A 995,813-nucleotide genomic window follows, 5' to 3' on the forward strand; every position below is an offset into this window, starting at 1 on the left:
AGATCTGAAGCCAAACAGGAAGAAAAAAACGCTGAACTGGACATTTGGGTCAACATTTCCAACAAGATTTATATCCTTTCTCAAGAGATACATAACTGAAATGCGTAAGTAACCTTTCTTTTCTTTACAAAAAGAAAAATTGGTAGATCCCATAGTTCTTCCCATTACCCCTGAACAAGAAGTAGTGGGAGAAATATATAGGCCGTATGGCAAAAAATATTATTAAAATCATAAGATGATGAAAAGTTCAACAAAATCTAAAGAAGATTAACAGATCACCTGACATTATAGGAATCCATATGTGGCTAAATAACCTCATATCTCATTTAAAGTAAACTGAGTATGTAGTAGTGATCTGTACATAGGACAGCAGTATTAAAGTAAAACACACGATAAAGAAAACAACACTAAAGTAACACCTTTGGTTGAGGTAAACATATTTTTAGTAATGAAAATCAGTGTACCATTATAAGTAGTTGCAGAATTTATCTACTTCGGCTTTATAGCTGGCAAGGAGTATATACCATATACTGCAAAATGCAGCATTATAACTTGAAAGTGTCCAGCTCTTGTCAGACAGTTTAGGGCTGAAAACTCATCAGCAGAATACAGCTTGGAACCCCTTACAGATAGGCATTAACAGCTGCCAAAAACAGTGCATCCCTGTTCCTGACTTGTCATCAAACACTAGCATAAATATATATAATATATATAAATATAAATATATATATGGCAGTATATGGCAGTATATGGAACCATTGTTCTGTGTTTTTGAAGGTTTGTATGTGTTTTATTAGTGATTAGCCATTGTACTCACAGAAATCCTCAGGACCAAAACACGCTAGACAACAGGGTCTGTATCTATATATATTTGCAATTTGAAAACATCTTCACTTGTAGGCTTTTAAGCAAATGGCAGAAATTTTAATAAATCCATATTAGGAACAAAAAAAGTGTAATATTATCAATTAGCTACATTTAAGCCTTTTTCATGTCTGTCTGAAATGCAACAAGGTAGAACCAATATTATAAATCCTATGGAGAACAACCAAGTTAAGTCATCTGGGGGGTTTGTCTTAGATAAGGAAATAATGAAACTGCAAAATATAGAAGAGTATCTCAAAGGCCATTTGTATCACCTTCATTGAAATTATCTTTTACATTTTTTTATGACACCATTTTTATAGAATTATTTATATTAACCTGCAAATATGACTTTATTTTGCAGAGTAAGCCATAACCTCACTGCAAAATAATAATACCCCCCATGCCTCTCCATGGCTACAAATAAATTCCACAATGTTTATTGTACCACCAGGACACCAGAAGAACCTTCGCTCTTTGGACATGGACTACTTGATCAATTTCCAAAAAATACAGAATGACACAATCCCTAAGCACTATATATGTAGTTATATATCAGGTAAGTAACTGGAAAATATTAAATGTAACAAAAATGGAAGATGGAATGGCAGAAAAATTAGGATAAAAGCAATAGACACTCAAAAAATAGAAGAAGAGAAATATGTAGACGATTAAAAAGAAAAAAGAATCAAGGGAGACCAGTTGTCATGTCGAAAAATGGTGAAAGAAAAGGTAAAGTGGAAACAAGTGAGAAGAAACAAAAAGAAGATGTATTTTGATGAGTGATCCTTCATATAAGACTTCAGCCTTAGATGCAAGTAGTTTATACTGCTGTTATTTTATATACAGCTCTGGATTTCACCCCCCATTTGTGTTTTGTTTGGAACACTCCAAACAAAATAGCAAGATAGATAATATTTTAAATCCTAGACATAGGAATAACTTGCTCCTGGGGATTCAATCAAATATACAGTATTTGTTTTCCATAAAGCACATACTTGTGAAGGAATGCAAGGAGATATTAAATATATTCTGCACATTTTTAGCACTCCTCAGTCATTTCCTCTGTAGCTGGTATATCCATTGGGCTTATCTGCAACATCACTGGAGATTCAGATCAAGCACCCCTAGTACACATGTTACAAAGCCTTTTTTGGATCTCCCTTACAGTATTTTAAAAAGGTACACTAAGTTGAGAGGTGTTTTATTACCCAATTATTAATTTGCGAAACATGTTTAAAAAGTCAAACCAAGCAATGCAGTACCACATATAGCAATGTCACTCAATTTAACTTCTAGAATTTCACAGGCAGTATTATTTTTCATAATGTCTTATTAATGGAACTAATTGTAAGTAAAGAATATGGAAAAGCTAGGGCCATGTATATGTTCCCTTCTGTTTGTCGCTGTACCCTATGACTAAGTACATACAATATAAATTAAAAAAATGAAAATACAGACTCAAAGACATAGAAAATAGAAAGCACATATATTACTTCCTATTCTTCCTTGCAATGTGTTAGTGCTTGTTCCATCATTAACTCTCAGAGAGTTTGTAGGCAACATATTCTTGTGTTTTGGATGCTTCTAAGTTCTGATAGAGGCAAACCATAATAACAGAATATTAATAAAAGAGCATGCTCATTCATTCTTTACTGGTTATAAATTTTAGAAAAATTGTGTAAGGCATTTTGATGGGTGGTAAGTACTTCAAACAAGGACTGGTTATTGTGACCAATCAGAAACAAGATAAGAATGAAAATGGAAAGGCTAAAAGCTGGATAGACAGGATGTAGAGGGCGACGAGTTAGGGGTAAGCAGGAGCAGGATGGAGAAGACAAAGAGTTATGGGCAGGCAAGAGTGAAACAGAAGGGGGAAGAGTCGGGGGGGCTGGAGTGGGCTTATGGACAGGAGCATGACGGAGTGGGTTGGAGCAGGTGAAGATGCAAGTAAGGCAGAGCCAAGAAGGCTAAGAGACAGGGATTGGAGCAGCAACTGGACAGAAGCAGGAAAAGGACCAGAGAGGGCTGGCACAGGAACAGAAGCAGACAGGCCAGGAACAGTAGGACCAGATAGGACTGGAACAGAAACAGGACTGGAACAGGAGTAAGCGCAAAGGAAGCAAGAACTAGGGACATTGCAGTGTTGCAGTGTTCAAATTTTCAAAGGCCAATGTTCAGACAAAGGAAGTGAGAGCTGGGTAAAGTCAGCCCTGATTGTGGCCCTATGTGACCTCTAAGACTGGGACAGATTGGAAAAATCAGGTAAAAACAAAAAGTGAAAGAGAAGCAAGAGCTTGTCAGCTGCTTTCCTGGCCCAGTGGTTAAGGAGAAAAGAGAGCAGACAGTAACCAGGAGGTTTTAGGTTCAACTTCAAGCAGCCTTATAAAATGTCACTCACATATACAGAGGTATCACACTGCATCTAGTATAGAACTTTTAGTTTGCAGGTGTCAAATGTTATAAACAGTAGGTTGTTAGAGAATATTCTACCTAATATACTGTATCTACTAATCACAATAAACATAACCAGACACCACCTGTGGCAGACAATGGCCAATCATTGACCATTACACTAATTTAAATGATAAAATGAGCTAGGCTTAGTTTGTGAAGCCCCACATAGGTTCATTTGGTAATCCTTTATGGCAGTAGACCACTTTCAAATGGTAAAATGTTTCCATATTTCCAGATTTTATTTGTATTTTATTTTTTCGCAGTTGTGTAATTTAGTAGTCTTTAGTTGCTGAGAACAACAAAAACATATGTGTTCTTCATCATCACGAGCCTTGACTTGGATGTCAAATGGCATTTCAATTCCAAGTTCCCTCAAGCCTCCAAAAATGCAGTAAAATCCTAAGACATAAATTAGTAGCTATTGTCTTACCAAGTCTGACAAGTCTAATTCTTGTGTTTATTTTTCCCCAGTTTGGATTATATATGACCACACTTGAAATGGCTACATTACTTAATAAAAGGACAAACATTTGGCAAAACATAATAACGCTCATGTAACTAATAGATCAATTGTTATTTTCTATGTTAGGGCAATAACCTATTTGGCTAATTATAATTATAGGACAAGAACTAATTGTTCTAGGACAACTATAATTATATTTGCATCTTAAACGAAATATAATTCAACAATTGAACCTAATCCTATTAACAAGAAGTATTTTTTGTCTGTACCATGTTTATAAAATATTGTGCAATTTTTTTGGTTCTGCTGAACAACAGCAGCTGTGCCAACAGCACACCATGGGTGTTACACAATCACAGAAATGACAAAGATGCATCTGATTATATTACTTTGTGACTTCAGAGGCAAAGCATGCAGATCTTTGCTTTGGCTGAATAAGAATGATGTTGGTACTTTAAAATAAAAGTTATGAGTCAAAAAAAACCCTACTATTGCGTAGAAGGCTTTGTATATTGGCAAAACTACTATTTCACCTTGCCTTAAATGGTCAACTGAGCATATGGTTTGTTTTGGCTTATCAACCTTGTACTTATCCTTAAATAGATAACAGAAGTGCATATGTCATTATATGCAAGGGAGATTTTTTTTATCTACATTTTTTATATTCATGCATTTAATTGAGAAATAAGTAGGTTCTTTTGTAATTGTTCCCTCAAGAGAATATTTAGATATACAACTGCCAAAGAAAGCAATACAGCAGCTTCCACTTTGACTTGGCACACTGATAACTCTGCAGGGGAGGACATAGACTGTGATGATTCCTGGGCTTTCATTTCTAGTGAAAGATCCAAAAGAAGACCTTCCCAACAGCCATTACTAAATATAACTATTTTCTTTGCCAAGCATCTGCATAACGCTAAACTGATGAACTGGAATTCGAGCAGCAGCAGTCCTTTCAGTGTTAAATAACTTTGTTTAAATTTTAATGTTTGTGTATCGAATACACATGGTTCCATATATTATCTTTAATGGTATTCTCTGTGCATTCTCTATGCATACATATAGGTATTTAGTTTCATATTTAGCATCACAGATTGCTAAGATACTGAGCCAAAACCCTGCTTAACCCAATATGGTAGTCCTAACTCTTAACTACTTGTTATAATTAGTAGGCTGACACATCACTGCTTTGTTGAAAATATACTAGCAACTGCAGCCCCAAAGCAGTGGCGTAACAACAGTGGAAGTAGATCCCCCATTCCCTGCTCCCTGCTGGCTCTCAGGCAGAAGAGCGGGTGGGTAGCAGGGATGTATTTATGAGGGTTTGCTACTCTGTGCCGTGCCCCTCTGAGGATTTTTTAGCAGGGGGCCCGGCGCAGAGTAGGTATGCCACTTCCCCAAGGTAAATATTTTAACAATTTTATTTCCTGGGGGGAACTTTTAGTTTACCTAGGAAAACTATCCCCCATATGTAATGTGGTGCTAAGGAGCAGTAACCTAAGTTAGAATATGTTCTTTAGTACTAAGAATAAACAGTATTTATTAGTTTTTAACTGCCAACATACAAATTATTTCAAAATTAAATTTTTTAAATACAATTTCTGAGAGATTGCTTTTTACAGCATCTGCCACCCTCTCTAAGGTATAAGAATAAAACATCATAAAGATTAATGCAAGAGGACTCATTGTTAACAGTTTGATATACACAATATCACAAATTTGATGACAAAATCAAATAAGTTCAAACTATATTTTTACAGGCAAAAACAAGTAATCCAAATAGAGATGCCACTTTTAGGGGCAGATTTATCAAAATGTGAGTTCAGAGCTTAATACATAAAAACTCATCTACATTCTATTCATTCCTAAGGGATTTTTAGAAGCGTATTTATCGATGTGTGAAATTAAGAGTTCACCATTTGATAAACACACTTCCCATAGGAATGAATATAACGTGGGGAGTTTATATGTATTAAGCATATTTGACAAATTTGCCCCTTAGCATCCACAAGAACTATACAAGAGGGTGGGATGATGACACTGGGTGTGGAGTAGTGATGTGTGGGGAAGGGGACATGACATATGGAGGTGTGTTAGTGGCATTTGGGAGTGAGGCTGTGACATTGGAGGTAGGTATTGGCCAGATGTTTATGTTGAACAGCCACAGAAAAATCAAATTGTTAGGTTCAAAACTGTGCAGGTGGCAACTCTAAATACACAACTGAGTGCACAATTGATAGATAGATGATCCTAGCAAATTGTGGCTACTTGCTGTGAGCTCCAATGCATCCAGCCTGTTCTGATGAATAGTACACAAGTTCATGCATGGACCCTAGGGAACCCTGAAACTACCAGCAGCCTTAACAAGGCGGTTCCCATAGTGGGTTGGTTAAGCAGCCAAAGCTGACTTCTTGTGTAAGAGAGTTGGATGCTAATGCTTTTATAAATGCTAAATACTAGAAGTATTGCCTTTAAACACAGGGGAAATAGTGTGCCCACAACTTGAGTGCAATTTACCAAAATAGATACTATTCCGTGTCTGTAGTTCAGTGGAAAACACTGAATTGTGGGTGCTGGTGTCCATCAGAAACTATAGATTTGTTTGCCAAGAAGATAAAGGAATATGGTCCCAAATGAAGATATGTATGTAAATCTTTTTTTTTTATATAGTGCTACTGTGTCCATAGCACTGTACATTTGTACAGTACAGTACCAAACATTGCAATAAAATAAAAAGAAATATACAGACTACCAAATCAAAACATATACAGTAACATGCTAGGAGACACATGAGGGAGAGGATACATTACTTTCAATTTGTTTGTATTTGCTTTTTTATTCAAAATTATGAAATAAAAAAATGGAAGCAATTAATTTTATGAGCTCCTGACAGCCACTCATTATTTGATGGGAAAGTTATATGTAGCGTATGCAAATTATTATTCCTTCCAGTTTAATTTGCATTGATTTTTGGCTTGAGAAAGTGGCTTTCTAGCTACAAAATGATTGAAGGGGTTTGATCCACTTCACTTTCTGTTTCTTTGCATGTGTTCTTTGCTCTCAGTCAAACCCACACTTCTAATCTGACAAGCCTCTTTTATGGTGCTTTGTATAGATTTAAACTATTTCTATATGAATTTGTTTCTAAGTAAAAATGTTAATGATGATTTGTTATTGCTTAGAAAATGTGTAATGTATATTGGTGTTATAGTAAGGGGAAACAGCTGGAAAAAATAAAGAGAAATTAGAATTTGTTTCAAATAAATCTTGGACAATGGTTTATATAGTGCGCATATACAGTAAATAAACAGATGTACAAATCAGTTAGATGTGTAAGTATGAGGTTGCAAGGCCTGATCTTTAATTAAAACACACAGAACAATAAACTGGATGTTCATGTTAAAAACAAAATGAATTTAACTGAGATTACAATTGCATGTGTTTGCACTTGAAGTTAACCTTTCAAGAAAACAACTGTTCCATAGGCTTAAGAGAAGACATATGTTGTTATTATGTTGTTGTAAAGTACTTACAGCTAAAGTAAAAGGCAATCAGTTCATCCAGAACAGCAGCAGAGACCCTGGAAATTCAGGTTTCAGATCATCTGCATGATGTGTGGCTTTACAAGGTGCAACACAAAATTGTGGGCCACAGGCACCATGAGGAATCATGTTGGAATCCTTTAAGGTGGTGTAGTAGAGTTAGGTACACCCAGACTAAATAACACAACAGAACATACCTTTGAAGACACTGAATTTATTCTAGTTCATACCACATGTTATCCTGTGAGTGGCATAATTGGAAATAACTGACCCCAATGCAAAATCTCTTTTTTTTGTAACTTAAATTTTATTTGGTTTTGACAGCATTATTTAACATACATTGTTTGTTTCTTCCAAATGTAATACTGTGATTATTATAGTCAGTCAAGCATAAATTTAGATCAAGTTTTATACATAGTGATAAAATGGCATAGAAATTAACAAATAGAATAAAATCAAAACAATAACATTTCCAGCATATTTCCCAGGAGAGTGTATTGGTTTCTAACTATCGTTTCTATTTTTGCTCTTGAGTTGATGTGGATGGGGTGATTGCTCTTATTGCATAGGTCTGTACCTTTGGGTTATTTGATTTTGAGAGATAAAGTAGTCCCATTTTGACCATGTTTTGTCATGCTGTGGGGTTGTTCCCCTGAGTTTAGCTGTCATCTCTTCCAGGTTTTTCATGGTCTTTAGGCGGGAAATTACCTCTCTTGTGCTGGGGGGTTCTAGGGATTTCCACTTTGAAGTGATCGTTAGTCTGGCTGCTGTATATATATAGTTTAGGAGTTTCTGCTCCGAATGTGGGATATGCGGGTGGGGTAGACCTAATAGGGCATTGGTAGCCTCGATGGGGATCTCCCAAAAGAAGATCTTGGGTGCTGTATTTTTAATGTTTTTCCAGAACTCTGCCAATTTCGGGCAGTGCCACATAATGTGTAGGAGAGTTCCCTCCTGGCCACATGCCCTCCAGCACATTTTCGAGGTATCTGGGAATATTTTATTGAGTTTTACTGGGGTATGGTACCAGTTTAATATCATTTTATATACACTCTCCTTCTGTCTCACACATGTTACATTCTTTCTGGCATTTTCCCATATGTCTTCCCATTGATCTAGAGTTAGGGTGGTAGACAATTCTGCTTCCCAGTTGGTCATATATTTATGCTTGGGGAATGGGTCTCCCATTATTGTGTTTAGGATTGAATAGATGTTGGATATTAGTGCTTTCTGGGGTAATCCACGTACACTCAATCTTTCAAACAAAGTCAAGGGGGTGGGGGGGGTTAGTCTGGTGTCCGGACCTTGGATAAAGTGGATAATCTGCATATATTCAAAGAGCCAACTTTGTGGGATTTGATGTTTCCTTTGGAGTTCTATGAAGGAGTATAGTTTGTTGGTAAGAGGATTAATGAAGTCGTAGGCTCTGAAGAGATTTTTGGAGCCCCAATGTTTTTGGAAGGTTTGGGACAGACCTGGTGGAAATTGGGGGTTTGCCAAGACTGGTCTTAGTATACCTAAGGGACCCCTCAGATGTGTCTTTTTACAACACCGGTTCCATATTTGGAGGGTGAACCTAATTGCCTGGAGGGTGTCTGGCGGCGGTTTGATTGATTTCTGTGTTTGCCAGAGAAATGAGTTTGGGTGTGTAGGGGTTAAAGTAAGAGATTCAATGAGGGCCCATTTTGAGGTTGGCGTGAACGTGGTCCAACCCAGGACCTGGCGTAGGTGTGCCGCTTCATAGTATCTAATGATATTAGGTACTGCTAATCCGCCTTGGGATCTGCCAGTCATCATTACTGATTTGGGTACTCTGTGCCTTGATTTACCCCATATGAACTTAAAGAACATCGTTTGGATGTTTCGTAGGATTGTATTTGGTACCCGCACTGGGAGGGTTTCAAACAGATAGAGCAATTTGGGAAGTATCATCATTTTTAGAGCTGCTATTTTACCTAGCCATGATATAGTATATGGGCTCCATTTGTTCATTAAGTTATGGATAGTTTGCAGAAGCGGAGTATAGTTACACTTATAAAGTTGCGAGTATGATTTGGTGAGGTGGACCCCTAGGTATTTCAGGGAGATATCTTTCCATTTGTATTTATAGTTAGATTTTAACAGTTCCCGTGTGTGGGAGGGCATGTTTATAGAATGCAAAATCTCTTAAGAACCACAATGCTTGGTGCCTGACGAGGTTTTTGGGATGCATGTTCATGTTTTTGTGAATACTAGTTTACTAAAGTCCCTAGGGGTTGAAGGATATTCTCCCATCCTAGGTTTTTGCTAGAAAGTGGAATATTAAGAATATACAGGTATGGAATCAATTATCCGGAAACCCATTATTAAGAAAGCTCAGAATAACAGAAGGTCACCTCCCATAGACTCCATTTTAATCAAATAGCTCACATTTTTTAAATGATTTCCCTTTTCTTTGTAATAATAAACAGTACCTTGTACTTGATCCTGGCTAAGATATCAATCCAAAGTATGGAGATACAAATTCCTTATCTGGAAACCTCCAGGTCCCAAGAATTCTAAATAACAGGTCCCATACCTATATATAGCAATACAAGATCTTCCATTAAGTAGATCTAAATTCCTTTATCTCCTGAGATGTTCCCTGTGAGACATGAGCCTTTAATATCATTAAAGCAGAGATAAATATGACTGGGACAGAGAGACCTAGGCTGCAAATAATGATTGTGGTCTAAACACACAGTGAGTTGAAAACAAATCTCCCTTAATTTAAGAACATGAGCTTGGTTAGGCAATGAGATCAAGGCAGACAGTGACAGCTCAAGTGGAGTATAGCAAATAATAGCAAAATAAGGGTGGTATAAATAATATAAAATAGCACATGTACTTATTTAATATGTTACAGCTAAGTGAAACTGCAGCAACATAACTAGGGAACCAGCCAGGGGTCTGGGTGCAGTATGTAAATGTGGCAGTTGGGATATTCTAGGCACAATTGTCTGAACCACAAGTGCACAAGCAGGTTTGTTATTATTAAATGCAATGGTGCCAAGAAAACTGAGGAATAAATGGTTGGTTGGTAATCAAGAATTGGTTTGTGCACCTGTAATTTCACTAGAAGGTGTAAAAGTGGACAAAAGTTTGCAGAAATGAATGTGTAAATGCAAAAGAAAGATGAAGGGACAGTCGGCGTGCACCACAACAGACTTCTGAGAAGGTTGCATGCGCAGTAAGGTGAAAATGCCGACTTTCTTGTTAAAGTTCGGCTTCTTGCAAAAACAAAATGATTTACATTTCATGTTTCATTTTCCACTCTTTCATTCCATGTATTTCCCTTTCATGCTTTGCAGTTGAAATTGGTATCCATCCATTCAGCCACATCCTAAGGGACCAAGGCAAGTGTGAGAAACAGAGGGCAGGAGGCCGACCCATGTCTGCTTCACATCTTTACAACTGCTCTTTGTTTCTTGCTGTAGCTAATCCTTTCCCACTGCCTCCCTGTAGCAAAGGAATACAAAAGCTCAGGAAAACACCAAATAATTAGTACACATATATTTTTCAGTTGCATATCCATTGGAATGTTATTTTATCTCTTTCAAGCACATTCCTAAGGGACTGCTAGATCCCAAACATTACAGTCAGTTTTGGCATAGAAATACTGTGCTCTGAGGTTAAACACTGGTTTATTTTTGCTGACGCAAGCATGTTTGCAGGGTAATCAGAGGATAAAAAGCATACGCTTGTTACATTTTAGATCCCTGTACGCTCAGATGTGACAAAGGGTAAGAAGGGAAGTCCAGAGAAAAAACATATAAAAGGGCAAGTCATAAATTTGACGGTAGCTATACTTCTTACCAAAGACAACATTTTTCCACTGAGCTAAGCAATTTTATAGTTCTGTAATTATTTTTTAGTGGGAACTAGGCCCTGATCCTACTTTAAGAAAGTATGTGCATTTTTAGTTTGAGCCCCTGCATTGTTTAAACCTGAAAGACCTCAGACTCAGACTGTAGGTGCCGCTTTGGTACCTGTTCATACCTCAGACTCTAGGAGCAGTGCCGGCATTGTGTCACTGTATGTAGCACAGTACAAACTGTTCATTTTGGAGTGGTCATGGTCAGTTACTTGCGTAATCATGATAGGGTTTCCAGTCTCCTTCCCTACCTCTCCCCCTATATTGTTTGTGTGCCATACTCTACCTGCCCTATGCTGTTTGTGTGCCATACTCTGCCTGTACTATGCTCCTGTGTGTGCCATACTCTGTCTACGCTCTGCTGTTTGTGTGTGCCATACTTTGCCTGCACTATCCTACCTGTGTGTGCCATACTCTGCCTGCCCTATTCTACCTGTGTGTGCCATACTCTGCCTGCACTATCCTACCTGTGTGTGTCATACTCTGCCTGCCCTACACTACCTGTGTGTGCCATACTCTACCTGTACTATGCTCCCTGTGTGTGCCATACTCTGTCCACGCTATGCTGTTTGTGTGTGCCATACTCTGCCTGCACTATCCTACCTGTGTGTTATACTCTGCCTGCCCTACACTTCCTGTGTGTGCCATACTCTGCCTGCCATACACTTCCTGTGTATGCCATACTCTGCCTGCCCTACACTTCCTGTGTGTGTCATACTCTGCCTGCCCTATGTTGCCTGTGTGTGCTATGCTCTGCCTGCCCTATGCTGCCTATGGGAGGTAGTGCCGGGTTTCAAATCTGGCCGTCCCTAGGCCGCCCCCCATTCGCGTCCCCTGCGCATGCGGATTTGTATATGTATGTATATGTATATCTTTATTTATAAAGCGCTACTTATGTACGCAGCGCTGTACAGTAGAATTCATGAATACAGACAGGGGGTTAAAGATAATGGATAAATACAAAAGATAATGGATAAATACAAAGTACAACACTAAATACAATAAATACAAGGTGCAGTTGCAATAAGAGTCAGAAACACAAGATGAAGGAGGTCCCTGCCCCGTACAGCTTACAATCTATATGGGAGGGGTAACTAACAGACACAAATGGGCAAATGTAAGTGCTATAGGTCACAGTGGGTGACATTACAGTATAAGTGCCAGTTTCCAGATCAGGTGCTGGGTGAGTGCTCCAAAAGGTAGTCTTTAAGTTTAGTTTTAAAAAGACTGAGGGAAGATTCTCTCCGGAGGAAATCAGGGAGGGAATTCCAAATGTAAGGGGCAGCAAGGCAGAAGGGTTTAAGGCGGGAAACAGCAGTAGTAGTGGGGGGCGCAACCAAACGGTTGCTCTGCGAGGAACGAAGGAGTCGGCCAGGAACGTATGGAGACACCAGGGAAGAGATGTAGTGAGGAGCAGAGGAATGGAGGGCTTTGAAGGTTAAGAGAAGAAGTTTGTAGGATATTCTTTGTTTGATAGGAAGCCACGATAAGGCCTTTAGCAGAGGAAGGGCCTGAACTCTCCTGGATGAGAGGAGGAGAATTCTGGCAGCGGTGTTTAATATAGACTGTAGGGGGGAAAGATGGGAGTTAGGGAGGCCGGTTAGCAGCAGGTTACAGTAGTCAAGTCGGGATAGGATGAGCGCGTGCATGAGCAGCCTAGCTGTTACAGTAGAAAGAAAGGGCCGGATTTTGGCAATATTGCGTAAGAAAAAGTGACAGGTTTTGACAGTGGTGTTAGTATGGTCAGAGAAGGAGAGACTGGAGTCAAAGATCACCCACAAACAACGCATGGAATTGACAGGGTTGATGAGGGTGCCTTCAATAGAGATAGAAAAGGGGGGAGTAGGACCAGGCTTAGGCAGAAAGATCATTAGTTATATGTCTTATTGTGATATAATAAACACATGAGTGAAGGGTAATAACCCTGCAGTGAGCACACATTTTTGGAGTTTTTTTGGTGTGCTACCACCATTAATGTGGGTATGGTCTTAAAAGCTCTTGTAATAAAACAGGTGTGGTTTAAAAGAGAGTAGTCAAAACTGCCTTCCATTATCAGCCCTCCATCACTTAGGCCAGGACAATTCCAACCCTCGGTACCACATATGTCCTGAAATATTTAATGCAACAAATGGCTCTGACACTTTAACACCTGCAACACTATGTTTGTTGTATATTTGTTAGAATGTAGAAAGTGTTACTCTTATTCAGTGTCTTTTAAGATGTATGTTGTGCAACACAATAAAGAAAAAAGAAGAAGAGACAAATGAGAGCAGTAGTGGTGATAAGCCTATAGCTATAGGTTATAGATAGATCATATTAGGCCAATAAGGGGGGGGGGTGACCAGGTTTTCTGCATCATACTGAAGTATTTTCAACTTTTAAACTTCAGACTAGGATCCCTGTAGGGTTAAGCAAATGGTGAAATGTTACTTGTTTTGATGATATTTTGGTTGGATGGTGTTATGTAATTTCAGAATTTCTCTGTAGATTTATTGCAGGGCAGTAACCTGGCTAATGTGCAAGGTGTCTAGTGATACCCCTTTCATCTGTGTCTTGGACTATGGACTGAATAGAAGCTATGTTTATCTTTATGAAAGTTGTTACCAGGGGAAACACAGCTGGATATATTTCTGAAGACACAACTATCACTCAAAGCTTAGAGAAAGGGCAAATATTATTAAAGGAGTTGTTCACCTTTACATTAACTTTTAGTATGATATAGACATTGATATCCTAAGGCAGTTTGCAATGGATTTTCATTTTTTGTGGGTTTTCAGTTATTTCGCTTTTTGTTCAGCCATATTTGAGACAAATGCACATCATTGTTTTAAAATGATCCATCTGTCCCCTTTCAAAAATAGAAATGACTGAAACCAAATGGTTTTAGATGATGGGGTGGCATAGGGTCAGCCAAGGATTTTGGTGAGAGGGGAAATACAGCTGGAAGTATGATCAGGAATTGGCTGCTAAGATTGCCAGAATCCATCTTGAGAGTGAAGACCGGCAGGAAGCACACAAGAACAAGGTGCCCCTGCAAATCATGGTTAAACAGTTGCATCTGTAACTCCACCATGGCTTGAGGAACTGACCCACTTCCACTCAGCTACCTGAAGCCAAAAAAGTTGCCTTGTTGTTGAGACGGCTTGTTTGGAAAAGAAGCTAGAAACTTCCAATGTATGCAGCCCTTTGATTGCCCTACCATGTGTGGTTTAGCTAAATAAGCACAATAAAATTTTGCTAACACATTCAGTAAGAACAGAGAAATCCAAACACACTGACTGGCACAGAGAGGTTATTACAAACATATTCTAGTACAGAGGAACAGTCTCAGATTTGGCACAGAACTTTCCATTTGCTGTAACCAGTGCTTAACTGCAAGGTTTACGAGTAAGGTTGTATTAGCAATATTATTCCTCATACTAATCAGAGGACCCAATTTATGTTTATAGTTATAGTTATAGTTATAGTTACATAGGGTTGAAAAAAGACCAGTGTCCATCAAGTTCAACCCATCCAAGTAAACCCAGCACACTTAACCCACACCTACCAATCTATACAATCACATACATACACTATATATACAACCACTAGTACTAACTGTAGATATTAGTATCACAATAGCCTTGGATATTCTGATTGATCAAGAACTCATCCAGGCCCCTCTTAAAGGCATTAACAGAATCTGCCATTACCACATCACTAGGAAGGGCATTCCATAACCTCACTGCCCTCACCGTGAAAAACCACCTACGCTGCTTCAAATGGAAGCTCCTTTCCTCTAATCTAAAGGGGTGACCTCTGGTGCGCTGATTGTTTTTATGGGAAAAAAGAACATCCCCCAACTGCCTATAATCCCCTCTAATGTACTTGTACAGAGTAATCATGTCCCCTCTCAAGCGCCTCTTTTCCAGAGAAAACAACCCCAACCTCGACAGTCTCACCTCATAGTTTAAATCTTCCATCCCCTTAACCAGTTTAGTTGCACGTCTCTGCACTTTCTCCAGCTCATTAATATCCTTCTTAAGGACTGGTAATTACTTTGTTCAAAAACAGCGCCAGGACCACTTATGCACCTCATGTTAATTATTATTTTCTACTATATGTCCATGGGGACCCATTATAAATGTAATGGAAACCCAGCCCAGAGGTTGAGATTCTATATCCTATTCTGAGTATCTTGCTAAAGAATTGACTGGGTCCCAGTTTGGCTACATTGCTTTGAAGAGGCCCCTTATTGCTCCTGACCTATATAGGGTACGTTAATCTTTTGTTGTTTATTGAGAAGTTTGAGTAGTTAGCATGCCCAATACCCAGAGAGTTATTAGGGTAAGTATTTCTCAATGAGCATTGGAAGACTGGGGGCCCTGATGTTGCAAGGCTTATATTTTATGGTTTCTTCTACCACATAACTTTGGGCACTGAAGACTTTTGTAGATTCTAGTAGGGGTGATAATATTTGTCTCAGTTGGGCTACCCTAGAGGTGGGAAATATATTGACTGGGGTATTAATTGTAGTGCTTAACATTTCTACTTTCCTTGATTTTTTGGCTTTTTTAAACTTCCCTAATATACAGTGAATGTCTCAGAACCCTCTAGACCAGGGCTGTCCAACGGGCATGCAGCCCGCAACCCCCTTTGTGCGGCCCCACACCTGCTTTGATGGCTTACCTTAATGTAAACTTTAAATGGTATCAGTACTGAGATTAACTGGCCCCCTGCATTGCTCACACCTCAGATTCAGGCTGTAATCCCCCTGTATTGTTTAATCATGTAATCCCCTGTGTTGTTCACACCTTTTAATGCCTTCATTGTTCACCCCCTGCATTGTTCACACCTCAGGCTCAGGCTGTAATCACCCACATTGTTCAACTGTTCACTCTTCAGACATTCCCTCTGACACATCCAGCATTGTGTCACTGTATGCTGCCTGTGTGTGCCATAGGGCAGGCATAGTATGGCACACATAGGCAGGGGAGGGCAGGCATAGTATGGCACACATAGGCAGGGGAGGGCAGGCATAGTATGGCACACATAGGCAGGGGAGGGCAGGCATAGTATGGCACACATAGGCAGGGGAGGGCAGGCATAGTATGGCACACATAGGCAGGGGAGGGCAGGCAGAGTATGGCACACATAGGCAGGGGAGGGCAGGCAGAGTATGGCACACATAGGCAGGGTAGGGCAGGCAGAGTATGGCACACATAGGCAGCATAGGGCAGGCATAGTATGGCACACATAGGCAGGGTAGGCAGAGTATGGCACACATAGGTAGGGTAGGGCAGACATAGTATGGCACACACAGGCAGCATAGGGCAGGCAGAGTATGGCACACACAGGCAGGGTAGGGCAGGCAGTACTCTACCTTCTCTATGCCTCCCCTATGCTGCCTTTGTGTGCCATACTCTGCCTTCCCTATGCTGCCTGCATTTGCCATACTCTGCCTTCCCTATGCTGCCTGTGTGTGCCATAGTCTTCCTTCCCTATGCTGCCCGTGTGTGCCATACTCTGCCTTTTCTTATGTTGCCTGTGTGTGCCATACTCTGCCTTTCCTATGCTGCCTGTGTGTGCCATATTCTGCCTTTCTTTATGCTGCCTGTGTGTGCCATACTCTGCCTGCCATATGCTGCCTGTGTGTGCCATACTCTGCCTTTCCTTATGTTGCCTGTGTGTGCCTTACTCTACCTGCCCTATGCTGCCTGTGGGAGGTGAACCTGGCAGGGATTTGTTCTGGGAGTTTGTTAGCAGTTGGAAATTGGTCATTTTATGGTCCCTAAGGTGTGTAATTATATGCTGGGGGTTGCTGTGCTATCCACAGGGGAGGAGGACGCATATGGATTTAAGTGTATGTCTTAATATGACTTAATATAATTTTTTCACATATGAATGAAGGGTGATATCCCTTTTTGCTGTGTTGTCGCCATTAATGTGGGGATGGTCTTAAAAGCTCTTGTGATAACATGAGTGTAGTTTGAAGTGGGTGCGGTTTAAAAAAGGGGAGTGGTCAAAACTGTCTTCCATTATCGGCCCTCCACCGTGTAGGCCAGAAATATTCCATTTCACTGCTCTAGACAGTTGGATCATCGTTCTTCATTTACATTCTTCCATTCACGTCTAGAGTAGTTGTGTACACAGTGAAAGGGCTACACTCTAGATAAATTATATAGCAGTCTGCTTTTCATATCTACTATTTGCAATATAACTACTATATATATACATACACCACCAGTTTCTGCACACACAATAGCATATGGATTTGGCAAGCATTTCACAAGCATTACTTATCTTACATTTAGTTGGTTAACTCTTTAACTCCTGTTAGCAACACATTCATGCTACTAATGAACCTAAACCATTTACTCACTGCAGAAATATTCTTACTGGAACTGCCACCCATGGGCCAGGAAAATTGGAATGAGCAGTGAGGAAATAGAAACATGATGAAAGCAAATCATTTCACAGACCTGGCAAGGGCTACAAAAAAGCACAACAGCAGACCACAGCAGATTATGATATATGGTATGGAAACTGTCTCTTACTGTCAGAGCGAAACATTACTCATTCTATGCTCTCTGGGAACTGGAATGTCTAATGACCACTGCCTAATTAGAAAGAGGTGTATTTGCATATTGTTGCACAAACATTTTAGTTAAACAAATGTTTTCAATAAAGATACCAACATATTTAGGTTTCTTGTTGTAATCGCGGGGAGACTTGAAGATTAGACTGTCGTTTACAATTAGCGTTTTTTCTAGGTGTCTTGTACATGGTGTGTTGTTTACAATAAAATGTCTTTATTACAGACTTTATTTCATTTAATGTGGAACAAGTATTTGTATTTAAACATTCTTTTCCAAATAAAAAAATTTTGAATGTCAAAAAAGCCTTATATTAAAAATCAAACATAAAAGTTGCACGTTTTGAGGAAGAAACTAGTGTTAACTTTATTTTAAATCTCTTTTCTTACTAGTTTTTATGAGGATGCTTTCATAAATCCACCGGTAGCAATCAAGCAGCTGACCAACAGCCTATCCATTTAAACCTATCCAATACCTTCTATAAATTGCAATATTGTCAGTAATCCAATGTCATAGTTTTAGGTGGTTTACCGTTATACTAGGTATGGGGTCTGAACTTAAGGGTAAATGTACCCCGTGTGCTTCAATTAATACCTATTTTAAATCCACTATATAATGGGTTCCATAACACCAGGGCACAGACCTGTATGGATGGTTTCTGTACTATTAAATACATGGAATGCAGCACACTTGAGCCCTCGTATGTAAAAAAAAGGCACAAGTTTGCCCGGGAGCAGTAACCCATGGCAACCAATAAGATGTTTGCTTTTAAACACGTGACCTGTAAATGCTACCTGCTGATTGGTTGCTATGGGTTACTGCTCCTGGGCAAACTTTTATTAAATATCCCCCCGTTATATCTTATTATTTAGAACTGGAAAATTAAAAAAAATATATTGGCAGCTACGCTTCTATTTTGAACGAATGAAAGTTTCTGCTTTTTGCTACAGCTTAAACTAAATTGCAAGCTTGTGGTACCCAAAATAGCAGCACTATGAATAAGCTCAGTAGACTGGAGAAGGAGTGACAAGTCATAAAGAATTTATAGTGGTAGCTTGCTGACTGAGCCAAGAAACTCTTGTGCCTGTGTATTATTATTAATAATAATAATGGAGGAAAGGGATGAAGTATCTAGCTGCCCAAGAGGGTAGCAATCAAAATTGAGTGGGAAAGTAAATAATAATTCCAGGAAGCATTCTGTGTAAACCTCAAGATCAGCTTCATTCTGAAACAAATTTTTTGTTGAATTCGGTTGAGCCTCATGGATCAGGTATAGAGACAAAAAGGTGGTAAAAGGAATGTGTTCTCTAAGTTTACTATGACCAACCCCTTAAGAGGCACCATACTCAGTACATTTTCAAACACAGAATATATTTTGTAAACTCAATGGGGAGAATTCACAAAAGTGGTGATACTGAGACAAAATAAAATGGAGATATATTAGTTTGATTTTCCACCTTATTTAAAAACCTCTATCTCCACTTTTGTAAATTTGTCTTTTAAACAGACAGTTTTCAGGTTTTGTCTTTTATGTAACATTTTACTGACAATTTTTTATGAATTTGTTTTAGTCCCACATCTACATGAGCCTTGGAATAAGGATTTTGCCAGAATGATTTTGCATTTCATTTGCCATTTGTCATTTCACTTTGGGGCATTTCCTGAAGGGGAATTTTAGTTTGTGTTACGGACTGACGTCATGACGCAGCGCCGAGTGGCACCAGCGTTACTGCGTATGTGCTTTGCACGTGCCTAGGGACAGTGCACACTGAGCACATAAATACTTTTGTTAGCACAAAATTAATTCTATGCACATTTAAAAAGAGTGCATGAAGATGAAAGTATCTATATAATTTGTTTTTCCTGGGCTGAGTTATCAATTTGTCTATTCTTGCACCCAGCATTACAGTACATACATTACATACATTACACACACATATTTATATATGTATGGTATACAAAAAAAAACTAAAAAAAATTTGTAGATACAAATAACAATTGTAAGTACAAAAATTTGCAATATAAAATATTTTTGTGTTTTTTAAATGTATTATGTTCCCAGTATTTATTTTGTGATGGCAAAAATTATTTTATCATTACAAAACAACTTTTGCGCTAACAAAATGTATTTTGTCACTATAGAATTGTTTATGTGCTCACAGAATGTATTTTGTGTTTATAAAAGGAAATACTACAGAACAGTTATTTCAATCCCAGAATTAATATTTTACTGAGAAAAATTTATTTTGAAACCATAGAATGTGTGTTGTGCATGTAGTTTATTAGAAATAATAAAACAATGCACACTTTCTGGCTTTACAAAATGCATTTTGTGTTACACAATGCAGTAGATACACCTCTGGATCTGAGTTGGGGAGGCACAACTGCATTTTCTTATCTGTTCATTTTTGTTTATATGCCTGGTATGTACTGTGATGAAGAGCCCAATTGCAAATAAATTCCTGGCATGTTCTGTTTTCATCCTGAAAATGGACAGGCTGGTATCTAGAATATGCAGAAATGCAGGAGTTGCTCCAACGTCAAGTATATTAATATGTTTTTACTCTCCTTTTGGGTCCAGAAAACACTTTGCTGATCTAAATGAAAGCATCCCCAGTGCAAGAGACAGAGAGGCACCTCTTACACACACAGCAAAAATGTGGTCTTACGAATTTCATTTATGTCTATATCTAGAACTATGTATTCTACTCAGACTATTGTAATACTGTCATGAGCCCTCACCCTCGCCGCTCCTTACCTGGCCCAAGCGTGCGGCAGCGTCCTCCTTCCCGGCGAATCCAAGATGGTGGCGCCCAGGACTCCACGTGGGCGCAGGGACGCCGGCGCGATGATGTCACGCGCTATGGCGCCAAATTCAAAAATAAAAGGATGCCAGAGACCCAGGTTCAATGCCCGAGTATAGCTCAATATTCCTATTGTGTTCCTGGGTCTCTAATTGTCTGCTCTGCTTTCCTATTGCCGATTCACTGCTTGTTCCTGACCTTGAACCTTGCTGCCTGCCTTAAGTGACCTTTGCCTGAACCTGACCTCTCTATTGGATTACCCTGAATCTGTACTTTGCTCGGACTCGATGGAAGCGGCCTTCCTCCTTGATCCTGACTACACCCTCCCTGTGGGTGCCGAAGGCCCCCACTGACTGTATACTCGGGCCATGGATCCTGAGGAAGCTGTACCGGACGTTGGAAGAGCCCTTCGCGGGCTGGCGTCCCGTATGGAGGCGTATGAATCCCAGCAAGTCAGAATTGGGCAAGTACTTGATTCCATTTTGTCCCGTTTGCCCTCTACTCCCGCTGTCGTGGAAATTCCTCCTGCAGTGGTGGTTCCTCCGCCAGCGATGTCGCCAGCTCGTGAGCCGCAAATTCCTCCTCCTCCTCACTTCAGTGGCAATCCTCAGGCCTGCAGGGGATTTGTGACTCAATGCCAGATTCAGTTTGAGTTCCAACCTTCCCAATTCTCCTGTGAGCGAGCGAAGGTGGGCTACGTTATGTCTCGTCTGGAAGGCAAACCGCTGGAATGGGCAACTTCCCTCTGGGAGAGTCAGTCACCCCTGACATTTGATGTGAAGGAATTTCTACAGATGTTCAGAACCATCTTTGATGCTCCTGGTCGGGTCGCTACTGCCTCTTCACGCCTGCTGCAAATCCGTCAGGGCAATCTTGGTGCCAGTGAGTATGTCATAGACTTTAGAACCCTCATGGCGGAAACATCCTGGAATGAGGAGGCTTATAAGGCAGTCTTCTACCAAGGCCTGTCATCCCACCTGAAGGATGACCTGGTATCCAAAGATCTACCTGACTCCCTTGAAGATTTGATTGCTCTCGCTATTAGGGTGGACACTCGCCTTAAAGAACATCAGGCTGATAAAGAGCGGAATAAAAAGTCTCATCCAGTCCTGGCACCGCGCTTCCAGAACCCTATGATACCCCCGTCTTCTCCGCAGTTTACCACTTCCCCTTCGGAGGAACCCATGCAACTTGGGAAGGCTCGACTGACTGCACAAGAGAAGCTTCGAAGACGCCTTTCTGGCTTATGTCTATACTGCGGCGGACAATCCCACTTAGCGGTTTCCTGCCCTGTCAAGCTGGGGAATACTCCTGCTTCAAGTAAGACTGTTGTTTCTTTTGCTGGTAGTATTGTTCCTAAGTCAGCGGAACAATCTCACCATTTTCATGTTCCTGTGCAGATCCGGTTGTCCTCCCAGGCAATTCCAGTCTCAGCCTTCCTTGATTCCGGAGCTGCAGGAAACTTTATGGACTTGGCATTCGCTAAAAAGGTTGGCATTCCTCTCTTTCCAGTGACTCCTCCTATTCGGGTTTTTGCCATTGATGATAGACCCCTCTCCACGGACACCATCACTTTAACCACCGGTGAACTATCTGTCCAGATTGGAGTACTACATCTGGAAAAGATGTCATTCCTGATCATCCCGTGTCCTTCCTCTCCTGTTGTGCTGGGTTTGCCATGGTTACGACTCCATAACCCCTCGATTGACTGGTCATCTGGTCAAATCTCCCGTTGGAGTCAGTACTGCCAAAGACATTGTTTAATTCCTCAGCCACTCCAGCGGGTTACGGTCTCTTCAGTCTTTCAGCTTTGCCCTCCGTCTACAGGGACTTCTCTGATGTTTTTTGTAAAAAGTCAGCAGAATTTCTTCCCCCGCATCGTCGGTATGACTGCCCTATTGATCTCCTTCCTGGAACCATGCCACCCCGTTGGTGGACCTATCCCTTATCCCCTGCGGAGACGGCTGCCATGAAAGAGTATATCTCCGAGAACCTCCAGCGTGGCTTTATCCGTCCTTCTACCTCCCCAGCAGGAGCTGGCTTCTTCTTTGTCGAAAAGAAGGACGGTGGACTCCGTCCCTGTATTGACTATCGGGGTCTCAATAAAATAACTGTTAAAAACAGATACCCTTTACCCCTTATTTCAGAACTTTTCGACCAACTTAAAGGGGCCAAGATTTTCTCTAAGTTGGATCTCCGCGGGGCTTACAATCTCATCAGGATCCGAGAGGGCGATGAGTGGAAGACGGTTTTCAATACCCATGATGCCCTTCGGCCTTTGCAACGCTCCAGCTGTCTTTCAGGAGTTCGTTAATGATGTTTTTCGGGATCTCCTGGGGAAGTCTCTTGTCGTGTATCTGGATGACATCCTTATCTTCTCTCAAGATTTGGAAACCCATCGCTCCCAAGTCAAAGAAGCTCTTTCTCGTCTTAGAGAAAATTCTCTTTTCGCCAAGTTGGAGAAATGCACCTTCGAAGTACCAAAGATCTCCTTTCTGGGCTACATTATCTCGTCTAGGGGCTTCGAAATGGATCCTGCCAAGGTATCTGCTATCCAGAAGTGGCCACTTCCCCAGAGTACTAAGGCAATCCAGAGGTTTATAGGATTTGCAAACTATTACCGCCATTTCATTAAAGGCTTTTCTTCCCGCATTTCTCCTATCCTTTCCCTCATCCGCAAAGGAGGGAGACCCAATTGTTGGCCTCCTGTGGCCCTTGAAGCCTTCCAGTCCCTGAAGGATGCCTTCATTTCTGCCTCTGTTCTTCGGCACCCAGAGCCTCACCTACCCTTCTTTATTGAAGTCGACGCCTCTGATGTAGGGGCAGGTGCTATCCTTTCCCAGAGACATTCTGCAGATGGTAAGCTCCATCCATGTGCATACTTCTCCAAGAAGTTTTCCTCCACTGAGCAGAATTACGACATTGGGAATCGTGAACTCCTGGCTGTCAAACTCGCTCTCGAAGAATGGCGACACCTCTTAGAGGGAGCTTCTCATCCGGTCACGATCTACACTGATCATAAGAACTTAGAATTTCTACAGTCTCTCAAGAGACAAAATCCCCGTCAGGCGAGATGGTCTCTTTTCTTCTCCCGTTTCAATTTTGTCCTGACGTATCGTCCTGGGACCAAGAACCGGAAGGCAGACGCCCTGTCTCGAAGTTTCTCCCCAGAGGATCGTCTGCCTATAGAGCAAGAGCCTATCATTTCCCCTTCCCGGATCATTGCCACTGTATTGCCCCAATTCGCTGAACAAATTTTGCGTTGCCAGTCTGCCGCTCCTCCAGATACTCCCATAGGAATGGCATTTGTACCTCCTGAGTTATGCCTTCCCATTCTCCAGCAGACTCATAGCTCCAAACAAGCCGGCCACCCTGGTTCTGAAAAAACTCTTGAGCTTCTTCGACGCCTAGTTTGGTGGCCGACCATCCGCAGGGATGTCAGAGACTTTGTCGCAGCTTGTACAGTATGTGCCACCACTAAGGCCAGCCACTCTCGACCCTGCGGTCTTCTACATCCATTGCCAATACCCTCTCGCCCATGGACGCATTTGGGTATGGACTTTATTGTGGAGTTGCCGCCCTCCTGTGGAAACACTGTCATTTGGGTAGTGATAGACCGCTTCAGCAAGATGGCACACTTCATACCTTTGAGGAAACTCCCCTCGGCTGTAGAACTGGCTCATCTCTTCGTACAGCATATCTTTCGTTTACATGGTTTTCCTGTGGAAATTGTCTCTGATAGAGGGTCCCAGTTTGTTTCCAGATTTTGGCCCTCCTTGTGCAAGTCTCTGGGAGTATCTCTTCAGTTCTCCTCTGCCTATCACCCTCAGACCAATGGGGCAGCAGAGCGTGTAAACCAAGCTCTTGAACAATTCCTGCGAAACCATGTTTCCCTCTGCCAAGACGACTGGTCGGATTTACTCCCGTGGGCGGAATTCGCTCACAACAATGCCAGTCATTCCTCCACTGGAAGATCTCCTTTCTTGTCGGTGTATGGTCAACATCCTTTGGCTTTCCCTCAAGATTTTCTCCTCTCTGAAGTCCCCGCTGCAGATGACCTGGCGGCTCACATGTCTGTTATCTGGGCTGCCACCAAGTCTAATTTGGAGAAGAGTTCCCTGGTACACAAGACCTTCGCTGATCGTCGGAGGAAGCCTTCCCCTCCATACAAGGTTGGTGATAAAGTCTGGCTTTCTTCCAGGAACATCCGCTTGAGGGTACCATCCCCGAAACTGGGTCCCAATTTCGTGGGTCCCTTCTCCATCTCTGAGGTGATCAATCCAGTGGCTGTCCGTCTACAACTTCCCCCAGAGATGCGGATTCCTGACGTGTTCCACGTTTCCTTGTTGAAGCCTGTAGTGTTCAACCACTTCTCCTCTGCTCAGTCTCCCCCTTCTGCCATCCTCGTGGATGGTCAGCAAGAGTACGAAGTTGAGAAAATTCTAGATTCCAGGCTCTCCAGGGATCACTCCAGTACCTTGTCCAATGGAAGGGCTTCGGCCCTGAGGAATGCTCCTGGGAGAAAGATTCTGATGTACATGCTCCTCGTCTTGTGAAGGCGTTCCATGGTCAATTTCCCCAGAAGCCTCGGCCTGGTGGTCCAGTGGCCCCCCGTGGGGGGGGGGGGGTACTGTCATGAGCCCTCACCCTCGCCGCTGCTTACCTGGCCCAAGCGTGCGGCAGCGTCCTCCTTCCCGGCGCGGCGAATCCAAGATGGCAGCGCCCAGGACTCCACGTGGGCGCAGGGATGCCGGCGCGATGATGTCACGCGCTATGGCGCCAAATTCAAAAATAAAAGGACGCCAGAGACCCAGGTTCAATGCCCGAGTATAGCTCAATATTCCTATCGTGTTCCTGGGTCTCTAATTGTCTGCTCTGCTTTCCTATTGCCGATTCACTGCTTGTTCCTGACCTTGAACCTTGCTGCCTGCCTTAAGTGACCTTTGCCTGAACCTGACCTCTCTATTGGATTACCCTGAATCTGTACTTTGCTCGGACTCGCTGGAAGCGGCCTTCCTCCTTGATCCTGACTACACCCTCCCTGTGGGTGCCGAAGGCCCCCGCTGACAAATACACTGTCTAAAACCTTGGAATATGGGAGATTAGGTACCAGACTTTTTTAGAGGTGAAGCCTCAAGCTGGGGAGACTTGGTTACTGTAACAGGGCAAGCCCTAAGCTCTAGGGAAATATCCATTATTTCATGCATTTCTCAGGTAAGCTAAATAATTTAGAATTTAGAAAACCTAGGAACCTGGGAAGTCCTACAGACTTCAGCAGTGGGCACCTTCTGACACCAACCTACAATATTTTAAAACAGAGAATACTTTGGGGCTCTGGATCAAGTACAGGATAATTGCTTTCACAATTTGCTTCTCAGATCTAGTCTGCTCAATATACCACTCCTATTGTTATGGCTTATATTCCTCTTGAACTATGTCTTTCTGGTCTACAAAAGACCCATTGTTCCAGACAAGCAGCCACCCAAGTGCAAAAAGACTTTGGATCCATTAAATCGTCTTGTATGGTGGCCATCCATGTAGAAAGACATCAAAGACTTTATGACTTCCTGTACAGTCTGTGCATCTTTCAAAATATAGCTATTCACTTTCTTGTGGTCTTCTTCAACCTTTACCCATTCCCTCTTGACCTTGGACTCATCTAGCCATGGACTTTATTATTGAATTACCACCTTCTAAAGGAAACATTGTTATATGGGTGGTAATTGATCACTTCAGTAAGATGGCGTATATTTCATATTTTTGTCTTCATGGATTCCCAGCAGAAATTGTGTCTGACAGAGGTACCCAATTCATTTCCAAATTTTGTTGATTTTTGTTTAAATCCCTTGACATCATTCTCCAGCTGACCACCCTCAGTTGTCATGTATCTCTCTGCCAGGATGACTGATTTCTTTCCATGCATAGAAACCAAAAAGAAAGAAGGGGGGCACTCTGGAAATCCAAAAGACAGGCCATTTGAAAAGTTAAAAAGAAACAATCTTTATTATACACTCATCTCATAAAGCCTTAGGCTTTAGGAGTATATTATAAAGATTTTTTTCAGTCTTCAGTCTTTCAGTCATCTTTTCCAGTCTTTTAGATTTCCATAGTGCCCCCCTTTTTCTTTTTTTGTTTCTGTGCTAACAGCTTGTCCAATCCTTTGAGCTGAGGGTTTGGGTTGGAGCACCTGGATTATCTTCTTTACTTTGGTGAGTTATCTATGGATTGTGGGTGCTTAATTGCTAGACATAAATGTGTGTTTCTGATCTCCTTCCATGGCCAAAGTTTGCTCATAACAAGGCTTCTCATGCCTCTACTGGAAGATCCCATTTCTTTGTGACCACAATAACCTGGTCATGGAGGTCCTGTGGCCCCCTGGAGGAGGCAGTACTGTCAGGAGAGCTCCACTTTGTATCAAAGATGGCAGCACCCATGGCCACAACCTTATGTCGCCCTCAGACAGGCCTACCCGACTGATATCTGGCTAAAAAATCAGCTGGAAATCATTCGGGGAGGTTTAAAAATCCTGTCAGGAAGAAACAGTAGAGTACAGAAGCAGTGGAGTAACAGTTGCCCTACTATAAATCCTAGTACAGGAAATAAGCACTCAACTAAACCACATATGATTTTCCTCAGATTATAGGTATATAGAAACATATATTGATTTTTGCAATATACATTCTTTTTGGGTGGGCAGACGGGTTTAACAGTCCCTAATAGAAACTAAGGGCATCTAGTATATTAATATACTTAATACACATTTTGGGGTGTGTAATAAAAGGCACTAAGTTTGCCCAGGAGCAGTAACCCATAGTAACCAATCAACAGGTAGAATTTACTGGTCATCTGTTTAAATGCAAACATCTTATTCATCTTATTGGTTGCTATGGGTTACTGCTATTCGACAAACTTGCAAATGTGCATTTCATTACATATGGAGTTTGTATTACAATATTCTTATACTACCACAAGACCTGCCTCTTACTGATTTTTTAATGGTTTTAATAGTTGACTAATTTTTCTTTCATATATATATATATATATATATATATATATATATATATATATATATACAGTTTTGCAAGTACACTACAATCTGCAAATACTTAGTATGATATTTAGTACAGTACTACAATACCATAGCAGTGCTGGCCGCAGTAATGTAAAAAACATGTTGAAAATGCAACCTTATCTCTTTTTCAGAGGTCTCATTGCCCCACTTTTTCTGGAGAACAGCCAGTTTGTCGGGTTAAATTGCTCTGGGTTAGTCTACAATGCTATAGATTTTATGATCTATCGCAGTCAGCTTTATTTTCAGCTTTTAGAAGCCTTTAAAGGAACAGTAACACTAAAAAATGACCGTGTCTCAAAGTAATTAAATTGCACTGGTAAAAGTTGTGTGTTTGCTTTAGAAACCCTACTATAAGTTATATAAACAAAGCTGCTGTGTAGCCATGAGGGTAGCTATTTAAATTAAAATAGGGCTAAAGGGCACTCCATTTTTCCATCTTCAATAGCTGTCCCTGTGTTACACAGCAGCTTATTAATATAAACTATAGTAGTCTTTCTGACGCAAACACACAACTTTCAGTGCTATGGCACACAATATCCCCTCTACCACGTGCCACTAATCTACTATTAAAGCATTTTTTTTCCTTGTGAGGCAATTTCTTGGCCTTTCTCAGGCTACTTTTTTGCAAGGTTACCTACAGGATATTAGCCAGTAGTAGGCTATAAATGGCTTTCATGGCATCAGATGATGTAACAGGAGATGTGTCTTTACTCTAAACATAGGCACTTATACGAAAGGTAACACTAAGAGAAATACTTTCAGTGCAAACATGAGTGTGCATAGTTTGAATTTTTACTTTAGGGAGAATAAAAATGTATATAATAACAGTTAAACGATATAACTTTTGGTATAATTATAGCGAGAGGTTTAAATAAACACAAAGAAATAGAGATCAAGCCTACCTGATGCAAACTAATAACCAGAAAAAATGCAATGTTTTATCTTATAAATACAAGTAGATACAATGAACTCACAATTGTTCACTTCAGTGCTTTTGTTATACTATATATATCTGGCCTTGTAATGAGGTAAAGGGGGCACTGAACAAATGTTGGTTTAGAGCAGGGGTCCCCAACCTTTCTTACTCGGGAGCCACAGTCAAATGCAAAAAAGACTTGGAGAGCAACACAAGCATCATAAAAGTTCATGGAGGTGCCAAATAAGGGCTAAGATTGGCTATTAGTCAGCCTCTATGCACACAATCAGCTTACAGGAGGCTTTATTTGGTATTAAATCTTGTTTTTATTCAACCAAAACTTGCCCCCAAGTCAGGAATTCAAAAATAACTACTTGGTTTAGGGGCACTGAGAGCAACATCCAAGGGGTTGGTTGGTGAGCAATGTGTTGCTCATGAGCCAATGGTTGGGAATCATTGGTTTAGAGGCTGAAGCTCAAACATCTGAATGCTCTGCACTCAGTCATTGTCCTTTAAAGGTCTTTCTAGCAAAGTTATTGGGTGTGCTTCTGTTTTGTGTATTTGGTTCTGGCCATTGCTTGTATCCTGACTTTGTGTGAACTCTGCCTTGACTGACCCCTTGCCTGTTCGAATATTTTTCTGGATCCTGATTTTGTATTGAACTTCTGTTCCGGTTTTGACCTGGCCTGTCTTACACCGACTCTAGTAAGCTTCCTCAGTCCTTTTCTAACAATCTGGTACCCTTGCGTGCACAGAACCTTTGCCTTGGTCCTCTCACTTTAAGACCTGGCGACACCCGAGTGGTGGAGGGCTCCACCCGAAGCAAATGGTGGTTGTTATAGGCAGAACATAAGCCGTGACCAGGACCTTGGCAATTGTTCTGGGTTTTGGGTTACCGATCGTGACATACTGTATGCACTACAGAAGAGGTTGGGATTATTTCCTGTCTTAAGATCCTAACAGAACTTCACATACTAAAAAGGCACATTCTAGAAGTATCCACAGGTGGCTGCACTTACAAGGACACAATACTTCCTGTTTTCACCTCCTCTTTGTCTCTAATTAAAGAAGTCAGATTCAAGCAGACCCCATTTTTCATTACAGGGTAAATCTTGAGTATCCCCTGCAAGTCTCACCATGAGGTTTAATTCCTCTTCTGCACTCTCCTTCAGCAACTGTGATGTGTTGATGTTCTGTAGGTAGGTAACCATCAACAAAAGGCCCAGAAATCAAGATAAGGCATGCATGCACACACAGAAACTTACAACCAGGAACACATGTAGCAGCAACCTCTAACTACAGTATTTGGTACCTTATGGCACTTATTCATAGTGTCCATTAATTAAGCACCATACAGAATATGTTTTTTTTTTTTGCTAGATACTTTCTAAGTTTCCTTGATTTCCCTGGTTATTGGTTTCTGGCTTTTTACTCCACTGTTTAGTGTAAAACAAATGCACCTGGACCCCACATTACTAGCACTGAACCAAGTTTGTTATGAACCAGTGACAAAAACAAGACGTCAAGGGCTGTAGGGGACCAGGTTTCGTAGTTATATGGGTCACTTATATCAAAAAGATTTTTTGTTCCCATGAGTTAAGCCAATTTTGTATTATTATATGGATGGACCTATAGTTTTCCTAAAATGCTATAATAAAAATGATAATCGGTACAATATGTTTTGCATGGTTGTCATTTTATTCACCTACTCTGGTATTCCTTATTATTAACTGACAATGACATTCATTTTAGGTAATTTCATTTGTTGATGTTCTTAACTGAAAGGTCTAAACTTTACTGAGCAAGTAAAGCCGAGTTTTGTAGCGGTATTAAAGAAGAGCAGCAGAGCCAGTGTGATATCTTTATAGAACTCATTCTGGAAATCTGCCATTTAGCCCAGGTGCTGTCTGCATTTTTCCCCTTAATCCACAGAATACGGTATTCGGGTTTTCATCTTTATCCAGTACTGGAAATGTTTTTGAAGGAATCTGAATAGGCCAAACCATCTTTGGTTGATTTTCAATAAGCACAAAAGATGATGACATAATGGAATACTATAAGGATGAGATAAGAATCTATTTGAGTATCCAAGCACGAAAAGCTATTTGGATTTAGAAATTCAATTTTTTGTAAAAAGTGACACATACAATTTTAAATCTGCAATAATTAGTATTAAACGAATGATTGTCTAATCTGTTTTGGTGCCCTTTAAAAAGAACTTATTTCTTATGATTTTTTTGACTGTGGATTTTAACGCATAATGATGCGGATAATGATCTGGATCTTTTTAAAAACACAAGCAATTTTTGCACCCTTCACTGTTCCAGTACTTAATGGGTATTTAAATGCAGCCTACCCTCCACTACCACCCTTGTGTACATTACTACTCAAAACAAAATAGCAAAGGCTACAACTATACTGGAGCAATTTTGAGCACTTTACTATACTCCAGCAGCTCTTAGCTTAAAGGTCCACTACGTTTTTTGTTTTTTTCTTTTATATTTTTCTGCCTGTCTGACCACAAACTCCATGACAGCATAGTGCTATAATCCTCTTACACTGAAACCAGTTAAAGGTATGGTTTATTGATCATGGTTTACTGTGACCTTGCCACAAATTGAGGCCTGATCCTAAGACCCTATTTTTCTACAGTAAACCAAAGCCAAAAGTAATTTTTATTGCAAAGCTGGAACTTGGATTTTAAAGCACAATATCATACTTTGCCACCTGGGGCATTTTCACAGAACAACATACTGTATATAAGCGGCCAGTAACGATTCGCCAAGGCAGTAGTTCGTGAGCACTATGGCGCGTAGGAGCACCCCCATGTCCCACCCCCTGCCTGCCCCTCTTGAATAGAGCTCTGCTGAATGCAGACAGTTTTCTATGCAAGGGGGAAGATACAAGTCTTTGTGCTCCAAAATGGAGAATGAAGACCTGCAGAAATTCTGCAATAGCAGAACGTGTAGCTGGTGTAGTCAGTTTTTTTGCACTTTACACACTGCCCAGAATGTTATAAATGACCCAATAGAGTAAAGGTTGCTGTACATATGTATATCTAAGACACACATATTATTCCAAGGTGATAAGTTGTTTGGTCAATATATTGCATGTTGAAGCACTTAAGTATGGTAACATTGAATTGAAATGCTCCTTTTAATAACTAATGATCAGTATAAACTTCTCCTCTGATAATAAAAAAAAAAGTCATAAGTGTTCAGTAGAAATGCAGCATCTTTGTTACTGCTATGGCTAAACTCACATATGTTCTTAAAGGACAATGAAAGGTTAATATAAATTAAAAGTAAGTCTAAAGGCATTCTTTTTAAGTACTTACTGCATATCTAAATTCCCAGATCCCTGCTTGCTTCTCTGAGATATGGTGCTGGCAGCCTACAGCAGTGTGAAGACTACAGTGAAATCACTGAAATCTCTCTCCCCTTCCTGTAGGTGCCAGCGGCAGCCTTCCTATTCTCTGAGCATGTGTGTAACTTGATCCTGTCTCCTGCTCTGAGCTACACATGCCCACCAGCCAATCAGAAGCGGATCTGGCAGAGGGGAGGGGGGGAGGGAATGAAACACACGTGCAGTATGAAGCAAGGAGGGAAAGGAAGGGAGAATACCTTTTTAGAGATGGCTGCCTGTTCTAGAAAATGTGAAGTAAGTGTGACTGAGTAAATATTTGATTAGGTGAGCCAAAAGTGTGGCATTTTTACTAAACAATAGGAGGACTATTGGGCAGTATGCTTTTTACATTTTGACTTGCATTCTCCTTTAAAGGGGTGGTTCATCTTTACGGTGGCTCTTGGTTAAAGAATAGCCCTTTAGCAAATTTTCAAATGGTCTTCATTTTTTATCGTTTTTAAATTATTTGCTATCCTTTTCTGCCTCATTCTAGCTTTCAGAAAGGGATCACTGACCCCGGCAGCCAAACAACTATTGCTCTTTGAGGCTACAATTTAATTCTTATTGTTACTTTTTATTACTTAGCTTTTTATTTAGGCCTCTACAATTAATTTTCCAGTTTCCCATTCAAACCACTGCATGGTTTTTAGGGTAATTTGGACCCTAGGAACCAGATATCTGCTAAAATACCAGAGAGCTGGTTTTGAAGTAATTCAAAAACAACAATTTATAAAAACAAATTGCAAACTGTCTCAGAATAGCAACCCTTTTAAGCATCTGTGTTTCATGTTGCATACAATGCATATACAGTAGATACTATTTTTCATCCTGCTGGCCTTGATATAGTTATATTTTTTCTGCATTCTTATGGTACAATGTAATGAAAATCTTAAAAGGAAAAAAGCAAAGCATTTTGTGCAAACTATCTTTATTCAGCTGGCAGGTGAGGCACTAATGGTAAGTGTATAAATAGGACTATACAGAGAAGCAACATCTGCTCACAGATACATAAGAATAAAATAAATGGAAATACGCCCTACTATTAAACAGGGGATATGTTGCTCCCTTTAAGAAATGTGATTTCATCATCTTATTAGACAAATAAATGAAACAAAAAACAGTGAGCTGATTTAATAAACTCTGTCCAGTTTGACTTTATTTAAGCGAATAATAAATGTGTCTTTTCCATTACCAAGAGTGCTCATAATGTCATTGTTTATTTAACCTTATTATGTCATGCTTGTTTGGCCATTCTGTGATTCACTTACAGCTACTTCCTATTTGCAATGTTTGATATACAAATGACTGAAGCACATATACAGTAAATGAACCCATACCTCATTTGTTATGTTAGAGCACAACAATGCAAGGCGAACAAAATGGCAAACTATTATTAGGTTTAGAAGAAATCATATTTTTTAGAAGGTTTAGATGGGCTTGGAGCTGTTGCACCTTTCAGTGCATTAATATGACAAAAGATCATTGTACCTGTGTTTTACCACAATTATGCTGGAATTCTGGGAGTTATTGCACCTTGCCCCTTGCATTAAAGGAACAGTAACTTCAAAAAATGAAAGAGCTTTAAAGTAATAAAAATATGATGCACTGTTGCCCTGCACTGGTAAATCTGGTGTGTTTGCTACAGTAACACTACTATAATTTATATAATAAGCTGCTGTGTAGCCATGGGGGCAGCCATTCAAGCTGGAAAAAAGGAGAAAAGGCACAGGTTGCATAGCAGATAACAGATAAGTTCTGTAGAATACAATAGTGTTTATCTGTTATCTGCTATGTGCCTGTGCCTTTTCTCCTTTGAATGGCTGCCTCCATGGCTACATAGCAGCTTATTTATATAAATTATAGTAGACTTTCTGAAGTAAACACATAACTTTTACCAGTGCAGGGCAGCAGCACATTATATTTTAGTTACTTTTATACGCTTTCATTTTTTGGTGTTACTGTTCCTTTAATAAATGAGCTCTGCTGTCTTGTTTTTGTGCAGCATTAGGAAAACTAGTTTTTCATAGAAAGCCTCTGATAGATTTGGAGATAAACTATTTAACTATTTAATGCATACACTGTTTTTAACCATATGTACCGGAAAGATATTTGTTTTTTTAAGGTTCAGCATTGCAGGAATTCCTAAAATACACACATGGTATCCTTCCCCAGGGTAAAAAAACCGGAACGGTAGCATTTGTTGCCTTTACCGATGTCATAGGGGTCACCTCACAGGAGCACCTTATGGACAGCCAATTCTGCTCCCTAGCACATACATGCATCGTGATTGACAACTTATTATTATTATTAACATTTATTTATAAAGCGCCAAAATATTCCGCAGTGCTGTACAATAAGTGGGTTACATACATTGGACATACAGAGTAACATATAAAGCAATCAATAACAGATACAAGAGGTAAAGAGAGCCCTGCCCAAAAGAGCTTACAATCTACAAGGATGGAACAAGAGGTCCAGAGAACATACAGTCCAATACAATAATAGAATATTTTATAGGCCATTTCCCTAGTAATTTTAGGCACCAACGTAAAAAACATTTCATCTGTGTGTGGTCCGCTTTCAGCTCTAGAGAGACCATCTCTCCCTGAAGTTCAAGCTGAAATAAGAGGTGGGCATTTTTTCAGAAGCAGTATTTGGAGCCAGTCATTACTTTTTGTTTAGTTGTTTACAAGTGATCTTCTGAAATCCCGATGCAACAACCATTTTGGATCCAAGGTTACAGAGAGTTAACTAAAAGATTAAAGTCTACATGCTTGACATTAAAGATGCATCATAATTGTCTACTCAAGCTTATATTGTCCATAGCAGTGTAATGCCTGAGGTAGTAGACTGGTATAATAACTAAACTAAATGTAGACCCAACATTTATAACGCCTGAGCACCTCTGGTCTAAACCATGGGACTTATTTAGGTAACTTAAAAGGCACATCATGCATTTAAATATCCACATGTTTATCACCCACCACAGTGGATGGCAAGATATGTATAGTTTGTAAGGCATATAGCAAAAACTATTTTCTGAGGTTGTTAGCAAATCAATGTTGTGATTGCCATGTTTAGGTGGAATTAGGCCACAAATATATATAATTTGCTTCTTTTATGCAGGAGACAGGTAGGAGAAATTCAGTTGGCTCAGCATGGATTGCAAAAAGTATTATCCAAAGATAAGCAATAATAAATATGTAGCAGATAATATTCTGAGGTGTGATTGGGTGGGAACTCTGCAAAACAAAAGTGCAGGAAGAATACTAGTGAAAAGTAAGCCCCAATTGAGTAAGAACTTTAGGAACTCTCTATAACAGTTGTTAAAGGAAATTCAGAGTGTCTAGAAAGATTAGGCTTTCAATATACTGTATATCATTAGTCTTGCTATTACAGGTATGGGATCTGTTATCCAGAAACCCGCTATCCAAGATTTTTAACCCACTTAGGGAAAGATCTCTTATCTGGAAAACCCCAGGTTCCAAGCATTCTGCATAACAGGTCACATACCTGTATTGAAACAATTAAATAAATGGCCCACATGCATGTCATTATGTACTAACTCTACAGTGGTATATTGTATTAGCCAGTATGTTTTCAGCCTATAAACATACTTGTTGCCATTTTAAAGTTTTATTATTCTTACTGAACACAAAACATGACTCCATTTTTGAAGAAGTCTGTGTGTTTCAAATTATGTTTTTTCACTGCATTTTCAAATTATGGGATCCGTTATCCGGAAACCTATTATCCAGAAAGCTCTAAATTACAGAAAGCCTGTCTCCCATAGACTCCATTTTAATCAAATAATTCAGATTTTTAAAATTGATTTCCTTTTTCTCTGTAAAAATTAAACAGTACCTTGTAATCAATCCCAACTAAGGTATAATTAATCCTTATTGGAGGCAAAACAATCCTATTGGGTTTAATTAATGTTTTATTGTTTTTTTAGTAGATGAAGATCCAACTTACAGAAAGACCTCTTATCCAGAATACCCTCGGTCCCGAGCATTTTGTATAACGGGTCCTATACCTGTACATCAAAAAAACTCATTATAGCTCAGATGGTGATAAACTAGAAAAGCGGCTGCTTAGCAGCAGAAGCATCTAAAGCCTTAATAATAATAACATGTAGACAAAGATAAATATTTAAAGTGCAGTAATCATTTTGGTGTATATTTTAGTACTAAGATGTAAGGCCATCAGTGACCAGGAACCCCTGACCTGTGGACCTTCTGTTTTTTGTAGTTGCTCAGTGAGTTCAGATCTGATATCACTACCATATACAAATACAGTATATTAAAGCATGCTCTATATCATTCAACTTCTATTTCAAGATGACTATTATATTACATCAGATTATTATATAATGTCAGAAATAGTTGGAAGTAGAAAGCACACAGACCATAAAATAAACATTAGGGGCCATTAGGGTCATTAGGGGCCAACAGATAATTCCAAGGAACCATATTGAATCACTAAAAGACTTCACTTGGAGGGCATAAGCAATATTTAATGTTTGTTTACTTCAAAAGGCCTGCTAATGTTGTTTCCTGCAACTGTAAGGAACTGTTTGTTCCACTGAAAATATAGAAGACGTGCAACAACCAGAAATGGGCAGATTGTTCTCATCTTGATTTGCTTTCAAACTAAATTGAGGACTATAAATGCTTACTTTTAGATTTAGTTTTAACTATCTATTTATTTGTCAGAAGGGTCTAAGGATTTGACAATGAATGAATAAATAATGTTATCTTAGTATTTTATTTGCATTATAATTCCTTATTACTTATCTTACCAGGCAGTCCAACAAATTCACTTTAACTTTTTTATAATTTAGAAAACAATAATAGTGTGCATAACTTTACCAGCATTCACTAAATGTGCCTTTCCCTTTATGTTTGACTTTTTTTCTGCATTTATAAGATTATTCTTACCCAAAAAGCATAAATGTACACTTTTGTCTGGACATACGCAGCTACAAAGAACACCTATGGCCCATAACTCCTGCTTTACATAAAGTTATTTCAGGCCTTTACAGTTCTACAAAGCATCTGGACAATCATAAGAGCAAACCAAACATGATTTTATATAAAAGTAACTGATCCAGCCTTCCACAACGTAAATCACTTCCAATTATACAAAGTTATTTTCTCTCTCTTACTCCTAGCTTTCTTTGTTGTCCAATGCAAATGGTGTGACGTACAACAGAGCAGCTCTGAGCAACAGTGTGGGGTTCTCTTGTATGCATTTATCTATTTTCTCTGGTGTGTGCAAGCATCATGGCATCAGCACATTGCTCTCACTGGGAGAACCTCTGCTTCCCCAAATCTATTTGAGTCTCACACACTATAGGGATAATTTACAGCAAGGAAAGCGATGTACCTGCCTTAGAGCTTGAGCAATCATAGGAAACCCCACACGACCCCTAACACACGCTGGGTTTGAGCAATTATAAATCAGGCCCTTAATAATTAGCCAGATTGAATAAATAAATAATAACCCATGATTAACATTTCTATAATATTCATATAGAAAAACATCTCGGCGTGTTGGTGCATCTTGACTCTTGCTTTTACTGAGGCATCTTTGCATAGTGAAGTAGAATGGGATTCTCTTTTTGTTTTTCTTTTTAGTATTGTTTTATAACGACACTTTACATGTACACAGTCAGCTTTTTTTTTTTAAAGTGGACCTGTCACCCAGACATGAAAATCTGTATAATAAAAGTCCTCTTCAAATTAAACATGAAACCCAAATTCATTTTTATATTAACACATCCAAACCCATTATAAAGGCATTTAAAAATCACAGCTGTCAATCATATATTGCTTGCCCCGCCTCTATGCCTTAGGCATAGAGGCGGGGCAGACAATAACTTTAGCTTTCCATTCAGCACTACCTAGATGTCACTGCACATCTCACTTTTCCCCTCCCTCCTCATCATCTAATTGTGTAGCCAGTGCATGGGCCTGGGCATCTGGTCCCTCATTCTGGCACATAAACAAGATTTTGGCATGATACAAAGCTTGCCTTAATAAAAGTGTCCACAAAATGGTGCCTGCCTGCTTGCTTTGATTAATTCCAAGACGGAAGGAAACAAGGTTTATATTATTTATATAGAGTAAGTAAAGTTTATTTTGCTCAACTAACAATATAGAAAGTAATTTGGACTTATTTCTTAGGGTGACAGGTCCGCTTTAAAGATTTTTATAGTCTATATGGGTGACCTGCTTTTCCTCCCTCAATCTACACTAAAAAATATAAAAGCAAAACAAGGCAAAGTACAAGCAATGAAGGGTACTTAACACTGCCTGCTTATCCATTATTACTAGAAAAATCATTACTCTTACTAGTACTGTTGAAAAGTTGCTAAAAATGTTTCATTTTGTTACTTTGTGCATGTAAAGTGCCATTATAAACCAATACTTCCCTTTTTCAATAGACAGACTGAGTAAAATATAGGTAAATACTCTTTCAACTTTTATTTTAGTTGAACGATAAATGATGAACAGTAAAAGTAAAGCACAGCCATCCAAATAATGAAAGTGTACAAGAACAGTTTGGAGAGAACAAAATATTGGTTTTTAGTAACCCAAATCATCTGTTGATGCATATTTTGTGATAGTATGTAAGGGTGTAATTATTGGCCTCTTTTTTATTCTTCAGCCAAAGGGGTTTAGAGATATCAGAGTATTATTATGTTGTGTCATTAGTTAATGTAAATATGCTGAGCTCCTTCTACAGAAGCACAACTGAGGCATGCCATACTTTGGTCTACCTAAAACAAGTGTACTGAATACATGTATCATGTGATTTCCCCAGCTTTTTAAACCTTTTAGTTTTTTAATTTGGTTTTGTTGGACTGAGTCCCTGGTCTACTGGGTCCTGGTATGTCAAAACTGATAAAACAGATTCACACTCTATAACTTATTTTGTTCTGTACATCAAGTGGATCCATATGCTTTGCGTGTGTTTTTAGATGTTGTAAAAGCAAATTCCCCTCACATAATAACTGAGCAGTAAAGGCATAGTTCTCCAGCAGACAGATCTGCTGTCCAACTTGGTATTTGATGCCATAAAGTTAAAAGATTACCAATGCTACGGTGGTTTGTAAGGTGAAATATGTTTTGTTTAAACTTTCATGCTAGTAATAAAGTTGGTACAGGAACGGAATAAAAGGAACCAGAAAGTAAAAAGGGAGTGGCCTTAGACAAGAACAGTAGCTCTGATAGGGACAGGTAGGCCTCAAGAGGAGACTAGGGACAAAAGGTTGATGTCTTGTGTATGTGACATGCAACTGTTAATAAAAGAGCAAGCTGGGTAAGTGAACAAAATTAAATTTAATATGTAATATAGCTGGCAGGATGGAAGACAGAGTAAAAAGGAAAAAGAAGATTGTCTTCTATTCCTAACTTTAAGTAGGCTGTGTCCATAGGGGTGTTTAACCCTTAGCTTTCTGTAATGCTAAACTGATTGAGGATAACATCAATTTTGATACTTTGATTTAACAGAAAGCTTCCATCATCCTTTCTTTGTATGTGGATTCCTAGGTAGTAGGTCACATCTCCTAGGTCCTGTGTTTCAAAGTGCTTGTTGGGAGTTGACTTTACTGACTTTATTGATTAGCTTTACTTCCTGTGAAGCATTCATCTAGTAGGACTTTATTCATCTTTTAGTTCTACGCCCTAGCTGATTTACTTAACTTACAAATAAGGTGTTCTTCTCCATCTTTCACATAACCTTTTGGTTGTGTCATGTACAGTTCTTCTACTATGTCACGATTGAGAAAGGCTGTTTCGATGTCATGATGTCTCACAATCATATTCCTTAGAGCTGAAATAGTCATTAAAGTTCTAAAAGTACTTTGTTTTCCAACAGGAGCAAAAGTAGCATCACAAACTTCTCCATATTTCTGTGAGAATCCCTGTGCAACTAATTTTGCCTTGTATCAATGGATATTCCCTTTTACATCAAATTCCTCAAGTTTACTTTGAGGTAACTAAGGAAGCTTCCAAGTTTGGATCTGGTTGAGTGATGCCATTTCTTCATCAGCAGCTTTAACCCACATTTGCTTCTCATGGATTGGCAACCTTTGCATTTACTCCCATGATGCTGGGTCAGGCTTTGGTGCTGTATGAACCATATAGGACAAGCGTTTAGCTGGGATGCCCTTATTGGTTCTTTGGACTTTCTGGCTGAAGTTGAGGTTTCACTTTCTACTTTTTTGTTGTCTGAATTATTTACACTGACTTCAGTTTCAGTGCTCTGTAGTACTGATTGAGGTATTTCTAAAGATTGGACAGTTCGAGGCAGAGTTATCAAAATGTGAGTTTAGCGCTTAATGCATAAAACTCACCCACGTTCTATTTATTCCCATGGGATTTTTAGAAGCGTATTTATCAAATGGTGTGTTCAAACTTTCACCCACTGATAAATACACTTATAAAAATCCCATATGAATAAGCAGTACATGGGTGAGTTTTTATGTATTAAGCTCTAAACTCACATTTTGATAAATCTGCCCCCAATTGTGCATTCTACAGAAATACCCCAATCAATACTACAGAGCACTGAAACTGAAGTCAGTGTATATAATTCAAAAACTAAAAAGCAGAAAGTGAAACCTCTACAACTTCAGTCAGAAAGTACAAAGAACCAATAAGGGCATCCCAGCTAAACGCTTGTCCTATATGGTTCAAATCTGCCCCTTGATGTCACATCATGAAACTTTAGACATACAGAGTTTTTATCAATAATAACAGTTCTGCTGATTGTTACGTTGTTGGTGCTTTGGTTCAGGATTCTGTACCCTTTTTGAGATTTAAGGATAGCTTTCTCAGCACAAGCTTCCCACTTGGTACATTTTCCTTTTGGAACATGTACATAGGCTTTGCCTCCAAAGATTTTAATGTGTTTCAGGTGTGGTCACTTTTCATTGCATAGCTTGTATGGAGTAGTTTTGAAGATAACAGGCTGTCACAATTGCTTATGCCCAATATATCGTTGGCATATCTGAATCAAAAAGAAAGCTTCTTTCACTTTCACACAGTGCAATTCATCCTCTGCAAAACCATTTTGTTCTGGTTATATGTTACAGTAGTCTGAAACATAATACCGTGTTTCTTCAGAATGGCTTGTGTTTTGCCACTTCTGTCCCATGATCTGCATGCAGAATTTTTGGAATTTTGCTTAATGTATTGTTTACTTGAGCAAGATACTCTTCAAGCTTCTCTGGAACTTCATCCTTGCTGTGCAGCCAGTAGAGTACTAAGTACCTTGCGAAATCATTAATACATGTAAGAAAATATCTCTTCTTTCCTGGAGCCTGAGTTTTCATTTGACCACATAGATCTGTGTGAATTAGGTCCAGGGGCTGTTGAGCTTGGCTGTTGCTGGCTTTTGGAAACGCTGGCTTTGTGATTTTCCCCTTTATGCAGCTAATACATTTCATTTGCTTACTACATACATCAATTTTTATACCACTGGCATGCTGATCCTGAACTAGCCTTTTTATTGCTTCAGGATTTTTGTGCCCAAGGCGATGGTGCCATGTGTGAATACAGGTTACATGTCTTTCTTTTTTTTTGGCAGCTTTAAACCTTTCCTTACAGTCCAGCTAATAGAGGTCATCTCTGATTTTTCCTTTGGCGAGTATGTGACTCCCTTTTGTGATAATGCAGTTGTCACCTTTAAATGTAACTGTATTTTCTTGCTTAGCTTTTTCACAGACAACAAGCTGGGACATATCTGGGGTTATATCTTGACAGGTATCTTTCTGGTCACTGTTTTGGAAACAGGGCAGTGAAGAAAACCTTCACCCACACCTTCTGAGACCATGTATTGCCCATTAGCTGTAGAAATTCTTTCTGCTTAGCTTGATCAAGCTGAGTGAAGAATTTCTTAGTATCAGTCATATGACTTGTGGCTCCTGAGTCAATACACCAGCTGTGAATTCATGAGCCTTCCTCTTCGGAGTGAAAGGCACACGCGGCTTTTTGTTGGTTAGCTTGCCTCTTTAGCTGATTCATTCTAACTTTCCAGACTCTGCAGTTTGCCTTTAAATCCTGGGTTTTTGCAAACAAAACACGTTTCACGTTAAACATTAGGGTTTTTAGTATAATTCTTAGTTTTTAGAGCAGTTTCTGTAGCAGGTTTGCCCTTTCTGCTTTACGCTTGTACTCATCCACAAGCTTGCCTTTAAAATAATCTAGTGTAAACTCATCATCCAGCCGAGCATCCAGTGTTGTAACAAGTGTTTCATACCTTTCTGGGAGACCACTGAGCAGTTTCTATACCTCACAGGCATTCCACCATTTCTAAGGTGCATCTTATATAGTTCTGCATATACTAGCCTTTCATCAGCTTAGTCTGGTACAGTTTTCTAATTAAGTACCATTTATTGCCGAGATTTACCCTCTTGTACTTTCTATAGCTCCATCTGATCATCATCTACGCCAGTGGCATAACAATAGAGAAAGCAGACCCTGCGGTCACGGGGGTCATTTAAATCACTGCTCACCACTGGTTCTCTGGTAGGAGTGCAGGTGGGCATTTATATGGGGCATAGGGTCTGTTTCAGTGGGGCCCACCAGGATTTTTCCTAGTGCCCAATCCAACCCTATACTGTAGGTGTGTTTTTCTGAGGAACATATGATTGTATTTTAGAACAGTGTTCGAGAAGCTTGGGGAATGCCAAAGGCAGTCAAAAGATTCACTGGAATAGGCTGCCTCTGGAGCAGTCACTGTCCAATCCATAAATGCCTGTGGCCAGCAATAATGGGTAGTAGCTCAGAGTTTCCAAAGTAGTAAAACCGCATTGTGGGGTCAAGTTGTCCCTGTAGCATTTTCTAGCTGCTGTCTCAACTCATATCATCAAAGCTTGAAGCTGAAGAGTTCTGAACCTGCAGATACGGAATTCATGCACTGTTTGTAGAATAATGTATGTCTCTTTAGCATATTTATATGTTACGCTTTTAGTTTGGAGGACTAATGACAAAGTTACTTTTTTCTTCTAGGGGAATTTATCTGCTTGTATCAAATTGTAATGACCTTGACATATAAAGGGTTGTGCAGCAGGTGTTTTGAGTAATAACTGTCATTTGGAAAGTTCAACATATTCTGATTAAAAGTGAAGGCACAATCATCTGAAATATTTGGCAGCCACATCAATTCCTCTAAGAAAAAAATTCCTAACCATCTGGGAAAATATTTTTCAGTTGATAGGGTATAAAAATAAGAAGCTGACAGTTTATCAAGGAACAATTAATTTAAACTGAAAATCTCTGTACCAGGAACTTTGTGAATACGCCATTTGTTATTCATCCTGTACCTGTTCCAGGAAAATCAGCCTTTTATCATCATATTAAGAAGTGTCAGCCTGAGGGATACATTTTGTATCGAAAGCAACTTCAGTCATTTTTCAAATGCGAACTCAGTTCATTGCTTGAATGTACATCCCCAAAGGTTATATCTTAAATCCAGTATAACTTTATTGTAGCATTGAAAATGTTAGCAGAACCTTTACGGGGCACACAAAATTATTCCACCAATCCAAATGATGGACACTTGACCAAAGCCAGGTAAGTACTGTCTGCACTGTGCGCAAAATTACTTGGTCCAGGACCACTACAAAATGGCTTTCTTACCCTGACACAGTGAGCAATGCAGGCATTAAATCAAGCACACATGCACTGTGTCTTTTTCTACAGGATGTTAAGGTAGCCTTGGAGCTAGAGTCCTGCACGGGTCCGGTTGGGCCCAACTGGACCCGCTACCAAATCCGCACTCAGCACCCAGTATAATCACTTACCCGTCCTGGACTGCAAATAGGTAACTTACCTTCTGCACACTAGCTGGGTGCACATGGACTGCCTGCATCGTCAGAAAAATGGCAACTTTTTTTAGCCAACCCAATGCAGAACTCTGGAAGGACTGATTGCCGCTACTATATAGAATTGCACAGAGCACATATGGACAGTCATATCAGTCATTGTAAATACAAGCTGGTGGGAAAATAAAATTCTTCAACAGATTGACTGCCAAAGGCTTGCACACTTTTGGTTGCAGACTATAGAATTAAACCAATCATTGCAGGAAAGTCACATTGATATTGGCTTACACTGGCCATACACATAAAGATTTTTCATTCCTTAAAGGGGTGGTTCACTTTTAAATGAAGTGTTATAAAATGACCAATTCTAAGCAACTTTTCAATTGGTCTTCATTATTTATTTTTTAGGGTTTTTTTAATTATTTGTCTTCTCCTGCTGACTCTTCAAATGGGGTCAAGACCAGTTGCAAGTGCCTCAAAATATTACTCTCTGTATCTTACCAAAAGTTAACTCAAAGGTGAACAACCCCTTTAACAACCTATTTCAGTGTGATCCAACAAAACCATCAAATTATCATAAGGTTAGTGGGCACCGACTGATCGTACTTGTAGAAAGTTTTCATCCAATATCGGTGAGAAAATCAATCGGTGGGTTTGAACATTTATCCATTGCCCAACTGTTTGCAGGACCAAGCAGGTTGTTTTCCAACCTTAAACTAGATGATATTGCTTAAAATGGTCATTTTCATTCATGGACAAATTGTAATTTTAACCCTTTAAGTCCCATCCCACGTAGAATCTATGTTCTGGGGATAAAAGGACTGACAAGCCACAGAACGTAGATTCTACGTTGTGCTGCACTTCCGGGGTTGGGAGTAGAGGAGCATTCCTTCACTCCGCACTCGTTCCCCAGCCCCTAGGCAACGAGCAGAGACGGGGAACTAGTGGCCCCTGGGGCGCGATCGCCCAGGGTCCCTAGGAAACAACAGGCACTTGGTTTCTACATGTCTGACATTTCCTAGTCTCCTGCCTCCCCTCCCCCAGCACCGCCCACTCACAGGATCTGCAGAAGAGACGGCACCTCTGGTTCCTTGGTCCCTCCTGCCTCCTCCAGGACACTCTGCCTGCCTGCCTGCCAACCCCAGGTAAGTGTGAAAAAACACACAAACACACACTTATTACACTAATACACACTTATACTTACACACACACATACATTTTTGAGGGAGTTTCACACTTTCACAGCACTCACACTTACTTGCACACACACACAACATGCATTTTGCTAGGTATACACACACACTTACACAATTTTGTGGGGTTTTTTACTATTATTATTAATTTTTTTTTTATCACCTTTTTTTTTTGCCTGAAAAAATGTTTAGCGTATTCTCTAACTGCACTGCGCAATACTTTTTGTTATTTCAGTGCTTTTAGTACATTTTCTGTGATTTTAGTGCATTTTTAGTAATTTTATTGCATTTTCAGTTATGCATAGGTGCTTGATTTTGTTCGTAAAACTAATTTGACTAAGCCAAAATATCCATACTGACTGTGATTCTGTAATTCTGACTGCAGATTACCCTAGGCGGAAAAAAACCGACTGATTTTGGTGGGGGTGTTTTTGGATTTTAGTGATTTTTTTAGATTTTCACATTGTTCTTTGTTACTTGTTCTTTCTGTCTGCTATATATCGATTTGGGTGCCTCTGTACGCCACATAGTTTGGTAAATGTTTTATGTTGGTACATTACGAAATGTAGGCTATAGAATAGGGTAAAATGCGAGCTTTGAGACAATTTTCAGAAATTACATAAAACAAAAACTGTAGTACCGTGTTAACCAGTGTCAAAAATAATGAAAAAAACACAAATACAAGAGTATTGTAGAAATGATACCTATATTGGCTAACAATAAAAATACATTGCAAGCTTGCGGAGCTCTAGGGCCCCTTCACCTGATGGAATGTATTTTTATTGTAAGCCAATATAGGTATCATTTCTACAATACTCTTGTATTTGTTTTTTTTCAGAAATTACATAAAAATTGCTAAGCTTAGCTTTGCTGTTTGGTGCTTTGCCATGCAAAGACATATTTACCCATTTTACATTCTGCAGAATATGTATTTTCTGAAAATATGAGGTCTTCTGGGGTCAACTTACTTATTTCCCACTTGTACCACATTTATTTCTACTACCAAAAATATACACTGCCTCATTTAAATGCCATGAAATATGTATGCACTAACTTCCTTTGGGGTGAAACCTCAAATTTTCATTGGACCCTTGGCTTTTATAGTTAGGGTGTGTTTTCTTGGTACCTAATGTTTTGTGGGAGATAAGGTGCTTGAAAGTGGAAGCTTTGAGATGATTTTTTAGAATTTTCATAATTTTTTATAGAAACTGCTAAATTCAGGAAAGCATTGCTGTTTGGTACTTAGGAGTTAAGGAGGCTACCAATGTGCTCTGTGATCTGCACACTGATAAAGCCAATGAATGTAGAACTGGCAGACTGTCAGAATGTTGGAAGTGTTTTAGTAGCTAGTAGCCTCTTTTAGTTCTACTAGTTGTCTGGGAAGAAGACATTTTATTTCAATAAATATACATTTTATAGATAAGAAAATGATCATAGAGCAGTATGAAGAATTTGAATGTAAAATACACAGAGAAACAACTGAGGTTTACAAGTCAGGGTAGAATGAGAAATGAAGGGGTTACCATTCTCATTTATGTTAAGCACAGGGGAAAACAAGTTTCCGTTTTCCACTGGTTATTTCACTACTCACAGATTATATAACTTGTGGAAATTTCCAGTCCTGATACAAAGTCTAAAACTTCAATCATATGGAGCACTGTTTGTTTTGCCAGGCTTCCCAACCAAGAAACGCATTTAAAGGTTTTCTTTTTTGCTCTTACCTCAGTCCGGATAATCTTTCAATTATTTTTACATTTTGCTGCATTTGCATTCTTTAGCATTTTATTACACACGGCAGCTACCGCAGCTTTTCCAGCTTGATAGTTTCCATCTGTTTTGTAAATTAATGTAATATTTTTATTGCTTGTTTAGTCTTATTTAGGAACAAATATTTACGCATGGCAAAAAATTATGTCCAATATCAGTTTATTAAGAAAAAAATCATTGGGTATATATATATACTGTATATATAATGCTGTATAATTTTACATGTGAATATGCAACTGTAAGTAATTTGTTAAGGGGAAATTCCTGGTACAGAGATGGAAGGAAGGGAGTCTTTTAGGCAAGTTGGTTCCCAAGAGGAGTACTAGAAAGGGAATAGACTAGAAGAAGCAGATCTGGAGAGACTGGAACAGGACATACTGAGGCAGGATGGAACAGTGGGAAGAGCACAGGCTGGAGCAGGATGGAGAGGTAAAAGTACACAACAGACTTAAGCATACAAGAATAGAATGACATGGAAACAAGGTACAGGTTACAATATTACACAAAGCAGGATTCTCAAGCAAAGCAAGGCATGGGTAAAATACAATTAGTTCTAAGGCAAGACAAAGCTAGAATTCACAAGGCAAAATCAGGAGACACTGGAACAGGCCAGAGATTAGATTAGAACAGACTAAAGCAGTACATAGCAGGGGTAGAACAGGAGCAGAATAGAGCAGCAGAGACCAGAAAAGACTTGAACAGGACAGATTTGCCATGGATTTTTAATCTGGCACCAGATAATAAGCAAATTTTAAAGAGTAATATAGATGGTCAAAAAAAATCACTGTTAAAAAGTAACAGTCCCATTACACTACTCAGTTGTTTCTTTGTTGAAGAATAGGTACACCTTTTTTCTTTTTAAATCTCTAAAATGACTCTGCACAGCCCCCAGAATAACATACCTTTTCCCTGCATCCAGATTTATTTTGTTTCTCTATTACAAGCAGTTGAACAACAGTTCTTTTAGTTACTTTCTTGTCTAGTGTGAAGCTCCACACCCTTTTGCTTTGTGGGCACTCCTCTCTTCAACTATGATGACCTCAAAAAGGTGCCTACTGCGCATTCCTGGTTGATTTTAATTGGAGCAGAGGTAGTGAGCATGCCCAGTAGGAACCTCTTTGAAGTCTTTATAGAAGGAGAGAGAAGGAGTGCTCAGAAAGCAAAAGGGGACAGAGCTTCACGCTAGGCAAGGAAGTTAAAAAGCTGCAGTTTAGATACTTGTAATAAAAAAACAAAGTAAATCTGCTATTTATACAGGTATAGGACCTGTTATCCAGAATGCTCGGGACCAATGGTATTCCAGATAAAGGGTCTTTCCGTAATTTGGATCTTCATACCTTGTCTACTAAAAAATCAATAAAACAATAATTAAACCCAATAGGATTATTTTGCATCAAGCAAGGATTAATTATATCTTAGTTGGGATCAAATACAAAGCACTGTTTTATTTTTACAGAGAAAAAAGAAAACAATTTTAAAAATCTGAATTATTTAATTAAAATGGAGTCTATGGGAGACAGGCTTTCCGTAATTCAGAGCTTTCTGGATATCGGGTTACCGGATAAGGGATCCCATACCTGTACATCCTTTAATGTGTGGGGAAAAGCATGTATATTCAAATACTTTGCCAGACATGCAATGTATTTGACTTTTAAAATGTCACCTATAATTTTTGCCTTTTGTGGAGTAATTAACTGCATGGCGCGTACCAAAATGATTGTTCAATGAAGAGAAATGAATACATTTAAAAAAAGGCTTTTGTGCTCACATTTAAAAATTATTATAATATAAAGATCCAGTTTATGAAAGGGACAAGATGTTCTGCAGGCTAATAATACATTACTGTGTGGTTATGTTTTAAAACCATGTGGTTTTATTCATTGCAAGAAACTTCATTCAGAAAGAAGAGATTAACAAAATAAAATGCAGAACCATCCATCTTGCTTGAAGTGTATATACTTTCTCCACTCCTTCCAGATTTCGCCATCAAATATAGTTTGATAACATTTCTAATTCTGGCTAATAAACAAGCAAGGCTGACAGATTGGGAACTGTATGAGTCATAGACTTTTAAAAGTCTTATACAGACTAAATATCATTTTCCTGTGATTAAAACATAATAACGTCAACCATTAAAATGTACTAGAAACTGTTAGAGAAGGAAATGCACCAGTTATCATTTGAAGTTATATAGCAAACAGCTTTCAGAAGGAGCCAGCGCTACACATTAAAACTGCTTTCAGGTAACCTATTGTTTTTTCTTCTCCCATGTAACTGGAGGAGTCCCAAGCAAGACTTGGATTTCTTACTATTCAGTGCTATTCTGATATCTACTGGGAGCTGCTATCTTACTAACTTCCCATTGTTCTGCTGATCGGCTGCTGGGGGGCATGATATCACTCCAAGTGTGACTGAAGTTTATCAGAGCAAAGGTCACATGGCTGTGGCACCCTGTAAAATGAAGGATATGGCTAGCCCCATGTGAAATTTAAAAATTAAATATAAAAAAAATCTGTTTGCGTTTTTGAAAAACAGATTTCAATGCAGGATTCTGCTGGAGAAGCTCTATTAACTGATGCATTTTGAAAAAGACATGTTTTCCCATGGCAGTATTCCTTTAATTTACCCATAATGACCATCAGTGACACATTCCATATGTTATGAGCCTTGTAAATTCTCATGTGACTGGTAATGTTCCTTACCATTTCTGACCCCAATGAACACACTTGTGTAATATGTTTCTGAGACAGCCTGGCCACACAGAAGGGTGGAAGCAGAAGGCCACTCAGAGAGCTCTTATCTTGGTCCCAGCTCCCCACAGAACAGCCAATTACTGGTGCAATCAGGCAGTCTTTCCCTGGATGCAGTATTAATTACACCTCATTTTATGTGTCAAATTACTACCTTTGTACAGATTCCCTGACTATCACAGTTTCCATAACAATGAACAAGATTCTTGGGCAGTCTTGCTGTGGCTGTTTTAGATTATAATATAGAATATAATAACAAGAAATAATAAGCAACAAGGAATAATTGAGAAAAATCAGTGTGGGATGGCCAAAGCCAATTTTTTTGTGAGCAGTAGAGGAGATATCATTATGCTCATAAGATTTAAATGATGTCTTAAAGGGTGTTAGCAGAGTGAAGAGCACAGAATAATGCTGTATAACTACTTATTTTAAATTCAAGCAGTTAAAAAAGTTTTTGTCTTTGCGCAAATGTCATATACCTTTCACAAACCTTTTGCCCCTCATGCGAGAGTAGGAAAGCAATTTCAAATTTTTTTGCAAGTACACAGTATATGTAATAAATCTTCTTAAAGGACAATGAAAGGTTTATATAAATTAAAAGTAAGTCTAAAGGCATTCTTTTTAAGTACTTACTGCATATCTAATTTCCCAGATCCCTGCTTGCTTCTCTGACATATGGTGCTGGCAGCCTACAGCAGTGTGAAGACTACAGTGACATCACTGAAATCTCTCTTCCCTTCCTGTAGGTGTCAGCGGCAGCCTTCCTATTCTCTGAGCATGTGTGTAACTTGATCCTGTCTCCTGTTCTGAGCTACACATGCCCACCAGCCAATCAGAAGTGGATCTGGCAGAGGGGAGGGGGGGCGGGAATGAAACACGTGCAGTATGAAGCAAGGAGGGAAAGGAAGGGAGAATACCTTTTTAGAGATGGCTGCCTGTTCTAGAAAATGTGAAGTAAGTGTGACTGAGTAAATATTTGATTAGGTGAGCCAAAAGTGTGGCGTTTTTACTAAACAATAGGAGGACTATTGGGCAGTATGCTTTTTATATTTTGACTTGCATTCTCCTTTAACGATAGTTACACTAACAACTACTCCATCTTCAAGCACATCTAAAACATTTGAAATGAGCAAATAAATCTCGCAATGCAATAGCAGGCTAAGAAGAAATATCACATTGCGAAATGCAAATTTTTATTCTTATTTGTGCACAGTTTTTTTCCATTTATGACTTTTTTTCCATTTCCCCCATAGACTGCTATTATCAGGCTTTTAACTCAGCAGTTGTCCTTCAGAGCTGATGTACTAGAAACTTTATGATAAAATCACATTTTTCTTGTCACACTAAATCTAAATCCTTGTCAAACTTGCAGCAAGAAGCATGAACTTTGGTTCTTTGGGATATAGTCAGGAGTTATTATTTTTTTAATAGAAAATAATTCAGTTTTATAGCCATTGCACTAAGTGGACACTTTCTATTATCTCATCTAATAGCTCGGTACATGCTGAACTTTCCTGCGGTTCCAGTCATTTGTAAGTGATTATTGGGGGGCAGGGAACCATAACATTTTGCAAATGCAGCAGATAGAAATCAGTTAGGGTTTGCTAACAGAGACTGGCAACATTTCACCTCGACCATTCTCCATGTGGTCTTGCACGTCTGCCGATGAATAGATAACCAACCAAATGTATCAGTCACATTTAAGGATCAGTGCTGATCGTAAGAAATAAAGAAACCACAAACAAACTGAAAACATGATAGCAAAGATTTCTGAAATGAACCATGATTGGAATTCAGAGGTAAAATCTGGAATTTATACTCACACAAGACCCACAAGATATACAAGACCAAAATAAAGCCTTTTTAAAGTTTTAAAATATCATGAAGACTGAGGAAATATTAACACAGACTTAAAAATCATTGGATCATCATACTTACTCAAATCAAATCGTCAGAATTGTCTGTGGGCAGTAACCCATGGCAACCAATCAGACTGCATTCATTGTTCTACCTGCAGCTGGCTGAAAATAGCCAATCACTGATTAGTTGCTATGGGTTACTGCCCACGAGCAAATGTGCCCAGTGTTCATAAATGAGCCCCAAGGTGAGAATCTGAGATTGCATCTGGGACTATAATGCCTAGATTAAAAATTTATGAAGGAGCAGATGGGATTCATTTTTTAGCTCATACAACACATATAATAACAAAACAATTGCACAGTTAGACCTTAATTATAGAGTCTTCATTACAATCTAGGCATTTCTATTAAACCAATTATCATATGCATACTAAAAATGAGATCAGTACTAGCCAATGCACTGTTTATAATCTCTAGTGACTCACATACACATTCATCAGACATGGTGACAGGTAAAGGAAAGAATAAGTCTGATGCCATTATTCAAATATGGAAAATGATCTAAGCCATTCATCTAAATACTCTTTGATCATGGAAAAGCTGATTGGATAACTGCTCAGAAAGAAGTCTAGTTTGATTATACTTTGGACACTGGGATTATTATTTGGAGTGAGAAAAGCGTTTGTCCATATTTTACAACAGGTATGTTGTGGGCAATTACAAAATCAGATTACATTTAGCCAATAAAAATATCCTCCTTTTCAGTTCATTCTCACAGGCTTATATTTAATAACATCCAGTTATTAGGAGTATACAGAGAAAGAAGATCATGGTGGATCTGTATGGCTTCAGAAGTCAACCCAGGAACTGGCTCTAGCTATAATTTTCATTACAGTTGTCTTTATATAGATAATGTTACACCAATAAAACATCAAAAGTCAATGGGAAGGGGAAATTTACATTGCAATAAATATGCAATAGCATATACATTGTCCTACATTGTTAGAAAACTTCCTTTCCACTATGCTTTAACTGTTCTTCATAGAAAAAAAGGCACCCAGGTTGCTAGTTTGTTTTAAACACAGAGCCCAGATGGATCGTGATACAGATGGGGGGAGGGCGCTGGGGAAAGCTCAGATGGGATTGGCTGATGTGGAAGGCAAAGGGTAGATAATAATGAAATAATGATGTCTGTGTTTTTTTACACTTTTCCAGTGCAGTTTTTTTTTCTTTTTGGTGAAATAAAAATCATGGCAAAATTTTGGATTTGCAAAAATTTTCAACAAAAACACAAATGTTACTATACTATTGCACCAGTCAAATTGTTTGCTCACCCTAGCATCGACATTATTCAAGGGTTTATTCGATATTAGCATCTTTGCACTCACTCACTGTTCAGTGATCTCTGGATGCAATGTCAGCAATGTCAGCACAAGAGCTAAGCACTAATATGCCCCATGGAAAAGGCAAGATCCATACAAATTTGGTTTACTGAGATGGGAGTGGAAGAAACTAAATAGCCTGCACACAGCCCTGGCCTTAGCCAACTGAAAACCTGTGGGATAAATTGGAACTATTGCCAGGCCTGCCCACCAACATCAGTGGGCAATCTCACCAATGTATCTTGCTACAATAATCTAAATACCCCCGTTCCAACTTCACCAAAGAAGAGGTGAGGCTATTATAGCATTTAGGGTAGCATTCTCATAACAAATTAAATTTGTCTTGCTATACATAGGGTGGGCTGTGATGTAAACACAGCAGTTAGGTCTCTATTTTCTGTAGTCTCCAGTTTTAGAATATGCTGCAACATTAGCACAGTAAGCATAGCACAGAAACCAAGTTGAAGAGTGCTTGCATGGGAAACACATAGTACTCTATTGGGATGGTTTCTGGTTCTTGGCGGGTTCGGGAGCATGCTATGGTTACTTAAAAACATAGTGATCAAAGTGTCCTGCGTGCCCTAGTCTATGGAGACTTTAGCAAAGAATTTTTGCAGAATAATTTAGGTCAAACAACTTTGACCTAAATTTTGACTTTGAATTGATAAAGTGTAATTACAGAACTATATAGTTTAGTAACTACATAAATAGCAGTAAAACATCCGATAAAATTGTAAAAGTAAAAGTCTAGACTGGTGGTTTCAACAGAAAACTTACTCTAATAATCGAAACATAAGTCCTAGTCTTTCAGAAAATGTAAGAGTTTTTTTTTAAAAAAATTACAGAATTACAGAAAAAGAAGAAAAAGGGAACGTTATGGGACCTATTTATACAGCTGTGTAAAAAGGCGTATAAACACACATTACTTTCTCAATGCCAGGAACTGCCACGTAAAATCCACTATATATAAAGCTTATTCTATAAAGTGTATTGATTTTAGGCAAAAGCAAAGCACAGTGTAAAATTCCACAGTAAAAAGCAGTGTTTGCTTGAATTATGCTTTGGTGGCCATACTTGCGCAGATTTAAGCTGTTGATTTGCGCCCTCAAGACCATGTATGGGGCCCTCTGATGGGCCTACCTGACTTATATCTGAAAGAAAATTAGTCAGATGTTAATTGGGTAGGTTTGATTTTCATGTCGGATCAAGGACCGCATCAGCTCATTGATACAGTCCTCGATCCAATGGCACCTTTTCCAGTCTGCGTAATTTAGCTGTTTGGTCCTAGAGACAAATGATTGGATTAACATGATATCGCCTGCCTTAGGTGGGCATATGGGGGGAAAGATCTGCTTGTTTGGTGTCCTCACCAAACCAGTGGATCTTATAGTGTATGGCCACCTTCACACCACTTTTTTATCTTATACTACTTCTTACAATTGAGTTTTTCGTGTTTACTTGAATGGTATACTGAATGGTGTAAAATGGCACAAAACCAAATCCCCCCTTATGAGTACAGGTATTGGACCCCTTATCCGGAAACCCATTATCCAGAAAGTTCCAAATTACGGAAGGGCCATCTCCCATAGACTCCATTTTAATCAAATAATTCACATTTTTAAAAATGGTTTCCTTTTTCTCTGTAGTAATAAAACAGTACCTTGTAATTGATTCCAACTAAGATATAATTAATACTTATTGGAGCCAAAACAATCCTAGTGGGTTTAATTACGTTTTAAATAATTTGTTAACAAACTTAAGGTAGGAGATCTGAACTACGGAAAGACCCCATACCTGGAAAACCCCAGGTTCCGAGCATTCTGGATAATGGGTCCCATACCTGTACCGCAACCAGATCTTTTTTAATGATGTTTTCAGGGATAACATTCAATTATAAATTATAATAATTACTGGTATGTATTATTCATTATAAGTAGGCTTCTAATGTACAATTTTAAAGCAGCATCTCAAATTCCAATAAAAACCATATCTGCATTAAAACTGACATTACAAATCAATTATTCAACTTTTAATAGAAAAGAGGCTAAAAAAGGAATAGACAGCACAGTTGGAAAGGAAACTCAGTTATTTTAAGAATAACTGTCTGTATAAAGCAGTTAATGTATAGAGTACCCAAGGCAGCTGGGTAGCACAGTAATCTGTAAATTGTTTAGGAGTGCATATGGAGAGTTAGCTCTCTAACTTTGTTCAACCACTTTTTTTCCCCAACCTTTCTTAATCGTGAGCCACAAGTCAAAAGGTAAACAGACTTGGAGAGCAACACAAGCACCATAAAAGTTCATGGAGGTGCCAAATAAGGGCTAAGATTGGCTATTAGGTAGCCTCTATGCACACTATCAGCTTACAGGGGGCTTTATTTGGTAGTAAATCTTGTTTTTATTCAACCAAAACTTGCCCCCAAGTTATGAATTTGAGGCCACTGAGAGCAACATCCAAGGGGCTGGAAGAGCAACATGTTGCTCACAACAGGTAGTCAATCTTTTGATATTCTGATATGGCCTTGTACATGCTGGCAGTGACAGAAATGGCACGTGGATATCAGGCAAAAAACGCTTGTGTGCATCCTGCAGCCATCTTGCAGTTCTGTGGCAGCTCACACATCACTAGCCTACTAGCACATTCGGCGCAAGCAATACGACAATGAGACAAACGCCGGCTGCTCCTGCTCGAGAATTGATTTTACACGCTGTGGCTCTGCACAGGTGACAGTTTTAAGACTCTACTAAATGTGAGTGCAATATATTTGTATTTTTCATCTATAAGAGTAAAAAATGGTTTTACACACTATGGGCAGTTTGCCTTTCTTTTAAACTTCAAAAACAGATGAATATCAGTGAATTTAACCCTATAAGGTCAGAAGCCCAATTTATTTTCACTATATGAGATACACTTACCAGTGGTTTGAAAGTAAACATTTCTGCTAGTTATTGATGAAGGTTTCTATTAACACAGGAGAGTGTTGAAACATTACACCACATGGGACTTTTACACCCATATAAAAACCATTTGATATTTAGGGGAACTAAATCTAAATAGTCTCCAAATACTTATACACTGCAGGGTAATATATTTATGTATAAAATACTACACTATATAAATTAATTTTCCATAGCCTTAAGCACTGGGCTAAATCTGGAACTGGGACTTTTACATACGGCTAAGAAACTGTGAACAGACTGGCAAAAAAATCCTAAAACACATTGGGCCCGATTCACTAAAGTCCGAAATAAGGAGTGCTATTTATAGCATGCGTTAAAAATCTTATCACTTCTTATTTTTCACTCGATTCACTAAAAGGACACTTGTCATAATTAAGAAGCGATGTTCTTGGCGTTATTTATCTTACAATGACATATTTTAATGAAAAAAACTATGCGATAAGCGTTATAAGGGCCGATTCACTAAAGGTCAATAACGCTTATCGCATAGTTTTTTTCATTAAAAAGCATGCGATAATTAAGTACCGATTCATCAAAGTCATTTCGCATGTGTTAATCCACATATCGCATGCACAAAAAAAACGCATTGCGTTAATTAGCGAACAGAAATAGTACTAACGCATGATTCACAAACACATATGAAGCATTAAACGTGCAAAATATCGTGTTAATCTGTGTGAATATTAACCCTACTTGGGGCAGGCGGTACTTAAAGAAAATTGCGGTTCGTGAGCTATTGGCAACACAACATGGAGTTTGCAGTCGTATTTTTTCAAGTATATGTTGGCCCTAGAGTGATGCATCCTCCAGTTTTCAGGGAAATGGTGGTTTTCAGAAAGTAATGGTTATGTGCGTAATATATTGCGCTCTGCGTAATATATTGCGCGCTGCGTAATATCTTGTGCGCTGCGTAATATATTGCTTGAAAATATGTCATTGTAAGATAAATAACGCCAAGAACATCGCTTCTTAATTATGACAAGTGTCCTTTTAGTGAATCGAGTGAAAAATAAGAAGTGATAAGATTTTTAACGCATGCTATAAATAGCACTCCTTATTTCGGACTTTAGTGAATCGGGCCCATTGCATTTAATGCTTCAATTTTATTCATTTTTATTTATTTTTGCTTTATTTTTTTCTTATTTCTATCTCTATATTCCTTTCCCCTACTCTTTGGAACTTACTTACAACAGTTAAAATACCATGTAGTATCAGATGGTCATGTTTATTTTCCAGGCATATTTGTAATATAGTGCCATACCTGTGTTTCCATGCCATTTTTATTTAGCATGGGGGAATTAAGCAAGCTTGCATAGAACAAAACATCTGAACATCATGTATAGGTTCATTCTTCTATATATTACATCAGTGGTGTAACTAGATGTTACTGGGCCCCACAGCAAATACAAATTGGGGCCCGTAAGGCTGACATATTAAAATTGTTCAATAATAGTGCCCCCAGCAACAGGGACTGCTTCCTCTGTAGTTTCACCTCTGTATTCCATGCTTTTCTGAAAATCTGAAATTTTTTTGGGTACAAACGTTTGCCATTGGAGGTTTCTCAGCAAGTGACTGGTTAAAAGACTCAGTGTTTAGCAGAAAAGATGCAGATATCAGAATGGAACATTTGCAGTAGCAATAATAATCTTTTGATGCATGCAAGGAAATTTGTCCCGTAACAAAAACAGAATAAAGCCACAATCTTAATACTTTCACTAAATCTAACTATATATCTTGCTTTTTCAACTGTTGCCTTTTGTATGTCCCCATATTCTGCCTGTATTAACTGAATTCATCTGAATGCATTTAAGTAGTGTGTATGGAACAAAGCTTACCTCAATAAATTTTGAGCTTATTTTATGCCGAAGACCTTGGTTGAGGTGGCTGCCCAAGCATGAGAACAGTCTGGAACAGCCAAACCAAAGAAAAAAAAACCAGAACGTTTCCATTTTACCAGCAAATATAATTAACACATGCATGCAAAGGGTAAAAGGAAAGTGTGTCTAGGAAGATGATACACATGTATGTATTATACATATGTATATAGTTTCAAAAGGTATAGAGGGGCAGAGCCAAATAGTACCGCATAGTAACAGCTGAGAACATAATGAATATTAGAATTTAATATTACCAAGTGGCAAGAACATCTTGAAAATGAATCAAGTAAGATATTATGTCTGGAAAAAAATTCCTTCCTAACATTATATCAGCTGAAAAAGGAAGCAGACTATTTAACTAGGTCTGCATGAGTGATCATCAAATGCGTATTTTTTATTAGAACATAAAGCATCTACAAGAAGTGGATACCGCTCCTGTGATAATTCTGTGAGCACTTATAACAATCAAGAGGGAATTGAAAAAGATTAATGTTCTCTGATTTCTTCAGGTTTTTTACTATGGAACAACAAGAAAGACTTTTGTCAGGGCCATGAGGTCTGTCTGGGGCTGAAAGTGAAGACTGGGGAGGAAGAGGGCACTGGGAAGTCACAATACAGATTCCAGATTCCAAAACAGCATGAGAGGTGTCAGTAATCCAGAGGGCAAGGCGGCAACAGCCATTCATAGTCAAGATCAGGAAAAGAAGTCAGTAACAAAATGAATTCAACCAGCTGCAGCTAATCCAGGCACTCATAGAATAGAAAACATGGGCACTTGTCCAGTTCCTTTAAATATTTGAATTTGTCCCCTCCTCCCATCAAAGCACATGGTAAGACAAATCCTACTTATTTCATCTGAAAGTGATCTCAAAGGACTGCCTAGTCTGCTTTTAGAGTAACACAAGCAAAAGAAACTAATAAATCTTCTCATCTGCATTTTCTTTGATATTTAAAAAAAGGTGAGAAGAAAAGGTTTTTGGATGGGAACATGGTTACGCTTTACGTTAAAGAGCATTATAGACTGAAACTAATTGCACAGAAAAGGACAAATAATGCTTTGAAGAGGGGCTTGGATGACTTGGACAAACATAATATCCAAGGCTACAGTAATATCAAGAGGGGTCATTTACTTTAATTCTAGACGCAAATGTAAGAGCACTTAGAGATGCAAAAGCATGACAATTATTGGGTTATGTAATAAAAGGCACCAAATTCGCCCAGGAACAGTAACTCATAGCAACCAGCAATCAGAGGTAGCATTTAATGGTCACCTGTTTAAAAGCAAACATCTTATTGGTTACTATGGATTACTGCCTTGGGGCAAACTTAGCACTTTTTATTACATAAGGGGGTTAATCATCTTATTTTAAAAGAACTTGTGTCAGGATTCTCCCTGTGTTCTTCTCTTAACAAGTGATTTGAAATCCGGTGCTAGGTGCAGAGTATAGGGGCAGAAGGCACAGGGAAGCCCTGTCCCACCAGCACGTCCAAGTTGACATCTTAAAGGACCAGTAACACCAAAAAATGAAAGCGTTTATCTGCATTTAAATATAATGTACTGAAAGGGGCACATTCATGAAAACGCGAGTTCGAATCCCAAATGGGACAAATTTGGATTGGATACAAAAATTTCTGAAGATCACAAATATCACGAAAATGCTTACGAAAAAATAGTATTAGTCACGATAATATCGTATTGGCGATCCGAAAGTCACAAAATTTTCACACCGAACTACTGCAAACAGCGGGAAAACCTTTCCGATTTTTTCACGCAGGCATACGAAAAAGTCATACAAGACACGAAAAATTAAGCAAAAATAGCTCCGAGCGCTCGTGTCTTAATAAATCTGCCACTTAGTCTGCTTTCGTAAAAATAGTTTGTTTACGAAACGTATGTATAGTTTAAGTGTAGCCTTGGGGGAAGCTATTTAAGCTGAATAGGGGAAAAGGCCCAGGTTGCATAGCAGATAAACTGTAGAAAACAGTGGGTTTAGTTCTCACACAGAAAGATAAACAAGGGTCAAACACCATTCATGGCTCTCTACAGGACTTCAGAATAAGAACTTTTTTTTACATAAAATAGGACATTTGTTGCCAAAAAATAGCTTATAAGCAAAAGCAAACATTTTCACTTTTTGACATTGCTGGTCCTTTACTTATTTACTGTTTTCTGAACAGCACACAGATTCTATAAAGAAGAAGGAAAGTTACAATCATTGGGGCGTGCCAAATGTTAAGCAACAAATAGCACAAAAATACCAGCACAACAGGACTTATTTAAGCGGGATAAACCCTCCTGATTTTTAATAGTAGCAAACCATGTAATGTTTCGGGGGCATGCCCTTTCGTCAGACAGTCAAATGTTAAGCACCCCCGGTGACTATAATGACTTATCTGATACCCTGGGCTTGGGCTCCTGTTATCAGAAAAATGCATCGGCCCGTGGTTCATCTCTTCCTTCACTCACCTATCTTTGGAATCCTGGACTGTTTAAATTCAGCTTTTTGTTCTACTGCTTATGTGCAGGCAGCACAAAGGCAGAAGAAGGATGAGGATCACTAAGGGGCGTATTTATTATGCTGTGTAAAATGAATTCGCCGAAAAAACGGAGTAAAAAGCTGTGTAAAATAAATGGAAAAGATCGCCGTCCGAACGCCGGATATTCCGACGGATATTATGCCGTTATTTTCCATAAGTTCCGGTGGAAGAAAAAACGCATAAAAAAATACGCCAATTTTACGCCGGTTTTACGCCGTTTTTACACGCGAAGCCTGGCGATGTGTGGCAAATTTTCTCGACGTTTTTTACACAGCATAATAAATATGCCCCTAAATGGCAGGTACCCCAGGCCAGTGCAGTTTTCTGCTAACAGGAGCAACGGACCGGGGTATCAGGTAAGTCATTACAATCACTGGGAGGTGTCTAACATTTTTGCAACCCTCAGAGATTGGGCCTTTCCTTCTCCTTCAAAAATAATCAATTCCTAGGTGTTGTACAAGTTCTGATTAAGTCAGGGTTTTGACATACTGTGGAGTTCCATATAAGGGGCAAATTAAATTTGAGATTTGAGCACGATTTAGATTTTCAAGTATGAATTTTTTTAACTTTAATTTTGAGACGAGTCAATCAAAAAAATCTTGAAACTACAAATGAAAAATGTAAGTCAATGGAAGATTTATTTCCAATATGCAAGCAGTTTTATTTTTTGACTTAGTGAAATTCATTTTTTTCCCGCAACATTTCTGATTCAAGTTATTTCATAAATAGGGTAATTAAAAAAAAAAGGTTGAGTTTAACTGTGATGTTTGTGCATGATTAAGTTTAGAAAAAGCTTAACATGAAAACTGATATTAAAATTGTAGTTTGATTTTTTTGCAGCAACTACAGAAAAGAATGACATTATATATGGACACTATGGGGCACATTTACTATGCAATTTTAAGATAGAGTTTGAGATTTATGTATCGGCTTTTGCCAGAACTCGAATTTTTAGTTATTGTTCCCTGAAAAATTCGAGTTTTTTGAAAATAACTTCCATAATTTGTGATTTATTAATGTTTAGTTAACTTTTTTTTGTAAAAAAAAAAAAATTCGACAGGTTTGATCTATCGAGTACCATTGAATTCTATGGAGGCTTAGAATAGTGAAGGAATAGAATAGTCAGTGACAGCCTGTGACATTTTCAAAAACAAGATAATCCCCTTATTGCTTTCAGTTTCGCCCAGCTTCAAGGGGAACTTAATCCCCGCATTGTTTTCTCTTTCACACTTTTCAAGGGGAAGTTAATCCCATCATTATTTCAGTTTTACCCATTTTTAAGTGAAACACATTATTATTTTATTGTTTTTTGGGGGAAAATAAAGAGGATTCATGGAAATAAATGTCCATTTAAACTCAAGTTTTTTGAGTTTTAACAATGCTTTCAACTTGAAAAATTCGGGATTTTCGAATGTAAACTCAAAGTTTTCGTACAAACAATTTAAGCGTTATTGTGACATTTTATAAATACAGCAATGATCGAGTTTAATTTGAATGTATATCGAGTTTATATGACTTTCAAGGCCAGAAAAAAACACATTTTTGTAAATATGCCCCTATATATGACTATGATCAACGTAAAGCCAGTAAAAAGGGGTTGCAATAGAATAAATTCATTTATTATTTGTTTATTACTCAGTAATGCAAAGTTGAACAACGCTAACAAATGCACTAGTGAGCAAAAAGTAAAAATCAATGCACATTCTTTAGAGAAGTGTCCCTGGTTTCCCCAATGATCTTGAAACCTTTGCTTTGCCTTGGTGACTGGTGCAGAGTATGCTTAATGTCAAAACCCAACACGTATATTTGGTACAAAAGTTACAAAGACATAAACCTCTTGCAGATCAGTCCTATAATGAAGTTTAAAAATGCATTTCACTTCAATAAGTGTTGATAATTTATGGCATGCCTGGAATGAGATCAGAGATGAGAGAAGTATTTACTATCTATAAAGAATTTTAATATCCACTTGCAAGTGTGAAATTCTTAGAAATGTCTATCATGTAAATATATAGGTAAGAGGAATCTGACAGTGGCAAACCAGGCTCTATTTTAGAGATTAATTCTCTGCATGCATAGCTGCTGTATATGGTCTGGTTCTACTATGGTTCAGATTCCAGCGTAAAGCAAGCTTTCTAATGTGGCATTGAGCCCTTTTGGCATACATTTCTTATGAAATTATCAGCTGGGTCATTGTTCCCTGTTTTTCAGTTTTGAAGTCATCTTATTAGAAATCCTCAACTATTGTACTAAATAACATACATCAGTGGAGATGAAATACCACATGTAAAAGTAGTTCCCTATATCATTTCATTAGGGGAACTGAAAATTTTATTTTTTTAGCCATTCACTCTCTTCTACCAGCCAAGAGCTTTGGTGAACCCATCAGCGATTTTATGAAAGCGATGCATGCCAAATTTTTCTATAGTTTGTGCCAGTGCAAATATCATGTTTTCAGCTTGGTGCCTGTGTAACAAACCTCACAAAAGTCATTTGTGTATAAAGCTATGGTGCTCTACTATTTTAATGTTAATGAATCCTAACTCCTTAAAATGGTAAGAAGTGGGCATATACTGTAGATTTCTGTAATTCTGCTCATTCTCAGATTTAGTGGCATACTTGTACAGAAAGAATCACAGCCACGCTAACTAGCAAATGAAACTGGACACAGAACTTAAACTTTTACACTAGTGTAATTTTAAAAATAAAGTGTACAATTATCTGCAAAAGACACTACTATAGATGGTATCACACTTCATCCTTGAATGCTCATTTATGTCCACAAGTACAGTGTACAATTTCTATCACAATCAACATGTTTTTCCCCACACATGGTCAGAAGGTCACAGTAGTTCCAGGGTTCCCTTCCGTCAACGGGCACAGCGATGCTTGATTTGGAGTTCAAGGCAAGAAGAGCAAAGTGGAAAAGAGCACAAAACTTTTTAGGAAGGTAATGCGCAAAAGGCGCATTTTGCCACAAGTACCTTTATTGAATGGGGTTTAATGCGCAACTCACTGCAGGGAAAAGTGTGGGAGGGTAAAGGTGGCCACACACCGTCAGGGCTGAAACAGCAGATAAGGAGGTAGAAACAATATGATTTCTACCTCCTTCTGCCGATTCAGTCCTGACGGCAGATTTTGGTCAGGCGCCTTCTATGGTGCCCAATCAAAATCTTTTAGCCGGTCCGATCGGCGAGTCGACCGATATCAGCAGCTTCCTGCGATATCGGTCGACTCGCCGACATGCCATACACGCACCGAATATCGTACGAAACAAGGTTTCGTACGATAGTATCGTGCGTGTATGGCCAGCTTAAGTGCCATTGCAGTCGTAAATGACACGTTCTGTCCCTTGAAGTCCTAAAGATAGTAATCAGATCTTGGAAACGTTCTGTAAGTGCTGACATTTTGTAAATGTATGCAGTCAGATACAGAACAATCCAAAGAAAAATATTCCAAATTCAATTTATGATCATGGTTTATTTCATGCTCCAAACAACCACTTGGAAGATTACACAGCTCATAAGCTCCATATTCATCCTGCTATTCCTACTTAAGCTGGAAGATCTTGCTCATGAGAAAGATACCCTTAAATTTACTTTGATGTGAAACTGATCTACTCTTATGTCTCTCACCTAGTGGGTTAAACTGACTCAATATTCATTTATTTATTAATTATTTTTTTGCCATTAACTCTAGATGGTACCCGTAGGGGCTCATTTATAAAAGTATGTTTTTTTTGTATTGTGCTTTTTAAAGTACGAAAAGTACAAAAAATTCGTACTTTGCTCTACAAAGTATGAATTTTCCGTATCTGACGATCTTAAACAGCAGGGAAAGATTTCTGACTTTGATCCTAATGTGCAGGATTTTGGAAGCCTCCCATACAACTTAATGGCACTCTGCAGCTCCAACCTGGCCAAAGGAAAGTCACAATACCGAAGCTTGAATGAATCCAAAACTTTCTTACAATTTTGTCGCACAAGTTGTCCCACTTTTTGTTGCAAAGTACGAAAAAGTCGCGCAAATGTATGAAAATATTGCAGAAAAAAAAATACACATTTTTTGTATTTGGACCCGTCGTACTTTGATGAATCAGCCCCTTAGTGTCAGCCACAGAAATTGGAGTATTTTCAGGCCCGGATTTGTGGCAAGGCCACAAAGGCCCGGGCCTAGGGTGGCATAAACATAGGGGCGGCATGCCGCCCCGCCGCACGCAAATTTTTAAATTTTGCTCCCATACGGAGGGCCTCTCCCCACTGCTCCGTATGGGAGTTTGAAATTTGGCGCATGCGCGTTAGCGCAGCGGCAGGGGGGGGGAAGGAGGAGGAGGAGGTGGTTTGCGCACGCACGCTCGTGCGGAGGGTGGGGGGGTAGGGGGCGACGAATGGGGGTGGCCTCGGGGTGCGTCATTTAGAAATACGGCGCTGAGTATTTTAGGTCCCAATGTAAGCTAATCTTGTTTTGGGATGGTGGGAATAGGATAATGTATTTCAAGATACTATGGCCTGGATTTCAGGCCAGGTCTTTGTATGGATTAACTACATAAATACCATTTTCTTAATTTTGCTAGGCACAAAGGCGCATTCAAAATAATAATAACATGCTTCTCTTATACACTTCATCAGTGCTAAAAAACCTTTCTAACACACAAATAGTAGACAATGATTCTGTCTTAGGGGCAATGTTCTCTCTAAGCTGCACGCTCATGTGCCCACAACAAATGATGGTGCATGCTAAGAATTTTGTGTGAAAACACAAAACTTTGTATTTATTCTGAACTGAGCACACATTTTTTTAAAAAATGTGCACACAAGTTTAAAATGTGTGCACAAAATTATTTTTTAGAGGGAACATTCTTTAGGTGTAAAGTAAAGGTAGTCAGGAAATCCATTTTTGTCTCATAATGGGCTGAGTGGGGGAGAACTGGCAAAGTCCTGGCAAAATATTGGGGCATACTAACAGATGACATCCTAAAGAAATATCTTCCTGAGGGGTCCACGGGAAATCAAAAGAAGAAGGAACCTAAACCACAGAAGAAGCATTAGAATAGCAGGGGCTTTCTATGTAGAATTACACAACTTCTTGATGAAATGTTATATAACATATGCGTGACTTAAGATTGGTTATCCAATTACATGCCCATGCCACAGGTATTATGTCAGAAAGACAAGACAAGACAAGAAAGACACCATTGTATAATCAAGAATGCAAACATAGGGTGATATTTTGAGTGTGGTAGCAAGCCATTATTAAAAATACCGATTGTAATCCTCAAAAACTGAGAGTGACTGACCTGAAAAGATAAAACTTGGTATAACAGGCACATGGTACATACCTCCTATGGAGAGACTTGGTGGTTTTTCATTTACATATTTTAAACCCACTAGGTTTCAATGGACTCCCCTACAAATGTATTTATTTATTCTTTTCTTTCCCATGGCTTCCCATGGGAAAGCAATATGTGATTGAGATTTTTACTTATATGCTTTTTTGTTTTATAGGACTGGATTGCCTTCAGAGGTTGCAGTAAAAGTTCAAGCAGCTTTGCTGGTGTCACTCATGTTGCATGTAAGTCATATTGGAGCAGCAGTTCCATGCAGCGTTCACTTGTGAGAGATGCAGGTGGGTTTTCCTCTTGGGGCAAATAAAGATAATGGGGATTTTAATTAGCCAGAAATCACATGGAGCAACAGTACTACCAGGCCAGTAAATGGAAACAAGTTTATTAACTTGTTGTATGACAATTTTATGTCACAGATCGTTGAAGGGCCAAACAGCAACCATGCTATACTGAATCTAGTGATCTATACCAACCCAGACTTTACAGTAAATGTGCAAGTAGTAATACCCCTGGGTAACAGAGACCATAAATTTATCTCACTTACTGTTTGCTGTAAAAAGCAAATATATACTGGGGCAACAGATTCTGAATTTTAGAAAAGCAAATTTTAGCTCCTTAAGGGCAGTGCTTCAGAACACAGATTGGGGTGTCACGTTTTCTGCTAAAAACACAGAACAGGGACGGATGTCATTTAAAATGATATCGAATTATTACTGTTAGAGTAAATAATGGAGTGTGAAGGACCACCCTATGTGGCTTAATTTAAAAGTAAAATATTTAATAGGATAAAAAGGAAGCCTTGTGCTTTTATATGGTCACAAAATGCTCGCAAATTAACGCATGCGATAATACTGTAGTGAATCGTGCGCTAATTGTCGCGTCTATTTTAACGCAAAAAAGCGTGCGATAAAAATTAACGCATTTTAGTGAATCAACCCTATTGTGTTTTAAAACATTAAGACATAATGCTCCACATTCCAGAGATAGCAATTATTTGGAAAACCTCAGGTCTAAAGCTAATAGATCCCCTACCTCTATTTAAAAGATACTGTATTACTGATGAAGTGGTGGCATTTTAAACTATAAAAACTAAACAGCCCAATAATTACCCATTCTAAATAATTAATAGAATGTATAATTGCTTCATGTAACATGTATCTGCTTACTATAATTGGTAAGTGGCAAAGAGTGGGAACAAAGAGTACCATTATATGTATGTCTATATTCAATGTAGATATATGGATTTTCAAAGTCAGTCCAGCTTTTTCTTGGAGAAGACACTGTGACTCTGCTTAAATCACTACTCTGAATCAGGCATATAAAACAGCATTCCAAATGCAATCCCAGATTTAATAGTTAGTAAATTTGATGTGAGCAGTAATCTGTCTGGCTTTCTTCTCCTAACTCCGGAAGCTTTGTCTGACACTCTAGTGAGAAACGGTAGCTGCCAACTGGACCAGCATTCCTGACACTTTCTCCAGAGCATATCACTTTGACATTTCCAGTCCTGTGTCTGGCACCATCATTTTCTATTCTCATTTCATTCCACTTTCCATCGCTTTCTATAAGGGTTTTAGCCAAAAAAAACAGAGGGAGTACAGCAGAGCTAAACTCAATCCCCGTAACCACTGGGTTACTATATTGGCAAACTTTTTTTTTCTACTAGGCTAAATGGAGCAGGAATACGTGCTCTTCTGAAGACTATTTCGACCACTTGATCTATATCAGCTGTGTGTCCTCCAGCTTCAATGTAGTTTCTTTCGGTTTTGTGGGATTCATTTTGTGCCCACTTTCATAATCATAGGAAAAAAATGCTCACAGATTACATGCATATTAAAAGGACAATGAACCAGATTTAACTTGTAGATAATTTCTAACAATCCCACCCGACAAAAATTCATGAGAAGCTGTGTTCTACCCCATCTGTGATTGCTAATCCTAAAGACAAGCAAAGGTCATAGGCAGGCATCAAACAAAAGGGGTCATTTGCTTTAAGTGCAATTATGGCACCTTATATGTTTTCACAGCCACACAAATAATTCTACTTGAAATTACATATAGTTGTGATTGCTTCTGCTGCCTTTGTCTCACCTCCTGTTATGAATTTTGCACAAGTATGTCCATTCATGCAAAGGAACCCTTGGACTTCAGCCACCTTAGCCAGGGTTTCCACAGCAGTTATTGATGTCACTTGATTATTATCTAAATAATCATATGCACACATCATATGATGCTGAATGCCAGAAGTAATGCCCAAGCATAAATGCTTATAGTCTTTAACAGGAATGTTAGGAATGTGAGCCTACTGTTTTGACACCAAAGGAAACTGTACACATAAATCCTTGAGTGCAGGTCATTTTAACGCCATCCTAGACATTTATACTTAAGTGCAGGACATTTTAACATTTCCTGTTCAGAACAATAACAATTTGATGACAACATTTTATAGACTTTTGTGATAATTATGATATCAGTTACCACAGAAATAGTTTACGTCTTTAAAAAAGTCAGAACTACCTGTTGCCCAGGTACTTCTGACTTTTTAGGGTACTGTAATAAATTGATTTTTGTCTAGTATCCTATAGTAATCAATCAACAGGTAGTTTTTACTGGTCAGCTTTTTAAAAAAAGAAACATGTAATTGGTTTCTTTGGGTTACTAGATGTGAGCAAACTAAAGACTATTTGTTACATTAACCCATCAGACACTAATGACTTGCACCTACATCTTGAATATTTGGTTTCACCGTGCTAAAAATTATACTGAATTAGTGGCGTTTCTGAGCTTAGTTTACATGACAGCCATCTTACTTGCCTCTACTTCCATTTGCTTTCCTGTCACTTATGTTTTTGCCTGAGTTGTCTAGAGACAACAGAATGACATGTAAATTAATAATGAAAATTAATGATCACTGTTATGAAGAAAGAAGAGGAATATACAGTATAAGGATACCATAGGATGCATTAATCTCAGGCTTCTTATATTGAATCCAGGAATAACATGCTATCATACCACTGAACTGTCTGTTTATACAACTATGCAGGCTCCAAAGAGAAAAAACTCCACGTTTACCTGAATAAAATGTTCATTAATTGTATGGGAATCTCAAAATAGTATGGTAACCTTGAACCAATAATGTCAGTGCTTAGCTTTGTGAAATTACATGGCACAAAATGGGTGGAATTTGTTGATTGTTTGCTTTTACACACTGCTGACTTTTACTGGATAATTATAAAAGAATCAGTATTTGGAGCAGGCATAAAACATGAAATTAGGTATTAAAGGCATTAAATGAGCTGTTATTTGTCAGCACTGCCCAAGCAGTACAGCCCAGCAGAATTACAAAAGACAGGCTTACAATTGCTGAAGTACAGCATTCGACTGAAAGCCAAAATGCTATTGGTTAGACGAACTGTTATGGAATATCTGGCAGAAACCTTTGGTAATCTGATTTGTATTTAAAAAAGGCTTTCTGGCTATTTCAGTAAAGACAAAAAAATATTACTACAGTGACTAGCGTATATGCCAAAAGAAATTCATAAATACAGAAAAGTTCCACAAGTTTTGGGCAGGAGGCCATCACATTGCTAAGGTAACCTGTAACATATAGTATTGAAAAGCATTTCTACTGCCCTTGTTACTAAAATATATTCCATGCACCTTTTCCAGCTATGTTAAAGCCAAGCTATATGGATAATGACTTTAACATTCAAATTAAACTTTTAGGCTCAATATTGTTGGTTCTCCAATTCAGCCAATGTTCACTTACAAAATGCAATTTACAATATGGCCTAGTCTTGGTTAAGGCTTATATGTGTATTGATCCAGCATTTTGTTTTGCTGTGTGTCTTTGAATGCTTATAACATTCAATATAGCAAGGGATGAATTAGAGGGGTACAAGATTGGGCAGCACAAAGGAGGCATATAATTGTGCCAGACTGTTGTGTTGCAGAGCAAGAGCAAAGATATGTGCATTTGTTGTAGATTGTTACACTGCCTTCAGGTACATACTGTATTTCCTCTCTTGAGGAAGCACATCAGTATGACACGCGCAATTGCCTTTACTTCCAGCAAATCACTCTGACAAATGCATACAGCTATTTTGGGCGGGCAGAACAAAAGTTGAGGAATATGCGTGTGGCATACTAATGTGCTGATAGGTCAATAGTGGGGAAAATGTGTGTGGCAGACTGATGAACTGACAAAAGTGGAAGTAAATGAGTATAGCAGAATGATATGCTAGCAGCACAAGAGCAATGTGTTGTTGCGCTTAGTACATAAGTCTGCCACTCACATTTTCCTTACTCTTGCTTTTTTTTGCTACTAGAACAGTTAAAAACATAGAGATAACTCTGCTGTGCTGACAGAGTATGAGTAGAGGAAAGTTAGTGAGGCACATATACACGAATATATACATCAAACAGCTATCTAGGACCCAAGTGCATTCCTCTGGCCTTTTGTTACCAACACAATAATCTTCCTCACACTCTTATCTCCACTGTCATATCAGCACATCACCCAAACACATGAAAAAATCTCTCTTTCTAATGTACATCAACTCTACATGCACAGGTCCAAAGAGGTTTTAAATAAGCCATTCCAGCCATACTTAATGGGAAGAGCAAAATATCAACTCTTCAGAAAAGTATGTTACATTTGAAGCTTTTGTCAGTTTGAACAGCACCTTCTACTAAAATATCTCTTGTTGGCATCAGTGCCAAAATAAAAATGTTTGGCTATTTTTTTGCTTTAAAAAAAATCTCAAGACTTGTTTTGTAAAAATAAAAAATCTTGCAAAAAGGATTAGAGCCATATGAAACTAATGACCAGGTCTTACGTTAAAGGAGACATATCCTATAAAAATTAAGAATGTACCAGAGAATTACACTCCTCCAGATAAATAAGGATTGTTCTTAAAAAAGTTGTGTTTCAGACTGATTTATTGAGAAATTCCACCAAAACCCCACTAGTCCTGCCCATCAGTTCCACTTCCTGCTGGCTGAATTCTCTGAATGTGCAGGGGAGCCAGCGGCCCTCCGTACACTGCACTATAAGAACCAATCAGCAGCTGGGCTGACCTGCTAGGGAACTGAAGCCTGTCTTTGCTTGTGTGAGTGCAGGGCTGTGATTGGCTCTCCCCCTCCTACTGTGCTTCTGGCAAAGACCATTAGGACACGTCCACTCTCCATTTCGAACTCGGACAGAGAAGCGAGAAGATCTATAGGGAGCTCCAATAAAGGGGCCATTGTTACAGATAGGATTAATTTTTAGCACAAAGTGAAACCAGCACCGTATATTATTCATAATTGCCTACAATATTAGGGTTTCTCCCATTTATCCAATATGTCTCCTTTAACATAGCCGCTCTAGTCTCAGGGAAATATAAAGTTTGCTGCAAAGAGATATCCATTTGTTTCTCTATAAGGTTACCAGTTACTGAGCAGTTTTTTTGTTTTGTTTTTTGCACAAGAGCCTTCCAGATGGTACTCTAAAACAAAACTTACAAAAAAATACTATAAGAGATTTTATCTTTTTTCTATGTATACTTATATGTGTTAAATAAATGCATGGGCAATTCTGGTGCCTAAAGCAGCAGACCCAATGCCACCCCACCCAACCTCCACATTTTACCTTTCATGCTCATGAATATGGGTGAAGTGGGACCACTCTGCTAGGGTAGAGCATGCAATTGCACTCTTTGCACTAAAAAACAGTTTTGACTTTATTGATTTGCTTCCAATGCACATGCATTTAAAGCCAGGGACCAGAAAAGGTGCAAATACACATAGTGGCTGCCAACCCCACTGCACTGATCTGTATTTCTTTAAGAGACACAGAAAGAATGAAGTACCTACACACAAATCTGAAATATAGAGATTACTATTATCTAATCATTATACTTACATTTATAATGTTGTAAACTACTGAAAGAGTATTACAATTACAGATGTTTAAGTCAGGATAGCAGGGGTCTGGCGGCTGAGAGGCTGACTACAGTAAGACATAGCTGTAAATTTTGCAACCATGAGCAAATACTGACATCTGCTGGTCATGTGGAGTTTTTCCAAAGCTTATTTTAATTTCAGAAAAAAACTTTTAGTAGTTGGACAATTGAAATGATCTTATTTAAATTTCTGTATTATTTAAAGTTTAGTCAGTTACTTCTATTTTTATTTTGCACCAATGCATTAATACAGTAGACTGTTAAAAGCTAATTGGTTCACACTGCTAAATGGTACTATATTGCCCAGTATAAAGAAATGAAAACTGCCAAAATATTGTTATTAACAGTGAAAGAGCAGCAGAGTAATTAGGATTAAAAATATCGGTATGGTGGTATGCATGATTGTTTATTAAATAGATGTGCTCTACTAAAGGGTGTATTCAAATGAGTTTCATTTGAATTTTTAAATAATTTACATTAAAAGAACACTATCGACAATGTATTATTAATATGAACATTATTATTTGTTTGTATAGTCCCAACAACAATGTGGCATTTTACAATAATATTATATAACAGGTAACTTAGAATAAAGAAACAAACAAAGGTAACAGTAGAATTTGAGGGCCCAGTTCACAAGAGCTTACTATTGCTGAAAAGAAGTGGTGGTGATTCTTTATTGTATATATTTGCTAATAATAATAAAGAACCTTCAAGTCTTGCACTTGGGAATGGAATGAGTTTATGAGAGTAGAAAAGAGGTCAATGTCAGAACTGTAGGGACTGTCAAGACAGCTGAACTGTAGGAACAGTTTCACTGTTAAGGGTCCTAAATGTCAGTGTTTAAGTGTCAGGAGTTTACATTTTATTTTAGAAAAACTTAGCTGATATGAAACACTTCATAGATAAGTGCATGACTCTAAATGCCATCATTTAGAACAAAATTGAAAAGATGGTAGACACCCAAAATTGAAAAAGATGGTAGACATTCAATGATCTATGACCAATATAAGATTGTGGATATGTTTTGCTTTTTCTAAGCTAAGCTATGGGCAAATTCAGGTCAATATTGCCCAGATCAAAGTGGTCAGTTCACCTTACAAATTATTATTAGCAAAGAGTACATTATAATTCATGGATTTTTTTAAACGCTATTTACTTTACAAGTTTCCCAGTAGAAACCCGGTCTAAGGTAACCCAATGTACCAAGGTAACCCTCTCATTGTAGTAGGCGCTGTCCCAGGGGGGGAGGGAATGAAACACATGTGCAGTATGAAGCAAGGAGGGAAAGGAAGGGAGAATACCTTTTTAGAGATGGCTGCCTGTTCTAGAAAATGTGAAGTAAGTGTGACTGAGTAAATATTTGATTAGGTGAGCCAAAAGTGTGGCTTTTTTACTAAACAACAGGAAGACTATTGAGCAGTATGCTTTTTAAATTTTGACTTGATTCTCCTTTAAATGGTATCAGTACTGAGAATACCTGCCCCCCCCCGCATTGTTCATACCTCATATTCAGGTTGTAGGCCCCTGTACTGCTCACACCTGTAAGGCCTTGCATTGTTCACACATGTAAGACTTTGGACTGCAGGTACCTGTATTGCTCACCTTTTCAAAGCCCAGACTGTAGAAGCAGTGCTAGCATTTTGTCACTGTATGTAGTACAGTACAAACTGTTCATCTTGGAGTGGTCATAATCAGTTACTTGATAGGCTTTCCTGTCTCCTTCCCTTTTCTGCCTCCCCTGCCTATGTGTGCCATACTATGCCTGCCCTGTGCTGTGTGTGTATCATACTCTGCCTGCCCTACACTGTCTGTGTGTACCATACACTGCCTTGCTCTATGCTGCCTGTGTGTGCCATCCTCTGCCTGCCCTACACTGCCTGTGGGAGGTGAACCTGGCAGGGGTTTGTTCTGTGAGTTTATTAGCATTTGGAAATAGTTGTTGGGGGGGGTAAAAGGTGTTTATGTGCTGGGGGCTGCTGTGCTACCCACAGGGGAGGTCATATGGATTTAAGGACATGGTTTAATATGACTTCTTTTGCATTTGTGTGATGGGTGAAATCCCTGCAGTAATACCAATTTGTTTTTGATGTGTTAATATGGACATGGTCTTAAAAGCCCTTGTGATAACCTGGGTGTGGTTTGAAGCAGGGAGTAGTCAAAAATAGCTTACATTATCAGCTCTCCACCACATAGGTCAGAAAAATTCTGTCCCTTGGACCACAGTAGTTGGACAGCAGTGGCTTATTCCATATAAAAAATTCCCCACACTCTATAAAAAGCTATATAAATACCAAATATGTTTTTAACATACTAACACAATAATATCTCATTTCTAGGGCTTGATTTTTAAGACACTCATTTTTATAAATAAAAGTTATGTTTTAAAGTCCAATCACAAAGGAGAGGTGCCCTAAAAGGGTTCCTTTGTATCTGTTAAAATGATTCCGTCATGATTTTTATTACAGTTTACATTGCAAATAATCCATTCTACCATTTAAAATGTTATTCTTAAGCCAACAAATGTATAATAGGCAGCCATCTTGGATCATTTTGCCTGATTCTGAGCTTGCAAAAGGTGCCAGCACTACACAATAAAACTGCTTTCAGAGAAGCTGTTGTTTCTCCTACTGGATGTGTAACTGGATGAGTCATGACTTGGGTGAGCTGAACTTGGATTTTTACCAATAAGTGCTATTCTCATATCTACCACTGGGTGAGGCATGGGAGCATTTTTAGCAATACAGGTGTCAGGATGCTGTTATCTTGCTACCTGGGAAATTAATATGTCTAGCCCCATGTCAAATTTCAAAATTAATTATAAATAAAATCTGTTTGTTTTAAAAAATGAATTTCAAAGCAAAATTCTTATGGAGTAGTGCTATGGAGTTAACTGATCTATTTATTTTTGAAGGGGGGAGCTTCAACTTTTTTTTTTATTGAGAATGTCATGTAACAGAATAATGTTACCATAGATACATAAAATTGTATATAATTGCATCAATAAACTAATAAGTTATACTACCCAAGTCTATTTTTTGTGTGTCTTCTTGGGGTAAGAAAAAAATAGGTAGGGGAGGGTAGAGAGGGGAGTATTTCAGATGGTCAAACCAAAACCAAACAAAACAGGGAAGGTGTCTCCATTATCATCGCTGTGGGATCCGGGTTCTACATGTAGGGCTACATTTTGTTACAGTTCCGTATTCATCAAGGTGCCCATTGAGACTCTCAGTGGAGTATTTCCCACAGTATTGCATTTCCCCTTTTTCCCCAGGTTTCTTTTTTTGTTTGAGAGGAAGGCATGACAACTGGTCTATTTTTTAATAGAACGTTTTCCCGTGACAGAATCCCTTGTTTTTCAACCACCTGTTATTTTCTTTTGTTTAACCGAACTTAAAGGAGAAGGAAAGGCTAGTAAAGAGTTAATCTCAAGCTGCAGGCATACCTTCAGTTGTCTCAATAGTGCCCTTAAGTCTCCCCATATTTCTCCCGTTCAGAAGATCAGAAGCCAAACAGGAAGAAAAAACGCTGAGCTGTGTAAAGAAAGTTCCCATAATGCCTCACTCCTGCACAGACACCCAGACCTAGTTAACATGCTCAGTTAGTAAGACTATGGGGCAGATTTACTAATGCACGAACGGACCGAAAGCGTCCAAACGTGTTTTTTCGTAATGATCGGTATTTTTGCGACTTTGCTGTTGCCGTCGCGACTTTTTCATATGTCCCGCAATTTTTTCGTCGCCGTTACGACTTTATTATATATTTTCCACGACTTTTTCATCGCTGTTGCGAAAAAATCGGATTTTTTTTTCCGCCGTTTACAATTGCTCAATACGAAAAAATCGCAACGGCGACGAAAAAGTCACGCAAAATACGATTACGTTGTGCCGGCGACTAAAAAATTGCACAAAATATGAAAAAAAACGCGACGGCGACAAAGAAGTCGCAAAATTTTCGTTTCCAATGCGATTTTTTTCGCATTCGGGATTCGGATTCGTGGATTAGTAAATGTGCCCCTATGAGTACGCTTCCTGCTGATTGGCTCAGATCCACATTCAGTGGAGTCAGTTCAGCGTTTCTGTGAGTGCTTATGGCTGTATTTACATAGACCTTTCTGATAAAGCTTACTGAGTTTTTACCTTTCATGTCTTTTTGGTTAACCTAAATATTAATATATGTTCACTAAATATTGAAAAGAAGCCATTTCCTGTGACTATCATATTATATAAGCGTTAAGAGTTTTAGGATGTTTATGTCTCCATAATGGCAGATCTGTGTGTTAGAATATTATTGTAACTTCCATAATACCTAGTAAACATAGAATTTAAAAAAAAAAAACTAAAAACCAAAATGTCAATTTGCCCTAGACTGCACAAAAACGCTATCATTTTCTGTTAAACTTGGTAAGTATTCTGATATCAGCAGGTAGCGTTTTCAAACATTAAAATGTATTCTTTCAGTTCCCTGGTAGAAGTCGCAACAAATATAAATGACTTATAAGAAAACTGGGAGCGCAAGTGGCTGAAAGCAAGTGGCTGAACGCTAAAGTCGACTTTTCTGTTTAGGTGTAAACAAACATAATACATTCTCAATGGCTTTGTTAGCAACTTCCGCTGTTAGACACGCGTGGCCACGCCCACAAGGCGGCTACGTGATGCGTCACTGCGTTACGTATAGTCTCGCGTGATGAGACTTGTGGCGTTGGGATATTCTGTAAGAGAGGAGGCTAGGAACCTGCAGTAAACAGTTTGCGGGAGGTGTAAGTTGCGATACGGGACTTTAGGCTGTGTTTGGGAAGTCTGCTGATATAAATCACCGGCAACTGCTCTTATTTACCGGTGTCTTTCTCTTTATTTTTTAGGCGAACGCTTCCTGTTTTAAATCAGTGTTACCATGGATACAGAGCAAAGCATGGAGGGGCAAACACAGGTACCAGGGGACGGAGACTTTGAACATACTGAGAGGCATATTGAGGCTTTTTTTTCTGACATTTTTATTTTCTCTTCAGGTTTCTGAAAACCCTCATTCCGAATATGGGCTCTCAGAGAATGTCGAGGTACATAATCATTTGTGTTGCTCTTAATTACTCTGGGGATTGAAACGGGGTTACTGGTGATGCACGGTGTTGTGCTCCTCAGTACAGCATCCAAAGTGTTAATGGAGCTCAGACTGGTCTTTGGCTCTGAGATTGTCCTTTATAAGGTGCTAACATTCTGTAAATCTTTTTCATCGGTCACTGGTTCACTAGAGCTTTGTACTTAAATCTTCAGCATATACAGGATGATTATGGCAGCTCTGCTAATTACATTTAATGTAGGTATGTAAAGGAGGATTTAAGCTGGCCATACACGTGGCGATCTGACGATGTTTTGTGCGACCATCGGTCGCACAAAACATCGTCAGATCCGCCCTACACCATTCAGGGCTGAATCGGCAGGTAAGGAGGTAGAAACTATAGGATTTCTACCTCCTTCTGCCGATTCAGCGCTGAAGGGAGATTTTGGTCAGGCGCCTTCTATAGCGCCCGATCAAACTTTTCAAACTGGTCCGATCAGCGAGTCGGCCGATATCAGCAGCTTCCTGCGATATCGGTCGACTCGCCGACATACCATACACGCACTGAATATCTTACGAAACGAGGTTTCGTACGATATTATCGGTGCGTGTATGGCCACCTTTACACTTCGTGTAATCTAGTGTTTTAGATTTTTCTTAAATAGTCAGAATCTGTATCTTTTTATATGAAGTACAAATGAGGCAACACACTAGCAAAGGAGTATGGTTTAATATATCTGTTTTTTTTCTTCTCAGCGAATAGTGGAAAATGAGAAGACCAGCACGGAAAAAATCTCCAAACAGAAAGTTGATCTGCAGGGCTTACCTACAAGAGCATATCTTGACCAAACAGTAGTTCCTATACTTTTACAAGGCCTTTCAGTGCTTGCAAAGGAAAGGTAAGGTTTTTACATAAAGGATGGTGAATTGTGTTTTTAAAATGTCTGATTTTATAGTGGAGCCAAGGCAGAGAACAGGATGCAAACTCACATTGAACTGTGTGAAAGTATTCATGTTGCACTTCTGATGGGCACAGTGTATTTTTTGTGGGAGGAAAGTGAAGGTCAGACTGATCTGGGCAACAGATTACATTAAAAGCCCACAAATTGCCAGTCAAGGCTTTTGCACACTGGGGTAATATTTATGTGTGAGGACAGAATTTGCCTCCCCCTTCTACAGTTCTCTCTTAGTGTTTGTTTCAAATCTTTAGCAGGGTATTTACTAAATAGTGAAAATAGAGCTTTTAAAATTGAGAGATCTGTTTTATTTTTTTAATCTTTCCAAGGAGATTTTTTTTTTTAAATGCCTTTTTAATTTCTATTGCTGAGAATTGGGAAAAACCAACAGGTGCTACTTGTGATTTGACTTGTGAAAACATGAAGAACCACTGCAAATCACTATTGGTATTGGAATCTGTAAGCAACAGTGTTAGCTAGGCACCTTAGCATTTTGTGTGACACTCGTGTCCATGCCTGCTCTTCTCGTTTGGTAGTGGGAAGCAATTCTTGTGTTTGTTGCTGTTACTTGTAGTGTTTCATTAAGCATCTCTTATGTAAATGTTACGTCTTTTGGTTGTTTTTTTGCTGTTCATTCTTTCTCGTGCTGTCTAGCAGGGAAATATAAACTTTTTAACATAAGCAGAGGTCACTGTTTTGTTAAATGTATGCTCTTCTGGGTCACTTCTATTCTGTAGCCACCACTGTTTTATTGTAAAGCAAAGAAGCCAGTTACATGCATCCATGTAGAAATGATTTATTAAAAACAGAATCTCTTTTGTTGACGTTTGTTTGCAATTTTCAGTGATCTGTGGAGACCTGTAGCAATGGCTTTACTAAAGATGGCCTCATTTGATGTTGATTTTGATGTGTTCAGGGAAGCATTACACTATGTATTTCATAATGATAAAAAAACATTTACAACCCCATTTCCAAAAGTCAGTGTAAAATGTAAATTAAAAAATGGGATGATTTGCAAATCATTTAAATATTCATTTAATATTTAAACACCGCATGGGTTCTGGGAAACCTTTAAAAAACCTTTGTCTGTGAAAAGAGTTTGTTGCTGCATCCACAAATTCAAGGTAAAACTCTAACATGCAAAGAAGAAGCCATATATAAACATGATCCAAAAAATACCAGCGCCTTCTCTGGCACCAAGTTTTAATATGGTCTGAGGTGAAGTGGAAAACTGTGCTATGGTCTGACAAATCAGATTTTAAAATCTTTTTGGAAATCATTGATGTCACGTTCTCTGGGCTAAAAAGGAGAAGGGCCACCTGGCTTATTATCGCACAATACAAAAGCCAGCATCTGTAATGGTATGGGGGTGCATAAGGGCACATGTCAGGGGTAGCTTGCAAATCTGGGAAGGCACCATTAATGCTAAATGACACATACTGGTTTTGGATCAACATACGCTGCTGGAAGGCCATACTTCTTTCAGCAAGACCATGGCACACTGCTGCGTATTGCATGTATACACCAGCATGGCTCTGTAGTAAGTGTGTCCAGGTGCTACTTGCCTGCAGTCTGGGCCTGTCACCTGTTAAACATTTTGCCATTATGAAACGAAAAATACAATAACATAGTAACATAGTAAGTTGGGTTGAAAAAAGACATACGTCCATCAAGTTCAACCATAATGCCTATATATAACCTGCCTAACTACTAGTTGATCCAGAGGAAGGCAAAAAACCCCATCTGAAGCCTCTCTAATTTGCCGCAGAGGGGAAAAAATTCCTTCCTGACTCCAAGATGGCAATCGGACCAGTCCCTGGATCAACTTGTACTAAGAGCTATCTCCCATAACCCTGTATTCCCTCACTTGCTAAGAATCCATCCAGCCCCTTCTTAAAGTTATATAATGTATCAGCCAGTACAACTGATTCGGGGAGGGAATTCCAGAACTTCACAGCTCTCACTGTAAAAAATCCTTTCCGAATGTTTAAATGGAACCTCCCTTCTTCTAAACGGAGTGGGTGCCCTCGTGTCCGTTGGAAGGACCTACTGGTAAATAAAACATTAGAAAGGTTATTTATATAATCCCTTTATATATTTATACATAGTTATCATGTCACCTCTTAAGCGCCTCTTCTCCAGTGTAAACAGACCCAACTTGGCCAGTCTTTCTTCATAACTGAGACTTTCCATACCCTTTACCAGCTTAGTTGCCCTTCTCTGGACCCTCTCTAACTCAATGTCCCGGTTGAGCACTGGAGACCAAAACTGAACAGCATATTCTAGGTGGGGCCTTACCAGCGCTCTGTAAAGGGGAAGAATAACCCCCTCCTCCCGTGAATATATACCCCTTTTAATACAGCTTAAAACCTTGTTTGCCCTTGCAGCTGCTGCCTGGCATTGCTTGCTACAGCCAAGTTTATTATCTACAAGGACTCCAAGGTCCTTCTCCATTAGGGATTTGCCTAGTGCAGTCCCATTAAGGGTATACGGGGCTTGCATATTTTTACATCCCAGGTGCATGACCTTACATTTATGCACATTAAATCTCATCTGCCACTTAGCTGCCCAGATTGCCAGTTGGTCAAGATCCTGCTGCAGGGATGTCACATCCTGGATAGAATTGACTGGTCTGCAGAGTTTTGTGTCATCTGCAAACACTGATACATTGCTTATAATACCCTCCCCTAAGTCATTTATGAACAAATTAAACAAAAGTGGACCCAGTACAGAACCCTGAGGGACCCAATTGAGAACCTTATTCCAAGTAGAGAATGTACCATTAACAACCACCCTCTGTACCCGATCCTGTAGCCAGTTTTCTATCCATGTGCAAACGACTTCACTAAGACCAATAGACCTTAGCTTAGAAAGCAGTCGTTTGTGGGGAACGGTATCAAATGCTATCAAATTATATCTACTGCATCCCCACTGTCCAGCTTCTTACTTACCTCATCATAAAAAGCAATTAAATTGGTCTGACATGACCTGTCCTTCATAAAGCCATGCTGATTACTGCTCATAATGCCATTCTCCACTACATAATTTTGAATGTGATCCCTTAACAAGCCTTCAAATAACTTGCCCACCACGGATGTCAAACTTACAGGCCTATAATTGCCAGGCTGAGATCTTACTCCCTTTTTAAATGTGGGAATGACATTCGCCTTCTTCCAATCCCTAGGTACCATACCTGATGAAAGAGAGTCTGAGAATATCAGAAACCAGGGCCACTGCAATTCTGCCCCTAGCTCTCTCAGTACCCGAGGGTGTATTCCATCTGGCCCAGGTGCCTTGTTTACATTTATCGTGTGTAACCCTTTAAGCACCATATCCTGTGCCAACCACTGTGTAGATGGAGCTGAGGCAACAGTGCAGCTATTAGGTGGGACTTGGCCCACTGGCTCCTCTACACAGAAGAAAAGAACTGGTTAAGCACATCTGCCTTTTCTGTATCCGCTGTAACCATATTGTTATTATAACTCAATGGGGCCACACCCTCAACCTGCATCTTTTTACTATTAATATACTTAATATTATAAAGGACATTCTGAACTGTTGAGCAGCTGAAATCCTGTATTAGGCAAGAATGGGGCAACATTTTACTCGCAAAACTACAGCAGTTGGCCTCCTCAGTTCCCAAATGTTTACTAAGGGGCACATTTACTAATCCACGAATCTGAATCACAAATGGGAAAAAATCATATTGGAAACAAAAATTTCGTAAGATCGCAAATATCACGAAAATGCTTACAAAAAAATCGTATTAGTCACGATAATATCGTATTGGCGATCCGAAAGTCACGAAATTTTCGTACCGAACAATTGTAAACAGCGATAAAACCTTTCCGATTTTTTCTTGCAAACGTCCGAAAAAGTCGTGCGCCGTGCGAAAAAGTCGTGCGGACGCCCGAAAAAATCGTCGAAAATACGCTCGGAGCGTTCGCGCTTTTGTAAATGTGCCCCTTAGTGTTGTTAAAAGAAAAGGTAATGCATCACAGTGGGAAACATGCCCTTGTTTCTGGCTTCAAATTTAAAATTCAGAAATCAGCATTTCTCAGTTTCTACATATGATATATTGTCTTTCTACTATTTGCAATTAAATATAGAGCAAATCATCCCATTCACATTTTATTACATTTTATGCAGTGCCCCAACTTTTTTTTTTTGTTTAATGTAAATATCTTGATTGGTGCAATTGTGATGCATCATGTTTTAAACTGAATCATGAAGATAATTTGTAAATACATATTTCATATTATAACTTTATTGGCTTTGCTTAAAAGACAAATTAAGTTTTACTTATAAACTGTATATTTTTTTTCCCTCACAGACCACCAAACCCAATAGAATACCTTGCAGCTTATCTCTTAAAGAACAAGACACAGTTTGAGGAAAGAAGCTAGAATGGATACATCAGCCTCCTGCATTTTACATAAATATTGATTATTAAAGAGATTGCATTTCGTCCACAGTAACTTAAATTTACCAATTCGTGTTTCCAGCAAAAGTGAAAATTCCATTTAGACTGTCACATTGGGGTGAAAAGCAAGACAAAGGGAAGGGGTTAATTTCTTGCAAATTTATTGTTTTTGACCAGATTTCTGTTTTGTTTGTTTTTTTAAATAAAAATGTGACTGCAAATCTTCTCAATTTCCTGATTACTGTTTGGCCTTGTAGCTGGAAAGTTTTACACTGTAAAATTGGGGTTCTACTGTGTATAATTATATAGATATATTATACTGGGGTAATTTACACAGGAAAACTAGATTTCAGAGTACTTGTTGTTTATGGGCGATCAACTTTCCTATTTGTCACGTGAGGAAAGGGAAAGCATTTTATCCTCCCAAAATGTTGGGATTTGGGTATCAAATGACATTACTTTGGCTTTGAATTTAAAAAACAGTAAATGTAACAGTGCTCACTGGAACTGCTGAACCACTTCACAAAAAGCAGCTAGACTCAAATCTTGTCCATTGTGCTCTTTTGAGCCTTACGCATACATTGTCAAGTTTCCAGTTAGCAGTGCCAGAGACGACTATTAGTTTTACGCTTAACTTCTAGAATATGTAATTCACTGGGCTCCTCTCTGCGAAATGCTCACATCAGATTGCCACTTCTGTTTACCTGACACATATCTATAGCAAACTAAAGTGAATATGAAGCTGCAGAGAATAGTATTTTTATACTACAAACTGGACAGCATTCAACAAAATGTGAAAACGTGATGCAATCATAAGCGATATCCATCAGGGTATCTGTGCATACTTTCTGTTTAGGCGGGACCGACTCAAAAAGGACAAGGTTTGGCAAAAGGCTGCTGGATTTTCAGACAGATCAGGGGTGTGGGTGGGCAGAATCAAAGTACAAAAGCGATCTCTTCACTAGAAGACCCGAAATTCTGATTTAAAAATTAGAATTTAGTCTTCTATTTTGCCACCCCTGGTAATATTTATGCAATAAAATGTTAAAGGGGCTTTCTGAGATAAGGTAAAGAGCCATATCCTAGTCTAGGCAAGCCTAGAACTGCCTTAGTATAGTATGTCAGCTGGGAAAACAGTATCCTACTTGGTTAATTGATTTTGAGAAATTGAGAGTCCTACTATGAGTAACTTTAATATTTGATAGATATTTAATTTTGTGTTTGGCTAATAGCTTTGGATTGGTTGTTGTTAGTGTAATAGCACAATTGCAGAATAAAGTAGATAATAGCTTAAAGGAACAGTTCAGTGTAAAAATGAAACTTGGTCAAATTGATAGACTGCAAAATAAAAAATATTTGTAATATAGTTAGTTAGGCAAACGTTTTATCTGTTAAGGCTGGAGTGGACAAATATCTAACATAATGGCCAGAACTCTACTTCCTGCTTTCAGCTCTGTAATCTCTTAGTGACTTTAGGTGGGCCCACATAAGACATAACTGTTCAGTTAGTTTGTGAGCATGCAGGTCAGATTAAAATGCAAACTAATCAAAGTTATGTCTCATATGATCCCCTCAAGTCACCAATTGGTTACTGACTGGTAACAGCTTAGAGAGCTATATTGCCAAAATCCGTCCCTTTCTCTCTACTGCAACAGCTAGGTTGCTCATGCATGCTCTCATCTTATCCCGACTTGACTACTGTAACCTGCTACTAATCGGCCTCCCTAACTCCCATCTTTCCCCCCTACAGTCTATATTAAATACTGCTGCCAGAATTCTCCTCTCATCCAGGAGAATTCAGGCCCTTCCCCTGCTAAAGTCCTTATCGTGGCTTCCAATTAAACAAAGAATATCCTACAAACTCCTTCTCTTAACCTTCAAAGCCCTCCATTCGTCTGCTCCTCACTACATCTCTTCTCATGTGTCTCCGTACGTTCCTGGCCGACTCTACTGTACAGCACTGCGTACATAAGTAGCGCTTTATAAATAAAGTTATACATACATACATACATAAAGGAGGAAGTAGAGTTCTGGCCACTATTTATGGATTATAGATTACATTTTTGCCTAACTATATTGAAAACATTTTTTTATTTTGTGCAGCTCCCTATCCAGCTTAGGGGTAAATCTTAGGGCATGATGCAAACAGAAAATTAGTTTTGCCTGTCATATGAGATGATGCTCCAATGTTGATTATTAAATTATAATTTAGAGCTGCCACATATAAACAATCTGTATTATTTACTAATCAGCATTATATTGTGAAATGTCTATTCTATATATACAATATATATTTTGTCAATCCCTATTTCTATCTTAAAATTCTGATCTTCCTTTCAACCTTTGCTGGGTGCCCCCAAATCTTTAGGATATCATAATTTACAGAGAGGTGACAACACATTAGGAATCACTCCCCACCTTATTTGAACAGTATTTACAGGTCCAACATCTATTGCCATTTAAAAAACACTGAATATCATGGTTTTGAGCACCCACCCCTGACATGTCTACTAATAACTGTCATTAATAGCAACGGGCACAAGTGTTCTGGTCATCTACACACTCAGCTATTAATCACAGTGACAAAACACCCAGGATCATTACGTGTATCAGTAGGGCAGTCTAATGCTACTAACTTCCAACCAAGTAAACATATAAGAGATGCATCAGGATGCTAGCACTTGAAGACTGGGCAACATCACTGGTAATGAATGAATGTTCTGACCTGGGCACTAGCAAAATTTCAGACCACCATTGGTCTTTTTTCAAGCTTGAAAAAAGACCTATGGTGGTCTGAAACGTTGCTAGTGTCCGGGTCAGAACATTCATTCAAAAGGCTTTTTAAAAGAGATGATCCTGGTGGTGCTGTATGTAAAACGAGTATTGGATGGCAGGATGGATGTGGCCATCGTTTGACTTGCACCAAACACTAAGTTTGCTGGCTGAAGGTGCGGACGAAAAACTGTTGTGAGCACTTGAAGACCGAAAACAGAAACCCATGTTTCCATTTTAGCTTTAATGTACAAACAATTTTTTTAATATAATTATATGTACAAAATACACATTTATAAATCTATGATATATAGATATCAGATCTTGTACACTGAGCAGAAGATTATCTATTTACAAGGTTAGTTTGTTTAAAAACATCTGTTTATATTGAAATAGATACAATTATAGCATTTGGATTTTATTTAAACAAAAAGGTTACATAAGATAACTAAATTATTTATAGGCTTGATAAAACAGAATAAATTGATTCTTCCAGATAGTAAAAATGGGTAAAAAGACTTTTTTTTTTTAATGTAAATATCATATCCAAAGACATACATAGTTGTCATACAACCATATAGTTATGGCTGGTGAAACCTGCTGGTGGCTAAATACACTACAAAGTTAAGAGGACTTCATCTATTTAGGTTCTTGTAATTATTCTCAGGAAGGAAGACACCTGCAGCAGAAATGGCAATACATAGAATGTGCCTTGCCGCCACCTGACGGAGAATTATGGGATTATTTAGGTAGAGAGCATAAGAAAATTTTAAATCACAAATGTTAAGCAAAATAATTACAATGTTATGCATATATGGAATATAACCAAAGGCCCCAAGATCCTGATGATCACACAGATGTTGCTTGTAACTACATAAGAGCAGTGTGTTATTTGCTGCATCACCATCAAAGTATACCCTGGGCTTTAGTCTCATACTGTTCATTCTAAAAAGGAAGCTTTGCCACCTATTCTTTGTGACGGACAGCTTTTCATATTAAAAACACTGTATCATTACTGAGGAGTTTTCTTTTGCTACCGAGTGAACAAGCATGTTTAGAACTTCTTGTCACCTGACCTGTGCAGTTAAGGTTATCTGTTTAGAAAGAACTACAGATACTTTGGATTTCTAGTATACTGACTTCTTAAAAACTGTATAATACTAGGTGCTTAAAGCAAGAATATCAAACCTATGACCTTTCAGCTGTACAACTAACAACCCCCTCCGGTTTTTGAGGAATAATGGGAGTTTTCATACAACAGCAGCCAAGTCCAAGAGTTTGGACATTCCCTATCTTATGTATATATTTACATAATTTGCATTTCTACACCAATTCACAGCATTACAAAACACTCCCGAAGGGACAACATATTTTTCCTAAATGTACATTTGGTGGGATGCAAGAGTGTCCATGAAAGGCCGTACTATATTATCTGTAGAAAAGTAGAAGATTAAACCAAAGGTGATAGAAATCGGTAGGGCAGGGAGGGCCTTCTTGAAAACTGCCAGCAACAACAGCGTCAGACATAAACCCTGTTAATATAAACACAAATTAAGGTTAGATGTTATTGCATTCTCTTTAGACAGAGTTTCAATTAACTATTTTATTTAAAAGCAAACTAAAAAATGAACAGCCAATTTTAAACAGATTCAATGAGCAGCTCTGTGATGCACCCAAAGAATTTGGTCACAATTCTGCTGTAATCAAACAACTTCTCCTGTTCACATTTTAAGGTCTGATGTGCTTTGCCCTTTTAGCGAATGAATTACTGTCATACACAGGACCTTAATGACCTCACTTGAATGGCCAAAGCACAACAGCGACATGTGGGTTGGAAGCTTTTTTTGTTTAAACTTTTTGAGTTTAAACAAAAACAATAATAGGCAAGAAAATGTCCCAGAAGTTGTTCAGGTGAAATGACTGGAACTACAAGGGAACCTCCATGGGTACCTAGGGTCTCACTGGGTATGAGGGCACACCTATGGCTATGCTAAATCGTGGCTACCTCGGGATGACAAAATGTCTCTAATTTCAATCCCACCGGCTAAAATGCAAATTGCCGGTGCGGAAACATACACTCAGTGGCTACTTTTCAAAGTACCATTAAATATCTAATCCTGCACAAAAGCTTATGTTAAAAAATGTTTTATTTAGTACAATCCATTAAAAGCTACTTACACCCCGTATACAAAGCCTAACGCGTTTCATGCTTACCCAGCACTTAATCATAAGTCTATGAATAAATGCCAACTAATCTCCTAGTGTGTCAGTGCCCTTACGATTAATAGGGATGGGCTGATTCCACAACTTTTGGATTTGGCCACATATACCGATTCAGGTGAACAAAATGTATATTTGTGTAATTTTAATATCGATTCAGTTTTTTGCTGCTTGAAATAACTTAAAAATTTTTAAATCGTGAACATTACCTTATTTATTAAAAAATCCAAATTAAGAGAAATATGATTTCATAAAACATAAAAAAAATCAAAAACCTTAAGTCCATAATTTTCCCTTCCCTTTTTATTCGGTTGCAAAGTTGGAAAAAAAATAGAAAAAACTCAAATTTACTAAATAGTTGGAATTTTGCCTAGGACAACTGCTATTGACTTCTACATGACCTAGCATGCTTTCAGATGCCAAACTTGTAACATTAGAGTTTTTGCATTTTTTTCTCTAATTTGTTTTTTAAGAACACATTTTTTTAGGCCATAATTCAAATTCATGATCATAGGTGCAAAAAAAAATCAAATCACAAAAAAATGAACATTGATAAATAATCCCCCAAAGCAGTTTAATACTGTAATTTTACTTACTATTAAAATGGCCACAAAACAAGCCAATGTGGTATTCCAGTCTCCACTAGCAGTTGCGGCTGCTTTTCCAACTAGTACACTGTAGAATATGAAGTCTCCAAGACCAAGTTTCACTCCCCCTACACAAAAAACAATAATGCATGTCAAAAGCTAAACAATTTTCTTAAATGTAATTATTTGCTTTGCTTAAAATGGTCTCTATGGGAGATGGCCGTCTTGTAATTCTGAGGTTTCTTCATACTGGTTTTCCGAATAAGAGATGCCATATCTGTATTACATTTTACCCTAATTAGGCAGGCATGACTTTCCTTGTTTCCTACAAGTGGACCTGTCCTTTGATCTTACATATTTTAAAAAGACTTTAACACCCCCACTAAAAATCTGGTGGCCTTACTTTCCTCATCTGGATCCTCGGAAGACACATTACTCTGTGTTTGAACGCTGGTCTCGGCAGCATCCTCTTGTGAGCTGTTTGTATGATTAGGTGCATTTCTTTCTGAGGTAACAGAACACAAAAATTTGTTCATATATGCAGGTATTCTTTAAGTGTACTGTATTGTAAATTGCAGCCTATATAAATGGCTCAGGCAAAAGTTTGTCAGACAGTTTAATCCTATAAAACAAATAGTTCTAGCATTTATTTCATCATACACATCGATACAAACACAAAGACACCAAGCAGCTAGAAGAATGCTCTAGACTCTGTAATGTTTTTAGAAATAAATGGATTGATCGATCGATCCTAGCCCTACTCCTTCTTATACAGAAAGAAGGCTAGGATCGATCAATTGGTCATTGCATAGTGGATTCTGCCCTGTATTGCCCTATTTCAAATGACCGGAAGCAAAGTTTTAGCAGGTATTTTCTAATAAAGCATTCAAAATAATAAATGGTGTGCTGGATAGAATAGATTTTTGACTTTTTTAAATTTAAATTTTTTAGCGTTACTTTTCCTTTCAGGTGTTTTTTTACCATTTCCTCTAGCTACAGATCTTGGGATTTCAATGCCTTAAGCCTATCTTGATATGCCTAAAGTTATATTCTGATGTACAGTATTTAGTAGAAATAAGTCTAAAGCAACTGGACTTTCTGAGTACCCTTTAAAATGCTTCACTCCTCATCTAAAAGACTGAATGGCAGGGAATACCCTGGCGCGTAAACACTTCAGTTAAACCAATGTGCTTGGATATTGGTGACCTTAACTATTCAGATAGGTGTTAGCTTAAACTTACAAGGATACCGTGATTCTTATAGAGAGAGGTGTTTATTTTTTAATGTACACAACTGTAAATGAGAATTGTTGTGAAGCCACTGGGGTAAGGATGTCAAAAGTGGCATTCTACATTGCTGACAAGTGGTAGTACAGGCCCCTCCTGTTTAGGGATGATTGTTCCAGTTTGGCATAAACTTCACACCTCTTTCAAACCATCTGTCTTCTAAAACCCTCTGTGCCCAATTCTTCAGGCACAAGTGTGCTGCACCTATTGATGCAGGGCATGAATGGAGGTACCACCACCCACTGGCCAGGTGGTAGCTCCAGTGTTCCCTTTGCCCCCAAATCGGAACAGAAGGCATGAAGGACTTAGTGGCACCAAGAGCATCTACAGGTATCAGACCTATTATCTAGAATGCTCGGGATAAGGGGTCTTTTCGTAATTTGGGTTTCCATACCTTAAGTCCTCTGAAAATGTATTTACCGTAAATATTAAATAAACCCAATAGGGTTGTTCTGCCTCCAATATATCATACTATATTATATCTTAGCTGGGATAAAATACAAGTTAAAAATTTGAATTATTTGATTACAATCTATGTGAGTTGGCCTTCCCATAATTCAGAGCTTTCTGGATAACTGGTTTCCGGATAATGAATCCCATAACTGCATACAGAATTGCAAGGTGTGCATTTTGACGCCAGTACCTTAAATGAAAGTTGTTTTACGTGTAACTGACTGCGGGAAAATTACCCAACACTATATCATGACCTTAATGAATGAAAATCTTCATAGTCATATATCCTGGTGCTTGTGCGCTTTAGTGTAGCACAGCAGAAGTTACGGGAGGCACAAAGTTAAATGTTTTTAGAGGCCTCAAACTTTGGTGTTTATGATTTTACAAACATTAGGTCCCCAGAATCACAGCAGGTTGAATGTTATAACCATGTATTTCTTTACCTCTTACTTTGTTATGAACAAAAATGGCAGCACAGTAATGGATAATGTAAGCCACAACCCTGAAAACCTTGTTACCCAGGTTAGAGGGAAGGTTTAATTACCTAAATGTACATGCTGGGTTCTTTCTAATTAGAATTCCTATGGGGAAACAAATCTGATATGCAAAACATTCAATCAATATATCAAATATTGGGTAATGAATATTACCATATATATATACCTGTACGCTGCACTTGCTGATTCATTCTTCCATCTGCTGTAGCAGAATCTGCCATTCCCACTGTCCACACCATAGCAGCTATTGAATATAATTTACATTTAAATACAATCAGAATTGCACAAAATGTATGTATGTATGTATGTATATGTATTTGTACTCAACCACTGTGCATTCCAACAGTTCAGTCCTTGTTGGAACCTATATCAAGGATATCCTTGATAAAAGGTCCCAACAAGGATAGAAATGTTGGAATGCAAAGTGACTGAGAGTAAATTAACACTTTTTACATGGAGGTGTGCTCATATTTATCCATGTTTGAACAAGCACCCAATTAAGTTTTTGTGCAAACACACATATCTATACAGATATGTATATTATATATATATAATGAACAGATAGGAGCACACCCTTCACAAAACCAAATGCCCAGTGTGCAGGTAAAACATAAAATATAAAGGAAGGGTACTGTACACACTTAATGCAAAGAAAAAGAGTGTTTATTGAAAAAAATCCCCCTTAACTGGCCTGCCTCGACCCCCCCCCCCTCTCCTGTAAGGAACTCAAGATTCACTTTTAGAACAAATATTTATACTAATATAGAACAAGAAAGCCCAGAACAGCAAAAAAACATAATATAGATTGTTGCTGCTGCAACAACTACCACTATCACAAGCTAAGATATTAAAAGATGTGCCTATTTGAAGGTAACCATGTTCATACTGAAGCAACACAACATTTATTATTGGAGGGAAGGGCCCTCAGTTCAACTAAGGACTATGTTAAAAATTCCTGGAACATTCTGCAGCCGGTTTGTAGAGCAAACCATTTAACTTTGCATGACCTGGGAACCAAAATATTTATGTTTCATAACTTCTACCTAATGTCTCTAGTATGTCATCATCAGTTTAATACATTTATTTTATGTCTCCAAACATGCAGTATATAAATAAGCATAGAAAAGTTGGCGCACACTGAGATAAAGCATGCAGACTTACAAGAGTATATTAGCGCAGGAAATATTGGCTCATTTCTTTCTTGTGCAGTTTCTACAAGCATCCTTAAAGGACCTTTAGGGCAAAGCACTGCTAGCAGATCTGGAAAAAAAGAAGCCCTATGTTTAACATTTACAACATATTAGCTCACTGTACAGCTACAGTCTCAGTTCAGTTTGTTTACTACTGTTGCAGCTTCATGTTGTTGCAGGATTTCACTACACTTCACCAGCAATATGTGACCTAGTTTTATAAAAATAATAAACAGCATTTTATTATTAATACTAAAGATGGTCCCCTATATGTTGTTCACTACATAAATTAATTGGGTTTGTTGAGTGGGTTGAATCTCTTAATGCTGCCACTTCTGTTTAATTAGTTACAGTCATTTCCTATACATTGTATATCAAAGCCCCAGAATGCAAATATGTTAAATAAAATTTGTAATTTCAGGTCATAAATGAGGCCTGTAATATTGCAGATAATATTTGGGGTGTGTGCTAAGAGACAACCATGTATATCAGCTAATATGAACTGCTCTGCTTCCCTTTATACTTATCTGCTTTCATGGTTATGAGTAAGTCTGCAAGGGCAACAGTGGGGTGCTTTAAAGGAAAATAAAACTTTAATCGCCTTACATAAGAAAGGCCATCAATAATTAAAAATATCTTACTTGCTTCTCCCCACTATAATTACAGGAATGCAGTGTAATCCTGCTACATGTGCACATTATCTCTGTTCTCTAGTACATGCCACGGGCTCAAAAAACAAAAAAGATTAATGACTTCAGCAATGACACTGAAGGACATTACAAGGAAATTGTGAAAGGCCGGTGATCCACGTGTCTATCACTGATAGACACGTGATAGACACGTTATAGACACGTTCTTCAGTTGAATAATAAGATCCTTCATGTGTGCAACAGAAGAATAAACTGGAAAAAGTAAATAATTCCTCATTTCATAATACAGAGTGGAGTCTACATTTTTTCTTTGTTTTTACATCACTAGTAGGAAGATTTGATACTATGATAATTGTATCGTGAGTTGTAAACAACGATGAGGATGTCCACTAGAGATAAACTTACCATAAACAGAAATAGCTCCAAGTATAACCCATGCTGACCATTCTGGCAGATACTTAATAAAGACAAGAGCCATAAGTGCACTTATCATGATTAGATAGGCTTGCTGTAGCTGAAGGGGACCCTTCCAATGAATACAAATCATTCCTACTGCCCCAAAATTCCATATAACCATGAATAAGGTTGGGTAATCCATTGCTATGTTGTATGTCTTGAAAACTTCACTGCATGGAAAGACAAAACAAAGAAGGCTTGATTATATCATTTACTCTCAACACTAGATGCAAGGATGAGGTATACTGACTGAACTGTATTTAAAATACAGTCACAGTTAAATGCACAATTTGCTTAAGAAAGGCATTTAAAAAAAGCCTACACTTCTCAATCAGTTTTATTTATTAAGATATCCTAAAGTGTAAATTTGGCACCATGGGTCACTTTTCATCACAACTCTATAAGGGCTCTTACACACAGGCGCGTTCCCCTGCAGTGGATCTTTTATGCATTCCACTTCAGGGGTACGCAGTACCTCCTTTTGGGTGTCTCTGTACTCACTGAGGCACAGAGATTACAGAAAAGAATGGCCTGCGTTCTTTCCGGTGGAATGTATGATAGATCTACCACAGGGGAATGTGGGCAGAAATGTGAATAAGAGAACTGAGGCTACTTAACCCAAGGAATGTTTGCTGCAAAAATAACTATGGGAATTTTAAATGAGCTCTTTGATGTGGAAAATTAGACATTTTATTTCCAAAATATACTTACCTAAGATATATATATGTAAACATAAAAAGCAGCATTAAAGATGAGAGAATCAGCCAACCATGAATAAACTGAAAGAAAAATGTGTACAATTAACACACTGCAATTACCCAAAAAGTAAAACCTGTGCAGAGAATACAGAAAAACAGCACTTTACATTCATACAGAAAGAGTTGACCTGGAAAGATTCAAGTGGTCCCCAAGTGTGCACTGAAATGTGGATGATGTGGCTGTCAGTACATACTGATATTGGGGGGGAAGGCAACGAAAATGCCTTGTGTGAAATGGCACTAAGAGCATTTATGCTGGGGGCATAGCTATGCTTTGAAACTCACACTGGATAAAAAAATCCTAGCAGAAGGCCTCCTTTCCAACCTGTGTAGGTGAACAAGCAACAATATCAGCTCTTTGAAATGCTGGTATTGACCTTGTAGATTATGTGGGGGTATGTTTGACTCATGATCCACATTTAAATCTAAAAGAAGTTGGGGGGAGGGCAACAAAAGCATGAAAAAAGTTCCTAGGGGATGCCAAGTAAGGGCTGTGATTGGCTATTTGGTAGCCCCTATATTGACTGTCAGCCTACAGGAGGCTCTGCTTGGCATTTCACCTGGTTTTTAATTAAAACATGCCAGGAATACAAAAATAAGCACCTTCTTTAAGGCCAACCAGGAGCAGCATCCAAGGGATTGGTGAGCAACATGTTGCTTGCGAGTCACTGGTTGGGGATCACTGGTCTAATGTATCAAAGTCTTAGTACAAGTTGCAAGGAGAGTGTGCTTCATAGACTTTAGTGCAGTGGTCCCCAACAAGTGGCTCGAGTGCAGCTCACCAAACCCTTCGATGTTGCTCCCAGTGGCCTCAAAGCATGTGCTTATTTTTGAATTTCTGGCTTGGAGGAAAGTTTTGGTTGCATAAAAAACATGTGTACTGCCAAACAGGGCCTTCTGTAGGCTGTCAGTCAATCAAATAACCAATCACAGCCCTTATGTGGTACCCCAGGTAGATTTTTCATGCTTGTGTTGCTCCAGAACTGTTTTCACATATGAATGTGGCTCATGGGTAAAAAAAGGTTGGGGATCCCTGCTTTAGTGTTAGGCTGAGAGAGGACCTAAACCTTGGAACTAAATAATCATGATATTAGTAATATGTAAATATATTTATACTTATGCTAATTCTGACACCTTTGGTCATAATAAATATGATACCAAATGACCAACATGTCAAATTTTACAACTTCAAGAATTATATGACACATTTTATTTATTTTCTTGTGGAGAGCAAACAATTGTGCAATAATTCATTTTAATAAAGTCTTAAGGTGGCCTTCATAGATGTGCAAGAAAACTGATAACAAAAAATATCACAGATAAAAATAAATGTACAAAATTCCCTTCTCACCTTGTAACAGCGATATTTATAAAGAAGTACAAGGAAAATGGTCATCACAATTATAACACTGATCATTATAAGAGTATTAAGCACAGAGTTTAAGAGTCTTTGGCCAACTGATGTGGTATCTTCAGAAAATGGCGTGTAGATTCTAAAATGTATAAAGACAAGCTGAATCAGTAACATAGGTTTCACAAAAAAAGTCCCACTTTATTTAATTATTAAACCATATATTCTCAGTCTGTATTTTATCAGGCTGGTAAAATATGCTCAATATATTTCATTCCACACAAAACATGGAAAAGGGATATGCAAACAATAAACTCTGTAATGAAGGCTAAAATGCATTATCCAGAAAGCTCCAATTTACAGGAAGGACATCTCCCACAGACGCCATTTTAATCAAATTTTTAAATTTGATTTTTTTTTTTTTTATCTGTAATAATACAACATTACCATGTACTCAATCCTAGTTAAGATATAATTAATCCTTATTGGAGATAAAACAATCCTGTTGGGTTTATTAAGGGTTTAAATGATTTTTAACAGACTAAAGGTGGCCATACACAGGCCAATATCAGTTGCCAATTAGGGTCCTCCAAACCGATCCAGCAGTTTATGTGCCCATGTATGTGCATCCCCGACAGGCCTACCTGACTGATATCTGGCCTAAAATTGGCAAGATCTCAATCGGGCAGGTTTGATTTTCCCATCAAGAGACCGCATCAATTGTTGATGTGGTCCTCAGTCTGATGGCCTATGTGCCCACCGTTTAAATTTGATTGTTTGGCCCTAGGAGGACCTCATCCTCACGGATCTTATCTTACCGTGTATGGCCACCTTTAAGGGATGGAGATCTAAATTACTGAAAGAGCCCCTTATCGGGAAATCCCCTTATATGTGCCACCCACTTAAAAAATTGCTTGATGACCATGTAACCAGTTTAGTAAGCCATATATGGACTATTTCCCTTATGACAGTCTTTTGTTTGTTTCCCTCGAGAAGGGTCACAGGTAGTGACCGAAACGTTGGGCTACCGATAAAAAATTTTCAAGATTTTAAACATGGGTTGCTAAGGGGAGGACATGAAGCAACCAAACATATTACCAAGTTAGCGATGTAGGAAAGAAAAAGAGCAGAAAGTGAGAGCTACACCTAAGAGAGTAGATCACCAGTGTGACAAGGAAAAGAGAATACACACCCTAAGAGAGAAAGACAAAGGATAAATGGAAAAAATAAAGAATCAAAAACACAAATACATAAAAATTATAACTGTATAGTTTTACCTAACTTTACATATATAAGAAGGGTAAGCCTCTCCTTCCCCCAGCCTGCCTTGAGGGATTCCTTCCCTTACGAATTTGAGTGCTGATGTACACTCAGTTACCTGCTTTACTACCAATGACTGTGTTGGGTACCTTTATGTTTTTTATCCATGAAGTAATGCTCACACAGCTAGGGGGGCATCTATCCTGCTTTCTACTGTTATCTATCCTGCTTTCTACTGCTGCCTTCTCCACATTAATTTGCCCAATATTTTGATTTATAGTCAAATGTTTATATTTTCTGCTTACTATAAATAATGCATACCCAGTTTATTTTGTCTTTTCATGTTGATACTTTTTGTTACTTTTGTTTACACATTGGGGATTCACTCTGTTATATGTCACTTCACTGATACACTGGTTCCACTTTGATTTTTGTGCTTTCAGTTCACTTTTGTGTAAGTGCTGACATTGTATGACGTCATTCACCATTGCTTTCCTGCCAACAGACCTGTAAATAGACTGTTTGTCCTCACTAATGTTACTTATAGAAAGGCTAGAGTGCTAGCTGAAATGTCAGTCTCCACCAAATAAATTTGATGTGATTTTGCATAAGTCCTGTGTGGCTTGCCAAAGTATTCGGCCCCCTTGAACTTTGCATTCTCACGCGTTTTCGTGCATATATCGGCTACATGTGCCTGCACCCGAGCGTATCCCATTCATTCGGGTGCAGGCACAAGTAGCAGGCGTAGGGCTGATTTTTCGCCGCGTGTGGCATCAGCCTAACACACCAGACAGGTCAGGGATAAAGTTATTGAGAAATTTAAAGCAGGCTTAGGCTACAAAAAGATTTCCAAAGCCTTGAACATCCCACGGAGCACTGTTCAAGCGATCATTCAGAAATGGAAGGAGTATGGCACAACTGTAAACCTACCAAGACAAGGCCGTCCACCTAAACTCACAGGCTGAACAAGGAGAGCGCTGATCAGAAATGCAGCCAAGAGGCCCATGGTGACTCTGGACGAGCTGCAGAGATCTACAGCTCAGGTGGGGGAATCTGTCCATAGGACAACTATTAGTCGTGCACTGCACAAAGTTGGCCTTTATGGAAGAGTGGCAAGAAGAAAGCCATTGTTAACAGAAAACCATAAGAAGTCCCATTTGCAGTTTGCCACAAGCCATGTGGGGGACACAGCAAACATGTGGAAGAAGGTCTTTGGTCAGATGAGACCAACATGGAACTTTTTGGCCAAAATGCAAAACGCTATGTGTGGCGGAAAACTAACACTGCACTTCACTCTGAACACACCATCCCCACTGTCACATATGGTGGTGGCATCATCATGCTCTGGGGGTGCTTCTCTTCAGCAGGGACAGGGAAGCTGGTCAGAGTTGATGGGAAGATGGATGGAGCCAAATACAGGGCAATCTTGGAAGAAAACCTCTTGGAGTCTGCAAAAGACTTGAGACTGGGGCAGAGGTTCACCTTCCAGCAGGGCAACGACCCTAAACATAAAGCCAGGGCAACAATGGAATGGTTTAAAACAAAACATATCCACGTGTTAGAATGGCCCAGTCAAAGTCCAGATCTAAATCCAATCGAGAATCTGTGGCAAGATCTGAAAACGTTCACAAATGCTGTCCATCTAATCTGACTGAGCTGGAGCTGTTTTGCAAAGAAGAATGGGCAAGGATTTCAGTCTCTAGATGTGCAAAGCTGGTAGAGACATACCCTAAAAGACTGGCAGCTGTAATTGCAGCAAAAGGTGGTTCTACAAAGTATTGACTCAAAGGCTGAATATTTACCCCACTTTGCAGTTATTTATTTGTAAAAAATGTTTGGAATCATGTATGATTTTCGTTCCACTTCTCACGTGTACACCACTTTGTATTGGTCTTTCACGTGGAATTCCAATAAAATCGATTCATGTTTGTGGCTGTAATGTGACAAAATGTGGAAAAGTTCAAGGGGGCCGAATACTTTTGCAAGCCACTGTATATACAGTATATATATATATATATACAAACACACACACACATTTATATGCATATAGTCTACTTCTATGTTCAGCTTCATTTTCTTTAAAGGAGTAGGAAAGGTACAATCACTGGATGGTGCCAAATGTTAGGCACCCTTCTCAGTGATTGTATGCACTTACCCCAGGTCAGTGCCCTTGTTAGCAGAAAACTGAACCGTTCCAGTGTACATTAGAGAGAGCCAGAGACCCTCTTGCTTCTTGTTTCTTTTTGCAGGGTGCCCATGCACAGTAGGGTGATAGGCTGAACAAAATAGTTGGCTTTCTCACTCTACTATGCATGCGTCGGCACCAGGATTCTGAAGTGGTGTGATAGCACACCAAAGACTTTTGTAGCTTAACTCATTTTTGACACTGCTGCACTAGAAGTGGTAGAAAATATATTGGCCCGTGTGAACTATAATATATGTATATAAAGCAAAAAAGTGAAGGTTTCAATATATGCATAATATGACAATATATTATACTTACAGCTGTCCATCTTTTTCTGTGTAGAAGCTAACAGATTTTATTGTAGCGACAACAACCACCATGCACAGAGTGACTGGAACAAAGAGCATGATAACGTGTTTTGCGCCATATTTGAGAGTCAGCTCTTCTTCCTCATTTTCCATTGCAGCATCACTGTTATATGCATCTGCACCAGATGTTCTGCCATTGGGCACATCTTCAATAACCTGTGTGTCTGTCTGTGTTTTCTGAGTATAAGGCCACAAATCAGACACAGAAACATATTAAAGTTAATTTAAAGAAACACAATGTAGTGATCAGCTTGCAAAAAAAGTAATAATGGACTCAAGCCTTTTGGTTTTTTTTGTGGCAATATTATTGCCTTATTGCTGTGTAACTTATGCTTTCCATTGGGCTGACTGTCATAGGTTTGTGGAACAGATTCTTTGGGCTACATCTGACCCCTTGGCCTCTGGTAAAAAAAGACCAGATCTAATTAGGACACAGTCTCAGGGAATTTTTATTACTATATTACTATAGGCATGTTCCTCTAATTTCAAACGTAATTCATCTTCAACTAATATATCCTCACTGCTAATAATGCTATGCTTTGAGAAGCTGAATGATGCACAGACATATCTAAAGCATATGAGTATCACAAAACACATTGGTGCAATATTGTGTTGTTTGAAGAAGCATGCAAACAAGTCGAAGAGATAACCATTGTCCAGGTACTGCCTCAATTACCATGGGATCAGAAGATTCCGACCCTCCTGAAGCTTGGAGCCCATCTTGGTATGATGGTAAAGGGGGACTCTGAGATGTGATCAAAGACGTTCTCTCATTGCATTCGTCATCCTCGCTGTCTGAGCTGTTTGCGAATGTTATCATATCCGGAATAGTAGCTATATCTAGGGACACAGAAGTTAATTTATCAAACTTACTATTTTTAACAAGTAACTACGTGGCACGACTTTTAGGATAAACTGCTGCACATTACGAAGAAAATAATCACAGCACAACTAGCATTACCAAAGAATAGAATCCGGCTTCCGTGTGATATTGAAATAGTCCCCCAAGGCTTCCGTACGCCTGGCAATCAGCTGATGCTTTCTGTTGGTTTCTAGTTGGAATTCGGCCTGCGGTGACGTCACTTCGAAACCTCGTTCGAAACCTGAAGGTGTTAATTCTACAATCCTTACTGGCCCTTGTCGGTATTTACAGCTATGTTTGTTGGCAAAAGTGTTCTTGACTTTGTTTTGAAAGCCAAAGCAAACATTCTAGTTCCCTGCCCTGCTATTTCGATTCAGATCAGAGGGTATTGTCTACTTCTCAATTTCGTCAACGTTTCCAAATTTCCAGAGATTTACAGACGGTCCCTAACTTTTGCAGAGCCATGAAGGAGGTAGAAGTCTCTTATAAAGAAATCTGTTGACACCAAACCCCAAAGTAACACAATTGTCACTACATTAGACACTCATTTTAGGAAGGTAAATGAGATTGTCTGTAAATACTGGCCTATTCCACAGAACAGTGAATCCACATTGAAAGTGTTTACTGATTATCCTTTATTTTCGAACTGTTAAGAATTTACATTACATTACATTAACATTTATTTATAAAGCGCCAACATATTCCACAGCGCTGTACAATAAGTGGGTTACATACATTGGACATACAGAGTAACATATAAAGCAATCAATAACCGATACAAGAGGTGAAGAGGGCCCTGCCCAAAAGAGCTTACAATTTAGAGGATCTATTACAGAAATCTGAGGTCACAAATCTGTCAGCTTTGTGTCCTTTGGCTGGTTCTAATCCCTTTACTATTTTATTTTCAGATTATGATGGAAAGGATGGAAAAGGACATTACATGCCTTCCAAAATCCTGTGTGACCCTTAGGTGGTATGACCATTGGTTCAGTCCGTACTGTCACAATAACTTATTTCCATTTAAGATCAGTGACAGCGATTTATCCAAGCCATTTGACGCAGTCGACTTACACTAAAGCTGGCCATACACGCACCGATACTATCGTACGAAACCTCGTTTCGTACGATATTCGGTGCGTGTATGGCATGTTGGCGAGTCGACCGATATCGCAGGAAGCTGCTGATATCGGACGACTTGCCGATCGGCCAGGTTAGAAAATTTTGATCGGGCGCCATAGAAGGCGCCTGACCAAAATCTGCCGTCAGGGCTGAATCGGCAGAAGGAGGTAGAAATCCTATTGTTTCTACCTCCTTATCTGCTGTTTCAGCCCTGACTGTGTGTGGCGGATCTGACGATGTTTCGTGCGACCGACGGTCGCACGAAACATCGCCAGATCACCACGTGTATGGCCAGCTTTAGCAATCAGCAAATGCAAATTTGTCACCAATTTTTTTTTAAAGTTTTGTTACGGTAGGGACCTATAGCGTTAATATGCCCCTATGGTTTTAAACCCCACCATTTCCTATATCTTCTTGATAGCTGTCTTTACCCTGCCCACACTCTGTCCAGGTGAGATAAAACTTTGGGCACAGTATCTTTCTACCTTCTGTGCCTTTATCTGCTAACTCCTCTAAGTGAGTATTGCCCCTGTGGATCATTTGTCTTGGGCAAATAAACAAGTTAAGTTCTGTTTTACCGCAAAAGAACCCTCTGGCGTCCATTCTTTAAAGGAGACGTATCCTATAAAAAGTAACAATGTACTAGGGAATTATACTCCTCTAGATATAGAAGGATTGTGCTAAAAAAAGTTGTGTTTCAGACTGATTTATTGAGAAATTCCACAAAAACCTCACTAGTCCCGCCCATCTGCTCCACTTCCAGCTGGCTGAATTCTCTGGATGAGCTGGGGAGCCGGCGCTGGCAGCCGGCAGTGGAGGCACTGCACTGTAGGATAGGAACCAATCAGCAGCTAGGCTGACCTGATAGGGAACTGAAGCCTGTCTGTGCTTGTGTGAGTGCAGGGCTGTGATTGGCTCTCCCCCTCCTACTGTGCTTCTGGCAGGGACCGTTAGGACACACCCACCCTTCATTTCACACTGGACAGAGAAGTGATACGATCTATAGGGAGCTCCAATAAAGGGGCCATTTTTATAGAGAGGATTAATGTTTAACCCAAAGGGAAACCAGCACCGTATATTATTCATAATTGCCTACAAAATTAGCCTTTTTCCCAATTTATCCAATATGTCTCCTTTAAATTTTCTTTTGTACACAGCCTAAGTGAGCTGTAGTTTTACTACACCCAGTGAATATTTCCACATAACGAAAGCCCATCTTGAATGTTTGAGTCCTATGTACCCCATGCTTTAAAGCCTATCTAGCTGGCATTGCCTGTTTTCACAGCCAAATAGGGGTTACATTACTTTTACAGAAATCTGAGCTGCTACATAAAAAGCAGATGCAGTCAGTTTACCAAAGAGAATGTGTAATTGGCTAAATAGCATTAGGGGGTGGAGCAGTGAAGTGCACAGTTAGGGATCGTCTGCAAATTCCCAAGACATTGGGTGACTTGAAAGAAATCCAGCCGATAGTGAATTACTGATTAGAAAGCAAGACAAAGCCGACGTCTAAGCCCAGTCACACACTGTACACAATAAGCGACTCCAGCATCAAGATGTCCAACCGATCGCTGCTCAGGGAAGCGAGTCATGCTGGGAGCTGGTACACTGCCTCAGGTACTTTGGGGTGTAGGCATGGGGGTGCCCAAAATATGGCAAATTTGTGGCAGGAAGCTTATTAGACGAACCAGATGTCATCTGGAGCTAACTGCATGTCATTATGGAGACAGTAATATGTTCCAGGAATCTAAAGACCTTATTCCATGACCATTGTTTCATGTATCTGTTTCCTCTTTGTCTCCCAGTTGACGTCTTCGAGGGAGGGGTATGCACAGATGAGATGTGGTGGTAATTTGTAAAGGTGGCCCTACTCTATACGTGTGTGCTGGCCCACTGATCTCCATGTACAATGAATATCGGTCAGTTTAGGAATTGGGTGGGTCCTATAATCTTTTGATGCACTAAGTCAGCCAGTGGATGATGCATTGAGAGGAACCGCAACTCTTCTTCACTTCTTGCTGCTTAATTGATTATACACTTACACAAATGATTGGAAAAATAGAAAACAGCCATACAGTGTGTGGCCCCTCATACACTCTGTTATGGGCTAATCGGTTAGAAAGTGCAAGTGACTAACTGTGTCCACCTTAACAGAGATCTGGGGTAGTATATTCTTTTACAAGGGGAAATATATTTCTAAGCAAATTAAAATATTCTTATATAAAAAATTGTTTTTATTTATAAGTAGAGATGCGCAGGTTGACAAAAAGTCAACTTGTGTCTGACCCTTACCTACCCAAACCCAACCCATGCCAGATCTGACCTGCCATGCCATCATTTTTTTTATACCTGGGTCCGACCCAGATGGGCTACAATGGGCAGGCGTGAGTATATAAATGAAAGCCACCAGATGTCCAGAGGAGGCATGCCAAAGCTGCTGTAGCGTGTGCAGGGGTCATGAGTGGGGTGGGACTGTGGATAACCAACCCTTGCAACACTTAATATTCAGCCCTCCAACACACCAACTTGCGGATGCATAGTTTTGTGATTTTCCTTGTTTAAATATTTATTAATCTGTGTACAAGAAAGGCACTGTGGAAAGTGGAGTCTTGGCTGGGGGAGAGCTTACTAATGCTACATTGTTTAAGTGGTACATGTAGTCAGGACAAACAGTGCAGACAGTAGTAAAGGGGAAACACACTGCTTTTAATAGTTTTCAATGAAAACTATTAACATTTGTTCATTGGAAATTTGTTTTCAATGTCTTATTTTGGCAGTTGTCTCCTGGAGCAAAAATGAGCCTATTTTATAATAATGTATTTTCTGGTTATTTATCTTCTCACACCCCACCCCAACAGCCATTGGGTCTATTACTCCTAGCGTTATTTCAAACTCCACACCAAATTTTAGAACTAAACAGAAGACCCAAACACTGCAAGAAAGCAATGCTTATTCATAAGGGCTGATGCCATAAGTTTTTTTTTTTTAATTCTGGTTTAGGTGTATCTGTCATGCACCTGGTAAGTTGCAGAGTGAGAGATGGTCACTTTTAAAACCCAGTGCAACAAAATACACAGTACTGAGAAGTAAACACACAGACTGTTCATGAAAATGTGAAGCAGTTGGCAACTGTTGTTGTGGGATAAACACTGATTTTAATGATCTTAATGAGCAGTAAATATTTAACTGATACTAACACTTTTCTTTGTTTTAGATTTAAAATCCTACATGTAAATTTTGCTAAAACCAGCATCATTCCCCTGCATCCCTTTTCTTCTGGATGGCAGACTCTTGTTTTGTTTATTCTGAATCTTTCCTTTAGATACAGCCTTCATGCTAAACTGGCACTGGTACAAAACACTGATAAGCAGAGGATACTATTTACATCAGTGCCTTAATCTTAAGGTGGCCGAATCTGTCCAAGGGACCGATATCACCAGCTACAATCGGCCCGTGTATGGCCACCTTTACACTCCCTTCAGCTAAACTTGAAGGCAGGTGTACACTGTAGTTTTGGGATCAGCAGTAGAGCTAGAGTCTGGCACAGAGGCTACAGTGGGTCAGTGGTAGGGAAAAACTATGTTGAAAATAGGGTTGCCAAAGGTTAGGGGTATCAGGTAAGCAACTATAATCACTGAAGGGTGCCTAACATTTTATAATTTTAACATTTATCAGTTATTACTGTATATCCTGTAAGGCAGGCTGACCCCTAGCAGAGTCAAGTTCGCTGGGCAAGGAGGGTGCCCCACTGATAAATAAAATGACCTACTCTACCCTAGGCAGTGCTTCAGTTGCATCAGATTTGTACACAATGATACAAAGATCTGCAGTATAGCATATGTACCTACACTGTCTTGCCTTCTAATTAGTTGGCTACATCACATATGGCCACACTGTGTTAACTAGTGACCTGTTAACCCACTGCAATAAAGCTATTTAAATGTTTTACCTCTGCCGCAAATTGAAAGGTATTTTGTGTATTTTGAAAGGCAACAAAGTGTCCTGTCTGTTATTGCCCTTTGGAGAAATTTCACAGACCCTTTATAAAAAGTTTTACTTATTTTGTAATTGCATATCTAAAACATAAAACTGTGTCTAAAGAGGGGTCCTTTTTACAGACCCTCTGTTTCCGAAGAAACTTTTGTTTGTGGTAGTTCAGATGAATAAGTGTCAGATCTACCAGAACTAGATTGAACCATTCAGTGAAGTTATCCAAAAAGCTCTATAAATGATATTCTCTATTGACAAGCTGAAACAGGTTAGTGCACAAAACAAAAATATGCTACATTCCCAAGTAACATCCCAAGTAAAGTCAATGGATTTTTAGCTATTATAGGGCACATTAGCAATAAGCAGTTTGTATTATATTGCTTTGTATAGGTACAATAAACACCCAGTCTTAGCCTTACAGTGTTAGGAATTTTATAAACTGTCATTTAGGACCAGTCAGGGGAAGCATTTATATAGGGTGATAAAATATATGATTTGTCAGGTAAAATCATGTAGACCTTCACAAAGGAAGTAGACCGTTACAGAATATCTGAGAAACTGCATGGAAAGTACAGGTATTTCTTAGATGAAGTCTATAGATTAAAAAAAAGTTAAAAAAAAAATAAGCACTGTGACACATAAGCTACTCTCCATGGTACTGGACTCTGGAAAGGCTAGAAACCAAGAAGCAAAGAAATGCTGCAGTGACTAAGAAGAAGCTTTACCAGACCACGGGTACCAGGAAGAAGTAACATTTTTTTATTCCACTACTATGAATCATTCTCCAAGTTCCACAGCTCCAGAAAAATAAGGAGAAGAACAGAACCACATCTACCAAACAGAGCAGAAATTCTTGAAGCACACCAGTTGTTAAAAAATTGGAGTGCAACACAACAGAGGGTTACCTACTGAATGTCGAGTCCATACCTGCCTTCTTTTCCCTGATTACAGCATTGCTGAAAAGCTCCGACATTCCTAACTATATACATAGACAGGCCACAAGAATTGCCCCAAATGGTTCTATGGATATGAATGCAAAACCTTTTGATCAGAGTATGAATTAAATAAAAGATGGTGTCAGAGATGCATGAAGATGCATTAAGGAAATCCAGTGTGACCTGTCATTTACCCTTTAATTGTTTGTCAATTGATAACCAAAAGAAATTCAAAGGATGAGAGCAAAACAAACACAGAGGGGCAAACAAGCACTTTGTTATGCCCACCTACTCCAATGTGTCCAGCACCTCTTGCTATCAGCAAACACAAGTATTCCTGGAAAGCCTGCAGAGACCACAGGATGATTGTAGTGCTGGATAGGAAGAGCCACTTCAGCACCTTGTACTGCTACCAGATAAGCTTTCTGCTGTCAATTTCTTGTGATCAGCAATAGTGGTTTGTCAGTCTACTGGCATTATGCATTATGTCAGTTGCCAGAAATCCAAATTCAGAGAATTTCTAAATCCCACCAAACTCCTGTGAGTATTAATCACTACCATTTAGCTCTTTGAAAGTTTTTTGTGGCTTCTATAAATCCTAGTATTCAGATACAGGTACCTTCTTTAGACTGTGGTATTGGGGGGGCAGTTTTTTGTTGCTTCTATAAATCCTAGTATTCAGATACAGGTACCTTCTTCTTTCAGTCAGAATACTGCCAGAGGACATAAGTGATTTTTAATATAGTTGGTAAAAGAAATAGATTGTGCTTTTCTGCTGGAACCTTTCAAAAGTGACTTAACTTTCTTTAAAGCGTTTCTTTAAAGTGTCCCTAACAACTCCAAACAGTATGCCAGTCCAAACAAATTGCATCAGTAAATATACCTCTTCTATCAGTAAGGTTAAACCAGATTAATTGGCTTAATATAGCAGACAGACATACTGCAAAATTCAAAGGTATATTACAAAGGTATATTAATATGTGCAATCTTTAGGGTTGTCAGATTGTCATCTTTAAAACCAGATTTATAAAAAATAGTCTCGCTGCATAGTCAGTGCTTAATTTACATTACCTGCATACAGCAGGTACAGACTGCACTAGTTTTTAGTAGTGCTGTGGGCACCAAGGCTGCTAGTATACAACAGCAATTAGTCATCCTAATTCATACCCCTTGATCACAACTTCCTAGGAAATACTCAAGTTCTTGTCCTTTTCTCCTGTAAACATTTTATTCTCCAATCATGATTTTTTGTCAGCAGTCCCAGACTTACAACATGTGTATTCTGGCAAATGCCAGAGGGGCTTCTGTTAGATACCAAGGACAGCCACTATTTAGTGGGCTGGTGGGGGGCTCTTTGGGACTGTTTTGGAAATTTCAGATACCAAAAGTAATTTGAGGTAAATAAGTAAGGTTTTTTTTAGACACGTACGTGGGTTCTGAGCAACAGATAGAACTACAGAACAAAGACAGCACTGGGTTTATATAGACTTTGTGACAAAGTAGCATATGTCATGAGAAACGTATGAGTACAGGCGTTACCAGTTTACCAGTGTACACACATAAAAATATATCTGTTTACAGCACAGAAAGGTATTTGCCAAATAGGTGAGTCTGTCTTCAAGGCTAACTAAAGCTGGCCATACACGTGGCGATCTGACGATGTTTCGTGCGACCATCGGTTGAAGGAAACATTTTCAGATCCGCCACACACCATTCAGGGCTGAATCGGCAGGTAAGGAGGTAGAAACAATAGAATTTCTACCTCCTTCTGCCGATTCAGCGCTGAAGGGAGATTTTGGTCAGGCACCTTCTATGGCGCCCGATCAAAATTTTCCAACTGGTCCGATCGGCGAGTCGGCCAATATCAGCAGCTTCCTGCGATATCGGTCGACTCTCCAACATACCATACACGCACCGAATATCGTACGAAACGAGGTTTCGTACGATATTATCGGTGCGTGTATGGCCACCTTAAGGCTAGCTTGAGAACAGAATCCATCCGAGTCAGGGGGGCCTGTGGGTGAATCTGCACACACAGAATTTATTCCTTATCAGGACTCTTTTGAATCCCAGTCCAGGCCTTGGCTAGCGAGCGAATAGAAAGGAGGAAGCGCTCTCTACAGGTACCCCGGGCTGGTGCTGTTTTCTCCTAACAGGGGCACCAGCCCGGGGTACAAGGTAAGCGATTTAAGTCACTTGGGGGTGCCTAACATTTTGGATAGAGGACTGATAAAGCTTACTTTTTACCTTTCCTTCCCCTTTAAAGGGGTGGTTTACCTTTCAGTTATCTTTTAGTATGTCATAGAATGGCCAATTCTAATGAACTTTTAAATTCTTCATTGTTTATTTCTTATAGTTTAATTATTTGTCGTCTTCTGGCTCTTTCCAACTTTCAAATGAGGGTCAATGACCCCGGCAGCCAATTAATTGCTCTGTAAGGCTACAATTTTATTGTTATTGTTACTTTTCTTTCTGTATAGGTTCTCTCCTATAAATATATGTCTAATTAAATTGGGAAACTTAATAACTCAAGGTTGAATTAGTCACATTTTCTGTAACCCTATCAGAGAATGGGGTCCAGTAGTTGGTTGCCTTGGGGTATTTTGACACTGCAAATTGTATTGTAGTGCTGCACACTCTTTTAACACACTTAAATTCCGGATTATGGTCTGGTGCCTCTGTATATAGCGTTGATTTATTTTAGCAGCAGTACATTAAGATGGTAACATTATATTTGATGGAGAGCACTGCATTATCCAGAAACTGTTCACCAAAGAATCGTGTATTTTAAAGAAAAGGAAGGATAAGCACAGTCCTCCTTTGCTTGCAGAGTCACCACAGAGGAACCATACCATCCGACTCCTAACAGGAAGCGAACGCAAAGGCTATGGGTATGGAAGTTACACGGCGTTCAAGGGGAGTAGCGAACGCGATTGGCTGAAAAGCTGTGGAGGCGGGCAGATGTGTGATGTTAGGGACCGTCTGAAATTTCTTCCATTTTCGGGGTTTTATTTTGTATTTCTTAAAAAACCCAACCACCATCTGGATGAATGAATGTAAAAGCGGATACATCCGGGGGCAGTACAGGGAGGCGAGTGACAATGATTGGCTAAATAACATCAGAGGCAGGGAAGAGAGTTGACAAGTTAGGGATCGTCTGCAAATTACTAGACATTTGGAGACTTAGAAAGAAATCCGGCCTGACAGTGAATCACAGACTGAAAAAACAGGACAAAGCCGACGTCTGGTATCTTTAACCCAGTCACACACTGAACAACATAGGTGGCTCCAGCACCAAGATGTCCAACCGAGCCCTGTGCAGGGAGGCGAGTCATGCTGGGAGCTGGTACACTGCCTCAGGTACTTTGGGGGTCCAGGAATGGGGTGCTCACAAACATGGCAAAGTAGTGGAAGAAAGCTATAAACAGGGAGGGGTAGGTAGGTGAGAAAATATGGGGACGGGTGGGCGTTTTTAAAATGGTTATGATTGTATGTAATGGTTTGTTACAGTTACAGGTTTGAACAGTTCCATCACAAATATATCCAACCTGTGGCCTGACAGGTAATGAACTACAACTTCCAGCATTCCTCCTGCTGTCAGTTGTAATTCAGGAACAGCTGCAGGGCCATGGGCTTGACTTCCATATTAAGGGTTTGTTGAATGAGCAGATATGTGTGTTGTTAGAATGCTGACTGGGCATTTGTTAGGGGCCATACCCTGTGGGGAGAGCTTTTAGGCAACTTACAGTAGTAATGCAAGAGGCAAATAAATCTGTGGTGATTCAGGGGAATTTAGCTTTGTACTGATAGTGTAATATAGTGATATATTTATAAGACCAACAGTGTCCTTTTCCATTGTTTTTTATCCACAAACCTATAAAGGTTTGTTTGTTTTTTTTGCCCTTTTATGCTTGAAGCCAAGGTTGTGGGATGCAGCATGTGTCAATCAGCCTGACATCTAACCAACAAGAGACTGGATTAAAAATTCTGAGTTAACGTATTCATGGGTTATTTGTGCATTGTATCTTGAAGAAACTGTTATTGGGGGTGAAAAGGTATGATGGTAACTAATGCCACTAGATATCGGGAGCTAAAATGGTATTTATCCAGAGGGATGCCCTGAATATTGAGGAAGAGCATAATTCTAAACCTTATTCTTTAGATTGGTACTCCCAGTTTAATAACTGCTAAACCTGTTTCTAAGTACTGCCAGGACTGGCAGCGTGTAATTCTAGGTCTGGCATTCTTTCGCATCTTTAACAGATAGACAACTTGCATGTGCAGGTCAGTATTTGCTGTACATGGCAAAAATAATGACTTGCAAAGATGCAGATTGGATTTGATCCCTCCTAGATAAGAATACAAAGGAGATGTGTTTAGGAGAAGAGAATTGGGTGTGTCAGTGCTAACTATCCGTCAGCTACTTCATTTGCTCTAACCTGTTGTCTTTGAAAAACAATCATGTTCTTACTATAGAACCCTGTGTATAGACAGGTATTCATATACGTATGTATGTAAATATATAGAGGTAGATAGAAATATAGACAGGTATTCAAACCTGCCCAGAAATAACACGGCAGCACAGGTGGCTTTGCCAAAATTACCCACCCACATACTGATCGACTTGTGTTTTTCTACTTGTCGGAGAATACGAACTGTTAGTAATTATTATTATCTTTTATACAGCACTGTATATGCGGCAGAGAGATTATTTATCACTTTGATGAGTCCCTGCTCCTGCAACGCTTACAGTCACATTTCTCTATGACATTCAGGCACACACTAGGCCATTTTCATCTGGAGCAATCAGACACGGGCATGACATACAAACTCCATGCATATGTTCCTGGTCAGAACAAAAAAAAAGAAATCCAAACCATTGGGAAAAAAAGCTATAATTTAAAGGGGCATTATATATAGTCTTCTTATTTTTTTTTTTTATTTTTTTTTTAATTTTACCAGGTGCACCAGTGAAGGAGGACTATGAGACTGCTATGTGCTGCTGTTAAGCTGCCTCATTTGCCAGTATTGCAAATATGGGTGATGGACCAAGGAAAGATATCTTGCCTGCCAGTGACAAATCATCTGAAATATCTTAGCATTGGTGTCAGTGTGAATCATCAGTGGTAAAACATATAAATTGTGCATCCACTGAAAATGACCTTTTCCAGCAGTTACCCGATTCATAAGTTTTGCCGCTGGGGATTCGCACTGACACCAATGCTAAGGTATCTTCAAGTTCTTGCAGGTGACAAATCTACTTTTACCCAAATATATTTATGGGCAGTATTATGAATTTATGATGTCTATGTTTTGCATAGTAACACACTATACATTATAAATTACCAGCCCGAGCATAGTATTTTAACATTATAGGGCTTAATTATGGTCGCAAGGTGCTGAGCTGGGATCAGCACTGCGACAGTCAAAATGCTATTCAGCAAAATACTTGCACTTCCTTGTACTACTTCACTGTGTACCAATATGCCAGTTGCACCTGAATTAAAGAATAGGGTACAAAGGATCTGTTTTCCAGAAATATCCAAATTGCAGAAAGGCCATCTCCCAAAGACTCCATTATAAGCAAATAATTCTAATTTTAAAAATGATTGCCTTTTTCTCTAATAATAAAACAGTAATTTATACTTGATCGTATGTAAATTGCATGAATCCAACTTGTTTTTTAGCGTTTACATCTTGCACATGCACACTCCTGTTTGCAGTCAACAATATATGTTTACCAGTGAATTGATTGCAGTTTTTGGTTCAGTAAGGCTAATGCCACACCGAGCGTATGGCGTATATTTTCAGCAAGCGGAAAAACACTTGCCGAAAATATCGCCATCCGCACAATATGTCCCCTACCTGTGCCTGCACCGGAATGAATGAGATACGCTGGGGTGCAGGTATATGTAGCCGTTATCCGCATAAAAACGCAAGACTTTGCATTCTCTCGCGTTTTTATGTGTATTTCGGCTACATGTGCCTGCACCCCAGCGTATCTCATTAATTCGGGTGCAGACACAGGTAGGAGGCGGATGGCGATATTTTCGGCAAGCGATGCCTCATCTGAAATTAGCCTAATGTTTAAATGTCCACTCTACATTCAGTTTGACCAGCATAATTGTGCTTAATACAGGGGAATACATATTATCTTATATATTAAGGGCAGTGATCCCCAACCAGTGGCTTAGAAGCAACATGTTGCTCACCAAATGTTGCTCCCAGTGGCCTCAAAGCATTTTTGAATTTCTGACTTGGAGGCATAAAGACTATGGGGCCTATATATTATGTTTAGTTAAAAGATGGCACCAAAATTTGCCATACATTGCCAGGCTTCGCCACACGAAAAACAGTGTTATTTTATGATTACTTTAAAAGTACACTTGAATGCAGTGCACCTTGAACACACATTTCAAGTGCAAAAAAATCACCAGCCATATGTAGCCTTGCGGTTTGGTGTTCAGTGGTGTATTAGGTTGGTAAATTTTGCATATACAGGTATGGGACCTGGGGTTTTCCAGATAAGGGATCTTTCTGTAATTTGGATCTCCGTTACTTAAGTCTGCTAAAAATTATTTAAAAATTGAATAAACCCAAGAGGCTTGTTTTGCCTCCAATAAGGATTTATTATATCTTAGTTGGGATCAAGTACAAGGTACTGTTTTATTAGTACAGAGAAAAAGAAAATAATTTTTAAAAATTGGAATTATTTGCTTATAATGGAGTCTATGGGCGATGGTCTTTCCGTAATTCAGAACTTTCTGGATAACGGGTTTCCGGATAAGGGATCTTATACCTGTATATATAATATGTGTGTGATGCTTTTCTTTCTCCCTTTGATCATTCACAATCCTAATTAAAAAAGATATAAAGTGTGCCTTCAGAGGTCAGAGGCACAATTTCAAGGAGGAAGAGTGTGTCCGTGAGCACCCACAGATAGTTCCTGGTGGGGAGCAAGACTGGGTTGGCAAGGATTGAGCCTACAGGGTTCACCTTTGTGCTGGATCACGACAAAGGCCAGTGCTGGCTGTTGAGACCAGATCAAAGAGCCAATGCGGTTCTTGTCCCTACAGAATTTTTTAAGCCTATACTCGGGCAAATAAGCTGCTGACTTGGCCTGAAGAGGGTCAAATCCTGTATGGTCAGCTTTAATCTGCCTATTTTCATGCAATTGTCACCTGTTAAAAGATCTCTGAAGTGTTTTTTGTTGCACTTAATGTGATCAAAAAGCTTTATATGCAGCAAAGCTAAAGAAAAAGCCTTTAGCACCAGTAGCTGAATTTAGGATAGATATTTGAAACCTTCTGCTGAAGCCATCATTATGCTCCTCTTTTGCCAACTCAGGCAGCCATTCTACAATAACATGGAAATATTTTTATCCAAGCTTAAATACTATAAATACCTGGAAAATTATTTTGATGTTTTTTTTTTATTAAGCATGAAATTTGGTAGGTTACAGTCTAGCTTTTATAAGTGCATACCAATGTAGCTTTAGTTTTAACTGCAGGGTAACCAGACATCTGGATGTCAGTCAGAAGTTGTGCATATAGCTAAATGCTATCGTTTTCAACTAAAATAATTTCAGATAAAGTAAATGAGCTCTATAACCCACTTGTGTTTTCTGGCATCATTTACCAGAAAAATTTGCTACTTAGAACTTTTGGGCATGTTTTAGCCGAACATGAGCATCATAAGTCCACACAGCTTACATAAGAAACCGATAAGGGTATTGTGAGCATATGGAACAATAGTCTGTGTAGCAGTTTATATAGTCTGGCACTTTCAGAATCCTTTATTTTTCCCAACGTTACATATTTTGTAGCTGAAGGAACCACTGTCATGGTAGTTCAGCAACTGAATGGAGTATATCTGCTTTGGTATATCTGGCAATGCCTAAATACAAACACGTATAGTTATAATAAATGTGAAAATAAATAAATATATGCTTAAGTTTAGAAGTTTTAAACATACAGTCTATTTGCTTACAATCGATTATGTTCATATAATTGTAAAGTTTAAACGGTAAGTTTACAGTTTGTGATTATGAAACCATTGGTTGAAGGTCTTTTTAGTCAACAAGTTATTCAGTGAAATAAACAACCATTTATTGGCTCAAAATTTAAACAAACAATTCAAAAAGCAAACATGCTATACCAAACAATGGAAAGGTACATCCAAGTGCCTCATGGTGCCCACTCTCCTAACGCGTTTCGCACCATTCGGTGCTTCACCAGAGGAGGTCAAGAAGGTCTTTGTATACATATGTATTGCTCCCTAATGCAATTAGTATTTGTGGAAAGCAATGAAAATGTGTATAGTAAATCTCTTGTGTATTCTTTGTCAACAATGTAAAATACATTTAGTTTTAAGGTATCCAGGATTAAGGCACATTAATAGCAATGCTTGATATTCATTGCCTTTGTAATGTTCTTTTATCTGGGGTTTTCTTGCAGGATCCCAGTTGAGTGCACAACTAGACGGCTGGCTATCACAAGCACAAACCTCAAAGAGACCTGCAAGAGCCATCATTGCCCCGTAAGTTATAACAGCTAATTATTTTCCAGTTGCCGTATTTTAAAGTCCCCTCTAACCGTTAAACGAGTAGTCCACCTTTAAATTAACTTATACTATGATGTAGACATTAATATTCTAAGGCAATTTGCATTTGATCTTCATTTTTTTTTTTTTTTTTTAAACATTTAGAATTTTTGCAGTTCTCCGGTGTTATTTTTTAGCAGCTGTCTGGTTGCTAGGGTAAGCAGTGGTTTGAATGAGGGACTGGAAAATTCAAAGGAGAGGCTTGAATAGGAAGATAAGTAATAAAAAGTACCAATAAAAGTATAATTGATCCCTCACAAAGCAATAGATATTTTGGCTGACAGGGTCAGTGACCAGTTGCACAGCTGCTAGGAATAGGACATTCTATAACATTCTAAAAAGTTTACTTTAAGGTAAACCACCCCTTTTAATGAAAACTTCTGTGATATGGCTTATATTGAGTGTTTTAATAATGCACATATTATGTCAGTTTAGTTGAATGCCACATGAGAGGGTTTCTCAGCCTTAACATTAGAATATAGAGCAGAAGTGTCTGTGTTTTATATGGACTGACTGTTCTGGTGGACAACTGGGAGCTGGAGTTCAGTCACATCTCGAGGGCCTCAGTCTGCCCATCCTGGTTTTTAAGTGAATGTGTCATTTAGCACATTTTTTTTATATGCATATCATATTTTTATTTCCAACAGTTAACCTTAATAAATGTATCTACTTGTTTTATTAATAATTCCAATTAGTTTTATATGAGTGCACGGCCCTTGCTTTTAATTCATTCGTTGTAAGTCTGTTTCACCGTATTAGATGTTTTGTGATTATTTTAAAATTAACTGCAGTAACTGATGACATTGGTCTAAAGGACAAAGAGCCAGCATATTATATTACTTTTTTTGTTTGGATATGGGTCATCATTTTGTAAATGTATTATTATTTTAAATTGCAGTCATGCAGGATACACTTATTGCGGGTCATGTGCTGCTCATGCCTATAAACAAGTAGACCCTTCAGTCACGTAAGTATATTGTATCTTAAGATAATTTAATATAATAGGTCATTGATAAACTAATACAGGTATGGTACCTGTTATCCAGAATGCATGGGACCTGGGGTTTTTCACATAAGGGGTCTTTAATTAAACCCAATAGGAATATTTTGCCTCCAGTAAGGATTAATTATATCTTAGCTGGGATCAATTACAAGGTACTGTTTTATCATTACAGAGAAAATGAAAATCATTTTTAAAAATGTGAATTATTTGATTAAAATACACTCTCTGGGAGATTGCTTTTCTGTAATTTGGAGCTTTCCGGATAACTGGTTTCCAGATAATGGATCCCATACCGAGCAATTATTTATTTGGTAGAGTCACCGTGGCACTGTGAACGCTACAGTTTAGCAACAGCCTAACAGTGATAAAATTGTCTGGATTCCCATTGCGTACACCAGCAAACCCCTTATGCCCACGATTTTCATGGTGTGCATTTTAACGCTGCTGTAATATAAGAGGTATCTACATTCATACTTTGTATAAAGAGTTACCATACAAATAAATAAAATAATATACAGCACACAGACATGTTCTAAAATAAAAGTGCTGCATCATAACCTTCACTAGAACAGGAAACACATAAAAACAAACACTAAACAAAAAGAAGCACAGCAGGTAGTATTTAGCTTTTTGGCAGATCTCGCGTTTCGCACAGCAGGAGTTCTGCACGTCTTAGACACAGAACATGGCTGGTGTGTTTTTAACTTCAAGCTAATTTTATTTTGTGTCCAATTCCATCTGTCCACAGGAAGGTTAGGTTGCCATTTTCTTCAGTTGTGTGTGTATTTTACTGCTCCATTTTTGCTGAGCAAGATACGCAGACTTGCAAGGTTAAACTGAAGTGAACTGGTAGAGAGTTTTTTCTCATTTTAATTATATAGATATATAAAGTAGTCCAGTGGGTGCACACCACATACAACAACAAAACCTGGGTGGCACAACAATTAAAACATACAGGGCCAAGGACAGCACTTATAGGATTGCCAACAGCATAAATGATTTTGTGGCACAAGTAGTGATACCAGCAATACCCAGTGTAATTATTGAGCAGATATGCACCTGTATTTTAAGTCACAAAACATAAAAATAAACAGCAAAAGAGACTTTCCCACTGGTAGTCTGAATACAGAAACCTGCTATTTGAAGATGCTTCAGCTACTTAGGGCAACTTAGTCCAGAAGAAGTAAAAATATTTACTTCACAGTTTGTTTAGATTTTCTTCTCAGATACGTCATCTGCACTGGCTTACAGTACTTCCTGATGCCTAGTTCTGGACAGAGAGCTCACCATTGCTCCACCCCTTTACACAGGGGGTGATTTACCAATACCAACACCTCTACTGGCTTTTGCAGCTTTGGTGAAGACCACCCATGTTATTTTCCATATTCACACTCTCATCGAGCATTTTGGGAGAGAGATACCTTAATATATATAAGGGCAGTCCATAGTAAAGGTATAGGACCAGAATGCTCCGGACCTGGTGTTTTCTGTATAAGGGATCTTTCTATAATTTAGATCTCCATACCTAAAGTTTACTGAAAAATAATTTAAACATTAAATAAACCCAATAGGATTGCTCTGCTTCCAGTAAGGATTAATTATATATTAGTTGGGATCAAGTACAAGGTACTGTTTTATTAATACAGAGAGAAAGGAAATCAACAATTTGCTTATAATGGACTGTAATCCTGTAATTCAGAACTTTCTGGGTAACAGGTTTCTTGATAACGGATCCCATACCTGTACTTTATTCCATTTTGGCTCCTTCTCATGCCCCTACTTTGCAGCATGTTGCAGAGTTACACTGTGCTCCAAAAACATAACATCTCATCCCATTTAAGCAACGATGAGTTTGGCCAGAAATTCTAGGTGTCAGGAGTATGCCATAGACTCCTTTCCAGTGTTCTTGACCTTAATGGGAAAGTTTGTTAGGTATTTGCTGATTTGCTAATACCATGTCAGATCTCTTTTAGTTTTCCTTTGCTTTTACAGGAGAAGGGTCTTCATTCTTGGACCCTCCCACCATGTGGCTCTTTCTAGATGTGCACTTTCCACTGTTGATATATATAGAACACCATTATATGATCTTCATATTGATCAAAAGGGTATGTCTGAATATTTATAATTGTAAAATGCATGGGTAATGATCCTGTTTTTGAGATGATAATTTATAGGAGTATTCTTCTGGATTGTTGGTATACTACTTTAGATGTTTGTTGCTACACTTTATTACAGGTTCCACTTTCAATGCAAATATATTGTAGGATGTCCCAGCTTCGTATAAGGTGTCTTTGTATCTTTCCAGTATACGGAGACTTGTGGAAGACAGGGATGTTTGAACGAATGTCACTACAAACAGATGAAGATGAGCACAGCATTGAAATGCATTTACCTTACACTGCTAAAACAATGGAAAGGTATAATATGGCATTTAATATAGTATGGGTATTTCAAAGCATCACTGTTAGAATGCATTGTTACATGAGAACTAAGTTTTCTAGCTATTGCCCTTGCTAGTTTGTTCTTTAAAAATATTTTTTAAATTTAGTGTGTTGTTCCTATAAGGAAAAAGACATAATGTGTAAAGACCCCTCTAAATAGGTTGTGAAGCAATAAGTATTGCAAGAGCTTGTAGAGTGGTTTGGATTCATTAAAATGCCAATGCATACAAACAGTGCAAATCTTTAGAAGTAGCAGTTCAGCTGCAAAACAGTAAAGGTGGCCATACACGTGGCGATCCGACGATGTTTCGTACGACCATCGGTCGCACGAAACATCGTAAGATCCGCCACACACCATTCAGGGCTGAATCGGCAGGTAAGGAGGTAGAAACAATAGGATTTCTACCTCCTTCTGCCGATTCAGCTCTGAAGGGAGAATTTTGGTCAGGCGCCTTCTATGGCGCCCGATCAAAATTTTCAAACTTGTCCGATCGGCGAGTCGTCCGATATCGGCAGCTTCCTGCGATATCGGTCGACTCGCCGACATGCCATACACGCACCGATTATCGTACGAAACGAGGTTTCGTACGATAATATCGGTGCGTGTATGGCCACCTTTAGTTGCACAAACTGTCAGATAGCAATTGTTCAGTGCTATAAATTTAATGTCATCGCTTGGAATAGTAAATGCTGAGTTCAAAACTCCACACAACCCTAATATTATCATGAGCAATGGCAAGCATTGGCTGGAGTGGTGTAAAGGGCACCGCCAACTCTGGAGAAGTGAAAATGAATCCTCTGGAATGATAAACGATTTGATAGACAAATATGTCTCAATGTATAATACAAACTCTAAAGTTTGGTAGTTAAGCATCGGGGTCTGTCTTTGTGGTTTATGGCACAGCCCTCGGCTAATAACTTCCCACTTTGAAGAAACAGTTTAGGCAATGGCCTATTTTGCAAAGCAAGGTCTGTACAGAATTGATATTCTGAGATGAGAGTGGATACATTTTTTTTTTTTTTTTAGCTATTTTAGCTTTTATAGGTAATGTGTTCAGCACATTAACCTTAACTTCCTTTTAATGCTTATGTATTAAAATCTATTCAGACTATGACCATTTAATATCTTGTCTCAAGGGAAATATATATTTATAATAAAACAGTAGTAACCCTTTCAACAGAAGCTGAAGGCTTAAAGGAGAGCTAAAGACTAATAAAGAATGTAAGGAAATGCTGTATTTTATGTTCAGAACTTACTTTACCATCTAGTGGTTTAGCAGCCCTAGTACAGTAATGACCCAGACCTTTAAAGTTGTTCACTGCAGCTCCCCATATTGGATAATATTAGGCTATCTTTAGACGGCCAGTGGCAATGCAGATCATTCAACAAAGGAGTATATTTATTAACTTTGGAAACAAATCACCCGTGATGTTGCCCATAGCAACCAATCTTTGCTGTTTATTTTCTAACTTGTAGGTGACTGTTCAAATTTAATTGCTGATTGGTTGGTATAGGCAACATCACCGGTAATGTTTGTCTCTGCTGTTAATAAATAGGCACCAAAGTATCTTCTGGACACTTGGCCATATAGAGTAGCCTGTATAGATGGATAACATAAAACTAAGAACAATTCAGTATATACATTCAGATATAAATGATTGTTGGTGTTAGATTTGTACACTACATTTCATATACTTCTATACTTAACTTGTGAGTTACTACCAGGATACTCTTCTTTTCTGCCCCTTTCAGTGTCGCCTTATAATCGACTGTGGGCAAATTACCTCTCCCACTTATGCATAGGCTTACCTTATGTTCAGGCTTGATTCATGAATAAATAACAGAATTCACAAAATAAAGACACAATTTTGCATTTTCGGTACATTTCTGTCCAACTTATCTATTAGTACAATTATTTATTTTTTTTTACTCATTGTTCCCAATCTTTTTTTTTTTTTTTCCCTCTCAAGCCATAAGGATGATTTAACCATCGTTCCTGTGTTGGTCGGAGCACTAAGTGAATCAAAGGAGCAGGAATTTGGGAAACTTTTTAGCAAATATTTAGCAGATCCTACTAACCTCTTTGTAATCTCATCAGATTTCTGCCACTGGGGTGAGTAACACTATTAGTTCAATTACCTTTTTTAAGGAAGAATGAAACCCTCCCTCTAAACTCAGTCCTTCTTATCAGTCACAAAACCGATGTTACTGTCAAGTGTCCCTGTCAAGCCACTCCATATCCTCTTCTCTCTGATTGCTGACTCTCTGAGCATGCAGGAACATGTGCAGTTGAAGCCAATCCTGACCTAGATTCTGCTGTGCTTGGTCCAGCTGGCTTGCTCTGACAGAAGGAAATCCAAAGTGGTATGTGATGGGGCTTGTCAACCTCACTGTGCTTCTCTGGGTTTTTATAGCAATTACAAAGATAGGGACACTTTTGACAGAAATGGGCAGTGCAGGGTGGAGGGCCTGAGGTTGTAAGGAGGGTTTGGTTTTCCTTTAAGAACTTGTTAGTTCACTTTTCTACAAAGCATGATCTATCATAAGTAACTTTTGACTTTAAAGGAGAAGGAAAGGGTTTTACTCATTTTTTAGTATGTAATAGAGGGCCCCTGCCCCTACCTGAACGCTGAAATCATTTCTTCTAAAAATGCTTCTTTGCCCAGTACGGTCCTCCCGATGTACACACTATTTCTCCTTGTCTGCGCCGCCATGTTTTAAACATGGCGCTCCACTAACTTCCCTGCTTGCCTCTCCCCCCCCCCAGCACCTGTCAGCTGTCACCGTTCCTCACCCCTCCCCTCCCTGCGTCCTCTCATCCCTGCTCCTCTCCCCACTTGCCTCTCCACCCCAGCACCTGTCAGCCGACACCTGTCAGTCCTCACCGCTCCCCTCCCTGCACCTGTGTCCTCTTGTCCCGCTCGCCTCTCCGCCCCAGCACCTGTCAGCCGACACGTTCCTCACCCCTGCTCACCTCTCCCCCTCCCTGCACTTGTGTCCTCTGGTCCCTGCTCGCCTCTCCGTCCCAGCACCGCCAGCCGACACGTTCCTCACCCCTGCTCACCTCTCCCCCTCCCTGCACCTGTGTCCTCTGGTCCCTGCTCGCCTCTCCGTCCCAGCACCGCCAGCCGACACGTTCCTCACCCCTGCTCACCTCTCCCCCTCTCTGTACCTGTGTCCTCTCGTCCCCGCTCCTCGCTTGCCTCTCCGCCTCTGCACCTGCCGGCTGCATCCTGTAATGGCCCCAGCTGCTGCTTCTAATGGCAAATAGCGACTCATAACCAGACGCTAGGGGGAGCGCGCCTGCTTGTGCGCATGCGCCGCCTTTAATAGTAAGTCTCCAAGTCCTGGAAAAGAGCGATGCATTATGGGAATCTTTCTACCCTGCTCAGCGGTTTTTTTTCCTGTTTTGCTTCTGATCTTCTGAACTGGAGATATATGGGGAGACTTAAGGGCACTATTGAGACAACTGAAGGTATGCCTGCATTTGAGAATAACTCTTTATTAGCCTTTCCTTCTCCTTTAAGCTATTTCAACTTTCATGTCATATACTTGTGTGTTACTATGTGCTCAGCACAGTTGGCATTTACTTTCTTTTAATGCTAATGTTTTACTAAAATCTGTTTGAAATCTGACTGTTTCACATCTTGTCTGAAGAGAATTATATATAATAGAGAGAAAAGTCGGTTATATATTAGAATAGATAGTTAGTGCTTTTTCCTTGAATAGTTATCCAGTTCTGTCCAAAATTACTTGTTAGGCCAGCCACTATCCTTGGCTTTGAGATGAGATATGTAGGATTGTAAGAGGATAGAATAAAACATTTCTAAAAGCAAGCAAAGTTAAAAAATACCTATGAACAGAAAATTAAAAACCTTAAAAATGTATGTTATTCTCATACCCCCATATGTAATAAAAGGCACTAAGTTTGCCAGGTAGCAATAACTCATAACAGCCAATAAGGTGTTTCCTTTTAAATAAGTTACCAATAAATTCTGCCTTTTATTACATAACCCCTTAATGCCTACTTAATAACTCAATCAGTGAAGGTAACCGTACTGTTCAGGGTTAAAAGCTCCAGATCTCTTTATTTAAACAACATGTTTCGAGCACTAAGGCTCTTTATCAAGTAAAGATATGTTAGTCTTCCTGTTAGCCCTGTTGAAAATCAGATTCCCTTATTCATGCATCCCAATAAGCAAACATCGATCGCACGAAAGATCGTACAATCAGCCACAAACCGTTCAGGGCTGAAATGGCAGATAAGGAGGTAGAAACAATAGGATTTCTACCTCCTTCTGCCGATTCAGCGCTGAAGGCAGATTTTGGTCAGGCGCCTTCTATGGCGCCCAATCAAAATCTTTTAACTGGCCCGATCGGCGAGTCGACCGATATCAGCAGCTTCCTGCGATATCGGTCGACTTGCCATATACACACCGAATATTGTACGAAACAAGGTTTTGTGCGATATTATCGGTGCGTGTATGGCCAGCTTTAGAGACAGTACACGTGCTCAGTGTTTCCTCTGAGCTGTGAGTGAGAAGCCCAGTCCTCTGAAATCATTAAAGGAACAGTAACAGTTAAAAATGAAAGTATTTTAAAGTAATTAAGATATATTTTTCTGTTGCCCTGCACTGGTAAAATTGGTGTGTTTGCTACAGAAAGCTAAAATTGTTTATATAAATAAGCTGCTGTGTCATGGAGGCAGCCATTCAAACTAGAAAAAGGAGAAAAGGCACAGGATACATAGCAGATAACAGATAAGCTCTGTAGAATATAATGGGGTTTTATTTGTTATCTAAGTAACCTTCTTCTTTGGATGGTTGGACTCATGGCTACACAGCAGCTTTGTGTATATAAACTATAGTAGTCTTTCAGAGGCAAACACACCTGTTGCACCAGTGCAGGGCAACTGTACATTATTATTATTACATTCTTTTGTGTTACTGTTCCTTTTAAATATAGTAGAATGTTAGGTAACAGCTGTAAACGGTTGATTATTTTTTAAATTAGGGGCAGCGATTCCTAGCTATTTTCTATAGGCTTAGAAAGAACAAGGGCAATATTATAAATATGACAAAACCTGAAAGTTAAGATATCTTTATTTAAAATCTAATATTTTATGATTTGGGTAAACTGTGAATGCAAATGTAAACAGTATGTATAATAAGGTGTTTTGCACTCACCCCATCTAACCTGTACTATCTACATTTATAGGAGCAAACACAAAAAGTCCATACACTCACGGTTCCTTGTTAACTCCGTCCATTATCCGTTGGTGCAGATCCACCAGATGTACCTGGCTAGGTGCCTATAACAAAGAGCACAAAAGGAGAAAAGGAAATGCACACAAAATGATTTGCTGGTGTAAAAAAATATCTCCAACCTGTATATTGTGGAGTGGTCTGTATGTGCAATTTGCAATAAACAGGTTGGAGGTATTTTTTTACACCAGCAAATCGTTTTGGGTGCATCTTCTTTTCTCCTTTTGTACATTTATAGGAGAACTAAACCCCCCCAGACAAAAGCCCTCGTGAACTGCCCTCCATTGAGCACCACTCCTCGCTCCCTCCCCACAGAGTCTATTACAATAAAAAGTGTCCCTGTTTGTAAAGCTCACCTGTAGATGCAGAATAATGCAGCAGAGCTAGCAAGTGGCATCTTCTGCATCTTTGGGTTTTGTACAGATCAGTTTGGCAACATGAAGCTTGCTGGGGCATGCGCAGTTGAAGGTATTTCCAGAGTATCTGTAACTGCACATGTGCCAGCAAGCTCTGTTTCGCTTAACTGATCCAAAGATGGTGTCTTTTAGCTCTATACGTCAGCTTTACAAACAGACACTTCATTGTAATAAAGTGGGAGGGGGCTTAATGGAGGGCAGTGGATCTAGGTTTTGTCTGGGAAGGTTAAAAGCTCCTTTAAAAGCTAACATCAACTAAAGGCAAGATTAAATGTAATATTTTGTAAGTATTAAGTAACATGCATGCACAAGATAAAAATAAAAACGCATTTCTCTTTCTCCAGGGCAACGATTCCGTTACACATATTATGATGAATCTCAAGGAGAAATCTATAGGTCAATTGAGAATCTAGATAAGATGGTAAGTTTTTTTTTTTTTTTTTTTTTAAATTCAGGAAATATTGCAATGAATACAAAGCTTTGCATTTTCTTTATCTCTGTAAGCAGCTCCTCTCCTTGGTTTACCAGTAGGCATGTCCTTGTCCAGCGATACAGTATGCATTGTGTGACATAATTATTGTCTACTTTCCTCCATATGGGACCAATTCTCTTGTAATGGCTTGTTCTTGAAAACCCTTCCAGAGCCTGTAACTTGCAGTCATACTTGTATTTATAGAACAATGTGTACATTTCTATTTCTTTAAGCTCAGCTGAAGGAGTTTAATGCTAAATAAACATTAAGCACCTTAAGGCTGATGCCACACTTGGCGTAGGGCTGATTTTTTCGGCAAGCGGAAAAACGCTTGCCGAAAAAATCAGCCCTACGCCATGTGTGGCATCAGCCTAAGTACAATTACCTAATTTTGCACTGAAAACCTGCCAGATTGTCCCTCTGTGTTTTATATTATAAGGGTCACTATATACATTATAACCTACATAACATCAGTGGAGTATTATAGATATCTACATAAGAATGAGAGCCTAACTTGAGACATTTAATGAACTGGCAAAAACAAATAATTTTTCAAGATGTTTAGAACTTGTAAAAGATTAGAATTTTAGGAAACGTCTAATCTAAATGGACTGACTTGTGCCCACTACTGCATCATTGGGCTCAGTGCAATGTCCAAGGCATTAATTAAAAGGGCCTATAGTGTGCTCCAAATTTTGTGTAGATTATTATTATTATTTTTATTATTAAAGGAGACATCATATAAAAATTAAGAATGTACCAGAGAATTATACTCCTCTAAATATAGAAGGATTGTGGCTTAAAAATTTGTGTTTCAGACTGATTTATTGAGAAATTGCCCCAAAACCTTACTAGCCCTGCCCATCTGTCCCACTTTCCACTGGCTGAATTCTCTGGATGTGCAGGGGAGCCGGCGGCTCTCAGTACACTGCATTGTAGGGCAGGAACCAATCAGCAGCTAGGCTGACCCGATAGGGAACTGAAGCCTGTCTTTGCTTGTGTGAGTGCAGGGCTGTGATTGGCTATCCCCCTCCTACTGTGCTTCTGGCAGGGACCATTAGGACACGCCCACCCCTCATTTGAAACATTGACAGATACCTGAGAGGATCTATAGGGAGCTCCAATAAAGGGGCCATTTTTGCAGACTGTATTCAGTTTTAGCCCAAAGTAAAACCAGCACCGTATATTATTCATAATTGCCTACAAAATTAGTCTTTTATTCCATTTATCCAGTATGTCTCCTTTAATAAATATTGGAAATTTTATTTCAGTTTATAAAAACACCCTGCTTTAAGGGGTTGTTCACCTTTGAGTTAACGTTTAGTATGATGTAGAGAGTAATATTCTGAGACAATGTGCAAATGGTCTTTATTTTTTATTATCTGAAGTTTTTTAGTTTTTTCATTTTCAGTTCAGGAGCTCTCCAGTTTGGAGTTTTAGCAGCTATTTGGTTGCTAAGGTCCAAGTTACTTTAGCAACCAGAAAGTGGTCTGGATGAGAGACTGGTATACAAATAGGAGAGGGCCTGAACAGAAAAGAAAGTTAAAAAAAGTAACAATAACAATAGAAATTGTAGCCTCACAGAGCAATAGTTTTTTTTGCTGCATTTAAGAACTGCAAAGAGTTGGAAGGGGAAAGTAAATAATTCAAAAACCATAACAAGTAAATAATGAAGACTAATTGAAGAGTTGCTTAGAATTGGCCCTTCTATAACATACTAAAAGTTAACTTAAAGGTGACCAACCCCTTTAATCCCCTTTTCCTTAATTACGCATGTCAAAAGCCGAGTCATTGTTTTAGTTAGATGATCATTTTCATTTACCACAGATACCCAATGCTGAATTACTAAGTACGACTGCTGTAAAACTTTCATTTTACATCCCCTGGTTTTAGATTTTCCCTCATTTTTTATGCATTTACCTGATTTTACATTTTCCTGGTCCCCTGAAAAATGTAAAATGGCACTTTTGCTGTATATTGTCCAATTACAAACGGCATAACATGTAACTTTGTGTATGTGTGTGTTTTTTTGCTGTTTTGCAGGGTATGGGCATTATAGAACAATTAGATCCTGTACAATTTAGCAATTACTTGAAGAAATACCATAACACTATATGTGGCAGACACCCCATTGGGGTTTTATTAAATGTAAGTATTTTAATTGTAAGTCACATTTTTGGGTTTAAACTTTATTTTAAGGTGAATTCCACCCAAACACAGCTTAAGCTTTTTGGAAAGTAAACATAATTTCAAGCAACTTTGCAATATACATCAATTAAAAAATATGCAGCCTTTTCATGATTTTTAATGTAATAATATGGTTTGGAACAGTTAACTAAGCCTGCCCCCCCCTGTTCTCCTGCTGATCTGGCTGACTACTTTGAGACTCAAAAAACAAAAAGACAATAGTCAACTGTCCAGTCCTTGCCTTCAGCCTGCATCCTCCAAATAATTCCCTGCACATGTGATGTCAGTAAGGAAAGGAACATCACAGTGCAATACATTGTGGGTTATGTAGTTCCTGCATGCTCCCTGTAAGCTGTGGAGAAATTGTTACAATTTGTAACATCAGTGTTTTAGTCCCTCTACCCCTGCCAGGATATTAGATGACGCAGAAAGAGAAGAACTCTTTTGCAGCTGGATTTCAGCATATAAAATGGTATTTATTCATACTTTTTGACAGATTACAGTCATAGGTATATTAGGGGTTTCTTTGTGTTTTGGTTCAGAACCCAGAATTCCCCTTTAAACATAAAGTCAAAGCCTTAGCTAGCCTAGGCAGAGCCTGGCTTGTGGCATTTCAAAGCCCAAAGTTTTATGCTGCCGTAGTCCAGTCTGAAATTGAAAGTGTTATCTGGTTATCTGGGGTCCATTTGCCCTGTCAACCAGGCATTGGCACAAATGACTGACTAGAAGATGAATAGAAAAAGATCCTGAATAAATAGAAAGATAAATATTAATAAATTACTACAATAAAAGTGCAGCCTTGGGATAAATGTTCTTTATGGTAATAATGATGATAAGAATCAGGGCAATGGCCTTCCAGGCTGGAGAACAGATTTAAAATGTGCCTAAGCCCAGGGGCGTTTGGGCCCCTCTTGCCGCCTGAGGCGGCTCCTGGATGCCGCCCCCCGCTCCCCAGCGCTTACCTCTCCAGCGCAGGAGCGGGTCCGGGGGCGGTCTGATCGCTAGTGCAGAGAGCGAAATTGCGCTCTCTGCACTAGATGAGCCGAATTTCCGGTTTAAAAACCGGAAATTCGGCTCTTAAAGTTACCAGGAGCTGCTTTTTGCCGCCCCTTGTAACTGGGGCGCTTCTGCTGCCTGAGGCGAGTTTCTCAACTCGCCTCATGGCAGAAGCGCCCCTGCCTAAGCCAACTAGGTCTTTTAACCTTAGAACAGAACAGCCCAGGGAGATGAAACAACACTTGTAGAGCAAGTAATGGGAGGATGAGAAAGGCAGGGTGTTAGTTTTAGAACAATAAATTAGTGCCTACCAGCATTTTAAATGCTGGGTGGGGTTGAAAGGCACCATCATGCACTGCTTTGATTCCTCTGCTGTCAGATCTTGCACACTGGAGCATGCATGGGACTGGCTTCAACTGCGTATGCTCAGTGTCAGCTATCTGACAGATGAGGATCCAATGCATTTTACCAGAGGGTGCAATATATTTAAAGTAACAGGATTTTATGCAAGTTTGTACTCCATAAAAATGGAATAAGGGAATCTAATCGTTCACTGGCCACTGTTTAATTTTTGCACATTTGTCTGTTTTTATAGGCTGCAACAGAACTTCAGAAGAATGGAGTCAACATGAGCTTCTCATTCTTAAATTATGCTCAGTCTAGCCAATGTCGCAGCTGGCAGGACAGTTCCGTGAGTTACGCTGCTGGAGCACTAGTGGTGCATTGAGCCACTGAAGTCTCAGGGATGCCACCTTATAACACAAAAGTTGACACAAACCTTTTCTTTCTGTCCATGGGGTCATAGCCAAGTATTGGCCCAGTAATGACCTGTTCTATGGGTTTAGTGGAACCTTGATCCAACTGAAATCCTCCCCCTCCTTTCTTTGTAGGTGTAGTCCTATCTTAATTTCTGATTCCATTTAAAAGAAATGCTTTCTTGGTAACGGTAACAGAAGTAAAGTTGTGTCAAAGTATCTGTAAAACGGAACTGTAATAAAGAAACGTGGTGGCAGACAACACAAAAATGCTAGTTACATGGAATAAGTTAGCCTTTACCATAACCTAAATTTGCACTGTTTGCAGATATGTGCACATATACTCAGCTTTCAGAATAGTTTTGCAAGTTGAAAATAAAAAAATTAAAAAAAAAAAAAACAAAAAAAAGTATATTACAAAAAAAAAAAAAAAAGGTGGAAGCTTTTTAATATGAAATGCATTTATAACTTATCCTTTATCCTGTATTAGAATATAATACAATTCCTGTATAATCTGTTATTACCAGTGTTGTACAACAAATACCTTCTATTTTAGTTGCTAATAAAGGGCTACACAACCAACTCCAACTGTTTGTGTTCCTTAATTAATATTTTATTACTAAATGTTACAATATTTACCACATTTGGCATTTGCAGTGATGCAAGCTAGTGATGTGTGGAGAACTCAACCCGCACCTGACTGTAACACGCCAAACCTTAACCCGCACCTGACCCTAACCCGCAAAATGTTGCTTTTGTAGGACCTGCACAAAACCTATTCCAGCATCTTCTGCTCATGCCTTAGGCTGATGCCACACCAGGCGTAGGGCTGATTTTTTCGGCAAGCGGAAAAACGCTTGCTGAAAATTCAGCCCTACGCCTGCTACTTGTGCCTGCACCCGAATGAATGGGATACGCTCGGGTGCAGGCACATGTAGCCGATATACGCATGAAAACGCGTGAGAATGCAAAGTCTCGTGTTTTCATGCGTATATCGGCTACATGTGCCTGCACCCGAGCGTATCTCATTCATTCGGGTGCAGGCACAAGTAGCAGGCGTAGGGCTGAATTTTCGGCAAGCGTTTTTCCGCTTGCCGAAAAAATCAGCCCTACGCCTGGTGTGGCATCAGCCTTAGGTTCCAACACAGGGAAACTTTGGGATCAGAGAGTAAACTCCAGTCTGCAGTGGTTGGCGTTTTCCTGTTTTCACCTTGTTTTCACATGCACCTGTGTTAGTACAGCCACATAAGAAAGAATGGGATGCTTGGGAGTATGAGCCCTTAATATACAAAATAATGCAAGTAAAGACAAAATTCCAGTGGCTGACAGAGGATATACACAGCAACCAGTTCATTAATTAAAAGTTCAGATTCAGTCTAGTATTCCTGAAAGTGCAGCAAAGTTAATTAATAATAATTCAATTTGCTCAATAGAACTTATGTGGGAAAAAAACATATAGCCACCATAAGTGCTCATATGTTTTCTTCCTCCAGAAAAAGGGATAAGATCCAACTGATTGATTATTATAGTACTGCAGCTATAGTGGCTAATGCTAATGGCACATGGGAAGATCTGTCTCCTGTGGTTGGAGAGCACAAAGGGTAACCCAAGGCATTACATTCTATGAAAGTCAGTGACCCTAGGCATTACATACCAATAAAGGCAGAGGGCACTGGCTAACCAAGGCAACATATACATTGATAGGTGGGGGGGCAAGTATCTAAATGCATTACATATTGATATCCTCGTGTTTATATAGCACCAACATATTTATGCAGAGATTATACATCAGTGATTGCCCAAGGAGAACATAAAATCTAATGTCCCTATCACATTTACACACACTAGGGGCAGTTTTATTAGGAGCTAATTAACTTGCCTGTATGTGTTCAGAAAAACCCCACACACACAGTGAGAATATGTAAGCCCTTCCCACAGAGCCACCATACTGCCCTTTATATACAGTTACAGGGTAACAGGCACAGGTACATTATGTAGAGCAAAAGTCAGTGAGTACAGGTATTAAACACAGTGAAAAGGATGGGATACTGGCTCCCTGAGCCATTATAAAAAGTAAGAGGTAGCGAGTTTTGGCACCCCAACACATTTATACAGAGTGACTTATAAATATATTTACAACAAAGTTCAGAGGGCAATCAGCAACTAGAATAACTACCTGGGTGCCATGAAAAAGTAATGCAGGCACAATACAAGAAAAATTCAGCACTCGAAAAGTTTATTGTGATCAATGTTTCAGTCTACATTGAGACCTTTATCAAGACCTTTAAATATAAGACAGTGGGCACAGGAACCCCAAGCCAATCACTTGGTGGCTCTCCCCTGCAGGTTAGACAGCACAGCTTTGATATTATATAGAGGTATTATAGTTGGATAGAGGCTGAGCATGGGTTAAAGGGGTTATAAACCCAACCATAATGCTGTCCCACTGCGCCCCCTGGTTTAGCTATAGAAGTTGCCAAAAAACGTAATTACAGATTCAAGAAAATTCACCACTGAGCATTCTACTGACCAAAAACCTGATTATAAGTGCAAGAGTAGTGACCAATGAGAATGCTGATTCCCAGCACTACATCAGGCAGAATTAGAAAAGCAATAGAGCAGAAATAGTTGAACAGGTCTTAATGGATAATGGGCATTTGAAGTATAATTTTTAGGGGTACTAGGGTAGAACCAAAGACATACATTTGGGCATTGAGGCAGAGGTTGAGCAAATGCTAATAAATTGATTAAAACAGAGGAACAGCTGGGTAACAGACCGCTGGGCAAGCAGTGTGCAGCATAACTTTTGTTGGGTCCGGTGACCTCGCAATATATGTGTGCGTGTGTGGGGTGTGTAGGGTTTTTTTTAAACCCTAAATATACATTTCTATCAACATGCCACAAATGCAAGGTATTAATGACAAGACAAGCAGCCCTAGCCCCCCCTGGCACAGTCACCAGGAGCTTGATATTAGCCAGATTCAATGAATTGTTCTGTACCATGGAATGCAGTGAGTGAGCTTAGTGCCACACTGATTGTGGTCCTGGCTGGAGGAGTGAGAGTCAGGTACAGTGGTGCATGCCATCCTTCTCCCATCATAAACCCTGCCATTGTCTCCTGTTATATTAAGCTTGCAGAGAGGAGGAAGAGCTCTTCTTTTCACAGCTGTAGGGAGGCAGGAGATTGGCCATTTTGGCTTTACAGGCTCCTGTCTTGCTGGTGCTCAGTTCCGGTTAGGTGACCTGGTCAATGGGGGGCAAGTGACAGGCACATTAGACTAATTTAGTCGCCTTTTATGAGGAGGTGAGCAGGAACCTCGATGCTGGAATGGCAGTTGATGTCATCTACGTGGACTTTGCTAAAGTGTCTGATACAGTACCTCACATAAGGTTAATGATCAAATTGAGTAATATTGGCCTAGAACAGTGCTGTCCAACTTCTGTGGTACCAAGGGCCGGAATTTTCCCGACCTTCGTGGTGGAGGGCCAATAATGGAAGCCAGTTTTGACCACTCCCCTTTTTGAAACCGCACCCACTTGAAACCACACCTGTGTTATCACATGACCATACCCATATTAATGGTTGTAGTACAGCAAAAACCTGCCATACTCTGCCTTCCCTACCCTGCCTGTGTGTGCCATACTCTGCCTTCCCTACCCTGCCTGTGTGTGCCATACTCTGCCTGCCCTACCCTGCCTGTGTGTGCGCCATACTCTGCCTGCCCTACCCTGCCTGTGTGCCATACTCTGCTTGCCCTATGCTGCCTGTGTGTATGGCACACACAGGCAGCATACAATGACACAATGCTGGCACTGCTCCTACAGTCTGCACAATAACTATATATTAAAAAACTTTTTAATTGTAGTACCACCTCAGTATATGTTCTTTTTGTAGTGTGCAGGGATTATTTGTGGGTTTCTACTGCTCCTACAGTTTGAGGTGTGAACAGGGGAACAATGTGGGTTATTACAGTCTGAGCCTGAGGTGTGAACACTGCAGGGGGGTGAACAATGCAGAGATTAATAGGTGTGAACAACACAGGGGATTACATTTTTAAACAGTACAGCCTGATTACAGCCTGAATCTGAGGTGAGAACCATGCAGGGGGCAGTTAATCACAGTACTGATTTCCTCTGATGAAGCACCTAATGGTGCGAAACGCGTTAGGAAGGAGAGTGGGTACCATGAGGCACTGGGTTTTCCTTTCCACTGTGGTATAGTATGGTTTATGTTTTTTGAATTTGTGTTAAATCTTCTGAGCCAATAAATGTCTGTTCTTTTCACTAAAAAACTTATGTGTTGATTTAAATTATTTAACATTCAGGACCTTTTAGTGAATTTAACTTAAGTTTTTCTGCTCAATTTATTTTTTCTTGATTACTAATCACAGTACTGATACCATTTAAATCTTACACAAGAGTAAGCCATCAAAGCAGCCAGACAGGTGGGGGGCCACACAGAGGCGGGCCGCCAGTTGGACAGCACTGGCCTAGAACATAATATTTGTAATCTATCCTTCAGCCAGTTCTCTATCCAATTACAAAGAGTGGTGGTATATGGACCAGTGTGGTTAGTGGAGTACCGCAGGGGTCAGTCCTTGGTCCTTTGCTTTTTAACTTGTTTATTAATGACCTGGAGGTGGGCATAGACAGTACTGTTTCTATTTTTGCTGACGTCACTAAATTGTGCAAAACTATAAGTTCCATGCAGGATGCTGCCGCTTTGCAGAGCAATTTGACAAAACTGGAAAACTGGGCAGCAAACTGGAAAATGAGGTTCAATGTGGACAAGTGCAAAGTTATGCACTTTGGTAGAAATAATATAAAGGTGAACTATCTACTGAATGGTAGTTTGTTGGGGGTATCCTTAATGGAGAAGGATCTAGGGGTTTTCGTAGATAACAAGTTGTCTAATTCCAGGCAGTGTCATTCTGTGGCTACTAAAGCAAATAAAGTGCTGTCTTGTATAAAAAAGGGCATTGAAGGGGATGAAAACATAATTTTGCCTCTTTATAGGTCCCTGGTAAGGCCTCACCTTGAGTATGCAGTGCAGTTTTGGGCTCCAGTCCTTAAGAAGGATATTAATGAGCTGGAGAGAGTGCAGAGACGTGCAACTAAACTGGTTAAGGGGATGGAAGATTTAAGCTATGAGGTTAGACTGTCGAGGTTGGGGTTGTTTTCTCTGGAAAAGAGGCGCTTGCGAGGGGACATGAATACTCTGTACAAGTACATTAGAGGGGATTATAGGCAGATGGGGGGTGTTCTTTTTTCAAATAAAAACGATCAACGCACCAGAGGTCACCCCTTTAGATTAGAGGAACGGAGCTTCCATTTGAAGCAGTGTAGGTTTTTCATGTTGAGGGCAGTGAGGTTGTGGAATGCCCTTCCTAGTGATGTGGTAATGGCAGATTCTGTTAATGCCTTTGAGAGGGGCCTGGATGAGTTCTTGAACAAGCAGAATATCCAAGGCTATTGTGATACTAATATCTACAGTTAGTATAAGTGGTTGTATATATAGTTTATGTATGTGAGTGTATAGATTGGTAAGTATAGGTTGTGTGTGCTGGGTTTACTTGGAAGGGTTGAACTTGATGGACTCTGGTCTTTTTTCAACCCTATGTAACTATGTAACTATTACATGTTATGTGGGTATTCTATAACCAAGAAAAATAAGGGCAGGTCTGACAGTGGCATCATTCTAATATTATTGCACCTTAAAGGCAAGGAGGAGGTGTTTCTATTCTTCATTATAATTTCACCTTTGGGGTTACATTTTCATTTGTCTATAAATTATAGTTCATGTTACCACAGCAAAGTAAGAGGAATGGTAGCTCATATTCATACTGATAACACACTATAACTATAGAAAACAATGTACCCTAAGCAGAATTGCTTATTGTTAAAATGTACATTCACAGTTATAATCTACCCGTGTTCCACGACAACTCCCTCTTAGGAGACACTGGAAAAAGTTGCACAGACCAAATGGGTAATGAGTGTTGCACTGTGGGACAAAGCCTTATGGGTAGTGCAGTAGGAATGTTCTGTATTTGCTGAATGAACAAATGAAATATATCTTTAATGCTCTGTTTAGACTGCCCAAAGCAGCGATAGCCGCAGATAAACCAGTGACAGTGAACAACCAATACAGAAAGACAGATGGACCTGTGACTTCCACAGACACCGAAGACGCTGGGACAAAAAAGAAGCAACCAAGGAAGACAATAAAGCAGAAAGTGAAGGAAGAAGAGATAGAAGAGAGATAAGAAGAGAAAGGGGAAGAGAAGCCTTGGGGGGGATTGGACAGACAGGCACCAAGCACAGTTAAATAAAGTATCTAATTCTGTTCTTGTTGTTGCAGCCAGGGTTCACAAATTTTGTCAAATTTTTCTGGACATCCTCTAGCGAAGTATACCAGCTTTTGTTTATGGAGAGTTTCATTAATCAGTTTCTTCCAGAACGCCATGGAGGGAGGGTTATTTGACTTCCAGGTTAAGAGAATAACTTTTTTTTAGCATAGTAAAATAACTGCAAATAGCACAGTTTCTCGTGGTTTCTCATATTGAGGTCACTCGTTACACCCAATAGGCACAGACTCGATGACAGTATGTTTGGAAATGTGAGTGTATGTTCAATATATAATTCAAACAAATTGTTTTGGAGGGCACACCACAATTAAAGCAGAAATAGCTGGCTTTAAAACAAAGACATCAATAAGAAGAAAAAAGTGTGCAAATCAGAATCTGTTCCCCAAGCCCACATAGGGGCAAACAGAATATTAATACAAATCAATCAATTACTCAATGCACACCAAGTAACCACAAAAAGGCAGCAAATGGTATGTTTAACATATAATGCTCTTTATATGGTAAATATTCACAAAACTGTAAATACAATTACAATGCATAATATACATACCGCCAGTTGGACAAAATGTAATAAACAGAAAAAGCAGACACGTGTGGATTGAGAAAACCCCAATGTTTCGGAACACAGTCCTTTGTCAAGGGGATTCTGATGTGCAGGCATTCTATGCAAGTTTAAATACCCATAAGATACACCTCGTTTAGTACTTAAAGCGCGCAAAAAAGACTAGTGATGTCACTTCCGTTGTCATTTCCGCCAATTTCAGCGTTAAAGACGCAGTAAAAAATTGTTGTGCATCAGAATTGTTGAGTGCCAGAATTGTTGTGTGTGAGAATAGTCGTCTGTCAGAATAGTCGCGAGTCAGAACAGTGGTGCATAAGAATAGCCACGAGTCAGGACGACAGATTAGTTGCAGGCAAAAAAAACTGGCACATATCGAAAAAAGCATGTCCCCATCTAAATATTGGGGACAGAACATTTTTAACCTAGTGTCAAAAATCTTTTTTAATATATTAAAGGAAAACCCAGACGTTTCGGAACACAGTCCTTTGTCAAGGGGATTCTGATGTGCAGGGATTCTATGCAGGTTTAAATACCCATAAGACACATCTCGTTTGGTACTGCAAGCATGTGAAAAAGGCGAGTGACGTCACTTCCGTTGTCATTTCCGCGGTAAAAAAACGTGCCAGAATAGTCGTGAGTCAGAAGTGTCGCGAGTCAGAATAGTCACCAGTCAGCATAGTCGCGAGTCTGAACAGAGGTGGGTCAGAATAGTCGCAGGCAAAAAAAACTGGCACATATCAAAAAAAGCTGAAAACATTGTTTCTAACTCACAACAGGGGTGCTATACAAATACTTTATACAAAATTAGAACTCCTAGCAGTTACCAATAACATTAACAATACACAATGTATATTATTCCACATAGTGAAAGTTACACATCATATCTAAATACTGGGGACAGAACATTTTCAACCTAGAGTAAAAAAAAAAAGGGATTTTGAAGGGATTGTATTTCAAGAAGACCGGTGTCACGAAAGCAATTTTGGAACCTTACACAGATAAATGTTCTATGCTCTAAATCATGGCTGGTCTGAAAATCAGTTTAATGTCGCTTTAATAGTTACATACTATTAATTTTTAATTATATTTTAATACCACTTTTTCGTTACTCTGTATAAATAATAATATATACAATAAAATAATATAAATACCGTATATACTAGAGTATAAGCCGATCCGAATATAAGTCAAGGTACATAATTTTACTGGAAAAACTTATTGACTCGAGTATAAGCCTAGGGTGGGAAATGCAGCAGCTACTGCTAAGTTTCAATAATCAAAATAAATACCAATAAAATTACATTAAATGAGGCATCAATGTCTACTGCAGAATGGGACAGGAGAGGATGGTAGATAAAGATGAATTTGGGAGCGGGCCAGGGCACTGGATAGTCTGCTTGAAGGTGGCCTAATTTGCACACAAAGGACAGAATGTGCTAGTCTGGAGGGGCCCATGGCACCCGACTCGAGTATAAGCCGAGGGTGACTTTTTCAGCACATTTTGAGTGCTGAAAAAATAGGCTTATACTCGAGTATATACAGTATAAACATTTGAGCTCATATTGTTTCATACAGGCAGAACATAAGCAGGATGCTGAACCAGGTATGGATGAGAGTGGATTAAAACACTGGCGAAGAAAACAGCAAGTGAGATATTATTCTAAAGGCCCTGGAACATAGAATGTCTTGTCACCAAAGTAGCTCAAAATTGCCTTGAGAAACCCTAAACAACAAATATGTTTCCCCACAGGTGATTAGGTTATTACCGGTGGAAAAGCGTTTCAGCAGATTAGTTGCCCATGGTAGCACAGATTTATCACGGATGACTATAAGATTTGTGGCCACGGTTAAATCATGCAAATCTCCCAGAAATGCTCTAAGGGCAAGGGCTTATAGGGCATTTTGACAGCATGTTTTTAAAAATGTGTCCACTGAAACAAAAACCCACAGCGCAGGTAATGCTTCACCTTGTGCCCCAAGATACTAGAGTACAACTGGCTTTAGCATTTCTCAATGATTTATTGTAGCTGCGTCCATTATAGTGTTAGTGTGGGCTACTATATATATATATATACTGGAACAAGGACAGCACTCCTATGATTTAAAGAATTGCAAACAAAATGGAAATGGAAAAATAGAAAGCTTTATTACCTTCAAAAATAGAAAGCTTTATTACCTTCACCTGGAGTGAAAAACACAGCACTCCCTCCCCCCACATTTATTTAAACACTCTACTCTACTATACTAGCTGTTACTAGCAGCCAGATTGTGTTGCTGCAAATGGTGTGCACTCTTTGGACTATTATACATGTATATATATATATATATATATATATATATATATATATATAGCAATGAATATTCCACGACCGGCACACCCTTTAAAATCGTCAGAAATTTATTGTCAACATATTGTTAAAAGAATCCGTTTCGCTCCTCAACAGGACCTTTCTCAAGGATAAAACAATAATATTCAAACCAACCTTAAATACACTCTCAAAGCAAACAAAGTGGAAATGTGCCCAATCCCCATCAACAGACCATTATACAATTATCCAATGATATCGTGAATGTGCAATTTCAAATGGGCCAATCTCTGACCTGCAGTGCATATATGTCATTATAAAAAATTATAAATTATTACACAATTACATCATAAAACAAGTGCTTCATTCAAATAAAGAATTCTACAAAGTGTAATAATTTAGTTGCTATAAAATTTAGATTCTAAAAAGTGTAAACTTCAATCTCACCAAAAGGTGTCACCCGTGCATCTTAAGCTCATATAGTGTCCTTATAAAAATCCATTCATAAAAAATCCTGTAGAAAAAAGGATTACATTTTGTAACTCATCCTCAACAATATATAGCAATACTCAAGCATATTCTTGTAATCAAGAACTTGACACTATTCAGAAATCCTAAAAAGATATACAAAACATCTCAAACAATGATTCTCATAAATTGACCATCTGCAACTCGAAGCTTATAACTTACCATGGCACTTTAAAATAAAAAACAACTCAAATTTAATTGTCCATTTATGCCTCGTGGACACAGTTTAATTCATTTATCCAGAAGACTTCCCTTCTTAAGAGCTTTTAGCCACTATCTCCACGCCTTGGATATATTTCCACTTGCTCTATTGGCATGCAGCAAAATGACAAAGCTATACATTGCTTCAGCGCAGTGTTTGGCCACTGGCTGTTGTGCAATATCTTGTTTTTCTTCGTCGGTTTTCTTAACCCGCATGGGCACTTTATTATGTAAACTACCATGGCAGTCTCGCATGTCTTCCGCCATCTGATTTTATATTTCTTACCCGTGTGTGGATTGGTGCAGTATGTACCCACAATGAGGCTATTGCACATTACACACCCTGTGCATCTGTATACTCCAGTGCGTGGGTTTAAAAAGTGGTTCTGGCCTTGTCTCATATATTTGTCTCTCGGGTCTGTGGGGCTCAGTATTTCTTTCAAATTTCTTGCCCTCGAGTAACTAAACTTAGGTTCCCTACAGATCTTCGGTTTTAACTGTTCATCTTTATAGATCACATTAAAATGTTTCAAAATAGTTTCTTTAATCTGTTTACTATTGGGATTAAATTGATTTACGTAGTATATCTCACCTTTACTCTCTCCCCGATCTCTGTTCGTTTTATCTTCCTGTAAGTAACATCTCTTCCTGATCCACCTCCATTGCCCACTTCATGACCTCTTTCACGAATTGTTTGGGGTATCCTCTATTAATGAATTTATTCTTCATCGTTTCAAAATCTCGCATCCTATTGGGTAACACACTATCTATGCGGACTACGTAACATCTGTTATTTCGGTAAGGAGTTTAAGAGGTGTCTGGGGTGGTAGCTCTTATAGTGTAGCAATGTATTTCTATCAGTTGGTTTGGTATAAATGCAAGTCTGTAACCCCTGTGTGTTCTTATAAACTGTAATATCTAAGAAATTGATACTTTCGTTATTATATTGTATCTGTAATTTAACTGGACTATCCAACTGGTTTAGACCTTCTACAAACTGCACAAGCAATTCTACAGGGCCATCCCATATAAAGAAAATATCATCTATATAGCGCTTGTAAAAGGTGCCATATTTCCTAAACAAATCATTACCATAGATGTTTAAACATTCAAATTCCCACATGTATGCATTCGCATATGAGGGTGCTATTCGCGACCCCATTGTGGTGCCTGTACGCTGAATGTAGAATTGATTTTCAAATTTGAAACAACCAAATTCTTAACCGCTAATTGTCCTGCCACATTGGGTATACATGTATATAGGCTTTGTACATCCATGGTAACCAGTATCACCTCACCCAGCGGTATAGTTTGCTATAGATCAATTTTAAAAAATCATTTGTATCCTTTACAAAACTGTTGACTGCCTTTACACAAGGCTGTAACAAAAAAAATCAACAAACTGAGCAATTCTCTCATTAAGACCCCCTAGACAATATGATTGGTCTCCCAGGCGGTTTCAATAGATTTTTGTGTACCTTCGGTAAAGTGTATATTACTAGTACGTGGTACTGGTATGGCTTCTGTCCCAGCAGGTTCCTCCTTTTTAGAAGCAGGCACGAGGAGCAGGGAATATTATTGTTTTATCCTTGAGAAAGGAATTTGCTGTTAAAAAACATGTGCATTAATTTTTCATATTTATGAAGACTGAACTGTTTGCAGGAACTTGTTGGAAGTAGTTGCAATAAAGAAGGTAGGTGGTGTTAAAATTGACTCAAAGAAAAAATCATACAGTGCTCTTGCTTGCCACACAAAATCAACATAATTTAGGGCAGGGGAAAAATTGCTGGAGCCCTTAGGTCTTGTACTGATGAGTGTTTTTTTTTTCTGCGCTCCCCTGCTGTGGCGTTCTCCTGCATTCCACCGTAAGGGAGCACAGCAAGAACTGCACCCTATTCTTCCTTATCGAGCTGTACTAACACAAGTGCATATATATGTTGAAGTGTTGAATGCAGGTGGAATGCAACATGCTGCGTTCCACCTGCATTCGACACCTACATTCTCCCATGTTAGCTATGCAAAGTATCTCCATCACCAGGAGAGAACTTTGAGCACATTCATGTCATCCAGGATTCCGGTGCCCATAGACGCCACGTGGTTTCCTGGCAATGGAACGCTGACGCAATAATTTCTGATTTACTGATTTCTGGCTCCTGACTTTCCTGATTTGACTCCTGATTACGATTGAGAGCCACCTGCCCTGATCTTTTACATAGATCCCCTTCCTCGGTTATATCATCTCTCAGAAAGGGTTTCAGATGGATTCCTCCAAAATCTCTGCAATTCAGGATTGGCCTCTCCCTACCCAAATTGGTACCTAAAATCATCTGCCCCTTCCCTAGCATTGAAATTATTATTCCTGTGGCCATTCACCTTTTAAAATTGCCCCTGAGATGTGGATTCCCTTTGCAAAACAACCATCTGCTCCTATTATTGTGGATGGACAACAAGATTACGAGGTCGAAAGAATTTTTGACTGTACAGAGTTTCCAATTTCTAATCTTTAGAAAAGGCTTTGGTCCAGAGGAGTGTTCTTGGGTAAAGCACAGTGATGTCCATGCTTCTCATTTCATTCATGACTTTTATAAACTGTTTCCTCACAAGTCTGGCAATGGTGGTCCTGTGCCCCCCCCCAGGGGAGGGAGTACTGTGACGAGTGCCCTGGGTGTGCGACTTCCCGGCCACGCGGCATCCAAGATGGTGGCTCTCTTAGGCTCCACGTGGTTTCCTGCAATGGAACACCAGTGCGCACCGACCTGTGATGTCATCACAGTGCACTTTAGCACCAAATTCTAAATAAAAGGACAAAATAAAAAAGATGTAAACCTGCAAACACCTTTATTATGTGAATAACAACAAATTTTGGGATCACCCCCCTTTATCAAGTGAACATCAAACAGTATAGGGATCAGTCTTAAATACCCAAGAGCCCATTCAAGACCCTCCCCTTAGTGTAAATTGGCTATGTATACATACAGTGTAACACCAAAATCCACTTTGTAGAAAATGAACATATGTGAATGTGGCTCACAGGTATAAAAGGTTGGGGATCCCTGGCTTAGAGAATAGAGTACATTGACATACCTCCCAACATTTGGAAAATGGAAAGAAAGACAAAAAGAAATGTTGCGAAAAAAAAGTTGAATTTTTTTTGACCATGCCCATTTTGTGACCACACCCCCTACATACCACTCCCATTTTACCTAATTTGGCAGGTTATTTAAAGTTTGAACACATTTCTGTGGGTTTTGGGTTCTTGTTTTATGCATGATTACAGTTTTTCTAAAAAAGGTGAAATTGCCCTTTAAGGTGCAAGTCTCAGTTCCCTCAAGAGACCTGTTTAGCTTATTAGTTACAATTGCATCTTAGTGCAGGGGTGGCTTGTTAACTTTCTGGGCTCTCTGCCCAAATCCCACTTATTTAATTAAATGTGAGAAACAATGTATCTAAGTGCAGGTATAGCTTGTTAAGATTTCTGGGCTCTCTGCCAAAAGCTACTTTTTAATTAAGTCTGTTTCTTTTTCAGAGTTTAGCGCAGGAGATCAAAGGGAAATAAGAGACTTTTCAGTAAGAATCCAGGACTGCTGGGTGAACTGTTAAAAGAGGGATTGTCCCACGAAAATCGGAACAGTTGGGAGGTATGCATTAAACTTTCTTTCTTAGGATTGACCTTCTCTATGTGGAAGAATTAGTATGGATGGTGTTGTTAAGCTACACCTGCCACTGCCAGATGTAATAAAGTAAATGTAAAAATAAAAATATGGGTGCCAGAACAGAACCAGAACAGAATTGAATGTGTCCAAGACAAATGATCCACATGCAGAGTTGTGCAAAAGAATGGAAGGTTCAAATAATGGTAAAGGTAGAGCAGTGATGCACGACCGTGGAGAGTAGCACGGATAGTGAAAAAAAAGTCCTTAGGGTTTCCACCTTAAGGGGTCCAGATCCCACAAAGCAGACAAGGATCAGGGAGAACAAATATAAGCCTGGTACCCTTGTCACTACTGCAGTCCCTTTGTTAAGGCAGCAGAGCCTGTTAAGGAGAATACTTCCAGCTATCTCTCCTGGTTGGAGCAAAGAAGCTGCTCTTGCTAGCTATAACCAACTGTCTCACGTTCATGCTATTGCAAAAGATATCCTGTACTTATTAAATCCTTGTTCATGGGGTCCCTGCCCCCGAATTTCACTAGAGATAGATGGCTTCTCTAGGGCAATAATGCTTTACTGGGGCCTTGTTGATCCCAGTGTAAGATTTTTTTGACTATATATAACAATATAAATAATCACCCCTCTTACTATGGTTCTTTTGAGAAGCAAATAATCCACACTAATAGGTGGATTTATTTATTTATTATGTAGGTGAATATATTGAATAGCAAATCAATTGATTGTTACAATTAAAGAATTAGTTAACACAAAACAATATATATATATTATTTACATTTACAGATTAAATCATAGCTACTGGCAAACACAGAACATGGTGGTCTGGTTCCTTTTCTCTAGCCAGCTGATCATGGCTTCCCTCTGGTCTGCCCTGACATCCTGCTGCGGTCACTTCTGATGCAATTCCAAGATGCTCTTTCTGGATGCTCCCTGGGTGCTCCTCCCAGGTTCCCCTCTTTGACTCCACATTTATACACATTTTCAGCCACTGCCCCCTCATATCAACTTATCAAATGAGGTTGATAAGAACCGTACCTTGCCCATTGTTCAGTAACTGTTGAGAAGGCTTTTTACATATAGTAATGAGTTTTTATGGCTCCTGTAGCAGACGTACTCTCCCACCACCATCCACAGAAAAACCCTTTGATATGGAGATTTGGCTTTGGGTGTGACTTGGACAACTGGTTTATAGTAATCAGTACAACTCCCCCATACAGTGTGTATAACACATAAATATGTATAAAAACACAAACATATGTGGTCATAAGGCTTATGGCCAATAATGAACAATATGTACATAGGAAAATAGAGGCATAGGCATGTGCCTAGTAACAGGGAAACTAGGACGTGTAGGGTTTAATGCCATAGGGGCATATTAACCCTATGGGTCCCTACATCACTTTAGCAAAGTGTTGTCGGATCTTAAAAAAGCATGCAAAGATCTTGCAAAAAAATCCAAGACAGTGAAAATAAAAATCAAATAATTGCAAACTGTTCAACAACTATGGCCTTAAAGAGATACCGACACCTGAAAGTAAACTTTTTTTAAATATATCATAACATTATCTTTGCACGCTATTTATCATTTTGTTACTCTATGAGGGGGCTGCCATATTTGTGCAGCAGGGGTCCATTAGCATTAGAATCTATAACTGACAGGCTGAGAAGGTACACTTGGGGGTATATTTATCATGCTGTGTAAAAAGTGGAGTAAAACATCACCGGTGATGTTGCTCATAGCAGCCAATCAGATGCTTTGCTTAGAATTTCTAACTGTTGAAATCTAATTGCTGATTGGTTGCTCTGGGCAACATCACCGGTAATGCTTCACTCCACTTTTTACACAGCATGATAAATATACCCCTAAGGTTGGCAGAACAGTCAGGTTTAGGAACTTCAAGTACCAATTACTGTATATACTCGAGTATAAGCCTAGTTTTTCAGCACACAAAATGTGCTGAAAAAGTCACCCTCGGCTTATACTCAAGTCGGGTGCCATGGGTCCCTCTAGACTCCTTTGTGTGTAAATTAGGCCACCCACAACCAGACCCTCCAGTGCCCTGGCCTAGGCTCCCACTAGCAATACTTATTTCCCCTTACATCCCTCCGGGACTGGGTCTCCTGCCAGTTTGCCAATGTGCAATGAGCGTGGGGGAGTACTCATATTGTTTTTGTTGACCCTCTTCTCCGCTTACAGAGCTAGTTTACGGTTTTTCTTAGAAATAAATAATGAAAAACATAAACCCAACTGATGCCTCAATTAATGTAATTTTATTGGTATTTATTTTGATTATTAAAACTTAGCAGTAGCTGCTGCATTTCCCACCCTAGGCTTATACTCGAGTCAATAAGTTTTTCCAGTTTTCTTAGGTAAAATGAGGTACCTCGGCTTATATTCGGATCGGCTTATACTTGAGTATATACGGTACTTACAAAAGCAGCCCTATTAGTGAAAAACAATCAACATGACCTATGGGCAACTATTTATGTACATTCATATTTTGAAGAGTCGTTTTTTATTGTTAGTATCACTTTAAGTTGACTTTCCTTACAGTGCAATTCTATTGTGCTACACTGTACTAAACAGCCAGTAATGTGTAGCTTTGTAATGTCCCTGAAAACATTTATAAATCTTGGCAAACACCTTCCTTCAAGCACTGCTGTGTGAGAACAAGATAGGGGAAATCTGCCCATGCACAAGGTTCACCACAGTTATTTCAGGGAACTTGTTAAAATGTGTTTTTAGTCAGTCAGTTTAGTCAGTGCAGTCCCACGAAACTCATGAGATTCTGCATGTAAGAAATCCAAAAAATGTTGAGGTGTAACCAGGTACCAAGCCAGTTATTTCAGGGACGTCCCACTGCTGACATCAGTGACAGAGCACACAGAATGAGTCCCCATACTGAGTCTTGATACACTGAGAAGGCTGCCACCCATCAGATGTGTCCCAGAATGCAACACTATGCACAAGCATGTGCTTTTTCATTGGTTGTACCAAACCGACACCATTTTGCCAACCAGCATGTTTAGTCTGTAGTCATCCTGTCTCCCAAATCTTAAATTTAAGATTATCTTACATTTTAAACAATGTAAACAATGGAGAAGAACAGCACACAACACTCACAGGATTTTCTGAATAAGTCTTCCCAAAATAACAAAAAAGGGCACATGTACATGGCAACATAAGTATGCCAGGCAAAAAGATTAGTAACACTAATCCGAAGTTGGTCATGAATGATACCTGTCAGGTAACCCTTGTGGGTTCCTCTTGGGTTCATATCCCTCGTAGGATTCCCTGCATTAATAGCACTGGGCAGACCAGCCAGAGGGTTCACTACCTGCAGCTCTGGGTTCTCTGTATATAAAATGTACCTACAAAGAACAGGTGTGCAGGTGAGCTGAGCAAAGGGCTCATTCCATAGCCACAATGTGCATGTGAGAGGCGACAAAGTTGCTGGAACATCAGCCAATTAGGAGTGACTCTGCTAACTAAACCCACTCCTCCCCCACACTGCAGGAGCGAGATTTTAAAAATCACTGCCAGGCAGAACAAAGGATCAGAATATTCCCTGCACCTAGAGCTGAGGTTCCATCCTGCTGTAGAAATTCCCCCTCCTCCCCTGGCCCATGTGGCGGGAATGTGAGCCTGCCTGCTTCATATTGCTTAAACCTGGGACTGCAACTTAAAAGGACGGCACCCTGAGTAGGCAACCTGTACTGGCTATTCCTGGCTAACGGTAAGTAAAAGTTTCTGCAAGTTGCCTGACTTTCTGGAATTCCCTTTTATCGATGAATGAAACTGCTCTGATTACTGTGTGGAGCTGCCCTTATTACCTGTAGATTCCCCTTTTCTCACTGATTGGAACTGTGCTATATTGCTGTGTGAAGCTGCCCTTATTACCTGTAGATTCCCCTTTTCTCACTGATTGGAACTGTGCTATATTCCTGTGTGGAGCTGCCCTCATTACTTGTGATTCCCCTTTTATCACTGATTGGAACTGTGCTTTATTACTGTGTGAAGCTGTCTTTATTACTTGTGGACTTGCCCCTATTATCATGTGGGACTCTCTCAACTGGAGTTGCCCTTACTGTAATTGAATTCCATTTTTTATCAATGTGTGGAACTGTATCTTGTCACACACTGGAACAGTAATCTATCCCAACCTGAAATATGCGTGTCAAATTCCCATAACCAAGAAGCCTATCCATGATTCCTTTACAACAGGGATCCCCAACCTTTTCTACCTGTGAGCCACATTCAAATGTAAAGACTTGGGGAGCAACACAAGCATAAAACATGTTCCTGGGGTGCCACATAAGGGCTGTGATTGGCTATTTGGTAGCTGCTTATATGGACTGGAAGTCTACAAGAGGCTCTGTTTCAATATATCTGGTTTTTATGCAACAAAAACTTGCCTCCAAGCTAAGAAGTAAAAAGTATCCACCTGCTTTAAGGCCACTGGGAGCAACATTCAAGGGGTTGGAGAGCAACATGTTGCTCACGAGCTACTGGTTGGGGTTCACTGCTTTACAAGGTCTATTCCCCAGTATACTAATGTGCTCTCCTATGAAACTTGTTTTACTCTCTGTCCTGGTGTTGGGTTTAGGAAGCCAAATGCTTTATGCTGTACAGTATGTAAAAGAGGGGCTGCCCGAAGAGTTAAAGTAATAATATAAATAGATGGTGGGGTGTGTCCCACATTTTAAGGAAAAAGTAAATTATTTATATATAGCTCTTAAAAAGAGCTGTACAGCAAGCAAGGCAGCAATCATAGGCACACTAAGGGACATATTTATTACAGTGATGCTGCCCATAGAAACCTATTAGCAATTAGAATTTAACAGTCACCCACAAGTTAGAAAACAAAAGCAAAGATCTGATTGTTTGCTTTGGGCAACATCACCAGTGGTGCTAGCTTACACACTATAATAAATATGCCTCTAACTATGCTGGGACACAAAGAGATTAAAGGTGGCCATACACGCTACAATTACAACCTTTCCCACGACCACTGTTTGTTCCTTCACTAACATTAAGAGCTGAATCGTCAGATATGCAGGTGAAAACAAAGGAATTTTTTACCCCTATCTAATGATTCAGCATTAACTTTATGATGTTCGGACAGTGAGTTGGCACAGAGTTGCTAATGACCTTCCATGACCATTCCTTTTTCTTATGGATGTGTTATGTTGTGTATACGTTTATGCCTATGCTGTGGGGATCTTTTAGAGGTGTTATAGTATAGATACAGTAAAAGAAAATAATGATTTATTGTGGAATTTGCTAATTATTGCCTTTAGAGTGGTGCATTTCTGGTGTGCTACACTGTACTAAACAGTCCCAGTAATATGCAGCTTTGTTACATGGTGTCCCTGAAAACATTTATAAATCTTGGCAAATATTCCGAAAGGCATTGCCGTGTGAGAACAAGATAGGGGAAATCTGGCCTAGCACTGGAAATCTGGGGGATAAAAACTAATTTGTCCTGCTCTCCCACATTCCAAGGCTGGGTCCATGGTAAGCTGAGCACATACATCATATAGCTTAAGTTGTTTCCAAGTAAAGTGTAGTTTTGTTTTTTTTTGCATAACAGTCATTTTTTTCTATTTAGAAACAGAAACTAAGAGGCTAATGCTTTTTTTTCTAATATGTCTTCTAGGGAAAGTTGGAGTTGTTGCAGTGCATTTGGAGAGTATTCCTTGTACAGATACCTGTTGTGAAATAGGTTTCCTGGGCAATATATATTATAGGGGATGGAGAAGAGGATATGAGTACTGTACATTGCATCTCACAAGCAGGTAGAGGAAGCTGACGCTCTGTGCCAGGACCAGAAGGGAAGCACACAATGCAGTGCAACCAGGATATGGACTATTATATGAGCCTGTGCCTTGCCATTATTAGCGTTCTCTTCCTGATCAGACAGTTCACTTATCCTGCTGCTTATGGAAAACACGTTGCCACTGGCAAGAAGCAAAATGGTTTCATGGTCCCAGCAAAGTATGGCTGGTTTATCCAAGAGTTACCCTCCTTCCTGGTGCCAGTTGTCGTTATACTGTACAGACAGCAGTGCAACTCCCTGGGCTGCAAGATGCTTTCATTCATGTTCTGCGGACACTATTTCCAAAGGTAAGGGTGCCACAAGCTCCAACTTGTACACATAAAAATCTTTTTCTGTGTGGGCAGGAGAGCAGAACATTATGCAGATTAACATTTATTTTACCATAGGGTTTAAACACTTACATGGTTAAAAAAAAACTTGTTTTGTCACTGAAAATCCAAGTCAAGGGACACTTCTCGGAAGTCACAAGAGAAAAACAATTAACACAATTTATCTAAAGGTAAATTGTAAACCCTTAATAATAAACTAAATGCTTAGTGAGCTGCTCTTTGTAAAAGGAATCTGATCAACAATCTAATATGACCCTGGTTGCAGTGTCCAGAAAGACTTAAATTGCTGTTCCCTGTATAACTTAGTTACCACTTTTGAGGGTAATCATAGAAAACATGATTATGTTCTAACACAGCAGTGTCCCCACGTTTTAAGTGCAGTTGGCAATGATTTTCTGTGCATAACATGGTGGCCTGACAGTCCCAACAGATTATCCATGTACTTTTGATATTGGTCAGTTGATTGGAACAATAGGAAAGCAGCTATACCCACATGGACCCTAGTATTCTCTATGTCCATAGTACTTTATATTAGTTAGTATAACCCAAATTGAATGCTAACTTTCCAATACACTACATTGTCACTTATTTCAAATTTGTCAGCTGTCCCCCAGACTCAAATCCTCAAAATGCCTGGCATAGAGTGTGATTATAGGGTAGTTCACTTAAGATTATCTCTTAGTGTAAACAATCATATTCTAAGACAATTTTCTGTTTTGTCTTGCATTATTTTACATATAGTTCTAAAGTGCAGTTTGGAATGTCTAGTTTGCAAAGGTCAATTTCAATTCTAAAGCACTAGGGATCCGTTAGGAATGGCAGGGAACCAACAGAGGGTAAGAGGACTATATGTGGGATGGAATGTGAGCAGAACTGGTACACTGTGAAATTTCACAGGTGGTGTGAGTGCCATATCTTTTAATACTGAGGATGATATTAGGACGGACTGGATTCCATATCTGGTGTTTTTATTCTGTGGTATAGTGATAATGTCACTATAGAATAAAATGTATATTACCTAGTTCCCATTAATATATGTGTTTCAGTTTTATTAAGCTGATGCCCCTGGGAAGTTTTATGTTACATCTTTAAAATTATAGTTAACATTTTAAAAGGCACCAGATAAGAAGATAGCCTGTACCTGGCACTGTCTGAAAAGCCAATCAGATTTGCAGGCAAACACTTGAGCACCCTTGAAAACCTCTATGTATATGGCTTTTCCTTTGTACAATGCACTGCTGAGCAGTTTTCTGAAACTATGAAATGAAGTCTCAGGTCAGGTGGCAGGTGTATAATTAGCAGATTGAAGATAAGATTGAAAAACCCATGGCACATGCTTTGTGCTTTACCACAACGTGCTGCTAGTAGTACTCTGATACTGTGGAAGAGTACAGTGTCACTCGTCAGATAGGAAATGTGATTTTGGGGATTGCAGACTGAAGCTCAGCATCATTGATAACCCCTCAGTGCATGTTTTGTATTTTCTCACAATGTCCCACTGAGTATTCCTATGATACAGTAGGATTGTGCAACCTAATTGGTAAGATGTGATTTTGAGGTACATGGATGGCAGACTGAAGCGTAAGCACCTTTAAAAACCCTAAAGAGACTTATCAGTGTGATAAGTCAGATAGAAGGTGTGTGATTTTTTTTTGGTACAGATATGGGACCTGTTATCCAGAAAGCTTGGGCCTTTTGGGCACTTTAGTGAATATGTCCCTCAGTCTTAAAGGGTAGTAAAGTCCTCAGAAACTGCTTGGTCTTGTGGAAATAGTTAATGGTACATGTAGTCATGACCAGCAGTGACGAGAAGAGTTAAATGGGGGTAAAGACCTGTTAATACAATAATTATAAAATACACAGGATGTATGAAAGGTAACCATTGCAGCAACAAAGCTTGCAGAGCAGAAGGAGAGATATACAGTATAACTGTGGCAGTAGTTTCAATGAAGGACTTGGGTAATCCACAGAAAAGTGTACAGTTTAGGTGGGATATGATAAAAGCATGAAGGAGTACTTTGGTTGTTTTGTACATAATTCATTACTAAGTTATATGATTCTGTGCACATCTGGATGCTGGGAGTGGGGCAAGCATTCTTTGCTTCTTATGGTTTGACAAATATGTGGCCTCATCAAATTAGGGTGACCAGATCACTTTAAAATTCTGGGACACATGTAGAAAATGATGCTAGCAGGGCTGAACTGATTGCAGTGTACTTTAAATACAATCAGTACTACTCTACAACATGTATTTATTAGATGTAGCCCTTCATTTTCATTAGAAAGTCAGTCAGTGTCGGACTGGCCTTCCAGGATACCAGGAAAACTCCAGGTGGGCCCAGGTGTCAGTGGGCCCTCTCGCTTCTAACTATTTAGCCTATTTCATGGTCATTCCCTGTTTCTGTATGGGAACAATGAAGCTTGATAGATAGAAGAATAGTAAAGTACGTAGAGAAAAGACACTAGGATAATAAAGAGTTTGAGGGAGGAGAGGCGGAATTAAAGTTTTGAGAGTGGGCCCATGGTCCAGGGTTTTCTGGTGGGCCCCTGCCATCTCAGTCCGACACTGAAGTCAGTAACCAAAAAGCAAATTCTAAATGTAATTATTATTTTTGTGATTTTTCTGCTTCTTGGAACTCAGTCCTCAAGATTCCGAAGAAATCATGTACAGGTATGGGATCCTTTATCTGAAAACCATATTGTAGAGAGAACAGTTATAGGACAAGTCAGCCCAAAATATAATTGTTGGCTAATAAAAGAAAACATAATTCTACGCAACTTTGCAATAGACATTCATTACAAAATATATTAATATATATATATAACTGCTATTAAAAGCAGTGTCTGCCCTTTTCTATTCTCTGCTCTGGTGCCTCTGGCATTTGAAACAATGACTGACAGGCCTGCCTTGCTGGAGGAGACTGACCTTCGCAACATTGTTTATAATATAACAACCAGGAGTTCAGCAAATGCTGCTTTCTATAGCAATTAAGTTACTAAAAAATTTCAATACATTCACTTTGGAAAGTTGCTTGGAATTATGTTTTCACTTATTAGGCAAAAAAGTTATTTTTGGGGTTGATGTCCTTTTAAGCAAATAATTCTAATTTTTAAAAATAATTTCCTTTCTCTTTTTTTCTTATCCAAGGAACTCCAGGTCCTATACATTGCTGTTTCAAAACCTTGATTATTTAAATTTTACTGTATTAATAAATAAGAACAGACCATTATAGTAAGTTTTAACTGTAATTAAAATGGTAATTACTAGACATGTTATTCATCATTTAAATTAGCCATTCAGAAGAAGAAGTGCTGTTTAGTGTATAAGATTAGATCACCAAAACAAATGTTACCTGAAAAACTCACTTGTTATCACTGCAGCAAATACTGAGCTGTCTATTAAGGGCTCTGGCACACAGGGAGATTAGTTGCCCGCGACAAATCTCCCTGTTCGCGGGCGACTAATCTCCCCGAGTTGCCATCACCTGCCATCCCACCGGCGAACATGTAAGTCGCCGGTGGGATGGCACATTTGGCGGCGCGATTTCGGCAAATTGCCGAAGTTGCCTCGCGAGGTGGGATGGCAGGTGATGGCAACTCGGGGAGATTAGTCGCCCGCGAACAGGGAGTTTTGTCGCGGGCAACTAATCTCCCTGTGTGCCAGAGCCCTAAAGGAGAAAGAAAGGTAAAAACTAAGTAAGCTTTAAGATTGTAAGCTCTATGGGGCAGGGACCTCCTTCTTGTGTTTCTGACTCTTATTGCAACTGCACCTTGTATTCATTTGTATTTATTGTTGTACTTTGTATTTATCCATTATCTTTAACCCCCTGTCTGTATTAATGTATTCTACTGTACAGCGCTGCGTACAGAAGTAGCGCTTTATAAATAAAGATATACATACATACAAGCTTTAACAGAAAGGTCTATGTAAATACAGCCATAAGCACTCACAGAAACGCTGCACTGAGTTCTCTGTAAAAAGATTAGTTGTGTCTGTTTTCCTCTGCCAGAGACACAAGCTCTCTGCTTCCTGCTTTCTCCTCTCTCCTGCTCCCCCCTCCCTCACGAATGCTAAGAAATCACTCCCCCCCCTTAGGAATGTGGATCTGAGCCAATCAGCAGGAAGCTGTCTCATAGTCACTTGGTCTAGGTGTCTGTGCAGGATTGAGGCATTATGGGAACTTTCTTTACACAGTTCAGCATTTTTTCTTCCTGTTTGGCTTCTGAACATCTGAACGGGAGAAATATGGGGAGACTTAAGGGCACTATTGAGAGAACTGAAGGTATGCCTGCAGCTTGAGATGAACTCTTTATTAGCTTTTCCTTCTCCTTTAATGGTGCCAGTCACATTAGTGCCACCTAGAAAACTATATTTATTCTGCAGAAAGCTTTACCTTACAAGAGTAAATAGCCCTAGGACCTCACTTCATTTGTTTAAGATAGCAGCTGCCATTTTAGCTTATCTTCCCAGCTTCCTGCTGCAGCTCTAGCTGTTGGTAACATAGATCACACATTCTGAAGAGAGGGGGAGTGAATTCTTATGGGAGGGGGGAGCAGGAAAGGGGGGAAAGGAGAGCAGACTCTGGCCCGGGAATGAAGCCAGACACCAAAGGAAGCCAGACACCAAAGAACATGTATACACAAAAGAAGACTTGATAGAGGACTCAGTGCAGCGTTTCTGTGAGTGCTTATGGTTGTATTTACATAGACCTTTCTGATAAAGCTTACTTAGTTTTTACCTTTCCTTCTCCTTTAATAAATATGCCTCTTAAATCCTACATAAATATGTCCCTATGAGTTATATACTGGGGTCTTTATTCTCCTACTGCAGAATGGCTGCAGTCCTCCATTTAGGAGTCTAGCATCTTGAACAGAGCACCATACCTCCCAACATTTGAAAAATGTAAAGAGGGACAAAAATAAATGGTGCACGTTGTGCCACCATACCCCCTAAATACCACTTTTATCTTTACCAAATTTGGCAGGTTGTTAAAGGTTGAACACATTTCTGGAGGCTTTGGGGTCTTGTTTTATTACAGTTTTGCTAAAAAAAGGAGAAATTGCCCTTTAAGCTGTAATTCTCAGTTCCCCCAAGAGACCAATTTAGCTTATTAGTTATAATTGCATCTAAGTGCAGGTGTTGCTTGTTAACTTTTCTGGGCTCTCTGCATACTTATTTAATTAAGTTTAAGAAACACTGTATCTTTTTAGCGTTCAGTGCAGGAGATCAAAGTGAAATGAGGGACTTTTCAGTAAGAATCTGGAACTGCAGACTGAACTGTTAAAATTAGGATTAGGGACAGTTGGGAGGTATGCACTGCCTTTGTTAAGTACAGGGGCCTGTTGCAGCATGCACTCCCTGTGGCTCACTAAACTGCACATCTGAATATCAGGCAAGATAGGGGACAGGTAAGGAGAAAGCAGGAGGAAGGCATATAGGCATCCCCCATTCCATGAGGAGCAGAGTGCAGCTTCCCCCAAGGTGCAAGTGCTTTTAGAGGAGGCCAAAGGTTTGTAAATGACCCCTTATAACTTTCTATGAGCCTGTAGCCACTTTTTTGGTTTATTATACTTTTTTTTTCTACAAAAAATTTTCAGATCACTGACTTTTTCAGTTGAAACCAAGCTAAAATCACAATTCAAATACCTGGATATACTTATGTGTACCTTAATAAATGCTGAACATTTTAAATATATTTATTTATATTTACTCTGTTTACAGAGGCTCTAACCTACAAGTCCTGACATACTTCAGTTCAAAAGACATTGTGGTACGCTGTGAGATTATTTGGCAGGGAAAATTTTAATATCTTTGTGCATTGACTTATTGCTGTTAGGTTAGCCATGTGATACTTTACGGTGCATTGACTGTTTTACTGTATAGCGTCTGGTATTGGGTATTGAAGAAAAAAAACAGCTTAAATACACCACAGCTGCCTTGGCTTACACACAATATTTTACTGAGTTTTTAGTGGTTGACATTTGAAACCATACAACCCCACATTCTTAATAAATCATTGTGTCGTTTATAATGAGACACAACATCAAACCCTTGCTTTTATTATTTGTTCCTGTCTCGCAAGAGTGGCTTTTTCTGCATAGACGGGACCAAGCAGACAATGTAACCTAAAATGCTAGCATGGATCAAAAGGATCCCCTAATCAAGTTTAGACATAACGCAGAATAAATGCAAGGTTGTACGTAATACAGAATGATGTTCTAGTATTGTTTAAAGGTTATACTAAGAAAATGTTAAATGCATTGACCTTAAATGCATTGACCTTTATTAAAAGGTCCTGGTGTTTTAGCTAAATTTATCAACTACATTATTTTATTAGGGCAGGTCATAGAGTTGTGGAGGTGGATTGAAAGTATTTATAGTTTCTTTGTTTACAGTGCTTTAAGTAAAGGTAGAAGGCAAGTGGTATAGATGCATCATTTTAATTTCAATTACCCATATCTCACAGTGCTGTATAGAAAAAAATATGACACAGAGACTTATATGGGCAGCATACAATCTTGTTCAAAATAAGTGCAATGAATAGGGTTTGTGCTTAACATATATTTTTCAATCACAAAAAAATCTGTTTTTGGATCGTTTTGAGTTAAAAGGAAAGATTATAGCCACTCCATGGTTAGTCCTTGCAAGGTAGATAATTAGATTAACAGTATACAACACTCTCCCTTCACCCCTTTGTTGTGACTGTTTTGGATTACAGATAAGCAAGAGTCCATCATGCATGGGGATTATCAGTGCACTGGAAATCTAACCTTACAAGCACCAAACATAGAGTAGCTTCAATTTCCTTGTTAAAAAGGGGGAAATGTTTCAGATGTGGATTTTTCCATAGAAAGGCGGCCTGCGACACTGTGTGATTTTAAATGAAAATGTTAACAGGCACAGCTCAAGGTATTCAAAGTTTACCTTGCTTGTAAAAGGAAGACCGAAAATAAAACTGAGAATCTGTTAATTAGGTCTGGAGGTAACCAACCATAGGTAAAGGTTTCTCATTCTCTAATACCTCAACTAGCCCTGGCAGATAACAGGCTGATAAGTAAGTTATACTGTTTGGTCAGTTACAAGCCTATAGGCGTGCCACTAAGTTCACATTAAATCATAACCTGAAATATATTTATCCTCACAGAAATCTATATCATGTTATATGTTACCAACAATATAACAAACTGCTTATAGGTCTAATAACAAATCAACTACTAAATGAGTCCAACTACCTTATCTAATTGGTTTATCAGATAGGAATATATGGGCAGGTCGCACAGCATTGATGTTCGATGAGTATGGAACTAACTGTAGATTTTATGACCAATTTATATAATATAATTTATCTATTATGTTCATGTAAAGATGAGCAGTAAAATGTTTCCGAGAATACTCAAAGGCCAATTGCTTTAGACATATCACTAAAGGATACTGTATATCATGACCTGGATGAATAAAGTGTATATAGAACTGGATCAAAAGCCTTTGCACGATCGACCATATCTACTGCAATACCACTCTCAAACTCATGACATTGCAACAAGAACCTAAATCTGATTTGCAATTTACTACTCAATACTTATGGTTTTATACCCTTTTAGTTTATTGAAATTATATCAGTTTTTTTAGTCCACTACAACCATATCATACTAGGAGCAGTTTCAGAACATTTGAAGGATGACTAAATGTAGAGTCACTGGGGTTGCCGATTTGTAAGACATGCCCACGGACTGATGGAATGGAGTGCTGACCCGGTTAAGTAAGTGATTAATATCACTGTAGGTGTCCAACAAATTGGAAACATCAACAAACTGACATTCTCTTGCCCTTTAAATGTTAACAAACTGTTTCTTGTATAATAAGGTGCTAGTTGACTAAATAAAAGCTGATATAAAGCTAACACAATAAGAACATAAAACTGTGGGGCTGATTTACTAATCCACGAATCCGAATGAGAAAAATTCGGATTGGAAAATGAACATTTTGCGACTTTTTCGTATTTTTGCGATTTTTTCGTCGCCGTTACGACTTTTCCATAAATTGTCGTGACTTTTTCGTAACCGTTACGACTTGCGCGAATTGTCGCAACTTTTTCCATAGCCATTACACATTGTCGCAACTTTTTCATTGCCATTATAACTTTTGTGAATTGTAGCGACTTTTTCATAGCCATTACGACTTTCGCGAATTGTCGCAACTTTCGTGTTGCGAGCTCGGAAAAGTCGCGACAATTCGCATAAAAAACGCATTCGGACGCTTTTCGGACGTTCGTGGATTAGTAAATGTGCCCCTATGTGTTGTGATATTTTACTCAATACTAACTTCACTGGCTGGTGTGTTTGTGTCTGAAAAAGCCACATGATAGCAAGAGAAGGAGTTTAATCACTTTGTTTAGTGGGATTAGATGTCAGGGCATTGTTGTGCACACACACCAAACTCGAAATTCCACATCCAAACCAAGAAAGAGCCGAGGTTATATGAACTCCATACAGGGTGTTTTTACTCAAACAAAATCTACATATAAGGGATTTGCCATTTCTGGGACTTACTTTCTTCAAAAGGTATTGACAACAAAAATCAGGTCTAGGCTATTCTTTTGCAGGCCGTGGAAAGGTTTTGCCTGTTGTCAAAAGTCGCAAAAAGTAATATTTCAGTGCTACATTGCAGCATCTATAGTGTCTAATGAAACACCCCCATAAATAAAGTGGTAGCCCCTCTTAAACTTCATGTTATCATAAAGGAACAGTTCAATGTAAAAATTAAACTGGAAAAAATAGATGTAAATGTAATCTATAAAAGCTGGAGTGAGCAGATGTCTAACATAATAGCCAGAACACTACTTCCTGCTTTCAGCTCTCTAAACTCTTAGTTAGTCAGTAACTCTAGGGGGGCACATGGGACATAACTGTTCAGTTAGTTTCTGAGCACGCAGGTCAGATTCAAATGCAAACTAACTGAACAGTTATGTCCCGTATGGCCCCCCTCAAGTCACTAAGCGCTAATAGCTTACAGAGCTGTAAAGGAGGAAGTAGTTTTTTATTTTGTGCAGTCTATCTATTTTACCCAGTCTAATTTTTACACTAAACTGTTCCTTTAAGGCACAGATTCTTCTCAGCATATACATACCAGGAACATTCTACCCGAATGCAGTTTTTTAAGTGCCTTTGTGTTTAAATAATTATCTTAAATACATTAATTTTATACAAAGTTTCTGTAAAATACTATTTATCCTATGTTCTTTCTAACGTTTACTGAAATTTATGAGATGAGTTGATATGACTTGCTCACTAACTTGCTCACAAATTTGCTACATTGTTTCAAGAGTCAGAACCAGAGAATAAAAAAGGGACAGGCAGATGAGCACTTTAGACAGACAACTTACTGCTTTCTATAGTAATTATACAGGTCCTTTTCAAAAAATTAGCATATTGTGATAAAGTTCATTATTTTCTGTAATGTACTGATAAACATTAGACTTTCATATATTTTAGATTCATTACACACAACTGAAGTAGTTCAAGCCTTTTCTTCTTTTAATATTGATGATTGTGGCATACAGCTCATGAAAACCCAAAATTCCTATCTCAAAAAATTAGCATATCATGAAAAGGTTCTCTAAATGAGCTATTAACCTAATAATCTGAATCAACTAATTAACTCTAAAAACCTTAAAAAGATTCCTGAGGCTTTTAGAAACTCCCAGCCTGGTTCATTACTCAAAACCGCAATCATGGGTAAGACTGCCGACCTGACTGCTGTCCAGAAGGCCATCATTGACACCCTCAAGCAAGAGGGTAAGACACAGAAAGAAATTTCTGAACGAATAGGCTGTTCCCAGAATGCTGTATCAAGGCACCTCAGTGGGAAGTCTGTGGGAAGGAAAAAGTGTGGCAGAAAATGCTGCACAACAAGAAGAGGTGACTGGGCCCTGAGGAAGATTGTGGAGAAGGACCGATTCCTGACCTTGGGGGACCTGCGGAAGCAGTGGACTGAGTCTGGAGTAGAAACATCCAGAGCCACCGTGTACAGGCGCGTGCAGGAAATGGGCTACAAGTGCCGCATTCCCCAGGTCAAGCCACTTTTGAACCAGAAACAGCGGCAGAAGCGCCTGACCTGGGCTACAGAGAAGCAGCACTGGACTGTTGCTCAGTGGTCCAAAGTATGTCATTCGGAAATCAAGGTGCCAGAGTCTGGAGGAAGACTGGGGAGAGGGAAATGCCAAAATGCCTGAAGTCCAGTGTCAAGTACCCACAGTCAGTGATGGTCTGGGGTGCCATGTCAGCTGCTGGTGTTGGTCCACTGTGTTTTATCAAGGGCAGGGTCAATGCAGCTAGCTATCAGGAGATTTTGGAGCACTTCATGCTTCCATCTGCTGAAAAGCTTTATGGAGATGAAGATTTCATTTTTCAGCACAATCTGGCACCTGCTCACAGTGCCAAAACCACTGGTAAATGGTTTACTGACCATGGTATTACTGTGCTCAATTGGCCTGCCAACTCTCCTGACCTGAACCCCATAGAGAATCTGTGGGATATTGTGAAGAGAAAGTTGAGAGACACAAGACCCAACACTCTGGATGAGCTTAAGGCCGCTATTGAAGCATCCTGGGCCTCCATAACACCTGAGCAGTGCCACAGGCTGATTGCCTCCATGCCACGCCACATTGAAGCAGTCATTTCTGCAAAAGGATTCCCGACCAAGTATTGAGTGCATAACTGAACATAATTATTTGAAGGTTGACTTTTTTTGTATTAAAAACACTTTTCTTTTATTGGTCGGATGAAATATGCTAATTTTTTGAGATAGGAATTTTGGGTTTTCATGAGCTGTATGCCACAATCATCAATATTAAAAGAAGAAAAGGCTTGGACTACTTCAGTTGTGTGTAATGAATCTAAAATATATGAAAGTCTAATGTTTATCAGTACATTACAGAAAATAATGAACTTTATCACAATATGCTAATTTTTTGAAAAGGACCTGTATATACAAATAACTTTAAAGCACATTTTAAAAGATTTTAATATACGCTGATAAGCCTCAGGCAAAATTTTACTTTAATTGTTTTCATGTAGAAAAGGCCAGTAACAATACTTTTGGGCCTTAGCTGTAACTGAATATTGCAAAGGAATTAGGAGTATTGTGTTTGCAAGTGAATACAAGTAAAGGAAAGAGGATTGTGGGTAAAAGAACAAGGAGGGTGGAAATAGCATAGATTAACTCTTTGCACTACTGCTTTGCATAGGGATAGATTTCTGTTACTTAATAAATGAAATGTAGTAGATCTTACAGAAGTCAAACAAACAAATGGAGAACCCCACTTTCTGCAAAAAAAAAAGCAGTAACCTTCTCCAATGACATTCATCTTAAAAGAAACAAAAGATTAGGAAACCAGAATATTAGATCTAGTCTATTTCAAATGAACCCTTCAAAATTTTGAAACATTAGGATTATTTTAAACATTAAGATTATTTTGCCACAAATATAGATTCTTTGAGGCACAAGCTAAATAGCTGTGATGGACTGCACCTCAATAGAAGGGGGGCTGCTGTGCTGGGGGAAAGAATGGCTAAGAGGCTGGCTAAGAGTATTTAAACTAGGCAAGTTGGGGGGGTGAGCTAGAATTTTATGGGAAAGCTAGTGTAGAGCAGGCAGTGGGATTAGCAAGGGGTCATGAGGGAGGAGAGAAGGGGGGCATGCTGTTCACCAGCTAAGGAGGTTCTCTGTTACATGGAAAACAGCCTAATAGTAAGCTTAGATCTAATTCTCTGTTGCTTAATGAACTTATCAGAGGGAGATGGCTAATGCACGGAGTTTGTCGGGAAAATGAGGAAAGATGGAGTCTATTGCATGTACAGAAAATTATGACTTAATTGGTATTACTCAGACCTGGTGGGATGAAACTTGGCGACTGGGCTGTGAATTTAAATGGTTACACACTTTTTAGGAGGGACAGAGGGATTAAAAAGGGTGGAGGGGTTTGTCTTTATGTAAAGTCAGATTTAAAGTCATGTGCTAAGAAATTACCAGAGACAGCGTGGAATCCCTTTGGGTAGAGATTTCAGCGGGGCTAAAGGTTACAAAGAAAATGATCAATGGTGTATGATTCCCATATCAGTGAGGAGAATAAGGCCCAACTGCTATTGGAATGGAGGAGGCTTCACAACTAAGTCAAGTTGTTATTATTATTTGTCTACATCACTGAGGAGCCAGCTAATCAAGGCTTCCCTTTAACAAAAGAAGACCCATTTCTAGAAATATAACTACTGATGCATGGGTCATTCAGGAGGAAATTCAAGAGACTTGAACATGTAATGGTAAACAAAGGTCCAGGACCTTTGGGATTCATCTCAGGGTATTAAACAAGCTTAGCTCTGTGATTGCCAAACCTCTTCATTGAGGTCTTGATTCATTGAGGTCTTTCTGTGAGGTCTGGCATGGTACAGAGAGATTGGCGAATTACTAATGTGGTGCCGTTATTCAAAAAGGGATCCCATTCTCAGCCTAAAAACTATAGGCCTGTTAGTCTGACATGAGTGGTAGGAAAGCTTTTGCAAGGGGTAATAAGAGATAGGGTACTTGAATACATTGAAAATCTATGAGTTTGTGCCAGCATGGTTTTATGCGTAACAGATCTTGCCAGACTAATTTAATTGCCTTTTATTAGGAGGTGAGCAGGAACCTCAATGCTGTAATGGTAGTGGATTTCATCTACTGTGACTTTGCTTAAGCGTTTGATACAGTACCTCACAGAAAGTTAATAATAAAATTGAGAAATATTGGCCTAGAACATCATATTTGTAACTGGATAGAAAATTGGCTGAAGGATAGAGTACAAAGAGTGGTGGTAAATGGAACATTTTCTAATTGGACCAGTGTGGTTAGTGGAGTACCGCAGGGGTCAGTCCTTGGTCCTTTGCTTTTTAACTTGATTATTAATGACCTGGAGGTGGGCATAGACAGTACTGTTTCTATTTTTTCTGACAACACTAAATTGTACAAAATGATAAGTTCGATGCAGGATGCTGCCGCTTTGCAGACCAATTTGACAAAATTGGAAAACTGAACAGCAATATGTAAAATGAGGCTTAATGTTGAAAACTTCTAAGTTATGCACTTTGGTAAAAATAATAGGGATGCACCAAAACCACTTTTTTGGGTTCTGACGAACCCCCGAACCCACCCTGATGGATTCTGCTGAATCCGAATCCTAATTAGCATATGCTAATTAGGATCGTGAAGGGTTAAAAATCCCCCCTAAATTTTAACCCTTTCCGAATGCTAATTAGCGTATGCTAATTATTCGGATTCGGTTCGGCCGGGACCGTGGATTCGGCCGAAACCGAATCCATCAAAAAAAGGCTGGATTCGGCCTGAATCCCGAACCGAAACCGGGATTCAGTGCATCCCTAAAAAATAATATAAACGCAAGTTATACACTAAATGGTAGTTTGTTGGGGGTATCCTTAACTGAGAAGGATCTGGGGATTTGACAAGTTTTCTAATTCCAGGCAGTGTCATTCGGTGGCTACTAAAGCAAATAAAGTGCTGTCTTGTATAAAAAAGGGCATTGACTCAAGGGATGAAAACATAATTTTGCCTCTTTATAGGTCCCTGGTAAGGCCTCACCTTGAGTATGCAGTGCAGTTTTGCACTCCAGTCCTTAAGAAGGATATTAATGAGCTGGAGAGAGTGCAGAGACGTGCAACTAAACTGGTAAAGGGGATGAAAGATTTAAGGTTAGATTGTCATGGTTGGGGTTGTTTTTTCTGGACAAAAAGGTGCTCGCTAGGGGACATGATTACTCTGTACAAGTACATAAGAGGGGATTATTGACAGATAGGGGGTGTTCTTTTTGTCCCATAAAAACGATCAGCGCACCAGAAGCAACCTCTTTAGAGCAGAGGAACGGGGCTTTTATTTGAAGTAACGTAGGCACTTTTTCATGGTGAGGGCAATGAAGCTGTGAAATGCCCTTCCTAGTGATGTTGTAATGGCAGATTCTGTTAATGCCTTTAAGAGGGACTAGGATGATTTCTTGAACAAGCACAGTATCCAAGGCTATTGTGATACTAATATCTACAGTTAGTATTGATGTTGGTATGTATGATTTTTTACGTGAGTGTATAGATAGGTCAGAATAGGTTTGTGTGTGCTGAGTTTACTTTAAAGAGTTGAACTTGATGGACTCTGGTCTTTTTCCAACCCTATGTAACTATGTAGCTTAGTTAGTAAGCTTAGGGGCTGATTTACTAAGACACGATTTCGAATCCGAATTGGAAAAATTCCGATTGGAAACGAACATTTTGCGACTTTTTCGTATTTTTTGCGATTTTTTTCAGCGTCTTTACGATTTTTGCGTAAAAACGCGAGTTTTTCGGCGTCTTTACGATTTTTGCGTAAAAACGCGAGTTTTTCGTAGCCATTACGAAAGTTGCGCAAAGTCGCGATTTTTTCGTAGCGTTAACACTTGTGCGCAAAGTTGCGCCTTTTTCGTAGCGTTAACACTTGTGCGCAAAGTCGCGCCTTTTTCGTAGCGTTAAAACTTAAAAGGCGCGAAGTTTCGCGCAAGTTTTAACGCTACGAAAAAATCGCGACTTTGCGCAACTTTCGTAATGCTACGAAAAACTCGCGTTTTTACGCAGAAATCGTAAAGATGCCGGAAAACTCGCGTTTTTACGCAAAAATCGTAAAGACGCCGAAAAACTCGCGTTTTTAAGCAAAAATCGTAAAGACGCCAAAAAAAATCGCAAAATTACCGATCATTACGAAAAAAACGCAATCGGACGCATTCGGCCCGTTCGTGGGTTAGTAAATGTGCCCCTTAGTGTAGCTTAGGATCAAGTAAAGGCACTGTTCGATTATTACAGAGAAAAAGGAATCATTTTTAAAAAAAGGTTTATTTGCATAAATTGGACACTATGGAAGCTATCCTGTAATTTGGAGCTTTTTGAATAACCCCTTACTATGCCTGTGCGGTTTACAGTCCATACTACCGTATTTTTCGGACCATAAGACGCACCGGACCATAAGACGCACCAATTTTTTGGGAAGGGAAATGAAGAAAAAAAGATTCTGAAACAAAGTGTCCTAAAATATTTTATGTGCATTAAAACCCAACCTGTACCAGCAGCACCCAACATATTGCCCCCCACCTGTACCAGCAGCACCCAACATATTGCCCCCCACCTGTACCAGCAGCACCCAACATATTGCCCCCCACCTGTACCAGCAGCACCCAACATATTGCCCCCCACCTGTACCAGCAGCACCCAACATATTTCACCCAACATATTGCCCCCATCTGTACCAGCATATAGCCTACCGATATACTTTAAAAAAATGTTTTTACTTGCCCATGTGGTCTCCGCAGGGCCCTCCTCTATTTACCGGCGCTTAGCTCTGGCGCATGCACAATGACGCGTATGGGCATGCGCGTCATTGTGCATGCGCACAGCGCCATAGCTAAGCGCCGGCAAATAGAGGAGGGCCCTGCGGAGACCACATGGGCAAGTAAAAACATTTTTTTAAAGTATATCGGTAGGCTATATTCGGACCATAAGACGCAGGGACTTTTTCCCCCCACTTCTGGGGGAAAAAAAGTGCGTCTTATGGTCCGAAAAATACGGTATATATTTGTTTGAGTAAAGAAATTTATATTATCTAATTCTTAAATTAGCAGCCTATCTGCATTCTGCTGCTTATCTGTAGCAATACATTTGGGGGCTAATTTACTAACCCACGAATCCGACCCGAATTGGAAAAGTTCCGACTTGAAAACAAACATTTTGCGACTTTTTCATATTTTTTGCGATTTTTTCAGCGTCTTTACGAATTTTTCGTTACCAATACGATTTTTGCGTAAAAACGCGAGTTTTTTGTAGCCATTACGAAAGTTGCGTAAAATCGCCCGATTTTTCCGTAGCGTTAAAACTTACGCGAAAAGTTGCGCCTTTTTCGCAGCGTTAAAACTTAAAAGGTGCGAAGTTTCGCGTAAGTTTTAACGCTACGAAAAAAGCGCAACTTTTTGCGCAAGTTTTAACGCTACGAAAAATCGCCAGATTTTACGCAACTTTCGTAATGGCTACGAAAAACTTGCGTTTTTACGCAAAAATCGTATTGGTAACGAAAGATTCGTAAAGACGCCGAAAAAATCGCAAAATACCGATCATTACGAAAAAAACGCAATCGGACTCATTTCGACCCGTTCGTGGGTTAGTAAATGTGCCCCTTGGTGTGTGTGATTTTCTGTCCCAATCACAAAGTTCTGTCTTTAATATTAACAAATGCATACACAAGCAGAACATGAAAAAGCAGTGATGAGATAATGCTCTATGTTCCTAAAAGGGCCCACCCTGACCCCATCACAAAGTCTTCAACTAACTCTTATTTTTCCTATTAAGTTAACATGTCTTTTTCAGGAAGATCTAAAAACAAAGTGGATTTTGGCACATAACTGCATACTTGAGCAGTTACATTGCACACTTACGTATGTGTGGCAGGTGCCTAAATTGATAGGGTTTCAGTACAGGTATGTTAGGGACCTGGGGTTTCCGGATAAGGGGTCTTTCTGTAATTTGGATCTCCATATCTTAAGTCTACTAAAAAATAATTTAAACATTAAATATAGCCAATAGGATTGTTTTGCCTCGAATAAGGATTAATTCTCTCTTAGTTGGAATCAAGTACAAGGTTCTGTTTTATTACTATAGAGAAAAAGCAAATCATTCTCAAAAATCTGAATTAATTGATTAAAATTGAGTCTATGGGAGTTGACAATAACTGGTTTCCAGATAAGGGATCCCATACCTGTACTTGTACTTGAGGGTTACTAAGGTGCATGAATCCATATTGGTGGCAAAACAATCCTATTGGCTTTATTTAATGTTGTATTTAATGTAATGTTTTAGCAGAGTAAAGGTACGGTGGTTTAAATTACAGAAAGATCACTTATCCGGAATCCCCCAGGTCCCAAGCAATATGGATAACAGATCCTATACCTGTATATAAATTGGGAATGGTGAAATGCAATTCCTTATGCATGTGATTTTTGAGAACAAAACAAAAATATATTATTAACAATAAATCACAGAGGATGGCCAAAGTATCTTCTTTATACTGTTCAAATCTCCTTTTGTCATGTCTTAGTTCTAGTATAGGGTGTAAAATGTTCCATGAGCTTCATCTTTTTATTTGTAAAATAAGCAAAGGATTTATTATAAATGGTCGTAGGAGAAAAATGCTCAATGCTATTTTTTTTCCAATATACTGTATGACTTCCAAACACATTGCAACTCAACCACCAGTTGAGTGTAAACTACACTATTGGCCCTGGATGCAAGTGCAAGAGCACTAAAGGGTGCAGGAATGTTATAATGTCCTGATCTCAACAAGAGACATTTAATGCAGTATAAGGTCATGCACCAACTATTAAGTCTATGAGTAGAAAGTCTAAAGACACATCTTTGCTATAACATCCAGGGTTGAGAATTCTTTCACATGATAATAACCGGTCCCCTTATAGCCACATACTGGTCCAGAGTTGTGGGCATACTATCTGATAGCTTAGACTTTAAGTGGATAAAAACACCCCAGTTATGTGTCCTTGGGATACTAGATAAATTATACCTATAAATAGATTATGCACTGTCCTGTACTGTCCCAAGAAAAATATAGCAATTCAGTGGATGGAGGCATTTCTATTCACCATATCATCTTGGTTACAGCTGGTTAACAAAGCCATTTCTATAATTAAAGTAATGGTAGAGGTTAGAAGGACTATCAAGAAATTCCATAAAAACGGCTGCTGTTAAAATGGATTTACCACATGTATACTTATTGCTCCATTTCCCCAATCCTATGGCACTTCTGGATCTATATTTCAAAATCACTGTGTAGTCTTTTTTAGACTTTAAACAAAAGATCAAGTATGCTGTGGCTTTATCTTGAATTTTTTGCAAAAAAAATAGTTCTGCTAAAATGTTCTGCTCTGTTTTGTTTTTTTAGGACTTTTATCTATTCTGCTTTCACAAGAGGAAGACCATCTCCTCTACGCATAGTTCTTATGGCTGTTGTATTCTGTACATATAATGGATTTCTACAAGGACACTGTCTGGTTTATGTAGCTGAATATCCAAAGGACTGGTGTATGGATCTACGATTTATATCAGGTACCTGGTGGTTCATATTTTATTGTTTACAGAGATACTGTCATCCTTTAAAAAACACTTTTGACTGGCATGGAGTTGCATTTGCAAACCTATGTTGAGTCCCAAACATTTTCTGTAGGAGCTGTAGCAGTTTAATAATAATAAAATAAATGGCCAATATATAGTTTCAATAATAATTGCCACAATGAAGTGCATATTCTGAGATTCAGATCTTTAAAAAAACGAAGTGCTGAGGTGTTGTCTGGAGTAGCACTAACTACTGCAACATTGTTTTAATGGCTAGCTTATTTTCTGTTTTTCTTTTTTATAACAAAGTAATTTTTGTGTAATAGTGTACTGTTCTTTTTTTATAACTGACTTTGGGTGCAGAAAGGCACAATTGTACCTATCTCTTATTTAATGTAACCAGAATTTTTGTTGTATAAATTATTTAGTGACAGGTAGACAATAGATACTTTTTTAGTGCGTAGAAGTGCACAATGTAATGTATGTAAGCTTCTTACTGGAAAAGTCATTCTTTTGTGATAAAAAATGTCCCCTCCACGCAAGATTTTTGCACAGCTAACGTTTGCATTTTATATACTGTCCTATGCGCAATAACACTTTCATATAAATAATATGGGCTCCAGCTTTTCTTTTTACATTTTTAATTCTGGTAAAAAAAACAAACAGACAATTGTTACAAAATTGCTGATTTTTTTTAGTATTAGAAAAAGAACAGAATGACTTTTGGTGGTCTGTTGTGGCATCAACAATGGAAACATTCTTGGATTTCTAGCTCCTCTTTAACTAAGTATATTAAATAAATCAGTGGCCTGGGATTAGACACATAAAGACTTCAGGCTATATAAATTGCGTAAATTGCATAAATTACGTATTGTAATGATGTCAATAAATATACTGTGTAAAGGAACAATGAGAACCAAGACTGGGACAAACTGAAGCTATAATTATTTTCATTTTCTAAACATAAAATAGAGGAAATGAGAGGAGGAATTGTTCCTAATAACAAAAAAACAACATAAAAATAGAAATATATTCCATTTCACTTTTGTTGCAGCCTTATACAGTATGTAGCCTTCAGCTGTATAAAAAGGGGATTGCCCACCCACTCCATACTTTAGCAGCCCTTTGTGTAGTTCCAGGAGCCTAAGGTTTTGGAAGTGTACTAGTGGAGAAGTAGTGTGTCAGGGACTGGTTTATGAATATTCGGTAATTGCTGATGAAACAAAACAGTGTGGTCCAACTTATTACAAGTAGCGGGCCGATTTTTCTCATATTTCTCATACACTGTTGAAACGCCACTTAAAATGAAAATATTGGTGTCACTTGAAGTGAAGTCTATTGAAGCCTCTTAGCAGACTAGGGGCCATAAGAAACATTCGGTTTGGCAGCAGGCCTCCAGTTGGACAGTTCTGATATAGAATATACTGTTAGGTCAATACCATGTAGAATTATTATTTATTATGCTAAATGATAGCTTCAAAAAGGTAGGACTCTCTTTAGGTCTGGTGCCACCCTAGACACTGAACATAACAGCACCCCATAGCTGGCGGAAGTGATGGCTGCTTGGTGCTTGAGGGCTGCCCCCCTAAGGCTGCTTTCCTAGGCACAGGCGTTTGGTGCCTAGATATAAATACAGCCCTACATAGCAGTATGCTTTACAAAAAACAATATCTATACTGAGCTTTTAGTGGTTGTGCTAAGGGAAGGATCTGTATTTAGCTCTGATTTTTTTAAATGTCTGTTTCTTGATAAGGCCTTACCTTTTAGGATCAACAAAGAGGACACGGGCCATTGATGCATTGGGGACATTTTCAAATGGTGAGGCAGGGGGCAAAATGCCAAAACAGCAACCCTGGCACACCATGAGCAGCCACATCCTGTGCTTCAGGATTAAGAGCAAGGACCTGCATCTTCTTGATGAATACACTGCTGCCTGTCTTCAGAAGCACTGTATTCATGGGGTTGAGTGGGGGAGGTTTCTAGGCATTATTCAGATTCTTCCTTCCGATGCACAAGGTAGGGAAGTGAACAGGTTCTTAGTGCTACGGAGCCCTGTCTTTACACCCTGCTTATTGTGGGATTTGTAGTCTTGGCAGAAGGAGAGCTGAATACTGCAACAATATAATATGATTAATTAGAACAAGCTGTTTAAGAAATAGTAAGAGATAGACAGATTCTGCTTTTAATAGGATTGCATTCAAAAATTATTTTTATATAACTAGAAACATTTTAATTAATGTGCAGTTGAGAATAAACTTAAATTGAACTAAGGCCTCTATGTACTCTGGGGTGTAATCCAGCATACTTAATCACCTTGCTCAGGTAACATTTTAATTACCATGCTGTGTCTACAGTTGGGAGCTGTTTGTGATCCTACAATATACTGTAAAGGTGGCACTGGATTCAGACAGCAGAGTCAGCAGCTTATCTGCCTGTGTGTAGGGCCCCCCGACGGGCCTATCCAACCAATACCTGGCCAAAACTGCATCAGTTAGTTGATGTGGTGGTCCTCGCCCCAATGGCCTGTATCCTTAGGGCCTAGAGCCAAATGATTGGATGAGCCCAATATTACACACCTTAGGCAAATCAGTCAAAGGTGTGCTCGATCAGCAACCACGCCAAACTAGTGTAATGTGTGGCCATCTTTAGTTGTCAGACACAGCCTCCTCTTTATTGTATTGACCTGTTCATTATTCTATTTACGGTATACAAAATATTTAGCTTTTTATCATAGCAAACTGGAAGAGAGGTACCCTCTCATTTAATAAGGTAATAGAAAGAATTGTATTTAGCAGATAAATTAACAAATAAAATACCAAATTAACAACACTATGGACAACTACATTGAGACATGAGGCATCAGGATCCTCCTTAAAGACAGAATCTGCTAAATTGGGTCTCCATGGGGTTCCTATTACTCAGGTATCCACCTTATTGTGAAAATGTTTCCCTCCTTATAATCTTAAATTTTATGTGTGCACTTTAGGTTTGGGACCAAGAGAGCAAAATATTCCATTTATCTTAATATATTTAATTTTCAGTTTCATTTTTATGTTATGTAAAATATAAAAAAATGCTAACTATAGTAAAGTGGGAAATAATATTTAATTTTTTTTACTGCAACAATCCTCATAAATGTGACAGCTGGGTATGCTTAATGGCGAACCATCGCTATTATAAAATAACACACTAAACTGTAGTTTGCATTATTTCTTGCTGTTATAATACTGTATATGTAACAAGTTATTTGTGAGTGTGTCAGTCTAATATTTTTCTGACTGCAACTGAAACACTCATGCCTCAAGTCACTGACAGACTTCATCTGCTCTAACTGGTTGATTTTGGCATGTCAGCAATTTTCAAGGCAATAAAGACAAATGGCATGGCTAGGTTGTTTGCAGTTGGAAGAATTTCAGGTCAAGGACAAGAACTCATTAACCATTTTTATCTCAAAAAACTGGAAGAAAAAAACTATTTGTGAAAAAGAATTTTTAAGCAGCCACTACAGTTTACTCCTTTTTTGTAATAGTGACAGTTCCCATTTAATTTGTAATTCATTTTTGCAAGAATTAACTGATGCCATGTTTTCTTTTGTCACTATTTTGTCATAACAATAAAAATATGCCCACAAGCTTTTGGAAAAAAATTCCATACATTTGTGAAATAAAATGGAATGAACACAATGTTATGTTTAGCCATTTGATAATTGTACCATAACCAGCATAGTAAATATCCAATATTTGATAATATGTATATGTATAAAGCTGTAGTTTTGAATATCAAATCAATTGTGACATACAAGGCTGTAGCATGTGGTCAATGTAAAAAGGCCAGTAAGTAAGATCTATCATGTTAAGTAAAAGCTGTTTGCTAGTACTGTCTAGAAAGCCACATTAAACTATTTGGGATTCTTTGAGACATTTACTTTCAAAATACTGTATATCATACCCATAAGCTCATTGTTCTTTAAAGTGGACAAAGGGTCAATGACAAAAAATTTAATATTATGCATATACATGCAATATTGTTACGGTAATTATATGCGCATCAGTGGCCTTTCTAGGGCCCAGATGCCATCCCGCTCACCTGCTCTGCACCTGCCCCTTCAGAGTTTCAGCAGATCTTGGGGGGGAGGCTTCATCACTAACGCAGAAAGCAGACCTGTCACCCTAAGAAATAATTCCAAATGTATTTCTATTGTATTTGTTAAGCAAAATAAACTTCACTATATAAATAATATAAATCTTGTTTCCTTCAGTCTTGGAATTGCAAAGGCAAGCATTGCATCATGCCAAAATCTTGTTGATGGAATGGGGGACCGAGGGACCAGGGGACTAGATGCCAATGCCCTGACTACACATACATTGGATGGTGAAGAGGGAGGGGGGAAGTGAGAAGTGCAGTGACATCAAGGAAGTGATAATGGAAAGTGAAAGGTAATTGTCTGCCCTGTCTCTATGCCTCAGGCATAGAGGTGGGGCAGACAATACATGACTGACAGGTGGGACTTTTAAATGCCTTTATTAAGGGTTATAAATCTGTTATTAAAAATAGGAATTTTTGTTTTGTGTTTAATTTGAAAGGGATTTTTATTATAGTTTTTTTTATGTCTGGTGAAAGGTCCCCTTTAAAGTTACCAGAGGTGGCTTTTTGCTAAACTGTTCTCACCTTGCCTAATGCCAGGAGCGGCACTGGCACATGTGGTCTCTAGCAATTCATTAGATCTGTGTCATTCAAATGTATATTTTATTATGAAGCATGTGGGAAATAAAAGTGCTCATTAATTGCTGCAAAAAATTATGTTTGATATTTTTTTGACCGAAGACATTTTACCTATTTAGAGGTTATCAAAAACTACACTTTCTAAAAATATACTGTTTTGAGGGCCTCACTACTATGTGACACATAAAAACACTGAAACTATGCGCCAGGTCCATGATGAAAACATTTAAAAAATTACTAACTTTTCCAATGATTTCTATAATGGGTATCAAACTAGTCAGAAGACCTGGGACATTTATATTTTAGGTTTCAAAGGCCTTAATCCAAATTAGGATGAGCCAATTCCTAGGTTAATATTTTCTCTGACCCTCACAACTTCTCAAGGTGTTGTGCTTACAGAAGTCATAAGGGCTCAATTACGTCCCAAGTGCAGTAGGCAACTTGTAAACCTTACCTGTGATGTTATCACACAAGTCAACATATGAAATATGCAGTATAACACAAATAAGCCAGAAGTGTTTTCAAAATGCAACTCTTTGGCATTTGAAAAAAAAAATCTGGCCAACAGTTAAGCATGGTGGTAGATGCTTTGGAGATTTGTGGCAGACAGGGGTACAGGAAATATTCTGATGGTAGAGAGAAGGTATTCTGTACAAGTATAGTAATAATTCCAAAATGAATTCCACATTTCTTACAATGTAGAAATTAGTGGTCTACAGTTCCGGGCAAAGAGGTACTTACCAGGTCTGGACAGGGATTCAAAATAGGCCTGACATATTATAAGTACACAGAGGCCCAAACAGAACCCCTACCAGCCCACCAAATAGTGATTGTCTATGGCATCTTACAGCAACCGCTCTGACATTTGCCTGAATCCACTGATTGCCAGTTAAGGCCTGGTATATCTCACCCTTAAGCAGCTGCCCACTGTGCCTACACCTAGTTCCAGTGCTGGTTGTCTGAATCATTAGTCTCTTATAGCAATTTGCACCCACAAAACATTCTGATGAACTGACACATCAGCACTGATATATGTGTCAATTTGTTAAACACCGTCCTGGCTCTCTCAAATAAGGAAAACATGAATAACTCAGTAAACAGATTAAAGGGGACATATAGGATAATTGGGAAAACGCTAATTTTGTAGGCAATTATGAATAATATGGTGCTGGTTTCCTTTTGGGGTAAACATTAATCCTATCTGTAACAGTGGCCCCTTTATTGGCGCTCCCTATAGATCCTCTCTGGTCCCTTTCTGGGTTTCAAATGAGGGGTGGGCGTGTCCTAACGATCCCTGCCAGAAGCACAGTAGGAGGGGGATTGCCAATCACAGCCCTGCACTCACACAAGCAAAGACAGGCTTCAGTTCCCTTTCAGGTCAGCCTAGCTGCTGATTGGTTCCTATCTTATAGTGCAGTTTACTGAGGGCCGCCGGCTCCCCTGCACATTCAAAGAATTCAGCCAGCAGGAAGTGGAACAGATGGGCAGGACTAGTGGGGTTTTGGTGGAATTTCTCAATAAATCAGTCTGAAACACGACTTTTTAAAGCACAATCCTTCTATATCTAGAGGAGTATAATTCACTGGTACATTCTTAATTTTTATAGGATATGTCTCCTTTAAACTTTTGGAAATCCTTCCGGATTCCAGAGTTCAATATTTTAAAATTTTCCCCCCAACTTTCAACAACTCTTGGTAGTTTTGATGTTACAAGACAGTCATTCAAAATATACTTTGTTATCAGCAATCTGTGCATTTGTTTTATTTCTTTCTAACCTGTTAACTTCAGCACATTATTACTAACTTTTGCAGTAAAATTTGGAGAAATGTCATGCTTAAGTCTGTTCCCTGCAGTGGATGTCTTAACTTTTCTTAAATTAGAATATACCTGTATAACAAAACATAACTTGATCTTTGGTACTCAAACCTTTGGCACAGCAGTATTTCCTCATACATACATATAAACACACACATATATACATAGCATCTCCCTCCTAATGTTTATGTAGAGCTTAAATAAATAAGAGCACTGTCTCAACTATACTGCCTGACCATCAAGGCTTGTATGCAAGGTTAGGTGTTGGTTTCAACAGGCTATCCTGTTAGATTGCAGATGATCAGTCCTTTTTAAAATGTTTAATTACCAATGAGCCACATTATATTGGCAGATAGATAGGATAGTCCTCATTCAGAGCAGTGGAGGATACAGTTAAGAATTACCCAGTGAATCACTACTTCTATGGTATCCATATATGAGGAAATATTCTCGCAAGGTTGATGTCTGGCAATCATGCCTTTAAGACCATTGACCCTGACAACAAAAACAAGTTTGACTTCAATTTTGTCGACTGTGAAAAAGGTCAGATATTGGTGTATGTCCACCTTTAGGTGCAGAGCACAGCAAACCCCAGACACAATAGAGCACTAAAAGACACATCTGGCAGTATAGTAAATACCCCCTACAGTCTTTAAAGAATAAGTAAACCTTTTTTTTTTTTACTCTAAACAGCCTCCAGAATTAACTACCTGTGTCCCAGCATTCTCTCTGACCTGATTCCTCAGTTAGAAGTTAATAATTTCCTTTGCTTCCTTGTGCAGAGTGAAGCCCCGCCCCCCACTTCCTGTTCAGTTCTCTATTCAACTACCTGTAGTCAACCTGGAGAGCCTTCTGGGCATGCCTGGAGGCAGCAGGAGCCAGTCTGTGCATTAGCAGGGTTTTTTTTTTATGAGAGACCTGAACAGGAAGTGGGGGCGGGGCGTCACTCTGCACAAGGAAGCAAAGGAAACAATCAACTTCTAACTGAGAAACCAGGTCAGAGAGAATGCTGGGACAAGGGTAGGAGGCTGTTTAGAGTAATTTTACTGATAGGAAAAAAAAAAAAGGTTTACTTATTTTAATTAAAAAAAAGGTTTACTTATTAAGGAGAAGGAAAGGCATTTTGGCATTTTATTGCCAACAGATGTTTGTTTAAGATAGCAGCGGCCATTTAAGCTTGGTCTCAGTAACTTCCGTGCTGCAGCTCTGGCTTCTAGTAACTCAAATTTAAGCAGAAAGGGGAGGGGGAGAGAGGAGCAAACTGAGCGCACTCATGTCGTGCCCTGGAGGATTTTTCAGAGAGCAGGAAGTCTGACAGAGAAGGTTATGATACAGACTAGAAGGAAAGAAATGTGATGTTTCTTTTCACTGAGGACTCAGAGCAGCAGTTCTGTAAGTGTTGTAAACTAGCGGGATCCACAACAGACACTTTGTTGGCTTTAAGGCAGTTTATTAACACAGGGGTGCCCATTTCAGCATACAAAACAAATCGTAAAAATAAATCCTGCCCTCTGGGCGCTACCTTCACACATTAGATTAGTCCCCTCACTAACCTGGGCCCCTTGTGGACTACCAGCGGGAAAACACAAATGTTGGGGTCACCCCTGTACTCACAACACTTCTAGGGGATTAGCTCAGCCTCCTGGCTTTCATTTCAGCTCCTTATATCCTCAGTCTCTTGGCAGCTTCTCAAGTCTGGGCTTCCTCTGCTCCTTGCAGTGGCAGGGAGCACCCCCAGCCCCTCTGGGAGTCCTAACACAGAGAGGTGTCCTTCCTGCTCTGTGCCCTGCTCTGAGAGAGTGTTTCACACCTTTCTATACAATTAAATACTTTTCCACAGGACAGCCTTCCTGTGGAAAGTAAGCTCCCATAGGTGAGCTGGACTATTGAAATGGATCGCCTGATCCACTTGTTCTATCCAGAACCCTATAACTTCCAGGCCCAGACAGCAACATCCTTTAAACAGAGAAACCATTCTCTGTTTATCAACCTCTCCCTTAAACCCTACCTCTCCCACTATGGAGAACGGAAAACTCACATTTTCTCTCATTTGTTGGGTCTTTCTATCACAGTGTTTATGACTGTATTTACATAGACATTTATGATAAAGCTTACTTAGTTTTCACCTTTTAATCTCCTTTAACAGATGAAATATGGCCAAAACGAAAAAGTATTGCTTGTATTTCCTTGGCGTGAATATGAAGAAATATGAAGTTAGAGCTCATGAAAATATGAAGTTAGAGCTCAGCACAGTAAAATTCACCCACTAGCTATTTATTCCTATGGGATTTTTTGAAGCGTAATTATCATGGTGAACTTTCACCCATTTATAGATATGCTTCTTAAAATCCCGTAGGAATGCATAGAAAGTGTTTTTCTGTGGTGAACTCTGATCTCACATTCTGATAAATTTCCCACTATGAACCTTTGAAAATTTTAACAACTCATCGGCCACTGGAAAAGAGACGGCTCAATTTAATACTTAATCCAGTGCACAGTGTATGTAATACAACTTCATACTGAAAAGTTATTTTGGTGCCAAAAAAAAAGCCATATTTAACTATTTACATTGCAAAATACAATTTTTTTTTTTTACTATTTACAACTTTTATTACATTTTGCTATTCAATGTGTAAAATTTGCCTGTGCACCAAGATTATGCTTAAAGAACCAAACGTTTGCCCTGCTTATTAGGAACATGCAATAAAGCAAACTGGAAAAGACAGATATAACTGATAACCAAATAAAAGTTTTTAAACATCCAGATACAATGTGCATTGTAGTAACTAGACATTGGAAACAACAAAATCATTTTGAGAGCCTCAAACTTTGGAAAAGATGATTGTTTTGCAATTTTACTAACTAGTCGTTAATTAGCAATAGCTAGAATTTGACTTCATAAAAAGTTTACTAGACATATATAAGCAAACTTGGAAAATATATTTCCCTTCCACAACTTTTCTTGCTGTTTTGTTAAACTACAAATGATATACTGTATATATTGCACTTTTAAAATCTATACTATACCTTTTTCATTGTTTTTCCAATGTACAGGTGTGTTAATATTCTGTCTTGGAATGGGGATCAACATTCACAGTGATCATATTTTACGCAGATTAAGAAAACCCAGCGAGGTTGCATACAAAATACCCCAAGGTAAAGTATTTTACCAGTTCCTTGATGGTTAGATGACATAAACATAGTTGCTGTATATCATGTCTCGGCCAATTCATTCATATGAAGTTACTGTATTCTTCTTTTATGGCACTGCATCAGTAAACATAGTTTAAAGTAAAACTTAATCTTTTTGACCAGTGTGTATCCTTTCTCCCAGAAAAAAATCTGGTCAACAGCTTTACATCCCAAGAGCTGATTATGGAGAATTATAAGACTTATTTTAATTAATATGATCTATATATCATTGGAACAAAAAAAACAAAATCACAAAGTTGCTTGAAATTATGTTCTTGGAAAGCTAAAGGGAGAGCAGAGTTCACTCGAAACAAGAAAAACAGTAAAACAGCTACAGTTCAGCAGCTTGTAATAGAGAAACAAAATAAATCTGCATGCAGGAAGAAACGTATATTATACTGGGAGCTATTTAATGTAATTTTAGGGAATTTTAAAATAAAAGGCTTACTTATCCTTTAAGTTGTGTCTGGGTGGATTTCCCCTTTAAGGGCATTAATGGAATGTGCCATCTCACTGTGAAGTACCATTTGCATTGGTTTAAGTGAAAGTTCAGTTCCTAAGTTCAAAGGGGTAGCCTCTGCTGCATTGTTCCTTTCTGTGTGAAAAAAATTTCCCCCTTCTATCTGTCTGTAATGTACTCTAATGGCTGTGGCACATGCTGAGATTAGTCGCCTGTGACAAATCTCCCTTGTTGCGGGCGACTAATCTCCCCGTTATGACATCCCACCGGCGAAAATGTAAATCGCAGGTGGGATGGCATAATCGGCACGTCGATTTGCCTCGAAAGGAAACTTCGGTGATCACATCGACACGTATGCCATCCCACCGGCGATTTACATTTTCACCGGTGGGATGTCATATCGGGGAGATTAGTTGCTCGCAACAAGGGAGATTTGTCACGGGCAACTAATCTCAGCGTGTGCCAGAGCCCTTAAGAGTAATGTCCCCTTCCAAGAGCCTTTTTTCTTCAGGAGTCACAACCCTCTTCCCCTTGACTACACAATAAGATGAATCACTAATAAGTGATATACATACAAAAAAGCACAAGGGCATGCAAAAAGTCAGAAAATTTAAAATACAATTTCTTACTCAGTGCATACAAAATTATTTTCCAGTTGCAGAGCAAATGATGTAATATAAAGGAAGTAATCAATATTCATTCAAAGAGTTCAGATTACATAAGCCACACTCTGTCACATCCATCTCTGGAAGCAAGTTAATGTTTAGTCATCTAAAACATATATAGAGAGGCACAGGCCCCTAGTGTGTACCATTCCATAATTTATTATAAGATATTTAACCTTTTAAAGGGCAAGGAAAGGCAAAGTCACTTGGGGGTGCCAAAATATTAGACACCCCCAAGTGATTTTAATCGCTTACCTTGTACCCCGGGCTGGTGCCCCTGTTAGGAGAAAACAGCACCAGCCTGGGGTACCTGTAGTGAGCGCTTCCTCCTTCCTGCTTCGTTTTGGAATGACTAAAGACAGGCGCATGTGCAGTAGAGTGAAAAGCTGACTTTTCTGTTAAAGTTCGGCTTTTCACTCTACTGCACATGCGCACGCGTCCCAAGACGGGAGGAGGAAGCGCTACAGGTACCCCGGGCTGGTGCTGTTCTCTCCGAGCATGGGCACCAGCCCGGGGTAATAGGTAGATGATTAAAGTCACTTGGTGGTGCCTAACATTTTGGCACCCCCAAGTGACTTTGCCTTTCCTTCTCCTTTAAATACAATCATAAATAAGAGAAAAACACACTTTTTAGCTGCAGTTTTCTGTGTGGGTCTTGTGCCCTGCAATAATTGACTGTGGTGTAAGATTGTAAGTGTGCTTGTGGCTAATAGATTATTAAATCATGATGAACAAAAGGACACAAGCTTTTCTGAAAGTTTCCAAATTGCTGGAGAGCCTGTTGCAGCCTGGAGATCTACCCCTCATATTCTGGTCCTGCCCACAGATAATATAAGTTCTGGGATGTTTGACTCTCAGGCCCGGATTTGTGGTGAGGCCACAAAGGCTGGGCCTAGGACGGCACAAACTTAGGGGCAGCATGCTCCTATACGGAGCAATGGGGACCTCTCCCCACTGCTCCGTATGGGACTTTTACGGTTCGCGAATGCCCATGTGCGCTCGGCGGTGGGGGATTCAGGTGTCCGCGCATGCGCAGAGGGGGTGCAAAGAATGGGGGCGACCTCGGGGCGCCCCCATTAAAAATCCGGCGCTGTTGACTATTTTCTGGTACATGACATACTAAACTCTAGATGAAGCCCTCCAAACAATTTACAAACTGCCAAATCAGGCACTTTCCGCAGCCCACATGTCTAATGCAGAAAAGTGAAAGTCACACACTATTCACTCTTTCTTAGTGAAACAGAGAGTTAAATGCTATCAAAAAGTTTTAATACAGCATAGCTCACATACAGAATAATATCCAACAATTTCTTAAAATACAGTCTCCCTGGGAGTTCTTTTCAAACCTAATTTAGTTACAGACTGACCTGTTATCTGGCTACAGTAAACTTTTAGTCTTTATTTCCCCTTATCTTCCTTTGTTTTTCCCCTATTCAAGTTCCTCTCTAACTTCTATTTGATGGTGCCTCAAAATGTTGACTCAATGTTGAATGTTGTCCTACCATATTACTGTGAATGATTGACAGGCTGGCTTGCACCTCTATCACCTTAGTGTCTGTCAGTATTTATAGCTGTACAACATTTTTTCAATTACATAGTTACATAGGGTTGGTGGGGCTACTTTGTGAGGTAGCCCAAAGTTAGCCAGTTGAAAGGAAACAATGTATATTTAGTCACCTGTGGTAGCCAAGATTTATTGTGGGTGACAAAACGTACTGTTTATCATTGTCCTTACTGATATACTATGAGAAGATTAAATTGTCCCAGGTACCAGGTTTCATACATTTTACTATGCAAGGTACATTTTGTATATACATATTACAATATACACATGTACGTAGGTTTAGAAGTGGGACAGAAACGTTGGTTCTTATGCACTAATCAAAAAATAAAATGTAAGTCTTTTTTTTTCTAAGTCCTGTGTTGTGCATTTTTCTATATATATATATTGTCTGTTGTTGGATTTGTTTGTTTGTTCACTCTTTATGTGTTTGGATATGCTATTCATCCACCGGCACAACCACTTTTGTTCTCAAATATATCAGAGTATGACCAAATATAGTAAAACATGCACCTACAGGTTTTCGAAAGCTTTTGAGATTGCATCATTCAGTAGTATTGGTGAACTACTAAGCAGCATTTTACAGACTATTTGGCCACTAAGATTGTGCTGTGCCATGGCATCAAAGAGTCAAGGCCGCCCCCATTGCTTGCCCCCTCCCCTTGCATACCTGTCCATTTAACTCGGCTATGTAGCCATGCAAGCCAATTTTCTAAACAGCACCACATTGTTGCAAAGGAAAACATGTTTAGAGTTTTTCAAGCATGGTTAAGTGTTCAGTTCACCTGCAAATGGTTGGTTTCCTGTGCAATGCAGGGTACAGCCCTTCCTACTGATCTGATCAATGACAGTGTGGCATTCTGTAGTACTGAAAAAAGTAGCACTATAAAGTACTTTTTGAAATATTGATTCTATTCCTGTGCAGTGCCAGGTACCTTAGCTAGTTACCCTTTTTAATGTAGAGAAGGAATGTTACTTGCATTCTCCAAGTTGTAATCTTATACATATGTTATATATAATATAATCATCGGTCATCTCAGACTCGCCTGATATTCAGTTATCCAAGGTTATATATATAAATAAATAAATAAGGTACAGATTTTCTTTGATAACCTTTTACCTCACTATGTTTTTCATTTTAGGAGGAATGTTTAATTATGTATCTGGGGCAAATTTCCTTGGTGAAATTGTTGAATGGTTTGGATATGCTATTGCAACATGGTCACTGCCAGGATTTGCCTTTGCTTTTTTTACTCTGTGTTGCATTGGCCCGAGGGCTTATCATCATCACAAGTAAGTAGCATATTATCTTTATTTCTTGCCATATGATATCACAGATTAAAAACACAAGAGGGTTGATCCACAAAGGTGCGTTAAAACGAGCGCTATTTATAGCATGCGGTAAAAATTATTTTTCGCATCTTAATGCATGATTCACTAAAAGGATACTTGTGTTAATTTAGTCGCGAAGACTATTTTTGTGCGGTATTTGATGCAATGCGCGCTAATTAACGCAGCGCGCACAAATTGTCACCACGTGCAAAAAAATGCACACCATATTAGCCATAAACGCCATTACTTTCAGAAAACTACTGTTCTGAAAATGAGCATTTTCCTGCAAACTGGAGGCTACATCACTCTAGGGCCAACACATACTTGAATAAATCACACTGCAAAGTCCATATTGTGTTGCCAAAAGCTCATGAACTGTACTTTTCTAGAATTACCACCTGCCCCAAGTAGGTGTTAATTTTCGCATAGACTAATGCGATATTTAGCGCATCTAAGGGGGAGATTTACTAATCCACGAATCCGAATCCCAAAAGGGAAAAATTCGGATTGGAAACGAAAATTTTGCCGTCTTTTCGTCGCCGTCGCGACTTGTTCGTATTTGTCGCAACTTTATTGTATTTTGCGCGACTATTTCTTGGCCGTCGCGATTTTTTCATATTGAGCGATTGTAAATGGCGGAAAAACCAATCCGATTTTTTCGCGACGGCGATGAAAACGTTGTGGAAAATATACGAAAAAGTCGCGATGGTGATGAAAAAGTCGTAGAACATACGAAAAAGTCGCGACGGCGACGAAAAAGTCACAAAAATACCGATCATTACGGAAAAAACGCATTTGGACGCTAACGGACCATTCGTGGATTAGTAAATCTACCCCTAAGTGTTTGTGAATCATGCATTAGTATTATTTCTGTGCGCTAATTAACACAATGCATTCAAATTAACGCATTCGGTTGCACGCTATTTAACGTACGTGATATGCGACTTAATGCATGCGATAATACTTTAGCGAATCACGCGTTTTTTCCGCATGAATTTTAGCGCAAAAAAGCATGCGATAACGCTCACTGCACTTTAGTGAATTAACCCTCATGTGTATAATATATTGTGATGTGTATTTGTCATTTTGTATTTTAAAGAATATTTTTACATATTATTGTGGTAAATGAGGTTGCATGCTTGAATCCTCCAAAAACAAATTAAACATTTAGCAACTTAATGGTCTCTAAATGTCTTTCTCTCTATATTTGAGGGTTTGGGAAAAATAGATTACCCTTTAACCTAAGTGGTTTACTCTCATCCCCTACCCTACAAAATTGCTACTGGAGTTAATTTGAGTGAAAGAGGGAGCAAGATTGGAGGGAGTTGCATATTAATTGCTTGTCATAAACTAGAGCTCCTCATAAATGAAATAAGTTATCTAAGGATGTATTATGTTTGGCCCTGTGGGATTTTTTTTTTTCCGTATTAACGTAAGTACCTTGTCCTGTGTCAAACAGAGCCATTTATGCCACTGAAGACTGGGTGCTGAAACCTGGACTCTATTGTATACACTGAAAAAAGCAACTTACTAAGAAAGCCAAATTATATTCATTTATATCAGAGCAGCGCTTTTAACCAACATCTTGTAACTATTAATATAGTTACGAAAAATTTTGGGATTAGTCTTTGCTTGTGGATCAATCAGTTTCTCATTTTCTATTTTTGGCTACTTGATCACACTTCCTGTGATTTAGCAAACCCTTAAATGAGTTTGGCCACAAAACACATGCAATAAAGCCAGGATTATCTCCTTAAGAGTCCTTCCATACAGCTCTGTGGGAACAAGTGAATTGCATGCTCTGTGAGGGACATTCAGCCTTCAGAGCAGAAGTCAGGAGCTAAGAGAAAACTTGGCTCTGTAGAACTGGTAAAAGTCCAATTACACAGTATCTGAAGGCTTACGCATAGTTTGTCTGTATTTAGCCAGGGTCAGGCCTGACAGTTATCATGAAAATGAGTGTAACTCTTTCTTGGCACACTCACTTATTTTGAGCTGTATATATGCTTAACACAGAAAACTGGTCCTCCTTTGCAGATAAAAGGTACTGGGAAATGGGATTTTAGCAAAGTGCCTCCACCTAGTGGACACTGAGGAGCACACCTCAAGGGAATTTCCACTAGGAAATAATCACACACAGTTTGCAGCAAATATAAACTTTATATAACTGTGTGTAAAGGTAATATAATTATAACATGCAAAACAGTTTTAAACCCTGCTCTGGAAACCTGGATGGGGTTTAGTCACTACTGGCCCAGTCTCTCTGAGGACACAGTTCCACACTCCACTCCTGGAGGAAATACCCTTTCCCAGTTCAGTCCTGGCAAAGTCCCTTCCCCAAAGCTCTACCTGCCCAAAAGTACCTCTCCCTTTGTACTAGGCAGTTGCTCCAACGTAGCAGGCCAAGAAAAACACCTGTCCTCACACAGGACACACACACAGGAGACTTTCAATACCTTTCCTCAGATGGATCACTCCTTGGAATCCGCAGGGTTAAGGCATCTGACCGCAGTGTAGCAGATCTCTCTTTACAGCTGGCACAAACTTACAGTCACTGCTTACTGGATGGTCTCTATCTCAACAGCTGGCAAAACAACAGGGGCTCCCTTTATAAGCTGCTGGGCCCGCCCCTGATTTTTGGCTCCAAACCTAGGCACACCTTTCTCCCAGCAGTGCACTGGGGCATCCAGCCAATCGGGTTCCTCCCCAGTCTGTAGCCGGGTGGGATGATGTCATAGACTGAAAAACAGGGGAAAGATTTCTCTGATCCCCTACATTAGGAAGAGGCAACAGAATCAGAAACAGGATAATCTGACAGAAGTTACAGTTACAGCACACCCAGGATTGTATTAGGTAAAAGCTACAACCAGGCATCAAACCCAGTCCAGAAACAACATTTTGAGCCAAACTGCAGAACAGTGATGATGACAGATGTGGTATATGTCTGGCTGTATTTATGTGCTTGTAGCACAGGCAATGCCTTTGGGGGTCAAAGAAATCCAGAGCCTTGGCTGACTCAGGAAGATCTTGTACTAATTGCTCTATAAGGAAACAAACACACACATAGGACAACAAGTCTACATTTACAAAAATCATTCTGTTTGTGCCAGATTCAGGCTGCGTTAAAAGCAGAGGATTTTCACATGTTCATTTTTCCCTACAGATGCCTTATTTTAATACATTTGTGTTTTTCAGATTTTACCTCCAAAGTTTTAAAGACTACCCACGAAAAAGGAAAGCCCTGATTCCATTTATTTTCTAACTGAATGAAAACGGGGAGAGATTTTTTTTAAATGTAAAGAAGGCATTTTAGGAAATTGCTCCATGCTCATCTTGGAATTCTTATTGCATTTCTTCCATGTGTTGGATAAACACACTTCTAGCTGTATAAAAAGATAAATGTCTTCCAAATTACATGTATATTTTTACTTATAGCGTCACACACACATATATATATATAATTTTTTTTTAAACTGAACGTTCTGCCACATTTGGATACAATATCAAACCAGTCAGACCTTTGGAATATGGTAGTATAATACATGTTTGTGACTTTTCAAATTGTACTTAAAGCACTGCTGAAACATACGTATGATATAAAGGGATTGAGTCAGTATCCTTTAACAGCTCCGTTTCAGAGAGTGCTTTATTTTCCTGTCTAAAGCCCATCTTTAGTTTGGAGTGCTGTCCCTAAAGATGCATTTTAAGCTTCCACAGTAGGCAAGAAGAGGCTTTGATAGCCTGAAGTAATAGTATAAACAGCCCTGATTTTACATTTTCCAGAGAACCAGGGGAATAAATGGTGGAAAAAAACAAAATTCAGGAAAATTTTAAATTCGGGTTTGAATGCACAAGGTTCTGTTTTACAATAATGGCACAACATAAGTAATTTCATAAGATAAAATATTGTTTGTTAAATAATGCTGCTAAAAAAAAGGAAAACAGTAAGCATTTTTAAATGTATCCCTAAGCTTTTAGAATAAATATGTTTTATTATGTGTGTGTGGTACAGTACCTCATTTTTATTAAATGACATGCAGTCTTTGGTTTAAACCAGGTAGCTGAGCAGTGCACTGGCACACACGGTTTTGCTTTGGATCATCATTTACTGCAGATTACGATGGTGGAAAATACAAAGGGAACCCTATAAAGTATTTTTCATTAGCAATACAAACATGATTGCTGCCTAAGGCACACTAAATCAAGTCTTTGTTATTGTGGTGTCTACATTTTTTCCACTTCTAGAAAAGTTTTCTAGCTTTCCTCATGTTAAGTGCCTGCACTATATTGCAATTATGATGCCATACAAAGTGTCTGAAGTACTTGGGCAGACTGGAGACATGTCCACATCTAAGAACTAAAAGGTCCCAGTTATTACTAAGTGGGGAACTTAGAATGCTTTACTGGGCTAGAGATAAGCAGCTCCTTCCCTCCTACTTTCACTGTTAGCATGGGACAAAAAATCTAAAATGCTAAGGACATGGGGTTTTCTGGGAGTTTCTAGCATTTGAAAAGAGTTTTTAGGGGGTCCCTAAGGTATGTTATTATCTGCTGGCAGGCAGAGTATGGCATTCACAGGCAGCATAGGGCAGAGAGAGTATGGCACACACAGGCAGCATAGGGCAGGGAGAATATGGCACACACAGGCAGCATAGGGCAGAGAGAGTATGGCACACACAGGCAGCATAGGGCAGGGAGAATATGGCACACACAGGCAGCATAGGGCAGGGAGAGTATGGCACAACCAAGCAGGGTAGGGCAGGGAGAGTATGGCACAGCCAAGCAGGGTAGAGCAGAGCAAAAATTAGAATGATGGAGGGTACTCTGGGCTACGTTATACTTGCCCTTTAAAACAAATCTATTAAATTGAAAATAGAAATAGGTGCCAAGGTTTCAAAATCCCCCCAATAGAGGATTATATATATATATATACCACAGAAACCACACATAAACCCTGCACACTATGAAAAGAATATATATGTAGCCCACTTTATAAACAGTTGTGGCACTACCTGCTGATATGTCACTGGTTGGCGCTTCCAGGAGTCCTGAGCCCCGCTTACTATGGGGGAAGCAGGGATTTCTTTGATAATGGCGTGCCTCCACCCAGGGCTCTGCTATGGGAGAACTACAACTCCCACCCTGGGAACTGATGTAGTGTATTAACCCCTCAATAGGATCCACTGGCTGCAGGCTGATTTGCCCCTCCCTGGGGTAACTCCTTACCAGTTGTAGTGGTCCTGGGTACACACACACGGAATACAGCAGATTGCAAATGAACAGATTGATCTTTATTGGGCAGACCTCTCCAGGAGTGTATCATCAGACAGTCAGGGCACATCCACAGGTTACATCAATGCACAAGACCCTCGCTCAAAGGTACCCAGGGTACTCACGCCAGAATGATCTCCTCTAGGAGGTCCCTCCGGTACTACACGCCAAGAGACCCTCTCTTAGGGCTCTCCCCGGTACTCTCGCCAAGCAGACCCTCCACAGAGACTCATCCCCGGTACTACACCCAGGCTACTCTTTAGCAGGGTCCTCTTTCTCTTGGAGACTCTCTCTCCCTTACCTACACACTGTGTGCCCTAAACTTCCAGCTGATGTAATGCTGGTAGGATCTTAATCCTCTACACTCCTGGAGGGGCAATGCGGCCCATTCTTACCTTCCACTCCCTACATGGCACTCCTAGAGTGTCCTAACACAGGGAAACTACTAACTCACAGGGGAGCTCCTCTCTCTAGAGGCTCCCAACTTAAGATGGCTCCCAGCACATGGCTGTTTCCCTTATATGGGCCTATGCACCACCCTGTGGCCATAACCCGAACTGCGGGGATACTCCCCATTAACTATAGATATACCAGGCTATACCCATTGTACCTTAACCATTACCCTCCCGGGGCCTATCCTAGGGGTATACATCCTGTGGGGCCCATTTTAGCAAACCCCTACATTCTCCCCCTGCAAGAAAATTGTCACCTCCTGGCTGACACATAATAAACACAATACTTATACTTTTACCATCAAGTTAACATCACTCTTCAACAGTCCCACCTGGGCTCTGTCATGGGTACAATGGTATACCTGGAAAAGAAAGGTCAGGCACATAATACATGTCCCACCCGCTCTGTGAAAAGTCCCACACAAGAGTCTCTGTCCCTTGAGAAATTCCCCACAGTTCAAAAAAATACAAGGACAACCAATTGCCCTTAAACTGAAAACTCTGTATTCAACAGCAAATCAGATCTTGGACCCCCCTCCTCCTTGAGGGAGCCCTTGGTCCCAAGGTGATCCCACCTTGGGTTTTCCTCCACCAACGGGTGGGCACTTGGATCAGTCCTTCTTGACTGACAGGACCCTCCTGGGTCAACTCAAAAGCTCCCCTCCGGGAATTTGAAAAGAAGCATCACTTGCCTCCCAACCAGCCGGTTGGCTGCAGTGTGGGTATTCCTCACCCACCTCCAACAGTTCCTTCTTGGAAAAGGACACGTCCCTCCTGGGGGCACACCAAAACCGTAGGTGTCACTTACCCCTTAAACGCAGTTCCCTCTTTTGGGATTTAACATGGCCCCTGGGCCTTTACACCATGTTGGGGAAGCGCATCTTCAAGGTTTGGAAGTATGATGGGGGTGCACAAAATGGGAGTGTGGCCCTCTGTACCACTTCCTCACTGGGTCGGGCCTCCCCTCTACGGGTCTCATCTCTCAGGGGCCCCATCCAACCCTTATGGCCACACTGCGGACACCTCCCCGTGGCTTGGTTAAACGCCTGGTAGGCCTCGGCGCCACACTCTCCACAAATTGGCACCATGGTGGATTCTCCCGACTGCGTGGGTTTCTCCACAAAGGATCCCAGCCACACATAACGGTAACCGGTGTCACGGGATACACCATCCCCAGACCACTCCGGTAATGAAGCTACGCTCCCTCTCTCGCTTCCGGAACGGGCCGACATTTTAAGCACAGTCTCTTTGGCACACAAAAGTAGCGGTGCTCTCTCACTGCAGGCGCTCACTTTCTGACTTTCCAAAATGGCCCCCGTGATGTCACTCGCGAAGCCACGCCCCTTTCTCTTGGCGCACTTTTGGTGGTTCCCGATTGGAACAAGCAGTGTCACGGGACGATTACCAGGTAACTCAGTCCAACACCTCCCCCTACACGCCTCAAGTCTTGCGTGCTTTCCTGGGCACTTGGCGTCAAAGCCCCTGCGTTCCACTGGCTGGGAGCCTCTGCCTAGCTCCGTTTCGTGCCAGATCCCCTAGCTGGGATGCGGTTCAGGGTGGCCCAAATTTAGTACGGACGGAGGGGAGGGTTCACAGTCCACTAGGCCTCAGATCCCTTAGGGCCTTGTCTACTAAGCAGCTCCTGCTCACAATCTCAGCAGTGCCTCCAAATGTAGCCCACTTTATAAACAGTTGTGGCACTACCTGCTGATATGTCACTGGTTGGCGCTTCCAGGAGTCCTGAGCCCCGCTTACTATGGGGGAAGCAGGGATTTCTTTGATAATGGCGTGCCTCCACCCAGGGCTCTGCTATGGGAGAACTACAACTCCCACCCTGGGAACTGATGTAGTGTATTAACCCCTCAATAGGATCCACTGGCTGCAGGCTGATTTGCCCCTCCCTGGGGTAACTCCTTACCAGTTGTAGTGGTCCTGGGTACACACACACGGAATACAGCAGATTGCAAATGAACAGATTGATCTTTATTGGGCAGACCTCTCCAGGAGTGTATCATCAGACAGTCAGGGCACATCCACAGGTTACATCAATGCACAAGACCCTCGCTCAAAGGTACCCAGGGTACTCACGCCAGAATGATCTCCTCTAGGAGGTCCCTCCGGTACTACACGCCAAGAGACCCTCTCTTAGGGCTCTCCCCGGTACTCTCGCCAAGCAGACCCTCCACAGAGACTCATCCCCGGTACTACACCCAGGCTACTCTTTAGCAGGGTCCTCTTTCTCTTGGAGACTCTCTCTCCCTTACCTACACACTGTGTGCCCTAAACTTCCAGCTGATGTAATGCTGGTAGGATCTTAATCCTCTACACTCCTGGAGGGGCAATGCGGCCCATTCTTACCTTCCACTCCCTACATGGCACTCCTAGAGTGTCCTAACACAGGGAAACTACTAACTCACAGGGGAGCTCCTCTCTCTAGAGCAGTGTTTTTCAACCTTTTTTGGGCAAAGGCACACTTGTTTCATGAAAAAATCACGAGGCACACCACCATTAGAAAATGTTAAAAAATTCTCTGTGCCCAGCAGCAGTGCCCCCCTAGTACATTGGTGCCCAGCAGCAGTGCCCCCCTAGTACATTGGTGCCAAGAGCAGTGCCCCCCTAGTACATTGGTGCCCAGCAGCAGTGCCCCCCTAGTACATTGGTGCCAAGAGCAGTGCCCCCCTAGTACATTGGTGCCCTGCCTACGGCACACCAGGCAACATCTCGCGGCACACTAGTGTGCCGCGGAACAGTGGTTGAAAAACGCTGCTCTAGAGGCTCCCAACTTAAGATGGCTCCCAGCACATGGCTGTTTCCCTTATATGGGCCTATGCACCACCCTGTGGCCATAACCCGAACTGCGGGGATACTCCCCATTAACTATAGATATACCAGGCTATACCCATTGTACCTTAACCATTACCCTCCCGGGGCCTATCCTAGGGGTATACATCCTGTGGGGCCCATTTTAGCAAACCCCTACATATACTAAGGTGGTGCTGAGAGTTCCTTGACAAAGGCGTTTGAGCCGAAATGTGGGCGCATTCTCTCATCCAGAGTATCTGCCTTCATCTTTTTTCTGTCTATTGCTGGGTGGTATCTTTTTGCTCACTGATGGATTTTGTATGTATACATTTTTGACTACGCAACATTTTGTTACTACACGACAACTAAATATTAAACACCTCAGTGTATGTTCTTTTCATAGTGTGCAGGGTTTATGTGTGGGTTTTTAGGGTAGAGCAGAGCAGGCAGTGTACAAAATGAGACAGGGGAACCTGTCATGACTACACAAGTAACTGATCATGACCACTCCAAGATAAACCGTTTTTTACTGCACTATGTACAGTGACAATGTACATGGTGAACAATGCAGGTACTTACAGTCTGAGTGTGATTTGTTAACAGTAGAGGATCATACAAGTTTGAACAATACAGGGCCTTGCATGTGTGAGCAATGCACATGCTCATAGGTGTGAACAATACAGGGGCTGGCAGGCTGAATCTGAGATGTGAACAACACAGGGGCTAGTTAATATCAGCACTGATACCATTTCAAGCTTACACAAAAGTAAGCAGTCATAGCAGCCAGACAGGTGAAGGGCCACACAGGTGTGAACAATACAGGGCCTTACAGGTGTGAGCACTGCAGGGCCTTACAATTGTGAACAATATGCAGGCTTACAGGGCCGAACAATACAGGGGCTGACAGCCTAAATCTGAGGGGTTAGTTAATCTCAGCACTGATACCAAGTAGAAGTGGAAAGAAGCTGGAGATTTCAACTTATAAATTAGAACTCAGATCAGACTGAACGCAGAGACTAAGGTATGTTATTCTGGGGGTTGTTTAGAGTAATTTTAAAGATAGAAAAAAGGTGTACTTCTTCTTTAAAAGCTCTTGTGATAACATGTGCATGGTTAAAAATAGGGGAGTGGGCAAAACTGACTTCCAATATTGGCCCTTCACCATGTAGGCCAGAAAAATTCTGGTCCTATGTACCACAAAAGTTGTACATCACTGATCTAAAATATAGGAGCTATTACATGATAAACACCTTGATTACAAGATAAACACCTTTTCCTTTTGTAGACAGGATTGCCAGGTTCCACAGATTAAAACAAGCAATAATACTCTGACAATCCATTTCCCAACCGCTCACAGTTTCATCCAACCCCTTCTTACTTTGTTTACATTTTTTGGAATACCCTCTGCTTTCCAAAGAGGGTGCACTACCCGCTGTGGAATCCATCACTTCACAATGGAATAAGGTGAGGAAGGTTATATGAAACTCTGAGCCTAAGAGGGTTGAAGAACTGGTTGCAGCAAGCACAGCGACTCACCTGGTTTTGGTTTAGTCAGAGGAATCTCGATCGTCTGTGTAAAATAATAAGTGTTAATACAGAAACAAGAACTATATCCAGAATGCTTCAGATAAAGAATTGTTCCATAAATTAGATCAGGCTTGGACTAACTTCAAAATAGGCCCTGGCATTTCAAGTACACAGAGGCCCAAACCAACCCACTAAGTAGTAACTGTCTGTGGAATCTTACAGGAGCCCTTCTGGCATTTGCCAGAATCCACAGATTGCGCGGCAGTACGCCACCAAATTTTTTCTCCGACACCTGAAAGTAACATCACATGCGATTTCAGAAGTGACATCATGCGCATGTGCAAAATTGCTTCTGAAGCCGAAAAATTCTTTCCACACATGTACAAATGCATGCAATGTTTTCAGCGAACACTTAGGGGTATATTTATCCTGCTGTGTAAAAAGTGGAGTGAAGCATTACTGGTGATGTTGCCCAGGGCAACCAATCAGCAATTAGATTTCAACAGTTAGAAAATTAAAGCAAAACATCTGATTGGCTGCTATGAGCAACATCACCGGTGATGTTTTACTCCACTTTTTACACAGCATGATAAATATACCCCTTACTGCGCATGCACTCCTTAGATTCACAGCAGGACTTCGTAAAAATCAGGAGAATGCTGCTAGGGGACGGGAGACTGGGGAGAGCCACCAAACTCGAGTAACTCCCGAACAAATAGGGGGGTTAACTCTGGTGATGGTAACGTAAGAACTAGTGACAGCAAAGTTCCGTGACTTGTGCTCTATACCATGCCTTCCAAAGTAAATTATTTTAGCTTCTATGTATTACAGCAGTATCGAACATATCTTCCATTTTTATATTTTCTGTGTTTCTTGAAGTACCGGATGGAGGGTAGGTGGTAAGGTAGATTTCCACATTCTCCCTATTATGGCTGCAACTGCATAAAGTGGTGTACAAAGCTATCAACTTGTGTAAAAAAAAAAGGGGGGGGGGCATTTTTCTGGGATATAAGACCACTTAGTAAACTATACCTGGATGGATAGAAACTACTCTGAAAGAACCCTGGGGCCAGTGTCGGACTGGCCCACCAGGATACCAGGAAAACTCCCGGTGGGCCCAGGTGTCAGTGGGCCCTAATGCTCCTTACCATTTGGCCTGCTTCATGGTCATTCCCTATTTCTGAATGGGAAGAAAGAGGAGAAATAGATGGAAGAATAGATGTTAGCATGTAAATAAAAGAGACTAGGATAATTTATAGGTTGGGTGAGGAAAGTTTGGATAGTGGGCCTATGGTCTAAGGTTTTCTGGTGGGCCCCTGTTGTCCCAGTCTGACACTGCCTGGGGCAAAACTATATACAAATCAGTTTCTTTGGAGATGCTAACTGTAAATTCATTTATCGGTCACTCCCATGTACCCATAACTCCCAACTGTCCCGATTTTCGTGAAAAGTCCCTCGTTTCCCTTTGATCTCCTGCACTGAAGCTAAAAAAGATACAAATTTAATTAAAAGTAGCTTTTGGCAGAGAGCCCAGAAATCTTAACGAGCGTCACCTGCACTTAGAAACATTATTTCTCGCTTTTAGGCTGATGCCACACGTGGCGTTTTTATGGTGCGTATTTTCTCAGCCTAAAAACGCCACACAGCCCCTGACTATGGCGTTTTTCAGCTTAGTACTGGTGACGTAGCAAATCCCGTTTCCATGGTGCTAATAGTGCGAAATAGTAAAAAACGCTGCGTATTTCCGCTAGGTCTGGCATCTGCCTTTGTGTATACATAGGAATAGGTTGCTGTGCAAATAACGGCGTATTTCAGCAAACACTTGAAAAATCCATGATAAGGCGTTTTCTAGCGTATTTACGCATTGTGTGGTTTCCTTCGAGTCTTTTCAAGTTATTTCTATGGATGATGATTTCGTGCGTTTTTCAGCCGCCGAGAGAATTAGAAAATACGCAGCGTAAAAACACCACGTGTGGCATCAGCATTAATTAAATAAGTGGCTTTTGGCAGAAAGCCCAGAAAGGTAAAAATCCCCCCTGCACCGAGATACAATTGTAACTAATTAACTAAACAGGTCTCTTAGGCTAATGTCAGACCAGACATATGACGTATATTTTCGGCAAGCTGAAAAACTCTTGCCGAAAATACAGCCATACGCTCCTACCTGTGCCTGCACCGGAATGAATGAGATACACTGAGGTGCAGGCACATGTAGCCGATAACCACATAAAAACATAAGAGAATGCAAAGTCTCACGTTTTTATGCATATTTCGGCTACATGTCCCTGCACTCGAGCGTATTCCATTCATTCGGGTGCAGGCACAGGTAGGAGGCGTAGGGCGGTATTTTCGGCAAGTGTTTCAGCTTGCCAAAAATATATGCCATACGCCTGGTCTGACATTAGCCTTAGGGGAACTGAGACTTGCAGCTTAAAGTGCAATTTCACCTTTTTCAGCAAAACTGTAATAACACATAAAACAGGACCCCAAAACCCCCAGAAATGTGTTCAAACTTCAAAATCATTTAGTCAAATGGGAGTGGTATTTACGGGGTGTGCTCGCCAAAATGGGCGTGGTCAAAAAATTCTTTCATTTTGTCCCTCTTTCTGTTTTCAAAATGTTGGGAGGTATGTGTACCACCCATGCTTATACCCCCATTTAGCTACCAACGTAATAACCACTCTTGGCACATGGGATCTCTGCCTCTGCAGGAATAATTTACACAGCACAGTGAGAGGGGTGGCAGTGCCGGTTTTAGATTCACACTTTGTTCTTGTTTCACACAAAACGCCTCGACACACGATACTTCCAAAGTTACCATTAACATGTAAAACGTGATATTTCTTTTGGCCAAAGTAAAATACTACTGCAGAGCCAATAATTCGCAAACAAGGATACAATTAACCTCAAATCGATTGTATAACCTGCACCATTTTATTTAAATTGGATTATGTTTAACGTCTACATTTCATCGCCTATAAAACATCTGCTTAAAGGAACAGTAACACCAAAAAAATTAAAGATTTTTAAAGTAAATGAAATATAATGTACTGTTGCCCTGCACTGGTAAAGTTGTGTGTTTGCTACAGTAACTCTACTATAATTTATATAATAAGCTGCTGTGTAGCCATGGGGGCAGCCATTCAAGCTGGAAAAAAGGAGAAAAGGCACAGGTTACATAGCAGATAACGCATACCTCCCAACATTTGAAAAATGAAAAGAGGGACAAAAAGATTTGTTGCGCACAGAGCAGCAAATTTTTGACCACGCCCCCTTTTGTGGGCACGCCCCAATTTCCACACCCCATTTTAAAAAAATACTCCTTTTATATAGATCAAATGGTGGGATCAGACGAAAATGTGCTTTACCCTCACACTGAACGCCCTAAGGAAAACAATATAGCAACTCCTACATTAAAATACAAATATAGAGAGAAGGCAGTCAGTTATAAGGGAGTTATAACTAAGTACCAGTTTTGCCCCCCATACACAGTAGCCCCCCCATACACAGTAGCCCCAATACACAGTAGCCCCCCATAAACAGTAGCCCCCCATACACAGTAGCCCCCCATACACAGTGCCCCCTAAACACAGTACCCCCCAATACACAGTACCCCCATACACAGTAGCCCCCAATACACAGTAGCCCCCAATACACAGTAGCCCCCCCATACACAGTAGCCCCCCCATACACAGTAGCCCCCCCATACACAGTAGCCCCCCATAAACAGTAGCCCCCCATACACAGTACCCCCATACACAGTACCCCCATACACAGTAGCCCCATACACAGTAGCCCCCATACACAGTGCCCCTAAACACAGTACCCCCCTATACACAGTAGCCCCCAATACACAGCAGCCCCCAATACACAGTGCCCTCTATACACAGTACCCCCCAATACACAGCAGCCCCCAATACACAATGCCCCTAATACACAGTACCCCCAATACACAGCAGCCCCCAATACACAGTGCCCCTAATACACAGTGCCCCTAATACACAGTGCCCCTAATACACAGTACCCCCCAATACACAGCAGCCCCCAATACACAGTGCCCCTAATACACAGTGCCCCTAATACACAGTACCCCCCAATACACAGTGCCCCCCATACACAGTACCTCCCTCCGCCTTCGTCTGCGGCTTCGTTATGTCTCTCCTTGTGCAGCGCAACCGGCCCTTTTATAAGGTTGTGCCCCGTGTGTAATGACATCAAACCCACAGGCGCAACCTTATAAAAGGGCCTGTCGCGCTGCACAAGGAGAGGCATAACGAAGCTGCAGAAGAGGCATGAACATCCGGCTCCAGCCAGGGCATCCCGCTGTGCCGGATAGTTCCATGAATGTCCCGCATTGCGGGACATTCATGGAACTATCCGGCACAGCGGGATGCCCTGGCTGGAGCCGGATGTTCATGCCTCTTCTGGAACTATCCGGCACAGCGGGATGCGCCATAAAAAGCGGGACTGTACCGCGAAAAGCGGGACAGTTGGGGGGTATGGATAACGGATAAGCTCTGTAGAATACAATAGTGGTTTATCTGTTATCTGCTAAGTATCTGTGCCTTTTCTCCTTTGAATGGCTGCCCCCATGGCTACACAGCTGCATTCTTTATATAAACCATAGTAGTGTTTCTGAGGCAAACACACCAGTTGTACCAGTGCAGGGCAGTACATTATATTGGAATTTCTTTTATACACTTGAATTTTTTGGTGTTACTGTTCCTTTAATACGGCAATGGCACGCACAAACTGTCTAAAAATCACTTCCTGGGGTAAAGGTAGGCTAAAAAGCGCGCCGACCCTTCCTGGGCAAGGCTAATTTGACGTACGAAGGACTACGCGCTCCCGCGCCTGTCTAACCCCTCCCCCAGAAACATGAACTGTCCAACCGGTGGTTTCATTGAGATTGCTCCGCCCTTTCTTGTCGTGCGGATATGATTGTCACTAGTTCAATTACCTATCCAAACTCAGGGACGCTCGATGTGACGTAACCAGATCGCTCCCCCAGGGAGGAGGAAATTCCGGGGCAAGGGGCGGGGCTTAGAGTGCAGAGATGGCGGACGTGCTGCTACAGCCACATTAGTGGGCCTGCGAAATAAGGCATTTCTCTGTAGCTGCTCGCTCGTCGCATGTCACCTGGTTCTCTGTGTTGTACATATAGGCGGGTTGTCAAACTTCTTTATTGTGTCGCTCTTGTAACGTGCTTCGTCTGTTTATAGCCTGGGAAAGTCAAAGTAGGGGAGGCCGAATTGGTTCCGCGCTGAGTTCGCTTGGAGATGTACTGCTCCATTTAGCAAGAAGAACTTTAGTCGGGAGGTATTAGGCTGAACCGGCACCATACAGGTAATGTCACTGTGCTGCAATGCGGGAATCGGCCTGTTAGTCACTGTAATGAACTGAAAAATCATTCCGTGCTGTAAATGCCACATCGCAGGAAGATATGTCTCTTGACTGCAGTCTTACAGGCTCCCATGAGCTTTCCTTAGTTCCATGTTTGTTGGAGTCCAAGTCCTGGGCTTTCTTCAGTAGTTATGCCCGTTCTCTCATTCCTTCCCTGCTTCCAAACTGTAGCACACGTGTTATAGCCTCACTGGTGGCAGATCCTCCCTTTATGTATTCACTGGGATTCCCACTGCAACTGCCCCACTAGCAGTCACTCTAGCTCAGTTCCATGTGACATCTGTACTGATGGCTGTAGTTAAAACACTGCGCTTTATATCACATGGCTCGTCTCTTACAGCTATAGGCTCTGTTATGCAGAATGTTTGGGACCTGGGATTTTCCGGATAGGTATCTGAAGTCTGTCAATAAATAAACCCAGTAGTATTGCTTTGGCACCAATGCATGGTCATGCAGCTTAGTACGGATTGAGTACACGCTACTGTATTTATTATCACTGAGAAAAGGGACGTTTATAATTATTTGCTTATAATGGGCTTTATGTGAGCTTTCCGTCCCATAATTTGCTGCTTTCAGGAGATGGGATGCAATACCTGTACTCGAGTCTTGGTACTTAGTTTATAAGATATTGTGATCTAGTTAAAGGGAAATTCACCATTGATACAGTAACTGAGCATATCTGCTAATCAGCACCATATATCAGTAGGTGGTAAATGTGATTTGTATCATTACTTCTTAATTACATTTGCAGGTCAAGTTCAAAGTAGGCTGATCCTTTAGAAAAGTACAATTTGGCACAAATTAAATAGGACATGGTGGTAGGGGTTTGATGGAGTGCAAAAAGCTAGGCAATATACAAAGTAGTGCGTGGTCAGAATTTTATGAAATTTTTATTTGTAAAGTATTTGTTGGGAAAATCAGTGTAAGGACATCAATCTTTGATTTTCTTGCTAATGTGTGGCACACTTATAAATGCTTCTGCTTTCATGCTGCTGACACAAATGTTTTGCCCCACTGAGTGTGCTATTCACTGCAAAAAGAGCAAAAGATTTTGGCAAAATTGTGGATGAATCCCCAAGGGGCTATTTTATGATGGCAATAGTTTAAAAGGTATTCATTCCACTATGCAACCATAATTTCTATTTGCTAAGGGCAGTGAGCCTTACAACTGGCGTTTTTCTGCTTTCCTGTTAGTGCATCATATATGCATTTGCCACTTTGTTTTATACATACTTGGAGGAACTTTGTGTTGTGTGTTCCGGTTTGGGTGGGGGGGGTAAATGGGAAGAGAGGATATCAAGGTTGGAAATTAGTTTAGGATTGATCGGTAGAATAAAGACATTTCCCTTCTTATAGGGATAGCTTACTTTAGAAATAACTTTTAGTATGATGTAGTTATATTATTATCAGATTTTTTTTTCTGGTTACTTGTCAGACTCTCCAGATGTTTTTCTGATTCTTGGTGGGGTCTTTAACCTATTTCTTCTGCTGTGACTGAACTAAAACATCAACATTGCAGTCCAGTCTAATAAAATTTGACAGGATGCAGCAAATACTCATGGTAATGCTGTTTCACGTCAACCAAAAATAAAGCCATACATACAATTACACAACTGTACTGGCATGTATGTAAAAGCTTGTTAAGTCTTAACATTTGTGCATTTCTGTATCGTATTAAGAAAATGCAAAACCTTGAAGCTCAAGTCACTGGAGGCTTGGTAGCGTTTCCTGATGTTACACTGAAAGCTCTTAAAGAAGATGAAATAAATCTGGACTCAGTGCTTCGTGGAAGGTTTTCATCTGGTATGTTGATATGATTATAGTGGGTCATAAATAAAATACAGGTAACAAATGACCTTTTCTTTCATCCTTTTACCTGTTAATCTTAATCTGACAGACCTTTAGTGAATGAGATCTATTCATGCCCTGTAACATCGGTTAAGTATATAATCCAGTTCATGTGATTATGCAGTAATTAGCACTGATACTAAAAGCCACTACTCTAGAGCATATATAATCTTAAGGGTGCACATATTTATTTCAAAGCAACTGCATCAGCAGGATAGTTGCTTAAATGAAATCAAAGTATTATAACTTATTTTTGATTACTTATTTTAATAACCTATAAGTTTTTTTAATATGAAACCATAAGGGGCATGTACTGTGGTATATAAAAACGGGTTATATTTCAGTTTTATTAAGTTTGTACTAAAATTTGCACTTCTGAAGAATTAAATCTTCTTGTGATTTCTTTCTTTAAGGAAGAACAGGCCTAGCATGGTTGGCTTGCGGACCACAGTTGGAAGTTACAAACTCTGTCACTGGAGAAAGGTTATCTGCTTATCATTTTAGTGGGTTGACCGAACGCCCTCCTGTTATTGTTGCTGTGAAAGAGTTTACTTGGCAAAAGAAGACAGGACTCCTAGTAGGACTGGTGGAAGCAGAAGGCAGTGTCCTGTGCCTGTATGATATAGGAATATCGAGAGTTGTCAAAGCTGTTGTCCTTCCAGGATCAGTATGTTGACTTTTTTTATTTTTTTTAATAGTTCCAAACAATTTTAATTCTAAGCAGTTTGTGTGTTTGTTGCTGTTATCTTAAATATTTGGGATGAGTTTTTTCAGATAGGGTGGAAGGAGTAATTCCGGATCTCCATAAGTCCACTAAAAATGAAGAGAGGGCCCATAAAATATATAGGAAATAGCATTCCTGTGTTTTGGAGCTGTTGTGCTGTGCATAATAGAATTCATAACCGGAACTGAATTCTAATGTTGTGTAAAACGCCACAGCCTTGTAACAATCACAGCCCAACATTGGTTGAGAAGGCCCATTCACAGATAATAAGGTGCCCACTTATGATGCAGTGAGTTTTTGGGGCTGCTGGAGTTTAAATTTTAAAATCCATTGTCATGTAGATTATGGGAGTTGTATATAATATATTAATATTTTAATATATGTTTAGGTTACAGCTGTAGAACCTATAATTAATCATGGAGGTGCCAGTGCCAGCACTCAACACTTGCACCAAAGTTTGAGATGGTTCTTTGGCGTGACGGCAGTGGTGACAGATGTTGGACATGTACTTCTTATAGACCTTTGTTTGGATGAGGTTTCCAGCAATCAGGATGAACTTGATGCTTCAGGTACAATTTTAGCTATATGCATTCCAAAATTAACACCCCCCTTCCTTTTATCTCTCTGATATGATAACCTCAACATTTTTTTTTTTTGTCTTTAATTGGTTTGATGTGGTACTGAAACCATTTATAGTCAGCTCTAATTGTTTATTATTTGTTTAATATATTATTTGTTTAACTTTAATGTCTCTAAAATGTCTGTGACTTTCAAATGTTGCTTTGTAGACCTTGAGGTCATGAGTGGAATCCCAGTTAAAATTCCCAAGCTAAGAGAAGCTGCTGCAAGAGAACGACGACATTTGTGTCTTCAGTTAGCTGCTCCAACTGGAACCACCGTTTCTTGCCTTAGTTACATAAGCAGAACCAATCAGTTGGCAGTTGGATATTCTGATGGGTACTTTAGTTTGTGGAACATGAAAACTCTGAGAAGAGAGTAAGTGATTTATCGCATTTAAGAGCTAATGTAGTAACATGATTTCAGGCTTCCCAAAAGCAGGAACTCCTAACAGTCAAGCTACTGTTTGCTTTCATCATTAGAATTAGACTAACAAAAATGAATTGTCATAAGGCCCCAATCATGCAACCTTCCCTGTAATTTAATGCTATTTTTTATTTCTGCAAATGTTATTCCACTAATTTGAAAGATTACTTAAAAGTCCTGAAAGTACTTAAATATGTTAAAATATTTTTCTTTTTGTATACATTTGTTTTCTGAAGCAGTGACTTATGCTGCTTCTGAATATTTTGTCCACCCTGTGTTTTATTGGATTGCTCTAGGATGACTCTGACAATCTCCAAAGTTGTATAAAAGTAATACGAAATTAGTAAAGGGAGGTAAAGAGACTAAATGCATATAGTATACAAATGTATGTCCTGTTCTTCAAAGCTTGCAGTTTCATTACATGTTTATATTGTCAGTAGGAGTATTAAAATATTGTGGAATATTTACAATATATTATTTAATCATTTTAGTTACCATGTGCAGATTGAAGGTGGCAAAGTTCCAGTCTGTGCTGTTATTTTCCAAGAGCCTGAGAATGATCCTCGAAATTGTTGCTATCTTTGGGCTGTTCAGTCCAGTGACAGGTAAAATGTCTGACTTTGCAAATGAAGCTATAGATTTACTCATTTTGGAAAGGAAAGCAATCTCATTATTACCAGTAAAGTTGGCTATACACTGACTTGACCCTTCAGGGTATCCAACTGATGCCCCGGGGGACAATAGCTGTGTATGGCAGGTTGCATGGTAACACCAATGCTGATGTCCCACTCAGAGATTAGTTGCCTGCGACAGATCTCTCCTACCATGGGCAACTTATCTCCTCCTAAATGCCTTTTTACCGGCAAGAATGGGAACGGAATTACCTGTGGAAAAGCCTATCCGTTGTTTCAGTTTTCCGAGGTTGTGCGGAGTTTTTTTCCTCTTGCAGGCAGCTTCTTGGGACTTCAGAACCCGAAGCGATGTTTAGGCCTTTGCACCAGCGATTCCCTTTTGATGCCGGTGGAAAGGCATTTCAGAGCATTTAGTCACCTGCAGTAGCAGAGATCTATCACCGGCAACTTAATCGCTCTATGGGACATTAGCCTAAGATGGCCGACTTATATTTTGGGTTTCTTGAGGGAAGAATCAGGAGAGGAGCTGCTGCTTTTCCTAATCTGATAATGGCACATTTATGCATGTGAGGTGATTAAAAATGCTGCTACTTTCCTCAGGGGTGGGGCAAGCAATAATGATTGACAGCTGGGATTTTCAAATGCCTTTATAATGGGTTTGGATGTGTTAATATAAAAATGAATTTGGGTTTCGTGTTTAATTTGAAAAGGACTTTTATTATACAGCTTTTTATGTCTGGGTGACAGGTCCACTTTAAGAAAGCCCTCTGGCTTTCAGAGGTCATCTAAACGACATCCTCTCTAGTAAGATAAGAGTGAAAGTTGGTTAGTTTAAATGGAACAATGTACCTCAGTCCTGAGAGACAATTTAGCAAAACTTCTCTGCAGCAGACGCCATCTTGCAATGTGTAAAATGTCACCTGTAGACTGTGCTGCACATGCACAGCTTTATACTTCCAGCCAAGTTAATTAAACCAGTACTGATGCATGGGTATGAATTGCAACTTGTGTGACATCACCAAAACTGAAAAATAAAAAGAAATACAGCAGAGATTTAGCTTTACCTTAATACATATGCACTCCCCCCAGGGCAGGGTAGGTGCCTTAAATACAGAAGTCTAATGACTAGTACCAGAGAGGAGGAATTTCAGAGATGCATTTTGTGTAAGAAGCAAATATTTGCTAATGTAGTTTCACTTTTTTCTTTTCAGTGGGGGCGATGTAAGCTTACACTTACTGCAGCTGGCATTTAGTGACAGAAAATGTTTAGCATCAGGACAGATCATGTATGAGGTGAGTTTTTTTTTTTTTTTTTTTTTTTAACAGTTCTATTGCAGAGATTAAAAATAGGTCTCTTTAGACCATCCTTAGTTGGTCTCATGATAGTATTGTTCCATTTTTAAGTTTTTATTTTTCATTACATAAATAACAATACAGTGAAGTATATAGTGCTATGATCACGGAAAAGTTAGCAATATCTGCATTGGTACAACAGGTAGGAAGGCTTCAATTAAGCATAGACATTCCTGATTGGGGTATTACAGTTGTCTTGTTACTATATTGTGGAGTTTGCCTCAGTTTGAGCCTCTATCCAGGGTTCACACACACTGGCGGGATACATTAGTTTAATAAGTGGGAGTCTGGTGTTAACAAGTTGAATCCATTGTTGGATAGTGGGTGGATGGGGGCTCATCCATTTCATTTCCACCACTTTTTTGGCATAGAAATACAGTGGTCTCACCAGGTGATAAATTAAGCTTAGTAAACACCTCTGGAGACAATCCCTGGTAAGAGAATTTGCTTATTTAAGTATTTTGTTACATTTGTTCAGTAATCAATGTATAGGGCTGGCCCATATTAGGTGGAAGAATCTGACATTTGGGGCAGGAGGCATTTAGATTTTTCCCCATCACCTTTAGTCTCAGAGGAGTAATTTATGTCCTTTGTATTATTTTGAACTGAATCATTCTATCTTTGGTAGAGACCAGGAAGCTATGCAAATCATTTTTTATGTCTGCCAATTTTCATCATCTAGTAGCGGGATACCACCTTCCCATTTTAGTTTTGCTCATTCGAATGGGGTCCCAACGGCTTGTATAAGTACCTTATATAGGTCAGACACCAGCTTTTTAGGATTTGGGTCCCATGGCCTTTGTTCATAGGATAGCACTGTGATGGTTATTGTCTGGGTGCCAAATTGCGACATAACCGCATGGCGCAGTTGACTAGGCAGTGGGAGATAAAGTGTAGGATGGTGCTTAAATAGTAATAGTATTTTGACTGCCTGGATCATTGACCCTGAAAAACATTTTAAATTGCATGCTCAAAAGAAGCAGAAGAGGAAGGCATCATTCATCTTAATGGTACTGTCAATTGAACTTAAAAAAACCCAAAAAATTATTCTCTAGGAATTTTTGAAACTGCGGTTGTTTTATCGACTCCTGCAAACCTTGATATAATGTCACTTAAAGAAGGCTGCATATTGTAATTGGCATGAAATTAAACTTTGTGTTCCTTTTTTTAAAGCTTTTGGAATATTGTGAGGAGAGATACAGCTTGGACCTTTCAGGCAGTACCGTGTCATTGAGGGGACAGAATAGCAATACAAAGTTGCTTGGAAGTCAAACTATAGAAAAGTTTCGTGTACATGGAGAAAGAGAAGATGGAGTTCATGAAGGTAGGTTCGGAAGGTCTACACGTTATTAAAATTGATTCCAAAATTCTCCTTTTTACAGATTAGAAAAAAATGAACATTTGCCTACACAAAACAGTGTTACCTTTTACCTTCAATTTACATTTAATTTAAAACAAATTAAGTCAAAATCATCCATGTGATCACATGCTAAAATGTAGGTTCTCAACATCTACTTATTTGCAGCCATTTCCCAATTGTTATATGTGACACTAGAAGTTAACTAAGGGTTAACTATTAACCTTTTATAGGCTTTAAGGCTACTGATATTTGAGGGCAAACCATAACATCACTGAGATATCTTATGTGGCTAAAATTGGACCTTGGTTAATAATCAGCATTTTTTGGGTTAAGTGAGTCAAGTGAATCTCCTCACTATAATCTTGAGTTATACCTGGGTACAATTTAAAGGCTTGTCCAAGGCAGTTAGTGGAAAAAATATTCTTCAAATGTTCTGGAATGGAGAAGAAGTTTGAAAGCAGAGCGATTGAAGGTAATGTTGGACAACACAATGGCAGTGGCTTATTTGGTAAAACAGCATGGAGGCACCAAAAGCTGGGTTTCTGCTTGAAGTAAAGCCATTGTTTCAGTAAGCAGAAGATTGGTTAGAAGACCTGACGGCAATTCATCTTTAGGAAAGGAAAATGCAAATGCAGATTTTCTCACAGGCTATTGGATTCTACATCCAGACACCTTCAAAGAAATTGTGGACATCTGGGGTCATCTGGAAATAGATTTGAAGGGGTCTCCACAAAGTAGAAAATGCCAGCTTTTCTTAAGGTTCCCTTGCAAAAAGGCCTTGGTGGTGGATTGGTCAAGTCAAAGTTGTTTTGAAGGTCCTTACTGCTTCCCCCTTTGAGCCTCTGGAAGAGGCCTCTTCGTAGTATCTGACCTTAAATGTGATACTCTTAGTGGCAGTGATAGTCTCTCTACCTGCTTTCTGTCCACAACCAAGATAAGAAAAAGAGAAGCCATGGCATACATTAGATTTGGTAAGAGCGATCAGAATTTATCATGAAGGAGATCAAGTTGATTATTCGTAATTCCTAATAGATTCAGAAAGGGTAGGCCCGTACTTGAAACTCTCTGCTCTTGGATTGTAGTTGCTATTGCAAAAGCCTATAATATAGCAGGCAGAAAGGGTCTCAAGGGGTTGAAAGCCAATTCCACCAGGGCATTGGCAGGTTGGCATAGTCAAAGAAACAAGGTCATCGCCAGAGAACATTTGCAAGTCTGTTAGATGGTCTTGAGTAAATACTTTTGCCTCTCAAGAGGCATAATGTGAAAGGAAAGTTTTGCAGTCTGTGTATTCTTTTGATTAAATTTGTTGCTTTGGTTTGAAATACAGCGGGGAAAATAAGTATTGAATACGTAAATGTTTTTCTCAAATATATTTCCAATAAGGGCTATTGCCATGACATTTACACCAGATGTCTGTAACAACCCAAGTAATCCACTCAGAAATCAAAACAATAAGTCCATATATTAAGTTATGTGTAGTAAAGTGGAATGGCACAGGGAAGTGTTGAACACACTTACTGAAATGTACTATTTGGTAGAAAAGCCTTTGTTGGTAATGACCCGCTTCAAGGCACCTCCTGTATGGAGAAACTGGTTGCATGCATTGCTCACGTGTGATTTATGGCCCATTCTTACACACAAACTGTCTTCAAATCTTGAAGGTTCCAGGGGCCTTTTGTATGAACTCTGATCCTCAGTTATTTTCATAGATTTTCAATTGTATTAAAGTCGGGTGATTGACTGGGCCATTCTAGCAGCTTTATTTTCTTTCTCTGAAACCAATTGAGAGTTTCCATGGCTGTGTTTGGGATCATTGTGTTGCCAAAATGTCCACCCTCATTTCATCTTCAGCATCCTGGTAGATGGTAGCATATTCTTAGCAAAATGTCCCAGTTCATTCTCCATCCATCCTTTCTTCAATTAAATAAATAAAGTCTGCCAGTGCCATATGCTGAAAAACAGCCCCACACCATGGTGTTCCCACCTCCAAACTTAGCTGTTGGTATGGTGTTTTTGGTGTGATGTGCAGTGCTATTTCTCCTCCAAACATGGTGTGCACAGTGACATCCAAAGAGTTCAATTTGGGTCACATCTGACTTGACTATATTCTCCCAGAATTTAATTGGCTTGCCTGAATGTTATGCAGCAAACTTTGAAAGAGCTTCAAAACGCTTTTTCAGCAGTAGTAAAACAATAGAGAGAACTCTACTTGCTAATTCAAGGTCTTTCTGAAGCTCTCTGCAAGTGATCCTTGGCTCTTGGACAATTTCTGATTATTCTTTTGACTCCTGTCAGAAATCTTGCTAGGAGCACCTGGTGGTGCCCAGTTTAGGGTGAAATTATATTTTTTTTCTATTTCCGGATTATGGTCCCAACAGTGCTCACTAGAGCATTCAGAAGCTTAGAAATACATCTGTAACCAATGCCATCAGTATGTTTGCAGCAATAAGGTTGTGAAGTTCTTGAGAGAGTTCCTTGTGCCATTCCACTTGATTATACATAACTTAATTTATGGACTTCTTTGTTTTGATTTCTTTGTATGTGTGGATTACTTGGGTTGTTACCAACATCTGGTGTAAATTTCATTGCAGTAACCCCATTAGAAATATATTTACTGAGTAAAACGTTGACGTGTTCAGTACTTATTTTCCCTGCTGTATGCTTTGTCCCTTCCTCTTTTCAGCTTTGGGAATTTACTTTGGTGAATGCTGTCCATGGGTGACTAGGTGAAAACAAAAAATTGTTAGATACCAATATTTCGGTTTCCTCATCATCTTCCATGGCATTCACCAGGAATTTTTCCTGTCATCAGGCTGAGCTCCCTCACACACTGGGTCCTGTACCTTGTTCATTTCTTTAGGATACAGTGACACCTCAGTTTTTCATATCCTCATTAATTTTTTTTTTCTCTGTTGTGTCTGTGGGACACAGGGACCATGGGGTATAGCATCCACCACTAGGAGGCAGGACACTGTAAGGAAAGAAACTCCTCCCTCCGGTGCTATACCCCTCTGCCTAGCTGCCTAGAGCTCAGTTTTTTCAGTGTCCTCAAGGAGACAGGATCTGATTGTCACATCACCTTTTATTGACACATTGATTTGATTCTGCGGCCAGCAACACACTGGCACCAGGGGGTGACCCAGAGTGCTCCTCTACGGAGTACCTCTTTAGTGGCTTCCCCCTACGTGGGATCGCGGTGCAGAGGGCTAATAAGTCTCTTTGAGCAAGCCAAACAGCCAAAACCTGTTCCTCACTAAGGATCAGGGGGCTGCCCAGCACACGCACGCTACCTGACGGTTGTCAGCAGGGATCCTCAACAAGGATTCTCAGCGCACAGAAGGGTGAGTGGCATCTGAAGCCCCAACCCCAGATACGTCCTGCCTCCCTCACACCGGCTATAACTGCGCCATTTTTCTTCGCGCCAAATACGCGCGCGCACATAGGGGGCGGGACTCGCAATCGCGGCTCTTCCGCACTTCCGCTTCCTCTCCTCACTTCGCGCCAAGCTGCGCAACCTACAGCACCAAGGCTGCGCATCTCTCTGCTCTCGCGCCATACCGATCCGGGCAACGAGACGCCATAGACCGGATAACTGAGCAGCACTTCACGCAGCAAAGCACAAGCCGCTGGGAGGCAGGAACGGGTAATAGCAGCACTTGCTGCACTATACAGAGTAACGCTTACATTAGCTGGGCAGATTGTTGGGGCACATTACTGTGGGGTTGCTCATACACTACTCCCTATCTAACATGGCAGAGGGCAACCCAGAAGGACCCTTCTCAAGGGCCACCCATTCTAAGGTTAAATACCTGGCGTGCGCCAAATGTCGCAAACGCCTGCCAGCAGGCCGCAAGGAACCTTTATGTTCATCCTGCACCAGCCTACCTGTGGAGGCACCTTCCCAGGCACTGGAATCCTTGACCCCCCTGGTAGAGGTACAAGGTGGGGACCCCCCCCCCTATGGCTACCTCTGATACCTCAGCACAGCCATTATTACCCAGTCAGGATCCCCCTGCTTGGGCACTACAGCTGTCCACAGGCATCCCTAAATTAGCTGCATGCCTGGATAAACTTTTAGACAAACTTGACCAGGGTTCAGGGGACCCCCGCACAAAACCCCCCAAAAGACCTGCCCCCTTCCCTACCGAGGAGGACAGCGAGGGAGAGTCACCAGCTCCCTCCCACACCTGGGAAGAGCGATCCCTTAGTGAAGGGGAAATATCTTCAGACCTCCTGACTACACCCCAGCCTTCAGTCAGGTTTGCCATGAGAGCCCTGGGCTCAATGGTCGCCTCCATAGAGGCAGTCCCATTCTCACAATTCCACCTCAGAGAACTCCAGTGGAACATCCTGAACCAATGGACGTGCAGGTCCCTAACACAGCCAATCGTCCTGCGTCCCAGAACCGAACCACGATGATCGCGGCACGGAAGCCAGCCTCCGCAAGAAACTACCATAGAGTGTGGAAGCGCTACAAGGAGTGGTGCGACCAGTCGCGCATCACGTGGGATCAATTCTCACCGGTACACCTGCTCGAGTTCCTGCAGTCAGGTCTGACTAAGGGTCTCTCCCTAGCTTCCCTTAAGTCACAAATATCTGCACTCTCGGTGCTATTTCAAAAGAAATTATCAGACATTCACGATGTATGCACGTTCCTTCAGGGAGTCGCACACATAACACCTCCCTACAGAGCACCGACACCCACCTGGGACCTCAACTTGGTCCTCCGCTCCCTGCAGGAGGCACCGTTCGAACCTCTGGCCACCATCCCACTGCTATGGCTAACATGGAAGACCATATTCCTCATCGCGATCGCCTCCGCCAGAAGGGTATCAGAGCTCAGCGCCCTCTCATGCCAACGACCGTTCCTGACCTTCCACAATGACAGACCGGTCCTCCGCACTGTGCCTTCCTTTCTCCCTAAGGTGGTCACCGAGTTCCACCTCAACCAGGAAATCACCCTCCCTACCTTCTGCCGACACCCTCAAAATCCCAAGGAGAAAGCTCTACATGCCTTAGACCCAGTCAGAGCCCTAAAATTCTACCTGGAACGCACAAAGCTCATCCGTACCACACAGTCCCTGTTCATCCTGCCAACAGGCCCACACAAGGGCTCCCCTGCTTCCAAGGTCACAATCTCCGGTTGGATAAAAGAGGCCATCCGCAGAGCATACATAGCCAAAGGAAAGCCCTCACCTCTCCACGTGCGGGCCCATTCTACCAGGGCGGTCAGTACTTCCTGGGCATTCAGGAATCGTGCCTCAGCAGAACAGCTGTGCAAGGCCGCCACTTGGTCTTCCATTCACTCCTTCACTAAATTCTACAAATTCGAGGTCTTTGCGACAGATGGCGCACACTTCGGAAGGAAGGTACTACAGGCGGCCGTTGCCCATACCTAAGCCTCGCTTCCTCCCTCCCTTATCATACAGGGGACAGCTTTGGTATGTCCCCATGGTCCCTGTGTCCCACAGACACAACAGAGAAAAAGGGATTTTGTATTACTCACCATAAAATCCTTTTCTCTCTGAAGTCTGTGGGACACAGGGCCTCCCTCCCGGGAAGCGAACTTCTGGTTTTCCTGATTCCGGTTTACCTGTATATAGTTACTTCCGTTCAATAGTTACTGTTACCTTTCGTTGCTAGACAAAACTGAGCTCTAGGCAGCTAGGCAGAGGGGTTTAGCACCGGAGGGAGGAGTTTCTTTCCTTACAGTGTCCTGCCTCCTAGTGGTGGATGCTATACCCCATGGTCCCTGTGTCCCACAGACTTCAGAGAGAAAAGGATTTTACGGCAAGTAATACAAAATCCCTTTTTTTTTTTTTTTTTTTTTTTTTTTTGTGGTCCCACCTATGTATAATGTTTTTCCCTGATTGTACACCATTTTTTCGGTCCCTGAAAAACATAAAATGGGGGTTAAGGAAGGTAGAAGGATAAGGTTGTAGTAGAGCCATGCTAAAGTGGGAAGTATTCAAGGATAATTATATTATAGTCACTTGCTAAACTGAAACACAAGATGTATTGGCAATATGAAGTTTTCTAGTAGTGCTTTTTTCTTTTATAAACTAAAAATGTATTTTGATTTTAGTCACATCGCCTGATACCAGTGTGTCGGTTTTCAGCTGGCAGATGAATACTTATGGACAAGGAAAACCTTCAGTTTATTTGGGGGTTTTTGATATCAATCGTTGGTATCAAGCACAAATGCCAGATTCTTTAAGGTAAATCATTATTTCCAATTTAAAAGGTTTCAAGTTTTCATTTGCACAGGGATATCATTTTGCTTATTCATCTTTTCCAGGCCTGGTCAGTTTCTTCGCAACTGCTCTTACTTTGCATTTTGGTCTCTGGAAGCTGTTGTTAATATGACACAAGACAGCATTTTTGATATTCTTGTGCATGAACGCAGTTTAAGCAGAGGAATTCCTCCTTCTTATCCTCCTCCTGAGCAGTTCTACTATCCAAGCACGTACAATTTTGGTATGTATATCAATTTCAGGATTGCAGATATAGTGCAGTTTTAAAATTCATCAAGCAGATAGAATAGGATAACATTGATATCTGTTTTACAGTACATTCACTGCATGAATAGTTTTTCAAAACCATATACTGGCACTTTTTGTTATAAAATTTGCTGGCCTGCTCTCCAGTTTTAATCTTTTTTTTTTATATTTCTTGTTACTGTTAAGATGCCACGTGCTTGCTGAACTCTGGGCTCATTCACTTTGCATGCACTGGATTTCAGAAAGAGGTAATGAACTTTTATTAAACACTCTTTTTAGTCTTTATTGACAGGGTGCATCAAACAGTGGTTGTATATAGGCTTATTGCCATGTATGCGTATTTAAGTTGCACTACCTTCAATGCAGAAATGTTAAGAGAATTCTGTTATGGGTTAAAAATTCTTAGTAGTGCAAAATAAAGTAGTGTATATAAAATGTTTTATTTTGTTCTCTAGGGCCTTTGTTATATTATCACCACTTGTGAGTTATGGGACAAACCCAATTAAAGTCAGTGATAAGGAAAGGTGGTTTAGTGAGGTCGCCAAATGAGTGGACCATGTCCAGTTATGCCCACCAAAGGTCCGCATGAATGAGATCTGATGCGGTCTCCAGTGTGGCGGGAAAGTCAAACCTTAGGCTAATGTGAGAGGAGACGTCTGGCGTATATTTTCGGCAACCTGAAAATAGCGCTATCCGCCTCCTACCTGTGCCTGCACCTGAATGAATGGAATACGCTCGGGACCTGGACGATTGGCACCTGGTTGCTTTTCAGTCCCTGTCGGGGGCCCCATACATGTGCAGATAAGCTGCTCAATCAATCTGCAGCTTTTATCTTACCATGTATGGCCACCTTAACTTTGGCGTTCTTTTGTTGATTGAAAAATGCCAATAGATTCTTTAGTCATAGCCTTAAGCAGGGTTGAAAGCTCAGTACATTGCAAACTCAGTCTTGTATGACTTGGCAGCACAGTGTTATTAGTGTTTTGCCTCGGCTTATACTCGAGTCTGGTGCCATGGGTCCCTCCAGACTAGCACCCTCTGTCCTTTGTGTGCAAATTAGGCCACCCACAACCAGACCCTCCATTGCATGTAATTTTATTGGTATTTATTTTGATTATTGAAACTTCGCAGTAGCTGCTGCATTTCCCACCCTAGGCTTATACTCGAGTCAATATGTTTTTTCCAGTTTTTTTAGGTAAAATTAGGTACCTCGGCTTATATTCGGATTGGCTTATACTTGAGTATATACGGTAATTTTACTGATAGAAAAAAAAGTTTATTTATTCTTTAAATAGACTGGTTCCCAGTGGCATGTTCACTGAGGAGTGTTTATGCCAAGTTCTAGAAAAATATGGTAGAATAATACTGCAGTGCTGCTTAGAGAAAACCTGCCACTCACCAGTCAAATAGAGCACTTGGCAGAACTCTAGAAGGTTTGCAGTTTGTACTGACAAAACTTGAACAACTTATATACATACAAAACTCACCATGGGATTTTCTTGGCCCTCAGACTCTAGGGACTCCAAATATTTTGGAAGGAATTATTTTAATGTGATCCAGAACAGGAGCGTGTGGATATGATATAATTGTCACACTATAAAGAAATATTCAATAACACAGCTTAAAGAAATACTGTAGTAGGAAAACCATGTTTTTTTTTCAAAATGCATCAGTTAATAGAGCTTCTCCAGCAGAATCCTGCATTGAAATCCGTTTTTTAAAAGGGTGCTACAGCCATGTGAATTGTCCTCTGATAAACTTCAGTCACACTTTACTGCTGAGCTGCAAGTTGGAGTGATTTCATCCCCCTCCCAGCAGCTGATCAGAACAAAGGGAAGGTAGCAAGATAGCAACTCTGACACCTGTATTGCTAAAAGTGGTAGATAAGGGAATAGCACTAAAAAACAAGTTAGTGTAAAAAAAAAAAATAAAAAATAATAATAAATCCAAGTCTTGCTTGGGACGCCTCCAGTTACATGGGAGAAGGGTAACAACAGGATACGTGAAAGCAGTTCTAATATGTAGTGCTACTTCCTTCTGAAAGTTCAGACTTAGGCACAATGCACTGAGATGGCTGCCTACACACCTTTTACTAAGCTTTGAGGTGCTGTCATAGGTGTTAGATCCAATCTGTAATAGACTGAATCACTATTATGTTTGTGGTGTAAACAGTCAAGTCCCATATGGTTCTCCTAAGAGCAGATCTTTTTCTCTGAACTGTTCATTAATTATTTAGGTATTTGGGTATTACAACTTTAAATTTGTTGGTCTAGAACAGTGCTGTCCAACTGGCGGCCCGTCGGGTGGCATTAGTTGTATCTTAGCACTTAGACCAAAGATCTACAATTTGGTTAGGGTCCCAATAGTTGCTAACAATGTTTAAAGGAGGAGGAAAGGCAAAGTCACTTGGGGGTGCCAAAATGTTAGGCACCCCCAAGTGACTTTAATCGCTACTTGTACCCCGGGCTGGTGCACCTGTTCGGAGAAAAAAGCACTAGCCCGGGGTACCTGTAGCGATGCGCTTCGTCCTTCCTGCTTCCCTTTCCGAAAATGCCAGCGGTCGGCGCATGTGCAATAGAGTGAAAATATATATAAAAAAAAATCCTACTAGTCCTGCCCATCTGTTCCATTTTCTGCTGCAACTTTTCCCAGGTTGTGCAGAGGAGCCGGCAACACACTGCACTGTCAGATAGAAACCAATCAGTAGCTTGGCTGACCAGATAGGTAACTGAAGCCTGTCTTTGCTTGTGTGACTGCAGGGCTGTGATTGGCTATCCCCTGCCTGCTGTGCTTCTGGCAGGGACCAGAAGCCCCGTTTGATGTCCTACAGCAGATATGTCATGTGATCCAACTCCATACTTGTGTTGTGTTGTGTTCTAGGCTTTGAAATAAATAGTTCCATAATAATAGAACCATGGTAAAGATATGTAATTATCATTTTATTACTTTACTAGTAATCTCTACTCATTTGGTAACAACTGATAGTGGTTTGTCTGTTTCGCTTTGTAGACATTGCACTTTTTAAAGAAGTCTGGCTCTTCCTTAAATGAAGCAATCCCTGATGGCTATAACAGGTGTCTTGTGGCTGGCCTACTGTCACCAAAGTTTACTGATATTCAGCCTTCTAGTTTAAGTCAGGTGAGTTCTTACGTTGTTTAGTATTTTTTCTATTTCTTACCACTGAGGAGGTATAGTTAATCACTTGCAGTGTCACTTCTTAGTGTTTTCTCTGAGCTATAAAACACTAATATATTATAATGCAAATCGTGTCTGCTCTAGACAAATAATTGTACATTTTGCCCTCCAGACTTTTGCTCTGCTACTGGAATTAATCAAAATCATTCATAAAGCTATGCAGCAATATGTTCATTAAAGGCTTGGTATATCTTACGTTTTTCCCCATGGCTCTACCTAATAGAAACATTAAAAGCTGAACATGGTTATTTTCCATTTGCTATTTTTTCTCAATATTTTGTAAAGACTTATAAACTAGTTGCATGGCATAACAGGACATGACAGTACTCATGTCATGTCCATTCAATCAGGGCTGGAAAAGGGCATTTTCCAAAACAGGGACTGGTCCCTGGATTTCTATAATAGCATTTTAGAATAGATACCAGAGTATATGTGTTGCCATGCACTAAGCATAATGCTTCAGAAGGATGTTTGTTTATTCTGCTGTTCCCAAAAAAAAATCAAGGAACCTGGTTTATTCTTTCAGGAATGAGTGGCCCCCACAGCTTCTGATTGGTCCATAATTATAGTCAAGTGCCAACCATTTTGAACCCACACTGAATAACTCCAGCACTGGGGGAAAGGGAAAATATTGCTGTAGAAATTAGAGGAGTACAATACTTAATTTTCATTTGCATATTTTAGGAAGAACAGTTGCAAGCTATACTATCAGCTGCAGTTGAAACAAGCTCCCTGGGCCTTTTGACCAGTTGTATCAAACGCTGGACTGCTGAAGGTAGCTTTAATGTTTTCATTTATTTTTAGCATTGTTTGTTTTTTGACACTTTCAATCAATTATAGTTATGAATGCATATTTAAACCCTGATGTGTGTTTTTTTTTTTTTTTTTGTTTTGTTTTTGCGCATTGTATAAAAGAACAACCAAGATCTGCAGCAAACCTAAGTTTTGTACTAGAGTGGACATGGAAAAAAGTTACTCTTACAAAACAAGATTTTGACAGGCTTTGTAAGTAATTTATTGACTCTATTTACCAATTGAATAGAATTGCACCAATCATGTTTACTTAGGGTAAATAAAAGGAAATAAAATATTATAGTTTAGTATAATAATATTATTATTTTAGTATCTTAATGCTAATGGCGTCACAGCCCGCTTTGTAAATGCCACACCATTTAATGCAGATATTGTTAGAAGTAACTTACATGTCACATTAAAGGACAAGAAAAGCTTGATTACTAGGGGGTCCAGTTAAAAAAAAAAAAAAAGTAGAGCTGTTTGCTTTCCCAGTTGTCCCAAGTGTAGACTTAGTGGCACATTTACTTACGAACGGGCCGAATGCGTCCGATTGCGTTTCTTTCGTAATGATCGGTATTTGGCGATTTTTCGGAAAATTGTCGCGACTTTTTCGTTGCCATTCCGAATGTTGCGCAAAATCTGGCGATTTTTTTCGTAGCGTTACTACTTGTGCGAAAAGTCGCGATTTTTTGTAGCCTTCGCGCCGAGTACGAAAGATTCGGATTCATTCAAGCTTCAGTATGGTGACTTTTCTTGGGCCAGGTTGGAGCTGCAGGGTGCCATTGAGTCCTATGGGAGGCTTCCAAAATCATGCTAAGTCTGAAAGTTTCGCCCGCCGCTTACGAGTGCTCAATATGAAAAAGTTGCGACAAGATACGAGCGCATCGTAATGGCTACGAAAAACTCGCGGTTTTTTGCGCAAATCGTATTGGTAACGAAAAAGTCGCGACAGTTTCCAAAAAGTCGTAAAGGCGCCGAAAAAGTCGCAAAATGTTCGTTTTCCAATCGGAATTTTTCGAATTTGGTTTCGTGGGTTAGTAAATGTGCCCCATAGACTCTTGCATGTGCATCCATTCAATTTTCAAGTTTTTACTGCACAAGTCTTTAGCCTCACAAGGGACACCTGAGAGGGTTATGAACTATATCTGCACAGTGCTATAATTTTTTTTTTTTTTTCCAGGACAATGCAATTGTTCCAAAAAATAAATAAATAAATAAAGCCAACAACCCAGGGGGAAAAAAAACTAGATTGGGTTTACTATGGGCGCATTACATATTATCCTCCTCCTTTAACATTTGACTTGATGTGATGATAAAGGTTTCCAGTACGTTGATATTTATAAATTCATTTATAAATAAAGTTTTGAGAATAACTTACTACATAATAACTCCATATTGCTTTGTTTTCTGTTGGACCATATTTTAGTGCCTGATGCACATTGATTTTTTTTTCCCCCCCCTTTCTTTAAGGTTTTCGCCTTTTTGACGGATCATGTAACTTCATTGACCCACATACTCTTCAGTCCCTTCAGCAGTGTCATTTGTATTTTAGCAATTTAACAGCAGTTTTAAACTGTTTTATTGTGCAAGCAAAAGAAGTAACTCTGCAAGGTAAGTGTTCTTGAGCATTGATGATAAACTCAAACTTTAGGCCTTTCACACACTGCAAATTATTTCCCGTAGTGCTCTGTTGGATGTGGTGAAAGGCAGGAAAGGGTTTGCCCACTGCTGCAGTAAAGAGCCATTTTCCTCCTGATGGCTGTCAGAAATTTGCTCTGTGCTGGGTTATATTTAGTTAGACTATTTTATTATATCTGTTTGTATAAGCTTGTTTAGTTCAGTACTGGACAACAACTGTGGTGCCCCTGTAAGTCTCTGCATGATGTCTGCAAAATTGTTAGAGAAGCTTGGCTTCTGGCACACCCCTGCCCCACCCAATCAAATGCACTGGCCATTTTTCTCCACAGCTTAGGTTAGCAGACAAAGACAGTGTTTTTCATATGTAAATGTCTATTTAAAAAAATAAGAGCCTTTCTGTCAAAATGATCTTACAAACTGTGAGTAAGTATTTGAGGTTATTATGGCTTACCACAATCAGGCAGTTTTAATGTCCACATTCAATGGGAACTGCTGGTCTGGATCTCTATAGGCACACTTCTGTTCACTACTTTAGGATACAAAGTTCTTTATCAAATTATTTTTTTACCCTAGGAGCAGTAGACCTTAAAAACAAACAATCCGTAACCAGACTGTTGACTCTGTATGCATCAGTTGTACTCTGGTTTTGTCGATCCGGATTGTTGCCAGACTCCTCAGGTAAATGTTCAAACAGGTGATGTATGATTATACCAAAATCCAATCTTCAGAATATAGATTTTCTTTTTTCCAGATTTCCCTGTAAGAACTGTTTACCTCTCCCAGTTATAGTGAGATGTCTGCTGTTTGTGAGATTTTCAGTTCTAAACATTTATATTTTGAACCTCAGTATTCACGGCTCTAATCAGTCTAAGTAATACTGCAAAGGATGTTCTTCTTCAATCAATATTTCCAATAAATGATTGTAATCAATTGATATTGCATGTGTTTCAGTTGTATACTTTTTGTTTTCTTCATTGCTGATAATTATTGCTAATAATGAATACATTTTGTTTACTTTACTGAAACTTTCCCTTTTGTTTGATAGATGAAACCGTGCAGTTAACTAGACCATTCTACAATTACCAAGTAATGCAGCAGTACTACTCAGATCAACGAAAAAAGCTGGAACGCTTGTCAAGGTAGGGGAATATATAACGTAGTTAAAAGGGACTGCTTTAGTAAGAATATTTCTTTGTGGGTCTTTAGTGAGCTCACATTTCCCTGTAATACCTTGTATAGTTATATGTATTTTAATGATTGCAATACATTATAATTAAACCATTCTTTACACTGACTTTTACACACTTTTTTAGCATAAAATATTTACCGTATATACTCGAGTATAAGCCGACCCGAATATAAGCCGAGGTACCTAATTTTACCTAAGAAAACTGGAAAAACTTATTGACTCGAGTATAAGCCTAGGGTGTCACCAGTAGGGCTGGTGCAAGCGAGCCAGAACACGAAGCACAAGAAGTACAGCAGGATAATCTTGTTATACGATATTGCTTGAGAACTGATAATAGATAACTGACATAGATCCCCCCATTCTCAGCAGAAAGCATATTGACCTTAACCTATTGCTGCTGTCTATATACCCGAGTTTTCACAAAGTCCACACTTAAATAGAGATGACCCAGTTGTTATCATATACTCAAAAGTCCAGTCCAACCCTGGAACTCATTTGCACTTTATATATACTATATATAGATATAAATCCTTATGGCAAGTACCTTGTTTGGAACATGCTGTGTGCCTGCTACTATTTACAGTTATTATCCTTAATAATAGGGCAGCTATTATTTATATTATTATGTATATTTCCATTTACAGCCCTGACTTTGGATATACAAACCCCAAAGATGCAGCCTCCTCCTGATACCATCTTGCCTCAGGATACACAAGTTATAGTTACAGCCCATCCCTCTAATACCATCTTGCCTTAATCTAAAGCCCCACACGCTGCACGGACAAAAACTCCTGCAAAAGTCGCAGTATTACTTACCGGCACCTGCGACTTAAAGTTCCCTCAGTCCCGCTCTCTGCCTATGCCAGCTTCCCAGAACCGCCATCCTGCTAACTGTGCGCTCTTCTGCTCTGCTGGGCGCCGCAGTTGCGCCAGTGACGTCACGCGCCCCCTTCAGTTACTCATGGCCTTATCTTACAAGGTGTAAGATAAGGCCATGAGTAACTGAAAAGGGCGCGTGACGTCACTGGCGCAACTGCGGCGCCCAGCAGAGCAGAAGAGCGCACAGTTAGCAGGATGGCGGTTCTGGGAAGCTGGCATAGGCAGAGAGCGGGACTGAGGGAACTTTAAGTCGCAGGTGCCGGTAAGTAATACTGCGACTTTTGCAGGAGTTTTTGTCCGTGCAGCGTGTGGGGCTTTAGAGTTGGTTGAGGGTAGGCTGTCATGTTGGCGGGGGCAGCGGGAATCACCAGCAGGGGGTCAGGAGATCCGTGACTCGAGTATAAGCCGAGGGTTAATTTTTCAGCACATTTTGCGTGCTGAAAAACTCTGCTTATACTCGAGTATATACGGTACCACTTATTTCTTTTTTAACATGTCTCCTGGTATACTTTTTACAGAGGAAAATGGGACACTAGTTCCTTGATGATTGATGGTCTGATAAATCAGTTTGGAGATCGAATTGAGCAGCTCTGGAGCAGAGATGATAATGGCACTGGAAAGTACCCACCAGCAAATTTGCATGTAAGGATTAGACTTTGTTGAATAATTTTGTGTAAACTTCAACTTAATAGCTGAAAATGTGCCTGATAAACCCTGTATTGCGTAATGTACCACCCACAATGTGTTTCTTTTTGTTTTAATAGGCACTTCTTGATGTTTACCTTCTTGAAAATGCAGATGAAATGAGCAAGCATGCTATAGTATCCTTTTAATCTGATCTAACTGGTGATAAGTAACGTTTAGAGAGGTGGTTATGGGAAATGTAAATACACAGTAAATCTTACTCCCAAGTAGCAACATTTTGTAATTTTACATAGTTACAGTATATGGGCAGAAATAACTCTTATTTAAACCACCTTTTGTTTACTTCATATAGAAGGTTGTTTTTCTGTCTAATTTAGCAGACTAGTATCTGGTTACACAGCTGGTAAAGTAGTAGGATGCCTTCAGATATTAAAAGTAATAATTCTAAAATGGTAATGTGAAATTATTTAGCATTTATTTTTCCAGGACTACATGGGCTAAAGAGTTGCTCAGTGTGTTGCCTGCTTTGATCTATGTATCCCTATTAGTGCTTATAGGCGCTTGTGCATGGTCACCCCTACAAAGCTGGTGTCATCCCTGAAACACTCTGCAATAAGCTGCAGTGTTGTGGCCTTCAGTGAACATTGACATCTCAGCACTTCATACAAAACCACCTGTGTTGGTCAACTAATGCATAATTTACTGTCGTGACTGCAACCTGTATGTTGACCGTGGGTAAAATTCATTAATTTGACAGTAATTAATGTAAGGTAAGCATTTTAGTTACAACAGCCAGTGGACAAGATACTGAAGCTGTGCTTCGTAGAGAAGTTTTCTGCTGGTTAGTGCAAATGTGTTACTGATCTGTTTCAATATCATTTACATTGTGGATGTGGGTTTTAGTAAAAAATTTCTGCTTTACTGTCCAAAGCAGAGAATTAGTACATTGGTCTCAATTACCTTATAGTTTGCAGATTTAGGGTTTGGCAATGTTACTGTACTGGTAAACCTTAACTATGACCTATCAGACCATATATTTTCTTTTGGATATTATGTATTCATTCCCAGATAAACCGGATTCTTCAATTGAATCCTTTCCAACAGCTTTTTCTGTTCCCAGCAGTCTTATAAAACTAATTCAAGGTTTTTGGCTTCTGGATCACAATGATTACCAGGTAAAAAATCTACAGTAAGTTTTTTGTTAACTGTAGTGATTACATTGTTTTAAGTTTTTTTAAAAAAAAATAGCTTCTCAGACATGAACAGATTGACATGTGTAGTAGTTTGGCGTCATCTCACATAAGTTTTATAATTTTAAAAGGTGTTGCTTTGACTAGACTCTCACAGATGCAGGTTTAAACAGGATTCTTGTGCATGTAGCATGGAAAGCATTTTACGTTTAGAAGGTCATATCTGCAAGGTATACTCGTATAGTAGGCAATGGCTAAATAGTGTGATATGCTGCTGTTATGTTGAACTGCTTGTTATGACGGAGGCAAAAGGGGTAACATTGCTTGAACTTAATAAGACCTGTCTTGAAGCATTAAACACTCTTTCCTGCTTACACAGTAAATATATTCTGCCTGCCTTAACCAATTCTGCATTCATTATCGTCATCCTGTTGTAACTTGTAGAGTTTGTGTATGATGAACCTGTACCATTTCCCTTTGGCATGTCTTAATCTAAGAAATATATACTATCTGTTTTAGTGTTCTGTGGGAAATACTAGTAAATCCTGTTGGCACTAATGCTGGTACTTTTTTTTTTTTTTTTTTTTTGTACTTTTTATTAGAACTCAATAGACTGTATACTTAATCCTGCAGCAAGTCGTGTTATGTCATGGCAGCACTCACAAATCATTGAAACTTTGATGTGCCAAGGAGATCAGAGACAGGCTCTTAGGTATATACAAGTGATGAAACCTGTAGCAGCCACCAGCAGAGAGGTTAAACTACATATGACTGTGCTGCTTGCAAACAGGTAAGAAAATGTTAATGTGATGCCTTACGGCAGCGGTCCCCAAACTTTTTTTTTTTTTTAACCTGTGAGCCACCTTAAACTGTAAAAAGATGTGGAGAGCAACAGTGTGCATGATATGAACTCCAGGGGATACTTAGGGCAGATAGGGTTAATAATCCCTTTCAGTCAGGCAATTGAGTGGCTGCTGAGCGAGGAGCTGCCTGTGGAATTAAAAGGGGTGTGCTCTTAAGCCTATGGGCTCTTTGGTTGTCTGGGGGAGACAGGGCTTTCCTGTGTGTTTTAAAGGAGAGGCATTGTCCTGGTTGTTCCTAGTGTGTGAATGGAAACCTGAGGATCATGGAGACTGAGACACAGGGAATATCTGACAGGGAGAGAATGCTTGAAATAGAAAGTGAGTACCAAAGGGCCTCTGACCCTGGAGAAAGGCAGCTTTTGGAGAAAGAACAACAGTTCCTAGGTGCTATGATTGTTTTTTTTATAGCATGTAGATTGGCAGGCTATAGGGGCTCCTTGTTTTTATGCAACCAAAACTTGCCTCCAAGCAGGGAATTAAAAAATAAGCACTTGCTATGTTGCCACTGGGAGCAGCATCCAAAGGGTTATTGAGCAACATTTTTCTCAGGAGCCACTGGTTGGGTATTGCTATTTTAAGGCAATGCAATTGAAATTCCACATCTTTAAAGGAGAAGGAAAGGCTAATGAAGAGTTAATCTCAAGCTGCAGGCATACCTTCAGTTGTCTCAATAGTGCCCTTAAATCTCCTCATATTTCACCTGTGTAAAGAAAGTTCCCATAATGCCTCACTCCTAGACCGAGACCAAGTGTGCATGCTCAGTTTGTAAGACTGAGTCATCTTCCTGCTGATTGGCTCAGATCCACATTCCCAAGTGTGGGGAGTGAGTTCTTAGCATTCTTGAGAGAGGGGGGAGCAGGAGAGGGGAGAAAGCAGAGAGCTGCGTGTCTCTGGCACATGAATTACAGGTACAAGAAATCTTTTTTCAGAGAAGTGAGTGCTTATGGCTGTATTTACATAGACCTTTCTGATAAAGCTTACTTAGTTTTTACCTTTCTTTCTCCTTTAAAAGCCCACTATACCTTAATCTTATTCGCCTAATGTGTTTTTTAATGGTTCCATTTATAGTGGTTCTCTGCTTGCTTTGTTATCGTATGCTTTCATTTATGTGTTACTCAGTTTGGAGCTTTGTGTAAGCCTGCTGGCTGCCCGAGTGTCATAAACCAACCGGTATATCCCATTATCAGGTCTTTTTTCATCTTGTAGCAGCTAGACTTTGGCCCAGGGCATTTAAACCCGTAATTTAAAGTCTAAAGACTTTTAGACACTACATGGAATTAGTTCTTAGACTTTAAATTACGGGTTTAAATGCCCTGGGCCAAAGCCAAAACAAGAACTAACTTACAAGGTGTCAGTACTTAGCAGTGACACCTTGTAAGTGAGTCCTTGTTACAGTCGCTTAATGCTTTTTCTTTTAGCTAACTTTACAAGCGCCTTGTCGTCGTATATCTGAACTCTAGCTTTCCTTCACTTCCTGCCTCAGTTAAGGCAGTGTTGCAGTGGCTTCCTAGTATACTTTTGGTCCCTTTCTGTGGATTTTGCATTCTCATTTAACAAAAAAATTCCATGGTAACATATTGACATAAGAAGCCTTGTTTGTCTACATATTTGTGTTTGTTCATGTAAGTTGAAGCAGCCTTTATGAGTAGGTTATTTTATTTATATAGAGAATATGTTGTTCGGTACGGAGTATCGTGAATATCAGAATGCTTGAGAAGCAAGAGATTTGTGAGTGGGGTAGAGCCAGTAGAAGCTGAGGTTCTCAAGATAGACCAAACATGCCCTTTTCAGTATACATGCAAAGGCTGAAGGAAGTTGAACAGCAGAGTGTCGGATGTAATGGAAGCTTTGCTCGCGAGGGGGGATGGGGATTGGAGTTTCAGATAAGCTATGCATAATTTCTGTCTTCTATTCGATGGTATATTGTGATATTGTCTCATTTGTATACTCTGTACGCAAATGTGATGACAATAAAGCTTGACTTGATATGCTTACAGGTCTATTTTGGAAGCCTGGAACTTGCAGAGACTGCATTCTAGTCGTCTGAATGTAGAAGAATTGCTCAAACACATGTATGAAACATGTCAAGAAATGGGGCTAATTGAAGAATTACTAAAGCTAACATTTACAGATTTTGAGCAAGTAAGTGAATAGAAAACTGACTAAATGTATCAGACTGCCACTAAGTAGCACATCTGAAAGACTATTTTCTCTAAAACTTTTCAATTTTAGGACTATTTGCACAAGTTCTTGCAGACTACCGGTGTACAAAATCAGGAGCTGCTATTGGTGCACCATCTACAACGAGCAAATTATATACCAGCCTTGCAGCTAAACCAGTCATTGAAAACAAACCACTTGGTAAATCTAAGTACACTTTATTTAGGTATCTTTTAATTTATACAATTTATAAAATGTAACCACTCCCCCCTCCTTTGGAGCAGAATGATTGTGACCGGCGATTGCGTGAGAGATCTGTGGCAAGAAATGCTATTCTGGATCAGTATGGAAAAATACTGCCAAGAGTCCAGCGAACTCTTGCAAGCGAAAGAGCCAAACCCTACTCATTACCATCGCTAGTGTGGAGAGAAGGTATATATATTTCTTTCTCCTAATTATCAAAGTTCAGTAAAATACTTTTTCTTGGCAAAATATAATTAACCTCACTCTTTTTTACTTCTAGTTGCTAGACCAAAGCCTTTATCAACTACTGCAAAGCAGGCTGCTCCTGGAAGTATAATAACCAAAGCAAACTTTATTTGCAATGTTCTGTCAAAAATTAAAGAAGTTTCTACTGCAAATGAAAAAAGGGAAGAATTTTCACCTTACAAAAGGTAAGCCCAGTGCAATTTCATCATTCCTTTTTCAGCATGGAATATGATTTAAATAGCCCCGTTACCCTATGAAATGAAAGGATTGATTGAACGGATTTGCAGGCAATGCATCACCGTTGCAGCTTCTTTCATAAACATCTAAGACTTGATGTTGTGATTTTTACTGGCTGACATCAGCTTTACTGACCACTATCCATTTATGGAACATATGGGAACCATGACAAGTAGAAGCAGTTTTTTGCCTGCACATATTCAAGCTTCCAGTATGGTTTGAATAATTTAATCATAGTAAGAATGTTGACTCAGGTACACTTAATAGATTAAAAAGCAGGGTATTCCTATTACCCTGGCTTTCTTTCAGGGTTGTGCACTGCTTAGGGTAACAAGTGTTAGGGTAACATGTTTACTGTTACCCTCATTATGTTGTTCAGGTATGGGATCTGTTATCCAGAAACCCATTATCTAGAAAGCTTAGCGTTACGGGAAGGCAGTACCCCACAGAATCCATTCTAAGCAAATAATTTAAAATTTTAACATTTCTTTTTTCTCTCACGTCCTGGGGGACACAGGAACCATGAGGTTAAATTTCCATTCATCTCTATAACCCTCTTCCCACTCCCAGGCACCTCAGATTTTGAGTCCTCACAAACAGGTGGTTGGACCCAGGAGACTTCTTACAAGGATCCTTTGATTGAGGGCTAGCCTTAACACCTGGGGTGGTACCATGCTGATGTCATGGATGGCTCAGTTGCAGACCCCCTACTCCTAGCAGAAAACACTATGAACAACAGACAGGCTAGCTAGACAGCCTAGCTGAGACTGGAATGGGTTGAAGGAGCATGAGGTGTTCTGGCCTCCTCCCACCAAATGGCATTGCCGTTCTTGTGGTTAAGGTAGGGGCAATCCAACCTGCACTCTCAGCCCAGGGCCCCTACCCGTGCGCGTGTAAACACCCCCCTTCCCGAACCTCACCCAGCGCAGGTCTTCAGTTGGACACCGTAACAAATGAGGAGAGGAACGGGTGGAGAGAAAATGCCCTATACAAAGCAAAGTTTAAAGTTGGGCAAAAGGCCTGCAAGTCCTCCACACCCTATATGCCCCTTCATAGATGTCAGGGTAGCTCTTCGGGAGAATGTATTGGCGACCCCTTAAAGGGGCCAGCAGCCATAGTACAAGTGGTTGAAGGGATTCAACCACTTGTAACATGGCTGCTGGCCCCTCCAAGGCTCCAGCCTGGGACGTTTCTTTTTCCAACTGCTTGTCTATTTTACAAGGAGTTTCTCATCTTGCGTCCTCAGACATGATTTTGGAAGGGCTGTCATCCTCCCCCTGTCCCAAGGAGAGCAGCTAAGCTGAAGTGCGCTATGCCTAGTGACACGATCACATTCTCTTCACCTGAATCCCACCTGGACTAGGATGGTCTTTGAAGAGACCCAGATTTTTTTAAGGTCAAGGATTTTGTTCCTCAAAGGGGTCCTCTCCTTCCAGAGCTGCCTCCTCTAGGGGCAGCTAATCAGCCAGGGGGAAAGCTAGATGACAGTCACGCAAGACCTCCCCTAAGGTCCTCTGCGGCAAACACTTCAGCATGACTGGCCTTGTCCCCGCGTTAGCGGATCTCCTTGTGAACAGAAGGTTGAGGGACTTTGCCACCACTTGGGCCAGACACAGGACTCCTGGCTTGTCAATACCATCATCTCCTGTTCGGACAGAAGACATCGTACCAGTTCCTTTGTCCCAACTGTTTGAGGGATTCAAACCTGTTCATAGTCCCCAAGAAGGATGGGTCCTACTGTGTCCTACTTGCGTTAAGTCATTCTGGATTTGGAACGAGGAGAATTTCTGGCTTCCCTGGACATGAAGGATGCATATTTACCTGCCTCACCAGAAGTTCTGTGATTCGCCTGTCTCGACCTTCACTTACAGTTTGTGGTGCTTCCCTTTGGTCTGTCGTCATCACCACATATTTCACAAAGACTGGCAGGTCATCACCACAGACACCAGTCTGTAGGGATGGGGGCCACATTCTGAAATTTCTCCACTTGGGCTCTCTGGATAGTGGCAGAGTCCAGTCTGCTAGTAAGTATATTTAAGATTAAGGCCATTTTCTCTTGCAGATGTCTGTGGGACACAGGGACCTTGGGTATAGTATCTACTAGCAGGAGGCAGGACACTAGAAGAGGAAGAAGCCCCTCCTCCCTGCTACTATACCCCCTGTCACTTCCTGAGTGAACCAGTTTTTTTCTAGTGTCCTAGGAGACAGGATCATCTCACAGCTCTTCTGACAATCTACGGCCAGATTTAATCTGGCACCAGGGGTTATCCTACAGGGCCTCAACAGAGTTCCCTCTACAGGTTTCCCCCTATGTGGGATCTCAGCACCGGGGCCAGTAAGCCTCCCTTGGAGCGGGCCACACAGAAAATCCCTGCCTCTACCTCGAGCGCAGAAGCTGTCCGGTGTCTCCCCCTTTCAGATCTGGATCCTCCAGGTCAGTGTCTGCAGCCCCCCAGCAGCCCAGGTTCAGCCGGTCCCACAGCCCGCCAGCCTGCGCCCATGCGTTCCTCTTGCGTTCCACCGCGTCCCCCTTGCGTTCCAGCGCGATGACGTCATTGCGCGCTTCCTGTTTTCGCGCGCCTTTTGCTTCGCGCCACTTCTCTCTGCTCTCCATCCTGATCGGACGTCTCTGCCACAGCTCCTTACTGCTCCTTTGGATTCCTCAGACACAGGGCCGGTATCTATGTAGGAGGGGGCGCTGGTAGGGGAATAGCAGGAACGGGCAAGGCTGTGCTGGGTCTGTTACTGGGTCTTTTACCTGGCTGTTATATCTGTCTTTAAGCTGCATATATATTCCACTACAGTTGGGGACCTCATATTCCACTGAGTGTGTTACTGTGTGGGGGGACTGCTTTTTCTGGAAAAGCTTCTATATTGTGTATATATATAGACTTTCTGATTATCGGAATTATCCACAAATCCAGAAGTATAAGGTGCACACCAGGATTTTAAATATAAAACATGACTTTTATTGCATCATACTGATAAAACAGATCAACGTTTCGGTCTCCACCTAAGACCTTTATCAAGACCATAACTGTAATTAAAATCAGCGAATAAATAAGTAAAACCTGTGACACTCACCCACCGACACTCCCCCTCCCTGATCACATGACAGGAATAAACAAGGGATAAATAATAATTAGGATCATTATATACAAGGGGAAGTTTGCAGTGTGTGAAATACAGTATTAAAAACCAAATCAAACCTAACTACTGGCAAAAACATTGCATAATACAGAGCATCAAAAAGGACAGCCAGCTAACACGAGAGAAATTATACAGGGATATCACTAATACCCCGCTGTAACTGATAGCCTATATATCCTCTCACATAGGACTACACCTCACCTCTGATCCAAAAAGCACAGCAGCGAACAATGTTCATTCAGCCCTGCCGGTGCTAGGGTACCCAACTTCTTAATCCAAAATACCTCCCTTTGGAGAAGTAGCCTGGCCCGGTCCCCTCCCCTTGCAGGGGGCGGGATATGATCAATACCAATATAATGGAACAAGGGTAACCTATGCCCTTTCTCGAGAAAATGCTTAGCCACCGGCTTATTTGTTGTACCATCTCTAAAGGCTGTACTGATAGCGGACCGATGCCCATCCATTCGCAGCCTTAGGGTTTGGTCCGTCTTGCCCACGTATGACAACCCACAGGGACATGTGATTAAATACACTACATGTGTGGTTGTGCAGGTAATGTGCTGTCTAATCCTATACCGTTTCCCTGTGTGGGGATGCAAGAAGGAATCCCCAGGTGTCATATATCGGCACGATGTGCAGTTCGGGCATCGGTAGCATCCCTGTTTAGCCCCTGAGAGCCAAGTGCCACGTTGTTGTGAGTAACATTTTACCGGGTCACTCTTCACCAGGAGATCCCTGAGGTTAGTATCCCTTTTATAACAAATCATAGGTGGTTCAGGGACTATCCTTCTCAAATCACTGTCAGCGCCAATTATGTTCCATTGTTCCCTGACACATTTGCCATGGGATTTAGTGCACTGATTATACTTGGTACTAAAAACCAACCGAGCCCCACTAGTCCTAATGCTCTTGGGCCCCGTACACCTCTCATGTGCAATTTTAAGGGCCTGTTGTAATATTCTCTCAGGGTAACCCCTATCTCTGAATCGCGACCATGTTTCCCCCAACTGTCTTTCAGCTAGCTCCTGTACCGAGTTATTCCTTAGCACCCTACAGAATTGGGAAATGGGTAATGATTTCTTCATTGGTTCAGGGTGACTACTTTGATAGTGTAATAAAACATTCTTATCGGTGGGTTTCCGGAACAGAGTAAAATCCAGTCGCCCACCGTTCCTAAAGAGCTCCACATCTAAAAAATGAATTTTAGTTAGACTAACCTCGTAAGTGAATCTAACCGGACTGTCAAGTCCATTCAGCTCCTCCACCATCGCACGGAATTCTAATTCAGTGCCGCGCCATATAATGATCATATCATCGATATAACGACGAAAAAATAAAAATTTATGGCCAAACCTCGGTAACATAAACTGCTGCTCATACTGGTGCATATATAGGTTGGCGTAGGCAGGTGCCATCGCCGCCCCCATGGCCGTTCCAGCTATCTGCAAATAATAATTCCGCTCAAATCGAAAATAATTCAGGGATAAGGCCAAATTCAACAGTTCCAAAACAAAGGGTACAGGTGGGCCCACATATGTTTCTGAGCCCAATAAAGACCGCCTAACTGCATCAACACCAGAGGCATGGGGTATAACTGTATATAAACTTACCACATCCATTTATATATATTGTGCGGGGAAAAAAAAAAAGCACATATTATCCCTGCTTGTTTACCGCATCAAAGCCAAATCTGTCTTTTTTGCTGAGTTTTTTCTCTGTCTGTCTGCATAACCTGCTCTGTCTCGTGGCAATGGCAGAGGGCATTCCAGAGGGTCCCTTTTCCAGGGGGGCTTCCAGCTCCTCCAGAGTTAAATACTTAGCATGCGCCAAGTGCTGCAAGCGTCTCCCATCTGGCAGAAAGGAACCCCTTTGTTCCTCTTGTTCCAAACTCCCGGCTGAGCCCCTTTCCCAGGCTCTGGATACGCTTCCTCCCCCTACCCCAGAGATTCCAGAGGCGGCTTCTACTCCCGCTCTGGCCTTGGATGCTCCGGCGCAGACCTCATCCTCCAGCCAGGACCCTCCTCCCTGGGCGGTTCAACTTTCCACCGGCATCCCTAAGTTAGCAGCTTGTCTAGACAAGCTGCTAGATCGTCTGGACAAGGATGAGCCCCAGCCTTCCAAGTCCCTCAAGCGACAAGCACTCCTCCGCCTGGAGGATTACAGCGACACAGAGTCCCTACACGCCTCGGCCACCTGGGAGGATCAATCCCTAAGCGAGGGCGAGATTTCCTCCGACGGGCCGGAGGACTCCGACAACATAGCCAAAGCCTCCCCTGAGGCTATCGACTCTCTTATTGCTGCGGTCATGTCTTGTCTTGACCTCAAGAGCACAGAATCCACCTCTGAGGCTTCTTCCTCTCTCTTCAAGCGCCAGAAGAAGACCGCCTCCGTTTTTCCTTCCCATGGCCAACTCGACTCCATCGTACAATCGGAGTGGGATCACCCTGAAAAGCGTTTTCAGGCCTCTAGGCGTTTTCAACGCTCTTATCCTTTTCCCCAGGAAGCCCTGGATAAGTGGTCCACCCCTCCGTCAGTGGACGCGCCAGTGTCCCGCCTGTCTAAGAACACAGCTCTTCCCGTCCCGGATTCTTCCTCTTTCAAAGATCCGATGGACAAAAAGATGGAGTTTCCTCAGAGCCACGTTCACTTCCGCAGGGGAAAGCCTTCGCCCGGCCTTGGCTTCGGCCTGGGTCTCACGGGCCGTGCAGTCATGGTCTACTTCCCTTCTGGAGGGCATCTCTACGGGCTCTTCCAGACAGGAGCTTGCTCTCCTTGCCTCTCAGATTCGCGATGCCTCTGAATATCTTTGCGAAGCCTCTCTAGACTCCGCCCAGGCCATCAGTCGGACTTCTGCTCTTGCCGTAGCGACACGCCGCTCTCTATGGCTGAAGCTCTGGTCTGCTGATATGTCATCTAAAAAGTCTCTTACCACTATTCCCTTCAAGGGCAAGCTTCTCTTCGGGCCAGAACTCGACAAGATTATTAGTCAAGCTACGGGAGGAAAGAGCACCTTCCTCCCCCAACCTAGGCACCGTTCGTCCTTTCGTAAGGGCCGCTTCTTTCGTCCCAGAGGCTCCAAGCCCGGTCCTTCCAGAGACTCCACAACCCAGAACTCCTCCAACAAGCCCAGGTTTCAGACATGTTCCAAGTACTCCTGGCAGGGCAGACGGCCCCAAGCCAAGCCTACCGACAAGACCACTTCCGCATGACTACCCCAAGGGGGGAAGTCCCATCCCCGTAGGAGGAAGGCTTCGTTTCTTCCACGAAGCCTGGCTCCGTCTCACCTCGGACCCCTGGGTGCACAGGGTCATATCGTCGGGTTACCGTCTCGAGTTCCAATCCAACCCTCCAAACAGGTTTTTCATGTCTCGACTGTCCCAGGACCCCCTCAGGCAGTCCGCCTTCCTCTCTATCGTTCAGGACCTGCTGGACGAGAGAGTGATCATGCATGTCCCCCCAGGAGAAAGATTCCGGGGATTCTATTCCAATCTTTTCCTGGTACCCAAGCGAGACGGGTCCTTTCGTCCGATACTAGACCTCAAGCAGCTCAATTCCTTCCTCCGGTTCGCCCGATTCAAGATGGAATCTCTCCGGTCGGTGATTGCTGCTATGGGCCCCAACGAGTTTCTCGTGGCCCTGGACATAAAAGACGCTTACCTACATGTCCCTATTTTCCCTCTCCACTGGAAATACTTGCGTTTTGCTGTCAAAAACCTCCATTTCCAGTTCACGGCCCTCCCCTTCGGTCTCACCTCAGCACCGCGCATCTTCACCAAAATAATGGCGGCTGCGGCGGCATCCCTCAGATCTCAGGGCGTCTCCATCACACCTTACCTGGACCACGACCTTCTTCTCAAGGCCTCATCCCCTTCTCTGGCAACATCCCAGCTGAGCCTGGTCATAACTACGCTGACATCTCTGGGCTGGAAGATCAACCGAGAAAAATCCCGTCTTACCCCATCGCGCCGGATGCCCTTCCTGGGCATGATCTTCGACACAGCACAGCAGAGAGTGTTCCTCCCCCCAGAGAAGATCTCTCGGATCCAGGACCTCAGTCGTCGTCTGATCCATTCCACATCTCCCTCCATCCACCTTGCAATGCAGGTTCTGGGATCCATGGTTTCTGCCATAGAGGCCGTCCCCTTCGCGCAATTTCGCCTACGCGAGCTCCAGTGGAACATCCTGGATCAGTGGAACCGCAAATCCCTGTCCCAACGGATTCAGATTCTCCCCAGGACGAAACTCTCTCTTGCATGGTGGCTCAACACCTCTCACCTAGCCAAGGGACGTCCTCTCCAGGAACCCACCTGGCGCCTTCTCACCACGGACGCCAGCCTCAAGGGCTGGGGTGCTGTTCTGGACCAGCGGTCGGCTCAGGGGACTTGGTCGAAATCCGAAGCCCGCCTACCTATCAACATTCTAGAGATCAGGGCAGCCCGTCTGGCGCTGCTCCACTGGCAACATCTCCTCAAGGGTCAAGCTATCAAGGTACAATCCGACAATGCCACCACAGTTGCCTACCTGAACCACCAGGGCGGGACCCGGAGCCGTCAGGCTCTCAAGGAGGTCAGTCTGATTCTGACCTGGGCCGAGGCCTCCGAGGTTCGACTGACGGCAGTCTACATTCCCGGCCTCGAAAACTGGCAGGCCGACTATCTAAGCTGACAGCAGCTCGACCCAGGAGAGTGGGCCCTAAGTCCCACAATCTTCCAGGGCATCGTCGATCGGTGGGGCCTCCCAGACGTGGACCTCATGGCCTCTCGCCTGAATCGCAAGGTTCCCCAATTCATGGCCAGATGTCGCGACCCACTGGCTCTCTCAGCGGACGCTCTGACAGCCAATTGGAACTTCCCTCCTGCGTACATCTTTCCCCCCCCTGCCCCTTCTGCCCAGAGTCATCAAGAAGATCAAGGCCGGGTCCGGCACAGTAATCCTTGTAGCCCCCTTTTGGCCCAAGAGGGCCTGGTTTTCCGATCTGGTTGCCCTCAGCAGGGCAGAACCCTGGCGCCTGCCCCTGGATCACGACCTCCTAATGCAGGGCCCAATCTTTCATCCAGACCCAGCCTTCTTCAGTTTGACGGCCTGGCTATTGAGTCCCTAGTGCTCCAACGCAAGGGGTTCCCTCCAGACGTCATTCGCACCATGATGGCAGCCCGGAGGCCAATATCCTCCAAGACCTATCACCGAGTTTGGAAGACCTTCAAGGACTGGTGCGATTCCGCGGGCCATTCCTTCCAGGTTTTTTCGCTTCCCCGGCTACTGTCCTTTCTCCAGTCTGGTCTCGCTAAAGGGCTCTCCTTAGGGTCTCTTAAATCTCAGGTCTCGGCCCTATCTGTCCTCTTTCAACGACGACTAGCGACCTTACCGGATGTGGCGACCTTCCTACAGGGCGTGTCGCGGCTCCACCCCCCCCTTCCGGGATCCTCTTCCCCCTTGGGATCTCAACCTTGTGCTCACTGCCTTGCAAGGGCCACCCTTCGAGCCCCTGGCCAGCATCCCTCTGATGTGGCTTACATGGAAGACAGTGTTTCTCTTGGCTATCTCCTCAGCCCGGAGAGTGTCCGAGATCTCGGCACTATCTCACCTCCAACCGTACTGGTCTTCCACCCGGACCGAGCGGTCCTCAGAACTCTGCCTTCCTTTGTTCCTAAGGTTGGATCTTCATTCCACATCAACCAGGACATCACCATTCCGTCCTTTTGCCCGCAACCGTCCTCCCCCAAGGAAGTGGCTCTGCACTCCTTGGACCCGGTCCGGGCGCTCAAGTTTTACCTACACCGGACCAAGGACATACGTCAATCTACATCCCTCTTCATCTTGCCTTCCGGGCCCCAGAAGGGTGCTCAGGCTTCTAAGACCACAATCTCCCGCTGGATTAGGGAGGCTATCCGCAGAGCATACATTGCCAAAGGGAAGTCGCCGCCTCTCCGTATCAGAGCCCATTCCACCAGGGGAATTAGCACCTCCTGGGCCTTCAGAAACAGGGCCTCAGCCGAACAGATCTGCAGGGCCGCTACTTGGTCCTCCATTCATTCCTTCACCAAATTTTACAGATTTGAGATATTTGCAGCATCTGATGCTCATTTTGGGAGAAAGGTACTGCAAGCAGCAGTTGCCTGAACCCGCTTCTCCCACCCTTCTTTCATGGGGCAGCTTTGGTATGTCCCCAAGGTCCCTGTGTCCCACAGACATCTGCAAGAGAAAAGGAGATTTTGTGATAACTCACCGTTAAATCCTTTTCTCTTAAGACGTCTGTGGGACACAGGGCTTCCCCCCCGGAAGCGGTTTCTTTGGAAGGTTCTCTGCCTTATGTATATAGTTCTGTTTTACTGTCTATTATCTTGTTGACAAAACTGGTTCACTCAGGAAGTGACAGGGGGTATAGTAGCAGGGAGGAGGGGCTTCTTCCTCTTCTTCCTCTTCTATTGTCCTGCCTCCTGCTAGTAGATACTATACCCAAGGTCCCTGTGTCCCACAGACGTCTTAAGAGAAAAGGATTTAACGGTGAGTTATCACAAAATCTCCTTTACAGAGCCCTGACTTATTGGGAATCTCCGTTGACAGGGCAGTCTGTCCGAATTCAGTGCGATAACAACACAACCGTGGCGTATCTCTACCTGCAGGGGGGAACCAAGAGTGTGGGCAGAGACCAATTTTTGGGTTTTTTACACCAAACACCTATATTGTGTTTTTGACTTTGAATTGAGTGCCCTCCATTTAATCTGTATTTATTATACGGAGACCAGTGATCTACCTCAGATCTACGCAATCTACATTCTGGGGCTCGTGAACTGGGAAGTGGACTATCTCAGCCACCACCAAATAGATCCCACAGAGTGGGAAGTGGGGTGAACCAGATCTTAACCTCTTGGCGTTTGGCACAGTCCGAAAACACCTCATTTCGTTGCCAAGATGAAGGATCCTCTGGCATCAGGGGTGGGTGCATGAAGGATTCTCTGGCATTCGTATTTCCACCCATCATGATGCTTCCTTGTCTCCTCAAGAGGATGAGGAGAGAATGTGGAAGATTCATCATAGTTGTGCCATATTGGCCTCTGAGGTCTTTGTTCACTGACCCGGTAAATCTATCAATCGATCCACCCATGCCACTTCCCTTCTGTTCAGATCTGCTTCGTCAGGGGCCGATCCTCCATCACAATCCTGGGATGTTCAATTTGATGGTGTGGCACTTGAATCCACTTTCCTGACCCAGAAAGGGTTCTCGGCGGCAGTGACTCGAATCGTGCTCAGAGCTAGGAAAACCATGCATAGCCTTGCAGACCTATGTGGTTCGAACACTCCATTTTCACAAGTACAGAGCTCTTTGTTGTCCCATCTGGCCAAAAGGGTCATCCAGCCTTCCAAGGCCACTATTGCCTGTTGGATCAGGCAACAGGTGTACATCTCCCTCATGAGAACTCCTCCTTTTCACATAAAGGCTTACTCCACCTGAGCACATGGTGTCTCATGGGCATATCGGAGCTTCTGCAGAGCAGTTGTTCAAGGCCACTTCCTCATCTTCTGCTTGCAACTTTACCAGATTTTCCAGATCTTTTTGACACTTTTGCAGCCTTTGGACGTAAGGTTTTGTAATCTGTGGTTTCAAGCTAGATTGCAATCTGTTATTTGTTCTGTTTCCCCCCTCCCGATTGAGGATGACTTCAATATGTACCCATGGTTCCTGTGTCCCTCAGAATGTGAGAGAAAATGTGATTTATTTCACTTAAAGTGGGCCTGTCACCCAGGCATAAAAATCTGTAATAGTCCTTTTCAAATTAAATATGAAACCTAAACTAATTTTATTAACACATCCATATCCATTATAAAAGCATTTTAAAATCCAAACTTGCCTGCCCCGCCTTTATACTTTAGGCATAAAATTAAGGGCATAGTTACTTTCAATTCATAACTTCTTAGATGTCACTGCACTCCTCACATTCCTCCTCACCATCTATTTTTGTAACTGGTTGATGGACCCCCCCCACAATGGCACAGAAACAATATTTTGGCAGGATGCAAAGCTTGTCTTAATAGCAGTTTCCACAAAGTGGCGCCTGCCTGCTTGATGCAATTCTGAATTCCGAGGCTGAAGAAAATAAGATTAAAATAATGTATATAGTGTAAGTGAAGTTTATTTTTCTTGACAAACATAATAGAATGCAATTTGGAATTATTTCTTAGGGTGACAGGTTCACTTTAAATCCTGTTGTTTTTAGTCCTGTGGAGGACACAGGACACCCCTTCTGGAAACTTGGGAGTCCTGCTTCTTCCTTCTCGCTCGGTTACTTGAGCTGGTTTTGCTCTCTTTTGCATTGATAACTGAGGTGCCTGGGAGTGGGAAGAGGGTTATAAAAGTGGGAGGGTTGTAATTCTTAAGTTTCATGCCTCCTGATGGGAGGGAATTTAACCCCATGGTTCCTGTGTCCCCCATAGGAATAAAGAGAAAAGCATTTAATGGTAAGTGAAATAAATCTCCTTTCTTGTAATTATAAAACAATGCCATGTTCTTGATCCCAACTAAGATGTAATTAATCCTTATTGCAGGCAAAACTACATGATTGGGTTTTAAAATGTTTAAATTATTTCTTTGGTACAGTGCTCAAAATTACAGAATGATCCCTTATCTGGAAAACCTTAGGTCCTGTAGATTCTGGCTAATGAGTCCCATACCTGTATTTATGGTATTTCTTTGGAGACCAGAATCAATTGGTTTGAAGCCCTAACCAGACAGTTGTTGGGCTACTCTCTCAGGTGTCTTGTTCAAGATGTAGGGATTTAGATGCATACCAGGGAAAACCAGAAGACTGTTAAAATAATTATGCAGGATAGGAAAGCAAACAGTTTAGTCCCCAGTAAATACTAGCTGGCCCTGTATTCTCTCTGCCCTTTTCCATTTTTATTTGACAAAAATATGTTTAACACTCTGGCCTCACAAACTGCAACCTTATTAAACTGTTACTCTTATTTTGCAAAGCAGTGTGCACCTTTATTTAAATATTAATAATCTTAATAAATTTTATAGCTTGTTTACCTAAAACAAATGCTCTGATCCCAGAAAGCACAGCTTTTTTTTTTTTTTTTTTTAAATCCATGTCAGTGTATTTTGGTTCATTTAGAAATACACATAAATTGCAGTATTTTAAAAAGGATAAACCTCACATTGGGAATCCTGGGGGATATGGTTGAGCGATTGTTAGAAAAAAACATAATAAAATGCTACATTTAAATTAAGGTATGTGTATTTAATGATAAAATGTTAAATTCATTTGTTAGCATGGTTAGGGAAGAACCAGCAGCCACCCCTCTTCAAGACATAGATGTGCCTGATGCTTTCTTTGGAACGCCTATAAACAAATCCCGAAGGGTGTCCAGGTAAGCTTTGCTACCCGCTTTTTTATTTATTTAATACCTGTCTTAATCACATAGCTGTTGATAGTGCAACATAAATGTCATACATCCCAATGACTTTGGGTAAATTATTTTCATAGGAATTAGATTTCTTTCTTGTGACTTAAGGCAATTCGTTTTCAGTTATATTTTGATAAAATATTTGTTTTTGTTTTTATTGCAGCATGCCTAAAAAATTATGCATATGTTTTGTTTGACAGGCTGTTGGACTCTGTTGTTCATCCTGTCCTGCTGGAGCCAACTACACTGGCATCCAACGACACTGATAACAATCATCACACCCCCCATAATTCTCCTATGTTGAAGACATCAAGTCCTTTACAGACAAGTTTGAGGAGAATGGCTCACTTAAGAAGCTTTGCGAAAGCATCTGAATTCAGTTTGCTGGAAACACCTCTAGTGGTCAGGGTAAGTGACCCCATGCAAGCTAATAGAATTATATATGTAGTATTTGACATATCCACATTTTTCTCCACCTCTTTTCTTTTATATTTGCTAGGGTTTTTTTGTGCAGTGTAGGTAAAGCAAACACTCCATACTTTAGTTCTTGTTGTGGGTGAACATTTACACATAATAAATCTTGATAATCTCATCTGGAATTACAATATATAATTTTTGGGGGGAAGAAAAACTTTTGCTTACAGTGCAACACTGTAAAAATGACATTTGGGTAGACTACACTGTGCATTGTCTAAATTTTTGCTTGCTCCAGGTTTGCTAATTATGTCAGTATGTCACATCTGCTACATCAAATGCTTGCTATGAATTGTTAACCCTTAGAGCAGTGGCACATGGGGCATTTTTGGGCATTTGCTGCCTATATGATTTTTAGCTTGTCAAGCAGCATTTGCCTTTTTATAAACTATTGTGGGAGTCGTTCTGACCCTGCCGGTTCACCCCTAAATGTCTGGTGAGTGCCGCTCTGAAATTTGTGAGTTTTCCCAAGCCATTTTGATATCCCATGTTTGTTTACACAGAGACATATTTGAGTGTTTTGCCACAGTTTTAATGGTTGTACTGAACTTATTTTATTTGTATGTGTTGGCAAACCTCACCGAGGTATGAAAACATGATGCATTGAGAATGGTTCCATGAATTTCATTGGGGCAGGATTTGTTATTTTTCATTTACAGGAATGGGAGGTGATTTTTTTTTTTTTGTGAAACCATCCCTTAAACAGCAGTGGAAATATCTTGTAGTAACTCTCTTTATCCCAAGTAAGTTCCCGGCCGGGACAAGGGAGGTTTGTGTATGTTTTCTAAGCCTGTATGGGGCTAACTCTCTGTCAGTTATGTCTGCTACTGTTTAATAATTATAGGTGACACATGGGGGCAAATAAGTAGCGTCCTTTATACTCATCTGAAGTTTGGATTCTGTCACTAAGTGAGAAGGGAAATAGAGGCCTTTTTGCTTTAATCATCATATTGAGTGCCTTTACTCGGTTTATTTATTGTATATTTATTATTAGGGGCTTAACATTGTATCTGATATTGGGATTTAACATTTAATTATTCTGTGGCATCTTTAGTTCCCAATCTCTTGTGTTTACCAATAGGGGAGCAGTGAGTGATTTTTAACTGTATATACTGATTCTCTCTGTTTTTAATATGAGTCTGCCAAATGAATTCTCCTTCTAATCTAACTATTCTGATCCATATCGATTGAATGAATTCCAGTAGATAGGCAATCTAGGGTATATCATTTGTAGGTAATTTCTGTCCTTCTTTATTGTAATCAATGAATTTCTACCTAATGCGTTTCTCTCCTGTATATAAAATTTAATTGATAACCTTGTATTTTTATATTTTTTTTTTTTATTCACTAGATTAATTATTTTATTTAATTGATTGTATTTTGGTGTAATTTATCTATTTATTTCAATAAATATAAATTTGTTTCATCACTTGATTTTTTACTTTAGTGAGTAATTTACTGAAAAAAAATTTTTCACTTTATTGAGTAAGCGCCAACTCTATTTGAGTTAATAATTTTATTTGTGGGCACGAAAAGGATTAGTAAAGAGGAGGGCTGCTTCTGTTTAATATCACATATTTAATTAATTAAGTTTGTTACACTTTTTTTTCTTTTTTTTTTCTCTACAGTCTTGTAGTTGGACCTTAGCTATCAGCGTTATCTTTGAAGCGCGGATAAGGTTTATACTAACTGAAATATCTTGTAGTGCTAAGTTGGATCAAGTGGACATGCTGTGTGACTGGCTGTGACTGGCTCTCTCAGTTCTAAATTGAAAAAGCCAGTGGGTTGACTAGTCAAATGTCTTCAAGAAAAACACAGCATGTCAAGTTGATCTGACTTATTAGTACAAGATATACAGGTATAAGACCAGTTATGCAGAATGCTCAGGACCAAGGGTTTCCGGATAACGGATCTTTCCGTAATTTGGATCTTCATACCTTAAGTCTACTAAAAAATCAATAAAACATTAAATAAAGCCAATTTATAATAATGCATCCAATAAGGATGAAATATATCTTAGTTGGGTTCAACTACAAGGTACTGTTTTATTTTTATAGAGAAAAAGGAAATCAATAAATGGGAATCTGTTGTGCTGCTTGTCAGCAATATACAGTGCTGCTCTAACATGTTCCAATTGCGTTTTGGTGAATTGGTGTATTGTCCTAAAAGGAGTATTCTAAAAATGAATATGGCTATAAATGCCATGTTTTACATTTTGAACTTAATACACTGTTTCAGCATCTCTAAAATAGAATTGATCCAGGCCTTTAAAGTTGTCACAGTAGCTCTTGCTCTAGCTCTAGCTATTTCCAGCAGCTTTTGTGGCCAGGGGAGCAGCAGTCTCCAGCTGCGACGTGTGAAATTGCCCAAGAGATGGAAAAATACCCATGCTTTTTTGTCGTAACCTAATTCAGCTGCACATATATGTTAATAAGCTGAATAACTGATATCCAAACTCAATTTAAAAATCAAGTTAAAATAGACATTCATAATTCGACAGATTCATTGGATGTCTCTGTGCAGGTCATTCCATATAGCTGAACAGTGTTGGCAATGACACTGTATAAACCACTCGTTTCCCTTATTGATCAATATTTTGGACCCTCCCAACTTTTCCTTAGCAGGGCCATCTGTAATTCAGTACTTTTACTCCTCTATGCCCCCCCCCCCCATTCTAGGCTCACAGCTTTTAGGGTGAAGACACACAGAGCTACTAGTAGCAGGTATCATGGCTACTAAAATAGACAATGCTCAACATTCACTGATAATTGTCTCTACGTATGTTTTAGGCAATTCTCGGCATTGTCTATGGCAGGGTATTTTCTGGCGTGTAGTAGCCAAGACAAGTAGCTGCTACTAAGTAACTCTGTGTCTTCAGCCTTACAAAAATGTTATCAAAGATAATTTTTGCACTTGGAGCTTAAAGAAGTTCGAGAGAACATTGCCGCAATTACTTTTGACGCTGTGTGGTGGTGGGCAGTCTCTATTCCTGTATGGTTTTTGGTGCAATATTCCAGTTTTGACTCCTTTTATATTCCTAATTACAATTTATGATTTTACTTTTAGAAGGCGAAGGCCCTTGCTACCAGCACTGTATCATCTGGATTTACTGGTATCACTCCTCAGTCAATTTTAAGATCTAGCGTTCGCACTACACCGATGGTCTCGCCTTCTGTATCACCAGGCAGATCTCTAACTCCTCCCTTGCGCCCCAAAGAAACAAAAATCTCTTTCATGGAATTATCTGTTACCAGACATGCAAAAACAGTAAGTCGTAATTTTTTTCTGTTCATGGTGTTAAACCTGTATACCTGCTGTATTTTTGGGTGGGAGAGCTTAACCTGTTGACTGTCTTTTTTTTCTTTAGAACACTGTTTTCAGTAACTTACGCAAGGGAATGTTTCGGGCTATTTAAAGGAAAACATCAAAGTGATTTTTTTTTTTTTGTTTTAAATAACATTTTAAGTTTGTATTTGTTGATCCAGAGCCTTCAAATAAACCATTTTTTGGCAACAAATGTCCTGTTTTGTCTAAAAGATTTTCAGTCTTTAGTGCTGTAGAGAGCCATGAAATGCATTTAATCCATTTATCATCCTGTGTAAAAATGAAACCATTTCTATTTTATGGAGCTTATCTGATGATCCTGTTACTGATGTTACTGTCCCACATAGCCCACTATTTCCTGACGAGCTGGTCTATAGGGGCTGGTTTAAAAAATTTGTATAATAAAACATTAGAAATTTGCCATGGGTCTTGTGAACAGTTTGGTAACCCAAATAAATCAGATTACAAAACTATGGCATGTAGAGGCCCAAAGGTGTACCCAGAATTTTATATATATATATATAATGTGTGAATGTATATGTGTGTAAAATAATAATAATCTGTGAGATCCCACCTCCCACTAATTTAGCTATGCAGCAAAAGCTTTACGAAGCAGTCAACAGCAATGTATAATATAAAATTACTAAAAATGTAATATCTCCAGAGTGAAATAATTATATTAATAATTACATACAGTGCTCAACCGAATTACAGTTTGCTAAATTAAAAACATTTTTTAAGGCAAAAACATCATAAAGAAATAAAGTGGAAAAAGGTGTGGGTCTATGTACCCTTTTAGATTGTGTTTTGCTGCATATTTTCTACATATTAAAAAAAAAAATAAAATTAAAGCAAAGTTTTGGTTGCTGTTGGTAAATACACTAGTGCAATTTAGCCCCTAAGTTTGCCTTATGTTTTTAAATCTTAGCTAGTATCTCTCAATTCCCGTTTTAGAAATCTAAATACTTAAACATCTTTTTTTTCTTTTCAACCTTTATTTTAGTATTAACTCCCAATTATATTCATGAATTTATGTTTAATATGTACATACTTAAAGCTGGCCATACACAAAAAGATCCACTTCTTTGGCAAGGTTACTAAATGAGCTAATCTTTGCCTGATGGCAAGTTATTTGTCACCTTAGTCAGGACTGTCAGTAAGGACCATATCAGTGCTCCAACAAAGGCCCTCCCCATGGGGTTTATATACTTGTCCAATAGAGATTTGCCAGATTTTTGGACAGTTATCGATAGGACAGACCAGGGGTCCTGAACTTTTTTTTATCCATGAGCAACACCTAAATTCTAGTTTTCATTTAAATTCTAGTTCTATATAGACTAATAAAGGCTGATACACAGGCAGATAAACAAGCCAAATCAGCAGCTTAAATCTGCCAGTGTATGGACAACTTTAATATACAAGATAAGCAGAGAATAGTGATGCAGTATTGTCTCAGTGTTTGTATACCACAGAGCATGTACCAAATTGTTCCTTTTTCCCTCTACACCTACACTGCACTGGTTTGCCTCTTGGGTAGAGTTGGATGTTATGTAGGATGCCACTAAAGGTGGCCACACGTGGCGATTTGCGATCTTTCGTGCAACCATCGGTCATCAGCCACTAACCGTTCAGGGCTGAAACGGCAGATAAGGAGGTAGAAACAATAGGATTTCTACCTCCTTTTCCCGATTCAGCAGTGGTAGGTTTTGGGACTTAAAATCCCACTGCTTTCCATGCTGGGCAGGGCACAGATTATCTGTAAAGCCTACAGTGGAATAAATTGAAGGGGTTCAATACCCTTTTTAATCTAAGGGAGGTGGGGAACTGATGCCTCTGAACATAGTTATTATTGGTTACCTTTTTAATTTGTGGAAATTAGGTATGTCTGTGTAGATTAAAAATTTAAATACTTTTGTATTTATTTTGGAAGTTCAGTATTTATGTACCTTTTCTATATAAGCTATCTAAACTGAATGTGCTGATGTCGAAAATGGGGCTATATTTTCCCTTTAAGATACTGTTTTGTATGAATTTTATAGAGTAGTCTTAATTTTCTCAATTTTCGCCTTATTGGTATGTTCCACTCATCAAAGTTTTATATTCTGTTAACTATTTCTCCCTTCGTTAACAAACATCCTTTTAATTGTGTAAAATAGTTCATATAAAGTGTATTCTTCTGTGTAATAGGCCCATACCTCAGAGGGGGATCTTTTGGCAATGTCTCCTGTATTGAGATCTTCCCCAGATGCAGTGTGGTCAGGAAAAGGGAAGGTTGCCTCATTCGCACAAAACACTCCTGTTAAAAAAATTGAAGAAATTGACGCATCATCTTCTGGAATACAGGAAGAAAGCCCTGATGAAATGGAGGTCAGCAAAGAGACTAGCAACATATCTGTAAGGTCAGACCAGACTTCCCTAGAGTATCATGATGCTCCAACACCAGAGGACTTGGAAGATGATGAAATCCCTGTAACAGACAATGTACAACCTCAAAGTATTGAGTTAGATTATCAAATGGAAGATGGTCAGTTATCCGACAAAACTGCAGAACTACCACTCACTGAAGTGCAGGAGGAGCTAAAAGGTATTTTGTACTTATTTACTTCATTAATACTGTAGAATGCATAGTGTCGAGCTTTAGCTTAAAACCTACATGTGAAAGGCTTAGCAGTAAGCCTGTTGCCCAACTTTTGGGGGCAACGTCCTCATTTTTCAATAGTTCTGCATGTCTCGTTATGTATGCTCTTATGTGCATGGTTGCAAGATATAGTACTCTATTCCTGGGCAACACAGGAACCTAGGGTTAGCTACTCCTTCCAGGGGGCAGCACTCTGAATAAACAGCACAACTCCTCCCTATATATCCATCCGGCTTAACCCCCAGAGCAGTTTGGTTTTTTTTTGTTTTTGTTGTTTTCTGTGTCCTGTTTCCAGGAGGTTGGATAAGCACTGACACCAGGGGCTAGACCACATGCAGGGTACGCCCTTCATTAACCCCTGCTGCGGGAATACTTCACAGGGTCCGTAAGTCTTTCCTGGTAAGCAGACCATCCCTAGGCACGGGGGGATGAGTGCAGTGGCTGGCCTTTGGAGAGACTCGGGGAACCAGTAAGTACAACGGGGCATTACTCTGATCTCACTTGCCTGCTCCCTCTACCATTATCTCTCCTGCACATTGCAACATCTGGCCCTTGGGAGATCTTGGGATGATCTTTACATGCCAGAGCAGGGCAAAATAGCCAGTTTGCACTTCCAGAAATTCTGTCCACGCTAACTCGTGCGCACGGACTGCTGAATGTACGAATTGGGCGAGTAAGGAGTTCCTTGGCATGGAGAAAGTCAGTCAGCTCTGAAAGAAGCTCTCTCCTCTCCGACCTGAAGGAAATCCCCCACTTCGTCCCCTTCCAATGTCAGGACTAACCAGACAGCTCTCCTCTGGCTCACACCAGTTCTCAGAGGGTGATTCTTCTGGAATGACAGGATCAGAGGTATGTCACAGGAACGTTTCTGGGCCAAGAGCACATCAGTTCTGTCCTGCTTGTTGCTTCTAGGCCAGAAGGTAGCAGCGATAGAGGCGGTACCTTTTGCACAGTATCTCCTTTGCACATTATGACTGCATACTACGAAACTGAGGGAGAGTTTCTCTAAATCAAAAAATGGCACTCAACAATGTCAAGCAGAGGTCTCTGTTGGATGGAAACAGATCACCTAGCAAAGTGTTGTTCAGTGAAAGAACCTGTCTGGACAGCGATCTGGACAGTCTGGGATGCAAGGTTAGGGAGAATGGTCTCCAGAGGCATCTAAACTGTTGATCAGTGTGGTCAGAATTTTTAAAGGAGAACTAAACCCTAAAAATGAATAGGACTTGAAATGCTATAATAAACTGACTGGACTGGCTTAAAGTTTCAGCATCTCTATAGTAGTAATGATATAGGTCTTTACAGTTGTCACAAAGCAGCTGTTGAGAAGCTAAGCTTAGGGGTTGTTGCAAATTATCAAGCAGAAATTGAGATGTCTGTCATATAAGATGATTATACAGGGTTAATTACTCAGTTCTGATGCAATTGCCCTTGTTTCAGATCTGTCTGATCTGATTTTGAATTACTGATCAGCCTTCTACTGTTACATTTATATTGTGAGCCGGTCCCTAAGCTCAGTAACTTGACAGCAGCACAGAGCATGTGCATTGAATGGGCATCTTTAGATGCACAGATCTTCCCTGCTCAAGGCCTGTGGTTGCTTGTGCTAGTACAGAAGCCCAAAACATAATATACAATGTTTCTGCCCTACTTCTTTAATTAGGCTTTAGTTCTCCTTTCAAGGGGGAATGAAAAGCGTTGCTGCTTGGACAGAGATGGAGAGATTACTGGTATGGGTGGGGAGCTGTCGGCAGTGCACATTCCAGAACTGCTAAATTGGAGAGACTAAGTCAACACTGCTTAGATCCAGGAGAATGGGAACTCTTGCCAGGAATATTCAAACTCCTAACACAGAGGTGGGGTCAACCGGAAATCGATCTCATGGCATGCAGGTACAATTGCAAGACAATGTGATTCCTGTCCAGATGCAGGGATCCAATGGCAGAGTGGGTGGTGTGTGGTGGTTTCACTCACTGTATGTATTTCACGCTCTGCTAATGCTATCTCGAGTGCTTCGGAAGTTCCGCCAAGAGGCTAACATTGGTGGTTCACAGACCTGATCAACCCGTCTCAAAAGTATTGGTTCCGTCTGCCCTCCTGTCCGGAACTACATTGTCAGGGTCCCATTCTACACCCCAATCCAGTGATGTTTTTTGACGGCATGGTGATTGAGACCTCCATTTTGAGGCGCAAAGGATTCTCTGAGGGAGTGATACAGACGGTGATTAAGGCAAGGAAACCTGTCTCCTCACAGGCTTACCACAGGGTCTGGAAGGCTTATGACTTGTAAATCTAGAGGCTTCCTGTTCGAACAATTTGATCTAACGAACATCTTAAGTTCCTACAGCAGGAAATGAATGGAGACCTTAAACCTTCTTCACTTAAAGTTCAGATCAGTATGTTGTCAGTACTTTCAGGATCATTTGGCATTGAAGGAAGACATTTGTGTATTCCTACAGGGAGCACATGTAGCCCCCCTCCATTCGCTGGCCACCACCTTCCAAGGACCTTAAAGGGGTTCACCTCTTGTGTGAACTTTTAATGTGATGTAGAGAATAATATCCTAAGACAAATTGCAATTAGTCTTACTTTATTTGTGGTTCTTTAATAATTTCACTTTTTTTGTTCAGAAACTCTCCAGTGGAATTTCAGTTACCTGGTTGCTAGAGTTTAAAGGAGAAGGAAAGGCTAAGTCACTTGGGGGTGCTAAAATGTTAGGCACCCCCAAGTGACTTTAATCGCTTACCTTGTACCCTGGGCTGGTGCCCCTGTTAGGAGAAAACCGCACCAGCCTGGGGTACCTGGAGCGAGCGCTTCCTCCTTCCTGCTTCGTTTAGCAGCGACTAACACAATAGGCGCATGCGCAGTAGAGCGAAAAGCCGACTTCTCTGTTCAAAGTACGGCTTTTCATTCTACTGCGCATGCACACGCAAGAGAACAGGAAGGAGGAAGCGCTGCATTTACCCCGGGCTGGTGCTGTTTTCTCCTAACGGGCACCAGCCCTGGGTACAAGGTAGGCGATTCAAGTCACTTGGGGGTGCCTAACATTTTGGCACCCCCAAGTGACTTTGCCTTTCCTTCTCCTTTAAATTACATTATCAATTTTAAATGAGATGTGATTTGAGGAGGAGAGGCCTCAATAAACAATTAAGCAATAAAAAGTAACAGTAACAATTTATTTGTAGCCACATGAGGCAATAGTTTTTTGGCTGCTGGAGCCTGTAACCCCTTTTGAAAGTTGCAGAGTCAGATGAAAAAGGCAAATTAAAATAACTATAAAATGATGACCAGGTGACCAGTTACTTAGAATTGGCCATTGTATAACATACTAAAAGTTTATTTAAAGGTGATCCACCTCTTTTAATCTAATACTGAAGGAACAATAATAGACGCCTATTAAACCAATACGATTCATCGAGCTGAGCTGGGTGACTTGCAAGGTTGTATTTGTGTTGGCAATTGTCTCTGCAAGATGTGTATCTGAACTGAGAGCACTTTCAATTTCCCTACTCTATAAGGTGTTCCATGTGGGCGAAGTAAAGGATGGCAAGGAGGAGGCTTGGCTTCACACTCTGGACATATCTGCCTAGGTGCCGCAGACTTCTTCACTTAGGTTCAAGCTCACTCAACTAGAGCACTGAGTGGTTCTTGGGCATGGAAGAACTATGCGTCTGCGGATCAGTTATGCAAAGCTGCCATGTGGTCCTCCATTCATACCTTAACCAAGTTTTACTGTTATGATGTGTTTGCCTCTTTGCCTCTTTAAAGGCAAGTGCTGGCAGGTTCAGTAGTCTCTTTTTAAGGTATACTGTTTAAGTGGCCTTTTACCTCCCTCAATTAATTGGGACTGCTTTGGTATGTCCCCTAGATTCCTGGGTCCCCCAAGGAACATTAGCGAAAAGGAGATTTTTGTAAAACTTGCCATTAAATCCCTGTTGCAACCTCTGTTGGACTTATCTGGAGCTTTACCCTAGAGACTAGATTTAACAGTATGTTTTACAAAACTCTCCTTTTGAGTGGTGGTAGGATTTATTTTTTTTCCTTGATTATTTTATTGGACAATTTGTAATTTGATGATTTTACTTTTTATAGTATTTTTAGCTTTACTTGTCCTTTGCTGAAAAAAAAACATTTTGAATGTGTTTACCAGATTCTGAAGAAAGAGAAGTTGAGTCTATCTCTGTCCCTTTGAATGGTCCAAATGCACAGGAATACTTGACTGCTGTAACAGATATTGACTTGGAAGCAGCTTCCCCTTGGTAAGAATAAAATTCATTAGCAGTATTACTGGTTTGTAAAGGTGACAAAAAGGTAGAATCACTGGAGGGTGCCAAGTTGTTAATCACTCCCTGTGACTCTAGTCACTCACTGCTGGGGTTGCTCCTATTCAAAAAATGCACTGGTCTTGGTTGGTTAGCTTTTGGGGTGTTTTTTCTGTGCTGTACATGCAGGGGATGCTGAAACAATACAGACGGCAGTGCTGAGAGCAAAAGTATCTCCCAGGGATTCTACCTTCCCTTGTCCTTTAAGTGGGACTGTTTGTTTTATATTATAAAAAAATGTCAGTTGTGTTTTTGTATTTACTATTTTGTGAGGTGTCAATAACTAAACTAATATGAGAATTCATTTATTGCTAGTATCCTGTTTTGGTTAAGAAAAATGTGTTCTTTATTTCATAAGCTAATGCCATGATGCAGAAGGTTCATGTACACACACTTAGAGCTGATATAAATCTGGTGAAATAACATTCGAAAATACGTCATACTTAACCATTTTTATAGACAGGATATTGCTTTTTTAATTAGAAAATAATCCACCTTGTTTATTTATTCCCTTCTCCCACTGATTAGTATTTCAGAAACTCCTGAAGGCAGCTCTGTATATGGTGAACAAGAGATTGCCTCTTCAGCTAAGGATTCTGAATGTAAGTATGGTTAGAATTCCCCTATCCTAATGGAGCACAATTGCAATTGTTTCATCACACCAAGTGCTCTTGTGTAAAGTAGAAAACTTGTAATATTGACACAACTGTGTTGTATAGGGACATGTCAAAATTAATTTACCAAAATGTGGGGTGTTATTTTTTTTCCACTTTTCTGCCCTAATTTGGCATGCTTGTTTTGCAGCTTCTTCGGGTTAACTGACTGGTTCTGACTGTAAATTCTTCCAGTAATCCATTTCCAATGGTGCAAAGTAACTAGTCGAAGAGGTGACAACTGAAATAGTTATTCTGAATAGTTACTTTGCACCATTGGAAATGGATTATTGAAAGAATTTATGTGCTGAGGGCTTCCCATACCAGTCAGCTGAACTGAAGAAGCTGCTCGGATGAGTAGTGAAACTTCTGCAATGATTACTTAGCAAGTCCAGTTGCTCTAGATTCTGGTCGTGCTTGAGTATGTACCGCTGGGCTTAGGATAGTGATTAGGCCTTTTTTAAAAAAAAAAGAAATCAGGGTTTTTTTTTAATTAGTATACATTTTAACAGATATGGAACCTAATTTAGTGTTAGGGCTTTTATACACAATTATATGTGCTTTGTTTGATAATTGACAAAAGCATCTTTTATGTTTACAGCTGTTATCAGTATTCATGATAGTGTTGATGTCCATTGTAACCTTTCTGAAAGTGATCAAGATGGTGAGGAAGTTGAGGAAAATATTTTGCTTGATGACCAACCTGTTCCGACTTCAGTGTCTCACTGTGTGGAGCTTCAAGTAAGAACGCTTTTCACTATATTTTGTATAGTAGTAAAATTGAGGGCTTCCTTGTAAGCTTGAAAAACAAGTCCAGTTTGTTAATTATGAGTGTAACGTATATACCTCCTATGAAATTTCTGGCCTCTTGTATAAACTTTACAAATGTTTGTACTTCATTAGAAAAAGGGTAGTAATTTACTGATATACATTTGCCAGAGCAGTTTCACTTTTTCAGTGTGCTGGTACAATTGAGCTGTCTCCAAGAGCTTTAGTTCTAAGAATCTGGGGGTTACAGAAAGATAGGTTTCATTTAAGAATAATGCCGATCACTGCAGCTAAAGAAGGAAATTTCTCCCATGATAAACCTTATTCACCTTTTATTACAATGTATATTTCAGCTTCCTATAATTTGGGTTTGGTATTGGTTTTGCACTATAATTATTTTGCGTTCATCAGATATTCTCTATTTAGCTTGTAGAAACAAAGGATCTAGAGGTCGAACTGGAAGAGGTAGAATCTGAGACTAATCCCAAAGAATTCTATCCAGATGAAACAGTTCAACTTGGCTTTACTATTGGAAGTATTGAACAGCATTATACTTGTGAGTTAGCTGCTGACAGAGAGACACTAAATGAAACCGATGAAATTGAAGGAGAACATTTTGGAGCTGAGAACAATTTTAGCTTAGTACTTGAGGGTGATGCTGCTGAAGAGGAGATATTAGAGCCTCTGTCTAGCAAAACAGATCTAGAACTGACAAGACCTCCCATAGGACATCAGAAGTTGTGTTCAGAGATTAGAGAAAATATTGAAAAGTGCGAAAAAATTCCTGAAATACCTGTAACAATATCCCCTTATGTGGACAGTGATCATGAAAATAAGACCCCGGAGACATTACCATCTGTGGCTGAACAAGCTGAGGTCACTATTGCACAAAATGTCTTTAAAGACACTGAAGACAAAGATGTTCCCTCTGAGGATTCTAGTGAAGTTCTTTCAGGAAAAAAACCTGATAGGAATTCTGTAATGCCTTTAGACTCCTCGGAGTCCCCAGAGGATAAAATAAGGCAATCTGATAACATCATTACAGTGGAAAAACTGGAAATGACACACAAAATATATGAGGAAAAAACGGAGAAGGTAAACGAGATTTCACCAAATCGTGTTCAGACTACAGCAGTAAAACCCGTAACCCCCCGCAGAAGTGTACGGAAGGCATCAAAGACTGCTGACAGTTCAGCTGCTAATTTTGGGGAAATTACACTTCCCACAACTCCTAAAAGAGGCCCAAAAAAAGCCAAAGAAAACGTAGACACAATTACAAATTCAATTTCTGTTCTTCCAGAGGAAGAACTAACAGTTAGTACTAAAAGGATTACTAGGAAAGCAACCCTTACTGCTTTAGAAAATCCTGAACCCTCACAAATCAAAGAGCCACCTTTTGGGGAACCTTTGCAAGTACAGCCTTCTACTCCAACTAGGGGTCGCAGAGGCAGAGTAATAACCTCAGATGGCAAAGATTATGAATGTATGGAAGAAAAAAATGTCTTACCTCTAACTCCTACCAGAATTACAAGATCTAAAAATATTTTAGAGCATGAAAAAGGAATCAGCCAAATAGAGGACACAGGTGAAACTGAGCAGGAGGTTGTAACCCCTAAAAGAGGCAGACGCAGTAAACGTGTTGTCAATGAGTTGGTTAAGCATTTTGAACGTAATTCTTCTCAACCTGACATTAAAGCAGACACAAGTCCTCCTGTATCTCCTCAAAAGGTCTCTCTTAGATGGACAAGGGCCAGATCAGAAAATCTAAAGATTAATGCAACTGAAGAACAGGTGCCAAAAATACAAGAAGACATCTCAGACACTCCTAAGAAAAAGTACAGAAAGTCAAATAATAAAATGGGCTTTGAGGAAACGGATGCTGTTTCTGAAGGTACCATTGTAGACGATGTACAAGAGTCTTTAATTATCAGTCGCTCAGGAAAAAATCCAAACGCATCCATTGTCAGATCTGCTAGGAAAACTACACTACCTCCAGTAGCTGAAGAAAATTTGGAACAACCATTGCTGCTTCCAGAAAGCCACAGTGAAGTTATTGCTGATGAAGAAAATAAAACCATGAGCACAAGAACTAGGTCTAGTAATAAATCTTCTGAAGTTTCTGCCATCACTTTTGAGTTTTCGACACCAAAAGCAAGAACTAAAAAGACTGGAAAAGGTAAATGATGATGCTGAAATGATCCTTTGCATGCTTTACTTTTTCTCTGTAGTGTGATATTTTTTAGGTGTATTGAGTTCTATATATCATTACAGAAGACTTGTACAACAATTCAGGTAGATTTAAAAGAGAACTAAAGTTTAAACTTGAATCTAGAAATGAAGACTCTAGATAGTAGAAATGCTGTATTTTATATACTCAACTTTACCAGCCCAGATGTTTAGCAGCCCTAAAAAAAAAAAGTTAAAATCCATACCTTCATAGTTCACAGGAGCTCACCATCTTGGATCTGGTTAGACCATCTTTTGTTAATGACACTGTACATGCTCAGTGGACTGCTGTCATCAAGTTAAGCTTATGGGCCATCCCGAATCGTCTGTCATAGAAGCTGCAAATGCACTGATATCTGAGCTGCCATGTAACTTGAATGGTAATTAATTGCTAATTAGCCTTGTATTGTGACTTTTATATGAGATGAGATAGATAAATTATATAAATCACATTGTGTGTTTGTCCCTAAGCTCAGGTAGCAGACAGCATCCCATAGCATGTGCTCTGGGCAGAAAAGATATGGGGAGCATTTGAAGGCACAGATCTTCACTGTTGAAAGCCTCATTAAAGGAGAATTAAAGTTTAACAAAGAAGTAGAGTAAAAATGCTACACATTATCCTTAACATCATATCTACTAGCTCAAGGCAAGCACAGCCCTTTAATTGTGAAGATCTCTGAATCAGAATATGCCCCAGTAGCTCCCCGTCGTCTTTTCTGCTGTTTCACTGCACATGCTCTGTGCTGCTGTCAGTTACTGAGCTTTAGGGACTGGCCCACAATATACTGTATATATATATAGAATACAAAAGTAAGAATACAAGGCTGATTTTGTAATTACATTGCAGAATTCAGAATAGGTAAAGATGTATTTCTATTTCCCTACATAACATGTGGGAAACAAAGATAAAACATCCTTTATAGGAATACTATCATCTGAACAGTTTAATATACATAAGATTACCAAAGTAACTGGCATGTAAATGTTATTTTTAAATACAATTCAAATATTGTAGTTGGTTATCTCTTTTTGACTCTTGAAACAATGTAGCAGAGGCCAGGTGTGTATATAAACTGTCCTCTATTTAATCTGTTATTGTATCAAGAGTCAGACCCAGGAGTGCAGACAAAATTGTTTAGCAGTTTTATTTAATAATAACCTTAAAACCCATTTTAAAAATAAAGCATATCTGAAAGTTGTGTAGAATTGCATTTTCTTACTAGACCGTTTTTAGATAAAAGTCCTCTTTAAAAAAAAAAAACTAATATTCCTGAATAGGCATACTTCCCGAAAAGAAATTGCAAGTATTTAATCGTAACAAGAATGAATCAATATAATTTGCAATATTCACTTATCCATATGGCTGCTATTCTCAACTGCAGGTTCTACAGTTCCAACAGAATTGATACCTCCCACCCAGTATGTCTTCTCTCCTCCATCAACAAGAACAAGAAGGGCAACTAGAGCAAATGTCAGTGAATCTATAATAGAAACGGTCAGTATAATTATTTGTGTGATGCTTTTAACGAATACTTGCCATACACCGGGTGTGTTTTTTTAAAAAGGACTTCACAAAATCCTAGCACCTCTTTCCCTAGAAATATATTATTTAATAATAGAAAATCGCCATCTCTAAACCAGGGACAAGATTTTCAAATTTTCAGCATGGTTTTGTGTGCAAGTTTCTTCAGTGAGAAGCCAGCGACACTCTCGGGCCTATTTATCAAGCTCTGTGAAATGTTGCACTTCAAAAAGGTGTCAAAACTGGTGTTATTTATTAAGGTGTGTTCCTCTCTGGTGGTTAATTTGCACTAGCAAGACATTTATTTATCATTCCCATTGTTTTGCCCTCAAAGACACACATTCTTGCACTCGTGCCCCAATCTGTTATAGAAGCTGATGCTCGTTTAATATAAGAGGTGTAAGACCTAAAAGGGGTTTCTGCCTGAGAACTTAAAGGACTTGTTACCATGCCCAATGGTAGAATGTTAGTGTCTCTGGGAGGTGGTGGAGGATTTCTCCCACTCTTCAAAAAAACACCTTTTCCGATATAGGCGGCCATGTCACATGATCTGAATTTTGGAGATCTACAGATTTTAGTGTTTGAATCTGGCAACTGTGCTGGTTGTTCCACAGCCTTAATCTTTTGTTTTTTGACTGAGGCCATTGGCAGTCTTGTGGTATGTTTTGCAGCATTGGCTTGTTGTCATATCCATTCTTTTCAACTTTAGCTACACTCCGGGACTGAGATACATTAGCTTACAGTATTTGTTGCAGCATAAAAAGCTTAAAGGAGAAGGAAAGTCATTTTGGCATTTTACTGCCAATAGTTTCGCCACATTGGTGCTACCTAGAACACTGCAGAAAGCTTTACTATACCTGAGCTTGGTCTTGGTAGCTTCCTGCTGCACTTATAGCTGTTGCAAGCTCAGATCACACATTCCTAAGGCAGAGAGGAGTGAGTTCTTATGGGTGGGGGAGGGGGGAGCAGGAGATGGGAGGGAGAGAACTGAGCAGACTCGTGCCCCAAACCTGAAGGAGCCCTAAAGGAGAGGAAGTCTGATACCCAAGAACATTTTTACAAAAAAGGAGACAAGAAATCCTGTGTTTCTTTTGATAGAGGACTCGGTGCAGTGTTTGTGAGTGCTTATGGCTGTATTTACATAGAGCTTTCTGATAAAGCTTACTTCGTTTTTACCTTTCCTTCACCTTTAAGTACGACAAGAAAAATGTAAACATTGACACCGGACAAATAACATTTTGTTATGAACTGGTGCCATAACCTGCACAAGACATTAGTCTTGCTAAAGACTAATTGTAATTGTACATTTTAATTTGCAGAAATTGTCCCATTGTATTTGCTTTGCTCTTCTTAATTTTGTGTTCAGTAAAGTGAATAATATTTCATTTCTTAAAGGAATCCCAAGTTCAAGAAACACATGAAATAGCAGAGAAAGAGGTTTCTGAAGTTCCGGTCTCAAAACCAAGAGGCAGACCTCCAAAACACAAAGCCAAGACTGTTACCAGGTAGGGTTCGTGCTCCTTTATGTTTCCTAATATTCATTTTCTAAGGTTTAAATTATAAATAGGATTGTTAAACCTCTGAGCAAATTTGAAATGACAGACAATGCAAAGGCACCTTTGGCCTTGTGCCAGAACGTCTTGGGGACGACTTATGTATTCTGCGCCTTAAGTTGCATTTGAAATCGTCACAGACGGCTGCCTCCAACAATTGTCACACTTGACTTTTGATGCTGCTTCCTGTCAGTCTCATAACATTATGGTCTCGACTCATAATGTCTCGATTCATATACCGTGTGTGCAACTTATCCTTTACTGATTTTGCAGGGATCTAAAAAAGGCATCCTGGTCCACCCCGCCTGTGGAAATAAAGTTGATTTCTCCTCCAGAAAGTCCTGCAGTCAGTGAAACGGATACAAAAACTGACTCTGCAGAAGCAAAAGGAGCAGAGAAAAACTCAGTTAGACGGACTAGAAGGCGAATAATGTCAAAACCAGTCACGCGGCGAAAGATGAGATGATTGATTTGAGGGACGGGGTAGGGGTGGTACTTTTAAAAGTTTGTAAAGTTAAAAATTACTGTCTAATATTGAAAAAAAAAAACTGATCTGGGAGAGAATAATTTATATTATAAATTATTGTAAATTTTCTTAAACTATCAGAAATTGAAATAACTGCCAAGAGCAAATTTCTTCCCGGACAGTTTCTGTTTTGTATTAATACTTCATACGTTTATAAAAATGTAACTAAAGTTTTCAGGAATGATAAATAAAAATACATTTCAGTATTTTACTTTTTATTAAAAAAAAATAAAATCTAACTTTGTCTCTCCTATATATTAATATCTATACATCAGACAAGCTATACAGAGATTCATTTGACATATTCAAACAAAAAACAAAGGGCAGCCTTTAGGCATAGGTATACACGATGGTGCTTTAATCTCCTGTGCATTTATCTAATGTTTGCACTGTTTTCTGTTGCTGTTCCCAGCGCTCTACAGGAGATGGCTTTCTATCAAATGCAAACCAGTATAAATGTAAGGGTAGGCTGAGCTCTGGTAATGCACCCAGCACACTCAAACAAGAAGCCATCATACCGCTGCCCATACATGCCCATACACACTCCCCCATCTGAGCTTGTATAGCAAGTTTTTACAAATCTTCTGACGCTGGTGGCTCAAGAATTATCTGACCTGGCTGAAAATTTCACAATCTGTTGAGCTGATCAGTTAGTTGCCATATGGTTTTGCCAATGTATGGCTAATCGGTGACATTCCAGCAGAGTAGAATATATTGCTCTGCTCTGTGTCCATCCACCAAAAAAACAGTGCTGCTGCATCGTGCCTCTCTAACTGCATTAGCAATTGTACATTTCCCAATGCAAATCCAACGAATAAGTCAGTATGATTAGAATTAAGATACTTGTGTCTGGTGGGTTGAGCAACATAGGTACTGCGTCATTGGCACAGAAAATGTTATTCCTACAATTCCAGGCCTAATGTCATGCTACCAGGAATGTGTTCCATAGCCATAGACCTATCCAGAAGTGAACTAAAACCACTAGTTCTTGTGGGGAGTATGTTAACTATTTGATTATGTTTTGGTGAGTTTGACACACTGTAGTAAGTAACTTTAATCTGCAGCAACAAGGACCCAGAAAATCTATAGTCCTATATTAGAGGCATAAACTTAGTTATTGAGTCTCCAGTACAAAGAAAGACATGGATCTAGAGTTCATAAAGGAGGCAAAATATTAGTAGGTATAGGTGGCTGCCCCTATTACCTTTATTTTTTAAAGAGTGAACAAAATAAAGGATGTTCTGATAGATACATTTTATTCCTGATCCCTATAAGGTTCCCCCCCCTTCTAAATTCAGAGTAGTTTTTATCTTACACTTTGACACCCCCGCACACTTACAAATACATGTCTCATGCCCCATTTTTTTTTAATCTTTTGCCCAAAAGTGCTTACATGCAAGCAACAACCAGACTAGGGTCCAGAAATTTGGTGAATAAAGCAAAAAGACAATTTTTCAAGTTGGGTTTAGAAATTATATAATGCAAATGTGTTTGGTCTCCTCCTCTCAAAGCATCAGGAAGGCAAACATGATATGGTAGCCTCTGTACCAGTGGAATAAACGTGTTTCCTGCTTATTTTTTGATGCAAGCCAGGGTCTCTCTCTTTTTCTTAACAATAACTGCCACATCGTTTTTCAACTTGCAAATACAGCTCTCGAGTTGCTGCCAGAAATCCTTAAACATTTGTGACTGTTTCTCTGTAAAAAGTCGAAGCATATTGATATTTTCTTCCTCCTAGAAAAAAAAAAAACAGTAACTGAACATCCTGCAAGGCTCAAATAGCTGTCAGATGTTACTTCCCTACGATATTATAGGTTCATTTACTCCCCATTTTGTAATATGCACCCATACTCAGGTGACTGTTGTTAATTCTAGGGGAGGGGAATCCTATTATCTTGCATTATTTAAAAATGAAGACCGGAGGAAGGCAGCTTTTATAGGAATGGCATCTGAATGAATTTTATACACAATTATTATAGGTACAATGCATGTTTTTATTGGTCTGTTTTAATGGGGACCTGGACCTGGATATGACTATGTACCAGAGAAACTGTGGAATTTATAAAAGTAGAGTAAAATGAAACTGGAGTTCAAAAAATTGTTAAAGTGAAAAAGGTGTTAAAAAGAACATTCCATTCACAAACTCCTGAATCCAGTTTATGAATACATTGGTTTTGTACGCTTCGGACTTACCCTCATTCCACAACGCAACTCTCCAAACAACTTGTGCCAAACAAGTTGGTGTAAAATTTTTTTTTGCATTATGACTGCTGTTAATAAAAACCCATTTTAGAAAGATGGATAAAAAAAAAAAAAAAACATTTTGGAGTAAGGTGGTGGAATTTCTTTTGTCAGATGATTGTGAGTTTGTTTTCTGACACAAACATTTTATGCCGGTTTAACGACAAGTTTGTGTTCACTTTTGTGAATTCCCCCCAGTTTGTTACTGTGGGTTGTTTATAATTGATAATTGTGGCAGAATTTTACATTCACTGTATACCATCCATCCACATTTTATTTGAACAGCTGTTTCCATTGAATATAACATAAAATTCAGTCATACAGCGCTCACTTACTGGGGGTTTGTAGTGTTTCAGGCGCAGGAAATGTGCTCTGATTGTGCTCATGCTTTGATAGAAAACCTTCAGGGCTTTTGCAAAGTCAGCATCGTAACTGGGCCTCATACCAGAGAGTCTTCCCTGTTCTTGTGAGGCAAATGGGCACGGTATACAAGTAGCAGAGCAACCTTGGTCGAGTACTCTTTCGGATTTGTCAGAACCTAAAATGGAACAAAACCAGATGGATAAGTGAAGTGCTTGAGGGGGAGGGGCTGCTTATTGCCAATAATGCATATGGCAATATGTGTTGCACTGGCAAGACAAGAGGCTTTCAATGAGGGATATTACAGGTGTGTGTAATGCTGGGCAGACAGGATGTAATTTTTCAGAGCAGCAACCACGTAATTCCGGAATAGTCTTTTGGACTAATTCCAACCTCTCTCCCTACAGTCTGAAGTCCTCCATAGTGATGGTGGGTATAATGAACTCTCTCTACATTTGCAAGAAAATAAATTATGCTCATCATAGGATGGGAGCCTCCAAATGCAATAATGGATTTGTACCTCTTGTTTACTCCTGTGGCATGTGTGTATTTTCAAAACTAGGTTAAAAATTGTTATGTAATAGTAATACCAGAGCCTCTAGCACCTCTCCCTTTACAGTAATACCAGAGCCTCTAGCACCTCTCCCGTTACAGTAACACCAGAGCCTCTAGCACCTCTCCCTTTACAGTAATACCAGAGCCTCTAGCACCTCTCCCGTTACAGTAACACCAGAGCCTCTAGCACCTCTCCCTTTACAGTAATACCAGAGCCTCTAGCACCTCTCCCGTTACAGTAACACCAGAGCCTCTAGCACCTCTCCCTTTACAGTAACACCAGAGCCTCTAGCACCTCTCCCTTTACAGTAACACCAGAGCCTCTAGCACCTCTCCCTTTACAGTAACACCACCAGAGCCTCTAGCATCCCTCCCTTTACAGTAACACCACCAGAGCCTCTAGCATCCCTCCCTTTACAGTAATACCAGAGCATGGCCAAAGATTTATCTATTTTTCACCTGTTTCTTGCTGCTGTGGTGTCAAACAGTTCTTGATGAAACCCATGATCCCCCATTGCAGCTCTTTTCTATGAACTGCAGTTTAGTTTGAACAAACTTTTCTTGTACATACTTGTATATGTAGGCTGTGGATGAATACTTACTTGCTGGTTTATCTCCTGATTTTTTCAGTGAGTCTTTCAGGAAAATATTCTCTTCCCTCAAAGCTCGGTTTATGTCACGCAGAAGCTGAGTTTCTTGTTCTAATTTCATCAGTTTAAAGTAAAGTTCAGAAATATGATTATTTGAATCCTGCAAGATGATACAAAGAAATAATTCTAAATCCTTTCATATCATGTTAGTTGAGCAAAATAAACTTTATTTACACTATATAAATGATTTAAACCTTGTTGCCTTCAGCCTTGGAATTCACAATCCCAGCAAGCAGGGAGGCGCCATTTTGTGGGCACTGTTATTAAGGCAAGCTTTGTATCATGCCAAAATCTTGTGTATGAACCAGAATGGGCGGCCAATGCCAATGCACAGACTACACAATTATATATAGTGAGGGGAGTGGAATCTTAGAAGTGCTGAATGGAAAGTGAAAGTAATCTACTGTTCTATGGGGCCCGAGCAATATAAAATTGACAGCTCTTATTTTAAAGTACATTGTAAATACATTATACAACTGATACAGATGTTTTAATAAAAATATTAATGGGTTTAATGTATTAATTTGAATATAAAACATTGTTCCCCTTTAAGAGATAGTCCCCAGCATAGGTAGAAGGACAGTACATTGGATTTTTACGAGGGCCGCTTTAAGTTACCAGTGGGCACCAGGCAAAGATTTAATTGATGGGCCACAACTGCCTCAGAAAATGTGAGCTAGAAGAACATGAACTGCTTAATATGTCAGGCAGTGAACAATTGGTTTGTGTTTACTTATTTAGACATAATCGCTAGGTTTTCCACCCAACAGCTATGGGAGCAGATAAATGAGAAAATGGGGATGGTACAAGAATATAAGCTATTGAATTAAAAGAATCATGACATCTTCCAGTTCATTAAAATCATGGATCTGCCAGATCTAACAGATGAAAAGACAGCTGCTGGACCCCTGTCCTGACAGGCCCAGGGCAAATACCCCTTTTGCCCATTTATTAAAATAGCCCTGTCTTTGCTGCCTCTGAACAATTCTCACACTAGCTGAGGACACAGGCTGGGGCCTGGGGACAAACATGAAAAACGTGGGAGTGCGCAAAGGCACAGGAAAAGCAATAAACAGTAACCATAGCTTGAAACCTGTATTACTGTGTATTAAGTGCAAGTATCACAATGAATGTTTATTTACTCACAACTAGAGATGAAGATGAAATTACACTTTTCATGTCATCAATCAAAATTTGGTTATCACTTGTGCATACAGTTCCTGGTAGAGACCAGTCCAGTTCAGTACATCCCTCTGTCAAAAAAAAACAATACAAGAAACCATTACAAGCAACATTTGTTTTACATAGACCTTGGTTAAAGGAGAAGAAAAGGTAAAAAAAGTACGTTTTATCAGAACGTAAATACAGCAATACGCACTCACAGAAACACTGCACTGAGTCCTCTATCAAAAGAAACACAGGATTTCTTGTCTCCTTTTTTGTAAACATGTTGTTCCAGTGTCTGACTTCCTCTCTCAGAAAAATCCTTCATTCCTGGGGCCAAAGTCTGTGCAGTTCTCTCCTCTCTCCTGCTCCCCCCTCTGACAAGAATGCTAAGAAATCCTCTTAAGAATGTGTGATCTGAGCTATAATGGCTAGAGCTGCAGCACAAAGCTACTTAATATAGCTGTTGTTCTAGATGGCGCTAATGTGGCAAATCTATTGGCAGTAAAATGCCAAAAAGACTTTCCTTCTCCTTTAAACTGTTCCTCTGCTCAGAGAATTCTAAATGTGTCAGTGTGGTCCCATTCCTTCTTTATTTGTAGACAAATTATGTTAATTGGTTAAACTTCCTCCACTCGAAAACAACAAAAATATAATGACTCTATTGGCTAATAAACACAGAGCATTTGAGCTGCAATCTAAGGGAAATGCACTGCCTAAAGCAGATGGAGCAGTGTCAGGAGGAGATATTTGCTTCCAGAATCCTCCACTTTACCTGTTGTAGGCTTGGAATTGAGTACCAGGTTTTCTTGCTTGCTTGCTTTGTCCAAGTCAACCCAAAATACAATTTTTTGCCTAATAAAAGAAAACTTTAAGGCAACTTTGCAATATGCATTAATTACAGATTTACTATGGTTTTTTAGTTATTTGTATGTATAACTGCTATTAAAAGCAGTGTTTCTCTGTCCTTTTCTATTCCCTGCCCTGGGGGCCCTGACTCTTGAAACATTGTAACACAAGGCAACAGACTGACAGACCTGTTTTGCTGGAGGAGCTTGGCACTTGCAACATTGTTTAAAGGAGAAGGAAAGGCTAATAAAGAGTTAATCTCAAGCTGCAGGCATACCTTCAGTTCTCTCAATAGTGCCCTTAACTCTCCCCATATTTCGCCTGTTCATAGGAAAAAAAAATGCTGAGCTCTGTAATTATTATTATTATTAACATTTATTTATAAAGCGCCAACATATTCCGCAGCGCTGTACAATAAGTGGGCTTCATACATTGGACATACAGAGTAACATATAAAGCAATCAATAACCGATACAAGAGGTGAAGAGACCCCTGCCCAAAAGAGCTTAAAATCTGTAAACAAAATTCCCATAATGCCTTGCACCTGCACCAAGAGCAAGACCAGTGAACATGCACAGTTAGTAAGACTATGAGGAAGCTTCCTGCTGATTGGCTCAGATCCACATTCCTAAGGGGAGGGAGTTCTTAGCATTCTTGAGGGAGGGGGGAGCAGGAGAGGGGAGAGAGCTGCGCAGATTCTGGCACAGGAAAACAAAGAGACAACAAATCCTGTATCTTTTGACAGAGAAGTCAGTGCAGCGTTTCTGTGAGTGCTTATGACTGTATTTACATAGACCTTTCTGATAAAGCTTACTTAGTTTTTACCTTTCCTTCTCCTTTAAAAAGAAACAACCAGGAGTTCAGCAAATGCTGTTTCTATAGCAATTACATTTAAAAATAACATTTAAAGCACTAAAAAATGTTAATAAATTGATATTGGAAGTTGCTAGTAATTATGTTTCTTTTATTAGGCAAAAAATATTTTTGGGGTTGACATGTCCTTTAATGTAACTGTATACTAATAAAGGGCATGCCTGTTTAACAGTCCCTCCCTCTTCTTATTCTTTTTCCATTTTCTATAGTAATTTATTTTTAATTTATTAGATATGGTTATTTAGTGCACAATTTGAATTTCAGTTCAATCAATAAACAGAAAAAAAGAAGTTTATTTTTTACATGAGATCCACACACAGTTTGGCAGCACATGTAAAGTCCCTGTCTGCAACGGCAAGGGGAGCATTCTGACGTATTAACCCCATTTATAACCAGTACTTGCACCTTCCTACACACTACTTGCACTTCTACATACTCGTAGCTAGTGCCAGTGGCACATTGGTCTCATTGGCCTGATAAAACACACATGAAAAGTGGAATTCCAGGATTCCCACAGTGGGTTGCACCAATTCCTGCATCAAATGAGCCACATGCTTATGCAATGATTGCTGTTATTAACGTGGCTACATACATTAATCCCCCACACATTGGTGAACTAGAAGTGACACCATCCCCACTATAATAACGCTACTGCAACTTGCACACAATTCATACAATCAAGCAATAGAAAGCATTTTGCTGCATATTTCCCAGTTCTCATGGATACAAATTGAATGTTCTGGTACTTGTCTTTATGTCGTTTGCCCTTTTTTTGAAGATGGGCTTGGCAAATCTTAAAGGCACAGGGCAATCTTGGTTCAAAGCTGTTCTATATCATAATGAAGTTACCTTGAGATGCTGGTCTTTAGAGATACTGTATATGACTTGTCTTGCTTGAACAACTTGGTCTGTGTTATACAGCCTCTCTAGAAATCTACTACTGAGCTGCACTTTGGCAGCTTTCAGCAGTTGGCAGAACAATTTGGCTTTGCTGATTCCCTAGACAACTCTGATGCATGTAAATTAGTGTCTGCAATGATAAAACATTAACAAATTTGCTTCTTACTGGTGTCAATGTGGTGCAAATTCTATCCATTACAGCACATCAATGCTCGATGCACCAGAATGGGCATAATCATTAGGTGCAATTCAGTCATACAATTGGAGCACTGAGGGCTCATTACAAGAAGGAAAGCATGGTGCAATGTGCAAAAGAATGGATGCAATTTGCCATTTGTTTGCACTTTGCTCCCTGCCTCCCTGACTAACTGAATTGTCACAGGTCTTTGTGATCCATTTTGCAGCACAGAGACCTGTGGCTGGACAGATGAATACAGCTCAGCCTGCATTCAGCAGCACTGTTTTCCTGAGGGGCAAGAAAGGGTTGGTACATTATGTAGGCATCCCCCCACTTTCCAGTCCCGTTTCTGTCCCCAAACTAAGATGCTGTGCTCTGTACAGTGCAAAGCAACACCAGCCCCAGGCAGAATTGCTCTATGAATAAACTTTAAAGGAATGCGCTCTTACACCCTTGTGCCATTTTGTGCTCTTGCAAAGCACATGAGTGTAGGCACAACATGCAAAAGCAACACCTCCTCAAAGACTAAACTCCCTACCTTCTTAGAACTAAAAATTTGTCTCACAACCCCCTCACTTTTTGTAACCACACAGAGAAGAGGAAACGCCCAAATCATTTCTAAATGCAAGTACTGAATTCTACAATAAGGTGACTACAATCTACTATCCAAATAAAATAATAAGAAGAAATATTCGGTTGCATATCAATCCAAACTAACACACAAAAATGAATGGTACCTTGAAGGCCCCACAAATCTACAACCAACGCATGTTTTTGTAAATAGCTCAAAAGTACATTAGATACGTTTAAAGCAACAAATTGGAGCTTGTGGTCAATGATAGGATTGACATTTTTCCAAACTGGTTTTGTGTAAACGCACTGACAAACATCATAAAAGTGATACCTAAAAAAGATGGAAAAAACAATGAGTGTACAGAAAAATACTTCATTATAATGCATTTAGATGAGAGGAATAAGGGATGAAATCAAGATATTGTGTATTTTAAAGCCTATAATTACCTTAATTTCAACTCTGTAGTAGACATAAATAGACATTGAGGGCTGATTTACTATGATAGGTGCTAAACTGAACCTTATCTCAATAGTCCAACAGCATTGGTCTCCATGGGAAACTGCAATTCTGCAATAATAAATGAGCCCTATGTTTTTGGTAACAGATCTGTTTTAAGCACAACAAACCTACCAAAACGTTGCATTAAACATGCCATAGTAACCAACAAAGTGTTTGTTCACAAATGCAGAAAATGGGTTATAGGTGCTACAGCAAACAATGATCATAATTCTACATAACCTTCAACTCTTTCTTCTAAGAAAATAAGGAAATAATGATTTAGTGCCTACATCTCTGGGCTCAGGGACACCTGGTTTATGTCAGTTTCTTGTGGACTTTGGGTCTGACTTGATTGTGTCTGACTAAGCAATACACAGTGCTAAGTTGGTATATGAGAAGCAAGATAAAGCAATATAAACATGCAGTCTTATGGTAGTTATCACACACAATAACATGAATTATGATAAGGAACCCTCCAGCATCTATCAACCCATACTACACAACAACTGTCAGCTACCTTTTATGGTTCTGGAGCATTAATGGAAAAAATAGGTTAATTTACGTTTTCTGGAATGCACCTCTTGCTCCCCACTTGCACCCTTGGGAGAGATGCACTCTGCTGCTCATTCTGGATTCAAATGAATGCAGCATCAGGAGGTGCAGACAAGACCTTTGCCGAATGCCATGCAAGTTAGAGGATGGGCATGGGGTGGCAGGGGCTATGTTTTACTGTTCCCCCTGCAGGTATTTCTGTGTTTTATTGGTTGCAGTCGGACGAGAGCAATGTTTTTCAATGTTATTACCTAATTAACCTATGAACCCATATAACTGCATTTTAAATATTGGTACATGAGGTCAGAAATTGTGTTGGTCTTGGGCAACTGTATTTCAGCAGATTTGACTGTGTTTGTGATTATTTGGAGGTGCCTAACCTGATTTCAAAAGCAGAGAAGAATTTAAGAGGACTAAAGTACTATTATACACAAAAATAAGCAGAAAAGAAAGTTTGTTTTTATTGTGACGTAGGCACTTCTTTGACTACCAAGTAACTCCTGAAACCAATTAATTTGGCAGATTTCATTACCCAATCTGAATTCCCCTATTTGTGGCTTCTTTTAACCATCGGACCCCAAGACACTGCAATATATGAATCTGGAATTCTATTTTTCTTCCAAGTAACTCCAAAGGGTCAATGACAATATCTTCTTCTCCGAATGGCCTGTAAGCAAATTTCAGAGAATTTCTGTTCACTTTTATATATCAAGATTAATATAAGATTGGAGCATTCATTGTTACAGAGTTATATGTGCCATACCATGTTCTGACTTCTTGCCTATTCCATGCATTTTTATTTATTTTAAGATTCAAAATCATGGAATAATTGTGTCTGGAAATAACAGCATGAATACAGAAGAAGTAGACCTTGGAACACCACCTTATGTGCAAATAAAGGCAAATGTCGTGTTTGAGAAGCTTTGAGCAATACATGTGCTGTGCAATCAGGCTGCTGCCCAAATGGACTGCTTGTGCTTTATTCAAGGAACAACAAAGGAGAGAGCCACAAGGGAGTTAAGGGCTCACTTGCTTTTGTGATTTGTTCCCTTTACCTTGTGGTAAATATATTGAAAGTTTTAAAAAAATGTAAAGAGAATTCCTGAAGGGTTCCCAACTGCTTTACAAAGTCAAATCTACTTGTTTTCTTGAAGTTGTAAAGATACATACGATACAATACCCCACCTGCCACTGAAAAATACACCATGTGCTAGTCTATGGGGGACTTACTGAATTGGGAAAAATCCTTCTCCACATTACTATGAAATGGTAGTAACACAAAAATTGTAAATTAGAACCATTCATTACATTTTTTAAAAACAGCTAACTGTGGGTAATGCTAAAAGATATTACTGTACCTTTCAGTATCGGAGCAAGGGGTAATGTTTATCACAAGAATGGCTTCTTCAACACCTTCAGAATTTAAAAGCTCTGTCTGTTCCTCCAACTTCATACAATAAGCCAAAGACTGAAGCCAGATATGGGCAGATCCTAAATGAATAACCTCAACAGGATCCCAAAAGGGATCACTTTCTCTGTCCAAACTGATGTCCCCTCCATCCAAGTACCGCTGATACAGCTCCTCCATCAAGAACTTTCTGTTAATAAACTTTGATTTTGACCAGATCCACACCTTTACACAAACACATCAGATAAATCAAGGATTATTCCAGAGAACTAATATCTTAAAGTTTTAAATGTTTAGTTATGCAGTTTTACATGTACCTGGTTAGTAATTTGGTTGATTACTTTCACACTAATTTCTTTTTGCAGGTCATAACCCCTGGAATCAGTCAATGCCAGATTTTTCACCTTTAATTCAAATTTTAGATCCTGCTCCAATAAACATATATAAAAAAGTTAAATATTGTTCTCTCTCTTCATCATAAAGCTTTAACACTTGCTTCACACATTCAGGGCAGCTATTAGGAGGGACAAGTGGGGGTCCAGTGGGTACCTGGACAGATATATTGATTTTTTTTTTTACATGGCCTTGGGATATTATACCACTGCCCATGCCATGTGAGCAGTGGGCTAATTGCTTGCCATTGGTGCTGGAATAAATATTCTGTGGTGTATCTAATTCCTGCATCACATCCATTTACTGCATTGCTGCTAAATAAGCAGCATTATTATAAATTTTAATTATTATAAATTGTAGCAACTTTTGGTTTTTACACAAGTGGTCGAATTTCATACACATGCCTAGCCACTTACATCCACTCTCTAGCTTAATGTCACTTCAACATTAATCTGTGAATCTTACTTTATTTTCCACCTCTATATATTGCATAGGCTTCAACACAGACTGTATTGTTATTTTCCTTACAATGCCAAGATATACATTACCTTAGAAAGCTCCTCACTCATCTGATTTGCTTCTGCCACCAGTGGCATTAGTTTTATGAAGTCATGGAAGACAGCAAGGACACTGGGATCGGGTTTACCCTCTTTATTATGTACAGGACCTGAGTTTTATATTTTAAAAAATGATAAATATCAAAAGGTTATGAATATTATTTCAAAATTGTGCAGTGTAATGCACATTGTATGATTTACAGTTTTAGCAAAACTTGTTAACTTGTTTCTTCTGCTATGCAACAAACTTGGAAAGCAAATTTGGAAAGCAATGTACATTGGAAGCAATGTATAATATGACATGAGAGACACAAGGAATAAATTGCCCTGGTTTACATCAGTGATTGTTTATATCAAAGTAGCACCAAGATCTTTAAAAACAGTAGCAAATCAGCATAAGCATGTCTGTAAATATACACCGTGCATCAGAACAACTGCAGTATGATGAACTTACATACAGGGTTGGACTGGCACACCAGGATACTGGGAAAAATCCTGCTGGGCCCTTTTGCCTGCCTGCAAGCCAGCTGCCTACCGAAAGGTTCACAAAAGTCAATTTGGCCTTACCTCCAGGGAGAAATAAAAGATGGTCATATGTTAAACTGTTGAACATACTGCCATCTTTAATTTTTCCCCAGAGGTGTGGTCAGATTGATGTGGGGGAGTAAGAAGCTAAGAAGTGGTGTGGTTGAGCTGTAGGATGGAAAGGGGATCTCAGCATGGCAGTGGCTGGGTGGTGGCCCTTGACTTGGGTGCCCGATGGGCCTAAGGTACTCCAGTCTGACACTGAACATATCACCTACATACCTAGTGTGTCTACACTGAACCCTTCAGCTGCTGCCAGTTCAGACTGAAAGAAATCATAATCAAATCTGCAAAGGTCATCTGGGCCACGTTCAGCAGGAAATCCAATATAAAGGTATGCGCTGTTTGATCCCAGGATAATACGATCCTAAACAACAAAAATCAAAGTATTTACACAGACTCCTTGTACCTGTATTTAACAGTAAACAGTGACTGGTTTTATACTTCCCACCACTGACATCAACAGCCCTGCCCACCATCACCTCACCTGGAATAAAATAAATTAATAGGTCATATGACATCTCTATTTGTACTGTATTTAAAACCCCCAAACAATGATACTTATCCACCAAGTCATTTTATGCACATTACCTACCAGATGCTGAAGCTTGGTGTTGAGAACAATGGGCACTCCGTTAACAATGACCTTTCCTTTTCCATGGGGTTTTACAAACACTTTACTCTCTGAGTTGATAAAAGTGGCATGTTGGGGTAGAATGCTAATAAAATAAAATACAGAACTTTAGCAGAATATCTGATACTAAAAATAACATGTTTGAAGCACTTCAGGCCGCAATAAATAGTTATTCCATAATGGACTTATTTTACAATGTGGATTCATAATTTTTACAAATTTGAGATCAGACAGGCATCATGGTTAAACAATAGTCCTATACTATGGCATGTGTCATAGTGTCATGGTTTTAATTGGCAGAATCATATGTACATTAATTTCTGTATATTACAAGAGCTTTGCATAGGGATGGAATGTCTCAAGACACATTCTTTAAACTGTTCCTCTGTGCCCAATCTTTTTGAACTGTGCCTCCACTAAATGTGTGCACAGAGTTGTTTGTGGGTCTCTGCGCAAGTTCAGTTATGTGTGTGCATTTAGTCATATTATGCGTACTCCACAAATTCATGTTGGCACTGTTCTTATAACGTATTTGTATATGTACAACGCAAAGCCTATAGGGATAATTGTCACTATGTGTTTAAAGTAACTATACAACATACCCTAATCCTCTCAGAGTTATGACATTTGAAGGGTCCTGGCCAACATCAGAGGCTCCTGAAATAAGAACCATGTTATTTATATTCAACTTACATCTCATGGTTGCTGAGATTTTTTCTGTTTTCTATACAGAACCAAGAGTTTGTAACATTATATAGAACAGAACAATGAACATTCCCAAGGGTTTTAGATTGAACAGTTTATTTTCCTTATATTTTACATTGGGTGTTTAGTTTTGTTTTCAAATAAGGACAGCTATAGGAAAGGATAAATATATTTATTATTTGAAAAAAAAAAAAAACTAAACACCCAAAGTAAAATATATTGGAAGGTTTAAGAGTGGATGATTCTTATGCAGCAACTATAAAAAAAAAAAAAAAAGTCTTCAGTGAGTCAAGTGACAGAAATGGCATCACTTAGCACCAATTATAACTGATTACTAAGCACTGTTTATAAAGATATAATTTACAAGATATTAATGTGTATTATATTTAAATATACACCCTAATTTAATATGGTAGTTTCTCAGTTTTGCATTTACTTGGTGGTGACATAATGTATATAATTCATATTTTTAATTTATTGCAAAAATTCAGTTGTGGGTAAATAATAACATACTTCTTTGTTTTCACACATTGTTGTCTCTCAAGCTTGATTCTGGTGAGATAATACATATGCCCATAGCCTAGCCTGGTGTGGCTGCAGATGCATACTGTAAACCTCTATTCTAGATTCAGTTGCCCTGTGCTGAATGCAAACACTCTAATCAATAACCAATATCCATAGAATGTAGACGGAGCACTGGAAACATCATTTCATTTCATTGGATACATCCTTTTATTAAAAAGTCACCTTTATTCAGTCCATTAAAACCATCGCAAAGTTTTAGCACCTACAGCTCAACGAGTTTCATGGCTTCTCGCCACTTCATTGGTAGCTTCTGTTGAAGTGGCGAGAAGCCATGAAAGTGTTACGCTAAAACTATGTGATGGTTTTAATGGACTGAATAAAGGTGACTTTTTAATAAAAATATGTATCCAGTGTTTCACCCACATTCTATGGATATTGGTTAAAGTTACACCTGGATCGGGGGGGTGTTGAGACGTGGTAGCATGGTGCATACAGTTGCAGTTCAACTTATCTGGTGAGTGCTCCCCTGAATTGACTCTAATCAATAATCCACTCTGAAGAACAGCGCTTGTTACTAAGGATTTGAAAAATATATCTGGGAAATGAGGGTGAATGTGTCCTTCAGATTAGCGCCCTGGAAATTATTTGAAATGTTGTACCTTCCTGAATGAAGTGTTTAAGAACTCCAGATAGCTGTGGGTCTTCATTAATGTTTAGTAGGTAAGGGTACAACTGCATCATTCGTCTTTCCTAGAAATAAGAGAACCATATAACCATAAATTAGAAATCCACCTGTGGCCTTTAATAGATTTTAGTAATAAGATATCAGAGATCTGGACATCATACAACCCTGTATGTGAGTATATTTTATATTAGTCTGTGTGGCAAGGCTTCTAGCTCCATAACATTAAGCAAGAAGTGAGTTCTCCTCCAGAATTACTAGTCAGTTAGTCTCTTTTATTTATATGAATATGTTGGAATAGAAGCTACTGTATAACAATATTGTGATGGAAACTATTGCTACAACCCACTGCAGTAGTCATAAGCAATTCTGTAAAATGCCTAACTTCTATAAATGTAATATTTTTAGATCATCTGAAATTATTAAAAAATGACTGTACAGTGTTTTTGCTATGGTGTCACATATTTCACCATTAAGCCACTGTACCTGGTGTAATTATAATCTGTTAGTATGGCCTCTCTATTGTTTTTCTGGTTAAGATGTTATAGAGATGGCACCTGTGTGATTGCAGCGTATTGCTGTTCCCATTCTTTTCTTGCCTCCTGTAACTGATGTTCCCATGTTATCTGCATTGTCTGGATACGGAGCTCATTCTCTGCAAGGAGACGGCGCAGCTCCTCTGAAACAGAAACATATACCTTGCACTGAGAAAGAGGAGTTTCATCCTTCTGTCCCATTAAAGGATCTTGGACTGAGAAGACAGATAGTTTAAATGAGGTGTGAAGGAGGCCACTTATGCCAAACTGGAGCAACTGTCCCTAAACAGAGGAGGGGACAATGTACAATACCGCTTTAACATCTATATCCCTGCGGTTTCACGACAATCCACACTCCCAGTCATCACGTAGTTTGAAAAATGAACACCTACCTCAATATGATTCATGGTACTGTGGTGACCGGGTCACACTTTCACCCCTGACTGTATTATCCTTAAAGGGGTGGTTTATCTTTAAGATAACTTTTAGTATGAAATAGAATGTACTATTCATAGCAACTTTGCAATTTGCCTTCATTATTTGTGTTTTACAGGTTTTGAATTATTTGCCTTCTTTAGCAACAATTTTCCAGTTTTCACATGCGGGTCACTGACCCTGCTAGCCAAAAATGTATTCTGTTTGAGGCTACAATTTCACCACTACCGGGTTGCTAAGGTAAACAAGACCATAGCAACCAGATAGCTGCTGAAATTGCAAACTGAAACTAAACCATAAAAACCAATTGCAAATTTTCTCAGAATACCAATGTCTACATGATACTGAAAGCTAATTTCAAGGCGAACAACCCCTTTAACGGTTTAAATGCCGGGGGAATTTCCTACCGCTCTGTTGAACTGAAGAAGCCACTCGGATGAGGGGTAAAAAGCTTCAAGAATACTCAGTTGCTTTAAACGTATCACTATTAGATACTGCATATCATGATGTAGATGAACGAAATGCTCAGTCTATGCTTGTCTTGCTCTGTTATATGTGTTTCCAAATCAGCTGTTGTTTTAGTTGCTTTAGTTATTTAATATTTTATAATGAAATAACACTGTGAGTGCTTTACAATACACACACTAAATGACTTGACATTTCTGACTATATTTTCTGTTTACATAAATTGAATATTAGACTTTATTTTACCTACAATGCAGCATTTCCCCCAATAATTCCAGCACAATTACATCCAATGCATTGAAATGCGCAGTTTCAGTTGAATTTTGATAATTGCAGTCAAACTTAATTCTTTAGGCATTGACAGCCTGTAGTTGAACCCTTTATTCACTGGCATGTTCAAGGTGGCGGTAGCTCCTGGGGCAGTTGTGTGCAATCCATTAAAATTGACTGGATGGCAACTACTCAGCGCAGTTATGCAGAAATGTAAGAAGTATGTGTTGACTGACACATGTTTAAGGAATAGCACAAATATGTACATGGAGGGGCTCAGTTCTGCTCAATTCTACTTTCTCTATACAGTAGCCCGCATGGGGTAGGGTTGCTGGTGACCCATGACACATGCAAAATGATGGGTGACCTGCAACTTTGTGTGCATCACAGGTGACCCAGAATTTCGTGGGTTGGGGGCAGGGAAATATTTTTGTTGTGGGGGCCAAGGCCCATGTAGTTAAGCCACTACCCCTATATATGTGATGGGTTGGCCCCCTGGTGGGCCTTTGGTGCTATTTTACACTTGCCTTTACCTGGACTTGAATAAGACAACCTATCTTGTAAATTTGCTTTAAGAAGACGATAGCCCCATCCCCTGTGTTCGCACCCACTGCCCACCATACCAATAATGCAATTTACATAATATCGCAAGCGGCTCCCATGTTTGGTCAGGCCCTGGCTCAGGCACACCTCCAGCCACCCTGGTACTTCCACCACTGAACATTTCTTAGCATTATACAGTATAAGACGTGCAATTTTCCAACACTTACTTGTTTCTTGTTCAACTCTTTTCCCTGAATTTCCCAGTCCTGCCAGCCTAGAAAGCAACTTGTTATTTTCAGCTTTGAGTTCTTTAATAAGTCTTTCAGTGGGGCCGGCATTAATTATGGCTTTATTTTTTATTTTCTTCGCCCTTTAATATCAAACAGGCAGCACCAATTAGATTAATGGCAGCAAGAACTCATACTTGCTTAATACACAAATACACCTCAACTGATTCAATAGAGAGGAGAGGAATAGAGGGTTATCATATTATTTTTGCTATTTATGCTCCTGTCACACAAGCACGGTGTTGCTGGATTATTGGCAAAGACCTTGGATGCCTTTTTTTAAATATTCCTACATTCAGAATAAGATGAGTTTGTTAAGTAGTACTATATAGTAAAAATGACCTGTAGGATAAATGGTCTCCTTCTGTAGGGTGGGACTTTCAGGCTGGGTCAGTAACAGTAATGGCTCATCATTAGACCAACCCTTGTCACCCACCATTTGGCTGGTCTGCATCTGCACCCAATTCTTCCAGGGAGGGGTAATGATGTGGTGAAATGGGGTGAGATGCAAATTGCCACCTTTGCTTTTGCTGACAATGTTTCTTGACCCAGCTCTGTATCCAGGTCAGAAGATTTTCTATGCATTAGGCAGGGGTAGGGCTGCTACCTATGGGACACTTTACTTGCCATTTTGTTTGACATCATCAGAAAAAAGTATTATGTTGCTTGGCACATGGATTTCGGTGGCAACAAAAGTGGCCAAAAGCATGAAGACTTTATTTGCAGTATTGGCTCAGGCTTTCTCCTCTGCCCTTCAGGGTCTTTTAGCACAGATAAAAATTGTTGTTGTGCAAATTTGTATCTAATTTATTATATAAATACAAGGTGAAAAAAGACTTTTATAAATAGGGGAGGTGGGTAGAAAATGTTAAAAAATCTCCCCAAATCTCCCCAGCTTGCCATTACCTCTCTGCATATCTGAGTGTTGATAAGGTCTCCTCATAGCAGATATCAGCTGGACTAATGGCAGCAATCTGTGGAAATGAATTGAAAAAAAATGAAAAACAACATAAAAAAGTGAAATCAGTCCAGCTGCTCCTGGTTTTTTTATTGGGACAGAAGATTAAATACATTTAGAAGAAAATATGGCTGGCAGCGTTCTTGTTTCTTTATTTGTGTTTTTTGTCTGTTGTCATAGTTACATGGTTGTGTAGTTAAGCTGGGTTGAAAAAAGACCAAAGTCCATCAAGTTCAACCCTTCCAAGAGAATCCCAGTGCACATGTCTTTTTTGCCCCCTTCTTTAAACTAAAGGACAAGGCATGATGTCACTGTCCTACGCCCATGTCTATCCCATTATTATAGCTCTAACACCAGACTAGGGCAAGGAAAACTTCACACATTACATTATGGGGTGCGGGGGGGGGGGGGCTCTGTGCTCCTTTGTAACTGTGTTTTCCATCTGTTTGAGCGCTGTAGCTACATTATGCTTCTTATTAAAAATATGCTTCTGTATGCAGAAATCTGTTCCATTTTAGAAGTGGAGGAGATCTCTTAGTATATTTACATCAGAGGACATTAGGGCTTTGTAGTAAATGCACTGTGTGGTTGTAATGCTGCCACAGTACTTTGAAGGGGACCAATGTGGGAAATATTATACATATGCCACAGTAAAGTGCAAAGGAGACCCTCTCTGTGCACGTAATGTAACTGAACAAAGTCAAACACACAAACACAGCGAAAGTAATGAAATCATAACAATTGCACTCACACAAAGAAGCAGCAAACACAATACATTACCATAACAGTCCTGCTGTTACCCCCCAACGCAGACTGCAAAAGTTTTGTTAGAACCGAGTCTCGATATGGAATATGCAAAACTTTCTTTCCCATTGCCGCTTCTGCTAGAGCACTGAGAGAAGGGAAAATGCATTATTTTAAACCAATGCAGTTCTTTCAGGCAAAAATTATACTGACATGGCTTCTAGATCAAATGTTATTTTAAGCTGAAAATGTAATTAAACTTCAAAACACTTCCCCACTATGGAGATTCACTGTTTAATATGGACATAACGTTCATTAGTGCCTTTATTTTTTTAATATGGCTCAAAACAAGCACACTTCCTTGCTTTGTGCCCCAGAATTCTAAGCATGTGCTCCCTCTATATACTGATATATACCTCTATCAGCAGTTAGGCATACATACATCTCAGAAAATATGGAACAGGTATGGGATCCCTTATCTGGAAACTTGTTATCCAGAAAGCTTAGAATTACAGCATGGACATCTTCCACAGAGTCCATTTTAAGCAAATAATTCCAATTTTAAAAATCATTTTGGTGTAATAATAAAACAGTACCTTGTAATCAAATCCAAAAAAGCTGCATGAATTCATATTCGTGGTAAAACAATTCTATTGCATTTATCTTATTTTTAAATTTTTTTAATCAGACATAAATTATGGTAATCCAAATTATAGAAAGATCCTTTATTTGGAAAATCCTGGGTCTCAAGCATTCTGGATAATAGATCCTATACCTGTATAAAAGATGGTGTAAATACATGTTGCATTGATGTGCTTACAAAAGTTCCTTCAGTCCAGGTACAAAAGTTGCAGACAGGTCATAGTGGTATAAGAAACAGAAACATACCTTATGACATTACCCAGTGTGGTTAGACTAAGATTAACACATGTCCCTTCCCGAAGGCGATCTCCCTCAGAAGCAGATGACTTTTGTCTCTCACTCCCAGCTAGATCAACTAAGTTTATACTGGATTGCTTCGTAATATCTTCCTTAAGTAATATCTGCAGAACAGATACATATTGATAACATGGTTACAGTACCAGAACTAGTACACAGAACTACAGCACCGTATTTAAGCCTTTATATCCACTCCATAATTATCTTGCCTTTAGTATAAAGGAACTGGATCCATATATTAGCATGTATGTCTGGGGTCATTTACAATTGCAAGGGTGCAAAGTGCTCAAGCAGCCAACTTAATAAATGTTTATTTTTCAGGTAATATTTCTTACTTTTGTTAAAAGTTCCTTCAATCCAGGTACAAAAGTTGCAGACGGGTATTAGTGGTGTAAACAAACATAAAACTGTGTTTGCAAATAATGCCTTGGCATCATACCTTATACCTGGGGTCCGGGGTCATCTACAACTGCAGGTGTGCAAAGTGCATTGTTGGACACAATTGCCCTGTTTTTTTAATTCCAGTGGCATTTTGGCTGCCAGAGGGAGTTTCTCTTGACACAAGTGCGAATGCTGAAAATTTTTTTCTTGCATTTCTGGTGTTTGGGGTGAAAGTGATGTGTGCATCCTATTCTTCTCAGGTAACTGCGATACAGCAATTGACGAAGGCCTTGGTGGAAACCCTGAAGCTAACAACTAGTAGCTCCACGGTTCCCTTGTATCAGTAGGTGCAATGATGCTTAATTCAGAACAGGAGGTAGAATGAAAGCAGCAGGCCGAGTACAAGGAGCACATGATGAGTACCTTTTATGAATGGGGTTTTTCGTGCAACTGACTTCAGCCAAACAAAACTGCAGTGTGGTAAGTAAATGACCCATTATTCCTGTCTACATAAACAATATTACTCATTATATGCTCAATATATAGTTTAATATGTTCAATATAGCAACACATGTATGTAGCATGTAAAACAGATGTTACCCCACAAAACTATTTCTCATCTAATCTCACAATACAAGAATATATTACAAAAAGTATAAATCCTTATTTAGCAATAACCAATGTTTCTTCTGATATTCTTGTGGTTCGTGTTCACTAAAATGATAATTTAATTGTGCTTCATTAGTGATATGTAAAACCCGAGTGGTATTGATGACTAACTTAAACAGCCTATGTAAAAAAAAAACTTGAGGACTGTTGCCATAAAGCAGTGATCCCCAACCAGTAGCTCAGGGGCAACATGTTACTCACCAACCCCTGGGATGTTGCTCCCAGTGGCCTCAAAGCAGATGATTATTTTGGAATTCCTTGCTTGAAGACAAACTTTAGCTGCATAAAAACCAGGTATACAGACAAACAGAGCCTCCTGTAGGCTGCCATTAGATATAGGGTCTACCAAATAGCAAATAACAGCCCTTATTTGGCAGCCCTGGGAACTCTATTTATGCTTGTGTTGCTCCCCAACTCTTTTTACATTTGAATGTGGCTCACAGGTACAAAAGGTTGGGCACCTCTGCCATAAAGGAAGGGGGCAATAATACAGAATGTTCAATAACATGAATTTGTTACCTGTTTAAACTGGATAGTGATCACCATATGGGACCTGCTGCTGCTGGCATTCATGCTAGTTGATGCAGTAGTCCTTATTTTTTTCCCTTGCTCTATTAACCTTTCAATCTGTGCATAACTCTCACAAGGCACCAATTTTAGGCCATCAACATAAAAACCTTGATGCTGGTCCTCTCGAACTTTTAGTCCACCCGACTTCTTTGTTTTAGACAGCAAATCTGTTACCTAAGCAACACAACAATCGGCAGCTTATTAATAATCAGCTAATATTAATAAAGAATTGTTTCTATATTTACTATGCATGGAAAGCTCTAATGATACAAACAAAAAATCTACTCTGGTGCTGTCTGTTGTGTTGACGGTAGTGGGAAACCCATACATATTCCTTATTAACATTTTATAGATTTGTTTTTTGTTTATCCTGCCACATTTCATTGACTATATGTTTTGCCACAAGCTGTAGTTCTGTAAAATAATAGTTTAGAAAGTGGTTATTTTGATAATACTGTATCTTAATCGAAGGGGATATGCAGACTTCTAGAAATTGGAATGATTTGAAATTTACACTAGACCATGTTTATTGTGTCATTGGGATCAGTTCAGGTCAGTTATGTAAACTCTGTGTAAGGGATTGCCTTTTAGCTACACGGGGGGAAAGTTAAGTAAAACCAGGACAGAATGGGGAGGCATCCCCCAAAAATCTGTTCATTAACTGGGGTTTCTTTTTAGAATATGTTTCAGATAATATTCTTAAAAAAGTTTTTTTTAGCCATAATGAATCTAGAACACTTTACAGGATAGCAGGGGCTGACTCTCCTTCCTGCAATATATTCCTCTACATGAAAAGCATGATTTCAGCTTTGGAATTGTGGATAAATCCATTATCTCCAATATTCAGCTCTCAGTATGCAGCAGTAACATTGAAGAACATGACAAATTAAGACATTTCTTTTGTGTAGTGTGTAGTGGGTGCGGCAGTTAAAGTTTCTTTATTTGCCCATTTTATTTCATTTCTGCTTGGTTGCTGGTATGTGACAGATGCTTTTTTTTATAATTAAGTTCATGTAGATTAATGGAAGTATGCACGCTATTTGGCAATATTTGGTTTTACACAGATCCTACCTTTGTATAATTTTCCATCACTACACAAAGATCACCTCCCATACAACAACTTTTGACATGGTATTCAAATTTTGTTTTCTTCACCAATTTTTAAGAAAAAAAATCACTATTTATTTCACACAAACTGGCTTAAAGCAGTGGCAAATAAAGAACAACACATAGACAGTGTCAGTATGTATTGTCACTCCCATAAAATATCAAATACCTCACAGTATATACCTTCAGACATACCACATGGTACGATACAGAATCATTATTGAATAATCATTTAATTCACAATGCAAACTCATATATACAACAAATAACCCAAGGAGATGAAAGAACACAAAGATCACCCCCCAGGAGTCACTGAACAAATCAAATTCTGCACTCGGTCCAAGCTAATTAATTTACCTTGAAGTCAAGACACCAGGTATTCTAACTGTGATAATGGTAATCTGATTTATGGTAATTCAGAGTATCACTATATGCAGCTCTAATGTACTTAAATAGCAGGCAAAATCACCCAAATATTATTTGCCTATTTATAACTGCTTATAACTGGAAAATGTCCTAAACCTAAAACGATAAATGTGTTTTTTTCATAACAGGAAGAATCTAGCTATCTTCATAACAGGACATTCTGTCACAGGGGTCACTGATTTAAAGCCTACTGTATACATCACTGTATTTAGCATAAAATATAAACAGGGATGTATTAAGAGAATATAACAGTCTGACAGTGTCGGACTGGCCCACCAGGATACCAGGAAAACTCCCGGTGGGCCCAGGGGTTGGTGGGCCCTCCTGCTCCTCACCATTTGGCCTGCTTTATGGTCATTCCCTATTTCTGAATGGGAAGAAAGAGGAGAAATACATGGAAGGATAGATGTTAGCATGTAAATAAAAGAAACTGTGAGAATGAAGTGAGGAAAGGAGGAAAAATACTTTGGAGAGTGGGCCCATGGTCTATGGTTTTCTGGTGGGCCCCTGGGTTTCCAGTCCGACACTGCAGTCTGATCATCCCTTTAAAACAACTAGAGGCATACAATGCACAAAGCCTGCTTGTTATTCACGATTACCTTATGTAAAAGCCAGGTACCTTCTGTCAGTTAAACCGGTAGCCAGTACTGAATGTGAGCACACATTTTGCCATTACAATTATATAGCTAAGGGCTAACACTTTACCTGCTCATTGTAAATTTCCAGCATGCTGAATGTTACCTGAAATAACAAGAAAATGCTCAGCTATTAGTAAATCAATAATATTAGTTTCAGTAATGTTCACTCTCAAAGTTTGCTCAGGTTTACAGTGTGGTTATTGTCTATTAAACATTTAAATAAGAAATAGTATTATAAATTGTGTAGTGAAGTTACATGAGGTTTCATTACCACATGACCTCAGGTGAGATCCTTTATATTGATTAAAGGGTTCCATGGTCAACTGGTCCTTAGCGATGTGTGTATATATACTGTATATACTGTATATGTGCATGTGTGTCTACATAATTAGACCCTTACCTGGTATTGTTTGTTTTTCTCCTGGTTATTTTCAATAGCTCGGAAGAGCTCTTCACATACAAGTGGGATGATACCTCTATTAGTGCCATATCCAATCATTGAATAGCTCTTTCCTGATCCAGTCTGCCCATAAGCTAACAGAGTAGCATTATAACCTTGCCAAGCATTATCTAATATACCTTGACCAAGGTCTTGGAACACAGTTTTCTAGAGAAGGAAAAATTAAATTAAAGCTCACAGGATTAATAGACACCAAAAAAGGTTAAATAAAACTCTGTTGGCCATCTTTTATTCTAAACTTGAACTTAATGGAGCGCCATGTTTTTAATGGTCCAATTATTTGTCTTAAAATACATTTTGTGCTACCAAAAGGATACAAAGAAAACAGAGGATAAGAAAGATAAATAAGTAAGGGGGGGGGACATTAGAAGAACAGTTGTAGAAAAAAGGCATGATATTCTATATTTACACATTACCTTCCAACTGAACGTTTGCAAACAAGATTTGAAGAGAATCTTAAACTGTTGCTTCAAATACTGCTGGGGGGAATGTAGTGGAATGACTGTGACAAACAAAGTTATTAAAACAAAGGGTTGGGGCATTAAACCTAAGATTTTCAAAAACTTTATGCTTTATGTCATTAACTTTTCCATAGCTAACATTACATTATGTGGTTTTTTTAATGTGTGCATGTGCTATAAACTTTGGGCAAAAGTAAAATATAAGTTTTTTCATTCCCCCAGTTTTCTTTTGGTAGCTTCTTAGCATTACAACACAAAACATGAATAGAAGGGCTCTGCTATGCTAGAGAACATGACATCAACATATTCCATAACAGCTGGTTAAATTCACTCAAGTAGAGTATGTGAAAATCTGGAAAAAAGGAAGGTTTCTTAACCTAAAGCACATTTATTGAGGAGCACAGACTGCAGTACTGGCTTGTGTGCAGTAATTGTGTGCACCCTTGTTGGTGCAACACCAGGAAGTCATTTACATGCAACTTAGTATGCTCTGACCTTGTGCTAGATAAGGTGCCTTAAAGTGTGCCTAAATTAAACTCACCTGCAGCGCTTCGGGGGAGGGAGACCGGAGGATCACGGGAGTGCCCTGGGGGATTCGGGTCTGGGCCGCCAGGGCTAACTAGGGCCAGGGCCCACTGGATTTTTTCCCGGGGGTCTGACGGCCCAGTCCCCCGCTGCTTGACGTTATTGCGCTGTCTTGTGCTTCCCATTTGCCAAAATGGACACAACTGTGTGTGCACTATGTCACTAATCACTATTCTTTTGGTACAAGTGTGCTGTGCCTACTGATGCAGGGCACTAAGGGAATCCTGGATCTGCTGCCTGGTCAGGAGGTGACAGTAGCTCCGGGGTTCCCCTGTGTCAATAGGCTCAGCAAGGCCTAATTCGGAACAGAAGGCAAAAGGGACTGAGCAGTGCTATACAACTATATGTGTGAAGAGTGTATTTTTATTTTATTTGTATCTTGGCCTTTTTTTTTTTGCTACTTTTAGGATCTGTCTCACCTGATCGGCGTATCTGCTATAAGAGCCATCTGGGACAAGCGTGCTTTCTGTGTTCTTCAGATATTCACTGTGTGACCAATATGCAAGATCAAACTTAAACGTTTTCTCATTACCAACATTCTTTGGGTCACAGATAGTGGTGCAGTTGGTTTTCATAGAGATGACACATTTACTGCTTGCATCCTTTTCTCTCTGTTTAAAAAGATTTTTTTTAAATTTTCAATTACAGTAAAAAAAAATCACCATAGTATCATAAGAGTCCCCTTAAGGGGTAAGTTAACCCTTTTATTTTAAAATCCTTAAAATTATAGCCCCCAGAATTACATACCTAAATCCAGATTTATTTTATTTCTCTATTACAGTTCAGCTACAGCTCTTCCACTGACTTCCTTGTGAAGCCCCACCCCCTTTTGCTCCTCTATCCGACTATAGAGAACTCAGAGAGGTGCCTAATGGACATGCTCACTACCTCTGCTCCAAATAAAATCAAGCAGGCATGCACAGTAGGCACCTTTTTGAGGTTATCATATTTGGAGAGGGAAAGAGGGCTCAGAAAGCAAAAGAGCCAGAGCTTCATGCTAGACAAGGAAGTCAGTAGAAGAGCTGCAGATGACCTCAGTTAAGCTCAGTTGAGAAAGATATGTTATTCTGGGGGCTATACAGAGTCATTTTAGTGTCTTTTTTTTGTTTTTTGTTTTGAAAAAGGTTTACTTGTTTCTTTAAATAAAACTGTAAAGTTTTCCCCAACCCCCAAATGTGCAGAGAAATCTGTGGAGCCCTTGGTCAAACTTTGGGACCATTTTCAGTTGGATGGCAAATGGGAATCAGTTTTAGAATATGTCTATGAAGATTCTCATTCATTCAGCTCATGCTATACAGTATCAAGTATAATTAAGTCTAAAACAACTGGACTTTTCTGAGTTTTAGAAGGCTTACTGCACCATCATGATTGTCTTTAGGTGGCATAGAAGGTATTTTTATATCCACCCATATCATTTATATGGTTTTAAACACCAAAATTAAAAGTATTTTAAAGTAATTAAAATATAATGTACTGTTGCCCTACACTGGTGTGTTTGCTCCAGAAACTCTACTATAGTTTATATAAATACCCTGCTGTGTGGCTATGGGCGCAGCCATTCAAGCTGGAATAAAGGAGAAAATGCACTGGTTACAAAGCAGATGAAAGATAAATCCTGTGGAATACAATGGTTTTTTATCTGTTATTGGCTCTGTAACCTGTGCATTTTTTTGTGATTATTAACAAAAGAAATGATGATTTATTTAACCTTGCCATTGAGGGTTAGAAGGTTCAAACAGAAAATGCAATTTTATTATATATTATATATATTAATATTATAAGAAGCTTCTCTGAGAGGAGTAACATCATTCACAAGGTGCTGGCATATACTGCTTTTGCCTCTTTAATTTAGGGTTATATTTGTAAAAATGTGTGATGGTGATGGTCTATGTGCTCCCCCAGAGATCACCTGGAAATAATGCAGCTCTAACTGTAACAGGAAGGCATGTAGGAGAAAAATACAGAACTTTTGCTGTTCATTGGCCGATGTGACCTAGTATGTATGTGTGCCCTTGGTTTGTTTGTGTGCACAGTGAATTGTATGATCCCAGAGGGTGGCCCTTAGTACTTAAAATGGCAATTTTGTATTTAGGAGTACCCAATGGCACATGGCTATGGCACACATGGGCCTGTTGATCACTCTGGCAGAAAAACACAGCCCATTCCCAGAATAACCTGTCACTGCTTCCTATAGCAGCATGTCAAAGTACAGCTGGGTACTGCTCAGAAACACTTGCTTTGGCATATAAAATACAGATTTCCATGACGCCCTTTAAAATAGTTGGTTTCAAAAACTAGTACAGGGGATATTATGAAACCATGTGCAACTTACTAAATTCAGTATCACTCCAACCATGTTTATGATTGTGCAAAATGAATTTCTGTAATTGCTATGATAGACACTTAAAATCCAAAGGCTGAATCTACAAACACCCCTCTCTACAGCTTAATTTTCACTTCCAAATACTAATACACAGTGATAGCTGCAAATATAGATTTAATAAAATCATGGAAGAACTGCAATCAATACCTTGAACAAAGAGGAGATCCAAACAAACAGTGGCGTAACTAAACGTTTCTGGGCCCCAAAGCAAATTCAATTTAGGGCCCCAAAACATTGGTAAGTTTATCTATTCTACCAATATACATTGAAATTGCTCACTAATTAGGGTCTCACTGGGCCCCTTCCACTCCTGGGCACCCCTGCATTCACAGGCTCTGGTTCCTCTGTAGCTATGCCCCTACAAACAAAGGAGTATGTCTGACAAATAACTACTAAATATGCCTGATGCTGTCTGTTCAAATCCACAGTTTAAATCTGCAAACAATATTAACAAGGATTTAGAAAAAGGTGAATATAGGCAAAGAGTTTCCTTTCTTTGCAGGGAGGGTGATTTTAAGTGTTATGACCACTTTAATTCTCTGCTAGAGTGATGGGGGGACAAAAATACCAGAAATAATACCAAAAATAATCAGGCGCAATCGTAATATCACAAAGACAAAACAAATCAGTAAAAATCAAAGACATGTCGGCTTAAATAGAAACCTGTTGGAAATGGCATTGCTGATTTTCAGAACTTTCCGCATAAGGCATAATATATCATCACGTACTCTGTTAATATTCCAAAATACATAAATGAATAAATACATTAATAAATTATTATAACAAACTGCTGCACTTTTTATTCCTTCTAGGCATTATACTATGACATTCAACCCACCCACAAGATGGAACTATTTTACGTAGGAGTGCTAGATATTTGTATATTTATTATTCATATATATATATATATATATATATATATATATATATATATATATATATATATATATATATATTTATGATTGGCGCAAATTATATAATAACACAAAACATTTCCTTTTGAGTTGCTTTCTGACTTCTTTAAATTTACATCCAGCTATTAGAAAAGGGTAAACCTGAACGTATAGTTGATGCACCCACCTTGCTAAAAGGCCTCACCCGCACGGCCACTTTAACACTGTCGTAGCTTGGCATATTTCTTACAACTTTAGGGGACTCTTGACTCTCCAAGCAAGGTTTGGATAGAATTCGGGTAGTAGGAAGGTGAAAGTGAACTAGTTTGTGACAGCTGCTGCCAGTATCCATTGCTCTGCTCTACAGGCTGTCATTCATAATAAATGAAATCTTTCATTAAGGCTGCAGTGTCATGTTCCTGCATCTGCCTCTCATCTTACAGCAACTTTCACAGTAGAAATATCTAATATTCATTAATAAACCAAACTGTAAGTGGGGGTCATTAATAAACACTGGGCGGATTTGCGCCTGGGCAGTAACCCATGGCAACCAATCTTATGTTTGTTTTCATTGTTTAACTTGCAGCTAGCTGATAAAAGCTAATCGCTTATTGGTTGTTATGGGTTACTTTTTATTTTAAAGGTAAATTTTTATTGAGTTTAAATATAAAATATACTGGTATGGCAGTGCAGCGGTCTCCCTGCATTACAGTCCAAATTACAAGTCTAAAGTCTTTTGCCATCCGGATCACACCACTCCCCCATACCCTCTTAAACTTGTCTATGGCCCACATATTTTAAATGTTAGTTTAATGAGTGAAAGAGTTCCATCCACTGTTTAGTGAGGGCAAATTATCCCCCATCCAATGCATAATCACTACTTTCTTGGCGTAGAACAACAGTGTGCGGAGACCCGAATTCTGGCTGCATTAGTAGATACAACATTGCCAGCCACCCCCAGTATGCAGACCACAGGGTCAACTATTTTAGGAGTACCCAGTTCAACAGCCATGAGGGTTGATTTACAAAAGTGCGATAACGCATGTTGCATGCTTGATGCGGAAAAAACACACGATTCGCTAAAGTATTATCACGTGCGTTAAATCACATATCGCTTGCGTTAATTTTAACGCTTTACGTTAATTAGCGTGCAGAAATAATACTAAAGCATGATTCACAAACACTTAGACGCGCTAAATATCGCATTAGTCTGTGTAAAAAATAACGCCTACTTGGGGCAGGCGGTAATTATAGAAAGGTACAGTTAATGAGCTTTTGGCAACACAATATGGACTTTGCAGTGGGATTTACTCAAGTCTGTGTTGGCCCTAGAGTGATGTAGCCTCCAGTTTGCAGGGAAATGATCATTTTCATAAAAGTAGTTTTACCAAAGTAATGCCAATATGGCGTGCGTTTTTTCGCACGCGGCGACTATTTGTGCACGATGCGTTGATTAGTGTGCGTTCCGTCAAATACCGCACAAAAACAGTCTTTGCAACTTAAATAACGCAAGCAGCATCGCGTCTAAATTAACGCAAGTATCCTTTTAGTGAATCGTGCGTTAAGACATGAAAAATTAGACAATATAAAAATTTTAACGCACTTTAGTGAATAAACCCTATGGTCTCCATTATGTCCTTCCAAAATCTCTTTATGGGGGGGCATGACCAGACCATGTTAATAAAGTTAGCTCCTGGGTTGTTGCACTGGGGTCAAAGGTCATCTTGCCTTTTACCAAATCTTAGCAGCTTAAGGGGGTTATATACACCTGGTGGAGGAATTTATATTGTAGAAGCCTATCTTTCATTGAAATTAGGAAGCTGTAGGCAGTATCCACTGCTTCTTCCCCACTGTTCCTGTTTAAGGTCTGGAATGGCCTGGATCTTGAGATGGCATGCTCAAGCAAAGGGTGATGGAATAGGGGGGATAATGTTCACCCACCCTCATAGGGACAGTGTTAATTTCAAGGAATGTGGATCTGGGTGGATCTGGACCCCCAAGTATTTAAATGGTGGAACTTATTCCAATTCATTTTAAGTCCAGAGTACCTGCCAAAATTGATTAGGTCTGCTTTTATTTAACTTGTTCAACAATGGGTTGAGCCAAGGCAACTAAAGAAATGTATCTGTGTTCGGCACATAACTATGCAGAATGCTTGAATCCATCCAGAATGTGGTATACTTGCAGCATGATCTTGCCAGACAGGCAATCTGGGCAGCTAAGTGGAAGAGGAGATTTTGAGTTGTTAAAATTAAGGCTATGCACTTAGGATTTAATAATATACATAATGTAGGTCCTTTCAGACACATGTTCAGACACAAATATTCCTTATTTCCCAGTGTGAAAAACTCAGGTTTTGCTTCTATTTTTCCCTGCTTAGCAATGCACACAGATTTTCAAACTTCGTTTATCAGCAATATACAAAGCTGATACCTATTTCAGCCTTCAGATTACCTGCTTTTTGGTGGGTAAGGGACAGTTTGGGGTGTCAGAACTCACTGTATGTCACTGCCACTTAATTTATAATATATTTAGAACTTGGAGACATTGCTCTTAGAAGTCACTGTACAGTCATTTATAAGTGCATACTGTGTGTAGATTGCATTATGTTTGCCAGTGATCATGGCAGCTGAAATGCCGTTACCACTCCGCATAATATTAAAAGAAAAGGAACTTGAGCTGTGAACATGAAGCAGTGAAAATCTGACCTCAGCCGGTCATGAATCCTTGTGCGTCAGCCACAGCACATTTCATATTTCTGGAAGCAATGACGGGCAGAAAGGCTCATTTTAAAAGCAACTGGTTTTCAGGCAGACCCCACATTTCCCCATGCGATTTAGCCTTTAGGGAAATGAAAGATGGGATCATTTGCTGCCCACAGAAAATCACACTGCTGTAGGGCACTATAAACAAAGTGCCCTATCTGCCATTGGCCTTAGACCAGGGACACATTGAGTGGATCATCCGCTTTTCTCTGCTTGTGGAAATTTTCATTTTCATGCAAATATCAGCTCAGTGTAGCGCCACACAGGCTGACACTGTGCCTGTCGGTATTGCTAAAATACAGGACAGTTTCTCTACCAGGGGGGTTTGACATCACTCCAACGTACAGTGCAGCAGTACAGCGTGACGGAAATTTATCAAAGCACAAATCACAGGGCTTCAGACACTGGCACAAGGCTAATGTTTTCTCTTTTGATAAAATGAATTTCAGTACAGGATTCTGATGGAGGAGCGCTATTAACTGATGAATTCTGGAAAAAACATGTTTCCCTGTGATAGAATCGCTTTAAGGAGAATATAATCATTATGTATAAATATACAGGTACCATATCATAAACTGTGATTCACCTGTAAATCCATTAAGGTTAGAAGAAAAGGAGGTTTCATCTTAAAGGACATGTCAACCCCAGAAATAATTTTTTGCTTAATAAAAGAAAACTTAATTCCAAGCAACTTTCTAATGTGGAGTTATTAAAAATGTTTAGTGCTTTAAAAGTTATTTGTAAATGGAATTGTTACTGAAAGCAGCATTTGCTGAACTCCTGGTTGTTACTTTTTAAACAATGTTGCAAAGGTCAGTCTCCTCCAGCAATACAGGTCTGTCAGTCTGCTGGTTTGTGTTACATTGTTTCAAATGCCAGAGGCACCAGGGCAGAGAATAGAAAAGGACAAACACTACTTCTAATGGCAATTATATACAGAAATAAATAAAAAACTATTACAAATTTGTAAAAAATGTTGTTTTCTTTTATTAGGCAAAAGTTATATTTTGGGTTGACTTTTCCTTTAATATGAAAGTTGTGGAGCACCTTCCCTGATGTGGCTGTACTAGCAGATTAACAGTTTATTTAAAAAAAAAAAAAAAAAAGATGGATGCCTTTGTAGCAAGTAAGGAAGTGTTTTTTTTCTGTCACAATTTAAACAAACAATAAACCAGCCCTTCTGCACAAAAATTGTACTAGGGATTGGATTTATTTCCTTTGTATAGACAGAAGAAATTTGGAGATGATTCCAGCTTTTTTTCACCTTCCCCTTGATCAACTAGCAATTAGACAGGCTGTACTTTAAGCTTGAACTTGATGGACATGTGGCTTCTTTCAATCTCATGTATGTAAATATTGTATATACACTACTCAAAAAAAAGGGAACACTTAAACAACACAAAGTAACTCCAAGTCAATCACACTTCTGTGAAATCAAACTGTCCACTTAGGTAGCAACACTGATTGACAATCAATTTCACATGCTGTTGTGCAAATGGAATAGACAACAGGTGGAAATTATAGGCAATTAGCAAGACATCCCCAATAAAGGAGTGGTTCTGCAGGTGGTGACCACAGACCACTTCTCAGTTCCTATGCTTTCTGGCTGATGTTTTGGTCACTTTTGAATGTTGGTGATGCCTTCACTCTAGTGGTAGCATGATATGGAGTCTACAACTCACACAAATGGCTCAGGTAGTGCAGCTCATCCAGGATGGCACATCAGTGCGAGCTGTGGCAAGAAGGTTTGCTGTGTCTGTCAGTGTAGTGTCCAGAGCATGGAAGCGCTGCCAGGAGACACAGGCCAGTACATCAGGACACGTGGAGGAGGCCGTAGGAGGGCAACAACCCAGCAGCAGGACCGCTACCTCTGCCTTTGTGCAAGGAGGAACACTGCCAGAGCCCTGCAAAATGACCTCCAGTGGGCCACAAATGTGCATGTGTCTGCTCAGTCAGAAACGGACTCCATGAGGGTGGTATGAGGGCCCCACATCCACAGATGGGGGTTGTGCTTACAGCTCAATAGCGTGCAGGACACTTGGCATTTGCCAGAGAACACCAAGATAGGCAAATTCGCCACATTTCCCTAAAGTTAAGTGTAAAACGACCCTATCAGATCTTTAGCCCAGTCGATCTCTATACGATCACATTAAATAAAAGTATGCAAATTTACATTCACCTTGTAAAAGTTGTCTTAAAGGAGATGTAAATGTTAAAAAAACAAATCCTATATTTAGCCATAGACTACTATTCTCTACACTTTACACTACCTTAATTTTTAATACAAGACTACCTTAATCCACCCAGCACTTCCCCCTGGTGTTTTGCAGTCACATGTGCCATGTTTGAAAGTCTTCAGAAGGAGCAGAAGCCCCCACCCTCCTGGAAAAAAAAACCCTGCTCATACACAGGCTGGCTCCTGCTGCCTCCAGGCATGCGCAGAAGGGGCTCTCCACTCCGACAAGTTGTCATTGTAGTGAGAGACCTGAACAGGAAGTGGGGGCGGAGCTTCACTCTGAACAAGGAAGGAGTGGAATAGAGCAATAGAGCAGAATGTAACTCAGCAACCAGGTAAGAAAGAACAGAGGGACAAAGGCAGGCAATCTGGGAAGCTGTTTAGAGTAATTTTATTAATAGAAAAAAAAAAGGTTTACTTATTGTTTAAGGTGGTCATACACAGATCAGATTTCAGTCTTCTTCTGATGAATGTTTGGATATCAGTTGTACGTTTAAATGCAACGATCTAAAACTAACATTCCGACTGTAATTGTAGGATAAAGCCCTACAAATAACAAATCAGACGATGTTCTGAACATGATATAATAGTTGGCAAACACCAACTGCACAAAATTGACTTCCATTGTAGGTCCCCCAAGGAAATTGTCCGATACACATTTGCTGATTTTATCGTTATCTGACAAAAATTTTTAACCTGTCCTATCGACTAAACAACGATCGCCATGGTATGAAGATAATCGGGACAATAATTTGGAGCCCCCACACCGTCCGAAAATCATACGAAACAGATTTTATTGGTAAGTGTATGGCCAGCTTTACTTCCGGTACTGCAATATATATGTAGGGCTGTCTCATCTTGTGGCACTGGTCTGCCATTTTAAGAGCCACTAGAAAAGATGGCTGGAAATTGAAGGGTTAGCTTGTGGTAACTATTTTTAAATTACCTGACATGCCTGAAATTTACCATGCTTATATTCCTACTCTTTAATTATGTTGGGTTGAAAAACCCAACACACTGTTCTTCAGCTTATTCTTCCGCTTTTTCTTCTTCTTCCTTGCGCCCCCCATTTTCTAAATGTTACTCCTCCTACAGTTTTAGGGGTACAACACCCAAACTCTCCACACTTCTTCGCCCTATAGCAGAGCAGGTTGCTTGTGCTTTTCTAAGCGATCCGGCCCCCCATCTTTTTGTGGCGCCGCTCCAAACACCCCAATTTGCCCATTGACTTTGACAGGAAAGATTTTCAAACTGCTGCCACACTTACAGCTTTGAAGCTACACCCCCCCAAACTTGAATAATATAATCATGGGGTCACCCCGAATGAAACAGCATCATTTATTGGATGACCCAAAGTGGGAGGGGCCAACAACAGCCCATCAAATTTCACCCCTTCACTTTAATGGGGAAATTGAAACTGCTGCCAGTCTTACAGCTGAGGCTACCCTTCCCAAACTTGAATCACACAGTCATGGGCTCAGCCTGAATGAAAATATGATGATTGTTGGATGCCCAAAAGTGAGCACATTTCACCTATTGACATGGCAGAAATCCAGCCTGCTGCCATTCTCACAGTAATAACACCAGGGTCCCCAAACTTTGCAGAGTTATGCACCAGGTAACTGCGGTTCAAGGTTGGGAAAAGTGGGTGGGTGGCAGCCAATCAGAGTTTACCTATTGACTTTCAATGGGGAAATTCAACCTGCTGCCATTCTCACAGTATTAACACCAGGGTCCCCAAACTTTTCACAGTTGGTCACTAGGGGACTGCAGTTTTAGTTTTGAAAAATGGGCAGAGCCACCAACAGCCAATCAGATTTCACCTATTGAATTTTATTAGTTTGATGCCAGGGTTCCCAAACTTTACACAGTCATTCACTAGCTGACAACGTACTCAAGGTTAGAAAAAAGTAGGCGGAGCCACCAACAGCCAATCAATTTCCACCCATTATATTTCATTGGTTTATATTTAAACTGATGTCATCATTTAAGTATTAATTCCAGGGTTTTTTAACATTTTTTTGTGGTTCAAAGCTAGAAAAAGTGGGCAGAGACACCAACAGCCAATCACATTTCACCTATTTACTTTCAATAGAGAAGTGTAAAATGCTGTCCCCAAACTTTGCAAATTTGGTTACTGGGGGACTGCAGTTCAAAAATAGTAAAAGTGGGTTGGGCCACTAACAGCCAACCAGATTTCATCTATTGAATTTTATTGGTTTAAATTTAAAATGCTGTCATTCTCACACTATTTATGCCAGGGTGCCACTGTTTGTCACTGGGTGACTTCTACTCAAAGTTAGAAAAAGTGGACACACTCACCAACCACAATTTACCTATTGACTTTTATTGGTTTATTGGTGCCATTCTTTAACTTTAATCTCTGCAGAGTTAGTCACTGGGTAACTGCAGTTCCAGGTTAGAAAAAGTGGGCGGAGCCACTAACCGCCAATCAGATGTCACGCATTGACTTTTCAGCAATTTAAATTGCTGCCACTCAGACACAATTAAAACCAGGGTCCCCAAACTTTGCACAGTGGTTTTTACTATATAATTGTGGTCCAAGGTTAAAAAAAGTGGGCCGAGCCAATATGAAGTTTGTTCTCAAACTTCCCTTTCTAGTTAACTTTCTGTATTCTCAATTGTGTTTGTAAAGCACTATATATCTAGTCAAAGTCAATTAATGATAAGTTATCACATTTCTGTTTTTAAGGATATAGGCACACTGGTAGTCTTTTTTGATGGCATAAGTACACCAGCGGAAAACACCCAATCCGCTGCCTTCTGCCCCTTGTATTTGTGTGCAATCAGGTACAAAATCGGTCTGTCAACACATGCACAAAGAACAGATTCCAATTAAAAATGCATACTTTAGTGTGTATGCTGCCAGGCCAATCACATGCCTGTCAGTGATCACACATCCAGGGGGCAGAAGGCAGTGGATCGATCAGCAACATAAACAAATTTCAGACATAGGCCTTGAGAACAATAAAGACACTGTGATTTTATGCTTTTTATGTGATAACAACCTTCAAACCAGTATTAATAGTATCAGTAAAAGAAAGAAGTTTTCTAGTAGATCAAATTATGCATGCACTTTTAGAAAATATGTGAACAGGAAAAAACCTGATGTTAGAACACAGATTTTAATACAGTAATTAATTTTGCCATCTATGAGCAGTTAAAAATAATTAACCTTTCTACTACTGTGTGTTTGTGTGTGAGTGGACGGTTTCCCAGTTAGCCATGCTTGTACATGCACTGCTCCAAATGCTTTTCAGGCTTCTGGTTTGCTGATGACAGTGAAATGGAGACCGGCTTTGTTCAGGCGTTCAATCAACTTAGTCTTAGAAAAAGCAGCACCTGGGGTGTACACCCCTCCGCTATGGAAAAAGAACAGAATGATAATTCATATATTTTCAACACACAGCTTACAATATTTTAAGTAACCAAACATATATTATATAATTATCATACAATACCATATACAGTAAAAAACCATAAGAATGACAATAACACATGAGCCACCATCATACTATCTGACATACTATTCAAACATGTTTCATGTGGCTTTACTGCAGTAATTTACAACAGCAGTGACGTAGCTGTCTGACCACATAGCAGTTTTGCAATTTAAAAATAGTAAAAGGTTGGTTGAAATTCCACAGTACTGATCTAACACTGCTGGGATAGAATAATACATAAGTGTTTAAACCACTGTAGTGAGACACATTGTATCCTAACTGATGCTTGTTGGCTCCCCTTTGTTAGTAAATGTGGGCCAGAGTATTATCATTAAGGTAGAACATGCATTTGTACTGTAATCTGAACTTGCCCACCAACTAAATGATAAATTTGTTTGGTTCCCAATAACCTTTTATTTTGCTTTCATTGTCAGTGCTTAACTATTTCTCCGTAACATCAGTTCCTTCTACTGTTCCAATGATATCAGAGAGTTGGGTTAAAAATATAAGTCACTTTAATATCTTAGTTTCATCATATGCACAACAGAAGATTTTGTTTGTTATCTAGAGTTACTGACCCAAAATTATATACAAAAAATAAATAATGGCACAATATTTATGGCTCTGATCATATTTAGATTTAACTGAGGTTATGATATGATACATTAATACTGGGATATCAGTATCGGATCTGTAATCTAAAATTCACGTACTTTCTTTTTAGGGGGAGAAGGGGCTCTAGTTGAATTACAGGTGGATATTTTATTGTCTCGCATTATTATGGCATCAGTGGCTGTGCATTTGTATTTAATCACTGCTGGTCTAAAACGTGCAACCAAAATCGTTACCAACAAAATGGCTACTATAGCTCAAACCGTATGTACCACCCCAAGTATTTAGTGGATTGGTGAAAAAAAGATTGCTATTCTTCTCCACCACTCTGTTAGTTATGATAGTAAATATACAGATATCCCTCCACTTTTTTGTGGATAGCTTTCTATTAGGGCAGACTTATCAAAGACCAAACTGTCCTAAAGGTTTTTCTAGCAATTAAATCAGCATATCAGTTTTTAAAAGATCCATAGACTAATTAGACTGGTATGAATTCAATTGCTATTTATTACAGGGTCAGCATTCTGGGATTAGTAATGCTACAGTGCCAATATCAAGACAGATCCAAGCTACCAAATCAAGGCTATGGGTAAGTTTTAACACATATTCTTTTTCTTTCACTGATCAGTAGTGATGGAATTGAGGCTTACCTAGTGATTGATTCAGGAAGATTTAATCTAATTTGCTGTATGTAAATAATGCTATGACTATAATGCCATGCAAAATTGGAGTCATTTTACAATGTTTTACTTAAGCCTGTATAATGTTTATATACAATACTACCTTAATAACTAGCTAAACTTGTTAAATACATATAAATACACACAGCTGTAATGTTGAATACTAAATACAGGATTTGTTTCATGGATTAATCTATTAGATATAAAGTAAACTGTACCTTTTTGGAAGCAAGCTTGAATCCTTTAAAATGGTCACTCCAGTCTGTACCATTGCTATAGGAGTAGCTACATACGCAACTTCTGTAAAATGTAATTTTAACAGACAGAATATTGATGAAACAATTGCAACTAAAAAAACTAACCCAGTTACTAGATTTTACTAGATGCAATTCCATGATGAAAAAAGCCAATTATAAATGACTTGTGGTTGTACAGTATTTTGGTGTTCTCGACAGTTCACCCTTACAGCACAAACTTCACAGCCTCTAGATGTAACCCTAATTTGTAGCAGTCACAGTATGAATAAAAAAAATAATAAAACCATATAGGCATTTAACCCTCATCTCATACAGGGCAAATTCAATTTTAACAATGTAAAGGTGCAAGACAAATGTGTATTTTGCTGTATTTTTCACATTACCCTCCTAAGGGTAATGTTGCATGTTACATTGTGTCACACACACTAAATCCAGCGCAAAAGTATGACAAAATACCTTTGTACCAGCATGAATGTATATCAATGTGATTAAAATATATCACTAATGTAAATGTGTGAAATCGCCTTGCAAGGAAACTTGATGTTCTCCAGCCGATATGTGATACCACCAATAATAAGGATCTAAACATTCTTTCCTGATCTGCCCTCATACTGTATTAAGATTTCTGCTCTCAATCAGGGCCTACACAGATTTTCTGACCAGAGGCCTTCTGATGATATTAGTCTAAACTAGCAAAAGATTTCTATGTTATGGTACTAAAATAAGCCCAAGCATTGGTGGGAAACAGATGGAAGCATGGAAAATGAAGCAATGAAGCAACAGTACACAAACAGCAGTATGTGGGGGCAAATCCAGAAGCACTTTTTTAAGCAGCAGCTAGGGGGAGGGCTATGTTCAAGAGGTGGCTGGATAGTAACAGTTATCTTCTAGGTCCTCAAAGCATGCAAATAACAAACACTATTCCTGAATCTGCAACTTTCAATACTCCAACACTTCCAAGGGACAATTGCTCTACCTTCCAGACTGTCAATGATCCACTACTAAAATCTGTGTCTGGCTCAGTAGGTCTAAGAAAAATGTCAGGACGTGCTTATGTATTCATAAACTTCGGTTGGGGGTTCAAGCAACATATAATAATGCATATCACTGTCACCAATGATGTGGTTGATAAACTGCTAGAGCTTATTTTGTCTAAACCTCATGGGTGTGGCCATCATTGTGCCAATGCAACTCCAAAATGGCAATGCAAGTAGGCTTGCTAAGCATGAAGGGTGTATACCACCAAACTAATGGTAAACTTGGATGCAAAGGCATCATTGCTCTATGCAGCAAGTCTGTTAGGTGGCTGACTGTATTGTGTTCTGTCAGTGGATAATATTCACATCTGATATGAGAAATGCAGGATGCCACAGGAAAACCCGGCAAAACAGCTGTCACATTACCTGGTCCTGACACTTGAGTGCAGATCTTTACATTTGGGGTCCCATCTTGCGGATTGTACCCTTGGCTATAACCTTCACCAAAAAATGTCATTGTGAAAGATGCTCCATCCATCTGTTAATAAACCACAGAAAGGTTACAATATATAATATAGTTGTACTCTTCAAAGCAATTTTGAAATTAGCATTAAGTCATTAATCTTTTTATAAACTAATATAATAAATGCTGTAACAACAGTGCCACCTGAAACTGAAAGAAAAGTAATGGCAGTTATTTGTTGTGCGCTTCACCAATCACGTATATGCTAGTTATTTATCCCTTTACCTGCCAAATCTAGCTAAGGAGTAACAAAGTGCCAGACACAGATTTTATTGTTCCAGGTTATATTATCAATGGGAATGTGTGCTTCCAGATCCTGCCGGCTGGCGGATAAGGGTTAATGTAAATAAACCCAAACTCCACAACATATTCAATGAAATTATTCAAACCTTCTATTTGTTATTAAGTCAACTTAGAACGGTTAAGCAAACTTTTTATCTATCGCTTCATGCAGTTAAGCCTACTGGAACACAGGCAAATATATAAAGATGTGTATGGTATAAATAGCCTACATATTTAATATACCAATATAATTAATAATTTCATAAATATTCTTCTATACACATTCTAATTTTGAGAGCAAAAATACTGTATATTGTATAATTTTATTAAAAAAAATTAAATAAAATATTATATATATATATATATATTTATATATAAATAGGTAACAAAGAAGCCGCTCTCAGAGGACTTAGATGCAAAATAAAAAATCCTTTTATTGTAATACCTTTTATTGAAAACCTCAGCCTTTCTCAAAGTTAGAAACGGAGTGAGTGTAAACCATAAATACAGCAACTGGCGGGAAATTCAAACAAAGACGTTTAAGTGTGACCTAACACCTTCACATAACCCAACACCCATCCAACAGTGGAATGACATATTAGAGAACACAACGTCTCTCACACATAGACCATCAGTTAACTGGTGTCTCATCAAAGAGGCACGCTATAAAAATATCTTAATATAAAAAGAAAAGTTCGAAAAGCCCAAAAAAGGGAGCGTAGTGGGAAGTACAAATATGTGAGAACTCAATAATAAAATAACAAAAATAACAATGCAAAACCTACAATGTAATAAAGCATGAGGCATAGGAAATCACATACATCAATTAGGAAATGTATATACAGTTAAGAGATGTATATACTGAAAAGTGATGTTGGGTACCGGAGGGAGAGGGGAGCTACCACCGGGGAGCAAGTGTGGGACAAAACTCAAAGCCAGACAGAAGAAAAACAACGTGAGTGCAGAAAACACAGACTAAAAATACTTTTGGAGGAAGTAGTGTTAGGATTTGGGCTTTTTAAACTCTCCGCTTCTTTTTATATTAAGATGTTTTTATAGCGTGCCTCTTTGATGAGACACCAGTTAACTGATGGTCTATGTGTGGGAGACGTTGTGTTCTGTAATGTCATTCCACTGTTGGATGGGTGTTGGGTTATGTGAAGGTGTTACGTCACACTTAAACGTCTTTGTTTGAATTTCCCGCCAGTTGCTGTATTTATGGTTTACACTCACTCCGTTTTGTAACTTCGAGAAAGGCTGAGGTTTTCAGCCGAAATGTCAGTTCACCATTACAATAAAAGGATTTTTTATTTTGCATCTAAGTCCTGTGACAGTGGCTTCTTTGTTACCTATGTCTGTTTTGAAGACTGCACCCAGGCATACTTTTCACTTATACGTGAGTACCGATGGTGTCTATTTTTGTTATATTATATATATATATATATATATATATATATATATATATATATATATATATATAAATGCACACACATGCACATGACTACATAAAATATATTAAGGCTATAGCAGACCACACTTGTATTTAAGTCATAAGGACATTAACTACATGGTAAATCCATTTCTATGTAGATGATATGACAATTACCTGTTCTTGTGTTGGTCCCTCTTTTGAGAAATAGCCAAATGAGAAGAATTTGGGGAACTGGAAAGAAAGAAAGAAAGATAATAAGCTGGAAGAAAACTAAATTAAGACTGTATGCATGAGTATATCCTGTATATACACACTCAGATAGTGCGGAATAGAGATTTACCTTAGAGAAATTGCAAATGATCTAAAAAATTTCTCTGAGCACAGTGGCTTACAATATCCAAGGAATCAAGAAACAGGGAAGAACTCATATCATATGTTTCAGCTGACAAGTACATAAGGGGCATTAGCCTGTGTAACAGAACAGTCACTGCAAAAGATATATAATAACAAAATAAGTGCAAACATAAGGAAGTATCCACTTTATCAGTGCAGAGAAGACTTCCGGAAGTAGGGATAAATAAAGGCGTATGTAGCAGCAACAATGTTGAGTCAAGAGGCTTGTTTGCACTAAGAAAGACAAGAATGGACCATTGTATCCAAGTTTAAAATTATTGGGTTATCACAGTGGAGTTTTGTAAGCAGTTGAATGGTCAGAGAATTAACTCTTAGTTTATAAAAGCAACAGGTAAAATGGAGGAAGTAGCATTAGGGTTTGGGCTGATTGGTAGGCTTGAAAGTTGGGAGCATAAAATCTTTACAACACGTTAAAAATACTTACTTTGATCAGAAGTTTTCGCCCACAGCTGAACTTTGTGAAAAGTAAAAAAAATAGTCCGGCGAACATCAGTTTGATCACAGATGTAAGTCCACCAACAGATACATATGCAGCATACTGCACCTAATAGGTTAAGAAGCATAACCAAGTTAACAGAAAATTGTGCCACTTCAGACTTATTAACAGTGTAAGAAAGCATCAGATAATATTTTAAAAAAACTTTGCAACTGTTCATCAAAATCAACAAAACAACAATTCTGGGCTCTGGTTTGTGACGTATTATGCACTAGATTATAGCACCAATTTTCAGTTGTGTTTCCTCACTGACATAAACCAGATCTACTTGAAGCTGCACTGGCATGGAGCACACAAAAAACACTACTTGGCCAAATGTAAGCCAACACCTTTTAAAAAAAAAAACAGTATGTCCCCAGTTACAACTCACTCCCAAGCTACAAACATCCTCTGGACATTATGAAAGATTCATGCATAATACAAAATGCAGTGTATACGCGACTGGATTGCGGCAGCCTAATTTCAGATTCCACTGTTCCATGGATCACACTTATACAGAACAATAACCTATGGGAAGGAGGTCTTAAACTAACGTCTGTCAGACTGTGATATCAATATAGAACCGCAAATTAAAGAGATATATAACATTTTTTAATATCAAAAAGATATAATTTTCCTGTTTTACAGATAAAGCAGATATGCCCACACAAAGAATAGATCTGTCAAATGGAGGGGCACACAGATACAGTCATCCAATTCAGTTTAGTACCTACATTGAATAGTCCTTATTTATGCACTAGCAGGACCCAGAAATACTATAGCACAGAGGGCAGTCTCTGAAATGCTCATCTCAGTTCCGTGTGCTGCAGTTTGTCGTGTATGGTGCTCTCTTTCTGTGCAATCTGCTTAAAGGAACAGTAACACCAAAAAATTAAAGCGTATAAAAATAATTACAATATTATGTACTGTTGCCCTGTGCTGGTACAGCTGGTGTGTTTGCCTCAGAAAGACTACTATAGTTTATATAAGTTAGCTGCTGTGTAGCCATGGGGGCAGCCATTCAAAGGAGAAAAGGCACAGGCACTTAGCAGATAACAGATAAAGCCTCATTATATTCTACAGAGCTTATCTGTTATCTGCTATGTAACCTGTGCCTTTTCTCCTTTTTTTCAGGTTGAATGGCTGCCCCCATGGCTACACAGCAGCTTATTTATATTAGTTATAGTACTGTTACTCTAGCAAATACACAACTTTACCTGTGCAGGGTAACAGTACATTATATTTTAAATACTTTTATACACTTTCATTTTTGGCGTTACTGTTCCTTTAAGACACAAAGCCTGAGGCTTGAAGTAGCTGATGATTACATTGTGCCCAGGTATGTAACCGCTTATGATAAAAGTGGCCATACACAGGCAGATTTAAGCTGCCGATTCGAGTTCTTCACAGTAATTCGGCAGTTTATCTGCCTGTTAATTAGCCTAATATCACCCAATTTATGTGGGCATATCTGCTTGTGATATTACATTTAGTAAGCTGAAGCCACAGACGATAGGCAAGCATAAAAGAAAATTCCAAAGAATTTTATGAAAGTAAGGGCCGTGGCCCACAGGGGGGGGTTAGTTGCCCACGGTAAATGTCGGCTACTGCGGAAGACTTCCCGAAATGCCTTGCCACTGTCAATAAAGTGAATCACTAGTGGGAATGCATACGTATCACTTTATTTTCCAAAGTCGTGCAAAGTTTCCTGGCCCTTTGGGCCATGGCCCTAACAGTCAAAACTTACAGGAGATTCCTGCAGATTCTCATACAGATAACGCTGAGTCCGTCTGACAACAGAAGCATCTGCCCCCAAAAACGGAATGGCATATTCCTTTAGTTCATTACTATAAAACACTGGCCCTCTGCAGATGGAAAACAAAAACCAGTTAAATTCTAGTAAAAAAAAAAGAAACTTCACAGTTACTAATAAATATTTGTTACTAGGGATGCACTAAATCCTAGCTTCAGCGGAGCATAAAAGTTTTGAACTGGAATCCTGCAAAAATTACTGCCATTTGCTGAGTGCCCAGATAAACCAAATCAAGACCCTTAATCCCATAAGTGTAGATAGTTAACATTTCAGCTTAAAATATTTCTTTGCAACTCTAAGTAAATGAATGCACTAATATTCTCTACTAGAAGCACAAGATAAAATATACTTGCACTAACCTTCTCTTCATTTTTTTCCCGACTACTGGAAGGGGCTTATATGCCAACTGCTTCCTTAATTTCCTAAGATTCCCCTCATCTGCAATTCCATGAACAGCCGATTGCCAGGTTCCGTCATGAATGCAGGTGCCCTATTAAGCAGAAGGAAACACATACGTAACACATACATACATGGTTATAGGGAGTGCTATTTTAAATAATATATCTATAGGAAGACGAAAAAGTGTTTTTCATACTCGCATTTACTGAACACCTGTGTAAGATCAGGTTAGGTTCAAATGAGATGTTGTATAGACATTTTCATGACACCCATGGTTCTGATGTGAAATATCTGAAGGCATGGGCGATTGAACAAACTGAAATTGATATATAAGATTTCCCCCATTCCCATTCTTTTCTCTCCTTTCCCCCCCCATTTTTTTCTTTCCTCCTGTTTTCTATTATCCCCTCCCTCCCACCCTTTATTATCATATATCCCCCATTCCCTTTCTTTTCTCTCCTTCCAAGCCCCCTTTTTTATATGCAGTTTGATGTGTGTAAATATTATAATAAGAAGGGTAATACATACACAGATGGGAAACCATGTAAATTGAATTTTAATAATACAAAATCGAAAGGAGAGTAAGGGTTAATATATCTGAGTCGAATACTGGGTATAAAAGAAAGGGAGTGAACGTCTGATCATAGTTCTTGAAAAAGCGCATGCGGGCAAACGTGACAAATTTTATTTGGCCAGAGGAGGTATCCATAGTTCCAGGCAGCTTGTGACATCAGACGCCAGTTGAACAGCCGTGGGAAGGGAGCGGCAAAGAGGATACCAAACCTAACCTAAGTAAGTTCCCAGCTGGGACATATTAACACAAATTGTTTTAAATAGTCGTTGCTAGAGAGTTGTGTGAGGCACAGCTTCCCTAACTATTTATGTTTTTTTAGTGCGTTTGGGAAAACATGCCATATACCCAGTATATGTTCTAGAGCCTAGTTGGATCCGGCACCCTGACAGAAAGGGGTTTGGTACTAGACCCACAGGGGCTCTAAGTAATTAAGAAAAGGTTTAGTTTTAGCAAGGAACTCCCTGCCCCTTATAACCTTAGATTTTAATATTCTATGGGGCAGATTTATTAATGTATGAATGCTCTGAATCCGACCTTATCGTACTGAGCGTAATTTCTGCGACTTTTTTGTACTTTGCGACAACATTTGTGCAACAGAATCGTATTCTCGCGCCAAGTATGAAAGTTTTGGATTCATTCAAGCTTCAGTATCGTGACTTTCCTTGGGCCAGGTTGGAGCTGCAGAGTGCCATTGAGTCCTATGGGAGGCTTCCAAAAACATGCACAGAAAGGTTTTCCCGCTGTTTACGATCGTTCTGATACGAAAATTTAGTGACTTTCGGATCGCCAATACAATATTATCGTGACTATTCCAATTTTTTCGTAAGCATTTTCGGGATATTTGGGATCATCAGAAATTATCGTACCAATCCGAATTTTTCCCATTTCGGGATTTGAACTCATACTTTGATGAATGTGCCCCTTTATGTGCACTTTGCAATATTTACACTAAAGGCTGTAATACGCTGTATCTATAGCATATTTTCATTGTGGGGGAGTAGAAAGACCTATACTGTATCATCACAAATGCTCCATAAGCGTTGTTTGTAGAACATAACCAATTGAATATATGTGATATAGTAATAAAGTGAAATATTTTTAAACTATGACTGTTGGAGATTTTGTTAAGCGCAAGTACAACACACCAGTTTGCTATATAGGATTAGGTGGAGGAAGGCAGCTCACAAGTATATTCTCTGTTTGTTTTTTTCTCTCCCTCTCTTTCCCTTGTATCACATTATCACCTATTCTAATCACATATTATTGTTGTTTATAGGCGCGGATTTGGTAAACACATACTTGCATTTACAAGTTTTGCACACTTATTGTGTCTTATTCAGGGCTCATATTACTTATCTATGGGGCAGAATTATCAAAATGTAAATTTTATGTATTTTTCTAATTCTCAAAAACCTAGAAAATGTGTGCTTATTTAAAAAAAAAAAATCTAACACCTAAAAATGCAATCACTTTGCACTTAACACATCTTGAGAAATCAAGTTTCAGCAATCGTGGTAAACACTTAAATTTGAATGTTGATAAATCTGACCCTATATGTGCAATCACCTGTTTATCTTTTGAACAATCTAAATCAGCGGTTCTCAACCTGTGGGTCGGGACCCCTTTGGGGGTCAAACGACCCAAAAACATATATTTCCGATGATCTTAGGAGTAATTTTATGGTTGGGGGTCACCACAATATGAGGAACTGTTATACAGGGTAGTGGCATTAGGAAGATTGAGAACCACTGATCTAAATCTTATGTAATCTCATATCACTTTGAAAGGGATAATCCAGTCTGCTGATGACATGAACTGGAATGCATTAACATACTGGTGACCTGAAAGCAGATTATTATGTTTTAGTAATAACTAGCTGGAATCTCCTGCAAAAAAGTAGCGTGTGGGCCATTATCTCCTGGCAATGGTTTACAAAAAAAGGCACAGTACTCACAGGCAATTCCCAATTCCTAATTTTTACAGAAGGCAATGCATGATAAGAAAAACACACAAAAGAAAATTATGAATTATACTGACCTTTGGTCCTGATTTCAAAGACAAAAAACTTTCAACAGCAGTCAAAGTCCCTATTAAAGAAAACAGTTAATTATAAATACGGTTAATTCTACCCATTAACAACTTTTAAGTGGCTAGTAAATGAATAAAGTCAGTCAGTGTAATGTTAACATTAATAGGAAGATTTATTATAGTTAAATCCAGAAGCATTCCATGTTATTGTGCCAAATGTTAGGCACCTGATACCCCTTCTTCCATCTTCTTGGTGGGTGTGTATACAAAGTGAAAAATGAAAAGCAAAGAGCCAGCTTTTTCACTCTACTGTTCATGTACCGACCCAGGGCCATTAAAGAATAAAATAGTGGAAGCAGCTCCATGCTGCTGGATTAGCGGTACCATAGGTCGGTACAGTTTACTGCTACAAAATCACCAGCCCAAGGTTTCAGGTACACAACTATAAACACTCGGGGATTGCTTAACATTTGGCACGACACCCCCATAATTTCATATTTCCTTTAACTCATTTATCAAAGCTAATATTTCTATGAATTCTTAATCAGTTTGACTGGTTTTAGCAGTTGAATGCCATACTGCTCTATGGGGTTATGGCACTTTGTGTGAATTCGTGCTGCCTAATGTTAAGATAAGGATTTTTTGTTAAGGATTTGTTGCTTGTCCTGATCCAAGCAGTTGTGTACCAAAAGTACAGTATGATTATTCAGTAGGAACATGTTAAGTTGATAAACTGCATTTTTTGCATATTCACATAGCTAACCACAGCCTGCATTGGCAGGTGCAGAGTGCAGCATCAGCCGGTGTGGGCCTGACCTGTACGTATTGCATACCATACAGCAGGTGGTAAGTACTGGGTCCCATTGCAGCCTGAAGCAGTCGCCACTCCCTAACATGCACATCTAAATGACGCAAAAGTTAGGGGATGTCTATGTGCCTTACCACCAATCAACTCTAGGCTTCACATTTTAAGAATGTAATTACTTATATTGTTAGTAAAAAGACAATATACAATTTATAAGAAACAAAAGAACAGTGAAGAAACAAAACTTGGTTTCATACCTTTTAAGCTATTTCTGGTGAATAAAACACCCAGATCTGCTGGAATGGAGTCAAAACCGCTGCTGCCAACAATATATACACCTTTCTCTGCTGCTTGGCTGTTATACTTCAGGTACATTCCCTCAAGAAACTGAAAACAAATACCTTAGCTAAAGTACACAATATACATAAATTATTTTTACATATATTATATGTTTGTTTATAACTTGCTTACTGAAAACTGTCACTAACAGCCAGGTCTTGTCTAACATTTAATCTAAACGGATGTTGCCCCATCATATCAAACGTATAAAAGAATATGTATGGTTAGCCATGTATGGTTAAAAATGTCTACTTTAAAATACTTCATGTGAATGAGCACCCAGTAGCAGAATTAGGCAAAGTAGGCATCACTCAGTGCAGTATGTATGTGTTATGCTTCCTTATAGTGTTAGCTGCAGTGATTTCTACTAATGGACAGATATTAGTTTAGGCACGGAACCTATATTAGCCATATTCCTCTTAACTAAGAAGCAGCCTGTTCTGAGATCACTTTTTAAGAAAATCATTACAGCTGCAAGGTAAAAATCACCATTCCTAATATAAGATAAGAAGTGACAGCCTTCTCATGTAGGGAAATCCAATGTTAGTGCTGAAGAGACTATCTCTGCCATTACATGGCTGGAGAAGGGGATTATGATACACAAAAAGTGGCTGTGGAGACTTTGTCACTATAGTAATGTATCTAGAGAGTCAGACTGCTTTGGGGAAGAAAGCTAGAGAAAAACTAATGTTAAAAATCTTACATTGCTTACTTACTGAAAATTTGTACAGAATTGCCTTACAGACTATATTTAGTTTCTAATGGAAACTTTTCACTTTTGGCTTGACATCCCTATTGTCTTGGATCACTGCCACTAAACCCTTCCCCCCCCCCTGCAAAAAAATGTAACAAATCTTACTTGGGGCTCTCCACTTATATCAACAAAGTGTGCTCCATTCTCAACACAGGCTTTCACCACTGGCTCACCGTAAAATCTGTACTGTAAAGGGAAAAAAGCTGTTTATAGACAAATGCACATTCATAGAAGAACAATTCAAGTTCACATAACAGAATCATAATGTTAAAGGGGACCCGTCACCTTAAGAAATAATTCCAGATTGTTTTCTATTGTGTTTGTCAAGAAAAATAAAAAACTTAATTTACACTATATAAATTATTTTAATCTTATTTTCAGTCTTGGAATTCACAATTGCAACAAGCAGGCAGGCAGGCGTCATTTTGTGGACAGTGTTATTAAGGCAAACTTTGCATTCTGTTAAAATCTTGTTTCTGTGCCAGTATATTGGGACCTGATACCCATGTCCATGCACTGGTTACAAAATAAGATGGTGAGGAGAGAGGGGGAATGTGAGGAGGGCAGCAACATTTGAGAAGTTCTGAATTGAAAGTGAAAGTAACTCTCTGCCCCCTCTATGCCTAAGGCAGGGGTCAGGAACCTTTTTGGCTGAGAGAGCCATAAACACCACATATTTTAAAATTAATTCCGTGAGAGCCAAACAATATGTTTGGCCGCGGATGCTTCGGGGCAAGGTAGGGTGGGTCCCAAGGATGCCAGATGCGGATGCGATGCAGAGGAGGGCGTGGCCTGCGTTCGGTGGATAGAAGACGTGTTCTAAGGCTTAGAACACGTCTTCTATCCGCCGAGCGCAGGGGCAAGGTAGGGTGGGTGCCAAGGATGCCGGATGTGGATGGGGTGCGGAGGAGAGCACAGGACACGCCCCCCCCCCGTTATTTTTTTTTTATTAAAGATTTGTTAGGGAGCCAGATGCAGCCATCAAAAGAGCCACATTTGGCTCCCGAGCCATAGGTTCCCTACCCCTGGCCTAAGGCATAGAGGCGGGGCAGGCAATATATGATTGACATCTGGGATTTTTAAATGCTTTTATAATGGGTTTGGATGTGTTAATAAAAAAATGAGTTTGGGTTTTCTTTTTAATTTTGAAATGGGCTTTTATAATACAGTTTTTTTATGCCTGGGTGACAGTTCTGCTTTCAATATAGGCATGCAACGATTCCACTATTGTCAAATTTGGTCGAACTCCGATGCATGTGTAAATTAGGATATGGAAGTATAAAAGAGAACAGTGTGTTTATGTGACTTTAAGGATTCTAATCGGTTTGTCCAGGAGTGTGGATTTGACCAAATCCAAATCCTTCTGAAAAAGCCAGAATCCCGAACCGAATGCTAGATTCAGTGCATTCCTAGTTAAATAACCAGAAAGCAGAAAAAGACAAGAAGGATATGTGAGCTTTGCTATATACAGTGGCTTGCAAAAGTATTCGGCCCCCTTAAACTTTTCCACATTTTGTCACATTACAGCCACAAACATGAAGCAATTTTATTGGAATTCCACGTGAAAGACCAATACAAAGTGGTGTACACATGAGAAGTGGAAGGAAAATCATACATGATTCCAAACATTTTTTACAAATAAATAACTGCAAAGTGGGGTGTGCGTAATTATTCAGCCCCCTGAGTCAATACTTTGTAGAACCACCTTTTGCTGCAATTACAGCTGCCAGGCTTTTAGGGTATGTCTCTACCAGCTTTGCACATCTACAGACTGAAATCCTTGCCCATTCTTTTTTGCAAAACAGCTCCAGCTCAGTCAGATTAGATGGACAGCATTTGTGAACGTTTTCAGATCTTGCCACAGATTCTCGATTGGATTTAGATCTGGACTGCGACTGGGCCATTCTAACACATGGATATGTTTTGTTTTAAACCATTCCATTGTTGCCCTGGCTTTATGTTTAGGGTCGTTGTCCTGCTGGAAGGTGAACCTCCGCCCCAGTCTCAAGTCTTTTGCAGACTCCAAGAGGTTTTCTTCCAAGATTGCCCTGTATTTGGCTCCATCCATCTTCCCATCAACTCTGACCAGCTTCCCTGTCCCTGCTGAAGAGAAGCACCCCCAGAGCATGATGCTGCCACCACCATATGTGACAGTGGGGATGGTGTGTTCAGAGTGATGTGCAGTGTTAGTTTTCCGCCACACATAGTGTTTTGCATTTTGGCCAAAAAGTTCCATTTTGGTCTCATCTGACCAGAGCACCTTCTTCCACATGTTTGCTGTGTCCCCCACATGGCTTGTGGCAAACTGCAAACGGGACTTCTTATGGTTTTCTGTTAACAATGGCTTTCTTCTTGCCACTCTTCCATAAAGGCCAACTTTGTGCAGTGCACGACTAATAGTTGTCCCCACCTGAGCTGTAGATCTCTGCAGCTCCCCCAGAGTCACCATGGGCCTCTTGGCTGCATTTCTGATCAGCGCTCTCCTTGTTCGGCCTGTGAGTTTAGGGGGACGGCCTTGTCTTGGTAGGTTTACAGTTGTGCCATACTCCTTCCATCTCTGAATGATCGGTGGAACAGTGCTCCGTGGGATGTTCAAGGCTTTGGAAATCTTTTTGTAGCCTATGCCTGCTTTAAATTTCTCAATAACGTTATCCCTGACCTGTCTGGTGTGTTCTTTGGACTTCATGGTGTTGTTGCTCCCAATATTCTCTTAGACAACCTCTGAGGCCGTCACAGAGCAGCTGTATTTGTACTGACATTAGATTACACACAGGTGCCCTCTATTTAGTCATTAGCACTCATCAGGCAATGTCTATGGGCAACTGACTCAGACCAAAGGGGGCTGAATAATTACGCACAACCCACTTTGCAGTTATTTATTTGTAAAAAATGTTTGGAATCATGTATGATTTTCGTTCCACTTCTCACGTGTACACCACTTTGTATTGGTCTTTCATGTGGAATTCCATTAAAATTGATTCATGTTTGTGGCTGTAATGTGACAAAATGTGGAAAAGTTCAAGGGGGCCGAATACTTTTGCAAGCCACTGTATATACAGTCTGTTTATGCTGTATTAAGTCCCTGTTATATTAAGTTTTTGTATGTATGCATCTTACTACCCCTAACCATCTTCTTCAATCAGCATGCTTTCCTACAATCTCTTATACCATCTTTTGCCATATTACCACACTCTGTCCCCTTTTCCTTCTTTTTCCCCTCACCATGCACTGCCACAGTAGCATTAGATCCATTACTATGTTCTGGTCTATAACTTTAACACGCTCCTTACAATATTCTGCTTCTGCTCCAAAAACATTACTTATAATTTTTTCACACTTTCTGACACTTCGATGTATGTTTTAACACCCTAATCTAACCAACCTATTGTACCCTTTAACAATTAGCAATCTTCTATCCCACAAGATTTTGTGTATACATTATCTCTTGCCCCTGCACCACTGTAGTATCTTATGTCTCTTTTACATGCCTTCATTTCCAGTCTTCTTTTTAAATTATGTTCCTGTCACATACAAAATAAATGAAAACCACCACTACTTATTTCCCTTATACTATCCCAAAAATTGTATATTTATATATTTTTTTGCTTTTCCCTAGCTTTCTTAAAATTGTTATATATGAACAGAGAGGAGCATACCCTTCACAAAACCAAATGCCCTGGGTGCAGATAAAACATAAAATATATATAAAGGGTACTGCACACACAGGGACTTAATGCAAAGAAAAAGTGTTTATTGAAAAAAATCAAATTAAAAATCGAAATTAGCAATCAAAAACACTTTTTTGTGTGTGCACTACTCTTTCTTTATATTTTATCTGCACCCAGGGCATTTGGTTTTTGTGAAGGGTGTGCTCCTCTCTGTTCATTATATAAATATATATATTTATATATTGAACAATATATATAGATGGAACAACTTCAATTGACTTTTATGATCATAGAAGTCAGTAAGGAATTTAAGTAAAATAAAACATGTAAAACAATAAAACAAGTACAGTCCACCTCACCACCCTTGCTGAGTCACTATACTGACAATGGATGTAAAGAAGAAAATGCTCTGCCAAGTCCAAAAAGTTCTTCAAAGAAGTAGCTAGTAGTTGAATGGGGTAAAGTGAATGTTTTGGGCTTCAGAGATCTTGTAGGCTGATAGCTAATGCCTGTTCAAAATGCAGACTAAAGGGTCCTTTTTATAATGCTCCTTAAAAATTTAACAAAAATGCCATATTTGGGTTTAAACATGTTTAAGCCAAAATGTTTAGTTCCTGCCTCAGGACAGCTACCTTCTTTTAGAAAAAATGCACCGCCCCAGGGTACTTGGCTGAGGACAGTCCTACATATAGTCCATGTAGTCCTCGGCCTACTTTGAGGAGAGTGAATGCACAGAACACTGGAACTTGCCTGAATTGGGTGCCCAGCCCAAGCCTGTACAAGGACTACCTAGAAAATGGTGGCATGGCACTTTTTTAAAAACTTTTTAATAGACGAGGCACAGTGTCTCAAGACAAAAGGTTTGTACTTTGGTCCAACTGTGTGAGGGAGGCATATCTAACAAATTGGCACCCATGAGACAATTATACCACATATTATCTAAGACAGTGCTGTCCAACTGGCGGCCCGCGGGCCGCATGCGGCCCGCGACCCCCCTCTGTGTGGCCCCCCACCTGTCTGGCTGCTTTGATGGCTTACCTTTGAGTAAGCATTAAATGGTATCAGTACTGAGATTAACTGGCCCCCTGCATGGTTCTCACCTCAGATTCAGGCTGTAATCCCTCTGTATTGTTTAAAAATGTAATCCCCTGTGTTTTTCACACCTTTTAATACCTACATTGTTCACCCCCTGCAGTGTTCACACCTCAGGCTCAGACTGTAATCACCATTCCATTGTTCACTTCTTCACACCTCAGACATAGGTACTGTAGGCAGAGTATGGCACATACAGCCAGCATAGGGAAGGCAGAGTATGGCACACACAGGCAGGGTAGGACAGGCAGAGTATGGCACACACAGACAGCATAGGACAGTCAGAGTGCTGCCTGTGTGTGCCATACTCTGCTTGCCCTATGCTGCTTGTGGGAGGTGAACCTGGCAGGGGTTTGTTGTGGGAGTTTGTTAGCAGTTGGAAATAGCCATTAAATGGTCCCAAAGGTGTGTAATTATATGCTGGGGGTTGCTCTGCTATCCACAGGGGAGGAGGAGGCATATGGAATTTAAGGGTATATCTTAATATGACATAATTCTTTCACATATGAATGATGGTTGATATCCCCACAGTAAGGACCAAGCATTTGGGATTTTGCTGTGCTACCACCATTGTGATAAAATAGGTGTGGTTTGAAGTGGGTGTGGTTTCAAAAAGGGGAGTGGTCAAAACTGGCTTCTATTAGCGGCCCTCCACCATGTATGCTAGAGAATTTCCGGCCCTCGGCACCGTAGAAGTTGGACAGCACTGATCTAAGAACTTTGCCCTGCAAATACTGTCATTACTTAATACATTTTCTAAGCAGAAATCAGCAAATATGTTTTGCAATCTTTTGATCTCCAGTTATAGGTCAGATGCCAAAATGTTTGGTATATGCTAGCAGGACTGTAATATTCTGGCTACATGTGTGTTGACATAGATGTCTGTTTGTCCCATACATCTGAAATCTCTTCTGCTCTTCTGTATGATTTTGTTCATTATTCTCAGCCCAGTTACTATAAATCCAGGACAGTACCACTAACTGTAGGACTGTAGGGTACAACTTCCACACATAGGCCTTGGATTGGAAAAGCTCCGTAATTTAAAAGTGAAACTTATAGAAACAGAGAAAAGCATAGTAAGAGAGAAAACAGGGAGCGACCAGGGTAAACTGGGTATAGCAAAATAAAAAGGATTTATCTATATTGGTTTAATTTTTTTTTTCCCCAACAAATGCAGAATTTTATCCAGAAATCCAGCAACAGGCACAAACAAAACTATAATACATGCGCAAAAATTGTGCCTGTTTGTACATATCAGGTGTTTACTCAGACACCCTCCTATTCACACTTGCGGGTTTAGTCTGTAAGGGAACACTCTAAAGTGGTCATTCAAAGTGAGGTCACCAAACAAGCAAATCTTTCACCCGATATGCCCACCTTGGGTGGGCGATATTGTCCGCATCAATGAGCCTATGTTGTTCTCAATCCGCCACAAAAATCAAGCCTGTTCAATTGACATTTGGCCAATTTTTGCCCAGATATCGGTCAGGGTGGCCTGGCGGAAGGCCCCATACACAGACAGATAAACTGCCATATTGGTCTGAAAGTCCCAAATCAGCAGCATAAATCTGCCTGTGTATGGCCAACTTAAGTTAACTGCTCCATGTCAGGTAAAGTACAAGATTCCCTTGCACCTTATTGCACTGAACCATGTCCATGTATTTACAATTACCAAGTGTAAGGAAAATATTTAGATACTTGGCAAGCCCTTTCTGCATGGAATTTTTGCAGCTAGTATTGAGAAGAAGACAAGAGGATAGGAAAAGTGATGAGAGAGGCGCATGTGCTTATTAACCTAAAGGTGCACATAAAAACTCTCATTTACAAGTTAAAAATACTTTTTCAGTGTGTCCAACTGTGCACGATTCCTCATAAACATCTGAACCTGTACATTGGCATTTAATGTACAATGTAGGTTGTATGTCGCAACTGCATTTATTAAGTGCCAAGTGGAGTCGAGTTTGCACCCACAGGAGGCAAAGTCTGACCTGCTGGCATAAAAAGAGTTACCGACGCTTGTGCCATAAAAGATGCTACTAAAACAGCTCTGCAGTGTACGAGTTATTTTTTTTAATGAATACCTTAAAAACAGCTTTAACCTTTTCTTTCTGATGGCTAAGCATTCACACCAAAAATAAATAATTACAAATCAGAAGGGGAAGTATATTTTTTACTGCATGTAAGGCATTTGTCGTGCTCTGATGGGAATGAGCAGAAATATCTATTATAATACACGAACAGTGATTATCTTAAGAACTTTGTACTGAAAGGGTTGCAACGGTATGATAAGATAGCATAGATGTTTTGCAATAATTTGGTCACCAATAGAAGGTCACAGTTACTGCATGTTGTCTGCATTGCGTATTAAAGTATTATGTCCTCTAGTCTCCACCATACCAAATGAACAGCTCTCATCTAGTCAGTATGTTATAAAAAAAAATATCTGCTGTACTCACTTGACTGCAAGTACTAAAAGCTAAAATGCTTAATGCTTATTTCAAATTGAATTTTGGAAATACTTTATATTTTTACATTTTAACATAAGTTAGGTGGAAAAAAAGACACATCCATCAAGTTTAACCTTTTATACCTATATATAACCTGCCTAACTTCCAGAGGAAGGCAAAAAAAAAAAAAACCCCATCTGAAGCCTCTCTCTAATTTGCTGCAGAGGGGAAAAAAATTCATTCCTGACTCCAAGATGGCAATCGGACCAGTCCCTGGATCAACTTGTACTATGAGCTATCTCCCATAACCCTGTATTTCCTGTATTTTTATTTATTATCATAACTACCAAAGCATTCTATTAGTAAAATTACTGTTATTATTATTTATTACTATATACTAGTTACTAACTCATCACACTACAATCTGTTTTGCAGAATGAAACACCATTTTTTTTTGCTGCAGCTGTATGATACTTACTGGCCCCACACAGTCCAGAACAACAGTGGCCTTCTTGCACATTTCAGCGAGGGAGGGTGGGTCACTGACATCACACAGTATAATGTCAACATCAGATTTCAGTTGTGGCTTGGCTAAGAAAGGCATATACAGAGAATAACAATGTCAGTGGCTGGTACATAATTATGAAGGCTTTTGTTTTGGCGTCTACAGTTTAAAAAGGATTACTGTTCTAGGCAAAAAAATTTCATATTCAGAGCGAAGGTGTCTAATTCATTCTATACTCACACACTGATATTGAGGGTATGAAATGTAGGGTTTTAAACCTTAAACAAGGTCCTTTAATAACTACTGCATACTGTATGCAGTATTCAGCAATTTAAGTGAACTATTTCTGTTTCAAATCTTGTGGGTCAAAATTTGGTTACAGTTTGCTGGTTGGCACAAATAAGCACAAACTAAGGCAGCTATTAAGGAATGTTCATATACAGGTATGGGACCTGTTATCCAGAATTCTCGAAACCTGGGGTTTTCCAGATAAGGGATCTTTCCGTAATTTGGATCTCCATAACTGTTAAAAATCATTTAAATATTGAATAAACCCAATAGGCCTGTTTTATTATTATAGAGCAAAGGGAAATCATTTTTAAAAATTAGAATTATTTGCTTATAATGGAGTCTATGGGAGATGGCCTTTCCGTAATTTGGAACTTTCTCAATAAGGAGTTTCTGTATAAGGGATCCCATACCTGTATTTAATGCTTTTGCACTAATTACTAAAACTCAATTTTTTTTCCAACATTTAAGTGAAAAAAAAAACACAAAAAGAATTACAAAACTTTGCCATCTAAAGGTCCAGTAGAAATCAATGGGAGCTGTCCTAGACAAACTGTAACAATCTTTAATTTGTTTGTGGTTTGAGGGGTTTTGTAAATGCATGAAAATTCCTCTGAAAAGGAAAAATCAAAGGTTCCCCTGTTCATTTCACATTTTAATTTGTTAGTGGTTTTCCAATTCAGATCTTTTAATAAATGACTAGTTATTCATGGTTTTAGTAGAAATTTTTTCTTAACCACTAAAATCGAAATGTTCATAAATTTGGCCTTATTGACTTATTTAATCTACCTATTTTAGTTTGTGCATATGGTACAGGTATGGTATCCCTTATCCGGAAACCCATTATTCAGAAAGTTCTAAATTACGGAAAGGCCGCCTCCCATAGACTCCATTATAAGCAATTAAGCATTATAATTCTAATTTTTAAAAATGTTTTCCTTTTTCTCTGTAATAATAAAACAGTACCATGTACTTGATCCCAACTAAGATATAATGAATCCTTATTGAAGGCAACACAATCCTATTGGGTTCATTCAATATTTAAATGATGTTTAGCAGACTTAAGTTATGGAGATCCAAATTATGGAAAGACCCCTTATCCGGAAAACCTTGGTCCCGAGCATTCTGGATAACAGGTCCCATACCTGTAGTATCATTACTTATATTTAAGACAATTGTAATGTGTAAAACAGGGGTTCTTAACCAAGGGCATAGGCAAGTCCTTTTAATAACTACTGCATACTGTAGGAAGGTTGTTATCTATATAAAAGACAATCATGGAGACCCATCATAGAAAGTATAGGGCCCCATTTTTAGAACCCCTCATGTAATAATTAGCCCATTAAGTGCACCCCTTTGGTAGAATACAAAATACAGTCCAGTCAGCTATTTATTTACTTTACTAAAGGTTTCCAGTACAAGTCATTCATTTTCTAAATGCCATAAAATACATATTTTGCTAATTTAAAATGGGGCATAACCCAAACACTGCCAATGTATCTCTGATCTGATTGCTTTCCTGTGTTAAAGTTGAATCAAATAAATAAAAAACAAAGAGGCATACTTCACAGCTGAATGATCTGCATGAATAGCTGCATTGTGAAAGACAATTGTGTCACTGAGAAAGACGCATGAAGGCAAAGTTCATAGCCAACCCTGCCCAGACAGAATATTCTGTAGCCCAGTTATCGCCATACTAACAGACTGCTAAAGCCTTGCTGATTCCATGGGGTGCAATAAGCTACACACTGACCAAACTCGAAGCAACATTTCTGGCTTCTGGGACATATCTGCACTTGACACACAGCATTAGCACTAGCACCGGGTTACCGTGGGAGATGTAGTCCTAATATGCCTTGAAAATAAAAATAAAAGAGTCAGTGTATTAATCGTCCATCACTCGTACTCACATAGCCTCTGCGAAGCAGTCTGCAAAACTTCCTCTAGTTTCTTCTTGTTCCGACCCGCAACAGCCCAGCGCAGCCCCGGGCCCCTGAAATCTTCACTATCGGCCGCTCGGGCCACTTCCTCAACCACGAACTGCCCAGTGAAGCCAGACGCCCCAAGAATCACCAGCTGGTACTGGCGCTCTGTCGCCATAGTAACTGCGTGTAGCTGTCTGACTGAGGAGCTCAGGTAACGCCGCACACACTGACACTGCGCGCCCCGGAGCTGCTGCTGAGCAACACGTGACCTGTGAGACTCCGGCTACAAACTGCGCTTTGGAAATAACTTTATTAAAAATACAAAAGGAGACAAATGGGCGGCAACAAACGCAATCGAATTTAGGCGAATATTTTGTCCTGCGTATTACTTTTGATTGCCAATCCAGGGCAGTGTGATTAGTAATTATGCTACAAATTCAGGGATATTTTCCTGAAAACTCTCAAACGTTGGGTATCAGTAACAGCTTTGGAGTATCATCTCTCACAGGGGCAGCAGTGTATCAAAGTAATGGAGTGTGGTGGTATCCCAGTATGGGAGCATTAGGGTGCTAGAGCATACATACTATCAGATCAGAGTATAGCATTTAAAAGTATGGGAGTGTTGGTGTATTAAAGCTTGGAAGTGTATCAAAGCATTAGACAATTGGAGCATGGGATTATTAGGTTATAGGTGTATAAAGGTAAAGGCGTCAGCTATTCAAGCATAAACATATATTGTGTCAACATTAAACTATTGGTAACTGGAAGTGTTAGGGTATGGGATTATTAAACTATGCTGTATCACGGTTTGCAAGCCACAGGAGTATCAGACCACAGAAGTATTTGAGTATAGAAGCATCAGGGTATTGGTGTTTCTGGGTATGAGAATATAAAATGTAGGGGGGGGGGTATCAGACTGTTGAGGTATTGAAGTGCGGGAGTGTGACAGTATCATAGAATGGTTGTATCAGAGTACTGGAATATCAAACAATGGCAGTATCATAGAATGGTTGTATCAGAGTACTGGAATATCAAACAATGGCAGTATCAGAATGGTTGTATCAGAGTACTGGAATATCAAACAATGGCAGTATCATAGAATGGTTGTATCAGAGTACTGGAATATCAAACAATGGCAGTATCAGAATGGTTGTATCAGAGTACTGGAATATCAAACAATGGCAGTATCATAGAATGGTTGTATCAGAGTACTGGAATATCAAACAATGGCAGTATCAGAATGGTTGTATCAGAGTACTGGAATATCAAACAATGGCAGTATCATAGAATGGTTGTATCAGAGTACTGGAATATCAAACAATGGCAGTATCAGAATGGTTGTATCAGAGTACTGGAATATCAAACAATGGCAGTATCAGAGGATGCAACTTGCAGGATATGGGAGCACCAGGGCTGAGAGAGGGAGCACCAAAGTATCAGAGAAAAAGAGTACCAGGTTATTGTGAAAGCAAAGTATTGGGGTACAGAAGTAACTGAGCATGGGATTACCGGAGCATGAGAGCATCGGGTCAGTAATACCAGAGTATGGGATTACTGGAGAACCACATTGCCAAGCCATGGGAGCATAAGAGTATTGCTGTATCAGCACGGTAGGACCAGAAGAGAGTGTGGGAGTATAGGAATATACAAGCATTAGAGTTTCAGAAGTGAGTATAGGAGTATGAGCAAGGGAGTACCAGAGAATGAAATTGTCAGTGTATGGGAGTACTGAAATACTAGAGCATGTCAGTACTCTAGTACTGAGAATCCCAAAAGCCAGAGGTATTACCTGAATATCTACAGCTGGTATTTGCAAAGACAGGCTTCCCAATTGCACTGCTCAGAGAATACATAGACAGGCATTGCAATTGATCTTTTCTGTATAGCCAGCATATTTATTCCAAGGGTGTTAATTTAAAATTACTACCTTGACACAGAATGGAAAGCATGCTTTATGGGAGAATCACTAGAAGGCTGTTTATTCATTTTTTTCTCTCTACATTTTCCCTTTACTCAAGTATCAGCCTGGACTGCAGCAATTAAACCCATAACAATACTCACTGCACACAGTAGTGAATAAGCAAAACACACCGTGGGACCGAACATGGCTCCAAAAAGTGTGCACAGCAGGGGCACATATATAAAGAGAGAAATTCTGATTGCAGGTGGGAAAAACAATGTGTTCAAACTGGGATTTATGGGTGGGGGTGTTTTGGTGTTTTTTTGCTAGTGTTTCTCCATCTTAAAAGGTAGCATTACATTTATTTGTACAAAGCCAATAGTCATAGTGGTACGTGAATAAATGTTTCAGCATCATTTCTATATAACTTGCCCACAAGATGGCAGTAACTAACTGTCAAAACAACATAGATATAATAATCTCAAACTCTGGGAGCGCTTTTATTTTTTTACATTCCTAATCACTTATAAAATGACCAGATGTGCTGTAAGCAACTTTTCAGTTGTTCTTCATGATTTATATTGTATTCTGTCTCTTTTGTTCTAGTGGCTAAAATGATGGATTGGCGGAGACCTGAGGTCTGAACCCTTTCTAACTGGCTTCAGGCTTTTGCCCATATGCAGATATACTCAGGGATAAACACATTAATCTATCACTGTGAGCATAGAAATGACCCTGGAAGACAATAAGTTATGGAGAGGTGGCCTGGATAGTTTCTGAGCATAGATTTTGGCAAAAGCTTACAGTGAAATAGGGCTTTTATCGACATTGATCTATGGATGGTGGTATTTATTTCCTGGTTGCCGTCAAGGCTAAAAAAGTAATTTAATGGTCCTGGCAGCACAGCTGTGCAATGTGTGGTACTGCTGCCTTGGGTTTGGTTCCAGCCAGGGCACAATCAATCAATACAATCAATACTTCCTTCAAGTACTTTGGTCTCCTCTTGTTTTTCACACTCCAGAAACATACAGACAGGTTTAATGGCTCTAGTGTGTGTGACTGTGAAAGGTACCATAAATCAGTGGTGTAAATAAGGCCCACAGTGTGGGAGGACCCCTGCTGCCACCTGCCTGCCCCATCTGCAACCAACGCTGCCCCATCTGCAACCAACGCGCTGCTGCTGCAGGTAATGCCTTTAATCTATCCACTTATGCTACTGGTATGTCTAGGGTTAAAGGAACAGTAACACCAAAAAATGAAAGTGTATAAAAGTAACAAAAATATAATGTTTTGCTGCCCTGCACTGGTAAAAGTTGTGTGTTTACTTCAGAAAGTCTACTATAATTTATATAAATAAGCTGCTATGTAGCCACGGGGGCAGCCATTCAAAGGAGAAAAGGCACAGGCACATAGCAGATAACAGATAAAACACTATTGTATTCTACAGAACTTATCTGTTATCTGCTATGTAATCTGTGCCTTTTCTCCTTTTTTCCAGCTTGAATGGCTGCCCCCATGGCTACACAGCAGCTTATTATATAAATTATAGTAGTGTTACTGTAGCAAACACACCAGTTTTACCAGTGCAGGGCAACAGTGCATTATATTTTTATTACTTTAAAGCTCTTTCATTTTTTAGTGTTACTGTTCCTTTAATCGAGTGCTCAATGGCTATTTCTGCAGTGATCTTACTGGCAAGTCTAGGGTTCATGGAGTGCTCATTGGCCATTTCTGCAGTGATCCTGTTGGCACTGCAGAATATGTCAGCACTATGTAAATAAAGAATAATAATAGCAAGCTCGGCTGTTTTAACTGTAGATGTAAGCACAAGTGTAGTTTGCGTTCAGTTTAGCACTGAAAAGCACAATATAAGTTATAACTCTAGTAACTGTATTATGAAAGTGGCTATATCAGTGGTACGTACAGATGCGGCAAAAAACGTTGTGGAACATGCTCATTTGTTGCACCAAAAAAACTTAATATAGAGGGCATACCAAAAACTAAAGACTTTATTAATTGCCGCTCTATATATGTTGTATACTTATTAGTCTGTCCCTGTAACAAGTTTTATGTTGGTAGGACTATTAGATCGGTAGGGACCAGAATTTCTGAACATGTACGGAACATCAGGGCTGGAAAAACTAATCATGGGGTCCCTAGACATTTTAAGCATGCGCATAATAGTGACCCAAAAGGTCTGATCTTCGTTGGCCTTGAACAAATAACATCTAGTATTAGAGGGGGCGACCGTTTTATTAAACTTAGACAAAGAGAAACCTTCTGGATTTTTAAACTCAACACGTTGCATCCATTGGGGCTTAATGTAGATATAGATTTGGCTGCTTTCTGATCTTAGGCTTCCCTTATTAGTCTAGTTAAGGACTTAGTTTCACTGTTGGTTTTTAAGTTAGATAGATTATGATTAGTCTTAAATTGACCCATAATAATTGATATGAGGACAAATCGAGCAATGTATACGGCATGATATTTTCTCTTTTTGTATTTTTATAATAAGTGATATATTTTTGATATTGCTGAGATGGTCTCGGGTCGCCGGCACCATAGGTTATCATTATAAATATTTGACTAACAAATCTTGATATACACGTATTTTGTAAAGATAGGCATATTGACACTTATTGTCCTCTTATATCTATGGGTATGCTTTATTTTATTATATCTTGCTGTTGGCGGGTAAAGATAGGCATTTATTGTCCTCTTATATTTATATGTATGTGTTATTTTATTTTATTATTCCACTGATTTTAATCAATCCCCACTGTGTGAAATTACTATGTATGTTTCCGTAAAGTTTAAAAAAAAAAAAAAAAAGTGGGAAGGGTATAAATAGCCAGGGGGGATTGATGGTGGGCTCATTTGCTCCTGAGGAAGCGTGCCGTGAGCACGCGAAACGCGTTGGGCTTTTTGTTGTGTCTGATATACTGCTTCACACTGTAAGTAGCCTGCATTGTGCAGGGGCTTTATTTTACATATTAAACGATTTTATACTATTTTCGATTCCTCTTTATTCCATATACTCTGAGGACTAAGGATGCACTGCAATCAATAGCCGAATTGACTTCTCTACATGCTCTTATTTTAATTAAATCTGGTGAGCATTTACTTTGGACACATCGTGTGGGTGTGATACACTGCATTGGGCTGATATATAAGCACTTTTGATTGTTCGATTCACTTAATATATTTGCACATTTTGCACCAAATTAGAACGCTAAAAATCTTTTAGCGTTTTAGTCACAAAGAAAGTTTTGTACGTATTGCACTAGTTTTGCTTTTGTTTTTCTCTAATTCCATGCGCTTCCATCAACACGATTACACACATCTGAGACCCATCTAAAAAGGGAGGGTTGTTCTTATGGGGAGGCAGCACACGATCACACAGTTTCTACTATACTGAAGATTTGGTTTCAAAGAACTCCACCAAGAATCGCTGAGTATTTGGGGGACCACCCTATTAACTGTTACGCTATATCTAAGGCTGAATACAGACTGCCAGAAAGCCCAGTTAATACTTGATTGCTTCAAGTTTGGTTTTGGTGCTGCTCAGGAAATGTAATTCAAGAGTTTTCAGGCTCCTGACAATTCATCTGCATAATTACAATCTCTTTCAACGACCCCCTTCAGATTTTTTTTTTTTGGCAAACTCAATATCATTTACTATTGAAATTAGTAAACTCACATTCTATTTATTCCCATGGGATTTTTCGAGGCATATTTATCAAATGGTGAGTTCTACCTTTCACCCATTAATAAATACGCTTATAAAAATCCCATAGGAATAAATAGAACGTGGGTAAGTTTTTATGTATTAAGCTCTAAACTCACATTTTGATAAATCTGCCCCCTGACCTCTTCAGTTGCTGAAAGGCAAATAAATAGAATGATTTTTATAGGAGATGTTTAATTTTCATGATGAGAGTTTTACAGCTGATATGGCACATTTGGTTAACAGGGGAAGTGAAGGAGGACCTTGTATTTGCAATTCCTTGACAATTTTAATGGTAGAACTTGTTTTTTAGAAGAATTTATTTAAAGTGATGCTAAGCAACTAGTTACATGGTGTGTTGGTAGTAAGGTACAGAGCATTCTCAAGACTGGACTGGATCTCTTACTTCTGGAGATCTTTCATATGCTGTTGACACTGGCCTTGTGGATAGCCCTAAACGGAATGCACACCACACCAAAATTAATACTTGGGGGTAGGCACGACAGCAGTTTTTAGCCTCAGCAGTTGGTGGTGGGGAGGGAGGGGGCATTGGAACTCTTTGAAATGTGATGGCTGAACTGTTTCCCAAGCAATTAGGGATAGCACTTAAGTGGTAAGCACACTAGCCTGTAGCAGGCAACTGTTTGTTCCTAATAGCCCAAAACCTCACGCATGACATGCCCAGGTAATAATTGGTGTAGGCACTTCATTTGTTGTCAGCACCTGTATTGTAAATACAATTAAAAGTAAGTCTAAAGGCATTCTTTTTAAGTACTTACTGCATATCTAAATTCCCAGATCCCTGCTTGCTTCTCTGAGATATGGTGCTGGCAGCCTACAGCAGTGTGAAGACTACAGTGACCTTCCTGTCTCCTGTTCTGAGCTACACATGCCCACCAGCCAATCAGAAGTGGATCTGGCAGAGGGGAGGGGGGGCGGGAATGAAACACGTGCAGTATGAAGCAAGGAGGGAAAGGAAGGGAGAATACCTTTTTAGAGATGGCTGCCTGTTCTAGAAAATGTGAAGTAAGTGTGACTGAGTAAATATTTGATTAGGTGAGCCAAAAGTGTGGTGTTTTTACTAAACAATAGGAGGACTATTGGGCAGTATGCTTTTTATATTTTGACTTGCAAAAGTTATAGCAAATGAATGGCGTGATGGTGGGGATTGGGGAAATGCCCCTTTTGCCTATTATTTAAACACCTCTGGTCAGAACACTTCTTAACTACCACCTTGAAAGCTCTGCACTATTGTCATCATTAACGTACAGATGTAATTGGACTTATCTATTAGGGGTCTCACTCTAAATAAACAGCTACCCTCAATTTGTAAGTTGTTCATGGGTATTTGATTGGCTTCAGGAGGATCAAGACTTTAGTTCACTTCAGAAAGGGGACCCCTAACAGGAAATTATTTCTGAGGGCTTGTACAGATGGGCGTTTCACCCTGTGATCCCATGGGGTGGCTTTCTCTTGTGTTCCACCGCAGCGGAATGCAGCCCTTTCTTCTTAGAACGCAATAAAATGGTCTACGTTTACATTCCGTTACCCTATGGTGGAACTCAGGAAGTATCTATCACAGGGGAATGCAGGAACATATGCTCATGAGTATAAGTTAATACTCCTAAGTCCTAAGTTAATACTCCTATTATGGACAACTCCCAACTCTGCCAGTATTTAGATTGTGGGAGTTAATCCTCTGACCTCTGTTACAATGAGGGAAATGAAAGAAATATGTCAATTTACTTTCAAAATTCAGCTTTAATACGATAGGATTCTTATAAATATTTTTATTTATTGTGATTTCTAATTATCTTAAGTTTCATTCAGCAGCGTTTCAGTTTGATTTGCAATTTCAACTTGTATATTTGGCTGTTAAGATCCAACTTACCTACTTTTTAGACTTTATTACACATTTTTCTCCAAAGAATCTCACAAAATAAGGCAGAATTGTTATACCAATTGAAAGTCTAGAAATAACACTTGAATCAGTTAAAGGAATTAATTCCAAAAGGTATATGCATTTTAAGTGGTCTTTGATAATGAAGCTTCAGTGTTTACTTAACAACACATCAGGTCTAAAGTGGGGCAGAAACAGTTAAAAAATGTATACAGTAGAGCAAGGACATTTTATATGGAAATCTGATAATTTAGTTGTGCTATAAGACTGTTGCTCTAAAGGGCTTTGTAGATCTTGGGGTAATAAAATCTGTATTGTGTATAAGTTGTACAATACTTTCTGTTCTATAGAGCAGGAAGCAGGGCACAAAAGAAACACAGAAACTGAAGAACTTACAGCCTGATGTCTCTGGGGATACATCAGAGATATCATAAGCCTACATTGCAATTTTTGGGGGAATACAAAACACTTAACTGACAAATCTCGTAGTCGTTTCTGATGTGTGTCATCTGTGTGGTTCAAGAATAAAGGTACTCATACACACTCCGATTTGGTTGGGCAATTAGACCATACTTCCTGCCTGTCTGGGCATCTATGTCACATTGGGATCAGTTTTTCAACAGCCCATTTGAGTACCTATAGGATATAAGGTGATCTGTCCAAACTGAAAATGTTATCCCCTTGTTGGTGGTTACAAAGTACATTAGCAGAGACAGTGGCACAAGGGTATTATACTGGCCATCCTTGTATGGCTTGTTTTACAGAATTTGTCTGATTGGTCCAATACCACAAGATTCTGCTTAAACATTCAAAGTGAATACACCATAATCATAAAGCATTACTGTTCCCAGTACCAGATATATAAAATCATTTATTAGTAAGTACATGAAGAAAAATAACTACACATAGCTCTTACATGACAAAGATAGGAAGAAATGTCCATGACATAATGGGTCACTTTCATACTTACAGGGAAATACTTATGCTGGCATAATGTTATGGAAACTCTTTGCACTGGTATTAGCAACTTAATGGGATCCCGGCTAACACTTAGCTCAAGGGATTCCATTACTGGCCATGTCCCCTAATGGATAAATAAAAAATGAATGTATAGTGTATATATAATGTTATACTGAATTATTTAGAAGCAAGGGAAAGTGTTATTACCTGCTCACATTCAAATTTGTTTCAGTGATACAGATGTATTCATTATACTGCTACTGAAGATTTGGAAGGTGAATGTTCTTTCATAAACGTCTCTCTGGCACTTCTGCAAGTTGGCAAACTATGAACCCTCCAAATTTAGTATCCTTGATGTTCAACATGTGCCTGCAGTGGTGGATGGGTCCTGAGCAGATATATTTAGAAAAATCACGAAATACGTGTAAGGTATCTTCAAGTGGCTCCCTGACAAGCTGTTTTCTGCAAGCCATGACTTCTCAGGTCGGAGCATATAATTAATGGGGTAGTTCACTTTTAAATTACTTTTTAGTATGACATAGACTTTCATATTCTGAGACAATTTGCAATTGGTTTTCATTTTTTTCAGTTATTTAGCTTTTTGTTCAGCAGTAGGGATGGGCAAAATGATTCACATTGTGACAGTAAAATTCGCCCTGTGTTGCTTCCTTTGATGCGGGCTTTGCTTTCTATGACGTGTAAAATGTGCTGTTTTGTAACTAGGGAAGGCTCAGTCTCCCAGCAGATGGATTACGTTATTACACAAGGTACAAACATTGCTCTTGGTTTATTTTTATATCAAGGACACTATGTCACTGTGAGCCAGGTTCCCAGATCCCAATGGCTGCCGCCAGAAGTCAGATTCAAAGTGATACGGACACCTTTGTGCAGGTCCATTTTTATCTCAAAATAAATGATTTAAGCCGAGTAGGAAAGTACAGCCAGATACAGTATGTCCTGCAAACTGACCTAATATATGCCCAGTGTATGGGACCAGTGTACTCATCTGCAGTTTCTGCTTTTATCTCAATTTAAATAGATTTAATGCAGAATTTACTTAAGCAAAAGGTTGAACTTAACCGAGAAACCATGTTGTTGTGAGCTTTTGAATTACTCATAAAAAATGATATTCCCCCCCATCCTGCTAGGAAAATTTTCTAGAACCCTGATATATACATTATCTGCAATAAATAATCAGCCAGTCACATGACCCTATCATTGTAGCAACAGATCAGGTCCGGTTTTGGCCAAGGCCACCAGTGTGTGCAGCCAAATTGTCCTTTTCTTTTCTTCACAATAGTAGTAAAGGGATTCTTTCTTAGTGATACAGGTACGGGATCCCTTATCTGAAAGCCCATTGCCCAGAAAGCTCATAATTACAGGAAGGTCATTTACCATAGAGCCCATTTAACAATTCTAATTTTTAAAAATGATTTCCTTTTTCTCTGTAATAATAAAACAGTAACTTGTACATAAATCCATATTGGAGGCAAAACAATCTTACTGGATGTATTAATGTTTAAATGATTTTTAGCAGACTTAAAGGAACAGTAACACCAAAAAATGAAAGTGTATAAAAGTAACTAAAATATAATGTGCTGCTGCCCTGCACTGGTAAAAGTTGTGTGTTTACTTCAGAAAGTCTACTATAATTTATATAAATAAGCTGCTATGTAGCCATGGAGGCAGCCATTCAAAGGAGAAAAGGCACAGGCACATAGCAGATAACAGATAAAACACTATTGTATTCTACAGAGCTTATCTGTTATCTGCTATGTAACCTGTGCCTTTTCTCCTTTGAATGGCTGCCCCCGTGGCTACACAGCAGCTTATTATATAAATTATAGTAGTGTTACTGTAGCAAACACACCAGTTTTACCAGTGCAGGGCAACAGTGCATTATATTTTTATTACTTTAAAGCTCTTTCATTTTTTGGTGTTACTGTTCCTTTAAAGTATGGAAATCCAAATTTCAGAAAGATCCAAAACCCCAGGCTCCCAAGCAATCTGGATAATAAATCCCATACTTGTACCAACTCATTCCTATAAATCACAGAAATGTGCAATGTATCATTTTAAGCAGTGGGAAGCTATTTATTTTCTTTTTACATATGCATAGTGGTTTTTGTTCTGAGCTCTAACCTTTGTGCCTTGGCAGAATAGTACAATATGCTTATTATATGACCAAATAAAAACTAATGATACATAGTGGAAAAAATGACTGCTTTGCATAGAACATTAGGAGAAACCTGTATTACTGACAAAGTACACTGCAGAAAAAAGGGATGGGTTTGTGATTTTTAGTAAACAGATATTCTAAAGTGTCGGAAAATTCTTCTTTACTGACTGATAGATGTAATAAAACAGTACATCTTGTACAGCATGACAACTAAGCTAGCATAATTGCCATTGATGAAAAAATAATTCCATTATTCTATTTATTGCTTCAGTGTTTTTAGTAGCATTAATGCATGAAGCTCCTTCCCAGGTCCCACGCATTTCAGATTTTAGATCCTGTTTATGTCTATAAAATATACTGTACATCAAAATGTAAATTTCACAGTTCTTTAATGTTGCTATGCAGTAGCTCAATAAATATTCTGCAGTTAAAACTCTTCTTAAAGATTATAAACGCATCTTTTTTTTCACAAAGACAATGTTTTTCTAAAGCAATTTCAAAATATATATATAAAATAAAAACCTCACAAACATTAAACATAGTAATCTGGGGCAAAGACATACAAACGCAAACGCATTGAGGACACTGTAGTTCTACACATCAAAGATTAAGACCATGTGAAGCAAATTCCCTTGAAATAATCAAACATAAATAAGCTGTAACACAAAATAATTATACTGGGCCAGCCAGTACAAGGAAGTTGAGAAAAATGTTGCCTAAACTGGGCTTTTAAGTCACCTGGGCTTAAAGTGAGGTTAGCTGAGTGAAATTTACAGTGAAATGAAAGCAGTTTCTAATCTCTCACACAAAGAATCATTTATAATTGTGCCACAGAGAAAAAAGCCCGTACTTGCTGCTTGAAGATGCCTTATCCCATATTTTTGTCTGTATTTCTTGGAGAAATATAGGTTTTCTTTTCTGTAGTGGGGCAGTAGATTTTGAGGTACATAAAAAGATAATTTATATGGACATATGGAGTTTGGTGGGCACTACATGCCTACTATGGATTTTTAGGCCATTTCCCTGGAATAAAAACACCTATGGCATTTATTTTCAGTTAGACCTTTCTGAACAAGGTCATACCTTATATTTGCTGCTGGCTGAATACATAAAAACATTGCAAAGCTGCTCGGGCAGCAAATGGTGCAGTTATACTACAAAAGTTGCCATTAAAGAATGTTTCTTTTACTGGCTAGGCCTGCCACTTTCCTGTTGCTGCTTAGCACTTTTGGCCATCAAACAAGTGATGCACATTCAAACACCTACCTACCTACCACAGAGAGAATAAAAGTGCATTAATGCTAAACTATTCTATAACTTTCACCTCAGGCTGTGAATGAAGTACCACATATTACTATTGAGTTGTAGAACGCCTGGATCCACAGTGAGGAAAAGTGTCACCCAAGCATTTTAATCAGTGCGAATATAGCAGGAGCCAAGTGTCTACTGCCCTTAGCAGATCACTTCCTATTTGTCTGAGTTTTGTTTTTTGAGCTATAATTGTCAGTGCAGGACAACCTGCAGCTCTTTTCATTCATTCCAATAGGGAGCCACCCCCTGGGAGGAGCAGATGTTTTGACTGAGTAGTGGTTATAAAACATGACTGTGTACATTAGCCCTAAGTGGGAGCAACAAAGAAGCAGCTACATCTCAGTCCAGGTATTGTGCTGCTTTTAAAGGGGACCTGTTACCCTAAGAAATAATTCCAAATTGTTTTCTATTGTGTTAATCAAGCAAAAAAAAACTTTACTTACACTATATAAATTATTTGAACCTTTTTTTTTTCAGCTTTGGAATTCACAATTGCAGCCAGGTGCAGCAACATCTAAGAAGTTCTGAATTGAAAGTAACTGTCTGCCTCAGGGCAGGCAATATGATTGACAGCTGGGATTTTGAATTGATTTTATAATGGGTATAGATGTGTTAATAAAAAATGGGTTTGGATTTAATGTTTAATTTAAAAAGGACTTTTACTATACAGATTTTTAGGCCTGGGTGACAGGTCCACTTTGAAGCCCCTTGTCGTAACTACTCCAAGGGCTATGGCCCTAATCATTACAATCTTCTTAGGGAAAAAAAAAATAAACAAAGCGCCCCTTACATGCAGTTACAATTAGTAACCCCCTTACCATTATTGTGTATAAGACTCCCCCAGTGACCAAAGTAAGTGGGGACAGTAGGAAACAGATGCCTCATTCCCTATTTATGCTCCCTCCTGTTAAGATTGCAGCTATCAAAAAAGTGATGTGTTAGTGTCACATCTCCTATCTGATCCCACCATTGATTTACATTCTTGCCGGTGGGAGGGCATGTCGGGGAGATTAGTCACCCACAATAGCTAAGATTTATCATGGGCGACTAATCTCCCCGTGTGCCAGAGCCCTTAGAGCCAAGACACACGGAGCTACTTAGTAGCAGCTACTTATCATGGCTACTAAAGACCATAAAATTCCCTGCCACAGACAATACTGAGAATTGTATCTGCTAAAACACATGTGACACGAGACTATTATCAGTAAATGATCAGCATTGTCTATTTTAGTAGCCACAACAAGTAGCTGCTACTAGTAGCTCTGTGTGTCTTCACCCTTAGATTTATCAAATATCTGGTCAAATTCAGCTGCAAAAATCAGATTATTTTAAAATATAAATGAAAAAGCAAAATTAAATCAAAGACAAAATATATATTAAATATTAGCATCTTCCAGCAAGCATGGGATTTTAACTCTTTGTGAAATTTTCCCTTCCTTGCTCTTAGTAATATTACTATAGCAGAATCTTTTAAATAATCGTGATTTTGAATTTCAGCACACATTTTTTTTTCATTCTTGCAAAATAATATATACAGAGGAAGCTCTTGTCATTTCAATCATGCAAATTAAAAGCATTAAAACACTATGTAAATCTGTGATTAAAAGAAATAAAAAAGACAAGAACATAAAATGTAAAACCAGCATACCGTACAGTAGCCCAAATGGGCAGCCGACAATTAGGTTACACAACACGCAAATTCTCATAAAGGAATCAGGGCGCAGAAGAAAAGTAAATATGGTGAATACACAGACATATTGCATATAAGCTGAATGCCTCTTCATCTGCAGTCGTGGCTGCTTGTAGAGGAACAGTGGTTATTTGCAAGGCTGTGCCATGATTCAGTGCCACTCCAAGGCTTTTTCATTATTTTCCCACTGAAACCCCTTAAGTCTATTAAATTTAAAAACCACCTAAGTTAGATTATTTTTTTCTTTGCAAGTCTTGTAACAGGACAGAAATGTTCAGTTTTAGGTTAACCTACAAGTGAAAATTAACAAAACAAGAGGCTGCCAAAATACCAGCCAAGTGTTAGTCTGTCATCTATGTGACATACAGCCAGTGTTTTAGCTCTTCTATTCCTTGCAGCAACTGTGTGTAGTATGAGTCCATGTTGGCAGTAAAATCCTTACAGACAGAGGACTCCATATCCCCAAAAGTGCAGTATAATGCAGTCCCTCCAATGCTAAGGAAAACAGTTGCGATGCAGAGTAGTACCAGCAAAATGCAGGATCCTCCACCAATTTCTTCTGCAATATATAAAAAAAGAGATACTTGAATTCTCTGACAGCAGTGATAGACTATTGCCTTTTTTTTTTTTAGAGCAAAAAGTTTAAATAACACAGTGATATGCCAAATGTGAAAGGTGACTAAAGGTAGGACTATACTTTACATTGCAGGTGGAACTTGGATCATACAAATGCAGTTCAATACTAAGGCAGACAATATGCTACTTGACCTATATAACTGCTAATGTGTGCATTTTACAAGGGTGACTTTTACAAGGGTGTACTTTGACTTGTTGCTCTAAGATTTTCTTCCTTTAACTGTTTAGGATAAAAGATGCAGTAAGAGGAGAGACAAATGTGTGTGTGTCAGAAATGTATATGGAAATATGAGAAACATAGCTCCATATGAATGAAACCTCATACAATATCTTCCCTGTTCATACAGAAGTAACTAGGCTGTACTGAAATTTGATTATATCCTTGGCTCTACAGAGTTGCTGAGGGTAAAGCTGGCCATACACAAGCTGACATAAGCTGCTGACTTGATACTTCCTAAATAAATTTAAATTTGATCCCTGTATGGAGGCTTCTGATCGTCACCTGCCCCTAAAATGTGCATGTTGATGTGTTCCTCTCCTGATAGATGATCAACATGATCTGACTTGGTCAAACTGTCCAGTCCTTCCTTTCAGTGAAAAAACAGCAATGTAGGCAGGCCTCTTGGGAAACTGTGCTTGTGGGGGGAAACCTGGAGCCAAATTCTGCCACTTGTGCCCAAGTATTCTTAGGTATGTAAACCCGGTAAATGCTGCATGGTGGTTTATCAAGGCATTGGAATAGGTAATTTAAACCACAGCCATCATAGCTTATACAGGTGGTGGTACTACAACACACAATGATATTCTGGACAGTACCTTGCTCCCTGGTTTGTGATAAAAGTTTGGGGAAAGACTCTTATTATTTAAGCAGGGCAATAACCCATACCAAAGGTAAGGACAATTCACAAATGGTTGGCATAGATTGGGGAGGAAGAGAGGAATCTGCAGAGCTCTGATCTCTGATCTCAACCCATCTGAGCACCAGTGGGAGTAACTGGAAGGAAAATACGAGCCAGCCATGATCACCCAGCATCAGGGCTGTGGAGTCGGAGTCGAAGGCAATTTTGGGTACCTGGAGTCGGAGTCGGCAAAAAATGAACCGACTCCGACTCCTACTAAATTTAAATGGGAATAAAAAAAATAAAGCAAGTTTAAATGTCCCAATTCACAAACAGTCATAATTAATTACTTCTCTGCTATAAGAATAAAGCCCAATGCACACAGTGCATAAACGAACACGTAGAGTGACCATGAAGCATGCTTTTCATTTGTTGTATGCTTCACTAAATGGGACGTAAGGCACAGTTAAGGTGCGGCAGCTCCACTGCGTCGTGTTCCTCTGTTACAGGGAACACAATGCCCACTGTGAACCCAGCCTAACTCTCACTGATAACTAATTAAGTAAAAACTATTTGCAGGACTAGAAATACTTGTATACGTGAAGGGAATGGATAGTCAATAGTTTAAGACTGAAGCTTTAAAACATATGAAAAACTGCTGTAATTCAGCTGTAATGTTAGCTTAAACTTTAAACGTGACTATGGGATTCTATGGAAATCATTAGGAGTAGGAGTATAGATAAAATTGTCAGTTTATTATCAGTTCAGTTGTGTTTTAAGTGCCCCTTCCCCCCTGCCCCTTCCTGGATGTATAAAATACATTAGCATATTAAAAACAGAGGAGTCGGAGTCAGAGAATTTATCTACCGACTCCACAGCCCTGCCCAGCATTACTGTCCAAACTAGTATGAATGGTAGCAAATCCAACCAACAACGTTCCAAAAGCTTTCCTAGACTAGTAGGACCAACCTCAAACGAACACCCTGGGTTTTGGAATGAGATATTGGATAGGTAGGTGTTCGGATCATTTTGGCCATATAGTTTGCCTCCAGTGTATACAAAGACGGTTATGTTGCTGTACAACACAATTCAGTGGGATAAAAACATTACATAAACAAGTCATATCACTAGAGTGTTCTCTATACTGACCTTGGTCAAGGGCATCTTCTGTTTCTTGGAAACGTACTTTTCTTTTTGTCTGTTTCTGGGGTAATTGAGCTGAATTTTTTCCCTCAGTTTCGCTGCGTTTCTTTAATATCGATATCAAACCAGCAGCAGGGTTGACCTGCAAAACAATAGGGAAAAAAAAAATCAGCCAAGTAACGTTTCAGATGCAGTAACCCCACATTCATCCTAACCACGCAGAATAAAGCTGCACCATGAACTTCTGAATTAAGTAACTGGTGAATATCAAACATTGATTGAAGATAAGGGGCAAAGCTGTGATAGGCAGTGACTGAGCCTCAGTATATAATGGAGCAGCCCTAACTATAGCCATAGGAGTCTTTTGTAACTCCCAACTGCAGTTGTCCATGGACTGCACCTATAGGAATATATTTTACTTTAAAAATATCCATTCTTAACACTATTATAAGCATATATAGCATACAAAAAAAATATTGTGGATAATAAGTGGATTTTTATCCTTCCAGGCAGTTCCCCATCTCTCTTCTCTACAAGCTCAGCCAGCGTTTACACAGGCATTTACCAACACAGAAGGAGAAGAGTCCCTCTGTCCCTCATCCCTCTCCCTGAATTGGCATGAAAACCTCTTATTAATCAATCACAAGCTGACTCTGATCATGCTAAAGAATGCAGGAAATTAACTGGAAGTCAAGCAATTGCCAAATCGTCTTTTTTGCTTTATTGGTGTTACTGTTCCTTTAAGAGAAAAGACTGGCCTATAAACTGGTATGTTGCAAGTAAAGGTGGCGAGGTCAGCAAATGAACAAATCTTTCCCCAATACTCCTACCCTGAAGCAGGAGATATTACATTACATTAACATTTATTTATAAAGCGCCAACATATTCCGCAGCGCTGTACAATAAGTGGGTTTCATACATTGGACATACCGAGTAACATATAAAGCAATCAATAACCGATACAAGAGGTGAAGAGGGCCCTGCCCAAAAGAGCTTACAATCTACAAAGAGCTTACAATCTCAGACTTAGCCGCCCGGTTTACATTGCCAGGATAAAGGCTGCTGGGGCAAGTATTGCATCAACGCAGAATTTTTAAATCTGTCCAATCAACATCTTGCCAATTTTCGGCCAGATATTGGCTAGGTAGGTCAGTCCAAGGGCACCCATACGTGGGCCGACTCAGACCCTCGGTAGCATTTATCTGGCATGCATGGCCACCTTTACCACAACTTTTTATCAGCACTGTATTAACAGAACATACAAAATTCCATTAGGCTTGAAAATGACAGAGCGGAGAAGGGGAACTGCCGGGAATATCAGGTACAACACCTGAGAAATGCCACTGGAACGAAGAGGTCAAAGCTCATGCTACCATAATGATGGTTATGGAAAATGTTATGTTTCATTTGAAGAAGGCAAATGAGGAGGCAGTGGCTAAAGCACAGGAGTTGTGTTCAGTGCTGCTATTTATCATATGTGATAAGCTGGCACACCAGAGACACACTTTGCATATGGTAGGTTTATGGGTCGTAAATGAGTTATGTGCATACAATACAGTGTGTTTGGGATCAGATGTTTAGTTTTGAAATCATTAACACACTGTAGAGCTTAAAGGGAAAATACTTAAAACTTGGGAATACAACAGTAGTCATACTACACTAACCAAGCACTAACTATACAACATTACAGAGGCTTAGAATTCCTGTTTAGAGGTATATATTATTCTTTGGGATCCACATAAATGTCTGTGAAGGAGTTATACATTTGTTATTTCTTGGCTGACTGTTCTCTGCTTCCACATGTACTAAAAGTCTATTTGCCCTTGTGAGATCTGCTCTGTATTCCTTGGGGTAGTGCACATTAAGAAGACACTTGCTCTCTGTTGTGTTGTTGAAAACATTCTATTGGACTGTATATAACATGTTATGTGGTTCTGGTAAGATTTTAAAGGAGAAGGAAAGTCAAATTTTATGAAGCACACTATTAAATAGTACTACTATTGCTGAGTAAAAACGCTATATTCCTGGCTTGCCTAATGAAAGATTTACAGAGATACACTTACTAGAACTACATGCTTGTTTCACTGAACGGTGCCGCCATCTTTAAAATGGCCGCTGCCGGCTTCTAAGTTCACTGTGCCTCACTGTCTGGAGCTGCATCCCTCATGCCTCTCCCCCCTGTCAGAACCAACGGCCCGCTCGTTTTCCCTCCCCCCTGTCAGAACCACCGGCCCGCTCGTTTCCCTCCCCCGTCAGAACCACCGGCCCGCTCGTTTCCCTCCCCCCTGTCAGAACCACCGGCCCGCTCGTTTCCCTCCCCCCTGTCAGAACCACCGGCCCGCTCGTTTCCCTCCCCCCTGTCAGAACCACCGGCCCGCTTGTTTTCCCTCCCCCCTGTCAGAACCACCGGCCCGCTTGTTTTCCCTCCCCCCTGTCAGAACCACCGGCCCGCTCGTTTCCCTCCCCCCTGTCAGAACCACCGGCCCGCTCGTTTTCCCTCCCCCCTGTCAGAACCACCGGCCCGCTCGTTTTCCCTCCCCCCTGTCAGAACCACCGCTGCTGCTCGTTCCCCCTGGCCTCTCCCCCCTACCTGCACCGCCGCTCTGCTCGTTTCCCCCGTGCCTCTCCCCCTGCCAGCACCGCCGCTTGTGTCCCCTTTTGCCTGTGTCTCATGCTGCTGACGCTAGGGGGAGCTTCCTGTTTATGCGCATGCGCGGCCTCAGTTCTAAGTCCTCAAGTCTGGGGAAGAGCGTTGCATTATGGGAATCTTCTCTACCCTGCTCAGCGTTTTTTCTTCCTGTTTGGCTTCAGATCTTCTGAACGGGAGAAATATGGGGAGACTTAAGGCACTATTGAGACAACTGAAGGTATGCCTACATTTTGAGATTAACTCTTTATTAGCCTTTCCTTCTCCTTTAAGTTAAACAGCCCTGATTCACTCTCCTTCGTGTTTCTGGTTTATATAACTATAGGCAACAGCCCAAGTATCTATACATTCTCATGAACAATGCATTGAACAATGTACTTCTGTGTATACAGTAGAGGAGCCAGTGGGCCAAGTCCCACCCAATAGCTGCACTGTTGCCTCAGCTCCAACTACACAGTGGTTGACACAGAATATGGTGCTTAAAGGGTTACACAAGATAAATGTAAACAAGGCACTTGGGCCAAATGGAACACACCCTCGGGTACTGAGAGAGCTAGGGGCAGAATTACAGTGGCCCTTGTTTCTGATATTCTCAGACTTGCTTTCATCAGCTATGGTACCTAGAGATTGGAAGAAGGCGAATGTCATTCCTATATTTAAAAAGGGAGTAAGATCTCAGCCTGGCAATTATAGGCCTGTAAGTTTGACATCTGTGGTGGGCAAGTTATTTGAAGGCTTGTTAAGGGATCACATCCAAAATATGTACTGGAGAATGCCATTATGAGCAGTAATCAGCATGGCTTTATGAAAGACAGGTCATGTCAGACCAATTTAATTGCTTTTTATGATGAGGTAAGTAAGAAGCTGGACAGTGGGGATGCAGTAGATTTAATCTATTTGGATTTTGCCAAAGCATTTGATACCGTTCCCCACAAAAGACTGCTTTCTAAACTAAGGTCTATTGGTCTTAGTGAAGTCGTTTGCACATGGATAGAAAACTGGCTACAGGATCGGGTACAGAGGGTGGTTGTTAATGGTACATTCTCTACTTGGAATAAGGTTCTCAGTGAGGTCCCTCAGGGTTCTGTACTGGGTCCACTTTTGATTAACTTGTTCATAAATGACTTAGGGGAGGGTATTATAAGCAATGTTTCAGTGTTTGCAGATGACACAAAACTCTGCAGACCAGTCAATTCTATCCAGTATGTGGCATCCTTGCAGCAGGATCTTGATCAACTGGCAATCTGGGCGGCTAAGTGGCAGATGAGATTTAATGTGGATAAATGTAAGGTCATGCACCTGGGATGTAAAAATATGCCACTTATACCCTTACTGGGACTGCACTAGGCAAATCCATAATGGAGAAGGACCTTAGAGTCCTTGTAGATAATAGACTTGGCTGTAGTAAGCAATGTCAGGCAGCAGCTGCAAGGGCAAACAAGGTTTTGAGCTGTATTAAAAGGGGTATAGATTCACAGGAGGAGGGGGTTATTCTTCCCCTTTACAGAGCACTGGTAAGGCCCCATCTAGAATATGCTGTTCAGTTTCGGTCTCCAGTGCTCAAACGGGACATTATTGAATTAGAGAGGGTCCAGAGAAGGGCAACTAAGCTGGTAAAGGGTATGGAAAGTCTCAGTTATGAAGAAAGACTGGCCAAGTTGGGTTTGTTTACACTGGAGAAGAGGCGCTTAAGAGGTGACATGATAACTATGTATAAATATATAAGGGGATCATATAATAACCTTTCTAATGTTTTATTTACCAGTAGGTCCTTCCAATGGACATGAGGGTACCCACTCCATTTAGAAGAAGGGAGGTTCCATTTAAATATTCGGAAAGGATTTTTTACTGTGAGAGCTGTGAAGTTGTGGAATTCCCTCCCTGAACCAGTCGTACTGGCTGATACATTATATAACTTAAGAAGGTGCTGGATGGATTCTTATGGGGTTATGGGAGATAGCTCTCAGTACAAGTGAGGGAATACAGGGTTTTGGGAGATAGCTCTTAGTACAAGTTGATCCAGGGACTGGTCCGATTGCCATCTTGGAGTCAGGAAGGAATTTTTTCCCCTCTGCGGCAAATTAGAGAGGCTTCAGATGGGTTTTTTTTGCCTTCCTCTGGATCAACTAGAATTTAGGCAGGTTATATATAGTCATAGTGGTTGAACGTGATGGACGTATGTCTTTTTTCAACCCAACTTACTATCTATCTTACTTCATTTATGTAAAGTGTGAGAACCTTTAACAGGCAGGGGGTCCTGTTGTTCCTGGATTACAGGTTATGCCTTACTTTAATTTTCTTTACTGCTGCGCCCCTCCAGCTACAAAATATATTGAGTTTTTATGAGAAAGAAGCATATAACTAGTACCACAAAATCTGTAAGGTTATGTTGTAATCTATTTAGTACCAAAAGCAATTGAGAAAGATATTTTCAAGGGGGTTTCATTGCAGAGCTAGTTCATAAAAGGGGCCAAATACTAGGTAGGTTTTGTGCCTTTTTCAGGCAATTTCTTTGCCTTACTAATATAGTATAGTATAATAGGTACAAGTGTTGTCCAACATTTTCCATGCTGTGGGACAGTTATCCACTATTTCCTATGTTTGTGGGCCAGATTATTATAAAACAAGGACGTCATGTAAGAGAGTCTATGGAGATCTAGGATGAGCCACATGCAAGATGCAGCCTCCATCTGGACAACCCTGGTTTAGGATATGCCAACAGAACACATGCCTAACATGACTTGCTACAATATATTAATTGGATATAAAAATCTGTGTTTATTACATTGTTCTATACAAGAATCAGGCAACTCCCCGATGACTAATATTGGTTCTGTGGCACAGCCAAATGAACTTGTTTTTCCAGGCCTTTACAATATTCCTTATTCAGAGTGAACTGAGGTAGAAGAAAGATTTAACTTACAACCCAAAAAGTAAATTTTCTTACGCAAGATTTAGCAGGCAGAAAATCTCCCTGATAAAATACATGATCTCACATGTCAAGAAACAGGGGTCATATATGTGCCAATAAATTTGTACAAAACAGTTGTTGGACTACTGCAACAGATGTACCATGGATGTACCATAGATATCAACTGGACATATTTGAAGATTTCCTCTGATTATGCTTTCTGTTGGCCTGTGTATGGCACATAGACATATTTGCTTTTCAAATGTGAGGTACCAGTGGCAACTGGTATTTGCAGGATTTTCATATATAAACCTCAGTATTGCTGAAGAGTAAACATATGTTGTTCCCCTTACAGACAAATGCTATAGTACAAATCATAGGCAGCAGACTGAAATGAGGCCTAATACTGACCCTTTACGGTTTTAACTCTGTGCAGTCTAGCCTGGAACAGTGAGCCAAATATGGTTTATTCCAGTTGGCAGACCATGAATCCAATGGATATATGTGATAACAGAGATTGCCATAGTTTGCCAGAGGGCAATATTTATCAACAGGTAAAAAGAGAGTAAAGAGCCTTGCATAGATATGCTCTTAGAAATCCTATATAAGTGTAAAATAATGGTAAAATTACCATGGGGTGAACTGTTGTTGTTCTATTACTCTTTGATAAATATGCCCCAAGTGTCCTTACTTGACTTTTGAGCTATTAATGGTTGGAACAAACCAATACTGTGGACCCATGATGGCGAACTCACCTATGTTCAGACTAGCTGCGTCTACAGGACACTGCAGCTGAGAATGAAAGCTTCTGAGCACAATTGCTAACAACTGCCCCAGTGGCAGACAATACTATACTTTTATATTTTAGATAAAACATAAATTCTAAAAAAGAATAACACATATACTTCTCATAGCATGTAACTGTATGAATGGAATAGCACGGAATTAATAAAGATAAAAAGTAGTCTACACACAAATGGCTGGCTGATATATTTTCATCAGTGTGTCAAATGTGATGCCTGGACTTGCCTGAGGGACATTGTCCAGCCAGTTCAGTTCCTTGTAAAGATCAAATAGAACCTTACTCAGTGGCTGTTTTATCCTAAAGGCCTCACTCATGCAAGAAGGTCAAGTAAGTACTGTTTGGTTGCACCACAGTTCCATGTGTGGGACTCTGCATCGTGCTTTTCATTATATACCTTTTATAGTGTGAGTTTCTACTTACTAAATCATTTTCATATAGTTACATGCTATGAAAAGTATACATATGCTTCAGTTTTAGAGTTGTTGCACTTTATCTGGATTTTTTTTAAACATGAAGTAGACCCCATAAACAAGAGGAACCTGCAAGTTACAATGGTGGAAAGGCTGCTCCTCCATACATCTACTGATGTTCTGTTGCTAAAGTACATTTTGGATATCCACACAAATTTGATGTAATCAGATTGCTTGCCCATAGGCCTACAGTGTCTCACCATCTTTACTATAAAGGTTTATCAGAGGAGTTTTAAAGTAGGGTATAGTAAAAATTGAATGTTCAAATGCCTACTCCTATCACCCAGTTCTTAAAGCCTTTGTACCATATAGCAATACATAGCTCTAAAAATAAGGGTATAAATATACTTGCATACCTTTTATAAAACCTTAGTGAAAGTATGCTTACAACCCAATGGAAATAAGAAACCTTTCAAAGTAAAACACGTTAGAAAATGTGCTATTCTGGAGTAAGTGCAATGACATAAAGTGCAATTTTGTAGCTATTGGATGGGGGTGGCATCCAATTACTACAAGTGCCTTTCTCCTGCCAGCTTCTATAAATGCGTATTCATTCTTAGATGTATACTGTTAGAATGACTGAACTAGTGTCTTGTATTGTTACTATATCCCCTTTATGTTTTTACAGTTATAGAATCTATTATCAAGGGTGCTTGAAACCTAGGCTTTTCAGATAAAGCATGGTGCTGCAAATTACAGAAAGATTATTTAAGGCTACAAAAGGACTGCAAAGCAGCACAAATGTAAGAAGACATTTCTGTATTTCAGAACTTTCTGGATATCAGTTTTCTGGAAAATAGGTCTTGTATCTATATACACACTGTATATTTTTTCCACAACACAAACAAGTAATAGAATTATTATAATTATTATTATTTTAATCAAGAGCCTCAGAATTATTGAGCATAGCAGTTCAATGGCCCTTTGTAAAGCTTTGGAAAGCTCTTAACCCTTAAACTAGCAATACATGGTCAGGCCAATGTCAGATACCCGACGGTACTGGCCTGTTTGTGGCTGTTTTTAGATTTGTGAACTAATACACACAACAGTGATAAAAAAAAGAACACAACTACAGCAATTGTTGTTGACATCAGATCAGGGAAAGTGTTGTTTAATTGCTGAAGGTTAGAAAAAGATAGTATGGCACTAGTGCTGCCATACCGAGGGTATGTTCACAATGTCATTAAAAACTGATTTAATACAATACATAATTTAGAAAAAAGAGAAGGATCCACCTTACATGAGCAAAAATTACCCCCCTCCCCATGTGGCTTTGGCTAAAGGGCAAGATCCAAATGCACAGAAGTGCAATTATATTTTACAATATATACACTAGTGTTAATTATATGCTTTTTTTGAATATTTGTATAAATTATGTATATAATTATATAATGTGTTGTCATTACTCTTTTGCTATAAAGGCTCTTGCGATGATGACAAAATGTGCGTTATTAAGTTTTCAAGTAGGAAGCAAAGTCAAAAATATAAACAGAAATGTATTTATTATACTAAAAGCATTTTGACAATTACAAACATTCAGATCACTGCTGAATGGCCACATGTTTAAATAAATGTTAGGTTATACTTCCTTAGTAAAAAGTAACTTTACAAAATTAAAGTGCGGCACTTACCTCCTCCACTTCTATCCGCTTTGCAAGTTCATCCAGTGAAATGAAATTTTCCCCCAAGATTGACTCGCCTGGACTTGGCGACATTTCTTCCTCAGAAAGGGCTTCCTCCTGGAAATCAAGCTGAGCCAAAAAACTTTCGCTGTCTCTTAGGTCTCCATTCAAGAAACTTGCTATGAACTCAACAGTTGCCCGCCTTTGAGCCTCCCTCTCTGACTCTGGTGAGCATTCCTGATATACAATATATTCGGGGGACTCCAGTGCCTCTTTTGTGCTGTCTGAATCTACAGGGTTGTTTTTTTTAACAGATAAATCCTCATCATCTTTAGCTGTACAAAATTCTTCTGTATGGTTTGTAACTTGTTCAGGCTGAACAGTTTTGTTGCACTCCAAAGGACTTCTCATACCAGAAAGATCATCGTGGGTTACTGAAATACAATCTGCAGGAGCTGCGCTGGTTGAAATTAATTCATGCTTCCCTAGGTGCTCTTCCTCTGGTTCCCCGGAGACTGTTTCTAATCCTAACACATCCTTGCAAAGAGGTATTGCTTCTGGTTGCAAGAGATTGTTGTTCTTACCAGCATCCCCAACAGAAAATATGCTAGGATTAGCCCTGCCTACTGTCCCTGTGGACTGGGTGTGAGCCTCTGTTGTTACTCTCCTGCTGCAAAGCTGCTGCTCCTCCATGTGGCCCTGGCTGGGCAAAGCTTCACGGCTCGCTTCTATGGAAATATCGTCCGCTGCTCTGACACTGGAAGGTGAGTTCTCTGTCATTGTTGTCACTGCAGGTGCCCTGCCTTTGCTTGGTGTATTGCCAGGTCGACTTTCTCTGTCTAAACATTAACAGGAAAACAGTTAAATATCTTTTCCTTTTTAATGACACTCCACAACTGCTTTTTCATAAACCACTACAAGCTGGGACTAGATAACGCCAAGAACTTTAGCCTTTATGGTATACTGTATAGCAGCTAAGAATGACTAGACTATAGCTATAATTAGACTTTAGGCTCTTCATTATTTATGAGATGATCCTTCCCTCCTGCTCTTTAGGCCACGTGTCTATTTGTTCATGATCAGATGTGTGTGTCCTCTCACTGCATGTAATGTCATGGTACCAGACAGGTCTATTTTACCTGCTTTCCAGTAGGAAATAAGGTTTCATTTTGTTCCATGCTGCTCTTTGCTTTCAGTGTTTGGTCCATCACAGCAGTTTCCTCATTACACTTGGAGAATACAATTCATTGGAAATCAATATAGGGACCAAATGATGCAGGCTGAATTTAGACCAAAGGTCAGATTAAATGGATTGGCAGCAATAATTCTAGTTTGCTGTCAGACTAAACTAAATGCAATTTTTTTTAAAGGAAACATATTACTGGGAAAATGTTTCAGACACAACACAGCAGTATGTCACATCAATGCTGTTCCCATAAAGCCTGGGAGCCAACAGGATATGAAACACTGAGAAGTGGTTTTGCATGCCCACACCTCTCTAGGCTTACAATAAGCTTCAACCAAAGTGAGCATTTCTTTTGGCTGGCTTAGCAAAATCAAAATATGTATCCCAGTGCCAAATGGCTCTGACTGAGTGTATTATTTCCTCCATTTAAACCCCACCTAGAGCATGGGCTGTGAGGGGGGGTTACATGTGTATTATTATTTGTATATAACATACATTCCTACTCAGACAGCAGCTGGCACAGTTGGACCCCTCGGGCTATTTCTGGGAGACTTTTTCTGTGCAGCATTATGCTGGTCTCTTTTTAAATTTTGTTCCCACAGAACTGACTAACAAATCAATGTTACTTTCCCTTCAATAAAAATAATGGCTGATTTAAATAAACCCATTAGTAACAAAATATTCATTAATGAATACGATTAATTGTATAGCCCTAATATTCTATAATTTTATGAACTTTGAATGCTGCAATATGAAAGTGTAGCATTTGCAAATATGTATATGTTTTTATTCTTTTTACATATTTGTGTGCTATGTAACATCCTGTAATTCCACCTTCCCCAACAGTAATGTTCTGTTGTGTGCAGAACACTGTAAAAATGGTACTTACTTAAATTCATTTTAGATATGTAAATTAATGACTAATATTTGTCAGAATCCTTACCCATTTTAGCCACCCACATATTAAACTGATATGAATGGTCAATAGCCTTAAAGTCAATTACTGAAACCATACTGGCAGTGAACACACAAATGTGAGCTCAAGCAGTCCACAGCTGAAAAATCTGCATGGCCAAGTCAACATATAAGTAAGCTTACCCATATATACTCGAGTATAAAGGTCCCCATACACGGGCCGACTATAGCTGCCGATATCGGTCCCTTGGACCGATTCGGCAGCTAATCGGCCCGTGTATGGGGAGAGCAGAGCGGCCTGGCCGACCGATATCTGGCCTGAAATTGGCCAGATCTCGATCGGCCAGGTTAGAAAATCCGGTCGGATCGGGGACCGCATCGGCTCGTTGATGCGGTCCCCGATCCGACTGCCCCATTGCCGCCCACATAAACCCCAGGGCCAAACGATCGGATTATTTTTTTTTTTACCTAAATGCTCCCCGATATCGCCCACCCGTAGGTGGGGATATCGGGGGAAGATCCGCTCGCTTGGCGATCTGCTCGTGTATGGCCACCTTTAGCCGATCCGAATATAAGCCGAGGTACCTAATTTTACCTAAGAACACTGGAAAAACTTATTGACTCAAGTATAAGCCTAGGGTGGGAAATGCAGCCGCTACTGCTAAGTTTCAATAATCAAATTATGTAATAAAAGGACACTCACAAGTGCTTACATGACTACCATATTAATAAACACAAGGTATGGGCTGGAAAATGAGGCGCATCCAACATAAGATAACCATATGCAAGGTTGTACAGGTTAATATCTCATTTAAGTTTACATTCAGACCTAAGTGATACGTTATGATAATACATGCGGCTGTTAGCACCACAACATGAACTGTAATTGGAACTGCATTGCAGAACTGCATAGGAGACAGTATAGGCAGCAATATCACCATGCATCCTTGTCCAACCGGCGCATCAAATACAATAATTTCATTCTATTCTTATACATTTTGAGCCATCTCCAGTATCCTATATCCAAGCCTTGTGGCTTTCACACTCACACCAAAGTTGCAATATATATATACTTGAGTATATACGGTAATTGTCTTGGTCCAATGCCTAATCTAGTGGGCTGCCAGTTCAGCTTAACTCCAAGACAGACGGGGGGTTAGTCGCCATGACTTTCCATTTGCGGCATCTAATCGCCACGCTAAAAGTCAAAGCATTTTTTACAGCGTGGAAGTATGGTCGCGCTGACTAACTTCTCCATCTTTGCCCTAAAGGGTTCAAAATGGCAATGATTATTGTGGAAACTTATCTCTATAAGATCTTGGCAAGAATTCCTTATTTAAGATCAACCATCAGTGTTATCACAAAAAAAAGGCAGGGAAATTTAAAAAAAAAAAAAATCAATTCTATTCTAGAATTCTATTCTATTTTTTTATGCTTTGCACTATGCCACACCTTATAAATGAGCCTTGTAAATGCAGAACCAATGCTCATTTGTTGAAAAGCACATTTTATCCCAAGATGACACAACATCCCTAAAGGCCTGAACGTTAATTATAAAAAATAAAAGACTTCAGTACTGCATAAACACAATGTAATGTGGAATGTATCGATTGTCTTGGTTCTACATAAATGCTATTATCTGCATTTTCCTTGCTAAGTGCAGACCAACCATACATTTAGCTAATTCCCAAGATATGCTTTTTCATGCCAATTTGGCATTTATTAAATAAACACTTCACAAAGAAACCTTCTCAAATTACGCACAATGCTGTGCAGTTCTAGCTTTGCTTTCGAAAAGCACAAGTTATATTTATGCATATGAAAATGAATGGTGACAGAAAAGAAATGTTAAATTAGTTTGCATGCAAGCTTAAATGGCAACACCTACAGCAACTGCCCTGTGGAGCCAAAATGTATATATGTACTCAAGGAAAACTGGCACTCAGGAGTTTGGAGGTATTACACCAGTGTTCAAATAATGTGGCTAAAAGCTAGTACAGGTATAGGACCCATTATCCAGAATGCTCAGGACCAAGGGTATTCCGGATAAGGGGTCTTTCCGTAATTTGGATCTCAAAACCATAAGTCTACTAAAAAATCAATAAAACAATAATTAAACCCAATAGGATTGTTTTGCATCCAATAAGGATTATTTATATCTTAATTGGGATCCATTACAAGGTACGGTTTTATTTCTACATAGAAAAAGGAAATCAGTTTTAAAATTCTGAATTATTTCCTTATAATGGAGTCTATGGGAGGCAGGCTTTCCATAATTCGGAGCTTTCTGGATAACGGGTTTCCGGATAAGGGGTCCAATACCTGTAGTCAATAACTGTATAATACATATGTATGTACTGGTGGTAACTTGTCTACATTTTGTGAGTCCTGTAAGGTATCAGAGTTGTTTTCAGGCACTGGTGGGCCCGAGGGGAACCTCTCATTTGAGGGCTACTGCATGGTCCCAACAAAATAAAGAAATGTTGTCAGAATACTGCACTCATCCTGCTTAAAGTGATACTGACATCTAAAAACTACTCTAGAAAATATGAATCCACATAAAAAATTTTATAAGTCATGGTGACCATTTTTCACTAATAGGGCTGCTTTTGTATGTAATTGTTACTTGAAGTTCCTAAACTTGACTGTTTTGCCAACCTGACTGTCCCTTCTCAAACTGTCAGTTATAGGTTCTAATGCTAACGGCCTACAGCTGCACAAATATGGCAGCCCCCTCATAGAGCATCATGGCGGTTAGATAAGTATTTTAAAAGTATCAGGCAAATACTTTTAGGGCAAAATTATAAATAGCATGAAAATACAATGTTATGATACATGTAAAAAATGTTCAATTGTTGGTGTCTGTATCTCTTTAAGGCAATGACCCAGGAGTGTACTGTTCTGTGTTACTTGTAGTGGTGACACTTTAAATATTGGGCATCTTTAAAATCAAAATGAAACAGAAATGTAGAATTTGCAGCACTGGCATGCTGGTCCATTTTTTTGTCAACACTGTAGAATCTGCAAACCCTGGCATGTAAAAGGTTAAAACACCTTCTACTTGGCATCATTGGGAAGTGCCAGGGGTCAGTGGGAGTAGCAGCTATTTTTATTACAACTTCAAACACCTTGCGTGCAATAATGTTGGAGAGGCGTAAGTACCTGTATAAGTCCTGCCAGTAAACAAAGCAAAGAGTGATAAGGAAAAACTACCTGATTAAACACTGTGCAAGTTTCTTTTAAAATTAGTAAACAGTGACATAGCTACCATACAGCTGTAAGGGGAGTATACTATACGGTTCCAGTCTAAATATTCTTTTAGCCATAATGTCTATCACAAAGCGAGAAAGTAGATAAATAAGGGCTGCAAGAATAAACGCAGCAGGGGGAGGCTTAGGGTTGAAGTCATGGGGGCCTGAACATTTTTTTAAAGGGGAGGCAGCGGAGCCATTAGTGTCACATTGCTAGTAACCTGCCACATACTGCTGCCTGGGGCGATTTTCACCTTACCTAATGGCAGGAAGCACCCTGGTCATATATGTCTAGTAATGTGCAGGTGAGCCCAAAACCCGCAGGTCAAAGGAAGGGTTAGGCCATCCGAATGCTCCCAGAAGCGTGTTGTGGGCCAAATGTTAAGCCACCTGGATGTTCCCTCTATCTCTCTGTGCAGTACAATACCTAAAAATAAGAAGCGGCATTTGTCCACCCCCTACGACATCAGAAAAGGGGCCTAGCAGGCTCTGGTAAATAAATCAGCACATTGCAGTGGCGTAGGTTGAGTGCAGATAAGGTTATTGGGGATTAGGGTTAGGTGTGGGTTGAAAAACTCCACTAGGCCTTGTGCATCAACTTATTGCCTTAGTCCCAAGTTAACTTACTGTGTACAGCAACTTGTGCCACAGCAATGGCATTATGGCTTCCCAGTCAAAACCCTATTACTCTTATTAAGCAGCTCTTCAACTGTTTATGAACATTCTGCAACAGTGGGAGAATAACATCCTAAACCAGATAACAGTAGTTTTTACACCCCATGTAATATAAACTTTAATACTTTATCATTGTTTATTTTTTATCAATTCCACAAGGATGTGAGAGATACTAGATACTCTCTCTTAATCAATAACCATGCTGAAATTGTAAATCTAAAGAATGAAGGTGGTCATACATGAACCAATCCAGAATAGTATGTGACTGACCTGCCTGCAGGCCAATTGGAGAGAGAATAATGCAGCTTCCATGTTTTCTGAAGTATGAGCTACCATATTTGTGCATCTATAGCTGGTCTACATGGCCATGCCCCTGATCCTCCCAATATTAACACTTTTGTTAGGCAGCATGGCAGTTAAGCTGGCCATACACATACCAATATAACTATGTTTTGTGGCATTTTTGTACCATGTGTGGGCTCCAAATTAGTTTCCCAATAATTTCCGTACCATTGCAATTGGTCGTGTAGTCGATTAGACAGGTTAGAAAATTTTGATCGGATAATGACAAAATCTGTGCATGTATTGTGAATCTGACAATATCCGACAATGTATTTCCAGGAATTCACTTTTGTACAATTGGTGTCTGCCAACAATTTAATGTAATTTTAATGAATTTAATGTACAGATCGTTGCATTTAAACATACAAACAATATCCGAAGGTTCGTCGGAAGAAGACTAAAATCTGAAAGTGTATGGCCATCTTATTGGCCTCTGCTTCAAACCGGCCCCTGACAGAAGTAATGCCTGTAATTATGGAAATGCACCAACCCATGCTTATTAGGAGAGGGTGCTGCACAATATATTTTCTCTAAAGAATAACCTGCAGATAACACCATAAGGTGTGCATTCGGAGATATTGCTATTATACCCTAACCCTGCCATTGGGTGCTCATATGAATTAAGTATTTTTACAGAAGTCAGTAATACATTATTATGAAAGCACATTCTCTGGGAATACTCCAAACATTCTTGATTTATTTTTTATATTTGCCCTGACTGCAGATAACACACTGCATAGGAAAAGGTAGCCATATAACGGTACTGTACTGACTATAGGTGGCCATAAATGGGTAGATTAAAACTAAAGTAATTTATTTATTTAAAAATACCCATTGAAAAAATGTTGCTGATATGTATTATAGAAAAAAAAACCCAATAGAACTACCCTTCTATGCTTAACCACATGCAAATACTGTAATCTTGCATATAAGGCAGAGGCCCCCAACCTTTTTTCTCACCTGTCAATCACATTCAAGTGTAAAAAGAGTTGGGGAGCAACACAAGCATGAAAAAAAGTTCCTGGGGGTGCCAAATAAAGGTTGTAATTGGTTTCCCCTATGTGGACTGGCAGCCTACAGGAGGCTCTGTTTGGCAGTACACGTGGTCTTTATGCAACCAAAACTTGCCTCCAAGCCAGAATTTCCAAAATGGGCACCTGCTTTGAGGCCACTGGGAGAAATATCCAAGGTATTGGTAAGCAACATGTTGCTCCTGGACCACTGGTTGGGGATCACTGATATAAGGGATAAGCACCTGGCTTTTTATTGACTAGACATGTAGAACCCAATGATGCCATGCGCAGGAAAGAAACTTCCTAATAACCCCAGCTGCTTGGTCACTGCCAGTACTGGCACTGTAACAAAAAACAAAACAGCTTTATAAACATCAATATTTGACGTTTCATTACTGCATTTTTCTGATTTATATATACTAACTTGAGGAATAAAATGATGGCTGCAATAGGCAAAATTATAAGATCAAGATAAAAGAAGATAATGACTGCTCCCACATAAGCAAACTGTCTTTTGATTGGGTTCCCTGTTAACTGCTATTTTATTTTTTTAGTAGAGCTGTGCATTTGTAATGCTGTTATTAGGGGCAAGGGTGACTTTTTGTTCATCCCTTGCATGAGGCCCTATAGCCATACCATGAGAATGTCTCCTGCTCTTAAAAAAATACAACCTATTGTTGTCTGACAAGCAGCTGTATGTAAGCAATGAGAAGCCAAAAGTACTGCAGGAGATCCTCATTCATACTGCTAAAGACTATCCTACTTATCCTAGGGATTCATATGGTGCTATCAGGTACTATAACAACTGCCAAAGCCAGACAGATGACACTACTGCCCACTAAGTGACACCTATGTACAGAAACAAGATCATCACTGCATATTTCTGAACAACAGTGTGGGATTTTCTAACTACAAGTTCTTCATCCAGTGTGTATGCTATATAAACTACTGTTGTGCATAATCACTAGTGCAGCATCACTTTACTTTAGACAGATCAGCTGTTGAACACTGATTCCAAACTTGGTATCAGTTCTAGTTTATTACATTCTTCTCGTTACACTCTCTTTCTACATTTCCTTGCTCATTTCTCTCTGGCTGTAAGCAATATAACTGAAGTGAAGCAAGGCAACACAGTTTAAAGAAAACAAGAGTAATCACTATGACTTGGCTTCAGCAAGAATCTGAGACAACTGTTTGGAGGTAAAAAGAATTATTGGTTTCTCCCAATCTTTAGTACCTTAGGAGACAGCTGTTCATTTCCAGTGGGTAGTGCCACAGAGAATAAAGAGAGAAATGCTGCTATTGCCTGTCACTAGTAGTGCTGGGCGGTATACCGCCATATACCGAATACCGTTTTTTTTTTTTTTTTTAAACTGATATTAATTTTTTAAATACCCCGATACCGGTGTAGATCGGGGTTGCGCAGGGGGGCGACAATCGTACCGGGCCCACTGAGTTTTGGCTCTTAAGGGGGGCCCGGCTGTGCTGCACTTACTTTTATTAGCCCGGCCCCTTGCTGTCAGCACCTAAAGCTCGGATATTTTCCTTTACCAAGCTCGTGCACTGCTTGGCCCAGCCCACCCACAACCCGATTGGTTTAGCCCACCCACAACCCGATTGGCTTAGCCCACCCACAACCCGATTGGCCCAACCAGCCCCAGCCCGGATTGGCCCAGCCCGCCCCCATCCCGGATTGGTCCAGCCCGGACTAGCCCAGCCTTCCCCCAACCTGGATTGGCCCAGCTCTCTGCCATAGAGAAAAAGAAAAACAAGGCAGAGGTAAGAAAGTTTTGAGCAGAATAGTATGTTAAATGGGAGTGAAGAGATTGGGAGAAACAGAAAGGAAGAGTATGTATAGAAAGCCAAAGAAGTGAGGAAAGGTAGCAGAGTTGAGGGTGTGGGTGAAATTTGGACAAAGAACTCGGCTCCTGCTTCTGATAAACCTCTATTGGAAAGTAGTAACTTAAAATACTGTGCATTTTTTAGTGAAGCAATGTTTATATTGGGGTTCCTTAAATGAAAAATAAAACCACATAAAGCTGCATATAATGTTAGGAGAGAAACTGCAGTGGACCCTGTCCTGTTACTCTTAATTCCTTGAAAAAAAAATTTTTTTTTTTTGTTACAGATTGCTGCTCCTTACCTTTTAATACACATTGGATAATTTAATAGGCATAGACATCTCTGTTGGCTTCAGTATATTAAAAAAAAAAACAATTCAATTTCATTTTTAAAACCAACCTATTTAGTTATTGTAATTTCAATAGAGCGACAGATCTTCTGAAAATACCACTCCCTGCACTAAAATTCACATCACAGCATATAAAACACCTTACTTGTGGCAAATTAGCATAATTGCTGAAAAATGTGTAAGTAGGGAGAGGTGTTTTCGTGAGATTTGTCGCCCATGTAGCGAACAGTTCCCCCAGTCTCCTCTTGTGCCATAACCATTAGCACTGCTGTTGTCACGTCTACCTCTTGTTGGTTACATGGTTCCCCTGGCCACCAATATGTGTTCTGGTTTTTAACCATTAGGCCTCTGGCGGGCACTGATAATTTGGTTGTTCGGGGCCCCGTGATTTCTGATGGCAGCCCTGCGCACGGGTGACACAAGGTCAGCAGTGAGGGGGAGAGAGCGGCTGCGACTGGCGGCAAAAATATTAGGGAGAGTGACTATATCGGGGGACTGGGGAGCCTCATTGTGGGAACCGAGCAGGTGCACACGTAGCTCTTTGTGTTAATGGCGGTGTGTGGCACGGCTAATGGCTGAGGGACTGGCACCAGGCATGAAATGACTGCATTGGGCTCTTCTACCTGCGCTTCTGCATTTCTCTGCTTCCGCCAGCAGCCAAAGGCTGAGGCACCATCGCTAGAGATGGATGTGTCTGTTCCTACACCATCCCCCTGGCTGCAGCATTGTAGGAGGGAAATCGCAGTTCTAGCTTTGTGAACAGCTGCATACCTAAAAAAAAATACCGTCAAATACAGTGACACCGATATAATTTTGAAAAATACCATGATATAAATTTTTGGTCATACCGCCCAGCTCTAGTCACTAGCATTATTGAGTCCCAGAACCAGTGAAACCGAAAATCATACAGCTGCTACCACTACTCCAAAGATATCTATAAGGCAATTTGTGAAGATGCTTCCCAAATGGAATAATTCTTTGCTCCTTTAATTATGCCGCAATGCCCGAGTCCTGGAGATTACACTCCCCCTTACCTTATCCCACATGGATTTTTGGGGCCAGGGTAAAGACTACGACTTACGCAGTGAGAGACAACACAGAAACCTAAGCAGCAGGCATCAGGCCATCTTGGAATCCACTACTGAAAGATTTGCACCCTTAATAAAATGTTACAAAGGTCCAACAAAAATACTAAAAGGGGATTGTAGATGAGCTACTTTGTGGTAGTTTAGACTTCTCTCTTGGTTCAGCCTTTTAGCTCATTTGCACCAAGGATGAAGCTGGAGCCTATTTGTGAACTTTTGATCTTTGCTGAAGAGAGAAAAGCTGAAAAATGACTTATGTACATGTATTTAAGAGTTATATTTCTAAAGACCTTAACTCACTGGGCTTTCAGGTACAAGCTCACCACACAAACACACACAAAAAATAAAAATACTTTTTATATTGCTTTATAAATATGTTACTTTAATAAATGTCATTTATTAATTTAATGTTTTAATGTTTACATTTTCTTATCATTTTAATATATGTTATTTTGTTTTACTTTATATTGTTTTTATTTACATTTTGTTATTTTAGTTTTTTTTTATATTTTATTGTTAGTAGAATAAATGTTGCCTAAAATATTCCTAAAACTTTTTAATTGGTCTGTTTTGTATGTTTTATGAATTACAATACAAGCTTTACTACTCTAGCTCGCAACTAAAAATGGGACAGGATGAAAATTTTTTATTGGATGTCTTTGAAGATGCCCGAACATCGACAAAATGTTAATGCTGAATCGATGACAGACAGAGGTTTCTACCTGCTTATCTGACCATTCAGCAGGATGTTGCAGGAAAGACTAATTTTAACAAGTATAGCTACCTTAAGGCCTTTCACTCAGGCTACTGTAAGGCCCTCTATAGCCTCTCACTGTATAATGCTTTTTAGTCGTTCCCTTGGAAGCCACTATAACAATATTAACAAGCATATGTACTGATGTACATTGAAACTGTCAGATACAGCAAGTACAGGTTGCCCAAAAACACACATTACAGTATTTTAATAACCTAGCACTGTTAGGCTGTTTGCACTAGGGCTATGGCAAACAGAGATTTTTGTCCACCGACAGCCAGCAGCAGCTAAAATGCCCATCACCACTCCAGATTAGTGATGTATGGATCAATAAATCCTTGACCCACTATGAACCTAATCTGCCCTTTCCCAACCAAGCCCAATTATTTATATAACTGCATCCGACCTGTCCACCTCTGATGTCATTGAAGGGAGCTTGGCAGAGCCTGCACTAGTAAGCAGAGAGGGCAAGTGGGGAGGAACAGAGGGCGGATCCTGACCAGACACCCACCCAGACATCCTTAGTTTCTAAACAAGATGGTTTCTCTGCCACCATGTGCTTTTAACCCGAACCAGTGCAGTGGAAGTAGCAATAACCGTTTGGCCCTGGGGCCAGACGATCGGATTATGTGGGCGGCAATGGGGCAGTCGGATCGGGGACCGCATCAACGAGCCGATGCGGTCCCCGATCCGACCAGATTTTCTAACCTGGCCGATCGAGATCTGGCCAATTTCAGGCCAGATATCGGTCGGCCAGGCCGATCTGCTCTCCCCATACACGGGCCGATTAGCTGCCGAATCGGTCCAAGGGACCGATATCGGCAGCTATAGTCGGCCCGTGTATGGCCACCTTTATAAGCAGAGCTGTTATCTTCTTACCTATCCATTGTTCTGAGGCCAGGCTGAACAGAAATGGCTCTGTTCACTTCAGCTTGTGGGGAGAGGGAGGTGGGACTTCATCAATTGAATGGCTTGTCTGATGTCATGATTTTATAGTAGAAATATTGATTCTCTTCTTTCACTTTGCCAATGGACTAGTTCCAAATGCACATTAGCCAGAAAGTTCACTGTTTGCAAACTTGCAAAACTAAATACGAAGACCTAGAAGACAGGGACACTTTTGCTATCCAACTTTTTTGGTACTTGCATTTTTGGCCACTCTTTTTTTAAACCACAACATTTTTAAGACCATATTCACATTAATGGTAGTAGCACACCAAAAAGAAAAATGGTTGGTGCTCACTGCAGGGATATCACCAATTACTCATGTTAAAAAGTTCATTAAGTCATATTATGCCATACCTTTAAATCCATATGCCTCCTCCTTCCCTGTTGATAGAACAGCAACCCGCAACACAAAATGATGCCCCTTAAGGGCCCCCCTAACAACTATTTTCAAATCCCAACAAACTCCCATAACAAACCCACACCAGGACAGCACTGATTTAATAGATTATTCTGCCCCACCAGGGCAGCCATCGAGGGGTACATCAAGAGAAGCGAAAGTGTGCTTTGCAGGCCATGAAGAGGTGAGCTGTGTTTATGTTTTATATGGTTGTGGAACATAATAGTGATTTCTATAGTTACTATGTGGATTATCAACACAGCACATAATCTGATATAACCCTGTTATACAATGCTAGAATGTCAAAGGCAGGTGTGCAGGCTTTTTCCAAAGATGCACAATAGAACCACTTTGGACAGCTCACCTCAGAGCTATAGTCTCACCATCATAATGTTTTAAACAGGCTATTCTACAACAGGCAGTTAAGAATAATAGAATGAAGTTCTAAATTCAACCTAACCATCTTTATCAGGGCTGTCTAACAGGAGGTCCATTTATTAGACAAACACCGATTTTCATGGTTTTATTCTTTTAATTTGGCATTTGAGCATGTGGTGTAGTAACCTTGCAGAAATCACAGCAAAAGTCAGACAACACTAATCTTTATCTTATCTATTACCATATAATGTTTAAAACACACTGGCAGTCAAAAGGTTTTAAACACACAGTTTTGGTAGCATTTTAACCAAAGCACCCTTAAATTTAAAAATGTAATTTAGTGGTTCTTCATGGTGAGGGCAGTGAGGTTGTGGAATGCTCTGCCAGGTGATGGCAGATTCTATTAAGGCCTTTAAGAGGGGCTTGGATGATTTCTTGAACAACTGTAATATGCAAGGCTATTGTGATACTAAAATCTACAGTTAGTTACATGGTATACATACAGGTGTATATAGTTTATATATGTGAGAATATAGATAGGTCGGTATGTGTATACATGTGCATTGGGGTTTCTTTGGAGGTTATGAACTTGATAAACTTTGGTCTTTTTTTCAACTTCAACTTAGCGATGTAACTAGTGCAGCTCATTTGTGGGCAGAAGTGAGCTTTCAAATACCTGGAGTCTTTACTTAAAGGAGAACTAAACCCCCCCAAGTACAAAAGCCCCCTAACTGCTGCCCTGCATTGACCCGCCTCACCTCTCCTTCTCACATTGCCTATAACTTTGAAAAGTGGCCCTAGAAAAACCCTAAAGGGACACTTTTCAAAGTTATAGGCTATGCCAGAAGGGAGAGGTGAGGGGGGTCGATGCAGGGCAGTTTAGGGGGGTTTTAACTTTGGGGGGGGTTTAGTTCTCCATTAATAAAATGCCTACAGTTCGACTGGCTATAGTCCCTGCAAAAAGTGGCTATTTCAACGAGTCCAAGATTTAGAATGTTTTTATTTATTTTAGATAAAATTGCTATTCTGTAGCTTTTTGCTTCGTATCTGGAACTGATAAGTGCTTAAGGGACAAGAAAATACAGAATCAATGGGGGGTTATACAACCCCCCCACGTGCAAGTCTAGCAAGTCTGGCCAATACTCCTGGTTTTCCAAAAAGGCACCGGCCTGGGGTATTTTTCTCAGTGCCTGGTGTCCCAGCATTCTTTAAGCTGCCCTGTACTGTACTGTGCATGTGCAAGCACAGAGGATGCTGGGAGTCTGGAATAGTGGAGTATGCTGACGTGGGGCAGAGAAAAGAAGTATCCCAGGCCACTGCAGTTATGGAAGAAGAGAGGGTGGAGAAGTGAAGTGAACTACGATCACAGTGGGGTAACACTTGGCATCCCTCAATAAATCTTCCTTTCCTTGTACTATGAGAAAACTTGAAATATGGGGTTCTGAAAATTTTAATGTGTACTGTGTGATAAGAAGATAATAAAGTTAAATTTTTGCAGCCTTGTAGCTACAGAAACAATGATTTTAGGGATCAATGTGAAATAATTCTGAGGTTCCTTTCCTTGTTTTTCTATAACTCTTACACAAAATATTCATGAGCTTTATATTTGTAGTTTATAACGCCTCATGCTAAATGCCACCACAGATCTATTTGTGAAACATTCTTTTCTAACCCCTTAAACCTTTTGTTTTTATCCTCTCATACAGCTTTTTCCAATGCATGTTATTTTGGGAAACTGCAGTTTAGCCTGACACCCAAACATGGAAAGAGTCTTGAAATTCACTGTCTCCATTCGATACCAACAGCAAATCCTATTATATCCCTAGATTTTCTTAAGGGGACATTTTAATAAATTCTGAAAACAAAAAGTGGCCTATTTATAAAGTTGGGGAAACGCTTACAAACAACCATTTTCCTATTTTTTATGACCCCTTTGTCAAAGAGACCCCAGTTAACAGGATTTGATTTCCACCAAAAAAAAAGCCTCCTTTAGGCTTATAGTCTGCCAATCACAGCCCTTTTTTGGCACCTCCATGAACTTTTATGATGCTTGTGTTGCTCTCCAAGTCCCCAAGAATGGTTGAGGACCTCTGGATTATGTAATTAGTAAATGCTTACTGGCACAAGTATGCATATGCCACTTTTTGGATAAACCCCGTATAGGTTTATCTGATAAGAGGTTTATTGGTATGAAAATGCACATCACCTTGGATAAATAGAGCATGTGTCATAGATTATGATTGATTAGATGTGAAAAAGACTTACCAGCATAAATATACACATTATTTTTGGATAAACCGGGTAGATTAATCTGAAATATGTTACTGGCACAACAGGCACATGACTCCTATTTTAGAGATGTTTTATGATGCTTAAACTGTTTTTACTTATTTAGCACCATGTAAAGGGGCCTATGTGAGACATGAATTTCTATATGTGGTAACGGGTGTATAGTTGTAGCTGTATTGACAATAATGTATTTTGAATCTTGAATTCGACCATCTAAATACATGCTGGGTTTTTCTAAATGAGGAATTACAATCTGGCATTTGCACAAAAAAATCAAATCAAATCACAGTATATATTATTCTTGATAGTCTTGATAGTCTTTTTTAATAACAAGCTGATCCCTATGGTTACTATGTTCTCTATCTTCACCTATTAGGATGACATCTCAGGGTATCTTAGTAGAGAAAGCAGATCTCAGTGTAGAAGAACTACTTGCCTTATTTTATTATTATATTACATATATTATTATCATTATATTACAGACATAGTAAAAAAAGATCTTCACACGTTTGGGGATGGAACAATCTCTTCTGCTTTTGAAATAAAAACCTAACCCTCCTCTTCTAAACTTTGTTCTGTACACACTGGGCATATATGTACCAGTGTAAAATGTTTTTGCAATTTCCGTTCAAGATGAAAGGATTTGGACAATGGTTCCAAAGTGAAAATTGACAACTCGGTAAGAGAACAATAAAAGCCAAAATTTGATCAGTTGCCAGAAGAGCAAATTTGCCTACTGTTAAAAACATATACTTAAACCCCTTATCATCCCTTATTATTTTCCAACTTTTATTGCTTTAGCCTTATTGTTAAATGCAGAGGTCAGACTAAAGAATTTTGACATTTTAGTAGAAAAATTATTATTAATTATTAATATGCATCTGTTTTATAGTCTGGAAATCTAAGATTCCTTTTTAATATCAGTGTAAAATTCACAGCTTTGTGTTGGTTTTCTGGGAAAGAAAACAGTTCCAACTCCAAGTTTATAAAGCAGCATGAAAAGGGCATTTTAGTTTTTCATATTGTGTATAGTATTTCACAAAATGCAAAAATATAGTGCTTTACACTTTAAGTGGGAAAAAGGCAATTTTACAAACCAAATGCAAACTACAATCAACCACAAGGCAGGGCAATATATATCTCAATAAATCACATAAACCAGTTGATATTTAAACCACTATTTCATATCAATAAAACGTGTTCATTAAAAATATATTGTAATATACTGTAATAGTATGTGCCAATGGATAATCCTATGCCACATGAAGTTTTACATATTTCCTTCTGGCTGGTATGAGGGCACTGTGTTGACTCAGAAATGAATGGTATGAAAAATAAATGCTAGGTTACATCAACCAATGAGTGGATACAGCTGTGTATTTTACTCCTACACTTCCTTTAAGTAAGCACTCAAACTGTGACAAAACAGTGGCTCAATGCCAGAACACGCAGAAGTACAATATTTACTGTTATGTATATGCCAGTACATGATATCAATTTTTTATAGGTCACTCATAAAGATAGATACATCTGGGATCAAGAGTCTCAGGTAAACCAACAAAAAGTAGGACATAGAAACATGGTCATGGGATTTTTCAGCATGACAAATAAACCAAGCATTCCAGTACTACAAATAATACTAATAACATCAGCAGACAGCAAATGAAAATTTAAGCAAGTACCTGAATGGAAAATGGGTTCTTCTATGTCACGAGTCTCTTTCAAATCCATTAACTGAATGAGACTTTGGATCCTTGAAGACTTTTCACTGGGCGATAGCTTAAATATGACAAAATAAATACTGGCATAAATAAATATATAATTCAAGCTTTCAGTGGTTGTGCGACATTTAATAGTTTCAAAATTTCCAGCTAGCCCAGTTGTAGCATATACTGACAAAGGCACCTAGCAAGGGGATCCATCAGTGCCGGTAAGGGTATACTGGAAATGTACACTGAAGAAAGTATAAATGCACGTTTGCCAACTGGTTTAGCATGACACGCATTCCTTCATTTTCACAGAAGTACATATGATCCCAAGGAACTAACATTTTCTGTCTAATTTTGACTATTCTGAATTATGTAGCAGAGCAGAAAGCATCTTAGATATATTAAAGACATAACTAAACATTATACAGGTATGGACCAGTTATCCGGAATGATCAGGACATGGGGTTTTCTGCACAAGGGGTCTTTCTGTAATTTTACTCTCCATAATGCACTGCTGCCCTGCACTGATAAAAGTCTTGTATTTGTTTCAGAAAGACTACTATATTTTACATAAATACCCAGATGTGTATCCATGGGGGCAGCCATTTAAAAGGAGAAAAGGCACATAGAAGATAAATTCCGTAGAATGCAATGGTATTATATTTATTACAGTATCTGCTATTTAACCTGTGCCTTTTCTCCTTTTTTCCAGCTGGCCCTATGGCTACGCTGGAGCTTATTTATATAAACTATAGTAATGTAGTAAAATAAACAACTGCTTTACCAGTTCAGGGCAACAGTACATTATATTTTAATTACTTTAAAGTCTTTAATTGTTTGTTGTTTCTGTTCCTGTTAAATATTAATAAAACCCAATAAGATTTGTCTGCCTTTAACAAGGATTAATTATATCTCACTTGGGATCAAGTACAAGGTAGTGTTACATTATTACAGAGAAAAAGGAAATAATTAAAAAAAAAATAAAATGAATTATTTGATTAAAATGGAGTCTATGGAATGTGGCCTTCCCTTAAATTGAAGATTTCTAGATAACAGAATTTAAGATAATGGATTCTATATCTTTATTATTTCATTACTGCTCACAGGTTTCAATAATGCAAAAAATAGCAAATATTGAAACAAAAAAATGTTTTTAAAAAAGAGAAATTATGTAAGATACAAAGGGGATATATGATGCACGGTTATTTTAAGTCATTGTTCTGGCTTTTACTCAGAGAGCAGGCCCAATATTATCATCAGAATGGGGGATGAAAGCAAAATAAAGCTTTATACCTCTTCTCATTCAGCTTAATCAACTGACAAACAGGCACAATTACAACACATACATGCTTGCAAATCATAAACTTGCAGGCACTGCAAAATTATTTTGGCCATCCAAAAGCAATTAGAAGCCCTTGGGCTTGGAAAGATATTGACTAAAAGAGTTTATCCTATTACAAAATCTATTATAATCTATGTGGAAATAAGATGTTTAGATTTTTTATACAGCTCTGAATCAGGCCAGGTACAAATACAGGTGTACATACCAGTAACTGAAAAAAGGAACTTTCTGAACCCCAATATATTTTGTCCCTTCCTATAGAGTAGCAAAATGGCACCTTTATCTGGATCTGAAATTCTCCTCTATTTTCTCACAGTATTTTAATCATTTAATCATTCATTGTAAAAAATGTATGTAATTAGCAGTGTGTGATAAATCTAAAATAGTCTGTAAAGTGTTGCTTTATATTTTAACTATAAAATAAAATATGCAGAATTTAATACTACTAGACAACAATTTTACAGTTTTACAAATACAGAAAAGTAGAGGTACTTACCTTGTTTTTTGAAACTTTAGGCCTATAATGCAAAACAGAGGAAGATAATTAAAAATAAATTTTCTCGCATACACTTCAAATAAACCCAACAGAAGCGCTACCGTGACAACTCTGCCTTTCATTCTAATATTAGCATGGAGACTGTCCAGTTCTGAAATGCTATCGTTGGATTACAGAACCATGAAAGGAACAGCTGTGTCATGTGCTACTATTTTATTTCATGTATTTATTTATTTTAGCTTTTATACTTAGTAGTACTGGTCTGAACTGTATGGCAGCAAACATATTGTGAGCAAAGGAATTTGGAAACATAAACTGCATTAGATTTTGTTTTCTTGACTATAAAGTCAGACAATTTAAAGGCTCTGGTTTTAAACCAATAATAAATGAATACATCTACATTAAAAAACAGAAACAAGCTCAGACACATTTATATGATGTTTTATAAGGCAGACATAGGCACAAGTGACATAATATAACAGTGACTAATATAACAGTAGCACACACACAAAGACATAAAATTAGATGAAACAACAAGGTTTTAGTCACTTACTCTTCATGAGATTTGCACAGTTTGGAAAGCTTTTCCAGTTCTGTGCTGTTAAGACCTTTTTCCGAGTTTTCAGATGACGGCAAAGCAGCACATTCAGTCTTTTTCCATTTTGCTTCTATATTAAGCAAAGTCAAAACAGGAATTACTGTTCTTAATTCATAAACAAAGACAATAGATCCATACATTAAGGACAATTTATGTCTTCATGACAACTCTATGCACTATAAGCATGTTAAATGCAGGCAAAATGATATTCAGCAAAATCCCTATTCACTGACATTATGTTGAACAAGGTGGTTTACTGCCCATTTATTGGAAAGAATGCCTTACTAATAAGTGTGGTTTACTTGAATAATATGCTTTAAAACAGGGACATAATTTTTATACCCATATGTCACATCTCTTTATTGGTAGTATCTTCATACTAGTATGTCAGTTCTTTTCAGGGGTAATTATTGATTACTGTGATGACCCCTATAATTACAATACTAATTATTTCCCCCAGGTTGTACAAATGCATTTATGATTCAACCTGCAATTTAATATTTGACCAGGGCTAGAACTAAGGGTAGGTGGGGGGGGGGCTAGGCATGTAACTTTTCTTTTGCCCTTAGTCCAGGCCCTTGTCACCCTGCTGCTTGCATATCCATTACCTCCTAACCAAGGAGCTCATAGTCTCATGCAGGGCAACCATCAGACCATGAGACCATATTCATAAGTTAGCTGGACCTTGACCCCCCCTTGAGGTCCTGAATTATTAGGCTACCCAATTATGCTCAAACCCTACACCTTATCCACTCAACTCTCTTTTGGGCAGGGCCCTCTTCACCTCGGTTACTGATTGCTTTATATGTTACTCTGTATGTCCAATGTATGTAACCCACTTATTGTACAGCGCTGCGGAATATGTTGGCGCTTTATAAATAAATGTTAATGTAATGTAACTCTGCCTACTCTTCTAAAAGCCCCACCTCTTTTGTGACCTGCAAATTGTGCCTTTCTGTCTAGAGCCCCTGATTGCAGTATTCCCTGATGGCAGCCTTGGTCTCAAGTCAGTATAGGCAAGATCTCTCTTTAGCAGTGACAGATATCTATAGTCTCTACAGAGAAATACCAGAAGAGAGGCTGAGCAGGACTGATATAGCCTGCTAAATTGGCTACTCCAGACCCAGTTGACAGTTTATTGGCCTGTGTGTGGTGCAAAATCTGAGCCTATCTGATGTCAATAGGGCTGGCTAGATCCTTCTGTCAGGTGACGTGTGTAAATATGCCTCCATGTGCTTTGTTCCTGCAATTGAAGTTGGGAACATTAAAGGAACAGTAACACAAAAATATTTAAATACCTTATAAGTCACAAAATATCTCTAACATTAGGTCTAGCCTTTCCCCCCTTGCTTTTTTTAAATGCTTCATGCTGAATTTTAGTGACGAACTGCTCCATAGCAGCAGTGAAAAAGCGAGGGGTGCTTGAATTCCTGTGTACTGACCCGGAAGTTGTCTTTGTGTCGGAGGACCTTCGGCACTTAAGCTTTTTATCAGCGTATGCAGTTTAAATTTATGTTTCTATTTCTTCAGTTTGGGGGGTAATGTTGCGATCATAAATTTAAACTACATAAGCTGATAAAAAGCTTAAGTGTCTAAGGTCCTCCGACACGAAGACAACTTCCGCGTCAGTGCACACAGGAATTCAAGCACCCGTGGCCTTTTTGCGGTGCTGCTATGGAGCAGTTCGTCACTAAAATTCTATATGAAGCATTTCAAAAAGGCAAGGGGGGAAAGGCTAGACCTAATGTAAGAGATGTTTTGTGACTTATTAGGTATTTAAATATTTATGTGTTACTGTTCCTTTAAGCACAGTTTCCCAGCATGGAACAAGTCTGTCCTTTATCCCCATGTCTGATTCCAGTGTCATATAATGAAAAATGATGTTATTATCTCTATATTTAAGATAACAGGAAGATGCCTAACATAGTGCTAGAAATCAGCATTCTCCCTGGTCAGTTCTCTTGCACTTAAAATTAGGCTTTTGGTCAGTGGAATGCTCATCTGTGAATTATCTTGCATCCATAATGATGTGTTTCAGCAACTTCTATAGCAAAACTAGAGGGCCCAGTGGGACAGCATTATGGATGGGGTTACAACCCCTTTAAAATTCTCAAACCCTAATTAAAAATAAGGTACATTTTTCCTTTAGGGCCATGATCTATGGGCTATGGGGAGATTAGTCTCCCATGATACATCTTGGTTACTGTGGGCAACCAATGTTCCCGAAATGCTATACCACCTGCAATAAATCAAGTCCCCGATGGGATGGCATACACATTGCTTCATTTTCCAAAGTCGTGCAAAGTTGCGTGACCTTGGAAAATGAAGCAACATATTTGCCTTCCAGTTTATTGCCGATGGGAAGGAATTACAGAGAGATTAGTCACCCAAGGTAGCGAGATTTTATCATGGGAGACTAATCTCCCCCCTTGGGCTATGGCCCTTAAAGTGATACTGCAGTGAAAAAAATACTTTTTAAAATTATGAATCTACAAAAAAAGTTACCTATAGGTCATGCTGATCATTTTTGCTGATAGGGCTAATTTTCTAAGAAATTGTTACTTGAATTTCCTAAACTTGACTGTTCTGCAAACCTGACTGTCCCTTCTCAGCCTGTCAGTTATAGCTTCTAATGCTAATGGCCTACTGCTGCACAAAAATGTTTTAAACACGAGTGTTTTGAAAAAGGAACTAAAATGTTCTGAAAGCTTGCTGTGATTATCATCCTAGTTAGCCAATAAAGAGATGACCTTTAGGGCTCTGGCACACGGGGAGATTAGTCGCCCGCGACAAATCTCCCTGTTCGCGGGCGACTAATCTCCCCGTGTGCCAGAGCCCTTACACCACTTTTGTTATGATTCATATCAAAAGTTCTACTCCAAAACATGAGTGCTTAATCAGTGCTTATGAGATAAGAACTTCAAAGTGCTGACTGGAGAGAGGGTGTGTGTGCATTTAAGGGTTTCAGTATAGTGCTGAAACATATAACATGGGTCACAAAGATATAGACAGAAATATTATAAAATTACTAAATATGTCATACTCACCCCATTGCTCCTGAATAGCAGATAAATTTGCAAGTAACTGCTGATGATAGATCCTTTCCAGCTGAATGAATTGCATTGCCTTCTCATCTGAATGTTCAAGCAGTTAAAGATTACAACTTTTTATCTCTCATTCCTAAACATGGAGTGCTCAAAATCATACGGTCATCCTTCATTATACTTAGTAGTATAATTAAGTATTATGTATTAAGTATCCATTATACTTAATCCATCCAATGGGTTGACAAGTTAGAACAGTATGATTATTTTTTAATAACAGCATTTCCAATGCTTAAATTAGTCATCTGCTGTAAACTATCATCCAGAAGGTTTATTCTCTGTAAGTAGCTGAGATACATTAGTTGTGGTCCAGCTAATCGAATTTATTTATTATAGGATCACATTTAAGATTATGTTCTGGTGAAGAGCATTGTAAATAGCAATCAGCACGGTTTTTTAAAAGATAGATTGTGTCAAACTGTTTTTTTTGTGACGTTCACAGAAAGGTCTGTTATTCATGGTACATGGATAGGAAACTGACTAAAGGAGTGTGTACAGAGGGTACATTCTCTTAAGAGAAGGGTTCTTAGTGGGTACTGTATTGGTCTGAATTGGGTGTGTTCTTAATAAATTTGTCCATTTATGACTTTGGGGAGGGCACTGTAAGCAATGAAATGGTGTTTGAAAATGATACAAAATTATGTAGCCCAATTACTAATGGCCAGAATGTGGCATACTTGCAGCAGAATCAGAACAAATTGGCACTCTTGCCGGCTAAGTGTAAGATTAAATTAAATGTTAATAATAACAATGTTAATAATACAGTTATGCACCTGAGCGTTAAATATTTTTGAAGCCGCTTATACCCTTAATCAGGGGTCCCCAAACTTTCTTACTAATGTAAAAAAAAAAAAACAAAAACTTGGAGAGCAACACAAGCATCATGAAAGTTCATGGAGGTGCCACATTAAGGCTACGATTGGCTATTAGGAGGCTTTATTTGGTAGTAAATCTTGTTTTTATTCAACCAAAACTTGCCACCAAGTCAGGAATTCAAAAATGACTACCTGGTTTGGGGGCACTGAGAGCAACACCCAAGGGGTTGGTGAGCAACATGTTGCTCATGAGCCACTGGTGGCCATACATGTTCAGGGCCTTAACGGAACTAAGGAAAATCCTTGATGGAGAAAGACCATGGAGTCCTTGTAGATAATAAACTTGGCTGTAGCATGCAATGCAAGTCAGCAGCAGCAATGGTCAGCAAGGTTTTAAGCTATATTAAAGGGGTATAAATTCACAGGAGGAGAGGGTCATTCGTTCCCTTTTTAAAGCACTGGTAAGACCTTATCTTGAATAGATTTGAATAGATTTAGAGCTCCAGAGCTCAAGATCTTGCACGTGATAGTAATTAATCTGCATACATCCATATTATTGACTAACCAATCCTACTGAGTGTATTTATGCATGTCTGCATGCATCAACTCATTTATATAAATGTCTTTATAAAAACATTATGTGAAAAAACCCTGGTCCCAAGCATTCCAGATAATAGATCCCATAACTGTATATACATATAATGTTATATGCATACAAACTATATGTATACAATAACATTCTAACTGTCAAACATGCATGTTTTATCAAGATTATTACTCCAGTATGCCATAAACCATGTGCTTTTAGATAGAAATAATGGGGCCTCTATAGGCAATAGACTTGCCAATGTCTCCAGGAATATGTCTCTCAACAATCCAGTTTGCATCCTACAGCCCTTTTATTGTGTTCGAACTGTAAAATGGTCAGACAAAGGGGAAACTTCCTAAATTATTAATTCGGACCAACTACATAAATAAGGATTTATTTCAAAGTAACCTGCATTTATGCTACACTGGGACAAGGTATTTTTCTTTTTCTAAATTTTATGATAAACACAATGACTGTTGCTCATCTCTGTGCAAAAAGGATACAGTCTTCCTCCTGAAAGTAGGTCTCCGCAATCTACACAGAAAATGTAAAAAATGTGTTAATAAAGCTAGGGCATTCCTATTTCTGCTTTATTACTAATGTTATGGTTATGTGGTAAAGAAATACTGGAAACCTATATTTTTAAAATATGTTTAATAAGCTTTCTGTATGGACCACACAAGGTCTCCGTAGCACCATATAAAATGGATCCGCATTGTAAGCATTCATTCTTGCAATAAAGATGAAAAAAGTCCTTTTCCTTTAAATTCATGCTAATCCTCTATAGCAGTGCTGTCCAACTTCTGTTGTACCGAGGGCCGGAATTTTTCCGACCTACGTGGTGGAGGGCCGATAATGGAAGCCAGTTTTGACCACTCCCCTTTTTAAAACCGCACCCACTTGAAACCACACCCATGTTATCACATGACCATACCCATATTAATGGTTGTAGTACAGCAAAAACCTGCCACACTCTGCCTTCCCTACCATGCCTGTGTGCCATACTCTGCCTTCCCTACCCTGCCTTTGTGTGTGCCATACTCTGCCTTCCCTACCCTGCCTGTGTGCCATACTCTGCCTGCCCTACCCTGCCTTTGTGTGTGCCATACTCTGCCTTCCCTACCCTGCCTGTGTGTGCCATACTCTGCCTTCCCTACCCTGCCTGCGTGTGCCATACTTTCACTGTGTGTGCCATTCTTGGCTGGTTTGGGCCAAACTTGGCCTGTGTGTGCCATACTCTGCCTGCCCTACTCTGCCTGTGTGTGCCATACTCTGCCTTCCCTACCCTGCCTGTGTGTGCCATACTCTGCTTGCCCTATGCTGCCTGTGTATATGGCACACACAGGCAGCCTACAGTGACACAATGCTGGCACTGCTCCAACAGTCTGCAAAATAACTATATTAAAAAACGTTTTAATTGCAGTACCACCTCAGTATATGTTCTTTTTGTAGTGTGCAGGGTTTATTTGTGGGTTTCTACTGCTCCTGAGGTGTGAACAGGGGAACAATGGGGGTGATTACAGCCTGAGACTGAGGTGTGAACACTGCAGGGGTTGAACAATGCAGGTATTAAAAGGTGTGAAAAACACAGGGGATTATATATTTAAACAATACAGCCTGATTACAGCCTGAATCTGAGGTGAGAACCATGCAGGGGGGGCAGTTAATCACAGTACTGATACCATTTAAAGCTTACACAAGAGTAAGCCATCAAAGCAGCCAGACAGGTGGGGGGCCACACAGAGGGGGGTCGCGGGCCGCCAGTTGGACAGCACTGCTCTATAGTATTATTGGTAATCTATATTTAAGGGTATTAGTGTCTGTTTCCAAGTTTAATGCTAAAAGCAATTATAACAATTAATAACCCCCTAAACCAAATTACAGAACTTCATCAAATTTTGTGTAACCATAAAAAGTACTGAGAAAGAAAAGGATGTAAGTGTGGCAAACCAAGTTAAGTAAGGGAAATGTTAACATCAGCAAAGGAAGTGACTCTTAATGGCACTTTTTTTTTTTTTTTTTTTACAATTACAGTATAAATATGAACTTCTATCTCTCCTTATTCCCAACTGCCAAAACAGAAGATGAATAGGGGCTATGACACATGGCGCTACTTGTCACGGCTACAAAATGCCAGAAAATACACTGCCATAGACAATACTGAGAATTTGTAGCTCTGTGCTAAAAAGAAATTGTAGTTAAGCAATAAAAAACATTAAGAATAACAATAAAAATATAAGCCTTGCAGGCAATTTGTTATTTGGTTACTATGGATAAAATAACCCTGATAACTACATAGCATATTCAGTTGCTAACTGGAAATAAACAAACAAACAAACAGATTATTAGAAGCCTAGTCAATCAAAAACAAAATTAAAAAATTAAGGCCATTTTAATAGTTGCTAAGGAATGGTCCATCTGTAGCATACTAAAAGTTAATTTAAAGGTGAAGTATCTCCATTTAGAACATGCTGAAAGGACTAAAATTAATAGTTTACATTGTGAAATTTCAATTTAGTTAAACAGCAGAAAACAGGGCATAGTGTGCTGTTAAACATTTAGTAAATTAAACCTGGACAACAGAAATAACAAACAACTCTTTCATCATTTTTTTTTTTTTTATCGTAGCAATTTTGTAATTAGCAATTACCCATAACAAACAAAGATGAAATAACTTGAACTGGAAAACAAGTAAGTCCCAAATATCAGCTACAGAGTAAACGTGCGGATCTGCCTGTCCTTGTGCCCCTGCAATTTTTAATGTCTCATTATAAGCGTGATCTAACAAGGACATAAAGCATTTTTATATTATCTTCACAACACATGCCACAGACTGCAAAGTTTAGCAAAACTGTCAAATTTATAAAAACATCCGGACAAGTTGACATGTAATAATTATATAAATATAACTATCAGGTCTTGCAGCTTTGCACATTATGGTTTTGCCTTTAGCATGCCTTACCTATGTTAGCATTAATACAGGCTATTTTTAGCACAATGACCTAATTACATTTAAAGGTGAGGCTATTATTTACAGCTGGCTGGAGAACAGGTAGTTGAAGTAATTTGGAAAAATAAGATATTAAAAAGGTCAGGGATTAAAGCTACAATACTGTCATATAATTAGTGCCTTTTTAAAAGTACCATGTAACACAATTTTTAATAGTGTTCTGTTATTTTCTTATAGCTTATCATTGCAAGGCATCTGATTAATTTGCCTTAGCTAATGCTGGCTATACACATGCTGCAGACTTGGCCCCTTCAGTTAGGCAAATGATCGGATAATCCTGACCTGTCCTACTACGTTGGGTTGGTGGAATAAAAACCCACTTGTTTGACAAGGTATTTTACTATGTACGCTCCGGCTTAAATATCTGTCACTTTCATTGTTAAATTACAGAAAACAGCAGCATACTAAACATTTATCACCCTTAGAGATAAATCTGCCAAAGGAGACCTGGGAAAGGTAAAAAACATGGTGATACAGTGTTATTTTTTTCCCACATACAGTCAAGCATTTCTAGAAGCATACAGAAACTCCCAGTGAACTGGACTTTTCTTGCCCTTTAACTGTTGACTTAAAGGAGAACTAAACCTTAAAAATGAATATGGATAGAAATGCAATACTTTATACAATAAACTGACTGGATTGGCTTAAAGTTTCAGCATCTATAGTAGTAATAATATAGGTCTTTACAGATCTGTCATTTAATGTGAATCTGAATAAATTACTAATCAGCCTTTTACTGTTACAGTTATATTCTGTATATACAGTATATTGTGAGTCGGTCCCTAAGCTCAGTAACTGACAGCAGCACAGAGCATGTGCAGTGAATTAGCAGAAAAGAAGATGGGGCGATACTGGGGCATCTTTAGAGTCACAGATCTTCCTGCTAAAGGGCTGTGGTTGATTTGGGCTCGTACAAAAGCCCAAAACTTAATGTACAACATCTCTGCTATACTTCTTTAGTTAGGCTTTAGTTCTCCTTTTAAGGGCAACTAAAGACACTAGGACACTGCCCATGGGAAAATTTGAGCAGTGTTGATAATGACCCCCACTGAGAGGAAACACCTCTGTATCTATACAGAGAAACCTTTCTTACTTGGCAAAGAGGACCCCACCACTTTTTCCCTAAAGATTGCTTCGATTTATATTCCCTTTGCTCGGCCCAGTCTTCCCATCTGTGATGACATTCAACTTACAGTTATTGGCTAAAACATGTGTTTGTGCATTCTTACTTATGCATATATTAGGAGTGATATCACTAAGCAGGTTAACAAGCTAGGCAAAGGTTTCCCTGACTTGATATTCAGACTGGACCCCTTTACACATCTTAAAGTAAAAATTGTTTACCAAAGTTTCAGGGATGCCTAGGGTAGTAAATATGTTTTCACCCCCAATCCAATACTAACAGACATTCAAGACTGTCAATAGAACAAATATATATTCCCCCATATGTCACACAAACAAGCTTTGGGTCTGGCCCCACCCTCAATAAAGTTAGGTCCATAATTTGGGAACAATTGTTTAAATGAGCACATGGCAGTCTTTTAATAGTGAAACACTTCATCAAGAAGGCTTTTCTCAAAGATGAAAACATTTTTGGGTTATAGTTCAGCACAAATACTCAGAAATATACAGCTGCAGATTTGGTGTGCTGACACTGCTATTAAACTCACTGCAGTTTTTAATTGCTGCCTGGAGCTGTTTGATTCCTTTTTGTTTTTTGATCTTTTTTCAAAGATGGCAACTTTATAATAAACAGTGATAAATGTTTACCAAGTATGGGTTACCTGATGAATGCACATTGGCAACATATTGACATCCTCTGTCCACTCAAATTTTTCTCGGATAATGGAAAACATTTCATTTCTAAGATAAGTGTCCCTGCTTTCTTCAGGAATAGGGTTAGGTGTGTCTAGCTCATAAGAAGGTTCTGCGGATTTGCTTTCTTGTGAAATCTCTGCATCAGCTGATGAAAATCCTGTGGGAAAACAGTTGCATCAGATTTAGCTATGCATGATATATAAATATGTGGCAAGCATGTAGCAAGGTAATACGTGAGGTCATAGAAAAGCCTTACATTTGTTTTTTCTCTCAAAGTAATAAAATAGGAATTGCTACTTAAATAAAATATCCTTAAAAACTCATGACAGGCTTCTACTAAATAAGATGATTAAGCATGTGTTTTATTATTAATATTCTCATTTATATAGAAAGACCAATATATACCACTGCTCTGCACAACAGTGGAAAATATGAACAGTAAGACATAAAGAAGCAAACTAATTACAAAATGGATCCAGCAGAAACAAACCAAAATGTGATTAGGTTGTGCCCCTCAGTGAAATCTAACACAGTAAGATATATATTTTTATAATTTTTTGTAAAATCTAATTGTCATTGGTTAGGCTGCCCAGAAAGACTAGTGAAAGTGTGAGCAAACTAAAAGGGCAATGTAATAAAGGGTTATGGAAGCCATCTTGAAAATGTATCCTTAATTTAAGCCTCAGCTCCTCATGGACATAAGAAACATTCTAAATAAAATCAGTGAAAAATTATGTTTTGTTTCTCAAATAAATCAAGATAATTTTTACTATTTCCTTTACCGTCAATCTGTCTCCCTTAATGCAGGAGTCAGAATTTGATTGAGAATTAGGTTTTCTGTAGGAGGTTTCATTTGCCCTGAAGATGTATTTGAGCTAACTCTTTTAAAATATCCAACTCTGGCACAAATTGATAGAGAGAGAATATGTGTCACAGTTTTGAAAGAGTGAGCTCTACTATCTTCTAGGGCAGTGATCCCCAACCAGTGGCTCAGGGGCAACATGTTGCTCCCCAACCCCTTGGGTGTTGCTCTCAGTGCCCCCAAACCTGGTAGTTATTTTTGAATTCCTGACTTGGTGGAAGTTTTGGTTGAAAAGAAACATGATTTCCTACCAAATAAAGCCCCTGTAAGCTGATAGTGTGCATTGAGGCTGCCTAATAGCCAATCACAGCCCTTATTTGGCTCCTCCATGAAAATTTATGGTGCTTGTGTTGCTCTCCAAGTCTTTTTACATTTGACTGTGGCTCACGAGTAAGAAAGGTTGGGGATCCCTGTTCTAGGGCAATGGAAAACCACTCCCCCCACACTGATATGTTATTTGTAGTTGTTAAGCAAAGTCTAACTTTCTCCTGCATGTATGTAGAATAAAGAGAGAAAGATTGCCAAGAAGAAAATAATGAACAGTATCTTAATTATTTCAAAACAGTACAGAATTCTAACTGATTATATTTAAAAAGTTTCTTATTTTCATGAAACTAAGCCTATATTAAATTTTCTTTTTTGCGATAGTTCCTATTTAAAGGAGATAAAAATCATAAGCCAAAACTCCTCTAATTTTGTAGGCAATAAGAAATGTGTCAGCTTTCAATCTGGGCTAAAAATGACCAAAAATGGCCCCTTTATTGGAGCTTCCCATACATCCTATGCTTTTTCTGTCCATTTTTTAAATGAGGTGTAGGTGTGTTTGAATGGTCCCTGCCAGAAGCACAGTAGGGAGGGGATAACCAATCACATATTTTATGGCGTCTCTTAGGCTATGTATAAACTTGATGGGTGTTGGAAAACTATTACCAAACATTTTAATTTAGACACACCCTAGAATAATAGCAAACTATACCCCCTAGCTTCTAGATTACAGTTGTGGCTTTTAATAAGGAGATTATAGGCTATAATGAAGGTTGTGGCTATTAAAGAACGCTTTCAGAAACTGCAAGCTGAAACAACCTTGCTAGTGAAAACAATGGAACAAACAAAATTGCATTCATGTACTAATAATTACATTACAAGAGACAAAAAAAGAGGTCAGGTTATTTGGCCTTAAAAATGTCTTCAGAAAGGTTTCAGTAGCTAAATTGCAAAGAAGAGTGTGAAAAGATTTATTGGATGAAATGTAGCAGTCAAGTACCCTGCATGAAAAGCTACAGAACATATTTACTTTTCAAATTCTTAACCTAATAAAATTATAAAATGCAAAAGTATTCCCAACTCAACAGATGGGTGTATATATTGAACATACAGATTAGATAGAAAAACAGGTCAATATATCAGGTTAAAAGGGCTCTGTTCAATAGGGCTGACAGATGTGGCATTGAGCATTGCGCTTAGTAGTGGAATATGGTGGTACTAAAATTCCAGCAAGATGAAAATAGACATCTCTAAATAAAAGTCTAAGAAATTGTTTAATAGTAGAGACTGCTTTCAATGCCAGGCTCATTAGAATGAATTTTATACTGAAATTATCCAAAAATGATAAAACTTAAATAGTTAAATAATACAAAGTAAATGAAAACCTTAGGTTAATTTAACACTGCTGTAATAAAAGGTGTTAAAATGTCTTTAGTAACGCATGTTACGTCAAAGACTTGATTTAAACCCAGTGGTATTCAAATAAAAATGAACAAAAAAACAAATGTATATTGTTATTGGTACATTCAGAACTAGGCATTTTTCTGAATGAATAAGACTTGTTTTAATTTTATTAAACTTTAGGAGTGTCACACTTTTGAGAGTTTATTAACAGTAATAAACACTTCTGCAATGTTAATTTAAGGTACCATTAGGATGTCCAAGTAGAAATGGCTGACATACAACAAAAGAGTCATGTTCTTGAAAAAAAGGTCTGGCCTGAAATTGGGAAAGGGGAGATAACTATTAACAGTTAGATGGTATTGGCAACTAGTGATGAGCATGTTGACAAAATGACAACCATAACCTGCCCACTCCCAACCCAACTTAAAAGGCACCGGTGTATATAGACCTGCCTACAAACATAAGCTGCTGACGGGGAAACAGAGCTTTGGCTGGAGGTTATTAGGCATCAAGAAAAGGTTTTGATAAAATAGGTGTTGGCACTGCAGAGAAGTTTGTACAGAATGAGTGAAAGAACAGGTAGCATGCTAAGATGTGAGAAAACCATACACTGGCAAAAAAGAGGAGGAACTAACCTGGAGGAGAAAAGAAGATATGGGGACACAGGAAATAATCCTTTACAAAACCATCCTATTAGGCTTAAGGTATGGAGATCCAAATTACGGAAAGACCCCTTATCCAGAATACCCTTGGTCCCGAGCATTCTGGATAACGGGTCCTATACCTGTATATAAGTATAATTCTCTGGTACATTCATCATATTTATAGGATATGTCTCCTTAAATCACAAAAAACTGTTCAATCCTAGTCATTATCCATGCATCTGCTGCAATGGTATAATGGAATGTTCAAGCATAATGATCAGACTAAACAGAATATTAATATAATGACATGTTCATTTAAAGTGCTAATGATTCAATCCTTGCACTGATAGGAAATGTATCAGAATCACTAACACTAATTACTAAGTACTGCATTGTATTTTTTTTTATAAGGTGCCCTCCCCTCCAAACTCAGCCCCACATACGAAGTCCAACAACAGTCATGTAATAAAAGTTGCAAACAGGTCTAGTCACCTATACTAATCGATCAGGTAGCATTTACTAAGTATCTATTTAAAAGCAAATATCTTACTGGCTGCTATAGTTTAATGTATGTGGTCAAACTTTTTGGACTTAGAGTTTAAAGGAGAAGGAAATTCAAAATCTATTAACCACACTATTAAATAGTACTACTATTGCTATGTAAATACAATATATTTCTAGCTTGCCTAATGAAAGATTTACAGAGATACACCTGCTACATTCTACATACTTGTTTCAGTGAACAGCGCCGCCATCTTTAACATCTTTAAACCCAGCACACACAACCCACACCTACCAATCTATACACTCACATACATAAACTATATATACAACCACTAGTACTAACTGTAGATATTAGTATCACAATAGCCTTGGATATTCTGATTGTTCAAGAACTCATCCAGGCCCCTCTTAAAGGCATTAACAGAATCTGCCATTACCACATCTCTAGGAAGGGCATTCCACAACCTCCCTGCCCTCACCGTGAAAAACCACCTACACTGCTTCAAATGGAAGCTCCGTTCCTCTAATCTAAAGGGGTGGCCTCTGGTGCGTTGATTGTTTTTATGGGAAAAAAGAACATCCCCCATCTGCCTATAATCCCCTCTAATGTACTTGTACAGAGTAATCATGTCCCCTCGCAAGCGCCTCTTTTGCAGAGAAAACAACCCCAACCTCGACAGTCTAACCTCATAGTTTAAATCTTCCATCCCCTTAACCAGTTTAGTTGCACGTCTCTGCACTCTCTCCAGCTCATTAATATCCTTCTTAAGGACTGGAGCCAAAAACTGCACTGCATACTCAAGGTGAGGCCTTACCAGGGACTTATAAAGGGGCAAAATTATGTTCTCATTCCTTGAGTCAATGCCCTTTTTTATACAAGACAGCACTTTATTTGCTTTAGTAGCCACAGAATGACACTGCCTGGAATTAGACAACTTGTTATCTACAAAAGCCCCTAGATCCTTCTCTCTTACCTGTTGATTTGCTGTTGCAATTCTTTTTAGCTCTGTTAATGCGCCTATTATTAATTCGTTTCCCTCTTGTGCCGCTGGCCTCTATGCTTGTAAGAGCAGCTGTGGATAGACTTTCCCCAGTTGTATGAATGCCATCATCACAGCCTTTTTTGCAGCTCAGTTGCCCACACATTGGATTGCAATTTTCGTTATTATTGAGACTATCCTGAGTGTCTCTCCTTTGAGGCGTTATTTCTTCTTTTCTGGTAAAAGTTTCATCCTTTCCACGATCTACTTTGTTCTCATTCTCATCAGGGTAACAGACTTCATCCTGAACCATAAGGTTTTCCTCTGCATGGGTCTGCAGGTGATCCTCCAGTGAGCCTTCCTCAGTGTTCATTGTGCTGGATTCACTACTTATTCAGAGCAATATCTGTCAGTCCTAAAACCAGAGAGAAACTTTCCATAATTAGCGAGCACAAACCAACATCAAGGCTTAGACTGGTATTTTACAGCGGTATAACTTAAAATGCCTGTTGCTATAACAACAGAGACAAGGATGTGGTGTCAGATGAGGTCTGCCAAATTTAGAAAACACTCCACTCACTTTTGAAAAGAATATACTTTCCTATGTCAGAAGAAGGGCTACAGAAGAAGTGGAAAACCCGGGGCTGCAGATATATGTAAACAAGAGTCCTTTTTAACACAAATAATTTTAGATCTTTATTTTAATTATGTTCCTAACTAATTCAGACTTTTAAGCACACATGTCCATTTATAGAGAGAGAAATCTCGAATTTCTTTAAACTGATTTGGGTTCAGTTTGTAAATTAGTAGGGGATGCAACCTGTTCTAATGGCTCAGTAAAAAGCACAATGGGCTGTGATATACAGTATCAATAGGACCTGGTTTTCTGGCTGGCTACTATGAAAAGCCAATTACACTGGCAGGGTTGAAATCTGTCACCAGTGAATAAACTCTCAAATTTATTCCCCTAGGTTGGCACTCTCATTTGTAAAACAAACAAACAAAAAAAAATACAAAACACAAACACTGGCCTGGTGTTCTATATAGGTGCCACTTTTTACATTTTTTTCCCAGGGACCCTCAGGTTACTGCCACATGGAGCAGATTCTGGAATCTGCCCCTACTCTTCAAAAATCTGAGGCTCCAGAATGCCCGAGGCCATAGCATCCACCCGGTTGAAGGCTCACTGTGGAAGCCACGCTCCCCTCTTCCTGTTCAGCTCTCCTTATCTCTCTGACTACAGGGTAGTTGAAGCGGAGAGCCTTCTGTGCATGCTTGATAGAGAATAAGCTTTCTGAGAATGCACGGTGAGTCAGGCAGTTATGTGTGGGCACAGAAAAAAAAATCTGCTGCTGCACGCTGGCTTCTGCTTCTCTGTGGATTCCCAGAAAGCTTTTTCTCTGTCAGGCATGCACAGAAGGTGCATGAACAGGAAGAAAGGGTGGGGCTTCACACTGTACCAGGAAGAAGAGGAAAGGAGTTGGAAATTTTAACTTATAAATCAGAAACCAAATCAGACTGAATGCATGGACTAAGGTATGTTGTTCTGGGAAGTAGAGTACTTTAAAGATAGAAAAAAAAGGTTTACTTCTTCTTTAAGGGTCGTGACACACGGGGAGATTAGTAGTGCAGCAACAAATCTCCATTGTCGCGGGTGGCTAATCTCCCCGCAAATTCCTCTCAAGGCAACTTTGCGACTTTGGCAAATCGCGGGGCCGCGTATGCCATCCCAGCAGATATTTACATTCTAGCCGGTGGAGATTAGTCGCCTGTGACAAAGGAGATTTGTTGTGGCGCCACTCCCCGTGTGTCATAGCCCTAAGACCTCTTTCTAACCTCCTTAAGGCCCCCCATACACGGGCCGATTTTTTACTGTCAAACGACCGATTCCCGAACGATCCGATACTATCGTTAAGTTATCGTATAGTTGATGGTGTGCGAACGATCGTCGGCCCACTAATCGACCCGATATTATCGTCGATCAGCCAGGTTTAAAAATTTTAGTCGTTTAACGATAAAATCTGCCAGTTGGTGTGACTGTCAGACATTTGTCTTCGAACAATTGTTCTCTGCGCATGTCATGATTGCCAGCAGCGGAAGTCAACAAACATAAATAAATAAATACTGCTTCCGCCACGACATCGTTGCCCGTGGATGGCATATCGTATGGAAACCCAATCGCCATGCGATCGTTTGCCGATATAATCGTTCGTCACACAACGAGTGAAATCGCCTCGTGTATGGGGACCTTTACTCCTTGTTCACACACAACTAAAGGTGGCCATACACGCACCGATATTATCGTACGAAACCTCGTTTCGTACGATAATCGGTGCGTGTATGGCATGTCGGCGAGTCGACCGATATCGCAGGAAGCTGCTGATATCGGACGACTCGCCGATCGGACCAGTTTGAAAATTTTGATCGGGCGCCATAGAAGGCGCCTGACCAACATTCTCCCTTCAGAGCTGAATCGGCAGAAGGAGGTAGAAATCCTATTGTTTCTACCTCCTTACCTGCCGATTCAGCCCTGAATGGTGTGTGGCGGATCTTACGATGTTTCGTGCGACCGATGGTCGTACGAAACATCGTCAGATCGCCACGTGTATGGCCACCTTAATGGTTTTCCATCTTTCACTATGAACTTACCATTCTAATTAACAGGAATTCCTCTCTATCTTAGCTCTCACATCAAGGACCTCCCCCTATTGTCTCCTAAAAATATGCAAATATAACTACAGGGGAGGGGTGATTTTTGTTCTTAGTGTGTTAGTTGCCCGTGATAGATCTCTGCTACTGCATGCGAGTAAACCACTACGAAATTCCTTTCCATCTGCAGCAATAGGAATCGCCGGTTATAATGCCTACACATTGTATCGGAGATGTGAACTGCTCCTTTAAATCCTTTTAACCAAAACTTGCGATGCCAGAAATAGTGTTTGGACATTAACAGCTGGTGTGCCACCAAATGCACACAGTTCAGTTCATGAAAAACATGCTGAAAACCCTTCGAAGCTTATGCTCTGAAGTATTGTAAAGGTGGTCATTATTTGCCAAAGAAGTGGATCTTCTCTTGATATGCCAACCTAAGGTGGGCGATATTGGGCTAATCTGATTGTTTGGCCCTAGGGCCACCTTAACAGCTTTCCCACACCCCTGTGTATGGCAACCTTAACAGCTTTACCATAGACTGTTCAGTAAATGGTATTCACCCATAACAATGATATTGTGGTTATAGCCAGTGGCAGCCCCATAAAAAGCCATAAGCAGCCCCAAATGCTAATTACTTCACCCTGCAAAAAACACACATGGCCACCTGTCATATATATCATCTCTTGATATTTCTCCCCCATTTCCTTTCTGAACATAGGTTCAAAGTAAGAATACACCAAATCCACTATTTTAGGAATCCAGCTGAACCTCAAATCCCATTGCAATCTTCCTTTCACTTGGCACAAGTGAAAGCACACAAGGCATTTTGTGTGAGAAATTGTGCTCCCTATAGGAAACTAAAAGCAAGAAAATACCTTTGCATTGCACCTTACCTTACCTGACTGTCATGTCCAAACAATATGAACCATGTATTTTTAAGACCAAATCACCTTTTGTGTTTTCACAGGTAAAGTGCCCCGCAAAGGTATTTTCTTGTTGTGTCCCTGCAGGAAGTCAAATTTCCAACAAGCAACAAAACGCACCGTGTACTTAATGTAGAGCAAGGGTCCCCCACCTTTTTTTACCTGTGAGATACGTTCAAATGTGGGGAGCAACACAAGCATGAATATGTACCAGGGGGTACCAAAGGGGCTTATTTGGTAGCCCCTATGTGGTCTAGCGGCCTACAGGAGGCTCCCATGGCTAATTGAAACTGGCTAACACAGTATGTGTTGTAATTAAAATGCTTTAATGTGCTTTTTGGGGACAAGACCCGTCCCATACACTTCCAAAGATCATTCAAAATTGTGTTTCAGGTCAAAATTTGCTAAAAAAATTTCTGCATTAACAAATGCTCACATGCACCTAATGGTAAGTATGAGAGTAGCACCAAGCAGGAGAAATTGAAGATGCTAAGTCATTTATGACCAGAAGATAAGAATTTCATAGCTGCAAAAAAGGACTTGCTGTGATGGCTGTTTCTGCAAGCACACATTCATTATACCCTGAGATGGCTGCCAGTTTGAAAGTAAAATTTGTGCAGAATGTTTTTTTTTGCCAGGCACACAATGTAATATTGTATTACAAACTACACCATAAAAATCATGACCCCCCTTCATTTTCCCTCTAAGGAACACTGGGGCTGTGACTAGTTTGTACAAATTTAGACAATTTTAGACAAATTTGGAACAGTCACAGGCTATTAGCAGAAGGTATTTTTCAAAAGGTGGAAATAAAAATGGGGATTCAGGTAGAGAGGAGCAGAGTCCAAATTCTGTTAGAATAACAATGTCTAGGTCCTCCGGTACTTAGTACCTTTAATCTAATCTTAATTATTTTCCTAAGTGACTAATTAAATGGCCAACCAGTGGAACCTCAACATCCACCCCATATACCAAGCTAAAAAGAAACATATGTGGTGGGTAAACACACCCCACAATCCCATCTAGGAGGGATATATGATGCCTACCCTCTATGATTGTCCATTGCACAAATACATTAAGCAACCATTTCGGAAAGGGGTTGTTAATCTTTGAGTTAACTTTTAGACAATTTGCAAATGGTCTTAATTTTTTATTATTTATATTTAGTTATTTTTCTGCTTTTTGTTCAGCAGTTCTCCAGTTTACAGTTTCAGCAGCTATCTGGTTGCAAAAGCAAACAGATGTTCATCCCAAGCTTCACCCAAAATGACCTTCACCGTGGGATTTAGTGTTTAAAATACTAGAAAATATGAAAATTTCTTATTTCTAAATAGCAGATTTATTGCTCTTAAAGCATTAATGCATGCACCACTTAAATGTACAGCTTGCCAAGATGACAAGTGCAGCAATTTAAACTCCAATGAACTGATGAGGTGCACTTGTAGATTACAGAAGTACAACTTAAAACCACAGCTTGAGCCAAGTTACTCATCTTTACAGAGTGGTTTGGATTCAGCAAAATGTAGACACAAAAAGACTGAACGCTCAATTGACCATTCTTCTTATCCTCTAAGGGCTGTGACACACGGGGAGATTAGTCGCCTCACAACAAATCTCCCCTGTTGCGGGTGGATAATCTCCCCAAACTGCCATCCCACCGGCGAGAATGTAAATCGCCGGTGGGATGGCATATGCAGCGCCGCTATTTCCCAAAATTGCAGAAGTTTCTTGAGTAGCCTGGCAAATTAGATGGAAAGGAGCAGAATTACATGTTTTAGGTGAATTATGTGGATTGAGGAGGCAGTCATCAAAGCAAAAATACTGGAAAGTAAACATAGTTTAACTCCTGAGCCCCGATAAGGGCATTAAGTGTAAACAGGTCTGAAGATGTAATCTGATGCAGAGAGGTTAAATATATACATGGAGTGCAAAGGAGCCATTTTCTACTTGAAAACAGAAAAAGTCAGGTAATGGTTGTGACAGCTGCTGCTGCTGTTCCTTTACTGATGAAACCTAGTTGCTGAAAAAGATCTCACAACATTAGCTTGCATTTGGCTAATGGCAAACCACTCATTTTTTCCACTGGTAAAGAACCGCCTGGAACTGCCCATTGTTGACTTGAAAGGAATTTTCCTGGTGGTCCATTAGCCTTCGTAGAGGAATAATTATCAACATATAAAAGTATAATTTACCTAGATCTGTTGCAAGCAAGATCTGTTGTATTTTGAAAGGAAATATTAAATAGCAATGAGTACCAGGAAATAGACTTCCCCATGGGTGAATAAATAGTAATTGATTTTTCCAGAAGAATTAACATTATTTTCCCCAGAACTGCAAAACTTTACATCGCACACACTGTTTTCAGCTATAGCTAAATGTTCATTATACAAACACCAACAATCCTTTAACACATAGCTAATCATCCTCCTTGTCACTCGACTCCTCTCACCTTTTTTTTTTTAATTAATTACTTGGTTGTGGTTTGCTATATTAAAGAACAACGTTTTTGCAGTACTTGCTGGAGACCAGTTTTTCTAGCTTGAGTGCAAATCTTGTGGCTTCCAGGCCTTTCTTGAATATGGTTATTTAGCTTTAACTTGCTAATTGAGCTAATTATAATGTAATAGGGAACTTTACATTTCAAAGCAATGAAATTCTTATATATCACAAAAAAGCTAAAATAACTTACCATGATGTAAAACAGGGAAGTCAGCAGTCAAATAATAAGAAACAGGATACCAAAGATCATTCTGTAATGCAAAAATAATGGGAGATTCTTATTGCTCATCCTTTTCTAAAATTGTTTCATAGTTATAATTGTTTTAATAGCTTTGTATTCACAATGGTTAGAGCAAGAAAAAGTAAGAAACATCCTAAACTTTCAGGAACACTACTGATTATAACTTCCTAAAACATTAACAAACACCATTCAGGCAAACATACAGGCATAGTAATCTTCCTACCAAGTGGTGTATTTACCGTTTACAGTTTTAGCTATATCATGTGATAATTTCAAAAGACAAAATGTGTAAGCGAACAGACACATTATAGAAAGAGGAAGGAAACCCACCTGAAAAAAATAAAGTTATTATACATAATGTACATTAAAGCACACATACCAAAAGACATTAACACCCTTTTAACTTTGATGCCTGTCATATTCAAAGACTTTTTAGTAGTATCCAGTTTACAGATCAATCCAAAAATTAATATTTTCGACACAGGTACAGATTTGAGATGCTAAAAACATTTTCCTGTGGATAAACAACATCTAACATATGTTTCAAAAGCATTTGCCTTATAGCCAATTCTTGCATCTGTATTGAAGGTCAAATATTAATTTCTCCTTTGACTTTATTTCAACGTGTATCTATGTTTTTACATTTCATGACTGGCAGGTGACAGTTGTACCCAGATACTGCTTTATCATTAACTACACAGGTGCTTTTTCATATTTTTACTTAAATACAGACACAAAATGTTTTACAAAATGTAACGGAGTACTATTAAAATACATTTCAAAACATGATGCCTGGGCAATTGATTATAATGATATGTTATAAAAACATTAGAACATATCAAATTAATATAACATGGACTACAGGTGACTGACATAAGTGTGAAGCTTGAAACATAAATTATATTTTGTCAAGAAATATTTAAAAAAAAAAAAAAAAATGAAATGTATCTTATTTTTAAATAATTAAGCATGCAATTAGTATATGCAAAACATTAGCCCTGTGCTAGGCATCTATGGAAAACATGATTGCACTGTACATATAATACTTGCATTTGTTATATTATGAAGTTTGGGATATCGACCATAACAGATGAAACCTAAGAAATACCTCCTGTGCAAGCAAAAAATTCAAACAAGACCATAAAGCTAAATAAAGAAACATATAAATAAATAAGCGCAGAAAGGAGAAAGCTTAAGGAGAACACGACAGATGATATAAATAATGGCTCTTCTAACATAATTTATTTATTGCACTTGGATATCACAGTGCATACTAAGGGCAGTAGCATGGGTAGGGTATACTGGAGAAAATTAAGTTATTAACAAGGTATCACATGCAATTCTGGTGTAAAAGATACTGGCTTCCTGTGTGCCATTAGCCTAAGAGAAAGCCTTTTCCAGAACATCATTAAAAGCTGCCTACTGAACATTATAGCAGCCTGGCACTATGAACCCTCTTAAAAAGTACAGAGTTCCTTCCATTTATCTTGTGTAAACACTGTTAATTATAAAGGTACTGAAGGGTGTATAATTCTTGTCTCTGCATTCTTCAAAAACTTCAGTAGAAAAGCACAAGCAGTGACCAAAACAGATGAATCAGGTCAGGTATATAGAAACATTGCTTGTAACCAGGCCAATATGTGGTTTTAGCGGAAGGATGGCATAGATTATTATCAGTTTATTTTGTGCATACAACATGCTTGTCCATAAACAAACAATGCTATAAATTAATAAAATCTGCGGGCAATTTCAGAAAGCCGAAGTAACATTCATGTTTTCCCACCAACAATTTATATTATTGCCAGTAGAAAAGCATTTTTGGGAGATTTGTCACCTGTAGTTAAATCTGGCCTGCCATAGCAGAGTATGCAGTCTACATAGGGCACCAACTCCCAGGGGGGCACCATCCCAGATGCTCAAAAAAAAATCGTTTTTTTATATTATAACATACCCCCCAACACTGTCCGGTTTTTATAGCGCATCCCGCTGTCCCGGATAGTTCAATCAATCTATGGGGGCAATTGGGGCACTTACTATGGGGGCATTGTCTATGGGGGATATTGGGGGCACTGTGTGTGGGGCCCCTATAGTAGGTGTTTTTTTTTAATTATTTTTTTTTACTTCCGTAATATTTGGGGGAGGGGCACAAAAGTAAATTTCTGCTTAGGGCACCCATTTGGTCAGCAGCGGCCCTGAAAACCTTATTTACTGGGTGGGGTCAAAATGGTAGGCACTGCCCAGTGAATTGAAATGCTATTCTTTTATTATTTATTAATTTATTTAAAATGGCTGGTACTAGCATCACACCACCCTTTTCTTACCTTTCCTATGTGTCTGTTGACAGACTCAGTCAGTCTGCACATTAGAGTAAAATTCTCTGATTTTACTTTAATGTGCTGGTACAAGTTTTTAAGAGGGCCTCCTGGAAAAGGTAAAAAAAAGATTAAAGGGTGATGCTGCTGTAGAAACCTCCCAGGCTGGTACATTTTTTCAGTAAAGAAGCACCAGCTCAGGGGACAAATACAGGAATTCCATCTGCTAGGAGCCCTGAAGTATTGGCAGCCCCAGTAAATCAAGGTTTCCTTGCCCTTTAACATGTGTGACAATTACCACTGTGTGGCTGGCTATCACAGCCACATCCCTTCAAACAGTTTCAGCATATGCTTCTCTAACTTATAAATATTGACCATTCCAAGGCAATAACATGCAGTTACTACAGTGAAGCGTGAAACAGTAACTGACAGGGGCTAAAACCAATTGACTATTTATGACCTCTATTGAATATTATACACAACAAAGTCAAAGACGGTCAAACAATGTATGCTTCTTGATGTCCCCATTAAATCTCTGAAATTCTATTATTTCAGATTCCTAAAAAAATTACATTTTGTAATTTTTGTAAACCAATAAAGTTTTTATAAAAATATGTTCAACCAAACGGAATCTGAAACTTTAGAGTCGTATGATTTTTCTACTCTGGAAAACTGAGTGCAACAATTTTTTTGTTTGCAATTGATGCTATTCTATATTTTTCTCTAATCTGAATATGCAAATCAGATTAGGCACAGCCTTTATTTATTACAACAGGTAAATACCACTATCAGTGTATTTTCCTGCAATCAAGGTAGGCATCTTTTGGGCAGACCATGATTTAAGTTACAACTTAAATTTACTTGCTTTGTAAATTATATCGAGGGAAATAAATGCAGCAACCTGAATTTGTCATGCTTGTACTATGGTTATTATCACAGTGTGAAAAAGTCTTTTCCATGACTCCAAAAATTACAGCATCTCAGCTTCACCTCTTTTCATACAGCTCTTAGGGTGGATGCATCCAGGGAACATGATTTACAGATGTCACCCACATTTCAATTAGGCAAGGGGTCTGCCAGTCAGCTGTTGCTGCACTGGAAACATTGGTTGTTTAGTTTGCAGCCAAATGCTGCATAAATCATAGTTGGCAGTGTTGGTCTATGAACTACAATGATGTACACCTGTAAGTAATCCTTTTATATTTTAAAAGACCCTAAAATTACTCTAAAGCAGGGGTGGCCAAACTTTTTGGCTCACGGGCCACATTTACTCACCCCCTGGGCCGGACCGGGCGTGTGGGGCAGGGCCAGGCCAGCGTTACGGCCTTCGTCTCTTTAATTCCGGCACGCCAATGACACCAAGTCTCGCGTGATGAGACTTGGCGTCGTCGGCGGGCCGGATTAAAAAGGCCAAGGGGCCGGATGTGGCCCACGGGCCGTAGTTTGCCCACCCCTGCGCTAAAGAGCCCCCAGATTAAAATATTTTAATTGCTGCATGCAGTTTTATTTTGTTTCTCTATTATAAGTAGCTGAACTGCAGCTCTTTTACTGACTTTCTTGTTTAATGTGAACATATATCCCTTTTGCTTCCTGAGCAACTGTGAAGATTCTAAAGAGGTGCCTACTGCACATGCTCACTACCCCTGCTCCAATTAAAATCAATCAGACATGCACAGTAGGCACCACTTCGAGGTCATCATAGTCAGAGAGAGAAGGAATGCTCAGAAAGCAAAAGGGACGGAACTTCATACTAGACAAGGAAGGAACTAAAAGAGATGTATTTGAACTGGCTGTAAGAGAGAAACCAAATAAGTCTGGATGCAGGGAAAATGTATGCTATTCTTGGGGCTGTACAGAGTAATATTAGAGATTGTAAAGGCAATCCATGATTGTTCTATATTTCATGATATTTTGGTAACCAGAAGGCCCTGTTTCAAATGAATAATGACAAGGATAGCACTAAAATCTGTTTGCCCAAAAATCCCTTCTCCATGGATTTGTATTAAAACTGGCTATCAAGCTTTTTTTTTTACCAGCACTCTAGGAGCTGCCTAAGCAACCAATGGCAGACAGGTAGGAGGCAAACTAGATTTACAATGCAAATTTTAATGGTTCAAGTAAACTATGAAACTTAGCAGTGCAAGTGCTTGAACACTGAGGATAATGGATCCATTTTGAAGAACAGGACACTTTTCAGATAAAATAAAAATGTTCCTTTATTTTTACTTACAGGATATAGGGGTATTTTTAGCACTGTTAAATACAATACAACACTTTAAATCAGTAATACATCTTTAAATAACAGCTATAATTTATTTGGAAATACTTACATTTTATTTCCAGTAACAAGCATGACAAATGCAACAACTACATTGCAACTTAGATATATAAAAATACTGAAAATGCTAGAGTAATTATCTTATATTGATAGAGCACTGTGTCATAAATGCTGGGGCTACTGTATCATAACTTGCTTTGGTCATGGTTTCTTGCAGTGCTTAAACCACTGTGAACACAGATGAAATCAGTGTCTCTCTCTGTCCAGTGTGTCTCTCTCTCCAGGTGGGGGCCAGAATGCTTTATAAGGGCCTTTCTTAGAAAATTACTACAGGTATGGGATTCCTTATCCGGAAACCCATTATCCAGAAAGCTCCGAATTACGGAACGCCCGTCTCCCATAGACTCCATTTTAATCAAATAATTCAGAATTTTAAAACTGATTTCCTTTTTCTCTGTAGTAATAAAACAGTACCTTGTAACTGATCTCAACTAAGATATAAATATTCCTTATTGGATGCAAAACAATCCTATTGGGTTTAATTAATGTTTTATTGATTTTTTTTTAATAGACGTAAGGTACGGAGATCCAAATTACAGAAAGACCATTTATCCGGAATACCCTTGGTCCTGAGCATTCTGGATAACGGGTCCTATACCTGTACTGTTTCCCCCATCCAGAGTGCAGGCTCTGTTTTCCCCACCTTTGATGGGAGAAAGAGTTTTTTGGTAATAGGTGCCCTTTAAAGACATTAACAAAAAAATAAAAAACTAACTGTAAAAAGATTTTTATTTACATAGGCTATTCATATTCAGAGAGTTGTCCATAGGTAAACATTTCATTTAACCTACATTGTACAGAAAAGAAATCATGTATTACATTTTATGAGCATAGCCACTAAAATTGGGTGTGGGCAAAAAAATTACACACTACTGCACTCCCCAATGTGCTCTAAGTGGGTGGTCTTACATTGGGTGTGGCTTTTTTTGCCACTGTTGGTAGACAAGAGGAAAGTGACTTTGTAAATGCTTAAGTTTGATGGCACACAAGGACATTTGTCACCTGTGGTAAAATCTTTGCTACTGCGGGTAACAGTTCTGTTGAAAATGATCTTCTATAGGATAACGTTAGGATTAATGCAAGTAATATCCATTACTTGTGGCAATCTGGCTTAGCTGGGGAAAATGAGAAGGGAGGCATTCAATAAATTATGGGTGCGGTGTTCCATCATGATAGATATATATATATATATATATATATATATATACACACACACACAGGTATCAGACCCCGGAAACCTATTATACAGAAAATTCCGAAAGGCCATCTCCCATAGACTCCATTTTAATCAAATAATTCACATTTTTAAAAATGATTTCCTTTTTATCTGTAATAATAAAACAGTACCTTGTATTTGATCCCAACTAAGATAAAATTAATCCTTATTGGAGGCAAAACAGTTAATAAATATAAAAATTGGGTTTAAATATTAATTAATAAAAAAATTTATTTAGCAGACTTAAGGTAGGAGATCCGAATTACAGAAAGACCCCTTATCCAGAACATCCTCCCAGTTCCCGAGCATTCTGGATAACAGGTTCTACACACACACACATATATATATATATATATATATATATATATATATATATATATATATACACATATACACACACACACACACACACACACACACACACATACATATATATACACAACATAAAATATTTTTGTGATGAAAACAGTAAATAAAACTCTTTAATATATAAAAAAAAAAAACATTCAACAAGGCGGTAAATTCATTCTTTAAAGTACAATAAATATTTACATACCCCCCCCCAATTAATAAACACACAAACCACCCCGTTTAATATCATTTTTCACTTTCCCAAAAGTATTTTAAATAATTCAAATCTAATGATACATTGCAGGGAGCCATTCCCAGGCAACGTAGCTTGGAGACAAATTTCAATGGTGGTTCAGAATGCATCGCAGCCATCAAGCTATTTTATGAGCTCTGGAAACCCTAAAGCCTTGCCTTCATTAAGGTCATCATTAATTTCGCTCTCCGTACTCATAGAATATACTATATACTATAGAATAAAATAACGTCACACATTATATATATGTATATTTATTTTTGATACCAGTGGAGGGGTTCCCACGCAGTCGCCTATCTCCTCTCTCTCATCCCCCAGCCATACATCAACGTAACCCTGCGCTCTCTCTGCGTTATAATCTCTGATTTCTATGTCCCCTTAAGCCCACGCCATTCATTTAGCATCCGTACCCGTCTCACCTTTCCTGGTCAACTAAATTCAGCTGCTTTCGCCCCTTTTAGGTCGCTCGAAGCCACCGTGGAATCACGTAACCCGCCCCGAGCACACGTCACACCGGAGAAGAAAAAAATAAAAGAGAGAAGGTCGGAATGGGAGGTATCAAGAGCAACGCAAACATGCCAGCCTGTGGAACGCACGCGAAGCATAATGGGTAATGTAGGCAATGAGCAATGTAGGCAGAACTTGGTTTTTTACTCAATTAAACTTTATTGACTGTTACATATACAGTATACTACAGTAGACCTGACAGACTACTGCTTCACGGAGGAGCCAATGCGCTTCTCTTACGTCAGAGACCCGTCTCCGGAAGGGGAAGTCGCAGTGCTCGGCCTGTCTTCCCCATGTTATGATGCTTCTGGCTACAGCACTAGCATTGGCAAGGTCACCCACGTGTGAGAGCTGAGGAGACCGAAGAGGAGAAGGTACAGGGACATAATGGGGCGCTGGGCATAGGCAGCATGTAATCACGCAATGCTATTAGCTTGAAAGTTGTCTGACGTGGGTTTGGGTCTCAGCAGCAAGTGCGTCTTAACTTGTTGTCGCATAGCGGCATAAATGGATTTGTTAGGGAATGTTTGCTGCTTAATGGTAATGCGGGGCAGATAAACCAAACACCTTGGTGTCATGCGGAATGGCCGAGGCATGTTTATTTAAGCTTGGGGTGGCTGTAGTAGAATAAACAAAGCTTGTCTCTTGCACCTAAAATCCATATGAGATTTCAAGCGTTGCCTGTCCAAATGTGCTCACAGTCAAAAAGACACCATGTATGTCAGACGTTCTAAATGAATACATTAGGGCCATTTAACATTTTAAATTACTTTACTTTCTATTCAGCTTCTTGCTGCACTCTTCACATTCCCCCTTCATCTTGCCTGTCTATAGTTGTGTTGCATGAGCGTGAGCATCAGGTCCCCCATTCTGGTGCATGCACAAGATTTTAGGGTTATACAAACCTCGCCTTAGTAACTGTGTCCACAAAATGGTATCTGAATGCTTGCTGTGATTGTGAATTCCAAGACTGAATGGAACAACATTTAAAGAATTTATATAGCATAAGTAAAGTTTATTTTTCTCAAGTAACATGAAGGAGAAAGGATTTGAAATTATTTCTTAGGGTGACAGGTCCCCTTTAACCCTTGATAATATGCTTCCAAATTCTGAGAGTTGTAGTCGAACAACATTGAGGTGGAGCAATACTGCTGTGGACAGTATATGTTTCCTTTTAATAACATTTTGACTTCTGTTTATCATAATGTAGGACATAGGCCCCAAAAGGACCATCATAGACATACACCACAATCACCTGAAAAACACCCATGCTGTTCATCTGTATACTGATCTGCAATCTCAAACATTGCGAAATATATGAGCACAAGTTCTGGCCTGTATAATGTCTTATTAGTCACACCATTCGTTTTAATCAGTATTATGTTCCACATTTGTCAATGTGTTTTTGTAAATAAACGGTGTGAGGTTTGACTCATAATCAGACATTCTATTTGTTTTTGTTTTAATTGTCCAGGATATACCATCTTCCTTCACCATACTGGCACAATGTCTTCCATTGGTGGGACTCGCCTTGGTATGTGCATGCAGCGATATGGACCTCTGGTTTGGGCATCCATGTTATGTTGCCACAGGCAAGGATCGAATGTTGCATCGCTGATGGTACCCTTTAATGATGCAACACATCAAACTGGTTGTCGTAGAATGTCAGCAATTGCAGGTCAGAAGAACACTGAGACCTTTGTGGACTTGCAAGATTTCACCCATGAACTTAAGGTAGCAGAGAAAATAAGGAAGTTTCGGAGGTTTATTGGAGACCCAAGTATGGCAAAGACTTTTTTAAAGTGCCTGCAGCCATGGGATGACAGAGGAAATGGGCCTATTATTTTGGAATGCGACCCAGGTTTGGACTATATTTAAACATTCATTCTCAGAAAAATGTTTACATCAGCATGTGTGCTTCTGCATCCACATATACTGTTTATGATGCCCTCATTCATTTTTTAGATAATGTACATGTATTTATTAATAAATAATATAGTAATAGTATAATAATAATATAGTATAGTAATACAGGTACGGGATCCCTTATCCAGAAAGCTCAGAATTACGGAAAGCCCGTCTCCCATAGACTCCATTTTAATTAAATAATTCAGAATTTTAAAATTGATTTCCTTTTTCCCTGTAATAATAAAACAATACCTTGTAGTGGATCCCAACTAAGATAGAATTAATCATTATTGATTGCAAAACAATCCTATTGGGTTTAATTAATGTTTTATTGATTTTTTTAGTAGACTTAAGGTATGGAGATCCAAATTATGGAAAGACCCCTTATCCGGAATATCCTTGGTCCTGAGCATTCTGGATAACGTGCCCTATACCTGTGCTAAAAAGCCTTGTCCCTTTCACTGCTGTCTTGTCCTACCAGTTCCTTTAAAGAAAAGAAAGTGAAGGCCTTGGACAAACCTCAACTCCCAGCCACCCTAAGATCAGGCATGAATTGCTAATAAACTTGCATGGGCAAGCCTGTATGCCTTTTAGATAGAAAAGATGTGCCATGGTGTGCTCTTAAAGGGATGACTACCAAAAACTATTTTTACGGTGATAGAAAATGTATTTTTTTCCCCAAAATTAGAAGCAGTATTTGTGCTTATATTCTTGCACTGCTGCTTCTGACTCCCAAAACTATTTGGTAGAAGCTAGCTGTTTTACAGACCTAAAGTAGATCTGCTGCATTGTACAAAGACATACAACTTAATCAACTTCTAATAAGTATCAAATAAATGCAGGTTTATTTACTTAAAGGTATGAAAGTTGAGAGCCTATTAAAGAAATTCTTTCATTTTATTGCCAATTTTAATTGTCAGAGCGTTATTGTTAATCTCCATTAGCAAATGAAATATATTGTATTCAAGACATTGTGCCAGAGTTAGGATTATGCAGAACTTTAGTTAAAATGTGTTTCCCTAGTACTCTCCTTATATAAATCAGCACAGCCTAAGCCTTTGGTGTAAATTCTCAGATTTGTAAAGCGAAGGGCATACTATACTGTAAAGCAGGGATCCCCAACCTTTTATATCCGCGAGCCACATTTAAATGGAAAAAGTGTTGGAGAGCAACACAAGCATGAAAAAGTTTCTGGTGGGTGCCAATAAGAGCTATAATTGGCTACTTAATAGCCACTGGTTGGGGATCACTGCTGTGTAAAGCCTTGTTAAACACTGATCATAACTGATATTTTGCTAAACATTTGACATGCAGCTACTGGTTGACTTGTTTGTTACAGCAGTTGCTCAAAGAACTATAACTTTTTATTTAACCAGGCCCAGGAATATTGACACAGACATTACTAGCCGCTGGTGCCAGAGTGGTTGCACTTGAAAGCAATAAAGATTTCCTTCCCTCCTTACAGGTAGTTTAACATAATCTTTCTTAAAATAATCTGTGCCTGTTTTGTACATCTGTCCATATTATGCTATACACACTAAGCAGTCAGCCCTTATGTCGATTACTCATAACAATAATTTTGGGCTTGCATGTTGCGTTGTTTGTGTTCAGTGCTTGTGTACTGGCTAGCACCAAGATTTGTTTACAATGACCACATTATGAATATTTTTTCTTAAAAGCTTGGAACTTTTAAAAGCCCAGGAGTCCCACCAAGTCTGTTTTACTTTTGAGATTGAACCTGAATTGCTTCACTTAACATCCAAGGGCAGAACTGGGGTCTTTTCTTACCAGTACCTGGCAAATTTGCACCTTTGCAACTCAATGATGAGGCAGAACAATGAAAGCAAAAAAATGACTAGCTTACTGCTCAGGTGCAGATTTGCCCAGTCTTGATAAATTAACCTGGCTGTCAGTGATGAGATTACAAGTGATAAAAAATAATAAGCACCATTGATTTTAATATCTATTGTTGTACTGCTAGTTAACTTTGTTACTGTCCCTACCTCTCAGCTTTTAGAGAACAACATGGATGGCCAGCTAGAGGTTGTTCACTGTGATTTCTTTAAATTGGATCCCTTGGGACATGGAACCATGCAGCCTCCAGTTATGTACTCCAGTGTACTCTTCAATTCACTTTGCATACCAGAAGCCCCCTGGATAAAAGGTTAGTCGTAAACTCTGGTTAGGGGGATTAGCTGTCCTTGAAGTTTTTTGCAAAAGCAACCTAAATACTTAAATCTGTTATTTATTTTCAGATGTTCCTTTCAAAGTCTTTGGAATCTTGCCGCAAAAAAATGAAAGCACTTTTCTTTGGAAGCAGATTTATAATCTTTTTGAGAGAAATTCTATATACAGATATGGAAGAATTGAGTTAAATGTGTTTATAAGCGAAAAACAATATACGGTATGTATATAAATTTGAATTCAAAATTAAAACAATTGTACCAGATTGATGGGTTGTTTTTCTGTCAAGCAACCATAATGAATGTAGCATTTTAGAAAATAAATATTAAGGTGATACTGACACCTTTAATGTTACAAAAGCACTATTTATTTTCCTAATCAACACCACGCTGTACAAGTAGTTAAAAGGGGAGAAAAAGACTGCTTTTAATAAATAAATCAATGTAATCTCTACTGAGACACACAACTTGCTGTCCACTGACTATCTTTAAGCTGATTTGGGTGACATAACACAGATTGAGAAATTTTGCACTGGTTTGTTCTGAGAGCTGTTATAAAGAGAGCTAGAATCTGTGCCTTCCAGCTTAACAGAACTGCTGCTTTTTAAAAAGAAGCATGCTAAACTATACAAATAGACTTCCCTTTGATGTACAAAAGTGACTACATCTTTGTTTTTAGCACATAGCACCATTATTTTTCATTTAAAGTATGGCAAAAAGATGGTGGTAAATACTCAAAGTAGAATTTTGCAGAACTGGAGTAACTTTACTTCAGCACTCCATAACAACCAGTGTGCAGTTAGTGCAGACTTACATTTCCTCCAGCTGTATGTATTCTCCATATACATATGTATATTATTTGAAGCGATACACTAAAATATACTTTATATAATATACTCAAAATATGAATGTACATAAAATGTTATCTTTAGGTCATATTGATTGTTTTTGGCTGATAGGACTGCTCATACTGTCAGTTGTAGCTTCTAATGCTGACAGACTACTGCTGCACAATATGGCAGCCCCCTCAGAGAAAAATGGGGGGAAAGGTATAGGGCAAATACTTTTAACACAAGAAAATACTTTTAAGGCAAAATTATGAGTACAGGTATGAGATCCTTTATCTGGAAACCCGTTATCCAGAAAGTTCTGAATTACGGAAAGGCCATCTCCCATAGACTCCACTATAAGCAAATAATTCTAAATTTAAAAATGCTTTCCTTTTTCTCTGATCCCAGCTGAGATATAATTAATCATTATAGGAGGCAAAGCAAGCCTATTAAGTTTATTTAATATATAAATGATTTTTAGCAGACTTAAGGTATGGAGATATAAATTATGGAAAGATCCCTAATCCAGAAAACCCCAGAGCATTCTGGATAACAGGTCCCAAACCTGTACTATGCAAAGACAATGTTGTGATAGATGTAAAAAGGTTTAATATCTGGCGTATCTTTTTAAGCAAACGTCAACAGAGTTCTTTTTGGTTTAGCTACAAAACTTTGTTGCTGTAGACTTGACACAGTTACTTGGCTTGTACTTGACTTGCATGCTTTCAAGAGACTTATTTTTTTTATTGTGGTCATGTCAGTATAAGTGGTTTAATCCAAATCTAGAAGCAATTAAATTAATTTGCAAACCAAAATTATTTTCTAGAAATTGGTTTCTCAACCTGGGGACATGCGCAATTACCAGGCTCTGAGCGCGTTATTTCAGGCATCGTGTGACATTCAGCTACTGCATATGGTAAGTTTTTATTAAATGAAAATGTATCAAATGCCATACCTCTCTGTCAAAGTGCCTCAGCAGTAGTTTGTCTTGATTCGTTTTAAAGTTCTTTATGTCAACATTCTTCTGTTGTATCTTATTAAGAGTATTGTTCATGTTTTTTAGTCTATTAGCACTTGTCCATAACTACTTTTATTTGTAGTTTCGGTAATAGAATTTTATTGCATAAATGAGTATTTGAAGCAAACCTCTGCAAAGTTTTAAAAACAATATCAAGTTGTCAACTGCTTTCTTGTCTAACTAACATGTGTGCCCAGGCTTGGAAACAGTGCCTGTAACTGAACTCCATATGTGACATAAGCATGAGGCTTACTGACTTATATAAGAAGAAATCTGTACATATATGTAGAAAGATTCATGCTAAGTTATGGTTAATTTTGGCCAACATGTAACAGGGTAGTTGGGTACTTTGACTATCTGCAGTCAAATGTGACTTATCTGTAAGGTTACTGGCTACCCAAACCGGCCTCATTGGTTGATATGAAAATTAGAAAAATGTTGCAGTTTCCTTAATTGTGTGACCTAAAGTCAAGTAATTTTAAGGGGTCCGACTTGGTTCGGTCAGGCACTTGAGTCTGACTGAAGTCACTGACTGACTTTAGGTAACACAGTTAAGAAAATAATTGGCACTTGCACATTAGGGTTCAGATCCTGCCAAATCCTTTGCAAAGAAGGCCAAATCCCAAAAATTTGGATTTGGTAAATCCCTAATATATGTTAAGGAACATTTGCTTGTTATTTATTTGTATATTTTTGTTTTAACAGGAGCCTTGGTCATCTTTTTTGACACCTTTAAGATTCAAAGGAGCCGCAATACCAAGAAGTGTGGTAGGTGTTCATAAATCCATAATTAATGTGTTACAACTCGTGAGCTTTTTTCCAAATAGTATTCCCACCAACCCACATGTTCATCAAAGAAGGGAGCGTTCCCTCTAAAGTATTCTCTTTGTGCATGACACACAGTTGAATACCCTGCACTTGCTATTATTGTGTTCAGCTCCAGTATTGAAGAAGAGTTTTACATGGCTATCTGCTTGTCAGAGGTCCAGGAAGCATACATTTGTTACCTATTTCTTAACTTTGAGTGTCGGCACTATTTGTTTCGTAAAACTGGGGAGTTCCCACAACTGCACTGTATACTGTACCGGTACCAGGATAAAGCAGTATTGCAATACGTTTATTTATTTGAGGAGATTGTCCCTACTTTTTAGTTGCAAAATATTATAGTACAGAACTTCAATGTAACCTGAAATATATTTTTCTGTGTGCAGATTGTTCCAAATGATCATCTATGTTTAGTACGAATAACTCCACGAAGAGATCTATTTACCGATAGTCTGACTCGAGAAAATGGGAATACGTTTATTGTAATGGTAAAGCAGTGCCTTGGAAAGAGAAAAGCAAAACTTGTAGATCGATTGAAGTAAGTGCTTAAGTCTAAGAAAACTATTTGCTTTTTTACCCCTAACTGATGAATAGTATAATTAAAAATTTTTTACAAAACTGCATGTTATTTAGCTGATCTGGTAAATAATAATATAACACCAATGAGATATCTGAGAGGTGTTTATTTTAAATGTGTTTTTATATATTGTAAAACAAAAGTCAACATATATCAGTTTGGCATTTATAGGCAAAGGAATGAATATGTAATCTCTTTTTTGTTTTAGTTCCTGGGATCCAGGAAATGGCCACAAACTGTTAAGACAGTTAGCTCTTCCTGAGGACATACAAACAGGAAATGTTTCTCCTGAACAATATAAACAACTTTTTGAAATCATGGAGTGTTCAGAAGAGTTCAACAAGAGTTGGATTTTTGATGAAACTTTAGAAGATCTGCAACAGAATGCATTTTCAATGTAAAAGGCTTTAACAGTGCAAAAAGACTGACGTGCAAGGAAGTAGTTGTCTATGCTAGAGAGTGTTGCCATTGCTTTCCATGCAAAGTGTTGTCATTCCAGTGGATGTGCGGAAGAATTATTTTTGTGCGGGTACTGGAAAAATATTGAAAATCATCTACCAAATTAACTTTAACAAGACCACTATTTTTAATTATCAGTCAAAAGCACCTTATGTGATGGTTTTCTTGTTAAAAAAAACCCAAAAACATTTGTAAATAATTTAGTGAAACTGAAAAACAACAAGATGTAAATAAACATATACAAATGCATTTATGAATATAAACTTTTTTCTGCCAAAATTAATCTTTATCAGTCTGCCTATTTGTTTCCATTAGTCTTCTTACATCTGTTCTGATTGTGTAACTCAAAGGTGTTGATTTTGTATTCTCTGCTAAATGATGGGTTAATTAAGCATAAATAATTCTACAAAATGTTCTATTACTGCTCTTTGTAAAATACTGGCTTACTCTTAATCCAAGAACAAAAAGGATATTTGAGGCTAATAATTTTATATATTTAAGCAGTAAAATTCTGTTTTGGTACTGATATTGTTTGGTAGCCTAAGCTAACAATGTCTACTGCAACACTTCAAATTAAAGGCCTATAGTTCCCTAGCTGATTTTTCTAAATAATTACACCATATTAGCAATTCCAGAGATTAAAGAAGGAAGTTGGGGTTGCCTAGAAACCAAACGGCTTTTCAGTTAAAAACATACATTTTGCTGATAACAGTAATATACAGATATCTGCTAACTGATACATTTCTGAGGTGCCACTTGGGCTCAGTCCAGTGAGGTACTAGCCTTAACAATAAATTAAAATTTAAAGTAAATAGTAGGATTCAGTGAAAGCTTCATATATGTAAAGTTATCCTGAGGTCTCTATTTTGACATCACCTAGTTTAATTTGCTAGCCTTACATTACTGAAGTATTTTTCCAAAGCTGGACCTTAAATGCAATCCGTGTGCTCCTGAACATGGGCATTGTTGGAAAATGGGCAGACACACAGGATACTAAGAGAAAAAATGAGGAAAGCAGGAAAAAGAAAGGAGGCAAAAAAAGGCAGAAAGAAATCAAGGGCTGACATAAGGAATACTAAGCAACTGGGGAGTCACACTCACATTTAGTCTCCCACTCACACACTGATTGTCACATGCACTACCAGTTCTGGTAGGGATACTAGCCTATGCATTTAGGCATGTCTAACTGGATATTGATCAAAACTAAACTATACAGTTTTAATAGTAACACAGCCAAAATCGCTCATAACCTGTATAAAGAGTTACCACAAGATCATGCAAGAATATTTATTACCTTATATAATCTTATTGGGTAAGGTTCTATAAGGAGTAACGCCTTTTAGATAAGGCAACCCCAATCTTTAAACATAAGGTAGAGGTACACTGCTGTATCCTGCTTCCTAGTAAGGAAAAAGAAGAAAAAAAAAAAAACCTGCCACTTTTCCGTAGAGTATACAGGGTCCCAGCCATCCTGCAACACCTTCCCTGCATGCGAACTGCAGTCAGGCACTTCCTCGTCTTAGGGGCACATTTACTTACTCACGAACGGGCCGAATGTGTCCGATTGCGTTTTTTTCGTAATGATCGGTATTTGGCGATTTTTCGGAAAATTGTCGCGACTTTTTCGTTGCCATTCCGAATGTTGCGCAAAATCTGGCGATTTTTTTGTAGCATTACTACTTGCGCGAAAAGTCGCGACTTTTTCGTAGCCTTCGCGCCGAGTACGAAAGATTCGGATTCATTCAAGCTTCAGTATGGTGACTTTTCTTGGGCCAGGTTGGAGCTGCAGGGTGCCATTGAGTCTTATGGGAGGCTTCCAAAATCATGCAAAGTCTGAAAGTTTCGCCTGCCGCTGACGAGTGCTCAATACGAAAAAGTCGCGACAAGATAGCGCATCGTAATGGCTACGAAAAACTCGCGTTTTTTTGCGCAAATCGTATTGGTAATGAAAAAGTAACGAAAAGTTGTAAAGGCGCCGAAAAAAATCGCAAAAAATACGAAAAAGTCGCAAAATGTTTGTTTTCCAATCGGAATTTTTCGGATTCGTGGGTTAGTAAATGTGCCCCTTAGTTTTGAAATGCCCCACTGCTGTGACGTCACTTCCAGTAGTGACATAGCAATTGCAAGTTGCTTGCCAGTGGCATCTTCCACTTTGGTGGTTCTGTTCGGTTTTCCTACATTCTTTTATTTGCTACCGGTCTTCCTCATTTTATTCCTGGTGCTCAGAGGAATCGGTCTATTCGATTCTGCGGTATTCTTTATTTGCATCTCCTTCACCTCCTGGTTAGAAGAGATCGCTTGATTCAGTGCTGCAGCAATCCTTTGCTCATCGCATCTCCTTCACTTTGTGGTCCCTCGCTGATTTGAGGTCTGTTATTTGGGGTACCACTTGTGTGGTACTGTGATGGGTATTTATTTTATTTGAGCAGTGCATACAGCGTGGCCACAAGTCTGGGGTCTACTATTACTTTCAGCACATTCAGCATACAGATCTGGGGTCTACTATTACTACATACCTCCCAACAAAATTAAAAAGAGGATAATGTACGTGAACCCTGGATAGAGGCTCAGCCTGAGTCAAACCCTACTATATAATCCCAAACACAGGAATCAAATAGGCTCCCTAACAGCTGCAAAGCCTTGTCCAAGCCTGCCCATATTGCATCGATTGGTAATCTATTTAACTCTCTCAATGTCATGTACTATCTCTGTGGTCATAACACTATATAACTCAATGTATTGTTAACAAAATAAAAACCTTTAAAAATAAATAAATTTAAAAGCGGGACAAAAGAATATGCCGCACTGAGAGTGTCAAAATGTTTTGACCACACCCATATTACAACCCCCCCCTTTTCCATGGTTGGAATGGCAGCATCACATGTACCAAGTGCACTAGTGTTTTAAGCACTTTCTAGCCAAAAAGTGTTTGTTAGGTACACAAAAGACTTAGAGAAAAGGGCCACAGTCATATTTTTGTTATACTTTGTATAACAGCTGCTAAATATATTGGCACTATATAAACAGATTATACATCATTTCCCACAGTATATACCTTATATACCTTTCTTCCCAAGGTCTTTGCTTTTATTTCCTTTCCTTACCCCTTTGTTTTCTCTTCTTCCAGTATTTTTGTTATGTGATTTTCCTTCATTTACAAGATATGCTTTTCACTTGCATTTTTCTTTTGCTTTAACTATATTTTATGGCTCAGCCAGATCCCCACCATGTGTATGTAAATACACCAAATTGTAAGTGGGGGATAATATATAAGGCAGAGTTTGAAGAGTAAAGGGTTAAAGTGCACACAAAGTAGATAATGAAAGACTGCTTATCTCTAGCAGTACATCCCTTCATTCCTGCAGGGACTACAGCACACAGCAAAGCTCAGCCCAGCACTGGCCACACTTCCCCGTTCCAGACCAGCTGCTGCAGAAATCCAGCCCCCTTTTTCCCTAGCCATGTGAGCAAGCACAGCCAATGGGGAAATCCAGCCCCTTTCCCTAGCCATGTGAGCAAGCACAGCCAATGAGAATCTTCGAAACGCGGAGAAGCATCTGTATTTTACTTGTAAGTAACTGTAGGAATTCGGCAGTGCTGAAGAAGTCTAATCCTATCAGTACACAGAGCAGGGGGCTGCAGGTCTGGGGTCTGCTGCTACTGTTATTGCAATTACAATCAGTACATTCTGCGGGAGCCACATGTGTGGGGTTTGCTATTACTATTAGTACATATTGGGGAGCCACGGGTTTGGGGTCTGTTATTATTGCACAGAGCCGGGGTCACAGGTTGGGGGTCTGCTAATCCTATCAGTAAATAGAGTGGCGGGGCCACAGGTCTGGGATCTGCTGTTACTATTAGCACATTCAGTGGGGGCCAGGGGTTTGGGGTCTGCTGTTACTATTATTGCATAGAGCCAGAGTCACAGGTTGGGTGTCTGCTAATCCTATCAGTAAATAGAGTGGCGGGGCCACAGGTCTGGGATCTGCTGTTACTAATATTGCATAGAGCGGAGGGTGGGGTCACAGGTCTGGGGTCTATTACTATTATTACATACATTGGGGGCCACAGGTCTGGGGTCTGCTAATCCAACATAGAGCAGGGGGTCACAGGTCTGGGGTCTGCTATTACAGGCCGCACATTTAGCATACATTGGGGGAGCAACAGATCTGGGGTCTACTATTACTATTATTGCATAGAGCGGGGGGCCACGGGACTCGGGTTCTGCTGTTACTGTTAGCGCATTCAGTGGTGGTCCTCAGGTCTGGGGTTTGCTGTTACTATTATTACATACGTTAGGGGGCCACAGGCTGTTGGTCAACAGTTACTATGATTGCATAGAGCGTGGGGGTGTCTCAGGTCTGGGCTCTTCAAATCCTATCAGTATATAAAGCGGGGGGGCAACAGGTCTGGGGTCTAATAATCACAATAGTACATAGAGTGGGGGCCACAGGTCTACTATTAGCTCATTCAGTGCCACAGTTCTGGGATCGACTATTACTATTATTGCATAGAGCGGAGGGCCACAGGTCTGGGGTCTGCTATCATAATCAGTACATTACAATTATGCATTAGGGAGGGGGGCACAGGGGTCTGGGGTCTACTATTATTACATAGAGCACAGGTCTGGGGTCTGCTGTTACTATAATTGCATAAAGCGGGGGGGAGGTCACAGATCTGGGGTCTGCTATTACTATTATTACAAACTTTAGAGGTCCACAGGCCTGGGGTCAACTATTTAGTGAGGAGGTCACAGGTCTGGGGCCTGCTCTTATTATTATTACTACATACATTGGGGGGCCACAGGTATGAGGTCTGCTATAACTATTAGCACATTCAGTGGGGAGCTACAGGTCTGGGGTCTGTTATTACTATTGCATACGTTGTGGGGCCATACGTCTAGGATCTGCTAATCCAATCAGTACATAGAGCAGGAGGGCCACAGGTCTGAGGTTTGCTATTACTTTCAACACATTCAGCATACACTGCAGGGGACGACAAATATGGGGTCTACTATTACTATGAGTGGGTCTGGGGTCGACTATTATTGCATAGAGTGGGGGGTGGGGACATAGGTCTTGGCTCTGCTATTCCTTTCAGTACATAGAGAGGGGGTCTGGTCTGGGGTCTGCTATTACTATTAGCACATGCAGTGGGGAGCCACAGGTCTGGGGTCTGTTGTTATTATTATTGCATAGAGCGGTGGGGGCTCTGCTATTACTATCAGCACATTCAGTATACATTGATCTGGGGTCTACTATTATTGCATAGAGACTACAGGCTACAGCAATATTTCAGAGCGCAGAGATTGGGGAAAGGTGAGCAAAAGAGGTCTTACAGCATTTACAGAAGAGGTTTCTTGCTCTGCTGGAAAGAACTAAAGTTTTTGTCTGAACTCAGGGACACTGCGCAGGCTAGTGTACACCTCTCAATTTGCCACGCTTTCCATGCAGCTAATGACACACAAGTGCTGTTTATCTCATTTGCAGTGTGCAATAGTTGACAACATGATGTCGGGAATTCTGGAGAAGTTCCAAAGCCCAGGGAAGGGTAATGGAGTTCGGGCACTTAAGGATATGAGCCATGGATTAACGGTGATGATTGCTGAGCCCTACGTATATACTGTGTGCCGGATAAAGACTGCGTGCGATCACTGTCTTCACAGGTACAATAGCTTTCACTGATTTTCTAAGCCTCTGCCTATTTAGCAGCATCACTCGATTCGCAGAAAGAAGTGCCCAATCAGAAAAACCAAGAATTGCAATAACCTAGTGGCAGTGTCGCAGATTGTGCTTTCTTATATTGACACATGATTCTTCCAGCCAATCTGCATGTCTTGTGAATGACACTGGTATGACGGGGTAAAACACTTCTATGCATCAACTGCTGCTTTTTGATAGGGCTGCTTTTATCATTGTATAATGGTAACTTGCTAATTGTAGTGATAGTGTGAAGAATGAAAGACAGGGAAGGGTGGTACTGTTTGTAGCATGGGACACTGTCACCCTTAGTAGCTGATTTTTCCTAAGTGCTGCATACATAATGGAAGCTGTATCAGTTCCCTAGAGTTTAAAAATGATAACCTAGACACTTGCATTATTATTATTGCCTTTAAAGGAACAATTCAGTCTAATAAAGAACCTGGGTAAAATAGATAGATTGCACAATTTACAAAATATTTCTTATATAATTAGTTGGGCAAAAATGTAATCTATAAAGGCTGAAGTGAAAGGATGTCTAACATAACAGGCAGAACACTACTTCCTCCTTTAAGCTGTTTGGAGTCAGTAACCAATTAGTCACTTGAGGGGGAGGGGGCATATGGGACATAACTGTTCAGTTAGTTTGCTTTTAAATATGACCTGTGTGCTCACAAACTAACAGTTATGTCCAGTGTGGTCGCTGACTAACTAAACGGTTAGAGAGCTGAAAGCAAGTAGAGTTCTGGCTATTATGTTAGACATCTGCTCACTCCAGCCTTTATAGATTACCCAGTTTAATGTTTACACTGAACTGTTCCTTATTAAAGTACAACAGGTACGAAATACAAAAAAATTGTATTTGTTCGTACTGTGTATTTTCTGTCACTATTTCATATATTTGTGCGACTTATTCGTACTTTGCGATAAAACCGTATTGTTGCGCCGAGTACGAAAGTTTTGGATTCATTCAAGCTTCGGTATTGTGACTTTCCTTGGGCCAGGTTGGAGCTGCAGAGTGCTGTTGAGTCCTATGGGAGACTTCCAAAATCATGCACAGAAGGATCAAAGTCGAAAACACTTTCCCACCGTTTATTAATATGACAAGGAAAGGCTAAGTCAATTGGGGGTGCCAAAATGTTAGGCACCCCCAGGTGACTTTAATCGCTTACCTTGTACCCCGGGCTGGTGCCCCTGTTAGGAGAAAACAGCACCAGCCTGGGGTACCTGTAGCGAGCGCTTCCTCCTTCCTGCTTCGTTTTGCCAGCAAATTCCCGGGACAGGCGCATGTGCAGTAGAGTGAATAGCCGACTTCTCTGTTAAAGTTCGGCTTTTTTACTCTACTGCGCATGCGCGCACGGAACCAGGAAGGAGGAAGCGCTGCAGGTACACCGGGCTGGTGCTGTTCTCTCTGAACAGGGGCACCAGCCCGGGGTAAAAGGTAGGCGATTTGTCACTTGGGGGTGCCTAACATTTTGGCACCCCCAAGTGACTTTGCCTTTCCTTCTCCTTTAATAAGACTTTTTTGTAAGCATTTTCGTGATATTTGCGATCATCAGAAATTATCGTATCTAATCCTAATTTTACCCAAATCGGGATTCGGTATATTGCATTATTTTTTATGCAATTTAAGACTTGCCATTGCCCATTGAAATCAGTGGGCAAATTCAGGCAGCAAAGTTATTCTGACATGAAAAGTGTGAAATGCTGTTTTAATGCTCTCTGTGTCTTTTTTTCTTATGTATGGCGTTTTCCAGCTAGCACCAAATCTGACACGAGAATGGTGTATACGGTTGCCACTTTTTGTTTGCTGTGGGGACAGACAGTGATGTTGGGGTGGAACGGATAATGTTTAAGGGGCGGGGTTGTGACATCATGTGATGAGGTGTTAATTCATGCTTTCTAGCAAAGTTTTTGAGGAGTCTGAAACTTGGATTGGTAGTTTTGAACTGGAGAGTCCTTGTAAAAACCGGACTGAGAGGTGGCAACCTTAATGTTATATCTATAGACAGTTATACAAATGGGTATAAAATATTTTCACAGCTTTATAAATATGGTATTTTGTATGGAGTACTGAGGCTTTAATGTGCAGGTTTATTTGTGTATTTCAACACCTTTTTAAATATGCCCTTATTGATCCTAGAATATTCTGCATTGGTACTGGCTAGGGTTACCAGCTGGCCTGTATTTGACCAGGTTAATCACCAGCTAGGAATGTTACCAGCCATGTAATTACCCTACTAATCCCTCCCTTCCCTGACCCTCTCCACTAAAGGAATACTCCTTATAAGTACAGACCCACCTATACCCTGCCCATTTCCCCACCCTTTGACATCACTTCCCAGCCCCCATGTTACGCATAAGCCTATTCTTACTTCACAAATGGTCAGTTCTTATTGCTGACTTGATCAATAGAAATCTGCTGTTCTTCATTTTTATAGCTCGTTTAAGGTCAACTTTTGGTATGGAGCACATCTAACAAGTTCTTAGGGAAATGAGTATACACTCCAGAGGCCACGCAGTGCTACATTACAAGGAAAATAGTTGCTACAATGCCTAAATATCCTTAGGATATTGATAGTGGGCGAGTGCAAAGGACATCTTTTCTTGTCTGTGTCTGTACTACCTGTAGCAAAGCTGTACCTCCAACTTGAGCAAACCCATTGATGCCTTAGTGGTAACCAACATTTTCCAGGAAAGCTGAGGAGACTTTTATTGTTTTGGGAAGTGGACACTTTTGCATGGCATTTACTTTGCTGAAAGTATGTTTACCATGATTGATTACAATATGATCCAAATAGTGTCAGACTAAAGAAGATGATATTTCTGCAGGTGAGGTTTGAAGTCATATACCATAAGACTGTACAGGACTCCATCCAGATGCTTCCTATTCTAAGCCCTGGGATGAGTTAATTGTTTGGGAGTATTTCAAAAAGATTGAAATAATAATAATAATAATAATAATAATATCTCTGGAGAGAGGCACCCATCAGGGATGTCCTCTCTCCCCAATGTTGTTCACCTTGGCCATTGAACCTCTAGCTGTTGTTATACTTTGTATTTATCTATTATTATCTTAATAACCCCCTGTTTGTATTAATGTAGCCTACTGTACAGAGCTGCGTACATAAGTAGCGCTTTATAAATAAAGATATACATACATACATGAGGCACTTGAAGACTTATGAATAGGAAATATAACAGAAAAAATATCACTCAATGCAGACAACATGTTGTTATATTTGGCAAACTCACATCAAGCTTTAGCAAACCTCCTGGCAGTGGTCTGTGAATTTGGTCAGTATTCTGGACTTAAAATTAACCACAAGTCGGTTATATTCCCTAAATTTTTTTGGCCACACCCACTTTTGTGGCCACGCCCCAATTACCACACCCCATTTAAAAACAAAAATACTCCTTTTATATAGATGAAATGGCGGGATCAGACGCAAATGTGCTATTCCCTCATACTGTACTACCTAAGGAAAACAATATAGCAACTCCTACATATAAAATACAAATATAGAGAGAAGGCAGTCAGTTATAAGTGAGTTATAACTATGTACCAGTTTTGCCCCCCCCATACACACTAGCCCCCATACACACTAGCCCCCATACACACTAGCCCCATATACTGTAGCCCCCCTATACACAGTAGCCCCCTCATACACAGTAGTCCCCCATAAACAGTGCCCCCTATACACACTAGCCCCCCATACACACTAGCCCCCCATACACAGTAGCCCCCATACACAGGTGCCCCTCATACACAGGTGCCCCCCCATACACAGTAGCCCCATATACAGTAGTCCCCCATAAACAGTGCCCCCCATACACAGTAGCCCCCCATAAACAGTGCCCCCCATAAACAGTGCCCCCTATACACAGTAGCCCCCTCATACACAGTACCCCCATACACAGTAGTCCCCCATAAACAGTGCCCCCTATACACAGTAGCCCCCCTATACACAGTAGCCCTCACATACACAGTAGCCCCCCATACACAGTAGCCCCCCCATACACAGTAGCCCCCATACACAGTAGCCCCCCTACACAGTAGCCCCCCCATACACAGTAGCCCCCCATTAACAGTGTCCCCCATACACAGTAGCCCAACCATAAACAGTGCCCCCTATACATAGTAGCCCCCCCCATACACAGTAACCCACAAGCGCTCTGCCTTCTTCTACGACGTCTCTCCTTATGCGGCGGTGCCAGGCCCTTTTATAAGGTTGCGTCCCGTGCGTAATGACGTCACGCGTACGCACGGTGCGCAACCTTATAAAAGGGCCTGCGCGCTGTACAAGGAGCCGCATAACGAGCAACGCCGCTGTAGAAGCCGGAACATCCGTCTCCAGCCAGCGCATCCTGCTGTGCTGGCTAGTTCCATGAATGTCCCGCAATGCGGGACATAGTGCTGGGCGGTATGACCAAAAATTTATATCACGGTATTTTTCAAAATTATATCGGTATCACGGTATTTGACGGTATTTTTTTTTCCCCATGCATGATTAGGTGACCACCCCAAACACCCGCCACCCGCACCCCCCCCCGCCACCCCAAACACCCCCCATCCGCACGCAGCACCCCCACCCCCCCATCCGCACGCACCCCTCCACCCCACCCCACCCCAAACACCCCACCCCAAACACCCCCCCATCCGCACGCACCCCCCCACCCCCCCATCCGCACGCACCCCCCCCACCCCAAACACCCCCCCATCCGCACACACCCCCCCACCCCACCCCAAACACCCCCCCATCCGCACACACCCCCCCCCACCCCACCCCACCCCACACACCCCCCCATCCGCACACACCCCCACCCCACCCCAAACACCCCCCCATCCCCTTCACATAAATATTTTACCGGTATACCGCCCAGCACTAGCGGGACATTCATGGAACTATCCGGGACAGCGGGACGCGCCATAAAAAGCGGGACTGTCCCGCGAAAAGCGGGACAGTTGGGGGGTCAGGAACCCCTGACCACATATCACAACTCCAAGTTGTGACCTCATTAAAATACCTTGGTATTACTGTTCATATGGACCTAAATAGATATGAACAAATAAACTTAAACCCTGAAGTACAAGCTTTAACCAACAAAGTTTCCATATGGCAAGACCTGCCTCTCTCCCTCCCTGGCAGAATCAGTATTTTTAAAATATTTTTTCTCCCCAAGTTGTCGTATGCCCTACACAATTCCCCTATAACTCCCAGAGTGCAATGGTTTAGTGGAGGCTGCTACATTAGGTTTGTATGAGGCCCTGTCTAAGCTTCCCTACCTGCTCTTTCTATGCCACTACACCCTCCATGGCTACAGTAGTACAGGCCTTCCAGAAATACCTGCATACATTTGTAGTACAGGCCAGGATTTTTTTTTCTAGAAAAGGTGCCAACCTTATCTATACTAATCCTTTGCATTTGCACATCTTCCAGTTGTCATTTTTACAATGGTACAGCTTTACCAAAATAGCTAAATTGGCAATTCAAGATGTGTTAAAGCCTCAACAGTGCCACATCAGATGTATTCTTTGCAACATTCCCATTATGCGCAGAACTACTGTGAGATTTTAATGGGTGCCCTTGCATCAACAGATCTCATCCGATAAGTTAAAAATTAAAAGAATCCATCTGACTTTTTTAGAAATTTTTACTTTTTGGTTTAAATACGAGACAACTGCAAATCTAGTAAAGCAATAAAAGAAAAGAAAAAGTAAGTAAAAGTAAATGTTTGTAAAGGATTTAAAAAATGACACTACACATATTATGAATTTAAGCAATTCCAAGTATGTACACTAGGTGTCACTGTTACATCATAAGTGTACATAAGTAACATTTGTTTTCAAGCCACCTCTAGTAATTCAGGGTTACTTGTTTTTATTCTATACATATACAGTAGAACCCCCATTTTACGTTTTTCAAGGGACCATGGAAAAAAGATGTAAATTCAGGGAAAATGTAAAATCAGGGAAATGTGTTAAAGACACATAAATGTAAGCTATTTAAAGGAAATAAGCTCTCTTGTAGATTGTAAGCTCTTTTGGGCAGGGCCCTCTTCACCTCTTGTATCGGTTATTGATTGCTTTATATGTTACTCTGTATGCCCAATGTATGTAACCCACTTATTGTACAGCGCTGCGGAATATGTTGGCGCTTTATAAATAAATGTTAATGTAATGTAATGTAATGAAATAAGTACAGGAACCATTTTTTATTTGCAACATAGTTACTTTACTGATTTATTTCAAGTTTAAACATACAGTACATTGTATAGTAGTACAGTATTGCAAAGTACTTCACCACTGACCCCCCATTGCCACAGGACACTGACACAGAGGAATCCTTCCCCCCCCCACCCCAAGAGCGTTCACCACTGACACCCCATTGCCACAGGACACAGAGGACCCCTTCCCCCCCCCTCCACCCCAAGAGCGTTCACCACTGACACCCCATTGCCACCCCATTGCCACAGGACACAGAGGACCCCTTCCCCCCCCCTCTCCACCCCAAGAGCGTTCACTACTGACACCCCATTGCCACAGGACACAGAGGACCCCTTCCCCCCCTCCACCCCAAGAGCGTTCACTACTGACACCCCATTGCCACCCCATTGCCACAGGACACAGAGGACCCCTTCCCCCTCCCTCCACCCCAAGAGCGTTCACCACTGACACAAAGGCTTTGACTTGCTTTTAAAACAAAAACCTTTAGCATTTTTAAGAGAATTCTTAAATGCCCACCTTACTTGTAACCTCTCAGAAGGAGCCTGGCGTTCTTGTGGCGCAGTCACAGAAATTCCCCCTGTGCAACTCGCAACTCGCGCGAGATTTTGTAAGCTCCCAATAGGCACGCATGCGCAGTATGCATTTCCAGCCTCAAGTCATGACGCTGACCTTCACAAGATGGCGCCCGCAATCGCCAGCGATGGGGGAATCTTTAGTTTATAAAGTAAGTGCACTTTTTAGCAATCAAATAAGCGGTTTGCTAGGCAGAGGAATCTAAAAAACAGCGCAAAAAGCGGGAAATAAAAACGTAAAACTCGGGAAGAGAGCCCATAAGAATGAATAGAAATTGGTGGGACCACAAAAAAATGGCGGAAATGGCGGGAAAACGTATAATCCGGGGACGTAAATTCGGGGTTCTACTGTATACTATTCTATACCTATATACTATGTGCAAGTCTGCACCCTTCTTTAAGATATGAATTGTTTATTTAGTTTTAGGGTTGAAAGATAGTTTTTTTTTATTAGACTCTGAATTTTAGTGATTTTCATAGCGTTCTGTCAAGGTTTAGACATACAGTGCCCAAAAATGAGTGGGAGAAAACTGCTTTAACAAGGCTAGAAATCTGCCACTGTAGTAAGGGTCACTTATAAACTGAAGTGTGTTTTCAAGATATACTTGCTTAATGAGACTGCAGCAATATGTTAGCCATTTATGGAGCTGCTACTTGCCAACACATATAATGTGTATAGATCATTTGGACATTGTGCATGCGGATAATGTCACTTCCACTGACTCGTGCATGCGCAAAGCAAACTTCCAGGGGGCCCAAACAATCCCCCATTAAAGAGAACTCCTGAGGTTGACAGCTCTGAGTTGGGGAGGTCCATGTGTAAGATTTAACTGGCTATTCTTACAAGTAATAGTATGGTTGTTCTGCTCATTTAAATGAACAATATATGCATATATGTTTGGCAAGATATGCCATGATTTTGTGCTTTAGAGAATATCATTATTACATACATATACACCAACATATTCCACAACATTGTGCCATAATTGTGTGTATGCATTAAACATACAAGAAAATATACAACCTATACAAGAGGTAAAGAGGGCCCAGTCCAAAAAAGCTTGCAATATAAAACAGTGAATATACCTTATAAAGAGAGCCTATATTCTGAAAGAGAACGTAGATGGAAACTGTGAAATGCAACATTGTCTCAGATTTTTTTGTGGAAATGTCTGTATCAGGTAGGGTTATTCTGGGGAATGAACACTAGGGGGCTGATTTACTTACCCACGAACGGGTCGAATGGAGTCCGATTGCGTTTTTTTCGTAATGATCGGTACTTTGCGATTTTTTCGTATGTTTTGCGATTTTTTCGGATTCTGTACGAATTTTTCGGATCCAATACGATTTTTGCGTAAAAACGCGAGTTTTCCTATCCATTACGAAAGTTGCGTAAAAAGTTGCGCATTTTGCGTAGCGTTAAAACTTACGCGAAAAGTTGCGCATTTTTCGTAGCGTTAAGTTTTAACGCTACGAAAAATACGCAACTTTTCGCGTAAGTTTTAACGCTACGCAAAATGCGCAACTTTTTACGCAACTTTCGTAATGGATACGAAAAACTCGCGTTTTTACGCAAAAATCGTATTGGATCCGAAAAATTCGTACAGAATCCGAAAAAATCGCAAAACATACGAAAAAGTCGCAAAATATTCGTTTTCAAGTCGGAACTTTTCCAATTCGGGTCGGATTCGTGGGTTAGTAAATCAGCCCCTAGCTGTCATCTTAGCTAGAGGCAGAGTGGTGAGAGCAATAATGAACTGTCCCACATGTTAGTGGTTACAGATGAGGGAAAGATTTCAAAAATTCATATGAATCTTACATGGTTTTATAAATTCAAAAATGTTGTTCAATGAAAGAAAATGCAGTTCTAAGCCCCTCTCTAATATAAATTAATTCAAAATGTTCTTTGGTTTTACATGTGTTTGTTATAGAAATTTTATTTGAATTTTTTTTTTTTGTCTGTGCTGGTGGTTCTGACTTCTGAAACAATGTAGCAAAAGCTTCCTTACCTCAAGCCAATATTTCTACAATGCTGCACATGCTTCTTCATAGATAAAGTAATCAGTTGTCTTCTGCTTCATTGTTTTAAGAGTCAGATCTAGCAGTACAGAGAACACACTGATATTGCTTTCAGTTAAATGGGACAAACACGTACCATATAGTTTAATGTAACATGACTTAGAGCACTTCTTCAATTTAATTTTTGTTTTGTTTTAAATTTAATGATATTTGCAGTTCTGAACTGCTAATACTATAAATGCGAAACTGAACGGAATGGCAACACCTTAGGTCGCTGCTGCAGGATGGCCTGTTCTCTTTCTCAGTGTAACAGCATTGATAGAACTGAGCAAAGAAGCATCAGTAAAAAATCAGTGAAATCTTAAATTACCACTAAAAAAAAGTGTAATTAATGTATGTGACCAAATTTTCTTTTTATTTCTTTCAATTTTTTGTTTTTTAAGACCTACTCAAAGATGTCAGGCATAGTACAGGAACTGTCTTATCTCACCATCTATATTATTGCTCTCACAGCCCCTGCCGCTAGATGCTAGACAGACTATACCAGAATTCACCTTCATGAGTCACTTCCTCTGGCAGCAGCCTGACTGAAATGGCTACCCTTCTACTCAGGCTTATGATAAGAACCTGCCAAAATAAAACCAAAACTGCAACACTTCAGCAGAAGAGCTGCTGCTAAATGATCCGAGGCATCACGGTCACTTTCCAGCACTGTAATAAATGAACTAATAAATTATCTTCTGATACTGGGGCATTGATGACTTGCTGTGTGTGTAATGTGATGGCTCTGTAAGATTTCTTGGTACAGTGACCGAAACACTGAGATCATTGGGTGTTGTGAGGTTATGAGAAATAGGTATGGGGCCATTGCAAATACATGTATGTGCTTGGCTATGTGTATTGTATCTTCTCTTTACAATTATGCAGGATTTGTGGTTTGTCTAGAGACAGTGCTCCCAGACTGAATACTAAAATATGAACATTAGCTTATAACACAAAAGGGCTTTCATGATAACAGAAAAAAGCAAATAAAAAAAAAAATGATTGTCAAGATTTTTCAAATTAATTTGCAGTGCCTTTACTGTGTTGTTCCCCTGACTCCTAAACCATTTGTCTTGTCTCCTCTGAGGCAGCCCTTTCCCTTTACGTATACCTTATCCAGAGGAATATATGATTCTTCTTTGTCTTCCAATAGAGATGCATTATTAATGCTGCTAGTGAACTTGAGACATGCTAGAATCCTTTTGTGTCTTCCAAGTCTCATGTGTTTTTTTTCCATAGAAATCTCAACTGCATGAAGAAGGGAAAAAAACAAGTAGGGATGTGCTTAGTTATAGCAAATCCTGCTGTTCTAAATTTATAAATTTTTCATACAAATCTGGTACTTTAAAATTTGAAAAAGCAGTCTTTTTTTTACCAGTTGGTTTCCCAACTGTGAGTCTGCATTTTTTCCAGTGGGGCCGAACCTTATAAGTAATTAGAGGGCACTTTGGGGATTTAGGTTAATTATTTTTGATTCTGGATACAATTTTAACGACAGAGTAAAATTCATGGTCCTTTAGTTCAATGTAGAACATTTTTAAAATTTCAGGACACCTTTAAAATCAAGCTGATTGGTTCTTTCTGTTTTTCAACTTTTTGACCCTGAAGGCATCTCCAGACAGGTACTGGAATACCCAATATCCCTAGGCTACACTACTGCCCCTTCCCTCCTTCTTCTGTACTATCATATTAACTGCCTAACACAGACAGTAGAGGTCACTAGAAACACCTCTTTTGCCAGGGAAGTATAAATTCAGAAGCATATGGACATCCCACAGATGTTTCATACAATCATACAAATTGTTGCCTGTCTATGCTTCTACAGAATAACCAAGTGAGTTTGCTTTCTGGTAATTGGCAGATAAGTATAGAAGCCTGTTCTTGCTTTATTTTGCCATCCAGCTTGTATTTTACTATGTTGTTTTGTTTAAAGGACAGTGGTTCCATTTGATGAGGATATTATCTCATGAAGTCTGCTTTGCAGTCTATGGTTAATCTGGACTAGATTTAATAATGTTTGTTTTATTGACTTTATTTTTGCCTATTGTTTGCCCTGAAAGGATGGCTATTCAGCATTTATTGCAATTTAAAGAAATTATACAGCAACCCCGGGGTGCATGTACAACAGTCTAATTGAAACACACTATGATAAGGACCTGAATGTTGGTGGATTAAGGAGCATATTCGCACTTTAATGATATATAAGTAGGGATGAACAGAATTTGGCTTGGGATTTAGCCAAGATTCTGCCTTTTTCAAGTGAATCCATGTGCCTGGCTGAACCAAATCTTTAAAAAAAATCACAGAATATGGAAGTTGCAAATTATTCACCCCGTGCGTGTGGTTCTCTTTAGCATTTTTTTTACCTTTATGTGCAAATTAGGATTCAGATTCAATTCGTTTCGGCTGAATGAAGGATTCATTCCCAGAATAGTAAATTTGGTGCATCCATATAGATAAGTAAATATAGCTCAAACTGTAGATAGCCAAAAACATATACATGGTATGTAATATTATATACTACATAAAATTCAACACCAGATCACAAGCTCCTTCAGCTTATTTGGCTATGGTCTGTAGATGACAGGGCATTACCACCATGGATATGCAAATTAGGATACTAAGGGGTTAAAGAGAACCGTGCGCAAAGCTTGTGGTGAAAAATTTGCAAATTACGTGTTTATGTGACAAAAAGTCACATTATTTTCAGATTCGGCCAGGTCCGAATCCTGCTAAAAAAGGCAGAATTCCAAACTGAATCCTGGGTTTGGTACATCCCTAGTAAATATGCACCTTTATGTTTCTGTCCCTCACTTTATTCTCCACACAGTTTCATCTTGGGAGACTCAAGCAGGGGTGGGGGCTATGTCTAGTCCTGTGTCAGGGTAACCAACCAGAAAAGGCTTTTATTTGCAGTTATATATCAGAAACGAATATTTTGCTACCCCATTCCTGTTTGGACTGATAATTTTCAGCTATAGAAACTCAGCTCAAATATAGGATTAAGTTTTAAGCACACGCAGACTGCAGTTCTGTTTTCTTAATCCTTTTTTTTTTTTACTTTCTTATTGAATAGACCTCAGTCAGGAGTCAAGTGTTTAAGAAAGGCTTAATGAATGAACCTACCTCTTTGCAATGTTTTACTTATACTTATTACTTTGCATATTTAGCTAATGGACAGATTTGCCTGTATAGCAATCCTTACAGACAACAGTTTTGACTGATCTGTTGCCGTTGTTTTACTTTATAGCCTCTTATGTGTAAAGGTAAGTGAGCTGTGTGAGGAAGAACCATATTTGTTATGATAATATTAGTAATATCCTAGTAATTTTGCCTTCCTGGTGGTTTCTTATAGGAAATTATTAGAAGGTGTTTTTGAACTTGGATTTGATATGTTTATTAAAAGAAAACATTTGTATTAAATAAGAAAGAAACATACTATACACTTACATATACACAACTTGTTTTGATTTTCCTGTAACACTGTACTTTATGGACCACCTAGGTTAGTTTTCACTATGTGGCTTGGAATTATCCAGCTTGTTAATAAGCAGTTCCATGTTTCCTGTGGCAACCTACAGGAGCTGCTGGTTTACCCTTAGGTCAGACAGGTTAGGGACGAAATTTGGGCGACCATTGCAGATGTGGGGCATTACATCTTTCCTCTTCTCCAGAAGTTTCCCTGTGTTGGAACCTAAGGTGCTCGCAGAAGTAGCATACAGAGAGAAAAGATGTGGGTACAGGTTGGGTGGGGGTCCTACAATGGCAACTGTTATACCAATAAATACCAAAGTGCCTGAATTTTTGCAGCTGTTCCAGTTCTGGCTTCTTGTCTGATTTGACTTTTACTTCTGATTACTACATGCTATACCCCTCTGGCTTTTTACATATTCCCCTATTTACCAAAATCATTTGAAAATTGATTTTCTAAAACAAGTGATGTGTGGGATCTGCGGCTTTACCCTTAGGTCAGGTGTGTCAGGCCTGAAATTTTGCGACCATTGTGAGTTTTGTTTGGGCGTGGGTTAGACTCCTGAAGTTTCCCTTTCTTGGAACCTAAGGCACGCACAGAAGTAGTGCATAAAGCAGAAAGACATGGGTACATCTTTGGTGCTGATCATACAATGGCAACAGTTTGTGGGTTAGGGTTGGGTTGAGTTTTTCCTGACCTGCACATCATTATACTGCATAAATAGCATGGGGCTTGACTAGTCCCTGAAGCATGTGTGAACACAAAATTGAAATAAAACAGTGGAGTGGAATATAGGCTCCTACCTTATCCTTTATCTGTTGAAGTCTTCCCATGACAATTTCAAGTGAGAATTTACAATGACTTTAGTGACAAGTGATTTGTGGCATTTGCAAAACATAGAAGTTCATGCAAATGTGTAGATATTTTTGTGTAACATAACCTTGAGAAATGCATTTCACAGTACTCCAATTATCATCTATCTTAATTAACTTGTTTTTGTTCGTATACAGTAATATGTCCATTATCTAATCAAGCTCACCAATCTATCAAGGTAAATATGGTGTAGTGATTGCTAACATCATGGCCCTATTTAGTTTTCCTAACTGAAGAGACATATGCAATACATTTGTGTGCTGGAGCATGAATAGTTTTGCCCCTGTTATTACAGTACCCACAAAAAATACCCAAAATTTGGCAAACTGGAAAGCAAATGCCATAAAAACCCTTTATTTAAGTTATGAAAGCAGTATCTTGAGTTTAGTAGTCTGGCACAGGATTTCTTTTTAAATAACACTGCCTCTGTCTTTTTAAATATACATAAATATAATGCTCTAATGTTTTTATCCTATGATAAAAAAAGAGAATGGGAAATAATTTATGGGTACAAAAATGAGAAAGTTGATTATTTTGTCCTCAGGCCTGTGGTCAAATCAATATTTTTAAATTATACTTCACTTTCAAAGAGCATTTTAATTTACTCTGGATCGTCAGCTTTTCAAGTTCTTAATAAAAATGGACTAGCAGGACAGCAAAAGACTTTTCTGAATTGCCTTTACATGAAATGATTATCTCAACATGTTTTGCATAGCATGCTTTAATTTCCTGTAAATTAGCTACGCTTGGAAGATTGCATACGATTTCCATTATAGAAACAAAACTGGTTTCTGTAAAGGATGAGGATCAGTTGTTAATGTAATTGTAGTCTACAGTGCATAGTGAGAAGAGTAAAAAAATACTTTAGCAAAGTAAACCTGCCATCATAATGCTCATAATAAAATATATAAAGAACTTTTTTGTAATTCATCATTATTTGTATGTATGTATGTATGTATGTATAACTTTATTTATAAAGCACCACAAGGGTACGCAGCGCTGTACAATCTTACAGAATACAAAATTACACACAGGGAGGACAAGTGATATAATAAATAAATACAATATATATATATATATATATATATATATATATATATATATAAAGTGCCATGTGGTATGCGACACAGTAGGAAGGAGGTCCCTGCCCCATAGAGCTTACAGAAATGTTTAGTTTTGAAGCTACAGACCGAAGGCAGCACTGCTACAACTCTCTCTACTCTGCTCTCTACTCTCTCTTTGGAAGGCATTGCTGACACCAACTTCCCTCTCATGCTTCATTTGCATTTAATTGATCAGATTAGTTGAATCATGCCAGCCGATTGTGTCAAAGATATGCAAATAACTGTTTCATGGTTTAACTGAAACTTCTATCTATCTTTAAAATACGATCATTTATCACCCAAGATGCTGCCAAAATTCTTATTCACTCTCTTATAATATCTTGCCTGGACTACTGTAACTCCCTTTTAATTGGCCTTCCCTTCCAAAGACTGTCCCCTCTCCAGTCCATAATGAATACTGCTGCCAGGCTCATACACCTCTCCAACCACTCCTCCTCTGCCGTGCCACTCTGCCAATCCCTGCACTGGCTTCCCCTACCATCCAGGATAAAATTCTAAACTAATGACTCTCACATTCAAAGCAGTTCATAACTCTGCCCCACCCTACATCTCTGAACTTATCTCTAGGTTCCATCCAACCCGCTTGTTACGCTCCTCTACTGACCTGCTCCTCAACTCCTCTCTCATTCCCTCCTCACACGCTCGCATTCAAGACTTTGCAAGGGCTGCCCCCCTTCTCTGGAATTCGCTCCCACAATTTATCAGACTTTCTCCCAATCTCTCTGCCTTCAAGAGATCTCACATTTATTTAGATAAGCTTACCCTAATCTAGTTTAGCAATACCCTGTGCCTCACCTCTCACAACTCTGGTCATGCCCATTCCCACACCTTGTGTCTCAACCCTTTCTCCTTGTAGATTGTAAGCTCTTTTGGGCAGGGCCCTCTTCACCTCTTGTATCGGTTATTGATTGCTTTATATATTACTCTGTATGTCCAATGTATAAAACCCACTTATTGTACAGCGCTGCGGAATATGTTGGTGCTTTATAAATAAATGTTAATACTAATAATAATAATCTTTGCTTGCTTGTGTGCCATTATCTCCTGTCTTCTTTTCCTTCCAAATACGTCTTGCTTTTAAAAAAGAAGAAATAAGAATATTTCTGTTAAAGAATAAATACATTTGTGCGGATTTTTATAGCAGTTTTTATGCACAATTTTTCATGAGCCCTGCTAAATAAGCTTATGTTAAAAATTAGCAATATTTTTCCCTTTATACTGAAAAACCAACCTCTTTGATGCATTTGACCAGTTTATTTTTTTTTTTTTTTTTAGATTTAGCTTGGAGACATTATTTCTATTCTGTCTTTTTAAAACTATAGGATAGATCATCACTCTACTCATACTGTACTGATAACATTTTCTCTATTAACAGATGTTGGAAGGAGTGTTCATTGTGCTCTGTGGGGATGGGGCATTTATTTTTGCTTTGATAAATATAACCTTCTGTTGTACAGTGCTAGAGAATGTTGTGTGGTCAAAGGTGTCTAGAGTTCTGCATGTCCACGAGTGATAATATGGAGTTTGTACTCCCTTTTCTCCTATAATGGTGTCTACTGTTCATCTGGAGTTGGCAAAACCCAGACTTGCTACCACATACAATTAATCACTCCAGAGAACACATTTCCACTGCAAAAATGTTCAGTATTTCAGCTGATGCTTACCATAATGGACTGTTTGCAGTTACTCACTGTTTGGAAATTGTCATTGAGAATGTCTGTTTACTTCTCATCTTTGTCAGTGACCATTTGGCTTATAGTATGTTTCATAAAAGATACTTTTTTTTAGTAGTATGTGATATAGGGTACTCCTAAATAGAAAATTGCCATTTTAAGAATTAAGGGCCACCTCATGGGATCATAGGATTCACAGTGCACACAAACAAGCCAAGGTACACATACATGCTAGACAACAAAGAAAGTTCACCCAGCACACCCTTACCTCCTCCAACAATTCTTACTTGGGGCACAGCCCAGAGAGTCGGCACTTCCAGCACAGTCCAGCAAAAAATAGTTGACCGGCACAACGAGTGTAATGCAAGCAGGACTTAGCCCCTGCGTGTTTATTCAAAAAATAGCAGCGTACCCCTTCGTCAGGCGCGCCATCACTAAATGGTTGATCAAGGGAGAGGATGTAATATATTTACTGGTGTTTGTTTATATTTATATACAGTTAATATAATATTCCAGTTTGGCATTCTTTAATATTTCACTTAAAGGAAAAGTAACACTAAATTTTTTTTACGTAAAAATCTATTCAACATCTTCTGCTAGCCTTCCTTCCGTATAGGAATGTATTTCTGTTCACAGCATTGGCTACAGCCAGTTCGCTGATCATTTCTTCCAGCTTGATGTGCCTCTGTTTCCATGTCTTGACCTTTTGGAGCATCTCCTATATTCTGGGGGATATACAGAGGGAGACATACCGTAACGTAACACACATATCACATTTGTGTATATATATATATATATATATATATATAGAAACAACAACAAGAGATCCTCTGCACTCACCCATTGTCAATATATATAGGACATTAAGACATTCGGTGCATTAAGCTACTAAGAAATGCCCTTCCCTTTAAGCAAAAACCGAATGTCTTAATGTCCTATATATATTGACAATGGGTGAGTGCAGAGGATCTCTTGTTGTTGTTTCTATGTATTTTGTGGTCACAACCTCATTGCACCCCCGCCTAATGGTTTATAAGTTAGTGGTTGAGCACAACTTTCCCTTTTTTTGCTATAGCTTATACAGGAGCAGTGGCCAGCTCTATGTTGTAGCTCCCACCCTTCCCAGCTGCAGTCAGGTGATCCCAGTGGAGCCAATAAAAGGGCAACCAGATGGGGGTTTTAACCGTGAAAGCAAGAAAGTTACAGGTAAAACTTAGTCCCTTGGCTAAATGTACATTGAAGCAGTAGAATTCTTAATGAATCGCATAAGTCAGTGTAGGAACTGGTCAGAAGGGATGACTTTGACGCAGTTGGCCAGCTTGAAGTATATTGCAATATATGGACAAACAATCCCTGTTTTGCTTAAAGGGGAGGGCATTTCTTAGTAGCTTAATGCACCGAATGTCTTAATGTCCTATATATATTGACAATGGGTGAGTGCAGAGGATCTCTTGTTGTTGTTTCTATGTATTTTGTGGTCACAACCTCATTGCACCCCCGCCTAATGGTTTATAAGTTAGTGGTTGAGCACAACTTTCCCTTTTTTTGCTATATATATATATATTGTGTAGATTGTTGTATATTGGATTCTACCAGCCACAACTAGGTTATTGGCCAATTCTCACACTTTAACAGGAGTTCAGAGCAAGGCATGTAGCCTCCTTTTCCATTGTCAGAACTGCTATATACAGGGACAGCATGAAAGTTCCAGGAGGAACTGAAACGTCGGACTAAATAAAGGACCTCACTTTCTTCACTTTATTTGATGTCTCCATTGTGAAATTTCCTGTGAGTGCCGTTCTTCTTGTCTAATCTACATTTGCTACATTGTTCGGGCACCCAGGTAGCGTCTAGTACTTTTGGTGTGCAGCTTCATAACCTGTTTGTATCTATCTATCTATCTATCTATCTATCTATCTATATATATATATATATATATATATATATATATATATATATATATATATATATGATTGTACTAACTGAAGTGGAGCTAACATACTAGTCTGAAGACCTAGTCCGAACTCACGGACAATACATATAGAAAGAAACAAAAAGGTCCAGACTTGTTTAAATGAAAAAAGAAAAAAGCTTTGCTGCATAATGCAGAACAATTGCATTACAAAGTTTCCGCCTCTTTATCAAGTAGCAAGATAATGAACCCCCACGCACACAAGGTATAAACAGGGGCAAGTCCAAAGGTCACTTTCCACATTCCACAATCCTACTTATAGAATACCCATCAACCAGGGTTACCCCTTAGATAATTGCATACAGGTCATATTCTCTATTAAGCCCCCGTAGATGTAATGTCTGCAAATTGTGAATCCAAAACTTCTCTCGTTTCTGGAGTTGTAAGGGAGTTTCTCGTTTCTGGAGTCTGTTGTAAGGGGCAACAGACTCTATCACAAGAAACCTTAGTGCAGCTGCTGTATGGCAAGCTGTGCAAAAATGTGCAGGAACTGGTAACTTAACCACTTTTTTCTTTTTTCATTTAAACAAGTCTGGACCTTTTTGTTTCTTTATATATATATATATATATATATCAGGTTTTTTTTAAAACCTTGTATCTTTATTCTTAGTTCTGACCCTTGGTGTGCTCTGAATTTACTGAGCCCATGTCAAATAAACTTTGTTTTCCACCGGTAACTGAATTTCCCTGACAACCCCAGGCCCCAAACAGTTCAGATTATAGATCCCATACCTGTAGTAGACTTGTTCAGTCCCCATATTTATTAGCTTGCAGATATAAACAGTTGCTTTCTTGCCAACATGAAGGATATTATTTTAATTTTTAAAAACGTATTTCCTTTTTCTCAGTATTTTCTCTATTGGGTTAATTTTATGTTTACCTTTTTGTAGTATGGAGATTCAAATTACAGAAAGGCCTTTTATACGCAAAACTCTAGGTCCTGAGCATTCTAGATAACAGGTCCTATAAGACAAAGGGATTACACACACTTTTACAGGCAACAACATACAAAAGGAGTTAAAGGGCACCTGTCAGCCAAAAATTGTTTACCCCTCCAGGCTAATAGAACCGCATCCCAATTTTTAAGCTGTCGACACTCAGAGGGAGCTCCTGCAATGGGTGGCCATGTTGTGACACTGAGAATAGTGCTACAGCTTTGCCCATTATGCACTTGTGACATCACAAGTATGCTTAAAGAGTGCACCGGAAGAAATGGCCACCTGCACCAGGTGCTGACAGCTTAGAGATGGGGTAGAATTTAAAAAGAAACAAACTATTGTTTCCCACAACTGGAGTGCAGGCAGGGGGAACAATTTTTGGGTGACAGGTGCTCTTTAAGAAATTTATGTTTCATACTTTATACAGATTTGCCATTTCCACAATTTTCTTTCTTAATCAAATATCCTAGTTTCTTGTGATAATAATTTGCAACAGATGCATTTGTATTGCTCATTAAGGAAAACCTCTGTTTGCTCTAATGTGGAAAAAGAGCTCAAAGATTAATGAAAGCATAATTTCTTTGGGAGAGACCATTTTTCTGCATTGAATCTGATATGAATATTACATACTACACTGAGGCCTTCATGACTAATTATGTTGACTGTAGTGGAAATACCGTTCTTCATATGCAATGGCCTTAGCGTTACCTTAACTTGTGCACTAGAAACCTGATAAATAGAGAAAAGAGCAAAAAAAATCCAAACAATTTTTTAAACTAAATTATTAAAAATGTTCAATTAGTATCAGTAAATTATAGTAGAATTGAAAAAAGTGTTATCACATTTCTTTGGCAAGGTGAGGGGAAAGTTTCCCCTGGGGTATCAACCTATGGAATAAGCTGATGTTTCAGATGGCAAAGATGACAGAAAGCCCCCTGAGTTTTAAAGAATACTGTATTATTACAGTAAAAACACTTTGGCATTTGAATACATGATTGTGTGGGAGAAATGTGATTACTAGAACCATAATAATACCCTCTACTAAAGATTATTGTTATATGAAATATTGCCCTGTGGTACTGTTACAGTTTGAAAATATTGTAAGGATGATAGAATAATTGCATTTTGCATCATGTACAAATAGGCTTTAATTTGTGTCTTCTTATAGACTCCTTTTAAAAAGTCCAAGAAAAGTGTAAATAATATGAGTGGTGTTTTATAACAACTTGCTGAATTTATTTGTATAGTCAGCTCTCCTGTTCCTTGAAGTATTTTGATCAGCAGCGTTATCCACCCTGACAATGGTGCCATGCCTACCTTTATTTTATTCCGTGTTTTAAAGTTACATGATTTTAAGGGTAGGGACCCATGGAGTGGCTGGGTCACATGCGATAGATCTCTGCTATCGGGGGCGACAAACCGATCTGAAAAGGCTTTTCACCGGCAACAGTAGGAGTCACAGGTAGAAAGCCCTTTGCAACGCTTCGGTAATCCGAAGTTGTGCAAAGTTTCCTCCTGCAGGCAACTTCAGTGTGACAACTGAAAAAGAAGCAATGCGAAGGGGGAAGCCTTTTCAGAACGGTTTATCGCCCGCCATAGCAGAGATCCAAGTTCGGATTTGGTTGAGCCAAGAAAGTAATGGATTAGTCCTGATGCTGAACTGACTCTAAGATTCAGTGCCCCTCATGTTCTCTGCCTTCAGCAGGAAGATTGTGCTATTATAATGATATATGAATAGGAAATTCTAGCATACAAGCTATGATCAGTCAAGCATATAACACGCTTTTTGTCTCAAAGAGTGTTTTCTACTAAGGAATTAATTTATAAAATTAATTTATAATTAGGAATTAGTTTATAAAAGCAAAACCTAGCACTACAACTGAACTTGTGAGTGCGTTGCTCTTGTCTACAATTCATAGCTTTTTATGTAAATAAAGTAGCAGAGTATTTTCCAGCAAAGAAGGGGTTCATAACTTTTTTCAGTGGTGCCAGATTCATTGTGTAATTAATTACCGTCTTCCTTGTAATTACAATGGCCTATTGCAACAACATGTAACTGCATTAATGAGAATCATGGGGATGTAATTTTAGGTCCAGACCCTTGGCTGTGAATCAGTGCAATAAAGGTAGCATAGGATTTGGTAGCACCTATTCAAGTTTCAAAGCTGTTAACTATGATTGTCAGACCAAAGAGAAGAGATATTTTAATTCCTCTTCAGGATCTATCTTCTTCCTTTGGAGCTCCCACTGTGAAATAAGAGGATTTACTTTTACACAGCATGCTGTCTTTCATAAGCAGTTTTAAATCATAAGAGCTAGAGTTTTTTGGACAAACATGTTTTTATAGAATTAAATGAAATCGCCTATTTCTGATGTGACCTAGCTAACTTTAAGAAAGAGTTTTGATTCTCCCCCCACAGCTACAAAACTTTTCCTATGAATTATCTGCTCATTGCATGTTTTGCAGACGCATGTCGCTTTTGTTTACTACTGATTTCCATCTTATTTTTTACATACGCCCAACTGAATGAGCCTGTGTTAAAAATGTACTTACCTTTTACCAAATGAGCATTAAGTCACAAGTTTTGTAATGAAGATGTCATGATGCTCTTGCATGGAGTAGCATGGAATGAATGGTATTACCATTAGAGAGCAAGGCACATGACAGTAAGGACCAAACCTTTTTTCTATGGTGCAGAGTCAGTGACCAATATATTGTGATCACAAACCCTATGGGCCCAAATGTCCTTTCCAAACAGCTCCATGATAGAAAAAGAGTTACAGTGGACTTCTGACACTAGTCAGGGCCCTTGCAATATATTATGGAGAATATTATATTCTCCACAAATACACAATAAGATGATGGGCACCAGTGGTTACTGAACACTTATATTCATGATTAACATAGGGGCTCCTATCTTCTACATTAGAAATGATCACAATTTAAAAGCAGGAAACTTATCTACATGTAACCTTGTGTAACCCAGGATACTACAAGGAGATGTTATCTTCCCTTATACCTGTCACTATGCTGATGATAATTGGATTACTGGTTTCACTATCTGCTCAACTTATTAGCTATTTCTCTCTCCCACTAGACCACTAACTATGGAAATATAGCCCCTATAATTGCTAGTTTATTCATTATTGTTCCACCTTCTCAAATTGAACTGTTCTCCCAGTCACCTGACTGACTGTCGAGACTCTAATCCACCTACGGCAACCTATAACAAACTTGGAGCCTCACTAAGCACTTTCACCAGAAAAGCCTTACCTAGGAACCTTGAATTATATAAGTAGTTTCCTAGCCCTCTATTCACAAGGGTCACTTACCACTGGCAACACCATCTTTGTATAAATGCCCATTCTTTATATATTTTTTTTTTTTTAATTTAGTTTAAAAAAAAATAAATTGCTAGGGCCCATATAGTTTAATGGAGACATTTATATTGAGCAGGGGCGGGTGCCCTAGGCAACCCGGTCGGCAACCTCACCCCCCTCACGTATGTGCATGCTCTAGCGTGCGAATCCACAATACCTTTGCGCAGAGGGGCAGTCATTGCTTGTCATTACGTGGCAGGGGCAATGACAAGGGAGTGTGTACTAGGGGTAGACAGGAGAGGTATCTGCTTGGTGCCCCCCATCGTTGCATCCTAGGCAGGTGCCTCCTCTGCCTATCCCTAATTATGACCCTGATATTGAGGAAAGGAGGCCTATGTAATGGACTTTCCATAGATGGAAAAATGTACAGTTACCCTGCACTGGTAAAACTGGTGTGTTTGCTTCAAAAACAGTACTATATTTTATGTACTCTTTTTAAAGGCTTTGTTTAATTATATCTATTGAAGGCCAAAGATGGAAAGGGGGTCTCCCAAAATGCAGCCAGTAAAGTGTATATATTGTACTTTCATTTTTAGTAACTACATCAACCAGACAAGAACATATTAGAATGTTTGTTTGTTTTTTTTTTTTTTAAATCTATATTCAGTTCTTTCTCTCTCATGGTATGCTAACATACTTATCATATTATGTCTGCAGAGCCATATACTAAGAAAAATTTGCCCCAGTGCAGTAACCCATAGTAACTAATCAGGACTTAACCTTAATCAGGCAGCTATAGGTTAAATAAAAGCAAATCTAATTATTTTAGCAGTGTTAGCTAATTAGTTGTTGTAAATATCACTGAAGAAACAGCAATTTCTGTAATCTTTATTTTCTAAAGGAAAGAAAAACTTCTGCGATGCTCACAATGCAAGGTCGCCAGGTACTGCAACTCTCACTGCCAGGTAATAAATGTTTTTTTTTTCTTTTTAATTTAATATCTGACTAATTGAGTTTAGTTTGTGAGAAATTTTATCTGTCCTTGAAACTGAGGATCTTGCATTGGAAATAATGCAAATTTTGCATTCCGTTGTAAATTTATTTTGGAGAATTGTAGTCAATGGCCATTTTCTTTCTCGATTCGAGTTTTTTTGCGCTGTCTTACTTGTGGGCCACACTCAGATGTAAAAAGTTTTGGTCAGTCACACAAGCAAGAAAAAGGTACTTTGGGGATGCCAAATAAGTACTGTGATTGGCTATTTGGTAGCTCCATGTAGTCTGCTAGTCTGCAGAAGGCTCTGCTTGGAGTGAAACTGTGTCTCTGTACTTTCGAAACCTCCAAGCCAGAAATGTAAAAATGGGAACGTTCTTTGAGGCCACTGGGAGCAACATCAAAGGGGTGGTTAGCAACATATTGCTAATGGGCCACTGGATGGGGATCACTGCTCTACATTATTATCTCCTGTATAAGAAAGCTTGAAAAAAAGCTAAAACCAGGTTAGTTTCAGGTATGAATATAGGCACTTAACATTCCTTTAAGATCAGAGAAGCATGGAAGAGGAAGGAAGGCAGAAAGGATGTCAGAAGGGTTGTCTAAGAAAAGAAAATGAGTGATGAAAGAAATAATAATCAATGCTTTGCTGGATATGCATATGACTTACCAAGAGAAAACTGAAGACAGAGCAGAATGCAATCCCAACAAGTTAGCAATTAGGCACTGGAGAGGGACAGGTTTCCTGCAATATGCATAACTCCATAGCTGGGATTAACGTACATGTGGGAATTGAAAGAGAGAAATTCGGAGCTAAGAATTAATTGTGTGGCAGGAACCCAGCTACAGTGCATTGCTACACCATGTCATTGCTAGGTGCCTAGTAGAAAATGAGAAAAAATATATAGCCTCTTGTTATAGCAGTGTTTAGCAAAGTGCAGGGCTATATATATGAATATAATGCAAAGTCTCCAATAATACTTTTTGCATTCTTAAGAGTATATGTATGTTAATACCTATTAAACAGATTAGGAATATAGTAAAATACCTATTTGTTTTAGTATAAGGCAACATCAGAGTGTCTATGTACACAAATAGGGGAATAATGGAATAATTGCCAAATAAAAAAATCAGCTTTAAAATGTGTCTGTTAGTGGTATTTGTAGGTGCAAAATAGTGCACAGAATTATAGGATGAATTTCTTATTAAAGGTCAGAGTGCAATAATGTAATGCTTTATTCCAATTTATGTAGTATTCTCATTTGCTTTTATTTTAAGTGTCACTAAAAAGTCTACATTTTCAGAATGTCTAATGTGTATTGTTCCTTGGGGCAACTGGTTAATAACAATTTGTTTGTAACAAACAGAGGAAAGCTTGGCAAGGTCATAAAAGGGAATGCAAATGCTTGAGAAGTACCTTACCGAATGTACCCCCAAACTCCGTCAGGCTGGTTGGCAAGATTATTTTTAAAATGGTGAGTTCTTGTAATGCTATCTATCTACCTACTTATCTGTCCTGACCTTCTATCTGTTTATCTGTCATCAGAAAAAGTTTAAAAGCCTATTTTCAAAATAATTGGGACATATTTTACTACTAATATGTAATGTTCAATATATATGCCCGTTCGTTGAACAGTGCTTTGTTGATACTTTATAAATACATGTTAAGATAGTTAATCGTAGCTGATTGGCTGATAGCAAACTTATATTTGATAACTTGTGCTGTTATTAAGACTAGCAGTTTTAAACTCATGTTTTTAAAGGAGAAAGAAAGGTAAAAACTAAGTAAGCTTTATCAGAAAGGTCTATGTAAATACAGCCATAAGCACTCACAGAAACGCTGCACTGACTTCACTGAAAAAAGATTTCTTTTGTCTGTAATTCCTGTGCCAGAGACACACAGCTTTCTGTTCTCTGCTCTCTCCTGCTCCCCCCTCCCTCAAGAATGCTAAGAACTCACTCCCCCCCCATTAGGAATGTGGATCTGAGCCAATCAGGAGAAAGCTGACTCATAGTCTAACTAACTGAGCATGTTCACTTGGTCTGGGTGTCTGTGCAGGAGTGAGGCATTATGGGAACTTTCTTTGCATAGCTCAGCATTTTTTATTCCTGTTTGGCTTCAGATCTTCTGAATAGGTGAAATATGGGGAGACTTATTGAGACAACTGAAGGTATGCCTGCAGCTTGAGATTAACTCTTTACTAGCCTTTCCTTCTCCTTTAAAGCCTTCTATCTATCTTGAGATTTAATTTCAGAACCTTTAGATCCTTAGGGTTATGTCCAATGGGGAGATTAGTCGCTCACGATAAATCTCTGCCACCACAGCCGACTAATCTCCACTTAAAGCCTTTACACTGGCAAGAAAGGGAATTGCCGTTGGAAAAGGCCAAGCAATGTGTGAAAGGCATTTATCTGGACAGTAGTTCTCTTATGGAGTGATGGGCCTGTTTGTTGAAATAAAAGCTTGTAAAGAGAGAATGCTGTAGGCTGTACATTATAAAATATCACTGATATGCTGTGACCCTTTATCATCTATTTTACTTACTATCTGTAGCTTCAAAAACCAGACACTGCTTCAGAAGAACTGTATACCATATCTGATCTTCAGTCCCGTGAGTATCTAGATGATGGGAGTGTTTGTTTATATGTGCATAAATGTGTCTATGTTTGCAACACTGGACTGGGCCAGTGGGGAACCGGGTAAAAGCATAGTGACCTGCCACCCCAGGCCTGCAACCTGGCCGGGACTGGTGCAGGGGTATCTGTTCGCAGGTCACCAGCTGTGGGGCAGTTAGTTGGGTTGGAGGAATTTGCAATGGGGGGGGGGGGTGCTCTGCAGTTGGGATGGTGAATCCTCTGCAGCTGGAGTGATGGGGCATTGAGGTGGGCCCCAAACACCTCAGTTTGATACCGTATGTTGGTAAATCTAGATACAGAGATATGGGGAAGTGCAATAATAACTCAGACCTGGTGCAGCCCTAAGGGGCAGATTTATCAAAATGTGAGATAAAATTTTAGTAGTGTATTTATCAATAGGTGAAAGATAGAGTTCATCATAAGAATGCTTTTAAAAATCCTATGGGAATTAATAGAAAGTGGGTGATTTTTTTCCTGCGGTGAACTGTAATCTCACATTGTTATAAATCTGACACTAGCTGTACTAGATAACGTGTAAGATGCTCTCATGGCTCTGACTAATAATAAAATAGACATAATACATTGCATGACAGTATTATGCCTACATAATATGCCTAATATTATGCCTAGCAATATATCCCTTGTCAAAAATAACCTTAAAATAGCGTCTTCTTAGTAATTTATTCGTGGATATAAAACAGAATACAAATTTGCCTATTTAAAAATAAATATGTACATTTTGCTATTGTCAGATTATTATTACACTGCAAAAATGAAAGGGGATGGGTTTTTTTTTTTTGCAAAATAATTACTTTTCCTGTATGACATTTAATTATAATTTGCACAGGGTCAGACCATAAAACACGCAATATGTTTTCCCATGGAGAATGAGTTGTTAAATACCTTCACAGCTTCACAAATCATATACCTAAAATGCATGTAAAGGAGAAACCGTTTGCACAAAGGGAAACTCGTTCACACTGTGCATATATTTTTCCATAAACCGTTTTTATTACATTCCCCTATAAGTGCAGAACTGCTTTTTAAAGCAACCTCGTAGCTTGTCATAATGTACAATTGTTAGAGAGTAAAATAAGCATCATTGTACACAGTTTGCTTTTGGTGGAAAAAGAATATCTCCAACCAAGAAAAAAAAATATCGTTCTTCATACCAGCAAGTGAAGCAGCAAAATATCAGCTCACATAGGAGGAAAAATGTGGCCCTCGTGCAGTTATACAGTAACTGGAGGGGCAGGGCTGAAATGCACACACAGTATTAAACCTCAATGATTTTCTTCTACAATGCTAATCAGAGGGGAAATGTAGATGCTTGTGTAGCAATTGAGAAGGGCAGTCAAAGCCTGCATGTTTTTCAGATTTAAATTGTATGTGAAAATGTTAGAATTTGTGAGCTGTATTCTCTTGATCCATTATCCAGCACCTTCTACATATACTCTTTCTCCATTTGTCTTTTAACCATAAAGCAAAAAATCCATCTCTGGCTTTAATATAGCAAAGCATCACGATATAGAATAGCGGTACATCATTAACAGGCACAGATGCACTGTATATGCCAGTAGTAGCCACCATGATTCTAGCTTGTGCAGTAAGCTTGGTAAATCCCAGGATCTGTTGACTGTCTAGTTTGTATCGACATGTAACCCCTTTCAACATTAATTCAATTCAAAGCTAGATGAATCTGTGCTGTTTGCCATTAGCATATACAAACCATTCTCACAGTCAGTCAGAGCCAATTGGGCTCAAGGCAAAACTATTTTGCCAGATGCCTTAAACTAAACACCCCTCTCTCCATCCTGCTCAGTCCTGGTCTGCACACCACCCTGCTTGGTCTGCAAGTCACCTTAAATCCCCCTCTCGATGTCCATCTTCCCCCTTGATTGGCTGACATGCCACTTTCCCACCCTGCTGCTGAATCCGCAAACCACCCCACCCACTACTGAAACTCTCTGCTGCACACCCTTCTCTTGCACCCCTTTTAATATTGCATCCAAGGCACATGACTCTTCTGCCTAGCAGTCATTCAGATGATCATTGTCCCTGTGATTCTTTTTGATTGCTGCACATATATCAATTCCATGTGGAACATGACGAATTTCATGCACCTTAGGTTTTATTGTCAGGGTTTTAGATTTCAGTCTCCCAGTCTGCACAACATTGGCTTCTCTTGTGCAGAAAGTGATGACCTTTCACATGTGAAAAAATGATATAGATTCTCTCCTGACCGATTATATTGTTAAGGTTCAATACCTTCTTCACAGAGATGATGTGTCACTCTGTCTTTCTGTTCTAGATGTCTGCCCCTCTGCATTGCCTTTTTTCTTTCTTTATTTCATATCTCAGTCTCTCTATAAATTTATTCATTAGGGGTATGAAAAGTGCAAAAAGGAACACAATCAGCCAAGTCCTGTATTGTGTTGTGTTGCCTGCAAGTTGCAGCTTGTCCCATGCATAAAGCGCTACCTGCGTTCGGCAGCACTTGATTCAAAAAGGGCAGATAGAGGCAGGCAGGTAGGACCTCCTAACACTACTCTCTGCGCCGAGCAGCAGATTTTTTTATTTTGTCTGAGGCACAAGTGCTCAATATATGAACTCTTTAAATTTTGAGCCTTTAAATTGACTTTATAAAGAACTATTGGCAAAAATGCAGTTAATGAGGAGAAGGAAGTCTGTTTGAGCCTCACTAGCTTTGTATATGAGACTGGCTTCACAGTTTGAGAAATGCAGGCTTAGAGCATTCCTTCTGTGCATTTGTATCTGAGTTAGAGTTGTCATTTCAACTTGCCTTGAACTGATTGTAACTGACATTTATAAAATATAAATATAGATATTATGGCTGATACATGTTATGCTACCAATTGTTATGCTATGTCACATGAGATAATTTGATCTCTGCTTTTCATTTTCGTTTAACTTGCCCTCTGTGCCCACATGCTTGGATTAATTTCTTTCAATTCATATAGGCATAAATGCATTTTTCTACTCATTCTAAAATTATATGGTGTCTCGCTGACAATCTTGTCTTAAGCACTTATACTACCTGCCTTTTTCGGACAAAGAATGATTTGTGTTAGCGATTGTTGAGTGCACAGAAGCATACCTAAGGCGCACATCTGTATATTATTAAAGACATTACATGAGCGTTGACTCCCACTCGTCTGTAGTCTTTTGCCTGTAGTCACACTGTTCCCCTAATTCTCCCACGCCCATTTATGTCACTAGATATCAAAGAAGCCAGTGAAGAAGTGAAAGATGGCCTGCGGCACCTCGCTACTGCTCTACAGCATTACCTGAAGGAGGAAATTCAAGAAATATCTCAGCTCCCACCTGGTTTTCAAGTTCTTGAATACTTCGGCAAAGTAAGTGCCAAGGTTAGATTTTTTTTTGGGTAATAAATTGTGGTTCCTTATATGATTCAGACAGAAAGATTCCTGTGAGGGCCAAAAAAAGATGGTTAATTTCAAATAAGAAATATAATTGGCTTTCAAGTTTTGTTGGTTGCACGATCCTGCCCACAGCTTTTACTGAATAAAGTTTATTAATAAATAATCACCCACATTAATTTATGTAGAAATAATTGTGGGAAAGTGTGCTCTTCATAACTCTCACTTTGGAAAATGTAAATGCCACTAGTATTAAAGACGAAAAAAAAAATCCCAGTATTATCTACAGCTTTGGCAAATTTTGAGTTGTTTACACTCCACTTTCAATTAAACAAAATATTTTATTTTTCTTGAAATGTCTAGTAATATTAAAAATTAAAATGATTAATTTAACTTAAGACAAACTAATCATATCTATTCTCTATGATCTTTAAAATTTAATGTAACTGTTATTAAACCTTTCCAAGTGCTTGATGGTGTCACCTTGTGTGAAGGTATTCACTAGTGCCCCTTGGTCTGGCCATGACCCACATGAGAATATAATATCCTGTAAATAATATATAAAAAGATGTTCGCTTTTTATAGCTACCAAAATAATCTTCAGGAAATGCATTTTATTGCAATTAATATGTTACAAGTTTATTATTGTTGAATAGAGATTCTTAAAACTACATTGAAAAGAAAGTAGAAGCATATTTACTCTGCTCTTTAAGCAAAGGATTTGCACTATACAGAAAATAATTGTTTTCATGTTACTTATTTACCAGAGAAACATGAGTTTTTCATTAGCTTGTTGGGTGCAAATGTTTTCATAGAATAGATATTGCTTCCTTCTTTTGTTTGGTTGTTGTAGTTATGTTACTTCATATTTCTGCCAACTCTGATGCATTAGACATAATGTATGGTATGAAGAACGGTAACATCTGCTCCATCATTATACTAATTATCTTAAATGTAAAATATGTGCGTATATATAATTCTTATTAAATTGCACAGCATGAAAAGATGAAAGCTGCAGCAGTGTAGGGCAAAATGAGAGTCTTGTGTCATCATGTCTGATGTTTTTGTCCATTATAGCTGCAAATACTTTTGAAGAAAAAAGCACTGCTTAATCGATACAGCACCCACATTAAATAAATCAAATTCTTCCTAATCCGATCAAGGACAAGGCAACGCAAAATATAATTTTTTACCTAATAAAAGAAACCAAAATTCTAAGCAGCTTTGCAATATACATTTATTACAAGTTTGTAATGGTTTTTGAATTATTTGTATTTATAATTGCTATTAGAAGCAGTGTTTGCCTGTCCTTTTCTATTCTCTGCCCTGGTGGCTCAGACTGTTGAAACAATGTGACACAAGGCAGCAGGCTGACAGACCTTCCTTGCTTGAGAAGCAAGACCTTTGCAACATTGTTTAAAATGTAACAACCAGGAGTTCAGCAAATACAGCTTTCAATAGCAATTACATTTACAAATAATGTTTAAAGCGCTACAAATTTTTAATTATTTCATATTGGAAAATGGCTTAGAATTATGTTTTCTTTCAATATGCAAAAAATTATTTTTGGGGTTGACATGCCCTTTAACCCTTTTACTGCCAGCCATTTTGGTCAAAGCGGAACTTGTATTGCCAGACAGTTTTTGAACATTTTGCACTGTTTCACTTTAGGGGCCTTTCCTCGGGGGGACTTTTAGTTTACCAAGGAAAACAATATATCGTTTTTTTCAGAACAACCTAAGCTTTCAAAATATGGTAGAATTTTTGTGTAATTCCAATTCTGTAACAAGATATAGGCTTCTAAATGTCTAAAAATGCAAAAAAAATCAAATTTTCCATAATATAATCACACATACTAGAAACAAAAATTATTTTATGCACGAATATACAACTGATTTGGAAAGTCCCATGTCTCCTGAACGTGCCAATACCAAATATATATAGTTTTATGGAGATTTCTCACTTGTATAGGTCAAAAACTCCCAGCAGTACACTACCAAATTCCCAAAGCACTGCTCCAAAAAAACTGCATACTTTGGATTTCAAGGCCAAAATTCCACTAACAGAAGGTTTATCCCAGAAAATTGTACATTTTTGGAAAGAACAGATTCTGGGGAATACAGAATAGGCACAACTGTCTGTCTACTCCAAACTATCAAGTCGCAATGCTTTCCTAAAGTTATTGGTTTTTATCAAAATTTGTGATTTTTTTTAAAAATCGCTTCAAAGCTTCTAGTCTATAGTATCTTATCTCCTACAGGTCATAAAGTAACCAAATAAAACACCCTAAATATGAATGCCTGGGGTCCACTGAACAGTTTGATGCCCAATATGTATAGGTTTACCTAAGTATGTGGCATGTAGGGGCCCCAATGTGAACATACCCCATATGAACTGTCATTTCTGTCATTTCAGCTTCTGCAAAATCAACACATTTACATCATTATATGTGGGATGAAGCTAGTAAAAAGTACGCTCACCCCAGAAAGTCATATATTTTTGGAAAGTACACATTCCCCCGAATCTAAAATGGGTACCCATGTCTTTCTACTCCAAAGTACCAAGCCGCACAGCTTTTCTAAAGTTAGCAATTTTGATGACATTTCCAAAAATCCCCTCAAAGCTTCCACTTTGAAGCATCTTATCTCCCACATAGCATTAGGTACCAAGATAAAACACCCTGAATTTGAACGCCAGGGGTCCACTGAACAGTTTGATGCCCAATATGTATAGGTTTACCTAAGTATGTGGCATGTAGGGGCCCCAATGTGAACATACCCCCATATGAACTGTCATTTCTGTCATTTCAGCTCCTGCAAAATCAACACATTTACATTATTATATGTGGGATAAAGCTACAAAAAAGTACGCTCACCCCAGAAAGTCATATATTTTTGGAAAGTACACATTCCCCCGAATCTAAAATGGGTACCCATGTCTTTCTACTCCAAAGTACCAAGCCGCACAGCTTTTCTAAAGTTAGCAATTTTGATGACATTTCCAAAAATCCCCTCAAAGCTTCCAATTTGAAGCATCTTATCTCCCACATAGCATTAGGTACCAAGATAAAACACCCTGAATTTGAACACCAGGGGTCCACTGAACAGTTTGATGCCCAATATGTATAGGTTTACCCAAGTATGTGGCATGTAGGGGCCCGAATGTGAACATACCCCCATATATACTGTCATTTCTGTCATTTCAGCTTCTGCAAAATCAACACATTTACATCATTATATGTGGGATAAAGCTAGTAAAAAGTATGCTCACCCCAGAAAGTCATATATTTTTGGAAAGTACACATTCCCCCGAATCTAAAATGGGTACCTATGTCTTTCTACTCCAAAGTACCAAGCCGCACAGCTTTTCTAAAGTTAGCAATTTTGATGACATTTCCAAAAATCCCCTCAAAGCTTCCACTTTGAAGCATCTTATCTCCCACATAGCATTAGGTACCAAGATAAAACACCCTGAATTTGAACACCAGGGGTCCACTGAACAGTTTGATGCCCAATATGTATAGGTTTACCTAAGTATGTGGCATGTAGGGGCCCCAATGTGAACATACCCCCATATGAACTGTCATTTCTGTCATTTCAGCTCCTGCAAAATCAACACATTTACATTATTATATGTGGGATAAAGCTACAAAAAAGTACGCTCACCCCAGAAAGTCATATATTTTTGGAAAGTACACATTCCCCCGAATCTAAAATGGGTACCCATGTCTTTCTACTCCAAAGTACCAAGCCGCACAGCTTTTCTAAAGTTAGCAATTTTGATGACATTTCCAAAAATCCCCTCAAAGCTTCCACTTTGAAGCATCTTATCTCCCACATAGCATTAGGTACCAAGATAAAACACCCTGAATTTGAACACCAGGGGTCCACTGAACAGTTTGATGCCCAATATGTATAGGTTTACCCAAGTATGTGGCATGTAGGGGCCCGAATGTGAACATACCCCCATATATACTGTCATTTCTGTCATTTCAGCTCCTGCAAAATCAACACATTTACATCATTATATGTGAGATAAAGCTACAAAAAAGTACGCTCACCCCAGAAAGCCATATATTTTTGGAAAGTACACATTCCCCCGAATCTAAAATGGGTACCCATGTCTTTCTACTCCAAAGTACCAAGCCGCACAGCTTTTCTAAAGTTAGCAATTTTGATGACATTTCCAAAAATCCCCTCAAAGCTTCCATTTTGAAGCATCTTATCTCCCACATAGCATTAGGTACCAAGATAAAACACCCTGAATTTGAACGCCAGGGGTCCACTGAACAGTTTGATGCCCAATATGTATAGGTTTACCTAAGTATGTGGCATGTAGGGGCCCCAATGTGAACATACCCCCATATATACTGTCATTTCTGTCATTTCAGCTCCTGCAAAATCAACACATTTACATCATTATATGTGGGATAAAGCTACAAAAAAGTACGCTCACCCCAGAAAGTCATATATTTTTGGAAAGTACACATTCCCCCGAATCTAAAATGGGTACCCATGTCTTTCTACTCCAAAGTACCAAGCCGCACAGCTTTTCTAAAGTTAGCAATTTTGATGACATTTCCAAAAATCCCCTCAAAGCTTCCACTTTGCAGCATCTTATCTCCCACATAGCATTAGGTACCAAGATAAAACACCCTGAATTTGAACACCAGGGGTCCACTGAACAGTTTGATGCCCAATATGTATAGGTTTACCCAAGTATGTGGCATGTAGGGGCCCGAATGTGAACATACCCCCATATATACTGTCATTTCTGTCATTTCAGCTCCTGCAAAATCAACACATTTACATCATTATATGTGAGATAAAGCTACAAAAAAGTACGCTCACCCCAGAAAGCCATATATTTTTGGAAAGTACACATTCCCCCGAATCTAAAATGGGTACCCATGTCTTTCTACTCCAAAGTACCAAGCCGCACAGCTTTTCTAAAGTTAGCAATTTTGATGACATTTCCAAAAATCCCCTCAAAGCTTCCATTTTGAAGCATCTTATCTCCCACATAGCATTAGGTACCAAGATAAAACACCCTGAATTTGAACGCCAGGGGTCCACTGAACAGTTTGATGCCCAATATGTATAGGTTTACCTAAGTATGTGGCATGTAGGGGCCCCAATGTGAACATACCCCCATATATACTGTCATTTCTGTCATTTCAGCTCATGCAAAATCAACACATTTACATCATTATATGTGGGATAAAGCTACAAAAAAGTACGCTCACCCCAGAAAGTCATATATTTTTGGAAAGTACACATTCCCCCGAATCTAAAATGGGTACCCATGTCTTTCTACTCCAAAGTACCAAGCCGCACAGCTTTTCTAAAGTTAGCAATTTTGATGACATTTCCAAAAATCCCCTCAAAGCTTCCACTTTGCAGCATCTTATCTCCCACATAGTGTTAGGTACCAAGATAAAACACCCTAAATTTGAACGCCAGGGGTCCACTGAACAGTTTGATGCCCAATATGTATAGGTTTACCTAAGTATGTGGCATGTAGGGGCCCCAATGGGAACATACCCCCATATGATCTATCATTTCAGCTCCTGCAAAATCAACACATTTACATCCTTTATGTGGGATAATGCTACAAAAAAAGTACATTCACCCCAGAAAGCCATATATTTTTGGAAAATACACATCCCCCCGAATCTATAATGGGTAAATATTTCTTATTGCTACAAAGTACCAAGCTGTAAAGCTTTCCTAAGTTTGCAGATTTATATGACATTTTCGAAAATCGCATAAAAATGTTGCAATTTGCCGCATTTATCTCTCACAATTTCTTGATAAAGATCAGATAAAGACAAATCACCCCAAAAAGGAACACCGGAGGTCTACTGAACAGTTTGATGCCCAATATGCATAGATATACCAAAGTCTGCGGTATGTACTGAACCCAAAATGAAAATAGCGCATAAGGATTTCTCGCCTGCCAGCTCAGCTTTTGCACACAGAGCCCCCTGTCAGTGTATTATGTGCCAAAACTTCCCCTAACCATACAGTGACCCCCACAAAACCATATATTTTTGGAAAGTACACATTCTGACAAATCCAACAAGGGTAAAGAGTCCTTTCTACACCAAAGTACCAATCTGCAGAGCTTTCCTAAAGTTATTGGTTTTTATGACATTTCAGAAAATCGCCTAAAAATGTTGCAATTTGTCGCATTTATCTCACACAATTTCTTGCGTACAAAGGCAAGTCACCCCAAATAGGAACACCAGAGGCCTACTGAACAGTTTGATGCCCAATATGCATAGATATACCAAAGTCTGCAGTATGTACTGAACCCTAAATGAAAATAGCGCATAAGGATTTCTCGCCTGCCAGCTCAGCTTTTGCACACAGAGCCCCCTGTCAGTGTATTATGTGCCAAAACTTCCCCTAACTATACAGAGACCCCCACAAAACCATATATTTTTGGAAAGTACACATTCTGACAAATCCAACAAAGGTAAAGAGTCCTTTCTACACCAAAGTACCAAGCCGCAAAGCTTTCCTAAAGTTATCGGTTTTTATGACATTTCAGAAAATCGCCTAAAAATGTTGCAATTTGCCGCATTTATCTCACACAATTTCTTGCGTACAAAGGCAAGTCACCCCAAATAGGAACACCAGAGGCCTACTGAACAGTTTGATGCCCAATATGCATAGATATACCAAAGTCTGCGGTATGTACTGAACCCTAAATGAAAATAGCGCATAAGGATTTCTCGCCTGCCAGCTCAGCTTTTGCACACAGAGCCCCCTGTCAGTGTATTATGTGCCAAAACTTCCCCTAACTATACAGATCCCCCACAAAACCATATATTTTTGGAAAGTACACATTCTGACAAATCCAACAAGGGTAAAGAGTCCTTTCTACACCAAAGTACCAATCTGCAGAGCTTTAATAAAGTTATTGGTTTTTATGACATTTCAGAAAATTGCCTAAAAATGTTGCAATTTGTCACATTTATCTCACACAATTTCTTGCGTACAAAGGCAAATCACCCCCAATAGGAACACCAGAGGCCTACTGAACAGTTTGATGCCCAATATGCATAGATATACCAAAGTCTGCGGTATGTACTGAACCCTAAATGAAAATAGCGCATAAGGATTTCTCGCCTGCCAGCTCAGCTTTTGCACACAGAGCCCCCTGTCAGTGTATTATGTGCCAAAACTTCCCCTAACTATACAGATCCCCCACAAAACCATATATTTTTGGAAAGTACACATTCTGACAAATCCAACAAGGGTAAAGAGTCCTTTCTACACCAAAGTACCAATCTGCAGAGCTTTCCTAAAGTTATTGGTTTTTATGACATTTCAGAAAATTGCCTAAAAATGTTGCAATTTGTCGTATTTATCTCACACAATTTCTTGCGTACAAAGGCAAGTCACCCCAAATAGGAACACCAGAGGCCTACTGAACAGTTTGATGCCCAATATGCATAGATATACCAAAGTCTGCAGTATGTACTGAACCCTAAATGAAAATAGCGCATAAGGATTTCTCGCCTGCCAGCTCAGCTTTTGCACACAGAGCCCCCTGTCAGTGTATTATGTGCCAAAACTTCCCCTAACTATACAGAGACCCCCACAAAACCATATATTTTTGGAAAGTACACATTCTGACAAATCCAACAAGGGTAAAGAGTCCTTTCTACACCAAAGTACCAAGCCGCAAAGCTTTCCTAAAGTTATCGGTTTTTATGAGATTTCAGAAAATCGCCTAAAAATGTTGCAATTTGCCGCATTTATCTCACACAATTTCTTGCGTACAAAGGCAAGTCACCCCAAATAGGAACACCAGAGGCCTACTGAACAGTTTGATGCCCAATATGCATAGATATACCAAAGTCTGCGGTATGTACTGAACCCTAAATGAAAATAGCGCATAAGGATTTCTCGCCTGCCAGCTCAGCTTTTGCACACAGAGCCCCGTCAGTGTATTATGTGCAGTAACCCCCCCCTAACTATACAGTAACCCCCAGAAAACCATATATTTTTGGAAAGTACACATTCTGATGAATTCAAAATAGGTAAAGTTATTTTTGTACACCAAAGTTACACCTGGCAAAGCTACGCTAAAAACAGATCAGGAACACTTATATAGGGATAAAATGTGATAAAACCACAAAAATTGTGCAAATCAGTGAAACAACAAAATAAGTTACATGACAGTGTAATTAGTGGCCAGAATATCTGATCCAATAGTTACGCTGTCAAAATAAACAGTTTTTAGGTAAAAGAAAATAAAAACAAAGTGGTAATATGAAAAAAAAAAAAAAAAAAAAAAAGCAAAACAAAAAAAAACCAAAGTGTTTGTGTATACATGTGTGTACATGTGTAAAAGTTGTGTGATAGTGTGTAAGTGTGTATATGAGTGTAAATAAGTGTATAAAAGTGTGAAAAATGAAAAAAAAAAAAATAAAAAAATGCTAAAATGTGTGCTGTAAGTGTGTGTAAATGTATGTAAGTGTGTATAAATGTATGTAAATGTGTGTATAAGTGTGTAAAGGTGTGTAAATGCAATAAAAAAAAAAAGTCCTTACCTGTTCCTGAAGACCGATCGCCTCCTTCGTCATTTGGGCCGGCGCTGGGGGAGAGGGAGGAAGCAGGAAGCAGCAGATGCGATGCGATCGCATCTGCTGCTTCCTGGAGGGTCCTGCGAGCGATCGGTTCGCAGGACCCTGATGACAGCCCCCCTGGCACATTGCCCAGGGGGGCTGTCATTGTTAGAAGCCCTCTGCAGCGGCGGCACATGCCGCCGCTGCAGAGGGCAGCGCTTAAACGCCAACGACGTATGAGACACGTCGTTGGCGTTTAAGCCCTTTTACTGCCAGCACGTATGCCATACGTGCTTGGCAGTAAAAGAGTTAAAGAAGAATCTATACCCCCAGAATGAATACTTAACCAACAAATAGTCATATTAAATGGCCTATTAAAGAATCTTACCAAACCAGAATATATATTATAAATATTGCCCTTTTACATCTTTTCTGGAGCCACCATTTTTTATGGGATGTGTGCTGACCAGAACCTCGGAGATCACCTGACCAGAAATAATGCAGCTCTAACTGTAACAGGAAGTTTTGTTGGAGCAATAAACAGAACAATGCCTATTAATTGACCTAGTGTATGTACTGTATGTGTGCCCTTAGTCTGTTTGTGTGCACCGTAAATTGGATGTAAAGTCCATATTATGGCAATTTTCTATTTAGAATTACACAATGGCAGATACTACTAAAAAAGTATATTTTTATGAAAATAGTTCATTTAGATGAAGCAGGGTTTTTACATATGAGATGGTTTATGCAATATCTTTTTTTATAGACATTACATTGTTTGAGGGTATATTTTTCCTTAAATAATATTCTCCAGGGAGCATAAACAGACCCCTTTTCTGTAATGGTAAGTAAGCTGGGCAAAAAAATGTGCCACTTTCTGACTGCCTAGTTCCACCTATTAGTATTTTGATAAATAGCCCTGGTAAAAATGGATGCCACACCCCCTTTGTGGTTTCTAGAAATGATTAATAATATGCTTGGGTGTTTCTTTCTTTTTTTCTTTCTTTTTCTCGTTTAAACTTGTAACATTTTCAAAACCCAGTTTGCCATTCATACTAGTTTGATGTAGGTGGAGAACACAAGAGATAGCACAATATTCAGTACATTATAACTCCTAACTAGGAGTGCAACACCATCATGGTATTAATCACCATACTCTGCAGGCCCATTTTCTTGCTAGCCAAATCTGATCTTTTATTTGTGTTAACTTTCTGCCTATTTTTGAATATGTTTTTGCTGTAAAGGCATTTCTGAGGAGATGGGGAATTTGAAGTTTACCTAGTAAAATCTAGCCAAATTTTTGTGTAATTCCATACTGCATATGAAAGGCCAATAGCGTGATTTTACAATTTCTGGAAGCTCTACATTCTGATTAATTAAATTGGTATAATATTTTGATAAAAACCTTTCCTTTAAAGACATTCTACAAGTTCTTGGAGGCAAAAATGTAACATCATAAATTTGTATTCTTGATGTCTTTTAAATAATTTGATGACCAATTTGTTTAGTATAACAAAGTATGCAGCGTTCAGTGACCCCAGAATGAAAATAGCACATAGGAAGCACATGGCCTGCATTTAATGTGTTTTATCTCCCACTGGCTGTTGGGTATTTTGGAAAAATGTTCTTAATGGGAATTTCACATCTCTCCTGAGCAAACAAATATGGCATATTCATAGGGTGTTCGATGTATATTGTTCCATGTAAATGATAGATGTATTTTCTTTTTTGTGATCTTGACCCATGGAAATAAACTCTTATCAATGCCTCTAAAATTAATGCAACCCCATAACATTATATTTATAAAAAAAGCAGAGATCCTGAAACGTTGGTTATACATACCGTTATACACAAGTAATCCATAAATACACCAAACATTTTCAAATAATATCCAGGTTGTAGTTTGTAGCTGAGAAGTATTATGCATTTTTAAGAGAAGAGTAAAGCAGAATGTCTTATGATGTCAGCTGTGTTATAATATTATTTTCTGAAACAGTCAAATACAGAGCGTGTACTAATAGCAGTTTTGCTACAGCATGCGTTGGCCTGGATAGGGCTCTAACAAATCGTTTTTACCTGCAGTTGATGAATGGTCATATTTACACAGGTGAAGATGATCTATGGCAATGTTTCTTCATGTTATAGCACATTTCAGAATAATCCTTGCCTTTCATCTGCAGCTGAGGGATATAACATAGACTGGGGTCTTTTATGAAGCAGGTGAATCAGTTATCTTGCTACTCTACTTTGCCACTAGCTGCCTTGGTTTTTTACTTTTATTCTTGTAAGAAGAGGACTGAGCTGTTTGTATGTATTAATTAAAAATATACAGCCCTTTATATTAGAAAAGGGCTAAAGGGCATCTCTGTGGCCTTGTGAAACTTACAGCCTGTACATTTAAGATACCAGACTAATTTTATGAAATCATTACATACATTTTAGAGAATAAGTTTATAGTTATGTACTTCAGCTAGTAAGGATATTCATATAAGATCTACCAAAGATTTCAAATCTACGGCCATGACTGTAAGGTTAATACATATCACCAAGAGGTGTATTCACCACTGGAAACAAACATCACTGGTGATATTGCTCATAGCAACCAATCAGATCTTTGCTTTTGTTTTTTAGGTTGTAGGTGACCATTCAAATCTAATTGATATAGGCAGCATTAGCTGTAATGTTTGTCTCCAGAGATAATAAATACGCCTCAGTGTGTCATTTTCTGTTGGCCAATAATAAGCTACAGGGCCCAATGTACTGTTCACTCAACTAGAAGTGGGCATGGCTATGTTTTAAGGCTAGGGTGACCACATTACTTAAAATTCAGCGTATAGTATATTATTATATTTTGAATGTAATCCGTGCTACCTGCAACATGTATTTTTGATCCTGATCACCCATAATCTGGTCACCCTATGCTAGGCAAGCCCTTAGATCCTATGGTGAAATTCTAGGGGTAGGAACTGTAAAGTTTTGAAATGATATGTTTACCCTGTTAGGTGTACATGGCAAACAGTAGGCCAATGATTTCAAGTGGGAGATTACCATGTTCACTGAGCATTGAGGGTAGGGCCTCTCTGGACTTTTCTGGAATGTATTAATTTCTGTTGTATTGTGTATATGTAAAGTTCTTTGCTTATGCACTGCACAATATTTAATAATATAAACTTTTTTGACTATAAATTATAAATTTAAAAATTAACAAAAAATAACAAGGATCACAAATTCAAAACAAAAGCAAAATAAAAAATAAAATAAAAATGGATAGAAATCTGTACATGTTGTCATTACATTCTTGTATCATGATGTCACTGTATTTATAACTGCCTTGGTGTAAGCCTGATATAATAATGCAGTTCATGTCAGGTAAATCATACAGGTGGGTGGCTTTAGTAAGTTTTGATTTAATGTTATAAATTTACACAAGACCTGTGTTTGACACTGACATTACAGTAACACTTTTGTAACTTGTTGGCACAGCCCTCAAGATAATTTATTAAATTATGTGACAGAATCATTTGGCAAGATGAAATAATTTAGATTTAGCCTGAACTTCCTTGAACAAGGTGGGATATCATGTATCTACTTGCAGTTAGCCAATTGCTCTTTAGCTTTAATACAAAGGACCCAACGTACACATATAAAGGAACACACCTATACTCCATAGTATCCCAATTAATAAGATTTTTAAGTTTAGTTGTATTCTTCATTTCTATTAAAAGTATATACATTTACATGCTAACCCTAACCTAAGTCTAAATATAGTTTTTAAAGGGGTGATACACCTTTACGCTAACTTTTAGTATGTTATAGAATGTCCTATTTCTTGCAACTTTGCAACTGCTCTGTATTGTTCATTTATATAGTTTTTGAATTATTTGCCTTGCTCTGCTACATCTTTACAGCTTTTAGATAGAAGTCATTGATCCTGTGAACTTTCAATTTTATTATCGTTTTAAATTCTATTACTTATTTTTCTATTCAACCCACTGCCTGGTTGCTAAGGTAAACAAGACCCTAGCAGCCAGAGATCTGCTTAAATTCCAAACTGGAATTCTGCTGAACAAAAACCTAAATAACTAAAACATAAAAAATGAAAACCAATTGCATATTGTTTCAGAATATCACTGTCTACATCATATTGATAGTTAATTTAAAGGTAAACAACCCCTTTAACACATATATGTTTTTGGCACAGCCTCAACCTCAGCGGCTAATAGTGGCATCCTATCCTATCCTGAGCAGCCAGGAATTTTGTGGGAAAGGTACAGTGCATGACTCCCAAGCTTTTCATCCCATTCTCCCACTAGGGCTGAGAATTAGGAACCTGGAGAAACAGGTGAAGCTCTCCTTTTTTTCTTCAGTCCCCCCTTACCCTACCAGGCTTGAGGCTGAGCGCAAATGAGTTCAGTATGACAACTGAAAATGGCATGTAGGATGGTAGCATGCAAATAGAGCTGTGAGTTTACTTATTCAGTATACCTTAGCTTATAAGAAGGTATTTAAATATTTACATGTGTATATATTTAATTGTTATAACATTTACTGTCTTATAAACAGTTTATTTGTTAATGTTATGGTATCAGTATTATAAAAGGTATTGTTGTAGCAAGATGTATTGCTTTCCATTGTGATGGGCAAGTTAGAACAATAAAAATTAGGGGGTGGCAACATCAGTCAAAAGCTGGTTTATGACTTCAAGAGAAGGCTGCTGTAAGCTTCAATTGAATAGCTTTTTATATATCCCATGAATACTGTGACTCACAGTTTGAATCTTACTGCTAATTGACTTTTGTTGATTTGGTAACATTAGTGAGATTTTATAGAGCATAGATTGCAAAGTTCCAAGGATCTGTAATGTGAAATTGACTTTCTCGAATGATTTATTAATAGCCTTTATCACTGGTAACTACAAGACATACCCACCCCCCACTGAAAACATTTAATGTTTTCTACTGTGTGACTTGTTTCTTGGTCTTTTACATTTTGTTCTGTGTTTTTCTGACATTCACAGAGTTGATACAAGTTAATAGTCACAAAAGTCATTTTATCCTTTAAAGTCCTAATATGCTGTGCTGCATATTTATTGTAAGGGACCACTCTGTATATGTTAATGATGCAATTACCCAGAGAGAAAGTTCATATGCTTGTTGTCTTGGGCATGCACTAATATTTCCTATATCTCCCTATTGTATCTTTAATTGCATCTTAAAATAAACTGTACGCTGGTACTCTGAAACAATTTTCACTTGTTCTGTATTTTCTATTTTAGCGATGTTTGAACTGTTTGCCTATCTATTCTGCCTTTCATCAACCTGGAATGTAACCACCTGTCTAGCTGCTGGGGTCGCTGACCAAAGAAAGTAGATTTATCTTGAACATTCTTCTACTCTTTGTTAATATTTTTTCATTTTATTCAGACCTTCTCTTAGTTGTCTTCTCTTAGTTACTATGAGTTTTCTAACAAGCAGGAGGCTTACAGTGCCCTATGGAATCTGACTGAGCCTGTGGAGAAAAAAGAAAAACCTTTAACCAGCACAGGTATCTGACCCCTTATCCGGAAACCTGTTATCCAGAAAGTTCCAAATGGCGAAAAGGTCATCTCCCATAGACTCCGTTTTAATAAAATAATTCACATTTTTAAAAATGATTTCCTTTTTCTCTGTAATAATAAAACATTCTGGATATCGGGTCCCATACCTGTACCCTAATGGCCTAGATGTGACACTGGAATGGGAATATAGACTTGGGATTTCAATCCTTTTAGCTTGTTCGTGAATCCCCACTCCTGGCTCTACCTAAGCTGATCAGAAAACCCTGCGCTACACTGATGAGCCCCAAAAAGGGCGAGACCGGTCTGTAGTTGGGAATCTGATCAGCTATTATCCTGGCTTCTGCTTTAAACCCAATGGGTGAGCTTTAGCCTATAGGATAAACCCATGTAAATGGGACAAAGCCCATGTAAATGGGACTTTTCTAGGAGCCTTAAGGAATTTCTTCCCAGAATCCTGTTATGACTTCTTTTAGGAAAAAAACCCTTTCTTGGCATTGTAACTTTGCTAGTTATAGTAATATTGTAGAAAAAGTAACAGTTCCATTTAAAGTTGTATTTTTCTATACTGTATTTTAATATTTCATCTATCTGGATAGTGAGCTATTTGCTACATGTAAATGTGGAGATAAAGCTCTTCAGTGGTTACTTAGGGTCTAAAGACATCTAAAGAATTCTAGCTTTGTTATTCAAATTTAGGGAATTAAACTCTGCTACACTGAGTTACCCAAGCTGGAGAAGTTACAGTCTGATCATTCTGTGACTGTATGAACTGTGAGACCGATAGGCTAATGCCACATGTATGTATGTATGTATGTATGTATGTATGCATATCTTTATTTATAAAGCTCTACTTATGCACGCAGCGCTGTACAGTAGAATACATTAATACAAACAGGGGGTTATTAAGATAATAGATAAATACAAAATATAACAAATACAAATAAATACAAGATACAGTTGCAATAAGATAAGTGTCAAAAACACAAGAGGATGGAGGTCCCTGCCCCGTAGAGCTTACAATCTATATGGGAGGGTAACTTACAGACACAAATAGGCAAATATAAGTGCTGTAGGTCACAGTGGGTGACACTACAATATAAGTGCTAGTTCCCAGATCAGGTGCTGTGCGAGTGCTCCAAAAGGTAGTCTTTAAGTTTAGTTTTGAAAAGACTGAGGGAAGATTCTCTCCAGAGGAAATCAGGAGGGCATTCCAATTGTAAGGGGCAGCAAGGCAGAAAGGTTTAGGGCGTTTAGTAGTAGTGGGGGGCGCAACCAAATGATTGCTCTGCGAGGAACGAAGGAGTCGGCCAGGAACGTACGGAGACACAAGGGAAGTGATGTAGTGAGGAGCAGAGGAATGGAGGGGGTTAAGAGAAGGATATTCTTTGTTTAATAGGAAGCCACGATAAGGACTTTAGCAGGGAAAGGGCCTGAACTCTCCTGGATGATAGGAGGACAATTCTGGCAGCAGTATTTAATATAGACTGTAGGGGGGAAAGATGGGAATTAGGGGGGCCAGTTAGTTGCAGGTTACAGTAGTCAAGTCGGGACAGGATGAGAGCATGCATGAGCTGTTGCAGCAGAAAGAAAGGGATGGATTTTGTCAATATTGTGTAAGAAAAAGTAACAGGTTTTGACAGTGGTGTTAATATGGTCAGAGAAGGAGAGACAGGAGATCACCCCCAAGCAACGCGCCGAAGCAACAGGGTCGATGAGGGTGCCATCAATAGAGATAGTAAAGGGGGGGGGGGGGTAGGACCAGGTTTAGGCGGATCATTAGTTCAGTTTTTGTTAGGTTCAGTTTGAGGGGGCGTTGGTTCATCCAATTGGAGATGTCTAGGAGGCAGTTAGAGATTTGAGTCTCAGTTTCACCAGGATGAATGCAGGCTGAAAATCAGTCCCTCCCCTGGCATCAGCCTTTTCCTGTGACTGCACCTGCAGCCACTGTATCGGTTTGGGTGCCGAAATACGTTTCTAAATCCGCTCCATGTGCCTGTACTTGGGCCCACACAGTGGCCTTAATTTTGTGAGGGCAGTAGCTCTGTTTTAAGTAAGCCCAACCTTTCTCTATAAAATTGTGGAAAGCTAAATATTGACCCAGATCAATAGCTTAGCAACATAGACTTGTATAAGAATGGGGATGTAACCACAGGCTCAGGGTTAGACTGGCTGACAGTACACCAGAAAAAAACCTGGTGGGCCCTGGCCCCTATGGACCCCCGCTGACCCAGGCCCACTTCCCTGCAGGAAGTAAGGAGGCATAAGTTATACAATGCGGCACATGCACACTCACTCAGGGGGTGGGGGGGGGGGATGTACATCGGAAGGAGGCCCTGGAGATTGTAAGGGGAGCCTTTCAAGTTCACATTCACATTCAATATATTGTACAGTGGTGTGAAAAACTATTTGCCCCCTTCCTGATTTCTTATTCTTTTGCATGTTTGTCACACTTAAATGTTTCTGCTCATCAAAAACCGTTGACTATTAGTCAAAGATAACATAATTGAACACAAAATGCAGTTTTTAAATGAAGGTTTACGTTATTAAGGGAGAAAAAAAACTCCAAATCTACATGGCCCTGTGTGAAAAAGTGATTGCCCCCCTTGTTAAAAAATAACTTAACTGAGGTTTATCAATTTCAATTTTCAATTTCAATATCAATTTCTGTAGTCACCCCCAGGCCTGATTACTGCCACACCTGTTTCAATCAAGAAATCACTTAAATAGGAGCTACCTGACACAGAGAAGTAGACCAAAAGCACCTCAAAAGCTAGACATCATGCCAAGATCCAAAGAAATTCAGGAACAAATGAGAACAAAAGTAATTGAGATCTATCAGTCTGGTAAAGGTTATAAAGCCATTTCTAAAGCTTTGGGACTCCAGCGAACCACAGTGAGAGCCATTATCCACAAATGGCAAAAACATAGAACAGTGGTGAACCTTCCCAGGAGTGGCCGGCCGACCAAAATTACCCCAAGAGCGCAGAGACAACTCATCCGAGAGGCCACAAAAGACCCCAGGACAACATCTAAAGAACTGCAGGCCTCACTTGCCTCAATTAAGGTCAGTGTTCACGACTCCACCATAAGAAAGAGACTGGGCAAAAACGGCCTGCATGGCAGATTTCCAAGGCGCAAACCACTTTTAAGCAAAAAGAACATTATGGCTCGTCTCAAATTTGCTAAAAAACATCTCAATGATTGCCAAGACTTTTGGGAAAATACCTTGTGGACCGACGAGACAAAAGTTGAACTTTTTGGAAGGTGCGTGTCCTGTTACATCTGGCGTAAAACTAACACAGCATTTCAGAAAAAGAACATCATACCAACAGTAAAATATGGTGGTGGTAGTGTGATGGTCTGGGGTTGTTTTGCTGCTTCAGGACCTGGAAGGCTTGCTGTGATAGATGGAACCATGAATTCTACTGTCTACCAAAAAATCCTGAAGGAGAATGTCCGGCCATCTGTTCGTCAACTCAAGCTGAAGCGATCTTGGGTGCTGCAGCAGGACAATGACCCAAAACACACCAGCAAATCCACCTCTGAATGGCTGAAGAAAAACAAAATGAAGACTTTGGAGTGGCCTAGTCAAAGTCCTGACCTGAATCCTATTGAGATGTTGTGGCATGACCTTAAAAAGGCGGTTCATGCTAGAAAACCCTCAAATAAAGCTGAATTACAACAATTCTGCAAAGATGAGTGGGCCAAAATTCCTCCAGAGCGCTGTAAAAGACTCGTTGCAAGTTATCGCAAACGCTTGATTGCAGTTATTGCTGCTAAGGGTGGCCCAACCAGTTATTAGGTTCAGGGGGCAATTACTTTTTCACACAGGGCCATGTAGGTTTGGTTTTTTTTTGTCCCTAAATAATAAAAACCCTCATTTAAAAACTGCATTTTGTGTTTACTTGTGTTATCTTTGACTAATAGTTAAATGTGTTTGATGAGCAGAAACATTTAAGTGTGACAAACATGCAAAAGAATAAGAAATCAGGAAGGGGGCAAATAGTTTTTCACACCACTGTATATTCAAATGGGCACAGCCATAACTAGCTTCCATTGCTTATGTGAATATTTATGTATATTTAGATGCCATTGCTGTACTACTATTTTAGATATATAGAGAGGTTTTGTGGTGCAGTATTTGGCACTGCTCCCTTCCAGCACTGTCCTGGTTTATATTTAATGAGCATGGAGTTAGTACTTTATCCCTATGTGTGTGTGTGTGTTGCTTTCCTCTGGATTCTCATGTCTCCTCTGACACTCTGAAAACATGCAGGCTGGTTAACCACTACTGATGAAACTGACGATTACTGTCCTTTGTAAGGACTGCTAAATAATCTCTCTAAGGGGCTGCTTAATATGTTATTGCTATGTAAGTAAAGATTATAAGGACAAATGTATGGACTTGTCTAGAAACGCACAACAATCAATAAGCGGTTTGATTTTAGTGGTATAGCGCAGTTAGCATTATAAAAGCATTGATTGGTCGGTTTGGGTTACTTCCTTACTACTCAATACATGCATGAAACATCAGCTTTAAAGCTCTGGACATCTGAAAGCCACTATATTCACAAGTGATAACATTTTTTATTTTTCTCAAATTACCAAATGAGTGCTTTTGTTCATTGAGTTATTCTTCCAATTATTCTTCTTCCATTCTTTTGTAGAGGAATCAGTGTTTAAAAATCCAAATATATATCTGGTGCATGCCTAATTTAAACATATTTATATAATTCATTCTGTTGACTTATCAATAACTACACCTTAATGTTTTGCATTTGTTAAATGGATATATTAAGAGCTGAATATATATAGATATTCAAATTTTTGCCCTGAAGTTTTGTGAAGGTCAACCTTTCAAAAGCTGCCACTTACTCTGAGGATGTAAGAGTATCACCTCCTGCTTCCCTCCTCGTGTATCGTTATCCATGGACAAAAAGCCATGAAGTTGGGGTGGTAGCCTGGCAGAAATGGCTGTAGAACTGTCCCTAGCACCTACAGTTCCCTATATCATCTAATGACCTGCATTGAGAGACACTGTAAAAGTTAGCATAGCTTGTTGTAATACTAAACAAAATATGGCAAGAAAAGGTGAGGGCATACTGTTTCTGATGGCCCTTTGGTGCACTAAAGGTACAATACAGATTACAGTAGTCAAAAAAGTAGATTGATTTAAATGGCATTATTCATTATGATAATACATAAATGGAAATATTTTAGGTCTACCTTTTCACAAGAGCAGCAACAAAAAAGAATTAAAACATACCCAATTGAAAGCTTGCTCTCTCTGTTCTTTTCACATTAAAATGCGGAAATATATTTAAGATTTATTACCCTGTCAGAGATATATTTTTCATCTTTATTGTACTGCTATTTGCTTGCTCTTTGCTAGATTTCCCAACTAGATTGCTATGTACCTTGCAGGTAAATTGCAGGGTTATGCTGATTTACTGAGGCATTGATGCTTTAGAACTGCATTAGAGAACTGTTAATTGCATAAAGTCAGATACTGAGGAGAAAAGTATGGTCTTTAAATATTTTGGTTTTATATTGAATATATTGTAAACATTATATACTGTAATTTTACTTTAGCTTCAGATTTTGTTCTGGTACTATTCACATATGCGCAGTGGAGTGAAAAGCCGAACTTTAACAAAAAAGCTGGCGTTTCACGTAACTGCAAATGTGTGTACCCTGGGGTCTCGTAAAAACGAGAAGAAAGAGGATCACTTACTTGCGTACACCCCGGCCAATGCAGTTTTCTCCTAACAGGAGAACCGGTCAGGGGTTTCAGCTATGTGATTACAATCACTGGGGGTGCCTAAAAATTGGCACCCCCCCAGTGATTTAACCTTTCCTTCTCCTTTAAAGTACAGGTATGGAACCTGCTATCCAGAATGCTCCAGCCCTGGAGTTTTCCGGATAAGGGATCTTTCTGGAATTTGGATCTACTAAAAAATAATTTAAATATTATATAAACCCAATAGAATTGGGGATGCACAGAATCCACTATTTTTGTGTTCAGCCGAACCCCGAATCCTTCATAAAAGATACAGCTAAATACCGAACCTAATCCTAATCTGAATCTAATTAGCATATGCAAATTAGTCTACAGGAGGGTTAAATAGATAGACACATCTAAAAAATATTTTACTTCCATGTTCATGTGACCAAAAGTCACATGATTTTAAGGATTTGGATTTGGTTCTGCCAGGCACTTGGATTCAGTTGAATCCGAATCCTGACAAAAAAGGCAGAATCGTGCCTGAATCCCAAACCAAATCCTGAATGCGGTGCATCCCTAATCTTAATTGGAATCATGTACAAGGTACTGTTTTATTACTACAGAGAAAAGGAAATCATTTTTAAATATTATAATTATTTGGTTAAAATGAAGTCTGTGGGTGATAGCCTTGTGCCATGAAAAAGGTTTAGCTTTGCTTCATATGATTTACCACCAGTATATATATTTGTTTGCCTCATACCCCACAGTTTATTATTACACATCCCACATAATATTCCATAATAATTATATTACAGATTTTTACCTGCTTTAAATTTCCTATCATTTATAATGTCATTTATTTGTACAAAGCAAATATATTAATACTCTGTTTGTGGCCTGGCTCCTATACTTTCCATAACTTACATTTTTTAGCTTCAAGTGGCTCTGTGGATTCTAAGAGTATCTTCTTTATCTATCTGCATTACATTTAATATATACATGATCACATCCAACTTTTACTCTTTAATGCCCTTCCTTTACGTGCACCTGCAGGTAGTTTCTAAAATAAATCAAGAAAGTTTGCATCCCATCATACCTAAGATATTGGGCAGGCTGATGTGCCAAAACTTTTGGCTGGAATTCAGATGACAGCACATGTAAATGTTAATTAAAAGTGACTTTATTACAGTCTTGGGGTACAGAATGACAATGTTTCAAGTCCCAGTGCCTCTTTATCAAGCCAAAAATATTGGTTCCCTTGAATAGAGGGAAAATATGTGAATAAATAAGTGTGTATCAGTGAAGAAGTCTTCACAGCTTCTTGATGTTTTTTTCAAGAACAAGGTGATGACATTATGAATTACGGGCAACAGTGAACAAAAGTGCTTATTTCTCTATAGTGATATATATACTGGTGTTTTCAGTATTTAAAATAGACAAGTAAATGTTATCAATGTAATCTGTTGGTATCCATGGCATCCTCTACACTGTCTCTGTATTCAAGACTATTGTAATGACTCTTTTGCATTGCATCCCTTTGCTTCACAGCTAATATGTACTTAATCATAGTTGTTATTTCTCTTTATTGCCCTTTACATCTACTGTATGTACATATTAAACACCTTTGGGGCTTACATCTGGTTATTTTTAATGCTGCTGCTCTGGCTGCATTGTGTTGGATGTAATTTTGATGGGCATCTCAGCTAAGAGAGCTTTATCTTTACAGTGATATTTATGGTGATATCCAATTAATAGAATTTTTACTTTATGAAGAGAAGAGATAGAGAAAAGACACAGGGGTGGTGACATTTTTGTTACACCTATAGTATTTCTCATAGCAGATGCATGTTGTGGCCCTCTCCAGTTTCTGCCTGTGTGTAAATGTAATATCCATTTCCTTTGGGTAATAAATACAATTCCTTAGTCCCCTGCTAATTATTTTTCTTTAGACAGAGCAGAAATAAGACAAATACAGAATTTAAAAGCACAGCTGCATTGAACAGATGGGAGACAGCACACATAAACACACACAGAATAGCCAAAAGGAAAAGGTGCAGAACAGCTATAGTACTCTTGACCCACAGAGAGATGCCAACCTGGACACAAAAAGCACAGGCACCTTGGACTCATCTGTGACCCTAAGTAAAACTTTTAACCTTTTTAGTGCCATAGGACGTAGATTCTACGTCCTAGGTACCAAGGGACCAAAGTGCCATAGAACGTAGAATCTACGTCCTACAGCACTAACGGGTTTACAAGCGCTGCGCTCGCTTTTAAAGCAGCGCAGCGCTTGTAAAGCCTGCACAACCCCCTAGGCAACGAGCATAAGAGGTCATACTTACCGATCCGGGTCCCCCAGCGCCGCCGATCCGGGTCCTCAGCCAATGACAGCAGTGGACACGCATTGATGACGTGTCCACTGCTGTCCCTTTAATTGTCGCCGCCCCCGCCGTCGCCTCTTCACTCTGCTGCCACGTGAGACTGCTGGAGCCCCCCTGCTGCCTTCCTGCTGCCTTCCTGCCAGATTGGTCGCCCTGATCGCCTGCCTGCATTGTGTAAGCTGAACTACAACTCTCTAACCACTGTTTATTTTGCTTATTTCTATCTCAACTGTCTAAATTTTTTTTTTTTTTTTTTTCCATTTCTTCTTCTATCTTTGTCATTATTACACTTTTGTACACATACACACTTATTTACAACTTTCCCAAGCACACACAGACACTTACACACACACTTACACTTACACTTTTTTTTTTTTTTTTTTTTTTTTTTTTCTTTCTTTTCTTTTCTTTCTTTCTTTGCTTTCTCTGGCAGTCTTTTTTTTTACTAAAACTTTATTTCTGATCTTGCTCTATAATTATCTGATTTATTTGGTTGCATTTTAGTGTTTTTTTTGCATTTTCATAATTGATTTCTGTTTTTGAATTATTCTATTGCACTATAACTTTTGTATTGCTATTGGGTGCTGAATTTGCAGTGATGTTGGTGGATCCAGGGCTCTGACCACCGATTTCATTGCAATAATTGTTCTTCTGTTGGTTTGAGCGGTTTTTATTTGAATTTACTGATTTTATGGTGTTTTATCTTTGCATTGTTCTTTATTGTGTATTTAGTGCCCCAAAAAGGTTGCTTTTGCAGTGACATTGGTGGATCCAGGGCTCTGATCACCGATTTCATTGCAATTATTGTTCTTTGATTGCTTTTAGTGGTTTTATTCCATTTTAACTTCATTTGATTTCAGTTGTTCTAGAAAGGTCCAGAGGTGCTAAGATTGTTCTGGTAGTTTCTATTGCCAAGGGTTAGGCTGATGCCACACATGGCGTAGGGCTGATTTTTTCAGCAAGTGGAAAAACGCTTGCCGAAAATTCAGCCCTACGCCTGCTACTTGTGCCTGCACCCGAATGAATGGAATACGCTCGGGTGCAGGCACATGTAGCCGATATACGCATGAAAACGCGAGACTTTGCATTCTCACGCGTTTTCATGCGTATATCGGCTACATGTGCCTGCACCCGAGCGTATTCCATTCATTCGGGTGCAGGCAAAAAAAAAAGGGGTGCATAGAGTGCAGCCCCAATATTATGCATTTTCAGGTTTGGCGGCCATGTACTTATGTGCATATGGGGTATCGTTTTATTCAGGGGAACTTGCAGATTTATGGTTAGTAAGTTTTTGGTAGTTGCCATGGAGATTTTGGGGAGAAATCTAGGTTTGTATCTGGTTTTTCCTTGATTTCTGACCAAAGCGTGACTTCTGCAAGGGACTGCGGCCACAATTTTCCATGTAGAAAGAGAAGAGTGGTGTCTCTGAATAGCTGAAGGTGTGCACTTTTTGGAAATATATAGTTTGCGGGGGTTATTTCACAGGTATGGGGGTGTTTAGACTAAATAACTGCAGGTAGAGCAAAGCCCCCCGTTATGCATTGCCCCTGTTAGGGGGCATTTGGTGGCCACGTCTTTATGTGCACCCATACATATGGGGTATCGTTTTATTCAGGGGAACTTGCAAATTGAGGTTTAGTAAGTTTTTGGTAGTTGCCATGGAGATTTTGGGGAGAAATCTAGGTTTTTTATCTGGTTTTTCCTTGATTTCTGACCAAAATCTAGGTTTGTATCTGGTTTTTCCTTGATTTCTGACCAAAGCGCTGACTTCTGCAAGGGACTGCGGCCACAATTTTCCATGTAGAAAGAGAAGAGTGGTGTCTCTGAATAGCTGAAGGTGTGCACTTTTCGTAAATATATAGATTGTGGGGGTTATTTCACAGGTAGGGGGGGTTAACACTGAAAAACTGCAGGTAGTGCACATAGAGTGCAGCCCCCAAAATTTCAACTGAAATTGCCCTTATGCATTGCCCCTGTTTTGGGGCATTTGGTGGCCACGTCTTTATGTGCACCCATACATATGGGGTATCGTTTTATTCAGGGGAACTTGCAAATTGAGGTTTAGTAAGTTTTTGGTAGTTGCCATGGAGATTTTGGGGAGAAATCTAGGTTTTTTATCTGGTTTTTCCTTGATTTCTGACCAATGCGCTGACTTCTGCAAGGGACTGCGGCCACAATTTTCCATGTAGAAAGAGAAGAGTGGTGTCTCTGAATAGCTGAAGGTGTGCACTTTTCGTAAATATATGATTGTGGGGGTTATTTCACAGGTAGGGGGGGTTAACACTGAAAAACTGCAGGTAGAGCAAAGCCCCCCCTTATGCATTGCCCCTGTTTGGGGGCATTTGGTGGCCACGTCTTTATGTGCACCCATACATATGGGGTATCGTTTTATTCAGGGGAACTTGCAAATTGAGGTTTAGTAAGTTTTTGGTAGTTGCCATGGAGATTTTGGGGAGAAATCTAGGTTTTTTTATCTGGTTTTTCCTTGATTTCTGACCAAAATCTAGGTTTGTATCTGGTTTTTCCTTGATTTCTGACCAAAGCGCTGACTTCTGCAAGGGACTGCGGCCACAATTTTCCATGTAGAAAGAGAAGAGTGGTGTCTCTGAATAGCTGAAGGTGTGCACTTTTTGGAAATATATAGTTTGCGGGGGTTATTTCACAGGTATGGGGGTGTTTAGACTAAATAACTGCAGGTAGAGCAAAGCCCCCCGTTATGCATTGCCCCTGTTAGGGGGCATTTGGTTGCCACGTCTTTATGTGCACCCATACATATGGGGTATCGTTTTATTCAGGGGAACTTGCAAATTGAGGTTTAGTAAGTTTTTGGTAGTTGCCATGGAGATTTTGGGGAGAAATCTAGGTTTTTTATCTGGTTTTTCCTTGATTTCTGACCAAAATCTAGGTTTGTATCTGGTTTTTCCTTGATTTCTGACCAAAGCGCTGACTTCTGCAAGGGACTGCGGCCACAATTTTCCATGTAGAAAGAGAAGAGTGGTGTCTCTGAATAGCTGAAGGTGTGCACTTTTCGTAAATATATAGATTGTGGGGGTTATTTCACAGGTAGGGGGGTTAACACTGAAAAACTGCAGGTAGTGCACATAGAGCGCAGCCCCCAAAATTTCAACTGAAATTGCCCTTATGCATTGCCCCTGTTTTGGGGCATTTGGTGGCCACGTCTTTATGTGCACCCATACATATGGGGTATCGTTTTATTCAGGGGAACTTGCAGATTAATGGTTAGTAAGTTTTTGGTAGTTGCCATGGAGATTTTGGGGAGAAATCTAGGTTTGTATCTGGTTTTTCCTTGATTTCTGACCAAAGCGCTGACTTCTGCAAGGGACTGTGGCCACAATTTTCCATGTAGAAAGAGAAGAGTGGTGTCTCTGAATAGCTGAAGGTGTGCACTTTTTGGAAATATATAGTTTGTGGGGGTTATTTCACAGGTATGGGGGTGTTTAGACTAAATAACTGCAGGTAGAGCACAGCCCCCCCCCTTATGCATTGCCCCTGTTTGGGGGCATTTGGTGGACACGTCTTTATGTGTACCCATACATATGGGGTATCGTTTTATTCAGGGGAACTTGCAGATTGATGTTTAGTAAGTTTTTGGTAGTTGCCATGGAGATTTTGGGGAGAAATCTAGGTTTGTATCTGTTTTTTCCTTGATTTCTGAACGATGCGCTTACTTCTGCAAGGGACTGCGGCCACAATTTTCCATGTAGAAAGAGGAGAGTGGTGTCTCTGAATAGCTGAAGGTGTGCACTTTTCAGAAATATATAGTTTGTGGGGGTTATTTTACAGGTAGGGGGGGTTAACACTGAAAAACTGCAGGAAGTGCACATAGAGCGCAGCCCCCAAAATTTCAACTGAAATTGCCCTTATGCATTGCCCCTGTTTTGGGGCATTTGGTGGCCACGTCTTTATGTGTACCCATACATATGGGGTATCGTTTTATTCAGGGGAACTTGCAGATTGATGTTTAGTAAGTTTTTGGTAGTTGCCATGGAGATTTTGGGGAGAAATCTAGGTTTGTGTCTGTTTTTTCCTTGATTTCTGACCAATGCGCTGACTTCTGCAAGGGACTGCGGCCACAATTTTCCATGTAGAAAGAGGAGAGTGGTGTCTCTGAATAGCTGAAGGTGTGCACTTTTCAGAAATATATAGTTTGTGGGGGTTATTTTACAGGTAGGGGGGGTTAACACTGAAAAACTGCAGGAAGTGCACATAGAGCGCAGCCCCCAAAATTTCAACTGAAATTGCCCTTATGCATTGCCCCTGTTTTGGGGCATTTGGTGGCCACGTCTTTATGTGTACCCATACATATGGGGTATCGTTTTATTCAGGGGAACTTGCAGATTGATGTTTAGTAAGTTTTTGGTAGTTGCCATGGAGATTTTGGGGAGAAATCTAGGTTTGTATCTGGTTTTTCCTTGATTTCTGACCAATGCGCTGACTTCTGCAAGGGACTGCGGCCACAATTTTCCATGTAGAAAGAGGAGAGTGGTGTCTCTGAATAGCTGAAGGTGTACACTTTTCAGAAATATATAGTTTGTGGGGGTTATTTTACAGGTAGGGGGGGTTAACACTGAAAAACTGCAGGAAGTGCACATAGAGCGCAGCCCCCAAAATATCAACTGAAATTGCCCTTATGCATTGCCCCTGTTTTGGGGCATTTGGTGGCCACGTCTTTATGTGCACCCATACATATGGGGTATTGTTTTATTCAGGGGAACTTGCAGATTGATGTTTAGTAAGTTTTTGGTAGTTGCCATGGAGATTTTGGGGAGAAATCTAGGTTTTTTATCAGTTTTTTCCTCGATTTCTGACCAAAGCGCTGACTTCTGCAAGGGACTGCGGCCACAATTTTCTATGTAGAAAGAGAAGAGTGGTGTCTCTGAATAGCTGAAGGTGTGCACTTTTCAGAAATATATAGTTTGTGGGGGTTATTTCACAAGTAGGGGGGGTTAACACTGAAAAACTGCAGGTAGTGCACATAGAGCACAGCACCCACATTTTTAGCTGTAATTGCCCTTGTGCATTGCCCCTGCTTTGGAGTGTTTGGTGCCCATGTCTTTATGTGCACCCATACATATGGGGCATCATTTTATTCAGTAGAAATTTGTCTTTCAAATTTGCCTTTGTTAGAAAATTTTTATGAGATTTTTTTTTGTCAAATCCACATTTGATCATGCGTCCAAGTTTACGTTTTAGAAAAAAAAAAAAATGTCAAAAAAACTTCCAAATTTCACAATGCACTGACAAAAGGTATTTGGCTTTTTAGTGAAAACTACATTGCACCTAGAAACCTGAAGGTCTGTAGTTTCTAAAGATACCAAACATGAGGGGATATTTTAGATTTACATATAAGTTATGCTGCATCAACTGTTACAAGCGCTTTTCCGCTTTGTTCTGGTTTGATATTGTACTAAGTATTGCTTTAGTTTGGGGGTTACTTCTGGACAGGAACTGTGGGGTACCACCACATATTTGGTATCGTTGGACTTGGGAGTATCAGGGCTTTTACAAACAACAAAAAAAAGTTTGTAAAATTAACTTTTCTATGGAAAAAAAACTCAAAATATACAGAAATTTTTCATAATTTTATTTTTTTTTTACATAATTCACCCAAAATACACATCATATCTCCAGAAAAGTTATAAAATTTGGTATGTATGTCGAAGCCCAATTAGTGACGAAAAAAACGATATATAATTTCCCTAGTTTCATGGAGGTTTTCCTACCAAAAAACATTGTTAAAGCGAATGAGTACAAAATGCTTAAAAAACGTCTGGCACTGGGGGGAACCGAAATGACGAATTCGGCTGGCACTTAAAGGGTTAAATATGGACAAAGCCAGGCACTACCTCGCAGACTGACCTCGTTATTATTTTGGTGCTATTATAAACACCATACACTTTCTATTGTGTTGCACTGCATCCCTTTTCAGCTTCTTTGACTGCCATTTGCCAGTGACGAAGAATGCCCTAACCTTAATATATGAAGTAGGGCTGGCACATTTTTGCTTGTCAAGCATCAGCATCATGGAAAACCATGCAGAATATTTCTGTGTGTTGATTCTGTGTGCGTCTGCCATGAATACAAGCCATGTTGTTTTTGAATGCAGTCCAGTCACCTGCAGTTAAAAATGGCCATGAGCACATTGTCTTATTTGTACAGCAGAATCAACAGCTTTCAATTTTGCTTGCTAAAAAGGTAACAACTTTGTTTGTCTTAATAAGTTTAATAATAATTCTTTACTATAGATTGTATACATATAAATAAGTGTTAATTGTTCTTTTTTTGTGCACACAAACCCTTTAGAACCCTTTAGAAATACACCAAAGCATTGCAGCTTTCATCATCACAAGATACTGACTTCAATAAAACCTTACAGTGTCTTGAGAAAATATAGAGGTTTACTGAATTCTCATGAATTGGTCATGACAATACCTTATACTGTAAATGTGCTTGTTTTTTTATTGCTGGCCCTCAGACAGCAGGGATATTGCTAGGGGTTGAGATAGGTTCAGTTTTTTTCATTCATCTATCACATGTTATGATCCCCTGGTGAAACAAGCAGAATGGGTTGAGAACAAAATTCCCACAAGAAATTATTTGCAGAAATGGCATCCTAAAATACTACAAATGTTAGATGAGGAAGGGGTCAAAATAAATCCAATTCTAAGATTACTCCCGATTGCCACGAATATATCAATATGTGCTGTGCCTGTCGAGGGAAAATAGAGCAATGTTGTGTAGATCTCTAAGGGGGCACTAAATTGTATACTTCATACTGTTAGTTTGAAAAGAATAAAAAAGAATGTTTTGCAGAAGAGGCTCTCTTGCATTCAGGATGCTACATTTCATGCTGTTTAAAAATTATCACTATTAATAATAATAATAATAATAATAATAATAATATAATATTAATAATGCTACTTATAATGGCTTACATATCATTTTAAGAGAGAACGGCATTAGCATTATTTCACTTTTATGTTTCAATAGATACAAACCCCTTGCTGCCAAAAATGTTTCTTTACCTATTTCTGAAGGCTTAAACACCATATGGTCTATAGCAGTGCTGTCCAACTTCTGCGGTGCCGAGGGCCGGAATTTCTCGCGCATACATGGTGGAGTGCCGCTAATGGAAGCCACTCCCCCCTTTTAAACCACACCCACTTCAAACCACGCCCATTTTATCACAATGGTGGTAGTGCAGCAAAAACCCAAATGCTTGGTCCTCACTGCAGGGATATCAACCATCATTCATATGTGAAAGAATTATATTATGTCATATTAAGACACACCCTAAAATCCATATGACTTCTCCTATAGGAGGAGCAACCCCCAGCATATAATTACACACCTTAGGGACCATTTAATGGCTATTTCCAACTGCTAACAAACTCCCAGAACAAACCCCTGCCAGGTTCACCTCCCACAGGCAGCATAGGGTAGAAAGAGTATGGCACACATCACTCTGTCTGTCCTACCCTGCCTGTGTGTGCCATACTCTGACTGCCATATGCTGCCTGTGTGTGCCATACTCTGCCCTTCCCTGCCTGTGTGCCATACTCTGACTGCCATATGCTGCCTGTGTGTGCCATACTCTGCCCTTCCCTGCCTGTGTGCCATACTCTACCTGCCATATGCTGCCTGTGTGTGCCATACTCTGCCCTACCCTGCCTGTGTGTGCCATACTCTGACTGCCATATGCTGCCTGTGTGTGCCATACTCTGCCCTTCCCTGCCTGTGTGCCATACTCTCCCTGCCATATGCTGCCTGTGTGTGCCATACTCTACCTGCCATATGCTGCCTGTGTGTGCCATACTCTGCCCTACCCTGCCTGTGTGTGCCATACTCTGCCCTACCCTGCCTGTGTGTGCCATACTCTGCCCTACCCTGCCTGTGTGTTCAATACCCTCCCTGTCCTATGCTGCCTGTTTGTGCCATACCCTCCCTGCCCTATGCTGTCTATGTGCCATACTCTGCCTTCCCTATGCTGCCTATACACAGGCAGCATAGGCCAGGCAGTGCTTACAATGTCTGAGGTGTGAACCTTCTGAATGATTTTATCAGTATTCTGAATATTAATAATTTAAATATTCGACTCACTCAAAATATTTCCCAAAAAATGGTTTCCTTCCTGGATTTAACAATAGGTATAGATGAGAATTTGAACATCACTACTGACCTATATAGAAAAGAAACATCTACCAATACAATTTTACATTTTGAGAGCTATCATAAGAATACTGTAAAAAGATCGGTACCAACTGGAGAATTCCTGAGACTTAGACGCAACTGCACATCCCTCGAAACTTTTCGTTTAAGAGCAGAGCAGTTAAAAATCAGACTAAAAGAGAGAGGTTATTCTAATAAAACCTTGAAACAAGCCTACCATAGAGCACTCACCACAAATAGAGATAACCTTCTCAAAAATAAACTGGTGAAATCTCAAGATGATCAACAACTAAGATTTATAACTACATATGGCCCACAAACATATAAGGTACAACAGTTAATTCAGCAATTATGGCCAATAATTCGCCAAGACCCAGATTTACAATCTATACTGCCCGAAAAAGTTTCTTTCTGTTATAGAAGATGTCAAAACTTAGGGGATTATCTCACTAGAAGTCACTTCTCTGGAAGGAAACGCCAACCTCCAGCTAAAGGAACATTTAGATGTGGTAGTTGTGTTTCTTGCAGTATGGTAAAAAATCAGAATCCGTTCATTGATCGTTTTGGGAACACACAGCATATAAATGACTACATTAATTGTAGGACACAAAATGTGATATACTGTATTGAATGTCCCTGCAACAAAAAGTACGTTGGTATGACAACACAAAAACTAAATAAAAGGATACAAAAACATGTAAGCACCATTAATATGGCAAAAGAGGATTGAAAAAGAATAAAATCTTAAGCTCAGTAGCAAGTCATTTCTTAAGGTTTCATAATGCCAACCCAGAAAAACTACAGTTCTGGGGAATTGAACATGTGTCTCTTGGCATCAGAGGAGGTAACATCTCAGAACTCCTCTTAAAACGGGAAAGCAAATGGATTTTTACATTAAATACCTTAGCCCCGGCAGGACTCAATGAGAAAATTGATTTCTCTACCTTCTTAAGATGATCATCTGACTATGTCAGAAATCACTGATAGTTAAAATAGCTTTGATTTGGTAATTCCCCCCCCACATGTGAAATTTTATATCAGCGAGAATCACAACTTCAACAAATAGACACAAGAATCGATTATATCTCTTTATTAACTAACTTGAGATTGTTATAGTTAGTTACACATTAATTTGCTCACTATATGTACACTTGAACTAATAGAGAGCCCCACTATTTTTATTTTTTATTTTTTATTGATTGATACATCACTGCACTTTATTATATACCCCCACTCTTGATTTAGGGACAGAAATTGCACAATCTGTTTAATTGCTGTAATCAGCAACTGATCACTTTATTGTACACATCATTATTTCGGGTCATCAACCCTGTGATTTTATAACACATTAATCACAATTGCACCAGTTCAGTAAATCCTTCCCTTTCTTCTCACACTCACCCCTTGTTTTATTTATTTATTCACGAAATTATGACACATTATTTACAAATAATTCCCCAAACTGTTAGACAGGTAACTTTCCAAAAATTCTTTCTTGTCAGTAGAGGGCACTTTACCCCTCTTAGAATAAGACAAATAAAATAATTAACAAACAAAATACTAAAATACAAGTATCTAGTTAATAAATAGTTGGATCCAAAAATCCGGGACTTAAATGTGGATATTCAAATTACATAAACTACAAAGTATTTATGTATAAAAAATGTAAGAGCCATACTGATGGGAGGGCTTGCATCGTTCTTGCGCTAACAACTATCTCTTAAGAGCATCGGCATCTCACGTGAAAATGACAAATGATTATGATTGGTGGGGGAATATATTTAAACAACCCCCACGGAAGCTCTGATGTTCGCCTTGACAAAGCATCATTATGCGAAACGCGCGTCGGCGTTAAATCTTATGTTTGTTGGGTTGGTGTCATGGTTAACTAATGACAATAATGGGCTTTAGAACTAATAGGGACAGCTAATGTTGACGGCACCAATTTATGGCTGCCAAGGGACATGAATATCAGTTTTTCTGCCTGGCATATAAACACTAAGGGGAGAGATAGTATCTGCACATGGTTTGGCTTGAACATCACCAACGGGAGAAAGCATTGATGTACTTATAAGTAGAAAAACAAATACCGAAGTCGGGGCCGAGCCCTATGGTATGTTATTGGCAGACTGCCGACCGGCACAAGCGGTAAAGATAGTAATTTCGGGCAAATTGGTAGCTCTCGGTAGCGGCAATAGGTTTATGACTTGAATGGCTTAGTATCCTTGATTTAACTTTTAGAACAACACGGAGAACTATCCTGTCAAAACACGGATAAGGCGCCTTAATATTAAATGACTCGGAGGGTCGCTCGGGTTAAGTGAACATACCACTAGCCAGCTCTTTGTACCACGTGGTACTGGATATGGTATAGTGAGCTGACTTTTATGATACTTACCCTTAAGTTTAGAAATACAGCCGATTTGATAGGGTAAATTCCGCCTATCAGTAGTTGTATATACACTATAAAGGTGACCGCTTGGTAAGCAATAGTTTGACTCGTACAGCCGGGTTCCGAAATAAAGGCCAAACGGATGTGCATCTATTTGTAATAACTACCCTCCACCTACGTTGTAGTGATAAAGTTCGCTGTTGGTATGGATATGATATAGTGAACTGACTTTTACGATACTTACCTTCAAGCCTAGAAATATAGCCGATGTGATAGGGTAAACTCCGCCTACCAGTAGTTGAAATTACACTCTAAAGGTGACCGCCTGGCAAATAATAGTTTGACTCGTACAGCCGGGTTCTAAGACAAAGGCCAAACTGTTGTGCATCTATTGTAATAACTACTCTCCACCTACGTTGTAGTGATAAAGCTCGCTGTTGATGTGGATATGCTGCATCTATGCGAACTGTAACTCACTCAAATATTGAGTTAAGTGTGAATGTTGCATGGTTGGTTTAGATTCCTGAGGTATTATTGAGATTAAATCTCTACTCATCCTGGATATTGTTGAATCTTTTCCAGCACATGCTGCAACTTACTAACTGATACAGCGCGATACAATTAAATGTCCCTTTGTAACAATTATGGTGAAAAAAATCCCTATTTGCGACATGATTATAATGTTGCAATATAGAAAGTGAAATAGTTTCAATCTCAACAAACATAGGATTGTTTCCTTTTTAACCTTTCCATTCCCTGTGTGTGTTTTTTAACAACTTTTAGAAGTAATTCAATAAAGTATAGTTGATTTTATCATTTATAAGGAGTGCCTTGATTAAGTGTGTGCCTTTTCTTGTTACTTAAATTAGTTTCTTACTACATTCAAGTGCACCCTAAGAGGAAGCTATAGTGCGAGGTTTAACTTTAGGTATGAGGTGTGAACAGATGAACAATATGGGTGATTACAGCCTGAGCCTGAGGTGTGAACACTGCAGGGGGTAAACAATGCATAGATTAAAAGGTGTGAAAAACACAGGGGATTAGATGTTTAAACAATACAGAGGGATTAAAGCCTGAATCTGAGGTGAGAACCATGCAGGGGGCCAGTTAATCTCAGTACTGATACCATTTAAATCTTATACAAGAGTAAACCATCAAAGCAGCCAGACAGGTGGGGGGGCCACACAGAGGGGGGTCACATGCGGCCCGCGGGCCGCCAGTTGGACAGCACTGGTCTATAGTATAAAGTCTGAGCTACCTTGGACTTTTGTGTCCCCAATGAATTAGATATGGTATGTTGATTCATACTTCATACTGCATCATTGACATGATGTCAATAATGTGCATACTGCTTTAAAGAAATGTCCCCCCTGTACGTATTTAATTACCATAAACATATTATTTTGGTCCATGGACTGGACTTATCAATTCAAGTGAGAGACTGTGCTACAAAAACTTTTTAATCATTTTTGTTAGCCACTGACTTACCTTTATGGTGGTTCCATGCTAATTATTTATTAGCACATGTTTAAGTAAATTTGCAATACTGGATTGAGCAATCCATTATATTGGAGTTGCTCCCCCCATTCATGTTGCCTTGTGATTTTATGAGTTAATTTTAGTGGGTTGTGATGCATGGTTGGTCAATAAACAAGGCTTTTTCAATACATAGGTGTGAGTACCATAAATGATCTATTGTGATACATTTACACCATTGCATTAGTCTTTACAATAATGTTGGTTGCAGGCTCGGACTGGGATTCAAAATAGACCCTGATATTTCAAGTACGCAAAGACCTAAACAGCCCCACACCAGCCCAGTACATGGTGACTGTCTATGGAATCTTACAGCAGCCCCTGCCAGAATCCCCTGATTGCCAATCTGGGCCTGCAAACACTCTCACACACTCTAATCTCACAAAAAACACAAATGCCCTTTCACACACAGACACACAGATGTATATCATCATTTTAATGATAATTACAATTATCAAATAGCCAGTATACTAAAAAGTGTCATTCAAATGCCTTTTATTTGGTGATGCTAGTGAATTGCAGTGTAAGTTTAAATCTGTGTATATTTGACATAAGGGGTAAAATATTTAAAAATGTAAATATGTACATTAAAAAAAAACATCTGTTGCATTGTTTGAATTAAGGCTGTCAACAGTGAGTTAAATGAAAATAGAGAAAATGTTTTGTGGTAATTTGCAACCTGTTCCGGATTATAAAATGCAAGCACAGGGAGTATTTTTCTTTTCAGTATTACTCCCCGCGGAGTCAATGGTCAAGCAGACATTACTACTCGCAGTGCATGACAGCCGCCTTAGGCAAGGTCCTCGTTAGGGTGGTGTGAAAAATATGAGATGGTATGGAATCCACTCTTGGCACAGTGCAGCTGAGTGACTTACTGTACATGTTGCAAAGCTGATTAATACAGTGAGAGGGAGAGAGAGATGGATGACAATTTTTATACATATATTTATACTGTATCTGATATACAGTGGAGGAAATAATTATTTGACCCCTCACTGATTTTGTAAGTTTGTCCAATGACAAAGAAATGAAAAGTCTCAGAACAGTATCATTTCAATGGTAGGTTTATTTTAACAGTGGCAGATAGCACATCAAAAGGAAAATCGAAAAAATAACTTTAAATAAAAGATAGCAACTGATTTGCATTTCATTGAGTGAAATAAGTTTTTGAACCCCTACCAACCATTAAGAGTTCTGGCTCCCACAGAGTGGTTAGCCACTTCTACTCAATTAGTCAACCTCATTAAGGACACCTGTCTTAACTAGTCACCTGTATAAAAGACACCTGTCCACAGAATCAATCAATCAAGCAGACTCCAAACTCTCCAACATGGGAAAGACCAAAGAGCTGTCCAAGGATGTCAGAGACAAAATTGTAGACCTGCACAAGGCTGGAATGGGCTACAAAACCATTAGCAAGAAGCTGGGAGAGAAGGTGACAACTGTTGGTGCGATTGTTCGAAAATGGAAGGAGCACAAAATGACCATCAATCGACCTCGCTCTGGGGCTCCACGCAAGATCTCACCTCGTGGGGTGTCAATGATTCTGAGAAAGGTGAAAAAGCATCCTAGAACTACACGGGAGGAGTTAGTTAATGACCTCAAATTAGCAGGGACCACAGTCACCAAGAAAACCATTGGAAACACATTACACCGCAATGGATTAAAATCCTGCAGGGCTCGCAAGGTCCCCCTGCTCAAGAAGGCACATGTGCAGGCCCGTCTGAAGTTTGCCAATGAACACCTGAATGATTCTGTGAGTGACTGGGAGAAGGTGCTGTGGTCTGATGAGACCAAAATAGAGCTCTTTGGCATTAACTCAACTCACTGTGTTTGGAGGAAGAAAAATGCTGCCTATGACCCCCAAAACACCGTCCCCACCGTCAAGCATGGGGGTGGAAACATTTTGCTTTGGGGGTGTTTTTCTGCTAAGGGCACAGGACAACTTATTCGCATTAACGGGAAAATGGACGGAGCCATGTATCGTGAAATCCTGAACGACAACCTCCTTCCCTCTGCCAGGAAACTGAAAATGGGTCGTGGATGGGTGTTCCAGCACGACAATGACCCAAAACATACAGCAAAGGCAACAAAGGAGTGGCTCAAGAAGAAGCACATTAAGGTCATGGAGTGGCCTAGTCAGTCTCCGGACCTTAATCCAATAGAAAACCTATGGAGGGAGCTCAAGCTCAGAGTTGCACAGAGACAGCCTCGAAACCTTAGGGATTTAGAGATGATCTGCAAAGAGGAGTGGGACCAACATTCCTCCTAAAATGTGCGCAAACTTGGTCATCAATTACAAGAAACGTTTGACCTCTGTGCTTGCAAACAAGGGTTTTTCCACTAAGTATTAAGTCTTTTTTTGTTAGAGGGTTCAAAAACTTATTTCACTCAATGAAATGCAAATCAGTTGCTATCTTTTATTTAAAGTTATTTTTTCGATTTTCCTTTTGATGTGCTATCTGCCACTGTTAAAATAAACCTACCATTGAAATGATACTGTTCTGAGACTTTTCATTTCTTTGTCATTGGACAAACTTACAAAATCAGTGAGGGGTCAAATAATTATTTCCTCCACTGTATATAGTATAACATGATTATTAAAATAAAGTTGTTTAGGCTGTAGTTATATATATTTTTCTGCATAATATACACTCGCGCACACACACATATATATATATATATATCAGTAAATATTCCACAACCAGCACACCCTGTAAAAGTATCACAAGTTTATTGCGAACATATTGTTTAGAGAATCTGACGTTTTGGTCCTCAATAGGACCTTTCTCAAGGATTTCTCATTGTTGGATTTTCCTCTCTCTCTTTCTCTCTCTCTCTCTCTCTCTCTCTCTCTCTCTCTCTCTCTCTCTCTCTATATATATATATATATATATATATATATATATATACTGTATATATATATATATCTATATATATATATATATATATATATATGCAAACATTCATGAGCATCTTGCATAATTCATATCTATATTCAAATTTTTCCTGTTGCACAAGGAAAACGTAAGGGATTCTAAGAATCTGCACAACACAGTAAGGGTTGAGGGTGGCTGGTTCATATATCAGCTGTGACCAGTCTACACCAGTTTGACTGTAATGGCATATACAGTAATTTGATTCTGTTCTGGTTGAATGCTGCTGTCTGGTGAAATTTCATGACACCGTGATTCTCTTGGAGTGAATCTTATATGCTGGGGTCATAAAAAGCCAATTTTGTACTAATTATTTTCTTTTATCGCTTTGACCTGGCTTGTGGTGTGACAAAAAGAACGTGACACAGCTTTTCTTTTTTCATGGCTGATGTCCCAGAGTTTATTACTAGGGGATTATGGATTTTATATATATATATATATATATATATATATATATATATATATATATATATATATATATATATATAGTGGTGTGAAAAACTATTTGCCCCCTTCCTGATTTCTTATTCTTTTGCATGTTTGTCACACAAAATGTTTCTGATCATCAAACACATTTAACTATTAGTCAAAGATAACATAATTGAACACAAAATGCAGTTTTTAAATGAAGGTTTACGTTATTAAGGGAGAAAAAAAACTCCAAATCTACATGGCCCTGTGTGAAAAAGTGATTGCCCCCCTTGTTAAAAAATAACTTTACTGTGGTTTATCAATTTCAATTTTCAATTTCAATATCAATTTCTGTAGTCACCCCCAGGCCTGATTACTGCCACACCTGTTTCAATCAAGAAATCACTTAAATAGGAGCTACCTGACACAGAGAAGTAGCCCAAAAGCACCTCAAAAGCTAGACATCATGCCAAGATCCAAAGAAATTCAGGAACAAATGAGAACAAAAGTAATTGAGATCTATCAGTCTGGTAAAGGTTATAAAGCCATTTCTAAAGCTTTGGGACTCCAGCGAACCACAGCCATTATCCACAAATGGCAAAAACATGGAACAGTGGTGAACCTTCCCAGGAGTGGCCGGCCAACCAAAATTACCCCAAGAGCGCAGAGACAACTCATCTGAGAGGCCACAAAAGACCCCAGGACAACATCTAAAGAACTGCAGGCCTCACTTGCCTCAATTAAGGTCAGTGTTCACGACTCCACCATAAGAAAGAGACTGGGCAAAAACGGCCTGCATGGCAGATTTCCAAGGCGCAAACCACTTTTAAGCAAAAAGAACATTATGGCTCGTCTCAATTTTGCTAAAAAACATCTCAATGATTGCCAAGACTTTTGAGAAAATACCTTGTGGACCGACGAGACAAAAGTTGAACTTTTTGGAAGGTGCGTGTCCCGTTACATCTGGCGTAAAAGTAACACAGCATTTCAGAAAAAGAACATCATACCAACAGTAAAATATGGTGGTGGTAGTGTGATGGTCTGGGGTTGTTTTGCTGCTTCAGGACCTGGAAGGCTTGCTGTGATAGATGGAACCATGAATTCTACTGTCTACCAAAAAATCCTGAAGGATGTCCGGCCATCTGTTTGTCAACTCAAGCTGAATCGATCTTGGGTGCTGCAGCAGGACAATGACCCAAAACACACCAGCAAATCCACCTCTGAATGGCTGAAGAAAAACAAAATGAAGACTTTGGAGTGGCCTAGTCAAAGTCCTGACCTGAATCCTATTGAGATGTTGTGGCATGACCTTAAAAAGGCGGTTCATGCTAGAAAACCCTCAAATAAAGCTGAATTACAACAATTCTACAAAGATGAGTGGGCCAAAATTCCTCCAGAGCGCTGTAAAAGACTTGTTGCAAGTTATCGCAAACACTTGATTGCAGTTATTGCTGCTAAGGGTGGCCCAACCAGTTATTAGGTTCAGGGGGCAATTACTTTTTCACACAGGGCCATGTAGGTTTGGATTTTTTTTGTCCCTAAATAATAAAAACCCTCATTTAAAAACTGCATTTTGTGTTTACTTGTGTTATCTTTGACTAATAGTTAAATGTGTTTGATGATCAGAAACATTTTGTGTCACAAACATGCAAATGTAGTTTTTCACACCACTGTATATATATATATATGGATAGATAAGCAAAGTAAACTTTTGGAAGATTGATTCAGCAAATCCTGTGATCCTTCCACATCGTTTATATACTTATCATACTTATATCAACGATGATATATTCAAAACTTGTATTTCTCATAAAAGCTAATTGCCTCAGTCAGGCTTGGCTTTACATTTCTCTCATCAAATTCAGGGTTATCAAGACAATCTAATGAGTGTGAAATTTCTTCTTGGGGTGCTTTCACCCCATTAGAAATATTATAGCCATGTTGTATAAATAGATGGGCACAGTCTATAATAGCAATAATAATAAATACAAAAATATAGTAGTTGGCAAAGTAAATTACTACATTCAAAAAATTTAGGTTGTAAACTGTTTTAGTTTTCTTTATAGTTAATAATTCACCCAAAAATGCAACACTAGACTCAGTGCATGTGATAGGGACATGTATTCTGCTAGGCAGTGATATTCATTTCTCAGTCATCTGGGCTAACTGCACGTTACTGCATTTACATACAATTAAGCTATCTAGAAAGCACAATATAGTCAAGCATAATTAAAGGAGAAGGAAAGGTAAAAACTAAGTAAGCTTTATCAGAAAGGTCTATGTAAATTCAGCCAGAAGCACTCACAGAAATGCTGCACTGACTTCTCTGTAAAAAGATTTGTTGTGTCTGTAATTCATGTGCCAGAGACACGCAGCTCTCTGCTCTCTCCTGCTCCCCCCTCCCTCAAGAATGCTAAGAACGCACTTCCCCCCCTTAGGAATGTGGATCTGAGCCAATCAGCAGGAAGCATGTACACTTGGGGGCAGATTTATCAAAATGTGAGCCTAGCGCTTAATACATATAAAGTCACCCATGTTCTGTTCATTCCTATGGGATTTTAAGAAGCGTTTTTGGTGAACTTTAACTTTAACCCATTGATAAACACGCTTCTAAAAATCCCATAGGAACTAATAAAAAGTGGGTGCGTTTTTCTGCAGTGAGCACTAATCTCACATTTTGATAAATCTGCCCCTACGTCTCGGTGCAGGAGCGAGCCATTATGGGGACTTTCTTTACACAGCTCAGCTTTTTCTTCCTGTTTCACTTCTGATCATCTGAACAGGTTAAATATGGGGAGACTTAAGGGCACTATTGGGACAACTGAAGGTATGCCTGCAGCTTGAGATTAACTCTTTATTAGCCTTTCCTTCTCCTTTAAATGAATATGGTAATTAATTATGTGTCCTAATTATACCATTGTAAATAGTTGTATTATCGTTGTCCTGTGCTGCCATCATACAGAAACTGAGATCAGTATGGCAGTCAGAAGGATATCAAGACTGCCATACACTAAGTGCAAACTTTGCACACAGACACCATACTTTTACTTATAATGTATCAGATTTTCCCAGAATTCCAACAGAACAGCGAGCAACTTGTGGCACATTTACTAATGCAAATCAGATTAATAATGTAAATTGTTCTCCTTGATTTGCAAACTATGTTACAGCAATTCTCATGGTGTTGGAAACAGTGTTAGTAAATTCCTACATCTCTATTTGTGCAAGTCTGTTATTTCTGTAAATGCAAAATGTTCCCTAGAAGTAACACCTCCTTAAGGCAGTTTGAGAGATGCCAACCTGCTTATATTTTAAACCAGTTGTGTCTTAGCCATGCCCCTATTCTGCCCAAGACATTTCCATTTCACCCACAGAAATGCCTCCACTCTGCCCAGGTCATGATCCCAACCATACTCCCTGCTTTGCCAGTTTCAGGGGATTTTGTGCATTTCAGTGCTTTTCAGTAGAGTTGGGAAAGTAAAATTCTAGGGTGATTTTACTCACCTTTCTATTGCTAGCGTAGAGGGTGTGTATAGATGCAGGTACCTTTGTGAACTGAATTTAAATGGAATCAGTTGGGAGCACAGTGCTCTTTGCATTTGTACTTCTTGCAAAAAATAATATCCAAAGCTATAGTGATCTCAAGAACTACAGTTAGTTCTGAGAGGAATTTGTGTGTGTGTGTATATATATTTATAGCAGTGTATTGATTTGTATATATATATATATATATATATATATATATATTATTACAGGAATAGCGTAGTATGCTCACACAGGTTTTAAAAAAATTATAGGTGCTTTATTTCAGATGGACTAATGTTTCGGCTAGCAATCTAGTCTTTTTTCAAAGTGATACATACCAAACAACAGTTGCCTGATAAACCCAAAGTGGCAGAAGGTGAGGAGAGTGACGTTATCACACCTCATTAATATGGGATACATCACGACACAGTGTAAAATTAACATAAATTGTAAAGAAAAAAACTACTGTGAACATAACACACTAAATACAAAAAAGTAACAAAATAATTTCACAGTGGAACAATGTTGCAAATTCATGCAACACGTATGTATGCTAGAGATTATGTTGTACATATCATAGAGGCAGAAAGGATCCTTCTAAATATGGGTGCTTAATAAAATAACACTTATATTAGGCAAGAACATACCCCAATCAAATTCATGCTCACAAGTATAGGGTGGTGATATGGAGTGAGCAATCGTTTTTTTAAAAACTACTCACGAAAATATGCAAAGACAATGCAACATTGCCATACACGCACCGAATATCGTATGAAATCGGTGCGTGTATGGCCAGCTTAACCCTTGAGTAAGGCCTGGCATTTTAACCTTGTTGCTATGGTTTGTAAAAGACTAGATTGCTAGCCGAAACATTAGTCCATCTGAAATAAAGCACCTCTATATTTTTTAAGACCTGTGAGTGGGATTCTACTCTGTTCCTGTAAGCATTTTAAATGTACATTTGTCCTTTCTCTAGACATGAGTGCTGGCAACTTCTGTTGTGTGTGTATATATATATATATATATATATATATATATATATATATATATATGGAGCTGGTTAAATTTGATGTACTTTTTTCTTTGTAACCCAATTTAGCTATGTAATTATAAAAGTTAAAAACATTGATTGCTTGCCTTATTTCTGTATTTTCAGCACTGCCTGGCTATTTGTAATGTTGATGTGAGTGTGTTTGGTAAATAGCAAGAAGTCTGAATCTGCGATTGGTTTAGCTTGGAGTACAAGCGTTCAGCATTACACAGGTTGCTCTTCCAGATTATGTTCACATCTGCTTAATCTAACAACATTTGGGTGCAGTTGTATAAACAACTGGCTAGCTGACAGCTGGCTTTGCTAAAAGTAAATAGAGTTATGGATGGCTTTGTGAAAACATTTTCCAGCTGGCACACTGGGCAGAACTTTGCTGAAGCAGTGTGTACTAAAGCCAAGGCTGAATGATTGTAGACACTATGGGAGACATGTAATGTATAAAAGTGGCTAAATCTGGTACTATGTGATTGCTCCATATCTATAAATGAAACATCCACAATAACCAAATTAATCATTTAATGTTATAAAAATAGAGCAATGTATAACTCCCATTTGCTGTTTTGTACAATTCACCCAATGGGCAACATTCAATCAAAAGAGAAAAACTAATTCAGGTTCGGATTTCCCCATAGAATTCTCTGTAGTAAAACCATTAGATACGTTTTACACTTTCAATTGGACTGGACCAATATTTACACTGCTCTAAATGTTTCAATTCTACCATTAAAAGGTTTGTTTATTCCCAGCCCCCCAACTTTACTTTCTGTTATAAAGCTCTGTACAGTAATAAAAAGGAAGGTTGTATGGGTTTTAACTTTGCTTTTGTTGGACCTGTTTTATATACAGGTATGTGATCTATATCGGGATTGCGTAGGATTTGGGATTTTCCAGATAAGAGGATTTTCCATAAGTTGGATCACTATACCTTAAAAACATTTTAACATGTTCATATAAAATGATCTCTATTGGAAATAGAATTTCTGTATTTTGGAGCTTTCTGGATAATGGGTTTCTATGTCATAGAACTGATACTTGTACTGCCTTTATATATCTTTGTTTCTTTTATATTTCAATCATAATAAACAGACTACATTTCATTTAGGGGCCGACTTTTGTCATTATTGTGTAATTATTTGTTTTCCTTTGACCAAACTGCATGTACAAATAAAATGTAAATCACAGAAAGGGGCATGCCACCCCCCTTTGTAACAGACCTAATAAAAGTAATGTTTTGATTATTTCTCTATGTACTTTGCATACTGTCCCATTTGCATATGCTCATTTACCCCCTCCTATTATGAAAAAAACCTACTGATTCCCCCATACAATCTATCCATGATGAGATTAACCATGAGAGGGGTATCTTGTAGTTACAGTATATTTATAGGTTTAAGCTGTAGATTAAGGTATTCATGGCAAGTGAATGTGCAAAACATGGATTTGCTTGATGTATGCAGAATTCTAAACAACCAGCCATGACTTTGTTGTCAAGGACAGTGCAGGCAATTAATCTCTTTTGTGATTTTGTAATGAAGGTTTCATTTTGTAAAGGTCTTGTTAAAATGTATTACCTAAATTCAATGACCATTCCATAATTGAAGTGTTAAAAGGGTGGAGTGTTGCAATGTGAGGAGGACATAATGAACACCCCATCACTAATTTTAATTCACTGTTTTGTGAATCGTTATCAGCTGTCATGGGTGTATAGGACAGCAATGACAGCTGACACTTCGTATTGTATGCAAACATGACCTCTGACACTGATTTTTGTTGCACTGTCTGTATCTTATTAAAGCTCCAGCCACAATGTTACACCCTTAAATTGTGAAGGTGTATATACCACAACATCATAATAACACTGGTAATATTAGCAGTAGTTCATTGGGGACAGAAATATACCACTAATTGCACCGTCATTATATACTATTAATTGCATCGTGATTAGGGGATCTCTTAAGCATTGTTTTAGTTGAGTTTAGAAATGTGTTTATGCTTCTAAAGCTTAACATCTGATGCTGTTTTTGACAGAGCTATCAAATGGTAATTTGTAATGTACATAGAAGATCTAAATATGCTCAGTATATTTAAGTCCTAGCATTTGTCATGCATTACATGTAGGTGTCAGCTACTTTATTGCCTTCCTGATAGAATATTGTCTGGCCAATATCTTTGACAGTAAAGTAATAACCCAATGCTATAAAAAATTATCTTGCATTGCTCTGGAAACAATCAATTGAAGTTTAACCTAGAACAGAGATTGCTTATAACAAGAGGATCCTCTGTGTGCAAATCTGTGGCCATTCTCTATGGCATGGAAAAGAACTATTGACCTTTAATATGAAGATATAGATAACCTTTTTCCTTATCTACGCTTTGCTCTGCTTCATTTGCTTTGAAATTATAAGGCTGTTCTGTCCAATAAAGACAGAGTAAAAGCCTTGGATGGCTCCTGAGCTCTATAGTTAGGTATAATTTAGCCTTAGAGGCTTATTTATAATATATGGGTTTTTTTCAATTCAAATAAACTCCACATTTTATCAGACCTGAATGTTTGCATATTTATAAAAAAAAAATGAAATATTAAAACAGTGAAATAAAACTTCACTGTATCAAACTTGTATTCTACTCATTGTTTTCAATAGTTCTACCAACTCAAAAATAATAGAAAAATTTAAAACAGTGCATTAATTTTTCCTAGGAAACGCCCATCAACTTCTACGTGATCTTGCAAGCTTTTAGACGATTTTGCGTTCGAGTTTTTCTTTTTTTTGCACTTACTAAATATTGAACATTTCAGTATTGTGGCTTTTGCACAAAAAACACCCCACCATAACATTGGAATTGCTGAAATAATTCAAAGTTGAACGGGGAGGCTCCTTTATCAACATTCTCATTTTTGTGGGTTTAGAGGTTTTTGACACATAGTAAATGGTGAAAAAAAATCATGTTTTTTACACAAAAAACACAAATAGTGCAAAAAATGAAATACAAATGTTCATATATTTCCCCCTTTGTCTTGTAATATATTTAGCTCTTAAATGTTTGCATCTTTTTCGTGCATATAAAAGTGATATAAACTAGATCCTTTGGGATATAAGCATATGGCAGGACCCAGCCTTTGTATTATGAATAAACGTCTTTAATATATTATAGTACATTTAGAAAGGGTCTTTCATAAAATGATACATAGTGGAATGCATTTAGACCTAACCAAAATAATTTTCTGTTGATGAATGTGAGTACTATTACATTCTTGTTATTGATGTGCTGGTAAATGTAAAATAGTTGAAAGCACAAACTCCCACGCAAAACAAATTGGACTGGATTTTATTTTCTTTGGCAAACAAGCAAATTTGTGAGTTAGAAATAAAATATAAATCGTAGTGTGAATATTTAGGTTCAGATGAGGAAGGTCAAAATGAGAAGGGAAATATGTTATTAAATGGATTTGTTCTGCTTGCAGGCAATGATTGCTCTATGGAGTATTTGCATTGCAGTTTAGAAAGGTTTAGCTATACAGCTCTCATTCAGTGCATCAGTATGCTGACTGTTTTATCAAATGCGTGGTTATCAAAGAATACACAGTTAAGGTTGCAGAAGGTATGGGATCTATTATCCAGAATGCTCAGGACCTGGTGTTTTTCCAGATAAGGGATCTTTAGTAATTTGCATCTCCATACTTTGTCTACTAAAAAATTATTTAAATGTTAAATAACCCCAATAGGATTATTTTGCCTCCAATAAGGATTAATTATACTTTAGTTAGGATCAAGTGCAAGGTACTGTTTTATTATTACAGAGAAAAAGAAAATCATTTCTAAAAATTTGAATAATTTGATTAAAATGGAGTCTATGGGTGATGGTCTTCCAGTAATTCAGAGATTTCTGGATAATGAGTTTCCAGATAATGAATCCCATACATGTATTTGATTGGTTGCCATAGGGTACAGGACCTGGTGCAGACTTTGCAGCTTCTCTTAGGGCTCTGGCACATGGGTAGATTAGTCGCTGCGACAAAACTCCCTGTTCACGGGCGACTAATTTCCCCGAGTTGCCTTCCCCTGCCATCCCACCATCGAAAATGTAAGTCGCCGGTGGGATGGCACACGGGGCGGCGCGATTTCGCGCATATCGCCGGAGTTGCCTCGCGAGGCTTTTCCGGCGATTTGCGCGAAATCGCGCCGCTGCGTGTGCCATCCCACCAGCAACTTTCATTTTCGCCGGTGGGATGGCAGGGGAAGGCAACTCGGGGAGATTAGTCGCCCGCGAACAGGGAGTTTTGTCGCGGGCGACTAATCTCCCCGTGTGCCAGAGCCCTTAAAATAAGCCCAATAAATCTTTTCCTTCCTTAGATTATGCATGCATGGGTTATTTTAAGGCATTTTTCAAGAAATCAGAAAAATGCTTTATTGAATATTGGAAATGAATGTGATTTTTGATAAATCTGCCCCTTATTGTTGTATGCTGATCAGTTCCCAAAAAGAAAGCATGTAGGGCAGGGAAATGTATGTATGAAATTATGAATAGATATATAAATGTCCTCTGTGTTTCATGTTGGTTGTTCTCTATCAGTAGTTTAAAAGTGCCAGTGCCTAAAAGTATTTGAAAAGGCTTCACGAAGACTGTGTCATTGGTCTGAAATGACAGCGCCCCCCCATTAGCGTATGTGTAGAGGTTTTTTGTGAGATATCTTTCTGTTTGTTTAGATTTTAAGTTCTGAATGTGGCAGGGAAATAAATAAGCAAATGTGTCTCTAAAATGCTCTGTGTCTTCTTTTCATGTCTTGTTACCTTGTGCCATGCAATACCCAGCCTACCTGGGAGCTCTAGGTGCAGTTCCTAATGGATGTGTTCCCACAGCAACTGATGGGAAAATACCTTAATTCACATTAATGAAACTATATGAAACTGAAACGGAATTTGCAGCTATTAGACTGACTTGTAAAAACAGATAACACAGGTATTGGCTTTTATAGGAAAGACGGCATTTGACTGATAGGGAGCATTGGTAGATACAGATTTAAAGGGCAACATTATATACAGATGGAGTGAGCACTGATAAGTGTGGATGTAGAGTGTATTGGTAGATTAGTAGCAGCTAATATTATTTCTTGCATCTGTGCAATGTAAATTGTGCCTGTCTAGTCTCACAAGGCTTCCATAGTATCTGATCCTGAGTTTATTAACAGATAACAGAAAATGAGGTGTAAATCTCTTTTTAATGAAACCTCTATCCCTTGCCTAACTTACTTAGTACAGACAACCCGCTATTGATGTGAAATGGGAAAAAATAGCATAATAAACCCTAACAGTAATATTCTGACCGAACTCATTTCAGCTGTGCTAGTTTTGGTGCATATTGTATATGAACTTAAACCTCCAGTATAATCAGGTCTAAGGTCACTGGAATCTTCTAGCAAGAAGTTTAACTGATCCTCCGGCTCCTTATTTGTCCTAGGTTTTCAGCTAAACCTTCCTTTGGCAGATTGACATTCATCACTCATGAACAAGCCATAAAATGATAAGCTGCTGTCACAGAGGGAAATGTTCTATATCCATCTGCATACCACACATACCTTCTGTGCCTCCTTTATCAGCCTTTGACCTCAAATTTGGTTAAATGACTAGAAGGTATAAAGTACAAATTGTATAAGTGGCTTGTACCAAAGTATTTAACAGTTGTTTTCTGGTAAATCTTCAGGTGTTGTTAATAAATTAGGAAAATATTTCAAGTATTGCAGCCATGTTCTAAGGGCAAATATCTCTTTATTTGAGAATTTCACAAAACATTTCAATATGTGTTGGCTATTGCTATAAATAGTATTTTCTGACCATTGCAGGTAAAAAGTTGTACTGGAAAGGACTAGGCATAGGCACGGGTGTTTGTTGCTCCCAGACATGTTAGAAGGGGGGCCTAGGGATAATTGTTTGCTGAAGGGCCCGGGGAGATTAGGTTATGCCCAAACAGGCAATATATTCATAAATTCAGCTCTTAAAGACAAGCAACTCTTCCTCTTTCAAAACCTACTTTTTTGTTTTGCTGGTATTCCATAATTCAATATCACAAGGAAAGCATTTTTTCTAACTTTTTTTCAGTACTTTCTACGATATTAATTTGAATATATCTTTAATTTATGCTGCAGCAACTAGGTGCTTAACCCTCTGCTGTTCTGTATCTTAGTCATTGTTGCATAATGCATATTTCCATCCATCTGGGGGACAAAATATCTAGCTTTCTTAATGTTACAAGCTGCAGTTCTTTGGTTGACACAGATGTATTGACTTTACTGTTAAATTCATCATGAGCATAAAGGAAATACTATTATCCTATGAGACTATTGATGTGCGGGTCCAGAAAATCTCGACCCACACCAGACCCTAACCCGCCCTCTCCCAACCCAAACCATACCTGCCCCTGCTCCCTCCATTTATAGACTCGCGCCCACCCCACAATGATGTCACAAAAGGGACGGGGCTTTCCAGGCACCGACTATAAATAGAGAAGCCAGAAGAGAGCTGTCAGCGGGTCCTGCGGGTATCGGGCTGGCCCGCACATCACTATAGGAGACCTATTTAAAGCAGAATTTATGTTCTGTTTATTTTCCCTTTTATTGTACTGACTTTACAGTAAGTTCTGAAGTTCTAACTATTGAGGTATACAGGGAATGCCTTTTCTGAAGCAATGAATAATTCCTATGTACACTAGGATTTTGCAGTCTATGTATTGCAATATGTGCCATACAGTCTATTATATAAACTGTGTTTTTGGTGCCAAAAAATAATAAAAAAATATGAACGTTTGTAAATGGACCCCTTAATGTGCACAGAATACAGCCATACCATATACAGGATATGCAGAGCCATTTGATTAGCATTAATGACGGAGCACAAACAGTGAAGCTCAGCCTTGCTAAAAGCAGCAGACAGTGACATATTTTCATTAATTAGGGACCGATTTAATAAATTCTTGTATTTCACTGGGGAATCTTGAAAAGTGTTTTTACTAATTAATAAACTAATCAGAGCTGATAGATATGTCAACTCGGCAAAATATGTTTAATTGCTTTAGATGCATAGGATGTTGGAGCTCAGAACAGCACTAACACATTTTTGAATCATTTATCATAGCTGCAAATTGCAAGTGGGCATTAAGGATTCAAACATGTCGTCCAGTCTGTTCCAAAGCGGAAATCAAGTTATTAAATATAAAAGGCATGTTTCTAGCTGTAAGCAAAATGGTCAGATGTCACTGAAAATTCACCAAATGCATTAGAGTCAATGGGAAAGTGAAATTCCATTTCAGCTTAGGCGTTTTAAGCTCTGTAATAGCTTATACATTGCCCTACCTTGTTACAGAATCTCCTTTGCTCAATGCTAAAACTTCTTTTCATATTAATAAAAGGCAGCCATGTTGCCAATTTCTTTAAAACATGGCACCTGGAAAGGTCCTTAGGTGTCTCATGTATAATATTACCTTTTATACAATGTATATATAAAGTTGCTTCATGTTTATACAGTGTTATATACAGTTGCCTTCCAAATTTACCCTTATCCTGCCAATACCCTAGTAAACCAGTTAAACTATTTTTACCTGTGTGCATGGAACAGAATACCAATACATGGGGGTAGTGCTGGATGGGTTGCTTTTTAAACTGAAGATATTGGAACAAATAACTCTAGATCAGTGCTGTCCAACTTCTGTGGTACCGAGAGATGAAAATTTTTCTGATCTACATGGTGGAGGGCCGATAATGGAAGCCAGTGTTGACCACTCCCTTTTTTAAACCCCACCTACTTCCAACCACACCTATGTTATCACAAGAACTTTTAGGACCATACCCACATTAATGATGGTAGCACACTAAAAAAAACAATCATAATAGAATTTAGGGGCAGATTTATCAAAATGTGAGTTTAGAGCTTAACACATTAAAACTAGGGATGCACTGAATCCAGGATTCGGTTCGGGATTCAGCCAAGATTCGGCCTTCTTTAGCAAGATTTGTATTCGGCTGAATCCATGGTCCTGGCAGAATTTGAATCTTTAAAATCATGGGACTTTTCGTCACATAAACATGGAAGATTCTTTTTGTTGTCTGCTACCTAGGGTTGCATATGCAAAATAGGATTCACATTCCGTTCGGTATTCAGACTAATCTTTCACAAAGCATTTGGGGTTAGGCTGAATCCCAAAATAGTGGATTTGGTAAATCCCTAATAAAAACTCGCCCATGTTCTATTCTTTAGAAGCATATTTATCAGTGAGTAAAAGTTATAGTTAGTCGTGGGTGTTAATTAAAAACTAAAATTTGAATGGTCTCTCTTACAAATAAGAAATTAGTAGAAACTCATATTGAGTTGGTGCTCATACACCCTTGCTCAGTAATCCTCTATGTAAGGTTCAGAAATTGCTTGATTATAAAGGAACTGTTCTTACATGAAATTTCTAGCAAAACCATGCATGCTAGTTGATCCCTTGTGTAGAGCAGACAGGGGGTGTGACGGAATATTTAGGCCCTACATGCTCGTGTTCATGGGGCAGCCCAGACAAATAAGTTGTATGGGCCCCAAGATTTCCCATGATGGCCCTGTGTTGTAGTTAATTTATCCAGATCAATTGCACTTCCAATGTACTTATAGTTTAATTAGCCTTGAAGTTCTCCCACAACCCCTCTTTACAAAATGTCTTACTGAATCCCAACAATTGGTTTATAATAATATATACTGTAGTTACCAGACCAGTTATCAAGTTACCCATTTGAATTAACACAAATATCTAGGTCAATATGTTTGTCATTTGTGATAGCGTGCTCTTCAGGTCATTCAATACCTCCAATTCCACCCCTCCTTTCTTGTGCTGTTCATTTACAACGTTCTTAATCCTAACTGCTTGCCAAGTTATTATGAGTGTGCATTTTTACCATAGCGAGTTGGTGGAGGCACACTTTTTTCTTTGATTGATTTGCCACTTTTTTCTTTTTGTTTATATGCGCTTCCATCACATTCTTCTGGAACATATTATTCCTTTATACTGCATGGTTTACTGCTGTGTGGCACGTATTAAGGTATTCGCCACAATTCAGTTGAATGGATACAGCAATACCTTGCTCATCTGCTCCCTGAGTGCTATTTGGTTAAAGTGGACCTGTCACCCAGGCATAAAAAGCCATATAATAAAAGCTCATTTCAAATTAAATATGAACCTCAAACTCATTTTTTTATTAACACATCCATACCCATTATAAAAGAATTTAAAAATCCCAACTGTCGATCACATATTACCTGTCCCCCCTGTATGCCTTAGGCATAGAGGTGGGGCTGGCAGTTACTTTCAATTCAGAACTTCTTAGATGTTGCTGTACTCCTCCCATTCCCTCTCCCTTTTCACAATCTAATTTTGTAACCAGTGTATGGACATGGGCATCAGGTTCCCCCATACTGGCACAGAAATAAGATTTTGACAGGATGCAAAGCTTGCCTTAATAACAGTGTCCACAAAATGGTGGCTGCCTGCTTGTTGCAACTGTGAATTCCAAGGCTTAAGAAAATAAGATTAAACTAATTTATATGGTGTAAGTAAAGTTTATTTTGCTTGACAAACACAATTGAAAACAATCTGGAATTATTTCTTAGTGTGACAGGTCCCCTTTAAAGCCCAGTTGGCTGGTTTCTTATCTCTCTATAGCTGACATTGTAGAGTCCTTCAGATTGTTTATGATGTTCAGGAGTACTCATCTGATCAAGGACCAGTCACCTTCTCTACTCTACTGCTCAATCTCTTTCTTCTACTTTGTAGTCTTCATTTAAGCTTGTCCTATAACAGCAGAGACACAAAGCAAATTTATAACAAATAATTCAAACTTGGAACAATGTAAAAATATTGAAATTGGAGTAAAAAACAGCAACTAAAAGTTGCAAGATTTCTCACACTCTAACAAAATGTAATGTTTTTTCAAATAGCTTAGCTTTTATACCTGCATTGCATTTGAATGAAACAATGCAATTTTAATTTGAAATCAACTTTTTTCCACAATTGAAGTCTTTTTCTTAAATATGCTAGCAATTGCAGGGGAAAAACATGATTGCAAAATAAAATTGCTCTGGCTTAATTTTGAATTTATTTACATGGTCATCTTTTTTTAAAAACACTTAAAATCTAACATGTATCTAACATATTACCTTCCTCAGCTTTGATCAGTTCATCTTTCTTGCTGAAAATGTAAAAAAAAGAGGAGTACAGAGTTAGACCTTTTATAAAGAAATACAAAAAAACAGAAGCAATAAAGCCAATACTTACGCCCGCCTCAGGTCTGTAACAGAGTCCAGCAGGCACAGCAAAACAACAATGATTATGAAAAGTGCACAGCCCGACACAGAACAAATTATTTTGAGGTTTCTGTTATCCCTCTCTGCTATACTACTGAAAAGGTCCCTGATGGAGTCTGGAAAGAAAACAATGTATGGCAAGCTGGTGAATTAATCCTGAATAGCTAGAATACGTACTAGGAAATCAAACTGTAAAATATCATTGATAGGGAAGGGTTATTTTTAGCTCCATTGGCAATTTTTAATTCTAAAAATGCAATATATTTACCAAATTCTGACTTAGTGGTACTTCTGACCGATGTCATGCTGACAAATTCTTCCTTAGAGTTTTCTATGAAGCATAAGATAGAAAGAACATTAATGTTAGAATTTACTATCAGCTTTCAATTACATTTGATCGTCCCAGTATTTTGGCCATAAGTAAATCAAGGGGACACATGTAATAACATGGCACACTGCACCCCTAACACAAAAGAACGCAATGCTCTCTTCCGTCACATCTTCCTCAGTGGCTTTGTTTTTTGTTACTTAGGATAGAAAAAACTTTTTCTACAGGTATTGTATCAGTTATCCTTAAACCCATTATCCAGAAAGCTCCAAATTATAGGAAGGCCATCTCCTGTATACTCTTTTTTTAAATCAAATAATTGGTTTCAATTTTCTCTGTAATAATAAAACAGTATCTTGTACTTTAGGCTCCTGTCCTTAAAGGAGAACTGTACCCCCGGGCGCAAAAAGCCCTCTTAACTATCATTGCCTAGACCCCCCCTCACTTTTCTGGTCTCACAGCCGACAACGAACCTGCTTGCGCATGGGCAGTTGAAGCTGATTTTCTGCTACCTCCAACTACCCATGCGCAAGCAGGTTCGTATCGGCAGAGAGACCCGAAGACTCGGGAAGATGTCGGCCAGTTATGCTGCTGTGCTGCTCTGCATTTTTAGCTAGCGGTTAGCAATAGGGACAGTGTGAACTTAAGAACTATGCAATAAGGGAGAGGTGAGGGGGTATAGGTAAGGGGACTTTTTGCGCCCAGGGGTATAATATTAATGAGCTGGAGAGAGTGCAGAGACTGCAACTAAACTGGTAAAGGGGATGGAAGACTTAAACTATGAGGTTAGACTGTCAAGGTTGGGGTTGTTTTCCCTGGAAAAAAGGCACTTGCGAGGGGACATGATTACTCTGTACAAGTACATTAGAGGGGATTATAGGCAGATAGGGGGTGTTCTTTTTTTCCCCATAAAAACGACGAGTGCACCAGAGGCCACCTCTTTAGATTAGAGGAACGGAACTTTCTTTTGAAGCAACGTAGATGGTTTTTTACTGTGAGGGCAGTGAGGTTGTGGAATGCCCTTCCTAGTGATGTTGTAATGGCAGATTCTGTTAATGGTTTATGTATGTGAGTGTATAGATAGATCAGTATAGGTTTGTGTGTGCTGGGTTCACTTAGAAGGGTTGAACTTGATGGCCTCTTTTTTCGTAACTATGAAACTACTTTATCCCAACTAAGATATGAATCCTTATTGAAGGTAAAACAATCTTATTGGGTTTATTTAAAATTCTAATAATTTCTAAGCAGACTTTAGATATAAAGATCAAAGTTATGAAAAACCGCCCAGTACCAAAGCATTCTGGATAACAGGTCTCATGCCTGTACACAAGTACATCTTAAGTATAATTGGGCATTAAGGTGGCCCTACATGGGCAGATTTTAGCTGCCGATATTGGTCCTTTAGTCTGATTCGGCAGCTCATCTTCCCATATATGGAAACCATTAACGGGCCTTCCCTACCAACATCTGGCCTGAAATTGGCTAGATCTCAGTTGGGCAGGTTTGATTTTTCTTTTGGATTGGGGACTGCATTGGCTCGTTGATGTGGTCCCCGAGCTGACAGCGTCTGTGCCCACCATTTTAATTAGATCATTTGGCCGTAGGGCCAATTAGCTTGATATTGCTTACTTGTAGGTGGGCATATAGGGAGAAGGGAGAAGAACCACTCACTTGGTGACCTTGCCAAACAAGCAAATCTTACAGTGTATGGCCAGCTTTAGGCTGCTAAATATTATGGGTCTGTTTTTTAATTAGGTTTTTCTTTTTTCCGAAGGAGTAATGTCTACTTCTGAACAGCACTTGGATCCATTCAATTTTGTTTGCATTTTTGTTCTTGTTTAAAATATATTTTTCATTGAGGGATAAAAAAGAATAAATCAAGCCTTACTGTCAAAATTTTGCTTTTCATTTGTACTAATCTCTTTTTCTTTGTTATCTTCAACACTTCTTTCTATTGAAAAAAAAAGTAAATATAACATTATATAAAACTATGATTTCAGTGATTATGGAAAGGTTAGGAGATTTTGTTTCACAGATTTAAGTGTCTGACGTAGCATAGCATGAAGCTTTGTGTGAAAGCATAAACATTTCATTATCCTGTTACAGGTATGGGACTCGTTATCTAGAATGTTTGGGACTTGGTGTTTTCAGGATAAGGGAACTTAATGTAATTTGGACCGCTATGCCTTAAGCCTACTAGAAATTATTTAAACATTAAATAAACACAAAAAGATTGTTTTGCCTTCAGTAAGGATTACTTATATCTCAGTTGGGATCAAGTACAAGGTACTGTTTTATTTTTACTGAGAAAAAGGAATTTATTTTAAAAAATTTGAATTATTTGAATATAATGGAGTCTATAGGAGATGGCCTTCCGGTAATTAAGAGTTTTCTGCATAACGGGTCCCATACCTGTACTGTGTAATCTAGGAATTTCTTAAAAATATTAACATGCACAAATTATTTCTTACCTCCAGAATCTGTGTATATGTCTGTTATAGTTTCTTCTTCATTCTTTGTACCAGCTGTTGTTATTACTGAATTGGAAAGGAAGTGAAAGAATGTTATTATATATTTGATATTAATGACTATAAAACTAAACAAACCCAAATTTTAATAAATGGGCCTCCCCATGTTTAATGCATGTGCAAGGGCCTGGGTCTGCCCCCTCTGTTTAGGGGCCAGCAGGGGGGATTGTTAGTGACTCACGATTTTGGCAGGGGGGGCCCAAAAATTTTTTTTTGCTTGGGGGCATAGGCCCTAAATGTTATGTCGCTGGGCAGATGCCTACTGTGGTACCGCCTGCACAGTGCTCATAAATTCAGGGGTAGCATATTATTGTATTGAAAGGTCCAGTTAAATCTTACCTGTTTCAACTGGAACATCAGTAACTTCTTCATAAGCGTCATCATCATCATCATCATCTGTATTATCTTGTAAATCCTCATTAGTGGCTATTTTAAGTAAAAAGATTTAATCATAACTTAAAGGAAAACTATACGCCCCAGAATGAATACTTAACCAACAAATAGTTTATATCATATTAAGTGACTTATTAAAGAATCTGCTCCTTCAGAGATAACCTGACCAGAAATTATGCAGCTCTAACTATAACAGAATAAAGTATAGGAGTAAAAGACAGAACTTTAATTGGCTGATGTGACCTAGCATGTATGTGTATCCTTGGTTTGTTTGTGTGCACTGTGAATCCTATGATCCAGGGGCTTAGAACAGGTATGGGACCCATTATCCAGAATGCTCGGGACCTGGGGTTTTCCGGATAAGAGGTCTTTCTTTAATTCGGATCTCCTACCTTAAGTCTACAAAAAATGTATTTAAATAGTAATTAAACCCAATAGGATTGTTTTTCCTCCAATAAGGATTAATTATATCTTTGTTGGGTTCAATTAGAAGGTACTTTTTTATTATTACAGAGAAAAAGGAAACCATTTTTGAAAAATTTTTTTATGGGAGATGGCCTTTCTGTAATTCGGAACTTTCTGGATAATGGGTCTCCAGATAACGGGTCCAATACCTGTACTTAAAATTGTATTTTTTTATTTAGTATAACCTGAATATTTTCTAAAAAAAAAAATGGTTTAGTTAGATAAAGCAGAGTTTTATGTATGGGTTGTTTTATGCAATACATTTTTATTGTTTGGGAGTATAGTTTTAATTGGATCTCAAAAATGCTGGGTATAATTCTATTTTTGGGCATCACTTTTTCTATGTACAGATTCTTATTAGAATGAATTTCTACAGTGATTGATTACTAAAGGCAAAGTCAATAAATCTAGTACAGGTATGGGACCCATTATCCAGAATGCTTGGGACCTGGGGTTTTCTGGATAAGGGATCTTTCTGTAATTTGGATCTACTACCTTAATAAATTATTTAAACAGTAATTAAACCCAATAGGATTGTTTTGGCTCCAATAAGGATTAATTATATCTTAGTTGGGATCAAGTACAAATTACTGTTATAGTATTACAGAGAAAAAGGAAATGATTTTTAAAAATGTAGATTTCTGGATAATTGGTTTCCGGATAAGGGGTCCGATACCTGTATGGGCCCAAGCACTCATAAATCTGATGTGTATCAGGGGTGTGCATGATTAAAGTATCAAAATTAAAGGAAAGGTAAAGTGATAATCTCCCCAACCCATTGAGTTCTACTCATCCCCATCCACACCCATGGGGTGTGGATGGGGCTGGTAAAACTCAGTGAGTTGGGGAGATAGATGAATCTGAACTTTCATGACCCACCATTTTATAGGTGTTAATCGACTCTAGACCCACACCTCAGAAGTTGTGATGTAACATTAAATTTCTTTATTGTTCCTTATTGCAGTTTAATAAACATCTAGAGAGTGACTTAGCAGTGCCCTTAATTATAAATTGACCAGACATACTATTTTTATTCTAACTAAATAAAAGTTATTATATATTTTCTGTCAAGAGGTCTAAGAATAGTTTTAACGGAGGGTGGTGCTAATATCTTTTTTGATCACTTTACCTTTTTGTATTATGTTGTAGATTAACATTCTTTGTAAAATTTCAGCTCTGTTCTGTTTTAAATATATATACAAAACTGAAATACGGCCTTTGCAGTTAATCAATGAATAGCCTAGATATTCTAACACCACATGTTATTAATCTGCTTATTTATCCAAGCTAAATATAAATGTTACATCATCTATATCTTTATTAAGATATACCAACTATACTCTGTGCTCAGTAAAGACTAATAAACTTTGTAGAAAAAAATGTAAAAATAAATTACCTGCTCTTGAATAAAGGTTAAATAATAATATGAAAATGAAAATCCACCAAAGGGTTTTCATTGTTGTAAAAATATTCCTTAAAATCTACAAGAGACTGACTGCAAAAACCTGTAAAGATTTTTACAGTCTTTCTCCAAGGCAGATCTAAACGGGAATAATCAAAGACTGGATGCCTTTCTGGCTTCAGTTTACTGTACATTGTGATGTCATAATGGTCAGATGTAAGATAACACTCCTCACTGACTTCAGTTTACTGCACAGTATGATGTCATAATGGTTTCTGAAACCAGTGTGAGCCAGGTGTAATAATCCTAATATGGACTCTAGAAGCTGATAACAGTAATTCTAGACAAAAACATTTGATTTAAAATCTCATATATATATATTTATTTATTAAACAACAGGTAAAAAAGTACTTCTATTAAAAACACTAATGGGTAAAAGAAGGGGCACCTCCCTTGCAATTATATCTTAATTTGCACAAAATATACCAAATCACATTCAATATATTTCTACAGCCCAGATATATCAAATGTGGTCATAAAATCTTGAATAACTTTGGATATATTTGCACTGGAGTTCTGGAAGTTTGATGTACTTTGTACTTATTTTCAACTTATAACAGGAGTTGGCAGTGGTTTCAGGTGTTTTCACAGCAAGGGAGAGTTATAGTTCTGCAGTGCCTGAGCTACTGTAAATAGCCTATTGATTGTAAAGTTGCATTCAAGATTTTGTGGCCACATTTGATATCTGAGCTGAACAAAATATATTGAATGTGATTTGGTATGCTTTGTGCTAGGGATCCACTGAATCCAGAATTTGGTTCAGGATTCGGGTGAATCAAAGCTTCTGGCCGAATCAAATCCCTAAAATCACATGATTGTAGCAGAGCAGCTAGACTTGGCAGTCGTTATTGTTGCTGCCGTTGTATTTTGAAAAATGGTAGTTGTAGTGATCTGTATAGGCATGTAAAGAACATGCAAAGCCCAGGGTGCATTATAACAGCTTTACGCTGAGGATGGCATCAGTCAAAGTTAGGGAAAAAAATGACAAGGATAATTAATACACAGTGTATGTTAATGTGGAACTAGAAAATGTGTCCCATTCGTTAAATAAGTAAATTAAGATAAGATTTCTAGCTTATTAAGTAGGTGGTGTTTAATGCAAAATAACATATACATTAAAGATCCAGATGTCTTTAAAACTGAAGCAATAATTTAGTTGACTACATTGGGTGTATGGACAAAAACAGTTAATATGAAGGAATATGGACACAGAAGGGGAGTAGGGCAATTATGTTCTCTCTTTTTAATTTTTATTGACTAATAATTTTTCTTAAATCCAACGTATACGTTAATTGTAGTTTGCATGGTATGCTTCTTCCATCTACACCATTGACCAACAGGCACTATATATGAAAAACATTTTTCTCACAAAATAATTAGGTAAAAATGAATCACAAAGGGTTTGTGTGTATATATGTTTGCATATTCTAGTTTAGTTTGTATTGTGGGTTGCTGTGCTACAGATGCTTATATTATTGTTCATTTGGGGCTATGTTTCTTGTCTCTAATTTGACATTTGCATAATGACTCTTCAGCATGTAACAATTTTTACAATAATGATCAGGAGAAGTAATGACATACAGCTTCCATTTCCTCTTTGATTCCAAAGGCTACTAGTTGGGGAGGGCACTTATACTTATTGGCAATAAGTATTTACACATGTTATAAGCAAAGAAAATAATATTCATTTCTTGATACTTCAGAACTGTATGCTTCCATTAAATGTGAAGAAACAGAACCCTTGGTATCTGTCTATGGAAAACAAGCAGCATCTTTTACATCTTTTTTGATTGGTCAGAGTGGTGCTGTCATTATATGCTTTCAGTCTTTGCTAAGAAATTACAGAGAAAAGCTATTTATGTACAGTAGGTATACAAAATAATGATGAAAAAAAACAGGTGGTCATAGGTATATTTTACAAGTGTTAGATCCACCAGCATGTTTGGTTAGTATTTAATTATTTGGCCATTATGAATGATTGTGATTTCATGCACAATACATAACATTCAATGCTCATAGAAGTAGTTCTAAAAAGGGTATGTATGTTGTGCATTTTTCTAGATAAATGATGTTCCCTATGCTTAACATACCTGCATAGGCTTTCTTCTGGGTTGTGTCTCAACACGTGCATGAGAAATTAGCTGGCTGAACAAGAAAGATAGATTTAATTGATCAAATCTAAACTAAGCCCTAAAAAGGGAATATTCAACCACTGAGCAATCCAATTCATATTCTCATCAGTTTGGGGTTTTTTTTTTGTTATGGTGGTACTTGTACTATTTATTGTTTTATGTGAGAAAATATGTTGTCTTAAGACAAAACAAGAATTAAGAATTAGTAGCCACCTTATGATTAAAAGGTGTAGCGATCTGTAATAATGTGTAGCTGCAAGTTAGTCAGTGCTTCTTACATCTATTTCTGTGCTGTAGGGGATTTTATATTAATAGGAAAACAAGCATTATTTTACTGTGTGATACTTGTATTGCCACATATACATACTATATAGGCCTCTGCAATTATGCCAATTACTCCAAAAACATACAGGCAGGGTAACTGGCTTCTGACTATAATGACCATAGTATGTGTAAATGTGATAGGGATTTTAGACTACAGAGATCGATCTGAATGATGTAAATTTGTTGTAAAGTGCTGTGTAAATGTATCAGTGCTATATAAATAACAGGTATTAAATAAATTATGTATTTTTTTCAGATTTTATATTTTTAAAATGCATGTGATCTTGCTTGTCAAAGTTTGTAGAAAATAACTATTTACATAATATTTGAATATCCTTTGAGCACTAGGGAAATGTTTCTTTGCAGTCAACAGATGGACCGCGCCGTCACAAAAAGCAAAAATTTGGCACTGGAGCATTTCCTTGGCACACAGTAACAGCACACTGTTCAAGAGTGAGATCAATTTAGCAAATGTTTGAGGCTTGTCTGTTCCGGCATTTGATTTGTTGGAGAATGATCCAGCCCAGACAAAGTCTGATTTTTTTCTTAATGTCTTGTAATCCAAATTGCTAAAAAAATAATAGAGAAAACTGTGGTGAGACGCACATACCTGTGAAACACTGGTGTTGGGCAGTATATGTATATGCTGTATATAGTCTTGCAATGACATTAGAGTATTCACATGTACTATTTTTTATTGGCTTTAGGGGAGCTATGAAAACTGCCCTTGTTTCTTACTGCTGTGTTTTCTGTCTGTATGTGCCTGACTAAAAATGTTGTGTGCAAAGGTTTTTTTGGACATCTTATCATATCATATTCCTTTTTGCATATACAGAGAATCAGTGGATCTTACATACAGACAGTTCATCGCAATAATATTTATTAGGGACTAGTAACACCAGTCTAATAGACCAATATTAACAACCCAACAATAAAGAAATGATTTAATGTTTATATATCCTTTTTCTTTGGGCAGTTAAGGATTGAGTTTATAGTTTATTTGTGCCCAAAACATACATTTTTTTTTAATAAAACATTAATATAGAAAAGCAGAGTTTAGAGAAAATTTACAAAACCAAAGCAAACAGTATTGCAGTCTCTGCTTATTTAAAGTACCGTATATACTCGAGTATAAGCCGAGTTTTTCAGCACTAAAAATGTGCTGAAAAACTAACCCTCGGCTTATACTCGAGTATATGGATGTCCACGGCTGACTCTGGCTTGTGCAGATGCAATGCGCTCGTTGCGCTCACCCCCCCTGTGACCGGACATGAGTGCATGCGCGCACTCCATTACCTGGACTGGAATGTGTAGCCACCTGTGCAGGAGATATTGTAGCTGCCCGTGCAGGAGATATTGTCCGTGACCGGATCGGACGTGAACACGTGCAGGTACGCACAGACAAACGTCGGTCCACGGGGAAGGGGGGGCGGGGTTTGCGCGCAACGAGCCAGAGTCATCCATTACCTGGACTGGAATGTGTAGCCGCCCGTGCAGGAGATATTGTCCGTGACCGGACGTGAGCGTGCGCAGGTACGCACAGACACACGTCCATCCACGGGGCCGGACCATTACCTTGACTGGAATGTGTAGCCGCCCGTATATATTAGAACCCGCTGCCTACAAACGTTACACTGTCAGGTATAGCAAAAGGCTGCATAGCAGCTGTAGACCTCTATGAACAAAATTTCTAAGCCCAGATCACAATAGACACAATATAAAGCTTTCATTTCCTAATACAGTGCCCTTTTCTTTTCAAAGACAGTTATTATTTTTTACAGTGATCAAAAGCAACAGAAAACGATTATGAAAAAAAGCAACCAAAGTACCAAATGTCATGTAATGAATATTGTATAAAAGAAAACAATAATATGAGACCTCTTAGCCCAAGATATAAAAAAATTCTAAATACTGAGGATATAGTAAGATAAGGTTATAACAACCTTTGGCAGACTGGCCCATAAAATCCCATGGAAGGCTGCATCTAGTTGGACAGACCTTCATTAGAGTACTCAAAATCTGAGTAATTGTATTAACTAAATACCACAAATAATAATTCCTTGGGTAACATATCATCCCCAAACTCTGAAGAGTTACAATGCACCACTGTTGGATTAGAGGAAGAGTTTATATGCTGAGGACTTCCCATACCAGTACGTTGAATGCTGCTGCTGTAGCATTTTTCTTTCCCTAAAGTTATCTATTATTTATTTATCTATTATTTGATTATTGAAACTTAGCAGTAGCGGCTGCATTTACCACCCTAGGCTTATACTTGAGTCAATAAGTTTTTCCAGTTTTCTTAGGTAAAATTAGGTACCTCGGCTTATATTCGGATCGGCTTATACTCGAGTATATACGGTATATATAAAATGTGAATGGTTGGTGTTGATAATAGAATTGCATCATTGTCTTTTTTTCACATTGCTAGGTCTCTAAATATGATGAAGTTTGATTACACCTATCATAAAACTATGACACTACTTTTAAATCTTACCACAGCTTAGTTGACATCTAAATGTCTTTCTGAAATGCTATAACCTTCTGTAGCTGAATGCAAGGTAATTTCTGATTTGGGCAGATAATTTTTCACTGCTGTTCCACTAGAGCAAAGTGCAAAGCTGCACATATTCCCAATGGTGGCATAGTAATTAGTATTCACATCATGATTATTACGGCTTCCACCCATAAAGCCTGTGTGGTACTGTGTTGTGCTCCTAAATAATGAGATTCTGGGCCCTCTATCAGCAACTTATTTATTTAAATACTGTGCATGTAAGAAGCATGGCTCTCTGCCAGTACAGCTCACTCTGTCCTTCTCCTGAGGAGCTGACCCCGCCTCCTGCTTCCTTGCTTTATCAAACTTTATTAACATTTACAATTATCAACACATCCTTCCCTTTTTAACTTTTGAATAACACCAAAGATGATGATAATAACAAACCACTAACCATAAGACCATAACAGAGTACTAATTTGCGATAATTACATTACTGTACCAATTTGACCATGTCACTTTAATATTGTTCCACAATCCTTGATGGTTTTTTGATAATTCGGCCCTAACGTGTTTGCACACCACGAGTAAGTGTTTTCTCCTGGTTATGGTCTGTGTAAAGGAAATTTCCATAATGCCTCACTCCTGCACCAAGACCAAGACTGGTGTACATGCTCAGTGTGTAAGGCTATGAGGAAGCTTCCTGCTGATTGGCTTAGATCACACATTCCTAAAGAGCAACAACAGAAAGCTGCGTGTCTGTGGCACAGGAATTACAGACACAACTAATCTTTTTTCAGAGAAGTCAGTGCAGCATTTCTGTGAGTGCTTATGGCTGTATTTACATAGACCTTTCTGATAAAGCTTACTTAGTTTTTACCTTTCTTTCTCCTTTAATAAGGGAGCCATTTGTCTTAATGTCTATGATCCATCTTTTTTCACTTCCATTCTGTTTACAGCACCCACATAGATCTCCTCCTGACTGTCCTCACTTTTTACTATAACACTGCTTGGCAACGTGATTATATTTGCCACACACCTTGCACTGTTTACCAAAAGCAGGGCAGTTGTTAAATGCACCAGAGTAACCACAATTACAGCATACTTTGTGTTTTGTAAATGTTGCATCAATTTTACCTTTGCCTTTTTTTAAAATCAGATTTACTTGTGTGACTGAGTATTTGGCAAATCTGCTCACTTTAGAAACCACCTATTCACCTCTTATTCCTGTTAACACTTTGAGCTGCTGTTTTGTGAGCTCAGCTGCTTGACAAATTCGTATAGCTTTTTCTAATGTAAGATCATGTTCCGTTAACAATCTTTCTTGCAGCTTTTGGTTATTACATCCAAGTACAAGTCTGTCTCTGATTAATGAATCTCTCAACTGACCAAAGTTACATGTCCTGCTTTTAAGCTTGAGATCTGTTATATATTCCTCTATGCTTTCAAATGGAGACTGCATTCTAAAATTAAAGATAAATCTTAGATATAAGTCTCATTTACCTTAGGGGTGCAGTAATCTTTAAATTTTCCCATAACCACTTCAAAATTATTACTATCATGTTCATCAAGTTGAAATGAATTGAATATTTGCAATGCTTCTTCCCCTGCTATTGTTAGCAAAAGGGCCACTTTCTGTGAACTAGGCAATGTTATTGTGTTTGTAGCTTTCATGTATAACAGGGATCCCCAACCTTTTATACCCGTGAGCCACATTCAAATGGAAAAAGTGTTGGGGAGCAACACAAGCATGGAAAAAAATCTTAGGGGGTGCAAATAAGCTATAATTGATTATATGGTAGCCCCTATGTGGACTGGCAGCCTATAGAAGGCTCTGTTTGGCTTTACACTGGGTTTTTATGCAACCAAAACTTGTCTCAAAGCCAGGAATTCAAAAATAAGCACCTGCTCTGTGGCCCCTGGGAGCAACATCCAAGGGGTTGGGGAGCAACATGTTGCTCACGAGCCACTGGTTGGGGATCACTGATGTATAACAACAGTCTCTGCCTAAAGATTTTCCATGCTTTCCCAACATTTCCCACCATTTCCCACAAACTTAACTGTGCAGGGACTGCCACAGTCACAGGCTGAAATGGACCTGCTGCATCCTCTGTACCTCTTGCAGGTTCTGACATGGTTCAGGCTCTGTCTGCTGAGTGGATCAACTCCTGGTACCATGTGTTGTGCTCCTAAATAATGAGATTCTGGGCCCTGTATCAGCAACTTATTTATTTAAATACTGTGCATGTAAGAAGCATGGCTCTCTGCCAGTACAGCTCACTCTGCCCTTCTCCTGAGGAGCTGACCCCGCCTCCTGCTTCCTTGCTTTATCAAACTTTATTAACATTTACAATTATCAACACAGGTACCATAATTGATTAAACTGTAAATGTTTTCCATTCTGTAAACCCTTTTTTACAGGGTTTATCGGTACAAATAGAGACCGATTTACCTTCCAAACTGGTCTAATTTACTCCTGTTTTGATACCCCTCTGCATACACATAACCTTACCTAGAAGACTCTTATGACCCAATGGTAGAGGATTAAATAGCCACTAAAACTGGGAAATGAAAATACTCAAGGTGTTTTTTTACATTATATCCACTAATAGACAGATTTATTAAAACGTTTGTAAAAATTAGAATAAATTTATCTCAATGAATGTCTGACATTTGCTAAAAAGTTTGAACTGAAAAAATACATGTGGGAAAAAGTAACAGAAAAGTTGTGACTGTTTCAAATAGTCTCACCTAAACCTCTACTTTTTCGAATTGTTGCACAAAAAAAAACAGCGTCAAAAATAAGCATTCTTCTCTGTCAGTAGCATGAATAATCTGTCCAGTTCGGCACTCATACAAGCACCAGGGAAAGTCATATGCCTTATGTTCTGTGCCTGAACAGTGCAGGGTGCAGATATAGGCAGAAGGTTAGCAGACATTCATTACTGGGAATATACTGTATATGTTCTGAAAGTAAACTTAATCAACAAATAATTTATATCCTAACAAGAAAAGTGTTAAACAATCTTGGCAAAATGGTATATACATGTTAATATATATCACCCTTTTTGCCTTTACTATTAGCCTTGCCTCACCATTTTATGATTCTTAATACTAATTTACTGATAGAAAATTTAGCAGGTTCTAACTATTAACAGGAAGACACAAGTGGGAGTAAAAGACATATGTCTCTCCAAGCAAATGAGCAAATCTTTCCTCTGATATGCCCACCTTGGTTGGGCGATATTGTCCTAATGCAATTGTTTGTATTACAATGCAGGGCATATGGAAAGCTAGATCTAGGATCAAGCCAATGCGGTCCTCGATCTAACAGAAAAATCATTCCCGTCAGAAAACCCCATACATGAGCAGATAAGCTGCCAAATTGATCTGAAGGACCCAAATTGGCAGCTTAAACCTGCGAGTGTATGGCCACCTTGAGGTAGGATGGCAGAATTTAAGCCTAATTCCAAACATTGCACCTTTGGGTTAATGCCAGATGGGATTACAAAACACAAACAGTGCACAGGAAATGAAACCTGTGTATCAACAAGGACCCCCTTCCCCCCCCAGCATCATTAAGTGCTCCAGGATGTCAACAAAACATATGCATGTGCTTGTCCACACATACTGTAAGCATGGAGAACCCTGCATATTCAGCTTTTTGTTGTTGCTGCTGAAATGGAAACAAGAATTATAACATAATTTATAGATAACTACAGATATAATTCCATGAACTTACTTACAATATATATTTCTTGGTTGTTTTTCAAAATATATTATGAGTAATGAACTTTTGTTACACAAATAGAATTATCAGCAATCTCTAATCATAAGTTCCATGTATGCAGGTCTGTAGCATATATCAACAATGTCACAGGTAGAAAGGGATCATACACCCCTCATGGCCTAGCCTAGTTCAACAAGTTGGTACTCCTATAGACAGTCGCCAATTGCACATATTAATTAAATCTTAACATTTATTCAATCAATTAATAAAACCATCATTATTAACTGACTATTCTCACCATGCAATTTACAGCTACATCTAAATACTGACTAGGTGGACCAACCAGTGAGGGTGAAGGCTATATTAATATACTTAATTATTCTCTGCACTTTACTCCACCCCACTTCCAGTACCCAATCACACAATTTCATACCTAACCATTGGGGCTGGAGAGGGCTAGTCACCACACATAGTCCACCTATGCCACCTGTCCAATGACCAAAGCTCATTGCAAATTAATTGACCAGTACAAGGGCATACAAACCGAATGAAGAAAACACAGTGCATTACATTTTAGCAGTAGTACTGCAAGTAATTAGTTTGCATTATTTAGTGAATTATTATTCAAATGACTGTATAAACCCGAGTGTATTACAGATTCTCATAATTGCACACTTCTTGTTTATTTTCTAACTGCTGCCCAACAAAAATGTTATCCTTATGAATAAATATTTGATAATTACCACAGAATTCTTTCACTCACTAAAATAAGAAAAATAAAACACGCTTGCTGAATTTTAAATTTAGCAGGCTCTTAGCTATGAATTTGCTAAGAGATGCTGTTAAATTGTACCCAGACATGGGCAGGTTTATCCTGAATTTAAGAGTGAATGGATTGAATAACCAAGTATAACTGCCCATGGCAAGGGCAGGGTCTTAGCCCAAACTCCCACAATTATCCTTTTCTACATGTTAGCAGCCATGAAACTGTTACTAATTTCCAGGGGCACCTGTTCATTTTTGATTTCACATGAAAATATTTGACCCTACAAATGTTCCAGAATTCTAAAAATGACTAACTGCACAGCAGCAATTTGCACAAGTCTCAGGTGACTTTACAAGTTCATTAAATGAATTAATGTAATTAATAAAATGTTGTGTAATAACCATGCTGACATAGTATGCTATTTACAGTGGGTATTACACACTATAGGGAATAGTATAATTAAAATGAATATTTCTTTGTCGGATCCAGTAATGAGTACAGGATTAAATATGAAGTATTGTGGTGAATGGAGAGTTGAACCTGCTTGTATTCATGTATTTGACCAGTTTGTGTAGTTATTTAATTAGTAAATGAAAATAATTTAGTCTCCTTTATAATGCCAATTTGGAAAAGTGTTTGAAGGAACAGTAACACAAAAAAAAGAAAATGTATTAGAGTAATAAGAATATAATGTACTGTTGCCCTGTACTGGTAAAAGCTGCGTGTCTGCTTCAGAGAGACTGCTATAGTTTATATAAACCAATCTTTTGGGTAGCTATTCAAACTGAAATAGGGCTAAATGGCACAGGATATATAGCAGATTAGCTCTGTAAAGACCCATTGTATTCTCCAGAGCTTATCTGCTACATGCTATGTAACCTGTCTTTTTTCTCCTTTTATCCAAGTTAAATGGCAACCCCCTGTGGCTACACAGCAGCTTATTTATATAAACTATAGCAATCTTTCAGAAGCAAAAAAAACATTTTTCCAGTTCAGGGCAACAATACATTATATTTTAATTACTTTAAAACACTAAATTAATTCATTGTTATGAAATTTATTCTTTGAATGCTATAACTCTTTTTGGGCACCTTTAAAAAGGTTATCTGGTTTAATGTGTAAATGACATAAAATGGTGAGAAATAGAGAGAAATTTCTGCAGTTTCTACATCCAACAGACCAATAGGGAAAACTCTTCAGGGGAGTGAGAAAATATAGGAAAAAATATCAATCTTATATTCAGAGGTCAAGGGCAGATATGCCAAAATAAAAACATAGACTTTCAGCTAATATATCAAAATTTAGCAAGGGCAAAGGGTTACAAAAAAGAAAATGACATATGAAGCCAGAGTTCATGCTTGTCCCTCCTGTTTCATTTGTAAGCATTAGTCTGTGCATACCTTTGTCTCAGCCTAACAGTTCCCATGTATGATTCCATTTCCATAGACCGCCCCCAACCACTTTTCACAAGGATTTCCTTTTATAGATTCATGGATGTAAGGCAATGACTATTAGTAATACAAAAACATGATCATTTTTTGTATTGATATGTATGTATATTTTATGTTATAAATTTACTTAGCAGGTTTATTAAAATTTGTGCATTTATTTTTTAACTTAAAATTTGCAAAATGCATTAGAGTCAATGGGTGGTTTTTCACCACGTTTTCTCTTGCACCAAATGCATTGGAGTAAATAGGCTTTTTTATTGCATTATTTTCTTACACCAAATACATTGGCATCAATAGGCATTTTTTTTTCTTCAAAATTTCTCTTGCTCCAAATTCATTGGATTCAATGGGTGCTTTTTCTTGCATTTTTTTTCACCAAATGCTTTGGAGTTAGGGCGAGGTCACAGAAGGCATAGATTCGCTTCTCACAGACCTACGGTTTGTCATCAGGCTGAGAGAAGCTGATTTGCTTTCCTAAGCTGCACTTGTGTCTGCACTGAAAATGTCAGAATCCGCCTTAGTGCAGCCACATGCGGTGGATCGAAGGTCCACCTGTAAGCAGGTGGTTTACCGGTGGACTTTCTCTCCTCCACACGTGACTTCACTAAAGCAGATACTTTAGTTTTCAGTGCAGGCACACAGGCAGTGTAGGAAAGTGGATCCGCTTCTCTCAGGCAGATGGAGAAACACAGGACTCAGAGAAGCTTCGTGTGACCTCACCCTTAGAGGACGTGTTTTTTTGGTTTTTTTTTTTTTTACGAAATGCATTGGAGGCAAAAGGCATTTTTTCTTGTGTCAATTTGACAGAACCCAGTGAACATTTTATCTGGCTTTTTTTCTGTATAAATCGTAGGGATTCTCTCAAACAATTTAATTTTATGTATTTTTTTCTCAGTTTATTAAAACAGTTTAGGTTTTTTTTGTCTTATTGAAAATTAATCAAACAATGTGATTGTTGTTTCTGTGTGATTTGTTTCTGCAGCAAAATGGGACCGGGCCTAATCTGTCTGGGTTTTCTTTTAAATATGTTATTGCTCAAGAATTGAAAAAGCAGAAAAAAGTGTTGGGTTTTTTTCCCCTTGAACACAAAATATTGATAAATATACAGTATGTCATAGACTTTTTCCATGTAAGGGAATCAGATCTGCATAGTATTGCATTGCATTTTTCATACAGACAAATCAGTAAATGTTGGAATGGATAAAGTAAATTATATGTACATCATTTATTATACATACTGACCCTAACATTTTAGAAATGTCATAGTCTGAAGTTTCATAATGTTATAAAAGGAAAAAGTTATGAAAATGGGCCTATAAGAATATTCCAGTAGCCAAGAAACTGATAAGTGTGAATATTTTGGGATATGGTGGAACTCCATTTAAGGAAAATAGACATCTAGAAACAAGTATTTCCATAGTCACATATAACATCTTTAAATGATATTGTATTACTAATTAACACAACACTATATAAATACTATTGCAGATTGGTACTTTGGTGTAGAAAGGCATTTTGACTTATGTCATTTTGACTTATGTCATTTTTACTTTTTCACTTATGTCATTTTTACTTATGTCATGGCATCAAACTGTTCAGTAGACCTCTGGTGTTTATATTTAGGGTGTTTGATATGGTTACCTAATGACCTGTAGGAGGTAAGATGCTGCACATTAGAAGTCTTGAGGTGCTTTTTGGAAATTTAATCAAAATCGCCAATTTCAGGAAAGCTTTGTGGCTTGTTACTTTGGAGTGTACCAATTTTGGATTCAGGGGAATGTGTACTTTACAAAAATATATAGTCTTATGGAGTGAACTTACTTTTTTGTAGCTTCACCCCACATAAAATGATGTGAATGTGTTGATTTTGCAGTAGCTGAAATGACAAAAATGATTGATCATATGGGGGTATTTTTATTTTGGGGTCCCTACATGCCACATACTTTAGGTAAACCTATACACATTGGGCATCAAACCATTCAGTGGTGTTTTATCTTGGTACCTAATAATCTATTGGAGATAAAATGCTGCTTTGAGGTGATTTTCGGAAATGTCTTTAGGAAAGCTTTGCGGTTTGGAGTAGAAACACATGTGTGCCCATTTTGGATTTAGGAGTAAAAAATACTTCCAAAAATATATGTTTTTTTGTTTTTTTTTTAATTTTTTTTCTTTACCACACATGAAATACATGATACATCATATTGGGGTATTTTTATTTTGGGGCCCCTACAAGCAACATACTTAGGTAAACCTATGCACAATGGGCATCAAACTGTTCAGTGGATCCCTGGTATTCATATATAGTCTGTTTTACCTAATGATATGTGGGAGATAAGATGCTGTTGACTGTAAGCTTTGAAAATGATTTTTCAAAATTTCAAATTTGTATAATAACTGATACATTTTGGAAAGCAATTCAACTTGCTCATTTTGAGTAGAAAGACAGTTGTGCCTATTCTGGATTCATCAGAATCTGTTCTTTCCAAAATGTATAGTTTTTTAGGGTAAACATACTGTTATTTTAATATTTGGCCTTGAAATCTAAAGTATGCAGCTTGCTGAATTAGTGCTTTGAAAATTTGAACTATACAAGTGAGGGTTTTCCATAAAACTAGCATATTTTAAAATCTTAGGTTGTCCCAAAACAAAAGATATATTGTTTTTCCAGTTAATCTAAAAGTACCCCACAGGAAAGGCCCCTAAAATGAAAGAAAGCAAAATGTTCAAACACACTCTGGCAATAAAAGTGCCGCAAGTGACCAAATTGGCAGTTAAAAGGTTAAAGCTAGCCAAACAGTGCCAGATCCATTCACCGAGCAAGCAGATCGGGGCCTGAGATCATGTCCTGCATTGAAACAAGCAAAACCAAAAGTAGTAAAATGAAAAAGAATTCCAAAAGAAGGTTAATATGTGGCATTGCCCACCACTAATCTATGACTGCCAATGCATTGCCATAATTAGAATTGACTCAGACCACTACATTCAATAAAATTACAGTTATCATGTGGTTCCTCTGTCAGTGCCAGGTCCCTGTGCATACAGGGCAGATTTCAGCCAGAAATTCATGTTTTAGGGGCCTAACAGCAGTATAGTTTGTTTTCCCACCAGTAGTAAAAACCAGTGATAGTAAAAACACACTCTGACTCTATCCTGAATAGGAGCAGAGAATGTAATGGGTAAGCAGACAGGATATTGTGTACATATTCATGTAAATGTGTTGTTTTTCTGTACAATATATAAACATATTAATCCTCTTCAAGTCAATGGCTGCTTGATCGGGTGGTTTATAGTGTGATTTTTCCACTGGTGGAGAAAACCCCATTACATTATATGACATTACAGTTTTCTTGCCTTTTCAGTCCTGTTTTGCATGTAAGTTTGATTTATTCATTGTGCATTTTTTACCTAAATAAAACAAGTATATCTTATTGTTAATGTTTTTTGGTCAGGGATTTGTCTCTGAGATTTTCAATCTGTACAGGTATGGAATCCATTATCAGGAAACCCGTTATCCAGAAAACTCTGAAATACAGGAAGCAATTCTAATTTGTAAAAATGATTTCCTTTTTTCTCTGTAATAATAAAACAGTACTTGATTTCAGTGCCTTGGATTTACTAGAAACCATTAACACCTGCTTGCTCTTGTAAACCTTTTCCGTTATTTTATGTCCTTATATCAGTACATTTAAGATTCCTTTGACATTATGCAAATTGTTTCTGTTAAAATCACTCTAAACATCTGGTAATTCTAATTAGTATAAAAAAAGGTCTTTTTATACATTAATTGTTAAATTAAACATGATAAAATATTGCTTTTATGCAAAAATATAAGTATAAAAAATATAACTATCAGTAGATTAAAAATTCAGATGAATATATTTGCAAATACAGGTATGGAAACTGTTATCCAGAATGCTCAGGATCTGGGACTTTCTGGATAAGTGAACTTTCTGTAATTTGGATCTCCACAAAATCATTTAAATGTTCATTAAGCCCAGTAGGATTGTTTTGCCTCCATTAATGATTATATATTATATAGGATCATGTACAAGTTACTGATATTTTTTTTTTTTTTTTTTTTTTTTTACAAAGATTTGAATATGAAAGATGGCCTTCCCATAATTCAGAGCTTTCTGGATAACAAGTTTCTGGAATGGATCCCACATCTGTACTTTATGTTTAGCTTTTACTGACACTGGTTTTGGCAATATCAATAGGCAATGGTGAAAATGCATAATCACAAAGGGATAATCACTTGGGGTCCCGATTTGTTAGGTGCCTCTTAGTGATTATAATCCCTTACTTGAGACAGTGCTACAGTAAAGGACCGTATCACATCTTCTTACTCACGTTGGAACCATTCTATGTCCCTGAGCTTCAGAGTTTGCCAGAGGGTTATCAAAACAACTGAACACCCCCCAACCATTACTTTTTCCATCAAAATATAGTTCTGTGTTGCTAAAGACAAATACTTGCTGTTTTATTGCTGTGTTGTGCTGCCTCTTATTTTCCTGGAACTTTACTATATAAAGTTGTTGAATTCCCCAAGACAAAAGATTCTAGCAGGAGAACAGATTTGTTTTTCAGAAAGCAAACTTCCAAATCCTATTCTTTTGTTCCAATATAAAATAGAAATATGATTGCTTGTTTGGGTACATGGCTTTGAATGTGATAAATAGACATGTTCTAGCAGTAGAGAAATGCAATGCAACACACTAACCATGGCTCAAATGACTGATTTGGTACTAGTTTGTGTTCTGCCATAGTAATAATAAATGGGATATGGATTTGGAGATGTAAATAATAATGAGCAGGAACTAACTTAGTTTTGATTCATGAAGCCCATCCTCTCTATGAGTTTCAGAAGCCTCTGGAGAGATCAAGTGAGTCTGTATAAGTCTGTATAAGATATTTAATTGGGATACCCCAGTGCTTTCTAGAATATGAATATAGTGGAGGGGATGGCACTGTCTCTTTTCAAGCACATTTCCATGTGATAAGCCACATCTGAAAAGTAATTTCCTTAAAGCCCCTCTATAGTTATCACAAGAAGAGGTCATATTCAGGAGTTTTTGTCAAGGTTAACTTTATTGAAAGCAAACACATTTTTAGATTAATGTTCAGTTCAGCATGGATCATTATAAAACACTATACTACAAAGTAAAGGGATACAGGATTAATAGTCCATTCCACTGCAACAAATGCATCATGTGCACTAATTATGTATGAAGACATATAAACTAAAAGAAATCTAGGGGGGGGGGGGGAAGCAGGAAAAATAAAAAGGAAGAAAGGTGAATGTCTGTTGACCCTTTCATTAACAGTCATTCCCCTAATTTTAGGCATCTGTTCATCTTTAAAAATATGCTATTTTGTAATATCTATTATTTTCTATTATTGTTACCAAGATACCAAGATGTAATCTTTTCATGCCCCAGGAAGCTCAGAAGAAATACAATTGGTCTCTGGCCAAAGGAACCGAGTATACATGGCACATAAGCTTGACATATTGGCTCCTAATGCCTATAGAGCCATATTATAATAAGAATATTGAATTCTCAGTACTATATTGAAGATGCAAGTCATGATTTGATGAGAAGCATTAGAAAGAATATTTCAAATTTGCTATATAATTAACCTTTTGGGTTTTAGAGAGTTTCTTTAATTCCATGCAAAGGCATGCCTCTCCCTACATGCAGGCCAAAGAGTTCTTTAATTTTTACTAGCTCTCAAATCAGAACTCATTTTCTAAAATGAATTCTTAGACTGTGGTTTTATTATGCTAATTCCTGCATAGAAATTCAGAAAATAGCTAACTGAGCATATTAATTAATCACATTAATCAACATTGCATCTTTTTTGCCTGTTTACATGCATTGCTTATATTTAACCAGTTTTAGGAACAAGCATGCAAATTAGCATTAATTATTGAATCTGTTCCAGTCAACTGAGAATGCTCCTGCAAGTGATATCAGAGTAATCAGTATTACAAAATTACTGGAATAATTAAATATGCCATTGGCTGTGTGCATGTGTTCTGGAAGGAGAACAACTGTGTCAATGCAGGTGTTTATACCAACAAGTGATATGGTAAGGACCAGTGAATGAATTCAAAGCTTTGTCCTGCCTGTAATAGTACATTAATGTAAATGATACAAGTTATTCTTGTACTATGAAAAGGCATGAGGGAACCACTAAGTTTATTTCTAACCTTTCTAGTGGATCATTCATTAGTGCTTATATATCTGTGGTGACTACAATGGGGTTGCAAAAGGCAGTGACTCCCTGGTTAACTACGTTTTGGCACCCCAATATATTATCCACTTCTCTATAATAATGTATTAAAATAATTAAAAAAAATCCATTGAAGTCCCCATAATATCTGGAATTAAATTAAGCCAACTGTTTTTATCAATTAATTAAAATTAGGCCAATATATTATCTACTTCTCTTTAAACTCCCACTTATTCTCCACTTATGGCATGGAGTGAATCTTTGCAACCATAGGATATCAATCCCAGCATTGGTTTTAAAGGTATCCTCCATCTTAGGAAGTAATTATGACATTTCTTTGGTATGGAATTCTGCTTCAAGTTTTCTGTCTGTTTCAAGATTTATTGTGTCTTTGAAGTTACTGTGCCCCATGTTATTGTCACCATTAAATTGTCTTGTATGACTGCTATGGCGTTCGGAATGTCATCATCCTCATTATTGCTGACATTTTAGCTACCTATCCTCTTTATTGTAATAGAGACAATTACCATTCACTCTGCGTCATGCATACTCCAGCATTTCATACTCATTATCATGCATACTCATTATCATGCTACTCAATTTGTATTATTATTACATTTAAATTATTTTATACTGATTGGATACACCCTCCCATATAGATTGTAAGCTCTACGGGGCAGGGAACTCCATCCTCTTGTGTCTTTGACGCTTAACTTATTGCAATTGTATCTTGTATTTAATTGTATTTATTTATTTGTATTGATTGTTATACTTTGTGTTGCGCTTTATAAATAAAGATATACATACATACATACATTGGATAATAATGATCAGTACTATTTATCTGAACTGTTGCTTTTAGTGAATTCTGTGAAGATTTGTTTTACCTTTCCCCTCCTCTTTTCTCTGCCCTTCTCTTGTACTCCTCATTAGTTTTATGTTATGAGACCATAGTCAATTCTTGTCCTGTTATAAAATAAATTATTAATAAATTAAGTTTTTACCTGCCTATTACCTTTATAATTAAAAGTGTTAAAACAAACTCTTTCTAGAAACCTGGGCAACTGCTGCAAGCCACTTGTCCAGGATGGATGATGCATACAAATCAAGGGTAATTGCTTTTTTTTTTTTTTGTATTTGTACTGCTGAAACAGACTGCATCGGGGCACAAAAAGGTGAAGGAGATTAATCAGGTTAGTTGTCATAAAAAGTGCCCTCGGTGAATGAAGCTGTATCCTATCCTGATAATTACCATTGCCTTTTTTCAAGATGCGTAGGAGACAGAACTTCAAAAGGGCACAAAATAGAAAAGCCAAAAAGATTTCAGCATAACAAATAATTTTAAATATGTAGGCTGGACCCTCGCAGCATGTAACAAGCACTTGACTGCTGTTGCTAAGCAACATTTTTCATTGCCTAGTGTACCTGAAGCACTGATGTCCTGAGTTGTTTTGCTGCGGTATTAATGGAAACACATATTGCAGGCTTCAGAGACAATCAAGTTGAACGTTAGAAGTGTTTTGCAAATGCTAGGGCTGGAGTCATTTAATATGTCCTGACATTTATGATGGAGAAAGCAGAAAGTGACTGCTTTGTGAATGTTGTTCCAAGATAAAAAATCTGTGTGTGTCTTTATTTATTCGTATAGTGCCACAGAGTTTAACAGATAGGTGAGGAATTAAACATACACATGATTCTAATGAATACAGTTAAATACCAGCAGGGAAAATTATTTTGAGGCTGAAATACAAGCAGATTTATAGCTGGGTTGACAAACTGCAAGTTCAATTATTTGTATGTATGTATATCTTTATTTATAAAGCGCTACTTATGTACGCAGCGCTGTACAGTAGAATACATTAATACAAATAGGGGGGTTAAAGATAATGGATAAATACAAAGTACAACAATAAATACAAATAAATACAAGGTACAGTTGCAATAAGAGTCAGAAACACAAGATGAAGGAGGTCCCTGCCCCATAGAGCTTACAATCTATATATGAAGGAGGTCATTTTTGCTATTAATATTCTGTTACACTAAAGGAAAAAATATACCATTTTTACATGACCTTTTTGTAAATTGGTGTATTCTGGGACGTATTCCAGATAATCTGTACACCACCCATTATGAAAAGCAGAGGGACTTCCAGTTCATCACCTTGTGAACCTTAAAGAAAAGAGGGAATCTTGAACCCATAAAAGTAGAAATCCAGTGCCTTAAGACAGTTAATGCCACATGAATTGTATTGTGTTTTATTTTTTACTTATTTTTAATTTTTGTTCCGCTAAAAAATCACCAAAACCCTGTTTGAGTCAGGTTATGACTAAAAATTGGCTATCCTTCTGATAAATAGAAATCATTTAATATGTCTGCATGTAACAATTCCCATAGTCTGGAAACTAGTACAGGAAAATAATCAGCACAAAGATGAACTGAGTGATGTCTAAAATTATATATTAATTTAGTGTTGAACTATGCTATATGACCAGCAAAGTATGTCTTCAATAATGTTGTGTTATAGAATGTGTACTTGAAAAAAGTAAATATTTTATTTTAGCAATCTTTTCCCTATATGTAATAAAAGGCACTAAGTCTGCCCAGGTAAACCATAGCAACCAATAAGATGTTTGCTTTTAAACAGGTGATCAGTAAATGATACCTGCTGATTGGTTGCTATGGATTACTGCTCCTGGGCAAACTTTGTACATTTTATTACATAACCCCCTTAGGTTTCTCTTTCAAATGTAGGGTCTTTATATTGTCTTCCATGTTCTTTATTAATTAAAGAATGTATTATTGATTGTTTATTTGCAGTTATGGATTTTTAGGGATTTGTTTTCAATAGATATAATACATTTTACATAATTAAAGCAGAACTATGTGTTAACAAGGAAGTAGGCTATGAATGTTTTACTTATGTTTTGAGATCCTGTACAAGCCCAAAGTGATCACAGCCCTTTAGCAGGGAAGATCTGTGCCTTCAAAGATGCCCCAGTAGCCCCCCATCTTCTCATTCACTGCACATGCTCTGTACTGCCGTCAGTTACCTGAGCTTAGGGAGCGATGCACAATACACTGTATATTTAGAATAGATAATGTTACAATACAAGGCTGATAATTCAGATTCACATTGCATAGCAGCTTAGAATGTAATAATCAGCCTTAGCATCAGCTTCTGTACATGTGAACCTTATTTTTTTCATAATGATTTGCAACAACCCCTAAGTTTAGCTTCTCAACAACTGCCCAGGCCGCACTGAGTTAGGGGACAAACTTATCAAAATGTGAGTTGAAGCTTGCCACAAAAAAACTCACCAGAAGCGTATATATCAAACGGTGAACTCTAACTTTCGCACATAAGATTGTACAGCGCTGCGTACCCTTGTGGCGCTTTATAAATAAAGTTATACATACATACATTGATAAATACAGTTCTAATAGTAAATTCCATAGTAATGGATAGAATATGAGTTTTTCTGGGGTAAACTCTAATCTCACTTTTTGATAAATCTGCCCCTAAGTGTCCCTGATACTCCTAACAAAATCTGAGAAGGTAAAAAATGTATAGTTGTAAGTTAAAGTTATATGCATCAAGCATTTAGGTCACAAATAAGTTCTGTCCAAGACAGGAAGGAGAGGGCCCTGCTCATTACATCTTACAATCTGAATGGAGACCAATCTCTTTTTTACTCTTCATTTGATTATAAAATTGCTACAGTGCCACAGTGGACTTCATTGCTTTGTGTAACATTTGCTATACAATCCAGTAGTAAACAAATGTAATCTCCTCAGAATAGGAAATTACTGCTTTTCCATCCAAAACAACAGCATCCCTTTTGTTAAACAGTTCCAGCAGCTGCCACAGAAACAAAGATTACCATGGCCCAAGATGATGATTTAATCACACAGTTGTTCGCTTTAAAACTGGTTTGTAGAACAATCTTAAAAGTAGCCCAAGTAGCTAACAAAAATAGTGTTATAGTTTTTTAAAGATTTCAAATAAATTTGATGATGATTAAACTATTCTGATACAGGTATGGGATTTATCCGGAAAATCCGTTATCCAGAAAGCTCTAAATTATAGGAAGGCCATCTCCCATAGACCCCATTTTAAAAATATAATTTGCATTTTTTAAAGGTACAGGTATAGGACCCATTATTCAGAATGCCCGGGATCAAGGGTATTCCGGATAAGGGGTCTTTCCGTAATTTGGATCTTCATACCTTAAGTCTATTAAAAAATCAATAAAACATTAATTAAATTCAATAAGATTATTTAGCATCCAGTAAGGATTAATTATATCGTAGTTTGTATCAAATACAAAGCACTGTTTTATTTTTACAGAGAAAAAGGTAATCAATTTTTAAAATCTGAATTATTTGCTTATAATGGAGTCTATGGGAGACAGGCTTTCCGTAATTCGGAGCTTTCTGGATATCGGATTTCCGGATAAGGGATCCCATACCTGTATTTTTCTTTTCTCTGTAATAATAACAGTACCTTGTACTTTGATCCCAGCTAAGATATAAATATTCCTTATTAGAGGCAAAACAATTCTGTTGAGTTTATTTAATGCTTGAATACATTTCTAACAAACAAAGTATGGTGACAGAAAGACCCCTTATTTGGAAAACACCAGGTCTGGAACATTCTGGATACCAGGTCATATACATGTACCATGAAAATGTTGGTATTGTGCTAAATGTGAAAATTGTCTACCAAGTTTGACATGTAAAGTGCTTGAATACATTGTTGGCACTAAATTATCCACAACAACACATGTATCCTTGAACTTTTTAAAGAAATTAGGGACCATTAATACATTCGTGGCAGTTGTACAAAGTAAGAATTACTAAGTGCTAAAGTTCTGTGCTTTGTCCCTCAAGCCAGATAAAGAATCTAGTAGTGCCTAACATATTGGCATCCACTAGTAAATTGAGGTTTCCTTGTCCTTTAAAGCAATGCATACAGGACACAAATGCTGAAAGCAGGCCATGAAAACAGAAGAAAAATAATAATTTCCGTTGACTCATGATAAAACTAATTTTAAAGGCTTAAAACAAAAACATGGTTACTCAGTTAATAAACATATGTGTAAACTGTTTCTTTCCTGGGGCAAAGTCTGTCTATCTGTGTTAAAGTATGGAACAGGTGGCAACTAACACATGAAAAGGAAAGCAGGCTAATTTTCAGACAGTATCAACGCATGTGTAGAAAAGGACAATTTACCAGTTAAATGGCTTCTAATCAAATTGGCTAAATGAATATGAATTTAGAGTGCAAGCTACGCTGTGCAGAGAGTGTTGAACAATATCTGTAAAGTGCTGTATAATATAATAGCTCTACATGAATAAATATATATGTATATATGCAAACATATAATCTGCTGACAAACACACTCTCATATGGTTGGTTTAAGAAGGTCTTTCAATTTGATAAAAGCTAATGCATGATGCTTATGTGTGCTGCAGCAGGTTTAAAGGGGTCATGCAGATTGACTGAAGGGATTAGGATGCTGCAGTACACCTGAGGGATTGGGTTTATTAGTGCCAGTATCAGGGGGAATATGGAAGTGGGTCATAAAGAAACCATCACCCTACTGGGGATATTGGAAATGTGATGACTGCGGTAATAGGAGCACAAGACAGAACTGGAGCAAACGTAGTACAATATTAGCAGTGTGTTCGATGTAAGTTGCAAGTTTTACTCTGAATATTTATATGTTCTTAGAAACTGATAAATACTAGCTCTTAAACTATGTCCTCTTTTACAGTAGGATTTATTTTGTTTGTATTTTCCAGCATTCATGTAAAGGGTGCCCCTGCAATTTTGCATTTCCAAGGGCCCCACTGCAGTCTTTATCTTCAGACTTGTGGTTCAGTGGCCTTGATTTTCTTTTCTCCAGCACCCTTATCATCATTATATATTTATACAGCACTGGAAGGTTACACAGTAATTAACAATAATTTAATAAGAAACAGGGATAAATAACAATAGCTTAACTAACAAGCATTACTTAGGGGCCAAGAAGGCTTTGCTCACAAGATTTAAAAATCTTTTCTCAAATGCAGAACATGCAGTGAGAGCCTACTTAAAAAAAGAGAAGGAATTCACATACCAAACAAATGAAAGGGCTTTAACCATCAATTAAGCAATTAAAAGCAGAGGCATGCAAATGAATCCTTAATATCACTATGCTGCTGATTTAATAACATAGATATTCAGAGCCATAAATCTGATATTGCATCCTATTTCGTTCTTCATTACAAAATATCGGAACATGGCTTCTGAGGTGGTATGATGTAGAGAGCAGCAAAGCAGAGGAACCAACAAAGTTAGGGCGAGAAGGGCAAAACTGAACCAAACAGCCCTTCACAAATATATCAGAATAGAGAATATACAGTGTATTAATTTAATAAAACCAAAGAAAATGCTATTTGAACCATATATATACTTTGCAAATAAAAATCATTCAGCACATCTCAGACCCATCTGCTGAGGAAGCAAGTGTGGCACTGTCTGTTGGCAGTGATGCATACTGTAGCACTCAACCTGTGCTTTAATGGAAGGTTCTGTTCATCAGTACATTAATCCAGACATGTTACAAACATTAGTTAATTAAGACATGCTCAATAATTTTACGTTAGTGAGTGTATATACGTGGTTTAATGTATATTATATTCCATATAATTAAATTGCTATGCCACATACCCTGCTCAGTCTGTTGTGAACACTTGTGCTAAGATATTAGTAGACTTCAGTAGGCAAGCAATAGATTTTGTACAAATTATCTCTCTCCTAGGAATGCCCTTGTTTTTCTTACTGATCTGATTAATTTCCTTGATTGTGGACTAAATAAATAATTCTGGTAAAAAAAATACACTTGCCTGTATTAAAAATGTTTTGGGTATATGGCATACCCTTTCTCAAGCCCACCCGCCATCTAATAGTACACATTTGTACAGTATTTATACAGTATATGAGGTATATATCTATATATAGGTAGTGTCTCTAGTGCAAGACAGTGTTTGCAATGGAACAATGCCTGTGACCACCAAGAGTTAAATGGATCATATAACAGCAACTTTGATTTGGTATTATAAATGAAGAAATCGAGGGCGAATCCATATGCTGTAACTAGAGAATCAGTGACTAAAATTGCTGACAGTCACTGAATCCAGTGTAGCACTGCAGAAGCCATTAATCATCTTGTTCTCTACATCTGTTTCTGCAGTAAAATGTACAAGCTCTCTGGGCTGATACCAAATCTTTATCCATTAAAGGAAAGCTATAGCTAAAATACAACCTGCTTTAGAACTAAACTGTGCTTTTGTAGCATTCAGAAACAGATATACATACACTTTCATACATGCTCCACATTTCATTTATGTAGAGACACATTCCTCTACATAGATAATGGGTATAATTCCCCAGGAACCTAAAAAATATTTGTTCTTTCCTGTGCCTACACTTTTTTTAAAACCTGTGTGGATTTTTTAAATTCCAAAACTGACCCATTTGATTCCTTTGCCTGAGGACCCTGTCAGCAATATATGTCTGTGGTGCTGATTCAAATGCTTCCTGTAAAACTGCATTATTGTTATTAATTAAATTAAATATTAAAAACACATATTTATAAAGCATCACCATTTTCAGTATGCTTTTCATACCCAGCCTCAAGTTATAGCCAGTTCTTATAAATCCTGTTTTATTAGCCTTCCTCCTGACTAAGTTTGCAACTTATTGACCTATTAATAAGGTCTAAACTATTGCCTCTCTGATTGATATTTGTCCAGGGCATGTTAACTAGGATTCTGTCAAGCTAGAAGGAAAATCTCATCATGGGAGGAACACCTTAGGCTGTTGTCTACACAGTCCCCCATGTGATCTGATTATTGTTTTGGGTGCAAATAATTATTTTAGCTCAATTTGGGTAACAGATTTGGTGCCAAAATAGTACAATCAGCTCACCAAATGAGCAGATCTTCCAGTCTGGCTTGGGTAATTCTTTTTAGTAAATCATTTGTGCTAAAGTTTCCTTAGTGCACAAACGGCAAAAACCATTATAGAGTCTTGCATTGAGAAGAGCTGGCTTTTGCTACACTATTTCAGCATCAACTGTGTATAGATGGACCAAAATACTGCTTTCGGCTACATTTGCAAATAAGAGCTATATTTTCTTTCATTGTGCATTATTGCATTTGTTTCCATTATTTGGGTGGAGTTGCCATTTTATATGTGGTATGAGCAAAAGAAAGGCTTGCTTTCAAAAATAAAATTCCCAGACTGGGTTAAGAAGTTTGACAGAGGCGCTCATTGGTGATATTTCACAGGGATCCCTGACATATGATGAGATCTGGTGCGTGGTTGGGAAATTTTCATATAGTTTTTTGTCAGGAAATTGAGACTTAAAGCCCCGCAGGCTTGTCAAGACAGCTGAAGATCTTTATGGAAGAATAATGGTTACAGTGCATTGATGACATTCTCCAATTCTTTTTACTAAGCACCATGCTGGGACTCTACTCTTGACAAGCTTTGAGATTACTGCAATCCTTCTGCCTTCTAGAGCCTCACATTTGTTTTATTTTAGCATTCACCCTATTTACAGTACAGGTATAGGACCCGTTATCCAGAATGCTCGGGACCAAGGGTATTCTGGATAAGGGATCTTTCCCTAATTTGGATCTCAGTACCTTAAGTCTACTAAAAAAATCAATAAAACATTAAACCCAATAGGATTGTTTTGCCTCCATTAAGTATTAATTATATCTTAGTTGGGATTAAGTTCACGCTACTGTTTTATTATTACAGAGAAAAAGGAAATCATTTTTAAAATTCTGAATTATTTGACTAAAATGGAGTTTATGGGAGACGGGCTTTCCATAATTCGAAGCTTTCTGGATAATGGGTTTCCGTATAAGGGATCTCATACCTGTATATGCAAATACTGGAAAGAATAACTACTGTTATAGTGCAGAGATTTTAACAAATATTTTCGTATATCTGCTTACTTAAGGAGCAATGTTCTTGGATATGTTACTGAACTTTGCAAAGCAGTGATGCATATTGGAATTTTTTTTAGTCCACAATCAGAAAGAAAGTGGCTTGTTTGTTACAATTGTATAGTAAGTATCTGACTGTGACAAGCAGCAGTGTATGTGAGCAGTATTTCATTGTGAGGAAATGAGCACTGCAGAACTGCATGGCAAACAGCCTATTGGAAGGTTAGTTAGAATTATGTAATCTTCTATTAGGCAAACATTTATTTTTGGGTTGACATGCACAGAGGAATCTGTAGGGATTACACATTTAAAAGGATAGTATTTATTTTTTCAAAATTTTTCTACAAGTTTGTCTATTGAAAACATCACATTTTAAACATAAAATGATTTAATTTTTTTTCTCTTTAAACATTCTACTACTACTGAATCAGCTTGCAGCTGAAGTCTTCTAATGGAGAGTGCCTGTGTTATTGTTTTTCTATGCCCTTGGCAGCCATTTTCTAATTGGAGGGTACCTCAATCTCCCCTCGGTCTCCTATTGTGTTTATTTTTCTAGTTTAAGAAGCTATCCAGAAAGGCAAAGTGTGTGATTTTGCTTCATTGGGGGCATAATCTGTCCAATAACCTCTTTACACTAAGGTTAACCCCCTGGCTTTTATAATAACCCGCACAACCTATAACCAAAATGTATGCTTTAAGTATTACCCTGTTTTAAGAACAATTCTGCTGGAAGGTTTAATTCATATTTTGTATAGCTTTTTTGGCTGAGTAATAAAAAAGAACTCCCATATCAGAGGAACAATTTATACATGAATTCTGCCATTGTTAATTACAATATGAGCACGAGAGGCCAATGTTTCACTAGTCGTTGTATGAGACATATTGAGATAATTAAATCTCCACTTGTACAGTAGAATAGGTGACGCCTTTATATTTAATGAAAAGTAAAATTGAGTTAACTCCTGTATGTATATATATATATACAGTCATGGGCAAAATTGTTGGCACCCCAGAAATTTTTCCAGAAAATCAAGTATTTCTCTCAGAAAAGTATTGCAGTAACACATGTTTTGCTATACACATGTTTATTCCCTTTGTGTGTATTGGAATAGAACAAAAAAGGAAGGAAAAAAAAGCAAATTGGACATAATGTCACACAAAACTCCAAAAATTGGCACCCTTTCAAAATTGTGGATAAATAAGATTGTTTCAAACATGTGATGCTCCTTTAAACTCTTCTGGGGCAAGTAACAGGCGTGGGCAATATAAAAATCACACCTGAAAGCAGATAAAAAGGAGATTCACTTAGTTCACTTAGTCTTTGCATTGTGTGTCTGTGTGTGCCACACTAAGCATGGACAACAGAAAGAGGAGAAGAACTGTCTGAGGACTTGAGAACCAAAATTGTGGAAAAATATCAACAATCTCAAGGTTACAAGTCCATCTCCAGAGATCTAGATTTGCCTTTGTCCACAGTGCACAACATTTTCAAGAAGTTTGCAACCCATGGCACTGTAGCTAATCTTCCAGGGCATGGATGGAAGAGAACAATTGATGAAAGGTTGCAACGCAGGATAGTCCGGATGGTGGATAAGTAGCCCAAAACAAGTTCCAAAGAAATTCAAGCTGTCCTGCAGACTCAGGGAGCATCAGTGTCAGCGCGAACTATCCGTCGACATTTAAATGAAATGAAACGCTATGGCAGGAGACCCAGGGGGACCCCACTGCTGACACAGAGACATAAAAAAGCAAGGCTACAGTTTGCCAAAATGTACTTGAGTAAGCCACAATCCTTCTGGGAAAACGTCTTGTGGACAGATGAGACAAAGATAGAGCTTTTTGGTAAAGCACATCATTCTACTGTTTAGCGTAAACAAAATGAGGCCTACAAAGAAAAGAACACAGTACCTACAGTGAAATATGGTGGAGGTTTAATGATGTTTTGGGGTTGTTTTGCTGCCTCTGGCACTGGGTGCCTTGAATGTGTGCAAGGCATCATGAAATCTGAGGATTACCAAAGGATTTTGGGTCGCACTGTAGAGCCCAGTGTCAGAAAGCTGGGTTTGCGTCCGAGATCTTGGGTCTTCCAGCAGGATAATGACCCCAAACATACGTCAAAAAGCACCCAGAAATTGATGGCAACAAAGTGCTGGAGAGTTCTGAAGTGGCCAGCAATGCGTCCAGATCTAAATCCCATTGAACATCTGTGGAGAGATCTTAAAATTGGTGTTGGGAAAAGGTGCCCTTCCAATAAGAGAGACCTGGAGCAGTTTGCAATGGAAGAGTGGTCCAAAATTCTCAGTGAGAGGTGTAAGAAGCTTATTGATGGTTATAGGAAGCGAGTGATTTCAGTTATTTTTTCCAAAGGGTGTGCAACCAAATATTAAGTTAAGGGTGCCAATAATTTTGTCCAGCCCATTTTTGGAGTTTTGTGTGACATTATGTCCAATTTGCTTTTTTTCCTCCCTTTTTTGTTCTGTTCCAATACACACAAAGGGAATACACATGTGTATAGCAAAACATGTGTTACTGCAATACTTTTCTGAGAGAAATACTTGATTTTCTGGAAACATTTCTGGGGTGCCAACAATTTTGACCGTGACTGTATATACATATATAAATATAATATAATTTACATTTAACAGGCAAAACAATACAGGGCTATACTGACTCTTAATTGAATTGTTAGAGAGGGACATTGTTTCCTTGATAGGACTTTGGCATAAAGATTATGGTTGTTTACAAACAAACACTGCTTTACAAATGGCAGTGTTGAATACCTGACTTAAAAAATACCATAAAAGCTGTGCAGATCTGGTTTTACTCCATATAGAGCATTCTTTCTTCTTTCTAGTGTATGGGGTGGCATAGCACTGCCTTTTAGACAGGAAGATGTCCCTGCAAATCACAAATTTTATGATCAATGAAAAACTGACCATACACTCACAACTCACTAAGTAAATGGGAACAATGGACCCCTTATGTGTGTCTTCAAGGCTTGGGACAATCTCTTCTCTCTGCCTGAGTTCTTCAAATTGAATGAGCATGTATTCCATGCTGCATAATGCGAATTACTTTTCTATCATTGCTTTTTGAATGATCTACAAACTGATATGCTATGTTGTTTTTTGTGAAAAAAAGTGTATATATATATATATATATATATATATATATATATATATATATATATATACAAAGCAATATGGTCACCTAAGCAGTTTATCATCATAATTTAATTAGAGATTATTAGGGTTTACAAATCCCTATTCTTTGATGCTTAAATTGGCCACATATTATGTTTTTCATCCATGACAGACCAATAGTTGAATGCATAATGTGATTTAAAAGCCAAGAGCCCTTTGTTTATTCCAGTAGCTCCAGTGCAATGGATTCCTATTCATCTTTGCAGAGACGTACATGATGACAACTCATTTACCATAAATCCATCCTAAGATCCTATTTTTTCTTTAATGTTTAAGATGCAGGAACGCTGTAGATTGCATTTCCTGAGTGAATTACTCGTTGCTTGGGAACACTTGAGTCAAGATGTCCAGCACTGGTTTATGGCCAGGACAACACAGAAGCATTTCATCAAATCCCAGTACTGGGCAAATCAAATGCTGAGCCTTCAGTTGATGTTGTGGGGGCTCAAATGCTCTGCAGGGCCCAAGAAGTCAAATTTATTACTGAATTTGCTAAGCTCCTAGCTAGAACAAGGTATATCAGATAAGACCATATTGTACTCCCCTAGCCTACTATGAGGATTCTGAAAGCATTGTCCTAGACTGGCAATAATTTACAATTGTTGAAATGTCATTTAATAGCTAGAATCTTTTAAACATCTAAATATATTACCAGCAGAACAGTGATTAATAACTTCATCGTAGACTTGCATATACCAGTAATTTTGTTTTGTATCATGATTGGTACTTGTATTGTGGCCTGCCAATCCCAAGGCATATCCGTATACTATGGATAATTGTCAGTTTGGGAATTTGACAGGGTAGATAATCTCATGTGTTGATGAATCATGTTGGTTAGTTCATTAGCATGTTGGCTACTTCCTCATCTGCATTGGTAGAGGTGGAAGTGAAAATAAGCTGCAGCTCTGCTTTACTTCCTGCTGTTCCAATTGTTTGTGCACTTTGGATCGATTATCAGAACTATAGTAAGGAGGCCATACTGTGTGTGTCCTCTCATAAGCCCTCTGTCCTTCTCTTGGTTTCTAATTGGTCACAGACAGTACCTAATTGGGCCGCCTTTTGTCTTAAATCCAGAGCCATTTTCCATAGCACTTACACTATATTGATAGAGTTAAATTAAGTGATTTCATTATAGCTGCATTTTATTCATATGTAAGATTTGGAATGGCAGATCTTTTATCATTGCAGACTTTTATGCAATACATACTTTTTTAAATTCATTTCTATGGCTCAATTTTCTCTGCACCTGAATAGCCACACTATCATTTTTTTTTGTCCACAAATTGCTGTAACTGCCATTGAAACCACCAAGAGCCCTATATTTAACAACCTTTTTTGTTTTGCATCATATGACCCCTCACATTCTTTCCTTGAGCCTTTTGAAGAAAATCTGGAACCCAACAAGCTTTCTTGGGTCATGTTCTAGTATATCATTTGTGGTCCCTTCTAGCTTGTGTTACAGTGTTTCAGAAATTAACACATGGGGTAGAATGGACTGGCCCTATATTTGATTGTTTGTTGGCAGATATCTTTGTATGTTCATTTAGATTAGATCTCATGATGTACATGAACAAATGTGCATTAATCAAATACAAAAATTAAAATGGGAGCCTAGTTATAGGTGGTTCACTATGGATGTGGTGTCCCTTTATTCTTCTATAGATCACACTATGGGATTACAGGCTATAAGGTTTTGGCTAGATAAAGAGCGTCTTTTTTCTAAAGCACAATCTGATTTTATTTTACGATCTGTAGATTTTTTGTTGAGGTCTAACTATTTTCTTTTTGATGGTAAGTTTTACCTTCAGAGATGTGGGGCCGCGATGGGGGCCTCTTTTGCGCCCACATATGCTAACCTCTTCATGGGGTGGTTTGAATGGCTTTACATCTTTGGGGCTAAAAATCCTTTTCGTTTACATATTTTTTCTTTTTTTCGTTACATTGACGATTGCATTGGTATTTGGGTGGGAGATGAGGATTCACTTACAGATTTTGTCACATATTGTAATGAACAGGCTAGGGGTATTACTTTTACCCATGAGACTAATGACTCTTCTATTTCTTTTCTTGATGTTAAGTTTACTGTTCAGGAGGGGATGATAGGATGTGATCTTTTTAGGAAACCTATTACCCGTAACACATTATTACATTCACGTAGCGCACATCCAGCCAGCTGTCTGAGGGGAATCCCCGTGGGCCAGTTTCTCCGTCTTAGACGGATCTGTTCCACTTGGGATTCCTTCCAGCGGCAGGCGATGGCACTATGGGATCGTTTTTTGGAAAGAGGTTACTCACCAGAGGTGATCAAGGTGGCATATGATAGGGCTGTGAGTATGGATAGGAATACCCTTCTTAGACCCAAGAGGTCAGGTTTATCAAATGTGCATGAGAAAGAGAATCTCAGAGATACGGGACAATCTAAAATCCGTTTTTCTATGGTCTATAGTAAGGATGCTCACTTAGTACGTAAGAGTATTTGTAAATATTGGGGTGTTCTTTTACAGGACCCCATTCTAGCAAAGGTACTAGACAAAGTACCATCCTTTGTATATAGGAAAGGGAGAGATGTGGCATCCCGCCTATCTCCAAGTTTTTATACTTCTAAAAAAAGAATTACACCTTGGCTGAAATATATAGGCAACTATCGTTGTGGAAGGAAGAGATGTAAGGCATGTCAGTTTATAAATGTGTCTAAAAGTTTTACTAGTACATATACGGGCAAAGAATATCAGATTAAACAATATTTTAACTGTCTTTCAAAAGAAGTAGTTTATTTAATAACATGCTCATGTGGATCTCAATATGTAGGGAAAACCATACGTAATGTCTCTACAAGAATTTTGGAACATATATCTGCTACAGAGAGAGGAGATGTTAGGTCTGCTGTGTCGAAGCATATGATAGAGAAACATGAAGGGAGGGTGCAATTTACTTTCCAGATTATTGATAAACCTTTTTTTCAGGTCAGGAAGGGTGACTTGGAAAAAAGGTTGTTAAAGAGAGAAGCCTTTTGGATATATAATCTTCACTCCCTGGAGTCTCATAATGGTATGAATAGGGACTGGGAATTGTCCTGTTTCTATTGATACCTGGGGAATTGATAGGCGATTAACGTCTCTCTCTCATGTTTTTGGCTTGAAAAACATATAATCGTACTTTGTCAGTTATTGTGGATATATGACTTGTGTACCTCGATTGGGGGTCTTGGAGTACTTTCCTGTTATTCTAATTTTGATTTTATGTGTATTTGTGGTTTTTCTCTTTGTATATATGTCTAGGGGGGTAATGGGTTAATTACATCTGATGACTTCATGTGCTGTTTTGGGTATAAATAACCCCTCCTATACAGGGACTGTTTCAAGCTTCTGATGAAGTGACGCGAGGTCACGAAACGCGTTAAGCGTAAGTCCTGATGCTGTACATGTGCCATTTTAATATGATTGAATAAAAGACTGATTTTATATACATTTTTCACCACGTGGTGCTCCGCTTTTTCTGGATGTGATTGTACATGAACAAATGTACTGAAAGGAGGATATTTATAAAATGAAGGTGACAAAAGTGAAGGAAGGCTTACCTGCCACAACTCTGTGATTAAAAACCCAATTATGATTTGAATATTAAAAACCAACACCTCCTTGAAACTATTTGCTTCATTGCTCAGAGGATTATAGAATTTGGAGATTATGTGGCTCATTTTAGAGTTGCCCTTTGGCAGTACAGTTTCCAGGTATTTTTCCCTGAATAGCAGCTTTTCTCAAGGCCAGATAATTTGATGAGGAAATGGCAACAAAAATATTTCAGCCTAAGAATATTTGTGTTAATAAGAAAAGGCATATTGTCAATGCATATCCATCTTCAATCGTAAATTCTAATTACACTTGAAGACAATTTTATCCGTGTGAAGGATTAGTTGTAATGTGTATTTTTGTATATTTGTTTGGAAGCTTCACATTTCGAAAAATGATGCAAACTAGATACTCGGCTTGAAATAAATAATAGTAATTTTCACATCATACAGCTACACTTTATCACTAGGAAGCCAATCTAAAGCTTTAGAAACCATGCAGTTTCGTTAATATATACTTGACAATGCATCTGTCTAAACCCCTAGCCCACTTAATCTTCCTTAAATCATTCTTCTCAAATTGAATCTTTTCTTCTCAACTCATAGACTACAGGTGTGCTAAGTGGCAAAACAATTCTACTGCTTATAGTTATCATACATAAACTATAGCATCTGCTCTTTCCATGCTTTCTGAATCATTGTGCAGGTAGGAAGAGGATAGCCATCCCTACTATAGAGCATATAGGATAGAACCTTCCTTTAGGTGAATGTTACACGGGGGTTGTAGCCTGAGGGCTTATAATATGTGTATCCCCTTACCCCCATTTGTTAACAAAAAAAAGTTTTTTGTCACATTGTCTTGAAATTCCTTCTCAAGGAAGTAGGGAGAACATTAGTTGAGAGCCTGAGGAGCAGTGCTGTTGTAAAGCCTATGTTAGGGCTGGTGACCCTATGAATGAGGCATTGTCAGTATTAAGTTTAGAACCTATGTGAAAAATATCAGATGAACAAGCTCATACAGTTTTTAACTGTGCAGTATTTAGTTCCACTGAGGTGTGTGACTGGAATTAGTACAATGCTGACATCCACCAGCCATGTTTAGATAAGTGTGTGTAAGAACTGCATCTCACAGATATTTAAAGTAGAACATGAGATGAAAGCCTCAGGAGCTGTGTTTGTTAAAGGAGAAGGAAAGGCTAAGTCACTTGGAGGTGCCAAAATGTTAGGCACCCCCAAGTGACTTAAATCACTTACCTTGTACCTCGGGCTGGTGCCCCTGTTAAGAGAGAACCGCACCAGCCCGGGGTAGCAGCGATCACTTCCTTCTTCCTGTTTCGTGCGCGCATGCGCAGTAGAGTGAAAAGCCGAACTTAAACAAGAAAGTCGGCTTTTCACTCTACTGCGCATGCGCCGGCCCAGGGAATAGCCATGGTTAGATTCATGTGTTGGTGAGCAGCACACCCATAACCATTGTAAGATATTGCTGATGTTGAAGTTAGCCTGTTCCTCACCTGATTTATGAAGATCAAGGTTGCTGTTTTTTTACCTATTCAAGTTTTTTAGAGCTAAAACTCTCAAAACTGAAATCATGGTTCTGATATTTATTAAGTGCAAAAAAACCAAAAACTCTAATGGAAACTTTGCATTCTAAAATCTTGCAAGTTTATGTAGAAGTCAATGGGAGTTGTCTTAGGCAAAGTCAAATATTTTCAATTCGAGATTTTCGAGTTTTTCTAGTTTTAATCTAGTTTGCAAACTCACAAATTCGAGATATTCAAGTTTTTTATTCAAAAGAGTTTTCCATATTAATTAATTACATATTTTTTTAAAATGCAAGTTTATTCAAATTAGAAAATTACTCTCAAATTCACAAACTAGAAAACTGATAAGTAAACTCATTTGCTTTCAAGAGCCTCCAATATACCCATTGGCTCACCTTTTAATGCAAGTGGAAACCACAGCAACTAAGAAAACCCAAGGCAAAAAAAATTGTTTAGGATCGTAACCAAATGGTTCAAAGGAAAGTCTCACAGTACCTTTAGCCATTTCTTAAGGTAAAGGTTAAAATGGGCAGCGTGAATCAGTTTGATGATGATTGGATGTTGATTTTCACAAAACATAATTTTGCATATTGCAAAATGAAATGATGTAAAGCCCTACACTATGAGTGAAACTAACATTTAATTTAATGTTTAATTTAGCTAGCATGTTTTGGTTTGCCAGGAGTGTAGCCCATGTCCTTAAGTTTCTTTTAGAAAAAAACAACTCCACACATCTTTCTTTTATGTAAATATCACTGTCTCTTGGTCAGATTTACAACCTGATAAATCCACCTCTTCATTCTACTCTATCCACCAACGATTATCACAAAACAGCATGGCCATTTATGTATTTGCCTGTTATTGTGCAGATAGGTATATAAATGGAGATCCCTTTTGTTATATTTATGCCCTCAGTTATTGCCATCATCCTTTATATAGTTTTGATATGATATATTTGTGAAATGCTTTACAGAGAGTGATTATCATTGACATCAGTCTTTTCCTCAGCTTACAATCTAATTTTCATATTACACTCTTTTTACACATACCCACACAGTTTTCATCTGAAATTATTTAGCCTTCATTCCTGTATTTTTTTTTTTAACTGTGGGGGTAATGCAAACCACCCAAAGGATTCTGACATGGACATAAGGTTACAAATTGCATACTTTATAAAATTAATGAACATTACATTGACTTTCCTGTTAAATTCCTGTTGAATTTCCTGTTAGAAATTAGCGGTACTAAACAAATGCTGACAGATGCCTATACTAAAATACATACTGTCTCATTCATATTAAACTTTATAGAGAAAAACAACCTTGTTAATGTTCACAGAATGTGACAGAATTGCTTTACCCTTGTTCAGTATCAGTGCAATGAATCTGGCTTGTGATTAACCTAATTTTTGCTTATTAATTTAATTAAGAAAAATCTACAGGGTCATGTAATAAAAGGAATAGGTTGTTATGTAACAAAATACACATAGTTTGCCTAGGTGCAGTAACCCTTACAACAAATCAGCAGGTAGCATTTACTAGTCACCCGTTTAAAAGCAAACATCTTATTGGTTGCTATAGGTTATTGCACTTGGTTGAACTTAGTACCTTTTATTGCATATGAGGGTGTGTTTTTTTTATAGTTGACCGGGACAAACAGGAGTGGAACTTACTGGTTCTTATGGGCAGTTTGGGAAGGGAATAGGGGAAAGGAAAAGTTTTGTTTATTCAGAGCTTATTATGTCTATGGAAAAAAGAATGAAAGCTTGCTTAAAGGTGGCCATACACGGACCGATTTTTTACTTACAAACGACCGATTCCCGAACGATCTGATGCTATCGTTAAGTTATCGTATAGTTGGTGGTGTACGAACGATCGTCGGCCCACCAAACGAGCCGACATTATCGTCCCCAAAATCGATCGGCCAGGTTTAAAAATTTTGGTCGTTTAACGATAAAATCTGCCAGTTGGTGTGAGTGTCAGACATTTGTCTTTCAACGATTGTTCTCTGCGCATGTCACGATTGCCAGCAGCAGAAGTCAACGACATCGATCGTACGTAGATGTACGATCGTAGGTATTTTACGATAATGATGCGACAAAATCTTTCCCGAATTATCGTTGCCCGTGGATGGCATATTGTATGGGAACTCGATCGCCATACGATCGTTTGTCGATATAATCGTTCATCGCACAACGAGCGAAATCGCCTCGTGTATGGCCACCTTTATACCTTGGCCCCTTTGAGAGGCCTTACTCCCCCTCCCTATCTGCACCACTGTCTGATGATGTATCTGGTTCTAAAAAGCAGAGTAGTGTGGTTGGTGGGCTTCAGGTCCTCTATTCTGTGACCACTGACCCGGATCATGTGCAGTTGAAGCCAGGTCTGAATCTTCTTTTTCTGTGCATGCCTCTGTAGCACAATCACAGAGAAGAGGACCGGAAACAGTCAATATGGCACCTGCCATCCATTTTGCACTTCTCTGCTTTTAGAACCAAGTACAGCAAACAGGGCCTTATAGGAGGTCCTCAATAGTGCAGTTCGGCATGAGGGCCCTGGAGAAAGCCAAGATATTATGCAAGCTTTCATTCTCTTTAAACTAACTCAACAGAGTACAGAGGGGGGGGGGGAGCAGTCAGTATAAAAACAATAATCTGCTAGTGCTATGTATTTACACAAAAATCAGATTTTTTTTCAAGATTTTAATTACATTTTTAGAATAGGTTTTGGGTTTTTCTTGACTCAGTCAAAAAAATGCCCAAGGCATCAAAACAGTGTGGCAGTAATTGCATTTATTCTACAGCAGTGAAGTTAAATTCAATCTCTACTAAATAATACCAGTGAATGATGTGATGTATTTTATGTATATAATTTATCTGCATTTGTGTTGTGCTGCTAGAACAGAATACTAGTGCACAGAATTAGCAGCTCCATTTGGTATCAGACCATAAGCTTTTAATGAAATTTGTATGCTTCCATTAAATGTTTATGAGGCTATGCTTGTTTCCTTAACATTTACTTCTCTGATTAAAAGTTTTCTTGGTTGAGAACACGCACAGCGCAGCAGGGCTGCGGTGGCAGCTCATTAATTTTCCTCTTTGTACCTGTTTGTCTGCCAGATCAGACCACTAACTTGCATAGTGAGGTGTAGAAATGTGTTAAAAATAGAGACATCCCTTAGTGGAATCATTTTATATTATTCTCATATAATGTGCCATTTTATATGTATCATCTAAAAATATGCAATTTAAATAGTAGCCTTTCATTTACATGATTAGTAAAATCCTAAATATGGTTATATTAAATTTATCCTGACTGCTCCTATAATTCCAGGTAGACTGTAAGGTTTATGCCAGTCCAGCAGTAATCAGTCCATCAGTAATAATGGAACTGAACTGGAACTGAGAAGTACTGTGGACATATTGTACACCAAAACTTTTGAAAGATGTGGCATCAGTGCAAGTGGCTCAAAATGTAACCCTTAGAGGCCCCACTGATGCCAGTGTTCATTGGTCAAACTCACTGCTGGTCTCTCTCTCTCGCTGAGCTAAACTTGACCCTTGGCCTTGGTCTGTTCCTGCTTGTTCTCTTCCTGCCCTAGACAACAGCCTATATATGGACTATGAACCTATTAGCCCCTTTAGTGACTTGCTCTAGACTTAACCTTGCCATTTACCTGCCTGTTTGTCCTGTATTTTCTAGTACCTACTTTGCCTTATCACCTTTCCTGTGCTTTCATACAATGTTCCTCTTTGCCAATCACTTCTGCTACTTGTTTCCCAGCTCAGTCTTTTTCTTGGTCTGCACTAAACCCTTAAAGGCACTAGTGGCCCCTGGTGGTCTATAGAGCCCCAGGTGAACTATAGTGGCCCCTTGTTCCTGACAGATATTTTTCAATTGTAATTGGACCCAGTGCCATTATTATTCAGCATCACTTTACAGTATGCAGGGAATACTAACCCTCATATAATAAAAAAAGAAATAAGCTTGCCTAGATAGGGTAACCCAAGACGGACAGGTACCATATTGGGTGTCTAATACAACAATAACTTCTTTATGGACAAATTATAGCCCATTTAGATTATGGCACTTATGCACATCTTTTATTCTTTGGACATTTTTGATATTTTGCCCAGTCTAACACGATAAGTAACTATCATATATATATGCTATAATTTGGGGCATGTCATCTTGTTATAATTATGTATTATACATGTTTACTGATGTGCTATAAGGACATATTTGCATATTATATCATTTAGTAAGAGGTGATTAATAGAACAAGGCGCATTCAAATTTAGGTTCAATAGTATATGTTTATTAATTGGACACCCTGTCTTTGGGATATCTGATTTATTTGGTATGTCCATCTTCCAATAGTTATATTTGGACTCAATAACCCATATGTTTTAAAACTGATGTTAATTTCTGTAAATCTTTTTAGGGGTTTCACCTCTCTCCTAAACACTAACCTGTAGTAGACTCCAGTCAGACTGCATCAAAACGTTTACTAGTTCTATTAGAAACTTATAAAAAAAAAATAAAGGTTCCGCACTAAAGCCAAATCCAAGTAAAAGCAGCTTTCAGTAGTGTAGAATCCTCAGCTTCATACACACCAACCAGGAAGTGCTTAAAAAGAAAAAGGAGAGAGCACACAAGGGAAACTGCCCCAGTGTATCACCAATGATATAATTACAAGGTATCCCTCACCATTTCAGCAATGGCAATCCATTAAGTCAGTGTTTAAAAAGACAATAAAATATACCATTGTGCATTAAAATTTTAAATGATGTATAAATAATTAAAACAGATGTCTACTCGCAAAGTTGATAAAGATTCAAGCAGTAAAAATATCAAAACAGGAGATGCTGACTGCTGCTGGCTTCCAATAAATCTGGGGACCATTCAAGACTTGCCACCAAAGTAAGCAGACTAGAGGGAGGAAGTTGTCTTTTGAAAAACAGTCCTCAACATTGTGTTTGTGAGTATATAGGCTGGAAGGGGAGCAATGCGGTGGACCCTTACCTGATACATTTTACCCATCTCCTGTTAAGTGGTAACATGATTTTGAAGCCTTGTAGTTATCAGTAACTTATACCAGATCAATAAAAGGGAGATGTGGCTAAGTAGAGCTGCATATATTTCATTATACAACCCCATTTTCAAAAAAACTAAACCCTAAAATATAGGGTTTAAAAAAATATATGACCCAGTGCATTGATGATACATTGGCTTACATCATAGGGTGGGGGTACATTATTCACCATATTTTACATAAATATGTATGTACTGTATACACACACACGCATATATATATTAATGTGTGTGTGTTGCTTGTTGCTCTTAACATCAATAGCCAGATACATAGATACAGAAGAGAGATACAGTAGAAAGAAAAATTATAGATACAGTAGGTAGATAAATGATAGATACAGTAGGTAAATAAATGATAGATACAGTGGTAGATAAATGATAGATACAGTAGATAGATGATAGATACAGTAGGTAGATACATGATAGATACAGTAGATAGATGATAGATACAGTAGGTAGATACATGATAGATACAGTAGATAGATACATGATAAATACACTAAACAGATACATAATAGATACAGTAAATAGTAGTTTAGAAATACTAAACAGTAAAAATACACCTTAAATCAAATTCAGCATTGTGTTTCCACAGTTTCATTTTACTGTACCAAACAACAGGATGTGCTTCTGTGTCTTAGCTTTATTGAAGCATCTGTCTATCTTTTTCTATTAAATCACTGCCTGGACTTTTAATGCATCTGGGACTTATTATTTTTGTCTGCTCTTTATATACGTCACCAAACTCTGCTAGATCTGAACTGTTATAAATCTTCTAGCAGATCAAACGTTTGAGACATGAATTATTAATGCACTGTGCTAGAGCTTGATGTGTCTTTCTGTTTCTTAGAATTTTAATCTTGTTTGAGAGAAATGAGAGGAATGTGCAGCAATGATTTACTGAACCTGCTATAAAATAATTTTCATCTTGTAATGAAAATTCATTTTAATAAACTGAATTTAAAAAAAAGCCTTTTCTGTATCCTGTAACAATGTTATGTTTGTAACTATTAATATAACATTCCTAAGAGATCTTATAAAATCTGTCTTTAAACAGTATTTGTTTGCCCCTTCCTTTGTCTCCCCCAAGATCAATAACTCTCATTCCCTCAACAAGTCATTCAAGGGAACACCCTGCACAGGTTGCTACCACTAACCCTGTTTGTTCAAACCCTTCATTATCAGGGAAATAGACACAAAGCACCCACTACAGACTTCAGGTCTTAAATTGCCTTTATTGAAACTTTAGGCACAGACTTACAGAGAAGCAACATTTCTGGCTGCCAATAGCCCTTATCAAATAGCTTAAAGGAGATGTAAATGTTAAAAAAACAAATCATATATTTAGCCTTAGACTGCTATTCTCTACAAGACTACCTTAATCCACCGCATCCAGCACTTCCCCCTGGTGTTTTGCAGTCACATGTGCCATGTTTGAAAGTTCTTCAGAAGGAGCGGAAGGCCCCACCCTCCTGGAAAAAAAAAGCCTGCTCCTGCTGCCTCCAGGCATGCGCAGAAGGGGCTCTCCACTCCGACAAGTTGTCGGTGTAGTGAGAGACCTTAACAGGAAGTGGGGGCGGAGCTTCACTCTGAACAAGGAAGGAGTGGAATAGAGCAGAATATAACTCAGCAACCAGGTAAGAAAGAACAGAGGGACAAAGGCAGGCAATCTGGGAAGCTGTTTAGAGTAATTTTATTAATATAAAAAAAAAAGGTTTACTTATTCTTTAATAAGGGTCCATGGTGGCTTCTACTGGAGTGTATGCTATAATTTATTAACAAGGATATTTCAAGACTTGAAGTCCATAGTTGGTGCTGTGATTCTCGCTTTGCACTGGCTAAACGTTTTGCATGGTTATCCTTACCTTAGCATAGGCTGCTTTAATTATTTACTAGATTTACAACCGCCTTTATGTATAAGGACATCCAAGGTACTGGTCAAGACCCTGACCTTCCTTATTTATACTAGGAGTGGTGGTGTGGTCCTTTCTATTAATCTGAACATAGTAGGGATGCACTGAATCCAGAATTTGGTCAAGATTTGGACGTTTTCAGCAGGATTTGGATCTGGCTGAATCCACGTGTCTGGTTGAACCAAATCTAAAGCCTTAAAATCACATGAATTTTTGTCACATAAACAAAAAATCTTTCACCAAGCGGTTTGCAAATGGTTCCCTATAACCCTAATTTGGAATGCAAATTTGGTTCAGCATTCAGCAAATCTTTTACAAAGGATTTGGGGTTCAGCTGGATCCCAAAATAGTGGATTTGGTGCATTCCTAGAACACAGACATTACGAGACAGACTATGCATGTACAGTATAGTGGTACTGCATTTACACTTGTTACACACCAATCGTGTATTTAGTTTTCTGTTAATTAACTGCTTTATAAACATTAAATTAACTCATAATATGTAGCCCACATTTGTAGTATGTTCTAAATACAGAGCAGAGCAGAACTGTCAAAGCATATAACTACCTTGGAATCCTAGTTTGGCTGACCCTGAAAGATATCCAACTTATGGCCAAACAGGGGTATACTGTGCATGGCTGAATGATTAGAGAATGTTTCTATGGAATATGAATTCCCTACCAGTCATTTGAACTGAAGAAGCCACTCGGATGAGTGGTGAAACGTTTTAGACTTAATTCTACTAGATACTGTTTCTATGGAAGTTTAAAAGAATGTCCTCATTTGCTAATGCATACATAGATGATATATTTAGTTTGGACAAGTCAACTGAGCTCTAACAGCATCACAGAATGGTTCTGGTGGAAAAGCTTAGGGAGAGTATAATAGTCTATGGGTATGGGTCAGTCAGATTGGGTTTGTTAGGTGTAACCTTATTTCCTCATGAACATCTTTTTGCTTCACTCTGCTAGGTTTGCGCCTGACCCACCCTCTCACAATCCACCATGCTGTCGTCACTTATATACCATAACCCGACCTGCCCATCCTTGATGTCTCCGGAAGGGGTTGGGTAGAGAAAATCTCAGAGCCTAATGTATAAATAGAAGAGGCAGACAAGCCAGGAGGAAAAATGCCACAAAGTCTTGACACAGAATGATGTAGTGAGCAGGAACATTAGACAGGCATGAAGGAAAAATGCTTTTGGTGTGGCCCACCAAAAGTGTTTTTTCAACCCAAACCAGCCTGAATTGTATGTAAACCCATGGGGTCACAATGTTTCTGGCTGGCTGCACAACACTGACAGAACCCAGAGCAGACTCAGCATGTGTTGTACCTCTATTTTTTCAGAGCCATGGATCTCCACTGCTGTGGGGCTGCTGTGCCCAGTGTTGGACTGGCCCATCATGATACCAGGAAAACTCTTGGTTGGCAAAGGTGTCTGTGGGCCCTCCTGCTCCTCATCATTTAGCCTAGTTCATAGCCATTCCCTGTTTCTGAATGGAAACAAAGAGGAGAAATAGATGGCAGAATAGATGCTACCATGTAAATAAAAGAGACTTGGAGAATAAAGAGGTTGGGCGAGGAAAGGAGGAAAAATAGTTTGGAGAGAGAGTGGGCCTATGGTCTAAGGTTTTTTGGTGGCCCCCTGGGGTCCCAGTCTGATACTGGCTGTGCCTCTCTGTACAGCATTTCTTGCTGAATCCTTTGTCTCCTTTAAGAAATCAGGCTTGACAATTTGAGTAAACTTCTTATTTTGAAGTTCACTGATTTATATAATGATCATTTTCTTGGTTATGAAATGCATCTTTTTTTAAATAACTTTGAGCACTTGTTTCACTCTCAATCTTTTATGTAGTAAATGACTTTGTTAAAAAGCACTCAATGGGAAAAACTTAACATTCTGCTCTATAATAAAATATTTTCAGCAAAGTCATGCTTGCTTGAAATTAAAATCGTATTGTCTGTGCTAGCAGGCACTTGTGATTTGTGCCTAATAATTTACAATTTCAGGCTTGAATCAATAAAAAACAAATAAAGCAAAAGACACTTAATAATGGAATAATTTTAAGCTGTAAACTTTGAGTATTAAAAATCATACATAAGAATCTCTAGAGCATTTAAATATATCCTTTTCTGCCAGTTCTCATACCAGCAGTGCTTATGTATTCTTTTACGGCATAAGCAACAAGGGGTTGAATTAAAAGTACTCTTTCCAGTATTGCTGAATAGATTTTAAAGTACAGTCTTTGGGGTCTGTGTAGGGATTTAATCGTGTGTATTATATTACATAATCTAAATTGTGCCATATTTCCAGTGCCATAAAACTGCTATCACAAGGACTATGACTATCACAAGGTTATGATATAACCTGTGGTACAGATAGGTATTTACCATAAGATATCGAATACTGGATCTGTTTAGGCATTGAGAATTGAGCATCACTAACTAGTCCCCAAAACACATTAGTTCACTAGTTAAAGGGGGCAGATGTCCCTGCTTTACAAGGATGCACCTTTGTTCAGGGGATTTCAATTTTATAGAGGTATGGGATCTATTATCCAGAATGCTTGGTAACTGGTGTTTCTTTAATGTGCAGCAAGGTTACCATAAAGTGATACTTTTCAAAATATTGATGTACATAAACAGTTACCTATAGGTCATGTTGATCATTATTTTCCTGCTAGGTTTGCTTTTGTAAGTAATTGTTACTTGAAGTTCCTAAACTCGTCCGAATCCTGACGAAAAGGCCAAATTTTGGCCGAAACCCAAACCGAATCCTGGATTCGATACATCACTAGTTTTCATACACAGAACTTAGGATCATCCTTAGCATTAAATTTTAGGTGTTGCTACATTCTTGTTTCATGTGTCTCCTATAAGGGAAGTTACACAGCTGTATTCCCCTTTGTACTTCTCACATTTATAAGCCTAAGCTGTATCCTTGTTGGCTTTTATACTTCTCTTTTACCAAAAATTACATAATAAAACTTAGTACATTTCACACATTTTTGCACAGACTGTGTCAAAGTAGTTACAGCGGTAGAAGAAGTGCAGCACGTATTAGGTAATTATGCCATATAACTGTAAAAAGCTCCCTTGTGTCTCTGTACGTTCCTGGCCGCCTCCTTCGTTCCTCGCAGAGCAATCGTTTGGTTGCGCCCCCCACTACCACTGCTATTTCCCACCTTAAACCTTTCTGCCTTGCTGCCCCTTACATTTGGAATGCCCTCCCTGATTTCCTCCGGAGAGAATCCTCCCTCAGTCTTTTTAAAACCAAACTAAAAGACTACCTTTTGGAGCACTCACCCAGCACCTGACCAGGGAACTAGCACTTATATTGTAGTGTCACCAACTGTGACCTACAGCACTTATATTTGCCTATTTGTGTCTGTAAGTTAGCCTCCCATAAAGATTGTAAGCTCTACGGGGCAGGGACCTCCATCCTCTTGTGTCTTTGACTCTTATCATATTACAATTGTATCTTTTATTTATTTGTGCTTATTGTAATACTTTGTATTTATCTATTTTAATACCCCTTTTTGTATTAATGTATTCTACTGTACAGCGTTGCGTACATAGCGCTTTATAAATAAAGATATACATATACATACATACGTAAGTTCTTTGAGGGTAAAACATCTTGCATATTGTACTTGATAAATAGTACTATTTACAGAAATTCTTCATTGAAAATGATTTTCGTGACAAATATGGTCATCTGTCTTCATAAAGCTGTAGCACATCAAAGGTAATTTACCAAGGGCACAGGGCTAAATCTGAAGCAATGAGCCATATACTTTTTGTATAGATCAGCTGTTTCTTTACCTGGTACTTAACTTACAAATGCTATTAACATTGTGCCCATGAGGTACAAGGCAGCTGCTAAGAGCAGGAGTGTTAGTTGTCACCTTTTTAGGAAAAAACACCAGCCTGCTTTACTTTGTTATCTTGTGATCACTTTTACTGCCCATGTTACAGCCTTAATGGGTATTATTGTGTGAATTATTTGGTGTTAACCACAAGCCTATATATGATGTGAAATGGCCATGTTTTGGCTGTCATTAACTAAATGTAAGCTCTGTGGACTTTGGTGTTGGTTGGACACAACACTGTGAGATAGAATGTATAAAGGGATTTAGGGTCATAATAGCATACTACTTCGTCCAATGGGGACATAAGCTAGTTTAACCTCAGACAACTATGCTGAACTGGCACTCAAAATAATGGCATTGGCTCTAGAGTTTCAGGCAGACGTCCCTTTTCTGTGGTCACAGATGGTGCATGCACTCTGCAGGATTTCTCCCATAATGGCTGCTGGGGGTATTTGTAGGGTTTCTAACCTGAGCAAATGCTCTGTGCATGGTGAATCCAGACTTCTTCTGACCCCAACACATACACAAGGGTCATTTTCCTCAGTTAATCTAGTCAGTTAATCTTCCTGTATGTTTTTTGATTGTGGAATGAAACAGGGCACACAATTAAATACCTTTGCCCATACAGTTAATCAGAACTGAACTTAGGATCCCATAAATACAATGGAAACCACTGTGCCACCCCATGAAACCTGCAAAAACATTTACATATAATTAACTTATGAAATATATTTGCTAAACTATTGCAGTTAATTACAATCAAATTCAAATTGTATTTTTGCATGATGTTCAGGTACTGTTATAAATGTTAGGATGCCCTTTTCCTTCTTTATTTTCAAAATATGAAAATGTGTTTTTTTCCAGAGGGAGACTTTAAGCAGTTCTTCTTAATTTTAAATCAAAATGAACTCAGCGGATGTTGTGCAAGTGCAAGACATGGCCAGGCCATGTAACCATATAATGATCTATGGATGTAAACACATTACTGGGCCCTCACAATATTGTCAGGTAAAAAAGCCTTTCAAAAGAAGGAGATTACTTCCAGACATATTGTCCTCGGTCAATCAACAAAACACTCATGTACGTTAACTGAGAAATATGAAGCACATAACTCAGCAATATACATAACCATCTGTTTGGCCATTGTCAGTGTTATGCTTCACTGTGTTTTGATGCAAGGCTATGTGACTGGCATTATTGTGTGATTCGTTCCTGTACATTTAAACCACTGGCTGATATGTACCAGTGCCATAGCTTGCAAAATTATTTTATAAGAGCATATGGGATAGTATATGCAAGATTATACCTATTGTACTGACTGAGAGAACCATAATATTAGGTATTGCCCTGCATTCTTACTCACTAAGAGGCATTGATTTATATTATTTAAATGCGTAATTCAATGGAGAGAAAATGTTATTATAAAATCTGTAATGTATATATGTCATGTATATATATAATATAGGTATAAGGGCTAAGTCTGTTTTTAAGTTTTTTTGAACAGTCGAATTTATAAGGCTAAATAAAACAATTCGATTTTTATTGGGAATTCTTTTTTTTCTGTGACAATACGTTCACGGTTTTCTGGCTCCACTTTTGATGATTGAAATTTTGTTTCTGCGATATCGTTTCAAAGAAAGTTACATTCTGAAAATGATAAATCAGCCTGTGTGATATTAGCCATAAAGTAATGGCACACCTTGTCCTATATAAATGCAACAATGCCTTAAATGGCACAATAAATAGAACAATAAATTCATTTTGCTAGTACATAACTTATGTAAAATACCAAGGCTAATCATTTTTACTTAATTACAAAAGTTCTAACTTTTTGATTGCAGTTAATCTGAATCAGAAGATTAGAGTGATGCTGTGAGACGTACTGCAATTAACAGCTAAAATGTAGATTACCAGTCAGTGTTCGCTAATTAAAAATCAGCATGTTGTTGTTATTCAGAGAAAACAGAGGTGGCAGAGAATGTTGGCAATACCTGGTATCAATGTTTTGACATTTTACTTAAATTTGTCTTCCTTTTTAAAAATTTAAGTATAAAAATTGTGTTTTTTTTAATTTGCCATAGGATTTTTTGTTTTTTATTCATTTGTTGCTATAGCATATAAAGTTATTGCGCTAGTAATGCATTTTTTACTTACCACTAATACAAAAGCAGATGCTAGATTTTGTGCTGTTATTTGTAGCATAATCTGCATATATACATTAGTATTCTGCATCTGATAGCTCACAATTGCCTTGAGCTACATTTCAAGCAAGGATGCTTTAAAAGACAGTATACCCCCTTGTTCTACATGAATAGGGCTTGGGCTGGACATATGTTTTTCAATTGTTATTCCTTGAACTAAACTGTGCACTGGTCTAATTATCTACCTCATAAGAACCAGACAAATATGGTCCTACTGTCCAGGTTTTCCCTGGTAAAATTCCCCTTTTGCTTATTTCTCAAACTTACCTTGCTTATGAGGTGTGTCAGTAGGGAGACTTACAGGGAGACTTCAGCTACCCATAGCACTACTAGATCACATCTTTGTAAAGCACAAACAAATATCCACCTGGCACATTTCCAATACTCACTAAATATACAACCTATTAAATAAACTGAAAAGGTGAAAGGAATAGTGAGTTGGAAGCTACTTAAAGGGATGGAGCTATAGCTGTTTTTCTCTTCTCATCGCAAACAAACCTAATGTTAGAGCTCTTTCCCATAATTCCCAAAAAATTAATGAAACAGGAAGCATATTTGCAATGTACTTCAATAAAAATTTTTGTTCCGTTTCTTTAAAATAACTGATTCTGTGCAGTTGACTTCACTTTTCATCTCCTTTGTCTCCTAAAGCTCCATACAGGAATCCTTTTCCGGGTAGAGCAGCACTGATAGTTTTCTTTCTAGTCTGGCCGGCCTATCGGCTGGGAAAAGATTCCTGTACGGAGCTTCAGGAGGGAGAGGAGATGAACATGGAATATTGTTTTTTGCCTTTACATCCCTTTTAATAAGGGTAAAATGTGACTTCCTAGAATAGAATACAAAACAGAGCACCTGCAATGCTTATTTAAAGCTCTTCCTTAAAGTAGGGAACAATTATAGTGAATTGATTACATCAAATAATTTCATTTAGATTTCATAGTACAGGTATAGAACCTGTTATCCAGAATGCTCTGGACTTTCCAGATAAGGGGTCTTTCTATAATTTAGATCACCATACTTTGAGTCAACTAAAAATCATTTAAACGTCAAATAAATTTGGTAGGCTTGTTTTGCCTCCAATAAGGATTTATTATACCTTAGTTTTATTATATTAGTTAGTTAGTTAGTTTTATTATATTATAGAGAAAAATCCAAATTATTTGCTTAAAATGGAGTCTATGGGGAATGGCCTATTTATAATTCAAAGCTTTCTGTATATTGGATCCCATACCTAAATTATAGGGATGCTCCAAACTCACTATTTTGGTATTTGGCCAAATACCAAACCAAATCCAAATTGGCTTATGCAAATTAGGCCATAGAAGGGTTCAAGGCTGATGCCAGACGTAGCGTAGGGCTGATATTTTCGACAAGCGGAAAAACGCTTGGCGAAAATACAGCCCTACACCTGCTACTTTGCATTATCTCGTGTTTTCATGCATATATCGGCTACATGTGCCTGCACCTGAGCGTATCTCATTCATTCGGGTGCAGGCACAAGTAGCAGGCGTAGGGCTGTATTTTCACCAAGTGTTTTCCGCTTGCCAAAAATATCAGCCCTACGCCACGTCTGGCATTAGCCTAAGAGAGACACGTGCTGTGCGCGCAGAGGAAAAAATTCAACTTTTGTGCTTATATGATGAAAAGTCATGTGTTTTTAAGGTTCGGCCAGGCACATGGATTCGGCCAAATTTGAACCCTGCTAAAAAAAAGGTGAAATCTTGAACAAATCCTAACTTAAATCCTAAATTTGGTGCATCCCTAGTAAATTATAGTGAAGGACAGCATTTATCCTTTATAAATTTCATAAAATAAGCAATCCATCTAGAAACCTAACAGTAATTACATATTTGAAACTTCCTAAAGCAACCATTTTTGAATGTTCTAAGTTAACTGTATCACATTCGTGAGTCGAATATTTAATGATATTCTGGGCTATTCCCTAAGGTTCCAAGGTACTTTGTTTTAGTCAAAGACCAGCTTCTGTGAAAGCCTGGCTGAGCATATCCACTGCCATGGGAATGAAATGTATGAGTTACCTGCAAGTATTTTCCATGCATAATCACCATCTGTAACAGGAACTTGCCTTATTATGGATGCTGGGCTTTATTAGAATAGTTCCCAACAGTACCATCAGCGACAGAAGGTAAGAATGTGACCACAGTTCATCTGGTCTGTGACTTCCAGATTAAACATTATATTTTTTGGCAATGATCAGTGTGGAGCCAAACAAGAACATAAAACTGCCAGTATCAAAATGTTTTCTCTAGCCTGCAAATGCCTTTGCAAAGTGGCCATGATTTACTTTTTGGAAAGATGCCCTGAAGTATTATAATAGTTGAATGCTGTCAGCAGAAGGTATATGACTTTGCCTAAAACTTGTAGCACAATGACCATAATTAAATGGGACCGAATGCAAATATAAGACTATTTAGATAAACTGGTGAAAGCAGCTTCCTCATTTTTGGGCGATCTAGCAAAGAATAAACAATGTCATATAAATATTACATTTTAACATTTATGATCATTGTCTGTAATCATAGAGAAAGAATCACTGTGACCATACAACATGGTAATAGAAATATTATTTGTTTTACATACATAATCAGAAGTGGTATTATTATTTATTACTGCTGTATATTTATCTTGGTGTGGATTTTCTTCATACTTTGTATGCATATCCTCTAGAAACTGAATGGAATGGGATAATGCATGTTATACACAGTCCTGTCTTTGATTATATGTATTTGCAGCTGTATCAGCGTCTTTTCTGTACAATGCTTCTTTGTGTTTAGAATTAATAGCCAGGTGTGTAATGACTTGGTCTGGGATGCACTATGCAGCAATAGTACAAACCACAAGTGAGCAATGAGAGTTTGATTGGGTCAACTGAAACAGCATGTGCAAAATACAAATTTCTTAGCATGGTGAGATCATACAGACATGCCATAGCCGTACTTAACATTGGTATAATCTCCTTTATTGATGGACCTGAGCAAATAGTAGTTTAGAAGTATATATTACATATATAAATCTTTCAAAGAGAGAGTGTTCACAGTTTTGTTTTTAAATGTCTTGGTCTACTAATTAAAGATGAGTTTAGGCCTATGCACCAAAGACCTATTTTGATTTGAAAATACAAAAATTGTTTTGTGCTCCTCCAAGGAATACATGGTGTCATAAGGGGCCTCTTAGTCATTATTACCGCATTTAACATGTTTTACTGGAATGTATAAGTCATTATTTATTTCCTTGTTAAATAAAGATATTTAATTAGAGCGGTACCCGATGCAACCATTTTTGATACCGTGGTGATTGCCTAAGTCCATTGCTTAACTCTTGATTTCTGAAATGATACTATGCCACAGAACAACATCATGAAAGTACTAAGCATATGAACAACATCATGGCAGTACTAAGCATATGTAAACAATGGATACATTCCGATTCAATCTTAAAATGTAGGTTGTTTTATAAAAAAAAAGAAAAGCATGCTTGAGCACATTAAGCATTACACCATTACACTTAGGGGCTGATTTACTAAGACACGATTTCGAATCCGAATTGGAAAAATTCTGATTGGAAACGAACATTTTGCGACTTTTTCGTATTTTTTGCGATTTTTTCGGCGTCTTTACGATTTTTGCGTAAAAACGTGAGTTTTTCGGCGTCTTTACGATTTTTGCGTAAAAACGCGAGTTTTTCGTAGCCATTACGAAAGTTGCGCAAAGTCACGATTTTTTCGTAGCGTTAACACTTGCGCGCAAAGTCGCTCCTTTTTCGTAGCGTTAAAACTTAAAAGGCGCAACGTTTCGCGCAAGTTTTAACGCTACGAAAAAATCGCGACTTTGCGCAACTTTCGGAATGGCTACGAAAAACTCGCGTTTTTACGCAAAAATCGTAAAGACGCCGAAAAACTTGCGTTTTTACGCAAAAATCGTAAAGACGCCGAAAAAAAATCGCAAAATTACCGATCATTGCGAAAAAAACGCAATCGGACGCATTCGGCCCGTTCGTGGGTTAGTAAATGTGCCCCTTAGTTTTACTGGGATCTATTTATGAGCCTCCATTTTGTTGGAATGTTGTAAGTATAACATATGTATATATATATATACATACAGGAAAACTGTGTCCATTATAAACTATATTGTTGTTTTAATGTTCTCATATTATACACTGAATAGAATCATATCTGTAGAAAGCTATACTATATACAGAAAATTGGCATTGTTTTGATACTTTGATTTAACCCCTGACACATATTAACCCTTTTACTGCCAATGGCGTACGGCGTTGCAGTAAAAGGCTTTATCTGGCAACAACGTGCGCCGTACGTTGTTTGGCAGATAAAGGTACTCTCTGCAGAAGCGGCATGTGCGGCGTGATCGTCGCAGGGCCGACCCCTAAGCAGCAGACGCGATCGCTGCTTGGTCTTCACTTCCTCCTTCCTGTTTCCCCCCCAAGCACCGGCCCACGGATGAAGACTGCAGCAGGAGGACCAGGACTGCGATCCCTGTTCAGGACAGGTAAGGTGGGTTTTTTTGCACTTACACACACACACTTACACACATTTACAGCACACAATTTAGCAGTTTTTTTTTCTTTTTGTGTTTTTTCATTTTGCACAATTATATATACTTATATACACTAATAAACACACTTACACACTGTCATACAACTTTTACACATGTACACACATTTTATTTTTTTTTCACCACTCTGTTTTTAGTTTCTTTTCCCTAAAAACTGTATATTTTGACAGCGTGACTATGGGATCAGATATTCTGACCACTAATTACACTGTTGTGTGACTTATTTTGTCGTGTCACTAATTTGCACAATTTTTGTGGTTTTATTGCATTTTTATCCCTGTATTAGTATTCCTGATCTGTTTTTAGCATAGCTTTGCCATGTGTAACTTTGGTGTAGAAAAATAACTATAAGTATTTTATATATGGTTTTCTGGGGGTCTCTGTATAGTTTGGGGGGGGTTACGGCACATAATACGCTGTCAGGGGGCTCTGGCAGGCGAGTAATCCATATGCGCTATTTTTATTTTGGGGTCAGTACATTTGGTATATCTATGTGTATTGGGCATCAAACTGTTCAGTAGACCTTAGGTGTTTCTATTTGGGGTAATTTGCCTTTGTATGCAAGAAATTGTGTGAGATAAATATGGCAAATTGCTAAATTTTTATGCGATTTTCTGAAATGTCATAAAAACCACTAACTTTAGGAAAGCTTTGCAGATTGGTACTTTGGTGTATAAAGGACTCTTTACCCATGTTAGATTTGTCAGAATGTGACAGAATGGTTTTCTGGGTCTTTCTGTATAGTTTGGGGGGTTACGGCACATAATATACTGTCAGGGGTCTCTGTATGCAAAAGCTGAGTTGGCAGGCAAGAAATCCTTATGCGCTATTTTCATTTTGGGGTCAGTACATACCACAGACTTTGGTATATCTATGCATATTGGGCATCAAACTGTTCAGTAGACCTCTGGTGTTCCTATTGGGGGTGATTTGCCTTTGTATGCAAGAAATTGTGTGAGATAAATGCGGCAAATTGCAACATTTTTAGGCGATTTTCTGAAATGTCATAAAAATCGGCAAACAGGAAAGCCTTACGGCTTGGTACTTTGGAGTAAAAACAAATGTGTACCCATTATAGATTCAGGGGAATGTGTACTTTCCAAAAATATATGGCTTTCTGGGGTGAGTGTATTTTTTTTGTACCATTATCCCAAATAAAGGATGTAAATGTGTTGATTTTGTAGGAGCTGAAATGACAGATCATATGGAGGTATGTTCCCAATGGGGCCCCTACATGCCACATATTTGGGTAAACCTATACATATTGGGCATTAAACGATTCAGTGGACCCCTGGCATTCAAATTGGGTGTTTTATCTTTGTAACTAATGTTACGTGGGAGATTTTACATGGGGATTTTTGGAAATGTCATCAAAATTGCTACATTTAGAAAAGCTTTGCGGCTTGGTACTTTGGAGTAGAAAGACATGGGTACCCATTTTAGATTCGGGAGAATGTGTACTTTCCAAAAATATATGGATTTCTGGGGTAAGCGTACTTTATACTAGCTTTATTCCACAAATAATGATGTAAATGTGTTGATTTAGCTGGAGCTGAAATGACAGAAATGAAAGATCACATGGGAATATGTTCACTTTGGGGCCCCTACATGCCACATACTTAGGTAAACCTATACATATTGGGCATCGAACTATTCAGTGGACCCCTGGCGTTCATATTTAGGGTGTTTTATCTGGTTACTTTATGACATATAGCAGATAAGATACTATAGCTTTGAAGTTATTTTTTTTTTAATTTCACAAATTTTGATAAAAACCAATAACTTTAGGAAAGCATTGTGACTTAATAGTTTGGAGAAGACAGACAGTTGTGCCTATTCTGGATTCCCCAGAATCTGTTCTTTCCAGAAATGTGTAATTTTCTGGGATAAACCTTCTGTTAGTGGAATGCAGCTTTCTGAAGCAGTGCTTTGGAAATTTAGTAGTGTACTGCTGGGAGTTTTTTAAGTGAAAAATCTCCATAAAACTATATATATTTGGTATTGGCACGTTCAGGAGACATGGGACTTTCCAAATCAGTTGTATTTTTATGCATAAAATAATTTTTGTTTCTGGTATGTGTGTTTATATTATGGAAAATGTGATTTTTTTAAAAAATTTTTTTAGACATTTAGAAGCCTATATCTTTTACAGAATTGGAATTAATCCAAAATTCTACCATATTCCTAAAATAAACAATATATTGTTTTCCTGGGTAAACTAAAAGTCCCCCCGAAGAAAGGCACCTAAAGTGAAACCAAAAAGGCACCAAAATGTTCAAAAACTGTCTGGCAATACAAGTTCCGCTTTGACCAAAACGGCTGACAGTGAAAGGGTTAAATGCCCTTTATTGAGAATTTTATGGTGTTTTGGCAAATTTTGCTTCAGCTGCAATAGATAAATGCCAGTACATGCTCCAGCCTTATGCCAACTTAAGCACAAATCTCAGCAAAAATGTTATACATAAGTGACTTTTTTTAATTCCCTTATGGAAGTTTGGTCTATTTTATCCATTAGTAAGTTACTGACTTAGATATTAAATGCACCTACGTAATAATTTGAAAATACACAAAAGGGGAGTTGTGGGAGCACTCCAAGGCTTAGTAAAATATATAAGTACAATGGAAGTGAAAGTCATTTGGTCAAATTAGTTATAAGCTTACAAAATAGAGGGAATTGATCAATGCACATTCCCTGGTCCCCTGTTACACTAGTGACTTGTTATCTGTGTGGTGCATATATTTTGAAAAACAGGGGTTTTTACAAATTTATGATCATTAAATTAAAAAGCCATGAATGTATATATAATTTGTGTTTTGGACTGTGCTTACTAACATTACTAACATTAATTGCTTTGGGCTACTGGATAGAGGCAGACATTGCCCCATGTGAGCACACAACCCTACCAAAAAGACATTAAAGTATAGAAAACAGAAACTACTTATCATGATGTTTTCTACTGCGGGACCAGTGCAGCGTTAGTGTTTTTCATGTATTTTGTTATGGTGCCGGTATTTAAAACAATATCTATTCTATATTTATTCTGCAGTAAGCTTTGCCATACTTGAGTAAAGAGCCCTACCTAGAAGCTCCCTCCGTTTGTTTAAAATAGCAGCTTCCATTTTAGCTTGGTCTGAATTCCTAAAGGCGGGGGATAGAGTTGTTCTGAATTCTTATGGGAGGGGGGAGCAGGAGAGAGCTGCGCAGACCATGACCCTGGGAATGAAGGATTTTTTCTGAAAGAGGAAGTCTGATACCGAAGAACATGTTTACAAAAAAGGAGACAAGAAATGTGTTTCTTTAGACAGAGGACTCAGTGCAGCATTTCTGTGAGTGCTTATGGCTGTATTTACATATACCTTTCTGATAAAGCTTACTTAGTTTTTACCTTTCCTTCTATTTTAATTTGAAAAGGACTTTAATTATACAGCTTTTTATGTGAGGGTGACAGGTACCCTATAAAATAATTTAAAGGGAATAATGGTGCACTGCAGATTTTGAGTTATAATTTGCTGGAGATAAAGTGCAAAACTGGCAACAGAAGAAGGTTTTTTATGCTTCAGTACACAATATTCATTTTGGATTAGCAAATGCTAATGGGACTAAATTGACTAAAGCTCTCACAGAATTTTTCAAGACATTCTTTAAAAAAAAACTGGTCTGGATATTTGTCTGTTTGTACCCTCTGAGATTTATTAATGTTTCAGTGGTGGGATTTAGCAAAGCATGCTTCTTTAAGCAGGCATCGTACCTAGTGAGTAGGATTTGTAGGAGTCTCTGAACTTATGTCAAGAAAGTCTCTAGTGCCTAGATCTTAACTGAACTGAACAGAAAATCCTTTTTTGAAGTTAGTGGATATTTGTCAATGCCTTTCAGATCATTTTCAGCTTTGACATTGAAGACCAGGCGTTTTAAAACTTTTAAACGTATTCTGGGAACAGATAGAAGTTTAATTAGTGCATTAAATTGTGGGAATTTTGTAAGAAATAGTTATACTGTATGCATAGGTCTGGTAATGCAGCAGGGAAAAAATACACTTTTGATGTGCAGGGTAAAACTTGTCATTAAACTAGGAATGTACCACCCTCTTCAGAATTATATTGTAAGAGCTGCACTTGTTTTAACAGCAAATATTTAGTTTTTGTAATTAAAAAAAAAATTTGTAAACGCCAGCTGGAATTGAGAAACCATGATGCCTAAACGTGACCTCACAAGAACCTACAGCTTCCAACAGAACTTGTATGCAGAGGATTTCTGATAGGGCTGCCAGGTACAGCAAGTTAAGCTGGCCACACACAAACAGATACCAATGTGATCCTCCCAGGTTGGTGAGTTTGGCTGAATATGATCTGAAGGCATTATCAGACCTGATCTTCAGTGTAAAAACAATGCCATACTGCCCAACTTAATGGTCTGTAAAAATTATAAGAAAAATTGTGAGAACTGCACACATTGTGTTGTTCTAGTGGTTCCATTGAATTTTACCACAACATTGTTCCTTTTATTGCCCACTTACCTAAGTGTTACTTGCCTTCAGATCTTAAAAATAAACAATAATTACATTATCCCATCAACTAGATATTATTTTCATAGGTATAAGAAGGTGTACAAACTGCATTGCCTGACTTTGGCAAATTGTTTTTTCAGACACCCCTAATAACCCACTGTATCAGGCCTATTTTGACATATGATTGGATGAATAGGATTTGATATCCAAGAATCACTCTGTTCTTGAATTAAATGTATAATGCGTACCATGCAGAATGTTTTATCTGTCGATTTTGGAACTGCTCTAGCAAGAGCTGCTGTGGCTCCCTTTTTACCAATTACTGATGTCATGGTTCATTGTGCGTCGCGGTGGTCATGCTTAATGCAAAGAATGAGGAGGAGGAGATTCTTTAAACAGCAATTCCCAAACTGAGCTGTTTGGTCACAGCTGAGAGAAAAGCAATCTTTTGCCTCCCATTAAATTGAAAATAAAAATTGACAGGCTAAGGCTTTTGAATTGATTGCTTTTTCTTACCTTTATCTGGTTATGCATTTTTTTTTTAGCAATATTGGTTTAGAGTTACAATGCAAAAATACAATAGAAAAAAAAGCTAATTTCTTATGAGAAAAGTACAGATTTACATCTCTGTCTTCCTGTCTCTTCATGTTTGCTGCCAGAAAGTGTTGATTAGGCAAGACTGTAGCATATATTATTTGCGCATGTTTCTCTACAGCCACTTTGTTTCCCATAAGATAACATAAGAGCTGTAGCTTGTCATGGAAAAAACAAGGAGAGGCTGATTTCTACATTTGCTTAGGTCAGTCATTTTATTGAGTCAGGAACTGGAATTATTTTCCTGCTGAGCTATATAAATTCCAAGATACAACATGCGTATAAGCATGCAGCACACACGCTTCTGAAAACACATTATTACCTTTAAAAGAGTTTTGGAACCCTATTACTCATATATCATTTATGCTGGAATCCACATATGACATCATGATTATTATTACTTTGAAGCTAAAAATCTCATACTTAGGTCTGTTTTGGCTACAGGATATGAAAAAAAAAAACAACACATACGTAGAATATTGACGTAAATCTGTTTTATGACCAGTTAAAAAGGTCTACATTTTTCCCATTTTCTACAATTTCCCCAGTGAAGGTTGTAGGTATAGGATCCCTTATCTGGAAACCTGTTATCCAGAAAGTTCTGAATTATGGAAAGGCCATCTCCCATAGTCTCCATTTTGATTCAAATTTTTTGAACATATTTCCTTTTTCTCGGTAATATTAAAACAGTACCTTGTACTTGATCCAAATTTAGATGTATTTAATCCTTATTTGGTGCAAAACAATCTTATTGGGTTTATTTAATGCTTAAATGATTTTTTAGCAAACTTAAATCATGGAGATCCAAACTACAGAAAGATCCCTTATTCGGAAGGCCCCAGGTCCCGAGCATTTTGGATAACAGATCCCATACCTGTGCTATGATTTGAAAACATACTATACTTTTCTGTGGAAAATTCAGATTTTATGTCTCATTCTCCCACCCCAGTGTTTTTCATCTTATTTTATTCAATATTCAAGTAATCCTACTTACATATTTAAAAAAATATGTGGCTAAAAAAGAGTGCTAAAAAGCTTCAAAATATCAGGCAAGGCTTAAACATAAAGTATTCTTGGAATTGTTATTTGAACACTACAAATAAAGAATGGCTACATATTACACATATTTCAGTGTCATTTGGGGCAACCCAATATCAAGGTAGTGCTGAAATGAAGCCCCTACAATGGCAGGCAAGTATGCTGGACTTATGTTTCAAGGAATAGGGTGAGGCTGGACTTTACTGACTAAAAACTATGGCCAAGGTCAAAACCACAGATGCTCTGCAGGACAGGGAAGATGGAAAACAGGTTCAAAGACTGTAACAGGAGCAATGGAACCAAAAGCCAGTAATAGACAATAGAGAACTAAGGTATGAAAGAAGACCCAGGCACTCAGAAAAAAAGGTGGACAAGCTGCAGGTCTGAGCTATGTAAAGGCAAGGCAGTGGTAGGTCTCTGCAAATTATCCGGACTGCACCTACAGGATAATGCAGTGCAGCTGAGAACAATATTGGTAATGTGAAAAGGAATGAAACAGTTACGCTGCTGATGATATAGTGCACCAGTGTATCGTCATAGTCAAGAATTCATAAATAGAGACATCTACATATGACTTACATTGAATAACACTTAATACCAACTGCTTAAAGTTAACAGGGTTAGATGCACACCTGCTTGTATAATATGTATGGATTATTACACTACAAGCATCAGCAAATATAGGAAGTCTGAACACTGCAGAATTGATCGAACTAAAGCCTAATCAAATACAGAACATAAGGCACTAGCAGACCAATCAATGGCCCATTAAATAAGTCACTGACTATCTCTTTTAATATCCAGTAATAGATAGTACACCTAGTAACCACAAGCCTCCCAATGATACTGCCTACTGGGTTAACATATTACTAAAATGGGTCCTGATTACTTTAGAACTATATGCTAATACAGCTTTTTTCCCCAAAAAATGACAAGCTCAAAGTTATGCCCATTTATGAGCATGCTTTTCTCTAAATGCTCTTCATGGGTTTCCTAAAAATGGCCCTGGTCCATATCACCCAAATGGCCCTGGTCTATATCACCCCACCCACTGCTTGCCAACCTTGCGTCTACCCCCCCACTAAATACAGTGGTGCATTGGCGCCTTGGGCACACAACACATTTGACCCGGCAATTGCTTTCATACAGGCGCCCAGTAAATGCTACCCCCTGATGGACTATGTGTAACTAGAGCTGGTGTGGACAGTTACAATACCACCTCTGAGCACTATAGCACTAGGTTGAACTGATTGTTTTGAAGTGAGAGTTACAGTCAAACAAACTAATAGAAAAACAGTATAAAGGATTATACTGTGCAGTCCACCAAATCCCCAGATTACTAATATATCAGCTGACTAAAGGGCACAGAATGTGTTCAGAATTTGTTAATATTAAATCATGAAGATGAAGGCTTGATATTTCATTCATTGAGACACAAATATCTAAAAAGAATCAGAATAGCCGGAACACTTAATTCTTAGTTCCAGAGTATAACCAAACACTTATGGCCTTATGTCAGTGCTGTCCAACTGGCGGCCCGCGGGCCGCATGCGGCCCGCGACCCCCCTCTGTGTGGCCCCCCACCTGTCTGGCTGCTTTGATGGCTTACCTTTGTGTAAGCTTTAAATGGTATCAGTACTGAGATTAACTGCCCCCCTGCATGGTTCACACCTCAGATTCAGGCTGTAATCAGGCTGTATTGTTTAAATATGTAATCCCCTGTGTTGTTCACACCTTTTAATACCTGCATTGTTCAACCCCTGCAGGGTTCACACCTCAGGCTCAGGCAGTAATCACCCCCATTGTTTACCTGTCCACACCTCAGACATAGGTACTGTAGGTACTTATGCAGGTACTGCCTGGACTATGCTACCTGTGTGTATGGCACACACAGGGAGCATAGGGTAGGCAGAGTATGGCACACACCGGGAGCATAGGGTAGGCAGAGTATGGCGCACATAGGCAGTATAGGGCAGGGAGAGTATGGTACGCACAGGCAGGGTAGGGCAGGCAGAGTATGGCACACACAGGCAGGGTAGGGCAGGCAGAGTATGGCACACACAGGCAGGGTAGGACAGGCAGAGCATGGCACACACAGACAGCATAGGACAGGCAGAGCGCTGCCTGTGTGTGCCATACTCTGCTTGCCCTATGCTGCTTGTGGGAGGTGATCCTGGCAGGGGTTTGTTGTGGGAGTTTGTTAGCAGTTGGAAATAGCCATTAAATGGTCCCTAAGGTGTGTAATTATGTACTGGGTTGCTGTGCTATCCACAGGGGAGGAGGAGGCATATGGAATTTAAGGGTATATCTTAATATGACATAATTCTTTCACAAATGAATGACGGTTGATATCCCCACAGTAAGGACCAAGCATTTGGGATTTTGCTGTGCTACCACCATTGTGATAAAATAGGTGTGGTTTGGAGTGGGTGTGGTTTCAAAAAGAGGAGTGGTCAAAACTGGCTTCCATTAGCGGCCCTCCACCATGTATGCTAGAGAAATTCCGGCCCTCGGCACCGCAGAAGTTGGACAGCACTGCCTTATGTGCATTGTATAAACATGGGCACCTTGTAGTGATCCTTAGCTGTCAAGAAGACATTCTAACTGCTCTATACCCATAACAGTTAGTTTTTGATTGGCTGATTAGGTTACAGGACTAAACAAAACATTAACCCTTATAACTATGTGACCTATATTACATTCCACACATGCAAGCTTTTCTGTATAGTGTTAGCTCTCGAAACTCGCATCAGATTTCTAAACTGTCTCATTCACTTAATTTAATTAATTAACCTGTTTTTTTATGTTATGGAAGAAAAACAGTGGTTTCCTGAAATATATGTGTGCATGGTTACATTGGACCATGGAAATACCATGAAGAGCCTTACAGGTTAATGTAATCCTGGAGAAGTAATTAAAAGTGATTTTATTTGTTTTAAACTGTACTCTCCTTTCTGCAGAATGTACAGTATTTGGAGAGGGCTTTGTATTTAATTGGGCATTTCATCAATCATGCTGTATGTCACGTTTCCAGTAATTGCATCTTAGTAGGATGTGTGTCTTGCATGATAATTGATCTATTCATTTTACTTTGTGGTTTAGAAGCATGCATATCAGTCACACTGCATTAAAAATGAATGACCATACTATTCCTACAACCTCTGCACCATTGTCAGAGATTAGTTAGTGACCTGATGATGTTTACAGTAGATTGTAGATGCGAGACACTTAAGGGCAGATATATTCATATTTGCAGTCATAATTTTGCTGCAATTTCAATTTTCTGCAATTTACCAAATTAAATTCATAAAAAATATTTGCAACTAAAGCTTGCTGAGATTCCATAGAAGTCAGAGGAACTCAGTGTGAGCTCCTGCTTAATGAGCAAAGAGTTGGGAAAATTGATTATGTGATTATGAAGATTGTGTATAGCTGCAATTATTTATTTTTTCTGATTTTACAAAATGTAATTAATCTGCCTCTAAGTTCCTAGTTTCCCATTATATACCTCCACCATCAAGAAAAATACATCTTCTGCTGTAAGCAGAGCTAAGTCAAACTTCTAGCCCTTCAGCCCATTAAACTGATCAAAATTCCAAAGTTATCACAGCTAGCTGCAGTATGGATAATACAAACTATATATACAGTACTGTACAATTGTATTTGCCCCCTTTTTATTCATGCATGAAAACCATGTCTGAATAAAAACAGTTTTGCAAAACTGAGTGGTCTAAACTTCCTCCATGTAAAAGACTGAAATATTACAGAAAGTGTTTGGTTGCTATTAGTGCTAACAAAGGTAGTGCAGCCTGTTATTATGGTAAGACGCAGTTACTTTTTCAGATGGGTAACATGAGTGTTGGTTATTTATGATGCCTTTGTCTAATTAGATTTTGTAAGACAAGAAACCATTTAACGTGGCAGATGAGCATAAAAGAAATAAGGGACATCAGCTTCACTATATATATACCTGCAAACATAGCAGTATTACAGAAAATTTAATTGATATATATATATATATATATATAATATAAATTCTTGAAAGCAGGTACCGCTCACACAGGTCTTAAAGTTCCATTTTTAAAGCTTTATTATCGAGGCGAGAGAACTGACGTTTCGGCTGTACCACCAGCCTTTGTCAAAGTTACAAAAAGACAGTGAATAGAAACCTAATATACAGTGTTTGGCGGGAAACCAACGGTCAGTGACGTGAAAGTGTGGGACACCCCCACACAATGACGTGAAAGTGTAAAACACCCCCACAAAACAAACGTGGTGACATTAAGTGAGTGCTGTAAATAACACAATTCCAAACCCCTGTTACAAACATACGGCAAGAAAATAAATGAAGCAAATAAATAAAGCATACATAGAGACAATAAACTAAAACACCAACAATGGTGTAGGGGAATCAAAAAGCATGACATGTTACAGGGGGATATAAAAGCAAAGCAAAAATAAAAAAGAATTCAGTCTATGTATATAAGTAATAGATAAGGGTAGGTCGTTCCAAAGCGCAAATATTGTCTGGGTACCAGTCCCGTACTTAGCGCTCATGTCGAACTAAGCCATTTAACGAATCTCACTGATATTTAGGTTCTATATGCCACAGCAGCGTTGTATATCAAATATCAACACACTGAAAGTAAAAGCGAGCAACCAACAACATCATGTAGAACAACTATAACAGAGTTTCTTATTCTAGGGCTACTGTTGCTATTCTTTAAACTGTAATAAATTGTATTCAGTAAAGCAACATTGTATTTCTTGAGTCATTTTTTGAATTATCATAAAGTAACAATGTATTTCTATAGTCATTTCTTGGGTTATCAGGGGGGGAAAGAATGAAAAGAATAAAAAATGAAACGTAGAGATAATAGTTTGGAATCAGTTGGCGCTACGTGTGTTGGGGTGAGTGTGTGGATATATCACTGGGGATTACTACAGAGCCTGAGGATCTGTTAAAGACAAGAAAATAGGAAGAAAAGGTAGAAATTAAGGATAAAAGTAAAAGATAAAGATTATTCTCAACCCATCCGGATACGAGTTCCCAAATGATGTTCAGTTCAGGACCGGAGACATATTGTAAACAACGGATTACAACGATTACCAATCCGAGATCTTGAAACAACTCTCAGATGAAACAGTTTACAGACGTATGATTGGGGACCCTACACTTAAGTTCAAAAGACAAATTGATCTAATTTTACATACTGGCTTGAACTTGGGAATCCTGAACCAGAACACGTTTGCTTACCTCACCAAAGACTACCCTATCTGTCCCATTTTGTACACTCTACCCAAGATCCACAAGAATCTCACTTCCCCTCCTGGCCGCCCCATAGTGAGTGCCCGTGACTCGGTTCTGCAACCCTTGGCAGTATTTATAGACTATTATTTGCAACCTATTGTTCAGAAAACACCCACTTACATCAGAAATTCCGGCGATTTTCTTTTACAACTACAGAAGGCTTGTCCTCTACCTAGAAACACAAAACTGGCTACTATGGATGTTTCTTCCCTGTACACGGTGATACCAACAGAAGAGGGAATGGCGGTAGTAAGGGAAGCCCTGTTCCAACACCCGGACCCAAATCGACCACATATTGACTTTTTAATGGATCTACTGCGATGCTGTTTGACCATGAATTATTTTAAATTCAAACTCGCTTACTACCTACAGATCAGTGGCACTAGTATGGGTTCGAATGTAGCCCCCTCATTCGCTAATCTCTATATGTCAAATTACGAGAAATTACACATCATCTCAAAATTCGGTGCCCACATTCACAGACTTTTCCGCTTTATTGATGATTTGTTCTTATTATGGACGGGCACCACTGACCAATTTTTGCAGATGGTACAGGCTCTGAATGAACTCCCTTCCACCATACGGTTCACTGCAGATATCAACGAACACAACATTGCTTTCCTTGATTTGGACATTACAGCCACGGATACAGGAATAAACACCACTACCTATAGGAAGGAGACCGATAGGAACACCTTACTACATCATACCTCATGCCATCCTCCCCATCTGTTGAAGTCCATCCCATATTCTCAAATGATCCGTATGGTACGCAACAATTCTGACATGACACAACTACAGGAACAACTTGATGATCTTGTTACTCGTTTTGAACATAGGGGCTATGATTACCATCACTTGTCGCAATGCAGAGAGAGGGCTCTCCTTCTCACCCAGAAGGAGCTACTGGAACCAGAAAGGCCGCCATCTACAGCAAATCGCAACGAAAGATTGACTTTTTTAACCACCTACAATCCAGATGCCAGATTTCTCACACAAGCAATACATGACCATTGGACTGTTCTAAGTAAGGACAAAACCTTACCCCCTATTTTCAGAGACCAACCTCGTATTGCCGATAGACGTGGTCGGAGTCTCAGAGACCTATTGGTGAAAACCGATCCAAAGCATTGTTATAAAAGTGATACCACCACCACATGGCTTAATACTACTAAAGTAGGTTGCTTTAGATGCCCATCGTGCACCACCTGTAATTACTTAAACACAGGATCACACTTCAACCATCCCCACACGGGCAAGCCAATTCCCATCAAACACAGAGTGACCTGTACTTCTAAATACATAATCTACTTTATCAAATGCCCTTGTGGCCTATTCTACGTGGGCAAGACTATCACGACATTTCGGGATAGGATGGCTAACCATCGGTCGACCATCAGAGCTGCATTAGACACAGGAAAGGCAGACACTCCACTTGCAGCGCACTTCTTACGCTCCAGACACTCTCTTGCCAGCCTACGGTCAATGATCATCGACCATGTGCCCCCACCAGAGAGGGGAGGCAATCGGGAGAAACTGCTGCTGAAGATGGAATTACGTTGGATTCACAGACTCAACACAGTCAGTCCATTCGGACTTAATGAACTTATTTCATATTCCCCCTTCTACTTGTCTTAACTACGACTAGGAGTATTTTGTTTTCTATACACGGTTTTAACCACTACATACATATAAGCCTCCCTATTCGTTAATCCTTTTACAACTCCATTTTTCACCTTTTAATATGCTTATCTCTTTTCCTCATTTCCCTGCACTGGTATAGAGGGCCCCCCTCAGGATATTCATATGCTTATTTCTGTCTCTTCATTTTTCTTTCTCCCCATACCGTTATGGAGTGATTCCCCTCTCCGGATGTTCGGCTACACTCCCTACCATACACTTTGTTTGAATCTGTCTGTGCTCTGATCGTGACACAGTGTAAGTGACACATGGTTTGTACTTATGACCTGACTGGTCCTGGATATAGAATCCCACCCTATCCGACCCGACAGGGTCCCTCTAGTGCGCATTTGGAACCTTTCGTACCCACCCGCAACACTCTGCGGTTGTGGGGGTTGACATATTCAACCGTGATTATGTAAGGGTTTATGCGCGGACACGGAGATGGGATACCAATGGCACGGTTTGTTGAATAATTATCCCCACACGATTGGGGTTTAAAACATCACAGCCGTTTCCTAGTCCCTCTGCCGATAACCTCCTTAAAATTTATTATCCCAGAGGTCAGTGAGCTCTTCCAGTACGGGGGTGACGAACTGTCTTCACTGACCCCTCCCCCCTAAGATGACACTGAACCTATACTTTCCGTGTCCTGTTACCGGCCTGGCTCCGTCCTGAGGAACATTAAACAAGACACCTAGGAATGTGAGCCTGGTGACTCGGATGGACGAACGGAGAGCACTCTGATAGAAGAATGGAGGTATAACCCTTCCAGCACCGGTCATTACTTACCCCTTACACCTACGGCTTTTTAATGGCCGTTTAAAAACTTTCCGTTATTTACAATATGTCTCCGGTCCTGAACTGAACATCATTTGGGAACTCGTATCCGGATGGGTTGAGAATAATCTTTATCTTTTACTTTTATCCTTAATTTCTACCTTTTCTTCCTATTTTCTTGTCTTTAACAGATCCTCAGGCTCTGTAGTAATCCCCAGTGATATATCCACACACTCACCCCAACACACGTAGCGCCAACTGATTCCAAACTATTATCTCTACGTTTCATTTTTTTATTCTTTTCATTCTTTCCCCCCCGATAACCCAAGAAATGACTATAGAAATACATTGTTACTTTATGATAATTCAAAAAATGACTCAAGAAATACAATGTTGCTTTACTGAATACAATTTATTACAGTTTAAAGAATAGCAACAGTAGCCCTAGAATAAGAAACTCTGTTATAGTTGTTCTACATGATGTTGTTGGTTGCTCGCTTTTACTTTCAGTGTGTTGATACTTGATATACAACGCTGCTGTGGCATATAGAACCTAAATATCAGTGAGATTCGTTAAATGGCTTAGTTCGACATGAGCGCTAAGTACGGGACTGGTACCCAGACAATATTTGCGCTTTGGAACGACCTACCCTTATCTATTACTTATATACATAGACTGAATTCTTTTTTATTTTTGCTTTGCTTTTTTATCCCCCTGTAACATGTCATGCTTTTTGATTCCCCTACACCATTGTTGGTGTTTTAGTTTATTGTCTCTATGTATGCTTTATTTATTTGCTTCATTTATTTTCTTGCCGTATGTTTGTAACAGGGGTTTGGAATTGTGTTATTTACAGCACTCACTTAATGTCACCACGTTTGTTTTGTGGGGGTGTTTTACACTTTCACGTCATTGTGTGGGGGTGTCCCACACTTTCACGTCACTGACCGTTGGTTTCCCGCCAAACACTGTATATTAGGTTTCTATTCACTGTCTTTTTGTAACTTTGACAAAGGCTGGTGGTACAGCCGAAACGTCAGTTCTCTCGCCTCGATAATAAAGCTTTAAAAATGGAACTTTAAGACCTGTGTGAGCGGTACCTGCTTTCAAGAATTTGTATACATTTTTCGTTGGAACTGCACCCAGGCAAATCAATCTTCTCTATACGTGAGTGCCGGCTTCTGTTGCAAGTTATATATAATATAATATATATCTGCAAAGTGGAGCACAACCCTAAAAATGTAGTTGACTGCCCGGGTGCTGGTCAAAATAAGCTAAATATGGTGTGTATCCTTCTCACTCCTTACTCCAATAAACCTGCATGGACAGGGGCGATTCTGGACATATCGCCGCCTGAGGCGGCTCTTGGATGCCGCCCCCCAGCGCTTACCTTCTGAGCGCAGGAGCGGGTCCGGTGAGATCACTAGTGCAGAGAGTGCAATTGCGCTCTCTGCACTAGAAGAGACGAATTTCCGGTTTAAAAACCGGAAATTCGACTCTTAAAGTTACAAGGAGCGGCTTTTTGCCGCCCCTGGTAACTGGGGCGCTTCTGCCCAGAAGCGCCCCTGTGCATGGAGGCAGTTTTTTGCCCCTACTGAATCGTGAGTGACTTCCTTTTTTGTATTTTGCACTTAATAAAACTAAATATAGAGACAGAGTGCTGCACACACTGCCTTATTTTTTTTTTATATGTAATTACCTAATTATTGTACCGATGCAAAGACGATCAGCTTCTTTACAAAGTTTGCAGCCACCATTTTATTTGGGACCACGTCACTTCCCTCTGCCTATGCTCCATACTGCGCATGCGCCTGCTAGTGACCCCGCGGTGTGATTGCATCAATACAGCATTGCATCAATACAGCAAACGACTGAATGCGGGCTACTGCGCATGCATGGGGTGCATTAAGAAAGGAATGCGCACGTGTGCGCCCCAAATAAACTTCATTAAGAAAGAGAAGCTTTGTGTGCGTTGGACTAGAGGTAGAAGCTTTTTTAGCAAATGAAGGAGCACTGTGCAGAAACAACTGAACACTAGAAAGAATCATTAACAGTAAGTATATGTTCACCTAAATGCCATTAATTGGAGATATATTTATTTTTTACCTTTAGTTGTCCTTTAATATACACAAAAAAAGTTTTATTTAAAAAAATCAAATATATACTGTATATATCTCAATAAAATATTCTGTAATACTGCTATGGGTGTCTTATGTTTGCAGGTGTTTGTTTGGGATCATTCTGACTACAGTGTAGTGAACATCATAGGTTAGTATTTAAGGATGTATGAGACTAATGGGTGCCTACCGGTATATTTTACTGTACACTAGAGTATATTTGGTATTAAGTACACAGCTGCAATGCTTTTTATGTTAGTTGGATGATGTCTGTGCACCTTGGTTTTCCAATATTGCTAGGGATCTTTAGTAGAAATATGATCAGGGCTCTGATTGGGTCCTGAGCTCAAGCTAGATGAGAATCTGAGGCAATATTTGAAAACTTGTGCAGGTGCATTTTGCCATCAGAATAACCCGAACAACCTGAGCAAGTCTGTCTGGAAATCACTCCATAGCATTGTGCAAAAGGTATACATACTGTAATACAGTACTTACCCAAAAATACATTAACCTGTTATTACAGCAACAAATGGTTTTGCAAAATTATCTGTGTGTAGGATGAATACTATTATTATTCTTTTGCTTAGGGTAAATACTATTATTATTATTTTGCATTTAAAGTTTTTCAAAAGTGTTTTTTAATAAAAAAATGGAAATTGCATTTCTAAAGTAAAATGACACCTAGTTTCCCATTGCAAATAATTTTCCCATTACTGTCTTTTATTACTTTTCCCCCTAATATGTCTATTATTTGATATCAGAGGGAGGAATTATTGGGCCTAATTTAGTGGCTAGTTAGATACAATAAATGATCCTCCATTGTCTTTAATATATTCAGATATTCAGTTTGTACAATTATATTTTGTACCCTGAGTACATTAATTTCAGGAGCAGGAGACATTGTTGAAAAAGTTGACTGCAGTAAATCTCTGGATTTCTTCTCATGTTATCTCTGTGAGAGATAATGCAGGACACTTCATCTGTCTACACCTAAAACACAAAATAAATGTTATTGATTGTCAGGCCTGGGAAATCTTTGACCCAAAAGCAAAAGAAGTTATGGTGGGCAATGAAGTTAAATGGCAAAAGGGGCTGGGGAGAGGGACTACAGCAAGCCCCATAGCCCAGGACCCCATGTGGCCTGGGAATCAGGCCACAGGGCAGTCAGAGGCACAGAGGGGTCTTTATCCACTGCTCCCTTGGTTTGCTAAAAGAGCCATTATATTAAAACTTGAAAAAAAAAAACAATTACCACATGCTCTGTGTCTTCCAACATTAAAACTGCTTATATTTCACTTGTTGCATTGCTCAGGGGTGTTCTTATTTATTTTTGCAGTTGCTCTAAACATATGTTTAATATCTGTTATTGATTGTGTTAAGATATCTTCCACATATTACTATAAAACAAATGTTGCTTGTCTTAAAGGATTCAGATATCTCTTAATTTGACTCAAATGAATCACATATCCTCAAGGCAAGAAGTGTAATCACTGTTAAATTTATACTGTCTATCATACCCTTCCAGGCACCCTATAGCTGAATGAGGCCATGCATGCATTGTTTTCTACAAAGTAGAGGAAACAACTATTTATTTTATTCTTTCAGTTCTCTGCAAGCTGACATTAAGGAGGGACACATTCCGTCCTAAATATAAATATTTCCATCCTGACCTTCCTAAGGCAATTGACTGAAGCAGATTTTCATTTATTTGTTCCAGATAAATATTTTCCATAGTTTATTTCCTAAAAAGATCATCCAGTGGGAAAAGCATTATGTTCTCATATGATTGTGGTTCCCTGTTGACAGAACTATCAAGGGGTAGAGATGCACCAGGGTCCTTCAAGGACACTGTCAGTGCTGCTGCAAGGAGGCATACTGGTTGGTAAGGATGGGGCAGGCGTGAGCCTGCGAAGTGCTAATTGCTTTACTGTCAATGTTCATGACTTATCAAACTAAAAAAGTTACAGGAGATACCTGGAAACAGAACTGAGATATAGGAAACAGACCTAAAAGTAATCAATATGATAGATGTGGCAAATTCTTGTAACATAAATTACATTATAGGTGGTACAAGTCTGCACCATTCATTGCATTGCCTCATATTGGGTACTGTATGTTTCACCCTGTTGTGGAAGCAGCCCTGTTGCCTCCAATAATGTGCGTCCATACAATATAATCATAACCTCCTAAAGTAGGGAGGTATGACTGATGGCATTTCCACTTAAAAGCAAGGGGATTTGGGATAAGGGCCTATGACTAGCAGGGCTAACACAGAAGTTTCTGGTTAGCTACTTTGGTCAAGAAATGGCTCTTGGGTACAAGCTTGAGTATCTGCTGCTGTTTTATTGAAATATCTGATGGCATACTGTTAAGAGAAGCAAAAAATAAAATGGTAATTCTTATGTTAAAAAAAAAACTAATTGTACCAAGCTTGCACCCTCACAATTTAGGGTAACTGCCCCAGCAAAATACAGTGTGGGCAAATGTCTTGGCACGGGGTATCCCGATTTAACACACAATCTACTGCCTTAAGTGATGTGTGAATCAGAAAGTTCAGCATGCAAGGGTTTATATCTAAACCTAAATGTTTGACTCACATAGCTGTATGGTGATCAATGCTATTTTGATAACTGGGAACTTCTGCGTTTTGCTTCTACACCATATTCATACTCTAATAAGTGCATTAATACAAGAGAAAAGAGGAACATTAGGCCTTAGCAGTGTTTCCAATAAAGCTAGAGGGAAATCGCCCAATATAGCTTATAGCCCTGGGAGCAGAGTTAGTTGCGTGGCTCTTAATGCCTCTTTTTTTTATTACAAATTCAGTTTTAAATAACAAATATGAGTTTGCTTTTTCATCTAATTTTCCAAATAAGAAAAGCAACACCAAAACATTGACCTGTCAGCTCTCCTTTTCTTGCAAGTCACCTATATTTATATTCCTGATAGGGGTGGGGAAAGGAGTTCTGGCAAGAACAGGGTATGGTCTGTTCAAAAATGTGTTCAAGAAAGTGGTCAAAATCACCTGTATTCATATATGGAGAGACTGAGGTCTCTGTTTACATAATAACCCTAAACCTTTATGGCTTCTTTAACCCTTTCACTGCCAGCCGTTTTGGACAAAGTGGAACTTCTACTGCCAGACAGTTTTTGAACATTTTGCACTTTCACTTTAGGGGCCTTTCCTAGGGGGGACTTTTAGTTTACCCAGTATAACAATATATTGTTTTTTTCAGGACATCCTAAGCTTTTAAAATATGGTAGAATTTTTGTATAATTCCAATTCTGTAACAAGATATAGGCTTCTAAATGTCTAAAAAATGAACTGGAACACCAGAAACAAAAATTATTTTATGCATGAAAATACAACTGATTTGGAAAGTCCCATGTATCCTGAATGTGCCAATACCAAATATATATAGTTTTATGGAGATTTCTCACTTGTATAGGCCAAAAACTCCCAGCAGTACGCTAACAAATTTCCCAAGCACTGCTCCAGAAAGCTGAATACTTTGGATTTTAAGGCCAAAAATTCCACTAACAGAAGGTTTATCCCAGAAAATTATACATTTTTAGAAAGAACAGATTCTGGGGAATCCAGAATAGGCACAACTGTCTGTCTACTCCAAACTACCAAGTTGCAATGCTTTTCTAAAGTTATTGGTTTTTATGAAAATTTGTGAAATTTTTTAAAAATCGCTTCAAAGCTTCCAGTCTATAGTATCTTATCTCCTACAGGTCATAAAGTAACCAGATAAAACACCCTAAATATGAACGCCAGGGGTCCACTGAACAGTTTGATGCCCAATATGTATAGGTTTACCTAAGTATGTGGCATGTAGGGGCCCCAATGTGAACATACCCCCATATGTACTGTCATTTCTCTCATTTCAGCTTCTGCAAAATCAACACATTTACATCATTATATGTGGGATAAAGCTAATAAAAAGTACATTCACCCCAGAAAGTCATATACTTTTGGAAAGTACACATTTCCCCGAATCTAAAATGGGCACCCATGTCTTTCTACTCCAAAGTACCAAGCCGCAAAGTTTTCCTAAGTTTGACGATTTTTTTGGCATTTCCAAAAATCACCTCAAAACTTCCACTATGCAGCATCTTATTTTCTACAGGTCATTATGTACCAAGATAAAACTCCCTAAATATGATCCGCAGAGGTCTACTGAACAGTTTGATGCCCACTGTACATAGGCTTATCAAAGCACATGGCACTTAGAGACCCCCCAAATATACCTTGTGCACACTAATTTCATGGCTTATCTTTACCTAATTCATAAACATACGGCAGTTTTATGAGGGGTAGAAGCTGCAGAAATGTAGGGTGACCCCTAAAAACCCTATATTTTTGGAAAGTACACATTCTGACAAATCCAACATGGGTAAAGAGTCCTTTCTACATCAAAGTACCAATCTGCAAAGATTTCCTAAAGTTAGTGGTTTTTATGACATTTCAGAAAATCACATAAAAATGTTGCAGTTTGCCACATTTATCTCACACAATTTCTTGCGTACAATGGCAAATCACCCCAAATAGGAACACCAGAGGTCTACTGAACAGTTTGATGCCCAATATGCATAGATATACCAAAGTCTGTGGTGTCTACTGAACCCAAAATTAAAATAGCGCATATGGATTTCTTGCCTGCCAACTCAGCTTTTGCACACAGAGCCCCCTGACAGCGTATTATGTGCCGTAACCCCCCCCCCCAACTATACAGAGACCCCCAGGAAACCATATATTTTTGGAAAGTACTCATTCTGATGAATTCAAAATAGGTAAAGTTATTTTTGTACACCAAAGTTACACATGGCAAAGCTATGCTAAAATCAGATCAGGAACACTAATATAGGGATAAAAATGCAATAAAACCAAAAAAATTGTGCAAATCAATGAAACAACAAAATAAGTCACATGACAGCATAATTAGTGGTCAGAATATCTGATCCAATAGTCACGCTGTCAAAATAAACAGTTTTTAGGGAAAAAAAACTAAAAAAAAAAAAAAAAAGTAAAATGAAAAAAAAACATGTGCACATGTAAAAGTTGTGTGACAGTGTGTATATAAGTGTATATAAGTGTGCAATGCAATTGTGTCTGCTGCTTGTAGGATGATCCTGCGTCAATCGCATCAAGGTTTGGGGTTGGAGGCACATGCGTCTCTCTGCACCGGCGGCTTTTGCCACCGGTGCAGAGAGAATCGCTTAGGTACCAATAACGTAGGTACTACGTTTTTTGGCACTTAACTGCTTTTTTTAAAACAACGTAGTACCTACGTTATTGGCAGGGAAAGGGTTAAAAGGGTAGTTCATCTTTAAACCTTTGGGTGGACCTATTTAAGCACAATTTATTTTGTGTGGTTTTTCAGCCAGGCTGCATTCTGCAGATCAAAATCAAAATTGTCTGTTTTCACTCCAATAGCAAGAAGCTTTTTTCCTAAAAAGAAAAAAAAGCTTAGTCTATTATTATTATTTTTAATTTGTACAAAAATGTACAATGTACAGAGAAAAAAAAACAAATGTGCATCAAATACAGGCTTTTTTGGATTCTGTCAAATCCTAGCATTTATTGAAGGATTTGAACTTGTACTTGCCTGAATCTTCAGTGTTCAGACAAACTGAATCTGAATTCTAAGGGTGAAGACATATGGAGCTACTAGTAGCAGCTACTTGTTGTGGCTACAAAAATAGACAATGCTGATTATTTACATGTGTTTTAGCACAGTCATTTCATAGTATTGGCTATGACAGGGTATGTTCTGGTGTTTAGTAGCTGTGACAAGTAGCTGCTACTAAGTAGCTCCATGTGTCTTCACTCTTAAAGGCATTGAGAAGTCTTTTACCTTTCCCCAGGGTACAACTCTTAGCGCATAAGCATCCCCCTTAGTGCTTATCTTATCAGCACTTGCAACTTGGGTCATGCTGCACTCTACAGACCTCAGCATCAGGAGGTGCAGTCAAGCCTTGTTCTTAATTCTTACCCAAAACAATATATCGTTTTTTTCAGGACAACCTAAGCTTTCAAAATATGGTAGAATTTTTGTGTAATTCCAATTCTGTAACACTATATAGGCTTCTAAATGTGTAAAAATGAAAACAATCATATTTTCCATAATATAAACAGACATACCAGAAACAAAAATTATTTTATGCACGAAAATACAACTGATTTGAAAAGTCCCATTTCTCCTGAATGTGCCAATACCAAAAAATATATAGTTTTATGGAGATTTTTCACTTGTATAGGTCAAAAACTCCCAGCAGTACACTACCAAATTTCCAAAGCACTGCTTCAGAACGTTGCATACTTTAGATTTCAAGGCCAAAAATTCCACTAACAGAAGGTTTATCCCAGACAATTATACATTTTTAAAAGAACAAATTCTGGGGAATCCAGAATAAGTAGAACTGTCTGTCTACTCCAAACTACCAAGTTGCAATGCTTTCCTAAAGTTATCAAAATTTGTGAATTTTTTTTTTAAAAAATTGCTTTAAAATTTCCAGTCTATAGTATCTTATCTCCTACAGGTCATAAAGTAACCAAATAAACACCATAAATATGAATGCCAGTGGTCCACTGAACAGTTTGATGGCCAATATGTATAGGTTTACCTAAGTATGTGGCATGTAGGGGCCCCAATGTGAACATACCCCCATATTATCTGTCATTTTTGTCATTTCAGCTCCTGCAAAATCAACACATTTATGTCATTTTATGTGGGATAACTCTAGTAAAAAGTATGCTCACCCCAGAAAGCCACATATTTTTGGAAAGTACACATTCCCCTGAATTCAGAATGGGTACTCATGTCTTTCTACTCCAAAGTACCAAGCCGCAAAGCTTTCCTAAGTTTTACGATTTTTATGACATTTCCAAAAATCACCTCAAAACTTCCACTATGCAGCATCTTATTTTCTACAGTTCATTAGGTACCAAGATAAAACACCCTAAATATGAACCCAGGAGGTCTACTGAACAATTTGATGCCCAGTGTACATAGGTTTATCAAAGTACATGGCACAAATATACCTTTGGGTACCTTTACCTAAGTCATAAACACATTGCAGTTTTATGAGGGGTAGAAGCTGCAGAAATGTAGGGTGACCCCTAAAAACCATATATTTTTGGAAAGTACACATTCTGACAAATCCAACATGGGTACACCAAAGTACCACTCTGGAAAGCTTTCCTAAAGTTAATGGTTTTTATGACTTTTTTGAAAAAGGCCTAAAATTGTTGCAATTTGCCACATTTATCTTACAACATTTCTTACATATAATGACACATCACCGTAAATATGAATGCCAACGATCTACTGAACAATTTGATGCCCAATATGCAAAGATTTACCAAAGCACAGCAAGCCTGTGATTCTGCCAGACCATGCCTCTAGCACAAAAGTTAATGTTAGCAAATGATGGTTTAAATGCTGGTTAGGCTCTTGTTAAATGGGAACTACTATAAACTGTGGGCTTTTGACTGTTACTTCCCCATTCACTACTAGACAACCTCTCTGTCTGGAACCTTCCTCCCCCTCCTTTCCTTGGTTACAAAAATCCAATCCAACAATTACAAGCAGTTCTGACAACGGACAGTTTCTTTCTCCTTTCTCCTTTTTTATGGGTTAAGCACTATAAATAACATGATGTACTGCAAGTTTACTTTGTACTATGTTCAATATGCTTCTCCAATATTATTGAAACATTATTTGCTATTATCTTTATTAAATGTTGGATTGTCTATAAAACCCAATAAAAATTAAAAAAAAAAAAGAAAAAAGATTTACCAAAGTATGTGGTGTACAGAGGCACCCAAATGAAAATAGTCCATGAGAATTTGCCAACTCAATTTCTGCAAATAAAAGCCCAATGACCGTCTATTATGTGCCGTACACATGGCAAAGCGATGCTAAAAACAGATCAGGAACACTAATACAGGAATAAAAAATGCAATAAAACCACAAAAATTGTGCAAATTAGTAAAACAACAAAATTAGTCACACTACGGCGTAATTAGTGGTTAGAATATCTGATCCAATAGTCACTCTGTCAAAATAAACAGTTTTTATGGAAAAGAAACTTAAAAAAAAAAAGGAAAATGAAAAATAAAAATTAAAAAAAGTTTTTGTGAGTGTTTGTGTGTACACATGTAAACATTGTGTGACAGTGTGTGTGTGTATATGAGTGTATATAAGTGTGCAAAATGAAAAAAATAAAAAAAAAACCTGTGTTAAATTGTGTGCTGTATGTGTGTAAATGTATGTAAGTGTGTAAAAGTGTGTGTAAATGGAAAAAAAAAGCACAGATCGCTTGCCTGGTCCTTCTGGCTGCAGTCCTCGGGAGGAAGGCGCAGGGGAGAAGGAGGAAGCAGTACATGCAGCAGACGTGATGCACTCATTGCCCAGGGGGCTGTCATTGCTAGAAACTCTCTGCTTACGGCACACAACGTTGGCAGATAAAGCCTTTTTCTGCCAGGACGTATGCCGTATGTGGTTGGCAGAACAAAGGTTAAATGTCTTTTCTTTGTTATTGTTTTCTACTTTTTCACTTCTGACAGCTCAGTAGCAAAGGATTAATCACATTTCTAACTAAATCCCACTACAGTATTCTTTTATATTCATTTTTGGTGTTGTTTTCCCTCTTCAAATAAAATGAGGATTGTTCTCTGCTTTCATATAACAACATTGATTCGGTTATATTCCCAAGCCAGACATAGGAAGGGGGTGGTAACCTGCTTTTCTCTTAACTGCTGAACTTTTAAATCTCAGCATCCTTGTGGGAAAATGTGCTAAAGATCTGCTTTATAAGGGTTAAAAATGTTATACATACTTTAACATGAATCTGTAGTTCTTTTTCCTGCAGCTGATAAATCTTTTTTTGTGATATCAAGACACCAGAAGCTTAAATGATTCATGTATAGCACATCTGTATTTTTGCAATCCCTCCTGTGAAAGATGCACCATGGTAGAAAGAACCTTGTGTCTCATGGTAATAGGGTTTATGGCCCCACCTGCATCTTATCTAAATTTCATTCTATTGATTCCAGCTGGATGTGAAGGTATGTGAAGAAATATATTACATATGTACCTCTGGTGTGAGGATGTCACTTGGAAAAATGTGCATCTGTTCAAATAATAAAGACAGGACAGCTTCTTTCATTTTACATACATTTTATTTAAAGTTACAAATATTACACTGTATGTATAGGATATATAGGGAGTTATGTAATAAAACACATTGGAGCTCATTTATAAAGACTGGGCTAATTTGCACCTAGGCCGTAAACCATAGTTCAGTGATTTGCTTTTTTAAATGCAAGAAGAACAATTAAATCAAACATCTTATTGGCTGCCGTAGGTAACTGCTCAAGTGCAAATTTGCCCAGTGTTTATAGATAAGTATAGGTAAGTTTGCCCAGGTGGAGTAACCCATAGCAACCAACTAGCAGTTAGCATTTTCTAGTCTCCTGTTTAAAAGCAAACATCTTATTAGTTGCAATGGGTTACTGCTACTGGGCAAATGTAGTGCTTTTTATTAAAGGAGAAGGAAAGGTAACAACTAAGTAAGCTTTATCAGAAAGGTCTATGTAAATACAGCCATAAGCACTCACAGAAATGCTGCACTGAGTTCCCTGTCAAAAGATTAGTTGTGTCTGTTTTCCTCAGCCAGAGACTCAGCAGCTCTTTGCTTTCTGCTCTCTCCTGCTCCCCCCCACCCTCAAGAATGCTAAGAACTCACTCCCCCCCCCCCTTAGGAATGAGGATCTGAGCCAATCAGCAGGAAGCTGACTCATAGGGGCTGATTTACTTACCCACGAACGGGTCGAATGGAGTCCGATTGCGTTTTTTTCGTAATGATCGGTATTTTGCGATTTTTTCGTATGTTTTGCGATTTTTTCGGATTCTTTACGAATTTTTCGTTACCAATACGATTTTTGCGTAAAAACGCGAGTTTTCGTATCCATTACGAAAGTTGCGTAAAAAGTTGCGCATTTTTCGTAGCGTTAAAACTTACGCGAAAAGTTGCGCATTTTTCGTAGCGTTAAGTTTTAAACTTACGAAAAAGTCGCAAAATGTTCGTTTTCAAGTCGGAACTTTTCCAATTCGGGTCGGATTCGTGGGTTAGTAAATCAGCCCCCTAGTCTAACTAACTGAGCATGTTCACTTGGTCTGGGTGTCTGTGCAGGAGTGAGGCATTATGGGAACTTTCTTTACACAGCTCAGCATTTTTTCTTCCTGTTTGGCTTCTGATCATCTGAAGGGGAGAAATATGGGGAGACATAAGGGCACTATTGAGAGAACTGAAGGTATGCCTGCAGCTTGAGATTAACTCTTTATTAGCCTTTCCTTCTCCTTTAAATATGGGGGCATAGTGTAAAATAAGGATATTATAAGTCACCTGAGGAGTTCCATGACCATATTAAAGCTAAATGCAAGAGGCCAAGGGCTTTTATACAGGTCACTAATACCCCTTAGATTTTACAACTAGGGTACTTTATTTATTATACAAGTTTCAGTGATTCTTGTGGCAGAAATGACACCACTAAGCACTGATTATAACTGATGTCATCAACTTATAACATTTAACTTTTTGTCATCAATAAACACTATTTATAAGGATATAACTTACAGGGTATTAATGACTCTTGTTTATTATATAATATTACAATAGAGGAAGCAGGCCCTGTGACATCTGGGTAAACCAGGAATGGAAAGGATTTAAAAAATCGGCGTAATTTTTTGACACATTTTTTCTGCCACCGGAAAATAACAGCGTAATATCTGCTATTCAGACGGCGATCTTTTCCGTTTATTTTACACAGCTTTTTAGACCTTTTTTTTGGCGAATTAGTTTTACACTCCATAATAAATACGCCCCTTAGAGTTCCATTACCCTTTCTGAAAGTTCTCTGCCTTTATATGATTATGGAACATTGACTTTATAATGTTTTACAGTAAAGGTACATTATTACCTGTATAATTCACCATGTTGGTGAAAAGCATTTTCTCTGTCGCTGACTGTTTTTTGCTAATATTTTGTAAGGGATAATGGAGTCATACAAAAGGCAGAGTTTCTGTTAAATATTTAGATTTGATCTTATTCTGCTTTTTTACATTTTAATGACTAAGGAAAGGTTTAAAATGTAATAGGAGACACATATGAATATATAATAAAAATGGAAAGGTAAATTAAAAGGATATTAACTGGCAGGTTCAGATTTTGCAACCATAAATGGACTTTGCAGGAAGTTGATTTGAATCTCTGTAAGTTGTTGCTATGATGAACCATTTTCTTATTTAAACAGTGCATAGAACAGAGAACTAAATATAGGACACAATCGATTGCTTCAGTAGAGATGGAACTGAGCCATTTTCAGGCACTGTGCTTGATTCAATACATGGTACTTTTGTTTCTGATATTTAATGAGATACATCCTTAAAATAATTTGATTACAGGGATACAGGATCGCCATATTTATTGGATTTATTAGAAATAGAAATGTCAGAAAATGTCAATTTGGTGCTTAAAGAGTTAAAAGAAGACACACCTCAGATTCAATAGCTGAATTAGAAAAAAAGAGATATCAGAATACCATGTCTTTCAATTGAGTGTATATATACTTAGGGCTTCAAAATACATTGAACTGACATACATAATGTTGAACAGAAAGTACTGTATGGGGGCAAATGAAGACCTTGCAGGCTAACATTATATTCTACAGTACTGCCATTGTTTGGGATAATCTCTCAATGCATACTTTAAACCTTTAAAGCAAGTTTTTAAATAATAGAATATATGGATTTTATTCAAGTGAAAAAATAATAAAAATCACCACTAAAATTCTATTGCTTATTTGTAGTTGCCATTTTTTTATTACTTATTTTATACTAGTTTTGAGTCTGAATTGTTGGCATTGAGGATTGGAACCCTTGCTTGAGAAAAGGAAATGGGGACACTATATTCTTCCAGCGAATGTTCTTATTTCGATTGTACCTTTAAACGCAAAGTCTAAATCTAACATTCAGATTGAAATTGTAGGATAAAGTCAGACACCATTGGATTCAATGGTATAATTAAGAGTTTCGTATGGTATAAAAGTGTCAATAAATGCAGAACACATATAGACATTATGAGCTCCTCATATAACTCACTTGTTATACAGTGGGAAGCCAGTCATATACCAACATAAGGCCATTTTGGAATTAAGGTGCATTTGGCAATCGTATACATTTGTGAACATGCACACATAATATGTATCTATTGTTGTTGTTCTTGTTATTCACTGTCAGACATGTGTATATGTGCTCTGCACTATATAACCCTGAATTTAATTGCTTTTATGTAACATTAGAAACCATGGGAGAAATGTTGTTCCTATGATTATGATTTTAGTAATGCAGATCAAGTGAAAATCAGAGCTACAGTATACACTTTAATGATTTTGTGACTTGGAAGGTGATCCCACCAGGAGCTGTACTCAAGTGTCTTGTTGACTAATAAAACTGCTGTTCTCTAATGCAGAAAACATTTCACTGGATCAATAGGCAGCACACTTGAAAAATAACATTATAATTGATTGAAAGTCTTATGTTGCTATCTCCTTTGGCAAAAATGTTAAATTTTAAGAAAAAATATAGTTGAAAGCTGATTAGTTTTGCAAATAGAAATAAGTCCTGTGGTAGTAGCATCATTTTATATGTTGAATAGCTCCTGCTAAGGTTTTGTAAGCTCTAGAAATATATGTGCAACCAATTCTGTAAACAGTTGTGTTTAAAGGCAATATATACTGTACAAGTTCAACACTAACATTTTGCATAAGTTTTCCTTGGTGTACACAATTAAAAAGTTTTTGGGGAGTGAGTTTTACTTGGTTGGTTCCATAGGTAAATGCATTGCAGGTTTAAGTAATGGAATTGCATGTTTGCAGCAAATGGTCTCTCCATTAAGAAACTGGCCAGCACTCTGGAAGCCTCTACCAAAAGAATATGTTTCCAGCACTTGGTGGTCTAAGCTGTGAATGTTTTATGCATCTATAAGGGTTTAGTGCATATGTATTTTTACTAAGGTTTTATATGGACAGTCATTTAAATATACAGGTGGTGCCAATATCTCTTTTTTTATCTTTGACTACAAAATTAGGGCTGTACCAATCAATGATTAATTCATTTAAAGATTTTGGCTCCTGCTGCATGGAGACTTGGGCAGATCAATGAGCTGTGATGCTCTGCTTTTGAAGGTTACAGCTCAAAGGGGATGTAACTGGATGCCTCTCAAGCTATGTTCCTCCCAGAAAATCTCTATTACATAACAGTGAGTGTAAGAGATAAGATTGACATGTATGTTTGACATGTATGACATGTAAGGTTATTGACATGTATGTTTCTTTAGAGACAATATTGAAACTGGGAATTCTTCCCAATTACTTCCCAAAGCCCTCCTTTGGAGTGTTAATAACAAAAAGAACTTTATTACTTTTGTCGTATTCTAGGAGGCTGCACATCTAGTGTTGTATTATTTATTTCCCTACCTCAGTCTTCTTAGATCCTCAATCTTTTTGGATTTCGTACATATTTAATCCATGCACTTGCATCTATGAGTATGTTGTATTCATCACCCTTTTGATGAAGGGATCAGCATCCAAGTTGAACTGAAATCTCTTCAGTAAAATATCAAGTTTATTTTATCATTCTCGCTCAGAGATTCCAGGAAGTCATACTTGTTTTTACATATTTAAATATGAATTATAGTAATGAGTGATTTTTTTTTACCAGGTATGGATTTGCTCCAAAATTCCGCATTTTGGCATTGGCAATTTTTTTTAACAAAACTGACTCAAAAAATTGCTGTGACAAAAATTCACTGTAATGTTGGTGTGTAGGCAGCCAACTAAGTGCATTGTGCCTGATTCTGAGCTTTCAAATTAAATTAAAACTGCTTTTAGGTAACCTCCTACTCCCATGTAACTGGAGGAGTCCCAAGCCAGACTTGGATTTCTTACTATTGAGTGCTATTCTGATATCTACTGGGAGCTGCTATCTTGCTACCTTCCCATAGTGATATCACTCCAACTTGTAAAGCACAGGTCACATGGTTGTGGCACTCAGGGAAATGAAGAATATGGCTAGCCTTATGTGAAATTTCAAAATTAAATAAAGAAGGATTAAAACTAGAAGGAAAATAATGAATCAGGTGGACTGATGGAGTTCTTCTAAAAATATAGCAGTATGAACATCTATAGCAAAAAGGGAAAGTTGTGCTTTATTGTAAATGATGAAGTGGGGGGTCAAATGAGGCTGTGACCACAAAATTTATACATAGAAAGACAAGAAGTCCTCTGCACTAACTCATAATCAATATGCTAAGGACATTGGCATCTTGTGCATTAAGCTACCAAAAAATGCCCTCCCTTTAAACAAAACAGGGGATTGCCAGTCCATACCTCGCACTATATTCAAACTGGCCATCTATATCAGTCATCCCCGGTCTGGCCAGTCCTACACTCAGTTTCATCTGATTTATTAAGAATTCTATTACATCATTATACATTTATCACAGGGGAGTTTTACCTACACCTTGTTTTCCAAAGTTAAAGCTTTCAGATAGTTGCCCTTTTTTAGTGGCCACTGGGCTCACCTGACTGTAGGTGGGAATGATAGGAGTTTCATGTAGTCGGTCAACTTCAATATATTGCAATATATGGGCAATGAGAGATTGCAGATTTAATATAGCTATATAATCCCAGAAATGACCATACATGCCAGTGGAACTTAAAGATCAAATGTTTGCACTTGTGTGCAGTGTATGTAATAAAACTTCTGGCTAACAAATTTATTTTTGAATAAAAAAATAAACCACCTTAAATCAGGCCCAAAAATGTGCTATTACAATTATGAATACCATTGCATTGTAAAATGTGACTTTTTATTCTAATGTATGCAAATTGTTTAATGTTTACTTTTTACTTTCTTTACTTTTTCATTTTACCACTGGTAATTCAGATTTCATTCGAATACAAAGGGGTTTTTAGATGTTTGCTGGAGGGGATTTAGCCTGGACAACAAAACATCCCATTTCTTGTCAGTGGGAATAGGGGATGGAACTTTGGTAAAAGTGCTTTAAGTTACATGGGCAAATAGAAGTGTCCTTAGGGACACCAATATATTTTCAATAAAGAGCAACAAGAAAAACGAGAGATTTGAGAAACCTTATTTGTTGTCTTGTGCATGCATATCCTCATATTTCTCATAAAATTCTTTACTCAGCTTTACACAGCAGTAATCAAAGAGGAATAATTTGTAACTTCTTTTGTTGCTTCTGCAAGAGAGAAAAGATGCATTGATGAATCTATGAAAAGCTTTAGTATTTATATCTTGAGAAATAGTGCCTGTGTGTGGCTGCCAGTGAGGGGTTATTAGTCTTTTATTTCAGGAGCAGTTTACATGAGCACACCGCGGAGCATAAAATGAGAATTGTGTGGTATCACAATCCTCACTGGAGATCATTAGGATCTCCTGCTGTTGACTAATTATGACACATGTCACTGATGCGTGTAGGCAACTGATAGCCTAATTGTGTTTATATGTCTAACCTCAGAACGGGGTTAGCATACACATTTGTACAGTTCTGTTCAAATAGTTGCAGCCCCAAGACAGGGGTTTGGGAAATGCCTTACTGTCAGAATCTTCTCATGTTAAATTAATAGGAATACACCATTTAAAGATCTGTGCAACACAGTCTCTGAAGAGTATCTGAAAGCAAATTGAAACAAGGACAGAACTGGCCTTTTTGTATTTACTTGACCCTACAGAGAGCACAATTTGAGTTCCTCTGAACGAGAAAATGGAGATAATACTTCCTACTAGGAGGAGAATAGCATTTGTTTTAAACCAGTAAAGGTCACTTGTGGGTTGATGGGATATGGAGAATTCTTTTGAAGCCGTGTCAGTTGTACTCCATAATCTTTGCAATGAATCCACAGGTAAATTACAGAATGTGTCAGTGGAATTATAAAGATGTAGAAGCTCCCATTTACTGCAGGTCTTCAGTAAAAGACAATGGCAGCAGATCTAACAGCTTTTTGTTATAATACTGAGAACATTTCTGTGTGTTTCTTGTACTGTTACGGTAGCATCATGATATACATGACATACTTTTAAATATGATAATGAATCCTAGTCAGTATTAGGTATATATTTTATATATTATGTATTATACTGTATATTATGTTTTCTATTACAATGCACTGTATTTACTTGAGACATATAGAGAGTGTCTCTCTAAAATACTGCATCAGCCATAGTTAGTTTAGGCAGGCACCCATAGTCGTGCCTTGCTGTGCTACTACTCTATATATTGGTACCATGCATTATCTGGTTTGGCTTGTCTGCTTTCTGTCAACATACACAGCTGACATACAGAGAGATAAGTAGAGCATCAAGTCACCAATGACTATGCTTTTTGGTAATGATTGGAAATATTTGGGAATAGTAATAAATAAATAAGTTATTAATTTATAATGTCCAACTGCATTTGCCTGTAGCATCCTTTCTGCAATTTGCTTCATAGAGTCTTCAAAAGGTTGGAAATTGAAATCAAAGATCTGATTGGTTTCTATTGGCAACTGCAACTGTGCAAGTTAGCGCCTGTGTAAAAAAAAAAGTCCTTTTGTCTAAGGACTGTGGGTGAGCGGGGAGATCTGTGGGGCAGGTTGCACAGGCTGTATGTTTACCCGTGTCTGACAACCCTTTTTGACACCTTTCCTTTTATCTGAGTTAGGCAGTTGGATCTTGGCACTATCCAAGTCATTCTATGGTTGATTCATTCATAATATGCAATTTGTCTGGGAGTGCCTGATAATTACAACATTAGTATTAAGTGTGAATAGAACTCTTTATCACTCATAACCTTCACTAAATAATTACTATGTAAAGTAAAACCTTCTTTGTTATACTTTAATTACCCAATGAAAAAATAAAATAAAACATACCCTTAGAAAGGGCTGGCTATCATGAAAAAGGCAAAGGGCTATCAGATGACAGGGCCAAGCACAAAATAGCATGTGCTTAAAAGCTATTCACCATGGTTCTCGACACTAAACACAGGCCTAGAGCTTGGGGTAAGCAGGAGAAGCACGTGCCTCAGGGGCAAAGGGAGGGCACAATTTGCCTCAGGGCAGGGAAACCAAAAAGAAGTGCAGGCTGACAGCAGTTAAGTTGATGGTTGAGTTTGGGTTGTTGTAGACCAGGGATAGGGATGGTTTGGTGAGCAAACTATTGATAAACTGCCTGCAAGGTGAATATTACAAGACACAGGGATGAAGGAGTTTTGGTCCAGGGTTCCCATTGTGCCTTTACAAACAACCAAATTGTACCTAATACTAATTTGAGCCTGCACTGGTAAATTTGCAAGTAAGTTGTAATATGCATTGTTTTGTGGCTGTCCACTATTGTATTGGATTGAATTCTGAAAAAACGAATCTCCACTGTAGGTAAAAAAACATGGTGATTTGCATGTGATTTTGCGCCTTATGGCTTTGCACTTTAAATAGTAGATTTCTGCATTTAAACAATTGACCTGTAAATGCTACCTTCTGATTGGTTGCTATAGGTGAATAGACATGTAGCAAACTTTGCATCTTGTATTGTCATTATCCAAATAGCGCTAATGGATGTATCCATTTAAATATTTGTTTTTCCTATAAAGACTTATAGAATCCAATTACTAGAGTAAGTGTGTTTGGGAGACAGTGCTTACACCATAAATTCTAAATAATAATAGGCTTCAATTGATCAAACAGAATGCCTTTATATGCAAAATCCCTATTCATTTTTGTAGAGTTACATTATTTTATGTGATATGTCTGATTTTATTTTACCTTGTCTAACCTGCCTAACCTATCTCACACGTGCTTTATTATTTAAATAGGCAGTAGACCCCCTTTTCAACATTATTTTAATGAATAGGGCTTGTACTGTTGTTTTAATTAGAAAATATATTCATTTTTTGTTACATCTTGCACTATACAGGGAAAAATCTGAAACTGAAAGTAAAGTCATATTCTGCCTTCAGTTCTTGTAAGCACAATGAGAAGCACCAGTCCACTTAGAAGTTCTCCATAAAAACAACTCCCCCCACCTGGAGGGTTTGTGATTAGAAGCAGCTCATTATACTATATACCTTGTGTCAAACTATATCCCCTCAGTCCTAATAAGATTTGGCAAGTTCTATAGTATAGTTCTACACTATACTAGTACAGGTATAGGACCCGTTATCCAGAATGCTCGGGACCAAGGGTATTCCGGATAAGGGGTCTTTCCGTAATTTGGATCTCCATACCTTAAGTCTACCAAAGAATCAATAAAACTGCAATTAAATCCAATAGGATTGTTACTCAAATGATATGCATCTGGCAATAGAAATGCTTACTAATTACACTTTATTGAAATGCTAGTTTAATGAAGATATCAAGCTGATTTCTTTCAATTCCTTCATTCTAAAAGAAATAGAGGTTTTTAATCTGGTTAATGGTGAGGGCTGATGTTGCACTCTGTGCCATTAATTGAAAGGAGGATCTGCAACATTTAAGATCAGATTTTTAAAAACACCGGTGGGGATGAATTCTGATATAATATGCACCCCTTTGCTGTCTTCTGTTGCTGTTTCATCTGATTTATGAAACCCAGGACCAGACATATATACATCCATTGCAATTCTGCCCTTTATCACTCTCTCATTAGTTTTCCATTCAGTCAGTCTTCTTGAATCAGTGAAGAAGATGCTTCTATTATTAATGTATTTTTCCCATTTTCTTCCATTCTGATTCCAAATTTATTTTCAGGGTTACATTGTATTTTAGTTCTATAGAGCAGGCAAGCATACATGGTAACCTCTTTACTGCTAAAGTGAATAACATAATAGAGGACATTTGCATAGTACTAGCAAACCTTTGCTTATGTATTATTGCTATTTTACACAGATATGTATAAAACTGGTTCATACTAAAAATGGTAGCATTAAAATGCATGTTGGGACCCTGCTGTGTACTGTTTCATCTGCTTTGCTGCTTTGAAACATCACATATTTCCAGGCTGCGGGAGAGTGCACAGCAGGGGCACAAGCTGCTTATAAACTGGCAGATGTCACAGTACCCAGTATCTTGCAGGGTCCTAATGTATTTGTCTGTGTTATATAGTATGTGTCATACACATAATCAAGGGAATCTGGTGATGATTACTCTATATGCAAATCTCTACAGTACAGAAGTTATCTTTGTATTGCAAAGTTGTTAGGATAACAATGACAATTATTGGAAATGTTATTTATAGATTATATGAAAACTATATATATATATATATATATATATATATATATATATATATATATATATATATATATATATATATATATAATATAAGAACAATGGAATTTCCATTTTTCCTAGATCTGAAAATACACTTATATTTGCGATATTTGCACAACTGAGACTCGCCTAAAGGCTCATTATAATATGTCTTAAAAACATTAACATCAACAACAGCTGGTGAGATAAAGCATAAAATAAAGAAAAAGCAGTAGCATTACCCATTATGCAAATTTTATTATTCTTACATTACTGCTGATATTCTTATTAAAATATTAAAATTATTATGTTGTAATTCTGTTAATTTTAACAGAATAAAGAGACATATGCTGTCATCTTAAAGGGAAACTAAACCCCTGAACATTGCGGGTCTCTATAGAACTTTATAACATGAAACAGCCCTTATATAAAACACTTAGCACACACACAAAAATATTAATGTAACCCTACCATTTTGTGGGTTTTTGTAAACCCCCCAAAACATGTTTTGTATAAAAAGGGACAGATACTGCTTTCGAAAGAAATTACATGATTTGCTTTACAATCATTGGAAATGTGTGATGAATGTATAATGTAAAGGTGTTTAAAATAAAATTTTCTTTCATTATGCAGAATATTTATAGATTGACATCCCCTTTAAAATCTGCCCCTTATGCTCATGTGAGGCACTGGCCTCACACATAAACTTAGGGCAGGTATACATGCTAGGTTACGTCAGCCAGTGAATGGACTTGCCATTTGTCTTTCCTGTTACAGTTCGAACCTGCATCATTTACTGTCGGCAATCAGTGTGCGACACACAGAATATTATTAAAATGGTGGCTCATGGTAAAAGAAGGAAAAGGGGGTATGTGATCAAACTTAAACTTCCTGCTCTGCTCTTACTTTTGATCACGTATTCTGCCTCTAATGAAGAACAGATGTGCTTGAGGCAGAACAAGCAACAGGTTAATGCTTCTAAGGATGTTTCAGTCCCATTATTTAACTGCAGTGCGAGTAAGTTTTGCAAGGAGTTGCTGTGTGCTGGATATCACAACCTCCACTTTATGCTGGGAGTCACAATGTTGTCTTGTATTGGAAGTGGTGCTTTGGGTTTGCGGAGGGGGGAGGGTCACAATACCATATTATGCTGGAGAAGAATGAGCAGGGTGCTGTTCCTCATAGAGTCTTTCTATCTTGAGGGTTATCATTATTTCCTGTGAACTATCACACAAGCGCTAAACAAAATTAGAAGTTTATTATTTCAGACATACTGGCAGTGACTGCATGGCAGTTCACAGGAAATAATGATAATCCTCAAGATATAAAGGGGCCGATTCACTAAAGTGCGATAAAAATGATCGCACGCTTTTTTTGCGTTAAATAAGTTGCGCTAATTAGCGCACGATTCACCATAGTATTATCGCATGCGTTAAATCACCATTTTCGCATGAGGTATTTTTCGTGCTAGTTTTAACGCATGCGTTAATTTCCGCGCTGAAAAGAATACGATCGCCTGATTCACTATCACTTAGGCGCGCTAAATATCGCATTCAGCTATGCGAAAATTAACACCTACTACAGGCAGGCGAAAAATTATAGAAAAGTACAGTAAATGAGTTTTTGGCAATAAAATATGGGCTTACAGTGTTATTTATTCAAGTATGTGTCTTTTTACTCAATTTTACTAAAGTCTTGGCATGTATGGAATTTCGCTACTAATATACAGTACAATAGTGGTAAATATTTAGTCGCCAAAATATACAGTACAATAGTGGTAAATATTTAGTCGCGATATTATACAGTACTATAGCGGTAAATATTTAGTCGTACAAAATACATCACTAGGTATAATAATTATAGAAAAGTACAGTAAATGAGCTTTTGCCAATAAAATATGGACTTTGCAGTACTATTTATTCAAGTATGTGTTTCCCCTAGAGTGATGCAGCCGCCAGTTTGCAGGGAAATGGTCATTTTTAATACAATAATTTTACAAAAGTATTGGTGTGTATGGCTAACATGGTGTGTGTTCATTTGCGCGACTATTTATATGCGGCTACAAGTGATGAAATGTTTCGCCAGGCATGGATTTGCAGCGAATTTTTGGACGTGCGGCGAATTTTTCCGCAGCAAATTTTTTCATGCGTTTCACAAAACAATCCGCCAATGGCAAAACACATAAAAAAATTCGCCACGCGAAAATTCCCCGCATGTCCAAAAATTGACACAGGCTTCAAAAAATAATAGTCGCGGGCAACAATTTTTTTGCCCGCACAACATTTTTGCCGTTTCGGGGATCTTTCAAAAGATTTGCTAATTTTTCACTAAAGATAACCAGAACACATTTGCTCATCACTAGTTGCTACTATTTATAAGCATCTACTATTTATATGCTACCATTTATATGTGGCTAATATTTATATACACTATTTATATGCGGCGACAATTTATATACACTATTTCTAAGCTACTATTTATATCCGGTGACTAAACGAGAGCGTTATTTAGCGCATGTACCAGCAAATACCGCATTGAAATAGTCCTTGCGAGTTAAATAACGCATGTATGCTTATAGTGAATCATGCGAAAATTAAGACGCGATAAAATCTTTACCGCTCGCTATAAATAGCGCACGTTATTTCGCACTTTAGTCTTTAGCCCATTTTGCTGAATAGTAAAACTTGCATTAATTAGTACGTAGCGTATTTTCTGCCGAGTGTGATAACTCTAGCACTTATTTATTTTTTTCTTATATTTTTATTGGTTTTTGGGTTTTTTTTTTGCATATAAACATTTATCCAGCACCTCTCTAGCACTCTGTGCTCTCCCAGGGCAAAATGTCGCCAGTTTTATGCTGCCGATTGTCGCGTGCGTAATGTTGCAACAATTAGTGCATGCGATAAATAGCGTTCATGCGAAAAATACTGCGCACGCTATTTATCGCGGCAAAAATATCGCATGAAATACCGCGCGTAAAATAGCGCACGTATGCTTATAGTGAATCGTGCGAAAATTAAGACGCGATAAAAAATTTTAACGCACGCTATAAATAGCGCATGTTCGGCCCCATAGACTCTATGATCCCCCAGCAACAATGGTCTCCAGCATAGAACACTGTGACTCCCAATAACACTAAACATCTTACAGCACTGTGACTCCCAGTATAAAAAGGCAATATGACCCCAGCAAGGAACAGCACCGTGACTCAAATTATTCTTCAGCATAATATGGTATTGTGACCCCCAGCAACCCAAAGCACCACTTGCAGTATAAGACAACATTGTCACTCCTAGCATAAAGTGGAGGTTGTGATATACTTTAATACAGTAGTTGCCTATTTGTGCTTAGAGCCCATTCACCTTATTGTTAGTTGTTTTTGAAGGAAAGGTCCAAAACTACACTGTGCATGTCTTTTGTGCCCTTTGTATTATATATTGATGGGTGTGTTTGTGTTCCTGTAAAATTGCATTAAACTTAAAACAAAGTATCTCCACTCTGCACAACTTTGAAAATGGTTTCTATGAGAGAACATATAAAATGAAATAAGTGGGTATGGAACTGACATCCTGTAACCCTGTCTAAAACATGTTTTCTGCCTCCTTTAATTAGCCATATGAAAAAAAGTAAACTATAATACGGAGTGTATAGCAATTACAGTGACCTATTTATATATAAAGGGAAACAAACTTGATTTCACATCCTGTCTATAAATCAGCCATCATTATTATCCCTAAACACGGAACTGCAGACCTTCCAAAGTACATGGAAATTTGCATTGACTTTTAAGATTCTAAAAAGAAGAAACCAGAAGCAGATAAATGAAATGTTGCAGACTAAAACTTAATTGCCAGCCAGCCCATGCATAAATAAACCTTTTAAGGGACTTTATCACATTTTTGAAAGGATTAGACAAATAAAGCTCTCATTTATTATGAGAAATGAGAAACAGATTAAACGAATGTAAATATATTTCTAAACAAACATCACATTAAAGGATCTAAAATGCCAGTCAGCATAATCCAAGAATAGATAACTGTGTTTTTTTTTAGGAAAATATGAATAATAATTTACTAATAAAAGTGACAAAGATCTTTATTTTTTACAGTTTAATTAAAAAAAATGTTTCATTTTCTAATAATTGGTTTGGTTACTTAGCATTTTAGTCTTTGTTGTTCCCCAGTATGCAGAAAATGAACCAGGTGCTGGTATGAGGCCCTTTTTCACAGCTAACACAAGAGATTTGGTGAAGCAACTTATGGCAGCCTGTCTGTCAACGAACATCAAAAGTATTGGTACTATAAGGAACTTCTTATATCTGCTTTTTAAGAACTTTGCCTTGTTCAAGCCCAAGAAATGTATCCCTAAAATGTTGTCAAATCCAATGGCATAACATGGCTCTGTTCTGATTGGACTCTAAGCTACCAATGGCACATCTCTGCTCTCAACCCCCCTATGGGTGCACCACCGATACGTTCAAGAAAGCAGGAAAGAAAAGAGTAAAGGTGGCCATACACGTTGCGATCCTCTTGTTTGGGGAGGTTGCCAAACGAGCAGATCTTTTTCCGATATACCTACTAAAGGTGGACAATATTGGGCTGATTCAATTATAGGGCCAAATGTTTAAATTAAAATAGTGGGCATGGGTGCTGTCATACTGATGACCACATCAACAAGTCCCAGATTCGACAGGAAAATCAAACCTGTCTGATTGTGATCTGGCCAATTTTAGACCAGATATCAGTCAGGTAGGCCCATTGGGGGGCCCATTGGATCAGCAGCTGAAATCTGGCCAACTATGCTCACTTTAAGAAAGGTAGACAAACCATGACCATGCTCTGGACCCCCTCTTCCCTGGCCGTGGGGTCTGTTTTATTGTAGTTATGCCACTGGTCAAATGTAAATATATATATATATATATATATATATATATATATATACTGTATATCCATAAATATACCTTGAGCATTACAAATATGTGCAATGTAAATAACCTTTCCATTTTGCAATTATTCCTGAAGGTGGTTCACCTTTAAGTTAACTTATAGTATGTTATAGAATGACCTATTCAATACCTCCCAACATTTGAAAAATGGAAAGAGGGAAAAAAAAAAAAAGAAATGCCGCGACCACACCCCCTAAATACCACTCCCATTTTACTAAATTTGGCAGGTTATTTAAAGGAAAAGTAACACTAAAAATTTTTAAGTAAAAAATCTATTCTTCCCTGCCCCAATAATTGCCCTATCCTGCACACCATTTATTATTTTGAATGCTTTATTAGAAAATACCTGCTAAAACTTGGCTTCCGTCATTTGAAATAGGGCGATACGGCGATGCAGGGCAGAATCCATGAGTGAAAATGCATAGTTTACCACTTATGCTCCAAAATCCACTCTGTGTGCGCTAACATAAAGCAGCGAATCGGATCCCTTTAGCCTTAGATTCTCCTAGTGTTGTATTGTGTATTGTTCCTCATTACTAAGTTAAAGTCAAATTTAAGAATGCTACCAACCTTATGAGATAAAGTCGTCATGTTAAATCTTTCTTAACCTTTCCCTAACCCTGCACACATTTATCCAGAACAAAGATCAGATCTCAGAAGGCCAACTGCTAGTTCATCCACATCATTTTTTCCAACCCCCATGATCACAATCTTATTTCTCTGTGGATCTGATTTTGTTTTTAGGCCCTTCTGGCCAAAAAGTTACCCAAACCATTCCAAATCCTACCAATGATTCACTCAGTTTTATGTCTCTCAGAAGGGAATTTAATAACTTGTCTGCCCTAGAAAACTCATTTCCTCCATTCTCAGTGTGTGTCCTTTTGTTCCCTGAATCATCCTTGGAAGAAAAAGTTTCTTATATTGGCCTTGTTTATATTTGTTCATGTTGAGTATTTCCCCTCTAAGGTGCCTCTTCTAACATAAACAGCCATAAATTTGTTAAGCATTTCCTGATAAGTTAAATTGCCCTTTAACGAGTGCCTCCTATGTTGTCATATACACATAATGTTTCCTTTTTCCAAAGCAATTTTATCTTTAATTATAATACAAAGGTGGCCTGCTGTGGCTAAAACACCAGTACTGCTTTAATAAACCTAATCTTCCATAGCAAATTCTGTGAGTTACTTAGTTTATTTCTATGAAATCATATTTGTTGTCCTATGGCTTCCAGGGCTGTTACTTTTTATGTAGAACCGTGAATGGGAGGTTCAAGTTATTTAAGTATATATTAATTAATATTAATTAAGACTGGTTAAGACCAGGTTTAGTGAACTCTCTCTCGCTTTGGTCTGATGGCTTAATACCAGCCTTAGTACTTATTATTCAACCCAGGGCTAATGGAAGCATTAAGCCAGCACCCGAGGACATTACGTTGCCCTGGGTCATAAATCACAGTATAAGTTCAGTAAAGGTTAGAATTGCGTTATAAATGTTCTAACATTTGCTGTGATATCAAACAAATTAGTTAACTGCCTCACGCTAACAGCATAACTTGATCTTTAAACAGAAAAGTGTGGCTTTTTGGAACAATCAATGCACTAAAGCAGCTCCAACTGTTTCATAAAATACCTGTCAGTTCTTAGTATTTTTTCCATTTACCTCATAGTGACACTGTAAATGTGCATCAGTGCTGCTGCAGGCCTGTGTGGTCTGGCCAGGGCCGCAGAACCTTGCCTCAGGTTGCAGGAAGCGGCCAGTTACCAGAGGCTGCAAAAAGCCACCTCTAATAACTTTAAGAGCCAAATTTTTGCTTTTTAATATGAAAATTCAATAGTGCTCTCTGCACTAACATTGCAGGTCCCTCTAGACCTGCTTCAACACTAAAATTGTAAGCAGGGAGGAGGAGAGAGGGGACGGCATCTAGGCTACTGTTTCAGGCGGCAGTAGCCCCAGGATGGCAGCTGTGTTTGGCACAATACACATACTGCACCACAACAATGTAGCAACTAAATTCACTCCATGTATTGATAATCTGACTTGCTTTCCAATCCAGAGAATTAAGGCACCCAGGCCGGGACTGGGAATCTGTGGTTCTGGCAAATGCCAGAGGGGCTGCTGTAAAATGCCATAGACACTTACGATTTAGTGGGCGTGTGGTGGGCTGTTTGGGCCTCTGTGTACTGGAAATGCCAGGCCTATTTTGAATCCCAACCTCTAATAGCTTTCCATTTTAAAAGGATGTTGAATTAGAAACTGACTATACTGCCTGCTTTTCTTCCTCTGTTTACAGCTCAATGCTGGTGAGGCCACACAAGGGCCAAGTAAACTACAAGTTTTTAGAAGGGTACAGACCATGTTGCAGATGTTTATAAGGTGGTAATTTAGCTTGACTGTTTGCCGTTAGAGCTTAGTACATCCCATCAGTATCTTCAATGAGGCCATCTGGTTCCTCTTAAATAAACTGTCTCAGGGTTTAAGGATGTTTTTCTCAGATTTCACTGGTTACTTTTCAGCCATCAATACATTTTGCCCAAATAGGATATACTCTTTTTGACTTGCTTTTGAATAGAGTTCATGGTCTGATTTCAAAACATATTTTGCTTTCCTGTAGCAATTATTCGCTCAGCTCCCCCTCCCCATCGTGTTCTGCTCTCCCTTCACAGGCACATACTGTAAGGACAGGAAAGCTTTTCAAATGCCTATTAAACATTCTCAAGTGAGTGGCAGAATCCTAGACATGCTTCTCTAACTCCTAATAATAAAGTACAAAACATTTTAATAGCAGACGCAGACTGCTAATGTTCAGCACCTGTCAGGTCAAGTTTCCTCATGTTAAAATAAAAAATGACATTTTTGAAAAGCAAAGAAGTTGCACTTCAAAGAGCAGTTAGCATTCCACAGGCTTCCCGTGATCCTTCAATTCACCCCTCATCTATCTGCTGTGTGTTCATTATATATTAAAACTAATGTTTACTCTGCCACATCTTGAAGACTGGATGAAATATTGATTTCTGCATGTAATAAATCCTTAGAAGAATGCAATCATTTCTTAACTGGGCATTGATTTCTTTAGTCTGTTGAAAATTATATCTAGGAGACAGGAAAGCAGATTGTAACCTGGATGTAGAAGTGGAGGCTGCACCTTTATTAATTCTTATACATCAGCTGTATAGGTCCCTCAGTTAATATAACAAGGTCTTTATTGTTTATAGCATTTTACTTTGCAGCCCTGAGGCTGAATATTACAAGGGCAAAGTACAAGCCTGAGAGTTATTACTATACTCGGTTGTCACTGTAGCTGACCAGTGGGGAATGATCAGAATAATGTGTTCCACAAATGAGTTATTCAAAGCTTATATAATATATATACTACTATGCCTTTCCAGATTTCCACTGTAGTTAATATGAAATAGTGCTAGGTAATAGTAGTAGCCCTTTAATGGAATTATAGCATTTTCTTTTGATTAAATGATATGCTTGGCTTGGCTTAACTGAATGAACATATTTTAAGAAATATGTTTTACAAGTTAATTTTCTCCAAAGCTTATATGACTTTGGCAGAAACAACAGTTGATATGGTAGACGCAAGAAACGCTGTTAACATAGTGATGTGGTCAGGGCAGGTCAGGATATTTAATCATATTTCATGTTAATACAAGTTGCCTGGGTTAAGTCAAATGATGCCATGGAATATGAAAATTAAAAGCTTTTCTCTTTAATGTTGAAATTTATACAACCCATGTTCATAATAAGGAAACAGAGTCCTGTGCTGTCTTAAAAATTAATAGTCTTAAGTATTGTTTCCTGTTTTATTACATAATTATTCTAAAATAGGGCCTGTTAATGGGACCTTACCTGAGTATATTAAATTAAACCTTTTTCATGGGAGACAGTATATCAGCTTCCAGATTCCATAACTTTTGGCTTCTAAATGAAGAAAATTTAGAATTAAAATAGGTCAAGTGTGGTGACAATGTGGATAGATGTAGTTTACATTCCTACCAATATGTGGAAATGTTCTTTTTTTTTTTACCCACCAGAGGTGCAAGTAAACAGAGGCCGGGCTCTGGCTGAGGGAAACAAAACCATTAGGTGCAAAAAATGCTTATAATAAATGATAAGGTTCCTGCACTGGGAGAGAGCTTTATTCACACATGTGAGCTTAATGATCAAGCTGGGACACTAAGCATCATTTACAGGCTTGTGTCTAAACATGGCCACTTGCTTCCTCCTTGTGTGTATGGCATAGCCTTGGTCTGAAGCATTTTTTGCACAAAATGGCATTGTTTCTCCTAAACTGAGTGCTCTATTAGCCTATAATTCCAGTGGAGGAAACAGTTTTCCACTGATAGGTGCACTTTAAGTATTATATGCTAATTTTATGAAACACTGCATTGGCTTAATCTCTATGCAAACATTTTTTAGTTCTAACTTTGTTTATACATAGCTTATACCCAGAGGTGGGCAAGCCGGCCAGCTCACCCCGCACCCTCCCCCCGCATGTGCAGGGACTTTGCAGGGGGAGGCACACAATGGTAAGTGGCAGTGGGGGAAAGAGAGCACAGGCAGACTAGGGGTAGGCATAAGAGGTAAGAGCTTCTTTTGCCTTCCCCTAGTTCTGGCACTGCTTATGGAATGATGAAGCTCTAACTTGATTCCACTAGATACAAAAGGAAAATTTATATCATTGCCTATTCATATATGAATTAAGTAGCTAATCAATCTGGAAATGGGCGAGGCCAAACTTCTGTTATTAGCATATGCTTATTGCTACCAGACTATCTGTATATGTGGCCAAGCTGCATACAATTGAAAAGCTTGGCAGTTGTCCTGGATTTTTGAGGAATATACAGAGAAGTTCCATTGCTGGAAGTAATCATGTTTCATAGACAATATGCGGCTTTTATTAAACAAGATTTAGATGGTTGCCACCAATGACCTGCCCAATATCTTATGAAAATAAGAGCTGAAAACTCAGTAATCCAATAGTGAGAGTGTGGCAGAAAGGTTAATAAGAGGCAATGGTATTAGAGAAGGAGGATAAGAAATGTCAGGGGGCTTTATTAATATGACTCTTTCATAATGCCTGTCCTCGGTATATAAAGATTATGCATACTGACCTTAACAGGGGATAAAATTAAGTAAATCACCAATTTCACTTTCTTGTGCGATATGTTCTAACCAGAATTATTATAGATAGATGTTCCTTCCCCATATGTAGAAACAGAAGGCAAATTGAGCTAATATTTAAAGCTTTTTCAAAAGACTTGTGTCCTGGTCAAAATCTTGCTTTTGATTTTTTCCCTAGCTCCTTTGCAATGCTAAAACGTGGATCTTTATTGCTCCTTTAGTTAATCACATTCATTGTTCCATGATTGTGGGCCATTTATTAAGAAAATGATCAAGAGTTTGGCTTCAAAGCTCAGAAGAAAGGAGATCTAGGCTTTGGGAACTCACATCCGATTCACTTCTGCCTGTAAAAGAAACAGAAATAAGTGAGCGGAAAAAATCTTCTTGCTTAAAACCAGCTGCTTTTTCAGTAAAAGGGGTAGTTTAAATTCCAGTAAAAGCTTTTACTCATCACCACTATAATCAAACAGTTAATAATAACACTGAAAAAAACAGTTTTTACATGTAACCATTATATAAAAATACATGGACTTCATTAGCTGCAGCATATTTAGAATGCATACATATATACTAATAATACTTTAATAAATTTGTCATGAATCATGAATTAGGGTAGACGCTAGTGTCTACATCTGACTGTTAATACTTGATATTGCACATAGGATGTTCTCTCACTCAACAGAACCACAAAAATCTATAAAACTTTTTTTCCCACCAGCATCTGCTTTTCATTCAGTAGAATGGGGTGTGTGCTACCTATTGCACATTACAGTGCTATAGAGGGAAATATCACAAGGAAACTCTTGCTTCCATGTTGCTAAGCAGCTCTTTTTTATGGTACAGCTGTCGAAAAAGCAGAATGTGCCCTGGTCTTTTAAAAGCAGAATGGCTGCCAGCACATAACGGCAATGACATTTTCACAGTCCTTCCAGAAATAAAATTTAAACATCATATTGTTGCTGCAAACACTGCTTTTTAGATCTCTGTTATAAATATAACAAGAACTAAAGCTGTAAAGCAGGACATGACTGCTACTGTTTGAGATAAATGAAGTAGAAACAGCTATGTTAGATGCCAGTATGGTTTGCTATTTCCCAAGTGGCAGAAATTTTTGCAGATCTGTGGTAGAAGTTTGCAATGCATTTTGTTTAGCCAAAAAAAGAAAAAAAAAAACGCATTTTTTATGTGTAAAAAAAAGACACCCATGGACTCCAATGCATTTGTTGCAAGAAAAAACATTGAGAAAAGAAAGAAAGACCACTTCCTCCAATGGATTCGGTGCAAAAAAAATCTTGAGGAAAAAAAATGACCATTGACTTCAATGCATTTGGTGTGAGAAAACTGAGACAAAAAAACCCCATTGATTTCAATGTATTTGACAAAATGTTGGCATGTCACACATTTTTAGGCAAAGCAAAATGGGGCAGTTTCACTCATTTACTAATTGCCATCTCCTCCAGTATATGGGCCACTTGTGAAAGGGCAGAGTGGTGTTGTAATGCATCAGTGGGTGGAGAATGGGGAGATCAGGGTGGAGCCTAGCAACCTGAGGGGAGCTGACATGGGAGGGGGGGATTGGGGCAGACTGGGGCAGACTGAAGGCTTAGCAGCTATAGCAGGTTGGTGGAGTAACTGTGCGGGACGGGGCCATTGGCAACCCTAACTAGTGACCTTAACTAGAAGTACCTGCAGGGGGCAACTGTTAAAGTGCCAGTAGCTGTGCTCTTTGTGCATTAATTCCTAAAATAATTTTGTATTGGCCAAAAAATTTCCAGTGAGGCTATAGGTTTACTACTGACAAGAAAGGAAATACAGCAGAATATATGTGTTGCTCCATTTAGCATAGGATAAACTTGAACCTCTGATTAATGCAAAAAGTCTGGCATTTTTAAATGATCTTGTGTAGGATCCTGTTTTGGAAATGCTTTTACTGAAGGGTATTATTCGTCGGCAAAGGCTACAGTTGCAATCTTATCATTATACTGTATGCAACATAATTTAATTAAGCAGAAATGCCTTTTGCAATCAGTCATTACCAATTGTTAACAAGTGGGTTGGGTGCCTGGGGAAGCTATAACGCTCTATCTAAAGCTACGCTTTGTTTCATGGGAATTTTAGCTATTAAAAACCATCATCAGTTTGTAATAGCAATGCTGACCCAGAATAATGGGATCTGTTTCAATGAATATACTTTACTGGCAAGCCAGCAATATATTATCAGGGAATTAATCATGTTACAGCTAATGAGCAGCACCCAGCAAATTTAGATTTTCTGCTAACTGTATCAGTGAGGTTTATTTTTTTTGTTTTCTGGAATGTTCTCCCAAACCATAGAAACAGTACTCAGCATCTCAAAATTAGGGATGAGAGAAAGTACCCTGTTCCCATGCTGAAAAATTCTCAAAACTAGAAAAATTCTCACCTAAGGCATTGGCATCAATGGGTGTTTTTTCTCTGCATCTTTTTCTTGTGAAAAATGTATTGGAGTCAGTGGGCATTTTTATCTTGTTTTTCCCCTGCCAAATTCATTGGGGTCAGTTGTGACAAATGCTTTGGTCAAAGGGCAGATTGTAGCGCAATGGAAAAATTAACTAAAAAAATATGCTTATTCTTAAAATGACAACAAAAATTATAAGTGTCATTTATTAAGAGGGACTGTTGCACTGAGGGATGCACGAGCGTGCCCTCTTAGTGCTCATTCAACACTTCTGTAATGGGTCGGGCTGTGCTCTCCACCTCGTGCAAGGCGCAGAGCACAGTGTCGGCACATGCAGGCCATTGCTGCTCCGCAAGTTTGTTATTTCGCAAGTTAGGGGAGGGGTAGGGAGGTGGGATAGCAGGGTCTTGGATACCAGTAAATCTAGGCCTGGCACTGGCGACTGCAGGAATGCAGAGGCCTGTGACAATCCAAGTTAAAAGGCATTAACCAGTGGTGTAATAATTATAGTAATAATAAAGGTTGAAAAGGATGAAAAATAATGATTAAAAAGTTTTTGCATTTTATTTTATAGATCACCATGACAATGCTTGTTATTTCCAATATACATTTTTGTTGTGCCACCTGATATCAGTGAAGATGCATGTATTGGAAACCACAGAGGAAAAACTTGATGAAAAAACAATCTCTTAGAATCCAAAGAAGAGCTAGATGTGAGGCTTTCTTATGTTAGTACCAATTTGTTCAATCTCTGTTTTATTGCTCCAGGCCCCAGCCTATTCATCATCCAGTCTGATATTTGCCCCACTACCTGGTTGCTAAGGTATGATGGGCTCTAGCAACCTCATAGGTGTTGAAATCGAAATTGTAGGGCTGGAGAACAAAAATGTAATAATTCAAAAACTACTGAAAATAAAAAAAAGAAGATAAATTGCAAAAAGTCTTAAAATGCCACCATCATGATACTAAGGGGCAGATTTATTAACATTCTGATTTTCATATTTGTAGAGGTTGAGCTAGAATCTGCCCATTGACCAAAATAAAGATTGTTACAATTTGCCTAGAACAGCTTCCATTGACTTCTACCTGAATGCAACAGCTTTAATATGGTGAAGTTTTGTATTAGTGCTTTTCATGGTTTTTATGCTCAATAAATCACAAAAAAATGTGGGTTTTTTACAATTTGAGTTTTAGTGCAAAAAACACGAATCATGAAAAAAAAATGTACTTTATTAAATGCCCCCCTAAACGTTAATTTTATGGTCAACTGCCCTTTTACCTATCACAGTTCTCCTGACAGATGTTGCTAGAGATTTGTGCTGCCCAAATATTAGTTTAGTAACCCTCTGCCAATCTGGTTTTATAACTGCATTGTATGTAAGATTTCTCTATCATTTATTTTCCCTCTGAGTCACAGGTTTTCAGGTTAAGGGTTTCTGTAATAGGGCACAGCTGGCTCTGTAATCTGATACATAATTCTTACAGGTTTACTTTCTTTGTTGCTACTCACTTATTTAAACCTGCTTCTGTTGGCACATCCTAAAGCCCTGGACTGTGCATCCAAAGAAGAGAACTACCTCTCTAAATAACAATCAGTTTAATGTATGCACATGACATATCCTCTATGCGTTATTGCATTTATACACACACTACACACTAATTGCTGTGAGAAATTCTTGGAATGCATACTGTATACTTTGTATTCCTATTTTTTTTTAGCAACCTGTATTGCCTATTCCTACACCATTAATATTGCCAGTATATCTAACTATGTATTATGGATAAAGTAAGAATGAAACCTACTGAATTAGATACTATTGACCATTAAATGGACTAGGTGCATGTATCTAAATGAATGAATGTCTGGGCAGTACAGCTATGAACAAAGCATTTCTGTAACTACCTTATTTTTATAAAGAATATATCACCTAGAATATGCAAAACAATGCATACTAATATTAATGACCCCATTGCTTGAAAGAGGTGTATTCTTATTTCTGTTGTCTGCATAGTGTGGTCCACTATGAATTATTGGTATGCAATGTCCATATGTGTATATGTATGACTATGTATATGTATATAGCAATGACTAGCTGAATGTATACATGACTACATATGTAATGCAATCAGCTTCAAAATCAAATTATGCAGAGCTCATACCCTCGATGGAACGACCCACCACTACCCTTAAGAATAAAAGCAGTTATGGCTGCACTTTTTAAAGGCAGTAACCTGAGAAAAATGCAGGTCTCCAATATAATGTATTCACAATGTCAATAATTGCTGTAGTTTCCATGGCAAAAATTAATATTCTTTCCACAGTGTGGCAAAACATTTTGAAGGCAGACTTAGAGGATGCTCAATAAATATTGCTATGAGGGCTGTCTGGTTGGATTAGCCATTATGCCACATTATTAGATAATTCAGAATTGTATATACATATAATGGTGTTATTTTCCTGATGCTCTTTCAGTTCCAATTTCTCATGCTGCTCCTATTTCTTGGTCTTGATTCTATGGGGCAGATTTATCAAAATTTGAGATTAGAGCTCACGCCATAAAATTCACTTACTTTCTATTTATTCCTATGGGATTTTAGAAGCATATTTATCAAATGGTGAACTTTAACTTTCATCCATTGATAAATATGCTTTTAAAAACCCCATAGGAATCAATAGAAAGCAGGTGAGTTTTTGTGTAATGAGCACTAATCTCACATTTTGATAAATCTGCCCCTAAGTGAGGCGGTGGGCCACATGTGTTGGGTGCTCTGTGTGTTTGTCACAGTTCCTAATGCTAAATGTGGTCATTTGCAGAATGGTTTTTTTGGGGTGATATTTTATGGTACAGGTATATGATCTATTATCCAGAATGATCTTTCTGTGATTTGTATCTCTATAGAAGTGTTTTGTCACCAATATGGATGCAGCTTAGTTACCATCATGTACAAGGCACTGTTTTATTATTACAGAGAAAAAGGAAATCATTTTTATGTGAGTTGTTTGCTTAAAATGGGCTCTATAGGAGAAGCCCTTCCCGTCATTTGGACTTTCTGGATAATGGGTTTTGGATAACAGTTGCTATGCCTGAAATATTTATGCATGCAGGTAATTTTAGATTTCACTATGCCTATTCTCTGTGAGACTGATGTTTTTAATGTTTTAAGGTTACTTAATCACCTAAAAAATAAAAATAGAATTTTGACATGTAGCTAGGATTTGTTGAGAGTAGAATGTAAGGATCACCTTTATATTTCATTTCCTTTGCCAGCTGAACTACATCAGAAACAGCAGAGCCATATTACTCATAGACATGTCTTTGTTGCCCTTTATATCTCCCTCAGTACAAGATACAGAATTAGTTTCTGCAGTGTGAGGGTTTGGAATCTCTAGAGAAACAACCATTTATATATGATGGATCTAAAATGTACTTTTGGCAACTGCATTTAAAGAAAAATGTATTTGACCAATCATGGCTCATTAAAAAATGTGCTGCAAATTGTATACAAATATCAACCTAAATGTCCTTTTCCTAGCAGAACTTGTCCATATACGTATTACCAATACTGTGCTCAGATGTAACATCAGATATACAACAGATATAACCTCGCTTTCTGCTGCTGTTTTAATGTTGGTATTAATGTCTCAACAACATCTCAGATCACACTGAGCATGTGCAGAGTCACTGACACTTAAAAGATGCCCTGACAAGATCAGAAGATGACGAGCAGCTGTAGATTTGACAGATTTTGACAGAAATTTGACAGAACAGATCATTATAGGGCTGCTGAACCAATTCTCCTTTCAGGAAGCCATTTTATGCCTTCATATTATTTGGCACAATGTCTTTAGCTGCAATTTTTTTTAAACTGTTAATAAAAAGGAAAAGCTATATGTTCTTAAATCAAACATGACAAACAGTTAATTTATATCCAATAATGTATCAAAGGGTTCCCTTAAATTGCCATTTACATTTCAAAATTTCCATTTTTGCCACCAATTTGTGCCATTTGCTCACCACAAAAGAAACGAGCAAAACTGAATGTATTTCTGCAATTAGACCAGAAGGGTGAGATTAAAAGACACAGTCCCCTCAATGCATTTGCAGATATAGTAAAGCATTTGTGTGCTGTGCCCTTGGTTTGAGGATGAGCATGGTGGTGGAATAATACAATGGCACATATTAGAAAAATATACTTTTTTAATAAAATGCTGTACACAGTGTTTCACGTCTGTTTATAGATATTTGCATTGTTCAGAGGTGCTTCCCTTTAAATATAATGTTTAAGGAATTTCAAAGAATACCTTAGCTGAAGTTGAAGTCCTGATCTTTACTCTACTGTGCATGTCCAGGACACAAGAAGAGGCTTGCTGGAAATGAGGCATTGGAATAGCACCCTGACTGGTCAGAGGTAATTTATTATATTCACTGAGGGGTGTCTAACACATTGGCACCCCCAGTGAATTCCACTTTCCTTGTCCTTTAATATCCTCCTTTATGTCTGTAAGTTCCCTACCCACCTAGATTCTAAGCTTTACGGGGCAGGAACCTTTTTCCTTGCCCATAATCCACTTGCAACCCCTCTTCCTCACAACCCTCATCATTTTTGCAACCAGCAAATTATACTTTTACAACTCTCAGCCCCCCCCCCCCATCACAGGGCCCCTAAGTCCAGTACCTCCTGTACCCTCCTGATGTCCCTTAATGGAGTAACGGGGGGGGGTCAAAATAGAAGTTTTCTATGAAAACCATGTGGAAACTCCAACCACTTAATGTGTTTTTTTTAGTTGAATTTATTTAAGCCCCTTGATAAAAGGTAAAAAATAAGGTATGAAGAAATAAAAAAGCCAATTATTGAAGTTTCCAGTGGGGAAGCGAAACAGTACATAGGTTGCATGCATGTTATATTGCATGTTATATTGGTACTTATTAAAGGCACATTATTTCATAGTATATACAATGGGTCCATAAACTGGACACTGATTGAAATAAAAGTACCACACCAACAGCAGATCTTTTTTGAAGTATTTTCTGTTATGATCACTTTCTGGTTCTTTTAGCTACAAATATAAGGTTACACAGGCAGACTGAGAGACAAAATACACAGAACAGCTTTCAATTATCCTTTCATCCTGACTGGAACTGCCAAAGGCACTGAAGTGCTTGCTTCCAAAATGAGAGGCACATGTGAGGCTAAACTGAAATGTTCCAAAACTCAGCGTCTCTCATCAATCATTCTCATGCCCATCTTTTACTTCGCTGGTGATTGTATTCGAGTGAATAAGTTCTTCCGTGTTTACAGATTCTACAAATGGTTCCAGGTTGGATGCTGCCAGCCCCAATCAATACGCTCTAAGATATTCATCATTTAGTGTAATATTGCTTTCTTCTCTAACATTTAGGAAACTTTAGTTCCTGTGAGTCATGAGAAGTGAATCTGAAATCACTAACCAAATAAACGCTTGCTCTTTTATCTATTAATGTACTGCTGCCAATAGCTAAACATGGCTCACATGGCTTTAAATCAGTAGTCCGTATCTGGGCTTAGGGCCATATTTATTTATAAGCACCCATGAACCCGAGGCAAAGTTCGAGGGGTGCCAGCTATACAGCCTTGGAGGAAAACTAAGGCCTAGAAATGAATATAGCTATATTTTGTGTTCTGAACTTGCAGTGCCAGTTCAGAGGTTCACCAGCTCTGTAACACTAAGGGCTATAGTTATCATGCTGGAGTGGAGTGAAGCATTACTGGTGATGTTGCCCAGGGCAACCAATCAGCAATTAGATTTTAACAGTTAGAAAATCAAAGCAATGCATCTGATTGGCTGCTATGAGCAACATCACCAGTGATGTTTTACTCCACTTTTTACACAGCATGATAAATATACCCCTAAATGTCCATAGCAGATCTCCATCTTGGATCTTGTTAGTCCATCATTTGAGTATTAGTGACACTGTACATGCTCATTGTGCTCTGGGCTGCAATTGAGAAGCTAAGTTTAGGGTTTGTTGGAAATCATTAAGCTGATGATGGTATTCATTTATTTTGTTAAAATGGACTCTATGGGAGTTGACCTTCCTATAATTCTGAACTTTCTGGATATCAAGTACCTGTTTCAGAGATCATTTAGTGATTACTCATTGGTATATAATGCATGACACATGACAGAAAGCTTTCAAATGAGAAGACTCTCTTATTTGGCCACCAATGCAGTGGGCCAAACTGGGCTGATTGGATTAATTATTTCAGGGCCAACAATTAAATCAGATTTAGAGGCTTGTGCAACCCCTTTAGCAAGGGTGGTGCCCAGTGTAGTCCTTAGTCACAGAATTTTCCTGCCGTCATGATCTGTTGATTGGGAAATGTTGTTTTGGCCATGTACATGGACCAATAAGCTGCCAACCTGGATAAAACTGACATAGTCAGCAACTCCAATTGGCCTTGTATGTCCAGCTTAAAGGGATGGTTCACTTTAAGTTAATGTTTAGAATGCTATAGAATGGGCAGTTCTAAGCAACTTTGTTTATTTGTTAAAGTCTTGGAATTATTTTCCTTCTTCTTCCAACTCTTTGCAGTTTTACTGCTGACCCCAGCAGCCAAAAAACTATTGTTCTGTGAGTCTACAATTTAATTGTTACTTTTTGAAACTTTTTTTTTCTATTCAGGACCTCTACTATTCATATACCAGTCTCTCATCCAAACACCTCCCTGGTTGCTAAGGTAACTTGGACTCTAGTATACAAATAGCTGCTGAAGCTCTAAATTGGAGAGCTGCTAAACTGAAAAAAAAAATAACTAAAAAACTACAAATAATAAAAAATAAAGACCAGTTGCAAATTGTTTTAGAATAGTACTCTCTACATAAAGTTAACTGAAATGTGAACAACCCCTTTAGATGTTACACTCCTAATAAAATCACATAGAAGAAATGTCTGTTATGGTAAGCAGCCCTTACCATGGCAACTTCAGTAAAGAAAGGGGCAGTTAGTAAATAATACATCTCTTGATCTGCAATGCAGTTCATGGGCAACAAGGCAGGTAATATACATTAGTTATGTGATTAAAATAAATGCCAATAGGCAATCCTAGATGTGTTTTTCGATAGCAATAGTCAAATCTTGAAATCAAAGTCCCTACCTGCAGCAAGACGGCAACTGTAGGTTGTGCCACATTGCAGCCTCATAACCCACCCTTGTAACACTAATACAGGTATGGGACCTGTTATCCAGAATGCTCGGGACCTGGGGTTTTCCAGATAAGGGATCTTTCCGTAACTTAAGTCTGCTAAAAAATCATTTAAATATTGACTAAACCTAATAGGGTGGTTTTGCCTCCAATAAGGATTATTTATATCTTAGTAATATCTTATTTATATCCAAGTACAAGATACTGTTTTATAATTACAGAGAAAAAGGCCATTTTTTTTGAGATGAGATAATTAGACTTATAATGAATCTATGGTAGATGGCCTTTCTGTAATTTGGAACTTTCTGGATAACAGGTTTCCGGATAAGGGATCCCATACCTGTATAACAGGACAAGCATTAACATATGTTATATCTAGAGCTTCATGTAAACCAACACATACAAAACAACAAGCATCATATTGAAAAGGTATGGCTTATTCTGGTGTGACGTGGTTGCTCCTTATTCACTGTATAATGAGGACACATTTGTATTTTCTTTGCTGGCTCAATTTTTGTATCATTTTACATGTATATACCAAAGATACATTATGCAGATGTTTACTTATTGACATGAATAAATCCATCTGTCCTAAATGTTTGAATAAGTGACATATCTAAATGATACATGTGTAGTTAGCTGTGTTGTGTTTAATGATAGCCAAATTACTTTCAGGCTGTACAAGTGAAATGCAGACAATGAACCTGTTTGCTGAGTGTTGCCTTCTTATGGACTCAGATATAAAGCAATTCACATGCAGAGGCTGAGATTTGATGTTTATTTCATACAGCTCTGACAATCCTGTTTTGCATGTGAAGGTTTTGATTTTCTGTCGCTTAAACTTATATTTCATATGGTGAAACTGCGATATTAGTTTGTAATAATAGTGATCAATCAAAGTGGTTTGGCTGTAAAACATTTAAGATTTAATTCTTGCAAAGAAAAAAAAAAACCTCCTGATTTTTATCAGAAAACAGCTGTGATTTTGATTTGTTTCCTTTCAAGTTGTCAGTGTGGCTCCAACATGTACAGGACATGCATTTCACATAGTGGAGGAAAAATATATTTACTGCCTTAATATTAACAGTACTTCTACCCTTTAAGTTCAACTCATTGGGTTCAGCAGTTTTCCAATTAATATGTTATTGAGTGGTCCAAGCAAGTGTGGGAAAAGTAATAATCATTTTAACCATTGTATGATCATCGTTAATAATTGCATAGACAAAAATTAAGTTTGGCAGCCATTTTCTGCACCATGAACATTTTGCAGTGGAAGTTGTTGACTTGTTAGAATACAGATAAGCATTTGTGGGTTCCCATGTTAATCATATCTGCTCAAAGCAGGAATCTATTGTGCACCCTTGGTGTGTATCAGTGACAGAGCGGAGCTGCTCTGATGAATCAGAAATTCATAGTAATCAGGGCATGCCCCATTCTAGAGAATTCTATCACTGTTGTGAATTTGTTGCATGTTGTAAATAAACCTTGGATTTCAGTGACGCTAATAAAGGCACTTACTGAGTCATGTTGTGCTACATTTGCTAAAACATTTTTTTTTCCTTTTTGTCTTAGGGATAGAGCACTTTACAGTAAAGTAAATATGTTATTGTATAGTGTTAATATTTGATAATCCTGCACTTTGGGAGGTCCTTCTTTTTTACACATTTTGGGTGTAAATTACCATATTTTTCACCTGGGTTCCCTTGAATTCTACCAGAAAGTTGCGTCTGACACAGTTGTAATGCGTCAAAACAAACACTCTTGTGCATTAACTGTTTGTGGATTGGGCAAAAGTTCCAGAGTGACTATTGCATCACTTTCACGCATCCAGTTTAGTGATACCACACTTATGTTCATAAATGAGGCTTATTGGATGCATATACCAGTAAATACACAAATAGGAATAGGAACAATGTTGGTAGCCCCATTCTAAGATGTTTTGAGTTGTTTCCAGCCAAAAGGCTTACCGGCATATTTACCCTTGGTAGTAACTAATTATTCTCACTAATTGCTTAAGTAGCTGCTCTCTAATGACACTGCATTCAGAGACTATTGGTTAGAAATCCATTATTGGATGCCTTTATCATGACAGCAACTGACAGATGTAGCTACATTTAAAGTCTCAGGTGACACATGTATATGTGCTTGACCCCTAAGAAGAAACATTGAGAGCCTTCCCATAGAAAAATACTCTGACATGGCATTACTTGAAAATGTGGGCCCCAATAAATATCTCATAAACAGTGCTTTGTAGAAACCTAGTAGTAACTAGTGAGTTAAATGTAAACTAAATGGACCAAACAGCCTGCCATAAATCCAGAGTTCTTTCCAGGTAATGTCCCATGCTTAATACTGCTTATGTATATGTATCCCATATTGCACAAAGGAGCACACACACAGCCCAGAATGTTAAATATGATCTATTTCAGGAAGTGTCACTATAACTCACATTCATTTTTACAGTTTAGTTTTCTCAGGATGGTTTTACTCATAGTATAGAGAAAGGTCACAATTCTATCATCCACCTCAATATTAAACACTCTTTGTAAATAATAAGATACTGTTATTAAATTGTTCTTTGGTTGAGTCTGTACTACCATATTTGTGTTGCGTTCGTTTAGCTACTATAATAATATAATAGGATGGTTGGCTTTTTCACAGTTCTTCAGGGTGTTCTTGTGTCTCTACAATAAATTCAGAATTCCCAAGAATCCATTTAAGTAAAAAATCCTGTAACATAAAACGGCATTGTGACATTCATAAGGTAACAGTGCAGTTTCTGTAATCCTGGTTTAGAAACACTCAGCTTTGCTCCTAAATGTTTTAACTCAGGACAAGTAATAAAAAGAGCTGGAGTTAAATGTATTTACCATATTGCTGGTTGAAATACCTAGTAATATGCAGACAACTGACTGTGTATGTATTATAGAGGATACTATCACATTTTTTTCTATTTTAAACTGGTTAATATATTGATTTTGCAGTATCTAATGATTATTCTTTGGGTATAATTGTTTAATATGTGGGGCATAGTTCAGCTTTTGTGTTTTGATATAAATATTTATAGGCACTACTGCTGCTAATTTTCAGGCCTCTACTAACAACAGTGCATACTTTGTAGAATGCTCAGATTTATGCTTGTCTATTTTATTATATGTCTAGACTGTTTTGTTTCTTAAAGGAGATGTAAATGTTAAAAAAACAAATCATATATTTAGCCTTAGACTACTATTCTCTACACTTTACACTACCTTAATTTTTAAAATAAGACTACCTTAATCCACTGTGTCCAGCACTTCCCCCTGGTGCTTTGCAGTCACATGTGCCATGTTTGAAAGTCTTCAGAGAGAGCAGAAGCCCCCACCCTCCTGGAAAAAAAAAAGCCTGCTCATGCACAGGCTGGCTCCTGCTGCCTCCAGGCATGCCCAGAAGGGACTCTCCCCTGCCGACAAGTTGTCGGTGCAGTGAGAGACCTGAACAGGAAGTGGGGGCGGAGCTTCACTCTGAACAAGGAAGGAGTGGAATAGAGCAGAATGTAACTCAGCAACCAGGTAAGAAAGAACAGAGGGACAAAGGCAGGCAATCTGGGAAGCTGTTTAGAGTTATTTTATTAATAGAAAAAAAAAAGGTGAACTTATTCTTTAATAGCAAATGCATCATTCAGGTCATATGATCAAAATGAAATAAGCGTACATATGCTGCAAAAAGGAAACAGATAAATGACTATTCTGCTTGGCTGAACAGGCGACAAGGTGTTAAGGCATGACAGTTTTTTTATTATAGGAAATCTATTAATACCCATAGGATTTTTTCTTTATCTTAAAGGAGAACTAAACCCTAAAAATGAATATGACTAAAATTGCCATGTTTCATATATTGCGCCTATTGTACAAGATTAAAGGTTGAGCATCTCTATAGTAGTAATGATCTGGGCTTCATTGTTGTCACAGGGGCTCCCCATCTTGGGTTCTGTTACAAATGTCTGCGACACTCCCATGCTCAGTGCGCTCTGGGCAGCTGTTGAGAAGCTAAGCTTAGGGGTTGTCACAAATCATCAAGCAGAAAGTAAAGTTTGCCTGTCATATAATCTTATGCTACAGATCTGATTATTATATTCTAATACTAATTGCACTGGTTTCAGATCTCCCATGTACTAATAATCTAAATTATTTACTAATAATCCTAATCCCATAATACAGGTAAGGGACCTCTTATCCAGAATGCTCGGGACCTGGGGTTTTCGGATAAGGGGTCTTTCCGTAATTTGGATTTCCATACCTTATGTCTACTAAAAATCATTAAATAAACCCAGTGGGATTGTTTTGCCTCCAATAAGGATTAATGATATCTTAGTTGGGTACAAGGTACTGTTTTATTATTACAGAGAAAAAATGGAGTCTATGGGAAATTACCTTTTCATAATTCAAAGCTTTCTGGATAATGGATCCTATACCTGTATAGTGACATTTATATTCTTTATATACAGTATATTGTGCATCCATTCCTAAGCTCAGTAACTGAAAGCAGCACAGAGCATGTGCAGTGAATCACCAGAAGTAAAATGTAGAGCAACTGGGGCATCTTTGGAGGTACAGATCCTGCTGTAGTTGCCTTGGGCTGGTACAGAAGCCCAAACATTTCTGTCCTAATTCTTAGGTTAAGATTAGTTCTCCTTTAATGGTTTGAGAATGCTGTTTTAGTCTTCAACTGTATATAAATGTAATCATAATTTCTTAAGTAAAAATGTCTTGTATTGTAGATATTAAGTTGAGGGGGAGTAACTATGAGTAATTATAACCTATGATCTATTATGACATGCTGTGTGTTACTATCATGTTTGTCAATATTGAATTTCCAAGTTCTTTGTTTCTTGAGAAGTGCCTTGCAATTAAGAATCCCTAAGGTTTACAAGTACCCATCAAATAACTATTACAAATGGAATTCTGTCCACTCTGTAAATTGGTATATTAACTGCTAACCCTCAAAGCTCTGGACAACTCCAGATTATATATTCTAGTTGGTGAAGCCAAACAGTTCTATTTCTATTTATTGTCAGTGCCAATGTTTACTGCATACTGCTACTTCTCTGTGTAATTCTTAACTGTGGTGCAGTATATAAAATAAAGTCCTACAGGAATCTATTTAATCCCAGAGTGCTTATGTCAAATAGATCTGTCAAATGTTGCTGGATCCCCAAAACAATGTCTAATAAAGCCAAATCAATAATGGTTTTAGAATGAGAAACAAAAAAATCAATTGCGATTTATGTTAGCATTTGCGTGACCTTTCCACTATGTAAATGTCATGAGAATAAATTAAATGTGAAAGGATGTGAGATAGTGGTTAGTGGCAAATAGTGACACAAGTGCTCTTTAAAAATAATTTGATGATTTCATATATTTATTATACTGATCACAATGCCTAAATATGTATGAAAGTGTACTAAAAACTGACAGTGAGAGAAAATCTTTTCTTTTTCCTACGTAACATTCTGTAATATTAAAGCCTATAAAGCCACAACCATATCTGTATACTATAAAAAATACATAAAAGATATGCCATCATCTTACCTTTAGGGCCAGTCAGTAGTCAATTATCACAGTTATTGCATGCAAAATGATGAACTGGGTGGGGCATCCTGAGACAGAATTATGAATGTTGTGTAAATATCCTGCTATAACTAGAGCTTCTGGCAACAAATACTATTCTAATGATTAGTTAGCTTGGGAAATGATAACCTAGCATAAACATGAAGGAAATATGATCAATACAGGCTTCTACAGTCTTGTATGTGCCCAAACAATCAGGTTGTGGGTAGAGAACCAGAATCCAAAATAGAATCCAAAGGTAAAGACAAATCAGAATTTTGTATTACCAATGCTTTGAGTTCCACTTTCACTAATTCACATATGGAAACCATTTTAGGAACGGTATAGTATGGCAAGTACTTTAATAAGTAATTGAAATTTACTGTAGATTAAAGATGACATTTTCCAACATTGCATCAAACATTTTACAGCCCATATGAACTCTTCTGTAACTTCATTATTTTAACACATGGAATAAAACACCCCCAAGTATGGTATCCCTTCTGTTTCTTATTTAACAGGTGTTAATGAATTACAGATGGAATCCTACCTGCATTTTCTTTTCCATTTTTCGCAAGAATACAATGCTAAAAAAATATAATCAACACGTGGAAAGATATGAAATATTTCAGTTACCACTTAATCATGTTTTATTAACTTACAACACAGTTCATTTTATTTGTTTAACTTTTGAGATTCTATAAAATAACTTTATTAATATAGCTGTAAATTGGTTCAGCACAGTTAATGAGTCCCTTGATGGAAGTCTGTGTTTGCTTTCTCCTGTGCAGAGACCACTTTCATCTCATCTTCATACACTGGGAGTTTGTCTTTCTTCGAATTATAACTTCAAAATAATAGACTATATTGTTGTTACTCTAGGGCAGTGATCTCCAACCAATGGCTTTGGAGCAACATTTGCTCACCAACCCCTTTGATGTTGCTCTAAGGGGGGAGGGGGCTCTGTTTTTTTTTTGTCCTGTTTTTGTCCTTTTCAATCTGCTTATAATGTCATCTAATGTACTTGTAAAAAGTAATGATATCCCCTTGTGAGCTCAGTTTCTCCAGAGAAAACAACACCAACCTTTAATTATTGTTTAATTGTTCAATTAATTTTACTAGTTTAGTTGCATGTCTCTGCACTTTTTCCAGCTCATTAATTTCCTTTTAAAGGCTTGGAGCCCAGAACTCCACTGCATATTCAAAAAAGAGGCAAAATTATGTTTTTATCTATGCCTTTTTAATGCAAGAAAAACACCGTATTTGCGTTAGTAGACACTGCCTAGAGTTTTACAGTCTGTTTTCCTCAAAACCCAAAACCCTTCTCAATTAAGGGCAAATTTATCAAAATATGAGATAAATTCTATTTATTCCTATGTAATTTTTAGAAGTGAATTTATCAGTTTGTGGAGAGTTCACCATTTCATAAATACGCTTTTAAAAATCCCATATAAATGAATAAAAAGTGGGTAGGTAGCAAGATAGCAGCTCCCAGTAGATATCAGAATAGCACTAAATAGTAGGAAATCCAAGTCCAGCTTGGGACTCCTCCAGTTACATGGGAGTAGGAGAAACAATAGGTTACCTGAAAGCAGTTCTAATGTGTAGCGCTGGCTCTTTCTGAAAGCTCAGACTTGGGCACAATGCACTGAGATGGCTGCCTACACACCAATATATTAAAAAATACATTTGTTAGTCCAAAAATAAAATTTTAAATGGTGGAGTGAATTATGTGCTATGCAAACAGTGTAATTAAGAAATAAAAAGTACTCCATTAAAATCATGACAGAATCCCTTTAAGATGAATGATTTTTATGTGTTATTTTTTATATATAGGCATTAAGGTTGAACGTGACGTACGTCTTTTTTCAACCTAACTTACTATGTTACTATGTTACATACAATGGCTAAATGAGAAGCAACACACGTATGCTCTGGTAACTTCTCCCACCAGTCTATATCTGCTGTATGCCAAGGTCGAAATAGGGCATTTGTTTTCTACGCACTTTACATTAACATTTAGTGGGGTTGAATCCTTGTAAAAGCATTATTAACAGCATTATTAACAACATTGTTAACACAATAAACTAACCATGTCGAAACTCTAACGTTACTAGAACAATTAACTAACTATTCCCATAGGATATCTATGCTACCCCTTCATGACTATATAAAAAGGTTTTGCTTAGAAAGCTAACAAATTGTGTAAAATGGGTAAAATGTGAAAATGTAAAGTTGAACTACTTATTATAAAATGAAGCTAACATTATTTTCCTTTGACAAGCATTAAAATATAGTGCTTAACTTGTGAGACCCCACTGAAAGATATTTGTAAGTGAACAGGAAAAGCAATACCAAAAATGTTTCCTTATTCTGGGCATCATGGATCATGTTGATTGCTATGGGCATGAGGTTCAGTAGGAGCAATAACCTTTCAGGGTTATGTCAAAGTGTATGCGCTACATTATTTAGCTGCAAAGCCTACCTGCAGCACTCTCCAGCCCAGGGTAAAATAAACACCACACCACTTACGTAAGTAGGTCTCTGAAAAATGTTTACAATATATTCAAAGGTATATTTAGGAAACTAAATTTAGTATGATGTGCTTGTTTCATACAAATAAATGTTTCCAGAAACACAGGATATTTGAATAGTGAAGCAATAGCTTTTGCAACAGCAGGGGTCAAATAAAAACATATGTTTGTAGATCATTGTTAACCTTCTTATGGACATTCTAATAGAGCAAGTATGTATCCAGTTATAAATCTAGATAAAAATCATGCTATTAGTCTTACTTTCTGGAGGAAAAACATATGTTGTTGAATATTTAGGCAAATTATGTGCCAAAGGTATAAAGATGAAACAGAAATGTAGGGTTGTAGAACCTACTGCTTTAGTTTGTATTTGTGTATAAAATTTGTGTGTACTCACCCATTATCAATATATAGGAGATTAAGACATTTTGTGCATTAAGCTACTAAGAAATGCCCTCCCCCTAGACAAACCAGGAATTGTTTGTCCATATATTGCTATATACTTCAAGCTGGCCGACTATATTGACAAACAATCCCTGTTTTGTTTAAAGGGGAGGGCATATCTTAGTAGAGAGGATCTTTTGTTGTTGTCTATATGACTTTTGTGGTCACAGCCTCATTGCACCCACACCTAGTGGTTTAAAATTTAGTGGTGAGCACAACTTTCCCTTTTTTACATTCTGTGCATGTGTTTGTCCATATATTGCAATATAATTCAAGCTGGCCAACTACATCAAAGTCATCCCCGGTCTTTATTAAGAATTCTACTGCTTCAATATACCTTTAACAAAGGGACTAGGTTTTACCTGCAACTTACTTGCTTTCAAGGTTAAAACCCCCAAATGGTCACCCTTTTATTGGCCCATTAGGATCACCTGACTGTAGCTGGAAACATATATTACCTTTTGTTCCAAAATTTGTGTGTACCATGATTCCTTAAAGATACACTACTATAATAAAACTGTATTTCTCCTCATGAGTTGCCACCCTAGGCACAGGCCCTCTGGTACCTATGTATAAATACGCCATTGATAATATTCATATGATCCAATATAGCGCAAGTGCATGTTTCCATACTCCACATTAAATAATTTAGCAGTTTTTGGTTGTATGTTAGTTGCACTGGAAACTTAAAAGTGAAAGTCTTTTCACTTTTATAGCTGATTGGCTGATCGGCAGTCAACCTAATGCGACTTCCAAGTTTAGATAGCTGAGCTGGGTAGAGAAGATTCCCATAATGCACTGTTCCTGCACAGACACTACGACCAGTATGGCAGACACAAGTAGGGGGAGGAGATCAGACATTTTACAATGGAAAAGTGCATTTTCGGAGCAGGGTGACGGTGGTTTGTGAGCCAACAGGTGCAGGGATCGGAGCAGGGGGGGGGGGGGATTTGTGAGCTGGCCGGTCCGGGGACTGGCTTGTGCTTTTCAGCAATAGCCCATACAGACATGCTGGACAAGATGGCGGCGCTGTTCACTGAAACAAGTATGTAGTTTCTAGTATGTGTATTTCTGTAAATCTTTCATTAGGCAAGCCAGAAATATAGCGTTTTTACTCAGCAATAGTAGTACTATTTAATAGTGTGCTTAATAGATTTTGACTTTCCTTGTCCTTTAAATTGAATCTTGCCCATAAGTTTTATATGTGATGAGCCATAAAATAACGTTTTCTTATAAAACTGAATCTGGCCCATTTTATTTTATTTACTTTAAACACTTTCATTTTGGTGAAAGGTAAGCCCCATATGGTGGTCCTAACTATTTACCTCTGGTCATATTCTTCCATAGGCTGGTGCCTCACCATGTTGTTGCTTGTGTCCTGACCTGACCATTGGTCTTAGTCACAGACTTAACCCTTACCCACCATTAGCTTTTATAAAGAGCGATATTGCCAAGACCAAAGCATAAGTTTCACAGGCTTAATCCAGCCTGCATGTGGCTTTTAAAGGAGAGAGATTGCTACAGAATAACTCTGCTAAAGTACAGAAATACACAAAAATGGGGGCGGGGTGGGAGGAATCACTCCATGGCTAAATGACTATGAAGATTTTCACTCATCCAGGTCATGGGATATCTAGTATAAATAAATCTACTCGGATGAGTAGTGAAACGTCTTCAATGATTACTTAACAGTACAATGTACAATGAGTACAATAGAAATGTGACTGATTTGACCAAATTAGCAATAATCATAGAAAGACAGAGGATTTATCAATGCACACTTCCTGGTCCCTTGTTTCACTGGTAATTTAGTATTGGTAGTACAAGTGCATATTTTTATTGATGCATACAGAAGTTTTTAGTTCTTTGTGGATCAGTGCTTGGCTGTTGAAACTATCTCTTATCTATTCAGTTGTCTTTTACTGCTATTTAGGGCTCTGGCACACGGGGAGATTAGTCGCCCGTGACAAAACTCCCTGTTCGCGGGCGACTAATCTCCCCAGATTGCCATCCCACCGGCGAAAATGTAAATTGCCGATGGGATGGCATACGCGGCGGCACGATTTCACTGAAATTGCGCAAGTTGCCTCGAGAGGAAACTTCAGTGAAATCGCGCCGCTGCGTATGCCATTCCACCGGCGATTTACATTTTCGCCGTTGGGATGGCATTTCGGGGAGATTAGTCACCCGAGACACGGGAGGTTGATAGTTTCAACAGCCAAGCACTGATCCACAAAGAACTAAAAACTTCTGTATGCATAAATAAAAATATGCACTGCATTTTCCCTCACCTCTTCTGCAGCTTGTGTACTGTACTTATGTACCTTATTATTAGTAGAAATGGAGAAATACATTTGTTACATAAGGAGTGTGTATTTGCCAGTTCTCTCCACCTGCTGTGCTCAAGTTCAGTCATGCAAACGAATACAAATTTTCATTCCCTTGATGAAACCAAAGATGTACGACACTTAAATTTGCTTTCAAGGTGGCAGCATTAATTACTGAGATGCTTTCCTTCTACTGCATGGAACAATCTAACACAGGGTATTCGTTATTACTTTTATTGCTGACGTTCTCATTGTCTTAATAATTTTCTGTAAAACCCATTAGCTATTATATGGAAAAACTAAGAGTCACAATGAATAAACAAATATCTACAAGGACAAACATGCTTCATAGCCTGTTAATAAATGTTATATACCAGGGCTTCCTGCCTGATGCACAGCTTCCAGTTTTACTTGCCAGCCTCACAGTGCCTTGCTGGTATTTAGGCTTGTTTTTCTAATATTTGTTAAATGATACCAGTGTATCCAATGAAAATAGGTTAAATAATGTAACTGGAACCCACCTGGGATAAGTGGAACTAACCAGAGTTTGGAGTTATGTTTATGGCCTTCTAGAGCAATTTGCTGAACCTAATAGACTTTGTTTATTGAATGTTTCTTTCCTGGAGGTTAGAAGCCACTAATCCCGGATTTGCTTTACTTGTTTTCACAGGTGACCTGTAACAGTTTCACCATTAGCGATGGGGAGATGCAAGACGTTGGTGTTGGCCTGTATCCCAGGTAATGCATACACTGGCTTATTCAGAGTTACTAAATTACTTTTTAGTTCTTTGGGTAGCCAGAGGGGTTTATCAAAAGAAAACTACTTCCACTGTTAAATTGCAAGGAAATAAGGAAAAAAAATGGTTAAAAAAAATGGTTTTCAGACTGCCTCATTACAGCAAAAGAAATTATTCATGAAGGCCAGTACTGATGGCTTTTTGTTTAAGTTTTAGCATGTGGCTTTCACTGAGGTGGAAGACAAGTTAAATGCTGTGACCAGAGGCCCAATTTTATATTTCATGCAGCAACTGAGTATGGTAATGTAAGCAGTAAAACGGAGAGCGAGATTTTCATTTTACCAAAATACTTAACTTTCTCACAGCTGGAAACACATATCAGTTGTTCCTGTTAAAGTCTGTGACCTGCAAAACTTGATTTATACATCTGTCAGCTAAAAAATATCCACAGAATAATATGTTGTATATACTGTATGGCACCTTACTGGGTTTCTTAATAACCTTTATTATAAGCTTTAGCTTTGTACTAATGTGTACAAAATGCTAAGGGGTTAATGGAATAATGGGAAAATGTTTGTTCTACATTTACTAACCCAGATGTTTGTTTGTGAAGAGCAAACCACTAAATCATATGTGGCTTGTTACTTTGGGCCAATAGAACTAAAGCAAGCTAAGTGCTTACTTATGAGGATGAATAACAAAGCACAATTAGCAACTGTGGCTCACATGAGGGGTCAGTCACATTACCCCGGTAGTGCTCACTTAGCAAGCACGTGCACCTCTGGGCTTAGGTGAGGAGAGGGCTCCATTGCAGGCTGCACTTTCTACTGCTCCCTAACTTGCACATCTCAATGTCACTCAAGTTAGAAGAAGAGCAGGGGATGGCAGAGGGACAAATATGTGCCTCCCCCCACCAATAATACAGATATTAATGCAGTTGTAGAAAAAGCTACAGGTCTTTGTGGGCTAAGTCTAATTGCTGCCTTTTTTTGCACTTTGCACATTACTTTAAGCTTTGATGACCCCTATGAATTTGTTCATCTTGTGGACTTAATCTGCTTCATATTCTGTGTAATTGTGCAGAACATTTTCTTATGCTTTGCCACTGAATCAGCAGACCTGAAAAGTCAGAACAGTGATAAAATGTTTATTAGTAAATTATTGTTGCATATTCAAATAATGGTGAGGTTATTTATAGTCCTATGTAGTGTGTTTATTAACAACCACTTATCACTATTGTATATAGCAACCACTTATCACTATTGTACTCTGGCTTACTTTTATTTCCAAATATGCCAAAGGAATATTACTAAAGGTATTACAGGTTAAATAAGATTTTCCATAAAGCCAGATGCAATTCAATCAGAAAAACATATCTGTTTATCACATGAAGATTCTGTTGAAGTCTATGGGAAAAAATTCAATATTGCCCATAAGTTTTCATGTGATGAACCATAAAATATTGTTTTCCCATGAAACTGAATCTGGCCTATTATATTCAAATAACTTAATAACACTTTTATTTTTTCTGTTACTGTTCCTTTAAGGTAAGCACGATATGGTAGTCCTAACTTTATAATATTTACCTCTGGTCATATTTTTTCATAGGTTGGCACCTCACCGTGTTGTTGCTTTTCTTGGGAAAACTGTGTCCTCACCTGAGCATTGGTCTCAGACTGAACTCTGAGACTCTCAGTCACAGACTTGAACCTTACCCACCATTAGCTTTTATAAGGAGAGATTTTGCCAAGACCAAAGCATTGGTTTCACAGGCTTAATCCAGCCTGCATGTGGCTTTTAAACCATTGCCCAGACCAACACCTATTTTATAGCCATAAACACACCATTAAAGGGACGGGTGTGGGTGTACTGCAACCTCATGGAAGTTTGGCCATACTTTCTACAGAATAACTCTGCTAAAGTACAGAAATACACAAAAATAATGGGAGGGAGTGGAAGCATTCCAAGACTTAAGTATATGAGTACAATGGAAATGTGACTGATTTGACCAGATTAGCAATAATCATAGAAAGACCGAGGATTTATCAGTGCGCACTTCCTGGTCCCCTGTTTCACAAGTCCTTTTGGATTTGTATTGTAAGTGCATAACATTTGTGGAAATCGGTTTTCCGTGTCTAGGTTTGTCACCTACCTTGTATTAATCCACCCTGTGAAACCAATGTATTAAGAGAAAACATAAATAGCAAGTATTTTTTTCACGAAAACTTGGCCATCATAATTGTCTTAGTTCTCCAGAACTTGCAGGATAGCAGTAAAATCAGCACTGCATATTTGAATGTGACATCTTGTGAGTAAAGGCAGCGCATGGTTTCATTATAAGACATATAAATTGTTCCTATATAAAGGTATCGTTCCCGGCATACAAATATGCATTTCCATTGTGCTATGAGGATTAAAAGAAAATAAACTTTGAATATATAGGGGGTGAAATGGGATAATGATTCTGTGTAGATTCTTCATTGCCTCCAATACTATAAGCACCACTTGTTTAAGCAGGTATTCGGTGGCTGCCCCGCTGTTAATGAGAAGGCTAAGCCTGGCAATTAATAATACAAGCACAAAAGGACCTTTCACCTTTCCTGGGCTAAAGGTGTTTCACCGCAATCAAAAACAGGTTTTGGCATTCCTAAAGTGCTTGTTTAGCGATTGTATTAGCATAGGACTGAATTCTATGTTACTGTTCATTTTTTCATATTGTGTATACATATGTTAATACCATTATCCAGAAACCTGTTATCCAGAAAGGTCAGAATTACAGGAAGGCCATATATTAAAAAATGATGTCCTTTTTTCTTTAATAATAAAACAGTGCCCTGACCCAAATTACAGAAAGATCCATATCCGGAAAATCCCAGGGCATTTTGGATAACAGATCCCATACCTACTACAGTAATTTCTTTAGGAAAATGAATGACTGCACTTACAAAATAAAAAAACTGTGTTGTTTATTTTAACCAATTTTAAGCGCTGCTCTTGCAGTTCTGTTGCCTAGATGTAATACCATTGCTTTAAAGGAAAACACAGGACTGTTTCCCTTCATTTCCAGTTACATCAAACACTTCAAGCAAGAAAAAACAAACATTTATAATGTAGGATGTTTAGTTATTAATGAAATGTAAAAAATACTTTAGCCTTCAGTGTTAGCCTGTAATATACTGTCTATAATATATTTTTGTTGGTGCACACACTGAGGTGCTTATATAAATAATCTTTTAAGCTACTGTATGCAAGTAAATAGTATTTAGAATCGATGTGTGTATTTACAAAAACAGGGCTTATAAGTTTCAAAATGATGATCATAAAATTGACAAGCCACCATACCTCGTCAAGGTAAACCCCATATGGTGGTTCTAACTATTTACCTCTTGTTATATCTTCTGACCAGGGCACTGGTTTTATTCACAGGGTATAGCCCTCCCCCACCATTAGCTTATAGGAGAGAGATTGCTAGACCAACACCAATTTTTAAAGGCCTAAGACCACCAATTGGTTTGGCCATTCTTCCTGCAGAATAACTCTGCTAAAGTATAAAATTACACAAACAGGGGTTGTGGGAGCACTCCAAGACTAAGTAAAATATATAAGTACAATGAATCGGATCTGGCTAAATGACCAGTGCACATTCCCTGATCCCCTGGTTCACTAGTAATTTAGTATCTATGCATATTTAGCAAAAACAGGGGTTTTTAGTTATAAAGTTATGATCATAAAATTGACAAACCTCCATACCACTGTCCTGGGGTATTATAAATGGAATTGGCCCTGTATTTATCCTGCTGTGTGCTCCCGTTCGCTAAAAACAGCTTTGGCTTCTTCCATCTTCTGTTTGTTCTGGTCCAGGAAGCGCATGCACTGTAGAGTGCCATGTTATAATGTTGTGAATCCTCCAAACACCCATAAAAGTTTCCTTGTGGGTCTGTTTTATGGGAATGGTAAAATCTTACACTGGTAAAAAACACTGCCAAGATTGATATGAAAATGCAGTACAAAGGGGATCAAGCTTACTGGCTGTTTCTACGGGAGATCTTCAAGGCCAACATCCATATTATAAAGGCATAAGTCCAACATAGTGGTGCTATAAATCTATGCAAGTTGTAGCAAGTTTATCACTTGGCTTGTGCCCTTTGTGATTAATGTTCAAAATCACCCCTTGCCATCCCCCCCATGGCTGTTGTATTATGTTAACTGACAGTCATATATTCATAAGTGGTATTGGTTGTATTACAGGTATCTTAGGAAAAGTGTTTTGTGACCAAAGTGTTGGCTCACTGGCTGTTCCTCTCTCCCTGTAGCTTTTTCGTGGGAGATATCTTCAAGTTCACCATCCCTGGAATGTTATAAATATATGGAAGTTGGATGTAGCAACTTTATCATTTGGCTTGTTTCACCCCGAGTGATTGTGTGAAATCGCCCCCTTGCCATCCTCCCATTGCTGGCTATAGGAATTGGGTTAAAATGGCAGCACTCACAATATTCATAAAACGTGCAAGTGCAAGTGCAAGTGTGTGTTTTAAGGCAAAAAACCCAAGTAATTGGCATGCCAAGATCTGGCCCTCCCACCCTCCCCATGCCAATAGACTGTTGGTTTTCAGCTTTCTCATTTCTTGTATTTAATGTCAATTCTTTTTTTAGTCCCATGAAATAAAGTTCTCTTTCAAACAGTCAAAGGAATGTTACTGGACCCTGTTTTAACCCAAGTCATTGGCCCTCCCACCCTCCCCATGCCAATAGACTGTTGGTTTTCAGCTTTCTCATTTCTTGTATTTAATGTCAGTTCTTTTTTAAATCCCATGAAGTAAAGTTTGGGCAAATCTCTTCAATAAAAGTCATGTACTCAATATATAAAACATGTTACATATCTCTGTATACTAAAAAGCAACTCTCTGTGCACTTTAAAGGTAACTTAAATACCCTGATTAATTAGCCAGTATTGGTGAGCTGCCTGTCAATGTTAGCACCGTATTGTTCCTCTTTAATAAAGGAAAACTCAGCATAATCCTCTGCGCCAGCATTGCTGAGCAGTCCCCGAGGGCTGTGCGAACATCAATTATATTGACTAGTCAGCCAATTTGAAGAAGGTAGGGGGCATTAATATACTGTAAGTAAAACGTAAAATTCAGTTTGAAGTTTTCAAGTCCCTGACAGACATCCCTCCCAGAAAGGCAATGTTATTTTCATGTTTCATCTGTTTTTTTTCTAGCAAAGATAATCGTATTTTAGATATTGCATCTACAGTATTTCATTAGTTATACAGAAGACCTTATACAATTTAATTTTAATTCTATTACTTTTCATACATTGCTTCTTTAGTAAAAAAACATTTTTATTTAGTGGTTTCTTATTATTGTTGAATAATATCCTTTTATTTTACAATAGGGAGTACATAATTCCCTTTATAATCAGTATCTTCTGATTCCAGCTGTATATAATGTATGTAATGGCCTTCTAATGTAAACTAGTTATGGCATTCTAGTATATGTATAGTATAGACAGCTAGTAAGCTGTAAGAGCAGATTTCTGTTTTCCACCAATGAGATTTGTAGTGTAGGGTAATTGCCTAGGCAATACCTGCTTATTGTACAGCACTAATTTGCACTTTATAGATGTGTGAAAATAATAATAGTGCGGGGGCTCCAGTTGGTAGGGCATAGTGACTAAAAATCCCATGGAGCATACAGTGTGATCCTGGGCACTGGGGGCAGACACCTGTGGTAATACTGGGGACCATTTATTAACCATAGGATTTTTTTTTCTGATTTTTAGCGCTACAAGTTGCAGGAAAAAAAAAGTCACAACTAAAAATCCAAATCCAACAATTCACCAGCTAATACTTGCTGAGATCATGTAGAGGTCAATGGCAGATGTCCCTTCCCTCCCCTGAAAGATCCTTCTTTTGCCTCGAAACTTAGAGGTTTCAGAATTTTGACGCTGGTTTTTGGACCGACAATTCAAAAAAAGTTGCCGTTTCCTGCACAGACCTTTTGCAAATATCAAACTGTTGAAATGAGTTTAGTCGAATTTTTAAAAAGAAAAAAACGAGAAATGTTAGAGTTTTTAGTAAGTCTGCCCCTTACTCTGTGATATGTTGATTATGCCACAGATATACTGTGTACAAATGATTTACCCTAAAGAGTAAGCATTAACATAAAACTGGAACAGTAACTTTATTAATGTAAGCATTTTGCATTTGCTACACGCCTAGATGTAATGGTATGTCTGACATGTGTAATAGTCACTCTGTAATGATTACTGATAGACATCCTCTCACTGATACTTATGATTATTATGTTTTGCATTGAAATTATCTTTACCCGCTTTTAATAACATCTTGGTGAAACTGTTTGCAGTAAAATGCACTATAATAACATGTTTTTGGAAAAAAAATTCAGGAAACCGGAAAAGAACAAATGCTGCCCTCAAGCAATGGATATTTAATGCTCAGCTAAGGCCACTACCATGTAAAATGAGTTGGGAATTGCCTGAGTGAGGCACCATTAGTCACAACATAAACATTCCAGTAACTGTACGAGACATCACTATTGCTGCTTTGCAGACATAAATTACTCCTGCCCTGCAGTAACCTGCTGCAAAAAAGGAATCAATGAATTTGCTACAGTTGAGTGTAGGTTAGATCTGCCCATAAGCTCAGCCAGATTTTACTACACCCTATCCAGAGCAGAAAACCAGGATAGTGCCTCTTGGCATGCTTGGAGCATCAATGGCTCAGGTTTAAAACAGACAGGGAACATTTGACCACCGCTGGATATCACTGTAAAAAAAAAAAAAAGATAAAATGGACAAGTAAAGAGATTCCATGGACCAGTGAGGATTCATATGATTGTATTTTATAGAACTTTACACACATAAATAAATATTACTCATTAAAAATCCCTAACATTGGGCAAAGTTAAACTTATGGACATTTACAACTCAAATCAACTCAAGTCATTTTTCTGTCTAAGAGGAATTGAACCTGGAAAAAAGAGATTTTTGTATATTGGAACTATCTATCCTCGCTAATTTAAAGCCGTCAATCATTAGAAAAGGTCTTAATGAGACCAAAGGATACTTTCAAAATCCAACCAATTAAAAAAATGGGATCACAAAATACAGAAAACTAGTACAGCAACCAAATAGCAAAAACTCAAAAATTAATTAAATGTATATTATTACAAAATACTTTACAACAGGAACTTAACCCCTCAAACATATCAAACATATATGCTACAAACCTTTGTTAGAGATGTAATAAAGATATTGGAGACATGCTTTATATATGGTGGTCCAGTGACAAAATGCAACAACTTTGGTCTTCTGTTCTACCTTTAATAACCTCATAATTCATAATGAATGTATTATGACTCCTGAAGCTATGCTACTAAATGTCTACAACAAACTGCCAAAAAAGCACTAGAAATACTTGTTTTTCAAATACTGAGTGCCTGCAGATTTCTGATTGCTAGAAACATAGATATACTGAACATATCCCAAATAACTAAAGAAGTTGCCAATAATCTAGAACAGTGCTGTCCAACTTCTGCGGTGCCGAGGGCCGGAATTTCTCTAGTATACATGGTGGAGGGCCGCTAATGGAAGCCAGTTTTGACCACTCCCCTTTTTGAAACCACACCCACTTCAAACCACACCTATTTTATCACAATGGTGGTAGCACAGCAAAATCCCAAACGCTTGGTGCTTACTGTGGGGATATCAACAATCATTCATATGGGAAAGAATTATGTCATATTAAGATATACCCTTAAATTCCATATGCCTCCTCCTCCCCTGTGGATAGCAGAGCAACCCCCAGTACATAATTACACACCTTAGGGACCATTTAATGGCTATTTCCAACTGCTAACAAACTCCCACAAACCCCTGCCAGGTTCACCTCCCACAAGCAGCATAGGGCAAGCAGAGTATGGCACACACAGGCAGCAATCTGCCTGCCCTACCCTGCCTGTGTGTGCCATACTCTGCCTGCCCTACCCTGCCTGTGTGTGCCATACTCTGCCTGCCCTACCCTGCCTGTGTGTGCCATACTCTGCCTGCCCTACCCTGCCTGTGTGTGCCATACTCTGCCTGCCCTACCCTGCCTGTGTGTGCCATACTCTGCCTGCCCTACCCTGCCTGTGTGTGCCATACTCTGCCTGCCCTATCCTGACTGTGTGTGTCATACTCTACCTGCCCTATGCTGGCTGTATGTGCCATACTCTGCCTGCCCTATGCTGGCTGTATGTGCCATGCTCTGCCTGCCCTACCCTGCCTGTGTGTACCATACCCTCCCTGCCCTATGCTGCCTGTGTGCGCCATACTCTGCCTACCCTATGCTCCCTGTGTTAGCCATACTCTGCCTGCCCTACCCTGCCTGTGTGTACCATACCCTCCCTGCCCTATGCTCCCTGTGTGTGCCATACACACAGGCAGTATAGTCCAGGCAGTACCTACAGTACCTATGTCTGAGGTGTGAAGAAGTGAACAATAGGGGTGATTGCAGCCTGAGCCTGAGGTGTGAACACTGCAGGGGGTGAACAATGCAGGTATTAAAAGGTGTGAAAAACACAGGGGATTACATTTTTAAACAATACAGGAGGATTACAGCCTGAATCTGAGGTGAGAACCATGCAGGGGGGGGGGGGGGGCAGTTAATCTCAGTACTGATACCATTTAAAGTTTACTCAAAGGTAAGCCATCAAAGCAGCCAGACAGGTGGGGGGCCACACAGAGGGGGGTTGCGGGCCGCCAGTTGGACAGCACTGATCTAGAATATGATTTAGTGATCCCAAGAAACTTTTCAGAAAAATAACACATCCGGGAAGTGTATCTTGATTGTGTTTACTTCGACCCTTATATTGTATTTGCAGGTGTCTTGTGAATTCTTTTTAAGATCATCTCCCATTGTAATAATCACATTTGCATCACAGTATAGTTATTTACTAGAGCCTACCATAGGAAACACCAAGCTATATTTCTTATAACAGGATTAGGCAGGGGAAGCCACCTCTGTTGACACAGCACAGACTCATTCTTTGATGTGTAATAAAGGAGTCACCTAAAATTGTTGCCTGCGGTGCCAGACCTATAAAGCAAACCACAAATAATGGAGCTTTATCCAAGCCACAATGTATGACTGGGACACAAAACTGAACAGTGTGCTACAAACATTTGTTTATTTGCTACAAAATGTTTTGAGTATCACAGACTTGTTCTCTAGTGCAAACAGGGACTATCCAAACCAGATATACTGTATGGTGCAGTTCTGAGGAGCAAGCAATATGGTATACATTTATATAGGAGTGTTGCAGCAGGAATTTTAGGCCCTCATTTATCAGCTATCACCTAATATTAGGTTTCTGGTGCAAGGATGACATCCCGGGAAAGGTCACAATCTGTTAAGAAAAATGTATAACACTTTCTATGGTTACAGCTTGTAGCGTTCCCAGTAGATAGACTAGTCCAATGTGGCTTGAGGGGCATAGATATGACATGTAAACCCTTCTTGCATTAGCATGTTGTGTTTAGGCTTACAGCACTTTCCATATAAATACTTACAAAATAAGATATGAAAATGTATTAAACAGAATTCAGGAGTTGCATTTTTTTTAGATGATTTTCTTATGCGCTTTAAGGCACCATAAATATCTGTACATTCTTGAAACCTGTCACTGTAATTCTTCATTCTCTATCCTTTTTTTCCAGTATGTCTTTGCTGAACCACAGTTGTGACCCAAACTGCGTGATTGTATTTGAAGGCACATGCCTGCTTCTCCGTACAGTCAAGGAAATCCCAAAGGGAGAGGAGGTAAGATAATTAACTTGTCCTTCTATCTGTCACAAACACCTGGAATGGACAGTATGCACCCATTTACATTCCCGACTGCTGCCTCATCAGCTCTTTCTGTATAAATTTTCTCTAAGTGTTTCTATCTCACTTGTAAAATATGATCAACATCAAACTGCCTAAATTTTCTGTGGGATGCCTGTGTCATTACTTGGCATAAATCTCACCCTGTCATGATAAATTCCCAAGTGTCTTTCTCATTCTGTATGTAGACACCCTTTTCTATTTCATTTTTCTCTACGACTGGGGGATATATACTTAAAACTTAAAGCAAAGTTCCATGAGTAGCCATTTGTGCAATACAGCTGCTGCTGCTGCTGTAAATCTTAAAATATGCAATGGAAGCTACAGGCTTAAAGATAATACCTTGTGTGATTTGGTATGATTGCCCTTTAGATGATAGAAATTGTTAAGTAATGTTCTTACTTGTGCAAAGATAAAAAGGTACATCTGCAGCAGAAGGAACATGGAGCTCATATATTTATGAACTACGGCACTGAACAAGTAAAACTTGTCTCCAGAGTTGAGATAACGGTAGAGAGAACAGGCAGCACCCTACTGTAGGATATCTGGATTTGGAGCTCAGCATAGAATTCAGCATGAGAAAATAACTGAGTTAGAACTAGCATTTACGCTTCACAATGCTTTGAATTTTAATTCTTCTAAACTGATGGACAATTTATCTTCAAGCATGTTAAATTTATGTGGCAGTTTTTAAAGACATGTGCTAGTGACCATACGCATTCTTACTATTTCCTTATTAATACAAGTGTCCATTTACTTAGGGCCCATGCACAAAAACCATCTTTTTTTTGCGATTTGTGTTCTTTGCGCTAAATCTGTGTTTTTTGGTTTATGCATCAAAACCACAGATGTAAAAACATGCCATCTAAAATCTGTCAAGGTCATGTAGAAGAGGTCCTGGGCAATATTTTTGTTGTTCTTTAACTTTCTGGTATTCAATTTGTCATAGTTTTAGTTGGGAATCTGATCAGCTATTATCCTGGCTTCAGCTTCAAACCCAGTGGGTGAGCTGTAGCCTATAGGATAAACCCATGTAAATGGGATTTTTTTAAGAGTTTGGAATTAATTCCCAGAATTCCTTTTGTTTGCTTTTGTCTGTATGAGGCAGTCTCCTCAACCTTATTTATTTGTTCATAGTTTTAAGGGAACTATTTGTGCTATAGATGTAAAATTCACGATTCTAAGTTTTCCCATTTTTTTACATATTTCTGTGTCTGCAATTTTTCATGGTTTTTAATAAACAAGTAAAAATGAAAGCTTTTTTAAAAAGTGAGTTTAGCCACTGTAGAAAAAACTTCTAAAATTACGCAAATTGTATTTTTGACAACTCTGGACAGATATTAAAGGAAAGTCTGAATACAACATTGTGTCCAGGGAAAGGCGTACCTAGGCAGGCTATTAGTGCAGTCATTTTGTTAAAGTTTTGCAGCACTTTAAGCCACTGTTATCACAAATGCGCTTAGTATATGAAAAACTTAACCCACAATCCATCGCTCCAACATCAAGACAAAGACCAGGACAAGGAACGCATGTGTATTAAATGTTCTTCAGATTAGGCTTATGTGCTGATGATAATGCTTGTGTGCGGCGCTTACCTCGGTGCAAACACGCTTGTGTCCATGGGGAGGAAAACTTTTGGAGCATGCACTTTCTCTTCACTGACACCATGTTTAAAATGCAAATCAAATGTTTACTGTTACAAATCCAGCTCTGGCCTTTTCTGGCATTATTTCAGTCCCAATTTATCATCCTCTTTTGCAATTTAGTAAATGGACGCTTAAGCATGATAATGGCATTGGTAAAACTTGGTTTTGCCTTGTGATAAAGGTGGAAGGTGGTAGAGATAACCCAGTAAATCTTAATGAATTATTGCTCTTTTAGAGCAATTAGAAAAAACAAGCAACATAGGTTGATTCTTCTTTCATGGATACAATGGAGGTGTTGTGGGTAACGTGAGATTACCAACAGGGTGCAGATAATGTTGCAAAACTTGAAAAGTCTAGTCGCCTATTAGTAAATATCAGTTTTGATATATTTTAGATAATGTACATGTCTGTCCCCATTTAAAGCCTGCAATTACTTTCTTCTTTCCCCTTTGACAGAGAGGAAGTATTTGCGATACGTCAGACAGATTTAGTTGCCTGGAGCCTTGAAATAAGACAGATGAACAATAGCTGTAGGAATGTAATCAGAATAAGCAATGATCTTGCTTGCAGCAAGTAAAGTTAAAATAATGATTAAAATATATTGAGTTTAAGATAAAGAATGAGCAGGTCCTATAGCAACTAACCTGATGAATGGCTACCAAAAACCTAAAGTTGTTATCAACCCCAAAACAAATACTAATAGTTATTAGCTGTTCACTTGGTACAACCCTTGCTTGCCTACAAATCTGGCTGGGCTTACCCGTAGCATATACAGTGGTGTGAAAAACTATTTGCCCCCTTCCTGATTTCTTATTCTTTTGCATGTTTGTCACACAAAATGTTTCTGATCATCAAACACATTTAACTATTAGTCAAAGATAACACAAGTAAACACAAAATGCAGTTTTTAAATGAGGGTTTTTATTATTTAGGGAGAAAAAAAATCCAAACCTACATGGCCCTGTAGCAGCAATAACTGCAATCAAGCGTTTGCGATAACTTGCAACGAGTCTTTTACCGCGCTCTGGAGGAATTTTGGCCCACTCATCTTTGCAGAATTGTTGTAATTCAGCTTTATTTGAGGGTTTTCTAGCATGAACCGCCTTTTAAAGGTCATGCCACAACATCTCAATAGGATTCAGGTCAGGACTTTGACTAGGCCACTCCAAAGTCTTCATTTTGTTTTTCTTCAGCCATTCAGAGGTGGATTTGCTGGTGTGTTTTGGGTCATTGTCCTGCTGCAGCACCCAAGATCGCTTCAGCTTGAGTTGACGAACAGATGGCCGGACATTCTCCTTCAGAATTTTTTGGTAGACGGTAGAATTCATGGTTCCATCTATCACAGCAAGCCTTCCAGGTCCTGAAGCAGCAAAACAACCCCAGACCATCACACTACCACCACCATATTTTACTGTTGGTATGATGTTCTTTTTCTGAAATGCTGTGTTACTTTTACGCCAGATGTAACGGGACACGCACCTTCCAAAAAGTTCAACTTTTGTCTCGTCGGTCCACAAGGTATTTTCCCAAAAGTCTTGGCAATCATTGAGATGTTTTTTAGCAAAATTGAGACGAGCCTTAATGTTCTTTTTGCTTAAAAGTGGTTTGCGCCTTGGAAATCTGCCATGCAGGCCATTTTTGCCCAGTCTCTTTCTTATGGTGAGTCGTGAACACTAACCTTAATTGAGGCAAGTGAGGCCTGCAGTTCTTTAGATGTTGTCCTGGGGTCTTTTGTGGCCTCTCGGATGAGTTGTCTCTGCGCTCTTGGGGTAATTTTGGTCGGCCGGCCACTCCTGGGAAGGTTCACCACTGTTCCATGTTTTTGCCATTTGTGGATAATGGCTGTGGTTCGCTGGAGTCCCAAAGCTTTAGAAATGGCTTTATAACCTTTACCAGACTGATAGATCTCAATTACTTTTGTTCTCATTTGTTCCTCAATTTCTTTGGATCTTGGCATGATGTGTAGCTTTTGAGGTGCTTTTGGTCTACTTCTCTGTGTCAGGTAGCTCTTAGTTATGATTTCTTGATTGAAACAGGTGTGGCAGTAATCAGGCCTGGGGGTGACTACAGAAATTGAACTCAGGTGTGATAAACCACAGTTAAGTTATTTTTTAACAAGGGGGGCAATCACTTTTTCACACAGGGCCATGTAGATTTGGAGTTTTTTTTCTCCCTTAATAACGTAAACCTTCATTTAAAAACTGCATTTTGTGTTCAATTATGTTATCTTTGACTAATAGTTAACGGTTTTTGATGAGCAGAAACATTTTGTGTGACAAACATGCAAAAAGAATAAGAAATCAGGAAGGGGGCAAATAGTTTTTCACACCACTGTAAATCTGCCAGGGGGCAGTAAAGAGGACCAAGAACTAATGGATAATTAATTAAGCATGCTGGTAGAAGTACTGTCCTGTTCTTGTATCGTTATCATATAATGGTCATGTTCAGGGTTGGACTGGGGTATAAAAAGGGCCCACCGGGGCTCCCGTCCCAGGGGCCCTGCAGGTGCACTCAGCCAGGCACGTCCTCTAACCCCCAACCCCCCTCGCAAGGCCCCCACCCGACATCCTCCCCCGAGCGCATAAATTTGACGCGTCAGGGGAGGAGCGTTCGGGAGGGGGAGCAACGGTCGGGTCTGGCCCGCCGGGGCCCACCGGGATTTTTCCGGTGTCCCGGCGGCCCCGTCCGACCCTGATCATGTTCTAGACCAGATCTGGAGTCTTAGATTTGGTCCTGAAGCAGATATATACAGATAAGTGCTTTGCAAATGGCTACCAGCCAATTATTTTCCAGCCAAGCACAAGTCTTGGCCAATATTTTAAGTGTCAATAACGTGATAATAAACTCATCTGAGGACTTTGTGCCCACTCCTAAATGGCAACTTGTTTGACTTGGAGTATATATAACTTGTTTTCCTTATAGCAGAGCTATGTAGCTCTGCATTATATTGGCATACATATGGCATACATATTTAATGCATAAACAGGATTTTTTTTTCATGCTGCTCTGAAGATGGATTTTATATTGAATAAATTAATTTAAAAAATTCTTTGGTTTGATTTGGTGCAAGTAAATTTGTCCAGTCTATTTCCATATCACTTATTATATTATTTCCAGCATGAAAGTAAGTTATACAGGTTGTGGAACAGCAGGCATGCTTGTTATTCAATCTATTTGTGTAAGGCTTGATTACGATTAAAAATGCTACTTTGGTCATCACGATCCTTCCTTCTTTCCTTCCTTTTCTTTGTATTCCTTTCTTCCTTCCTTGGGGCAATCTAAGCAAACTGGCAAAACAAGCATTGATTTATATTAAATGTAATTAAATGCATGATTAATGCATTCTCTTAGGTACGTACCAATATGCTACAAAATAGAAACCATTCATTTTAATGTCGCTTTGAGCACTCCACTTCATCTATGATGGATCCAAATAAACTTGTTGGCTTCTCTCAGAATGCCAGGGCTAAAAGGCTAACTGAGTACACAACAATGCTTGCTAAATAAATATTATCAGCCAAAAAGACACCATCCACTTCAGGCAAAACACAACAATGCGGTGCTATCATTGCGCAGGTGCAATACCTCCTGTGACTCCTCTTGACTACCATCAACTACAGAGAAGCAGGCATTTCCCTTTTGTACAAGCCCTCAAAATGTTCCTAGATAATCTCCCATTGCCAATATATAATAACAACAATCCCAAATTATTGGTCTGCCTCCCGTAAGTGGAGCCCAAACAAGTTGATGGTGAGCAGTTGGAGTTAAATTTTGAATGCTTATTTAGTGCATCTGGACTGAGCTGGAACTGTGTGGAAACTAAATTATCTGTAGCACTGCTTTGCACTTTACTATCTACTGTAAACACTTTTTGTAAGAAGATGATGTCCCTTTTAAGTTTAGCATTATTAATATTTAAATATTATTGTTAAGAAACATAAGGCTTGATTTACTAACATCTATCTTAAAACCAGTAACTGGTTTTGATCAGTCTTTGACATGTTACAAAACAAAAGATCTGATTGGCTGCAACCAGCAGTGGTACTGATGTAGTTTAAAATTAGCTGGTAAATCAGCTCCATAGATTGATAAACCTGTTCCCATTAAATCAGTTCAGTCTGCAAATTCTAAAGGAAATCTAAACACGTCAGAGAAAAAAATTTATACAATGCATTGAAAATCATTCCTGATTCCTACAGTTTTCCCTTTTGTGTATATCAAATATATAACTTAATTGTCCCATTGGGCACATAGCCTTATTTAATTAAGTGTGTAGGATTCTACACCACTTTTTCCCAGGCCTTTAGAAGTAAGTTTCTTTTGCAACATTGTTAGTAGTTTATTTGCTTCCACAAACCCACTTTTATAATTTATTGGCACAGAAATCCAAGTACTGTATCATTTAATACTACAATACTCATATTTTCTGATGAGATTACAGAATAGTTATTGGTCTGAGATCATAAATCAGATTTAGCAGCACAATTGCAGAATACTGGAGAAAAAAAATGGTAAAAAAGGTATTGCAGTTGGGATATGTGTGCTTGCCTGCAACAAATCTCTCAAAACTGATTAAATATTTATTAAAGACCACTTAATAATTCTGGCTAAATATTGTTTAAATAACCTTTTTTTTTTTTAAATTGTTTTTATTTTCCTTTTTCAAACAACACAAGGTATAAATAGTGAGAGTGAGGGGGAAAAGAAAGAGAGAAGGAAGAAAAAGGTATAGAAGCTTACACATCATGCTCGCATTAGATCTAGTTAAGTATAGGCCTTTGATCTGGTAGTTCTCGACTATCTCCTATTCCAGGCAAAGGATTCCCCTCAGTGTCCAGCTATGGTTGCCATATTTTGTCGAACATCTTCTGGCACCTGTTGTACAGTTTAATCTGCTTAATTAAGCAGTACCTACTTCACTGTAGAGAAAAAAGTTACTGGGAAGTTCTATATTAATTTGGTGACTAATCGCTGACAATTTCTTTGCAACTCAGCAATAATACAATAATACTTTAGAAATACTGGAAGAACACACTGACAGTTGTAAAGTATTTGATCCTTCACCCTGAAACAGTTCACCAATACGGTTGTAAGTGAAAGCCTCTCTATGGCTGATTTATCAAGTATCAAACTGGGGAATCGAGAGGGAATCCAGCTGTTTCTCCCATTTTTCAAAACTTTCCTGAGTGTCAGAAATCTTTTTCAATGAATTGGCGAAGCTGTCAAATCTGATAATTGTCTTAGTTTTTAACTGGTTTGAGAAGTTGATTTGCCATAAGCCCTGGTCAAATCTTTCCACCCCAGTGCATAAGAATCTGAGGTCAAAAGATGTTGGACAATAATTTGTTCTACAGCAGAATATAAATTGTTTAATCTGAAACTAAATTGTCAGGCTTACCGGGTCACTCCAGTTGTCAGGCTCTCCAGGGCTCTCCAGCCAAGACCAGGGCAGCACGAAGGACAGGAGGAATCAAGAGTGGAGAGAAGCCTTTGCGGCTAACCAGGTGAGGTACCAAAGGAGAAGGCGAGAGCGTGGTTGAACGCTTCCGAGTCAGAGGCAAGCAGCGGATTCGGATTCAGGATCAGGCAGAGGTCAGGATGGGCAGCAAGGATTTAGAGTCAGCAGGCAGAGATCAGCAACAGGGAACAACAGAATATAACTGCTAGGCTTCAGGAAAACCACGATAACCAGGCACTGATAAATTCCACAAATCGCAAATCGCAATCGCAAAACATAAATTATCATCCTTCTGTTTTCTTCCTGAAAAAAATTGGATTAGAAACGTATACAGGGTGGAAAAACCCCCAATGTTATAATAATTATTTAATAAGGAGAAGTGCAACAGCTTCAGTCCCCCTTGGAATGCTTTCATACATCTCCTGAACTCTGTGAGATTCTAGAATGTTTTTCAAAAAGAACCCTTCCTTCCAGGAGGTTGAGATTTAAAGGGGTTGTTCACCTTTAAATGAACTTTCAGTAAGTTGTAGAGAGTGCTATTCTGAAACAATTTGCTATTGGTCCTAATTTTTTAACATTTGGGGTTTTTAAATAATTTTTGTTCAGCAGCTCTCCAGTTTGGAAATTTGGCAGCTAGGCTCCTAATTACCCTAGCAACCATACAGTGGTTTAAATGAGAAACTGGAATATGAATAGCAGTGGATCTGAACAGAAAGATATGTAATAAAAAGTAACAATAAAAATGACATTGTAGCCTCAAAGAGAAATAGCTCAATGACAGAAAGCAATATGTTTGCTATAACTGACAGGTTGAAAAGGGACAGTCAGGTTGGCAAAACAGTCAGGTTTAGGAATTTCAAGTAACAAGCACCCCTATCAGTGGAATATGATCAACATGGCCTATAGGTAACTTTTAGGGGCCCATTTATCCGAATTTCAGACATTTAAAAGTATGATAGAAAAAATTCACATTAAATCCGATAATTTCTGGTTAAAGGAGAAGGAAAGGTAAAAACTAAGTAAGCTTTATCAGAAAGGTTTATGTAAATACAGCCATAAGCACTCACAGAAACCCTGCACTGACTTCACTGTGAAAAGATTTCCTGTGTCTGTAATTCCTCTGCCAGAGACACGCAGCTCTCTGCTCTCTCCCGTCTCCTGCTCCCCCCTCTCTCAAGAATGCTAAGAACTCACTCCCCCCCCTTAGAAATGTGGATTTGAGCCAATCAGCAGGAAGCTGACTCATAGGGGCCGATTCATTAAAACACGAGTTCGAATCCCGAATGGGAAAAATTCGGATTGGATACGATAATTTCTGAAGATCGCAAATATCACGAAAATGCTTCCGAAAAAAATGTATTAGTCACGATAATATCATATTGGCGATCTGAAAGTCACAAAATTTTTGTACCGAACGATTGTAAACAGCGGCAGAATCCTTCCAAATTTTTCGCGCAAGCGTATGAAAAAGTTGCACAAGCGTACGAAAAAGTCGTGCACGCGTGAAAAAATGCTGAAAACACGTGTCTTGATAAACCTCCCCGATAGTCTAACTAACTGAGTATGTTCACTTGGTCTGGGTGTGCAGGAGTGAGGCATTATGGGAACTTTCTTTACACAGCTCAGCGTTTTTTCTTCCTGTTTGGCTTCTGATCATCTGAACAGGTGAAATATGAGGAGACTTAAGGGCACTATTGAGAGAACTGAAGGTATTCCTGCAGCTTGAGATTAACCCTTTATTAGCCTTTCCTTCTCCTTTAAAAGCGCAAATTCGAAAGTTACAAAATTTTCATATCCAAACGATCATAAACGGCTCGAAAAACTTTCTGACTTTGATCCATCTGTGCATGATTTTGGAAGCCTCCCATAGGACTCAATGGCACTCTGCAGCTCCAACCTGGCCCAAGGAAAGCCTCCCATAGGGCTCAATGGCACTCTGCAGCTCCAACCCGGCCCAAGGAAAGTCTCCCATAGGGCTCAATGGCACTCTGCAACTCCAACCTGGCCCAAGGAAAGTCTCCCATAGGACTCAATGGCACTCTGCAGCTCCAACCTGGCCCAAGGAAAGTCTCCCATAGGGCTCAATGGCACTCTGCAGCTCCAACCCGGCCCAAGGAAAGTCTCCCATAGGACTCAATGGCACTCTGCAGCTCCAACCCGGCCCAAGGAAAGTCTCCCATAGGACTCAATGGCACTCTGCAGCTCCAACCCGGCCCAAGGAAAGTCTCCCATAGGGCTCAATGGCACTCTGCAGCTCCAACCCGGCCCAAGGAAAGTCTCCCATAGGACTCAATGGCACTCTGCAGCTCCAACCTGGCCCAAGGAAAGCCTCCCATAGGACTCAATGGCACTCTGCAGCTCCAACCTGGCCCAAGGAAAGTCACGATACCGAAGCTTGAATGAATTCCCAGAACTTTCTTAATCATTGTGACAAATGCGATTTTGTCTCACAAAAAAGTTGTGGAAATTACCGGAAAAATCGCAGAAAATACGCACAAGTTCTAAAACTTAGAAAAAACACACATTTCTCCCATTTGGACCCAATTGTACTTTGATAAATCAGCCCCTTAATGTAGATTTATATTGTAAAAAGTATTTTTTTCATGTCAGTATCACTTTAACAGGCTCTGCTGCCTTAGTGAAGGGGCCACAGTAGTTACTAGGGTATCATGCTTAGAGTATTCTCCCTGATCAGGTCTGCTGTTGGGTCATTTAAAGTAGAAACCGTAAGAGCATAAATCTACTTAACCCGGCTGGTCCTTCACAGTGGTGCACCATTCTGATATTGCTGCCTTCTACTGTATTGGCATGCCTAATATTCCTTCAACATTTTGTGAGTATTAACCCTGCCAGGCATTGCTATTGTCTTAAAATGGCAATAAATTATAAGTTATTAGATCCAGTTTGCTGCAAAAAAACTCTTGGCATCTTTCTTTTCCATCACTATTTTATACCTGGCAGTCGGAGGGTGTAGTATAACACCTTCCATACACACACTTCCACATAGCAAAGGCCCATCCTTTGAAAGAGAGTAGTGATGAGAGAATCTGTCCTGTTTTGCTTCGTCTAAAAATTAGGGAAACTGCTAAAAAAAAAATCTTGTGAAACCGCATAAAATTTGCAAAATGGACTTTTTTGACATGATCGCAACTTCTTCCTCATGTGGCAATTTTTTGTTGCAGAAAATTTTCATGCCAGTGGCAAAATGCGGAATTTGCAATGATTCCGTGACTGGATTTGCCCATCACTAAAAGAGAGTCCAAGGTACCCCTGTTCTAACCTAACTAGCTGGTCTAGTCTAGCCAAGAAGGGTTACAATATAATGCATTTTTATTATTTCTGTAAAATTTCCCTCTTGTAACATTTACTTAAATGCCTCTCTCAACCCCATTCACTCACTGTAACTCCTGCTATCCTTCCTTTTCCACGTCTCTGTCTAGTATTCTGCCGCAGAATAGTCTATTTATCTGTCTGTGATGGGTGCATTTGTGCAACAATGTGTCATTCACACAAGAGGGCAAAATAGCAGCACAAGGGAAATGATGATAAGGCTTGTATGAACATGTTTCACAGGAGACACAGTTCACATTTAAGAAAGGGTTAAAAATACATTTCCAAAACTCATATATTATAAGCTGTTACTTCAAAGGTGGAAATCTTTTATTCCTCTACTCTTTTTTATTTTTCTTACAGCTGACCATAAGCTACATTGATGTAAAAATGCCCACCCAGGGGCGGCGGGACCAGCTACAGCGCCAGTACTGTTTCCTGTGTGACTGCCAGCGATGCCTGTTAAGAGATAAGGTACTGTCTATCAGCTGCACCTAAGCAAAAACACAAGTAATTTTTAGAACCCCATCTTCCAAACCTAATTTGCAGATTTACACTGTGAAAACAAAATTCTGTGCCAACACAATATTTTATCTCTGCAAAACCCTGATTTAATATGAGGAGAAAAAACTTTTCTTTAGATTTGATAATCCACAAGAGTTTCTCTCAGAGCAGGATGAGGCCCATTATGTTTTTTTGTACTTAGGTCTTGTGTAATGATTGTATAATGCTTCTCAAAAAAAGGTCAACACTTTCTGTGTACAATATCTCTTCTACCACTTTGCTCTGATCAGCTACCTTAAAGGGCACCTATCACCCCTATGTTTCCTCTACCAGAGGTGCTGCCTGACAGGCTACCTTCAACAGGAGGGAGCTCCCAGTGCAGGCGGCCATGTTGGCTGGCGTGCATGCTCATAATGAGCAGATCTCCCATGCTTGCTTACTATGCGCATTATGTAGGAGCGGTGGATGTCACTCACCCCCCTACATCACACACATGTGCATAATGAGCGAGTTGCGGTACTATTGTTTTTTTCTATCTGGAGTAGAGCCCACACCTCTGGTGGAGGAAAAATGAAAACAGGATCTTTTCTAACCTGTCGGCCACATTAGAAAGTAAATGTTTATTGCAATGCCAGTCCATAGTGGAAATAGGCTAGACATGTTCTTTCCTAAATATTGGCATTGAACTGTGATATAGGTCATGTTGAATGACCAAAAAAATTGGCCTTCAGGTGCATAAAACTAACTTTTAAATATTCATACAGACTTAAAAATAGTAATTACCATACAGACCTTATTTCTTAATATAGCATGTCTAGTTGATATTGGTAGGGGTATGATAACAATGTTTATATACATTTTTAAAAAAAGCCCATTGCAAAAGTTATAATTTCAACACAAGGCAATAATTAGTGAACTAGTGAAACATGACTGATAGCGATGGGCGAATGTTTTTGCCAGCCATGGATTTGCAGCGAAATCCTGCATTTCACCATTGTCAAATTGTTTTGCGAAACTTCCACGAACTTTTACTGCGAAAATTCACGATCACATAAAAAAAAGGCACGTTTGTATTAAAAAAGGTGCGGATGCGTCAAAAAGGCACAGTCGTGTCAAACACAAACCGGCTCAGTACTGACAGGCAGCTTGTCTTCTGAGCAGAGAAGAGTGAGAGTGGCCAACCATACTTGAATGTTATCTAAAGTTCAACACCCACCTGCACATCTTTCCTATCTGATAGAAAACCTGGAAAAGACTTTGCAGAAGGTCTAAAAATGTAACCCTATTCACAGTGTCGGACTGGGATGCAGGGGCCCACAAGAAAACATAAAACTATGTTTCATCCACTTCTTACTCAGTCTCTATATTTTCCTAGTTTTTTTTTTATCTTGGCAAAGTATAATCTATTCTTCTATATATATTTAGTTGCTTTGTTCCCATAGAAAAACAAGTAATGACCATGAATTAGACCAAATGGCTAGAAGCAGGAGGGAGCGCACTTGGGCCCACTGGAAATTTTCCTGGTATCCCTGTGGGCCAGTCCGACACTGCCTATTCACTCTTACTTTGTCTTACACCTGTTTCACTCACCTGAGTCTCTAACAAACAACTATAACTGTATTTCTTGGTTATTTGTGAGAAAAACATGAAAGACCCGACATATCACTTGCATTTTTGAGCAGCAGGAATCAAGTTATTTAGCACAAAGGGCTCAGCAATTTGAAACATACATGCCAAATGAGCTGCAAAGTGATGCTGGGAGTTGAATTAATTCACTTGCATATTCCGATAAAACTACAATTTGCCTTTTCTTTAACTTATAAATAAATGTTTTAAAAACAATGACTTGTGCTACTGTTTGTGTAGTAACGTTGTAGTCGCTTTTATATGTTTGCAAGCTAATCGATAACAGAATATATGGCCATTCCTTTAGAATACAGGGGCTGACTATAGCAGAGTAAATTCTACAGACTGACCAGGTGGGCCTGAGCTGGCCAATCCAGAAGCTTGAAAGCCTGGCTAATTAGTCTACAGGAGAGTTCTGACTGAGAGACATAGAGAGGTGTCCGTGAATCCACCATACAGGAGTCTATGTGCCTGTATACACATAGTTGCCTTACTTTCCCTTTACACATGTTTGCTGTTGAGGGGTGTGGCCACATGATATGCCACAACAAATCAGCTTTAACTCTGCTCTGTCACTCACGCATTTCTGCGTCACTGATGCAGACCAGGGATTCTGGAGGTTGGGGGATGGGGACTTCTTCAATAATAAGCCATAACTTTGCAACAGTGCAAAATTGTCAAAATGTTTGTCTTTTTCAAAATTCTAAAAACATTTTTCGTGATTATTCCCCTTTAATCCTTTCTGGGGAAAAAACAATGTTTATTTAACACTTAAATTATTAGACTTATAGAAAGTGATCCAAATAAAGCACTATATATATATATATATATATATATATATATATATATATATATATATATATATGCACACTGTAGTTTTTGTAGTCTTTGAGGTATCTGTGAGATATTTGTAATGTAAATGTAATATATAGGGAATAAAGTACCCCATATTTTAAAATATAGGGATATTTTAAGTCACCAAGGAGTTCCATGACAATTTGTCCATACAGGTTATGGAACTCCAAGGTGACTTCTAATATCCTCATATTTACAACAGGGGGTACATTATTTATCATAAGTTTTAGTGAGTCACTAAGTTCCAATGATAACTGATGATATCACTAAGCACCATCTATAAGGATATCATTTACAGTTTGTATCCCATAAGGCAGTGCTGTCCAACTTCTGTTGTACCGAGGGCCGGAATTTTTCCGACCTACGTGGTGGAGGGCCGATAATGGAAGCCAGTTTTGACCACTCCCCTTTTTGAAACCGCACCCACTTGAAACCACACCCATGTTATCACATGACCATACCCATATTAATGGTTGTAGTACAGCAAAAACCTGCCATACTCTGCCTGCCCTACCCTGCCTGTGTGTGCCATACTCTGCCTGCCCTACCCTGCCTGTGTGTGCCATACTCTGCCTTCCCTACCCTGCCTGTGTGTGCCATACTCTGCCTTCCCTACCCTGCCTGCGTGTGCCATACTTTCACTGTGTGTGCCATTCTTGGCTGGTTTGTGCCAAACTTGGCCTGTGTGAGCCATACTCTGCCTGCCCTACTCTGCCTGTGTGTGCCATACTCTGCCTTCCCTACCATACCTGTGTGTGCCATACTCTGCCTGCCCTACTCTGCCTGTGTGTGCCATACTCTGCCTTCCCTACCATACCTATGTGTGCCATACTCTGCTTGCCCTATGCTGCCTGTGTGTATGGCACACACAGGCAGCCTACAGTGACACAATGCTGGCACTGCTCCTACAGTCTGCACAATAACTATATATTGAAAAACTTTTTAATTGCAGTACCACCTCAGTATATGTTCTTTTTGTAGTGTGCAGGGATTATTTGTGGGTTTCTACTGCTCCTGAGGTGTGAACAGGTGAACAATGGGGGTGATTACAGCCTGAGCCTGAGGTGTGAACACTGCAGGGGGGGAACAATGCAGAGATTAAAAGGTGTGAACAACACAGGGGATTACATATTTAAACAATACAGCCTGATTACAGCCTGAATCTGAGGTGAGAACCATGCAGGGGGGGCAGTTAATCACAGTACTGATACCATTTAAAGCTTACACAAGAGTAAGCCATCAAAGCAGCCAGACAGGTGGGGGGCCACACAGAGGGGGGTTGTGGGCCGCATGCGGCCCGCGGGCCGCCAGTTGGACAGCACTGCCATAAGGAAATGACCAAACTGTATATTTTTTATATATATATATATATATATATATATGCAAAACACACAAGAGCCATGAATATCCTGTACACAGGGGCATTTCTATGGGCATTGCCACCCTAAGATGGCCTTTCGGGTGACGACCCCCGCCTGACACATCTTACATTTGTATTTACAGCCATTCCAAAAGTACACGGGGGGGGGGGGGGATGGCATGTCATGTCTGTAATGTTTGACAAGAAACATCAACACTTTGTCATATCTTTTCTACCACTTTGTCCTTATCAGCTATCTCAGGCTAATGTCTGACGAGGTGTAGGGCGGATATTTTCGGCAAGCGGAAAATCGTTTGCTGAAAATTCCGCCCTACGCCTCCTACATGTGCCTGCACCGGAATGAATGAGATACGCTCGGGTGCATATACGCATGGAAATGTGAGAGAATGCAAAGTCTTGTGTTCCGCTTGCCGAAAATATCCGCCCTACGCCTCGTGTGGCATTAGCCTAAAGCTGTGTTTTGAGGCACACACAGGTTAGCGCTAAAGGGATAGAAAACTAATTTTGTGTACAAATAGATTAGTATCACAATAATCATGTAAAGTATAATACCAAAAGAAAAGAAAGAAATACAGGATCATTACATATCTTTCTGCTACCTCATGCCACATTTATATTGCAATGCCAGCTCTGCATGTTTTTTCCCATACCTTATGAATTTTAATGAACATTGTCTCTTTCAATGTTTCAATTCCAGTTATGCTGACATTTATAGAAAGTGATGCCCATAAACAACTATACATTACAGTATTAGGATGTACAGTATTTGTGAGCGAGATATTTTAAATGTAAATGGGAAAGATATACATGCATGTACATAAGTAGAATAACCCCATTGTGAGCAAGGTGTCTTCTACCATACATACTCCAGGTGTTGACTTTTGGGTCTCGAAAAAGAATCTTATGTGATAGTCATATCATAACAAAATCCCAGTGGTATTAAAATAAATATTTAGGATGTGTAAAAAAGAAGTGTTTGCTTTTATTGGCTATAGGATAATCATTTTTTATTTTTGAATGTGAGCAACTGATATTCTTTCTATAGAGTTGGTGGGAGTATAATTTGTTGTTTGCTGAAAACTCAGATAAGAAAGTGGGATTTATACTATGAAAATTACTTCAAAACACTTTTTTTTAACCTTTGAAAAATGTAGTTTTGCATTTAAATAACCACATACATATGTAACAAAGAATTTTTTAACATTGTGCTTTTGGAAAAGAATAAAAATGCTCAGCTTACGATTCAAATGTTTATTGACTGTTTCTGATTCCACTCTTCTTCCAGCCAACCATTTATAGCAATATAATCCATGTGATACCTATGTGTTTGACGTGTTTCCTTGGCTGACTTTTAGAACATATCTTTACTGCATTACTTTCTTGAAGCCAGCTCTGTTGATCATTGCAAATATCCTACATACTTTCTGATGTTTGTGCATATTTAATATTTTTACTAAGAAAGTATCCGTAGAAATCCACATAAAAATGTCATAGCTAATAAAAGTTTAATAACTGTCTCACTTCTAAAGTAATTAGTTGAATGCACCAAACTACTATATCTTCACTGTGATATGTTTTGTGCCTTATAATTTCAAATCACAAATATTCTTGCAACAAAATGAATGCTGCTCCCATGTTAAATGAAGTGCAATGCAGCAAATTAGTCTTGTTATTTAAGTGTAGCAGTTTATTTCATTGATATTTCTTAAGAGTGTTTTTAGAGCTCATTTTGGCCTGCTAATATGACCACACTAATGAATCTGAATACCTTGTACTTCACCCTAGCTAAGATATAATTACTGTAATCCATATTGTAAACAAAACAATCCTGTTGGTTTCAATGATTTTTTATGGATTTGAAGTATAGAAAAAGTATCTGGAAAACCCTCTCGATCATTCTGGATAACAGGTCCTATGCCTGTATTAGCAATTTATGAATGTATTATTAAATGTAATTTAATTAAATGTAATTTTAGCTGCATTAAACTAATAAGAGAAGAACTGGGGAGTGGTTATCACCCCCCTCCCTTTCCCCCCAGCAGCCGATCAGCAGAACAATAGGAAGGGAGCAAGATATCAGCTCCCAGTAGGTATCAGAATAGCACTCAATAGTAAGAAATCCAACTCCTCCAGTTACATGGGAGTAGTAGAAACAATAGGTTACCTGAAAGCAGTTCTAATGTTTAGCACTGGTTCCTATTGAAAGCACAACGCACTGAGATGGCTGCCTACACACCAGTATAACAACATAAAAAATACATTGGTTGGTACTTACATTGGTTCAAGAATAAAATTTCAAATGGTAGAGTGAATTATTTGCTATGTAAACAATGTAAGTTAGAAATAAAAAGTATACAATAAAAATCATGACAGAATCCCTTTAATAAAGTGGAGGAAAATAAGTGCAGAAAATCTTCCTGCTTTGTGTCTCATGGTGATTTTATTGTGATGTCATCACACTCACATTTTATATATACAATAGTGTTGTAGGTACCTTACTTACAACAATTTCTTTACAAGATAACTAGGCCAAGAATTTACAATTCTATGAGAGAGAATTGTGCCTGACAAAAATCCAGTCTGAACAGAAGGAACATGAAGTTTCCCTTTAAAAGAGCCATCAATCTAAAGCTAAGTGCAGATGCTGAAGGTGACAGATTAGGAAAAGTGGATCGCTAGGTACATATGGTTTTTTTGAAAAGGAAAAAAGAGGATCATCATTAGCCATTTTACTTGATGGTAATGCAGATTAAGCAGAGAAGTATGGTGTCCACTGGTTTATCCCTCTCAAAGTTTATGGGCAAAGTAAAGACAGCCAAGAGAGTGACAGAAAAATAAAAAGTCCACCGGTTTAGCCCACCTAAGTGTGGGCAGGGTTAGGACTAATCTATGATCCCTGGGACTACTGTGTCCCTATGCTAAGGCAGTAAGCCTGTAGGAGACTACACCTTTACTCTCCTAGTTGGAGCTGGAAAGCTGCTCTTTCTATATAAGTGCTACTTGACTCACTTTCCTAGAAAGTGCTATAAAATGATATAACCTGTGCTTTCTATACCTCATTCAGGGGGGCCTGCTCCCCGACTTCACTAAGGGTAATGGTCTCCCTTAGGGCCTAACACTTCTGGGCCAGTGTGGATCCCAGGCTTCATGGAGCATCCACACAGATCAGAGATAACAGGCCAAGAAGGCAGAACCGCCCCTTCCCAAACACTATATTAAAGTGTGGTAGGGTGTGGTTTACCTATGGGCCAATAACAGGGTATATGTAAAAACCAAACTAGATACATTAATCTTGCCCAGTAACAAGGAGAAAAGGAAAGGTAGGATTTAAAGTCATAGGGGCACATTAACCCTATGGGTCCCTACACAACCTTGAGGTATCTCCTAATAAAAATGTTAATTAAATACATTTTAAACTATTCTGTGTTTATTTATTAGTTATAAATGGTCCAAAATCTAAAGTGATTTGGGAGATGATGGTGCTATTTAAATAATAAATAGAATAATCCATCTTACATTGAGGAGTTTCATAGATATAGTTAGTTACATAGCACCTAGCAGGTAAAAGTAACAGGCTGAGTGAGGAGAAAATTAGTACCGTAAGGATACAGACTAAAGGGCATAGACCCCCTGCATGTTGGTATGTATCACCTTGATACTGCCAGTGCACTCAAGAGTCAAACAATTAGCACTTGGCAACACTAACTGCTGTGTGTGCTCTGGCAGGGTCCTGGCAATTATTATATAAGTCAACGTAGGGGCAGTTACCAGCATTTTGCCAGCCACATGCTAAGCTGCAAATTGCACTTACAGAAAAACAATGGGAATCTTCTTGTGCTGTTGCCCAAATACAGGGAATTTTATTCCCACAGGAAGGGCCAGTATAAGCAATATTGTTCCACTGACTAAACAGATCATTGATGATGTAAAAAAACACAGAGGGCTTTCACGACCATTAATGTGGACAGTCCTGGATTTGTGGGAAAGCCACCTAGTCATGAAACTTGAGTGTCTGCTCAGCAGGTGGCGCCGGCTGCTCTCATTGTAATAAGGGTGGCCTAAAGCTGCATGTTTGCTTGACAAAAAAACTAATATTCTGGCAAACCCAGCCCTGGACTTGTGCATGCTTGATATTTTTGTATCTCTTAGTGCAACTTTGGTTTTTGGTCCATCACACAGCAAAATATTACACTGGCCACTTGGTGCATTTCAACAATCAGGGGTATGAAAAGCATTGTTAATGCAGCACTAACATGGTACAAATGGCATAGGTGCACCAAAAGTAGAAAAGCTGAGCTTAATTCTATGTTTTATTTCCATAAATTGCTTAAACAAAGCCCCTGGGAGAGAACAACACTGCAGTGCTTTCTGCTGAAAAGTGCTTTATTCACATTGTGTATATTCCTACCTACATTGTGTATATTGTGTATATTCCTACCTTAACATTTATTCTTAACAATTATTTGCAGTTTTGCAGAGAGAGACTTACTTAATCATGCACAGTAAAAACATTCTAGGATTCCCCCAGAAAATGTAGTTATTAATGTAGAAATGACATTTGCATAACTCTTTTCTATACTTTTGTTCTGCTAATAATAGCAATAAATCAAAATGCTTTTTATTTTCTTCCCCACTAGGTTTAATATGAATAGATTCTTTAGATATGGATTTATATTCACAAGTGTAAAACTCTAAATGTAAACAAATGATGATATTTCAGTTTTGACCTGACCACCAGGGAAGGGACATTCATGTTATTTATCTAATATGTGTTTTAATATTGACAATTGAAAGGATTGTAGTGATAGATAACACAGAAAACAATTCCCTAATACTATAAAGGTGCATAAAAAGCACGGCTAGAACTAAGGGTGGGCAGAAGAGGCATGTGCTTAGGGCACTTTGGTTGAGGGTGCTAGTCATATACCTCTTCTGTCTGCCTTCTGGCCCTTCATGCCCCCACCGCCACTCATCACTGTGCTTGTTCCTCCCCCCCCCATGTCAGTATCATGCACACAGGGCGGGATTGAGGTGGCTGGCTGGGTTGCCTAAGATGCTGGCCAGCTTGCCCTGGCTCTGATAAAAGTATATGATGGGAATGATCAAAGTACAAATGAATAATAAATGAGATATGCATAAGTGTTAAAGAAGATCTAGACCTTCTGAAAGAAAACAACCAACAGAATGAAAACAACCATCTTAGCAAATTATCTTATCAATAAATATATTTGCTTTACATCTTTTACCTTGAGCCACTATTTTGGGATGTTCTTGGTGCTTCCTCACCAGGAATACATTGCCAATATTTACTTTCATATTACAGTTTGCTTGACCTGAATACCCATTATACAGCTATGTCCTGACACCTTCCTGATTGTTCTGTTCAGGCTGACTTTGTTTTTAGTTTCTAACTTACTTGTTTCTTTTACTTTTTCATTTCACTACATGCTGTTCTTGTGTAACTGTGTATGTGGCAAATAAAAGGAATCTAATCTAAAATGTGTTTCCTTTGGCACTAGATTGTATTGCCTTTGGTAAATCTGTGCCAAAATTTATTTAAAGCCACCAAATTCCTGGATGAGACTTTGGTTTCTTTCACTGTAATTCAATGGAATAACATTTTTCTGGACATTTTGCTTATTACATGTAAGATATTAGGGGTCATTCATGACACATGAGTGTGCCCTTTAATTCTAATTTCACAAGCACTTGTGCCCCCTGCCAAGCACAAAGTGCTGGATCAAAAATCAGATGCTCTGTTCAAAGAGAAGCATCAGGAGTCACACCCCAGCCCTATCCTTACTGTCTGACTTAGAGCAGGCAGTAAGGATAGGGTCCGATGTGGGTTGTGCCTCCTGCTGCTTGGTACCTTGCGCATCTAAATGATGCACAGGTTTCAGAGCAGGGGGCTGGATGCCTATGTATCTCCCCCCACCTCTTTTTGAATTAAGCACTGCCTAACGCAGGCAGCCCTTAATTCAAGCCACAGTCTATAGGTCTCTGCATTACGTTTCAGAACGGCTATTTGTACAATGCCCCACATAATGAGTAAAGTGCAAAAAATTTGGCGATTGAGACCATGAGGCCTTTACCCCCAAAATAACATCATGCTATAAAGCTCTTGTTCTGTTTGTCCTCCATAGTGTTAAATATATTGCCAATTCTAAATGGTTTCTGTTGTCTCCTTGGATCAGAAGGATATACAAAGTGTTGAACAGTTGACAAAAATGGGTAAACAAGATCTCCAGACTTCTGTACTTGTGCAAGCACAGAACCAGCAGCACTATCTATCATCTGTGACAGAATCGGGTCTAGTTGTTTAGAAGGCATTGAAAGTGACTTTCTCAGCAACTGCAGAGCCACCATATCACACTGTCTAACAGAGTAGCATAAAGCAAAAAGTCATTACTTTAATCCGGATTTCAATGGAGATTCCTACAGTGGCGAGTAAAATAGTGTTGCAAAGGCAGAACTGAAGTTATCATTGAGAAGAAAGTAAATTACAATTATTTCTGTAGACAGAAAGGTTAGCCAAGGATACAGCAAACAATTACTGCAAGTTCATTTTTCTTAGGCCTCAGTTGGCCGATTTATGTGAGGTCCTGTAAGTAAAGGTTACAGCAGTGTACATTAGGCCAATGTTAATATTTCCACATATGGCAAGGTTCTATCTTTTAGAGCTGCAAGGCAGGCATTACATGGCAGATGTTTGATCTGTAATTAAGACTGTTTACTAATGTGATCATTGCTCAAGTCCCTTCTGAGAACATTACCTGCTAATTGAAAAACAGCAAATTCCAGAAATGATTGCTTGCTTGTACTGAGAGGTGCTTGCATGTAGCTGAATATTGTAGATGAATAGAAAACTTTACTAACAATGTCAATAAATATAATCTGTTTTCAGGAATGTGTGTGTCTGCCCAGAGCATGGTGCTCCTTATTCAACAGTCCAATAGTAAACAGTATTTAATATTCCTTCTCAATATACATTTTCACAGTGGAAGAAGGCAATATTCCTACTTCCTTCCCCCACACAAAAAAGGTATAACAATGGTTATGTTAAAAAAAAAAAAAACTTCTCCTGGCTATGCCATACACATGAATTTACTGTCATGAGATGTGACTTTTATTTCATAATTTGTCCCTGTGTATTGAGTAAATGATCCTGACAGTTATTATTGTGGCATGGATATTGTGATCGGACATGTTACAAAGCTTTGTCTGTATGACCTTGTTTGTTTGACAATAGCTTTTACTTGTACATCCAATATTGCAATATTGCAACAAGATGTGTAGTGCAGTCTTGATGAGTCCAGATGATAACATTCTATCCCAAAATCCTACTGCTTTTTTTGTTTATGGCCCATCTGACCGGGCCCGGGTTTGTGGCAAGGCCACATGAAAGGCAGTCATTTATCAAAAGATCCAAACTGATAAAGCACAAATCAAAAAAAGTTGTAAAAACCACAACTTTTAAACTTGTTGCGCTATAACGGCAACTTTATTGACTTGTCACACGATAACTGCGACAAAAAAGCATGGCCCCCCAAAAATGTGCTTTAGTAAATGCCCCCAATAATGTATACCAACCAATGAAATTGAAGACAAATGCCATCCTGTTAGGCTGGAGTCGCAGTGAGGTGCTTGTTTTCACTATACCTCATTCACTAGTATCATCTCAGGTCTTTTATACAGACTATAGGATCTCTGCCATTGCACTGCACCTGTCTGTTGCAAAGTGAAGCATTAAAGGTCTGTGTAACAACGTTTTATTGTTGCTACACATAGGCGAAAATACGCTCCGAGCGTTGGCGTCTTAATAAATATCCCCCTATTTTTTTCGCACTTGCGTTACTTTTTCGTACGCTTGCGCGACTTTTTCGTACGTTTGCACAAAAAATTCTGAAAGGTTCTGCCGCTGTTTACAATCGTTCGGTACGAAAATTTTGTGACTTCCGGATTGCCAATACGATATTATTGTGACTAATACGATTTTTTCGTAAGCATTTTCGTGATATTTGCGATCTTCAGAAATTATCGTATCCAATCCGAATTTTTCCCATTCAGGATTCGAACTCGTGTTTTAATGAATCGGCCCCCTAGTGTGCATGCTGTTTAAGCTGTGTGGGGTAAGGGAACATAGTCATGACTGTCAGTTTATTATAACTGTTCTTGATATTTTTTTAAGAAGAAGTTTTTCATGGAATTTATCCAACTAGGAAGGAGGTTTACCAGGACACTAAACAGGAATGGATCTTTGTGACTCGAAACAGTACCGGCTCCTTTATCCTAATCATGACCTTCATATCTTGGCAAGGTGATGGTTTACCAAAGTCTAGAAAATTGGTTCCATGTGTTTCTGATGTTGTCATTCGTGTTTTAAATGAATGGATTACATTTACAAGTCAAGCAAACCCTCCCTGTTCCTGGAATTCTGAAAGGACATTTAAGTCATGTTATGCCCTGCAACTCACTTGATTTTAAATTGTTGACTCTAAAGCTACCTTCTGCTCAAAAAAACAAACAAACAAACAGAACCTAATGGCTCTACCAATGGAACTAAATACATTAAACAGGAGCATATTTACTAAGACCAGTTGTTTTATCAACATTTTATAGATTTTTTTCTCCCTTATATAGAATCACATGAACTAAAGCAAAATAATGCAATTAAAGTTTTGGCACTCTATTCTCATGTTCACCAGAAAAGGCCCATGGGCACATTCTATTACAAGTGGAGCCTTAAAAGCAATCCATTATGTCTATAAATCTGATTTTTTGTCTTGAGTGGATACTCAAGGGTTTCAATTATTTTGTTCTAGTTGAGTCCTGATCACACAACCAACTACATTTTTTTTTCCTATGTCATTCATCACACTTGCATTTGCAAATAAAATATGGATTTACATAACACAGGATCCTATTTATGTCATCTATTTGATATTTTGTAATACATCACAGTGTGAGATAAAATCAGCTTTATATGTTTATGCAAAGTACCAAACTGTCTGTATATGAAAACAAATTACAAAATGTAATAGTGACGACAAACAGTAGTGATGAGCACTTTGATGAAAAATTCACAAAATACATTGGAGTCATTGGCCCTTATTTTGCCACATTTTTTCTCATTCTAAATATATTGGAGTCATTGAGTGTTTTTTCCCGTGTTAAATGCATTGGAGTCAGTGGGAGGTTTTTCTCAAGTTTTCTCTCACACCAAAAACAGTGAATTTTTTTCTCATGGGAAGAGCGCATTTTTTTTCTGGTGAAACAAAACACACAACGAAATTCTAGAACAGATTTGCAAAAATTTTAGCAACTCATGAAACGCCAAATTTTGCCCTGAATCCATACCAGGCGAGCAAATTCACTCATCGCTATTCTTAAGTACCTATACTTTGTATTTATTACTATTAATTATTGTATTGAGCCCTGGTTGTTTTATGTATGCATTGTTCTGAGTGTATAAGTAGCACTAGATAAACACACACATACATACATACATAAACAAGACCTTTAAATATCTCTTTTGGCATTTTGTACACACTTCATTGGCCAGCTCTTGGTATGGATCTCAAGCCATTTGACCTATAAGCCTTTAGATATATTACAGCTGGATTATCGCAGCCTTCTTTTTATACTTAACTGTTGGTTGTGTTCTTTTAATTCACTTGATGAGAAGTGAAGGGGCCAACAAAGAATTAGAAGCCCATCTTTGCCCATGTAAAAAGTTGCAGGGTGGTATATGATATGGAAGGAATTTAAACATTATGTAATAATAAATAGGGAAGCACCTAACTGATAATATTTGGATTCACCATACTACTAAACATGTGATTTTGATGGCATGATATTAAAGTTTGGGATTTGGGTTAGCCGAACACATGGGATTCTGGAATTGAATTCTGGATTGGTTGCATCCATGATAAAAAAAAGTTCCAGCATTGGAATTGGGTACCTGGAGCCCATTAGAAAACCAGACCTCTGACGCTGTCACCTGCAAATTGCATCGTCTCTGGCATAGTTCTACTTGTGGAGCCAGAAACAGCATTAGTATTTATGTAGGTTCAGCATGCAAAGCATGTTCCTACTCAAGGCTAATGTTAATTCCAGGACTCCCTTGCGTCCATTGCACCTCATTATAAAATGCAGAAGAAACTGGCATATTGGCATAAGGCACAGCAAGGTGTGTAAAGAGTAAATGACAGGTGCCAATCTCAGATGTTTTCATGCTGAAACACAAGAAGATGTCTGTAGAGACAATATGTTATTTTAGTTTATCAGAGTGTGGAAAAAGATCACTGAGATGGATATTTTGCTTTATGTATGAAATATGTATAGCAATGTAATTTGTTAATACACAAACACACACACACATATATATATATAGAAACTAGAACGAACAGGCCGCTCCACACAGGACTTATGTAGAACAAAAAGGTTAATTAGTAGATTATAACAAAGACTGACGTTTCGGCTGGTATTCCAGCCTTTCCTCAAAGTTGGAATACCAGCCAAAACGTCAGTCTTTGTTATAATCTACTAATAAACCTTTATGTTCTACATAAGTCCTGTGTGGAGCAGCCTGTTCGTTCTAGTTTCTGCGCATTGGTAAGGACTGCACCCAGGCATCATTTGTTTTTCGTTATCGTGAGTGCCTTTTCTTTGAACTTTGTATATATATATAAAATGGGCTGTATATATAGAAAGACAGATACAGTAGATAAACTATACTAACTATATCTTTGCTAACGTTCTCATCAATAAATCAGGCATATTTTTATGGTAAAATTACATATTAACTTTAAAAATTTCTTACTTAAACCATGTACTTTTTCAGTGCCAAAGAAGGTTAAATATTTCTATCTGAGGGGGAACAATCTATACAAATATGTTCAGTAAACAGTTCCCTTTTCATTCTATACCTTATTCAGTCTACTATTTGTTTTTCTATTTTCCCTTTGCTTTTACTTTGCTTTATGATCTGAGCCGTTCTTATTCAGCACTGCCTGACTTTAGCCTGGATTCTTTCGGTTGATTTCAGATGTTAGTCAATTTATTTGTAGATAGGTATTATTTACATGTGGGAGTGAGTATCCGGTTGCCTAGCAACATGTTATGGCACCAAAACTCCTTTTAGTACTTGTGGGGGTAGGCAGGGGCGCTGCTCAGGCGGCGCAGCCTGAATGTTACAAGGGTCGGGAAAAGCCACTTCTGGGAACTTTGAGCTAAAGTTCCGATTTTTAAATTGTAATATCAGTTCTGCTAGTGCAGAGAGCCCAATAGCGCTCTCTGCACTAGCAATGCAGCTCCCCCTCACACCTCTGTGATCAGAAACCTAAGCATCAGGGACGGAGGGGGGCGGCATCCACAAGGCCGCCTCGGGGTGGCAAGGTTTTGAGTAAATCTGCCAGAATAGTTTTCCCATACAACAGCACAATTGTGGAATATTAGCATAGAGGATATGATATAGATGAGATAAATGAGGTGATTTGCCAGTCTGAACGTATTTTTGTCAAAAATACTCTAGACTGTAACTTTGCTCTTGAAATATGCTCCTTTGTCAATAACGTGTGCATTAACACATTGCTGTATTGGTGCAGGATGAGGACATGCTGGCAGGAGATGCAGAAGCTTCAAGAGAAGTGGAAAGTTCAGTATCCAGACTGGAAGAGCTGCTGTCACAGAACAGTATCCTTTTATGTACACAAACAAATAGCATGTGTTATGGTATTGTGTCTTATATTAGCGGTTAAAGGGGGGTATTCCTGAAAGCTGAATTAAAATTGACAATTTGCTGTCTAATTGACATAACGTCTGTTTAACACTTCAATACCTGTTTGAATATCTGTGTGATCCTTAGTTTGTGCTATGTTTTAGGGTTAACATAAAGAAAAATTTTCAGCACATCACTTACATACATAATCTCAGAGGGTGCTTGACTTTCTCAGCCGCTCCCAAGCCTTTTTCCATGTATATTTGCAAAGGGGAAGAATCACACCAATATGCCTTTAACTCATTTATTTGCAGAAACAAACGGCACAAGCTTTCGTGGGGTAACCCCTTCTTCATGTGCCGTTTGTTTCTGCAAATAAATGAGTTAAAGGCATTGTCGGCATAACGGTGTGATTCTTTCCCTTTGCAAAGATACATGTTTTAGGGTTAGGCTAGCATTTTTGTGCTGAGAGGGAAGTGCACTTAGGGGACAGATTTATCAAGATTCGAGTTTGTACGAAAAATAAATAACGGACACAAAACTCGTTTGACTTCTTCTCGAATGTAATGGTGCAAACAAGGTGCTGTTCTCCGGTATTTAAAGTTATATTGTGGGTTTTTAAATAGAGTAACGGCACCATCAAACCTTCTAAACTTTACAAAGCAGCAGTAACTATCACTCTGGAAAACCCAGTCAGTCATCAGGTCATCTGTTCCATTGTATGTTGCACGACGTATTTCGGAACCAGTGATCCTTTATCTGGTTTCAACTAGTACCTGATAAAGGATCATTGGATCTGAAACATGTCACGCAATATACAATAAACCGATGACTTGACTGACTGCTGACTGAGAATCTGGTGAGAATCACATTGTTCCATTCATTTTCAATGAATGTTTTTAATAAAGTGGGAAAATGAATAATTAAAGATGTTAGAGACAATTCTCATTGACTTCTATTGAACCTCGCCAGCTTTTACTTGCCACAATTTTTCTGGGGACTTTTCTCTGATTTTTTCCAACAGACTCTTAGTGGTTCTTAAGAATATTCTTGAGTACATTTGCGTTTTTTGTTGCGTTTCTTCTCAAACTGTGGAAAAAGAAGCAAACTTTAATTTTGATAAATTGGCCCTCTGATGCTGTCAGTACATCATGGCAATCTACTAGCAGTGGTCAGGGAAATCAGGGAACCCTCTATTAGTGCTAGAATGTCCAAGCAGGGTTGTAATTCTCTCCATCCAGTGACTGCTTACTCACAGGGGCAACTGAAGGGTTACAATGGGTTGCAGTTCTACAAATAATTACCCAGTAGCTGCTTACTCACAGGGGCAACTGGTGGGTTGCAATGGGTTGCAGATCTACAAATTATTACCCAGTAGCTGCTTACTCACAGGGGGAACTGGAGGGTTACAATGGGTTGCAGTTCTACAAATAATTACTCAGTAGCTGCTTACTCACAGGGGGAACTGGAGGGTTACAATGGGTTGCAGTTCTACAAATAATTACTCAGTAGCTGCTTACTCACAGGGGCAACTGGAGGGTTACAATGGGTTGCAGTTCTACAAATAATTACTCAGTAGCTGCTTACTCACAGGGGGAACTGGAGGGTTACAATGGGTTGCAGTTCTACAAATAATTACTCAGTAGCTGCTTACTCACAGGGGCAACTGGAGGGTTACAATGGGTTGCAGTTCTACAAATAATTACTCAGTAGCTGCTTACTCACAGGGGCAACTGGAGGGTTACAATGGGTTGCAGTTCTACAAATAATTACTCAGTAGCTGCTTACTCACAGGGGCAACTGGAGGGTTACAATGGGTTGCAGTTCTACAAATAATTACTCAGTAGCTGCTTACTCACAGGGGCAACTGGAGGGTTACAATGGGTTGCAGTTCTACAAATAATTACCCAGTAGCTGCTTACTCACTGGGGGAACTGGAGGGTTGCAATGGGTTGCAGTTCTACAAATAATTACCCAGTAGCTGCTTACTCACAGGGGGAACTGGAGGGTTGGAATGGGTTGCAGTTCTACAAATAATTACCCAGTAGCTGCTTACTCACAGGGGCAACTGGAGGGTTGCAATGGGTTGCAGTTCTACAAATAATTACCCAGCAGCTGCTTACTCACAGGGGGAACTGGAGGGTTGCAATGGGTTGCAGTTCTACAAATAATTACTCAGTAGCTGCTTACTCACTGGGGGAACTGGAGGGTTACAATGGGTTGCAGTTCTACAAATAATTACTCAGTAGCTGCTTACTCACAGGGGCAACTGGAGATCACAGGCAGTTCCACTCTGCTGGTACTGTCAACATTAGCTTCAGTCACTTCTGGGCATTTAGTAACTTGGCTGTCAGTGTATCTGTCCATGCCTAGTGGTATTGGAACGTCTGGTCTGTCCTGGCACCTCCTCAGCAGGAATACATTTCTGCCTACCATTAGGTAAGGATTTGGTGGTACCACCCTGTGTCTAAGCACCAAATATAGTCTCCTCCCCAGTATTCTACTTTTTGCAGCAGTCATCTTGGGCTCTGGGCATCCTGCAGGTTGTTGTCTTGCTTACTGGCTAATCTGATCGTTTCCCCACTGATGATGTTGTTGGTGTTTAGGAATAACAAATGGGCCACACAGAGACAGCTAAAGGCATGCTCCAATAATAGAAGTAAGCACCCTCTGCTTCTACAGTTCTAACATTTCCAAAAAATAGAAATGTTTTTCTCTCAAAGCATATTTCTTCCCATTTCATATATTTAAAGCATTTTTCATACATGACAAAACTAAGTAAGCAGCTACTGAGTAATTATTTGTAGAACTGCAACCCATTGTAACCCTCCAGTTGCCCCTGTGAGTAAGCAGCTACTGAGTAATTATTTGTAGAACTGCAACCCATTTTAACCCTCCAGTTCCCCCTGTGAGTAAGCAGCTACTGGGTAATAATTTGTAGATCTGCAACCCATTGCAACCCACCAGTTGCCCCTGTGAGTAAGCAGCTACTGGGTAATTATTTGTAGAACTGCAACAAATGGGCCACATTTGCAGTTTGCAGTTCTACAAATAATTACCCAGTAGCTGCTTACTCACAGGGGCAACTGGTGGGTTGCAATGGGTTGCAGATCTACAAATTATTACCCAGTAGCTGCTTACTCACAGGGGGAACTGGAGGGTTACAATGGGTTGCAGTTCTACAAATAATTACTCAGTAGCTGCTTACTCACAGGGGGAACTGGAGGGTTACAATGGGTTGCAGTTCTACAAATAATTACTCAGTAGCTGCTTACTCACAGGGGCAACTGGAGGGTTACAATGGGTTGCAGTTCTACAAATAATTACTCAGTAGCTGCTTACTCACAGGGGGAACTGGAGGGTTACAATTGGTTGCAGTTCTACAAATAATTACTCAGTAGCTGCTTACTCACAGGGGCAACTGGAGGGTTACAATGGGTTGCAGTTCTACAAATAATTACTCAGTAGCTGCTTACTCACAGGGGCAACTGGAGGGTTACAATGGGTTGCAGTTCTACAAATAATTACTCAGTAGCTGCTTACTCACAGGGGCAACTGGAGGGTTACAATGGGTTGCAGTTCTACAAATAATTACTCAGTAGCTGCTTACTCACAGGGGCAACTGGAGGGTTACAATGGGTTGCAGTTCTACAAATAATTACCCAGTAGCTGCTTACTCACTGGGGGAACTGGAGGGTTGCAATGGGTTGCAGTTCTACAAATAATTACCCAGTAGCTGCTTACTCACAGGGGGAACTGGAGGGTTGGAATGGGTTGCAGTTCTACAAATAATTACCCAGTAGCTGCTTACTCACAGGGGGAACTGGAGGGTTGCAATGGGTTGCAGTTCTACAAATAATTACCCAGTAGCTGCTTACTCACAGGGGCAACTGGAGGGTTACAATGTGTTGCAGTTCTACAAATAATTACCCAGCAGCTGCTTACTCACAGGGGGAACTGGAGGGTTGCAATGGGTTGCAGTTCTACAAATAATTACTCAGTAGCTGCTTACTCACAGGGGCAACTGGAGGGTTACAATGGGTTGCAGTTCTACAAATAATTACTCAGTAGCTGCTTACTCACAGGGGGAACTGGAGGGTTACAATGGGTTGCAGTTCTACAAATAATTACCCAGTAGCTGCTTACTCACAGGGGCAACTGGAGGGTTACAATGTGTTGCAGTTCTACAAATAATTACCCAGCAGCTGCTTACTCACAGGGGCAACTGGAGGGTTACAATGGGTTGCAGTTCTACAAATAATTACCCAGTAGCTGCTTACTCACTGGGGGAACTGGAGGGTTGCAATGGGTTGCAGTTCTACAAATAATTACCCAGTAGCTGCTTACTCACAGGGGGAACTGGAGGGTTGGAATGGGTTGCAGTTCTACAAATAATTACCCAGTAGCTGCTTACTCACAGGGGGAACTGGAGGGTTGCAATGGGTTGCAGTTCTACAAATAATTACCCAGTAGCTGCTTACTCACAGGGGCAACTGGAGGGTTACAATGTGTTGCAGTTCTACAAATAATTACCCAGCAGCTGCTTACTCACAGGGGGAACTGGAGGGTTGCAATGGGTTGCAGTTCTACAAATAATTACTCAGTAGCTGCTTACTCACAGGGGCAACTGGAGGGTTACAATGGGTTGCAGTTCTACAAATAATTACTCAGTAGCTGCTTACTCACAGGGGGAACTGGAGGGTTACAATTGGTTGCAGTTCTACAAATAATTACTCAGTAGCTGCTTACTCACAGGGGCAACTGGAGGGTTACAATGGTTTGCAGTTCTACAAATAATTACTCAGTAGCTGCTTACTCACAGGGGCAACTGGAGGGTTACAATGGGTTGCAGTTCTACAAATAATTACTCAGTAGCTGCTTACTCACAGGGGCAACTGGAGGGTTACAATGGGTTGCAGTTCTACAAATAATTACTCAGTAGCTGCTTACTCACAGGGGCAACTGGAGGGTTACAATGGGTTGCAGTTCTACAAATAATTACCCAGTAGCTGCTTACTCACTGGGGGAACTGGAGGGTTGCAATGGGTTGCAGTTCTACAAATAATTACCCAGTAGCTGCTTACTCACAGGGGGAACTGGAGGGTTGGAATGGGTTGCAGTTCTACAAATAATTACCCAGTAGCTGCTTACTCACAGGGGCAACTGGAGGGTTACAATGTGTTGCAGTTCTACAAATAATTACCCAGTAGCTGCTTACTCACAGGAGGAACTGGAGGGTTGCAATGGGTTGCAGTTCTACAAATAATTACTCAGTAGCTGCTTACTTACAGGGGCAACTGGAGGGTTGCAATGGGTTGCAGTTCTACAAATAATTACCCAGCAGCTGCTTACTCACAGGGGGAACTGGAGGGTTACAATGGGTTGCAGTTCTACAAATAATTACTCAGTAGCTGCTTACTCACTGGGGGAACTGGAGGGTTACAATGGGTTGCAGTTCTACAAATAATTACCCAGTAGCTGCTTACTCACAGGGGCAACTGGAGATCACAGGCAGTTCCACTCTGCTGGTACTGTCAACATTAGCTTCAGTCACTTCTGGGCATTTAGTAACTTGGCTGTCAGTGTATCTGTCCATGCCTAGTGGTATTGGAACGTCTGGTCTGTCCTGGCACCTCCTCAGCAGGAATACATTTCTGCCTACCATTAGGTAAGGATTTGGTGGTACCACCCTGTGTCTAAGCACCAAATATAGTCTCCTCCCCAGTATTCTACTTTTTGCAGCAGTCATCTTGGGCTCTGGGCATCCTGCAGGTTGTTGTCTTGCTTACTGGCTAATCTGATCGTTTCCCCACTGATGATGTTGTTGGTGTTTAGGAATAACAAATGGGCCACACAGAGACAGCTAAAGGCATGCTCCAATAATAGAAGTAAGCACCCTCTGCTTCTACAGTTCTAACATTTCCAAAAAATAGAAATGTTTTTCTCTCAAAGCATATTTCTTCCCATTTCATATATTTAAAGCATTTTTCATACATGACAAAACTGGGGATAATCACAAATCGTTTGAATTATTTGGTTAGTTTTTGCTTGATGATTTAGGAGGTAACATTTAGTTATCGCCTCGCACATTCTTGGAAGTAATGCCTCATGGAAACTTTAGTGAGTAGGCCTTGTACTGTATTGTTATAAATGACTTAGTATAAAAGTTTCAACGTATTAAATAGTAAAGGAAGATCCCAGCATTCTGTAGGTACTTGTGTTGCTGTGTATTGCTTACTACATTTTTAATCTCCAAACCTGTGCCCTAAGATACTCACAGTATGACACATTCTCTGTGGTTGCACTAACGTGTAATTATAGAGAAGCCTGTTATCCGCTGTGCCATTATGCTGAACAGTGCCATCAGTTACCTTCATAGCAACAGTCCAGTCTTATTAAATGTGGATTCCTGAGCTTGTTAGGCTTTGTTCCTTTCCAGTTTTATCCAGCCATTTTATTTTAGTTTGCATTTTCAGTTAGACTATTTTATTATTTGTGATTCCTTTTAAAGGCTGTACTCCTTATTTTTCTTAAAAGGTAATACCAACTATATGTTGATGTAGTTCTGTGGTATCTCTCTGTGTCAGCCTGCAGTAAATGTTTCCTTTTACCACCTTGTTTGGCTTACTATGCCCCTCAGTGATTTCAGACCATGTCCCATGGGCTATTAACAATCAGGAAGTAAAGGGCCGCACTTCCACGAGTTGTATAAGACTTCACTTTTATTGGCTTAAGTAAAAACATTCCTGACGGTAGAAATATGTCAATGATTATGACATGAATTTGAAATTTACTAAAAATATATGATTATGTATGTGAGTGTATTGATAGGTTGGTATGGGTCTATATATGTGCGCTGGGGTTCACTTGGAAGGGTTGAACTTGATGGACCTTGATCTTTTTACAACCCAACTTAACTATGTAACTATGTATATGTAACTATGTAAAACATAACTTGTAAGCTCTGCAACCAAGTGACTGTAGGGAATATAGCACAATTATCCTGACTCCAATTGCTGTGATAATGGCTGAGTTTCCCCTGAGACCTCTCTCCCTGGGCCTATATGGAGCTGGGCACAACCACTGTGGGCAATCAGTGCCAGATAGCAGAACTCACCAGACATTTGGAATCCACAAAGGTTCTTTATTTGGAGCAGATGTATATATGCTGGAGTGATTATACAAAAATTGGAGTGGATGAACAAATGCCGCAGATCATAAAGAATATTGCTTTTCTACCCCCTGGAGTAGCTCCTCACACATTGAAAGCAGGAACAGGAATGGATTGATGAGAGGAACTGACTTCACATATAGGGAAGGGGAATGGGAAGGTCTACAGACTTAGAAATAAACAACTTGCAATATGACCGTGGTCACTAGTTGGCAGTATAACAATGTATATGCATATAAACCAGCGGTTCTCAACCTGTGGGTCGGGACCCTGTCACAGGGGTTGCCTTAGAATTAGATCATCGGGAAACACATATTTCCAATGGTCTTAGGAATAATTTTATGGTTGGGGGTCACCACAACATGAGGGACTGTATTAAAGGGTCGCGGCATTAGGAAGTTTGAGAACCACTGATATAAACCATTAACTTTAAACATAATAGACAAATATTAACTGCTAGGGCAGCACAACAATGTAGAATATAATGGTAACCATGTCAATCTGTACATTGCTAAACTTAATAGATTTGTTGGTCGTATCTAAAAATTTGTTACACCTAAAAACTTTCACCTATTGCTTTCTTACTGCTGTCAAAGTTATTTTTGCTGAGTACAAATTTTAAAAGGTAGACACCCAGCCTTAGGGAATACAAGACACTTTACATCTTTTGTCTACTCAAACATCTGCAAAAGGTGTTACCCAGAGGTGATTTAACACCTGCTGTAATGTCTTAAGCAACAAGTCTTTGCTTCCATGGCTGGAGGGTCTATGTTAATCTCTCAACACTCAAAAGTTAAAATGTCTCTGCAAAATAGTTATAAGCACTTGCTCAAAAAGAAGCTGCTCTGGTATCATTTTCTACTGACCGTAAGGCATTAGACAACTCTGGTTTTGCCTTATTTAATAGGCAATAATTCACAAGTAGAAACCTGACAAATATAATGGAATTAGTTATATTGACAATTTAGGGTCTTCATCTTCAAAACTATCATAGTACTGTGATTTTTGTTACACACATTAGTGTTCTAATACTTCTAAGTAATACTACTGAAATAATATGCCATGTAATTGTAAGCTCTGTGTCCATATTTGTAGTTTTGCCTAAGGTGTGTAGTTCAGCTTCATTGAAGGTGCTCTGCTCCCTGGTGGCTCCGCCTGAGCCCAATTCTTAAAGTATATTAAAAAGAAGAGAGGAGCACTCCAGGGCAGTATGTACTGCTGATTGAAACTTCATTGAGCTGACATGTTTTCAGCTACACAGAGCCCTTTAACCAAGCATATCATAAAGTGAAACACCAAGAGAATTTAAGCAGTCCCAGATGGAGTGATTTATTAGTGAAGTGTCTGGTTCAAAATTCCTAATATCACTTCTGTTTTCCTGTATCCTTAACTTTACCTAAGTGAGGTTTGTCTCGCATAGACTTGACCATAGGGGCATTTAATTATGTAGATTAAGTCTTTAGACATATAAATACTGTAGTCCTTCAAGTTAATCCTATACCCATGTGTAGGATGGCTGATACTGGTCGTGCCAAAAAGGTTGCGGTCATGTAAAAAAAGGAGCCGCATTTTGCAAATTTTTCGGCGTTTCACAAGTATTTTAAACGTTTTGCGTATTTTCAGAAAAGCAAAACAGGAGAGATTCACTCCTCACTATGGCTGTCTTTCAAAAATCTGCTTTACAGTCCAAAGCATTCACTTTACTGTCCTCTTTTCTTTAAGTGCCAATGAACTCACCTGTCTTGTCTTGTGGAGTTAACCCTTCTATATTGGGCCATTTGCTTACCCAGCAGTTGTTAAGTCTCCCCAGTCATTTGTGTACTAGTCACCCCACAGCATACAGTATATTACACTGATTCTGCTTAGGTATTTGGTTACCTTGTGAGTAATCGTAAGCATTTGGGATGTCATTAATGTTATAGCTTCTAGCAGAAAGTATTCATTTCCTTGATGTGAACTGATCATATTTAAATTGAAAAATATGTGCTTGTTTTCCTATTTAAGTACAATGAAACCATAAAACACTGAGGTCCCTCCACTGACCATAAACACTTTCTTTTATCTGCTGCTAGAACATCTGGCCCAGGGTACTGGGATGTGAAGCAAAACATAGCCATTTTCTGACATCTCCCAAGGATTCCTTGCATTTGTGCTACACATATCTTTAGATCTGAAAGTAGAAAACTGAATAAATTCCTTCCTTCAATAAATTCCTTACTCACCTCAAAACTGGATACATGCCTGTATCAACACATAAACTATGAATGAAATAGTCCATTCATTTTTGGCTTCTTAAAAAGCCACCCCCAATTTTTTTGTTTTCAATCTAAGAACTGAATCGACCATCTTCATATTCTTTTAAGGCCATTTGTATGGGGTGCTGAAATGCTTTTTTTTTGTAGGTGCTTTGTAAAAATGTACTTCTCTCACTGCAGCTATATTGTATGTATACCATAACATTTTATCCTAAATAATGCAAAAGGATACATAGGAGGAATATCTAAATTGCAGCTCTTATTCTGTTTAGGCTTATCTCTACATGGTGCCTTTCTCTGCTGCCCACTGCCTGCTGTTCTTGCCTGCTTCCCTCTGCCCCTTACTTAGAAGATGCATAAATATTCCCTCATCTTTTTAGTTCTCCTAGTGGGGTTTGGCTCTTCATATTATCTGTTTTACGGATCCTTTTTTGGTATCTGTATCCATAGTAACAACATTTGCTTTGCAGCTCCAAACCTTTATTTTTAAGTATTTAATCTGTTATTCTTAAACTATGTTGTTCTAGTTTATAAACAGGTTTATGCAATTCTGCAAGTTTTCGAATAGTAACATTTTTCTTCATAGAACAGTTCTTAAGAAGAACCGTAAACTTGCTTTTCCCTTAGCAGGATTTGTTGGGGACACTATTATATTAACTAAATGGCACTCACCTATTTTCACCTATTTTTTCAGCTCAGTGTACAAAGAAAAACCTTAGGTGGTTTATACAGTGTCTCCACTTCAGGCAGATACTGCACAGCAGTGGGTGGAACTATGGAGCCTTACAGAGACCCCAACACCCACTAAAGTGTAACGTATGATTTAACTCTCTATTTAAACAATTTATATATGAATTTGTAAATAACAAGTGCTTGAATTATTTCCCTTTTTTGAATTCCTAGCTTTCATTAATCCGTTACAGGTTTAAAGTTTTGATGGAAAAATCAAAATAGTAAAAAAAATCTAGTTTGTTTAAGAAGACACTTTTAAATAAAAGAAACTGCATTTTTTGACATGCACTCAGATAATAACTGCTACCAGCCTAGTAGTGAATATTATATTGGTTCCTGTTAAATATTTTTGGTATTTGTATTCAAACTCACTGGCATTTCAAATACACAAATGAGGTCAGTTCCAACCACCTGAGGCAGCATGCAAAATGAAAAAGTGCTTCTGTTATTCTGCTGTGAGCTGGAGAGAGTGCAGAGACGTGCAACTAAACTGGTAAAGGGGATGGAAGATTTAAGCTATGAGGTTAGACTGTCGAGGTTGGGGTTGTTTTCTCTGGAAAAGAGGCGCTTGCGAGGGGACATGATTACTCTGTACAAGTACATTAGAGGGAATTATAGGCAGTTGGGGGATGTTCTTTTTTCCCATAAAAACAATCAGCGCACCAGAGGTCACCCCTATAGATTAGAGGAACAGAGCTTCCATTTGAAGCAGCGTAGGTGGTTTTTCACGGTGAGGGCAGTGAGGCTGTGGAATGCCCTTCCTAGTGATGTGGTAATGGCAGACTCTGTTAATGCCTTTAAGAGGGGCCTGGATGAGTTTTTGAACAAGCAGAATATCCAAGGCTATTGTGATACTAATATCTACAGTTAGTATTACTGGTTGTATATATATAGTTTATGTATGTGAGTGTATAGATTGGTTAGTATAGGTTGTGTGCTGGGTTTACTCGGATGGGTTGAACTTGATGGACAATGGTCTTTTTTCAACCCTATGTAACTATGTAACTATGTAACTATGCTGTGGCACAATTGCCGCAAGGTCACTGCTCTTCCATTTCCATTTTAGACCTTCGGTTGACCTGAACATAGTGCTGCCAGTATTTAGAAGGGCTATATATATGAAGGGTGGTAGGGGGAGGCCCCAAGGCTTTCCCTTCCTGACCCCCACCTGTTCCCTAATTTTGTGCAACATTGAGACGCACAAGTTAGGGAGCGGCAAAGAACATAGACTGCAATGAGGCCTTGTCTGTGCCTACCCTGTTGCAAAGACAGAGTTGGTCTGTGCGCCCTAATGTTGTGCTGTTAATGTTGAATTGTATTTTTTTATTAGGTGCGAGGTACACATCTCAGTCATTCCCCCAGGCTCTTGTACCCCTTAGTTCTCTTGCACCTTTGCCCAGAGAATCAGAAATGACCAGTAAGGGTCCCACACTGGCTCAATATAAAACATTAAGCATGGCAGCTAACAGCAGCCCCTCTGTCATACATAATTGCCAATTAATATTAACATTTAGGGACTGTAGTAGGCAGTTCTCAGTCTGTCTGCAGAATATGCACGAGAACCTAACCAAAATATTGCATTAGAAGAAAATGAGTGTTTGTTTGTAAAATTATTTGCTAGATATGTTTATATTGTGAGCAAGCCCAGACAAACAGTCCTTACAAATGTTATTACAAATAATGTAATGATGCCACAGGGTTATTTGAATAAACAAAAGGAAGCAAACAAAACCCAAAGAAACTCCAGTGAGTTGCTGTACTTTTGTTGGATAAAACATCTGCATTTCCACAGTCCCTGCAGTTCTAGCAGCAAGCAGCCCTCCGCCCTTCAGCTATCTTGTTTGCTGCCAGTTTTCTATTTAGTAATTGTGCCCTGGTTGTGATTTTTAAGGAAATTAACCCTCTTACCTGACTAAAATATACCTTCAACTTTATATATGTTATTACGGTATTTTGCATTGTTTATATATTATATATATTATTCCTTAAGAAATGTTATTACTAGCAGCAGAAGAAGCTTTGAACTTGTGTAAGACGTTGATGAACAGGTATTATCTCCCAGACAAAAACATTTATCAGCTCAAAATTCTTGACTGTGCAATGGATGCCTCTATCGACCTTGGTCTATGGGAAGAAGCTCTGCATTTTGGCCTACGAACTTTGGAGCCATACAGGTAAGTGAAAGCAACAAATTAATTGATTTAATAGGTCAGGCAGCGTATGACACACACAGGGAGCATAGGGCAGGCAGAGTATTGCACACACAGGCAGCCTAGGTCAGGCAGAGTTTGGCACACACAGGGAGCATAGGGCAGGCAGAGTATGCAGGGCCTTACAAGTGTGAATAGAACATGGTTTTACAGCCACTTACTGAGGTGTGAACAGTGCAGGGGCTTGATAATCTCAGTACTGATACCATTTAAAGCTTACCCAAAGATAAGCAGTAACAGCAGCCAGACAGATGGTAGGGGCACACAAGGGGGGGTGCAGGCCCCCAGTTGGACAGCACTGATCCAGAGTGTTAAGAAACTAAAGTTTTCCATTTAAAATGGTTGTTCACTATTAAATTAACTTTTAGTATAATGAAGACAGTGATGTTCATTTTTTATTATTTGTGGTTTTTCAGTTATTTAGCTTTTTGTTCAGCAGCTCTCAAGTTTGGAATTTCAACAGCTCTCTGGTTTTGCCACCAATGTCGATTAATGTAGCTTAGTTAGAATCAAGCACAAGGTACTGTTTTATTGTTACAGAGAAAAAAGAAAATAATTTAAAAAAAATATTCATTATTTGATTACAATAATTTCCAGATAATGCCCCCTATACCTGTATACCTTCTACTTACTGTACTTTCACAAACCAAGCCAACATTATTAGCTTAAGTCCTGGAGTTTATCCTAACCACAGGTTTCTCCACAGTTTATTGACATTTTTCTCAATGTAACTTGACTATCTTTTAATCAAAGTTCCTATTTGCCTCCAAACCCTTCTTTACCTTGGCATTACCTTAGCATTACTTTGGAGTCTTGCTGAGAAAAATCTTTCCTTAATTGAATGCAGCAGATTATTGGTTTGTTGTTTTAACTTTAGACACCTACCTCTACCCTACCTATCTTTATGCATCAGTCCATGGCCTCCCTACTGGATCTTACATTGTAAGTTCCCAATCATATACACACTATGTTCAGTTCATCAGGAACCAAGTAACCTGCCTGTATGTTTTTGGAGTGTGGGAGGAAACTGGAGCTCTCATATGGAGACCATACATCTTGCACTGCTGCTCCTGTTGGTGCAGGGAAACCCTGTAGCTACTGCCACCTCCTGACCAGGTGGAAGCTCCAGTGTTTCCTTTGCTCCCTGCATAAATAGTTGCAACACACTTGTGCCTATCAGGCACACAAGTCTCTCTCTTGTCAGAAATGATGCCAGATGGACATCCAGATGCAATTGCGTCAGATTTGCAATGTAATGCAGTTATGTTCATTTTGCAAGTTCGAATACAATTCCACCAAACAGCGCAATTATGTCAGGGGCAATGTCTGCTTGGGCCCACAATGACGTGTGCCTTATTGGAATAAACTCCACATTGTGGGAAAAAAACATATAAATTGACCTTAAAATTGCACTTTGCTTACTGTGTCTGCATATGAAAATGAGTCCTAAAGTCTTCATCGTATATATTTTAAAAATACTGTACAGAAATTCATTTATAAAAATGTTCTTTTTCACCACTTCTTGAAAGCTGCAAAATAAAACTAGGCAAACACAACGCAGAGTTATGACACAACATGAAAAATGAACTAAATGGTGTCAAAATGAAATGAGAACCTTGGAAGCAATTTATCTTATTCAACCCCATTGTTTCAGCACAATACCATATCCTTGAGTCCCAAAGAGACACACAGTTCATTTTAAGCTATTGTATATTCATTTCATCAACTTTTTTATCTTTGAAAAAAAATGAATTTATTTCAAAAGTCATTGAAAAAAACAAGAGAGCACGGGAAGCCACAGTCAATATATACAGTATCTTAATTTTGAAGAAAGCTGTACTATGCAGAAGTATGTTCCTTGCAATGATAGGATCTTGGCAAATGACAGCTTATTAATATCATACATTGACACTGGCATATATTTGTCAAATGTCACTTTACATTCAACAAATCTACTAGCGCAAAGCTTGCCTACAAACAGGAGAGGAACTGCATCCATTCTTTGAAATGTGAACCAAAAAAGGATATTTCTTTTCAAAGGGGCATAAATATGCAAAGAGAATCGGAAAAAAGATGAAAGAGGAGTCTGCAGCTTATGCACTTTAGTCCCTCTCTCAGCAAAGACGTCACAAGGACATTTTGAAAACAACGGGTGGCTGAGTAATGCTAATTAAAGCAAACCGGAGGGAGTTGGTGGGGTAATGATAAAAGAAAACAATCTTACTCTAAATGCATCATATGTAGTTTAAGCAAAATCTTATTTTTAACAAACAAAAGGCTTTGAGGCAGTGCTGCTTTTTGAAGTTTTTGTTTATTTAAGAAATGTAATAGCTACAAAGACAAAGATCACCTATAGAATGTTTATTTTTCAAAAAACAGGTGATTGCATTACACAGATAGCTGAGCAAATAAACAGCCTCTTTGCTTTTTCTACTGCTATTGGATGTCACAGGAATCATACTGCCCAAGCGTATATAAGCCTTGATGGTATCAAGAATTCAGTCATGAACTGTGACACTGAGGAGCCATATCTTCAAAAATGACCCGTGTATCCCTCCTGCCTGCTCGTATTGGGTGCACTGGCAGCATTGCACATGCTTAGTTGGTTAATTTCACGGCTTATAAACTTTGTTGGTCAGTACGCCAGAAGACTTTAGAGGACTGCCCTTTGAACAACCATGTGAATGAATGTGTTATGTTGTAATTTAACTTGCAAAAACAAGTTAATATCCTCCCAAATGTCTCACTGTTTTTGTTATTTGTTTAACCAAAACAGTGTGGGGCCTGCAGGGATGCGGGTGGAGGCACATAGGGGCTATGGATGGTTATAATGGGGCATATATAGTAAAGATGGATTGAGGTCATTGCCAAATATATCCTGATTGGTAAATCATACATTTTAGCATATTTGATATTGTACTCTTTGATTCTGGCTTTTGGACTCTTTTAGTTCAATCTTTGAAATGTATAATTTGGTCAGGGCTTATAGTGCCTCATAACAAGGTTACAGACCTACGTAGATAAGCATGGATCAGCCATAGTTCCAAACAATTCTGAATGTGCTGGATGCTGGGCATCCAGAACCATCTATAAAAACAGATAAGCATTCCCCCAAATCTCACTGTAACTGGTTTGGGAACCAGTGTTTCAGCAAAGGATGCCATTTGTGCTCAACTGTAAGAAAGAGAGAGATACTTGTTACTTACATTTGCAATCAATATGCAATATGATCAATGCACATTCCCTGACCCCCCCAATGAATAAATAATTTAGTCTGTGCAGGTGCATAGGTTTTCCAAAACAGAGGTTTTTGGTTACAAGTTTCTGATCATAAAAATGCCAGTCCAGTAGACAACTTCAAAGAAAATCCCCCATATAGTGGTTCTAACACTTTTTTACTAGCTAGTGTGCCCTTTAGTCTGTACTGTAATCACATTCAAGGAAATTTGGTATTGAAATACAATGACATTTTCTTTTATATAAAATATTCAGCCTTAGTTGAAAATATTAAAAGATTCTTTTCATGGCACGTGAAGAAATGTTCCTTTTAATGCTGTACATTCATTATAATGTACTGGCAGGTCAGAATAAATGATGGTCCAGAATGAATGCATTATTAAACCTAGACAATTAATGCAAGCAATAAGAATGAAGGCATGATAAATGAAAGATCATTTATTGAACAATATTCCACCCACGTATCAAATGTATTTAAAATGCACCTTCAATTTATATCACTTCATAAGATGATAATATTAAGGAACTATCACAACATTTTAGGTTTCTAATGTAGCTGAAAGGAGGGGGGGAGCTTGTGAAAAGATACATGCAATTGCAAGACATAGAATGTACTGGATGTATGAGCATAAGAAGGAAAATGAGATAAGGCCTTTTGGGACCGAGCAGATACAGTTTTCATTTATGTCTTAGCTACAGCAGTTAGAAAGCAACCCCCATGCTCAGTTCCTGGCATATCCTGGGCCCAAGGAAACCACATTATGTAATTACTGTGCAAAATGCCAACAATTAAATCACGTTTGTGTTGTATAGTGGATAGTTAATATTTACAGCTGGTAAATGGAAGTAATGGAAAACTTTTCCAAGGAACCCTTTAACGTCCTAATGCATAACCTTACTGTAAACATGTATGGGGTCGATTCATTCCAATTGGTTGTGTTTGTATTGGAGTTTTAATTGTCATTTGCCCAATGTGCTGGCTTAACTTTCTTGATTTTATGGTAAAAACCTGTTCTGGGACCTCAATGATTTTACAGGTCACTAGGGTCTGTGAGCTCAAATACAGTATTGTAGCATGTATATAACAAGTCTGTATCTGAGGCTTTATACCACTTTAGTGCTCACATATTATGGTATCCATCAATCATAATGACAATATGACATTGCTAGTCTATTCATTGGGAGAAAACAAAACAAAAAAATATATATATATATTATATATAATATATAAATATTGATCAAGTGAAGACAAAAAAGCCACCATTTTTTTGCTAGATCAGTTATATAAACTTTGAGAACATTTTGGATAAAAACCTATCAATTCATTTTAAATAATTTCAAAAAATGTCACCTCCTTGTTTAAATAGCCTTACTTGACTGTGTTGCTTACAGTCTACTTACAGGTCCAGTCTCAATATATAGCAAAATATCTAGCCATAACCAATAGATTTACATTAAATTGACATCAACACACAAGTGTTCATTGCATAACTATTAATCAGTTGCCAATTTGATTTTTTATCCACAGCATCAGGAGTCATTTCAAAGGTGTGGAATACAGAAATGTATTAAATGTGTTGTAATTAAGACTGACAAAGTGTATCTATAAAACCCACTGTCATACACCTTACTACCAATGTTGTGAGTAGCAGGGTGTCCTGGGATGACTAGTCCCAATCATGTGGAATTTATGCTAGCATCCAATGTTGCAACAGATATGCTGGAGCCTGGCTAAGGGTGTAATTTGTCTCAGTTATAATTACAATATACCACAATGTTATTTCATGCATAGCTTTGGGTATTTTTTAAAATCCTTTCCATGCCACATATCATTATAATCTACAGCACTGACATGGATGTACCAGGGCCATAGATTGTACATATCAGGGTTTCAGTGAAGTCAGACAACTTGTAGTCCATGTTACACAGCATGGACATAAATGGTTAATTCTATTCCTGACCAACATTGCCTCATTTTTTTGCAGTTCCATTAATAGCCCCAATAGTTGGCTACAACTGGACATCAGACCATTATTCAGTTCCAGGTTCAATAAAATAATCAAACTGACTGATTTGACTTATGCCCCCATATGTAATAAATAGCGCTAAGTTTGCCTGGGTGCAGTAACCCATAGCAACCAATATGATGTTTGCTTTTAAACATGTGACCAGTAATTGCTACCTGCTGATAGGTTGCTATGGGTTGCTGCTCCTGGGCAAGCTTAGTATCTTTTATTACATTAGCCCTTTAATGTTTTAAGCTTCAGAAAAACGATGTACTAGATGAAAAACTAAAATATAGCGAATTAGGGTTCAAGAACTCCCGAGAGCTTCAAATACAGATAGGCAAAGTGTTCCTGATAGAGAACAACAACAACAAATTTCGATTTTCTCTTATTTATACATAACCCCAAAGCTGTTGGCATGAAAAAAGCCAATCTGAAGACATCCAAATTATTCTGTTTGTTATTAAATATTCAGTAATGTTTGAACTACTGTAGAACAATGTTGAGGAATCTACTTAACATGCATTTTAAATATTGACAGATAAACTGAAAAAATAAAGAACGACCCTTCTCCCTGGTATTAATTATGTGCATTATACTGAAATTAGCATATGATTATTGTGCACTGAGTAAGCAACAGTCATTCAACTAATGAGTTCCTGAATATGATATAATATCCAGATAAAAATGTAGTCGCTCATTAGTTGTTTCCTACCTGTCTTATTACTTCCATTCAGGGCCAATGAACTTTATTTCAAGCAATAGTTAAGTATGCGTAAGTCAGTATGGTTGGCTTTGAATTAGGCTTTGTCTTATTTGCTTGATGAAAATTTAATGTAAATAGGGATAAATAGTCTAAATGTTGATTCTGGCATATAGGTAACACAAAATGCTGTATTCTGCTTAAGTGATAGTGAGAACATTAATTTATAGTCTGATTGCCATTACAGAGAATGCCGGGAGGCTGATTTGTTCATTTTCAGAACTCAAAAAAACTCAAACTGCAATTATGTTTTCTCAGTTGACAGTGTATTTACAAAAAAAGTTGAATTAGAAAAGCTCACGTAAAAAAAGTCACGTAAAGTTGCAGAAAAAATATATTTTTTTTCAATTGACAAAGCTTGAATATTCTAGTGAAAAAACTGAATTAGGAAAAATTCAAGATCTCAAATTATTATACATTTACCCCTCAAGTATCTCAAATACATATTTGTACTTAGAAAGCAATTTGATTCTGCAGATTCTGGCATTTTTTTTGTTGTTTAGGAAAAATAAATTTAAACCCTAACAGTCAGGTGGCCCTAAACAACCGAATAAAATCATTTCTTTTTTCGAAGAGTAAGTTTTTTTGCCAGGAATGGATTTGAGGTGCCCATTGATTCCAGTGTAATTTGTTCAAAAAATAATTGCAAAAAGACACTCATTGGGACTCATTTATCAAAAATGGACACATTTTCCTGTGAGCAGTAGCCTAGAGGAACCAATCAGTGATTGTCTTTTTTCAGCCAGCTGTAGGTACTAGAATAAATTCAACAATTTGATTGGCTGCTATGGGTTACTGCCTACAGGAATATTTGCCCTGTATTGATAAATAACTTTGATTATTGACCGTTTTGAACATGTTCCTGCAGTTTTGCACATTTTTCATCAAAGCAAAATTGGAAAAATTCCCTCATTGCTACAGATGATGCTTTTGCCGATTCCAATAATTTTGGCTTCAGTGCATTCCTAATGTATTCATTGTCAAAGATATAACCCTTTTTACAACTTCAAACACAATGGAGATGTTTCATCCAAATAATGATGGAATTTCAACCATTTTTACTGCAAAAAGAATGAACTTCCTACTTGATCAACATTTCACTAAAATTCATTTTCCGGCTCAGACCTGGTGTAACCCTATTATTTGATATGGGTGAATCAAGAAACCCTTTTTGGCAAAGTGAAAGAAGTTGCCAATATTTTAATTGATGATACTCTTTAATTGAAATATCCAGTCACCATCATTTATAAAGATAAAATGGCACATAGTGTAACCTGTTGAGGAGTCCTTTGTCTAATCATGGAGAGCCTTTTCAATAGTGGGACTTGATATAGTTATTCCCTTTTTAATCTTACTTGTTCAAACTATAAGGACAGTGTAATGCCTATGCCATTCTGCCTATATATTATAGACTTTCAATGACATATAATGTAACCATGTCACAAACACATCGTGGCATTCCATATATTATTTACTGGTAGCTTAGTAATAAACCTTGATGTGTTGCAATTTTACTCAGAGCAATCAAACCATGTAATAGTTCTGTCAGTATAAGATTTATGCCATGTTTATTTATATAGCATAACAAGGTAACTGGAACAGTTAGGTCTATAATATTTTTTTTTAATCAGCAGGATATTGTGCTGACAGTTTTGTAATATATGTGAGTGTCAAAATTTATCCCCCAAAAAGGCAAATATGCAGTTAGGGTGGTTGAGCTCTAGTTTATTGTGAATAGAGTGCAACAAGCAAATTAAGGTACAGTGGCTCTCTGAATTATTTTTGTTGTGCTATATATAAACTGTGCAGAATTCCAGGACAGAACATAACATATCATGTTATATATTATACAGATGCAAAATGTGAATTTGTTTCTTGAACCATAATCACTTATGTTAAAAGGGAAAAAAGGGCACTTTTGGCATGCAAGGCCCAGTACTAAGAAGCACGATTATGTCTGAAAATACCACAGTTCCCTTGCGTACCAGCCATACCAAACCAGATGCTTTATAAAATACAATTATCCTCTGTGAGCAATTTGAATGGCAAGCTTTCCCAAAATTGACTTTACTGGCTAATGTCCTCCTGGGTTTTTTTAAAAGGTATTTTAGTTATTTGAGAGCCCCCTTATAGTATGCACTTTATATATATCTGTGCCATCTGAATAGGTAGGAACGTGCTTCATGGCATTCTGTGTCCAGCCATAGCAGCCTCAATTTCTGAAATGGTAATTGCAACTGAGCACATAAATGCCCAACTGTCTTAATTCCCTGCGCAGAAACAACAACTCATCTGTGTTTTTGGGAATTCCAAAGGGATTCTCACATAGTACGGCTTTCAAACATATCCAGTCAGAGAACAGATGGCTTACGGAGCTTTTAGTAAGTTTAATATAAAGAAGAGTGAAAGGGACATTTCTGCATTTGGGATGCTTGTTGATTTACTCTCTGCTCTGAAAGCTGAAAAATTTACTGATTTCCAAGGAATATTTAGAAATGTCAATGATTTGTGGAAAACATTTACCAAACAAGATTTGGTTGGAGAAGGTTCATTTGCCACCACAATTGCCTTGTAAAAGGTGCAATTTCAGATGTTACCATGTCACCATGTTTAACCCATAATGCATATCCCTCATATTTCCAGAGTAAATGCGACCATGAGGGGAGTAGCACCCACTGCAATTTCACCCGATGTGCCACAATGAATGCAGTTGCACAAGTGTGTGTGTAATCACTTGCAAGTTGTGGCTAACATTTTCAGAGTTGGGCTTGCATCACTTTGGTGATTTTGATTCAAAATTATTTTTGATTGTGATTCTTTTAGTGCAAGGCAGCTGCAATTTTAAAGGACCCCTTACACACGTACAGAATCTGTGTGTGTGTGTTTGTTTATTTATTGCTAAAAAGGATGGCTCTACAAAAATTAATTTTGGGCAGATTTAGATTTGTGCTGCTTTTATTGCATAATCTTTTGGGATTAGTGTTTTTAGTGTAAGGTAAATATTTGATTTGTATTTTTTCATTTATAAAACTGTGCATTAATTCTACGATATTTTCATTACTTTCCGCAACTTTTTCATGCTGAGACAAAATCGTATTTGTAGCAATGACTACAGGAGTTTTGGAATTCATTCAAGCTTCGGTATCGTGAATTTGTTTTGGGCAGGTTGGAGCTACACAGTGCTATTGAGTCCTATGGGAGGCTTCCAAAATCATGCATTCAAGTCAGAAAGGTTTCACGCCATTTACGATCATTTGGATACAAAAATTTCGTAACGTTCGGATCACAACCACAACATTTTCTTACAACCACGATACGAATTTTCGCACAATTAACGAACATCAGAAATTATCGTATTTGCTCCGAATTTTTGCCAATCGTACTTTTAAACATCCGAAATTCGGACTTTGATAAATGTGCCCCTTAATCATCAGCTCTCAGGTTCTTACAAAGTAAAGGCTTTATTAACAGAATTCACAGAGGAGTCTTTGAGAGAACTAGGCAAAGAGATAGGATACAATTGCCCCGTATATACTCACAAATACAGATTAAGTGATCCAGTACTTTGCCCCTCAGGGGTCTGTCATTGAATAGTGGATTACTTCAATCCTCCTAGCTTTTAGGCTTCCTCTTAAGTGGAATCTAGGCGAGCTACACTAGCCCCTAGGTCTGTACACTTGGTCCTCTGACTAAATCTCCTCAGTGGAGCTGAGGCTGCTTATCACTTGCTAACCTGATCTCTGACTTTCCTATTCGGCCAATATATTATCTTGTCCCCCCTGTCTGTCCAGATGGGTTTCATAAATGGAAGAGCCCTGCACTTATAGAAAGGAGTGTTATCATATCTTTAGGAGTCATTTATTACCTACAAGGCAGGGTGCAAAGTGCAGTACAAAGTAGCAGTTTTAATGCTTTATAGCATAGATTCTAGCTGTATGTCCAAAAGTTTTATATGCATTTTATATATTTTATAATCATTTAATTACACAGGTCTGACCATAACAAATAAATATTAATATTTGCTCAAATGTTGTATTTTATATACTGAAGTTGCTGCATCAGCCTAAAGGTTTAGACTCCAAATAACAGTAATGAACTACACCTTTAAAGTTGTGCATCATCATATATTTTGTCAATGACACTACGTATGCTGTTTGCTCTGGGGCACTGGTAGGCTGAGGAGAAAATAAACTTATTATAGAAGCTGACACTATAGGGCTTATTCTGTGTTGCCAAATAATCTGAATTACAATTGATTACTAATCAATCTTGTATCATGACCGTACATACAGTATATATTTGAGTAGGTCCCTAAGCTCAGGAAACTGACAGCAGCACAGAGCCTATGCTGTCAATTGGCATAAAAGAAGACAGGGCGCTACTATGGGCATCTTAGAAGGCACAGGCCTTAGATGTTTGAGAGGAAAGTATGTTTTAAGTTAAATGTGGCAGTCACTTGTTACACATATACCATTAGTTTATCTGTTGAAGGATTACTGTAAGAGTGGATTTTTGTTAAGACTGAGCAGAAGTTGTATGTAATTTCCTGGGATGACACGTGGGATAAGTTATGACTCTTTGCACTAAGCAGTCTGGGAGTTTGCAGTAATTAAAGACTAAACTTTGCCAAATGCTTATATGGGCATTTTGAATTTTAAGAGCAGCAATCTTACCTGCGTATCTGAACTTGCTGAACTGAAGATTAAAGGAATAAAAATGTCATGCTATATTGTATAAACCGATTATAATCCATTGAATCAGTTACAGTATTTAGTTTGTGCTTTTTTGCACATACGTTGAAATAATGAATGAACATTCTATCTGATTAATTATTTTTATTCTTCATTCAGGTATGTATATGTCATATTAATGTCCAACTCTCACTTTAGATCTTGGCATAAACCCAAATGTGGTAGTTACTTTTCTCTATATACTATTTTTTTTGCAAGTTTAAACATTCCATGTTAATTTACTGTACAAACATTAATTTGGAGTGCAGGAACATTTCAAGTTCAAATATGGTTTATTGCAGTTAACTACCCAAGAAAAGGAAGAGCTGGTTACCATACGGTATAACTCTTTCAGGTCTAAGAAAGATTATTCTTGATTATATTATCTGTTTAAACTTTTTCTTCATTATAGTCTCATTTAAACGAGACATTTGCCTATTTCATCACCTCCACACAACTGTCTTGACCAGAACAATGTAGAATAAAATAAATGATCTTGTAAATTTACTTTTAAATCTCATTCAAAATAATCCTTTGCCCTCACTCCCCTAGTTACATAATGTGCTATTTTTATATCCCATAATTCATATCACAATGTATCAGCCTGTAGCTTCTCTTTCTCCTTAAATACAGGCTATACCTATTTATTCCCCATGTCAACCAGCTCATCACTATCTTCCCAAAGATCAGTGTCTGTCTTCCTTCAGCCTTGGCACCTCTTTCTCTACTAACCTAATAGTGTCAGCATTTATTAGCATTTGTAAATCTCCCCCTGTGCATTAACCTCTGCATTTCTTTCCCATTACATACATCTGTATCCCTGCCTTCAACACATCAGTCTCTGTATTTCACTTCATCATTACAACATCTCTGTATCTCTCTACCCAACAAGAAAAGGAGTGTTTGTGAGTTGTTGTTCCCACTGCTCTTTAGTTCTGCAGAACTGTCCATGCAATAAAACCAAAAAACAGTAATTCTTGTCAGTTTAACTTGCGCATAGATTTATACCTAAATCTGTGTCATTAATGTTCACATCTCCGCTTTCTTCTGTCTCTGAAATGGAGCCAGTTTATGACAGATGAGTTTTGACTGTGCCCGATGATGCACTCCAAAGGCTGTACATGTTCAGGCACCATACTTTCTGCACCAACTTGATGACGCAGACCTAAAACTATATCCCCAGAACTGTATCCGGTAATCCATTAAATATGTCTATCACTTGCACTTCCTTTTAATATGATATCTTTTCCTGGGTTTGTTTGTACTGTATTTTAACTCTTGTTTCATTTCAATAGTCTATATTTAACAGTATTTTATTAATCCAAGCTTTTCCAGGAAATAGCAATGCTTTATACACAACTTGACAAGCTAAAAGATGCAAACATTGTGGTCTTTAAAAAAAAACCAAAAAAACCTCTATCCATTTATCATAAGCTCTGGGGCTACATTCTTGACCCTACTACTTCATTAAACCCTTCTTCTTATCTTCTATTTTGTTCCATGGCTTACACTAACCACACAAAAATGTGACATGCATACTGAGTACTTTGTACACTGAGCATAGTTGGACATTATGCACCACATTACTGTACTGTATAAATCTTGTGTCTCAGAAAGAAAGATTGTGAACTTTATCTATTGCACTGGCCCTTAACAATGTCTAGTGAATGGTTTAAACTATTAATCAGCATCAGTATTGTACAGTTTTTAGCCCTTCAGAAATGTATGGGGGTAGAGACTGGGGGTCATTAGTGTTCACTCCCCCAGATGTAATAAAAGGCACACGTTTGCCCAGGTGCTGTAACCTATTTAAAAAATCTTTTTAGACAGGTGACCAGTAAAAGTTACCTATTGATTGGTTGCAATATGTTACACCTGGGCAAACAGTGTTTTCTATTACATAAACCCAATAGAATGTAACAAAACAGACCAGAATTTAATCATAACATTATACATTGCAGTGTTGCCATGTAAAAATCTTCTGCCACACGGCACCTTAAAATAAAGCTTCTTAAAGCACTGAAACATCCAAAAAACAGAACCTTTTAAAAATGTTGAATATAATCACAGAGCGTCTTGAAACTAATATCTTACATAAAGTTTTACATTCCCCAGAGACAAAGTGTGGCAATAAAACAGCTGAAACCGTCTCCCAACAAAGTCTGTCGGAAGTTTATGGAATTGGCAACCTCCCTAGCAATATGAAAAAGTAGTTACAATATGCATGAACTCAAATATTTTAGTTCCATTTTTGTTAAATTGCCTGTGTTGTGATGCAAGCTCCATTAGGTTTAGATAATTGTACATGTGTATTACATATGGGTTCCTCCATGACAACTGAAGTTCCTGAAGCTGGCAAGCGCAGAGGATTAGACTGTAGGACAGTCAATTGGAATCCTAATGAGAACAATTAAATCATACAGTGAATGTGCATTAATGTAGAGCTTTAGAATAGAACAGGATATCCAAGCCTATATCCTATAGGTATATTATTGCCATTTATTATGACCTCACATGGATACAATGCTGACAACTTGGAAAACCAAGTATAGCTAAGCTGTGTACCTAGCAAACCTAAGGTAGTCTGTTTAGGCTTATGGTACACAAGACTTTTTCTCCCCTACCCGGTGGTAAATAAATGCATGTCACCCCTTGTACTGCCTACCATTGACTTTAATAGCAACCACCTGTCACCAGTGGTAATTTTTGGAAAGAAAGTGTGTGTTGCCATCCAAGTCATTGGCATGTAGGATGGGCAGGGACATGCATCTGTCTGCTGGCAGAGAACCATTATCCTTCTCCAATGAATGTTTGGAGAAGTGTGTAGATTGGCACAGTGAGTTTTTCTTTATAATATCTACCACTTATCCTTGTGTTTTGCAAAGGTTTAGACGGCTTAGTTCTCAGCTTTAGCAATAACCATTAGTCATTACTGTTTTTGTTTCCTTCATTACTGGCACCCTGACACATCTGTGTTGATCCTTTTCCGTTCCCTCATAAAACCTTTCCCAGCCGTTAAGGTGTAAATCTTTCTGACTCTGTTGGGATCAACAGAAGACAAAGACAGAAAGGGTCCTTGTGCCAAAAACAAAACAAAAAAAACTATTAATCCCACTATGAACAGCAGTCAGTTAATATACAGATTTCTGCAAACTGTTCCTTAAATCCCAGGACTTTTGTTACTGCCGTGTGGTTTCAGTTTGACTGTCCTTTGTTCAGCCAAGGTAGTTGTTTACCAGTGATCTTGGCACTAACATTGACAGGTATGGTTTATACAAGAGATAGCAAAGCTCTTTTCCTGAACCAGAATTAGAACATTGCATTATACGCAATAACATTACCCCCAGGTTTTGATTAAGTGCTTATTGAGTTCCATTTCCTTATAAGAGCATGCATGAGAACCCAGGAATGTATGCCACAAGTGAACAAAGCATTCATCTGTCAGCACTTTGAGTGTGTTTGGGGTCCTGCAAAAGAAAAAATAACATTGTTTTTTAACCTAAATGGACCTTCTCTAAGATAAACCAGTTGTGTTGTCTGGTCATGTTCAGCAAGGTTATCATGGTTTCTGATGCCAGTTACAAGAGGATTTAAATAAAATCCTTTGCAAGCATTTAGCTGGGATGCAGCCTCTGTTTCTTAATAAAGTATTAAGGGCAGTCTTCACATATGAGTTCCCATGATGCTGCACATCTCTTGCATTTATATATTTATACGCATTGTTTCCTTTTGACAGCTTTTTATGCCATATCCCTTTAAAAGTACAGTACTAGCCATCTTTTTTTTACCAATGTATATGTGTTTTTCTCTAGCCAGAGGCAAATTTCCCCCAGCCCTAGTAGATGAACCATTAACCCTTACAACTTGTTACTCTTTTATAGTTAGGGGCAGATTTATCAAAATTTGAGTTCATGAAAAAAAACATGGATGCAAAACAAAAATAACTGTGTCTATACCTGTGCAACTTTTGTACTGTAATGTTAACTTATTCAAGAAAAAACACGCTACAGAATATTCCTGCATGTTCTGCCTTAGAAAAAAAGGCACATGCTGGCAAGACAATTCTCATTGACTCCTATTAAACCTCTTCAGCTTCAGAAACATAGGTTTCAGGATACAATATCTTCCTTCCACATTGTGTTGTTTAGTTGGCTAGGGCCATGGTCACGCTGTATGTTTTAGTTAATCTCACAATGATAAATTCTTTCTGCAAATGTTAAGAAATATTTTCTGATTTCCCTGATTGATTGTGACTTTTACTGTTGTTAAAACACACAAAAGTTACATTTACTCATGAACCCTTCTGATAATGAAGAAGAATAATACTGGGGTTGAAGAAATGGTCTTAGAGGCTAATTTCCCAGAATAGGTTATATGTTTCTAACTGCTCATGTTGGGGACTACGTTATACATACATACTTTCTGCAGTAAGCTGCTGTTCAAAGATCTTAAAATAATGATGGCACTTTCAAACCAGATGGGGCTGTACCAACAACTTGTTTCAGATATTATGAACATTCTTAAAGAAGATGTCTAGCTTCTCATACTATATCAGATTAATCCTGAAGTACATGCCAGTTGTGACACAACTGAAGAGGCATGGGTATGCAATAAGCATTCTCTCCTTGTCATAAACAGGATGTATGTACCTGATCAGAGCTCATTCTGTGTAGTTTTATAGGGTTATTCATCTTCCTGAAGTAAGAAATTACTGAGAGGCTTTTAAGCCAACATTTCCTTTTTATTATACAAGTGGTTCTCATAAAACTTTCAGTGATGATGAGATGGAGGAAACATCAAGTAGATTATAAGACTTCCCCCTCAAAACAGAACAATGTATTTGGTTTCTAAGGGTCTGCATATTTAAGACTTTAGCCTTTAGTCTGTACCCTTTAGCTCTAATTTTACAATTCTTTATAATTTAAAAAAAAAGTCAAAGTAGAAGCAATATCTGCTCTTCTGAAGCAACCTTCATCCTGGTGTTAATGTGCCCATTCCTGGAAAGACCTTGTTGCAATGTTGACTGTTCCATCTAGATCCAGGACTGCCATTAGCAGCATGACATGGAATGGGAAAGGTTATAAAGTGAAGGTATTTTCCCAGCATAAATGATCTTGTTCTGCATAGAATAAATATATGTGTAAGTTGTGTGCAAGCTTGGGATAGACCAGTTAACCGTAACAACCAATTAGTTTAAATTAATCTGCTAGAGTTTGATAATTAAAAAAATTCTTTCTAGCTGTGTATTACTTCACTGGGGTAAATGAACTACATACTATGAAGATCCATGTTCCCAAGGCTGTGCCGGGAATTGCCTTATCCTCACAATATCTTTGTCTTTGCCAAAATATTCACAAAACTTTATTTGACACATACAACTTTTTTCTCACACCTGAAAGATACAAGAAACAAAAGTGCAAGCAAAGGTTATGTCCATAATCGAACTATACCTTTTGGCTAATATACAATAGAGGCCAGTTGTACATATATAGCTACACAAAAGCATTGCATGAAACATTGCAAAACAAAATGTCAGTTATGCTCATATATGCAGAAATGGTCTATAATGCTAGAAGGATATAATAAGTATCTAAGTATAATAAGTAATACACTTTCTGGGTGCTAGAAGAATAAGCTAGAAGCTACTGAAATAGAAAGAAATCAAATATCTACATGTGAGTAGATTGATAAATGTAAGCCTTAGTATGAGTTTAACTGAAATGTCAGCATGGTTTAACTACCCGAAGAGTTCTCTAGACAGATGCATCACAATTTCTCTCATCCCAAAAGGAATTAAAATAACTCACTGAAAATGATCCATGTATGATTAAAATATGCCTCATTTAAATGCAAGGCATTACTTGAAATATTACAGGAAATAAGTTTTCCTTTATCACAATATATATGTGTATTTTTATCCTTTGATCCAACTCATGGCCAATAAATCTATTACTTGCAGACAGTGTTTTCTTACAGCTGTCATTACATCTGTTACTGCTTTGCTTTATCTGTGTAATTGCTGACTCAGTTCTATGAGGAATACCATAAGCAAAGGCCGCCTTACCACACAAAGAGTCCAAGGATCTCACTGCCTCATTTGCAGATGCAATAACAGACCAGAAAGTTGTATTAGTTAAACAGCCCCTTCTGTAAAATATTTTTTACATGCATATATGTTATTATAATGCAATACTTATGCCGTCACTATTCACAATTCCTGGAGCAGCACAATAAAAGGAGCAATATGAAGTATTAATACTGCAAGATGCAGTCTGATTCTTTTCCCTATTGCATGTTTGTCTAAGAAACAAAGGGGTCATTTATGAGTCCAGGGGGCGCAGTAGTGCCCTTCGTGCTCATTCTGGAAGCAATTGTGCCCCCCCTATTTGAGGGCTATTATTATCATGTATTTATAAAAGGCCAACACAGCGCTGTACAATAAATAGGCACATTGAACATACAGATTTACATAAAAGCAAGCAATAACTGATACAAGTGGTAAAAATGGCCCTGCCTCTCTGCATCTTTACCAAATCTGCACTTAAATCATGGTCTATGATTTGTGTTCCCAGTGGGAATAGGATGTTCATTTACTGTTGTGAAAGCTCAATATTCTATCAGCAAGAATATTGATGGGAATATATTCGGATATATTAGGGCATGGCCATAATGGTTGGTGGGAATAAAGTATGTTTTGTGTCCTTTCTGATTTTATATTCAGTTTTTAAATATTGAACCCCAGGACCCTAATAGTAATGGGACTGCCTACAATATGGAATAAATACGAGTATTAGTGGGAATACAGTATGGTGCGAACATTGCAGGGAATACAGAAGTAAGACTGGCAGGAAAGTGGAATGATATGAACTGAAATGAGGGTGGGTATACATCACTGAATGTACATGATTATTGCTGGGACCAGACTGCAGTATATGTATAAATGGATGGGCATATTAGAAACATTTGCATAATGTCATCATATAAGTTCCCTTTTTATTACAAAATATAACCATATCATGTAATTATTCCTACTTAGGGTTACACACAGAGGACCATTTATCTTGCCATAACATTTTTACTCAAATTGTAGAAATATAGAAATATTGGGAAACGTCCCATCCTTGTGCTGATATTTTTTGCAGAAATGACTTCTCATGTACGAAAATTTGACCTAGTTTCTTGTACATGGAATCAAAAATGAGTACACTGCTTTCTTTTTGAATTCAGTGCTGTTTACGGTATGTGATATCCTGCAACCCTGGTACGAGTATGAGTGAAACATTCTTAGTCGCACCACATTTGCGCTGGAGCCAATGGATGTGGTTTCTGAGTGCCCTTGTGAGTAGAAGGATATGGATTTTATAATCAGGCAGTTTTTCCAGCTACAAAATGCAGAACTGCCCATGGCCTTAAACAGCGTTCAAATTATATTAATTCCTGCACACATCTTGCATGTTAAACCACTTTCATTAAAGGTACTTGTGTCGCAATGCACTTTCATATAGTTGCGCTCTGCACTGCTCAGACCTTCCTGACTTCTGTTCCAAATTATGTGCTGCTGCCTCTATTGACACAGGGGGCCCTGTAGCTACCACCTCCTGACTAGAGGGCAACTCCAAGGTGGCCTGCACTGCAAATGTAATAAAATCCCTTTAAATGTTAAACTCACTAAGATAAAAAAAAATAATAAAAAGGATATTCAGTGCTTGTACTGTGACACTTTATAAACAATTCATAGGGCTAAACATTAATTAGGACAGTAAAAACTTTTTAAAAAGTGTGTATATTGTGTACTAGCTAAGATGTATACTTTGTGAGTTTAGCAATAAACAAAATGTATGCATGTACAGGAAATGCCTGGGGCAAACAGGGAGGCAGTCAGGCAAGGTCAATATAAAACTGCTGGAGTGCCACAGGGTGCCAGGTTGGCTGCTTTGTCACAATAAAACCATATGAGGTGGCATAGGGGGTTACAGGTCAAAGGACAGCAGTAGGCACTTTTTCCCCTGTGTCTAGCAGTTGTGTGTTTCTCTATTACAGGACTTTGACCAGTTATCGCAAATGCTGGGGACCTGGGGTTATCTAGACAAGTTTTTTTTGTAATTTGGATCTCCATAAACATTGATTAAACCCAATAGAATTAGTTTGCCTCCAAAAAAGGATTAATGATATTGTAGTTATAATTAAGTACAAGGTACTGTTTTGGCATGACCATTAACCCTGTTATTCAGCATACTGCCTGCAGGTTGACCAGTCTCTCTCCATCTCTAATCATATTAATGCGTCTGCCAAAACCTGCCGCTTTTTTCTCTGCAATATTGCCAAGATAGGCCCCTTTTTCACAATCAACTGCTGAAACACTAATCAATGCCCTTATCCTATCCCATTTAGATTACTGTAATCTCCTACTAACAGGTCTCTCAAACTCCCACCTCTTTTCCCTGCAATCAGTCTTACTCTTAACTCTGCTGTAAAAATCCTCCTGCTCACTCCTATGAGAGAACCTGTTCAGCCCCAAGTAAACTCTCTACCATGGCAAAGGATAGCATACAAAATACTTTTGCTAACTTTCAAAGCCCTTACTATATTTCTTGAATTTCTCCATAAAGAACAATCCCTCGATCTCTTTAAGATTCTACCTTCTGAAGCACTAGAGAATTATGTAATGGTAATGTCTAGTCCTGCACTTATGGACCAACCCTCTATCCTTGTGTACTTCTACCCACCGAATTGTACCTGTATGTTACCCACCCACTTAGATTGTAAGCTCTACAGGGCAGGGACTGCCCTCCTACTTTGTCTCATACCACATGGCACTTAATTTGTGTGTTTATACTTATTCATTGTATTTATTTTAATATGCATTCTCCCTGTGTACTGTTCACTGCACTTGCATATACAACGCTGCATATTCTTGTAGCACTTTATTAATAAAGTTTATAATTACTGAGAAAAAGGAAATTCTTTAAAAATTTGAATTATCTGATTAAAATATAGTCTATGAGAGATGGTCTTTCCATACTTCGGAGCTTTCTGGATCACAGGTTTCCAGATAATGGAAGTTTATATGAAGAAAGGAATGTGTCAGTATACTAAATTATAAAATAAATTACAGCATGAAATTTATAGTATTAAATTACAATACAATGAGAACAAAAATGCTGGAATTCTGGGAACCAATACTGCATTGTTGGTACAAACATAGTGAACTGTGCCCATGTTTTGCACTTCCTTGTTAGATAAGGCACATCTTCAGTTGGAGCCTCATATGGGATGTAAAAATACAATGAAATGCAGCTCTTCTATAGACTCTTACAGTGTTATATATTTGTCTAACCTATGTATTGACCAACTTTTCCTTTTTATTTAAACCAGTTTAAAATTCTGATTATCTTTTAAATTGTGATGATTATCAAGCCATTAATTAGCTGTCTAGCTGGAAATAAAGGTCAACCTGACATTAATATTCAGAGCTGGAATGACCATTAGTGGCTAGAATTGTGACACCTTCATCAAAAAGATTTTGCCATGTGTTTTATTTCATTAACCCCCCCAGGAAAAGTGCTAAAAAAGGGCATTGACTCCAATGCACTTGGAAAAACATATGCACAGTGCAGTTGCGATTCTCTTGCCTACCGTGATTGCATCTGGATATATACCGTATATACCCGAGTTTTTCAGCACTAAAAATGTGCTGAAAAAGTAACCCTCAGTTTATACTCAAGTATATGTGTCCGTGCATACCTGCCATTGCGCGCACCCTGGCTGACTCTGGCTCGTTGAACGCGCTCATTGTGCGCACCCCATCCCCCGTGGACAGACGTGTGTCCGTGTGTACCTGCGCGCGCTCTTACTCACGTCCGTCCTCGGGGAGAGGTGGGCTCAATGAGCCAGAGTCAGCCAGAGTGCGCGCAATGGCAGGTATGCATGGACACATGTGGACATGTGGAGGGAGGGAGGTATGCATGCAAGGGAAGGGAGGTATGAACAGACACAAGTGGAGGGAGGGAGGTATGCACGGACACATGTAGACATGTGGAGGGAGGTATGAACGGACACAGGTGGAGGGAGGGAGGTATGAACGAACACAGGTGGAGGGAGGGAGGTATGAACGGACACAGGTGGAGGGAGGGAGGTATGAACGAACACAGGTGGAGGGAGGGAGGTATGAACGGACACAGGTGGAGGGAGGGAGGTATGAACGGACACAGGTGGAGGGAGGGAGGTATGAACGGACACAAGTGGAGGGAGGAAGGTATGCATGCAAGTGGAGGGAGGGAGGGAGGTATGAACGGACACAAGTGGAGGGAGGGAGGTATGTATGCACGGACACAAGTGGAGGAAGGGAGGGTGGGTGCGCGCAACGAGCGAGTTACATCTGCACATCCATCTGCACAACGAGCCAGATTAAGTAATTGGTACAATAACTTATTTACAAAAATTAAATTTGTATTAAGTCCAGCATCAAGAATTATTTTGCCCTTGTAACTACTATTGTAGTACTGTGGTGGGACTTGTACACTGGGGTCCAAGTACTTGATAATTAGTATGGCAGCTTCCTTAGCATTCCCAAACTTGCTTTTGTCTGCTGCTGTAGCATTTTTCTTTCCCTAAAGTTATCTATTTATTTATCTGTTATTTATTTGATTATTGAAACTTAGCAGTAGCAGCTGCATTTCCCACCCTAGGCTTATACTCGAGTCAATAAGTTTTTCCAGTTTTCGTATATACGGTAAGCTTAAATGTCAATGGATTTAATAATTTAATAGTCATAAAAATGCGTAATCATTTCGGACCTAATTTCCTAGAATGATGAAAGAATTTAAGGTTGCAAGAGACAACTAGACAGATCAATTTACACTATTTTATTTTATTGAAATTCACTTAAACTAGTTTGACTAATTGCTGAAGAAGCAGAATATTGTCAGTAAGAAATGAACATATTCAGGGCCACAAGAACAGAATCTTCTTCAGGTAATCTTGGAAAATGACAGTGTCTGTAACAAGAAGAGAAAGGAGGAAGAATGAAGTGAAGTACAATACTTAAAGGAAAAGTAACGCTAAAATTTTTTAACTAAAAAATCTATTCTACCCTCCCCCAATAATTGCCCTATCCTGAAAACTATTTGTTATTTATAATGCTTTAGAAGAAAATACCTGTAAAAAACTTGGCTTCCGGTCATTTCACAAAGCATATGGCCATGCAGGAGAAAGTATCGGGTGAAGTTTAACTATGCGGTGATCGATTGATCGAGTCTAGCCTGACTCCTTCCTATACAGAAGGAAGGCTAGACTCGATCAGTCGATCGCCGCATAGTGAACGCTTCCCCTGAAACTTTCCCTGTGTCACCATATCGCCTTTGTTAAAATGACCGGAAGCCAAGTTTTTAACAGTAAAAGGGAAGACCAGTTATCTTAAATATATATTGAAAAACAGCAGATATATTGTTCTTGGATCTGATTCATTAGTAAAAAGTAGTGAAAAGACTCTTAACCTTATCAGTGATGGAAGCACATGGTAGTTTGTTAAGCCTCTTGACTTCTGGAAGACCAATATGAAGGAGGCATTTAAGGGCCACATCATTCTACTCAGTATGAGAGACTAACCTGTAAAACCCAGGGAAATAACCTCAACAGGAGCCTGCTGGAACCATTTTAGGGCATCCTCAGTGGAGATCATACAAGGTTGATGGTCTTCAAGAAAGCATAAAAGTCAACAATGGACTGTGTTGTTCCAGGAACCAAGGAACCACTGGCTTGACACTTCCTGCATTAGTAGAAATGGAAAATTCCTCTTTAACTTGCTCAATTGCATAGATGGGGTTTGGGAGACCAGTAGCTCTTCAGGAAAGATCAATGTTCGATCTGTTCAGTGTTTACATAGATCAAACTTAGGCTCAGATGAACATCACTAGCAGATTTTAATACTCTATGAAGGGACTCGGTAGTAAAAGCTGCTGTGGAAGTGGCAATACTGGAAACAGAATATACCCTGGAGCTGTGACTGAACTTGCTAATAATTGTCCTGAAGCACCCCATATAGTCTGGGTTAGGCATCTAGCCACCAGGTAGGTCTTTGGAAGAAACTTGACCTAAAGGCTCCATGGGGTGGAGATTCACACAAGCCCAAAAGTAGCCCCTCCTACACTGCCCATTAGGTATTACTCAGGTCTCAAGACCATTGTCTTGAGACCTAAGTAATACCTAATGAGCAGAATTTAGTTCAGTGAGAAAAAGGTTTGTTATGTGAAAACTCACGGACAAGATTCAATTTGAGATGCAATTCAATTCAGAAAAACTTAACTCACTGTTATCACGTGAATACTCCATTAAAGTCTGGGGGAAAAAACTTGAACTGAACTGAATCTAAATCTCATCCATATGATAAAACTATGAGGTAACATTTTATCACTGAATTGAATTTGGCCCAAGAAATCCTAAAATATGGAACATTATATATACTGGTATTGATCTATATTTTTCAAACAGATTCAACTGGCTTGGTCTCACTGTAAGTATAATGAAGAAAAAAGATGAACAAATAAAAGTATTAGTGTATGAAAGTTATGAAAGAAGTCTTTCCCTTGCTTATAAAAACGTATTCCTAAAACTGCTTTCAGATTCTATCTTCCCCATAGGAAGTCATTATTCTTTCTCCCTCCCATTATCCTCTTTATCCCCTCCCAAAGCTCTCATGTCAGTTTACGATTATGGGATAACCCACTTGGATTAATGAGTCTAACTAGCGGGTTGGGTGTTGGTGTCAGTGTTAGGGCATGTCCAGAACCAAAGCAGCTGTTGATGCAGAGATCAGACTGAAAAAAGACAGACAATGCCTCCTTACTTTTGCCATAGCCTGTACAGAGAAAGAGAACATTAAACAATGCCTTGTATGTGCATTCCAACCTACTAAATCCAGTTCAGCAAAGAAAACAGAGTGCGTTTAAAATGTGTCTCACAACCCACCATTGCAAGCATAAACAAGACTACAATTGTGTCTGGCTGCATAAACATTTACATATATATCTGCTAATGTCACAACATGATGTTTAGTACATGAGCAATACATTTTAAAGTTTCGCTGTTCCTTTAAATTCTAAATATTGACATGACCTGTATGTCATGTTTTAACAATGAGACAAGCAATTATGATGTGTTGCAGCTGACTTTATTTTGTTTAATCTATGAGTCATTTGGGCTGCCATATCTATTGTCATGCATTCCATTCCCTTCCTTCTGTTATTCTTCGTCATGCAGCAGATTGTGTTTGCTGAAATCTGTCATATCATGCAAAGCTTGGTAGCCATATCTCTGCCACAGTATATTGCAGAATCTTCCTGTGATTTGTGCTGAGCTGACAGCAAAGAGAAATGAGCAGCAGGGCACAGAAAGAGAAAGAGTCTCTATGCCCAATTACAGGTTTGTTCAACTTCTAACTAGTATTTCTAAAGCCTCATACCCCATAAGCCAATTAGTCCATCCACTAAGGTAAGCCATCAGCTTCTATTAAAGGGGCTACATTAACTTCACTTCAAACCCGTCCTTATATGTTTTAAAAACCTATTGTAAATTAGGTTAGTTTACTGAAAAACTGTCATCTGGATGAAGAACAGACACGAGGCCAAGGTAAAATGTTCATCAGCTTGCGGATAAACTGACTGCATCTTTCTCTGTATTGCTGGCAGTTCTCATAAGTGGGTTATATATTCACCTCTGAGATATGTCCGACTGGCAGCGCCTGCATAATGTCTTTATTCTGTTGTTGTGGGGATGCTGGGTGCTTACTGGTTACATAATGTGCACCTCCATGCTCAGTAGATTTATTTCCCCCATACCACATTCATGTTTCTTTTGATAAAAATAGTATACGTATGTATAAAAAAATCTATATATGTTTCTGGAATTAGGTCATTCAGAAAAAAATTTATTGCATATATTATATTATACTTTATTTATTACTAGGATATTGCAACGCATAGTGCCAAGTGAAAAAAAGACACAGTCTGCTATGTTTTTGCAGTTTATCCGGCACACCAAACGATTTAGTGCAAAACAAAACACTGAGGCTTGGGTCTGACCCCATGAATACAGCACTGCCTGTGCTTGTCAGCTCTGTATTCATGAGGGGAGGGCTGAGGGACATAGGTATCCTTCTACTGCCCTCTACCCTAGCTTGTACATTATCCAGCATTTGTGGTGGGGGGGTAATAGATGGCCCCTATAGGATCTCTGTTAAAATACCTTTAAGTTAGATGTAAGTAATAGTGATTAATTCTCCTTTGCCGAAAAGTGTACAAAACAGCAAAAAAAAAATCACAAAATGCATTGGTGGTTTTTTTTTTTTTTTTTTTTGCAGCGTCTTTCTCCATTATTATTTCCACTTTTATTTTTGCAGCCATAGAAGCGAAACCTAGCGAAAACCTTTGCTTATCACTAGGAAGCAATGAAACTGGGCATACTGTATAACATGTATCCAGCAAAGGAGTTTCTCTAGAAAACCAGAATGTTATATGCTTTAAACCAAACCAATTCACTAACGTTCCATTAATATTAAGGGGTTTCATTTCCGTTATAGAAGAGGCTAATGGGGTACACAGCTTTCTCTAAATAATAAAATATAATTAGTGCCTAGTTAGTAAATTGAACATAATGGAATTAAATGTACATACATGTTTCAGCTGGTAGTGTCCTGAAATTAAGCTTCATGAGAAAGTAGATGCTGAATAAATGTATACATTACACAGATACCCATAACCACTTACAGGGTCCATATAAAGAACTCTTTCTGACATTTTAAATAGACAAAATAGACATTGCAAACCCAGTTTCAGTGGCCTTGAATATATCCCCTTAGAAAAGCAATGGCTGTGTGTGCTTAGCAAGCCTTGGATTTTTCCTCTCTCTATGATAAACCTGAGTAGTGATTTTCACAGGTCATAATTTCAAGCTGAAAGTTTTTAGCAAGAAAAACAAATAGTCTGGTAACCCCATGAAAAGGATGATTTTCTGCTATAGTGCTGAAGCCATACATCATGGCTGGTGTTTGGTTTAGCAAGGGTTAGTTTATTTAAGCTCACTGTGTAGCTGCTAAGGGAAGTGCAAGGTCACACTCGGGGTAATAAATAAACAGGCAGTTGACATTACAGAATATGCAAACTAAATGAAGTGTTAGAGGGCTACTGAGTGAAGTGACATGAATGTGGACATAGTATTCAATATTAGTACATACTAGGTTCTTCCAAAAACTGCTCAGTAAAAGCAGATTTCTTAATAACTATAGTTTATAAAGCATCAACATACAGTATTTGAAGTTCCAATTCTTTGTTTTTTTGTACAAATGTCATATTTGGTATTAATTTAGGTTTACATCCAGTAGCACTTTATCTTCAATACAGATCTGCAGGCCACTAATTACAGAACACACTAATTATTGCAGATATGATACTGCTCCTAGCCAGGGGCCAGCAGGAACAGTTGTCTGACACCACTTGCACAATATGCTAACTTTGTCCTGAACAGCAAATTACACAGACTGGGCTGGGAAATCCTGTGTTTGCATGGCCTGTAGCTATGGGGAATGTACATTCAGGGCAGTTAGTATTGCTGCTGAACAACATGGCCAGTGTCCTTCAGGTCAAATATGGCCTACAGGGTCACCTGTTTTACACCTTTTATTTCCTTGCCTTGTTCTTCAGGGCAGTAAATTTAAAGAAAGTCTGATTAAAAGAGCTGGGGTGCTATAAAACTGTTAAAAAGTAGACAAAGGTAATTTTTTTTACAATGCTCTGTTCTGAGGATATAAATCTCTGTTGAGAATATTTGTTTACTTGCCCTCTGGCACAACCTGCAGATGAAAGGGAAGCATCTGAAATTCTTGATACAGTGAAAAGAAAGCAATGGGACCAGTTTCTACCTCACTGACACTTTTCCTATATCTCTGACTGTGAATATGCAATTCATGTATTTGTTTTATCTCCAAAGGAAAATGTCGGCATCATTTTCCTTTCATGTATTTAACCTTTACAAAGTCAGTGGGCTTCACAATTCCATCACATGATTAGGTATGTTTGTTTGTAGTCAGAATCCATTAAAGCTGCAAAGCACTAAGCAAGGTGTGCCTATGTTGTATATACCCAGTCCTTTAATGAGGTGCATATGTTTGTGTAGTTTCATTCTTGTGGGTCTATATCCATTGAATTGGAGACCATTGTTTCTTGTTTTAAAAGTTGCTCTCCATCCCCCCAGATACACAATAATTACTTTTTTCCCACGTTCAGCTTTAGGGGCATATTTTTCACAAAGTGAAATACAGTTCATTAAAGTTAACCTGAAGGGATCTATTAACTTGTGTAGGGAGCTTGGAGATTTATTTATCAAGGAGTAAAATATAATTTGCTCTGTTTTCATACTTCTATATAAAGTATCTGTGAACTTTGCCTTTGACAAATTGTTGCTCTTGTTTCACTTTTCGATAAATGTGTCCCCATTCCAGTCTTTCCATCTTTCAAACTGTAAACATGAACTGCTAAATATTGTTTAGAATGAAAATATTTATGTGCAGACCCTAACTGGTAAAAATAGGCTCCTGTGTCTAAAACTAAGGTTCACTAACTTCCAAACTGAAAGGTTGAGAGGACAACTGACACAAGTACAAGGGAGCCTTGTAGTGGCCTCAAGCATTTCTGCTATGCGCATCCTCTACCTTATGGCACATAAGGTAGAGGTGTGCTAGAGGGCACCCATGTACTGCCCATATAGGTTGCAGCACCAGTAGCACTCGATGTGCCTGCTCCAGAAACAATTGGGTTGGCTCAAGTGCAGGCACACAGAGCAGATTTTGATGTGGAACTGCATACTTGAGCCGTTGCAGTTGGCACGCGGGGCCAATGAAGTTCTCCGTTGCAGGCACATCAAGAAGCTTTTAGAAGTATAGGGGCAGATACTTGGCCTGTGTTTATCTGCAAGCTGAGAATCCGCCATGTGTGGCAGCAGCCTAAATCATAGAGAAATGAGTGTAACTATTTGCAAACAACGTAAAACCATTAAACTTTTTAAATCCACATAAATACAATCTCTTTCACTAGGTAATCCAACGGGGCAATTGTTGTTGTGACATTCCTTTTGATATCGCACAGTGACATGTAAAAAAATCCCTAGTTTCCGAAGTCTGATTTTATAAAAACTCCACAATGAAATAGCCCAGTTATGCAATGCAGTTGGAAGGAGCCAGCAACCGTACACTTTTTAGTTCTAGGACACAAATTCCTTTCACACTAAAGGGCTGATTCATTAAAACATGAGTTTGAATCCCGAATGGGAAAAATCCGGATTGGATACGATAATTTCTAAAGATCGCAAATATCACGAAAATGCTTCCGAAAAAAACGTATTAGTCACGATAATATCGTATTGGCGTTCCGAAAGTCACGGAATTTTCATACCAAACGATTGTAAACAGCGGCAGAACCTTTCCAAATTTTTTGCGCACCGTACGAAAAAGTCACGCAATCGCAAAAAAAATCAGAGAAAATACACTTGGAGCGTTTGAATTAATGCTCCGAGCGTTCGTGTCTTAATAAATCTCCCCCTTAGTGTGCTCAACATCTTATATTGTTCTTGAAGAAGAAACATTTGCTACTGGTTTCTATTATTTATATTGTACATCATATTATAATGCACAAAATACTTTGACTATTTACATGAAAATGTGAGTGTGCACCTGTTATAATCATATCATGTTCTTATATGTTCAAGGATGTTTGATCTTCGTAAAACAGCATCTCATTTTGAAATACGAATGTGCACTGATGGTTTGTCTAAAAAAACTAAAGCGCCAAACAATTTCATGTAAGCTCAGTAAAGTGCTGCAGAATATGTTGGCATACTGAAGAAAACAAAATAATAATTATAGCTGGCATGTATCAAAGTTACAATAACTGCGTTATTAAAATCCTGTCCGTCTGTTTAAAATTATCCAAATACCAAAACAATGACAGAATTTCTGTTACTGCCTAATAGCATCATGGCCATTTCTAGCAAAGTGAAACTGGGACACTGTATTTTTCTTTTAGAGTTTGGTTGGGGTTAAAGGAGACAAATCCTATAAAAATTATGAATGTACCAGTGAATTGTACTCCTCTAGATATAGAAGGATATTGGATATTAGGATATTTGCTCTGTTAACAACATGGCTAGTTAGAAGAGAGGGGTAAGAAAAAATGGTCTTAGAAATAGGGGTAAATCTGTAGACAGCACTCACAATGTCAATGTCCATGAAATTGTTTCTCCCTGTTTACATGTTCTGCATGAATTTTTAGCCTAGGCCTGTCAGGTCACCCTTACTTACTCCTTTCCACATATTGTACATAGCAGTATCTCTTGCTACTTCTAGGGGCACATTTACTAACCCACGAACGGGCCGAATGTGTCCGACTGCGTTTTTTTCGTAATGATCGTTAATTTTGCGTTTTTTTTCTGCGTCTTTACGATTTTTGCGTAAAAACGCAAGTTTTTCGTAGCCATTACGAAAGTTGCGCAAAGTCGCGATTTTTTCGTAGCGTTAAAACTTGCGCGAAACGTCGCGCCTTTTAAGTTTTAACGCTACGAAAAAGGCGCGACTTTGCGCGCAAGTGTTAACGCTACGAAAAAATCTCGACTTTGCGCAACTTTCGTAATGGCTACGAAAAACTCGCGTTTTTACGCAAAAATCGTAAAGACGCCGAAAAAATACGAAAAAGTCGCAAAATGTTCGTTTCCAATCGGAATTTTTCCAATTCGGATTCGAAATCGTGTCTTAGTAAATCAGCCCCCTAGTCTTAGAACAGTATCAGAGAAAATATTTTATTCCAAAAGGAAAAAAAATGAGTACAATCAACATGGGTGAGTGACATAGAAGGACAAATAGGGAGAAAACAAGTGGTATTAACAATAGTTGGGGCATTGGCCCATAAGAAGATACAATTATACAGATGTGCAGGTACTTTAATAGGTAAGATGTCAGTTTTGTTTTGAATGGTTGAAGTCTGAGAGTTGACTTTCATGTGAGCCTTGAGAAATCTCATAAATTTCATAAACACAAACTATTCATTGCCTAGTTGATCCTCTAAAGACCAAGTTTGAAACCGAGAGTGAGAGAAGGAATGTCAGATGTGATAAAATAAACTTGGAACCACTTATAAGGAGTCTCTTCTTGTTCCATTTTGTTACAGTATGTCCAACACTAGGAACACTGTTTTGTACATCATGTGCTTACATACCGTAGGAAGAATTCTAAAAACTGAGCAACAAATTCACATTCACATAGAATAAGCAGGAATACATATACCTTTTTATCATTAAACCTTTTCACCTATATTATTACAAGCCTCTCTGGATCTCCAGAAATTTCATAGAACAGTGCTGCTTCCGATTTCATTTCATCTCAGCTTCCTTTGAGACCAGAATAAGTCAGAGGCTCATACATAATATAAAGCCTGTATAAACCTCTCCTGGACTAATATTTTTGTATCATTTTCACAACCTGCTCACTGGGAAACAGCTGAATACCTGTCATTGAATGAAATCCATAGATACTTTAAAAAAAATGGTGACTAGAAACCAACAGCAAAATAAATGACTGAATGTACGCCTCTTTGTTAGATATACATTATCATTCTAAAATGGTGTATTAATACTGCTTCTTGTGTAATAAATCTTGGCATAAGAGTAAATTAAAATCTATGGCAATGGCTAAACTTGAATATGCATCACCAATTCAGTTACTGTGTGGCAGTCTGCACTGGAAAAAAATGTTGACATCATTATTATCCACCCCTTGCATTTCCTATTAACCAAACAGCATGGGAGCTCTCTCCAACCTTATAACTAGTATACATAAGGACCTTTCTGGGCACTGTGTTTGAAATAAACTGGCAACACGTGAGCCTTTTTTCCTATGAAGAACAGCTGTAGCATAGTGGCAAGGAGCTTTTCTAACAAGGTAATACATATACTGATATATACAGATACTATTGCAGAGCTTCATCGATCAAAAAAATCTCGAAAACTCGAATAATTCTCCAACTAAACGTTTCTGTAGAAGTCAAAGGAATGTGTATTATGAACACTAGAGGTATTTTATTTTCAATTTTTTTCTAAGTGGCCAAATTTTTTAAATTAAATGGAAGAATGCAAATTTTTCTGCTGTTTTTTTTTATTTTTCTGGTATTTCTGATTTGCAGTTTTTTTCAGTAAACATGCTGACACGTTGTTCCCTGCTGCTGAATAAATGCCTGGAAGCCATTAATAGTCACTAACTGCAATTTGCAACTAGAAATGTGAGTGTGAGTAGCAATTTGCCAGTGAATGTTGCCATAAAAGGCATAATTTCAGGCAATAGTTGCTGGCTGAGAAATAAATGGTGTTTCCAGTTTTAGGTAATTGAATGGGGTATGCATGCATTTCATTAATTTTAATGAGTTTAAATGAGTTCCTCTCTGGTTGTTGATATTTGCAGTTAAATGAGGAATTAAAGGTATTTCTCAATTATGCACTTTTTTAATGGGGGGTATAAAGTAGCAGTATGTCTCTTATTCACAATTAATAGCTCTTGGGCTGAACATACTGTTTGCCTGTTGTTTTAAATGTATAATCACTGGGAGTAGCAAGGTTAGGCACCCCCATTGATTACCTGATACCCCAGGCCAGTGTTCCTGTTGGCATAAAACTGCACCCGCCTGGGGTATTTCTGCAGAAGCTCAGTTGCTGCATATGTCGGCTTTTTGTACTTCTACTGTGTGTGCCTGCCAGGAGCAGAACAAGGAGAAGACAGAAGAAGCAGCTAGGTAAGCAGCTATAATCGCTGGTAGGGGGGACATAACATTTTGGCACCCCAAGTGATTATACTTTTATTCTTCTTTAATAACAAAAAAAATCTATTTGTTTTTTTTTGTTATTTCTTGAGCTAATCAATACAAACAGGGAAATTGAAGCTACTCCCTGTTTGGTTCTTGTGAGGCAGATTATAAGATTCCCAGTAAACAACCCCCTCTTTTCACACTATTGCTATTTTTTTAATGGCTATTATTGAATAGAATTGAGGTTTAAGAAAGATTTTTGAATAGGGAATCATATTTAAAACACAAAACATTGTTTCTGTTGCTGAGGATTAGTGCCACTTTTCACTTATCTGAACTAAAAATTTGCTATCATTGGTGTAATTATCCCACCCCAGCCCCCCCACCAAAAATCTCAAGAGGCACCTGACACGCACAGCAACCCTCCTACCCCATCTGTGTCCCCCGCTCCCCGCTAGCTCATGCCACCCACTCACTTTTAGGAGGATAGCAGCTGGGAAGGGGGATTTCTACAACTACAGAAGAGGCTGATCTCTGCACCCCCATGGCCGTGTTTATAGTTATGCCACTGTGTGCTATAACCATGCACTGCAAATAAAAGAAGGCTATTTAAAGCAATGTGTGTGGTAGAAAGGGTAGAACAATACAAGCTAATGCAGGCATGGTAGCACAGAGACTGATATTCAATTTCATTTGTTTAACATTGATTTGAAGAGAAATACAGATAACAATAACAATATTCCTATAGCTATATTCAAAGTATAAAACAGCTCTGTATTAGAAGAAAGTCACTTCTCTTTCATTTTCTCCCTGCCCCATACACACAGAGCCATAAACATAATAAGCATTTGACAGAGCCAGCGGCAGTAGTGCTGTGAACTGCTGACTGCTTGAGACACAGAAACAAGAAATTTAATCCTGCATTTCCCCAAGAGATGTATGAATAGGGCATATTGCTCCTGGATGGCATGCTGGGAAAGTATTTGCACTCTGGGAAAATATATCATTGCCCTTATCTGCACTGCAGTGTCCCTAGATGTTTTGTTCCAGTTATCTAAGGAATCTTCTTTCTATGGTAAATATACTTACTGTAAACACTAGCCCTGGTGTCTAGCATGGAACACTGTTATTACACAGAATAAAACAAGAACACTGTAGATGGGACTCATTTGAATCTAACAGCTGGAGATGATATAGATACAATAGTTACTAATATATTTATACAGTTAACCACTGAGTCAGGTACTGGAAACTGGTTCCCATTCTTCTGACTATGAAGGTAATAGTGATCTGTCCTGTGTATGACCATGTCTCTCTCATATAGTCATTTTTAGACTCTTATACTGAAAAATGTACTTATCCAATATTTAGTATTTAATATGCCAAATAATAAGTACTGAGTACCTGAATACAGTTTATTCTCTGGTCAGTGGCCTTTCATCAACTAGGCACTGGGGACAATAATAACTACCTAAATCACTCAATTTCTGATCACTACATTCTACTCCTAAATTGTAAAGGAAGTGATAAGTACAAAGGAAAGCTGTTTGTAAACTGTTGAAATGTGGATGTCATACTGTGGAAAGGTTCATATATTTCTATACATGTGACTTTTTATTCAAGAGTGAATATAGAAAAATAATTTAACCACCTGAGCTTTCAACTGACTAAAATGAGAGGTCTGCCATTTATGGGGGATGCATCATTTAAATGTTATTGAAGGTGAAATGGTTGGTGGTGTCACTCCTATACTGGTGAACCCTATTGCCTCTATTGCCCATTTATAAGTAGCCCTGCATATGAATGAAGACCATTATGAGTCTTTTTCTTTAAAGCTTAAATTTCATTCTAGGAAACACATGTTTCTACATACAGTATACATGTTGAATACTATATAGGGTCTGTTTTTGTCAATGCAAACCACAATAGCTTTATTGGAGTAATAATAGCTTATACCTAAGCTTCTGGGTGTATTTGCCTCTTACCTCCATTATATGCTAAAGCCCACCACAGCGGGTGCTAATACTTCTCTTAGCCAATGGAATATGATATTGAGTAATAGCCACCCATACCAGCAGAGGTTAAAGTACACCTTGAAATTAGTCCTGATAAAAGCTATATGGATGGTTGCACAGAGGGAATGAGAGGTGTATAAAATAATAATTCAGTTGCTAAAACAGATTTAGATATATATGTAGCAACTGACTTACTATTTTATTAGCTTGCATTGCCTCATATATAGATGTATATATATATTTTATGAAAGGCTTTTTCTCCTGTGATTTTCACTTACAGAGCATTCCCTTCCCAGATGGAACATGTTCCTGTACGTAGCTATTCCTTTGTAAGGGAAATTTGCTATGCCGTGTTCATGTTGTTTCATTTCAGTCTCCCATGAAAAGTGAATGTACAAGAACAGGATATTTGTCTTTCTCTGATTAAAGAATCTAATCCACCCTGAATGGAATCCTGGGTAATTCGTTCACATATCACAGTTCAGTTGCCTGCACAGAGGCTGTTTGCTAAAGCCAAAAGAGGACAGCATGTCGTGTTCAAGGAATATTAACCAACGTAGCAGCACTTTCTATATCAGAGCCAGCACTTTCTATATTTGCACGTTTCACTAAATGCATTTGAGCTTAAATGGTGTCACTTCTGTCAGTAAAGGCATTAGCCCCGATTTACTTGCACTGTCAGTTATTGCTTTGTACCCAACCCACTAAGGGAACTCTGGAGTTACCATCAGGTTTTGGCTGCCAGGGTTTCCTTGTGTTATTCATATTGGAAAGATGCTAACATGCATGTATGGACTCAAATATAGTGATGAGCGAATCTGTCCTGTTTCGCTTCGCCATAAAATTTGCGAAATGGCAAGAAAATCTGCGAAACAGCGAAAAATTTGTGAAACACATTTGTCGCGCGACTATTTTGTCGTCCACGTCTATTTTTTTTGTCGCAACCATGCTCTTTTTTGAGGCACAACAAAAAAAATTTTCCGTGCGACAAATTTTTACGCGGCAAATTTTCATGAAACAATTCGCTGCGAATCCATTATTTCCGTGTCAATTTCAGCTTTTTGTTACAGCAGCCAGAAGTAGAAACAAATGTGAGTATGATCTGAATGGGGGTTACACATAGAGCAGCTAAAGCTTTCCTGGAAGGAAAGCTCTGTTTAAAGGGATAGTTCAACTTGGAACTAAGAATGATCTTGTAGATAGTATCATTGTAGTACAATTTGCCCTTAGTCTTTTTATGTTTTGTGGGGGTCTAAGTATTTAATTTTTTTTGTCTGGAACACCCAAGCTTGTAATTTCAATTGCTCATAAATAGGAGAGGCCTGAATAGTAACAACTAGAAAGTACCCCAGCAGGCACATCTGCTAGTAAAAGGTCCATGTAGAACGTATTTAAAGGTTATTTGAATATCTGAATATGTGATTTATCCTCCTCTGCATTTGCTGCAGTCTGTCACACACTATCATAATCTCATATTTATAATCCTTGATAGCTGTCAGTTTAACAAATGTCATCACTTAATATTTTCTATGAAGAATTAAGAAGGAATCGCTATGGAAACAGAAGGTGCATTCATGTTAGAATACAAGATATCAAATTGAAGGTCTTAAAGGTGCAGTGTTCTTTGCTAAGTGATAAATGCTTATGGTGGTATTACAGTTTTAAGATGGGAGCTGTCCCTCTGACTTCTCTATTCTATTATAAATTCCCCCCTTTTTTCTACTGGAGGCCCAACAGTTAATTCTCTTTTACACATTACTGTGAAGGGAGCTTGGGGAAGAGTTTGGAACATATTTAAAGAAACATCTATCTTTGTAATCCGTTAAACAAATGCAAAGGGAAGGATTTAACTTTATCTTGCTTAATCCTGTGTCATCTTTAACTACTGTACTTTCCTTTTACATCATGTATCATTGGTTATGCATTACAAAGATTTCTGCATTCTAGATTGTATGTATTAGTTTGCAGATTTTGGTATTGAATTTGAGATCCCAATCACTTGCCCGTGCCTTCAGTTCCCTCAGTCATTATCCATTGGATTTACAAATCTGTTTGGAGAGCCTGCAAAGTGGTGGCAGCAAAGTGAATAATTGTAATGAGAAAAGGGCCCAAGACTGATCCTTAAAACCTCCTGTGAGCTTACAGTCATTTCTTTGTTCTTATGGTGAGTTTTAATACATTTGATGCAAAATATAGATATTATTTAATTTAGGTAAGAGCTTTCCCCAAGTCCCCAAGAATGTCAGGACTAATGATTTGGAGATACCTTCACCTCACTGGAACTCCTGTAATATAAAGTACTACCAACCATATACTACTTTACACTTTTATAGGTTAAATTAAAGATTTGAATCTCTTAAAAAGGGGACTAAATTTGAGGAAATTTGCCCATTACTTCTTAAAAGGATATGGCCTTAAAGATGCATACAGGGTTATTAACAAAGGAGGGAGATTTGAAAAGTGCAGAAAATAGGAGCAAATATTTTTTGCACTTTGCCCCAGTTGAATTTGCTTCTAGCACCCATAGGTATAATACAGAGTTGCACCTCTTGCTGTATGCTGTGCTGTGTATAGACAGGACATGGGCAGAAAATGGGCACCCTCTGGCATACCCCTAACTAACTTGGCATTAAATATATGCAAACCAGGAGTGCTACAGGGATGCTAAGCATTTGAAAGCCTTGTACTTACTGCTTGTTTAAGGTAAGTATTGTAATCCCTTGTGCCAAAGTGTTGTTATTTTGCAGCCCATGGCCGCCCTACACTTGCACCTAGATGTTAATAAACTGTCCATGTTCTACCTCATCTGCAACTAGACTAAGGGGCACATTTACTAATCCACGAATCAGAATCCCGAATGGGAAAAAAATTGGATTGGAAACGAAAATTTTGTGACTTTGTCGTCGCCGTCGTGATTTTTTCGTATTGAGCAATTGTAAACGCCGGAAAAACCAATCCGATTTTTTAGCGACGGCGACGAAAAAGTACGATAAAGTCGTAACGCCAATGAAAAAAACGCGGGACATACGAAAAAGTCGCAACGGTGACGAAAAGTTGCAAAAATACCGATCATTACGAAAAAACGCATTTGGGCGGTTTCGGTCCGTTCGTGCATTAGTAAATCTGCCCCTAAGTCTGCTTGGATTCTCTTGTTACATGTTCTGCTATGTACATTACTTAATACCAACTTGGACCGTATGGGGCAAAAGTAGGCCACCTAAAAGCTGTCGAGAGTATGAAGAAGTCAGTGGCAATTGTCCTTTTTACGACTAGAAGATCTTTCTTTGCTTCATAGTAGAGGTTTTCAGGTTTTATTTATGGAACAATATAAAAAAGGTGTGTTTATTTGCATTTCGCTGCATCTTTTTTCAGATCTTTTAATATACCGCTAGGCATTCATGGTTTTTGTGGCTTTGAGTTTAGCTGTGGTTTCAAAAAACTCTAAAACTGCGAAAATGCAAATGTTGATGTTGATAAGCCTGAGCATCAGTGCAAATGAGACCTTTTCTAGGCTATAAACTGTTTCAACACCATGTTTGCCTGTGAACAAACAAGATAATGTATTCCTGTGATACCAATACGTTTTTGCTTAAAGCCAGTACCTAAGCGCTGGGAATAGCAACGGTGATGACAGGGCAGAATTCTGTAGTCATTAGGAAACAATAAAATAGAAGGCTATGTATGTACAAACAAGCACATTTTCATCCCAAATAATGCTTTTTCACTAATTGCATTTGTTTCATCCATCCAAATAATTCAATTCATTTTAAGTTGCCAATTACAGTCATACCTATCAAGGCCTCCACCATGCTGGTGATGGAACATATTCTGGTTTCAGATCCTTTCCTATCTTAATACCATAAAAAAGCACTTGAAACTGAGGAAGTTTAATAATTGCATTCTGTTATTCATTATTTTGTCCTGGATCTAAGTAGGCTACTATAAATCCCGGTTGATGCTAAAGCAATAGTAAATATATATTGTAATGTTTAAATATTTGTAACAACCTTAAGGTATGGGGGTCCACATGAATGACCCCTTATGTAGATACCCATGGAAGATAATAGGTCCAACTCCTGCATCTCCAAGTGTTAAATTCAGCTTTTCAGCACATTTCTGTGCAGAACTTGGTGGTGTTTATGATGACACAAATTGTTGATTCATTAGGTTTATTATAAAATGATCATCTGATACAAATAAAGATACAAATTCATACATATATTTATGTAAACAAAAAAAATGTTAGTATAAAAATTACAAATTACACAACTTGTCTGCTTCCTCTATTTTTTTGTTGCCTATGTCCAGTAAATACAGATATATACAGTATACAATATATAATTCATCTTTGTTAGTATTATTTCTTATTAGAAATAATTAGTATACATTGTAAACCTCTTTGTATTTCCAGAATTTAAGACAACAGCATCCATGTAATGGCCTCTAATCAAATACTAAAACATCATATAGATTAGTACTGTCCAACTGTTTCCATATAGTGGCCAGGTACTCACTATATATATTTGACGGCAAGTTTATTATTAAATGGCCATATCCAAAGTGGTCAGTGGGGCTCTTGAGCAGTCTGAGGCCATAAAATCTCTTTGAGGTTCACATACAGCCAAACAGAATCCAGATGGGCTGGCCTGACATATGTTATAAATATACAGATATATTTGTGTATGGGTATGTGGGAAGACGTTTTTGTGCTGATGCAATCTGTTACTGATCCCTTGCCCTAAAAATATAGTAAACATATTGAATAATGACTTCCATACAAGTACAATCATGAAAAAACACTCCAGGGATAACACAAGAATATGTTTTGTTTTTTTTCAGTTTATATTACTCAAACTACCACCCTGTGCGGGCAGTTCAGCTCATGAAAGTGGGTAAGCTGCAGAACTACCAAGGCCTGTTTGCTGAAGCTATGAAAACCCTTAAGCAGGTAAGTGGGGGGGCTTTGTGCCCATCTCTATTACAGTAGTCAGCTTCTGTTGCTATTTAGTAGTTTTTACTTTGAGTTTGGTTGGGGGTGGGAAAATTATCTCTCAATAGGTAAGCATGGAGCCATACACTGGCATCACACCTTCTACTGTGACTGGCTGCACTTCTACAATACAAAGTTGTAAATTATTACCCATTTCCATGGTCAGTGTGTCACTTGGCAAGTTATATTTATAGAGAAGAGTTGGCCATGGAGCCAGTCTCATACAACAGACCTGCCCAGTAACAAAGCATCGTTGTAATGGTAACAGTGTAAGTACATACAGATATCCCAGACACACTGAATATTGACAGTTAAACCTTATATATTACTGATATATATAATTTATGTTACAGGACATATTTCTAATTGGAACTTTGATCTTAAATTTTACCTGAAGTTCTCATGTTTTTCAGAATAGTGCTGTTTTCCCAGCATCTGTGGCAATTAGTTTGGAAATAGTGGAGTGGATATAAATATTTACAGCAAAACAGAAATAGCACTTCTGCCTTGATAATATCAATGACTAGTCTTTATCTCTTGGAGACATTTGCATCAGTCCCTGACTATGGCACATACCCTCCTTTATCCCATGTGCACCTCGTGCCTGTCACCATACAATGCTCACCACCTCTCCACTATTATTGTGTAATTATTACACAAGTTCCTGATGCTAAGCATCTTAGTAGATGGTTTGTTAGCATAAATATACAGCATAACAAAATATTCTCTTTCTGATATTATGCAGGTTTCTAACAGTAATTTGCTGAATATGTGACATGAAGTAATGACATCTACCAATATAGAGTTCTGTAGTTTCTGTATCATATAATTAAAAGCCAAGAAAAAGTAGATTTTTGCCCTTCAGCACCTTCTAGAAACAAAATTGTGCAGCGGCAGCATTATCTTAATGTCTCTTGCATCATTGTACAGTACATACATTTACTACTGCTGACTGCAAACTATAAACAATACAAATCATTTGCTGCTACTTAAATACCCTTTTTTAGTTGCCAGACAGAAAACAGATCAGTCAGTTTTTTTTATAATAAATTATTCAGCTACATGCGTCAGGCATTCCGTACATGTTCCATTGTGTTACATAAATAAATTGCATATAGCTCTTAAGGAACAGCATTTTACATAATTACTAAACATGGGATACAAACTATGTACATCACAGTTTAACAGAGGTTTAGAAATCAGAAAGCAAATTGGCATCCAATTACCTTGAGGATTGCTTGTTACAGTAGCCAGGCTGCATTTCATGTAATGAGCTGTAACAAACCTTCCTTTCATAATTACTGTAAAGAAGTCAAAGATATATCAGAGAGAGGATAGATTTGCAGAAGAAAACAGCTTGGTAAAGGGGTACTCATAATCCCCTAGTAAAAGAAAAATATAAAAATACATATTTACTTTGTATGCTGTGTTTCAACATATTATGGACTTCCCAGCAATTACGAAAATTGTTTGTTACTGATACAGGGAAACGGGTGGGTGCATTGTGATGGAAAGATAATATTTATTCACATTCTACTGGTTTACAATGTTGGAAATAGGCTAGCCACCTTTATTGTCTTTATTAATGATTTGAGTCCAGATCCAGTCAACTTCACAGTTCCAGACTGACTCCAAATATGTTTCATCTGTAAGATTCACTCATATTAACCCGTGATATACCGCTGCTTATCGGGGGGCAGTATTATGTGATGACATTGCTAACAATTAGGCAAAACAATCCTATTGGGTTTAATGTAAATATTTTTTAGTAGAGTGAAGGTATGGAGATCCAAATGACAGAAAGCTGCGTATCTGGAAAGCAGAACAATGGGAAGGGACAGGCCCGGATTTGTGGAGAGGCCACAAAGGCCCAGGCCTAGGGCGGCAGAAATGTAGGGGCGGCAGAAATGTAGGGGCGGCATGCCGCCCCGCCGCAATGGAATTTTTAAAGTTTTTTTCAATACGGAGCAGTGGGAACTTCTCCCCACTGCTCCGTATGGGGCTTTAAATGTATGCACATGCGCACTCGCGGGCGCGCAGGGGGGGCGGGGTAGGGAGACGAGCGGTTGTTCGCTCATTCGCGCATGCGCATTGGGGGGGCGCGGGAAAGCAAATCCGGCCCTGGGAAGGTAGCAAGATAGCAGCTCCCAGTAGATATCAGAATAGCTCTCAATTGTAAGAAATCCAAGTCTGGCTTGGGACTCCTCCAGTTACATGGGAATATAAGAAAACAAAAGGTTACCTGAAAGCAGTTCTAATGTGTAGCGCTGGCTCCTTCTGAAAGCTCAGACTCAGGCACAATGCACTGGGATGGCTGCCTACACACCAATATTACAACTAAAAAAATACATTTGTTGGTTCAAGAATAAAATTTTACATGGTATAGTGAATTTTGGATGAATAAACTGTGTCATTTAGAAATAAAAAGTACACTATAGCTAGATATTCTTTAAAGAATATTTCCCCCCCTTTCCTACTCCCCCCCCCCGTCCTCACACTAAGTTACAAAGTTAGCCGGTAGGCTGAACAATTACAAAATAAGTTACAAAAATAAGTTAAACGCTGTGGATAACAATGGATCTTTATGTAACAATAGACAAAAAAATTTAACATGTATATATGCTTATCAAAATGTTAAAATACAATAAAAATAAAGTTAAAAAAAAAAATCATGACAGAATCCTTAAGTATTAAGGATTATTAAGTATTAAGGATCCTTACATTTTTGCAATGTAAAGCACAATGGAAATTGCATTTAAATGGGTCCCCATTTCTTAAAATAACTGTTTCGCCATCTCTCATGCACAAAGATTTGTTCTTGTCTCATTCAGCGCAAACATCAATTTCCTGTATTAAAGAGACAAAAGTGCCCACTCCACTGCCTGCACTCATTCTGCCGATAGAGCCAAGTCATTTGCTTTCTGGCTCACATCAGAACATCTTTATTTGAATGAGCCATGATATGAAAGCAAACATTCCTAGGAGCAGAGCGTTTCATTCCAGCTTATGTGCTCGTTGCAGTTGCTGCGAATCCCTTGCCTTGTGATCCAGCGGCGCCTAATCAATGTGCATATTCTCAGTCCCTCCGTGATGTCATTAAGCCACATTCATATTCACATGGCAATAGGAAAAGCCATCAAACATGCTTACTCTTTACAAAAATGTACAAGCCAAGTCAATCTCATTTATATACCTTTATCATTTTCATCTAAATAATAATGTATACACTGGAGAAACTGCCTTGGTTTACTGTTTTGTATTACAGCCATTTTTCATTGCTGGATTCTGTATTCTAGACTACATAGCGGGTTCTTTTGATCTTGTATGATCTTCACTCATAAAGAAAACCATGTAATGTTCATTCACAGTGGGACGGATAAACTGCATCTCCATGGAGGGAAAAACACATAAAAAACGCATAAACCTTTTTTGTTAGAGTTGGATTAAAAAGCTGTAGGATAAAAAATATATCAGTAGGAAGATATTTGCTTCATAGGGTTATATTTTTCTTTTACTGGGCCTATGGAAATATAAAAATAGGTTTTGTTATTTCATTAGATTTTACATAATGGCATTGTGAAAATAAAATAGCAAACAGTTGTGGTAGAACTTTTTTATTATGAGCACAAAGTTGCATTTGGTTTCATCTGGGTCTGCGTATTACAAAAGCATCTTAACGCTCAGAATAAATGATCCTTTATGCAATTTGTGCCTATTACAAAACTACCAGTTGTAGGGAATTAGTTCATAGGTACAGTTACCTATCCTGCAAAATATTTCCTTCTCTTTGTTCTCTACCAGACCAGCATGGCCTAAGTAAGTGCCTCATTTGGCTCCTTATTTTGTGTCATCTTGTAGGCCACAGAGCCATGATCCCCAATCAGTGGCTCTTAAGCAACAAGTTGCTCCCCAACCCCTTGGATGTTGCTCCCAGTTGCTCAAAGCAGGTGCTTATTTTTGAGTTCCAAGTGTACTAGCAAACAGAGCCACTTATAGGCTGACAGTCTAGAATCTACCAAACAGCCAATCAGTGCCTTTATTTGGCACCCCCATGCCATATTTCATGCTTGTGTTTCTCCCCAACTCTTTTTACATTGGAATGTAAATTACTGGTAAAAAAAAGGTTGGAGACCTTCACCAGCATCAGTAAGAATGGAATAGATGCACTCTACTCCCCAGTGTAACAGAAGAAGGAACAGAATTATGTAGAAGTGCATGGATCGTGTTCTGAAACCTTTAATGAATGGTGTCAATTTGTGCAACAACTTGTCCATTTTTGTCTGAGTGCAGCTACAGTTGGGGTTGTAAATTAACCTTATTATTTCTATCCTCATAATTTCCTACAACTTTTAGAAGATAGATAGAAAAAATAATTGTACAGTCACTTGGGTGCAGAATTATAAAAACTCACCCTTGTTTATTTCATTTCTAGGGGATTTTTAGAAGCATATTTGTCAAATGGTGAGTTCTGACTTTCAGCCATTGATAAATATGCTTCAAAAAAATCCCATAGGGGTTTTATAAAGTCACATTTTGATAAATCTGCCCCTTGGACAAATAGAATCGCCCAATATAAAAGAACCATCACACCCCATTGTTGAGTATTGGTAATGGGTTTCTGTTTAATAGCTCCCACATTGCTCAGAGCACTTTCCAGCATCACGGTTCATTAAACTGGTGGCCTGATCCATTTCTAGAATTTGTGGTGCTCTGGAGGGGAAAGACATATTGCCATAAATATTGCCTGACAATTTTGGTGGAATAGCTTTATAGTTCAGGGCACCCATAGGGCCCAATTCAACAAACTGAGGGGTCTAAGGCAGTTGAAAAATCCAGTATAATACACAAAGCAGCAACTGGAACACATTTTGAAATTGGATTATAACTTCTGTTTTCCAACATACGTAACATGATATTATAAATTAGTTTAGATATTATACATTAGTTATTCGTTTATTAATTTATTATTTATATCAGAAGCATCATATTGCAAAATGCAAAACCCTGGGATGCTGATTTATTGAATGAGAGGTGCTGCAGAATATAAGAATAAGGGACTGACTTTGTTAAATTTGCTACTAGGGTTTATCCCTACTATGAGAGTCTAACAAAAAACCAGGACCCTGAGACTATGAGACTAGCTGGAAACTATGGATACGGATGCCTTACTGCTGGATCTGCATTCAGTTTATATCACTGGCTCATCTTTCTGCCTTCCTCAAGGGAGTGTCTGCTGTCAGGACATGCTCTTTAGAATATATAAATGTGGATAAATACATTCACAAAGGGAAGCCTTCTACAGCATGGGCCTAAGGCAACTGCCTTCTCTTTCCGTGCCCTTGAGCCAGCCCTGTGGTTACTGAAGAGGTTTCTATAAACATTTCCCTTCAAGATCAAAAGTGATTTCATTTAATCCTTGAATTGTAGCAATAAAACCCATAACCTCTATAAAAGTAAATGCTTGTAAAAGTGTCAGTCCTTTTTCAAAATAAACCTGCACATTGACGTTAATATTCTTTATTTGCTCACAATAAAATGCTTGTTCTAAACATAGTTTAGTGACAAGTGACTTGTCTCAATTTCAAAACCTATTCAATAATTAAGTTATAGTGAAGAAAGAGTAATATAGATTTCTACTCCAAAAATACATTAAAAACAAATCGGTCCAACAAACTGCTTGCTATTTATTAACTTCCTGCAAGAGCTTTAGCTTTACTCTGGCTTTTTGGGTGAGAGATGAACAGGGCAGTATGCATGATGGGTAAGGCATTAAGTGTGATGTCATTAGTTATAATTAGTGCTAAATGATTTAATCACATCACAAGATATAAGAATATTAGAAGTCACAGAGGCTATGGCCGAATTACAGGTCATGGAAGTCCAAGGTGACTTCTACTATCCTCAGATTTTATAACAGGGGGTCATTACAAGTTCCATTGAGTCATTTGACACAAATCATTAAGTACTGAGGATATAATTTACACAATATTCACTGTCGAGTCCTTCTGGGTCTGGTTGGGCAAACCAGTGCCTGACCAAGTTCTGCTGACATGCAACCCAGTCTGCACTTACCACCTACTATGCACCCTAGCTTGACCTGCTACCTGACCCTACCCAAAATAGGTTAACTTACCTTCTGATTTAGGGATCTGCAAAACTGGAAGTGACATCATGGTGAACTGAAAGTGATGTAATGCTGGGGTGGATTAACTGGATGAGGACAATACATTTGCTTACTCTTTCGGGCGATGAGAGCCAATCACAGCCACACTTTACCAGTTACCCAGACCGGGAACCCACAGACCACTTGCACAGTCATGGAATCTGTATCTGTGTACTGTCCATGGGTACCTCACCCGATGCAGGTCTCTAATTCAAGGCTCTTGTTAATTATAAGACATTATTACCATTCCTCAACTGTGGCAAATTTCATTTTGCTTTTCTTGGGGAGATTTATTAAATAGTATATTGAGTATGTAACTGTAGTCTGTATGATTGAAGGATGTCTGGGTTTGATTTCCATTTACCATGCCTTTTTATAGATGGAAGAACAGCAGTATTGAAGGATGTTATGCCTGGGCACTTTCACAAATAAATCTAAATGCCCATGCAATATGTTACAATTACGTTCACATGAACACACATGGCTCATATGTCATGATATAGTGGTTCTTAGTAGAAATTGAGTAGAAATGAAAGTATCGGGCCATACAGTTTATATAGTGAATCAGCAAAAAGTTCCCAGTGGGACAGAATTTGGGGATCATTGAAAATGTTCTTAATTTGAACAGGAAGTCTAGAGCATTCTAGCATCCATGCAAAAAATAAATATACACAGCATTGATCAGTGAGTGTGCATAGAGATGTACCAAGTGGGAGGCTTAGAAAACAATTTGATTGTAATTAATGATAGTATAAATGTCCTGACTTTCTAAAATATACAATAAAGTTGCTAGACACTACTGAGAACAGCAGGTTTTTAGCTGCAAACTTTCATTTGAGTATAATAAATCAAATTACAGCTATGATTTCACATTTCCGAATCCACTGGGATATTTAAAACACGCTGCAGCTCAAACTGGGTATCTTTTAAGGAATTTAGGTCAGCTTGCTAATGCACACACATTTTTAGAGTTGAAGTAAGATAATTAGCAGACACATTTCCCCTTTATTTTATCTCTTCTGCTGCTCATTACAACAGCTTGTCATATGTCTAAGATTCATCTATTTACATATACTTCTTACTAAAGAGAGAATAGGGCTATTAAGGTACTGAATCAGATTTCTGACCCTTCAGGCCTTCTGTTCCAAATAACCACCTTACTATTCCTGGTAGGCTGTTGATTTTTTTCCAGGACCCCAAGTTTTCACCTTATTGTCCCCCCGACCCTTAGCCAACAAACTTAGTCAGTATATACTTACGATATGTATTATTCATATGATGTTTAAGATCTAACCCTTTGTGTTCCTTAGGCCTTTGATATAATGAAGGTGACACACGGAAGAGACCATGGCCAGACTCAGCAGTTGGCAGAGCTTATGAATGATTGTGAAGCCAATATGAGAGGAATGTAGGAAGACTGGACAACACTTCTACTCTGTCTCCAAATCTGTTTCACATCTTTGGGCTGTATAATAAAGAAACTTGCTAAAGTTTTGTTATAACATTTACTGACAAATGTCATGGACATTCCTCTTTGGGCATCTACCGATTTTGAAGGTTGGATAAAATGTTTAGTATTATGTTGGTACACGAGGGTCTGATTTACAAAAATACTAAACTGGACAAGTGAGTCAGATCTTTGCTTTCATTTTTTAAGCAGCCGTAGACTAGGCACTGATTGGTTGCTATGGGCAACTGCACTTTAGCACCTGTCTTTGAATATCAGCCTCATCTTTTAAAGGGGTGGGTCACCTTTAAGCTCACTTTTAGTATGTTATAGAATGGTTAATCCTAACCAACTTTGCGACTTGTCTTTAGTTTTTAGTTTTTATAGTTTTTTAATTATTTACCTTCTTCTTCTGCCTCTTTCCAGGTTCACTGACTCTGGAAGCCAGAAAAACTATTGCTCTGTGAGCTACAATTTTATTGTTACTGTTACTTTTTATTAATTACCTTTTTTTGGGGACCATCTCCTAATAATAATCCAGTCTCTCATTCAAATTAAAACCTGGTTGCTATGGTAATTTGGACCCAAGCAACCAGATAGCTGCTGAAAAACCAAACTGGAGAGTTGCCACATAAAAAGTTAAATAATTCAAAAATCATAAATTATAAAAAAAAATGGAGACCAATTGCAATTCTAAAGGTTAAGTTGAAGGTGAACAACCCGTTTAAAGGAACAGTAACACTAAAAAATGAAAGAGCTTTAAAGTAATAAAAATATAATGCACTGTTGCCCTGCACTGGTAAAACTGGTGTGTTTGCTACAGTAACACTACTATAATTTATATAATAAGCTGCTGTGTAGCCGCGGGGGCAGCCATTCAAGCTGGAAAAAAGGAGAAAAGGCACAGGTTACATAGCAGATAACAGACAAGTTCTATAGAATACAATAGTGTTTTATCTGTTATCTGTTATGTGCCTGTGCCTTTTCTCCTTTGAATGGCTGCCCCCATACTACACAGCAGCTTATTTATATAAATTATAGTAGACTTTCTGAAGTAAACACACAACTTTTACCAGTGCAGGGCAGCAGCACATTATATTTTAGTTACTTTTATACACTTTCATTTTTTGGTGTTACTGTTCCTTTAAGCTTGGATACCAAAGCCCTCTCTGAATATTTGGCAGTGCTCAGTTACTGTTACTGTCCCACTAAAGCCATGTACTAAATTGTCAAAATTCTGAACTGGCAGTCAAGGTGTCTTTGCATTGATATGGGTGAAGACCGAAATGTTGAGTATATGTACATGTACCCTTTCAGTCTTTATACATTTTGGCCTGTTTGAATTAAAATGAGAATTTCTTTTGGGAGCAATGTCAACAAAGTGTCAACAAATAAATATTTTTTTTTAAGTTGTTTCTTGGAACAGTTCATATGTTCTAGCTGTATTCTCAGTGGAATAGGTAAAACTCCTATAACAGGTATTCAGCTTATAAACAGCAAATACAGTGACAAATTAATGAAAGATCAAGTTGTTTTTTCCATTGGTTGAAATTGTTGATATTCAAAAAATTCTGAAAACATTTTTCAGTTTTCCCCCAGAAACACATTGTAAATAGTCCCGGGTTTGAGCAGTCAAAAATCATTTTTTCCTTTGGTCCAAAAAGTCATGCTTGTGTGGTGTAAATGTATTACAGTCCAAGTCTGTGGTAAAGTCTAACAACTCTTATTTAGGAACAAAAGTCTAGGAAGGAACAATAAATACATTTTTTGAAGAACATCTTCAATTCATGAAATGAGGCTACATTTAAGCAGCCAGAGAGATCTCTTTAGGCTTTACTGCTGAACCAGATAGATACAAACACTAGTGATGCAACTAATCCACTAAATCCTCGTATAGACAATATGGAGCATACAGGAAAAGCCGGATCATTTTTGTTTCCAAATAGGCTATGTGGCATCTTTATTATGGCTACATGGGATGGCTCAGGCAAACTAGCAAATTGTGGATAAATTAACCAGATGCACTTCTGGCTGATTCTCTCTTTTGTCCCATATTTTAAGTGAGGGGAGCTGGAGCTAAGGCCAGCTTCTGACACTTTTGAGTTAACCAATGAGGTGTTTTGGTGGTCATACATTAGTAGACCTTTTACATTACCTGACCTACTGGCCCATAGAACAGCATTATCATGTATACTCATGGGTGTTGTTAAACAATTTGATAGAATACCACCTTTAATTAAGGAATATTGTCCTGAAAGATATTAGAGGTCATTTGTGAAGCAGTCATTTGCAAGGAGCAGCCATGCTGGTGAGGAACTCTGATCAGAGAGGCATAAGGGGTACATGCCTAGCACCCCACCCCCATTGTAGCCCCCTAGGCACGTGCCTCTTCTGCCTCTTTTACAGGATATTTGGCCCTATGATCTGTTTCACATTTAGCTGCCTTTGCCCCTGTGGTTTTTAATCATGGCCAGGGATGATATTAAGCAGTATAACGTGGGGCAGTGATGCTGGGTCCTTTTTCAAGACAGACTTTATCTATAGGAACACTAAAGGGAAACATTTGGTTGAGCATATGTTTAATAAGAAAATGCAATGTAGAAATAGCAAGAGGCCAGTAAAAACCTCTAGGTCAAATATAATCATCTGAGTTTGTACTCTTTATTCCTTGCCCTACATGAAAGGCACCATGAACACCTAGGCTTATAATGCAGCCTGTCTATACCCTTCCTACCCCCCTCAGACTTAAAGCTTTACTCACAAAATATTTAGTGCCGAAGGCAAATACCCACAAGTAAAATGGACAAAGCTTAAGATAATCATTGTACTTATATCCCTCTTATTTCATAATTGTATAATATCTTCCTGTCATACACAGTGCAGGAAAAGCCCTTCTTCAGTCTTTTGAAGTAAGTACATTCTCTTCTACTTAGACCTCAGTGTAATCCTTTAAACTTGTAATACCTGAGGTAATAGGCCCTTTACTCATCACTGTAAAATGCTATCACTAAGTGCCTTGCCATAATGGGCTAAAGGAAATCCCTGCTGCTTGGAAGAGATATACACTGTAAGAATGCTATTCCCAGAAAGCTTACCCTACTTAAAATACTGTGAAACAAGAAATCTAGTAACTTCTTTATTCAAACTATCATTTTGAAATGTGCTATTTTTTTCTTTGTTTATAAACTCATTTTTTCAATATGGATTCAGCTCATTATTTGGCTTAATAAAAAAAAAATTAACCCTTTACTTGAAATGGCCTCCAGAATACATAGCCATACAAAATACTCAAGTGAGGGCAATATGTTGATTTCATGTATTTATGAATAATTATACGTCAGTAAGCAGGGCTGTGAGAAGGTACATAAATCCTCCGACTTCACTACTGTTTTTGGTACCTCCGCCTCCGGCTCCTCCATTTTTAAAGGAACAGTAACACCAACAAATGAATGAGTATAAAAGTAATAAATATATATTGTTCTATTGCCCTGTCCGGTAATCGTTGTGTGTTTGCTTCAACATGAAACCTTTACCAGTGCAGGGTAACAGTACATTATATTGTTATTACTTTAAAAATATTTCTTTTTTTTGGTGTTACTGTTCCCTTAATATATTAATATATTTTCTATGTTGATTGAAAGAACACAACATACAAGGCATTTCATCACAGACAAAGCTCAGCACTTTTATAGCTGTATGAAGACGGTGCCTGCTTTTGGGAAGCTGACGCTCTACCCTATTGGCCATCCAAGCCTGTCACTGTCAACATGAATGAGGATACGTTTCAAGTTTGGGCCTGAGTCTATAACTAAGCCTATGTTATTGTGCCTTTTTTTTTGTTTAAATATCCCTTAAACCTTAAGTTTAAGCAAAAGATAAGAAATGAAAACAATAAGGGTATAACAAACAACCATGCACTTTATTCTTACAGCAGAAAAGTACTTTATTATGACTATTATCTATGAAATAGGACATTGTAACATTGTATGGTTTTTTTAATTACAATTTAAATTTATTAGGAGTTGGAGGCAGAGTGGGTTCCCCTGTGTCAATGGGTGCAGTTTGCAGCAGGACGTAGGACTTATGCACTGGCACTAAGTGCAAATGGACCCAAGTGCAAGGATCAGCTTTAGATGCAAGTACCTTTAATATATTGCTTCCATTTGTGTGACTGCATCTATATTTGCAAAACTATAACTGCATTTTTATCCATTAATGAGCCCTAATGTGTAGTGGAACCGCCATGTCATGAGCTACTGGACACACTATAGGGATTGTAAATGCACCAGGCAAAGTGCAAAAAAAAGTTTGCTATTGTGCATATACAGTACTGCAGGCTTTTGTTCTCTGTTTCAGATTGCAGAGACCTGCAGTTCCATCTTCTAATACAGTGCTGACTGGATTGCTATGACCCCCCCCAGCCCCGACCTGCTTCTTACCTGTGTATGTCATTCAGAGTGCAAAGTAAGTAGTGGCACTAGGCACGGCCTGGTGGGGGGGGGGTTCATAAATGACCACTCAAGTCATGACATTCTGGAATAACCGTATCATCCTAGATTTAACCTGCCCCTGAGGGGTTATCACTTGGATTTAAAAAAAAAAACATTCTCCCTACTCCCTTCTGAGCTGATCCTACACATCCCAACTGCAGATTGCAGCGTTAGGATATAACAGGTGAATGGCAGGGTGCATAGGGTGATATACTAACTGTGTCTCATGCCCCTGCATATTCCCATGGCCACCAGAATGTGATTAGGAGAAGATTAAGAGAAAATTATCCCAGGAAATACATCTTTCAGTATAAGTAGAGAATACAACCACAATATATGCAATATAAAACAGCTAAATGTTTTACACAATGATACCTGTGTCCTTGAATCACTATAGGCAAGTGACAAGAAATCACTAAGCATAAATAACCCTTACCTACATGCAGATGAGATCATTTGTTAAACTGCTCCTGTATCTCATGAATAATTACTTGTATTCGTTTGTGACATATTGTTATATGCAGAATACATACATATATTACTCACAGTGGGAAATCATATGGTTGAGATACTGAATAAATTATATATTTTGAATCAATGAACATGATTTTTTTTTTTTTTAAAACTAGCTTAGTTTGCCCAAATTCCACTGTCACCCATATAGGGGGCTAGGGAGAACAGAATAATTAGACCCCAAGCACATTTACTATCCCCTAACTCCAGAGCTTTAGCACAAACTACCCACTCAGTACAACCTCCCTTGGTAGAAGCCTAACTGCCTTACAGTCAAGGAACCCTTTCTCTGTAAATCTGAGCATCAGAAGCAGGTAAGGTTACTTTGCACCCTGTGTCAAGGGGTAAGGGAGTAAGGTTGATGCAGTGGACCCACAGTCCTCCCCAATTCTCTCTCCAATACAAAATGTTGTAACTATTCTGGGAAAGGCCTGTAGAACACTATTTTGAGTTAAGCTCTAACTCTTAAGCAAATGAACTATGGAATACATAGGAGACCTGTTCATACTGAGATGAAAGGTTGCTGTTCTAGGCAATGAACAATGGAACAGACAAACTGTCCCACTATATCCCTTTACTACTGCATTGATTTGATTCCATGCCTACTTGTGTTTAATTGGAATGTGTGTATTTAGTAACTGGAGCAAAGTGTTAGGGAGAGATCTGACTCAACTCACCATAATTTTTGCCTCACAATGCAGCAGGTATACCATCCAAGCTGAGCCTTAGGTGCAACCTATTAATGTATGGTGTTTGCCATGCACAAATTTGCACATTATTTGGCACTTGGAGCCGCACTACTAATAGTGCGAGGGCCTGAATATCTGCCATCAGTACCCACTGCATCTCACTGCATATAATGTGCTGGTTTTGTACAAATAGACTGCATTTCACTGTATATAATGTGGCTGGGGTGTCAGAACCCACTGCCTTTCTCTCTATAAAACTAAGTAAAACACATTTAAGCTAACTCATCACAAATACAAATGCATAGAGAACTCCTCACAGAAGTGCAAGTATTAATACTTTTACATCCTAAGTATTTTATGGTGAAAAAAAGCACCCCTGCATTTTGTACAGTACCCCTGGAAGTCAGTGGGAACTGTGAGAGTTAGTTGGGGGTTCATTTTTACGCCAGTAGCCAATCCACTATGTCTTACATTAGCTTTAGGTCAGTCTATGTATGGCCCATCTTTAGCCTCCCCAAACTAAAAATTCACTCTCTGTATAATATATTTGATAATATATTACACAAATTAGGGAGTGATGTCACAGGGTTTGAGAGAGAGAGAGAGAGAGATAACTAAATCATCTGCAAATAATGTACATTTATGACATCAGGGATCCTATGGGAATACCAAAAATATCAGGGGAAGCTTAAATTAATAAGGCTAGTGGTTCAGTAACTAAAAAGAAAAGGGTTGGGGATAATGGACATCCATGTCAGGTGCCCCTGTAGATATGCAATGGCAGTGAAAGGAGGCCCAAGGTTATAATTTGGGCAGTTGGCATATCGTAAAGACCTAAAATATAGTATAATAAAGGAGAAAAGAAACCCATGCATTCCAGATCTAGTGAAAGGAGCATAAAAAAGGCATTCAACTGAGGTGCCAACAGAGAACATTAAAGAATTTCCTATTGTAATCATAAGTATTTTTTCCCAGGACAAACCCTGATTGATCATTGTGGATAAGGCATTCAATAAAACCACTGAAACGAGAAAACTACAATTTTGGCTAAGGTAACTGAGTATCATAATCAGTTGAAATCTTTACCTGGTTTTGGCAAAAGGGCTCTATAAGCAGATAAAGCATCTAGAGATTGAGTACGTCCATGTGACAGTTTAGTAAAAACTTGGAGTAATTGTTTTGCAAAAAATCTCTACATTTTTTATATTTTTGACCTGTCAGACTGTCATGTCCTGGAGTTTTAGCTGGTTTGAAAGACCACTATTTTTCCTTATCCTTCATAAAAGATTTGGCTGAATACTGAACCAAATCGGAATCCTAAATTGCATATGCAAAGTAGAATTAGAATCGGAGAAAGAGAACCACATGCTAAGCGGGTTTATGTGACAAAAACTCACATGATTATAAGTATTTGGATTAGGTTCAGCCTGGAGCGTGGATACAGCCAAATCCAAATCCTGCTAAAAAAGGCCAAATCTTGCCCGAAACCTGAACTGAATCCTGGATTCAGTGAATCCCTATTTAATAGCATTCAAGATTTCCTGTAGTGAGATAGGGATGGCTAATATAGCTTGTTGGTGTTTAAATGTATTGTAATCAGCCCAAGTGAGTCAAGATTGGGGTTGTATATAGCAAGCTATACATGTTCTGCCCATTCCTTCTGGCCAGAAGAGAAAATAGAACCAATTTAAGTATGTTTTATCTTTCATGAGGGATGGTGTTATATGACTGACAATATATCAGGAGACCCAGGCATAAAAATGAGCTCAGTCCGATCCTCTATAGTAGTCAGTGCCAGGCCAAGCATAAGTGGCTCCCAAAGCAAGCCCCTGCTCTTAGTTCCCTCAACACAGTGAAGTGAGGAGTGGGGTTTGCCGAGGGCCAAACAGGAACTTGCAGGGGGTTAAGGGGATGCAATTTGCGTTGGATGCGCTCCCCTAGTTGTCACCATCGAACATTTATCGAACATCACCGGGCGGCTTCTATTCAGCCAAACTAGGGGTAGGCAAAAACGGTATGTGCCTAGCTCCCCAACCCACGGTGTTGTGCCTTTTCTGCTTAGGCATAGTTCCTGCGTTGAAGGCAGTGCTGAGGTGAAGTGTGCTACAGACATTCTTAATAAGCGGCATGAATGAAAATAACTCAGAAGAAGAGGTTGGGGCGAGACATCTCAGGTACAGTACATTGCATCTCTAAAGCATGAGAAGCATGATAAGTTTACTAGTATGGTATTCTGCACAAACGCCACACTGTGGATTATCGTATAGTTCTGCAAGAGTGACTAATGTACCCCCAATTATAAAATATCAGGATATTACAAATCACTGGGGAGTTAACTGACATATACAGAATATGAGCCCTGACCATATACAGGATATGGAAACCTGAGGTGATTAATGTTTTGCTCTGAGTTTAGTATTCGTTATTTATTATTTGTTGACAATCTTAGATTTTCATGAATCTGTGATTGAATATTTCTGTTATTTTTGAAGATTTGTTTTGATGATTGTTTGACTATTAGAATTTTTCTAATCTTCCTAATTTTTTAAATACTTTGTGATATTAGGATCTGAAGTACTCTACCATAAATAATGTTGAAGGTAATACGTCTAATAAAGTGCAGTCAGCACTTTTAGGGTTGGGAAGTACTTATTTAACATTGTATTATGGATATTAATAAAATAGATCTGATTTATTTGATTTATTTTTTGTGATATTATAGATTTTTATATTTTAATCTGTGGGGGTAACAAATCAGTTTAGTGATAAAGTAATTGCAAGGCGGGCTGACTTTCCCTTACAGTGGTTGGCATTTACATTTGAGTAATATTCCTCAAATGAAGGGCTGGTTTAAGATGCACATTGTATGATTTCCACCACAGACAAGCCCCGATGTGGCGGAAATGGTGCAGAAATATGTAATAAAATAAAAGTGTATTGCTCGACATGCAACATTATTCTCAGTAAGCAGCTCAATCTCATCATAGATGCATTAGACTATAGGGCTCATTTCCAAACACAGCCTTTCTTGCAGTTGCACATAAATGGGCGTCTATTAATGCAGTAGTTGCAGTTTAAAGTACTGGATCTAAATATAAGGGAAACAACTGTAACAAAAAAAGGGAAAGTTGTGCTCAGCTTTGAACAATTTATTTACTATAGGGCAGGGGTGCAATAAGGGTGGAGCAGGTTGTACTTTAGCAGAAGCTGGATTGTTCTTGAAGATGTTTTGCACATAGACTTCAGTGTATCTTGTGCAGAAATATAGCCATTCATTTCAATGTGTTTTGCAAATTTGCAATTTCTCACAGATTTGATCATCTCTACTCTTAAACTAAAAGAGCAGAGTGAAAGAAAATAAACACAGGGGTTCTATAAAGCAGAGGCCATGTGTAAGCAATTTTATTGTGAAACTTGTTTTATATCATGCTAAGTGTTGTCATTATTTTGAGGCATTCTTAGTACTGGGGGTTTTCAGAGTAACCTTGCTGTTCCTATTAAAGTGAAAGAGAGGAAAAAGTAAACACAGCAGGGGAGGAAACTTTCAAAGCACAATACACAAATGTTTCTCATAAGGCAGGGAAAGCTGAAGGCATTCTTGGACACAGGTCTGATGCTTTTCACACGATACAGATCTTTATGCACTTGTAACCCAAAGGCCAATGAAGTTAAGGAAAAGAGACACATCTTAGCTCATGACTGGTCCAGTCTGGGGCCAGATCAATATTGTATTATTTTTATCTGTGGTTTTTATTACCCCATTCTCAATATAGCATTAGCCCAGCAGTAAAAGTTTGTTTGTTATGTGCTATCCTATAGAATTCAATCCAGCTTGGACAATTGGTGAATCTCCTAGTTAGAGTATATTTTTCTCTTTCTGAAAGCCAGTGTAGGTTGGGTTAATGTAATAAACTAGAAGTTGATTATTTGTATAACATCATTTCTGGAAACAATTATAAGACATTTGGATTCCCTTGGATTTGAACACATCTGAGTATCTACATTTCTGCTGTTGAAACCCACAGGATCTCCCTTGTGAAGGCACCATGATCATGTCTCAAGTGGAAGCATTGTGTTAGTAGAAGTCATGGCACACCTTTCCCTGTACTATTGGTCCTTGGTCCTTTGCTTTTTGACTTGAGAAGGATCTGGGGATTTTTCTAGATAAGAAGTTGTCTAATTCCAGAACTAGTGCAGAATTGAGAGCTACACTCAGAGGTAAATTCACTCACATGCAAAGATAAAACCAACTCATATGCTTAGGATACAGTAATATGCTTGGAATCAGTGATTCTGTGCTAGTAGAAAGTAGAAGTAAGTGCTTATCTGATCGTTTCTATAACACATATAAGCTTTGTCATATTTGCCTTGTAGTTACAGATGAGGTTAAAAAAAGGCTGGCGTCCATGTGGTTCATCCTGGCTATCCTTCCTGATTCCAAGAGGACAATTGGCCACTCAGTGGATCACATTTGAACTTAAGGTTGATTTTAGTATCTGTATTCTCTTGCTTTCTGTACATGCACCCATCTGAACTAAAGGGGGTTCCCTGAGGAGCGCAAGACTGAGGCACGGTGCTCAGCAAGAAGTACCCTGGGCTGATGGATTTTTTGAAGAAGAGGAGCAGCAACCCAGAGTAACATGGAAGTGTAAGCAATCCCATTTCAGCCAACCTTTCCTAATACATAAGTTTTTCCCTAAACACTCTTCTGTCGTCTCTATGACAATAATAATCATCCTTTTTAAGTGAATGAATACCAAAACTTTACTGTATATTCCAGATAAGGCCTAACACTGCTTGCAAAGGGGAAGAATAACCCATTCCTCCAGTGAGTCTATAACCTTCCAAATACAGCAGTGCCTGCTGACTGCTCTGCTTGCTACATCTATATTATCTATTAGTACCCCTAGGCCCTTCTCCATTAAATACATGGATATGTCATGCAGAGCTAATTAGGGATGCACCGAATGCACTATTTTAGGATTTCCTTCGTGAAAGATTTGCCCAAGTACTGAACCGAATCCGAATTTACATACGCAAATTAAGTTCTAGAGGGCTGTGCCGCTGGGAAACATTTTCCTTGTTTATGTGACAAAAACTCACATGATTTTAAGGATTTGGATTTGGTTCGGCCAGGATCATGGGTTTGGCCAAATCCGAATCCTGCTGAAATAGGCTGAATCTTGGTCGAATCCCAAACTGAATCCTGGATTTGGTGCATCCCTCGTGCTAATTATACATTATACCACATTTTTGGAGCCAGATTATAACAAAAATGATGATGTTGTGCAAGAGAAGTAAAATCTTTTGTGGCTTGCCAAAAGATTTTATTTCTACACCTTGGGGCACATTTACTAATCCACGAACGTCCGAAAAAGCGTCCGAATGCGTTTTTTTTGTAATGATCGGTATTTTGCGTTTTTTTTCGTAAATTGTCGCGACTTTTTCATAGCCGTTATGACATTTTCGTAAATTGTCGCAACTTTTTCGTAGCGTTACGACTTGCGCGAATTGTTGCAACTTTTTCGTAGCTGTCGCGCCGAGTACGAAAGTTTCGGAATCATTCAAGCTTCAGTATCGTGACTTTTCTTGGGCCAGGTTGGAGCTGCAGAGTGCCATTGAGCCCTATGGGAGGCTTTCCTTGGGCCGGGTTGGAGCTGCAGAGTGCCATTGAGCCCTATGGGAGACTTCCCTTGGGCCAGGTTGGAGCTGCAGAGTGCCATTGAGCCCTATGGGAGACTTTCCTTGGGCCGGGTTGAAGCTGCAGAGTGCCATTGAGTCTTATGGGAGGCTTCCAAAATCATGCAAAGTCTGAAAGGTTTGCCCGCCGTTTACGAGCGCTCAATACGAAAAAGTCGCGTTAAACGCAAAATGTTCGTTTTTTTCCCATTTGAATTCATGGATTAGTAAATGTGCCCCCTAGTCTCCATGGTGTTTGCATATGCAATATCACTGCTTTAATAATGCCAGTTACAAACTGAACACAGCATGGCCAATGAACAATGATTGTTCAAGATGAGGGATTAGACATTTTACTGTTAATAAACATTACACATATATTTAACTACTTTATTGTTATCAAATTTAACATAGAATAATCCCATCATGTATTATTCAGACCTTGATCTGACTGTGAGAAAATGTGTAAAGTCTTTGCCTTTTTCATTCTCAAATAAACAAGTGTGTTTAAAATGTGTTTTAAATGTGTATATTTACAGTTCAGCACTCTTTAAATGCTGAGCTAAACAGGGCAAACAGTGAAGCTGAAGCTGCTTTATGTTCTGTCCCTGTGAGATGTCCCTGCCTCTTGCTCAAAACCATACATTTTTGTGATTATAACAGGTGAAACATTGGGGTATATGGCCTCATATCTTACACAATGGGACTTAAGGTGGCCATACATGTGAAGATCCGCCAAGCGAGCGGATCTTCTCCCGATATACCCACCTACGGGTGGCTGATATTGGGGAACATGTAGGCTAATTCGATCGCTTGGCCCTGGGGCCAAGCCATCGAATTATAATGGCGGCAATGGGGTAGTCGGTTCGGGGACTGCATCAACGAGCTGATGCAGTCCCTGATCCGACTAAATCTTTTAACCTGCCTGTCATGTTGGAGCAGTAAGGCTCCATAGATTTTAAATTTTCAATTTCAGTCTGGTTGAAATCCACATTTGAGGGAAACCCTTCCCAGTAGGGGGTAATTCACAAATATCCTCTAAAGACACAACCAGGACTGTGGAAGGTGACGACATAAACAACTTCATCAGACAATGCGGGACCAGCCCGTTAGGGCAGGAAGCTGGGGTCTTTGATCTGTTGATCAAAGAGAGGCAAAGTGTGGCCCCAAGAACAGCAGGGGGGTGCAGCTATCAGAAAATATGGATTATAGAAATGGATCCATATCTCCGCTGCTTTAGGGTCCACATCCTCATAAATCACATAGGATTTATGAGGAAGCCGCAGGCTTCACAATGATACGAAACAGGGGCAGCCTATACCCCTCTCTGAGCAGGAATGGGTTCTGGGGGACTGGGACATGAGACCCCCCTCATGTTTGGTATCATTTTGATCGCCCATATATAGGTTAAAACAATTCCCTACTTTCATAATAATATTGAATACTGGCACGTACCAATATTATATGAAAAGAAACTGGCATGAGAAGTACAGCTCTCTAAAGAGGGTGGGTGGGGACCACCCAAAGGGGCCATGTGACCAGTTCCTGGGCACTCCCTCCTCATGCATACGGTAATGAGGGAGGAGCCCAGTGGGGAATAAAAGCACGCATGCCCAGGTATTCTTTAGCTCATTCTGGAGGCCGCAACTTATGGATATAATGTTGGGGGATGGGCTCAGGACTTTCAACCTCTTGCCTCAGAGGGCACAGGATATTCGGTAACGTACTTAGGATTTCTCTGTGTTTTTATTCTCTTTTATTTTTACTGTTTGTACATGTCTCTTTTGTAATATTCTTTTACTGCACTGTTTACTGTTGTAATATTAAATATAAAATTTAATAAGTTATGTCCTTCGGCTCTATATCAATTCCCATGTACCTTGTATGACTGCTCAGGCCTAGAAGTGTACTAATTGTTTTGTTGTGTGCATGCTATTAGTTAGTGGACTGTCAGTAGGACAGTGTATATGTAAATTAACCGTGGCTGTTGGTGTGTGTGGGGAAGTGGTAGAACTATCCCTCACAGAAGTAAGAAAGTTTGTGTGCGATATATTTCAGTAATTGGGTTTCTATCGCCTGTTAATGATAGATGGTGGCAGCGAATAGTTATTTGGGGCAGTGGTTTGTTTGGGGGTGCTTGATGTTAGTCTAACCTGGGTGAAAGGTGACTGAGTGTAACCCCCTTGTACCCCGTCCCGGTGTCAGGCGCGTCTCTCGCAGTGACGTCTCCCTGACACTGCCCGATCGATATCTGGCCAATTACAGGTCAGATATCGGCCGGGCATGCCCCTCGTTCCTGCCCCTACACTGGAATCGGTCCAAGGGACCGATATCGGCAGCTACAATTGGCCCGTGTATGGCTGCCTTTATTTATCAACACTGGACAATTTTAGTAGCTCATAGATACCAATCAGTGATATGCTTTTTCGAGCCAGCTGTAGGAGGAACAATGAATGAAACAATTTGATTGGTTACCATGGGTTACTGGCAACGGGCAAATTTGCCCATTGTTGATAAATTCTTGGCATTAGGGTTGATTCACTAAAGTGCGATAACGCTTATCACATGTTTTTTTGCGTTAAAATTGATGCGAAAAAAAATGCGTGATTCGCTAAAGTATTATTGCATGCGTTAAGTCGCATATCGCGCGCATTAATTATCGCACAACCGCATGCGTTAATTTTACCGCATTGCGTTAATTCTCGCACAGAAATAATACTAACGCATGATTCACAAACACTTAGACGCGGTAGTTATAGAAAAGTACAGTTCATGAGCTTTTGGCAACACAATATGGACTTTGCAGTGGGATTTTTTCAAGTCTGTGTTGGCCCTAGAGTGATGCAGCCGCCAGTTTGCAGGGAAATGGTCATTTAAAAAAAAAAAATAGTTTTACGAACGTAATGCTGTGTATGGCTAATATGGCATGCGCAGGAAAAAAAGCGCACGTGAGAAGTAGCGCGCTGCGCTTATTAGCGCGTGTTGCGTCGAATACCACACGAAAATAGTCTTCGCGACTTAAATTATTCAAACAGCATCGACCCTTTGTGAATCAACCCTATTGTGTCTTATGCATTGGGATGTATTTATTAACACTGGAGACAAAACATCACTGGTGATGTTTCCCATAGCAACCAATCAGCAAATAGATTTAAACGATAACCTACATATTAGAAAACAAAAGCAAAGATCTGATTGGTTGATATGGCCAACATCAAAGGTGATGTTTGTCTCCAGTGTTAATTAATACACCTCTTTGTGTAACTTTACATAACTTCCACACAACAACCACAACTTCAGGCCAGTTTCTGCAATAAAGACACCAAACAGGACTGGTACATTTTTTTGTTCTTTTTAATACTGTATGGATCTCTGCCCACGTTACATTTAATACTGTATACCTAGACATGCATGCAAAGCTGTACGGCATCAGCAGCTGTCACAAAATGCCTTTAACAGATACTGACCACGTGCCTAATCCTTTGCTTTGGGTGTCCACACACTGTTAACAAAGACAGTTAACACAGTTATTTGCTGTACTCCTCAGGAAACATTGCAACAAACACAAGTTACTCAAAACAGCAAGTCAGAAATAGGGATATACACGAGAAAACAAACCTCAAATACATAAAAAAGAAAGATTTTTTTTTCTTATTTTTCTTCTTTACTGTGACTAGCACCATCTGTACACAGGGGGAATATGAACATAAACGTTTGGATAATAAAGGTTTGAAAGGCACTTAATCAGTCTGACCGTGGATTACTCTTCTTCATACAGTACTGCCGCTGCTCCAAGTCCCACTACAATCCCCCCACACTGCTCATTGGGAGGAAATATCTCACTTTTGCCTTCAGTCTTTATTTACAAAATAAACCTTAAAAGTTTTTCAAAGTGCTCTCGTCAGTCTTGCAGTCTTGCACTGATACCAGACTTGTTTTTCTATAGAAATAAAGTTTGAAATGTGCTGTTCCTCAATGAAAACATTCTTTGCTTTCATCACATTCATTGTCACTTCCCAGCATCACTTGCTCCAACTTTTGTTCTAGATCCATTGTCTTTGAGTGTTGTTGGAAGGGTAAAGAAGTTTATAAAGGGTAAAGAAGTTTATTATTAAATTGTGTTCCTCCATTAATTCCTTTTGTTCAGCCCTTATCGACGGCGTGAGGTGATATCAAAGCAAGTGATCATCATTAGATGTGCTTTACAGAAATTGACTCGATTCTCCAATCGCTCCGTTACACATTCCAGGGCCTCCAAATACTCTATGGAGTCAACTTCATAGGTTTGCTCCAAGTCGACTGGAAACAAATTGAAAGAAACAAATGAGATAAAACTTGTAATAAAATAACACATTTATGCAACTTTATTACTTATAATTAATGGTTAATAACTATACTTTTAGAAAGTACTCCAATAAATATGTAAAGCTGTGATTTCAAAACTATAACATTATAATCTATAGTTTGGCCCATAGGGAAATGGCCACACTGTAGATTATATCCATAATTATAATCTATCTATATCCATAATTATAACTATCGCTCTTACAGTGGAGGAAATAATTATTTGACCCCTCACTGATTTTGTAACTTTGTCCAATGACAAAGAAATGAAAAGTCTCAGAACAGTATCATTTCAATGGTAGGTTTATTTTAACAGTGGCAGATAGCACATCAAAAGGAAAATTGAAAAAATAACTTTAAATAAAAGATAGCAACTGATTTGCATTTCATTGAGTGAAATAAGTTTTTGAACCCCTACCAACCATTAAGAGTTCTGGCTCCCACAGAGTGGTTAGACACTTCTACTCAATTAGTCAACCTCATTAAGGACACCTGTCTTAACTAGTCACCTGTATAAAAGACACCTGTCCACGGAATCAATCAATCAAGCAGACTCCAAACTCTCCAACATGGGAAAGACCAAAGAGCTGTCCAAGGATGTCAGAGACAAAATTGTAGACCTGCACAAGGCTGGAATGGGCTACAAAACCATTAGCAAGAAGCTGGGAGAGAAGGTGACAACTGTTGGTGCGATTGTTCGAAAATGGAAGGAGCACAAAATGACCATCAATCGACCTCGCTCTGGGGCTCCACGCAAGATCTCACCTCGTGGGGTGTCAATGATTCTGAGAAAGGTGAAAAAGCATCCTAGAACTACACGGGAGGAGTTAGTTAATGACCTCAAATTAGCAGGGACCACAGTCACCAAGAAAACCATTGGAAACACATTACACCGCAATGGATTAAAATCCTGCAGGGCTCGCAAGGTCCCCCTGCTCAAGAAGGCACATGTGCAGGCCCGTCTGAAGTTTGCCAATGAACACCTGAATGATTCTGTGAGTGACTGGGAGAAGGTGCTGTGGTCTGATGAGACCAAAATAGAGCTCTTTGGCATTAACTCAACTCGCTGTGTTTGGAGGAAGAAAAATGCTGCCTATGACCCCCAAAACACCGTCCCCACCGTCAAGCATCGGGGTGGAAACATTTTGCTTTGGGGGTGTTTTTCTGCTAAGGGCACAGGACAACTTATTCGCATTAACGGGAAAATGGACGGAGCCATGTATCGTGAAATCCTGAACGACAACCTCCTTCCCTCTGCCAGGAAACTGAAAATGGGTCGTGGATGGGTGTTCCAGCACGACAATGACCCAAAACATACAGCAAAGGCAACAAAGGAGTGGCTCAAGAAGAAGCACATTAAGGTCATGGAGTGGCCTAGTCAGTCTCCGGACCTTAATCCAATAGAAAACCTATGGAGGGAGCTCAAGCTCAGAGTTGCACAGAGACAGCCTCGAAACCTTAGGGATTTAGAGATGATCTGCAAAGAGGAGTGGACCAACATTCCTCCTAAAATGTGCGCAAACTTGCTCATCAATTACAAGAAACGTTTGACCTCTGTGCTTGCAAACAAGGGTTTTTCCACTAAATATTAAGTCTTTTTTTGTTAGAGGGTTCAAAAACTTATTTCACTCAATGAAATGCAAATCAGTTGCTATCTTTTATTTAAAGTTATTTTTTCGATTTTCCTTTTGATGTGCTATCTGCCACAGTTAAAATAAACCTACCATTGAAATGATACTGTTCTGAGACTTTTCATTTCTTTGTCATTGGACAAACTTACAAAATCAGTGAGGGGTCAAATAATTATTTCCTCCACTGTATGTGTAGGTATTCAGATGCATTGCAACAGAAAAGAAAAACCAGAACACAGTCTGTAAAGAGGAATGGGCGGGGGACAGCTAAAGGCAGAGAGCAGCAGCACAGAATAGGCATGTGAGACATAGGAGAGGCTAAATGGTCAGGTGGGCATCATAAACAGACAAGATGGAGGACCAATGCTGGAGGAGAAGGAGTGTAAAGGAATGGGCATGAAACTGGGGAGGGGGATGGGAGGGAGATGATGTGAAAAGGATGCACATAGAGAAACGAGGTGAAAGGGAAGGAAAAGAGCAGAAGTAAAATGGCCAGACTAAAGGGAGCTGATGTGAAAGGGACATTGTATATTATAATAAAAAAATGCATCCCTTGTTGTAAAATATGAGGATTTAAAGTCACCCTGTAGTTCCACAACCTGTATATACCTGTATATATGGTCATGGAACTCCTTGGTAACTTATAATATCCTTAGATTTTACACTAGGGGGTACATTATTCACTATATCACAGTACATTGCAGCTGTAGCATAAGCACCATGTGCACAGGTTGTCTGTATAACAGAGATCAAACTTGGAAATTACAAGGCACAAGCCTAGAAGACATTGCAACAAAGGGCCCCAATGTTTGTGCTAAACATGTTACTCTGTGGCATTTGGGATTTGCAACAGGTCTGCATAGACTTCTACAGACATTTCATCACTTGTCCAGGAGCAATATGTTTTGGTCGCCCCACTTCAGCCCATCACCAGGGAAATGAACAGTATTTATTGTGCAAATTTATGGAATATACAATGATTGCAGTGCTTAGATTCTTACATTCACTGAGCCATTTGTTTGGGTCCAGCATGAGGAACTGCTTGGTGATCTCTAGTTCCTTCAACAACCATTCATACTTGGCCCTGATGTCAGCAATTCTCTGCTGACGATGCTCCAGGATTTTTATTTTCGAATTATTGCGGGAGACCTCCTGAAAAGGAAAGGACATACATGTTAAGAACAGATTTCACTATAACATAAGGAATAAAGACCTCTATTGCTATATGAGAAAATGGGAAAATCTTGCTTTAGTTATTACTGCTAGTGATACTCAATACACACATCTCATTCAAAGCATACCAAGAGCGAGTGAAAGCCATAAATAAACATTTTGCTGGGCTACTAAACCGGAAGACTTTCGCCTCGCTAAGTATATATCCTAAAATCAGAGGTTCTTGTTGTAGAACCTGACTTTCCGATTACTGCCTTTTACATTTCAAGGTCAATTTACCAACCTGAATGTGTTCTCTGAATATACAAGCTTGGTTTTATATGTGAATGTGAGTTTATACTCAAGCATTAAGTAGCCTCAATCATGTTTCTGATAAAGTGGCCATACATGTGAAGATTTAGATTGTTCTCAGGTAACCATTTGTATCATTCAACCATGCCATCCATAAAAAATGGCCGTGCAAAAAGATTTAATTATCCCTGGGATCCTTCAAAGCTTCACTTCCTACAACTAGTAAAAGTTTGACTATTAACAAACATGTTAGTATTGCTTATGGCATATTCTAGCTATACTGCACTGGCTTCTTGTAAAACAATACATATTAGTATTATTAAAACTATGTATTAGTAAGATCTAAATTATCTTCGCTTGTTACTGCCCTTCCCTTATGGAAAGGAAGATCAGCAACTGAGAGTCCCCCCTATAACAAGAAGCAATTGTTACCAACGCTACTGTTTCACATCATTAACACCATAGAACTTATTAAAACATTCCTATTTGCACAAAAATATGACTAAATCACTTGCCACAATGTCTCTTAGCAGAGGATTTCACTATTAGGAAAGTAATATTTAGTCTCTCTCCCTTAATATATCAGCCTATATGTCCTCAAAAGTGCCAATCAGTAGGAGAGGCAACTAAGCCAGCATACAGTCAATTAGCTCACTAGATCCATCAGTGCCCATCAGTGGTGAAATGCTTATGAGAAGAAATCCATAGAATTAACAGTTTAATGTGGAAGTACGACTTTCAATTTTTGCATGATCAGCTTAAAATCTTTTATGTCCAAATAATATGTACAATTTGCAATTTGTAGAATTTAAACTCTGGAATTGAGAAAATGAAACATTTGCATCATTATGGGTCTTGGTTTTATATGTTTTTTTAAAAAGTTTAAATTGTTTATTTAAAAATCTTATTGGTGCTCTTGCCTGTCCAGAGCCCGCTTCCCAGAAATCATACATTGTCACAACCATGTCAAATTATCAGTAAGAAATGGTTTCTTTACTTTACTTTTTCACATTCTATTATTCTTTTTGGGAATACAACTGATTCCTAGTAACACTCTGAACCACCCCAATGACCCAGGAGAAAAAAATTAAGGATGAACAGCACTAATATTAATATATTATAACCAATATTATACTGCTAACCTTGCAGTCTTCACTGCGGCGTCGCTGGAGCCTTTCCACATCATCTATTTCATAGACCTTAATCTCAAATGGTTCTCCAAGACCTCTCTGTCCATTGCACATTGGGCCATCAACCCAGCGAACTCCAGGGCTGTTGGCTGGCTTCCGAACAGGGGAGGTAGCATCAAGAGATAAAGCTGGTACAAGTCTCCGCCTTTGTGATCCTGTAATTCAAAGAGATCCAATCACCATTTTAAGTTTGTCATAAGTAAACATGGTCACACATAAAGTTACAGAGTAAACACATAGGGGCTGATTTACTTACCCACGAACGGGTCGAATGGAGTCCGATTGCGTTTTTTTCGTAATGATCGGTACTTTGCGATTTTTTCGTATGTTTTGCGATTTTTTCGGATTCTGTACGAATTTTTCGGATCCAATACGATTTTTGCGTAAAAACGCGAGTTTTCCTATCCATTACGAAAGTTGCGTAAAAAGTTGCGCAGCGTTAAAACTTACGCGAAAAGTTGCGCATTTTTCGTAGCGTTAAGTTTTAACGCTACGAAAAATGCGCAACTTTTCGCGTAAGTTTTAACGCTACGCAAAATGCGCAACTTTTTACGCAACTTTCGTAATGGATACGAAAAACTCGCGTTTTTACGCAAAAATCGTATTGGATCCGAAAAATTCGTACAGAATCCGAAAAAATCGCAAAACATACGAAAAAGTCGCAAAATATTCGTTTTCAAGTCGGAACTTTTTCAATTCGGGTCGGATTCGTGGGTTAGTAAATCAGCCCCATAGATTAGACTCTACTACTTCTCTTTTCTTTCACCCCCCCCCCTATTCTCCTTCTCTTTCTCCTCTCTTTTATACCTTGTTTTGTTTATTTGAAAAAAGGAAAATAAAAGCAATTTAAAAAAAAACAAAAAAAAACCACATTGATTAAATTACTCCAGCTTGCTACTAACTGGCCTCCGTCACTCCCATGTCTCAAATTCTGCTACTAGAATTTGCCTCTAGAGAGTACAGGCACCTCTACTCTTAAAATTCCTATGGCTACTACTCTTACATTATTATGGCTACCCATGAAACAAAGAATAATTTACAAGTTCATTTCCATGGGTTGCAAAACCCTTCATTCCGCTGTACCTCATTACATTCTATTGTGTCTCCATACATTTGCATATCTTTTGAGCCACCAATTGGTCACACCGCCCACTACTACTGCTGTTTTCCGCCTTAAACCTTTTTGCCTTGCTGCCCCTTACATTTGGAATGCCCTCCCTGAATTTCTCCGGAGAGAAACTTCTCTCAGTCTCTTCAGAACTAAACTGAAAGACGAGCTCTTGGAGCACTCACACAGCACCTAAACTGGGAACTGGCACTTTTATTGCAGTGTCTCTCACTGCAGCACTTAACATCTTCCTATCTGTAAGTTACCCACCCACAGAGATTGTAACCTCTATGGGGCAGGGACCATGAAGGATGTATTTGTACCCCATAACTGCATTCATTTTCTAGTCAGTGGCCATTTGATTTTGCTATAATGAAAGTATTATTCTAAATAACTGCTTCAAGTCAACCGCACTCTGCATTCTGAATTTTAAATTCTGTTTTTTGAAGAGGAATTTATGCTTTTAATTTGGAATAAATTTCCAACTCCTCCATAAAACCTGTATGATTGTTTAACCCAGGAGCTAGTTAGATCTGCTTTAGGTTGCTTTAAGTTTAGGGCTTATTTGTCTGTACACTAGCAGCATCAATTTATCCTCGGTATTTGAGCTTTTTGTGTGATATATCTAAGAGTAGGGGAAGAGTAAAGCTGCCAAAATTCTTTTTAAAAATATACAAAGTTCAAGATAAATATGTGGACCATTATATTTTATGTTTAATGAAAGGTTTTTTTGTTAGTTTAACCCTATAAATGTCCCAACATATAATGTGGGAAACCTGATCCTGTATGTTAGCTTTTCAATACAGATAACACTGTGGCCAGCCTGTAGCTCAATTAGACAGTATGATAATGATCCTGTGTAAATATATATTCATTTTGGCAGTCCAAATAGTGTTTATGCACTTTTTCTATATAAACCAAATGAGCTCATGTCAAAAAGCTTATTCATCCAATATGTATCTTCCTCAATTATCTTATACAAAATCCGTTATCGCCACCATTAATCAGTTAACCTCAGGTTAAATACCTGAAACAAAAGAAATGCTGAGGCCCTCAAGTTTGGACAGAATAAAACACTTTCATCTCTCACTAACATCTCGTTTCCGATGCTTTCAAATATGTTTGATTATGAGAAAAGGCTTTGTGTGCTTGCCCGGATGAGCTCACTCCCACTGAAAATTGCCTGGCTCACTCTGCAAATTGCACACCAAAGATTAATGATTAAGAAGCAACAAAAAGGAAAAAAAAACTCTGAAGGGACAGGTTAAGTATGCACTAAATACTCTTATGAACTCTTCCTGATCTCAACCTTTAATCAAACAGCCCTATCAATATCTGTATGCCATTATCATTCATACTTCAGTTAAAGAACCCACTAATGAAATCATATCACCTCATTTTGTTAAACTTAAATAATGACTTTTAATAGTAGGAAAGTGATAGCTCCTCTGCTTTTAAGAACCAACTGGATTCTACATAAATATGTTATGATTGTGATGAAATATCAATATTAATACTAGAAAAAATAATCCAAATAGGCACCATTATTTGTAAATGAAATGGTCACTAGATTGGGGAAAGGTACAACCATACAGACACATTATACATAATTTTATTTTTTTTGCACCTTAAGTCATCCTTGAAGAAGATAAATTCTATTTAAAGGCCAATAACATTTATAGATATAGAACACTGGACATACAATATACAGATTCCGCAAATAAATTAATTAGTGAGATATTTCAGCAGGGTGGCATCACTTTATCTGCATGGGTTTCACTCAGCTACACCATAACAATATGTGAATGTGCAAATATGCTCTATCTATTCTATAACAAATGACAACAGGTCTGGCATTGGTTAAGTACTGCAGTTGGCAGTGTGTATACAGGTAAGGGATCAGTTATCCGGAAACCCATTATCCAGAAGGTTTCGGATTACATCTCTTCATTTTAATCACATTATTCAAAATTTTACAAATGATTTTCATTTTCTCTATATTTATAAAACAGTACCTTGTACTTGATCCCAGCTAAGGTATACTTAGTCCTTATTGAATGCAAAACAATAATATTGGGTTTTATTTAATATTTAAATTGTTTTTGTTTCCCTTATCTGGAAAACCCCAGGTCCCGAGCATTCTGGATAACAGGTCCCATACCTGTACACATTCAAGGGACAACACTGAGGTGAGGAATACAATTCCCAAGCCATTGATATGCAAGCATCTGGATGCAAAGTATCTGACTTTTACAACATTTCTCTATTACTGGCTCTTAAAAACATAACAATGAACACAATGTTTTAGTGCAGGTATGGATCTGCCCGCTGCACAGAGCCATGTTTTGATTTATGTTGATCATTTCTGACAGTCAGCCTTTGAGACCATAATAGTCATAAATACTTCTGACAAGGTTACCTGACCTGAAACGAGCAAATCTTCCCTGGCATAATCTTTAGCGTACATTGAATTGTGCACCACAGGATATGGAGCTCAGGGGCTCTTAACACCAATAAATAGGATGTGATTCTTTCTCAAACTGCATGGCCCTTTTGTGATTAGCTATAACGGAAAAATCCTATTTGTAAAATGGTAATGGTGCCTTTGATCTGGTCTTACTGTATTGCCACAGGGTCTTAAATTCTGAACTATCCCTGCGACCTTCTGCAATATGGGAAATTATCTATCTCCAAACCACAGGAACTGCATGTAAGATTAATATTTCTGTAAATTCGTGTGTTTAAATTTCTTATTGCTGTTCTTTTTTCTACAAAACACTGCAAACAAAATAAGCTATTCATTATTTCACTAATAAATATCATCATAACATTTTTCATTAATCAACCTGTTCAAAATTGTAACAGATATACAGTAGGTTAATATCACACCTAGTGCTTTATCCATGAGACAAGAAAATTATTATTAAAGACAGGCACTAACATGCTACACTGTTTACTATTTACACAGGACCTTATGCTTTGTGTGCCCTTGTCCTTAAGGAATATGACAGTGAGATATCATATATGAAACAGTGAGACAGTGATATATCATATATGAAAATTACAAAAACTGTGGGTGTGGAAAGTTGAAAATCATGGGAACTGTAAAAATGAATAATGCAGTTGAGCTGCATGTTGCTGCATGGCTGCCTAGAAACTAGAATAGCCTGTAACAAGCATTTAAATTAAACCTATCTAGCCATGCAGTCCTTGTTAATATATGTCCAATTTTTAAGGAGTACAAAGAATGTATGTTCACTTTATGCACTTGTCCTTGTGTTGTATTTGCTACTACAGGAATAAAAATTATTTTAGTTGTTCCTGCACCCAGAAGAATTGAATCCTCCCAGGTGCAGGCACAACTAGCGTTATTTTCAAGCGTATGGAGAAAGGACTGACAAGGCTGACAATCTGCCTCAGTGCTCTGTAGGTGATAATGAGGCCTGTGCCTCATGGGTCAGTAACATGCAGCACTGGACTGGGGCTGTGATTTAAATGCCCCCTCCCTACATACGCACTCCTGCCCCCCTCGCAAGTGAAAACACATGCTTCATTGTATGTATGTATGTATGTATATCTTTATTTATAAAGCGCTACTTATGTACGCAGCGCTGTACAGTAGAATAATTGTGTTATTTCTGCCTCCTTACTTTGAATGTTGATGGGGCAGAGCAGGGAGAGGAGCGGCCCTGGGTCGGCAGGGGACATGAGGGTCTGTATTTTCTCCCGGTGTCCCGCCGGCCCAGTCCGACCCTGGTAACAAGATTACATGCAAGCAAGAGGAAAATAAATATATATTCAGATCTAAGGGGATAATCTAACAATAATGTATTACGAAATTATACAAACAAATTTACTCTATGACAATTTGCTATTGGCCTTTATGGTTATTGGATTATTTAACTTTTTGTTCTGCAGCTCTTTAAACTTGAAATTAAAACTAATATCTGGTTGTTTGTTTCCCACATGCCCTAGCAACCAGAATGTGGAGTTTTCATTTTAGACTACAGAGGCAGAATAGCAAATCAAATCATTGAAAAACTGTAAAATTCAACACCAGTCGCAATCAATCTTATTATTGTCTACAATATACTAAAAGTCTAACTAAGTCTAACTTTCCCTTGAAAATTTCCATTACACAAATAAAATAAAAAAAATGAAAGCATAGTGGTTGGCCCAGGAACAAAGTGTCAAGGGTTATTAGTGAAATAACAAAAGTCACACCGCATATTATACTGTCTCAGTGCAGTTACCCATAGCAACTCATTTGATCATTGCTTTGATTTTCTGACATATAGCAGTCTGACTGTTAATTGCACTGGTGCAACTGAACTTCTTTTAATAAAAACAAAACTAATAGGTGAGTTAGAACATAATTATGATTTAATAGCATATGCCGACCTTTCAATCTTGCCTATTTGGTATCTGGTGCTGACTAAAAGCACCCATATAACATATATAACATTTGTAGTGCAGTTTTGTGGGTTGAGTAGCTGTGGACATTTGTGTGAATGACAAACTGGGCACTGGAAAAAAGCCAAAAAGTGCTGGCTGATACGTGCAGATTGTTTCATTAACTGAAACAATAACTCAGTATTGCTGATGCAGTGCTGATCCCTGACCAAACTCCCTCACTGAAAGTAGCATGTCATTTAGCAATTGCTCCCTATGAATGAGACGACCCAGTGCAAGCACTTGTAGTGGCCAAAAGACATATTTTTGCATGTCATGCTTTTTACATTTGATATATTTTGCTGCACAGTTGAATAAAACCTCACCGAATCCAGGATGCCCTCACATGCTTGGAGTTACAGATCATTAATTTAGACGACTAACAAAACTGGTGATACACAACGCAATAATGCAATTTTTTTTTTATGTATTACCTTATTGCTGCTGTACCGTGCACAATATTTGCAGATGAATTATATACAAAGCCAGTTCTGTGCATTGGATGTTCATAACTGTCACAATATCTGTGATAATTTACAACAAATCCATATAGTGGCCCATATTGACCAAAATACTGTACCTGCATTTGATCGTTTCTTTGATGTTTTAAGACTCCGGCACCTTCCACTTAGGGAACTACTGTTTTCACTCATAGAGTCTTGCGCAGAGGATCCGCTTCCTGTAGCTTCACTGTCCCTCATCATGCTTTCATAGCCACTACTCCCACCACTGTGGTAAAACAATGCAGTTTTTCCCATGGCAGGAGGAAGTTCTCCACTTAACACACTGCTGTTGTCACTGCCATGCCCACTACTGCAACGATGAGGCTTCCGAGGGGGTGTAATTTTGCTATAAGGGGAAGGTAAAGTATGCACAACTGGTTTATCTTCTCCATGTAGAGTGCCACGCTCATCTGAGTCAGTATTCCCATGTGAATGCACACCTCTATTGCCAGCAGTTCCCTGAAGCAACTCTGAAATCCTCCCATTAACTGCTCTCAGTGGCAACTTAGAAGCAAGTCCAGAACCTTTACTCCGACTAAGGGATTGTGTAGACCAAGACATATTTTTACCATTTGGCGGCAAACTTGAACTTCGACCAACAGACTGTGGGAGTGATTTTGTAGAGAAACTTAGCGTTTTGGTAGTAGATGCTGATAGGCTCCGAGCTTTGGGGTTAGCAAGAAGAAGCTTGCTTACGGCTGATATTTTACATGGGCTAGATTTAGGAGAAGAACCAGCTGACTGTGAAAGTGATGAGTTTATTGGGGAAGACATGGTACTTCGATTTAGGCTTCTTCCAGATCTTGGTAGGGTACTGTCTTTACTAAAGACCATTCGTGAACTGACTGACGAAAGACTTCCTGCCCTTTCTAAAGACAGACATTCATAATGACTCCCATTGGACCTTCCCAATGAATTGGTTCTGCTGGCTAATTGTTCAAGTTTGGCACTGAATAATTTGCTGCTGCTGTTGCTTTTAGTATCTGTACTCAATCCTGTCAATTTCATGCTAAGTTCATCGGGAAGACTGGGTAAGGAAGACAAAGAATGCTTTGATGGGCTGCTACCATGGTGCTGTGGGCTAGCTCTGTTTTTCTGATCTAGACTTGATTTCCTTACTGGAGGCAATGGTGGCATTCCTTTGGGACGAGTGAGCATGCAATGTTTTGGAGATGCAACTCTTCTTTCAAGTGTAGATTTGGAGAACTGTTGCATGGTAACAAAACTAACTGTGCTACTATCAACATCATTGCTGGTGATATCTTCTGCTTCTAGTTTTTCTGACTTCTCTGACACCCTTGGAAGGCTTCCTCTTTCATAATTATCACTTAAATGAACTGTGCTCTGTGTGTTTAACGCCATTTCACACCCATCCACTATTCTATTTATGTTGTCTGGCACTGGTGAAATGCTCCCTTCCCCACTGCTACTACTTAATCTGTCTACCATTTTCTGGTTTCTGTCTTGTTCGTGGTCAGTTGTACTACTTATAACATCGCTTGAACTGGCGATGTCCCTTTTTACATCATCTTCACGTTTTAACCATGGATCATCATATGTAGGCTCTACTTTACAGTTAGCATCACTATTTTCTTGGTGCTGGGGGGTTTTGTTAGAATGGTTGACTCCTGAAAGACCTTCATTACACTCCTGAGATTTAAAGGGGCTCACTGCAATACAAGGATATACTGTAATGTTTGTTTTCATTGGAATGCAGCTTTCACAGCCACTTAAACTTGAAGATTTTGATATAGTAACTGTAGTTTTTCCTAAAGTGGATATTTTGCAGCCCTTTAACGGTGATACATTGATTTTGCAATCCTCTGTCAATTCTGGTTGTGCCTGTGTATTTTCTGTTACTGAATTCTGCCTGTTGCTGGTACACATCACACTTATATTTTGAAGTGCTGTTGTAAATTCAGAAATAGGAGGATCAGCCATAGCTTCACCGTGACCATAACACGCTTGGGCAATAAAACTGTGACAGGATTGTTCACCATCACTGCCTGTGCTCATTTCACTTAACCATGAACTTATTGATGAACGTCTGCTACACCCTTCCTGACATTTTTCATCTAAAGTTGTCTTAGGAAGGGGCAAAAACTGTGTGATACTAACTTCTGAAACAGGAGCAGAATTTGAATATGACTCAAGGTCTTCACTTATGCTACTAATAATGCTTACAGGTCTGGATCCAGAAGCCAAAGCCTGGACAGAGCAGTCACTATTAAAACTGATAATGCTAGTAGGACGTCCATTGTCAAGGACTCCACTTATTGTAAGTTCTTCAACTAAGGTAAATACTAACTCATCCTCGCCATTTAGCTCCAGTGGTTGCTGCACTGTGACCATTGTAGTGCTAAGAACTTCTTTTTTGGATGCTGTAGAATTGTTTGTCTGTTGATCTAGAAGTATTGCATCTGCAGAGAAACTTGCAGACGTAGAGATGGATCTTTTCATGACCTGTGGGCTCATTCCTACTGGAGGAGTGCGGATTTCTGGTTGTGGCAATGTTTCTGCAATGTGTGATACAGAGTCTTTAATATTCATGGAAGGGCTGGTACTAGGTATTACTCCCTTTTGTGTATAGACTTTGCACCTTTGAGAAGGAGAGCTTGGTGGCTTATATTCTGAAGTCTTAGAAAGACTAGCAATGCCCAGTCTAGGTGATCCCATTGCTCTTGGTTTTCCTTCTACGAATCCAAGACTATTTAGACTTTCTCTGCTGCCCTGTAAACTGTTATTCTGACCTAGCTGTGAATTACTACTTTGAGCTCCACAGCTACCTGTTACACTGCGGGGAGAAGAAGGTGTAGCATTATCAGTTATGTGTCCCGCAGCTGAGTGAATTTTTTGCATTTTGTGTGCTGTGCCACCCAAACACTCCCTGCTATCCTTGTCAGAAGACTGATTTTCAGGAATGTTATCCTCTTTTTTTGTCTCTGTTGTGTCCTTGGGTTCAGTTACTTGTGTCAATCCAGATCCTTTGGTAGTCTGATCTCCAGCATATGGAACAGGTAATTCTTCATACGGAAAACTGCTTGTTTCCTCACTTCCGTCAATGCAGTCTAATCTTTCCTGCAGCTCCGCAAAAGTATTACATTTTAAGCAATCTCTCTCTGGTTTGTTCGGAACTGATTCACTTATTTCCTCACATTTTACTTCATTTTTTGTCTTCTGCAGAACTGGAACTATTGGAACAAAGTCAGGAGGTCCTTCATTATCAGTCAGCTCTTTATCTGACAAAGCTGTTCCATTGGGACCTACATAAATAACTGTATCACAGGATTGTTCACTGCTTGATGAGTAATCTGGGTCACTAGATAAACTTAGAAGAGGAAAATCAGGGTCAACCACATTTCTTGAATGGAATGGTCTTAGCTGAGTAGGCCTTCGCATTCGTCCTTCTTCACATGAGCTCTCGCCTCCAGATGAACTTGATGTGTACTACAGAATAGAATAATAAATTAAAAGTATGAAAGACAACAAATATGAAACACCATTTTTCTAAGACTTTATAAAATAATTCAATTAGACTGATGACAACCAGCACAAGATCAACAAGTTTTTGAAATCATTTTAACTGCTTTACTTCAATTATCCAACAGCTCTATAGGCTTTGTCCCTGTTTTTATGTTTCAGATACCTACAGGTGATTATAGCAAAATGCAGCAATTGTTTAAAACTGTGCTGCCAATTTTTCCATACAGTCAGCGCAGACAAATGAAGGCTATTCTCTATGTTCTCTGTGCTGCTGCAGGGCACTAAATATTTCCCAGAATGCTTGGTGTTTTACTTGTAATGCAAAGAGTTGCCACATGAAGCATGTGTATGGTGCTGCCAAGGGCACAGAAAACAATGTGGCAGAATGACATATGGCTATATGTGTGGTTTTTAATGCATTATACACAATATGATTGAGCGTGAATGCTTTAAAAATTGGAAAATACAAAAGGGGGTTCTGAGAGCCTTCCAAGGCTAATTAAAGTAAAAGTAAAGTATAACTGAAGTTCATCTAACCTGGCCAACTTTAATTCAAATATTCCACAACAAAAGGCTCGATCCATGTACATTCTCTGGACCTAGGTTTTATAAGTGATTTATTCTGTGCAAGTACATACATTTTCAAGAACAGTGGGCTTTCTGTTATTAGTTTGTGATCCTAAAACAGCCAAGCCACAAAACCATGTAACAGTAAACATCATATGAAAGCCCTATTTACCTCTGGCCAAATCCTTATAGGCTGGCACCTTCCTACTCAGATTCTTCTCTGCCACAGCTTTTATAGCTTTGCAACTGTATGATCATACACTTGTAACTAAAACTCATATTTCTTTTTAATATATGCTATTGCACAGAATACATTACTATTTACATACAGGCCAGGAAATGCACATTGATTAATCCCCTCCTTTTAGCACTGGCAATCTATTGTGTATGGAAATAAAGTACAACTTCCCAACATGATAAAACTTTACTTGAAAATGTTGCAAGGTGTTCTGTAGTAGCAACAAGCTACATAATGTGTACAAACATCAGTGCAAAGCTGCCATTTTCCAGTTCAAGTTATCCTGTTCATGTCAGTTGCATGTTTCATTTTTTCAATCTTCTTTCTTAGAAGAGAAAGCTCTAATGTGGGAGCCTCGTTTTAAATGCATATAAAAGTATGTCAGAAGATGTGTTTCTGTGTGAGCTTCCACTGTTACATTACATTTTCTCTTACATTAACTTTTCTCTTGTTATTGATAGGTTTCCATTCTTTATAAATCTTTCTGCGTAAGCCTTCATCATTATATAGATTTTTATAGAAAAGCTCTACAGCACAGACTAAGCTTCCTGCATATTGCTCTAGTGAAATAAGAAAAATTATGATGAAATTAAATTTAAACTCAACCAATACAAACATTGACATAACTTATTTCATGCTTTTCCCTTACCTTGGTTTTCTTCTTCTTCATTCTTAGAACACGGGAAGCAATCTGGATAGTGGACAGTGTCTCTGTGTAGTTGCCCGCAGCAGCTGAAATGTGAGCTATCATGGTAGTGCGGCAGTTCATATTACCCAGAGACTCCCTGAGCAACATTGTGAGCTTGCTCTCTCTGCAGAAACAAAATGAATTAAGGCTGCATTAGTGAACCATGTTTCACTTGTACTGTCATGATGTGACTTCAGAGGTCTGTGCTTTTCCCCCTTCTTAATGGCATGCTAATCAGTATTATGCTGCAGATTCACATGATGCTATGTCTGGGGATAAGAATAATAGTCGCAGGTCAGTACAATTTGCATCATGGATTCCAGTCACAGGACCAGATACTATAACTGTTTCTTGTATAAAGCCACCAAACCACCAATGTTACTATATTTTCCCTTTGTTTGGATCTACTATGATATTTTCCCTCATTTTTCTGAATATTTACATTATTTGAATTTTTGTTTTTCTTTGTCTTTATAACCTTTAACCAAATTTTGTCTTTAACAGTTATAGCTTAAAATCATTTTAGCCTGTGCTAATATCACATTTTCTTTACATGGCCATTGTTTAATTTACTGAAATTGATATTCTACTCATATTGCATCAGCAATTTGTACAGTACAATCTCAAGGCCATATGCTACCACAATTCCATATCATGTCCCCAAGGTCAAAGATCGGCTGCTTTCAGCATAATAGCCAGCTGACTATAGCCGTGTACCTCTGCACAGAGAGGATGGCTTGAAGAGAACCTAATTCTTAATCAATGCCTTTCTTATGGGGTATTTGTTATGAACTTCCTATTATGGACCATATATGTGCCTGATTTCACTGGTTCATTTCACTGCTAGTAAGCCTTCCATACAACCTATAAAAGGCTTTTGGGGGATACTGGGAGTTTCGGTTTATGCAAAAATGAAATGATTACTTTGAACACCTTATAATGAAACCTCATTTCCACTAAATGAAGAAAAGTCCTTACAAAAGTCTTATTGGGATAAGAACGTTTATTGCATGAATTCTAATATATTTATACATAGTGATCATATTCCCCTTATACACCTAATCAGCACAAACCTTCTCAAACTGACCAGCCCATTTATCTTCTGTAACTTCTATTAGCTTGGTCATCTTTCTCTTGACCCTCTCAGTTTCAGTAACATCGTTTTTGAGTTCTGGAGACCAAAACTGCACTGACTATCCTAGATGAAGCCTTAGCAGTGATTTGATAAAAAGAAGAATGACCCTTTTCTTATGTGCATCTATAAGTACTCTGCATATTAATAAATCCCAATTGCATAAACTTACTAACATTGCAGCTCATCTGCCACTGAACTGCCTAGATTAACATTTGGTCCAGATTCCCCTTTAATCATGACATATCCTGAATGGATTCTATTGCTCTGCATCCTTTTGTGTCATGAACAAACACATATATGTTGCTTTTCATATTAAACAAAATTGACCAATACAGAACCAGACACAACTTAAAACACTAAAGTCTAATTGTAGATTGAAAACAACTATGCAATTTTTATTGGATTTTAATATCCATTTGCAGAGAGCACAAAGACAAACTGCACTAATATTACACTAGGTGGAGAAACACCTGAAACCTCCTTTGCGACTTCCTACTGTCTTAAAAGGATAAATAGTATACAAGCAGTTTTCAACCCAAAACATCCATTAGAGTATTACACCTGTCCTTTAGAGGACATCCATCAGAGTATCACCTGTACCTTTATGGAAAGGCTGGTAATATGGTAAGATGGCTGTGTGCTACTCTGTTTTTTCAAAAAGGAGACTGATGGATGTCTAACATTTTGCACCCTCTTTCCCCATTAGGCCCATTGTTCTTTATGTCAACAGGAAGTGGCACTTTTGTTAATTCAAATTCCTACTTGGATTGTTGCTTATCTGAAGCGGAGTGATAAAAATGCTAAGAAATGCCGAGAGAGCTGCTTTCATTAATGTCAGGAGCCTTTGCAGTAAAGTTATTTTGCAAATAATTTAGCAGATCTTTCTCTGAGGAATTCACACATTAATATTTATAAGTTATGGGCTCAGTTACAAAATATAACTTGAACAAACATCTCCAGATAGAACGAGAAAAAATAAGCAGTGAAAGAAATGACAAGTGCCAAGTGTCCCTTTAAGTGGAAGACAAAAGAAAATTCAGCTGAAGCAGGGTTTCCTTTTTCGTAGACCCAGTTCAAATAATGTAACTATTGATGGCTAGTTGACTAAATCAGGTCAACTTTGTGATTGCCAAGTTTCTAAGATTCTGTGATGTCTGACATAGTGCCAAGAGATCGGCAAATTGCTAAGCGGAGCCATTAGTCTAGGAGCGAGCCTGTTCTCAGCCTGAAAACTATAGGCCTGTTAGTCTGACATTGGTAATAGGAAAGCTTTTAAAGATAGTAAAAAGGGATAAATAAAATTAAAACCTGCACAATTAATTTTTCCAGCATGGTTTTACAAGTAGTAGATCTTGCCAGATTATTTTAATAACCTTCTAAGAGGAGGTGAGCAGGAAATATTAGAGAACATTATAGCAGGGGATCTTTTTCACATAGAAAAGATGAATGTACCAGAGACCAGCCCATTGGACTGAAATTTCATTTGAAGCAGTGAAAATGTTTTTTTTTGCCATGAGGGCAGTAAAGTTATGATGGCAGATCCTATTAATGCCTTTAAGAGTGGCTTATAGTGATCTACAGTTAGTTTAATATAACAATGCGTATAGCTTTATATATGTGACTGTATATATAGGTCTGTATATGTATGTGTATACACACACACATTGCCATTTGTGCACTTCACTTTATCATTATGTGTTCAAAATGAAGTGCATATTTTAGCTCATTAAAATAAGGAATCCTTAATTTCAGGGAGATGCCTACTTTTAAAATTACAGCAGCATTATAAAGTATTTGTTGGCAATATTCCTGGTAGCTTTAAGAGCCAAATTTACTTTTTTTATCTGGAACTTCTTCTCTCTTAATTTATTTGTGCTCTTTACGATAGCAAACCTGCCCCTGGCCCTTGTCTGCATGGGGGAGCAGCATCAGGTTTCAGAAGTGCGCCGAATAAGGTCTCCCAGATTTCCCACTATAGGAAGGCTTTAACATACTATGTTTTCAGCAGGGAATTGTGTCTAATTTTTGCTATAAAATATGCTAAAAAATATACTGTGCTACAACATAACCATGTGTAGCATGTAATAAACGGCAAATCAAAGCAATGGATTAGCTGTAACAAAACCATGCAAGTTTATTATGGGTTAACTAAAATATAATGTAGAACAAATTATTTAGAGAGGCTTATTGTTTTCTTCCAGTGACTCATTATCACAAAAAGATTTTTTTCTTAATCTAGAGATTAAGGAACTTGCAACGTTTCTATAGAAATTACCCATTCAGCATCAAGGCACGCAGTGGTGATTTAGTGCAGGTAATTGCATTTCTGTGTATAACAAAAGGCACGGCTATAAAAACAAAGTTATAGAGATTTTGTGAGCATTAAGGAACCTGACAAATACAATTTTTATTACTGGGCACCATAGAGATGAGCTGTATGCTATGAAAAAGAATTTGCCTGTGATATTAATCCATTTACTTTGCATAATTGTATTACCTTCAAATCTCATTAGAGAGTGGACAAGGTATAAGCTAGCAATTCAGCTTTATGATACTTCAGATCCTTTTATGATTAAAAGTGGTTTATGCAGGGCTCATGGCAACTAGAATGGCAACTAGAATTGCAGGCTTTGATTGTGGATGTGAAGGTTAAAAGAAAAGGCTGCTATTTTCTAGATTGGAATTGTATTCCAAAACACAGCTAGTTATTTAGAAATGACCAATTGCAAGCATTTGACATTTTAGGGGCCTGTATTACTATACAAGTTTCATTGTATGTCCTCCTAAATATATGTATGTCTTTGCAAGCACAATCTTATCTGTTATTAATGAAGGAAACTTAATTTTTCTTTAAATGTATCCTTTAACAAGGAATGGCCTATGTAGTATAGACCACTGTGCTGCATGGAATCTTTTTCATGTAGTAAAGAGAAAAGAGTTATAAGCCAGGCACATCTCTTTTTTGAGCAACATAGGTCTTCAGAACAAAACATGGTTTAGCTGAAATTATACAAGGGTTTTCTGTCTCTGAGAAAGGGGACTATGGCCTATAGCAAGGGCACTTAAATCTCCAAAAGAGTCAGCTGAATGTATACCAGATCTAGAAAGTCTGATGATCTCTTCCTAAAGCAGTTAATATTTTAGCAAACAAAATGAAAGATGGCTTTCAGGTAGCTAATATGCATAAGGTATGCAGGTTTATTCATTTTTTGTGGACAATGGCAAATGGAGAGATTTGTGGCCCACGGAAGCAGACATTTTTCTGTGTGTTAATCCAGATCGCTGCGTGCAGTGTTTTACAAGCAGCAATTTGAATGTTAATGAATGCCAAGGCATTTTCAGGGGACTTGTAGTGTAGTGCTAATTGCCCAGGAGCGACCGATCTCATGTGCCACTGCCCTTAAAAAGCACAACTGGGCTTGTGCCATCCTTTCACTTGAACTTCATAAAAGAAAGGCTTAGTGCACAGACCTCAAATGCCTTTTGTAATGGTGGCTACAAATGACTAAAAAAGGTTTTGGGTAATTAACACTACCTGGAAGTCATGTTTTATTTTTTTTCTAACCTGTACATTATGGTAGAAAAAGGAAAGGAGACCCCTTCCTAGATACTCTAAATTAGGACTGACAGACTTTTTATTTTCTTTTTAAGGTTTTACAGTAAACAAGGGATGGAAACGAGAGAGGGAGGAGGGAGAATAGGTAAAATGGACATGACAACTTTTGCACAGAACCATATGATAACAATCCTACCAGATTCATTTGGCAAACTGGATATCACTATACCAGGGCTGTCCAACTGGCGGCCCGCGACCCCCCTCTGTGTGGCCCCCCACCTGTCTAGCTGCTTTAATGATTTACCTATGTGTAAGCTTTAAATGGTATCAGTACTGAGATTAACTGGCCCCCTCCACTGCTCACACCTCAGATTCAGGCTGTAATCCCCCTGTATTGTTTAAATATGTTATCTCCTGAACTGTTCACACCTTTTAATCCTTGCAGTGTTCACACCCCAGGCTCAGGCTGTAATTACCTACATTGTTCCCCTGTTCACACCTCAGACAGACTGTAGGAGCAGTGCCAGCATTATGTCAGTGTATGCTGTCTGTGTGTGCCATACACACAGGCAGGGTAGGGCAGGTAGAGTATGGCACACATAGGCAGGGTAGGGCAGACAGAGTATGGCACACATAGGCAGGGTAGGGCAGACAGAGTATGGCCCACACAGGCAGGGTAGGGCAGGCAGAGTATGTGCCATACCCTGCCTGCTCTATGCTGTCTGTGTGTCCCATGTGTGTCCCTGTGTTTTATGGTCTTAAAAGCTCTTGTGATAACATGGGTGTGGTTTTAAGTGGGTGTGGTTTAAAAAGGGGGAGTGGTCAAACTGGCTTCCATTATCGGCCCTCTACCGTGTTGGCCAGAAAGATTCCGGCCCTCGGTACCACAGAAGTTGGACAGCGCTGCACTATACTATAGCCTTTGGAAGCCTTGTTGGTTTCGATATATTATTTCCAGGTGAAATAGCCCAGTATTATCAAGGCAGATTTATAGTTAGTTTATGTACGTGCAGATATAGTTTTATATATGTCTGTGTATTGATAGGTTTGTATAATTAAAGTAATAATGTCATTACAAGTCAGGCAAGGCAAGGCTAGGGGGCAAGGGGGGACATTAGATGTGGGATCTGTCTGTCAAAGCCAAAGGTTGAATGCGCCAGGATGAGCATTAGCAGTAACAACCCCCTACATTTGCATATAGTTTTTTGTTTTTTAAAATAAACATACCATAGAACTACAGGCTATTAGTATAGGTATTCCCCAATCATGCACATTACATAAATCTGTCATTTTGGGAATATAGGGATAACAGTGAGCAGGATCTCCACATATGTTAGGATCTCTCTATTGTATATAATGATGTTTTGGCAGAAATGATCAATATATGTTAATGTTTGCAATACAGGCCCAACCAGCATCGTCAATATTAATGCTATCAGTAAACAAAGTTTAACATTAGGTTGTACTTTAAAACAATATTACCAAGTAACCTAAATTCTGGTAATATTTAACCCTATAACAGCAATGATAATAGAGAGTCAGAGATACTTTAATGTAATGTCTGTTACTTATTCAGGATTTCCATTTATTTCAATTGCCTGGATCAATTACCAAATGTGACACTTATATATTTATTAAAAGAATAACTTTGATAGTTTTCAAATTTAAATAAACCCATTAGATATCCACAGATGCTTAGATCGGAGGAAGGTATTCTTTTTTGGTAAAGTCTGTATAAACAAACTTCCTGCTACAGCCTTTCTGTGCCAAGCAGACTTCTGATTCTATCAGGAGCTTTGCCTAATGTAGATTTTATGTTCTGTGATTAAGGCACTTCACAGATAAGAGCAAAATCAACATAAACATGAGGTGCCAATGTTGGACTAGGGCACCTAGGGCCCACAAGGGAACCTGATATCAATGGCTAACCAGCTGGAGCCCTAAAACCTTTCCTTCTTGCTGAAAAAAACATTGGCATCCCCATATTTGGGAGGTTCATTGTGTAATTGTAACTGCTTAATATAGCCAAGATTGCACTAGTTTTCAAACAGGATAGGAGGATAGCACAGACAGACAGAGAATGTGCAGGCCAAACATCTTTATTCCTGTGCTGTTTACAGGCCAGATCTTATGGTTGCTTTGGGGAATCTTTTAGCTTTTGCTCTCCCATTTATAGCGCAAATTCATTCTGAGAAACACCCTGGCAGCCCTGTATAATTTGCAGTCTCCTCGGATTCACCTGCTTGTCTGTGGCAATAAATTTGGCTCCTGTCTCTTCAATGATCCATAAGGGGTTTAAATAAATATTTCCTATCTTTCTCACTGCTAAGAATAAATGAAACAAACAAGCATAACCTGGAAAGGTAAAATAGAGTTAATGTTATATGGTCCAGAAAGGGCAAAAGGCCCACTTAAGCCAGGGCTTACTTGGAAAAATCCCAGGCTAGGCAGGTCTGTCCAAAAGAGTAAAGTGCTAAAAGATTATCGACAGCTAATACTGCCAGCAACTGGTTCTAGAGGTCACAGTAGTCTGCACAAAATTATAGAGACTGGTCAATTGCTTCTTAATGGTGCTGTTTGTGACAAAAAGGAATACCATTGTAAATGGAATGGTATTGCAGTTTTAAAGAATGACAGGAATAAATATATATCTCTGTAAGGCTTACTGCAAATTAGCAAAAGGGAAAAAGAAACTATAGGCAGCAACACTGTTACCTAGCAACATATAGAAGGAATTCATTTTGTTACCCATTAAAATCTAAACTATCATTATAATACAAATGTATACCTGTAAATGTGCCAGAGGTAAAGTAGTTAGGGTCCCTGTATGACTTTAACACATTAAAATTAATTACTGACCCTAAATGAGATTATTTTGTTAATCTTGTGGACAAAGAGAAAAAAAATGAACAGTAAAGGAACTAGTTGTTCTTACATCAAGTACCTTTTGTTCAGCTGTAGTATCCTATTTTTGTCTCAGTAAAAAAATATTGACAGGTAGATTTCAAGATTCAGAACAGCAACAAATATATAAACAGATCTGTACCCCAAATCCAGAACCATCATTGCAAAAAGCCCTGTGTGCGTAGATTAGCAGAAAAAGCAGCTATCCCAGTAAGTGATAATCAGTGGGATCAGATTTATCAAGGGCTTAAAGGAACAGTAACACTAAAAAATGAAAGAGCTTTAAAGTAATAAAAATATAATGCACTGTTGCCCTGCACTGGTAAAATTGGTGTGTTTGCTACAGTAACGCTACTATAATTTATATAATAAGCTGCTGTGTAGCCATGGGGGCAGCCATTCAAGCTGGAAAAAAGGAGAAAAGGCACAGGTTACATAGCAGATAACAGATAAGTTCTGGAGAATACAATAGTGTTTTATCTGTTATCTGCTATGTGCCTGTGCCTTTTCTCCTTTGAATGGCTGCCACCATGGCTACACAGCAGCTTATTTGTATAAATTATAGTAGACTTTCTGAAGTAAACACGCAACTTTTACCAGTGCAGGGCAGCAGCACATTATATTTTAGTTACTTTTATACGCTTTTATTTTTTGGTGTTACTGTTCCTTTAATATCACAGAAGTAAAATCAACCATAAAGAACTAGAATCCTGCATCAATACGCAGATCTATCACATTAATATTTCGATTTTCTACTTCAGGCTGTGTGTAATTTGGAAGAAGCTGTTTAACGAGTATGGAACTATTGAGGACAAACAGATAAAAAAGCTAAGAAAGAGTTAAGTTGTGTGTGCACAAGAGTCCTATAGCACACAATCCTAAATCCTACCCATGGCCATCTGAGTAATGAAGCTACACTCTCCTGCAGACTCTCACTAGGAGACAGAGATTAAGAAGAGTAAAGGTCTCATCCAGTTCTCAGCAGACACATTTTTAATCAAATGTTACAGAACACATGTAAGCTAAATTCACTTCTGATATGTAAGGCATATTAAGGTTGGTTTATCTTTTTTCACTAATCAAAGCAGTAGTAAACAAACACTGGAGCCATAATATTTGAAGTTGCAAAAATTCAAAGACTATCACTTTTAAAAGAAAAATCTGAATCTGATCGCTTTTGATAGGAATACCAGGTTTCAAATCATCCCAAAATTTGGGTTCCTCCTTGAAGGGAGACATGGACCCAAAATACTTCCAGGGGCTAGGAAGTCTGTAGGCTTGTGCTAATAGTACAAGACCTAAATTATCAAAGGACTGTTCTTTATAATTAACAGTTACACAACAAGGTTTCTCATTTTCTCAGACAATACTAGAACAATGCAATATATACAAGGTCACTTACTTGTAAGGGATGTGCTTGCTGCCATTGACCAATGCTAGGATTACATTGCCAAGAGCTGACAGTGAGAGACATTGCCCAGTGCTTCCATCTCTGCTTTTGCTCAGCACTTTGACACAGCTCCCCAAATCAATAAGATGTAATCGGCTGCGACCTCCTGACACTGCCAAGAATGGGGAAAAGTATGGAAACAAGTTTAACCCATTAAATAATTGTAAATTGCATTACACAATGTATTGCTAAATGTATCTCCTACTGTTCTTTAAAAGCAAAAGAGCTCCATAACAATATTTTTTGGGGGAATAACACATGGAAAGAGCTAAAGCATCAGGTATCAGGTGGTACAAACAATTTTTTGTAATCAAAATATATCTTACACTGACAAACAAATACCAAACATATACACATAAGGTGGTGCTAATTGGTACTGCACTGTGCAAAAGATTTGTTATAAAAGTGCAAAACAGCTAGCAATGAGAATCAACAAAAACATCCACCATGTGAGTTCTTGTCATTTTGTGTAACCTAAAACTTTCATATAAAATCTTACCTTTTTAATAGTTCTTGCACAGATAAGTGATATTAGAACCCAATGACCCCTAGAAACTTAGGAAAGCAGGGCCAAGGTTAGGAGGGCCATCCCCACGTTGGGGGGCTGTTATTGGTTAGTGGGATTCCTGCGGTGGTCAGCCTCAGATGGAGACTTGAGAAAGAAGGCAGGTACCAGACTTTAGGCTCTGGGTCAGGGTTAGTCCTCTGGGAGGATATGTTGGCATTGGTTTGTTAAGGTATTGCTTTAGGGTAAATGGCATATCAAGTGTGATTTACAGTCTGATCTAAGCAACCTGAACCACTAGCAGTGGTTTCTCATACTACAAAATAAAAATACTCCATCTCTCTCACATATTGGGCTAGATTCAATTCAATGAGAAAAAAGTTTATTGTGTAAAAACTCATGGACAAGATTCAATTTGAGATGTAATTCAATTTAGAAAACCTTATCTCAAAGATAATCAAGTGAAAACTCTATTGAAGTCTATGGGAAAAAACTGGAAGTGAGAGAGGAAAAAAGTATTTTCTCCTTGAATTGAATCTCGTCCATCAGTTTTTACTTGATAAACCGTGAGATAACTTCTTCTCACTGAATTAAATCTAGCCCATTACAGGAATAGGTGTCTATGTTTCTTGTTTAAGACTTGGTGGGATGCTGGAATTTCAACAACAGTTAAAGAGCAAGAGGATACACAGTGCATCTCTAATTTACTGGTGGCTTTTTTTGGGCCAATGCTTCTCTAACTCTGGCTCTGAAAATACGAAGTAGCTACTCTACCTTTGCCCAACTATCCACAAAGAAAATTAAACCTAAACAGCATGTTTATAAATGAACTCACAATGTTATTCTGTAAATTTAAGGGAAACAATTATCCTTAGATTTATAGACTATAAAATAATTAATTACACAAAATAAAAACAGTTTGGCCAAAAGGCTAATAAGACAACCACCAAAGAGATCTCTGAAGAACTTTCCTATTTATGGCCAGGAAAACCATAGTTTCTGTAATAGTCAGCATATTCCAGTGCTGCATAGCTGGGAGGCAATAACTCCACACCAATGATAAACATTTACACAGATAGCGGAGGTGGAGAGAGACTTTGGAAAATTAGTAAATGTACTTTAAAGATTAAGGAGTAGGCATGGAAATGACAACTGTGAAATTAATTCAAGCTGTAGATATTTGTAAAAATGGTAAGACTCAGGTGCACCGTTATTAATGTACGAACGCTCCGAATGCGACTTTTTCATACTGAGCGTATTTTCTGCGACATTTTCGTTATCTTTGCATGACTTTTTCGTACTTCTCGACAAAATCATATTGTCGTGCCGAGTACGAAAGTTTCTGATTCATTCAAGCTTCGGTATCATGAAGTTGGAGCTGCAGAGTGCCATTGAGTCCTATGGGAGGTTTCCAAAATCATGCACTGAAGGTTCAAAGTCGGAAAGGTTTTCCTGACATTTACGCTCGGATACGAAAAATTTGGGACTTGTGGATTCCCATTACGATATTATCGTGGACTATTCCGATTTTTTTGTAAGCATTTCCGTGATATTTGTGATCATCAGAAATTATCGTATCCAATCCGAATTTTTCCCATTTTGGGATTCGAACTCGTAGTTTGATGAATGTGCCCCCTAGTGTTGCTCACGTATGGTCATGGATAATTACAATTATATATGTAGTTATTTCAAGAGTTTAATTTATGTGTTAAGTGTTTTTGAGGATACAAAACAGGATTTGGATTTGGTCGAATCCATGGTCCTGGCCGAACCTAATATGAATCCTTAAAATCATGTGACTTTTAAACCTTCATTACCTTAATTTGCATATGCAAATTAGGATTTGGGGTTCAGCCAAATCCCAAAATAGTGGATACATCCCTAGAATGAATGCATGAAAGAATGAATTTCGGATTTCATGAATACAGACTACCTCCATGTAATGACAGTAATATGATAACATGCACCTCTAGAAATATGCACAAACATATCACCAGGCCAAATTATTCTCCTGCGATCATCAATCAACAAAATAGTTGTTCCTAAATTCTCTCTATGCTTAATAACAAATACTCACTGCCTCCTTTTCCACTCTTTTCCATGCGATACTGATAGATATGCAAAGTAAACAACATGTGTGAGTTTCTATGGTCATCTTCATCGCAGTCTCGTTGACTGCTCCTTCGTGAGGCAATGGCTGCATCCAGAAAGAAGGCTGCTTTCTCTGCTGTGGGAGCCCGCAATTCGCTCTGGTTCTGCAGCTAAAGAACAAAATGGACGCAGACAAATACAAATGATATACATTAATATAATATAAATAACTGGTTGTTTAAAGAATAGTAAAGCCATATATATATATAGAGAGAGAGAGAGAGAGAGAAAGGTCCTAATGAGGACTGAAACGTCAGTTTTAAACAATATGTTTTCAATAAATATTGAAGGGTGTGCCGGCCACGGATGATTTATTCTTCCCTGACTAACCCACAACATACAGTACAGAGGGCTGTGGCTCTGTAGCTTTATATAATTAGCAGGAGGAAGTATTGCCTTGTCCCCGCAAAGATATCTGTAACTATAAAAAGCTCTGACTATACTGTAGCATGCATTTTTGCACACAAGTTTTAAAAAGTGACCATAAAAGAATTTGTTTTCCACACAGTAAAAAAGCAGTTAGCATTTTTTCTGCTTTTCCTAACAAAAGCCACAGACTATAAAAATATATGGTTTTAAGAGTCTGAATGATGGCCTAAATATGAATTTTAAGTGTTTTTTGTTATTTTTCCTGGAAGTAGAAGTCACATTCAACTTCCTGACTTGTACGAGCACAATCAACGCCTCTTCCTTCCCCCAGCTGCAGTGAGATAAGAAGCAGCTTATCATAAAGAGGCTTCTTGGTGGACTGCTGATACTCTAACGAACCAGGAAGTAGAAAGTGACTTTGGTTTTAACTTCATATTGAAAGAAAAATGTATATTTGTAATTAAAACTATAGCCATAAATGATGTTCAGCACTAGCCATATTCATAGAACAAATGTTGAAAAATGTGGTATGCTTCCCCTTTATGGTATATGATAGATCTGAGCACAGTAAGGTAAACAATGTTTGTAACTGCTTATATAGACTGTGCCAGCATTACAGTGGATTATAAAGAATGTTATAAATTATGAATATTCCTCCCTGTTTCTACATGAGCAAGCCATGTTCTCCAGATATAAAGCCAATAGAGAAGATTCACGTTATGCAACATCTCCCTTCAGCATTATTTATCTTTTAAAAAATGTAATTTTCCCCCCTGTGTCTGTTGATAAAAGGTCAAACACTGTGATACTGTTTATGATATCTTGTAGGTTGAACTAATCTTATCTTAGATATCTCCCGAATGTTACAAAGTGTCAATTGTATAAAACAGTGTGTTCTGAAGATGATATCCTTTGGAAATATGTCATTATTGTCTTTTGTGTAACAAAAGAACTGTCCTTAGCTGGTGCCTTCATTGGGTTTTAAGACTTAATTCATGTGTTCAAGTTAAAAAAAAGCCTATGTTTTAAATGGAAACACTTTACAAAAAATGATTCATGAAAATATAAGATAACAACTTATTTCCCTGTCACATTAGACATTGTAATGGCTTCCTATCAGGAATGTGTCTCCTTGCAGTCATGTTGGGAATCCTCAGCAATTATCTTTTTAACAGTATGTACAGTACCTGTTGTCAGCCCTTGGTAAATCTGAATTTGTCCTGTTTGTAAAGCACTTTGTATAATTGTCGAGCAATAAAAACGAAGCCATTTATTGATATATATACTGTATAATACATACAGTGGTCCAGGTCAAACATTTTAACTATTTCCTTGGATTTTCCTTAAGAAATGTATGATCTGCCACACCTTCCAATTTTCCTCCTTTCTGACTGGTTTGCTTATTTAGGGGTGTGCTGTTGTGTTATTAAACCAAAGCTGTGGTAGGGGTTTTAACAATGAGCTCCACTGGATGAAGGCAACGCTACTTTTCCTTGTTTTGGTATTGGCCACCCTGTTGCATAAAAACATAGCTGTTCTCAGAAGCTTGCTAGTTTGACAAGGCTCTGGCACCCAATTTAGTCCCAAGATATCTTTTTCTGGTTAGCAACATCTCGAAAAGCTCCATCATATTCTAAAAAATAATTTTTATATTGTATATCAGAAAATTGGATAAAGTATAGTTTGAAAATTAATTTTAAAATGAGCTGACAATATTATGAACCAATGATACAAGGCATAATTTTGTGGTTTTACAGCATTGCCACATTTTCAGACCTCCTACATATTTATGTTTGCTACACTTCTGATCAGTTATTGAAAATACTCTCTCCAAAACCATTCACTGCATGCTGAACAGAAAATAATACAACAGCCCAGAATCTACATAACCACAGATTTCATGCAGAAGGCATTCTTAAAGCAGTTTGCGATTGTGGGTTTAATATAGATTAAATTATTCTAACATTTTTATCCAGCAAATTTACCCAATTCTACTCTATGCTGATATCACTGTCCTTATATAAAGCAGTAGATATAACTAATAGAGTGGCAACTGCTAATCTCCTATTTTGAAGGTTAATGTCACCAGTTACTGGCTTTGTTGACTTGCAAAAAAATAAATTTGCCCAACTAAACAAACAATGGGCCCCAATCATATTTAGGAGTACCACTAAGCATTTAAAAAAGAGGTCTATTTCGTTGATTTTTATTAACTGTGACAAATGATAATAAATTGGCATGGATAAAGAATGCTTTGAGGTATATACCTGCATGCCACATATTGGGTCCTCACACAGATAAACCCCTGGTGACTGGCCATCCTGTAGACTGCCTGTAGCTACTTCTGATAGCAGGTCTCTTAGATTTTCTTCCTTTCCCCACACTTCAACTGCTGACACCCTGACTGAGAAACGTGCTCCTGTCTTCTCTTTGCGTTCATTGATCAGTTTGAAGAGCCATGAAATAGCACAAGGAATGATGCCCAGATTCTGCATGGAGTCATCTTTTCCAATCATTGTGTATGACTTTCCTGCAGATAAGTAGCACAGATGAGAATCATTCTAGTGAGAAATGCAATTGTAAACTGCCAGGCAAAATCACTACATAAACCTGCATGTATGCACTTAGAATATATAACAGTAATAGCTGTAATTATTATTGTGAAGTGACAATACAGATAATAAACCTAATATAAAATGAATCCAAGCCACGTATTATAGGATTCCCTTTATCGCCTATAAAATGCAGTAGCATAGAGAAAACACTAAAATTGAATTTGGTTTATTACCATATAAGGACAATATGAGACAGTGAGTCATTTAAGAAGTGGTGAGAAGCCATACAACCCCATCTGCAGACACACAGTAATATTTATTACTGAGGTGCAAGTCATAACATGAATATTGAGGATATTTCCACACACACCTATAATGTTATTGTCATCACTCACCATTCCCAGCAGACAGACAGAACTGCACTTACAAATGCTTCTGGAATTTTGCAGAAAACTTCATGCAATTTAAATTTTTTTTGGCCATTAAAGACTGTGGATATGTTAACAGTAGCTGTTCATATATGGGCGTGGATATAATACAATACCAATACTATATTCAAACATTTTATTTGTGTGTTTACAAGTATGCAGCATGCATTTTTGTCTAGTGCGGGTTCCTGAAATAACCCCATTTTGCCTACAGTATTGAGTCACATAAGTCATTCACTGCAGTCAGTTTGGATAATGCATATATATATGCTTCAGTTTTTGCCTCCTGATGAAAGTCCCAGTGGGGACTGAAACGTTGAGGCTTGCTATGTTTAGTTTGCTCCTTTTTTCTCAATAAATATCATTTTATATACATTTGTATGAAACCCTGTGTGTTCTGGCATTACTCCTGCAATATTTTAGTTTATATGGCTCTTGCACCCAGGTTGTATTTTTTGTTAGTGGCGTGCACCATTATGATCTCTGTATATATATATATATATATATAAGGGTAAAAATAATAATAGCAACACACACACACATATATATATATATGTGTGTGTGTGTTGCTATTATTATTTTTACCCTTACAATGTTGTAGATGATGATGGCTCTATTACATGAAGAAAACAAATTGCCCAAGAGTATTCTAGCTTCCCAATTTCCCAGATACCAGGTATTTTGGGTTTTTTTCTGACCCAGGTGGCAGCCATCAGCATAAATGTACCCCTGGGATGATGACAGTACCAGAAAAATGCTTTTTATATACTTCAATTGCAATATGCCTGGGGTGAAAATAAAGCAAGTGCTAGTTTATGGAGTGACCATTTGGAGAATTAATCAGTAAGGCATTGGTTTAGTTATAACTAATTTTTATGTGTCATTTTATTTCATGACCTTCCTTATTTTTGCTTTTTGACACCTAATAAAAAAGGAGGTCATCTGTTTTTCCTGCAACAGTATGAATAAGTACTTTCTCTAACAAACAATGAGAATAAGAAAAATACAGCAGTTACTTAAAGAACACAAACCTCTCTTAATAATTTAGCTAATTTACATGCTCTAAGAGATAAATGATAATGAGGAGACACAACTAACCAAGCTTTGAATGGCCAAAGCAGAAAACACAGCCATCTGCCCCGTTCACCACGGACTGTATGACTTCAGCAACTGTCCCAGCGCATACCTCTGCCTGGAGAGAAGGATCAGCAAGTTAGAGAAAATTTGCTTAATATCTCTTTTTTAAAAGAGCTGAAATAGCAATACAGGTATGGGACCTATTATCCAGAATGCTCGGGACCTGGGGTTTTCCAGATAAGGGGTCTTTCCGTAATTCGGATCTCCTACCTTAAGTCTGCTAAAAAAAATTATTTAAACAGTAATTAAACCCAATAGGATTGTTGTAGACCCAATAAGGATTAATTATATATTAGTTGGGATTAAGTACAAGATACTGTTTTATTAATATAGAGAAAAAGGAAACCATTTTAAAAAATGTGAATTTCCGTAATTTGGAACTTTCTGGATAATGGGTTTCCTGATAAGGGGTCTGATATCTGTACAGTGAATTTATAATGAGCTATGTGATCTAGATATATTGTATACTTTCGCTGAAAAAAACAATTATAGTTCTTTCAAGTATTTGTACAGTACATTTAGTATAGTCAAAAACTTTTTCTCAGTTTAGTTCCAAGCAGTGTGACCCACAAATGTATGAGGCACATAAGAGCATCTTTTACTAAGGAGATGATTTATCAATGTTCATATTTATAAAAAGATATGTTTAAATATTTATACATTCATTCAATTTGCACCTAAGTGTTAGAGTACTGAAGTAATTCTGTTATGCTATATACTCAGGTTCCCAGGTTGCTTTACCATTGAAATCTATATGAACCTAGCACAAAGTGAAAATGCTTTTCTTGAGCCCAAGAATATTTACACAACAAATTATAAATACCGGTGAAATACTGTAGAGAAATGCTCTACACAAAATTTGATGAGCTTTTTCACGTAATAGACTCAGAAAAGAGTGAGCATAAAGTAGCATTTTTCCTATGCTTTCAAATGTTTCTATTTATAAAAAGGTGAATTTTGGATAAAATATTTTTCTCACTTTTTTCCCAAAAATGTTTTCATGCCAGGAGAAATGTTTTATTAATGGGCATCTTGTTTTTGTGAAGAAAAAATGTCAACAAAAAGGTCAACAAATTCTAAAACTAATGGTAAATTCCTATAGAAAAATCAGCATTCTAAGATTTTGTTCTGTGCCTGTGCTCATATATTTTAAAATAAAAATACATTCAGCAAAGTCTGCTCTTTCCTGTATGTATGGTACTGTAATGATAAAATCAACACAAAAGGACATAAATAATACATTTTGCACACAAAATGCTGAGATTGCCTCATTACAATTCATGAATTCCTGCACAGATATAATCAGCTCCTTTACTAGCCAGGAATGGCTTCCATGAAATACCCGCACTAGTGTGGCTTTCTATACTGCCTGCCAAAATTTATGAGGTATATAAAATTTAAGGAAGCCATTTTAATGTTTAAACGCATAAAACACCAGTGCATTGCAAATTAATGAGCTGTGATTTAATGTGTTGCAGACAGATAGAGTTTTTGTTTTACAGTGCGCAAATGCCAGCCCTGAATTAATAATGACCTGGTAGTGACCTGATTAGTGTATCTTCCTACAGCACAGTTCCCATGTTTTTAATAATGGTCCTTAAAGCACAGACTCAAATTAGCCACTTTTGATGCTAAAAAAGTCCTCAGGGACCAAAGGCTTATATTAACCTTATTATAGCTAGTAGGTTTAGTGCAGTATTCATACAACTATAACCTTGCCTTAACCCTATGTGGCTACATTCACTCATATAGAACAGTCCCAAAGCAGCAAAGCACAGTGATTATATAGCATAAGGTATGGGAAATTCAACTCCTCATGAAGTACTGGCTGACTTGCTATGAAGTATAATCCATCTAAAAACAACAAGAGAACTATATTTTTTAATTGAATTACTTCTGTGGCAGTGGGGATATCTATAAAACTTGGCTTAAGTGTTTCCAAAGAATGAACTATATAAGAAAGTGGTATAAGCTTTCCTTGCCAATTGCCCATATATCCCTAAACCTGGCCACACACTGGAAAGTAGAAGACTCTAATAATGTAGCTCGGTGGTGCCCTACTACAATAGTAAAAAGCGATACTAATAATTCAAATTTAAATACATACCAAATTTAAATGTAATTTCTTTTATTATACACTAGAGTTTAATCATATCACAAATAAAAATATTATTTACCTGCGATGCATCCTGGGGAAAGACAGCATCAAAAGCGAACATCTTCGGAGGTATCTGACTGCCCCTCTTTTGGAAGGCATTCTGCCCGCTGCAGGATAATGGGTCATATAATGTAATCTGTTTTTTACGTGGATCTGCTTTTAAGAATGAGCTGGAATCAGCAGACTCTCCAACAAGTGTGGAACAAATTCGAACCATGACTTTTACCTGTGGACAGAGACAAAATAGGGTTGTGATACTTAGGGGCAGATTTACTAAAATTCTAATATTTGTCAGTTTTAGTATTTTAAAATTCAAATAAACTCATTTCCATGAATGTCTTGTATGTACTAAAAAGTCTGAACTGAAAAAGTCAATGTGGGAAAAGTCACAAAAATTCAGAATTTTTCGACTTGTCAGATGGAAAATGCGACTTTTTGGAATTGGCACACAAAAATCGGAAAACCTTTTAAGTTTTGAAGGAAAGAAGGATCCTCCAGGGAAGGAAAAGGGATAACTGCCATTGACGTCTACCTGATCTCGTATTTTTAGCCGTTGGATGCATGGTAAATCTCGTAAAAATCTCAACTTTTCCCCCTGTGACTTTTAGAGCTAAAAATCCGAACTGGGGAAATAAAATCTGATGGTTAGTAAATTTCAGCAACAGCAGTGCTTGAACTGGTGTCCAATTAAACAACATACTTTTTATTTAAAGTTAAATTACATTTTAATTTAAGTAAAATAATTTAAAAACTATAATTTGACAAGTAAGTCATATAAATGTTTATTCTTAAAAAAAAAAAGAACTGCAGCACAATAATATAGAGTTCACTGTGAAGGTTATGCTGCACCTGGCATGTTCTTCTTCTGAATCACACTACTGATGTCCAAGTGGGGCATACCATGCTGCTAGACATAATTACTTCATCCTAACTGGACATGCCATATGCCTGCCACACACTGTTTGTTTTGTCAGCTATTTCTTTATCTTACTGGCAGAAAACACTTTCTAAAGCCTGTATAAAAAGTGATAAACCTGACTAAACAAGTCAGTGGTGCAGCAGAAATAAAATGAACCCATGACTGTTAGCCTTATGTCAGACTCTAAATTCTGAGATTGCAGCTTTCATTGTGTGATCTGATGAATTTGATCTCAAGGTGGTGGAATAAAGGCCTACATTTTAAATGGCAACTATAAATCCTTTGTAAACCAACAAGAATAGCCCCATACACATTATTATACTGTATCTCTGAATATTGTGGCGATCAAAGTAAACACATTCTGATGGCATAAGATAGATTAACAAAAAAAGACATGAGCGTTAAATATACCACATTTTTGCAAATAGTTGTCACAAAGCTCATTTGATTACAACAAAGATGGTCATCCGATAATGCCACTCCAACGTATCGCCGTAACATTCAGTGGCAAAGGTGAATAAGTAATTACATGCGAATAACACTCACCCTTGAAAATACATACCACATGGTAAAGGTAAGATGTATCCCTTAAAGCTCAAACCCAATAAAACACAACACACCAAAATAAGGGTGAAGACAGGCTGCAGCTTTATTCTTTCTACCAATAAATAGAATTTAATAACACAACACTGTAGTTAATAACTCCTAGCCAGCCCCTGCTTACTCCTACAGCAGGCTACCTAATATTTTAACCATCCTGGCCTTGTATTACCAGCCATGGGATGACTGGCCAAATTTTACCATTTCTTTTTTTTTCAGCTACGACAATACCATTTATTTTTGTAAGGGTGGGTGGGGAAACTTCTCTTGTGCAGCAGGTAAAAGCCTGTTTGCCTCTCTATTTCTAGCCCTTTTTCCCGATCTTAAAGTACTCTTAGATACTTCTGGACTAGCTAACCCTAACTTCCTGTGTTACCGAACAAAATCTTTATTTCCTCTGCCCAGCCTAACTATTCACTATGAAATCCCCACCACAACTACATTCCCAAATGTATCTTCTCCCTTCAAAAGCAGCTGGTAGGAGGTTGACAGCATAATGCATTATTTCAATGTATGTGTGCAAAAATTACCATCAATGGACTTCGTATTAAACCTTTAATATAATAATTATATAATAATTATTATAATTATTATATATTATTTTAATTATTATTAATTGTAACTGTTAAGTCTTTTACATAATTAGAAGTATAAATACATGCTTGTGTTTCAGTTTTTACTATATAATATAGTAATACTGGTTATATAGGCCAAAATGAACAATTGCGTATTATGAGTAATATTGCAAACTTAATGAAAGTTAAACACTTACAGGGTAAAGTTTTTGGTTACTTCTTACATCATTATAATTATTAAGAGGTGCAGTATAACATATTAAATATTTTCTTCAAGAAAACTAGCTCTGCGTGTATGAATGAAACAAATGTCCATTTTTACTCCACTGTGCTATGGGAAATAAAAGGCAGCTGAAGTGACAAGAAGGAAATGTTTATGGTGCTTGGCTAACATAACCATTTGGTAGAGTTTAGTGTATTTATGAATAAAAGCCTGACGTGGTTTCTATTAAAATACTCAGTTCCAGTTTTGCACGGATGCTGAATGAGGTCAGCAGATTGTGCAGGTGCTGACTGGTTGCCCTAGAGGCGTGCAGGACAACACAAAATCATTTGCTCCTAGTGATGATATTTTCTTGGAAGCAGGTAAATAAATTTATCGCACTGCAATGATTCAGTGAAAGCATGAAGAAAGGGAGAGGAAATTGGTTTGCAGAGAGCAAGTCATTATGGGAAGCTGTGGAGGAAAACAAACAGGTTATTACAGAAACAGAAGCAGTAACGAAGATCAGGAACACAAGCATTTAAGAATTCTTACTATGAGATAGAATCTCTTATTACTGTTTGAAAACAGCTTCGATTGCACCTGTCTAAATCCCCGAATCACGTGAGGCTAGCAGATCTAAGCTTCGCTTCAATGCCCTTGATAAGCCTGTGCTACAGATAAACCAGCATTTGGTGGATGTTATCAACACATGATGTGAACAAGCAGTCATTTAAAAAAAAAAAAAAAAAAAAAAGTAGTGGACATGGCAGGCAGGGCTCCATTTCTCTGAAGGGAATGAGATCACTTTTTAGAAGTTACACAGATGTTATTTAAATGTATTAACATTAAAAGGGCATTTTTAATATGTGTGTTCTTTTTTTCTTTTTTCATTATATCAAAAGAAAATGTGTGTGTGCAGTCCCACAATCAGGGGGTGTAAACAGTGTACTACAGTCAGGGGTCCTGTGGGATGTTAAATTGCAATTAGTAGGTCAAAAAGAGTGGCGGTGAGTGGGTGGGGTTTGAATGGCTAATGAGTAGTTTTTTTTTTTTTATAATGGGGTGTTTCTGGCTGGCTCTGAGGATTGGCCATGGTCATGCATGCGCAAGCTTTTTTATTTTCACCGGGGTCCCATTGTATGGGAAGTGATAAGGAAGGATGTGGCAGCAAATAATAGCATATGAGGTGCTTTCTCATGCTTCCCATGGAAAACAAAAATATCTTGCCATTGCCCTGCATGTAAATAGCCAATGGTATGTCATTTGCATTGGCAGGTATTTTTGCACGATTTGAGTGACATACCCAAGGCGATTTACATTCAGGGCAATGGCAAGGTTTTTTTCAGGCATTTTTTCACCTGCAGGAAAAAACATGTCCTGTGTGCCCTTGCCCTAATAAATTCAAATTTATATGAAGCAGAATTGACAGCTGGGTAAGTGACTCCTTCAAGTATGAAGAAAGAAAAAAAATGAAGGGATGCCCCTTTAAGAATACAATAAAAGAAGATACCATGACATGTGTGTGCATGTGTAATAAGGAACAAAGCGATGTAAGTGAAGAAAGGAAGTGTACAAATCAGTAAACAATATAGATTACATCTGCATGTATACTTTATAAAATGTCATCCTCTTATATCTAGCTTTGCTTTTAGGTTTTATTTCAAGAGGTTTTTCTGAGGGGGAATTCATTCCATTTAATTTCAATGCATTTACTGTATGGTTGCCATTTATAGGAAGATTTGTATGTTTTTTCTATAAAAGCTGAGCAACCCTAAGGCAGATTTGATCATTCTGAGATGATTTCAAGGCAGTAGCCATGGATAAAGGACAGCTAAACTTCTCTGTTGTGATGAGTTACAAATCAACACAAATATCTTGTGGTGCACTTTGGGTGGCACAAACGTGTCTCCTTAACTCCTCATAATTAGTATTCATATGTGGCACTGATTAAGATTATTAAGAAAGGTCAGTAAACTTTAAACCCATATTCATACATGAAGTGTTTATGTATTTCATATTGAACTGTCTAATAACTCATGTTTTGAATGGGGTTAGCAAATGTAAACATCCCTCAGTTCACACAGGGAGCTCAAAGTGTTATCTTATAAACTTTATTACATAATTTACCAAGAAAAAATGATTATTTGACATATTTAGTCACTTTAAGAGCTATAGTTATATTATACTATACTGTTTACTGCAAAGGAGATGGCAAGCATGTTTTTTTCTTCAGTGTAATTAAATCACTACACATGCAGATTTATGTATCAATTTTTTTCCTAGCAACAGGAAATTGGACTTTTATGCCTGGCTTCCTGCATTCCATTATCCTTTTAGCCCAATGTTTTTAACTAATCCTTGATAATTAATGGGCCTTAAGCTGATACTACTTGCAATTACCAAGACCACTCACACAGCCTGCGAGAGCTTTAGCTACAATCAATTTCAGAACAGAAGAATAAATTAACCAGCTACAGAGGCCAATCTCCCAGAGAGCAAATAGTAACAGATAGGCTTTACATCTTCAGATCTCTGTCACCTACACAATATAAGGTCAGCTTTATTCAAGTAAATTTGGATGCTAGAATTTGCTGAATGTCAAAACCTGCAGGCATGTGTTTTAGTTCTGTTTCTTTGCATTTTTTCTAAACTAAGCAGAAGGAAATATACTGGATACCAATAATCAAATCCAACAAAGTCTGACAGACAAAATCTTTAAGTGAATCAGGGCTGGGGAATTCCCCAGAAGAACCTGACCCCATTTTGAAAGTACAACAGACTAAACATACTTGTGAAAGGCTAGGCAACTTAAAAAACGATCCCTTTATCTTTTAATCTCCAAATAGCCATAATCCATTAGGAACATCTACCATGGTTATTCAAATTATGTTTTTTAGGACAAACAATTCCTTTTCTGGCTTTTTTCATTATTTTTTAATTTCATTCTTATTATCCATTTGCATTTCATTCTTCTTTTATCTTATTTTAACAAAGAAAGATTTTCATTCTATGTTATGCCAATGTTTATAAGTGTGCCAGTTAAGTTATGCAATATAGTGTGGAGGGCTTCAATATACTCTTTCTGAATTACAGCTCTGCTGTCAGGGGATGCAGTGTCTTTAAAGTTAACTATCAAGAGATGGGAGAAAACAAAAATGGACCTTTGTGTGAGAACCTTCAACACTGGGAACAACTGGGCCCCTTTCAGAGCCCCTTTCAGAGCAAAATGATGTACCTTAAACCAATAAATATTCCTCAATATGCCTCATAATTATATTTTAATATTTCTGCTCATACTTAGCTGTTTTTTCAAACTTCTGGAAACCCCTAGAGATCAATAAGGCATGAAGGTATATTATAATCTCTGTGCCATGAATCGGTGTTTAAAGAATATGATATGGAATTCCTTTCAGTGGTTCTAGTCTGTGGTAAAATATACATATACATATTCTGAATGGAAATTAAATAATAATTTGAACTTTTGGACTATTTGCCCAAATATGAAGGAGCCCTGTGAGGAAACAAAACAAGGCCTTATTCACACTGTTTTAGGGCAGGAAACATCAAAAGTCATACTATAAATTACCTATCTCTTACCAGTCAACAACCTTCAATCAATACTGCTGGCAATAGAAAAAGTATATATGCTGTAAACCTTTTCAAACTACAGATGATATCCAGACCACAGAGGAAACAGCATTGCTTTTCCAGGCTCTCAGCCTTTAAAAGAAAAAATGATAGTACAAACAGCCTTTTACCTGCAGCCAACTTTCTTATGAAAGAGGTAGTTATAAAACTGCAACTATTTTGCTTATGTATAATAGATGGTTTAGCCTCACTCATCGTTGGGTTTCAAAGAGCTTTTACATTTGACCCTCAATGAATGATCTGTTTTTATATTGGCATTTTACCATAACTCTATGGTAGGCAATATGTAAAAAAAATCTTGTTTGCATCTTAAATCTCAGTTCTATGATTAGAAAGTGCAAATGTTAATTTATAAAATATTCAAAAATGTCTTATATTCAAACACTGAGAGGAAGTGTCCCACTACAGCAATGCTGGAGCAATGGTGCAAAGAGGAACAATGCCTGAAACCTTTGGAGTACAGGAGAGACTACTATTCTTTGTTTATATAGCACTGAAATATTCCTCATCATTCATATAAGTCCCTGCCCCCACTGGAACATACAGTCTAAGGACCCTATCACATTCACACACACTAGGGTCAATTTTATCAGGAGTCTGTTAACCTGTTTATGTGTATGTGTATGTATATGTGGAAGGAAACTGTAAAACAAACAAGGAAAAAAAATACTTTCACTGCTTATGCATATCTGTAGTTCTATGCTTCTATTATAGGCAACCTTCATTGTGGATGTGTGGGTTGACTGTGTACCAGACAACTTTAGGGAGAAAATCATTTCTTGAAAAATAAGAAACATATGAAAGTACCTAACCATTGTTTAATAGCACATGAAAAGTTTGGCCCTCATATTCAACTGCTAATGTACATACTAACTGAACTAACAGATAATTGTGATGTATAGTGAATGTATGAAAACATTTTTTAGATGTCATAATAATAGTAGAAGCCACAAATAAAGTCAAGTGAAACATTAAGGAAATCTAAACAATGAAATCTACCTAAGTCTGGTAAAGCCACCAACCTAGAAGAGCTTTAACAACTTGCTCCATCGAGAGTTTTTCTAATACTAAATATGACATTAATCAATAAATTGAGTATCAGCAGCCTATATAGGTTATAGCTCTCCCATTTCTGAACCAAAAGTGAAAAAATATACACAAAATAAATTTGCCTCTGTTTTATAGAGGTAAGGATAATTCTGACTAGGATCCTTTAGCAGCCAAGTGGCTAATCAAAAATGCAGGTTTAACCACCAAATAACACAAAGACCTGGCTCAGTTCCAGCACCTACAGAGAATGTCAGCACCATCTATCAAGGTCCAGACATTTACCCAATGCCTATCTTTTGCAGCTGATATGAAACTTAGGGGCAGATTTGTTATGTGGTGTTGGCTACAAAATTTGCCACACATCAGCAGGCTTTGCAGCATAAAAATAGTGTCTTTTTTCTATGTATTTTTTCTTAGAGCATCTTCCACTGGATATAACAGTGTCAAATCTGGCATTTGGATGGCGTAAAATAGAACACACCTTGATAAATTTGCCATTTATTTATCTATTTATTTAGTATTACACAGTATAATAGCCTGTTAATGTTGTACTGCCAAGTGGTTGGATAAATCCTTTTAAGAAAATCTCTCCTCTCCAGTGGGATGGGAAATATGTGCAGTTAGTTTAGTTAGATAATATGTTTCGTCACTGACACAGTATCATATTTAAGTTCTAAAATAGCTATTTTGCCATATGCAAACTATAGAACATTGCTTGCATTTATTTAATTTATTATTTAATTTGTCAAAGACAAATTAGCACTTACATATTTTAGATTACTCCTGAACAAGAATAGTGGGAAATCTCCAAATATATTACACTTGGAAAATGTGCCAGGTAAATGTCTAGCTTGCTATCTAACAAGTTGTAAGATGTTTGCTATAGATATCTAAAATGCAATCTGTTTAGAATGTTTTTTCACATTACACATTTAATAGTACAAGTGTAAAATAACCGGGAATAATATTCCCTATATTATTTGGCAGTTCAAAAAATATGTTAGAGAAAGAAAATCATGTTGCAAAAGCTTAGACCCGTAGCTGCCCGTGACTTTCTGCCAGAAGTGGAGATGTATCACAGACAAAAGGAGAGCTACACATAGACTTGGCTAAAAGCCAGGCCCTCTTATCTGCCACTTTGTGTTGTTCTTCTCAGCCAATCTTTCCCAGCAGATTAATGGCCGCACGGCTCTGTATTTGAAAGAAAAACATGGCTCCTAAATGATAAAAGGGTTTTAGTTCACAGAAGTAAAAGACAACTTTTTACGATTAAGCCATCAGTAGCTCTGAATACAGCTACATATTCACAACTGTGATTGTTTCAAGGCAGAAAGTAGCCCATAAACTATAGGTCCCCATACACAGGCAGATTGTAGCTGCCGATATCAGTCCCTTGGACCGATTCGGCAGCTTATCTGCCCGTGTAGGGGCAGAAACGAGGGGCCTGGCCGACCGATATCTGGACTGAAATTGGCCAGATCTCGATCGGCCAGGTTAGAAAATTCCGTCGGATCGGGGACCGCATTGTCTCGTTGATGCGGTCACCGAACCGACTGCCCCTTGCCGCCAGTATAATTCAATCGTTTGGCCCCAGGGCCAGTTTTTTTAACTACACGCTCCCCAATATCGCCCACCTGTAGGTGGGGATATCGGGTGCAGATCGCCAAGCGAGCGGATCTCAGCGTGTATGGGGACCTTTAGTCTGGTGTTCAGTCCACTAAGGCTAGGCGGTTTCTGGGAAGGTAACAGTACTGTAGAAGTCTCTGAGTGCACAATAAAAAAACTGCCCATTTATTCCAGAGCATATAGGCAAAAAATTGCAACCTGCAAGGCTTTTTCATGCTTAACAGAATTGTTTGTACAGACTGTTAATATGTAATTTTTAAAAATTATTTTGTTAAAGAAGACATAGTTAATATTTATTTAAGATAGATCTAGACAATTCTTCTAAAAAATATATGAATAATGTTTTGGGTAAAGGCTTGTGAATTCCACCCTCCCCAACCTTGCACCTTTGTCCTGTATGTTTCCTAAGCACTTTTGCAGTGATGTTTTGGTTTTCTACCTTTGGTTTTAGCAATGTCTCTTCCTATTATTTCTTTGTCAGGCTTGATAGGTTTCCTTATGTTTGCACCTGTTTTCTTTAGAGAGGTATACTGGATGTTATCTAAACAAAAATTATATTGTGTTTGTGTGTCTTGCCCCACAATACTTATATATTAGTTACCAAAAGCTGTATCTGATTGGACACTACTTAAGGTGGCCATACACGTGGCGATCTGACAATGTTTCGTACGACCATCGGTCGCACGAAACATCGTAAGATCCGCCACACACCATTCAGGGCTGAATCGGCAGGTAAGGAGGTAGAAACAATAGGATTTCTACCTCCTTCTGCCGATTCAGATCTGAAGGGAGAATTTTGGTCAGGCGCCTTCTATGGCGCCCGATCAAAATTTTCCAACTGGTCCGATCGGCGAGTCGTCCAATATCAGCAGGTTCCTGCGATATCGGTCGACTCGCCGACATACCATACACGCACCGATTATCGTACGAAACGAGGTTTCGTATGATAATATCGGTGCGTGTATGGCCACCTTTAGTTTCATATGTACAGGGACATTTTATTTATATAGGTCACCTTTTTATCAGCAGCTAGCTCAAGAAGCAACTAACTACAATGCTTTAGCTGATGTTTTGTGAATCAAATATAAAATAAAAGGTCAGAGGAGCCCACAAAATGCCACTACCATTTACCCCTGTGCTAGCACATTACATAGAATATAATATACTCTGCTGCAGCACAAGGGGAGGCAACTCACAGTCTGCTTGTTAATGAACCTCAAACACTTGAGATTTAGCACAAAAACCTTGAATCACAGTAAAAACTTAAAGCCAAATGTTTATAAATTGGCCCCTAAGTATCCATGTCATGAGGTCCCTGGTGCTCCCTAGCCTCTGCATCTGTATCTAGGGGGCTTGCCAGGTGATTCTCACAAACCGCCCACCTCCCAATCTCTCTGCATGTGGTACCAATTATAGGCAGTGGCACATTCAGAGGAAGGTGTAACCTTTTGCACTTATTTCCAGCACTAGCACAAGTGCTGATGATGATGCAACGCTCCAGGCAATATGCATAAAACAAGGCGGTTTGCCTCTTTTACCACTTTGCATGTTGCCCCACACATTGTAAAAAAGTCATAGAGTCTCCCACAGATGGCAGTTCAGCCTCTGGGATGAATAAGTAACAAAATTGACAAACTATATCCCCTGGCCCTTCGGCAGCTAAATCTAAAACCCAGTGTTAAGGTGTTAAGAGTAATGGTTTCCTAGTAGTTGGGAGAGTAAAAGGTTGGCAATTAAAGCTGGTATAGAGTTGTATATAATAGATTACTGACTTCTTACTCAATTTAATAGTGTGACGATTCCAGTTAAAAAATCATGATCCAATGGCACGCCAGTAAGATGCAATGGAATAAGTAATTCAAAATGGCGATCTATAGGACAAATTAAAGAGAGTATGTGTCAGCATTCAGATACTAGAAAGCTCAAATATTCTAACACACCAGTTGTGACCAAAACCTCTTAACCCACGACACTAATACAGTCTGCTTGTTATGGTGACATGAGGGCTGAGGGCTGTCATGCTAAGTATCACTTTTCTATTTATGTTTTATACAAACAAAAGAATGAATCACAGAGGTCTGCATATCCTTCTATGCTAATAGGAAAGTTACACTGAAAGCACAAGAATCAATGCAAATGAATGAAGTATCCAAAAACATATAGGCAGGTTAATTGGCACCTGACTCAATTGCCTATAGCATGTGTGAATGAGATAGGGACCTTAGATTGTAAGCTCCTTTAGGGCAGGGAAAGATGTAAATGATGAATAATCTCTGTAATGTCTTGGCACTATATAAATAACAGAAAATAAATAGATATCCAGTTAACCATTCCCTGCTGTTTTAATGATAAAAAAAAGGTTAAGATTAATGGTAAGATAACAAGAAGTGACATTGTTTACAGATTAAGCTCATACAATCACATAGCTAAGGAAAAGACTGGGAGTCATCCAACAGACCTGCAGCTTTGTAAGCATTTCCCCATACTTGTCATCTTTTGTGGATAAAAGTCCTTTCCTCTGGAAATTGTTATAGCAAAATTATCCTCTATCCAGGCTAGAGGGCTCATCTACTTTCAGTCAAGAAGGTATATAAAGAGGAACGTAAGCCATGCATGTCTGACTTTTTGCCAATTAGCCTGTTTGACTGCAAAGCCTAGTCCATGTTGCTGTTGTGCCAATAAATGTACTTGCTCATTGAAAAAGGTCTTTTGATACAATTGTCATGAGTTTCTACGGATGAATGTTGGTCTCAATTAATTTCAAGGACATTGCAGAGATATCAGTGCATAATCGCTAGATTATGAGATATCCCTATTTTTTACCAAGTAGGAACAATGTGGTAAAACGTGAACACCAGGCAGTCTTATTATCACTAAATTGACAATAAAAGCAATAATGTTTGTATTTTGATTGTTATTGTATTGTTTTATCAGTTGTGTAATTGACCCCCCCCTCCCAAAGGTCTTTTCATGTATACATTGTAATGTTAGAAGTCAACTATTAACATACCCCCAACCCAAAATATATGTTTCCCTTATTTATTCTGAGTGTTTATAGCTCTACTACTCATATTAAATTATCTTGATCTGGGGTGAAATTGTTTCTATATCTTGTAACCAGTTAGACATTTTCAGATGCAGCGTCCTGTTGCTGTAACCCATCTAAATTCAGCAGAAAGAACTCACCCTGTGCATTTTCTGCACAGCATTGAAATAATAGATAATAGTATATTATTATTAAGTTATAAAACTCTCCACACTGATCGAAAGGGAAAAGAAGGAAGATACGTGTATCTATTTATCATGCATAAACAAATGTGGATATTAAAAAAAAAAAGCCTTCAGTTTACTGTTTGAGAAAAACCACATGAAACCCCAAACACTACATTTGTATCCATTATGTGCTGTGCTTGTGCTAATACCATTGCAATAGCAGTGGTTATTTTGCTTAACTCAGTTTGTGCAAGCTTTGGCAATACAACATTTCACCAGCTATAAAAGAGCAGGGAGAAGAAGTTACTTAAGTCTGCCTGGTTATTAGCAGCTGCTGTGTGACATGACAGCGCCATGCCCTGAACTGCATTATTCTGATTGATAGCAGGGACTTTAAGAGGCTTACGTTAACAGACAGTAATTTAATATTGAAAATATTGAACATTTTCTATTGTCAGTTTGGATTCTCTCCAACAGCCAATATGGAATAAGAGTCTGCTCAGATTTTTTAAACATTTTATAAAAATTTACAGAAACTCTAAAATATACAGAAAGTACAGAAAGGTATTTTCTACTGGCTTTTTACATAGCTTGATAATTATGATTTTTTGTTGATAATATTCAAAAGATAATTGAATTAAGAAAATGCAAAGAGCAAATGAGCAGTCTGTCCCTGCTATTTACTAAGAAGGCAAGATATACCCTTGTTCAACGTGAGTGCAATGAATAGGGTTTTTTTCTGAACATATTTGTTGCCAATTAGTAGGAAAAACCTATAGTTTTTGTTATTCCTGACCTAAACAAACAAGGAAATGTAAACCACTCCATGTTTGGTCCTTGTGAGGTAGATACCTAGATTACCAGTGCACAGGTAATCCTCCATGCATAATGGACTCCTGCTAAAGAGACAGTGACAGCAAAAAAAGAAAGGTAGGGCTGTATGCTTGTAATCTAGTTATCCATTCATATTTCTAGGCCTTTTCCCATGCTACACCCATCCTGAGAAATTCCCTTCACCACACCATCAGACACTAAAGCTCCTCAAGGCCTCTAAACACTCAATTCACCGCTTTATCCAATTATTATTTTACCCTCATCTACTTGTCCATTTTTCCTAATCTCCTAAATTCATTTAATCCACAAAATTTTCTCTCACTCCCTTTTCCTTTTTCAATAGTAATAATTTGTGAGTAGGGCCTTCAACCCCTCTGTGTGTTGCACTGTAATGTTTTTTGGAACATTTTGTGGGAGACTGTATTAAGAACAGTAGTAGTAATACATAGTAGTAAATAATATTTGTTTAGAAACTTTGCAAAATGACCTCTAACAAAAATGTTTTATTAACCAACTGATTTTGATGGGGAATGCATCTACCATGGGTCATTGGGCCTTTTAGAAATTCAGTTTAGTTTACTAACATCAGTAAAGGTACTTATATAAAATAGCAGAGCTAAACTGATCAGGTACAAGAAAAGTTTGCAAGTCACATTGTAACATGCAATTACTAATGCATATTACGGCATATTATGTCTGTTGTAGTTATATCTGTTAATAAATCAAGTTAACATTCCCCTAGGAGCCCCGTTTTCCTTTAGGGCTCTGGCACACGGGGAGATTAGTCGCCCGCGGCAAAACTCCCTGTTCGCGGGCGACTAATCTCCCCGAGTTGCCTTCCCCCTGCCATCCCACCAGTGAACATGTAAGTCGCCAGTGGGATGGCAGACGCGGCGGGGCGATTTCGCGAAATTGCCGAAAAAGACTCGCGAGTCGGGGAGATTAGTCGCCCGCGAACAGGGAGTTTTGCCGCGGGCGACTAATCTCCCCGTGTGCCAGAGCCCTCAGAGTCTGTAAAAGATAGAAATCAGTCTGTGGCACTGCCTATGTCCAGCTATTGGAGAATTTATATTTGTGGGGTTGTCTGGAATTAATTGCAGAGTGAAGGTATAAAATCTAAATGATCTAAATTTCCTTTTTCAGAATATTTCTATTTCATTTTTGGGAACATTTGTTGTAGCCCATGCTTCAAGGTTATTAAGTTCACAATTCATTGGTTTCTATGTTACCTTATAGGATGCATTAATTACTAATCAGTCATAAACTATATATATATATATATACCATATAGTCATTGGCACTCAGAGATATTTGCCGGGTGCTAACCAACAAAAGCATACTGTGTCCAGAGAAAGCACTCACCGCATCAGGTCTGCAAAGTATAATGCTTTATTCCATACCCATATCTACACGTTTCGATCCCCACAGGATCGTTGTCAGGATAGTGACAGGAATTGTGACACTTCAATAAATCAATAATTAATATTGGTATTTAGTGAAGTGTCTCACGTCCTGGTGCCGTGAGTGCTTTATATACCGTACTGTATTTTGTGAGCCAGTCACTGCAGACACCTTCAGGTACAGATCTTCACTGACAAAGAATTTTGGGGCCCTGGGTTGGTACATAAATCAAAATTCATAAGGCGTTATATTCTAATTCTAATTTCTATATAAATAGAAATGCTGTTTGCAATGTTCTAATGACCTCTTTGCCGTATTGCTATCATAGCATATTTTATCAGAACGCGGCCGGAATCCTTAGTGCCTGAAGCATCAGAAGGAAAGGGGCGAATTTATCGTGAGGTACATGCATGCAAGAACTTGGCTTATTTGTGTTTTATATGAACCTGTACCTGCAAAGTGAATAAAATCCAAGCAGGCATTTTTTCTTGATCTAAAGATTAGAAGCCATACTCACTTTGATTATCTACTGTGTCATGAAATTCCTTGAAAAAAGAAACTGTCAGAGGACACTTGAAGTGAATATTTTTCATGGATTTATCTTCTTATATAAATGCAAATGGAAGGGGTATGTAAATTTCATGATACAAAAAAGTGAAGAATGTAAGTTCATAAAGAATACAATATTCTCCCCAGTCTGGTGGCCCTCTACCTTAATAGAGGCCAGTGCCAGTGACAAAGAAATAGGACTGACTGTACTTGGAATACCTGAAACCACTAATCAAATGTGAAATGTTTTGATTAAATCTGTTCAGTGAGCCAAAGAGCTCTGAGTAAAATCTGAATCCATACTATCTTGGGGATAAGCTTGCTGCTGATTACCAGACCAAACTGAAATTTCACTCTGGGTCACATTGGATTTTTTATATGCTTTATTTTCTGAAACAGGAGAAAATGGCAAAATGTTATAAAAATGCCAAAGAAGATATCTTTATATTTACTTTAATAATTCTGACATTCTTCAGTCCAAAATGTGGTCTGAGTTAATAGTCAAGTCTTCAGAAAGTTAACTGTTTACCATTTCAGGATCAAAATACATTAGGAAAAAAATGTTGGTTTCAGCTACAGTTTAAATTTATAGAAATGTAAGAGAACCAAAACAAAGAAGGATTCAGTAAATGTGGCGGAAAATAGGTATAAACCACTGTTTTAGGTGTAAAACATTGTTTATTGCAGTTTGCAGAGAGAAACTATTGTGGAAAAATGCAACTGGTATTTGTATTATATAGCATATATTAGAAATCAAATAAATTATGATGATCTAAACAAACAGAAATTAAATCTATGCTACCCAGTGCCCTGGTAATCTAATTATTTATTCATGAGGACCAAACATGGAGAACTGTAGCTTGAATTCCCCTGTTTGCCTTGTTTAGCCCCACAGGGGGCAGACAGTGATGTCATGTCGGGGCTGGGAACAGGCATGGCTGTGACATCACAGGGATGGGCAAGTGGCATGGCAGTGATGTCACTGGGTGTCAGTCTCAGTGAGTACTGTCCGTTTTCCTAATTTGGAAAACCGGGCAGGAGGTATTGACCCAGACAACCCTTCGGTTGTCAGCCCAACTGGGCTGTCCGGGTCAAAACCGTACAGGTGGCAACCTTAGGTAAAACATATGTATGGCATAAGCCACTGAATTCTGAATTCATGTTGATAAAAAGTGATTTTTTGCTTTTATTTATTAGCTTCTGATATCCACTGTCACATCTATATACATATGGGTGTTTACTATAGTTGACATGGCAAATAACACAGACTATTTCATTTTATATATATATATATATATTGTTTCTGCTCCCTTTTCTCCTAATCGTGAACTTGTGCCTGAACGCGTCTCTGCACAATTGGTCTCAATAACCCATTGTGTCATTTTGTGCAAGGGTGATATATGAAACTAATACAGCTGTCAATGAAAAGTGAAAAAGGTTTCCCTGTTGTTTGCTAACAAAAAAGTGCAGTGATGTTCTATTAGGAGAGAACATCTTACAAAGAAAAATGATAATGGTTAACAGGCCACTTGCTCAGTCTATTGTCCCAATAATCCTAAACAGTATCTGTGATACGCCTGTGAAGCAAAATTAATGGCCTGTCCACCACACTACAGCAAGAGGACCTGCTTATTTTTCTGAGCTAATCTTCTCGGTCTGTCCCTTGGAGACAATAGATGCTGACTGTGCCTGCAGGAAGAGAACATTCAATTAATCACAGGCCCTTGGTTATTACCTCTAGTTTCGGAATGGTGCAAGATCATTCATCTTGCAGACCATGTCAACACGAGCTATTTAATTCTATGTTGACAATTATCTTTAAAGTTTCTAGCTCTAAAATGAGAAGAAACACCTTTTAGCTGCTGGCCATAGTCCTTGAGACATTTTAACCTCTTGGCTTTGCCAGGCAGTGTGTAATATGAAAAGGAATAGCAATAAAAATGATTTATTCATATACACAAAAGATCATATGTGTTGTTTACTAACCGCACTGCAGATGAATTCACCATGGTTTTTACCCACAATGCAGCATTTTCCCCATAATTACAGCATCACTGCAGTTGCCAAGGGAAGTTGCACCTGACACAATTGTCAAAACTGATGCAGTGTAAGATCTGAAAATTTCAAGTCCAGCTAGCATCACTGCGTCAATTAACCCTGCACTCTACAGCCTGGTTCAGTGGTGGTAGTAGTTCCAGGGTTCCCACAGCAGCCTGGGTCAGTAGGTGCAACTGCACTCAATTCAGAACAGAAGCTAGGAGGAATGCAGCTGTGCAAGAAGAACGTGTTCATGCAAGTACCTTCAATGAATGGGATTTTTCAATTGACTGTGGCCAAGCGCAACAGCGGTTCATATGCTCAATATGTACATATATAAATACAAAAAGAGGGAAAATAATGATCCAACTGAAAAGTTTTGGGGGCAGTATATAACCACACATGCCATATAAATACCATAAATGTTAGTATTTTTTGGCTACAGCATCCATGTGACTTTTCAGGATTTCTTTTCTGGCTATTGCATTTTCATGGTTTAGACAATATTTATTTTATGCACTTAGTTCTTATAGGCTCCAAATAAAAGGAAGTCATTTTGGTTGTTCTAAGAAAATAAACAAAGGGTTGACTCTGAGGCTCAATTCTCAGGATAACAAACTTGCAACCCACGTGTGGAATGCTTTTTCAAGTATAATTTAAATATAATTTTGTGACTTCTGCTTCTTTAAATACTGTAGTTGGACCTTAATGTAGGTTAACAAAAATGTAAAAAAAAAAAACTAAGCCCTGTTTAGTTGCAATGGGAGCCCTTGTTATTGCAGCTTTCAACTAAAGTTTGAAGATTTATGGGCTTATTTATTAATTTTCAAGTTTGTGAATTTGAGTTTGTTTTTCTAAACCGAATAAACTCACATCAAATTCTTGCTGGAATATAAAACTTGATTATCTTGAATTTTTCGAGTTTACGAGCTCTAAAAACTGGAAAACCTTAAAAAATTTGAGTTTAAGAATATGGCTTGACTTTGCCTATGACAACTGCCATTGACTTCAATAGAAACTCACAAGCTTTTACACACCAAATGTTTACATTTGTGGGGTTTTTTTTGCACTAAAGAAAATACCAGACATTCACGTTTTCGAACCATAACACGAAACACAAGAAAACTCAAATCAAGGAAAAAAACTCAACCATTGATAAATCAACCCCCTTAATGTACAAGTTAATCTTAAATAATGTTGCATAACTCGTCATGCTTTTGGATCTATCTATGGGGCTGATTCATCAAAGTACGAGTTCGAATCCTGAAAAATTCGGATTATATACAATAATTTCTGATGATGCAAATATCACGAAAATGTTTACTAAAAAATCGTATTAGTCACAATAATATCGCACTGGCGAACCTAAAGTCACAAAATTTTTGTATCCGAACGATCGTAAACGGCAGGAAAACCTTTCTGACTTTGATACTTCTGTACATGATTTTGGAAACCTCCCATAGGACTCAATGGAACTCTGCAGCTCCAACCTGGCCCAAGGAAAGTCATGATACCGAAGCTTGAATGAATCCAAAACTTTCGTACTCGGCGCAACAATACGATTCTGTTGCACAAATTTTGTCGCAAAGTACGAAAAAGTCGCGCAAAGTATGAAAAAGTTGTGCAAATATGCGAAAAATTCGCAGAAAATACACACAATACAAACAAATCCGAATTTTTTGTATTTCATACCTGTCGTACTTTAATAAATCAGCCCCTATATTTCTATCAGTAATCATTCGCATTTACTGCTTCTTGTAAACAGCAGTTAAAATGTGAACTTTGCTAAAATTGCCTGGTGCACAGATGGCTGTTTACCACATCTCATATTTAGTTTTTTCAGTGAAAAGGCAAGTCCATGGACAAAGGGCCACATACAGCCCAGATAAAACCACAAATGGGCCTTAACTATAGTAAATGTTTTTGTAAAATGACATAGCTCTGAATATCAGCACAGAATGTACATGAGCAAGAACATTACTGGGCCCAAAAGATTTTTAAAAAAAAAAAAAGTCCTCTACCTCGCACATTAGCTAAAGAAAATTACTCTTTTCTCATAAAATACTAAGATTGTACATACTATAGGTCAAGACCCTTGTGGTGCTATATATCTTTCTGGGCCCCTAGCTGCCACTGGGCGTCCTGTCTCTGCTGCTAGATCCTCGCTGACAGATCTTATTTTTCAATTTTAAAATACTTTATTAAAAGAGGGGTATTTAGACATTAAATAAAACAACAACCAAAACTAACAGTATTTATGTATGTATGTATGTATGTATGCATGTGTATGTATATATATATATATATATATATATATATATAATATATATTTATATATACTTTATATCCTTTTCATAGTGCATTTATGTTCCATGAAGGTGTGAATTATTAAAGATTCTTCTACTGAAGCAAAAGGCTGTTTCATTTCATCAATGTAAATGATTAATGGAGTCATAATCCTAGGAAAAGTTATTGCCACTCCATTTCCTGGCGACAGACTGAAAGGTCCATTGTGTGATATCAACATATTTCCTTTACTTCATTTGTTTCTGTTCTCTTCAAGGTATAATCCAAAGTAGAACCATATGGCTATCAGCAATTAAGCAGCACATCACACCTCCTGTTTATTTCTTTTCCTACCCTGGCTCATTCATTTATAGCATGTAAAGTCGGGTGTCTGCAGTCGTGTGCAATATTTTGAATCTCTTGAAAACGTCACCAGGAAATGTTGTACCAGTTAGAATAAAGGCAGCTTCCCCCATCTGCTTTTCATTACTACCAGAAAGCATTTAAAGAGCACAATAAAAACATAATGCTGAAAAGCACAATAACCCATATCAGATGTGCTGGCTTGGCATAGCGTATTTAGCGCCATATTGTGGATTAAACATGCACAAAACATTTGGGACTCGCGGCCACCAAACATTAACACTGTCATCACTGCAAGCAAGTGCTCCTTCTGAATTGGGGATGTTGTATGCTTTTATTTTGGTTTCTTAGAGGGATAATTCACCCAAAAAACAATTTTTTGCACATTAAATGATACTGTAATTCTATCATTCCAGACGATACAGATTTATTTTAAAATGTTCAGTGGTTGTAAATTACACACTCTGCACTCCTGGCTCTGACTCCTAAAACAAGTTTGCAAGCCAACTGATTAAAGACTGATAAAACCACTGATTTAAATTGCAATTATTCTATACATTTACATCTAACTTTATAACAGCTTACATTTTTTAAATTAGTGTATACTGAAAAGTTGCTCAGAATTATGCAAAAATAAAAAGAATCCGTTTCTGTGTACAGGACCGCTATAAGAAAATCCCTGAAGGAGGACTGTCATTTGATTTGAACACAGTCAATCCACATGGCTAAGAACTAACACCCGTAGGTGCACTTCCGGATCCCACTAGGTGGAGGCACTGCGCTAATAAGTACCAGGTACCCAGTCTCTCCCAATACCACTGCGGAGTGATTCAGGTTTGTCCCATGCCATCAGGTAAGTGCCACACATGAAGTGTAACACTGTCAAAAGTGCCAGAAGCGGTGAGGATAGGGTTACATACCTATTAATAATATATATACAAAAGGATGCACCAGAATTTGTGCTATTAAATCAGTAAATCCTTTATTTACAGTTGTTAGCAGAGCAAATAAGGGATGCCGCTATACAACATCTTGAGGGAGATTATTTGCATAAAGCTTATCATGTTTACAGTATTTATTTCCCCAACCCACTGACATTAGGCAAGGGAATTTCAGATTGGTAGTTGTGCCCATTCCACTTTATGACCCCCCCCACATACACACAATTCCACAGAACCTGTGTAAATGAGGGAGTGGCACAATAATTATAATAAGTCTCTGTTAGCATCTGTTTGTTCTGTGTTTTCTAGTTTCAATCTCTTTCATTTTTGTTGAAAAAGTAAATGTTTTACTACAGTACACTTAGGGGCTGATTTACTAATCCACGAATCCGAATCCCGAATGGGAAAAAATCGGATTGGAAACGAACATTTTGCGATTTTTCGTAAATTGTCGCGACTTTTTCGTAGCCATTACGACTTGCTCGTAAATTGTTGCGACTTTTTCGTAGCCATTATGACTTGCTCGTATATTGTCGCAACTTTTTCATAGGCATTATGACTTGCTCGTAAATTGTTGCGACTTTTTCGTAGCCATTATGACTTGCTCGTAAATTGTTGCGACTTTTTCGTAGCCATTACGACTTGCTCGTATATTGTCGCAACTTTTTCGTATTGAGCGCTCGTAAACAGCGGGCAAACCTTTGCGACTTTGCATGATTTTGGAAGCCTCCCATAGGACTCAATGGCACTCTGCAGCTCCAACCTGGCCCAAGGAAAGTCACGATACTGAAGCTTGAATGAATCCAAAACTTTCGTACTCGGCACGACGGCTACGAAAAAGTCGCTACAATTTACGAGCAAGTAGTAATGGCTACGAAAAAGTCGCGACAATTTACGAGCAAGTCGTAATGGCTACGAAAAAGTCGCGACAATTTACGAAAAAATCGCAAAATACCGATCATTACGAAAAAAACGCATTCGGACGCTTTTCGGACGTTCGTGGATTAGTAAATGTGCCCCTTAGGGTTCTATTTATTATGCTGTGTAAAATGAAATTTGACAAAAAAAACTATGTAAAAAGTTGTGTAAAATAAATAGAGAAGTTCTGGTGGAAGAAAAAACGCATAAAAAATTATGCAAAATGCATAAAAATGCTGCCTGTAATAAGAACATGAACGTTTAATAGTTTATTACTTTATTACTATTTTCCATTTACAAAATCTCCAGTAAATCTGTGAGACACCCCTCTCATGGACTTTTTAAAAAATACACTTTGCCTCAGTCAACTCTTGTTGAATTCAATTACTTTGATCTCCTGTTTGCCCCATATATAATATGTAACACATTAGAATACACGATTGCTAGTTTGCATTGCAACACATTTTGGAATGTATAATATACATTTCATTGAATCTGCCCTATAATTTTGGTCCAAGGCCTAATCATTAAATATTTACTAAAACTATATTACAAGTTGATCATGTATGTGATTTTTAAGCGCTCTCCACAGAATTCTGGATATTCCATTAGATGTTTTGGTAGCCTGAGGAAGTATTTTTCATTTTTCACTTTAAGACATGGATCCTTATTCTGTGGCACAGAAACCGAAGTACCAACATTTAGGGTGTTCTTTTGAAGTTACTTTTGAGAACAAATTTCCTGTTGGGTTCAAAAACATGAAGTCACTGAATGGGCTCTGCCCACTTTCTCTGACCTTGGACCACAGTTATATAGTAAAAACCACTGTGCAAAGTTTGGGGACCCTGGTTTTAATAATGTCTGAATGGCAGCAACTTAAATTTCCCCACCGAAAGTCAACGAGTGACATCTGATTAAAGAATGGCAGCAGTTTAAACCTATAAAAGTCAATAGGTGAATTGTTATTGGGGTTGGTGGGTGTGCCAACTTTTTCTAACCTTGAGTCGAAGTCACCCAGTGACAAACAGTGGGCACCCTGGCATAAATAGTGTGAGAATGACAGCATTTTAAATTTAAACCAATAAAATTCAATGGATGAAATCTGATTGGCTGTTAGTGGTCCAACCCACTTTTCCTATTTTTGAACTGCAGTCCCCCAATGACCAACTTTGCAAATTTTGGGGACTCAGGCATAAAAATTGTGAGACTGACAACATTTTACACTTCACCATTGAAAGTAAATAGGTTAAATGTTATTGGCTGTTGGTGGCTCTGCCCACTTTTTTCTAACTTTGAAAGGCAAATACCCATTGACTAACTCTGGAAACTTTAACAACCCTGGAATTAATATTTAAATAATGGCATCAGTTTAAATATAAACCAATGAAATCTAATGGGTGGAAATGGATTTGCTGTTGGTAGCTCCTCCCACTCATTCTAACCCTGAATATGTAGTCAACCAGTGACTGACTGTGCATAGTTTGGGAACCCTGACATAAATAGCACGAGAAAGGCAGCATTTTAAACAAAAAAAAAAATCAATAGGTGAAGTCTGATTGGCTGTTGGTGGCTCCACCCACTTTTTAAAACCTAAAAATGCAGTCCCCTAGTGACCCTGGTGTTAATACTGTGAGAATGGCAGCAGGTTGAATTTCCCCATTGAAAATCAATAGTTAAAATCTGATTGGCTGTTGTTGGCTCCACCCACTTTTTCTAACTCTGAACCGCAGTTACCAGGTGACTAACTCTGCAAAGTTTGGGGACCTTAGTATTAGTATTTAAAGAATGGCAGCAGTTTAAATTTAAACATATGAAGTCTATAGGTGAAATCTGATTGGTTGTTGTTGGCCCCGCCCACTTTTCCACACTTGGAACATAGTGACCCAGTGACAAACTGCAAAGTTTAGGGACCCTGACATTAAACATGTGAGAATGGCAGCAGTTAAAATTTCCCCACTGAAAACAATGAAAGAAATGTGAATGGCTTTTGGCGGCCCCGCCCACTTTTTCTAACCAAAGTTTGCAAACCCTGGCATCAAACCAATAAAAATCAATAGGTGAAATCTGATTTGGGGACCCTTCAACAATAAACTTGGCGCCCTCTGACAAGAAGTTTAAAAAACTGTTAGGTGAGTTTTATCCTTCATAACTACTTCCTGTATATCAACTGCATAGATTAAAGTGGAAATGTAGAATATATGGCACTGGAACACTGGTACTATTGTAGATTTTATAATGTCTGTATGTAAAGGGTTTGAGTTATGCACTAAACGGGGTCAAAATTTCAATTAAAGGCTGTACCCAACTTAGCCAGTAAAAATTATACTTGATGTCAATGATTAGGAAAGAGAGAACAGAGATAAAGCAACAGCCACAACCTGATGCCTATATCTGCATATATTTTTTTAACAATTTAACATTTTTTGTTAATAATAGCATGCTATTTGCAACATCCTGATAATCAATATCCTACTAAAAGGCTAGCAATAAAAAAAGATTATTAAAATAAGATGTTATTTAATGTTTTGGATGCCTAAAATGATTTCCAAAATGATATCTATAGATACTGAATGATTACTACAAAATACACAGTGAATTCAAGCTTGTCCTATTATGTTAAAATTTTGAGAGTACTTTCCATTTAATGTGATCTGATAAGGTCAAAAAGGGGAAGGACACCCATACTGTGACCTGTAACCTTGCTTTCTATTGCAGTGCTTCATTCCATCACTGTCTGGATCTTAAGCAGTCTAAGAAGAGTGTTATGCGTGGCAGGGTAGTGCAGGATAAATTAAGGGGGAGGATAATTGGCTGAAGTCCCCTGCTGTAATGGGCAACACCTGAGCCCAGCACTTGAAAGGTTGAGGAGAAATCAATTGAGTGCAGAAGAACAATTTTCAACAGCTAAATGATCATTCTCCATAAAAGAATCCAGTGATAATTAAAAATATATATGGTAATAAAACTAAAATATGGCAGCGAAAAAGATATGGTCTGGTGGTTTCATCAATATTCTGCATTAGATCATTAGCCAATGTGAGAGTGGCTTTTTAAACAAATGCGATGGCATTTTAACCCTGGATTGTTAATAGAGTGAGAAGAAAAAGTAATAAATGGTATAAGCATTTATTAATGGTGTAAAACACCATCATCAGCTAACAGTTTTGAAAAGGGAGAGATTCAGGACCACCACAACACAGTATATGGCATATGGTACATGTGTCCTAGCCTATTAACAATCTATACAGATTTGAACATTTCAATTATATTTAGGCAGTTGTGTTGCTAGCTATGGGCACCCAGAGAAAGTGACTATGGTTCACTCTAGCTGGCAGGAGGGAAATAAATAGGGAAAATTAATAAGAAAAAGTATTTTACATGGATTTCTTATTTTGGCTTATAGTATATTCTAATGGTGTTAACATTAGAAAGATAGAACATGGGAAAATGAGATGCAAATCTGTAAAGAAAAAGAACAAAGCAGAAAATAGAAAAGGGGATCAAACCATGGAAGAGAGATGATACATGCATGATAAATTATCCTTTGTTTTTGGCCTTCCACATACCTAGCAATTTAGGTATTGCTAAATGGTTACTACACAGTACTACTACAGTACAAATTAGGACCATTTTTTAGATTGCCTGGCTTTCAAGATCAGTTGAAGCCCCATTTTAAATTGATGAGCCAGTGTATTCCTATCAGTGTACAAGGCTGCTTCAATTGTTTTCCATGAGAAGACATCTAGCAGGCCTGCTGGCACAGAGTGAGGACTATCTGAAGGGAAAGGACCCTACAATGAGCACAAAGTGGCAAGGGATGTTGTACCTTTGATATAATACAACATATATATGTACAGCAGCAATTTTTACAGGCTATAGTTGCACTTCAAAATAAAAATAACAAAATCATCCCAAATGAATATAATTTTTATATCATGACAGTATTTGAAGATGGTTTGTTATCACAAATGAACAACTTTAAAATGTATATTAAATTTGAATCATGAAATTAAATATGACATTATTTCTTATACTTAATACCTCACCTTTCCCAGTCCTGGGTTGTCTTTTACTTTGTTGACTGCCCTGAGAAGGCATGGCGGTGCAGGTGGCGGACATGTCTGAAGAATACCACAGAAGCTGGTGGAAAAGAGTGGCGTTTCGGACACTAAAGAAGGAGTAGTCCTTTGTTTCTTCTTTTTAGAGGAGAGATTTAATTTCTGAGCAGCCCTGTAAAAACATTACCAGTTAATGAAGATGTTAACAGAAATGCAGGGCTTAATATGAAATGACACACTTCAGGGTTTAATCCTTTCACCTGTTACCAAAGCACAGGGTAGCAGTGAGAAGACAAATCTATAGACACAACAGCAGGCCACAGTTTGTGATTATGGCAACAAAAAGTGCAGTTCATTTATTGCTGTAATTTTTTTCTCCAAACCATTTGCAAATGGCTCTCTGAAAACTACATGTAACATCCACATGCAAATGATTATATAAATATTTATGCCTTGATACAGACTGAAGCAATTTCAAGCAAAGTGAATTACATTACAACACTATACAGTGCTGGCTAAACATGAGCATTAGAATAAATGAATGATGTGAGAATTAGAGGCCACTTAGCCTATGCAAATTGTGTTCTAAACTGTGCAGTTGTTCTGTATTAGGCAGTAAATATAAGCTTTATATATCAATGGTTTCCAAAGCTGTCCTTGTAACCCATGAACAGTGCATGTTATCTACAAAGGATAGCTGGGTTATAAGGCATGCCTGATTTGCCCCACTGACCTTTTCTGATATTATTTCAACACCTTCACATCAATAACTGTTTTTTAAATGACCTTTCCTTGTATTTGTCTGACAGAAACATAAAGTAGCAAATGTACGATTACATTACCATGTGCAGATTCTGCCTTGTGTATAGAAGTGATGGTTTGTCTCCATTTTTGTCATGATCTAAAGCCTGTCACTCTAAGGAGGCATTTACTTTCGTAATTTTTTTTTAACGATTTGTATATTTTGCACTAAAACTTACATTTTTCATGGGGAAAAAACGTCACCATTTATTATGCGTCAAAACGGCAACAAATCTGAAAGTAAAAATACGGCATCTAAAAGCTGTCTATGTCATGTAGAAGTCTATGGCAGGTGTCTTTTCTACAACTGGATAATATTTGTATGCTTCATGGTTTCAAATTTCATTTGTGCAGCAAAACAGAAAAATGTGTGTTTTCTCACATTTTTCATTAGTGCTTTTTTTAAAAAGGCTGTTTTAATAAATCACTTGGCATTTGTGATTTTAAAAAATTTAGATCTGGTACCAGAGAGCTAGAAAAGACAAAAAACAGGCACAGAGAGTACCTGAGGCTAATACCACAGAAGATACGTGCCATACGATCCTACGTGTGTCTGCACCTGAATTATTGGAATACGCCTGGGTGCAGGCACATGTAGACAAAATCCGCATAATCGGCATGGTGTGGCAAGCTGTATGCTTTCTCATATATCCAATTATTGAATTTAAGTCTATGAAACAGATACGTTAACCATCTGGGAAAACTCTTATGACCATGTTTGCCATAGGTGCAGGTCTTATTGCCAGCATGTAAATAATACAACTGTCAGTTGCATCTTATTGCTGGGAAACATGGGAAAATGCATGTCAATATATAAGCCACAATTCACTCCCAAATAACTACATTGACTTCACAGGGAAACACCTGGGGGGGCCAAGGTGTCCTCCTTACCTAACCACCTGGCCTTGCATGTATGTATGTACAGGTATGTTTGTATATTTTTCATTTTTTTATTAGTGGCGTTATCGATAGCAACCAAGCTGATCTTTGCTTTCAGTTTCTAATTTATACTGTTTAACTGTTTAAAGCTTATTGGAAACTGAATTTTAGAATCTATGTTAGTAAAGAGGTGATGCTAGTCAGGGGCGGGCCGATGCAACCGGGCGCCCTAGGCAACCCAGTCGGCTGCCTCGCCCCTGCACCGCTACATCGCACCCCCCCGTGTGTTTTAACGCGCATGCGCAGTTCGAGTGCGGGGGGGGGCACGGCGCGGTGTGTGATGTGCGCTATGAAGCGGCGCGACACAATCTGTACTAGGGGTATGCAGGAGAGGCTGCTGCCTGGCGCCCCCCAATCGTTGCGCCTAGGCAGCTGCCTCTTCTGCCTACCCCTAGTTCCGGCCCTGATACTAGTGATGGAGCATGACAGAGGCATACAGTATATTAATAAAGTAATTAAAAAGTGCTTGCATATTAATGCATCTGGTTTCTTCAGATATAGTCCTGCACTGGCTGCTGCATAAATATCACGGTATGCAAATGAATAAATCAAGTTGCTTTAGACTTACTCCTACTAGATACTGTAGACTGAAGACTTTGTAATAATATCTAATACTATCATAAGAAAATCCAAAGACCCTGAAATATAATATAGTATTTGCAAGCTTACAGGGCAAACTGACTCTCTGAACTTTCTGAAAGCAGACCTCTATCACTAGTTTATTACGTGGATGAAAAAGATACATGTGTTTGTAAGTAAATTTAATAAAATCTAAGCCAGACATTTGCCAATTAAAGGCCAGGTTGCCTGGTTACAACTCAGCAGCAAGAACCAAACAGTTCTGTGATTTGTACAGACAAGAAAATGAACCTCAAATGACAAGGATAGAAAACCTTTCATTCAGTACCTGGATTAAAAATTCTCTAAGGTGTTAAAGTAATTTCCCTGCAGACACAAGCACACTGAAAGATCAGGAATATATTCTTTTCTGAAAAATATCTCTTCATCTCTAGCTGTGAAATGTTATAGAGATGTAAACTAAACAGCCATTAATATTTTATATAATTAATTATTAAAATGTGTTTGACTTTTCTATTGAGAGAAAATAATTATCTAGAGAAGAGAAAAAAAGTGCAATAGCAAAAGATCATAAAGTGTAACTAGATTTGAACTGAAATGTCATTACAAAAGTAGTAATCTGCACATAGGTCACACTTAACAACAAAGAGCTGGAAGACATTTTATAGGTGATATGAATGTCAAAAATGGCACACACATACTTACTCACAAGAGATTAATAGCTATAGCCTTAAGGCCTTATTCCATCTAGAGTTCTATGCGTGTTAAGTTGTAGTTTGGTTGGAGCAAAGCAATCAGTGGATTGGATCTGACTACATATTGTGAGCAAACCTAATCTGGTTCTTACAAAAATTAGTTTGGCAATTTGGCATCTAAGTAGCTGGGCATCTAAAAAAAAAGCTGGAGGCTGTGTTACTAAAGGTGGCCATACACGGGCAGATTTAAGTTGCCGATTCGAGACCTTTAGAACAATTTGGCAGCTAATCTGACCTTGTGTGGGGCCCCTTGACAAGCCTCTATGAAAATCGGCCAGGTCCGCTTTGGCTCACTGATGCAGTCCTCGGTCTGTCGGCTCCTATACAGGTCACTGTAATTCAATCGTTTGGCCTTGGGGAAAATTATCTAATTAGCCTGATATAGCCCACCTTAGGTGAGGTTGCCTCAGTAAGGCAGAGCAGAAGAAAGTAATCTCCAGGTCATTAAAGGATAATGAAGGTGCATTTTAGGTTCATACAAAGATACATGACTCTGTCATGTCCATTTTATTTTATACAGACAGCACCCTAGAAGCCAACCTAAGGTCCCATTTAGCCTTCACAATGGAGATAATGCTCCACTTGTTATCATTTGGTGTAAAGATGAATTCAGGGCAAAAAGAAAAAACAGCACCGGATTATTATCCCCCTTATGACATGGGGTTGGTTGACATCTCTGCTTTACTGGCCTTCTTACTAAATTCCAAAATGTGACTCACACTTTAACATTAAGGCATATTCACTGTTTTATACCATGACTTGTTCTAAATCTATCAACAAGGTTCGTGTTAACTGCAAAATTCAGAATCTGCCCAGACTGTGCCCCAGTCTGCCCTATCTGCACCTTTTTACCTGGTGGCTTTTTGGGTAGAGCCACCCATTTTAACTATAGCACTTCTTAAATGCATTAGGCTTTGATCCCAACAGCAGATGTGGCAACCCATCCCAAACTCTTGAATGAATTATGTGCAGGAGTTCTGATCACACACATTTTCCCTTCTATCAGATTACAGATTTTAATGGGTAAACTTTTCTTTCCTTGTGCTTTTACAAAATACTTATTACTTATGAAAGGACATCTACCCTGTCACTGATATAGTTTAGTATAGATCTAGTATAGATCTGATAGGCCTTAATTATTAATGTATGCCTCATATACACAGTCCAGTCCATAGGTCACAGTACAAAAAGCTCTTTCCACAACATCAAATATAAGTGTGTATGTAGCAAATTAGTCACTACTCATACATTCAAGTAGGAACAATTTATAATTCTTTAGATTTAATTTCCTTACATTGCAGTTCCCTCTGATTCCATTTCTTGGAAATGATTAATTTCTGTCAATTTGCAAGACACCAGAACCTTCAGAAAGCTGATAGAGTAAAGAACTATTTACCTTAATAAAATGCTTTTTCTAATACATACTAAAAGTTAACTTCAGGGTGAACATTGTGTTTTTTTAAGTAGTCTATGGGGCTGATTTACTAAGACACGAATTCGAATCCGAATTGGAAAAATTCTGATTGGAAAACGAACATTTTGCGACTTTTTCGTATTTTTTGCGATTTTTTCGGCGCCTTTACGACTTTTCGGAAATTGTCGCGACTTTTTCGTAACCATTACACGAGCTTTTCGTAGCCATTACGACTTGCGCGAAAAAATGCGAGTTTTTCGTAGCCATTACGACTTGCGCGAAAAAACGCGAGTTTTTCGTAGCCATTACGATTCGCTCGTATCTTGTCGCGACTTTTTCGTATTGAGCGCTCGTAAGCGGCGGACGAAACTTTCAGACTTAGCATGATTTTGGAAGCCTCCCATAGGACTCAAAGGCACCCTGCAGCTCCAACCTGGCCCAAGAAAAGACACCATACTGAAGCTTGAATGAATCCGAATGTTTCGTACTCGTCGCGAAAGCTGCGAAAAAGTCACGACTTTTCACACAAATTTTAACGCTACAAAAAAACTAATTTATACATTATATAAATATATTATGAGAAAACCTGCTTTATCTGTGAATTAATAAATTGCAGCGCTCCCTGGCCCTCATCACATTAAGGGCAATGGTTCTTGGGTTGTTTTGTTGCCTGAGGCAAATAAAAGGATGTAATTGCACAAAAAAATCAGCAGCCAGGATTAGCATTTCAGTACACACATTAGGAGTCATTCTAGTGGTGATTCCAGTGATTACTTACAGAAGGTCATTTTAGGCATTCTGTTGCCTGTGTTTTGCAACATGCTTTACAATATATACAACTAAGTACAGATGGTTCACTAACCCCTAAGTGAAAAAGGAAAAAGAAATGCCCCTTTTTGACTTGAGCTGAACTGACAAAAAGTAGTAAAAAGATATTTTCTTACACACACATGCCAGATTACACGGATTGAAAGGAAACCATTTTACTCTGACAAAGCTTTTTCCAACATTCCTTAGGTTGACGCTCCTACAGTCTGAAGTGTGAACAAGTGAACAATGTGGGTGCTTACACTCTGAGCCTGATGTGTGAACAATGTAAGGGGTGCACAATTCAGGGATTAAAAGGTGTGAAATCAAGTTTACTGACAAAGCTTTTCCCAACATTCCTTAGGCTGACACTGTAAATTAACCCATCTTTTTCCCTTGTGATGTGATGAATTGTTGCACATGAATACCCTCTGGGAGAGACTGGATCATTCTAAGGCAGTGCTGTCCAACTTCTGTGGTACTGAGGGCCGGAATTTTTCTGCCATACACGGTGGAGGGCCAATAATGGAAGTCAGTTTTGACCAGTATGTGCCATACTATGTTCCCACTATGCCTGCCCTATGCTGCCTGTGTGTTCCATACTCTGCCCGCCCTATGCTGCATGTGTGTGCCATACTCTGCCTGCTCTACAGTGCCTGTGTGTGCCATATTCTGCCTGCTCTACAGTGCCTGTGTGTGCCATACTCTGCCTGCCCTACAGTTCCTGTGTGCCATACACTGCCTGCTCTACAGTGCCTGTGTGTGCCATACTCTGCCTGCCCTACAGTGCCTGTGTGTGCCATACTCTGCCTGCCCTACAGTGCCTGTGTGTGCCATACTCTGCCTGCCCTACAGTGCCTGTGTGTGCCATGCTCTGCCTGCCCTACAGTGCCTGTGTGTGCCATACTCTGCCTGCCCTATGCTGCCTGGATGTGCCATACTCTTCCTCACTTATTCTGCCTGTATGTATGGCACACACAGGCAGAACAGGGCAGGCAGAGTATGGCACACACAGGCAGAACAGGGCAGGCAGAGTATGGCACACACAGGCAGCATACAGTGACACAATGCTGGCACTGCTCCTACAGTCTGAAGTGTAAACAGGTGAACAATGTGGGTGCTTACACTCTGAGCCTGAGGTGTGAACAATGTAAGGGGTGCACAATTCAGGGATTAAAAGGTGTGAACAGTACAGGGGATTACATGTTTAAACAATACAGGGGTTTACAGCCTGAATCTGAGGTGTGAACCATGCAGGGGCCATTTAACCTCAGTACTGATACCATTTAAAGCTTACACAAAGGTAAACACACAGAGCAGCCAGACAGGTGGGGGGAGGCGCACAGAGAGGGGCCACGGGCTGGATGCAACCCATGGGCTGCCATTAGGACAGCCCTGCTCTAAAACATAAGGGGGGCAAGTATCTGGTGTCTGCAGCACAAGCAGACTATCATGGTATATCAGGTATGTCTATTAAAAATATATATATTTCTTTTTGGCAGTTCAGGTAGTGTTTATGGACCTTTTTTACATAGGCCAAACAGAATAAGCTCTGTCAAAAAGGTGGGGTATATTTTCCCTTTTTTTAACAATAGATGCTACCAATCTAAAAATGTGTGTCATGCTTTAAAACAAGATGCCAGAGCAGTTATACTTAGAAAATGAGCTGTGTCCTTTCCCATGTTAAAGTCTCCCTGGCAGTTAATTGTTAGCAAGGGTGTAAGCAGGGTCAGACTGGGGGGCTGGAGGGCCCACTCAAGCTGCCACCCCAGGGGCCCCGCACCCCCCAAGGTGCTCCCGCCAGCCGCTTTTCTGGGAGGTACAGGGAGTTTGGAAACGAGAAAGAAAGTGTCCTCAGAATCAAAGAGTGGTACAACTTGTATATAGTGTTACAGCTGTAAGAGAACTTGGGGTTACAATAAAAAAGGCCCTTTCACTGGAATGATGCACTACTGTCTCAGAGCATTACTAAAGGGGAACCTGTAGGTTTTTTTCTTCATCTTTTATAAAGAAAACAACTTACACAATTTATAAACCATTAAACCTTCAAATCTATTTAAGACATTGCAAGTTGGAGCCTATAATTATACTTGTGTATACAGTTGGGTTTCGCAAGCAGAACACTGAGATCAAGGAGACCCTCTCTTCACTTTTATGACTAGGTGGGCTTATTACAGGTTCCAGGTATGACAAAGTCTAAATTCTTATTTTCTAAAGCCTGAAAGTAAACCTTTAAAGTAAAATTCTGTCCCAGATCAAAAAATGAATGCTTTATTTTTTGTTGAAGAATCAATACTTTTTAGCGGCTAAGTATGATTCAAGGCCAAAATATATTTAACATATGCCATAAAAAGAAATTTACACAGGCAGCAAATATATGCTAGGTTCAACTGTTAAATGAATATCATTTACAATAAAGTAACATCCCAGGAAAGCAGAGAAACAATGGGCAGTGATTGTTTTGGCTATGCAGCAATTATATTACTTACATGCTGGCCAGTCCATCCCCACTGCTGTCCTGAGACTAACCACACCTTCCTTCCTATTTCTGAACAAGGTTTGAAAACAGAAGGTCATTTTGAAAAAAATAAAATATCCTAGAGCCACGGGTCAGGGGCTGTGAATATTAAAAAGCAAAATACCGAAAGATGTATAATCCATAAAGAGTATAAAGTCTGTAGTCTGAAGGATTCCACCCATCGGTCTTGATAATTCCATTCCATGAATGAACACACAGCTTGCAGTGTAACACTGAATCAGCATGAGAAGCTGATGCTGAGAAGATGAAACATCATCTCATATGCATCCTACTTCCGCTGTGCTACATGACAGAACAGACACTGTAATAGTGAGAGCGATATACACAGTCAGCAACATTTCCCTTTTTCATCCACTTGGCTTTTGGAACCATTATTACTGTAGTAACTGTAACACATGCTTATATAAGCATATCGCTAAGGCCTCTGTTTAGTAATAAGGTAATCCGTCTTAAAACTAAAATACTTAATGATTAACAATTTGTTGTTATATAAGGACGAGCAAGGTTTTTTAAAGGTGTAATATACAGAATAAGAGCAAACAAAGTGACAGAATTGTAGATCTTGGTATGAGCATTCTAAAACATTGTATGTTAAGGGTAAAAAATAAATGAAGAAATAAAAATGCGATTTGTTGCTCAAATGTTGGTTAAGACAGGCTGTATACCAAAGATATATTATAAAGATGAGGGGAAAATCTGATGGATCAACTTTATATAAATTCTTGAATTTAAACCTGATTTTTTTTTTTCACTTATGTGTTCTACCAACAAAAAAATCTGTAAAAAATGTTGAGAATTTTGGCAGGCTGGTGGTCTAATAATACAGACATAGGTAAGGTCCCCTCTGCTGGCCCTGCTCTTTGTGTATGTCTACATGTCAAAAGTTGCCCTCATCAACTCCCACTTAATAATAAATAGGGTCAAAGCATAAAAAAAAAATCAATTCAACATAAAGCACATTGCAGTTACAAAAAAAGAGCAGGTCTATAATTAATATGTGTAACTTTGAAAAATACACAACAGACATCTTACCTTGATGTCTTTACCATTGAATACATTATTTAAGAATATATTTTAGACAATACTATTTTAAATTTGAACCAATAAGCTAAGATGAGATTTAATGAACGTAAATGGGAGGCTATGCCTTTGCCATTTTACTTTTAGCTTGTGACTTTCAAATCTATGCAGATCTCTAATCAATCCTTTAATATTACTGAATAAGAAACCCTGAAATGTTATTCTTTTTACTTCTTATTCTCTGATAGTTTAGTTTTAAACCATGGAACTCAAAATAATTTTTTTAGTATGACATTTTTTCTTGTTAGAATAAACTCTTAAAGGGGATGTATAGTGATCACATGACATGAAGTTCAGGGATTCTGTTAGTAAGTTTCCAGTATACATGTAATATATGTATATGTATTTATATATAGGTAGATAAGCTTCGACATAAGTAGCACACCATAAGTTGACATTGATACCCAGGTGCCAGCAAGATATATAGGGCCTGATTCACTAAAGTGCGATAAAAATTATCGCACGCTTTTTTTGCGCTAAATAAGTCGCGATAATTAGCGCGCGATTCACCATAGTTTATCGCGTGCGATAAGTCGCCATTTTCGCATGCGGTATTTTTCACGCTAGTTTTTGCGCATGCGTTAATTTCCGTGCTGAAAAGAATACGATCGCATGATTCACTATAACTTTGGCGCGCTGAATATCGCATTCGGCTATGCGAAAATTAACACCTACTACAGGCAGGCAAAAAATTATAGAAAAGTACAGTAAATTAGTTTTTGCCAATAAAATATGGACTTACAGTGTTATTTATTCAAGTCTGTGTCTTTTTACTCAATTTTACTAAAGTCTTCGCTACTAATATACAGTACTATAGTGGTGAATATGTTGTCGCCAAAATATACAGTACTATAGCGGTGAATATTTTGTCGCGATAATATACTGTACTGTAGCGGCGAATATTTTGTTGCACAAAATACATTACTATGTATATTTTGGCGATTTTTTTTTGGTCGCGATTTTGTAATCTCGCGACTTGCGGACATTTTGTGGCGATTTTGTAATCTCGTGACATGTGCGACTTGGGGCCATTTTGTGTCATTGAGCCTGCAGCCACCAAACTGAGAGGACCGTGCCTGGGGTTTCTGATCTGCTACCAGGGGAGAGGCGCTATATCATCAGCATGCTCCTGCGTGCAGGATATGACGACCCGCCGCTGGGGGACTTAGGGGTCCACGAGAGGAAGAGGGCAATCCTGGGCGAGCTAAGAGAGGGTTTGCTCGCCGGGTTTGCCCTTGATGTGGACCCCCACCAGCTCCGGCATTTGTGGTCTGACCTGAAGTGCAGGAGTCCAGAACTGGTTGCTGAAATTGCGGAAGGTAATTATTGTACTTTATTATGCTTTTACAATATACGTTCAGTAAAAGATTTAGCAAGTAATTTGAACTAAAGGTACAAATGTAAGAAATGTCTGGGATGATGAAAGTAACATAGTAACATAGTAAGTTGGGTTGAAAAAAGACGTCTATCACGTTCAACCATAATGCCAGTGAGGAACTGAAACTTTGGTCACAATAAACCTCTGAATATTATTTCACATCTTTGTGACTCCTTGTGAAAATCCTGTGTGTGCCGTCACCCCATGCCTGTCTAGATTTTGTTTTGCCACAGGCACCCAGGTATTATTGTTCCTTATAGTGTGCAGCTTCCCAGCACTTTGTATTGTATATATATATATATATATATATATATATATATATATATACACATCTATTTTCAAATACATATGCATAAATAAGCAGGGGGGAAGCAGCAGGGAGCGGCCCATAGTGTGAGTCATTTGGGGAAGGGCCACGAATGTTTTAGGGGGCCCTGGCTAACAATGTCTGTGTGTCCTTTGTATTGATGTGAGGGTTCACAGGGGGAGGGGCCATTGGGGGCGTGGGAGGAGGGGGCCCAAAAAATGTTGTTGTGAGGGACCCCGTTATTTATGATGGTGTATGAATGTATATATATATAATATATTACACAAAATAACATCTTGCAATACTATCTCACAGAACTTCAGCTGGCGCCAACTCCCCAGGGACAACCCCAGGCAAACCAGGCACAGCAGGCTCTACCGGCCCCCGAGGCCCGACCACCTGTGGCCCCCGAGGCGCGACCACCTGCGGCCCCCGAGGCCCGACCACCTGTGGCCCGACCACCTCCGGCCCCCGAGGCCCAACCAGCGGCCCCCGAGGCCAGAGCAGCTGTGGCCCCGAGGCCGACCAGCGGCCCCCCGAGGCCCAACATCCTCCGGCCCCCAAGGCCCAACCAGCGGCCCCGCGGCCAGACCAGCGGCCCCCGAGGCCAGAGCAGCGGCCCACGCGGCCCAACAATTGGCCCCCGAGGCCCCAGGACCATCGGCCCAAGAGACTGAAGAGGCCCCCGAGGCCCCAGACACCCCCCCCCTTAATTCCTCCCCCAGTTTCCCCCCAGTTTCACCCCAGGTCCTTGAGTTCTCCCCCCAGGCCCCGGACTCCCCCCAGGCCAAGCGCTGGGCGCCAGGTTCTCCTGCGCACGAGGGACCATCCGTGCAGGAGGACCTGGCCAACATGAAGGCCGAGCTGGCCCAGCTCCGGGGGGAGGTGGATCATGAGACATGAGAGAACTCAAGGGCAGCAAGCCCTAAGTTTTTTTTTCCTTCCCCCTTTTTTATTTTTATTTTCATATTTTATTCTTATAGTAAAATGTAAGATTTTTCAACTTTTGAAATGAGTAATGTCTCATTATTTATCCTTCCTTGATATGGTATGCTATACTTTCATGTAGTTTCTCCTACACTCTTACATTTATCAGTAACAGCATCAATGTGCTATATGGGTTAAATGTTTGCAAATATTCTGGCAACAATTTTGTCTTTAGACCATTTTGCTGAATAGTAAAACTTGCGTTAATTAGTATGTAGCGTATTTTCTGGCGAGTGTGGTAACTGCCAATCCAATGTTTTGTTGCCAGAATAATTGCAATATTATATTTGTCCCCGTTTAATAAAGTGCCCATAACATATTTGCCATTTATTCTGTGTCTAAAATCTCCCACTTAATTTAAGCCACTTTAGCAAACGGACCCCTAAGTATTTGGCTAAATATTCTTAAATGCCCCCCCCATTTTATTATCTCTAGCACTTCTTTTTTTTTTTTTACTTATATTTTTATAGTTTTTTGGGTTTTTTTTTTTTGCAAATAAACTTTTATACAGCACCTCTCTAGCACTCTGTGCTCTCCCAGGGCAAAATGTTGGCATTTTTACGCTGCCGATTGTCGCGACAATTAGCGCATGAGATAAATAGCGTGAATGCGGAAAATACCGCGCACGCTATTTATCGCGACAAGAATATCGCATGAAATACCGCACGTAAAATAGCGCGAGTATGCTTATAGTGAATCGTGCGAAAAGTCGCGAAAATTAAGATGCGATAAAAATTTTACCGCACACTATAAATAGCGCACGTTTTATCGCACTTTAGTGAATCGGGCCCATATTGTTTTCTAATAGCTTTTACACTAGTTTATTTTAAACTGTTACTGAAATACTGTATTATAAATTCTCTTACAAAGCAAAACAGGGTGTGGTGTAGCCGTTAATAGACATTACACAATTTTTGACCATGAAGTAATGTATGCAATATTGTATGCAAATTCCCATGTTTTTTACACAATGAAGCATTGTTCCCGATAAATACACCTTATGGTATTATATAAGCGAGGGCATTACCAGTTAAACGGGACAGTAAATTGGCTTTCCATGGTAAGGAAACACTATATAACCTCTACAGATAAATCTTACTTATATTAGACCAGCTACAAGTTGCCTAAGAATATCACTGCCTACTGACCGCTAAAAGGTAATTTCAAGGCCAGTATATATGTGTGTGTATATGCATGCATACACATTTAAGGCTTTTAGTGCAGCATTTATTAAAGAAAGACCTAAAACTGTCTGTCTGCAGTCAGCACTGCAGTAAATGTGTAAATACTGTGTCACCTAATGACTATGTCCTTTTTTAAAAACAGAGAAAGATACACTGGATCATAAACTGTCCAGCTAATTGTGCCCCTTACATGCCCCTTGGATGTGTTCTGTGGCTCTAAAAGGAGTTTGACAATTTCAGGGTTCACCCGAATCCCAAAATAGTGAATTTGGTGCATCCCTACATTTCTCCCTCCATGACTTTCAAACCTGAGCAAAACTGGCCTTGTCAAATAACAGTCTTGTCCCATATAACAAGCAGAACTGTTCACATACCTAATTACACATTGTCAGCTAGACAAAATATATGAAGCAAGCATGGTTAGTGATTTGGTCACCAAAAGCAAAACTAATATAAAAAATGTAAAAACATTTGATGATGAACAAAACTACCAGGGTGACACACACAACTAGCCAGGCATAAACCCTATCTGGAATGTGATAGGGATAGATGACTACATGAACTGAACCATATTGTCACTTTCCTTTACTATGTTGATTTTCATGAGAATACCTGTATAAACTGTACATGTACTGTTTGCTTTACTTTTGAAAAATAAAAATAAAATTATAAGTTACAAAAAAAAAAAACCTACCAGGGCATGATTACCATACTATAGTTCTTAGTGGGAGGTATGGCATAATTGACCTTAAAAGCTGCACTGTAAGTATGTCTTTCTAAAATAAACTTTCGTTAGATGGTTTTAAAATGTACCACCAAATTTAAACATTCCTTGCTATTTTATGTCTAAGACAAAACAAATGAGTTTAGAGTATGTTCTGTCAAATAAGAGGCAGTAAAAAAGCACTTTGTTCATTAATTTTTTTGGCCTTCTGCAGTTGATTTGGCCAATATCTCATGCAAACTCTCCAGTTATTTTGTGAAATGATTTACCTTTTGCAGTAAAGGCAGTAAAGTTCAGTTTTTTAAATCAATGTTTTTTTTAACCTGATTTCATTCTTATTTATTATAAAAGTAGACAAAGAATTAGTACTGTAAATTAGTAAATGGAAAAGAAATGTGAAGAAATACTGCCATCGTTGCTGTTATGAACAAGCTATATTTTGGTTTGGGTTGAGAGGGCATTTGGTCTTAGCTACAAATGCAAAGCAGTAAAATAGGACATTATTATTATTTTTTTAGGGCTCATTTACATCTGCAAGTGAAAGTGCGATTTGGAGTACAATCACTATGTTTTTCCCCCACAATGCACAATTCCAGAATTCCACTGTCATTGTCGTTGACAATTCTCATTTGCCAAAATTGACACATCTGCGCCTCACTGCAAATTGGGCACAATAGTGCTGAATTGTTTCTAAGTCAGCCTGGCACAATTCCAGTGTTAGCTGGTGTTATTTCCAGTGGTCACTCAGTGACGTGTGCATCTTATTCTTTTGGTGCAACTTCTCTTTTCTTTTCTTGTGCCAATTGCATTGGAGTTAATGGGCGCATTTTTTGTGAAAACTGCTTTGTGAAAGGGAGTTTTTTTGCACGCCAAATGCATTGAAGTTAGTGGAAGTTTTTATTTGCACGCCAAATGTATTGAAGCCAGTGGGAGTTTCTTTTCTCTCCAAATGCATTTGAAGTCAATAAGAGTTTTTTTGCCCATGTTCTCTCGTGCAATATGCACTGGAATCAGGTGTTTTTTCTCACTTTTTTATTTTTACCATGAACAAAACTACAATTTTCTCCCGAAAAAGCAAAACCCATGGCAAAATAACTTTGTTATATATCACCCCACGTTCAGATGGGGGACCCCAGACTTGCTACAATTTAAAATATATATACAGGACATCTGAAGTGAGTTGAAAGGCATTTTAAATGAATGGAACTGGCTTGCAGTTCAAAAAGGTAGAAAAGCAGCAAAATTAAACCTGGAAGCATATTGATGGAAAGGAGGGCAGACAACAAACCAAGAATTTTCACCCTAAGAATTTCACCCTAAAAAATAAGATCACTCATGAGAAATGTACTCATTGAATAAATTAAAGGATTCTTTTTTTCCTGCAACAACAAAGTGAAAAAATTGTTTTAGGGACCTCATTATAAACTACTGAAATTGGTATTTTGGACACATTTGGTACAATTCTACTATTTTGTTTTATTTTATTGCTGAAAGCACATATTATATATATAAAATTCATATTCAATAAAATTTAACATAAATCATACATTAATTCAACAGACTTTTTAAGAGGGGCCATACTGAAATTAGAGCTTTTACATCTTTTTGTATACACTTCCTTGGCAGATAACTAAGAGCATGAAAGGGTCTAATCAAGGTCATGTTATTAAGGAATACTAAATATAATTTTTTCCTGAATATTACTAATGAAATCAAGCATCTCTGCCAATCATTTGCAATTTTCTGGTATGTTAAAGCATTTCTTTATTAAGAATAGGTTTCCTACTCTTAATGCTTAATCACTTGCAAGAGAAGATTATATTGTATAGCGTATTTGAAACAATAAATAGTGCCTGGATACCTAAATCTTCAAGTTGTTGCTTTATCTAATATTTTATTTAAATTCTAATAAACTTTAGGCAAACCTGTCCATAAGGGTTGATGAAAGAAATACATTGACCTTCTGTTATAATGTTTCCTGTTGAACAAGAAATTCATGTTGTAACATAAAATCACAGAATGCAAGCCTTCAAAATAATTACACTGAGAATAGGTAATTTAATATGGAAGATGGTTTCCTAAGCAACACCATGTTCTCAGTTTATAGAGGAAATGAATTCATATCCCTTGCTTTGATAATTATATTATTAGCTGAAATATCTGTTTATAAGCATTAAACATTGATGAAATAATTCAGGTTTACTTGATTGTGCCTACTAACTGCAGGTGCTTGTATTAAAAAAATGAAGACCTTATTAAAAATCATTAAATCTAGCCACATATGTGATCATTTTTATTCTTCAATTTCGCCACAAATGAGGAGGACCAGAATGTGCGAGCCAATTAAATGTTTTAAATGCAGCCCAGCAGCTAAAGTAAATAAGCACCATCAGTTCTTCAGGGGATACCTCTCTATCTCACTTGGGAATTTTAAGGTTTAGATTTTCATTTGGTTTAGGTTTAGGTCTTCATTTGTCCTCCTGTTCTTACTACAAGTCCATTTTACAAAAGCTACCAAAGTAGGTGCTTATTTCCTCATATTTCCAGTATGAAGTAATAATTTTTTGCTATTTCTAATTTATTTATGGAGACGGAATAGGAAAAGTATGATGGGTACGATTTGGGTATGCTTCTGGTTCCATAAAAAATGGTGTCATTATGTGTGAAATCAGTTTTAAGAGGAAGCATATCTCCTCTTCTTCTCTACTATATAAATCAGTTCAGACCAAAGCCACATGTACCTTTGCTATTTGGTAAGTAGGTTTGATATTGTTGCTGGATGATGGTTTTAAAATATATTACAAATACTATATATAAAAAGCATACACAGGATGTGGTTGATAAAACAGATATGTAACAGTTCTATGAATGTATTTGTATCCCTATGCACCATTTGACTAAATAACATGATTTGAAGTTATAGTGAGACAAAATCCCATCAAGGTTGGAACTGCTTGTGTTTAAAATAATGTGCTGCCAAGTTAAATTAAATATATATGATAAATGGTAATTTCAAATATGGCTCTCTGTGGCACCAACACAGGAAACTTATGAAGAGGCAAGGGAAATGGAAGACATTTTAATTTAATTTCTAGGCAGCCCTTCCCAAAGCAAGGCAGTGGTACATATTCTGAAGTATTAGTATTTGACTACTCATTTGCTAATATGGTGTTCTAGTTCAGTAAACTGTCGCAGTCAATCAGACATTTTTTTTAGACTGGTTAGCTACACTAAGTTCGACTGGCACCTTTTTAAAGCTTTTTTTTGGAGACAGATGAATTTGAATATTAAAAAGCTCCTGTCTCCAAACACTGCCCATTGAAAAGTTGGTATGTTTGATGCCGCTCTAAGTTACTCTCGTATGATCAGAAAACCTGCACAAAACTCCACCCACTTTAGGGTAGACTCTTCCCATATTCAGGATGAAGCTGCCATGCCTCAACAGGGACTAACTGAATGTATGCAATGAAACATGTTAAGCTTCAAAGGCTACAATGTTAAGGAGCAACTGGAAATTAGCTGAGGGATGTTTTAACATCTCAGATAAATTGATTGGTACATATGGCACATAATGTAGTTGTACTGTACCAGTTTTTATCATTTATAGTGGATTTCACTTTTGTTACAATTATCAGTGGGGCTTGAACAGTGATTTATCATTCATGTGACTTCATGACAGTTAATAGTTTTGCCATAGTTGTTATATGGCAAATTTTAATCAGATTATTGCATACTTCCTGTGCAATTGTATGTTGGTGCTACGCATTTGGAATGTTTGTGTCGGCTTGCCTCAGTATATAATGTTGATGAAGAACCCTACCATATTAAAAATGTTTCTATTAATAGCTAGCTATACTACTCAACTGGTATGTAGTATACTGCTGTACTTATGCTGTATTTGTATACATACTTATGCTGTATTTGTACTTAAGTTACTCTGGGTTTAAAGGCACATGTAATTTTCTTTCAATGCCTTACTCTACAATACTACATCCCGTAACTCATTTATAGAGTAAGGGCTTTTACTGTATGTTTTTATTTAGGGTTCATATGCAACTATTTCTTTACACCCAGCATTATAACAATGTGAAAGAAAAAAAAACCCATCTTGTTTCTTTACTCCATCTTGTTCATATAATTTAATATTAGAGGGTTTTTTGAAATATGTTGTATAAAATGTTTTCTCTTTGCTGGTGAACAACTTTTCTGATGAATCATTGAGCTTTGTGACAAGGGCCCCCATGGGCATGTTGGCCAACTGGGCCTTTTTGCCTGTTCTGCTTTTAGGGCTGTGACACATGGGGAGATTTGTCGCGCCACTACAAATCTCCCTTGTCGCGGGCGACTAACCTCCCTGAAATGCCATCCCACTTGTCCAACGTTATTGTACAGGTAATAAATAATTTATTTATTATCATTGATAAATAATTTATCTAAATCAGACAGATCAGATAGAGAGCCCAGCCACTTGAATAGCACTCACATCCACTCTTGAATACACACTTTTAAGGGAGAACAAAAGCGTTAATCACTAGGCAGGTGACAATTTTTTAGGCATCCCCCAGTGATTATAATCGTTTTACTCAGACTCCAGAAACATGTTCCTTATAACTGAAAAGTTCCCTGACTCTGGATACTAATTTAGTGAAAGCCATTAACATCCTATGGGATTTAATTACTCAGAGTAGTCAATGTTTTGAATCCCTGGAAGGCTCAGATAGTTAGAAATTGGTTATGATCAAACTAGTCTAACAAAACTGATCCACTTTGATAGGCTACTTGTATAGAATCTTGAGTTTTTACTAAAAAGTCTAAATGGTTCGGAATCCTGCAAGGAAACCTGCTGGATACCCGGGTCAGTCTCCAATAAAGCTGCCTCTAATTGTGATCTTTGGCTTTAATAGTAAAGGGTTGGGACCAAAGCCTTTTGTATGAGATGGGATAGGTCCTTATGAAAAGACATATGAGAAAAGATTTTGTTACAGAAGACCAAAGAAAATACATGTAAAATTCAGGTACAATGCATTTGAAATCATTCCTAGAACCTCTTTAAAACAAACTCTGCTATTTCATACAGAAAATGTGTCATTTCAATCAAAGCACAGAACTTGATGGTCTGTTGAACTTAATCAATTCATATATATTTTTAACCGCTCTATGTAAATATGTAATCATATCAGTGAATGTAAAAAATCCTGTATTTTTAGATGTCAAATTACAGCTAAAATGATTCTCCTCTCTACAATGATTACTTATTGTGGTAATAAGTCAAATCAACTGGACATGCTGTGTTTTTCTTTCGCTAGTCATCTGACTGGCTTTCTTAATTCTGAATTGAAAAAGCTAGTTGTGTGACTAGTCAAACGTCTTCAAGAAAAACACAGCAAGTCCAGTTGATTTTAAATATTACTACAAGATATACCATGGCCTGGATGAATGAGAACCTTCACAGACATAATATTCCATGGTATTTTTCATATTTTTATGAAAACCAATACATTAAAATGGATAATTGTTAAAGGAATAGTTTATTCTTTGTGGTTTTCTATATATTTACATTTTGTCTGCATATCTCCAGCTGGAATTTTAACAAGGTTGCTAAGGACTGATTGCCATAGCAACTAGGTTGCAGTTTAGATATCAGAATAGAAATAATAAATGTAAACAGAACAAAGTAAACAAAAAAGTGGCTGTTCACTTTTAAGTACAATTTTAGTATTTTACAGAATGGCCTATTTTAGCAACTTTTCAACTGGTCTTTATTATTTATTTTTTAAGTTTCTGAATTATTTGCCTACTTCTTCTGCCTCCAGCTTTTAGAAGGGGGTCACTAATCCAAGCAGCTAAAAAAAACTATTGCTCTGTGAGGCTACAGTTTTATTTTATTAATTATTACTTTATGTATACCCTCTACTATTTACCTTCAAGTCTTTCATTTACACTGCTGCCTTGTTCTTAGTGTAAATTTAAGTCTAGTAATCAAACTGGTGAAATTCCAAACTGCAGAGCTGCTGAGAAAAAAGCTAAATAATTCAAATCCAACAAATAAAAAAATAAAGACCAATTACAAATTGCCTATACATCCTACTAAATATTACATTAATGGTAATATTTCTCCTTTAAAAAACCCCCAAAAAGTTTCGCTAATGAAAGAAACCGTAATAAGCAATTTTCCAATATACATTGGTGTTGCAAATATTCTGCCTGTGTAACATCATCAAGTAGATGAAAGTGTCTAAGTACTATGGAAAAGATTGTCTAAGATCCAGCAAATAAAGTTTAACTTTTAATTAATTTTTGCAAGAACCGTGGAAGATCCGTTCTTTGCACGTAATTCACTTTGTTTCCCTTCTTCCACCAGTGCAGTAAGGGCAAACCTCAGAAAAAGAGTCCCATGCAACACATGATCTACCAGAAGTTGCAACTGGCCAAGTCCAAGTTGGGTAAGAACAAGGAAAGTCCTAGGGTAGCTCACCCTAAATAGTGTTACACTGCCTTAATACTCTGCCTTATTCTACTCATATGTAGAATTACAATTGAAGAACAACACTTCCAAAAAAGAAAAAAAGAAGGAAATCCACCAGCCACTTTTAGCTAAATGCAGCAGCCAAGCTTAGGGGGTAGGGGTACCCTTCTCTTCACAATTGGCACATGCGTAAACTGTTTTGAGCAGGCTGCCATTGCTAGTGGGACGTGGTCAGTTTGATGACTTTGATTACCTCAGCACTGCACCTAAATACAGCCCTTAGTATAGTATATGAATGTATGAATGTATGTATGTGAATGAGAAGTGCATTAGAATTTGCTTAGCAGATAAATTCATAAAGAGCTGAACTTGAAACTAAAACAGCAACAGCATATTTTGTATATGTGAAGCAGAACTTATGACATATGACACGAACAGCACACATCCAACTTATTTTCCTTCAGTGAATCAAAAGATACTTTTTATTCATATTTTCTAGCACAGTGGAGTATGAAACGTGAATGTAAAACTTAAAATATAGGTTTTAACTGTGTTGGAACATATTTTTTTATTTTAATAATGTAGTCAAAATATACTTGTCATTCATATTTTTCTAGGCCAGTGGAGTAGGAGACTTGAATGTAAAACTTAAAATTTAGGTTTTAACTGTGTTGAAACATATTTTTTATTTAAATAATGTATAATTTAATTGGAAATATAATTTTGTTCCAATATTCTGCAATATTATTATTCTGGTAGTGTTGCTGGAAGAAAAGCATATTATAGTGTTTGAAACTGAGGAGGACTGGATTTTATACTCCATAGGGGAGTTCATTAGTTCAATAAAGTAGAGAATCCCAGCAGACAGAACAAAGAGCTATGCTACACTGGAGCACAGGCTTGGTATGATGCATTTGTATTTGTACTAGTCCTTCAGCAATGTCCATAAAAGTCTTATCTGAAACAGGAGACTGGCACATTTTTTAGTAGACTAAACTACAAACAAAGCAAAACAGAAGTCAGACTTACCTTGCAAAGAAAGAAGCTGCTACTGAGGTGCTGGTGGATGTTTCTGTGGCTACGTAAGTGCTCTGCGATGCTGGAAAGCTGTATATGGAAGGTTTGTCAGCATTATAGCGATTTAGTGCTGCCTCAGTTAATCCTTCACGGCCAGTCTCAGTCATGAGCTGAGAGATCTAAAGATGCAAAAAGCAAACAAGTCAGAATTTACTTTTTCAAAATATCAGGTGGATGGGAAATAAAGTACAAGTTTTTTTGTTGAAATGTATATAGTGCATATGGCATGAGAAATATGGCAAACATTCAATGATTAAGGGGGAGGTTTAATAAAGTTCAAATTGGAATTCCTGGTGTTTTATAAGCAGTTCTCCATTTTGTCAATGATTTTGCTTATATGTCAAATCATTCCCCCATGGCTTTTTTTGCCAGAAAGTGCTTTCTAGTTAACTTCCATGGCAGAAATCTTATGAGGCTAAGCAGAATTCTACTGAATTATGAACTGAATTATAAAGTTGCCTCAAACTAAATGAGCATTACAGAACAATATGAAAAATGACTTACATACTAGAAAAACACTTCAAAGCCCATCAGTCACTTTAAAAATGATGATGCATTTGGCCAAGTCACATACCAAGATGGCATATATATTATTTTTTTCCAAAACTCTATTATATCTTCTTATACCATATGCCTAAAACATTAGCTTCAGCCTCACAAAACACTTACCAGCATAATGTGGTTCCTGGTGAGAGTTTAAGCCATATGGGTCTAACATAAACCCACAGTTAAATTTCTGAGTAGTACAAAACATGGGGCCATTTGTGGAGAGGGGGACCAAAATCCATTTGCAATTGGCTCACAGAGGGTTAGTTATGGTACTGGAGAGTGGTCATGCCATGCTATATATGTATATATCCCATAACTGACTGCATGCCTTTTGCATAATATTTATTAATAAAAAGCTGAACTGTGAAAGCTGAACTGTGAACATTCTCAAAACTAGAAAAAGTCAGATTCAGCAATACATTAAGTGCTGGGCATGCTCCTTCAATCTACTAACAAGGTTACCATGTTACTTTATTATAAAACAGTTCTGAAATAGTATTTCCTCAACAAAGTTTGGAAGTATAAAACATATACCAATTTTCTGTTCTATTCCTCACAATCAATTGATTTACCAAAGGTGAATTAATAGTAATTTAGTATTAAAGGCAGTAGTTGTTTGAATAATGTACACTCTTTTCTCAAATATATATATATATATATATATATAGCACCATATAAGGGATTATTTTTCTGTACCCCTGATACATGATTGAGAAAGAAAATTCATGTTGAAGGAATCCAAGGACAAAGACACATTCTATTTAGATATCACTATATTAGCATTACAAATTCCTGTATAATGAAGCCCCTACAGCTGATGGTGTGTATTTTCAAACAGTTCTAACTGTGACTTATTTTTTTTCTTCTTTTTGGATCAGATTGTTGAAGGCTAATATGCCTTTCAACATAAATCTTCCAACTGTTCCAGTTTTTGTGTCTTCCATACATAAAATGACCTTGAATGATCAATGACATATAATCAAGTGAAGTTCTAAAAGACAATTTCAAGCTGTAAAATGCAATAGGAGATAACATAAGTTAGCCCAATTTGAATTTCTACTTTCTCTTCTTTTAATGCAGAAGGAAAGGTAATAATCACTGGGGGGGGGTCAAATATTAGGCACCCCCTAGTGATTGTAATCGCTTACCTTTTACCTTGGGCTGGTGCTCCTGTTTGGAGAAAACCGCACCAGCCAGGGGTAGCTGCAAGCCAGTGATTCTCTTCCTTCTATTGTCTATCTTCAGGGTCTACTGCGCATGTACAAGTGTTGTGAAGAAAGAAGAGGATTGCAGGCTCCCAGCTACCCCGGGCTGGTGCGGTTTTCAGAAGCACCAGCCAAGGGTAAAAGTTAAGAGATTACAATCACTGGGGGGTGCCTAACATTTGGGGGGACAAGTGACATCGGAGGCGGAGCCAGATACATCAGGGGCAGGGTTATGGCATGGTGATCTGTGATTGGCTGATCGACATGTCAATATAATAAGAGTCTTATCCAGTTTTCCTAATTTATAAAACTGAGCAGGCAGTTTTGATCCAGGCAGCCCTCCCAAAAACCGGGCTGTCCAGGTCTAAACAGAGCAGGTCACAAACCTATCTCTAGCGCCTTTTCTCCAGAGAAAACGTCAACCTTTATGGTCTTCTGCACTATTTTGCAGATCATTAATGTCCAAAACTGAGGCCTTATGAGGAATCTATAAAAAGGAACAATTAGGTTAAAGGCACAAATCTAAAAGATGCCCTGTTCTTATAAAGCACTGCAGTGTTTATGTTGTACTGCAGTGCTGTCCAACTTCTGCGGTGCCGAGGGCCGAAATTTCTCTCGCGTACATGGTGGAGGGCCGCAGTTTTGGCCACTCCCCCATTTTAAACCACACCCACTTCAAACCACACCACAATGGTCGCTGCAGGGATATCAACCATCATTCATATGTTAAAGAATTATATTATGTCATATTAAGACACACCCTTAAATCCATATGCCTCCTCCTCCCCTGTGGATAACACAGCAACCCCCAGCATATAATTACACACCTTAGGGACCATTTAATGGCTATTTCCAACTGGTAGGCAGAGTATGGCACACACAGGCAGCACTCTGCCTGTCCTATGCTGCCTGTGTGTGCCATACTCTGCCTGTCCTATGCTGCCTGTGGGTGCCATACCCTCCCTGCCCTATGCTGCCTATGTGCCATACTCTGCCTACCCTATGCTGCCTATACACAGGCAGCATAGGCCAGGCAGTACATACAATGTCTGAGGTATGAAGAGGTGAACAATGTGGGTGATTATAGACTGAGCCTGAGGTGTGAACACTGCAGGGGGTGAACAATGCAGAGATTAAAAGGTGTGAACAACACAGGGGATTACATTTTTAAACAATACAGAGGGATTACAAGGCCGCCAGTTGGACATCACTGTTATACTGTATTCATAGTTCATAGGTCTAACAACTGCATTTTAATAACTGATTTAAGAAATTAAATTATTTGCCTTAAATCACACTCATTCTCCTATATTAAAGGACATGTAAACCACACACACAAAAATGTAATCGGTGAACAGCCTCTTTGAAATCTTTCAATACCTGCCACACTGGTGCAACAGGCTGCAACATCCCCTTGATCACTTAGATTTGCTTCTCCTCCTGTAACCCACTCAGCCCCCTCCCTCAGGAATTTGCTTTGGCTGTTGGCTTGTGGGCATGCTCAGTTGTTCTCAGTTCAGATTACCAAACACGCCCCCCAGTCTAGCAGCCAGTGAAGAGATGGCATTGCTGGTTCCCATAGAAACTCAGCTCTGGCTGTCTGCTTCAGTTTTTTTCTCCTGAGCTCAGCTCAAACAAAGCAGAACTTTTATCAAAGACAGTTCTGCCTGTGAGATCCTGTATTCTTGATGAAATATATGCTGAATAAGGGTCTGTGTATGTACGCTGTTTGCAGATTTAAATGTATCCAATTATGTATCAGGGAAAAATGGCCACCAGGTGAAGCTGCTATTTGCTAGAAAACGGAGGGGATATATGCAGTACACATGATGCCATTTGGGTGGGTAAGATGTGCCCAACTGATATACATTGTAGACAAATGTAGGCTTTACATGTCCTTTAAATATCTTTAACATTATTCGGGTCAATTACAGTTATGAAAATAATGCCCATTTTCTTCACTGCATAGTAGTCCTTAGGGTACATAACAAAGGCATTTCTCTGTACCACCAAGGTGAATGCAGTGGTTTTTACTATGAAATGATGAGGCAGCAATTGGTGTTTATTTTCTGTTTTTCTCTGTCTGTATGCTTTTTATTATTTATCCGCCTTTCTATTCTGCCCCTCTCCAGTCAGGAATTTCAAATGCAATTTGGTTGTTAGGATGACTAGGCGTTATTTTTATCTTTTTTTCTAATCAGACTTCTATTGGCTGCTAGGATCTTTGGACTTGCATTATTAATCCTATTATTCATAAGGCTCAGTTGTTCTCTCTTGCTCTACAACCTTCCATATCTTCTCCCATAGCCTTTCAACAGTGTTATAGTTCTCTTATGAGAAGATAAACACAGGGAGCATTGCCTGGCTGGGATCAGGCCTAACCATATTGTAGTGAAAAAGTACGGTCATAGCATCAAATAGGAAATGACTGCTTGTAGTTATCACACCGTACTAAGCACAATTCAGCAGGGACTCCTGTGGTTATTTAATCTGGACAAATCAGTTTGTGTCAACAAAATGGACATCAATTTGGAAATACTGGCCTGGATCTGTGTATTTTGATCCACTCTAATCCATCCCTTCATTTCTACAAGGAAATAATGGTTCTGTACATTTAGACCTACATATGGAACAAACTTTGTATAAACATTAGGCCAATATGGCACACCATGTCTCTTTAAACAGATCGTTATGACATGTATCCTTATGCTGTTAATGATTTGAATGTTTGACTTATGAGCAATGTGATGTTAAAACAAACCTTGTTAATACAAAATACAGGGACTTAGCACACACAGAAATACTGCTGTGATATTTGCCAAGCCAATGATAATAATATTTCTTTTTTTTATTGGAATGGCACAACAATAAACACTGTCAGAGTACAATTTTAGTGTGTGTTGGCCCCTTTTTTATTAAATGGCATATACTGATGTGGCCACTCATCTGGGAGATTCCACAGAAATGCTGGTGGTGCTCCTAAAAAGCAAATCTGTGCTGCAAAACAAAGGTTGCGCCATCTGAATCTTGGTCAGTGGGTACATACTGACAAACCTGACATCAATGTGTAGCTAGCCTGCATAAATAAATTGGAAAGGGAAATTTAATTTGGCAGTTAGAATAAAAGTACTCTAACAAAGAAAAGGTTTTTACTTTAAAAACGATGCAGACAATATTCTTCTATGATATTCTGCAACTGGTCAGTACAGGTGTAGGATACCTTATCCGGGAACCCATTAAGCAGAAAGTTCGGAATTACGGAAAGGCTATCTCCCATAGACTCCATTATAAGCAAATAATTCTAATTTTTAAAAATGATTTCCTTTATCTCTGTACTTGATCCCAACTAATATACAGTATAATTATATATAAGTTGGGATCAAGTACAGAGAAATGATGGCAAAATAATCCCTTTAGGTTTATTCAATATTTAAATGATTTTTAGTAGACTTAAGTTATGAAGATCCAAATTGTATGAAGATCCCTTATCCGGAAAACCCCAGGTCCCGAGCATTCTGGATAACAGGTCCCATAACTGTATTTTTATTCTTTGTGTTTTTTGAATTACATAATTATTTCCTTTACCTTTCTGTGTTTGTTTTAAAGCAGTTTTTACACCCTTGTTTAACAAGAGTGCAATGAATAGGGCTTGTGCTAAACATACTTTTTGCCTGTTGTTTTAATCACAAGAATTGGTTTTGTTGAGGTAAACAGGGAAACTAAAGCTACTCTATAAATGGTTCTTGTGAGGCAGATAATTAAATTACCAGTAAATAACCCCCTCCCATCACCCTATGTTGTGACTGTTTTGTTAGTAGGAGTCTATTATGCAGGGGGCACGGGTAATCTCATATCCTCACTATTTAACAAAAAACATGAATTTGTTTGTGATTAAAAGAACAGACAAAAGGTGTGTTCAGCACAAGCCCTATTCATTGAACTCAAGCAAAACAAGTGAGTATGCTTTTCTTTAAAGAGAGATTTTTTTACATTAACCTTTTGATATTTCCATCTGGAAAAAAAATACATTTTTATATAAACATCTGTGTAAATCCATTGCCTTAACCTGATTCATTTTAGCATAAATCCACAATTTGTTTCAAGAATGCAATGGTGAATACGTTTTTGATAATTACAAATCAAGTGACTGTTATTTTTATTAATTAATTTTGTTGTTTTATTAATTAATTTAATTGTTAACAAATTCATTGTTTATTTAATTTAAAATAAGTGTTTGTCACACTTGCTCAAACACAAAAAAAGATATTAGTTGTGCGCATTCAGCACCAAAGTATCAAGTTACAGAGAGGAGGTTTGCAAATTGTCATAGATAATCCTGTTTTAAATATTGGGCAGTTGTACTGTGTTCAGATTAACTGCAACCTGCTTAGTCAATGAAGTCACTGGGCAGAATATTTGTTCCAAACACTGAATCCACTGCTTGGATTTAATGAGTTCCACCAGATGCTCCCTTTCAAATTACCTCTATTGACAGCTTCACCAGGAGCGATTAAAATGCAATTATCTCCAGAACTGGAGGAATGGTTTTTGTGCCTATTTATGTACAGTAAAACTCAATGATTTAGAATATGAGATAAAAACATGTCAGGCTGACTACCTGCTTTTAGATTTATTGGCAGTAGCTACAAAGTAAATCTTGCTTATAATAATACAGTATGGGACTAAATCTTTAAACCTTTTTAGATGAAAAAGTGTAATGCTTTAGCTTTACAGACACCAATTCTTTAAACGATAATTCCTAAATAATTAAATTCATCCTTTCTTTCTCTGGAAATCGTAACCTCTGCTGACAGTCTTACAGTCTGGAAAGTTTGTAAATGAAGAGATGTAAAGCAGCTTATATTTCCTAACAGACCATCCTCCAGCACCAGGTACTGTTAGTAATGTACTGCCTTATGAGGTGAGGTAGTGCTGTCCCAAAAGCATTTTATATATTACAGGCAAAAGTTTTCTGAATTTATTTTTGATGTTAGGTCCAAACGATCGAATTATAACAACGGGTATAGGCGCAGTCGGTTCGGGGACCGCATCAACGACTGGATGCTTTCCCCGATTCGACTAAATTTTTAAACCAGCCCAATCAATATCTGGGCAATTTCAGGCCAGATAACGGTTGGGCAGGCTCGTCGTTGGTGCCCATACATGGGCCGATAAGCTGCAGAGTCGGTCAAAGGCCCTTTAGTCATAAAACATATATATGTCAAAGTGGATCATGGGGACATTTCCCCTAAGTGACTATAATTAAAGGAGAAGGAAAGGTAAAAACTAAGTAAGCTTTATCAGAAAGGTCTATGAAAAATACAGCCATAAGCACTCTATCAAAAGAAACACAGGATTTCTTGTCTCCTTTTTTGTAAACATGTTCTTCGGTATCAGACTTCCTCTCCTTTAGGGCTAGTTCAGGTCTGGGGCACAAGTCTGCTCAGTTCTCTCCTCTCTCCCTTCTCCTGCTCCCCCCTCCCTTAGGAATGTGTGATATGAGCTACCAACTGGAATCTATTGGCAGTAAAATGCCAAAATGACTTTCCTTCTTTAAGTGGAGGCTGCAGTTTAGCAGCATCTAAACTTGAGAGGCTTAAGTTATTATGCCCTATATGGTCAAACAATGATTGTTCCTTCAGACAACAGACAGTAAATCCAGATTCCAATTGGAGACTTCTGTAGCAAAGAACAACTGCAAAGTGTCAGATGTCACTAAATAACCTTTATCTTTCTCTTTTAAAAGGACACATCTATAGAATACAATATGTTAAAGTGCAGCGAGAAAATGGCAATTAAGAGCGCAATCTGCATTTTCCCCATAATGCTTTTTTTCCCAGAATTCCAGTGTAATTGTGGTTGCACTTATCACAACTATGATGTGCCTGCTGCACATACGTCTGATTCACCAAAATGTTCACACAACTGACTGCTGGGAAATTGCAGGGACTGTAACTGCATTTGCAGATGTAAATGAGCCCTATGGTTAATGTGGGCTCCATAGCCAAAGGAGGTCAAGTCAATTCACCAATTTCTTTTTAGTTACGATTTAGTTGGTGCAGACAAGAACTGCAATTAATGTTCTCATTTGATTACAATTCCTACAAAGAGTTCTTACAGGGTAACCCAAAGGTGAGTTGTAGCTGATTCAGCTGTCTATTAAGTATTACTGGAAAAACAATAATGTAATACAGCTATAGTTATTCAGTTATTAGGAATGTCAACAAATGCATTCAAGGATGATTCTGAGCATGACAAAGTTACAATTGAAGGCCTCTTCAGCGGAGCCCGGTGTTTATTTTAGTATCCTGTGTTGCACTTAGTGGATGTAAGTTTCATTTTCATTTCTCTTACATCTCAAACAGCAATCTTATAGGTCACTGATATTTCTATTCTGCTGTCTTGTGTTGTGGAAGGAGAAACTACTGGACCATGTCAGCTTGTGGACATTGGTAAAAAGGCACTAATGAACCGGAAAACAACTATCCTTGAAGGCAAAGTGAAACATGAATCTTTTCCTTAGCTACATCTCTCTGCAATTTTAACTCTAAATGAGCAAAGTTTTCAACGTAGCCCCTCAATGTATTGCAAGCTTCAACACCCATAATTTAGGTAACGCTTTGTACAGTTGTATGATTAGGGAACAAAAAGTTCTTTTACCTTATAATATATTTTATTAATGCTATATTGTGACTTAAATGAATTACACTGCATTATCCTGAGACTCTGTGTTCTTTTAATTTGGGGCAATCCTAGGAAAACTATATATTGAATTGTTTCCAGTACAACCCAGTCCACAATATCTTGTCTGATTGTGAAAGAATATCCTTCCCCAACCACTGTTACAAGCACAAGTTCTTTATGCATGGGCCACAAGAGGTTCAATTTTCCACTTGAGGCTGTGGCAGTGGTAAATAAGTGTAAAGAGGCATTTCAATTATTCCCTGTACATTTTTTCGGTCTACAGTCTACAAAAAACAAATAATGAACTAGAAAGGGAAGTTTGAGAACAAACTTCATGTTGGGTTGGTCACTGAATGAAATCTGATCTGTTGTTGGCTCTGCCCACTTTTTCTAACCTTGGACCACAGTTATATAGTAAAAACCACTGTGCAAAGTTTGGGGACCCTGGTTTTAATAATGTCTGAATGGCAGCAATTCAGATTTCCCCACTGAAAGTCAACGTTTTCTAACCTGGAACTGCAGTTACCCAGTGACTAACTCTGCAAAGTTTAGGGACCGTAGGATTATTAGTTAAAGAACGGCAGCAGTTTAAATTTAAACCAATAAAAGTCAATAGGTAAATTGTGATTGGTGGTTGGTGGCCCCACCCACTTTTTCTAATCTTGAGTCGAAGTCATCCAGTGACAAACAGTGGGCAACCTGGCATAAATAGTGTGGCAGCATTTTTAATTTAAACCAATAAAATTCAGTGGATGAAATCTGATTGGCTGTTAGTGGCCCAACCCACTTTTCTTATTTTTGAACAGTAGTCCCCCAGTGACCAATTTTGCAAGGTTTGAGGACTCATAAAAATTGTGAGACTGACAGCATTTTACACTTCACCATTGAAAGTAAATAGATGAAATGTGCTTGGCTGTTGGTGGCTCCGCCCACTTTTTTTTTTCTAACTTTGAACGGAAAATACCCAGTGACTAAATTTGGCAGGTTTAACAACCCTGGAATTAATACTTAAATAATGCCATCAGTTTAAATATAAACCAATGAAATTTAATTGGTGGAAAGATTGGCTGTTGGTGGCTCTGCCCACTTGTTCTAACCCTGAATATGTAGTGAGCCAGTGACTGACTGTGCAAAGTTTGGGAACCCTGTGAGAAAGGCAGCATTTTAAATTTAAACCAAAAAATTCAATAAAGGAGTCTGATTGGCTGTTGGTGGCTCCACCCACTTTTTAAAACCTAAAAATGCAGTCCCCTAATGACCCTGGTGTTAATACTGTGAGAATGGCAGCAGGTTGAATTTCCCTGCTTAGAAAAGCACATGCAACCTGCTCCGCTATAGGTTGAAGAAGTGTGGAGAGTTTGGGTGTTGTACCCCTAAAACTGTAGGAGGAGTAGCGTTTAGAAAATGGGGGGCGCTAAGAAGAAGAAGAAGAAGAAAAAGCAGAAGAATAAGTTAAACTCAAAGAACAGTGTGTTGGGTTTTTCAACCCAAAATAGTGAACTAGAAAGAGGCTAAAAGAATAAAAGTAATTGAGGATTTTATTTAGGCTAACAAGGTTGGTATTGTTTACACTTAAGAAGAGGAGGTCAAGGAGTAATCTGATCTCTATACATAAATACATAAAGTGCCCCTCTTGATGCTTACTCACAAATAATCCAACCAGAGCACACAGAGGTATGTATTGCAATAGGAAAAAGGAAGTTTTGTCTTAAGGGAAGGGTGGATTCTTAACACTGAAAATCACTCCCTGAAGTTGTTCTACAAGCAGAGAATCCTTAAAACCATGTGCCTTTTCATCATAAAACCACCAAGGTTGAAAACAGCAGGGTTCTTTTTAACCCTTTGTATATGCAGTTGACCCTCTAACATCATGTCAAGCATTTGCTTAATCACCAATGTAGCTGGCTAGACTGAACGACTCCTGTGGTGGGCATGTAACAGTTTTAAAATATCCCTGCACCAGTCCTTTCAGACGTGTCAGAAATGGTTGATAGCCTTGATTATAAACCCTTTTATATTATTTAGTTCTCTTCCTTGATATGCTTTTATTAGATTCTGTTCCTCACTGGATGGAAGGGATAGGATTCTAGTTCCTGAGCTAGAATCATTCTTTTTACAAAGACATATCTATACAATACAGGAAACTTTATCTAGAAGAATATCTAGAATCTGCGGAGTAAGTATATTAAGTAATTAAAAGTAAGAATTCATTATTTCAAAGGAACACAAAAACTGGCTTTTTAATGATTTTCGTACACTGAGGTCTAAATATAACAAAGGAAAGGGTTACCATTTAGCCTTATACAAGTGGTAATCTTGACAATTATTCAATTATACATTTTGAAAGCAAGTTAACTCTTTATATGTATAAATATATTTAAATATACACATCTTTCAGCATAGACTAGGGTAGTCTGAGAGATATGTGGCTCATTTAGTAACAATGGGCAAATACACTGGAGTAACACATGGCAACCAATCGTATTTTTGTTTTCCTTGTTCTTCCTGCAGCAGCCTATATAAACGTAATCATTAACTGATTGCTAATGGTTACTTTCCAGATGCAAATTTACCCAGTGTAAGTAAATAGTAATAATAAGTGCTGGGGTCAACAATGATTTGCCCCTAAATACTTTCTGCTCCATTCCAGGAAGACAAAGAGTTACACCTGTCACTGACAAATAACAGTGCACTTGGCGCCCGCAATAATAAATGACTCCTTGCAAGTGATAATATGATATGTACACTAATACCAGTTTTTTTATTTTTAGAATAAATGAAAGGTAATTAAGCCTGTTGGTAAAAAAAATGGTGGGAAGGTAGAAAAGAATCAATTCAAGTCTCTTCTTTTGTGCATAAACCATTGGATTTACTGGACTAAGAATCCATTAATTAGATATACCATTACTTTTGAGTCATAGGACATAAGCTGACTCTCTCTACTGCAATAAATCTGTGTAGTTTTTCTGCATCACAGTAATTTAATTAATTATTTCCCACATTTGCAAGTCCTTATTTATTAACTAGCAAACATTTTTTTGTAGTATTTTCCTCTTCACTTTTTCTAATAATTCAAATATTATTCCTCACACTACACACTACAGTTTGTTAGTTTAGCAGTAAAATATAGAAATACTTAATTTATATATGTTATTTTATATACTACAGTTATTCCAACTAGAACTAGACTAAACTAGAAAAATTACAATAGTTGTAAATGTTTTTAATGTAAGTTTTATGGATTTGAACGTAACCTCTAATAATATTGCAGCAATAATAACAAGGTTGTACAAACCTAGTTTGCCTTATAAGACATTTAGGATCCAAGCATGCTGCTAATTGTTGTCTGAATGACAGATCTTTAAAGGTAAATTATATGGCCCAGATCTGGATTTTGTTTTTTTCTTGGATATTCTTCTTCTTCTTGATTAAAACAAGCACCTTGTAATGTCTAAGTAGAGCTTTTTTTATGGCAAAGTCAAACAAGGCTTCTAACAGGTTTTACAACAATTTGGTCCCCAATGGTTAATACTTTATTACAGTCTGTGGATCACAGGAACATAAAGTAGTAATAAACATAGAACCAATTAGGAGCTGGAGGTGGCAAGATAACAAAGTGCCCAGTGAGATATGTGTCTTAAACATTTTAAAGAGCGGGAACATCTTTTGCAGACTTTAAATCTAAATTTCTTCTGTTATTCTGGTACCAACAACACTGGGAGATTATAACAGCAGAAGGTTCCCCTGTTTTACAAGTTACAAAGTTAAACATGTAAATCTATATATACTTACTTGATAGGGATATAGTGTCACTCCATTAGTTCTGGATAAAGACCAACTGCCATCGAGATACTGATGAGCTTGTATAGCCACTGAGTTCAGTATATTGCCATTGCTTGGGCTTGTTGCCATCTGAAGACTGACCTTGGCCTGGTGTGAAGGGGACACAGTTTTCTTATCTTGCCCATTTGCCAGCCCTAAACTATTAGGTTTTCCAGCATGCTTGCTTGCTACAAACCCAGGGTAACTCGATGTGGAATAAGGATTTGGCATATACACCCAATCTCTTGGCTGAAGGCTTCCCATTTGCCTTGGACCCACCAAAGCTGGAATGCTGGAATGACCAGTTGGTGACCCTGGAGATGCATCATAGTGGTCAACACTTGGAGAGTGCTCTAGTGATGTCACCATCTGGATGGCTTCCTGTTTGAGTTGATTAAGATGAGTGGCACATATGTCACATCGGTTGTCTCTATCATTCCAGGACTTTCTGATGGTGTTAGGAACTTGTAGCTTATCATGAATCACAGTAGTGAGTGAAGGGTCCTGAAACAATAACAGAGAAAAATCAGTCTAACAAATCATATAATCAGGCATAACATGAAACATGAAATTCTGAAAATTATTGTACAACTAATTGTAGTTGAACTTATTTCTACAACTAAAGTGCATTGGGAAGAAACCGTTTTAAGGAGCTTTTAAAGTTCCAAACATTTTCTATTCCAAGTGTAGTGGTCTTCTTATGCTTAATTTATAAAAATAAAAACAGTGCTTACTTACATATAGAGCTATCTCATTCTGATGGATCCAAATTTTAAATTTGCTTTAAAAAGCAAAAAAGAACTGATGACCTTTAAATCTTGAATATTAGACACTTAAGGGAGTATCCAAACAGGGCACTCACTATGTATGAAGTTTGTTGTATTTTATAAAAGCAAAAAAGTGTCTGCACACTCAAAAATTACAAATGGAAAAAATATTTTATTAAATAGAAACCATAAAGAATAAAGCTTTATTCTTTATATTTTGTATTTAATAAAATATTTTTTCTTTTGTACTTTATGAGTGTGCAGACACTTTTTTGATTTTGTGATTATTTGTGGAGTTGCTGAATGGGTTTTCTCCAGTGTACTGCACCTCTATCATTATTGAGGTAAGGTGCACACTCTGATATTTTGTATTAGCTGTATTTTATGTCCAGCATCCTATTTTCAACTTTCAATTCCAATATAAAGATACTAAGTAACAGTTGCCTAATTAATATATAAACTACTGTTTCTTGCCATTTGAGACAAAGCAGAACTATTACAAGTAAAAAAAATGCCCTGCATGGAAACTGATACTCAAGCAAAGACTTGTCAGCTTTTAACAAAGACACAACAATCTCCATCTCACTATCCACCACAACAGGATCATCTTATCAAATGGTATCCCTGCTAATTAATCCCTAGAAAATCCCAAATGAGGAAAATGTAAAATGTCCCACCAACTACCATAAGAGCTCATACTTTCACTAAAAAAGTAATGGTTTATGCTCATAAAATCTATGAATATCTGCATCTATCACCAGCGGCCTGCCCAGCATCATATTTTGCATCATATCCTGTAAAGTACTTTAAATACATATGTGGCAATAAATATGCAGGTATGAGCAGGTATTTCCATTGTCTGTCACAGAAAGGTCCCATGGCATTAAGGATTTTAGATTAATTCTAACAAAATAGTAGAGACTATACCTCATTTGACTTTTTAATGAAGTCTTAGGATTTGACCAAAAAATATGGATTTGTTAAATTTAATGTAGCTTGAATTTGCATGAATTTAATATAGCTTTTGCTAACACAGAAACTGCTTAGTGACCACATCTGCCAATGTAAGAAGCATTGCAAATGTTATAGTTTGCACCATTGCGCAGTATATAACTTACTTACTTACTTACTTACTTATTAAGAGAACACCAACTTCAAGCACGTCTTAAAAATGCGCTATGCACGATTATAAAGTTCACAATGCAACAAATGTCTAACAAAGAATTTTACATTGCAAAATGTGAATTTTTATACTTATTTATTGCTATTTTTATCACATTCTCTAAACATTTTTTTTTATTATATATAAGGCTACCTGAGCTGTTGGTTTCTTTCCTTGGGTAAAGAGGAAGCATTACAGAAATAAAATGTTATTATACTGAAAAAAAGTGTTAAAAATGCTTATTTCTTTTTATACAAAATGGTACCTATAAAGAACTAAAAGTCATGTACTTTCAATGCCTCTTTCACTGAGCTTTCCAGAATTCACTTGTGAGTATCACTGTTGTGGGTCATTGATCACACACAGAAATCTAGCCAAGTAGCTACCCATGGCAGAATTTTTAATTAGGGTTACAATCTTTTTTATCATTCCCGGTTGCATGCTAATATCTGATTTCTAAAACAGAATAATTTACATCTGTCCTCTAGTTCTAGCATAGTTTCAGTAAGCTGTGTGCTGAAAGGGATATGTCAAATAATGTTTACAACAATACCTCAAATCAAACTATAATATACAGAGCCTATCTTAGACTGATCCAAATAGCTTTGCAATCATTTTGGAAAATGTATTTTTTCAGACAGACAGGGTGAATTATCTATTGGAAGGCATTCCATGCCTTCCTGTCACCATGAATTGCTGCAGGATCCATTTTGGAGTAGACCTGCAGTAGCCCAATGACTATATTGCTGCCTGTGATTGTCATGATGGGTAGAGAAAACAGGCCACCCCCTACCGTCTCCTAGCTTGTCATTCAGGGGTACAAGTTAGCGAGTGGCACAGCATGCAGGCCACAACAGAGCCTTGTCCTACTGTCCGACATCCACAGGATTTTTATCTGGCACAAGTAGCAGCCAAACCTAGGGAAGAAATGCTGCCTGAATGGACACTAGGGGCATGCTCTTGTGTCCCCTTGATGTTCTAACACTTCTTTCCTAAGTAAACGACCCCTACAGACACAAATGAAATGCAGAATACTTAAAGGGTCATTTACTGATGAAGAGCAGGGTGCAGAAACAGGTTGAAAACCCTTTGTATTTGCTCACAATGCACACTGATCCTTTATTTTTACACCCTGCTCTTTCATTTTTAAATCCTTGAACCAGATTCTTGAAATGCAAAGACTTGTGTCCAATATACAAGCAAGCCATGTAAAGGGCTCCACAAAGATAGTCTACCTTATTGTCATGCCCTACACAGTTCAAAATGGAGCATCTTTGTGCACAAAAGCCACCAGGAGCCCGTACTTACCTACTGCAATAAACCTTTCAGTCTGGCAATGCTAAAAACATTCAAGAAAAGATGCGTTCACCTCTGTAGTGCAACAAATACAATTATGAATTTACATTGGTACCCCACAATAGCTAGGTTATTCTTCCTTAGAAACTGGTGCAACATTTGTGGAAAAGGGAGAAGGTTTACCTTGATATGGTATGACGGCTTGGTAGTTTTATGATTATTATTTGTAACTACAAACCTGTGTTTTTAAAAATGTATTTACTTGCAAGGAATGTGCATTGACCATTACCCAAAAAGGCCAGATCAGTCACACTTCCATTATACTTTATTTTTATTTTAATTAGCCTTGGAGTGCTCCCACAACCTCTTTTGTATTTTTGTATTGTAACAAAGCACACTTCATGCACACATCCTACACAGTTTAAGGTAGGATGCTATTTTCATGTTTTAACAGGAACAGTTTTCACTAAAAAAATGATTTAGTATTTCTTTTGGGTAGATTTTTTTTTTTTGAAAGAATGGGTAGAAAGACATAGCAGAGAAGGAAAAAATTGTCACAACTCTTATAGCTCAACCCAATAACACAATAACATACAACATTATAGTGTTTTCTGTGGCTGAGTTTACAAACTTTGTGCTATTTCTTTGGATTGTATCCCATCACTGATCTGAAAGGAGTTACTGATATTGTATAGCACCACATGCAAATTCATCGATCTTTACTGAGGCCTCCTGAAATGTAAAAAAAAGCTTATGTGGGCAGTCACACTGTGTCTCGAGCTCACTGGGATGCAATCAATTCTGGAAAGAAAGGGGGAACAATTCCATATAATATATTGCTAGGATCTGTAATGACAGAAAGCAGCACTGATCTATTTTTATTAAAAAAAAATCAATTGGAAGTGTTATTTTTTGGAGTTTTTTTTTTTTTGCTATGATAACAACAACAAAAATATCACAGAGGACACCACTTTCTGCTTTGAAATTGCATTTACACTCCTTTCTGCATGAGTAATTATATACCAGAGAGCCAAGCTACCTTTATTAGTTACTCTGTGCACAGTAGGAAACACAGCAGGACCATTGCAAGCATTTGCTATTTTCTGTCAAGTTAGCAATTAATTTAAAAAAAATGCAAAGTTCTAGGTCTGGTTAAAACGTAATTAAAGTATTCAGATATTCTTCAGAGCAGTGGCATGTGAAATGTAATTTAATTTTTCTAAAAATGTTAGGGAAACAATTTCAATCTGAAATAAGTTGCTTAATTGGAGCTCTATAAGGTAACATGCTGTTGTAAGCATAAGATAACATATGTACAGTGTAACCATATGGTAACAATATGGTACAAAGACTGTAAGAACCAGCTGGAGGCCCTGTGGTTGGACAACCCTATGGAACACTTACTCAGGCAAGCAGTAAACATATATAAACTGCTTTAGCTAGTCAATCAGTCGACAACCAGTCAAACAACCATGGGCTTATACAACCCTAGGGTCTCTTGTGCAAAGCCACTCAGATTTACTGCAAGCAGTAGCCACCACATTTATGCCAAAAGCTAGTACTGAGATTTCAGTAAAGTAGATGAAAAGAGAAAATGAATGAATGCTAAGCTAAAACCAGCAGGATATAAGTGGTCTCCCAGCCCTCTTCATTATGTTTGGGTTAAACTTCCCTCCTTTCTGGGATGTCTGATGAATAGGTTACGTGCTGACAGGCAAAAAGGGCTTTAGCCTCTTGACTTGTGTGGTCTGTACAAGTTTAAGATTACATGCCTCTTTAAATATTTCCCAAATTACTTCAACAGGAACAAAAAAAGCACAATAGATTGTAGCATGGGGGTGAAACTGTAGCGATCCCCTTCATATCAATAATACAGACTCCTAAGGTTACAGGTGACTTGAAGTGCCTAGGTAGGAAAGCAAAAGGGTCCTTTTAAACATTGTAGCTCTGATCAGATAAGTGACTACAGACTCACAGACTACTCCTCAGTGCACAAAACAAAGAAAAGGATAGTCTGAAGGGCATTAGAATCAAATTTATGAATTTGATAAATAACTGGTCTGCATTTTTGTTTATACAGGATGCACACTTAACACAGACAGACTGTAGAGTTTAAAGGAACAGTAACATCAAAAAATTAGTGTTTTAAAGTAATTAAAGTAATTAAATATAATGTGCTGTTGCTCTGCAAAAAACTGCTGTTTTTGCTACAGAAAAACTACTATATAAATAAGCTGCTGTGTAGCCATGGGGGCAGCCATTCAAGCTGGAAAAAAGGAGAAAAGGCACAGGATACATAGCAGATAACTAGTAGATAAGCCCCATATAATGGGGGTTTATCTGTTATCTGCTAAGTAACCTGTGCCTTTTCTCCTTTGAATGGCTGCCCCCATGGCTACACAGCAGCTAACTTATATAAACTATAGTAGTCTTTATGAGGCAAACACACCAGTTGTAGCAATGCAGGGCAACAGTACATTATATTGTAATTACTTTTATACACTTTCATTTTTTGGTGTTACTGTTCCTTTAAACTAAATGTTAAGCTCTGCTATATATTTAAAGATTAGTAATAACAAGGGCTGAATATAAGCTAGAACAACGTAATGTTTATACATGAAACTCACAGTACATGTGCCTTTTCCCCTTGGCATACAACTGCCTCCTAAAGGCTGTCCCTTATTTTTGCTTGATAGGAGGGCCAGACTATATCAGATAATCTTTATGTTACTGAATGGTATTTTATTGTTTTGCTGTATATCCTGCATTCCTGCCCCATTCTGAATTTCCCCTTTCAGCTTTCCATAACCTTCAGCTACAGTTGTTGCCTCCAAATGATACATTCCAACCTGTCCTCGGCTCTTTAAATGAAATAATCTACTCTTCCCTTGTCCTTTCTTTGCTCTATGATAGTTATATTAAAGTCATTACATTCTTCATAACAAATATGGAAAGTACTTTATAAAGAACAACACTATATTCACAATGACTTTGACATCTGTTACAGTAAATCCCTGTACCTGGCATAGACTTAATAATGTTTCCAAGTATTGAGCTCAGTTTAATAAAAATGTCAGTCTTAATAGTTCACAAGTGTTTTAGAACCACTGCAGTAATGACCCAGCACTGATTTAAAGGTCTTACTGTTAATTTATTGTCTTGGGGTATAGGTTTTCTATATGTACCAAATGCATGAACTAATTACCTGCGTTATAATGTCATTTCAGTGTTTTAATGCCAGCGCTGCCATCTGCTCAGCAAGCTCTAATTAACATCTCAGTAAGTGACATTGTAGCATGAACCCGGGAATCAAATGCAGTACAGTATTGTCATCTTCTGGCTTGCTATAATGATTCACTTAATAAAGGCAGCTGATGGCATTACCATCATGCAACCACTGCTTTAGACAGAGGTCAGACTGTCATGTAACCTATACTTTAGCCTAGTAATCATCATGGACATAACAAAATACTACATGAAATCTAAAAAAAAATAGTTCAGCACAGAAGGGTTAATCCCGGAGAACTAATGCCAAGAAGTCACACTGATGTGAGAGCATTGCTTGTGTCAGCCTGTATTTGTTTTACCTGGAAATACTTGGGGATGGAGCAGGGTTGCATTGGATCAGTCACATGCAACCCTTTAAAATACATTTTAAAAAGTAGCATTCACATTTCCAGATGTTTGCCTTCATTTTGTTTTCTATAATTTACCTATAACAGACAAAATGTAGTAAGCAAATATTGTAAAAAGTATTAAAAAGACAGGCACCGATTCACATTCAGATTCAAAATTATATGCACCAAATCAGCAATATTTTGGAAGCCACCTTGGCCATGTCAAGACTTGTTGAATAGAACTATGACTTTTTAGGGCCAGCAATATGATGAGCCCCTTTCCAGTTGTGCTCTCTCAAAAATTAACCCTTTGGCTGCTATTTAAAGAACCTTAATCCGTCAATCACACAGGAACCTGGATCATTTTCCTCTGATTTTTATATTAATTTATGCAGTACATATCTGATTGTTAGCTCATATATATGCTTCATTTGTACATACTTTATCATAATAAAGAAATAAAATATCTCACTGGCTGATGAGTTACATGGCCAGGGTCAAATCTGTCTATGTTATGCCTCCTTCAGAAGGTGAAAAAAGGAATTGCAATTTTGTTCTGTGCAGTGTGGGTCTGCTTTTTAGACCCATGTCCAAACTCGTACCTGCTTACCCTAAACCCCACTCACACCTGCTTACACAATACCCACTTTTTGGTCCCCATGCAGTTCCACCCAACCTGGCCCCCATAGTAAATGTCACATAGATCAGAAGTGATGTCACACTAACTGGAAGTCACACACCAAAAGGTTTCCATAGAAAAAAAAAAAGCATATGTTCAATTGTTTCCCCCTTAAATAGCCACCTATAGCGCACCTGTAGCTCACCCCACTGCAGCTAAATTGTACCTGTGACCACCCCCATGGTTGGGACATTAATTATATACTGCCCGAGTCCTGACTGATTTACTGGTATTCTGTAGGTAATCACAGGTAGCCAACCTGCTGCCAGACTCTACTGTATAAAGTGGCCATATTATTTGAAATTAAAAAAAGTAAAATGCATACACAAAATCCAGGATTTAATTCAGAACGATTTGATATAACCCTTAGCATTGAGCTGATCCAAATTTAAATGCTATGGAGCAGATTTCAGAATTCAAGATCACATTTTATTTCCACAGTTTGAGAAAATTGTAGCATATAATCTTGAATGTACCCCAGTTTGAATTTTTAAGATTTATTAGTTTTAAAATTGCAAAAATGTGCCACCTAAAACCTGCCAAGAGGCTATAAAAGTCAATGGGAAGTGTATCTTCAGCATTCAAGCAAGTTGATATTTGAGTTTACTGCAAATGAGTTATTTGATTACAATTTAACAAATCAAAAAAGAAATTGAAATTCTCCTCCACTTTATTCTTTATAATAAAGAAGTAATAAAGTTCAAAAATCATTACCTGCCTTAAATTTAGCTGAAGAAAAGTGAACAAAGAGCTGCTAACCCTCCTACAATGACAGCTAAATGTGTGACCCCCACTGAGGGGGGGGGGGGGGGTCTGTAATCAGTAGGTGGTATGTATGGAATATGTGCTAAAGTCATCAATTACACTTGTTTTATCTGACTGCATGGACTGAACCACTAAAGAAGCTTGGAGTCTAGCCCTGTATTATATTCACCACTCCTGATGCTGTATTTTTAGGGGCAGATAACCTCAGCAAGAGATTTCTGTATTGCATTCTGCTGTTTAAATAAAGAAGGCAGACAGATGAATGTTCTAGTCTCCAGCTAGATCAGTAATAGATACCAGTATGCCTTTGCAATGGCTCAGATGAATTCAATATTTATTTATAATAAGTAAACTGCAAAACCATATATAAACTGCAAAACATATATAGAATTTATAAAAAAATATGTATGTTCCCCCCAAGGAACACTTTGGTGACTTCTAATATCCTTATATTTTACAATAGGGGGTATTTTGTTCCCTATATATCACAAAAGACCCTAAGTCCCTAAAATAATATAAATCCTTTTAAACAGTGCTTAATAACGTCATCAGCTTTCATCATCAGAAGGAAAGGCTAAATCACTGGAGGGTGCCAAATGCTAGGCACCCTCTCGTGATTGTTATCACTTACCTGAAACGCCTGGCACCTGCCAGTGATTGTAACTTTCCTTCTCTTTTAAGAAATTTCTGGAGATTTCTGATATTTTCTACCTAGTTGTAACCATTGATGCCACTTTGTAAAAAATATTGGAAGTTTGCCCTGACAGGCTGATTAAATTCGTTATCAGTTCTTACCACTGGGTGGTTCAGAGCAGATTGGCTTGTAGGCTCATGTTATACCTGGGAGGAGATTTGTCAAGCTTTTTGAGTCTAAACATTAGAGGTATTTGATTTTCTTATTCAAACGGGTTTTCCCTATTAATAAGCAAGCATTCGATATGTGATTTAGATACACAAACTCAAATTTACAAACTCGAAAACAGGTAAATCAGCCCACTGGTGTTTTTTATGCCACATGTACAATACAGTAACCATAAGAAAAACATTTTTAAAGTAAATAGCTATAAAGGAGAAAGAGGAATTCCTGTGAACCTAACATATAAGGCACGTTATTAGTGCCGTTTCAATCCTGATTGGCTGCCCCTGCAGACATATGTCTTTCCTTGCAAGTGATAAACCTGACAGCACAATCCATGTCACAAAAAATGATTATTGTCTGACCTCTGACAACACTAGAGTCCAGACAGGTCACTTCACAACTACTTGTTGCTAACTGCATACCAAATTACACGTTTTGTACTGCACAATACACAGCACAGCTTGTTTATACCAAGATTCTCTGCTCTTCTCCCTAAATTTCATATCCTATGCTGGACTTTGCACTCTGACCTATTTTTTATTTTAATGTTTTAATGCACCAATTTGATTGCAATACTGAGAGCTACATTTATTTCAGGAGGTACACTACACTGTAGGGCTAATTTACTTATATAAACGCTAAATTGCACCATTGCAGTTACCATAGCAACCAGTCATCTATTAGCTTTGATCAATCTATTGAAAGCTAGAAAATTAAAGAAGTAAAAATTAAAGAAGCAAAAAAGCAGTGTTTAAAATGCTATTCTGACACATAACACAGTTGTGTACAATATAAAAGCTACACAGAACTTAATAAAGTGGTACTATTCCATATTTCTCAACTGCTTTGATAAATATATGGACACATGTGCAGTGAGCAAAGTACAATTTTGAGCCCAATTCACATGTTTTTTCCCAGACTTCTGGCATCATTGCGGTAAAAAGGGGGAATACTCTTGTTGCAATTGTGATGCGCCTACTGCAATTGTGTTAGTTTTGCCAAAATTAACATAAGTGTGCATGTGCTTGCTCACAAATATTTTAAAAGTTTGACTGGCGTCATTCTCAGTGTTCTGATGTCACTGATGTGTGTGCCCTATCCTCTCAGCGCAACGGAATGAAGAGGATTAATGCAGGGTGCTAAGGGAACCCTGGAGCTATAGTCTGGTCCAGAGGAGGCGGTAGTTCCAAGGTTCCCTGTGTCAATAGACGCAGAAGCACTTCATTTGTAACAGAAGACAGAAAGTACTGAGCAAGCCAAGCGCAACTATAGGGAAGTGCAAAGGAATGTACTAAGACGCAAGGGACTTTTACAAAAGTGGTTTTACACGCAACTGACTGCGGGAAAAGTGCAAGGAACTTATGGCCTTAAAAATGCAAGCTGAATTGGTAACACCTTCCCAAATCTAGCAAAACTGAAACAAGTAACCGGTTTCCAGATGAGCTATATTTATTTCTAGAAGCAAATCTGAACCATTCTAACAATATGTTATAACAAAGTTACCTTTCCTATTCTTTTTTATGTTCACACAAAAAGAGGTATATAGCAACGGAAGCATATTTATTTTTTCATGAAGCATAGGGATGTTTATAGCAGCTTAAGATATACAAAGAGTATACTTTAAAAGGTTGGCTAATGCTCCCATAGACTTCTTTTGGCTAAACAATGATGTTAAATAAAGTATTCTGATGATAAATGTTTAAAGTCCACTCAATTACATTCAATGAATGCCCTTGTAAAGCAATCCATCACGTGTAAATCAAAGGTATATTTCATAAACAGTGTGCTGGCTTTGGCACTGAGCCTCAACAGTCTAAGTTTAGTTCTGTGTATTGGTGGGAGACTGTTTCAGCCAAATTTGGGATTATATTAAAAAACAATGCCGGCATTGTCAGTGCTGGCTTTTACCTAATCACTTAGAGCGCTTTTCTCAAAAACACATGTAACTAACTCAAGCAGACATTGCAGTGCAAAATAGACCTGATATATGATCACTCCAGCCAGACTTCCATGGGTCAAGAAGGCAACTGCCTATTTGGGTTAGCAACACAAGTATATGTTTACAATAAGGCTATATTCTAAGGGAAACTCATTTCAAATGCAGTGAAATGCATATTCACTACTACTAAGTTATTCTGTACTTTTATTCATTATCAGTCTCATAAATAATTCTCATTCAGAATCAAACAACATGATTGCCTACATAGAGTTATATTTTGATGTGTATATGAGATACATACTTGTGTATATTTAAATATTTGCTTCTAAAGTTAGACATACTAACTAAATTTGCCAATATAATAGTTGTAAGTAGCCATTCAAAAGTTTGACATTTTGGTTTAAAAACTATGGGGCATTTGTAATGTCATTCAGACTGGGGAATGCTGAAGGATTCTCATTTTTTCACATTTTTTAACAATCTATATACAGTATATAATTATAGTGATATGACACGCCAAACCTATAAAGAACATGTAAAATTGACATTCCTATAAATAGTACTTAGTGATGTAATTGGTTTTAATTTATCACACACAAAATTATAGGAAATTTCACTCCCTACTGAAACATATTTGAAGTAAACTTGAAACAAATGATTCCAATCTTATCTCTTTCAAGTCACCATGCAGGATGTAAAGGAGAGGTTAAAGTAACACAGAGAAAAAAAAGAGGAAAAAGAAGCTTATTGATGTATGTACAATGTATATTATAAGGCTTTATTTTATATTTTTATTCTGACATATTCAGCAGAGCTATACAGACTGGCATAAACATGGTGTAAACATACTAAGGGTCATTTAGGGCCAATTTGTGCACTTTCCACACCGCATTCTGCTCTTTTTCTGCACTGTATTAATGGTTCTGCAGAGGGTGTGGGCCAAAGCAGGGCTCTAAGGATAGGGCTTACCCATGCCACCTGATGCTGCTGTTTGCACCAAGCACAGGATTTTCAATTTACTAGCCTTGCACTAGCCCTTGCACCTCATGGTAAATAACCCCTACAAACTCTCTGCAGATGCAGTGCAGTGCAGTGGGAGAAACCACAGATATATAATAGCACTAATCAATGGGCAACCATACCTCCCTAATATATGTATATTGTACAAGAAGCACTCGGATTTGATATGGTCATGGAACTCTCCAAAAAATACTTATTATTTACAGCAAGGGGCACATAATTTTCAATACATTTCCTTTTTAAACTTATGGATTACATGTAAGCCTACTAACAAAAAAAAATGTATGTAGGGAAAAGCTGTGTACACATGGATAGCTGTATAAGCTCAGAGATATCAAAATCACTCAGCCAGAGGCAAGCCTGTCTTTAAACTAGCTCAATATGGTAATTGTGATGCACAATCAGTCTTTGCTGCTTGTACAACAAAATATGCTAGTAATATAATTTTATGATATTCCACTTACACAATTTTGATGTGTTATAGAAGTACTGAACTGGCTTTGTATTAATATTTTATATTTCCATAGCTCTTTTCTCTGTTTTTGTTTCCTCTGTATCCGAATGTTTCGCTCCAATATATAGAAACAGCATTAGGTTCCATTTATTTCCTCTGTATCATTTTAATCAACATACAGAGTATGGTACCATGCTTCCAGCTTTATTGAAAATAAACAATTAGTTCATCTGTATTTATCAATTCATGTAAAAGAATGGAGAAGAGGTTGAAAAGACTTGGCAGCGTGTTCTGGTGGAGGCAAGCCATTAAATAGCATTATCTGACAATGTGTTGGGAACTGATATGTATAGTAAGCAAAAGACACAAATAGCCAAACTATCTAATATTTCCTTCACAGCCAGAGATCAGTCTCTTTTAGCCTATTACCTGCTGCTTTTTTTTTTTACCTAACTACTTATCTTGCTTCCAAGCACAGTTCTAAATATACACTATTATTTCTAAGTGAAACTGTGCCATGACTTGTATCTAAAATTTGCGTTTAAAATTTATTTTGAAATTTAAATAACAAAATTGTGTTTTGCATATTCTGAAATTGAGTTTACTTTATGGCTACTATAAACACACATAAAAGGATTATATAATAAAAGATGCAAAGTTTGCTACATGTCTAATCACCTACAACAACCAATCAGCAGATAGCATTTACTGATTCCCCATTTGAAGAAAACATAATCTCACTAGCTATGGATTACTGCATCGCTCTGTGGCTTTTATTAAATATGGAGCCAAAACCAGAACTAGTGGTAGGTAGAAGAGGAACGTGGCTAGGGCGTAACAATAGCTGGGTGCTGGACACGTACCTTTTCCACCTGCCTTCCTCTAGTTTAGGCCCATCCTATGCAGGTAGTCCTGGAGATCTGAGTGCAAGTTGTGCGTACATATCTGCCCTCACACATGCCAATGCTCATGGGGTGGGTGGACGGCAAGGGGATGAGCATGAGAGGGGTGGAGCAGGGGCTTGCACTGTATAGAGTATACATTTTTCTGAAGCTTCACTGAAAATCTGCAGGATAGCTTTCAGCTTTGTATTTCTTACAACCCCTTCAAGGGACATTTTATGGTACTCGTGGGTCCAGGGCAAAGATCTATGTAACATTACCCTCAGGCAGATGCACTTCAAAACATAAAGCAGGTAATAAAAATGGTTTGTGTTTACTAAAGTAGATTTGATCCCCAGATGTGCTGCCCTGAACCAGCAGTCATGGGAGCAGATTAACTGTAATAACTCCTAAAGGGAGATCTGTTACTACTATCCAGCTATTGACCCATTTGTGTAATTTGCTCTATTGGAGGATGGTTTGGAAAATCACTTATTAAGACCCAACAAACCACCCCCCTACCAATGTTATTATATTAATTCATTATTCATTTTTTTTACCAGTGTCACAGCCCCTACAAATATTGCTTTACATTCAGTTGCTCAGTTTTTACCACTTTCTTTACTCTTTACCTACTAAGCTTATCTATAGGAATGATTTTGCTAGAGTGATAAATGACAAATACCAAATTTACATACACACTTCTTTGTCATCCTTGCCAGTATTTTCCCTTTCTAACCTTTCCTCAATTGCTTCTATTCCCCTACCTTTGGGAAGGGACAAATTAGGAACTCCAGATGTTGCAGTAACATTCAGGATGCCTATATCAGCATAGAAACAACAGCTTGACAGCCTAAGGTTACCTACACCTATGGTTTCTTTCCTCATTCCCAAAAGGGACAGCAGTATACATATTTTATTTAGAGGTGTACTATTATTTATGTACAGTATTATGTTGAAATCTTTTCCTTTAATGTTAGATCAAAGCAACGTTTGAATGGTCCTTTATATTTGTTACTGTTTAACACATACATATTTGCTGGTTTAGAAACAAAAGGGTGATCATTTATCTGTCAGAAAGCATTTAAAGCATTTGTCAAGGAAGCCATTAACACAGAAACAGTAAAATATTTTTCATTCAGCTACACAATCCCTTTTTTAAAAAAAAAACATGAAGTCATTTTGGAATTAAGAGCACACTATTCTCTCTACTGCATACAACACAATAATAAAATATAAAATAAAAGTATAAAATAAACCAATAATGCACATACACAATGTCTTCATGGTTACTTGAATAAATGAACAAATGACAAACAAAGATAGCAGAGGGATTTCTGCACAAGGTGCAGCAGCGAGATAGGAATAGAATAAAATGGCTTGTCTTCATGCAGATTTTATGTTACAACACATTCCACCAAGGCAAAAATGAGCATAAAATGTTAACTTAGTTACTTATTTTTAAAGCTTAGTGACAAGAATTAATATTGTTAATATATGCAACAGCCACAATAGAGTTGGTATTTAGCAGCATGTCTGGAATATTCTGTTAGCTGATCAAGATCTCTATGGATAAAGAAAAATGCATACACAATTCTATGTTCACAGAAATATGTTATTTATAGTTTTGAATAATTTTTTCACTTGCCTTCAGCAATTAGGTACATCTTTTCTTTGTAGGTTTCTTTAACCTGATTCTATAAGCAAAAAGATATGAAGCTACATTAACCATCAAACCCATGTATTGTTTTTGTCTGCAGAGATTAGTGGTTCCCAATAGGTGTAGTGCTGATGTTGCAAATGTGACACCAGATAAACACTGGCTCAATCTCTTTGATACAAACATACTAGGTTTATGTACAAATACTGGGCAGTTTTGCACCAGTGCTATAGAACATAACAACAATGAAGGATGTGCTTACAATTGCTATACCCTTCAAAGATAATTGGCTGACTGCTTTGTGTAACTTACTGCACTGTTGCAAACTTACATTGTTTATTTATCAGTCCCACCTATGTAATAGCTATAGTACCTCCTCTGTGCAACCATAATAAACATGCTCAATAGGGGCTGATTAATAAATGTCAGCACTAAATCACAAGTCTACTATTAATGAAAACAAAGATCTTATCAATCTCTACTGGCTACTGCACTTGTGCAAAGCACCTATGTTAGTAAAGAATTTCTTCAGTACCTAACATGACACTTAGGCTGATGGTCTACTGCTTTAGTTAGTCACCTGTGATAGATCTCTTCTACCGTAGGTAACTAACTGCTCCAAAATGCCTTTCCTCCGGCAACAATAGGAGTCGCTGTTGGGAAAGCCTACGCATGGCTTCAGCTTTCCGAAGTTATGCAAGTTTCCTCCTGCAGCCAACTTCGTGTGACTTTGGAAAGCTGAAGCCATGCGCAGGCCTTTCCATCAGCCTTAGGTGCTTATAAACTTCAGGGGCTGGAAGAGAAGATAACTAATATGCTTTATATTGTCACTGATAAACTGAAATGCTGCACCAGAAAAAAACGCTGTCACACTAAACACTGTCACAACATAGTTAAAGAAGAGATTGTAAATGATATTACACACATGGGAGCACATTTATTAACATTCTGATATTCATGGTTTTTTGAATGTCTAGTTATTTATTAAAAGATTCGAACTAAAAAAGCATGAAAAAAAATGCAAAAATCAAATGCGACATGCAAATCTCTGAAACCAGGAAGCAAAGAAAGATCTACCAGTTGTAAAAAGGCCATCTGCCATTGATTTCTACATAATCATGACAGCTTTTAGATAGCATATTTTTTTCTTTAAGATTTTTTGCAGTCTTGCATAATAAATCTCATTTTGTTGCATAATAAATTTTGCTGCAAAAAAATACACATTGTGAAAAAAAAATAGAATGTTAATAAATGCCCAACATGGTGTCCATAGATTTGCCTATTAGTCATTTATTCTGTTTTAGACACAGTTAATCTAGTTAATCATGCCACCATGCAAAAACAAAGAATTTCATAACAACCCCCACTGTTGGATAAATGATCGCCATATGGATCACTGAAAATGCAGTAGTATTTTTAGTTTCTTCTTATGGTACAACATATTGCTAGAGATTGCTAATTCTGTTCACTAATCAGCACTAAATGGTCTAAATGCACTCTGTTTTGAAGCAGAGATGTGGGACAACCCCCAGGGCTGTATGTATTTGGCAGTGCAGTGGGTCACTTCCTCTTTGACTAATGTAAAGCAGATAAGAGTGGATGGTGCCATTCAAACTGAGGTCTGCTACCTCAAAGAGGTGCCAAGGTGAGCCATAAAGCCAATTTAGTTAGTAGTATGATTGATTGCTTTATATGTTACTCTGTATGTCCAATGTATGAAACCCACTTATTGTACAGCGCTGCAGAATATGTTGGCGCTTTATAAATAAATGTTTATAATAATAATAATAGTATGCTAAATCTGAGGAGTTCACTGTAGGTGGTGTGCGATAGAAGTAGGCAAGCTAATTAAGTAGATAAACCCTATATTATTTTCAGAAGCCAAAATCATTCAGCAATATAATGAACATATGGAAAAACATACCAATAGTCTATGCTTATGTGCTGGTATTATGTGAATGCAGCTTGGGCACAGATGACTTAAAGTAACAGTCATGTAGAATACACATATTACTCCAGTTATGAAGCAAAACTATATATACACTCTCTGCTTTAAGTAAAATTAGTTAATGCACTTAAAAATATATAGATACCAGGGGTGAGCTAAGGTGATTGGGCACCCTAGGCAACCCGGTTGACCACCTTGCCCCTGCAACTTCTCTCCCCCCCCCCCACCCTGTGTGAATGTGCATGCGCAATGTCTGTCGTCATTGACAATAACACAATGTCAAGCATCGGGGCAACTACAAAGGCGCACAGACTAGAGGTAGGCAGGAGAGGTACCTGCCTGGTGCCCCCTCATTACTGCACCCTGTGCAGGTGCCTCTTCTGCCTACCCCTAGTTACAGCCCTGATAGATACTGTTTATGAAGGTAGTAGATTTACAGTAAAAAATGGCATATTTCCCAGTTATCTTCTATCAATGTAAAGCATGTGGTATAGTGACTCTCTGTTCCCTATGCCTTAATAGCTAATTATTCATGAACCCTTTTTAAAATGTAATAACTCCAGCTAACTAGAGCTTTAATTAGTATAGATCAAAAGCACTGAGAGCTCTAGTGGAACACTTTTACAGATGCCCCAGGGCTTGCAAGCATTTCAAAACATGTCTTCATATTGTAATAGAAGCTAAGGTTTTCTTGTAACGTTTAATTCCAGAAGATCTAAACATTCATCTTTGTCAAATATGGAAAAAGATTTAAAAAAGATTTAAAAATCCAAACAGCCCATCATTCCCCACAGATACTGCATCTATTTTGCACTTAACTTAGCATGGCCCATGAAATTCAGAGGGTGTTTCCTCATTATGTTCCATACTTACGTTACCATATAGCAGAACATATAGATTTACGTACAACAGGCATTATATACTACCCTGCTCATTAGCTCTTTCGGAGAATATATTAAACCTGTTATGTGTTAAAGCAGACAAAATGGCATTCACTGCTTTGGAAAGCATGAAAAGCTACACAGTGGGAGAAACTATTTTTAGGTTACCTTTGGAGACTGAGAGATGATTACAAGACGTGTTGAAAAGAAAATCATTATTATTATAATAATAACAATAAAATACAATGACAAAACATGCACAAAATGGAAATTAAAAGTTGTTAAGATTTACTACAACATGCTGAAATCATATTTTCTAAATGTCTGCTTTACGTAAAATGTTTCAGCATTAACACAATTTTAAAGGGGAGTAAAGATAAATTGCTCCATTTTACAGAATCTGTGGTGGCAAAATCCAACAAACCATCTAAAAAGTCATATTGGTATGTTACTGCTCAGGATGCTCCAACCCCTAGCAGAAAGCTGTAGTGATGGATGATAAATTACTTGTTCAGGGACTGCATATTTGTCTTCTTGACAGTCTGCTTAGAGGTCAATGCCATATACTTGAGTCCTAGAAATGCAACATTAGCTGACTATTCAGAGTTTCATTTGTATCTATAATTAAATTATATTAGAAGAGAGCAAAATGGCATTTACAGTTGTATCATTAACAACCATGGTACAATAATGCTTTACAATGCTACAGTATTGTTGTAAAGGTCGCATTTGTCAATGATAAGGTTGCCACAATTTCACACTGAAATTCAGGGGGGGGGGGAAGACAGGGATGGGAGATGAATAGCACACCATGCAAACAGTTCTCTAGGATATACCAACTTTTTTTACCAACTTAACCCACTTACTTAAGGTCACAATTACATATATTTTCCTCTTATCTTTAAATGGCCTTTGCTTAGTGCATATTTCACCAAAGAGGGTCAATTGCTCTCAATTTAATTTCAAGTCCTTAATGGTAACATATCACTCTTGTAATCTACTTGGAATTTAATTGTAAATCTTCCTTACATTCACACAGAGACTTTTTTATAACAAAGTCAGCGGGGTCTTCCCAGGGACAGTTTTTGTGTCCTGTCCTGTTTTAATGTTGTGTCCTGTATTAAGGTTCCACACCACCTTAGGCACCAGACTTAAGCCCTGCCCACAATCGGAGAATGTTCAGAATGACCTGCTGTACTGTGCATGCACTGATTGCAGAGGACAGTGGTAACTGCCCACCCCTCAGTTCTGCCACTGGATTTAACCAAAAGTATCCCGCAGCATGTGGAGAGGTTTGTTTTTTGTGGCAGTTTTATTTACCATATAAGCACCTGAGCCCTGCCCCCCTAAAGTCACCATCCTAGGCACGGGCACTCGAGTGCCTATATGGTAATTACAACTCTGGCCCTGGGAAAAGGAGCTTAAAATTTTGTTCAAAAGTTTGTGCAAAAAAAAAAACATAACTTCATTGAAGGACTGAAGTTTAACCCACATTATGCACCAACTGATGTCTAAACATTTGTTTTAAATTTATTGGACACACCTACTAAACTGTGCATCATTTGAGACTCCAGTTGGGTCTTCAGCAAACCTCCCTGCTCAGAAACTATTGTCTCTAACAGAGACATAAGAGTGCACACCTTACCAGAACCTCAATAATGATAGAGGTGCAGTACACTGGAGAAAACCCATTCAGCAACTCCAAAAATAATCACAAAAGCAAAAAAGTGTCTGCACACTCAAAAAGTACAAAAGAAACAAAACAATCTTTTATTAAATACAAAACATAGAAAATACAGCCCAACACATTTTAACCCAATAAAGGGTCTTCATCAGGGGAAAAAAGTGCCCCTTTTTAAACTTTTTTTTCACCCTGATGAAGACCCTTTATTGGGTTGAAACGCCTTGGGCTGTATTTTCTATGTTTTGTATTTAATAAAAGATTTTTTTTGTTTCTTTTGTACTTTTTGAGTACGCAGACACTTTTTTGCTTTTGTTAATTCTGTGAGATGACAGTTACACATGAAGAGGCCTAATATAATGCAAACTGCTGATTTGCATTAACATTCTACCTTTACTCACATCATAGGACAGAGATAGTAGGCACTGCAATTACGTGCCCCCATTTTATTAAAATTTTTGAAACAGTGCTAAGCTCCTCTCATGTCTTCACTTAGAGGAGTCATTCCTATTTTCATGCTGCTAGTATCTCATGGTTTGTGCTTTGTTCTGTCGTGTGAAAGCATTTTTTTGGCTGTTTTTGAAGAAAAATTGTTTAATTTCTGAAGGTTTTGTTTCTCTAAATTTACAGGTTAAAAAAATCAGATACAGTAGTGATGCTTTATGCAAAGTAACCTATCAGAAAATCAGGTAAAATAGTCTTTGCTTCAAAAGAGCCAGAAAAGGAAGCTGATGTTGAACCAAAATCCTATGTGGCCCTAAACAAGCTGTGTACTTCATGTTCATGCCCTTATGAAAGGGGGGGAAGAAAGTGAAATAGAATTTCAATAGAATTTGACAAGAGACAGAAGGATATCTCAGGAGGGAGTGAGAAGCAGTGGGGAAAGAAAACACAAACATTCCCTACTTGATCCCTAGCTGACCCCATGGATACAGAACTCTAAAAAATGCACAATATAAACTAAGCACTCAGTTTCCGTTTAACCCCCATTTCAGCCAGCGGTGAATAAATACACAAAGAATATTTCCTAATTCCTAGAATCAAATAATTTATTATAGGTATGAAATCCATTATCAAAAAAAAGCTCTGAATTACACACAGGCCATCTCCCATAGACGTGCTTTTAATAAAATAATATATATCCGGAAAACCTAAGATTTCAACGATTATGGATAACCAACATAATAACTGTATTACTATTTATAAATGTATCTTTGTCTTACAGAAATTTATAGCATATACAGACTTGCAATAAGATGGGCATATGTGGGGAAAATGGGCAGACAGAGGCACAAGGTCTAGAAAGAAGAGGTACAAAGAAAGAAGAACTAGGTAAAACTAACAGAACTAGGTAAAAGCTAACACAAGAATGTACTTCTATAAATGGGTCCAAAAGGTGTTTTTTTAATAATGAAAAAAATGCAGTTCTAAGCAATTTTCAAATAATCATTAATTGCTATTGAATGCAGTTTCTGATTAATTATACTCTATGCACTCCTGGTTCTTACTTCTGAAAAAGTGTAGAAGAAGCCCATGATTAATAGACCTGGAGGATGACTGACTTCTGCTACACCATTTCAAAAGTCAGAACCGGATAACATTTCTTATGACCCTCTGTTATGATCTGCAGAAATCTTAAAGCTGTCATAATATGCAACATTTGAAGCCTTCTCAGGCCTTTGTCAAGCCTGTCTGGCTTGACTCGAAGAATTTGACTTGCATGCAGAAAGCCTTCACTTTAACCCAACTGAACACCAAACACCAAGTGCAAGCTTGGTCTGACCAACATCAGTGTTCAACCTGACTAATGCTGACTTATGGCTGAATTAAATCAAATCCAATCAACAACGTTCCACCATATAGCGGTAAGGTTTTCCACTAAAATAATGATTTATAATAAGAGACGGTGAAGTAACATCATGTTAAAACACTGGGTTTAAGATTGAGATGATGGACAGGCAGGTGTACAGATTCTTTTGGCTATATGGTGTAACTGGCACATGGCTACACAAGGTTTACTAAAATAAAACAATATGCCTAAAACTTTATGTGAGAAACAGCATAAAACATACTTTTAAAAACCATCATAATAAAGGATGTCTTAAACACATATATACACCTACATAGCATTCACGGCAAAACTCTCTCTTTTCTAAAAATACATTTACCATTTGTCCTCCAAATTATTAATAAAATGAAAGTAATCTAAACATACATTCATTTCCTTCACATTAGTGTCAATTAACATTCTTAATGTTACTAGTTATGATGGATAAGCCTACACAGAAAATCATACTGTCATCGCCTTTGCCTACTTTCACATAAACCATTGCCAAAGTTATAAATGGAAGGGGCACTATGAAAGAGAAAACTATAGTTAGCATCCTTTGCTGGCCAGACAACAGCTGATAAGAAAATGTTAGACAGGCTGGGAGTTGGGACTTTCTATTTTACTCCTCTTACTCCCTAAAACTCAAGGAAAGGAAAAATATTTCTACTAGTAAACAAAGAGAAACTCCTACAGAAAGCAACATAGAGTGTAATTTACAATAGTTTTGCATAGCAGATATGGATAAGGCACAGAAGATTTTTGACTATAATGGCACTATAATGGCAATGACTTGTTAATGGATGTTCTTAGTTTCTTTGTTTGCTCATTGCAGAATAACATAAGCCAATACATGATACTGAGTGTAATTTACAATAGTTTTGCACAGCAGATATGGATAAGGCACAGAGAACATTTGTGACTATAATGGCATTGTGCCTAGCTGTGTGGAATCACTTGTTAATGGATGTTCTTCACAGTTTTTTTTTGTTTGCTCATTGCAGAATAACATAAGCCAATACATGATACTGAACATGTTAAAGAAGAATGAAATAATTGCAAACCGTCTTTTTAATAAGGTATAAAATACTACACTTTGAAATGCTTTGAAAAAAAAGTGTTCTTTATAATAAAACACTTGAACTAAGCCAGTCATCCATCGCTATTTTCATTAGCGAGGTAAACAAACGTAACTCCAGGTCAGTGCAATTTACCAATTACCCAGATGATTGCTACTCACCAAGGCCACTTTTCACAATTTCTGCCCTCTTGACTTCATTCAGGAAAAACCTCCTAATTCAGAAAGCAAAGTAAGGGGACTTGTATACTTCCAATTAAGGGCCCAGTTAAAAAAAGAGAGGTTGTAATAATTGGTGCCCCATTCCTCCTCATTTACCAGTACTCCAATCTAAACCAGCATCTGTTACAAATTAATTTTCTGGCCTTGGGTACAATGCAGGCTTAGCCACTGTTCATTTTCATTTAATGAACAAGTTCCCTATTCAGGAATCAAATTGATGAAGATATTTGGCCTTTGGCAAGCAGTATAAAACCAGCGAGTGAAGTGCAAAAAACTGTACCTTTCACTTAGAATAAAAATTCTTGCTGTTCAAAAATAATAGCATTGTTGAGGAAATTGTTCCAGGTCTACATTTTACTGAACATCTAATCCACAAAGTAAGAAAACAGAAATTGTAACATTGATACATGAGAAGAATATTATTTTTGTTTGAGTTCCTATACTGCAATTTGGTCCCACAAATGATAACAAAGCCCAGCATCATGTTCTAAAAAAAAAACCCATACATTACTGGGGTTGTTATGCTTCACACATGCACACACACATATATCATAGGAACATGTTACTAGCACTTGTAATTCAGGAGCCCAGTCATGCTAATATAGCAGGACACTGTAGACTATAAGGAAAACAGTCTCCATCATACTTGCTGGAATGGGGGTGGGATGCTCACCCTAAAGGTTGGAGTATAAAAGTAAACAGTTCTCCCGACTAATAAAGGTCTGCACTGCCCCAACACCAGCTTGACCTACAGGATCCACTCTCCCTAAACTTATGTTTGGCTGTTGGTACAAAATGGTTGAGGGCCACTTTGAAGGGGATTAACAGAAAAAGCAATAGTGTGGTTCTGAATTGCTAGTTCAAGTCACACATTCACATGAATTATTTAAACATGCCTGGCTCCATTTAACAGAATTCATTTGAGCATAGGTTATCACTCCCTCTATAAACTATCAGTAATTCCTGAAATATTTAGGGAGCTTAAAACATAGCACAATACATGCTAAACAGTCTGTTTCTTAGTGGCTTTCGCACAAAATGTCTTAACATTGCCAGTGTATTTATGGGGACATTTATTACAGACTGAAAAGCTAGTAAAACCAAAATAATTGCTATTCTGAGATATCCTGTAGATGAAATATAATTATTACAATTCTTAGAAATTGACAACATTTTACTAACTGTTTCTGATGTGAATGTAAATTTTCTCAAACTTCAGCGTTCCTGAGCTAATTACATCTTAAAGATGATTTTGCGTTTAAGAGTTGGCTCATTGTTAAGACGAAATGTTGGCAATGAGTATCAAAGAGCCTTTGAAAAAGTGGCCATGTCTGGAGTTCTCCTTTTCCTTTCATTGCAGGTCGCTTTGCCTCTGAAGTGGTTAATATGTTACAATGATACACAGTGAACCAGTTTGGCCAACATGTCCTCATGACCTTGGCTTTCAATTGTGAGTCCAGTACAATATCGCATTATTTCTCACCTTCTTTGAAGAGAACAGAAGAAGGAGGCTGTGTAATTCGTATGAGGCAATGATAGAGCAGAAAGTGTTTTAGAGGACACATGTCTGACCTTGGCATGACTACAGCCAGCTAAGAAAAAAGACTCATTATGTCCCACCTTTTTTTTCCAGTGAAATAGGCCAACAATAACATGTCAGTCACCATCACAAATGACCCACAGCTCTCCAATATTTCATTGTTTTGGGAAGGTTAAAGAGTCAGTTCTTTGATGGGTGTCTTTTCAACCCCAAGCCATTAACTTACTGAGACACAAAAAACAGTGCTTGTTAAACTGATAGTATCAATGTGATTGGACAATGTTGATTAAAAATTCCTATTTAAATTTATTTCAAATTGTTATTGTCAAGAACATAGGCAATATTTGACAAAGAACAATGTAATGTTAAACCATACTGACATTTATTATATTGTATTCTGTTTTATCTATCACGTTATTCTATAGCAGTGAAAAATACCGTACTGACATATATATATAATTTTATCATGTAGTAATATTTGGACAAATCCTGAACAAAACCATTACTAAAGGGGGTACATAACAACATCACTACAACTTAGGTTTGCTGGTTGTTATCTATTTTTATATTACTTAATTCATATAAGTATTTTAGGAAACAAATACATATAAGCTGTTACAGAGTAAAACATTTAAATGTAACCTTTGTTAAATACAAATGAAGTCCTAATTCCTTTAGACATCTACTCTGGACCACCATGAGCAACATGGCATCATGACCATGGCTACTAACTTTGTCACTCAAGCCATTCTCCTTGTTATTTGTTTGTTAAAATTTCTGTCTCTTAATTCCTGTCATTATACCATTTCACAATAAATCCTATACCATGGAAATGTTTGATACAGAACTAACTGTATACTACATGACAGCTTTTATTGGCCATACATGGGCCAATAAAAGCTGTCAAGAGTCTGCAGCTTATTTGGTCATGTATGGGACCCTCAGGTGGACCTGCCCAATCAATATCTTGGCAGATGTCGACCGGGCAGGTTTAAAAATCCCATTGATCAAAAAAAGCACATTGGCTAGTTGATGTTACCCTCACCCCGGCTACTTGCATCACATCAATGTGATCTGACCATTCGGCCAGAGGGCTGAACAATAGCATCGATCCTATATCACCCTCCTGTGACCTATGAATAGGTTTTAGATTTCTGATGGTTTTTTTCCCTATAATCCTTTGAATTCCTCCTTAGGAAACTACTTCAGTCTTAGCACTTCTTTGAAGAATTTCATTCAGCCATAAAAAAATCTGCAGTCATATAATGCATATCCAAAATCCTTACAAACGGTTGGTCAAAATAATGCTTTTTTTCTTGTAGCTATCATGTGTTTGGCCATGCAGCAGGACAGAGCAGTATTAAACTGATCTAAAAATATATTCCAGGCTCTGCTCTTGCACTAACACCAAATTCTGTTCTAAATCACCACAGAACTGACATCAGCCTCCACTCCAAATCAGCCTACCAATCCTTTGGAATGTGTAGTGTGTAGTGTTGGGCATTTGTTATTTAGGACTATGTAGAAAGTCTCCTTTAGGATTAACAAAAATATTTATTTGACACCAGACCGGTTTGTACATAATCCTAATTTAGACAGATGTAATGATATCATTATTTCATTTTAGCTTGATACCATAAAAATATCTCTATTCTTAGATTGCACTAGTCTAAGTCACTAGAATAGCACAGGCTTTGCAGACATACTTCTAGGCCACTAGTGTGAGTTAACAATGCTGCTTAATGACATAGTTTTCCTAAATTCTCCCTCTTTCACAAGATTTTTCTGAAACTTAGCCCTTCCATTTTCCTAAAGGCAACATGTACAATATTCTTTGCTCTTTTTTATCCATTGGTATAATTTAATTATAAAGCCAATAATTGTTCATTAACCCTGTGCCAGGGCTAATAAACTTTAAACTTAAGTTTTCTCATGAAAACTTTAGAAGACCAGAAACCCAGGCCAGGTTTACTGCTTAATAATGTTTCCAACATGGTGTACCACACTGGTTAGATCTCCTGCCTCGCAGTATGGGAGACCTGTCTGGGTAGTACAAGCTAGTTCATTCACTCCTAAATAAATTGACTGTTTCCTTTGCATTTTTATGTGTTGATACAGAACCTTCCTTCTGCTTGTGGATCTTTTATTACTGACCTTGGCCCAATCCTTGACTATAGTTCTTCTCATGACCTTGGAAGTTCCTGCTTGAAGCTTTGGACTTGTTTACTGGCACTTTTGCCCAGCTCTGTTTCAACCTCAGAGTTATGCACCCAGTGGATGGTTTACGGGATGCTAAGCTCTTATAAGGACTTAAACCCTTGTTGGTGCTTGTCTTAGTAGTACTGTGTTCACATGCATCAGTCTTTGGCTGGACTGCAGAATGTGATCAGAATTTAACCACTTAAATGCTGTAGATCAGTGCTGTCCAACTTCTGTGGTACCAAGGGCTGGAATTTTTCTGGCCTACATGGTGGAGGGCCAATAATGAAAGACAGTTTTGACCACTCCCCTTTTTTCAAAACCCCCACCCACTTCAAACCACACCCATGTTATCACAAGAGCTTTTAAGACCATACCCACACTAATGGTGGTAGTGCAGCAAAAACCCAAATGGTTGGTGCTCACTGTAGGGAAAGAATTATATTATGCCATATTAAGACATAATCTTAAATTCATATGCCTCTCCTGTGGATAGCACAGCAACCCCCAGCACATAATTACACGCCTTACTATGCCTGCCCTATGCTGCCGGTGTGTGCCATACTCTGCCTGCCCTATGCTGCTTTTGTGTGCCATACCTCTCCCTGCCATATGCTGCCTGTGTGTGCCATACTCTCCCTGCCATATGCTGCCTGTGCATGCCATACTCTGCCTGCCCTCCCTTGCCTGTGTGTGTCATACTCTGCCCTATGCTGCCTGTGTGTGCCATTCTCTGCATACCCTTACACACAGGCAGCATAGGGCAGGCAGAACATTCAGTGACTCAATGCTGGCACTGCTACTACAGTCTGAGGTGTGAACAGGTGAACAATGTGGGGGTTTACATTGTGAACAATGCAGGGGGGCCAGTTAACTCACTACTAATACCATTTAAATCTTACACAAAGGTAAGCAGTCACAGCAGCCAGACAGCTGGGGGCCACACATTTGGACAGCACTGCTGTAAATCATATTATCCATCAAACTGACAAGGAACTACAAGTGCACTAACACCACAAATTCTACATTTCATGGTTCTATTTTCACTTATGAAAAAATACATGTACATGTAGACAACATGTGTGGCCAGGAGTTCATGCAGTCAAAGGGTTAGGAGTTACGGACATGGCCTGGGTCCAAACCACAAGCTTTTTTTATAAGTAAGCAGATAACAGCGGCAGAGGTGCTTGTCTGAGAAAGATATGAATGTCATTAGGGTACATGCGGCAAGACTGTGCGACTGTCTTTGTGGAGACAGACTATATGATCAGTGATATATGCTTTTGTAATTGTCACCCTCTGAAACTGATAAAGATATATTTAGCTGTACATTTAAAACTCATAGGTGTATATAGATGATGTACTAGAGTCCTGTGATGGAGACAAGTCCCCATGTAGAGTGACTACATAGTACTAAAGTCTGAAGAAAGATGATTTCACTGTTTGTCCTGAAGCTTCATTTTAATCAATATACACTTTTGCTGTGTATAGTATAAAATAACAGAATTGTTCATAAAAAGGTAAAAAATTGACATACAGCAATTTAAAACAGATTTGCTGCAGGATTAGGCAGTGTGATTATAGATGTGGATTGCCTTTAATTAAAACCTTGGCAAAAAATCTACATTCCCAATAGAATAGAATCCTCATATTACATGAACTGATGTGTTTCATTTATTATATAAAATAATGCAGTATGTGGATTCAAGGAAACATAGAAAATTCATTACTATAATAAGATACAACTATACACAAGATACTTTTTTTGCTGAAATAAGGGAAAATATCAGCCTTATTATCTGGTGAAACAGTTTTATGTTGTCCCCTGTAGCAATGAAAAGGCAAGGGCTCAGGCATAGGAGAATGCAGTATTGATTAGCACCTAATAGTAAACATGAATAAGATTTTCTGACCTGATTAGGAGAGAAGGATTATTGCATGTTCAGCAATGTCTACAGTCTTTTCTAAAAGGTGATCACAAGCCATGGTAGGATGGAGAGACCCCCTTAGCTCACTTGTCAGCTATTATAGAGAACAGATTGTCATCAGCAGCCTCAGATCTAATTATACGCACAGGGGGAAGAGCTGTTTTTAGCCCATTCCTGTCAATCTGCAGTTTAAATAAATCACTAGCCGCAAGGTTTTACCAAGTAATATATATCAACATCCCATTTTCAGAGGCTGGTATTGACAGAAGCTGCCACCGGTCTTCCCCAACTCTCCTTTGCTGAAAAAATCATTTTGAATCACAATGGTCTGATATTAGTCCCTTTTTTAGGCCACGACTCAGAGGGATTATTTGCCTTTCTAAACTCAAACCCCTTTAAATATGCAAGTGTGTCAGATGCAGAGGGTATTTTTCGACAATTAGGGCCATATATATCTATATATATAGCGAACCCAGGGTGGCACTCTGCTTCAGCTCTTACCTTGGGCGCAAGGTAAATGATTTAAATATCCAAAAAAAGACCAGCATCTTTTTGGAATATAACTCGGTGTTGCTGGTCTATATATGTGTGTATAGAACACCAATGAAATTCAAAAAGCATTGCCACTTTTAGGCCACAGTATTTATAAACAACAGTTTTATGAGACTTTATAGGTCTAAAATTTAGGTACAATTAAGAAGAGTTTTCTAAAAAAAAATATCAATGGTCATTTCCTATGACTCCATAATTAAGTATGAGAGCAGTGGGACACAAAAGCATGTCCCTTGGTGCTCATTTTATCTGGCAGCCCTGGTGTGGGCACTGCAGCCTTTTCCTTACCTTCTACCACAGGACCTATGCATACTTCCCAACTGTCCCAATTTTCGCTGGACAGCCCACAGTCCCGGATTCTTACTGAAAAATCCCTAATTTCTCTTTGATCTCCTGCACTGAATGCTAAAAAGATACAATGTTTCTCAACTTTAATAAAATAAGTAGGCTTTTGGCAGATAGCCCAGCAATACCTGCAGTTAGATACAATTGTAACTAATAAGCTAAACAGGCCTCTTGCGGGAACTGAGACTTGCAGCTTAAAGGGCAATTTCAAATTTTTTAGCAAAAATGTAATAGCACATAAAATAAGACCCCAAAACCCCCCAAAATGTGTTCAAACTTTAAATAGCCTGCCAAATTTTGTAAAATGGGAGTGGTATTTAAGGTGTGCAGTCACAAAAAAATGGTGTGGTCAAAAAATTTTTCCGTAGCATTTCTTTTTGCCTCCATCTTCTCTTAAACACAACCGTTTTGAATGCTAAGCCCACTGTTTTTATAGACCACACAGAGGTCACATAGGTCTCTGAATTAGTGGTAAATAGCACTAGGCTGGGTCAGCTTAGACAACCCCTGTTAAAATAGAAAAAATGTGGTGCTACATGTTTAGCACTAGTTACACATTCCTTACAGTTTTAAGAACATTTCAGTATCACCCAAACCCAAAAATAATTTCTTTTTAAACTTTACTTTATTTATTTAATTATTATCTGTTAATTATATAGCACAGACACATTTACATGGTGAATTAGAAAGATTAACATTTTGCCTAATGAATGAAAAGATAATTCCAGTTATTTGGCTACTGAAGCAATGTTGAAGAAGACAGCTGCTTCACATATTAGTGGAGAACCACACAAGTATGAACCAGCAGTTCACGTTGACCTCATGTTTCCATCAATAATAATATTGAAATTCTTGGGGAAAAATGGTGCATTGTTGGAAAAACAATGGAAATTGCACTTAAAAAATGCACTTTGCACACTGTGTCTAGGTAAGTGAATGCACCATTGAACAGTCGCGTAACTATAGAGGAAGCAGAACCCACGGTCGCAGGGGGGCCCGGGGGATTTGGACTGTGGGGTCTGCTTCCTCTATAGCAGTGAAAGAATTCCCCCTTCCACAGCCCCTTTCCTACCTCTGGTCAATGAGGGAAATGTGGCAGGCAGGAGACGCCAGTGGGGGACGGGTAGTGGGCAGACAAGGGTCCAAGTAGGAAGAGGTGTGTGCCGGGCCCTAGTTACGTCACTGCCATTGAATAACTGTAATTTATATTTCAATTGAAAGTTCCTTAGTTGATTATCAGAGAAACCTGAGTTAAAATGAACATCATTCACTGTTCCACCAGCTTTTAAATATACAAGAGACATTTTGGTGTAGGATGGTGTAAAAAATTTAAAACTGCAGTTAAGACTTTTGTGAATTTGGTATCAGATGATTTTCTAACGTACTCAAACATTTTACTGCACTTCAACTTCAATTTTGGGCCAATTTAAATCCATGCATATGCAGTTAGGTACCCTACCTAGGAACATATGTATTTAAAGGAAAATGGGATGTTTTTCTTGCCCTAGTATTGGTCATTTACATACAAATATACATAGTTCTGCATTCACAAATGACTCCTAATATTGGTCTAGTCTTGCAGAGTGCTCAAATCTTACTTATATATTTTGAAAAAAATATATTTATTTGAATTACTTTTCCCAAGTAGTCATTTAATTCTCATGTCTAGAAAGTCTTAGTTTAATAATAACTGCTTGGCAAACCCAAGCTACTATTTTATCAGTTATTATAATAATTTGGTCTCTGAAAGAACTGTTTCCTCTATATGTATAGAAGATTTATTACCTTTGCAGCACGTTAAATAATGATAACTCTTGTTATGTTAATAATGTTAAATATGCATAAAAATAAAAACTGTGTGCAGAACATGTTAGCATTGTGTGTTACAAATGTCATAGAAAAATAATTGAAAGTAAACCCTAGCAATAATAGGGCTTATTTCCATTTAAAACTCCATATTGTAATTCTAAAACAGCTGTAATGGAAACTCTATAAATCAACAAGGAAAGCAATAACTATCACAATTCTGTAACCTGGAGCAACAGCAGTTAGTGCAGTGGTAGGAAGGAGAAGGGGGTTGTTATGAATATGAACTAGTAAAGTAAGTCAACTTTTATTGACATATATATTTATTTTCATGTTATTTTCATATTAGACACATATAAATATATAAATACAAGTATGGGATCTGTTATCCGGAAACTTGTTATCCAGAAAGCTTGAGGCCATCGAACTTGAGCGTTTACAAATGTACCCCTTAAAGTCTACTAAAAATCATTTAAATATAAAATATACCCAGTGCAATTGTTTTGCCTCTAAAAGGGTTAATTGTGGCATATCTGTGATTAAGTACTGTTTCATTATTAAAGAGAAAAAATAAATAATTTTTTAAAAATTTTTGGTGGTAAGTACTGGCTTCCTGACATGCCCTGCTTAACAACAGGTTGCCTGTCAAGCACTGCCTAAAAGAAAACTATTCTCCCAGAATTAATACTTAACCGAAAGATAGTTTATATTATGTTAAGTGACCTATTAAAGAATCTTGCCAAAGTGGAAAATATATATCAGTAAATATTGACCTTTTACATCCTTTCCCTTGATCCACCATTTAGTGATGTGCCATGTGCTTCCTCAGAGATCACATGACCAGAAATAATGCAGCTTTAACAGGAAGTAGTGTGGAAGCAAAAGGCAGAATGCTGTCCATTCATTGGCTGATGTGACCTAGCATGTATGTGTGCCTTGGCTTGTTTGTGTGCACTGTGAATCCTATGACCCAGGAGGCGGCCCTTAATTGTTAAAATGGCAATTTTCTATTTAGGATTACCCAATAGCACATACTACAAAATAATAACAACTAAATTACATTTTTTTATGAATTAATTTATTCTTCTTCCCATTTGAACACCATTTAACAAAAGATTTAGTGAGAATAACATACAATTCAGTTCCTAGTTTCCCCACTGATTTCAGTGAAATTTTCAAAAGATTTCATATCTGTCCAAATATACATGCCTCTCAACTGTCCTGATTTTCACAGGACAGTCCAGATTTTAACAGCTCAGCTCTCAGTCCCGGATTCTTATTGAAATGTCCCTTGTTTCCCTTTGATCTCCTGCACTCTCCAATGCCAAAAAAGATACAAAGTTTCTCAAACTAAATAGGCTTTTGGCAGAGAGCCCAGAATGCAGTTGAGATACAATTGTAACTAATAAGATAAACAGGACTCTTGGGGGAATTGAGCCGTGCATCTTAAAGGACAATTTTACCTTCATTAGAAAAACTATAATAACATATTAAAGAGATACTGACATGAAAAAACGACTTTATAAATTATGAATCTACATAAAAACTTACCTATAGGTCATGTTGATATTTTTTCACTGTTAGGGCTGGTTTTGTATGTAAGTGTTGCTTGAAGTTCCTAAACCTGACTGTTTTGCCAACCTGACTGTCCCTTCTCAGCCTGTCAGTTATAGCTTCTAATGCTAACGGACTACTGCTGCACAAAAATGGCAGCCCCCTCATAGAGCATCATGGGGGTCAGATAAGTATTTTAAAAGTATCAGGCAAATACTTTTAGGGCAAAATTATAAATAGCATGAAAAGACAATGTTATGATAGATGTAAAAATGGTTTCATTTCTGTTGCAGTATCTCTTTAAACAAAACCCCAAAACCCCCAAAAATGTATTCAAACTTTACATAACCTGCCAATTTTTTAAAATGGCAGAGGTATTTAGGGGGTGTGGTCACAAATATGGGGGCATGGTAAAAAAATTGAATTTTTTTTGTCCCTCTTTGCAATTTTAAAATGTTGGGAGGTATGTATATCAAATATTTGAGACTTATTTTAGCAAACAGTCAAAGTGTGACATATCTCTCTATTAATTGTGTAGCTTACGTGCTATATAATGAAAATAATCATCTGCATAAAAGTTTCGATAAAATAAGAAAGCTTGAACTTGACCTTTATATATTTCTTGAAAAAATACACTATTTGGAAATGTAAAACCCATGATGTCTATTTATTTTTAAGGAATTCTTGTGGAAAGGACCAATATTTAGACATTTTTTTATTAAACTATATGTTTTGATGTTCAAAGGACCATGCTAGCACATTACATCAGACTAAAAGAAATGATTAAAAGGAACAGCCGATGTTTCCTATATACTCTGGTTTCAAGTGAATCTTTTTCATGCTGTAATTAAAAGGATTGTTAAGCTTAAAATTAAATGTTAGTATGATAGAGAAAGGGTTTCCCCAAAAAAATCTGATGATTGTATTCGTAACTTACTGCCGTGTCTGTTTAGTCCTTATCTCCCTAGTTGGATTTAAACTGTTAATCTGGTTGTAATATCATTGACCCTCCATTTGTTGGAATCTGCACTACCCAAATCTCCTGAAAATACCTTAGCATAGGTGTCAGTGTGAATTGCTTGCAGTAAAACATACGATTTGTGTAAGCAGAAATTGCAGGAAAGGCAATATCCAGCAGTTATGTCATCCATATGTTTTACCGTTATCAATTCGCACTGACACTAAGGTATTTTCAGGAGATTTGTGTTTTGCACAGTACCCAATGGCAGACAAATCTTTTCCAATGGCAGACAAATCTCCCTGTGTGCCGTCAAGAAAGGGACAAAACAGACAATATCAATAGGTTGTATTAAGAATACTGTACATAGCTACCCAGGTTGCTGCTCTGGGTGTGAGTTGCCATACAAGATGGATTCACAAGATCAGTAGATTTTTAACCCTTCCCGATCCTACTTAACATATGCTAATTAGGATTTGGTTTGGTATTCGGCCGAATCCGTCGGGGAGGGTTCGGGGGTTTGGCCGAACCCAAAAACGTGGGTTTGATGCATCCCTAGTAACCGACTACACGCTTACCCCACATGCAGAACTCTGCTACCTGCAGCTTTTATACTACGCAAAAAAAGCAATAATGCTACACTGGAAACTAACTATAGTACCTACTATCGCACACTGGAAAAAGCTGGTTAACGTCTCCTTGTCCAGGCAAAAATTAACCTACATAACCAGAGGGTGCCCTCAAAAATTTGATGCAGTATGGGGTACATGGATATCTGCATGACAATAACCCTATAATAATTATTTACTTATGCACTTAAACTGTAACCTGTCAAACTCTGTAACGAGGCTCCTCTCTTTTTATCTCTCCTTTCCTTTCCTTCTATCTTTCTACTTTCTCTATGTTCTCCTGTTATTGTTTCGAAAAATAAAAAAATTTAAAAAATGCTGCTACTCTGAGGGCCATTCCAGGTGACCCTCCTATATAAGAAAGGACTTGGCCAGGCAAAGACAGGTACTCAATCATATGGTGAAGGCAAGGTTACTTGTGTCCAGTTTCTAGTTGTGTCTTGCAAATAAAACATATTTTTGGGCTATTAGTTAAATATTCCCTGGCCTCTTGTGCATCTGCTTCTTATGCTACCATTATTTTATATAATGTGACATTTCCCTGCTTAATCCATTACATCCGCAGAATTTGCCAGCACAAACCATGGCAGAAAGAGAACTGAACAACAAGGAGTAGTGATAACAAAGCGCAGTGCTGAAATCATCATTATGATTTTATTATATAGTGCCAGTAAGTTGTGTAGTGTTTTACATTAATCAGCAACAAACAGAGTCTTTCAATAATTTCACAAAACAAGGGTTACACAATAAAAATAGGATCGGAAGGTCCAGTTCACAAGAATGTAAAAATACCGCCAAGTGGTAGGACTGAAACAGCAGAAAAGAGCTACATGAATCTAACTTCAACAAACAGCCCAGTGTGCCAGATACAGAAAGTAGTGGTGTATAAGATGATCTGAATATATCATGAACAATTGGGTGTATCATATAACAGATGACACCACTGATGAATTCAAACAGTTCTAAAATACACATTGGCAGAAAAACAGTAATCGTTTTTTATGGTCACCTGTGCAGGCCTGTTTGCTTGATGTGAATAGATACTAATAAGCATTATACTTTCTAAAAGGCCCAAACTGCCATGTTACAGGCATGATTAAGATCAATAACAAATGATCAAAGAAAAAATTTTACTGGAAAAATGCCATGCAGGATTAAGTCAACTGCGTCATAGCAAACTTACTCTGCTTCAACAGTCAGAGGAACAACATTCCAGAAACAATGGAATCCAACGGACAATTTAAGTTGAAGGAACTGAATGGAGATATAAAACATTCTTTTAAGACAGAGATGAAGGAGCTACCTCAAACAAAGAGAAAGCCCTACCAATTAGTGTTTACAAATGATATGATATTATGGGGCCGATTCACTAAAGGCCGAAAAAACGAGTGTTATTTTTAGCATTCGTTAAAAATATTATCACTTCTTATATTTGGAGAATTAACGATCGATTCACAAAAAAGACACTTGCCTGAATTAAGAAGCGATTTTATTGTCGCTATTTATGTTGCGCTGACATATTTTTATGCAATATTTTAAACCATGCAATATATTCATGCGTATTTATTTTATAGCACGCTATATTAGCGTACAATATTACGCACATAACCATTACTTTCTGAAAACTACCTTTCTGAAAATTACCATTTCCCTAAAAACTGGAGGATGCATCACTCTAGGGCGAACACATACCATTCTCTTCAGATTCCAGAAAAAATCTGACTGCAAACTCCGGCACCAATTCACTAAAGGGCGTTAATGCATAACACATAGTTTTATGTGTTAATTTTTTGTTAATTAAGTACCAATTCATCAAAGTAATTTTGCATGCGTTACTACTCATATCGCATGCGCAACAACCCCAATTATCGCAAAGCGTCATTTCCATCATACTGTGGTAATTATCTAATAGAAATAGAACTAACGCATAATTGAAGCGTTAAAAGCATGAAATATGCCGATAATGCGTAAAGTTTTAAGGACCTTTAGTGAATCGGCCTCTATATTTCTAATCCTGTTTTAATTTTTTTAATGCAGACACATAATAACGAGTATATACTTGAATCAGAATACAACATAAGTTCATCAATAAGAATTTGCAATATAGTATAGGATAAGAAAGTATAGGATAGTTTCAAGAGAAGATGGAATGTAGCAAATGCCTGCCCATTCCTAATTAAAGTACTCTTTTGTGATTTCAGATTACACTATTTTTGCAAGTTACAACTATGTAGAGGAGGTTAACAGAAACAGCTTTGGGACAGAAGAAATATCTGTAGTATTCTGCTTGGGTGAGGTAATGCTTCCAATTTATACATTTTTGCTACTGCACATATTATGACAATTTCTGCAATCATCTTACAGGCAAGCCTGGGGTTACTGGAGTGCTCCTTGCCCATTTTCAAGGTGATCCTACTGGTTCCACAGTGTGGGTGGATACATACTGCATACATGGATAGATTGGAAGCATTAACTCACCAACACTTGCAGAAGCAGAATACCACAATTGTGTTCTTCTTTCCTACTGCTGCCATGCTGCTTGTCTCTTTCTGTCTACCTTTCCCAGCTGAACTGTAAAAAAATCAAAGGTGGCCATGGGTTCCACAGTGGAATGCACGCCATCTTTGATGAGTTCATGAGTTTAGAGCTTAATACATAAAAACTCACTCATGTTCTATTAATTCATTTGGGATTTTTAGAAGTGTATTTATCAGTGGGTGAAAGTTAGAGCGTTGGTGATTTTTTACAGTATGCATTAAGCCACTTAATCTTCAATACAGGACTGCAGATTTTGTAGTGAAAATCGGGATGGTCCAGCACAAATCGGAACAGTTGGGAGGTATATTCACCACCCACAAACCCCTTGCATTACTGACCCCCACAGACAGGGTGGCAACCCTCCTTTTACATTACAAGGTATGTCATATGAGAGAAAGACCCTTTCCTGCAGGCGACAAAGCATAACGACAAAGCAAAATATAATTTTGCTTCACTGGATGACCCTTTTGAAGGCGAAGGAAAGGCAAAGTCACTTGGGGGTGCCAAAATGTTAGGCACCCCCAAGTGACTTAAATCACCTACCTTTTACCCCAGGCTGGTGCCCCTGTTCGGAGAGAGCAGCACCAGCCCGGGGTAGCTGCAGCGTTCCCTTCTTCCTGTTCGCGTGCGCACGCATGCGCAGTAGAGTGAAAAAGCTGAACTTTAACAGAGAAGTCGGCTTTTCACTCTACTGCGCATGCGCCAGTCCTGGCGTCCAGGCAAAACGAGTAACAACAGAAAAGAGCTGCAAAATGGGACAAGCCCTTTAAAAATCTTTATTGCGGAGGTGCAACATTTCGGGGCAAAATAACCCCTTTATCAAGCATACAGATCTGTGGAAGTGATGACATAATTAACACATTTAAATAAATATTTCAACAGCACGAAAATATATATAATATAAATATATTTCACTAACAACATAGTGCAACAAATGCAAACAGTGCATAAAAAAGTGCAATAAGTGTGTATAAACAATTTTCCATCAAGAAACATAATTTAAAGTTCAGGTCTCCTGACCAGACTGAAATCAAATGTTAAAGTGAATGGCAGGCCCCACTGGATACTAAAATACAAAACATTTTAACCACATTAAGCTAAAATTGTTACAATTAAAAACATGTTTCAATTCATGTATCAGTTAGTTACAAAGAAACAAAATCTTACCCTACATGCAGCAGAAAGAAAGTTTCTATCCCTGATGTACAACCAAGAGGATTACTTATCTGTAATAAAGACGTCCGACCAGAAACTGGTTTACGTTTAATAAACTCACCAATATTTTTGCCTCTCCTGTAAGAAAAAACTGGTGGCAATTTAAATAAATGACCATATTTGGCATCAGTAGCCAGAATTCCCCAGTGCTTTAGAATGATATTTCTACATGCTTTAGCATTTATATCATATGAAGTAATGAAGAACAAACAACAAATAAGGACAAGAAAAAAAGAAGGTACTGTCACAAAGGGAATGCTATTGCATTTGGCTTTTACAATCCCGACACCCAAAAGGGTTAAATGAGGGATTTAATATGGCATGTTTTCTATAAGTATAGGCCATTTACTATTATATATGCTTTTATTACAGATAAGTAATCCTCTTGGTTGTACATCAGGGATAGAAACTTTCTTTCTGCTGCATGTAGGGTAAGATTCTTGTTTCTTTGTAACTAACTGATACATAAATTGAAACATGTTTTTAATTGTAACAATTTTAGCTTAATGTGGTTAAAATGTTTTGTATTTTAGTATCCACTGCCATTCACTTTAACATTTGATTTCAGTCTGGTCAGGAGACCTGAACTTTAAATTATGTTTCTTGATGGAAAATTGTTTATACGCACTTATTGCACTTTTTTATGCACTGTTTGCATTTGTTGCACTATGTTGTTAGTGAAATATATTTATATTATATATATTTTTGTGCTGTTGAAATATTTATTTAAATGTGTACATTAATTACGCTAATTATGCAAATGATTTGGACATAAAATGCCGTCACTTCCACAGATCTGTATGCTTGATAAAGGGGTTATTTTGCCCCGAAATGTTGCACCTCCGCAATAAAGATTTTTAAAGGGCTTGTCCCATTTTGCAGCTCTGAGTGCCAGTGCTTTTCTGTTGTTACTGGGTTTTGGGAGGGTGCCGATCCCTCCAAGCAGTGTGCACCGAGCGCTGATTTTCCTTGGAGAGCGAAGGGTGTGCAAGCAGGATCTCCTGTTCTTGTCCAGGCAAAACGAAGCAGGAAGGAGGAAGCTCTCGCTCGCAGGTACCCGGGGCTGGTGCGGTTTTCTCCTAACAGGAGTACAAGGTAAGCGTTTAAAGTCACTTGGGGGTGCCTAACATTTTGGCACCCCCAAGTGACTTAGCCTTTCCTTCTCCTTTAAGGTGTCAGAAAAGGCAAAAAGCAAGAACATGGTCTAGATATTTTGTTGCATATCCCAGTTTCTAAATTGAAAGGGCATATACGTTTACAATCAATCAACTAACTTTGATTTAGTTTTCTACAATACTACACAGATATGCAGGGTCAGGCCCAACCCCAAAATATTATCCTTGCCCCAGGATGTACTAAATAAAACCGAAGGTCATTTAGTTTATTTCGTAACTGAGACCATAGTGTACGCACAAAAGGGGGTTAATAAACTGATTTAGTATTTTAATTTTTATGTGACTTTATTCAGAGTGAGCTCTCCAGCATTTAGAGTGTAAAACAATATAGCTCAGCATTAGGTCATATGAAAAACAAATAATGGATTGAATTATTGTCAAATGTCAACATTCCACTGTATTCACCCCTTGGCAATGGAAACATCTGTGAATAATTACAATGCAGTTGCCAAACTGCATACCTGTCACTCTCTTAGGAAGTTTGCCTCAGTCAGAAGAAAGAAAACTGGTGACAAGCCTACTGAAACCACAGGATCAATACTTGAGAAAGTGAAAAAAGAAATGAGCTAATCCTTCAGGAAGCGTTTGCAATGTGCTATTAGACAGTCTGCACTGACATCAAACATGCAATCAATATGAATGCTTGGAACTGTAAAGGGCAGTAAAGTCCCTCCTCTCTGAATTCCATGTAATTAAAGGGACAAAGCTTTCTATTTACATCTAGCACACAGGCCTCCATTCCCATACAGTAGTGGAACTCTGCACTAGTGCAGTAACCCATGACAGTGAATTAGTAATTAGCATTTATTAGTGTAGAGAATATAGATTAATGAATGCAGGTTGATTGCTTCCTATGGATTCCTACATTGGGGCAGCTTTCATTTATGGGGCACATCTGTGCAATAAGAAGGGTCATAACTGGGAGGCTAGCTGTGGGAGAAAGCAAAGAGAATAAAAATTATTCAGGCTGGTCATGGGGGTGACCAGGTAAAACTGTTATACATCTGGTACCACACCTTTTAAGCAATTAAGGAGAGCACCAGACAGACACCACCTCATGCTTCCTAGGTGGTAGTTGTAAATCCTTTTTTAGATCAGTTAAACAGAAGGGTCTAAGCATAATTAACAGATTATTGCAGTCATGCTTGGCTTTGAATATCATTACGAGTAAAAAAGAGTATGCTCTGTTCATAGGAGGCAGACCACTGCATGTGTATTAGTTGTGGAATCCAGCATCACAGCACATAACTTTGGTCCCAGTGGATGGTGCTTACCCTGAGTTTCTGTATAGCAAGATGGATAGTGTGGCACTGGACCAGTTTAGGCATAAAGTTGACTGGTAGTGGCATTCACTACATGTGTGTTCTATTAATGTTTAAATGATAAGCTTAGTTGAGAGTTGTAACCCCTGGACCACTAGTCCTGATGTTTATCAGGAACTGCTATAATAAAATAAAGGTCATGATAATGTTTGCTTAGTTTATGTTTTACTTTGGACAACAATTTAGAAATGTTATGAATATCCAGAAGTCAAAATGAGTACACCATCTAGTTCACATCCCAATTAAATGGTCTTCAGCTTGCGTCCCCAAATCACTGCTTGTTCTGTCTCAGCATCGGTTGTACCTGCCACAAGCAGTGTAGGCCCAGTCTGTGAGGATGTGTGCAGCAGGTTGAATGATCACCTTGACAGATAGCTTACTCAATGAATAAAGACTCCAGAAGTGTTTTCCAATGCTTCTTTATGCTTCAAGGTAACAAAGGTATAAACATAGAGACTTTTTCATAGTTAAATTTCTAATGGAGTTACACAGCTTACATACACTGCAGTCTCTTATAACACACTAGACCAAAGGGGGAGTTACAGCAAGAAAATGGAGGACGGGAGCAACTATCTGGCAAGAAACAGCAGGGGTGAAAGGACGATACCAAATAACATTATAACATAACATGTAATAACAACTGCTAGGCATTAAGAAGCTGCGTGACAGCACACTGCTTTAGCATGGGCACTGGATTGTACTGGATTTTTGTCTGTGGCAAGGTGGTTCAGTAGTTAGAAGTTGTTGACACTGCTGCCTTTCAGTACTGGGATACTGCATTCTTACCACAACACCTGAGGTATGTTCTCCTACATGTCCCTATGGGTTTCCTACAGATGCTCTTGCTTCCTCCCACACTAGGTGGGTTAATTTACTTGTAATGAAACAGGCACTAGTTTGTGTGTAAATTTGACAGTGACAGTAGATTTTAAAGGACATGTAAACCCCACACACAAAAATTTAATCAGTGAACAGCCTATTTGAAATCTTTCAATACCTGCCACACTGGTTGTCCAGAGGTTAATAGTAAGGCTGCAACATCCCCTTAATCACTAAGATTTCCTTCTCCTCCTGTAACCCACTCGGCCCCTCCCTCAGGAATTTTCTTTGACTTCTGGCTTGTGGGCATGCTCAGTTGTTCTAAGCTCAGATTACTAAACACGCCCTCCAGTCTAGCAGCCAGTGAAGAGATGGCATTGCTGGTTCCCATAGAAACTCAGCTCTAGTTGTCTGCTCCAATTATTTTCTCTTAACCTCCTCTCCTGGGTTCAGCTCAAACAAAGCAGAACTTTTATCAGACAGTTCTGCCTGTGTGAGCCTGTATTCTTGATGAAATGTATGCTGAATAAGGGTTTGTGTGTGTATGCTGTTTGCGGATTTAAATGTATCTAATTATGTATCAGAGAAAAAATGGCCACCGGGTGAAAGCTGCTATTTGCTTAAAGTGGACCCCTCACCCAGACATAAAAAGCTGTATAATAAAAGTCCTTTTCAAATTAAACATGAAACCCAAAATCATTTTCATATTAACACATCCAAACCCATTATAAAGGCATTTAAAAATCCCAGCTGTCAATCATATATTGCTTGCCCCACCTCTATGCCTTAGGCATAGAGGCGGGGCAGACAATAACTTTAGCTTTCCGTTCAGCACTACCTAGATGTCACTGCACATCTCACTTTACCCCTCCCTCCTAATCATCTAATTGTGTAGCCAGTGCAAGGGCATGGGCATCTGGTCCCTCATTCTGGCACATAAACAAGATTTTGGCATGATACAAAGTTTACCTTCATAACAGTGTCCACAAAATGGTGCCTGCCTGCTTGCTTTGATTTAGTAATTCCAAGACTGAAGGAAACAAGATTTATATTATTTATATAGTGCAAGTAATGTTTATTTTGCTTAACTAACAATATAGAAAATAATTTGGAGTTATGTCTTGGGGTGACAGGTCCCCTTTAAGGAAAATGTGATGGTCCTGGAAAAAGGAGAGAATATATACGGTACAAATAATCCCCTTTGGGTGGGGGAGAGACGTGCCCAACTGATATACATTGTAGGCAAATGTAGGCTTTACATGTCCTTTAAGCTCTGCTGGTGCTGATGTACTGAAGTGAAGGCAGAATCTATTTAAAGCATAAACATGGTGTTCTACACTTGAAAAGAAAACATGTGGAAGTGAATCATAAACGTAGAAGCAAGAGACAAAGCAAGTGTGGAAGTGAATTTCTTTTAATAGAAAGACAAACTTTTTTGATTGCACATGATGTTAATGCAATTGCTCTTGCATTATAATGCAAATTGGGTGCAAGTTGTGTCAATTCCAGAAAGTAAATTCAAATAGCATTTTCATCTGATTCACTGGGAGCCTTCTGACGCTGTGAGAACCCTGGTGATGGCAGTTCCATGTTTCCCCAGTGTCAATTGGTACAAGTTGTGCACCATTCATCAGAATGTGTTTGAACACTAGTACAATAATGAATTGCCCTCACAATTCTGTCAGGAGCCCCACATCTGAGGATGTATTCCTAAATGACCCCCAAGTTCTCAATACCAGACACAAGAGCTATGCAGGTGTCCTATGTGCCATTCCCTTAATGGCACCAAGATTTGCCCCTGACAGCAGCGTGCACATATATTGGGAAGCAGTGTGTATTGTGAGCAAAACACATGGCACTTTGCGCCTGCCTTTTACAATCTTCATCATGTCTCTCTAGTAAATGATACTTCCTAATTTTTGCTGTATGCAGTGTCCCTGACCTCTGTAAAACCTATGCCATAAACTGCATAGCTAGCTGATTTGATGTCTTTCTAGTAGAAAGAAATCTGCTGAAAATTAAAGTTTAACTGTACATCTGTGCTTTTTTAAAACCAGATGTGTTTTTTGATTACAGCACACTAAAACCACCATTAGAAATCCTTGGCTCAGCACTGACATCTGAAGAGTTTTTTTTTTTAATTTTGTATTTTTTAACATTGCTTTGTACACAAGCAGGAATAAATTGACTAAAATGTAATCTTCCAATCTGTTATCTGATACAAGTATGAGTAACACACACATCACTTCATCAATCCTGCTATTTACTGCCAAAGGTCTTGTTGCCTATGATACAAATTGAAGAGAAGTTCAAGTAGCAGTGGTATAAGTTGAACATCTAAATGATAAATTTTATATATATTTATATATAATATATATATCTTATTCCATATATTCTCATATGGAAAAATGGAAAGTGCCGTTCAGTGACCAGAAAATAGCAAAGTCATAAACACTGGATTTCCTGAGAAATAAAGGTTATTTAAAGAGTGTATTCATTTGGAAATAAATAATATTATGTCCCTTATATGCTTTAAATCTGCCTTGTAAACTAATCATGTCATCGATTTACATAGGTGATAATGTGCACCAAAGCAGATGTACATAGAATCGAATCAAATATTTAGTTTTATGATTTCATGTTCTTTACATTGCTCAAGAAGCATTAGTCTGAATAAAAAAAGGGCAAGCAATGGTTTGCACCAATCGAACTATACCTGTTCAATTAATATGCACAAGAAAGTCAGAGAAGCAGTTGGCGTGAAAACTGGTGGGTGGTCATCAAACGTCAATATACTGATAATATTGTATAAAATGACTTCACAAAAGTGAAAATGATCACAGGTGATTGCTTATCAGTATCAAGAGTGTTAAAATGGGCCTGTAGTGTAAAGGTCCCCATACACCATAAGATCCACTCGTTTTGGCGATGTCACCAAGCGAGCGATTCTTCTCCCGATTTCCCCCACCTACGGGTGGGCGATATCAGGAGAATCCAGGGTAATTATCGAATTATAATGGCGGGTATAGGAAAAGTTGATGCGGTCCCTGATCTGACTAGATTTTCTAACCTGCCTGATCGAGATCTGGCCGATTTCAGGCCAGATATCGGTCGGGCAGGCCCGTCGGGAGTGCCCATACACGGGCCGATTAGCTGCCGAATCGGTCCAAGGGACCGATATCGCCAGCTACTATCGGCCCGTGTATGGGGACCTTAAGGTGAAGACAACAAAGATCCTAACAAGGGGTAAAATCTAAAGTCTAGAAACTTAAATAGTTGACAACTTCAACATACTTGGTTCAATAATTAATAAAGAAACTACAATCAGCCAAGCAAATTCACCCTTTGTAGCCTATGAAGTGAACATAGTTAAGAGCAGAGGGGTTTTACTTTATACAGAGATTTATCTTATAATACCATGGTATTTTCAGTAACATATGGCATTATCCCGTGAGACACAGCATCAGCCTGTCAGCAAACTCATGGGCAAATATTGGCACAGATACACTAAACTCTTGCACTGAAACACACCCATGTGCATACTGACAGTAGATGCCTTGCTTATTATTGCACATAAAATAATACAGGATGGCCGGAAGCAGATTTTACTTTTCTCTGACGATGTTTCTAGACAAGCATGCCACTAGCCTATGGGTTTGCTTTTCTCTTCCACACACATTCAATTGTATCCATTAATTACTGATTCTGAAAGAAACTTTGGATGTTCCATTTAATCACAGCTTTGACATGATTCTAACTTTGGTGGTAGGAATAAAAAACAAACAGGCACAAACAGACATGCTACATTAAGCAAGGACAAGTTAGGGGTACTGCAACTCAAACAATATACTGGGTGATAGAAAAAGTAACAAATCCATTATAAATCAAAACTGAAATTAATTATATTTAAAAATGTTATTATAATTGTTTATTTTGCAACCTCTTTGAACAAATATGTGTTCTCTTCTAATGTTGTTATCTAGCCCCTAAATTCTAGAACCTATACAAAATGTTCCTTTTATTTCCCAGATTTTGTTTTAAGCAAAATGCTTGCAAACATTTGAAATGTTAGGGGTCTGAATTGTCTCTTTTTACCTTAAAGGTTTTTTTATCACATTCCCAATCCTAAGACTATGAAAAAAACACATTAGACTAAAGATTTGTTGAGCCTTTCTACCAAATACATTTGTTTCAGTAAAATTGATATGCCGGCTAGTCTTCTCCAAGCAGTGAGGTTAACCGAAGCATAATCCTTTACAAGTGGATATACAAACATCCTAAAGATGTGCAATGCATGTCATTTGATGGCTCTGTGAGAACACGCTGCTTTATAGATCCCTGCATAAAAAGCTAGTTCCGCACTTCCTACCTTCAAAGGGGTTTTGTTCTCTTATTGAGCAGTGTTACCTGGGCATGTGTTTTCCCCTTTTAACTTTAATGTGGTCAAGTGACTTAAAGCATTCACCTTAAATCTACTGATGTGTTGCCAGACAGTGTCCAGATGTGCACTCGGCTTTTCTGAAGATAGTCTGTAATTTAGTATGAGTAGAGTTGAATTGGAAAAGCTTTTAAACACACACAGTGAGATTTTGTGCCCTGGGCTTTTTAACCCACAATGCTTTAGTCTTTAAAATGTACATACATTTACTGTATTAATTCTGTCCTGTGTTGCTTGTCTCTGCTTGAAATGCATGCTCTTTTATTAAATGGGTCGGTTTTCAGTTGCCCCTTTAAGGATGGAATATAAATGTACAGCTATGGGATCGGTTATTCAGAAACCCGTTATCCAGAAATCTCCAAACTACAACTGTCTATACAAACTATTCCTCACGTTTGAATCCAGTACATATATTATGTCTTTTAAGGAGAAAGAAAGGACTGTGCCTTTCTCCAAACAGGGGCACCAGCCCGGGGTACAAGGTAAGCGGTTAAAGTTACTTGGGGGTGCCTAACATTTTGGCACCCCCAAGTGACTTTGCCTTTCCTTCTCCTTTAATAGACTATTTGGAACATTTTTTTTAAAGACAAAGTAAAGACAGTAATGGAACAGAGTGCTAAGAAGTACATTTTCATTTACATGTTGATTTCAGTTCATTATTTTCTGTCTTACAGCCCAGTCATTCATTGTTGTTCTAAGAGTTAGCTTTGGCACAGAGTTTTGCACCATGGTAGAAAGCCAAAAGTAAGCGTTAAAGTTGCTATAATTATCAAGTCTACACATGGCCATGAGCCAACGTTTTGCTATTCTAATATCACAGATGTAGTTTGCCAGGAAAGGTTATCCAGAGTGACACTTACTACCTGCCAGGATCATGGATTGCCAAGAAAACAAATAAAAATCAAACTAATTTGTGCCTTTTCCTGACACTTAACAGCATGTTCTGCATTGTCCACAAAGACTGAAGTCATATTACAGCAAACATACATAAACCAATTAATACCAAGAAATTCTCCTTTCATGATGCACAATTACAGCCATAGTTATACAGTTCAGATGAAGAGCTAGCCCAGGTATTCAGACCTCTGGTTGGTGCTGAACCACTAGATAACTCCAAGCAGCCCTTGCCTGTTTTGGATGATGCTAGTAGTTGTTGGCTGGAGTAGACCAAAGGTGTGCATTTTATATTTTGAATAAACATTGGGGTTTATTGTAATTTCATTCATGTCTAACATTGTGCATCCTTATACAGGTATCGATCTATATTATGAATCAGCCACCCATATTCAAAACCCACAGACCAAGTAAGTCTTTCAGTGTTACTTACATCAGTTTTACACTACACAGTGCAGTGTATTTTCTGTCAAGTCTTTACATTTCTACTGCTTATTGTAGGAAAACATTTCAATGTATTAATCAAGGAACCCCAACCTGAGCAAAATTGGGACTCAATTTATACCAGCTAAGGCTAATGCCAGACGGGGCGTAAGGCGGATATTTTCGGCAAGCGGAAAAAACACTTGCCGAAAATTCCACCCTACGTCTCCTACTTGTGCCTGCACCCGAATGAATAGAATATGCTCGGGTGCAGGCACATGTAGCGGAAATGCACATAAAAACGAAAGTTGCCTTCTTTTTAAGCTATTTTACATAATTTTTTGTCTGTGTCACATTATAGAAAAAAGGAATTTTTTTACATCCAAGGAGGGTTTTGCAAAGCATTTACTTCAGACAGATACATATTTTATAGGTTAATAAATCTAAGATGAAGTACTTGCAAGGGTAGCAGAAAAGTAATTTGCTTGGGGCTGGCTTCTTACTCTTCCAAGAACAAAAGTAAAAATTATGTATATATTGGCAATGTAATAAACATTTGCACCAGGTCTGGTAACAAATAAAAATTAAGCATGTTTAAATGGATGTCCATTAAATGCTACCTGCTGATGGATGGGTTAAACTTGATCACATTTCCCTGTATGTCACAGGAGCATATGGGATCCACACCTGCAAACATAAATCACTGTAATAAGAGTATTTGAAGAGATGCAAGATAGCTAGATTGAAGCAGACAGGGCATTACTGCTACTGTTGCGTCCCCTTAGGAACATGTCAAAATAAAATTCAATATGTAATGTGGGTAAGAGGCATGGTGTCCAGCTGCAACAATGTAGTTAAACTGCAATTTACTAAAACAACTACATAGTTACTGGTAGTATTTAATGAAACTGCATAATAGAAAATTAAATTATTACACAGTAGTTAAAGCTGAAAAATATGTACTCTTATTTGCATCCAACATGTCTGAGGCTTAAGAGTTAATACAGTTTTGACAAGATTTGACAGTTTTGGCAAGATATTAACCAGTTGGAATGCCTTTTTTAATAGGCACCAATGGAAATGAAAATAAGCTATATGTAATACAAACATGAGAAAAGTGATACAATACTCTGAAAATAAGGGGATATTTGGCAGGCATTACATTTACCTGCATTTAAGAAAATATACAGAAAAAAAATCTACAAGGCTGCATCCTATTTTGTTTTTTTCATGACTGGAGGTGCAGCATATTGAATGGATAGGATTTACCCATTCGTAAAATAGTGGTTACAGCCTCAACCAGTTGTTGAAATGGTTCTATTTTATTACACTGTTGTAAAAAAAAAAAAGCTTATTTGTATACTGTGTATTATATTAGTAGTTCTATAGTATAGTATAGTAGTTCTTGTATAAAAGCAAGGTATATATGCATGTACAGTTTATATGCATGTACAGTACAGTAATTATTTTGTGTTATTGGCCCTTAAAGTATTTCCAAGGGATGCATGAAGTTCTTCAGCAGAGTAAACTTACTGTGAAATACTCAGACTCAATTAAACCAATTTTGCAACTGAATACTCCCTCCACTGAATCACCTGATAATAATCCTGCTCATAGATTTAGTTCAAATTAAGCCACTATCCACAAGTCATGATACAAAAGTTAAGTGTTGATTGCTTTTAGCCTTAGACAATGTATTTAACGTATAGTCTATCATTAAAAAAAAATAATAAAGATGAGCTGCCTGCAGTTGTTTTGTGCAAAAATTCATGGCAAGAAGGGTTTTATTTGGTTTATTTATTTTTATCTATTTCCTGGTATTTATAAGGCACAGACACTTTCTAGAGGGCTTTGCAGAGATTATACATCGTTCACAGCAGCCTCTGCCCCAGAGGAGCTTGGTCTGGCTGAATCCCAATATTGCTGGGAATTCTTATGAGCATAGATTCATAAAATTCTACAGTGTATGTTAAAACTAAAGTGGCGTTTTCTTTGCTTTGCTAAGCTTTCCTAGCTCAAGGACTATTTATTCCTGCTAAGAGTTCTTGTAAACAAAAGAGTTACATTAGGCTCTCTTTTCCAAAACTGAGCTTTATTTCTAAACAGGGTTTGGCACTCTTTCACCACTTCCTTTGAAGTACTTTCTTTTACACATAAAATGCTTTGAAATTCCTTTGTCCATATTTACATTAACCTAAGGGAATACATTTTTACCCAGGAAATGTTTTGCAAACAATTCAGTTTCACTTTTTCCCCCACACTTTTATACGTGTTGTAAAAATATTTGTCTAAATATGTTCATTTACACTGAGATGGCATAAAACTCTGTATCCTATATTGTAAGTTTCCAGAATGAAAATCTCTAGAAGTTACCAAAAATGTTTTTGTACCAGGAGAATTTTTTTTTATACTGTCCATTTATGTAGAAGTCTGTGGATGAACGGGATGCAAGTGCTAAAGCAGTGCTGTCCAACTTATTACATGTAATGGGCTGAGTATTCCTCATACAGCATGTCCAGGGGCTGGATTAAATTAAAATGGTGATGTCATACATAGTTATATACAGGTAGGGCTGAAAAAAAGACCAGAGTCCATCAAGTTCAAAACCCTTCCAAGTAAAGCCAGCACACACAAACCTATACTGGCCTATCTATACACTACATACATAAACCATATATACCAATATCAATACTAACTGTAGATTTTAGTATCACAATAGCCTTGGATACTATGCTTATTCAAGATCTTATCCAAGCCCCTCTTAAAGACATTAACAGAATCTGACATTACAAAATCATTAGGAAGGGCATTCCACAACCTCACTGCCCTCACCGTGAAAAACCACTTACGTCACTTCAAATGAAAGTTCCCTTCCTCTAATCTAAAGGGGTCGCCTCTGGTGCACTGGTCATTTTTATGGGAAAAAAGAACATGCCCTATCTGCCTATAATCCCCTCTAATGTACTTGTACATTACAGTGACATATACGATGCCTTTGAGCAAACTGGGAGCCAAAAAAATCCATTGGAGGGTCACATTCGTCCAACACGCTTCCAGTTGGACAGCCTGGGCTAGAGTATAGTGGTGCAAAATCATGCCCTTAGAGTTCTAGGGTATTTCTGTTTACTTAAATATACAGGGTGAAGTGCAGAGAGCAGTAACAAAGAGGCTGTGCATAGGGTTCCCACCTGGCTGGTATTTTACCAACCTGGCCAGTAAAAATTATGCTTCATTCCAATGTTATTAATAGGGAAAAAAGAAGGCCAGTATTTTTTCTCAGAAAAGGGGGCAGCCCTAGATGTGCATGGCAGCCTTGTTCCTGCCATGCAAGTACAAGGCCCCTTTGCACCCTGTGCCTGCCAGTACACCTAACATCTAAATGAAAGTTTGCAGACAGGTAGGGATTGGTACTTTTACATGCCTGCCCCTAATGAATACAGTGCAGCTGAACACAAACATGGGGGGCATAGGGCTGTATTCACTACTGAGTGTGAGCACCTTCGAACAGCTGTGTTCATGCACATATAATTCACTTGTTTCCCTCTGGGAGATTTTGTAAATACTTGTAAATTGTAGGTAAAATTCATTTTTACCAAAGTGAAAAAAAGAAAGTCATAACATATGCAGAATAAAGAAATCAAAAGTAATATCTTGCAAAACATATTAGCAAAAGAAATGAAGGAGGCAATGATTTTCAGAGTATGTGTTCAGAGTATGTTGACTATAAATGTTTCATTATTGACCGTTCTACATAGATCTGGTGCAATCTGTGAAGTTACCATGGTAACAAAAATGAAAGATGGGGGTGGTTTACAGAAAATACCCATAGCAACCATGTAATGAAAAGTACACAGCGTAAAACCATGTACAAGGAATGGACGGTAAACCACACTGAGATTAAGTAAAAGCCTGCAATTCAAACCCATATATTGTGAACCACATATGAAAGAAAGGTTATGCACATTAGCCCTTTTTTTTTTTTTTTTTTTTTAAAGAAACACCACAAACCCAGATAACCCCAAACCAACAATCGCTGTAATGATGACAGTGCATCCAGTACTGTATTTCATTTATACAAATAATTTGCAAAGTACACGGAATATGATTAGAGGCCAGGCTGTGGTTCCCCACTGATGTTACTTGTAATGTTTCTTGCTCCTGTAAAGATAAAGTGACCTTCAACATTCCCACTCTGATCTCTTCTGTTCAGCAGGGGAGATCCAGTTACTTTGTGTGCCATATCCAAATGGAACGAGGGATTTGCTGAAAGTGTTCAAACTAGTTAATACAATGGTGAGATTAAAATTAGGATTATAATGACGAATGTATAGCAAAAACTTTATTTTGTATGATAATCGGTACGTGTATTGTCGAAGACGAGGCAACCGAAATAGCCTTGGATACTGGAATGTCTCGTTGATGGGGCCAGTGATGAAAAAGCAGAATTAAAGTGGTTGTATATAATTTTGCAGTAATTAAAGAAATAAAGCCCTTCCATAACAATTTGTGTGTGGGGGGATTCCTTATCTATTATGCACAGATCAAAGACAAAAGCCATAAATGCAAAATTGATGGCGCTGATGGTGGCCATACACATTACAATTATAATCTTTTTTGTAACCATTGACCACAGGAAAGATCGTTCATACCCTCCACTAATGTTTAACATCATCAGATATGCAGGTAGGCCGGTGCCACTAAATGTTTTGATTGAGCACCTTCAAAGGCGCCTAAATAAAATTCTCCGTCTGGCCCCATCAATGAGACATCCAATATCGAAGGCTAATTTCGGTTGCCTCGTCTCCCACTATACAAGTACAGATTATCATACAAAATAAAGTTTTGTATCATATTTTTAGTGCATGTATGGCCACCCTGACACAATGGTCTTTTTATGCGGGACATGTATAATCTACAGTAGGTGACACATAAAGGGTTAAACATACAAGTTTCTTTCTGAATATATCAGCCTGCCATTAGTATTTGTTGAAAAATGTTACTGATCCAATATGCACATGAAGAGTTTACACACAAAAGCACTGCCTCAGATAATCTGCGTGTACTTTGTTACCTGTGTGCTTTTATGCTTCCATAATTATTTGTACATTTATATTTATTAAGAAATCCTGGATGAATTTCCATTATTACAGCAGCTGCTTGTTTAGGATTTTTTAAATCATTTTCACAATAAAGGTTAATTAGCACTTATTACCTATGATTGAGTGTGTTTGTTTACTTTTATCTTTTTTTTTTTTATTGTTACCATGGCAGCCACTTAGGGTGGACACTAAAAAATTTGGGTAAAAAATGGTAGCAAATTATAAAGCGATTATAGAACAGGAGAACATAGGATAGGACGGTGGTATTCTTCTGCCTGTAACTACATTTATTTGCATATTTGCTAAGGATCTTTAAACATCAATGCAGTATGCAATGCAATGCAAGTATTTTAGTTCCTCCCTCTTAGCACTGCAATTTAAGGGTTTCTACTAGTTTTACTAAGAAACATAGGGCTGCAGATAATAAAACCAAGGGTTTCTTAACCTTTTAAAAACTGGATCCAATTTATGCCTGGCATTCCATCTTCACTATAGAATTAATTACTTCATTTTCTTACCATATGATTTCACAGCATTAAAGGAAATAATGTGCAGTTAAAAAAACACTGTATGCAGTCATGTACAAGCCGTATTAGGGTAGACAACTGACAAGTTCTGACACCACACAAGGCAATAAGAAGGGACTAAGGAGAGAGGTGGAACTTTAGCTAGAGGAATGCAATTTATTCACTACAGTGTTCTTCACAGTTTTTCACTATCTCCATTTGCATGTTATTTTGTTTAAATTATAGTAACAAAGACAATGTGGCCAAGGCTGACCTTTCCAATTGTCTCCTTTTAGACAAGACAGTCACGTAATTAAGTAAAGGTTTGGTGGGTATATGGCTAGGCCTAACATGGCATGTGGCCTAGTTTTCCAAATGGAAATGTTTCAAGGTATGTTAATATATTTGCCTGTGCCAATGTAATTTGTAAAGATATAGTTCTGTGGCTATATAAAAGCACAAGGCTCAAGCCAATGGAACTCGGGGTTGACTTTTAAAGGGGGTTACATTATTAATTGTAATGTTACTGTATGACAAATAAATAGTTAAGAAGGTATGAATTGTATTAGATACATTATATTAGATTAGATGCATTGTAATAGAATTGTATTAGATACAGAAGTACATAATTTATTTTTAATAAATACATTTAAAAAAAATGCAATTAGTTTTACCTGTATTGATATGTCCTAACATTTTAACAATACTGTTAAATATATTTGTGTATTCCTATACAGTATTAATATATGTCTACACATGTGTTTAAAACACTGTTGTAAATTAAATTACTGTTGTTGTCTGCTTTTTCCATGACACTATGGGGCAGATTTACTAAAACTCCAACATTTCTCATTTTTTTTTGAGAAAAGCGCAACTTTTCCATACATTATAAAAAAAAAAAGCAGGAAGGGACATCGACCATCGACAAGATTTAGCTGGTAAATTGTCAGATTCAGATTTCTAACCATTTGGCTAGAAAAAGTTGCAACTTTGATTCCCCAACTTTTGGCACAAAAAATCTCCCGATCTGAAAAAAAATCAGATGGTTAGTAAATGGTCCACTATGCCTATTATACCTTTTGTTATAGCTTTGTCACAGCAATTGCAGCTGCTATGTATGGACCTATATATTGTACTATGTGAAGTGTCAGGTTGCCTTTTATAATGGCTGGTTAATGGGGAATAGCTGCTGTGACTGGGTGTGATTTTATTTGAGATTGTCTTGATCTTTGCACGCACAGTGGGAAAACTGCTTTCTTCATTAGTATTTCACTGTTTGTACTTACTTTTTTTTTTTTTAATGGTCTGAATGCAGTTGTGACTTTTTTTTAAAGGAACAGTATACACCAATTTTCAACATCAGTTCAATCAATAGGGCTTGTGCTAAACATACTTTTTGCCTATTGTTTTAATTAAGTAATATGGTATGGTTTCTGTTATTTCTAGCACTAAACAAGCATATGAAGCCTGTTTCAGTTTAGCACCTCCAGTCACTTTCTGATCTCAAAGAACTTCAGAGGAGCTGATAAAACTAATTTCCAAATTACTAAAAGCCCCTGATAATGAGCTGCTCAAAGGCTGCTGCTTAGAGAAGAGAGGGGTTGTTTGTTTAACTGGAGATGAGGAGCTCTGAACTAATTGCCTGGACTATAAAGGAAGTGAGAAAATAGCACACATTTCAAATTATTCCTTTATAATGGCATAAAAATAAGAAAACAATAGGGATATTGCAATTACAACACAAGTGCTTTTTATTGTGTTTGTTGTTAGCAAGGGCATTTTTAGGTGTATACTGTCCCTTTTAATTATAAACAGCATAATCTGACATCAATAAACAGAAAAGACTAATTAACAACAGTAAAACACTAAAGGTGCCCATACACCTTCAGATCCGCTCGCTTGGCGATGTCGCCAAGCGAACTGATCATCTCCCGATATCCCCCACCTACGGGTGGGCGCTATCGGGAGAGTCCAGGCTAATTTGATTGTTTGGCCCTGGGGCCAAACGATCGAATTATAACGACAGGTATAGGCAAAGTCGGTCTGGGGACCGCATCAACGAGCCGTTGCGGTCCCCGATCCGAGTAGATTTTTTAACCTGCTCGATCGGTCTAAGGGATCGATATCGGCAGCTAGAATCGGCCCATGTATTGGGACCTTTAGGGGGCCATTTACTAACTGTCAGCCTTTTTTTCCCAATTCTTTTCCCAACTTTAGAGGTTTCAGATTTTTGCTGCTGGTCGAAAAATTCAAGATTTTGCATGCCTTTTCAGCGACTTTTCTTGCGCAGACTTTTTCAGTTCAGACTTTTTAGTAAATGTAAGACATTCATGGAAACAAGTTTAATCAAATTTTTAAATTTAAAAAAATAAGATATGTTAGAGTTTTCGTAAATCTGCCCCTTAATGTGCATTATAATTTAAAGTAACCAAGGAAATGTGAAAGATAAATGGTAGGCAAAGAAAAGGGAAATAAGATGAAAATTATTGAAAGAATTATTCTGGCCCTTACCTTCCTGTTAAGTAGACTACATAAGCGCATTTGCCTATGACACTAACAAAATCCATAAAAATAAACATTTATTTTACCACCTACTATTTGCACCAACATGTTTCAGCAAGCAAACTGTGGGACAAATCTGATAAAGCACATCCAAGTCACATTATCCCATCCAGAGGGCTGTTTTTGGCCCTGAGGGGTTGATGGACTAAGTGCTATAAAGGATTTTGTTAGGAGTCACATTAGACTAAAGTTTCCAAATTTGATATTTTAAACTACATTGCCTTTGTCATTGACCTAACTGAAAACATAGAATAAATGTGTGACCTTTAATAAATTAATATTAGCTTTATTTTTATTGCAATCATTTAAAAAGAGAAAAAAATGAAGCTTGAACTGCTGTTACTTCATAAATGCAGAGCCTTTCAAACTGTGGTAAATAATTTACTGCACTCTTCTGTTTAACCTTTTATTGGGTCAGCAGAATTAACATGGGATTTTTAATTTCACTTTTTATTCAAAAACAATATATACTCTGCACATTATAAAAATGTAATATACATAAGGCCTTTCCAAAGACCTAATTCATAGATACACTTTTCTAGGCTAATAGTTTCACCAACCAGGGTTTATGCATGGGTGACAAAAAGCTGTGTATGTTCCAGGAACCAGTAAGAGGGTGGTGGTGAATGATGTCTTTCAAGAAGCTATATTTAAACTGCCTGGAGATGATGAGAAGCATACATCTGCTATCTACTTTTTAAACTAAATGAATCAGTGCTGGCCTTTACTTTAAAAAAAATCTATTGTTTTATATGCTCTAATGTACTTGACAAAAAGTACTGTATAGTTCTAACTTTCTGATTCTAAATTTCTGGTTCACAACAATTGTCCCGAATCGGTATGTGTACTCCAAAGGGAATGAAGCTGTTTGTGGGGTTTGGGATGGATATAGAGCATATAAGATCAGGAGTGTATACATAATCTGTTTAGAATAAAATACAAACTTGGTTATATAACTTAGAAACTCTCTTAAGTGTTGTCCATGTTAATTTCCTGTATACATTATGTCTATTCAGTACCGTTCGTGAGGGGGTTTGGGCTTTATTCTTGTCTCTAGTTCTTACTGTGATAGCCCACATTTTAAGAATCTACATCAAAATGCAAATTTCATAAAAGAGCCTAATCAGTAATATAAAATATGTCCCCTTTGTTGCTGTTTATATTTCTGTATTGTATTTGTTAGCTATTTATATTTACTTATTTATATAGCTATTTATTTGTTGTGCTTTCATCCCAGACAAACATTCACTAGCATTTTACACACAGCAATATTAAACACTGCACATGCTTGATAATGCTTCTTACTTACAACACACAGAATGCCTCTGTTAAGATTATGGTTACTTACGTGCACTTAAAAAGAGAGAATACAAATTCTATAGAAACAATAATATATTATTTCTCTGAAATGCTTGAGCTATCTTTACTGTACCTTAAAAATGCAAAGGAATTGACACAAGAGGTTTATCTATAAATGCAGTTTATATAAGAATATAACTGTAAATATATTAAGGTGATCCGAAATACCCCATACATACCAGTGTCCTTATTAATTTAAGACAAATAACTTAAACAGGAAGTGCTTATATTGCCCATATTAGCTAAGTGTCTTTGTCAGTTCATTTACTACCTTTCCTGCAGAAATGGCCCTTAAACCAGTGCATAATAGCTATCTAGCTGACAGCTATTCAGTTACCCTTGGCTCGCCCAGACAGTGATCGGCCCCTTTTCCTTCCAAATGTCTTTTTAATTGCATGTCTATCTTTATTAGCTGCCTACACCACAATAAAATGCATTCTACTGGTAAAACATGTAGCTTGAAACCTGAACCACACTCAGAACTGCTCTATTTTATATGTTTTATTTGAAGGCTGCCACAGAATAAGTCAAGTATTTACAATAAAAATATGCATTCATAATCTTTCATTACAATTTTGGTACCAAATGTACCAGTTGAGGATATGTCAAGAACAACTGTCTATAATTCACTTGATGGTGAAAACAATTTCAAATGTAATGCCACAATCAAACAATGAATTAGATTACAGAATGTGTAATGTTTGCCTTTTCAATTTTTACTCTTTAAACTTTTATTTTATAGAATTTAAAAGCAAAATAAATGATTAACTGAATAAAGATATGCAATAAACTGATAACAAATACAGAGGGGAGCATTGTTTGGCCAGGTGTCAGTAAGGTAAAGAGCAGGATCTTTCCAAGCATTAAGAAATGTGTGATTGTGATGCTGGTCAGCAAGTTCAAAGGCATTCATTCCTACCCTAGACACATGCAAGAAAAACAATAACAAAGTATCTTCCCACTTTCAGCAGCAAATGGCTTTGCTTCTTTTGACATCTCAACATCTGCTGCAATAGCCGATGCGGGAGGCATCTACTTTTTTGTGAAAGTAATTGCTCATTGATAGCCACTTTAACTGTGCTTTTAATATTATGTAGCCCCTTAGTGATAGGTAAAGTGCAAGGTTAAAAAGCAGACATTTTTTAATACCAAGGATGTACAATGTGAATGTTTTATAGGAAAGAGCTTTCTTTGAAACTCAAAGTTGGTTTGTGGGAATTGTCTGTGGTCCGTAAAGGATAAATATGACTTAAATAGGTAGTTCATAATTAAAATAAATTTTAATATGATGTACATATTGATATTCTGAGACAATGTGCAATTCGTCTTTTTTATGATTTTTCAGTTATTTAGCTCAGCAGCTATTTCTGTTTGTTATTTTGGCAGCTATCTGGTTGCTAGGGTTTTATCTATCCCAGCAACCAGACAGTGGTTTAAAGTAGGGGTGCACTGAATCCACTTTTTTGGGTTCTGCCAAACCCCCGAATCCACCCTGAAGGATTCTGCCTAATCCGAACCGAATCCTATTGAATACTATTGAGTAGATAGTAAAACATTTACTAAAGCTACAGAAAACATTGAAAATATATGTAGAGCAGAGCTAGGGTATTACAGATAGCAAGCCTTTGCCTACAGCTTGTTTAATTATTGTAATATATGGTAATGTAATAAACACTTTTTAGTTGCCAAAAAATAAGAATGTATGTGACTAACTGTAACTGAAATTGATTTTAAATTTTTATTATGCTATACTTTATAAAATAAAATGAAAAAGAGAGATGTTTAATGTGTTACTGCTGCCTTTTTATTGATTGATGAGTTATAGAAGACATATTGAATTGAATTGAAAAAGTCCAGAATTCACACAGACTGTACATGCCATACTAAGTTGAAGACTGTTCTTAAAACGCATCACGCATAATGAAATACTAGTAATACTATACTAGTGGTAGCTACAGACACTTATTTATCATGCTGTGTAAAAAGTGGAGTGAAACATTACTGGTGATGTTGCTCATAAGCAGCCAATGAGAAGCGTTGTTTTTGTTTTCTAACTGTTGAAATCTAGTTGCTGATTGGTTGCCCAGGGCAACATCACCGGTAACGCTTCACTCTACTTTTTACACAGCATAATGAATACATCCCTAGTACAGTAAAAGCTTTGCCATTTTTTATGTGCACATCAACATCATCATCATCATCTATTCAGTGAGGGAAACCCAGCAGTTGCAGTACCACAAACAAACCCCAATAACAACAGCAATTATTCTGTATTGAACTAACAACACAAAAAAAGCAAATAAGCAATACCACTAAGGACACAGCGATGTGCATTCTCTCAGACAGCAGTGGCACACAGAACATTAAAAGCAGTAAAACTGTCAAAAGGGTTAATTGCATTGCATTTTTGCGTAGCTTGAATATGTGGAATTCCTCCTGGTAGTGGCAAGTTGGCAACTTGAACTAATGATAACTAACTTACCGTATATACTCGAGTATAAGCTGAGTTTTCCAGCACTTGAAATGTGCTAAAAAACTAACTTAAACTTACCGTATATACTTGAGTATAAGCTGAGTTTTCCAGCACTCTTAATGTGCTAAAAAAGGAATCCTCGGCTTATACCCGAGTCAAGTAGTAAGTAGTAAGCAGTCCTACCAGCGCATCCGTCGCTTGTACACGCCCCCCTCCTTGCGTCGCCTTAGCACACACGCACGCCGCGCACGGGGGGGGGGGGTTGCGAGGTGCTTGTGTATGCTTGGGCAACGCAAGGGGGGGCACGTGTACGAGCGACGGATGCAGCGGTAGGACTGCTTACTACTTACGCACGGGGGGGGCGTGTGTACGAGCCACGGATGCGCCGGTAGGACTGCTTACTACTTACGCACGGGGGGGAAGAAGGGGGGGCGCGTGTACGCGTGATGGATGCGCCGGTAGGACTGATTACTACTTACTACTTACGCATGGTGGGGGAGGCGCATGTACGAGCGACAGATGTGCCGATAGGACTGCTTACTACTTATGCACGGGGGAGGGGAGGGTGCGCGCGGCACAACGTGCGGGCATGCGGGCATGCTGGTGTGAGGCCGTCAGCTGGAACAGGTGAATGACAAAAAAACTATAATTTTCCGCATTGGCCTGGGAAAAAACTAATACAGCATCATAGTGCTTACCTCTCCCAGACATCACTTGGCAGAACTAGGATTTTACTCTAAATTTGGGCCAGGGATACCTGGGAAAGGTAAGATGGCAACATAGAGCAGTGTTAGTTTTTTCCTCGGCTCATGCATTTTTTTCCTAAAAAGAAAAAATTATAGGATTAAAAAAGTGTAGAAATTAAATTTGTGTGTGCGCGACGTGTGTGCATGCTTGGGCGATGGATGCGCCGGTAGGAAAAGTAATCCAGCAGTGCTCCTCTAAGGGAAGTTTGAATCGAAAAATGTTTTGACAACCTTTGTATTAGGGGGACACAAGCATCAAAGATGTTTTTTTCCACATAAAACAGTGTACATGATAATGGATGAGATAAGAGTCAGAAATATTTACTGTTTTCTAGTACACATGATCTTATTTTTCTTAAACTTGGGATTCTACATCACTCACCCCAAAAAGTATACAGAACTATATAAGAATTAAATAACATAAATTTACACATCACGATTTCAATATGTATGTAAAATTAAATCAGATATTCACCTGTACAACCTTGCATGTGGTTATCTTATGTTGGATGCGCCTCATTTTCCAGCCCATACCTTGTGTTTATTAATATGGTAGTCATGTAAGCACTTGTGGGTGTCCTTTTATTAAATAATTTGATTATTGAAACTTAGCAGTAGCTGCTGCATTTCCCACCCTTATACTTACTCGAGTCAATACGTTTTTCCAGTTATCTTAGGTAAAATTAGGTACCTCGGCTTATATTCGGATCGGCTTATACTCGAGTATATACGGTACACTCATTTTGCACAGTCACATAGTAGTAGTCCGTGTCATAAACTTGACATTTGGTTCCAGGAAAATAAGCCATTCAGCATTTTGAGGAGACAGTCTAGAGCGACTTTGAGAACAAACACCCCCAGCTGTACTAAAAAGCTGTTCACTTTGAACTGATGTAGATAGAGCAGGGATAGATCTGGGCAGTTTTTGCTAAATTTGGGAAGATAATTATATTTCTTTTCCACCATTGAACAGGATCTTCTGAGCGATCAATATTTTGATCTAGATAGAAAGCATTTATTTCCTTTTTAACAGTAAACAGCCAAACTTGGTAACAATCAGCACAGCACTATTGGTAATTATCAGCACAGGAACAATGCCAACAGGACTGAGTAGTATTGTTTCTGACTGTAACATATATTACAAAAACAAACACAATGATAAATATATGCTAATGTTATTCCAGCTATCATTTGGGCACGCATTGAATAACCACATCCCACCTGCCACTTTTTTTGCCATTATTGCCATTTAATTAGCTTTTTAAAAAATTGATAAAAAAATAAGTATCATGTTCACCATCACTAATGCCAATTAATTCCCAGTAAGTGTAACAATTCATATATAGAGGCAGCAGCAGCGACAACTACAGGCTTCCTACCCATGACCAGGACCGCCATCAGAAATCACGGAGCCCCTCACAATAAAATTTTCTGGGCCCCCCCTCCTCCCACGCCATGCCCACCAATGGCCCCTCCCCCAGTGACTCCTGCCATCAGTACAAAGGACACACAGACATTGGTAGCCAGGGCCCCCTAAAACATTGGTAGCCAGGGCCCCCCTAAAACATTGGTAACCAGGGATTACATTTTGCATTGGTGCCAACCCAGGGCCCCCTAAAACATTGCTGGTCCTCCCCCAGTGTCCTCATACTTGGGCCCACTCCCCCCCCTGCTTCCTGCTCCCCCACTGTTTCCTCCAGCTCCCCCCCAGCATCCTTCAACTCCCCCTTCCCAGCATCCTCCAGCTCCACTCCCCAGCATCCCCTGCTTCACGCTCACCTGAAGCAGCAGCCATGTTAAGCGGTCACGTGCTCCGGATTCGGTTTGGCCCAGAGCAAGGATTCGACCGAAACCGAATACTTAAAAAAATTGCATCCCTAGTTTAAAGGGAGATGGGAATATGAATAGTAAAGGGCCTGCATAAAAATATAAGTAGAAAAAAAGATACAATAATAAAATTGTAGCCTTACAGAGCAATAGTTTTTAGCTGCTAGGGTTAGTGAGCTCCATTCAAAGGCTGCAAACAGGCAGAAGAGAAAGACAAATAATTCAAAAACTAAAAAAAAGAAATAATGAAAACCAAATGCAAAGTTGCTAGGAATAGGTCATTCTATAACATACTAAAAGTTAACTTCAAGGTGAATCACCCCTTTAGGGTTAGCTTGCACTGTTGTGGCTAATCTATTGGCAATAAAATGCCTCAGTAGCTTTCCTTCTCCTTTAAAGTTCTGGACAGGTAAATGCAATATATATTTATTAATGTGGTGCATTGTCTAAAACATTATATTTGTTTATTTGAATTAATTGTGCAATGCAGAATAACAACAAATGCAAAGAAATATTGTGATGCTCTCCCTGAGTTTTGCACCAGTCTCTCTCTTCTTGCACCTGTAGCCTCACTTTTGCAGCTGCCACCCAGTGCTGGTAAAGAAGAGTGGTTGCCAAACTGCAGTGGAGATAAGGTTCTGTAAGATATATGCATTCATGCAATAACTTTACCCAAAAATACTGGAGATCCTCAACAGGCCTGAAGGAACAAATTCTTAGCAAATGGACAAATGAAATATGGCTTCCTAAGATACAAGTCTAATTTTCATATAAAACAATTATCTAAGTAAAATATAGTAAACATTAATAAGGAAAATAGATGAGCACAGTATAAATAGACTTTACTAGCTTAAAAATACAGCACAAGAATCGGGCTGCAAAAAAAAGTGTGATTCAGACATTAATAATCTGTGTCTACTTTGGTAATATATAAGTTGCATTGTGTTTTAATTTCATCAATGGCTGTGCAAATCTCTTTATTTCTTCACTTGCACCTGATTCAGAAAAGGACATTTTAGCACACGTATAGAACAGTGTATAAGCAATTACCTTGTGTTTCAATACATATGTGATTATAAATGAGCTCTTAACTTCACAACAATGTAAAGAATTTTGCAGTTAGGTGAAAACCCATTTGACCGTCCTTCCTAATTCCTTATGTCATTCTGTTTGAGTGCTTACATGAACAATCATCATTTGACTCACTTACCAAAACTGGCCATACGCTAGCTTGTATTTCTGTCAGTTTAGCCACGGGGCCAGAACAGTGGTCTTTCGAATAATATCTGCTTGGATCGCAGTCTAATATCAATCTGGCTGCATGAAAAATCTTATCAGCTGACAACCACACCAGCCCATGGATACAGCCTTCTGACTAGTCAATGTAATACCATTTTAAAATTCTGAGCACTTTTTCCATTTTAAATGCCCTATTTCTAAAGGCAAATGATTCCTGGGGAAATTAATAAATAAAATTAAAGGGATACTGTCATGAGTTTTATGGTGTACTTTTTATTTCTAAAGTACACTGTTAACATAGCAAATAATTCACTCTACCATTTAAAATGTTATTCTTGAACCAACAAATGTATTCTTTTTAGTTGTAATATTGGTTTGTAGGCAGCCATCTCATTGCGCCTGAGTCTGAGCTTTCAGAAGGAGCCAGCGCTACACTTTTGAACTGCTTTCAGGTAACCTATTCTTTCTCCTATTTCCATGTAACTGGAGGAGTCCCAAGCCAGACTTAGATTTCTTACTATTGAGTGCTATTCTGATATCTACTGGGAGCTGCTATCTTGCTCCCTTCCCATTGTTCTGCTGATCACTAGGTCTGGGTCTCGGTGCTAGAGCGTAGCATTATGGGAACTTTCTTTACACAGCTCAGCGTTTTTTCTTCCTGTTTGGCTTCTGATCATCTGAACAAGTGAAATATGGGGAGACTTAAGGGCACTATTGAGAGAACTGAAGGTATGCCTGCAGCTTGAGATTAACTCTTTATTAGCCTTTCCTTCTCCTTTAAAAAAATGTCAGTGCAGAAAGCAAGAACATTCAATTGCTGAAAAACGATCAAGAAGGTTAGTAAATCTGCACTATACATTGTAGCAAATCTAACTGCAATAAGCATAGCTGAATATAGACTGTAACCTGCAACTTGCCCCAGTGTGGAAAATCCAGATCACAGAAAACTAAAAATGGTATGCACAGTGCAGACAATACTGATGTGGACAGGTTAGCTGCTGGACCTTATACCTTATATACCTCCACATGCCTTTACTATTTCTATTCCTTAGCTTTAATGGTACACCCTGGTTCTATATAACACAGTAGCAAGCTGCTTAGAGATTGGTATCAGGCATTTACAGTTACAAGGGAAACCAATATGCTAGACAGACTGCTTGCACTCTCAAGGGCACAGATACCCAACCAGTGGCTCACAAGCAAGATGTTGCTCTCCAACCCCCTATTGCTCCCAGTGGCCTCGAAGAATGCTTATTTTTTATTTTGTGGCCAATATTTGGCTGCAAAAAAACCTTAAGTACCGTCATACAGAGCCTCCTGCAAGCTGCCAGTCCACATAGAGGTTACCAAGCTGCAATTTATTTTAAATACAATCAGTGCAGCCTTCAACCTGCATTTATCAGACATGTCCTTCAATTTTCATGTGCTATGGTACCCTACCTTTCCTAAAAATGTTTAGGAACCCATGCTCTATAAAAACACAGTGTGGCTCACTGACTAACAGAGCAAAAATTACTACAAAAGATGTTTCCTCTGTGATTGCATTCATCTGGAAGAAGCATTAAAAGTTTGTGTTTCCAAGATAATGTGCTGAGAACAAAACTGAATATAGTAATGGCAAGTAAATGGATATGTCCTAAATGTGCCTGTTTTGCATCTGTTTTAGAGACAGCAATAGTTGCAAATACACAACCATAAGTGCTCATTACTAATATTGTAGCCATATATGGGCAAACTCCTTTGCATGATAGTTGCAAATAAGTGACAAATGTGCTGGAATCTGCAAACAGCAAAGCAGGAACTGCATACACTGATTGCTACATTCAATGATGTGGATCAAGGGTGTTTTATCCAGTCTGCAAATTCTGTACTTTTAAAAACATCTCATTCTGTCAACTTATTCTGTAGTTAGCATAGTTATTTTGAGAGGATATATAGAACATCAAGAGGGGACACAATATAGAAAATAATCTATTGAGTAGGACAGTCCAATTTTGAATGTGTCTATTGCAGAGGAGAGTGGCAGCAAACCACCACAGATGATATGCAATGCACACACAGATGATATGCAATGATTTGGTGCATGCATTTATTTACAGAAGGCGTACATCTCTGACCTAGTGTCTTTCTCTGTCACATGATAAATTTGGACACATACACTTCCTATAGTAATAAGGTGTAGCATAGCCAGATTAACCAACCATTACTATTACTGCATAACTACATCATAGTTGATGCCTACTAATCAGCCTACTAACAGATTGCTACAACTGCTACAATGAAAATGGGATATGATTTCATATATAGCTATTCTACAGAACAAGTCACTCATTGGCATCCTAGACACAGACTGACTGCTGCTCCATATGATAGTCCCCAGATAAAACAACAATATTCATTTTAATTATTGTAAGAGGCAATAGACTACGCATTGTTGCTTGAGTTATTCAAAAACCTGATGAATAAATACATGTTTTATACCATAATTTAACTCTCAGTCTATGACAAATTTTGTCATAATCATGAGGAAAAAAAGCTGCAGAGCTGTATAATTTCTTATAAATCTCAGCCTTTCATTTGCCTTTTCTCTTTTTATATTCATTTAAAAGTGACAAGCTCACTTCCATCTGTAAATTACATTTGTCTATAGGACTCTTGCTATGCATTGTTATAGGGTATATAAATAAACCTATGCCTAAAGCAGATGTATTGAATTTGTACAAATTAACCTCAGGAAAGTGGCAAGTAATGCAAATGTCATTAACTTCATGAATAAATAATATAGCATAAAACTAGACTTCAACATCTCTCACCAGTATGATCAATACAAACATCATTTTTAGGCTTTCAATATTTGCACAATATAGCTGTATGACCCTTGTACTTGATCCCAACTAAGATATAATTAATCCTTATTGGAGGCAAAACAAGCCTATTGGGTTTATTCAACATTTAAATGATGTTTAGCATTGCTGAGGCCATATAGCATGCCTGACCATGGAGGCATGATATATCAACCAACAATCAGTGTCCATCCAATCAGCCCATGGATCCTAGAGGTGTCTAGGACTAAGAAGATGTCTGTAGTATTTTGTAATATATTACCTGGTATTGGCTTGAATATAGGCTTCATTTGATTAGTGTTATTTTTAATGTCTGTAATGTGACGTTCAGTTGCTGATGAGCTTTGTCCAGTAATGTTCTTTCAATTATGTAGCTACATGCTTGGGGTTTCATAGAGAGCTAATTCTTCCATAGTTGATTTACACAAAATGTGCACCATGGCATAATAGAGAATAACTATCTTATCAATCACTAACAAAATATAATGAGTAATTTTAAAAATTCCAAGAAAAAAAAACCAGAAGTGTAAAACTAGAAAGTACGGCTTAAAACTATTATTACCTTTTCTATCTATACTTTTCATTCCCAGAATACAAATCTTTTATGTGCAATGTAATATTTATCTGACAATGCCTCAAGAGGTCGACTTCAAAACCTGTACAAGTGAATAATTGGCAATTGTTTATGCTGGCTTGTACCTCTATCACCTCAACTTCTGTTGTGAACGATTTTCTTTATTGTTTGCTCCTTTTACAACAAAATACAAATGTTTGTTAAAAAAAAGAGGAATAAAAATCTATTTTGCTGAGTAAAGTGAGCGAACTAATACTGTTATCATCCAGCAAATATATAACAGAATGCTTTTTTGGTATGAATATATTTATATTCTTTGATGGACTATTTCAGTTTTAAATTGATGGCACATACTTATAGGAAAACATGTTTCATCAATAAGTGTCTGTCAACATTGAAGTGTAGAGTGTCATACATTAAGCACACATGCCATAGCCCTAGAATACTTACTGTCTTGAATAATCATTGCTTGATTCTCATAAAAAAACACTCAGCAGATAAAACAATAGGTTTTCTGACGTTCTAACTGATTCTGCTCATCAGATAACTTGTATTTACCAGCCACAGTACATTATGGGCATCATGCAGGCAGGTCAATAGCAACAGTGTTTGATTAGAGTGGTGGGAACAGTTGCCAGTAAACTCTAAATGTTATCAAACATATTGTTTACATTTTCACTTCAAAGACTTTTTTGATTAGATCATATACAAATATTCAACCATATTAGGGTAGGGTTAGCACGGTGTTTCCTTGTACTAATTCCTTTTACAGCTGTAGCACATAGGCTAGACTCCTGTTAAATACAAGGCTCCAATTTTGTCTCTTTCTGTAAGCCCTTCTTGTGAAGGGCAATGATGGTTTACTATACCTTTACTAGCTATACTCTTTTTATAGAACGTTGGTTAAAATAAATCTATGACCTATTTGGAAGCCATTTTAATTGTTTGAGGGCCTTCTAAGCCCCTACTAAGGTTAAAATAAACATTCTTCCAAATATAAGTAAATGACTAAATAGTCAGTCTCCCCCGAGTCTCTTCAGGCCTCACTGGCCTTCAAGCTGAGTCTTCCTGTCACTACTCCAAGCCCCCACAGGGGGAACCAGCCCCAAAGTTTGAAAATCACTGCTCTAAAGTGCACAGTTCTGACAAGCATATTGCACTCCAGTGGCCATATAACTAGTTTTGTCAGAGATTTTTCATGTTTGTTGACTTGATACATATTTTGACATGCTTGAACACCTAGCATTGCTCTTATTATTAGATCTAAAACGTTAAACAAACATTTTCATCACATCAAGGTCAGTAGTAGGAGTTGAGGTAAAGAACAATACTTGTGCATTCATTTCCGTCCTGATTTTATACTAGAAAAGAATCACCGACTTTCATTAAGCCATGATTTGCTGGGCAAACATTTTCAGCATCCGATCATTTCGCCCTGATTCATCGCAATGTAGGTTGGATTATTGTATTAGAAATGTGATTTTAAAAGGCCCAAGGCAGCAATTTGTCAGCATTTAGGAGGATTATCTGTCTTGCAGTCTGACCAATAGAAACGTTTATAAAGGCACCATAGGTCAAATATTCTGCATAACTTACAAACTCTGCTATCTATGTAAATTGCACTGAGGAACCATATAACTGCTTTAAAGCAGATAAATACATTATACTTCCAATCAATCTTATTAAATTACTTTTTTGCTGCTGTATTAATAAAAGAGATTCACTAATTCATGATAATAAAAAAACACAAGTTTATGTAATTAAAGGGAAATTACATAAATAATAAAACAGTATGCATTTTGTATAGCTTTCCTGCCATGTATAAAGGGCTAGATTAAACTAAATGACAAATTAATATGTACGTATATGTACATTATAGTATATGTAGCTCATTCTGGCCAAAAAAGTAATAAACAGTAAAACCAAGAAACCACATACCTGCTCACCTGCCTTAGGGTGAAGACACATGGAGAAACTAGTAGCAGCTACTTTTTCACAACTACTAAACTCCAGAAAATACCTTGTCATAGACAATACTGAGAACTGCACTACAAGTAGCTGCTACTAAGTAGCTGTGTGTCTCTTCACCCTTAAAATGACAGTATACCCCCGTTATGAGTTTCATGAATAGGGCTTGTGCCAAAACTGTAATCCGAAAAAAGCAATGTTTTTAGATAATTAGAGTGGTATTGCACAGGTAATTCCCCTGCATAATGGACTTCTGCAAACAGAACAGTCACAACAAAAGGTAGGGGGGGTGTTAATCTAATTATCTACCTCACAAGGAACAAGCATTGAGTAGCTTTGTTTCCTTGTTTTTGCCCTGTTTGGCTCAAAAAATATAAAAAAACACAGGCTTTTCATTATTAAAATTCGAGCACACGTCCTATTCATTGAACCCATGAACTCTTTTAATAGATAGAAGTAGTCCATATTGTGGCTCTTTGCTGATGAATGCTTAAACTGACTTATATTTTAAAAGTAACATTTTAAAATAACTAATAACTAATATCATATATCACTATAATACTACTATTCTAAATATTAATGTACATTAAAAGTTGCCTATTGATCACGTTGATCATTTTTGGCTGATAGGGCTGCTTTTGTAAGAAATTGTTACTTACTGCTGCAGAAATATAGCTTCTTCTCATAGAGGGACAAGGTCAGATAGGAAATGTAAAAGCATGGGGCAAATACTTTTAGTGCAAAATTATAAATTGCATGCAAAGACAATGTTATGATAGATGTAAAACAAGGTTTAATTTCTGGTGTCAGTATCTCTTTAAGAACCATAACTCAATATGAAGCCTGTAGGATAAGTTTTCTTGTGACTGGCAATCATGACAAACAATGATAGCTGCTCATACAAGGCTAGAACTACAAGTTGAGCCAGTAAATCTATATAGATGTTAGGGCAAAAGCAAAGGGAATAAAAATATATCAGCTCTAAATGTTTCCATTAGGGAAACATCCAAAGGGAAGTTTAAAAAGGAAATGAAGATATAGTCACCCTTTTCACTAAACAGTAATGCTTCTAAAATGTATGTAGTTGCTTTTGCTATCCCACAACTGCTTACATTTTGAATTCCTCAGATGTATTGAGCCGAGGATGGGGATTCATGTGAGGTCTGCCTGTAACATGCTATTAGAAGCTCGATCAGAGACAGAAGATTAACTTCCCAATGCAGGCAGAGCAGGCATGAGATCAACAACAAATCAAGTAACAGTGAAGTACAAATAGAAAGAGAGCTGGAAATACCAAGTAAAAGGGCACATAAATTGTTGTTTTGGTTTCCTTTTGCACCCTTTAAGCCTCTTAAAAACATGACCTATGCAGTTTGAAGTTGAGATTGGGGCGCATGTCAACCCAAAGATAGAACCCCTTTTACAAAATAAGATGCAAATCAATGCTGCTACTGATTTTAGTTAAATAAACTGAACTTGAACACCTGTAATAAATTCCAGTATGGAGCACAATGGAGATCTGACTGATATACATTACACTGAGAATAAAGGGCAGAGCAGGTGTAACCATGGCTTCATGTCTGCAATCAAATTCAGTATAAATAATTTGTTTGTAAGATCTATTGAGCTTATCCAGCTCTAAATTAACATTCACCTTTCATGCATATTGAGAGTGCTGTGAAAAATTAGACTTATCCTGAATACTTCTGAGTAAAAACAAATAAATAATGTAAAATAGACACTTGTATGCACAATATATATTTATATAGTGCTATCTGTACCTATAGTGATTATACACTAAAAAATTTTAAGAACAGAGTTACATTTCCATACAAAGCACACAATAAACAGCAGCGGTTTATAACAGATGAAACAACCCTGAAGCTTATGTCTTGCACGTTTGAGTAACAATATAATCAAGAATAAAGTTACTACACTCTAAGATTGACTAATCAATTCCATTTAACAGGTCACATGGTAATCACTAACAGTTCTTTAATCTACCAAACCCTAGCAATGGCTGCCAAGTTTGTGTATGTAAGTGGAGGAGGTCTGATAGCACAATCCTACTTCAGCTGCTTTTAATTGAGTGTGCATCAGTCATCATTATCTTAATTTGCAGGAAAGCTATTTACTTGATGAGTATGAACTTGATGTTCAAGAGATCCCTCAGATTACAAAGACAACTAAAACAACATTCCCTGCTTCATTTTGCATCATTATGCAAAATATAATCATGTTATATCGTAAAATAATGGGCTAGTTATACTAATCTTGCTGGATAAACATGCCTGACTGGCCTCACACATGTCTGTGTTACTGTTAATTTTAATCCAAGGCACTTTGATGCAACTCAGCGTTGTAGTATGCAAAAGCTTAGTTGTGATCCTAATCTAAATTGGTTAAATCCCAGTTATATTATGCAATCAAATCCAAGTTTAAAGAATTAATGGAGTTAACTCTTATGTGTAATGGAATTTATGACATTTTATTCCTATTTAAATAACGGAAATATGTTTTTATTATCAGAAGTAAATCACACAATACTTCCATATTTTATTTCTCTTATTTAAAAAAATATTTCAAGAAGCTTACCTTGATAGAATGGGGTCCTGGCAGTAATAATTTCAGGGCTTGCCTCTTCAATTCCACTAAACGTGCATTGCAGTTTTCACACCACACTCCTCTATCAGAACCTGGAGATGATCCTCCTCCACTTCCAGACCCTGGAGACCCTGTGCCAAATCCAGGAGATCCTCCAAGAGACCCTGGTGAACTGTTGCCAATCCCAGGAGATGCAGGTCCGGGTGAGCCAGAAAATGAACCAGGGGAAGAAGTGCCAGACCCAGGGGAAGGTGTCCCTGATGAACCTGGAATAGAACCAGCACCTTCTGGAGCTGGTCTGCTACCAGCTCTGGACTCCTCATAGGCTTTCCGATACCAACTTTCTGGGGAGAAAGGGGCTGATGATTTTGTGGGAGAACAAACATCATTTACCTGTAAACGAAATCGTAAAGAGTGATATAAGAACGTTAACATGACATGAAAGTCTGTTTCAATGGAAAACTTCCTCCACTGCTTAACATTTAGCAAACAAGCTTTTAAGAACATACAGAGAACTTCCTTATTTGTGGCTGAAATAGCATTCATGCTTTAAGTAGGTTATTTGTTTTCCTGTGTGGATAGTAAATGTAAATTAAGTCATTCATTAACTTGGAATCTTGCAGAAATTATAAACTGACCAAACAACAAACATCTGGTATCAAGGCGATTTCATTAATTCCAAGTATTGTTTGTAGCAGTAAATAAGCAATGAAGCATAAGGGCTCTGGCACACGGGGAGATTAGTCGCCCGCGACAAATCTCCTGTGTCTCGCGCGACTGATCTCCCCGAAATGCCATCCCACCGGCGAAAATGTAAATCGCCGGTGGGATGGCAATCCGGGGAGATTAGTCACCCGCGAACAGGGAGTTTTTCCCATGTGCCAGAGCCCTAAAGTGTTGTTCATTTTTACTGATCAGATACTGCCGAAATCAGCAGTTTGTGCCATGCCAGGATTTTGGAATCAAACAATATGGGTGGAGCTTTTGGCAGAAGCAATACTTATTTCTTTTCCAGTTGAAGTGAACCAGATTTAATTTGTTTCTTTCTTTCAAGTCTCTGAAGCGATTTTAGCTTTCAGTATAATATAAAGTCCGAACTAATTCCCTTGCACTGTGAGAAAAATAGAAGTGAACTTGTCACTTGGTTTCTATTTTGTTAATATTTCTACGTTCTGTTGTGCTAACTATAGAGGGCCCATTCAAGCAGTGGGCCAAATTTCACATTACATGGAATGGCCCGACAACACCTCAAATACTGTAATCATGGGCCAAGCTGCCTAACTATTTTTATTATATCTTTATTACAAGAGCCATCTATCTTTTTTTTTTAAAAGGAAAATTCTGAACTAACAATCATAGCAATTCACAAATAAAATCAGATAACTGAATATAATTTTGTTAAGGATGCCAAATAGAGAAACCTCAGCTGCCTGCAGCTGTTTTGCCAATAACTGTTGGTGTCAAAAATAGAACATAATATATACAGTGGAGGAAATAATTATTTGACCCCTCACTGATTTTGTAAGTTTGTCCAATGACAAAGAAATGAAAAGTCTCAGAACAGTATCATTTCAATGGTAGGTTTATTTTAACAGTGGCAGATAGCACATCAAAAGGAAAATCGAAAAAATAACTTTAAATAAAAGATAGCAACTGATTTGCATTTCATTGAGTGAAATAAGTTTTTGAACCCTCTAACAAAAAAAGACTTAATACTTAGTGGAAAAACCCTTGTTTGCAAGCACAGAGGTCAAACGTTTCTTGTAATTGATGAACAAGTTTGCGCACATTTTAGGAGGAATGTTGGTCCCTCTCCTCTTTGCAGATCATCTCTAAATCCCTAAGGTTTCGAGGCTGTCTCTGTGCAACTCTGAGCTTGAGCTCCCTCCATAGGTTTTCTATTGGATTAAGGTCCGGAGACTGACTAGGCCACTCCATGACCTTAATGTGCTTCTTCTTGAGCCACTCCTTTTTTGCCTTTGCTGTATGTTTTGGGTCATTGTCGTGCTGGAACACCCATCCACGACCCATTTTCAGTTTCCTGGCAGAGGGAAGGAGGTTGTCGTTTAGGATTTCACGATACATGGCTCCGTCCATTTTCCCGTTAATGCGAATAAGTTGTCCTGTGCCCTTAGCAGAAAAACACCCCCAAAGCAAAATGTTTCCACCCCCATGTTTGACGGTGGGGACGGTGTTTTGGGGGTCATAGGCAGCATTTTCTTCCTCCAAACACAGCGAGTTGAGTTAATGCCAAAGAGCTCTATTTTGGTCTCATCAGACCACAGCACCTTCTCCCAGTCACTCACAGAATCATTCAGGTGTTCATTGGCAAACTTCAGACGGGCCTGCACATGTGCCTTCTTGAGCAGGGGGACCTTGCGAGCCCTGCAGGATTTTAATCCATTGCGGTGTCATGTGTTTCCAATGGTTTTCTTGGTGACTGTGGTCCCTGCTAATTTGAGGTCATTAACTAACTCCTCCCGTGTAGTTCTAGGATGCTTTTTCACCTTTCTCAGAATCATTGACACCCCACGAGGTGAGATCTTGCGTGGAGCCCCAGAGCGAGGTCGATTGATGGTCATTTTGTGCTCCTTCCATTTTCGAACAATCGCACCAACAGTTGTCACCTTCTCTCCCAGCTTCTTGCTAATGGTTTTGTAGCCCATTCCAGCCTTGTGCAGGTCTACAATTTTGTCTCTGACATCCTTGGACAGCTCTTTGGTCTTTCCCATGTTGGAGAGTTTGGAGTCTGCTTGATTGATTGATTCTGTGGACAGGTGTCTTTTATACAGGTGACTAGTTAAGACAGGTGTCCTTAATGAGGTTGACTAATTGAGTAGAAGTGTGTGGGAGCCAGAACTCTTAATGGTTGGTAGGGGTTCAAAAACTTATTTCACTCAATGAAATGCAAATCAGTTGCTATCTTTTATTTAAAGTTATTTTTTAGATTTTCCTTTTGATGTGCTATCTGCCACTGTTAAAATAAACCTACCATTGAAATGATACTGTTCTGAGACTTTTCATTTCTTTGTCATTGGACAAACTTACAAAATCAGTGAGGGGTCAAATAATTATTTCCTCCACTGTATGCATGTGGTTGCTGCACCTACTGTCCCTGGGAATAACCTCCACAGTAGTGTGAAGACTAGTTACTGGGCCTCAGTAACATTATTTTAGGGCCCCTTAAAACATATATTGAAATTGCTTATCAGTCAGTTCCCCACTGAGCACCATAAACGTCCAGGTGCCCCTGTGGTTGCAGGGACTGCTTACTCTGCCTACTGCCAGACACCTCCCTATAAAATGTACCCTGTATGTATACCAGCTGTCAGTCACAAAGTAATAAAATGTTCGATTTACAAATGCAGTACAGTGTGAAAAGTACAATTTTTGAATGCAAATCACCACATTTTTAAGCACAATGCAGTCTTTCCCCACCAGAATCCTAGAGGAACTATGTAAGGATGAATGCAGTTGCGGTTTCATTCATAAATTCTTAACCTCAAGTGTGGTCACACTTACTGTAAATCAGGGGTCCTCAAGCTTTTTTACCCATTAACAACATTTAAATATAAAAAAAAGTTGGGGAGCAAGGTAAGTATGAAAAGGTTCCTATGGGGTGCCTAATAAGGGCTGTGATTGGTTATTTGGTAGCCCAATATGGACTGGCAGACTCCAAAACATGGCTCCAAATCAGAAAGTCAAAAATAAGCACCCTGCATGATGGTGCCAGCAGTGTGTGTCTTGTTTGGGCTTTAGAATTCTATATAAATAACTAGGTCTAATCTAGAAAATGCATGAACACTGAAGAGTAAAACAAAAGATAAAAATAAAGATCAGGACATATTTATGGGCTCCAATTTATCTTCCTGATAATTTTCTTACTATGGCCATCAGTCGTTTAGTCGATCGGACAGGTTTTAGTTGGATAACAATAAAATCTATGCATGTATTTTGTATCTGACGAAATCCTTGGGTGACCTACAATGCAATTCTGGGACGCAACTTTCATACAATTGCCAGTGTCTGCCAATTATTTTATGTTTGGAACATCCTCCAATTTGTTATTTTTAAGGCTTTTTCCTACAATTTCAAAATTAGACACAGCTCAAGAGTGTCCTGTATTGCCTTCCTAAAGCTTTGTATCTCCTGACACTCCCTAGCTTGCTCATTCTGAATGACATTCAAGTTAGGGGCGTTTCATGGGACACCCATGTGCTGCCCACCTCCTTTCCCTTCTGCATGAATCTTTGCTGACCACAGGCAGTGCTGTATACAGTGAGGTGCAACTCTTTGCACTCCATTCAAGGAATGCATAGAGTTGCACCCCAGAAACAGCATGCAAATATATTTCAGCAAGGTGCCTTATGCTACATTATTTTGGTAAATGATGCCATATCTGGGTTTCAGATAGATAGATAGAAAGATAGATAGATGAAACACAGAAATACATATTATATGTTTATGGTAAAGGGGTGTGTGCTCTACATGCTTATTATGTTTAATATGCAGACTAAATTTACTTGCCACCTTGTTATTGTTACTGTGGGTTCTGCTCATACAATTTATTTCTATGCTTTTATATATATATATATATATATATATATATATAGGAAATTATTGAGTTCAGGTATTATGCATTAGTTTTGGCACCTACCAAAATCATTTATCCTTTGAAAATAATCTTTCTGTCTTTCTGCAGAAATTCATTCTGTGCGAGACCTTGCTATACCAAGAGCTCCTCCTCATTGCAGATCATTTGCTCTGGATATTCAAACTGTGGTAGTTTTTTTTTTGTGTGTGTGTGACAAGAATTGGAGAAGAATGCATAGGGGTTCAGATGCATAGATACAATGTGTCTGGTAGAAGTGGATCTGTTGCTTAGGAAGATACTGGCTAACACCTGGCAACACAAATGGTTGGAATATTCAAAGTCATCTAATTCTGGTTCAACAATTCTCAGAAGACTGGGTATGAACTGATCTCTAGCAAATGTGCCTGTGTGGCAGCAAATGAGTGTTAGAAAATAGCAAGGATACCCAAACATTTTCTACCAGATCAGCTAGCAGAGCAGCACTGTGCAAAATCTCTCAGGAGCGTATATATTTCTTCATTCACTCTCAACATTATATTTGCTTCCCTTTTATGAGGCACAAATAGAATGGTAATCTTAGTAAACCTTAACAAAACACCCTTAGAAAAAACAAATACAAAGTTCATGGAAATATTTGCATATTTTTTATTTATGATTGTTATTACTTCATTACATTATGGCAAGACAGGTAAGAAAACTAGATGATTCAGATGTTTGTTCCACACACTATGTCTACCAGATATACTTGTGTATTTGTGATCTATGTCTTTGTGATATGGTTTACATGTGACTGTGTAGGACCTGTGGTTGAGCTGTGTAATATAAAGGCTCACCACTGCATACATAGTGAACCATACTTCTGTACAGATCCCCATAGTGTGCTGTGGCACAATGCTTGTACTGGCTCATGCGACATGGCCAAACTGCAGGAGGAGTGCAAGAATGACAGTAGGTATGGTGAATGCCTGATATCTCTATAATGGCACTGTATGTGTGCCAGAAGCTGAGGGATACTGCCGCCTCTGGGGGAGACTTATGCTACTGTTGTATTTTGGACTGATACCTTCCCTTGTCAGTGTCTCCATGTGCGTAGGAATATGTCAACGTACAGTATATGCATTATACACATTGTGTGCATGTTAGCCAGTAAAACAGAATCACCATGAAAGAATTCCATGTACTACATTATATACATGCCTTTGCTTTGCATGTTTTAATTGCAAGTGTATTCCCTATAATTCTGCTTTCCTACCCCTACAATGGTGAGAGACTGAAATGTCTGTTGAATGGAAACACTGCATGCACCACTGGAATGCATAGGTAGAAATAATAGGATAATAATGAGTGGGTAGTTGTGCTGTGTACTGAAGGAGATACGACATGGCCAGGAAGATATCGCTTATGGAAAATGTGCTTCTGTATTTAGACATATACATGTTGGTTAATGAATTGGCGGCTTACCCCATATTTCCTGCTTCTAGAGGTAACTGCCATCCTGTCTTTATTCCCAGTCACTGAGCTCATGGTGAGAGGTGCTGAAGGCAACTTGTAGGTGGGTTACTTTGTATCCAAGATTGGACTAGGAGTGTGTAGGAATGCCAAGTGGCGGCTTTGTGCTTCCAGACCAACCCAGTTCCCCCTGTGAAGACCTAGCAATGAGCCCAGTTGGCAGAAACCTTTCCTCAAATCATTTTCACCTTCTCCTTATTTCCCTGCTGCTGCTGGTACTGCACGCTTTGGGCTTCACATCCACTGGGGTAACATATTTCACTTCAAGCAATATCCTCCAGGGTTCAGAGGGTAATAGAAAGGCTCATTAAAACAACAGTACATCCAAGGTAGTCTGAAATGGAAAATCCTAAAGCTCCCCTATTTCAATGAAAAACCAGTCGGTCTTCTTGTCCGCATAATGTGTAGAGTTAAAGGCAATCCATGGCTCTGGCTGCAGCCTCTCTGCCTCAGAAGCAGCATGGAAATGCTTGAGAGGATCCTGTGGGTGGGAGGAGCCTGGTCTGGCTGCTAAAGCTTTTGCTTTTCCTCCTCAGGTCTGGTATGAATCGGCTGCTTCCTATTAAAATGCACCTAGAGCTCGCACAGAATAATATCCTTGTTGCTTGTCCGTTCCTACCCCTTCTTAGCAGGGAACGAATTGCTAGAAAGGGTTAAGAGGCAGCAGCAGCCTCCTCCAGCCCTCATGCTGCCTGTTGTATAGAGGTAGGCTGGGAGCTGTGTTTATTTGCTCTAGTACCGCACACACCTTGCCCGACACTCACTGGCAGCACGTTGTTTTCTGTAACAAGATCCAGACTGCAGCCCTCACACTTCATGCCTTCCTGTGCCCCGCAGTGAATGTCTAATCCCCTGACTGCTTCTTGTCTCAAGCAGGGACTGTCTGTTTCTCTCAAGCGAGAAATGCTCGGCCAGCGTCAGACTCCGACTCCGCCGCAGCAGCAGCGCTGAGATCACTTCTGTTGGGCTCCTCTCTGGTGGCTGTGCCACACGTAGTGCCACAGTGGCTGCTTCTTATTCCCAAAGCGAAACGTTGCCATTCGGTAATTTACCTGCATATCCATGCAAAAAAAATGCAACGAAAGGGGATGTTCACCGTTAAATTCACTTTTGTAGATGGAACTGATTGGTGTTTTTTATGGCTTGCAAATTATTAACCTTCTTATTCTGCTTCCTGACCTACAACTTGGAACTACTATCTAAATATGGCCACTTACCCCTAAAACGCCAAATAATAGCATGAATATAAGGGTTTCATTTTATTATTATTTGTATTGCTTATATTTCTTTTCAGGCCACCCCCATTGATGTTTTCCATTTAATGTGGTTTCAAATGACTAAATGCTAGGTCTCAAGGAATTTGTATTTCCTACAGGGTTCCATCTTTATTTGACATGAACCCTTTCTAATGTGGCACCCAAACATGGTATCAGTAACATAAGGAGTGTCATTCAGGCTTCAGGGAACAATTTGCACCCAGCAGTGTGGCTAATGTGGTTATGGCCCCCTGGAAGGCCCCTATTGGGGGGGTGTCATGGTGCCCACATGGTATTTACACCACTGCTTGGTATTTCAGCTAAGTGCATTGTATAGAAGAAGTACATAATAAGACATGGATACTAAACATAATAAATGTCATACTGATCTGTCAAAAATTCATCCCTTGCATCTTTATTTTATGAATATATATGGGTGCACAGGAGTGAATTTCAGCTGTACAGCAGGTGTTTCTAAAAGGAGAGGGGGTGACTGTCTTGTACTGTACATGTAAAAGGGCCCAGCAGAACAGCAGGAGATAGAAAAATGGTGCAAAAGGATGATTAGCAGAGCTCACATGTTTTTCCACCAGCAGAGCAAAAGGCAGTGGAGAAAATGCCAATGCCAGGCTGAAATGCAAGTGTAGGCTGCCATTCTCTTTAATGCCGCATGTCAACACCCAGAAGGGGGTGGATTACAGCCAAAAATTCAAACTAAAACATTTTCTGAGTAAAATCAATGCCATGTGAGAAGTGACAGCCATTGTGTAGCATTAGCAAAAACACACTGGAAAAATAGCATATTGGAAGGGTCTGCTGCTGTGGAATAGTAGAAGGTTTGCCACCTGGCCTCTATTTTCCTGTCCTGGCCAGTAAAAATAATATATGTTCCCTGTATGTTTCCAATGTTATAAACAGGAAGGAAAGACAACAGAGATTGTTCTTCACCAAACAGGTGGCAACCCTAGAGTTAAGGTAAAGAGCAGCATGGTGACAGCAGCACAACAGGGACAAATACAATAACAGTTTGTATTGATCCCCAATCTATGGGCCATCATCAGTTGCTGCTGTACAACTCCCAGATACTCTGGGCTCCGACCCCACCATTACTAAACACAGCTCTGGAGCTATGAATTGTTCAGCCTGCAAACAGCCCATTGTTCCATTAACTATTACATGGCACATTTATATGAGACAATAAGCACAAGGAGCACACAAGTCTGCACACATATACATCTTACTTTTCATTTTCTAGACTAATTTTTTTTACACCTGACTGTTGGGGTATGTTGCATTTATGCCGTTGCCTGCACAACAAAGCTACACTTTAAATACCTTGTTGCTATAGATGTGTTTATCTCCGTGTGCTGTTACACAATTCAGACTGCCGTGTTGTGGAATTTTATTACATGCCCAACAATACTCAAGAAGCATGTTTAGTTACTGAAACAAAGGTTTTGTTACGCAATAACAATTTCACATAGTGATGAACGTCTTAGAGTAGCAGGCAGGCTTTTATGGCTTAAAGGGGAAATAAAATTAGGGAACAAATACATTGTAATACTGAATATCACATGTCTGGAAGTGAGAAGGTAGACTTTAGCACAAATAGGTTATTTATGCTTGTAAATTCACTCCCTGTTTTTGATTAGTGAGCAACATGACTGAACAATACTTTAATTGTAAATGTGGCAGTACACAGAAGGTTCTAGTCAGCAGGTTTAACAACCAAACTAATAGCTTTTCTAGCTGATTTGGCCACCAATATAGTGGGCCAAATAAAAGTGATGCAGTCATTTTCTTCCATAAGCCAACAAATGGATCTTGAGGTGCATATTAGTGCTGAACCACAGATCGCACAGAGAGGCTGATTCAGACCTCATATGAACAGATTGAACAGACCAGCCAGACCCTTTCATCACAAAACATTAATTGTCAGCATGAGATGTGCAGTTTTTGGACACAGATCAAGTTTTTTACCCTCAATGCAGGCTGCTTTCACAAAATTCAAGCATCAGTACAGACTAGCTCTTTGTGTATCTGCCTCATTTGCACCTAGTCTATCAAAATGAACATGTTGCAATGCAGGTATGCTTATTGGCAAATTGTTTAACAGTTGGTGCTGCCATTTTAGAGTGGGAATTGCATCACTTTCAACATGTAGCATAAAAATGGCATTAGCTTGTGATTGTTTTAGTGCCACTCTGCTGCGCCTATTGATAACCAACTGTAGGAACCAAAGTCAACCAAAGTGGCTGTAATTTTAGGGTTCCCCAGCATCAATAGATACACTTGCACATGATTTAGGCAAGATTTAAGTATTGACTCTTAGGGGCACATTTACTAATCCACGAATCCGAATCCAGAATGGGAAAAAATCAGATTGGAAACGAAAATTTTGCGACTTTTTCGCCACCATCGTGTTTTTTTCATATTTTGCGCAATTTTTTCATCGCCGTCACAACTTTATCGTATTTTGCGCAACTTTTTCATTGCCGCCACGATTTTTTCGTATTGAGCAATTGTAAACGGCGGAAAAACCAATCTGATTTTTTCGCGACGGCGACTAAAAAATCGCGGAAAATATACGATAAAGTCGTAACAGCAACGAAAAATCGCGGGACATACGAAGAAGTCGCGACGGCGACGAAAAAGTTGTAAAAATACCGATCATTGCGAAAAACCGCGTTCGGACGCTTTCGGTCCGTTCGTGCATTAGTATATCTGCCCCATAGAATGACTATACAAATGCGCAACTATTATTTTACAACATAACTGATTGCCATCAATAAGTATAGCATATGCGTTGATTTTAGTGCAACCACACTTCCAGCTGCTTTTGTAAATGACATATAATACATGCATGCCATGTTCAGATTATTTAGGGCATGTAGCTTGGCTAAGACAAACTTGAGGAAAAAGATTTGCTAAGAGAAGTGCTAACATTTATTTAACTTTGCCATAGTGTCAAGCAGTGCAAGCATAGTGCAAGCTAAAATCCATACAACTGTGCACATATACACTAAATAGAGGTCTGTGATTCAGGAAACAAAGCTCATACTTAAAGGCGTTTCTCCTGCTGATATATATTCACCTGCATTCCACTACAGGGGAACACAGGACGAAACACCCATGAGTACAAGCACTAGACAAGCTTTTGGTTTTCTTTAAAGTCTCAATGAATATGTCTGCCTTTTTAAATGGTAACATAAATAATATTGCAACAGCATCAGCTGGAAGTGATTCTTCTTCTGGGAGAGAATGAGTTTGCTAAAGGCATTAACTTTAGCCTTCTTTCTGCAAAAACATTGGTGAGAAAAAGCAACACTAGAACATAGAAAAGCAACACTCAGACCCTTGTGCCATTCGTGGGCATTAAAGAGGAAGTCCAGTTTAAAAAGAACATTTAATATGATGTATACAATGGCTTTCTAAGAACATTTGCAGGTTTTCATTTGTTGTTTTATTTATATAGTTTAATTACTTAACCCTTTACTCGCTGGGATCTTAGAGTCTACAGCTCTGACATGACTGCAGATAATATGTTCTAGGTGTCACATGTCACCTATACCGTGCCACTGAGGAAAGAGTAAAGCTGCCTGGCACAGAAAGGGTTAAGTCATCACAGCTTTCCTTTTTATACATCTTTCTGTTTATTTTTTTTTCAAAATGACTTTACATTACTAACTCTGGACAAACTTTTTTCCACACAAAGAAAATTGTTGATTTGAATATATTTAAATATGCTGAAAACTAATCTATGGCACTGGCGCTCATAGTGCAGTCCCTGTTTATTCTATAAGAAGCAACTTGCATTTATGTTTACAGGTACATCAGCTGGCATGCAAAAGGGTAAGATGAAGTCTCCACAGTGATTTAATTGACAGACTGCAAATATATTTAAAAAAAAAAATCTAGGAAAAAAAAAACTAATCTAGGAATTAATTTTACACTTTGGGGTGTAATGGGGTTTATTAGAAAGGTTCAAATGCCATAAACACAAACATTGTTTAAATTACTTTAATCAACAGTTTAAAGGTAAATGTTCCTTTACTCTAGCTGACACTTAAATGTTACCACATTTTTTTCTTTTTGTCAATCCTTGCATTCAAAAGTGTCTCTTACCAACAGTTCTCTTTGCTTCTTGCTGTATCCTTGTCTATTTCCTTTTCTTTTATGGAAAGCTAGTATTTAAAAAGAAATATATTAAGCTCATACTTTGGGCTTTAGGAATCACAGGTGATGTGCTAAGGTGCACCATTCCAGCAACCCTCTCCTTTTTTAAGAATGGAATAGGTAAACAGGTTGATTCCCAGGAGGAAATGAATGCATCTGGCTGAATCCATACCTCTGCCACAAGAGAAAAGCACATGAGCATTTCAGTTTGCAGACATTCTTCTCTCTCAAGATTAATGTAATATGTGGCTACTAAAATGAAAAGTGGAATTAAAAATTTGCTGGACAGATAGGTAACATTTTATTTACTTAAGTGCATTTTACACTTTAATTCAACTTTATTACCTAAGTTTTCAAATTACAGGACAGAGCATGTATTAAAGCATCTATCTACTTGTATGTTTGTGCGACTATACCCATTCTTCACTATCGTCACCATAGTATAAGCTTCCCAGGTCAAGTAAAAAATACAGGGACACAGTGCTACCCTGCGTGTAAATCGATTGCATTCAAATTACATGAAATACAATTAGTGCAGCGCAGCTTATGTTTTTTTTCAAGAAATTTTCTTGTTTTATGAGATAATGCCATAGTAGATACTTGAATATATGTGACTTAATGCTATATTATAAACATTTAATAAGGGGCTGCATCCCATATTAGTGCAGGACTCCATTCTGTACTGTTTATGGTGTATGACTACCCCCTAGTGGATTTTCTGAACAATGAAAGGTATTCCAAATTTTTTTTAACATTGCTTTGCACTTTACATACTGCCTTTTTTGTATAAAGATTTGCACCAGGACTCTGTGATCCACCTGCGCATTATTCAGATGTGCACATTAAAGCACATTAGAGGATGCAGTTAGGACAGGTCTGGTCTGCATCTGCTCATTCTACAGTCAGCATATCACAACTTTTTTATGCCACACTGGGGAAAAAAATACTGTCTGAATGGTGACCTCTTGCTCTTGTACAACCTACCCCCCTCCAGTCATCATACATGGCATAAATATTTATTAAATACCATGCACAAATTATTAGGTTTTGATACCATTTAAATGCAAAAGGCCTCAGCCTGTGTGATTTTTTTGTAGTTCATGAAAAGCCAAGGTAAAAAATCTATCCTTTAAAGTAAAGTGATAAGTGACATAATGTAGCACTGCCTAGAACCAATGACAGTACTAAGAACCATTCATAAAGTGGGTCTAAAGTCAAATAAAATAAGCAATCAGTTTATATAAATCTGGGCTGTCCATCCTAGAACACATGAATTTCTGTCACTACATGAGGGGCATCAGTTCAACTTATCAAGCTGTTATTGGCCTCTCTCCACCAAATACATTGCAATGTGACATCTAACGGCATATTAACTTGTACAGCACTTGACTGGTGGAATCATTTAAGACTTCATAAAACTGAACAGCATTCTCCATTAAAATTGTGTTTATTTAACAGCACAGAAATAGTAAGAATATTTTGGTGCAGCGGTGTAAGTATACTGTGGAAATAGCACCTTTAATTGAAGAGTTGTAACAATAAAATACAACTGGTGTAAAATACAGCTGGTAGAAACATTGCAGCATTGGAGATTTATATTTGTGCAAGTCAGGGGTAAGAGGAGGGATAAATGATACACGCCTTTCTGTACTCTGCATTGAAAGCAACATCCTCTACTTATAAATTCTTTGAAAGTTCCTCTGCTGCTTCTAAAGTTTTTGATAGTTCTCTGCCCATATTGGGCAATACACAGTGCAGCTGTATTGTGTGGGCAAAGTTCTGTACTCGGCATTTCTCTTAATAATTTACAGTAAAATTGTCCAGTAGTACCTGTAGGCTACAGTTAGGGGCAGATTTACTAAAATGTGAGTTTAGAGCTTGATACATACAAATTCACTCATATTCAATTCTATAGGATTTTTAGAAGAGAGTTTATCAAATAGTGAGCTGTAACTTTCACCTACTGACAAATACGCTTCTAAAAATCCCATAGGAATGAATTGAAAGTAGGTGAGTTTTGATGTACAGTATTAAGCTCTAAACTCACATTTTGAAAAATCTGCCCCCTAGTGTTGCATATAATTTTACTGTCTTTACCCTTTTTAACTTTACTATATATATATATAGCATGTATGTTTAACTCTAGAATAAAGTTCAGCTTCTTTTATACAACCTGTACATTGCATGTATCAAAATTAATGTTATGCTGGACAACAGAAAAATGAACTCTATGAATTCCTGAAGAAGGTAGGAACTGCAGTTCTATTGAGAGTTTATCTGACTGCAACGGCACATTGATAATCATTTTGTAAGCAAGCTATAGTTTGATGTAAAGATTTATTGCCTTGTAGATTGTAAGCTCTCTTGTAGATTGTAAGCTCTTTTGGGCAGGGCCCTCTTCACCTGTTGTATCGGTTACTGGTTGCTTTATATGTTACTCTGTATGTCCATTGTATGTAACCCACCTATTGTACAGCGCTGCGGAATATGTTGGCGCTTTATAAATAAATGTTAATGTAATGTAATGTAATGCTTTAGTTGATGATGCTAAAAGGGTTTCTGTGCTCATTTTGAGGTTTACATAAATTGGGCCAAGGTCCTGCTCCTGGCTACCATTTTCACCACTTGTTTCTCATTACTTTCCCTTTGAGTTACCAATATGGCATAAAAATTTAATGTGGGATTTAATTATTCCCATGCATCCCATGGAGTACAGGAAAAGGAGGCTATAGATTTTATACAGTTGTACTTGAAATTCTGAAACCTTTTAAATGTAATATATCTGCATAAATATGACAATTTACAATCTCTTTATTATTCACAAGTCTTGTCCGTGACCTGTAAAAGATGGACAGAAAGGAACAGAAAGACCCTGCAGATGTAATAGTGCTAAAGTGGTGTGCTTGTGCCCTCTGGTGGATGAAAACATTTTGTAAGCTCATAAGGAACCAGAATCTAAGAACTGCTATTGTGAGTGATTTAAAGAAAAATTCTATACTTTAAGACTTTTTCTAAGTAACTATTTTCATTTCTTTTAGGTTAAACTGTGTTAAATTTCAAAAGCATTAAAATTACACACTTTAGTAAAGAAAAATATAGCCTATAGGAAACAAACAAAAAGACAAGTGGGGCGAGAAAGAAAGAAAAACACAGAGCAGCATTTGAGAGAAATGGACAATGGGTATCAACAAACAATTCTAGGGGGTAATATTTTGTATACATGAAATAGAAATATTAACTGTAGGCTGGATAATTATCACTTGCTTCATGAATCCACATTTACTCTCCCCTCATATCAATCCCCAGCTTCATCTTGCCCTCTAAACCAGCCTACCATTAAAGCCTCCTTAAAACACCAGCCCACTAAATATTGGCTGTCTATGGCATCTTACAGCAGCCCCTTTGGTATTTTCCAAGATACACAGATTACTAGTCCGGGCCTGCTGTTGCTTTGCCCCAGTTCTCAAGATATAGTACCTAATCTTTTTGAAGGGACAGGGGCCAACTTAGGACAAGCCCTCTAAGGGCTCTGGCACACGGGGAGATTAGTCACCCGCGACAAATCGCCTGCGCAGCGTGTGTCATCCCACCAGCCACTTACATTTTCCCCGGTGGGATGGCAATCCGGGGAGATTAGTTGCCCGCGAACAGGGAGATTTGTCACGGGCGACTAATCTCCCCGTGTGCCAGAGCCCTAAAAATGGGACACTTGTTTTTTTATCCTGCTTAATCCTATTATAGTACCCATAATATTTAGCAATGCAGACAATTTCTGAGCTGACCTGAAGGATACTGTAACATTTTCCAGCCTTCAGGTAACCTGCTTTTTAAAAGAGTAAGGGGGCGGTCTCAAGGTCAGGACCCATTACTGGTTTCTGTATATAATGTGTTTGGAGCTAAAGTTCTCTCTTCCACTCGCTGTGAAATTAAATTTAATTTAGGAGCAGGTCTGAAATCAGAGGTGGGTACTTCATTCAAAGGTCAGTGGCAAAGGGGGTCCCAAGAAACACAGAGGTGTTATTTGTGGTAGCAAGGGGACAGGGTTTGGGTGGATCATGGGTTTTGACACAATGAGGCATAGTCCGTGTGTTTTCCCATGAGAGTATACCTTTTAAATATGCAAATATATATATATATATATATATATATATATATATATATGCAATGTATACATTTAGACATTATTAGCATGCACTTCAATAGCATGAAATGCATTGAAATGCTCTTGGGCACTTATATTTAACAAAAAATTGGCTAGAGTATCATCTGATAATCATTTGTTTTATTATAAACCTTATTTGTTAAAAACATTTATATTACAAAAAAATATTTATGTTTATGTCTATGTTCATTTTTTATATATGTGAATGCCTGTTCAGTGAACCACTGTCTCAAATATAACCTTCTAACTTGAAAAAATAGATACATGTTTCTGGTCCTGTTTTTGGTATTGATTGCCAAAGGCTCATTAGGGTGCACTATGTAAAGCTGGCCATACACGTGAAGATCTTTCAACCTTGAGGCCCTATATACAGGCAGATAAGCTGCTGAATTGGTCTAAAGGGGCCAATTTGGCAGCTTAGATCTGCCTGTGCATGGCCACTGAAAAAACTGGGCAGTCTGTGGGAATTCAAAGTCTTCAAGTGGGAATTTAAAGTCTTCAAGTCTAAAAAACACCACTTTATATATAATTGTACTATGTACGTGTTTTAAAATGCCTCCTGTTTTTTTTAAACTGACTTATTATCAATAATCATCAATGGTCATCATTGCAGCATACTCTCTGTATGGAACAACATTCTTCTCTGGATCCACTGCAGCTGACACCATCTCTTCCATCTCCTCTTGTGTGAATGGTTCACCTGAGACAATAAGACACACAGTCTGTGCAAGTGTTTCATGATTCAAAAATATTTATTTCTAGATTAGCACTGTCTCAAAATAAACACTTTGTGTATAACTGTACCTTCTTCAGTCATATATTTGACAAGTTCTTCTCTAGTGAGGTATCCCTTTTTCTTTTCATCTAAAACCTGGAAATTAGTAAATAGAGCTGATTAGCTCTGCCTGGTAACACTCTTTATTGCCTATTAAAACATAACAATAAAACACCAACCTCAAAGGCTCGGAGAAGAATATCTTCAGGAATGGGTCTATACCTGCAAACCACAAAGGAAAATTATAGAAAGACCTAAATTTGCATCATGTACAACAATTAAAAAACAAGTTTTTCTTTCTACATCTTAATCAGTTTGGCAGGTATCTTTATATAAATCAGCAGAAAAATAAACTCTAGAGAGGAGTGTAAAAACCATACACAGCAGCTCCTGTGGGGAGGGGGCCCAGGATTACAGTCCAGTGCAGTTCTAACTGAATCTAAAACATACAGTATGCATCCAACCATTCCCCCACATATATAATATATTCATCAGAGGATTGCACCCTTGTCATAACTGAAGTATTGTTTTGGGTCTGCAAATACGAAGACATTAGGCTAATGGCTGTGCCAAGACACCCTTTACCTAATGCCACCATAAAGCTGGTGTAAAGCACATGAAAGCACCTAATGAAATGTATACCTTCTCTCCATTAATGCCTTAGTCATCATGGGGAGGAATTTTTCAAAACGAATGTACCCTGTAGGTTCTTCTTCTTCTACCTAAAAGGCAAGGAATATAAATGTAAATAATAAACCATATTTGAAAAAAGAGATTAAGAAATGTAAAAATAATAAATCAATTTTATTTAAAAAAAATATTTCCTGTCATAATTACATTCCATGGGACAGCAAGGTTTATTGCGTTCAAAATCACAAAACACATGGCTATATTTTTAGCAAATAATGTGATGCAGAGTATTTAGTTAAGAAAAAACTTTACATTTAAAGGAGAAGGAAAGTCAGTTTGGCATTTTACTGCCAATAGATTCGCCACATTAGTGCCACCTAGAATGCTATATTTATTCTGCAGAAAGCATTACCATAACTGAGTAAAGAGCCCTAGAAGCTTTCTCTGTTTGTTTAAGACAGCAGCTGCCATTTTAGCTTGGTCTTCATAGCTTCCTGCTTGCAGTTTAGCCGCTATAGCTCAGATTACACATTCCTAAGGGTGGGGGGAGTCAGTTTCATGAATTCTTATGGGAGGGGAGAGCAGGAGAGAGGAGAGAACTGTGCAGACTCTGGCCCCTGGAATGAAGGATTTTTCTGAGAGAGGAAGTCATACACTCTTAGACCATGTTTACAAAAAAGGAGACAATAAATCATGTGTTTCTTTTGATGAGGACTCAGTGCAGTGTTTCTGTGAGTGCTTATGGCTGTATTAACATAGAGCTTTCTGATAAAGCTTACTTAGTTTTTACCTTTCCTTCTCCTTTAAATGTTAATGAAAACTGGTATATTTTGTATAGGATGCCTAATGTGTCTATATATTGATGTTCATTTATAGTTGCTCAGAGTTGCCATACTATTTTTTGTTTAGAAAATGTAACATTTTAGAAACAGACTTTAATAAAACAGTGCCCTCTATTGGCTGAACATGCTAACAAAGACTCGCAGAATTCTTGTTGCCTTTAACAGGCAAAAACTTTCTCAGCTACATCTTAAACGTGGGAGTTATTTTACACAGCAAGATAAGACATACAAAGGTTTTATCTCTTCTTAGGCAATAATAGGTCAGAATAAATATAAAAATATTTTTACTTTTACAGCTGCAATTTTTCAGTTTTTATTGATATGGGCACAATAAGTGCATATAGTTCTGTACTCTTTAACTTGTTTTTAAAACCTTACCTCTGCAATCATATCATGGAGTTCGCCTTCTGTTGGGCAACATTCTAAAGACCTTATGATTGTTCCAATCTCTCTGTTACAAAAGTAGCACAGTTAATGCATGAAACTTTAAAATAAAACAGGGTTAGGGTTAGCTTTTATATCCTGTTAATGTAAAAAAAATCTTAATTAGTCTAATAGCTTTAAAAAATAATAAATAAAATAAATAATGTGCATATTGTATACTTTTTTTAATGAGAACTCTTGACAAAGTAAGGTTTTGCTTGTTTAGTGTGTTGTTTTTTTTTACACAATACAAAGAAAATGATTACCAAAGCACACACACTTTTGAGATTGCATTAAATAATAAAAATGGCAGCTTTAGGAACTGAAAGCTTGTACAGCTGTCTTTCTCCTGTTTACCCAGCATTCTACAAAAAAAAACTACAGGGAAAATGTTATGTTTACCTGACATCAACAGTTTTGTTACATTCATGGTCAAAAACCTCAAAGGCTTCTGTAATTTTTTTCTGTAAATCTGTCACTAGAGATTCTGAAAAAATATGTGTAAGAAAATAATTAGATGCATTAATGGATTAGCAGGCATAGTGACATGCTTTACAGTTATACACTGTTTCCATTACTAATATGACTATTTGAGCTCCATCTGTGTGGAGAACCATCTGTCACCACTTCAAGTGCAACGGATCACCTCTTTAGCACACACAAAGATTTTGGCATGAAAATACATATATTTATATGTCACATGCCTGTCAGTGCACACACAGGTTCAGAAAGAGAATGGTGGTGCATTGCCTATTCTCAGATTGCGCTGAAACAGCCTTAGAACCAGGGCCGCCGCCAGGGAGGACAGTCCTGGGCCCGGTGGGTTTTGAGGTTTAAGGGGGGCCCGGCCGTGCTGCTGTGAGAGCTGCAGAATCGGGTAGCAAAGGACAGGAACCTGGGTGCCTGTATCTCCTTTACTGCTCATTTACCACAGAACTCTAAATCCTGGTAATTCTGCATGGGGATTGGATGGGTCCCTTCCAGCCCATTCAATCACCATGCACCTTTTCCGGGACTTAAACTTTATTGGCAAATGAGCTTACAGAAAGCTGTATGAGATAATAAGAAGCTGGCACTGGAGCGCTAGTCCTGTGTTCTGAAGGCTGCTGGTCACTGACTGCAGGGGGCCCTGGTAATCCAAGTGCAGCGTGGCCTGCGCTCCTATGACCATAAAAAACACCAGGACAACTATTTGCCCTCAAGGCTGCCCTGTACGGTGGTATTCTCTGTTGCTCATATACAGTATGTCTGTTCACACCATAACCTAAACGCTTGAATTAAGGAAATGGATTAATTGGCTTTGGCACTGACTATAATGGATAGAAAACAGAACATAAGCTACTAGCTTTTTTAACACACATTAAAAATGTAATTTGGTGCTTTTTTTTGCATTTATTACTTTTACAGTTTTCCTATATCTTGCACTGATCAGAATAACTTACTTCATTACAGCAACTTATAGTAGCTCATTGTCTCTTGCTTACATTTCAGGGTTTGTTTTTAGCCAACAGTATTGAGATGAGGTATAATAGTAATGGGTGCTAAATTCCAAAGTTTTGATTATAACTATCTTGCACAGAAGCCAATCCTAGTAACAGGGATGTGACTGGTGTGATCAGTACAATTTTAGGATATCCTTAGGTACACACCTACATACCTACACCTGCACGGCCCCCTTACGTTATCAGAGAATGGGAATTGCAGTACATTTTTTAAGGGGAAGTAAAGTGAAAAATCTAAGAGCCCTTATGGTGCCAGGTTCTTTATGAAAAAGACAATATTTTTTAATATAAATTTATTAAAAAAATCCATACAGGTTTTTTTTTTGTTTAACATAAATATAATCCCTTGCCTTTGATTCCCCCCCTTCACTTCACTAGGTCTGATGTACTGATCGAACAAAAGCTTAGATGCCCACTGGCTGGACAACAGATCCTGCTAATTGTGTTGTATGGGGCCTGTGAGTTCTGATGGCAGCCCTGCCTAGGATTATAGCACATTCTGCTGCCTGCAGTATATCAATACTAAAATTCTATTCCAAATTGTACCAATAGGTTAATTGATACTCTATCTAAAATGCACCCAGTATTTTAGTCACCCATAAAGATGAACAGGCGATTATTTGTAGAATGTACTTTACTCGTTTCTATTGATTTTCTAACAGGGTTCAGACCAAGTCTCTGTTAATTTCCCCTTCTCCTTCCCTCTCCTCGTCTCGCTATTTTTATCTGTTTTTTACATTTTGTTATGGAGCATTAACTTACCAGCGGCCTCCTTCTCATCAGTCATTTTTGTATCTGGTTGCTAGGTGACTGCACAACCCAAGTCATTTGACCACCTGGTGGCGCTGAGATGACGTGCGTGAATATAAAACACTTCCTAGCTGCTTGTTCCTGCGAGCGGCTGGAGCGTGACGTCATTGATCTGCGCCATTTGGAAAATACAGCTACAGAGGAGTGAAGAGTAACAATGTCTGAGCGGAAAGTCTTAAATGTACGTAATAGTAAGAAGGGACTTGGGGAAAGGGACAGGAGGCGCTTGGTTAAGGGATAGACCGGTTGAAGATATGTAAACAGCACTCACTAATAAAGACGTGGTGCGTCAGTAAAAACTCTGAGGATTGTGTTATAAAAGGTGCAAAATTCTGTACATGACTTGTTACCTAATGCAACCAATCAGCAAGTAGCATTTGCTGGTCACTTTTTTTTAACGCAAAATATGGCTTTCTTCACCCTGGCATACTTGTAACTTTTATTACGTATGAGGGATATTACATATGTTACATGTTATATAATTAATACTAAGAGAAGTTATCAAAGTAGTAAAGGCTGAAGTGAAGACAACTCTGCTGGGTCAGTAGTTCCAGCATTCCACTCTGTCAGCTTCAGGGGTAGGCTGCAAGGTCACCAGTATGAAATTCAATTATTATATTGTACATTTAAAGCAAGACAAATCTTGCTTCCTATGCCAGAAGCATCTTGTTTAAAAAGCTTGGTCATTCCACATACGTGCAGAGTTCAGCTAAAATGCATAACTATTATAATCATAATAAACGTTCTCTGGCAAAATCTGGCTAGTGTGCAGTAACAGGCGGATTACACATGGGGCAGCTAAATCAGCATGTCCCCTGTGTAGCAAAATGGTTTGTATGATATGGGCCTAGAGCTAACAGCGATGGCACTGGAAACTGGTTAACACAGAATATAGTCAGTTTATAGTGCGTACTACTAATATCAGTTGTCAGGGTCACGTTAAAAAACATGCTGAAGGTACTTTGATGTCTATGTTATGAAGATGTAAACTGTAATTAAAAGCCCAGCTTATGAATTCTTACATTTCTTGCTATATGTAATGACACCTATATATGTACAGATATATGAAGACACTGCTGTATCAGCCATGAGTATCCAGGAAATAAATTGTCACTTAACTGAGGAAGATCTAGGCCTTACCCTTAGATCTTAGGTCTTACACTAACTGGCTTGCAGACTTGGTCCCCCTAGCCACTTGGTCAGTTTAGGTACCACTGATATAGATGACACATAATAACATAGTAAGTTAGGTTGAAAAAGGACATATGGCCACCAAGTTAAACGTAATGCTTATATATAACTTGCATAACTGCTAGTTGATCCAGTGGAAGGCACAAAACCCCATCTGAAGCCTCTCTAATTTGCTGCAGAGGGGGAAAAATTCTTTCCTGACTCCAAGATGGCAATCGGACCAGTCCCTGGATCAACTTGTACTAAGAGCTATCTCCCATAACCCTGTATTCCCTCACTTGCTAAAAAGCCATCCAACCCCTTCTTGAAGATAACTAATGTATCAGCCAGTAGGAGTGGTTCAAGTATGGAATTCCACAACTTCACAGCTCTCACAGTAAAAAAATCCTTTCCGAATATTTAAACAGAACCTCCTTTCTTCTAAATGGAGTGGGTGCCCTTGTGTCAGTTAGAAGGACCTACTGGTAAATAAAGCTTTAGAGAGGTTATTATATGATCCCCTTATATATTTATACATAGTTATCATGTCACCTCTGTGCCTCATCTCCAGTGTAAACAGACCGAACTTTGCTAGTCTTTCTTCATAACTGAGACTTTCCATACGCTTAACAATCTAAGCTGCCCTTCTCTGGACCCTCTCTAATTCAATAATGCCCCGTTTGAGCACTGGAGACCAAAATTGAACAGCATATTCTAGATGGGGCCTTACCAGCGCTCTGTAAAGGGGAAGAATAACCCCCTCCTCCCGTGAAGCTATGCACCTTTTGATACAGCTCAAAACCTTGCAGCTGCTGCCTGGCATTGCTTGCTACAGCCAAGTTTATTATCTACAAAGACTCTGAGGTCCTTCTCCATTATGGACCGTTCGTGCATTTTTCTTTTACAAATAATAAATTTAAGTTTATACATATTTTCCAGTTAACTATTTTATAATAAGCTTTTAATCAAAGCGTTTGATTTTATTTCACTGAAATATATTGACATTTTTTTCTGGAAACATAGTACTAGTGGTCGATATATGCATGCAGTACATCAGCTGTATTTGAACGTACTTAATATTCCAAGGACTTACTTGTATGCTGTGTAAAGCATTTGCAGTCTTTGGCATTGTTTTTCCCCCAACGTCCACAATGTTTACCATAGGGAGGCTGTCAGAGCTCTGCATCCTTCCATATATGGTGATATCATATATATTTTTCAGGTTATCTTCTAAGGCAACCAATCATTCATTTATCGAGCCTATAAATTGTTTACTGTTATAAATAATTATAAATTATTTGCTCTTATTGTTATAAAATGATTTCATTTTAACTTTTTATCTGTTTTAGAAATATTACCCTCCAGATTTTGATCCATCTAAAATCCCAAAGTTAAAGCTTCCAAAAGATCGCCAGTATGTGGTTCGTCTGATGGCACCATTTAATATGAGGTGAGTGCATGTGAGTGGTGTTTAAGGAGTAACCCACTGAAATATTTTTTATACTGTTTTTCATCGAATTGTCCAGAGTAAGTAATTTTATTTCTTCGTCAATGTCTTTGCAGGTGTAAGACTTGTGGAGAGTATATTTACAAGGGGAAGAAGTTCAATGCTAGAAAAGAAACTGTGCAAAATGAACTGTATCTGGGGCTCCCTATTTTCCGTTTCTATATTAAGTGTACACGTTGCCTAGCTGAGATCACTTTTAAGGTAATAAAGTAAACCTTATATTTGGAGGATATTTTTGAAGGACCAGCACTCCAGTTAATGAATTATAAAGTTTTAACATCACTGTGTATATGGACTTTTATCAAGGATCCTAAAGTAGTACGATAGAAGCATGCTTGATAAAGGCTCTAATGTGGGCCAAAACGTTGGATTCAAAGTGGTGTTAAATAAAACAGTATAATTCAAGAATGGAGTTCTGGTCCTTCTGAAAGCTTTATATTACATATTGACCGTGTACCCAAGGCTAGACTGACTATGGACACACACACATATATATTTATTTATAATAATACACAAGGGCCGTTAATCTCCTGTACAAAATATCCTTATAAATGGCCATGACCTACTGAAATGTGTGTTTTGTAAAATAATTTAGCATGTTGAATACAATGAAAATATAACCAATCCACGCCTGATCATAAGCAGAACAAGCTGCAAATGTGGCATTTTACATTCACTTGAATGGGTGTGAGCTATGCAGTGTTGTGTCATCCCCCTCATTCACCGAGGTGACAAAAATTCTGCACATCTTGTGCAATTACCCTTAGCTACTGACAAACACATTAGTCTGGATTTATACTAGCTTTGTTTACAATAAAGTCAGTGTTGTTTGAACTATATGGGAAGTGGCATTGCCATATTTGGGTGAATACATCTCCCTGTATTTCCCTGTATGGACATGTCAATAAATGTGTTACACCATTATTATGTTTACTGCATGTATTATCTTTTTGGTTGTTTTTTTTTATCCTATAACATTTAGTTTTTTCCACACAGACAGACCCTGAAAACACAGATTATGCAATGGAACATGGAGCAACTCGCAACTTTCAAGCAGAAAAATTGATAGAGGAGGAAGAAAAGAGGTTTCAAAAAGAACGTGAAGAAGAAGAGCTCAATAACCCTATGAAGGTAACTACCACTCTTTTTGGAAGGAGAATGGGTTAATAAAATATTGTTTTTCTCATTTATATATATTCTGGCAAGTTATACTGTTTTCTCTGGTACCGTGGTTCACTCTTCTGCTTCTGGTGTTCCCAATCCCCCTCTTTTATGTTTTTATGCTCCTGTTAGTTGTGGTTCTTCACATTCTTTGTTTTTTAAAGGACATGTAAACCCCACACACAAAAATGTAAACAGTGAACAGCCTCTTTGAAATCTTTCAATACCTACCACACTGGTTGTCCAGAGGTTAAAGGAGAAGGAAAGGCAAAGTCACTTAGTGGTGCCAAAATGTTAGGCACCCCCAAGTGACTTGAATCGCCTACCTTGTACCCCGGGCTGGTGCCCCTGTTCAGAGAGAACAGCACCAGCCCGAGGTACCTGCAGCGTTTCCTCCTTCCTGTATCGCTTGCCCGCGCTTGCGCAGTAGAGTGAAAAGCCGAACTTTAACAGAGACGTTGGCTTTTCACTCTACTGCGCATGCGCCTATTGTGTTAGTCTCATCGAAATGAAGCCGGGAGGAGGAAGAGCTCGCTACAGGTACCGCGGGCTGGTGCTGTTTTCTCTTAACAGGGGCACCAGCCCGGGGTACAAGGTAAGCGATTAAAGTTACTTGGGGGTGCTTAACATTTTAGCACCCCCAAGTGACTTGGCCTTTCCTTCTCCTTTAATAGTAAGGCTGCAACATCCCCTTAATCACACACAGATTTGCTTCTCCTTCTCACTCGGCCCCCTCCCTTAGGAATTTGCTTTGGCTGTTGGCTTGTGGGCATGCTCAGTTGTTCTAAGCTCAGATTACTAAACACGCCCCCCAGTCTAGCAGCCAGTGAAGAGATGGCATTGCTGGTTCCCATAGAAACTCAGCTCTAGCTGTCTGCTTCAATATTTTCTCCCAACCAACTCTCCTGAGCTCAGCTCAAACAAAGCAGAACTTTTATCAGAGACAGTTGTGTGCCTGTGTGAGCCTGTATTCTTGATTAAATGTATGCTGATTAAGGGTCTGTGTGTGTGTATGCTGTTTGCAGATTTAAATGTATCTAAATATGTATCAGAGGAAAAATGGCCACCAGGTGAAAGCTGTTATTTAGTTTAGGAAAATGTGATGGTGCAAGCAAAGGGAGGGGATATATGCAGTACAAATGAAGCCATTTGGGTGGGGGAGACGTGTTGCGGCAACGCAATTGTACTCTATAGTTTGAAAGTCAGTCGCGGCGACTAATTGCCCCATGTCTCTTCGCCCTAACCTGAACTGTAGCATGGTGAATGTTCACCAGTTAAAGCAACATAAATACTTCTACACCTCTGCCTAATCAGTATGAGTTTCTGAGAGATTCTTTATTACAACATTATTATCCCCCTGATTTAACATGCTAAAACTAGCAAAATAAAGCAAATACTGAAGTTTTATTAACATTATACCTATATATATTTGTGTATATAAAAAGTGTATATATACAGTTGTGCAATGCTCAAAGTAGCATTATAGTTAGGCTATGGATTAGGTTCAGTCAGGCTCTAAAATCTGATTAAATCCTGCAAAAAAAAAAAAGGCTAAGATCTGGACAACTCCTTAACTCCTTTAAAAAGTATATAAAATGCTATTTTTCTTTTTTAAAGAACCAGTTAATATCAGGTTGTTTGCTGTTTTATATGATTATGCTATAATGTTCAGAAGTACCAAAGTTGGTTTGCCTGGTCTTACATTCACCTGAGGTGTTAATTATCATGAATATGGAAGTGTGACACATACCCTGGAACCGACAGAGTTCTGAAATGAAGATGTGTAAGGAAATGTCTGTGCTGAAAACCTAATACTGCTGTCCAGCAAAATTAACTTACATTTTTGTATTTATTTGTACTATTAAATAATATTGTACAAACTATGATATTAGTGCGTAACATTTTGGCACCCCCCCCCCCCATCCCCAGTGACGTAGCCTTTCCTTCTCCTTTAAAATGATGGCAAAATCATGTTTGTTAATACAGTATGTCTATGCAACTTTAATGAAAAGATCCCCTTTGTCTAACTCACTGCCAGCATATAGAATCTTTGATTTGGTTGTACCAACATGAAACTCTTTTATAACTTTAGGTTCTTGAGAACCGTACCAAGGATTCCAAAATGGAGATGGAGGTTTTAGAGAACCTGCAAGAACTGAAAGAATTAAATCAGCGCCAGGCAAATGTGGACTTTGAAGCAATGCTGGAAGTTTATAAAGAGACAGAGGAAGAGATCAGGAGACGGCAAGAGGAAGAGGATGAACAAGAGATGAGGTTTGCATATGAAAGTCAAAGGCATACAGAGGGCAGGATCATCTTCATTGTTTAACAAACAGGCCAGCTTAGGGATTTAAAAGAGTACTAATTCTCATATATAGGGAGTGCACTCACCTATATTAACATAAAAAATTAAAAAACATTAGCATATTGGGGTCATGAATGCATAAATTCTAAATGAATCATCACATATTTATATCACAGTTTTTGCATAATTCACAGGATAAGAGGTCCAGTGTAAAGAATTATTATAAATCAATTTCTAAAACATCCCAACTATTGCTGAATTCTATATTACATGTGTACTACCTGCTGTGCTGTGTTTCATATGAAACTATTAATGTTTTAGGGCAATGATGGAAGAGGCCAACAGAAAACGGATGTTAGTTGATTCTGACTCAGATGAAGAGGGTTCTGAAGTGAAGCCTAAACACACAATAAAAGCAAAGGCAACAGATATCTTGGTTAAGGTAAGAAGCAATACAGCACCCCTGCTAAATATTTAATTTTCTAAGGATTTTAAATCATGGGTATAAAGGCACATAAAGCTGGTAAACTAATTTATACTCTCAAATACCTGAAAATGGTCATTTTAACTATTTTAATTTATTTTACAGGAAGTTAGAAAATTACAGTGCTTTAATTTTCTATTTTAGTGCAAAAAAAGTATATATCTCGTTAGCTTTCCAAACACAACATCCCTTTGCATCTTTAAATATGGAGGGCTTATTTGCTATGTGAAGAGCAGCAGTGCTAAATGCAGTCCCCTATGTCTTGGATTTTGTTCCCTGCCCTGCGCATAGTTGAACTGGCACAGGTCTCTGAGATCCTAAACAGAGTTTGGTATTGCTGTATTCACGGTGCAGGCAGGGCATAACACAGCATGTAGGAATCCCTTTCTCAACCCCTACCCATTCCCTAACCTGCTTGTCATTCAGATGTGCAAATTAGGAATGGCAAATGTATGCAAACTGGAAAAGGACCCTTTACTTCCTCATTTTGGTTTTTTTTTCCAAGCAGGAGGTGCAGAGTTCAGCCTCAAACTTGGCAGTAGCACTCTTTGAATTAGCACTAAGGGGTGCACTTTTGTGTATCTGCCTGGGGTCTAGGTGAAGCCCTATGATCTGGCTAGTTTAGTGCCTTATTACTAACTGGTAAAAAGTGGCTTCACGTCTATGTCACCATATTGAAAACAACTTGTGTCCAAAAACATACACCAAGAAAACAGAGTCTATTCCAAAGTAATAATTGTTTTAAAAAGATACTTGGTTGTCCTTTTAAATCTTTTTCTTTTAATTGTACTTTGTTCTCAAGCTAAATGCATATAGTACTTGTTGAGAGCATGCTTTCTAGGAATTAATACTCTGTGATGCTATGCTTTCCCTGTAGAATGATCATGTCCAGAACAAGAAACAGCGAGGGGAGAAATTGGAAGGTGGCAGTCTTAAAGTAAATAGCCGACAGCTGTTATCGGGACTTGTAACAAGAAAGCAAGAGGTGGCACAGCCTGACAAATCTAAACAGGACAACACCAAAACAGATGATGAAAAAATTGCGCTGAAAGTCACCGAAACACAGAATTATAAGTTGGCATTACCATCCAAAGGTAATAATGACTTCTTTAACAACATACATGCAATTTAACCATAAATTATCCCAGAATATTTCTAATATATAGGGCTAATATTTGTCTGCTTATAGGAGAACTAAACCCCCTCGGTTAAAAAAGCCCCCTTAAATTGCTTGCCTCTACCCCCTCCCCCCACACGTCTCCCTTATCGTAAAGTCTCTAACTTAAAAAACTGTCCCCATTGCAAACCCCAACCCAGAAGAGCAGAGTTGAGCAGCTGCATACCTGGGCGACATCTTCCCTTTAAGCAAACATTTTTTGGGACCCTGCTTAAGCATGCACAGTTTAAGCTGATTTCCTTCTAGCCCCGACTAGTTCCATAGACTAATGTATAATAATGTAATGTATCATCATAGTCCTTCGTGGCACTCCAATGTAGTCTTTTCGCTGTTTTTTCTATCTAACCACTAATTAACACATATATTCTTATCTTTTCCTTAAGGTACAATACCTGAGTCCTATACCAAAAATGTCACCTCCAACCTGCCTGGCTCTTCAGGTCTGTCCTCTTTGATGCAGCTGGGAGCATACTCTGATAGTGAAGAAAGTGACTAAGGATCAGAAGACAGATTAAATATATATAATATATTATATGATAGCAATTGCAGGCAACTTTGTTACATATGATATTTTGGTCAACCTTTCCAACAAGATCTGTTTTCCTGTGTCTAGAGTACAGGAAAGAAATTCCCCAAACTTTTTAAGGTGATAGGTTTAAGTCTGTTATTTAACAGACCATAATATTTTGGTATTTTTCTTCAATTCCTAAATTACAGCTAGTTTTAATACTTAAGCTTTTTACTATTGTTTAATAGATACTTGTCGTATTTATTGGCTAGTAAAATTTCTTTCTACTGGTTCATTCAGACCCCCCTCAGTAACGCAGCTTGTTTAAGTTAAGCAACTTTTTTTAATGTTTTTCTTTATTTGGTCTTCCATTCTTCACCCTTTAATTTTATATAGGTATTTAATCTATGCTTTTAATTAGAGCAGAGGTTCTTAAATTGCAGATAGCCCCCAAAGCAGTAGCAGTGTAGTTGGCATAACCATCAATGGAAAAATTATTTGAAGATGACTTAAGAAATATTTTTATAACATATCTGTATTTTTTTTGTGAGATGGGGGGCAGGGGGGGGTCCTAACCAAAGGCCATACCTCAAACAGTGGCTTCCTTCTGGGTAGACTAAAAAGACACTGAATTATTTAGCTTTTTGTTCAGCAGCTCTCCAGTTTGGAATTTCATCAGCTCTCTGGTTGCTAGGGCCCAATTTAACCTAGCTACCAGGTAGTAGTTTGAAAGAGAGACAGGAATATGAACAGAGGAGGGCCTAAATAGAAAGATAACTAATTAAAAAGTATCAGTAAAATTATAGCCTGACAGAGAAATTGTTTTTGGCCAGCTGGTGTCAGTGACTCCTATTTGAAACCTTGAAATACAATTGAAAAGTTCCTAAGAAAAGGCCATTCTGTAACATGATAAAAGTTAACCTGAAGGTGAACCACTCCTTTAACCCACAGTAGACAATCGGCAATTAGCTCTGATATGTTTACTGCAGGCAGAAAATAAAGCTAATCTAACTTTAGTATGATTTCTGCACCATGTGTATGGCTTATAAATGCTTGCCGAAAATACGCGCCATATGCTCCTACCTGTGCCTGCACCTGAATGAATAGAATACGCTCGGGTGCAGGCACATGTAGCCGAAAACCGCATAAAAATGCAAGACTTTGGATTCTCTTGCGTTTTTATGCAGATTTCTGCTATATGTGCCTGCACCCAAGTGTCTTCCATTCATTCAGGTGCAGGCACAGGTAGGAGCAAATGGGGCGCATGGCGCGTATTTTCAGCAAGTGTTTTTCGGCTTGCTGAAAATATACTCCATACGCATGGTGTAGCATTAGCCTAATAAGTTTTAATAACAGACACATTAATGGATCATTAACAGATACCACATTTTTAGAGACCATGCAGATTCCTGATAGTTTGGTAGTAAGATTGATCATCTAATCTCCTGCACAAAATGGCCTGCACCAGCCAGGAAGAGAACATCATGAAATATAATTGTTTGCTAAACTTAAACGAAAAAAAAATTTCTAATATGACATAATCTAAATGACCAATCGCCACAATATGTGCACAGTTTTAATTAACGGTCTCATTTTTGAAGAAGATACAATTTGCCTATTTAATCCCTACGTGACTTGATCCTCAGAATTAGGGGCCCATTCATTAAATTTTTTTATTTTTTTTTTATTTTTCTAATTTATAGAACTTTTTGTAATGTCCGCAGTTTGTGGTTTTTCACAACGACTACAACCATTTTGGAATTCATTCAAGCTTCGGTATCGGGACTATGTTTTGGCCAGGTTGGATCTGTACAGTGCCATTGAGTCCTATGGAAGGCTTCCAAAATCATACATTGAAGGTTTCAAAGCTAGAAAGGTTTTCTCACCGTTTACAAACGTTTGGATCCGAAAATTTTGCGGCTTTCAAAACGCAACCACAATATTTTCGTATGACCGAGAAAATAATTTTTGTGACATTTTCACACATCAGAAATCATCGTGGTTACTCCAAATCTTTTCAAAGCGTGATTTTAACCACCCAAAATTTGTGGTTTAATGAATGGGCCCGTAGTGTTTGATTTATTAAAAGGGCCTGTCACTTAAACATAAAAACCTGTATAATAAACTTTCTTTACAGATTAAACGTGAAACACACTTTTTTTTTTTTTTTTTTTTAAATTAAAACATTTATAACTGCTATAAGATTTTTCAAAATCAGCTGTGAAACATATATTGCCTGACCCGCCTCTATGCCTCGGGCACAATGGCAGGGCAGACAATCACTTCACTTTCCATTCAGCATCTCCTAAATTTCACTGTACCTTCACGTGCCTCTTCCCTTCTCCCAGTCTATAAGGGCAGTGACACACCGGGTGGTTAGTCGCCGCGGGACAAATCTCCGTTGTCGCAGGCGACTAATCTCCTCGCAATGCCATCCTCTCAAGTCGACTTCAGCAAATTGCGGCGCCGCATATGCCATCCCACTGGCGATTTACATTATAGCCGGTGGGAAGGCGTTGTGGGGAGATTAGTCACCTGCAACAACAGAGATTTGTCATGACACGACTAATCACCCCGTATCACGGCCCTGATTGTGTAGCCAGGCTTTGGGATGATGCACAGCTTGTCTTAGTAACAGTGTCTCTGCCTACTTGCTGGGATTGTGAATTACAGGACTGAGAACAATGTTTTATAAGATAATTTATATAGTGTAATGTTTATTTTGGTCGGCCAACACAATAGAAAAGAATTGGAAATAATTTTTAATGTGAGAGGTCTGCTTTAAATTTTTTTTCTGCACCAAGCACTAACAATATTTGCCCTTTGGTTAAACAAAATAACAATACTTCAGATTCCAGTTGTCTGTATGGATGACACTGCTTATTTATTTGTTGTTTTTTCTCTTTATTTTACTTATAGGAGAACTATATTCTAGTGTCCTCTCAGCCATGCTTAAAAGAGTTCCTTTAACTTAAATCAGTCACAGTCCCAGAACATTTTGTATACATTCTCAAATGCTTGCAACAAAATTGTGTCACAAATGAATTGGTGTGCAGGGTGCCCTGGCAGAGTACCATTAGATCCCCTGGTGGACCCAGACCATAGGGCACCCCAGCCAAGGAAGCCCTTTCTAATACCCACCATAGGTCAATAAATCACCTACAACATTCAGCACTGTTTCACCTCTGAGCCGTAATTAGCTGTAAAGTGGTCCCTGGTAGGCTGTAGGAGGGTTTGTCTGGCTTTGTAGGCGTGTCTTATCTTTGTACATATTGTGTGTTTTCTATATTTGGAAATGGATTTTTGATCTCCTTGGTGTTAGCTCATTGTAAAAATGTAAATAAATGTAATCAACTTTAATCATTTCAATCATTTTCTAGAGAGTTTTGTGGACTTTTTTGTTTTAACTATGGATTTATATTGGATTACAGCAACAAAGCATGGGAGGGTGATGGGTTTGGGATTAAGGCTTGTCTCGGTTATTGTTTAAGGCAGGGCTGTCCAACTTCGACCCCCATTATGGCTTCTACTATGGTGTAGGGCTGATACTAGGTTCACCTTCCACAGACAGCATAGGGCAGGCAGAGTATGGCTTACACAGGCAGGGTAGGGCTGGCAGAGTATGGCACACACAGGCAGCATAGGGCTGGCAGAATATGGCACACACAGGCAGCATAGGTCAGGCAGAGTATGGCATACACAGGCAGCGTAGGGCAGTCAGAGTGTGGCAAATGCAGGCAGCATAGGGCAGGCAGTACATACAATGCTGGCACTGCACCTACAGTCTGTCTGAGGTGGAAACAGGTGAACAATGTGGGTTCCTCTCCAGGCTTGGTATTGGATTGGTTTGGATTGCCCAAAAAACAATTTTCTCTTATGCGTGGGGGTGGTGGATTAGCAGGGGTACAGTTTTTCAGGCCTTGCTACAGTAAACTGATGCTTTATAATGAGTCAAATTGCTAATAACCAACAAACCTTTAATCTGCATGGTGTTGTGGTTTCCCAGAGCAGATGGACAGGCCAAAAAGGGTGACTAAAATCACTAATTTACTGTAATCTGTTAGGGAAGGTGTTTGTATCCTGTTGGTCAACACCAAATAATGGTTCCCATACAGTTGGGGTGAAATACGATTATGTAACCCGTTTTCAACATGAACAAAGTAAATAGAATTTATTCTGAAAAAAGATTGTGCGTATACATTCAATACAATATATCTTTGTGGTGGGTTTTTGGGGGTTGTTTTTTTTTTTTTTTTTTTTAAATATATCACAAAAAATGTTATGTTCCCTGTGCAACTGTTAAACTTGGCAGCAATGAACAAATATTTTACCTGCTGGTCAAGTTCCATTTGCATAAATGGGAAACTCCGAGGTTTGGAGGGCAGCAGAAGCTGGGGATACAGGGGGTGCTGAAGCAACTGGGCACAGAGATCTAAGGGTTCCCAGGGCACAAAGAATTTGATCTTTCCTGGGGAGTTAAGAACTGCAGATTGAAAAGAACAGTTCACAATTGGGGAGAGGGAAATTTTTGGCCACACCCCAGCTTTGCTCAGTTATGACCCAAAGACCCCTCCAACTTGGCTCACACTTGTTATATAATTCTGTGAGAGTCCCATGGGGTGACAGCTCTGCAACATGCAGTAAGAATGGGTTATTAGTGGATAGATAATCCTGAAACTGTGTCGCTTGGGCCCACGAGATTTCATCAACAAGGGGATTCTCGCTGAAATATATGCCAAGATTTCATAAAAATGGATGTTGTACCGCTGAGCACATTTGCTTTTGGCAAGTGCTTTGCTGGATTTTTCTATGCTCAATTAGGTGAATAACTAGCACAAATAGAAACCAGTCAGGAGCTGATAAAGGGCAGCATCTTCCCCAGATTTTGCTGGTACCTGTCATTGTTTGTGGGCTTAAAAAAGAATAGGTTGATTTATATTTCTAGTCAGGCTTCATATATTTTATTTGTCACATGCAGCAGCCAATGATGACACAAACACTAAACACATAACAAATATGAAGTGCTATTATAAATATAAACAGTAGATGTCATCAGTGAGTTACAATGCCTCTTTAAAATTCAAAACTGTTCCTTAAAAATACTCTGGAACGAATACATGAACTGATCCCATGATTCAGATTGTAACAAAAAAAAAAACAACTTTGTATATTTGAATATCAATATAACATCTACATATAATTACTGTGTAGAATTAGGGGAATATACAGAATTAAATGTCATTAATTAACAGAAAATACTAGTTCATTTATAGCCTTCAAGGCCCAAGGTAACAATTTGCAGTACCTTGCTGGCTAGGCTGGGTACAGAGCTACAAAAACCACAACTCAAAATATCCCTGACTGGAAAATCACAACTGAGGAGACACAGTCGGTACTAAGCATGTTATATACCAGACTATTGCATTTAACTACACACTAAGTTTCACTAAATATTCCATTCAATAGAATTTGATTTTTGATTAAACCTGTTACAGTGCCTCCAGTCAAGGAATTGCCTTTCCTATACCTCCCACGAGAAACACAGGTATAGGATCTATTATCCAGAATGCTTCGGACTTCATACATTAAGTCTGCCACAAATCATTTAAACATGAAATAAACCCAATTAGGATTGTTTTGCCAAAATGGAGCCAATTTTCACCCATAGACTTCAATGCATTTGACACAAGAAATTAGAATAAAAAACACCTACTGACTCCAATTTATTTGGTGAATGCCATTCTACATATTTTTCTGTGGTTTTCTGAATTTTTCAGCAAAGCAAACCAGGCAGTTGTGTTCATTGCCCACCGTCAGCAAGATGTGAGCACGACTCCAGCAAACATTAATTATGAGACTATGCCAGCTGGCAGAACCCAGCACTAGAATGAGAGGCTCCATATAAAACCCTCAATTTTCCATTTCGCTAAATATTCCTTTTGACAGAACATCCATTTTCACAAAACAACAGATTTAGCTAAAAATTCAGTTTTGCTAAACATTCATTTACTTGAGCATTCTGTTTTGCTATACATTCTAGTATTATCACACTCATTTCCATGAACATTCCTTTCAAACAATACTTCACCTGTATAAGCCGTAAAATGAAATATAACATTTACCTGTATGTTCCTTTCACCAAACATACACTTTTTGTGCTTAAATTGCACTTAAAATTGGTTATGGTTATTGTACGTGATATTTTAGCATCTATTTGTTTCTTTACAGATTTCCACTAACTGAGGTCTAGGGTTACAATTAGTAAATTTCTATTTTTAGATGGCAACGTCTCTGTCAGCTGAATTGCAATACTTATTATATTTTTTTTTGTCTGTAAGTTACCTGCACACTAAATTGTGAATGTAAATGTATTTTTGTAATGTTTTGTATGTTATTGATCCCTGTCTGTTCTATGATTGTATTGTTTTAATGTACATTTCTGTGCAAGCAATAGTGCTATATAAATAAATAGATATATATTAGGGATGCACCGAATCCAGGATTCAGTTTGGTATTCGGCCTTTTTCGTCAGGGTTCGAATTCTGCTAAATCCATGGTCCTGGGCGAACCGAATCCAAATCCTAATTAGCATACACTAATTAAGATTTGAAAGGTTTAATGTCGCTGCATAATTACAGAAGTGTAACATTTTTCACTGCAAGCTTTGGGCACAGCGACATTTAACCCTTCTAATTAGCATCAGCCTAATCCCTTAGCATGGATTTTGGGTTTTGGGCAAACCTGAAAAACTGGGTTCGGTGCATCACTAATATATATATTATATATATATATATATATATATATATACACACATACAGTTTGCTTGGAAGCTGCACACCATAACATACAGATAATACCTGGGTGCCAGTGCAAAAAAAGTTGGTACAGGCATGGAATGACGGCACACACAGTTGCAAGTATAGAAAAATAATCAGAGGTTTTTATTTAGTCCAACGTTTCAGTTCCTAACTGGAACTTTCGTCAGGGACACCAACACCACAGTGGAATGCAAACGTTTATAAGCCCAAAAGGGTGCCAATGTTGTTGCTAGGCAACCATAACAAAACAGAAAAGTGAAAAGACTATATAAAAGAACAAAAAAATGTGAAGTATAAGCACCACAAAAATATAAGCAGAGCAATATACATTATAGACATGGGGAATGATCAGGATAATGTTGGGCACATGGTTACACAGATCCACCTTCGTGTCATATACTCGTTTCCAAATGGAGCAATTGTTAGAAAATGGAAGAGGCTAAAGAGGCTAAGACTGGGACTCCATGCAAGATCTCACCTCATGGGTATCACTGATGATAAGAAAGGTGAGGAATCAGCCCAGAACTACAAGGGAGGAGCTGGTCAATGACATGAACAGAGCTGGGACCACAGTTTCAAAGGTCACTGTCGGTAGAACACTACACCGTCATGGATTCAAATCATGCATTGCACGGAATGCTCCCCTGCTCAAGTCATCATATGTCCAGATGTCCAGGCCCGTCTGAAGTTTGCCAATGACCATCTGAAAGACATGTGGTCAGATGAGCCCAAAGTAGAACTTTTTGGTCTACACTTCACTCGCTGTGTTTGGAGGAAAAATAAGGATGAGTTGCATCCCAAGAACACCATCCCTATTGTGAAGCATGGGGGTGGTAACATCATGCTTTGGGGTGCTTTTCTGCGAAGGGGACAGGATGACTGCACTGTATTAAGGAGAGGATGAATGGGGCCACGTATTGTGAGATTTTGAGCAACAACCTCCTTCCCTCGGTCAGAGCATTGAAGATGGGTCGTGGCTGAGTCTTCCAACATGACAATGACCCTAAGCACACAGCCAGGATAACCAAGGAGTGGCTCTGTAAGAGGCATATCAAGGTTCTGGAGTGGCCTAGCCAGTCTCCAGACCTAAATCCAATAGAAAATCTTTGGAGGGAGCTGAAACTCCCCGTTGCAGTGTGTGCAAACCTGGTCAAGAACTACAGGAAACGTTTGGCCTCTGTAATTGTAAACAAAGGCTTCTGTACCAAATATTAACACTGATTTTCTCAGGTGTTCAAATACTTATGTGCAGCAGTGCAATACAAATACATTCTTTAAAAATCATACAATGTGATTTCCTGAATTTTTTTTTAATGCTGTCTCTCACAGTGGGAATGCACCGACAATGTGAATTTCAGACCCCTCCATGATTTCTAAGCGAGAGAACTTGCAAAATCTCAGGGTGTTCAAATACTTATGTTCCTCACTGTGTATATATATATATATATATATATATACAGTATATATATATATATATATATATATGCATTCTTGAATCCTGACTATTCTGAATATTGTTTTTTTTCCAATAAAATTTTACTTCACCTCAGTTCTATATGTATATATGTTATTGTTGGTTCAAAAGAGATTAACATTTTTAATAATGAGAATCTGTTGCATATAACAAATTGTTAGCAAAATATTGGTTCTGCTATAACCTTAACAAGTTAGGGGGGGTGTAGGAAGGAGGGGATGATTGGGAAAGTGGGGGGGGGGAGGTACAGCTCTGCTCACGCTCTTCTACTTTTAACAACCCTCAAGGTTGGTACAGACTGTGTTTTCTAATACTTGGGAATTATTCTACTTGGGAAATAAGTCAACATATGAAAAATGGCCGAAAATTACGCAAATTTGAATTTTTCCTTTGTGTGTACTGTTGGGTGTGTAATACCATTTATCAAGTATTTTGTAGTTTAGTTCTTGGATTCTGCTACATCTGAAACTTTTTCATGTCAAGGTCTCAATCCAGGCCTTAAAGCAGTGATCCCCAACCAGTGGCTCTGGGGCAACATGTTGCTCACCAACCCCTTTGATGTTGTTGGCACATCATTTCTATTGGGTATGTAATAAAAGGCACTAAGTTTGGCCAGGTACAGTAACCCATAGCAACCAATCAGTAGGTATAATTTACTGGTCACCTTTAAACCTTAAAAGCAAAAATCATATTGGTCGCTATGGGCAACTGCTACTGGGCAAACTTAGTTTCTTTAATTACATATGGGGGTGAGAGTTTACGGTTTAATGCTTGGCCCCCTCCATATTTAATATATAAAGTGGCATAGTTGTGTTTTTTTGATAATGCATCAGAGGGGAGAATGGGCATTGTTTTTGGATAAACGAGACGAGTAAGTGCAGTATTTGTAGATGATCATCTATAAACCAGATTGAAAAGAATACCCAATTTAGTTCTGGTGGAAATGCTGGATTATTAGTCATCGGCAATAGGGGGGAGGGATGTTTTGTAGGGATTCATCGTTCTTTGTCCCATACATCTAGGATATTGGATAGAAGGGGATGATTATTGTGGTGAAGCCTGTGATGTGTTTTTCTGACCTATGGAAGGTGGCTTGTCCTATGTCTACCCAGAGTTTCTAATACAGGTATAGGACCCATTATCCAGAATGCTCGGGACCAAGGGTATTCCGGATAAGGGGTCTTTCCGTAATTTGGATCTCCATACCTTAAGTCTACTAAAAAATTAATAAAACATTAATTAAACCCAATAGGATTGTTTTGCATCCAATAAGGATTATTTATATCTTAGTTGGGATCAATTACAAGGTTCTGTTTTATTTCTACATAAAAAAAGGAAATCAGTTTTAAAATTCTGAATTATTTGCTTATAATGGAATCTATGGGAGATGGGCTTTCCGTAATTTGGAGCTTTCTTGATAACGGGTTTCCGGATAAGGGGTCCAATACCTGTATACAGTTTAGGTGGGCGACATTGTAGTATTTGAAACAATCTGGTAGGGCGGTCCCGCCCTGCAAGTTATGTATAGTTTTGCTTTTAGTGCCTAGTTTGGGTATTTTTAGAAGGTTCTTGCGACCGAACCAGGAGAAATGTTGGATCTCCACTTTTGTAGATTGGCATAATTTTCTTGTGTAGCAAATTGCAGTTTAGCAATTTCCCATTCCGAGGCCATGGTTTGTTATGCCATAATTTCCCCTTTGTAGGGGACGTTTGGTGACAGGCCCTTTATCACATGAGGGCTAATAATATTATTGAGAGCATATGATTTTTTTATAGTTAATTTTGAAATGACTAATTTTCCCAAAGTGGAGCAGTATTTTTGAGGTTGGGTAGAGAAATTATAGGGTTACGTCTACAGTTGCCAAGTTCTGTAGGGTCTTTGTTCATTTTTAGTAGAAGAGTTATTTGTACTTCCAGTGATTGTGTCAAAAATGCTAAGCTATTCTGTAAAGATGTGGAGAGAGGGTGTAAGCGTATTCTTTATAATATGCCATGGGGAACCCATCTGGGCCTAGGCTTTTCCCAGCTGGTGTGGCAGAAATGGCTATTATTACTTCTTCAGGTTAGGTCTGCATCTAGTAGGGTGCATGATTGCTTTGAGAGTTTTGTCAGGGGGTCCTAGAAATTCACTAGCCAGGGTGTGAAAAATGATGAAAACGCCTCAGCAATTTTCAAGATGTGATTTCTATGTACCTGAACATTCTATTTCACTAAACAGTTCTCTTACTAGATCATTCTGTCATTCACAAGGCAATGTTTCCCTGAACATTACTTTTTTACTATACAGTACATTCATTTAAACTGAATATTGCATTTCTATACATAGCACATTTAATGCATCTAAGCACTTTATATTAGTACATTTTCTGTTTGCCTGAACACTCTGATTCAATAAACACGCTATTTATTCTTGTGCACAAAACATCCTGCATATGAGATCAATCCATTTGATTAAACAATCACTTCCACTAACCATTCCATCACACAGAACACCCAGTTTGTTGGACATCTAATTCGTGTTTTGCTCTAGTGATGCAAGGGCACAAGTTGAAATGTAGGTGACCATTGCAGGTTCAGGTTGGGTACAGGTCAGACTAGGGAAGTACTCTCTTCCTCTGCTCCCAAAGATTCCATTTCTTTGAACCAGAGACACGCTCAGAAGTACAGAGCAGGAAGACACAGGTACAGGTTGGTTGTGGATCATATGGCAACATTTTGCATGTTAGGGTTGGGTGCAAGTTGAGTATTTCCTGACACACGCAGCACTATTTTGCTAACTTGAACATTCCATTTTGTTAAATATTCCATGTAGTGAGCATTCTAAAGAATGCTTTGAGAACAAACAATTCCATTTAACTAAAAAGTCAGTTATAATTTACTATAAAAGGAACAGTGTCTAGCTAGCCCCGTCCGTTGTAAAAACTATATACATATACACTGTATGAACAAAGACCTTGTATAACACTGGGCAAATTTGCCCATGGGAAGTAACTAATACCAACCAATCAGTGATTGGCCTTTTTCAGCCAGCTGCAGGTAAAACAATGAATGCAATCATTTGATTGGTTGCCGTGGGTTACTGCCCATGGGCAAATTTGCTCACTGTTAATAAATGACCCCCATTGTCTGCTTGAACTAAAATGAATTAATATCTGTTAAAAAAGCAGCATACCATCACTTAAATATGGAGTAGTTTCATCCCAGTCTATGTGCATTGTCCACTAGTACACTGTCATCATTAGATCTATTTGGTATGTGTTAATTACAATTATTCATTACAATTAGAAATGTGCATTCTCACCATTAGGTGTCACCACTATACAGTACATCCACCCCATACTTGCTATTTAAAGGAAAAATAACACTAAACATTTTTAAGTAAAAAATCTATTCTACCCTGCCCCAATAATTGCCCTATCCTGCACACCATTTATTGTTTTGAATGCTTTATTAGAAAATACCTGCTAAAACTTGAAATAGGGCAATATGGCGATGCAGGGCAGAATCCACTATGCGATGATTGATTGATCAATCCTAGCCCGACTCCTTCCTATACAGAAGGAAGGATAGGATCGATCAATTGGTCGTCGCATAGTGGATTCTGCCCTGCATCGCCGTATCGCCCTATTTCAAATGACTGGAAGCCAAGTTTTAGCAGGTATTTTCTAATAAAGCATTCAAAATAATAAATGGTGTGCAGGATAGGGCAATTATTGGGGCAGGGTAGAATAGATTTTTTACTTAAAAATGTTTAGTGTTATTTTTCCTTTAAATAGCAAGTATGGGGTGGATGTACTGTATAGTGGTGACACCTAATGGTGAGAATGCACATTTCTAATCTATTTTTTCCTTTAAGTCATCAATGTACTGCATTATGGGAATCAGACAAAATAATGCTGAGTATTTTCTAAATCCTGTTGGAGTTATTTATGGAATGTGGCATGCAAGTGGCATATGTGGTGGTTCCTCCATGGCAATTATCAATGGGTAAAAGTTTACAATTTAATGAATATGGTTCTAAAAATCCCATAGGCATGAATAGAAAGTGATTGAACTTGTCTATGGGGAGCTCTAGCCTCACATTTTGAAACCACAAAAAAAATCATCTCCACTAAAACCACAAATATCTAGTTATTTATTAAAAGATCCAAATGGAAAAAGCACAAATGAAAATGCAGAACAAAAATGAAAAGACCATGAAAATGTAAAATTTTTCATTTTCATAACAATTTCCATCCGCTTACAAATGAAGAAAAACCTGAAAACCTCTAAACCACAAATAAAATATTGTACCAATTAGACTAGGGCAGCTCCCACTGACTTCTACACCTAGTTAGTTTGGTCTTTTTTCATGTTTTTTTCTTTTTGCTTAATAAATTATGAATTTTCATGTAATTAGTAAAATCCACAATCTTTAGCGCTAGAAAACATGATTCATGAAAGCAAAAAGAATTTGAACAGTAGTAAATGAGCCCCAAAGTGAAAAAAATTAACAAAAAAATTAACAAAAATATTGTATCCTTAATAATTAATAAAATATTTTAAAGAAACTTCTCTTTGGATTATTTTTATTATATTTTGTTTAAAAAAGGTTTTCCTCTTTCTCTGTAATAATAAAACAGTACCTTGTACTTAATCCCAACTAAGATATAATTAATCCTTATTGGAGGCAAAACAATCCTTTTGGGTTTATTCAACATTTAAATTATTTTTAGCAGATGTAAGTTATGGAGATCCAAATTACGGAAAGATTCCTTTTCCGGAAGACCCCAGGTCCTGAGCATTCTGGATAACAGGTCCCCTTCATTGTTTGTTGCTTCAGCCCAGTGTTTAGCCACAGCCCACAATTTATGCGTTATATACTGCTTTTTATTCTTATGTTTTTGGGCCCGTTCTGGATATAGTGCTGCCCATATGCTGGCCTTGTGTGTGCCAATCGGCTATTTCAGCTGTTTTATGGTTTTACCACAGTCTAACAGACCGCAATAACGTTTCATAATAGAGACTACCATTGATCTGGTGCAAGTCATCCTGTGCCTTATTTCATGTTTTCCATGTATGTATGGATAGACAAATTGTGTGCCCAATTTAGGTACTAAGGTTTTGTTTGTATTTTCCAATAGTACTTGTCCTGACCGACCTGGGGTTTACTTTTGCAATGTACTTATATCCTTTACCAAGGAAATGTATTTCCTATGTGACTGTAATGCACTCTGCAATGCTGCATCAAGTATACAGTTGATAATATGAATTGATATACTCCCTAATATTCAACCAAACCTTACATTTAATATGACTAAGCATTCCACGGACCTGAGTGTTCATTCTGAAACATTGCCATTTACTGAACAGTGAGGGGCTGATGCTAACTCATTGCATCCAATCAGATTTTTGTTTTCTTATTTTCTGGGTTTCTGATACCATTTAGGACATGTGTTAATACACAAGCCCCTTTTGTGTGATTAACATTCATTTTATTGACCCTTTTATTTAATTTAGATTTTTACCTTAACATTCTGTTTGACTAAACATTCTCTTTCTCTTAAAATTCCACTAGCACACACATTTCATGAATAATTCAGTTCCACTAAACATTCCACATCTTTGAGCTCTCCATTTGATGAAGCCTTCTGTTAACCTGTACATTCCATTTCACTTAGCTTTCTGTTTATCAGAGTACTCTGTTTCTGTTTGCATGAACATTCCATGTTACCAAACATTTATTTACATGAACCTCTGATTTTACAGAACTTGCTCTTTCTGTCCAATAAACTTTGTTATTTTGAAATCCATTTCATTCCATTCAATTCCATTTCAAAAAATATTGAATCAACCTGTAGATTATTAAATTAATATTCCATTTACCTGAACTTTGAATTTTGCATTCGATTGTAAATACATTTACAAATAACTTTGAAAAATCTAAAATATTTTATAAATGTATATTAATTGTATATTCAAAGTTTTTTAAGACCACAACTAAACTCATTTCAATGAAAACCATGAATGTCTAGATGCAGAAAAAACACAAAAACCACAACTTTTTCATATTGTCACACAAATAAAAGCATAAAAAAACCCTAAAAACCTCTAAAACAAAGAAAGAGCAAAGACAGGTCTTTCAGTTGTAGAAAGGACACCTGCCTTTAACTTCTACGTGATCTTAATAGCTTTTAGATGGTGTATTTTTTCTTATGGATTTGTTATAGTCTTGTTGCATAATAAATGGTGAAAAAGGTCACTATTTTTGAGCAAAACAATATGTATCATGAAAAAAAATTGAACATTAGTAAATGCCCCCCTTAGTATACTTAGATACTTAATTACATTTTTCTGTGTTACACAAAATATTTGCTGGCTGTTTACTTTGCCTTTGAACTGTGGCATCCAAATTTTTTTGTTTGGTCATGGATGTCCATGGATGAACATACTTACAGTGTTGGACTGGGTTCCCCACCTAAAGGCTCCACTGCCCAAACATGCCTCCTACCCTATCATAAACCCTTCCTCCCACTGCAGGCATTAAAACCCTATCCCCTTGCCCTAGTCCTGGGCAAGTATGTGGGCCTGGGGTGGTGGGGCCCATGTGGGCAAGGACCCACTGGGTTTTCTCCTGGTCTGACCCAGTCTGGCCCTGCATACTTATATTATTGGGCTTGCCATGATTTTGCAAAAGGACTTAAACAATATTATCTGTCTTTGCTTTATACTTGGAAATATTTTCTCCTTCAGCCTTCCAAAATCCTCTAGAGATTGCACAGCATTCCCAGCTCTGACAAAAGCCATAAAGTATTGCTGCATTTCTAGTTAATCATAGTTATCATTTTTCTTACAGGTCTCAAGGCGAACCATAATGAGGAATTCAGCATGCTTAATATCTTACCTGGCTAAAATAATAAGGATGCAACTGCACAAATTACTACAATGCTTGAAAAACATAAATCAACAGAATATTCTGTAATGCAAGAAGACAGGATGACGTGTCATTTTGTGCCTATAATTGCCCTTAGACTGCTATTAGATTCCCAATGTGCCCTTAAGGGCAAGGCAAAATATACAGTAAACCCTCAATTTTACATCTTCCGATTTTATGTTTTCCCACATTTTACACCATTTTTTGTGGTCCCACCAAAATATAATGCATAATGTATTTTCCTAATTTTACATTTTGATTGATTTGGTCCCCTGAAAATGTAAAACACTGTATATCACAATTTCACAGTTCACAAGATTAAACATTTAAATGAAATGGATGACAGGAAATAAATGAATACATATGTTATATAATTGAACTGGCCTTTAAGACCTTACAATAATAGCTGCCATGCTATTCAGAGGAGGAGACAGTACTCTCCTATAGTTAACAATCAACCACTGACAAGAGAGGTACAAAGAATAACATTTGAAAAAGCTAATTTAGTGTACACCTGAAAAAAATCACATGGAGTTGAATGAGCGAAATATTTCACCAGCTGCAAAGCGAAACGGGACAGATTCGCTCATCACTAGTTCCATAGCTTTTATGACCTGGTGAAAAGAGTAAAAACATGGGGTTTTTTTGTTATTGCGAATTTTTGTGAAAAAATTTGTCAATGGCGAAATGCGGAATTTCACAGTCACTCCATGCCTGGAAAAAAAATTGCTTATCATTATTCATAACATTTTGTCGGATAGATATTGTGCTTCTCTAGCATTGCAGATTTCTGGGAACTCCATATAACACTGCAGGTAGAGTTTTGTAAAAGGCCCCCTCCTGGGCTCTTTCTTTCCTTTCTTTAGAATAAATAGCAGTTTTACACAAAGGCACAGTGTTTGATGCTGACCACATAGATTTACTTACTTCATCCCATCCTGTTTTAAATTAATGTTTGTTTTTCATATATATTTTATAATAAGTTGGACGCCGTTTGTAACTGAAAAAGCAAAAAACTGGAAGGCAGAAGTTGGTTCTTGTGTTCTGTAAGGACATACTTATGTACAATTTGTGAGTGATAGATAGGGGCCACTAAGGAGGAATAGATGGGAAAGATGTGAGTCTTCAGGACTGGTATTGTGCAGACAAGAAAAGGGGTGACAAAGGAACAGGAGAAGAATCAGTGAATGACAAGAGCAGGACACAGTGGATGAAGAATCGGTGGCTGGACTGGGACGGGAGGACAGAGAATCTGTGACAGACTGGAGCAGGATAAAGCAGGACCAGGGATGAGAATAAGAGCAGAGCAAGGACAGGAGTAGGGGCAAGGCAGCAGAGAGTCAAGCCACAGTGCTCAGTGCATAGGCCAATGCTCAGGTACAGGATGTGAGGAGGTCTTGGCTTATATAGGGCAGAGTCAGCCCTGATTGAGAAGATATCATGAATGTGATAGTAGGGCCACCATCAGAAAACTTTCCCCACTAGGACTGAACCAACAATGCATGGCACAGAAAAATTTAGTACATATCTATTACATGCCACATTCAGTCATTTAACAGTGGTGTAATTGTGCTCTAGTTCTATGGATACCCACAGCAGTATGTAAGCACCTACCTCAAATATAATAGTAACTTACCTTCAGACTGAGTCCACTTTGCTCATAAAATTTCTCACCTATGTAACATTCTGTATACCTGTCCCTTTTTGCTTTTGCCTTCTTCCTTTTTTCCTCAGAATTTGTATCCATATCTATTAACATCCATACCTTCATGTGTAATTCTTTTCTTTTTCCCCCTTTGCCTTCTTCTCCAGGGAAATTTCTAGATACATAAAATAACTGGGGCACAGGCACACAAATGCACATACTGTAATATATAATGCTTCTATATTGTCTTGTCAAGCAATTATATCTACATTTCTTTTCTATCCCTTTTTTGATTTAAGCTTTGTTCTTATCTGCTGTGTTTCTGTGTTTTTCAGAATAAGAGGAACAGGGAGGTGTCATACTTGTAGCCATATAGTGCAGCAGCAAAAGAAGTATCATCTTGATATGAATATCCTGTGTTTTGGAATGAGATGTATGTGTCAGAATTATTTCGGTAATGAAAAATTTCAGAACCTTACTCAAATTTTTTAAAAACAATGTTTTATTAAAACGAGCCTTCATTTTCCTTATATGCCACTCTTCATTTACGGGCAAGTCATCATCTGCTAATTTACTGAGATGCCAGTAAAAGTCTTGGCTGAAGGGGACCTGGCGAATTAAAATGGATCTTTCCCTGATATATACTGTTCTGGACAAGCTTCTTTGCACACGAGTGTTTATCATGCTGGGCACTCTATGCTGCAGCCTATCAAAGTAAATGGTTGTTTTTGCTTTTTTTAACCTTCACTGACACAATTGATGACCTAATGACAAGGCAAAGGCTATAATGCTCTGACTTGCCACATCTGGGAGAAACATGAAAAAGACTTCCCGGTAAGAAGTAAAAAAAACTCAGAAATGACAGCAGTTAAGGCAGCGTGATGACTCCTAGTGTTTTCTCAGTACAATGCTGACACTGTCAGTGCTACGGAACTACAGTTTTTAAATTATATTTGCAAACTCAGTATAACTGTAATTCACAGAACTAATATGTCAAAAATACTGAATTTAAATTATAAATGTTTCTACTAACTGGAAAAAAAATACATTAGTGCTCCCGTAATCTGATATATAATATAAAATACTAAATAAATTTTACAGACATGAATAGACTGCAGTGTTACATTTGTCTTGGTTATTCATGCTGTTTATACTTGCAGGTTTCTACTTCTGTATCCCTTCATTTGTGTATGTGTTATTACCCTAATGGGAAACTAAATAACTCCTTTCCTGCGGCGGAAAACTAAATTTAATGCTTTCCTGTGGCAAACACTAATCACTTTTGCACTAACACATATACAACTCTCTGTACTGTTAGGCAATATGTAGAGGATCCTAAAACTGGAAGAATTTCATGTCGAGTCACAGACTGAAAATGTAACACAATAGAGGCAATTAATGAACTTACTGACAGAGTGCAAAGTGCCATTTCAGGCAAAAGTCGCCATATTCCCCCCCCCCCCCCAACTCCAGTACAATTGTGGCCACAAGGTGGCAGTAAACCTGACTCAATTGTGGCTAATGCTTTAAAATAGACACAATTACAGTTGTGCTGAAAATCTTCTATAAAAGGGTGCTATCAATCGTCATTTCCGGCACATGGTGTCAAACGGATGTATGTGCCCAATTCCTTTGGCACAAGTATGCTGTATTGACTGTGCTAAGCACTTATACACCTTAATATATAGACTGCTTTTTCATAGTCATTGAAAAGATCATGATCAAGCCAAAGTCTACTTTCTGCAGTATGCTGAAGAAATTACAGTTCCACAAATAGCCTGTATAAGAAAAAGATATGTCTTACACTAGGTGACGTGAAATTCATGATGGAGAAAATGCTGCATTGTGTGCAAAGACATGGCAGTTGGCACCAATATTTCCATCTTTGCACTTCACATTTGGTAAATGACCTTAGATATAAAGGTGCTTGCCTCTAAACAGTGTTACTTGCAACTTCATTTATTCTGATAAAAGTAAATTACACTAAGTTAAGTTAGAGTATATTTCCATATAAATTGCTTGTGATGAAAAATACTGTCCTTTCCTTGCTATGAAGAAGAGAAGAATAATTTTCCATTTATACTTTTTTGTACCCCCCGGGTACAAAAGCCCCCTTAACTGCCCTGCATCACCCCCCCCCCCCACCTCTCCCTTCTCGCATAGCCTATAACTTTGCAAAGTGGCCCTATAGAAAATCTAAAAGAGCAAAGCAGTGCAGCAGCTTACCTAAGCACCATCTTCCGTTCATTAGAAAATGGTTTGGGTCTCAGCGGCAACACGGGCACGGGCAGCTGAAGCTGATTCCTGGCAAGCCCCAACTGTGCGTTCTTAAGCAACAGTAAGACACAAAGCATTTCCACGGAATGCTGCAGCGCTGCTCTGCTTTTTTAGCTTGGGTTTTTCTATAGGGCCACTTATAAATTGATACAGATGGTTGGCGAGATGTTTAATAGCAGATACTAATAGAAGTACATTTTCTATGTAGATAAAAGAATAAAAGGTGTATGAGAGTTAAGTACATTATGAAGAAAAATGGTAACAAATAGAGCTGTGAGGGGGCATGGCCTGACCTGGTAGAGCAGAAATGCAGGCTATCAAAGTATAATGACTAAAGCCAATGTTCTTTTCCTATAAGAGACATAGGGACTGATTCACAAAAGGTCGTTATCACTTAACGCATAGTTTTATGCGTTAAAAAGTATTCTTTAATTAAGAAATGATTCTTCGAAGTCATTTCGCATGGGTTACTACTCATATCGCATGCATAAAAAAAATAATTGCAAAGAGCTATGTCCTTCACATTGCGATAATTATTTAATAGAAATAGTCCTAACGCATAATTCACAGACATATTTTAAACGTTAAAAGCATAAAATGTTGCGATAATTACTGTGAAACTTAACACCTCTTTGTTACTAAACAACATTGCAGTTCGTGATTGTCTGTGGTGGAGTTTGCAGTCGGATCTTTTCTGGAATCTGAAGAAGAGAATCGAGTATGTGATCGCCCGAGAGTGATGCATCCTCCAGTTTTCAGGGAACCTGTCAGTTTTCAGAAAGTAATGGTTACCTGGGTAATAGGGTGTGAGAATACCACGTGCTATAAAATAACGCATAAACACATATATAATATCGCTTAACATACGGCATCGCACGAAAAATAACAACAATAAAATCGCAAAAAAGTGGCTTTTTTGTAAATCGATCATTAATTCTAAAAATATAAGAAGTGATAATATTTTTAAAGCATGCTATAAATAACACTCGCTTTGTCAGCCCCATATTTTAAAGTAACTGAATTTCCCAGTCACACACACACATTTTAAGAAAAGCCTGCAATGAGAACACTCTTCTGGATAATTTAAAACACATTATACAAATAAACTTTAGATCAGAATGCATACATTAACATCCATAGTGGTTAATATTCTTAAAGGAGAAGGAAAGGCTAATAAAGAGTTAATCTCAAGCTGCAGGCATACCTTCAGTTCTCTCAATAGTGCCCTTAAGTCTCCCCATATATCACATGTTCAGATGATCAGAAGCCAAACAGGAAGAAAAATGCTGAGCTGTGTAAAGAAAGTTCCCATAATGCCTCACTCCTGCACAGACACCCAGACCAGCTACTCAGGAAGTGCATGTGCAGGGACAGGAAACTGAAGCGCTCCTTACTACCAAGCTCGTGCCCGTATTTGCACAGTGCACAGTTAGAGTAGGGTAGAGTAGGTCGTGCTCGCATCTAGGGGGAGGGAGAAGATTTGCGCGTGCGCATTTCCTTACGCGGTGCCGTGTTGGACTAATTTAAATATCCAACATGGCGGCCGCAATAGGCGAGATATAGCGTTTACTAAAGGCGGACAGTGCAGACAATATAAAGGCTATGAAGGTAAAAAAAAAAGGTAGCAATCAGCTACAGGGACATGAGGCCTTTGTAGTTATGGGGGTCGCACTTTTAACCCTTTCCTTCTCCTTTAATACTTTAACTTATTTAACAGTATTAGCTATAGAGGTTTATATCTGTTTTTGTAGCAACTTTTGGTATAAATAAAAGCTAAAACTGATTTAATGATCACAAATGTTCATATAGCCTATTGCAAAACTTGTTTTCTTTCCATTCTTTATGATGACTTCATCCCCTGCCCCATCACTTTTACCTTGGATCTAGTAGATTTTGGAAGGAAGTAGTCATAGTACATATAGTTAGTATATGTGGAATGTGGCTTAGATGCTGGATTTCTTTAAATATGTCAATTTAGGGCATACAAAAGCACATGCCAATATTGCTTTTCAAACATGTCCTTACACAAATTCTATTCAGCCTACTTACAGTATACATAGTTGGTGTAAAGGTTTTTCCTTCAAACAATCCCATTTACTGAGAATATGAACTGTTTCTGTATTTCAGTGCAAGATCAGACACAGCTTTCAGCAGGAGCCATCTCCGTTTTGACAAGGGCAGGACAAGAAAGAAACTGAATTCACAAAGGTTTCCATCTCTGTTTTCCGATACTCATGTTAAGTAGATACAATTACATATAACATTTTTGATAAATGTCAGTTTCAGTGGTCTTCTGCTGAAAGGTTGGTTTGTCCTTCAACTGATATATCAGTTTTGGTGCTTCGAGACTGGATATCCCTTTGGCTTTCAAGGTTAAGATCGCTCTGTCAAGCAGGCCTAAAATCCTGTTCCACACCAGTGCACAGGAATAATAATCTACTTGCAAGTGAAGAGCCTGAGATACTGACAGAATCATTAGAAACAATTTCTTTAATATCTGATTATGCTTTGAATTAACGAGTGATCAGTGTAAAGCTTTTACAATACTTGCCCTTGATGACAATGGTGTGTCTATATATCTTTTAACAGCTGTATAAAAGAAAAAGTATAGACTGCTAGAAATTAGTGGACCACTTCCAAGCCACTTTTCCAAACCAAGTTGCACAGCAGGGGTTGGCGGCCACCATATTTGGCCAGGTTACATCCTGTCAGAGTTTATATTACTGTGAACACCATTGGGGAAAGGGGGAGGGGCATTGGCACTAAAAGACAACCATGTCATTAATCCCAGCACTGGACCTACTGACAGTATGTGATGCAGCCAATATGGCATTTTCTGCAAAGATAGAGGGGGCATTTGGGTAGGGGGAAGGTGCAGGGGCCCTCTTTACTTTTTAGCAAGTTTGTATGGGGTAGATGTTATTAAAAATTTTATATGATTAGTTGTTATTGTTTATTCCAGTCACTAGATGGTGCTGTTAGGTAGAAAAAAAGTAAGTTCTAGAGCATGTTCTAGGGCAATTTCTAGAACATATTCTTCTTGTTGGTACAGGAGGGGCTATCCTGAGGGAGGCTATTTAAGGGGGAGAGTGGTGGGCCACTTCCTCTTCGGTGTGCAAAGTAGTTAGGTTAGCTAGTGGTAGGCCAGATTTGTGAGCTCGCTGAGCATCTGTGGCTCCGCCAAGTAGTGACGAAGGGGACAGTACCCCAGCGCCGCCTCAGGGGTCCTAGCCACCCGAGGAGGCCAAATTGATGCCGTCCCCCTCACTCCCCTTGTTAAGCTTCTTCACATCAGAGGGCGGTGAGGGGGAGCTGCCTTGCTAGTGCAGAGAACACAGTAGAGAGCGAAGAGCTGAAATTCTCACTTAAAAATCTGAATTTCAGCTCTTTAAGTTACAAGGCGTCGCTTTTTGCTGCCCCTGGTAACTTGCTAGGCCATGCCATTTGAAGCAAGTTTCCTAACTCGACTCATGGCAGCAGCGCCCCTGATCTCCATCCAGCATTGCAGTTAAAGTTGTTGCCACATTGAGGGCACCCCTAGAAACAAGCCACATCTTGTGCCAGAAACCTGGGAGCTGTTGAGCCATTTTATATGATGTTCGAGTATCAAGAAGGTAGGCAGCAGGAGACTGAAAAGAGGACTGGGAATCCTTGGACTGTATATCAATATATTACTGATGGGCTGTACAGGTGTAAAGCTGAGCTAGTCACTGTGAATAACTGTTACTGTGTTCATCTGCAAGACCAGGTGGACCTCCAGTTTATTCTCTTCTGAGTGTTCAGCTACAAGACCACTTGAGAAAATGTCATCTCCTTCTGTTACTTTATACCAGATTGAGGCTATGTGCTGCCTGTATATAAATAGGGCAGGGGATAAGCAATTTCAGACATTTTAAATACATGGGGGCCCAAACAGCCCTCCACAAGCCAAATAAATAGTGATTGCCTAGGGCATCTTACAGTAACCCCTCTAGCATTTGCCAGAACCCAGAACTTATATTATAGTTCAGCGAGCACATTATACAGGCCTCCCAGAGATTCTGTAGCTAAACAGTAAACACTAGGTTCTTGGGCGATCGGTTCCCTTCTGGTGCTGCTGGACCCTGACCGTTACATAGTTTGGATATTTAAGAGTCCTGTTCAACCCATCATCCAACTCTCAAACATCTCCTCTGCCCTTGTGCATGAAACACACAGCTCCAGGGAAACTAGTAAACTGCATTCATGACTTTACTTGGTGGATCTTATTTCAATGCAGAATGCTGTGTCCTCTTGGTACAGGTATAGGACTCGTTATCCAGAATGCTCTGAGGTATTCCAGATAAAAGGTAGTTCTGTAATTTGGATCTTCATACCTTAAGTCTACTAAAAAAGCAATAAAACATTAATATAACCCAATAGGATTTTTTTTGCATCCAGTAAGGATTAATTATATCTTAGTTGGGATCAAATACAAAGCACTGTTTAATATTTAAAGAGAAAAAGGAAATCAATTTAAAAAATCTGAATTATTTGATTAAAATGGAGTCTATGGGAGACAGGCTTTCCTTAATTCGGAGCTTTCTGGATATCGGGTTTACGGATAACGGATCCCATACCTGTATAAGATTATCGATATGATGCAGGGTATAGTTTGCCTGCCTGTTCCAGTATAATCCAGTATAATTCCTGCAGAACATGACTAAAATGGCTGTATTTTCCTAGAAAAAACTAAAGTCAAATCTCAATACTGTAAAGCAGGGGTTTTCAGTTTAAGCCCCCCCTTGGAGGTTCAACCTATGTTCTTTGCACTAAGAACCATGTAGCACCTGTATGGGAAAAGACACCCTTACTTTCAGTAGTAAGAATATACACTATATATCAGGGCAGGCCTCCCAGGACAGAAAGAACCTTTTTTTGTTTTGTCCTTCCTACTACAAACCAACAGGTCAAACATTAAAAACATGCGCCGCTGGGCCAAGATATACACTTGTAGGGAGGTTGAACATGGAGACAAGAATAACGCCCGTCTCACTGGCCAGAGCGCTAAAGCAGTTGCATGTCATGGGGTGGCGAGAGAAGGCAGGTGAGCAAGGTAAGCACCTCTGTATCACCTATGTGGCAGTTCCCTGGCGGGAACTAGTCAGGTGGAGAGGGGAAAGACAGGCAAAGCCGAGAGGAGGTTCCGCAAGCGTATTAGCGCAGATTTGGAGCACATAGAGGTACAGTCGCTAATTTGTTAATGTAATGATTAGAGTTCCAATGTCAGACAGACAACTTAGTTCCAGCACGGATGATTTAGCACAACTAATACGATGAGGCTACATGCTTGTGTCCTTCTATTTACTGTGCTACCGCGTTCCGATACACTCAGCCCCCGGTGCAAACATCCACAACATTATATTAGTGCTATTTCTGGCGCACTTTCCCTTAGTGTAGAGTAGTGTAATGTGCTGTAATGCAATGTGCCGTGCTGCACTGTAAATCCCCTACATGGATTAGGAGCTTAGTGATCAGCCCAGCGGCAGCTCTGACCCCTGTTCCCCCTCCAGGGTCAGACTGGGGGGTGCAGGGCCCACCGGGGCTCCCGCCCCAGGGGCCCTGCAGGTGCCCCCACCAGTCATGTCCCCTACCCCCCCCAGGGGCCCCCCTAACCCCCCCGTAGGGCCCCCACCCGACGTCCTCCCTGAGCAGGCATAAATTGAACGCGTCAGGGGAGGAACAGTCAGTAGGGGGCCCAGTCCGACCCTGTCCCCCTCACATGCTCACCTGAAGCAGCAGCCATGTTGGGCTGAGAATGAAGAGTCTCGGATGAAGCGGTCACGTGCTCCGGATTCGGCTCTGCACAGAGCAAAGATTCGGCCGAAACTGAATACTTCAAAAAACGGCTGGGTTTGTCCTGAATCCCGAACTGAATCCGGGATTTAATGCATCCATAGTCATTACCCTGTACTGTAATTATTTATTTCTTGCCATATTGTACTATTGTGACTTTATAACATTTTTCCCAACCCATGGCACCCATCAATGTTAGGAGAACTGTTTTTATTCTATCTTAATTTTTGTTAAAGGAATTCTGTCATGTGTTTTTCAAAACACATCAGTTAATAGAGCTTCTATAGCAGAATCCTGCATTCTGCATAAACACAAACAGATTTTTAGTTTATTTAATTTTGAAATTTCACAGGGCTAGCCATATTCTTCATTTCCCAGGGTGCCACAGTCATGTGACCTGTGCTTTGCTAAACTTCAGTCACACTTTACTGCTGAGCTGTAAGTTGGAGTGATATCACCCCCTCCCTTCTTCCCCAAGCAGCCAATCAGCAGTAAAATGGGTAGGTAGCAAGATAGCAGCTCCCAGTAGATATCAGAATAGCATTCAATAGTAAGAAATCCAAGTCCGGCTTGGGACTCCTCCAGTTACATGGGAGTAGGTGAAACAATAGGTTATTGAAAGCAGTTCTAATGTGTAGCGCTGGCTCCTTCTGAAAGCTCAGACTCAGGCACAATGCAGAGATGGCACCTATACACCAATATTACAGCTTAAAGAAATTGTTGGTTCAAGAATAACATTTTAAATGGTAGAGTAAATTATTTGCTATGTGTAATTTAGAAATAAAAAGTACACCATAAAAATCACGACAGCATCCCTTTAAACCCTTAGTGGCACATTAACTAATCCACGAATCCGAATCACGAATGGGAAAAAATCGTATTGGAAACGAAAATTTCGGAAGATCGCAAATATCACGAAAATGCTTATGAAAAAATCATATTAGTCACGATAATATCGTATTGGTGATCCGAAAGTCACAAAATTTTTGTACCAAACAATTGTAAACAACGGTAAAACCTTTCCGAATTTTTCGTGCAAACGTCCGAAAAAGTCGTGCGCCATACGAAAAAGTCATGCGCTGTACGAAAAAGTCGTGCAGATGCCCGAAAAAATCGCCGAAAATACGCTCGGAATGTTCGCATGAACGCTCGAGCGTTCGTGCTTTTGTAAATGTGCCCCTTAGTGTGCATGCATATAAAGAACAATTAATACATATTTTTGCCCCACATATAATTACTAACAATTGCAAAACCAAGGATTTGCTTGTAATGAATAAAATTATTATTGTATGGTTAATTGATGGTGTCTTTGAATAATCATCTGATTTTTTTTCCTCTCCGGAGCTGGATGTAAGAGCATCCTTTGGCAGTCAGCTAAGAAAAACATCACTTCCCCTTTGCTAAAAGTAATATTTTTGTTCTTCTCTGAGAGTGCGGATGCTCTTGGATTATGCACAAGAGACAAGTTGTCAAGAGCTGAAAGCTATACCTAATTCTATGAAGCATTTTAGACAAGTCAGATCCACACACTTGAGGCCTTTTTATTCATTATTTGATTGCATACAGAAGCAGCAGGAATGCCTTTGAAGCTACTTCTTGTATGTAATGATCTGAAAAATGTCTTGAAACTATATGATCTAATACCCATTGATTTAGGTAGTGCTTACTCGGGAGGGTAGAACTGGGCTACTGCTAAAGGCCTTCTGCTGTAAAATATGCTTAAGCGTTTTTTTCTGTTTCTTAATCCCATCAAAGCTTCTGTTTCTCACTAATCCTTTTTAGTCTCGAAATGAGTTAAGGTTTAATTGTGAAATTTGCATAGTAAGGAAGCAAATTAATTTTTAGATATCCCTCAGAGTCATTCAGCAAAGGCAGACTTATTTCATTTTTAACCCCTTTACTAATGGATTAGTTTAATTAAAATTGCTTTTAGAAGAAATAAATTCTAGTGGAATAAATAAACAGGTTTTTTTTCATGAAATTATTACTATTATTAAAATCCTTATAAAGGAACGTTACATATCTCAGTGTCATAAGCAGCAGTTAAAAGGACCTATATATACCCTTTTTCTGTTGCAACAAAATAAATAAGGCTTATACTGAAAATGTCTCCTGTGTATTCGTTTAAATTAAAATGTCTAAAAAATCCTAATGTTCTTTTTATTCAATTAATTAGTTTTCTTCTGACACCAATCGCACCCCTACACCATGTAATCAGGCAAGTCAGTTAGAAGGGGTATGGTATGAGTGTAAAGGAGCCATAACCTTCCTCTGTGTCTTAGGCTTACATATAAGGAGGATAGAATTTTACCGGTATGGGATCCGTTATCCAGAAAGCTCTGAATTACTGAAGCTGTATTTCCCATAGAGACTCCATTTTATTCAAGTAATTCTGATTTTTAAAAATGATTTTCTTTTTTCTCTGTAATACTAAAACAGAACTTTGACCCAATTAAGATATTATTCATTCTTATTGGTGGCAAAACAATAAGGTTTAGGGTTTATTTAATGTTAAAACAATTATTTTTAAGTAGACTTAAGATATGGTGATCCAAATTACAGTAAGATCCCTCATCCAGAAAAACCCAGGTCCCGAACATTCCAGATAACAGGTCTCAAACCTGAACAGGGGGTTTATCTTGGAACAGTTAATTGCCTTCTCCTCTTACAGTACCTATTGAGAATGATAGAGGTGGGGTCATGTGCTTCCTTTGTTGTTTAGTGCAAAAAATAAAAATTATATTTTCATTAAAGGGTAGTACAGGTATGGGATCCCTTATCCGGAAACCCGTTATCCAGAAAGCTCCGAATTACAGAAAGCCCGTCTCCCATAGACTCCACTTTAATCAAATAATTCATAATTTTTCTTTGTAGCAATAAAACAGTACCTTGTAATTGATCCCAACTAAATAATCCTTATTGGGTGCAAAACAATCCTATTTGGTTTAATTAATGTTTTATTGATTTTTTAGTAGACTTAAGGTATGGAGATCCAAATTACGGAGAGACCTGTTATCCGGAATACCCTTGGTCCCAAGCATTCTGGATAAGGGGTCCTATACCTGTATATGAAAATACAAAGTGCTGAATATATAAGTAATGTTCATCTGTTAATTTCTCTGTGAGGGCAGTTTTGCTGGTTTTATGTTGCCCACATGTTCCATATTACTACAAGTTATGTTGATACTTTACAAAAGAAACTTAAATGATAATAATAAGTCAGGAAAGTAATTTCAGCCTACATTGTCCAACAGAAACCTGTGCAATGGGTGGGTTCATGAGGTTGGTGGGTAATATCTGCACAGATCTGGTTGTGTTTTATCAGTATACATTAATTGAGTGTATGCAGTACATGGGTACTGTGTCAGGCATATGCTGTGCCTACTTTCTTTTAGATTCTCATGTTTGGAGTCTCATTTAGTTATGACACAAACATTAATCTACATATTAGAAAATACAGACCAGTGCAGAGAAATTTGCTTTAATACTGAGGATCCAGTCTCCTTGTGGCACTCTCTGATTTTCCTGATTTTTTTAGATCTTTTGGGCAGGCCTTCTTTACCTTTTGTATCTCCACAATCTATACCTGTGCCAGCAGCCAACCATATTGCCCCCAATCTGTACCTGTGCCAGCAGCCAACGATATTGCCCCCAATCTGTACCTGTGCCAGCAGCCAACCATATTGCCCCCAATCTGTACCTGTGCCAGCAGCCAACGATATTGCCCCCAATCTGTACCTGTGCCAGCAGCCAACTATATTGCCCCCTATCTGTACCTGTGCCAGCAGCCAACCATATTGCCCCCTATCTGTACCTGTGCCAGCAGCCAACTATATTGCCCCCTATCTGTACCTGTGCCAGCAGCCAACTATATTGCCCCCTATCTGTACCTGTGCCAGCAGCCAACCATATTGCCCCCAATCTGTACCTGTGCCAGCAGCCAACCATATTTCCCCAATCTGTCAATCATATTTCCACAACGCATTAACAGGAATGTCAGAAATAAAGATACAAGCTATCAAGGGGTTGTGGTAGACAGTTTATTAAAGCAAAAGACCATTAAAGGCCAAGCAAACCAAGGGTAAAAAAAGGAAAGAAAGAACCAAAATATATATATTTTCCTATTAAAAGTGCGCCCCCCAATGATTGTGTCCTAGGCAGTCGCCTACTCTCCCCAACCCTAGTTCTGGCCCTGCCCCTTATGAATACGGCACTGCCAAACACAGGCATACTGTACTCATGGGGGCGCCTGTACTCCTTTTGAAGCACATAAGCAAGGTGGCTTTTATGTATATATATTTTTATTTAGCTAATGCTACTTGCAGCACTGGATTGTGCCAATTTTTGTACACTGTCTTGCATGTTGTAAATGGCCCCTTTGGTCTGATTCTATGTACAGCTCTGCCTGAAGCATCTGCTATTAACAGCTAAAGGTATCCTGTGATGTTACTGCTATATTCTTTTTTTTTTGGTGTCTGACATCTCAGAACTGCGATTTCTTCCTGCACTTCCAGTAGGACACCAATCTGTGATACTGTTTTCATGATTTCCTTTTTTGTTATATATTGAAACAACAGTCTCTTTATAAAACTTACACAGCAGTTAATTTATTTTGTTTGTTTTAGCATTTTTGGCAGCACCAGATTACAGCTATCAGGCCCATGCTTCTTATTTGCATGCTCATATCATATTCAATACACAGCAGATTTTTCATAAATAAAGCCCTAACAATTTGCTTGGCTGTATAATTCAACTTGTTGTTTAGAAATTCAGTGGAATTAATGTGGTTCATGGTATGGTTTGGCTTGTTTGAAAGTGTCATCATTTTTGCTTCTGTTTTAAAGTGGAATAACACATAGTGTATTTTTCATTTGAAACTGGTGTAGAATAAGCAGCACTTTGTGAAAATCACATCATTTATCCATATAGTATAACAACCCGGCACATGATAGCTTGGATGAAATTCTAATTCAGAACTCACTGAGCTGTAAAAAATTGGTGAATTTTAAATTGCACAAAGCTCTAATCACTTCACAAATCACTGACGACTGTTGGTATTTTACAATATAGGTCTTAAGTACTTTAAAAGAGTGCTTGATTTTAATCACAGTTTTTACTTTCACAGAGTGTTGTCATTCACTCTTGGTAAATGATGTTTACAGCATTTAAGAAAGTTATATGTTGCTATAAAAAGATAATTGATATAAGTTGAATTCTAGCAGAGCTGATGAAGAACAAATTTGCTGAACAGCGCTTTGACTTAAGTGTCAAGACTTGGCTTTATAACTGACAGATTGAAAATTGTGTTTCCTCAGAGATGGGCTGCTTATAATTCCTTGCTTTTAACAGCCTCCTAGATGTCTATTAATAGTAGATGCTGCTGTGCAAGTCCACACAGGAAGAATTGTTGCACAGCTTATAAGAGTATAGCGCTGAATTTTGGGGGCATAATGCGGACATAAACCCTGTGGCATTACATTTTTACATTTTGCTTTAGTGCTTCTATCAACTTCTTTTGGACTTTATTGTCATTGCTATTGGCTTTATCACTGTGTATACTCTTAACTTTATGTCTTACCTGGTGTAGAAAATTCTGTGATGAAAACCTTGATGATCTGCTTCAGTGTCATTGTCTTTGTCGTTAATATTATCTAAATACTGAAGCTCAGTACTGTACTTCTTGTACCTTTTGGCCTCCTGTATCTAACAAATAAAATTAAATTATTGTAATAACCTCTTGTATTCACCTACCTAATAGGTACCATAGTTTTAGCTTTGTGTCTGACTACTGATACCTTGCTGATACCTTTTAACCTCTCATTTTAAATATCTTTGGGTTGCTATTGTTAGAAGCCCTCCGGTTAGGAGCACTCTGCTTCTGAATCAATACACATGGCCACAACGCCACGTTGGTGCGGTATGTCGTGATACAACACCATGTGACAACATCACGTCTCACTGCTGCGCAAAATTTCAAAATAAATAGACTCGGATTCAATTCCTAAATATAGGTATTACTCTGTGAGTTCTTGGTGTGTCTAAATTGCTAATTTGACTTGATCTCCTGGTTCCTCACTCCCTACTTTGATTCTGACCATGTTGATTGCTGCCTGCCCCAGTATTTTGCCTGAATGCGACTTTAAGCTTTCTTGAGCTCTTGGATACCACAAATTGGACTTTCAGAACTCAGCTTTCTCCTTAGTCCAGACCCCAACCCTGGTAGAGGCTCTTGATCCTTGACACTCATATTAACTTCTTGTCATGTATCCCTCACATGAGCATGGTCTTCTGTACTCTGCAGAAATGTTGTGCTTATCTCTGCTAAAATCCATCTCTACCCTTCTGTTCACAATTAATAACATGTGACCACTGTGACATTTTGCCCCCAACAGTCAAGATCTGACTGTGTGCAAAAAAGCCAGCCCTAGAGGTATCCTCTATGTATATTTTTTAATGGGTAACTTTAATTATATCCTAACTGCATCATCAGTGTTTTTACAATGGTGGATAGTGCAACTTCAACATCTTCTGTAAATCTAAACAAGAGCACTCCTGCAGGGTTGCATGTCTCCCACTTTGTGTTTTAAAAGACCTAGCCTTTGACCCAATGGTAAAGGCTGCTTCATCTATACTGTTAAGCATGGTCAGAACATGAAAAAACTAACATAAGAAACAAAAATCTACGCCCGTTATGGTGCCCATACACTGAAAGATCCACTCATTTGGAGAGGTTCCCTAATATGCCCACCTTGAGGTTTTATCAGCCCGTATACGGCCACCTAAGATGCATCATTATGTTTGGTTTGTTTGATTGTTTTTATTTATGAGGGCTATCCCATGCTCCCCCACAAAGCATAGCTGGCAGAATAGAACAGGAAGATAGGGCCAAGGCCAATGCGGTGGGTGCCTAAATAATTAATAACTGGGTTTTTGTGTCTTTTTTTTAAATAGAAACCCTCCCCAGCTGCTGCAGATGTACCTTGCCAGACCTGGTGGTGGAGCTGGGAGGTAAGGGTTCCAAAGAAGGTCACTGGGAGGTATGACTTCACTTTCAGTGGAAATGAAAACGTTATTTTAAAGTTTATCACGTAAAAGATTCCATTTCAGGAGAAATTCAGTTCCAGTTTTTCTCATAGACTCCAATAGGGTTTTCATGAGATAAACCATTTTGCTCATTGAAATGCATCTGGAGATAGCTTTCTCATCAAATTTAATCTGGTCCATAGTTTGGGAAAAGCAAAACCAAAGGTAAACAGTATGGTCAATAGTCACTTCCTGTAGAACAGTGTGTAACAAGTGACAATTAATTAAAGGGGTCAAAGGGCTCATTTACACACACAAATGCAAGTTTACATCACTAAAATGGATGCAAAACTGTATACACATTGATGGCATTCTGAAAGGTACTTGCATCAATACATACTCCTTTGCAATTTGTAGCGAGCACTTATGCACACTTTCAGAGCATTACATGGAAGTGCATGTATTGCAAAAAAATCCTAGAATTACCATCAGCCTGGGCCTGGCAATAACTCCAGAATTCCTTTAGAAGATTGTGTCAACAGCTGCAGCTGACATGTACCAGGTGAAATAACGCTAATGCTCTTATTAATGACATGCTCTGGAAGTGATACCATTCAAACACAAATATAGGTACAGTGTGCCACAACTTGCATGCAATTTACTAGACTTTATGCCAATAAGAAATGCAAATCCTCTCCTCGGTACTCTGTCGAGGCTACCTACCGAAAATATTTATCTCAGCCGTCCCTGCATCACAGTTAAAAAACATCCAAACTTTGCACTTTGTTGATTGGACTGTATTACTAAATGCACCCTTCCCTATTGACCTAAAAAGTGTTTATTTAACAAAGCAATTAAAAACTATAAAATTCATTCCACATCCCAGCAAGCTTACCAAAAGCAATGAATGAATACTAACATGGAATGGTGAATGCCCACATGAAACTGATCAGAAACCGAAATTATGATAATATAAGATGACTCAGGTTGGACATCATAAACTTTTGTATCATATCTACACCTACCCATATAATTTGTTGGATCTAGGCTACTACCTCATTTTGCATTCTTATAATGTAAGGTTTAATTCAGAGACTCATACATTTGTTTAATAGCAAATTTTTTCACTTGTAAGCACCATTCAGAGCAATAACTTTGTGCATTAGTTTGACAAATCTAATTCTCCAGTTTGTGCTAGTACAGGTATCGGACCCCTTATCCGGAAACCCGTTATCCAGAAAGCTCCGAATTACGGAAAGCCCGTCTCCCATAGACTTCATTATAAGCAAATAATTCAGAATTTTAAAACTGATTTTCTTTTTTTATGTAGAAATAAAACAGAACCTTGTAATTGATCCCAACTAAGATATAAATAATCCTTATTGGATGCAAAACAATCCTATTGGGTTTAATTAATGTTTTATTAATTTTTTAGTAGACTTAAGGTGTGGAGATCCAAATTATGGAAAGACCCCTTATCCGGAATACCCTTGGTCCCGAGCATTCTGGATAATGGGTCCTATACCTGTATATTTAAACAAATATGTACTGCAATGTATCAAGAAAACATTTTTTTTCCAAATTTATAAATAGCAAAATATGCAAAGAAATAAAAAGGCTGACAATCAAGAAATGTTATCCATGAAGATCTTCCTAGGGATTAGGTCCCAATTATTGTAAAATGATTGCCCCTCTTCTTCCAAAATTCAGTCTGCTCAGTCCACTGGTCTACCAGATACTCCCATTTGTATGGCTTACTAAACTTCTTCTCCCCATTTTACAGCAGACTCATTGTTCTTAGCAAGTTGGCCACCCAGGGGACCGAAAAACTATAGATCTGTTGAATCGTTTTGTCATAGCGGGCAACCATGAAGATGTCAAAGACTTTATTGTTTCCCGTACCATCTGTGCCTCTTCCGAGTCCATCCATTCTAACTCACATGGTCTTCTACAACCACTACCTATTCCCTTGAAACTCTGGACTCATCTTGCCATTGTTAAAAACTACATGGACATGGACTACATAGATATGATTACACATTTTATTCCATAATGCAAACATCTATCTGCTATGGAACTTTCTCAACTCTTTATTCTTCACATTTTTCAATTTTATGGTTTCCCTGCAGATATTGTCTGGTAGAGGTTCCCAAGTTTAAATTTTTGTGATTCTCAAAATTGGCAATCTCTGTATAAGTCTCTCTCATTACCCTCCAGTATTCCTCAGTGTTTCACCCTTAAGGAAACTCTGCAACAGTTTTTCAGATGTCATGTCTGGTCTGACCATCTTCCTTGGGTGGTATTTGACCATAATAATGCCTCCCATGCCTTTACTGGGGAGTCACTATTCCTATGTGTTAATGGTAAGGTTACAAGATTTCCATAAATGGAAAGTAGGGGCCTGTGGCACATGCAGTGCACCACGCAAATTTTTATATGCCACACTCACTTTTTGGCCACTTTCACATTGCTGTACACCCATTCAACATCACAGCCAAACATTTTAATCTCAATATATTTTCCAGCAGTATAAGCCAATGATCACAGCTGTGTAAGGCAGTGTTTATAGTGCAAATGGCTAACCTATTAGATGTAGTGGTAGAGAGCAGCAAATTGCAATAGAGAGCACTTCCTTCACCAACAGAAATGCTGGCATGGGACGTTTGGAGGACGTAGGATGAGGGAAGGGGGTCAGGAGACAGACTTTTTTTTCTTCTGTCCTGGAATAGCAACGATTGCTTGGGGGGTGTCTCTTTTGCCACAGCGACAGAGGAGAACAGTTTTCAGAGGGGGGGAGGGGGAACTTGCCTGGGTCAATTTTCCATTGGGACAGGGAATCTAAAACAGAGTCAGTCCCCCTGGAACAGGGACTGATGGTAACCTTAATTTTTGGCCAGCATCCCCATCCTTTCCCTAGGATTTTTTTTTCTTTCTTCATTTCCTTTCCTTTCCCAGCAGCCAACAACAATATTGCTCACATGTCTGCCATCTGGAGCCCCACTAAGGCAAATTTGGAGAAAAGTTCTCTTGCACTTAAAACATATGCCAATAAAAAACGCAAATCCCTCCTCATGTCGGGGCTATCTACCAAAAATATTTATCTTAGCGGTCCCTCTCCCAAATTGTGTCCCAAATTTATTGGTTCTTTTTCTGTTATAGAAATTATCAATCCTATTGCTGTTCAGCCCCAACTTTCTCCAGCGATGAGCATCCTTAGGGGCACATTTACTAAGACACGAATCTGAACTGAATTGGAAAAATTCCGATTTGAAAACGAACATTTTGCGACTTTTTCAAATTTTTTGCGATTTTTCCGGCGTCTTTACGACTTTTTCGTTACCAATACGATTTGCGCGAAAAAACGCGAGTTTTTCGTAGCCATTCCGAAAGTAGCGTTAAAACTTGCGCAAAAAGTTGCGCCTTTTTCGTAGCGTTAAAACTTAAAAGGTGCAACGTTTCGCGCAAGTTTTAACGCTACGAAAAAAGCGCAACTTTTTGCGCAAGTTTTAACGCTACGAAAAATCGCCAGATTTTGCGCAACTTTCGGAATGGCTACGAAAAACTCGCGTTTTTTCGCACAAATCGTATTAGTAACGAAAAAGTCGCGACATTTTTCCGAAAAAATCACAAAATACCGATCATTACGAAAAAAACGCAATCGGATGCGGCCCGTTCGTGGCTTAGTAAATGTGCCCCCTAGTGTGTTCTATGTGTCACTTATTAAACCGGTGATTTCTAACTATTTTTATTTTGGCCAGCAAACTCCTGATATGTAACATAAAGAAAAGCATTTAGTGTGTTATCTAAAAACATTTACGATTAGCTCACCATCAACCCCATGGGGTTTGGTTGCATATGCCCCAGACCTACAGCTTAGGAAGGAAGAACCATGTCACAGTTATGTAGCAGGCACTCACAGACCCATGGACAGCTGTGACTTTATTTTAAGTAACTACAAATTACATAATAACCTTACATGTTTCAAGCATAGAGCCAAATAGAACCTCTATGCATGAAATGTAAATTTATTATGTATTTGTATTTACTTAAAATAAAGTCTGTGAGTGCCTGCTACATCTACAACTGTAATATAGACAACTCCTGTTATCATAAATAACCAGCAAAAATATGAGGTGGAGAAGTTAATGGACCTCCAGTGATTTTTTTGCAGTATCTAATCCATTGGAATGTTAATTGTTTCAATGTAGTGATGTCCCTCATTTGGTCCATTAGTTTTACAGACAATTTTCTGGTCATAGTGTTCCTTTAGCCCTTTCCCATTGGATGGGGTACTGTCACAAGCGCTGCTCTACACTCCTCTTCATGGTGGTGCAACGTGCAAGAATGCAACACCCATGGCCACAAATTCACAGAAGCACAACATACAAACCAATGTACAAGTTTCCTGGGTGCAGTTAAATTTTGACTTGATCTACTGGTTCCTGATCCTTCTGCTCTGACTATGATGATCACTGCCTGTCCTGCCCTTTGCCTGAATTTCAACTTAGAGACACTGAACCCCTTCAATACTGGGTAATGGAGTTAACATGCTTTTCTAAACTAAGCTTCCTCCTTGGTACTTACCTTGGTGTGAGGGCTGACAGGAGCATGGTGTTTTTATGGGGGAGCAGCTGCATACAAACCTAAAATCACAATGACCCATGACAAGCAGTGTAATGGTCACTGTCATTGGACTCTGGAGCAGTGGGAACACATTCTTTAAAGAGCTGAATTATACTTACACATCTGGGTTTAGCAGATGCCAGAAGAACACTACTGCCTGAATGAATATGCCAATTGTAAAATTAGTACGATTGCACCGAATCCAAGATTCCGGTCAGGATTCGGTAAACATTCAGCCTTTTACAGAAGGATTCGGCCAAATCCATGCTTCTGGCTAAACCTAATCTGAATCCTTAAAATAACATGACTTTTTGTCAAATAAACAACTTAGCGTGCGATTGTCTTTGGCCCTTTCTTAGCATATGCAGATTCAGATTAGGCCAAATCTTTCACAAAGGATTTAGGGTTCAGCCAAATCTTAAAACTGTAGGTTCCGATCATCCCTAAAAACTAAGTTGAGGAGGAATAATGGAGACGGTTTTCCATGGTTGTTTTAGGGCCCCTGGCTCAAGTAAGTAAAAGTAAACCTTAACCATACAGTATACAATGAAATTCTTGATAATTCCATGCTTTTTGCATGCTTCTACAGTTTGGAGAAGGCCCTTTCCTGTTAAAGCACAATCCAAACTTATTCTATCAATTATTTATATTACAAATTAAAGCTAAATCACCACTGAATGGACCAGAACTCATTAGGGGTCATTTACAACCACCAGTGCAGTTGTGGTCCAGCAAATTTTGCCACAGTCATTTGCAAGTAAAACTCCTTTTATAAAATGTAGTTCCATCCAAATGCACTCTTTGCACTTCCATATATTCGTGCTTCCTGCCTCCTGTTACGAACTGAGCGCAGTTTTGTCTATTGATGCAGAGTTACATTATGAAAGAATTTTGAAGAACATAGTAAAATTGACTAAAACACTTCCACTTCTTTTGCAATAACACCATTTTCAATCTCACTATCATTTATTAACAATATGTCACAATATTGTGGAAACTGTAATGCTTGTAAAGCATGCTTCTTATTCATGTTAAAAAATGCTCAAGAAACAGCAAATCATTCCAAAAATTAAGCCCAGTGTCGTACTAATTTAACTGCAAAGGACCTGTAAATCCTAAAATACTAAGTGATTCCTAAGGCCTTCCATTTATTGCATAGCCCCCTCTGTGTAGATATAGGAAGATAAGATATGTTTGGCTTTAGCTTTTTACACTGAGGAAGTCATCATGAATGTTCTCATACCTATTTACAGGTTCTTATCTAACAAAATGTAAGAGGGATTACACACAAATAAAGGGAAGAAAAGACTAAAATAGGGATTCAAACCAGTAAAATGCATCCAAAAATAGGATTTGAATTCTTACTGAGAGCAAATGGCTAGGAATTCTGCATCAAATCTCCTGGATAGATCACTTCATCTTTGATAAATCTGCCCTATATTGCTGCTTAAAAATGACTTCCAGCATATATCTGTAGCAGATGACTGAATACATATCCAAATGTTAGTGTGATTGGATTCTGCCTCTCAAAGAGGTGTTTTTATTGTGCTGCTCCAGGTCCCATTTGTCTGCATCATGCATTGCTATTTTTTTATTTAGCACTTTTAACATCTATTTTGCATTTTCATTCATCTAATGAAGCTGAAGCTGATTTAACTGATTAATTTAAAAGTTTTATTAAATCCATGTGAGCACATTCTTGTATTTGCATTCAAATTAATAAGTGATAAAGTTACTTCTATCACACATCCTGGTGGGAGTGGAAAATAACTGAAAAAACAAAGATAATTACTGTGAAAATAACATTCTATTTTTACTTGATAAGGCTCACTCTTCGCTGTGTGAAATTCTAAGGCACATCTTGATAAATGACAACTTGAGTTATCTTTTAATTTTCATTGCAGAGCTGACTTCCAATTAGGAAACATGACTGAAAGCTGCAATGTTTTCCAAACGCATGCTTATGACTCTTTATGTTTATTTTTTAATATAATCAGTTGCTTACGGAATCGTCAACTGTCAGAGCAGTCCATTGTGACACAAACATGGAGAACAGTCTATTTAAAAATGCATGCCCTGCCTCTAGTATTCCTTGCATTAGGGAATCCAAATCTGAATGCATCACTAAAATATTAATCGTTTTCTCGCAGATTCATGAAAATTGGGCTAAATTATTTGGCAAGCTCATTACAAGGATCTCCAAAATAAACCAAGGTTAGATAAAAGTTAAAAAGTGTTATGATAAGTGGTCTATTTAATCAGGAACAATTTAAGATGATTTTATACATACTTTATGAACAATAACAATATGAGGATACAAGTGATTGTCATAGCATTCAATTCAAAAATACAAACATTTTATAGTTGCATATAATTTTAATAAGCATTAGAAGCTTGGACATGAACACAATTCATGCTGAAAGAACAAATTTGATCACACATAATTTTGGTGTAAGACATGTCTTTATCTTTATGATAATACTATAAATGTACATCCATTTACTATGTTAAAAGAAACTAGTGGGAGTACTATTTTGTGCTTTGGGAGCACTATTATCCCAATATTATCCCAATAATATATATCCCAATGGGAGGATCAACAGACACCTGTCTCAACATATACTAAGTTGTATCCTTAAATATAACATATAGATAGAATTTGGTGTTATTTGGAGATTTTACCTATGCAACTTTTCTAGATTTTTTTTTGTTCATCGAAAAGACATGGAATGAAGTTTTGCAAGTTTTGAGAGGAATCTTCTAAAAGTTCCTTATGCATAGGCGGAGGGTGACTTTTTTGTTTGGGGAGGCTAAATATGGGCCATAAAGAGACGGACCTACAGCTAATGTGAGACTTAGTGGATTCCATCCTGGTGTAAAAAATTTACCTCCCAGCTACCTTTTGCAGTTCCCACTGACTTCCAAGGGATACTGCGCAAAAGTGCAGGTGGGAGGGCTTTTTTTAACCCTAAAATGCTTAGGATGTAAAAGTATTCATACATGCACTTCTGTTCTCCATCCACTTGTGTTTGTAATCAGTTAGCTTAAATGGGTAGTTCACCTTTAAATTAACTTTTAATATGATGTAGACATTTATATTCTGAGACAATTTGCAATTGGTCCTCTTTAATATTTAATGGTTTTTCAGTTATTTAACTTTTTGTTCAGCAGCTCTCCATTTGGTATTTCAGCAGCTATCTGGTTGCTAGGGTCTTATTTACCATAGCAACCAGGTAGTGGTTTAAACAAGAGATGGTAATATGAATAGTTAAGGGACCTGCATGGAAAAATAAAACTGTAGCCTCACTGGAAGCTGGAAAGAGGCAGAAGAGAAAGGCAAATTTATCAAAAACTGTAAAAAAATAATTAGGAAGACCAATTGCAAAGTTGCTAGGAATAGGCCATTCTATAACATACTAAAAGTTAACTTAAAAGTGAACCTTCTTTTTAGATGTGTTAAGTTAGTTTTATATAGAGAGAGGCAGTGGGTACTGACACCCCAGGCACATTATATACAGTGAGACGCAGTCTGTATTTACAAAACCAGCACATTATATACAGTGAGACGCAGTCTGTATTTACAAAACCAGCACATTATATACAGTGGGTACGGATGGCAGATATTCAGGCACTGGCACTGATACATTGGCTTCACTGTAACTAACTAGAAATGAAGAAAACAATGACAAAAGTAAAAAAATAAATAGTAAGTGCAAAAAACAACAACAACAACAAATATACAAAAGCACAATGAGCTTTTTCAGGTCGAAAGAGTTAACTTACCATCCATCTGTTAGGATAGGTGATAGGGATATTATAGATGTCAGGTGACAAAAAACAATTTAATTTCAGCTAGTGATTCAGCCTTTAGAACATATACAGTATAGTACCTGTGGGATGAAAACTGCAGGAAAAGTTCAGAGTTGGTTCTCAGGTAAAGTTACAGCTGCAGATTCTTCTTTTCTGTCTTCATTTCTGCACTGCCTTCAGTTTGTAATATCTCCCGAGCCCTGTCTGCATCTGTGCCTTGATTGGTCAATTTTACTGTCTGTCAAGAAAACTGTGCTCTGATTGGAGAATCCACAAGATGAAAGATCCTATCAGAGCACAGCTGATTACAGCAGAACCGGAGCTTGAAGGAACGAAGATTTCCAGGACAGTGCAGAAACGGAGGGAGGTTGTTTTTTTGTTTTCTTTTTAAGGTGCCAAGCAGGTTTGGTTAGTCTCCCCTAGCCTTACTGAAAATCCGCCTATGTCCTTTATTTTTGTTGTTTCTAATGCTGCTTATATTGGCAACTTTCTGTCTGTCTACACTGGCTATACAATGTCTCTGGATTTTTTGCCCAAATATATATATATATATACACCAGTAGAGTAATCTAAAGAAGTCATTACGAAGTCCCTGAGTGCATCTTTAACTTACTCTTTTGGTACATTACCCATTTAATAACACCTGGGCATGTGATATCAAAAACAGGAGTTCACCATGTTCTGGACTATCATATATTAAACGAATTCTTGGTTTACCAAATTCCTTTCCATACCTCAGATATAACATCATATTTGATACAGTTGGGGAAGCATTATTTCAAATCATTTTAATTAAGGGGCAACTTTTTCAACATGTGACATGTGTCAACAAGCTCTAAACTCATATTTTATAAATCTGCCCCTAAATGTATCACTAACATATGAAATACTATCCATTTTTTTGAGGCATGATGCTCTTTTATTGTAGTGTATTTAAATTCATGTTTTGCAGTAACTTTAAATAAAATTTACAAAACATCTAGTCAAAAGTCATTTGCTAAATGTTCTGTAACAACGACTTGCTCTTTCTTCACCAAGACAATGCTGTGCTATGAAAAGGAAATGAAACCTTTACTTCTTTTGTTTTAACTGGCGATGTGTAGAAAATGCAGATCTGATTCTATATCACTTTGATGGACTATCTTTAGAAAAGTAATTAAACTGAAATAGATTATTCTCTGTTGCTTACTGTCTGTGTTGTCTTCTTAATCCTCATGTGATAGTCAATAAATACGACCTTAAGTTCAATTAATATCTATCTTGGGTTTGTGGCTATCTATTTAGACTGAGCTGTTTTGGATAAGCCACAGTTCTTTATGACCTTTAATAAATAACACTAATGCTGTTGGCATATAATACACTAAATAATGATTTTAAAAATTATTTTTAAAAAAATTCAAATATTCTCTCAGCATTTATGAACGTTAATGGCTCTCTTTAATTACTTTGATTCAAAGGCCCCTTAATTCCCTATATAAAAGAAGATGGATTTAACATCCAGTTAAGACATTCAGTATTGTATTTTCTTATTGACCAGCAATTTTCTGGCTAACAAAATTATATTAGAGGTAACTGATGAAAACACCTCAGAGAGCAGCCATATTACATAGTTACATAGGGTTCAAAAAAGACCAGAGTCCAAATATTATGTTCTAAGTCAATATTCCTCAATTTTATCGTTAACTGTGAGGTACTGTATCAAATGCTTTAGCAAAGTCTAAGTAGATGACATCCACTGCCATTCCAGCATCGAGGTTCCTACTCACCTCCTCATAAAAGGCGACTAAATTAGTCTGGCAAGATCTGTTACGCATAAAAACATACTGGCACAAACTTATAGTATTGTGATTTGCAATGTATTCAAGTATTTTATGCCTTATTACCCCTTCCAAAAGCGTTCCAATTACTGATGTTAGACTTAAGCTGGCCATACACACACCGATACTATCGTACGAAACCTCGTTTCGTACGATATTCGGTGCGTGTATGGCATGTCGGCGAGTCGACCGATATCGCAGGAAGCTGCTGATATCGGACGACTCGCCGATCGGCCAGGTTAGAAAATTTTGATCGGGCGCCATAGAAGGCGCCTGACCAAAATCTGCCCTCAGGGCTGAATCGGCAGAAGGAGGTAGAAATCCTATTGTTTCTACCTCCTTATCTGCTGTTTCAGCCCTGACGGTGTGTGGCGGATCTGACGATGTTTCGTGCGACCGATGGTCGCACGAAACATCGTTAGATCGCCACGTGTATGGCCACCTTAACAGGCCTATAGTTTTCAGGCTGAGAACGGGATCCTTTTTTAAATAACGGCACTACATTAGAAATTCTCCAGTCTCTCTGCACCATGTCAGACCTCAATAAACCCTGAAAAATTAAGTGAAGATGTATGGCAATCACAGCGCTAAGCTCATAGAATACCCTGGGAGGAATACCATCCAGTCCTGGACCTTTGTTTACATGTTCAAGTTGCTTTTGAATTTCCTCCCAAGTGATCCATGTGTCAGTAGCTAAATTACTAGAATAGGGTCTATTAAAAGGGAAGCCTTGAATAGATGGCTCCTCATTTGTATAGACAGATGAAAATAAGAGTTCAAAATGTCTGCTTTTTCCCTGTTCTCATCAACCAACTTACCCCCCCATGATAATAAGGTTCCCACCCCTTTATTTTTTGACTATTTACATATATAAAAAATAATTTTGGATTCCTTTTACTCCTAGCTGCAATATCCCTTTCCATCTCTATTTTAGCTTGCCTGATAGCTTTTTTGCATGCTTTATTTGCTTCCTTGTACCTGATGAAAGTTCCCACTGTCCCAGCTAACTTGAATGCTATAAAAGCACGTTTTTTCTTACCAACCTCAACATTATCACTTTTATTCAGCCATAAAGGTTTCACTTTGCGATGCCTCTCCTTGCTTACAAGGGGAATATACTGTTGTGTACACTTGCTTAGCAATGTGTTAAAGATATTCCATTTTCCTTCTGTGTCTAACCCTGTAAAAAGCCTTTCCCAGTTGACACATTGCAGAGATGCCCTTATACTGGCAAAGTCTGCACGTCTAAAATTGAGCGTTTTAGTTACTCCCTTATAGAGCTGTCTCTGCAGCATTATCTCAAAGGAGACCATGTTGTGATCACTGTTCCCCAAATGCTCACCCACACAAATGTTAGGGATGAGTTCATATTAACTGTTAAGATCCATGCTCTTTACCATTAACGCATTTACTTATGACATATTCAGATAAGCTATCAGTCTAAATAGTTTGATTCTATTTCCCAGAGTTCCAGTCTTTGCAGAAAATGTATCAAAGCATCCACCATGGGTAATAACATCCAGGCTATCTATTCAGTTGTGTAAAAATCTTTACCAAAGGGTGAAAACAAAGTCTACCATAACCTGCCAAGTCACAATTAAAGAGAAACTATCATGAAAAATGAAAAGTAATATATCTAGTATAAATAAATCTAAAGCAACTGGACTTGTTAAGTAATCATTGAAGACGTTTCACTACTCATCCGAGCAGCTTCTTCAGTTCAACTGACTGGTATGGGAAGTCCTCAGCATATAAACATCTTCAATGATTACTTAACAAGTCCAGTTGCTTTAGATTTTTTTATACTAGATATACCATGACCTGGATGAATGAAAATCTTCATAGTCGAAAAGTAATATAATAAATTTTCTGGACCATTTCCAAAATAATCGTGTTACACTTCACTATCCCTCTCTCAACATTTGCCTCTCTTCATTGTCTTTTCATGCTGGGTTGGGGTCAGATGTTGATTGACAGTAAGGAATGGGGGCTCCATTTCCTAGCTGATATATTAGAGCAAAACAAAATAGCTGTTTCCAGCACAAATCCTGCATGTAGAGAGACAGGGCTTTCAGCAGAGCCAGTTATATTGAAAGAGTTATATTGAAAAGCTATAATACATCTTCTAGCAGTGATCCCCAACCAGTGGCTCTCAAGCAACATGAACAAGTCATTGGATGTTGCTCGCAGGGACCTAAAAGTCAGTGCTTATTTTTGAATTTCTGAAGTTAAGTTTTAGTTGCATAAAAAACAAATGTACTGCCAAACAGAGCCTCCTGTAGGCTGAATAGTCAACCACAGCCTATAATTGGCACCCCCAGGAACCCTTTTTCATGCTTGTGTTTCTCTCCAATATTTTTTACATTTGAATGTGGCTTACGGCTAAAAAAGGTTGAAGACTCCTGTTAGGCAAAGGTTGGCCCCCAAATTATGTATTAGACCTTTCTGTCAATCTAAATCTGAATCAGACTCCTGCATGAAGAGAGAATGAAGAGAGACAGATTGCTTAGAGAGAGATAGTGAATAATAAAGTGATTATTGCAGACAATTTGAATTGGTTATATCTAGAATGATTATTATTTTAGTAAAATAAAGCTTTCATTACATTTTCATTTCCATGATAGTTCCCCTTTAAAAATACTGAATGAATTTCATTGCTCTTTCAAGCATAATGTTCTCATGTTTTTTAATGTAGATTATTATTATATTCACCTTGTTCATCTGTGCTAGAATTAAATCTCTGTGTGATGCTTTTTTTATACTGCAGTAAAGCTTGATGAGTAAGAGATCTCTTTTGACCCAGTTTGCTGATTCATGGTTCAGGATTTGGCAGTAGCAGGATTGCCAAAAAAAAATCTCACTATTTTCTTCCTTAGGCACATCCTGGAATCCTAGTGGTTTTGTATTGTAAGAATACTGAAGAGACACATCCGATAATCACCTTATCTGTAAGGTATCAGGAATTTCATCTGTAGCTTAAAATGTACATTATGTCAAACAGCAGGGAGACAGGGCTTCACTAAATGCTGCAAGGATTCCCCACAGCCCCTGTCTTGCTTTTCAAGTTTTTTCCAGTCCACTAGAGCATTCTTTTTGTCTTCTTTTTTTTTTTTTTTTTTTTTTAAAATAAAAATACTTTTAAAAGACTTTTCTTATTACCTGATAGGCCAGTTAATCCCCAGGAAATATTCCTTTGTTACAGTTTCAAGGAGAATTACTTGAAATAATCCTTTCATTCTATGTGCTAGATCTATTTTCATTTTAAACGCAGCCTATTCCTTTTTGAATTTGTAAGGGAAAAAATGACATTTAATCAATTTCTGTTCTGAGATAGTATGGAAAAGTGTGTCTGCAGTCGTGAGATGTCTTTGTGTTAATATTTCTTTTAAAAAGACTGCAAGATGTGTGTGCAATGGAAAGTCATATAACACCATAATTAGGCTACAAAGTACATACTTGATGTACTGTCAACTATTTGAAAAAATATTATGTTCTGCAGAGAATCTCGAAACCTGGTTTCAACTTTAGTGGATAGTGCTGGGTCTTGAGCTAAAAACAAGGGAAATTGACATAGATAAAGAATAAACACCTAAACTATAGTGGATGTTTAATGAACATCTTTGGTAAACATGGATTTGGTTTAATTGTTTTTGGGATATTAAAGAGACATGGGCTCATTTAGTTGGGCTTATATAGAAAAACCCTTTTATTACACAAACAAGATCCCTTATGCTGACAGTGTAGTGCACCCCCTCCCACACTTTGTTCCATTATACAGTGATGAATTCTGAGACTGCCCTCTAGAAAGTATAGGGACTTGACTTGAAGTCCATTTGCCTGGGGAATCACGTGCTGTATGTCTGTAAAGAAAAACAAAAAACATGTATATTTGTTTCCAGCAGTTTAATGTTTATGCACCTTTTCTACATGAACCCAACCAAATCAGCTCATGTTGAAAGGGAACGGGGATATTTTACCTTTAAATCTAACGTTTGTGCAAGCTTTTACAGATTTTCACTGCAGCTATTTGCCAACTAGGCCAATCTCTAAAGTCCATATATATGATAAGGCATACTGAAATCTGGTTTTCGCCCTGAGAACTAATTCAAAAAGCATGTTGTTTTCTGCATGAATTTTAGGTTGACAGAACATACTAATGCAGCATCATTTGTCTTAAAAACTGAATACGAAAAAAGAAAGATAGATTTATGAATTTTGAAATTTAAGATTTTTTAAGCTAAATTGTGTATTTGTGTTTCTTTTTAATAATTTTGCTGTTTGTTCAGAAGCTCCACAGTTTGGAATTTAAGCAGCTATCTAGTTTTTACGGTCAAATTACCCTAGCAACCAGGCAGTGGTTTGAATAAGTAACCTACCAGGGTCAGTGACCCCCCATTGGAAAGCTGGAAAGTGTCAGAAAAAGGCAAATCATTTTGAAAAATGAAAGCGTGTTGAGAAGTTACTAGGAATTGTCCATTTTATAACATATGAAACATTAAAGGATAACTAGAAATGTTGCTAGCTGGGAGTATTCTCCTTTAAAGGCTTTGCTGCCTTAGTGAAGGCACCACAGTACTGACAGCGGTATCAGGCATAGTCTTCACTCTGCTTCTTCTGCTGTTTGGGATCTGGTCCATTAAGGTGGAAGCCCTAAGGATATAGAATTGCTTACCATTGCTAATGTGGTGCCAATATTTTAAAAGGGATCCCGTTCTCAGCCTAAAAACTATGGGCCTGTTAGTCTGATGTCAGTTGTAGGAAAGCTTTTGGAAGGGGTAATAAGGGATAGGGTACTTGAATACATTGCAAATCCCAATACTATAAATTTGTGCCAGTATGGTTTTATGCATAACAGATCTTGCCAGACTAATTTAGTTGCTTTTTATGAGGAGGTGAGTAGGAAGCTCAATGCTGGAATGGCAACGGATGTCATCTACTTAGATTTTGCCAAAGCGTTTGATTGAAGAATATTGGCCTAGAATATAATATTTGTACTTGGATAGAGAACTGGCTGAAGGATAGAGTACAAAGAGTGGTGGTAAATGGAACATTTTCTAATTGGACCAGTGTGGTTAGTGGAGTACCGCAGGGGTCAGTCCTTGGTCCTTTGCTTTTTAACTTGTTTATTAATGACCTGGAGGTGGGCATAGAGAGTACTGTTTCTATTTTTGCTGATGACACTAAATTGTGCAAAACTATCAGTTCCATGCAGGATGCTGCCGCTTTGCAGAGCGATTTGATAAAATTGGAAAACTGGGCAGCAAACTGGAAAATGAGGTTCAATGTGGACAAGTGCAAAGTTATGCACTTTGGTAGAAATAATATAAATGCAAGTTATACACTAAATGGTAGTTTGTTGGGGGGATCTTGGGTTTTTGTAGATAACAAGTTGTCTAATTCCAGGCAGTGTCATGCTGTGGCTACTAAAGCAAATAAAGTGCTGTCTTGTATAAAAAAGGGCATTGACTCAAGGAATGAGAACATAATTTTGCCTCTTTATATGTCCCTAATAAGGATATTAATGAGCTGGAGAGAGTGCAGAGACAACTAAACTGGTAAAGGGGATGGAAGATTTAAACGATGAGGTTAGACTGTCATGGTTGGGGTTGTTTTCTCTAGAAAAAAGGCGCTTGAGAGGGGACATGGAGGGGATTATAGGCAGATGGGGATGTTCTTTTTTCCCATAAAAATGACCAGTGCACCACAGGCCACCTCTTTAGGAACTTTAATTTGAAGCAGCGTAGGTGTTTTTTTCACGGTGAGGGCAGTGAGGCTGTGCAATGCCCTCCCTAGTTATGTTGTAATGGCAGATTCTGTTAATGCCTTTAAGAGGGGTCTGGATGATTTCTTGAACAAGCATAATATCCAAGGCTGTTGTGATACTAATATCTACAGTTAGTATTAATGTTGGTATATATGGTTATGTATGTGAGTGTATAGATAGGTCAGTAAAGGTTTGTGTGTGCTGGGTTTACTTGGAAGGGTTGAACTAGATGGTCTTTTTCAACCTTATGTAAGTATGTAACCAAATTTACAGGAACATTACTAGTCTTTTAAGCTACATTTATTTAAAGAGTAAGGTCTTCTTTGACTTCAAGCATATGTAAAGTAAAACAAAATACTGCTATTGACCTTTAGTTAATAAAGTCGTTCTCTACAATTCTCCTGAATTTTATTGCAAGGGCACCACAATTACTAACTTAATGCTGAAATAATTATCTACAGTTGGTATATAGCCAAATAACTCATTATACAGAATGTAATTGTAAGACATTATATGTCCTCCATTGGTTCTCAAACCTCTCAAGCCTCAGCAGTGTATACTTTCTGGATAGTTATTCAGCAGCACAGATGCACAACTGGTAACAGATGGACAGATGAGTGCTGATTGATGAGTAGCTCAGTAGAAGAGAGTAATAAGGAGAGCAAATGCTTTGACTGTCAGGGTCCTTAGTTCGAATTTTGTCCTGAAAAGTAAAGGAAGCCAGTTCAGAGACTAGCAGAGTGGTAAAGGGTGAGGGGTGGCAGTCTCTGGAGGATAAGGCTGATTAACAGAGAGTTCCAATAGACAAGTAGAAACTTTAAGCCCAAGGACAGCTTTAAGACCCAATGTGCCAAAGCAGAGAGCAGCAATCATTTATTTATGACCCCCCCCCTTAGTTCTTTAATTTACAGAAAACAGAACATTGCTCGTTCAGCAATTCAGCCATAGTTCCAAGAATATCTAGGACACCTAATAAGTGTTTACCCCAAAAATCTTACTCTGATGGACCTCTAAGCCTTTAAACATAAATATACATTTTCCCCCATAAATGAGAACTAAACCCTAAAAATGAATATGGCTAGAAATGCAATATTTTATATTATACACTGACTGTACTGGCAGTTGTCACAGGAGCTCCCCATCTTAGATTCGGCCCCCCCCCCCCCGGAACTGTCCGGGACAGTGCACATGCTCAGTGTGGTCTGAGCAGCTGTTGAGAAGCTGAGCTTAGGGGTCATTGCAAACCGAGCAGAAAATGAGGGTTGTCTGTCATATAAGCTGATGCTACAGGGATAATTACTCAATTCTGATGCAATTGCCCTGGTTATAGATCTGTCATGTAATGTGAATCTGAATGAATTACTAATCAGCTTTTTACTGTTACATTTATACTCTGTTTATGCAGTATATTTTGAGTGGGTCCCTAAGCTCAGGTAAGTGACAGCAGCACAGAGCATGTGTAGGGAAGCAGCAGAAAAGAAAATGTGGGGCTACTTCTTTGGAGGCACAAATCTTACCTGTTAAAGGGCTATGGTTGCCTTGGGCTGGTACAGAAACCCAAAACATAATGTACAACATTTTTGCCCATTTCTTTAGTTCTCCTTTAATTTCCCATATAATTATGTAAGCAGAGTTTTGGGCTGCCCACGCAATGGAAGTTTGGGCACTCCCCACCTATTTTGGGTGGGCCAATGGAGCAGACTGCAGCTGAGAGATGCAGGGCTCTGTCTGATCAGTTAGATTTCCACTACTTTTAGCAGAGAAGCACTCTATAGACCACTATACGTTCAATGGTGATATCATTCACATTAACAGGGCTATCCCATTGGCTGCAGAAGAACTCTGTCTATTTAGACTTGGTTCCCTAGTGGCTCTAAACCCACCTAGGAGTGCCAGCCCTATTCTAAGATATAATACAATACTACTGGGGTGGAAGGTAAAATTATCACATAAATGATAAAAACATGATCAATAGTATCATCTATATGTCATATAGCATTGCACTATTGTTATAGTATGTATTACAGTAAATGAATGTAAATACATTTCTACAGATCATAGATAAGCTTCTTTCGTAGCACTGCAAATACTGTGCCCTGGTAGCATTACAAATAATGCAGATCTAGAGAACAACATTTGATTCTAAGCCAAATGCTGTTTAAAGCAATGCTGCCATTATGAGAATAAAGAAATACTTATTAGCACTGTATCTCAGATATGGCATCTGGCATATGACACATTTTCAGGCTGAACCACGTTTTCTCTCAGTCATTTCCTTTCCTCAGTTTCATTGATATTGTTATTATAGCTTTTGTATTTTTACACCTTTGATTCCAACTGCTTATTATTACAATTACCTTCAGTGAGAGGCACCTAAAATGTTGACTGGCGTGGCACTTAAAAAGCAGCAAGACAAATCAGCTTCAGTTCACAGTTCTGGATGAAACCCGGATAAAAACAGCTGGATTGCTGTCTCCAACTAAATGTTTAGAGGAGGCATGATTATATCACTCAGTGACACTGTGAACGTAACAATTTATCAATCATCTTGTTTACTTGCAGGCTCAGTAGGAGGTTCAGCTTTCTTGCTTAACAATAAATATCTGCCTTAAATGATTTAAAGCTGAGAAATAAAGATAGTCGGGCGGGGTAGATGCTAGATACAATGCATAAAATTCTGTTTCTCCAACAGCGGCTTTTAAAATATAGGTTTTGTTATTAAAGGATTGTAGTGCTAATAAAACAATTATACACAATAAGTTTCTTGCAGGTAGGTGCAAGTTATTAGCTTTTTGGGGTTAAAATGGCTGTTATTGTTATTATCAGTTGGCTGTTATTCTCCAGTAAAGAAACAATATACAGGTATGGGATCCCTTATCCAGAAACCCGTTATCCAGAAAGCTCCGAATTACGGAATGCCCGTCTCCCATAGACTCCATTTTAATCAAATAATTCAGAATTTTAAAACTGATTTCCTTTTTCTCTGTAGAAATAAGACAGTACCTTGTAATTAATCCCAACTAAGATATAAATAATCCTTATTGGATGCAAAACAGTCCTATTGGGTTTAATTAATGTTTTATAGATTTTTTAGTAGGCTTAAGGTATGAAGATCCAAATTACGGAAAGACCCCTTATGCAGAATACCCTTGGTCCCGAGCATCCTGGATAATGGGTCCTATACCTGTACAACATATGCAGAATCCACAAATAAAAAAATTTATTACTGTTGTGTGATTCAAAATATGCTATTGCCTTTTAAAGAACAGCAAAAGTTCCACAAAGTTCAATCAAAATGATGGCCATTGTTTTAAGGTTTGAAGAACAGAGGGGCAAGCCACCAGCCCTTGAAAACTGAATCTATAAAACATTCTGCATAGCTGATTTGTAAGCATTTGTGTTACATACCAAATGCTTTGAAAAGGTAATGCAGTTTACTGCAAAATAACTGACTACTAACTAGAGGTCCAATATACCTTTTTATAGTGAGCTGATAAGAACAATTCTTTAATGGGAGCACAAAAGGCAAAATGACTCTTGCAGAGCCACAATGATGGCTGTAACGGGGGGCGCATTGGCCAATGCAGTAACACTTAGAGGTCATAAGTAGTTATCTGCTTGCAGACAGGCCCAGACTGGGATTCAAACTGTAATTTCAGGTAAACAGAGGCCCAAGCAGCCCCCCCACCAGCCCAATAAATAGTGACTGTCTATGCCATCTTCAGCAGCCCCTTTGGCATTTGCCAGAATCCACAGATCAGAGACCTGCTTGCAGCTTTGGGTTAGCAACCAAATTATTATTTGTTGCCCTATTACTGGTACAGTTAAGGAGTTCCATCAAAGAAAGAATTTCTTGGCTAATATTTAAGAGCCCAAGCTTTAAAAGTGAAGAGCAATTTTCTCTTTAAGTACCCCAGGATGTCATCCTCCAGATGGTGGATTATCTGATTGAAAGCCAAGAATATAATTACATTTTGGCAGCTTGATGGAAAAAAATCATAATAAATAGGTGGTTGAGGAAAAGGAGGCATTAGATAATGATAGTCACCCAAAGGAGAGGTGTCAGAAAATGGGAGATTTTTTCTGGCCTTTATTAATTTTGCATGTAGTTTAAAGATCAAAAGTGATTTTGTACATACCTGTTCTATATCTCTTGTTTGGCATTGCCAAAATCTGAAAGTCTTAGCATATGGAAATGATTGGCAGTGCTGAGTGTGATGAAAAGAATTGCTACAATATGAGGTACACAAAGCATTTGATACTGTTTATTATCTCTAGAAAATGCCATATTTGGAATGAATTAGAAAAAATAGGACTTTGCTATATAAAGCAATAATACCCGATGAAGCAAAACACATCAAAGTATAGTGAAATGTGACATAAAAACTTCAGATATTATGCTTACTTTCTTTAGAAGTAAAAAAAACGTAACAGAAATATGTAATAAAAATATGTATAATATTTTAAAGCGAAAGATTAAAACTGAGTTATTGATTGCTGGACATAAGATATTGAGTCAGATTCAAAACATTATTCTATGGTTTATTGCGTGAAAACATTAAAAGCAAGATTCAGTTTGAGGAAGAAAAACTTTTCTCCTAATTCAGTGACAGTTTTCATGTGATAAACAGTGAGATACGTTTTTCTAATTAAATTACAGAGTTGGGAGAACTGAATATGGCTTATAATGTGTTTTTGCTATAAAGCCTTGATAAAGCTGCAAAAATGAACCACAATATTTGGGCATACACAATATATATATGGGCATAAACTAACGGAGCTTAGCACATATGTTAGAAAATCATCTCCATTATCTTTGAAGCTAAGAGAGTTCACACATTTTTTTTTTCATGCTTTTGATGTGCATTTGAGAGGTTTGAGGGCACCTAAACAAATGAGCTAATTGATACTATTATATTCTGTCTGGTTGTATTCAGAGTTGCATTTTCTTGCATTCATTATTTATTGCCTTATTTTAGACCAGTGCTGTCCAACTTCTGTGGTACCGAGGGCCAGAATTTTTCTGGCCTACATGGTGGAGGGCCGCTAATGGAAGCCAGTTTTGACCACTCCCCTTTTTACGCCATACCCACTTCAAACCACCCCATGTTATCACAAAAGCTTTTAAGACCATCCCCACATTAATGGTGGTAGCGCAGCAAAAACCCAAATGGTTGGGCTTACTGTAGGGATATCACCCTTCATTTATATGTAAAAGAATTATATTGTGACATATTAAGCCACACCCTTAAAACTATATGCCTCATCCTCCCCAGTGGATAGCACAGCAACCCCCAGCACATAATTGCATACCTTAGGGACCATATCATGACTATTTCCAAATGCTAACAAATTCCCAGAACAAACCCCTGCAACATTCACCTCCCACAGGCAGCATATGGCAGGGAGAGTATGGCTTACACAGCCTGCCCTATGTTGCCTGTGTGCCATACTCTACTTGCCCTACCCTGCCTGTGTGTTCCATACTCTGCCTGCCCTACCCTGCCTGTGTGTGCCATAATCTGCCTGCCCTACCCTGCCTGTGTGTGCCATACTATGCCTGCACTATGCTGCCTGTGTGTGCCATACTCTACCTGCCCTACCTTGCCTGTGTGTGCCATACTCTGCCTGTGTGTGCCATACTCTACCTGCCCTACCTTGCCTGTGTGTGCCATACTCTTCCTGTGTGTGCCATACTCTGCCTGCCATATGCTGCCTATGTGTGCCATACTCTGCCTGCCCTATGCTGCCTGCGTGTGCCATACTCTGCCTGCCCTATGCTGCCTGTGTGTGCCCTACTCTGCCTGTGTGTGCCATACTCTGCCTGCCCTATGCTGCCTATGTGTACCAATGTGGGCGCTTACAGTCTGATCCTGAGGTGTAAACAATGCAGACACTAAAAGTTGTGAACAGTACAGGGGATTACATGTTTAAACAATACAGGTGGATTACAGCGTGAATCTGAGGTGAGAACCATGCAGGGGCCAGTTAATCTCAGTACTGATTCCATTTAATGCTTACACAAAGGTAAACAGTCATAGCAGCCAAACAGTTAAGGGACCACACAGTGTGGGGGTCACGGTCCACCAGTTGGACAGCCCATGTTTTAGACACAACCTGCTGCATTACCTTGTGCTTGACACACATTTAAAATACTGTACAATAGAATACAAAAAAATGCATAAATCACTATGGGGCTCATTTATAAATACTGGGCAGTAAACCATAGAAACCAATCAGTGTTTTGCTTTTTTTCAGTCACCTGTAGGTTGAACAATGAAAGTACACATCAAATTGGTTGTCATGGGTTACTGCCCAGGTGCGGATTTGCCCAGTGTTTATAAAGAAGCCTGTGTGTTACAGCTAGGGTTGTTACTTCATCCCTTTTGTACTCCATATTGAATCCACATTCTCAATGGCTAATTAGCAAACAATTCAGATGCATTCTGAGAACAAACTGGTTTAAGTGCAGCCATGCAGCATGAATCTAAATTAATTGATAATTAGCCATGCAGGATGTGGATTCACTATGTGGGCAGTATTAGGGCCCCTACTGACAAGCCTTTTTTTTCCTGTTCTCCCCTGCAGTGGCGTTCTTCTGCGTTCCACCACAGGGGGGTGCAGAGAGAAAAGCATACCATTCCTGCTAATGGGGTTATACTAAGACAGGAGCATGTAAACGCAGAACAAGGTGGAATGCAGCATGTTACCCCATTATTATTAAGCCCATCTTGTTATAGCCCACCAAAAATAGCAATTAATACGTGATGTTTTGATTTTAGACTTTATGTTAAACTTTAGACTGTGGTAGACTTCACAGAAACTGCAGGGGTTCAGATCATCCCACAAGTATGGGCTAAAGCCAATTTCCCACTGATTTTGCCAGTTTCAGGAAAGTGTATAAAACACAACTGCAATGATTTCTCACTGCTATCTTATGTCCTCTGGTATGAGCTGTGTATGAGCTTTAATAAGATTATAAAATAGAAATGAAAAAATGTATACAAATTCTAGTTTTACCTTAACAGGGTCATTATCCCTCTGCAGATGCACACACACTGGTTTGTTATAATATGGGTGCTAGCTTATCAGTACTTACAGAAAAATTGTGGCATTACAGTGTAGTACATTTCTTGCTTTCGACTAATAGTAAATTGTAGAAAAAAAGGTGTTCTTTCCTAGTTAGTTTTTTTTATAGGTTTTTGCCCCTTTACATGTATTAAAACAAATTATGAGTTACACCAATAATTTGTCCCTCTCAAACAGAAGTCTTCATATGAACTCACCTGCCTGTGTCCATAGGCTAGAATGGTTTCATACACATTAAACCCCCTCAAAAATTACATAAATATCCCTAATATATTGTAAGATTGTAAGTATCTCAAATGTGGTTGCTATTCTGGAATCAGGCAGATGCAGAAATGTCATGTTCGCAACTAACTGTAAAACACTGGGCACAGCAATAGACACAAGAGGGCAGCTCTTCTATTAGAAATAGGTTGATCTGTGAAATCAATAGCAAATTCAGCATAACCGATGATCAATTAATAAAATGTATAGGCATAAAATGTAGTCATCAAACAATTGGCATCTAAATAAGGAATCCTACAATATATACCCATTTAGTAAATACATTTTTTTGAGAAACTGCAGTCTTTTTTGCTGTCCAAATACAGATAGATATCACCAGTTTTACAGAAGATACTATAGATAGGTGGTAACATTGAAATCATCTGCCCCTTGATGCATTCTTTGATGCTCCAAGATAACCCAAGCAAAAGCTGAACTCCAGTGACCGAACCAATGTGACCCAATGTGATCATACCAGCAGTGAAACCCATTGGGGGGGGGTACTGTGCAAGTTTGAACCATTAAAGAGTTCAAGATCCTGACTCATGGTGCCCTGTGTAAACTGGAGTGTAATACTGCAGTACAAGGCCTTAAACATTACCTTCTTCATTAATATTTACAGTAGTTCTATACAAAGTAAAATAAAAAAAAAACACGTTGGAACTCTTGCTCGCCAACTCCTTGGATGTTACTCCCAGTGGCCTCAAAGCAGGTGCTTATTTGTGAATTCCTCGCTTGGAGGCAAGTTTTGGTTTCATAAAACCAGATGTACTGCCAAACAGAGTCTCCTTTAGACTGCCAGTATACACAGGGGCTTCCAAACAGCCAATCACAGCACCCCCAGGAACTATTTTAATGCTAGTGTTGCTCCCCAACCATTTTTACAGCTGAATGTGGCTCACGGGTGAAAAGGTTTGGGGATCCCTGGTCCAATGAAAGAAGTAATTCTATGGGAGTAGCAGAGGTAGAAACTACACAGAACATTAGAAAAAGTAGAGGCACCGGGGCCAATTCACTAAAGGTCGATAAAACGAGCGCTATATATAGCATGCGTTAAAAATATTATCACTTCTTACTTTTTGCAACTTAATGCTCGATTCACTAAAAGGACAGGCGTCCTAATTAAGAAGCAATGTTCTTTGCACTATTTAACTTGCGATGAGCAATTTTCTTGCGTTATTTCCCGCTGCGTGCGTTATTTCCCGTAGTGTGTTATATATTTCTCCGCGTGCAATATTTAGCATGTAACCGTTACTTTCAGAAAACTACTGATCAGAATATTACCATTTCCCTGAAAACTGGAGGATGCATCGCTCTAGGGCCAACACATACTTGAACAAATTCCACTGCAAACTCCATGTTGTGTTGCCAAAAGCTCACAAACCGCAATTTTCTTTAAGTACTGCCTACCCCAAGTAGATGTTAATGCGATATTTTGCGCATTTAATGCTTCATATGCTTTTGTGAATCATGCGTTAGTATTATTTCTATTCACTAATTAATGCAATGCATTAGAAATAATGCTTAGCGATGATGCCTTTTTAGCTCATGCGATATGCGGATTAACGCATGCGAATCGGTACTTATCACATGCTTTTTAATGCAAAAAAGCATGCAATAAGTGTTATCGACCTTTAATGAATCGGCCCCACCATCTCCAGTGACCACAGCATTAAAAGACTAGCACCGGATATACACAAAAATATCTCATTATATTAATTTAAGATTTGCATCTACTGTGATTTTTTGTACACAGGGGTTATATGTTTAAGAGTGCTATAAAATTACAGTATTCTGTACTTAGGTATTTTGGCCCAATAAGGATTTGTGTCTATTTATTTTGGGTTGGGGCATTTTGTCTATGAAGTTTTGTGAGTAATTCATTCCTGCTATTTATGGACAAAGGAAATGTTTGCACACTTCAATCCAAACACAGATAGTCTTTATAAGGGCCCAGAGTATTTAGAATATATCTCATTTGTTTCTACTGGCTGAAGTTCAGTGGAAAAGGTTGCTAGTATTAGTCCCTGACAGCTTTTCTTGGGAAATCAGTAGCAGTGAATATAAAAATGTATTTTTTTCACTGGGTGTTCCCAGTTGAAGAATTTTATCCACTGTAAAACCTGCAATGTGTTTTATATTCACTGTCCTAGTGAGGTAGGTAAGATGAATTCTCTAAAAGTTATTGGTCTTAAAATAGTTAAACTGGGTAACTGGGAGTAGCATGTGTAATATACACCCCTTTAAAATGAAAGTAGGCAGATTTATCAATTGCAGGGCCCTTACATGAATGGGCATAATTGGAGCTCTAGGCCTTCAAACTTACATTTTGGTTTTTAATTTTATCTTGTTTTTTATGGTATTTCAAGATTTACTGGAAATGACAGCAGAGCTATTGAAGTCTGCTAATATTCCTCAAATGGACCTCTAACAGATATCCTATTTGTGCTGTTTGACAGAATACATTTTCCAAGGAACCGCCAGCTTGGATATTGGAAGCATCTTTCTCCTTTAACTTTTGTGATTATGGATAATGGTTCATTGTTTGGTTTAAATTACTTGGGAATTTTCAAAAACCTTTAATCTTGTGCAAACTGTTTCAGTCATTAGGCACATGACATGGTACATCCCATATGTTGAGATCCTCCTATATGTTGAGGTCATTTAGCACTTGAGGTGATACCTCTTATGTGGTCTAATCCTTTTCTGTACACATTGTGATTGCTGTGTGCTTTTGCATATAAGCTGGATGCCTATTCAACCAAAGTTCACAGGCTTGATATTATGTTGAGCAATTTGGCTTAGCCATGAGATTCCTAGCCCCTTTAAAATGAGTGTTGTGTGACACAACTCCTGACAAAGACCATGTAGAATGGCATCTCCCTGAGTCTCTACCACTTAACCCTGCTTCTTTTTGTGGTCATTGAACTGGTATTTAAAAGATTGGTCTGAACTTGTAGTTTCTGCTCCTTCCAGGGCTGCTTTTGACTGTTGCTACACAATATTTGACACTTTCTTTGGGACTGTTTATCTATTAGTGCTGCTGTGTTGCTTGCATCTGGAAGCACCCATGTGACTGGGAACCAGTAGGTTCTAATCCTGGTTTCTTATCAGATCAACTGTTTTTTACTTGGCATGAGTTCTATTCGGAAATTTCAGACCCCTGTGTGTTTGTTTTTAATCATTTTAAATTTGTCCTCAGGTCAATTGTGTGTTTTTGATATAATTAACCCTTGTTTTGCAATTGAGAGCATGCATGTGTCCAGGTTCTTTGCATTTCCCTCGTGACCTCAGTGTGGGCATTTGTTAATTTTGAGTAAGGCTCTGCCACACACTACACAAATCCCACTAGCACTGTACAGAATTTAAGAACTGAAACATTAGCAGAAAACTGGTCTCAATGAATACATCTGTTTACTGCCATAATAATGTAAAATAAACCAGATTTGTTGTTTGTATGTTTATCTGCACGTAGAAACTGGGGCAAATAGCTCCATGCCACCATAGATCTTAGGGTAGAGAAATTGAAAAAACATTTGAAACCTTTGTTCCTCATGGTGTAGGAACTAAGCTATGGATTTTACAGCTTTGCAGTACTCTACATGTATTCCTGTATGTACTACACAAATACAAATGCTCTTTTTCTACATTTTCCAATTATATTCCTTTGTCTTAAAATCACTTGCTAGTGGCATATAATGTAGAAGCAAATATCAAAAATCTGCCATTGGTTGGTATAAACTGTTGACTCTGGTAGGTTGTTGATCCTGGCATGGGCCCTTCCTGACACCCTATCTGACCGGTATTTGGCTGAAAATCAGACTGATATCTGCCAGGCAGGTTAGTAAATCCCATTAAGAAGGACTGCATTGGAAAATGAATGTGGTCTGAATAAGTCAGTATTATGATCCAATCAGCACGTGGGTGGTCAAATTGGGCAAATCAAGGTCACCAAACGAGCATATTATTACATGCATTGCCCTACCTTTAGTTAAAGGGGACATATAGGATAAATGGGTAAACCCTAATTTTGTAGGCAATTATGAATAATTAATCCTATCTGTAAAAATGGCCCCTTTATTGGAGCTCCCTATAGATCACTTCTCTGTCCCAGTTTGAAATGGAGAGTGGGCGTGTCCTAACGGCCCCTGCCAGAAGCACAGTAGGAGGGGGAGAGCCAATCACAGCCCTGCAATCACACAAGCAAAGATAGGCTTCAGTTCCCTATCAGGTCAGCCTAGCTGCTGATTGGTTCCTATCCTACAGTGCAGTGTACGCCGGCTCCCCAGCACATCCAGAAAATTCAGCCAGCAGGAAGTGGAACTGATGGGCGGGACTAGTGGGGTTATAGTGGAATTTCTCAATAAATCAGTCTGAAATATATAAAATATCTGGTACATTCTTAATTTTTATAGGATTTGTCTCCTTTAAACAAATTCTTTGCATATTCTAGACCCAATGGTAATCAGCATTTCCCCAAAATGACTTAAGGACTATGTGCCTTTAAAGTGAGCTTTGGAATTATGGGCAAGGGTTTGCAAACAATCCTTCCACTAAGTGGGAGTGTATAACTATAGGGGCCATTTACAAACTGGAGAGCAGGGTGCTCAGAAGCAAACTGCAATTTATTTTCTCACTTTGCTCCCTGCTTTGCACTTTTATGAACTGCCACAGATCAGTGAGTGCCTAAATGGAGCCCTGTACTTCCCATCTGACCCATGCAGACAGTAACGGCAGGGTTGCCTTCTGCCCATGGGAGCTGCATTCTGCACCTTGAGCCTGATTTATATTACGATGCAGAGCACAGCCAGACCTGGATGCAAGTGTTTTTTAAATTCTGGCACACTATTTATATCATTCTTTTTGACATCATGTTTAGCATCCACATCTTGTGATGTCATTGGCTATTCCACAGTCTCATACGAGTATCCCACTATATCTCCTCCAGTCACAAGCATAGATGAGGGCTTGACAGTACTCCTAAAGATTATAAACTATGTGCCTATGATTGAATTCATGTCAAACCTCACAAAGCAACAAAAATAATGTTTTTTCCCCTCACTGCAGGAAAAATAATGCGTTTTTGATCTCTAGAAAACAGTGTCAGCATCTATTCACTCACACAGTACTGGCAGAGAGATTTGAATGTTTTGAAAACCGACAGCATTACAGAACTGCTAGGGTGTTTTTCTGGTAACACTGGGGGCTCATTCTTCTGACAACTTCACAATACATTCAGTTTAAACTGCTGCCTGGAAAAAAATGACCCCTGTTAAGACTTAGTTCATCTGCCTGTAAAAAATGATTGAATAAGTGAAGGCAGTAATTTACATCCATACTGAACAGTATGCCAAAGCCAGCGTAGGTGGTACATTTGTAAGGCATTGTGCCCTCACTATTATGATGTGTTTTAAATCTCTTCTTGGGCCTAGAGCCAAGGGAAATGGCTGCTCTTTGTTTTGTTCCATACATTTAAGACCATGCCACAGGAATATCATACACTGTTAAAAATATATACCCAAATCCTGCTATACATTCACGTGAAAACTCCTGCCGTTTGAATAAGACTTTATAATGGAGGTATAAGAATAGGTTTTTTTATAATGTAGTCTCTTACCTCTGTTTTCTACATGCTTATGTTTGAAAAGAGAAAAAAATTGTGTATTCCTTGACTAAGTGATGCCAAACTATAGGCAATCGGATAAAGAACTACAGGTAGCAGCAATGTTTGAATTCTAAAGGACCTTGTAATCCTGTGTTTTCACAGAATCACAGCTGAATCAGTCAATGGCAGATACAGCCCCTTTCAGAATTTATTCACACTCTTAAGCAATTCTCTTATTTTTACTGAGTAATATATCCAAGGTAGCATCATGCTGCGGGGGCTGCCTTTCATTAGCAGGAACTCATGTTAAAATAGAACTGATAATGGATGGTGCAAAATTCAGGGAAATACTAAAAGGGAACCAGATGTTTTGGAGAAAGTCCATTTCGAACTGCAGGACAATGATCCATAGTGATCCATGAGCCATAGTAATACTGGAGGTGCCTAGAGAAGTCAGCGTCATGTAGTTAAAAATGAAGAGTGTGTCATGTGACTATCTGAACAAATTGGAGCAAATCAGCATGAAAGAATAGGCCAAAATCACTCCAAAGCAGCATGTAAAACTTACCTTAAATATTAAAAGGCAGTTATTGCTAAAAAAAAAAAAAAAAAAAAACAAAAACACACTTAATAGCATATTTCAGGGTTTTTTTTATAAACTAAATAAAATTTGATTTTATTCCCCTTTCTAACAGACATTCACTAAAAATGTTCAGTAGTTTCAAAGGTACTTGTAAATGTAATTGCTACAGAAAGCATCTGTCTGCCCCTTGCTATTCTCTACACTGCTGGTCCTGACTATTAAAACAATGTATCAGAAACCATACCTGTGATTCCTAGTACACAACGGACAACAAAAGCAGACATGTTTAATTAAAAATACAACCTTTATTCAGCTCCCATTAAAACAGCAACATGGTCTAATGCATTTTGTGTCACAGCACTTTAGTCGAGGTCTTTAGACACATCTGATTTATACCATATTTGGATGGGGTGCAAACTCAAGACCTGCTGCACCTGAGCCACAGCCGGGCCAAGTAGTATAGTACCTGGCCCAGCGCCCAGTAAGGCTTTTCCCTGCATGCTCACAACCACAATCCCCCCTCCCCCCACCAAGCACCACTCCTCGACTGCGATCTAGTCATGTGCTGTTTATTGTAATTTGTAGTAAAATGTATAGAGAGCTCATGCACCCAAGTGTGCTGTGCCTTGCACTTTATTGTCAATATCATGTGCAGTTGGTACACTGTGCAAGTATGGATGCCAACACTTGGGCGCAGGCTCTATGTTTGTGGCATTTATTACAATTCTGCATCCATTTTAGAGCCTAGTGCTGTACCTAGAGAGCCCCTTTTTTCCTGTATCTCATACTGGTACAGATTTAGCAGCTGAATCTTTTTGTGCTATGGACCGGTTTTCCAGTTGCACCTTGTATTTATTGTGCATAAGGGAAAAGGCTCAGTACAGTCAGGTGCACTAGAGCTAGAGCTAAACTGCACAGGAGATTTTTGCAGGATAGTTCCAATTTTAAAAGCTCAGCCCGTAGTCCCAGATTCTAACTGAAAAGTACCTCATTTCCCTTTGATCTCCTGCACTGATTGCTAAAAATTATGCAATGTTTCTCAAACTTAATAAAATAAGTAGCTTTTGGACTTTATCTGGCCCAAATATTGATCACATTTGATCAGATCACAAGATTTTGTGGGATTCTACAAAATCTGATCCCCACAGCTGTAATGCAAGTCAGATCAGATAAAGTCAGATGGTGGGTTTTATTCCTTTATCTACATCTGGCAGTCAATGGATTTTAATAGGAAATAGAAAAAGTCTGTCGGACACCATCAGATTTTATCTTGCGAGATGCAGACGCAGCATGCAGCGTTCCCTTCCAACAGGCGTGTTCTGTCAGACAGTAAAGCTTCCACATAGTTTACACATCAGATTTTTCTATCACTTCCATTATTTTTTAACCCATGCATGTACATTCAACTTGTATAATACATTTTGTTGATCCGACACTGGAGATTTAGTAGGATGGTGTCGGATCATGATGTGTTAAATACATGGAAGAAAGACATACCTGTTAGGAGGGAATGCTGCATTCTGCCTTTGGTTTGGTCAATATAAAAGGTCAATATAAAATCTGATGCAGTCATTACAGCAGGGGTAATCACATTTTGTCAGATAAAATCCCAGATCCCCCAAAATCTGATAAAAATCACCCATGTAGTTTAGCCCCCTCTGGAAGCCCTATACCTAAAACCTGCCATGACCATTTGGCTTATCCAGGGCTCCCTTTGTGTGCTTAATTTTGTCCCAGTAGAATTTCATGCAGTTAACACACCATGATCCACCTTGTACCAAACCCTATGATGCAGGCAATAGTTACTAGATAATGCTCAACTGACTCATCAGTGCAAGTCTTGCTCCTCATTTACCTTTTGCAACAACCACACAGGAATGTTGCACTGGTGGTAATTTGCACTTTTCACGTTAGCAAAATAAACACTGTTTTGTGGTTAACTCAGATAGTGAAAGTGGGAAGTGGTGTGCCACAGCAACCTGTGCTATATTATTTCATATATGCTTAGGTGATATTATAATTGGTAACCAGGGTATAGCATGTTTGTTTTTTTGAGACTTACATCTGCAACAGAGTTAATAGTAAGAAAGAGTAAAATCCATAGGATGGACAAGTGTTTGGGATTTTTCATTTAAAGGAGAAGTAAAGCCAATTACAGAACACAGGATGTCAGCACAGGCTCCCTTCCCCAAAAGCAGCAACCTGACTGCATTTTGGCTGATAGGCCAACAAAAACATGTGTCAAAAGCCAGGATCTCAGTGTGCATGTTCCTCTTTCTAATACTGTTTTTTTTTCCCTCTATCCCCCATTTGCCGCCACTCCCCAACCCCACATGTGCTATTCTGCCTGTGTCCTCCATGTGCCATTTAGTGATGTGTGGGACAGGAAAAACTCAACCTGCACCCAACCCTAACCCACAAAATGTTGCCATTGTAGGACCCGCACCTAACCCGTACCTGCGCCTTTCCCCTCTGTACGCTACTCCTGCGAGCACCTTAGGATACAAGACAGGAAAACTTCCGGAGCAGAGGAAAAGTGTACTTCCCAAGTCTGACCTTAATCGATCTGACCTGTGGGTTAGTGTTGCGGGTACCGCAGGTTGCAATTCAACCCACACATCACTAGTGTCATTCTGTCCACTAAACTAATGTGCTATTCTGCCCCTAACCCCCCATGTGCTACTCTCTTCACCATTTCCCACTCCAATCTGTCTGCCACTGAATTAGTAGGTAGATCTTGGTTTGATATGAAGCACTATTACCTTATTTCAAGTTTGCTGTCTGAACGAAAATGTGGGTTCTATTGGCAAGCAACTCCAGTGGGGGAACAAATTGTGCCCTTTAAATCCAAATTATTATTGATAGGTGCAAAAGCTGATTTATGTTGTGTAAAATATCAGTCTGAAAAAATAAAATGAACATATAAAAACTAAACACAGAAATACAGATTTTATTTTTTCATCACTGACACAAAGCGTGTTAAGATCTTTGATGGAGCATAAAAAATGTAATACTTTGTCTACCTTTTGTAAATGTTTTTCCTTTCCTACATTTTGTCTTAACTTACCATTTTGCAGGTGCAGTTCAGCTTGTCAGCTTCCAGCATTAATGGGTTGAGATACAGTGTCAGTGGAAGTCAACAATCAATGTGTGTAGAATAAAAAGACTATCAGCACTGACAAAGGCCAAGACAGAAATACAATGGTCTTGGTGGACTGCAAAAAGGAACAGAAATTGCATGATGCCATTGCTTTTAAAGATTAGGAAAGACTTTTGTCCTTTGCTGACCAAGCTGTCTGTCCAATCCCAGCACATACATAAATCAGCACATCTTGGTTATTCTGAAAATCTGTTAATCTATTGGGTTTTGATGAATTTCACCTAAGATAAAGTTGCTTCTCTGTCCTATTTCATCTTAACAGTTTACAATATAAATACTTTTATATCTTGTATTGTTATGTCTTTCATGTCAGTATGCTGTATTTACTAGGGACTTTAAATGACATGCACAACTGGGGAAACTGCAGAGGTTTTATGGGTAATTATTCTTGGCCCAAGATACAATTTATATGTATACATCTCATCTCAAATGTATTGCTTAGGTAATAGTTGGAGTTAATGCTCAGGTAGTTGTATATATTGTAACATATTGTAAAGTCTTTAAGTACAGTCAGGATAATGCAGAAATGCGATCTGACCAGGCAAAATGAGGCAATAAAAATTGGATCAGATGACCTCTTTGTAGTTCAGAAAAGGTAAAGTTCAATGTAGCCTACTGCACTATACTGCTCTATGTGAGAATAAAGTGCCATCCTCAATGCACAAATACTGTTGAGCATTGAGGGGTGCATTAAATATATGGTATTGTCATTCAATACATTTAACATCATTTACCAAAATTTATTTCATTTTAATTGCACTACAGATTTATAATGCCAATAGGCAGTGTAGGACTCACGTACAATGAGGGGCCTTGATGTGGCAGGTGAGCTTACATATTTTGGCCAAAGTGTGTTACTAACACCTCATCTTTTGTAAAAAATAATTTTAAAGGCAAACTAAGCGCTGGCAATTTTTTTTTCTATTTATCATTTACCAAAAGAACAGAAAAAAACATAGCAGATGCTCAGTAAGAGAAAGTGACACAAAACCAATGTAATAAAAACTGTCTAATGCTTATTACTGATATGAGTCCTTCACTAATCAGGCTGCTATATGTTTTACAAATCAAATGTAGTGGTTAAGTGTCTACTTGCACTCCTCCACCTAAAACTTCTTCTACAACCCCCACCTGGTGATTCAAGATCATTCTGGGCTTCTATGAACTTTTTTTTAAAACTTTTCAAGGCTTTTAGGGGCTTTCTAGTTTTATTTCACACAAAGAAGCCGGAAGGCAGTAGGATGCCATATTCAGTTACATATAGTTACATAGTTACAAAGGGTTGAAAAAAAGACCAGAGTCCATCAAGTTCAATCCAAGTAAACCCAGCACACACAAACCTATACTTACCAATCTATACTATCACATACATAAACTATATATCTATACAACCATTAATACTAAATGTTGTCAATTAAGATAATTTTTTAGCTTCTAGGAACTTTTTAATGCTTGTGTTCCAGATGAACTAAAAAAGTTGCAAGCATTATAAAGTTCCTGGAAGCCCAGAATGAGCTGGTGGTGGTATCCAGAATCAGCAGACATAGTACGAAGTTTTAGGTGGGGCAGTGCAATAACCCTAACCATATCCATATTTTATTTTCTTGCTAGTATTTCCATTCAGGCATGAGGGGTTTTTGGAAGAGAGTGAACTATTTATTACTTACTATAAGCTTTTCAGTCTTTTTTGTAAAAGATTGTTCAAGGTAGTCAAAAGATAAGTTCTTTTTTTCTGGCCCATTATGTAGTAAAGAATGAAATTTAAAGGCCAGTCAGGTCAAAAATTCAAGTAGTGTCAACAAAGTAAAAAAAAAAATAAAAAAAAATAATATATATATATATATATGCAGTAATGTCAGCAAAGTTTATATTGGAAGACTGCAATTTGAATTTCAGCAGCACTGGGACAAGATGAATAGCCAACTGAACCAGAAAAACATTTGAGTTAATTAAACCTGAAAGATCACACCTTAACAATATAGTTTAAAGAGGAAATATCATGAAAATTTAATATGAACTTCACCTCATGAAAATGTACTATTTTGTACTAAATGTACTATTTTTGTATTCAAGTGTGCTGGTCACTTGGAAAAGGCTGTTAGTATGGAAGGTTGGCATCTTCTTCCTGTGGTTTTAGCACTGATGTTAGTGAGCAAAATGCAGAAATGTAAAAGATATGATATAAAAAAGGTAATTATGTTGCTGTAACATAACATTTTCTATAAACTTGAAGAACATTGTTGCAAAAATGTAAAATAAACCTTAGGAGTGACTCCTAATTTCCCTATCCCTATTTACAGTAGGCATGTATTTTCACATATACAGTACAACAATTCCAACATATAACGCTCTTTTAAAAAGAACTAGGAATAAAAGCGTTCACCTTTGCATTACCAATTTAGGAGTTATGGAATATAATACAATGCTAGAAATCCACAGCAGGTTTTTACTGATCACCTGTTAAAAAGCAAACGTCTTTTTTGTTGCTATGAGTTACTACACCTGGGCAAATTTAGTGCCATTTATTATATATGGGGTTAAGTTTGTTGGTAATGAACAAATTTTATCAGCATTTGCATAGGTTTTCATTTTTTTATTTGAAATGGTCCTATCCTTACTATTCTGCCTATTACCAGCCTGCTACATGGAATGCTAAAATTAGGGAATTAGGGATGCACCAAATCCACATTTTTTGGATCCCAAACCAAAAAAAAAATAGCAATTTCCTTAATTGTGAAGTCACATGATCTCAAGGGTCTGGCTTTGGTTCAGCCAGGCACTTGGATTCGGCCCAATTCAATCCTACTAAAGAAAAAAAAGGCTTGGATTAGTGCATCCCTAAAGGAAATAAAACATTCTGGCTAAGGAGAGGCAAAAAAGGCCCTAAACTATAGCTTGATATATACCCTTTTTGACAGTTTTTTTCACTTTGCAACAAGGAGTGCTGCAGCTTTTTTTATAGAATATACATGAATTAGTATTATCTTACTGTATGTATATGCAACGTTAGTAGCAAATTACACAATTCTGCATTCTTATACATGTTTTAGCCTAAGACAAACATCTATGTGAAAAGTCCATGTTATTTCTATTATTTTCTAAGCAGAGCCATAAAAAACAGGATGAGGGTTTAATGAAATAAATAACAAGCAATACTCTAAATGTGTCTCATATATGAGGATCAGTTTTGTAATTCTAAGCTCTTTCCTAACAAATCCATGCCAGGATTTGCATTCAGCTTCCTTCTCTTACAAAAAAAAGAGCGGAATGACACATCTGCATGCACAACATATCCATCCGCTCCTCATTTTACAGCATGCTGAGGCTTGCAGCAAGGAAAAGAACGAGATACAGCATTCTAAATAAAACAACAACAAAAAGAACAACACTGCATTTCTAATCCATTACCAGAGGATAAACACTGAAATAGCTAGTAAGGAATAATGGTATAGAATAAATGTTAATGGATAAATAGCTATGGTCACTTTGGTTTTCTCGTCTGTGCAAAAAGTGTTCTAATAGAGAACATAGGTGTTTTTGAAGACTGGAATTGCAATGTGCAAAGTGCAATTTTGCAATGTTTTTTTTACCATCATTGAAATGGAGATAGGCTTGTCGCAATTGCTGAAAGACTTCAGTGTCCTACTGTCTTTATATCAAAAAATGGCTTCTGTTCAAGATTCTTTGGGTGCAAGTTTGCTGCATTTATCTATGCAGGCCTATCTAGGTACTTAAAAGGGTGGCAGAAGCTTGTGGTTTCCCTTGAGTCAATATGCACACTGCATGTGGTTTGCAAGAGGAGGCGGGATAGAATTGGCAGGACCAAGCGCAACTATGCAGAAGTGCAAGGGCCAGCTTTAAACATTCACACCACTGCAACTGCACTTGCAGGTTGTAAGTGACCTCTCATATATCCTTTCTTTAAATCCAGAGTTGCCTCTGGCCATTTTTTCTTTATGCTGTAAAAAAAAAAGACACTAACACTATATACACTACATTGGTGGTAATAGCTTATAACCATAGATTTCGATTATTTTTTAGTTATTGGTGGATTTCTCTTATTAGCATTGTTGAAATAAGAGGACTTAATCATTTCTTAAATAAATATTCTATGTTTAAAAGCTATACTGAAGAATCTGTACAATAAAGAGAGTGTAGATAAAAGGGTAAAAATTCATTGCAGTGAAAATGTGAAATGAAAAACATGACATACACTGCCTGAGAAAACAGAAATATTTAAGAATGTGTTGGATGTGGATATGAACCTGATAAAGGTTTTGGGGAAGACAAAAAAGAAAAAGAAAGAAAGAAGCCCGGTAATGAATGCAGGAAAGCCTTTTGATCTTTGTGAGTCAGTGAGGTTCAGTTGTGCCTGCCCTGAAGGTTAGTTGCAAATCCTGGCTGATCTGAAATTCGATCGGTAGAGGGGGCAGAGTAAGCATTTGAATAGAAGAGGAAAAAAAAAATCAATGTGAAAGTACTTGCTTGCATAGAAAAGCCTCAGAAAAAATATAGAGAAGATAGTCCCCTTATCATGTGCGCACTGTCCACAAACATTGCACTTCCCACTTTAGAAACAAAAGAGGAAGCACAAAAGGCTTGTCAAGTTATTAATTCTTTTTCTTGTTTATTGAAAAAGAATATGTATCAGCAGCTAAGGAGCTTTCACTTTGCTGCAAGCTACAGAGCACATACTTATGTATTAGTCTTAGCTATTTGCAAATAGCAGCTTACTGGCATGTTAACCCTTTGCTGCTGCAAGCAAAACTCAGTACAAAATAATGTTTGGGAAGAGCTAGAATGCAAGCAGCTTTGAACACAGTGTAATGGAGGATATCATTTGAATTTTTAAAAGCTAATGATAGTATTAGAAAGTATCATTGTATGATCTACATGTAAACAGCGACAGAAAACCATACATAGTAGAATCAGATCGAACCTTACATATTGAATTGCCAGCATGCAAAATATTTCTGGGGCTGCCACTTCGGTTCAGGGGCAAGCTCCCAGCATCATCCCCCACTACCATGGGAATATAAGCAACAACTGAAGGGTTCAAGCTGCTTATTTTTTGCCACTTCCCTAAAGACTGGATGAGTGCACAAGATCTCCACCAAACACCACAGGGCATGTCACTCAATAGCTAACACATGTATGGAACACTTTGTCAATAGGTATAATGTAGTAAAAAGTCAAAAAGGTTGGTTTCAATAAAACAATCAAATCTTTGCTTTTAAACAGGTGACTAGTATATGTTGCCTGCTTATTGGTAATTAGGTAAAAGAAGCACATTTATAGATCCTGGGTTCTGGATCTACAGGATATAAGAGCAAATGTTGCTTGAGGCACTTGTACCCTACAGATGAGAGCCCATAATTAAACCACAAATTATAAATTAACTTGGCTACCATTTTAGATGCCAAATTTTCCAAAATATTTGCATTGCAGTTTATATCACGCATCTACTAAATGTTTTTCCTTCCAGATTAACCCTTAGAATGTGGGTCTTCAATCAAGTACCATAGTTAAATATCAGTGAAATCATTGACGCAACTCCACCGCAGTCAAAATTAGCAAAAGCCCAGAGAAAGCAGTGATCCATTGACACAAATTTATTTCTTAAAATGATGCTTCTCCGTAGACTTATTTTTTTCTTTTTTTAACAAGCTAAGCTTCTGTCTTACAAACATCACATGGGCCATATCATATCCCAAGGTATCCCAGCTTGTGCTCCAATTCATGGTGGACCCAATTGAAGGGCCAAATAAAGAATCCCTCAATCTCCGAACCATGTTTACAGTGTAAACATGAAGTATAGAGATTATGAAAGCAGGCCTTGATGGTAAAGACTACAGGACAAGGAGGGCAAGTGTTTACTTTTCATGGAAAACTGGTGCTGATCTAGAGATCAGACTGTAGGGTTATAACATACTTTTGGACAGAGGATGGGTCTCAGTGTGTATTGAATAATGCTGCCATAATGCTTTGCCATACTGGTTTGCTTACACTTCTTCTGAGCTCTAGGGTCAGACGTTTATCTCTTTTATTGCTGAGATTTGGAAGACCCATTACATTTTGTAAGGCTAAGCTTATATGGTACTAGTACAATAATAAATAATCATTTATAAATAATAAATATATCTAAATAATATATAGCTAATAAGTAATAATAAAATACTTGCTCCCCCTACTATCTGGTCGCTGTGGTTGATGGTGATGATGAGGCAGTTCAGTTTGGGTGATATTGGTACATTAAAAATTGGCAACTTTTTCAGTCAGCCACTAATGAAATGAAATGCTTACAAAGTTTACCTTCATAAAGTCTATTACTCCATGTAAACCCCAAAGTATATAGCAGTCACCATTAGGCTGTGGTTACTCAGCAGAACTGATGAGCTTCATTCGATAGAGATGTCCACTAATTATAATCCTATGGTCAAATGTATTTAATATCAAAAATTAGATATACAAGCCCTAGGCAGAGAAGTAGGTGCTAAAATGAGTATGAGTATGCCCTTTGTATGCACAGTGTACCATCATATGTGTGCAATTTGCTACAGCTGTAGAAAATAATATGGGGAAAAGACACCCAGGGGATGACACAGTAAGATTTGCAAACTATCAAAAAAGATCTTTGTCCCCATCCCTTTTCTCCCCGTTTTGCTCTTCTCCTGTGTTTAACTCTCTACCACCCCACAATTTAACCTCTTGCTAATGGCTTATTTTTGTTGATGTACTATGTGCTTTGTCTGCACCATAAAACATTTCTTCTCAGTAGTTATCTGCCTGGTTCCTCCTGGAGCAGCTGCTGCTTTATTTTTCATTCTATCAATTAATCGCCAGACTTTTTTCAGTGAGATTTGTTTTTGTTATTTAATGTCAGAAATGAATTGTATTGTTGCCAGAACATATACAATGTCAGTTATTAAAATGTGTAAATTCAACCCTTCTTCCGGGAGCCAAGCATTTATTGAAAAAATAAATGCACTTACAAAAAACTAAAAAAATAATCTAAACATTTATCAATAGTTGCTGTGCTGAACAGTGGTGGCTCTTATTACCTCAACCACCACATTCTACTTCCTGATTCAAAAGAGCAAAGATAAACAAATTAACAATCTACTAAAAAGCCTCATATGAAGCCTGAACAAACCCCTCCCTTCCCACAGTTAAAGTCTGTTATCTATTTAGATGAAGAGCTGTTCATTATACATGGGTTTCTCAGTGGACTGCTGGTTTGTTTGACTTTGCTCTTTGGAATCAAGAATTAGAATGGTGCTTTACTTATACTTTAAAATGTTGCCATGTTTAGAAAAATAAATGACAAAAACTCTATATATTTCCTAATTAAAAATGAATAGACAAAAAGTAGGTTCAGCACAAGGCCTTTTCACCAATCCAATGTTGAAAAGGGGATGTATACTGTCCCTTTAATCCTTTTACTTGATCATATAGAGTTTTGTAGTAAAACTGCTGGGTATTTGCCCTGTCCTTGTATGAATTTCTAGCCAAGTGGAACAGATTTTATCTAACGTAGTTCAACAGCTTCTTGCCTCATAAGTCAACATTAAAGGAGACATATTGTGTGAAGATCAAGAATATAGAAGGAATGTGCTGAGAAAAGTAGAGTTTCAGGTTGATTTATTAAAATTTTCCCTCAAAACCCTACTCGCCCCTACCATCTTTTCCACTTCCTGCTGCCTCCTTTTCTAGGTTGTGCAGGGGAGCCGGCAGCACCCAGTGCACTGCACTGTAGGATAGGTACCAATCATCAGGTAACCTAACCTAAAAGGAAACTAAAGACTGTCTTTTGCTTTAGCCCTGCTTCAGAACTGTGATTGGCTATCCCCCTTCTACTGTTTGTCTTGCAGGAACCATTAGGACATACCCACCCCTCATATGAAACATGGACAGGTACCAGGGAGGACCTTTTTTTGAAGATAATTTTTGGCACAAAAAAGTTTTCATTAAAATTCTGCTTTTAACAAGAATAAGTATGTCTTTTATCAGACACTAGAAGATATGAGGGCACGTGTACGTCCACAACTTCAGTGAGCAAAGTGAAATTTTGAGCACAATTTTTGCCCAGAATGCAGCATTATCATTTTCCAGGGTCATTGTGGTCGCAAGGGAACAATGCATTTGGTGCAGTTTTCAGTTGCAATGTTTGGCATGCAAGTGATGTTTGTGCCTGATTCTTTAGGTGCAAGTGTGCTGCGCCTATTGACGCTGGGTGTGAGGGGAACCCTAGAGCTTCCGACTGCCAGAAGGTGGTGGTAGCTCCAAGGTTCCTCTGCATCAATAGGCTTAACAGAAATCAATTTGGAACAGAAGGCAAGAAGGACTGGTGCCAAGTGCAACTATACGTATACATGCAATGAGCGCATTTTGTGGGGACCACAACTAACAGAACACGTGATCCCTCTATTGTTGGTGTACAGCTTACCTAAAAGGTCATGTGGCCACTTAGGTTGTACAAGACTTTGTGCCAACATATAAGATTACTGAGCACTCCCAGATCATATGCACAAACATGGCATAGGTTTGCCTGTAGGGATGAGCAAATTTACTGCCAGATATTCATTTGCAGCAAAATTTGTGGTTTTGCATGTGGAGAAATAGTTTTTGCAAATCTGCAGTAGAATTTACAGTGAGTAAAAATGCATCTGGCCTGAAATAATATGCGTCAAAAACCAATGCGATTGGTACAAACACCTGACTGCAATCCATTTGGTGCAAGAAAAAACACCCATTGACTTCAGTGCATTTAGTGCAATAAAAGAGCCCATTGACTTCAATACATTTGGTGCAAAGAAAAAACATGAGAAAATAATAAATAAGAAAACAAAACAAAAAATTGCCCTTTGACTCCAATGCATTTGGCAACATTTTAGTAAGTTTTTACCATTTTACTAATTTTTCCACGGTTTCATGAATTTTTCAGCAAAGCAAAATGGGGCAGTTTTACTATTATTAGCCAGCACCAGGGACATTTGGGTTTCTGGACCCTTCCCAAATGTTTATATTTTCCTGTGGTAATATATAGTTGGTGTATACATTTAAATTGAAGTAATCTGTTTCTAATAGAGATTAGGAAATTGTGCATTCCATCTGTTGGCTTTGGAAACATTTCAACATTCAGCAATAAATGTAAAAGTCAAAAGGGTTGTAAACACTAAGGGGCCTATTTATTACACTTAAAAAAATGAAATTTGTAGAAAAAATGGAGTAAAAAGCTGTGTAAAATAAATGCCGATCTTCAACATTCAAATACCAGATTTTACTTTGTTATTCTACGTAAATTCCATCTGAACTTTTCTTGCCGTTATTTTACACAGCATAATAAATAGGCCCCAAAATAGCATTTTTTTCAATGAAAGAAAATATTTTATCATAAATTAACTCTTTTCCAGCAAAGACTCCAGTACTCACCCTGCCTTGCACATTTCTGTATTTTTTCAGGTTTGCAAAGCATTGTGGGCATTGTAGTTTTTCCTGGAGGAGAGCTGCAAACCAATTCAATGTTGCAATGAAGCAGGTAGTCAGGGTAAGGAGGGACTTGTAATAAACAGACAGGCTCTCAGCTCTCAATTGCAATATTATTGTTATGATAAATAGTAACGCATATTTATAAAGCACCAACATATTCCATAGTGCTGTACAATAAATAGGGGCATGCACTAACCATACAGACCCAATGTAAACAACCAATACAAAAGGAAAAGAGGGCCATGCTCAACGGAGCTAAAAAATAGCTTAAAAAATCATTGATAATGTTTAATAAATCTCTTGTAGCAAGTTGCAGTTTTCTTGTACAAGAACCGCAAGAACCGTTTTTGGATGGTGAACCACTTTAAAATATTCTCAAAAACATGACAAGGAGTTCACCATTTGTGCTTGTAAATTTCCCTTGTCAGTGTTGTTCCAGAAGAGCAGGAGGATTTACAATCTCTATGTAAAATGGCAAAAAAAAAAACATTTTGCTAGTAATGCTTTAAAAATTATTTTTAAGAAGCATCACATTAAATTAAAAATAGAAAAATGTAAAAATAATCACAACCTTTTGTGATTTGGGAGTTCTTCAGAATTGCTGGTCAGGCAGCTCTTTAAAAATCCTTACCTGCCAATTATAGTTACACCAGCAGGGTGGGCTATGCCTATGTCTATGGCTGTACTGTAGATCTTTGCAGTCTGTGCCAGAATTTCTTGCAGTGTTACAAGTATATGCACTGATCTAACATTAGGGGTGGAGATGTTACAGATCTTTTTAGACTTGCTTTAGATCTATAATTTTACATGTAGAGAGACAATTTACAGATACGCATTATTGCCCCAGTATGGCAATACTGCAGATTTTAGGAGAATTGCAAATGGGGTACATGTTCTGCAACCATATGAAATACCTGATAATCATGATGAGCAAAATTTTTCGCCAAGTTTGGGTGTGAAAAAACAACCATAGGCTCCAATAGCTGCAAAAAAAGTTGCGGTGAAAAAACACCCATTGAATCGATTTTGCAAATTTTTGCCATTTCGCAACTTTTTTAGAAAAGCATAACAGGACAGATTTGTTCATCATTACTGATAATACCACATATGCCATAAATATTTAGAATGGTTCTAACCCATACATTTGAGAGTAGGGCTTCCTTGGCTTCCATGACAGAATTTTATGACACGTTGTGGTAATTATTTAACCCAGTGGTCCCCAACCTTTTTTGCACCACAGACTGGTTTCAAGCAAGCAAGATTTTCTTACTCCCACCTAAGTGTTGGCATCCCCACAAGTATTTTAGCGTCCAGGGCTTCACATTGCTGTTGTCATGGCTGTGTATACAGGTAAGAGGTTGACATAACAAGTAATTGGGACCAGAGGTGGCCCGGTTCAGCACAGCCCACGGCCCGGAACCGGTCCCCGGCCCGGTGGTTGGGGACCCCTGATTTAACCTATCTTGTCCTGCTCCTAAGAGTGAAATAACCATATATTTTAATGCTGGCTATTCATAAGACCCATCCTTTATTTTTAAAAGGGGTAGTAAACCTAAATATAAAATACTGCATTGTGACAGCAAATACCCATTTCAATGTACATTTTTTCAGTTTAATAATACTAATACATATCAATGATTTTAAAACTATTTGTTCTCACTGTGCTTTGCTTGTTCTGTGAGTAACAGGCCTGTAAGAAGTGTGCAAGGCATTATCAGAACTGGAGCCTTGGCTGGAGAAAACCTGGCTACTACTAAACTGTTTTGCAAATTTTATGGCGAAGCTCATCATAGTGTAGGCCTCCCTCACTTTCTTTACTCATTGCTTTTGTTCTTGTCTTAAAATCATTTCTCAATTTAATTTCTTACTTATTTTCTCCTCTGTCCTTTTGTTTTTTTTTACTTCTTTCGTTCACATCCTGCTGCCCCTTTTTATGCACCCCATTTTGTTCTTCCTTTTCTCTCTCTTAGTTCTTTATTTTTCTTTCCTCCATGTTTTTTTAATTCTACCTTTCTCAGGCCTTTGTGCTCACTTTGTTTCCTTGCCCTTCTGCCATGTTTTACTCTCCCACAGGTTGGCCTACAATTCATCGAGCTTCTCTTATGCCAGGATTTGAGTACTTTCATGTAGTTAGCTCGTAAGCTGAAAATAAAATTAAATAAAATACATTTTTCCACTAAAAGTTAAATATTGTGCCAGATAATAGAAACAAAGGCCAGGTTGGGTGCATTTGCCAGTCAAAGGTAACACACAAGTAGCTAGATGGACAGCCCTGATACAAGTGGCTTTTGAAGCAATATCATAAACATAATAGATTAAAAAGAGGTCCAATGCACAGAAATTGAGAAAACAACTGAGAAATGTTGCCCCCAAAATATTCTCACACTTGTGCTACTATTATAAAAACATAGTTACTATTGCTGTTCTAATATTGCATTCTCTTTTAATGCTAAGGGACCATTCATTTTGCTTACTAGGAATTCAGCTGTTTGCAGCTGCCCATTTGAATTATGTTTGGTTAGTTAAAACATGCTGTGAATGCCAGCTCTATTTAGACAAAAAGTTTTGCCAAGATCCACTCTCAGGGTTCCTTTTGTGCACAATGAGCACTCACCATTGTGGCTGTAACACTGAACAAATGCCAGCATTTTGGCCCTGTTCCCTCTCAGGTAAGGATACAACATTTATGAAACCAGCAGACTGGAAATTGTACTGCTGATATATCTTTCTTTTTTGGCTACTGATGCCAAGCAACTTAGCTGCTCTGATTTAGACAATACCAATCTTACATAGATATGTACAGTATGGGGCTGATTTACTAATCCACAAATCCGAATCCCGAATGGGAAAAAATTGGATTGGAAACGAACATTTTGCGACTTTTTCGTATTTTTTGCGTTTTTTTTCGTCACCGTTGCGACTTTTTCGTGAATTGTCGCGACTTTTTCGTAGCTGTTATGACTTGCTCGAATTGTCGCGACTTTTTCGTAGCCATTACGACTTGCGCGAATTGTCGCAACTTTTTCGTATTGAGCGCTAGTAAACGGCAGGCAAACCGTTCCGATTTTTTCGCGACGCAAGTCATAACGGCTACGACAATTTACAAAAAAGTCGCGACGGAAAAATTGCAAAATATCGATCATTACGAAAAAAACGCTTTCGATACGTTCGTGGATTAGTAAATCGGCCCCTAAGTGTACTGGTATGGGATCCCTTATCCGAACAGATGACATACCTGTACCAGATCATAAGCTAGCAGTCAACTGCATTTGATCTTGGTTGCATGCAAAATACAAAATAATTTCTGTTGATTTCATTTATTCCTTGGATCCTCATGTTGTTTAGGGGGTTAATAGTGCCCTCCAAGGCTAGAAGTCGAAGGTAAGTGGATTTCAGCATTCAAGCAAATTGTCATTTTTATTTAAAAAATATGCTCCCACATGTCTGCTAATATTAAGACAGTGTTGATTTTTATCCACACAGTATCTCACCCAGTATCTCTGTCTCAGAAATGTTTCTGTTGGTTGAACTGATTTAGGCCTTTTGATTTCGGCCTTTGACTTTTGATTCCATAGCACTACTAACACTACATTTTGGAAAGATGGGATTATCAAGGAAAATTCTGACATGTGATGAGCTAGCAATATAACAAACCCACATATGGGGGTTATTTTATTCAGATGCCTACAGGATTATTTATCAAATACCGAACTGGGAAATCCTGAAGAATTCCCAATAGTTCCATATATTACCCATTAAAATTTCTAATACCAGGAACATTTTTCTTCATGCTACGAAGTAAATAATTTAAAAACAAATACAAATTTGAATTAACCATCAGAATAAATGATCTAAATTCCAAACTGGATGCGGGCTCAACATCAGTTGATGTTTAACAGTCTGTGATTAAAAGGTCCCAGTCCATATAAGGATTAATGTCAATCATACATAGATTTTCAATATAAAGCAAATACTTCAGATGCATTAAAATGAACACAACACACAGTAGCTTTATTGTAAATTATAATACACAGTATAATTATTGACTAACCCAAGAAAAGTTAGCATACTGTATGCATGTTGTATTACAAAAAGTATACTGTATCTGGTATTGGTACTAAAACTTGTATTTGCTAACTACATTTCAAAGTCCAACATACTGTACAACCTGCTGCCAGCAGCTGAGTGCAACCAGCCATGGGACATATGTTTAACAGGCCATACACACTTTGGGGCACATTTACTAACCCACGAACGGGTCGAAATGAGTCTGATTGCGTTTTTTTCGTAATGATCGGTATTTTGCGATTTTTTCGTATTTTTTGCGATTTTTTCGGCTTCTTTACGAATTTTTCGTTACCAATACGATTTTTGCGTAAAAACGCGAGTTTTTCGTAGCCATTACGAAAGTTGCGTAAAAAGTTGCGCTTTTTGCGTAGCGTTAAAACTTACGCGAAAAGTTGCGCCTTTTTCGTAGCGTTAAAACTTAAATGGTGCAAAGTTTCGCGTAAGTTTTAACGCTACGAAAAAAGCGCAACTTTTTGCGCAAGTTTTAACGCTACGAAAAATTGCCAGATTTTACGCAACTTTCGTAATGGCTACGAAAAACTCGCGTTTTTACGCAAAAATCGTATTGGTAACGAAAAATTCGTAAAGAAGCCGAAAAAATCGCAACAAATACGAAAAAGTCGCAAAATGTTCGTTTTCAAGTCGGAACTTTTCCAATTTGGGTCGGATTCGTGGGTTAGTAAATCAGCCCCTTTGGGTTCCGTACATGCATGGAAATCAAAGGGATCATGTAAAATTGTGTCAGCAAAATAACAGATAACAGTTATCCTCATAATCTGAATACAATGAATTACTCTATAGGATATATTTTAATTTATACTGTACACTTTTGTTTAAGAACTGCTTTTCCTTGGTAGGCAATAGTGTTATAAAGATAGTCTCTTCAAGGAGGAAATTGCTATTGGATTCATTGCCCACTTGAGACGCTTCCTCTCATGAGTTATTGGCCACGTAGTTGATGGTAGAAGCAATTCTATGCAGGTCCCACACTGTAAGCACATTTGGAAGATCTTTCACAGCACAGTGACCACATTTTTAATTATTTTTTTATATACTCATTAAGCTGTTCTCATTATGATTTTCTTCTTTCTGCACTGTAAGAGCCCCTTCTTGTCTCACTTTTGTAATAATATTTTTTTGCCATTTAAGATAAAAGCTGGTTCTATACAGAGTAGTGAGTTCAAACAGGTACATAGCCTTTGTGAAAAACCATAAATCATTACACCTGGTGGAATCTAAGGTTTTTATTGTATAACATTTTTTAAAGAAAATGAATTTAAACAAGGAAAAACCTATAATATTAATTCATATCTTTGTTCCACTCCCTAATGTAGCTGAAGCCTTTTACCTATGTCCAAAAGATGAATTGTTGATCACATGAGGAGAGTGCCCAGAAGGCTACTGATGTACATTTGACAACATGCTCATTGGTACCCTTCTGCTTTCACAATTATTTTTACCATCCCCTTTCAAAAAATGTTTTATGATGACACTCATATGTCAGATTACATGATCTATAATGTGACCAATAAAGGCCAACAAACATGTACAATGTATTCATTGTATATTACTACTAAAACAGTCTATTCAAAGGTGTGCTACCACCATTAAAAAGCCCTTGCGATAAGAAAGGTTTCCATTATCATCTCTCCACCACGCAGGCCAGAAAAATGTCAGCCCTCTATACCACAGAAGTTGGACAGCACTGGCTTAAAGGGGACCTGTCACCCTAAGAAATAATTCCAAATTGTTTTCTATTGTGTTTGTCAAGTAAAATAACCTTCACTTACACTATAAAAATTACTTTAATCTTCACAATTGCAGCAAGAAGACATTCGCCATTTTGTGGACCCTGTTATTAAGGCAAGCTTTGTATCTTGCCAAAATCTTGTTTCTGTGCCAGAATGGGGGGGATGCTCATGCCTATGCACTAGCTACAAAATTAAATGGTGAGGAGGGAGGGGGAATGTGAGGAGGGCAGCGACATCTAAGAAGTTCTGAATTCAAAGTGAAAGTAACTGTCTGCCTTAGGCATAGAGGCGGGGCAGGCAATATATGATTGACAGCTGGGATTTTTAAATGCTTTTATAATGGGTTTGGATGTGTTAATAAAAAATGAGTTTGGGTTTCATGTTTAATTTGAAAAGGACTTATTATTATACAGTTTTTTATGCCTGGGTGACAGCTCCACTTTAAAGGATAAGTAAGCCTTTTAGTTTAAAGTCCCCTAAAATTACTCTAAACAACCCCCAGAATAACATGCTTTTCTTCCTGCATCCAGATTTATTTTGTTTCTCTATTACAAGCAGCTGAACTGTATCTCTTTTACTGACTTCATTGTGTAGCTTGACCTCTTTGAGGTCATCATAGTCGGAGCGAGAAACAGGGCTCAGAAAGCAAAAGGGGTGGGGCTTCACACTAGAAAAGAAAAAAAGAAAAGCCGTTTCGCTGCTTGTAATAGAGAAACAAAATAAATCTGGATGTGTAATGATAATGTAATGTAAAAAATGATTTCAATACAGTCAGTTAGCCAGAAAAGTAATCTTTAAAGGCTGGAAGAAGTGGATCTCTAACATAATAGCCAGAACCTAACTATCTCCTTTCAGCTTTCTAACCTGTTAACAGTCAGTAACCAATCAGTTACATGAGGAGGGGCCGTATGTGACATAATTGTTTGCTTTTGAATCTGACCTGCATGCTAAGGATCAAAAGCAAACTAAGTGAACAGTTATGCCCCATGTGGCCCCCCCTAAAGTCGTTAACTAACTAAAGTTTAGAGAGCTGAAATAAGGAAGTAGTGTTCTGGCTATTATGTTAGACATCCATTCACTCACGCCTTTATAGATACACCAGATACATTTCTGGCTAACTAACTATATAAGAAACATTTTTTTATTTTGCAGGGCCTATTTACCAAGTTTTGTTTTTTTTTTGCACTGAACTGTTTCTTTAGGATGCCCCATGGAGCGAGTTAGTCACCCGATCTCTGTTATCGCAGTGTGACTAACCGCTCTGAAATGCATTTCCACCAGCAACAATAGCAATAGTTGGAAAGGCCTTCACATTGCTTCAGTTTTCCAAAGTTGCAAAGTTGCCTGCAGGAGGAAACTTTGCAAAACAGAACTGATGCGAATTCCTTTCCACCAACGTCTCCTATAGTTGCCGGTATAATACCTGTATAATAACCTCTACTTGGCTGGGAGGGCTTTGCCTTAAATGATAAAATACATTTGATTCATGCTATGGGTGTTCAGTTTGGTTAAGGTCAGGGCTCTCTGCATGCCAGTGAAGTTCTTTCACTTCCATCTCAGCAATCCAATCTGTACATGTCTTGCTTTGTGTGTTGGGGCATAGGATGTATTGAATTGTTGCAAATGTTGTTGTTGGGGAGCTCAACTCTCTGTTAACATACCCATAAGGGTATTAGGTGCATAATACTGGAAGAACCTCACCTTGCATGGGGGTCAATATCCAACAGCAAAGAAATCCAGTAGCACACTGAAGTTGCAAGCCATGTAAAAAAGTGTTTTATTTGCCCAAGTACATACAAAAAACAAGAGCAGCGTTTCGGGCCCCTCCGGACCCTTTCTCAAGTTTCACGAATTTTATGGCGAAACGGGACAGATTCGTTCATCGCTAGATTTCAGCTCTCCTGTCGATGATGTTTTATTGCTTGCCTGTAAAATCCATGCTTCCCATGAACAGTGCTTGTTCTGACTTCTGACAGAGAACACTCAGCAGTCAGTGTTTTAACTAAGAATAAGCAATTTGGGTGTATGGATACTTTTCACCATTTATATACTATTGATAATATATTGTGTTCCATTTTACACCATATAACACTACACTAGTGTTTTATATTAGATATCAGCATTATTCACATGCCCATTATATTAAACAAAATATCAACCATCGTCAATCTAATGATCATAAAATACATTTTTTAACACTGTTACATAAATTTTCCTTCATCTCAAGTGCAAAAGAATTGGTGTAACAACCGGAGAAGCAGGTCTTTCCTCTGTTGTAACAGGACCCTATCTGATGGTTAGGTTCAATATATGTTTGCAAAACAGGTCATATTCCAACAGTTTTGAGAGGCCCTAAAAAGATGTTGCTATGCAGCCCTGTAACTTCTGGTTATGCCACTGACTCAAAGATGGCACAAGAGTATATGTCGACCCCCCCCATTAACAAAATAACACACAATGACTATAGTTTAACTTTACCGGTAACACTTTCCACAATTCAATTCCACTGCAACCAATAAGATGTTTGCTTTTAAATAGGTGACCAATAAGTGCTACCTGCTGATTGGTTGCTATAGGTTACTGCTCCTGTGCCTTTTATTACATAACCCCTTTTGTGGTAAATAACATACATTTCAAAGGATGTAACAGCAACATATATTTTATGAAAACACTTGAACCATGTTATTGTGTGGAATGTGGACCTGCTCCTTTCTAGGCGAATGCTTCATTGACAATGAGAGTTGTTTTTTTCTGCAATTTGGCAACCCTCCACTTGAGGACACTAAGGTACTTTTTTGGGTGGTTTAAACAGGGGGAACAGATGTATCCTACATGAGACGTCATGGTAGAACCAGACCATAAGAAATTCAGTTAAACAGCGTTTTAAACTATATTACACTATTAATGATATGTATCTGTTAAGAAGTGTTTGAACAAAAGTGCCAATAATATTGACCTGTGGCAGCTAATTTACCATAGTTTGACAGCTGTAAGCTTAACATTGTTCTCTCTAAATATACAGGTATGGGCTCTATTATTTAAAAAGCTTAGGACATGGTATATTGCAGATAAAGTGTCTCTCTGTAATTTGAACCAATCTTAAAGGCTACTTTGATATTAAAGGAGAAGAAAAGGTGGAATCACCAGGTGGTGCCAAATGTTAGGAAACCCCCAGTGATTATAGTGATTTAGCTTATACTCGAGGCCAGTACTCTTAGCAGAAAACTGCACCGTCCCAGGGTTCTGTGTTGTTCATTTGGATGTAAGTCGGTCCAGTGCAGTTTTCTGCTAATAGTAGTACAGGCCTTGGGTATCAGGTAAGTGTTTATAATCACAGGAGTTGCCTAACATTTCACACCAACCAATGATTTTACCTTTCCTTTACCTTTAAAATAAATTGTTTTGCCAACAAGATGGATTTATGCTGGCTTAGTTACCAGCAAGTGAAAAGTACATTTCTATTATTACAGAGAAAAGGGAAATGAGTCAAAAAAACAAGAATTGTTTGCTTAAACAGGACCCTATGGATGATGGTGTTAAATAAGCTTTCTGGATAAAGGGTTTTCAGATAATGGATCATATATATATATATTTATAATAAATATAGGGGCCCAACTAACGCTTGTATTTTTTAGCACTAAAAATCACGTATTTTACCATTTACTAGAAAACAGAGCTTTTTGTGTTTTGTTTTTCATTTGTAAGTGGATTTCAAGGTTTTTATATTGTTATTCAGATTTGTTTAGCATTTTTATTCCTTTGAGCGTTTAATATTCAGATGTTTTAATAAATAAATCAATAATCGTGCCTTTTAATTTGTGAGCTTTTTTGTGGTAGAAAAATCCATAAAAATTACACAAATTTTAGTTTTTATAAGTAGGCCTCATAATGTTATATTGTTCTTAAAGGACAATGAAAGGTTAATATAAATTAAAAGTAAGTCTAAAGGTATTCTTTTTAAGTACTTACTGCATATCTAAATTCCCAGATCCCTGCTTGCTTCTCTGAGATATGGTGCTGGCAGCCTACAGCAGTGTGAAGACTACAGTGACATCACTGAGATCTCTCTCCCCTTCCTGTAGGTGCCAGCGGCAGCCTTCCTATTCTCTGAGCATGTGTGTAACTTGATCCTGTCTCCTGTTAGATAACCTTAAAGGAAAACTATACCCCCAAACAATGTAAGTAACAATAAAAATATATTGCATAAGCAAGCTTATATGTAAAACCCTGCTTCATCTAAATAAATGAATCATTATGCAACGACAGGCAGGAAGGAGATTAAACTTAGGCCAAACTACACTGACCATTAATTAGCACAATAATTAAACTCTTTCTATTAACTGCTTTTTATAGGGTATATCAGCTGTTTATAAGGTACACACAAGGCGTGTGGCCAAAATTTTGGCACTGTGCACTTGTGTTCAAGGGAGGCCCTATATAAATAAATTGTACAGGGCCCCAAAGTTTCTTATGGTGGCCCTGGCTCCATGTGTCTTCCCCCTAACACTTTGCAGATTTTTAGGTGAACCTCTTAAGGACAGCTATCAAATACCCCCCATTCCATAAATTCAACAATGTATGTGTTAGTGATAAACTCACATATGCCTAAAAAATTTAGTACAGGTATGGGATTTGTACTCCAGAATGTTTCTGACCTGGGATTTTCTGCAAAAGGGATTTTTCCGTAATTTGGTCCTTCACACTTTATGGGGCTGATTTACTAACCCACGAATCCGACCCGAATTGGAAAAGTTCCGACTTGAAAACGAACATTTTGCGACTTTTTCGTATGTTTTGCGATTTTTTTGGCGTCTTTACGAATTTTTCGTTACCAATACGATTTTTGCGTAAAAACGCGAGTTTTTCGTAGCCTTTCCGAAAGTTGCGTAAAATCTTGCGATTTTTCCATAGCGTTAAAACTTACGCGAAAAGTTGCGCCTTTTTCGTAGCGTTAAAACTTAAAAGGTGCGAAGTTTCGCGTAAGTTTTAACGCTACGAAAAAAGCGCAACTTTTTGCGCAAGTTTTAACGCTACGAAAAATCGCAAGATTTTACGCAACTTTCGTAATGGCTACGAAAAACTCGCGTTTTTACACAAAAATCGTATTGGTAACGAAAAATTCGTAAAGACGCCGAAAAAATCGCAAAAAATACGAAAAAATCGCAAAATACCGATCTTTACGAAAAAAACGCAATCGGACTCATTTCGACCCGTTCGTGGGTTAGTAAATCAGCCCCTAAGTCTACAAAACAATAATTTAAACAATATATAAACCCAATAGGATTGTTTTTCCTCCAATAGGGATTAATTAATTATGTGCTTTTGAATTATTTTATTAAAGTGGAGTCTATAGTAATTTGGAATTTTCTTGATAACAGATTTCCAGATAACAGATCCCATGCCTTTATGTGCCTACACACACATCTCTACATTTCAGGACATAACTGTGCTATTTTATAAAGTGAAAAATGTTTGGCTATTTCACTGCACACAATAAAGCTTGTTTACTAACAGGTTCTGTATGCCATGTGCAAAAACTAAAACAATGTGTCATGGCTTTTGCCCACAATGTGGCATTCTTACCTAACATTGCAGCATTATTGCACATGCATTGAAACTAAATTTCATGTGTAGAAACTTGTACCACATGTGCCAAAACATGCATAAAAGTTGCGCCATTTCAGTAAATCAGGCTCAAAAGCTGGATTATGCAATGGCAATAACATTGTCTGCTTTGATTCTAGCTGCGCAAGTAGTATTTCTTATAGGCGCAACAAGCAAAGGGAACTATGGAATTATGGAATTATGCAAAGGGAACTATGTGCAGAAGTCACTTATACAATACGGAACTCCCTTGCATCAAAGTACACTAGTCTGCAAAGCTGGCGCTTCCAGCATATTGGCACACAGCGCAAGTATAAACAAGAGCAAGTGATTTAATGAATGAAGTTTTGACTGTTCAGATGGTGCTGATTTGTGTGCCTTCCAATGTGCCTTGCAATTATAAATAAGCCCAATTGTCAGAAATTTTGTGTTATGCCTTTTGTATATTCACACAAAAGCCTAGGGGTATGCAAGCCTTTGTAATACATGACTGCACACCAGATATCAAGAGAATCTTCCAAGTACTGCAGAAAGAGTGTATTAAACAGGCTTTTCTGAAACCAGTCAAACAGCATCTTAGATTTTAAAAGTGGGGAAATAAAAGTATAGTCTTGAAAAGGCAATAACTTACATACAGAGTGTGTTCTCACCAGGGGAGTATATTAAAGCCGTAAATTCAGAAACTATCTATTGTTATCATTTGCTATGGCATCACTGGTGGAGAAACATCATAGTTGTAATAGTTGAAATCTCTGTACCTTGATATTTTGTAACACTAAAAAAGATGAAATGTAATCTTTCCTGTTGTCCTATCTCTGATGTTATCAATTGAGGTGATTCTGTTGGTGTAAAATGTAATGGATAACGACAAACAGCCACCCGCTGTAGAACAGCATCCCTAAAATAACAATGGATGTATTCTGATCCTATGCCCAAATATGTAGTACCTTTTTTTTATCTAATATGCGTATGTGAATGTGTCAGATAGTACCAACCTGTATATAGTCTTATGATTCTTGTAGGGGGACATTAGCAGTGGCTTAAAATATTAAAGGAGAACTGTACCCCCCCTCTGTTATAAAAGCCCCCTTAATTGGCCTGCCTTTAACCCCCCTCACCTCTCCCTTATCGCATACTCTGCAAATTAAAAAACTGCCCCTGTCGCAAACCCAGGATCAGATGTTAATCATCCCAGAGTACTAAAGGAAAACTATACCCCCAAAATGAATACTTAACCAACAGATAGTTTATATTATGTTAAATGTCCTATTAAAGAATCTCACCAAACTGGAATATATATCAGTAAATATTGCCCTCTTACATCCTTTCCCTTGAGCCACTATTTAGTGATGGGCTGTGTGTTTCCTCAGAGATCACATGACTTGAAATAATGCAGCTCTAATTGTAACAGGAAGAAGTGTGAAAGTAAAAAACAGAGCCCTGTCATTGATTGGGTGATGTGGCCTAGCATGTATGTGTGCCTTGGCTTGTTTGCGTGCCCTGTGAATCGTATGATCCCAGGAGGCGGCCCTTAATTCTTAAAATAGCAATTTTCTATTTAGGAGTACCCAATAGCACATACTACTAAAACAGTATATCTTTATGAAAATGCTTTATTTAGATGAAGCAGGGTTTTACATATGAGCTTGAAAACTATAGGCCTGTTAGTCTGACATCAGTAGTAGGAAAGCTTTGGAAGAGATAATAAAGGGATAGTATAATTGAATACACTGCAAATCACAATATTATAAGTTTGTGCCAGCATGGTTTTATGAGTAACAGATCTTGCCAGACTAATTTAGTTGCCTTTTATGAGGAGATGAGCAGGAACCTCAATGCTGGAATGGAAGTAGATGTCATCTACTTAGTCTTTGCTTCAGTACCTCACAGAAAGTTAAAGATAAAATTGAGGAATATCGGCCTGGAACATATTTGTAATTGGATAGAAAACTGAAGGCCTACAATAACTTTCATGAGCATTAAATAAATCATTCAGCACCTTTTGTCCTATTACAAAACAGAAATGTTGTCAATCCAGTACAAAAAAACATCAAACAGCATAAACTACACACATCCCTGTCACAAACCCCACTGACCAACTTACCTTCTCATTTGCCAATAGTATCCTCTAAGCCTCATCAACTTTCAAACCCAATTTATTAGTCAGGATCACAACCCCATGATAGCAACCAGGATAATGAATATTAAAGGAATACTGTCATGGGAAAACATGTTTTTTTTTCAAAAAGCATCAGTTAATAGAGCTCCTCCAGCAGAATCCTGCATTGAAATCCATTGTTTTAAAAGCACAAACAGATTTTCTTTTTATATTTAATTTTGAAATTTCACATGGGGCTATATTCTTCATTTCTTAGGGTGCCACAGCCATGTGACTTGGTCACACTTTACTGCTGCGCTGCAAGTTGGAGAGTTGTCACTCCCTTCCCCCCCCCCAGCAGCAGATCATCAGAACAATGGAAAGGTTGCAAGACAGCAGCTACCTGAAACCTGTATTGCTAAAGAGGAATCAATAGTAAAAAAGAGCAATCAACAGTAAAAAATCCAAGTCTGGCTCATGACTCCTCCAGTTAAATGGAGTAGGAGAAATAATAGGTTACCTGAAAGCAGTTCTAATGTGTAGTGTTGGCTCCTTCTGAAAACTCAGAATCAGGCACAATGCACTGAAATGTGGCCGCCTACACACCAATACTATAACTAAAAAATACATTTGTTGGTTCAAGAATAAAATTTGATACTGTTTTCTGCAGCATGAAAATGTTTAACAATTTTGCACCTTGTACTATACTAGCAAGTTTTTAGCCCATCGAATAGAGCATTTGTCTCATGCTTAAAGCGGGCAATTTTTTTTTAGTAAAATACCGCTGGGGAGTGTAGAGAAGCTTAAATAAATAAACCAAACTATTTTTTGTTTTAGACTTAGATGAAAAATTAGAATGGAAAGTTTTTATAAACATAAAAAAATTACTTCTACTGCTTTTAAAAAGTTTCAAGCAAGTCAGCTACTGCTATTATCAATAAGGGGTACGCAGAAACTGCTTTTTAAAAGGCAATTCACTAGAATTCTACAATAACAGGCTACCCTGCTCCTCACAGGCAAAGCAGTTGCTTTTCCCAATGCACCAGTTTCAGGCCATCTGAATAAGCCACCCTCTGTCATAGTTTTCAGGTAACTAAGCGTAATTAGATATGGTGACCCCATGAAGTTTTCAGGGAGGGCACACAAAACCCTAAAAAACAACTAGTGACAGAGATCTGTTCTTACTGGTGCAGTTTGTGAACAAACTGGGGCATATTTATCATACTGTGTAAAATGATTAACACCAGAAAAAAAGTGTGAAAAGCTGTTTAAAATAAGTGGCAAATGTATCAAGGTGTGTTTTATTCTATGCCGCCCGACTGTCACATTTAACGCTATTATTTTACCAAGGGCCTTATGCAATCTATTAAAGTGGAGAATGGGGAAAATTCTTGCAGCAAGTAAGTTTTGGTGAGAAAAAATTTTGGTAAAATCTACAATTGCCTTACAAATGCCCTATTTTCACAAGGCATTTTCAAAAGGCAGCTTCAGTTTACACTGGATTTTTAAACAGAGGTATGCAATCACTGGAAATCAATGCATCAGCGCTGTGATGCCTGGTGATGTGCGGTGTATTTGGTTGCCGTTTTTTTCATACAACATAATAAAAAAAGCCCGATAGTATGTATGCTATATGGCTGCACATTTCTTCTTTCTTCCAGCACAGACTGTTCCTTATTTTTTAATGAAATGGACACTACCTTGTTAATTCTTTTGTTGGTGGCTATGTATATTTAGTTATAATCTGTGGCATTTTATTTCTTGCTAAATCTTAATAGGTATATAATGCAACTAGTTTAGAGCTTGCTAAAAGTTAATTAATCAACATGACACATATTTTGATCTTATTAACATGTGACTTACTAATTAAAAAGGAAGTGGAAATACAGAAGACAACAACATGATAAGGTCTTTGGTTTGATTAAATGCAACTAAAAAAAATATAATTTCAAAGACTTTAGGTCGTGTTTCCATGAAAACTGTATTGAATTGTGAAAACTGTATGAATTCTGTACTAGTAAGGTTATTTTTAATTTGAAATGTATCTTATACAAACAAATAACATGTGGTCAGAAATATGGCAGACATATATTAGTTTTCATCTGCAGTGCGAAGAATTGTTTTTTATTCACTAATGATACATGGGAATGTTTTCTTTTATTCTGGTTGAATTGATTTAAGTCAATTTTTATAAATGGAAGTCACTCAATTATATTTAAGCTGGTAGGTTCACTACCCTTTTGGCATAGTATTTACCATGACCTTTTCACAGCCCACTAGTCTGGATAATTTGTACACCCAGTCTTGTCAAGCAAATTTTCAACATCTTGGTGTGGGCAGCCTAGCGCTGGTGGGGGATATTTAAAAAAAAACAAAAACCCGCACCTCTGATAGGGGAAACAATTTGAGGGTGGTAGGTGCCCTTTAAACATCAAAAACGTATTTATTTGACCAACTTTTTGGGCCACAGCTGGGACTTTTATCAAGATAGTTTGATAAAGGTCCCAGGTGATAATAACATGTCCTTTAAAGTGATGCTGACACTAAAAACCTACTCTTTAAAATATTAATGTACATTAAAGGGCACATTTAAGTCTTCAGGCTCAAGCATTCAGAAACTAAAACCATGTGTGAGTTCCCAACAGTTTGTGCAAATCGGATTTTCCTTTTCACGAACAAAAAATAAAAAGCTCAGCAGATTAGTTTTTATTTTTTTGGTGGTGAAAAGAAAAACCTGATTTGCACAAAGTGTGCTATTTGGATGAAGAAACCACACAAGAGTTTAGGAACTCTCACATGGTTATAGTATCCAAATGCTCGAGCATTCTTAAATGCGCCCCTAAAAGTTACCTATAAGGCATGTTGATCGTTTTTTGCTGATAGGCCTGCTTTTGTATGTATAGCAGCCCCCTTATAGAGGAACATGGGGATTGGATAGGTAATGTAAAAGCATTGGGTAAATATTTTTATGGGTAAATCCTCAAACTCATTCAAATGCAATGTAATGATAGCTGTAAAAAAACAAAGTTTTGATTTCTGGTGCCAGTGTCTCTGCCCTGCAGAGACAAAGAGAGAAAGAAGCAGATGCAAGAATCTTAGTAAACAGTGTCAACATGGAAGTCTAAAAAGTTAATTCTGGAACATGAAAACTGCATTGATCAGCACAATAAGGAAGTACTGCAGGTCAGACATAGAAAACCTCTATAAAAAAAAATAAAAAAAAAACTATGGGAAGCTGTAGATGTTGTAGTCTAAATGACACCATGGACTTCCTCAAAAGGAGAAGCCACGGGAGCAGGCACTGGTCACACTGGGAAGTTATAAGAGCCAGATAGTGAAAAAGATGGTGACAAAAAGCAAAATCTGAATAAATCAGAGTATCTCCAGGTGGCAGATTCATATAGGTATGGGATCTTCTTTTTTCATAATTATAAAACAGCACCTTGTACTTGATGGTAATCCATAAAGCTATAATGGTGGGATAACAAACTTATTTTGTTTATTTAATATTAAAATATTTAATTAGACTTAAGGTATGGTGATCCAAATTACAAGAAAAAACCCTTATCTTATTACTTACAGCATACAACATATATGTACT

General features: G+C 38.4%; 14 protein-coding genes and 1 long non-coding RNA gene across 25 annotated transcripts; 8 read left to right on the forward strand and 7 right to left on the reverse strand.

Moving 5' to 3' along the window:
* Positions 1-76,046: 76,046 nt before the first annotated feature.
* dpy30 (dpy-30, histone methyltransferase complex regulatory subunit) lies at positions 76,047-82,100 on the forward strand. The gene is given in 5 exon segments (NM_001011017.1): positions 76,047-76,200; positions 76,303-76,370; positions 76,450-76,497; positions 77,253-77,395; positions 81,786-82,100. Coding segments are annotated over 4 exon segments (300 nt in total). The 5' UTR covers positions 76,047-76,200; positions 76,303-76,334; the 3' UTR covers positions 81,859-82,100.
* A 2,789-nt stretch (positions 82,101-84,889) lies between these two features.
* On the reverse strand, positions 84,890-99,188 carry psen2 (presenilin 2). Of its 2 annotated transcripts, XM_012963058.3 has the most exons (11): positions 98,870-99,188; positions 98,585-98,748; positions 97,859-98,085; positions 94,096-94,237; positions 92,698-92,765; positions 91,936-92,156; positions 90,852-90,950; positions 89,857-89,934; positions 87,858-87,959; positions 87,464-87,582; positions 84,890-86,179 (listed from the first exon to the last, which is right to left on the reverse strand). In XM_012963058.3, exons 2-11 carry the CDS (start codon positions 98,726-98,728, stop codon positions 86,024-86,026), a joined length of 1,356 nt encoding a protein of 451 aa, XP_012818512.1. In that variant the 5' UTR covers positions 98,729-98,748; positions 98,870-99,188; the 3' UTR covers positions 84,890-86,023.
* Positions 99,189-101,305: 2,117 nt separating this feature from the next.
* memo1 (mediator of cell motility 1) lies at positions 101,306-127,538 on the forward strand. 2 transcript variants are annotated; one of them, XM_012962879.3, is made up of 9 exons: positions 101,306-101,506; positions 113,271-113,352; positions 114,314-114,382; positions 116,411-116,523; positions 116,724-116,835; positions 118,831-118,973; positions 122,885-122,961; positions 125,056-125,160; positions 126,791-127,538. In XM_012962879.3, exons 1-9 carry the CDS (start codon positions 101,446-101,448, stop codon positions 126,920-126,922), a joined length of 894 nt encoding a protein of 297 aa, XP_012818333.1. In that variant the 5' UTR covers positions 101,306-101,445; the 3' UTR covers positions 126,923-127,538. The 2 variants fall into 2 exon arrangements, with proteins under 2 accessions (XP_012818333.1, NP_001004925.1); NM_001004925.1 differs by lacking the exon at positions 101,306-101,506 and adding an exon at positions 107,997-108,174 and having other exon boundaries at positions 126,791-127,384.
* A 16,537-nt stretch (positions 127,539-144,075) lies between these two features.
* Positions 144,076-182,672, forward strand: srd5a2 (steroid-5-alpha-reductase, alpha polypeptide 2 (3-oxo-5 alpha-steroid delta 4-dehydrogenase alpha 2)). 2 transcript variants are annotated; one of them, NM_001017113.2, is given in 7 exon segments: positions 144,289-144,318; positions 146,242-146,708; positions 164,758-164,921; positions 174,519-174,620; positions 178,485-178,592; positions 178,595-178,635; positions 181,870-182,667. In NM_001017113.2, coding segments are annotated over 6 exon segments (717 nt in total). In that variant the 5' UTR covers positions 144,289-144,318; positions 146,242-146,427; the 3' UTR covers positions 181,891-182,667.
* Positions 182,673-193,697: 11,025 nt separating this feature from the next.
* ahctf1 (AT-hook containing transcription factor 1) lies at positions 193,698-251,673 on the forward strand. The gene is made up of 36 exons (XM_012963742.3): positions 193,698-194,072; positions 195,809-195,932; positions 196,391-196,644; positions 197,090-197,270; positions 197,490-197,697; positions 198,237-198,350; positions 199,589-199,670; positions 200,904-201,054; positions 207,176-207,308; positions 207,389-207,567; positions 207,777-207,838; positions 210,600-210,728; positions 211,470-211,560; positions 211,701-211,790; positions 213,051-213,191; positions 213,792-213,896; positions 214,264-214,357; positions 215,805-215,928; positions 216,051-216,107; positions 216,960-217,106; positions 217,724-217,911; positions 219,982-220,126; positions 220,217-220,345; positions 220,429-220,576; positions 220,668-220,818; positions 233,294-233,392; positions 233,629-233,836; positions 236,969-237,169; positions 239,414-239,810; positions 244,015-244,123; positions 244,715-244,788; positions 245,441-245,580; positions 246,034-247,783; positions 249,216-249,328; positions 250,751-250,860; positions 251,182-251,673. The coding sequence occupies exons 2-36, from the start codon at positions 195,812-195,814 to the stop codon at positions 251,372-251,374; spliced, it is 6,618 nt and encodes a 2,205-aa protein (XP_012819196.1). The 5' UTR covers positions 193,698-194,072; positions 195,809-195,811; the 3' UTR covers positions 251,375-251,673.
* Positions 251,642-256,583, reverse strand: LOC105947430 (kinesin-like protein KIF28P). Its single transcript, XM_012963743.3, has 4 exons — positions 256,387-256,583; positions 255,193-255,340; positions 254,011-254,213; positions 251,642-253,168 (listed from the first exon to the last, which is right to left on the reverse strand). The coding sequence occupies exons 1-4, from the start codon at positions 256,417-256,419 to the stop codon at positions 253,007-253,009; spliced, it is 546 nt and encodes a 181-aa protein (XP_012819197.2). The 5' UTR covers positions 256,420-256,583; the 3' UTR covers positions 251,642-253,006.
* A 1,784-nt stretch (positions 256,584-258,367) lies between these two features.
* On the reverse strand, positions 258,368-280,419 carry kif28p (kinesin-like protein 28). Its single transcript, XM_031902701.1, has 20 exons — positions 280,255-280,419; positions 277,211-277,402; positions 275,686-275,892; positions 275,353-275,388; positions 273,064-273,288; positions 271,444-271,598; positions 270,592-270,703; positions 269,760-269,827; positions 268,810-268,936; positions 267,540-267,558; positions 266,875-266,972; positions 266,295-266,385; positions 265,008-265,062; positions 264,367-264,490; positions 263,994-264,138; positions 263,178-263,296; positions 262,554-262,661; positions 262,187-262,461; positions 261,361-261,495; positions 258,368-260,108 (listed from the first exon to the last, which is right to left on the reverse strand). Exons 1-20 carry the CDS (start codon positions 280,417-280,419, stop codon positions 259,823-259,825), a joined length of 2,742 nt encoding a protein of 913 aa, XP_031758561.1. The 3' UTR covers positions 258,368-259,822.
* A 7,633-nt stretch (positions 280,420-288,052) lies between these two features.
* On the reverse strand, positions 288,053-311,113 carry sccpdh (saccharopine dehydrogenase (putative)). Its single transcript, XM_002931487.5, has 12 exons — positions 310,807-311,113; positions 308,582-308,694; positions 301,002-301,082; positions 300,061-300,190; positions 299,008-299,057; positions 296,357-296,487; positions 295,932-296,049; positions 294,134-294,253; positions 293,470-293,526; positions 291,485-291,596; positions 290,043-290,124; positions 288,053-288,451 (listed from the first exon to the last, which is right to left on the reverse strand). Exons 1-12 carry the CDS (start codon positions 310,994-310,996, stop codon positions 288,346-288,348), a joined length of 1,290 nt encoding a protein of 429 aa, XP_002931533.2. The 5' UTR covers positions 310,997-311,113; the 3' UTR covers positions 288,053-288,345.
* Positions 311,114-324,023: 12,910 nt separating this feature from the next.
* cnst (consortin, connexin sorting protein) lies at positions 324,024-382,418 on the reverse strand. 3 transcript variants are annotated; one of them, XM_004914625.4, is made up of 12 exons: positions 382,329-382,418; positions 375,389-375,449; positions 369,119-369,539; positions 364,433-364,623; positions 360,142-360,172; positions 358,178-358,264; positions 355,086-355,200; positions 354,533-354,554; positions 352,668-352,764; positions 335,571-336,400; positions 327,113-327,248; positions 324,024-325,047 (listed from the first exon to the last, which is right to left on the reverse strand). In XM_004914625.4, the coding sequence occupies exons 3-12, from the start codon at positions 369,495-369,497 to the stop codon at positions 324,842-324,844; spliced, it is 2,094 nt and encodes a 697-aa protein (XP_004914682.2). In that variant the 5' UTR covers positions 369,498-369,539; positions 375,389-375,449; positions 382,329-382,418; the 3' UTR covers positions 324,024-324,841. The 3 variants fall into 3 exon arrangements, with proteins under 3 accessions (XP_004914682.2, XP_002931557.3, XP_012819198.2); XM_002931511.5 differs by having other exon boundaries at positions 382,320-382,417; XM_012963744.3 differs by lacking the exon at positions 382,329-382,418 and adding an exon at positions 382,177-382,298.
* Positions 382,419-382,668: 250 nt separating this feature from the next.
* Positions 382,669-390,495, forward strand: tfb2m (transcription factor B2, mitochondrial). The gene is made up of 9 exons (XM_018094195.1): positions 382,669-382,790; positions 383,891-384,277; positions 385,701-385,789; positions 386,335-386,488; positions 386,580-386,728; positions 388,164-388,253; positions 389,061-389,123; positions 389,567-389,718; positions 389,966-390,495. Exons 2-9 carry the CDS (start codon positions 383,923-383,925, stop codon positions 390,156-390,158), a joined length of 1,245 nt encoding a protein of 414 aa, XP_017949684.1. The 5' UTR covers positions 382,669-382,790; positions 383,891-383,922; the 3' UTR covers positions 390,159-390,495.
* Positions 390,496-393,596: 3,101 nt separating this feature from the next.
* Positions 393,597-697,232, forward strand: smyd3 (SET and MYND domain containing 3). 5 transcript variants are annotated; one of them, XM_031902501.1, is made up of 13 exons: positions 393,597-393,786; positions 395,706-395,881; positions 419,052-419,115; positions 420,509-420,616; positions 421,696-421,753; positions 425,019-425,167; positions 601,732-601,799; positions 611,519-611,621; positions 622,482-622,592; positions 638,091-638,178; positions 650,370-650,535; positions 688,996-689,104; positions 696,620-697,232. In XM_031902501.1, the coding sequence occupies exons 1-13, from the start codon at positions 393,745-393,747 to the stop codon at positions 696,719-696,721; spliced, it is 1,344 nt and encodes a 447-aa protein (XP_031758361.1). In that variant the 5' UTR covers positions 393,597-393,744; the 3' UTR covers positions 696,722-697,232. The 5 variants fall into 5 exon arrangements, with proteins under 5 accessions (XP_031758361.1, XP_004914683.2, XP_031758360.1 ...); XM_004914626.4 differs by having other exon boundaries at positions 393,598-393,786; positions 425,019-425,155; positions 650,367-650,535; XM_031902500.1 differs by having other exon boundaries at positions 393,602-393,786; positions 650,367-650,535.
* Positions 697,233-709,802: 12,570 nt separating this feature from the next.
* Positions 709,803-712,559, forward strand: LOC105947431. The gene is made up of 2 exons (XR_001170862.2): positions 709,803-709,845; positions 712,275-712,559. It is a non-coding gene; the product is annotated as an uncharacterized LOC105947431 (long non-coding RNA).
* Positions 711,464-882,617, reverse strand: kif26b (kinesin family member 26B). Its single transcript, XM_002931509.5, has 15 exons — positions 881,591-882,617; positions 875,527-875,928; positions 804,634-805,167; positions 792,356-792,522; positions 771,355-771,538; positions 746,163-746,369; positions 743,947-744,040; positions 742,133-742,395; positions 739,423-739,606; positions 736,793-736,952; positions 727,757-727,919; positions 722,897-726,266; positions 716,709-716,911; positions 715,104-715,254; positions 711,464-712,426 (listed from the first exon to the last, which is right to left on the reverse strand). Exons 1-15 carry the CDS (start codon positions 881,651-881,653, stop codon positions 712,278-712,280), a joined length of 6,294 nt encoding a protein of 2,097 aa, XP_002931555.2. The 5' UTR covers positions 881,654-882,617; the 3' UTR covers positions 711,464-712,277.
* An 8,718-nt stretch (positions 882,618-891,335) lies between these two features.
* On the reverse strand, positions 891,336-896,249 carry efcab2 (EF-hand calcium binding domain 2). The gene is made up of 7 exons (XM_002931483.2): positions 896,167-896,249; positions 894,305-894,389; positions 893,858-893,930; positions 892,650-892,729; positions 892,187-892,229; positions 892,037-892,103; positions 891,336-891,932 (listed from the first exon to the last, which is right to left on the reverse strand). The coding sequence occupies exons 1-7, from the start codon at positions 896,189-896,191 to the stop codon at positions 891,817-891,819; spliced, it is 489 nt and encodes a 162-aa protein (XP_002931529.1). The 5' UTR covers positions 896,192-896,249; the 3' UTR covers positions 891,336-891,816.
* yju2 (YJU2 splicing factor homolog) lies at positions 896,211-906,040 on the forward strand. Of its 2 annotated transcripts, NM_001017176.2 has the most exon segments (10): positions 896,312-896,395; positions 898,734-898,834; positions 898,948-899,092; positions 899,888-900,022; positions 902,145-902,326; positions 902,679-902,799; positions 903,719-903,935; positions 904,402-904,884; positions 905,201-905,686; positions 905,716-906,040. In NM_001017176.2, coding segments are annotated over 8 exon segments (1,038 nt in total). In that variant the 5' UTR covers positions 896,312-896,371; the 3' UTR covers positions 904,515-904,884; positions 905,201-905,686; positions 905,716-906,040.
* The last annotated feature ends 89,773 nt before the right edge of the window (positions 906,041-995,813 follow it).

The sequence above is a fragment of the Xenopus tropicalis genome, chromosome 5 (genome assembly GCF_000004195.4).
Source record: "Xenopus tropicalis strain Nigerian chromosome 5, UCB_Xtro_10.0, whole genome shotgun sequence".
Lineage (NCBI taxonomy): Eukaryota > Metazoa > Chordata > Amphibia > Anura > Pipidae > Xenopus > Xenopus tropicalis.

What these genes read in the sequence shown, in the direction of transcription:
- psen2 (XM_012963058.3), bottom strand. Translation starts at nt 98,728, where the DNA reads ATGATAACATTCGCAAACAGCTCAGACAGCGAGGATGACGAATGCAAT. An exon ending in TCCTGCGCTAATATACTCTT is followed by an intron (nt 89,935 to 90,851) that starts GTAAGTCTGCAT and finishes TATATTCAATAG; the next exon opens with CTGCTATGGTGTGGACAGTG. An exon ending in GTTTTGTGGCCATTTTAATA is followed by an intron (nt 86,180 to 87,463) that starts GTAAGTAAAATT and finishes TTATATTAACAG; the next exon opens with GGTTTATGTCTGACGCTGTT.
- memo1 (XM_012962879.3), top strand. Translation starts at nt 101,446, where the DNA reads ATGTCCAACCGATCGCTGCTCAGGGAAGCGAGTCATGCTGGGAGCTGG. An exon ending in CAAGTAGACCCTTCAGTCAC is followed by an intron (nt 114,383 to 116,410) that starts GTAAGTATATTG and finishes TTGCTTTTACAG; the next exon opens with GAGAAGGGTCTTCATTCTTG. An exon ending in ACTGCTAAAACAATGGAAAG is followed by an intron (nt 116,836 to 118,830) that starts GTATAATATGGC and finishes TTCCCTCTCAAG; the next exon opens with CCATAAGGATGATTTAACCA.
- srd5a2 (XM_018093906.2), top strand. Translation starts at nt 146,428, where the DNA reads ATGCAGTGCAACCAGGATATGGACTATTATATGAGCCTGTGCCTTGCC. An exon ending in TGCGGACACTATTTCCAAAG is followed by an intron (nt 146,709 to 164,757) that starts GTAAGGGTGCCA and finishes TTGTTTTTTTAG; the next exon opens with GACTTTTATCTATTCTGCTT. An exon ending in AGGGCTTATCATCATCACAA is followed by an intron (nt 178,636 to 181,869) that starts GTAAGTAGCATA and finishes TGTGTTTTTCAG; the next exon opens with ATTTTACCTCCAAAGTTTTA.
- ahctf1 (XM_012963742.3), top strand. Translation starts at nt 195,812, where the DNA reads ATGCAAAACCTTGAAGCTCAAGTCACTGGAGGCTTGGTAGCGTTTCCT. An exon ending in AAGCTGGAACGCTTGTCAAG is followed by an intron (nt 214,358 to 215,804) that starts GTAGGGGAATAT and finishes TACTTTTTACAG; the next exon opens with AGGAAAATGGGACACTAGTT. An exon ending in AAACACCTCTAGTGGTCAGG is followed by an intron (nt 233,837 to 236,968) that starts GTAAGTGACCCC and finishes TTTTACTTTTAG; the next exon opens with AAGGCGAAGGCCCTTGCTAC.
- LOC105947430 (XM_012963743.3), bottom strand. Translation starts at nt 256,419, where the DNA reads ATGAAAAGTGTAATTTCATCTTCATCTCTAGTT. An exon ending in ATCAGGAGATAAACCAGCAA is followed by an intron (nt 254,214 to 255,192) that starts GTAAGTATTCAT and finishes GTTCCATTTTAG; the next exon opens with GTTCTGACAAATCCGAAAGA. An exon ending in TGAAACACTACAAACCCCCA is followed by an intron (nt 253,169 to 254,010) that starts GTAAGTGAGCGC and finishes TTTTTTTTCTAG; the next exon opens with GAGGAAGAAAATATCAATAT.
- kif28p (XM_031902701.1), bottom strand. Translation starts at nt 280,419, where the DNA reads ATGGATACTGGCAGCAGCTGTCACAAACTAGTTCACTTTCACCTTCCT. An exon ending in TCAACCAAATTACTAACCAG is followed by an intron (nt 262,462 to 262,553) that starts GTACATGTAAAA and finishes GTTTGTGTAAAG; the next exon opens with GTGTGGATCTGGTCAAAATC. An exon ending in AATAGGGGAATTCAGATTGG is followed by an intron (nt 260,109 to 261,360) that starts GTAATGAAATCT and finishes CATCTTTTTTAG; the next exon opens with GTATCACTTTTATGATGTTT.
- sccpdh (XM_002931487.5), bottom strand. Translation starts at nt 310,996, where the DNA reads ATGGCGACAGAGCGCCAGTACCAGCTGGTGATTCTTGGGGCGTCTGGC. An exon ending in GGGAAAAAAATGAAGAGAAG is followed by an intron (nt 296,050 to 296,356) that starts GTTAGTGCAAGT and finishes TTCCATCTGCAG; the next exon opens with AGGGCCAGTGTTTTATAGTA. An exon ending in TCAAGCTTGCTTCCAAAAAG is followed by an intron (nt 288,452 to 290,042) that starts GTACAGTTTACT and finishes CTTTTTCCATAG; the next exon opens with CGGAGGGGTGTACACCCCAG.
- cnst (XM_004914625.4), bottom strand. Translation starts at nt 369,497, where the DNA reads ATGAACACTGAGGAAGGCTCACTGGAGGATCACCTGCAGACCCATGCA. An exon ending in TTGCAACAGCAAATCAACAG is followed by an intron (nt 364,624 to 369,118) that starts GTAAGAGAGAAG and finishes GTTTTCCCACAG; the next exon opens with GATTTTCATCAGCTGATGCA. An exon ending in TGCTATTCAGGAGCAATGGG is followed by an intron (nt 355,201 to 358,177) that starts GTGAGTATGACA and finishes TGCTTAATATAG; the next exon opens with AAGCAAAATGGAAAAAGACT.
- tfb2m (XM_018094195.1), top strand. Translation starts at nt 383,923, where the DNA reads ATGTCTTCCATTGGTGGGACTCGCCTTGGTATGTGCATGCAGCGATAT. An exon ending in ATTTCCTTCCCTCCTTACAG is followed by an intron (nt 385,790 to 386,334) that starts GTAGTTTAACAT and finishes CCTACCTCTCAG; the next exon opens with CTTTTAGAGAACAACATGGA. An exon ending in CCGCAATACCAAGAAGTGTG is followed by an intron (nt 389,124 to 389,566) that starts GTAGGTGTTCAT and finishes TTCTGTGTGCAG; the next exon opens with ATTGTTCCAAATGATCATCT.
- smyd3 (XM_031902500.1), top strand. Translation starts at nt 393,745, where the DNA reads ATGAGAATCTTCGAAACGCGGAGAAGCATCTGTATTTTACTT. An exon ending in GAAGCATCTGTATTTTACTT is followed by an intron (nt 393,787 to 395,705) that starts GTAAGTAACTGT and finishes TCTCATTTGCAG; the next exon opens with TGTGCAATAGTTGACAACAT. An exon ending in GCAAGATTATTTTTAAAATG is followed by an intron (nt 420,617 to 421,695) that starts GTGAGTTCTTGT and finishes TACTATCTGTAG; the next exon opens with CTTCAAAAACCAGACACTGC.
- kif26b (XM_002931509.5), bottom strand. Translation starts at nt 881,653, where the DNA reads ATGAGCTCAGTGACTGGGAATAAAGACAGGATGGCAGTTACCTCTAGA. An exon ending in ACAACCCAGGACTGGGAAAG is followed by an intron (nt 746,370 to 771,354) that starts GTGAGGTATTAA and finishes CTCTGTCCACAG; the next exon opens with GTAAAAGTCATGGTTCGAAT. An exon ending in AAACAAATGGCTCAGTGAAT is followed by an intron (nt 712,427 to 715,103) that starts GTAAGAATCTAA and finishes ATTTGTTTCCAG; the next exon opens with TCGACTTGGAGCAAACCTAT.
- efcab2 (XM_002931483.2), bottom strand. Translation starts at nt 896,191, where the DNA reads ATGACTGATGAGAAGGAGGCCGCTG. An exon ending in TGATGAGAAGGAGGCCGCTG is followed by an intron (nt 894,390 to 896,166) that starts GTAAGTTAATGC and finishes ATATTTTTTCAG; the next exon opens with AATCTCTAGTGACAGATTTA. An exon ending in AACAAAACTGTTGATGTCAG is followed by an intron (nt 893,931 to 894,304) that starts GTAAACATAACA and finishes CTTTTGTAACAG; the next exon opens with AGAGATTGGAACAATCATAA.
- yju2 (XM_012963057.3), top strand. Translation starts at nt 896,372, where the DNA reads ATGTCTGAGCGGAAAGTCTTAAAT. An exon ending in AGCTCAATAACCCTATGAAG is followed by an intron (nt 900,023 to 902,144) that starts GTAACTACCACT and finishes TTATAACTTTAG; the next exon opens with GTTCTTGAGAACCGTACCAA. An exon ending in CAACAGATATCTTGGTTAAG is followed by an intron (nt 902,800 to 903,718) that starts GTAAGAAGCAAT and finishes CTTTCCCTGTAG; the next exon opens with AATGATCATGTCCAGAACAA.